The sequence below is a fragment of the Gymnogyps californianus genome, chromosome 1 (genome assembly GCF_018139145.2).
Source record: "Gymnogyps californianus isolate 813 chromosome 1, ASM1813914v2, whole genome shotgun sequence".
In the NCBI taxonomy this organism is placed as follows: Eukaryota; Metazoa; Chordata; class Aves; order Accipitriformes; family Cathartidae; genus Gymnogyps; species Gymnogyps californianus.
In genome coordinates, this window is record NC_059471.1 from 62920763 (window position 1) to 64074195 (window position 1153433).

Genomic DNA, 1153433 nt, shown 5'->3' on the forward strand with positions numbered 1-1153433 from the left:
AATAATGATTTATCTTGCTTAACAAAGGGAAAATAATGCCTAGTACGCAGTTGTTAACACTTCAACCTCTTAACACTTACAAACCTCTAAAACAATCTTTTTTTGCTCAGTGACAGAAGAAATCTTCACAGGTTTTCGCACAAAATCTCTAAGCAGCTATCCAAGATCTGCAGGCTTTTTCCTCCAGCATTCTTTCTCCTTCTGTTTGCTATTCTACTTGGCCCTGCTCTTAAGTGTTAATATGAGGTGCCATTCTAAAACAAAAAGTTTAATCAAAAGCATATAAATTTGCTGATGTGACGGTATATCAAACGCAATGGCTGCTAGAGCAGGCTTTAAAGAAAACCCACAACATTCTGTAATACCTCAAGGATATATGGCACTGGAGGATGTGCATGCTTCGTTATTGCATCTCAGAAACAAATTCTCCACGTCCTGACATAACGAGAGAATAAAAATGGAAAAAAAAAAAAACCGTGAGTAATAACTGCTTGTTTCCTGATCTGACCTGGTTCCTGCGTGGTACTGGCTCTCCATCTGCTCCTGGGCACCTGCTGCTCTGGGAGGGGTTATTTGCTCAGGTGCAGCGGTGTGTGAGCACAGCCAGCCAGCTCAGGCCACAAGGTACTGAGGCTTTTTTTTCACCTGGATCTGTGCCCTGCCTAGTGAGTCCTCTTATAACCAGAAGTATTAGAATACTAGAATATTAACCTTGGGTAAAGGCTGTTCAAATGCGGCTTTATTGTTTCTAGACAATGTCTCCAAGTATTCATGCCACACGATACCTGATCTAATAAGTATGGCCAGATCCATGTTGCTTCTGTGGAGTCATACCTGGCTTTACATCATGGCTGTACTCATGGTTTGGCTGTACCTACTGAGGTCTCAAACCGAGGTTTCCTTTCACCTCACCAGACCTGACCTTGTGTGTGCATGGTACACAGGAAGAAAGAGAGACTGGTGATTGCCAGCAGCCAGTCTTGGTAATAGAAACCTTATCTCCTGATTCACAGAGCAGCATAGTAGTCTTTTGACACTGCTCGCTCTCATCTTCAAATGAAAGTGTTGGAAAGGCAACTTCTACCCATTCATTTTAATACATTTTAATCTTCTGCCTTACTTTGCCACACTTATTTAAACTTACTCCACAAGTCCTCCCATTGATGTTACTAAAATGTCAGCATACAGTGATCAGGCTACTTTGAAGATCCTTCCTGAAAAAAGATGGAGCAATTTTATCTCTGTAAATTCTATCATCTCATACAGATAAAAAGCCTGTTCAAACAAATGCCCAGTAGAGCAGGTATCGTAAGAAATTATGTGGGCAGATAATTATGCTAGTTTATTATTATTATTGCCTTTTCCTATTCCTAAACTATTGCCTATTAAGACAGACAAATAATTTCCCCCTTAACACACGTCAAATAATATTCATATTGATAGATTTCTAAAATAGAGCTGCTCACAATACAAGAAGCATTGCAAACAATGCATGACTGTATGTTTTGGCTCACAACAGGAGTATCTGGATGTCACAAGGAGTGCCTGGAAAACAGCAGGCCTTGGTAGGGTGCAGAGTGATGTGTGGGAGCACATTGGACAACAGGGGAAAGGTTTTTTACATAAGATATGTGTGTAGCAGTATATAACTGCATGATTTTCTGGTAACTCTCCTTCATCTTCTATTGCTTACAATTCTCCATTGCTATATCACGTTTCTCATCAGACTGCAACACTTCTGAGACAGGGCTTGTGTCTAGCTGATCTGTCTCTAAGGTATCTAAGATACTACAGGGGTGTCATAAGTACATATTTTTAATCCTTTCTTCTCCCTAGTCATATTCTCATCTCTGTTTATTAGCTGCCACTCTTCAGAAATCCTAGTCTTGAAGATTTGCCACTTCCCTGTTTCTCTGTGGTGTTATATGCTGCCTTCAATTCAAGCAACTAAATTAAGTCAATGGCACCCAGCTTCTCTCTCTAGGCTTTCACCTGCTGCTTCAAGGCAGAAAAAAGAGCAGTTCTCCCCAGTCTGCAGCTGTAGGATAATTATCTCTGGTCTGTCAGCAGAAAATTTAAAGAAATACACACTTTTACTCTTTTTTCCTTTTCTTTCAAGTAAACTGCAGGCCAAGTATTCTCCATTTAATTTTCAGTTTAACAACCCCACTGACTTCAGAGCCTGTACATAATAGCTGAATTTAGCTGGGTAGATTATGATCCACCTAGTTCTTCTCCCCAGGCACTAGATGGGGAATTCAGGCACCACATTTGGGTCTCTGGATTCCACTACAGAAGTCAGACACCTAAAATTTAGGTTTGAGCATTGCCATGCCTACAACTCTTTCTGCATCTGGCGCACGGAGACCTATATCAGCTGTGCCTAAGGCTGCTTTTCCCTCCCACACCCCTTCAGACTGAGGTTTCCTGCCCCACCTTAGCAAATAAATGGATGAAGGGCATTAAAGACACAGAGTCTTTCTTTCCCTCTTTCAGATTATAAGTGTTTAAGATGGTGCCTCTGATTTTAGAGCAAATTCAGCCTCATTTCTAGGGACACAGAGTTTTTCTAAAAGCAGGAGTTTGATAAGAACTCTAGATGTATTAGCAAGATAAGAAGTTTATTACTCCTCTTCACAGCAGCAGGAAGGAATTAAAAAAAAATTAGTTCAATAGGTGACAGCTTCCTTTAATGACCCACTTAAATATGAAACAATAAGGTATTCCAAAGTTTACACCTGTACTATTTGAACACCACTAAAAGAAGCATATGGAGTAATGCCGAACTATCTGTTGACCTAGCAGTAATTTTATTCGTGTTGCTGTGTGGAATACACTGCTTATTAATTAGTTTACTCATCCTTAATATTTTTTTGCATTAGCTTGTAAATAGACATTTCTAGGTTAAATCAATCATTTGTCAAGGATCTGATGGGTCGGCCATGTCCTTGTCAGAGAAAATGGTTAACACCGCACTAAGCAGCTAAAAATTGTCGTCTCTGCTAATGGAAGAGAGATGGGAATCTGTCCAAATCTCGTGGAACTAATTCTAAAATAACAAGACAAACCAGGGAGGCTTTCATACACTTCTTTTCCACCTTGTTGTGGACAACTGAAAGCAGCTGTAGACACCTAAGCAACTGAAGCCCATGGAAAAGACATATGGCATAGGATACATCATGTGATTGCCTGGATGCAAAATACTGAAGACATCTGAAAATGTCATCTGTGAATCTTGACTGTTGGTGGGAACATCTCTCACTCAGAGCTAAGCTTTTTGAAGTGCAAGGCCTCAGCTGTTTCCTCGGCACTTCCTGCTGACATCCTTGTCTTTGATGCCAGCACCAGCTCTGTCTCTTTTAGGATAAAGTACATGTCTTTAACATGAGGATAGATTTTATTTATTGAACCTCAAACAATGTTTTGCTCTTGTTCTGTTTTTCCAACTGTTTGTAATGTCACTTGGTTTAATAAATTTGGGGTTGCAACTGTTAAAAAATAAAGTCCCCAAATGCTCCAGTGGGATGGTATTTTCTTCAGTTATTGTACACTTTGCAAAATATCCCTGCTGCCTGACCATTCGGTATAAGGCAGCTCGTTCTGGCTCTTAGTGGTAGAAAATGCACAAGCCAGTTGAATTCATAAGATACGTTTACAGCAGTCTTCCTTTCTGCCTTTAGTCTTGTTGAGAAAAAGGCGGCTATTGATTTCCTATTATTTATTTTCCACTGTTCTAATTTTAAGCCCTTTGTAGTTATATGAACCTCAGGGGATCTAAAACCACAGTGCTGAAGGGGTTAAGCAGGTTTTTAAGCAAAGAAAACATATGTCCAGACTTGCTGAAGCTTTTAAAATGCCATCTAAAAATCAGTGTATAGGAGTCAGCACCGGCTCAGCCACTGAACATAGAAAGCAGTACTTTGAAAAGAGCACTTTATTGTTCAAGTACTCTAAAAGTGTATTTTTAAACATCTGGAGCTGCGAAAGCTGTACAGCTGAGACTGTTGGTTACAGGAGGAGGCAGGGGATGGCAAGCAGCCGTGGGATCAACAACGTAACACCTGGTTTCTGACCTAAAGTGACTAAGAAACTGAAGATCTCATCATTGGCAGCCACAGCTCCCCTGCAACATGATCTCTTCTCTGATATATTTGTCTAATGCTCTTTTTAGGCCTCCTGTAGGCTCTCGCTCCAGAAAACAATCCCTCTGAGTTCTTTCTTTCCATGTAGAAACTGGCAGAGAGATGAGAAACAAAGTATGAAAGATGGCAAATGGATCTCAGTGGGGGGAGCCCCTTTGCCCTTATAATGACCAGCCAGCGTGCCTGTTGCCTCCAATGCAGAAATTCAAGTTTTGTCTTTAAAATCACCAGGCATCTCTTAGACCTCGTGGATTCCCTAATTTTTCTTCCATTTCTACATTATAGCATTCACGCTTCCTGCTGCAGGGGTCTGACCGCATAAAATGTTTCTCAGTCTGCCAGAAGGATTGCTTACAAGCACCGTATATTTGTTTCAGTCCTACGCACTTCCGTACATTTTTTGGTGTAGACGTGTACAAAGTCAGTAGGAATTATTCCTGCGTACGCCAGAGCTGAATATGGCCCTAGATTTACTGTGTCATTCAGTATTTGTAACACAATAGCGTTTGTCAAAGTGCCAGTATGAAGTGCAAGTGGATTTCAAACAGCTGTAGTGCTGCCGTATGCTGCCCTTTGGTTAAGCCATGACTTAAAGTTCAGCTTCCCATTTAGAGCAAAAATTGACAGATTCATCTTTTTCGGATCTTCAGAAGCAGTCAAGCTCTTCGCTGTGCCTTTCCTCATCTAAATCCTTCAGATGGGCGCTGCTGATACCTCCCCCTGACATTAGACCCAGTGGGTGCCTTGATTTCCGAAAAAAAACCCTCCTGATGGAGTTCACTGTCCACCATTGATGAAGTGTGTGGAATCTCAGCCCAAGCCAAAAGCTCAGAGGAGAGCTCACAAACCAGCACATTGCCAGTAAGACCCGATCTCCCACTTAGGACACGTGCCGAACTGGGACAACGTAAGGGTCAGAGCCCTCAGACAAGACTCAGGCTGTGTAGATGGGCTTGCAGTCTCTTCTGCGACACGAGCCATGCCCTCCATATTAAAGGACAATTCCCTAAATGTCAGGTTTTGGGATATCCTTGATCCGCCTCTCTTATTGAACAGCGACAGGATAATGCCACTGCACATAACTGGCGAGGCTGGATGAGCAGGGTTAGAGCCTGACTCCCTAGACCACTGATTCGTGAACTTTAGTACATTAGAGGCCCTTCTGAGCAGTAGCTGTTCAGCTACCAAAAGTGATAAATCTCCAACAGAAAAGAACGACACTCAAAATACCTGGCAGGGCACTAACCTGAAATCATATATCCATATCTCTGTTCTGAGTCACGCTGGCTGTGTATTTAAATCCAGGACTCCTACACCCCTGGTGAATGACCTAAACTGGAAGGCAAATGCATGTTTTTAGAGGTGATGGAGATGGTGACAGTCTGGCTGCTAGCAGGGACACTTAGCACATAGGAAAGGACCCAGCCTTTGCCGTGGGTGATCTACAAAAGATGGATTGAGAAATAAGGCATATTGTTAGTACAGGGGTGATTCACATGGTTTGTGAGGGAAAAAATGGATTAAGAGGCCTATTTGAAAAAGGAGTTTTATGTACCAGGTTGGAAGATACAACGACAGAGTATTCAGCGAAATATTTCCTGTTAACGTATTACGAAGGAAACATCCTGATTTTGCTGTAGAGAAACATAGGTAGAAACCTCTTAAGCTTGTGTCTGCAGCCAAAAATATAATCCTCCCTTTCTGGATAGGATGCCTAAGAGGTGCTGAGTGGTTTCAAATCCTACCACTATTAATGCAAGCTTAGAGTGCTTATCATCATCCAAGATGTTTTACAGGAGCAGTTTCCCACAATGCTGTGGACGCAATAATTGGCCATGATGGCATCCAAACTGTTTCATATGCAGTTCCTCCTCAGCTCTTCTAAGAGTACACTATAGGAAAAAGCCATGTAATCTTGACGAGCAAACTATATATATTCCCTCTCTCTTTGTTTTTAATGGATAAAGCAGAACTAAGGGAGCGTTCAAAGTACAGTGAAAAAAATTGTTTGGGGCGTGGAAAATTCACTAAATGGAAATAGACTGAGGAGCATGGGTACCATAAGAATGAGAATGAGATGAATTATTTTTTTTTTATTAAAGGTAGAAATATGCTAAAAAGTGATAGAACTTAGGAGTTGATTTCTCTGTCTCAGAAGAAACGAACAGAGAGAGTTTCAAAGGTGGAAAGCTAAAAATTGATCAAAGAAAACACTCTTTTATATGATGTGTGACTGAACTATAAAACCCACTTCCACAGAAAGCCACTCAGGCCTAGAATTTAGGAAGATTAAAAAAATCAGAATTTGAACACTGATTAAGAGTGCTCGGAGTTCTGATTTTCACTGTTTTTAAGGAAAAAGAACTTGGTACACTCAACGATTATGTTTATCTTAAAATAGCTGGCAACGGGTAGGATTTTTGCAAGAGCCATTATTTCTAAGAGACTTGGAAATGTTACTAAATGGGTCTTATATTTTACAGTGATTTAATTGCCACCTGATTCATGGCTGTCAACTGGTTAGTAATCAGGGGCCAAATTCTTCAAAGCACTGAAATCAGTCAACTGCATCAACAAAAAACTCCACTTCAGGTTTAAGAAATCACGTTTGGGTCAAACACTGTTCTAGGAGCCAGCAGTAATGTTAAGTGGAGCCATCGAATAATAAATAGGGAGTGTAAGCCTTCCCAGACCTCCTTCTGCGACCCAGAAACAGCCTCTCCTGAGAAGCCGGTGCCCACCTCCGGGTCTGCAGAAGATGCTGCCGTGATAGTTGCAGCTGTTTCTCCCTGCCTCCGTGATTCTCACCGCCCGTGCAGCTTCCAAGGGTTTAATTAAGCTGGATCCTCCTCATTGTTCGTTTCTTGCGAAGCACGGCTGGCAGAGCGCTCAGCAGCAGTACAGCAGATGAGCTAAGGCACGCCAAAAGCCCTGGATCAGCCCCCATGTGCTTTCCTTACACGATCAGCCTACTTCCAAGAAATCTTTTGATTTCCAAATGGTTGCTGTCACAGCCATGTGCAGAAAGCTGAATGACTGAGCACCATCGCTCGGAGCTTCGGCCCTGCATCTATCACACGCTCGGTGCCGCGGCGAGGGCCGCGCGAAACTCCCATCTTGTGCAACACGGAGCAGCTCTTCCTTTTGAGAAGGAATGATCAAAGCGCTGGGGATTGAGGCCTCGCCACCTCCACCTCCTCTCTGCCTCCCTGCAAAAGCCTGAACAGCCCAGGGTAATCCCTCACTGCTGGTGACTGAAAGAGAGAAAATACAGTCGGTTCTTATAACTTTTGTGACAGCAGGGATGAGGCCTTTCTGGACTGCATTGTATTGGTGTTTTGATCTGTCAGTAATGTGACACAAGTAAAATGCAACGGTAAGATATCTCTCAAAAAACTGATGCAAAAATAAGTCTCCTGAGTCTCATCTGCATGTTTGTAGGCACTGGTCTATTAATGGTGTCTTGAGCGAAGGGACGCTGTGGAAACATTGCAAGCAGCCAGCTACACAGAAAAACAAAAGTGTTGTATAACTTGATAAATATAGTTCTGATGCTATCTTTGAAATATTTAGGCTGGGTGAAAAATCCAAAGGAAAAACGTCTGCTGTTTTTAAACGCAGCACTAGAAGGGGGTGGAGGGGAGCTGGCAGAAGGGATTTATGTTTCTCCTGCAGGAACAATGTCTTAGTATAAATCCCTTGTATTGTGTGTAATCACGTAGGTTACACCTACCGGTGGCCAAAGCATCCAGACTTTAGTTTTATCACTGCTCGTCATAAGAGACTGAAAGGACAAAGCTACGTAAATAAGCCCCAAGCTGGCTGCCACCAGGCTGGTGCACCGACAGTAAAACCAACAGCACTTTCTGCTTCTCTGTAGTGAGCTGACTTAAGGAAACAAAAAAACCCCAAATATTGGTTATTGCCAAAAGTCATTCTGCCTTTCAAATATGATCACTCAATTTTGAGTGGCACACCAATCACTGTTTCTTAATTCTGCTCAAATCATGTCTTCCAAAGTAAACTGCTTACACTTTTCTGAAAAGAGATTTTAAAAGATTTAACTTTTTTTTTTAAATTACAAGAAATGAGAAAAAGTAACCTGAGATATTTTTAGCTTAATGTGTTGATGAATGGAGATGTAAAACCAACCGGATTGAAATGAGCTATATTTAAATTGTGTTTAGGAATTTTACTGCGTACTATTTTCCTTCAGATGCAATTGAATAAATACAAAAGGAAGAGATAAAGCCACATAAAAATTCAAACTAAAGCTGATGATTGGAAAATAAGGGGCTTAGAAGAAAGCACAGTCTTGGTACAAGGACTGTTCCTGTGTTCCACCAGAACATTTTTTTTCATGAAATAGTTGTCACCAGCTGAAATCCAGAGCCAGACATATAAAAGGAGGAAAGCCTAGGGCAACATCTGAAAAGAAACTTTCACGGTGAGCAACAACAGCTTTGTCCGGAAGTGAGACCTTATCTGGGAAGATATGAAGCCCCAGAAAGGGCTTTGGGACTGACAGGGCTGGCATACTGAGCAGGTGATCAGGGCATGGCACCAGGGTATGTGATAAATGGGCTGAAGGAAAGCAGCCACCATTTTCTCAATATTGGAAATTCGAGAGAAGACCTCCAGAATCAACAGCATGAATCTCTACAGCGTGAACACTGTTTTGGGGCCTGGAAAATTCACATGGGATTTGTTGGGTACACACAAAAAGAAAACACAGCAGTTAATGAACGAAAGAGTGTGAAGGAAAGGCAGCACATGCAATTATTTTTAACTCTAGCATCATCATTTGGGTTTCCCCAAATCTTGAGATTTTTCAGAGTGACACATAGACTCTTTTGCATCATCTTCTGCCTTCTGGCCTCACATCCTCCAGCATTCCTCATGGTGATGAAGGCTAAAATGCTATTGCTTCTGAATAATTACTAAATTGTTCATGTGATCATATACTTCCAACAGCTGAATTTGAAGAAAGCCAACATTCAGTATTTTGACATAATTATGAGATTTGGAAACACTGGGAACATGGTGTGTGGGGATGACCAGATAATGTAGTAACAGCGGACAGCTGACCTGCCGGTTATGCATATGGAATAGAATTGAATGCAGGAATAGGAAGGAATGAGTTTAAATGTTAGAAGAGAAGACAAAAAGACACATTAAAATGTGAACAATTTTTATTATACATTTGCTAGTAATCCAACCTACTTTTAATGAACAGATACAGCAAATTGCTGAAGATGTTCAATAAAATACAAATTACAATTTTTATGGCATTAATAGCAGTCTTATAAAAGCATGTCACTGTTGGTATGTTTTTGAGTACAGTCTTTATAATATTCAGGACAACACTCTTATAAAGCACTTTCTCATAGCTAAGAGGTATAATAAAATCTGTATGAGTATTGCTTATGCATGTGCAGTTCTGAACTGTGATAAGTAGGCTCAGATATCAAAATGCACTATGCTAATTTATATCCACTGAAGGTCTGATCTAGAAGCAACCATTCCCCCACCCTCAATGGATTCCCCATATTATTAAATTAATTGCACTTCTTCAGCAGCCTAAGCACATGAGGCTCTGTCAATGCACTTATGAAAACAGAAGTCCTATTCCAGAGGTTATGACAGCTATGCACAGGATTCTCTGCTGTTTAGACTTTTAATAGTCCTACAGTTATTCAGTTCTTGCAGATCTTTGATCTCTTTTTCACAGGATCCCAGCTTGCAGAAAACACTGAGTTCTGGTCTCAGTTATCCATCCTGCGTAGGCTCTTTCTCCTCTTAGTGTCTAGCAGAACAACCTGGCCTGATCTCCTCACCTGCTCGAAACAACAGCCAACACTTATCAAATATTATACTTATTTGCCTTTCATCAGTTTTCTTCTGCTTGCTGTTACCTGTTTTCCACCGAAGCCTTTACCAGAGCTGCAGAGACCCTGTCTCTCTAACTTACGTCCACAGCTGGGCCTGTCATCTTGGTCTGATTTGTTCCCGGGATTTTGTCATTACAGATGTCCCCAAGCCTCCTCCTCAGGAAGTCAGTGCCCTCTCACACACCTTCCCTCTCCTCGCCTCCTCCCGCTGCTCCACAGGCCTTTCTCCAGGAACAGCCGCCTGCAGCTCCCCCTCCTCATCCTCACCGCGCGTGGGCAGGCTCTTGCCCCTGTTTCACAAGAGTCGCCAGCCCCTGTTTGCCAGCACCTCACCCATCATCGGCAGATCCAGGCACAGGCAAGGATATCATCTGCACACTACTTCCAATAAGAACTCCAGTTCCACCATCAGCCCCATGATTTTATCTGTCGGGTGACTCCTATGGGTTGCATTATGCCTTAATTAAGCATCAAAGTATTTCTGTGAGTCATGTGAAAGACAGATATTATTTTATTTCATAGATGATAGCTCAGTCAGCTGAATCCAGCACCATTTGGATTATGAATGGCACAATCATGAATACACTGTGGTATACCCTCCAACACTCATCTTTTTCCAAAACAAATATTACTTGATTTCTGATCTGATGCTTCATGTAATGACATGCCAACTGTATAATGAGTATGATGTTTGGTGTTTTTAAACCCTGGGCTTCTTCCCCACCAAAATTTCTATTGTGGCTATGAAGATGGAGAATGTCTCTTAGAAAGACTGAGTTTTCATTTTCCTTTATTTTGCTAACCACTACACAGTTTTAAGCTTTTCTGCAAAAAGAAAATTTACAGTGCCCATAGAGTCAAAACAAGCATACTGCTGACTGAACGAGCATTTGGTAAATGCATCACAGCAAAGCTAAAGAGGAAGGCTAAAGAAAGAGGTATAACATTTTAAACCTAGGCAGTAACATTGTTATGCTTACTTTGTGAGGCGCTATTTTATGTAACAGATCCTTATTCCACTCTAGATGGATAACAACTGTGAATTATAATTTTATTTTCCACTTAGCAGAGCCTATTGACTTGGACTAGTTCTTGCCAGGGAACCAGTTTCATAATAAAGGCAGTAAATTCTGATTTTGTGCTTGTTTGATAATTAATAGTGCAGTGTCAGCAGCAGTGCAAAATGGAAGTATGACTTTTTTTTTTTTCCTCTGCAAGTTATAAAAGACGGGTTATAAGCCAATGACTTTATGCTGAGTGTCTAAGGCACATACTATTTACTAAAATGAGTTTAGCAGACTCAGTGGAGGTTCTGTTATGTTTGTGAAGATATGTGTGCAAGGCCCTCCCGTTAAGCCAGCATCCTCGTCCCCAGGCATAACTATACAGACAGTTACACCGGCAACCATCTTTTCCCCCCAGTGGAGACACCGTTTATAGCAACACTGCTTTTCCCTTATTGCTAAAACAGTGACAAAAATAGGGGTGTGTGGGTGTCAGTATACACAGTTATAATGTTAGTTATACTTTGTTAGCTAGTTATAAATATAATATATATAAAATTATATAATAATATATGTCTATCATAGGTGGAAAAAAGAGGCACAGAAATGAAAATGCTATGTAAACTTGACACTATCAAATTATTTTTCTTATCACCATCTTCCAGTATTTACCAATGCCTAAAATAAAAACTAAGGCCTTAGCCTTAACTAAGCTAGAGTCACAGCTCTAACAGATGGCTGTATCAGACAAGCTTTTAGCGTAGACCAGACCTGAGCACCTCACAGCCATTAATGATGTGGGGACCATCATGACAACCCACTGAGATGAGCACGTGAAATCCCACATGTGCAAGCATGAAGCAGGGAGTGAAGTCTCAATCCAGCCAAGTATGCATGTGCCTCTGAGTACCCAAGACTACCTCCTTTTAAGTGACTTATGGCCATAAATGCAGGATTAGGCCCAAGTGATTTACTGAGAAGTCGGAGGATGCTCACATGCTCCACCATGGGCACTTACGCCTTCTGCTGGACCAAGTAACTCTCCCAAGGACATCTGTAGCAGAGTCAGGAGGTGAACCTAAGTGCCACTGTGTGACTTTCCCTCTAAGGTCAACTTCCAGCACAGATTCTGTAAACTGGACCTATAAAATGAGCTCCGTCAGCAAGAAGCCATGCTAGCCCAACCGCTCCACAGTCTCTAGGGCTTTCTGTATGTCTGGTTTCAGAATACTTGTGCCATTGCAACACATATACTGCCTTTGCCATACAGTCATTTTTTTCCCTGATTATTCAGAAAAGAAAAAATAATTTGACAAATGGGAACTGCGTGACCAGTACTATGAATAACTAGCTGCCTTTCTTCAGTGAAAATTCTATGACAAATTGGCATCTGTTGTTAAAGTGACAAATGCATCTTTCCCCTCTGTAGACCTTCCCACCTGTTACTCCATGGATGATCACGCCTGCATTTATGTGCTGCTAAAAAACTGAAAGGTGCTTCACTTTCAGCGTGTCCTGGTTTTGGCTGGGATAGAGTTCATTTTCTTCCTAGTAGCTGCTACAGTGCTGTGTTTTGGATTTAGAGTGAGAATAATGTTGATAACACGCTGATGTTTTAGTTGTTGCTAAGTAGTGCTTATCCTAAGTTAAGGATTTTTCAGTTTCCCATGCTCTGCCAGCAAGCAGGTGTGCAAGAAGCTGGGAGGGAGCAGAGCCGGGGCAGCTGACCTGAACTAGCCAAAGGGGTATTCCATACCATGGAACGTCATGCCCAGTATATAAACAGGGGGGAGTTGGCTGGGAGGTGGGGATTGCTGCTCAGGCATCGGTTAGCAGGTGGTGAGCAATTGCATTGTGCATCACTTGTCTTTTCTTGGGTCTAATTTCTCTCTTTTTGTTATATTCCTTTTCATTACTATTATTATTATAGTTATTATATTTTTATTATTGTTGTTATTATTATATTTTTAGTTACTAAACTGTTCTTATCTCAACCCACAAGTTTTACTTTTTTTTCCCCGATTCTCCTCCCCATCCCACTGGGAGGGGGGAGGGGGGAGCGAGCACCTGCATGGTGCTTAGTTGCTGGCTGGGGTTAAACCACAACACAGGGTGACCAGGCTTTGTCAAAAAATGAAGATATTATTTATTAAATGAGAGAACTGGTTATCCTAGTGAAAATTAGAGCAACACAACCACAGATCTTGTATTAAGGCTTGTGTCACCTGCACATGGGCCCCCATCTCCCTTAACTTAAGGCACAGTAAAGCAGGGACAGGACAAAGCAGGGACAGGACAATGCGTGGCCCCACTGAAGGAACCATGCAGAGATGTTTTGACTTTGCAGCATTTCTAATTCTTCACCATTCTCCCAACGTCTTCCATCTCCTGTCCCTTCTTGCTCAGCCCTGCCACCCCAGGCTTGGCACTCCCCCTCCTCAGGAGCAGCAGTGACAGCAACAGTGCCCAGAAAGCTTCAGGTGTATTTTTTTCTCTGACTCTGCCCATAGTATAAATCCACTCCATAATGTCTGGGAATTATTTGTGTGGTTACAATCATCTCACCTCCCAGATCATCCAGGCAACCTGGCTACTGCACCTGACTGAAGCTCACTGACTTCCAAGGGCAGAAGACCCCCATGTGTTTTTTAAAATCTGCTGATACATGTAAGAGAAAGTCTGGGAAAGAAGTAGGTTAACAGAAGTCAGTGTATTATAAGGAGCTTTTTTTCCTATAAACCACTAGCAATCAGGGTGGAGAGATGGGGGAGACGAGAGAGAGAGAGAATAAGGGAGAAAGGGAGGGGCAGAGGGAGGCAGGCTTGGTGGCTTTCTTATTTATTTTCATCTTTTAAAAAAGAAAATATTGCAAAACAAAAGAAGAAAATACTTAGAAGGCAAAGTTTCCATAGGAAAAAAGTATTTTATTTTTTTAAGAACAAATTCAGTTTGAAACAGACGTGGAATGTGATTTTCATAATTTTCATTTTCTGGGAACTAATTGCAATGTGGAACTAAAGCAGATTTCAAACTTATGACCGGCTAGTTTTAAAACAGAACAAAACAAACAAACAAACAAAAAACAAAACAAAACAAAACCAAAAAAAAAAGAAAGAAGAAATTATTTATAACTCAAGCATAATACTGTGTTACTTACAAACTGGACAAAGAAATTCTTAAATAAATATTCATGGTACACAATTTCAGCACAAATATGCGGCAATTTGGCAACCTTTTATACCATTTTTTTCCTCAATACAGTGCAAAGGGGAATGACACTGCCTTTAAACAAGCTGTAGCTAAATACATTGCAAAATTCAAATTTTATACAAAACATCTTGCTCGGACTTTATAAAAAACCAACATTGCTCTATATACACAATCTGGTTAAGAAAAGCCATTTTTGTCTTGTTTTCATGTGGGTTTTTTTTTATTATTTAAAAAGGTGAATAAGGCTACTGTAACACCCCAAATCCATATACAGTAAATCTGAACCTATTTACAGCATCTTCACTTAGACATGATGGTGCAAATTCCAAGTCGGGTGACTAGGGATGATCATACAAGCAAGGCATTTACAGTAACTTCTCAAAGCTGGACCAACGTCAAATAAAGGAACAGTTGGTAGATTGTCATAATTCTGCACCAGACACAAAACAGACGCACAGAACATTTTTTTTTTTTCAATTGGTTGCAGGTTGCTCTTGAGCAATTCGTCTGATTTTTTTTCACAGTTTAGTACATAACTAGAATGTAGCCAACTGATGAAGCATAGATTTGATTTAATAAAAATCAGTATCAGTAAACCCATCTTCTCCCTTCCTCCCCCTCCCCCAAAATAAAATCTTAATGACTTACAAGAGAACCTTGTATGGATGGATTCACAGAAAGGAAGGGTTGTTGAAAAGAATTACATATGTACTGTAGTTAGTCACCATGGTAACCTTCCACAGAACCATGGGTTGGGATTTTTTTTGTTTTGTTTCTCTCTTTTGGACCAACATCCCAACATCATTTTCAGGTTCAGGAAACAGAGTGATCATTTCTATGACAGATTTTTTTTCTTTTTTTTTTTTTCTTGCAGGTGCTCACCAGAGGTCTGAGAACCCCGAAATGCTGTTGCTACATTTTCTTTCCAAATCAGAAAGCAAAGTGTTACCATAGTAACATGACTATGTTAGAAATGTCTATTTGCATAGCACATATAAAAGTAGAGGTTTTTTATTTCCTCCCTAGGGTGGGAGCTTTAGGGGAATAGCCATGCTAAAGAGAAAACTTTAACCTGAACCCCCCCCTCTATGAACCTCAATGAAATCTACAGAACACATCAGCCCATAAGGCAAGGGAAAATACAACACAGAAAATAAATGCCGGCACACCTTGTCATTGTTAAATACGTGATGCAGTAACATTTGACTTCCTGGTATTTTGGGCCTTATATTTCCTAGTTTTCTCTTATGAGATGCTTTGGATTTTTTTTTTTTTTTAAATATGCTCCCATTGTTGTTTTTGGATGGCTGATGTTTTTCCCAGAAGGAGTTTCTTTTTTGTAAAATGTGTACATATGTATGCATATATATGCATATATAAACATATATATGTGTGTATATACATATACACACACACACACATATATATGTAAAATGATGACAAGTTAAGACTATTTAATTGCCGCAAATGAATTTCACATCTTCTGGTGTAGATTCTGTGCAATCTTAAAATATATATTAGTAAAAAAAGCAAACCAAAACAAAAAAGTAAGAAAGAACGAATGAAAGAAAAACTCTCACTTTATATCCCTTGTGTTCTATACACCTATTATAAATAAGACATATCTTCCTTCTCCATCTCAGTGTCATAATTTATTTTATTCTTACGGACTGCAAGAGGTTTGCCATATGTGCTTTAACTTTGCAACAGAGCACCAATGAACGGCTGTGTCAGTCACAGTACCTACACTCACTGTGCACAGACAGCACTACAATAAACCAAAGTGTCAAAAGGCTCAGTCAGAAAGAAATCCTGTCTTACTTTTAGAGATGAGAAAGGGTTTTTTTTTTTTTCCACAACTTTACCAGTGATAGAATTACAGCTCATTTGACCCGTTGGCTTATAATCATCTTGGTCAGATTTGGCTCTCTGCTATTTTCTTAAATGCTTTCCCTGTGTTTAGTATAACGTGATAGTATAGCAGCTGAGTCTGCTTAAAAGTCATCCAAAGCAGACTACATTTTCGCTACAGCTTCAAAGCTGTATATTTTATTGCCAGTACCACAACAGCCCTGCCCTAATATATCCTCAGCGGCCTGCTGTTGTCTTGTCCTCTCCAAGCTTGTTCACTAACAATACCCCTTTGTTCTACTGTATTGAAGGTACTATTTTTTTCTGCACACTGGTATTTGATAACCATGAATTCCTTCAAATGCAGCCCTAATCCACTGCGCATGTTATTGTGTCTCCTACTTGCCTCTTAAAACTTAGCATACCAAAGTGCTGTGCTACCTAAATGTTTTTTTTTTTTCTTTTTTCTTCCCAGCTTCTATTTTTGAGGCAGCAGTATTCAACTGCAACTGCAGTCAGCCCTTCCCTCCACCACCCAGTCCTGCTCTTGACTTTGTTGACAGCCTAACTTTTTGGCTGGAAGGCTCCTTACTATCAAACATGATTTCTATAAATGCATTACCCATTCGAGTGAGGCTGCTGTAGCAGATGGATGGAGTGCGGATCTCCAAACATTAATGTTCCATTAGTGATTCAGGAGGTGGAGTGAAAGGAAATCTTATGTGAAGGATGGCAGAGGCCCGGGTAACAGAAACAAATGGAACAGTGACGGACTAAAAGCAAGAGAACTTTAACAAGTCTTACTTAGACACTAAGGTCTGTGTGACAAATCCAGTACGCACTGAGAGAGACACACAAAAGTCAGAAGATTGCATTTCAAGCTTGATATATCCTAGAGCACCTTCCCAGGATGCCTAGAGCTATTAACATCCACGGATCACTCCATCTTCCCTTGGCTTTTGTACATGCCTGAACGCCCGCAGCACATGGCTTTGAGGATGATGAATGTAACAAGAGTACAGCAATCAGAATGGGCATCTTCTACATAAAAGTCTTCCAGCTTTTAGTGAATACTTATTCACCGAGATAGGAATTCTACAGACTAGGTAAGCTGTCCAGCTCGCGTCGGCTCCCGGAGAAAGAGCTGTTGCCTTCTCCCCCCTGTGCTTGAGTCAATGCTAGCGCACAAGGCGTCATCACAAACCCCAACAGAAAGCATTTGACCAGTGAGTTTCCTCTACGACTCAACTGTACCACACAGTTGGCTGTGTGTTTCTCAGACCTTGTAATAAATGTTTGCTGGACTCTGAGGAGGCATCTCTTGAACTATGTACACCGGATGTCCATAGTCGCCGCTGACCTTTTCATAGTGGGGGCAAAAGACACTGTCTGCAGTCCTTAGAGGAATGATAATGTCACTGGGCTCAGAACCATTGTTGTTGCCACTGCGTTTTGGGGTGGCTAACGTACTAAGTGAGAGAGTTGTCGTGTGTTGCGGGGAATGCTTCCTGTGTCTTCTCCGGTACTTCAACAAAAGAACCACCAAAGTGATGATGATGACGATGAAAATGATGCACCCTGATGCAATCCCTGCAAATAAGGCCACCTCTGAACCCAGTATACTGGAATGCCCAGCCTTACTGCCATCTGTGCTAGATCCTGGAAAGAATGGAAATATAACAGACAAAAGTTATTGCCATCCTGCGACCTGTTTACGCCGCTTAAAAATGTGTAGAGTAAGCAAGACTGGAAGAATTAACTGACAGCTAAACTTTGACAAACCAATTACCCTGTTAGATAGCTAAATGCAAACAGCCGAAGTCAGCAATCAATATTAAACAAGACTTTGTGTCTGTTGGTCTCACTTTTGTGCTGCTCCCAAACAACCCTGTTTCATACATCATCATCCATCAGCGGCGAGGACTGGCACTGACAAGGCAGCCTTTGATGCACACCGCATCTTTTAACAGATGCTGGCCAGCCCTGGGCAGCAGAGAGGGGTGGGACAGGACTGCAAGGGGAAAAGAACACAGGGAACTGACAATTCTCAGGACAACTGGTACTGTTCAGTGTCACACCGTTCTGCTATTTTATCTTTTACATATTGATGTAAGTTAAACTGTCCTAGTGCCTCTTTACGTGGACTCCTCTTGCTTGCGCATGAAACAAAGGAGCTTGAGGCAGCGCAGGAGATAGATAGGCAAAATGGCTCTGGCATGTATCTGTTTGTATTAACTTACATTTACTTAAAAGAAAACAACACCACACGTTTAGTAGTCAGGAAAAGCTCATGTGCCGAACAGCCTGTTGAATATTTGGTGCCATCACACTGTCATACTATTTGTCACAAAAAATTAAATGAACGCTCACTTGACACTTTCTCACTTGAAAATCTGAACCAACTTCCCTCTCTTGATGCTCACTCACAGGTGGAAGAATGCTGCAGATGCTACGTCCACGTAACTGTGGATTTTCCTACTGGAACCTCCGCAGGAAATGGCTGAAGCCTGCCCAGTGACCACCATATCAAAGATTCATTAGCCTGGTAACTAATGACAGAGCTAGCAAGGAAAACTTGCAGCCATTTTCGGGAATCCCAGAATCAACTGTCAGCAAGTTTTGCTTTGTAGCATTCCCAATTCACCAAATTTTCTTCCAGAGACCTTGGGTCTTAAGAGTTAGGTTTTTTTCTTGTTCACCTAATGTCTGAAATGCATCCTGAAGATACTTGTTTGGAACCATCTGTTTATCTTGTTTAGATAATTATTAAAAAAAAATAAATCTTTAAATTTAGTGAAAGACTAGCCATTCATGTGTAGACTTTATAGGGTCAGTTAAAAGATCAGGACATTAATTATAGATGCTTTGAAATAAACTTTATAAATGACTGTCGAGAACCACTTGATAATGTATTATACGGGAAGAGAAAGACAGAAAGACTCGTTCATCTGCCAGAGTACTAAATGTAAGGCAGCATTTACCATCGTAAAGCTGCTTAGCGAATGTCCTATCCAAAAACTTTCCTGTAAATGAGTGATATTCTCACAAGATGTAATTAACTTCTACTGCGGAGTGGAAGAGGGGAGAGAGCAGCTGGTGCCAAAACTTGCAGCTCCCAGACACTATCCACCAGAGCATCAGAACTGGCTTTTGCTTCATCTCAGTATGAAAACATTTGTTTTTATGGCACTCTAATGGTAAAATAAAATGCGTTTGGGGACAAAGGAGGAGACTGCGCCAGAGCCCCGTCCCAGGCACGAGCCCCGCCACGCCTACCTGAGTGGTCCTTCACAAAGGGGCTGGTGGTGGAACTCTTCCCGTTGGTGCCAGCTTCCTGCTCGGGGCGCTTGGTGGGATCCGTGTGCCGGGGCAGCCCCGCCGAGTTGGGATCTGGGGGAGAGAAAGACGACTTATGCAGCTTCGGTGCTTGATGGTACGGAGCCTTATAAGCTGGCTCTAGGTACCTCATGAGACACGAATGGTTTTGAACAGAAGAATCTTTATGCAATGGACTGGGAGATATAAGAACGTAATTTTCCTTTTAAAGCAAAGTGGTTATATTAGTTATTTCAGAGGTTTAAATTGTGAGGCCATCTGCAGAAACTATAGGGACTCCTGTAATTGGCAAGAAAAGCTTTGCAGATGACATTTCAGTTTAACTGAGGAAGTTGATTGACTACTGAACCAACTTCTACTTAGAAGAATAATTCTTTTTTCCTGCACAATAGGTTATCTATATGTGAAAAGAGACAATGAACAAAAACCTCTCTGTAATCAGAATTCATAACAAGCAAACTATAGAAATATTAGCTTCCCTCCTTTCATGTATTTTAAATAATTTTGAGCAGCAGAGTTGTGGCTTTTGTTTTTAAAATAAAAATAAAAATGACTGAAACACACTACTCCCAGGTGACCTTTTCCTCTAGGGATCTCTCCAATGAAGAGATCTTATTACGCTAACCCTCCTTCTGTAGAAATCTGTCAGTAGCTGAGGAAGAGAAAATAGGCTTTGCTTTCAGACTATAAGGGAGGAATGACCACACTAGACTCGGTTGGCTCTCTGCTCTACACTGCTAAAAGAAGCCTGAAAACTAAAAGGACATTGAGACTGATCAAAGTGATTTCATGAAACAGCAGATGGTCTTTACCTTGTCCAACTTTCATGAGGATCTTCATGGTTTTTGTCTGGCACACCCCTCCCTCCTGGTTATCCAGGCCCTCCAAAGACCCATTTGATGTTGCTGATTAAAAATAAAAGAAAAATAAAAAAAAAAATAAAAATAAATAAAAATCAGGAAATCAACAGGCAAAGTGATGTGAACATGAGTGTCTGAAAGCAGAAATCTTTCAATCTACCAGGACCTGTTCTTGTTGCTCAGGCTGACCTATGGAAAGTTGTGAAATGTTGAAAGCCAAAGGAATGAATACATTGGTAAGCCATACAATATATACAAATGGAGGAATGTGTTATCAAGGTTTCAAATTTACCCAGCAACCTTTTCTTCTATGCACAATTGACTGACTGACTGACTTGGACGAAAACACAGCACCTTGCTAAAAGGTGATGGAGTCAGCTGAAAAGGAAGCCCTGGCAGGCTCAGAGGAGCAAAGCACTGAAAATTCACCCTTTTTTTTTTTCCCCAACAATATCTTTATAATCACCACGTTACACCTGCTTCCTCTATTACAAATCTCCTGCTGGAAGAAGTGAACGCATACAAAAGACCCAAGTGAAAGCTGAGATTCTGCACTGATTGGAAAACCATTTAATATTTTAAAGTACAATCTCACTTTTCTCAGTATTGAGGAGCCTCCGCGGGGGCGGGTGGCGGGGGGGAGTACGCTCTATTCTCACGGAAACCTTTTAGCTCGTACAAACAAATGGGTGCTTTCCCCTGCGTTTATATTGTTCTCGCTTATCTAGGCGCTGGCTGGAACTGCGCAACCCCTCCGCAAGCTGACACTGCAATGCGATTTGTGCGCGAAGCACAACTCCCTTGCAGAATCCAAAACACTGAGTCACCACGGTCCAGGGGTGCGCCTCCGCTGCCGCCCGAGCCAGCTGTTGCTTGCAAACCCCCAACAGCTGCTGGGAAACTATTCGGCAGCTCCTCAGCCCTGGGCATCGCCGCCACTCTGCACCGCGCCAGGCACCGGCCACCGTTGGCATGTGCGCTGGTGCCCCGGTCACGGTGGCAAAGCAGGCACGTCCGCCGATGGTGGACTCCAGCTTCCCTGTTTAGGGAACGCGCCAGGGTTTTTCCCACCCCGGTTGTCCTGGGAGTGGAAGTTTCACCATCATTTCTTGGAGCTGTTTATCCAAGGCCCACAACGCACGTACGAGCGGGTGCGTGCACACGCACCGGCACCGGGCCACCAACTGGAGAAAACAAACAGAAAATGGGATATAATGGAGCTTGCTGCTTGTCGTGGCTGTGGTGAACTGCTTAAGCAGCACTTTCCTGCCTCTGCCCCTCTCCTTTCAGCACGGGATCTAATTCAACCAGGGCTTCACACTGTTCAGATCTTTGTTTTTAATTCTCGCTCCTTCTCTTTTGCCTTCCTTGGGGATTTTCTTTCAAATGCAGCCTATGTACACTTCCTTTTTCCTTCACAATGTCTTCCTAGCCCCATGGCAGTATTTTTCTTGCTCTAATCTTCTCTCTAGCTGTAAAGATATAAACCCCATACCGCTGAACCCTGCTTCCTAGCCTTTGATCTACTTCTTGTTTTTGTTCCACTTCTGCCTCTTTTGTGACTAACTCGAATTACAGCCACCATACAAACTTCCCAAATTGTGCTTTCTTTTCCTAAAATTCCCTTCTCCTTATACGTGGTCCCTCCCAGTTCCTCCTCTTGTTCCCTCCCCCTGTAAAAACATGACAATGGCTGTATGTGCAACTACTTCTTTTTTTTCCAACTTGCAAAAAAGACTTTTTAAAATATAAAAGAGCACAATGAGTAATTTAAGATAAAAGCCGATCTGAAATGTGCCACTGCATTGCCAGGCTCAGAAAATAATGGAGACATATAGTTTTGTTTTCTTTTGTTTTTTTCCAGAGGGAAAAAAAATCAATACTAAGAACCAATTCTGGACATAAATCAAATGTGTCTTTGCTGAAAGTGGTTTTTATGACCTATTTGCCAATGTACCAGCACAAGGACAAGGGAAAAAAAGCAGTAAATAGAAATACCAAAGCTGAGCATCAACTGAAAGTACAACTAATAAATACTCACTTTGTTTTGCATTTTTTGTTATTCTTCGTTTGTTTTTTAATTGAGGCGATGGGGGCTCACATCTCCTTAAACACCTTCTACCTGATTTTAATTGAATAGAGTGCTCCTTCTTCTGAACATCAATGCCTTTTTATTCTTTAAAGGCCTATCCATTTAACTCACAGAGCAGGAGACCTCAATAAGATGCAGAGGATGCAGTCTGACCTCCGTACAGAGTAAGAAAGTAAGAAAGACGGCAAAAAGAATGCAAAATTACTTCAAATACAGTCTCCAAACGGGAAGGCCCAGATGTACAATGAGTCTGGTTGTGTGCCTACGCGAGCGCAATCTGCCTTGCTTGCTTGCTAAAAGAATGCTTTCATAGCTTTGATGTCAGATGAATGAATTTGCAGAAGTATTCACTTTTTCCACAGTTCTTCAAGGGGTTTTCGAAAAGCCTACGTTATAGCTCAGAGTAGAGACTGCTACGTCCCGAGAACCGGGGAATTTTCAAAGAGGAGCATTTCAGTGACAAAGCAAAGTTTCCATCTCAGCTTCTCCCTGTAATTAAACTGACAATTACCCAAGGCCACTGGAGGAAATTATTTTTCAAAATTCATTAAGACTATCGAAATATAACCTCACATATCCCTAGTGTACCAGGAAGAAAGTGGGTAGTTTTAAACACATCGTTTCAAGCTTTGAAAAGCTGCATGGAGAAAAAGAAGTAATCTGGGACATCAGAGAAAACACAGTTTCATACTGCTAATGCCCCTTGACAGTGTAGTGTGCAGAAGTCAAACAAGGGAGCGAGTACAAAATACTCCTCAAACACTTGCCGCTGCCTTTCTATATTGATCTCCAAATGAAAATTATACCCGCTATCATGTAAGCTGCTCCACTGCACTCACACTTCTGCAGGAAAGTGACCCTGTACCTGGAGCTCTGCTCACACTGAAAGGGTATTTAAAAAAACCACTGTCTGTGATGATAGGAGTTTTGGGTATAAACACAGAAACATAACACAAGTTTCTTGTGTCTAAAACAGAAATGCTACTCTCCGGTGTGTTTCTATGATCAAATTTTAGACCTTCCATCCAGTTTATTTTTATATACATATATATATATATAAAAGAACAGGTTTGGGGGGTTTTATATTTAGGTCTAAATATGGATATATTTTAGAGGCAATTACTCACACATGAACTACCATACATGGCGCTGTGCTAAGAAGATGAGATACTACTTAAATATTAACATTAATAAACATAATTAATGATTAATATAAAGTTTCTCATGAGTACTAAATGTTCTCAGGATCCCACACTTCACTTTGTATTAATACAGCAACACATACGAAACTAAAAGTAAGTACAATGTTGTTAAACAGGTAGCAAAACATTTTTAAATCTTTTGATGGATAGGTACCTCTGATTTTCTGAGACCTGTCCTGTTCCACTGGTGTCAATTGCAAAACTAATAATTACAGTCAAAAGCGCACTAAATTATTCAGTCAACAGTTTATCCACACCTACAAATAAACACATATAATTGCCCTAAAATCTCTATTAATTTTAAGACGTTCTGACAGAATTGTAATAATTTATAGGCTATGTTTACAGCCATCAGTCAAAAATTATGTTCGAGCTCCGTATACAGAGACACTGTGTGTCTGCATTCCTTGAATACAACAGCAGCTGCCATTTTATAAGGAATATAAGTTAGGGTTTTCAACTTCCAGAAAAAACTGACTTCTTTCTTACAAAATTATGGTTAAGAGTCTGCTGATACATACTTACTTTGGAGAAGCTAGTATATGTTTTCAGTTTCATAAACCACTGCCTAATGCATCATCTCACTTACACAAGAGGAAATGAAATTGTTCAGACCAAAGAATTTCATTCCAGCTCTGCCTACCCTTCTTCAAAATATATAAATTATTAAAAAAAAAAAAATATTGAACTCATGTAAATCAATGTATGATGCTTTATATTTATTTGCTTTTAAAACTTCACAAGTGTTGTTTATTGTACAAAATGCATTAGTCATGAAAGCAGAGGCAGGGAATCAGTGAGCGAAACAGAGTCAGCTGACAAGAATAGTTCCTGGCTATGATTCTTATACAGTCCCCATGGAGAGGAAGTAATATTACATTTTAATATGTCTTCATTTGATTGTTATTACTCTGCCTCCCAGGAGGCTAAGCCACTGCATGGATCTTGGCTGTTTCCAACCTATCAGGGTGGTAACATTGCTCTAATCAGATGGAGAATTAAGCTGCTGGATTTGTGCCTGTATATAGCTTCTCATTCACAAAGAGATTAGAAATGAAGGCATAGTCACAAAAATTCAACCTCCTTCACTCCTAAAAACACACATTACAAAATGAAAAAAATGCCATCACAATTACTTAAAAGAAAACACCAGCAGACAAAAATCTCAGCCTCTTAATTCTGCCACAATTATTACTCATACTTTTATGTTTTAAGATTATGAAAAACATTACCTACTTGCAAATTAAATGTCATATCCTTTGAACCAACACAACTTTATAACACATTTATTTCTAGAGCTTGAATATGAAATGGACTACATAGCTGAAGAGAGAAATTATGATCGTCGTACCTAATTTTCCTGTGAAAACTAAATGGACCTTAAACCATAGACTATAGGAATGAATGAGTGATGCCAACTGATGGGCAAGGGCAAAATTAGTTTTGTCCCCCCTTGGTGTGCTGGATGATACAAGCCATTTGGCAATGTATTAAAGACACATCATTGACAAGGTCATCAAGAATTAATTGCTGCTGGTGTGGATCTGTCAATGGAAAAATGAGAATTACAGGTTTCTTTGGGATAGATCAGTACTGTCCAATAGTAGTGATTTTCACCATTTTTTTCTTAAATACTGCTTGAATTCACCATCAGAAAATAGGCTTCTCAAAATCAGAGCTAAACAAAATCAAATAACCCTACCCATCTCCACTTTTCCCCAGCTGTGCTTAGAAACAGAATGGAAAAGCCTGAACAGCAGCAAAAATCCACGAAAGCTTTAGATCCAACAGTAGTAAGAAGTTATTCTTAAAGTAAAGCTGCACTTGATCTCATATGCACTCACAGGATTACTAAGCGCATGTAAAGCTTTTGAGGGTTTTTTATTTTATTAAGTAATAGAACACTATTTTGGCCAGACATCGTGTGTTTGTGCTCTGACTGCTTTCATCTGCTTTTGGTCCTTTTAATGACTCTCTTAGTAAAGCACCAAATAAAAAATTCTTCTTTCCCATAAATTATCTAAATTTATGGGACAGGTTTAAGAACACCAGAAATCACACACTGTGAAACCACAAATCACAGATCACAACACGGAGGTTGTTTCTAGACCAGCCAGGGATGAAGAACAAGGCAACTGAGGTAATAGAAAGAGTGTTTTAATTAAATGAAATTACATTCTTTTTTTTTCCCCACTTAGTAGCAATGCCCAGATCTGCATGGAGATCTGAAACAACCAAAAAGAATTGTTCAGGCCACTCACCAAAGAACAGGTAGCTTGGCAAACACTACGTTGGGTGAGCTGCAGAAAGTTTAGAGAGAAGATAAATATACTAATTTCAACTACTAGCAACTAACGGTTTATCCTTGTTTGTAGTGACAAAAGATGAGACTGACACTGAAACCTTCACTTTTTAAAAAAATGAAATTGTTTTCCGAAATTTAACTATCAGCGGTCCCAAATCTGGACCGCAAGTGCTAAAACTTAAATACATTATGAATAGTTGCACAGAGTACTGTCAACGCGTTGTCTGTGTTTCTATCCACAGACAATAAAATCACACCCTAACTTTTCTCCTGATATTATAGAGACTAAGAAAGGATCTTTAATAAAAAAGACAAAAACCTGCTGAACTTGCTCAGTTAATACAATTTAGGACACAAAGACAGTAATGACAAATGTATAAAAAAGGTTTACCAACAATTTTGCGTTTTTCTAACATGTCTGCTTTTTATTCGTCCTACTTGCAAAGTCAAGGTGGCAGCAGAATTTTGAGGAGTTTCTCAACCTAAAGGCCATTCAGAAACTCTGATTCTCTCAATCTTACTCCACACATTTCTTCAAATTAAGATAGATTCTTTTTCTTAAACTAAAGCTTATGGAGTGTTTACAAATACTCTTGAAGCCAGCCTTTTTTCCCTCTATCCAAACACGAGGCAAAACTGCTATGTGAAGGAAAAGACAAGAATTCTCCCTTCTTCTTTTCCACCTCTCATCTTCTTGTTTTTTAAATTAAGTCCTATGTTGTATGTCTCAGGATTTATATCTAAACAGGATCCACAAATTATATTCTGCACAGCAAGTAAGCAGCAATGCCCTCCCCAGTCAAGCTAAAACCAGAACAAAATGAAGTAAAATAAAAAACAGGCCTCTTCTTGCCTGGAAGGAGACAAAGGCTCTGCAGTGAAACTTTGTGATTCACTTTTCTAACCACTGTTCCAAAATGTATCTTGTCCAAATGCGAACGGCCTGACTTGTGGTACTTAGATGGGACTCATGATATAAAGGGATCTTTATATAATTCCCCATAAAAGTCTCTACTTGTATCCATATGTTAAGAGAAGGACAGATTTTATTACTGTTTCAGGTTTTTTTGGGGGGTGCAATGTGGAGGACATAAGCAAGACAGAGGCAATCAGTTCTGTACTGTAATATACCTTGGTATACACCAACTGTTTAATTCCAGGCACACCTCTGGAAATCCGTAGACTCTCCGTCCCACATCTCATGTCATCTGACTGAGAAGAACTGCCCAAGTATTAAGCACAAAATAGGGAGAGAGTTCTTGCAAAGTTTCCTACATTCAGAATGATTCTATTAATTCCAGGGAGACGTGGCATCTGTCTTGGTTTCGGCTGGGATGGAGTTAATTTTCTTCTTAGTAGCTGGTGCAGTGCTGTGTTTTGGATTTAGTGTGAGAATGATGTTGATAACACTCTGATGTTTTAGTTGTTGCTAAGTAGCGCTTATCCTAAGCCAAGGACTTTTCAGTCTCCCATGCTCTGCCAGTAAGCAGGTGTGCAAGAAGCTGGGAGGGAGCATGGCCAGGACAGCTGACCCGAACTAGCCAAAGTGATATTCCATACCACAGAATGTCACGCTCACTATATAAACGGCGGGGGGGGGGGGGGAGTTGGCCGGGAGGGGCAGATCGGGCATTGGTCAGCAGGTGGTGAGCAATTGTATTGTGCATCACTTGTCTTTTCTTGGGTTTTATTTCTCTCTTTTTTTGTTACATTCCTTTACAATTATTATTATTATAATATTATTATTATTCTTAGTTAGTATTTTATTTTATTTTACTTTAGTTATTAAACTGTTCTTATCTCAACCCACAAGTTCTACCTTTTTTTCCGATCCTCCTCCCCACCCCACTGGGAGGGGGGAGGGGGAAGCGGCTGCATGGTGCTTAGTTGCTGGCTGGGGTTAAACCACGACAGCATCATACAACAAGAATACAGGTGGTAAAAAAAGTGCCCTTTATGTCAACAAAGTCTTTCCATAAAGGGAAAAAGAGACAGCGAGCAAGACGGAGTTGGAAAGTATCAAAAAAGCTGTGAGCTCTGACGGGTTTCTGCTGCCTATCATTTTAAAAACAGCACCACTTTATCTCTGGGTTAAGGAATACCACAGCTGAAGTGTACTAAACAGTAAACTATTTGCTGAATTATTGTCCATTACAGAAGGTCACAGCATCCACCCACCCACAACAAAATCCTACTTCCTTCACTGCTGTCAAATGTCCCTTTTCAAAATACTCTTGGAAAGATTTAGAGATTATTAAAAAAATAAAAAATAAAAGCATCTCAATACTGTATCACTACGAATGACAATTTAAGTCTTTCATTACAGTTAAGCATTTCTAAAAGTATTTCAGTTCTAAATTTCACATACTCTGAGAAATGTTGTCAGATAATGATCTACTGCACACATGGTTGCTTCTAGTTTACATAAACAAATTATATATTTGTGAGTGCTGAAGTAACTGTGGCAGATGTAAGCCCACTAATTATGATGTATTCAGCGTATATCAGAAAGTATGCATCTAGAACAGATTACTAGCCAGTTCACCAACCACAAACAAGTATTTTACGTAAATTTATCCTTTCTCCCAGCACACTACTGGCAAAAGCCTCTCATGGATGGGGAGAAATATCTGCCCACTACCACAGCAAGCTTTGCTTAACAGTTCAGCTGAACAGAACTAATAGAATTACTTAGCATTCAAGTTACACTCATTGTTGCTAATGACAAGCGGGCTTGCTGGAAACAAAAGCAGAAGCTTTAAATGAGGACCTATTGTCTGTATTGTACAAACTCAACACCACTCTTCAAGGATGTTCATCTGCCTTGAAAATCTCTCTGGTTTCTGTCTGTAGCACTTGGATAGGAAAGGGTTATAGTGAAAGTTCATATTAAATAAATAACAAACCTCTTGCTCATTCTACTGTCACTAATTGCATGCAATGATATTAATGACCCAGTAATTGCTATACGAGTAGCACTGAAGTGGAAAACATCATTTTGAGGCAGAGTTCATCTCTAGGTGGTAGGACTTCACCAGTGACTGAGTTAATGCCTAGTGACAGTTTAGAATATAACACTATAGATGAGAAAATGTGCCAGTCTCATGGTTATAACAGTTTAGATGGACATGATGTTATTTGCTTTGACCACACAGAGTCCAGGAGTAACCCCAATAAAGTGCCACAGTCAGAGTTTGCCCTATAGATGAACCTCATTCCTTTCAGGGGAGATGCTCTGTACTATAACAATCTAGAGCAATTTTCCACATGTTTGCTTCAATAAAAGAATACCTTCATCTCCTGCTTTTACATCAAGCACAACAAAAGTGTGCTTTATTGCAAAACACAAAAAGCTATTTACATCATCTAACTATCCTTCAGCAACACAGAGTTTGGCACCTTAGTACTGAGATCAATTATGATACTATTGGATGACTGTGCACTTGGCAAAGATGATCAGAAGTTAAGCACTGTTTTGATTGCAGTATGCTTATGCTTGTGTTTAGAACTTCAAAATACCCACGGAGTAAAACTTAATGAGGGAACATTGCTGAAATAAAGTAATCTGAATTTCCAAGGTGCTACAGGACCTCTAGTTCAAATACTCACCATAAGAAACTAAGGAGTTTAGCTTCTTTAGAAATTATCACGTAGGCCCACCTTGGTTCATTTTAAGAAACTCCGATGGGACAGGTATGTTAATTCTCCAGTGTTTGGAATTTGGAAAAGTCATAACTAGACAGGAGAACGGATACTTTTAATAATTACGTTCATACAGTTTTTAATATTTCACTAGTTATTTAATATTATAACATTATTAAGTTCTTTTTTTTTTTTTTTTTGCAATGTAAATTATTCAATTAATGTCTTGATTCTGCTACCAAATCTGCTGTGGCAGCCTCTGGACGGCAGGCGGAACAGAGTTTCAGCACAGGCTGGGGCTAAACACCTGGAAAGCAGCTTTGCAGAAAAGGCACTGGGGGTCCTGGTGGACACCAAGCTGACCATGAGCCAGCAACGTGCCCTTGCGGCAAAGGCGGCCAACAGCCTCCTGGGCTGCATTTGGCAGCGCACCGCCAGCATGCAGAGGGAGGTGGTCCTTCCCCTCTACGCAGCACTGGTGAGGCCACAGCTGGAGTGCTGGGCGCAGTCACGGGCTCCCCAATACAAGACAGACATGGACGTACAGGAGCAAGTCCAGTAAATGCTCATGGAGGTGACGAAGGACCTGGAGCACCTGTACAGGAGGAGAGGCTGAGGACTTGGGACTGTTCAGTTCGGAGAAAAGGAGGCTCAGGGGGATCTCATCCATGTGTATAAATACCTGGTGGGGGGAGAAAAGAAGGAAGAGCCAGACTCTTCTCAGCGGTGCCCAGTGACAGGACAAGAAGCAACGGGCACAAACTGAAATACAGGGAATGCTGTTTAAACCCGAGAAAACCTTTTTAAACAGGAGGGTGACAGAGCACTGGACCAGGTTGTCCAGGCAGACGGTGGAGTCTCTATCCTTGGAGATACTCAAAACTCAGCTGGGCACGGTCCTGGGCAACTGGCTGCAGCTGAGCCTCCTTGAGCATGGGCTTGAGCAGGGGACTAGATGATCTCCAGAGGTGTCGTCCAAACTCAACCATTCTGTGATTCTGCGATCAACTGCACTGTTGTGGTCTAATGCATTTCCGTGCTAACGCGAAACACTGGAAAAACAAATCCTTCTCGGTTTCCCTGGCAGGATTTGGATTCAGACTTCTGTTTCTCTCACAGCAGCTCAGTGAGAACATAAGGACTAGTCTGCTGCTGCAGTTTAGTTATTTTTGCTGTCTTCATCTACTGAACAGAAACCAGATAAATCATGCTAACAAAGATCTGAACATGCTTTTTAAAACCAGCCTTATCAGCCTAATATGGACTATTCTCCAAGAACTGCTAAGACTACCTTAAGCCTAATCCTGCTTTTACTCACAGAAATATTCGCATGATTTCCTTGGGACTGAAAAAAAACAACTGGAAGACTGCCCATTAGGGCTTAGTTTTATAGTCTGATTTATCAGAAATAAATCCTGAAATATTCTTCCTCCAAAGTTTCCAGGATTGACTAAAGTCAGGAAAGTAAGTCCAAACTGACATTTAACCCTGTTTTTCAACCATTTCAACCCAGTGTTTTAGCTAATGCAGCTCTCAGACAAAAGTACATTTCCCTCCAATCCAGCTATGTAAAGACTTTAATGAGGCAAACAATTTCAAGTATTTAAGATCAATTTCATTAAAGCCTTTATAAACACTTATGCAGTTCCTGGTCTTTTATTTTAGGACTTAAAATACTGTAGTATGTACCAGATATAATACAAGCAACTGTATAAAATAAAGACTGATCATCCCACTTGATGAGATAAATGCTCATCACCAAACTTACGTACAAAATGAGTCAAATGTGTTTCAGTATGCCAGTGCACTTCTAAGTTTCAGTTTAGACAGATACTTTCCTCATAGCATGGCATGTCTCCCCAATACATACTGCCTTGACTTAAACAGTTACTCATACCCTGCATATAAAGCACAAAATACACACTCAACCCAAACTTCTTCTGCATGTAGTCCTATTCAGGATGTATATGTACATCTAAGAACATATACAACTTGTAGAAGATCACGGTTTAAGCTGTTTTTTTGCAAAGCACTTCAAGTGTTCCTTATTGCTGATATGTATACTATATATATAAAGACTTCTAAGTGAGAATATTGTATCTTTCTTTGTGAATGTACTGTATTTCCAGTATTTACAAACTGTTTATGAGGAACTAAAAAATATTAAACAGCTTCCTGTGAAATTTTAAAACCCATTTAATTCCTGAGTATTTCCTGAATAATTCTTTCTTCCAGTCTGAATAATTATTCTTCATTTTCATCTGATTCCATATCTATCCGGAATACTTGGGGGGGGTGGGGGAGGATAAATGTATTTTTTCACAAGATGCCATCAATTAACAAGCTGAGCATTCCTATCTTTCATTTCCTTCCCTTAGGAACAGAGGAATAATAACAGATTTCCTGCTGAACTATCTCTGTCTACTTTAAAGGAGATAAACGGTCGGTATTGCCTAGGTAATGGCACCGAATATGAACAAAGTCCATCAATCTAAAATAGCCTTATTCTCTTACAAGACCTGTGTGGTCTGGGACAAAACCCCACAGGACTGTGACTCCATTAATCCTGTAGGTCTTAGACTCTGTTAGAAATCTGAAGCTGCACAGACAGTGATTTTTTTCTCCAATAATATTATTTGTACGAGCTGTATTTATATTTAATTCAACAAGAGCTAAGTGGTATTGCTGATATATCCCTTAAAAGACTCTCAGCAAAGTCAAAGCCTGACCTCTGGGTATCATTTTACACTAAGAAGAAATAATTTATCTAACTTTCTGAGGAAGGAGGACAAGAAAGGAAAGCAAAAAATGTGATCTTTGTACAACTGGAATCGGGGTGGCTATTATCACATAGGCTTTCATTAACACCACCACCACTAAAAAATAAATAACAATAGATTCCTGGCCCACAGTGTCTTTAACAAAAAGCATGAAAAATGTCTGTGTTGCAAAAGAAATGGAACTGAAATTCTGATACAGTTTTTGTCCCTGTTTTGGCTAGCTCAGAATTAACCTCCAAACAAAGGAAAACCTACTGTTTCCTTTCATGTAGCCCTCGCTAGGTGTTTGGGAGGTTGCAGGAGGCTGCGGACCAAAACCTGCCTCAGAGAGGTGTCAGAATGCCCAGCCAGCCAGCTTAGCCAGTGCTTAAAGTGTTTGGTCAGAATACTAAAATAACATTTTAATGTAAATCTATTTGGCCACGCAAAGAGATTTATTCTTCCCAGCTGGGCCATATTTCAGGGCACAATCTATATTGTCCTTTAATGTGTTCTTCCTCAGACAGTTATTGCCCTTTAATTGTAACAGAATGACAAAGTGAAAACATAAAAAGCCTTGTGATTTTTTCAAACCCAGCTAATGTTAAAGTTTCAGAATGACTGTTTCGATTTTAAAAGCCACAGTACTATTAAAGCAGTTATCCAAAATGTAGTGCTACTAGCCAATATAAACCTTTAAATCAGCCAGGGTTCAAACGTATATGTATGTTTTTTAATTTAACCCAGAGGCCAATTATGTAAGTGGGTCACTTGAAAAAAGTTGACAAAAAACATTTAAGGAAAGCTGCATATTCCATTTTGCCAATGTCAAAGCCAATGAGCATCATTGAGCAAGCTTGGCTAATGAGGTCGCAGGCAGAGCAAGCATTTTAGAGGAACCTTTTCTAGGACCATTCTGTAGCCCCTTCTCAAGCCTCAAGCCATTCTTGCACAAATTTTGAACAGGTGAAGACTTCATTGCAGGTGACTTATTTTTTAATGCTGATGATGCCAGCCCATAATCTTCATTTTACTTATGCAAAGGAAGAGACGAAGTGAGCAGAGCATGTGCTTGCTCGGCCAAACTGTCTCAGGAGCGTGATGGTGGCTCGAAGGCAAGCGGCACTGTTCCCTTCCCTCTGGCGTAGCTTCCCGCAGGCTTCCTCAGGGCGCTCCCTCAGTGCAAACCCAGGGTACCGCAGCACTCTCTATGCCCTCTGACTAAAGGCCAAGTTTGTTGGGACGGCTTCAGGACAACTCCTGTTCACCGAAAGTAAACATCTTTGGCATATTATATATGCTTGTACTATGCTAACACATCTCCCCCCCATAAAAGAAACGCTGCATCTGAGAGAGGTATTGAAGCAGTTACACCATGACCCAAGTACTTGCAGATCAATCCCCTAGTATTGAAAAGATACTCATTGCTCATTCTGAGCAATCCACAACAGCAGAAAATTGTACTTCATTCCCTAACCATGCAAAGACATAAAAAGACTTTTTAATGCAAATATCAGAGTTGCAAATCTGCACACCCTTCTGCTTAACTTTGCCCTTCGCACAGATATTTATGTTGTTGGGCATGATGTATCTTCCTTCATGTATCTGATTAAGGATTTCCTTAGAGACTTATGATATGTTAGCTAAATGGTCGCATATTTTAGGATAATCTAACATTAATACTTCTGAGATCTCAAGTACATTTGACCTTCTCCAGTTCTGCTGAAAAGAAATCGGGTAACTGTAGGAAAATGAATCTATTAATTTCCCAGGAACCAAAAATTGATGATAGCAAAGAAGAGAAAAGCAAGGACACTCTGTTATATCATTTATTCACTTTCACAATACCATTCAGTATCATCTTTCCAAATACTGCTGTTCACAGAATTAACTCTTTGGATCCTGATACTCATATTGAGGAATATCTTGCCAAGAAATGGATTAGATTATTTTTGGATTAAAGTACCATTAAATGTGAAAACACATATCAGAAACTCATCTAAATTTTTACTTTTTTAGAGAATTGTGAATTGTGAAATGAGAAAATTTGCATCTTTTATATGCTTAGACCTAGGGAAGTACTGAGCAGAAAAGATCTACTTCTGCTATACCTATCATGAATACATCTGGATGATATAAGAATTATGGCTTGAAGAATTCCTGTACAATCACATTTCCCTAAAGGTATACAGGGTTCAGGAAGCTGCTTCATCCTGTGTTATTATTCCTCATCCCAAAATGACTAACCCCCTAATCTGAATAGAGATTTTACTGTTTAATACAGCTCCACAAACCACATACTATTACACTGGAAAAACAAACCATGTTTTCAAATAATGGCAAGATGATAAAGGTACATGACGATGCACAAAACATTTAAAGGGCTGACAACAGCCTGCCAGCATAAACAGCGTGAGGTTAGGCTGTAGACGCAGCCATAGCAAGCACTGCAAAGATGCTGGGCTCAGTAAACTCTTGTGTCAGGTTTGTTTGATGCCCCTTAGTCGAGGGAATACAAGAGCCTAAAATACTTCAAAATCAAAAGCTGGCACATAAAATGCATCATTGCCTTCACTTCATAGCACTCCTACCCCCCCAAAAAAACCCAACAAATCAAGACAAAACTCAAAACTCCCAAACAAACAGAAAAAAAGAAAAGAAAAGAAAAGAAAAGAAAAGAAAAGAAAAGAAAAGAAAAGAAAAGAAAAGAAAAGAAAAGAAAAGAAAAGAAAAGAAAAGAAAAGAAAAGAAAAGAAAAGAAAAGAAAAGAAAAAAGAAAAGAGAAAAGAAAAGGAGAAAAGAAAGGAAAGAAAAGGAAACGAAAGAAAGAAAAGAAAGGAAGAGTAGTATCGGAGTCGGTGGGAGATCCAGTGCATTCCCCTTTTGGGCCCGAGCACACCTGTTAAATTACAGGTCTGGGAATAGGGATGTATGCAAACGATTTATGGCCCGATTTGCATACATGATTAAGATTATTATATTACTTATAAAAATGACAGTAAACGTCCTGACTACCAAAACTTGCATCTGACAAGGCTATGCCAGGTCATGAGCTTTTGAACACAAACTGTTAAAATCCTATCTAGCTCCAGTATCTCTGTAAAATGGTGTCCTAGCTGAGCCCTGGCCTAGTTTTCTATCCCTCTTAGTGTTTCTGAGACCGACATCACTGAGTTCATTGTTTTCTCCCTGAATGATAGAAAAGCGAGAGTTTTAGCTTCAGGATGGCTGGGTTTTCAGGGTTGGGGTTTTTTTTGTCCAACCTATTAAAATGTATGGGTACCCCTGCTGCAGCTTGGTTAGTATGCTAGCAATATAGCGATAAATTAGCCATTTGTTTATGCCAGAATGAGCAGGGAAAATAATATCCTAAGGCACTTCAGTATTACTGCAAGGCCTGTGTGATTTTTGAGGCATTAGGCTGAAGGCTGAGCAAGTTCTTTCAACCAAACTATACTGTAATCTTCCAGGAAATGCAACGTCTATTATGTCTTATTGCTATAATGAAATAATTATACAAAACTAATGAAAATGAGACATATTTAATAATTCTCTGGGTAAATCCATGACATAGATATGACAGAACTGACAGGGTATCACAGAGCTCCATTTGTGCCCATAATTTTCAGGTAATAATTGTAGCAGTGCCATTTGTTCCACTACAGCTAGTCTGCTGTGGATGTTTTTAAAAGCAGCACTAAATACTGAACATATTTCATCATTAAAGCCAACTATTTGAGCGTGGTCATTTTTATGCTACACATTTTCACTGGAGTTACAGACAACTATCTCTCAACGTCTAATCTTGCAGCTTTTATCCTGGTAAATCTCACTGGATTTCAGTGGGAAGTTTGTCAAAGTTAAATGCTGTGTAAGTGGGATCAGGTTTTTATATGCCCCCTGACTAAACAGAGGAAGCGCCTATATTAAGTGATCTTTTTGTCAAACTTTAAAAACCAAAAAATAGTGTTTTGTATCTCCCACAACAGTTATTTACTGATTTCTACTTTTAATATTCAATACAGTGAATTCTTACTTGGTTTCTGTGACATACAACCTGTTTTATACACAGTGTGTGCCATTACGGATATAACTGGGAAGTGAGCATTAATTTATATTAAATGAATTTCCATTTCCATTTTAAAAGTACTTGCTCAGAGCACTTGTAAAATTACCAATATTTTTAACTAAGAAATGAAGAAATATTTAGAGTGGCAGACGTTCCATGAAATAGTTATCAGCCCTCCAATTGTCAAGGAGGTGGCAGAAAGAAGACACACCAGTATCTAACTTTCTTGTAACTGCACAAAAGCCAACGCACAGAATTTGTCTATCTCCCAGTAACTGGTGATCCTTGCTCAAGACTTCAGAAGTCTTCATTGGGCTAAATGAGATCCGCAGGCCATAGTATTACAATGACAAAACCTAAACTAATGTAAATTGTTGTTGTACTGCTGAGGTCTCAGCTTATGCTAACTCCTGATTCACATCATTAACTTTACACATCATAAGTAATTTGAATCACTAAACACGGCAGTTACCTCCAGACTCGCTTTCAGCCATAAATCCCTGATCAGACTAAAACTCACACAAAGTTCATATTGTTGGACACAGGCCTGTGTCACGCACATTCTTTTTACAAGTCCAGGACCATGAAAAAGGAAGAAATGCAAGATCACGCTAGTCTAGGTTTTGCCCAAGAACCCTCCTAGATACTGTATGGACACCGTAGGTATGTATTGTGGCTAGGCATGCTCAACTAGAGCCCACCAGTAACCCCTGTGGGGAAATTACACTGTCTAAGCTGGCACCGAAGTGGCCAAAAGGTGTTTCCTCTGAGAATCCCTGTACCACCTGGAGCAATGGCCAGCCATCTCACTTAGGATGCCTCAGCTCAGAATGGCCGGGCCACCCTACTCCTATTCCTGGCGTAAGAGCACCCGAGGGCAAGGCCAAGAGCATGGCACATCACCACAGCTGCGAGCAGCAAACACGTCACGGTTTAGCTGCACACAACTTTCAATGTGAATACAGGACACAACATTGTGCGCAAAAGGAGAAGCCCTTTGCAGGCATAGAAGTACAATCTAATATGGTTTACACAAACCAAGGAAAAAAGAGACAGAGGCCCCATGGAAGTCAGGAATAATGTCAAAAATACGCTGGCAAGAAGATATTTTCAGAGAAAAAAATACAAACCCATTCACATTCTTCTTAGTTTGCTTATAATATACAAGACAACATACAAAAGAACGAACAATTATATTTAAAAGAATGAATAACTGAAATTTTGAACTTACATATGACGTAATAATCTTTGTTCTTCTGAAATTCCAGGCCCCAGAGATTGGGACTGAACTCTTGAAACTTGATGGTAAACTTAACGTCTTGATCTGGCTTGGCACAGTTGAGTAGAGGTGTATTGTCCTTTTTAATAGCACAGCTATCTGCTTGGTCTTTATCAACCATGTAGACCTTATAATATTCATACTGGCCAACAGTTTTAGAGTCCACTTTTGGGCATATAATATCCAGTTTGTCTCCTATCTGTGGATATAGTACCAATCCTTGTCCAGGAAGGAATCTAAAACAGAAAAAAAAAAAGGGGGGGGGGGGGGGGGGGGGGGGGGGGGGGGGGGGGGGGGGGGGGGGGGGGGGGGGGGGGGGGGGGGGGGGGGGGGGGGGGAGGAAAAAAGGGAAAATTTGAGACACTTGATAAAATCTCATCCAGAAAAGTAGCAATTGCAGTGGACAGAAAGGAACAAACACACAGTTTCCAAAACCAAAATGACAGACGGAGCAAACCAGATCTTAATAGTTTGGGCCTGACTCAATTTAATATCAACAATATGTTTATTTAGATCTTGGAAATTACAGATGGATTGAGTCTTACAGTTCTTATCCCAGTTCTGGGAACTCTAGTAGGTTTTACAGCTCTGGCAGGCACTGCTGTTTCTTCCACATTTGGCCATTTACAGCAGCTAGTACAATGTCTGGTGGGCTACAATCCTGTTTTTCTGCTTTGGTAACATTTCTACTATTCTTGCACATATTTTGCTAATTTTGGACATGGGAGAATGACAAGAATAATCTTTCAAACCCCCCCGAGCAGCCATGTGGGAAAGGAAACAACTTAGACTTTAAGAGTTAACAACATATTAAGATGCTGATTGATATTACTAGTATAACACCAAGGAACGTCAGTCACTCACCAGGATCATGCTTACAGACCTGGGGTGGACAGAGATCTACCTGACCCAAGGACCACACATGCTTCTGATAAAACACTTTTCCAAGGCAGTGTGACCGCTACACTACAATGATTTCTTCTCTTCATAAACTCCACTATTACGGTCATTATTTTAGCTCTTTTTTTATTTCTTGTGCTACAAGTGAAACACGGCTGTGCTTTTGCCTTAGCATAGATGAAGACTTCTTACACAAACTGGCAGTGAGCTTTAATGTTTGGGGTTAGACTCGATATTGTATCTTTCCTACTTGTATTAATTAATAGGAAAACTTCACCACTACTTCATGAAAGAAAAATATAAATAATTACTTATAGTATTGATTCATCCACAAAATGGGGAGCCTTGTTCTCACAGGACAAAAGCCACAGAAGGTTTGTTTGTTTCTTTCTCCGTAAGATATATTTGTTCCAATTAAGGCCAAGAAGTGCATGTTTTAGAACTACAGCCAACGACACAACATCCTCGAGTGCACAGACCTAAAAGACTGACTTTCTTTCCTCTTTCTCCTGCCTGCCAGCCTTTTCCAAAGATCTTCCTTAATGGAGAATCGGCTTGAAAAACCAACTGAAACAATTGCCGCCTAATGAACACCCTTCTCCAAGTGCTAGCATTTAAACAGCACATGTAGTAAATCTAGCTTATTCACAGGCAGCCTTCCTGGAAACTTTAAATTAGAGTATTAAGGCCCAAGCAGAACAAAGCTGGAGGCGTCAGTGACCTCCAGCCTCTGGCTTGGCTAAAGGAGCCCACCAGCATGTAGTAGTGCTGAGGGAGAACTTACTAAATTAAAGGATGATGCGATGCCCCAAATTTCGAACCCATCGTTTACAACTGCTCGCTCCCACATAATGCAAGTTTATGATCTGTGCTAATTGAGCGGGATTATTTTCAGTCACAAAGCCTGTGTAAGAATTATATTTGTTGTGAAGCAGCACGTAGCAGGACAAAGACATGTAATTACAGATTTAGGGAAAAAGAACAATGAAATGTTATGGCAAGAAAAGCGACTGTTGATGTATAAATCACTGCGCTCTTTTGTGTTGTGCAGTGTAATTTCCAGACTACAGAAACTAGGCTTGGCCACGGCTGTTCAAACTGAGATGCACTGGAGACAGGGCGAAGCTGCGCCTCCTCCTCCAGTTTCTGGACACGCCAAAGGAATGCAGTGACTACCACCTCCCGAAAGCTGAAAGGGTGAAACAAATGGAAAGGTGGAAATGCATCCTCCTCGGAGTCACCAGCCTGCTGAGGGACAACTGAGGGAGAGGCCAGCTCTGCAAGGGCGCCAAGGAAATGAGGGGAGGAAGACCCCAGCCAGCTAAAGTTCCCAAGGGAGCAGCACGGATCCTGACTCAGGCTCTCCTCGGGGATCACTCTGACCAGGCAAAGGCAAAGGGACAGCTTCTGAGCTAACCTGCGTCCCCTGTGACTGACTTTACCACCTTGTCTGACCACAGCCCCATTCTACTTTGCTCCTGTGCAGCAGTGTTGTTCCAGAAAGATGAAAATTACTCGTATTCCCCCATCTGCATGCCAGGACAAAGGCTGGTCACTGTATGATCCCACCGCTGCAAATATTTCTTCTTGCCAGTAATTCTTTTTCATGTAACGGGAATGTGTAATATGAAACACATGAGATTTCAGAGGACCGGATCTTTGTTTTTAAATTAAGCAATTTAGATTCCCATGCATAATAGATATGAAATTCATAAGCTTAGAAACATGCACCTGTCTGTCATTATCAATAATATGACCTAAAAGCTGCCGTGAAAAACAAAAAAACACTGATTCTGATTTTAGATTTTGTGTATATATATGTGTGTGTAATGAAGCAGCAGCGGTATACGTTCTCCATGAAAACGCTGAGCGCAAGCAGGATGGGTTCAGAGATGGCGTGCCAGGCAATCCTCAGAAACAGCTTACCGGAGAGAAAGCACACTTGTGTGCCTTGGTTAAGTAGCCAGGAATTGCTCCATAAAAGGTAGAGGACAGAACCACCCCCAACAGACAGCTAAAACACATTTTACAAGAGCTTTAAACCGACGCACTCGTTAGACTTTATGGCAGGGAAATATTCTCGCTATGGCTCTGAAGTCTGTACCGTTTGAGAACTAAACTCAGTAAATCTCCTTCCACTTCAGTTTCTGAACTTGTAGGATCTAATGCTGATGGGATTAGGAAAGAAAAAAGGCTGAAAAATGAAAGGATTAATCTGAAAAATTGATTGTATTGAAATTTTTTCCACAGTTTGCAGTTTTGATCGTGACCTTTGCAAGAAAGATGTTTTTCCAATTTACTTTCCTTATTTTCTTACAACAATAAAGCACAAATATGGATGGAGAGAATAAAAAAGTTTCACCTCATGCATTTCAGTTCAACCACAAAATTTACAGTGGCCGATTAGTAGCAGGCATGATTATTATCCCTGCATTTATGTAATACTTTTGCTACTGTATTTTCATAAAGACTTTAAATAAACCATTTGCTGGGTACTAAGCATTTTCTGAAGCTATTTATTAAATGTCAGGAGGATTAAGACTACTGTTTTATGATCTTATTTTTGAAAACCTTATATCTGAGAAAAAAAAAAAAAGGACAATGTACATTCAGCCTTGGTAGATGTTAACAAAAACTTCAGGATTAATCCTGAATCTTTACTTCTGCAAGTGCTGATGTAGCCTTAAGCATTCTGGGGTAGCATCCACACTTATGAAATGTTTGCCGGATGGCATCTGTAAAAATAAAGTTAATGAATTGGCTTTAAAAGTCTGATCAGAATGTGCTTTTAATTAAGTAATCCCCGCCCCCCCCCCCCCCCAACCAGAAATATAATAAAGACAGAGCAAGAGGTTTTCAGAATCCTGTGACTGATGCCGAGGAGGCTACATTACTCCAATGGTTGCTTGGGACAGTGACATGCTTTTTGAGCAGTCAGTATAGCAACAGCACTGGAACCACTGCTTTCCATAAAAAGCTAACTTTCTAACTTTCTGCTTTTCAGCTCTAAATGTTCTTTACTGGGAAACCTACATACCAATATAGGCCCCTGTACCCCAACAGAAACTTAGGAGAAAAGCTTAGTGAGTTTCCTGACTCATTTCTGTCAGCAGTCAGATACAGTGAGACTAGAGCACTCGAAGAATCTTGCTCACAATTAATAATCCTAGTGCTTACTGTGAGAAAGCACAGAAAAGTATATTAAGTACAGTAAAAGCTGTACAATGAAATTCGTGCACTTTCTGTCTGGCACTTTTGGATACAGAGGGCATTTTTACTGTCAGCCCAAAATTGGTGTATTGTGGGTGACATTTGACATCTCTGCAAAGCCCATGGATGTGAATCCCTCCCACGTGTCCAACTAGTCATGCAGCTTATCAAATAACAGCAACAGGCAGAGCTCCCAAACCTTTTTAAAAGTAAGTATTATATTAGATCAAAAAGTCACAATGAAACATGACCAGAAAATAGGAACAGAGTAGTCTGTTCCTCACTCCCACCAATGTTACAATAATTTTCTGTACCACACTGTTTTTAAGGCCCAGCAGTTCCTGGCACTAATGTACCCTTACTGGTCAAAGTCCTAGAGAAGTTAAATTTGATTTTGAAATTTTACAAAAAATAAAATTTATATTATGCACATTTTCCAAATAATTTCTTAAGAATCTACTCCTTGTTTAGAGAAAGTTAGCACATTCAACCACATTAAATTATAAAGGAGTTTTCCTCAATGATAATCACTCAAACCTGCCTAATTTCATAATAGTAAATTCCCCCAAAAAATTAGAACTTTACCTGTCAGCACTCTCCTTCACTAAGAATATTCTACTATTCCTTACTACACAGACATTTATGAAACTGTAAAATTATCAACAGATAAAATTCTTAGAGAAATAAATTCTTAAAGAGATTTTGTTAAACAATATTGAGTGATGTAACAAATGTGTTGTCACGCTTTTCCCAACTTGCAAAACTATATATATACATACAAACTATAAATACATATATGCACACTTAGCTTTAACTATATCCTAGTAATTATAAAATAAATGCAATTTTAGAAAGCATGTTAGTACTTGTTGCAAGTCTTGTATATGCAACTGGGGAAATAGTGCCAAATTTCTGTGCTTTAATACCTTACCTGAACTAATTGGTGCAGGCAGTTAGCTTTAAATTAATGTAACAAAAATAACCCTAAAAATGCGAACAATCAAGATGCTCCTTAAAATGCAGCCTGAAACCTTCTGTTGGGGAATCCTACCCACTTAACTTTATGAAGTTTAACTACCAGCCTGACTATAAAGTTATTCATTGAAAAGTTTTATTAAGGAAATGTCATGAATACTAATAACACAGTATGTTAGTCCGTTACTTGTACAAGTGCAAACTGAAACAGAATACAGAATAGCATTCCACGTACAAGTCCTTACTGTTTAAAAAGAATGGTTATTAAATAGTACATGTATTCATCATCTGGCTTTTGAGAAAATAACAACATACATATTTTGAATATCATTTTGTCCACAGGAGAAATGTTTAAGCAAGGCAAAAGTCCCACCAGCTTGATGCAAAGCAAATAAAAGTTCCAGGAAAAGGTCCTAGTGATTTCAGTGAAGTAGCAGTGGGCTAATCACAGTTTACTGATTCCCAAAGACTCTGAACTGAATAAAATCCAAAAACATAGACCAGAGCTCTCTGTAAGAGTCCTTTGCTCCGTACAGAGCTTTCACATTAGTTTCTGTCATATTCAACATCATATACAAAGATATGCCATGTGGATATAAGGTATATACCCAGCTGTAAACCTGAAATGCTTTTTTGCAGAAGCAGTGATTTTATAGGACAGATCTCACTCCAGTTTAAATGGATTAAGTGAACGTGAATTCAATGAGAAGAGACTGTAACTGCTGTGGAACAAACAGAAAAAAAACCTTCATCAAAAAAGATTAATGTAGAGTCTCTGTCTCAAAATGGGTACGGAATTTGGTTAAAAAGAAAGGCACTACTCGTATGTGAAGTCTTTGCAAGAAAAATTACCATAGTGTGACACAGCAAGATGACAGACTGCCTTTATACACAGACTAGCGAATGAAACTTGGAAAATAAAAGAAGTACAGCATTTCATATTATTAAAATTCTTTTAAGTGAGTTTTGGAAGATACTTTTCTTTGCCAGTGCAGTATTATTAAATTATTTTAATACTACAACAAAGTTTTACAGAACATGCTAAATAGGGATGTTTTTGAATTTAAAAAAAAATTTAAGAAGTTTAATCTGCTGACCTTTATTTGTATGTAACATTTTTCCACACAGTTAATGAAACTATTCATGTAAGCAGTGGTTACTCGCATTAATAGGGCTTGCAGGCTAGAAACTAAATGGAATTCAAACAAATAAATAAACAAATATATTCATGCTCATCCCTTAAGATCTTTAATGGTAAGTACCACATTATACAAAGCCATATTATAAAATACCATAACACAAGTTTCTGAAGCTGCAGCTTTTGTATTTCTCACTTCCATTGGAAGGGAAGAACCCTTTTTCGGGGTTCAGGCTCTTCTGCAATAAAACCTGCAGCAAGCCCACAAATGCTTTGAAACAGTCCCCTGAAACTGTAACTAATCTCCTTCCCAGGGTTTGTGGTACCTCCTTGTCCTCCCCCTTCCTCACCTCCAAAGGAGCTCATCTTCTTTCGTACTACCTGGGGGAAATGCTTGCAGTGCACTGAAAAAGGGAATGGTGAAGGGTTTATTTTGTTTTAATCACCACTCTGGACACAAAATGGTAGTGGTGCCACCATTTTGTGTGTCTCAAGTAGCCATGCAAATGGACGCCGTTCTCAGTGCCTTTTCCTGGACCTATTCTTATTGAAATTGGTTGCAAAACTTCCATTGACTTCAGTAGGGCAAGACAACGCAATGTGTTTACAACTGAAATCTTAATAACCTACACAAGAATGATTCTGCAGCATTATTATGTTTTTTCAAGATTTTAAGCGGACAGGGAACGAGGAGCATGTATGAAATTTTAGCTGTTTCATTTATCAATTCATTGCACTACCTTTTGCAAAATACTAGAGGAAAGCATTTAAAATACAACAAAGGATTTCTAATAGGCGTAAAATAAGGATGGGCTAAGAGTGCATACACTTCTCCCCAAAGAAAACATTTTTTTGCATGGACCTGCAGGATTTGACAGTCAAATTGTACCATCACATCACAGTCCTAAAGGCACAGAGCTCCCACTATATAGCGAGACACCCACAGACACCATCCCTCTTCCAACACGTCAGAAAATGCCCTGACCAGTCTCGTAGGAAGATGTGTCATGAGTTTCCTTCACCAAATAACTCGTGTGACTATTGATGTTGCAGAGATACAGACACTCACTTCTTCGCTCCATTCAGCTTAGGATGGTCACAAGTCTAAAGGTGCCTTGCACTTGAGAGAGCACAAAACCTGCAGCTAGGACATGATATTTGGCAAGAACCGTACCCCCTTCACCCTTCACGTATACGGAAGGTCATCTGCAACCCGGCACCGAACACATCTTATTGGAGACACTCTCTCTAAGGCAAAATCTGGTTCCTTAAAAGCTGTGATGTACGAGGTTACAGATGTGATCTCATTCCGTGGAAAAAGGAAATGAGCCAAAGGAGGTGCCACAGACTCTCCTTCGGGGCTACCTCAATCCTGGGCTCTGGCAGAGGTAGCTGACTCTGCAATTCCTGTCCAGGGGATCGTGGCATCTCGGGGTGACCATGGACTCGGAGGTGCCAGGAGCCCCCTCTCCCCAGCCCACCCCGCCGAGCAGAGGCAGTGCCCTGCTTTCAGTCCCCCAGCGTGCAGCTGCCAGAAGGGTTTTGCTGTAAGACAGTGTATCTGTTTCAACTGGACGCCATCTCTGCCTGCAAGAGATGGTTTAGTTTTGCTAGAAAGCTGCCCTTTCCCTCGCTGCCTGGCTCTCACTCGCAGAGCAAAGCAAAAAAACCCACTTACATAACTAAAACCTTCAGATCAACTTGTGCTTCACCCCTCCATCCCCAACGTAAATCCAGGGTGCAAAAATGCATGTATGGTTTTCCCCCCGTAAAAGGGAAGCATGTTTTCCTCTGCCTTAAAAAAAACCCTCTGAGAGCAAACACCTATCTATCTGTTTGGTTTTTCCTCTACAATGGGAAACAAGATCTGGGCTTTTTGCACAAGAACGTGCAGCCTGGCTTAGAACATTTACCACACCAGTAAGGCTTGAAATGCTGAAAAGATGTATGATTCGATTTTTTACTAAAGTTGACATAGGATTTTTTTTCAAAAAAATATAGATTTTATATTCAGTTTTCATACATGACCTCCACATAAAGCACTATTAATAGCAATTAACTTTTTGTATTATTGTGCAGAAAGCAATTACTGCTCTGCTAAAAGTACTTAAAGCACTAGAGAATTCTGATCCATTTACTAAATCAATTCCGGTTACCACAAAAGAACCGCTAATGTGCTTCAGGACAGTCTTCTAACTAAGAAAAAAAAAAAGGGATGGATATGACCAATGTTCTATTTTAAAGTGTATTATATTAACATTTCATCAGCATTTACAGAAATATGAACCCTCACAACAGTGCTGGACTTACTCAGCTTCAGCAAACAGGGAATCACTCCTCACATCATTGCTCTCTCTCTCTCATGCACAAGCATGGAAACACACACAGGCACATTCTCCTTTTATTGCATTTCAGCAGAAACATGCTTTCTACATAGAGTTTAAAAACTGCAAGTGGCTGCAGTGGAGAGTAGCAGCCAATCTGTATAAATGGCTTATTCTGAGGAATTTCTGAAAGAGAAAACACTCAGTAGGTGCATTGTAATTAGTTGCTCTTTCTAGTTACCTCTTGACAAATGATGCATGCGGGTCTGGATGAGAGCCCAACTCTTGACCCATGCCACCACTACACACTTTAGTACTTCAAGCAGAAACCCCTAGCCTCAGCATTCTTTTCATTTTGTTTTTCCAGAAACGCAGTGCTAGTAATGCACAACATGAGAACCAGACACGATTAGCAAAGTTGGAATTCTTTCAGAAGTGCTTTGTATAGCTATGTCCTAAATATATCTGAGGAAAGCTTCCTGCCTTCGATTCCTTCCAAATACATAGCATGTTTCAGGACTGGGTTAAAGGACAGAACATGGAAATACACAGAGCAAACACTGTTCCCACAATGCTTAACAATACGCTTTGGCGACATTTGTAAGCCTTTCAAACAGAAGATATTCATGTGATCATTATTTTACATACGGGAGATTATAAGCCTATTGAGAAATGCAACTTTTGCCACAAAAAATACCCTTAAAAAATAAACATTTTTTGGATAGCACTTTACTGCCCCCTTTTGCACTTTAACATTAGAACAGGTTTCAACATGAACATACATCTGAGAAACACTGTGAAGATACGGGGTAAAACGACAGGGCATCATGTTTACGCACTAGTAAGCTATCAGGCACTGCTTTGGGGACATCTTCCACTCACCTACCCTATAAACAAATGAAACATCTAGCTTTCATTGTCTCTAATCTTCCATGGAAGAGATCAGTAATGGATGGTTTAAATTACCATCTTCCATTTTAATCTGCATGTATATGGGCAACTGGGAAAGAAGGGGATATTGCTCATTAACACTAGTTGTCTCTCTAGCACAATTTTCTAAAGCAAAGATCATCTGCAACTTGAATTTGGTTTTATTCATCAGGAAGAAAAGAATGACAAAGGGCTTCCCAGTCTGAGGCCATTCATGCGTTAGCAATCCCTTAACTGAAAGGATGGGTGTATCCCTCAGAAGAAAACTTCACAAACTGGCAGGCAAGAATATTTTCATGAAAGGTGAAGACAAGAAGCCTAGACATTCAAATACCCCGCAAGCCTACAGGCATAAACCCGTTCTGCAACTCCGCACTGCAATTACAGTCAGTACAGAATCCATGTATGTCTGTGTGTGTCCACATATATCTACAAAAGGTAATAAATCTATAGTCTAGTGGCCAGTTATTTACAAAACACTAATTCATTATGACAGAGCCAGAGGGGGACCCATCCCGCCCCAACCCTCAGCTTCCATTTGACAAAGTCCATGTGCTGCTGTGTACACTTATATTTAAACTTAATCCATTTTCCTCTGTCATCCTACAATTACAATACAAGTCACAATAATATTAAATTTCACTGCCTACAGCATTGCACAATTGAACCATTACTGTAATGAAAACTGACTCCCTTTGATATTAACACTGGTGTTTTCTCTCATTTGCTAGCCATGAAATACAGGAAGAGACCAATGTTGTTTTAATTAAAGAATTGTTGTTCAAAATATGCTACTGGGAATATTAAAGTAGTTCTTTGCTCTCACAGCAAAGATAATCAGGTATTTATATGGTTTGGATTTTTGAAAAAAAGAAAAATGAAAAAAATCTGTGCCATGAATTCAGTGTAACACAAAACCACTGCTCTACTTGACTTGTGTTCACAGAAGCAGGGTGTGCCAAATCCAAGAAAGATGGCGCTTTATTGAAAAGATGCAGAGCAGTAGTTAGCATGGAATGGAAAGTCAAACCAAACCATGTGTGCTTCACACACAAGTCACTAAAGTCTTTGCTTTTAGAAAGCTAACATAGAGCAGCTGGCATTTGCCAAAGAACTACTTTTCAAAAAGGGCACTGTAAATCACAAGAAAGAAACAATAAAACCAGATTGTTCTATTGCTGTGCTATTCTGTGCTCTACAAAAACAAATGTCTTATGTCAGCCACAACACAAGGATACCAACCAAAATTTGCAGTCTTCCTTCTCTTAACAATAATTTGTTCACACCTGTACAGTCTTGTTCCAAGACATGCTCCAAGCAAAGTCTATAAAAGAGGGCGGGGACTGTCTTGTTACTTGATGAGACATTAATAATCGGTGATTATATCTCAAATTCAAAGAAAAAATCTCAGCTGCTTTGCAGTTGTTAGAAAATATATTATTGCATACCATTTGCCTGCATAACTAAACACTGGAAGTAGAACAAGTTGTTAACTCACAACTTTCAGGAAAAGTTATGCCAAATCAATAACAGCATTGTATGACAAACCAAGCCTATTTTGGCAAATCACTGTTATGCAAAGATTTTTAGAATCCAGTTACAACTGTCTATCACTCCTGTACCACATCCTTTTTCTATTAAAAAGACAGTTTTCAGGTGAGAGAAAATGACCTTGAGCAAACATCCAAATGGGAGATCTACAATCAGTCCACACTTGCATCTCACATTAAACCCAAGATTCAGCCACTCACAAGTGTGGAGATCCTATGTTCTTATATTAAATACCAACTTTTCCAAAGTTTGACTGACTTGCAGAAGCAGAATAAAACTGGGTGGCCGCTGCCACCTCCAAGGCAGTAGTAATATCTGACCCACCAAGAACCAGCTTTTGGCCCACTGCAGGTCTGAGCCTCTCAAATTAAGCTAAACTGACACTGGAGTAGTTTAAAAACTCCTGTAAAGGTCCAGAAGTGCATTCAACACTAGATTGGACAACCCTGCCCCGGGTAGAAGAGTCTATCAGAGGGGTTCAGCAGACAGCTGGGGACAGCGGGAGCTCCGGCCACTCAATTTTAACCCGCTGCCCTGGGCCTGCGAGACACTGGCATTTTCTTCAGCCTCTACCGCAGGGAGGCTCAGCCTGCGCACCCGTTGCAAACTGGGTTATCTCTCAGGGGGGTAAACCTGGGCTCTTGGGAACAGCTGGGTCGCTCTCAGCGATCAGTCGCCAGTGGAAATGTGCTGCTGGCATTACATCGAACCGCAAGCAAAAGCACAGAAAACTTGGTTCCAGGAGAGCTACCGGTGCAGCCAGACCTCCAGGAGCAAAGCTGATGGACCCGCTCAAGGTGTCCCAGGCAGCACAAGGGATCACCACCAGTATGGCTATGCCGACTACTGGCAAGCTACATGAAAACTAAGACTCCTTCCAAATGCAGACAGGGCTGTAGCTTCTGACATAATTTTCTGATATTTAAAAAAAAAAGTAATGAAGCTTCAGAGAGATCTGTATTTGTCCAACCCCAAAAAACCTTTTCACTCTGGCCTTGGTTCAAGACAGCTCATGCTTAAATTCGTCCTGCTTCAGCAAAAATATTCAGCATTCAGCACATGCTTAACATGGGCTTTTCTGAATAAGGTTGGTTTCCTGAGTCAGGCCCTAGGAGCACAGTGCCGTCTTGCTCGCCTTGCTGTCACAGACTGATCCACAGAATGGAAAAGACTATAATAAGCAATAAATTTATGAAGATTCGGCTTTTGTTTTTCTTGAAAAAGTGCCTGAAAACTGTCTGATAGAAGGAACAACGATTACCACTAAAAATCATCTCTTTTAAAATATTTATCACGCAGACCAGTAATCTTGCCTGCCAACGTGCCCTTCCCTGTTCAGCTAATCTATATAGCTTGGAAATACCTTGGAAAAAGAAAACCCAAAAAAACCCTAAAGGTCAAGTGTTGAGCAGTGATTAAGCTAGACTGCTTCTGAACTAAACTGAAATTAATTAAACATGAAGAAAGCAACTGAAGTGTGGACAGTGAACGCTATGGGATTGCAAATCCTCAAAAGGAGTCAAGATGTTCCCAACTCCAAATTTACACTTCTATCCAGTCAGGTATAGAAACCAACGGCTGCTCAGGCAGTAGGTAAGCAGATGGCAAGCACCAGCAAAAATGAAAATGTGAAACGATGCACCACTCGGAAGAGTCAGAAGCGCAGTTATGTGTGCTTTCATCAGTGCTCGCTGCATAGGTTCCTTAAACAAACTGCTTCAAACTTGCAGAACATCAAAAGCCAGATGGGTCTTCCTGAATGAATCCACAGGCAAGGAGCCAGGATTCCCGTTTGCTGCAGAAATAGGCCTGGACTTGATTTGAGTCTTCTTAGCTCTGACAGGCTGGAGTCTGGCAGAACTCCCAATCCGAAATAAAATAGCATTCAATTGCAACTGGGCTTTAACTAATAATAGTAATAATAAATTTTAAATCCCTCTTATTAGCTTTAACATGCACTTCCCTCTACAGTGCATTGTTCACCTTTCCCACTGCTGTTCTTTGGTTTGGGTACCTAAGTAAATGCACCATTCAAACAAAAGCTAACAAAACAGTGAGAAGTAATTTGCAGCATCACAGATTTTTCAGCCTAACGTATCATTCCACCATCTAACCTATCCTCCTGTGTAAGACAAGCCATATAATTTCTCATTTTCTGTTGACACGTGTAAAACTTGATTATGCTTTAAAGTGTACATAGCTCTGAATTCTACTAAATAAAGTCTTGTAAATCCTATTTTAGCCACTAACCACGAGACATTTAAAAAGAACACTATAGGTAGAAAACCCATCTTATAGTTATGTATATGCCATACATCAGGAATGATTCACCTAGCAACAAAATCCTCTACTAGCCTTTATCTTTTTTGGCTTGGAACCTACGTTTAAAACCAGAAGAAAGCATAGACTATTACATCAAAGTTTAAATCAGCTGCATTATAATTACCATGCTGATACCTCAATAAACACTGGGTGTTGGCTGGCCAGGATTGCCAAAAAAGATAGAGGTCCTGCCCTTATTCGCTGTCTTTGACAATGTATATAATCACATCAAAGGAAAGTTCTCTGCATCACAGTTAATAGGAAAAAAAAAAAATGTGGATGTTCTCTTTCCTCGAGTAAAATGATAGATTTTGCTCATTATAAGATAACTAAAATTTTGCCTATAATGAAAAAACAATTATAATGTAAAGCCCTTGAAGGCTAATGTAATACTGAAATCACTGGAGGTATTTTCATGGAGTTGAACAGGAGCTAGACAGAAGCCTTGAACATGTTTATCTACTTGCAACTAGAAATATAAAATACTAAATGACATTTTCAAATATGGAACTTAAAATTACCTATTGTAATTCTGCATTTAAGTCTGCTTGAAGATTTTTGAAAATCAGGCTAAGATTAAACAGGAATTTACAAGCACAAAAACATGATAAAAAATAACAAATAATTCAAAATGACACTGAAGACATTTCAAGTTTAGGGAATTTCTGTGTGTATGTTTTATAGTTTCAGCTTTGAAGATCTATCTGTCCTTGGGGGCGGAGGAGCAACGGCAAAACTGTTTTTTATTCTGCCATTTTGTTTTCATACTTGGCTTTCAGAAACATACTGAGTGCAATGTGCTTGTTTTCTCAAAGCCTCTCCACTGTTTTGTGTTTGGGTCTTTTTTCCCAATTAGGGAACAGAAGTGCAAATTGCAAAACCTCTGCGTTTTAAGTACATCTTCGAGTTCATGTATGTCAGTGAAAACTATTTCAAGAGAGGGGAACCTGCAGAGGATTCTGTATGGGAACAGGGAGACCTGGCGTGCACTGCCCAGGATGCGCTCCATGAAGAATTACCCACTCCTTTCTGTGCCCTGCCAAACCTGCCCAGCCTTATCTGGTACATTTCTGAAATGTGACATGACAGGCAGGTTCGAAAGCTAAATGTTGGATAATGGTGGGCAAACAAAGGACATCGGTTTTTGCATTATTTCTTTAATTACTTTAACCCTTGTTCGAACAGAAAGCATAAGGCCAGAGTAATTCAGCTTCCCTCTTTGTCATTTGCCTGCCATAAATATGCACCAGTCTGCATCTGAAAAGCTGAAGGAGGCCGCAAGCTTGCTGGACATTTATCATGCTCTGTTCCCTGTTAACAAGCAAATACTTTAGTTGAATGGCCCATTAGCAATCATTGTCAAATGCAGAATGCAAGGTGCTTGGATGTGACCGGCCTGTAAATTAGATGAGGGTGCCCCTGCGCTTTGGAGAATTTCAGCAAATGAATCGGATCTTTTGATATAGATTTGTGAAGGTTAAGCTGCAAGAGAGGAAACGTATCTGAGCACTTCAGGCCCTGTATATTCTGCCAATCCGTTCAGCTCCCTATATGCACTTGTTTTATTTTTCATTTGTTAAATCACATCAGCATCAGCAGCTTGACAGTTTTGGTTCTGGAGTTCCCTTTTCAGTCAGAATTGTGAAGCCTTCCAGCTTACTATGGGGTAGGATAAGAATGATAAATTCAAGCATGTAATTAACATCTTTATAAAAAAAAACCAGAAAATGGAAAAAAAAAAAACTTAAAAAGTGTCCAAGCCACTGCCAAACAAACAGCATGAATTCCATTTTGCCGAGCTCATCTCAGGCTCATTCCCACTAGAAAGACACAACTGTTATTGTAGGCTTCAGTGTTTTTTCCCCTTATGTCTAGACTCTGCCTAACAAATGCAGAGTGCTTTCTCTCCCCCCTTAGCAGACAAATGAGCAGGCAATAAAGTAAATATTTCTCGTTTGAATCGTACCCCTGATTTCCAATGTAATGCTGACTTTAAGTTGTGGGTGTTTACGGTTGTCAGTTGGGTAGAAAAGCAAGTCTTAACTATTTAGAAGGCTCTTTAAGAGAAAAGGCAAGAAAAAAAAAATCCAAGTAGCTGCACTAGGAGAGGTATTTTACTACCTTTACAGCTGCAGATCGCTTAAAATAAATGACAAAACAATGGCTAAATTGTCCGCCGGCTGAACTCAAGCCGCTGACAGCAAACTCATCCCAATGATGTTAAGTTGGGGCAGAGGGGGGTGGGCTAGGCAGATGCTTGTCTCATTCATTTCTAGATTTCAGCCTGCCTTTCGGAAATAAACACCACCTAGAGACTAAGCCAGATCAATTTGGTTATCTGCAGCTTTATTGGTAAATAGGAATGGATGCTGGTTTGTTTGTGGGTTTTTTTTTTTCCTTTCATATTTTTGCAGGATGGGAAACACCAGAGATGCTGAAGTATCACCTGGCCAAGGCACAGACAATGCAGCGTGTTTATCTTTGCTGCTCCCATGGAGTGCGAGATGGAGACCACAGCCTGAAACACAGCTGAAATCAAAAGGTCTCTGTTTTCCTTCCAGATAACCCCAGTCCTACCTATCCCCTCTGCTCTCTGTTCCTTGCCAGCATGCTCCTGCCCGAAGCCCAAATAGATTAAGGCCACAAACCCCAAGCGCAGCTAATTCTTCAGAAAGGCTGCTGCTAGGGCAGGAGTTAAAAAGGAAAATCTTCCACACCTAACAATTGCAGCCATCTCAAGTTTTAAGCGGGCCCCGTCTCGGCAGAAAGCAGTAAATGAAATCTATCTTTACCATATTATACACCACCAATGAGCAAGAACTGAGCAGCTTTTCTTTACTGCTTTAACCATCCCAAGCCACAAGTAGGCCTTTCATACTTTCTAATCCCAGCCCCCAAGTTTTGTGCAGTTCTCAAATAATACCTTACAGCCCGGAGCAAGGCCCTTAGTTTCTAACACCCCTTTCAGAGACGTGTCATTTCTAACATCAAGCTAATCTATATGTTGCCATGGCATCACCCTTTATCTGCCTTTACATCTTATGAACTGCATGGATTTACCACATTATTTTTATCTGAAAGACAGAAAATGGTGGTTTTATTGCCATACAATCAGATTACTGCTGCTAGTTTCTCTATGCCTTTTTACCATACTTCAATCAAAAGGGATCAGTTTCTTTATACTCTGCCCTTGATTTACATTACATCTGTAAAGACCTAGTCTGGGTTGTAATCCCCTTATTAACTATGACCAGGGTTGATTTGCCTAAAAATAAAAGCAAATTGTGTCAGACCTTTTCACTTTGTTTTTGATTCGGAACTACAAAATGGATTACTAAAGAAATCTTCAGAGTTCACACGGCTGGTATAGTACTGAATTTAAAATGAGAATTAAACAAGTTAAATATGGGAGCTGTGTCAACGGTTTACATTTTCCATCATGGGAGAAAGGCTGAACTGCGTTTGTCTTTGTGTTCTCTGGCTTTAAAGAGACAATGAAGCCACAGGAGTTTTTCCAAGCTCTTCTAACACTGTCCATTTGCCATCCTCCCTTCCTCTGCTTTTCATGCAACTCCCCCCCAAAACTCTTCTCCCTTGCTGCTCCCTCCCCACCCCCCAAAAAAACTCCCCTCGCTCAAGACAACAGTGTTCTGGTTAAAAGTCTACATTCTGTGCCACTGCATATTTTAATCAAAAAATTTCAAGCAGTTTAACATTCCTATTTAAGTTTCTACAACGCCTCACAAAGAATGAGCTCATAAGCAAATCCATGTAGATGTATGATAAATGACCAGAAAAACAGGTTTCTTTATGTCAGCAGCCAAGGCAGGCAGGCATTAGGCGCACATGAATAACATTTTAATCACTATTTTTTTCTCAGAAGAACACTTTCTTCTCATTTGCAACAAGCAATTGCAAGTACTGCAGGTTGCATGACACATGAAGACCAGATCCTCAAAAAAAAAAAAAAAAAAGCCCCAAAAGCAACCCTGGCTCCGGCTGCTGCACAGGGCTGAAAGGCCTGTCTTTGCCAGCATGTCACGGCAGTCACCTCAGGTCCTTCGCTGGCTTCTCATTACAGGAACCTTGGCCGAATTTGAGACGATCCTGAGTGTCACACCTCAAGCAACGTGATCTCCTTACAATAAAACAGGGAAGCAGAAAAAAAAAGGAAAAAAAAAAAAGGGGGAGGGAGGCATTCTTGTGTGTGGGAAGAGGGAGAACTTAAGTGATTTTAGCTTGACTTTTAGTCACTGCCTTTCTAAAGGCAATTACTTCATTAAACAAAGTGAAATAACGTAGCACAGCTTACAGATAACATGCTTTAAGATAATTACTATAAATAATATACCAATTATACTCCACGTATAAAAGGCTGGGGAAAATAACCAGCTCAAGAATTTGGCCTTCAGTTTGTTCTGAATTCATTTTGCTAATTCACTTGTGCTTCGGAGACATGGCTACGAATGCCAGAGATACCAAATGGACTGGAAGCCACCACTCACTCCCTGCATTAGCATGCCAAGTGTCAACAGCTATGTTTTGGGTACAATTTAGGAGCATGTGTTTAAATCATCTTAACCTTCCACTCCTGTTTCTTCAGCTTGAAGCTGTAATTGCTGAGGTTAGAAAGTGCGGTCCCATGACACAGGGCTCCCAAATAAATTCTTGTCTAGCTGAGAGGCTCCCAAACATGTTGTGAGATATCGTTTTAGCAAGCTCTTTGTGCTCCGGCTGGCTCGCCTGTCCTGTGAAACAACGGCTGTCCATTACCTACAGTTTATCATCCTGACAAAATGTGAGGAATGTGGATGTGAAAGCACTAACAATTCCACCCCTGGTGCTTTCTCCTTTTTTCCTCTCTATATTAAAACCGACAAGATTAACCCAAATGCAAACTGCAGAGCATAGTTCAAGGGGCTAGTCAATCGGTAGTGAATGCGCATTTGTTTACCTACAAAAATAAGAATTTCAGATACAATGAGAAGCAGACTAGTCTATATGCTACTGAATAGAACATTTAACAGTGCCATCAATTGTAGTTTATTTTATCAGTTTCTGACATGTTAGCATTCATTCAGAGGCGTGCTGTGAAATATCCCATATATAACTGGATATCAGAGGGAGAGAAAAACAGCGATATAATCTAACTTAATCAGTGTCAAAGGCACCACTTGTGAGGATAACCTTCCACATGTCACTAAGGAGAACCGCTTTGCTCACCGGCCTATAGCAACGCAGGGAATAGCGACACTTAGACATAAGCAATGTTTTTCTGAACGAGGTTTCTCTACCGCTTGACTAGAAGGCGCCCTATAACGCTACGTGCTGTCCTGCGTGTCAAAGGCGGTGCTGAGCCCTTGTGAGGTGAAACTGAGGTAATCGGTGCTATCTATATACACTGTTTGTCTTGGCAGAAACAACACAGGCAGAAAGTCCCCCATTAAAAAGTGTCAACAGGAGTTAAGCCTACAGAGTAATTTTTCTCTGTGTTTTCCAGATCATGAGATCTAAGGTTCTTCAGATGAGAAGTCTGTAAAGTCTACCAAAACCATCTGCAACAATGATGTTTAACCTCCCAAGCAATAAAATCACAGGTATAATTGTTTTATGTATGTCACTTATATCTCGTGATTTGGTCGAGGCAATAAAAGCAGATCTCTGAAAAGGGAGAGAGGGGGGAACAGGGGAGGGAGCTCTGTATTCGAATAGCTACCGCATGCTCTCCATCCCAGCCACCTGCTAGAAATTATAACCTCTAAACTTCAGTGCAAAACCAATTTAGTTTATATGTTCACCTTAACCTAAAATTTATTATTTCATACTTTATATTAACCTAACAACTTCTCCCAGCATTTAATTGCCTACTTGTTCAGCAGATTTATGTGTTGAGGCTTTCAATAGAGTTAAATGCACAGCTTCCCTGAATAAATTAACCAGCACCAAAGATAGTTATTACTTCAAACCTAGAAAGGAGCTTTATTATTATACTATGCCAAGATCCATTCAGCAGCTTACTTCTCGAGCTAACACTCAGCTTGAATCCAGAGTGAGGACAACCTCGTCTAAGGAGAAATTATTCAGTATCCTTCAGGCAAACAATTGTGACAAGAATTAGTAAGAAATCCTGCTCTGAGAAGTGGAGCCGTCTCTCCGGCAGCAATATCGGTAATGCATTTGTAAGCTTCCTCAAACTACGGGCCTCCAAGTGGCCTATAAATCACTAGCCCCAGCAATTGAAAAGACTAATTTTAATAGTGTACTTCTTCACTGTGGTGATTAAGCCTCAATGAATCACTCAAGAAAACTCAATTACATCAACAGCACAACCTATTTTTAAGCGTGCATTTAAGTTGAAAAAGTAATTAGATATTATCATTAGATCTACCATTAACAACATTCAAACCTTTTTTGTAATCAAATAGTTTAGAATTAGCCAAATGGAAACACAACTTGTATTTGATAAAGGAAGCGTATCCCCAGGCACTGTAAGACGGGTTGAATTCAGCTGCTCGGATACTTTCATTTCACTGACGGCTAATAAAAGCTATCAAGGTAAGTTAAAAAAGAGAAAGCAGGTTGGAGCTGGCAGAGGCGAGGCCAGAGCAGCGGGCTCTTCTGCATTGGAAGAGTGACCTCTGTAGGCACAAACCCATCAAGGGCTGGGGATGCAAAAGCCTTCCCCTTCCTACAAGGCTGAGCCCAGCCTGTTTTCCACCAGCACAGCAGGCCCACTAATGCAATGCAACCCCGGCTCGTAGCCTTTGACTTTCCAGAATTCAAACAGCATTATCAAGCCCGCTTTATAACCGGCCAGGTTGCTTTATTCTCAGATGCTATGTCGTACCTTTCTTAAGCCGAAGAAAGGCTTCAGCTATGTAGCATCGTAAAAGTGCAGAGCCACAGACTGGCGCTAAACTTTGTTTTATTTTAACTGGCTTCCCACCTGGTGCATATATAAAACGATCATTTGTCACGCAATATTAGGAATAAAAACACTGAACTGAGCAGTCCACAGTATTCCTGTCAGTTTCCATTTTTTTTTTTTAAAGAAAGATCAGAAAAACTTTTCTGTAAAGAAATCTTAGAGAGATACAGCAAATACATCCATTATTGAAAAACACTGGCAGAAATCTGCAGCGAGTTTTTCCTTCAGTGGGAACAATGGCAGGTAATGATGACTGTAAAGCAAGACTACTTGATAAACTTGAGATGCTACTCCTAATTCAAACTTTGAAATCTTCACTGAACTCCTGGAGATCCTGCCACCTACACAGAATTAATCCCTGATCCAGGAAACACTCCATTCTTCTTGTCTGATCACCACCTAACATTTCCTCTAAAAAGTCCCCCGGGAAAACAAGACATGTACTTACTGGATTTAAGAGGAAATTCTAAATTCAATTAACACAACGCATATGGTTTGCTTTTAAATATATATAATTGAAGATATAGCATGAGTTAAAAGAAATTATTTTAACCCATTTCTGGCATAAAACTCCCTAAACTCATTACAACCATTTCTTCCTATCGTGATTTTTGTTTCTAAACTAGTGGTTTTAATCACAAAAGTTCAGAGGATTTCACAACTGAACAAAGCCAACTTTTGTTTTGCATGTCAAAAATGAAAGGGGACAAAAAGAGAAGTCGAAATAGTTTTTCATCACTGACTCGGATTTCTCGTTAGAAAGACGGCCCTCTTTCCAAAAAGTTCCTCTTCCCAACAGCAAGAATATTCTATGTTTAAGTAAAGAAGTTTTTTTAGAGGATATGCTTCTATTTTAAGAGTGTGCTTTGATAGTGAAGTCCTGGGAACGCATGTACTTTTTTGCCTGGGTTTGTTAATGAAGAATGACACTAAATGGTTGTGTGATGGGTAATGCTTAGTTCATTACTCACTGACATGTGCCTTGATACCATCAACTCCACAACCAAATTTAGCCCTGCTATAAGCAGATGTAACTTCGCTGGAGTCAATGGGATGAGTTTGCATCTGCAGACGGAGAAGTTGAAGAGTATCACCCTTTCCTCGCAGCCCAGCGCGGCCCGGCTCCGCCGGCCTCCGCCGCTGCTCCGACCCCGGGGAGGCGGCGGCTCCGCGGGAGCGGAGCCCGGACCCCGCCCGCAGGTTGCAGCCTGCTGCCGCTGCCGCCGCCGCCCCGATCCCGATCCCGCTCCGCAGCCCCGTCCCGTCCCGCCGCGGCTCCCCCTCCCTCCCGGGACCCTCCCGCCGGGGGCGAGCGGCGGCGGGGCAGCTCCGCCGTGACACGGCCCACCCGCCCCGGGGAGGGCCTGATCCTGCTGCCAGCCCAGGCCGAAGTCCCCGGCAGCCGCCGCTCGCAGCGTCCCCCGCCCCGTCCCCGTGGCTCCCGCCGTCCGCGGCCCCGTCCCCCACCCCGCGCACCGCCGCGGAGGGCAGCGCCGGCCGCCGGGGGAGGCGGCGGGCAGGAGCGGGATGGAAACTTACTTGGGGTTGGAGGAATTCCAATATATGGGGTCTAAAACGATGGACCTCGCCAGTGCAGTTCTGCATAAAACCATCACGACTCCCCAACAGTACTTCCAGGCGGAGGCGTCTCGCCTCCGCGCTGCCATGGTCGCAGGCGGCACCGAGTCCCTCCCCGCAGCCTCGCCAACTCCGCCGTGCGGCTTCCCGGCACCTGAGCAGCAACAGCAGGGTGGGTGCCCGGTATCCCAACAGCCGGGACGATTGACAGGGAAGAAAGCAGTAAAAAAAAAAATTAAAAATCACACGCGAAGGGTCGACGATGCACTTGGTGAGAGCTGCAAGCAGATCTACTGAGTCATGTATGCCACTCGCATGTAGGAAATTCTCCTGCGAGGTAAGATCCAAGCTACCTCCGAAGTAACAACAGCAGTAGCAAAAAAAAAAATGCAAACGCCTCAGTCTTTCCTCTTACTGGGGGTCTCCCGGCTGCCTTGGAAGATGCCACTCAAACTGCCAACTCCCATTTGGATCCAGTGCGCCATACACGTTCACAGTGTCTAAGGCTCGCGTGAAAAGGAGTGAAAAAAGGTAAAATAAAAGAAGCGGTGGTGGGAGAAATAAAGGGGTTGGGAGAAAGGGACACAGCCTCGGCAGGAAGCTCCTCCTGTGTGTCTCTCACTGCTCCCTGCAGTTTGCAATCCGCACAGGCACCAGCCCGGGCTGTTTCGGGGAGCTCGGAAGCAACCGCGAGTCAATAAATCCACTCCAAGAGTCAGCTCCGCCGGTCCCGGGGAGGCGCATCCGCAGGGCTCCGGCTTCCCCGGGGGGCACTGCTGTCCTTGTCGCCGGCAAAGACCCCGGAGCGGAGCAGGGCAAGAAAGAGGGAGCGAAAAATAATAATTATAATAAAAAAACACAAAACAACAAAACGGGGGGGGGGGTCGCAACGTCAAAACGTCCCTCTCTCCCCCCCTGCGAGATCCGCAGTGCGCGCCGTGGCGGCAGGAGGAGAAGGAAAGCCGGGAGTGGGACTTGCGCCGCCGCGCAGCCCAGCGCGGAGGAGACAAGGAAGGAGGAGCGGCGCCAGCCGCCGCCGTTCCCACCGCGGCGCCTTCAACCCGCGATGCCGCCGCTACCGCCGCGGCGAGTCCCCGGCGCAGGAGCGCGGCCGGCAGCAGCGCGCCGCCCTAGCCATATAAGCGCGGCCCCGCCGCCCCGCCGCCGCCGCTCATAGGGCCGCCGCCGGGCCGCCGCGCTGGTTGGGCGCCGCGCGTGTCACTTACCGCCGCCGCCGCCGCCGCGGCGGGCGGGGCTGCGCCGAGCCCGGCCGAGCAGGGCCGGCAGGTAACACCTCCCGGCCGCGCCGCGCCGCGCCGCGGGCGGCCGCCGGGGTGAGGGGAGAAGCCCACTCGCTCTTAGTCACGCCGGGGCTGGGCGGGAGGCGCGGCTGGCCCACGCGCGGCGAAATCGGGGAAAAAAATAAAACGAATACCCCCTCCCCCCCAAGCCGTCTTTGCTAAAAATTGAGCGTTTTGCAAGTACGCTGCTGTTTAAAGAGCGGGGAGCAGCGGCGGGGCCGGCGTGCGAGGGGCTCCCCCGCACCCTCCCCGCTGCTGCGGGGCGCAGCCCTCCCCGAGAGAGCACGGCTGCTGGCGCTCCGCGGCAGCGGCCACCTCCGCCCCGCTGCGCGGTGAAGGGCCGGGGCCGGGTCTCCGCTGGCGCGGAGCTCCCCGCGCAACGTTGTGCGGGTGCCCCGCCGGGGCAGGGGGGGGGGGGGCAGGGGGCTCTCCCACGCTCGGCCCCGACGGGCCCTTCCCGCGGGGTCTCTGAGCTTTCAAAGTTTCTGTGGTTGCGCGACAACGAGCCACGGGCCGTCCCGAAATAAAGAGGAGTTGGACACGCGGAGCCCCTTCAAAGGGACGCGGAGCGGCGGGCGATTAGGGGCGCTGAGGCCGGGTGCGGGTTCCCTCGCCTTACCCGGCGATCGCTCAGCGCCTCTTCCTTCCCTCCCACTCTTTTTATTTTTTTTTTTGGGGGGGGGGGAATTTTCGTATCCGGTTCTTTTTCAGACCCTGCGTATCTCGCCGGCACCTGGCCCTTTTATTTCATTTTGTTATTAATTTCTGGCCAGACGGAGCTACCTGCGGGCAGCGCTGGAGATGCTTCCCCGGCAGCTCCGGAGGGCCACCGGGGGGGTGGGGGGAGGGAAGGGGGTGTTCGGGGGGGCGCCGGGGGGTCGCCGCGGCCCCCGCGGGTGCGCCCGCCGCCTGCTCGGGGCCCGGCGCGCCGCGACTCCCGCGGCACTTCCACGGGGCCACAGCTCCCACTAGCGGCCAGCGCCAGCCCTCTGCGGGGGTGGTGGTGGTGGGGAGAAGCGGTCGTCGTCCCCCCCCCCCCCCTCGGCTGTCCCCCCCCCCTCCGCGGCTCCCTCGCGTCCTGCCCTGCCCGGCGCCTACGCGGTTCCCCCGCAAAAGCCGCCGGCCGGTACCGCTGCCCCGGGTGGTGGCACTGGGCCGGAGAGGCGGCACAGGCGAAGGGTCCGCGCCAAGAGCTTGTGCCGTGGCTAAACACTGATTGTATAATGTCACAGTCGCTCCTGCAAAATGAAGGGGGTTACCGAATTTCTTCCAGTAGGGATTTCTTGCCAAAATAGTATCTGCAGAAAGGATTAAAAATTAAATCCCAGGAAATTGCGGCGCTCTTTCTGTCATTTCCCTACCTTTTAGTTAAGGCATGCGAAGAACACGCTACAAAAGACCGCAATAAAGAGCCAATTTCGCGTAATTTTATTCCCGAAGAAATATGGGCATTTACTTAAAGATCGGGTTAGTGGCGGTGCTCGTTCGGCTTTTAGACGAACGCGAAGAAGCCCTTATAAGGAAAACGACTGGCACTGTAATTTATTTCCCTGATCAATTTGGAAGAAAATGATGGCTTTCCCTCTCTTTTTAACTAAACTGGTGTTTCAGCCTTCGCCGCCCTGCCTGGCAGAGACCGCTCCTCTCGCTCGCAACAGAAGGGAAAGGAGATTTGAGGCGCACTCGATGCCCCATAGATTTTGTGTTAATTGTGTTTGGTAGTTCTCTAATGAAATCTACCACTCAAGGAAACAAGGAAATCAGTTTGCTTTTCACACAAAACATCGAATACGTTTTAAGTAAACTGCTTAATTAAATTTAATTTGCAGTGAGGAAGGAATTGCAGATCCGGCGACGCAATTTGGTGGAAAAGGATCTGATTCCCAGGACGGAAACTTAGCACTCAAGTGGGAGACAGAGATTGGGTATCTATGCACATCGAGGGGCATCAAAGGAGAGCGTCGCCAGCGAGGGGAGGAAAGTACTTAATTATTAAACTTTTAAACAAATGTGTGGTGTGTATCCAGTCGTGAGCCAATGTAAACACTGAGCCTGATAAATGCTTCTAGCAACAGAGACGTGTAAAATAGGTTTACCTCAATTTTGTGATGCTGGTTCTTCTGTTTGTTTTGAAGCAAAAGGTTACGAGCGGTGTTTTGTAAAAGCTGTGAGTAAACTGTGACCTCTAACTCTCCGTATCCTTGCTTTAAGTAAACCAGAGGAAATGAAGAGCCCTGGTATTGTCTGAAAATATCCTCCTGTAGCTAAATATATCGCTCGACTTCTATTGTCCAGCGGCTAATCATTTTACGTAAATACAGCTGTTTTACTCTACTCTCCAGCATCCTATTGATGCACACTGTAGGTGTATAAAACTCCGCGTTAATAAAATCACTTTTAAATAAGAGCCTAGAGAAAACCGGGAACTTCTCTCCGAGATTACCCAAGCAACAAAGGTTAAGACATCCAAAGAAAGGCGGGCTCGGTGGCCGCTCCGCTCAGGTCACCCTTCTTGCCCGCGGGGCCGATCCCCCGCGGCGGGGGTCGGGGCGGGGGGCGCTTTCTGCGCCGCGGAGTTATTTGCGGGTCCGAGCGGGGCCGGGCGGGAGCGGGAGCGGGAGCGGGCGGTGCTCGGAGGGGCCGGGGCGGCGCGGAGCCCCTGGGCAGCCGCGGTGCGGCCGCGCTCCCTCCACGTCCCCGTCCCCCCGCCGCCCGCTGCATCGGCCTCCAACTTTCCCGTCTCGCTTCCGAGGAGGAGCAGCAGGAATCGCCTCGGACACGGAGGAAACGTGAGAGGACTGGTTGGGGACGGGGGTTTAAAAGCAAAAAAAAGCTCCCGAATATTAGGAAGTTAGCAATCGGCTTCGGCCGCAGTAGCGGCTTCTCTGGGGGCTATTTCAGGACGCGGTCCCGGCAGATATTTCGGGTTTCGCGGGGAACGCGGTTTCCTGGCAGACAAACTCGCAGGGGACAGGCTGCTGGGGGGAGGAAATCCTGCCGCGGCCGTGGGAGCGGCGCCGCGGTCCCCCCGCGCCCGGGCGGCCCGGCTCGGCGGGCGAAGATGGATGGATGGATGGATGGATGGATGGATGAGCGGGGCCAGCGAGCAGGTGAGACCTGCCTTTCCCTCTGCCTTCAGGTAAAAACCGGGACTCTGCCATTTGCACTGCTTAAACCTTTATTTCCTGTACTTCAGCCGGCAAAAATCGGGTTTATCGCTGAATAACCCCTTTCGGCTTCTTTCCGACAGTGATGTGGGCAATAATTACATAGATATTGGCTCTGATCCTACGAAACCTATAACAAAAAGGCAGCTAATCTGAATGGGATCAGAATCGGGCCCACAATCCCTGATTCTCTTTTAAACACCAGTCTAAACATCGGCAATGAGAATACATGGCACGTGAATTTTTTTATTAAGTCCAAAAGCTCACCATCATTCATCATTACTTGAAAATTTACCAATTTTGAAAGTCAAAAAGAGATAACTCAATAGATACAATTACTGATAAATTTAATAAAGACAAATGATCGCATGATTGATGCTTACTGATTTAAATGGATTGTTTATGGTTTGTACAAAAGGCCAAGTGTGCCGGATACTTGAAACAGCTCCTAAAATATCATTCACACCGTAACAATAAATTTTCTGCACTTATGGTAGAGTGAGTATATATCTAGATGTTAATTTGTCTTCTCCATGTCTGTTTTATAACCACAATTTTGGTTAACCATAGCTTCTTGGGAAATGAGCTTGGCTCCTCCTAAATACAGCCATAGAATTCAAGCAGGCTTGTAGTAAGAATCAGGAAAGAAGTTGGTACATCCTAACCATACATTTTGATTCTCCATTTGGCTTATTTTTATACTGATTCTCAGTATCACTCTGTGAAAACAAAAATTCTTACACTATTTTGTGGTCTGCGATGAGATATCTGGGGTGGGAAACATCACCAGGGATCAAACTTCTGCTACGCAACCGGCCTTTTACAAGGGTGTATGTCCCCTTACTCTGGGGACAGCCAGCGTAACCCTTGGTTCTACGTGTCAGTCCAGGAAAGATAATCGGAAGCATTAGGTTGTTCAGCATGGAAATGGCAACAGCACTCTTCAGCTGGCTAACAAAACAGTGGGATGGGAAGAGGGGGATAACCCTGAAATGCATGCATTTGGTGGTGCTAGCATGAAAATGGAACAGAGGTATGTGAAAGTCATGGTTCAGCTCCAGCTGGACTGGCCTGTTGGTCCGAAACTGTACCAGCCTGGGCACTTCGACCATATCCTCCTGCCTTGGAATGAGCCTTAGGCACACAGGCAGCTTCACAGTTCTCTTCTGAAAGAAATCACGTCTGTAACGCAAACTGGAAGTGTTTATCAACTTGAATTTCACCTGAACTTGCACTGAGCTGAGACCCTGCAATAACAGAGCTAAACGTTTTCCTCCTGCTTGCCAAAGGGACAACACATCCCCAAACACGCCAAAAACGTTTAACGAGACACTTCACGCAGTTAAGAGTGAATCACAACCAACACCTTCATAGTTGGTGTACATGCAAAAAATGGCACAGAACTCAAAACAATCGTAAGAGGGCACGTTAATAGCATCAGAGAGAGGTTTACGATCTTCAAGTCAGCAAGGGCAATAGACAGGGCAAGGTGTATGAGGTGGTACAAAGCTTAAGAGAAAAGGAGAGACAATGAAGACAGATCCTTCTTTTTCAAGACAAGATAGGAGCGGATGAAGTAGTGATACTTTAGTAAGTTAATACCGACACATCTGTCTATACGTAGGTATGCAGTTGCTTGGCAGCTTAAACATCTCGCCAACCTAATTGTCTCTGCTGTGCTAAGCTTCAAGGACACCAGCTCTCCGATACATTTCCCAGCAGCCAGCTTTCCACTTGCACTTGGAAAAATGACGATAATGAACATGGGAAGTTCAAAGGGCAGTTTAACAAATCTCCAGAGTAACAGCACACTGCTAGGATACTGCTGTAAGGCCTTCCACTCTCTCCTGCCGCTGCCAGATAGATGCATTGTTCGTTATTAAAATAATTATGAATAGGGGTTGGGAAAACTTAACATCTCTTCTGTCATGATATAAGGGAAATGAATACTGCTCAAGGTAGGTGGCAACAAAAAATGCCTACCTGCCTCCCTGGGGGGGAAGGGGGAAGGAAAAAAAAAACCCCACATAAAAAAACAGAACAAACCAAAAATTGTCTAACAAAAATTTGAAGCTGAAACTTCAACCTGTAATGAAATAAAAATGAAGCACCCAACACAATTTCTACCAGCAGTTTCTCTAGGTAGGTTAATATCCTCATGTAGACCCCCCTGCAGCTCATACTCAGTTTAATCACTACCTAAATGTCAGTCTACATTCTAACCTACTTTGCACTAGATGGGTATAAAGTTTTAAGGGAATACAAGAACATCTCAATTTATCATCAAATATCAATTTACTTCCCCCCTCCCCCAAACTGTGTGCACCTCTATTTTCCTAGAAATCAACAGTATCCCTGAAGTCCTACAGTAATTTTAAAAAGAAAACCCCAGAATAATGCAAATGTGACATCCATCCATGCCAGGTCTACAAAAAGCTATCGAAGAAACACAGACTGCTTTAGGACAGTAAAGAGACAGTGGTTTCTACCAACCGAACTTCTGCCCCAACAAAAAAAATAAGTACGTAGCTGCTTTTCCTTTTTTGAGGGCGGGGGAAGGAAACACAGGTAGGGAGGTGTGGAACGGTGGAAGGGGTGACCTAATTGTGACGGGACATTTTGTCCACACAGTAGTCCTAAAGGTGTGATTGAAAATGAGCTCTCAAAGTCTAAGCCTACACAATGTTAAGTGTAAAGAACAAATGCTACTATTTAGCAGCGAATTAGTGACGTAGAACAAAATGCTTGATACCACAGCTGCATGTATGAGAACTTAGCTTCTTGCTTTTAGAAGAGGAGAGGAAACAAAAATGCATAGGTCTGTTTTGAGTATTGACTTTTAATAGCTTGTTTCTCATAAGGGAACAGGGGATGTTTTCTCTTTTAGAAATACAGGTATCAGTTGAGCTTTAAACACAGCCTGCTCCTGCCAACAGGTCATGTACATGATTTATTTGGCTTTAGCTTTTGCTTTTATGCATTAAGCAACCTTCAACCTTCTTTTGTAATACAATATATAGACAAATTTAAGTACAGTAATAGTGTAGGTATTTTACTGTCTTCACATTTTTCTTGACATACTGGACAAAGCGATACACATCAGTCTGCCCCCAAGCCCAGGTTTCATACAAAGCACGCTGAATACTTCTTTCAGTGGCACACTCAACTTGCTCCCACATTTAATTTGCCAAATCTACAGAAACAGATCCTTTGGGAATATCAGGAATTCTTTCCAACTTTGTCCAGTGACATTCAAATGCTCAGGCAACTACTGGTAACTTTCATTTTTCGGTTACCACAGATGTTGCACACCGACAGGAAAAAGAAAGTTTTAGAACTGGACAAGCTATAGTAATCCAGGTTTTGGCAGAAGAATTATATACAAAAAGGGGACTTTTATATAGTTTTCAATCTGTAGTTTCATTTTTCAAAATAAAACCTGTATATATAAATGGATAACATTCAAGATCTGTATATGAATAACAGTTGCTTTCTGGCTAAAACAATATATTTAGACAGAATCTCACTTTCTGTTTTTCACTTCAAGTATGCTAGCCGGTCCAGTCCTTTGGGAAAAAAACTTCCATTTTTAAATCCTTTAGGATCAATCAGATTCATTATATGGTAATGACCTTAACTTATACAATATACTATATTATGAGGTGAACTGAAGAGGATTAGATATCGAAGTATTGGTCTGGGTGCAGCAAGCCAAACAGCTGTTAAACATGATACTACAGCTGAAATAAGTCTCTGTCAGAATAAAAACCAACATTCATGAAAACAGCAGCAGCCATCAAAAACATTCACAACTGCAGGGATTTTTTACTGTGTGTAATTTTGCGTTATAAGTAGGAGAAGCCACAATAGTTTAAAGCAAAATTTAAAAATACCACTATAGTCTTGAATTTAATAATGTGAATTGTCACTCTTATAGCTGTTTATAGAAGTGTACTAAAAAAATTTACTTAAACATATGAATTTAAGACTTTCACTTTATTCAGCAAATTGGTTTATTTACACAATGGGGAACGCTGGTTGAATGCTGTCAATGTAATAAAAACAAATCTAACAGAGACAATACTGAACTCTCTATGTATTCATAGCAGAAATGACAAACTATTTCCTTACCTGTATCAGGAACATCAAGCGCAACAATGGGACAGTATCATAGGACACTGATTTAACAATAATCCACAGAGGTCCAGTAATACTATGGCAATTTACTCATGTATTTACTGACTTTTAAAAAAAAAAAAAAAAATTAAAAGTCAGCAATACCCAGTATAAAGTTCTGTCAATTATCAGAGTCAAACTCTGATGAGTAGGTCAGTAAAACCTTATCAGATCATCCACAATTCATAAAGTGATCTGATGTGCTTCAGACCACCAATACAGAAACAAAATTGATGAGAACAGATTACCCTCTAAAAGGCAACAATGATCTGATAAGGGTTTAACTTAATGGAAGTTTAAAAAAAATTAAGAATTGCAGAGCACAGCCCCTATTAGAACAAGCTAACTTTCCAGACTTTCAAAAAAGACAAAAAAAAAAAAATTGAGAGGAAAAAAAAAACACTTCAACATGAAGCTACCATACAAAGTTTCTTTTTGTTTTCCTTTTTTGTTGTTTTGTTTTGTTTTGTTTCTTTTAAGAGTTCAAAGTTGCAATTTAATCCTGGCTTTTTAGTGAGAAGGACAGTTTTGGCCTAGACTTTCCTTTGCCCAGGATAATTTTTTGCTCTTCCTTTTGCTGACGTTGTCTCTCTTGTTCTAGTTTCATCCTCTCCTCATGAATCTTTCTTTGTTCTTCAACAATTTTCAATTGTTCTTCAGCCTATATATGAAAATGGTAGAATTTAGGCCAGCATATTTTGTAGTCATAAAAGCAATTTACAAGTCCGTATTAACTTCCAAACAGGTCCAATCCTGCACAGGTATGTAAGCAGTTCTACCTGAGCTAGATGCCATAGTTGGTTTCAGTGAAGTTATTTATAAAATGGTTATTTGAATCGAGTTTAGAAGAAACACTGAAAACTTTCTACAGCTAATGTATCAAAATCTTGAGCGCTTACATGCAATGTTTTTCAGCATTGCTTTGCAAACAACACTTTACGTTTTAATTAAGGAAGTCAATGTATATATCGAGAAATTCCCCTGACACTTGTCATGTGTCAGATGAAGGCACAATACAATGCAGTAACAGACCTTCAAACAGAGGTCTCCCCACTCCAAAACCCATCTAAAACCCCCTCCTGACTGAAAACCATCTTTACTTGATTTGTAACAAGTCAACCCTTACACTGACTTATGGTTCTTACAGCTCTTCCAGTGGTCTTCTAAGGGTGCTTATTTTGTTCATTACATCAGTTAGTACTTTAAATTTTCTATTTTTCCCGTTTCCACCATATGAGGTTGAGAAAAGCATAAAACAGAAAGAGATCCAAAGCAGATGTAGTTCAAGCAAAGAGTTCTAAGCATCATCATCATCTTTACCTGAAAAAGGTGTAATTACTTGGGTAACTGAAACTGATAGAGTTCACTCAGGATTTAGAAGAAGCTTAGTTTGGCTTATCATTAATTGATTAGAATCAGCTAAATCATATTGAAAGTTCTCATGAGACAGGCACCTGCTCAAATAGGATTGGAGACCAACATAAGCTAGACTTTCATAACTTAGACATCTTAAGCTTATGCTGAAAGTCCCTTTCAGCACTTGTACATCACCTTTATACTAGGCTCAAATCCAGTTTGTACTTGCCCTGCTCAACAAAACAGAATTAGTCACTTCTGTTCTAGAAGCTGAATGTGTTTGCAAACTTACTTCAACTTTCCCTGTGAGATATAGTTAAAAATGTACTTTTTAAATTCTGAAGGCAGCTATCTTCCTCTAAATTAACTGCACTTCAACTATTTTTTCAGACTAGTGTTACTGCTAAGGATCTGGTCTCTTATGCTCAAGGGAAGGAGAGCAACACTACTGACATAACCGGCAACAGACAAGTTAAACTCTAGAAAGGGTCCATTTGGTTATTTTAATTGTGTTGCAAATCAGGCAGAGGGACCTGTATTCCCCTACAGAACGGTTAACTACATCTTCACATACCAGTTTAGCTTGTGCTTCTGCAATTTTTCGATTATTCTCTTCTAGTATTCGCTCTAGTTCCTCACGCTTTGCACGCTCTTCTTCCTAAAGGGGAGGACAGGGCAAGATGTTAGTAAAGTAAAATATTCATTTCTGCATGTTCACTAATCTTTCTCAGAATTCTTCTGTGAACTGACTTAAAGTGGCATCTTTACAGCCACCTATTTTGTCTCACAACGGTAAATTGTGCAGCCACTAAAACTGGTTTCTAGCACTCAATTTAAATCATCCCGCCCAGTCCAAACAGCAACCAACTAAACCCTCCCTAATCATAGAATCCTGACAATTTATTACTAGAATTTTAATATCACACAAATCAACAAGGACAACTACAAAAACTGGATAGTATTTACCAAATTAAAAAGTAATATAGAAAATATAAATAAAGTGAATAGTTTGTCTCACCAATTAAGTATACCTACGTATTCTTTACCTATACTCCTTTAATCAGCATTAAAAGTTGAATATTTACTGTCTTGTCCAGTGTCCTGCAGAGTGTGCTCCTCGGCTGCCATACGCGCCAGCTTCCTCTTTAAAATGATTTGTACTGTTAGCTTGGCAATACCTGCATCAGCAGCTCAACCATTTATAAAGAAACAACATACAAGGAAGGCTGAGCTGAGGAATGCAGATGTTTATGATAAGAAGGAACAAAAATATGTAAATCATTCCTAAGGCAAACAATTAATAAGAAAAATACATTTACTGTTAGTGAAAAATACAAATGGTAATCCATACTTCATGGAGCTATGGGCTTCTTTCATGGGGAGAATGGACTTAACATTCAATATTTTGACAATTTTAAGACAGCTGAAACTGTCATTTGCAGTCTGAACTTGGAATTCAGGAGTCCAGGGAAGGCAAGATCAGGAAATAAAGCCTTGTAATTGTTGTTTTCTTGGTGAATTTTATGGAACTCTGTTATGCAACTCATAAATATGAAGACTGCGTGAAAGTTTCTGAGGTGTTTCAGTTCACGTAATATATATCAGAATTATTTTAATATTTGGAAGATTTAAAGTTAGCCAGAGGTTTGTGTCTGTGTAAGAAAAAAAAGTTAATACGAACAAAGCAAGCATATGAAGAGAAAACTTCTTACTATGACTAGTAACCAGCTACTAGCTAGCACAGTTCACTCCAGGCATGGAAGTTTATTCTGCGTTATAAAGAACTGATGGGACTTCTCCACATCACATTGACAATAGCAAAAATACTTTTAATAAAAAAAGTCATCCATCTGATCAAATGAAAACCTCTATACATGAAGCATTTGCTGACTATAGACATCTAAATTTGACTTAAATTTTTTCATAGTAAGGTTTGAATTTGCAAAACAAGTGTAATTTAGTATTCTTAATATTTGTGTAACTCAGTGTTCTGGGGTTTTTTTGTTTTTAATTTAAAGATATTATGTGACATACAAGTCACATTTAGTATGAATGGGAAAGCTTCAAGGCTACTGTCTTTCCTTTTGTAAGCCAATCAAAATTTTAATTTAAAATAAACTGTATAGGACGTACAGAGTGAAAAAGGCATTTAAGACTTATGACTATTTAGCACAAATTTCCTTTACAGTTTAAAGTTTGTCTTGAAATTTCTGGATCCTGGAATGATTGGTGCAGGCAGGCATCAAAGCCTTTAGTAGCAAATTACTGTCTCACAGAAAGACATTTTCAGCTTCTGCTCCAGCTGCTGATCAAAAAAAAAAAAAAAAAAACCAAACAAAAACCCAAGTCACTTGTTCAGCTTGACTTCAGACAAGGGCAACCTGCTCTTTTATAACTTCTAGGGAAAAAAAGGAGTTGTTAGTAGTTATTAAAAATGGATATAATGATTTGGACATAGATCCTTCGTGAAGACGTGGATGGGCTTATGCTCGAAGTCCCAGAATTAGTCCAATGTATGCTCAAGGAAAATGTTCCATTTTAAATGAAGAGTAAGAAACCTATTTGTTAAACACAGGTACTGCAGCTCACTGCTGGACCCTGCTTTTTGCCTGACTGAAGGCAAAAGCCTCTTACAGTCTAGGTAAATAAAATGAAACAAATGAAGGATACATAATTACAGATTTTCAATACCCTTCCCCAAAAATGAAAGGACCGCTGATAAATCCTGCAGCCATGGCAAAAGTTTCAAACAATTCTGAAATGTGTAGGTCAGTTCCATTAAAAATCAAGTATCCTTGTTCAGGTTTTAGGAGAATAACTGTTTAAGTATCAGTGAGCTCCTCTGAATAGGCTAGGAATTAAGTTTCGCAGCAATGCAAGTTTATACGAGAAGGGAATTAGATTTTCTGTATTCCATCTCTTTCTGAACCGAACAGGAGGCACAAACCGACACTGAAAGTTTTGCCATGGACTGTCTCTACTTTCCAAACGACCGAGCGTTACCTCTCTGGCTTTTTGTGCTGCAAGTTCAGCTTGTCGCTGTCGCTCGAGTTCTTCGAGCAACTGTTTTTCCATGATGCGCTTAGCCTCCTCCACCCTGCGGAGAACCTCTCGCTCAATCTCATCCTTCCTTTTCTCCAGCTCTTCTTCTACACGTTTAGCCACAAGCTCTTCCACTCTTCGAGCAGTTTCTTCCTCTATAAGTTTCTCTTCAATTTCTTGTTGACGACTACAAAATGCAAACACGAGGATTACCTTTTTAATCAATAAAGAATGGTTGCACTGAACAAACTCTTTCAAATACACAGCATCAGTCACGCTACTGAATCACTTTTAAACAGTTTCATACCTTATACACACAGATCACATATTTAATGCATGTTTTGCCCTACATTTAAGCAAAGTGAATATTCAGGCAATCAGTGTTCCTACCACAGGGAACCCATTCAGAACATGTCATATTTAGCATCTCTCCATATCTCAAGAGACTAAGCTTAAGAAGACAGCTTATCATACTACTACTTCATCATTTTTAGGGGAATAAAAAGGGGGGGGGGCGGGGGGCGGGGAAGACCCCACCCAACTTTGGCCATCCTTCACCCTTCAGGAATTCAAATGGTCTCAATTTTAAGCCACATGTAGCAATAATATCTTGTAAAATCTTGTCTTAAAGCTGCCACCTCAGAGGCACCAAACTAATCTCTAATAACTAAAATAGAAGACAAAAGCAATAAAATTTGTAATTTGAATATTTTAACAAGAATTCCAGGTGTTGTATCTGTAATCTAGTTATCCAATCATTTACCTTATCAAATTTCAAATACCTCAGCTCTCCTTAACTTATTTATTGTAGCACTCTGCTTCTACCGTAATTATGCAAAATAAAATATACCAATACCAAGCGCTAAATAAATCTTGCAAACTTCACAGTTTTTCATGTTCTGAATTTTGGAAGTATTTTCAAATGTCTTCTTGTCTTTATTTTTGTTTAGCAGCAGCATTATCACTTAGCCTGATCACTGCTTTAAGTTTTCATTAAAAAGGATACAAAAAGATTAGGTCAATTTGCAGGTTTATTACCAAATGAAGAGAAAAAAATCTTCCAGGTAGTAATCACTAGTACAATATGGCAATTAGATATCCGAAGACCAACAAAAGTGAATACTGTATAGCTGTGCTTCATATAGTACTATTTATTTAGAATTATTATGGGCTTTGGGGAGAAGGTTGTTCTTTTTAACCTTGAAACTGAACTTTCATTTTAAGTATTCCGTGAAGTACGGAACAATCTTATAAACTTATCTTCTGGCCTGTCAGTACCCAAAATCCATGATTTAGAATGACAACTACTGTTGTAATATCCTAATATCCTGTCATTTTCATAATGTTTGCATTTTCCTATCTTATTTATACTGAGACACATAAACACAACTAATTAAAAAAAAAAAGTTACAGGATTTACTAACTTCTAGATTTCCCAGTGTACAACTTGCAAACATGTAATAGGAGATAATGAAGTATGGATTACTGATCTAGATAAACATGTGAAATACCGAAGTGAATGGCTCCCGATTTCCCCTGTTCATGTATCTTCTTTTCAAAAGTGTACTGAATCAAATGGATAGTCTGTCTCCTTCAGTAAAAAGTTTTGGAACCCTTAACTTAAACATTCAGCCCCAGAAGACAAATTTTAGTGTTACGTTCCTCAAGAGATAGGAAACTTATCCGGTGGCACATTAGGCCACCATTCACTTTTCCTAAAGCGACACAAAATATCTTGAGGTGATTTTTTCAGAAAAACAAAAAAACACTACACCACCACTATCCAGAAAAACACATCAACCCCATTCTGTTAGTGTATCTCTGCCAAGCCACTACCTACGATCCTTTTTGGACAAATTTTTAAACATCCTTTATATATTAAATACCCTTTTATTTTTAAAGGCTTTTCTTCCCTCCTATGAGTATTTATTCAGCAGCGAGTACTCTCACTGTCCTGTAGTGATACAGCTTAGCATACATAAGAGGCTGTTCTACAGAAATCATTTTTCAGACAGCTCATATTCACATGTTTTATTCAACTATTTTAGCTTTACGATTAATGTCAGGGAAATCTAGAATAAAAGTTAGCTAATGGACTAAAGATAGCACATAGTTACAAAAAAACCCCTGACACTCATGTCTGAAATGTTTTCAAATATCCTTAGCAATTGATGATGTACTCAATTTAAGCACTGTGCCTGTACACACTTCATTCTTCTCACCCCAACAAATTCCATTCAAATTTAATTAAATCAAGCAAATGTATCTTTTCACATTCATAGGCAATGACAATATTACAAATATATAATAATATCTATAATGGCTTTGAGTTTATCAAGAAAATCAGATTACAAACACAGATATAAATCCCAATGATTTATTCTGTAGTTTATACCAACTATTTTTTTTAAATTGCATGAACTTACAGTATGTTATATACAGGTGTAAGTTTATCATCCTGACCTACTGAGCCATGACTCCAGAGCAACAGATAAGTCATTAATGTAAAAGTATTTTTAGTATGCTCCATTTACTTTTAAAGACCAATTTTGTAAAATCTGCAGAAAAGAAACTGCTTAGATTTCAGCAGATTTCTGAGGAAAAAAAATGTCATATTTGCAAGGCCTTTATAGAAAACTAGCATTATAGGAAAAAGCAGAAGTTAGGCTACGTATTAAGATTTGAACAGACACGAGAAGAATGTCACTTTCAAGATATGAGCTGTCCACTAGTTAATTCAGTCAGCAAGAAAGTGCTTCTTTCCTTCACTAACATGAGTGCATACTAACATATATATAACACAATTTACAGATGACTTACTCAAATACTATAGTTTTCTACTCTATTAAGCTTTATTGCTTTTTCTTTTTGAAATGTAATGTGTAGTCTAGAAGCATCAAAATTCTATACCCAGTCTTTTCCAATATTGTTTCTCCCTCAAAAGTTTACTATTCTGTTGCCAATATCAGTCAAATGTCATATTCCTCCTATACAGACTTCATGAGTATTTTAAAATTTCAAAGCTAACTTATATAGAAAACTTACTGACATATGAACACAACCAGCTCCAGAATACTAAGATAAACTATTCACTGTATTCTCAAATTGTTAAGCACATTCCAATTCTTCATCGCAGATACGCATGGAATATTTTTATTAATGTATGTACTGAATAAAATTATAAACCACAAAATTAGGATCAATAACTCAAAAAGCCTTCAACATTTTCACGCGTGCTTGTGTTACTATGCAAGTTTTTGATGACATCGCTGTCAAATTCTGAAGTTAGCAAAGGAGATTATCGACAAACAAAAATGACAGTGACAACTCGGGGCGATCAAGCCTCCTGAACTACAATTAATATTTCATTAGAACAATATCGCTGAAATAAAACTCAAAGCTCCACCTGAGAATTAACAGAACTACTTGGCTTCAGACATACAAACAAGTGCTATTTCTGGATTCAGTGCTCCAATAAGCAAGGGTAACATTCAAAGAACAAGAATCACTTTATCACAACCGTTAAAACTGTTGTTATCTCTGCTGCATACAGGTCTCTCTCATAACAATATTGCTAAACTTCTTAATGCACATCCAACGTTCATGAAAATAGAATTTATCTATCTCTGTAGATCTTATAAATAACCACATTCCCCACAACGAAAACTGAAAAAGGTTTCAAATGAAACAAGTCACTGGATCTCCCTGTCCCATTTGGCAACGGGACCCATTTGGCAGTGTTAATATAATCGTTGCATAGACCCTAAATCGAGCAACTCCAGATGCCTCCGCTCGACGCATAACAAGCTCCACTCAACAAAGGGGAGGGGCAGGCAGTGTGGCAGTGCAGCACAAAGCCTCCGGGGCGCGGAGGCCTCCGCCGCAGAGAGAAGTTTTAAGAGCAGCGCAGGAGAGGAGCGGCAGATCGGAAGCGAGCAGAGCCGGCGGACAGGGAGGCAGCGTGCGGGAAGCTCGCACCCCGAGTGGGCGGCTTCTAACCCACCTGAGGGAGCCAGGCTTTAGGAAAGGAAAGGATGGCGGGAAAACAGGCAGAAGTTAGGCCTCAGCGAGGGCCTAAACGCCTCTGCCCCAGTCGCAGGCGGCCCTAGTCTGGAGGAGGAAGGCGCGGAGAGAAAGGCACCAGGGCACAGAGCACCTCCTTTCCTCCCCCTTCCCCTCAACCCCCCCCCCCCCCCCCCGTCACCCCCAGCCCAAGCCCGGGGCTCACATTTTCCGCTGCCGCTCGAACTCCGCTTTTTTCTCCTCCTCCTCCCGCTTCTGCTTCTCGTCCAGGCTGCTGCGCTTGCTCACCGTGCGCCCGAAGATGTCGATGCGGTCGGGCGGGGAGGAGGCGCGATCGCGCTCCCGCTCCCGGTCGCGGCGGGAGGAGGGGGCCGTGTTGGAGCGGGAGCGAGAGCGGGACTCCCGGCGCCGGTTCCGCTTGCTCTCCCGGGACTTGGAGCGCTTCCGCGCCCGCTCCTTCTCCCGGGAGCGGGACCGCGATCGGCTCCGGTTCTTCTTGTTGTGCTTGGAGCTCTTGGTGTGCTTGGAGCGGGACGAGCTCCGGCTGCGGGACCGGCCCATCCCGGCAGAGGAGAGGAGAGGCCGCGCCGGCGACCGCCCGACCACCCCCGCCCCCTTCGCTAGTGGCGCCCGAGAGAGGTGCGAGGAGGCTCTGCGCGCATCAGCACCGCCCGAGCGGGCCCCTCGTCCTCTCCCTTCCCACCGCTTTGCGCTGCGAGGAGAAGGAGCAGGCCCCAAAAGCAGGAGCAAGTCCGGACGCAGGCAAGATGGCGGCCCCAGCAGAGCGGTGACTCTCCTCTTCCGCCCCACAATGCACTGCGCCGCAGTCGAGCCGTTTGCTCCCCCACCCCCGCCTTCGGCGGCGCGCCGGAGGAGCACGAAAGCACTCGGTAATGTTCGACAACCAATGGCAAGCATCGCTCGAGGAGGAAACCCCGTCAGCCAGCGCTTCTACTCCGCGCATGCGCGCAGCATACGCCCGGCGCGCAGCAGCCGGCGGCGGCAGCAGTAGTGTTTCGGGGAGGTTATTTGGGGCCGGGGCTGTTAAAGCCTTTCGGGGGTCAGCGTGTGCTCCGGGTGCTGCCCTGCTCGCCGGTGCCTCCAGCAGTGGCGCTGTGCTTGCCGCGCCGTAGGCCCATTTGCCGTTAGTGCCGTGGAGCCGGTCGTGCTTCGGCTAGGCCGCGGTGAGGGCGCTCTTAAAGAGCCCCAGGGTGTGCGGGTGTGTGCGTGGGGGGGTGCTTATGGGGGAAAGGTAAGGGGGAGTTCAGGCATTTGGAGGTCCATCCCGCCCGGGAGGCTGCCTCGGGAAGCGGCCAAGAATGGGAAGCGTGTAAGGGCCAGGCCAGTGGGTGCAGTGCCGCCCGTGGGTGTTTCGCCCGGTCTCCCCGCGTTTGCGGCGCAAGGGCTGCCCGCGAGAGCGCCCTGTCCGGGGCGTCCCCCTCGGCCGGTTTCCCTGCGGTGTGCTGTCCGGGGGGCTGCCGCCAGCGTGAGCAACCCCGCCTGCCGTGCCATGGTGCTCCACAGAGAAGGAATTACCATATTTTTCTGTAATTGAAGTTTTTTCAAGCTTTGATGTTCTTTTTTTGTTGGCTTTTTTGTTTGTTTTTTCTTTTGACATAGGGGACAGAGGGAATCTATTACTGTAGATTAAGGAAGTTATGAAAAACAAAGCCCCCAATAAATTGTGAAAATTAGTTTTTCTGAGTCCTCTGTTGAACCACATAGTCACTAGGATCTATTTCGTTGTAGCTAATCTAACATGGCACAGTGAATGGCTGTTTTGACTGTATTTAGGGTGAGTTTATCTGTAGATGTTATTGTCCTTTGTTAACAACAGGTATGTAGGCAAAGGAAGCAGCTTCAGGTCAGGCAGAGAGTATGAACTAGTGGTTCAGTAGGCATCTCTGCACGAGGTTTTTATACCAGTTCTGCTATGTAATTGTTAAGTCTTTTCTGCCATAACAAAATTTGCAACTGATGTTATTCTTGATTTCAGGTGAATTGGTGCAAGCTATAGATAGTTAAGCCTGCTCTTTACTTTCAGTGGAAATTAGCTCCTTGATACCTTTCACAGTTTGTGCTTTTTTTTTTTTTAAATAGGTCTACATTTTTAGTAAGTTTAGGTACATTTTGCAAAACATTCCTTTAGTCACTGGACAAAATCCAATCCCATCTGAAGGTCTTTTCCTCTAATTCTTTTGTCTGACTGACTTGTCTTATTTTTCTTGAAGGAGGACTTTCTTATTTTGAAATTCAGACTTACTCTAATTAGTACCAAAAATAAATAAAATTGAAGCATCTTTCTGACAGACCACTTTGCAAGTAACAGCAGAGTAATGGGCATTGTGAAACCTGCATGGCAGGAATTCCAGAGTCACAGACCCTGGGTGCACTTGTTTGTCTCTAGCCCTGGGGAAGTTCATGCAACAGGTAACTAAGGAAGTTGACAATCATCAGACCTTTTAGCTCTGGACCGGGTAGGTGAGTTTCCAGCTGGCATAATTTCTACAGCAGCTTGGCTACAATTGAGTAGTGGAGCTTTTAAATTCATATGATGCAACAAGTTCTGGTTAAAAGTTCTATCATAATTTTATTAGCACTACATTTCATATTGGATGTACCAAACCTGATCTGGAATGTAGGGGGGAAAAAAAGGGGGGGGACACATCACTATTTGTTTTGCAGTCAGTTATAAGTATAAATGATTTTTTAAAATATTCACTATAAGCTGAGTTTTCTCCTTGGTGAATCACTATTAGCAGAACCTATATTTAGCACCTATATTTAGGTTGTCTGAAGAAATATCAATTTGAACTGCAGAATTCTATTCCTATTTAGTAATACTGATTCATCAGAGCTGTAAAATGCAATATACAATATTTTATGAGAACAATTCATGATGATAGATTGTGTGGAATTAAGAAATTATATAATATGGTATAATGAAATAATTTCCCACAATTCATTATTGTATTACTCTATCTCAGTTTTTTTAAAACTTATGAATTAATAAGAGCACGAGATTTTTAATACCTATACTAGGTTAAGGTCATTAGTCCATTTACTTTGTAATTTATGAGGACTAAATTCTGGTACTCCTGGAAAAAGCTCCTCTTCCTCTTAAATACATTCCTGAGAGTTGACAAATGGGTAGAAGAACATTCCTATATGTGATCTCTTTTTTACTTTGAAGTTTGGTAGGGTTTTTTTAATCCTATCACCTTATTTTTCCCAGCTTAATAGTAATAAAATATTAATATTTAGGGTTCCCCCCAGGTGTAACTACAATTGATAAGAAATTACAGTACTAAAGGGAAATTTTAATAAATTTAAGAACCTTATTTCATTAAATAATTTCATTTCTTGTTTTCAGTTAATTGAAAAAGATGGTCATTTCCCATGTCAGTTTCCTTTCAAAATTTTCAATATTTGATTAAACTCATGTAGTTTTTTCTGGATTAAATAATACTAGAATTTTTGAGGTTTTAATCATATGTAAATCCATGTATTATTCATGGTTTGGTAGCCATACTTCATTTCTATGCACTCCTGTGTTTTTGCATTATTTTTCTCCATTTTAATATATCTCCGTATATTAAAATGCATAATTTGCTTCTTAAAACAGTTGCCTTAGAGTTGGAAAACACCTTATTTGACAGCCAAATGGTGGCATAATTAAAGCACCTCACCCGTCTTTACCTAGACTACTATCATCACATGAAATCTCTCAACCCATAGGCATTTGGGGGTAGCCCTGTGGAGATACTGTGTTCTGATAATCTCCAGATCATACCTGCTCTCACACTATCACTTTTGTCCTTAGCTGGGTCAAGAGGAATCTTGGGAGATTAAAGGTGGATTACTCTGGTTTGTGTTAGTGTGGCACAGCTGGATGTAAGATCTTTGTAATAGGTCTAAAATGGAAGACTCAGGAGGATAAGCAGAGAAAGAAAGCAAGAGCATAATAGGATAAGGTGTTTGGTGTATAATTTACTGTCATCTGGCGTAGTCTGGCTCACAATAGTAAGAGGGCAGGTGTAGCACAGAGGAGCTAAGTTCTTGGAAGGAAAAAAAAAAAGTGGTTTAAATGTGTGTTGGTTCTTTCAAAGTAGCTATTTCAGCCTGAGTTTATTACAAGGTCAGAAACTATGTATACAGGGTTGGGGTTTTTTGTTTTTTAAAGAATGAGTCAGTGTTGTGATTCATGTCACATACATCACATAAGCTATGCAGGTGTAGAAGTTGTATTACTTAATCACTTTTTTTTTTACACCTAATGCCAAAGTTGCTTGTTTTGCTTCTACGTTTTCTGTCAGCTGCTTTGTTTCTCTTTTAGCAGCGCTATAGTGTTCTGAGCTGCTAAGCTGTAGAGGTAGGGAGATGAAGCATCTGGGAGACAGGCAGAACAGCTGTGAGGAAGGCATGGCAGGAGCATGGAACAGTTGGCAGAAAGGGAAGTATCTTTTTTAAAACTTGAGAGAATAAGTCATTAAAACTGCTGCTGCAAAGGACTCCTTTGAAAAGGGGAAAAAAAACCCATTTAATTGAAAGAATGGAGAGGAAACCCTGTACAATGAGAAATTAAATAAATGGAAAGGGTTTTCACATTGTACCTATACAGAAAGGCTGGGTAGATTGTATACATAAGTATAGTTACTAGCTAAAATGCTCCTCTTTTCCATATGTTCAGATGATAATCATATCATTGGAAAATGAACAATACTATATAGAATGCTGTTGAAAGTGTTTTGTAATTTGGATATGAAAAAAGGCACAGCTTGAGTAATCAGGACTAGTGTGTGGATATATGATAATCAAATTAATTTAAGACAATATCTATTTTCATTCCCATGTGGATTTAGTTTAGTGGGAATTTTAAAATGACATTATCGATGTCAGAGGACATTTTACCATTTTTATTTTATGTAAATCCACTTACCAGTTTTTTTAATGTTTGGACTACTTTCTTCTTTCTACATGGAAGAGGGGAAAAAGAACGTTCATTTGCTTGCTTTGTTCACATTGTCTAGTCCATTTAGGTCCCAAACAAAAGCTGTTGAATACTATTAGAAATGGTGAATATAAGTTTTGATCACAACTTGAGACACTTATCTGCAAGCTATATATCCATAGTGATATGCCTTTTTCTCATAGTATTTTTAAAAAATCATTCATATTATATGGAGTATGCAGATTTAATATCACATAAGTATTTATATCTGGACCTAAGACTTGGTTCATTGAAGACTGACAGTAATAAAAATCCAGCCAACCTTCTTCAGCAGCTCCATAATCATGGGGCTACTTTAACTCTGTAGGCATATTCAGATTTATCTGAAAGACTTCATAGCAATTGTAGTGTTTGGTATGTGTAACTAGGGCCTTCAGCCAATCAGAAATGAGTTGAGGTGTCATCTAAGCTTCATGAGGGACTGATCCAATGTGAACACTTGGATAATTCCTTAAAAAAAAAACCAACAAAACAAACCAGAGTAGCAACAGGACACTGTTATTCAAAACCAGGTTGCTCATGATCCAGTGGTTAGCATAGTGGTTAGACTAGTTGGACAAGCAAGAAAATTGGATTCAGGTGTGTCCTCATTCATATCAATGTGTCTTCCTTCCCATGGCAGTATGTTAATCACCAGGCCAGTGTCTAGGCTGGAGGAAGGTGAGAAGGGAGTTCGGGGCAAAGTCCCCTTCTGCTTCCTCAGTTGAAACCAAGTGAATTTCACAATAGACGTGTCAAAATAGACATGTTCAGACGCAGGAGGCAACACGGTTGTAGCATAGTGACTGATACTCTGGAAGGGGAGGAGCAAGTTGCCCTGGATTTAAGTCTATTCAAAAGACTGGTTTTGGATTTTGTTAAATACTCATGAGAAAAGAAACAGGGCTAATCTTGAGAGCTAGAGCACAAAACTTGGCAGGTGCTGTACCTGCCTGGGTGTTGCATAACATGCCCCCTCCCACGGCAGCTGTGTTTCAAAAGGTGTGAGCCATGCTCAGTTCTTCAAAGGCTACTGTAGGCACTGCCCTCAGGAGAGGACTCCAATTTTTGGCTCCGAAATAGATGAAGATGCCACCCTTGCGGTGCTGACTCAGGCACCTTGGCTTTAACGGGGCGACAGCCACGCCTCCCTGGACAGCATTTCCGCTTGGCTTGGTGACTCCTAGTTAGCATGTGTATTCTGTGAGTTCCTAATTCTTGTTTAATTTTGAAAAACTATTTGGATGAAGTACTGGCTGTGGAAATTTTATATCTAGAATATTTTGCATATTTTATTTGTAACCAGAATTTTTCCTGTTTTTTTTCCCCCAATTTCTTTAAACACACTAATATGTCTAGCAGTACCACTTTTTCTGTACGAATATGAAAATGACTGGGAGTGATCACTTTTTTTGAAAAGTAGTCAAGAAGCAACTTGTTAATGATAAAAATAGGGTTGCAGGTATGGGAAAAACATCCTACCTACACTTAAAAATTAAATCAATGGTACCACAATTAATGCAAATTGACCCTGAAGCATTTTTTAATGTTAACAGCTATTCTGTTAAAATTTTATCAAAAAAAGGTCGGATGAAACCTTTTTCTTTTTTTCTTACTACCATGCAAATTGATGAACTTTAAAGTTAAAATTTGCACGCATTAATGGGCAGAAAATAGCAGGTATTACTTTGCAAAAATGTTTTGTTAAAAAGTATAAGACAAATATGCTGTCTATATGGGCAAGCCAGTTTAGCAGGAAGTCTTTCGAGTGCCAGATTCTGCCTCCTGTATTCACAAAAGTAGCGCTTCATTTTGCAAGTTGATTCATTAATTCATTTCCCTGACTAGCTAGGTTAAAGGTTGAAGGAATAAAGCATTTGGGCATGATGCAATTTTATTATACAGTTTAATTTTAACAGAAGTTTTTAAACTTTTTTTTAAGTTTTTCTGAAAATCTCACTAAAATGGCAAAAGCTGAGAGACTATACTGGTAGAGGTCTTTCCTAATGATCTGAAGAGAAACAAAATACTAGAGAGAAAATAGACATTTTGAAGTCCATCCTTCTGGGAGTTTTCATTAGAATGTCTCTTCTCTCCACTCTTTTTGGAAGACACTGAAAGTGTTGTGGCATGTGTCGTTTGACTGTATTATTGTTCCTCATGTCTTTTATTCCTAAATTATATCAGTAGTACTTGTCTGCAGATGGTTTGATAACTTTTAAACTGCAATGATAGTAATTGTGCAGGTCAAACTGAATTGTATTTTCATGAGTGATCTGGTTGGCTTTGTTGTCCCAGCTGATGATCTGCCACAAAGCTATAGCCATAACCATGACTTCAGCAATACTAGAACAGGGCTGTCTTGATTGATCACAAAGCTCTGAACGCTAGGCACCCTCAGCATGCATAGCATCTAACCCACTGCTTACGTAGTGTGGTGTCACGCTGTACACAGCTATACACTGTGCACAGACTACAGAGTGCATTTAATTTGCCATCAGCCCTGCTGTGCATTGATTTCAAAATGGGCTTGGGGCCTGGTTCATTTGGGTCTCTGTCTAAGACGGCAATGTGTTAGAGTAGAATATGCTTCTAAATGCATGGGATATCTAATGCCTGTATGTACTTCTCTAGAGATACAGCTGACATCAGTGTATATGTGGTTACTGGTTATTGATAGTGTTTTGTGTTGGCATACAAGTTTGATAAAGTTGTTCTCAGGTGTCTATCACAGATGTTAATTGCAGCTTTATGAATTCTTGGGATATAATCTCGGTAATGTGGGAAACAAAGTAAATGTGGAAGGGAATGCACCAGTCTTTCTCCTTTATCTCTTATTTGCATTATTACCCAGTTTTGAATGGATGAAGCCTATCCTATGGTTTAAACCATTGCAATGCATAGTGTGGTGGTATATTTGTGTTTAGACAGTTCTCTGTATTTTACTTTGTGTCCTGTTTTTGGAGACGGGGAAGCAGCTAATGAAGAAGAAAACTGCCCATACCATGTTAAAACATTTAAAGAAATACTATATTAAACACCACTTTTTAAAGTTAGGTACTGCTGATTGTAAACAAGGGTGGCAGAACGTGGCTGTAGTAGAAGAACCAGTGAATGAATCCACAGTAGCATTTCAGCTAGGATAAAGGGTTGTGTTTTTGCAGTTGAAGCAAATCTCTTGAACATCAATTTGATTGCATTGGAGTGATCTCAGACTGGGTAAACTGGATTCTTTTTGGATAAGACTAAGTCTAAAATAAAAACTAAAATATGGTAGGTTCTGTTTGAACATAAAGAAACACTTTTTTTACTGTGAGGGTGACGCAGCACTGGTACAGGTTGTCTGGAGAGGTTGTGGAGACTATCCTTGGAGATATTCTGCACATGGTCCTGGGCAAGCGGCTCTAGGTGGCCCTGCTTGAGCAGGGCAGGTTGGACAAGATGACCTCCAGAGGTCCCTTCCAGCCTCAACCGTTCTGTGTTTCTGTGAAGTTGAATGATGTATTCTAGGACTCCATCTGCTATTGGGGTTTCAGTCTGCAGGACTGGTCTAGAGCTAGTGGAAAGTAAAGCACTTCCCAAAAGCATGTAGCATGGGCATCCGGTTCTCAGCAGCCACTGTCTTAGTTCACAGACTTTGTATTGCAAAGTGTTATTTGCCAATGTGGACATAGCCACTAACATCACGCAGAGCTGAGTTAGCAAGTCCTTTGGCGTTGGCTTCTTTGCAGGAGCACATAGATATTGCAGAAAGCGCAGGCCAAAAGTTGACACAATTACTTTGTATATTGGACCTATACAGACATAGCCCCTTAAGCCATTTTTTTGCAGGCTAGAAGACTGTGGTATTTGGCTGCCAGCATCTGATAGATAGGCACCAGGCCAATCTGAATGTATATAGCATTGGAATATCTAGACAATCTGAATTTGTAGACTTTCCTGCTAGTTGGTTGATGAGTTAGCACACCCTAGACTCTCTTCATTCGGCTCCTCATTGGACAATTATGTATTCTTTCTTGCTTGCCAAAGGTAAGTAGAAGAAACGAGTGGGGGAAGGTAATACTGAGGTTGAATGGCACAGGAGGCATGGGAAGAGATGAAAGTATTGCACTACATGGTGGGGGAGGATGTATGTAGTTTAGGGTTGGTATGGTGAAGGTTCGTCTGCATACTCAAGTCCAGAGCTCCTGCCGTGTATATTAGGCAATGAAATAATGCACTGACATGCTCTGACTGCTCAAAACAGGACTCCCAGGGCAAAATGCCATCCATGCTTACTCACCCCGCTGGATAGCATTGTCTGCAATTTTTCTCAGGCTGTTTCTACAGGTATTCAGTCTTGGTGGTGCAGAGGGACCTGGAATTCTCTAAGAAGCTGTACTTCAGGGAAAGGTGACTTTGCTGCATCTGTATAAAAGCGCTGCTACAAAGAGCAAATGTGAAAAAAGTCTGGAGCTTCCCTCAGGCTTGGAGCCAAGAGCAGGCTTGCAGCTGATTGTGAGACATCTGTCATCAGCAGGAGTTGCCAGTAGTGGAGCTGGGGGCTACAAATGAGAGTGACAGAAGTACATGATGACCTAGTGAAAGAAAAGGATTTTCTGGGACAAAGGGTAGTAGTTCATGATAAGGCAGCAAAATAAACTACGTACCTGAAAGAGGACGATCAGGTAGGGGGAGTGGAGAGGTAACTAAAGAGGACAAAACCACACAAAGAAATAAGCTGTGAGTGAGTAAGATTGGGGACAGATAGTAAAATGTGTGCATTGGTGAGAAAGGAATGAGCATGGTGAGAAAACAAGTAGGAAGTGAAGAGCAAAAAAGCACAGAAATGAAGGATGCAAAGCGCCAGAAAACACTCACTGCATTAAGGAAAGAAAAAAAACCACAAAAATGTATTTTCGATACTACTTTTCTATATGGTCTGTTGCTAATGTTGCCAGAATGAATGTTAAACAGTTTAAATGGAATGGTGTCTGAGATGAATTCTCTTCAGCTGTACGTCTCCTAGGCAAATGTGTGAGAACTGCTGATCTGTTCATCTTGTTCAGATCACATGAATGTGAACACAGCAGAGATTTGACTTGGTGTCCCTGTCTACAAATACAGAGGGGAAAAAAATGGAAAGAGAAAGCCTCCCCTGGGAAGAAAGGGAGTGATCCCATTATAAATGAGAGTCATACAACATCCCTTCTGGAGGCGTGTTGAAATTTCCCATGGGAGGAAGAAGAATAAACAAAGGTCGGTATTACTAATAAAAGAAAAATAGTTGGCAACCAAGGAAACAATAATTATTTGATTGCAGTGTCCTGAAAAGCTAGCAACAGAAACAATACCAGTTAAAAGCAACAGGCCAAACGCATCTCACTTGCAGCCCTACCTGTCAGTACACCAAGGATGTGTTTGCCTTACTGCTCTGAGAGCAGTGCTTTGCCAGCAGAATAAATATGCCCTGACTTTTTGCCTTTGCTGCTTTACTCTTCTTATGACCACAGTTTTCCTGAGGGTTTATTGTGTTTAACTTCACAACACTATTGTGAAGCAAGGAGTTGGTATTATCTCTGCTTCACAAATGAGGAACAGAGCCTGCAGAAGAGCTGTACTTGGAGCCGCACAGCTTATGGTAGGCAAGGGAGTTTCCAAATCACAGGCCAGCAACTTTCTTTGTTTCTGCCACCGCAGAAAGTGACCAGTAATGGAATATTAGTACTGGGAGGGCATGTATAATGTTTGCTCTTGAACAGTGAAGTTTACCTACCAGGAAATAAATGAGCAATTTTGCTATTGCAAAAAAGATATCCCCAGATCATGACTTCAGCAATTTCAAGAGGAGATCCATATAGTCTTGAAAAATACATTAATAGTGACATGTTTGTACAGCAGCAAGACCCTATATAAAACCAGTACAGTTTCATTTTGGGTTCAAACTGGCAAAGTCTGTTAAGGACAAATTGTAACAGGCATTGTTATTTCTTAATGGAGAGATGTGTGGTGAGCTAGACAGAAGGAAGCTGTGCGGTACTCTGGTCATGTTTGCAGTCTGCTTGGCGGTGCAGTCACAGCTCTAACTGCATTTCCTCAGAGGTAACCTCACTGAATGGCACCATCTAGTTTAGCTTTGTCACAGTGCAAACAGTTGTTCCGCATTCCCAGTGATCTTATCTTTACTAGCAGCGTATAGCTGAGTTGTGGGATGATTTGTTCCTAGTTCACTGGGGGTTACATAGAAAACACTGTGCTATGGCAAGCATCACTTTCTCAAGCCTGAGTGCATGCTGAAAGTGATTGAGAGGCAGTAGTCAGATAAGAGTCCAAGCTAATGCTGTTGGGAAGGGTTGGATTGTGTAACATAAACTCAGTCCTCTTGGCTAGAGGATGGAAGGGTGTCGGATGTTCCCAACACACCAATTACTGCCCTTCTATAAGGGCTGTAGCACACTGCTTTTCATCTGCAGGAAGACAAAGCCATTTGGCTAGATCTTCTTTCCTGATTATTTTTTTTTCTTTGTTTCAGCGATGTCCATTTCTTACATTAGCTATTAACATTAGGGCAGGTCTTCAAGAGCTTCAGGGTCTTCTCCTTTTGCTTTTTTTACTGCATCTTTGAGTTTTTCTTCTATCTCCTTTGCATCTGTGTTGGGCATCGCTACCCCCTAAATGAGATCAATCTTTTAGGATTGTTACTTCCTGTTAGAATAGTTACCTTGGAGAAGAGAAGAGAAAGAAAAACATCACTTTGAATTCTCAAGCTTTTTTGTAATAAAAACAGATTATAAAACTGAATAGTGGTTACAAGCAGAATCACCTTTTAGAACTTAGTTGCAGCACAGGAGCGAAAAACACAGACCATGCAAATTGGTGTTTCTAATAATACTGGTTTTTTATTATGCCTGTAGCTTTTTAGGTATTTTAATATTAAATATATTTTCCTTATTGAAAGAAAGCCAAACCTGAAAGTAAGTTGATAGCTGAAGACTGATAGTGGTCATTGTGCAGGGACCCTTTCATATGGCTGTGTATGAAACCGACTGTGCTTCATTTTGTAGTGTTAATTTATGACAGGAATTTATACTACGACGTAGCTCTGCAAAGTTAGATATCAGCAGTATTTTCCAAAGAGGTTGTAAATTTATCTTTCACTAGACATTTGTATGCAGCTATTTAAAAATGTCAACCTCCTGAACTAGTATGAAAGCAATCAGTTCAAATACGCTGTTTTAAATAGTGATCTGAAAAACAGCATGTAGAAGTGAGAATTCCTGAAATATTTTCTTTCCCTTTTCAGTGACTGCCTTGCTTATAAGAAAAAAACAACTACATTTTAGTTTCCTCTTTTGGTTTCCCTCTGTGGAAAATGGTGATAACAATGCTTCTCAGTCTCTTTACAATTCTTTGAGATAAGTGGAAGGAAGATGCAAGCAAATAATTCAAATATTTTATAATAGTGCTATACGCGGTTTATTTTCCTTTGTCCATAAAGTGTGCTTGAAAATCTATTTTCTTCTTGCCTGTTTCAAGACAGAATAAAGAGTTTTCCCTATAACTAGGTACTTTGGTTAATACTTTTGAATTGAAAAGACCATTTTAAGAGCTCGAGATAGAATCACGGAGGTTTGCAAAAGGATTTGCACTCATGCTTGTGGATGTTGGATGGTGGTCTAACTGTGTGCATTAAAGATGAATGCCAACATGATTGTATAAATATTACATTAGCATGCCCTTCTAAAAACAGTCTGCAAGACACCCTTGGATTGCCCTACTCTAGAATTCATAAGCGAGTACGACTAAAATAGGAATAGCCTAAATAAGTATGTATTTACATGTGTGCTCAGAGCTCTGACGCGAGTACTTTGTACATGAGATGCTTGAACAGTCGGTTAATGGTTTAGGTGCCAGTAGATGGCACTCGAGAGCACATTCCCCAGTTCTACAGGTCCAGTTTTGTAGGATCAATAACCACGGTGTGGTTGTTGCGACTGATTTCTGTCTGAAGTTCTTTGCGTGGTGTTCTTAATGAAAGTTAAGCCTATTTTAAGCCCACTGCTAAAACGGGGCCTAGGGAACTTACATTTGAAAACTGTTACCTGTGAATGTGAATTGTACTTTTTTTTTTCTACTGAAGGTCACCAGCTTCATTCCAGTTCTCAACACTTGTTTTGCTCGTGCAATTTTTTCAAAGCATAGACGATTTAAAATGAATGCATCCATTTAAATATATAAAAGCCTGCAATGAGAAGAATTGGAATGGTACAATTAGAGGAACCCTGCTTCCCATTCTGAACAAAACCAGTGTCGACAAAAATCTACAGGAGCAGGTCAACCTTTGTTAAACAACATTCCATTTCCTGTTTTATGGGCACTACACTAAACGCAGTCTCTTGCCTTTGATGGAAATAAACGCACTGTTTGTCAGTCCCAGTGGAAGCAGAATTCCTGAATGAGCCTAAAGTTCCCTTTTATAAGAAAGCAAGTAAGAACAATCCTCGGTGACTAGTCTGACGCCTATTATTACTGGTTTATCAAAGCCTCCACCCATTCCATGTGGATAATGGACTCGCTCTGTCCTTAACATAATTATTAGTCTAGACTGGAGACATGTCAGGTTAATATTTCCACAGAGAAGGGTTTTCCCCTTTAAAACCAGATGGTGGCTTGAATCATGGGACTAAATCTGGAACGTGGTCCTAGAAAGACCATGATTTGGTCCCTTTGGCAAAGATTACTATACTGGGAACGACTCCCAGAAAAGGAAAAAACATGAATCAGAAATAAGCTGTTTGATTCCCTGTGGAAAGGATCTAGTGAAAAAGTCTTAAGAACAGCATAGGCTAAAGGTATTTTACATTAACCATGAGCTTCATTTCGTATTTGGCCTTGGCCTACTGCTGTACCAAAATTACTGTACCCAAATACCTGATTCATTTCTGGGAGTGTCAGATAGTACTTTTTGCTAAACTGTAATGAAAACCATGTGTGATTTGAGTAGATTGCTATTTCTCCAGCTTGAATCAGATAGATAATCTGAAACAAATGTCTTCAATTTGCTCTGAAAAGAGAAAATTAACTTTGCAATATTTTGGCCATGGCGACCTCTTCGAAGAATGGTCTCCTAACAAAAAAAGTAAAGAGTGTAATTCATGCCTCATTAGCACTTCTTATAATACATCTTCACTCATGACTTACAATAATTCCTGCTTCAAAGCTATTCTGGGAAGTCAGGAAATTTGCAAGATAGGGATTTCTGTGCTTATATCTGTGCTGAGCTGAAAAGCTGGGAAAGGTGGTCATTCATTGTTGGTTACGGAAGCAGAGTTTATCAAAGAAAGCTTCAGATTCTTACAGTGTCTGTGAGCGTTTATGTGTCTAGCTAGCACTGGTGAAGTAAAGAGTCGGTCAGCATTTCCATTATGAACCTTCATTTTCAGTGTTTTGCAATAGTAACAGTCCCTAAAATTTCTTTCCAAGTGGAAACTTGGCATGTAAATTCTCAGTCCAATTATTTTTGTATAAATTTTGAGACAAATAAGTTTGTCCATTTTTAAGTTTTATGGGAGATCATAAATTTTTTTTATGGCTTCAGATGCTTTATTACATTCTTGTAACAGTGCAGGAATTCATTAAAAAGAATTCTTCATTAAAAAGAATTCTTCATTAAAAGGAAAGTTTTCAATACATACTGTTACCCTGTGATTTTTTTTTTTTTTTTTTTTTTTTTTTTAGATTAGAAAGTAGCTACAGTGCATTTTGTCTTATTTAGCATATAATATTATTTCACAGAAACAGATTGGCTTATTATGGACTGCTTGGCACTTTCCTGTCAGTGATCTGTAAATAAAGAACTAGATTAACTGTTAAGTGTGTGAGAATAAGTCTTCAATTAGGCCATTGCTAGGAAATGCCTTTGAAGGTAGGCTAACCTCAGATAACGCATTGCAGTGTTATCTAACTTAGACCCTGTTCCAAGCTAAAATCCAGGATTTTTTTTTTTCCCCCCCCTTGATTTACCTAGCTGGCATCCATTCTCAGTGCCCATCAAAATTAAACTTGCCTAGTTAAGCTAAGTTAAAGAGTATTAACCCACACCTTCATGACAGGAAAAAAGTGAGGTTAGCTTATGTGTGGACCAACTCACAACTAGTCTTGAATCATTTTCTTAATCTAGATAAACTCTTTCTTGTAATAGAATGTAATAGAAGTTGCTTTAATATCTCTATATTTCTTTAAAACTCTATTTCAAGAGAAATAGAGTATGTTTTTAAGGGCGCTTTCTGTCACTGAACACAGGTGCAAGATTAGATCCTCAGAAATAAAAAATACCATAATTCTATGTACTTGAGTATGCTAGCTTTATACTTGCTGGTAGCTGGATACGAAATATTTTCAGATATTAATGAGGTAAAAAGATCTAGAAACTTGTATTCCATTTAAAGCCTAGAAATTGACAAGTAAAATGGAGTATCGTCCTACTTGCTGGCCATGGTTCTTTGTATGATAAAACCCCTCTTAAGCAATACCGCTACAGCATTAATGTTAGAGCGGAACCACCAGGAAGTTAACAATTCACAGAAATAAGGACTTTTCCCCTTATTGTCCACACATTTGAATCCATGATTCTCTGAAAAGCATATTAACTTCCTTGATGAAGAAATAACTTCATCGTTGGGTTAAAGTAATTTTTATTTATAGAAACAAAGTGTATTTGTAATGGCAGGTAGGTCAGTAGATACAACAGCATATTTAAAGTCTGTAGACTTTTTCCTGATCAGAGTGTTTTCTTTGCTCATCTGATTTCTGTGCTTCATTTTAATAATGAGTGATAATGGTAGCAGCAATGACAATGAAAATAATAATGGATCTTAATAGAAATACAATGTCTTGCTTCACAAAAACATTTGAAAGCAAGTGTATTCAGCGAACGAATGCAGTCTGATACGCTGTTTTATAGTACATGTCTTTTAAATACACCCGAATCCTTGGGAAATTGGGGAACTTCAACATAGGATGGGTCTCGGAAAGACAAGTATGATGATTGGCTGGGCCCCTGTCTTTGTAGCTGATGTTAATAGGCTCTGTAGGTACAAACACCTATGAGAACAGCATTTTGAATGCCCCTACTGAGCAGATTCTTGCAGAGACCAAAGTTTACCATCAATCCAAGGTGATTCTGCTCTGGTCTAATGTCAGGGAAACACTTGTGGTAAGTTTAATGATGACTCTAGCATTACTACTTAAGGTGCTGGATTTAACTGTTCCAAATGCATTATTGTTATCATCATCATCATCATTACGAAGAGTTCAAAATCAGGCCTCAGACTGAGTGATCCTGTACAGTTCCAGGGAAGATGTTGCAGGTGAATGTCTGTCTTAACATTCTGTGGCTGTGGGCATCAATGTTTCCTCTTCCACTCCTCCAACCACCCTCTTTTTCCTTGTACATGCAATTAGGTTAGGCTGCCATAGTAGAAAATGAAGTCAACTATCTTGGGTTTAGGAAAGGCAGAAGTCATTTTCACTAATTCAGACCCTGGGAATATATTTTGGGTAGCAGCAGAGGGGTACACCACTCATCCTAGAACCCTAGAACTTTCTCCTTGATCTTTTGTAAAGTTTAGTAAAATTTTCCTTTAAGTGAAATGTTTGGGTTTGTAGTACATTGTCTCAGTAGCATCATTATAACATCATTTAAGCCCTAAATGAGCATAATTTAAGCATGACCTGTGATAACTGCATTCCTGAACCCTCCCTTGACCATTGCAGCCTTACTGCAAATGAAAGAGTGAGAGAATCTGCACTCTTCAATCTTTGTGATTGACATCAAGAAGGGATCATCTCCGTGGGGCAGTGACTGTGGGTGACTCACTGTTATCCTTCCCTGCTGGACTGCAAATACGTATAATAATAGAGCTCTGTGAGGGGAGAGACTTTCTGGCAGTGTGTTACTTGTGTCAAGCCACAGGGGTTTCAGATTTTCTTGGGTAACCTTACAGTAGTAGCTCTGAACTGGCAAACCCTCGTGGAAACAGAATTATTCCAGTGAAGTGGTTTCCCTCATTTGTAAAAAAATGTTAGAAGAATACAATGTAACTGGAGAGATTAAATATTTTATATAATGATTTCCTTAGTAACAATTGTAATGTAAAGCATGTAACTTCCTAAAAAATCTGTATTAGAGTCATACTGATTTCTTGTGAAGTTGTGTAAGAACAGGAGCATATGAAACATCGCAAAGTAGGCAAGTTCATTACACGGAACTTGGTTCTTGGCAGTTGTCTCAATTAAGGTATTTTGTTGTTTCTGAGGATGCCATTTTAGAGATGTTTATTGCAATATGATAACCTGCACAAGAAATAACCTTTCTGTGGCTTGGCTGTTGTAGCTACTATTGGACTGCTGGTGGTAAAAGGATGATGAAGCATTTTTCCTGAAACCATTTTGGTTTTGTAATAATACAAAATTATAGTGATTTCATAGCCCTGCTTTAGAGCCGAAGAGTAATTAATTGTTTTTGTTTTATTGGGATGTATCCTAATGCATGTATCCGATATGAGTAATGCGTTATAATAGAACTAAAAATGTCCCTTAAAATTCACATTTCTAAACAATTTTTTTGTTGTTTTTTTGTTGGTTTTTTGTTTGTTTGTTTTTGTTGTTCTTTTTAATATTAGTTAATTGATGCGTAGCTTAGGAGATTTAACTGTTACTTTATTCTTAGTTTAGAACTTGGAGTGGAGGAATTCCTATCTAACTTTAGGGGTCAATTAAGTCCTCTAAATAGCTAAGGAGAAGAGATGGAGACCTGCTGAGGTCCTGTTGTAGGAAATGTATGGCAGTGTAAGTGGGAACCATTATCCTTGGCAGCTGCCTGTCTTTCTTTTGCCTGGGAGGGGGTTCGGGTGGGGGTTGGTGTCTACACAACTGCCTTGAGCAACATCTTAAGTTGAGCTTTGAATCCCTCTTCAAACGTACAGAAATCAGGGGACCAATTTAAAAAGTGCAGATTTAAAAAATAAGAAATATTTGGCTCTGTTTTTTTGTTGTTTGGCATTGTTTTGTTCTGTTTTTTCCTGAATGCATAGAGTTTATTTTTTACATGTTTCTTAGAAGTTTCATGGGATAGAAACTTTTCAAAATTAAACCTGAGGGGTGTTGTATCATCACAAACACTGGGGGCTAAGTTTGTAAGAAAAAGATATTAAATATCCCATGAATCATGATGAAATTGTGAAGACTGTCCATACTGATAGGCAGAGACAGCTTTTTGATTGCCCATATAACTGTGACATGTTATTTTTGTCCTCATTGCTATCATTCTTACTGATACTAGTGGTGTTATTACTGGTAGTAACGCATCATTGCAGACCTTATTAAGTTCAAGGGCATTTGGACTTCTCTTTTTTGTGACTGATTCTGCAAGAAAAGATCTCTTATGGAAAAAAAAATGCCCTTTATGTGATAAGGTTTTTGTTTGTTTCTTAGCTGATTGGGGAAATTTTTTTTTCTTGGTCAAGCCTTGCGTCAAGCCTGGAAAGTAGCTGTTTTGCAACCTTTAAAAGCTCAGTAGAGCTGTAATGTTACAAGTTAAGTGTATTTAAGGTTTTTTGTCAGGCTTGCTGTATAAAAAACGTTGCCTCTTGTCCATTCATAACAGAATCTGAAGGGAATTAGGCAATAAATAAGTACATTAAATACATTTGCAGTATGGTATGCAAAACAGTTAAACCAACTGATATGCAGCTTGAAAGCCTGTCTGAAAAGATTACTAAAACATCTCTGAAGGTATTTTTGGACTTCAAAAGTATTGTAAGGAGGTATTCAGTACTACTGCTGAGAAATTATGTCACTGTTGCTGAACTATATATTACACAATTTATGACATCATTATTTTTAAGTGCACGTCTTGGAAAAGCTAACTCTTTAAAAACAAAACCAAAGAAATGCAGTAAAAGTTCGCATCCACTGTTGTCACCAGAGCTGAAGGTCTAGTCTAGGTTAACTTCTACTCATAGGAAACTGTCTGCAAGGAATAGAGCTTTATCTCTATGTCCTTACCAATATGGCTTTTTACTGTTTCCTCTATTCTTGTGGAAAGCTATGACACAAACTACCTGGCTGGGTCAGTTTTGACTCTCATTTATGATCAGAACTGGTAGAGGAAATGTCTAGTGTCCTTGTTCTGGATCTATGCAACTTCAGATGATATTGAACTTGTCATTGATTTCTTCCTAGGGTGGATGGTGCATAGTGGAGCCACGACTGTCCAGAGCGGGAATCCGTGCTGCGCGATTTCAGTTGAGTTGTACCTTGAGGAAGCCACCAAAGTTAGAACAGATGTGGGACTGCTCTGAGGGATTTTCCTCAAAATCACGTATCTCCAGAGGCAAGGCTTTGTAAGAAAATTTTCACACAGGACTTATAATAAGTCTTGTGCTGTGGATTTTATGAGGGGAAAGGGCAATCCAAGTCCAAAAGTGGTATATCTCTGCCATTTTTTTTTTCACAAATAACCCTAGTGATTGATGACTTGAACTATGAAAAGAGAGTTGGCAAGCAAAATAAAGTCAAACAACGTCATGATTCTGTAAAAAAACCCCTAAAAATGGGCCAAATGACTTTTCTTTGTATAGTTTTCCTGTCCTTACTCTGAAGGAAAAGTGTCTTTCACCAAGAAATAGTAATTGGGAGGGGATAGAAGACCGGAAGGCTTTTTTGTTATCCTTTTTTACAGTTCTTTATGGAAGGTGTGAAGGGCTCATTTGGTAGTGGTTGTGCTACGCTAATTTTTGTTTAGTTCTGGAGATGGAGACAAGATTGCTCATTTCTTTAATACTGCTATGGTTGTCTTTCTTGCTGTTCTAACCTTTAAATCTTTATTCCCTTATGGCACTGTATGTGGGACATGAAATTCATGACTTAGTATGCTTCCATATCCTCTTTTTGTGATGGTACTCAGAAACAAACAAAATTAATTTTTTTTACCCTTTCATATTTAATTTTCTTGTAGATTTACATTGGCAGAATTTTGCAGAGGGTTTCTGTATTTCCAGGGTTGAAATTTGCTGTTCCCTTGAATAAAAATGAAATTGTTTTCCTTCATCTGTTTGCAGAAAACAAATAAAGAGGGGGATGTTAAATATGAACACACACAATTTCCACTCTTATTTATTAGCTTTAAGACATGAGTGCATGACCTGCTTTACATGGTAATGGAGTTAATTAAGAATTTGGCCATTAAATGTAAATCATTTCTTCCCATTAGGTGTTTGTAATTTCTTTTCATTTGTACAGAGTCTCTACAGCATTGTAAACAAGTGAAAAGGAAGAGAAAAAAAAAAGAGCTTTTAAAATAATGATATCCTACTTCTGTAGAGTGTAATTCTTCTCGAATTTTAAAAATAAATTTTCAGTTGCGAGGGGTGCGCATCACAGCTGAGGAGCTATGTAAATATTGTTTCAACTCACCTTTCCACTCTTATTGAATGGAAATAATGAAATTGTTCTGGGCAAGCCAGTTCCTTAGGAGAAAGCTGCAGAATAAGGAGCTGCACGACCGCAGTCCCTGCACTGTTGCGCTGCAATAGACTGGCAGTGTCAGAAGCATTTTGCACCACCGTAGATCTTGTGCGGTGAGGACCTGCTCGGGAGCCAGTAGGTCATATTTAGAGCACCTTTACAGCTGCCTTTTTCTAGGAAGATGTTTGGTCTCAACCATTCGGAGGACTGCGATTGCTTCATTGGTGACAGCTGTCTAGCTGCTCGGTCGGCTGTGTGCAGCAATGTTAAGATGGAAGTGAAGAATGCCTTTTCCAGCTGAAGCTGGGAAATGTCAGTCCTCTGGCTGGTGTGGAAGCTGCTCTGCCACTGAACTCTGGGGATGGTAGTACAGTGGAGGCCAGCACTCCTGGGTTTTTTTTGTAAGGGTGCTATGGGAGAGTCACCAGTGCTCAGGAAATCAGTCTGAAAACATGGTCTAGTCTTACCATGGGACAGTCTGGTGGGCTGTGCTGCACCATTCTGAATTGGAAAGATGAGTGCTACTAATGCCTTGCCTTTCCTGCGGCACAGAAATTAAATAAAATGTATGTATTTATTTGCTTTTATGCTCTGTTTATGTCCAATATGTGCTATTGTCCAAGTTGTAGCGTAGCCTGGTGCTACCTGATGTATAATATTTAAGAAAAGCGTACTTTGGGTTGCTATCTGTATATTTCTCTTAGGTAGGTCTTTATGATTTTTTTCCCCCTAGTAGTATATTTTCACTGTGCATTTCAAACAGTGATGAACAATAGCTCTGATTACTCCACACAGGCTGTGTCCCTTCAGAATGTATTATCTCAACAGGGACTCAGAGTGAAAAGAAAGCTATTTCCTTGTTTTCTAGCAATGTCAATGGACTCTTAAGAGGACAAGCTTTGCCACAGATGCAATTCTTAGGCTATGAGCAAGCAGAAGATAAAAGAGATCAAAAGCTTCAAATTCTGGTGAGGGGGAAAAAGCTGCTGTTAGCAAGAGGCCAAAAGCTATAGCAACACAACTATTCTCTAAGAAGTCAAAACTTAAAAGGAACTTTTAAAATGTGTATCAAACAAAATCTAGTGTATGTTCTCCATGGACAAAGGAGCATATGCAGGCTCACCACTTTCTATCTTTCAGTGAAAGGTAAACAAAAATCTTGTTTGATTGGTCTCTTTTGTATTCGCCTAGTTACATAGAAGACAGTGGGGGAAGGAGCAGCTTAGAAGCTGGAAGGACTGTGCTCAGCAAAACTGTTTTTATTGTTCAGGGAGCTGAGTTTTAACTGCTGGGTTGAATTAGTATATAAAATATAGCTTTGCAACAACTTACGTTTTATTAGAGAATTATATTTCATTTGATCACCGTTCTCTTTTTAAGGATTCACAACTTTAGCTGACCTAAACAGCAACTGAAGCTGAGGGAGACCACTAAATTATCCCTGGTACTAAAGCAGCATTCAGGCTGTCATTTGAAGTATCTCATATTTCTTTCTTGCTGTACATAAAAGCATTTACTGCAGAGGACTTTGAGGTTTGTTACATTAACAAACACATTAAGTTCTGAAGATGAAATCTATCTTCCTAAAAACGGAAAAGTAATTATGTAATTCATTTACATTTAGATATGCAATCATATATAATTTGTGAGTCCTTATAGTCTTCTGTGCCTTTTGTACAAAAGCAGGTGGTTGTTACATATGCCCAGGAGATGCAGTTCTCATCAGTGGAATATATGCTGGAATTTAGAGATACCACTTCTCACACTGTTCTTGTGGGCAGCATTAGGAATAAAATCTTTTAGTGCAACAATGACCCAGAAGAATTACATGGTTGTGACATTTTGTTCTCCCAAATTCTAGTTACAGTCTTGTTTTCTCGGGGAGCAGTGTTGTCAGGTCATTTTCCATTCTGTGCAAGAAAACGGTGGAAACTACTGTGCCTCTGAGGTCCTAAATTTGGAGGGAAAATTCTTCTCAATTAATTGCCTTTTCCCATTGAGGGAAAATGCTTCCCAGTTAATTGCAGAGTTTAGGCAATTGTAGTTGATCATGGAAAGAGATTTAGTCTCCAAGATAGATATATGAGAATGTTACCAGAGGTTTCACAAGAACTTCTGTGTGTTGTACACAGAGCGGGAGAGAGAGCAAGCTGTACAATATTGATTAGGACTCTAAACCCATTATGCTTTTTCTTTCTTTTCTCCATTTGAACTGGATTAGGTGATGCTGCAATTTTTGCACCCTTTTCCTCTTCCTAACATAAAATATTTTATAGCTATGTATCTTCTGAAACACTTGTAAAGCCTATGCATGTACAGATATGCATACCAAAAGTCTGAGTAGAATTTGGTGAATACAAGTAAGAATTTTTTTTTCCACCCTCGCATATACATGTGTTCACCTAAACGAGATTGCATTATTATATGAGACTGAGTATCTCTTTCTCAGATCACAGTATATTTTGTTGGTCAGAGGTTCAGCATTAATAGAATGATAGAATGAGAATGACAAATCCCTAAATAGTTTTTTGGTTTGATCCCTCCCCCCCCCCGCTTTCTTTCATTCCGCTCAAATGGCACTGGACAAATTGGGCTGCTGCTTGAGGTCCTTTTTTGTTACTTTAGATTTGGCATACTTCACGTTGTACTACCACAATCCCAGACTGTTCCTTAAGCCTTCATAAACATAGCCAGACCTTTTATAAATCCATGACAAAGACTCTCACATCATCAGCAGGGAAAGTGATCTTTTTTCCTGTTCTAATATCTATATGCCTTCTACAGCGGTAATCCCTTAATTTAATAAAGATAAAAATTCAATAGCTTGAGTAAGTAATACAGGACACATAACAACATTCCTAGTTTATCCGTCTGATTAGCCTTATCGATCTAATTACAGATTAATTATCCACATGGATGCACTGGTCTTTTATACAGTATGTAGATCCATTTAAATCTGCATTCCTCTAAAACCTTTGCAGAAAAAAAATACTCATGAGTCAAATGTCTCGCTGGCATTCATGGTCCAGAAATTCTTAAGTTCATTAATTACCTTGGCTGAGCATCCTGTGTGGAGCAATTTCATTATGGTGATCAGCAAACAGTGCCCTTTATTAATCCTGTGTTAGCCAAATGAACTAACCTGGGAATTGGAGTCTTAGACTTTCCAACCCATATCTTAGGCTTCAGAGTGTACAATATGCAAGATTGAGATGTTGGACTTGAAGCGTCCTTCACTAGGTTTCATATTACTTTAACATCATCTGGATAAATATAGACCGTGGAGCCTTCCTTACCTAGCAGTACAGGAGAAGATCTGCTTTATTTTAATTGGCCTAATATTTGTTTCAGTCTGTCTTGTATTTTGGGCTCTCGCCATCCATTAATAATTAACAATTTGGTCACAACCCCATATTTCTCTATATCATGTCCTTGTTAAGTGTCTCACAAAAAGATCTTAATAGTATCATTATGAGGCTTGGTTATTCTTTTAATTTTAGTCCATTTTCTTTTGCTTTAAGAGGAAGAATATATCCTGTGGCTTTAATCAGGATTTAAGATGGTTTTATGTAGTACACAACATTCAGCAGCACTTTCTTTTGAGACTCTTCAGTACCGACTAACTTCCTACCTACCTTCAGTACCAAATTGCCCATTGTCGAATTGCCTTCAAATCAGAAGTTTTTCCTCCTCATGTCATTTGAGTCAAGTTCTTCAAGTATGACTAGGACAAAAAGCTACTGTATTAAAATTGCTGTTTTGAAATAATGTTTGCCGTATTAGTTTTTCTTTCTTTTTGATGGCAAAAATAATTTACTTAAATTCTGACACACTTTTCTCAACTTTTTTGCCTCTATTTTGCTTTTGTGAGTGGTCACTGGAGTAAACTAGCCTCTGAGTAGCACTATATATGGTTTTGGCATATGGTACTGGAGGTGATTAGTTGGAGCAGCCCAAAACAGAGCCAGGGACTGAAATAACAGTTAAGCAACATAGATGATCAGGTCTAATGCCTGGGCTCCCTCCCTAGCTCTCCTTTATTTAGCACTATACCTCCATCACTTGAAGTGTTTACGGTATGATGGGTGTCTTTCTAGAAGATCTCTTACACCTGAGGTAGAAGTTACAATTTGCTGAAAAGATAGCTGTTAAGAAACTTTATAATAATTTATGCATGAAATCAGTCTAAATAAATGCTGTGGTCCTTCCTAGCTTTAATATGTGTGAGCGTATGTGTAATGACTGAGTTGTCAGCAAAGCATTCTCAATAATAAGGATACTTTATATTTCTCTCTGAAAGATTATGATTCCTGTATTTCACAGATATTTTTCATGACTTGGAATAAAAAAACCCCAACTGTTCTTCTCTCTTCCATATAGCTATAGCATTAGTGTTTTGTCTATGGGGTTATAAAATCGCATGTGTTTATCCTTGGCTTCTGTACACTTTCCTGCTGGGCTGTACTACCTCCTAGATGCATTCAATTTTAACTTAACTGTTGTGGGGATATAGACTGCAGCTAAAGAAACAGGGATATTTGTCCTCTGTTTCCTCCAGTAGTTCAATATTGCAGATGTTCTTCCTTTTCATGCTTTTTGTTCAAGTCTTCAATTCACTACTGTTTTCATCAGCTGTGCGGTTTGTTAGCCTATTCTATGTCTTATCTTTAATGTCCAAAGGCATTGTTTAACTTTTAGTACAGTTCCTGGGTTGTTACAATGCTACTGTTTGTATTTTCCAGGCTGGAGAGTTTCGTATCTGTGGCTTAAATCATGTAATGACTTATACATGCCTTTTATACAGTGGAAATTCTTGCAATTTCAGTGGGAACAGTCACAGGGTACTAATTTTATGGAGTGACAAAAAGTTGGTAAAAGTTTACCAATGAGCAGCATTTTTGGTAATGAGACAATGTATTTCTGGAGAGCTGTAGCTTCCAATACTAGAGGCACTTCTATCCTACTGTGTTTTTTTTCTTTATCTGCAGTTGTATGTTTTTAATCCAATATATGACAACTCCTCTGAGTGGCTATTGTTTTTGAAACACTGCAATGGGTTTCTGATGAGATAGACAGGTAGTAAGCCTAACCAGATGGAGACGACCGTAGTTGTACCACTGACTTCAGGAGGGCCAGGACCGAGCCCCTGAACTTCAGTGGCTCAATGAAATGCTGCTGCATACCCCTGCCCTTTGCCATTTATCAACTGCACATTCTCCAAAGTACTTACCATCTTGTGCTGTGAACCAGGTGAGTACCCAGGGTGTGGGTAAGTGGCCAATGTAATTGTTGCTAAGAAAACTGCAAGTCCCAATCCTTTCTCTTTACTCTTTTGTACCCCTGCGCCAATTTCTAGCCATATGGTTCCACCCCTTCCCTTGTGTCAGCTTTTGCAGTAAGACAATTCGTCTTACTAGTCTGGCAGGAAGCTAGTCAGGTTTTCTTCTGCTGTATTTTTCTGCCAGATTAGTAAAATGCATTGGCTTGCCAAGGGATCTGATGACAGCTTACTTTCCATATTGACAACTGTCTGAGAAAAGAGCTCTACAGACAAACTGTACACCATCTCTGAAGCAAGCTTCCCCACAGCCCAACTTCTCCCCAAGAGCCCATGAGCTCAATTTTGGGGAATACGTGCTGGATGTAAGTAGAAGCCAAACACTGGTCTGCAAGATCCTTGGTTTGAGACTGCTATTTTTGCACTGGAATTTCCCTTGTGGAGTGAAATCACTTACTTTGGGCAGCTGGATAATCACAAAAAGAGGTCTCATTCATCTTGATTTGAAGGGCAGCCCCAAGGGACACCTGTTGTGTCTTTCTTTAGTGCAGTTCTTTGCTGCTTAGAGCCAAGGACTGTAGGTGCTACAACACCATTAATTTAGGGAATATCTTTGGAAGATCTTTACAGAAGAGGCTTTTTGCAATGTTGCCTGTCTTTCCTGGAATCTGGTGTAGTGCAAAGCAACTTAGGCCTGACTCTAGGTGGGCCTAATTTTAGGGTAGAGGCTGCTGGGAGGAAGAGACTGTCCTGTCTACGGCTACTGAATGATTTCAAGATGACTAAGGACATTGAAGATACAGTTTGGGGGCTGGCAGTGTATGCCTGTTCTTCAGCGGTGACAAGAATAAGGAGAGCAATGTATTTGCTCCAGAAAAAAACCAAAACCAGCAGGATTTTATTATTATTATTATTTTGAAGGGAATAACATATTTAATTTTATATTTGTCTGCTAATAGACACTCCCAGAGAACTGGGATTCTCCATCATGAACTCAATTTTCTGTCCCAAACATACATACATACGGTCCTATCCCTTATTGCCTCCAGAGTAAAGAGCTATGTTTCTGCATGCTGCTGTGATCTATTTGTACTGATCCAGTGGAGGGTCCTGCTAGGTATGGGGCATCTGTATCCTTAGACATGTGCATGAGAAATTATTAGAGAAGGCACACTGTGTAGGACCATCCTCTTCTAGTGGTCTTTAGGCAAGCTGAATTTGCAAGTGGGAGAAGGCTGAGCCTGTAGGGTGTCTTCTTGCTGCCCGCTCCTGTGTTGGCATGTGAACAAATATGCCTTATGAATAAGGAGCCCAGACCATGGCTGAAGTTTCCTCCTTTTGTTGAGAAGTGCTGGCAGTTACTGATATGAGTCAGACAGGGGATTTTGTGTAGGCCATGGGCATGCCAGGTTGCTGGCACACAGATGATGGTGTGGGGATGGCACCAGCCTAGGAAAATCTTGCTGGGTGAGAGCTAGTGGATAAGTACTGTCCCTCAGGGGGTAACCGACCTAGGTACACTCTGCACATGGTGGTCTGAAGGCACTCCGAGAGCCTGAAGTGGAAATAGTCTACTCCATTGCAGTGCCATAACTGACACCCTTTTCAGGAATGAATCTACCATGGAAATGGCCAAAGAGAACAAAAAGTACATTCCCAAAACAGAAATTTTCTGGCTTTGAAGGAAAGTGTTTCTTAGAAACTTTCATACGAGACATCTTGTAACACTCTGCAGACAATGTGGACTGAGTGAAGGCTGCCCAGTGGAGAAGTTTCAGGCAACTACATTCCAGAGTTTCAGAGTATTTCACCTGGTGGTCACTAAACTGACAGCCCAAGTTTGATTCCTGGGAAATGAGTATTTTAACAGAAACACTTGTTTTGCCTTTTGTGAGGGGAAGAGACTGTCCTAAATGCTGAAAGTAGTATTCTGGTTTCCTAATCTTGGTGGAATCAAACCCCTTTAGAATAAAACTAATAGAGTTTTCATTTGAAGATAATGTCATGAGTACCTTGAAACTTCAGATAAACATCTTGCCTCACATTTTACTTGTAATCCAGAAAGATCACCATTTCTCATCAGAGTGAGGTTGCCGTTTTTCTAATTTTAGGTGACATCAGCTTTTGGAACAGAACTAATTTATCCAGAAAAAAATTGATTTATTGTTCTGCAGCAATACAGCCTTTATATTTTCTTTTGTTAATTTATCAGCAAAGCTCCCATTGTTTTTTTACTGATGATAAATTACACTTTTTTATGGAGTGCCGAGTCATAGTAATTTCCTTGTTCCAATTTCATTAACTTCCTGGTAGTATTGTCTGGAGCAACCAGATGCTGATGTGTAATCCAACTGTTTCCCTAGTATGTGGGAAGCAGTAAACTTTTTGTTTATCTCATAAACAGTTCTGGCTATATATCTTTGGCTGTTTCTTTCCCATGGCCAGATTAAGATTGGCATAAACTGTATGCTCATTGGCACCATGGAGTGCCTAGAAACAGGGACAAAAACATCCTAGACCTATGTCATTAGTCTGGTTCACAGAAGTTGAGTGGCTTTGTTTTGTTTTTGAATCTGGCTGGGTCATGTTATTTTTACATATAATCTACACATGAACAGTCTCTGAGAAGCTGGAAGTTTACAGTTGATCATAAAATTAAATATAATTTTCTAGAACCTTACCTAAAATCCTCTGCAAAAGGGAAATATTAACATTTAAAACTGATGGAAAAATATTAAACGATATAGAAGAGAGACATTTTATTAATTCTCACAAAATATAGCAATTGCCAAGCCAAAAATAACATGTTAATAATTCCAAGTGAGTGCTGAAAGAAATACTCAGGCATTTTGCATCTATTACAAATATTTACTGTTAAAAAAGTGATTTTGCTAAGCATCAACCTGTATTTGGGTACGTGTATGGATTTTGTATCAAATCTATAAAATACTGTTGCAGATTAACACTTTTGGTGTTGAACATCTCTTTCAAAAAAGTTTCATAAGGGTTATTGGGCCAGTCTCAAAAGGGTTTGAAGTCTTGAATTACTGTTTTTATTGGTGTAGCCAGTAATATCAGGGCCATAATCAATCACCTATGCATCATATTCGTAAACTGCTTGAATATTTTGGGATGAAATATCTTTATTTTCCTTGAGATTAGTTCAAAATACAGCAACATCTGACATTCTGTCCAAGTTATTCTGTCAAAGCTGGATATTTTTAACAACAGCAAATATGAGTAACTATGAGCAGCTATTGCAATAAGATGTGTTTTCTTTTTCTAAGTGTTGAAAGGGTTACTTGAAAAGAGGGGGGGGAAAAGCAATGCATCGTTCCTGGTTTGGAATTTCTTTACTTTATATACTTTGAGACAGGTTTTATGAAAGACTATGCTGATAAAAGTTTGCCACTTTCATCGAGGTATACTTACTTGAGCATTCTTGACCTGAGTTACAATTTGAAATATTTATTTTTTAATTTTTAGACTTGCTAATAATGATTTTTGGAACTTGGATCAGAACAATTTGAATTTAAACTCCTGAATTACATTTGCAGGACTAGCGTTACTTTATTCCATAATTGTGGAGCGCCCCTTTGCTTTATTTTAACTGGCTCAGAAATAGGAACTCTAATCTTTGCTTACATGACCAGATTGAGATTGGCATTCAGGCTGATTTTTACAGTGTGTGGCACATACATAGTGTTTCTTTTAGATGCAGCAAGATTGTGAAGTTGGCTGCAACTATATATAACTATGTATGCAATATAACCACTTGCAGGTCTAGATTCAGTACTGAGGCATATATAAATTAGGCACTGGAACTCTTTCATTTTGGGTGCCCAGATATGTAGTGGGCCAAAATTGGACACCTAATATTCCTATACAACCTGCAGGGAGATCCAAGTGCCTTAGGAAGATAACTTTGCTTATGCAGTAAGGTTTCCTTCATTGACAACTGGGAAATGGGAGCAGGAGGAAAGAAGGAGAATCGTCATCTACATGAAAGGCCACCCTGGAGAATGTAAGCGGACTTTGGAGCTTGGGATTTCTTCTCAATTTAGTTGTTTAGACACAGCCTCTGAGAGTCTGCATGGCTTTGCAGAGAGCTTCCGGAGCTATGAATTAGAAAATAGTGAGTACAGTGATATATTTAAAAACCTTTCTCCTCTATTGCCTGTTTCTGGGCTATAGGTAGGCACCTCCATCAACTTGGGATCCAGAGTTCAGAAGCCACTGCTAAGAGATGTTGTCCATGTATGACTACTGGAAACAGCAGAAAAGAATTTACATAGTATTTTCTTAAGTTTGTAGGTTTTTAATGACTTTTTGTATTGTAGCCAGTACTATAGGATTCCTTGAAGGCTCCCCGAAGCAGTGACTGAGCAGCAGAACTCCCATGTCCTGCCCACCTGCTTTCACTTCCAGGATGTAGATCCGTCCTTCTTGGCTCTCTTTCTGATACTTTGAAATTCAGGATTTTTGCTGCAAAATAGTCTGAGAAGCTTGAGAGTGCTCTTTCTTGCCCAGATAAGTTTAACTATCCTGATGGTTAGGTGGCAGCTCAGTACGAAATTGCTATTTTGTACCCCGGCCTTTGCATTGGCCTATATTTTGCTTTAGATGCCTGCATCCCCACTTGGACCTCACTCTTAGTTTTGTCTACAAAGTGCAGTAAATTGGCCTACAGAAATACTGGAGTTGGTTTCTCTGAAAGATAAGTTAGTCTGGCTGGAGTATCTCCATAACACAATTATACTAACTCTGCTAATTTGGATAGTTTATTTAGAGTTAGCTGTCTTTAGATGGAACTAAGCCATAAAGTATTCTGCTCTATCCAGAAATTTTGAGATCGGAAGCAACAGCAGTTCTACCAGGGCGACTAGAGCAATGCCAAAATGGCTATTATTATGTAAGTTCAAAATTTATTGCTTGCAAAGAAGTTATTAGTTTGGTTCGTGAACTGTCTGCCAGAATGGGCATAGCCAATGGAAGTTTTTACTATTGTTTCTTTTTGTTCCAACAATGAATAATAACCAAAGACATTGAATTTAAAGTTTTAATAATGCTTTGGGTTGAATTTTTCGTTTAAAACATTTATTTATAGGTAAAAAATGCTTCTGTGTCTCATAAAAGTAGTAGTCATGAACACTGGAGTTACATGAACCGGTGTTTTTATTCAGCTCCAACTATTTTTATCAATGTTATTTATACACTTATTTCTACACTTATTTGCAGTGCATTTGGTGAAAACTGTAAGATATTACTTAAAAGTAACAGGAATAGGGATGAAAATATTTTAATTCTGATAGTAAACATTTTACTGGAAGAAAAGTGCACGTTACTTGTATTAAAAATAATTACTACATTAGATGCAGATCTTTCAGTTTTACTACTAGAATTAGGAGACTCACATACTGTAATTTCTAATCTGTTGATATTTTTCCACAAATTTGATTAACATTGACTGAGTCAGACCTTGTTCTTCTAATCAGATTAGCATTGCAGGTATTTTTAAAGTTTCTAATGGTGGGAGAGCTGGTAGCCACTTCTCATTTATTTTAAAATTCTTTTAAATAATAAAATTGTATTATGAAAATAATAACTGAAAATAATAAATAATTACTTTATTAAAATCTTCATACAGCCACTGCTTAACAGTCCAGTCCTGTAGGAATTTATTTAAAAATGCATAGTCTTCATTTAAAGATGCTCCACAAAATGGATCTGATTAAAGCCAATTGAACTGCAAATCTGAGTGTTTTCGAAATGTTTGTATGTACAAAACCTCCCACATATAGGAAAATTGTCACACTGACTGTAAGAAATTATGGTTTTGACAAAAGAAACAAGTTCAATGTATGGAGTAAAGGAGATATGTCCTAGTTATCTTTTTTGCTGAATGCCTAAGTAGGGCTTAATTCAGGCATGTTAGTTTGAAAATATTTATGTAATCTTTCTTTTTCTCTCAATATCATCATACTCTTGTACACATTGAATTGTATGCCTCTGTCTCATCTGATGTGGTGGTGAAGTTTAGCATCTCTTCCAACGCTTGTGGTGAGCACGGAGAGATATAGATGGTTGGAGCCTGGTCTTTGTGAGGGAACAAAGAGTATCGGGGAGCTGGAAGGGAAGGTGGAGACAGTACCGGATTGAATGCATAAATCTGCTGAAAGTTCTGAATGCACAAAATATAAAGGCAAGTTGGGTTTATTTGCTTCTGTTGGCTGGTCATACCAGAATAGAATAAAAAAATGAAGTCCACTGGAGCCACCTTGCATATCCCTGTCAGTTGCCTTTTTTGGAAAAAAAAAAAAAAAAAATAGTTTGCTACGTAGAAAGCTGTTTTGCAAACAAAAGGGGATCAGATTTGAAGGTCATAATAGAACTGAGGAAAGGAACTCAGAAAATGCCCCTTGCTGAAGAGCAGTATTGTTAATTGCCTCTCCCACTATAAAATTCTGGTGTCTGAGGAAAGCTGGAAGAGCTACAAGTAGTGTTTTAATCTGTCTTCAAGCAGTGGGTGCCAGCAAGGATAGAAGACAGCCAGCAGTATGTTTTTTGTTTTTAGACTTTCTTTTCTGACACCAGCTGGCACTGAAGCACTTGATGTGTTTAACAGGCAGGAAGGATAGCTATGAAATGGTTTAAAATAAGTTTGAGGAGTACTGAAATCTGTGTAAAAACTAAACATATGAAAGATGTTTCTATATTTGATAGGAACTGTAGATGAAAAGCTGAGCATTTGTGACTGTTTAGAGGTTGAACATCCTCAATTTTGAGAGGCTGAATCCCTGGTGACAGGCCAGATTTAACTGCAATCTGGAACAAAAATCTCTAGAAAATGTGCTGTTGAGATATCCAGAATTAACCCTTGGCAAAGCAAGCGCAGTTATATTCCTCGTTGGTTTGGGGACATGGTTATGACTTATAGGTGTGCTTTGCTTGGTTTTTGTTAATCCTTGTTCACTGCCCTTATACAAATATGAAGTATATTAATTACACTTGTGGGTAAGATTTATCCTTGCTTTGTTTTGATGTCTTCAAATGCTGTGGAGGGTCTGTGCAAATTCACAGATAGAGAAGGACTGTTTTGTTTAACAGTTTTTTGGGACTTGAATGCTTTGCTGTTGCTCTGCACTGTCTAGCCTTTCCATTTTGGAAAATGAGTATGAGAAGGTAGTTCTATAAATCTAAATAAAAATTGTCTCAAGTGGGTAGTCCATCTTGGATGTATTCTAGTCTGGCTTTTAGATTTCATCTAGTGTTGAGGTTATTTGTGTCTCTAACAGTTACCTGCAAATTTTGACCCTTGTACATATGCTAGATCTCTCAGCTGCTGATATGAGGGAAAATTCAATTTTTCCTTTGAGTGATTTTCATATGTACATTTGACTACAAGTGTGCAGGAGACTTGTAAGACTGAGCTTGGAGATATTTTGTTTGGCAGTAGCATATAGCATGCATACATATAAACTGAGGTTTACATTTGTGCCAAAATAAGACGTGCCCATAGTTCATATCAGACATAGTTCCGGATTTCCAGCCAAACCAACAGATTCACATCATATTTTTCTGAAAATCTCATCATCAAGTGTAGAACTGTCTCTCTACTTTTTGGACAAAAACCTGGGGTTTTTTTGCAAAATACAAACACAATAATTTTTTATGCAGTCTGTCGCCATAATAAAGAGAATCACATGTAAAACTTGTCAGATAGACATTGTCCTGGTTTCAGCTGGGATAGAGTTAATTTTCTTCCTAGTAGCTGGTATAGTGTTATGTTTTGGATTTAGTAGGAGAATAATGTTGATAACACACTGATGTTTTCAGTTGTTGCTAAGCAGTGTTTATACTAAGTCAAGGATTTTTCAGCTTCTCATGCCCAGCCAGCAAGAAGGCTGGAGTATATCATGCCCAGTATATGAACTGGGGGGACTTGGCCGGGAGGGGCAGATCACTGCTCGGGAACTAACTGGGCATTGGTCAGCGAGTGGTGAGCAATTACATTGTGCATCACTTGTTTTGTGTATTCTAATTCTTTTAGTATGATTATCATTATTATTATTATCATTATTATTATTTTCTTCCTTTCTGTCCTATTAAACTGTCTTTATCTCAACCCACGAGGTGGTTTTTTTTTTTGGTTCTCTCCCCTGTCCCACTGGGTGAGGGGAGTGAGCGAGCGGCTGTGTGGTGCTTAGTTGCCAGCTGGGGTTAAACCATGACAGACATGAAATGTGTAGAGATTTGATGGTGGGCTGGACTGAGAAAGCACTCCAGCAGATTTTGAGCAACATTGGCAGCTTAAATGAAAAGATTCTGATTTTTTGTTTTGCAGTAGCTGGAAGCAGTATATGCAACATGTTATTTTGTATAGGCAGTGTGTATGAAAACATCAGCAGGTGCACAGGTAAGTAACTTAGTACTGTATACGGAGGGAAGGTTATTTGGTAGTGATGGGTAATTCTGTACTGTCAGCTTATCAACAGGAGATTTGAAATGTCATCCCACCTCTTACATTTCTCACAAAATTAAAAATAAGCATTCACAAACTAAGGAACAGCTGAACAATTTTATGATTATGTAGAATAAACTATTAAAAAAGTTAATAAGGGCAATTAAGATAATCAGTCATCAGAATTTACGAGCATTAGTTTTCAAAAGGAAAAAATAATGGGATATAGGAGTAACAAATGCATTTTTAAAGTGCTTATGTTGATACTTGATTGTTTTTTCTGATTATTCTTCTAAGTGTGACCTGATTTAAGTTGCAGAAAAGACATTCAGACAAAAGGCATATTTAAGGAATAAGTTATTCCCCCCATTACTTTCAGCTGTTGAGTAATAGTAATATTTGGAACAAATAAGGGGCTACCATAAGCTATGCTCACAGAGCTGTAGATATCACTGATTTTATGGGCTAGTAAGCATATATGGTAAAAACCTGGCTAAGAATATTCCTCACCCTTTGGACTATTGACTGGTGAATATGAGTGATCTGAAAATTAACTGATAAATAATGGAGGTTGTTTTTTTTTTTTTAGGCATCCTTAACTAGTGTGTTTTGAAGGCTTCTGGTTTTTTCATAGTAAGCATTGAGTGTTAGTTTCTGATGGTACTGCAGAATGGCTTGTGATGTGTGAGAAAGGGGAAGACCTGATGTTTCAACCTTTCTGCTTTAATTTCTATTGCGTGTTTATTTGCAGTGTTTTATGAGACTGCAGTCATCTTAGTCCCCTTTGGTGGTACCACTGTGGTGTCCTGTAAAAGTCTAGAATGGGTTTAGGAAGAAGAATGTTGAAGAGAGAGTATGTTTCAAGGGAGTTGAAACAATACGTTCATTAATGGAGGGAAAGCAAGAGAATATGCTGGGCATAAAACCATGAAAATAGGAAACTTGGCAAATGGTATAAGGCCTCCATATGAAGTTTTAAGTAATGGCATTTGGCACTATAGTTTTCAGAACTTCAGATGAAACACTTACAAAAAGAGAAAATTACCACTTTTTGACAAGGAGGGGAATTTGGACTTTGAATTAACAGTGAACTAAAGGAGGATAATAGGTGTGAATTGAAACTAATTGGTGTTTCAGATCGCTGAGCTGCTTGAAAATAACATGTGTGGTGAGAACTGTAGAAGTTAAGTCTCTCTCAAATGCCTAATTAAGCACAGTTCTGTCCTGCAGGGGAGAGAAAAAATGTTATGTCACTTGCTGCTTTGTACTCAACTGACTGATTTAAATGGACAGTCAGTCAAAAGATTTAGCTTCTGTGTGGTAAAGTTCTCCTTCTGATTAGGCTGATCTACTGGTCCAAGAAGGGGTGATGCCCTGAGGCATACAGCTATAGGCATAAAGATGGGCACAGGTAGAATCACAGTGGTCCAGAAAACATTGTGTAAATCAGAACGAGCAGGTGGTTGGCACAACTGATGAGCATTTTCAAGTGCGTGATTAATGTGGGTGCAGAAGTCCTGTAGCTGGGTGTCTAAATCGGATCACACCCTGTGGCTTGATTTAAGCACACACATATGTGAGTTAGGATATGACAAAGATAGTAAAAATGAATTTTTCACTGGAGAAATACCCATTAAAAAGCATGGAAGAACCTCCCTTCTACTGCCTTGAAAAAGGGCTGACAGTTGATTAAACTTATGTAAAATAAATGGGACAATTTGACATGTAAGATCCTTTGCTTTCCAACAAACTATTGAGTTCACTGGCCGCAATCCAACAGCAAAAACAAAAAGTGCAGAATAAACACTGTCTATAGCAGGTGGAGGTAATGCCTTATTATACACAAATGCTGTTTTGTGTTGTGTAACCTGGGGACAATTTAGCAGACAATTTTGTACTTAGAAAAATCATGGTTTATGCAGAAAAGGAGAACCACGGATAATGAATTGTCTACATCTGAAAATACCACACTAGATCTGAAACACATGTCCTACCACATTGTCTTATGATTTCAAAAGCAGAGGAAGGAAGAGAGATTATTAAATTTAATTTCACTCCCTCATATCACTTTAAAACAGATGTTTAAAACCAAAAACTTATCCCTTCTTTCCAGTGTTTATTTTTAAATATTTTAGTACCAATGTTTTGTCGCTCGGGACCAAACATACAAACAGTGGCCCTTATTCATCATGCAACTAAGAAAGAACTATTGTAATTTTCTGCATGCAAACCTCAGTTTAACTGTAAAACCAAAATAACATAAAATGCAAACAAAACACAACTCCACTGTGAGAAGCATGGGTTGTATGTGTGTACGTGTGTGTGTGCAAGTGTGGCTGGGTGGCTCCAGGGGAAGCTGATCCCTGAGGCTTCCCTTCCCCAATAGTTTTTTACCCTCAATTCCACACAATCAAGTGCCGGTATTTTCAAGAGAATATGGGTTAGCTGGGGTATGAATTATACATTTAAGAAGCCAGGAGTCATCTGATGTATTTTTTCAAGACCAAAGCATACAGCGTTATTTCTTGCACAGTTTAGGTAGTTGTGAGCAAAAGGGAAACTTATTAAGGTTTTCAGACTGCTGACATTTTGTGCAAATGAGTCAGTTGTCTTCACATTCCTACAAAACTGGAAAGGCAAAATTATGTGAATACTCAGGAGTATGGAGTCCAACAGACTTGACTGGAGTACTAGAGACTACATCACCGCATCACCAATAGATTACTGCAGTTCTGTGTTTCCAACTTAGAGACGTGAAGGAAGAGGAAACAACTGCTTTCCCATGCAACATGTTTTGCTGATTTCATCCAATTTCATAATTATCAGCAATAGCACTTTTTCTTCCAAGTGATTTATAAATACTGACTAATTTGTTCTCACAATTGTCACAACAATCTGGATTTTTACTCTCTCAGACTGAAAAATATCACTGAAGACAAGGAAACAGAGTCAGTCAAATATTAATCAAAGGGTTCATTTCCTCTGTGAAGTCAGCCTCAAAATGGCATTAGATCTCATCTGGGCAGTCCTTATTTCCAGTGTAGGTGTAGTCACTAGGCACTTGTTCACTTGCTTATTTTCTGTGAAGCTGGTTTCTCTGGAAACTTATTGCCAGAGGAGAGGAAAATAAAAAAAGAAAAAAGAAAAAGAAAAAAGAAGCTTTCCATTGTTAATGCAGCTGGTTTTGTAAGTTGACTTCAGCTTTGTTCTCATCCTTTTCAGTTAATGTTTTGCTCTGCATATATTCAGGTGGAAATGTTTATAGAAATGATCTTTTCTTAAAATTTATGGTTATCTTCTCAAGTGTGGCATGTGTAAGCGTTATCCAGAACTTTCTATTCAGGCAAGTGCAAAATAGCTCCTGTTTTGTTCTCTGCGGCATCACAGAAAAGAAAGATGAAGGGAATGAATGAGATGACGGAGCCATGGTCAGCCCAAGCCCTTAATGCTCATCAGAAGATCTGGCAAAGGTGTCTTGGAGGCAGAGGTTTCCCCACTGCTCTCTCCTGCAATGGCACGACTGTACCGTCACCCACTCCTGTTACGGCTGGCTGTCACAATTGAGCCTGCTGATTGGAGTGGGACTGCTCATGGAGAAGACACTCTTTGTAAGCATGGCTGGTAGCAGTAGACATGAAATGTGGTAGTGTTCCTCAAAGATCTTACCCCTTAGTACCAGATCAGGCTAATCCCTTTTTGGCTGGTGAAGTCTGGAAATGTAACACAATGTACGATGATGATATTGAAAGTCTCAGAGCGGTTTTTGCTTGGAGTGCTGTTCTGAAACCCCATGGAGAAGTATTTATTTTCCTGCTCTGTGTGTGGTGTGAATTAACTCCATGAGTAGAGTTTCAAACAAAAAAAAGCATTTAAAAGTTTTTTCTTGGCAAATGCTTTCCAAAATGTGACATCTCCTGTGTGCATATCCATGGGAATGCAATGGGATGTTTAGCAATCCATTTTCCATTTTGCTTTAATGCTCATTTAATAATCAAAAGAGCTTTACTTTTTAAACATTTGCTTAAATTCAAATATTAAATATTAGTGAGGTTTTAGTCTGAAAAAAGTGTAAGAGCGGTTCTACTTTAATTTTACTCCAACCTTGTGTTCACCTTGCAACTATCGCATAGGAAAGCCTGAAATATTATTAGTAGCTATAATTTGTGACAAGCTTATCTCTGAAGAACATTACTTGAAGTCCAAAAATGTGACTTCCTATTGTCCATAGGACAAAGAGTTATACCCGTTCACTGGGGCAAGGGATGGAGATGGTGGTTAAATAGCAATGTTTCAAGGTTTTATAAAGCTACTGTAAAAGAGTCAAAGCAGCTAAAATTTTTAATGTTTATAGAATTTGTTCAGGGCTTTAAAATGGAAGGTGCAATTTAATCGATGGCCTGCTAATACAAATCAGGAGTTTTCAACCCTTCTTCCTGAAAAATGAGATATTCTTTAAAAATTGACTGAATTCTCCAGCACCTGGCACCTCTGCAATGTTGTAGGTTATTGTCAAAAGATGACTGGAATACAGAGCCACTAAATATTTCATCTTAATGATAATGTATGCTGCAAAAGCTTTGAACTTTATATCGAGCTTTGAATTGACTTTTGATAAAAGACATACTGGATTCTCTCTTTTTTTTTTTTTTTTTTGCACATTAACTTTGTGCCAGGAGCAGGGGTCAAAGCTAGCATTTAAATTCAGACTTTTCTCTATTTATTGCTAATAAAATGGGGATATCAGGGGATTTATTTATTTTTATAGTAATTTTTAAACGTTGTCTGGATCAAGTTCAACTTATTAGATGTGTTTTTAAAGAGATGGATGGCACAAATGTCAAAAGTGTTGCGAGTCAGTTATTTAAGTGAAGTATGTCCTATTCCACTGAAGTCAAAGGTAATTTTACCATCCCTAACACTTTGAAAGTTTTGTGCTGTAATCAGCCGTGCACCCAGCTGTGTCCTACCCAGCTACCTGCATTTATTAGTCAGAGATTCAGCATTAAACACTGGTGACATAAGAGCCAAATGTCTATCATAGTCAAATGGGCTGTAGTTCAAGACAGTTCAAAATGTATTTCCTAATTTTCATGATTGACTACAACACAAAACCAGGTATTTCTTGCTTGTCTAGAGTTGTTTCTTCTTTTCTTTATTTTTTAAAGGAATTTCAGAAAAAAAGTTGTTCAAGCTTAACATGGGCAAGTTTCACCAAGTTCGCTTTCACAAGAGCATTTTACAGTCACAATCCCATTGTCCAAAGCTGCTTCTGTATATGAAGCAGCAATTAATTTATGTGCATTAAAAAAAAAAAGAGTGAAGGTAATCTTTAGGGCTGTAGGTATTTTTCCTGATATATTGCTTTTTTCACCTTTATGTTTATTGTATGCTTTCTACTGTTGAATTTAAGTCGTACAAATGTACAAAGTCGTATGCATCCTTTAATTCTTTTTTCAATTTATAAACTTTTTTAAGAAAGTCCTGATTAATCTTCCAACATAGCAATAATAACTTACCACTCCCATAGTTCTCTCTTTTGGAAGCATTTCCAGGAAAATGACCATGACCTCTACTCTTTCCAAATATGGGTATTTGCTCTTAAACATTGTTTTAGGGAATAAGGCCCTGCATTTGGCCCAAATAAGATGGTTAATTATGAGTGTTCTAAAAAATAACTATTTTCAGGCATTTACCTTGTGACTAACTTAGCAGAATGGAAAAATTATACTATTTTTTTATAGTATTGCAAGGTCTAAGTGTCAGTAATGATTTTTTCCTCCTTGAACTGGCTCTTTGAGATCTTCTCTTAAGACTGGTCATGTTGGAAACAGAGAAATTAGTTCAGAGTTTGAAAAAAATGGCAATCCAACCACTTGTATGCTCCATGTCATAACTGCATCTTTTCAGAAACTAAAATATGCTTTACTGCTACTTCTTTCGGTTACCCACACTGGTTTTGCACCAGCAAAATAGGATGAGATGGTTCTAGGGCTTTTTGTGCCTTTAACTACAGAAATGTGGACCATGATGCAGTCACTTACACTCAAGCATCAATGAGAAGAAAATGCATTCAACAACTGATAGGCTTGAGCCTTGTGAAACAAATAAAACTTGGGCTTTAATCCCACCTTCATTAAAGCTGATGTCAAAGTTTTTGCTGTCTGGAGTGGTACAGGATGGCGCAGAAAGAGGAAGTTCGGGACTGAAGGGTGATGCCAAGGTCTATGAGAGGTAAACAGGAAGTCTCAATCATGAAAAGAGAGGAGAAATGGGGAAAAAAAAACCCAAACCCTCAGAAAGCACAAAATGCTGTTTGCTTTGCAATACTTAACTGAATGAAGCTGGGAAGCTACAAATTTATTTGATCAAGGCAGAAAAAAAAAGAATGGAGAGGATGTCAAAACACATAAGCTTCAGCAGATCAGTGGATGTGCAGCTGCTGCAATTAAGCTCTTTAAAGGGCATGTGTTAAGTTGTAAAAGTTTGAAGTCAGAAATGTTTATTTTGCACAGTTATTCATTATGCTGGGCGATGAACACGTATAGCGCTATGCAAACAAGTGCATTTTCTGTTTGTCCCAAACATTGACATGAGTGCTGCGGGTGGTGAATTCCTTCATTGCCTGGGGTCTGTGGGAACAGGGAGTGAGGGTCCTGCCTGTTGTCTGAGCAGTGGAAACGGAGTGTTTCTTGCTGTCACCAGCACAGTGACAGAGACTGAGTTCTTCTCCACATGCCTTAAGAGAAGACATTTCTTACCTCTCCTTTCCGTCTGTGCTATATACTATACCCAATTGCAGAGCAAAGTATGGTGCTGTAATAACATTCATCATAGTATATTAGTTGGGTATACACATATTACATTCAAATTACCTTAATAACTTTAATCAAGTCTATAATTAATGTAAAGCATTAAAGAATGCATTTAAAGCATTACTGTATGGGTTTTGTTCAAGTGTAAGCAGTAGAAAGGAGATGGAGGAGGAAGGCAGCATCAAGGTTAAATTCAAAGCTTCACTAAATGAACAACTCCTCATGTTCCAAATATTCCTCAGATGTTGCATTATAACCATTGACAGTAGTCCCATTGCTTTTCTCTGGGTCATCTGTGAATTTGAAAGTACAGCAATGAAGCATAAAGTATCAGGATGAAAAAACGGGAGAGGAAAAAATAGTGACCCCTTCTTTCAGCCCTCTGGCAAATACATATTTGCTGTTGGATATACTGAGCACAGCACGCAAGTCTCTCATGAGAACTTTGTGTGAGGAAATGCACCGTGTCTGTCACTAAAAGAAAAAAAGAAACATGTCATCACTCCAAGTGGTATTGATTAAAACAATAAGGATTTCCTGGTGCCAACAGTTGAAACAACTGTGTGAAAAGAAGTGAAGAGGTATTACCGTATTGTTGGAGCTTTCTCAGGAAAATTCCAAATAAACCAAAGGATTCCTGTCAATATTTGTATAAGGAAACATGCTGCTGCCTGATTCGGAGGCACTTCACACACATGCGTACGCACACACGCCCCCCTGCATGCAAAATTCTTGAGAAAGTTTATTACAGCCACACATAAAAAGGACACGCTCAGAGTTTGGTGCACTCTTTCTCATGCTAATATTTACAACATCGATCTCTTATTGTCGGTATTTGATCTACAGTTCTCCCAGCTCCGGTCAATGGAAGGCACAGCTGCTGAAACCCCACATTGTGCAGGCAGCGTGCCTTTGTGTTCTGCAGCTGGGGAGTTCTCATGTCCACAATAGCAAGTCTGAGCACACTAAATTAGGAAAGATTATTGTTTCATTTATTGACTACATAAGTTTAAAACAGCAAGTATATCGTTTGTTTCATGTTTTATTTGTTAAGGTCATTTTCAGCAAAAGCTGGGCACATGGACACAAATATAGGGCAGCTGTACTTCCAGCCACCCCAGTAGGAAGAAAATTACAAACATTATTGAAATGAAATTGGATGGTTGGTTGCTTTCATGTGGCACAGCCTCCCACCTGCCTTCTCCCAGCCATCCATTTGTGAAGACTTGCTGCAGGTTTTTTTTCGTCTTTTTGCATCCAAGTTCTTTCCCAAAAAAGTGTTTATCCTACTGTACAATTCGTTTTCAGCGAAGCCGGTTTTACGGTGGAAGGGAAGACAAGCAAGTTCAATTTTTGAGCTCAGTTCTCCAAATGTTTCTTTCATGGCATGGTCTATAGAAAAAGGAAGGCAGCAATTTTAGCTGGAAGCAAATATCACTTTGGAGTAACAAAAAAAGGGAGGGGAGAAAAGGGAGAAAAATCTATTTAACACTTTACGATATAATGGTATTCAAATAATATATTTTTCTGCCATTTATTCAGTTGTGAAGGAACTCAGTGAACAATAATAGCTGCTGTCAAAGCTATTTATATTTAAGAGGGTCTTTATGTAAAATCATTTTTTTTATCAGGAGTGATTTTTCTCCAGGAGAAGTCTGCCATCTCCTAGCAACCGATATGGCTATCTTTTTTAACAGACGCTGCAATAACAATGGGTGCCTAACCTTTATATGGAAGCATTTGCACATGTACAATCAGACCACTTACGAATTCAAACCGAGTTGTTAAAGTGCTCCAAGGGAGACACTGGTTACCACTTTATCTACTATGCATCTCATCTACCCAAGATTTTATAATGGCAGCCATTTTAGCTGTAGCTGAGTACCTCCCAACGAGCTCCAAAACTAAATCTGCAAATGACCCACACCTTAACTTCCCTTTCTCTTCTCTCACAGGAAATGACAGGACTCATTTTGCTGTTTAGGTTTTTCTTCCTTCTCTCTCTTTCCAGTTGTGTTGCTCCACTTGCAGAGCCGTAGCATCACTTAAACTTGCTAGGTAAAGAATTCTTTTAATTTATAAGTGTAAACAATAGAGCACAAAGACCCGTATCTGCAAATGAATAATTAATTTTAAAGGTACATGACTGTAAATTAAGTACCTCTGACTAAGGGTAGGCTCTTCCACTTTCTCCACTTGGCTGTTTTTGGACTGTGCAGATTCAGAAGATTTGGACAAGGGGAAAATCTGGCTAACTATAGCATGCCCAGGCTCATGTCAGTGATTCACACCTGCATGCCTGAAGACTGGTCTGGATCATGAACACCATGTAATGCCAGGAATGAGCTCTGTGAAAAAATGAGTAGCCATGCAAAAATATGTGTGTGTGGTACCCCAGGAAATGTGAGATCTAGCCTCCGGGAGCTCAGAGCTCTCCAGCTACTGCCCAAAGGCTGTTCTGTAACATGTTTCAGTAAGGGGCCTTCCAAATTTCTGCTGCTTTGCAGAAACAGAAACAACTGTTGGCTTGGAAAGAGGGAGCAGCAGACTGAATGAAGCTTCAGGACATGGATCTGATACATGGCCTCTGTTCCTGCTCCTAGGGCTGTTAATATCTTCTTAATATCTTGAACCATCCTTGAACAAAATACAGGAACAGTGTTGGCAGCAAGTATGTTGCTGGTGATAGGAGCAAATGAAACAAGAAGCCATGTCATTCCCATCAACAGCATGACTAAACCGGTAATTTCTTATCTGTATGCCACAATGAGTAAACCAGATCCAAATCAGAAGGAAAATGAGGAACAACTACAAGTAAATAAAATAAAACTTTCCCTTGAAAGCTCTTCTATCGATTAAGTACAGCTAAACCTTGAACTCCAACACTCCCACTCCCAAACCTGTAGCTCAATCCCCTATTTAGTAAATTCATAGGAGGCTATGACAAATCCCCAGGTGTGATGACAAACAGACCCTTCATTAAGCTTCAGCATCCTTCTCTGATCCCAGTTTATCCTCCTTCATTCTGCTATCAATTCCATTCAAAGTGATGCTTAAGATTCATAGCCTGAAAAGAAGTACTTTTTTTTTCATTTGTGGTTGACCCAAAATTTGGTTAAAAAAAAAAATCATATATGCATTTTTTGGTCAAAAGGTTTGAAAGCTGGGGATGAAAATGGAAGTCATCCACTGTGGAAGAGATTTTGCTTTCTTATATTACTAACAAAATTCTGTTTTTTCCAGCTCAAAACTGAAATTTTTTACAATTAATTTGCTTTGTATTCCCTTTGCCTTTGCTCTAATTTTTAGCCAGCTGCAAATTCTTGTCTATACATTTGGATATTCTTTGTTTAGTGGTTGAGCATTTTTCAAAGCAACCTTCTAGATCCTTCCTTTAAGTCAGAATATAGAGCTTCTGTTTCTCATTTTTGGTATCTGTCTGCAGGCGTTTCCAAGTTGATTTAGTGTGGTCTCTGCTTTTGCCACAACATTTAATTTTCCATTATTGATGCTCTCTCCTTCATTTGCACTGATAAGTAAGACTATTGTGTTTGTTTATTTACAACTTTGGGATCCCAATTTAGATGTTTCCCTGTAACTTTATATTTTTTTATATATATATATATATTTCATCATATATAGATAGCTTTCATCAGAGAGGCTGGGTGCTAGGTCAGTGGAGTGCCTTCAGGATGTATCAATACACACAGGTTTTGGACACAGCAGTTCTTACTTTCAAAGCACATTTTAACTTTAGAAGTCTTTACATAAATCCTTGATGGAAAATATGTGTCCCAGAAAAAAAAAAAGAAAGAAGACTGCAAAATCTTGATGTCAGGGAAGTAAATAGTAGCCCGTGTTCTTTAAGACTCCGATGCATGTCATTTGAGTGCTTAACCACAAATCTTTAATTTAGTCCTACTAAGAGAATTCATCAATATTTAATGAACTTCATTCACTACATGAGTTATAGAATAATAAAACTAGTGGATAATTTGCAGTGGATAATTTACTTCTAAAGTGCATTTGTCAAATTTAGCCTCTTTTTCTGTTTGTGGAATACCAACCAGTGCTGACAGGCCTCTGTTTGGTAAGGACATGAGATAAGAAAGGACGTGCTGGGTAATGGGGAGCAGCTACGACCTCCTGGGTAACAGCATTCTGCTGTTGCTGGCAGCGACGTTGTATAATTCCTTTTAGAAACTTATCCAGTTTGATCTTAAAAGTAGTTAAGCTGCTATCTTAATTCTCTGGCAATTAGAAACCTTCTTCTAATTTTCCAGTCTAATCTTACCAAAGACTACTTTTTTTTGATAATTCTTGGATGAACTTTGGTTTTTCAGCTTTACTAGCTCTTTGTCGTCTCTAGTGTATACTCATTTCTCAGCATCCGGTTTGCTAAATTAAACAAGCCTCATCTAAATCTTCTTTCTATTCTCTGGACCATCCTAAGAACTCTTTTTTCCATCTATTCAGATTTCTTACTTTTATTATCGTTTGACATAATTCAGCTGTCTTTTCTAACTTCAAGAACCAATCATGAACAGTTGGTAATTATTTAATAATCAACATTCACTGTTGATTTGTGTCAAGTATTGTTTTTATTCATAATCTTTCTCTAAGCCTTTCTTTTTATTGTAGCTCACCTAAAATCTATTGGTTTTACAGTATTCAGTGGGCTGAATCCAACTCATAATAAAAGGATAGAAAATATCCCATTGTTTTCTCTTTTGAAGGTATAATACTTGCAGAATTACCAGACGAGTAAAATTAGGTAATTTTAGAACCGTTTAAAGATATTTTTTCTTGGTCATACATGTCTTGCCTAGGGTTATTACTCTAGAAATCATCCTGGTTTATTACGAATTTGTGATGGGTGATGATTCAAAATATATACAGTCTATCTTCTATGTCTGGCCTGTCCTATGTCTATTAAACCTTCGTTTCAATCCTTCTGCATGTTCTTCTTGTTACTTGCTATAAAATTGCTAGGCAGCAATGGCTGGATGAATTACTCCTGACTGGTTCCAATAGTATTTTGGTTTTGCTTATAAAGTTATCATCTTCTTTGCCCTGTTACTTGCAGATGTAGCTACTCTATAATTAGCTGTTTCCTTTTCAGACATCCCAAGTGTCTCTACTTGATTTCAAGTTCAGTGAGTGCAGCACCTTGCAATAAATGAGGAAAGAGCTGCAAAGAGGAAATGTGATTTCTAGTGGTGATCTTGTCATTGGTACATCACAGACTAAGGCATGGTTTGCATTTGGCGTATAGGGCCACAGGGCAGGAGAAGGTTATGGTGCTGATCTGCAAACATATAAAGTAAAGACCCAATTAAGAGAGAAAATGAGGCAGAAAGCAGTTGTGCGTGGTTCCCTTGCTGTGCAACACTTCTTGGATCTCTGAGTTGTTACTGGTGTTGTCCTTGCTCTTTCTCTAGCTGTTTGCTATAGTTGCATGCTGAACCAAGTTAGATTTTATATATTTTATCAAAAAGGCAAAGGTGAGAAGATCATTAGCTCAGTTTTTCCGGTGTAATCCAACAAACAAGGTACCACATGTTACCAGTGATCAAGAAAGGTTTTGATGAAGGGAAGGTGCAATTTTAAGAAAACTATTGTGCCAGTAAATGCCGAAGATTCAGACTCTGCAGGTGAGAAAATTGTACCTTTTCCCTGCTGAAAGCAGAGGGAGAGCTGATCGTCCTTTCCTGGCTTGGGAAACGTTGCTGCACTAGAGCGTGCCTTCATCGTTGGCTGGTGTACTGAGAGCTCCCCCTCCTGTTTCATTCTACATCTGAGTGCTTGCAGATCTCACACCTCTAAATCACAAATTTTTAATGTCTTCCATTTTTTCTACAGTATGATATGCCAGCACAGAGAACACTTTTCAGTGCCAGTTAAGTACATTTCCACAAGCTTAAGTTGTAAGCCTAACCTAAGAGGGTGGGGAGGAGGGAAAGCTGCCCAAAACTCTCAGGTACTATTCCACATGCAACCACAGTTTCCCCATGTTTGACTTTGGGCTTATGGCATTAACTTCCCTTTTTCTGTTTTCTAACTGTAAGATGAGGACCATAAAATTTCCTCCTGTAGGGAATTTCACAAAAAAGATGGCAATTTTTTTTTTTTAATTTCCCATGAATTTTCAGATGCAAAAAAAGAAAGAATAAAATTATTTCGTGGACAACCAAATTTAAGAAATTTCCCCAGCCCAGATTGAAGAAGGAGCACCATGGAACCCTATGGAAAAGTAATCAGAGAGTATTGAGGAGGAACCAGCTGTGACTATGAGGGAAAAGGACATCAAAAGGGATTGGATCCATGCTGTTGGAAATTTTCACTTGTTACCATATCCACAATATAGAAACTGAATGACATCTTCTAAACTGCAGGTAATGATATAGAATGACACATACTTTGTGGAAAACTCAATTTTGAAAACAAAAGAAACAAATTAAATGCATCCACAGCCACCTAAGACAGAAACATGGTCTTTGCTGAAGAGTTTATTTAAAGAATGAGCAATAATATTTTTCATAAGGCTTGATATTGATATCATATAGGCTCTTAATTCAGAACGTGGAGAACCACAGATGGTGGGGTACACCCTCTGTAATGACTTGATTTCACTGGATACCTCACAGCAAACGAACAACTTCAAGGAGCCTCAAAGGTTGCTAAAGGAGAAGGATTCCTAGTATAGCATATCAGTAATTTTTCATTTCTTTCAAGCAAAAGAGGATAGAGGACAGAAGATTCTGGAAATAACCTGCTGGTAAAGCAAAGTGATGAAAGAAACAGATGCTCGCTTTTGTGGAACATTGTTCACTTTTGTGTGAGAAATGAGGGTTACGCAGTTTGAATGTCAATAGAAGGAAAATCAAGATTAAATATCTGCAGACATATGTAACACTCACATTACTTGCGGTAAGACAACATAAGAATTTACAAAAATTCAAAGTGCTTCATCCAGTGGAGAAGAATATTACATCTCTTTGTGACAGACAAAAAGAAACATCAGAAAATGAAAAAAAATAGTGGCTACAGAGGTACCAGTGCTTATGACAGTTTTATTTGTACAGACAGAATAAAGCTCCGACCACTAGTTAATGCAAAATTTAGATATTGTCCTTTAAAGCTAAAAGTTAGGTTGTTATCAAAAAATATTGTCTACCATTTGATATGACATTTCACTATTTCTCCTTTCTTCCCTTTTGTATTTTACTTTCTTGTGTCCCTTTACCTTTTCCTTTTATTCACAAAGATCCCTATTCTGCCTGCTTTTCACTGCTTTCCTGCTCCTCTACATCCTCCCTCCAGGTTTGTCTTCTGAATCAAACGCTTCTATTCTGTTTTCTCACAGTAAACAAACACATTCATCGAAAGAAAATGGAATTGAGGCAGGAGGAAGGAGGCTACAGTCACATAATCTTCCCTCTATGTGTAAGGTACTGAAGAAAGTGCATAAGAACGAATTTCCAAGAAATACTACTAGGGTTAATGATGTTCTGAATTGTCTGATGTTTTATTTTTCAAGCGTCCTTGCAATCCTTTTTTTCCCTGATGAAGTTCTGGAAAACTACTTAATTAGTTCCTCGTTGTGAGTGAAAAGACAAGCTTTTTTTTAATTATTTTTTTCTCAGTGAACTTATATGGAAGACAAGGAAATCTTGAAAAAGAAAATTGTTACTTATGTCTTAGGATTTTAGACATACGTATACATTTTAAAGAAACTTGTATGAACAAGAGTACATCCCATTTGAGGGATGGCCTTCCCTAATCTTGTTTGCTTATATGAATTCATGTAGAGCAAGGAAGGAGTCAAGAGTTTTGTTTCATTTCTTTCTTTTTTTTTCTTTTTTTCTTTTCTTTTTTTTTTTTTTTTTAATTTCCAAACAGGCTCTACTTTTCCTGTTCACCCCTGCTGTACTGTCTTTCATATCCTTGCAAGAGATCGAGGCAACCTTTGGAAAGTTGTGGGAATGGGTGGATCGCAAAACAAAGTTTTGGTGACACGAGAACTCAGCAAATCGTAGTCTGAGAGCTGCGATCGGGCGCCTGCGGACCAGCACCAATGTCTGGAAGGAAGCAGGGCCTCAGGAAGGATACGGTGAGGCTGGGGCTTGCAAAGCACATTGTGTCTAGAACAGCAATTGAGACGTTTCATTGCTTTAAGATTGTGTTTTGGTTTTGTCTGCAGAAAGAAAGATTATACTTTTTTGCTTTAGGACTGATACTTCAAGCTTGATAGTCCATGTGAGTTTCTGGCTCCTTCATTGCTGTGAAGCAAATAAGATCTGAAGACACCCGTGCATCCCAGATGCTGGGGACCTTAAAGTCTCAGCCTCTTAAGAATGAAGGGTCTGCTTTAAAACAACCCTATTTAAGGATAGTTTCACTAGTGAATCGCACAGAAAAAAGGTGTTCACATCCTCTGCATTGTCTGGCTTTTAGGTATGTTTCCCAGAAGAAGTGCTAGTACATTAACTGCTACTCTCCTTCTCTTACATAGTTCACTTTTTTCCTACAACTCCAGCCTACACACAGGCACCGCCGGCTCACACACAAAAAGGAGTGCTTCTGGAGCCCACTGCTGCAAGATTGCATAATCACTCATGCAATTTAGTCAGCGAGGACAGGAGAATGAGGCTCCTTCACTGCCGTTGTGTGTAGCATATGCAGAGGAGTTATGGCTAAGTAACAGCAGCAGCAGCAGCCAATGAAGCATCTGTATTTGGCTGGCCACTCAAATGGACGAAAAGGAGGATTTTTTCCTACTTCTTCATTAATGTAAGCAATTATGTATTGTCTCTGCTGATTGCTATGTACAGGTTAGAGATAACTCAGGGCAGAAAACTGTGAGAAGAAGGTAAGAGACTGTGTGAAACAGAAGGAGAAATATACTGGAAGGTAGCTTTGGGAGGATGAGAAAGAGGAAAGGGAAAGAGTGAGATCATTACCCTGGAGATTAAAGAGCAATTCAAGACCTCTTCCTATCAGCCAGGATTAGGATAGTAGGGGGAATGCTCTTACATGTTGCTGTTAATTTGTTTTTTTGGATACATAATAATTGTCCATACTATTGGATACAGACTAAGCTATAAAATTCTCCTATGGTTTTAAAAGCCATAAGACAGGTGATGTAACAATGACACTTCTTTTCAACTTTGTGGTTTTTCATTTAAGGCAAATGACTAGAAACGTTGACCCTGGGTGTGCTGATCCTGACTCCTGGTTTCTGACTGCATGCTTATTCATATGAGTTCCAATATGATGGACCAGCCCCAGCCATGTTTCACAGGGTATGGTAGCAGTATATACTGACTTAATAATTTCCTTTAACAATAGTGTCATTTACTTCTTAAAAACTTTAAAACTGTAACGTAGATTTGCATACAGCTTACAAGAAATATTTTCTATTTTCATTTTTATTCTTGCAATTAGTTACTCTAAAAGTGCATTTAGTTACTTTAAAAGTATCTCAAGTCACTTTCAGCAATCTCAAACCTATACAGATTAGCAGAACAATCTCTGTGTGTTAGTCGAACTGAAATTCTTCATATTGAGAGTAAGGAATGACAGTATTAAGGCAGTTCAGTTAATGTTTGACTACTGTCTGTGGTTTTTTACCATAACTATTTTTCTTGTCACATGCTGCTGTAAATCTGGGTAGACATATATACTCTTGTAAAAATAAAAACAACACTTTAAAATCTCTAAATTAAGCATCTCAAATAGAAAATGTTAAGCATTCGTTATGTATTCCATTTTACTTTCCTAATACAATTCCCAGTGAAAGAAAAAAATTGAACAGCTTTATTAATAAATTCCATGGTATTCCTGTATTATGGGAACAATATATTCTTAAGCGTTCCATGCATCTGAAATTTGTCTTGATGTGGCCCATTTATTTTAATTTGGGTCTGTCAGCGGAAAAAAAGAAGTAATTAAACTTGTGACTAGCATGGAAAAACATTTTATGGCCTAACACTGTAGCTTGATACCCAGTAGTTTCTTTATATTTCTTCCAGTTGTCAGATCAAAGTCTCTCAAGTACTATAACTCAGCCATGCTTTGATTAATTACTTCACACAATGAATTTGCAAATTATATTTCTGAAGTGATTTATGTACTTTTTAACTTCAGTCACACACCCCCTCCCCCCCATTTTGTTGTTTGTTGGGTTTTTTTTCCCCCTCTATTCCAATCTTTATTCACTAGTGTAGTCAGTTCACACCTTGGAAAAATACTTTTGAAAAATAACTGATGTTATTTTATGCTTAACAAATTGGTTTAAACAGAGGTTTCCAGTAAAGAACAAAATCTTACCTGAACAGTGCAATTAAACAGAACTATAAGAATCACTTAAATTGCCATCACCCACCAGCACTCCTAGTCAGGTCTTCAGCCTCAATGCTTTGTACAAATACATGAAGTCCCTCCCTAAAAATTCCCAGCTGCGGGTTTTGTCTAGGCTGGGGTTTTGTTCGAGATAGGGCTACTGGAATAGCTGAGCTAAGGCAACCTTTAAAGTACATGTTCAAACCAAACATTTGGTTACTGTAGTTAGACATTGGCAAATAGTGTTTAGGGAAGTAATAACTTGCCTGCACCAGTGATGTGCTTGTCTGGGCAAAGTTTAATATTTACATTTGTGGTTTCATTGTACAATCTCACATGGCATACTGCTGTTCATGTTCAATCCATTTGCATTACATAGTGGTATCTAATCTCTGTTTAGTGGTATTCTGTTTATATATCTAAATATCCATGCCTTCCCTACGACTTGATCTGACAAGCTTCTGGAGTGCTATGAGGTTATTTCTCTCATTACCCCTATCTGATATCCTTAGCTCTGAATGTTTGAACAGGGCATCCATTCGCATCCTTTAGAAGCAATTTTCATCTAGATGCAGCTTTTTTTTTTATTCAGGTATGAACCAAACAAGGACATGTAGGTGGAGGTAAAGGACCAGTAGTAGGGTCCTGATTGCAGATACGTGGCTGGGATACTGTCCCAAATACTCCTGTTCCTTCTCACAGCTGCAATGTAATTGTTTTGTCCATCCATATAAGAAACTGCACAGAGTGACATGGGCTGAAGTCTTGCAGATTGGAAGTATTCATTCACTGCCTGGCTTCCTTTTGAAGTATGCTAATAGCTCTCCGTCAGACAAAACCCAGCTATGGTTTGGGGGATAGTTCACTTTGAAGGCCCCTTATTATAGGAAAAATAGACAAGATTTCAATAAATTTGGTTATTTGACACTCCTGGCAAGATTTGCGCTCTCAAACACCCCAAATGCCTTCACATCATGCCCCTGCAATAACTTCCTTAGTATGTGACATACAACTGCTGTGCTGGTGGACAGAAGTGTTGATCTCACAATATTTTGAACTCTTTGAACTGGAAAAAGACATGCACACAAAAACTGTTGTGTTCTAGGGCCACCAAAATGGGGCAGACGGGAGACCCATAGGAAGTGCCATGCAGTGTGGATGAAGCCAGTCTAGTCTAGATGGGGACAGCCAAGTAATGTATGTGAAGGCACACTGCAGCACCTGCCCAGAGGTGAGCAGTCGTTCCCTGGGACAGATGCATTTAGCCGTATAGATATAACACAGTCAGAACAAGCTGTCGAGCCCAGAGTCGTGTCTCCAATGACAGCTAGTAGTGGAGGCATGAGGTAATGGGTATGCATTTTAATCAAATTTAGAGTGATACTTCTCCTTGTATGCCTTCCCTGTCCTAGCTTGCTTGTGCTTTCTACCTTCAATTTTAAATAGACCCATTACTTCTGGGTCTGATCTTGGACATTGGTAGAGACAGGTCTATTTCTATTTGTCAGAAAACATTTTTCAGATAAATTTTCCTGGTCTTTCTGAAACTCTGTGACATTCCAAAATTTTGTAGGAGTTTTAGAAGACTGAAACCTTTTATGACTCCCGTGCAATATCGTTTCATATTGACATTTTTGCTGCTGAAATGCTAATTTCACCTGAAAAATGAGCTTGGACAACTGATAAGGAGGGTACGTGTATAAGAATACCCTTTACAGACTGCTTAATTTGGTCACTAAAACATAAACAGAGGAATTGTAGTTTCTTTAGTTTAAGTATTGCCATTGCCTCATTTAATACTGTGTTCATGGCACTTGTCAAACTTCATTTTAACAGTAATATGGGCTCAGCCTATGTGCAGCTGTACAATGTCACTATAAGATAGGGCATAGCATTGCCTGCATTTTTTAAAAAGCAAACCCAGCTGACTCAGACTGAATGCCCATGGTCATAAAAAGGAGCCTACATGTGCGATATGTTTTCCCATGACTCTCCTAAAGGATACAAAAAATACAGATCACAAGATTGTTTCTATGGCTAGGTCCCAAATCAAGAAATAAGAATGTCAGCAAGCTAAGTGCCAGCTTTACATGAAATAATAGAGTCATAGGAGGCATCCTTAAAAAATTAATAGGTTGATTTTTACATAGGGGCCATTATGAAAATTCTCTCTTTATGAAAAATAAATTAGTGTCTTCATTTCTGGGTTGAGACTTGAGAAACCAGTGGACCTACCACAGTAATAAGGCATTTTAGAATGCTTATTACTAGGATATCAATGTGTCTTGTGTATTGAAGTAGGAAATCCAAGTGTGGCGTTCTTCAGCCATGTAAAAAGTATGTCAAAAGACTGCTATCATTGTAGAATAAATCAAAGTAAATAATACATTCCTGGAAGGACCTCATGTTTCTTAAAGTAGGATTCATTCATCTTGTGTTTGTTTTTCACTGTGTTTATATGTATCTGTGATGATCTTTGTAAAGGATCTGCTGGGATACATGAAATGTACTTCCTTATAAATAAAAATGAAAAAGTTCAAAAGTAATTATTTCTTTGTATCTGTTATTACCTCTGTGTGTGTAAATTCCTCTCTTGCTTGTTAAATATTGTCATATCTACCTAAATGTATTTTGTTTCTCACCCTAGTACCTCCGATAGCCTGGTAGACATTTTGCAGTAGTTAATAGTTTAACACTTCATATAATTTATGTTGTTATCCCATCTCAGTTTGCATATTGATTCTTAATAAAGGAAATATTTTTAATAAATGAAGAAAAAAACTCACCCCGAAACAAAGACAATACCCCCCAAATCTTCACATGTAATTCATAGTAATGTTTGATCTAGAAAAATAAAAGAATAGTGGCATAAAAAACATTGATAGGGTCTATCACATTAGAGTAAGGAATTATCGTTGCTTGTATCAACATTGGGACTGGCATTAAGACTTGGATTCAAAGAATACATGTGTCCTCACTTTTACCAGTTACAGTACTTTTCCTGCAAAAGAGGTGTTAGCTCAACTTTTACACATCCTGGTTTGTCTCATGACTGTAACATGTCAGGTTAAATGCATGTGTAAACCTCTGAAGATTCATTCCTTGATGGTGAGAAAGTCTTTTGATAATTTTCAGCATGTAAAATTAAGCTCTTGCATCAATCTTCTCCAAACTGGAGTGTGTTAAACCCAAATTAGAGCTAGCCATCTCCAACATATAATAACAATCTCTTAAATTAATAGATGTTTATCCTCCTCAATAAAATTTTATTTCTTATCTTCCCATCAGAAGAAAGTCTGATGGGAAGCCTATTAGTCTACATTTTTTTTTAAATTTCTTTTTTTTTTTTTAATAAAACTAAATAGCATTTCTTTTGAGACATCACCTAGTTGGCTTTTTTTTTTTAGTTTGGCCTTTCATATGCTTTCCTTCCCCAGTACCTTCCCAACACTCCCATCCTTGAGGATTGCCACCTGATTGTCTGTAGGAGCAGATCAGTAGGCCGGAGAATTAAGACCAGCTTATTTATTTCAATAGCAACATCCAAACAAGAATTGGCTTCCACACTTTTGCCTGCACAACTATCAAACCTGACGTGTGTGGGGAATCATCTGTTTTTACATACAAGGACTCTCAATTGGTTTAAATTGGCACGGTGCTGCTGAATGATTCTGTGCTGATTTAGACAAGCTGAGGATTTGGCTGTTCTTATCTGAAAGAAGAAAACGGATTTAAAACTCAAAAATACGAGCACACACTTATTTGTGCTGAACATGTTTTTTTATAATGAGTTTCCAAAATTCTGGAGAATGGTTTGCTGGCTGCCCCCCAGCCTTAAGTGCACTTGAATATCAGCGGAAAACGTCTCAGGCCGTGACGGAGGAAGCAACTTACTGACAAAACAACTCTTCTCTGAAGGACCAGAGAAAATAACCCTGGAACATCTGGTTTCCTTTTAGACCGGAAGCCCAGAAAAGTTGCCTTCCACTTACTTTCGGCATTTAGGATATTCAAGCATCTATTTTTGTCTGGTTTCCAAAAGAAGTGAAGCTGCTGTCACCATGTTGCCTGTCACTCTGCTCACTCTCATTTTTCTCTTCTTAATAACTTTGGAACCCACTGGCCAACTTCCAAATCAGAAAAGTAGGTGTATGAAAGATACAGACTTCTCACGTGGTTCTTGAAAATAGCAGGGAAGTAGAGAACCTACTTAATGCCCTCAGTGAGGGTAAGGAATGGGGCATGAACTCAGGTAAAGATCAGAGAACTTGGGACAAGTATGTTATGAATGGCTTAACTGGAGAGGGGAAAAAAAAAGCAAAGCAAACCAAAATCTTCCTAGTCATTGTTTGTAATTTTTTTTAGAGATCAAGAAACCTACACATGATGTTAGTCACAGCTGACAGGCTGATCCTCTGACGTCTAATAAGGCACAAACACTGACTCAAGTTTTCCCCACAGTTAGGACGTATAATTGTCTGTCTGCTGCATGGACTACCCAGTATGTAAAAAGTATATATAAAAATTAAGTTGCTGCTTTATTCTAATTCAGTTAAAACAGAAAAGAACCACATGATACAAATCTGTTGGAAACAAGGCTTTTGGGGTTTGAAGTCTCACATTAGATCAAGAGGTAAGTGTGGGTCAAAATTAGAGGGGTTCTGTCCGTTTGGATGTTTACAATCATGCCTGTTTCAGGATCTCTTAATTTCTTTATGTTTAGCAGTTTAACTGCTTGTCCTTATTCAAATCACTTCCTGAAGCATTTTCTCTGTGTTGTCTTTTAACATTTAACCCACAACATAAAATGAATGAGATATGCATATTTATAATCTATTTCAAAGCGTATCAGCACTGATTGAACTGTTGCGGCCTTCCATGTAAGCGAATCCTTGCATACGATGAGGGACATTAGGGCAAATCCCATTTTCCTCCCATTTTTGCCAGATACTACAAGGGACTTTGGACATGAACTGCATGATTAGACTGAAACTTCATGGACTCTGGGGAGAAAGGCAGAGTAACATTAGACTGGAACAAAAATTTGTTTCTTGCTACATTATTAGTCCTTTCCCAAGTTGTGGATGGTTTTTTTTTTAAATTAATACAGCTCACTTGAGCAAGGCTGTTCATGTTTTCTAGCCCTGCAGTTTTTACTTCTTTAATCCTTTGGGCCGGCACTTTTTTGGCATGCTTAGGCAAAGCTGAGGCATTAATGTAAGTCCCCTCCTCTGCTGCCGGACCGGAGCCTGCATGTTCCCAGTGTAGTGCAGGGGGTTCTGCCTTCTGTACTGAGTGGAGAAAAAGCAGAAGGAGGAGACCTCTATGCATCTGCAGTCTCTTACCATGGGCTTGCTCTCTTCCCTGATGTAGCCTGAGGTATGTAATCTTGCTGTACGATCTGATGCAGAATGCAGTTTGGCTTCCATTTCCTCATTCATATTAGGATATTATCCCTCTTTTTAATGAAAACTTCAAATTCTGGGCAAATCTGGGGACAAGACACTTTTCTCTTTTCTCTCTTTTTGGGTCCTGTTTCCCTGCACATTCTTCTGCAGTTTTGTGGACATAAGAAGCCCTTACCTTGCCGTCCCTGCCTTTTTGTTCCTCCCATGCATTGCTCCCTGTGTTGCTCTGCTACAATTGTTTAGGAGGCAGAGTAAGCAGTAGGCTAGGATAAAGGAAAATAACTTTTCTTTTGTGAGGGTTTTGGTTTTTGTTTGGTTTTTTTTTTTCCACCTGGATGGTTCTCTGACCTGACTCACTGTGCCCAGCTGAAGGGACACAGTGGAGGCAGCTTTATGGTGGGGAAGTAAAGAAACATTTAAGTCAGCCCTACCTCTGAGAGGGATGTAACCACAGTGTTAGAGGAGGACGCTGAGCACTGTGTGCCTGCACTTGTTGAATTTACTGAGAACTTTACTGTGAAATTTATCTTCTCCTGTGGTGGACAGTCTTAACCTGGCCTTTATTATACAAATGCCTCAGATTGGGAAAATGTTTATACAACACTGAGCAAACTGTGATTGCTCAGAAGAGAATTGCAATTATTTTCTCCGTTATCTATTAATCTTTAAGCTTCTCTATGATATCTATTTTGGTGTTCATTAATAAAATAAAATGGGAGGAATGAGTGAAATTTCCTGGGTATGGATAATAAATACCTGCTTTGAAGGAAGGCCTTTATATTCCGATCCTGTCCCTTCCGTAAAACACTCCCCATGGTATGCCATTATGTTAAACCAATAAAGAGGAAAATGGTATTCCACGCACATGTGAGCTAATAACAACTGGCATGCAGAACATAAACACCACAGTGGGTCACACTAAGGCAGACTGGCAAGCTGCTGTGCTAGCTTAGTTTCCAAATGCCTGAAGATAATTGCCCCAGTATATCCATGCAAAACTTACAAAGAAAAAAATAAGATTATCCCAAGCATGAAACTAGCTGGAAAATTACTCAGCAGTGTTATTGAAAACTCATTTTACCTGCTGTGATATTTAGCTAATATGATTAGCGACATTAAGACGGAGACTTCTGCTATAGTTTGGAAATAGACTCCAACCTACCTATCACAGTGGGAAATTTATTTTGTTCTGTAACATATCAGCATTTCCTGCCTGCATGAAATCTCTTAAACATCCACCTCTACTTTCTTATATCACTAGTGCCAAATTCAGTACTGATTCATGAGCAATATATAGTTCAGAACCTCCACACTCAGTGAGAACAGTAAAAACAGTAACAGAAACATTATTTCAATAATTAATTACATGAAGCAAAGGTGAAAATCTTTTAAAAATGATTTACAATAGATTTGCATGCACAAAATATTGTTTTCATACTAAGCTCATTTTCAGGCTTTTGCATAGGAGAAGTCTATTCTATTTATACAGGTATATAAGAAGTTGAAATGTGATGCCTATTTTTAATAAAATATAAAACCAGTTTTCCCTTTTCTTGAAACTATTTCCTTACACTTTAGTCCTCGCTGACCATACCATCTTCCTGCTTAATTTGGTAATTACACCTCCCTCTTTCTTACAAAGTCTATAATAATATCAATGATTATAATAAAATAATATCAATGATTATAATAAAATAATATCATGTAACTAATAGCACCTGGGGCCTGCAGCTGTAACAAAGACCTCATGTGGTGAGGTCTTTAAAAAAAAAGCACAGAACTGGAAATGAGTTTTCCCTTTCACAGTTTCTTAAGAGAATACGTTGTAAGACAAGAGATAACAGATAATACACACTTATGGGGAGACTGCAAGGGAACAATGACATCAAATAAGGCATGTATGTAAAAAGATCAGGCTATCTCTGAATGAGGTAGTGTCCACTTTGATAATTTAAGTACTATAGCATCTACTAACTTGAAGATCAGGGGGTTAAAATGCCTTTTTGTGAAGTGTATTAGAAATAGACCATATAACAGGTGAAAGTTTGTGAATTTAGTTCACAGAAGGCAGAAACTTTTCAAGACTATTGGTATGTTTGTAGGAAATCTAATAGTGCTAGAGAATGGTTCAATTAAGGCACTCAAAGACCTAAGTGGGAATGAAGTACACAGGCTTCTTGGACAAAAGCATGGAGGAAATTAGTCATCTAGGAATAGAGGGAGGGAGATACTTGGGGTCAGCAAATGGGTGCAATTCTGCCTAAGTCTAACCAGTTGGAAGGCTGGGGATATGTCTCAAATCCCACTCACTAGTTTTCTCACTTAGAGTTTCTAGAGATGCTCCTTTTCATGTGTAATCTGCAGCCCAGAATGCAAGCTCTGTCCAGGAGGCAGGAACATACGGCATTTTAAAAAGGAGCGGCTCATTTTTGTGTATTGTCTTTAACAGAGCTTTAACACCTCCCCCTGTGCCTGTGTGTGTTTATACACATATATAAGTAGACATTTGGTTCTAGGGACCAGAATTCAGATTTTGTCTTGCAAACCAAGTGCTCCAACTATGAGAGTAAAGCAGGCCTTCATCTGTTGTTCTTTCCTTTCATAGAATTACAGAATCATAGAAAAACTGAGGTTGGAAGGGACTTCCTGAGGTCATCATCTCCAGTTCCCTGCACAAAGCAAGCTCAGTTAGATCATGTTGCTGGGAGACTTGCACAGTAAATTTTTTAGTATCTCCAAAGGTAGTGATTCCACGACCTTTCTGGGCAACCTGCTCAGGTGTCTGATCATCTCCATGGTACATTTTTTCCCCCTTACATCTAAAGAGAATTTGCTGTTTTCCAACTTGTGCCCATCATTTCTCATGCCATCCATGCATGAGATCTTCAGTGTTCTTCCTCCAGGAAAAGCCTGGCTCTGCCATCTCTGCATCCTTCCATTTGGCAGCTGCAGAGAGCAGTAAGTTTTCCCCTTCACCTTCTCCTCTCAAGGCTGAACAAACCCAGTTCTCTTGGCCTCTCCTTATATGCCATGCACTCACCTTGCTGCCTCTCCTCTGGACTTGCTCCAATCTCTCAACACCTTTCTTGCAGAGGGGTGCCTAAAACTGGAGAGTGCAGATGCAGCCTCACAAGTACCAAATAAAGGGGAATAAACACTTCTTTTGACCTGCTGGCTACAATTAACTATTGTGCACAGTGGCACTGCTTCAACAGCATTGGTTTGAGACCATCCTTATTTTGAATAATCTGTATCCTGGTGGTTATAGCATTCTCTAGGGGACATGATAGTTCTGGATTTGCATTGGTTCGATAAGGGAGGCAGCTGAATCTATTTTCTACATCCTGACTGAATGTAACAATCATTAGGTTTTATCTTAAAGGGAAGCAGCACACTTTGTGTGGGTCTTAATGCTGTGTGTGGATGCTAGGTATGCTCTGAAAATGCTTATTGGATCATGATGTCAAGATAGATAGAGAAGCATCTGATATTTTTATTCTGATCTGGTTTAGGTAAGAGGAATGTATTTGTTGACTTAGTCCTGTGAAAGCGGACATACTTCTGTGCAGTCTGGGCTACCACAAAACTCCATGGACTTAATAAAGGAGTTCAGGTAGCACCAGGATTAGGCAGCAGCTGAAAAAGGCTTTTTGGAATACTACATCTTTGTCATATATGCCTAAATTCTGCTTAAATCCAATGCTTGAACTACCTCTGATTGCTTTCAACTTGCACTGCCCTTAGGGATATCTCAAAACACAGCTCATACACAGGCAACACAAGCTTTCCCCCCAAAAGGGCAAAAGACTAAAGACTGACTACACCAAATTGTCAATGCATGCATAGGGACAGGTAAGAAAAATATAGTATTTGGTGTGCCTTGAGGCTTCCCAACATCTTAGGTCACTAGGCAGCACCTTTCCGAGCACTTCTGGATAGTAAGCTCCCCATTAATTTTTGTACATGTCCAACCCCACCCTCAGCCTGTTTCTGGCTGGTTCTCCCCTTTCCACATGGAGCAGATGTACCTGTGCCCACTGAAGCAAATTGCTGTTGCTGACGAATTGCAGGAGAAAAGAGTGTGAGCAGGAGCTAGTCTCCAGCTTAACACTCCCTACTTTGCAATCCCCTTCCTTCAGAGCTGGGATGGTCCACTGCTGGGATGTGCAGAGCCAAAGGCAGGGTTAAAAGTGAGGGCAATGGTGCTGTGGGCACACGTTGCTGGGGCTGAGAGGCCTGCTAAGCCTTGGCCAGCTGAACCATTCGCAGAGCAGGTGCTTAGAGGGGTGGTTGTGCCAAGGGCTCTGAGCTAGCTTAGGCTGGCCACATGGCTCAGATGGCTAACGTGAGGTCAAGTGACCTCTTTCAGAACAGACCAGGATTTGAACGGTCCCACAGTCTTCCTCTCAGTCAAGCTCTCTCACGGTTATGGTTGATTTTCCTTTTGAATAAACCAGCATTGACTTCAGTAACACACTTTTAATTTACCTAAGACTTTATCAATGTTATCAGCTGGATCTTAAAACAAATGCATGTTTTTGTATGAAATTGCATACGATTTAGTCCTTTATCTCTGCTCTAAGGAACAGTACTGACTAAACAGAAACACCAGACAACAGTACATGAGACTCCAGTTGCTTATTTGCTGAATTTTTATGTTACTGTCTGAGAAGATTTGAAGGGTGGACCTCCTCTTGTCCCTGTGCTTCAACTACAGGCAGGAAAGCGCTTCAGCAGTAAGTCACGTTTCTCTTGTTTACTCTCATCAAGACCTTTCTGTTGCGTAATTCTTTTGTTTTCCACTGTTGTAATCTCTGATGCACATGGATCCCGGACAAAGTAGATGACCCGTGTGGGATGCATGAGCTTCTCTGTCAAGATATTGTTGTCCCTCGCTGGCTGGGATCCAGGTTTAGTACTAAGCAGAAAAAAAAGAAAAAAAAGAACAATGGAGATAAATTTAGATGCTGTTGGGAAAAAGAATCCAGCACACTGTCCATCCCAGCCCTTTGAAGCGACATCCACAAAGCAGTTTCCTTTGACTTTCTCAGGGATTCCCAGATTTTCACAGTAACTTATGCAACCAAAGCAGACACCACCTGACTAACATTTGGCTAACCCTTTGCAATCTCATTCCAAATGCAAGCTATGAAACAAAGCTTGGTGTCGTAACTTAGAGCCTCATTGTGTGCACGCTGAACACAACTGGAAACAGCTGGAGCATTGATGTTGGTACCAGAGGTACCAAGGCAAATCGGACCCCTGGCTGCACTGACTTCCCTGCAGGGCATTACCAGCAGCGCTCTCCAAGCAACAGTGCTCCCTAGGCCTGAATTTAATTTTGCTAGTACAAGAGCCTCCACTAAGACTGAAATTCCTGCTAATAGCTCCTTTAAAATACTGTTAATCAGTGACTTTGTATACCTATTTATTATTTTGATTAATAGCTTAGTTACATAACTGTCTTTCAAAGGTCCCACCGAGGTATTGTTAGCTAAACTGATCACTACGTCCAATTCTATAATACTAGCATTTCTATATAGACGTGATGTTTAGTTGTTTAAAAGGAGGAGGACATGGTGCTTGCACTAAGCAAGCTTCTTCAGTCAAATTCTGGGGGCTGAGGGAGGCCTTGGCCCCCTCCATACCTTGTGCTTTGTATTTTTCTTGAATGGCTCCTTTTTTGAGGGTTCTTTCCCTATGTTTTGAAGATTCACATTCAGTTCCTGATGAAATGTTTTTCTTCAGAAAGAGAAGTCTGTGTAACATACTTTTTTGAGTGATATGTGCCCATTCTGTATTTGGGCATATAATATGGGCACCTTAAGTAATGGAAATGTATGTTCCTTTTTCATTGTGTGCTTATAAAAGTCAAACCCTGAGTAATGTAATTTTATGTAAGTAAAGCTGTACATAAAAATAGTATTAAGTGCCTTGACTTATTGGTAAAAAAAAAAAGAAGGGAAAATTTCAGTTTGTCATTCAGACACTCAAATCACTGCACTAAAGAGTAGTAGGGAATATTAGACTAATTTGAGACCATGTCTGCTGCCATAACTATGAATATAATGAATTTAGATACTGGCAGACTACAGGTACTTTCCTTTTTTTGTTAATTACATTGTTTTACAAAATGGAAGTGTAATTTGCATTTACATGGCAGTTCTTGTCCAAGAGGATGTGATGATAATTTTGATCTGCTGACAGAGGTAGCCCAAAGTAGTGTTTGCCAATGCAGTGCAAGACTTCTATTTGTTTTCACTTTTTAAAGATGCAAAATGTAGTTTTGGGTCACATCTTGTGAATTTTTGTCTCATTAGTTAAGTTGCTTTGTCCTAAAATAATAGATTTTTTTGACAAGATAACCTAACTTTCATTTTAACATAATGTAATTGAAATATTTACTTTTTTCATTTCAAAATTATGTTTTGGTATACAATTTATTTTTAAGATGTTTAAAATTAAACCACGTTGTTTCATGTAAAAAAAAAATCATCCAGTTGCAAACGATTTTCTTTTTCTTTTCATTTTGTCAGAAATGTATAAAAAATGAATTGTAAGTAGGTCACAAATTTTCTTTCTGACTTAACCAGAAACTGAAAAAAAAAAAAGTACTCTCACCAGTCCAGTCATAATTTGTTCTTTAATACATGGTTTCTTTCTGGTCAAAATCCTCTTTGGGGTCAAATTTGCATGATAGGATTTAGCTTTTGGGGGTTGAAGGCAGGTAGTATTTTTCTATTTCTCTCATTCTGATGTCAAACCATGTCACAAAAAACATTTCCATCATTTAAAGGAAAAATATTGGGGTGGAGAGTTAAAGTGAAGAGCTTGAATAGCATCCCACATGGAAAGTGAATGAATAACTATCATCAGAAGGGTTCTAGCTGGAGTTCCGAGCTGGCAAGCTATTTCAGCACACACCAGTCTTCAAGGATTTCAACAGTACCATGAGTTCCATAAAAAGATTTGATACATGATTTGGTGAAATCTGAAAGCTTTTCCTGTGCAGATGTTTTGGTTATCTGACTATAAAAACTCTTTGACCTTAACCTTGGTAAATAGGTATTGTACGTGTTTCTAATCAGTGTGTGTGTGTTGTTTTCATTTTATTTTTAACTTGAATGCCTGTCATTTAATAAAAACCTATGCCTTTAAAAGTACCAAACTTTATTAATCCACTTAAAGGCTTAACCATCTATAAAAATGTACTATGCAAATTGGACTTTTTCCCTTCTTCAGTCATCACAGCCAAGAACATAAAGCTTGGGGAAATTTATGCATTTTGACCATCTCTAAATCATTAGAGGCCAAACCAATTTAAATAGCAATCAGTGACCAAGAACACCCTTTGCTCTCTGAAGGTTTTTTTTCCTTGGTATTCTAATTATTTAATTCAAGCTTATTACGTTCAGCTCTGCTGGATGCTCTGCAGTCTGAATTCATTCTGCCTTGTTTAATTTGCCTTTTTCCTCTGCCATTAGATTGTTAGTTCTCAAGATGAGAACAGAGCACTAACTCACCACTGCATAGTATGAGCAGAAGCTGTTTCTTAAACTGTTAAAAAAGATGGAATGATCCTTTGTATTTGACATTTGGGACAGAGTTTTTGTGCCTAGTTTAATTGCTTTCCATGCTGCAATCGTTGTCCCTAGGTTTTCCCATTTGTAAGACTGGACTCCTCCCATTTTATAAAGTGTTTAGAGGTCTTAAAAAAAACCCAAACCAGCATGTAAAGTTTTACTATATTAATTTTTCACTGACTTCAGTGGAGTCAAAGTTTGTCTCTGAGGTCTATGAAGTCCATGAGATCTCTGGATGTGATCACAGTGGAAGTGGGAAGGAACTCCAAACATATCTGAAGGTTATTTTCAGAAGTGGCATCTCAGAGTGGGCTGGAGAGACAAACATGTTATTCTCAAAATCTGTAACAAACCCAGCTCACTGAAAGGCAGCATTTGCCTTAAGTTTTTAGTAGTCTGCCAGTTTAGAAATTGCATAGGTTTAAACCCTCACCATAATGTTTATTCTATGTTTATTGGATTTTATTGCATAGAAATTGCATAGGTTTAAACCCTCACCATAATATTTATTCCAATGTTTATTGGAAAAGTCAACAGAGGCATTTAACTCTGGTGTCACTTTTACTATCAATTATTTCATCCCTTGTGCAAGATCTGGTCTCTGAAGTCATCACTGGGAAGAGGTAGAAAAATCTACTACTGGGCAGTTTTTTTATGTCTGTGTCAGTCATGAGGTATATGGTATTATAGCTTCGATATGCAAAAGATGCACCTTTTATGGCAAGATAGCTCTTCTGATGTCTTGAAGTGTCCTGAACTCATTACAGCTTTTGACTTGTTCCAGCTTTCAGATTAAAATGGTTCAGGTTACATCATTTTAAACTGCACAAAGGGTCAAGAGACCGTATCATTTCAATGAGGCCACAGTTCATTTGCTTTGGCTCAGGAAAGCCAGAGGATGAAATACATATTAATAGTCACAGTTTGAAAGAAGGATTGCAGCTTTGGTATTACAATGAAGCGAAACATTTCATACATGATGCAGCAAAACAGTCACTGGATTTTTGCCAGTTTGAAGGAGATAGAGAGGGAGAGAGAATGAAGGAAAAAAATATAATTAAAAAATGCACCTGGTACCTAATGCTTTTTTTTAAACTTTTCATTATGGGGAGAAGCAATATTTGCTTTTTGCTTCATGGAGTTGAAATCAGTCCATTAAGAGGGTGGGAGAAAAGATTAATAGGTAAATTCAGCATGCTGACTCCTTCATGTAGTTAATGTGCTTAATCTTACCTAGGTGATGAGCTGCATTTACACTGACAATGAGTGGAGAGAGAGGAAGAGAGGTTAAATATGTGGTTAGGGCAACAAAGTTAATGAAAGCATATTACAGGATTTTACAAAAAAACCATATATTACTGTTCATTTAATTTAGTCCTTGGGACAATTACATCCCTGGTGTAATCTCATTAAGCTAATGAGATCACATCAGGGATGAATTTGGCTCTTGTATTTGAAGTTTTAAAATGGTGGTGGTACCATAATTTTCTTCTTTGCTTAGAATGTGAATGAGCTTTGGAACCCTGTGAAAAGAGTATTTTTAAGGATGACGGACACCAGTGAGATAGGGAGGATGCAGAGTAGAATATTGAGCTAGTTCATTTTTAGCTCTCATTGTCCTTGTCCAAATCATTATTTAAAGTTTATTAGCTTTGTACTTCTGTATGTGGAGGAACAGTTGCCATCTGAAATCCAGAATCTTAAAGATGTAAGGTACCTACCTCTCCCTAAAAAGTGCTGAGGTTCACCTTTAGGCATGAATGACACCCTCAGAGTCATCCTCAGCTGCATTGACCCACTTCAATGCCTTGTCAATGTTTAAGTGTCTAAGCGTACACAGGTTGCATGGTGTCTTAGGTAGCTACTGTGCCTGCTGACCGTCTCACAGTAGGTTTCCTAACTGAAACAAAAGCTTCCCAGCTTCCAAAATATGGCTACTCAAATGCACCATTCATCTACTTCTGTCTGCTGTGAGCTTGATGCATAAAACATACACAACATACTCTTTGTCTGCTGATTTCTGGTTTTTGTTCTTGACAGTAGCATGTTCAAGTTGACTGTAACAAGCTGTATCCAAGTCCTTTCTTTTGTTGACAGGACTTCAAACTGAACTTTGTGAGAGCTCCAGCCATCAAGCTGTTGGAGTTTTATTTCACGTAAGTGATGAGGTAGTCATTGGAGCTGAGACTTGCACCAGCATCTTGAGTATGTGCCTTAAGCACTGGGGGACAGCAGCTCTTTCTGTCTGTGGTCCAGTGAGCAAAATGGGATACCTCTAACTGGGAGAATGACATGGACCAGTAACATAATATTCAGTAACTAACTGCTAAGAGTAATCTCTTATAAAGTGAGCTCAGATTACTGCCCCCGTGAAGTTACAAGAGAGATTATTTAGATTCAAGTCTCTTAAAGCACAGGTGAATGATCCAAGAAAGCATCAACTTGATGGTTTCTCTGACTTTCTGTGGTTTTTCACTGATAGGGAAAACTAGACATAAATGCCCTTAGAGTAAATTCATGCCTGACAATCTGTCTCACTGCAGAGAAACATCGGCCTGGTGCTTCACATGGATCATGTCAGTGTGACAGGGGCATAAGCATTGACTCTGAATATTACTCTTTGTTAAATTGTGCACAATCCTGCTTAACTAGTTTTTGAGGTATCTGACTACCCCATGTTTAAGGGAAAAGAGAATATGGCTGCAGTGTAACAATTCTCCAATTATCCCTTTTTGCCAGAACCAACAAGCAATCCAGAGATCTCTGAGAATTATGCCAGCAAGTCAAATCTGCCATATTTCACTGGGGTTAGCTCAGTAAGATTCCATATAAAATAAATTACACTTCTACGAAATTTATCCTAAAACCTACACAGTAATAATCCTTCAGCATTTTTGAATTACCCTATATTGCTCTTAGTTCTCAATAAATCTGGGAATGGTTAAAAAATCCCTGTAGATTTTTTTTCTGATATTTTCCCTGAAATATTGCAGGAATTTTCCAGCTGAGATATAACATTATTTCCTTCCAGCCTACCTTCTTGTTCTACTCCAGCAGACTCACAATGAACATGTTCTCAGAATGTACACCCAGCTGCACTTTCCTTTTATTACTTATGACAATCTTCAGAGTGCACAGGAGACATCTATTTTTTTTCCCAGACCTTATTCTTTATTCGTCATGACAATGACACAATGCTCAAGACCTTAATGATCTTACGCAATTTCATTTTTGCTATCAATAATAGTTCAGACACATATATAATCCCCTCTCTCCCCCTTCCTCCCTTTCCTCACTAATGTACTTTTGATTTTTTCAACAAGATATGTAAACATGTCATTTTTCTAATTATTTTGATTTACCTGGTATTATAATTATGTGATGTTCATTTCTGTTTCAGTCTAGTGCCTCTGCTATAGTAGTGAAGGAGGTTAGGTTATATAATCTCAGTCTTCTGTTCAGCTGGATTTTGATCTTGAGCGAAGCTGGTTAAACTTTGGAATGTCTGTTCTTTGGAAAATTCTGAGATTTAATTTTTTTTTTAATTCCAAAATTGGCTGAAATTTTGACCGAATAATGGGAGACCAATAGATATGTCCTGCTTAGAGACCGTTGAATATTGTGCTCTGATTCAGACCTGTAATTTTTTTATTCCACAAAGTCATTAAAAATGAAATACAGTTCTGACATTATCAATATTTTCTATCAGAATTTTTTAAACAAAACAGTCCCTGAACCAGGATATTTCCTCATGTTTTTTTTTCCTGTAAATGAAACAGCATTTTCTCATGTAAGAACATAATTGTTGGAAGCTTCTTACTCTACAGTAGAGCTGATAAGGTCTTGTAAGGTGTAGAATTCAGCTGAAATCAGAGGAGCTTAATCCGTTCAGGAGGCACCTTGGCCCCGGGGAAGATTCGGAGGAAAGAGCAAGGAAACCCTGGTGCTGTTCTGCAGGCAGGAAGGCTCCTGCCTGGACGGGGCAGGCAGGACTGCCTGGGACCTGAGTGCTGTCTCACCCGCTCTTCCCTCCTGATCACTATATCGGGTTTAAGGTACTTAAGTAAAACAAACAAACAGAAAAAGAGGTAAAAGGGCATTCTTGGTGCTCAGATGGTGATGAGAAGGGGAAAAGCATGCTGTTGCAAGCCTGAGGGAGATATACGGTTACCCAAAGGTGGAGGTAAACAAAGAGACTGAGTGAATTTTGTGTCTCTTTGAAATGTTTCTCCCTTTTTTTATTTTTCTTGTGACATGGGGGGGGGCGGGGAGTTAAGAGTATGGGAACATTTTATTTTGTGTTACTGAGTTCAGGAGCCTTTGTGGCTTTCATTTCTTACTATAATAGATGCTTCATTTTGAATGCTTTAACATCTACAAGGCTCTCAGTGTAGATGAATGAACTCTGCTGTCACTCCAAGTACATCACTTTTATATCTTCTTGTCAGAAGGTTACAGTTATTAACAGCAGCATTTAAAATTCACTTTCTTCTTCGAAGAAAGCCCCGACTATAAGATAGAACAAATTACAAGTAGTATGTATAGTGCAGCAGTGGTAAAACTGCTGTCAGCATCCCAATGTGGCCATATGTCTGACATAAAGTACACAAAAGAAAGTGTTGAGGATTGGAGCACAGTCTAATGATAAGTAGGCCGTTTAAACAATAAGCCTCTCAAGTGAGCAATATACATTCTATTCTGTTTTTCTTACTTTGTGCTGCTTTAAATCAAAGTCCACGGCTCTGGCTCTGCTATTGCTGGGAGGTTGGTCATGTTGTCTGCAAGTAAATAGGCCCTCTGCCAAGTAACTAGAGCTCACTCTTGGTAAAGGAAGAACATTGTTCACTAAAATAGTTTGTCTTTTGATGCCAAAGGAAATCAAATTGTAATCAAGGGCTGAGAACGGACTGAAGTCATAAAGGCTGGCTTGCCTCAGACTTTGGCAGCCTCACTTGTTCCCAGGCATATTAAATATAATTTACGTTTGCAGAGGGGAGAGGCTTTATTGCACTGGAAATTTGTTTTAAATAACACTTAAGTGAAACACTGTCAGGGGCAGCCAGGGATACACTTCTACTGTCATTTAGGCTGCTGAAAATCCAGAATATGTTCATGGTCTTTACCAGATTTGTTCTGAACTTACATCTGTGTAAATGGATATTTATGGTCAATGTTAATGAAACAATCACATTTCCTAGGTTCTGGTCACCCATGCTGAGTGGAAAGTTCATGATGAAAGGCTTACCTCAGTTACAGAAAATGTTTATATGTTTTTCTCCCATTTTATCATGCACGTGAAAATTCACATTAACTATAAATAACCACCTTGGATGAAAGATAATGAACACTGTATAGGATGGTTGAATCAGTTCTGTCCTTGATCTGCGATGTATGAAGTGGAATCAATTTTACTGATAATTCCTGTGTAAAAAGTTAACGTTTAAAATATATACTTTATGGTTTCAGAAAGTAACTTTAGGAACACTTCAAAATAAAAAAAAAATCTGGTTTTTATTTTTCTAAATGAAATTTATCTTTCGGAACAGTAAAACTTGCTCTTATTTCACCATGGAATTAAAAACTAATTTAGATATAGCTTCTCCCAAGAAGCGATAATTCTACTTTTCAGCATCTTACTCGTAAGTAGCCAGCTGAGGGAAAATACTGTTTTAATTCTTTGCACACTTTTGGACAAGATATTTTTCTTCTAACCTGACACCATAATGTAGGTTACATCTGAAACTTGTTTTACAGATTTGCACTGAGTCAAAGCAATGGAATCTGCCAACTGAAATGTAAAAGGTCTTCCATGAACATCTCATTTAAGATCACATTAACTCCTTTGCTTTGACAATGTATAATTGTCCTTTGCAATGATGTCCTTTGCAATGACAATGATTGTCCTTTGCAATGTGACAACTAGCTTTGTCACATTGCATATAGCATTTGTCAGCAAATTCAATGTAGTTCTGTATGTACTATGTAAAGGGAAATTTGACCCTAGGGAAAATCATAAGGGATAATTAAACTACCAAGGAAATATTTCGGTAGCTGCTGTCTTTAAAAAGTGGGGTTTTTTGTTTCAATCTTTCTGTTGGAAATAATATTGAAACAGCACGCTTCCACCTTAAAACGGCAATATTTGGATCATTTTTCACAGCTCACCTCTGTTCAAGTAACAACTGACATTTGAAGCAATTTAAGGTTAATTCTGTTAAAGGACTAGGACAGATTTTAGACCTTGCCGACTAATTTGGAAGTCTAACGCAAGCTTTTAAGAACCTTAAGAATATGTTTTCTGCGTTTCAGTGCTTGAGGGACCAAAATAGGTAGGCATCTGTCTGTGATGTTTCTTAAAGCCCTGCCCCTGTCTGCGCATGTATTTACCTAAGTCTTGATGATGCCAAATACCTAAACAACTAGTTTAATGCCCAAACTCTGTCACCTCACAGTAATCTGTAGCCTCATGACTAAGCTTTTTCTGGAGGCTCCTTTGAAACTATGTGTTGTTCATGTGTTCTATACAAGACATCTAATGTAATTTGATTCAGGGCGGTGGGTCCTAATAAAAGGCAAGGTGTCTAGAAGATATGACCTGCATTTCTCACCATTGCCTGAGTCCTTGTGTGAGTCTAACCTAAGGCACTTAAAAATAGCTTGATGAAAATATAAACAAGACCTATCTTTTCCTGGAGCTGGAACCCTCCCTTTTCCAGAAGGGAGATAGAATTTAAACGCATTATTTTCTGAACAAAATTAATTAGATTGCACTATTACTATTCAATAATTTTAAGGCAAAGTATCAGGTTTTGTTATGAAGAAATGAGAGTCAATAACTGCAGTAGTTCTGAAAGTACCCTTACTTATGATATCAATGGCTATTCTGAGGGGAAAATGACAGGGTAAAATTTTTTTACATTGCAGCATAAAAGTACCAGGACTATCAATTGTAACCCATTGCTGCCCTTTTTCCCAGCTGTAATACACATTTGGAAGATATATGGTGAGGGCTAAGAAACTACAAAAGACAGAAGGGTGACTGAAGAGGGAAATGCTATGACACTCAGACATGAACTAAGCTTCCTGACACTTTTGACAGCCACAGGCACTCATAGGGTTTTGACAAATTGGTAGTCACTTTAAAATAGTCCATGTCAGTGAATAATACCACATGATTGTGGAGCGTGGGCTTTTGAGACTAATAAAAGCAGGACACCGCTAAAAAATACAATCGGACTAGGAAGACATTCCAAAAAGTAACTGGAGAGACCTCAGGACATGTGTTGCCTTAAGTGCATGCAGGGATTAAGCTGCTATGTGAGCTTGCATCTGTGGTTCATGTGAAGATCCACAGCCCAGATATGCTCTGAAGTCAGGGAGATGCTCTGAGACAGCCCCATGCTCTCTGAAGAAGTCCACACAAAGAGCCTTTCACAAAATGACCTCAGGATCCAAGCCTGTCTTCAATATTCCCTTCTCTAGCACTGCAGAATCCTGTATTGCACTTTTCAAATGCTCTCAAACTTTGTTGCTTTTCTTTTCCTTCCCTTTCAGTCAAAGAATGCAATACAGTGTATTCAGATGTTAATAGGACCATTTGTGTATTTCTTGAAATAGGAACAAACAGACTGCTTTAAAGTTTTTATTTTTATATATAGATAGGTGTATAGAGATATTTATACTTTTGTTATGTTTTCTGCCTTCCCTTTGTATTGTCTTGTAAACATGTCATGAACTTGATCCTTCATTTCTGAAAACAATAGGAGCTGGATGCTGACTTCAGGGGAACCAAATGAAAGACCCATCTCTCTATTGTTGCAGCTTTCTTAAAAAAACAATTATTTGAGGCTTTCAGAAATATTCTTTGAAATAAATATGCATATTGCAAACAAAAAAGGAGCAGACGGGTATATTTCAATGCCCAAACTGTATTTGCTCTCCCATCTGCTCATAACCAGGGTAATGCTATGAAGCAGGGAGACAGATATAAAAGACAGTCCAGCTGAGTGTGCGAACAAAAATGTGCAAGAGGTTCAAAGGTTATAGCCTCACTCTACTCCCACCTCACCATTATCTTGTCTGTAGATGCTCATCGGCAAATCAACTGGCAATATCCCACTGTGTGTGTGGGAATGGGACAGCTCACAGTTTTTCTGCAGTAGGAAATTGGTCCTACTGCTGCAGAGACTGGGCAATCTATTTCTATCAGCTTATGCTCCTGTTGAACTTGGTTTTTTTCTTCTCAGAAGACCCAAAGCCAGTCAGTTCAAAGTTAACAGCTGTTCAAATTGCCATGCGCTTTTAGAGGAGATGTGAAAATGAATGTGTGCCAGAATTTTGGTAGAGATTATGATGAAGTTAACTCATTTTGACAAAGAGATCCTCCCCCTAAACTTCTTTTACATGCTAAGACTTGGTAATATGGGAAAAACACAGCTGATGGGGGTAGAATTACTAGCCTGTCATCTTAACAAAGGACTTTTGGAAACGCTTTCCCTCCTCAAGAAAGAGATTCTCCTGCACGAGGTTTTGTCTTAGAAAATGTACAAAAGACTGTTATAACAGAAAAGTACATAAGCAATAAGGTTTTAAGATCTGTAATATTCATATTAATTATTCTATATTATTTAATCAATCATCATTCCTACGTGAAGAAACTGTTTTTCAGCAGTCAGGCAATCAGGTGACATAGGCCCTGTTGTGATGTCTCTAATTAAAACCATCTGAAACTCATGTACAGGTATACATCTGTGAGGATGTGCATACATCTGTATTATGCCTAAAACCATACACCTTTCTATATAAACACCAAGTATAATTTAAAATAATTTTGCTTAATTAAAATACCATTCAGACTAAACAAATGTCTGTTACTTCTGCTACAGGAGCAAACACTTTTTCTTTCTTTGTGTTTGTCTGAGTTGGAATTAAGTGAAATACAACATCCCAAATCAGCTGCACTGCAAATACCCAGTTTATACGACCTATAGAAACCATAAGCAGGCAAATTTTGGTTTTCATCTGCTGAAAATCCAATGCCCTGAAACAGTGAAAAAAAGAACAGCCTTGCCATGCTATGGTAGAGGAAGCAGTGATCTTGATAATACAGTCCCATGATGCAAATAACTGAATTATTTCAGCCATAGTAAATTTAAACAAACAAACAAACAAACAAACAAACAACCCAAGCTCAAAACTCTCACTCCAGATCAGGTGTTTGTTACAAGGAATGTCAGAAGGCATGTCAGACAAAGCATAAAAAATTCAAGAGACTTATTTTGGAATGCTGTCAAAAGCAGACATGAAAGTCTATTTAAAGGCAAACGTATCTGTTCACTGTAACGCCTTATAATATTGACTACTCAATTTTTTGTTCAAACTCAATGGTCCTGAAATAAAACTCCAAACTCTCAACACAGATTTCTTTGCCCACATATATACAAATAACTTTAAAGATATATATTGTACTCATCCAAGCATTTTCCCATGTATATTTTCATTCTTTAAACACTACCGTTTAATTGCCAAATTCCTTAAGTGCAATGAATCTGGGTGATAAATAGAAGTTTGCAAAACAAAGGAAACTTCTGTACCAAAACTGTCCACTTTTCCAGTGAAAAAGATAAATAATAAGAAAAAGACTTTTAACAACCTCTAACAATAAGTCCCTGTGACACAAATATTAATGAACAATGAATGGTATGATTTTTAGGACACTTGAGTGAAACCATTGAATAGTACCCACAGATACTTTTTGCCTTTCTCTATGATAACGTAGACTTTTCAATATCTTCCTGTTGTGTAAAAGAGATTTATAGTTTTTCTTGTGCTTTCTTGCAGTTCCAAAAGAAGGCACAAGGCAAAACAAGCTCAAAATTAAAAAAAAAAAGGATAACATGCTTTCTCTACTGTATCAAGAAAGGATGAATAACTGTTGTGTACCTAATATGCAGAGACATCTTAGTACAACAAGATACAGCTTAACTCCTAGAGTCCTTGTTATTTAATCCATTTAGTTCTGCCCAGGGATCACATGAATTTATGGAAACCCCCTGCTACCCTCTTTGTTGACTTCCATCCCTGCTGGGAGATCCCCATCTGCTGGGAAGTGAAACTCTGTCCTGAACTTTACCTCATTTAACAGAGTGCCACATGTAAATCCAACTTCTTCATTTATTACTTTGACAGAGCAGATGGCGATGGGCTTTTAAAAGACTGTAATGTTGCTTAAAACCAGCTATATTTGTAGAAATAATAGTTTTAGCTGCTTGGATTCTAGTGCCTGATTTTTAGGAAAAGTGTCTGACACAGACAATTAAATTTTTGAGCCATCAGTACTTAGTGATGCATCATAATTTAGCTGTTTTCAGAAAATCATATTGTGGCCAAATAATCATTCATTAAGACAGAAAATACTTTTTTAATGGAAATTTGAGACTCATGTTTGGTGGCTGATATGAGTGACTAGTTTTCTAATAGCCTTAATCACTGGAGTATTTCTTTACTTGTTCATTTAAGCCCATTAATGAAAACGTATGATGTTAAGTCTAATATCTACTAACCCTTGATGACTGTTTTGACTTCCAGCATTGTCCTATAAATAACTGTGAATGACATGCACTGAAAATCAAAGAGTGTTATTTCACTGTGATTAAAGAGAACAGGTTCACCCAAGACTTCCTTTTCATCCAGTAAGAGCACAGAGAAATTCATTGTTAGCTTGAGTCAGATGTAATGTACTTCAAAATGTCTTGTCCTTAAAAATCTTACCCTAAATGCATAATGCAGGTTTTAAAAATAACCTGAAAACTCAACCTCAGCCACTGAGTTTGCTTTTAGAAGGCACGTAATGGGATAGGGAACATCAAGAACAATCACAGCATCCTGGGCTTGAAGACTACAAATACTATAAATTACTTGTCCTCAAGATCCAGTCTAATCGTTTGTTCGTTTGTCTGTTTGTTTATATTCAGTGACATCTGAAAGGATTTTTAGCCCTGAAGAAGGAAAGTAAACCTCACATAGCCAGTGCTGACTGTGCTTTTCTAAAAATATCAGCTAACTTGATGCTCCGTAAAATTCAAAGAGCGTGTGTTTATCTGATACCACTGGGATCTTTGGTTATGCTCATCTTGGCCATGAACCTTCTGATCATATTATGAGTGTTATGGCCAAAGGGCACTGGCTGTTGGCGTGACATTTGTGCTCTGTCATGCAATCATGTCGTCTTGTATGGCAGCTTCAGGGTGAGACCTCATATGAAGTGAACAGTCTGTGTTCTTTGCTGTAAATTAAACAAATACCTCTGATATGCACTTCCTTAGTTTTAAGTCAGGTGTTCTAAGGTATTTCAATCTTGTGCATATGCATATGCCCTAATGTCAGATCCCGTGTTTCATAATAGGTTTTTGCCTTTCTGATGATAAATAACACTGTTTAGAAAAAAGGATGTCTGTCCCCAAAGGGCTTTTATTATGAACTGTGCAGGCCTCCTCTGCAACTACACTGGTCAAACTTCTGTGATACAACACCCTGCTTTTATTGATCATCTGGAGAACATTATGCCAGGAGGGGTTTGTCTCTCAGTGTAATTTCCTTTAATATACATTGTATTATATTTAAAATTTTAGTTCATATATTGGAACTTTCTTAAGCTTTAATATCATGCTGATTTTCCTTGATTTTAGTTTCAGATACTTTTTAAGATTTCTTGAGTTAAAAATTAAAACCTAAGGGCCATCTCCTGCATGAAAAGACCCAGGAAGATAATCCTGGTGCAAATTCCCTTGCAACATTTTCTTACAATATGATATGCAGAAAAGCGATACACCAGAGTAAAAGCCAGAGAGCCTCTGTTCTTATCTAATAAATCCCCTAAGGAAAATTGGAGTCAGGCTTGGCTATTTCTGCTTTGACTATAACCTCAGGAACACAGCTCACCCTTTTCAAGGCAGCTCCAATGGAAAGGGCGGCAGTGATCTTCTGCCCCATTGCTGCTGCCTATAAAAGTGATAGGAAATCAGTGGATAATTAGTGGGTATTTATAACATAATCCAGTTGAGAAACTGGACTGCAGTGGGAGGCAGTTTAGGTAGTATGAGGAGCTGAGATGCCTGGGGAAAGGAAGACAGCCGAGTCCTGCTAGTGCAAGATGCTCTGGCATCCACGTATGCACAGCTCTTGCTGGTATGATCTAACCGTGGCTGGTTTATGATGAAATAAAAATGCTTGCCCTTTCTTGCGTTTGAGAGCTTATAGACTGAACTTTAGTAGGGAAAGCGTTATTACTCACTATGAAGAAAAATGGTGGAATCAGGACCTTAATTTTTTTTCCTAAGTTGTCTAGGATTAAAATTGTCTCCTTCTTTGTAATTTATACTTAAAACAAATGTAAAAAATGCAACACGTATTATTTACATAAAGAGAGAAATGTAATCACTAATGAAAGTTAACACCATGTGGAATTTAAAGAAAAAAGAAAAGAAAATCCCCAGCGCGATTGCACAAGGATTTAAAAAACCCCCCATGTCGGTAAGCCAGCCGCTTCCTTTTCTCAATGGTTGTGTGTAGGCAGTTTATGGTATTTCGGTAATTCTGACCTTTGTTTAACTACATGGCTGTGTGTCAATAAAATGAGAAGTCTAAACAAGTAAAGCAATCAGTCTGTGTACAGCTAGTTAAAATTCATGGCTAGCAGGGAACAGATTGCCACAGGAAAGCCCTCAGCCTGTCCATCTACTGGTACCGTACCACCAGCAGAGCTCCTTTTATTCAAGCTTCTCCCCGTGGTTGCCTCCAATTCTTTTGCAAATCTTCCTCTCCCCTCACAAATTTATAACCCATTGACGACTTTCTGTGGGTGGCTTGAAACATCTGGGTAGCAATCCTTCAGTTTATGTCCTGCACCCTTCTGTTAAACAATGGCGTGCAGGCCGTGGGCAGCGCCGCCGCGAAACCCAGAAGGAAGAATGGAGCTGGTTAACATATATATTCATTACCCGCGCTCAATTAGGGGGCAAGCGAAGGTGGAGGAGCTCAGGGCCTTACTCTGTCAGCCTCAGAAAAAAAGTTCCTGCGATTGTTACATCATGTTTCATTAGACTAATTCAGTTTAGGCGATGCTAATTTCCTCCTGGATGTCAGGCCTATCACTACCAGCTGCCACTTTTACGGGAGGTTTTGCAGTAGATTTAGGCTGAGCTGGTTGAACTCACATATCCTGGGCCGTCAGCACGACAGAGGGGGGAAGGTCCCAAAAGAGCACACACAATTCATTTACAGAAGTTTTACATTTAAATTAATTTAGTGGATTTTGATAGAGAGGACAACTTTTCCCCGGAGTTTTAAAAGCATTAGATAGATGGGATAAAGCTCCCTATAGAACGCTAAATTTAAATATTTTATAAGAAACATCTGTATTTCTAGGGATTTATCTGAAAAGCTATGTCTTTTAGTAGACACTTTTTTGCTTTAGGATAACCAGGCAATGTGAGAGAAGGAAGAGTGGAAGGAACCTTTTCCTACTTTTTTCTCAATAGCATAATCATGCTAGGAGATTAAATTAGGAGATTTACAGTTGCAATAAGTATTCTTTGGTTTTTTTGTGGTTTTTTTTCCCCCCTTATATATGGATATCTAAGGGTGTTTAATGATGAGCAAAGGCAGATACAGCATATTCTTCCCTTGTATTTATGTTATTCAGTGTGTAACAGTGTTCCTAAATGACACATGCTAAGTCAGAGTTACTTAGTTATTTTACTGAGATCTGTTGGACCAGACTGATGGTTGTTTAACTTTCTCATTGTTGGACCAGCCAAGTGCGGCATGTCACGTTCCTCACTGCAAACTGTGAATGCAGGAGGTATCACAACTTACAGGTCTTGGTAAATTCTGGGCAAAATTTTGCTCCAGATCTAGACTAATACTCCCATTTTAGTATGTCAAGATTAGGTACTTAAATTCTACAAATGATGTTGGTTTTATTGTCATTATGTTCTATTATATAGCTGCTGTATTAATTTTTGGAAATTTTGGGCAGAGATAGAGAGTCGAACCTTTTTTTGAGACTGAAAGATGTCGAGCAGTTTATCAAAACATGCTCATGTAGATGGGTCCTCTGACACCTCTCCCCCATCCCCTACCCCCTAAAAAAAAAAGAGAAACAGCAAAAAGCAGCATCTCTCACTGTAACTTGGACTGTATCATCCCTTGCTGAAATTTCTTCCTGGCTTAATAACGCATCTACATCAGGGTAATCTGCTTTGTGCTGTTGTTCTGGGACAATAGATCTGTGACCTCAAAAGATGCACTTCAGATCCACCCGTGGCAAAGCAGCGGTAGGATGACATACCAATCTATTATTACCTGCAGAACAGTAAATATGTCAGGTGATGAGGCTGATTCACAGTTGGTATTGATGTGACATGAACTTAAGAGATAACATACAAACATGTCTGACCTGTTAAGCTATAACTGTTTTTCTTCAGTGTGTGCTCAAGAACAACGATGGCTATTAGGCTATTTTTATAGAGAGAGGACTACTGGCAGGTGCTATAAGTCTCTCCAGAGAGCCTTGGTACAAAAATGATTAACTGACTGAGACAGGAGTTTGAGCACACACACAATTACTGTGTGTCATTGCAGAGAAGATAGCATATGTAATATTAGTTGGGATGGGGAACTGCCTCGGTATCAAGTATCAAATACTTAGAGCAAATCATTAAGACTCAGTCTACAGTGCAGGGAAATGCCTTTCTTTACCAAAGAATAATCAGTTTGCAGTCATTCTCAGAATAGAAAAACTTGCTAAATTTACTGAGAAAATTGTTTGTCTGTCTCTAAAGAAAATGTGCATACACAAATGTTAAGCCATGCATTACTTATTGGAGAGTAGGATGAGGTTATTATTGAACAAAATATAAGTGACATTTAAGAACATGATAGAAATCCTGACTTTTTAAAATACTTTTTGTAGAAATGTATTTTCACACTTCAATATTGTCATTATTTTGTCAAAAAATACCATGACAGGCATTTAAATTAGAGTAATAAGTACCAATTTTCAGCCAAAACAACTCTTGTAAAAACTTGCTAGCAGTATATTTTTAGTGCTAATTTATTAATAAAAATAATTTTCCAGGTGATTCATTTATTTAGTAGCAGCTATAAATTACACGTGAATGGATCCATCTCTGAAGAGAAAGCAAAAGTGTATGTTTTAGTCCCTTATGGAAATCCTTCAGTAAATTCCTGCAGGATACATATTTCATTGATTGACATCTGTCTACACTTAAAACAAAGGGAAAAACAAAGGGAAAAACAAAGGGAAAAGAATTCTCTGTGGCACATCCCCTGAGGACTGGGGAATTTCTTTCTTTTATCTATTGTGGGTGTAAACACTTCATCTCACCCTTCCAAACTAAAGCTTTTGCTCCTGAAATTAGAGATACTTTGCGCTTCTTGTCACATCCCAGCTTTCTGTGAAGAGAGGTCCTCTAAGGAGCTTCTGCTTATCTTGTTTTACTTTGAAACCTGTTCAAAGGAAAGAAGAAAGATCCCACTTAGCCTAGTTAGCCTGAGACTAGATCATTTGGTTTGCTTAGGGAAAAGCTTCCCTTTAAAGATAAGAGCCCTTAGAATGTATCAGATAATTTAAGTTAAACTTTTGGGTTGTATGTCTTACTGTCGGTCTAAGTACTTCCGTGGCTCTCTGCTCTAGCATGTAAGCACATCACAGTTACTCAGTTTTGTCATTATAGCATCCCAGTGAGATAAGAAAATGTCTTTATTTTGTGCTTGGGGAACTGAATCACAGGGTAGGTGAAGAATCTCGCCTGAAGTCAAATGGAAACTCTGTGGGAACCTCTGTGGTTGATCCAGGGTACTAAAACTAGGTTTGGTGTCCCAGACCAGTGGTGTCTCCACAAAAAACAACCTTTCTCTTACTTTTGTCAGCCATGCTAACACCTAGTAAATGCTTTTTGTTGAGAATCGTGTCCAAATCATGCACAGACCTGAATCAGCAGCAGTGCTGATTAGGTAGAGGTACAGCATTTTAAGATACTGCTCACACCATGTACGGGCACATTTTTGTAAGATGTTAGGTGCTGTGCATTCTTTAATGATGTGACTACATATTAAGGACTTAGCTTTATGAATAAATTTTTGTGGCTTCCAAGGCAAAATAAGATAATACATTCTTTTAAAGTTCAGATAAAAAAATTAAGTGAACACATTTTATCAGATTTTTGAGATAAGAACATGTAATGATTTACCATGATTTAGCTGATTCACCTACCTTAAAATTGCAATAATATGATGATTTTATCACTGAATTTGCACTGTTGTAATACAGCCATTCTGGGATCAAAGTGAAAGCATCTCCTCCAGTGAACAGGAGCAGGATCTAGAGTGATGACCCTCTCTACCCACAAAGGACTGCAATAACGTGATTCTGGACTAACTTTTCCTGTACGCTTAGCAAGAACTAAAGAGAGCTAGGACTGATTCTTCAATGGTGCAGATTTTTTTTTTTCAGTTTAAATGGGACTTGAATATCATGGCAATCCATGAATTCAGTCAAGAGAAGGTATCTGAAGCAAGTTCTTTGTTTCCCCATGTCTCCTGCAGTTACCAGTAACAATGAGAAAGGGAATGGCAGGATTTGAACTGAGCTAGGTTACAGCAGAGCAACAGCTGGTGCAGAAGTCCATACCTGCTCAGTCATCCGTGTGAGTGACATGGGGAGGGAGAAGGGGCAGTCTATGTTCTTCTCTCCTGGGCTGAAGCTGGGGAGGTTCCCAATGTCTCCGTATGTAGTGACTGTGGCTACTGATGATGCCTGTGCTTGTCACACTACTTACATTAAAGGTCTGTATGGTGGAATACAGAAAGTGCTACTCAAATGTGCAGGCACCCCCATGAAAGTGTCATGACATTGGAGGAAAGGCTTAGAAGCAAAATGAAGTACTTGCATTTCTGTTCCAGTTTGGGGAAGGATTTGAAATTGCCATCATCAGAAACGGTTGTGGAATTTCATAGGTGTAGTCTAAGTGTAGTGATACTGCTTGAAGTGTACCTATATTTATGTATGTATACACTCGTATGCATATATATATATAAATATACGTGTTCAACTGTACTTTAATTTTTTTTTATTGGACTGTTCTTCCACATTTAGAAAAACAAATGTCAAATTGATAGAAGATCATATTCTCCTACACTGCCTTTGGAGTCTCACTTATTCAGGTAGTTAGGTAAAAGTTACTTCAAATGCAAGTAGAGTATCATAAACCATCTTCTCCCGTTGTTTTTTCTGTCGCAAGCACTTTGTTTCTTTGTGCTAGTAGATGTTGCCCTTTTTTTAATATCCAGCTTGTGGCAATCATTAGCTCTGAGGCTGACAATGACAAGAGCTTTGTAAATTTTTTGTACAATGCAAGATTGCTTTCCTAGGCTATTTGTCTAATATTAGACACTGGACTGAGTAGTCAAGTCATCTTGTTTCTATCCTTGCCTGAATGCCCGGCAAATTTATTGATTTTAGGATTTCAATTTCTAGTGTCTTATGCCTCACGTCTAATAGCTCCTGTGCATTTCCATAATCTTTCTGGGACAGTTTAGATGACACAAGCTGAGTGTCCTAACATGGTTCTTAACATGGCCTTGTGAGCAATCCAGATACCCCATGTGCAAAGCAGAGATGTTATGATGTTGCCTCAGTGAGCTTTAACTTTTGATACTGTTATACTTTTCTCCACAGTGTCACTCAGATCCTTTAAAAGCACTGCCGGCTTCAGATAGTTTGTGGTTGCATCATCATCTCACTTAACACAATACTTCCCAGGTAAATGAACTTACCCAATATAGCGAAGACTTGTAACTGGTAGTACAAAAGATTTAGCAAAATCAAATACTTTGAGTACAACAGCAAGACACTGGAACAGTTCTGTGTACCCTCAGGCCTCAGTTCTGAATTACAGCATTTTTTCAGGTTACATATAATAGAGTGATTATTTACTGAATTAACTCTGCTCTGACTGCCTGATTTTTGGCAGCGTGGAGAAATTTACAGTGATGTTAGTGAATGCAGGAGATTCTCATCATCTCTAAATATGGAACATTTGTGTTAGGCTTCAAGTTTTTAAAACTACAGTTACTTGATTTTTCCCCCTCCGTTCCTACTATCAAAATAGATACCGGACTATGTTTTCTATATTGACATGGTAAGTTAGACCTGAAAATACAATTCAAATATGCCAATTGTACGCTAGTTAAGGATCTGATTCAGCAAATAAAGTAGAAAACATTATCTGGAGCTAATACTCAGAACGATATCACTCTGCAGAGATATTTCCGAGTGGATTTTGTTTAGCCTATTTTGTGCCTGCAAACTTTGCATATAGATTCAAAATTCTGGGCGTTTGGAAGGGAAGAGTTAGAAGGGAGGCTTACCTAGTACAAAAGCAAAATGGCATGAGAATTCCTCCTGTGCAGCCATTAGATACCAGAACCTGTTGTGCAATAGTGATTTATTGTGGGAAAGAATAAGAAAGATTGTGTGTATAAATCAGAGTGTTAGCTGAGTTGTGGCTCAACTTCAAAGCCTTCACACTTCCTTCCCTCTACTTTTTACTCTATTCTACAGCTTCTTTTCCCAGTGAGAACTGCCTTTCTCCTTCATCTATGCGTTACTCAAGGTCTGCCTTCTTGGCTACTTTAAACACCCCTGATTATAGCAGGGATTTTGACCTTTTGCTTTAGATTCTGTGTTACTATCAATGTCCTGCTTGGGAACATCATAGATACTCTGCTGCACTGGGCTGAGAAGTGCTGAACTGATTTCAGAGGGCAGACTTCATTGCTCTGAAACAACCAAAGGTCATATGGTAAGATAGCCATTAAAAAACCCACAAAACAAACAAACAAAAACCTTAAAAATGTGGCAAAACAAATAGCGTATCTTCATGTAGCGCCTGATGCCCAGCTGTCTTTGCCTCTGCAGATGGACTTGGCAGAATGCCTGAGCAATAATTACCAAAAAGATTCTTCTAACTTTTCTTAAGTTAAATGAACCAACTACTGAAAGAAAATTGTTCACTTGTTATAGAACAACATCAGAATATTAAAGTGGGTAATATCACAATAAACAAATACAGACTTTTTTTTTTTTTCTTTACCTCTTACTAGACTTCAGTGACTTCAAGGTTAGCCTCGGGGTGTTTTTTTTGATGGGAGGAGGAAGTGAGTCTGAGAAAGACTGAAGGCCCTCTAGAGATGGGAGAGTATTTTCTGTCTTTTATCAGTGATTTTTAGCAAAGGACAAACTAATGAATATGTAAGCATGCAACCATGACAACAGTGCAGGAAGAAAAAGCCTCATTACCCACAAAATTGCTGAAATTACTGTTCTCATAGGTTTCCACTGAAGAGATGCTGTTTTCCTTAGACTGAGTTTCTGTTATTTGTCCCTGTGGACTTTTTATAACTTTTGTTCACTTTTCATCTCTTTAATAAGGTCAGCCTGGGAACCATGCTGATGTTGGTCCACCTTTATTACTTGTCAACCTAGCTTGTTTAGAACTGTTTCAGGTAGCCCTGCGTGAATTGTGACGTCATCTTTGAGTTGCAGTATAGGTATGTACTTTGCCACAAGTTCTGCCTGTTCACTTACCACTTCCCGTTGGTATGTATATGGAGCCCAATACAGAAAGTAGACTCCAAATTTTTGGAAACAGTCCATGACTTAGGGGGCTATCTGCATGGCTGAAATCCCTACATACAGAAGGAACCAAAGTAACTTCATTTGCTCTTGCGAGGTAGAGGGCAGTTATGGGTAGATGATCTTTCATCTGTGCACTTTTACATTTAGTCAAACCTTTTGCAGAGCAGCTGCTGTTTTAGCCTTCTAGAGAGGAGTGTATGGCACGGTCTTTCTAAAGACCTTAATTTTGCAGATCCTATTTTGTTCCTCTGCCATCACAGAATAGATTGAGTTCAGTGATATGGTTCCTAACCAGGGACAGAATCATAGCAGTATTGAAGGGACTCTGGACCACAGAAGTGAAATGACTTGTTCAAAACTACACAACCAGGAAAGAGCTACGGATGGGACGGAACAGAGAAGGTTGTTTTGGTGCTTTGTCTGTCCTTTATCATTTGTAGGAAATTCTATGAGAAGACATTTCAGAGAAAATCTGTTTTCTGCCTTTTTTTTTCTTATCTATTTGTCTTTCCTCTCTGTCTCCACTCTCCCTCCATATTCTCATTCAGCTGCACTGATGCTATCAGACTTTGGTATACCTTGATCCCATTCTTGTCTAGTACTTCTCAGGTTGCCTGTATGCTACATCTGTGAGCAGAATTAAGCATGTCATCTTTCAGGCCATAATTTAAAACTTTAAATAAAACTCAGTGTAACAGTGATCCCTGCAGTAAACCACTGGCCAGGTCTCTACAGGCTAACACATTGCCATTTACCATTAGGCTTTATTTACTGTACTTACTTGCCCCTCATTTCTACCCTAAAAATCCTATAGTTCAGGCACTAGCTGTCAGTAATGAGAGTTAAGACATTTAGCTCATTGCTGGTCAGCTCAGTACCTTCATGTCCTTCCTGGAAATGGTTGCCAAAAGAAAAGGTTAAGAGTTGCACAGTAATAAGGTCACAAGATACAGAAGGACAGCAATACAAGGGGGAGGAGAACAATAGCAAGGACAGCTGCTGGGAGAGCTGAAATAGTAAAAGTTTGCTTGAGAGAACAACAACAGTGGCAATGACATCAACAGGAATTGGGAACAGTTATGAGAAGAGAAAAGCAGATCATTAGAAGAAAAAGGAAGTGTTGGGCATAGAAAGAATCCAGTATTGTGTTCAATTAAACCTGTATTACACATCTAGTCAAGACACCTCTTCAGAGGTTAAAAAGAAAAGAAAATTGGTTGAATAACTGTATTTAACAGCTGACATTTTATTTCAGTTAAAATAAAAAACAAAAAGAAGGATGCAGAAAATCTCTTGTATTACTTGTTTGCCTTACAGGTCGTGAATTACAGAGGTCCAATAGATCTCAAATGGAAGAGTACCACTGTATGTTACCACAGGCCTGAGCTGGGGATGTGATTGCTTAATATAGATAATCTAATATTGTGAACTGCATTAAAGATATCTTGGGATAGTCATTTAAGGAGAAGTTTGTGTAATAACTTTTGTCACTGTATTCTGCAATATTAAAGAAGAGGCATATTTTGAATTATTAAGCTATAGTTCTCTCTTGAGATGTAAATCAACTGAAGTTTCAGTTCAAATAAATGTTCTCCAAAACCTCTAAGGGCTGCTCTCTTCCTCCCGTACTCCTCCCAATTCAATTGCATTCTTGATTACCCTCCAAAATCTATTCATTTATGCTGATTGTTAAATATCCTCTCCCCGTTTCCACTAACTACATCATTATCAGCCTTACCGCAGCAGGACTATTCATCCTGTCCTTTACTGTGCTCTCATATTACCATCCCTCCTCTCCTCAGACCACTGACCTTCACCTTCTCCACTGACTCTGCTGTCTTTTCTACTGTCAAAAGCTCCTTCCCTGTTTATTTCTACCTAGTCTAATTTTGACTGGATTTTAGTAAACCACTGCTAGATGTCAGGTGATGAATAGTGAACCTGAAGATTTCATGTTAGTGAATCTTCAAAAATTCTGGAGTCCTAAAGTGTATTTTGCGGTGATGATATGGCTTGGAAACAGTGAGGAAGGTTGTTGTTTTGGTTTTTTTTTTTTTATTTTGTACACTATTTTCATAGAATTTGGAGTAAAAAATGTTAACAGGGGAAAAGTCATAGGAAAATGCAATGAATTTTCTAAGGTAAAGAAGTGAAAGCAGAAGGACTTTCATTTAATTGAACATATTTTTATTATTTTATCTTCTTTTATTTTTCCATCTTTTCTCTTCTTTTTCCATGTGCCCTCAGTTTTCCAACACATTTTTCTTCTCTGCCATAGAAAATATGGATGAAGTGATGTATCACCATTTGCTAGGTTACAAGGCTGGGAATCCAGATCTTATCAGGTTGCAAGTGCATTGAGCTACTCCCACAATTGAACAACAGAGTTTTTCCTACCATGCAGTTACAGCAAAGGGGTTTGGGGAGATCTCTGTGGGATGTGGTGATCAACTTTCTCTTCCAAATAACTGTCTGAAGCTTTAAGCATTCTTGCAAATTTAAGGATGGTTTTGTTTAGGAGCAAAAATATAGAACAGATGTTTGTTTTTTTTCTGCTTCCTTTTCTCTGCCTCTGGACAGAAAACAGGGGAGCAACTGAAATTTCTCTATTCACGTGGCAGCACAGAATCACTACGAACCCCTGAACCAGCAGGATGTGCAACAGGCTGGCATGACCAAGCAGGGTGCTGCTTCTCCCCAGCTCTCAGGGCTGGAGTGCCGAGCTGGATGGTGCAGGAAAGCATGGGAAGCAGTTGTGCCCACCCTCATAATAAGAATGGAAAAGAAAGAGCTTTTCTCAATCCTTTCACCTGAATAGGAACTGGCAACAGTTTTGCTTTATATTTTTAGGCTCTTACCAGTGCATGAGAGTCCCTTTGCTCTGCCGTTCTGCTTAAATCAAGAAGTCAGGCAAAGGTCACCAGTTTTATGAACTGTATCATGCTAAGAGGGCAGGCCTTTTAGGTGAAAAAAAAAAGATTGAAAGTGAACAGGTGAAAATAATCAAGATTTAAATCCTCTCTTAATGTGGTAAATTCTGTGGGTCAAGCTAGCGCAGCGCTGAAATGGGCAGGCGTAGAAGCTCACGTTTCCCTGAGGTGTGACTAATGCAACTCTAAAACAACACACATAATCCCCAAATATTAAAGCACTCATAAAAGAACACTCCTCTAAGTATAGGAATATTGTGTGAAGTGTGTGTCTGCTTTATGGGATGTTGTTTCTTAGTCAGACTGCCTCAGCGTGGAATATCCTGGTGCTAATGCACTTCTCTCTTTCTTCTGCTCTGTTTTGCAGTGGAAGCTTACTGATGTTAGTGGATTATCCCCTAGCATTTCTAGATGTACGGGACAATATTTTATTCAGTTGGTTTTTCCCCTGGCAATAATGGAAAAGACTGAGTGCTCCTTATTTAAGGCTATCTAAGTGCTTACACTTCAGCAATGTACTGCACAATAAAAAAGTTTGTGACAGGAACTTGTGGTACTTTTCTGTCTCTAGATAGGTAGACACTATTTAATTGCCATGATATTTCACAACATCTTATAATTACTAGCTAGATTTGCTTCTGACCCATGCACTGATGTTCCAGGTTTTCCTTTCAGGTACACTGAAGTGGTGTCTTTGAATTAAACAGAATTGGCAGTGTGTGCATTAAATACAAACAGCAGTCCTTCATGTTTGAACTAAAAGAGAGAGCACAGGTTGGGGGGAATTTTTGTGTATCAAGAAAAAAAAAACAAACCCAAAGCCTGGCCTTGCTGTATAAAATTCCACTTCAAAAAAGAAAACCCAGAAAGTGAGTAGTTTGTTACAATCAAAGGGAAAGTCAACAGAGACTCTTGAACTTTTCCTGTTTTTGTTGTGTCTAATGTCCAGCAATTGGTTGAGACTAATAGCCAGTTTCTCAGGGTTACAGTAATACTTCAAAGAATTTGACCAACCACAACTGAAAAATGGTTTTTCCTTTTGAAAACGTTGATGGCAAGTTTGATTAAAACCTTTTATTCCTCATAAACAACTTCTGCAGTTAAATAACCCTTTTATTTTGGACTTGTTTAATTTATTAAAGTTTCATCTCATCCATTTGCTTAGTGAAACTGTTTCTTTGCAAAGGTTTGATAGAGGAGGGAGTCTGAGGTGCTTAAGTGCAAATAAATGTCTATAGCATAAAAACCTATACATCTATTTAAGAACAAGGTTTTGAGATGAACATTTATAAGATGTTTAAAGAAAAGATAGGATTCTTCTGTCTCGGTCTATAACATTTCTGTGGAACTACTGGAGCTGGAGATTATTATTACATAATGTATGAAAAATTATTTGCTACTCCTAGCATGATGTCTTCTCTGGGGAAGACTGGGATTTTTAGCTCTGCCTCCGGACTTCCCTATTCATACTCTAACTCCTAACTGCCTTAATATGTGAATATGAGACTCCACTACTCATCAAGGCATTAAGTTCTGTCTTCAGAGAGATTTTAGCAGCTGAAACGTGGACTATGATAGAAATGATTTTGAAAAACGCTTGTAAAATTGAGTACTGCAGTACTAAATAATTCTATTTCTTATCATTTGCACTATTTCAAAAGCACAGGGAGAAAGAAAACCACCTGATCATCTTAGCAGAGAATTTCTCTGCCATGTAGAGTTTTCCAACAAACACAGTTTGTCTCTCATCAATAGTTTATCTCCATACCAGCAGGTTTCATGTTAAATGAATTGTCTGCCTGCACCACTCAAATGGGGTTGCTCCACCATCATGCAGTTGGCCCTGCACTCCCCAGCTGCTCATCTCCTCCTCTACACCCTCCCTTCTTTAACAAAGAGCATTAGGAACATGCCTAGGTGAAAACCTGTGCAGCTGAAAGACAGAAAGAAAAAAAGGTTAATTTAACCTGGGACTTACTGGGTGTCTGAATAAACATGGTGTTACCACAAGGAAGAAAACTGTGGGAGTGAGAAGTGGTGACTGTAGTGATGGGAAGTGGGGACTACCGAATTTGGTGGAAATGCTGGCTGAAAATGATAGTTGTGTTACAATGTAGCTTTATTCTGAGTTGAATATTGGCTGTCCTCCCACAGTCGCTGCAAATCTGGTGTAATAAAACTCTGTATCAACATATGCTAGCTAATTTAACGGAAGTGTGTTCATATATCCACTCCTGATCTAGGCAAACTTAAACAGTATGTGACCTGGCAATGCACAGGGCTGGTACAGGTGGTTTTGCAGCCTCAGACTTTTTTAATAACCAGTGTGCTCAGAGATCAGGAGCTACAACCATCTGTCTGGCAGTGACCTCTGTCCCACCGCATGCACTGGACATTGGATGGGCTAAGCATCCAGCCTGCAGTTTTGTCTAGGCATCTCATGCTGTTGCTCTAGAGCCCCATTGATTCAGATAATGTGTTAATGACACCTGATACACAGATTCAGTACAGAACATAGGTATTCAAGTTCAGTTTGCTTACGCAAATATTGGTTACAAAATCATTCCTCAGAAAGATCATTTGGATTTCGTTCCTAAAGCGTAATGGCAAAACGTGTTCATACTGAAATAGGATATAGCTGTTTTAATTTCAAATGCTAATTCCATTTTTTTAAGATCTTGTCAAGTTAATTCTTTGAGTAAGTTATAGAGAGCAAAGGAGAAATATAAAATCGAAATATGAACATCCATATAATAATAGAGCTGACAGAATGATTAGTTTATGAAAGCAAGCAGTCTTTCTGACCTTTCTAGACATACCATTCACTCTGCTTAGAGTTTTCTTTCTCATTCTTGTGCCATTACACAGTTTCTGCAATGCTGGGGAAAAAGCCTGGCTTTTCTGAACAACAAGCACTTTAGGTCCCTCAGACGTTATAAAATGGACATAAATATATGTCCAGTGGCAAATAGCTTTGGGGTATTTAAATCACATTTGCTGCTTGAATTTAAATACTTTCTAGTGATCTAGCACTCTGCTGACCTCTGGATAGAAAATACCTCTGTCTGAATACACCTTATTCCCAATATTGTGAACAATCACTTTGCTGTTTCTTACGATTTTGCTTTCACCATATTGCTCTACTTTGATTTCCTCCTATTTTTCATCCTGACATACACACACACTAATGGTTGTTAATATCCTTTCTAGAAACTGCGTCCTGGTTACATTGCTCTTCAGGTAATAGCTAGGGGTAGGCAGGCATGGGACCATAAAAATACAATCTTTAATCTTAAGGACTTCCTGTTCAGGAATGACTAAGTGCAGACCAAATGGCACCAAGTGAACAATGTGACCCGCACTGACTTTTAATGTGAATAAACAAGCCTGATTAAGAGTTATTCACTGCTAGATATTCTCAGCAATTCTGAAAGAAAAATAGTAGCTCTGCTGATACTGAAATTTCAGTTGTTTTCCACTAGAGTCAAATAAGCCATTTTCACTGGAGAATTGGAGTGTTGGATTTCCTTTCCTCAGTTAAAGAAACAGAATAATACCTTCTCACTACCTAACACTTGCACCTCATGGTCTCTCTCTCTCTCACAGTTACAGACATGCAACTAGCAGCATGTTCCTTTCTAGCTTTATTACTAGATTTACTCACAGAACCTGAGTACTGCAGTAGCCACCTTTGGAAGACCCTCCTTTGGAAGCTCCTCCTCTCTGGGTTGCATTTGAAGAATTGGATCTTTAGGCTTAAAGCCAAATGTTTGTGAATCGCTGAACTTTACCACATATAATGCTAGGCGTTTTGTTTGGAAATTGGCTGAAGTCAAGTTAGCTCTGGTTCCCGGTGCTCTGTTGAGATGATGAGCACCAGGCTTTATGCCAAGGGAAAGCTGGTCTGAGTAGCATGAGGAGAAATCTCTATTTTCTTCCTGAATAATATACAGGCTGCCTTCATTTTTACTATTAAAAAAGTGAATTCCGTCTCTATGATTATTGTATTTTAAGCAGTTTTTTGTATCTAGGTTTGCAAAGAGGGAAGTAAAAAGTGGGCAAGTCTTTACCACAACACAGAATTCATGCCTCACTAACAGTTAAGGATAGGTAGAATGGTCAAAAAAGAATTTTACCCCATAATTTAATTTTGTAGAGATGAGATTTTTTCCAGTCAATTGCTGGTTAACCCATTGGTGAAGACATTAATTTGCTTGGTATTAGGCTAAAACATTCAAATATGGTTTTGTTATTCACATTGTCTGTGATGCAGGATTTCATATTTGACATAGAATACAATTTCTCTTCCCTTTTTAGCTAGAGTCTCTCCTGACAATGTGACATATCACGGAAAGATGGTGTAACTATATTTTTTGATACAGATTATTCAGATTCCCCCCCCCCAATTTTTATTGTAAGTTACAGGGTTCGTCAGTTCAAAGCTTGGACTACAGAATTTCTGACATTCCTCTGTGCAAGGATTATGCCAGCCATCTCTCAGGCTGTAAAGTAACTAACCAGGATGAACCATTTTGGCACTTACTTTCCTGCCTGTGATGGATTTTGTTAAAAAATAAAATCAACTAGTTTTCAACAGAAAAAAAACCCCCATAACAAATCCACCTGAGAAAGTAAAAAGTAAACCCCTTGGAACTAAAGAAGACATTAAGGCTGCTACAGTATATGTGAATTTGCAGGCACACCACAGGTATGGTTTTGGTCATTCAGGGCTGCACACACACTTTTGAAGGTAGGACTGGATTCACAGTTGCTTTGAACTCCTTTGGCTTTTATGGAATTAAATTGAACCTAGGTCTCCATATAAATATTTTCCCAAATCTCACTGCTGTCAGCCACTCAATTGTCCAGAATTGAGCTCTGTATTTTGAAGAAACTTTGTTTTCTATTTTTTTTTAAAGTAATTTGAAAGTCCTAAACCTGAATACTCTCAGGTAAATACACAGTCCATATGTACTCTAGTATTAGTGGAAATAGATATAGTTTCATGGACTTAAGTAGAATCTGTGCTTTTACATTTCACAGGTTTTAAATATTCTCAGGCTTACTAGATGCTTTCATATCTGATTAATATCTCAGTGAGGTGGAAGGATGTTAGTAGAGAAAAGGATGAGAAGTGCTTAACTTAGCTTTCAAAATTAGGCTCCCACCACTGCTATTTAAGCTATTTTTTTCTGTGTGTTTAATGTTAGACGAAGCCAGCTTCTTACTAAAATAGACTGTCCTTGTTTGAGTGTCCCCTGATACACTGAAAGCAGCTTCCTCTCAATTTGGAAAAGCCAAGACTACACTTATCAGAAAAGAGTAAGGCTGTGTGTTTTCCTGTGGTTGTTTGTTTGTTTGTTTGTTTGTTTGTTTGTTTGTTTTAAATTTTATTTCTTTATATAGATAGCTTGCTGTAAACAAGAGGTAACTGTAATGCGTCTGATTTGGGAGCAGGTATTCACAGGGCAGAAAAAATTTGTTCAAACTTAACAAGATGCACGGTAGTTTTAAGACTTTGAAATGAACTCAGTGGATGTAACCAGAAGAAATCTCTCCCATGGAAACCACTGTCCTGATACTTAAGAGAAACAGGAAGCAATTTTCACAGCTCATTCACGCAACCAATGAAATGTGAAATAGGTTCCATGGTTAGGTGAGAATCCTGGATGTTCCCTCTATCTCTGGGTAAGACAATCTTATTCCCAGGGCATTAGGGTAAGGAGATAAACACGGAGCAAAAACTATTTATTAAGATCAATGTTACTGTCTGAATAATAGAGGGAAAATGAAGGACGACCCAATGCTCTATATTCTTATTTACATCCAAGAAGTGCTACTGAACATCTGTATTGCTGAGCAAAAAAAAGAATTGTTTTGTTTCATCCAGACTCCGAACAAGTAGTTTGATGTAAAATCAGTGGATATGGATATAGCACAGCAGATTATAACAGTTATCACCTTCTGTACAGGAGTTGTCAGAAGACTATAAATCTTCTTGTAAAAGCAGAGATTGTTGTTAGTGCTACTACAATATATAAATAAGGTGCTAAGGTAGAAAAATACATCTCCCCTCCTCATCAGAAATTCACTGACTTAAATGAGGCAATCTGAACCATGCAAATGCATAGAACGATCACAGGATGAAAGCTAATTAAATTTTTAAAATTGTTCCCCCCCTTGTAGTCAATTTGATTGACACTTAATAGTTAAGCCAGTCCATTTCTTTCTTAAGAGTGAAGTTCCCACAGCAAAAAAACCACAACACAATAGTCTGTGCTGAAGTCTTGTGGGCAAGTGCAGCGAGCATGGAGAAGCTCTGATGAGTCTATTGAAAAAGCAGCTGTTTCTGCCTTCACTTCTGACCTGGTAGTGCACTCCAGTATAGCTGTGTTCAAAACCCTTTCACTATTTACTCAGTGCTCCTTGCCATTCAGTGGGACAGAAGCAAGATCTTTACATTGGTTTTAAACTACTTCAAGAAGCAGATGCAGCAATTACCTTTAAAAGCAATAGCTAGATGGACCCTGAATGGTGGCCTGTTTTTATTATTGCTGTCTGTCCAGGGAGCACTTTTATTGCTAGCAATCAGTGTTAGATCTTCAATAGCAGTTGATCATTTTTGCTTCAGGCTTTTGTGTGTCCATATGGCCATGTGTGGGGAATGCAAAGAAGAACAAATTTTACTACTGGATTAGCAGTTCTTGTCTTGCCTTTTAATTTTACATTATGGTCCATTGTGTGCATACTGCAAAACGAGGAAGCAATGTGATTAAACCATAAATGGTAGCCAAACTGAAGGAATGCCTCAATCAAATACTACATCTCTGGACTCGAAATTATTAACATGGTAATTATAGAAGGTCTATAGAATTGCTGACACAGATGGCTTGGGAAATAATGTATACTTACCAAAGTATAAAACATTCCCAAAGAGTTACACTAAGGGTGGTGCAGATTTCTTCACTTGTTAAATTTGTAATATACAATTGGTAGAGCTCAAAATGATAGGGTTAGAAAAGTAGGACAGGTATTAGTAAGTGTACAATCTCTTTCCTTTAGCAATATAACTATTACAGGCTTTTGGGTTGTCAAGTATTTGCTGAAGATATGGCATACTCATCTTAAGTGATGATTTCTTTCCAAAGACTTCATGGATGAAAAATTACCATACTCATGACCAATAGCTTCTCAGATTAAAATATTTTGACTGTTTGTTAATTTTGCAAGTGGCAGTGAACAACTAAGGACTGAAAGATTCAAGACTACTGATATTAAATACAGAATAAATTCTGTGGTAATTGAGATCCATGTAATTTCATTAATTTAAGTGAGGTTTGTCAGATATACCGAAGGCTGGATGTGCTGTACTATAACTAGCTCTGTCAATGCTTATTGATAAGAACTATGATATATCTTTTTTATTTTAATAGAAAAGTTTAGGAGGATTTTATAGGATTTTTATGTAAATGACAGTTGCTTTGTCTTGGGGTATTATGCAAGGTTTATCTGCTAAAATAATTTGAGTGGTGTATTTTTAATCAAAGCCCAAATGTCTTTTTTATTCCTCTGAAATTCCAGAAACAAAATTAAAAAAAACCCGAGCTAAACTGTCTCTGACTTCTGTTCTGTGATTGACCTCACAAACTGTGACTCATAAAATACCTACTCCAAAGAACTGAAGATCATCCCAATTTTATTTGCTTTCCTTATTTACCCTCAGCTGCAATCTAAAAAAAAGTGACGTATGCTGTAGTGGTGATGAGTAAACAGCAACTAGATGTTAATAATGTCCTATTTATCAGTGTTGAAACAATAATGACAAATGGTTATTGTGGAAACACATTACATTGCAGATGTTCAAGCTAACCATAGGCATAGCATTATCTTGAGTTACCTGTGAGTGTGGAAGCAGTCTATCTATAAACAGAAAAACATCTTTTGCTTTCAGGAAATAGCGGTTTTGGGAATGAACTTCTCAGAGAATAATTTACTGAGGAACAGATGGGATCGCCAAGATATATACCACAGCTTTATATATACTACCCAAATTGCAGATAACTTTACTCCTTCAGAAGTGCTACTCCTTGAATTGAATCTTCAGCTCACCCCAGTCTGGTGAAACAGCAGCGTAAGAAGTTACTGAGAGCAAGCTGTGAAGATTCAGAGGTTGCAAAGCTGTTGGAGGAAAAGAAACTTGTGGGGTATACTTCTCCATGTAGAGGTGTAACATGCACTTGTGGGTGAATGATGGTATCTTTACAAATAACGCACAGTTTCCAGTTGTTAAAATACAGTAGTTGATTTTGCAGTGTGGGGAAAGACAAATAATTTGACAGTGGTCCACATATTGCATGTATTTAAAGAAACTGAACCAGAGACACCAGTCTGTGCTCTTGCCCAGTGTTGTCCAGATCCCAAATAGGCCATCAGATTGTGGACCAATGACTGCTTTTTTGGACATCTTTGAATTATATGTGTCACAGGGATATTGAGTCCAGGGGACTAGGCTAATCTGAAATAAATCCCCTGAGTAGATGGAGGGGCTGCGGCAACAATGGATTCAATCTACTGATCTGTTTTTATTGCACCAAATTGCTTACTAAGAGACATACCTTTAATCAGCATTAAAATAACATTAAATTTGCAGCACTAATATTTGATGTAGTAGAGTCACTGAAAGAATATGTGAAGAGTGAGGGAACATTATCTGGGGTTTTAATAGCTTGGTGCTAAAGTATTGCCTTTGAGCATCTGGGAGTTAGATTTCCAAATATTTTTCACCTGTAAGTTACAGCCAGTTTCCAAGATTTTGCGTTTTTCAGGAGCTGATGCCAGGCAGTAAGCCTTCCCCAGTTTATTTGGTTTGATGTGTAACGTATTCTATTTTGTAGTGAAAGACTGAACTTAGGCTCTCAGTCTAAATGACTACTTGTAAAGGAGAGGAGGTTGGAAGTAGATACAAACTTGTATTATGATTTACCTATAATAAAATAAAGAAGAAGAAATTATTGATAAAACCATAATTTTTAGTGTTTTGGAAATCAGAGTCCCATTGCTTAGCTGGCAGACATAGGTGAGGACCCATTGGTTTTAACGAAGCTGTGTTTGTTTAACCAGCTAGAGGTCTGGCCTGTGTTTTTTTCTATTGTGGTAATGTCTGTCGGCTCAAGCAAGTGCCAGTTGTGTGAGAACAGCTCAAAACAATTGGTTATATAATGTCCCTGCCTTAAAAATCTGTACATCTAGATAAGCAAGAAATATTTAAAAAATACAAAACCCAAGCGTCTGGATTTTACACCCACTAGAGTACAGGCTGTGGCTTTGCTAAGAAAATGAAATTCCCATCATAAAAAAGTAATTTTGGAAACTAATAAATCAGGTTGGGTTTTTTTTTCTTGGAGGTTGCTTTCAATGGCATATTAATTTCTCTATAACATGCAGCTCCACTTCTTTCCTCTCAGAAAACACCTTGGCAAGATGACCCTTTCCTCTCCTGTGGAGTTTGACTGACAGGGCGCTGCCAAGGAGGGAAAATGATTTTCAAAGTCTGACATAAGAAAAACCATTTCTTGTGCTCTCACTGGACTTTTGTTGCTTCAGGTGTTACAGGAAAAACAAATCAACTCAACTGCTCTGGTTCTTAATAAGAGTATTATTAAGATCCCCAAGCATAGCTGATACTGCTCTTCCAAACAGACCGAGGAACTCCATTCATTTATTGATGCACTCTCCGTGAAGGGATTATGTTTCACTTTGTTTGAAGGACCTGAGAGCCCTTATTATTTTTGTTTGCAGAAACACTGTGGTGCACATGAAAGAGACACAGGGAAAAAAACCCTTTTTTTTGGTAGAGGGAGAATGGCTGGCAGTTGATTGCCTCTTTTTTTTTTCCTTTTCCATCTGAAAAAGCTTCTTGGATGATTGATTTCTGATTTAGATTACCACATCCTCCCTGTTGTTCCCTGTTCTGTTTACTGAAATTTTCTAGCTGCCTTGTTCAGCTGACATTCAGGATATTGATAAGGTTAAAGATAATGACTGAGTTGCTTTAGCGGCCAGGTAGAACTCTGAGTCTAGCTTATTTTGATAAAGTCTTTCCTCCCTGCCATCCAGTAAAGACAAAGATTTACTTAGGATTATAAAAAAGAAAAACAAACACAAAAACAAGAAGAAGCAGCCCTCTCTCTTTTAGATTCCCTTTCCCTGTAGCTGTCATAAGTCCTTGTACAACAATACTTATCACGGAAAGAAAATGTAGCACTTGGTGGGAAGACCATGTGTTTTTATGAGACATCCCATGCATGGGGCAGAAAACCCACAAGCCAGCCATCATATTTGTCTCTGCAAGCAAACATGCGGCTCCTGGGGGGGCAGCAAGCATGGACAGCAACTGTGCCCAGGCCACGCAGCTCTGCGGAGGCCGCTCAGGTACGTGACCTTCTAGGCATCCAAATACCACGTGAAATCCGTGGGGAAGGGGTGAGGAAAGGCTCACAGGAGGTTTATGAGATCTGAGAGACCACAGTAATTGTCCAGAGTGGGCCCACTGTGCTTTTAGCAAGCCTAAGGTTCAGTTACTAAGCCTGAAAAATTGTCTTTTCCGTATCTCTGTATGCCTGTACCATGATTTTGCACCCCATTTTGAAAGTAACCGAATGGAGTATTTATGGCCTAATCCCTTTCTCTGCGCCTAAAACTTGAAAAATCCAAATTAGGGGCTCCATTTATTTAGGATTGTCAGAAAACCATTATAATAAGGAGAATGTTTTTCACACTAGTACTGCTGAAATACAGTAGTTCGACTCATCTTTCTTATACCTAGTTTAAATTGTAATTGCTCTTGTGCTTTCACTTATCCTGCCTTCTTTCTCAGCGTGAGTCAGCCCTGGACAAACAGTTAATGACAGCTGAGCAGGATTTAATGTAACTGGAGAACGGCATGTGTAGCACAAGAAATTATAACCTTTGCACTGTTCCACCTCTGTGTCTGACATAAAGGGGGATTTACATTTTTGCTGCATGCCAGCAAAAGCTACAGGCCGCTGACAACTGGGGAAGGCCAGGATGCTCCTGCATCCCAGTCATATGTCCCCTTCAAATGCACCCACTAGCTACATCCAGCTGTGGATACCTCTGTGGATACTTCCATGCCTACTTTGTTTACGGTGTAATTTACCTCTGCATGCAAGGCAATCTGCAAGCATGTTAGAGATTTGCACAGTAGAGCAGATCCTTATACTTTGACAAGTAAAGGAGATATTAATTTTATTACTTACACTAGATCCCCCGAAAAAGTGAGATATTGTGTAAAAATTGCAGGCTCTTCCACATACCTCTAGTGACAAATAAAACCAGAAAGGAATAAATTTTCTTTCCCAAGGAAATGGCAATACTTCGACACAACTTCTAAGAGTTCACTGAATAATAAAAACACCTTTGTTTTTTGTGTATACCACTTTATTAGTAGTGCAAAATGTAAGCCATTTAAATATTACTCAGCTTACTAATACACTGGGCCTGATTTTTCATTTATTTACTGTACCTTTTTACGGACATAGTTTCATAGGTTTTGATAGCTTTCTTCTGGATTTACAGTGTGTAATATAGTATAGGGTCATGACTTTTACTGTAAAGAGTATATTTGCATTTAAAGGAAGTCTTTACAGACAGCTATTAAGCTAAAGGTTATAGAGAAAAAAATACAGTGACTGTTGCTTAAGCTATAATAGGACCACAGCAAAGTGGAAGAGGAAAGATATTTTTAGGCTCTGAACTGCTGGCTTTCTTCCTGTGTCATGATTCCTGCTACTCAGACCTGATGTTTTAGACTGTCTGACAAAGAGGTTTGATTTTTTTTCACTCCCATTTTTAAAGTGTTCTGCAAGATAAGGTCAACTTATTCCTGCAATTATCTATTTTGATAGCAATGTAGAGAAAAACAGTAAAGATATGGAAGCATTATAACCTAGCTGAGATTTTGGAGGATTCTTATAAACATAAACAGGGGTAATTTTTTCTGCTTTATACTTGGTGCAACTATAAATCCAAATGTGTGACGCCGCCCCCAGTTTGGAAAGAGTGGAGGTAGTTTTGGTGTCTCCAAAATAAAATAATAATAATAATACAAAATAAATAACAGAGACAAAGTTTCTGCATTTGAGTTCAAGTTCTGCAGTGCTGAGTTTCCCTAGTAATACATTGAAAGTTTCCAAATTCTTATTGACTTCTAATGGAATTTAAGGTGCTTAAGAAATCTCTGCCCTTTGTATCTTTAAAGATCATTGTAGATCTTTGATCAGTGATACTGATTCAGAAGTGCTAACATTCTGCTCCAGTTCTTTATTCTTGATGGCAGCAAAAGTGTCAGGGAGACCTGGGGAAAATTATGGGGAAAATTACAGAGAAAATAAAGATTTTAAAATAAAATATGAAGTAGAGCATGTCTTCTATGTGAACATTATAATGAAAAATATCAACTTTCTCAGCTAGATGTATGGATTGATCTCCACTTCAAAGCTGTGAAAACCATCCTGGATCCTCTCATATCAACAGTATGAGGCTAATATACACCAGCTGAGAATCTCCCCTGAAATACAAAAAAAACCCTTTTGCAAAATTAAGTTTTCCATGGAACAATGTTTAATAGCCTATTGTTTAAAAACAACCCCCTTTGTTTGAATCATATGCTGACTTTTGATAGATAATATGCTGTGCAAATTAACTTCCATATTGATAAGCACTTAAAAGAAAGTTCTCATTACTTGAACAAGAATGAATCCTTTTTTGATCTATCTCTCTCTTTTTTCAAGACCAGTTGTGTTCAGACTTTATTTTTCAGACATAATTAATTTGATTGGTTGGTATACCATACAGCAGAATTTAATATAACTATAATTAAAGGAAAACAATTTAATTTCTCTTTCATTATGAACATTTTGCCATCTAAAAGTTCCAGCCGATGCAGTTATCCATGGTTTTGTGTTCACCTGGTATTGATCATTTGTTGCATTAAGCTTAACTTCCATGGATTTGGGTTTGATTTTTTTTCATTAAGCCTTAGCACAAAGAAAGAATTCACTATGAACACACAAAATAAAAAGGGGAAAAGCCCTATAAATTATGACCATGTTAATAAATATCTAAATTTGCCTATTGAAAAAAGGGGCCATAATTTCTCATGTAGTCTGAGAGGATATTTTGAATAAATAAATAGTTGATAGCTAGATTGCAAGGAGTGTTGGAGATGACACTGCAAGGAATTATTCTGCCTTAGCAGCAAACGGATCTAGATCTTGAATATGCTGGTGACTTCAGTTCATGAAAGGATATATGGTACCTTATCTTCAATGGTTACAAACTGCTTTCATGGCTGTCAGCTATTTTCTTTAGAAATAGTGTTAGACCAGTTGATTAAAGTCCTAGTGCAATCATTTCTTCATATAGAGAATTCTATTTATTAGTAAGGTGTTGCTTGATAAGCATGTGTAATCAGTTTTATGTGTTTCACCCCAGATCCACTCAAACATTTAGATGTGTTGTGCCCACTGACTTTGAGAGCCACTGAATACCTTAAAGACAAGAATAGTCCAAAAGGCAACTTTTGTAATGAAAGCACTATTATTATCCACAAAATATTCTGTAACTAATTGTTATTTGTAGCATTTTCATTAAAAAAAAAGCTCTTTTCTGTAAAAACCCTGTAGTAAGGCACAGTTTTAGTTAAGAATATTATTTGTTTTAGATGGACACTCAGAATATTTCAGTCTCTTGCGGAGGTTTGGTCCTTTCGGGAAGAAGGTCTCATAACTTCTCACATTGGACCCCCCCCAGCATCCCACCTCTCATAATTCTTGTTAAAAACTAGGCTGTATTTTAGCAGCAAAGTCGGTGGCTACTATTGGTGCAGTGGTGGAGCAGAAAGGTGGGACCACAGAGGAGGTTCCTCTCTTTATATGTCAAAGCAGGTCTGCAAAAGGAAAACAGTCCTTTTCCTTTCATGTAGCAAGCAGCTTATAAATCAGTGAAAGAGGGCTGTGGCCGTTGTATTTTCACCCTCTCTGCTGCAATGCTTTTTCTTAGCTGCACTTAGGAAAACCAGTCTGTAGGCTTCCTAAATTAGATGAAAGAAGGTAGTCCGACCCCGTGCACAGAGGGTGTGATAGCGCAGCGTAAACCAACAGCCAAGTAATGGATAAGACTTAGAAAAAGTCCCCTTGCATTTTGCGTTGACGACCAGTAAAGTGCAATGTCAGAGACAAAGAGCTTGGTTAGATGGACCACTTGTTTGATCCAGAAACTTCCAAAGAACTTGCAATACGACTCTGAAATAGTAACTTTGTAACATCTGCTCTGGTAAATTCACTTATTGATAGCATGATGTAAAACCTGCATGTCCTTGTAAATTACTTCCATTGTAAAGGCTTTAAATAAGATTGATAACGAGCATGAGTCATAACAAAGTAACAAACTGTGTGTTTAAAAAATATTTTCCAAATATATATGTTATGGCAACTGTTGTACAGATGTCTGATGAGTATTTCTGTGGGGATCAGAGAACCTGCAAGCACAGGGAAAAATCCTAAAAGGCAGAACTTGGAAGAATTTGGATGTCTTTGGTCAGGAACCCAGACAGAACCAGGTCATCTGGGACCTACTGCTGGGGGGATTTTACTGCTAAAAAAGAATTTAAAAGAATTGGACTAAAGTTGTGCATTGCAAAATAGGAAAATTCTGTAGAGCTTTGCAAAATCTGAGGAATACCCCACAAAATTATGAAAAAATTATCTTACCTCAAAAAATTGTTTATTCCTAACCACTTTATGCCTGTGCTCTCACTCCAGCCTTTCAGGGAGGCTAGAAGGTGAAACCAGAGATATAAAAATTACAATCCCTGTGTTTAAGGGACATTTTTGACTCACAGTGCTCATTACATTTTACATTTTTTTCCTGGTATGTCTGCCTGGAGGAGAAGCAGTAATCTGCCTCCTTTGTGACAACTGCGCTCCAAACATTGCAATGGACCATTTGATTACCAATTGTGTGCTCAGGGAAAGAAGAGTTCCTATGTGATGGATCTGACCGAACAGCCTACCCCTCCCCAGCTGTATCTTTGATGGGAGGTCGCAAGTGCTGTAGAGTGTGCCTTTGCTGGCCAACACAGGCACGAATAACACAAGCAGCCCCTTAGCCACCCACCCAGCCAACTTAAATGTCCTCTGGCAGAAACTATATGATGAAAGAATTTCTGCAGGAAAAAGACTGTCAATAGATGAATTCGATTCCTTTTAAAGGAATATATAAAAAAATCCACTCTTGGCCAAATGCAAGAAAAAAATTGACTTCTTTCTTGAAGGGTTTATCTATTCATTTGATTGTCTCTTCTAAGTGAGCTGTAATTAGAGCTAGTCCTCTTCTAACCCTTGTGCTAATGAGGCTTTGCTCACTTCTATTAGTGACAGTACATTGTATTTTAATAAGGATCCCCTGGCCTGGCAGGACCTGCAGATAAGGGGAAGGAGAGCAAAAGGAAATGTAAAGAAGTGGGATCAGCAGGGGGTCCCCTTCTTGGCACTGGGCTCCACAGGAAGGCGCTGGCTAACTTTGTCTTAGAACTGTCATTTGTATTAACTTCTAACCCATCACCTTCTCTGGTAGGCTAGCTTTACTCAATGAAGCGGGATAGATCCTTGGCTTGGCCTCTCTATCCCCTATTTCAGCAAACTGAATACAACACAAAAAGTTCACAGGGGAAGCATTTGGGGAGATGGTGTTAAGGATAGGGTCAAAAAGAGCTTTTAACTCATCTTAACATTACTGTCGTTTTCCATTTCAACTCTTATCTGCCCATCAAGGCTTTCGGTTTGCTCACTCATCCATTGCTAACCCTCCCCCCCCAACGCAAAAAGCCTCCAAATGGAAATTATATGTGTTTTGAGATATGCAACACTTTGGTCTCTACCTGCACACTTGCTTGTGTGTTTTCTCTCTGTATGTTTTTTTTTCCTGCTGATCAATTCCTGGTTGGATCAGAATTCTTTGGCTGATTCCACCTTCAGGTACGCTGATGCAAATTGGGGTAATTTCTTTGCCATTCAGTAAAGTTAGCAGGGAAAAGAGAATCAAGCCTTTTGTATCTTTTGTGTAACAGTCTTACATCTCAACGAGAAAAACCCTTTCTAACGAAGCCTTTTTAGAGATACTGGAGGCTGTTAGAATGTGACAGATAAACAGCTCCCTGTACGGCAGAAGGTAGAAAACCATTATTCTTTTTTGTTTAGTTCCTATCAATGACTTCCCAGAAGCCCTAAGCAAAATATATTTCTTACTGTTAGTACTTTCAGAGCCTACCTTGGGATCTTTCAGACCTTTGGGGACATGATTCTGCTCTGCCTGAAATTCCAGAAGATTGTTTACATGTCAGTGAAGTGAATGCAATACTTTACCATTTTCACTCAGTTTGCCATCCACCTCTCCTTTTGTGCATATCTGTAAAGGCCTTTACCAAAATGCAAAGCATGGAGGAATCAAGCCAAAGGGCCTCCATGAAATACTGAGACAAGTATCAGACGTTATTTACCCCTTTAAATAACATGGTATGCTCAGTCAGCGTCCTTTCTGATGTGTCATACATTGGTGACCACCTTCCTGGAGGAGATACTGTTTGGTGACAAAGGATTTGAACAGACAGCATGGTACATGTTCAGTCCATTACTGATATTGTAGACAATTAGGATTTATAGAGATATGAGATATGAGTTTGTTTATGTTAGCTCAGACTCAAGTTCACACCCAGATCATTATTTGAAAGAAAGCTGGTATTTAAGTTCTGTCCCTACCTTGTGTGGACATGACAGGGCCCAGGCTGGCTCCAGGTAGCCTGATCACAGGCCTCCAAGGTATCCTAGCAAGCTTTGTGAATTCGTCTATGAAATGAACCTGGTTTATCTGTCCTGGCATTGGTTGTGTCACCACAGAAACCTATGCTCTCTTTAGAAACTGGCTTTTTCATGTCTGGATGATTTCCCTGGGCATGATTTCAGATGGCGGAGTCACCAGGTAACTGGGTGGTCTTTCTAAATATCACCTGGCTGCCAGGATCAAAGGCTGTTGAAAGACATGTTCCTTAAGATCAGCAAGTGTGTTCTCAATCCTAGATGCTTTTCTTTCCCCAGCTGACTAGCAGGCAGTTCATGGCCTCCACCATCACCTAGCCCAACCCTCCACTGCTGTCGCAGCATACCGTCCTTCCCTGGGTACCAGCATGAGTCTTCCAAGAGGAGCAGAAGTTTCAGGATTGGTATCTGTGTGGGGCATAAGAAAAGGTAGACAATCTTAGGCTAGAAGATCTCCAGAGCCACAAAATGTGTCTTTTACTGGCAAATCAGAACATATTCAATGCATGTACATGTTCTGAGTCTTTTGAACTTTTCCTGTTATCTATAGCCAGCTCACACAGTCTTTTTTCCTTTTCCTTGGCTGTGCTAGTGAGCTGCTGTGCCAGCTACCTCAAACTGTCAGTGTGTGTTCTCTGACTGGAAGGCAGGCATGGTGCAGGATCTTAATTCCCTTAATGGAAGTGTTAGCATGTAACATAGACTTGATGCTGGTGCATACAGCTCTCCTGTCCCTTCTGCCACCTCCCCTAATTCTCTTTCACATCATTCTCCGTCTCCGTTCCACTAAACACCACTAACTCTATCCTGGAAGACAACCCACCACACCTCTGGCCATACCATGGCCGTTCTTCCCATACAGAGTCCAGGTTCCCTTAGCAATAGTGGTTGCAAGGGATACTGAATAGATGGCAATGTCATGAAGGAGGTTTGGAGAGGAAGAGGGTAAAAAAGAGAGAAAAAGAAACAACAGATTGTACAACAAACTGTTTTTTACCAACGGTTGTTATAGAAAATCTCTTATGTCTCTTGCATGTAAACAAAGCAGCAGAATTTCATGTGGTTTGGGGTTTTTTTGTTGTTTATTTGTCTTTCAGTTCATTACATTACTGTATCTAGGCCAATAACACAGGAGTCAGAAGTAATCAGAAGTGGTAAAATATTATGGTTATGTAGTAGCAGTGAATCTATAATAATGCTGCAGCCTTCAATACTGTGGACTCTGAATGCCTCAGTGTTTTTTACATCCTTAGCCCCACAGATTTTCCTTAATGTGCTCTTTGTCTCACAGCTGAGGAATAGATAAGGATTTCCAAAATTATTTAGATGTTAGTCTAATGGCAGAACAAAGTTTAACCTCATTTAACTTCTTATTGGAATTATCAGACCTCACTTATCTGGCTGAGTGGTCACATAGGTGTCTATCAAGTAAATGGGGATAAGCAAGCACCTAAGAAGGGGTCAGAATTAGCTATCTGAGCACAGAGCTAAATGGAGGACATAGTTGACACGCTGAAGCAATTGTTCTGACCACTTATTGATTCACAAACTAATTTTGTACATACTTTTGCTTCAGTCACATGCAAGACTAAAAATCTGCTGCAATTGCAGATGCAATGACACCTTGCCTTTTGGTGGAAGGTTGGGTAGATAAATGAGTTAAAAGGCAAGGAAAGAATTAATTTTTTTTATGGCCTTAGCAACTGATCTTCCCAACAGGCTAGAAATAGGTTCCTACCCCTGCCCTCCCCCGCCTACCCCCGCTCTTGAACTATTCCACTAGGCTCTTGAACTATGAACTTACTGCTAGAGCTGGATACCCAAGACATACCAGCCATTTGTTTCTTTGCTGTCTGCCTTAGACCATATCTTTTTGCTCTGGTGAGTTATTTAAAGTCCTTGATATAGTTCAGTTTACTACCTTTGTGTTTAGAGATTATATCAATGTTAATGTCCATGCCTGGTGTCTCATTTACTGATGGGTTGAAAGCACAGTTCAGACAATTTATTCAGCTATTGTAGAGAAAGGGAATTTCATTAACTATAAGAAACAGCACAGTCATAATCAGGCTATAGTCCTCACCCTTTATTGTCTGTCTTTGTCCCAAAGAAGAGGAATCATGAGCTGAGGAGATGAAGACTGCTTGTAGCATTGGTATAGGGGTGTCACAAGGAGGGTTCTTTTCCTTCCTCTGGCTGTATTAGGGACGATCCTGCCAGTGAGTGTGACATGCTTAATCCCACGAAGAGTGACGTAAACTATGTCTCTGTTTGTTAGGAAAAAATGGTTCCTGATTTCCGACAAGAGAAAATACCCCAACCACTTATGTGGAAGCAAGACCAAGCTTGATGTTTCTTTCTTTACTTTTCAATACATACCTGAATGCTGGTCTTGTCCTAAATATTATACATTTTCCTTGGGTTTTCACTTCCTTAAAAAAGTTGTTCTTGTGTTGTCGAAGGCAAGATCATGCCTTGTAATTACCAAACATACTTTGACACTTGTGTATTCAAAAGAGATGCCAAAAGATAGAAGTGTTTATATATGTGGCAGCTACTGCCCAAATTTGGAAGAATGTGTTACTCAAATATGTATATTTAGTTCAAGAATAATCAACCATTTGCTCTTTTGAAGTCCTTTACACTTTTCATCTTTCTTACAAAATCAGAGATTTCAGTCTCCAGAACTCATGTTTTATGAGTCAGTGAAATATCAGTTCTTTATTTTTGTTAGTTATGTACAGGATAAAAAGTATTTTTGGAAAATAATATTCTAATTAATGTTGGATTGCAAAAGCACAAAAATACTCTACATACAAGAGTATTAACTTTTAGACTAATATCTCTTTAAGACTTTTTCTCAATTAAAGTGTCACAGCTGTAGTTTTGTATTTCCATCTGTGTAACATTATATTAAAATTTACAACATATTAAAATTTTAATTATTAACTTGATAAAAAATACCATGTGACTATATTTCTTAGTTTGTTCTTAATCAGTGAGGACATATGTTAATTCTGATGATTCTTCATATACAACTGAGTTTAAAGTACTATAGAAGAGTCTCTGATGACAAAATTGTGGGGAAACCTTAATTATATATTTTTTTAGCCTTTAACTTTTATTTTAGAATTTGTCTCCTCAGTAGCTAATATATGCTGTAATCTAATGTATTTGCTTACCATATTTTCATTTTGGAGAATCAATAAAACCTGAATCTGCTAAATGTATAATTATCAAGTTATGAAAATTTATCATTTTACTTTGTCTTTAGTTGTAGAAATAAACAAGACGATTACTGTTGTTTAGGTTAAAATTTGACAAACAAACTGCAAAGTCTTTATCATCAGAGACTTCTTGCCCTTAGGTCAAAGTTGTGTGCTTTCTTAAGTATGTTTTTTGTAACACTTGTTCTTTTTCAGAAAGAAGAAAGAAGGTAACAATGAAGATCTTTGAAAAATCATTTATCAGACTACAAGTCCCCTGGTGTGCTGAACAAGGAAGAAATCATGGCGGTAACTTCTGCCCCAATGGATCCCAGATCCAAAATCTTCTTTGTAAACAGAGCCTTTCATTTAGTACAACTGGATCATAAAGTGACAAGTTTTCCCCTAGAATTTAGCCTAAAGCCTCTTCTGGTCAGATTAACTCTGCTGTATTCAGCTGCAGACCTGGATTAACCCCTAAGAAACTTTGTATTGTTTCTCTTCATTGCATATATCCCCATGTCTCCTATTATCTCCTTTTTACATCAGACAAAGTGATACAACGTTTAATCCATGATAAGCTTTTTTTAGTTTTGCGTGTGTTAAGACTTCTTTGACAGTTGTTTCCCCTTTTAATGCAAACAGCCCATCCGAATAGAAAACCTTGTCAATAGAATTTGCTAACCTGAAACACAGAGGAGATAGTTAGCAGAAGTGTCCTTTTTGCAAGGACAAAGATGCCAGTGCTAAATCCATTGTCCCTTATTGTTGTCACTGTTGTGTGCAAATTGAAAGCACATGCATGTATAAGACGCATAGTTCTTGTGATAGACCTACTACTAGATTGTGTTTTTCTGTGAAAGCATGACTATTGTGAAGTTTTCTCAATGTAAAAGTATCTCTCATTATTTTTTAAAGGCTTTTTTAAAGCTGCTTTTAAAAACTGCTATGTCTCTGATACAACTGACAGGAGGAACTATACAGGAGCCCTGATGAAAGCAGTATAAAAGTGGATGCTAGAGTAAGTAAGGGAATGGCATTACTTATGTACCTACCTAACTACCTGCTTACTAGGAAAAACAGATGAAGAAATAATATAACATGGATCACATTTTTGATTTGGATAATACAGCTCTGTTCGGTCAGTGATGATTTATATAACAAAGAACTTGCTCCAATATTGCTGTTATTATATGATGATATAATATGACATATTAGCAAAACCAGCACTTTTTCAACAACTAGCTAAGATCCAAGGAAGCTTCATTGGCCTCATCACATGAGTTTTGCTGAGGTCTCTACAAAGCAGTGTTCTCCATGGGGTAGGGTTAGGGCTAAACAGAGATAATCCTGTCAAGACTTTAAGATGTTTTCAGAAACTCAAACCAGGGCACAGTACAGCAGATTATCCCCTGGCCTTTCACCTCCAAGGCAAGTAGACATGGTATTGAGAGATGAGACATAGCTTTTAAAAGCCATATATTAGAAGTTTCTAAACTGACTGGTATTAGCTTTATTCCTGCAAATGTTTCCTGCAGCCTTTGGATGGCACTGTTATACACCTGGCACAGATGGGCTGTATTTCCAGTCTTTCTGACCCCCTCCATAACTTTGTAGCATGACTTGTAAGAGAGGTTTATTTCTTCTGATAATTTCAAAATGGTTTTTGTTTAGCATTGTTTTTCTTTTACATTAAAAAGTTTTCACATTTTCATTTAAAAAAAAGGAAAAATTGGCAACTATCTTATTGTTGCTTTCAGGTTTTGGTTTTTAGAAATGAAAATAAAATGTTTGGGAGCATGGGGAGGCTGTAGTTTCCATTTTTTCAAAACTCTGTTTTCGACCAAAAACATTTTGTCAGAAATTTTTTAACTATCAGTAGTTCTTAGTTTGAGTATATTAATAGACTTCAGAAAGAATATCTCTGGAGATCTAGCACAGGAAGATTCTTCTGAAGCCCAAAATGCAAGACTGTAATGTCTCCTGTTCTTGTCATTTCAAGTTCTATATATTGTCATTAGGTCCTTTCTGCTATTTCTAAACCACTTACAAAAACTCTGGAACTCAATGCATAGATGATGTAGATGTGTGAACACACAACTTACACACAGAGGGCATGGTAAAAGGGGAACAAAATACATATTTTCTACCAGACCTGTGATTTATGTCTTGATTAGTCCTCCAGCACAGTGCACTCTCTCAACCAGTTCTGTTCAGGGACATCAGAAGACCTTGGGTTCTTCAATAGGAGTTTAAATATGGAGAAGTCTAGCTGTGAAGCATATTTCTGCCTGAGCTCTGGAAGGATCATCTTTCCTGAATAGCAAGGAAGGTAGAGTGGACACATCCAGAAAACAGGATAGTAATAAGATGAGGTTGTTATCACTGACAGAGCAGTGGAGAAGAATAAGACGAAGGTAGATCAGTAGGGAGAGGTAAAATTGTACAAGCTTTTGATAGTGCGTTGTAACAGTGTTAGTCTGGCATAGTGGGAAGAAGAAAAGCATGTCACACTTCCAAGGAGATGGGTGTGCTGCTCAGCTGATAAGCTGATCTCAGTTTGCATGGACTGAGTTGAGAAATACCTACCTTAGGGAGAACATGGTGCTGCAGATATGAAGGTGTGACATGATGGCTTCAACTGCAAATGGCAGGGTGGAAGAAAGCATTGTAGAGTTGCTGAGAAAGAGGACGGATAGCTGGATTTGGATGCCACATGTAATCATTTCAGGTGTGACATTCTCATAACAAAATGTGTGAAAATCCTCTCTTTCCTTGAGAGAAATTTTTTGTTTAGCAACCAGCTCTCCTGTCTCTTTCATGTTAGCTACAAAGGAATTAAATAACCATGCAAATTTATGAAGCTGCCTCAAAGGAATGTCTCTGCACTACAGCTTGTACCTCCATACTGAAACTAAGTACTGCTATACTTCACTTTTTTCCAGGGGTTGTGCTAATCAGCTTGATAACAGGGTTTTCTTGAACTGCGTTGATGACAATATCAATGCAGCTGTCAAAAGTTAATGTTAAAAATTAATAAAAATAAATTTATGAAAAAAAAACCCAAACATAAAAGGCTGCCACACCCAGCTCTGTAGAAACTCTGCCTCAAGAAACTCCTAACCCTTGGATTACTAGAAATTGGGATGAAATGCCAGGGTAAGGATTGTATTATCCTAAACACAGTATTATCTACTAGTGGTCATTAGTGGAGACAGAGTACTTATGTTAACTTAGCCATTGATATGATCCAGTTTGGCTGCTCTTATTTTCTTACTCAAAAACGTGGCATTAAATACATGTTATAATTCATCCAACAGCTGGTTTGGTCACCTAAAGAAGTATATGTATCTATTTAATTTATTTTGTGATAGGCCTATGTTCTACAGTCTCTTGCTCCTGTTACTGATCACTTTATTTGTAACATGATCATGTGCAACTGTAAAATTAACACTGATAATTTTACTAGTCGTATATTAAATTAATTTTCCAATGTGTCCAGCACTGGTGACCTGATCCACTTTGATTTGTGCTTAACCTGGAGCATGTAAAAGTTACATTGCTTTTCCACAATAGGGCTTTTCAGGATCTCAAGGTTCTGCAGAGACTTGTTTTGCTGGACCAGCAGCCAAAGTGATCTTCGTTTGCAAGTCAAATAAAGTTGTTACGATTAAGCATTTTGTTGGATTAGGGGCCAGAATGCACCCATTTTACTGGATCAGTCTTCCAGTTAGCATGGTATGTGTGGTAAACAAGCTTTCAAAAACAGATATCTGAAAGATATAATTATTCCTAAGCTTGTAACTGAAATCACCAAATATCTATATCCTTCTGAATTTCAGTGTTCTGAAACATACATCTGGAACAACACTCAGAAATGTCCCACAGGGCTAAAAAGACCATTTTTGGAAATGAAGTTTCCTATCATTAAGTCAGTTACCTAAAAATTGAAGTCACACACATGTGACTCGGAGAAAAGGTATGAAAAACTGTAGGAAATGTATGTTCATCCTCCCAAGTAAATCAATGCTTCTGGAAGTTTCCTCTGAGACATTGAGAGTACTCTGTTCCCACTGAAATATCTGCTGAAGCTGGAACAACTTTAACAAAATATTGAATGAAATCCTATTCTAAACACATACCTTGTGGATGCCTTTGAAGATCCCTTGGAAAAGTGAGATCAACTGTAGTAGTTGCTATAGTAAAAACTCATATAGAAGTACTGATCATTTTTCTCGTTAGTCTCATTAAGATAAGGAACATATTGCTTGTATGAATGGAGCAGTTCCCAGTGAAGATTCTTTTATGACAAGAAGATGTTTCTTTTGATGGCATTTAAAACTATAGAGTTTCCAGCTGATACTCCTCTAAGCACTTCAGAATTTGTCTATAAAGTGGAAGTTTGTCCCCAAGCTGATTGCTTTTTTTCTTAACTGTATTCCTATCTGTGTGTAGCTTTCTTTAGCCCTTTGTAAATTTCCTAATAATTTACATGTGAGAAGTAACAGAAACAATATACTTGATCTTATCTACCATTCATCTTGCCTTCTACCCTATTCCTTCTCCTTCACCCAGAAAAGCGACTCCAGAAAAAAAGCTACTGTTGTCTTTATACCATCATTAACTACACTCATAATCAGATGAAAAATAGTGTCTTTCAGGAGGAAGTGTAGATGTTTCCACCCAAGAAACAAATCACTTTCATGACCTATAAAAGACTGAAGAGCAGATTTCTGTTAGAACTCATCATTTAGTAGTTTGACAGATATTAGCAGGGAGTTGTTCTTTGCACATGTCTGTCTTGCTGGATGCATTATATCCAGGCAGTGGACATTAATCCATAGCATGCACTTCTGATCTTTGCAGTAGTTACTGCTTTGTAGATTTACAGTAAACATAAATAGCAGACCCTAAATAAACATGAAAGGCGTCTTATTCAATCCAGTGACGGACATTAAAGGCACAAGAATTTGACATCTCTCATCCAATCGGTAACAAAAGAGAAATGCCAGGGTCACTGAGAGAACAACAAATTTGAATTATTTTAGTTTTACAAAAAGACTTGCTACCTGTGCCAATCTCTGGATTGCTATTTTGAAATACTTAAAGCTCATCTACATTGAGAAAGTCTCACAATAGATGAGAAAAAGACCCATTATTTTGGGTAGCAGAAATGATTCACACAGAGGAGATTACTCTTGATTGATTGTGAAAATTATACAGCAACATGTTCCTTGTCTGTAAATCAGTACAGAAGTGTGAAATCATATGAACATCAGAACATCATACCATTATCCCATATTGCAGTGAAACAGGTCACATATATACAGGATCTTCAGAGGTGTTCACTGATATAAAGTCTATGTATCTGTAGCTAGGTGGGTCCAGGGAAGGAATGAGGAAATATCCATTTTTATGTAAATCATACATCAATAAATTCTATGCATTAGTAAAGGTGTACAATTGTAATTAGTACTATGAAGTGATAAAAGTTGTCTGATAACATAAGCAAAACACTGAGCTTTGATTTTACAGCCATTTTTGAGAAGAAAATGCTTTAATGGCAGGATGGCATGCACAAGTTTTATAGCACTATCATTACCGAGGATACAGCTTTATACTGCTACAGCTAAAATTTTAAAACCCATAGCGTGATTATAATGTATATGCATATACTCATCTATTATGTTGTCCCTTCACCATTTTAGTGAGGATTTTTTTTGGAGTACAGACCTGTTGGGTCTTGTGGTTCCCTGTGAATGGTTCAGAGCTAAGCCAGGATGTAAGGGGAATTTAGCCTTGAGGAAGTCAAACTTGTGGGACAGTGTAGCACAGGCTGTTTTTATCAGGCTAAAGATTTCTATACCAGTGTAGATTGTTGAAAGTGAAAGGCGGAAAACACTTGTAAAGGGAAATATTTCTCAAGATGTATTTCATATTGTCAAATCTTCTACCTGGGATACCAATCCTCCACATTTAGGACTTCTCTCATACTGAGTTTGGCCTTTCTTCCTTTTTCTTTGTCCAAGGAACAAAACCTATCCACATGCCTGCTCAAAGGGAGCGCTATTATGCATCTTACATGCAGTAAACCCAGCCTTATTTTCATAGCACATCTCAACAGATTAGGTTATTATGTTATTTTCTACTGGTCCATTCCTCTTGCTTTTGAAGCGATTTGGCCTAGATGGAAGCTTAGCAATGAATTGTTCGTTACCTCCTTTATTATATGACTGTTTCCTTGAGTGTAACTTATCACCATATGTATCTGTCTCTAACCATATGCTACAGAGACAGTAGAGAGTGTTGATGATTGCATAGAAGGACAGGGGTGATTGGGAAAGTGAAGAAATCAAGTTCCATAAGCAGGGACTGAAAGAATGGAAAGGGAAAGGAAGCCATTCAGAAAAAGCAAAAGAAGAAAATGTGGAGAACATAAAATGTGAGAATGAAAAAAGTCAGTCTATCTCTGCCCGATCTCTTTCCAGCTCTATGCAAATCTCCCTCGAGCCTCTGGATAAAATCTGACAGGTCTGTATATCTGCCAAGACAGATGGAAATTATCTGATGCAGAATTATAAAAAAAAAAACAACAAAAAAAAGAAAGGAAAAAAAGTTTTAAAAAATGTAAGTAAAATGCAAAAATAAGCACAGAGGTAACCATGAATGCTACCAGTTTAGTCCCTAAGCCTGAAAAGGACTGTGCATTTGCATATCTATGCACACCATGAATAAACCCTTTGACATTTATGGCACTAATAGTAAGCCTGCAGACCCCTTCTTTGCAGGGTCATGGTTTTACATTGTAGACAGAGCAGAGATCAATCTTGCAAAACCATAAGCTGGTTTGGATTCTATTCTCATTTCAGTAGAACATCCAAAATATGAGAGATGTTACAGAAAATTCAACTTCAGTGCTTTTTTGGTTTTATTAATTCTAACACTAATTATTTTTGTTCAGCAGGATACTCATCTAGAAATCATGTACACAGAATCAGTGTATTTCAAGAGAACTGATACATTTTTCCATATGTAACAGTAATTCTACAGGTTGCTTACACAAGGATTGTGAAGATGAATTGGTTAGCTCTCACACAGCATAATTCACTGCTGATGGTTTGGTTAGTATGCTGGGTTGTATGCTCAGCCTCTTTTCAAGTTGTTCTCCCCTTCTCTGGATAAATGCTGTAATCACAAAGACAATATACAAAAGGCACCACAACCATATGAACTTAATGTTATATAAATGAGTATAACCCCATACCTACATCGTAAGGTCACTTTGTAGATGCCTTTCTGTACACCTCTGATTTCCAGCAGAGCTTAGGCATCTCTTTCACCAGGCCACTTAGTTTCTCATCATATTTAGGAGCATTAGGAACTTTATGATCCAAAATTAAGAAGTAAATTTTAGTTGCAACTGAGCATTTCAGGAGTGCATTTGGATGAAGGTGTTTGATTTACTTTATGAGATGGGACTTGGGAAGGTTTTAGCTGGGCTCACTACTACCCTACATGTCATTGTGAGTTTCTCATGACAGGTAGATGAGCAGCGACTCCTGTCTCCTGAAAGCAGTTACATAGTTCTTGGTGTGATACATTTTTCAATGGATGTGTATGTTCCAATTAAGGCTGGATTGTTAAAACATGTTTGCATCAGGAAGAAGTAGGTTGCTGTAGCTGTGAACACTGGCTGGGCAAGCCTTCTGGAGAGAGGTAATATCTTCTATTAAATAAAATGGTGTAATTGGAAAAATTAGGCAAGATTTCAGGCAAAAGCCCTCCTTCAGGTCTAAACAACTTCAAAAAAAAATACATAACTAAATACAGAATTTTATTCACCATATTCCCCATGTATGTTTAGTGCACTTATTGTATTTACAATACTTGTATTTAACTCCACTCGTATACACTGTCCTGCCTGGAGGGAGAAAAATAAGGCAAATTTTGGTCAGTTTTATTCACTGAAATATTAGCTAAATGAGAGGAAATGCAGCAACATGGTTAGTAGTGTCAAGCAAAAGAGCTGCTGCTCTTTATATCCATTATTAGAGGAGATAATTTGAGGGTAAAGTGCCAGCAATCCTAAGGTGAGTACTTATTAAGCTGTGGCTCAGCAAAGCACTAATAACATATGCAAGCTTGCTAAATACTACCTTGGCCGTAACATCCATTTCCTCTGTGATTTAAACAGAAGATTGTACAGGCATGAGTCTAGCAATATTCTGCAATGTTCAAATTTCTTAGATGTGTTTAGGTGGGGTAAGGGTTTTGGGTGGCTTCATTTAGCCATACCATTCATTAGAGTTGGTGATTTTAGATTGTTAGTTGTCTTGCATAACCATACCATAAAACCTGAACAATAGAATCAGGTAGAAATGGATGCAGTTATTCATTCTTTCAGAGATCCCAAGAGCTTCCCAAATTTATGTCCATTTGTCATAGGTGAGTCTATTCTATTTTGAAATACATTTTATACACTGATTTTGAAAAGTCCTTGAGTTCCTTTGGCCAGCAAAAGTGAAAATTAGATTAAGAAGAGTTATGAATGTATTTTTCATTTAAAGTAACCCTATATAATAAGAGAGCCACCATTTTTTTCATAAATCCCAATGTTTCTGTGGAGATTTCTTTCTTTACCCAGTACTGTGTTGAAAAGGATGAAAAATGGACCTCTTTGTCTATAAAAACTTACTTAGATTATATATTCTTAGACTATATTTAATGTATTCTTATAAAAGAATCATAGCCACTCTCAAATTCTTTAGCTAAACTTAACTGATCCTTGAGGGGCATCAAATCTGGCATGTGAGCTTCCACAGAAAGTGGCAAGTCCATACCTACAGACAGCTGGAAATCCTGGTTGGATATAGCCCCTCCGCCATATGGACAGGGGACCTATTTTTCACATTAGGGCACTATAATAAATCATGTGACTTTTACAGCTGTTGAATATATGAACCCCCCCCTCCCAAGTTCAATGTCTCCATCCCTTCAAGAGCCCAACCTAAGCCTAGAGAAGTCAAAACATTCCATTAATTTCAGAAAGGTTTGTCTTATCCTTAATTAGCACAAAGGTATCCATTCACAACTGAGTATTGCAGCCTGGAAATATGTTCTTTTTACATTAACAAATTTAAGTAACAGTTAAAATGAGGATCAAGATGCCTTTTTTTTTTTTCTTTCCTTTTTCAATGCAGGAGAAACCTTGACTCCCTGCTAGCCTACTGAGTAAACTATCTCATTCTTTATATTTTGACCATCACTTTTTCATTTTCACTTTTTTCTTCCTGGCACTTTTGTTATCTATTTTGCAGATTAATATTATTTCTTCCTCTCATGCCCATCTGTCCACCCATCTGCTTATTTTAGCTACATTTCCTTTCACCCTGCTGGCTCCTCACCACACCCCAGGCATGTATCCTTCAACAAGATTTACAATGTGAATCATTTTGAATGCCTTCAAAATAGTGGTATAAGAAAATTAGATTCCTAGCTTTTGGTGAGTAATATAAACTTATCTATAAGGTTAAAAATGAGCACAGGTGCCCTAAGAGGGGCTTTAGGCTTCAGGTAGGATTTCAAAGAATAAAAACAAAGGTATACTTTATATCTAGAAGCTTAAGTACCAACCAAAGCTGTTCTAACTGGTATGCACAAAGTGTGTCCTCCTCCTTGGCCAGTGGAAAGAAAGGGAGGCTGCACATCTGGGTCATATGGGGCCTGAGGGCTCCACACCACACACCTCTTCTGCCTGAAAGCGTGACCAGAAGCTGAGGGCATGCCAGGCCATCAGCCACAGGGTAAGCAGGAGCACATGTACAAGTGCGGCAACTTTCTATACGGCCTGTGTTAATAGACTCTATAAGTAGATTCTCAGGCGACAAAAAAAAAAAAAATCGAACATTTTCCCACTGTAAGATCTTACTGCATATGCAGAGTGGTGGAGGTCAGCATTAATACTAGGGAAGTGAGAGAGTGGAAGAGAGTGCAATCTGATCTTTGTCTCCTCCCTTAAGTAATTTTGTCTTTGCTTGTGTTAACTTAGTAGAGCCATGAAGGAGAGCCATAACAATACTTCCGCTGCTTACCTATTGCTCAGCTTGTGCTCCTTGAGGAGTGGCTTTTGGCATGGTACCTGCCTTAGGAAAAGCCATGTGGGTGGAAGACTGCAACAGCAGCGGGGAGAGGGCTGCACTCCTCAGCTCCCCATGCTCCTGTTTAGCTTGGCTTGGTTTCTTTAAGCTTTTTTGACACCCTCACTGGGACAATAACATCCAATTTGCTGGTGCTGAGGAGCCCTGCGGGGTCCCTTCTTCCAGAGCTCAGCAGAAGAGCGGCCAAGGCCCTGTCACCGTGCCACCTGGTGAGAGAGGGCTGGGCGTCACGGGAGCCTGGCACAAAGCCAGGCGAAGAGCTGTCTGCGGATGCTGAGTGAAAAGGAAAAGCCATGCTGGAGCTCTAGATGATGAGATTTTTACTACATACACCTGGTGCTGCCTTGCCTCTTCCCCGTGCACATCTGCGTGGTGGGTAGCGCTGCCTGCTGGGGCGACAGTGAAGGAGGCTGGGGGCCTGTCTCCAGGCTTCTGTTTGAGAAGCGTGCTCCATCCCATATCTCTAGCTCAGGGAATTGACTGGGTGCCGCAGTTTTTACTTTCATGCTTCTATGGCAGTCTATCCTTTTGTACCAGTGGCTGTTTCCAGAAGGGGCTGATGTTGATGGAAAGTTAATTATACTGGTGGTACAGAGATGCTCTGTGTTGTAGATATACATGATTTTTTCACTCTACCCAAGAAAAAGTATATATTTTCTTTTATGTAAAGGTAGCTGTTTCTTTCTTTCTCCACAATTGCTGATAGAGCCTTGTTTATTTATATTTATAATTTATATTTAAAATATATTACTCAATAAAGCAGTTTAACTTACAGTATTGATCTCTATCAGTGAGCAAAAAGAAGTCGTATCTCCTTACAGTATAAAGAAATCTCAGCTTTGTCTTATTAGCAGACAGTCTGCCTATGTCTAAATACTTCGAACAGACTTTAAATTCATAAGCATGACTCAAAAAAATTGAATGACAGCACATCCATTTTATGTGCTGAAGAAAATGGAAATTAACTTAAAACAACTGAAATCTCTTCTAAGAAGGAATCGTCGATGGCTATTTAAGCAGTAGGGGTTGTGTGTGTAACGGTGTATGATGTAATTGCCTTGTATTTTAAAAGCTGCAGTTACTTTCACAAAGATGATTTTGTTTCCTCCCTTTAGTAAAAATGTTCTTTTATTAAAGTTTATTGACCTCACTTGTGTTAAATCACCACAATCCCCTTGCCTAAGTCATAGTCTCATTTAGTAACCATTACATGTTCTTTTTTCACACAATTGAAAGTGCCTATAATCTATTTTGGAACAGGCTTCAGTCCAGAAATATGTTTTACTTTATTATTTTCTGCTCTCTCTGGGGATGCCTTCACAAAATGGTAAAGCCCAAAGACTTCCTGAAGGCTAATCCTTTTCTGGGTCATATGATTCTTTTCAGATTCCATCTTGAGAGAGTTTGCTTATAACAATAGGTTCTGCTGTCTGCAAACTGGAGAAAATCCTGTTGCTTTAGCGCTAACAATGAGTGGAATTTTAGTGCAGGAGGAGTGTTTGCTTAATACAATAGAAGTTGGTACAGGCTGGACTCGCAAGTGTCAAGTAAACAGTGTGGGAAAATCTATGCTACGGCAACTGAGTCAACAAGGTGCCGAACGCCTAAATGTGACTGAACTGTAACTGCAATAACTATCTGGTTGACTTCATCCTTTCCTCCAGGACAGGACTTGACACATATCTTATTGAGAAAGGGTTAACAAGAAAACAGGCTGCTTACAGGGAAAAGATGAACAAAGCAGGCATTCAGTCATGCATTAGAAACACACAATGTGTAATCAGAACAACTGTGTTTCAGGATCAGATACAAGTCTGATTTACTAAGGGAATATGATGGAAGATGACTGTTTAGCCGCTGCCATAATTGCATAAATTCACCCAGAAATGTAAACCAAACAGTGCCTAGGTCACAAAAGGGCAGTTAATTTCTTTTCTTTTCTTTCTTTTTTTTTTTTAAATGCTAACACTCCTCAAATTGATATCAATTCAGATAAGCCAGAGAAATTTGAGTTCACTTGGCAGTAACAGGAACCCCAGTATCCTATTCATGTTTGGACTGAGAACACAGGTTGACTGAACCCTTACCAGAGGCAAGACAAATGGGACAACATACATTTATATTCAATACAGCAAATAGATAAAGTGATATAAACTTATCTGAGTCAGAAACTACCATTCAACCTAGCCTGCTCCCTCATTTGCAATGCAGAAGTAGTTTTTGTATAGTTTTAAGTTAGGAAGATTTCTAAAAAAAAGTCTTATATCATATATTTGGATTTTCAAAAGCAGGGAGTTTTCCAGGTATTTCATCCATACTTTTTTTTCCTGATTTGTATTCCTTTACTCTCATTTGCAGCCTTATTCTTATTTAAGGATTTATTTGTATTCAGGTTGTGCCTATAATTTCCACATACATTTAAGACTCCATTCAGCTAGCACTGTCACAAAACTCCTGTCTTAAGAATAAAGATAAAAAGGCAGATTAGTGTCTTTCAAACTTCTTTAGATCAGACACTGAGCTAGAGAGATGTGGCATAGGTCCTACCTCGCCTGCAAATTTGTCCCATACAAGAAGCACTCCTTGCAACACTACAACTTCCCTCCACTGCAATCACCAGCGAGATGCTTCAGCATCACCGGTGTTGATTTAACCACTAAACCCAGAACTTTTATGAGAGCTAGGCTGCTGAATTTGCTTTTGACCCATATAAAAATGTCTGTGAACTCCAGTACGTCCGTAGGTAATGGTGTACGTCCATGCAAAACCAGTTCAGGGTTAGAAAACTCTAGCTGGCTCATGAGAGCTACTGCTGGGATAGGAGTTCCTGTGACTCATAGTCAACTCAGCCTAGGAAAATCGCTGCAATAAAGTCACTGCCCTGTTTCTCAAACCCAGGCTAGCATCCCTGCACAGTTTCACTACTGGCACTACGCCATGTACCAGCCTTGCTGAGGTATATGTACATAGTGCTGCTTTGTCCCATGCATATCTGCTCTAAATGCAGAACTGATTCAATTTTCTGTAACTGATTCATATACAGTTACAGTTCTTTTTTTAAAAAAAAATTCATTTTCTCCAGACATGTGTATATTTATCTATTATATCTACATCTATACCTGTATCTATATCATCTATATAGATCTACACATCTACACGTCTACACATCTATATATCTATATATCTATATAACGTATATCTGTATTTATATTTATATCTATAAAACACGTCTTATGGGTGTATATATTGACACACACCTACACCAATCCAATATTTCCGCTAATTAAGCCATTTCTTTTATTGCCTGCTACAAGAAGAAGATGGGAGAGAGTGAAAGATCGGCTCTTATTTTTATTTTGGAATATTTAGGAAATAGTCAGATGGCAGGGGGCACAGTAGATAGAGATAAGTGCCTTGCAGTACCAGAGGTGTTAATTATTTGTGTGCAGACTTGTGAGTCAGAGGGAACAGGCTTGGGATTCTCTTACCTTTTGGCATGATTCTGGATGTGTCTGTAATTCACAGAGTTAATTGTTCAGTGTTTCTTGAGAAAATGTCATTAATATAAAAAAAAGGGTAGGATGTGCCTTTCAACAGAAACTCCATACGGCACGTAGTGTTGTACACTGGATAGGTGTTGTGTTTCTCAATGCACCACCCATCCATGAGCTCTTCAGTGTCCAGGGCAGAATGCCTGCCATTCTCCTCTGCAGCTGGCCAGCTGAGAAGGTAATGCTGTGGTCCATTCTCCTTCCCCCTGCTCCTTGTCTAGCTCAAGATGCCTTTAACACTTTAAGTTCTACAGCTGTTGGAGAAGAAACAATGCATGGACCCAAGCATGGGGGAATTGTTTTCCTATCTTCTTGTTTGTTCCTCAGATGTGATCATGTACCCAAGAAGGAGCCAGAGATAAACTTGCTCTTAACAAATTAAAGGGCCATTAATGGCAAACAGACACTTTAAGAACAGCATGCTTTTTCTGTAGATCTCATTATGTACTTTCCTTTGCCCTTTCTTCTTAGCACGTTTTGTAAGCAGCTGAGCAGTCCTACCCTTGGTAAAGCTTAAGAGTAATGTAGGTATATGGAGGGTGCTTTCTATGAATCCTGCAGAGCTTCAGTGACCTTGACAGGAATTGCAAATATCGCCTTATTCTGATATTACAAATTACAGGAGTTTGGTTAATGGCCAAATCAAGCAGCTGCCAACCTGCCGGAAGTATTTTTAAGTACCAACACAGAAGCAGAATTAAGTCCCACAAATCTTGATTGCTGCAAGAGACTTATCAACACCTCTGTTATGGAATACTAAGAGTCTTCTCTTACTCCTGGGTGCAAAAATGAGGCACTGTTTCTGAGATATGCTGAGACAAACTGGTTCCTTCTTCTACTTCATAATAAGACAAATGGCAGACGGGAAAAAAACCAGAGTGACTTTTTTGTACACAAAAGGAAATGACTGTAACTATATTTAAAGTAACCTTTCCATACCTTGGAAAAAGTAAGATAGTAGTCAGCAACTTATGGAAGATCAAATAGATTAAAATAAACAACAGATAACCCTTAAGGGAACCTGGATAAATTTGTTTCTCATACTCATCTGCCTTCCTCCAACATCCAGAATTGGCGAGGAGAACATATTTTATTAAAAACATTTTTTATTTGTTTGTGTTCTCCTAAGTCTGCTAGCCAACCAACTGAGAATTAAAAAACTAATTATATTTTCTATGTGTGCCAAGGACCAGGGAGACATGAGATAAAAAAAAGTTATCAAACTTCAGAGGGGCCAACTCTTCATTTTGCAGAAAATAATGACCTACAGTTGCTGCAAATGAATGGAGAATTTGGCCCTATAGCCTTTCCTTGTTTACCAGTAGCTTAAGACATTTCATAGACCTTTCAAGGTCTATGAAAGACATTATTTATTATTAAGACATTTCAATGACCTTTCCATGGAATATGTTTTGAAACCCATTTCTAATCACAAAAATAGTTGCTACTGTTGAGCTGTTGAGTGCTTTGCTATATTAATTTAATAATACTAGTATTACTCATACTTTACACTGCCTGGTTTCATAAAGCATTGAACAAAAAACCATCCCATTTGCATTAACCTCTATAAGGATGCACCATAACATGTAATGTAGTTCAATCTCTCTTAAGCCACTGCATTGTGGTATCTACACTACAGTTTGCTTCACGAATGGGGGATTTGCCAAGTTCTATCAAGCACTATCCTCTTTATGCTCTGTATTCACTGCGGAGACAGGACTGCATAGTTTTGTCATAAGAGTATAGTTTCAGCACACCTATGTCGCACTCCTATTCCCTTTATTACAGCCTTTTGGTGAAAATTGGGTCTAAGATTTCTTTGCAGTTAGAAAAAAATAACAATTTTGAATCCTTTTCTCTTTGAAAGGCTACTCTCTGTTCCCAGACCTCTAATTCTGTTATTTGAAAGGAGCATCAAAAGGACTGTCACTGTCTTGTGGTAAACATTTCAAATCCCTGGAAGTGGTTTCTAATGTAAGTAGTTTGTAGAATGGCCATAATTTGTATCTAGTTTGAATACAATCATACTCAAATATATTTTTCTAAGTGTTTTGAATTACTTGTATTTCACCTCAATTCTAAGGACACTATGTGTTGAACTTTACCCACTTAAATGCTTTAAATCTCTTCTCTGGCAGGGTAGTATATATTTGTCTCCTACAGGTTTATTCTGTTATTCTTTCCATTTATCTTTGTGCAGTTCCTGGTAGCAAGACAAATAGATCAATGAGATTACATTCTTTTTAGCTTCCAGGACAAGGATAGATAGCAACAATTATGGAATAAAATTAAGATCTGGGGAGGGAGAAAAAAGACTGGGAAGGGTAGAGGAGTCACTGTGTAGTTGTATTTTAATAATTAGTTAAATTGTGAAAGTGAAAGGTTAAACAAAGGTCTTTGCTCTCCTTAGCAGGGAAGGTGAAAAGAGTGGCTAATTAGATTATGCAAACCAGCAGATAGTCCAATTACAGTTGATAGGCCAGATGTAACTACGGGGACGCTTCCACCTGGAGGAAATGGGAAATGTGTGCTTGATCAGCAAACACAGTGCAACTAGCTGTTGCCTGCCAAGGGGTGGGAAGAGAGCTGATGCTGTCCCAGTGCCCTCCACCCTGGCCATGGAGAGATGAGCGGACCAAGAATGGGAGGCAGATGTTCTCCAGACTCTGTCCAACCCCAGAAGAGCCCATTTGATGGACCTCGTTCACCTGGTCCACAGAGAGAAGGACTTGGCCAAGGTCCAGGTATCATTCAGAAACCAGGGGGCAACCTCCTGCCCCTTCTGGGCAACTGGTGCCTTTTGTCATAATGTAGAAAGTGTTATCTTCTGCTCTGTGCTCTGGGGAGCTTCCTGATGACTTAAGTGTAAGCATACATCTACACTGTCAGGCCTAGGAAATTATCCGGATGTCAAGTTTTGGTTTTAGGGCCTGACCGTGGCCTGACATTATGTTAGGATGACAGTTATTGGCTAAAATCCAGCAGTTAATATCCAACATCTTGTTGACTTTATATAGGCAGCTACGGACCAGAGATTTCAGACTCAGCTGAGAGCTTGAATTTTTCTGTAGGAGGGAAAGACTTTGTAAACTTTACTGTTTCACCAAAGAATTTCATGATGTTTTGACTTTTGGACAGATTAAAGAACGCTGCATAGATCTTTGATATTCTTCAAACTCAGTTATGCCGATTTTATCAATATAAAACTTTTTCCACTTTGTGAACTTGTGTATGAACTCATACATCAGGTCATTTTAAAATTTCACATTTATTTAAAAAAGTAACTCAGGGTTTCTGCAGACTAGAGATGAGTTCATGTATCACAGTGTGGTTATGGCTACTGCTTCTTTTCCTTACAAAAGAAGGAAGAAAGAAGGAAAAAGAGCTAGCATATTTGTATATAACACATACTTAAGACAAATACAAAGAACTTTAAGCTTTTGATTATTTTTTTTCAGTATAAACATCTTACATTTAAACTGGTCTTACAGGCTGTTTTTTGTTATTTTAGATTGTACTAAGTATTATACTTCATGTGTTTATGAGTCATCCTCAATGAGTATATTGCTTGTGGAATAAGCAGGCTCAACCATATGTTTCGTTTGCATATGCTAGTTTGGATAACTGTTCATTCCTTCTCCTTCTTTTCTTCTCTCTTCTTTCTCCCTCCCAGTTTGGTTTTTTTTTTTAGCACTCATCTACATTTCTGAATCCTTGTGATTTTGCTCAGAGTTGGTTCATGGATAAGAGCATTATGTCCTATATATTTAGCAGCAATATCAGATTAAAATAGTAAAACTTTAGCAAACTATGCCAGAGCTGATAAGATAGAAGGCAAGAAATGTGTCTGTGTAGATGTAAATCATATAATGCAATTTTGCTTTTTTGTCAACACATTATATTCTTCCATGGCTGAATCCAGTTGTAGTCTGAAAATCTACTTCTGTTATTTTGTTAACATGATGAATCATTGTGTAACCAGAAACTCCTACTTTTATAAACAAATTAATTGTTTTGGGTTTTTTGGTTCCCCCCCCCCCCCCCCCCCCCCCCCCCCCCCCCCCCCCCCCCCCCCGGGGAACAAAACAGAGCATCCTTTTGTTTATCTTTGTTTCTGTCTGCCACATGTGTCAACGTACAACATGAAGCTATTAAATTGTGGAGAGGGAGGAGGATACAATATACAAATTCTGAAAGGGAGTGGGGGACTGGGGAAAAACATGCATTGTTGATACATAGCATACAGATAGCCTAAATTGAAGATGGTTAATTTGCCGAAAGCTGTGTGCCATAGAGACACTGCTTTACAGTGTCTTAGATATCACATGTTCCCTTTCAGCTGGCAGTCTTACAGGGGTAACAGCTTCAGAAGAATGCCTGCTCTTGACTTTCTTTCTTAGTTTTGGCACAAATGTGGCTTCTGTCAGCAGTCAATATGCCTGGTATTTTCCTCCCACCATCATTATTTCTTGGAAATTCACATTCCTTGCACCAACAAGCAGAAACCCACATTCTCCAGCTGTGTTTGAATTCCCTTGTCTTAAGCTCTTATCAGGCCCTGACAGTTATAGGTCCTTGACCCACACCTGGGCTGGGAAAGATAATCCTCAGAAGACTCAAAGCATACTGAGCATTCATATGACCAGTTACATGAAACTAGACTGCATCCTCCTTCTTTGGCAGGACGTCAAAGTGCCTGGATGTACACAGGGCTATCAGTGGCAGTGAGTTATGGCACCAGCATTTGAGGGTCCAAGCATTTCAGGGAAAAGTAGGGGACGCAGTTCTAAATCGAACTGTAACACACTCGTGAGTAGAGTGATGGTAGATATTTGTGTAGTTTTCCTGAACAAGCAAATGCATATAGAACCAGAAACATCGTAACTCTACTATATTCAGTAATTTCTCATTTTATGACTAGTCCCCTTTACTCCAATAGTGGTCCACAGGCAATGGAGCAATGACACTTGTGCTATGGGTAGTCAGATAAGTAGCCCTGATGGCAGAGCAGAAAACCTCTAATTTTTGATGCAATTTACCTCATGGATTTTAACAGCTGTTTCATAAATACTAGTTCATGAATATAATACTTCTACAATGTACCTCTGTACGGAAGTGTTGCACTATAAACATATGATCTGAAAACTAACTAAAGTTGAAATTCTTCCCAGGCAATGGGTTTCCATTAGCATCAGCAGTAAAATGGTACTTTGATTTGTGTGAGATTTATCCTGTAAGTGCACTTTATTTAAAAATACACTAAAAGGAAGCAACTTGAGAAGCTGTATGTATGTTTGTATTTTAGGGGTTCTGAAACAATTTTTGTCATCTGACTGATAGTTGTCTGCATCCAGATCAAATTCAGTCAAGGTATAAAATCTAATCCAAAATTTTGTTCCAAATTTGAGCTGCATCTAAATTTAACCTTTTAATTTATAATTTATCTTGACTTAAACTTCTTATTGATACTGTAGAGAGATTTTTTCACTTTAAGCTATGAGCAATGCTGAAAAAAGATTTGTCTAAATTCCTGTGGAAAGGTAGTTTTCACAAGTATTTTAGTTCAATCAGAAGCAAGAGATAAATGAAGTCAGGTCTTACTGTTATTTTGATTAGAGTTTAATGAGTTCAAGAGGTTCAGATAAAGACGGATATGTATCTTACTGAATGAATCTTTTCATTATTATTCTTATTCAGTGCTGGTATTTGGATGGAACCCAGCGACTTTGAACTCCATTGTGCTAATCAATGCACAAATCCGACCTTATCCATTAATTCTCCAATATTCACCCATTATTGCAGTGCAGTATTTCACAATGTTTTCACTGCATTTCACTTTTAAAATGCTGCTAACTAATTTGGCTTTCTTTGTTTAAAATTCTAGTAGCAATAAGAGTTTGTGCTCATTGTTAGCTAAGGTTAATGTTATGCTTCTCACATAGGACTTAATATCCTTCACAAGACTAGCTCAAACTAATGATTGTGATATAAAACCACAGCTTTTGCCAGCACAGACATAGTTGCCGAAGATCTCTTTGCCCCTTGTTGCCTCCACTGTTAAAAGAAAGAACCAAGACAAAGACTCCCTCCTGACCGTGGAAAAGTCCCCCTTTAGCAATACAGACAAACTGGGGTGGAAATATTCATGAAATGTTTTTATTTCTTGTCATGGAAAGCTAATAACTAGAGCTGGAAGGAGATAACCTATAATTATTCTTAAAGAATATTTCTCAGATGTTGTTTTTCAGATTTTTTTTTTATGTGCTACTGAAAGTAGAGTTTTACTTTCAGATGTCTTCATATGTACTTTCAGAGTTAAAAAAATGAATTACTTTCTGGGAGAGAATGTTTATAATACATAGAAGTTTTCTATCTTAATTAAGCATGTAAATAATAAGTAAAGCAAATAGCTGAAAATGGAGTCAAGTTTGACATACTGCACAATATCCATCCTGTCAGTAGAGCACAGTGACTAGTTACTTGTTTCTTCAGCTGATGGGAATGTGTGCTTAGCAGCGTTAGAAGCATATTTAGCACTTTGTAATAAAAGTTGAGAGATGACAAAGTGGAAGAGACATTTAAAAATATACTTGAGCTATGAAAGTACAAACAGTGTCCAATGAAAATGCATGAGATTCCACAGTACAGTGTTTGAAATAGCTTTGTGACTGGAGGCTAACTTCTAATATGCATTGCATAATATAACGGGAATTGGTCCTGCTTGATATCATTACAAGCACCACAAGAAATGGTTATTGGTAAATGATAAATAAACTTGAAGAAAATAAGTAAAATTATTTTTATAGGCTTGTGAGTGCCTTACGATTGGGGGGAAAAATTACCCTCTTCAAGCATTTGATGTCTTTGTTCGGGCTTTAATCAGTAAATATTTGCAGAGTTCTGAGGAGCTTTGCTTTAAAAAAAAAGAATCTAAAAATAATCCCCAGCAGACTATGATGTGTTATGAGGAAGGATCTCCCAGGGGGGTTCAGAATATCTGCAAGGATTTACACCTTTACTGAGAACGGAAGACAGTATAATTTCAACCTTCAAGCTGCGCATAGATTAACTCTTCATTACAGAATTCAACATAGCTAGAGGCTAAGGAAAGTTCAGCTTGATCTTTTGTGACATCAAACAAAATAGGATCATGTTCCTGACGCCTGGTAACAGCAGCAGCTTTCAGATAGTGTGAGAACAGAAATAAAGAAGCAAATTAAGGTTTAACACTACATTTGCATGCAGTTAACCATTTGCTTTTACCACACCGTAGTTACCTCACAGTCCTTCACTGTCTCTGTACATTCTTGTAAAATGTAGAAGGGAATTAAAGATATTATTTTCTTTCCTGTGTTTAATCCAGGAGAGATGATGAAAGCTCCCCACCAATATAACTTCTTTGGTTTATTCCCTCCATCACCACCTCCCCAGGTTGAAGGTCTGCTTCCTGTTAAAGAAAAAGAAATCAGAGCTTAAAATACCGTTACCCTGTCCCTTTCACTTAATGGCTTTGAGGGTTATACCCTGTTAGCATGTTAATTGAATGATAGAAAATGTGCAAATTGTTCCTCTTTTAATTTTATTAGACACTTCCTACCTCCTTGCTTTGAATATCTATAAAGAAATTCATGGTGGCTTGCTTCCTTATTAAAAAAAAAAAAAAAAGAAAAAGCCATTGGATATCCTAGGCTGCCTTCATTATGTTGTACATAACATAGTTGTCTTTGCGTCCTTTGATTAGAACGTAGTAGTATTTCTCTGAAGGGAGGAACTTTGCAGTTGCAATTACACATAATAGGGTTGTTTTCTAAACCCCAGTGTGGTGTGAACATCAAAGTAGTGTGGGTTATAATAATCCAAACAAATAACCTTCTGTAAACTCATAAGAAAGAAGAAGCTGGATGTTTTCATTAAGAGAGAAGCAATTCATTTAACAGTCAGTTGTTGCCTGTTTCTATGTGGTGAAAAGTCTGTTAATTTGCATAGGAAAATAACCACCAAAGAAATGTAAATGATTGAACTAGGATCTCATTAGCAAAGCCTCTCTAGCTACCTGAAGGACCTACCTCTGCTGGCAATAGATCGAGTTTCAAGTACCTTCTTACCTTTTAGAAACCAATTATCTTCAGGCATTTCTATCAGTTAAGGCAGGGGGAAGGGAACATGGCAATGTTCTTGGCAACAGATCTTATAATTTAATGAAAAGATTCTCCAAAATAAGCCTTTGAATGATTTGTCTTTTTTTTTTTTTTCCACATTTCTTGAAAATCTATCCTTTAAATAACTACCTGTAAAACATACATGTTTTTCACTGTGGTAAGGGAGGAGTATATACTTTTCTGGGAAAAAAAATGCAATAAATTCCAATCAAAATGTTCCGATTTGGAACGAGAGGTAGATGACATCATTGGAAGTTTTTTAGTCACTAGCAGAGCAACAATGTCTAGGTAGAGGGAAAAAAATGGTTGCTAAGTTATTTAAGTGGGTGAAGAGGAAATGATTGTTCCACAGTGATGCCGGTGACAGACACAGGACCTTAACTCCCATAATGTATAAAATACAATAAAAGTATCTTGGAGTAAATTGATTTAGTTCTACTGGAGTCAATAGAAGTTTGCCTGCCCATGTCAAATGAGAATATGGTTCACAATATTCTCTCTCAACCCAGTACGTATGGTCTATAGATGTTTTACACATGTACAATTTCTAGGAGACAGATCATTCAATGCATAAACACTGTAACTTTTCACCTCTGGAGTCCTGAGCTTAGCCTGGGCTGGTCAGGTTACAGGCAGCAGGAGTCTGATAAACTCTTGCCTGCTAATGGAAGTTTTGAGTTTACAAGGGAGTCATTCATTTCTGAATTCTGTCTCAAGCAAGTGTTTTATAGGGGCTTGGAAGAGAGGCTGGAAATATGGCACACTCAATTAGGGAGAGATTTTCAGGCATTCAGGCAAAGGTGTGCTGCTGGATTAGTAAGGACTTCCAGGGTCATGGCGTAGAGCATGGTTTCGAGGCCATAGGCGAGGATTTGCCTGTCTGCGCATGAGTGGGTAGGGAAAAGAATAGGAGGGGCCTTACCTTGGGTGCAGTGTATTAATGAAAAGACTGTGTAACTTTCAAAAAAAGACTGTACTAAGCAAAGTGAATGTAATTTTCTCCTGCATCAAGATAAATTTCTCCTGAAACCTTTACGTGAGTTTATGGTTGAGGTCCCTCATCCATTTTTGCCTGCAGCTGGCCTGGCTGAAGACATCGTCCTCCCCTCCGCTGCCTATCGCCATTTCCTCACCATGTGCAGCTTCCCAGTCAGCTCTGATGATTGTAATGTTCATGTTACTGGCTCCTGCCTCAGTGCAATCAAGATGAGCTGAGTTAGAAAAATTCCTCTGTATTTCAAATGATGAGAGAACCCAGATTACTTTTACAGAATGAGTAAGAGAAGTGAGTTGTATTGCTGTAATTATGCAAGTGGACATGTCGCCAGAGGGTGACCTGGCACTGCACTTACACTGCATCTTTTGTTCTGCCATAACTCTCCGTATTTAGGTTTTTCTCCATCATACCCTTTCACTGGGGGCAAGGTGCAGAAAGACAGCCAGACAGATAGGTACCAAATCAAAATAACCAATATAATTTGTCTTCACACCCTTGCTTACCCTGTGGTAAATTGTTCGTTTGATACTGATAATTTTTCTAGACCAGTATTGTTAAATTGTTATGAAGCGTGTATAAATTAACCTCTCATTAAGCAAGACATCTTGTGGCAGACAAATGCCTGTAAGTAGATGCGAAGAAGCAGAATCAGTGAAGATGTCTGTGGGGCAAGGAAGTCTCTGTACTCAAAATAATAGTGTTTGTTCCAAATAAACAGTAGTGTAAAAGTAATTACAAACTAGAGCCTTTACTACAAAGTTACTGTGAAATTCCTAGGGGGAAAGTATCATCTCTCTGTTATGCTTTCATCATTCAGTGATTTAAAGATCATTCAGTGTCCAGTTCAATTCTGCCTGAATTGACAGGCTATTTGCCCACAAGCCAGGATTTTGGGATGTGTTTTGTTTTGGGGTTTTTTTCCTTTTTTTTTTTCTTTTTTTTCTTCTTTTTTTTTCTCTTCTTTCCTTTTTTCACACCACATTCAGCCTTCTGTTCCCAAAAGACATATCAGTCATCCCTTTGACTTCAGTTACATGCAACTGTTGGATTTCATTGTCTTTAAGTGCAGAATCATGACGTGGAGGTCATTGAGCAGAAATAATATCAGACCATTGTGCTGAAGAAGAAAATACTTGGAAGATACCAAAGTGAGATTGGGTATTTTAGTGTTGGCTCAGCTCCATCTGCAGTTCCCCATTCATCAGTGAAATTTTAATCTGCTGTAAAATTATAAATGAGTCTTGGGAAGATAAAGAGCTATTTTTAGAAGTTTATCTCTTCTGAAAGAAAGATCAGTACATAACAGGTCAAAAACATTGTAACAGAGACTGGACATAAAATGGAACATTGGTCAAAGGCCAAAATAATATTTGAAAGCAAAATATTACTATTATTTACAGGCACTTGTGTTAAATACGGTGAACTTCAACTGCTTATAGAAGATGCTGGATTCCCTCCAAACAGACTCCGGCTGCACCAGTTCAGTGTTATGTTTTTCAGAGATGAGGAATTTTTTTTTTATAGCAGCCATAAATGAGAAAAGGAGAGCATAAAGGAAAGTGTACTTCTAGCCGCTACCCAGATTACAGTGTGGTTAAATGGCTGGGGGTGATGTTTGGAAGGGCGGGCGGCCGACCAGCAGAAGGGCATGCGAAAGTAAACAACGCAACCATCCACACGCACCGCTCAGGAGCTTTCCGCACACTGTCTGCTCTTTCCAGTTTCGCGCTACAGCAGCGCAGAGGGTTTGGGCCGAAAACTTGGGATGGCAAGCTGTCTTGTAAGCAAGTCCGGGCATTTGTATGCTCCAAGTGGTGGGTAGAGGCATATTTCAAAAATGCCATTTCTACCCACATGCAGCTTTCAAAATTCCTCCAATACGGTGCTCCAGCTCTTTGGTACAATTCACGCCGCAGGGGAAGGGGACGTTAATATTCTGCCAGTTTAGCTCTTTGATCCAACTCCCTGCTAGCTCAGACAAATGCCAGAGCCTGTGCAAGACCCAAGAAAGGGCAGTGGGAGGGAGCCATCCCTCCCTTCAGCAACAGCTGGCAAGGGCTAACACAGCTGTATTGCTCATCCACACCCTCAGATTCTCCACCAAGCACCGAATCCCTCTTCTGATCACATGAGTGAATCTAAATTTAGAGATTTCATGACTTGACTCCAGGTATCGCCCATGGCTAAATCAGAAAGCAACACCTGTTCCTCTTAACAGGTTTTACTTCTGACTTCAAAATCCATGCAAACTTCTCATGTTCTGAGTTGATCTTTCATTTTCAGTACATTGTCTGTCATTTCCCTCTTTCTGCCCCTCTGATTTCAAGCCTCATATGATCTAAAAGACTTCAATAAGTTAGTTTAGCAAGTCAATACATCGCTATTACTCTTAATTTACTTTAAATTTCTTCCTGTTCCTCCTTTTAAGTCTAGTAGGGAGGGGAAAAAAATAGCTTTAACATGTGGCCTTAAATACTTCCCAGCTGAAAAAATACAGTTAACCAGCATGAGGCTAATGGGCTGATGTACAAACTGATGATCCACACCAGTTCCCCTGCAGCCAAATAACATCCTCTGGCCTGTATACACAGCAGCTGATTTTACCCTGGATATTCTAGTTTCTCTTTTTCCTGCATTTCCAATCTCTCAGTACAGAGCTCTGATGTTAATTCAGACTCTCTTAGCCCATTACCTGAATGATGCAGCACCAGCCTGCCTGGCTTGTAGAATCCTGCTTTTTTATTTCTCTGCAGCTGATAGTCAGCTACTCATTATTTACCTTGCCCTTTCCTTAATGATGTGCTTCTCCGTGAACATCATTCAAAACAGACAATATAACGATTTAAACTACTTCTGTAGGTTGAGTAGCTTGTTCATTTTTTTTGTTGTTGCTCTTATCTAAATAGCCCTTTCTAACAAAATGTGTTTGAAATTCTATCTTTTGAAAGATCTTTAACTCAGAAAAGCTGGTTAAAAATGAAAGTTAATAGCTAGTATTATTTGTGCACTACTGGTAATATGACACTGACTAAGTTTTCCTTTGGTATTGTTTTCCTTTTATATTTTTGACTTTTTTTTTCTGTTTTCAGCTTGGTTTTGGTATTTGGGGAATTTGGATTAAAAAAATTAAATTTAAAAGGGACTGGAATGTTGGAGGTTTTTAGCTTGCTTTCCTGACTGATAAAGAGTTATTACATCTTTAGATACTGGAAGAAGTGTCAAGATGCAAAAGAACTCTTGGGAATTAACACAGAATTAAAATCTATGGGAAATTAATGTAGAGATGGAGAAAACCCCAACTCTCTAGACCTCTTACAATGTTGAACAACTCGTAAGATCTGTCTGTAAATGAAGTCCATAAGAGTAAAGTTAGATGTTCATAATTTGCAACTAAACTAAAGCAAGAGAAGAAAAGAAAGTGTATGTTCTTTAAAGAACAAATGGCCCAACTCTGCTCTCAAATGTCTTCAATAGACATTAGAAATAACTTAACTGGAATCAATGTCATTTAACTGATGTAAAAGCAAGAGGAAAAAATAATTCCCTAGAGATTCTTTGGACCAATACAGGATAAAAATGACATAGCTATTTTAAAAGATGTAGTTTAATTATGATGAACAAAAATCTTTCCATATATTTTTTAAACTGGTGTTTAGACAGCAGTAATTTGCAACTGATGGCCTACAAAACCCTCTTGGATCTGTGGGGCAGTTCTAAAAAGTCTCTGAAATGTAGCTCAGAAAAGCAAACATATTTCAGCAGCCTAAATTCATAAGGATGTTGGCACATCTGAAAGGGTTGAAAATCATCACAAAGTGTTAGCAATACTATTTCCCACTTCTACCTATCAACAAGAGAAATTTCCAGCCTCCCCCTTAGCTGAAGTGCTCGATTTCAAATCAGCTATGTACTGAATTTTAATCAACTTGAGAAGTGGAAGACTTAAGAGGAAGTCATCTGAACTCAGAGCTGAGTCTCCTAGGGTTTTTCAAGGCTTTTTTTTATGGTGATGCCCTGGCTGTCAGAGTTTAAATGCTCTAGAGGCTCAATAGCTGTGATATTTATTAACCGAGTGGTTATGATCAGAACTTTGTCACTCAAACTTGCTTGGTATCAGCTGACATATGGTATCATGTTTGAAATACCACTCAGTAAATCACTGATAATGTCAACGTAATTGCTGAAAGCTAACACAGGGTATAATTCTTTTCCCATTGAAGTTGATGGCAAGAGTCCTATTGATGGCAGTGGTGCAGCACTGAATCTGCTAACCAGAAAAGTCTTTTCTTTTTCCTAACTGCACAGAAAGAATCAATAATTTTCTAAAAAACCAGCCTTTAAATGAGCTTACATTTATAAACGGTAGCATGTTAAAAATTTCATGATTGACTTCTTTGGTAGATAATGCTGCTGTGACTATTTCAATATGTTTTATTTGTGAGTCAGATGCTAATATATTCATAAGTAGATGAATATATGAATGTAAGAGCTCTGCATATATCTCTGTTCCATCTGTTATTTCTTTTTGCCCTAAATTTAAATATTCTGCGTTCAGTGCTAGCATTGTTATTAGCATTTAATAAAATTTTGCCATATATTTATTAGATGGTATCCATGGAATAGTTTTTGGGGTTTAATTTTTAACTGGTCATTTTCTCATAAAAATGCTAAATTGCCAAAAATAAACATTTTCCAGTAAAAACACTTCTTTTTTTTTTTCCCCCAGAAAATTTCAATGACAGGGATTTCTCATGTTCTGGGCAGATTGTCTGGTGGAGAGACACTGCCACCGCTGAGATGTGAGAGATTCAGAGCAGCTCTCCGTTCTATGCAATTTGGAACAGAGTCTTAAATCTGGGCCTCCCACGTCCGGGAGGTGCTGGGATGCAGACTCAGGCTCTCTCTGGCCAAACGTGCGTGACAAGTCTGTTTGTTGGGCAATCAGCTCTCCTGCAGATTTATTTCTCTGTCTGATCTCTGCCTAGAATACTTAGAAAGGTCTTAGTTTGTGCTAATGCTGGGCAAAATTCAAAATCCCAAGAGATTTTAATGACATAAGAACAGTCTCTCTAACTATAATGCATTTGCAACCCCTGACCAAAACTGGTCACTGTAAGCAAGGGTTAACTGAATGCTGAAGGTTTCTGCAGTTATGCCTCAGAACTACCATTTTCACTACTGCTCACCATATTTGGATCTCTTAATAAAATGTTAATATTATAATGCGTTTAAACTTGAATTTTACAAACTCTGATTTATTGGAAATTTCTTTGTATTTGCCAGCTAGTTGTTTGAAAATTTCAAATGTTTTGGTCCATCTCAAGACCTTCATAAAATTGATACTTGTCTATTACACTCAGTCCAGAATATGTAATGATGTTTTTGACAAGTATGAAAACAAATTTCCTTTGGTAAAGATTTTTTAAGCTAAGAAGACAGTGCACAGATGAAGGATAGGGAAAGTGGAGGAGTAACCGGCAAAATAACAGTGTGGTTTGATTACATCAAACATCTTGTCTTGTTTTGTCTGTTCCCTGATTTTTTTTTTTTCAGTTTTTTTCCTCCTAATTGTCTATCTGATCATCACATCTACTTCTTACTCAAATGAATGTGGGAAATATTTTTTATCTTTTAAGAAAAGTGGCTGGTGTAGGAGGGAATTATGGCAGCAAAAGTAATGTCCATTAAAAATCAAGAACTTTTCCTTTACACTGTTATTGCAGTCAAAGGTTAGTGCAAACAGCTCTGCAGATAAGCTGTAGATATCATTTTGAGTTTTATTTTTCTCTTTCTCTGAAGGCTATCCAGATAATGTGTATGTGGACTTGTACACAGCAGGGTTATTACTACATTTGCCTGCTGCTTTTGAACTTATACGTGGCATTTGACTCTTTTGACCATCGGCCATAATTGTACTCTTTTTCTTATTTTGTAAAATTTATTGCTTTGATCTCTGGTGTCTTCAGTGTCATATGGTATTCCTCAGGGACATATTCTGGGATCTATAGTATTTCTTTGTTATATGTATGTTGGTTGTAATTACTTGTGTTCACAGTCCAAACTGTCAGACAAATAGCTCTTGGCTGTATTTATCACTCCTTGAAGACCTTGTAATAGCATCTACAGTGCTGCTTGATTGTCCTTCCATTATCAAGGTTTAGATGGTGCTAATTTTCTTAAGTGTAATGCTGAAAGGATGGTATGTAAGTGGAATAATTTCAGCTGGAAGTGGAGCCTCTTAGGGGTCTTTTATCTTCCTCGGGTTTTAGCTTTTCCTCTTTCCAGGCTTTGCAGTCTCATATTCATGAAAGTGTCTCAACTTTGGCTGAGATTCTAGGCCATTTTGAACGGCCAATGTAATCTAGGAGAAATGGACACCTGGCTTAAATTTCCAGCTGGATATTCTTCTCATGCAGTGACAGAAAATGGAAATTTCTTACTTGGGGTCATTCACCTCTGCACCCCCAGACTCTTTCCCCAGTGAAAGAGTCCAGGATCCCAAGATCTGCCACTTCTGGATAGTGTCCTTAGGCTTCTGACCCTTAAGGGTAACTGACCCTCAACGAAACATCAGTACCCACTAAAACTTAGACCAAAGCATAGTTCTGGAAAGGAAGTATGTGTAATGCTTCTTCAGAACACTTCCCCTAGCTAAATGCTAGCTCAGCCAGAAAACTTTGAAGGTATTAGGAAGGCTTCCACGTCATCTGCTCAAATATCCTCGGGATAACAGGAGGCCTCTTTTCTTCAGGTGGTGACTGGTAGGTAAGCTACATTTAGCTTTACTCACAGGCAGTGGCTGAGATGGTCAGCTGGGCCGTGCTTGAGGCAGTTCCTTGGGATCTGAGGGGGAAGCTGAAGCCTCCGTATCACAGCAGGTTCACCATCTGTGTTTGAGGAACATCTTCATACCCACGGTGACTATTTACACTCTTCCTTCAATCTCTCTACCTGAACTCTAAACTTCTTCAGCATGGCCTTTTTGTCCTGAGACCAGTGGCTCCCAAATAATTCAGATCAACAGAGTTCTGCCAGTCTTCAACGCTTTACAGAAACCAGTGTGTACAGCAAACTTTGAATTGCCAGTGCTGTGCATTTATTATTTAACAAGGTTCTGCAGATTAACTACATGTCCTGCAAGAGAGCTTGGATCACAGCAGAGCAGTGCTGTAAGAGAAAAGAGGGTGGCAGACTTCTTTTGCACTTTTTCCTTACATGTATACATACAGACACTCATGCATATACATATGCAATTGATCACTCTTACTTCTGCTGAAAGAAGGAGGCATGAATTTTCTTCAGCTTTGCAGCAAAAATGGGTTAACACTCCATTTTCAGACAAGCTTTCCTCCTTTCATCATGAAACTAAGAATAAGCGGTGAATCCTCACTTTAAATGTGGCTGTGGGCACTTTTGTTGCCTTGATACTGAATTCCTTCCTCCTAAGGAATCAGAATAGAAAGACTGGTTTTTTTCGGTTGTTGGGGTTTTTTTTGGTTGTTTTTGTTTGTTTTTTTCTTAAAGAATATTCAATTATTTTTTTAAAGGAAAAAATAAAGACTTAGTATGTCTGAGACCTCTGTTTTCAGAAAGTTTTGAGTTTGTATTTTTGGCTGTGTGGGCTTCCTTTCTTAAAAATACAATTTATTTATTTGTGTTAGGGTTATTAAATGAATTAATACTGATAAATAAGTCCAAATTTTGCAGAATAATTAGACTCAGTTATGACTGGTTAACAGTTCAAGTGTCTGGAACAATGTTGCTAAACAACTCACACTGATAAAATTAAAATTTGCTTTTAATTCACACCTGAATGTGCACAGTGGTAATGGGTACAGGACAAAACAAAAAGCAAAAGGGAAGAATTTTTCCTATCCTATGTGCTACAGCCTATGTGACTACTAAGATCACTATTTTTAATTATCTCTAAAAAGATGAAATTGTGGAATGTGCAAAGAAATAGCCAGCCTTAGGGAACATTGGTCTTGGAGTAGAGAGCGCTTCTTTCTATACCTGTGTTGCTAACTTCTTTTATGTTATTTCTTTATGCCTCTGGGTTTCCTTGTTTTCTCTGTTTATTTAGAGTGTATGAGGTTCAGAGCAGAGACCTGTTCACTTTTACTGTGTGCAGTTATCCACGCCTTACAAAAATGCAAATAAATAATTCACCTACTGCTTCACATTACACTTGCATGGTAAGTGTTTTCTTTTTTGGAACAGGGAGATAGTCATCTTTGCCTGTGCTTTTAAAGGTCCTAGTGCAATATGGTTCTGGTTCATGACAAAGGCTTCCAGTTGATGTATTAGTGCAAATAATAGTAATAATTCTTTTTTGTATCTGTTTCTATGGTTTCCGAACATAACTAAATTCACAGAAAATAAGTGGTCAGCCTGAGATCATTTGCATCCTGTAATGCTAGGAAAATGTTTGTTAAGCACTTTCATTGTATGTGTGCGTGCTCATGCATGTATGTGTATAGAGCATAACATAACAATAGAAGAATGAAGTTTAGGTTACAGGGCTGCAGAAATCTTTTTTAGAAATAATGCTGTCTTAAAACCTGTGTTTACTTTGATTTTAGAAGGGAAAGAAAAATATTATAAGGGGAAAGCTGCAAATGACTGAAAACCAGCCAGATGGAGTGGGAAGAAAAGAGTTGAAGGCTGTAGGACACAGACTGTGTTCTGAGCCAAAAGCATTACAGAGGGTAAAACAAAAGGTAGGCAAAAATCAGGCCCAGACAGTCAAAGAAGAGATATCGGAGAGGAGATGGCAGGAGGATACAGCCACTGAGGTGAGATTTTAAGGCAGTTCCAGAGGGGACATTTTCCAGATCCTGTGTCTTTAGTCTGTGGAAAGACTTGAAAGAACAGAAGGAAGGATCACATAAAGAAATGCAACTGCGTTATACTGTCACCAAATAAATATGCTTTTTTCATTCAATTCCACTTTTTTCCTGACCTTTTACACAAGAAAATAAATTTTCAGATTTTACCCCAGTAAATCCTGCCTAGGATATTTTTGCCTAAAGATTAAGATCAGGCGGATCAGGGGGGAAGGCTGGGGGTGGAAAGGAAGGTGACCTGAGAAGCTATGAAATACGTGCAGCAATCCTTGCACTGCAAACATTAGCTGCAATGCCAGGTGAGGTCACCTTGGAAAAGGAATATAGCACAGACTGGCCATGACAGAGGCTGGGGAGACTCTTTGATGAAGGGCTGGTAACAACTTCCTGTGGTTTCACATATACTGTGTATCACACGTAAGAGAGATCAGCATGCATTTAGTCTTAAAGATCCCCCTCTCCACCGCCTACAAATCCACGGTATTTTCTGGACCTTGTAAATCTGCAGTTAGTGCTAGTCTATGCTGCCCTCTACTGCTCAGTCTCACAGCCGCAATGGTTACCTTTGTATTTGCAGTTGGAGGTTGTTTGTACGGTACTATGTTTGTTTCGTATAGTTTAATATAGGAAGCATTTAGAGATGTTGTATGAACTATTTAGGATAATGGTTAATATGAAGCTGGCATGCAGCTCAACAGCTTTTCAGGGTAGTTGTTGGACTATTAACACACCTCTTCCATTTTAGCAACTTACAGGTAGTGAACAAGTGAAGATTGTTTATGCTAAAAGGAAGAATTCTCAGAAATTTTTATTAAACTAATAACTTTACTATTCATAAGATAAAAGGTAGGTGATATATGTTGTTTATTCTGATGTTTAGCTGCTTTGAAGGAGATGGAAAACATTAAGGCATCAAGCGGATCAAGCTGTTAGCCCAGAACAACTCTTTATTATACTTTTACTAGCATTTTGTCCAATCTAACTTTGAATGTGCTTGCTGACAGGCTTTCTAGCATTTGTAGCCCAGACATTAATGGTTCTTTCTGTAAGAACACTTTTCTGTATCTTGCAGTTAATCTAGTTATTATTTCCCTTGTTGCTAAGTTTTCTCTTTCTTTGTTGTTCAAATATTTAGGGGTTGCTATTGTGTTCTACTGCCTTAGCCAAGCTTAGACATACTTAACTCTGTTATTTTTTTTAAATCTTTCCTTGCATATTCTTGACTATTTTTCATGCTTCTTTTAGAGTGTGCTGCATCTATCAGTGATGAGGTACCAGATCTGAACACAGCACTCTGCAGTGACAAGAACAGTGCGATTAATTTCCCTTCCCATCGAAGGCTGCCTCTCTCTCTGTGAAACCAAACTTTATGCACCCTCTTACACTTATTTTTTGCCTACAGTTTCTTATAATTTTTTAATTTAATTGAGACAATGAGTATTCCCCCTTCCAATCATTACTTAAAATGACCACGGTGCTGAATGCCTTCATAGTGTTGAGTGCCTTCTCACAAGAAGCTATTCAGCAACCAAGTCATTGCCATCTAGCATTGCTTTCTATGTGTCTCTTAGCCAGTTTCCATTAAACTGGGCAGTTTTCCTGCCTAGGATAAAAGAAACTAATTCTTCATTATATAATGCAAGAGGTAAAGCCTCATGTACTGTACTAAGATCCTAGAGTATCACTTTTCTTGCATTCTTTTCAACAATTCATTCTGGAATATTAGAAAACAAGCAATCCAGTTCATTTTGCAAAATGCATATTCTTTCTAAACCTGTGCACCTTATTGCTCCTGTGTCATGGTCTTCTATTGATATATGATTCAGCTAAAAGTAATTGAAATAAATTAACTCAGGAACAATTGGAGTGTGCTTATATGCTCCTGCTGCTGCTTTTTTTTTATTATTATTATTTTTTTCCCAAAGATATTGAAAGAGTAACTTTTCACTCTACACAGTTTACTCATGCCCCCTCAAAAATCTTTGGTGGGATTCTCTCAGGTCTTTCGCTGTTGAAGAGCAGAGACCTCTAATGGAGGCTAAACCTTGCTGCTTTATCCCAGCTAGGTATTGTCTCTCAGAGATTGGCCCCACAAGGTCCTGAGCCTTCTGGAGACTGTCTGGAGATGGACTTAATTTTGCCTGAGGTGGGACTGCTCTCCTGAGCTGAAGTTAAGTATTTTCTTAAGCTCTTTTACAGAGCTTGGATATCACGAGGGCAGTAAATGAAAAGTGCTTAATCCTGCAGTTCCCTTGGGCTTGCAAGGTGTTTCAGTGTCTCCTCTGAAGTACTGCACACTCTTTACTCCCACTCGTTTCAGCTCTCACTGCTCACTTCTTTGAATTCAGTAAGATAGCATATGTGTACAAGATAAACAGTATTTAATCCTCAGAGTATTTGAGGGCTTCTTCATTGGACAGCAGGTTGCTTCCAGTAGTTTTTAGCTCAGTTTTTGTGGCTGTTTTTTATAATTTTTCAGAAGGAGGAGGCCGGCTCGTGTTTCAAATGTGATCATTTTGTGTGGGCTGAGTAGCAGACGTGGATAGATGATGCAATGGTGTTGCTAGAAGGTGGCTGTTTGTTCAGATTGTGCTGCCTTTTTCAGGGCCAAGCAAAGGAATCAGACTCTGGAGTTTTGTGCAGCTTTCTAAATCACCTCCCCAGCGCTGAAAATCTCAGCCAAAGTCCTTTAGTGGTGTTTATTTTTTACATGTATTTGGTTAACAGAAAAGGAGCCTTTCAGTGCAGATAAAACTGCCCATTCTTTCAAAACCCAATGCTTTTTGTTATATTTATTCATTTATCAATGCTGTGAAAGTTTCATGTGCTCCAGCCATTGATTTCAGGAGCCAATGCTATTTTTCCTGTTTATTATAATTTATTGTCTCATTGTTGCCGGTGGTTTGCACTTAGTTGAGTTTCCCACACAATATACAGGAAACGTCTCTATAGCATCAGGCTTCCTCAGATTGATTCCCACAGGGGCTGGGAGGGACAAGCCACTCCCGGGCGCTTTGTGATGTGGCTGCGGAGAGTCATGTTAAATCCACCATTTAGAGACTTCCTTCCTTGCACCTATGGTAGCACACGCGGTAGCCAAATCATGTCTGCTCCCACTACGCGCTCTCCCACACAGCATTTGGGAAAATTTTACCTGCATGTGTGCTTTCACAATTGTATCACTTTCTTTTCATGTGCTTAACACGTTTGTTACCAGTCTCCAGTGAGAATATGCGTCTCCCAGGGCGTCTATTTGTATTAGAGCAAAGTTAATGAAATTAGTCAGTTAGGGTATTTCATTTCAATTTACCTTTCCTCACTGTTGATTAACTGATGACTTGCAAATGTTGACTGATGTATTAAGTTGTCTAGGTGGAGGTGCTGTGGGTAGTAAAGAGGGCCAGTATACATATGTTCCTTTGAAAACACTCCTTAAATAATACCCGCAACAGTCTCCTGGGAAAGCTGGGAAATTAAGTGAACATTGTCTGTGTCTCCCTCATGAGCAATACTTCCCTACTAACAAACAATGAGTTCAAGGGTTTAGAACAGAGACAACTTTATTTGGAGTGGGGGAGCAGTGGAGGGAAAAGTGAATATGGAATTAACTTCATAAAGTCAGTGATTCATAAATCAATTCTATTAAACTATGTCATCACCCTTTCCTGCTGCCTTCCCTCTTCACTCCCTTCTCCTGAAGCTCCCCCTCCGCCCCACCTCCTCGCCCTCCCGGACGTGCTGCACAATAGTCGTGAGCCTACCCTCCTCCTTTGGTCCTGGTGGTTAGTCACTGCTCTACCTCAGAACACATTGCTCATGTTTTTGTTTTTGGTTTGTTTTTTTTAAGTCGGGGTTGACTGAATCAGATTTTGGCTGGTTCTGGTTCTTGACCTTACAAGGTCACACTGCGTGTGAGGGCTTTGCCATTTCCAAAGCGCCCTGATTCCAGCTCAGATGCTGGGAAAGCTGCTGTTGGTAGCCCTGGCTTGAGTACCCTTGGCTCTGGCTAACACGCTGCAGTTGTCCTGGTGCTTTCTTTGGTTTTCTCAGGTTTTGTCAAGGAGTGCTGCAATCATTGCACAAACTGGCATGTAAGAAATTGTATTTAAACACAGGAAAACACTTTTTTACCATGAGGGTGGTCAAACACTGGAACAGGTTGCCCAGAGAGATTGTGGAGTCTCCATCCATGGAGATGTTAAAAGTCTGACTGGAAATGGACCTGAGCAACTCTGAGCAGGTAGATTGGACTACACTATCTCCAGAGGTTGCTTCCCACCTCTGCCATGCTGTGATTCTGTAAAAAGTATGGTGCTTTCAGTCGTCAGCCAAGATACCTGCAATAGCAGTTCCAGAACAACAAAAGCTATTTCATATGAACCAAATAAGCATTAAAAATTCAGTAGCAGGTTCCTTTTAAAAGTGATTGCCAGAAGACTATATCTGGAAATATTTTGAGACCTTAAATGCTTATGTGAGTAGCACAAACTTTGGCAAAGCTCACGGTCAAATGCTATAAATTAACTGGTTAAACTGTAGTGTTCATGCCAGACTCATGACGGCTCAATACAAATTCTTTCTAAATGAAAGTTAACTGAATTTTTTGATTTGCTAATAATTCCCTGCTGCCAAAAACCAACAGAGCATAGCTTTCCATTTTCCCATTTCTGCTCCTATAGAAGTCAGACTATTGTTTTGTCTAATATATGACTCCCATGACAAGAACACCATAATACCTAGGTCTCCCTCAATAAAAAGCCAGGTGTTTAGTTAGCTCCTAGTCAGCCTGAAGAAGATATTGTTTTCTAAGTTCTCACTTCAAAGCACAGCGAGGACGTACCATCTAGCTTCAGGCTGCCTCATGTGCCAGAATTAATTTTAACTGCCCATACTAGAGAAAGAAATTTAATTGGCCAATGTTTTTTTAATATTTGCTTCTTTGTTGGCATACATTTGTATGTGTGTTTTAAAACAAAACAAACCAGCTAATTTTCGGTTTGTCTAGCAACCTTTAGGAGTGGTTGCATTTTTTTTTCTGTCAGGAAATTCAGTGAAAATGTATATCATGGGAAGATTACCATCTCAAGAAATAGAAAGCTGGATGAGTTTTTTTTCCTCCCGGGACCTTCTGCAGATTTACAAATATATTGACCAAGGTGCTTGGTGCTCCATCATTGCTTTCTGTCTTGGCATCCAGTTTGCTCTTTTTATCCACTGGCAATTACCTCCTGCTCAGAGGTGCTGCTAAGCATCTCTAAGAAACATGCTTCTTTTTCTGACTGTCCTCCTGTTTGTTATTCTGCTGATCTTTGTCACTTTGTTTCTTTTCTTTCCTCCTACCCTCTCTTTTAACTTATAATATCTCTTGTCCTAGTGAGCTTAGAAAGGTGATAACATGCAAAATGACTGTTTTCCTCTGACTCTGCTTCCTTCATTGTCTTTTGTCTTGGTTCAAAATTTGCATATTTGGATCATTCCCCTTTTCAGGCAGAACCTTCTATAATTACCTGGCTGTGTTTAACATTATGGGATCTCCAGAAAGGTTATTAGCTATTACTAAGCATAAGGGTAATGACTAGAAAAACATCCCTAGAAAACTTCTATATGTCTTGAAAATGTATAGAAAACTTAGAATATCTGGAATCCAAAACACTCCTTTGCACACTTCTTTTTTCTGTAAGTTCTGTTAAGTTCACAAAATGCTTTTCTGTACTTTGCAGGGCTGAGGTGACTGGATGAAATTGCTCAGACGCCTGAGGCAACAGACTGAGTTGTCTGGAATGATAATGATTATTCAAATGATAATTATCCAAATGACCCAGATTTCTTCCTTGCTGTATCTTGACAAATTGCTAGGCAGTGACAGCTCTGCTGTCTGTGGTTCTGTGGGCAGACACATTTGGATACCCATGTAGGTAACCTGTATAGACCAACAATGCCAATAAGGCATATCAGGAGTTAGGTGTCTAAACTACAGTGTCTTTAGTGCAGTTTTCAAGATTATTAGTTACTGTAACTGCATTATTTTTTTCTTTCTGTTGTACTTTGTTGCCTTTATGTTAAAAGTTCATCTTTGTATTGTGCAAATTCAGAATATGCAGTCTATTTGCAATCAGCTGTTGCCAATTTACCTGAATTAATTTTATTTTGTCTAAGTGTTTGTCCTGAACCATGTACAGACCAGGATCACACTGATAGTTTGTTTAGCTTACAGAGTTTATAGTTACAGGCTTACAGTTTAGGTGGGATAAAATATGATTGATACTGGAAAGCTCCCCAGTGGCATCCCCCTGCCTCCCTGATCATGCTATGGGAAGCTTTCTATCTAGGTTGGAGTTGTACATTTTATGGTGACTTCTGCTAAACAGATTAGACTTCAAAAATAACACTACTATAGCAAAGGAAATTATGAAGGGTAGAACTTTTCTTTTATATGTTTCTGGACCTCAATATGTTTAGCCTTTCTTTACGTTCTGTGTTTTGCATGCTGTTCTCAAGTAATCCTTTGGTCTTACTTGGATTTTTATTTTTTTATTTATTAGTATGTTTGTTTCTTTGTAGATAACTTTTCTCCTTCTCCCCTTCCTCTTTGCCAGCTTATTGTGGATTTGTCTTCCACTCTTGCTTCTACAGCTGTAAGATTCGGAAGTGCAAGTGCTCAGAACAGGGTGTCTAACTGTAACCAGCACAGCGGTGTACCTTGTGAAAGAGACTAGCCTCTGGGTCTCTGTTTTGTGTATTTTCCCCCCTTACACTCATCTTTAATCCTTTAATGGAGAAGGAATAGGCTAAAAGGATGGAAGAGAAGAACTGAAAAGCAGCAGTTGCTGCAAAAACAGCAGTACAAGAAGGTATGACTAAAAAGTAAATAGACAGGAAAATCTTGAGCAAAAGGATGAGCGGATTTGTGGAATATGAGGGAGGTGCCATGACTCTTCTGGCTTTATAGTAGTTACCCTAGGAGTCTCTCCTCCATATGATCATGGGTCAGACAGAGAAAATCCGTGCCAGTCCTCTCACCTGTCATTCAGTTCTCTGCAGTATCTTTTTCTCTCCAGACCAAAATAATAAAAGAGAAAGGCCTTCCTCTGTCTCTCTGCAACAAACCTGATGCCATTAGAAGGTACTGTTAAACACTGAAAGAAATAAGCTCGAATGTAAACAGCCAAGACCTAGCATTTCTTTTAGTATCTGGCAGAAGAACAGTTTAGGCTGATGCTTTCAAAAATCTAAAGCTTTCAGGAGGAGCGCATCAATGACCTCCCAGCTTTCTACGCTGGTAGAGTACCGCTTGCAGAATACATTCCAGCACTTGTGGAATTTTGATGAAGCACCAGTTTGCACAAGATATTGTCAGCACATTTTTATTCCAACTGTTGCACTTGGAATGAAGTACTATGGACGTAAGGAGCACGTGCATCATGAGTTACTCAGGTTTGCAGCTCACACTGATTTTGATTCCCCACCTTTCTGGCTCTAAACCCACTGCTTATCCTAACCAGTTAAATAACATAAGAAAATGAGAAAATCTGAATGGGCCATACACTTTGAAAAGCTTTGATAGTTTGACCGTAATACCACGTTTGACATAGCTGCACAGCTTTTTCTTTGAAACTGGCCTGCATCCAACTGGTTAGGAGAAGCAGCAGCAAGAACTGCTATCTATCTGTGAAAAACCCATTGACTGCTTGGAGAGACTTCCCTGATTTGGACTCTTATGTTGCTTATCATTCTGTATGCCGGCTGTCTCCAAAAGTAATACATTACAGGATTTAACCGCTACAAAGATTAGATGATAAATGAATACATGAAAAACTACACATAAGGCAGCACATTTTGAATAGCATATGAATGAGAAAGAAATTTAGGACAAGACGAAATGGCCTCAAGATGCGCCACGGGAGGTTTAGATTGGATATTAGGAAAAATTTCTTCATTAAAAGGGTTGTCAAGCATTGGAACAGGCTGTCCAGGGAAGTGGTGGAGTCACCATCCCTGGAGGTATTTAAAAGATGTGTGGATGTGGCACTTAGGGACATGGTTTAATGGTGGACTTGGCAGTGTTACGTTAACAGTTGGACTTGATGATCTTAAAGGTCCTTTCCAACCTAAATGATTCTGTGATTCTATGATTCTATGATTTTTAAGTTGAAGAAGCAGAAGGATGCAGAGATTCTGTACCAAGTGGCTGTGATACCCTGCTTTTGCAGAGCACTGAGCACCTCCAAGTGGCCTGACAGCAGCAGAAGTTGACATTGGTGGTCATGTTGGATTGAACTCTAAAATTTTATGTCATTGTATAGAGTGTATCACACTAAACTGGAAGGTAGAAAACCTGAAACACAAATTAAAATGAGATGAGGTATTTTGAACTAAATGTTCAAAATATTTCCATGAGCGGCACTGAATTTATTTGGAAAATATATCGTGCCTATAAGACAGCATAATTCCTCTCCCTCTCTGTCAATAAAGCTTGGTTTAACCTTGGCATCTTTGGAAAGATTAAAATTAAAGACGTATTTATCCCTAACTGATAACTTCCTAAAATAAAATATCTCTCAGAAGTACCAAAAAAGAAATTGCTGTAGTCACTGAATCTTACTGCAAAGTACCCTGTGCACCACATAAATGATAATATTTGCTTCAGAGTCATTGTCATGTAACCTGTAATTCTGGGCACCCATATAGGATCTCCGTTTATTTTCTGTACATAAATGTATGCTTCATAATGAGTTAATACATCTGTTACTGCAGACAGAACTCTTCATTTTCGATATTCAAATGAGAGGGGTTTTTTTTTTTCACCTTTTCTTTTAACTTGAAGGTTGCAAAAACTTCGTCCTATATACAAAATGTTGCTTTCCTCTTTTAGTACAGTTAAGTGGTAGATAAACTGTGCTGGAATTTGTGAAGAGCAGGAAGTCTCCAAAGAGTATATAAAATCAGTAATGACCTCAAGGAAACTAACTTGCATATAGCAAGCAAAAATGTCATTTTTATACTGACATATCTGTCTTAAAACAGATGCCGCACAGATGCCGGCATTTGATTCAGTGGAACAGGAGTCCTCTAAGGTTTATGTTAAGAAGTAGTTGTTAGGCTTAGTAGTTAAATGGGAAAACTGAAAACCTTCTTCCAGCCCTGGCTGTATGATGTAGGTCAAATTAAGGAAAAGAAATATACCTATTTCTGTGAATGACATTTGTAGTTCCTTAAATCAGGGCATCAAAGAGACTCAATCAGGGCTATCATTAGGCACACCATGTTACACCTAGATTATACAACACTCTTTGCCATCAACTTGCTTTGTACTAGTCATTCTCCAGACACAGCCAGGGTAGGTATGCATGGGGGATGAAGAGAAACAGAAGGAAGAATTGGTTTGTGAAAGTGGAGTTATGTGATAGGAGAATGGGAATAATAAGGACCTTGGGGTTGAAGACCAGCCTTTGGATCTTCAGCCTTGAGGCTGATTTGAAGTGTCATGAGGAGGTGCTCAGGAAATTCCCCTTACATTTAAGACTGATAAAGGATTCCATCTCTAAATATCACTAGTGGCCCTACTTTCTTCAAGGCAGTGAAGGCATTATTTTCCCACCATAAATACGGGAGATGCGCTGAAAACTGAATGCTGTAGATGAAACATCCCAGATCCTTGTGGAGAGGAATTTTCAACAGGTAACAGATGGTTGTATGAGAGAATTTGTATTTGTGCCAACAGAATCATTCCAAACACCCACATCGTGAAGGTCACCAAGTGCAGCATTAGCACAGACACCAGCTTAAGGATGATGGTTGCCAAGTCCTAGCTGCACCTGGCTGAAACCGAAACATAATCATCCTGGGGCGAGTCATGTTTGGTAACTGTATCCCGAGTAAACCAACCAAGTGCATATCAAGCTGAAATAAAACATTATTGGTTCATTAAATTACTTTTAAAAAGCAATTTAAAATCTCCAGATCAGTAGCACAAAAAAAGGATAAAGAGCCAAAGACTGGATTCCTGGAATGAACTTGCATGCAGAACTACAATGTCTAAGTCTTAGGTTTCCTGCCAACTAACAGAATCTCTTACACGAGGAGCTACAAGAAGCAGCTCACTTCTAGCCAGAAACACTAAACACTAGAAAACACTTGCTAGAAAGCGCTAGCAAGAAAATACTACTCTGAAAATAGCAGTATAATTGAAAGTGAATTTACTGGGAATTTAGGATTTAGTGAAAGGAGGAATTAAGGCTTATTAATAATTATTATCTTTTAATTCAAATGCTTAAAAATAAGTTAATTGTGTCCTCCTAATGGTCATAAGCTTCTCCAGATGTCACCTGCTTTACCCTGCCCAAGAGAAATGGCCAACGTTTTATGTTTTGAGACAAAATGTAGCAGTGCCTTGGAGCGGACACTTTGAGCAGAAGTTGTCATTTTCCCCCATTGTTTTTGGAAAGGAGAGGGTTTTATTCTGACTTAAACAAGCCCCTCTTAATTTTGGGATAGGGCTTTGTATATAGCCCTTTGTAATTTTATTGCTTTTAACTTGTGGATTGATTATCCACATTATTCTTCAAAGAAGCCCATGTTAACAGTTTTCCAAAGGTGGGGTTTCTTCTTTTTTTTTTTTTTTCTTTTTTTTTTAATTTCTTGGTCCGTATGGCTGGTTCCAGTTGAAAATATTGTCAGAAGTCAATGATAGCTATATTCCATTAATACTTTTAGCAGGGTAAGACTAAAGCTTCATTCTCTTGAGAATTCAAGTTCCTGAGCTTTTGTTAAGCTTCTTGGCACACCCAGCCTGAGTAGGAGGGCCCTGTCTTTACCAAAGAACCATGCAGGTAATTACCAGATCTTTTCGTACACTTTCCCTTTCATCTTTTGTTCTGACCATGCTATTTGTTTATCTGTCTTCATTTTCATGTCATTTTCATCCCCATTCTGCAGATTTGCCTGCATTAGTATTGAATTTTTGTCTTTCTCTTCATGAACAATGCTTACTTGGCCTTACTTAATCAAATTAGTTTCTTATTTTCTGACACTAGACCTTCTAACAGGTTCCGTGTAGTCTGTTTCCTACCCTTTTTGTTCTAACTAATTCCTAGATAATTCGTTTGTCCCTTCCAGATGAAGCTTCTATCCTACTCAGCTGCTTTCTTCTGTTCATGTTCCTCATGCCTAGCTCTGAGACCAACCTCTTCCAGCCCTAGGCTCTTTTTTCATGTGGGGCACTTCGTCTCAGATTTGGATTCAGTATTATTGTTACAAGTTTCTCTGGCAAGTTTCACTGATGCTGTCACTGCAAAGAAGGAAAACAAGTGTGAAGGACATTTATGTCCAAAAAAGGTTTTGCTCTGGGCCTAATCTGCATGTGCATTCCAGCCAAAGAAGTATTTTTATATATGTTAAAAATAAGGTTGACAGAGAATATACAAATCACAGCTAAATAGTCTAGAATTCTCTCTCCCCTCACCTTCCCAATAATCATTGTTATAAACCCTCTTTATTTTTTAAATTCCCCAACAAAGAGTCAGTAACTTCCTAACATCCCCAAAATGAGCTTTGTTCTGCTAGGGTATACATGTTGCTCGAATCATCCTGAGAGAGTCTGAAGTCCTTACAGCAGATGATATAATAAACATTACTCTCATATTCCAGGAATCTTATTCTCCACTTAAATCATTACATTTAGTTAATGATGTAATTTAATCATTAAATAATTATATAAAGAAAACCATATTCAGAGATTCCTGAAAGTCCTGGTCTCCACAGAGGTACTATCTAGAATGCTATTTCCTAGCGTTCTATTGCCTGGACCATTTTGCTTAACTGTATCTCCAGCCTGCTGCTCTTATAGCCTTAGTTTCATTTTGTCCTCTCTTAAATGAAGTCCTGGTCCTGAAAGGTGCTCAGCATTTGAGGTGCAGTCACCTCTATTTCCATTTGAAGTCAATGGGAAAGGATGATGCTCAGCCTCCTGTGAGAGATAAGTCAAAGGTCTGCAATATTGGTCTTTCAGATGATTGAATGTCAACCTCATCAAATTGAAATTCAGGCTTTCTTGACCTCTGGCTAATGTTGTTGACTTCATTTAACATTCTATCTTAAAAAAAAAAAAAAGTAATAATTCAATGCTGTCTCCTTAGAGCTTCCTGTGAGCCTACCCACAGTGAACTGGGAAATGTGAATATGTTTTGCTTTGTTTAAGCTATCTCAAACACCTTTCTTTTGGTGATCTTTTTCTAGAAGAATCTAATCTTTGTTCAGTCAGCTATATTGTGAGCATTAGAGTTCATTCCTATTTCTGACACAGACTCGAAGTGAGGAAATCCAGGAGGATATATTTTGTGATTGCTCCTGAAACCACATCTCTTTTCTTTGAGATTTGCCATGCTAGTAAGAGGTAGCCATGAGCTAGACAGAAGGTTAAAGTTTTCATTTTAAATTTGAAATGAAAGGGATATAACAATATTTAGGGGCAGTTTCAGGCATACCGGAAACATAGAGAAGAAAGTAATAACCACTGTTCCCATAATTAGAAGGATGTGTCACTGAGGACAGGATGCTCTGCACTAACTTGACCTCTCTGGGAGTGAGATGGGTAGGTTCCTCTCTAGTCAATGAACAGAAATATGCACCTCTGGAGGGCAATCCACCCCACTTATTTTAAACATTTATTCTGGACTACAGAGGAAGCCTAGACAACAAACTTAGACTGGACACACAGGGAATGATTCAGGTGCCTAAATGTAGATGTGTGGTGCCAATTTAGACACTCAAAGGAATTTCCTCTGGCATAGGTCTTAAAGAGACGCTGTATCATTTCTGTCAGTCCTGTGCAAGATATTTTGGACCCTTATAAGGAGCTAAAATGTTATAGTGTAAGAAATGCTGCCTAAATAAGATGTCTAAAATTTCTGAGATTAGCCCTACAGCAAGGATATAAAACTTGTGGAGTAGATGAGGATGGATGAACAAAGTGAGCTGTAATAAGGTAGAAAAGGAGTAGCTTCCTAGAGATCTTAACATCTAAGAAGACTATTTGTAGTACTGCACAGATACTGGTCAGAAAGGGAATGTGGCAGTTTATTTTCACTTGTTGGTATCAACTAGACTGGGTTAAAAATTCAGTATCCAAGCGAGATAACAAATTGGGAAAATTATAAATAAAGGAACAGGAAAACTGGAAGGAAACTAAGACAAAAAGAAAACTTTCAAGAGTAATAAAGTAAAAGTAAAGATAAATCCTTGTGATGATTTATAGCTACACAGCAGATCAACAGACAGGAAAGATTTGGGATGGAGGAAGGAGGTGGTCATTAAAGATTATTATGTGCTTTAGGAGTATGACAAGTTCTCAAATGAGGGAATAACAGTATGCATTTGAGAGTAAAAAGGCGTGTTCTGCAAGAAGGAAGATTTTATGACCTTGTACTCAAATATTTAGCAGAAATTCAGTCAAAACTGATCTGACAATATCAAGAAAACACAAGCAAAATGATGGGATGTTGAGGGATCTTTCAAAAGACCTTGAGACTGCAGATAGGACAGAATTTAACAAATAAAGGAGTTTGGTTTTATTTTATTGTTCTATCCTGAGAGCAAAGATAAAAAATGGACAATGAAACGCATCCACGTCAGTGGAAGGACAATAGAAACTGCAGATGGCAAAGGCAAGTTTGAAGGAAGATTCATAGAGAAGAGGTTTCTGTCAGGGAAGTAACGACTATTCAAGGCACTGTGTTAAACAGATAAGATAAAGAACTGAAAATTAGAGAAGAATCACTTTAAAAATTAAAATAACTGCTCTGAAACTGTGACAAACTAATTGCAAAACCCTGATGCCAAACTATGAACGGGGTTTTTTTTTGGCAGGAGGGTATGGTTGTTTGGCTGACTTCAAAGACAGCTGTACTGGCAACAGCTGAATTGTTTCTGGATCAGTCACATGGGTTTATGTAGCTCGTTTCAGCATGAGTGTTCTCTCAGTTCCCTGTTTCCCTCTCACAGGTTTTCCCCAGTGTCTATTCTTTGATTCTGATGGATATGAATAATAGCATATTTAATGAAAACACTATGTAAATACTTCATGAAACCTCTGCAAATAATTTTTGTGGCTGAAATGAAGTTGTAAACGTAATGGATATATTGTGTAAAAATTCATTCTGATTTTTAGAAGAAAGCATTCATTCTGTCAGTTCCATTCAGCTATAGATAAGGTTTAGTGAAGGAAATGCACTGAAAGCATTTTTTAATGTTATGGGATTTTTTACTGTGCTGTATCAGTGCACAAATGCACGTCTGAAATTGTTCTGCCCAAGAACACCATGTAATCTTGAAATATGGATAGCATTTCAGAGACATAGAGGATGGTAAGGGAGGATTTAATGGTCAACGTGCTGCCTTCTGAAATGAATTGTGTCTGTTGTGACACTATCCTAGATTTATATAGAAGTCTATGTAGTTTAATTGTCTGAACTGTATGCTGCCAGGAAACAGAAAGAACCCTAGGGAAATCACTTGGAAAAGACCTGATAATCCCTGGATGTAATCTGTACCTGAGCAGGTAAGGAGCCAGGCAGAGTCACATCCCGCAAATTCTAGGGACCTCAAGGGACACCCAGTCCTTAGTTCATCCTTTGCGGATTAGGAGCCGTGGCCCTGCCTCCCTACGCTGGGTGAGAGACCTCATTTTGTGGTTGGAGGGCATGTGGAGAAGATCAGCTGTGATTCTAGAAGGATTAGTAGGTGTGCAGCTATTTTTTTTCAATGCTGTTTCTAATTGAATATGTACTCGTTTCCAAAAGGAACGAGGTTTGTGCAATTAGAGTATGTGCCTTTCTTCCCAACATACTCTCCTTAGGAACTTTTGCACCTGTTAGGTGGTTTTCACTGCATTTAACATAAATATAGACCAAAATTTGTAATTTTTTTTTTGTGAAATTAATTTTTGTGAAAATTTTGGAGCAATTAGGAAAGGTAGTTTCACATTTTGACAAGAAAGAAACAAAGACTTTTATCATTGATGTAATGCCAAGAAACATAAGAAGTAACACTGTGTCAGGAACTGATATTTCTACTGTTTCTGGTATGATGTCTTCTAAATTTGAGATTATGGAGATTCAGCCTTATGGATGTTTTTTCCCACTGAATGGGAAGTTTCTGTCTTCTCGAATGGGAGCATAGTATAAGGCAAAGCTCTTTTTTAAAAAAAAAAAAAACAACCCTACCACAAAGATCCATGTTTTCCTCATTTTGTAATACAACATTGTACTGGGTTATGCTTTCTAAATTGACATTCCATGTGTTAATCATCACTATTTATATTCATTTGTATAATGGCTGTAAAAACCCTATTCTAGTCATTATTTCAAACCCTGTCTTCTGCACCCAGACTTTTTCTCTCTATCAGGCATGATTATAGGGTAGGGAATAATTTGTTTAAAAAGCTGAAAACTGAAATGAGTTTGGATAAAGATATTTAGCTACAAATGTTAGTGGCAAACACTAATGTACATATCCATGGAAATCAAGTCACCATGGAATTAAATTTCTACTTGTTGGCCTTTCAAGTAAAAAGGTTGAACTTCGTTTTCAACTTGAGAGGAAAAAAAGAGGAGTTTTGTTATTGGTTTTTTTTTTTTTTTTCTTTCTTTTTAAGCAGGAAAGTTGAAATGTGCTCCAGCTGACGTTTAAAGCCGTTAGAAGCTGTTTAGGGCTCTATTAGATTTGGTACCCAAATTAATGTTAAAAGATTTGTAGTTTATCAGCATTGAAAAACATATTTTATTAACTCCAACTCATGGATTTACACGTGACTTGCAGTATTGAATCATGCTGTGTGAATAATTGATAAAACAACTTTGTATTTGCTTTTGCTGGTCATGTTTCCTCACAGGAATTGCTGTGTCTAACAGGCAGTCAATGCTTTATAAGGATGGTTTAAGTTTTAAAATCATTATTTTTACATTAGTAGTAGAGTTGTCATAGTCTATGGGCCTAAGCAGTATTAGTAGGAAGAAGCAATATCTTCTATGAGATTAATAAATACATTAAAAATGCTCAGTGGCCTCCCCCCTCAAAAACAACCTCAGAACAAAACCTCCCACCTCCCCAGCTCTTGGTCCCTAAAATCTTATTGTGCTGATGCTGGTTTTTTATGCATGGCAAAGTGGGTCATTTTAAACTCAAATCCAAAGTTTAAAATAATCATAACTACTTCAGTATTCATTCAGTGAACAAGTGTGTTTGGAACAACAGCTATTTGACGTAGCTTGAACTGAAGGTGACCTGGCAGTGCCAATCTGCAGATAGTATTTTGTTATATAATTTAATGGCCTTCACATTTTTCTATCTAGGTGTCTGAGGCAGGTTTCCTCTTTCATACAAATCTTGTGGTAACCTTTGCTCCCCAATGGTTTAAATCATTCTTAAGGGATTAAACTGTTATGACAAAAGAGGAATGTTTAGATATTCTGCTTTGCAGCTAAAAATTTGTCAGATTAGAAATTGTGTATTTTATAATCTCAAGATCAAAGAAGCTTTCCATCAAAGCTTTATGTCCGCTATAATATTTTCCCAACCTTTGTTGAACCTGAATTGTTTTGGATTATCTCACATTGGGTTCACTGAGTACGCCTAGCCAAATGTGGGAAAAAGCTTCCTGCCAAACATTTTAAACATTTCACATGTGTAGGGCAGAGGCGGTAAGCCACAGGTATTAGTTTACTGCAGTGGTGAAGCTTGCTTTAACAGTCTTTTTAACTCTACTTTTATACGAGATGCTTTTTGAGATTAGTATGACAGATAAAACCCCACAGAGCAACCGTTTATCTTCCATTAGGAATACCATTCACTTTCTTTAACCTGGTGACCTAAGTGCTCCTGTAAAGGGTCTCTTTTATAGAGTTTTTACATCTCGATGGATTAAATATCATTTCTCTCCTGAGGAAAAAAAAACCCACAATTCAATTTCGTTAGAAGAATGGTTTGTCAGAGGAGAATAGTTTTTGTCTTTATCCATCTTTAAATCCAGCAGTCGTGTTCTCCAAACAGTCACAAAACAGTGATCATTCAAAGTTCAAACTGTCAGCTAATTTAAAATCCACGCACCGAGTCCCTTTATTACAGTTTCACTGTGTATTTGGCAAGGCAAATAGCATACCAAGAGGACAGAGGATAGAAGGTTTAGCTGTTCTCTGTGCTGTGTAGTACCTTGATAGTCTTTAATGTTATTTGGCATAATTTTTGTGAAAAATGCATATGTACAGTAATATCTTTTTTCTGTTAAAAACATAACATTATTGAGAGTTATATATGCCTACATATAAAGACATACATAATCAAAGTAAATCTGAACAGCCTCCATAAAGAAATAATCAAAGACGTTGTTTAGACATTTCCAAATAAAAGCTTGGAATTTAGCGTACAGAGAGATATGCATTCCCTAGGTTCCAATCAGTACCTTTTGGGAAAGCCAGATAGGCTGACTTTTTAATGAATATAATGAAAAATAATATGCCCAAACATACAAAAATGTTAAGTGTCTCTTTTCCTTTTGCTCTCTTTGGTTTATAAAAAAGTAGCAATGCTTTTGACAAGCTGTTTGGTGCTCTCACCTCTGTTCACTTTTAGAAAGGCCCATCTATGATAAGAGATCTGGCCCTGTGCTCAGATGCTGTACTGCACCACATTTTAGACTGAGGCTCAGGAACAATTTATTTTTGATGGCACTTGCTTGAAATAAACCTTTTCCTCTACCTTTAAAATCTTGACTATAAATTGTCTCCTGATTTTTCTGCATTATTCTTAACTACTGCACTGTAATAACTGGCTATTCTCTGTTCTCCAGCATGTCTTTATTTCATTTCCTTTTCTGCAGTCAGTGACCTGTTTTCTTCATTGATTTAGGTACCATGCATGTTTTTGCAGGAGTTAGAAGTCATTTTGGATTCCCTTTTCCACCTGCACTATTTTAGGCCCTGATCTTTTCAATTGCAACATGAAATGGCCCAGTTGCTTCGCTGGAGCTCTGCAAAGGAGGAGTAGCTCACACTTCGCAACTTGAAGTGCATTCCTGTTTCTGTCCATGCTCAACTTCTTTTGATTTAGTCAGAGAGTCTATAAAAAGCATTGGGTGTAGCCTATATTCCGAAGTTTTTATTTTTTAACTCTTTATTATTTAACAGCATTTTTATTGATGTACTTGAAATACCTTATAGGTGTTATCACGTGTGGAGAAAGTCCATTGAAAGTATAGTACTTACATATGTGTCATTTGTTTTTCAAGGGGTGTGCAGATATGATAAAAAGAAGCACAATATCAATGTCTTCAGCTATTCAAGTTTACACAGCTAAACTTGTAGTGTCTGTATTCTTTTTAGAAAAAAATTATGAAAAATACTATGAGTAAGACAAAGGGCTAGACTTTTTTGTATTTACATTAGATGATAATTGAAAGATAGGTTCACTATATGTACATTGCTATCATATCAAACATTGAAGAATTCTTAATTTTCTTTTCCCGTTTTGTACCAAATACCACCTTCTTCTTCCTAGTCTACTGCTGTCTGTACCCTGACATGTTTGTGCCCAGATTGCCACTTTAAAGGAAAAGATTTTTTTTTTTTATTTTATTCTAAGAGTGAAACTGTACTCTTTATCTCTGAATTTGAATCTAAGTCTACTATTTATGGGCCACCTGTACTAAATATCAGTCCCCTATATCTAGTGTTTATATTCTATTTTCCTGTGCTTATGGAGTCAGAATGAGACATCTGGTTCTATAACAGCATCATCTTAGTGTGTGTCTTCACTTACTGGGCCTATTAATTATGAGAAACAATGTTAACATTAACCAGCTAATTTATTTCTAAGTGCCAGAATCTTGTGATTTTGTGATATATGACAAATCTTTTGATCGTGGTGTGGAAAAGTATACTAAAAGGCTCTGCAAATACTTAGTAATTAGTAGAAAACCTGGCATTTGCCTGAGAAAGGCAAATTGTGCCAAAACAATGCCATTGCAGTAACACAGTCTTCCCATGCTTGTTAACTACAGTAGCTCTGGATACATTGTTCCCCATGTTCTGTTTTCTTCATGTGTGATTTCCCCAAAATTAAAAGAGGAATTTTTAGATTGAAGAAATTATATGAATGAATACCTTATGGAGATGCTAACATGTTAATGGAATTGTGATTTGGTAGATGGATGTAAAAAGTGAAACCTTGCAGAGGAAAAAAAAAAAAAGAATTTAGAGAAGAAAACACAACTTATGCCTTCTGGGATACTTCATCAAACTGTTTTAAAGGACTGAGAAATGAGATTGTACTTGCCGATGGTCAGGGGATTTCTGAACTAGAATATTAAAGGTTTGTTAGAATTAGGTTTCAAACAATGTTGGGCATTTCATGCTTGAGTGACGAAAAGACAATTATTTCCCAGTGTCTTTGCTGCCTCTGGGCATGATTAAATAATAGAATTGTATTCTCAGAAAGATGTGGTTTATTACTTTTAACAGCTTTTCAAGCTGAAGTCTTTATAAATAAAAAGAGCTATAATTTAAAAAAGATGAAAGCCGTGTGCCATTTCATCCCCTCAAAACATGGAAGAGAAAGAAATGTGTGCAGTACTATCTATAACCTTTAGCATGTAGTTTTCCTGAGGTACGTATTCTTGAGGGAAAGAAAATGTGATGCTCCCAGGGCCGAGGGGCTCTGCTCATGCTTGCTTTGTTGTTTTATGTTTCTTGCAGCAATGGCTTATGCAAAAAACCTGAGTGAACTGATTGGGGTTTGCTGAATTTTGATGGTGGTTCCACAGGTGGAGAAGAAATTAAAAAAATCCCCACATATTCAGATACTTTACCTAGTCTTGCCATTCATGAATGTCTCCAAACCAGACTGCAGCATGTGCAAACACAACCGCTGTTCAGCAGGGTCAGTCCCAAAGCACTAGAAGTATCCTGTGCCTGTAGACTGCTTGTAATCAGGTCATCGTCAGGTATTGTTTCTGGCCACGTGAGCAAGTTGGGGTACTGGGCTCTTCGGCAGCATTACGCTCTGGGGTTCAGCCCACAGAAGAAGTGTTTGTGACCTTTTCTGTCCCCACACAGGTGCTGGCAGGCTGGCTGGTCTCACACACAAGATCTGCTGTGTTGTAGGTGCACTCAGAACCACAGCTGAGACCATCCACCAGAAATCAGTGGCTTTCAATCTATTAAAATTAGAATTTCCATTTAACATTTCCGGTGAAGGTGAAGACTCACATATGAAAAACTAGTAAAAATAGGATTGCAATTTTTTTTAGTTTTAAATTAATTTACTTTCTGTCTCTTAGAAAGAGACACTGGTGGCTATTGCTTAAAACCATTTTGGCTATGGTTACCTGGTCTTTTTAATGTGGAAAAAAGCAGAGTGCTATCAAAAGGAGTTGTTCTGCCCTTCTCTGTGGTTGGTCATCAGTGCTTGTCCCTATCTCCTCTCTAGTGGCAGATCTAACCTCTGAGCCACCGTATAATGAAACCTGTTGGGAACAGTCTTCTCTGAGAATAAGTTTCCTGCTCTCCCCGCCTCCCCAAGAGTAGTTTAGCTGGATCAGTTCCTTCTCTGAGCTACTGTGCATCTCCACAAACTCTGGGGCTGGCAAAGGTGGAGGGGAAAAAGCAGCTGAGAAGAGGGAAGAGAGAATCATGTCCCTGGTGCTGGGATAGATTTGTGTACGATACAAGCAGGAGTGACATATGCAAAATTAAAATGACTGATCTGTTCTGTTACTTTACTGCACTAAGTCAGGATAACCGTGAGGTATTATGGCTCCATTTGCATGATATCTTAAAGATTCTGTACGTTTGTTATGCTCTTAGGATTTTGAATCTCTTTCAACAGGCCACAAAACCACCTTCATAGACTACCAGCTTTCCTTTATAGTCAGCAAGGTTAAGCTTTGTGACAGCAGCTCAAAAAGCAATACTTGTGTGTCCACTCTCTGACACATCATTATTCTGTGATATATATCAAAGCTCCCCTTTTTTTATCAGATTGCAGAATTGTCCCATTTGTATAACTGCTCAAAGTAAATAAATAATCTAGACAATACTAAGTGCAAATGCAATTGAAGCTATTCATTGTTTGGTCTCACATCAAGGAGAAAACATGTCAAAGAACTTGTCCAACCAGAGCAAGGTGCCAAAATCCCTAGATCTAGCCTTGGCATATGGTATTGAACAGATGTACTGGATATGAAAAATCACAGCTGCCAGCTAGCTGATAGCTACCTAAGAATCAGTCAGTGCTAATTTGGTATTCCTATGCTAGATAAGATCTATGTGGTGTGTCTGTGGGTAACTAAAGCTCTGTTTACATTAGGTTGATAAGAATGGATACCATACAGAGTGTCTTAGGAAAGATGTATCCATTTGTGACTGCAATCCACATGACAGCTAATTATTTAAAATGAACTCTGCTATTACTGCATCAGAAAACTGCATCTATAAAAGCAGGACAGAAGTGGCATCTTCTTCATGAGATCCTCTGGGAGTTATCAACAAGCAATTGTACTTGGAGTCTGAATCTTATTTTAATAAGGCCCTTAACTCTGCTGTGGAGTGCAAATGATCTTTAAAGTGAGTTAAGCTGGTCAGGGTAGCAGAACATTTTATTAAAATTGAAAATAGGGTCCATGATGACTAGGTACAATAGGAACATCGCTGGTGAAATTTCCTTTAGCTATATTTTTCCTTCATCTCTTCATATTCCTCTTTCAATGAAATTGCTCAGGTGTAAGCAAGGGTAGAATTTTGTCCCATTTATTGTATTACAGAAAACATTGATTCTACACTTGAAATGATGCCAGTAAACATTTCTTCCATTGTGGCCAAAACCCCTCTTGTTTCTAGCACCTTCAAATGAAATTAGCACTGTCTTATCAGCTGTTTAAAAAAAAAAAAAAAAAAAAAAGCAAGCTATCAACTTCCAAACATAACTATTTTGAGTCCAATAGGCCTGACATCTTCCTCAGTGCCTCATATCTATTAATTTGCAAGATTTCAGTTCCTCCCTTTCCTATATCTTACACTTGCAAAAAAGCAACATTTCCCAGACGTCTTAGAAAAAGGGGACAGAGTTAGTCTATCAAATTCAGTCTTCCTTTTTAAAGCAGTGTTCTCTCTAATGTCTGCATTAATTAAATAAATGCATTTTTAATTGAAACACATGAAGCTTTCAAGTCAAACTGAGTTCATGTCCTCAGGCATCCTATTAATGGAATTTTGGAGTGACAGTGCATGCCAACCAGCTGGGTCAGGGTCATGTTAATGCATCATCAAAGTTTTTTCTCTGATGGCACAAACCATTGAAGATTCATTCTAGAAGGGAAAAGTCTCTCCCTTCACAATTCTTGGAGAAATAACATCTCATGAGGTCTCAACAGATTCCAAATGCAGTTTAGAAGATATTTGAACCAAATTAGTCCTTTTCAAATGTTTTATTTTACAGCCAGTCAAGTTTTACCATCAGTTACTGGTGTTCATCAAGAAGTTTTGTCTTCTCTTCCACGGACAGAGGAATCATTTATTGTTCTTTTATTCCAAAAGAACTATGCACAAATGCATTACATACATAAAACAATAAATACTTTCTGGGATTCATTGATGCTATTCTCAGAGGACCAAAGCATTTTCTTTCTTTATAAAACGGAATGAGAAGAAAACAGCACAAGTAAACCTGAATAGATAGACATCACAAGGGGTTATCCTTATGCAAACACAAAGCACAGTCACCATCAGCAATGTGCATGCCAAAAAAAAAAAAGCAAAGGGGTGGTTAATTCCTTTGCATTGTTGACTAACGAAGCTTTCCAAGTTATGCACATGCTGCAGCTGCACGTCCTTTTTGTTCTGTATTGGCCGGGGATGCTGGAGCCTGCTCTGCACCTTGTCTGTGTGAGACCTCCCAGAACTCCCAGGAAGACTCAGCTACAAGTGCAGGCTGGTTTCCCAAGACTCATCTACATTAGTAAACAAAAAAGGCCCGAGAGTCTTATCTGGTCCAAAGGCAAACTGATGCAGGCTTATACATTTATGCCCATGTTATTTCTTCCCTCAAACTTGAATGGCTGCACCCTTACACTGTCTGTAGGAAACTCTCTGGGATAGGCTGTATCCTGAATTTTCGCCTGCGTTGTTTGAGAGAGTATTAAATGATGTGGATCAAAACTATATCAGGGAACATATTTAGAGCTAAACATTACAAGTGATTCTTGACCAGTGGGCAAAGCCATGACTTTATAAGTATCAACAGAGGCTAAGAGTATAGCTCTCCCTGTAGGCATCACTGTATCAGAAAGATACTTGAGGGACAAATTACCTACTTATTACAAGACATGCAGTCCTAAGTGAAAGCTCAAAAGCCTAAGTTCGCTTAAAATATAGCCAGGAAAGGAAGTAAGATGTTGCTCTTATGCAAAGCCTACACCATTTTATTAAGGAAAAAAAAGGATTTATCCCAAGTATAAAGGTTAGCAGATTCTAAATCATTCTTTATCTTTCTTTGGAAAGAAAAATTTAAATCTGGTCACTTCCTTCTTAGTAGGGTCTATTTTGAAGGAGACACTTTCAGCCTTGCCTACTGAGTCTGGTTACACATTTATTCACTGAATGAATAAAGAAATATCTAGCGGTATAACAACTTGGTGTAAATCTCTGACTTTCCAGATTTCAGAGTCCATCTCATCCTCTACCTCTGTGGCTTTCTGAATAAGAGGGACAAAAAGCCTTTTGTACATGCTGTGAAAGACATATTTTCTTGAGAACTTGTAGGTCTGTATTCCAGACCATGTAAGAATGTGTGTTTCTTAAATGTTGGCCATGTAGAGTGCTGCTGCACTCTAGAGGAAAAAACACGTTTGGCTTGTGAAGAAGAGTTGTGCCCATGAACCCCAAATTGAAGATGGTTAACTTCTAAGGTAATGGATCTTTGTGGAGCGGTATGCAGGACAACCCCATTGCCTACTGCTATTATCATTGGTCCCTCCCTACTTCGCTTGCTCATCTCTCTGAATTCTTGTTTTAGGCTTCTGTGTTGCATCACAGAGGAACAAGCATTAGATTGTGAGTTCCAATAAATGGCTTTTTCTCTCCTCAAAACATTCCTCACACCTTTTGTAATAATCTGTTAACATACAAATACCTTTATTAATACTTGTAAATATAAATTTTTGTTTCCTTGCTGGAGAATTGTTCAGGCAGTCATGATACTATTCATAACATAAGAGGTTCATAATAGGAATGAAAGAGCAGCCACACAGTTCAGATTCATCTAGTTCAGCAACACCGGCCTTTAAGTGCACACTTAGGGAGAAGGAGAAAAAGAGTAAGAGCATGTGATGCTTCTTCCTAATGCTTTCCCAGTCTTCAGTTACTTTCAGCTCAAGCATTTCCCTCAATGTCTGTGGTTTGTCTATTTAGTAACCTTCTATGAACCTTTCTTTCAAGTAGTTGGTCAGTTTCCCCTTAAGTCCACATATACTTCTTGCATTGACTAGGTCCTTTAGCAGGTTGTTACAAAGGTTAACTGCATGTTCCATGAAAAACTGCCTTTTTCTTTCTTCTTTGCATCTACCTCCTACTAGCTTCTTTTGCCAGCAACCGCCTCTTGCACTAGAAGAGCAGTGAGTAATGAGTCTCTGGCCATCACTGGTTCTGTAGACCACTGTGCCATTCATGGTTCTATAGACCTTTGTCTAACGATCCAAAACCATCTCTTTTCTCAGCTGAAGATTTGAGCCTATTAAGTCATGCCTTGTAAGGTACCACTTCCATACAACCATCCTAGTAGTCTTTGAACTTTGTTGATACACACTTTCTGAGAGGAGATGACTAGAGTACAGAATTAGAAGTCGGAGTGAATAATAGATCTATATTCTAGAATAATATTTTCTGGTTTATTCTCTATTTCTTTCCTAATAATTCCTAGTATTTGAATTTCTTTTTTGACTGCCTCTGAATACTAAGTTGATGCTTATGTGGAACTACTTATCATGCCCTCAAGATTTTGTTTATGCAGAGTGATGGACAGCTCGGAGCTCATCTTGTATATCTGAAGGTAGAGGGCTTTTTTCCTCATGTTCTCCATTTCATAGAATCATAGAATTGTAGAATGGTTTGGGTTGGAAAGGACCTTTAAAGATCATCTAGTGCAATCCCCGCTGCCATGGGCAGGGACATCTTTCAGTAGGTCGGGTTGCTCAAAGCCCCATCCAACCTGACCTTGAACACTTCCAGGGATGGGGCATCCACAACTTCTCTGGGCAACCTGTTCCAGTGTCTCGCCACTGTCATTGTAACAAATTTTGTCCTTATATCCAATCTAAATCTACCCTCTTTCAGTTTAAAACCGCTGCCCCTTGTCCTGTCACTACAGGCCTTGGTAAAAAGTCTCTCTCCATCTTGCTTAGAAGCCCCCTTTATATATTGAAAGGCTACAATAAGGTCTCTCTGGAGCCTTCTCTTCTCCAGGCTGAACAACCCCAACTCTCTCAGCCTGTCTTCATAGGAGAAATTTTTCAACATTGATATTCTTCTGACATTTCGTTATCCAGTTACTCAGCCCTATTAATCTGAAATTCCTCACGCTCCAACCTTGTTCTTACTATCTTGAAAAAGTAATGTTATCAGGTTATTTCACATGAAACTTCTCGTTCAAATGGCTTGACATAATTAATATAATAATAAAACCATCTGGTTTCAAAAATTTGCAAATAATTAATAAACAGTTAAGTTTCATTAAAATTGATAGCCATGAAATTATGTATTTCTAGTAAGTCATCCTATTAAAATGAGTATAGTGATTTTTGGCCTATATACCACAAGTGACCTACAAGTTTACCTAAAGGTTTCTGGGAAAATAACAGTGAATTATTATTCAAACCACACTGACAAAAATGTGAGCCTTTTGGAAGAGTGAAGAGGACCTTGCATTTGGCTTTGGTTCCATCAACAAGGGGTTTTTATTTATCTTTCTTTTAAAAAACTATTTGTTGTCAACACACACAGTTGTGTTAGAGTGAGTTTTCCCTAATATAACTACCAAAAAAAGATGTGCTTAGTTCACAAAAGAGTACTCCAACCTACTTGGTATATTTGCTGGGCATTAGACAAGCATCAGCCATCTTGCATGGTATTCACTTATTTTGTACAGTACTCAGTGTGTGTCAGTAAGCAATTCCAGAGTTGCCCAGTTCTATCAAGACCTAAACCTTACATTAGCACATCATTTAAATCAAGGGCTTGCACATGGAGAAAGTTGCTGCCTGGGATATTGTAGTTGTCAGGGTTGAACTCAGCCTCTGTGCTGTAAGCAAGGATCAGTCAGCTGCGACCCCCTCCCTCTCTCCAACATCTCCTCCTTCTCCTCACCTCCCTTGACCTCATGCTTTGTACGACAGCTGTGGAAAATCAAATCATCCTGCAAACCTGTTTTCTGCTGGCCAACTGGCAGCGCAGGCCAGGACCAGGAGTGCCAGAACCTTACAGCTGTATGTGTATTGCTGCCCATCCATCTGTAGCATATGCCATATGCCAGTCCCTGAAGTAAGCTGAGAGGAGGATCCATCTGAAATGAAACTCTTTCATCAGAACCTGAAAGTGTTCCTTCCCACTTTCTTGCTTTGCTCCTCTGATCTTTTCTTTAAGTCGTTTATTCTCTTCTCTCTTCCTCCATGCTCTACAAATCATACGCAGGGAATTAATTCAAGTTTGTGACCCACTGCTATTTTTTTTTAACGAGTATAAAAAATTCTGTGTGACCTTTTGAGTAGAAGGTGTGGCAAGTCCAACTTGTCTTGAGTAAGTAATGTAAATGTAGGATTTACTGCTCCGTGAGTTCAGACAAATCTGTTCAGGCAATTTACAGTTGATTCGATTTTCTTTCCCATGAGGTCAGTACAGTGCATACAAGTGGGGTATAAGGGACAAGAGGTTAATTCAAAGATATGGTCAGTTCTGTCTTACTAAAATAAGCGTGTCCACCTAAGAACACATACATTTTCTAGTCTAAGTTATTGAAAACATTTGCTTACTTAAATAATGTTTTTCCCCTTAAAAAGCAAAGACAGATATTTCTTCAGTTCCCAGATTTTTTAACAGCTTAAAATAGAGGTGGCAAAAAGCCAGCATGCTTAGTAATGTGCAGTGGCACTCTGAAGGCAAACATGAACAATAAAAATATCCTTCTGCACTGGCAGGGCTGATCACATTTGACTGGAATGTGGATTTCATTATTTGTTAAAAGATGAAGCCTTCTGCCATTCCAAAAGCACACCCCTCACCACAGGCGGAAGGAAATCGTATGCAGAGAGAATTCAGGGCAGATGTGCCTTTTTTTTTTTTTATGCTAGACGTAGTTGAGAAAAGGATTGTGACAGTGGAGTAAAGTTCTTAGAGCTCTCTTACTCTGAACTGTATACATACCTCTTCTTGTTTAGCCTTTTCACTCAATGGAAAAAATATCAAGGCTTCTGAGTACAGCAATATTAAATTTTTATTGCTCATAGGTCATTCTTCTAAGTAGGTCCAAAGTTAATTTTCAAGAAAAAAGAGAATCCTCCTGTTGTTTGTACTATATTCACTTTCTGTCTTTTCTGAGTGCTACTTGATTTAAAACAAATGAAACAAAACAAAATACACCAAAAAGCCCAACAGCAGTGCTTTTCTGGAATTCTTGACCTGCCTCTTCTCTTGGCTGTTACCTGCTGAGTGGATCAGGATGGTTAGCCATATGTTGAAGATTTCGCTTGCAAATTATGGGGCTACTCATAATGCCTAACTTCAGGTATCTAACTTAAAAGCTCAAAACACGGTCTCAGGGTGTATCCTTCTCTCCTTGGGTTGTACAGAGAACGTGTGCGCCTCAACTGGAAGTCTACCAATTCCTCCTAAACTGCCTTCCCCAAGTAACAATCTGAATCCCTTCCTTCCCCAATACTCTTGTTTTTCTTCACTCATCCAAAACTATATCTATAGTAGTATAAACTGTCACAGAAAGCCAGGCTCAGGTGCTTTCTAGAGCAATAAGGTAACAGTGTTGGTAGAGATTCTTTTTCTCTTGGAAGCAAGTTAAAATTTAAAAGACTCAAATCTGACCCTTTGGTAACTGAGAATTATCCTCTTCTTTCTATTTCCTTCAAATATTTATACTGAATAAACCAAATTTGTTTGCATAACTCTGAAAGGCTGCCATCTGGCAACCTGCTGTCTCGATTCATGGCAGAGTATTTTGTTCCTGCCAATTTCAAGCCTTTGTTTTAAAATCTGTACTGAAAACAACCCAATCCTCCTTCCCCTGAAGTCAGTGGCTGAACTCCCACTAGTTTCTGAGGGAGAAGGATCAAGCCTAGGCAATATTGGAAGGTAATTTAAAAAAAATTTCAAAGTATCATCAAAGGAATTGCACTCCTAATTCTATTTGTTGCTGCTTTGAAAACATAATGGCAAGGTTTTGCATGTATCAGTCAATAGCTCTAGGCAACTTGAAACTGTCTGAATTAACTACTGTACTTCTCAATGAGGTCTTCTTTTTTTTTTAAGAATAAATCCCCATGGGAAAATAAAGGAAAACATTTGAAACAGTGTATACAGTACTGTGTTTTCTTTTCTGAAAGCTAAAAGAAGCTGCTAAGCAATTCTATTATTCATCACTTAATAAATAGAGGTTTTCTGGAGCAGGTTGAATTATAGGACATAAGATCATAGCCATACTACTTAGGCTGAAATCCCGTCAGATCTCATAACTAAGAAGAAGATGACTTGAGCTCCAAGGATAAAGCAGGGTGTTTAAGAAACTGGTGATTCACCTTGCTCTAACTCCTACAGAAATCTATTTATTTTAGGGGGAGCTGGATCACTTTTTCCTCATGTTTTCTTCAGTATCAAATTTGAACTATGCCACATTTGTAGGTCCCTATGGCTAGGCACAAAGCTGAAGCCTTGATGACCTGTGCTCACAGAAATGTGCACATCACCCCTTTCCCAGGGCTGGAAGTTGGCCTCCGTGTTCTGGCCCAATTCCAGGTGAATTCCACTCTGCATCCCTGGAATTGCCCTGTAGTTTTAGCAATGCATAAATATATGTTTCATTTCCTTTTTTTAAAACTGTTGCGCAGTGTTACTGGTACAAAGCGGCTGTGGTATTCTGATCTGAGATAGCTGCATGTCACTGGGAAGGAAAGTGATACCTGCTGAGGTCCCTGGGCTTGTAAATAGCTGTTATTATTAGAAATGGTACTGATCTTTCCTTCCCTCCTGCAGACTGCCAGTTTCAGCCTAACCCCAACATTACAAAAAACCCCCACACATATAGATATTATTTGAACAGTAAATTCAGAGCAGATGTCCAGAAGTACTTGCTACCAGCAATCAAGATTCGTAGAACATCGAGTTAAGCAGGACACAATCTACAAAGAAAAAGCAGAACAAAAACACAGATTGTGATGAGAGGTGGGAAAGTCACCGGCCTCAAGCTGAGTGCAAGCCTTAAGGTATGGTTGGTACATAGGCCTTTTTTAAACTCTCACCCTTGCTGTGCCTGCAGGAGATGAGGAGTTTTGGCATCACTATTATTTTAACTAATGGACTGGTTCTATGTTTAAGTGATGGAATGTGAGCCATATTGGCTCCCCACAGGTAGAAGGAAAACACTACTGGTCCTACTTATATGCCAGTTAAACATCTGGAGTCATTGTGTATGGAGCAAAGAAAGTTTAAATGTGAGGCTAGGAGCTGGGTTTTTGAAAAGAAAAGACCTAAATGTTTGAAATTTTGCTTTTAATTGCATTTTTAGTTTCATTCTCTCCCTTCTTATTGCACATATAAAATTGTTTCATTTTATGTATACATAAACTAACGCCATACAGAAATGTGACATACAGTTCCTACCATTTTAGTCAGGTAGGTAGTTTCTTCTACTTTTTTTGCTGTCTTTGGTTCTAGGAGGCCATACAGAGCCTAGCTGCTGGGCTGTAACTACATGTTATTTACCCCAAACTTTCTGTGTAAAAGGCATGTAGCAGATGCAGGACATTGCACCTGACTCCGGGCTGGCTTTTACTTGTGAAATCTTCGTAGAATTCCTCTGAAATTTGTGGAGTTACACACTTGACACTGGCCTTGCTCTCTCTGGCCCGGAGAGTTAGCTGTGGGCTGTTCAATAAGACTCACTGTGATTCTTACAAACACAGTGATATCTTCTCTTTGAAAGAAAATTAAAGTGTCTCAAACTGTCGTGGTTGTGGAAAAACCTAAAACAAAACTGTCAAATTTAAATTTCAAAGAAAAGGCAAACATCTGGGAACCACAAAGCTGGGATCTTGACTTGTGGTGTGAAGCTGGATGTATTTGGACATGGGTTTGTATTCTTTCCCATCTTTTCTCAGGATTTAAGGATATCCTGAAGTATAGGAATGGAAGTAATGTTATTGATATAACACCAAAAAAAGTGGTTTGTTCCGACTGTATGCTAGCTCTTACAGCAGCTTGAATGTAAAGTTTCATTTCCTGTGGCACTAGGAAATGTGTATGTTCAGTGGGGATCAACAGGAAGAACTATTCAAGGGAGACAGTGTGCTTCAGTAGTTGCAGTCGGGAACTTGAAAAGGTCCTGGCCTGGTTTCAGCATCTTTCTGGGTCATTCATTCACTGTGTGACCTTAATGACTCAGTTGACCTCAGTCAAACGAACTGCAAAGGCAGGTAAAGGAGGCTCGCTTTGCAGAGGAGATACAGGATCTAAATTGAGTCTCCCTGGGGAAACAACTACAGTATTTTGAACCGGCAGCATTCGAGTTTTATGGATGTAAAAAGTGTTGGAAGGTAAATCACTTCTACTATCTGATTATGAAGCAGTGGCCGTATATTCTCCTTCATGGATCATTTCAAAGTCCACTTGACAGCATTAGCAGTTGTGCCCTTCATGTGTATGGACTTAAGCTGCCTAAATGATGATGAGTTAGCTAACAAAGATAAAAAGTATTTAAGGAAGATAAATTCTCTCCTAGCTGAACTCTGATGGTCAACAAATATAGAGCCTGCAACATTTAGTACAGCTTTGCTTAAGCCAGGCGACGTGACAGACCATGCACAGTCAGACTCAGCAGGCCTCCGGTGCATTGCCAGACAGAAGGTGCAGCGAGCCAAGTGCATTCTCCTACCTGAGAAGAGGCCACATCCATCAGAGAAAATGCTCAGGAGTGTCCTATGGCAAATTACATAGCAAAAGTCACTGCTAGCTGAATGAGCATGACTATTTGGAGGTTAATGCTGCTGTGCGTTCACTTTCCTCACCATGATTTTTTCCCCATCATTTAGTTTTATTCATTAAAATATTCAGATCTAGAATATTCAATAAATATTAATTCTTCATTAAAAGAGATCCATATTTTTGAGTCCTTAGTGCTGCCTCATGTCCTACGAACCACAACCGGAAATTGCCAGTTTTAGGAATGAGATGTGAAATATTCAGAAAAATTTTAAATTGACCTGAAGTGAGCCTTAAATTGGATGCTGTGGCAATCTTTATCTCAGCTGACACAGGGTGTTGCTAGGAAAAGAGATTGCGTAACACTTGTCTGGTATCTCGTGTATAAACTCCCACTGATACTGCTGGAATGATCACCCCTGGTGAGATTTAATATTCAAATTATATTTCTAAAATGTAGCGTCATTACTCTATACTTAGTTCAGGCATACTGAGAGCTTCATAAGGTTTGCTGTGAACCTTTTTTTCCCCTTCCCCTTCCCTCTCTTCCTTTTCCCTCCCCTTCCCCTTAATCTCTTCCTCCCCCTCCTCTTCCCCCTTTGCCTCTCCCTCTCCCTCTCCAGCTCCCTTTTCTTCCCCCCCCCCTTTCTTTTTGTTTTTCCTTTCAAGGAAGGAGGGAGGGTGGTGGTGGAGAAATGTATGCAAAATTTCTTCTCTTGTTTTTCTTTGTTTTCTCAGGCAGGTTTCTTTTTTCCTGATCCGATTTGAGTCTTGCTGGTGTGAATCAAAATGAAACAACATATAGTCAGAGATCACACCACTATTCATTGGTTCTCATTTTGGGTTTCTAGTCTAAAAGAATCCCACAAAATCAAGCTTCAAACACAAATCTAGATTGGATTTATGGAAGTCCAAATCTTGGGAAATCTACAGAGGTTTAATTTGTTCTGTGTTATTTTTGAACGTTACCAGTTAAAAGCATCCCTTAAAAATTCTGAGAAACTTTAGATGTGATTGCTGCACGAATACATATTTTTGACAGGTTTTAATCCCATGTATTTTTAGGCTTTTGTTGTTTATCTCTTCTTTAAAATTATATCCACCCACAACATTAACTTCTCAGTGTTTTATGTGCGGCAAATCTTAAGTTGGTGTATTTTTTCTTGTTTCTTAATTTAATGAATTAAGTTTCTTGTTTGTTCATTTTATGATTACTTCTTATAGAATTAAACCTTAAGTTGTTTTTTTGACAACAAAGGACAAGCTGATTGATGGAATTTACCTTCTGTGAAATCAAACAATGGTTTAATCCTGGAGGGGAAGCCTGTGATGTATTATTACAAGTCTTAGTCCAAACACTTTTTTATCATATGTTGAAACATTTTCATGGTTGATGTACTGAATTTTACAAAATATGTAGGTATAAATTACTCTAGAGGAGCTGCATAAAAATAATGTAGAATTTGCACAGCAACTTAGGGATGTGGTTTGTTACATATGAAGTCACTGGAGGAGGTGAGCATGCACTGGAGAAATTGGATTTGGTGGGCCAAACACAAATATACATACATACGTGCATACATATGTATGTAATTTGCTCAGATAACCTGAATTTGCCCTATTTAGCATAAAATAAACACCTATATTCCAGACACATCCTGGACTGAAGGAGTCAGGATCAGCAGTCATTTTCAAATCTAGGAGTGGACAAACAGTATTGCACAGAACGAGGCTAAGCTCCCTGCTACTTTGTTCGGTCTTTGTCTGATTATAGTCTTTGGACATGGCTGCAGTACAAACAAGTAGTTATAATAAAGTAACAGATCCATTGATAGTGACCTAGTTAAGCAAGACAAAACTTTTCATGAGAGCCAGGAGTAGTGTGTCTCTTCTGAAGCGTACTACTTCAACCAGGCATCCCGAAATGCAGCTTCCACGGGTCAGTAAAATGAAGAGATACAGAAAGTGTCCCCTCCTTATCGAGAGTCACAGAGTTCAAGCCTTTTGTATAAACAGTGCACCCAGAGAAAAACATTACAGATGCTCATCCACATTCAATTTGATAAGACCTAGATTTGATTTTTTTTTCCTTTTCTTTTTTTTCCCCCCATTTTGTTTCTCCTGGAAGGAAGAAGGCTTCTGAAACATACTTTGCTCCTCCAGTCATAATGGTTGGCAATAGTATATGAAATTACTTTGATTCTTGAAATGAGATAGTATTGCTTCACGTGATACATTCTCTCACGGGATGTTTATAAAAATATGTTTTAATATGACTAAGCATACTAATTTCTGTCATGCTTAGGGTTGAACTCTTGCATTCTCATGTGGGAACAGAAACTCTTAGTAATGCGTATTGCCACTAAATGCCATTTGCTTTTGTGAAAATATGCCAAATAAAGATAATTTACTGTAAAATTTGCAGTAAGGGTTATGATTTTGCTGTTTGAGGAAAATATCATTTTGATGACATTTTTTCTAGACAAGAAAGGTCTTTTTAGTGAGGAAGCATATAAAACTGGCATAATGCATCTGTTAAAGTATGTAAGGATAATGTATTAGATTAACTGATACAGTTATTTAAAAATGACCCATTTTCAGGTACCACTAATCTTAAGTTGTGAGGAAGGAGACCTAAGAAAAGTTTTGGGTCTATGAAAAATATTATTTTTCTCTAAGACTGTTGCAACTCGTGTATCCCTAAAAGTGTGTTGGGACAAGATCCCCACTGAAACTGAAGGAATTACTTATGTTCCTATGGTGACATTAACAAACAAAAGTAATTAAAATATAAACCTGGCAAAATAGTTACCTGAGGATTTACCTTTAAGCATTTGGATTATCTTAATGGCTTAATAGTATTTCTCATATGACTAAAATTGAGCAGTAGAGGTAGGTTAAATCATCCTTATTAAAATGTTTCCTGCTTTCTTTTGTTAAAAATATTTTCTTTCTTTTTTTAGTTATTATTGCTTCAGAAAGTAGCATTGAGTAACTTTTGGCATGTATATAAAGAGAAATAGGAAATTCCAAACCTAAATCAAGTAAATATTCCCTTATAAGTTGGAATGTTTCTGTGATTTTTCATTAAGAATTTTGAGGCGCATAAGGTTTTCAAAAACTTTTAAAAGTATTTTTCTGGGGAAGGACCCAGATAATAATCACAAAGTTTGTTAGGTAATAATCATCCAGACAGACTGGCAATATCTGATGAATAATGAACCATGAGAGTTCAGATTTTCTCTGTGTCCTGGTTTTATTAGAAAAAGGTTTATTGATTGGGTAATAAGCTGTATACTAACACTAAGCAGAACTGGGCAAGACGTTTTTGCTTGCTTTTGTCTCTAATTTTAAGCAGAAATACTGGCATTTCTGAGTTGCGAGAAGCCTTAAGCAGGCTGTAAAGCTTGTGCCTGCAGTTCAATGCAATTTGCTGTACAACGGTTGTAGCAGTTAGGGAGGGCAGTAGTCCATAGCAGCCCCAGGTTGAGCCTAGCTGAAAGCATGAGTGTTTGCCAAATGAAAAAATGGCTCAGAATTTACTGGCAGCCTCTGCACACGAGAGACGTCTGACTGAAAGGCACAGAACTCTGTTACTTTCTAGTTGTCCTATGGAGCTTGGTCCCATACAAGATTTACCTACAGAAGTGATTTTCAAATGCTTCCTCAATGCCTACACCCCTCATGATATCTCATCTCATCTCATCTCATCTTATGCTTTTGAATGAGAAACTTGCTTTCCAATCCTTGTAGCTGATTAAAAAAAGAGTATTGAAAATAAACCTGCTGTAATGCTACTCACTGGCAAATATATATGTCTGAGGAAGAACCACATGCTTCAAATTTTATAAATTAGTATGTGGAGGGTTAAAGGCACATCTTGTAGATATGTTGTAAGATATGTCCGGAATACATCTGTTTCCAGAATATCACTCCCCTGCAAAAAGTGCCTTCAGCCTCATGGCAGTGCCATATCTGTGTCTCTAAGGGGAACTACAGACATAATCCCCCTCAGCTGCATCAAAAATAGTACCCAAGTATTTTTCTTGTCATAAGGTTTTCATTTACATATATGTAGGAATACAATATTTTCATAATTTAATTCCCAAATTAATACTTCATTTTTGCTTTGTGTTTATTGATATAACTTTTAACAAAAACAGAACCCCAAATTATTCCCCATAATTCTTAAGAAGAATATTTATGTAATATATTCCATAATGAATAACATTAAAGAATATGTTATCGAATACCTACAAGGACTTTGTGATGGAAGGAGGCAGAGTCAGAGGATCAGAGGCTTGCTGTAGGGTTCCGTCACTCATGTAGCCTAAAATTTAGAAGCTGCATTAAACCATCAACCAACATTTGAAACGAAACATGCAGAAATGATTTTTCTTTCTGAAAGCTGGGAGAGCTTCAGAAACCTTTTCTTTTGCATTTCTCTTCATTGTTTTATTGCTTTTGGTTTCAGCTATAAGGATAAATGGCTTGAGAAATATATGTAGAAATATATATGCATATGTATGTATATGCATACACAGACATGTATGTGTATGTATGTATTTATCAATTAGCTATTGTGCATAAAAGGCCTCTGTATGTAAAATGTCCCTGCTAGTGACTCAGAAATTGGAAATGAAGTTGTGACACCAGGCAGCACTTCTTCAATAATTTTTGCCCCGAAACATGTTCTTACGAAGGTCATTGAAGGCCCAGCAGACCACTTCTCTTATTGTCCAAGCCAACAAACTGAAGAAGTCCGAGTTCCAACAGGTTCCCACCTATTGGCCATTAAAAATTGGAGACTGCTGATTTGAAGTGTAACTACTGTGATGGCAATGAACAGAAAAGTATTATTTTTCCTTCTGTACAAGGTGGAAATTCCATATAATAGCTGTCTTGTCTGAAGCTGTAGACCAGGGATTTTGCTTATTTCAGCTTACATATATATGTATATAGATTGGCTTTTCCCTAGAAAGTTGATCAGATATGCAACCTGTCTATTTTTCTTAATTTGCTGTGAAGCAGAGGTGCATATTTTTTAAGTTTTGAATAATATTGTTGTAGCTGTCACTAATAATCTGTGCTTTTCTAGTACCCTTACTCTCCATCTGCTCTGGAACAAGAAATGTAAATTGCAGCTAATATAAACCACAGCAAATCAATTCTCACTGTGTCCTGCAAAGTCAATTATGTTCTATCCTTTTTCTATATGTAGGGTATATCTTGCTATTTTGTATTTTGTTAGTAAAATTATTTCAATAATATAATTTTGCTACTTAATAGTTAAAAAAAAAACAACGCTAATACTCCAGTGAATTCTCTAGATCTGTGAATTCTTCATTATAATAAAATAACACTATGAAGCACAAAAGTTTTTATAATTATATGAAAAGTTGTTAGGGAGGTACTTTGTAATTGTTAGTTGTTTTTAATAATAAAATGATTTTGTTGACTTGCTATAAAGACATTTTGACATGAAAAGTAATTTAGTGACAAAAATGTAATTTTGATTAAAATCAAGTTTTATCAGAAATTGCAAGGGGCAATTTCCTGATGGCGCCAGGAACATTCTGTTTTTCAAAAGGTGCACGCACACTGTTTAACTTACTTTTTGTTTAACCTTTTCTACTCCTTTCAAATCTATTGTTCTCAGTGGAGAACAAGGAGATAATGGCAGAACGTAAGAGATGGTGCTTACCAGCCAGACCTCCAGCAAATACTTTGCAGGCTTTTTGAGGGCCCCATATTACAGACTAAAACTCCTTACACTAAATATTTTTTAATTCTAAGTGGCATAAAATTGTCTGGTACTGCATATTTTTGATAAACCAAAACCAAATAACAACTTATTTGCTGTGTGTTAGGTCCTGGGAAAGCACAGGAAGAAAAGGAATATCAAGCCACTAACAAATGATATTTAAAGAAAAATAGATTCCTACTGACATCATTAAGTCTGTAGAATTGTTTTTATAAGGGTATATACCTATGTCCTATCAGTTTTTCCCAAGAAATATATAAACAAAGAAAAACATCAAGTGTTAGAGCCTGTCTTGAGAAAATGACCAGCTATTTAAATATGCTGTTGCATTTTCAGCATAGCTGCTTGCTCTAAACTAGCAAATCCAAGCGTGTACATGATAATTTACTGTGGTTATTTTCATTAGCTACTAATTATCAGCTTCTAAGGGAAAGTTTATTCTAAAATCAGTAAGAAAATTTGTATATAGTGGGGGAAAGCAGAGAAAATAATTTGTGATCTGAAAAAGTGTATTTATCTAGTTAATGAAAGTTTGATTTAACTCTTAATGGAAAACTATTTCACAGTCACAGGGTTTGGTAAGGAGCTATTTTCAATAATTAATTAAGTAGTTATTAGGTTGGTCAAATGCCTGACTCATCATCAGCCAAAAAATACATTTCATCAGCTATTGTTTTATTTATAATTCTAAAAAGAATTTCTGTTTTCAAACAAATTCAAGAATGTGAATATATATAAATAGTGCAGGTATTCATGAACATATATTTTAAAATGGAAGAAATATGAGGTGGATATAACTATTCATGGAAGCACAGTATCAGGAAATGAAGGACTGTTATTCTGGGTTTAGAATTAAGTTTCATTGATTGTCCAGGCCAAATTTCTGTATCCATGCCTCAGTTACCCCTTCTGTAATATAGCTTTTATTTCTCAGGTGCATTATTGTGAAATTAAGTCAGATCTGCTTTCATATTGAATGATACTGTGTACGTTGTGAGCCTAGTGTTGTATAACAATATTGAAGGAGCTTTTAAAGCAAGCCACCATAATTTCCAATTGTGTGTAACTGTAAGGCCATATGTTTTCTTCAATTTTTTAAATGCTAGATTTATTTTGATTTTTTACAATGAATGCAAATAATGAACATAAAGTACTCCTCCACCTATGCCTAGATACCTAGCAGTTAAATTTCATGGCTGATAATGAAAATGGTTGTTAAGAGACAGAAGAAAAGTGGCATGAGTGTACAGTCTTTAATATTCTTGTAATAAGGCAGTCACAGATCTAATCTTACTGCTGATTACATTTTGAAAGGTTTTGTCCGAGAACACCAGCAACAGGAACTGGCTGGGAACTTCTTAATGAGACATTTCCTTAATCAGAATATCTATGAGTTGTGAAGACTAAAAGTCTTCCATTTGGATGCCTTCTCAGGTGAAGGAGAGAATTTATGTTGACAAGAAACACTAATTACAGTGCAGCCAAATGGCCGAGGCACTGTCTTGGGATGTTCACTCCTTACTTTGCCTCTGTTGCAACATATTCCATTGGAAAACATTAACCATATCTCTGTGGGCTACTCTACTCTCTCTCAAAAACATCCATTGGTGATTTTTTGTAAATGATAGTAACCCAGACAAAATCCACCTGTTTAAGCAGGTGGTTTACATTGGAAGTGAGGACATGAGATAATTCCAGATTTCAGATGAAGATTCCATTCACTGGGCCACTGATTTTATCTGAGAGTCTTCCTCTTTCTTGCATGTCTCTGGGATTGCACGTAGAAAACTAATGAAAATTTAAAAATGCAAAATCAAATACTAAATTCCTCACCAGCCCTAATAGGAACTTGCTTTTCCATAGAAGTTTTGAAACCATTAAAGCACAAGGGAAAATAACATGATCAGCAGGAAACACTCAACTCCTTGAAATGTGCTCGTTTTGCAACTACACAGATTTCCAGCTGGAATGTCCCTGATAATAATTAATTTACCCCTACAGCACTGTTTTCATTCCCTTGCTGGGAAGAGCACTACAAAGCCTGGCTCTGCTGTAGCGTCTGGGAACAAAGACAAGACACTCCCACTTCTCGCTGCCTCTTTCTCAAAACTAAACTTAGGTGGAAATTTCACTCCCTGTGTATTGCTTTGATTAATGAGATGATATCAGGTCCAGGGCTAAATACGCTGCAGTGTTCATAAAATGTTCGATTTACTGGAACTCTTTTCTCCGACGATTAATACGAGTGTAATGGGCTGCCATTCCCAATTGTTTTGTCACATCTTTGCTACACAACCGGAGACTACATTGGAACTGAGACTCACTTTAATTATTGAATTAACACAATTTCATGGTTGATATGCTTCTTTCTCACCTCTGGGCTTTATATTTACCGGTCTGCTGTGATCTTTTTCCCTATTGGGAAGGAGAAATTAATGTATTTGCTTGTTGCTCATGCATTACTATCCGTAACAATCCCAAATTAAATTTTACCTGAAGAAACAGAGTCTTGCATCAAAACTTTTCCCTATAGCTCCTTATACATTTAAAAATAAGCAAGACATCTTTCTTTTCACAGTTACAGGCATACATTTCCATTGCAGGATACTTGTATCCAAACTAATCTTGTATCTGTTCTTGTAAAACTAATCTTGTATCTGTTCTTTATTTCAGTTTTATGTTCATTTCTTGAAACGTGTGGCCCAGATTACTGAGGCATAGTAACTGTGAACCTGGGCCCTGGCCTGTCCCTGAACATCACTGTGCTATAGCTTGTTCAAACAAAATAGCAGCCAAAGTTTAGATTCCAGAGTATTAAACTGTTCAGAATGTTTACATATGCAGAATATTTAAGCCTTCATCTAATACAGATTCTTTATCATTAGGCCCACATTCAGATGTATCTGTGCAGCATTAAAAAAAGGACATTGTCATCTGTGGTGGCAGAGTCCCCCATTATCTACAGTAGAAGAATTTAGGGGGGCTTGTTATTTTCTTTTAAAATGATGCCCTCTGTTTTCTAAGCACTCACAGTGGGGCAGACTGAAACTTAGCAGAGAGAAACTTGTGCTGGATATGTGACAGCTCATCACAATCATCTCTTCCTTGCACCCTGTCACCTTTAAGCCATCTGAAGTAATCTATCATGGTGGTGAGCTTGGCTAAGAAGGTAATACATTGCAGAAAAGATAAAGAAGTCATACTTATGGAAAACTGAAAATATGTGATTATAAAAGCATACAAATTAGCCATAAAAAATAAAGCATTGAATCAAAAACTTCTTCCTCACTAGTGTTTCTTCCTTTGTTCTCACCTACTTTCTTTTTCCCTATTGCATTGTAATTGTTGTTCTCTCATTTCATTCTCATCATTTTTTTCTCCCCAAGGAGAGGAGGAGTGATGACTACTGCTTCATCAGCTCACCTGGAAGAATATGTAAACAACATAGCAATTAACCTATGGAGAAATGAAGAATTATTCAATAACATAACGATGTGGGGGAAGTGGGATATGCTCCTTTCAGTAACTGGTTCACTTAATATGTAAGCATTTTTTAGAAAGACCATTGTCATCAACAAGCCCTTTAGCTGTCCGTGGCTTGCATGAATCTGTCACTAGTAGGCCATTTAGGGTAGTAGGGGTAGTGAAGGGGTGGCCTCCCTCCACTACATTCTCTTCCATTTTGCAAATCAATATTTTTTTTTTCCCACTCAAAACCGTTCAGTATGATAAGATCCCATTTTGTTAGTGATTTCGGTGAAACCACAAATACATTTTTAGCAAGAAAACTATTTAGTCTGTAAATAATTTCATGTTCATCTGGCACCTGAAGGAAATAAAAGGAAAGAGAGATTTATTATGGTAGTCTCTTACTTAAAAAGTTAGTTCCCCCACAATCTTTTATTCTCCAAAATACCAAATCCAGACAGATTGTGTTGTGACTTTGAGAGCTTTATGCTCATTTACTTACTACTGGAATTATTTTGCAGATGGAAATCTTCAGGGCTACATGGCCTCCTCTACAGCATTTACTCAGGGGAATATTTAATTTTTCAGAGAAGTTATCCTTTGGAGTTATATGTCATTGAACTTCCTCCAGGAAGAGGGATTGCACACTTGAGTAACAGTTGCCAAGTTTGATTCTGTGTTTGTCTTGTACTTGTTGAACTTAATACAAAGGAGACACACTACGCTGTGTCAGTACAACTGAACTTTAGGTAGCCTTGTTGAAGCAGGAAATCCACATTTTGTATATTCTTTCTTTCAGAGTACATATTGAAAGTACATTTTTACGAACGGATATTATACAATAGGAGGTGCTTTCAGAGCTGACTAAGACCTTGGGAAAGTTAATGTTTTGCTATTATTAACTAATCAAGAAACTGTACTCCCTGTTCATTTTTCTATGCAACGAGCCATAATTCTTTTGTTGTTGGGTAACCTTTAATTTTTATGGAACATTAACTGATCATGAAAAGGAATTTCAATAGAAGATCAGACAGAATCTGCATGAATAGTATTTTAAGATTTTTAATTGCAATTATTTATTAAACTTTCCAGACTTTTTTTTATGTCATAGCAAACCAATCATATTCTAGACACTCAGAATAAGGACAAGAATATGCTATACTAGAAATGATAAAAGGCTACAATGTTATGCAGTGCTTGTATAACCACCTGATAACTCTTGTGTTTCCAACACATGGATTTTTCTGGTAAATATCAAAAGAAAACCCATGCAACTAAGAAATTAAACCAAGAAAATTCAAGTCCAGCTGCAAAAGGGTTGCAGTAAGGATGAGAAAAAAGAAAACAGTTTTGGGACAAAACTATCACATCTATTGCCTCTATTTCAACTAAGAAAGCAAGAGTTTCTCTCCTGTCCCAATTCAAACTTTTTAGTTGAGCAATTTTATGAAACTGTCCCAAATAGACCAAGCTTTACCTCAACTGTCATCTATTGCATTTTGTCCTTTTTTAGCCAAGCCTGGTAAAACATCCTATCAAATCATCGTTTTAAAGTCCTATGTGTTTAATAGGAAATTGTAAAGTCTATCTGCATACTGGGCTGTATTAGGAAGAGCCAGCAGGCTAAGGGAAGAGCTAATTAACCTCTCCTTGGCATGCCTGCAAAATTCTGTCGAGTTCTTGGACAGAATAAATATCAACGAATGGGACAGAGTCTGGTGAAGGGACACTTATGGATGATTAGGGTGCCAGAGCACACAACATACAAGAGAAGCTGAAGGAATGGGGTTTGCTTAGCCTGGAGTACAGAAGCAAAAGGAGAGGTCAAATTGCAGTCTTCCACTGCCTAAAGGAGGATTATAGAGAAGAGGAAGCCAGACTCTTTTCAGAGGTCCACAGAGAAAAGACAAGAGGCAAGAGTCAGAAACTGTAGCAAGTGAAACTCTGATTACATATAGCTGTTGCCCAGAGGCCACTTTCTGGAGATGAAATTCCAAAGAAAGGAATGCATCTTCTTTCTCAGCTGTGCCTTTGCAACTCTTTTTTTTTTATCCAACAGGAAAATGGCTATCAGCCTCATGTTCCTCTATAGCAAACCTGGGCACAGATGACTGCTATTGCCTCCTCACTTTTTGTGGAGAGTTAGGTAGCGTCGCTTTTCCCTTTTAATATAAACAAAATCTTAAATTTCTCATCTTAAGGTGACTCAATACTCTATTTATTATATATTGCTCATCTACAAACAACTCATCTCAAACTTACAGTTCCTGTTACTTTTAGCTTTCCATAGTAATAAAGACGACACAGTAAAACTTCAGAGGTAAGGAACAGGATAGAGTGCTTTGACCAAGCACACCTTCTACTCTCACCCCCACCATGTACAGACTCACATACACATCCTTTGTCAGATTCTGGTGGCACATTTTGACATCTCAGAACTGCATGACAGGGAATTACAGGACAGGGGAAGTGAGAGAAAGCTGACGTGAATGACCTCTTCCATGTTTTGACCACCATGAACATACCACAGTGACTTCCTGTTCACAGGTTCAGGTAACCCCATTCTTTCAAAATAATTTCCACAGGTATTTTGCCTTATTTCTACAAAAAATCTATAACTGGAATAAGTTGTTAGTACAGTATATGTTCATAAGCTATTCAGATGTTAATGTGGAATCACAGTTATGTAAAATTAAACCCTTTAAAGTAGATTGAATAATAAAAACCCTCAATAGGTAGGTAGGCTGGCAGATCTGTATCACTATACAAGACATATTTCTATTTTCATCAACATTTTCTCATTCATTAAAAATAATAATGAACAACCTCTTGCTGTATTTTTTGGATATTCCTTTCTTTTATATTATTTTTAAGATATCTTTTGCCTTTTTTCCCTTTTTTTTTTCTTCTTTTTTTTTTATTTTTAGTGTTTCTGGACCAGAATCTTGAGTTTCTGGCTGGTGAGTAGTTGAGCTTACTTTTTCTCTGAGTAATTTTCAAGATTTTCTACTTAAAAAAAAAAAGAACGTGTTTGTATCATTATTGTCTAAAAAAACAAGAATTGGAAAGATGGAATGTTAAAGAGGATCCAGGAACAGATTCAGTTTGGTCACTTGTGAAATACCAACACATCTGAATCTAAATGAATGATCCCCATACCTCAGCTTTCTTGCTTTCTAGTCTCACTAGATAAGTGTCTTTGGACCTTAAATCGTCCAGACACATGCAATCTTGTATTCAAGGGTACAGACAAATCTTTAGTTCAAATATCCTGTTGACTAAGCTTAGTCAAGATCCGGAAACTGTTTCTCTGCCTACAACCCCTGATTCATTTGTCATGCTCTGAGCATGACCACAGGAGCAGGTTATTCACAGGATAAATTTCATGCCCCTTTTAACTTCTCCACGGCAGCACAGCACACTGACCCAACCGGCAGGTGACCTAGCTTCATCTCCTTTTCAGTGTCAAAGAATTTTGACCTGGCATTCCCTCTCTTCAGCAAAATCCCGCTAACTCCTGGAAAAAAAAGTGATTCTCTACCTTTGAATTGATGTTGTGTCTGACTACAGAAAATGTATGAAGTCTAATTCCAGCCTTGTTGTAAGGACCCTTCAACAGAAAAATTGAGGATCTAATGGCATTTTCTCCTCTGTGGACTGTTTCTATCTTTCATCCAGTCGTACTTTCATTTCAGGTGCTCACGTGAACCAGTCACTTTGGATTCTCTTCTGAAGTTATAAGGAAGCCTGCACACCTGACACAGACTTCAAGCTCCCCATCTAGTGACCCTGGAACCTAAAACATATTCCAGCCCATCCTTTTCAAAGAGCCCAGCTCCGTCACTGGTTCTAGCTTCTACCCTTGAACCAGGAGGCCAGCTGACAGATGGTAATGCAGGCTGAGGTTTCTCTGAACTCCCTCTCCTTTTGCCTTTACCACATTTGAAATTGCACTTCAATGCCCTTCATGCACATGTTCCCTGTATTTTGGGGTGTAACCTCATGCTGATGGCAGTAGCCAAAGATCAGTATCTTCTTCAAGGTTTTCTGTAATTCATATGTTCTGCTATTAGAGATATCAATTAGGTTTCTTTGAAAAGAGAATACCTGCACAAAAAGCAATTTTCTCTGCTTGTAATATTCTACATTGCACTAGATATTGCTGAAGATATTGATGTGTGAATAGAATTGTTCTCCCTCATTACCCCACATCTCAGCTTGGTAGTGCGATGAATTCACAATCCTGTATTTATGACTTCACAGTCCTAACCATGGAAACAATCTATAGTAGCGCAAATTCAATGCTGTGGCTTTACTTAAGATCAAACTGGTAAAGCAGACAAGGACTGAAGAGAAATGTTGCTATTTCAGCAGAAATAATTTGAAAAAGAGAAATGAATATGTGAAACGATAACAAAAAGTCATTCAAAATACTGGGAAATTATTTAAGTCTTTCTTTAACCCATAAACAATCATATACTTCATTTGAATTACTTTGGGTAGCACTAAACTAGGGCTTATTTTAATAGCATTTCAAGGCATTGGCTGTGATGTCTTTCCATTTAAATAGGAAGAAGAAGGGAAAAAAAGGTGTGTTGTGGGGTGGAGGGAAAGCAAATCCTTGTATGAGGCTCTGTCACCTTGCCAAATTCTCGGCTCTGCATGCAGTTCATTAGCTTTAGAGCATATAGTGATATCACTACATCTGGTCCATCTGCCCTGGAGGGAATGAGAAATCAAGCTACAAAGATGAGGGAGAAAAGTGAGGCAGTTGGCTAGCCAGAGGTATAATTTTGGTTTTTGCAGCTATTGGCAGAGAGTACACGGGATGTCCACCAGAAAGACTGGCTGAAGTTATCTCCTGTTTCCCACTCCTGACTGTAAAAGAGAGGCTGAGCTCCTCTGGAGCTGTAACTATAACTTTCCATCTGGAAAAAAAACCCCTCTGATGGGAACGGGAGGATTTCCACTGCTCTGAATGGAGCTTGAACTAAGACTCAATGACTGTAGGAGTCACTACATGCTGTGCTGGTGATTTTGCCAACACTCGCATTATATCTTGTTTGATCTCTACTCAAATTTCCTTATATACTGTCTGAAGAAGTTACCCTCAAATCTGGTCCAAACTTAGCAGCTGCAGTGGCTGGCTCCCAGTGTTGTGATCCAGTGGGCTGCAGTTGTCTGTACATGACTGCAGCCAGACTGCAGTAACCTGTAAAGGCATTAGCCACAGCAGGAACTGTTTCCTCTGCTTCTCTTCCTGCCAGAAGAGTTGGATGTGGCAACAAGCAGGGATGGGAATGCTGCTTACAGCTCCTTCCTCCTGTCCCCTTTCCTCCTGTATCCTGCAGAAAAGATGTCCCTTCTTTCCCAAGAGCATCCATAGGCATGGGACAGGCAGTCGCTGACAGCAGGATGATGTTGTCAAGCCATGCATGGGCAGGGTATGTCTTCCTCCTCCCCCTTTACATGTTCTCAGGGCCAAGAGTTCATTTTGTCTTTGAGGAGGTCCTGAGCAGGAGGAGGTAATTGCTAAGGAATAGGTAACTTGGGATGGATGGAAGAATCTTAAGATGAGCATCTTCATAAACTATGTGCCGAACCAGATTAGTATAGACATTTTCAGAAAATATTCTCAATGTATAAAGTATTTTTTTCTCACATTCATTCAGCCATGCTCAAAATTATGAACTTAGGAGTTTTCCAAGATTTGGAGACCTATGGGAAGAGCTTGTATTTGATCAAGATTTATTTTAAAGCTAAATATGACTTTTAAATCTTTGTGTAGCCATGATGTTTTTGGAAAGACTTGGTCAGAAAGCTTGTACACCTACAGTTATGTATACCCCTATGATCATCAAGTGCTATCAGAATATTTCAAACTAAAATAGAACAGGGTTCACATAACACTGAACAGTTCCTGTTTAAGTCATTATTAGGAGGTTACCTAACCCCTCACAACTCTATTGATTCCACCTTGGTGACATCCTTGATTACTGTCATGCTGCAAAGGCTGCCTGTAGCCTACGAGCTTTTGATTATAGTGATGTTATGGACACCATATGAATTAGCACCAAGTGGGGAGTAAGAGATTATTGCTGCCATAAATTGATCTCAGGCACTGAAGGAAAATAAAACATTATTTTCCCCCTTAAGCAGCACTTCTTCCTTTTGCCTTCATATGCTTTCTATACTGTGATTATTCATTGTGTAAATACAAGTGTAAAGAACTGCTACATAAAGTATATTACACTTGCTAAACCTTAAGCCACGTTGATACATCCTTGAAGCACTGCAGCATGGACTGAAAGATACTTCTTCAACAACTCTCATTATTCATGGATCATTGACATAATAGACCCTAATGGCTCCCTCAAAGCCATTACAGTGTGCTATATAAATGTGAGCCCTTAATCCATGGATCATTGGCATGATAGAATGCAACATTCTTTCAAAACCCTTGCAGTTTATCAAGTGAATGCATACTATTAGAGATCTTTAATTTGTGGATTATTGCCACAATTGATCATTACACTTCCTTTGGGGCTGCTATGATCTATCCTGTTAACGTATATTTGGTGAACGTTAATCGGTAGATTATTGATACAAGTATTTTTGTCTGTTTTGTCAAAAGAACTTGCACAGTTGAGGGATCTCTCTCTTATAGGCTCTTCTAGACTCTTTAATTCTTTAGTTCAATGACTTGCATTTTCATTTCTTTCTTTTGCTGCATTATCAATTGCTTATGCAAACAAACAAATTCACGTGTTCCAAGAGCGTTTTATATTCATCCTAGTAAAATGGGATTTCAGCTTTCACTCTATTATTTGTGAGATCAGGCACAAAATGACACAGGCAAAAATATGTGTTCTGGCTTGAAAGTGTGGCTCTGAGACTCCTGTACTCTATGAACACAGATACTATTATATTTTGAGTGGCAGAGATGGTAAAAATGTTCATGAAAAAACCATTGCATTTCTTTCATGCATACCAGTAATGAGTGCTTTTAAATGGACTTTCTCACACAATTCCTCTATTAAAATTCCTAAAGTTATCAACCCAGACCCTATGGGTTTGTAGTCTTGAGATTAACCTTTTAATGTTTAACTATTAGAAAAATTCTTATTGTAGCCCAGTGGCATTCAGCTATTTCTGGCCTGTAAGTAATAAAATGGCTAAATCTCACCTCATAAACCCCCATAGCTTACATTCTTGCCTATTCCTGGTAGTATTGTAGTGATAGGTGGTTGGGGTGGAAAACTGATGGACTGAAGAGTGGCTTAGAGCACCACATCCCCCAGGCTGCTAGGTAGCAAGAGGACTGAATCCAAGGCTCTTATGTTGTTCAGATTCCCAGCTGGGACACAGCTGTAGTGAGCTGGCTGCTTACCACCCCGTGAAAACTTGGCTTTCAGTTTCAGCACATCAACATTTCTGAACAAAAGAAAAAGTCTGCTTTGCTAGAAAATTCCTAATCATCTCTTCTTCCTCTCAGTCAGTTCCCTCCTACCATGGTTTGGATAGACCCTTGGATGGATCCCATTCATGTCAATAAGGCATATGTCTAGTACTGATGCAGTGACTGCAGAATCTCAGTTTTCATTTTAGATTTTTTTCATTATTAGATTTTCTTTTTTAACCTTAGTGGTTGCTAAGAAAAACTTGGAATGTGAACTGAATGCAACGGCTTTACTTACAGCTGCTTGGAGACATGAAAGAGGAGCAGCAGATGGTGAAGCAGCAGCGGTTGCTAGAGCACAAAGCCAGCAAGAAAGCCACTTGCTCCCACACCTGCAGAAACAGGCATGGTTCTCATTTTTTGGGGGGTGGTGGGGGTGTGAAAGGCTGGTTAAGAGGAGAAATCTGCCTGGGGAATGGACATGGGAAGTGAGCAGAGATGGCTGTGGCAGCAATAGCAGGGAATGGTGTCAGGAGGAAAGTTTACTCACCCTTCCCTGCCTCATCACCTGTCTCAGAGACTCAGACATTTGCTGCTATCAGCCAGGGTATGTGGTTTCCTATCTGAGAAGTTCTTATCTAGTCTAAAACTGCTGATCTTGTTTTTTTAAGAGATAACTTCCATTGTAGCTAAGACTTCTGATTTTGTAAAGCCTGCATCCTTTCACAATGAAGGATTGCCATATAAACTCTGTTGCAGCATAGTGTAAGATATGTGAATTCCCTTAGCCCTTTTTTTAGTCTTCTATGAACAAAAAGATAGCAAAATCAATTTAAACCAGATAGGTCCAATAAATAAAGGGGGGGGAAGCATCTCAGCTGAGAGCATATGTGGTTTTTCAGCTAAGAGCGTGTGTTTTCGGAAATGGTGACAGCCTCTCAGTGGGACAGCAGTAGGTAGTTTAGGCTCCAGATCTGACTTATGTTAAAATGATCACAATCTGATGGAGATAACCTCAGCAAGTTATTTTATTTGCCTTCCCTCTGTGCTTTTAGAAGAGAAAATCTTAAATTTCCATTGATTTTAGGGAATGTAAGCAAATTATTTTAACTAATGCATTACTATTTGCCTCGCAGCAGTGCTCAGCATAACTCCACAAAATTACTTTCCAGGATGCAGTTCCTCATTAGAATTGCTCTGAAGGCAAATCTGTAGTGAGAGGTTCCCATCACAGCCTTTTGCCTCACTGCAGGTTGCTGCCCTCTCAGACATACTCGTTCAACTGTTTGTGTATCTGTGCTCTAAAGCAGACTGGTGAAATGACCTTTGGTGTGTACAGTAGTTGTTTTTCGAACCCTGCTGTTTTCACTGGTCCCATTTATAGAACAGACCATGTGCTGCTTTTTGGGAAGGTAATGCGCAGTGGGAGGTGAGCTTGCCTGTGCAAGGGTGGGACAAGGACCTCCAAAATGTTTTTCACAGAATCATAGAATGGTTTGGGTTGGAAGGGACCGTAAAGATCATCTAGTTCCAACCCCCCTGCTATGGGCAGGGACACCTTCTGACTAGACCAGGTTGCTCAAAGCCCCATCCAACCTGGCCTTGAACACTTCCAGGCAGGGGGCATCCACAACTTCCCTGCGCGAGCTGTGCCAGTGCCTCACCACCCTCACAGTGAAGAACTTCTTCCTTACATCTAATCTAAATCTACCCTCTTTCAGTTTAAAGTCATTACCCCTTGTCCTATCACTACATGCCCTTGTAAAAAGTCCCTCTCCAGCTTTCTTGTAGGTCCCCTTTAAGTACTGGAAGGCTGCTATAAGGTCTCCCCAGAACCTTCTCGTCTCCAGGCTGAACAACGCCAACTCTCTCAGCCTGTCTTCATGGGAGAGGTGCTCCAGCCCTCTGATCATCTTTGTGGCCCTCCTCTGGACTCACTTCAACAGGTCCATGTCCTTCTTATGTTGGGGGCCCCAGAGCTGAACACAGTACTCCAGGTGGGGTCTCACAAGAGCAGAGTAACAGGTAGAATCACCTCTCTTGACCTGCTGGTCACACTTCTTTTGATGCAGCCCAGGATATGGTTGGCTTTCTGGGCTGCGAGTGGACATTGCCGGCTCATGTCCAGCTTTTCATCCACCAGTACGCCCAAGTCCTTCTCTGCAGGGCTGCTCTCAATCCATTCTCCACCCAGCCTGTATTTGTGCTTGGGATTGCCCTGACCCGTGTGCAGGACCTTGCACTTGGCCTTGTTGAACTTCATGAGGTTCACACGGGCCCACCTCTCAAGCCTGTCAAGGTCCCTCTGGATGGCATCCCTTCCCTCCAGCATGTTGACTGCACCACACAGCTTGGTGTCGTCAACAAACTGGCTGAGGGTCCACTCAATCCCACTGTCTATGTCACCGACAAAGATGTTAAACAGCACCAGTCCCAATACCGATCCCTGAGGAATGCCACTTGTCACTGGTCTCCACTGGTTTTGTTGAGAGACAGCTCATAATGTTGGATATTACATGGAGGTTATACTCGGATTAGTGGTATAAGAATGAAGCATTTCAGCTGTATTGTTGTGTATATTCTTGCAGATGTATTTTGTGGTGTGTGTCTGAACAACAAGGATGATGAAAAATGCTCTACTGGCTTTTTCAGAAATAGAAACAAATATGGAAATAATGTAAAAAGACTGTATTTGTTTTCCTTCTTCCAATGGCCTTTAGGAGATTTCTGTGAATGAAAAATGTAATAAAAATCAATATTTAAAAACAGCCTGGAATTTCCCTTTAAATTATAGCGGTGCTGCTGGCTGTTGCGACATTAACTGCTCTCATGAAGTTGCTTAATGATATCTTGTTAGTGATGGAAGATAATGAGATGATAAGGGCAAAATTCATTGACCTTTCAAAGCTTTTGATTCACTAAATGACACTGTTAGATAAGCTAATTAAATTTTGCTTTTTCTGCTGGAATGATGGCTTGGTTCTGATCTTATTTGATTAAGAGGAAAAATCAGTGGCTGTTTTAGGCTATCATTCTGATTTATTACTATTTCTATTGAAAGGTGCCTTAGGGCTCAAGAACTGATTTACTTCTTTTTATTTAGTCCTAAATTATCTCTGAGATATTTGTGATAAGACCTAAATTCACTTACATGGTATTTGACAATACTATTTTGTACAACAGTTCTGTAATATCTCTACCTTAATATGCTTGCTTCCAAAATCACTATAATAAAAGCATTTGGAAAGATAAACTTGAGATAATGAAAGAAGACTAACTTCATCTCAGTTTCCCAGGAGACTTGTCAAGGGGAAAGAGATATTCAGCTAACAGTAAGGCTGTAATAAATTATCAGAGAATAACATGATTAGTCAGAATATTTTACTCATGGCATTTATATACAAATGTTCAAAGATAGAAGTGTGCAGGCCCCCAGTTCTGCAAAACTCTTAATCATGCATTTACTTCTAGGCATTTGAGCAGTTTAAATTTTATGTCTTTTAGCCTATCATTGGGAATCCAATTGGGTTTGATGAGACTTCTCATGCTCTTTAACTCAGCATATGTTTCTGAATCAGACTCAGTTCACAAGAAGAAAAGTAAATGATATATACTGCTAAAGCTACTGAAGAAAATGGTGAAAAGCATGAAGTCTGCTACCAGGTGCATGTGCAATATAAAACCTTCCTGATTTGATGATGGCTTACTATTGCTAGCTACTTTACGTTAAATATTAGTTAGTCGACTTATATATCACTATTTTTAGTCAGGTTATTTTACGAAGTACAATATCTCAGACTGCATAAAATATTTTACAAAACTAAGTATATTACATCCATTCATCTAACTTTTTGTCTTAAACTTTTAATCTCACTAAAAACTGATACCAGGACTCACAGTTTATTTTTCTTAAAATTATGTTGACAGTTATTATTAATACATCTTGCCTTAATTTGTATCCGTTAAGTTTAAATAGATTTTTTTCCCCACTACTTGAACTGGGATGCTGCCAGAATGACTGAGCTCTAGTTGGTCAGGCAATTCCAAAGACATTGGTGCTACATTAGTGTTCTTCTACTCCTCTGGAATTTCCTGGGCTTATTATTAAAAATAACGCCCCATAAACCAGCAGGGTTTCTGGAAGCCCCCATGAAACCCAGTTAAGGTGAGAAGTTCCAGCACTTCCAGACTTTATGCTGCAAAATTAGGACTCAGAGCCTGGAATTTTTAAAATGGGTTTTGGTCTCCATAGCTCCAGCCAGGCCACAGGGACTGCAATTCTGTTTGTCTGACTCTGAGGCAGACTCTGCAGGAGTCTACCATGTTAACCCCATCCAGAGCTGGGGATGATGTGACATCAGCTAAGGTGCTGGGCAGTCTGTAATGACCAATACAGGACCCTGCATGTACTTTTCAGATGAGATCTCTGCAAATAAAGTTTGCCTGCAAAGTTGCAAAAGAACAGAAAGGTACCAAAATCCACAGAAGCCACAAAAATCTATGAGAGGGATATAAACAGTGAGAGGGGTACACATAAGACACAGCAGTATTTTGCAGTAGATCAGCAGGCTTCTGTACCAAAGGTAGGAAAGACTGATTTATATGCAAGATCAGAGAAGAAAAGCTGATGCAGAAAGACTGTGTGTTGTGGAGGAAAGCAAAGTGGAGGCTCGTGATTCTTTCCAGAAGCCAGGACTCCCCAGCCCCACAGTGCTTCAGATTGACTGGAGAAAAGAGACAGAAGAGCGCAAGCAGATTTTACTATTTTGATCTTGCTTATGTACTTCACGTTCTTGCAAACAAAAAGAGTATTGTACTGAAAAGCTTCAAGTAAAATGTACCCTAATATGTGCAGGTCTATTTGATTATATTGTTCATGTACTTCCTGAAAAATTAAACTGTAAACTCAAAGTTGTCTACCATTGATGGTAACCTGGTAAAGGTGCATTTAAGCTACCAGAGAAATCTGGCTTATCCTATTTGCCAAATTCTAAATAACTAGAAGGCAGGTTTCCATACTTAAAAAGAGAAAATAATCAAAGAGTAAGAAAGACTATGCCTTTCTTACTAGTAAGGTTGCACAAGAGCAGACTCAGAGCTAAAATAATTGGTGCTGAGGACCTGATGTTCTTGTGATATACACATTTAAGAAGTTTTGTTTCTTTGGACTAGCTCTAGTGTGCCCACAAACTGACCAGACAGAGGCTATTAAGTGAGCTTCTGGAGTACCACTTCTAGTTTAGTTTCGTCTGGTACAAATACGGTTCATGTGCCCTAATATTGTTGCACAGTGCAAACTGAAGCAAAATAAGTGAGGATGACTAGGAAATTTTGTTCAAAAGCATGATTCATATCAAAGGAACAACATACCCAAAACATCTAGAATCCCTAAAGTGGGGAATGCTGAAGTGCTTTTCAGGTTCAGGGGCTTGAAATAGGTGGTGAATTTAGCAGTGGATCCCCCTGACCAGTGATGGTTACCAAGAGGAGAAACTCAGCCAGATTCCTTAAATCTTGTCTAAAATAAAACCTTCTATTTTATCATTTGACTTTTGAAACAACGTCAGTGATTTCAGATGATTTGGATTCTGCCTCTATGAGCTGCACTTAAGTGTGGGGATTGCTACAGATGGCACCTTTCAGATCAAGCAAGGGATATTTTAAGAACTTAGTGGTCTAGAGGATTTTCTGTTTTGCTTTTGAAAACATGAACATGTAAGTACGGTCCTTCTAAAAGTTCTTTTGGAACCTATAGGGGAATAAATCATGTTTTACAATCAGAGTTTAAATAAATAAAGAGACTGTGATTTCTTGGCATCTGTGATAGATTATAGAGTGCAGAACATTGTTACGAAGCTCCTTTGATGGGTAAAGAAGATTTTTTTGGAAGTCAGGCAGGGCAAAATTTTACCACTATTCCTGTGAATTTAGTTGATCTATGCTTACTATTTTCTGGTTCCTTATTGTAGGAAAACACAGTTATGCCTATATTATTGAGTTAGGGCCAGTTAACATTTGTAGGCTCTGGAATTTTAGTGTCTATATAGTTAAGTTTTTTTGAACGACCCTTGGCATTGTTGTGGCTCATGCCAATCAGTATTCTCCAAAACAAACCTCCAGCAAAGGTTTGGATTTATCATAGGACAGAGGCCATTAGGCACATTCCCAGCGTGGACACCCTGTTCTGAAGAGCAAGTAGTTTAATAGCATGGATGCAGCTGTTCTGCTCCACTTGGCCTCATTGTGAGACTGGAGTCCTGGGTATACTCAATTTACTAGTTTAGGCATAGCCATATGGACAGAGGTTTGGAGAACATTGCAGCTTAAATCTAGTGTATTTTCTACATAACATAGAGGACCTTGAAGCAGATTCTGGGTATCACTCTTCTAAGATACCGTTGTGCTTATTATAGTGTAGCATAGCACAGCATTATGAAGTATGGTGTCCAAAACAGATCTGGGGGCAGCTAGAGCTGTGTGTTCCTCTTTCACATGTCCAAGAATGCGAATGCTGCACCATGCAGTGCTAAATGGCATGGCTACTGAAATACAATACTGAGCTGCTCAAACAAAAAAATGTTACAAGCCTACAGGGTAAGAGGAAATATTACTTTACAGTTCAATCAGTTACAACCTGGATCGCTTAAATATAGAACACTAGTTTTGAAGAATTTGAACAAATTAATGTGTAATGCTGCAAACTCACTATGCCCAGAATTCCTATTGGCTTTCCAGAGAGACCAGTATGTGGCAGATTTATAGAAATAGTTCGTAGGCAGTTTGATCGTTCAATAAGCAAAACTGTGTAAGGCACATTTTTTATATAAAGTCATGTCTGCTTTATTCTCCAAACTTCTCTTTTCCTGTTTCCAATTTCATTTCCCAGTCATGCAGAACAATGTGGTGTAACCCAAAAAGGAGACTGAGTAAGATGAAAAAGGGCAGCATACACTATAACATGCAAAATGCAGCCTGACAGTGGTGCTGAATGCTAATGAGTAATTATTTGGTCTCACCCCAATCAGTCTTGATCAGATAATTAATTCAGGGGCTGACCATATGACCTGAATTTCTGAAGGTAATTGCTGCATAATATCTTTTTTCAATGCGTGAACAGGTTGTTCACAAAATGCATTCATTTTTAACAAAATAAATTCCCTTCATCTGAGTTTTTCAAAAGCTTAACAGCATAATGTGCACTTACAAAAATCTATAAAAGTAGGTTAATAATATTTTGGACCCAAACAGCCTTTCTTCAAGATCACTGCCCACATAGAGGTCTGTTGTGTTAGTTTTTAAGCACAGTAGAATTACCAAATAGTTGCTTAGAACCTCCAGGTTATCTTAAATTCCCACCACTAAGCATCTATTTGTTAACTAAAATGCTATTCAAACAAAAATTTAGATCTGCAACTTCACCTTGGCTAACTCTCAAAATGTAGATTCTTCCTGCACGCAGAAAAGTGAATGAGTAATGGACTGTGTATTACTTTAAATATTACATTTTGCGCTCTTTTATTTTTTTCTTGCTTTGAAACTTTGTTTAATTCCTGTGAGACCATGACGGATAAGGGATACTGGGGAGACAAGATAGATTTTGTTTCCTTTGAATATGTACCTAAATATTTTCACTTCATGAATATAGGCAAATGTGGAATAAAGGCAAACGTAGTCTCTGAGGAAATCACATTCCTTCTCTGAGGAAATCACACAGATATGCCACGTGAAGATCTGAATTACTGAGTGCTGCCTTGAAGAAACAAAGATGGTATGTGGTGGTACTTGCAAAACTTGATATTTGAAGTCTAACATCCTGGATTCTAGCTCAAGCTATCAAGAAGGTCAAGATATCGTTTCTTCCTGCTTCTCACATAGCTACACATTCAGGTGGTAAGTCAGAAAAAAAGATTTCGTTGAGCACCCTTGATGTGAATAAATAAATATTTATATGGAGTATTTGGACCAATTGGACCTGGAATCGAGGTTATGAATCTTGTTCCTGTGGTGCCTCGAATTTCGGTGAGGGGGTCTACTCTGAGTCAGGAAATAAACTTGGGAAATGGGGGAAGAAGAAAGATTTGACACAGGATCTTTAGTACAATCATAGAAAACTTAGCATCAGAAGATTCATAGCAATTTTAGTTAGACCAATGATGGCCCCATTTTGAGTGAAACAGACCTTATCTTTAGAGGGAGGACTGACTATAAATCAGTAAGGCAGGTTCGGGAGTGTGTTAGTTAGAAGAAGAGGGAAATGGGAAATGACGATGTTCCAGGTTGGAGCATGACCAGTTCTGGTGAATTCCTGAGCATGAGTACTGAGGAATCTACTGCATTAAAATCAAAGGAAAATTGGAAAGGAAATGAAAAGAAAGAATTTTCAGCATGACAGACTCTCCAGTTGAAGAGCAGTATCCCATGTGCAGGAAAACTTGAAAAAATAGAAGACATCTCTGGACTCTGGGGTAGTAACAATGGAAGGTATCTGGCAAGTCTTTGAGTCACATGGGACACATTTGAACTAACTTCTTATCCTGATGTAGACTTCTATAGATAGTGTTTCATTTTCTGGCAGGAAAGAATTAAGATTCAGAGGAATCATGAGACAATATAGTACTCCTTTTGGGGGTTCAAGGGATCTTTTCTTTTGGTTTATGCCATCTGGTATTTATTATGGGGCTTTGAAAACTAGTTTATATGTAACATATATAAATTTCTCTAATGCATCAATTCAAAAGTCCATTAGAGCCAACATCCTGTCTCAAATACTTTCTACTTTCTTGTGCTGAAGGAAAAAATGTAAGAACAGGTGTAGAGTGATTCTTTTCCCTTTAAAACCTCCCAGTTTCCTGGAACTTGCTGAGGCAGATAGCATTTCATTCACTGTGTTTAACAGCTACTGATGGGTCTAATGGCCATAACTTTTCCTAATCCTATCTTTAAATCTGCTTACAATTTTTGGCTGCCATTAACATAGATTACATTTCTTTCTGAGGCAGCAGGTTATTGATGTATGAAGCAAAACTGCATACCTCTATAAACTGTGGGACCTGGAAAAGAAGGTATCTGTGCTTGAGTTTCACCTGTCAGTTGTGTAGACAAGGAGATAGCCAGAATACTCTCTAGTAGGTCTGGGTAATGGTAAGCATAGGATATGAGATGTGCTGTGGATTGCACCAAATGTGCATGTTAAAGACAGCCTTTGTATTACCATTTACTTCACACACCTGAAGAAGGAAGTTGTTCTCTTTTTACTGACAGTTTGTCAACAGTGTTTTGGGGTGTTTACTTTTTTAATAAGGATTTTAATTGTTTAGCTGTTGTGACAAACAGACCAACATCTACCCCATATTTATATGTTGACATTTATTTAAAAAAGAAAAGGTGATGTTTTGAGACATTCCAATCTCAGAAAGAAGTTCTTCTACATTTTTTTGGGTGAATCAGACATTTGATCATTTTAGATAAGAGGTTTTTATGTGCAGTTAACCTATGGAGTTTGTTAACACTTGCTTGAGCCAAGGAAACTGGTGTTACAGAAGATGGGATTTTGGGCTGGCATAGTTTGAAAATTAAAATTTTTTTCTCTCTAAGATTGTTAGAGAAGTCAAAGACATTTTTAGAATGTGAAAGAGTTCAGGAGTGTTGCAAAACCACACAGACGAAATGAGAGTTGACAAAGTAAAACCTGTTGTTTTTTTCTGTGTTCTTTTGCAGAACACAAATATGTATCTGCTTGTTATCACTTCCTAAGATTGTGGTTGTTAGAGAGACCTACATCCGGTAAACTGTGGAACTCATGGACACAATCATCCTGAGGAAAGTGATTATAGGAGAAAGCTGGAGTCAGCTGGATTTGTAAAGGACTATAGATGGCAGAACAACCTCCTTTAATGTATTAAGGAACTGAAAATAGAAGAGGGTACACACAGGTAGGATTATGAGAGGATAAGCATACAGGGAGAGTATAGAAAGAAACTGCTAACATGCTGAATATAGTTCAAGAGTATTGCAGTAAACTCTTTCAAGGACAAACTATTCTTTCTTTACTGCAGAGACATTTTTCAGTAAGTATTTCAAGTTTTCTCATCTTAATGGAATGGATGGACGCTGCAGTTGGTGGAACGGATGGTGTTAATTAAAACATTTGTTACCACTTGCTTTTCTGTATCACAAAGAAAATTGTTGCTTACCTTGACAACTATTTTTCAGATGTTCAGAGACAATGAATGTAATTTATAAAGCATCTGCTGACCACATAAAGAAAGGATTTAGCAATGTCCAACAGCCTTCTTCAGTTTGCTTGACTGAGAGTATAGAGAAGCAGTTCATTTTGCAGAGTCACTAGGAAACATCAAGGGCTTCCCAATTGCTTCTGATGGAGGTGGATTGAGATAGCTTTTCAGGACATGTTTGTGTTTGCCTGTACTCTGACTCTTGTAATTATTATTTTAAAGCTTTTATTTGACAAATAAAAACACTCAAGTTGAAGTATAAACTGCTTGGCTCAGAAAACTGTAGTTAATTTAGTCTAGAATTGAGGCATACATGTGTCTATATGTGTCTTGTCTTGGAGGATCCCTTCAAAGATATTCATAAATTAAAACGATCACACATGGCTATGCAATGTGCATTTGATTTTCCTTTGCTGCAGATGGCACTGCTCATCAGCTGGGTTGGGATATGAAATTTGTTGATACACAGACATGAGTGTCTCTGGGCCGAAAAAGGTCACTTTGCCAATGAAGAAGTCCTTAACTTGTCTTGCAAAAACCACATACCAATGCTTATTCTTGCCAAAGCTAATTAGCAGTGTTGTAAAATGAGGAAGTAAGGGAGGAGAATGGGAAGAAGTTAGGATTCTTTCCTGGCAGTACGATGGAGTCAGAAGCATTTCCATAGGTCACAGATAGATGATTGACATCAAACTGTTCTAAACTCTTCTCAGCAAACTGTCTCAGAGGTTAGTAGTTTACACTGAGCAGCCTTACTTGCTGGTTGAAACCATATATCAGTTTCTGGTTGACCACTGTCCTGTAATTCAGCTTCTTCATCTTTTCCTTGCACCTCTTTGGTTCTGTTGATGCCCAAGGAGCATCATGTTTCAGAAATTTTTGTAGATGATGGCAATGCAGAACCCTTTCAGTGGACTCTTTCCAGAATCTAATGAGAGCCATGTGTTACTGCTAGAGTGAGGTTTAAATATGATATATAGTGTCCAAACAACTCTGACTGACAAAGCACAACTATAAGCAGAATCACATACAACTGAGGAATTAAACACTGAGAAGTGCTGTATGTAGAGTGACTTCGCCCAGACATTATAGGGCACGTAATATGATTGACGGTGGTAGCTCTCAATGGTGGGACATAACATGAAGGTGGGCTTCCCTGTATCAGCTTTGTGTAGCTTATCTTCAGGGCCTTTGTACCTTCTCTCCAAGCAGCACCAAAAGAGAGAGTTTAGAGTACTGCAGAGGGCTTGGCATGGTTCTGGGCTTGCTGCTGGAGGCTTTATGGCCAGTTCACACATGGCCAGTTCACGCTGTCACTTGGACATAATGACAAATGTGTGATGAATAGCAGGTCTGGTCCGTAGCTGGTGGTTTCAGGCCCAGGCCAAATTGTTTAGTTTGGAGTTAGAGAGCTTCTACAGAAATTTCTTCTTTTTGAAACATCTCAACAAGATATTTGTTTATGATACCTAGAGAAATGCTGTCTGAAACCTCGAAACCCGGAAGGGCCTTCAGGAGGAGGGCAAAAGTGTCTGAATGCAGCGGAGAGTCAGAATGAATCACTCAGGTTTTGTGTTCTTAGAAGATTTCTGTAAATGTTACTTAGGTTACTTCATAGAAGTAGCAATTGGGTAAGTATTAGAAATGATAAATTAGAGCTCAGCCTTTATAGCCTAAAGTGTGCAATCCAGTTCCTAGGCTTTTTGAAAGAATTCTGGTCATGGTTTCCTCCCTATTTTGCCTCTGAATACCACATCTGGTGTAACTCTGTCTCCACTACTGTTCTACGTGTGGAGGCTTTATATGACTACTCTCTCAAACTTGTGACTTGAAGTGTTTCCTTTGTTTGCTGTACTAGAATTACTGTAACATAGGCTTGAACTTTGCAACCAGCAAATCAGTATAATCAATAAAGTCAATTTTATAATCAGTATCTATTTCTACTGCGAAAGTCACTGTTGTGACTTTAAGATATTAAAGATAAGGTATTAAACACAAGTAAGCAAATATTTTCATTGTTACGTACATCTTCTTTTGATACAGACCACAGAATCACAACCAATGTTTTTTCTATACCTTTCACTCAGTGAAATTCCTTATCCCAGTTTAGAGGCTGGACTACAAATAAAAGGCTTATCAGTTCACTAATAACCTGAACATCCATAACTTTGATGATTCAAAATATTTGATATCTAATGGTAAAGAGCTTGTAGTCTTCAATCCAGAGTCCTAGTAGTGAGTCTTACTGTCCACAGCCATTTTCAAGATGCTACCATGGGAATGAAAAAGATTGTTACTACTAAATCTTCATGAATAAACATTAGTTTGTTGAAACTGAAAATTCTTGTACATCAAGTTCTGACTTAAGAAATCAACCAATTCACATTTTGAATATTTGTATAATGTTTACTATGGAAAAGCCTGGTGGTTATAACAGAATAAAGCATGAGACCCTTGCTCCGCTCATACTCAGTGCTAGTAGACACCTACATCTAGCTTTTCCCCATCTTGGATGAACTGTTGGTCTCCAAATAACTAGTCCTGGAGGTCTTTCTCTTCCTCTCCATTCCCTTGGGATATCCCTCACTGATTCCTTGGACAAGAAGAACAATTATTGATCCACCTCTACTCATGCCACTTCTGTACTGCACTCAGTAACATGCACTGAAAGTGAAAAATCTTTTAGTAACTGTAGACTTCAGGTGATGGAATAACTGTCAAGCTCCTTGAGAAGCTGCTTAAGGTTTTTATCTTGTTAACATTATTTGCTTTATTTTCATTTGGAATTTTTCTCTTTTGAGATTCTTGGCAGTATATCTTGGAAGAACTCCCATCTACTAAAGAGTGTATTAGATCAGGCCATAAATGAGCAAAATGAAGAATATTTTCTGGAATGTAACTTCTTTTTTATGTAAGTGGTTATAAATATTGTCACTTGTGAAATACCAATGTAAAGGAATAATTCCTGTGATATTACAAGCTTCTAAATAAAGAAAAGTTACAGTCTAATGTTACTATAAGCTTTAAAAATATATTCTTAGGTAAATATTATGATCACAAGCTATGAGATTAAAATTTTATTACGTTTTAATCATTAAACAGCAGATACCTAAAGAAACCAAAAAAAGACTAAACACACTGAACATTTTTCCTTGAAGTGTTTATAATTTCACAGTCTGAACTGTTTTTAGGATGGCATGAATATGTTCTAATTGTCCATTCAAATTCTTTGTTTTATCTTTAATTATATATCTCACCTTTGCTAGCAGTTCTTACAAATTGTATAGTAATGATGTAGTTAGATACATAAAGAATGATCAATAAATTAAAATAGTTTCGAACCTTAAAAATATACCAATAAAAACCAAAAAGCTGATAATACACCAGGACTTCATTATGCCTTATTTATGAGTGTCATAAAATGGAAAACCTAAATAAACATTGCCTAAATTCTCAGATCTCTTTGAATCAATGGAATAAGCAGTGCAATGCCTCTAAATGAAGACTGGAAGAAGCACTGATGAAAAGCCAGTACCCCTCTGATATTAGAGCCCAGGTATCTAGGAAGTCTATCTGTTTCCAACCATCTATTTGTTAGCAAGCTACATCTACATTATGAAATAGTCTTTCTATGAAAGCTTCTGCCTCTCCAGACCAGAGGACCTGTTAAATAAGTTGTTCCCTTCTCTCTGGGGTGGGAAGGTAAAGAGGGAATGGTCCTACGTCCCACAGGTGAGGCATAGCTGCAAAGCCACTTACAATGAATCAATGCAGAAATGATGTCTGCTTCATCCAGACGTTTCCCACCTTCGTATCTGCTTTACATGTCATTATTTGCCCAAAGCAGTCTGCAAACTGACATGGGATTGCAGCTGTCCACAGCAGCATCCCTCTGTGCCTCTCCCCAAGTGCCTTCCTGTGTGGTCAGCTAAAAGGAGGTGTTGCCAGTGATCCTTTTGCTTCCATGAATTCAAAACTGTAGATGAACATTTCAGAGAGCTGACAAGTGCACTTACTTTACAATAATTATTCAGTCTGTTCTAGTTTACATGAAAGTATAGAGTTGATATGAACCATTCTGAGAATGAAGGGGTAAAAAGCCATGACATCAATTTATGGTGTGAATATGTCTGCAGGCATATAGTTCAAGGAAAACCTTGACTAAAAAACCCAAATAAATAAATAAATAAATAAATTCATCTTTTCTCAGAGGGCATGAGATTTATTTGCTTTTATTTTGTTCTGTAAAAGCTAGCAGAGAAAGAAAATGCATAGCTATTGCACACTGGAAATGCACACTTACAAAAGTAATACTGAACAGTACAAGTTGCTTGTTTAATTTTAGTTCTGCTCCCTGGATATTTAAAAAGTGTACTTAAAGTCTAGCATTTTTGGAAGGTTTGATCAGAATGCATATGAGAAGGTATCTAAGAAATTTTATTTAAAATGTTAAAATGTATTATAAAAACTTCAGACAAGACCATAGACTTATAGTGCATCAGAGGCCTTAAGGAATGTATCTAGAAATAGCTTAGATATCCTTAGAAATATAGTGAGAAACTACTATAAAAGAAGGCTTTTACATTAATGTAAACAATATCTTGCTGTCTAATTGCTAAATTGGCTAGCAGTTCTCAAGAAATTACTGAACTAGGTGAGCACATGTGAATTCTAAACCACGGGCCCCTAGGGAAAAGAGGGCAGTTAGTTGTCCTTGCTTTGAGTATTGCCATAGAATACAGGTATGAAAAGATGACCTGAAGAGAAAGAGAGGTTTTTCTGCAAGTTGGCAGATCCTTAGACGTTGATCAAAGCCAATATGTATATAATGTGTTCAGAACTGGCTCTCAATTTATTGAGGTAACAGAAAGGCTGGGAGATCCTCAGTGCTGGAAACACCTTGACAATAGGATTTTTAGGAAAAATGAAGGTATTATGAGCAGGTACTTCTGTTCAGAAACTAGAGTCTGCTGAGCTCTGTCCAGCCCTTCTATGAATCCTGGAACTTGTGCTGGTGGTGGAGGTGAGGAATAAGACTGTTGACTCAAGCCAGCTCAGCTCAGCTGTGTTGTCACCTCTCAGATTATTTACCAGTGTACATGTGCTCTGCTGAATTGTCACCTTTTGGATTATTTACACAGAATCACAGAAACACAGAATCTCTTAGGTTAGAAGGAACCTCTTGAGATCATCTAGTTCACCCCTCCCTGTTCAAGCAGGGTCAGCTACAATAAGCTTCCCAGGACCATGTCCAGTCAAGCTTTGAATATCTCCAAGGATGCAGATTCCACAACCACTCTGGGCAACCTGTTCCTGTTTTTGACCACCCACACAATAAAATTGTGTTTTCTTGTGTTCAGGTTGAATTTCCTGTGCTTTAATTTGTGTTGTTTTCCTCTTGTCCTGTCATAAGATACTACTGAGAAGAGTTTGGCTCCATCACCTTCATTCTCTGCCATCAGGTAAGTGTGCTGTTCCCAATTCTCCCAGTCCCAGACTCCCAGAAACACTCAAGCTTGCTTTGCAAAGAATGGCTATAGTGCATTAAGATGCAAACGCACCTGTATGAAACCTAACTAGGTTTGAATGGTGCTGTACTAATAAGTCTTGTCAGACCTGAGCCAATTTGCACTGCCTACATCCATTGTTCTGTTGATACAATACACAGATAATCCATCCCTAGATAACTGAGATGTGTGTTCATATTTATAATCATTAGCAAGAAGTGTAGCTATTGGCTGAGAGTTTTCTTTTAATTGCCATTTATCTTTAGTGTGTTGTACATCACAATAAATGTAAGCCCAGAAGCTAGTGTTGAATCATTTTGATCCATTGCATTAGGTAGCTTAACAATGTGACATGCTGAAATGACAAAATACCAGATCTCTGTTGAAGATGTGAAGTGCTTAGAATTACTTTTCATTCAGAAAGAACATATCATTTTAGAAGAGGACTTGTGGAACAGAAATAGCATGATGGAGGATAAGACAAACATCTTTCAAGGTCATAGGCTGTCAAAGTCAGCAAATTCAAACACAATCTCTAGAAGCAGGAGTTTTTGAAATATAAATACTGCAGATTTTTTTCAGAATCTGTGTTATGTAACTCTAATCTTGGGAAAACTATCTTTTCAGTCTAAATGCCTCATTTCAGACTTTTCAATCATATTATGATATATTCTGTTTCAAAATGTTTAAATAAAGCAAACTCCAATTTAATGCATGGGCTACCCGAGAAGGAAAACTGTTTTTCACCCCATTAATCTATGACTTTACAAAGATAGAACAAAACTTTTTTCCAAGACATATTATATTTCTTTTTTTCCATGTTTGCCCAAAATTTCATCTTTAATGACATTTCAAGTAGGATTGTGAAAATATATGGGTTTCATTATGCTTTGCCTTTTGTTATATATATATTAATAAAGGGATCTATTTTACCTGAAATGGCATGTACCGACATTGCAATTAGTCTAAAAAGTTCACAACACCTTCAGTAAAAAACAGGAGACATAAATTTCAATGCAATGATTTTCTTACTAACAATGAGTTAAATGTACTTTCTCATACAGACTATCTCTACAAGCATTTCCATTTAAACTAATGGTTCACACCACATCCTCCAATACACAGATTTCCACCCATTTTAACAAAAACGACCATGTCAGCATAACTTCCCCTCCAAGACATTGCAAGCAGAGGAAATTATATACATATAAGTGTGGAGAGACTACTGGGAAGAAGGGGGAGGGAAGACCAAACTGAAGAATGAATCCACTTAATGAAACATCCTCTAGTTCCTTCAAGTTGAGCTGCTGCAATGTATACCGTCTGTGTAAACTGTAGCATGCTGAAAAGTAGGGAAAAAATGTTAACACATTTGTTAACAGGCATTTTGCACTTTTCATGGGCTTTCCATCTATAAAAGAACAGTAACAGGTCCTCCTGATGTTTCTGAACTTCAAAATCCTTTCTGAATTAGGCTTCACCAAGGACCCATAAGGGCTATGTGGTGAAGAGGAACCTAAAGCTGGCAGAGATTAGTTTGAGAGTTCAGGTGAAGAAAAGCACCAGATAGTTTTCTACAGCAAGGTCTCAACTATTGAATTAGTTCCCACAGGAATGAATTAGCCCACATCCTTAACATGCCTGAACAAAAATACAAAATGTACTTATTTTTAGAAGACATTCCTGTAACAAAGCAAAAATAAACAGAACACAAGAAAAAAAGGCTAAGACATTGGAACAGAAAGGAAAAGGAGACCTCTGCATATTTATGATGCCAAGTAATCATTAAATGCTTGGCACCTGAATGATATTTTGATGGACAAATCAGAAAAGGACATAAAAATAGGCAATTAACATGCAATATGACCTGAAGAAAGTTAGATGTAGTACTTGGATTTTATGTTAGTCCAGAATATTTTTTTACTTGAGAAGGCATCTGGGTGTGGTTTGCTAAAGAAATCTAACATCTATTTTTCCTAGTTTGTTTCCTTTCTATCCTTCAGGGATGTTACCTTTCATTAAAGAATCAAATCTCTGCCAGGTTCTTCTAATAACCTCTAAAAGAGTAATGTCTCCATGTTAGTTTACCTGCCAAAAAAGTAGCAGAGAAAAAAAACCCACAGCCTGCTAATCAAAGTTTTAGAATTCACCTTCAAGGTGACTACGCCAGAGTAACTTTAAGGTCACTGTGAATGAAACAATTGATGGATGAGAAGTAATAACGCAGACAATCTTTAGTTTCAAATATCAGATAACTCAAAATGTCCACACTTTAATTACTTTTGTCAAAACACATATTTTAGAAGCAATCACTTAACACCAGTATTGTGAAATGTCATGAAAAATTGAAAACTCAAATACTTTTTCTTAAATGATATAACACTATTACATTTTTGAGTGCTGTACTTGTAAGGTGGTTGCTGAAAATTTATGTTAACAGTTCCTTAGTACAATTTAACTTCGCTCTGGTTTATTCAACATTTATGTTCAATTGAGGAAAAAGATGATGAAAACTAGGTTGAAAAAATAAGTAAAATAGAATGAAAAGGTGGTTAAAATCTCATTAGTACTGGAATGCATAGTTTAGTCTAAAAATATTATTTTTCACATACATATTTTGTAATTTTTGTAATGTTACTATTGATCAATATGGCTTAATTAGAGTTGCATTGCATAGTTATCAGGGAGATGGGGTTAGATCTAGGGGTAAAGAATTTAATAGTGTGTCAGTTTGGAACAATGAAGGAGAACTGGGGGGAAAAGATATAAGAAAGTAACAAACAAGATATCATTTGTTTAAAGTACAGTTTAAATAATTGCATGGAGTGGGAATCATCAATGCTAGTTTTTTAAGTCTGAGCTAGTCATCTAGACTCGGTCATCAACAGAGGGAGAGACGCACTTCTGGGTGAAAGATTTACCCCATCCAATAATAAGTGTGTAAGATAGTTGGGATGAATCTAGGTTGGGAAGTAATTTCTCTCTCCCCTGACAAAAGAAGGAGCTTTGATCACCAACTTGGACCAGGTGCCTCACTTTTGGCAGACAGACGTGATGTAACTGCCAGCCCAAATCATATCTCAACATACCTATCTGGGTAGAAACATTTTGTAGCTCTACAAAAGCTCAGAAAATAAAGGAAAATGAAACAATTAACAAAAAGACACATTGCAATGATTTTACTTATTGACGTTACTGAGAGCGATAGAAGAAGGAACACTCAAGCTATGACTCGGTGGCATGATTGCAGACTTTTAGTGAGGTTTGTGCTGTAAATCAGTCAAAGAAGTATCACCAGGGCAGAAGAACATTTCTGATACTCTGACATTTTGTACAGCTTACTGTCTAGTTGATAGTGTTGAAAGGTGCACTAGAACTTGGCAGTCATAAAATATCATATAAGAAAAAATACTAAGACAAAATTAAAGCATAAAGATAGCAATTATCAAAAAAAAAGAAATATAAAAAGCTCCAATGTGAGTTACGATAGGTGACTATATGAAATGAATTGAATTAGTGGATGTAAATATGCTTTAGCTCTTTGGCCCTTCTGTGCAGACAGTGTATGTCATCAGTTCTGTGTGCACAGTGTTTTTTCTCTGAAACAATCTCCATAAAATACATGCTACTGAATGACTATCTCAGACTGAGGATCAAATATGTGCATTTACTGTATGCTGAATAAAGCTTACTTTCACTGAGAGTAGCATTTGTTAGTATGAAAGTTGAAAAGATTTAGGGCAGAGAGCAATAATAACTTACAGAATGCAGATCATGTAACAACAGACTATCTGAAATTTTCTTTTTTTCTTACTTTGCTTTATATTATACATAGAAAATTGAGTACATGCATATCTCATATTCCATCATTAAATACTTTTTTGATGGTTGTTTCAGAATCCAAATCCACTTCAACTAAAATAAGCTTTATTTTCTTATATACAGGTCTCTGTTTTCTCAGAATTGCCCCATGGAGAGAAGAAATGATTTGCCCATTCTCCAGTGTTATGAGACTTCTAGTGTGGATTTCATTTGTTATATTTCTAGGGTTCTACTGTTTAAATGTCTACGTTTAAGCTAGTTGTCTGAGCCTCTACTATAGCCAAAGAAAATGAAGAGGCATTTTTAGGGCATGAGTTATGTGACATATTTTATATATTTACTTTTAAATGAGATGAATAATTCTCTCAAAGTAGCCTTTTTTTTTTTCTCCATCAGTTGTAAAGACAGTCTAGATGACTATTTCAGAAGTATCTGTCTACGTTTTAGATATATAAGGTTTAGTGAGATGAATCACACCTTCGATGACTTAGTCATCTAAAAATCTAACCATTGGGATGCTTGAAAATAGAAAATAAACGTGCAGATTCGTGGGCTAACATTTCTGCCATGACACTAAGTTGAGCTTTATGCAGTCATTGTCTACAGTTCACCAAGACTCTACAGTAACTTCCATGCATATCATCCGGAAACAAATAATATTACTCAGGGAGGGTTCATTCTTCATTTACAGTTTGCAGAATATTTGCAAAAAGTGACCTAAAGCCAGTCATAAATCTAAATAGAGACAAAAACACATAGACAATGACAAGAGATTTTCATAAGAGACCCAGGGAAGAGCAAAAATGAGAATACAGCTCCTTATCTACTCCATGCTCTCTCAACTTCCAAGAGTATATTTATACTTTAGAAAGAGCAGAAAGTAAAACTCTTGTTGACATTATACTGGTGCTGAGGTAATGCCTGATGGATTTTGTTTTTGTTTTAGTTTTGTTTTGTTTGTCATTGTTAATGGAAGTATATTACCAGCTTTTTAGCTTCTTAAAAAGTTTCTGCACACAAATTAGTCAGATACACTGAAGTAAAATACAGCACTTACTTATAATTGATTTAGACTTTCTAAAGATGATGACAAAGTTTCCCCTGAGATTTTTTTGAGGAATCGAGTACTCATTTGATGAGAAGTAAAAAACAGTCACGGATCAGAAGCTAGCTAAGAAGTGGAAAACAAAGAGTAGGAATTAATTATTATTATTCAACAGGGTGAAGGTTAACGTATCAGGAGCTCTTAAACAGTACTGGTAAGGAATTTTAATGGTCCTCTAAAAAGGTATGGCAGGCAGGTAACAAAATTGCATGGGAGTGTTGAACACTTAATATCTGTCTGGCCTAAGTGTACTGATAGAAAACATTTATATATGTGGAGATGTAACAATCAAGCACTGGGGACAACACAGTTACTCCAGGAAAAACAGACAGAATTCTACTGACATAAAGTTGCCCTTTACAAATATAAGATATTTTGGTTTTTGAACTGAGATGATTCCCTCCTCTCAAAACAAAACAACTCTTCACTAGTCTGGGCAGTTTTAAAGCAGAATATCTGCATCCAAGCACAGAGTATTAATGTCTGCTTTACTCGAATCTTAAAGTGACAAACTGTTTAAGCATGGACAAATCTTAACATGGCTTATAAGGCAGACTGAGAAACTTAAAAGGTGGCTACTATAGCCTCACTGTCTTCATACAACATTCATAAAGAAAGCTTCAGAAGCAACCTTGGGAAAAATAACAGCATTTGAGCCCTTCAGAGATTTTCTGGGTAGTTAGTATATTGTCTGCTCTTTGGAGCAAGCTTGCATAGGTAGTCCACAAAGGAGCTGTACAAACAGAAGATACCCAAGAAGTGGGGTGTGCTGTACTTTTGTCTTCTTCAGAGACTGTTCTTTCAAAGCATAGTCAGCATTCTTCTTTTTTTTAATAGTTGAAATATAATTTTTATATTTAATTAGATATATGTTTGCATATTTTTATATTATAATGCAGAATGTTTAAAAAAGGTCTTGTTACTTTTACTGTTTGTTTTAATAAGCAACATGCAGAACTCACTCACTGCTATATGATACCATTTAATCGAAACACTTGTTAATACTCAAAAATGAAAATGTGATCCTTCTTTTGCAAATGCATTACAGCAGACAATTCTACATAAGTCTTGACAGATAATCTAGATACTGACCATATTAAAAAGTAATGCCCCCTCAAATAAATTGTATTGTAAACTTTCTGTAGATTTCTGATGATCAGAGAGAAGATACTATTCTAGATACGCTATCACAATCTGCAAGTTTCCTTCCTGGTAACTAAGTTATGGCATTTCCATTTGGGGAAAAAAAAAAGGCACACAAGATATATTTAAACATTTCACAGTTATTGATTAACACCTCAAAGCCATCTTCATGCATATCAGTGGTAGATAAGAAGTGAAAGAACAAGAGCAGAAGAGGATAATAGCCAAATTGACCAACAGCCAGAGACAGTGAAGAAGCTGCTAAAGTCTGCTGAGAAAATCTGATGTGTATGCATAGTTACACACACGTGCATGGGTACACAAATGCCCACAAGTATCCTCAGATAGAAGCATTGCCAAGTATTGAAATAAAACTCTGGTTTATAAATACAAATACTATACTATTAATCTCTATGGAAAAGAGATTTTTTATGATATTCCAGGCTTTTTTTTTTTTTTTTTTTTTTTTAAAGTGTGGGAAAGAAAAGAAGTAGTATGTTTGACATGGAAATGATACACTTGAAGCAACTACATCCATTTTGCTAAGAACACATGGTCAGAATGAACTCCTGAAGCGAAGTAATCAACAACTACTAATACTATCTACTTAATATGCTGTGTGTAAGATAGAATCTAACCGCTATATTTTCACTTGACTAGTGTTTTTCTTCACAACCTTTTCTAAACACTGAAAAAAGAAATGTTTGCCTGGAGAACCTTATGCTTTTTGCTCATGCTAGAATTTTCAAATGCATTCAGAATGTCTTTTTTCTGTTTTATACATGCCAAAGCTGCTTTCCTTCAAAAGTGTTTCAACTATATCACTTTAAGACTAACAATCTCCAAGTCTTTAACCTTTCAGTTAAATGTGTTATTATTTCTAGTTAGTTTCACTTTAAAGTGAAGTTTTAAATAAGAAGTGCAAAAATTAAATGGAGGGAGTCTGAAATTATTATGAATCAGTAATTTCCTCATATATACATATGCGAATGTATGTATGTATGCATACAACAAGTGTAAAGTGAAAAGAAATACTTTCTAAATATCACCCTTGGAATAATTCAGTCTGGGATCTGAAAAGCAATCTGCATTAATTTGTATTGCATTGTTTGCACTTCAGCACAGCAAAAGAAATCTGTTCACCTAATAGCTGCCATTTTAACACAGACACTTTTCCAGTGTAGAATTTCCCTTTAAAGTTTATCTCAACACACTTATCAACATCCAATAGACAGTTGCACAAGTGCAATTTTGTAATTGGAAATAATTTCTCACACTCCTGAGTTGCTGCAACATTCTGTTAATTGATACTATTTGTTAAAGCATCTGTAATGAAGAGTACTGTATTTCCATCCAATAAACCGGATTCATTAGTGTGTTGTTAAACACTACGGTTTTGAAGAATGGATAAGAAGCTGCAAGAACAAAGTACTTTCCCAGTTCTTTGCTTCATTAAACAGTCTGAAGGACTTCTCCAAAGGGCACAGCCCTGAATGCGTGGGTTATCTCAACTAAACCTCTGCATTGAAGAACCTACTTCATCGGGAGAGACTCCTCTGTGCCTGTAAGTGAATGATAAAAAAGAACAAAAGATTCAGCTCATTCAAACAATAGGCATTCATTGAATCCAGGTTCTGTGTGGAGGCAGAGTTTAGGATGCTTGAAGCACAACAGAACAGCAAGGAAATAATTTACTCCAGTGTTACAAAGTTGGAGAGTGAAAGCTCTCCCAAGTGAGGGAGGGTTGCTTTGAAAGCAGATGAATCAAGTTAATTAGTAGTGTATATATCACAGATCATGAAATAGGCCTTCAGGATTTAAAAGTATCAGCCTAATACTATAAACATGCAGAATGCATTTTACATTTGCTTCTATTATAATACTTTTTAATGAACGAAATGAAATGAAATGAAATGAAATGAAGTGAAATGAAATGAAATGAAATGGGGATGTGATTGAATGACAGCGTAATAACCTCTAAGAGCAAATCCCTACACAGAAGTCTTTTACTTTAATAAAGTATTATTACTAGGGTTTTTCAAAATGATGCCAACCTTTCTGCAAGTAGCAAAAGCAAGATAAGCAAAAATACACAGTCAGTCTTTGCAAATAATAAGCTTGACAAGTTCATCAGCAAGGTAATGCAGCTAATAAAGGCCTTTGATGTCATCAGCACTGGAGGAGAGTGAATGACAAACATAAGTAAGTTTCAACAACAGATACAGACATTACAGATGTGAACTTCCTCGAGTCTGCCTCTCCTCATCCTCCGAAGTATGTGATTCCAGGAAAAGAAAAACAGTACAGTAGGGATTCATTTGTAACTAATGGAAATGAGCGTTGATAAGTTTTCAGTAAATACAAGCAATTCTTAAGGATTCCTCTTCCACTCTTAATATAAGTTTTGGTCACAGGATTTTGCAATGGATCTGACTTATAAAACCACATTTTATTAATAATATTCCTTGTCTGATTTTCTATGGAAATGAGGTTTATCATAGAATCATAGAATGGTTTGGGTTGGAAGGGACCGTAAAGATCATCTAGTTCCAACCCCCCTGCCATGGGCAGGGACACCTTCCACTAGACCAGGTTGCTCAAAGCCCCATCCAACCTGGCCTTGAACGCTTCCAGGCAGGGGGCATCCACAACTTCCCTGCGCAAGCTGTGCCAGTACCTCACCACCCTCACAGTAAAGAACTTCTTCCTTACATCTAATCTAAATCTACCCTCTTTCAGTTTAAAGTCATTACCCCTTGTCCTATCACTACATGCCCTTGTAAAAAGTCCCTCTCCAGCTTTCTTGTAGGTCCCCTTTAAGTACTGGAAGGCTGCTATAAGGTGTCCCCAGAGCCTTCTTGTCTCCAGGCTGAACAACCCCAACTCTCTCAGAGGGGCTCCAGCCCTCTGATCATCTTTGTGGCCCTCCTCTGGACTCACTTCAACAGGTCCATGTCGTTCTTATGTTAGGGGCCCCAGAGCTGAATGCAGTACTCCAGGTGGGGTCTCACGAGAGCAGAGTAGAGGGGGAGAATCACCTCCCTTGACCTACTGGTCACGCTTCTTTTGATGCAGCCCAGGATATGGTTGGCTTTCTGGGCTGCGAGCGGACATTGCCGGCTCATGTCCAGCTTCTCGTCAACCTGCACCCCCAAGTCCTTCTGTGCAGGGCTGCCCTCAATCCACTCATTGCCCAGCCTGTATTTGTGCTTGGGATTGCCCTGACCCGTGTGCAGGACCTTGCACTTGGCCTTGTTGAACTTCATGAGGTTCACACGGGCCCACCTCTCAAGCCTGTCAAGGTCCCTCTGGATGGCATCCCTTCCCTCCAGCATGTTGACCGCACTGCACAGCTTGGTGTCATCAGCAAACTTGCTGAGGGTGCACTCAATCCCACTTATCCCATTTATGTCCATGTTTAAGTGTGTGCGTGAGACCTTCTTGCTACCTGGCCCAAGAGCTTTTAAAATCAGCTCCTTTCAGTCAAATTTAACAAAGGAATAGAGGTCTCAGGCAAGTTCATTATGTCAAGTTTTCTGCAAATAGGCAAACTGGTAGCAATGAAAGTACCTCCGCTGAGGGAAAATCAGCAGCATGAGCACACATATTAGACACCTGAGAGTCTAGATCACATCAGGAGATGGAAGAGATAAAGGTTTTCATCAGAGCTAACACCTTTTTAGGCATCTGTCGTAGTTTAACCCCAGCCAGCAACTAAGCACCACGCAGTCGCTCACCCTTCCCCCCTCCCAGTGGGATGGGGAGGAGGAGTGGGGAAAAAAAAAGTAAAACTCGTGGGTTGAGATAAGAACAGTTTAATAACTAAAGTAAAATAAAATATAATACTAACTAATAATAATAATAATATAATAATAATTGTAATGAAAAGGAATATAACAAAAAAAGAGAAATAAAACCCAAGAAAAGGCAAGTGATGCACAATGCAATTGCTCACCACCCGCTGACTGATGCCTGAGCAGTGATCCGCCCCTGCCGGCCCACTCCCCCCTGTTTATATACTGAGCATGACATTCTATGGTATGGAATACCACTTTGGCTAGTTCTGGTCAGCTGTCCTGGCTGTGCTCCCTCCCAGCTTCTTGCACACCTGCTTGCTGGCAGAGCATAGGAAACTGAAAAATCCTTAACTTTGGATAAGCGCTACTTAGCAACAACTAAAACATCAGCATGTCATCAACATTATTCTCACACTAAATCCGAAACACAGCACTGTACCAGCTACTAGGAAGAAAACTAACTCTATCCCAGCTGAAACCAGGACAGCATCAAATTTAATCAATCATGAGACAGGGAACTGTAGAAAAACAGGGTTCATTCATTAGTTCTAGTGCTTATACTCTTCTAGCACAGATTTGTGAGGAACCATAAAATTTTCTTGAGAATGGTTCCTCTTGGTTTCCTTCCCACTCCCTTTTATATTCTACTTTTCATCAATAGATCTCACCAAATTAAGAAAGAAAGTGTCTTCATCACCACATAAAAATTGTGACATTTTGAGAAATAATTGTAGTTTAGGTAAAATTGCATTATTGATAAAGAATATATTTTATGGAGAAAATATTGACTTGTTCCCAGAAGACATGAAAAAACCACATCTTTAAAATTGTATTTTTTGACATCACTTGAAAACTAATTGAGAATCACAATTATACCTGACAGAACTCTAGTTCATGCCTAGCAACCAATTCCTTCAACACACAGCTTAAACAGAGAAGACCCTATTTCATCATAGGGAAGGTAGTCTTTTCCCAGGAAGAAAAGCATGCAGCTCCAAGCTACCAGCCCCGTAAACCTAGAAGAAGACATTTAAAAGCAAGAGTTTGGTTTGTAGATAAAGGTTTTCAGTTTTTAAATTCCTGTCAAAGAATTAGAAGTCTCCACAGAGAAATAAAATTATTTTACAGTGCACATCACAATCAAGACTTTTCAGATATCACAGCCTTTAGATACAACTAAAGAGAAGTTAAATATCTGTAGTTGTTTCTACACAGAACATGATGAAACAGAAATATCTGAGCTAGCCCTGGCACCAAAAGAAATATATTAATTCAAGAAAACACTTTATTCTGGCAATTTTTCACTTCCGACTTCAGCCTAAAATATATGGATAATTATGAAAAATTTACATTTACTTTTTTTACTTTTTTAACTTGCTAGAGTGAAATTGGGAATTCTCCAGATGATGACTGAAATGGCATGGAGTTAAATCATGTCAGAAACATCCACAAACTAATATCCAGGATAGGGACAATAGGACCTGGACCTACTCAGCTTCTATAGACAAATCTCCCTGTGACGTTTCATGTGTATTTTGACTAGACTATTGAGTTGCTGTTAATAAATATTTCTCTAAATGCATATCTGAACTGGTTGTTGATTTCAGTGGAGTTACATTTCCACCAGAGTGCACATTCACATTTAAAATCTCATATAATATACATATTACATTATGAATACAGGATGTTCATATTATATGTATAATATATGAATATAGAATACTCATACTATATGCGTAAGTTTTGTTATAAAATAATACTCTTTTCTGAAAGTGACCAGAAGCCATGAAGCCACTGACAATCAAACCCTCCATTTGTCATACTAATACAACATTTTCTTTTCTTATTTTTATGGCAATAATCACTAAACAGTAAAAACCAGAAGTATTAGGGGTTGGCACATAAAACTGTAAGTACATACAAAGAAAGAGGCAAATAATTTAATGTGCAAATTTGGTTAACACCAAGACATTGCTTTGGCCAAGAATAGATCGGACAGTTACAAGACTGGACACAAGAGGTTGTCTGAAAAGACTTTGCCTATGGAGTGAAGTTTGGTGTTTCACAAAATTTACCTTCTGATATATGATGTTTAGACTCACCACTGAACATTTCATCCAGCCCACAAACATGATTTATACTGTGCTTTTCATCACCATTTGTTAGAATAATGCTTGCCGTATCTCTAAGGTCTTTCACCTTCTGAATGATCTTTCACAGGTGAATAAGATGACTAATATAACTTACTGTGTCTAGAAAATAATACTGTAATAAATTACAGACCTTACAGCATGTTCTGTAAAGAAAAGATAAGGTTATAGATGGGTGAGTATTGGAATACTTACGAGCGGACAGAGAAATATAGTGAAATAGAAACACCCTGCTTCTCACCCCATTTTGAAACTGACTCAGTCTGAGAATAACTCCATGTTTGACCTGAAGGCTGATGGAAATTGTCTTTTAGCTAAGTTGATTGAACTGAAAACTCATATACATGTGTGTGTATGTACATGTATATGTGTATATATACACATGTATATGTAGGAAATCAGCCGTAATCAGCATGTACATTTGTGTTTCTGGTAGGATTTGTTCCTAAGTATAAAAGCTCATTCCTAAGAAAAACAATGAGTTTAGTTAATCATGCTAAACTCATGCTTAAGTTAGCAAATGTGACACCCATCTACAAGAAGGGCCGGAAGGAGGATCCGGGGAACTACAGGCCTGTCAGTCTGACCTCGGTGCCGGGGAAGGTTACGGAGCAGATCATCTTGAGTGCCATCACACAGCATGTACAGGACAACCAGGTGATCAGGCCCAGTCAGCATGGGTTTATGACAGACAGGTCCTGCTTGACTAACCTGATTTCCTTCTATGACAAGGTGACCCACTTAGTGAATGAGGGAAAGGCTGTGGATGTTGTCTACCTGGACTTTAGTAAAGCCTTTGACACCGTTTCCCACAGCATTCTCCTGGAGAAACTGGATGCTCATGGCTTGGACGGGCGTACTCTTTGCTGGGTAAAAAACTGGCTGGATGGGTGGGCCTAAAGAGTGATGGTGAATGGAGTTAAATCCAGTTGGCGGCCAGTCACAAGTGGTGTTCCTCAGGGCTCAGTATTGGGGCCAGTTCTGTTTAATATCTTTATCAATGATCTGGACGAGGGGATTGAGTGCACCCTCAGTAAGTTAGCAGATGACACCAAGTTGGGCGGGAGTGTTGATCTGCTTGAGGGTAGGAAGGCTCTACAGAGGCTGGATCGATGGGCCAAGGCCAATTGTGTGAGGTTCAACAAGGCTAAATGCTGGGTCCTGCACTTCGGTCACAACAACCCCATGCAATGCTACAGGGGAAGAGTGGCTGGAAAGCTGCCTGGAGGAAAGGAACCTGGGGGTGGTGGTCAACAGCTGGCTGAATATGAGCCAGCAGTGTGCCCAGGTGGCCAAGAAGGCCAATAGCATCCTGGTTTGTATCAGAACTAGTGTGGCCAGCAGGACTAGGGAAGTGATAGTCCCCCTGTACTTGCCACTGGTGAGGCTGCATCTCGAATACTGTGTTCAGTTTTGGGCCCCTCACTACAAGAAAGACACTGAGGTGCTGGAGTGTGTCCAAAGAAGGGCAACAAAGCTGGTGAAGGGTCTAGAGAACAAGTCCTTTGAGGAGTGGCTGAGGGAACTGGGGTTGTTTAGCCTGCAGAAAAGGAGGCTCAGGGGAGACCTTATTGCTCTCTACACCTACCTGAAAGGAGGTTGTAGTGAGGTGGGTGTCGGTCTCTTCTCCCAAGTAACAAGCAATAGGACAAGAGGAAATGGCCTCAAGTTGCACCAGGGAAGGTTTAGATTGGATATTAGGAAACATTTCTTCACTGAAAGGGTTGTCAAGCACTGGAACAGGCTGCCCAGGGAAGTGGTTGAGTCACCATCCCTGGAGGTGTTTAAAAGACATGTAGATGTGGTGCTTAGGGACATGGTTTAGTGGTAGACTTGGCAATGCTAGGTTAACGGTTGTACTCGATGATCTCAAAGGCCTTTTCCAACCTAAACAATTCTATGATTCTATGCTAAAAAAAAAAGGACTTCTATTACTGATGATGTACTGAATTATCTTTTGGTGTTAATGTGGCATACCACTCATTCACAGAAATAAATAATTGGATTCATTAAGATGGTTCTTATGCAAAGATCTTCTTCTCTTTCTCTTATTTTCTTAAATACACACTAAAGGAATAGTAGTCCTTTCACTGAACTGGGAGATATTTAGGGCAAAGTCTACCTTGCTGTCACTTTTTTGTGCATTCTTTGATTGCAAAGCTTCCACTGTTCCTCAAAATTATGGTGACAGCAACAAAGAGCTTTACTGAATCTGGCAAGTAAGAAGAAAGAGCACAGTATCACCTTTTTGCTCTAAGTCATAGTTTGCCAGTTTAACTATCTAAATGATACATACTACACAGGATTCAGTACTAGAAGATCATACAGGAGTTATTATCAAAGTAGCTAGCAGTGATAGTTATTATTGTTGTACATTTATGGAATAACTGAGTGTGCAATGTTCACTTCTGTCCTGTGACAATCAGGGGAGGTTTCCTTCTGCTTCATCATTCTTCATCTTTTTCTTAAGCGAGCCCTAGTATTTATGTGGGTAGCCTGATAAGGCAACTGATCCAGCTGAAGATTATCCCTACCAAACATATCTGTCTACCTCCATATGTGTGTGTGTGTGAAATTTGCCACTGGATCAGATCCCCGTTCAGCTAACAGTGTAATCTCATGGGTACTAGCAGTGGTATAAGAAATGAGGTGGGAAGACATAACAAAGGGCAGGAAGGTGAGACTACTTGCTCTTAAACTGACTTAAATCAACTGTGAAATTGCATCCCCCTCATAGACCTTCACTGGCTGAATGAAGTTCAGTGTGAGAGATGAGGTTAGATTCCATAAACGCACCCAAAAGTCAGGTACTGCAAGATGTGGAATATTCGTATGTTCATCCTCATTCATACAGATTTTGAGGAAAGTTCTTAGCTCTTTTCTCCTTTTTTTTCCCCCAGTTTGCCTTAGTGTTCGAGTTAAGTGCTACACTGTTAGACAGTTTCACTATCAAGAATATAAATATGGAACAGCTACTTGCAATGACTGCTTACCTCAGAGTGACATCAGATAGGAAGTAGCTTCTGATGTCTTGCAATCCATACTGGGAAATTCAGAATGGTAACGAAAATTAACTGATCTGTGCTAAAATTATGTCCTCATAATACCCACGAGTATTATGCAGACAGGGAATTATTTGCTTTTTTAAAGGTGTGTGATAGCTTAGTTGAAAAAGCATGTTATAGAGTCCCAAAAATCCTCCTTCCATAACAAAACAGCAAGGGTAATCACTGCATTTTTTTTAGTTGAAGCTGTAGTCAAGATCACCAGAAAATAGTGGGCAGTATAAACTAATGGATCCTGTGCATTTCACATCATTCCTCAATTTTCTGCCACCTGGCAATAATACTGTCTTTTTAGCAGCCTCTACAGAGGGCACCAGTTTGTAAAAATGCTTGAGTCGCAAGAAAAGTGAAAGCACAAGAGAAAGAAGTATAAAGGATGATCTTTACAAAGAGCAAAGAAAGGAAGGTGGTGAAACTGGAAGGAGATTGCTTTAAGAAATTCAAAGGCAGAAGAAAGAGAGGTGAAAAGTAGAAGTGAAACAGGTACTTACTTAAAAATTGGAAGATAAGATAGGAATATTCGTTGTGATATTTAATAGCTGTATCTAAACTCCCATATGCACACAGGCATGCTTGTAAAGCCCTTTGTGTAATGTATTTGCTATTTGGGGTGAAATATTTTGTGAACATTTTTCTCTCCAACAACCTCCATGTGGCCTGACTATAACAGACAAGAAATCCAGAGTGATTTGGTGGGAAGGGAGCTTTAGCACACACTGAATCAGGACCTCCAGGTGTACCACAATGCACATCACTCAGGCACACAACCCTCCTTCTCCCATTACCTGAGTGGAAAAGACCACTTTTAAGAGAGCCTTCACACTGGTGAACCTCTCCACATTCAGAAATTACATTCAATAACCACGTAACCTGCTCATGTGAAAAGCTGAGGGCTTGACACACTTACAAAACAGAAATAAAAATATCAAGAGAACTGAATTCTAAATAGATTGTGAAAATGTCTTTTTTTTATAGTTAGGCTGAAAATTCACTTGGAATTTTCTTTGTGACGATAGTTCCGGATTTAAACTTTTGATCTGCACTAGAAGTTCACAGACTAGAATGAGCTCAACCTGCAAGAAGTCCTCAAAACCACAAAACGTTGAGATGGTGACAATTTTCATGTTCTTATCAAGTTTATGTAGTTGATAAAACATACTAATAAAATATACATTTTACTGGCTTAAGTCCAATCCAAAGAACTTCATTTTCTGGGGTGGGTCTCCTCTCTCCGAATTTTAGCCATTCAAGAGCAAGGCTTCTAAGCTGAGATGTATTGGCTTCCTCTTTAGCTAGTGGAGGGAAATAAGTGCTTCCAGAAAATAATTAATCCTGCTTAATTTAGAATCAAATTAATTGCTTTTCTGGAGGGGCTTACCTACCTTTCACCACTGATTGTGGAAACTAAATGCCAACAATTTAGCCAGTCGATGTTAGTTGCAGTGAATCTAAACTTTAAACTCTGACTCAGTCAAAGAACTACACATCAAAACCCAGACTGCAGATCCTGCAAAATCTGGCTCAGCCCCTTACTAATTATGGAGGTACCTTACTTTTTACATTAAAATACTCAAGGTAGGGAACTACTATATGTGTGTCTGCATTTTTAACTCCTGCCTAAGAGAGGAATTTGGAAACAAGATACCGTTCTGCCTGAGCACCCTGTGGGGCTTTTCTGGGAATGACTGCTGTACGGTGTGTGAGATTGAGTTCTGCACAGAATCTGTTTGCAGTTACCACAATTTTTTAAAACATCACCAGAAAAGGTTGATTTATCCTCAGTTTAAGTACCAAGGGGTTACAGTAGTCCTGTAGGAAGGGGGATAGAGATGGTCTCAAGCCTGACACTTTCATGCTTCAGGAAACTGCCTTAACAGTCAGGCTGCAGGCTAATGCAGGCAGAGGGAGGAGGAAACATCGACACCTCAAGCAAAATGTGTGTCTATGTAGCAAGGAAAGCAAGGTGTTGTTTGGTTTTTTTTCTTACCTCCTCCCTAATCTTTTTCCCATTTTTCCTTATCATTTGCCATTAGCCATACAAAGAATTCATTCGTTAACAGCAGCTTGAATAATTTGTACAGAGTGACAAGGTGATGATGACAAATATCTCTAGAATATATTTAACCTTATTTGTAGGAATAATTCCAAAATAGGATGTGAGACAATTGGTGTACGATTTCTTGTTCAATAGACAACTGCAAACTGCAGAGTAAATATCTGTATCCAGGTTCTCTTGATGCCAAACAAACGAGTCTCTCTGGTCTCCTATTATATAGGAATGATGACGTGTTCTTTATTCTTTTTTTTTTTTCCACTTACCAAAATGCTGACAGATTGAATCAATTAATCCTTATTCAAACAATGTTTCCTGTAGAAAAAGCTGTTACAAGCTTCCTCTTTCTGTACAGCAATCAACACACTCTTATCACTGTTTTACCTTGTGATAAAAACAGGGAAACCAAAGAACCCCAAAAGGTACTCTGCACAAAGATACACGGAAACAAAAGCAAAACAAACTGCCTGCTTTTAGTCTGCTAAAAAAATAAAACTAAAATCAAACCCATCAAATGTAGATGCAAGAGTTGCTGGCAAAGGAACAAAACTGGGTCCAGTCCAATTGAACAAACTAAAGACCGCCAATCCTCCTCCCTTCAAGTCCTAGCAACCCAAACTTGTAAAAACATTCCTCTTCCAAATTGTTAGCAGTGGAGATAATTGTAGGGACATGAGTCTGAATTCCTCATGGCGTTGAATGGCAGTCTTAGAACTGCTGGTCTGTTTACTTTCTTGGCTGCGGGGTTAATGATATAGACAGCTGAACAACTGGAAGGGAATTGAACTGTATATTGCAAGGTTTTTCTCAAGTGCCAGGAGGATAGATGACTCTGCTGTGCTTTCCTTTTCTACCCACCCAAAATTATTTTTCCTGAAAACCTCCTACCGATCTTACGCTTGCAATAGCTTAAAATTGTACAGTTTACTTTCCTTGTGGGAGTGTCTTTTGAGGTGCTGTTTCCCATCCAATTTATGATACAGTACTAACTTACTGTTGTGAAGGTTTGTATTCCAACCTCTCTCAAAATATTGAAACAATTTGTAACATGGAAAGGACATCTGAAATTTAGGAGAAGACAAAAAATACTTTAAGCTTATTGGCATTGTCATAGGTCATTTTTTCTTCTCTCAACACCAGAACAGACTCACACATATAGGAAATCTGGGCTGAAAAGCAGAAAAACCTGAAAACACTCTTAAGAGTTCACAGAAACCTTCCTCCTGAACAGTCTGCCTAATTCCTTGTTACATTTCATGGATCAAAGGACATGATATGCCAGAAAAGAGAGCAAAAATGCACTTTACACAGCTATTCCAAGGCAGAAATTTTGTGCATATGGGTCCCTTCAGGGAAAAAATATGTACAGTACGATTTTTCCTTTATTTCATATTTACCTACTACTAGATCAGAAGCTTCACTCTCTCAGACTGTTTCAAAAATCCTTCATCTTCCAAAAGGATATGGAAGACCTCAGAAATAAATTTAATAGCTTTTATCCACTTCTTGTAACAGTCAGGGATTAAATACCTCTCTGTGACCCTGAATCTATAAAAAGTCTATCAGGTAGACTATACAAGTTGCTTGGCAACCTAACCCAAACAAGGATCAAGGCTAAATAGGAGCAGATAATAAATGTCTGGGAGACCAGGCATGTGTATTCTGATATTGTAAAAAAAAAAAAAAAAAAAAAAGAATGACCACTAGCTCTTTTCCTGGAAGCTGGTATGAGATCCCACATGATTACAACTTGAACTCATTTAAATTTAAAAATTCATATTATTTAATTCAAATTTATGTTGGAGGGAGTGCAACACAGAAGAGACACTGATTTGCACCCTTTGGTTGTGCTGTACAATTACACCTTCAGAAAAGTAAGCTGTCACTATATAGATAAAACATCCAACTTTCAGATTTTGTCACCAAAACTAGAAACCTGCTGTACAAAATATGAACAATTTTAAATTTTCTACATTCCACTTTTGGCTACAAACCAAGCTGCAGTCAGAGAAACATATTGGTCCTAATAATTTAAAGATTGGAGTAAAGAAATCTTGTTGAAAATGTAGTTCTAATGTTTTAGAGTAAATATGTATTTTTCAAGAAAGCACTTCTTCCAATGCAAAACTAAATTTTTGATTCATAGGCTATGACAATTTTTTTCTGGGAGTGAATTTTCCCTAGCCAGCCACCTAGAATGAGGCAGAAACCTCACTTGGATGAGGAGACTGAGAGGATAATTGTTAAATAATACACCTGTTCTTAACTGTTGGTTTTAACTGTTGTTAGATATCACTTAAGTTCTAAATATTTTAAATTTCTTTTTAAGGACATGAGAATGACTGTACTAACTGGGACCTGAGTCTGGGAAGCCCAGTATCTTGTCTCCAGTGATGGTCAGTAGTAGATGTTTGGGAAAAATGTGTAAGAAAACAGCAAATATTCTTCCTTTGTGTATTTTTGTACTTTCCAGGTAAAACCAGAGACTAAGTCAGAAATTCAGTTTTGACCGCTGTTTTGGCTCCTTCCCCTATGTACTCATTCTTGTTTGGTAAGCTCTTGCACTACAACTTTGACCACCCTCTCCTGTAATGAGCTCTACAGCTTAATTGTCCACTCTGTGAAAGGTTGTTTCTCTTTTGTGTTAAACTCTGTATGATGCTATCAGTAGGTGCTCTTCTAGTTTTGTACGGCAAGGAACAGTGAATAGTCATTCCTTAGTAATTTTTCCTTGCCATGCATGATTTAACTGATACCTACCCCATCACTTCTGCATTGTTTTTTTCTAAGCAGAAGACACCTACTCTTCCTAATGTCTGCCCATATGTTGTCTCCATTATCTGTATCTTTTCCAGTTTCTCTGTAAGTTTCTGAGAGAGAGCAACAAGAATTTCACGCAGTACTCATTGATGGGGACATCATAGATTTATACAATAACATAATGACAGTACAACTACTTTGTTTCCAATTCCTTCCTTCATAATTCTTTATGTTCTGTCATTTTCCCTCACTTCTCCTGACTACTGGGTTGACATTTTTTGCAGTGATATAGTGTGACACCGTTATGCTTTTCTGAGTAGTAATATCAAACTTAGAGCTTGCAATTACACAGATGTTTTTATGGTTATACTTTTCCACGTGAAGCACTTTCTGCTCACTGATGCTGAGTTTCAGGTGTTATTTTGTTACCTACTTCCCCATATATTATGAAATCTTCTTGGACTTTTCACTTTAAATTTTATAGCCAAGTTTTGAAATGATTTTTTGTCATCTACAACTTTTACACCCAATTATTTTTTTTCCAGAATATTTATGATTATTTCAGGTTGTAGAGATGCTAGGCCAGGTTTGGAGTAAAGCTGGTTATATATACCATTGTTCTTGAAACAGAATGTGTATTCCTGTCCTTTGTTTCCTATTTAAAGAGCACTTGCCAGTCTGTAAGAGCACTTCTTGTCCTAAAAAAAAATTAAGATTTTTCTTTTTTAAGAGCCTTTGATGAAGATTCTTCTAGAAAGTTAACAGCAGTATACTAGACCATTTGTGATGCTTTCCTGTTGAGGGTTTTTTCTTTTTTAACTTTGTTAATTGTATATAATCCTTTATTATTGTGATCATTCTCACTTCCTCTGGTGTTAGAAAAGTTATTTGAGCAACTGATATTTAACTCAATAGAATGCCAAACCTGTGTTTGCTGTCAGTTTTCAATTAGAAGGCCAAGATTTTCAAAAACAACTTGTGATTTTTGAGTCTTAACTGCATGGTTGCAAACATGGGACAATTTAAGAGGGTATCTCTTCAACAAATAGTTGTAACTCATCTCATCCTAATGTACAAGTCTTGGAACAGGTCGGATGAGTCAATCATTAAAAATCTCTGTGTTTTCCCCCACTAACTAAAAAGAGAGCTTAGATGATGACCTTGGATGTAGAAGCCTACAGATGTAGGGGAATACAGATATGTCCCACCTTGCTTATCTAGACACAGTTTGCATGAGGAGATAACATATTTGGGGCATATCTAATGTCAAAGCTATCAGCTTTCTTTTTGTTGCTTAGAGTGAATAAACAGATAGGAAAAATTGCAAGCATATGAAATTTGTATGGGGTCAACTAAAGTCTTCTGGAAGTTTACAGCCTTTTTGGTAACGTGGGAGGGAGAAAACAATGGGAGAACAAAAATTTAGGCTCATTTGACAATGGTCTGCTTGTAAACCTGTCAGGAATCCGTGTATGACATTACTACTTCTTGATAAACATCTTTTTATACTAAAAGGGGGTGGTGGTGTTTTTATTGTTGTTTGTTTGTTTGGGGGGGGTCTGCTCTTTGACTAAAAAAAAATATTTTTTAAAGTTTCTTAAGGCTAGCATGGGCATGGAAGAGCAGATGCGTCACCTCACATGGACTGCTTAATGCCGGCAATATTGTAAACAGCACTCTAGGGAAAGGTTTCAGAAGTGCATTTAATTGCATTTTCCACTTCTCGTAACAGCGAGGGATTAAATTGAGACAAAATGTAATGGAACCAGCTCTTTCCTATCTGCTTAAAGAAATACAGGAAGCTAGCTGAAAACTGTGTTTATTAACTTGCTAGGAAAAAAAAGCCTATCCAAAATTAATGAATTTATAAGCCTATTACTTCTCATGACTAATGGAGAATTCTTCAGCTGAACTCTAAGTGAGTGTTATGAGAGGTTAAGAAATGAGGATTGGAACCTACTGCATTCATTTACAAGTGTTTAATTCTCATAACCTGATGAAGCTAACTAAGGAGATTGCAGCACCCATGTGAAATCAGAAACAATGCTGAATTAGATATTCTACATTACTCAAGGATGTAACATGTGGTATGTGTTACTCAGTATTCGTATCTGTTCATGAGAAATTCCTATCTTCTGCACTGCTCTAATACTTGTGCATTCTCTTTATACTTGCCAGAATGCAAATTCTGGAGATTCTTTCTGGAAGTTTTCTTCTACAAATCATAGTGCTGTAAAATTTGTATTTATGCTGCTACTTTCTTTTTCTGGAAGAATTCTTTGCTGAGATAAACAGCAGAGGAATAAAATATGCCTCTTCAGACAAACAGTGACAGTGATTGAATCCCCATCTCCAATGTGGATCAGTGGATACCTGCATGTTTCAAGACAGCAGAACTTAATTGGTAAGCAGTGACACTCTCCACTGTGAAGGGATTGATATAAAAAACCCCCAAAGAATAACTATTTAAGGTTCCAAGAAGTAGTTATTGTAAATACTTGTACTTGAAATTATCTTTCTGCTTTTCAAGGGATAGTGTTTTTAAATTCTGTATTCCCATACACAATATCTCTAGAAGTGGAACACGTGACTGCCTGAGTCAGTAGAGCAATTAAGAAGCATAACATTAAGGCAATAGTACAGACACCTCTGAAGTTATTGGAAATATTCCTAGGCTTAAAGTGTCATGTTATCTTGAGACCTGAGCTATCATATGAATATATAAGGATGGACATCTTGAATCAGACCAAAATTTCAGCGAGGCCAGAATTCAGTCTCTGGCTGTTGCCAATAGCAGAAAGAATAAGGTAATTATGTGGTGATGTTCCCTTTGTATTCCTTGTCCATTTCTGGCAATTTGTTGCCAGAATTTTCAAAGACAGGTATTTTCAAGACAGGTATTGTCAAAGACAAAGGAATTTTCAAGACAGATAGAGAATTGGGCCTGACAGGTCTTGATACACATTTCTTCCAGAAATTAATGTGACCTCCTTGCTTTTTGAGCTCAGTGTGCAACATGGGGCAAAGTCACTTCCTGCTGCTTGCTCCCAGAAGAGTAGACACAGCACTAGAGGAAGTTAGGAAGTAAATGACAACTTTCCTTGCGTAAGAGCAGTAAAAACGTTAGGCGTATGGTAAACAAGCAAAGGAAAAACATCCTTTCCTACACATCTGTGGTGCCAGTCATTTGACACATCAGTTCCTCCTTGCCACTCTATTCCATCCAAGAAAACTCTATGCTCTAGCGTTTGGTTTAAGCAGCCTTTGCAGCAACACTGATTAACATGCACCCTTGCTTGCTTCATACCTCTGTTGCGTGACCAAGTACATTTCTGTTAGACATTACACTTTTGTAAGGAGTTAACTTGCCCCACTTTTAAACTGTCAGGCTTCTCGTAGGTGCAGAGGCCTCAACCCTTCTTCCTGAAAGACTCTAGGCTCAGAGCTTGGCAAGATGTATTGGTTAATTTTACAGTTTAAGTGGGAAGCTAAGTTTGAAGGTTAGGCAGCTGGTCTTCACTACTCCTCACCCTCTGACATTAGCTGCTTCCATTTAGCTGGTGATGAAGACCTGTCCCTGACTCAGACACCAAACCAAACCTGACATACAGTGAATATTGGCTGTTGTCTGTATGCTAATCTGCTGGCTCTGCCTTATTTGGGTGTTTGGATGGGCATGGCCTTATCCTTATTATAATAGACTGTCCTTTTGCTTTGTCTGCTAGTTTAAAAAATGAAATTTTGAGAGTTGTATTTGACCTTAGACCTTACCACTTTTTTCATTATTGTAGAGTCCATAAGGCCCTGAGGTTCAAATCCTGAAATCAGTTGCTAGTAGCAATACAAAAGATTTTGAAGAAACTTTCACTCTGATTTTTAGTCTTGAGAGAGTTTTATTAAACACTAACTTGCAAAGTTCAATACATTTGTAAGGTGGGGTTTTTTTCTTTTTATTTTATATTATAAGGGAATAAGTCCCTTTTTATTCCATGATCACTTTTTTGTCCGTTCTGAATTGTCTCTCTGATGACTCTTTTTTCTTCACATATGTACAGCCTTATTTCTCTCACCCTGCCATCTTGTCAGTTTTATTTTATCTTGACAAACACAACTGGGAGCTACTTAGTGTCTGAAGTGGAAGAATGAAAAAATAAAGGCAGCTTTTAAACTTCTGCATTCTGCCTGCCCTACACTCTCTCCCACAGCTCTTCAGTGGGTTAGTTTCATTTTGCATTGAAAAATACAATCAGGGTAACAAAGCAGCACCCAATTGGATTTTTTTTTTTCACCGCTAAATTAAATTACCCAGCTGATCAGATGAAGGGAGGAAGGCTCTGGAAATACAGGGGAGTGATTAGAGAAAAAAAAAGATAAAAACCCTCTCTGTTTAAAATGTAAGAGCACTAAAGCAAGCTTTTCTGCTAACTCCATTCCCAATTACTCTGTTATTCTGGTTATATTGTTTACTACAATATACCTCATTATATTGTTTAATACAAATGCACTGGGCAGTAGAAAAGAGGGTTTCTTGAGAGGTCTTGCAGCAGTAGAGGTAATCTGGACTAGAGAGGCTGATCAACTGTAGCAGCCATGGGCAAATTAGAAACTAAGAGGAATGGGAGACTCCTGAGTAAAAAGAGAAGCTTTGAAACAAGGAGAGACAGCAGCTTTATTAAATGTATTCAGCATATTCATCCTTGCTCTTGTTCACAGTTGTGATAGGATCTACTTGAAGAGGAGTTTTAAACTGTGGTGTAGCCTGCTAATTGAACACACATACACATATGCACTCTTGGATTGCCTAATCACAACCAATCTCCAAAGAGATTTGAAACCTCTTTAGTGAGCCAAATTCTGTTTGGCTTTCTTGGTGATCTGTAAGACTTTTTTGCTTTATTCATCTTAAATATGGAAGACTGAATCCACCGGGAAAACTTAGTAGTTGCATTGTCCTAAGTTGGAGCACCTGACTTTTACAGTATCTAGCAGAATTTTGGCATTCAGGTTCAATATCCAAATCACTTGTTTAATACTAGAGCCAGGTCACACTGAGCTGACTAAAGGATCTGATGAGCTCAAAATGTACCATTTGTAGGGGAAGGGAGGGCATTTTCAGTGTGTTTTCAATTGGATCACCCCTGTAATTGTGGGATCTTTAGGCTGGAGGAGAGCTAAAGCAGGACCAAGGTGTGCTAGACCACCTCTAGTAGATCTATGTCCTTATATGCATCACAATGGGACTCACAAATATGGCTTCTTTAGTAGGACCCTGTATTAGCTTTCCAGACGTGAACTCTGGAGTACCTTAAATCCCTGCCTTCCCTGAGTTTAGGCTCTTATTTTGACAGAGTGAAATATATCACTTTGCAACAGATGTTCAGTAGCCTTACAGGGGAGTAACTAGGGCATAAAGTAAAATGAGGAAATACTGAGAAAGTTTTGAATAAAGAAAATAAAAAGTGTATTTTTCTGCTTTATTATTCTGCCTTTCAAATGTGCATTGCTGGATGAAAAAAAAAATCATTAAAAGCTATATTTTTCCTTTTAAAAATGATGGATGAATTGCATGAAACAAAATAATGTGGTAAGGAAAAACATAAATGAACAATATTTAATAATCACTCCAAATTCAGCTCTTCAGTTTCAAGATCTTTGATGGCATTACATCTACTTACTCTATAATATACTTTCTCTATATAATATATATAATATCTATATATTATGCTCTAAAATATATTATATGGAATCCTTCTTTTTCTGTTGGATTATGTTAGAGAAATCATATGACCTAAATACAGATCTGATCTAAGCAGGTGCCTATCAAATTATTTGCAGTGTGCTTGTATGTGGCTTTCTGTGCTTTGAGTCCTTGGAGTGATGATTGTCCATTAATTTATGTTTTTCCTGCTGTTTCTTTCTTAAAAACGAAGTTATAATATTGTATGCTTGCTCTCTCTCTTTCTTTGTTTCTCTTTCTCTGTCCACCCAACATCACGCACAATATAGTCTGAAAAGCTCACAAGATTTTAGCACACATATCATTAATTATAGTCTCTCTGGATCCTATACAACTGAAGAGAGACATGGATTATTTTAAGATTCTTTGTGTGTGGAAATAAATTAAAATTTTGAATGCTTATTTTTCAGTGTATGAGCTTACTGGGAATAATAAAAACATGAGATTCATGTGTACTGAAATGAATTACACCTAGCTATATCTACTTGCCTTGACTTTCAAATACAGATTTGTGGTATACGCATACATACGACAGACAGTCAGACAAAATGTTGCAGCAAAGCTATATGGACCTGTGGGATTGACTGGGAGCTCCAACAACCTCCTGACCTGGCCATCAAGATACTGTATGGATGTGGTATCTTTCCTACGAAGAGTTCAGTGTGAACTTATTTCTTACTTTCTATTGTCTCCCTACTGACTGAGGCTTTCATAGTCAAGTAAAAAATGTTAACCCTAATTAAATGCAAATGCCTTAGGTCACTCTTTCCTGGACAGCTTTGAATAAGAGAACAAAAACCTTTGAACTGAAACTTGACTTTAAATGAGAACAAGTGCAGCGTGTATTTGTGAAATAATATGTTCATGGGACATTATGTTACCAGCCTTTGATAATGTTGTGGTTTAACCCCAGCCAGCAACTAAGCACCACGCAGCAGCTCCCTCACTCCTCGCCCCCTCCCAGCGAGATGGAGAGGACAATCAGGAAAAAAGGTAAAACTCATGGGTTGAGGTAAGAACGGTTTAATAACTGAAGTAAAACATAACGTTAACAATAATAATAATAATAATAACAGTAATGCAAAGGAATATAACAAAAAAAAGGGAAAAAAAAAGAAAAAAAGAAATAAAACTCAAGGAAAAAAAAACAGTGATGCACAATACAATTGCTCACCACCAGCTAACTGATGCCCGAGCAGCGATCCCCACCTCGCAGCCAACTCCCCCCTGTTTATATACTGGGCATGATGTTCCATGGTATGGAATACCCCTTTGGCTAGTTCAGGTCAGCTGCCCCGGCTGTGCTCCCTCCCAGCTTCTTGCACACCTGCTTGCTGGCAGAGCATGGGAAACTGAAAAATCCTTAACTTTGGATAAGCGCTACTTAGCAACAACTAAAACATCAGAGTGTTATCAACATTATTCTCACACTAAATCCAAAACACAGCACTGTACCAGCTACTAAGAAGAAAACTAACTCTATCCCAGCCAAAACCAGGACAGATAAAGAGGTTTGGTTGACGTCAAAGAGGTCAGTACCAACATTACGCTTGACAGGTTCAGATATAGCCAGCAGGTCCTCCTAATAGCTTGAATGAAATGCTTTTGGATGAGAGAGGGACCTTTATTGTCTGTATGAGGAATACAGACTGGAGCACACTTCAACTAACTTTAAATCTTCCAAAGTTAGATGTCCAGATTTGACCTACTCGCTCAAGATTTTTTTATAGTCAGCAAAGAGTAATAGGCATTCTTAGACTGCAGCTTGTCTGACCTCTCTTAGGTGTTCCTACCTTGGGAATATTAGGGTGATGTGAGTCACTCAAGAAGTTTCTAATTCTCTCCATAGGGAACCTCGGATGACTATGTCAGGCTGTGATACCTACCTTTAAGATGCCAGAGTAAGATCCTCCATAATGATCTGTCATAAATATACCATTGTAATTTCTGTTCCATAATTTGCTTTCTCAAGGGTTTCATGCATGAAGGTCTACATGTATATGCCTCTGAGACATAGAAAGGACGTGGGAGCTGACTCTGAATATGCAGCAATGTGAACATTGATCTAATAATTGCTTATGAGTAATTGCTAAGGTGGAGAATAGATATTATCTGCCTGGGTGTTGCAGATGAACTAAGTGAAATTCATCATATATTCATACAGAATCTCTATCAGTTCTTCTGGAAGATATTTTCTATCTGAAGAGTGGCAAAATGTCAACATAATTGTCTCTGAGTTCAGATAAAGTGAATGCACTCAAAGGATTTTATTGCAAATGAGCTTCTGAGGCATTAATGCAAAGAAGAGAAGAGAATGGTTATAGTGTCTTCAGTTTGTTTGTTTATCTCTCTTGGCCTGAATTTATGACAGCTGTCTGGAAACCTTCCACTGGGAAATGCACATTCAACAACATTTCAAATGTTCCACCAAAACATGTCAAATTCTTCTAATTTCCCAATTGGATCCGGGAAGGTTTCTCAGGAAAAATCTGTTTGATTAACAGCCGGCTTTCTGCTTCCTTGGCACTCCCCATGGCAAGCTCCCTGCTGGTCCCAAGGAATGCTGCCTCTAGTGAAGGCTTCCAGGTTCCCTGCTGTGCACCCAGGCCACCGGGAGCCCTGAGGACCTTGGCTTGCCTTGCAGCTCCTAGAGCTTCCAGACTACTGGCCACATGGCAGAAATTCTGGCAGTAGGCCAGCTCAGATTTGAGGAAGGTTGGAAAGTTGTACTAGAAAAAAAATGGATCAAACTGTATTTTTCCTAAAAGAATGATACTCAGGAATTGCCTTTCAAGGAGCAATATCCGTGTGCTGCTCAGATGGCCTTCTGAAATGGGTAAGAGTGGGCAACTACTTAGCAGTATGATTCACGATGGTAAAAGGGATTTTGAACAGAGACCTTGTGTTCGTTACAATGAGGCAAAAGCTGAGTCCTGGCACCTGTATTTTGCACTTTCGTGAGATAGCTCTTTACCAGTTTATGATCGTGGTCTGATTAGGGAAAAGTTGCATGCTTAGTGGTTTAATCAGTTTGAACCGATGAGCAATTCATTGCAGATTCGGCTCATTTTGAATGAAACATTTTAGTAATTGGACAAGCTTCTCAGCTGACTCTTCAGATGGAGATAAAGCCGGTAGAGATGGTTGCTAGGACCTGAGTAAGGATCTGCTGCAGGCAGTAATGGCCTACTCAGCCCTGATATAGCCGGAAGAAGATGTACATTTACAACCAGCAGAAGGTCTTTTATATCAGTACAATTGCATCACCACTGTAGAGGGTGGCATTGCAGTCATTCACTCAAACTGGCATAGTTAAAGTGGTACAGATGAATGTGTTCGTGGGCACTTAAAGCAATACTTTCCTGATACTAAGTTCAGGCAAGTTCTGGGAAGAATCAGCAAAAGTTTGAATAAAGTAACACACCTGCAGAGTCAATGCAGCAACCAGTACCGAGCAGAACTGAAAAATTTCAAGGAGGTGCACCAGACAGATTGTGGAAGATTGGCTAAATAAAATGCTAAGCGAAAGATGACAGGTCTTTTCTGGAAAGGTCAGGAAGCTAAGAATAAACTAGGGTTTTTGTGAAGAGGAAAACAGAGCTAGGAAAATTGGTGTGAAGAAGAGAGGATGAAGAGCTAAGAAAGTACATGCTATTCCCCAGTTTCTTCAGAGACAGGATTTTGTGCTGTACACATATTATAGCTCTACTTGAAATAGTTCCCTGGAGGCTGGGTAGAAAATGAAGATATATGTTTCAAGGCAAAATAAATATGAAATATTATTGCTTTGTAAATGAAAGCGAACATATTAATTAGATTGCAAACAATCTAAAAAAAGAATTAATTAAACATTCTCTTTCTTGTGATATGTATGTAAAATATGGGTACAGAATAATCCAATTACAAGCATTTTCAAATTATTGGGCCGAGCTGTTAGTGAAATAGGATGCATAATTTTCATACTATAAAGGAGTGTTGCCACTGTGGTCTTCATCCTTTTGCTTTAATATCTCCTGTGTAATGATAAACAAAGATCCAAAGATGACACACCAGCACTGCTGAAATGTACAATATGGGTGTCTAATATAATTATAATTAACAGTTTCCATTCATTTGCAGGATATACCCTGATGGCATTGCTCAAGAGAGGGGGAGCATTAGTGGTAATTATGCTTTGACTTTGTAATGTTGGATTGAAGTCATGGTTTCTGACAAAACCAGAAAGAAAAGAATGGTTGCTTCGAATAGTGTAACAACACTGCCATCTAACTGCTCCTACGGAGAATCGCAGGTTATTAGCAGAGAAAAATACCTCAGATTCACGAATGTAAAGTCCTTGTATTTTTTATGGTGACTGCATAAAGATAGTCTCTCTATGTTTTTAAAATCAGAAATTACCTGATTTTGCTTTTTCAAGGAGTAATAGTAAACCTTTGTACTTGTTCTGAATTTGATTGTAAGCAGTGAAATTTAGTTTATCTTTGAATGACAGAGGGGAAGTTAAAACTGTAATGGAAATATACTTGACTTTGGAAATATGGCTTTGCCCAGGGACAAGATACAAGACAGTGTGTTTGCTGGAGGGCAGTGAAAAGCCAAAGGAAACAACAGACTGCATGATCACAGGAACTTCTACATCAAATCACACAATTGGACTACCAGTTTGCTACCTTGTACCTAACAAATGCTCCAGAAGGATGTTGAAGAACACTTAAAATAGAAAATGGTAAACAACTAACTCGCAGACAGTGTCATTCTATAAGGTTCTGTCTTTATGGTACCTCATGTGGATTGAGATGGTCTCATTATTACTATTTTTTCACATCCTGTTAACACTGCTGCTTCTGAAAGTGACTTTCACCAGCAAACAGGACATCGAATACAAAAGTTTCTTATTTCCATGCTCTAAACCTGATGTCCTTCAAGCCTATTGGAGGGTGGATTTTTTGCTATGCCTGGTATCAGGGACTTCCAACAATTCTTCTGCTCTTTTTTTCCTGTGAGTTCTCTTATTATTTCTAATTATTTAACTTTTCTTTTCAAGACATTCTTATTGTGTCTCTGGTTATTTTCATAATCTGTTTTTAAATCTTTTTGCTTTCTGCCATTTCTTTTTTTTAAAGAAAAAATATGTGGCATGATCAAAATACATAATTCTATCGGATTACGTAAAATCAATATATCCTTTACAACTCTGTTTTGTTGTCTTGTTTTCCAGTTAGCTGAAATGGAACTAAGCATAAGACAGTTTCAAGTGAATCCAATGGGATGGGAGCTAAGACTGAAAGATCTATAGGAAAAGATCTAGATGCACTAGACCTGGAAGAAAAACAAAATGAAATAAAAGTGAGGTAAGTTTTTCTTTTGGTCCAAAGAGCTTCTCCTCCTAAAAGTCAGTGGGGTTTAGGATCTTAAAACACTTGGGAAAAAAAAAAATCTGCTGATCTTTAGCTTTATCTGAACAGGAACATTCAAAATGAAACCCATATATGGACCAGAGCTTTCCATCTTTACTTTTCAGAGTGTTATGATGATGTTGAAAGCCAATCTGCTGTTACAGGGCTCTCAGCTCTTTAAAAGCCAAATGACACAAGAGGGAAAGTGCAGAACCTCTTTCTCTGCCTGCCATAGCTCTGCAATGCCTCACTCAAAGCCCCAACAGAAGACAGAGAAAAAGAAGTACTTTAGGCTGAATTATTATTAAATTAGATATTTCACTTGGGTAGAAAAGGCAATTTAAAAATCCATATAGATTTTTTGCAGGAATGTTCACTATGGTCACTGTCCAGAAGGCTGAAAATACCACATGGATAATAAGCTATCTACAGGCTCTTTGTGAGACAAAGTACATCTTTCAGCAGAACACATTTTTTCAAGGTTAGCTGCTCAGTTCTTAATGAGATGAAATACGTAATTTAGAAGCATGAACATGGTTTCATCTAGTTTCACCCATGACAAACAACATAGTATAATAGTCACCATGGAGATACCTTTTTCTGCTTTATACTTACAGCATATTCTCAGCCTGCAGTAGCTGTTTCAGAAGAGTTGATGGAGCAGGCTAAGTTTATGATTGCCACCTGGTGGCTACTAAAGAAAATCAGTTAGTTTTTGGAAGCTCCAGGATTATTAAGAAATAGCAGTACTGAAGGTGCTTTAGTAAAAAAAAGTATTTCTGGAGACTGAGGTGGTATCCTGTGGAAAAGCCAGCCGAAATTATGCAGAGAAATGTATGCAAAATTTTCATTCATTCTTTGCCTCACGTTTCATTTTTTGAAAGAATATTTAGATGTTAAAAGAGAAACCAATACACTGAACAGAGGAGCTGAGATTCAGTCAATACATCATTCATGAGGGGCTCCCTGAACTACCTTTCATCAACATACACAGACAATTTTTTTCTTAACAGCTGGAATTTGTTTGCAGTGAAACTTATTTATAAACAGTAGCACTATTTATAAACAATCAAACCCAACAACAAAACCCCTGCAAAGTTCATTTCCTGCATTTGTTGTTTGTCCTACATTTACAGTTAGATTTTAGGGGAACTTCTGTTATGGAAATAACAATCAGAGCAAGCAAAGAGCATATGTTGTCAAGATTTAAAATGCTGGATTACAAATCTCCGTTCTGGTTTATGATGAACTCAGCATCATTGACTGTTCAGGTCTACTGTAATGAAAAAGTAAAGGAAATTGCATTATTAAGTCACCAGCAAATGCCCAATTGTTTAAAATAACAGGCTAATGGTACTTTAACTAACAGAAAATTAAATTCATGACTCTGGGATCCCTGTGACATTTGAAAATAGGTAGAACTGGTCAGAATTTTTTTTCTCCCTGTGATTTAAAAAAAAGCATTTAAATAAAGAAAAGTTGTGAATGCAAAGTAAAATGTTGGGATTTGGAAATCCTGTGCTTTATGGTGGATGGAACGTCTGACTCTGCCTTCCTCTTCTCTGGGCCAGGTGTCCTGAGCAGGCACACCCCTGGAGGATTGCCTTTTGGAAAGAGAAGGTAATGAGTCATGAAGTCCCTGGATGTGATGGATGATGTGAAATGTATTACAGCAAGACATTGAGACTTGCAGAAGAAAAAGGATATGAAGCAAGCGAATTTGTCTGCCCTCTTGCTTATTTCATTCTTCTTTCCAGGCTCTCCTTTTCTGTCCCCCTTAATTTGGAACTGGAAACGTGTCACACATGGTGGCAAAAGAACAAAAAGAGCAGGGGAACAGCGCCCACTAGCCTGAAAGAGAGGGCACTTGCATGAAGGATGCAGATCTCAGCCACAGGAAGAAATTGAACCACCATCACCGGCATGCTGCGTACATTTAAACCACTTTATCGAAAAAAAGTATGAGAGTGTGCAGTAATACAAGGAGGGCAAGAGGAAAGAAGATGAGAAAGAGAAAGGAATTAACTTTTCCCCCCCTAATATCATAAAGATTGCTAAATCTCCTCTCCCTCATTTCAATTCAATCCTTGGGTATTTGCAGAAAAAGCAGAGATACCTCACATAAGGAGAGGAATTAAATTTGATATTCTTGCATATATTCTTCCTGCAGTGTTGAATATGGTGTCCAAATCCTGGGGAGAAAATTATTTTAAGAATATGGAATTCTTATGGATATGGAGAATAGAGGAGTTTTATATTTCCTCTGACTAGCTTAAACAGTTTTCTGAGTATGTTTATATTCAATGAAGAACTTTATTTTCCCACCTATTTTATAGAGCCTGTTTACCAGACTCAGAGCTGTAGATTTGCTGTAGAGCTGGTAGGAGATGTCAGCTAGGCACTGCAAGCCTCAAACTGAATTAAATTTGTTTATTTAATCCATTATACTTATAATGGATGTAATCATGCATTTTATTTAGGGTAGAAATTTATTTATTCAGTTTTAAAATTTGACACTTCAGGGACATCTCTTAAGGAGTGAAATGAGATCTGAATTATAAATGAGACAGAGCATCAACACCTAAATGGGAATTTTGATTACCAGAAGATCAGAGAATAGGAGGTTGTTCAGCTCTAGGTCTTTGATTCAACTGCACACAATATGGGACCTGGCAGAGAAATTCAGTTCCGAGTTTCTAAATGCTAAGATTTATTAAGAAAGAGACTGTTCAGACCCTACGGAACATTTGTTTCATGTCCATCTTTGCTTTAAGCAAAATATTGTGTCAGTTCAAAGGCAGGATAGACAGGTGTTACTGCCGAACTTCGTGCTCTGGCTGAAGATGAAGAACAATTCATAACTGCTTTCCTATGGGTAAATTTTGCCCCAGATTCTGTGCTTCTGGAAGATATAGTATCAACATCCATGACACTTCATGTAATAATGATAAACAGAAGAAAACCACCCCAAACCACATGAAACTAATGCAATCTGGAAAGCCTCCATAAAGCAGCTGTGGAACTACTTCTTGACTGTAGCAAGATTCCTCCTGCTCAGTATAACAGCCCCTTGAGTAACCAAAAATTGCCTACACTTATGAGTAGAAATTCAAAATATTAATGAAGCCAGGAACCACATACTGGGATCATGAGGGCAAAAAGTTCCAGAATGGTTTATTGCAGACAAGTCAGAGTAACTTTGATCCTATTGTGTTCTGTCAAGAGGGGTGGGAGTAAGTGTGCAACTGGATTTAGGACCTAGAGGATTTGAGCTGTATGGATGCGTCAGTACCAAACCAGCCATGGTGCTGGTTTCTTTCCATTTCCCTAAAACATGAGATGAACTTCCAGGTCTTTTAAGTCACATGAGTCTAAACTGACTGCGACATGGCTTCCATGTATCATTTAATATTTCAAAACACTCAGAGTTTGGATGCAGTTCTTAATACACATTCTGTTGTTTTGCAAGACTGATTTTTACAGCTCTGTGTGGAAGACTTGAGTTTTTATAATGCTGTCACAATCATAAGACACCTTGAAGAAAATATATAATTATATTTTATTTTGATAAAATAGGAATACACAGTGCTCCACTAACTGATATAAAAAGAAGACATATTTGATCTGAAGCTGACACTGATTTTTCCCTGTGTGAATATAATGGTATGTATAATAAAGTTAATATTGACAAGAAAGGTGTATTTCTTATATCATATAATTTGGATCATTCAAAAGTAAGTTTATTATGATTCCTTGCTATTGGCTACACCCAGTTCTTACTGTAGCACTACAATAGCTTTGCTGTATTCTTCAATCTATTTAATATAACAGATTGTTCGTTTTCTTTTTTTTTTTCCCCCCAAATATGAAATTCTTGCTGGCTCAGAAAAAAAGGCTAGTACACTCATTTGCTGCAGAGATGTAATATGAATTGTATTTTTTTAAGCTAATAAGCAGCTTTTTGATTTTTTTTTTTTTTAATCAGGAACATAATCTCAAAGCAGTGTGTTATCAAGGACAATAAGATTGGTCACCTTATGAAGAGAAGTGATTTTCCAGAGTAGTCTGGAAAATTAGTTTTAATAGTAGCAGAGGATGCCTTTAAAATGGTGAAGAAAAAAAAACAACCCTGAATCAAAATTACAAATAATTTTCATAATGACAAGATAATACTGAATTCTTGAACCAGCTTCTGGTTTGTTTGGGAAATTTTGTTTGTCACTTTTAATTTTGTTCTTACATTCTAGACTCCCACTTGCTAATGTGCCAGGCACAGGCTTCAACTTGCCTTTTCATTGCTGCACAAATTGTATTATTAAATTTAATACAGAACTGTGTGCCTATGCCTCCTAGTGTCTGACAACATATCCCTGTACTACATTCAGCTGTACCTCCAGTTTTAGCTATTTCTGAAATCTGTATGTTCTTCTGAATTTAAGCTTTCTTAGAGTCCCTGATTGATTTACTGGGAGGGGGGAAAGCCTCTACTCAAAAGCCCACAGACAATCCAGAGAAGACTTCTATAATAGGAGAAAATGTAAGGCATAAAATATTTACCTAAGGATTTTTTCCAACCCTTCCTACTACATAGGAAATCAGGATACACATTATACAAAGCCTGTAAAAAACTTATATTTCCCATGAATCTTCATAAGCAGGAAGAATTGAGTCTCCTTTTAGCAGGACATGAAAGGCGGTACATAGGAGTGCAGATTTGCTTCTGGTAGCTTTCTATCATCAGTGGATGAGGGAAGAGTTATGGATGTCATCTACCTGGGCTTCTGTAAGGCCTTTGGTACAGTCCCACACAAAATTCTTGCTGCTAAATTGGAGAGATATGGGTTTGATGGATGGACTGTTAAATGGATAAGGAATTGGCTGGATGGCCATGTCCAAAGGCTTACAGTCAATGACTCAATGTCCAAGTGGAAAGCAGTAATGATTGGTGTCCCTCAGGGGTCCGTACTGGGACCGAATCTATTTAATATCTTCATCAATGACGCAGTGGGATTGAGTGCACCCTCAGCAAGTTTGTGGCTGACACCAAGCTGAGTGGTGCAGTATGCTTGAGGGAAGGGATGCCATCCAGAGGGACCCTGACAGCCTTGAGGGGTGGGCTAATGTGAGCCTCATCAGGTTGAACAGGGCCAAGTGCAATATCCTGCACCAGGATAGGGACAATCCCCAGTATCAATACAGACTGAAGGATGAACGAATTGAGAGCAGCCCTGCAGAGAAACACTTAGGGATATTGGTGGATGAAAAATTGGACATGAGCCGGCAATGTGCGCTTGCAGCCCAGAAAGCCAATCTTTTCCTGGGCTGCATAAAAAGAAGTGTGGCTAGCAGGTCGAGGGAGGTGATTCTCCCCACCCCTACTCCACTCTCATGAAACGCTACCTGGAGTCCTGCATCCAGCTCTGGGGTCCCTAGTACAAGACAGACAAGGATCTGTTAGAGCGGCTCCAGAGGAGGGCCGCAAAACAGATCAGAGGGCTGGAACACCTCTCCTGTGAAGACAGGCTGAGAGAGTTGGGGTTGTTCAGCCTGGAGAAGAGAAGGGTCTGGGGAGATCTTATTGTAGCCTTTCAATATATAAAGGGGGCTTCTAAGCAAGATGGAAAGAAACTTTTTACCAAGGCCTGTAGCGACAGGACAAGGGGCAACATTTTTAAACTGGAAGAAGGCAGATTTAGATTGGACATAAGGAAGAAATTTGTTACGATGATGGTGGTGAGACACTGGAACAGATTGCCCAGAGAAGTTGTGGATGTCCCATCATTGGAAGTGTTCAGGGTCATGTCGGACATGACTTTGAGCAACCTGACCTAGTGAAAGATGTCCCTGTCATGACAGGGGAGTTGCACTAAATGATCTCTAAAGGTCCTTTCCAACCCAAACCATTCTATGATTTTATGATTCTATGAAATGCTCAGGGGATATTAAGCAGGAGGCCATAGTAACCAAGAGGGCATGGAAGAGGACTAGATAAGCTAAGTGGGTAGAAGTGATGAACATATGCTTGAAAAAATCTTTGCTTGCTTGGTGTGGTAAATGCATTTACTTTTGAAGAACATTGTCACTTTCACTCTAGACGATAGACTAGTGTAGTCTCGTGAAGCTTTATTAAGAAAAGTGGAACAACTCAACCTTAAACTAAAAAAGATGGAAAATATGTTATGAAGAAAAAAAGAAAGACAGGGTTCTTGAAATAGCATTACATATATATCAAAAGCTTAATGAGTTTTACTTTGGTTTACACATACTCTGTTTCCTTCTTCTCATCCCCACATGAATAATGGCCAGCCAGAGAAAATATTTCATTCTGTGTTCCAAATGGTTTTCTTAAAAAGGATAAGTTATCCTTTTTAGATAGGAATCACACTTAACTGGCATTTACTTTATGCCTGATGATGTTGCATACATAAAGTGAAACCTTGATCTTGTTGCAATCGGGGAGAATTTGACCACAGGTTTGAAACAAAGTTGAGGCTTCACATCCCCTCCTAGGAAGCCAGTGGCCTAATGATGAACTGGCATCGCTGGTCCACTGGTTTTAATCTACTGAGTCAGTGAAATTGCTCTCATTCACAATGTCTGAAGCTATTCATAGCAGGGAAAATCTGGCTTCAAACCATTCTGACATGCAAAAGGAGTTTGTAATAAATCTGTCTGTTGAAATAGAACAGTCATGGTGGACTTCATTCACCCATTGCATGCACCTACCTGTGTGAGCAGGTGGTTAGGTCAAAAAGCTGGGTGGCTGTGAAGGTGTGAGTAGAGATCTCAGACAGGTTACAGGGCTGTGAGGAAACTGTGAGACTTTTGGCTTATTTCCTCACCATGTTTACGGCTCACATTGTTACAAATGAGGTTTTATTTTCACCTGTCATTGGCTGCAGTACCTTATGCTGGCTTCACCGTATTTTGGCTCATCTTATCAGGAGGGTCAGCATTGATTTCCACAGATGTGTTGCTATCATTTACTGTCACCCAAAATAGTTCCTAAACCAGTTGAAATCTGACTTGTAAACGTCTCTGTACTTACCTCTTTGAACTGTTGTTTTGTTATCAATCGCGTTTGAGAATAACCAGTTCTTGTGTGACCAGACAGACAAATATCTAATACCACTTATTAATTCTGATCCTCATTGTAAACTATTGAATATCCAATAGGTAATAAATGAACATGTATTTTTTTAGATGTCACACCATTGAAATTTGACATACACATGATCTAAAAATTAAATGCTTTTCCTTTGTGGGTATTATTTTTCATTTCTTCTAGTTTTATTCCCTTCATAAGAAATCTGAGATGAACAGCTGTAAAGGACTGATGCTATGTTATACAGTACAGTCTGGAAAACCAGTTGAATATGAGGAAATTACTTTAATCTTTATATTTTTGTCAGAGGCATTTTATGAAATAGGTAGCTGCAGTCCAGGTCAGAATACAAGTTCTTTTCTTTTGTTTGTTTATTTGTTTGTTTGTTTTTCTTTTCAGGAAAAAGGGAAAGTTGTTTAAATTTAATCATTATTTAAAATCATTATCCCCCCCAACACCTTGGGTTTAATTTCATCCGCAAATCCCTAGTACCCAAAAAGTCAGACTCACTGTTTGCATCTTTAAATTTATTCTTAGTAGAGCATTATTTTTAGTATTTTTTCACAATCTTCAACAGTTTCTCCTGTCATTTTGAAAACAAGTTTTTCTGTGAGTCATTGTAATAAATTATTTCATCAAAGTTTTCTGTAAAAAATTAAAGATAGTATTAGTTGCTTAACTAAAGTTGCTATAATAATACAATATTTAATATATTATTACAATTTACAGCTTTTTTTTCTCCTTTTTTTTTTTTTTTTTTTCTGACAGGACCACATAGCCCTCTTTTCAATGCTAAGAATCATAGGACATTCCATATAGTTAAAAAACACTGATGCCAGTTTAGCCCATTTCAAATAAAATCCAGTCCTTAACTCTGAAGAAAGAAATAAAAAAAGAAGGAAAAAAAAAAGGAAACAAGATTAAACACACTTAATTAAATTTGCTTTTAACATGAGCTTTCTGTTCATACAATTTGGGAACAACAGAAGAGTAGAATAATTTTAATTGCAAATCTGTTAACATAAGCATGTAATTTGTAGCTGCATAGTTCAATATGAATCTTTAAAAGGCCAAAAATCTGGTTTTGAACAAAACAAAGGAAAACAAACAAATGAAACCAAGCAGCTTCTGAAGAACTACATAAATAAATTGTCATTAAGGGTTAATAACAAAAAATGCAATTATCAGAATTCTTTAATTTAATTTTCACTGGTAGGAGTGAAAATATTGTCTGTTTTTTTCAATACTTCTTCTTGTATTTATAATCCTGTGTAAGTTTTTGCATATTCAAACCCTGAATGAAGCTTGTTAGATTTCAGAAAAAGAAAGGTCTATCAAATCAAAGCTCAAAGCTTTGGCTCAACGTGACTTTTGCATAGAGCTGCAGCTAATTATTTGACCAACCGCTTGGACAAACTTTTGGAACATTTCAATCTTTCAGCTGTTCACATGCTCATTTGTCTTATCCGTGTGAGTTTATACGTGCTCAAAGGGATCTTGGGCTTTTCAAATCCTCCCTGAAGTCAGTGGAAGGACTTGCACTGAAACTGGCAGGTTTTGATCCATGGCATTAATCCTAGTTCCATCTAAATGAAAAGCATGAGTCCCATTGAATTCAACGGACCTGTGGACTAGTGATGGATAGGAAACTGATGGGAGAACATCTTTGTGTGAATGAAAAAATAAATCTTTTTGTTTGGTTGTTTTTTTTTCTTTTTTTTCTTTTTTTTTTTTTCCTGCACGTGTAGCAAATATAAACTAGGAGAGCTTTACATCTTATCATATGCATTTAATTTTTCAGAGGGCTACTAAGGCAAAAATATGTCCTAGGTCAGACCGGTGACTCTGTCAGAGAAAGGGAAAGGTGGAAGGAGGGAAGGAATGGGAGAAAGAAAAGACTTTTTTTTCTTCTGTCTTTGTTTTTACTGATCTTCTCCAAAACCCACAAAAACTAGTGACTATTTTTCCCATTGTTGACAGGCCTGATTGATATATTCCAACGGATGTAGCTGCTCTGCTTTCTTTTCAGAGTTTTCCTAGAAAGCTGATTAGTAGCTGATGATAGTTAACTACCACTACCACATAGGAACTTGGTCTTGTAAAGTGCTAGGTGCTCTTCACCATCAAATGAAATAACTAGAACTGAGCACACTTGGTTGAAATCCTGTATTCCCTGTGCAAGTTATAATAAATGCTGTCAAAATTAGGTAATGTTACCAGGTTGTTGACTGCTTAATATATAATCTGTCAACGTTCCCTCAGAGCAGGAAAAAGAGCATCTCTCTCCCACATGTGTGCAGTAACCAGACCTTGCATATTTTTACTAGGCCAATTAATAGTTCATTAATCTGTGTCCACTGGAGCAACACCAGAAAAGAAACAGATAAAAATACTTCTTTTTCGTTCTTGTTCAGTAAAGAGTAGCCAGCTGATTAGAGAGAGGACTGATGTGCATTCACAGGAAACTCAGTCACTGCATTCTAGCTGGTATAGGGTTATCACTTCATCCTCCATCCGTATTTCATGCGAAAAAGCTGGTGTAGAGGCCTAATTCTAGTAAAAAACTTCAGAAATGTGAATCCCTGGTGGAGATAGGTACTTCCTGGATGCTCAGAGCATAACTCCGAGAGGGCAGGGGTAAAATAAGACTATCCTGTTCAGTGTAGGCCACTGGCTTAGGTGGCACCTTCCTCAGTAGATTCTCTTTTTATATCACCAACTTCTATTGTGTATTACACTTCATCCAGCTTAACTCAAAGACGTATATTCGCCGCTTATAAGATACATAAAAGTTTGGTGCTGCAATGCTCAGTGTTGTCCTGACTAAAGATACATTCAAATAAATCTTGCAGTGGTGTAAGAAGACGTTATTTCCCTCTGCTGCCTGCTTTATTCCTCTGACAGAAAGTACCCCTCTTCTTTCTTTAATTCCCCCCACTGCTAAAGACTCGATGGAAAAGTACGTATGCCTGTGCTACAGATGTCCCAGCTGGCAATCTAGTCTTCACCCAGATGCTCCTCATTTTGCATTGCAGTGGGACAGCACGTCTTCTCTTCTGCTTATCCTACTCTGGGACAATAAATCCTGGCAAAATCATACAGCTGGGCAGCTGGGAGGGGTAATGTCTGAACTGCCACAGAGAGATTTGACAGCGATTCGTTGACAAACCTCTTGTCCCTTCTGCTGAGATAGTCCTTGGTGTGCGAATAGCAAAATGATTTTAAGACATACACAGCTGGTAAAATCTTCACCCTTACTCAGACGGCTGGTTACAGAGCATGCCTATCATTTTAATCCTATTTCATTTGTTTGGGGAGTTCAGCACACATATTGCATTTAAAGCACACCAGTGGTTCCTCTGACCTTTGTAATGGGGCCTGACTGAGACTGAAGGTGTGAGCAGGGCAAGCACAGTCCCCTCTGAAGAGGAAACTGAATCACTTTGTGTATGTCCAAGAGATGAATGTAGCATTAGGATAATGAGAGAGTCTAGAGATTGGACTGAAGTGCTGAAGCGTAGTCAGCACTTTGAACGGAGTGTCTCCCTTAGGACCCACTACTGAGACCTCCTGTGCTACTGATACCCGCTGGAACTGCTGGGATGGGGTCTGTGCTGGGAACTTTCTGCAAAAGTCAAGGATTTGAATGAAAAGTTCAGAAGAACAATAACTACGCTTATAGGAGAGAGGATGGTGGAATGAATAACCAAATATACCCCTTCACCCCAATTTTTTTACTTTTCTTATTACAAAATATATTTCTACTGCTGAAATTCTATCTGGAAATTCACACTCCATAGTAAGGAATATAAATACAGTAATTTTGCCCTATTTATTTTATAAGTCTTATCCTTTGGCATTTTTACTCTACAGTATGCTGTATTTGTGGAGAACATATATTTGTGTCTCTCTCTTAAAATAGAATTATTTCTATATAGATCTACACCTATATATGCATCTTTTTTTTGCATCTCTGTTATATTTTGAAGAAGTATATCTTGTTTCTCAGATGGATTTTCCAAGTTGGCCCAGCTCTATTTTTTTTTTATTTTTTTTTTTTTTTTAGTTTCTTCATTCACAGTAGTTCTCTCTCCCTTCTTCCCCCTCCAGGTACAGATCAAGCTTGTTAACATTTGAAAAAATGCCGGAAAATACTGCAAAACTTAGAGGTGTTCAGTAAACGTGATGATTGCTCAGAGTTGTTGCAGAACATGTTGGCAAATTACATCCCTCAATTGAGGGATGGTATGCGCTCCATTCCTATTTGCCATCCAAAAATCTGGTTTTAATGAGAACTATCATATTCAAAACTGAACATATTATTTTCCCAAGCTTTTCTAAAATACTGCTGTTTCCTCACAGCTGCTGACAGATGACAGAGCCTCTTCTTACCTCAGAAAGGTTATTTAATTTCATCTCTGCAATGACGAAGTTTCTGTTAGTTTGTCCTCTGTGTTCCTAGCTAAATTTTGAAACCACTCCTTCACCAAACTAATGTAATAGTAGACAATAGTAATAAAACAGAACCATTCATGAGTAATATGCCATTGCCAGTCTCTTGTTAAGACTCAGTTGGCTAGGGCTGAACCCAGTGATCCTCTGTTGATGCACTATGCCCACGAGCAATTCCTGAGTAAAGACTATGGGACAACAAATTGAGACCTATGTGCTACGGTGAATTTTTTGTGGGTGCGTGCCTGTACCTGTATTGAGGCCCACTGAAGTCAGCATGACTCTGAGCCCAGCTTGAAGCCTGCCTGTGCAGGGCTCATCACAGGGCTGTGGCACTGATGAGATATACAGTGAAAGCTGCAGTAAGGACCAGGCACCTTTGCAGACCCCTTGCTTAGGTGACTGTTCACATGTATCTTGAAATTTCCTAAGACAAATCTGTTTCACTTTCCTTAAAGCTACCTCTACTCTGCAAATGAGTTTTGCTTGTGCTTTGGATAGTCGCTTAAGACAGGTTTCACTGTGTAAATTTGTGTGCATGTACATAAGCTGTCTTCAGCTCTCACGATAAGCAGGTATCTTCTGTGCAGAGAGGCAACGCTTACAAAAAGGACATCCATTATCATAACAAATACAGAGAGAGCAGAAGACAATGTCCTTGTCCCTCACTTTTTAATAGAAGAGTATAACTATATGAGCTGAGAGCCACATTGCGTACCAGATGAAACCTGCCATCCCTGCTGTTTGAAATACAGCTGTCATTTTTTCTTCTTTAATCACTTAGAATAACTTTATTTTTAATCCTCAAGAAGGAACTTCTTGAAAGTCTATGTTTGGTTTGTATCTATTGTTCCACAGATTCTTTGGCAGCTGATGGCTTGGTTTCATCATTTATAGAACTAAAACTTCATTCTAACGTTTTGTTGGTTTTTGTCTTTAAATTATGGCGTGCAGAAGGACAGCCTTCACCTGCTATATTTTCAAAAAAAAAGATACTGTCTCTTTAATGAAAGAAAAGCGTCAATATAATGTATTACCGAATGCAATGCAATAAGGAATAACATATAGCTCTGGTTATGTTATATGACATTTGGCTTAGCAGTATTAACATATTGCACAAAATCTGGATTTTCCCTATTGCAGAAAATAAGACGATAAAAGACATGGGAAATTTCTCTCTTCCAGTTGATCATAAAATAAATATTATTCTGGGTTTTTTTTGTTTTTCTTCTCATCAGTCATTTGCAGAAATATTTTAGTATTACTTCTTTGTTAAGCCAGCTCTTTATCATGTATGTATTAGGCATACAGTACAAGGAGAAATGGAACAAGATGGCAGTTATAGCAGTGGCAAGATGCAAATTTATTCTGGCAAAAAAGTAATATGTGCACAATATCAAGCATGCTTTAGTTTGTGCCAGGAAAACTATTACGAATGAGGAATGGATGGAATGGAATTTTGCATCATACATGATTACGTGTTGCTTAACTTCATAGAAGAGTCTTTGTCTACTCCTGATGTCCCAGGTGCCACCAAGAGAAGCTGCGTACCACACTGCTGGAGTGAAAATGGCAACAGATACCCCAGCAGTAATCACCTCTGCAACATGACTCTTTGTTTCAAAAATTAAAGAAATAGACATCAAAAAGATGACAGAAAATTCACAGACCATTGAACTGCAGGCACTAACTCCAGGTGGGGAGAGGGGGAGGAATTTATTACATCTTGTACTTGTGTAATAATTGAAAGTCTATAATTGTTTTCTGCTTCATTTTGTCCAAGTTTAATTTGGCTACTTTATGCATGTGATGATATTGTCACCGTTTTTCCTCATGTCTCTCTCATATTGTATGACACGTGACTGAGTGTAGCCAAGCAGTTGAGGAGTCATATTTTTCACTGACACCACTTGAAAACATTTTTATAGAAAAATAAGGGATGAAGGATGAAGAGCAGGAGAGAAGAAAGAAAATGCCTTAAAGATAGCTCTCTACATTAATTCACCATGAGGCAAAACAGAAATAATAACTCTTCTTCATGTGCCAATTCAATCGGGATGAACCAGACTTGCTACTGTATTGGTACAGTGTAAAAATAGATGACAGTGAGTAATGGTGTGAACAAAAAACCATGAGGAACATCACAGAAATGGATGTTGGATGGCCTTTGCACAGCAGAGGTAGATAAAGGTTATAACAAACTGTTTACTGACCATGTACACTTACTAGAATTAAGAGGTCAGTTGAACAAGAGCTCACCTAGTAAGAGCTTTCCCAGTAGTGTGACTCATCAGCTGTTGTACAGTACCAGACCACTGCCCAGTTATTGCTCCATCACTTTTCAGTAACATCTTTGTCCTTTCAAAAGTCTACATTCTACCATTAATTAAGGCTTTTTCATTTGCATTTCTACATTTTTCCCCACTTTTTGCATCATTTCAATATAAATAATACATGTGTCTCTAACAGAAAATAAAATAACTAAAAAGCACCATGTTTTATTGAACAAAAGATAGCATGTGCAAGGAAGGAAGGGAGGAATTATAGAAACAAACCAGTGCTGAAGAATTTTGCATTAGCTGGTGCTTTTTGTTGTTGTCCTATTTGCACAGATCGTTTTAGGCTCCTCAGTCCGGGTTGTAGTAAAACACTATCAAAACAAATACTCTTGCAGAATATTTGAGCTTTCGCAGCTTAACATGTGCATCTCAAACCGCTTAAGCAGCATGGTTATCTTCTTTTTGTTTTTCTCCAGAATTTAACAGACCATAAAGTGTATACAAAAATGCATTATGCACCAGTGATTAAATGTTCTTACAACATTAATATTTATCAAGGGGTATTTCATAGCTAGAAAGTAGGTAACTATATTTTATTTCCTAAGAGAACATTTCCTATGGTTTTCCTTCGTCTCCCAGCTACACAGCAAACATCTCTAAAGTGCACTTCCCAAGTGTAGTTAGAGAATAGGAAGGAATGTAAAGTTTTTAAAAACAGCCCTTATTAACTTTTCCTTCCATTGATTCTACTGTAAACTCTAAAAAGCCTTTTTAAAAAGCAAATTCTCATACACTCAGCAGGTGAAATGTTCCCACAAAAATAAAAGTAAACAAATTAAAAACCACCCCAAACAATGAAAAATCAGCAATCATATCACAATCTTTTCTCTTGACTACTCATATCCTAGTATATCTTTACTGTTTTTATTGCACATTTATGAAAATGGTTGTCCTATATATTTAAAAAAAAATAGTTTCTTTATCTGTGCTAACACATTCTTGTGCACCCTTAATAACTAGAGTAACTTTCAACAACACGTAGATATTAGAAAAACAATGGAATCAAAACCAAAGAGATACTTTGTATTATAGATGCTCAAAGGCTTCTAGTGTAATTTTGTTGAGACAAAAAGACTTGGATTTTGGAAGCTCTTTGCTCCCATTCCTTATGGAAAGCTGCTGGTTATGTGACAGCAGGAGAACTCAAAACGTAATTCACAATGAATGCCAATCCTTCACCTCCAATATGAAGGCTTCCCAACTACTCAACTTGCTGAGCATAACTGGTTTTACATAGCGTATCTAAAAAAGGCTGCTCCTGTTCAACTGACCAGTGAGAAAGGACTGGACTTCTTCAAAATGGGTATTGGAGCAACAGTTTGTTATATATTTCTTTACATTTTTTAACTGTCCGATCCCACCTTGTAAGGAGAGCACTTGTTTGTCCAGCTAAAAGGAACCCCCTTCATGCTCCTTTTGGGTTTGCTCAGTCAACTGGTTTGTGCAACAGTGGCAGAGGCACACTGGAATTGTGTACCCATTCATTGTGATTACACAGACAGAAGCAAATGTATGTTGTCTGCGACGGGAGATGGGAAGGGGAAAGGAGATGAATGGTTCCCATGGGTAAGAGGACAGTTAGGTTTGTTTGAGTTTTTTTATGGTTGCTTTTTTTTTCTTTTTTTTTTCTTTTTTTTTTTTGTTAAATTTTGTTTTGTTGTTCTTTTTGTGGTTTTTTTTGTTTTTTTTTTGTTTGTGGTTTTTTTTTTTTTTTTTTTTTTTGCTATGTCATGGAATCATAGCAGTCATTCCTCTAATAGAAACTGACAGGACATAAAAGACAGAACTATCAGATGAACACACACAATGACTAGAAATATATCGACAGAGAAAAGACTTAATTTAGCTTTGAGAAACCGTCCCAAAAATAAAATCCTGTATTAACAAGTGCAAAAAACAAACAAAAAAGAAACTCCAAACATTAAAACACAGTGTATAAAATGGTGTGAGAAATTTAAGTCACCATACAGCCTTTTAGTCAATAAAAAGCTGTGTTCATGTGTCCTTCTTGTTTGGGTAGTGGCCCATTCTTTTCATTTTACCCAAAAGGTCATTCAAGAGGAGATCTGAGGGTAAAGCACTCAGTCCTTGCTATTTTTGACTGTAGTCATTTGGGCCTGTTGTGTTTCTATCATATAAGATGAATCCTTTCTTTTATTCCTCATTGGTTGAATTATCTTCCAAAGTTGTTATGCCTCCAAAGCCCAGTCCTGTTGAGTTCTGTGCTGCTGAGACTGTAAGTACTGTATGTAAGAGAATTAATACAAGAACACACAGTTTAAGTCTGCTGTTACACAGTCTTGATGCTGATGAAACTGTGAGCGATGTCCTGTGACACATTGTTGAGCCACTTGTTTTTATAGTCCCTTTGGATTGATGATCTGATAATAGTCCCCATCTGACATCACAGCATTCTGGTTCTGCATTGGTTGGATAGTTTTCGTAGAGCCCTGTAGGGTAAACACAAGAAAAAATAATCATCGGGCACAAAAAGATGGGCAGAAGTTGGTAGCTCAAAGGAACAGTTCATAGTTTAGTCTAAGCTATCAAATCCACATCTTTGGGTGAATCTAAGGCCCTCAAAACACTTGCCATTTTGTATAATTAGAGTTGTCGAAGGGATATGAGTCATCTAACAGGAAGCAGCATCAAAAGATCATTCAACAGAATTATGACACTGAGCATATTTGTGTAAAGAAACGGTATTAAAAAGTAATTATTGATGTTTGAACGATAAGGATATTGGAATTCTTCCTTTTTGGGAAGTAACAACTAATGATGAAGTAACAACTAATCAAACTGGACATTTCCACAAAATTTGAAAGGATCTTGAAATTCTTCCTCAGTCTGCGAGCACATACCAGTAATATCACTGCCCATGAAAAGATAGGCATTAAATAATAAATAATTGATATACTGACAATATTGACAATGTTGATTGTCAAACCAATACAGATCCAACAGCTTCACAGGAACAGCTTCCAAACAGAGCTGTTCAGAGTCTACTTGTTTACCCAACCTCAGCTGAGTTCTTCCAGCTGGGATGTTCTCTTTGGCATATCCCAGAGGTGAGAACAATCTTTCCTTGCCATGCAATACTTGGTATTCTTGATATTTCGGACTACACATCTAGGCCATTTCTGCCTTTGGAACTTTACTGAGTTAGCCTGATCTGATTATGAATTTTTGAACAGTTAGACACAACTGTCTTTTTGGAAATTGTCAATGCTGTCTGCATTACTATATAGAAGAGTAACATAACCAGAGTGTTCTGTTTGCTTCTCACATGTCTTCTTTTCTGATAAATTAAAATAACCTAATTAGGCTGTTTAACTAATGGTCAAATGCAAGAATGTCTAACATAATGGACAAACACCTTTTCTCCATTTAAACTGATCTTGGAATAAATTTTGCAGTAAATAATTACTCTATGGTAGTGCTAGGTTTTACTAGAAAAAAACCTATCATCTGTGTTGAAATATTAGGACAAAGATTTTGAAAGCAGTAAATAATTGCTATAATTTATAAATTAACTTTACTTCTTGGAATGAGAATTACATTTGTCTAAAGTATCACAGCAATGATATTACTTTCAAAAAGCAATGCCTACAAGTTTAGGTGTAACATTCTTAGGTCCAGGCACCAGACTGCTTGTATTTTGTGAATAACCTGTAAGGAAAAGCAGCACATCTTAAAATAAGAATGAATGAACTCTTTCATTCCTAATTCCATAATATTGATCTGCAACTAAACAAAGTGTGTTAGTTATGCTGAGTATGTTAAAATGCAGATTAAACCTAGACTGGCACTTTTTTACATAGCTGACACAACAGTCTACTATGTTATACATGAGTCCAAGTAAAGTTGCATCTATTTTTGGATTCAACCAAGTTTTTAAAGATACAGGAATGAGAACAGCTTGTTTGATTTTCTTTAAAGTCAGGAGGACTTTAAAGTAAAGGACTTTCCTTTACTCTGTAGGAAATCAGGCCATTTTTGCGCCTATGCAGTCAGATACTTATGGCAGTGTACCAATGCTTGAAAATTATTTATTCTCTCTCAGATCGTCACTGAATGTACTTCATATTTTTTAAGAGATTCTGTTGCATTTTGGAACTTGTGAACAGTTGTTTATTGCAAGTACAATAAAGCAGTCTTATTGCTAACATCACATTTTCTGAGACCCATCTTTTGGTGTTTGTGTGCATAAGCATGTTTTTAAACATGGTAACATACAGGAAGTGCCTCCCAAAGAAGGTAATTATACTATCTGTTCTGTGACTGCAGTAGCTCAAACTATGAGTGGTAATTGAAGAGACACAGAGAATGGTTAATGCTTTGATCCCACTGAGGCTTGTTTACTATTCAAACTGTATTTCCTGCCTTTCTTGTTATAGGAAAACCCAGATTTCCTTTGAAATCAAAGCGTATATATACAAGTTGGCAATTAAAAGGTATTTAAACAGTTCATATGCACTTACTGAACTAGAAATAAATTGAAGGCAACTCCACATTCAAAGCTGCATTGAACTTGTTCCTTAATGCAAAATTACATTTTCTCTTTATTTCAATTCAGCAATTGAATTTAGGTTTTGAATTTGCAGTTACATATTTAATAATCAATTAACTACAGAACCACTATTCATATGACATTTGCAGAACATTTAGATAAATTCAGTCAGAGCTTTTGCACTGAAATAATAAAACTTCACAATTGTGCTTCACCACATACTTGTTTGTAGCCATAAGTATCAGTTTTGGCCCCTTGGATCTAATCAGTCAATCTACTCAGTCAGAGGGTTACAAACCTGTGACTTACCAGAAACCCTGGAAAGCTGGCTACATCAGACTTGGAAAACCAAGGAGAAAAAACCTAGTTTGTTCTTTTGTCAAAACATTTTATTTGGACACAGAGTTTGGGATAAGAGATAAATAGGATAACTTTACCCACCAAACCACCAAGGCTCCCCTCTTCCTCTTCTGTCTTTATAGTTCAATTTGTAGATATCATTACTCTGTATTACTTGGATGTTTGGTAATTACATTTCTGAGACTGACTTACCAACTGTTACTGGCTCGAAACCTACTTTGCTTTTCACTTTTCACTTAAAATTCTCAGCTCTGGATCTCCATTTCCCAACTTTTCCCAGCACTCACCTATATTTCACCAGCAGAAATCTTAGTCCATATGGAGGTTTTTGACCTTGATCTTAATTAAGGATCTAGAATTTGCCAGGATACTTTCTGGTATCAAACCATTCTCCAGACAGATATGTTATCGCTCACGAAGGTCATGTAAAAGCTATCTCTTTGCTTCGTAACTGGATAGTTTTTTCACATGCAGATAACTTTTTGATGATCAGCACAACAGTTATATCTGTAGGGAGTGTGTGCTACTAATGCTGATGCAAGAATTAAGGCTACTCATTTAACTGAGATTATGTTAATGGAGACATGACTGTAGATAAATCCAGTGTATCCTGCTCAGCTGAATCATACTGAAAGAAAAACGGAGTGACAGCATGAGCATCGTATTCACTTTGTGTGGAAACAGCTTTGGGGAAAAGCAGCAAACCGCAAATAAGTTCTTATACAAGAATTAAAATCACAAAGGCTGTCTATGCATGCATGGTCTGCTGATCAGCTAGATCGCCAGCTAACTCAGAGAATGGTGTGGTTTCTGCCTGAGCACTTGCATTTCTTTTGCACAGGAACCAGCATGCAAAAGAGGTGGTTGCATTTCCACATCTCACCCCAACACTGTCAGGATGTGTCACGCTTGTAGCTGGATCTGTATCTGCAGCTGTTGGTCTGGCTTGGCCCGCTTCTTGGGTTTTTTTGCTACAGAAAGAGCTGTGGAGCCATAGTATTCCGCATCAAAGGAAACTGGTCTGATTGATGTATTTGTTGCCGTTGCTGGATAAGTATTTTGGAAAGCCACAGAAATAAAACAGATCTTATGGTATGTTATGTTTTTTCCTCATTTTGTTTCTGTAGAACTCTAAACTGTGGTCCTTTTTAGCATAGATTTCTGATTATTTAGAGAGTCATACCAAGCTTCTTGTGCTTGAAGAAAAGACCATGAACTAGAAGAAGAAACCAGATAAGCGGATGTAGTATACCAGAAGTTTTGAATGCTCCATTTTATTGTGAAGCTCAAAGTAAATAATGTCTGCCAAGAATGATCCATCTAGCAGTGACATCATTGTATCAGTGAACGCCAACACTCTGCATGACATTTCTCTTTCTGAGGAATTATTTCTGAGATTTCAATATTAACATTTTCCAACTACAGAAGGCAAGAGAATACATTAGATATTATATGACTAGATTTCACTGCTTCCTTACATCTGATCTGGAAGCCAGCACTCTTCGATCTTATCCAGATGGTCCTCTCAATTTCTAAATTGCTGTGTCTGTGACACATTATGATGCTTCTGTTTAGACATGTATTTTATACCCTTCATATTATAAAAAGTAATAAAATGAAATGTAGAAGAAGGCTTAAAGAGAAATAAATTATTCTTTAGTCAAACAGATTATTCTTAAACTGGTGAATAAGGCTGTTCAGCTCTTTTGAAAAGGCTAATTTCCATTTCAGACTCCATTCCAACTGTTGGAGGAGATCTCGGTTGCTGTGTTTTAATTTTGTTTTATTGCTATATGTTGGTGACTATTTCAAATAGCTGTCTCTGGGACATTTTCCTGTGTGTATGTGTCCACATTCAAGAAAAATTCATTGTGTGTCTTCACCATGCATGGATTTTTTTTCCCTGAAATATGTACAGGACCAATTTCCTCTTGCTGGTGTAAATCAGTGTTTTCCCTGTAAAACTGACTGAGCTGCTGCAAGTCAGAAAAATAAATAAATAGCTGACTCTCAAGGCTGTACAATGAACCTTTTTAGCTCTGCTATGTTGAGATACAGGATAAGGGTGAGATAACTTACTTCTAGTAAGCATTTGGCTTCCCCCCCCCCCCCCCCCCCGTTTTGCTTATATTATGTACAATTTTTGATCGAAAGGATTTACTATTGTGATATCATAGGAAAGGAAAGGATCATGCATATCTAAGTACCGTCTTACCATAGAAAGTTCAGGGATATCTGTAGGTTAATTGCCTGGGTTGTTTTTATAGGAGAAGAAAGTTTGCAGCTAATAAACGTATTATGATATGAGACCTCATTCATGGGAAAGCCCCAATATTCAAGACTAGAAGAACACTAGACTCAAAAAGATGAGCTATTTAGCTGACAGATTCTGCTGCAAAACCATGTCAAATTTTCCTTGTAAGCAGATCCATAGCTAGTAACGATTTAAACCATGCTTGTCAAACATAAATGGGATTTGTCCTGCTGTCTGTGTTAGCTTAACATTTTGATATTTTAGGACCTACTAAGAGGTGTAGGCAGGAGGCAAATGACACATTATTATCAGTTATTTTTAGAGGAAGAATTTGGATCAAGTATATATATTTTTCTGAGTTTGCCAAGAACAACATAAAGCGGATTGCATTCAGAGATTTTCTCTTCTTGAATTGTTCTACAAAGAAAAGATAGATTGTGATGCATTCTATATATCACATTTTCCCAAGGAAATTGCTTTTCAAATTGCACTGAAATCAGGGCATCTGTTTTGAAACAGACACTCTATAGCTAAACCTGCTGGTGAAACCCTGACACACATCTTCTCCTTGAGAGGAAGCTGCAGTATAAAGAATTGTTCCCAATACCTTTGTTGAGTTTTGTTAGTCAACAAACTCCTTCTACGGATTGGTGAAAATTCTCTGTAATATTTCTCACTACATCCTTAGAAACATTAGTGTGTGCTACGAAGCATGACTGACAGTATCATTTCTCGTGAATACTCTTCTTTACTCTACAGGAGGAGGAATTTCTTAGGAAGTGTTACTTTGCATGGATCACATAAGCATGTTACTGATATTTGCCAAAAATTGATGTATGGGAGAATATTCACACTATGTGTTCCAAACAACTGAGATGTTAATTGGAACACATGAAATTAAGAGCCTGAATTAATATGAACTGAATTGAAAGATAGGAGTGATTCAAAGCACCTGAATCACCTGTCCACTTACCTCTTCTCTCGCCTTCCTTACTTTCTCCTTCTACACTGAAAAGTATCAGAAGTCTGTTCAGCACAGGAGAGTAGAAAAATTTGATTCTCCTCCTGGTGGCAGAAAGCTCATTCTGATGACACTGCTCTTAGGAAGTACCAGAGGGTACCATGCAGGTTTTGGAAGAAGGTAATGCAACACATCTCTGCCTTATTGCTGTTCACTACATTCCCTTCCTTTCCTTCACAGAGGAACTTAAGTGCTCCATTAAATTCCATGACATCTATTGTACAGGTAAAGAGTGTGAGCATGTGGCTGGGATTTCCTGCCTGATACTTGCTGCTGGGTGATGGCCCTGTTACGCCACAAGGCACAAAGAGACCATAAGTCTTAGTCAATACAAAGAAAGCCCTTTTAGCAACACAGCTAGCCCTAATTCTGCACTCTAAAGTGGTCCTGACTTGGCATATGGATAGCAGTTTTGGGACTGTTTTCCCAGCAGCCAGAATAGGCTATGTCTGTATTAACAAGTAGTTTCGGGCAAGAGGAGATCCGTATAATGAAACAGCTGGTGCTGAGTATCTCGTGTCAACCCTAAGTGCATTTGAAGGGTTTTCACCTCACTCTAGCTCTAGTCTAATTCTGTACACCAAATGTGCATTAGTGGTTGGGACGTGCTAGGTATGGTCCTGTAGCCCATCTCCTAGTTTAGTTTAATCCAAAGGAACCCAGTTCATATCCTCCAAGACCTCTCCCCAGTGCAAGTCAAACAGCAAGGAGTATGAACAGGAGATTTGCTTCAAAAGTACAGTCCTGAACTAGGTTGCTAATGCAGGTGCAACTGCAGCGTTGGTGTTGATGGCATATCCTGGCTGTTCAGGGAAGGGCCATGTGTGTGGAGGAGAGGTAATCTCTTCTGCCCTCTCTTTGGGCATCTTTGCTGCTCATTTGGTGGAAACTGAGCTCTCATGTTTTCTGGGTTGAACACACTGCAGGCCTGAATGGATAGTTTGGGCTGTGAAGAAAATATTTATGACCTCTGCATCTCTCTGTTGGGAGATGGCAGCAAGCCAAACAGAAACAGTTCATGGGCTGGACCAGTCCCCGGGTCAGCTGCTGGACCACATTACTTTGGAAGGCACGGGAAAAGCAGGAGTTGTGAATTATTACCAGTCTCTTCCCAGTGCTCTGTACATAGAGTCATACATCTTTCAGCTCTCTTTTCACACTCAAAGAGCACGTGTGAAAGAAATCTTCCACATCTTCCATTCACACTGGGAAAAAAAAAGGAAAAGATGACTACATCTATGAAAGAAAACAATCCCACTGGTATGCACACTGTTTTCATAGGAGTCACGATTAAAAACCTTCACCTGGAACTTTGCATGGGACTCATTCATCGTAATCTACCATGTGTGCGTGTATGTATGCCTAAACGCTATTATTATCTCCCTTAAATAAGATTCTGTTTTGCATGGGCAATTTCTAGACATCTGAGCTGCAGAAAGAAGCAGATGAAACCACTGGAAACTTTAATCATATGAATACAAACTCCAAAGGTCTAAACTGAAAGCAACCACTCAATTTTAGTGAATATGAAAACCAGTATGTTCCAGAGCAGCGCCTGATGGAAAGACCGACTTCTTTCCTTCTGTTTCCTAGAAGAAAGCGGGGAGAGTGGAACACAAGCTTCTTTCTAGCTAACTGCATGTTTCCATAATCAGAACCACACTATGATTCTGATTGTTTTGATTAATCTCCCAAGTACTTTCTTTTGCACTGCAGTTGTCCCACCTCCTCACATGCATTTCTACAAAAGACAAGTTCCAGTGATACACAACTAGTGTAGCATCCCCTCTCCTTTTCCCACTATTTACGTTCATTAGAGATAATCAAGTGAGACATTCTCAGGCTAGAATACTTCTTACTCATTATACCAGTACTTCAGGAATTTTCAAAAAGTCATTATTAATCCATACTATAAACTACAACTTTTTTTATTTATTTATTTAATCGTGTCAAAGATATCAATGATTGCAAAATTTCTTGGGGAAAAATAGCCAGTCCTATGCTGTTTTCTCATCACGTGGACCTTCCAAGGAAGGATGAAACTTTTGTCATTATGTCTTTTTACAGCCTCCAGTACTTTTTTTTTTACAGCCTCCAACCTCGAGAAAATCCTGCCCTGAAAGGAAAAAAAAAAAGTGTGTGGGTTCCCTGTCCGCCGGTGCCGCTGTGCCCCCGCTTCCAGCAGGTGCCTCCGCACCTCTGCTCACCACTGTGGTGGGACGGGGATGGTGAGGGGAGGCAGCAACTCCCAGCGCTGCCGATGACATGAAGCCACACTGGTGTCTTACCTAGCTGCAATGGAGCTGCGATTGGAGAATGGCATGTAATGTTTATATGTACATCCTGCGCTCTGTGCTGTAGTCAACATCAAACAAAAACAGCTATCACTGGTACATCTTTTCCTGTTACTTGCCTTCCACGGTGTATTGAAATGTTTTATAGAAATCAATCCTCTGTCTTTCCGTTAACCTAAATCTCTACTGGACCTCAGAGGGAACAGTCTGTTACCATGGAGAGGAGGAAGGAAAACCCTTATTATAAAACTATTGCTTCTAAAACATCATTAAAGAAAATCAGAATCCACAAATTCTTGACAGTTATCAGAGATAAATCATCCTATAAGCAGAGGGGGTCCTTTTTTTCTCCAGACAATATTTTATAATTAACTATGTTCCTTAGCTAGCCAGCTAGTCTTTCATGAATTTCATGGGGGAAAAAATATCATGCTGACATAACCCAATTCATTTCTTGCTGGATCTCTCTGAAAATGCAAGTCAAAATTTCAGAAAAGGACCTGTGGCATTTCTCTCCATGGGATACCATAGGAGTCAGGAGCAGCAGAGATATTAACTTAAATGAGTTTGCCACGGGCTGTGGCAAAATGCCATTCATGAGGAATCCCTGAACATAAAGTTTGCTCCTGCTGTGTTTCCTGTAGCAGAGCTCAATGGTGACCAGCTTCACAGTAAACGTAGGTCAAAAGGAGACCAGACAACCAGCTATAACACATAAATATCAAATAGAAATACCTTTGACCTGACTCTTTTGGTCTTTGCCAATGAATTTCACCCACCCCAGGAGGAGCAGGATCAGTAACAAGAAATCCCAGAACATGTCTGCCAGACAGCAGCTCACAGAAAGTGCAGCAGGAGGTCTCTCAAGACGTGGGTGACCTGCTTTCAGTTGCTTTTCTGCAAAAGGACTTCAAGTTAACTGTCAAGACACAAGCTATGCTGAGGTAGAGTATTTTGTCTGCTGTTAAACTCACTGTACTTTGCATGAAATAATTCTGTTTTCACTAAGCTGCAGAGAAGTGTAATTCTTTAGTCCCACAGCAGATATTAGTCTAATTTCTCGTTGTTTAGTGGCAGGAAGTGTTCTTACAGTGAGTTGCTGATTAATAAAAGGGTGATAATGGGCCTGTATTCCAGACAAAGTTTGAATTGCAGCCTTGTACCTCTCCTCAGCATCTTCTCTTGCACACAACTGCCTAGTGTCAGCATGCTGACTCCTATGGGTCCGTGAATACAAGCTCTGCTCTGCTGATGCTGAACGTCTTGACTCGAGAGGACAAAAAGTTCAACCAAATATTAGTTAGTGGACTGCTGAGATGAGATTCAGGTCACCCTGATTTTAAGAGTCTGCAATAAAACCTTGGTGACTAACAGCAGCTACAGCAAATAGAGTGCAGCCAGCACTGTTAGCGAGGCATAGAGAGTTAGTCAGCTCATCAGGTGCAGATGCCTACTTAGGTTGAATTAAATAGCTCTCAGCTCTACTGACTACACCAGATCTTCAGTGATTCTAGTGAGAGCTTAGTCACAGAGTTTATGTGTAGATACCCACACTACTAATACCTGCAATAAAAGGAGTTTGATCCTCCCCTAAATCTGCTTTTCATCCTAAACTCAGAGATATCGACTGTCATTAATCTTTGCAAAAAGTCATCTATTTTGTGTGTTTTAAGAATGAATTTGGACTTGGAGATACACTAGGAAAATGAAGAGGGGGATATATATTTCCTAAGAGATTTTCTGAAATAGTTACTAAGATGGTTTTGTTTATTGTTCGTTTGTTCTTTGCCATTGTGTATGTGTGTAAGTGTGCACACATGTGTACATACATGCGCACATACACACATATATATAGTACACATGATGTAAATAAAAATGTCCTAAGTCTCTCACTTCAGCTTTTACTGTCCTATCTTAAACTGGAAAATAATGCTCATTTGTTTACTGTGTATGCATATTGGAAGGCTATTAATATTTACAAAATGCATTGAAGTGCTAAGCACCATTACCTTATTGATGACTACCAAAATGTAACTCAGCTTACATTTAATTATATTGTCTTTTGCATACAGATGGATATTGCTCAATTTTGTGCAACAGGCTTAATCTTCAAGAAGAAATACAGTAAATATCTTGCTACCAGAACCCTCCTAAATCCAAACACAGGATATAAGGTGAAATGAGTTGCCACAAACATTATGCCTGCCTCTGAGATGGTATAGAGCATTTATGGGGTTTTATAGTTTACTCCGTTTTTAAGTAGCTTACCTTGGGCGACTCACTTAGTATCAAGATTTCCAGTGCAGCTCTAATTTAAGGTGGAGGCTGTCTAATTTCAGATATTCGGGCCAGGCTGTCAAATGATCTAAGTGCTGAAAAGCCTTTTCACTGATTTAGTGGGAATAAGTTGCTAAATATCTTCAAGATTCTTGGATGATACTCTAGGCACCAGAAATCTGCAGATAACGTTGATATAAGCTGAAATTTTGTGTGAATGACTCCCAGCCAGTCCTGAAAAAAGTATCATCTGCAGTACCTGAGATGTACTAAAGGTATTTCTTGCCTACCATGTCCTCTCTGGTTGGATCATTCTGGGATAGTGTTTGAAGCAGAATGGAATGTAAAAGGAACCAAACCATTTTATCAATCAATGTGTAGACCTATGTTAGCAATACCTTTTAAAATTAAAATACTCACAGAATGTAACAAGACTCAAGAAGAGACCAAAAGATCAGTTCTTCACAGGTGAACAACTGATTCTTAAAATTCTTCACTAGTGAAAGACCTTTCCTTAGACGTTTACCTTCCAAGAGCTGCTGCAGTTTTGACCGCTATGCCTCAGATTCTTCATTTATCTGACATAAGAATGCAGGTGAACAAAGGTGAATATACTAAAAACTGGACTTGCCTTTCTCTTTTTTTCTGAATATTGCATGACACAGAACCTCTTTTCTCTGAGTATTGCATGACACAGAGCAACAAAAATCCTCCACCAAATTATTAAACATAAAAAATAACCAGAACAAATTTCTTCTAGTAATTTGGTTTTGTAAAGTTAATGACTGTGGCAAGCTGTAGTGTAAATGTGCATTCCTAAACCTGGGCTTAAATCCCAGCATCTCCGACAAATCTTTGTGATAAGGAATACCTTCAGGCTCTCATAGTTAAAGGTAATGGAAGAAACATTATCCACACTCTCCTTCACATTTAGATTTATGACAGCAAGTGAAATTAACTTTTCTATACTATACCATACCTGTACAGATGAAACTTGATAGTCCTCCATAGATGACATCATCATTGTCTGGTAATATAAAGGGACACCTCGTCTGAACCTCCAAACAGTATTGCTTGCAAGGAATTCTGTTGCTGCAGTGAAACTGTGTGACTTCAAAATACTGGGAACAGAGCCAGGCTTTGTAGACAGTCTGGAAAAAGAGAAGAACCAGAAGTATAGATGGATGACAATAGCACTGTCATTATTAGAAGAACATACTGTACTGCACACCTACATTAACGCTGCTTCTGAAAGCAAATTTTGAGCGAATATCACCTGGGTAGAACATACTCTTAACTTTTGACTATCCTCCCACTTCAGAAATGAAAACTCCAGCTAAGTCATTTAAAAGCAACAGTTAGTCAGGACTAGGCTTATGCTATTATTTTATCTGAGTTTGTAAACAGGTATGTCTCTTAGATGCGCCTTTTTGTTAGACACATGCACACACGACACACACCCCTGTCCCTGTACCTTATCATATACAAACTGAGATCCTAACCTCATTTGAAGCTGGTCTGGGAAAAACTTACGAAAGTAAGTGTAAGAAAGAGTTTAAAACTGGGCTCAGGCCAGCTCTGTTCTTTATATCATCTAGAGCTAAGCTATCAGGTTGCAATAGATGGTGCTGCTTCCCTTCAAATAAAACCTTATCCAGTCCACAGCATTAAAACACACAGTAGGGTTCCTGAACACCAACAGCTGTAGACTAGGGGATAAATCTGCAACAGTGAGGACCAATTTCTACATTTGGAAGCTAAAAGGAACACATTAAAGATGCTGTCATCTGATGCTGTGTAGCCATGGCTGCAGGACCTGTGATTATTACAATTATTATCATCATTTAAACAGAAAAGTAAAATAAACATGTTGATTTTAGTCTTTTTTGCCTATTCTCTTCTGAGCAATGGTCTTTGTCATAAGAATTAAACCAGCCTTTTGGACACAGAGAAGTTTCACATGTGATCATACAAAAATAGATTGGACACCAGGCTGCGAAGGTGATGAAAAATCTGTATGACTGAGTACAGAGAGGTTTGCTTGTTTCCCATTTTATTTTCCACTTATCTGTTTTGAAGTACATTATTTACTGGCTAGATACTTGCTATCTAGGTTGTTATATAATGAAAATTTCCTTTTTGTATTCATTCAGAATATCTGAAAATCTTAGTAACTACCTTTCCTTTATCACAGGCTGAAAAGCAATATAGTCAGCTGATTAGTTTTCCTTCTTCCTAGACCTGTTTTTTATAAAAAAGGAAACAGATTAAATTTTTAAACATTGAAAATTCAAAAACTGACACCTGGAAAGAGCAATCTAGCTGAGAGTTTGGTTTGATTTCAGTATGTTTCATCTCATCAGTTATAATTTTATTAGTGTCAATAGCAGCTTAAATTGTATAATTAATTTCTATGTATTAGTCCCAGAATGACAAAACTTTTATCTTCGCTTGTTTGCAACAGTGGTAGGTATGGGTAGGGTTGCTAGGTGATAAAGTGAAGCCTTTATCACTAATCTATGGTTTGTGATTATCTCTTTATAGCAGTTTTTGCCTACTGCATTCTGTAGAACATGATTTTTTTCGTTACAAATTCAATTTTAATTGCTTACAAAGGTTTTTTATCCACAGTAAATGATTAATGAGAAGGAAGACTAGGCAATGTGTGTACTTTTTGTTCTTAAATAAACTTCTAAACAGCAAGTGGTTTTCCCAATGTTGACTAAATCCCCCACCACATTTTTAATGCTTCAGTTGCTATATTGACACTTGCAACAATAAAACAAATAAAGTAATTGTTTTTCTATTTTTAATAAGTCAGTGAGCATAGTCTATTGGTCAAAGACAGGAATACTGGGTCTGATAACAGATAAATACTCACAGATGTTCCTTCCTGATGACTAACACAGTAGACCTGTTTAGTATGAACCCACAAGTTCTCTTCATAGAATAGATCTAAGAGTAGTAAGTTGGTTTATGAATCATATTTGAAAATGTACATCAGTTTATAGGGAGTGTATTGAACAGCACACCATACATGGTAACAAGAAGATGAGCAAACCCACGTGTCTACTTAAGCAAGACAGGAAATGTATGTTTATTCAAGAGCAGAAGTAAATAATGCAATCATAGGCTTCTGTGAACGTTTCTATGTATCGAATCTCCATTCGTACACATCATCTACCTGCTCTGATTCACAAGTCCTTAGCTTTGGCCCAAAATTGCATTTGAACTCTTGTCCGTAGTTTTAAAGAATGCATGAGTATACCTGTTCCTGAGATCTATTTCTCAGATAAATGCCCCCCGCTCTGTACCCTTTTTATTGCAGCCCGTTTCAACCTTGTCTGCAGTCTGTATCGAGATTTTTAATATGCTGGTCTCCTTTTGCTCTGCTTTGGTCAGTGAGGCTACATGGAAACCAAGATTTTCAGAGTTCTGTCTGGATATGAACTTAGGTCATATCCCACTTCATGGTGAGATGCTGATACTTATCAGCCTTCCTACACCCATGCTCTGGTTTCTTCAGAAGAAACTTCAGGTTTATGGGACAAGATACCTCCACAGAACACTGTAAGATGTCCAAGAAATAGTAGATGAAACCCTCAGGGTGTCCTGAAAACTAGCCTAGAATATAGGAGATACTAGTCTTCAGCCCTTCCCACAAAGATCCTCCATTTTTCCTGGTCTTTTTCGGGCCTGACAACTGTCATGAAAGAGTCTGAGTAGTTGGAGGGGTGAACATTATGGAAAAGCACCAGTTTAACACTTGAGTACTTATAGTGCAGCTGAGGAGGAATTAAAAGACATCTGGATAAGGAAAAAAAATAGGGTCAGAGCCAGATATGAGCACTAGAGGAGGCTCACCCATAGTGCCTAGCTGTCAGCCCACTGCCTCCACAGCTTTGGCCTGTGCTAACTCATACATTTCCAGACAGTGCCCAGCCATCGTCTGGCAAAAGGCGTATTCCAAGCACCACATCCAGTAAGCAGTTTTGATATGGCCATGTTGTTTTTTGGAGAAAAAGAAAAAAATGTAGATGTTTGCAGATGAACTGTGCTGGGCTAGCTGGTAGACCAGAGAGTAGCCTCTCTCCACTCTTATTTACTAGTACAGACATAATTTAAGTGCCTACTTTCCCAACAAAGACCCCAAATAACCTCTCCTATCCTTCCTGGACATCTTGGACTTTCCAGGCACTGAAGGTTTTACACAGAAATCTTCCTTTCATGCCTAAAGATGTGCTACCCAAGAGGGACTACAGAAGTATAAGAATGGATCTCAGATTTGTGCATACCACTCACTGCTCGGCTGCCTTTGCATGAGTCCCACAGCTCACCCAACTGAGTTAAGTAGATTCAGAGCAGTCCAAAGTCTTTGCTTTGTTTCAGTGATAGTGAAAGGTGACTTCTTTAGCTTAAATATCAGAAGCCCATGATTTGGAACTGAAATGTATTGAGATTTCTTGAAAATTTCCTAATAGAAAAGCAGATATTATGGCCTTTGATCAGCCAGTATTTCTTCTTATACTCTGGAAAATACAGGTTTTTGTTGGTTGGGAATTCTGCTCTGTCTCTTAGCAAATCCCAAATACTGATTTCCAGAGTCTTAAAACATTCACTGTATAACAAGGCCTGAAACTATCAACGAAAATACATATTGGCTTGTATTTTGAGTATGGTGTGCACTTTAGAAACTGTGCTTTGATAAGGGGGTATTTTTCCTTTTTTAAAGGACATCAATGACTAAACCCAAAGATTTATAATCACAATAAATGCTCCTCTTAAAAAATATTGCATATAGAACACTTTAAAGTATTAGTTACATTCTATTAGTATTTTCCTATGTCATTTTCAGTGTGTCAATGGAAAAGATGGAAGGTGGATGTGAGAAGACCATGTGTTAAATAGCCAGAGGCAGGGAAAATCCTCTAGATTTTCCATTAAGTTTTCCAGAGCAAAACTCTTGCTCCTTCAAAATAAGCACTTTCTCAAGATTCAAGTCAATAAAACAAATGTCTTGGATTACATTTCAAGGAAAGCAAAGAGGGGCTGTGACAGCAGTAGATGGGGCTTTCATTTTATTGTATCTTCAATTAAAGAAAAAAAACCTAAAACTAACTCCCAACATGAACCGAGATAAACTGAGTTATAAGATTGGGAAAGATATATAAATTATAGAGAAAATATAAGAATACACAACTACCAACAGTTTTTGAAGAAACAAGAGGAAATCTAGTGATTTTTACAAAAAACCAGAACTTTAGAAGACAAAAGCATCATCTTTATTAATAGATGTTTTGTGAATTTTGTGTATTGGGTCTAGCTGAGATGGAGTTAATTTTCCCCACAGCAGCCCTCGTAGTGCTGTGCTCTGTATTGGTAGCTAGAACAGTGTTGATAACACACCAGTGTTTTGGCTACTGCTGAGCAGTGCTCCCACAGCATGAAGGCTGTCTCTCCAACATTGCCCCCCCACCAGTAGGCTGGGGGTGGGCAAGATCTTGGGAGGGGACACAGCCAGGACAGCTGACCCAAACTGACCAAAGGGATATTCCATACCATATGACGTCTGCTCAGTATAAAAGCTAGGGGGAGGAGGAGGAAGTGGGGGGCATTCGTTTTACATTTGTCTTCCGGAGCAACCACTACGCGTACTGAAACCCTGCTTCCCGGGAAGTGGCCGAACATCGCCTGCTGATGGGAAGTAGAGAATAAAATCTTTTGTTTTCCTTTGCTTTCGCGCACGACCTTTGCTTCTGCTTTATTAAACTGCCCTTATCTCGACCTACGAGCCTTTCGTTTTATTTTCTCCCCCCGTCCAGTTGTGGAGGGGGAGTGATAGAGCGGCTTTGGTGGGCACCTGGCATCTGGCCAGGGTCAACCCTCTACAAGTTCTGATTTAGGCACTCTATATTTGAAAGAGATACAGTCCTGGCTATTAGACAAGACACTATGCTGGAAAGGTAGTATCACATAAGAATAAGGTCATCTTTCATGTACAGAAGCATAACTACAAAATCTCAGAAGGGTTTAGTGGTAATTTTGCTCACCTAAATAAATTAAACCTACACTACCTTGTTCCTGTAGGAAAAAAATTAAAAATTACACTTTTGAAAAAGTGTACCAATCAATGCTGGCTTTATATACCTGTATTCATATGCATGAGTGCCTACCCAGAATGACCATCATCAAAATCTTCTTGGTATTTGTAAATGATTAATAATATCATGATAAAAATATACTATTGATTAGGCAGATCAATTCATTATTTGGGATTCATTTTATTTCTACTGTACAAGTTTCAAGCCAATGTCTGGAAGTAGAAAAAATATTTTATTACTTCAGTGACCAAGCATCCAACACAAATAACTAGTTTCAGCAGTTCAAGGAACGAACACTTCACAAACAAACCAGACACTAAACTGCATTTGCTTGTCAAATCATTACAGATAATAAATGGATTCAGAGTTAAGAGGAAGAAAGCGAGGTTGGGTGTGGAGAATTTTGAGAAACTAAAAGCACAGCATGTGCTTTTTCTCTCAGGACATCAGGAAGAACACTTACTTTTGTCTCTTTGTGGGGAATAGCAGTCCAGATATTGTCTCTTTTTAGGATACTCTGTGTCTCATATCACACGTGAGGCTAGACAGTGTCTCAGAGTTATTCTTTCTGGTCTTGAAAGGCAATCAGACAGAACTATTAGGTAATAAGGCTGCATTATTTGCCTAGAGAGGGGCCAATAGCTGCTGCCCACAATGTGTACAGTAACGCCAGGTAGAACAGTGCATTGGCTGACCGCAGCCCTGGTCATTACACTAGCTGACTTGCAACTGGCTGTGCAACTACCCAAAACTAATTTTAATTGTATGACCAGTATTTACTAAGACTGCAAAAATGATGGGAAGATAAATTTGTATTTACTATGCATATATGCCCACAGTCTCTCTCCCTCCCCCTCTCATTCTCGCTCACTCATACATGCACAATACATGTGATTCTAAATAAGCTAATTCCTGTCAAAACAGATTGAATACGTAGCCCGAATCATCTGAGTCACACTGCATGAGATGTATCAGTAGAGCAGAATGGAAAAGCTCAATCAGTTTCATTCTCTACGGCTGTCAATTCTTCACAGTTTTCAAGAGATGAATTCAGCTTTCTTCTGCCCCTTCCCCCGTCGTTCTTGACTGCCGTTGCCATCACAGTTTTTAATGAACAGTGTGAAATTTCCAGGAAGTACTTACTCTAGCTATTCTCCATGAAAATTACCTTTTTTTTCCTCACTGAACAAAAATTTGATGTTACTGTCTGGGTTGTCAAAATAATAATACAAAAGTGAACCTAGAAATCATCAAATAGCTCTTACTGTGTGGATATGGAGGATGGTGGGAGGGAAAGAAAGTAGGAAGAAAGAAGTCACAACAGAAACTCTCTCTCAAAATGGTAAATTTTCTGAATCAAAATAAATTTTAACTGCTTTGCACTAATGCTTTGCAATCGTATTCATTCGTCAGTATGAAAATGAAGTCTTCAAACAGAGAACAAATTAATAATTTCACCTACCAGTTGAAAAGGAAGAGGCCCCTCATGAACTTCAGAGGTGCTCTGCTCATTGACATTTTCAACCACATCAGGAAATTGTACCTTACTGGGATAAAGGAATTAACAATATTGCCTTGAGACAGTGTGATATGATTCCAGCTCAACTTCTCCCAAAGCTTGTGAGTATTTTGAGCTAAATTCTGCAGTCTTTATGTATACTGAGGAGTACCTCAGGCTGTGACTGACTAATCAATTGATTTTTCCAAGAATATTCACGGAATAACTTATTACATAAGCTGAGCTTTTTCAGCAGAACTGGACACAGAAACAAAATTCATTAACACAAAATAAAAATCTGGGTTGCAGAATAGTGATGTGGCCTTCAAGTTTTGCTGTGTTCTGCCCCAGTGGTCCCCAGCCTGTGCTGACCCATTGACAACAACAGTGAATAAGCTGTGTACGGAGAGCACAATCCTTCTTTTCCTATCACCCTCAATTTTAGCTTATGATTTTCTGTAGCAAAAAGTAACCTTAAAGATTCTAGTATGCATATACTACCTATATGCAACAGGTGATGTCTAATTCACGTGTCTAATCTCTGCCTGATTCATAGAGTTATGAATGTATGAACTATTTAAAGGCATTATATGTGCATTTAAAGTTAGAGCACATGTTTAAATCCCATGCTTTGCTTTTCTTTGAGTCTGGGTGAATTGTCTCTGTGTGGTATTCTGTGACATTGCCACAATCAATAATGTTGTCTCTTCTAGGGTTTCCATCTCAACCTTTCTATGAAACATCTTTAAAGTATCTACTTCAGCCTAACTGCCTTTACTTCATTTTAGTTTGTTTTAGTATCCCACAACCTTAAAGGGTAGGGTCACCAGGTATATTAGGGAGTTAAAAATAGTAGTAGTTCTCTTCATGAGCTGAGATGTTGTCAATAACAGAGCTGGAGAAAAGCTGCTGGTAAAGGCTGCAAAACCTTCCAAGCCTTCACTTACTCAAATAAAGATATCCACTCATCCACTCAGAACTGTGCCTGGACATTGGCCAGGCAAAGATGAATATATCAAACAAAATATATAAGAAATAAGGGGATGAGATCTTAATGTAATTATGGATTTCATGCCAGCAGTGAGGGACCTCAGAAGAGCATGCCTGTTTCTTCCTGCAATAAAGCTTTTGCTGTAAAATTCAGTTTAAATCTTATGCATGCTGTACAGCAGAGAAGTAATAGCTACTGTCACCTACCAACTAATGCACTGTCTGTGCAGTGCAGTCTCTAAAAGGCTTGTTATATTTGGATGACCAGGGTATTATGTGTTGGTTTGAGTGACAGTACATCTTCTTTAAGAAACACTTGGGTCAATCTCAGTGTCTGCTTTGTGCATCAAGACCTGAGATATCATGTTGTACAAGCAGAGGTGTCTTTTAGATAGCTTACAAGTGTATTTTATATAGACTACACAACCAAAATATAGATGGCTAACTGGTACAAGACCTGATTAAGTCTGACAAGGGTAGTGTTACAAATGTGAACTCCCCCAGGAACTTTGTCAGTTTTGAGCAGTAAAGGCTGTCTGGCTTCAGGAAAACTGCATTTTGCATGTGTACTATGGAATAAAAACCAGCTTTTACAGAGAACCTTCTGCCCATGAGAGCTGCGGCACTGCTGGTGGCATTTCTCTTCTGCCAGCCTTCATTCCCAGTCCTGTTCTGAGACTGTGGGCAGCCTCAGGATAGGGCTGGCTAAGCACACAAATAGTGCAGCAATAGTGACCAGATAGGAGGGATCAATCCTCCATAAGGTATCTTTGCTAATGAGAGTCAGTGGTACCATCAGGTGATTAAATGTTCATCATTACATGCAGTAGAAAACATAAAACAAGTGGCTTTCAAATGTGTTGATTGCTGAAAATAAGATATTTCACAGGAACAGGATTTCAATGGACAAAAGTTTAAAAAAAAAAAGTTATCTTTTTCCTTTTATTTCAATACTATCAAAATCAAACAATTTTGACTGGAGAAATATTTTTCAATAAGGTTCAAACATTTATTTCCAAATAAACTATTGTCATTCTGTTTATACAGCCAAACATTGCTCATAAAACATTCATTTAAATATCATCACACTTTGGTATTTTATTACATTAATATTGACTCAAAGCTGTTCTGCTTTTTGGAGAAGTTGCTTTGTGCATGCACCTACACCCACCCCCACCCCCACCATTTTTTTTCTGGGGAATTCTAGTTTGGGTTTTGATTTTTTTTTTTTAAATCTGATCCAGAATGAACACAAATTAACAATCTGAGCTTCCTGTAGAACAGACATTATATTTTCCAGTTATTCCATTCTGCATGCATTTTTTAAATTCCTTGTGTTAAAAGACTGCACCAGGAAATGAGAATGTCTGTTTCATATTATGGAAACTTATGCCTGAAATTTACAGTAATTTGGGAACAAACACATCTGTCTGGTGGTTATTTTAACCTTTGATTTTATTTATATTTTATTATAATGAATACTTTCTGTATCTGCATGGATGGAATATAATAAGATAAATCCAGAAGATGTTGATGCCAGTGAAAGCAAACTATTGTATTAAGAGACAAAAACTTTTAGTGTTTCCTAAATGACAGTAATTAAATAGGTAAACTTGTTTCTTTCCCTATTTTACCTATTATATGAATAATTTCATTTGAAAGACACACGTTATTTTATTTGAAGATAGAGGAAAGGTAAACAAAGGTTGAAATTTATTTGCCAGAACATTGTTGATCTTAGCTTCAGTTCATATACTACATAACAAGATTTCTTTTAACCAAATACAAATGAGAGGAATGACAAGCTGCTCTGCTCACATTGTTGTTGTTTATATTGGAAAAGACAACCAGAAAGATACAAATATGCCAGCTCCTAATACAAATATGTTTCTTTGATTATGGAGAAATTACTGCAGAGGAGATGGCATCAATGTCGCACTGTCACTTTGGTAACCTTAAAGAGAAATTAGACACAGATATAGAAGAGATCTATAATGTTCCCATCTGCCAAAAGAAATTAAGCTTCTGCAAGGAATAGATGTTGTGCAAAAAACAGATCCACCAATCCTGTCTTTCTGGTGATTAGCCATCCAATCAACTGGGGTTATCACAATGATTAACTTCATTGTTGCTTTATAATATCCTAAAACCTGAACTCATTATCTGTATCAGAATACAGTCTTAGTTCTTACTTAATATCGCAAAGAAACTTTCTTTTGAAGATCATAAACATCCCTTTGGGTGAGCTTAAAGGAAATTAAAAATTAAATAACTCATTACAGAAATAAGTATTCTGGTAAAAAATAAAAAAGGGGCACTAACCTTTGATTTTGTGAGCTTAATAGTACTCCATCTAATCAGATACTATATTAAAATGTTCAAATGACTAAAATAAAACAAATGAATAATCTTTAAAGTGTATGATCAGCTTCCCTGGAAGATCTTAGGACCACTGACTTCGAGTCAGTTTGCAATGGGCAGAGGCCTATTTTAAAGTTTTACAGTCTGTTCTAAAAATACATCTGAATTCATGAACCAAGTGACCTGTCAAGGCTGGAAAGTCTTTGTGTTCAACTCCGCTCTCCATCACTTTTAAAGTGATGGTAGTCTATATAAATCAGCTAAACATGACATTATTCAGAAGACTGATACTGCTGACTACCAGTGTATGCAGGAGGCCAGGACAGTCTCTCTCTTTATATCCCTTGCTTCCTCAAATTAAGGACCTGACTTTTTTCTGCCTACAAAGCTCCAGTGTTGTTCAGAAGAGACAATCCCTTATGGGCCCAGAGGGCCTCCAATCAACTTGCAACAGCTGCTGCAGATTCCTGGCAGATGAGGGGACTTATCATAGGCTGATATAAACACACACAGAAAAAAAATTTTCTGTGTCTTGAATTTCTCTTTCCATTTGGAATTATAACCTCTTTAAGCATAAGACTTATTGAATTTTCATGTTGAATTTTCATCTTGATCATGCAGGCTGAAAAGTTCTCTGTCTAAATCCAAACAAGCATCTGAAAATTCAATAAGTAAGATGACAAAACCTAAAGACAAGGAGCCAATTAATCCAGAAGAAATAAGAAAATTAAGGCACCAGAGATGGGAGAAATTCTTTAGAACCTGAAATCTATTCAAAAAGCAAAAAAACCCCAGAACTCGTAACAATGGAAGGAGCTTGTCATAGTGTAGACTCTATTAATGATATCATTTGTATCACCAACGCAAGTTTATTTTAATCATGGTCATTTGAAATCAATTAGAAGAACTTTATTGTGTTGTAAAATATCTAGAGACAAAGCACATTGGCCTTACTCTTTTCTCTAGACATTTTTAAATGTAGAAACAGGGATGGAGTTGCCACTGCACTATTCTACATTGCTACACTCAATGTCCTCAAGTTGTGCTACCTCTCCCCCTTACATTTAACGTATGGATTGACTTAAAGACCTCAGAGTTGTGTGCTGTTGTTATGACATTGAAGTGACACATCCAGACATCCAAAGAGGGTGAGTGCCTGAGCTTAAAAGCAGCTCCCAAAGAAAGGAGACAGGTCCCCCCTGCTCACAGTTTTTTTCTCACACAGCTCTGGTTTGAGGCCACACAGCTGCACAAAAAGCTGGCTTGAGCCCAGGTTACCAAACCTTGCCTGGATGGGGATATATATGGGGGGATATATACGGGGATATATATGACATTGCAGTCAGAGCCGTGACGGCTTGTGATCATAGATTTGATAAATCATATTTTCTGGGAGAGCACAATAAGCTCTCCAAAGAGTTCACCAATAAGCTCAACAATAAGCTCACCCAAGAGCAGGTGTTCCAAGTGAGAAGTTTCCCCAGTCTGGTGTGGCTCTGCAAGGGACTAGACATTTGCCACAGCAGAATGAAGCTTGTTATCACAGGAGCTTATGGAGCAACAGGACAACTTGCACATACCTTTTGCCATTTCACCTGCCAATCTGGTGATCACCAGCATAGAGACTTCAACACAATCTTCTCACCTCTGATTTCCCAGAAGAGTTGGAAGCATCAAGTGTCTATCTAAGGATCTATGCAAACTGTCTGCAGTTTGGCCCACAGTGACAGCTCATGTCTATAAGTTCAGCATTCAGAGCTCTTACACCATATAATACAGTATTCATGAGACTTCAAGCTTTTAACCACCTTAGGAAGCCAGTGTTACTTTTTTTTTTTTTTAATTTTTCTGTTTTCTCTGTATAATCTCACCGTATTATAGTTTGAGAAATTCCTTGAAAGTTAGTGTATATGTTGTTTATGAGCATACAGAACCCATGATGCCTCTGAAGTTTACACTTCATCATCAGGCTTATAGTTCATTGGCTGTCTTTGAACATTTCTTTTTATATATTAACCGTCCCACTACTAGGTTTACCTTAGAGAAAATTTGAGGTGTATTTTTGATCCTTTCTACTACATTTACTCATGTATAAAGATAAGTAAAACAAATTTAAGATATTTAAGACCCTATCCAATTATTCAAGCACTACAGTCATATACTGTGCCATACATGTAGACAGAGATGGCTGATTCAGTTGAACACAAAGAGCAATGTTGGAAGCAGAGATTATTGTCAGATATTGTTGCTGACATTCAGAGATTAAAGTGGAATTGCTCGAGCACTATTAACACTAGAAATGCATATTCAAATACCTAGATTTATCAGGTTTTGCCACTTAAATTGTAATACATCTTTTATATCCCCCGAACTTGTAATGGCTCTTTACCACTTTAAACCACTTAATCTTGATTATTGGTCAATTAGAAGGAACAAATACAAAGATGAGATATTGAATTGTGATTCCATTGAAGACAAGACAGATCTGTGACTTCTATCTAATTTTGTATGCCAGACCAGTGGTCATGTCTCATATAGAGTGGAAGAGGGGCTCCATCAGGCTCTCCCCAGGAGATTATGAGATAGGTGTCACTTTGAGAAAGCTTCAGTCTCAGGGCATGAGACTTGATAGCAGAAAATAAGCCTCAAGAGCTTTTGGATGGTGGGATTAGTGCACAGTCATCAGCTACTGCTAGTGGTGGTCTTCAGTCTTGAAGAGCTCATTGTCAGCACTGTTGTTCACTGCTTGTTCAACAGTGAGACCACAAGCAAATCGTGGGTGCAGGATTCAAAGCTGTTAAGCAAGCAGGCAAATAAAAACATTAACTTTCAGTATCTCTGAAACAAAGAATCTCACCAGATTTTCTGATAGAATTTATAAAAGCTTCTATCATCTTGCTTATGTGGAGCATGTTTGCTTCACTCAGTTGTCAAGAAGATGTGAATAATACAGTTCTTTTCACTTCCTATCTATTTCCATTCTTTTTTTCCTCCTTTCTTATCCTGCATTTCTGAAATGCAAATGTTTGTTTACTTTTCCCAGTCCTTTTCTATGTTAGCAGTGGTCTAACATGTTCTCATGTCTGGATGCCTGGCAGTTCTTGGAAGGAAAAAACAGGTCTAATTCCTTCAAAGCTTGTTGTGCTTCCAGAGTTTCCAGAGAAGACCCAGGAATGTCTCAGTGATTCCAGCCCAAAAGTGCCAGCTTTCAACATTACTGTACACTTCTGCAGAAGAAATAGCTGTTTGAATAATATATACAATGTATATCACATTTCTCATCTTCAAAGTGCCTAATACTGGGATCAGTTCTGCATGCCTAGTCCAGGGAAAAGGCTTTTGTTTTATGCTAGCTTGGGGCTAGCTGAGGTGGAAATTACAAGACAGGTCACATCAGGTAACATTTTCAGCTAACAAAAAAAAAGCCTTATCTAGTTGTATGATGAGTGTAATACTACTCTGTGAGCGGCTGTACTAGCAATTATCTCCATAAAGAGAAATATCCTTTGTTTTTCCTCTGCCAGATTCCCATCATCTTTAATAGTATCAGATTTAAAATACATGTTTTTATCTGAAATATCAAAAAACTTTCACTGCTTGATGCAGTATCTTTGTGGGAATCTGAATAAAACACTATATCATAATGTGCAGTGCTTCTATAAAATTCTTTCTTTTTGATCCTGTTGGATTATATGATGCTATCTCAATTTCAGACATTTTGCTCAAACATCTATATTCTTGTTATACATTAGACATTAATATCAATTTACTTACAGCTAAAACGTGCCTTTAGAGACATCCTGTTAAGTGTGGTGCCATCTTAGGGAGAATCAGGGGATTTTGGGCTCAGTGTTTTTCATATTTCATTTGTATTCCTTCGCTGATGGGTATGCAATAACAATATCCAAAAAGATACTGTGTCTTCCACAGTGATATTGTAGAAGAGTTATGCAGAAATGAAACAAGATGAGCTTGTAATGAATGCACTAAATCACTACCACATTATTTTTGTGGCATTATATGTATTTAACTTTGCCATCAAAATAGTGTGTTTGTCCCCTCTTTCTTTTTGTAAAGGATTGCCTGAGTTATGCAAAACTGGTATTTCTGCAAGCTGTTGTAAAGGGAACTTTTTCTCTCTGAACACAAGTATTGTTTGCTCTCAGATTTTCAAATATTTACTTCATTGCAGTTTTTCTTAGATGATTTCATGTGCTACATGGGGTCAAGTCTGAATGCAACTATCTGCTGACACATCTAACAATTTGCATAGGTCAATAACATCAGGGAATATATTGTGATGCAGAGTTTTGCCCTTCAAATTTACTTTCCTTTGTTGTTGTTACAGCTTGTTCAGCAAATAGAAGACAATGTTGGAAGACTACCAAAGAGCTTGAGAATAAAACACCAGACCTGCTACCAAAAATTTTACAGTCTGTCATTAAGAAAAGTTAACAGATTATATGAGTTGAGAGTAGAAAATATTCTATTTTGTATTTCAGAATGATTCCCTGAGTCATCCAGAGACTCTCTGACAAGTAAGCCACAAACATACTTGGAAGCTAATAAGTTGGTTAAAGTAATATTTCAAAGTAGAATAATAAAACAAAGTGTAAATGGTGGTATGAGAAACCAGCCTGATTTCTGCAAAGGTGAATTCTCTCTCTAATACATTAGAATTCTTCCAAAGCATAAAAATGAAAATGTGATCCTGGTGACAATTTATTTAGCCTTTCAAAAATCCATTAACAAGGTCTCTAAAAAAGGTAGTAAACAAATTATTATTGCTTGAGAGTAGTATACAGTCAGGTATATGAACTGGGTAAGGGGAAACAAAGGAAGGAAAAAACCCAGTCAGTTTTCATTAGCAAAAAAGGTTAAAAGCAGGGTGTCTCAGGTTTTCAGATATGCTATGTTTTGCTTAGTATTGTATTAATGCGTTAGAAAGAGGGCTAAACAACAAGAAAACAAGTGTAAAGAAAGAAAAAATGTTAATCAAATCGAAAAAAAGAAATTAAAGTTCAGCTGAACTGAAAACTTGCTGAACAGAGAGTGAAGTTCAGTGCTGAAGAATTGAAAGAAATGGAACTTTGTGAAGGAAATTTGAACTACTTGTATACCATAAGGTATACAATATTTTATATTTAGTATGTGAGTCCAGGAAAATAATCTGCGTCTTGCTGTTCAGTGAGCTCTGTGCAGTTACAGCCAGAAAAGACAACAAGTGGATGCACAAATGCTGGCAAACGAGGTAGAAACAGTCTCCTGCATAGCCAGTGCCACACACTCACCTGGAATATTCTACCCAGAAACAAATAATCCCACCTCGAAAGGCAGGCACAAAATTAAAGAAAAGCAGACAGCATTTCCATCACTGGGAGCTCTGAAGAAAGACTGAAAGATCGAGTTATGAAACTTCAGAAAGGAGATGGTGGCAGGGAAAGGTCTATAAAATTATGAATGTTACAGAGAAGAGAGAAAATTTTCTGATCTCCTTGTTTTATGTCCCAGAACCAGGGGGCAAAGAAGTAATAAAACTGAAAAGTTTCACTTTTGAAATAATAGAGGGAAATATTTTTCCATATAATGCTTATACTTGGCAGTCATACAATAACATTTTCTTGAGAACAAGAAACTAAGATTCAGAAAATGGTCTTTCTAAGGTAAGGCCATATGTTCCTTTGTATAGTTAACAGAGGAAAACAGATTTTTGAAGACCTTCAGGGAGCAAAACTGTACCCGCCTTAGACACTTAGGTGCACTGGCTTCTCTCTTTGAAGAACCTGTAGACATTTCTCACTTTTGCATATATAAAGGCATTTATACTTACTTTCGGAGAGCTACTGCACTAGATACTTAAAATGCAGGTGTACACAAGGTAGCTTGGATACCTTATAGTGCTAACAGAAAGAGCACTAGTATAAATATAAACAAAGTCTTTAAGGAAATCTCTCACTTTCAGATTTAATGATTAGGGAATATCTGTGCTGTTGCTTATTCTGAAATTTCTGGCTTCTTCCTATGCAAGGTCTATTGCTGACTACTGTGGAAATGAGACTGTGGATGGGATGGCTTATTGATAAAGTCCTTCAAGTGACAGTTGTCCTGTGGACAGTTGCCTTCCATGGAATTACTCCTAATTTCAATGGAAGACAACAGTGAATAAATCATGTGCCAGTTTCATTGATGTGTGGCCAAAGCACACAACGGGTTCAGAAGGCTTCATGAGCTTCTACTCTTTGTTGACCAAGAACTGGACACTCATATTTGTCTCCAAAGCCAATGGGAACCCTACAAAAGCAGCCAATGGAAATGCATGGTCTGATTTGCCCACATTGTTTACTAAAATGATACAGGGTAAAAAGATATGAGTTTACTATACTAAAAGGAGAACTTAAATGTTTAGAAAAAAAAAAATCCTGAAGGATAAATTACAAAAGAAAACAGATTAGCTTTTTTAAAATGCAAGTCCTTAGTTTAAACCCAGGTTCTCTAATTACCCTGGTTCTTACACGTAGTTTCCATGATGACTGCAAGTCAACATAAATACAAGCTGTTGTTAAAATAGCTTAACCTCCCCACATCTTTATACTAGGTGCACATTCCTGCTACCACTCTTGTACTGGCAATAATATTAGTGCAGCCATATGTTAAGGCAGACCAGGTCTTCTTTACTGACTTAATTCTCAGCTGAATCAGACCTGTGATCCAGCCCTGTGAATTGCAAGCATGGGAGAAGAGACTAATTGGGAATGAGGAGTAAGGAAGCCCTGTGTCTCTTTGTGCAGTTCTGTTCATTTATAGACTTAAGGCGACTGTGGAGTCTAAACCTGAACATTTAGATGACTTGTGACCAGCTGGAGCACCGAAGTACAGACAATGTTTCCTGTGTGACATTCCTCCAGCAATGACTGAATAAGAAAAAATTGCAGAAAAACATTAAAAATGTGATCAAAAGGGTTTAAGAGCAGCGAACAATATATTTTTTTTTTTAACCAGAAGCATTAACATCTCTTTACTTAAAGTTAGGCCACAGGTTATTTTTGATCTTTAAATTTCTATTTGGAACTTTAGATGTTTTAAAACTTTTGAACATATAGCTATTTTTAAGTTTTCACTGTCATTTTGTGATGATTTTTGTACCTTAATCAAACCCTGTTATGTCTGGAAGATCTGCTGCGACTCTTTGTCAAAACGCCTCTTTCCTAAATGCACTCAACATAATAATTGCAGATCTTTCTTTGCAAGCCTGTGACCTAGTTAATTATCCTTTTATGAAGCTGTATTTCTTCTCATATTGACAGGTTTTATTCTTTTTTTTAATGATGATACTGTCTCTATGAATATCAAAGACATCTTGGAAAGTCAGCACTGGCAGCAGTCTGTTAACCTGTGCTGTATACAATGGTATTTTGTGGAATATAGAACAGGAAAAGAGCACAGAACCAAATCCATTTTTTCTGTGATCATCTGCTCTTCTTCATGCTGGGAATCTCACCCTTACTAATAACAATCTTTACAATGGCAAGCCTGTGTATCTTCTTAAAAAGTTCTCTTTAGCAGAATGAAAAAATAATACATTAAGCTCCTGTGCTCCTTTGCCTTTAAAGTTCTAAGTTCCTTCAAACTTGGTTAATCTCAGGAACCAGCCTCAGACATCTCTTTTTTTTTGGTGATTACAGTTCCACTGATTGACATACAGAATGCTTCATCTAGGCTATGAACTAGCTGTGTGACATGATAATTCCTGAAGATCCACTCTCATGAATGCTAACAAGCTCCTTGAAAACTCAGCAAATCTCCCCTGTCTATTTTTTTCCTTCTTAATGACTTATTTATACTAAATTATTTCCCAACCATGCTGTGTTAGCTGAATTTTATTTTATTTTTTTTACTTCGTATTTTGTTTTCATTTCTTTTGCTTGTTCACTGGCACTAAAAGCACTCACTTAATTGCTGTTTGTTCACAACCTTGTCTAGGGGCCAAAATACCTGGTCAGAATCAGGGCCCAGTCACGCTACTTAGGAATTAACTGTGATGGGCAAAATCAAACACTGAAGCAGACTACTGACAAGTCTAGAGCTGAAGTTTTAAAGATAAAATCTGTTTTCAGTCATCTAGTCTTCACGGGTGTTAAAACACCACAGATCTCATTGACTGCAATTGAATTGATGATTCCTGCTTTCTTAGATAGAAAGCAGCCTTTACATAGTTAAAATGATGTTGGGAAACTGGTCACAAAAGCAGAAGCCCAAGAGATACTGAATTCCCACAAGTTTATAAAATTATATGACTGAATAAAGAAATACAACTGAGAGAGAGGTCAAAATTCGAACTTAATCCTTACTAAACATCAAAGATGCCATCCAGGAGTTTAACCCAAGACATGAAACTAAGCTTCAATAGTTCTGTTGTTCATTAATATACCTGTTTTGTTGCTATTGCTGTGGTCTTGACATTGTAATAAAAAACTGCCTTTGTGATGCTAAATAAAAATTCTTTCCACTATATTCGTTTCCAGAACTGTTACTCTTCAAATAAATAAGCAGTTCCATCATATGTAGCCACATTATGAAATAATTTGGGGTATTACACTATGTTGTAATCAAAGTTGATTATGAATAGAGTTGTGCAGCTCAGCCTCATTTTGGAGAATCGTGATAATTTATTTTGAGAAAATTTCTCAGTAAACCATTCTCTTGGAGGTTACCAGAACAGGAACTACACTCTTCCCTGGCACTCCTGTGTTATCTGGATTAAAGGCATTTATGCACTATTTTCTCATGCCTTTCATAGAGCAATTCTGTCCCATGTTGTATCTCCATACTCTTTGAACCAGCAATAACAGGAACAATATTTAAGGAAATAGCTTCTGCATTAATCAACCTTCATGAAAATCTTGTTTGTGGGAAACTTTGGTTTGGAATATCAAAGGCTGGTACGGGGCCAGAAGATCCATGTGTTTTTGAGGGAAAGGAAAAGCTCAGAACATGAGCAGAGTGGAGGGAAAGAGTCATGGTTCAAAACAGCTTGAAGAGATGGGCATGTGTCTCCATGGGAGACTCCAAGTCTGCAAGAGAGAGGTGGGCCTGGTCAGAGGGTCAGTCAAAGTTAAAGACTCCATATGTCCTTCCATATGGCTTTCTGTCTGGTGTGAGTACTGAAACACAGTGCCTTTGCAACTCAGTGCAGTATGAAATACAAGATGGAAAGTTCTGAAGCCTGCCGCCAGTACAACAGCTCAGCTGTCTAGGTGCATGTTAAGGATCCCAGGATACACTTCAGAAAGAAAACTTGTTAACCCCACTGTTCTGACCACTGTTTTCTATGTCAGTAAAACAGTCTCTGGTGCCAGGAGTTTGTATGAGCTATTGCAAACTGAATAATAAGTAGGATTTGCAAATCCTGTAGGGGTTGGTTTGTGAAGGGTCTTTCATGAACTGAATCCAAACATGTAGTTGTCAAGACCAGGAGCTAATTTTTCATTTTTTCTTTTTTTTAAAGGTATGTTCTGTTAACAGAATTAGACAGAAGGATACAAGAGAGAAGGAGAAAGAAAGGGCTGAGGAGACCTAAGAAATATAGCAGCATATGTGATGACATCTCTCTTTCCCTGTAACTATATTCAATTCCTTGCAGGCATAAATTCAAAATATAGAGATATACTTTCCTACCTCCATTCTACCCAGTTTGATGTCACCTCACTTCTGTTGTCTAAAATACTCCAACCAGAAATAAAGAACAACAAAACAGACTTTGTTCTTTTTGGTATGATAATTTAAAGCTTTAGTTATTTAAGTCTCTACACAATTTTTTACTCTCTCATTTTGGATCTGTTTTGTCAAATATAATTAAATTATTTTTTCATAAATCTCTCTTGATACACTTTGTGAAAGGTCGCTGTCTCAAACACCTATCAGCACCAAATATGCTAGGCTGTGGTTTAGCTGTGGGAAAGGGAAGCGTAGGTGGAATTCATGCCTTCAGTTTCTAAAAGGAAGTCTTACTCTTAGCCTAAGCAAGGCTGTACTTGTATTGCATGGATGAAGATTATATCTATTTAAATGTTAATGAAGCGTTACTAACTGGGCACTTCAGGTGCCAGGGTCGCCTTTTTCTGTGGTTTCTGTATAATCAATGGAGACACATTGACTCCTACTATGACTCACTTGCTGAAAGAACCTGCCTATCTACCCTAGGGATGTAGAGATTTAGAGACATTATCCTCCCCTACTCTAAACTTCAGCATTAGGGGATACAAGTAATTCATATTCTATTGATAAACTGCTATTAATTCTAAATATAGGAAATAGACCCAAATAAGTAAAGGAAGTTTATTAACATTGATTTTACTGGGGAGTCTTGCCTTACATCCACAGATCATGGAGAGAATGAATCACAAAATGCAATGAAATATCTGTATTTGGGAAATGTGGCATTATCCTTACAAAAAGAAGGTTATGATAGGGAAAATTAGCCATTGTGTATTTTTTTTTTTTTTAAATATGATTGTTCTGTTAAAGAGCACACAAGTAGACTTTGTGTTCTGTGGATTTAGGTCTGGACAGAGGGGAGAGAAGTGGATACATACCTTTTGTCTGTAAATTTAACCTTCTGCTAAATAGCTAAAAAACATTTTAGAATTTGGCCAGTACCAATATTACTGGTAAACTCTAATTCCAAAAAGTGCTGTAGCCACAAAATCAGGAACAACTTTTTGGCAGCCAATTCTGTTTTTGAATTGAGCATGACCTGTTAAAAGACAGGCCAAGGACTTTGGGACAAACTGTACAAAGTAATTTCTTGTCAAAATTTGCTATATAATTTCCCCCATCAGGAAGTCCTCTTTGTGAGATGTAGAAATAATTCTACTGTCCATCTTACTCCTGTACAATGAAATGTTGGAGCTAGACCAAAGTGGCAGTTGTTTAAAATTAAAGATTAAATAATTACACTGATTTATGCACAAAAAGAATGCTGGGGATAATGTGTTCAGTCTGCATCAGCCAATGACACACATCACAGCATACAGTATCCTGTCACATTCTAGTGTTGTATATAAATGTCAACCCTGCTATTTATTTTCAATTTAAAATGCATTAATATTAGTTCTGTCATGCTGACAAATCTTATAATGAAGACAGTTGATTATTTTTTTTTTTTTTCCTGAAGGACAGGCAAAGACAAGTACAAATTTCAATGCAATGAAGAACATGTCTCATTATTTTATTGGGAAATTCATTCATTCATCCTGTTCTTATTCATGACGAAATAGTCTATAAGTAAAGACATGAGGAAGGAGAGATGGGAACTAATTGCATAAGAAAAATCACTGGGAAATTTTAAAGAAAAACCAAGAACAATGTTTTTATTTTTATATACATTGATACCTATGATTAATTGCTTTACCTGTATTCATCAACTTTTTGCTAATTTTAAATTGTTTTAAGCTTCTCAAAGGTTCTGCAGACATTATTATTTAATCTCTTAGTTTACTGGACCACAGAACAAATCACTGACTTGATTGATTGATTGATTGATTGATAGATTTGTATTTCCTTTGGCTAACAAAAGACAGTGCTATCATGGAGTGGTGTGTTTTTAAGTATATGCAAGGTCGTGTTTTAACATTACCCATTCCAAACACTTGAAAATTCAGGATTGAGACTGACAAAATCACAAGGCTAGATTAATTATCATGCACTCTTATAAAAGAGTGTATTCAGGATTCATCTTCACAAAACGAAGAATCAAATTGAGTATCTCGTTTCAACAACAATTTTTGTGATCAAAAAGTATAAGGCAGTTACTGAATGAAAAGATGCTTTCATTGAAGAAATTGTCACTAAAGGCTATATGATATGGTGATGTTGAAGCATGTCCAGAGAATCATGGAATAGGATCACTGGATAATCCAGGTGGGAAAGGGCCTCAGGAGATCTCTAGAGCACCCCTCTGCTCAAAGCAGAGCCACCTGTGAGATGAGAGCAGGTTGCTCAGGGCTTTGTCTTGAAACCCCCCCCAAGGGTGGAGCCTGCACAACCTCCCTGTCCCGCTGCTGATGGTCCTCATGAGGGAAAAAGTATTTTCTGATAAACTTTTGGAACCTCTTTTGTTTTAAGTTATGTCTGTTATCTTCTCGCTGTGAAGAGCCTGGATCTGTCTTAGTGACCTCCCTGTAGATACCATTAGATTGCTATTAGACCTTCTAAATTTCAGAGACGCTATTACTTGTTGTTTACTCTTTCCTACATATCAGTTAGCAGTCACACACAGAGAACGTGTTTGAGGCTTGATAAACATTTAGTCTGATCCATCAGGTTTTTTCTTAGATTTTTCAGAAATGTAAAAAAAATAATAGTTTTTCTTCCTGACATACTGATAATAAAAGGGCTGAATTCATATAAGGTAATTGCTGAAAAAGAGTTTGAGGTGATAGAAAGCAAATTTAAACAAATTCACTAAACTCTTCTGTAACCTACAAATAGACTGCTTTTGAAAAAAAGAGGAGATTCTTATCTAATCGAAGGATTTGATTAATCTTATACCAGTATAATTTCAGATTTCAAATAAAACATTATATTTTGTGAATTTTGTTAGAAATTGTAAGATATTGCAACTGTCACAAGATGTGCTAGACTTATATGGTCTTTTCCACAAGTTGTTCCTCCTCTGTTTCTGTAGAAAAGATGAAGGAAAATTTTCAAGTTGGGAAAGTTTCTAAAGAGCAGAGAAATAAGCAGCGGCAAAAGACAAGCAAGGATAAAGTGTTTGTTACTAACAATCATGAGTCATATCATGCTGTTATTTTAAAGCATAATTCCATCACAGAAATTAATGATAACTGTTTAATGTTAGTAATTTGCAGCACAGTACAGCTCAGTATAGATACTTTATACTTCTAAATTCACAGTTCTCAAAGGCACTGTCAACACTGGGTAACTCTCACCACCCACAGGGAGACAGGAAAAATATTTGACAAATATGTAAACAGTACTAGAGAGTAAAAGGTCAACAAATGTAAATACGGGAGCCTAATATTAATCCATTAAAGTAATATATATACACACAAAGAAGGGGCCTATTTCTACTTCATTCACAGCGACTGAACTGCTCCACATTGGCTCACAAAAGCTTTTCCATGAATAAGCATATATGAGATAAGACAAGATTTTAAAGGTGAATCTTTCTTTGCTGTATTCTAATTAAAGACAAAAGTGCTGAGGACACACAATGTAATTAATTAAAATGAGCACAAGGTGATTGAAAGCAAATTTAGAGAAATTCACTAAATCCTTTTGGAGCTTAGATCAATAATGTATGTTAATTTAATGCTTAATTGTAAATTATTCTTGTGGTAAAATATGGGTTTGCTTTAAATAAAGAATGAGACATGCCAGGAAATAAATAAGGTATTATTGTTTGGCTTTGAGGACCACATTGTGTTCTGGCCATTATCCAATCATGGGATCACAACACACGTCCAGGTGCTGATTGATATCTTCTCATTGAACAGGCCTGAACTAAAGGGGCTGATTCTCATGTTTGTAGAGGAGCTTTTACATTCCTACAAGGAATATGCAGTATCATTATGCAATATATTCAAATAATTTTTCAGAGTGTGCAAAGGGACATTTGCGTAAAGGCATTCAGGAGATTTATGCAGTTACTAAATGTTTTGCTTTGTCCCTTGTGCTGCCTCCATTCTGAAGAAGGTCATCTTCACTTTTTCTCCTGAAGTGGCCTGTACTTTAGCTTATCTCAGCCCTAAAGGATCAGTGAGAAAGCTAAGTGTTAAATCTTCTTTTGTAGTACAGCTTCAAAGTATAGAACAGGAGCTGCAGAAAGAAACTGAAGTTAATCTGTGTCATATATGCCATCTATACCAAAAGTGTTTTCACCTTGGTTTCTTAATTTAACCACAATGGATTACTTTCAACTTCCAGTACTGTTAGGATGATTCGAAACTTTTACTTTTTTTAATATATTATTATTTCTCTGCAGAGTTCTTCTGTTTGCACTGCAGCCTTTTTTTTCTTTCAACTACATTTTCTGTGCAAGTGCACTTTATACCTGGACGTGACCTCTGGTCAGTCAGAGTCTTACATATTCTGTGTTTATTATCTGTGCTTTCAAGTGAAACTGAACAACTCACGTAGTTTCAGGGTTAAAAAAAAATAAAAACACTATAAAAATATCAGGAAGTGGAGGGAAGAGCTGTTCAAGGATATCACTAGGTTCAGCAGCTATTTATTTTCTACATGGGCCAAATGTGATAAAAGTTAGGACTGGTCATGTCAGCCCAACCAGCAGGAGCCTGGAGGTGTTCCTGGGTGACTGGCTTCTGGCAAGGGGAAGAAATTAGGGGAAGAAAAGGTTCATACGTCCCTACCCATCTGAGGATGACAGCCTTGAAGGTTTGCCTGGTCCCACGCCAGCCATGGGTGCTACCAGAGGGCTGCAAACCCCACTTCTCTGTTATTTGGTGGCACTGCTCCCCTTAACCCCCCTCTGCTCCGCACCAGGGATAAATTGCATGCCCCCATGCAGCTCAGAGCACTAACTCCCTGCTTTCGGTAATCCAGCAGTTTTCCCTGAGTTGTATATCCCCTGAACCCTGTTTGGTCTAGTTTCTGGTTAAACCGAAGGGTGATGAAGCAACAACTGCAACAGGCCACCTGAGCATCCCCTCGCAGGCGGCATCTGGCCCATACTCTGGCAGCTGCAGATGTCTGGCTTTTCCTCTGCAAGTTTTAGCATTTCACAGGTGGAGCGGGCCATCCATTTGTGTCAGAAATAGCTCCATCTGTTTTAAAGCATGCGTCTGTATTCCTGTCAGCTGCACTGGGATTTATGCTCTCTGATCTGCATGACCAGCAGTGCTGCTTTCATCACTGTTTCACAAGAAGCCTATTCGTACACCATGTTTTCCACTGATTAAAGAGGAAACTTGTTGAAATTGCAGGATATTGCAGTGTAACCCAGAACAATTCCTCAATCACTCGGTGTTCATGTGTAAAGTAACTCTACTGTCACATTGGGAAAGTAAGTTTCTTGCCAACGCTTAGCCTCACTCAGTTTCCTAAGTGTCAGTCATTTGGGCACAGATAGATTGCTTAAAGAAATCTCATAAAGTCTGAAGAGAAACTACTTGCTATTTATGCCATGAAGTGCTTTTGCAGCTCTGAGGAGCTGAAATGTGACCTGTTTGTTTCACTGCGGTGCACAGCAGCACGCATGAGAAATCAGCCAAGACAAACTTAAAAGGAAATATTGAGCGGCTCTCTGTCTTTTTAAGCACTTTAATCTCTTAATAAGAGTTGGCAGGTGCTAACGGTTTTGCGCTGATTTCTTTCTCCTTTTTCAGTTATCTCAGTTCTGTGGAGCTAGATTCATTTTCTGGGTTCATTAAGTATTCCTTCACCTGCCTTGAAATGGAACTGCAGGCCCTTTGATAAATAGATTAAAAGGTTATCTAATTTCACTGTTGTTTTTACAAGTATCTTTGTTTTCTCTCATGAAATGCTTTTTTGTAGCTTTCTAGAGTGGTAACCTCCATGGATCACAATAAATGTCCCTACTCCTCCCACAGCAAAACCAAATCAGGGTGGGAAGGAAAGACCTTGCCTTAATTCTTCAGCAAAGACATTTTTGTCTTTGCGGTGCTAAACAACAGGACTCTCTTCTGTGCTGATTTCAACAGGTCCCCAGTGAAAATTACACCACCAGATTAACCCCTCACTAATGCCATTAACAGAGATTCACCAGATGTAATTTCCTCCTGTTATTAATAAGAGCAGTTTATATATCAAAGCATGAAGAAATACAAAGTCACAGGAAGCTCCAGTGCCTTTACCATATACTCACACAGCCATGTCTGAGACAAGCACCAGACAAGTGGAAAGACGTGGTAAAATTCAGGTCTCTAACTTGAACTTTAACAGGTTTAAGGTGGTTTAAACATTGGATACAAAAAGTAAGCGATCCAATTAGAGCACCCCGAAAGTAAAACACTTTAGGAAAAATCTAGCTTTTGAGATAGGGATTTACTGAGGGGGACACAGAGGCTGCAGCATGTCATGCCTGACAAAGCATGAGCTCCATGAAACTCAGTGAGAAAGGAACGGTGCTGTTGCATCCACCTCCTTACATGGCACTAAGCTCTGGAGCACATGACTGGGGACATGATTTTGCCATGGCATGAATTGCTCCTGGGAGATACCACTCAGGCACACACTGCAGCCTCTGGGAGAGAACAGGGACACTAGCTCTCTAAGCAACAACCCCTAGGAGATAACATCTGCCATCCGCCAATGCATTCTGTGCTGTGTTGCTGTTGTCGGTCTGAGACAGCCACGACTGGTAATGTTTCTGTAGATACTGCTCTCCTGGCATACCTCCTTCAGATGCACTGAAAAAACACTTTGCCAAATAACAGCCACAGACATTATGCACATGTAAATATATTGACTTCAGAGGGATTCAAGTTAAGCATGTACCTGAGGGCCTTTCTAAATCAAGGCTGAAGCACGTGCTGTGAATGGGAATAGTATCTCACACAACTTTCCTCCTGCTTTGTATAAAATAGTCCTATTCCCTGTAGTTTTGTGGATTCATCTTTTTTCTTCATTCATTGTCTAAAGAGACTGTTAAGCAAGAGAGCAAGCCTGATGACAATATAAACAATGCCAATATTACAAAAGATAGCCTCTGTTCTGCTAAGTAAAAGATCAAGACCAAACGACACCAACTGGCTCACATCCATGCTGCTCAGAGCTTATTTAACCCTTGTGGTAGATTTATGTGTTTGCAGCAGTTCAAAGGCAGAGCTGAGGAGACAACTAATCGTTAAACAATGTGGATAATTAGGATCCAGAGCTTTCTCTCTTGCTCTTTTTCTTCTCTAGCTTTCTTTCATAAGTATCAGATATTCTGCACATTTCTTACGACCTTAGGAAACATCTCTGACCTTTGTGATTTTCAGGTGTTACATTCTAGGTCTGTGCATAACTTGGTAGCATGCATATAGTCAGTAGGTGAGACATTTCATATAACTTGTTGAAATGCAATTGCACTCTAGATTCAGCTCCAGAGTAAAACACAGTAGTCCTTGGCTTCTGCAGTACTCAGTGAGTTAAAATATGAGACACTCAGGGAAACAACAAAAAATCAGGGATATGTTCATATAATGTTGCAGAAGCTCAGGACAACACAAACAGCAGAGCACTTGAAAACAGTGAAAGCAAGCACTCTAAATATATGTGTGTTCAGAAAAGTACTTTAATAAACAGCCATTGAGAAACAATGACTGTAGGACATAGGACAGTAGGAAAAGAAAAAAAAGTTATTACAAATTCAGGGATATTTATGGGACTTTCACTTCTTGAGGTCATGAGTATAATCAAAGCCTATTATCATGTCAGCAAAGAATTTGCACAAGTACTTTTTACCACATCATTGTTTTGTACAATGTGAAGGAAAAGCCATTCAAGATCATGAACTAAAAAAATAAACAAATATCCAAGTTCTACAAGGACAAGGACAATGACAATAGGACACACAGTTCTTGTAGTGAATCTTATGCTAATATGTTTTTCTGAAAATAAAAGTGATTTCTTGCTATTCTGTAACTTCTGCTATTTTTCTTTTTTTACAAAAGCATTTATTTTTCATATTAATTTTAATTAAATGTTATACAATGACCAGAGTCTACAATAGACTTGTGGGGATTTAAGAAGGAGGTAAGGTAGGAGATCTTCCCATCTCCGTACTTGCATATTTGGTGACATCATACCTCACATAGACTTGAGGCACACTGAAGGGGAAACTGGGACAATTGCCTATTCTCTTCAAGCCCAAAAGCAGCTCTAAAAATGTCTAGTCATGGAATTTGTTGATATTTTTCCTTCTGAAATAATCTACAGCTTTGAGAAAGAAAAAATACAGGAAAAATGTGAATAGTTTTGGAACTAATAATGTCTATTCTGTAAGTAAGCATTTGAGTGTATTTGTCTATTACGGTTTTGTGGAAATTATATGTGTAGGGGAAAATAAGGATGGGAAAAGACAACAACTCTCTCACTATGACTGATACGTTATCCAAATCAATTTTAAATGGAAAATATTATCATTTCTAGAGTTTTGTGAAAGCTAGCAATTTTTGTAATCCTAGCGGAGCAATGTTCTTTTTTCCAAACGTTTGCTTTAAGGAAATTCTGTTGAATGCTCCATGGAGAGGAGGAGAACCATGTGGAAATTGCTTTCTAAATATTTCAACTGTTTCTATGCACCCTGGGACACCCACTGACTTTCATTACTGTAAAACATCAGAAAGTATGGATTTGCTTGTCAGTTGAAGTAGTAGAACTGTAAATCAGCTAAGGCTCTGGTGTTATAATTTATCTAGGCCTCTTAAGAAGAAAAGCCTGTTGATGCCCTATGACTTTGGGACATAAGTGAAACTAGAATTCAGACTAGGAAAGACATTATAGAATTGGAACACTAATATTTCCAAAAGCACTGATGTTTCCAAAAGATGCTACATCAATGGTGTGGTCTAGCACAAGATGACCCAGATCCACACTCTTGCTGAATAATGAAGTATCCAAGTCACAGACCATTTAGCCTATGCTGGAGCTTCTAAGAAGCAGCAAGAAAATGACCTGTTCACATATTTCCTCATTTAAGCTTTTTGTTTGTTTGTTTGTTTGTTTGTTTCCAATGTTTTAGCACTGACATAATCAGCAGGTTACTTCATGTAACCCTGAACAACCAGAAGATTTGGATACTGGTTTTAAAATATGTAAAATATATATTTTCATAAGAACTTCATCTGATGTAATAACTTTCATCATGCTGGCACACCTTGATATTATTTTTATGTCTTTTCTTAAGTCATTATTGTCTGTTTAAATTTAAGGGTTGAGATATCTTTGCTCATCTTGGTGTGTGAGACCTAGTTAACTGAAATTAATAGTAAAAAGGAATAGGAAACTTCACAGTACAGGGTGTATTAAATTAATTTGGTGAAACTATAAATCGGCTATGATGTCAATCTGTCAATGGGCAAATGCTCAGAATCAGGTGAGAATCAGTTTATTTCATTTCGTATGCCATGTGTAAGAGAAGAAAAAGAGAAAGAAGCTACGAAAGAATATTGTGCTTGGATGGATCATGGAATCCAAGAGACATTGAAGTACCCAGTAAAAAAGACCAAGGAAACCCAAGAATTTCACATTTGAGTCTACAAACTGACTCGTACAGAAGTACCACTGAAGGAAAAAGCATCTCTACAATTTCCAACTCATATTATTATCTTGAAACATTATCCCAATGAAATGTTATCCTAAATAAGTCAAATATAAGGAAAGTCCTCCAATGAAAACGAAAGCAGAAGAAGATTTGATATGCTTTGAAAATTGAAAAACATAGCGCAGAAGCTCTGATCTGTATATAGCATCATATAACCGAAGAAAAACAAAATAAATAATTTATTCTTTAAAAAAAACCAGGAGACACTGATATGATACTGTAACAAAACTAAGAAGACAGAAATTAAATTTAACCAGGAAATCTCAGCAAATTGATATTGATCAAAATTCTAGGACTGGGCAAACCAATTATTTTCTTATTTAATAGGGAGAAAAGTAGCTTGAGTGAACACCAGCAAAAGTTTAATGACTAATACGGCCAGACTAAACTAAAATTCCTCTGTCAGTGTAAACACCAATATATAAGCAGATCATTCTAGGCTTCCTGTTACAGCCAATGAAAAGAAACATGTGTTTGTGAAATATGATTCATCTCCTATTATGTAAGAAGCATAAAAGAGGTAACATGTAGATGTCCTTGGCCCAGAATCTTTTCTGGATGAGTTCCTCTAATTCACAATTATTGTATCAGCCAATGTGCAGATCCAACTGGATGAGTACAAACTTGAAGTTTTGACGTATAACAGTGGACCTTCAGGTTGGTCGAACACACCACTGTTCTGGTCTTTTGCATTTGATGGATAAGATACAATATGACCTACAGCAGCCAGAGATACATGCAATGAAAAGATGTTCCATTATGTTGTAGGTAAAGAATGTGTGATTCTGTCCTTATTAATATTATATATATTAATTTACATCTATGTACATAGCTCTTTAGCTGTCTGCAGGGTCTGTTGGCAAAGGGGTTTCCAGTATAGCAATCTCCCTTCTAGTCCATGTGAGAACTACTGTTTCAAATACCATTCCTTCAATTGAAGACTATATCTAAAAAAACAGACTCAGAAACTTTTCTGGATTCAATATTCCCCACACGTTGAAATTATGTCCTGACTCTATATTGCAGTAGGATGTGGACATGCTCAAGGAGAGATCTCCACTTTCTCTTCTAAGACATTCTGGCTTCCCCCCAAAGAAACCTGTGCACATAGGGTGTGTTACAGTGTGCTCCTCCTGGTCCCTGACCTCAGTGCAAATGTTGTATTCCTCAGGAGATAAACCTAGAAAGCAATTTCTCTTTGCTCTCCTGAAATTTTTCAGAACCCTTGAACCTGTAATGGAGGAGGTTGAAGGAAAGCTGAAAGTTTTTGCTCACAAGGAGGTTTCAAGCAAACTATTCTGCCAATGAAAACTTTTTTCTCTATAACTCTTTTCTTAGCAGTACCCTTAGGACTATGGAGATCTACAGAGCATTTGTTATTCTGGTTTATTAAACAGCAAGAATGAAAGTCAAAGTATGTCATTTATTCAAAACCTCCTTCAAAAGTCAAGAAGTAGTTGCAAATACTAGTTCTACATTTTTTTTCCTGGGATGCACTGTCTAAAAGGAAGAGAAGTTTCCTGGAAGAGAAACAGTTTCCACTGTTTCCTGGAAGATAAATTTTCAGTATAACCACAACTTCTTATATCTGTAACAAGTTGGACAATTTGGAATATATTATGCCAGAATACCTCTGCTGCTAAAATGAATGTTTATGTAAAGAGTAATAAAAAGAGATTACTGAGCATCCACAATGCTGCTTTGATTTTGAATTACATTATTTTACAGTCTTCTTCATTACATTCTACATTTCTCAAAGTCAAACATATAATGTCATCATTTCCACAAGCAAAAGTTAAGATAGGTTGCTGGATTACATAAATTAATGAAAATGACACAATAAAGCACTTAGCTGTGTTCGGCCTATGAGACTACTTGCATGCGTGAATTTAAAAACCTCTGCAGTTTTGCCTGTAGATGTCTTACATGGTTTTGCTTCATGATTATGTTCAGCTAGCATGTGTTACCATTCAACTGTGGGAAAACAGATGTTCTCTATTAATTCTAAATTCAGCAAAACTGATTCATTTTATGCTTTAGAATGAATTTATATGCTGCTTTGGGGGTAACCTTTATGTAATACAGGGCATCTTGTTAACAGTTTGGGCAAACTAGAATAATTCTGCTTTGTTTTATAGCTTTATCCTAGAGCTAGCACAAAACCCTCTAGAACATAAAAGATTTTCCTTATCAGCACGATATACAGTATTATTGCTATAATTCTCTGAAAACAGATAAGGTCAGTGCCATAGAGGGAGTACATTAATACAATCATTATCAAACTTCTCGTCTTAAGCAAACCTTAAATCTCCCCAAAATTTTGCACTCATAGTTCATGATTGCATATGTCAAAACCTCAGTTATCACAGCAAACTCCAGAATTTAGATTCCCAGTACAGACATCTGGCTTAGGATCCTCTTATGATTGTCAGAGACAGGTATACTGCTCAGAAGGACAGTTCAGATATTTCATGGGCTAAAATTCCTGCTGGAGATATTTTAAACACTTCAGTTTGGTAGAGCAAATTTTGAAACTACAATCCTTTATAAGATTTTCTTCTGTAAGCCCAAGCCCAAATTTAAATATGTTGCAAATATGGGGACATGATATCATTTAATAAAGGAAACTGAAGCATAAAATGAAATCTTGTATCTCTCAAAACAAAATACTTTGTAAAAGAGATAATTTCAAAAGTTCTATTAGAAAGTCTTATCTGTAGGAATTGGTTTCTGCTTCAGAATTCTTCAATCTAGGCCCAGAACTGGAATTTTCACTCTCACTTATGAAAATATGTGACCTTAAAAAGAATCATCTAGTTGACACCTGTAGGAAGAAATTCTTTTTGAAGTACAATCTGCCAACAGAGTGCAGTATGTTCTCACACGTGTGGTCTCTTGTATTTCTCTCAACCAATACCACCTGAGAATAACTGCTTCTACTGAGAACAAGTACTTTCTGCTGCTCCCAACAGAAGTTCTACGGAGACATAAGTACAACAGACTATCCCAAATGAAAACTGTGACCAACTTTACTAATTGTTTATCTTATCGTTAAATACAGCTGATTTTTTTTAAAGCAGATTTAACTATATGGACATTTTGAAGGGCTAGTAATGAACTATTTCTGTGTTCTATAGGAATACAAAGAAGTTGTTTTAACAAAAGGCAATATTTCAAAAGAGTATGTTTTAAACATATAATCAGAAAAGGAAAAAAAAAACCCCAAACATCCATGTTCTTCAAGGTCTGGAAGAAAGTTCACTATAGTGTTAACTTTTACAAAAGATAAAACAATTTTAAGGTTAAACTAAACCCAAAAGGCCGAAAGAGGGATTTGCAGAGAAGGATGTTGGCAATTATAGATCCAGGGAGGTTCATTCATTCTGCAATATTACAAGGCAGTCTACTCCCAGTAGAACTTTGCTGAAGCCAATACAATCTGTCTGTGACATGGAGTAGTTTAATTCATTGTTTTTATATGTTAAAAGTAAAAACATTTCAGCAAATTTGCTTTCCACAAGCCACACTTTACACAGGTAAAGCAGGCAAATAAGTTGAATAGATTGTTTGCTAGTTAAAAAGATTACACCTTGCATACTTTTATTGTTTATGTTTCCAATTTCTTTCCCAAACCCTCCTCAAAATACACTTTGTTTCCATTCTTTGATTTAATATTCTGTCATTTGCTTACCTAACTTTTTTGTTGTTATTTTGTAATAACAGATGTCAGGGTTTTTTATGAGTAAAATTTTTCAGTCACTGCAAAGGACTTTGCAAGACATTCATGTAAAACTTGGTGTTTCTGCAAGTGAAGATTGCTTTCTATCAGGTTTTCTGTCAGCTCAACATATTTACACAAACCCACTCCTTTTTTCAGCAGTATCTACAAAAATAAATGATCTCTTATGTAAATTATGCATGTTATGCCATTTTGATCTTCAGTGTGATCTCTGGAGCTGGTGTGTCGAGATGCATAACTTTTTTCAATGTATCTTTACTCATTCTTCGTCAGCTTGTGCTTCAATCCTCATTCAAACACAATTAATTCATGACAGTACCATAAAAAAATGTCTGGGCTGCAAATCAGGTTATGAATTTTCCTGGGTTGGGAGGGCTAATAATGACAGGATGCTGAATAAACCATTACCTGCTTAATACTTCCTTCCTGAAGCAGATAAAGGGTGCCCAAATGAAACTTTGTTTCCCATATCCACAATTCACTGCTAAACAGCGAGATGTGTTATCTCCTGGCGGTGTGGACCAGCAGGAAAGTACCACCATAGTGTAAACCAGGGAGCTATTATGGAGGGACTGAAATGTTTCCTGTGGTTACTTCAGGTATATTTCATGTTTTATAGCCTTGGTCACTTGAACTCTCAGTGTGAATTATTAAATATAATGCATGACTGTTAGGCCTGACTAAATGTATTGCATGACTGTTAGGCCAAAACTAAAGATAATAATCAAAAATAAAATCAAAAGTGGGAAAGAGCCAGAGAGAAGCAAGAGACAGAGATAAATAAGTATATGGATGTTGTAATGTGCCAGATTTTATGATTTATATAATTAGAAAGTTATTCCTTACAGTAGGTCTTATACCTTTTAAGACTACTAATATTTAGCCTTCTCTAAGTCCCAGTTACTCCAATAGACCAGAATTTGCTTTTCCTGGATATTACCCCCAACTTCCCATCTGTTTTTGTATGAGGCTAAAGAGGTCACTTCTTTCAATGAAAGAACTACTAAAAGCAACAGCCATTCAGAAAGATGAGAAAATTCAAGACTGATCCTTCTATAGAACTCTCATCTTCTTACATGATTGAATCGTGTTGCGCTGTCACATCCTATTACTGTTTTAAATGTGTACATGTGGTTTCATTTGTGCTTACTTCACAAAGGCAAACTTGGACTTCAAAACCCAAAGCTTACAGCAGGTCATTTAATGGAGCTGAAGCTAAAATTTTAAGGCAGAAGAACCAGAAAAGCAGCAATTCTTAAAGGAATTTGCTTAGTCTTTTGATACGGATGTAAAACTAACATATGAATTTCAGTTGTTTTTTAAGTCGGATTATTTAGTATAATAAAGATGCTGCAGGAAGTCCAAATAATTATTAATGAAAAGTAACCCTTAAAAATCAAAAGGAACCTTTCATAGGAGTCTTGTTATGTACAAGGAGCTATGCTATTAGTCTAAAATTTAATTGACTCTCTTCCCACTGTCCCCTGCTCCTCCCCCAAATCTCTCTTTGACTCTGTTTTCTGAAAGAAAGGTGTTTGTCTGCTTGTCCATCTCATTGGACTAAAACAACCTAATTCACTCCCCAGGGCTGTGCTCGTCACCAGAGTATCCTTCTGGCCGATTTTTAACCTAATTTACCAAAGACTACCCAGCCTGCTTTGAAAACAACTGTGGAACTGTACTGATACCTACAAGCAGTACTGAAGACAGTGACTCAAAAATAAAATGGGCAATATCTTTGGAAAGGGATTAAGTTTTCATAAGGATATTTTGCATTAACTGAAAACATTCACAGTTGGATACTTTCAATTAGTAAATAGTATCAACTGGGAAAAAAAATTATTTGAATTATTAAATTCAAAAGCTTTGTATATTTTATTGAAAAGGATATTTTATTGAAAAGAAGGATATTAAAGGATATTTGAAGGGTATTGAAGGATATTTTATTGAAAAAGTGTTTTGATTTTCCCTTTCAAAATGGTATTTTTATTTAGAATATTGAGTAAATTGACTATTGGATACAACTGTAAAGGAGAAAAGAAATCAAAATTTGACAGCCATATTCTGCTTACATTTGACTAAAATATTTTCATTGATTCAGTATGAATTTTTCTCCAATTTACAGTTTGTGTAGTTCTAAGTCGGGACAGGTACATCAAAAGTTAAAATGATTCATTACTGTCCTGGTTTTGGCTGGGACAGAGTTAATTTTCTTCTTAGTAGCTGGTACAGTGCTGTGTTTTGGATTTAGTGTGAAAATAATGTTGATAACACTCCGATGTTTTAGTTGTTGCTAAGTAGCACTTATCTTAAGTCAACAATTTTTCAGTCTCCCGTGCTCTGCCAGCAAGCAGGTGTGCAAGAAGCTGGGAGGGAGCATAGCTGGGGCAGCTGACCCGAACTAGTCAAAGGGGAATTCCATGATATGGAGGGGGAAATGGCTGTGTGGTGCTTAGTTGCTGGCTGGGGTTAAACCATGACAATTACCTAACTTGTTCTACTCATAAACAATAAGTTAAACAAAATAAGTACTAAAAGAAAGCATTATACACATTTCCTATTACTTGAATTTAAAACTTTCCAAAAGGCTTGCATATATGTTTTTTCTCACACCTTCTTTCTCGGGTGTCTCTATAGATCAGCTCCTTCTGCCACACCCTTCTTTCATGCTTAACTCTTCCTACTACAAAAGATAATTTAAAATATTATAGACCTTTGCTGTTTGCTTTCAAACCTGGAAAGTTATTAAGTGCCATCCAGCTGATAAGGACCCACAGATGTCTAAAGAACCGTTGAAGTATTTTCTTAAATGAATCTTAATTTCTATTAATTATTTTTCTATCTACTTTTTAAAGAAATCCTTCTTAAATGTTATCTTACGGGTCTTCTGAACTGCATATATGGTATCTACATAGTAATACAGAACATCCTAATGCTCCAATGTCTATAAAGAAGTTTCCTATACTGATTGTTTTGTTTAATTTACTTGTAAAAAACTTGAATCTCTTTTCATTTAGAATTAGTGTGCTTGTTTAAAAAAGCTACACTTCTAAGATGTTTAAATGAAATTTTTAAAGAAAAAAATAATCTGATGCTTATGTTTTTTCATCCCCAAATTTTGAATTTTTTTCCCCCTATTTTTTGATGTAGTCAATCAGAACAGCTGCTTTTTGCAGAGGTCTAGGCAAAATAGAAAATAAAACATTGACTTGTATATACCATATCTACTTTGCACTAATTTATATCATTGTTTTGAATTTTAAAACTTTATTGTCAAATGCCTGATTTCATTCCTCATATCTAAATAATGTTACAATTTTGATGACCTATTCATTCTCTACTGACATTATCTTTTTAAGTTGACAGGAATATATAGGAGATGGTACATATGAGTGGCAATGAGTATAAGTGTGCGTGTATATGTACATATATGCGTGTGTGTGTGAGTACTTTCATGCGATGCTTGTGTCTTTTATTCCTCCCTTACATATATGCAAAGCTTTGCTTTCTGCAAAGACATTGAATAAACAAAACATGAAGAACTAAAAGAAAGTGTAGTGTAATATGCACCTCTTTCTCAAAAACTTATTTCTTTTGCAGAAGATAATTCTACAGCATGAAGCGTTCCATGTGTTTGGAAGGAAGTCCAGGGTTTCTCTGTGGGGGTTTTGTGGTTTTGGTTTTTTTGCTTCTGTGTCTAGGAATTAAAACTTTACTGCAATCCATTGGCTAATGTTAGATAACTTACTTAGAATACGAAAATATCACCATAAACATCTTCCAAAGTTATTCCAGGTGAAATCCCTTATTTTATGAGCTCTAACTCTAATACTTTGCCAGCCTGACAGTTTTGAAATATGTGCATAGAAAAAAAAAGAGAAAAATTATTTCATAAGAATATTTATTGCTTCAAAAAGTCATCTAAAATTAGAGGGAAAAAACCTAGAACACTAGGGAAAGGTCTTAATAATTTAATAATAGAACTTAATCAGGACTTACAGGGATCACTGGAGTTAATTAGCAAGAAAGAGTGCTTGTAATATGCAGTCAGGCTGAGAGGAACATAAATAAAATGAAGCAATGATCTATGCCCTAAAGATATATTATGTATAATCACAGAGGCCATATACTGTACCAGCACGGTAGCACAAAGATTAATTATCGCTAGAAACTATTTCCATATATTCCATCTGTTACAAAATATTTTAATACAATTTATTTCAATATATATATTTATGTTCCTTAAGGGAGGAAGATAGAATAATCAGTAGTGCACAGGTTGCTTGTAATAATGTAGAAGAAAAGGAGAATCAGATACAGTGATTAACACAAAAGTTATCTCAGATATAAATTACAAGGAAGACTCATGCATGAGCTAAGCTTTCACAGCTTGTTCTGAGTCATGAAAAAAGGAAACTTTCTCTGAAAATAATCCTAGATATATGATAACCACTTTCAGCAGGACAGTATAAAGGCTATTTTTTTTTCTTTATAACATAGCTGTCACACAAATGCCCTGAAGCAAGAAGATAAGCTAACCAGAGGCATACCCTGCCCACTCCTGCAAACGCCGCCTTGAGATGCAGAAAAGAATTAGGGCTGAACAGTGAGAATGGATGGGATGTAACTCCTTTTTAGGACTTCTTTTTAGGTTGGCTAGCTCTTTCTTCAAAATATTCTCTGTCTCCCTCTCAGTATCCTGGCTTATTCTCTGTCTGTATAGCCACATTTGCATTAACTGACTAGATGCATTAATGCATAGAAGAGTATGATGTATAGCTGTATCCGTACAGTTGCAGCAAGGCTATGTCTGATACAGAACTGCTGCATAAGCAGGACTTGCATCCTTGTGATTTAATGATGGACAATCTGCCACTCAGGCACGTTTCTCAAATACTGTTACAACCATTTCGTGCTGTTTTAACAAAAAGTGTTCACTGATGTTACAGCTAAGCCAATCTACTGACTAACTACTCCCAATCCATTGCTGTGAGTGGGAGGCTGGGCTAGATGATGGCCAGTGATCTCTTCCAACCATTTTTTTCTATGTTTCTACTATCAAAAAAGACAGTTTCTGCCCTCCCCTCTCCTACTCCCTAACTCTTCTCTGGTCTGACCCTTCAGTGAGTCCATTTAGGGAGGTAAGCTTGTACAAAATTACTGTGACCCCAAAAAAGATAAAAAACCCCTTTATGCTGTTTAATTCCCTGAAACAGTTCACTAACTGTTCAGGTAAGTTTTTGTTCTGGTACAAAATACAAAGGAGAGGGGGAAACATGTGGCCAGCATGAAGAGCGGACAGAGGACTGCCCTTTTCTGCAGCAGCTAGCCTTTAGGTTGCCCAGCTGTAGCATCAAATTGAATGCTAAGGTTTTTTTTTTTGATATCACAAAAACTCAGGAAAAAGCCCAACAGGTGAAAATTTCCACTGATATGCTATACCAGCTTAATCAAGTTGCAGTAGTATATTCAATATTCTGTTAAACACAATTAACAGCACTGATTAAAAAAAAATATAAAAAAAATATCTCCTACTGACTGTTAAATTTCATAAAACTCTCATGCCATTGCTTTTCCTGAACTGCTCTATTTAGGTTAAAATAAAAAAAAAAAAAATAATAGAGACAGTGTGTTTGTAAAGACGGTTTATATATTTTAGTGAGAATGAAACATTTCATTAATGATACTTGATGTCTTTGGTGAAAATTAAAAGCGAAATTAACGTAAAATCATGTAGGAGAAGGACACAAATCTTTTTTTCCTTTTCTTTACTTTTTTCCCTCCAGATGTTAATCCTTCTGCTTTTAATTGTTTCAGTAACTATCAATATCTGGTTTAGCGCCAGGAGCACTTCTAGTTGAAGGTCTGTTCAATTTGTTCAACATGGGAGAAGAATACAGGAAGATATTATCTCTGAAATGTGGACTAAGTTTAGCTATAATATAGATTTATTTAAATCTCCTTAGTAGTTAATAAGTGTAGTACCTGACATGAGGTTAAGTTTTAAAAGGATTCTGTTTCTAGTTGGTATAAGAAAATGGAAAATTAAAAATTGCAAGTTGGCTAATATTCTGTGATTTGAAAAAGAAACATAATTTTAGTTAGTTTCTAACAGAGTAGCAAAAAATTGTTTTTAAAACTCCCATCACCTGGCTCTTGATTTCAATAATTTCTATGACAGTTTACAGCTTACCCATTGTATGTCAGAGTTCATGGTTGATCCGTATGTTCACCCAGGTAAGGTTTGGACATGGGGCTGACATTCTTACAATATTTCTCTAAAACGCCTGGTAAAATTTACCTGCAAGAAATCTGAATTCCTTTGGAAAAAAATGTAAGACAACAAAGCCCTCAACTTTCTGATTAACAATGTGCACAAAGATATTCATTTAGGAGCAAAGTAGCAGCATGTTTAAATAAATGCATAATTAAAATTCTGTGAGTGGCATACCCACTTGAGTGGCACTCAGCGCTTTCTTAAGGTAGGCTCATATTCAGCAGAAAACTGATGTACTGTGAATAAGGACGCAAACACAAAGAAGTCCTGAATTTCATGGACAGTTTATATTGATCTTCAGTGTGATTTCAGCAGGCACATGTAGGTATGGCGTATGCATGTGTATGTGTGCAAATAAAACTACTAAACACTGTCATTATTTACTCATAGTGATGTCTGTTACCTTTGAATAAAAGATATATATAGATATATATGTATGTATAGCAAAGGATTTTCCACTGATGATAAAATGTAGAACTAAGCAATTTTGTATTTTAAATAAATCTGATGTATCAGAAATATGCATGATATATTAATATATTATATATCTACAAATAGGAATTACACGTACTTTAAAAATGCTTGTTTTACTTTTACAAAATCTAGCTTTGTGTAGGTCTATGTCCACATAAAGTCCAATGCCTGTTTTAATCTGTAAGGCCCTGAGGGTAGATATAAAATTCAACTCCAAACAACAGAAATTAAACTTTGGTCTTTACTCTAAGAAATAAAATTATATTCCTCTAGTGTAACAATTTTCCAAGGTTATATTCTACAGCTTTAAAACATTAAAGATTCATTGTACAAAGTATATGATGTTGTCTCATAGTATAAAAATCAGAGTACTTATTTTGTTTATAAATTTTATTAAAATTTAAGGTCCACAATTGAAAATGTTAAGGATGTGTTGAACATAATAATCAGTAATTTAGTCCAATATTACTACCTAAGATATAGATAAATTATGTATAAATGAAATAAATCCATAAGTTACCTATAGAAGTGTTAATTCAAATGTTAGCTGCTTTCTTTTTTCCACAATACCAATATGAATTCAAATCAAGATTTTATTTCATATGTAACTCATTACTTCTTGACCTGTGGATGAAAATATCAACTTTGATGATCTCTAAAAAAAGAAAAGAACATAGATGAGTTGGATGCATTTGTTGAAAACAATTGTTCTTTCATTATGATTGCTTATATCTAGTCTATATATTGTTCAGCAAAATTCATGCATCCAAGATGAAGTTAAGAAAAGATTTCTATCATTAAGCGTAATTTTCTTCTAACTCAAATTTTTTGTCTTTATACTCCATCAACCTGTTTACGCATTTTCTATGAAAAAAATTAAGGAAAGGTTTCCCAGTAGCTCTATCTGAAAATTAATATGCTGAAACAGAGCATAGGGTATAGGTCAAGTTAATTTCTCATATGAAACAGATTAGGCTACCATAGAAAAAAAAAATTATGTGCCTAATAGATAGCAGTAATCATCATAATAATAAAAATGTATTATCTCGAAATGTAGTGAGGATATACTGCCCTTGCTGTACAGCGGACATTATTTCATTAATTGTTAATTATTTTTAAAATCTCCTGTTAAATGAAAAAGCCTATTTCAGACTTTAGAAGTACTGAGTACTTTACAAATAAAACAGTCATCATAACAGAAGGTAACAAAACAGTAAGGAAACCGGGAAAAGTAATCTGAGGAAGCAAATCCTTTCTGCAAGCTCCCTGGTGCCTGACTCTCTTTCTTAATGCAATTTGCTAAAGGAGACTTAGTACATTGGCTCAACACCGTTTGCTAGTTTTTCTCCTTTTCACAGTTATTTTAAAAATCACAAACAGAGCTCTCCCTGTAATTTCCAAGCTCTTGAGGAGTGAGATATAAAACACAGAAAAGACTTTCTACCCTTTCCTTCTAAGATCATACAAGAGTTTGGAACAATCTAAAAGTAACAAAGTTATGAAATTTCTATATTGTGTTCCAATGAATGGGGAGAAAATATCAAACATCTTTGTGTACTAATATTTTTTTCACAAGAAAATTTAAAAAAATGCATCTTGCAAGTCTGCTGCCCCTGAAATTTCAGGATAATGTGATATGACAAATAATTTTATTTACTATTTACAGAGCTATTAAGTAATTCACCGGCTTACTTAGAGCATTCATGTCCCATTGTCTACTTGGACAAAACAGAGATGCGAAAAGACAGTTTTATGACTGAGCTGTCAGCGACAAAACTGCTGCACAGGGAGGGCAACCACTGCTTAGCAGAAGGACCTACCCAGGAAGCTATAAACACAACCTTCAACTTTTCTCTTCCCTGAAGGAGAGCAGGAGTGCTAAATCGAACCAGTCCTCCGGTTTCTTTATTCCGTACCAGCTTTTAGTCTCCTCTCCTCACTCCAGGAAAACGGGAGGTGAGGGGGTGGGGGGGTGGGGGGGTGATGGTGGTGTTTGTAAATCAGTGGTGTGTATTCTGCTGAGAAGCTTGAGTTGACTGATTATTTATAATAGCAATCGTGGTTTGGAGGCTCTGAGCGCTTGGAGACTCATTCTGCTAAGCACTGCAGAAAGATACACACAGAGAGCACAAAGCCCTGCCCCAAGGAGCTTGCCCATTAGAGGGCAAAAAACCCAATTAGACAAGTAAGCAAGATAAAACCAATAGCTAATACAACGTTTTAGTAAATCCTAAAGCATTGGTGGCAAATTAGCTAACACAGCAACAAGCGCAGCTCCTATCCTGCCCTCCCCATCTTACCAAATACAAGCTTTCTTTATGCATTTTATAAAATTTAGTGTTTACCTTCATTCCATTTCTGTTTATGCCATTAATCCCCAGATGAGCTGCAGACTTCTCTGAAGGAAAACTTTATTTGGTAAATAAATAGGTCATTCTGTTGCTGTGCTAATGATATATTCTGATCAGCTTCTTTGATCATTAATACAAACTGTGGAAAGGTAAATAAAGCTGGGATGACATTTCCTGAGAACAAATGAATAGTTCAAATTAAAAGGAGGAAAACTGGAGTGATTTCTTCCATAAGACATAAAATGCAGTGGAAAAACACCTGGTTGTTTCTTACTCTGTTGGTTTCATTTTGTTTATGAAAGTTTTCAGTGTGCTGAGGGAACTTCATGCAGTGAGTTCTAGATATGAAATATTCTCATATTTCCTAGAATCAAACGCAAAGTCTGGAAAAGTAAGACCTATTGTCACAATGATTGAGACTAATGGAAATGTTTAATAGTTTTTAATTTAATTCTCCATTCTTTGACATCTAGCGAACTATTCTTCTGCCAACCAAATGCATAAAATGCTTTAAAATTACCTCAAAATGAAGAATTTTATGCCTGTACAAAAATAAATGACTGTATATGTGCAGAACAAGATGGAGAATCACAATGATTATATCAAAATCAGAATGTCTTGTGGAGGTCATTTGTATTGAAAGGCACTTATCTCTGGAATATGCTGCCCTCAGAGCCTGATAAGCACTAATCTTACTACTTTTTAGGGTATGACATGAAGCACATCTGTTTATAAATGCATGTTCATAAAGTCAATTCCTGTTTAATGTTATATTGGTCAACTGGTGTTTTTATAAACTAAAAAGACAAGAAATAGAACCAGATACAAAAAAAGATACAAAATTTTGCATATTTGTATTTCAACAAGGATGGACAAGGATATTATTTTAACATATATGTGGAGAACTGCAGAATAGTTTTGAGATACTGGAGTTCATTGCTTTATTCTGTGCAATGTAGAATAATACACCCAAGGAGAATCTCCTCTTTCAACTTTCTATTCATCCTCAAGCCAAAATTTCTCCATTGATATCAAAACTGAAGCTCATTCATGAAATTTGTGTTGATTCTTGTCAAACTGAGCTTAAGGAGCTCAGTATCAGCTACACAAGACCAAATCTATTCAGGAAAGAAAATAGCTCAAGGGTTTTAAAATGCCTGTGAGACCTCAGTGCAGAAACACAAACATTTTGGCCCAAACCAGAGAAGGCGGTTCCCAGATTCAATAGTAGGTAAACTTTTGTCTATGCCCAGCTAGTTAAACAATTCTCTCAAATCTGAAGGACAGCAGAAGAAACTGGAGGGGGTGGGGAGGGGAGGGAAGGGGATAAAAATTCTTTTTTCAGTCAGAGTGCATATAAAGATAGCTGGGTTTTGTTGCTGTTGTTGCTGTTGGTTTTTTCCTTAGCAATAATTCACTCAGGGTACTGTACAGAAAGACAAGTAGTTGAAATAGTAATCCTTTTTTCCTTGCAAATGATAATGAGTGGGACAGAGACCAGGTCGAGAGTTTTATGTGCTGAGAACTGAGAAGCTTCAGCTGACCTCAGAGGAAGCTACTAGATACTCAGTGTTTTAGAAAAGTTATCACTTACTTAAGAGTTTAGTATAAGATCTAATTTCATGTTTTAATTTGTTTAAAAAGTTAAGGAAGTGGTGATCGACTCCTTGAACTTCAGTAATACTAAACAGTCATACATTAAATGTAAAAGTTTACAAGTCCATGTCTGAATTATTTTTTCTGTTTGAAGTACCAACCCCTCCAGAGTTAAGAGGAAATTAGATTTAAAAACACTTCACTCCCATATACTATTTCTTACCTATACTGATGAGTGCAGAAAAAACCATTGACATTTTACCGGTGAGAAAGAACCAGAAAATAATAGTAAAGTCTTGAGTAGAAATGTAATATAAGATCTCTTTGCACATGTTCTATTCTCCCTTGTTTCCTTAGCTCCATGGCACTACCTATGCAATTGCATATCCACTAGTATCATATACAATGCTGAGATCCCTTACTTCATATCTGGAGAGCAAAGGACTTTAATGTAACGATATGTCTTCATTGAAGACATTTAGAAATTGTTTCTGACGCTTAAATACAGTTTAGTATCTATTTCCTCTCACTCCAAACCTTGAGTAGCTTATAATATTTACAAAAAATTTGTTTTTTCTTTATATTTATATATCTCTGATCCTTCTTTGTTGGGTCTCAGCGATGACATATGTCTTTGAGACTTCAGTATTAATTCACTTAACTCACTGTTCAACCTCTGCTGTAGTCTCATGTGTCATTCATAAGAATATTTTAATTTTTCTGTTCTGTGAATATGCAGGCCACATTTTTCCTTGAATAGTCTGTTTCCATATGTCATTACAACCATGAACATCTACACTGGTATTATAAAATTTTTACTTGTTTTATTCTGCATTTCTCTCTTTGAATGGAGCCAAGTGGAAAAGACATTATTGTTTGTATTAATGAGAATAAATCTTACGAGAAACAATCTTCTGTTCCTCAGAAGAATGAGAACAAGAGCCTTTCAATGCTGTTTTGGAGACAACTTTGAATCTCAAGGATTTATTCTCTTCCATATAATTTTAATTACTGAAGTGATGAAATTAGAAGCGTAATCTTTATGTTCCCATTATATTCAATAGAAAGAGAGTGAGAGACTGTGACAGATGGCAATACAGAACTAAGTTAGGATTTTCCTCTGCAGTACTATGTCTCTTTACCTTGCTATATGCAGCATGTGTGACTAGCTTCTTAATCTAGAATTTAGTTAGTCACCTAAAATTAGGTGTTCTGAATACCACTGTAAATGTTTATTTTCAGCTCTTTTCAGCCTAGGTATGGCACAGTGCCTAGATACGACACAGTGTTTCATAACATGTTTTTTATTAAAATTAATGTTTTTTCCTAAAATTTTTAGTGTTAAAACACAAAAGATACGCTATTATGTTTCTAGCTAGCACCAGAACTTCTTCTTTCATCCAAACCCATTAGTCTGTTTCCTGTCGCATTCCGTTATGTATGTAAAACCTCTCTTTTATAATATCCTCTTGTATTGGGTCATATTCTCAGAGTGATTTGCAACACATCATTATTTATTTTCTATACTTGTAATTAAATATACTAGTTATTCTCCCTTTCAAATAATAAATAAAGAAACTACATACTATTGTTATTATATTTTATTATTTATTGATATAGTCATATGATATCGTATAGTATTATATTAGAGATAATTCTATGGGATAACACAGGCAAGCCTCTGATGTGATGCGTCTTTATTCAGCTTACTTCTATACAGTGTGCATAGAAAATTGTTTGCAAACATTTTGACAAATTAAAGAGGGAGTTAAATGTTGCAGCATCTTCGCCTTTCTGTGTTCACTTTTCAGGAATATCAACTGCTCCTGTGAGAGTCTGATGAATTTCAAGTTCATCCAAGCTTGTTTTGTGACAAAATACAATTATTTTCAAATGGAAATGAAACTGCTTTTTCTTTTCCATTTGTTGTTCTGTTTTTGCAAAAGCTCAACATTATCTTATACCAGGAGCAATGACAGATTGTGGTGATAAAGCTACACTGACAGAGCTTTTATTGTGAGAGTCCTTCTTCATGTTTTTATGGAACTTAAATGCATCTTTGGCAGTCCCTGTCCTCTCTTCACTGCTAACATTTTTATTCTCCTTAGGCTTATGATAACGTTAAGCAGTAGAAGCAACCCGTCATAGAACAAAGGTTAATTAACACACCAGATGGAGAGAGAGACCTGTTGAAATGTTCTACAGATTTCTGGCCAAAGCCCAGGCACAGAGGTTATTATAAGGTCCAGCCAGAGTCCCAGCTGACACTGGACTCACGGCATGTACAGCACGAGTGGATATACATACAGTAAGTAACTGCACTGGGATACATGACACATAATACCAGGACATGTTATTGTGCAGGAGTTGGAGCAGGCAGGTGGACTAGAAGATGTCTTGCTGCCCCTTCGAAGGATCTTTCATCTGATTTGCATGATTAAATGAAAATGCCCTCTGCTGTCATTTTCTTTTGATATGCATAGATACAATTAATATTAAGCTCATACCTTCCAAAACTATTAAAATAGTGACTCGCTGAGGCTTCTAGGCTAACCTAGTCTTCTAGGCTCCCTCTGAAGCCAACAGAGACAGAAAGATACCTTCCAAGAAAAATTCATCCCTCTTGTTGCAGACACCTATTAATTATATGGGATGATTTCCTAGTTGATCTTCTTCCAGGCCCTCTCACTGAGCTAATAAGAACCACAGGCATAAATATTTGTCTGGAAGAAAGGTTCATTAACCGTCAATAAATTTAGATAGTATATTTATTTTTTTAGCTGATATTGAAAGTATCGATACAGGCTTCTAACATGAAAAAAATTAATAGGAACTAAATGGTTTTGTTTGGCCAGTTTAGTGCTTCCAGCATTAAAAAGATTAGAAGGAATTAAATGGTTTTGTTTAGATTAGAAGGAATTAAATGGTTTTGTTTAGCTGCTACAAACACATATGTAGCACAGAGCAATAAGGGCATCCTGAAGCAAAATATATCTGAGACAGAAAAATACTTAGACTCTTGTTAAAATGTGCAAAGTTATTTAAAATTATTAATGATTCAATCTGATTTTAAATGGAATTGTCTTGTAACTTCTTTATTCTGCTTTGTCTCTGACTACTCCAGGGGATTTTTCCTTATGTTTTCTGTGCTAATTAGAAAACAAACCCACACCTGAAGGTCCATTTTGTTGCCCCACTGGAAATAAAGGAACTGAGAAAATAATAGAAAAAGAGAAAAGGAGACAATATTTTTGAAGAAAAACTCAAAATTCAGAAAATTGGTCATTTGAAATGCTTGTTCCAGATAACTTCAAATAAAATAATATTATGCATAATAAGTGCAACTATTGTAGCAATCATCTCCAATGTTTTCAGCAGTGATGTAATGCATACCTTCCCCCCCCCCTTTTTTTTTTCAAATGGTGCACAGTATTTTTCCTTAAACCTCTTTCTATTCACCTAAAAGTAAACTGAAGTAAACCTTTTAAAACATAAAAATACATTCAGTGCATTGAATCTTGCACTGACTGTGAGTAGAAAAACCATGAGACTTTACAGCTGTAAGTCTGATCTGTGCCCTTCCTTCTTTCCTTCCTTCCTTGAACCTTTTCCTGAGGGGTATTTGAGGGACTATCCACTAAACCTCTGCTTTCCATTTATAATCACTTCAATAAAAGGACAATTAGTAATATATATTTCCAGAACTTAGTGAATTAGGGTCATACAGGATGTCCAAAACAAATACCAAACAGTTAAAAAATGCCTTGGACTGATATATCATACAATTATTTTAAAATCTATTGCAGATAAAAATACAACAAACTCCATCAATTGCTTCTTTAATCTGTGCATTATTTTGAAGGAGGATACCCCCTCCCCCCCAGTTTTTACTGGTTACACAATAAAAAGTGACAATTAACTGTTCAGTATGGGGCTCCCTGTTTTTTTAATTCTATTATGTAATTATGGAGAGATGTCACCATTTCCCCCTGTGAGGTTTCCATCAGATTAGACATACTAAAATGATTTTGCCAGAAATATCAATAAATGAAGTTCAAATGAAATTAAATTTGGTTAACTGCTGGTTATTCCCCACCTTGTGTGACAAGTTTGAGCACTGTTGTAATAAACTTCTGACCTGACCCTTTTCTATTTATTTATATATATACTTGTTTAAAGTTTGGAAAGACACCTTCAATACCCTTTTGGCTACTTTCTATGGCACCTACTGGTGGCAGGGGAAGGCGTGGGAGAAATCTCTTTTTATTAGGTACAGAACTTTTGGATCCCTGTCCCTTTGAATTGCTATAACCCTTTTACACTTCTCACTAATAGACTTTTATCTTATTGTTTTCACAATTTTACTAAGTTAAAAATAACAAGAATAGTTTATTTTAAAGAGTTACTAATCACTTCAAATAATTTCCAACACAAGGCAAAACACAGTTTATTTTATAACAGCTTGGTTTGTCCTTTCCTGTTAGAAACCATATTCAAATTTCAAGTTATTCATGGTCATTTACTACCCCTTGCAAAGACTGCTATAAAGGCATTTGGATTTATACATAGTTTTGGTAATAATGATTTGAATTACTGAAAGTAACGTTTGCCAGAAAAAAAATAAGTTGAACTTATTTCACATTTGAGAGAAATAATTGCATTTGAATTTTATTTTTCTTTTTTAATGTTACTTAAACATCACTATCTGACAAATTCAAAATACTTTTTATTGCTTAATGGTACAATCCCTTTGTTCATGTTATTTATACTGCACCTTTGATAATATGAAAGTTAGGAGACTGTTGAAAGTTTAATGTTTCAGTTGTAATGGTTTTTCACTGTCTTTTAACATAGTTTTGAGGTGAACTCCAAATAAAAACATTTCTGATCTGAGTAAGTTCAGAATTTTTTGTTCATCTCTTAATTTCATAGCAAAGTCATATTTTATTATTTCTCATTTCAGTTATTTCACACAATGGGAAGGCCTGGATTTATGCATAGAACATAGCATGAGAAAAAACATATTTTTCAAGTGTTAAATGACACTTATGTTCTTATCTCCCACTGCTGTCATCAGGTGCCTTCCCTGTGTAGAATGAAAACAACCGAAAGCCACAAGAATTGTGATCAATGACCCTCTCCCAGGCTTACCATTCCTGTTCCAGGAAGTTCCTCAGCTAAAAATAGTAGGAAAGTTTATTTCTAGTATTACTAAGAATTGTTCTTTATTCTCCCCCTTTTCTGACTTTTTCCCAGGCACGTGCTAATGGCCACTTCCGAATACTAAACTAAATGGATATTTGATCCTACCTGGCCGTTCTTTACTTTCCTAAACACTACTAAGACATTTCTATTGCCTTTCACTGTCAACAGTAAATGATATATTTAGGTCAGCAAAGAGAATCAGGATGGCACTATACAACATGGAATGGGTCACTAATGAATTCATCAGATTTGAAATTCCCAAAGCACATCCTGTTGGCCACCAGAGGCTCAAGAAAACTTTGAACTGGCTTCTCTAAGTGTGGTATCCTGCATCACACGTGTAAATTTTTTAAGTAGCTCCCAGCTTGCTGTCCTGCATGCTAAATGGTCCTCTGAAGACAAAAGCTTGACAATACTTCCTCCACATAGCTGGAGGGTAACCTAACTGATCAGTTTGTTTACTTTATACTTACATACTTCTTTTTCTCTGTTGATGGTTAGACTTGGGTCTTGTTTTCCTGAACCACTCAGCTCAAGAATGAAGTGGAGAAGGTTGATTAGTATAAATGAGACAGTCTGGGTGCATTTCAACTGCGAATTAAAATATAACAAGACTGAGGCGACGACAGTTCATTTTTTATTATTTCGTAACATTATGTAACTTACTAAAATTATCATCTTTTTTTCCCCCTCTTCCATTTTACAGGCAGAAAATCCTTAAACAGCTTCATCTATACTACCTGTCTGACAGCTTTGCTTTGGAAAGTGTATGAATTTCCAATTAAGTCAGACTAGATTAATTTGCTTCTGCCATCATCAAAATGTGAAAATCAAATCAAATACTCAACATATTGCAGCCTAGTGGCACAATGTAAGAGCAAGCTGGTATGTAGCAGGGTATTTGTTGTCTAATAGGCAGCTAAAGAAGATTATAGCTAATAATACAGGTTACTAGGCAGAAACTCTTCTTTCCATTCCTCCCTGCTTCTTTGGTCTGGAACAGCAGAACAATATACCTTTGAAGTTGCTCTGTAAAACAGCTTTTGAAAATGATATAACTAACTGAGCTGCCTGCTTTATGCTAGGGCACAGGACCTGTTATTTTTACAGCTCAGTGTCTTGAGGAGCTATTGTTATCATCTAAACCTGAATCTCTACTGCTCAGTTCCCATCAGAATTCCATTGATAATGCCTTCAAAAAGTCAGACACCTACCAGCAAAATAGATACCCCAGTTAGCATCAGTAGAATTGAAGCACTTTAGGGCTAACAGAGGCCCTTTCCCTGCTTCTGTAGTTTTCATGCACAGGAAATGAGAAACTATCTGGATTTTAGAAGTGGAATTAGAAGGCGTTATTAACCTCCATTAAGTATCATGCAGAGACAGAATCTTTACTTGATATCTTTGCTTGAGAGGTTGACATAAAGCAACTGGCTTCCTTTGAACTACTGGCTAGGCTACTTGTATATTCTGTTTCTGCTCTGTTTTAGTCAAAGTCAGATTTGCCAATAAATATGGATTAAATTATTTCTGTCACTGAATCTATTTTGACTTGAAGTGATCACACAAGCAGCGTGCTTGTGTGCACAGCTGAGAGGGTGGAAAAAGCTGACACTTCAGCTAGTGTTTGGGGATAACAGATAAGAGATACAAGAGAGGATGTGTGCTGTGATCTTGCCATAAAAAAGACATGGATAACGACAACTACATGTTCAGGACTGCTTACAATATCTGTCATAAGAGGTCAAGGGAGTCTCTCCATAACCTCAAATTATTTCTCCAAAGTTCCTCTGGAGTTCAGCAGCAAGCAAGTATGAATGTTCCAATTTATATGCTGGCTTCAGAGCAGGACCTCCACATCAGAGGTTCTCATACAACAGTTTTGGTTATGGTAGAAACCAAGTGTATATACAAGAGTGTGGAGTTAGAGCACTAGAGGTAACCCATACTCACTTCCAAAAATAAAAATATCTGGATTCTAGCTCACTCCTTCCCAATTGCATAAAAGGAGAATCTATTTTTTTGTGCTTTCACTAGCTGTGCCCTTACTCAAAAGTTCTCATTACAAATAGTACTTACTAGATCTATGTCACTGAAAGTTTTCCAAAGAAAATTAACTGATGGTATGGCTGGATGAACAAATTAATCGTTGAAAACTCATCAATGGATCAAACGACAGAAGAAATTATGGATATTTTGTAACAGGAAACAGGAAAAAAGGGAGAAAAAGATCTGGAAATTCAAAAAAGCTTTGGGTGACATGACAACAACTGCAGTACAACATGACCATGTTGGCACCTGTCATTTATGGGTACATGCAGGCTAAGCAAATGATGAACTTAAACTCCCACAGAGAAAGTGTTTCCTTTGGCTGCAAGTCAGAGATGAAAGTGATCTTAAGGTAAGAGCATTTGAGATAATCTCTTAGACCACAAGGTATTCCAGACAACAGTTTGGAATTTTCAAAGACAGTAGTAAAAGGCATTTATTAAAAACTGTCAAGAAAAGGAAAGAATCAGAGTAAAGCTAAGCCAGGCAAAAGGCTCTAAGATGTGTCACTGGAGAAGGGTTTTCTTTGGGTAAAGATGTTATTCTAAGCAAATGCATAGCGGGCCACCATGGAAGACATTGCAGTAGGAGATCATGATTTCAAGTAGAAGCTAGGTAGAGTTTAACTGTAGGCCTTGGTTGCAGGCACCCATATGTTAGCATGAGTGACTGCTAGACAACCTGAGCACATGCTGTGACATGAGCATGTGCTGCCTTTAACTGTACCACCTGTACATACTTCTTGTAAGAGCTGCTCCTATGGAGCTGTGTAAGAGCATAACGCTCTCCGTGAACCTTGGCGTGCCATCTAGAAAGTTCAGCACTGTACAGGTAAAAGACTGATAGCTCTATTCACTTGTCAGAATGCTATAAAGAGGTGAAGAACATTGAGGCTGGAGAACCTCACCACAGATGGGATCTGAGCAGCATGCTGCAATCTACGAGGAGGGACTCTGATGTTACAGGGATGTAAGATTGCTGACACCTTTTCTGTGATTTCCATCCTTTACTCAATAAACCAGTTAATCAACCTTGAGTGTCAGTGCCTTTCTTACTGAGATCCTAAAAGAATTATCATCTCCCCTGTGCAAAAGAAAACATCAGCACTCCAAGACTAGGATCGCAACGAAACTGAGAATAGATAGTTCTGGTCTGGAAAAGAAAGGTCTTTAAATGAAAAGTAACTGAAGTCGGTAACAAACTCACTAAGCAAGCTGCTTATTATTACTTTTAATATTCAAGCTCAGACTTGCTGTAAGATAACTGAATTAAATTGGTGTCTTATTCTGTTATATTGGTCAAATTATTATGTATAGACAAAGCCCCAAGGCTAGACCTTAGGTCCTAATTTTTGTTAACTTTATCACTCCTTCATACTAACGGGCTATGTATTGGAGTACTGGAATAAATGAAAAGTGTCAGGTCCATCTATTTTACGGTGAAAACTATAATAAATATTGGGGGAAAAAAATCTTATGTGAATGTGGAAAGATATTACCTTTCCTCAGTAGAGAACAGAATAGAACTAAAATATTTTTTCTAGAAGATTATACATTATTATTGGGCCCCAGCTAGTTGGTTTTCTGCGTTCTGCTCCCTTGCTCAAAAACTTTTTTATCTTCCACTCTGAATTAAATTTGTTTGGTTTCTATTGCTTTCTTTCATACTTTTCTTCTAAGAAAAAGGAGTTTTTAAACTATGTCATTGTGTACAGGATAATCCAGAGCATGATTTCCTTAAGAAATAAAAGTGACCAAAAATTTACTCAGAAAATACTTCCCATTCTGTAAGTCAGATTATTCCTGTGAATAATTAAAAGTTCACAGTTTTAGTAACTGGGTTGACGTTATGAATATAACCATTATAAGCTAATCATTATTAGACATTCATTTTTGTAGATATGTAGATCTTCAGAAATGAAGAAAGAGGTGGAAAACCAAACTGTTTCCCTATCTACAAACAAACAAACAAACAAACAAATCATCTTTCCCTCTCCTGTAGCTATGGAATAAGTAACAAAAATATTATTTGATTCTTCTCTCTGTGTGCCTTCAGTCAATTCTTCAGGGCCAGGCCAACGTACTCCACAGCCACTGCCAACTTAACCTGCCCTAATTCCTGGAAAAGAAGGTTTTTGTTTTCAACATTCTGATGGTAGGTAAGTGAAGGACCTATACCACGGCTTCTTTTGACAAACAATGTATTGGGGAAAAAAAAGAAAACTCTGAAACAAAAGGTTCTGCCAAAATTACCTGACGTTAATTATTCCATTTCAGGACTTCATTAAAATACATTTAAAACTTTAATAATCTTCTTTCATCTACTGAAAAGTGAGTGTTTTTGAAATTAAAAAAGAAAACCTCTAATGATTTGTAAAATATTTTTGATATAGCAATTTAAGTCCTCTGGTTTTAGTCTGGTGAATTAATAAATAAACAAACAAACAAATAAATAAATATATCAAATTTTCGACAAAAGTACTGTTTGTGTTAATCATATAAATTGTATAATGGTATTATAGCTGCAAGAACTGGTCAGCTTTGGTCCAGAGATCTTACAATGTCCTTCTAAACATTCTTCATCCATTAGTATGAATTTGTCAAAGAATTAACAATATTAGGTTTTTTGAATTATTTGCAAAGTTGCATGCAAAATTCCAATACCTGTTAGGTTTCCAAACTAAATGTACTTTTTTAATTTCGTAAATTTTATGTACCTCCTAAAACTTCAAATCATAGTATCAAAACCTCATGTAACCAACAGTCCTTTTTTATTTTAAAAATTACTATATGAAGTAGGGAAATATCACAAGTTCTATTTTCCAGTGGAGAATGAAAACCCTTTTCAAAGTAAAAGAAAGCCTTTGATAATCCACAGAAATGCATTCAACTCCTCTGAAACTTTAATCCTTATAATTAATGACACACTCTTTCCTTACATTTTTTAATATGTTTTGTGTAGTCATCCAAGCAATTAATCCAATACATAAGAAGGGCCAGCCCGTCTCTCAAAAGTCTCTGGCAATCAAGGGAAAAAGTACACCATCTGAACGTGACATACAGAAAACGTAATGACCAAATGATTTCTATATGCATAAATACTGTGTAAATCAGATTTCCTGACTCTGGATGTTCAACTGAAAAGCTTCTCTACATAAGCTTCTCCAGAGGACTTTTCATTATAAAATCATTTACACAAGGCTAGCATGTATTTTGGATATAGAAGTACTGTCCAACAGATTTTAGAATCTTAAAAGGCAGAGGTTTCTTAATGCCCAGAGTGAAGTCTGTTCATAATTACAGACATCTACAAATTAAAAAATAAAAGTAAAAACACAAAAAAACAAAGCCCTGAAGCTGGGCTATTGTATGTACACAGAACAACTGTGTCTGTTCACACATACGTAGTTCATCTACATGTGCTCTCCAATGCTCACAGCTCAGGTGTACTAGATCCATTGTGCCTATTTGTTAGAAGATACATACACATTATATGAACAAACAAGTATACAGGCCCTAAATCTTCACATGAATCCAATTTATTAATGCAAACAACAGATTTTTCATAGAACCATGAATTTTTGTGCACATGCTTCAGGCTGACCTTTTGTTGCAACAAATCTTTTGTTAGGTCGTATTTTGTCTAAAATCAAGTTCACAATCAATATTTAAAATAAACTGCATTTCTGAAGAGTATTTCTAGATCCCATACTTAACCAAAAAAACGAGGCTGAATGATGACTACCTTTGGTAGTGCCATATGAAATACAGCTTTAGCTCTTTTCATGTTGCTACATGGAATAGTTTAATCATTTTTTAGTTGATGAAGAATTTACCAATTCAAACCTTAGTTTTTTTGACATTTTTGAACCAAGTCATTTTAAGACTTGGGCCAACCTACCACAAACTGTGCAACCTATCGAGACAGTTGATACACTTAAATTATTTTGTTTTCTTTATTAAGCATTCCTCTATCTGGTTTGTGATAGTATGTGGAAATATATTAAAAAAAGAAAGAGAAAAAAGAAAAAAAAATGGTGAAGAATGTCAAGAGATACAGTGAAAAGTTAGGAAAAGGATTCTAATTTTTCAGTGAACCAACAAAACCCTGATAGTGTTGGTTGGGCCCCATTGCCATGATGTCTCCTGCTTCCTTTCAGCTGGGGACCAGGTTTTCACTATCACAGAGGGTCAGGTCACCCTTCCTGGGGAGAACGGTGGAGACAAAAGCCATCTGCCCTACAGCTCTTACAGGCGGCTATGGCTCTGTTGCCAAATCAAAACATTGGGCTTGACACCAATTCTTTTTTGATTTCAGGCTGCTGTGGGTTTTTTGGTGAAAAGCCAGGCCAACTGGGCTCCAGAACCTCATATAATACTCATAAAAATACAACAAAATGTAAATTAGAAAATTTTAACCAAGTGTATTTGACACCAACCTTTAATCCTTTCAACTTTCCACACTGGAAATGCTTTGCAAAGCACAGAAAAGTGTGAAGAAATTAAGCTGCAATTTTTCTAACTGATACCAAACAACACTTGAGAATGAAACGTTTTTATGAATTATAGAGACAAAATGCACAACAGTTGAACATATTTTAATTTAATGAATGTCATCATCTATGACTGGAAATAATCAGTATTAATCTTGATGAAATGTAAAAAAGTATTAAATGAGATCGTATTTGTGAGAGCATGTTCAGTGATAAAAAAGTGAAAGGAAGCAAAATATTTTCACCTTTTTTCCTCTGGCTTTCTGCTTAATTGCTTGTCCTAGAATTGTTTTGTTACCACAATACAAAACAGACTTAAATCCAGCTGTACACCTCTGAGAATGTATCTGTATTTTCTTTTCTCTAGGACCATTTCTTTAAAATATCAGTTCAAGATGGCAGAATGTACAATTACTCTTTCAACAGAATTGAGACAATTCTGCTAATAATTTTCTTACATAATTCAATTAATAATTTTATTACTTAAAATATTTTAAATCACTTCTTCCCCATATCCTTCAAAAAAGACTGTGTTTTACCATGAGAGTTAAAGTTCTCTGGGAGCGAAAGTACAATGCATGTAACTGGATCCCTCACCTATTACTTTGAAGTACACCAAAAGAACGCCTTTTCAAATCTGTAGACAATAATGAAAACACTTCAATAGAAAACATAGACAATTTTATCTCTACAAATTTAATGAAAAAAATTACTTTAACAGCGTGTATCATCAGTAGGGACATGCAGAAGTAATGTCACTGTGAATAACACTGTTGGAAAACAATTAACCTATGAAGCAATATCTTGCAAAGTCTTTTGCTTCAACACTTGAAGTTCTGATACAAATCTCAGAAGACAAAAAATTCTGAGTTGTTGACTAATACATTATCACTGTTTACCATAACATACCTTTGCTTTTCTTGCAGACTAACACAAATTATCTAGCTTTCCAAAGCCTGTATTTTGATTTTATATTGAGCTTGTTATTAACCACAATCAAATATGCAAAGTCATATTCTAAATTTGTACCTTTTTTCCTCAATGACTGTTATTTTCCCATTAGTCATATTGGTATAATCAAGAATTTGTCAAATTATGTTTTGATTAATGAATTTTTTTCTGCTATACTTAATAAGCACACAATGGCAATCATCACTGAGAGGAACTTTCTCCCATCTGGGTTTTCACATTATAAAGAATGAATGTGTTATTAACTGGATACAATTTTCCTCAGAAACCGAAAGATATTATGAACCACAGTCAGAAAGTATGTATAATGACTCTTTGCATGTTTAAACACAAGCGGGTACTTTGCAGCATCATTTTATGATTGTTAGCATAACTCTGAAGACAGTCTTCCGGTAGTCTCTGAGCATATGTTTGAGGAACTGGCAGCGGTAGTGCCATTTCTTGAAATAGTTACCTTAAAAAAGAGCAAGTTCAATTTTAAAGATACGGACCCCTTTCATGTTGCTATCTAGCATGTTTACAGGAAATAAAGTGGGAGTGGAAAATGCAATTAGAAAGTTCTTTCACACCCTTCTTAACTTCTTTTGCTTAACAAAGAAGAAAATATGATTAATGAACTACCACAGTTAATAACAGATATGAATCAAGCAGGAAGTGTAGGAGTATTTACAACAGAATAGTTGAATTTCTAGGAAGGATATTGCAAGTGGAAGGAAAGAGGTAGCAGGAGAATTTTTACATAAATTTGGAAGTAAAAATTAACTCTAAATTCAGAGCTGAACATAAAATTACAGAAAATGAAAGTGTGTCTAATTTTCTTGATGACATCCAAAACACTGTAGGAGCTAATAATAAGGTTTTAATGAGAACTGTGATCAAGATAAAATGAAAATATACAGACGTTTTGCTTTTGCTACCCAAAAGTTCAATTCAGTTCATTCACAACAGAAAGTGAACATTTTGCTGTTGTAGCCACAGTCTATTGAGATATTTGAGCTTTCACCTAGTAACTCTTGCCTAATTAAGGTGTTTTTACCAGCCAGCCTTGCTCTTCCCAACAGAATTCCCTATATCCTGAGTCTTTGCTTCTGTCTGACGAACATTTTTGTAGCCTAATGGCAATGTGTATTGTTTCTTCTTTCCCAGCTCCTTTACCAGGCCTGAGGTCACCCTCTCATCTGGATCCAATCTATCCTAGAGATGTGAGCCTTACCAAAGATGCATGTGGGTGTCAGCTATGTCTATACAGCTACTTTATTCCTTTATAGATCTGTACTGTCACTGAGACAAATGGTCCAATTGTTCCCGCTCTTTCTGTTTTGCTGCCACCTCTGCCCGTGCACATGCACAAGAGACTCAGACCAGGGAACTGATGTGTCACCTAGCAAAAATGAACGTGTTTTTTGTTTGTTGGTTTGTTTTTTCCCATCTGTATTTTGATGCCTTAATGAGGAAATGAACATACCAGCGCAAGGGAAGAGGAGGATCAAACAGCTAAAGGTAGAGGAGAGGAAGAAAAAGCCATTTCCTTCTAGAATATACCGGATTTAGAAGGACACTGAGTTAAAATGCTGTATAAACATAATTTTTCTATTTGAAATCGGTTTTCCTGTTCTCTTTTAAAAAATCTAGTCAGCAGAAGGAAGTAATAGGTAACATAGCAAGAGGATTGAATCAAAACAATAATAATAGTATTAAAATACTCAAAACCTACAAATTACAAGATCTGAAGTTGATTAGACAACCTTCTGATGAGGTTAAATGTGATATCATGTCCTGCTTTCCCAAGGAATGTGAGTCTCATTCAGTCCATGGGATGAGCAATGCAAGATTTGCTCAGCTGATGAAATACCCCAAGGACACAGTCCACTATGGCAAAGTAATACGAGAATATTTAAAATTAGGACAAGGAAGAAGAGGAATTAAATTCAGATCCTATCTGCAATACTTTCACGCATTGTATTGCTAGATAAAATGTCAAGTTTCTAGAAAAACAGAAAGTATCTAATAAAATACATTAAAAACAGAATTTGACATCACAAAGGAACAAGTGACCTGTAATACCAGATATACTTAGACATTAAGCATATTCAGGATTGAAAGGCCATCTGTTGTCAAGCAACCAGTCTCCATCTCATCATTTTCAATTACTGCAACTCCCATGTTTAATCAATTTGAGGGTGCTTTTGTAAAACTATAATACTAATTGACCTGATAACATAACATTAACAAGTAACAAATCATTCTAGAGGAGATGAGTAAAACAAATAAGTTCTGTGTTACAGGAAATAGGTCTTGTTGGCAAGGGCAACTCTGGAATAAGAGTGTGGATACAGAGAGTAAATTCATAGTGCTGCTGTGCTCAGTAAAAGAATTTTCCATCCCTCAGAAAAACAAAATTGTACACATAAAAAAAGATTTGATTGTTCAGTGCACTGTATCATGCTGATTCTTTTTCATATCAGGAAGACAGTATTTAAAAGGGAAGACTTGAGACCTATGCTCCAAAACACTGTGACTTAGTAAACTTTTGCAACTGCATTGACAGTAACTGACCATTTTCCTTCTAATAGTTCAGTGAAAAAATTCTCACATCTCTAAGGAGCTCTGCTATAATGAATTATAATCTGCTTGGTCACAAGGCTTTCAGACCATATCTTGGTTTTCATTCACTTATTGTGGCAGACTAACTTCATATTTCCTTTATTATCAATTGCACAAATATATCAACAACCTTGTCATTCAAAGCCAAAATGTAGGAAGTTCTTCAGGCAGAATGCAACAGAATTTCTAATACAATCACTTATTGCAATTACTATACGCAAAATAAAATGCTTCAGAAAAGTTAAATTCAAACCAATAAAAGTTGTATTTTTTCTTGTCATTACTAGACATCCCCACTATATCTGTTTTGAAAAGTTTTGTTTCTGAACTCAACCTAAGTAGAAAAAAGAAAATAACATGTGGAAGAATAAATTTCACCCAACTAAATGAAGATATTCCTCAATGAAACTGGGGAGCAGGGGTGAATTATGGAAGGATATGACCTTGAATTCCTGTTTTCAGAGAAGTGCTCTATTTAGATAAGGAATTCAAACATCTCTTTAAGTGTATTCTACTGTCAGTCTGTCTACCTGAATGCACACTTCATGAGCAGCTTTACGAGAACTTAAAATATTGGCACAGTCTGTTCTGCACAGTCAGTCCTTCTGGATGAGAAAAAGGAAAGAAGAAATCAGATAAAGTTAGGCTGAAAGAGATTTTAAGAGTTTAATCAACTTTTTTCCCCAAGACAGGATCAGCTCTTCCTAACACATTCTTGACAGATGTTTGTTTTATCCGTTCTTAAATCCCTAAGGATTCCAGCATTCTGGCTAGGCAAGCCATTCGAATTCTTAATCATCCTTAAAATTAGCAAGTTTTCCCCTGTGTCTAATTTAAACATTCTTTACTGCAGTTTAAACTCATTATTTCTCTTATACCAGGAGGTATAGAAAAGGTTTTCCCTTTATCTTTTCAGCAAGTTTCTCTCTGAAAACCCTTTTTATGCCACCAACAGTTTTATTTTTTCTAAATCTTTGAGTCTTTCTGAACATCTAAACTTATGACCCTTTCTTCCCTTGTCCTTTTCAGCCTCAGAAGGACAGACCCAGCTGCCTCTGAGCTGCAGCTTTACTTCTCTGTTTTTCACCTATCTCTTGCAAGAGGCACCACAATCCTACTTATGGTGTAAAAAAAAAATTATCTCAACCTTTGGTCATTGATGAAAAACAATACTATGAAAAAAAGTTGAGCAGTTTGTTTCAACTGCTTGATATTAATTTGTATCTGATTAGAAAAATTTTAGGTCACTGAGGGAGGAAAAAGGGGCTAGAGACCTGGTTTTAATTTAAGAAGTTATATTCTGAATATCTGAATGGCTTTTGAGATCATCATTGATTGTTAGTCAGTAGGAGTCTTTCCATTAACTCCAGTAAGGATTTGAATCAGATTCTTAGAATTATAAACCCCCAAAGTACATAATTCTCATTATGTCAACGGGTGTTAGATGCCTAGCATCTGTGTGTGTTCCTGCAAAACCTATCTTTATTGCTTATTAATTCAAAGAGAACTGATGAAAAAAATCAGCTTGTCCTATCAAAAATGGGATTAACGCTCCCTTTGCACAACTTTTTAAAAGCACGGCATATAATATATATACAATCAACATGATTTTTACACAGAAGCAGCAAAAGTAACAATCTGTACACACCAGCTGCTGGCAGCTTAGCAGAGCACATGCTGATTTCAAATGTTTGATGTCATGTCTTTTAGAAAGCATGAAATTTGGATGAACAGCCCTCTCCAGGCTTTTGACATACTCTAGTAACCAATCTGTTCTCTTGGAATTAGCTGGTGTGCACAGGACAGATGTACCAACCACCTTAATGAAGTACTGTAAATTCTAATTTAGTGTCTGCAGAATAAATGAGGTTGTTCAGAAGTGATCTAACTTACTTACAGGTCACCATATTAATAATTGAAGGTTGCTGTCCAATACTACACAGCCTATGTTTATCAGGTAATCCCTCTACAGTTCCACCTTTCCTCCTAGGTTTTTCACAAAACTTACACCATTCTAAGTACTACCACATGTCTGACCTTCTACGTTTATTCCCAGGGACTAGCCCAAGCAAGATGGTGGCGCTAAACTGATGACACACACCCAGCCTCAACCTACAGCAGAGCATGTATCTATCACTTCCATTGCTCTCTGGATCTCTAAGACCCTAGACAACCTCAGTTGCTCTTGTAAGATTTCCTCCAATTCTCTTCTGTGAAAGATGTATTTTTATGCCACATGGAGTTTGCATTCAGAGGTTTGTCTTCTGCAATATTATATCTTCTTTATCTTCAAATACAGTTGTATTTTGTTGCCCTCCTTTTTTGTGACATCTGCACTTATCTCACATTCCTATGAAACAAGGGTTTTCTGTAGTGTAAAGTAACAAGAAAAGTCCATTTCTACCTATTTCATATTTTGTTTTCCTGATAAAATTAGCCCCCTCCCCCCCGAAAAGTATATGCCTGGCTTATTGACACTGACTTATTCTAGAGGTCCAAGGAAATGTCAACATGATATTGAAGAATTTTGTAAGACTCTGTGAAATATGTCTATGAATGATTTGGTTGCTGAAAGGCACCCTGATTTGGAGAGGACACAGACTAAGAAACAATACTATTGCCCTCCCTAAGATTAAGTAGCAGTTTTCAAGTCATTAAGTGATTGTCAATTTCCAATATTCTGGTTTGTCAGTGTGCTCAGAGATGATGAAAAAAAAAAAGTTTTAAAAGTGCTACATCTTTTAGCTAATGATTTTAACGTCATTCAAAATTATAACTTTTAGTAGTTTAGCATCCTTTTTACAGGTGTGCCTAATCCCATTTTACTGGTTATGAGTTTGAGGTACATGAAGGATAAATTATTTTTTTTATTTTCTTCTCTCCCTCTCTTTTATGTATACATACCTGATATACAATATGGTTGAAAAATGAATATAATACTTTAATTATCAAGTCGGGGTGGGGGGACACACTTTCTGGTCCATGGCATGCTTCAGATGTTACTGCAATTAATTATAAAGGATAAGAAAAGCAACAACTTTGATGTCTTGCCAGAAATTATCTTTTCTCTGAAATCAGTTTTGCATACCAGCTAAGGATATATAATTTTAAGTGAGTTTTTTTTAGTAGTAAAAATCACAAAGTAGTTATATACTTAGGAAAAAAACAAACAAACCTGTTGAAGTGTATTTGTTTTCAAAAGAACAAAAAATTTTATAAATGTTCTTACCATGTCAATGATTCAGGAGTTCCAAATTGAGCATTTCTATCTGAAATTTTTGTCTGACTTGTCATTTACCAACAAAATATGGCAAGATGTCTTTCATCTGAGTATTTGACATCAAAGGAAAATGCTGTATTTAGCGTAGGTAGCTGATTTCTTGCTGGTTTTGGAAATCAGGTGCTTCTTTGTATATGTGAAAAAAAATAGGTTAAGATTTTAAGAACATGTAAATAATATCAAAACTATAACAAAATGTTTTTATTCGGTACTGGAGAAGTATTTTTCTGCTTGTTTCAATGTTAAAATTAACCGACATTCAGAGTCTTTGGAGCAAAAGAAACTGAAAAGATTTTCTTAGTGACTTTTCCTTATTTACTGACAAGTCAGACACATAGTCAAAAAACTGCCAGACTGGTCAGGAGTTTGGTGTGTTATTGACTATTTAGCACAAAGATATTTCAAATTACTTCTACTTATTTAACTGCCTTGTCCACTTGAGCTTATGGCAATTATTTTGAAATCTCCTAGACAGCAGACTCAGGTCAATCAAGTAACTCAATGACTTCAATGGGATTATGTGCAAGCCATAAAGAAAAAGAAGTAAATATATTTCAGGTTTATGAACATCAAAGCATATATGCATACATTTATGAACATGAAAACACATATAAAGACATGAGTTGTGTAGTACTTGCATGAATTTGCTGTCTATCAAAAATACCAGCAAACTTCCACAACTTTCTTTCTGTCTGCCCAATGATAGAGCTTCTGTAGGACTTCTGTCTTCTTTCTGTCTATTTTTACAGAGAAATATTGGCAGATGTATTTAGTTGTTCACTGACAATAAGCAAAAGCGACTAACAACTTACCTAAGAATTCTGCAGAACCGTCTATCTTAATAAATAAAGAAAACTTTCAATATGAATGTGTATAACTCAGTTTTACTTTATTCTTTTTTACATTTATCATTCCTCAGTTTATAGTAATCTTTTATAATTTTTGTAATCAACTTGCTGAAATTACTGATACAGAATTATCTGAAACCACAAATTTGTACAAAGATTTTCTTCCTTGTATTCTTGCAGTTTAAAGAAGCTGCCTTGAAAAATTTCTGCCAACTTACTAAGAGAAAATACTAAATTATTGAGAAAGTCCTCCCTTAATTAATTTTATTGCTTTTTTAAAGTGGTATCATGTTTCTGATATTTACAACTAAGATAATTTCAATGCCATGTTATCACATCAAAAAATTGGTAAAATGACTCAGCCATTATCTTGATGCAATAATTACATGCACTGTGATTATAAGAGTCTATTCAGCTGTCACCTAGAAAGTGCGTTAATCAAAATTGTTTATTCTTATTAATAAGAAATGTGATTATTTTTTCCTTCAGTTTTCATACTGACGAGTCAAGAAGCTTAAAACCAATCCTTTCAGAACTAGAGAAAGCCGAACTATTCAAATCAATAAATATAAAATATTCCATGCATAAATTTATATTATTATATGAACGTATATTATCATATGGGAAAACTTGCAAATGATCAAGTAATGGCTGGCATAGCTTATTCTGAAGGTTTATTAGTTTCAATTTAGCTTCCAGAATACTGGATATGTTCATTCAAAACCATACCGTGGGCCTTGTGTCCCTGTTGTCTGGTGTTCCAATTTTCTTCTCTCAAAAGATACCGATAAATGGTTTAGACTGGGTGCTTTGTGATCCTGGTGGGTTTTTTTTTTTTTTTTCTGAGCTGAAACTGAAGAAATTGTATTGACAAGTGCAAATATCTGTGGATCAAAAGCAAACCCAATTTTTATCCAAACCCTTAAAGACTAAAGTTGCTGAATTTTATAGTGCTCTGTTAATTTTCTCCTAACAGAATTATTCCTGTAATTTATGTCTCTGCTTTAATTGGAATTTACTTGACCTATTAAAAGTTTTACCAGAACTGACATGCTTCCATGACAAGTTCAGGTTCTGATGGACTAAATCCAGCAAAAAGATATTTCGTCAGAAAGTCCTCTACCAGATGTAGAAGTAAGACCCTTGAATTTCACTGTAACGTCAGCATGGAAGCTCTGGGTAATTGACATGAAATATTTAGATGTGCCTGATACTGTGTGCCTATGAAGAGCTGGCACGCTGTGTACCATTCACTCTTCTGAAACAGATACCTTAATCTTATATATATTACTGCAAGCTCTTAGGAGGCAATCGTCTGTCTACAGAAGTTAAGAGTACCTTCATAGTTTTGTACTTCTATGCAGTGTTATAGCTGAGCTACAAGCAAATTAGACCTTAAACGAGCATTTCACAGCTCCCTAAATCAAGATATTTAAACAGCTGAGGATGCAGATAGACGTTAAGTACTATTTCCACAATAGCACGTGCAAATGACAGTTCTGTTGTTCTCCTACCAGACCTAGTTAATAATTACATCTGAAATGAATGGAACTCTGTAAATATCACCCAAGACTTATAGAAATGAATGTATAGAAATGAATTAATGAGAACAACATGGCAAGAACATGCTCTGTATAAGCACAGAATTTTTATTTTGTGTATAAATGTGTCTGTAAGTGTGAGTGTGCGAGTCACTGAACAGGCTCTTTCCAAACTGCTGCTGTTTGTGTGCTGTTACTAGACTTTACTGACACTTATGTTGTTTCCACAACTACTGATCAGAGTACTACTAAACAACTACTGTAACTGAATATGTGCAGTCACTGGGGATGGGATACATTTCCAGTTCATGACAGTATATTCATGACTATATTGTGGACTTTATCACTACTTGGAAAAGGGATTTCTATCACTGTCTTTCAAGCTGCTCTGTCAATTAATGTGGTTGTTCAAATGTAAAAGACTGCTTGGATGGTAATATAATTCTCTTCACATTGTAATCAAAATCAAAATGAGCTTTCATGAAAATAGTATTTGGCTTTATCACACCATATTGAGAATGACTAAATAGAAAAATCTAACCTGATTCCTTATTTCTTTTTCTTTGGTTGATAAAGTAAGATATAACCCATCTTATTTTCAAATTCAAGAGTATCTGATGAAATGAACAGACAGACTTTATGGCTGATGGCTTTTATCCTGATCAACAGATGAACAACATCAAGGATATAAATAGAAAGCACATATCCATACTGTGGTTTATCATTCTGTGTTAAAAAGAGGCAGTTCACATTTGAGTAAGTAAAGAACTCAATGTTCCATCAGAGAAGGGCAAAAAATTATTCTTAGATGAATCTTAATACACTCACATCTGAAGCAGATTATGAATTTAGCAAGCAGCTTTCATTCCCTCTTCTCAACATGTTACAATTGTAATTAATATGGCTCTGGCTGAGAGATGGTCTAAACTTTTTTTTTTCTCTTTCTCCCTCTCTGTGAAAGACAGGTGGGGATAGAAAGCTTTGTTAGACTGAAATCAGTAATGATTGCTCTCAAAGGAAGGAGTGGCAATTTGGGCAGGGCGAAACCTGTCAGTTTCAGAGAAGCAAAATGAGCAGATAATTGCAATCTTCAACTTTCAAGGTTCACTTGAACTGTTAAATGAAACGAGCAAATTCATGTCATTTCCTCCTCTTCTTTTACAAGAGTCCTAAGTTGCCCCCTTTATTTTTCTGATGTAAAGGCAGTGATAGGAAGATGGATGGCAGAGCAGGAATGTTCCTCCTGGTTGTTTTGCTGGTGGTGGTTGGGTTTTTTTTAACCTTAATGGATCATCTAAACATGATATAATGATCATATAATGGTGGATTCTATTTTACATGCTTTTTGTTTCTCTGACCTTGGGACTATGGGCCTCTATCAGAGGCTACCCAAAACAATTACCTTAATCTAGAACAAAGATTATTGGCTCATGAGCTATTGAAGCAAAACAGCATGCTGATCTCCCCATCAACCTAGACTGTGGTCATAGTGCCCTTTTAAAGTCACACTGTCAGATCTTATAAGCTACTGCTTACTTAGAAGTTACAGTCCGAACATTTTGAATATAGCAGGTACAATGAAGAGTCTCTTTGCTTATTGGTGCACATTAATTAGTCACCAAATAACCGAACAAAGACACCTCCCATAATAGGCAACACTAAAAATACTGGGTGAGGCTTTCATGGTTCTGTTGGTACAGGAAGCAGGTATTTACAGAATAAAACAGAACCCATGAACACTGCCTACAGAAGCTATGCTATGGCTACATCTGTACTGGTGGGCTAAATAAAACAATGCCAGAGGCAAGATCATCTGTGCCTGCTAGTTGCCAGTACAGTTCCTAGTATATATCTGATTTATGCCAACATGAACTCTTTCAGACAATGCCTAGGAATGATTCAGGGTGTTGAGTGATGAATGACTATTCCCAGTATGCAATATGCATGAGGCCACTCTGGGTAGTGGGTGGGAAGTCAGCTGTATGAACACTATCAGAGCTGAGCCATTTGTCCTCAGAACAAGAAAATTATGTTTGGACTATTTTAATTACTGGTTTAGATGTAACTACTAGGACCATGGTGAATGTCTGTAAAAGTTTAGGTAAGATAAACAAATATATAAATGCTTAATTTGTAAGTCTTTTTCCCCTCTGAAGGTTCTCTGTTAATGATAACATAAATTTCTGATTTAGAGGGATTTCAAATCACCATTTCTTACATTTTCCAGATAGAAGAAGTATGTGCATCCAAAATGAAGGATATGCACTGTCAGTGATAGACACCTGGATTCATTCCACATATTTACAAAATTACTTGGCTCCAAAGGCTAACTCAAGCCTTAGGTGAGCTTAACCACCCTTTGTGTGTCCCACTATACTTCCATGCTTTTAGTTAGCTGTTGAGGCAAGTAAGCCCTAAACATTTCTTCTGTGCATTGCATTTGATTTGGGAACCAGCTTAGAGGAGTGAAATATCTCTTTTAAGTCACAATAAAATTCAGGCATCACAGTTTAAAAATCTCCTTCTCCACATGGGGTGTTACATTATGTAGGAACAAACAGATAGACAAATGTCTGTATTCTTAAATCAAAACTACTTAGGGAAGCAACAGTAGCACTGACAGGGTGTGATGTTTCCTGGCACGCTATTCAGAACATAGAGTTCATTATTTATTTCATAAATGCTATGGACTTCAACTGATTATCTAATAGGTCTTCAACCAATGGTCACTTGGTAGAAGATACTCTACTGAACTACCATTCTGGTTTTTTTAATGTAAGAGGAGGTTCTGAACAAACTCTTAAGATTCCAATTAGAAGCAGGAGCTACCAGAAGGCTGTGCTGAAATTCAATTATCTGAGACAATTAAAAATTCTGACTCCAAAGGTGGGTGTAATCAAATATGGGGACACAACAGAAAAGTTAAAAAATCTCTACTGCAGCCTCTCTACTTTGACTTTTTGCACTCTTGCCCAATACAGTTTCTTCTTTTTTTTTTTCACTACATATACCCACTTTGTTACTTACACATAATAGCATTTTCTCTTTTAAAACAGCTTTTAAAAAATTATCTATTTAAGTATTACTACCACTGGGGAAAATACAGGGAATATCCTTTCGCCCTGAAATAGTGAAGAATGGTATTTTTTCATTTGGTTGTGTAAGCAAGCTCCCTATTCATAACGTAGCTGGGGGATTGATGTGGGAGGAATGTTTATACATGTCCACCAAACTCATCAACTTTTCTATTTTTATTCAAGATGATTGTACACTCCTAGATATAGCCAATGACAGCCCAACATAGATTCACACAATCTGTAATACCTGCGAGCATTCTTCCAACCTCTGTTACTCAGGTCAGACCACCTTTTGGTCAATCAGCATTAGAAAATAAATAAATTTTTAAAAGACATTCATTATATGGAAAAGTTATAGAGAAAAGTGGAGTTAACCTTTTTTAGTGCAGTTTACTCAGCAGATTCTTAAATGGAAAAATTTGTCTTAAACATTTTTCTGTACTTAAGAAAAAAGATAAGAGAAATGTTACAGTAAGAAAGACCATTCTAATTTTCCTCTAACACCTTTCCTTTAGAGAGAGCATATTTGCAAGCCAAACTTCTATTGTAATTGAAACCATTACTTTTTTTTTAATTAAAAGGGAATGAAAACTTTAACCTAGGAATTGGTAGATTTTTTTTAATGGCCAGTGTGTTAGAAATTTTCAGACTTCTACCTAACAAAACTATTATAGAGCAGAAATTAATTTAATCATTTGTACAGAGGAAGAAAGCAGATCATGTCAAGCAAGAAGGAATGTAAAATAGAAATGAATTAGCTGAAATGTTGGAACTGTAGAGATCAGTGACAATAAGATTAGTCATGGACAGAAATGAGTAAGAAACGTGCTGCAGTACTAGCCTACAGAACACTAACAGAAGAATTAAAATTATTAAAGAGCTATTTAAGATATTTTCATATATTAGTATGGAAGTCTGTTTTGTTTTGTTTTAATTTACTTTTTAAGGTTAACATCTAGGAAAAATGGCCAAGAGAAAACACAAAAGGACGTTAAAAGGTACATGAAAACTGCAATAAATTGGCGATAGGTAACTGTGTCTGTGTGTGTGTATACACACTTCTTTTTATGCAAAAATGAACATACAGTTTCCAGCACATAATTAAAAAAAATCCAACTGCTTATGCAATCAAGAATTGAAGAATTGTATTGGTCAAAGAAGTTAAATTGCATTCCTATGATTTTTAAGGTATGATTAATGTTAATTGACTTCAGAACTGAAACAAAATTCTTAGTCTTACTATATGATCAGTCCAGAAAGATTAAAGAATCAACTGTTTAGCCTAATGTAGTTTCCATTGCTTGTGTAATTGCATATATTTGGATTTCTTTTATGAAGATTGGTTCTAATATCAAGTTTTATACCTCAGTCCTTTTTTACAGTAAGAACATAGGGAAATTTCTGATGATGTTGTTCTTCCCCAATTGACATTAAAGTACCTATTTCACTGAGGTGTATGTAAACTGGGATCACCTCAGTTTGTTACTGTTATTATTGAGTGGGCAAAGCTTCTTGGGAGTGAAGATTTTCTTCTTACATTACTCAATTAGCAGGACTGCAGTTTATCTGCTCATGTTTTCATGATGGTATTGTCAAATATATGTGCAAGTTTTGTGTAAATATCTAAGTGTATTTTGTCTATAAATCTCAAAAGATAGAACCTGTTAAAAATGCACAAATCTTAAAATAACAGAATTTGCAACAGTCTCTTGTCTTTAACCATACCAGGTATTGATGTCAAATGTGAAGTCAGAGCAGGAATTTCTCTCACTTGTGTGCTCAAATTTACCAATCAAGATCTTTTGCTGCCAGTTAATCCATCCCAACAGCTAACATTTACACCTCAGAGCTATCACTAATACTGAATCTGAAACTGTTTAAGAGCAAGCAAAAACCTGAAGCTTCATGAAATCCATGAAGAATCTCACAAAAAATACCTTGCTTTCCTAGAGAAAACCCATTGTAATGGTTCTGTTCTAAAACCCTAAAATAGATAAACATCTTTAAAATCACTCTGAAAGCAAAGAAAAAGTCAGGATGATATCATAAAATTTGTGAGCTATCTTGCCTTTTTCTTGGGCTACTGGTATACTTGAATTAATGATAAAAGGACATATATACTTGTTTATTGTTTAGATAGAAGTAACATAAAATGTTCAGAGAGAGTCATCCTGTTTCCTACATTAATATTCTACATTTCAGATCTTGGCCACATGTAAGCAGCTTCCAAAAGCAAAAAACTCTGTGTCTTTTATTACTGCTTAAGTTTACTTTTTAGATCTGTACACAAAAGCAAGAAAGACTGTGTTTGCAGATAGATACTTTTGCAGTTTTAGTCAAACTCTTTACAACCTCTCCTATGCTGGAGATTTTGGATATCACGGCTGAGATGTCGTAACCGATAGTGTGAGCACAATATATAACCTTATATCATAAAAATGTTCAATCTAATCACTACAGAAGGGTGATTTAAGTTAATTTGTTTTATGAACAAGGAGAGCTTCCTTAATAATGTAGTGTTCAGAATGCAGAAATAGTAATTGAACAGATGGGGACAGTAATGTTTTACATCACTCTGGCCAGCTTGGCAAAAATATGTTTGTGCATAGCCTGTGTAAGCTGTATATTTTAACCCCTGCCTTACATGATAAAGGAAGAATAATTAAGAATATGCTGCTCTGTAGAATTTATTCCTAGCTGACCAATAGGTAATTTAAAAGTTATTATTGTGAAAAAGTCACGTTTGCATAATCTGTATTCTTATATAGAAAGGCAATAAGTGAAGTTTTTTAAGGGCAAATTTATGCAGAAAAATACACCAAAGGTTGCAAAATATAGAGATATGCTTTCTAACTCCAGAAACCCATAGCCACAAATTGCTGGAAGCTATGAGTATGTTCTGGAGAAGTACTGCTATATACTCAACTGTTCTTAGACTCCTCTGTGGACATTCACTGTTGACTGTTGGAAAAAGGATCTTGGGCTACACGTTCTTAATTAGTCTGAAGCTAGAGCAACTTCTTGAAGGTCAGCCTTTCCCTAAGAGCTGACAAAAGCTGCTCATAACTTCTCACTGTTAGTGGTTCATGTAACCATTATCACTTTACAAACAGAATAATGACAATCACAGCCCTTTAAATAACTGGATGAAGATAAATTATATACGTTAATTTTCTGTGTAAATATAACCGCAAAGCACTACTACTTTTATTCATATTAACAGCATTCTCTTCCAGATAGTACTAATATTATTCTGCCACTCTAAACTGCAGTATGCAAGTCTGAGCATGTGACCAGATTAAAAATAAATCCCAATTTTTATTGTAGTATGTGAGTCCATAATTCCATTTGTGGAGTTCAACTAGTTGATTAATTTGTCTGGTTTGCACCTTCTTCTATTCTGTAATGAGCATAATGATAAGTAGCTTTTAGGGGAGGTTATGTAAAACAGAAGAAATTTCTTGCTATATAGATCTTATTTACAGTATGAGTGTGTACAAAAAAGACTTATTCAGGTATAAAAGCTGTTGGAAAATGCAATGCATTCAAGGACCATTGGAGCAGGTCCATAGAATTAAGAATACTACCTGGACTTTATTACAGTTCTACTAGAGATTAGTTGTACTTCACATCAATTATTAAATCAGCTCACACCCAGAAAAATCTTGCAAGTCCTCACAAGTTGCTCAGGCGTGCAGCTGCCCAATGTCACACTCCTGATTCTCTTAGAAGGAGTTCACATAAAGTGCAACGCTGCTTTCATAGAGATTCAATATGCTAAAAGAAATGATCATCTGTAAAGTGTCAGACTTATTCAGATAAATATTAGATAAATTTGTTAAATGGGAAGTTGAGAGAAACGTTGCTCATAAGAAAATGCTACAAAGTTTTTAGTGTGCACCCAAAAATATTAGCTAGGGTCTCAGATGTATTTTCTTTAAACATTTAATTGGCTGTCTGAAATCTCTTAGTCCTTCTTCCAGGCAATTGTGTACTTTGGAACATTTATGCCTCCTTTGGAAGTAAACTTATTCAAGAAGAGCCAAAAGGCAAAATCACTTGTCACTGTATACTGGCTAGAAAAAACTCCATTTCAACACAGCTTTTTTGACTGGTAGTGTCTTCATACTGTGTGCTTAAATTTAGAAATACATGCATGGCTTACACTTTTTAAGCTTTAAAGCCTGGATTTGCTCTTCTCTTGTGTCCTATTGCTCACAACAGTTATTGTGCATTCATTCTGTTTCTTCTAACAGAGAAACAGCTCTAATATGAGAAAATTTGGCTTGAACCACTTTGTTTCTAACCGTAAGATTTTTCAAAGTTTGAGTCCAATGTTTGGCCCCTGGGAGTCCAAAATGACAGACCAGTGTTCATGGACAGTTTATTCCCTGGTCAGATGAAGTCAACCAATAGCATTGCTGCTGTCAGCTGGAAAGACTAAGTTACACAGACGAAAATGCAAGTCTTGCAAAATACAGCATTGTTTGTAAGGACTCTTGCATTCAGTTTCTGGATTCATTCTAATAAATGCTTATTCGTAACAGTTTTGTCTGAATTCCAAAGCTTTTCTGTTTAAATAAAAGCAATGGTATGAAGTTTTTAAGAGAACATTATGAAAGACCTATCTGCAATACTTAAGTAACATTTGCAATATTTCTGCTCTCCATCAGAGAAATTTGCCATTGCAAGGAGTCATATTGCACCAATTTGGTATCTCATCAGCTGGTAACATAACAAAACTTTTTCATTTTTTATATATTTTAAAAGTATATTTTATTTTCCTTTGTGTTACAAATAACTAAAATTCTTCACCAGCTTTGAGTAACAGCAATCTCATTTTTCATGAATATTCTTCCAAAAGTAAGCTTATTATTCTTCTAAAGTTTTTTGGGGGGAGGAATTCATTTAGAACAAGTAATTATTAATTTTATGAACCCAAACAACTTCTTCCCAAGTGTCTTTTACAGTGCCCTGTAGATATTGGAGAGTTTGCAGGAATGTCTGCACCCACCAACCGGTGTTGAGAATCAGACAGGCATGTCCCTCTCATCTCTAAGTCTTCTGAGGGTTATCAAGTGCCTACATTTGTGTTAATGGAATCTCAAAACTACTTTTTCCTCTCACATTCCTCACATGTGCAAGACAGCTCAGCATTAAATTATGTGAGCTTTTTTTTCACTCAGAATACCAACAAGGGCTTCTAATCTCTGAAAAAAAGGTCAGCCAAAAATAGAGCTTCATGACTGGGACCCACATTTAAGTTGTTATGAGAATCTTTGTTGAGGATATTCATTTGTGTACAGAAATATTTCCATATAATGATCTTGAAACACATCTACTCAAGCTACATGCAAAGTAGCTTGTTTTTGAACTTTTCCTCAGATCAATTTGCCATGGAAAAAATAAGTTCCTTGAAGTTTTTCCTAGATAAAATTTTCTACAATAATAACCATAAGGTTAAGTGTCTCCTAAGACAAAGGGTAGCTCTTCACTGAATCCATGTAAGTGTCCTCTGTTTTCCAGTTCAGATTCTGTTATATCATGAACTGATCAATACAGCAGCATTAATATTTATGTACTTTGAAGAACTCAGCAATCATTTTTCTTTATTGGCTGAGTTATTTTCCTCACAGAAATGTTCTTATTAATAAATCCTCTTCAATTATGAAGGCAGTTATCTGAAAGCTCTGTAACTTACTTAATTGTTTCACTACATAGAACAGTGAAAATCCTTCCAAACTGATTAAAGAAAAACAGTTTGAAAGAGGAACCAATGCATACTATAAATACTGTCTATGAAAAAAGCATGTTTTTATAATAATTTGCTTAAAGAAGTGTAAGGAAACAGCTCCATTTTGCTGTTTATGATATGTCCTGATTCTGCTTCTCCCCATATGCAGAAAAGACCTACTTCTGGTATTCCCAAAGATGAAGAAAACACAAAACATCAGCTACTGCACTGCATAGCTTCCTAGTATCTCATCAGTCCAATCTCTTCTTTGGTTAAAAGGTAATGTTTCTGGTAAGACTAGAGGAATTCTCATTTTTTTTCATGTTGTGAATTCTGCTAAAAAAAAAATGATTGAAAAATGCTTTAGAGCATCTGTTGTTCAACTTCATGAGAATCCACTATTTCTGCATGTGTGTAGATCCACATCCATCACATACGTTTCAAAAGTCACTTGTTAACATTAGAATAATATAATTATTAGGAGAATAAAGAAGTATTTACACCACTTATTAATCTATGATGTACTTTACTCATAATTTTGAAACAAGAACAAGAAAGAATAAAAAACAAGAAGTGAATGTATAAAGCTCTTTGCTTACTTGTATTTTTGAAATATAGAAACAAGTCTTAAGCATTCTGAAAGTCAAAAAACCTAATACTCAAATAAATCTAACTGGTGTAAATCGGAAAAAAAACCCACAAGTAAAAATAGGAAAACATAGCACTGACATGCGTGCAACTGCATCATTCATTTTGTCTCTAAACTGAAGGAAATAATTAGAAAACATAACGAAGGATGACAAAAGTCATGGAAGCACTTGAAAGAAGCATATAATGTAGAAAGTAAAGAAAAAAAAAGTATGTAATCTGGGAAAGGGTGGGCACCAAGTGTCACTGATTCAAATGATATCAATAAGTAGCAGAAAGAGTAACTGTGAGATACAGAAAACGGGTGAACCTGATAAATTTAATTTTTGTTGTCCATATACTAGCCTTCTCTAAAGATATTATTTACAGTAGAAAACAAACAAAACACCAAAAAATTACCATAAAGGAAGCATTTTGACAAAGCTACCTCTACAGTTGTTGTTCATGTATAGGTTACAAATGTTTCATGTGAAGTGTTAGTCAGCTTTGAAAAACAAACATCATAGAAGTGTTACATGGAGGTGGCCCTGATAATTACATATCTACTTTAAACTGCTACTACTGCAATATCCCAAGCAACAGTAAAGAACAGTTATGGAACCAAATAACCATTTATGCAAAATAACCCTATGATACAGGACAAGCAGAAAGTAGATTATAAAATTATTCTCCTATTAACTTTCATTTGACTCTTTCTTCAGGGGAAAAATAAAAAAGCAGAAACCTAAAACCCTAAAGTGATATTTATGGATGGCAAGTAGTGTCATGACACAATTGTGCTAGATCAAATCAATATCAAACAATTTATGTTAGTAAACAAGGCCCTTCAATTTCCCCTTCACAACTCCTCATATTCTCCACTGAAAGTTCATTAGGTCTCTATCCTGTGGTATGCATCAACAAGCAACAGATCTCTAGGGCACTGGAGCCTCCAACTTTCCTTCAAAATTATTGATAAAATCCTGTTGATTTCAGAAGAAACAGCATTCAACTTTAAAACATTTTATGATATATAGTTCTAGTTGGACTACCTGTTATCAAAATAATCAATTATTTAAGATATTGTATTAAAGTATTTTTAATATTTGCTATGGACAGAATACAAAAAAATCATGCTTGCCAACTTTGGATTTCTGATCAGACAAGTTATATGGTACTATTTCTGTTCCCTGAAGGAATAAATACTGTTGTGGTTTAACCCCAGTCAGCAACTCAGCACCACGCAGCCGTTTCCCCCTCCCCCTCCCAGTGGGGTGAGGAGGAGGAAAGGGGGAAAAAAAAAAAAAAGTAAAACTCGTGGGCTGAGATAAGAACAGTTTAATAACTAAAGTAAAATATAATACTAACAATAGTAATAATGAAATATAATAATAGTAATGAAAAGGAATGCAACAAAAAAAGGGGGGGGGGGAGAAAAAAACCAGTGATGCACAATGCAATTGCTCACCACGCGCTGACCGATGCCCAGTTAGTTCCCGAGCCACGATCCGCGCCGCCCGGCTGACTCCCCCCTGTTTATATACTGGGCATAACGTTCCATGGTATGGAATAGCCCTTTGGCTGGTTCGGGTCAGCTGCCCCAGCTGTGCTCCCTCCCAGCTCCTTGCACACCTGCTTGCTGGCAGAGCATGGGAAACTGAAAAGTCCTTGGCTTAAGGTAAGCGCTACTTAGCAACAACTAAAACATCAGCGTGTTATCAAGATCATTCTCACACTAAATCCAAAACCCAGCACTGTACCAACTACTAAGAAGAGAGTTAACTCTGTCCCAGCCGAAAACAGGACAAATACGTAATTACATCCCACATTTTTCTGTTTTAAGCTTTGGATATCATGGCTTATGAAAAGTTGTGCCAATAAAACTGTCATATCAATGCTGATGGATAAATAATCCAAAAGGGCAGCAGGCACAGACACAGCATAGACTAGTGACTGGTCACAGTCAATATGTAGTGTTTGACTTGCTTTTGAGGATATTTTAAGTGTGCTCTATCCAAACAGTAGCACAGTTCAAGCATTTTCTGAATATTGTAACGGAATGTTGCTCAACAGAGTATTATAACATATAGAACAGCTGTTTGGCTGTATTTTGTCCTGTGAATCTCAGAATCAGTACTCCCTTTTTCCTACCTCCAGGGAAAACACTATATCCATGGAGTGGATAAAAACACAGGAAGATCTACAAGATGAATCTTACAGATAATTTAACTCCTATATTATTATTTTTTTCTCTGACAAAGTGCTCCTTGCCTTAAGCATGACATGACTTGGGTGGCCACTACTGTCATTGTGAGAACAGGAATAGTACGCAAAAGGACTTCGTGGTTGGATTCCCAAAATCCTAAGATCTAGATTCATTTGAACTAGGACTTTAAATGAGACATCTAAGTGACATTCCTTAGGTGAAGAGAAAGAAATTGAGAGAGAAATTGGTTCAGGCCACTTAAGATATGGATGGATCTGAAGATGGATTGGATAGATTTGTGCCTAAGTGCCTTGGGATAAAAAAATCCATAAATGTCAATACACTTGTTATTACATGGAGTCCATTAACACTTAAGTCACATAGTCCTGCTGGACCAAATCCTGAAATTTTACCCTATTTGTAGTCAATTTTTCCTCAATTACACATCCTTTGAATTTAATGTGAGGTTGCCCAAGTAAAAATGAGAGTCAGAAGAGTAATATCTGCAGGATTTGCATCACTGATAACAGCAACAAAAAATTTCTGAGAAACAGAACTGTTGAACTGATTTGCTCTTAATTAACATAAAATTGATTATGTAAAAAATATTATTTATTTGCTTTCACTGTTTCACAGATACAAAAAGCAGCATTGATTAGGTGTCTCTAGAAAAGGGAAGAGCATGCTTTTTCTTTTTCTCAGTTGTGCTCACTGTGCTACTGTCTTCAAGAGCAGCATATAAAACATGACACAGTACAATTTTAATATTTTCATGAACTGAAGATCGTTATGGTACCCATTTAAGCAGGTTCCTTCACCGCCAGGAAAATAGTTTGCAGAGCCAGAAACTGAAGGTTGAATACCAAAAGATGATGGGTTTAGGCTTCTTGAAAGACATTCACTGTTCCTCATGGGAGTCCTTTAGTAGACAAAGATTTCAAGTTGTGCCAAAGTTGTTTGTCACTGAAAGTAGGAAATTTTCATTCTTTTTCATCACTTACATGAAAAGATGGTAAGGAAAAGTATTTTCATCTGTAGCATGAACTCAGGAACAATGTGAAAATGAAACAATTTCTTTCCTTGCAATAAACCTGGAGACTGAAAGCTGAATAAATATGAAACACTATAAAATTTTGAGAGATTGTAAATTTTGAAAGAATAACTTCCCAAGAAGCTCTACTTTGAGAATCTTTTCCCATTTCTCAATTAATTGGATAATTTTGCCATTTGTTTATAGCTGAAATATATTGATTTATGAATTGGGAACATAGCAAAAAACAGTTGAATATAGATGGACTTCCACATTAGAATCTGTGCAGGATTAGATCTGTCAGCAGCTCTAAGCGCATTAAACCCACCACAGAAATTGATGAACTTCTCTGAACTGATACAAAGATACTTTCATCCAGCCCTACAGTATTATTGAAGTGGTAAAAAGACATGAAACTTAGAATCCACATTGCAAGACCTCCCTTTGCCTACTAGAAGCCTCAGCTCTGACTTATATGCCCCCGTTACAACACAGGTAATAAATGTTCAATGTATCAAAATGAAATAAATCTGGAGAAATTAAGAATTTGGTAAAAGCAATAGTCAAGTGTTCATGTTCTGTAGATCTCTTAGAAGAAGAAGTTGTGCGTCTCAGAAATATAGTGTGTTCTTAAAAAATATACTAGAAAATATTTGCATGGATTATAGTATAGTCAAATACATTTCTGTTAGCTTACTGAACAAACGTACATCAATATGATATTCAAAGCTGATTTAATTACCTAAGTGTAAACCTAGAATATTTCTCTGTTCATGTCTTCAGTACTGGAAGCCAGAAAAAGAAAGACATTTGGGAATGTACAAAATTAAAATTCTTTATCCTGCAATTCTACTTTGATCATTTACCTAAGTTGTGGTTCCAGTTTTTCTACCACTTTACATCTTACTTTCACTACACATGTCTGGATAGTACTTTTATATTAAAGCAGAAAGATTTCTGCTAGATAACAGGACTTAGTGTTGCAACGATATTATAGTTAAAAAATAATGATACTGTGTTTCTTATGGCTGAGACAAGATAGAGGTTATATTCATATTTTAGAGCATGGAATCTTCAGATTTTTAGAAAAGTAGAACTGAGAACCTTTAATTTTCTGTTCACCTGAACTGTACTGAAAAGGAACTCCATATTTGAGAAGTGTTGCAAATGAAATCTTGTGAAGGCAAAAAAATATCTGGATAATCTGGAGACCATCAGAAATCTGAACATAGAACTTCAGTTGAATTAGCAAACATAAAATAAGTTTTGATGCTTTTGAAATCTATTAGAACTTTATCATCCACTCAAAATTATCTAACAATCCATGGGATAATCATAAATACCTGAGGGGAATTCTTCTTACTGTCTGGATGATTCTTCATATTTTCGCTTAAGTATAGGCATTATCTGTAACTATAGTAACACTACCATTTGAGAATGCATTTTCTTTCTGAATAATTTCTGGATATTTGTATACAAACTGCTGAACTACATCTTTCAAACTGAATATGAGACTGTTCAAATCCTATGACAAGGAACAAAATATAATGTTTAAAACAAGAGGAAGAAAAAAAAGATTTATGTTAACATAATTCTCCCAAATACACAAAGAGGCTTCTACCAAGAGCTTGTTCTTTTGTGCCATCTGTTCATCATTCTGCCTCTCCACTGAATGAGGTTGCAACTGTGATTTTCATTTCAGTGAGTATTCTGATTCCATAGGAAACAATTAAAAGGTTATATTGTTTATGAAGAAAGAAAAGCCTAAGTAAAATAAGCACTTTGATAATTTAGGAAGAAAGATGAAGCTTAATATAATCACTATATCACAATTATTTACTCTATTGAGTAAGGGTATTGTGAAATGCAGTTTATCAAATATCCAACTTTTGCTAGAAACTCTAAAAGAAATCAGAGTGACAGAACTGAGCAACTAGGTGATAAGATCAAAGTGTTTGCATTGATCTTTCCAGCAAATTTGGCTTATACTGGGAAAAACTAATGGAGTTTTAAGTTGAATTCTTTGCTAATATTTGCTAGAAGATGATAGAAAACTTCCAGTTGTTTGTTTAATTCTGTTTGTATTTTAAAGTACAATCTTTCAAACTACTACAGAGAGATTTACTAAAGCACTGTAATCTTTCCTAGATTACACATATAGATAATTTAATGTGCCTATATCTAAGATATCTGAAGTTAAGCAAGCTTTCCTAAGCCCCTGTGCTGCAACAGAATCCACATAAAATGATCATTTCACACTCACTGCTTCTGTCCTATTGCTGGGCTCAGAGTACTGTAATTCATGGACTAATAATTCTGTAGAGCTACAACACTACTTTGTTGTAAAGACTAAATAGTGCAGTTCTGTGTCTCGAGGTTCTACTCATCCAATTTTTTCCAAAGTTACTAACTACAAAATAAATTATAAAACAGAACTGTAACTATTTCATATATCAAGTCAGTGGCAGTTCTAAAACCGGTAAACAAAACTCTTAACCATGATGAGTCTGAAGTGGGGAGCCTCTTTTCCAGGTACTTTTGAGGTGTCTGTGAGGGGAGTTCTAAGATAAGGTTATCTGTGGAATGGAAAATGGTACATTGATTGTCTCCAAAATAAAAATGACTTTTATTATCAAAGAGTTTATTTTCTGAAAGCACAGATGGTGTCAACATGCTTCAGTAGCCGTCTTTGAGTAGCTGAGAACAGAATGATATTGCAAAGTAGTGGAATAGACCAGGTATAGAGAGCAGAGCTGTGTAGTTTTGATGAACAAAATGGAGTTTTATTTCATTAAGATCAAGGAGAAAAAAGCTCAGGTCCCTTCTTTTCTTTGTTATAATTTAAGAAAGTTTTAAAACAAAACTACTCTTACATGTCAAAAGGTCATAATAGTTTTACATTTTTCCAGCTATTCTTGGGCAATAATAATTGCTCAAAGCCTGAGTTTAAAAATAATTTTGCTACCCCTAAAACTGTTCTCAGCTTTCAGGTTATTTTCTTCAATCATGCATCCTATTGAATCCTTCCCTCTCAGAACTGGGATGGTTAAGTCCTTTCTAATGAAGCCTATAAGTCAGAGAGGCTCAGATATTGCAGCTGCATATAATCAGGCATGACTCTTACCTGAAGATAGTGGGGTTCAGTCTCAACAGAGTTTTATAGACCTCGATAAAATCTTTCTTTGAGGTTATGTCCTAACAGTGACATCCAGTAGCATCACAGTGCCATGGAGGTCTAAGAGAACAAATCATACAGAACAAGAACTGCATAGGTTATTCATTTCCAAGGTAATATTAATAGGGCCAAAATGTTTAATTGTTATAAGGTGGAAAAAGAAAAAATGGACATTATCTTGTAAAGGACATTGTTCTTTTGTCCTATATGCCCCTTTTCATGAAATTGCTATTGAAGGATAATGACCATGCTTATTTTCATTTATCACCTATGTGTTATCATGCCCAAACTGGTGCAAAAGTGAACTGAAAAGCATGTTTCTTGGGAGTAGGTCTTGGTCAGCCCCTCGACCTGCAAGCTTGTGTTTTCAAAGTACACAAAAATGTCCCACTGCAGTAGCCCTCAGTGGTGATTTCTCTGACTACTCAGGCTTGCAGAGACGAGCATGTAGCAGCTGGGGCTGAATAGCAACAGAGGCACAGGACAAAGTTACAAGGTCCTTTACAAAATCATTAGTATTTTTTCTCTTTTCCGGTGTATAACATCTAAATATTTTTATCTTGTTAGTATTATCTTATTATCTTAAAAATAATAAATCTATACCATTCTCATTTTCTATGATACTGTACTCTTAATTTTTCCCCGTTATATATGCATGCATACAAGTGCACAGGCACACACACAAAATGCAAACAAATCTACTAAAAAATCATTCTTAATATCCCCACCAGCTAAAAACCACTAGAGCTGCCACTGAACAAACTATTCCACAAACCTCTCTCCACCACATCTACTATGATGTATAAAACCACACCTAATCTTGCACACCCACCCCTGCACCCCAAATCCAAATATTAAGCCATGAACTCCTGTACCTGCACCAAAAGACTTTTTTTCTTTTTCAAAACCTACAAGTGCATTGACTTTACTTGCATGACTCCCTTCACAGAACTGTATCTATAACCATCACCTCCCCTTAATCCTTGAATGAGAGTATACCAAAAAGCTCTCACAAATAATAAAATCACAAAACTTCTGCTCAAGGTAAGGATAATATATAAATAGTAGTTTTATGCCTAAGATGCTTGTTTGTGTAGGACTTTCAAAGACCTGAGAAGACTAACTAACTGACTTTTGACTAATAGGAACCTAATTAAGTTAAGCCAGGACGTAAAAGGACCTGTAAGCAGAAATGTTCATGGTCCTCAACTCATTCGACCTGGAAGGCCATTGAAAGTCACCAGCAGCCACAGAGAAAATTATTCTTAGCAGTGCTTAAAAAACATACAAACATTCAAGAGAAATAAGTTGAAATTGTTCAGATAGAAAATCAACAGAAAAAGAACAAGATGGGGAAAAAAACCATAGCTGACACTCCCCTCCTTCCCTCTGCCATTACCACCTACCACTTTCCTTTCACCTGCTCTGGCAGATTGCATCCCTCACAGCACCAGAGTTATGAAAAAAAAGACCTTTTCCACCGCTGGAGGGTATTTGGCCTGTCCCTCTGGGATACAAATGTTGATGCTGTCATTCGTGGTAATCACACCAGTGACAAGACCAAAGGGTGAATGATACTGTTTCCAGAAAGTTTGCAAGTGAAATAGAAGTTAAAAATACTCATGGAGGATTTTTTTCTCTTTTGCTATTGTGAGGTGGTTTTAAAAAGCTGAGCACTGCGGTGAACAGTATCTCAAGAAATACACTGATGTACAGCTGGACAACAACATCAGAAGAATTAGGGATATTCAGCACAAACTTATTTCCTTTCATAGAACTGATGGCCACAGTGCCTCTACCACATGCAGTTATCATAACTTTCCTCCAAAAAACTTTCTGAATTAAATTCTTTCACTTTTATGTTGCACCCCCGAGTGCCTTTTCAGAGACACAGAGCCTTTTAAAAAGTATAAAAAATTATATTTCTCCTTAATTTTTCTGCTAGTAAAAGGAAGGTGATTCTTCTTTTAACCCAGAAGAAATAAAGTGTGCATGCATATAAGGCAACTGAAATAGCTGTAGAGGAAAAAGCTGATGTTATTTTGGAATAGAACAGGAAATAATAGGCTTAAGTTGCAATATAAGAGATTTTGGTTAGACAGTAAGGGGAAAACATAATAACTCTGTAACTTTAGTTTGCTTACTTAGGTTCATGCTTAGTTCAATTCTGATATTCCCAACGTTGTTTTACACAAATACTAAGGAAAAAAAAGGTGAGATTGTGTTCTTAGTATAGGTTGACAGAAAGAAAAGCTTAAAAACAGCAATATGTGGGCTTCATACAGACCTAATTTTCTTCACTGGGTCTATTTTTATGGTTAACATTAGGTCAACATTAGGTGGTACATGATACTTCAATTAGTACTGAAATATTAAAACTTTAATGCTATTGCATTAGTAATCACTAAACTAAGGAAAGCACTTGTATGGTTAAAAATTTATTGTATAAGTAAGATTTTTTAAAATTTGAGACAATTAAATAGTCTTTCTTTTTATTTTTCTTTTTTTCATCAATAGTTGCATTGCTGCCTTTTTGACAAGAGAAACCAAGAACAAAAGACAAGGCAGTTGCTGTGAGAACCACTGCCTGTCTCCTTTGTGCCATCTCTTATGAACCTAAAGTCAAATTTTTCCAACAGCAGAAGCAGATCCATAGATGTAATTGGGATCTGGCTGTTTCCATAGCACTACATGGAGTCTCAGTTTAATATGTTGCTAGGCTCTAGTTTGCTAGGACAGTGCAGATGCCTCCCTGGTTAAAAGCAGGATGTAAAGACATTTCAGTGCTAAATGTGTGCAGAGGCCCCCCTTTTGAGGATTGTTGCCTAACCTTTCAAAGTCTTAAACATATCCTTAGCAAAAAAAAAAACCAAAAAACAACCCCAAAAAACCAAAATCCCACTATAGGAGTGTTTTAGGCTAAAGTACATGAACAAAATACATATTATCAAACATGCACATCAGTACAGGGTTTCCCATCACCATTGCTTATTGCTTAATAAGATAAGAAACACTTAGTGGGATAAGAAATAAGAATAGAATAATTTCTGTATTCATCTTTCTGTCTCCATTTCCTACCCTCCTGAGCAGTCGCCAGCCTGCAGCAGGAGCCATCTCAAGTTGTTTAAATGCCTTTTGAAATTTGTGGTTTCTTTCCTGATTTGTGGAACCTTTCTATCACATCTAATTGTTTTCTGACTTCGGCTGTCTAGTTAGGTCAGGCTATTTCTGACCCTGGCCTAAGCTCCCTGTGTTCTGAACAGTGTTTGTCTCTTAAAGATTCTTATTTGTTTTTCCTCCCTACCTGCCTGTTTTTGATGAGGTTTCCACCAGTGTGCAACACTCAGCGGATCACAGACTTCTCTGTTCTGCTTTGGGTAACTTTCCATTGTTTCAAAATAAACTCTTCCCCACAGACAGAGAAGAGAACACTGGCTCTCCTGGGCTTCTGCTAACCCATCATCCCAACTTGCTTTTAACTACTGTCTCTGGTCTGGAGGGACACAGTGTAGTCCTTGCCAGCAATACTGCATGCACTTTAATATGGAAGAATTTAAAAAAAAAAAAGCAGAGTAATTTTGTAATAACTCTACCTCATGAAACAGAATCTGTAAATTGTGTATAGACAATTATTCAAATCATCACAGCCAATAAACTTATTTGGACTTGATACATTTTTTGTTCTCCCGGTGGAACTATTGAGTTCACTGGCAGGGGGAGGAGTCTTGGGACAGAAAATTATATGAGATCCAGATAATCTCTTTGCAAAAATCTCTAGACACTTTCATCTCTCTAAGCCACTCTTATACGATGAGCTAAAATGACTGTGGCACACCATGCTAACAAAACGCTCATGGATTTTCATCCTCCGCTCATCTTCTGTCCCAGATAGTGGAAGGGAGAATGAAAATAATGCTGTGCATTTTCTGTCTTTATGGAAAGGGCTGTGCATAGTCAGTATTTGTAATCTACAATACTAGTGAGATTTAGCAGTTTGTAGATCTGTATTTTGTTAGCATTTCTCATCATTACTACAAAAGTTTTACTGGTAAGAATTTGGATGGACCATTTTACTTTTCTATTGCCATGTAATGAGAGAAACTATGTCTATATATATTTATATAAATGCATATATATGTTAATGCAAACCAGAGCATATAAAACCAGAAAATGGATGAAGCATGACTCGGTTTTCAATCTAATTTTAATAAACCAAGTTATAGCTGACTGAAGGTTAGTTTTCACAGCAACCATTAATAGGAGTTAATATAGTCAAGTTACTCTGAGATCAAACCTTGCTTGAATCATTAAGACTCCAGTTTCCATATGCTATCATACTATTTTGCCCTTGAAAATCACCAGTGTTGTATAGACTGCAGAACAAATTTTAGTTGGAAAAATACACATCGGTGAACTAGAACTAGATCTCTAGTTCCATTTTCCCTCCTTCTCTGTGACTCTTTTTTCCTGGGAACAGAAAACATATAATACCTGCTTTCCAAAACGTAAACAAGGTGATAATAGCAACAGCCATTCTGTTAAACTTTTCCTCATACAGAAGGAACTTTGGGATCCTGTAGATTTCTTCCAAATAGCTTTGCTTCAGTGCAACAATAAGACCAAATGAATGCACCATGGTTAGTCCCTAACTCAGCAGGAGGGAACACAGAGCGAGGACACTGACTGGCAAGCGATGACAAATCTTGCGACAGCCCCCAGCTGGCGACTCTGCCCTTCTGACAGAGGTCAACAGCAGAGTCAGCAGAGATAATGCAGGCCTGCTTGTCAGCTACTTCAGCACAAAGTCCTTCGCTGGCAGCCTAAACCGAGACTTCCATCTTTACATTTACATCTCTGAGGGTGAGAGTTTGTGATAAAGCTGAACCAATCTAATGGCTCGCTTCCAGTAAAATTGGCTGTCCCTTTCTCCCATGTTCTCGCATCCTAGATGCCTACTCCTACCTCCTCCCTGCTGCTGACTTTGGCACTCATCTGACCTCAAAATGAGACAGTTCAACTTAGCCAACAGAAGGCTAACAAAATCAAAGCTACCTAGTAGTGTAGGTAGCTCAAAGGAGGAAAGAAAACTGTGCCTGTAAGTGAGCAAAGGAGGACTGCTCCCTTTGGTGCAGAGAGTTATTAGATCGGCTCATTCACATTGTAGAGCCTCATCCTGTGAAGTGGAGTAGAAATGGAGAACTCACCTCATACGCCAGCTGCAGTGGGTAGTTACTGTCACCAAACAGAAAGAACAAATAGTCGTGGATGGTAAGGCAGCCACAGCACGATCTGCTAGAATTAGCGTGCTGCCTGGGGTTGTGCAGTATTCAGATTACATTGGAGTTAGCCATTAAATCAGCAAACTGGCAGGGTTTTCCATCGCTACGATCTAACTTGCTGCATCATTATTGTGCTACTATCTAAAGCTATCAACACTTGAATTCCAACTGCTCCCACAAACAAGCCAGGTAGGATGAAACTAAAGCATCACTTAGGTTTGTGTATGCTGTAATTATGAAATGCAATCACAACATGTGCAGGATACTTGAATTAGCTTTAATCTGGCTATTACATCTGTTGAAAACAGTGAAACTGAAGTAGTATGGCTTGTGCAGGAGCCATGTAAGACTGCCTAGGACCCTGCCTACCTATTTGGTTGTGTTATGAATGTTTGATGAACTTGGAACACCTGAAGACCCCTTTGTGCTTACCAAAGCTTAATATTAGCCTAGGAACACTGAAATCAGCGTCAAAATGCAATGCAGATATTGCCTTCATTTGAACTTTTCCAAAACCAATTGCTGTTGTTCTCCATGAACTACCAACAAATCCAGCAGCCCCATTTTCAAGTTCTCAGAGTTGAATCTGGCAAGGAAAACTTTGGAAGACTTGCCTGCTTTCTACTGATTTTCTTCAGCAAACTAAAAGCTTTCTAAAGAAATGTGCCAATTTAAACAAGTCGACATCATTGGACAAAGAATTTCTGACTAATTTCACATCTCAGATTATTTCTGTTGGTTAACTGTCATTTGGCCCTTGATCACAAGAATAACAGAATTATCCTCTTAAGTACAACTTCCTAAGCAGAGGAATTGCTTTGCAATGTGTTTGTTCTGGATGATGCAGATGTGGTTCTGGAGCTCAGAACACGACAGAGCCTGAGTCCTAGGATGCAAAAATATTGTCATGGAAAAACATAACAAAAAACAGGAAACATCACTAAAGCCAAGTAGCTCTTACTTTCATTTAACTGGCAACAAACCCAATTATTTAACAAATTTATGATTCTCTGTTTTGGATCGTAACTAGGCAATTGAAGCAATATTTGCAGGAAGGGGGAGAAAAAGAGAAGGCAGGCAAGTTTGCTCTAAACCTTCTGTTCAGCTTCTTGAGCTTAAAACATTTCTGTTCTGTGAATTTCATGTTATTCAGATGCTCACTGTGAATGTCAAATACTGCCACAAGCTAGAGCAGATCATTTTCCATTCATACATCTCAGCCTAACCAAATGAAGGACCAAATCCATGTCAAAGCCTCACGTCAGTTTTGCTCAGACCCTGTAAAGAAGTTGCGTGCATTTCTAGTTAGGTATCATCTCCTAATCCTAGGATTAATTAGATATAAAGTTGGCACACAGGGCCTGGGTGGAGCCTGGTTGGAGCTGGAAGCTACTTCTGGAGGAAGGACCTCATTTAAAGTGACGAGAGTGCCCTGGTAATAAATAGAAAACGTTAGAGGAAACAGCCTGGCCCAGGCTAACATGCTTCAGTTAGCTGTCTGCGCTTACATCTCAGTGAATTATGAAGAAATAAAAGACCTGCACAATATCAGCCTCTTCATTTTTCTACTAAATTACTCTAGCTAAAGAAAAAAGACTGCAGGCTTCCTGAACACTTTTGTCTCAGGCATTTTCATACCTACTTTATAGAATGGCATGATTCCTGTGTCCTTCCTACAATGTCTATGTTATATATGACAACAAGAAACTGGCAGAAACACGTTTTATTTAAAAGCAAAACAAAGTCAGATGATTTTAAAAAATCCTTCTATAAAAATGGTTCTTTTCTTCAAGAAATCAGAGTATTTAGGATTGTCTACACAGGAATATATTTTCTTCCTTCCATTTTAATATAATGAAAAATGCAATTATTCCTTTCTGTTACCTGTGCAAGCTGAGTAGCTGAGTATCTTGCTTTATTACTCCAAAGAACAAGAGACAAACAACATGTGGATACAGTACAAACATTGCTTGGTAATTACAATTTTAATTAACAGTCAAAAATAACCAATAAATAGCCAAGCTAGATATACATAAACATCTCTTTTCTCTCGAGATGTACAATTTAAAGTCCAATCAGTACTGTTGATGAAGATCCTATGAAACAAAACCTGCTGCAGTAAGAATCCAGCTCTTCTTTCTGTTCCTGGGTAGCCTTGGGAAATTTTATTCTCTGTGTTTTAGTCCCTTTGTTCCTCCTGTATCATGGGAATAACAGTATTGGTAAATGAGCAGATGTTTTTAAAGATGTTTGCATAAGTATTTGCACCCATCAGTTCTTGCATTCTGTACGTAAATATGCTTTGCCTCTTATGATATGCTACCTCTGTGAACATTTCTGTCAGTACACTATTTCAGGAGAATGTATCAGGAACTAGATATGACAGGAAAGAGTAGCAAGTTTAAACTAATCTATATTAAAAGTATGAAGCAAAAAGTCACTGACTAATTTATATGACCTCTATATGCCAGTAATAATTATCTTCTCAGCAAGAAGTTTCCAAAACTCCAACCTTTTTTCCTTAAACTTGTACAACGTAAATAGAAAGATGTATGAAATAGAATACAAATCCAGGCACGTTTGTTTTAGCAACAATAGATCTTCATTTAGGCCTTCATTAATGAAGCTTTTTTTCTTGCTTTGTTGCTGCTTCTCATCTTCTTTATTTGAGACCTTTTTTGGTCATTATTTGCCTCCTGTATTCTTCCTTTAATCAGTCATCAAATGTTCCCATAGAAACCTCTGGGGTTTTTATCTGCCATTATACTTTCTTTTATACTTTATTGTTTTCACATTTGTTTTATGTTTCTCATCTGCCACATTTTCACCTCCAGATGTCCATCAAAAATACATTTTCTGTAATAGCTGACTCATCTAGAGATGTAAAGACATAGTTTAATTATTTCATTTCAGCTTTTGTCAAGATGACAATAAGAGCTAAACGTGTTAATTCCAGGCTTTCAGAGCCCTTGCAAAATTAAATATTAACCATGGACAATAAAACAGATCAAAGAATAATGTGCATAAAAGCTCACAATCCACTTAATACTAACCTGCAAGAGTCAAAATAATAATAGAAAAATGCAGTTGTAATGAGTGTAATATTTTAACTGAGGGAATGATTTATCACTGGAACAATTTACCAAAGCATGTAGTAGATTCTGTACTGTTTGAAGTCTTTATTATTGAGCTACTAGTGTGTTTTAAAGGATATTTTAGCCAGAAACCTTTTAATGAGTGGTTTAGGTTCATGAATCACAGGAAAACCTCAAATGTTCTCTAAAACCTATGCAAGAAAGAAGTTAGAAGAGGAAGTCTTGCAGGTAAAGCATTCACTTTTCTTAAATTATTGTCTTTAAAACAGTTTGACTGCTTACAAAATCTAGGAAAAAGAGCTAGAAAATGTAGAGAAGAGTGAATGAGACTTAGCAGGATTCAGGGATTTTCCAGACCCCAAATACAGGTGGAAGAGGTGTTGTAATTGCAAAGGCCATACAGAGAATTCTTCACAGCATAGAAGAGCCTTCCTTCTTCTCATGGTCCCTTGCAGCCCCAAGGGAGAAAATGCAATTTGGTTCAGGGAAGGTATAGCGAACAGGATTTGGAGAAGGGGTTCGTAGAAACAGGCAGATGCTACAGTGGCAGCATGGGTGTTTCTTGGAATACCATTCTGTGCCTGCCAATCTCCAGATAGTTTTTCTAATTGTCTGTATTAAAGAAGCAGACTGACAGCAGCATAGATTACAGCTGTCAGAGATGGCCCCTGTCTTTCTTGTTGCTGCAGGGCCTGTTGGAGGGTGATGCTACATTGAAACTCTGCTGGGAGCTTATGTCATTAAACAATATGCATACTACTAAGGAGAAAAAAAATCAAACATATTGGTAAAAGGGCTATGCAGTTGTTTTTGTATAATATAATATTCAGCATTTGTACACATAGATTTGTTCACACATAAAATTATGCAGCATATTTTTGAGGCTATTGTCTTTCCGTTGGTTTTATTAAAAAGATGGGATTATCTTTAAATCTTGGCACAGTCATCTCTCCAAGGGTATAACAAGCACTTTCTTGCTCAGCGACTCACCCACCACTACAGCATAATTGCTCATAAAGTTCAAGGAGAGTTTCTGTTAGATACTAATAAGTAATATGAATTTATCCCCCACCAAAAGTTGTAACAGCAGAGGCTTCACCTTCTGAAATTCACTAATATAACAGATGTCACCTAAATACTCTTACTTAAAGAATGAGCTATTTTACTGAAACCCTCATGAAAAACGCTAGCTAAGCACCAGATTTTTAAGAGCATTTAAGGACATGGAGATACAAACAAGCTTTTAGGGAGGTTTTTTTTCAAATCATCTCATTCTCCATCAGATCAGTGGATGTCAGATTCTTTATGGCAGGAGTCACCAGCTGATGAGTTTTTAAGCAGCTCACAAGTAGCATGCTTACAGTTCCCTTGGGTTGCTCCTCTGCTGAGGTGGTGACACACAGTCAACAACAGAGCTGAGCTGGCACAGAGACTTTTGGGTAGTATGAATATTTGGCTCTTTATCTCACACTAATCAAACATTGCCACACTTTACAGCCGCCTCAGATGAGGTAGGTGTCTTCGTGCAGGGTCTTGATATATGATACCTGGGTCAGGAAGATTGGTCACCTTTGCATATAAATGGTTTTGAAAATGCAACTAGGGCCCCAGTATATCCATGTTGCATGTTTTCCTTGTTGGAAGCATCCTGTATTTTATATACAACATCCTGCAAGCTTGGTATATTCCCCTGAACCTACTTCAATTTAGCAGTGAGCAGGGCAGGCTGCAGCACATGCCTTGCCCCTGCCCGTGCCCCCCACCCCCAGCATGCTTAGAATACATCTGGCTTTACACAGAAAACTGTGAAAAAAAAAAAAAGGTTGGCTCTATGTCTGGACTTCAGCTGGTTTCGTAACGGAAGCTGTATTGGAAATGAACTGGAGTACTTTTGTGGACACATTGGTCTTTTACAGGAACAACTTTTTCTGAGAGGTGCTTGCAAAGTGGTTCAGGGAGCCTGCTACACCTCCAGAAATAAGTTCTGCTGAATTTATGACAACAGTGGTCCTGGCTGCCCCACCCAATATTTCAGTCTGGTGACTGCAGTATGACTACATTAGACAGTACCTATATCACTGTTACATATAATGTTGATTATAGACACTCTCATGTCAGACTGAAGTACTAGTACACTCTAACTTTAAAAGGATATTTTGCTCCTGCAAAGGTTAACAGGAAAACAATGCTCTCTGGAAGAGGATGCCTCATCACTGTGTTGAGGGTGTGTTTGCCATTTCTCAAGTACATCTCAAGTGCAGTCTCCCAAAGGTCTTGATTTTCTGTGGAATCATCAGCTCTTGGCTCAGATGCCACTGCCCTTGGACAGCCTCAGAAATTTGGGTTGAAATCTTTTGAAAAGCCCATTTATTAAAGAGAATTTATCAGGAAATATGATACTGCTGTAGGCAACATGCTCATTCTTTGTGAACTTGACTGCATGCCTCTGAAATGGGGGAGCCACACTTTCTCTCCAGAAAGTTACTAAAGATAACAAATACCCTCTGCAGAAGCATAGGAACATCCAATTGCCATACAAACAGACATAGTAATCCTTTTCTTTATTAGAAAGTTTCTTGACCGCAAAATAGTCAAATGTCTGAAGTCCATAGATCTATATTTAGCTGCTGTTTCACTTCTTTTAAAAAAAAAGTTTCTAAAAAAGTCCGTCATCAGGTTTAAGACTATGTTTTGCAGACTTCAATGGCTTCTGTAATTCAGAGGGCTGTGCATTACTGTGGCTAAAGCAAAACCTCCTCTTAGAAAAATCATCTGCTTTTAGTAAGAACAGATGCTTCAAATTGACTTTCAGATTGAAACATAAACTCCTCTAAATCAGGGTCATGTTTGACTGTAGGGCAGCTGAACTGTTTTTCTGTTGTGTATGGAGGCAGTATCTGGAGCTAAGCTTATCTTGAAGCAATGATGTCTTGTTTTCCAGCACTATATTCAGTCTGCGGGGAAATTTTTCAAATAATTCTAATCATTTGGATGAAGTGTTGTCCATTTATCTGAGTGAATATGCATTAAGTGCAGCAGTTGAATGCTGTTGGAAATTTATATTCATTTCATTCTTTTTTTTCTTATGAAGCAATGCTTCTGTAAATGATCCAGGTCCTATAATTTAGTTTAAATGATGTTAGATGCTGTGTTAATTTAAAACTAATGCTTTGGTTAGACTGATCAAAATACTATGGCTCCAATGTCAAATGTTAATGGCCAAAATGGAGGGCACATGTAAGCGAAATACTGTAAGAAGCTTAAAATAATTTGGAGTTTGTGTAACAGACCCTATAATTTTTGTTTCATGAATCACTAAGTCAAACCTATAAAATGCATAGTAATGAAAGCAGTATTTTTTTGTGAGACAGCAATAAAGAGATACTTTCTTAAGGATATTGTGTATCTCTCTATCCTTAAATAGTGTTGTCTTATCCAAATATCTCAGCTAAAATATCTCAGTACCCAAAATAGAGTTAGAGACAGCTGCAACACCCTGTTGTAATCACATTAGTTAAGAAGGTCATACTAGCTTTATCTCGGGGGCAAAAGGATGTGCATGCGGTTTATATTGGAGACAGCCCTGCACTTTGATCAAAAACTGTATTTTGATCTGCTTTTGTAAAAGAAAAATTATATAAGTGAAACTTGTTCAAAGTAAGCTGTTGACTCCTTCCTATTAACATACTTTTGATATACTTTTGCAAAATGCTAATGAGCTGTAACTGACACGTTCATTTGGAGTAAGAATACCCCAACTCCTGCTTGAAATGATGCTATGCAGCCCATAGAGAAGAGTATACACCTGAAACAGTGGTACCATTTCAACAATCAAACTGAGGAAATTCCCTGAGACTGGTCTTCCATTTAGCCAAGGGCTTTCCACAGCACTGTGGGACATAAATTTCAGCAGAAAATAACGAGTTATTACTCATCCCAATCTCAGTCCCAATCAATGTGCCTCCAAATACCTCAAGTTCGTTTTTAATTGCTTGCTTTCCAAGAATCCACAAACCTTGCATGATCCTCACAGTGGCACTTTACCACAAAGCAGCAAATTGTTTGAAGTTGGTTTTGTAATAGCATGCTTGCATGAGCTTGCCCTTGAAGCAGAAAAGACCCTGGCGATAACCAAATAATCTTAATAGAAACATATCATGGTGGCCAGGTTTTCTTTTTTCTTTCTCTTTCTTTGTTTTCTTTCTCTTCTTTCTTTCTCTCTTTCTTTCGTTCTTTCTTTTGTTCTTTCGTTCTTTCTTTTGTTCTGTTTCTTTCTTTCTTTCTTTTTTTCTTTCTTTCTTTTCTTTCTCCTTCTTTTCTTTCTTTCTTTTCTTTCTCTTTCTTTTCTTTCTCTTTCTTTTCTTTCTTTCTCTTTCTTTCTCTTTATTTCTTTCTTTCATTCTCTATCTATCTATCTATCTACCATAATTTTCCACAGAAAGAGAGAGCACATTAAAAAGATCCTGAGCTGCACATTCCTTCTATCTGGCTCATACCTCACAGACCAAGTCAGTGTAGGACAAAAGATGATGGTGTTAAATCACTTTCTTCATAGAGCAAAGAAAAGGACAACATAAAACAGATGGACTCTTGTCTTTTACCTGACCCAGAGCAGCAGAAGTGTCTTTGCTACTGATCTGGATTAGGGGAGCATTTTACTGCTTCAGACTAAGGCAAAATGTTGAGGTATCCTGCAAGACCTATTCCAGGAGTGAGGCATTAGCAATTCTGTAGCCCCTACAGAAGCTGTAGGAGGGGACAAGAATGACACCTGTAGCAGCAGCAAAGTTACATAGATGTGTTTAGGGATTCTTTCATTAAATTCAACACTATTTTATTTCTTTTAAAAACAAGTCACAGTTGAAGAATTATTTTAATTATGCTGCAATTGATCCAGAAAGTGAAAATAAAACATACAGAAGAAATTCTGCAATCTTAATCCAGAAATATTTCCAGATGCACAATTATTTTAATTTTATGACATAGAGCTTTTTTGGATGATTGTTTCAATAATTGTTAAGAGTAATTTCTCATATCAAAGAGAAACAATACATACCCTTAGAACCCCCAATCTCAGTTTACTGCTTTCATTTAAGGTTCAAGTCATCTTTATACAGATCCGGAGACTTAGGATGTTACCAAGAGGTAATGAAATTTCTTTCCATCCACCTCTCAGCTCCAAGCAAGGATCAGGTTTAACATAGTGATATATCATGATACATTTAGGGCTAGTGACATTCATAACCACTCTCCAGATGTTTTTAGACCAAAGTAAATAGGCCGTAAATAGGTTTGATCTAGAGCCTTATTGTTACGAGCCAGTATGTTTCACAATTCTATTCATGAATGTAGCAAAATGTGTTAGCCCTTATTTGAGTCAGAAGGTTGTTGTCCCCTCCTCCTCTCTGCCCCCCAACTTTGTTATTCTGGTGGTCAGAAACCTGTTTCCAACCTAGATTTATTCATGACCTGTGTGTACTTATTTCTTTTGGTACCAATATTACCTGTTGTGTACGTGTTTCTTCTCCCTCACAAGTGTTTATGACCCTGAAGGATTTAGAAAGAACAGTTGTATCCATTCTCAGCTATTCTCTTGCTAAAGTACAAAATTTAGGATTGGATCTGCTAAGGTATTTGTGTGCCTAACTCTTATTTAGGCCTCACATTCCCACTGAAACCAATTACTTCAGTGGGCTTTAGGCTCCTCAGCAGGAATTCACTGTCTAAAGAACTTGGAGAGGCTGAACTGAAGCACCTCTGCTTTTCTTTCATTATCTTTCTTGGACATTGACAACACTGCACCAAAGATAACATCTTCTCAGTGCCTTATAAAAAGCTATTAATATTCTCTGAAGTCTTCAGGTTAACTTTGCCTTTATCTTAGGTTAACTTTGCCTTTTTACAGGCTGAATCATACTTGAGATACTGTCTGTGTCCAACTAGTGTAGTTAAGCTTTTCTACCCATAGTCATTACCAATAATTGATCTAATAGTAAAATTATTGTTATTAGTCTTTAATTGCATACCTGTAACTATAAAATTTCATCCTAGTTCAGCTATGCCGTTTGAGGACACTCAGTTCCTCCTACACAGTATTTGATCCATTTCTGACTACCCACACCCTCTAGCTTAACATTTCCATGGCTGAATGTCATCAGCAAAATTACTATACCTCTCAACTCTGGTCTTTGAGTAATTGCACTAGTAGCATCTCTCCAGTCTTCTGATTCGTGTCTCCACACAATTCATCAGCGTTTGCTCCCAGGTGGGCAGTTGTGGTTTTGAGCAAGATTTGGAAAACAGGAAAATACAGAGCTGCATAGCTGAAACTTTGTTTGATCGTGCTCTGATCATTACTTTCCAATTCTTGTGCTGCTGCTCTGCTTTCCCAGCCCAATTAGTGGTTCCCCACGTGGTACTATATCAATGCTTTACTGAAGTCTCTGTAGATTAGACTAACCACTAAGATTATTTGGAAGATCAGTTATCAAAGATAAATATAAGCTTAGTCTGACATGATCTACCTTTGGTTTAATTTGATTTTCTGTTTACTTCAATGAGTTTAAGTGTTCTTTTCATTTGATCTGCTTGATCTAAGATGTAAGTGATCTCCTGAATGGTTGATTTATCTGCCTCTTCTCCCCCAGTACATTGACTCCAAATTTAGAGTGATTTCTGTATCTGAAAATGTCACCTTGGAGTAGTGCCTCTTCTGGTTGTTCCACACCTGCAGACCACCTCAAACATGCAGAACTCTGCTGTTAATCTGAAGCCAGCCAGAGTCAAGCTTGTAGCTGCTCTGTTTTAATATGGTAATGGGATGTTAAAGATTTATCTGCATCAGTCAAGCAAAAGCATTTAAGTGTCACTATTGTCTTTATAAAAGGTTACAAAAATTGTCGCTCCATTAAAAATACAAATGTAAAGTGCACTTAAAAACTGACCAAGTTGTTACTCTGATGAAACTTAATTACCTGTTGTCCATGAAAAGTAACATGCTGCAGAAAAACCTCAATCACTGAGGCACAGTCAACACTGTTCATGCATTAACCAAATGCATAAACTGGAATGTTAAAGGACTTTCATTCCGTCCTTGTTTATATACTCATCACGTCAAAAAGGAAAATAGTTGTGTACTGTTCCAAAGAACGTTTCAAAGAGCAACTTGAATTCCTACTTGAATACACAATGCAGAAGATTTTGCCTTTATGTTTAATATTATAAACCCATGGTGCTTCACTCCTAATATTTGCCAGTGAAAAATCTCTGGTACTTACAGTCTCTCCCCATCACTCCCCCAATTAAGTCCAAGCATCAAATGCAAGAAGCTGGATGTTTTTCCTGTACTAACAATATCCTTTCTTAGATGAATGTGAACAATACTTTTAGTTATATTTTACAAACACCAAAAGAAATCAGGTTTTCTTTGCTCCCATTATCACAGAATCAAGAATCAGAGAATGACTGAGGTTGGAAGGGACCTCTGGAGGTCATCTGGTCCAACTCCCCTGCTCAAGCAGGGCCACCGAGAGCTGGTTGCCCAGGACCATGTCCAGATGGCTTTTGACTAACTTAAAGGATGGAGACTCCACAACCTCTCTGGGCAACCTGTGCCAGTGCTTGATCACCAGCACAGTGAAAAAGTGTTTCCTGATGTTTACATGGAACCTCTTTTGTTTAAGGTTGTTCCCTTTGCCTCTTGAAGGATTAATTGATCTAGGGTTTTGGGTGTTATTTTTGTTTGGGGTTTGGGGTTTTTTGTTGTTGTTTGTTTGGGGTTTTTTTGCCCTGCTATTGAGACCTAAAAAGCATTATGAAATTGCTTTGCCCTTCAGGAAAATAAATGGGGTTGCTCTTCACGTGCAGTGATAAAATGCTGGATTTCTTGGTGTGTGATCATACCGATAACTCCATACAGGTTTGCAGGGCTTCTCCTGGGGGTAACTTCTTATATCAGCACTGAGTAACCTAGAATTTCAGGGGATGGTATAAGAACCAGGGAACAAATACGTCCTGTTGTTCAGTCTGTTACTCTCACCCGCCAAACATGGGTAGGGACATTGATGAAATGTCAACAGAGAATCTCTGTAACATCTTTTGCAAACAGAAACAGTGCCTGTCTTTGTCAACTGCTTTTCTTTGTTATTACTGTTGTATCTCATGAGTGATTAATTTTAAATTTTGTTAACTCAAATTTAACTCAACCCCTAGAACTTGGACTAATAATCTTAAAGCTAGTATCCATTGAATAGATTTTAGACGTTTATGTAATAGGGACAAAACACAATAGAAACTTATTTGCAAGTCGGTTTATGACTGTTGTAGCTCCATAAGGAAAAATATATTAAATATCTTAAAGCTCAAACCAAATGAAAATGCTGATGTATATATTACTTTTTATTTTTACATTGTTTCCACAACTAATTAAAAAAAATTTGATTTTTTAATAGTGTTTTAAGTTGGCTACTAAGAAATATTGTGGATAATTAAAGTATATTGCAATCACTAAGTCCCATATGAATTTTAGCACAAGTAATCCAGCAGATCTGTGGTTTTATTCTCCCCCCTCCTTTCCCCCTACCCCCAGCTCCTTTGCCACTCAGATAGCTTTTAATGAGCTCTCACCATCTGATGACTGCAGGAGACTGATATCTCTTCAATAAAATATTGTAACCATTGTTGTAAGGAAGGCAGAACAGATTAAACTGAAAAGATTTGCAAAGCTTTTTCTTGGGCAACCATCAGTTTTGAATACACATGTTTAGATTTACAACAAGAGTCGCAGGAGCAAACTATGCAACTACCTCTTATTATAATTTGCTCATTTACACTTTAATGAATAAATTATTATGCTGTATCAGTTCTGTTCTGCTGTCATGATAAAACTTGCATTTATATAACCTGTAATCAGTTTCAGTATGGGCACAAAGGAAAAATTAATTTTGATATGACAACCACAAATATTTTTTTTTACATACTGCTTGGTTTTGAGAATTTACAAATGGTTTGTAGCAACATGCAAAAAGGAAAGTGCTATTAGAGGTGTGTCTACAGCAATTATTACTGTGCTGAGAGCTAGAATGGATGGAACGAATAGGCTGTGCCATCCACATTTCATTTGCCTGAGACATAGCACATATTTTGCTTCTTGCGATTTACTTTGCTGCTACTCTAACTGTTTTGTCAGAAGGAAGGAAAAAAAAAGACTTTTTTTATATCTACACAACATGAAAAAGTGGATTTCAACATGAGATCAGTTAATCCCAGCAAGTCTGAGATATTTTGCTAAATGGTCCACATGCATTTTTATTATATAGATATCACTCTCTCCATTGAGATTTTTTCAATATCTATAAATAAAGGCATTAAATATCATTTGTTCCCATCCCTGGGAATCTTTTAAGTCCTAATTTTTCAGGTCTTCAGTGAAAGTAGGAAAATAATATTAAATCTCACTTTGTTTTCCCCTTCATAGAACACTTGCTGGTTTCCTTTTTCTGTTGTTAATTGACTGTTATTCAAAGCAATTGACAAATCTGAAGGTTAACTTCAGAATATGAGGGGGAAGGCGTATAAATTCCTACACATCACAGGTAAGTCTTTCACAAAGTTCTCATGCTTTTTTTTCGTCACCAGGAAGGACTAAATCTTATCTGTAGAACCTAGTTCTTTAGCTTTACTTTCATAAATTCATCATTGTGCTGAGTGAGTGATACGGCTCTCCTAGTGGCATAGCCAACATCCTCAACATCTTGCTGTAGTTGCACCTGTGGTGGAAAGAAGTTGAACTGAAAAATGCAGATGTATGGTTTTGCCAGCTTCTTTTATGGCAGGGTAACATGGTATCCTTTTGTATCAAACTTTTTTTCAGTACCTACCTAACCTCTATGTCATTATATTTACAACTTACCATGACCAGTTGGTTCAAAAAAGAGCTTCAGTGCCACAGCCAAGCAAGAGGTAGGGCAAGAATGGGAAGCCTAAGTCATTTCACAAATGCAGCCCTCAGTGCTTTCCAAATATCATGAATTTATCTTTACAACTTTCCCATGAAACAGCAAAACTTCCAGTCCTTACACAGATCCCAGAAACCTGGCACTTCACTCACCTACAGCTAGGGATGATTAGGAAGAAGTAAAATGGTGGAAGTTGACTACATGCATATACTTCTCATTCACAGTCAGGAAAACTTAGCTGATGCCTAAATAGAACTTTTGAAGGATGCTTTACCAAACTGGGACAGTAAGTAGCCTGAAACATAAACATTTCCTACATTCCATTTTTTATAAGGACTCAAACAACTCTAGCTCCTTATTTGCCCTTATCCTATGAACAGATTTTCCTAACATCCTGTTGATTATGAGGACTGGTAAATTTCCATAAAAGGTAGTTCTGACACCCCGCCCCACCCCTCCCACCCCCCCCAGCTCAATAGTATCCCAGTAAAATATTTATGTTAAATTCTGGTCATACCAATATAATCTCATTCTATTTTTTCTTTTCTAGCTTGACTTTTATTAAAGTTGTCAAAAATGTTAGACCTAAAACTATAGAAAGGCAGACAAATAGCAAGATATTTGCTATTTTTTAAACTTTGCTTTGCTTTGTTTACTTATGCATAGTACAGTGTCAGAATCTGAGTGTATGTATAATACTTGTATATAACTGGCAATTTTTTATTGTTAGATTTGCTTAAAGTTTCAGTCCTTTTATTTAATTTCAGAGTGCTTGCTGGAAATCTAAAATATAGTAACTAACAACAATCACCACAGAATAACTCTGCTGTTGATCAGCTTTTTTGGAATGTGAATGCCCCATTCTGAAATATTTTTTTAATTCTTTTTTTTAGAAAATGTTGACTCACTCAGTTTTAAATACAAATTATCAAACACAGTGTCAATTCATGGTAACAGAGAGAACCAACAAAGATTTAGAATTCAGGTAGCGGTAGTTGCACATCATGCAGCAGACATTCTTTACTTAAATTCTGTTTTCACAGCTAGTAACATTTCAGTGATTCAAACCATGTCAACTGCTGCCACAGTGGCCCTCTTGAGAGTAGAGGGGTGTAATAAAGGTTTTCAATTTGTCTGCACTGGTTTAGCTGAGTGGAAACATCAAGTGGAGCTTTCACATTTATAATGAATATGATTAAAGAATGTATTTGTAAAAATGCATACTTGAAATATGAAAATGAGATTAGAAACAATGTTATGAGCATTGAGCCGTGTTTGGGAAGAGGGCTGTACATTTTACTAAGATCTGAAGGGTGCTACTTACGTTCAAGTCTCTCAAATATTTTAATAATTTATTTTTCTGTGTTACATTGATTAACAGCTGGCAGGCACATTCACATTTGTTTCCAGACAAGACATGTGTTGTCCAGTGGTGAGTAATCTTTGCTTTTGTGGTTCAATTCTTTCAAATAATAACCTTTGAGGGATGGCAAAAGAAGAACTGGTGCCAGGCAGAATTAAATTGGTTTGCATATCTGCCAGCTTGGCTGATCTTGGAAATTCAAAACAGCAAACATGCAAAGAAGTTGTCTTCTCTTGAAATTTAAAATTGAAAGGTGATATGAGACATATCTAAGGACACAACATCAGTGTCTGAGGCACAAGATAGTTTTTTTCTTTTATTAACAGTACTGCATTAACCATCCGCAGTGTATGTTAAAGAGTAGTGGCAAAGCACAGAAAATGATTGATCATTTGAATTAATCATTTACACTAGTGAGGTATTTGGGCCACATGGACAAAATTCTGGTTTTAGCCACAGTCTTTCATTGGGGGTGCAGGGACTTCTCCTCACCTGCTTGGAACATTTCTGTGAGGCTTTCTTCCCACCTCAGCTTTTCAGCACCAACACAGCCCTGTGCCTTGGAAGCTGAATATGAAAGCAAAGCAGCATCAGAGGTCTAAAAGCATTAATTCAAGGAGTAATAAGGAGACTGAACAATGACGATCAGAAAGGAACAGAAAAAGCATGTAGACAACCAGTGGATTTAGCTTACTTTATTATCTCTTCAGTAACAATAACAAAATATATTTGGGAATGCAAAGCATAGCTTGCATTCTACTAGCATGCTACTTGTTCTAGAAATGACTCCAAGTGCTTACTTCAGAATATCACCTTTGCAAGAATCCATAAAGGGAGCAATGAGAAACTGGTCAGCTGCAACAACCTTCCTTCCTTCTGCTCCCAAGCCTGGCAGAGGATATGTTTAAATTTGATGAGGTGATGCACTTTGTGAGGTGTCCTTAGCACATGAGAAGCGGACTGAAATACTGTAGAATTTCCTTAGTTATATTTATTTTCATCTTTCTGGACAGGTTAATGCTTTCAAATCATTTAAACCATCAACTATTATACTTTTTGCTTTTTTTCCCCATTACTTTAAGATCTTCAATGTGAAATTCCACTTAAAACAGAAAGTAACCTTAATTAAGCTACAGAGTCATTACTTGATAACTTACAGCAACCTTACACTATTTACCCCCAAATTCAGGCAAATAAGTAACCCTCTGTTCTTTGGAGATTGGTACCACAACCCACAGCCCTGGACACACTCTATATCAACCAAATTCTTACCTTTCTTGTTCTTTGTCTAATTCTCCCTATTTTCTTGTCAAAAAATTGCTGTTTATTTTTAACCTTAATATTTCATTACATCACAAACCTTTCAAGCATATACATATTTATATCTTGTACCCAATCTGTCTACAAATATAGAAGTTAATTCATGAATAAATTTCAAGTCTGCAAAATTAGACAGTATTCAAACATAGAATATCCATATACAATGTGTATGCATTTATAAAAACACACATATACACATGTGTATTTCAGAGTGCATGAAATATGTATATATAAATAAAGAGTATGTACTTATCTGTGTATACATGGATATATATGTGTGAATGGTTCTACACATATATTCACGTACACTCCTCCAAAATTCTATAACAGATTATCATTACAAACATCAGTAGTCAGGGATACTCAAGTTATTATTATAATTTCCAATTATTTTCCATTTTCTACGTTAGTGAATGCCAAAAGCAGATGAGATTTCCTCTTTTTCAAAATAAAGTACTGAAATCACAGTAATAACTGTTAATACCACTGCCTTACTTGTATTCCAGTTTATCTTTCTCTCAGTTAAAATAAAGACATATAAATGATGTTTTTCACCCAAATGAAAGACTTGCCCATTCATTTCAAAATGTTTTTTTCAAATTAAATAGTGCTTTGGTTTACCTTGCTCTCTTTCCCTCCCTCTCAATTTTCTTTCCTGTCTTTGTGCTCCTTGTAGGGTCTTTTAGACACAAGAAAGTTTTAATAAGATAGATAGATTATCTTCACAAACCACTACAGTATACAATAGAAGCCAAGCCAAGACATGGCCTGAATTTTTCTTTCAAGCTTAACATCTATGCAAAGGATAGAAAGACAAATAAACAGAGACTGTATTCACTAAACATCCTCCTCCCTACAGCATAAGCATAGGTTGACTGCAGGGCCATATTTTTTTCCATAGCTGGGACCACACAAAATTTTGATCCCCAACATCTATATGTTACCCCACAATTTTCATCTTCCCTTCCTGAGGCCATTCACTACCGTTACCTCCCGAGGTCCTTCCAGCCTCCAGACAAGTGTCCCAGGAAGTCTGGCAAAACCTCCCCACGCCCCTCTTCCTCAGAAGGATCTTTACTGTGGGTCCTCTCCTACTCACTCTCTCCCTGCTAGGCTCATTCCTATGGCAAAGCTAAATTCTACCCATGAAGCATATGTATTCATGGACAGAACTAGACTCTGCAAGACAGATACATTTTTTAGGAAGCTTCTGCTTTTAGGGATGTTACTTCTTCCTACCACACTTTCAGCCCCATATTGCTGCTTTCAGTTTACTGCCATCTATTAAGGAGGGAATAATCACTTTGGACTTTTATCAATCATTAAATAAAACTTTGTGTTTTTATTCTCTCCAAAGATACCCTTTACCAGGGAAGATAATATTTCATTTAGCATTTATTTTCAAAAATTTTTTTTCAATTTCTCCTGCAAGAGATTGGAATCTTTTTACTACAGGGTTAGGTTTTACCTAAATTACATTAAGATAGAAATAAATTAAAAATGAGTCTACAAACAAAAAGATTTCGGTGTTACCTAACAACATACAAGTGTAATTGTTTCATAATGTAGATAAGCCGGAAGACAAAAAAGTACATTTTATCATAATGGAACTCCCCTCTCTAGGTGGTAGGAAATCTGAAGATTTCTAAAACATACTACCGGTGGGTGATAGCACTTAAAATATTTGTTTCCTTTGTCACCTCTTGTCCTGGTTTTGGCTGGGATAGAGTTAATTTTCTTCTTAGTAGCTGGTACAGTGCTGGGTTTTGGATTTACTGTGTGAATAATGTTGATAACACTCTGATGTTTTAGTTGTTGCTAAGTAGCGCTTGTCTTAAGTGAAGGATGTTTCAGTTTCCCATGCTCTGCCAGCAAGCAGGTGTGCAAGAAGCTGGGAGGGAGCACAGCCGGGGCAGCTGACCTGAACTAGCCAAAGAGGTATTCCATACCATAGAACAACATGTTCAGTATATAAACTGGGGGGAGTTGGCTGGCGGGGGGCGTGGATCGTGGCTCTGTCATCAGTCAGCGGGTGGTGAGCAATTTCATTGTGCATCACTTGTCTTTTCTTGGGTCTAATTTCTCTCTTTTTGTTATATTCCTTTTCATTACAATTATTATTATTATAGTAGTAGTAGTTAGTACTATATTTTATTCTACTTTAGTTATTAAACTGTTCTTATCTGAACCCATGAGTTTTACCTTTTTTTTTCCCCCAGTCCTCCTCCCCATCCCACTGGGAGGGGAGAGGGGGGAGCGGCTGTGTGGTGCTTAGTTGCCGGCTGGGTTAAACCATGACACCTTTGGAGTATGAGGATCTCATTGCAGTCGATGTAGAAGACAGCAAATCTAAAAGGCTCACCTGCTTTGAAAGTATTTGAATTTCTTTTCTTATTATCTTTCTTTTTTTCCTACATTGTTTTAACCTTTAAATAACGTCAGAAGGCAAACTGATAACTTTATGTTTGTTTTGTGGATTTTCAAAATTTTCATTCTTATAGTAGATTTTATGCAATGTAAATACATCAGTATTAGAAAAGCTTCTAGGTGATTTTTTCTATAAGAACTGATGAATTGTGATGCATGTCAAAGGCAAGTGATTTCTAGATGCTAAAAATCATTAGAACACAAGCACATTTGCAGTCTGATCCAGGGTTGTTAAAACAGATTCTTCTGTTGGCAGGTAAAAAAAGAAAAATCTAATATATAATAACCATTTCAGGTTGAACACTAAAATGTTATCTTTTTTTTTCCCTGAGACACAAAAATTTGAAAATGCTTCATCTGTATCAAACATAGCATTCTATTCAAGCTGGAAAGAAACATTTGGATATGTGTAACAGAAGAAATACTCATCTAAAAATTTAAAATTCTTTCATTTTACTGAAACCCAGAGGTTATGGGATATGGAAACCCCAGGTTCAGTTCCTTCTTCTGCCTGAAACTTATATCTCCCATCTTCCACAAGAATATTCTAGGCATCAAGCTTCAAATTATTTTTGAGAGGGGAATGCTTTCAGTCTTGGCTCTCTTACAAAACCAATCTGTGATAACTGAGCTACCCTCTTCTGCTTTCTCACTGCATAAACACTTAGGAGTTTTATAGAAGTGAAAGAGCTCCAGCAGGAACAGAACAAGAAGACCCATACCAGACTACTTCATAACCGCAAGCTAGGACTTTCAGATGAGAACTGTAGTGATTTGTTCAAACGTCCGGGCCAAATTAGACAGTCAATAGTTTTAAATACATTTCTCTGACATCTCAAAAATATTTCCTAACTTGCGGATTAAGGCCTACTCTTAAATTTTAGACTTGGAACGAGGAGTGTCAGGCTTCCTCAGTCATATTGAAAGTATTTCACATTATTGGTTAGTAAAAGAGAGTAGAAGTGAAAAACAACTTACTCCTGTGACTGTATTCTTTTTCCCAGATGAGACGTTCTGGTAAATTTAATACTAATTTGGACACATTTTTGGCATAGTTAAAACTACCTGTCAGCAAATATGTTAATTGCTGAAATAAAAATCATGCTTATTTCAAATTTTTTGTAAAGTAGGTCTTCACATACAGTGCTACTTTATGTCAAGTTCATGGCAAATGTTCTATTAAGAAAAATTGTGTAGCTGGAATATGTGTGATCATTATCATTTAATGCCTATAGGATTGCGGCAATATAGAAATTCTCTGTTTCAGAACAAAACCGCTGCTTTTAGAAGTGTGATAGATCATATGGAAAAAATGTAACAAAGTAGAATGAATAATCACTAGAATGATAAATAAATGAATAATATGTCTTTTTGTATATTATTGATCTAATTTGTCAAATGTTAACAAACAAAAATTAAAAAGCTGTGGGATAAAGAAGAAACATCTGAATATGTACTGGCTAACCTAAATGTGTATGAAATCTAGTACGTGACCACGGGTTTTATGATTTCCATATAAACAATGGCATCTCAATTTCTCATCATCCTCAGCAAGATGCACCCTTTACATTTTCAAGTGCCCTCAAAGTGTCTAAGCTAGATAGCTCATTGTGCATTAAACGTCAGAGATATTTTTATCTTACTGACAGGAACAGTGCTACACTAATCCTAACTAAATACTTTCTTTGCAGAGAGGCAGAGGGAAAAAAAAAAGAAAAAAAGAAAAAAAAAAGGCGCAACAACACAGCTAACCCCAAAACTTTCCATTTCATTAATTTCGATCAATTAGATTTTCTGATTAAGTTAACTGTATTAAGTCCTTCCTGTTCCTTATCATCTTCGATAATTTTACTTTGAGTGTGCAAAGGTTTCTAATAACATAGCACAGTGGGAAAATGTCATGTCTCCATCTGATGCTCAAAAAACATACATGAGCAGAAAGCTCTCTGTGTCCCCAGTCACCCTGGAGCTTACATGAACTCATAAGGAAAATAAATGACAACCTACTTATTCATTGACAGGGAACTTATGGATCTGTCCACAGTGAGTAAAGATAACCTTTGCGTTACTCTGCTTTGAAGATCAGGTGAGGAAGCATTTGTTCATGTGTATAAAGCTACATGAAATCAACAGATCAGAAGAAACAGAAGATCTGGAAGTAAGCTCAGGAACCAAGGCGAAGCAGGTGTAAAAGGACAGACAGCTGCTAGAGTATTTTTACACCACCTGATCTTCCAAAGTTTTGGTTTGATTCAGTTTGGTTTGGATTTTTTTATGAATACTGTATGAGTAAAAGACTGTTGTGGTCAGAGGTTGAATCCTGATACTTTTATGTTTACAAGGCACAAAACTAGTTTCCAATGCTGGCACAGTAATCACAGGGGGCCAAGACTGAAAATCTGGTTCAGATTTTCAGCAAACTGGAGTTTGAATGCATATAGTAAATATTCCTAACAGATGGTTGTGACACTTAGGCAGCTGGCTACAAAAGCTTCAACGTACTCTAGAAAACCTTTTACCATTTTAGATCTCAGCCCTAGAAATTCATTCCTCCATAACTTTATGAAAATGGATAAAACTATAAAAGTCAACAAGGCCACTTCTGATTGAAAGTACTGCCTCAGTGGGATCAGGCCAGCATATGGTAGTCCAATGAACTCTGTGTTATATGCTTTAGCTGGTTTTTTTTTTTTATGCGTGCATGAGTGAAGAAGTGTATACACAATTTGTTTGAAAGCCATGACAAAAGGTCAGCTTACTGAATGCCGTAAAGTAAATCTGCTGAGTGATAACCAGAAAATAACCATAATGATAACCTCCTTGGAAATGGCAGTATCTGTTATACTGAAAGAAATGGAATTAAAACAAATAACACCTTCAAACATCCTAAGATAAAATCTGCAATGCAGTAGTAAATCCCAGTGATTGTTTCCTCAAAATTACCTGAAGTTTCTAAGTAGAATGCAGTGAAAAAGCAGAAAAGGAAGAGAATGCATTTTTGTGCCTCATATTACAGTTCTTTTCCATTGCACTAGACAGTGTAATGTTACAGGGTGTTCACTTTTGCCGTTTTCCTCATTCTGGTTTTGGCCGTTGTTTTATTACACCCTCTCTGCAGAGTCAGGGAAAACATTGCATTTGGGATGACTAACAGAAATTTCAGGAAAAAAAATAGAGACTTTTGGAGATACAGGAGAATGAGTCTTCAAACTTGAAAAAAAAATACCACAGGGAACCTTAGTTTTCTTGGGATTAAGTATTTGTTCATTCATAAAAAGCAAGTCTATGTACACTTATACAAGAGTCTGAACAGCCTTATAGATGCTAGAAAGTGAAATCTCTATTATGCCACAGCATTTACATACTGTTTACATACTATGCTCTCAACTTTTAGAAAAATAGAAAAAAATGGGAAAGTATTGGAATTAGTTTTGTGAGAAGTTGCTCAGCATCTTTCAAATTTTGGTCATGTGAACCTAGTTGAAAAAGCAGAACTGACATTTTTTGAACTGGGTAAGTAGGGTATGTAAGAGATGACTTTACAGTCTCTGTTCTGAATAATATTCTGTATTGCTCGGGCAATTTTCTAAGCCTACCTGAGTCTCAGCTCCCTTTCCGTAAAAGTATAGCTAGTAATGCTTCCTTTAAACCTTCCTTCTCTCTCTTGCCTGCTTAGAACCTAAGCTTTTCAGACCAGGGAACATCTCTTACTGCAGTCTCTCTGGGATCTCTTCGAAGGTTTCTAGTGCACTGATACCCAATACATAGCAAATGATCTGCTATATGGGAACTAAAAGAATGAATGTAAGCACAAAGAACACAGAGCCTTTGATAACATCATTTGAGAAAACATTTCTGAAGAAGAGACATCAGTAAGAAAGTATAAAGGATGGAATAAAGAAGGAAAAATGTTCTGAGGAAGCCCAGAAAGGATTAATGTTCAGTTAACATGAATGATTTAGAGCACCTTTTTAATCCTCATTTCAGGGTCTATATAAAACTGATGAGCACAAAATTAAGAGGAAAAAGAAGCTGAGATGTGATTAACATTTCTCAATATCAGCCTTTGTATTCTGACTGCCACACTGTCAGAGGATAAAATTGCTATGTGACCTATTCGTTGTGCTGCAGGCAGATGATATGAGCAGCATGCTGAAGAGGCATCGTTCTTTCTAAATGTGCCTATCCATGTACTTATTCAACTTGTTTTCAAGAGACACACAGAAGCTGAGGTAAAACATTCCATAACAGTCTCAGTTAAAAAAAAAAAAAACAATTCACACAAAAACGCAATTGATTCGATTCCTGTTGTCCAAACACTGCAATACAAGGAATGAATTCAAGCACAGTGAAGTACAAGGAAACATAGAGCAGTTTGCAAATGCTCTTTGGATAGAGAATTTGTTTTGTACCTGTCGTGGTTTAACCCCAGTCAGAAGCCAAGCACCACACAGCCTCTCCCTCGCTCCCTGTCCCCCTCCCCCTGCTGCCGGTGGGATGGGGAGGAGAATCGGGAAAGAAGGCAGAACTCATGGGTTGAGATAAGAACAGTTTAATAACTAAAGTAAAATATAAAATTAACAATAATAATAATGTCATATAATAATACTCATACTACTACTAATAACAGTAATGAAAAGGAATATAACAAAAAAGGGGGGGGGGGGGGGGAAGGAAAAAAAACCCAGTGATGCACAATGCAATTGCTCACCACCCACTGACCGATGCCCAGTTAGTTCCTGAGCCACAATCCACACCGCCCGGCCAACTCCCCCCTGTTTATATACTGGACATGACGTTCCATGGTATGGAATATCCCTTTGGCTAGTTCAGGTCAGCTGCCCCAGCTATGCTCCCTCCCAGCTTCTTGTGCACCTGCTTGCTGGCAGAGCACAGGAGACTGAAAAGTCCTTGGCTTAAGATAAGCGCTACTTAGCAACAACTAAAACATCAGAGTGTTATCAACATTATTCTCACACTAAATCCAAAACCCAGAACTGTACCAGCTACTAAGAAGAGAGTTAACTCTGTCCCAGCCAAAACCAGGACAGTACCTATGCAGTTTCAAACCTGTCCTCTGAGGTTTGTTTATGGCCCACAAACCACGCAAGCAAGCCTTGCAGCGAAGGTGATGACCTAGACCCTTCTTCTTTTTCCTATTGTTCACTAACTACCAAATTACAGAAGCATTGCCCTTTTGTCTGCATCTGGGTTATTACTGTTACCATTGATAGCATTTATTACTCAAAGTGGTACAAAGAGTAGTGAGCATTCAGCACACATGTATATACCCCAGCCCAGCTAAAGGCAAAGGGTTAGGGCGCTGCTTTAAGAAAAGAGTATGTGAATCACCTCGCAGGCAGGAAGACAGAGAACTCAGTTCTCCCAAATACTGGATTAGTGCAGTAATTGCAGACTTATTGGACAAACTCCAACAGTAGTACTCCATCTAAAAGCACAAGTGAAATGAATATGGCCATTCCTAATGCACCTTGTACAGCACTCAGTCATGTCAATGTTTATTAAGGAAAATCTGAGCACACCAATTATGTTATATCCCTCTGGATATATAAGAAATGAGAATGCACATCTAGTTGGAGGATCTTAAAACAAAAGAGGTAGCGAGCTGCTCAGTGATTTCAGGATAGTTATTTCTATACAAGAACCGATGATCCTTAAGCATACAGTGAATTTAGCAGTAGAATCTTAGGCAGCTAGAAGGCAGATATGTGTTTTTAAGATTATAGTCTTGGACTTAGACCAATAAATTTGACATAATATGAGTTTAAGTGCCTTTCTAAATCTACATTTGTGGCAATGTAGCTGCATTTCCATTAACAGGTGTTTTCTCCGTGATTCCCTCTGGTGACAAACCCATTTACTTTACATGTCAGCCCTCCAGTGTGGCATTGGTTCACTGCACCATTTGATCTAGGTGTCCTCTCCGAAAACAAGATCTGCATGTGCTACTGCACAATTTCACAGGTATCTATCTTGTTCTTCTGTGAAGAAAACCTTAACTTTTTTTTTGAAGATTTTTTCCTAAAGAAAATTCTGAGGAAGCACTACTTTTTATGACAAATCAAAAAATTTGTCATTAACAGGACTGTATTATCAGACCAAAAAGTATAAGTAATAAGACTATTAATCACAAACAGGTCTTATTTTCTATAACCAGCCCTAGTAAAGATTACATCTTTCCTCCTAAATGATTGCAACATGAAAGAAGTCTCCATTTAAGCTGACTTTCAGCAACTTGTGGAAACAACCCTTCACACTACTGTAGACAGGTAACAAATTTATAAGCATCTGCTATCTGGGCCTCTAAATTATCCTCAAGTGCCACTTATAAGGTTTTCAGAATGGATTATTTATATTTTCCCTGAAAGTAGAACCATATAAGCTCTACTTCTTCTACAACCTTTCCATCAATGTCCACAATATTGGCAAAGGATAACCAGATACAGAAGTTGAAGAACTGGGACTAGTCCAAACATTTAATTACTTTTTAAAAATACATAAATAACATCCTTTTTTTTCTAAAATATAAGAATAGCTAGGAAAATGTGCCTGGATCTGTTCAAAAGCCTTGAAATAAAAATGTTCTCTAACATTGTTAAATGGCAGAAGGATATTCTGGCACCCTGGAACAGATTTGCTTCCCCTTCCCCAATGAGTGATAAGACTTCCAAGGAGAAAGATCTCCTCTCTTCCTACTTGATCAGGAGTCACCGCTCTTAGTAATGTGGCTTAAGTGTATTGACTTCCACAGGACACACTCTTATACTCCCTTGTAGGCAGGACTGAACTCTGCTGATATAAATGAGCTCTACTTAGTTGGTCCTCAGAAAAGTTTTACTCAATTACATAGCAGAGAGTTTTGTCTGCAGATTATTAAGAAAAGAGTGAGTTCAAGAAAAAAGAGCAGTCTGCATAATTTATTTTTATTCCTTCTCTTCTTAAGTAGCATGAGAAATGTAAGTAGTGGTGCAAGTAATGGAGGGACATCACCAAGAAATGGGATTTAAACAATCTGAGAATGAAGAAACTGGGTTGAACAGGCAAACTGCAATACAATATTTGTTACAGTCTTGTGGGGAGAGCATTTAAAAAAAAAAAAAGGAGAAGGAAGTTAGTGTGAAAAAGCATTAGCTTACTTCTTTTTTGTTGGTGTATTTGCATACAAAATATCATATTTGGATATAGGTTTGACATTACAGGTGGTTTCTCTCTTGTTTTATATTTTGCAAATCAAATAAGAAGTCTATCAGTAATGATATTAAAAGAATTTTATCTAGTATACCCAGCTACCCTGGGATTATGAGTAGCTGAAGTGTATTGTGCTTACTTCCCACTTTGATCACTGCAAAAAATTTTAAACCTGTGTTTTTTAAAAGAAAGAAAAAGGGTCAACTGTATCATTATTGTATTTCATGCTTGCTTGTAGGCAATTTTGTAATTGTCCTTTTCATAATACTTTGAAGTACTTCAAAGTTTCTTAAAACTCGGAACACTTTGACTGTAACATACCATCAAAGCACAGAGGCATGGAGTGTAATAAGATAAGAGAGATAGCGTGTTATATCTACCAGGTCATATAAAAGCTAATACTTGGATATTGATGTAATGTATCCTAATGGTGTCTTTTGTGCTAAAATGGTAACTAACTGTTACTACAAAATACACATATTTTTTGATAAGGGCAGGAAGAAAAACAAATCAATCTTTTAAGGAGGCAATAATTTTAGAAATGTTAAATTGTGTAAATATATATGTATATATTATATATGTATATGTCTGTATACCTAGCTATATATAAAGAACTGTTGTCATATGTAAAAAAGTTGTCACTTTGGAAAATAGAAGAAAATAACGCTCATCTGTGCTTCCAACTTTTCAATAAGATATTTGTGATATCTTTATGGATTGCAGCTGTACCTTGCATGCCTCCAAGTAGGCTCAATTTCAAAATGACTTCAAAATGCAAACTAGCTATTTAATTCTCTAACTTATTAAAGGCAGCTACTAATTTATATTGAGAACAGAACAATCAATCAGAGCAACATCCTATGCGGTAAAGGCATAATACTTATGCAGGAATTACTGCACCTAGCTAATGGTTTTTGACTGTACAGGGAAATATCTTCGATCTGGTTTTGAAGAGATCAAACAGTAGAAAATTTGTCACAAGGTAATTTAGTCCAATATATATATCACTGTTATTCTGTTGATTTCATTTTTGTCTACACTATTGAACAATCTTCTAGTACTCAATAACTTCTCCTTACATAAATAAATATATTTTCAACTCCCATTCTCTGAACTCTTTCCCGTTTTTTTCATAATAAAATGTATGCTGAAAGGAACATGAACTTTAATCTCCAGCCTGGCATTGTGGTCTTCCTTCCCAATAACAGAACAATAATAGTTAGTGGCCATAAAGATTCAGCTACATATTTATTGCTGACACACCATTCACCTCGTGTACAAAGTTGTGGTTAACTGCAATAGAGAACGTTTTTAAATTTAATATACTTAGCTCCACCTGAAGAAACATTGTAGGATACTTCTCAGAGTGAGGTGACAATACCAATGCCTTGTAGGATGGATTAACTTTTTATTCATGGCCTTAACTGTAGAAATAGACTGGATGCAAACCCCGCTGAAATCTTTAAGAAATGGAATTTTTTCTATTAAATTAAAAGAAAGTGTCCCAGGCCTTAGATCTCTCCTGTCAAGAGCTAGTGTCTGGATACTGAAAAAAAGATCTGAGAAATGATTTTTTGAGAACCTATCCTGCAATAAGCTGCCAGCTTCCACTTGCATCTACTTCACAAACACAGTACAAAACACAAGAGTACCTATTGCCTGCTGGAGATGTCTAAAACTCTCTTTTATTGTGAGAAAACTGCCACAAAGACATTATGCTATAAGGAGTATACAAAAATGTGCTGATACTCTTACGACAGTAAAAGAGGTTAGTAGTAAATACAGATTTCATTTCGCTTTTCACAAATACACGCACATGGCAGTTACCAGGGTACTTCATGGCTGGCAGGTTGAGGGAATGAAGGGGAGGTTTTGAGCATGTGTACAACTCCTTTAAGCAAAGCTGGGTACTGATGTTTTTTGTTACTCAGCAGTGCCAAAATCTTCAGAGTTGCACATAATTTATCTTTAATACTTCAATAGGCCATTGTCAACTTCATCTGACTGTGTTTCACTGCCTGCCTGTCTGCTGCTGTTTTCTTCAATTGACATACATGCTTCAAGATAAAAAAGCAGCACATGGGTCTGTGGAGTTTCATTAAAAATGCAATCCTAAAATAGAGTGGTATAGTAAAACTTACCACAATTCAAGCTGAAGAACACAACTGTGCAAACACCAAGGTGCTAATCACTGAGATTTAACACCTAGAAATCAGCCCTTAAGCAGGGAAAATATGTATGCATCTGACAAACTATTTGCTCATACAATCATTGTTTCAAGGACTGTTATGCATTTGTGTATGCAATTATGCAAATTATGTGTGCAAACTCATAAAATTTACTCACATACTTGCCTGTACGCTATCCTGATTTGTAATTCCAAAATTTTGCTATTAAAAAAAGGTCTTTGCTTTCTTTTTGGCCTTAATTTAAGATTGTGGTTCAATGTTTTCAATGCTTTGTGAAGTGATGTAATATTGAATTCAGAGGAGTCTCATGTGAACATATCCAGAATAGATTAAAAACAAAGTTATGTTATAAAATTTGCAGGAAAACAGGAAGTTTTATATACCTATACAAGTATGAATAAGCATAGTTAAATTAATATTAGTATTTATAAAATTCAGTAATGTTTACTTACATCATGATGAAATGAAATCAAATGAAAGTCTGATTTCACCTGAGCTATTTGCAAATGGTTTACATTTTTCTCAAATGTTTATTAAAATCTTTTACAAAATAGTTTCTTAAGGTAATTGAGGTAGGAGATGAAAATTCAAATAGACACTGCAGTGGATAGTTCTTACTGGACATAAACAGCAGAATGAAATTCTTACGCACAACAGAGAAAATATCTATGTTTTGAAAAAGAAACTTTGCTTTCTTATAAAGATCTCTGGTATGTGACTGAGTTTCTGGAGCTAACCTAATTTGCTAGAATATTTACAGGAGCTGAACACATAATAAATTCAATCACAATGAAAGGTAATACGTTTTTTTAAAACAGCCAGAATATAATCATTAAGTTCTATCTTGGTTTAATGGTATATCCTATTTCAGTTGCCACATCTGCCTCCTAACTGCCAGGAATCCATTGTGTCATAGGAGCACAGGGGGACACCAAAGCCTGATCAAACATATGCATGCTAAAAGGAGAGTTTCACATTATCTAACTTTAAGAAGTTAGGTTAGGTATGCAAGTCAGAAAGCTTGTTTGTTGATACTCCCAACAGAGCTCTTCACAAAAGACTTTTCCATCTAGAACTTAATGCAGTGAACTAAGATATAGGATCCTTCTCAGAATCACCTTTTAAAGAACCATCTCTTTCCACCATGTATGAATGAAGCATAGTAAGGCAAGTGTCTTAACTGGGACACATAAGTAATTTCTTTCAAATTAGGCAGCATGGGCAACTGCTAACCTATACAATCATTCCTAGTACAGATGAAGGAAGAGCACTGGGAGGACATCAGCAATTTTGTAAGTCTGAGACGACTGTTAAATTCTTTATTATATCATGGGTATGAAATCATGCCACAGTCCAGGAAGCAGAACAGAATCTCTAATTTGCTCTTTCCAGAAGCCCCAAGATTCTCCAGACCCAGGGAAAAGTCATGCAGAAATGTGAACCGAGGATGTGATGTACGGAAAAGGGAAGGACATCTGTTTGGATTTTGGCAAGATCAAAAAGCAGAGAATGTGAATGCTTGATATCAAAGATACACTTTGGATAGCAAATAAACAGGGAATTGAGATGGACCTAATAAGAAAATATTTTGGATTTAAATAGGCAAATCAGTGGTATCATTAGCAAAGGGGGTAGGTATTCAGCAGTTCTCCTTTAATCGGAAAACACTAGATCCTTAGTTGAAAAACACTAAATTGCTCTCAAACACTGAATGAAACCTGTGGTCTCAAAGTATTGCTAAATTACGATGAATCAGAGTGCAGTGAATTTAAATGAGAAGTTATATATTCTCTTTATAGACTACTCGTGGACAGAGTAAGTAATGTTATTTTTTATCAGAGGTATATTTTGACTAAACTGGTTTCTGTGAAGAAAATAAGATTTACAACCCAAGATTTTGATAGTATATAGCTAACTCTATCAGTCTTGTCAAGTTCCTGATCGCTCGTAATGACAATTCACTGGTAAAATACTGGTAACTTTCATTGAAATCCTACAGAAATAAATGAGGTTTGAGGCAAAATTTGTGAGGAAAAAATAAAAAACAGGTTTCTTGTAACTTCAAATCCAATTCCAGAGACATATTAATCTCCTATCCCCAGAAATTATTTTTACAATATAAAATGACGAAGTAAGTGGTTAGCTTTTCTAGTCAAAGTGAGTTTGAAGAGAGTAATGGTAGACAATAAGGATTTTATCAGAAATATGGGTTAGGTGATCAACCAGAGCTTTTACCTTTCTACCTCTTACAATTTTACATCTTCCTATAAGGTAGGTTGCCACTTTCTTACACTGCAAAGCTCCAAATAATAGGTTTATGTTTCAAGTGGTGACCATTGTGATAATACTGGCAGTTTGCATCGCAGGTTATTGCCCTTTGCTCATCTGTTCTGTAACTGAAAGAAGAATCAGACAAATATTAGAAGTACTTCAGTAAATTTGAACAGTGTAGTAAATGTCTTGTTTCAGTAATAACATATGTAAACCTAGATATATCAGTATTTAAAGTGAATAACGCAAGAAAATACCAAAACTTAAGTAAATAATTATGTTCTCAGTGAAGGAATCTAACTTCTTGCAGAAAAGATATAGGATGCCATGTTTTAATGGTAAAACAGTATTTTATACTAAACTCAGAAGCAGCTATGTCTCTCAAAACTTGAATTTTTTATTTGTGCTTTTCTGTTCAAGGTGCCCTTTGTGTTAAGTACAAAAGTGAACATATGTGAGACACAGACTTCTCCTAGCTATCAAACAGCCTCAGAAAAGAAAAAGTGTCTGGATCTGGAGAGCAAGGAGGAATTCCTTTGCACTTTCAAAGAGCTCTGAGGGAGAGTTCAGAGGAAGCTGGCATCATCAATAATGCCTAAAGGAATTCATGGAATAAATAAAAGGAAATAGCTAGGTCATTTCTAAAGATATATTTAAAGAGCATTTCTGAAATGAAATAAAAATAAAAGTAGAAATCCTAGACTTCTCCCACCACATTTTCTCTGTAAAGAAAAAATAATAATTTTATCAGCCTTTGGCAAGAAAGAGGCTATTTTTTCTCAGTGACAATATCTCCTTATGGTATTAAGAATACAAGAGAGATTTATTATCGTTAAGAGGACACTGTTGGTAAATGTGGGAAAAACACACTGGTTTGTTCCTACCTTAACTGAAACCAGTGAGCTTTTCTCCACTGATTTTGATGTAATGGGATTAAGACTTCAGTTTTGTCAAGTAAATTATTAAAATTTAGGAGAAGATTGATTCTGAATCCTGCTCTTATGCAAGTAGTGGCTACATCTCTATGGGATTATTCAGAAGATGACCACCTAATGCAGATTTAAGGCCAATAAACCTTTGTTGTTGTTGTTTTCACTCATTGTTTATCCAGTGAGAAACCATCCAGACTGGGGGGAAATAAAGAACAAAACCCAAACACAAAACAAAGCAATTTTTTTCCCTTGGGTGCTTGCAGTCAAAATTTTGCAGTACTGTGTATTTCACTTACAGACTTGAAAAGCACTGGATAGCGATTCTAAGTAAAAATCAAGCTAATCTTTTTAATTTTAATTTCCCAGACTGAGAGCAGTGTAAATGCAATGAAGAACACATCTGAAATACACTGACAAGTAAGAAGTTACTGTCTAATTAAAACATTTTTTATGCTGTGATATTCTTTAAACCAAGGATAAGAAACTAGTAATATAATTTTTTTCCTAACCATTCTGATCAAGGCTTACTACTTAAGTGGCAAAAGATGCATTTTATGGCTCATGCTATATGTGGAAAAGGCATGTTATTGATTTTTTTTCGACAACATATCCATTTGATAGCTGACTGCAGTTTCTGGGGATTAGGCTCAGTCACCCAGGTTCTTCCTGCCCTTTCTGTGCTTCCAGATGCTATTTAAAGTTCCCTTAAAAAGTGTAATCTTTTTTTCCCCTGCTTTTAACTATATTAAATTTCCATTGCTCAGGCTAGAATATTCTTTTTAAGCTATAACTGTAGAGAAATCTTTACTTTGATTCTAGTGAAATTCTTCATTCATTTCTCAGAATGACATTGGGGATCTTCGAGTTCACTGAGGACATCTAGGATCTCACTGCTTCAGAGCAGGGACCTGCTCCATCGCAATGACAAAATGGTGTCTTTTGTATTACCATTATGTCTCTCGTCTTGCCTTGAAATATATCCAAATTTGTTGAAGTCATTAATTTCTAAACCAAAAATCTTAGACTACATAGAGTTAGATTAATTAAAGTCTCCCAGGAATCAGCCTGCAATAAACATTCCTTCAGCAAGCCAAGAGGCAGCACCTCCACTACCTCCCACAGACACTTTAAGACTGTTTCATCCCCAGGATGTGCGAACTTAAGGGACTTCCCTTAGAATTGCTTATTCCAGCTTCTCCATAACCATCTGGGAATTCATCTCCCTGATATGAGATCTGAGGTCCTCCTCTCACGCTCTCACTGCCAGTCTTGTGGATGCTTTGGCAGTGAAGAGGAAGAGAATGTAAAAAGATAAAGGAAAAGTCATATATGCAAAAGAGAAAGCATAATGGCCTCACTCTAGAAACATATTAGTATTGTGCAGCCCTATTTATTGCAGGTCTGATTATTTAGGGTTATTTATTGTAGCTGATTTCATGTATGAGATAGATGAATACCATGGCTGGATCTTTTTCACGACAATATTGCCCTGGTGATGAGCAAATCACCTAAACCAAAGATTTTTAGAAATGCTTACTAATAGCTTTTCTTATTTTCTGGATTAGCAATTTTGGTTTTAGTAATGAACATTAGCAACTGAAATGTGAAATGATTATTCCTATCATATTATTGTTACTTACTCAAAAAAGAAAAAAAAAGTGCCATAAATGGTGGATGTGTTCCATCTGATATTTGATGTTTAAAGAATAGATTTTTAACCTGTGATAGTTACCTATTTCATTCATCGCTAATGGAAACAATTAGCACCCCTAGATGGCAATTTGTCACAATCTAAGAAAGGTGTGCTGCCCCTCTCCATTGACAACAGAGGGTGGTGAGATGACAAGCTTAGGCGAAACACATAAGTGTTAGGTAGATATTATAAGAGAGATTAATTCAACAGTGGTTCATAATTTTGGAAAATCATTAGAATAAAATCATTACTCTAAAAACATTGTTTCTAATAGGGATGTCTGATTTACTGTGTAAAAAGTATCATTTACTCTAAAACAGACCCTGAAAGGATAAATACTTTAGAGGTTTTAAATAAGTAAGATACTGGACTAAAATTACCACCACCTCCTGAAAAAAAAAAAAAAGAAAATTTATATTTTATTATTATAAATAATAATATATTTATATTTATAATTTATATTTATAATAATTATATTTATATTATTATATTTTATATTTGCCCATGAATTCTGGGAATAAATGAGAACACCGATCACAGAAAATGTGAATCCTAGTGGCCTGTAGGCAAAAATGAGTATCTAACTGTAATTAGGGAGTTTCTTGTAATGTTCAAGTACAGATAAATCTAGTTTTCTGAATATTTAAAAAAACAAGGTTAAAAACATTACCAGAATTCTTGTGTACTTTTTCTTTTAGAATAAAAAACTCAACTGGAGGAATATACCAAAGAAAACAACTGCTGAAACGAAATATTTGAAAATATGTCTCTGGCCCTGTGACTTCCCATGCAGCATAGCTGACCTTTGTCTTTGAAGGTCCAGTGACTCCACACACAAAATACAGTGTGACTGTGATAAAATAAAAAAGCTGCCACCCAGCCAGTGGCAGAACAAAGCAAACAATATTTTTCCAATACATGCTACTGAGCAGGGGCACTATGCACCTTCTACACTATGCACCTTCTGCAAATAAACATTTAAAATCATCTTTTAAAAGACACGAATACCATCCCTAATTAAGAACTACAACAAATTTTATGGTAAATTAAGGTTTGGAATCAGCTTAGATATTCAATGATATGAAAACATGACAGGATTCCTGTATATACCAATCTGGGTGAGCTAATCAGTGGTTTTGCCTTTTCTTACCCTGCTGAGATTGATGTCAGCTGTTTCATTTGAACTCTTCTCTGACATATGCCTTTTGCTGGTTACCAGGCAACCAGCATCATCAAGAAAGCTAAACATGTGCACCAACTATTATTCACATCAATGCTTTATTTCAGAGTACCTCAAAACATCTTTGCCAATTCACAAGTTTGGTTTCCCAGCCTGCAGTCCCTGAGGAATAGCTTCACATCACCAAGTTCAGTAGGAAATGTGGATGCAGTTTCTTTGAGCAAATAAAATCCTCTGAAAATGTCATTGAAGGAAAATACAATAGGTCTAGAATTCTGAGGTCTTGATTTTATTTTTTTTTCTTAAAAAAACCCAATAAACAAAACCTTAAATATTCATTATTCATTTAGACCTCTTTTCAGGACATCTTTAATGAAGGAGCACAACTGAAGTATATGTAAAGATTTACAGTCTTTCTTACAAGTATAAGTCATTTTCTAATAGTCCTGTACAGGTTCTGAGAAGAAAAGTCTAAAGAGTAGCATCAATACTGGGCTATTAAGAAATAGAAAAATAGAGACAGTCTGAAGTAATGAGCTGAATCTATCATGGTATTCATAGGCAGTTTTTCAGGTGAAAGAATGAAAGCATAAATTAAATCACCATATAGTTTAATAACTCTCTAATATTCTTTTCTGTAAATCCAGTGGCATATACTGAACACATGATTGTGGAGTCTAGTGGTTGGTTTGGAAAGGTCTGTATATAAGTCAAATGGCTCCCACTATGAAGCCCAGTAATTTTATTTACTGTTTATTTCTGATGGGAAGTGGCTATCATTATGATAATTAACACAAAAACTGTCAGAATTTCAGCTTCAAAAAGATTACGTAGTAAAAACCCCAAAGCATATGCAGATAGGCAGAGAAACATATAAAAAGAGGTGCATAAAAAAATGAGAGTAATAGGCATGGCACCTTGCCAATACACATTTTTTATGATCCAATGGTTTTATAAAAATGAGAAACAGAGCTTTAGACAAACCATAGTCCTTTGAAATGGAACTGCTGAGAAATATGTTAACACTTAATTTTGATATGTGTGCAGTCCTTTCTGATCTGAAGCTACAAGGGTAAAATTACAACTTAATTCTAGCTGTGTAAGTGGGATCTGTTAATCATCTTATATTAGGAGAAAAGTAATTTCATGGAATATTTACAACAAGAACTAAAATCTTTCCTAACTGGAAATGTTATTTCTATTATAACATTTATGGCTTGGTTGCATTTTCTTTCTGATTTTTTTTTTAATTTATTATTTTTATGTATAAAGTCCATAATAAAGATTTCTCTTTCCTTTGTATGTCATAAGGCAGCACACAGTCAGGAAAATGACATAATTGTTTCAATTTTTCCTAAGTAATAATAAAGTGAAATGGAAATTGGAGATATTTCTCCCAGTTTTTTACTGTCAGAGAGAGTTCATCAGTAAAAACTATACAGTCTAATACTAGCTCAGTTCATATCATATTAGAATAAAAGATGAAAAGATTTGGAGGTTTATTTACCAGTTGTACTCTACACAAGTGAGGATTTTGTCTTCATACAACTCTGGTCATATCAAATGGTGATTTCAGTTTGTTTAACCTGAATCCTTTTATGAAGATGAGATTACTTACATTGGACTAACCTTTCACTAGTAATAACCAGCTTTCTAAGATTTTGAAAAGAAAAATGTCTTTCAGACTACGAATAAGAATATTCCCTGGCAGAATCTGGGTCCAGGTATCACGTTTTTATAGAGACACACACATATACATATGTATGCATACACATAAACACATGCATACACATGCAGTCCTAGATATGCATGTTAACATACATTCTCCTCTGAATATAATAATTCTGGATGGGAATGCCGTTAACTAAATAATGGGCAGCGTCTTTTGTGCTTTAATTGTGGCATTGGCTGTTCATTTCCTGTGAACACAAACTCACCATTTCTTTCAGAGAAGTTTAGATGTTTAGAGATCACAGGAATGCAAGATAAGCCCCAAAGATAAGAATATAGATAAATACTTCAGTTCAACTCTGTATGACCATCAAAATCTTATTTTAAATGTCCACATTTCATTAAAATACTGTACCAATTAGGAGTGGTGCTGTTCTGCAGAGGTTGCTGGAGCTAATTTGTATAAAGACAAATCCTGGCACAGAGTTGAAATTGGAGAACCTGGATGGGTCTTCTGAACCTCAGTTTTAATTTTGTGTATTTTTGTTTGATGCTAAAATGAAAATTTAATTCATGGGATAAAAAATATGCAGTGGCCACACAGTTTGTGATAGCTTACGATGAGGAAACCTCTACAAGCTCATAACCAGGCTAGCAGGAGTTCTCAGTTTACCTAATCATTAAGAATAATTCATTAGCAATCAATTTATGCCTGTAGTAATTGTGGAGACCATTCAAACTGTTGTTTTATGCTCCCCTGAGTCACACAGTTTTCAGCAGATGTATCATCCAAAAGTAGTTTTATATTTGTGAACACATATGTTGATTTTTTAAAATAATATTACCTGAAAAAAATAAAATCTTTAATATCTCTGAAATATATAAAGATGACCTCACGGTTTGTGCTTGGAAATATCCCTGATAGAAATGTTAAGGAACACTAGGAAACAAACAGAGACAACAAACCAATTCTAGCAAGTAGGAAATTATAAAAAATATATTGTCTTACTCACAGTGGAAAAAAAATCTAAAAGTAAATGAACTGATTGAAAGTCTTTTTAAATTAAAAATTAGGTATGTACTTTCCTCTCTAACTTCCAAAACCTTTTTATTCCATTTTGTTTAACTCTTCCCTAACCAAACAAAATCAGCTTGCAGAAATACTTTTTTTTTTTTAATCCTCTCTCTCTGTTTGCAAGAGTAAAAATAACCTTCATGTTTGCTCCACGGTTATTCACAAGGGAAGATTGCATGTTGCTATCTCCCATTACAAAACTAGTTGAAACAGCTCCTTTTCCAGCTTGAAGAATTCCTTAAGGTTGTTACAAATTAAACAGAGGAGGAAGAAAAAGAGATAATTTGTTCTATGCAAAATCCAGCATTGTTGTTAATGTTGTTGTCTGTATGATGTGCAGCTCTGGTGTAGCCTTGTCGTTAGCATTGCCTCTGTTTTCGCATCATAAGCAGATAATCCAATAAGATTTGGAAGTAAAAAGTATACTTTACTTCCCCTTCTTTCCAAAGTTATCTCTAGAAGTAAAATTAGCTATATTGTGTCTTACAGAGCTCAGTAAAGTTTTCTAAGTTTTCAGAGGTTAATACAAATTACAATAATCTTATTAAAAAGGAGACTGTCTTTCATGACTGAGGACCAGTTAGTCAAAGAATTATCTTTGACTCAATAATCTCAAAAAAACCAGTAAAAAGAGCTAGAATGCACGGATGTTTTCTCTGGGTCCGCAAAATCATTAAAGTTTCAAATAGAAACTACTTCAAAAAGAAAGAAGCTTGAAATATAGACCTGTTTCTTACTGTCCTGCTTAATCCTCTGAGTTTGGCAATCACCTAATTCAAAAACCATAATAGGACTCCTGCCTTCAAAAATCAATTAGTAGCTAAATATCTAAAAAAAGATTAACAAAATAGTAAAATGCATCTGCTATAACAACTATTCTAAAGTTTTGGCAAATCCATAGTAACTAGCACCTAGTCCTCAGTTACAATACCAACAATAATGAAATAGTTTCCTATGCCATGCTTTGTAATGCATCAGACGAGCTGGTAAGTCTTCTGCCAATTCTACCTTCACATCATGCTTGCAATCTGCCAGCAGAGCTGGCTGGGAATTGAAAGCTGAACAGTTAATGAAGCACCCTCCAACTTAATCCATGGTTACAGGGGGACTCCTGAACTCCAGGGCAGCCCCATTAGTCTCTTTCCTCTAGGATGGATCCTTCGGCTTCCAGGAGTCAATGACAGTAGAGCAATGGCAGAGGATTTTTTCCTGAAACTCAATACCGTGGTGCCAAGCCCAACACTGTACCGATTTCCCTTTCCTCAGTAGGCTGTCCTAGAGAACAGCAATTCTCCACCATGTGAAGGAGTGCAAGGAGATTGAACTACTCACTAGGTCCCACAATCTCGTGTGACACTGAGGAGCTGGACTTCTGCGAATTGCTTCATAGACAGGGCAGTATATATTGCAACAGTGATTAAACAGCCTGAAGATAAGGCACAATATCCAAATATTCATTTTGTTCCATAATAGTTCCCACAGCTCAGACTCAGGGTCAAAAGTCCCTATAAACATAAACATAAACCAAAATTGAAAAGTTCATGAAACTAATAACCTACTACATCTGAAGCCCTTCAAAAATCCATGTATACAACAGATTTTCCTCAATTAGCTACCCCAGTATAACTAGAGGTGACCCAACTAAGTCTTTTACTTTGCCTGAATGTGTTTCCTGCGAAATTTTTGAAGATGAGCCTGATAATGGGACATCTTATTTTTGTTATTATAGCCGTTTCAAGTGCTATCAACACTTTTATCAGCCAAGATGAAGAAGTGAAAAGCAGTATGCAAGTATGGACAAGCATAGGTATGAGTGATGCAGAGATGTTCAGATATCATAGAATCATAGAATCATTTAGGTTGGAAAAAACCATTAAGATCATCGAGTCCAACCGTTAACCTAGCACTGCGAAGTCCACCACTAAACCATGTCCCTAAGTACCACATCTACATGTCTTTTAAATACCTCCAGGGATGGTGACTCAACCACTTCCCTGGGCAGCCTGTTCCAAAGCTTGATAACCCTTTCGATGAAGAAATTTTTCCTAATATCCAATCAAAACCTCCCCTGGTGCAACTTGAGGGGGGACTTTTCCTCTTGTCCTATTGCTTTTTACTTGGGAGAAGAGACCGACACCCACCTCCTTTCAGGTAGTTGTAGAGAGCAATAAGGTCTTCCCTGAGCCTCCTTTTCTCCAGGCTAAACAACCCCAGTTCCCTCAGCCACTCCTCATAGGACTTGTGCTCTAGACCCTTCACCACCTTCATTGCTCTTCTTTGGACATGCTCCAGCACCTCAATGTCTTTCTTGTAGTGAAGGGCCCGAAACGGAACACGATATTTGAGGTGCGGCCTCACCAGTGCCAAGTACAGGGGGACTATCACTCCCCTAGTCCTGCTGGCCACACTAGTTCTGATACAAACCAGGATGCTGTTGGCCTTCTTGGCCACCTGGGCACACTGCTGGCTCATATTTGGCCGGCTGTTGACCAACACCCCCAGGTCTTTTTCCACCAGACAGCTTTCCAGCCACTCTTCCCCAAGCCTGTAGCATTGCATGGGGTTGTTGTGACCCAAGTGCAGGACCCAGCATTTAGCCTTGTTGAACCTCACACAATTGGCCTTGGCCCATCGATCCAGCCTGTCCAGATCTGCCTGTAGAGCCTTCCTACCCTCAAGCAGATCAACACTCCTGCCCAATTTGGTGTCACCTGCAAACTTACTGAGGGTGCGCTCGATCCACTCATCCAGATCATTGGTAAAGATATTAAATAGAACTGGCCCCAATACTGAGCCCTGGGGAACACCACTTGTGACCGGCCGCCAACTGGATTTAACTCCATTCACCACTACTCTTTGGGCCCACCCATCCAGCCAGTTTTTTACCCAGCAAAGAACACACTCGTCCAAGCCATGAGCATCGAGTTTCTCCAGGAAAATACTGTGGGAAATGGTGTCAAAGGCTTTACTAAAGTCCAGGTAGACAACATCCACAGCCTTTCCCTCCTTCACTAAGTGGGTCACCTTGTCATAGAAGGAAATCAGGTTAGTCAAGCAGGACCTGTCTGTCATAAACCTATGCTGACTGGGCCTGATCACTTAGTTGTCCTGTACGTGCCGTGTGATGGCACTCAAGATGATCTGCTCCATAACCTTCCCCAGCACCAATGTCAGACTGACAGGCCCGTAGTTCCCCAGATCCTCCTTCCGACCCTTCTTGTAGATGGGCATCACATTTGCTAACATCCAGTCAACTGGCACCTCCTGGTTAGCCAGGACTGCTGATAAATGATGGAAAGTGTCTTGGTGAGCACTTCTGCCAGCTCCCTCAGTACCCTTGGGTGGATCCCATCCAGCCCCATAGACTTGTGTCATCTAAGTGATGTAGCAGGTCGCTAACCATTTCCCCTTGGATTCTAGGGGCTTCATTCTACTCCCTGTTTACACAGGCAATTGCTTGTCAACACTGGCCCTGAGACTACCCAAGACTCTGCCTTTTGCAGCTTTTCACCCCTCTTAATCTTATTCCCCCAAATTAGCAACAATAGCCATTTAACTTAATTTTTGTCAGTCTTGCAATCCCTCTCACAACTACTATGGCTCCACTTGAAGTTGTGACTCCTAATTTAATCATTATTTCCTTAAAGAACAGGAAATGCCTCCAGTAAAGACATGTTTGATTCCAGAAGGTGCGGAGTGCCCTATTTCCTCTTTTTTAACATGCAATCTGAAATAAGGGGTGTAAAGGAGTATCAGGTCGCTGGTGTAGGCAGTATTTTGCAATGTAAACCACGTTGCTGCATTTTTAATGAAAGACTGGAAATGATGGCCCAGCTGTTAACATAGTTAGTGTAGCAACAGTTGTCAAGCCATGCCTGCAAACCATGGGTATAGATTGTATAAGATGTATAAATTGTTCCGGCATCATAATGATGTTCTGTAAATGACAGACATGAATATATTAGTGCAGTCAAGATTTTAAAAACTACTGGATGCGTAAGGATACCAGTACATTTATACCTGCCTTCCTGAAAATGCTTAGGAACAGATACTAGGCAGACACACGATATCTGTCATGAATTCAGAAGCCAGCATGTTTTGCTTTGTTTTTTTAATCCCCACTGAGTGCTCTTCTGTATTCTTACACACAGAGCCTCTGCTGAATATTTGTTCCACAGCAAAATTCAGACTGGCTTTGTGACGAGATTCTGGTGGATTTGGAGGCTGGGTGACACCCTGTGAGTGACAAACCTGTGCTGGCCACCGTCCTCCAGTACCCAGCACTCCCCAGCAGCAGGCTAAACCAGCCCTGGTAAGGAGCCCGTTTCACAGAGCAGAGAGGATTTGGAGCCTTTTGCAGACCACCACTACCTATATTATCACTCCTTATCAGGAAGGCTTGAGAAACGAAGAGGTCCAGCTCATCTGTACTTTCTTATTTGTTTCTTTCAGGATATCTGGCACACGCCAGTTCTGGTACAAGGAGCACAGGGGGAAATAAACGGATTTGGGGCTTGTTCAACAGAGAAATGGCATTTTTTCTCAGCTAATTATTTTCAGACTACATAGGAAAGGGGGAATCTTCCTCTTCTTTCACTAAAAAATACGCAATTTATAATATATTCCAGGGAAAAACAAGTATTTAAAAAGTAACTTTAGTTGACCTTTCTGAGCCTGAAGGTGGTCTAACATGTGTTATTGATGAATTTTTAATGTTAATGGTATTGGGAATTTTATATAAGAAATAAAACCTGCACAGATCTTTTATATATTATTTTCTTTTATTAGTAGTGAACAGAAGGGGCTGGTTTAGAATGAAATGGAATAGATGCATACTGGGGCTTCTCTTTCCTTCTTTTATTATAGTATAAATAGCATTTCTGCACTCTGAATTAGAGGTTTCTAATATATATCTCCTGTTCCTTAGTCTTGGTAAGTGACAGCACTAAGCACTGCACGACCATTTTGCTAAAAGTGAAGAATTATATGAAGATATGTATATGCCCCACACAACCTACAGCTTCAGGCACACATGGGCTGCATGGTTTGCTTTGTTTAATGCTTTGTAAGCATGAATAATGACAGCTGAGGACTGTAGAAAGTTCACAATTAAAACTGCTTTTCAAATTATTTGTAACAGAATGTTTTGTGGGTTTTTTAAGGATAAATGTTTTCCATACAGAATGCCTGCTGTTAAATAAAAGAATTTATTGTCATAATTTTTAAGTTAATTTTTATTAAAAGGTTTAATTTTTATTCAGAAAAAAAATTCATCATCCAAATAGAGCTAATAGGCTGATTAATAGGCTAATTGCTTCAGTAATATTTAGCATTGCGATTAGCAATCTAATATGAAAAAGACTTAAGGAAAACATATAAAACATGCCATACCAGGCCTATAACTGCAAAACTCACTTTTGCATCTGTAAACTAGTTTCAGTACTGAGTAGCTGCAAATCAAGACATTTCCTTTAATAATCATCCCTTGCATAACATAATCAATTGGCAATATACTGTTGCTGTATTAGTAATATAACAATTTATGCCAAAAAAAAAAACAATTACTATCAGGAACTTCTAAGGTTCCCACGACTTTCAAATGAGGGATGAAAAAGTTCTACTAGGTGAAACATATAAAACCATAAAAAGATACTCTTTACTCTGACTTTGGAAATATTACCTCTGATCAGTATTGTGGGCTAGCAACTGTTTATTAGCTTGCAGAAATACCTTAGAAATATAAAGTGTAAAGAACTTAAGGGAAAAAATAAAAGGTAGGTAGAGTGTGTGAAATATTTTTTATTTTTGCAGCTTACTTGTAAAGTTGCTGTGTGCCTTACAGGAAGCTGATATCAGCCTTCATTAAATTAAGAATCCTTCCATATCCCAATACTTATTACCTTGCACAATTCTTTGTCAAAAATGCAAGCATCCAGGCTGTGAAGTTTATTATTTCAAACAATATCTAGAACATTTCTATTTTTATTACATGGTTTACAAGCCTTGAATGTATTTTTAAATATATTTTCTAGCTATTTTCTCCCAGAATCAAGCATTTATTAAATTAATTCCAGGCTAGCTAACTTTATTGAAGTACTGTATATGCAGAAATGATACTGAGTTTTGTTTAAAAGTGAGGTAAATTATTCTCTGCTGAATGTTGTAAAACTAAGCCTTTAACTACTTCAGGTTAGTTTTAATGTGAGACTTCACAATCTTTTAGAACTTCATAATAGATTTGAGAAAACAAATGTGCCCATGTCTATTTCCTGTCTCTAGAGGGAGATTAAGTTCGCAATAAACAGAAATTAGCTAACTCTAAATTTATATTATATTATAAAGCTGGAAATAATATCCCTTCTTTCAACAACTGAACGTACTGTACAATTGAGTGTGAAAATCATTTAGGAACAGTCATGACCCAACTTGCCCAATTTTGTTTCAAACTAATTACTGTAAAAGAATAAAAAAAGCTCCAATTCTGTCAGTTCCGAAAGAGATGTCCATAATACTTAGTAGCAAATATGAAAAACAAACACATTAACTAACTTTCCAGGCCCAAGCCCATGATTTTAATTTAAAGAAAATAACTGATAGATATCTCAAAAAATATCTTAGTGAGTAATTTCACTGTTTAGTCATTGGCATGGCAATTCAATAGTAGTGGCAGAAACTGCATTTAACTAAGTCAGTCCAGCTCAGCCCACAGCAAACAACCGGTAGCTCAGTGAAAGAGCTGCTTTAAGAACACACACATTTTTACAGTGCCAAAGAAAATGAAGAGCTGATATCAAAGTACTAATTTTCAAAGAACGGGAGAGTTAAAGTCTGTCTTCTCTAGAGTTTTTTATTCAAGCTGACTTCCAATTCCCTGCTGTTAGTCTATACAGTAATATTATGTTTGTTTTAACCCTCTGTAGTTGTGTCAGGAGGCGAACATGCTGTTCAGAACTTCTCACGTGCAGACTAGAGCATTCAAATTCATGTTGACAGACCATTACTTATTCTGAATTAAACTCAGCTATTTTCTTTGAGTTTGGTGGTAATCAAAGACCAGACCACATCAGAGAGAAACTGCTGATGCATCTTGCATCCCTGTGCATTGGCAAACCACTATTCTAAGTAAGTGGGCAAATGCCTTTCAGATGCGATGAACTACCACACAAATCACATGTGGTCAGAAACTTAAATCTATTTGGGTAACTAAAAAAGGGAGTTACCTGTTAAAATACACTTGGAAATCTAAACCTTCTTCCAGACCTCCTCCTTGATGGATTTCACAGAGATTCATAACATACATGTATTTCTTTAATTCTCCTGAACTAGCAAGTGACTCGGCTGACACAAATGCCCAAAAATCTGTGAACTGACAATGTCATGTATTGTAGACTAAGAGTACAAAACGTGTGTATATAGAGACGGTCTCTTTAATTTATGACATGCTTTTCAAAATATACTTCCATGCACCTGACTTATTAAAATTTTTATTTTCCTGTTTCAAAGAAGTAGTGCTTAATTGTTTACAATTTTCTGACCTTTAATGCTCTTCCAGGGAAAATCCCCAATGGAGCAATTTAAAAAAGGCACTGACTACAGATTTCCCTTTCTTAAAAGGCTTTCATAGATCCTAAAGGATGCTAACAGTAGCAGTTGAAAACTGACTTAAAGATATTTTTAAAGGAGTGTAACGAATGTCCTATTTCTTCCTGAATCCTCAGACTATTATATTCAGTCAAGATGAATGAATAGTCCTTTTTCCTGCAAGCCACAGTCATCTTCATAAGGTTCCTTTTTGTGGCCAGCAACATTTATCTTCATCACATTAATGATGAATGGCACCTCTTACTGCACTGTATGAATTACAAGTTCTCTCATTCTTGATATAAATCAGGCAGTTCAGGTCTTTTCTGTTGGCTTTGGGGAATAAAATAGGAGCGGAAAAAGAAAACAGAGGGCAGAGATAATTCACAACATTTTCGAACATGCAATGTGTGAATTTGTAATTTGCACTAGCATCCAAGTGGGAATGATTTGATAGAGTATTACTATCAGCATTAATTGTTCCCACAGAAAAAAAATAAATCATCATTCTGTTTAGAAAACCATTGCCTTTGAAGCAGTCAGATGCTTTCTTTATGAAACTACTTGTATTCCTGGAAATAAAAAATATGTATCCTCACTCTGGCCTGCCTTTCTGATAAAAAATACAGAGAACACTTTTAAAATGATTACTTAATAATGTTTATCACTGAAGTCTAAAATTAAAGGTGTTTCAGTAACCTCCATAAATGAGTCCAAAATTTTTCTAGTGCAATAAGGAATCAAGATTTGTGGGAAGAAAGCACTGCAAAGAATGAAAAGATATGTCCATTTTCTATTATTTAATTGTTTGCCTTTAATGGGAAAACTTACATTGAAAATGCTACTAGAACACAAAAGATTTGATTCCAACTTCTGCAGCCAGCAGAGCATTGTAGGTGAATGACATGTTGTGCTGGAAGCCTCAAGTGGAACATCCACAGCCCTAGGTACATCCTGTAAGTGAAATAATAAGCTTTTACATGGCTCAGTTTTCTGAGCTTACAGAACTCCCTCTTTAGTGTCAACGAGAGATTTCTGCAAAACTGATCACCTGTTCTATAACTACATGTCTGTTCTATAATGCCACTGAATTTAAGAGGCATTGGGTAAATGCTGGAATTTATAATTTTTCTGTTTAATTTCTTGCATTCTGTCATCATCTTGAGAATCTCTGAATCTGGTGTCTTCCATTCAGCATCCAAACAAGTCTCAGTCACCAGGAGACATTGGACTCAGCCTTACCAGACTAACCTAACGAAATCTGCAGTTTCAAGGTCAGGAATCCATGCAATCTTAATGATGCTTTAAGAAAGGTCAAACACTAAAAATGAGATTTACAAGAAGCCAGCAAGCTGTGAGTGAACTCAACAATGAGTACTGGAAATGAGTATGACTAACACTCTCCCTGTCAGGGAGAATTTAATAATGGTCTGGAAGAAAACGTCTACCTCCATTCAAGATTCTCGACTACGGTCTATATTCTTTGTCTTCAGGCATGCAAATTGACAAACTCACCCCGAAATGAGGAAAAAAAGGATGTCTTGACTGCTTTCTATGCAGTAATTCAGCACTCAGAGAACTCATCCCTTATGTGGGAAAAGCCTGGTTCAAAGCCGCCCTCCTCTGATATTTGCAGTAGGTAGTTACATCTAGGTATTTCAACTCAGATATCTAACTTGGCATATTCAAGGTTTAGGGAGTTGGGTCTCTTTCACAGTCTTACTTATACTACAGTTTATTTGAACATCATTCAGAACAGGGACTGAGACCAATGCCTTCTTTATGCAAGGTATTTAATAATTTCCTAGTTCAATATTTATTCATTTTTTTCCAAAAAAGAAACCAGATTAAAGCTCTGGAAACATCCAGCAGGTAGCCAAGAGGATCCCTGATTAAGGAAATGTGATGGAAGAGGGGTGTTAAATTTGTCAACTTCATCAAGTTGTGGCTGTTCACATACTTACCAATAAAACTTTAAGTACCTTAAAGAAGTTGACCATTTCTGGAGCACTGAGAACTACTCTTGGACTTTAATTTTTAAAGCAGAATGTAGGTACCCAAATCTGTTTGTGGATCTTGCCCTTTGCCATTTGTTCTGGCTTCCAGTGGTGGAGCTCACAACAAAGTAAGTATAGATTAATTTATGAAATCGTTGCAAAACCTCTATTTCTACAAGTTTAGAAAGAAAATAAACAGTAATAGATTGGTTTCTCTTTGTTCTTTTTATGTGTGATCACAAATGACATAACATATATTCTTTTAGAAGAAAAAACTTGCAGAAAGGAAAGAAATTACAGGGAAAATACTTTTTCAAAACAAGTGTGAATGCAGTAGCCATCCTCAGCTAGATAAACCTTTATACACTTAGATTTTGTACCATACACTGCAATTTGCATTTGAAGTATATATAAAACATGGCTACATTAGAATGGCTATACCTTATAGATGACATTCCTCAGTTACTTCCATCCAGAAAACCCTGTTTTTCCTTAGGTTTCAAGCCAGAGAATCAGTAAGACTTCTTGGTTCTGGAGCAAGATGTCAATCTGTTGTTCTCTAAGTCAATAACTGCCTCTCAGAAAGACCTTAATCTAGATCTGGCATCTGGACACTGAGATTAACTGCCCTTCACATATTATAGCTGCATCCCCTCTTGCTATCGATGCAACTGTCACCCTTCAAGATGGAAGACCCCTATGCCTTCTATCAAAACCAAAGTATGGTTTTACTGTGCAGTTAAAGCTATGGTCCTCTTGCAATTCCTATGCAATCTTCTTACCTAAATACCAGTTATAGCTTTGTCTCAGGTACAGTGACAGAAAGGCCCAGTCATGAATTACCTCATGAGACTCATGGCACTTTTTTATTTTTGAAAAAAATTATTGAGTAGAAAAAATTCCTACTCACACTGCATTTTGAACAACATGGCTGTTTTCCATGTTGAAAATTGAAGATACAATGTCATGTTTTTATGGAGAGATATTTTGTTTTCATAAACTTCAGTAAACACTAACTGCATAAATCCCTCGTAAGCAAATATAAAATAAGCTTATCTTCCAGCTTATAGGAAAGGAGCTTAATATCCACTTCTTTCAGATAAGTAGTTTTGGAACTGCACTGGGTAAACATTTCAAAAGCAATTAAAAAAGTAATCCTTGATTTTTGATAAAGAAGAACTTGAACATCCAGTGACCTGTGAGCATATTAAAATATTGTTACATGTTCAAAATGTTTTTTTAATTGAAGAGTATTTTATTGTGTATAACTACATGCAACCTATCTGAAAAACAAGTAAAAGATTATTAAACATTGAGAGTGGGCTTTTGCTTTACACTTGCTTTAAAGACTTCTTTATTTGCATGGAGGTGAAACTGGCCATTTTTGTCAGCTGCAGTGTAAGGAGCATAGCTTTCTTTTGCAAGCAAAAAACAACCCTGAAAAAGGTCAACACATAGATGGGAATTGAGAACTCAACATGAAACCAACATCTGGATTCACATAACAATCCAATGGTAACAGGTTCTAATTTCTAAGTAAAACATGATTATAGCCAAGAAAACAAGGACTGGTTTTATTACATTGGGACTCAAGATTCAGGGAACAACACAATGTCTGAAAAGTAGGTTAACCAATGTCATAGCTTTAGACAAGGATGAATATAAAATTTGTGACATAGTCCTTAATTGTATCACAAACAGCAAAAAGAAGTGGGGAAAGAAAAAAAAGGAAAAAGGGGGTGGGGGGAAGGAAAAAAGAAACAGACAAATGCTTTTTTTCACTTGTATGCACCCTATTTGAGATCACCAAGAGAAAGGAAAATTATTTTATAAGGTGTCATATGAACTGACACAGAGGTACTGTTAATCAGCAAAGAAAGAGAAGATGATGTAGAAACTTATACTGTACTTGGTGGAGCTAGAATAATTTGATTTTTCGTGAGTAAATGGAATAAAGGTATCCCCAGCATTTTAGAGCAGTATCTGATTAAAAAATATCTAAAGCTGATTGATTAAATTTTGTTTAACTGCAAACAAGAACATTTTTCGTTATTGTTCCATTATTTAGTTTCTGATTCCAATCCTTTAGCTGCTGTTTTCTTTTTTTCTTTGCTCCCTAAATGAGGCTGGCTCTTCATATGCATGGTAGAGTTTAACCATTTAAAAAAGCAAAACAAAACAAAACAAAACAAAACAAAACAAAACAAAACCCCAAAGCCAACAACAACAACAACAACAAAAACCCAACAAAACCCGCAAACCCTCTTGTTCTTTAGTAACTCTCTCCTGCTGAAGAGTTAGATGGAATAGAATGCATGTTTTTATCAGGTTTGTGTGTTCCTGAATGGGATCCTGTAATAAGATGTATTAGCTGTAGGTTTTGACAGTGGTGGGAATGCAAGGGTGGTCTCTGTGAGAAGAGGCCAGGGGCTGCCCCATGCCAGATACAGCCAGCTCCAGCCAGCTCCAGTGGACCCGCCACGGGGCACAGCTGAGCCCTTCAGCCAAGTGTGTGGTGCCTCTGGGAAACATATTTAAGAAAGGGCAAAACACCAGGAGGGAGGGAATGAAGGAATGAGAGAAAACCAAGGCCAGAGGAGTAGGAGGCACTTCATGGCAGGGCTGGTAACACCCCTGAAGGGACTGCAGCCTGTGGAGGACACATGCTAGAACAGGTACTTCCCTGAAGGGAGTGTGGCCTGTGGAGGACCTACATCGGAGCAGTGGAAATGAGTAAGAAGAAAGGAGCAGTGGAAGAAAAGAGTGAGAAACAGGAGAAGCAGAAAGAAACTGCTACACACTGACAACAACCTCCTGTGCTTCACTGAAGGGACTGAGTGTAACCTGCAGTAATAACAAGGGAGTAGAGATTAGGAAGTGGGGAGGAGAGGTGATTTCCAAAATTGTTTAAATGTTTGTCTTTGTTTCTGAATACCTCAATCAATATTTAGACGTTTATGTTAATTGGCAATAAATTAAATTAAATTCCTCAAGTTGATTCTGTTTTGCCTGTGACAGTAACTGGTGAGTGATTTCCCTGTTGTTATTTTGACCCATGAGGTCTTTTTCACTACTGGTCTTCATATTTTCTTCCTGTGGTGGGTAGGACTGAGCGACTGGGTGGGTGTTTGGCTATTAGCCAGGGCCAACCCAACACACAAGTTAACCAGAGAGGGTTTAATTTCAGGCTTTCAAGGACTGACTGCCTTATTGTGCAATAGTTTCTGTCAATGCAAAGTGAACACACACACAAAAAAAAGAGTTCTGACAGATATGAGACTTTGAAAGGATGAGAACTTCAAAGACTACATTATGATAGATGTTATGAACATAGACAATATTCAAAAAAATCAGTTTTGTTGCTACGAGTGTTATATAGTGTCCTTAAGCTGGTTCAGTTGTGAGATAAACACAAAAATCACAAGGCAGGCATCTGAACCCTCAAAAAGTATTGCTTCTGGAGAAATGCAGATATACGCAAAATGAAATTGTACACAGAGGTTTGTTCCAGTGGACTAAATAAAAAAGCTAAAAAGGAGTGAACAGTCCTCACACAGGTCTAAATTTGGCATGTGGAAGTATCTTGCAGTCTGTTCCTGGATCCCAAGAAGATGGTTAGTGCTAGTAACTGTTCCAGTTCCTACCATGTATTTTTATTTTATATATATATGCACAAAAGCTATCCTGTGTTTAAGAATTGTCTGGGATGTGTTAATATTCTGTATTTTCAAATATATACCTTCTCTTTGGAAAGACTTTTCCCTGCCTCCCTCCTTCTCCTCCCTGTGACTATACTTGGGAATTTACGATTTGCTCTCTCTTACTTGAGCTTTTTACATAATTTTAGCATAAGCAGTCCTTATGATGCCTCTGTCTTTGTCAATTTCTTCTGTAGACATTTTCTAATCAGATCTGGAATTGTCTTAGAATGGAATTCCACAAATTCACAATACCTTTGAATAGATCAGTGGGACTCTACATCCGCTTGCCCCAGCAGTATAATTTTGGGCATATCCCAATAACAGGAGAACTCAAAAGTCATAAGACAGAAAAAACAAATTCTTTCAGCCACCCAAGAAAAATAATTGTCTTGAAAAGAGCTGCTTTAACACTGTGAAATTTAAGTGAAACAGCTATGAAGTCTTTATATTGCAATTGTTGAGTATCATTGGCATGAATATAAGTCACTGTGAAAACTTCATTTATCTCCTAAATTCTGCAGTCATTTCCTAAGGGTCATTAGCAAGTGATTTTTCATTGTATACCATATTGTGTGATTTTACTACATACGTTGCCTTTAGGGTAATTTTGAACATATAACAACATTTTCTTCTCTTATGACACTTTCTCTTGCTTCTCTGCCTCCACAAGATTTTAAGGGTTAACAATGAAGTACCTGTATAGAGTCTTTGTAATGAGGAAAAGCAAGAAAGCTGAAGTTGTTAATAGGGCATTTTTTTGTCTCAGTCATTTTTGCAATTTCTGAACTTTCATTATATCTTTTATCACATATACTATACTCAAAGGATTCACCATGAAAATCTATTTATAAGACTACCTGACTTTTGATACCTTCATATATTCAAACCAACAGTTATGGCCACCCAAAGTGCGTGGTGTACTTCAGCAAAAGGCAGAAAAAGAAAAAGAAAAAAGGAAACCCATTAAGCTCCTAAATCAAATAAAGACACTGAAAAACTTTATATTCAAGTATGAAAAAAAAAATAGGTAAAACAGTTATTTAATTATGATTCAGTTGTGATTTAACAATAAGAGCAAGCAGAGGTGAAACATAGCATACAACCATGCTGCTTAGCCCATCTAAGATTCTCAATTTTTCAAGTTTCAGTCCCTTCCATATTGCTGGATCAAATTATTAAAGCCACTGTAGAATATGGAATGAAGGGGAAATCTGGCTCATTTTTCTGTTCATTGGCAAAAGTAGTTACAGTATGCTGAACAGGAGGGAATACTAAGATTACAAGTAGGATGAATCACCAGTAGATTATCAATATTAGAAGTAGGAATGGAGAAGAAGAGAAATTAATATTCACAGCTGCATCTAAGTTATTGTATTTCACACATTTGCACTTAGTATTCATGCATTTTCACTTGCCTAAAGGAAAAATTCTGGCTTCAATATTTTTTCAATGATGTATGATATAATATAAATTTAGATATCATATGATTATAGCAGTAAGTTCTTGTAGTACTAGGTAATACTTGAAAAGAAGAAATTACAGAGCTTAAACAAGGGACAAAAGTTCTGTCACAACTGCCCTTTTGCTCTCCCCAGATGAGTCAGTCACCTAAAAAATCCCAAAATGTGTTATGGGTTTTTTTATTATTTGAGTGGAAAAATCCTGTAACACTAATGTTTCATGTAGAGACCTTGATACAGATATTAAGTATCTAACTCATGTTTATACATACAGGGAAAAAAAGAACCACAAAACCACTTGTTTGGTACAAGTATTTTGCCTCCTTTCCAGTCTCCACAAAAGAGAAGATAACATGAAGGCAATACTTTTTTTTCTAATTAAGTTAAAAAATCAAGAGTTAATTTATACATATTGGGGAAGATGATGCTCCTCTATAGAGGCGAAAAAGACCTCTTCTTCAGCAGCTTAAAAAGAAACTTTGGATTTAGTACAACAGGAGGAGTAACAGGATATTAGGACACAGAATGACAGATGAAACCAACATCAATGAAAGTACATGGTTATTCAGCAGGATTAGTGCAAGGCATGATGCAGGAAGAACATTACATTCTGCCTTCTATTAGAAATAAAAGCATTAGCTAGCTATTTTCTCTAAGGTTTTAAGGAAAAAAAAGAATTCTAAGGGAGAACTAAGCAAAGAAAGAGTAGTCTTTTATGTGTTTTATGTTAAAAAAAGAAAATAAAGAAAAATATGTTTTCTTATACCAACCAAAGCTGGTGTAAAATTATTTTTTTCTGATTAACAAAGGATTTTGCAATATATCAATGAAAACTGAAAATTTCTAACCTGTTTTTCTAGATAAATGGCAAAGAAATAATTATAGTTTCCACTCAAATAGTTAGTTTCCACCTAACACTTCTTTTGTTTTGAGAAATTTCTCATAAGCCATAAGAAATTTAGATTTCAATATTGTCTTGGAGCAGAAGCTAAGGCTGCAAGATGATCAACAATTTTCATCACAAGAGCAAAAATAAAATACTGCGGGCTACATGGTGTCATGGTTTAACCCCAGCCGGCAACTAAGCACCACACAGCCGCTCACTCACTCGTCCCCAATGGGATGGGGGAGAGAATCGGAACAGTAAAGGTGAGAAAACTCATGGGCTGAGATAAAGACAGTTTAATAGGTAAAGCAAAAGCTGCGCATGCAACCAAAGCAAAACAAGGAATTCATTCACCACTTCCCATCGGCAGGCAGGTGTTCAGCCATTGCCAGGAAAGCAGGGCTCCATCACGTGTAACCGTTACTTGGGAAGAAAAACGCCATCACTCCAAACATCCCCCCCTTCCTTCTTCTTCCCCCAGCTTTATATGCTGAGCATGACATCATATGGTATGGAATATCCCTTTGGTCAGTTGGGGTCAGCTGTCCCAGCTGTGTTTCCTCCCAACTTCTTGTGCACCCCCAGCCTACTTGCTGGTGGGGTGGTGTGAGAAGCAGAAAAGGCCTTGACTCTGTGTAAGCACTGCTCAGCAATAATGAAAACATCCCTCTGTTATTAACACTGTTTTCAGCACAAATCCAAAACATAGCCCCACACCAGCTACTATGAAGAAAATTAACTCTATCCCAGCCAAAACCAGCACAACGGTCAGTACAGTCCATTCTCTCTCACACCTGCCCAGCCCAGCTTCCTCCCTTCCTTTCAAAAGAAATCAGAGATTATGAATGATTAAACAAAACATATAAGCAAGCATGAATTAAGATAAGGAAATTGATGATTTATTGGGTATAATTGAAAACCTTCTTAATTCCTTCTCCCTCAACACTATGGTACATCCATGACAAAAGGGAAGAAAACACCTAAGGAGCAAACGGTGAAAGGAGAAGTAACACAATACTGATCAATGTCTTAGGCTCTCAGATGTGTCAAGTTATTCGAGAAAATGGTTCACGCTCTTATGCTGAAAACCCTTAAAGATATAGTCCAGCATTACTATGTCTGAAAACAGCAGAAGAGCCTGTAATAATAATTTTCCAAGATGACCAGACTTTATACATCCCATCCAAAGAGGAAAAGGAAATTATGAGAGGGAAAGAACAATCTCAAAAGTCTCTTTTTCCAGGATTGTGTGATAGGAGTGACGCCTAGATGAATATAAACAGTGAGATTCCTTAATTAGGCTGTGAGAAGTGAAATTTGCTCTGATTGCCAAGGTCTTTGGAACTCAATGGCATACTCACCATCACTATCATGGAGGACGCCGAGAAGCATCTATAAGAAAAAGAAGCAGAAAACAATGCAGGATAAGCCACCATCAAGACATGAAATGCTTTTATTTTGTTTCATCTGCTGCCAGCAGAGGCCTTGTCCTAAGAGCTGGCTTAGCATCCAGTGTAAACTTTTCTCAGTACAGTTTATTCTGGCTAAAGATTCTTGTGTTCACAGTCATGCTTTTTTCCAAGAGAATCTTTTCGATTTTGTCGAAATTTTCTTCCTCACCGAAACTACTCTTGCATTTGAATGGACTTCAAGTATTCATTTCTGTCTGCTTACTGATTATGTTGCCAGATATGACTGTATATTTTTGGCAAAATAACATTTCCAGAGACCAACACAGCTTTATGTTTTGCATGATGGCTACTCAAAATTGAGAGATCACCACTTGTTTCCATATATTGAATATGCATCTAATGTCAGAAATTAGAGCTGACTGCTGGATGGTGAAGGAATTATCGGCAACATGGAAATATAGCATTGAGGAAAACTGAAACAGCGATGATGTATATTTTCTTAAAGGGTAAAATTGTACTTCAAGTGATAAAGCACTGATGTACTTATACTTGATAAATTTGGTGTGACACATAAAGATACAATAAAACACAGATGTTTTGTAATCCAGTATACAATCACAAACATTAAAAACACTAAATCCAAACATTACCATTCCTGGTATGAGTTTTAGTCAGAAATGTCTGTAGCTGACAAATATGTAAACTTTCTTAGTACTGTGTACACTAAACAAGACAAAAGTTGTGGCTCCACCATAAATGCTGAATATAAGATATTTCAAAATAATGAATGTGATTAAAGTCACCTAAATTATTTGTTATTAAAAATTTGCTTGCTTTTAAACTTATTAAAGTCTTATTAGAAGGTGGAAGTTCTGTCATATTTTATAATGCAAGTTGCTAAATACCTTGCTCATGCTAAACTGTGACACATTACCTGAGTACTCATCACAAAATCCCTTTTAAGTTGGCATAAGAATAATGAAGCTTTTTTGTGCAAGAGAATGAAACCAATAGAACAGACAAATAGATCCATAAATGTTTGCAAATTGCCTTCTGATTACCTCAAGAATTTTGATGATCTTCAGAGAACATTTCTGACAATATATGAATGGGTATCTGCAATTAAAACCTTGCAATATGCAGAGGTTGGGAATATAAACCTTATATACAAGACACAGCTGTCATACAGAATTTAATTCCTCGTAACCCATCAGCATCCCTAGTCAGCACCACTGTTTACACTGAGATATTTGGTAAACTGATGGTGAATTGGAGGAACGAGACTGATTAAAAAAAAAAAAATTACAAAACTGAAATAGCAACAAGAACATCACTGAGCTCTGAGTAAACAGACTAAGAACATGGCATACCACATACTTTGTGGAAAGATGTGTTACAATAGTTCCTTGGTGTTATTTCAGATCTCCCTTTAATGCACAGAATCAAAATGAGGAAGAACTAGCTTTGTTTTAGCTGTGTTAAACACTCAAGAACTACTTTTGGCAGTAGTTTGCAAAGAGAGAATTTTTTCCAGCACTTAACAAGGGATAATGTATGAATTAAAAATTAACAAAGTATTGCTGTGTTCTTAAAACTAACTCCCATTTGCAGCACCATAGCCTTCTTAGAATCTAGTCTTTCCTCATTACTTAGCTGTTTCAAACAATGTTTGGAAAAAATAGTCATAATAATATTATCATTCTAGTTTCTTAACACTTTTGAAATGTTGACCTGTCAAAATAGTATTTCTCAAGATAGAAAGAGAGAAGAGGCCCTCCCATCAGCAAGAAAGATATATTGCAAATATGCATCTATGGACCAGAAGGGGAGAGAAGAGAGTGGGAAAAAAAATTAGGCTTATTTTTCCCACTTTTTTTTTTTTTAAATAAAGGAGAGTTTATTATTTTACCCCAAACTGGAGAACAGACAAAAAAGTTTGAGAAACCCTGATTTAAACCATCTTCCAATAATTCATGAAATATAAGTCTTTCAGGTCCTTCCTTTGGTCTCAGGAGTGAACTTAGGCAAACAAATAGAACTTTGACTTCTGTTGCCTGCCACTTTGATTTCTTGAGTTGCAAAATAACTTTTTCTCAGGTAAGCTATTAACTATCACTATCTCACTGAAATTCTGATTCCTACATGTCTTCTTTTTTTTTTCATCAGTTATCACAAATGTTGTCAAGCACTGATGTTTGAGTTCATCAACTTTTAAATGGAGAGATCTTCTTTAAGTGCCTGTGCTGAGAGTGGAAAATCTCATCATAGCTACTGAAAAGAGGTAGACTGTTTGAGAGACTAATTTTAGGCAGGCTATCTCTTTTCCATTAGACAATGCTAGATTCCTAGTTCACACACTCAGTTAAGTGTCTAAGGTTGGGTGGAATAGGCCTGGGCCTTAACACATGCATCTTTTCTTTGTGTAAAGAAAGAGTATGCGTAGAAAAACAAGAAGTAGAAAGTTCCACTGACTACACTAAATAACCCTAGCTTTCAGCAGTCAGGGATTCGGAAATCAGACCTTGGCACTCCTATTACCAGTAAACGAGGAATTCAATAACTTCAAATAAAGTGCCAGGTAATGCTACTTTTATTACTGCTCTATAGAGCCATGTTCTATGCAGTCACAGTTCACACAGCTCGACAGATACATTTCATTTTGAATTTATCCTTGAGCTGAGAAACCACATTCAGTAAAAAGTAACACTAGACAGGACTTGAAGAGAAAAATGTTTGAGTACTGTTATGTACTGTGTTTGTAGCCCTCATAAATGAAAGGAGACAAGGAAGAACATTGTTTACTCATTCACTGTACAAATTTATTATGGTCTCCAAGCATCAACATTAACAAGAGGAAAAGTAAGAAAGAGTACACTCCACACTTGCTGGACAGAGAACAATTTGCACATTGCTGATTACATGATCTCCCAAAAGCACTGGGTTAAACTATGGCAGTTCTCCTAGTAAGGCCATTTAACTTCTTTGAAATCATCAGTCACAGAGTGCAACCCATACAGTTCAGTCCTATCATGACCAGCCATTGTTTTGAAATTAGCATCCATGATCAACAACTTTGCTAGTGACAGGTAAATGGGAATAAAAGAGAAAATATCTATTTTCTTTCTTTCTAGAAATAATAGTTTAGAATGGGGTTGGCAGAGAATTCTGCCTGAATCATAAAATCTGTGCTGTGTGAGCTTCCAGGGCAGATGAAAAATCTTAGCTTTGTCAGTCCAGTACCTTTTAATGATATTATATAGCTGCTCTCTTTTCAGTATAGATTATGTTACTGTGGAACAATCGACTTGAGATATATAATAACTTAGTTAATAGGTTATGTTATTGTGGAATGATCAGCTCAGGATATATAATAACTCAAAGGTGATTGCACACGAACATACCTGTTGCACCCTTAAATCTCACTACACACAGACCAACTGAGGAGGTTCAGTAATAGGAGTGGAGAAAATTCTGCATATGCCTAATGTGGCTTATGTGCAGTGTGTTTGTTCAAGGTGAAATACAAGCAGAGAAGCAGAACAACGTTCTCTTGAAATATAGATTAATGTTTCTCTGTGATGAAGACAACTATGGTTTAAGGTATTCAGCAAAAATGAGTAGTTTAGAAGTAGTTTGAGATATGCACTAGGGATGGATTGCAAGGCTGGATTGCTCAGGCTGCTCAGGGAGGTTGTGCAGGCTCTGTCCTTGCAGGTTTTCAAGATCCAACTGAAGAAAGACCTGATCAGCCTGGTCTGATCTCACAACTGGTCCTGCTTTGAGTAGCGGTGCACTAGAGACCTGCTGAGGTCCCTTCGAGCCTGAATGATCATATGACACCATCTCTGCTGCCAGCTTGTCTAGTCACTTTTTTGCTAACCTTGTGCATAAAATGAAGCTTATTACTATTCCTTGTCATGTATTATACTATTGTATACTATGTAGGATATAATAATGAAAATGTTATTGAAATCGAAAGGAATGTTAAGGGAAGAGTAAATACAAATAAAGTATGTGCAAACATTAATTTGATTTTTTTTCTAGAAAAGTGTGTACTTTTTTGTTTCAACTTCTTATGGATATTTGTGCAATGGATACTTGTGGAACATGAGTTTCAAAATTTTGCATTCACATGTGTGAATGGAAAACTAATTCTGCTCCTGTAAGCAAAGACTATTTAATCCTGTTCTTATTGTTGTGGCTTAACCACTAATATCCTTCCAATAGGTGAAAAAACAGTATCATATGGTTTGTCTCCTGAGGACTACTTGTTCCCATTACCCGACTCAAAACTCTCTGGGTGCTGAAAGATAAATTGATGAAAATGCCATATCCAGGGAAATCTTATTCTGCTTGCAGATATTCCAGGAGCAGAAAGAGTGGCTAAATTTATCAGATGAATTATTCATTGTGAATTATTATGAACACATTATTATTATTATTATTATTATTGTTATTATTATTATTACTATTTCCATTGTTCCTATACCACAATTTTCACTGCTGGATGTCAGGTCAATATATTTTGTGGTGCACTGATTAAAGAGACAATTAGGTTCCTTTTCCTGAAAAAATCTTCCCATTCCCTAAAAATAGTTACTTTCATCAAGTCATGTCAGAAGCACTGCGAGTGCTGATAATATACTGTCAAAGAAGACAGAAAAGAAAAAAAATATTTGCTTGAAGATTCTTCCTCACTAAGTAGTATAAGATATTAAGTAAGTTTCCATATGTTGGATTCAGGAAGGAAAAAGTAATTTTAGGGAATACAAAAAAGCAGGCAGTTTCCAAGGTGACAGCCAGAGAATACTAACAGTTTACCAGTTTATAAGAGTCAGGAGAAAAACAAAAAACCCTCCAACAACAAAACCCCCCCAAACCCTTAGGATTCTTTGAAGTTTGACTGTAATGTTTGGCCCTCTCTTTATGTGAATTACTTGAGCTTGCAAACATAGAGTCACATTAGCAGCTCTGTGCTGGTAAAAAAATAATATTAGATTAGTTGGAGGTATTTCAATAACCTTACAGTATTGATTAGACAGGATACAAAGCTGAATAGAGACTTATTCAGATCAAAACGTCATAATCTTGTTTTTACTGGGAAAGGAGGAGAATGCAGATGAACAGCATTGTAATTTCTTAGTGAGAGATATATGTACCTCCTGCTAGCCAAAACAGAGGGTTTTTTCTTCATTTAAGAGTTTTAATTTTTTTAATGACTTAATTAATGACTTAATCTTTTATATGAAACATATATGTCCTCTTGTTCCTGTCCTCTTTGCCAAAGTTAACTCAAGACTGCTCTCTATTACTCTAATTTAGCTATGTCCAGTATGCTAATTTAGTTGACTTGTGTGATTGAACATTTTGTTAATGTGTATTTCTACTGTGTTGCAGCCTTAGTTACCCAAGGTTTATTTAGTGTATCTATATTACTTCAAAACATGTTCTGATAAATCCCACAGCATTGCTGTGGAAGGCGTCAGGCTCCTCCATGCACATGAAGGAGTACCAAGGCATGACAGCAGATGGGGAACCCAATAACTGAGCCACAGACACGAGCCCCCCCAGCCAGCTGTCCCAGGGGAGCCTCCAGCCCCATGGGATGGTGGGACACCCACAATGAGTCCATGGGAGATGCTCTCCTCGATCACCTTTTGGACTGAAAGGGCTCACTGTCTAGGGGTGAGACCCATTAGGGGATGCAGGGAAAGAGCATTTCAGGATTGCACAAGAAATTATGGGATGTTTGGGAGGAACCAAACATGGGGAAAGAGCGGGATCAAGGTGGAATAAACATGTGAAAGGGAGGGATAAGAAATAAAAAGCATTGGTCCCATACAAACCATGCAAACAAGTGGCTGCTCAGGCCATGCCCTGTACCAGATCAGTGCAGTTTGTCCTGTCTTCTCGTTGAACTACATTTCCAATTCCTTTCCTGCATGATGGGAATCTGTTCAATGTTCATGTGTGTATAGAGGTCTGCATGCCAGCAACTGGAGTCAGACCAGAAGGTTGGTCTGTCTGTCTGTTTGTCTATCTGTTTGTGGTATGAGCAACTAGAGAGGCCAATGAGCCTGCATGTTGAGTTGGTGTGTGCGCGCCAGCGTGTGATTGCTGGTGAAAATCAAGCTGGACTAGCTGGCAAGTAGGATAAGAGGTTTGGGAGCCAAGTATTGGAGCAACCATAAGTCTGGGCCAGACACTGGAGAGACAAAAGGATCAGTAAGTTGGCTGCTGGAGAGGCCAGGAGGTCCTAGTCAGCTAATGAGGAGACATGGAGACAGAGGATCATCTACTGGTAAGGCCATAGGTCTGGTCCAGCTACTGGCAAAACTTTTTTGTACATGTGTGTCCCTGTGTGTGAGGAAACTGGGAGACAAGAGGATCCAAGTACAGACTGGGTGACTGTAGCGATCTATAGTGCATGGGAGCGTGCGTATGTGTGTGTGTGCGCGCATGCGTGTGTGCAGGTCTGAGTTGTAGCAACAGGAGAGGGGCTGTGGGCTTCAGTGGCTGGCATGCCCAGATGCCAGCAACTGGGGAGACAATGGGGACCCAGGGGGCAGCTACTGGGTACAGCTACTGGGGACTGAGTAAGTTTTCTGACTGGAGAAAGACCTTGGAGTGTTTTGGAGTCAGTAGCGGAAGCAGGAAGGGAATGGACTCTTCCATCCTCCACTAATAAAATATTTCTTCCTCATCTCATGGCTGTGTCACAACTGCTGAAGCTTACCTGCTTCACTCCTCCACCACAAAGAGGACGATGAGATCACATCAAAGCATGGTGTGTGTGATAAAGGCAGAATTCCTCTTAATTCCCATGGTGGCTATTTTGTGACATGAGAACTACCAATTTATTTTCTTAGTTGAAAAGCTATTACTACTTAATAGTTCTATTATAAAAGCACCCACAGGCCCTGCTTTAGGATTGGAGACTGTCTGTGATAGGCATTGCCTTTGGAGAGAGACAGATTTAGTTCCTGCCTTAAGAGACTGTGATCAATGGACAGGTTGGCAGCTGAAGAAAGCTATTACTGGTCCCAAAATTACTTAATCCCTTTTCAAACAATCCAGTTTTGCCTTTAAGCACACAGAAGCAAAAAGTTTGTCGCTAGGTATGATGAAACTCAAATCCTGGCTAGATCTTTAAGTAATGTAAATACTTATGTGTGTATATTTATATTTAATGTTTTTGTTTCTCTATTTGTTATGCTATAAAAGAATGTGAAAAAGGAGGACCTGATTATGTTTCCTTATATACTAGTCCATTTTCATTTAAGGATTCTAACATTTATTTTCGATAATATAGCTCACGATTTGCAAATATAATAAATATATATTGCTTTCTAAAGTCAGTCAACATATTTGATGATGAAATATCTGCCATTATGTTTTTCAAATTTGCACACTAATGTGCTACCATTTACTGTAAAAATGACACTTACAATGAAATACTATAGTCATTTTATCATTGCTAGTTAAAGACGTTAGAAAAAAGGACAAAATCAGGGGAGAAGAAAGGCTTTATGGTGAACAGTGTGAGCCAGCAGCATGATGCACAGCTAAGTGGGAAGCCTGTGCAGATTCTGAGAAGTACTCTGAATCGAAGGCCACAGGTTGGGGGAAGTGACATATGCTTATGCAGGTGAACAGGCAGAGCTTGCAGCATGTGAAAACATCTTGAGACAGCTAAGAAATCCCGTTAACAGTCTCTCAGCTGCAGTACTGTGAAAAGATGAGGTAAAATAAACACTGATGGGAAACCTCAGGAAAAAGAAATCAGAGGAAAAAAATTAGTCTAGAGTGAGAAGTCAGATGACCCGTTTAGTTGACAGTGTTTTAGCCTGCTCTCTTAAATAAAAGGAACAGAAGCAATAATTCATCATTGTTCTACCTCCTTGTCTCTCTTGTGAACCCTGAATATATTAGAGCTCTCTAACTCTCTCCTGCATGATTACATTAGGACATGAAGTCTGTTTACTCATGCATGAAATGATTAATTTTTATTTTAACTCATGGAATATCCTTAGCTTTATCAATGCTGTGATTAAAAAAGCTCTTCACTGCATAAAGTAAACCGCTTAAACTTGATCATGCTATAATTAACACCTAAATGCATACAGGTATAAGTGTATCAAACAGAGCTATGTGGCAATGATGCCATTCACACTAGCTGTCTAAACTATATGGGAATTTTCTACTTTCGTTCCTTTTTGGAAAATGCCTGTTCATGCAAATCAAATAATTCTATGAAAACTCATCAGTTTTAAGAAAAACAAAATCATTGGAATACGTTTCTTAGCTCCATAGTAAACATCTCTTATATACTAAGACATTCTTTTTCACACTAAGCTAATAACAAGATAAACAGAAGACCCAGGCATAAGTCTTTCCTCTCAGCCTCTCTGAAGAGGCACCTGAAAAGGATATTCTGTACCCCAGTTAAGTCCTATGCATTTTTCTTTCATACTTTGAAAGTTTTCTTTATCACCATGATGCAGAACAAGAATATTTTTTGAAATACGGAAGTTTCAGGGATGGGAAAATGGTTCTCCATTCACTTCCAAATCAACTATTTAGATTTGCTACAAGTGAAAGGTAGCCTGCTACAGCATGATTTCAGTCTTGAAACCATGTCCATCAACACCACAACAACCATTTATCCTTGCCATGGAAATACCTTGCAGAAAAGACAGGGAGAAGAAACAGATGAAAGAACAGATACATTCATACATGGTCCACATTCAGGTTTTAAACTGAGGAAAATGATCATAATCTGCTGTGATACAGAAGAGCAAGAACATTTAGCATAACTGATCAGGAAATGAGATTTTCTAAAGATTTTCTTTGATCTTAATGAGATGTTGCATGTAGAGCAGTTCTTTAAAAATAATATAGCTACATCAGGAATAAAAAGATGTACACATTCTCTAACTGTTCAGTATTTTCATGGTACAAACCAGATACCACTAGACCACGCATACACACAAACCTAATTTCCCTCCCTCCCTCCCTCCCTCCCTTCCTTCCTTCCTTCCTTCTTCTCTTTTTGATTCCTAATGCTGTTGCTTAAGGTGTATGTTGGCTGAATGATGTACTTTGGTCCGTATTGGATTCCTGGTTGACTTTCAACAGAAACAGCTTGTTTTCATCTTTATTTTGCTGTGGGATGTGGAATGTTTTCGTAGCTTCTTTTTACTGAAGTAATAAGAACAGACTGGGGAAAATGAGGTGAAAAATGTAATGCTAATACATTCCTGATTATAAATGGACTGCCCAGTTACCAAACATAATAAAACAAGAGACTAAGCTAGGGGAAAGCTATTTGCTATTCATCTTCAAGTTTTAGGCGTGTGTCTCTTCCTAAGAAGCACAAACATGAATTTACATCACACAGATGTCATCCTGAATAAGTAGAATTTGCCCTGAAAGAATTTAGTAATGTAGCTGTAAGACCCCTAGATTGTTTGGGGTTTTTTTGGTGGGGGGGCAGGTTGGATTGTCCACATATCTGCTTCATATCTATTTAGTGGTTTTTTCAGAAATAAACATAACTACTTGAATTAAATCCAAATCGTGTTGTTCAATTACATTTAGTAAAGAGAATTAACTTGCTTTTGATTCCAATGACAGAAAAATTAGTGAAAAACTAGTACTAGGGAAAAACAATGTGTTAACCGGTCATTTTTGTTTGTAAGGAGAGGATGAAAATCAAGTCAGAACCTAAAAGATTTGATGAATATTTATTCTTCACTCAAAAAAAGAAAGAAATTAATTTGTTTCCCAATTTCCTGCCCTTTTCCCTTCCCTCCATTATACAAACGGAGCTTTTTTATTTTACCACTATATGAATCTGAGCAGCAAAATATTTTATGTTTATTTTAATTTTGATTTTTAGCTGAATTATTTCAGATATTTGGTTTATTGCAGAGTTGCAGAGTTGCACTAACAGTTGGCACAGCAGAGAAGACAATAGCTTCTTACATAGATGCAGGAATGAGTGTCCAGCTGTTCTTAACATGGCTTTTCCACCAGAGAAAACACACTGTTGAATGGCATCCTTTGGTATCATGTTTGAACAAGGATAAAAAGAAAATGGGATATATTCCAATCTTGATTGCCCAGTGTACATTTCAAAACATGTTGGTATACTGACATAGATGGAATTATTTCACACATAACATGATGTAGCTGAAACTTGATTTTTGTTCAAACCAACAAATGACGTGTAAAACAGAATTTGCATGTTAACATTCAATTAAAAATTGATTGCATCTGTGAGCAGAAAAGAATGTTTTTATTTTAAACCTTTTCTTGGCACTAAATCTAAGACAATTCATTTGTTCTACACAGTGACATGGAAAGACTAAAGACGTTATATACAATTCCATGACTCAAATGAAGAATGTGACAATAAATACTTGTTTTGAATAACACCTACAGAATATAGCAGCCATTGGCAAATTCTCATAGTTCATTGCTGCAATGATCTAAGTGCCAGTATTTTAAAGATATTATCCTGATTATTTTTCACTTGAAACATAACAGCCAACTCTATAGAAATGTTTCAGCATATCCTTGACGCTTTTTCAAATAAGACAGACTTTGCATAGGGAAAGTTTTGAAATTTCAGTGCTGAAAAAGGAAAAATATTTTTCATGATTTAAGTCCTTTTCTTGACTGAAAAGAAATCCCTAGAACAAGTTTAACTGTTCAGTGTTTAACAGAGCTCTACATGGGGCAGCTAAGAGAATTTGGGGGGAGCTAAGAGAACTTTTTTATGAATTCTGATAGAGGTTATGAAACAGTCCCATTGTGGAACATCTTAACATTATGTAGATATCAGTCCATAAATTGTCAGGGGTGTGTGATGTTTCTCTAAGATCCACAGCAAGAGACTGATGGCTGTCCTTCAAGAAGGGATAGCCAAAATGCAAGGAAAGGAGATGCTTTGACGAAACAGTACTTTGTCAAAATCAGAATAACAGGCAGGAGAAAGGAACAACAAAATAGACTTTGATCTTGTTGGACTATGGAACTAGCCAAGGAAAAGGGAGGAGTTTGGATAATAAAATATTTTTTAAGTGTAAAGAATGCTAAGAAGAAAGAGGCAACACATTCTTCAGCATGTCTTATATTTGTTTCTTAGCTGGCAGATTCCTGAGCTATCTACTGTAAAAAGTGTTTTCTTTCTTGAACCTGTGCATACTTGTTTGCTTCCATTATCAGACATCCCTGAAGACATGACTTGTAAACACAGAAGCCTACAAGATTGGATTGCTAGAAAAGTTTGTAATTAAGCTACGAAGAAGCCAAAGGATGAATTTATGAGAAAGTAGGAGGATTAAAACTAACCCCTAGGTTTAAGGTAGTTATGAAAAGTTCCTGAAAAACCGTAAAAGACAGCCTGCTGAGATCAGAGGGCCTAGTGTAGTAAGAAGCAAATAGTGCAGAAGAATTTATCTTTTTACGTATTTGGCTTGTTAAGACATTTTACTAATTCCATTTGGGACGGTGCTCATGTGTTCCCAAAGTCCTGAATCAGTTAAGAAATGTTTGGTTATGCTACGTTCAATGAAGCTCCTCAAATTTGTTGACTGTTTACTTAATGAGGGAAGCCAGGTACCTAAAGGGCCTATACGAGGACTGGCCATAGATGGCTTATTGTTTGAATGAAAAGAGTATTAATCCTTTGCATAAAGTTAATATAAATAAAGTTATGAATGACATTTGAATGGATAAGCAATGTGATGGTGAGTAAATACTTCAAAGGATTCTTAGGTACAAAAGCTACTCAGTTATGAATCGTTTAAATACAGATTATAAGCCTATGAGGGGAGAGTATATACCCAAAACAACAGTTATTTGCACTTCTGATTTCAGGGAAAGTTGGATTCAGAAAAAACTAAGTGCTAGAGAATAAAGCTGTTCTCATGATCTGCATTAGTTGATTTCCTTTCAGTTTATCTTTATTTTTAAAATCTGTAACCCATAGCTCTGAATAAAACATTGCAGCCCACTTGTGAACATAACTGTAAAATGATACTGGTTTGCTTCAATCCCATTTTAAAATGGCAAAACTTGTTAAGCTTTTGGTGGCATATTCTAAACCAGGAATTATAGTACCACCCAAGAACAAGTGAGTCTTTAATTTCAAAACTGTAAGGACATCATCCTTCTTTAATATAACCTCCTCCTGGAAGTAATACTTTGAGAAACAGATTATGCTAGACCTGCAGAGATAAACAATCTGTGAGCTTTATCCAGGCAGGCTGTAAACATCTTCAGTTTCTACTCATGTCAGTGGGAGCTGCCAGAGCTCAGTGATTTTTGGCATCAAGTTTTGAATGGAACCATCATCAAAGTAGCCATCTTTCCATTTGGACTGCAGAAAACAGAAACAATGTGTTTCTGTCCAGTTCAAGCTATGCTGGAGATACCAAATCATCTCCTATAAGAATTATTAATTTCAAATTACAATCATTTCTGAATATATAAATCAAGTTCAGGTAGCCCATAATCTGTTTGGATACTAGACAAGGAAACAAAAAAATCTTTATCTGTCTTTGTTCCTTACAGATATGTAGCTACAAGATCTCAAAGAGAATCTGTCACTGGCACTAGCTGTAGCAGACTCAATGAAATCACAGGAGAAAAAGAAAATTTAAGTCTTGGCAGATGAGAGTAGGATGACTATACTAAACTATTTTATAGTAGTGGTAAAGTGAGGAATACAAAGGACGTGGAAAACACCAAGAAGCTAGTTTAAGTAGGGAAAATGCTTAAAGCGATGCACTGTCTACAAAATGAGGCTGCAGTCATAACTGCTTTTGTAACACAAAAGGAAACATTCCTGTAAGATATGCTACCAATATGTTTGTAATACCTTAAACAGCCATTTCATTATTTGTTGTGCATACTATATATGCAATAATTACATATATGCATCCTTAAGCTAATGCTGGTTTTGTTTACATCATGTGCTCATGGTAGTTTTCATATGAGGATGGAATGAATATTGATGGACATTTTAGTTAATTGGCTATAAATCTATGTAACAATTGATTAAAAGGACATGACTTCTATGGAAACAATCCTGAAAGACTGCATGGGGAAAAAAGTTATAAGGTAGATTCCCTCTCTTCTACCACAGACAACTGCTCTTTAAAATGCATATTTTGTTCCTCCCAATTTGCATAGCTAATACTGAGTTAATTGAAATCTGAGATCAGGAGATTCTGATATTTCTTGGACTTTTCTAAACTTGCATACAATTATATTTCTTCATGTGAGTAGGCACACTGAGATGAATATCCCTAATCATGGAGGAATACAGTACAGTCCTTAAAACTATTGTCAAGGCAAATAATTTGTTCTTTATTTCTGAATATCAGAACACAAAATGGTTATAAATTCCAAGGTAGTAACTCTGAATCTCTGTTTGCCAGGCAGTAGAAAAATAAAGTTGAATGGGGAGTCAAGCAAGTTCACAGATCTTTTTTTTTTAGTATGCAAGACATTTTTTCCTAATGATTGGATCAACAGAAATGTCCAAATATTTATTGTTTAATTACTTGCAGTTTAGGGGTAAATACACTGAGCTGTTTCAAAGTGATTTCTCCCTCTCTTAAACTGCATACAATCCTCTGTTAAGTATATTGATTTCCATTTTTATTTGCATGAAAGAAAAACAATTATTTGACATAATTACTGGCATGCTGTTGACAATTTGTCATTTGATTCATTCATGGTTAATATTTTCAAGGGCAACTGTTGTGAAATTTTTAACGTCCTTGTATAACAGTAAATGGTGATTTTTTTATTTTTTCCCTTTTTTCCCTTTTTTCCTTTTCCTTCTTTTTTCCCTTTCCTTCTTTTTTCCTTTTCCTTTTCTTCTTTTTTTATGATGAATGTTTCAGAGTTCCGTGCAAGAAGTTTGTTTGTGCATTCATTTACTGTCTTCTTCATTAACCCTAGCAGTACTGCAGAAATGTTACACAGTCCAAACCAAAAAAAAAAAAAAAAAAGGAAGCAACTGACTGTACAACAAACTATAGTCAAATTTAATTTAACAGTGGCAATTGTAATTGGTTTGAACAATTGAAACACTTCCAAGCTTTTACACATAAAAGCTCAGATGAAAATGGAAGATCTGCAATTCAAGCTACCGAATCGTTTGCTATGGGGTAGTTTAGACTGCAAAAGAGAAGCATCTGCTCTTATTCCCTGAATTCACTTTAAATATGGGAATTAAAATGTTTCCACAACCTAAATGGTAAATAGTATGCTTTCAATGTTTTCTCAAAACTCTAACCTTAGGAAACACTACCACTGATTTAACAATTCACAGATTTTGTCTGAATTGGTAACTAAGCCCTTCAGGAGTTAGTACACTCATTACTAAGAAAAGAAACACTTCAAAACAGAATTTAGATATCTGTGGATTTCTGCCACAATGCTGTTTCCAGTATAGGCAATGAAATGTTCTCAAGGATAGCTATACTGTAGGTGATATTTTATCATTAACAACTGTTTAAGCATTACAAATTTCTATGAAAATACAAATTCTGATCCTGAAAGGTGCTGGACACCCTCAAGTGCTATAACATTAAATAGGAGTCAAGAGCTTGAAGTACCTCACAGAAGATGCTTGGAATATCTGTTCAGGCCCGCTATAAGTCAAAACTGAAAATTCATTCAAAACTTAATGTGGGAGTATACCAACAGATGTAATTTTCTCTAAGTACAAGCCTTTCGAGCAAAACAGTCAGGGCTGTAATAAATGGTACCATGATGATTTTCAAGCACTAGGCATTTCCATTAAGCACAACAAAAAGCTACACATTTAAAATTCTGAGAGAATCTATGAAAGCAGGTTAGCAATGTCCTGATTTTTCCTTCTTAGTGAATAAGTTGTTATTCTGCATTTTTAAGTCCTCCAGCATAAAGTATTAGATATGGTTATTGCCATATTAAAGATCACATGCACATATCATTAAAAGACACTATTTTTATACTACTGTGTGATGCAAGAAAAGTGGAAAAAATTGAAGCCCATCATTCCTTCTGAAGAAAACTCCTTCTCTAACTTTCTAATTAACATAAACTAAAAGAACTATTTGCCAAATGATGTTAAAAGATCCTCATCCTTTTCAAGTGTAAATTTGAACAGCATTCATATGAAGGTTAGCCAAGTTAAATTATTGCGAGTCTCTGTGTATGTAAGCAATAAGCTTCATTTAAACCAGCCTTGAATTTCTAGATGGAATTTGAGTCATTTGTTCTTATTAGTATTTCCTGCACAAAGTAGAAAACATCACTTAAGGAGAAATGAATTGTTTTAGGAATTGTTTTAACTGCCATTCTTCTGCTGTTCTGTAGAGAAAGATGTTCCAGCTTTTTCTCATTAACTGCATCTCCTATAGCCGTCCTTTTCCTCAGACACAGACTATTCATTACATGTTATTTCTAAGTGTACTTGGGCATGACAGAGCAGACTAGGGAAGCACAGTTTGCACTCCTTGTATCTATTACTTCAAAGACAGTCATTCTCTATGTACAACATCCTACATATGAGTCTGAGAAGTTGGAAGGGATTCTGAAAAGCCTGGCTTTTAAGTTTTCAGCTAAATTGGGGTGATTTGTCTTCTTCTGAAGTACCGCACCTTTTCACTCAGGAAATTGCTAAATTATCATCTCTGTCATGCAAAGTAGTACTTCTGAGGAGGAAATACTTACACTTCTAATAAAGCAGATGGCATCAAATGATACAGTTCTCAGAAAAGGATGTCTAAAGAGCCTCATAAAATTTTCTTAACCAGCTTATTCTCTTGCCTTGACTTGAAAATACAAAATATAGCTGGCTGGATATGTATTTTTTATCATTTTATGGAAAGAATACATTTTTAAAAAATTATTTCCATTCCATATTGTGATGAAACTGAGACCATTTCAGACTGAAAACATGCCCAGTAGCGGTTGTTAGAGTATTCGGATGGGGTATAAGAAATGTTTCTGTCTTTTTCTACATATAAGGATGAACAAGAAGAAGAATCTGAGCCTGCCATTTCCTGAATGTTTGTCGTGTTTAATGTCCTGGCTGTTTTAGAGATGGGAGTGAGCAGGGAAGAATTTTTCTTTGTTATGACCAGAAATTTCATTCAGGACTATGGAAAGAGTTACATTTCTTTAAAAAGTTCTGCTCTCAGTGAAAGGCTATTTTCTAAACTGAAAGTGGCAGGTTGAAAAATTGCTCACCAACACTATGCTAACTCAATATACTCAGTATAGTTCATACCAAAAAAAGGAAACATCACCCAGAAAAATACGTTTATTGGTTTTGCTTTTCCCCTCTAATTCTGGATTCAAAATTATGTATTTATCTTTTTTGGGGAAAAAAAAAAGACCCTATGAAGTGTTTTTCATTCTACTCTTGTCTTACCTGCAAATTTAAAACATAGAACTTCCATACTTAGAAGAATGCTTGGAGGTGAGACAACTGATGAAAGCTTATACTGCATGTCTTTCACTGAAGAGTAAGCTCTGTGGGCATGTCTTCAAACACCAACAATCAGTGCAGGTCCTTTTCCTCTACAAAACCCCATTCTTTCTCAGCATACTGTCTTCTGTGAATAGTCTTCTGATGTTCACTAACTCCTATATACCGTAGTAATGGGCATTTTATCCAGTTTCAAAATCTTGTGGCTTTGAATCTTTTTCCATCCTTATCTTCTACACCCTTTTCATCTACTCCTGCTGTGAACTCATTGATATGTGGGACAGTAGATGCTGCATGAAGGTCACAGACAGAAGGCACACTTGAATAGACAATGAACTGTTGAATTCTGGATGCAACTTTGTTCTAATACACTTATTATAATGAATGTCATATCTTAACTGAAAGAAATCACAGTTTACAAAGGACAAGGTTTTTAGGACAGAGAAAAGTAGGGAGATGGTAAGACCCTTAAAGGAAGAAGTCACCATTCCTGACATTCTTCTGGCAGAAAGAATCAGAGATTCAGGGACAAGCTCAGGAGAGTTTAATCTCAGAGTATCACATGGAGTGCTTGAATTCTGTAACTGAGTGATAGAGATGTATTTCTCTAGTCATACCACTTCATACAGTGTGTAAGCCTGGAAATACCTCACTGTTGTTGTTGTAACCATTTATTGCTGTATTCGATGAGTGTTTTTTTTCTTGTTACATCTCTTCTATTTTTAGACTTGTTTGTGAATCTGAAGATTGTTATGATGCTACTAACAAACTTTAGATTATATCATGAAAGAAAAGATTCTTCAATCTGCTGAGCTTGAAACTAACAATCTAAAAAGAACGAACTAAAAACCCCTTTATACAGAGTGTTTTTTCAAGCCTCCAAGTGCACAGGAAATATATAATGACAATAGATGAGTACTAGGTACGGCAGTCTAAAATGACAGTGGCATCCAATCACCCAGGTGGAAGGAGTGAACAAAAGTCTGACACCCATCTACTGTGAGTCATGACCATTTTAATGTTAGCTAGATTTTGTAATGCCATCATCCTAACCCAGTTCAGGCAACTTCATTGTGGAATAACCTCTATTTCCATCAATTGATTACTTCAACAAAAACTTATGTGTTAATGATACAGACAATCAGACCCATCTATCTTTATCTGAAGTCTTTCAAAGGCCTTTGTGTGAAACCTCTCAAGAGGCTCTCTTACAAGAATAAGACTTATTAATTTACATGAACTGTAATTCCTCCTTACAAGTCCTTTTCTTCTGTTTCTCTAGATTTAGTTTTCCAACCAACATTTGAAGTACCCAGTATGAGCTTCATCTCTTTCAGATCTGTCCCTATGAGGAGGCTAAAGTAGGAATCTGTGAAACTTGCTTGAGGCAAGCTAAATGTTTGAGTAATCTTTTAGCTAAACAGGTGACAGCAAAATCAGCAGAGAGGAGCAGGAGGGTGATAAACCTGGACTGATCAAGTCATCTAAGACATTGTTAGTAGATACTGTGACTATTTGGAGCTGAGGAATAGAAAGAAGCTCTGTAGCACCAAAGAAAATTAGTTGGAGTACTTGTTTACATCTTCCATATAGAACATGCATCAGACTCTTTCCACTAAGATGAGTTACTTGGTGATAATCAACAAGGAGTCAAACTTCTTCTATTCCTCACAACATGTCTCCCTTTGCTAACAGGCAAAAAATCAGTATTTGTGATATACATCTATCATACAACAAAACCAGCAGACCATTGTTCATACTGAATATGTTACTTTTTATGGATACAAATTCTCCATCTGCTGAATAATCAAGTTACGTGATTAGTGTGTAAATCTCATCTCCAACGGCTGACACTATTTCAAGCCACAAGAAGCTTGTAGCATTATAAAGTAACATTTATTTTGTGGTATTTATTGCATTACATACTAGAAGGAGAACTTTAAATATAATGTTTATAAGCAGTTTTATGGAAGTAGCTTTCTTCCTCTTCCTTTTCTGCCTTTGCTTTTCTTCTTTCCCGTCTTTCTTACCAGATGATGCTGATGTGTTCTCAGTAGACTATTATTTTCTTTGTAGTACTTCTATAGACATGTTTACAGAAGATATACAGTTTGACAGCCATATTATTCCTGATTTTTTTAAAAATTGTGTTTTTCAAATTCTACTTTACTAAACATCTGTAGCTATATTTCTCATGATAAATTGTTTCCTAGTAGATGTTTTTTAAGACTATGCGTTGGCTTTGTGATGGATAGTACACCTGCAATCTTTTCTGGTATTACCAAGAAGTGTTATAAATTAGCAAAATTTTGGTTTGTGTGCATAAATTAAAAACTTGCACCAGAGAAACTGGCCTAATGTAGAAACAGATACCAGGCAGGCAACAAGAAAGTTAAAAAAAAAAACTAGTTCAATCTGCAATGTTGACAGAGTATATTGGTAAATTCATGTCACCAGGTGAGACACCTGGCAATGAACTGTGAATGATAGTGTGAAGTAATTTAAAAATATCTGAAAGTGTGGTAAAACGCCATCTGCACATGTTATCATTGCTATATTATCTGCAGTCAACCCAGCAACAAAAATTAGCATACCTGCTTATCTTGCAGCAAAGCTCTCTTGAAATTCTATCACCACAAAAAGCAAGTCAGCCACATTAACAACATTGTTCAAGGCTTTAGCTACATTAATATAAAGCAATATTAGTAAAAACAACTTGAGTTTTCCAGAATGTGAGTACTCATTAATTTGAACGGGGATCAATGACTCTGCAGAATTTCTTGAAACTAGATTATGTGTACATACACAAAGTTTAGGGGCCTGTTTCAATAACTCAGGTTTGAATAACTCAGGTTTGAACATATTGCACTGAAGAACTTGGTTCCGCTCTACCAGTCGTTGAGTTCAGTTTCTAAGAGTATCTCAGGTTAAATTGGATTGAGCAACACATTCTGTGACAGTAAGGAAAAATACATCTCAGAGACTGTTGCACATAATGGTAATAAAATCTGCACAAGGACATCGCTCTAATATATATGGCTTTGAAGAAATTATGTTTATAAATTTGCTATGCATTATATATTAATAAATGTTATACATTAATGTTAGAACTACAAATCTGGATGTGTATTTGTCATTCATGTCTATCCTGGGTTACTGCATTTGAATCAGTCCTTGTCAAGAAAAAAAAAGCTAAGAAAAACACTCCTGTAAATATACTGAAAATTTATAGTCTTCAGTGTTAATTCTCCTTCTACATACACCTTAAAATAAGCTGCTGCTTCATCTTGTGCCAGGTTTGATTTATGGCATTCAAAGTAAATACAAGAATAAAAGACATGAATACTTGTTATCTCCTAGTAAATTATAGGCTTTCACAAGCTTGTATTTTATAGCCTGATGTTAAAGAATATAAATATAAAGCACACTATAAAAGCTTTGTCAGTGATCACCCAAAGGACTTACAAAGACTGTTCCTAACAACTGTCGGATCTTTAACTAAAGGTCAAGTAAAATAATACTGGAAGCCATGGGGAGACCTTCAAGTTGTCATGTAACAGGAGATTACTTTTGGGAGATTTCTCTGTTTACAATAACAAAATGGCATGAATGTCAATATATATATATTGCTATATAAGATGACATCAAGAGGGATCTGGGAAATAGCAGTAAGTAGGATAAGGAGAAGAATCTCAGGGAAATTCTTTAATATCCTAAATGTAAATTTATTTGTCTGTTTGTTTGTTGGTCTTTCTCAGTGTCAGGAAGCTGTGAAAAATATTTTCACGGAGATATGAACTGAAGGTTTTGATAGCTTTTGCCAGGCTCATAGTTCCATTCTTAATGAAAAGCTGGACAAGGACCCAGCAGATTAAAAGGCAAAAACAAGTGGTCAGATGGGAAAAGAAGAGACAGCAGTTCATGATGATAAGGACCTCTCTATATAGCACTTCAGAGGAAAGCTGGTTGCAATTCTTTTAATATTTTTTTCCCAGAAAATCTAGGCTGGCTAAAAGTACACATGAGGCTTTTGACAAGCATAGGATTTCCAGCAAGAAACACACAGAAGAAAAATCACCCCTGGACAACCAATAAATCAGACACTTGGAAACTCTGTCTTTTGGAAGATTAAATTTCAAATTCATAACAATACACACTAACAAATTGAACCTCATTCTCTTTTGTTTCAAGTAAATGCCCTGTTGGTTAATTGGTAGAAAATGTTTGACTTTTTGTTAAAACTGTTTAATTGAGTATGAAACCACTCAGAGGAGAGGTCAGCTACAGCAGGTTGCTCAGGGTTGTAACCAGCTGGGTTTTGAATATGTCCAAGTATAGAGACTCCACAACATCTCTGGACAACTCATTTTCAACCACCTTCACAAGTAAATAAGTGTTTTCTTATGTTTAAGCAGAATTTCTTGTATGTCAGTTTGTGCCTGTTGCCTCTTGTTCCTTCCTTTGGCATCACTGAGAAGAAAGGTTCATCTTCTTTGCTACCCCATCAGAGACTTATACACATTGATGATATTTCCCTGTGCCTTCTCTTCTCGAGGCTGAACAGTCCCAGCTGTCTCAGCCTCTTCTTGTATGACAGATGCTCCAGTCCCTGCATCATCTTTGTGGCCTGGTGCTGGACTTGCTATAATGAGTCCATGTCTCTCCTGCACTAGAGAGTCCATAACTATACCCAGCACTCCTGATGTGCCTTACCAGTGCTGAGCAGAGGGGAAGGATCACCTCACTTGACCTGCTGGCAATGTTCTGCCTAAAGCAGGAATTCTTTCTCGATGCAGAATACAGAAAAGATCTAAATCAAAATATTTTGCTGGATGGGTAGATTTTTCCCATAAACACATTCAAAATGAGGAGGTAGAATGACGGGGAAAAAGGAAGAAGTGGAAAGCAGCCAAATGAATTCTCTTTTGAGCATTTAGATTCAGTCAGGGGATCTGCGGCTTTAAATACTATATAGTTTGCAGATATTATGGATCACACATGAATTAATACTAGGCAGGATACCAGTAACATATGTATCTGATTTGCCGAGTTTTTGATTTACTGTTCCTGCTATAGAGAAGGAGGTGGTAAGATTTGCTATTGTTACTGTAGGCCAAAAAAAAGGTTTTGGAAAATGCACCTTTTACGGGCTTCAGGAATTTCCTTTTTTTACCTGTTATTCATGAGTTATCTTTGAGAATACTTGTACGTGAAAGGAAACACATTGGTTTGGAGGTATGCACACTATAAGCTTTTGAATGTCTGGCAATGTTGCTATGCCCCAATTCCCTGTCCCTACTCTTTCAAGATCTGTGGTTGAACAGAAACTCTCACTTGTCTCAGTTTTGAGGTGACCATGTGATGTACATAAATCATGACTTTCAGGAAGCTTCCTAAATGTCACCTGCCTGAATTTATGTCTTTGGAGGTAACTAACTTAGCTGGAGCACACTCTTAGATCTTTCCTGAAATGACTAACCAATTGTACTCATAAGCGCTATTGTTCCCCCTACATAGCTGGCCCATTGTGGGATTAATGCAAAACATACTTCATGATTACCCACTTGGTAATGCTGGAGTCCAATCTTCATCACTGAAGTGATGATCGGAGTTTTTTCTCTAATTTTCTAAAGTAATAGGGGAGCATTATTGTAGATTACCATGAGCTGTTATGTCTAAGGAGAAAAATGGGTTTTGATTAACATGACCTGGGCTGAGTAAGCAGGAAGTAAGTCATATGTTGACTATAACTATGAACATAACCCATACTGTTACTGTATAGTCTAAATATGGATAGCTTCTTACACGGTATAGTCAGTTACATCTTTACTAAGTGAGAAGATCTTGCTTATTTTAAGTGTAAAGAGCATTCCCCTTGCACTCTTACACCCACTATTTTCACCCATTTGCAGTGTGAGCAGGAATAGGCAGACTCCACAAAAGAGCTGCTCCTGTTGGCTTCATAACCTGTGGGCTGTTGGCTCATACGGGACTTGTGGGAGGTACAACAGGTAGCTAAGCAAGAAGGGAATCAGCCTCCTCCAGGGTGGCTCCTGGAACTGTTCAACCAACACTGGACAAACCCAAACATAGTTATGAGGTTATTTCTCTCTTTTGTAACAGAGCCAAGAGATATTAAAGGAGATTGGAAATCCTTTGTGCTAGGCATCATGCAGCACATAATATAAACAATTTCTTCCCTTATTTCAAAAGACTGGAAGAAGCATTATGTTCCACTTTGATGATGAAAAATTGAGGTTCAGACTTGCTGAAAGCAATGACGATCTTCACAGGAGATCTGAAAACTGAACTTGGATATTTTGAATCCAACGCAGTTTAAGAATCAAGTCCCATTATGTTTAGCCTGAAATAGAGGACAGTTCAGGGTATGGACTATAAAACTGAGTGAACTTTAAAACTTTTTCACTCAGCTAATGAGCACCCTTGCAATATTCAAATTAACTGTTATACAAGCTCTTTCTTTTTTTTTTTTTTTAGTTACTTGGACAATATCTTTAAAACACTTTCTTTTTTACAGCAGTCTTCAGTCCAGTTTTCTAATTTTAGGTGTTTCATCAGCTCTTAGCACAGTACAGAATTTTTGTATGAAATTAAGTTGCCTAGTTTATTTGATTCTGTACCCAAAAAAGAAAAAAAAATCTTTTGCTAATTCTATTTCTCTTTTAAATGTAGCTCTAAAGTTATACTAAAGTTATAACTGAACAGTTTAACATAAAAATATGAGAAACTGAGATAATTGCATTCATAAACGTACTTTGAACCCCTAAGCACCAGTTGGCACTTTTAATTTGATTTGCATGTTTGAAAGGGAATCTGTGCACACACGTTGATTTTTAACTTAATGTTCTGTGAACAATCTTTCTGAAGTCAGCTTCTACTTGAAGTGTAGGAAGCTGAACATGCACATAAACCTTCATAAGATCAGACACTAAGAAGATAAGCAATGTCTTATTTTCCAGGCTTTAAAATACATCAGTGCATAAGCTGAGCTTTCCCCATACAGGTAAATTATGGCAACTGGATATGTGGCACTACTGCTGCTGCTTTTCCTGACACTACTGCTTTTGTCACCACCTCTGTCTCCCTCACTATTGCTCTGATTGCTAGCATTTATGTTGGTTACAGGAGCAGTGACAGCAGGCACAGCAGCAGGCAGCTTCAGTCTGTGAGATACATCTTCATTTTGGATATCCTTTGGAAAAAGATTGTCTTCCATATAACAGAATATGAGGAGTAATACAAGAGGTGCAATGTGGATAAAGGACAATCCACATACATTCTACATAAATTCCTTAAAAGCAAAGGACCAAAGTGTAGCAGGAAATGTAGGTTATGTCTGGTATTCATATTCTATACATTTTTAATAAGTTAGTTTGTACTGTATAAAAACACAGTCAAAATAGCCTTTGCCATCCTCAGGGTTTTTTTGTTCGTGTGTTGGAACAACTCATTCTCAAGGAAGAAAATGCCAAAGGGAAGGATTTAGTTATTTTGACTAAAACTATTTATGAACTCTCCAAGGGAAAGATAAAGGAAGAACGGAGTTGCGAATGTGCAAAAATAGTTTCTTCTATTTTCCTGTTCATAGACTGCAAGGAAAAAAAAGAGAAAAAAAAAAAAAAAGAGAAAAAACCCCAAAGCCACAGTCAATCTTCTTTACCTTCAGGGAATACTTTCATTTTTCTGATATTTTCCTTTCCCCCAGAACGTAAGACAAGGCAATGATATTTGCTGAAAAGTCCTATTTTGAATAAGGTAAAAGCTCCTAAGTTGGAGCCTCATACAGCAGCGGTACTGCGGTCCCATCTGAGTCAAACAGGTGACTTTTTCTGACTTACTTCATTGGTTTTCTTTGTCATCTTTATGTGTTCATGGGTGGCTGGCATTTATAGTCCCTTATTTCCTCATGCCCACTGTAACAAACTAGTTGTCAGCTATAATTTGCTCAAAAGCAACCAACCAAAACTGTATACAGCAGCGCAAAGAAAAAAGAGCAAGAAGTTGAGGAGGTTTACAGAAAACTATAAACTTTTAAGGTTAAAGGGGTCTTTTAAAACCACCAGTAAAACCAGTGAATTTCACAAACTAATTCTAGTGTTGCATTGTTTCCTTTTGCAAATTCCTATGGAAAGGAGTACTTCTCAGCACTCTAGCCAAGTGTTAAAGAGGGCCACAAACTGCTTGCACAGACCAGGGAATGCTTAGCTCCCTTTATCCTTGGCATCAGCTCAATTCATTTAGTCTGGAGAATGAGAGCTTATACTTCCAGCTAGTAGTTATATACAGTTTTTCCTCCTCCACTTTAAAGGAGCCACACTGCTGTTAGTAATCAAAGGTAGTTGGTTGCTACCTGGCTTGCCTAAGTACTTGTGCTGGTAATTATAGCAGTTTCTTTCTCCTTTTCTTCCAGGAATTTACAGCTCCCCTGTAGCCTGAGAAGGAGAAGAAAGGAGAGGATGATCTAAGGAAAGGGGAGCAGGGAGGGAGCCACAGAGCGACAGGTGAACACAAAAGACACTTGTGATTTCTAAGAGTTTGAGAGAACACAAGTGAGACAAAGCTAGATACTTTTCTAAGTGCTGAAGACAGAAAAGGTACCATTTTAACAGAATCTGCTACCTGCTGCAGCTTCAGTCTTACACAATTCGGAAGCACAATTTTCTAAAGTTTAACAGATGTAAATAAAATGTAAGAGCATTCACTACAGGGTGATCCTTATGTGAAAAAAAAAAATTGAAACATCCTTGGTAAAAAGTAATAATAACCTGGACTGCCCTTGACTTTATACTGCAATATGAATAGCTTCACTATTACATGTGCCAGGCCACATACACAGTGCAAGCTAGCAAGGCTTGTAACAAAAGACAAATCTTTTATTAGGCCAAAGTAGTATAGCTGGGGAAAAAAATTAGACAAGCTTTTGGGCACATACACCTTTCTTCAGGTCTGAAATAGAGGGAGCAGCTACAATTCTGGAGCAGAATTTGTCAGAGTTTAGCAAATAGTGTACTAACAAAATGTCCTCTGAAAGAAAAGGTAATCGGTACCAGTAGAATAAAAGAAATGTTGCAGGAGGAAGAAGCAAAGAAGTGAGGGAAAGAGATATGGTAAAGTTATGTTATAGGAAACAGAGTGAGAGCCGTATACTGAGTTGATGGTGTTGGAGGAAGGCTGTTTTTTAGAGATGTTAAAAACTCTATTAATTCAGTGATTTTGCTTTTCTTTACTGTTTCTTCTTATCTGCTTCAGCCATGATAGCTACAGCAGCACCATTACTGAGATACAATATCCAATACAGCTGTTTAGGTAAATAATATGCTATTACATTTCAATTGTGACTGCTGGCTCTGAAGGCCAAGGCGTTCCTGAACCTCATGCATTGTGTCCGCCTCTTGAGACCTTCATTAATCAAAAATTTTTAGGATAGTTTTTGAATTGCCCTTGTACTATACTGATGAATGGTCCCAAAGACCCAGTAAGTCTATTCTCATGTGCAATTCTTGGTTGTCATTAAAACCTTTTTCTTCTCTGAAACCCAAGGGAAGCCATTGATTTTCACCACAGATGACCTTCATAATACCCACAGTTTCTTGGCTGACTGAAAGGAAACACATCAAACCATAAAACATTTCTTTTTTAAGCATTTTTTGTGTATGTTGTGTGGTCAGGAAAGCTGGGGATTAGGATAAAGTTTACACTATTTCACTTCACATTTTTGCAGATAATATGAATTGTGTTTTGTGCACAGATTAACATGATCCTTTGCATTATCTGATTAACTTTTATAACTCTGATATAATGAGCTCATACTGTTACTTATCACAGTAATTGGTATACTGTATATCTGTCTCTCACTGTGTTCATTTTGTATTTTTAATAAAATTAAAACAATAACAAGAAATTACCTTCTAAAACTCTGCTTCCTGTTATTGTATGGCCTGTTGCCCAAAGCATTGTGAGAAAAAGGATGCTTAGGTGAAGAGGAGGATATCTTTGTCACTGCCTATATATTTGAGGTCATACTAAAGACAGAGATGGGATTGATCTTATTTCAGTGCCATCTGAAACACCATAATTTTCCTCAACTTCATGACTATTTAAGATAAATTAGTCTTTTCAGTCCATAATTTACTATGTCAAGTGCAGATGGCTAGAGTGGTAGGAAATAAACTACATCTCGGACCTGTCTATTAGTTCTTATGGACTAAAAGGGAAACAAGAGTGGTCAGTGAAAATGTACATCTCTATGTTGGAGAAGTTTTTATACGGTCACCCAGGACAATTCTGATGCCAGAATTGTGGGGGAACCTTAGAAAAAACAAAATAACACATTTGAAGTACTAACTGCAAACTCTACCCTGGGCTTCAAATTTTACCTGCTGTTATGATCTTAAAAGTCCACACCACCATATATGATCCACAGTTTTATGTGGATATACATAGCGACTTTTTCAAAACTTTGCAAACAACATTTTTACTATAAATTTCTGAGATATGTTGATTTTCACTTGAAACAAGAAATTTTTACTTCTTATTCCTAGGAATATTCTATTTGTTATGAAACAAAACATAAAATTTTCATTTTTAAAGTCTCTAATTTACAATCACACTTGCACAGTATTTCAGAGATTTTTTCCTGAAGTTTCCATTTCCATGAATTAAAAATTATAAAGTAAAAAATCTTAGATTTCAGGGATTCATTAGTTAGCTTAGAAAATTTTCAGCTTTGCTAAAATAAAATCCTGGCCTACCAAGAATAGAAACAAAAGTAATATAGCTATTACTCAGATAAAAAGATGGTGGGTTTTGGTTTTTTGCTTAATTTTTCTACGTATCATTAATGTTTAGAATAATTACAACAATAAAATGTATTTATTAACTGAAAAGGAAGTTAAGTGGTATTCACATAAACTAGTTGCAATTGGGAAAAAAAGGGGTTTCTATGGAATTGAGCAGTCAGAAGCAATACCTGGGAATACTGTGCAAAGCAAATGTGTTCAAGTGATTAATTATTCAACTAAAGTAAAAGAAAAAAATATTTTCAGATATAAACTATGAAGTGAAAGGAAGGGGAGCAACCCTAGCAATGGTTTAGATAATTATGGCAGACTAATAACTCCCAATATTCCTCTTAACAATGTGAACATGTGGTACCCAGAATGATTCAATAATTGTTCTTAGAAGCAATATTTTCAGGGAGAAAATCCTAAGAAGTGGTTGTTATTAGGAAACTCAAGCAGACAGAGGGGTTGTGGGCTGGTCGCCAAGGGGATGGCTGCCCCATCCCCCCCCGTTGGCCACCCTGCCTGCTGCCAGGCTAGGTGTTCCATTGGCCACCCTGCCTTCTGACAGACCAGGTCTGTTCTCCATCTCCCCAGTTAAAGAAGGAGACATGTCAGACAACTTTGCCTACTGTCTGCCTGGAGGGCATGGAGGTCTCCTCCTTGTCAGGCCACAGGTGAGCGAATATCTAGGAGCAGGCTTCAGCTCCTGGATGGGTGGTTTTTCAAGAGGTACTGCAATCCAGCAGGTCCTTTCCTTACCTGGCAGATGAACAAATGAGAAAAAGCCTGCCAGAAGCCCAGCATCCCTTTTTTTTTTTTTTTGCTTTCTGTTAATACTATATCTAGTTTGTATGCCTATTATTTTTAATTTTCCAGTACTGCTTCCATTTCTATATATTGCCAATTACCTAAGATTATCTGTAGGAGTATAAATTACAACTTAACAATGACTAATTAAAATTTACACACGATTACTTTATATTTTAAAAATAAATTATACGTCATTATATTCAGTCATGCTGCATTCGTTGATTCAATAAATTCAAAACAAAAGCTTTTATCTCTCCCTCTCTACTAAATGACTTCCCTCTTATCATGCCATTTTGTCTACCATGAAGTTAGGAATTCATTCATGTTTTTCTTTCTAATTCAAAATTCTAGAACTGAGATATGTCAGAATTCTCACTGGATTCAAATTATCTCTTAAATGTTTTCTTCTTTCAGCCTTAATGAAATCTTTTATGGAGATCTTCTCAAGCAACTGCTTATGCAAAGCGAGTAACTATGACATTCCTAAAAGCATTTCACACAGCTCTTTTTAGCTTCATTAGATATTGATTTTTCAGCCTTCTGTGAGTCAAAAACAGAAGTCAAATTTATGAAATCATTCTTGAACAGTATTAGAAGCAGCTGAGACCAAAAATCTAGGGTTTACCAAGAGCTAGGTTCAAGGGGTAGTGAAAATAGCCTAGAAAGCTGGACAGGCTTTTTAGGAATATCATCAGTGTCAAACTCTCTCTGTAAAATGTTTCAGAAAAATTAACAATTCCTTCTTCTAAAAAAAACCCTATTTCATTTCCTCCCTATCCTCATGATAGGCATTTGTTTTAAATCTGAAAAACTGGAAGTTTTTAAACTTATACTGTAATCTTCTCCAAAAACTTTCTAATTCTTAATTCTTTGCAATATACCTCCTTCAACTAAGATAGGCTTTCATTTTTAAGATGCACTTTCTTTTTTAAGATGCACACATACTATGCGCTCAGAAATTCAGCAAATGTGGCATTCCAATATGGACTTCTGTCCTGGTTTCGGCTGGGACAGAGTTAACTCTCTTCTTAGTAGCTGGTACAGTGCTGGGTTTTGGATTTAGTGTGAGAATACTGTTGATAACACTCTGATGTTTTAGTTGTTGCTAAGTAGCGCTTATCTTAAGCCAAGGACTTTTCAGTCTCCCGTGCTCTGCCAGCAAGCAGGTGTGCAAGAAGCTGGGAGGGAGCAGAGCCGGGGAAGCTGACCCGAACTAGCCAAAGGGGTATTCCATACCATGGAACGTCATGCCCAGTATATAAACAGGGGGGAGTTGGCCGGGAGGCGCGGATCGTGGCTCTGGCATCGGTCAGCGGGTGGTGAGCAATTGCATTGTGCATCACTGGGTTTTTTTTCCTTTCCCCCCTCCTTTTTTTGTTATATTCCTTTTCATTACTATTATTAGTATTAGTATATTACATTATTATTATTGTTAATTTTATATTTTACTTTAGTTATTAAACTGTTCTTATCTCAACCCATGAGTTCTGCCTTCTTTCCCGATTCTCCTCCCCATCCCACCTGGAGCAGGGGGAGGGGGACAGGGAACAAGGGAGCGGCTGTGTGGTGCTTGGCTTCTGACTGGGGTTAAACCACGACAAAGTCATATTTACTTATTTACTTCATACTTACTTTTCAAAGCATGAAAGAAAAATTTTACAGCCCACTTGCTGTGCTGTACAATAGCTTGCTATCAAGCATTAAGAAATTCCAGATTATGCAACATCCAAGGCTGACAGCAAACTTTATTCAGTTCCGCTCTCCAGCAGCTCATGATCATTGTAAACAAACAATTTTAAGAACTGGGAAAATATACTGCACAGGAGTCTACTCTGAATAAAATCCATTCTTCCCGAGCAGAGGATGGAACAAGGAAATCACAACATTCTACAAAAAGAACAAACATGAGGCATTCTCTCAAGGAGAGTAAGGATGACTAAAGAGCAAAATTAACCATAGTACTTGAAAAGCAAGCTGTTAATAAAACCAACTTTTCAAACTTATATCCTTCTTAACATAGTACTGGACTTTTTAAAGGAAGTTAGCTTTCCATTGAAAGAAGGCTCATAAAGATTTGAAATGATCCTGTAGGTGATGTAGATACCTACAAGTTAGTTTCCACAAATATAGAGCTTACAGGTGGTAAGACTCCAAAGTGGATACTGAAGCCCAAATTCTGCGTACAGGGCAGGGCCCAGGAGAGGCAGAAATCAGTCTCTCCACCCTCTTATTGACTCTGTAAGGAGAAGGAATGTAGCAATGGGAATGCAAGACAATAAGGACAGTAGGATGCTAAAGAAGTATACATATCTGAAACATAGTGGTTAAAGGAACCAGTAAAACATGGGAGGGCTTGATTTTCAGCCCTGTACATAACTTATTATTGCTTACTCCTACTTCAGATCCTGGCATTCATGGATCTCAGTCTGAAGCAACTTGCTTTTCCCTTGTATCATACAGAAAAGCTATTTTCTTAACTTAATACTGAATTTCATTCACAAGAGCTAGGTTTAACAACACGCACTGTTGTTGTGGTTTCCCAGCTGGGTCCTGTCTGGAGTATTGCATGAGAGCCTTGCAGTGTGTTAAATCAGTTTTTCTCTGTAGGAACCAAAACTTTGGTTCCTCAGCTGTAGAGCTGGGAGATGGATATACTCCCAGGTCTAATCTGAACATAGGATTGTGAGACAGAGACAAGAGTATATCCATCCCTGGAAGACGGAAAAGCCTTTCACAATCTTGCAGCTATGTTGACTGGCGGCAAATAACTGAGAAATCACTTAAAACTCTGTATCACTTCTTCCTGTTGGTAAAATGAAGGTAGTGATATTCCTTTGACCCTCTTTTGTCTGCTTATAATTCAAGCCAAAAAATTATATATAATGGTAAGACTAGCCTAAAGATATATAATTGACCTACAAATATCAGAAGTTTGTTTCTAAACAACACAGCTTCTCATTGATATGCTTAGTTTTCCAACAGCTGATTTAGAAAGCAGATGCACCACCATATAACTGAGACTTATTCAAGTTTATCCTTCATTTCAAGTGTGTTCTATTGCAAGAAACTGAAACCATCAGGGATTTTTGGTTGGGGATTTTGGGGGGTGGTTTTTTTTTTTCATTTTCTCACATTGTCAGAGAAGTATTTTTCTTATTTTCTCCTTGTGTCTCTTCTTCTGTTGATACTGTACACACTAGTTTAGCAGGTGTGTTTCCTCACAATTTACTAGTGATTTCTATTCCCTAGCTGCATGTTGTGGTGTTCCGAATAATGACTTTCTTGAAGGAATGTGTCTAAAACCTTGAAAGAAAAGTTGAGATCTGCCATAATAAAAAGCAATTTAGAAAAATATTTTTATTCTAAATCCTTAAGTTCATACTGGTTCAAAATCCGATCTCAGATTAGATTCTCTCCAACACATTTTACTCCTCTGTAAAATATTAGTGAAGATGCAACATCAGTGATATGTACAGATTGTTTGAGTTCAGTGGATTAATATGGCTCACTGAGAAACGCACAACGTTAACTATTTATTTTATATAGAAATATAGAAAGAATAGAAATACATACATCACTGAAGGTAAGAGATTAACCAGAAGGTTAGAGAAAAACAAAGTAAATTATCACAAAAAGTTATATATAGCAGAAAATACATTGTCAAAATTCTTACTACAAAATAAAACTTGCAACTGTTTGAATAGTATGTAGGAAAATAAAATTCAGGAATAATGCTAAAATTCTGCCCTTTCCATGTCCAGTTTTGTAGAATTTTTTAAAAATGGAATCTCTTTGAAATTCAGTGCCATTGAGCCAGTCTAAACTAAACAATTTTTTCACAAATATAGCAAACATGGAGATTGCAATAAAAAAATTCATCATAATGAACCTCTTGTTAAGGATATCAACATTCAGATAAAGAGGTATAGGGAATCAAGAGCTTCTCTGCTGAGAATGAAAAAAAAAATCAGTATGACAATGCAAATATTACTATCCCATGACTTTCAGAGTTCAGGGATTGAGAATGAATACCCAATAAATGGGACCTTATGTAAGTTTACTTCCAAACAAAGTGACCAGTCTATTGGCTTCAGGGGTTTCAAAATCTATTGTCTTGCTGTACTGGATCATCACATTTGCTTCATACTGTTCTTACAAGGCATCATTCCAAGTGTGAAGATATAACTATTTGGCATTTAAATCACTTACTATATATTTGAGAAACCGTCAAAGACTAGTAATCTAAAAGCTTCTTTGAACAAGATAGCAAAAGATACCACTTTATGAAGATAACAGGTGTCTATGTCTAACTCATTTATAGTTGCATATATTTAGCATGAAGTAACCATATAATTTAATTTTACATAGCAGATTTTACTTGCTTGGAGATGTTTTTAAAAACAATAAATTATAGATAGAAACAATACACTAAACATTACAGTATAATATGTTTTACAGCAACAATTTCTTTGTTCTTAAGGACATTAGTGAAAAAGCACTAAATGTGGAAATAATGTGTTATTATATAGACCATTTGGCAGAGCAGTAAGGTTTAAGATCAGATTTTTCATATTGTACCAAGAGAAAAACGCCAGGCTTTAGGATTGGCAATGGCATAGGATGGAATGCTTTTCCTTCTCATCAGTGATTTGAGGTGAGCCATGATATTAGTGACCAAAAAATGTATATGACCTGTTGTCATACGTATTTGATGTCACATGTAAAAGAAGTGCATGATTACAAATTTCTAAGCCATATATATTTTAATGTAGAAAGTCTTCACGAAAAATACCAGATACTGAACCAAGGCAGTCACAAAAAAGAAAGATGTGTTTGGCTGGCTGAGGAGAAAAAAAAAAAGCCCTATCAAACTTTCCTTTATAAAAAAGAAAGAAATATGAACATAGTAGTATGCAAAACTGGGTATGCTGCCTCCCATGATGTATCATGTCTGTAAATCATGAGCCATTCCTATATGATTGGAATCTCTAGATATTGCCACAATTAAAAAAAAAAAAACCAACACAAAACTGATTATGGTTTATTACAACTCAAAAGTTACTAATCAATATTTCTCACTGTCTGGTTATTTCATGCAAACAAATAGAAACACACAACATTGCAAGTGCAGTCTCTATTATTCACCTAAGTCCATGTCTGAAGCAGATACCCACAGCAGAGGAAGACATGCAGAATTCTCTTGAAATACAAGACAGTTTTAAAAACTTGCTTTCTCTAACACAGAGTACTGTGTAGGAACAAAAAATATCCATAGAAATAAAAAAAATATTTTATTGAAGAATATACTACACCACATATCACATCCAATTCTGCATTTTCTGGGAATGTATTAGTCATGTCACTTACATAATACACTACTGAAGGACTTCAAAATACTGTGGTCATTATCAAAGCCTATGTAATTTTCAATAAAATCTTTGAGTTCTTTTGTCTTGCTTTTTTTCCCAAGACATTATACTCGGTTTTGTAGGCTGTGGCAATTCAGCTACAGGCTGTTTGGAGGAATGAAGTTATCACATTATAGCCAATTTCCAGATGGACCGAACAACGCCAGCTGCTACATCTGGTTTTGGCCAGAAGCCTAGGGTGTGAATGCAACCCATTCAGTGTTTTATGCACAGTCAATGAATATTTCTTATCTCCTGATTACAATGGTGACTGGCTCTTTTAAGAGATTTAAGCTGAAATATAAACTCCCCAAAATATTCTGACTCAGAGTGGTTATTAGAGTGAGTTACTGATAACAAGTGACAGAATCAGACCACCCTCACAAACTCTTTCCTCTAATATTTGACTGCCTATTTGAAAAAAAAAAAAATATCAGTGTAGTTACAAACTTAATACTAATAATTAAAGAAGAATATGATGTTGGCCTCAGAGATTCTACCGTGACTGCAGCAACAATTGGAACTGGGGATCAACTCTGAGCTTTGCAACAGCTGCTCCTTTGAAATAAGTCCTTCAGAACTCTATCCGTGCACATCTGTAATTACATGCATTTACCAGCAATGGCAGGAGCAAAATAATGCTAAAATCAAAAAGAGACCTTCCTTTCATTCAGGGTACCATGGGATAAGGCCCTGCTATGGTACATGGGTTTCTCTGCCTTCTATAGAGAACATAGTCTACTGTGATCCATTTAGAGCTCCCCTGTAGCAACCAGAAATGGAAAATAAAGCAAACATAGGATCAAAATGCAATATAATGAAATAATAATGATAACTATACTAAATTATTAAATATTGCTAAATTCAATAACGCTTCAATAGTATTAAAATATCGAAAGACTACATCTTCTAAATTTTTAGAGCAAATTAAGGTCCAAGAATTAAAGTGAATAGACTAGGTTCTACTAATACTCACTACTGGGAATAGTGAATGAAGGCCAAAGTTAAAGCTACTCAAACCACTAGATCTTTGTCATGGTGTAGGAAAGTCAAAATGCCAATATGTTTTTTCCTCCTTTCCCATGTCATATGGGACTGTTCCATGTGCAAGGATATGGGGGGGGGGGGGGGAGGAGAAGAAGAAAAGTGATGAAAACCTCCACAAAAACAACAGAGCAGGAGCTGGAGATGTGTGTGGGAAATGAAGATTACTGCTAGTAAATACTAGACACTGAACTAGGGTCTTAACAGTCTTAAGGAACTACTTGTACTGGAAGGTTCAACAGAATTTATCTTTGAACAATAAGAGTATTACAGCTTCTATCCTCTTCCAAAACAAACACTGGGTACACACACACACAGAAACTTTAACACATTTGCTAATTGTTTCTTCTTTCTCTAGGGGAATTTTTAAATAAATGAAAGAGAAGATGGTAAAAAGCAGAGTTTCACTCTGCAAAGGGAATTCTATTGGACAAAATCAGGGGGCATGCTGCTAAGTCAGGCCTGAGGTAATGATGGTAGTTTAGAAAAATATATTTGAATAGCTTAATTTGGGGATACCTAAAATTAGTGTTAATTATAGATCTACACCGAAGAAAGTATTGGAAAATTGTTTCTGAATATGCTTTCAATTATGTGTTACATTTTTCTTAAATTATGAAGCTTCCTTCAGTTTTGGTTCAGACTATTATTTTGTCCAAGACTCTATCAAGATGCCTAGCTCAATGTATACAACCAATTGCTGGAGTTTATACAGACAGCACAGACATTCTGTTGGAACTAATAAAAGGTTTTGCCAAAGAGATATTTTAGTGAAATTACTGTGCTATTTTGGGTGCCTGTGTTTACAAAGAGTTGGATAAATTACTTTTTAGTATTCAAAAGAATAGATTATTGAGATCGAAGATTCATTATTGTTTTTACAAACTAATTTGACAGCTGTTGGTTTGACCACTCAAAGCAATCTCTGAGCATTTATAGCCTAATATCATCTCAAATGGAACTTCTTCTGGGGAAGTACATTGCCAACCACAGAAATCATTTGATGATTTGTGAGAAAATGCCTGAAATCTGCTTGAAGTGTGTAGTGACACAGAGGTTATTGTTAAGAAATTCTCAGCATTCATTAAAAGGAATGGTTCTATGCAAACTAGTATTGTTTTACACTGTAGTCTGCATTTAAATGTTCTTAAACTGCATTATTTAAATCAGAAACTGATTAACATCTGGGTGCAAACCACCCTGTTACGTACAAGCCTTTTTGTTAATATCAATGATAATAAATAATAATAAATAATGATCAAAAGAACAGCTTTCAGTATTCATGATTTCAGTTTGGAAATCAGCTAAAATTGTACTTAAGTCCTGAATTTCAGAGACTCTTAGACTAAAATGAAGACGCATTAGAAAGATACTGATGCTTGTTATAAATTCAAAAGTTCCTTTCTAAAAGATGCCAATGTACATGTAATTTGATACGGAAAATGAGACATTTAAAAAAAAAATTTAAGGAGTATAAATTCACATTATTTAGTGTACTCACTAAGTGTTGAGAATATGAAGAATCTTCTTAGATGCAGTCGTTACTTCACAATTATCCACTATAACTTTTCCTCCTATTTAATATGAACATCTAGTACTGACTACTGTTGTTGGTAGATTATATGGTTCATTGATTCCACCTAATGTAGTTATTACTAATAAATTATATATCCAAAAATGTTGGAATAAGGATGTGATATTTTGAAATGAAATAATAAACATCTATAAACATAACATGTAAACTATGATTACACTTAGTGATTCATTAGCTCTGAGATAACATAGTGCCAGTGTTTAACTCCATGGTTTTACATAAAATCTATCTTTTATCACAGAATTCTTATATCACAAAATTCTTATCTCTTAACTCATGAAAATAGATCTAGCTTTTTTACTAAGATTGCTCAAAATATTAGGCAATCACAAATGAAAACATAAACATTTCAGTAACATAAAGTACCCAAATATTTTAAGCGGTGTGCTTTATTTTATGTGTGCCACATGCCGGAAGCCACAACCGCCAGACATCAATATGTCATTGAAAGACTACATAATGCAATATTAAAATGTCTTCATGTATCTTATGTCAAAAATCTCATGACTATCAGATAGAAGTCAGTTCGAGACTGCTTCAGCTCAAGTTATTATAACATAGCTAAAATTATAGCATAGCTAACATTATAGCACCTATCTACCTGGTGGTTCATGTTTATGATTTACATGTGTTATATTTAAAAATAATGTGTTGCAAGACTACTGAAGGTTGTTTTTACAGATAAACCAGTCTATTATATAGGAATTGCAGCTATTTGTTTCAATCTATTTAAGATTGAAACAAGGCGTCATGAACTTACAGAAATCTCTGCTCTGCCTTGGATGTAGTACTAGTTATTTATTTAACAATGACTTCTTTGTTTTGTCGGTTTTGGCGAGTTGTTCCTTTTTGCTTGTGTATCTGTAAACCAGTTTAATTGACAGACCCACACTTCTCCACCTCTCTAAGGTAGACAGTATAATATTTTTGCCTTCCTACTGCAGAGAAAAATTTGGAAAAAGTATTCTACTCAAGTATACTTTGCCCTAGAGGAAAATTTGCAAATACATTTAATGACTCTGTTTATCACATTTCCTAACGCGCATGGAAAACAATGTGACTTCTCTTGCAAGGTGCTTTTCCATTTTTTTTCCCCTGCAAGTGGGGAAAATGTTCTTAACTGAGAAACAGAAACACTACTGAAGCTGAGAACTGAATGAAAGAATGAGATCTGGCACACAGTAGTGAAGATTAATGCTCAAAGGTGGTAAAATTTTGCTCCTTTTGAGCCAGCCACTAATAAAGGAGCCAATCACTGTTTAGTAAACACAGTTGCATTAGTACATGAAGTTACTAATTACAAGACAATATATATTAGAAAGCAGTTAATTCACCCAAATTCTAATTTTCTCATGATCTGGTGATTGACTGCCTTTGAAACACACTTTCTTATTAAATGTGATACTGAAAATTACAAACTCAGTTAAAGGTATAATATTAAACAAAAGCAGTATTGAAAACTGCATGTAAAAATCATATTTTATCTGATTTCCTCTTTAACTGAAAATAACAGTGTTCTTTTCATGCAAAGTATATTCAGCATTTGCTCAACTACATTGTGGTATTGGAGAAAAAAACCTGCTTTGAGCATCTGAACAGAAACTAAATAAACACCAAGGATCACCTTATAAAGGCAGGCTTCTTATAAATTCCATCAGCACAGAATAATCATCTTAACCACTCTAAGCTAGGTCCTCAGTTCACACATACTGCCATAAATAGTTGCTAGCAACAGAGAATGTCCCTGGTATAAGAAAAAAGTGGAGGAATAAAGGAATCATACACTGATCATAGGGCATGAAAACACAAGGCAGCTTTGTCTACAGATGACAGGGAAATAGCTGTTGTTTAAAGCAACAGCTGAAGCAGGCAAAAAAGAACATACATCTGCAGCAGAGAAAAATAAAATCTAAAACCAGCGCTAGCTGAAATCAGATTGGACAACAAGAAGGATGAGTGGTCAGCTGCCAAAAACATACAATAAAATTGTTCAAAACCAGATTAATGATAAAGTCATTGGGAATCCAAAACATTAGATGATTCTACAGTAAACATAACTGATGATTACTAGAGATAGAATATCTGGATGGGAATATTTAATTTGTTTGCAAATATGTTTACTGTATTTGCCTAGGATAATCCTTGAAGTTCTGCTTACATAAAATTAAATCTAAATATTCAGTTGCCATAACAACATAATACATTAGTTCTCTAGTTTTATTTTTGATCATTCGACTACAGGATTGTTTGCTAGGATCTTTGTGACTTAACTCTTCAATGTTTCTCAGTATTACTTAAATGAAGACTCTGCATATTTATTTAATCTCGAGAATACTTTTCCTTAAAGAAGCAAGACAGGCTCAAAGAATCTGATACTTAAATAACAACACTAGAAAAAATACTGCACTTTCATTGGTAGAATCATAGAAAGCCTCAGAAAATAAAACTAGATAAATATATTTCATCCTTTTATGTTTTACTGGCAGTGTTAGATTACAGCATCATATTTCTGCTAAACGTATACTGAATTAGACTATCTACTTAAGAGCCACACTCTTACATACAGCTCTTCAGTATTGCCCATATCATTTTGCAAATAACCACACTTTCAGGGAGTGCTGTGTTCTGAAGACTGCGTTTCAGTTCCTGCCTTTGCAAGGTGAAATGAAAACTGTGTTTAAAGAATACAAAACAAAATAAAAACCCCTGACAATCTAGATAATTTTTGCCAAGTGGAGGAGATATCCCTTTTAATGTGTCTAACCCCAGGTGAAAACCCAAAGGGAGGCAAATGTAACAGGTGTGAATTTCTGTCCATGCCTCCTGTCTAATGAAAACTGTATCAGGACTCCACAAGAGTCATGAGGAAGAGTGGAACCTTCTACATCAGTAGGGCTAAATTTGCAGTAGTATGTTTGTAGCAATGGGAAATGGGACTGCATACAAAGGCTAGTGTTAAAGCTGATCAATTGCTAATGCTAGTAACAGGTAGGCTAGCAGCCCACAGACTACTTATAAATATATTAGTATATGCTTAATTGTAAAACTGTTCAGTTCAATCAGAAGAGGTCTTAACTTTCCACTAATGCATCAAGTATCTATCTACTGAAGGATCAGGAAATAACGTAAATTGTTTACATAATCTTATGTTTACATTCAAAGAATAAAGTATACTCTGTCTTTTGGCGTACTCTAATTCATGTTCTCTCTCAGGCTTTTTGTTTCTCCCAAACTCACTTGCCTACATACAAATTATATTAAAATATGTTTTCTTATTGTCATCCATAATGATTACATGGCAAAGTAACACACATTCAAGTTGACAAAGCCAAGAGAAGAAGTAGGGAGGGCATGGAAAACATTTATAAGTGCCAAAGCTGCCAGTGGGACTAGACTAAGACAGGTAGGTAAGGTCCTGCTTTTAATAAAAAGAACTAGACTGTGTGACAACACATTCAATGAACAGATAGAGAGGAATAACAAGAAAAAAGGAATAACTAGCTCAGTGTTTGGGGAAGGGGCTCTACACTAGTTATTGTAGTTTGCCATCTTTTTTATCTTTTTCAGTTTTACATTTTGACCTGTCAAATTTCCTTGTTAACTCTTTCATACAATGAAGATGCATTCTTATCTCTTGTTCTTAAGTTATATACAAAACCAGTAAAAATACATGATCCCTTATCAGCAGAAATAACTGGCCATCCCAATTTAACCTAAAAAAGGTTCACCTGGTTCTGACTTTCACTGAACAACTAAACATAAAGAAAATTAGTAAGTGCTGAATCAGATATAAACTAATGTACTCTTTCAATGGCATTACCTAAGCCTACAGTGGGAAATTGTGTGTGATTGATATGTCTGAGCTAACACCAATCTTGGTTAGTTTGTTCATGTGGTTCAGCTCTGTGCCCCCTAGACAGGGCTCTTTCAAATCTTGCAAGCAGTAAAACCACATTAGTACAACTAACAGGCTTACTCATAATATATTGTTAACACTTCTGCAGATTGTTTTATTGTGTTCATTGTGTGAAACAGATGTGCCCTAAAAGCTGTAAAGAAGATGAACATTAAACGATAAGAAAAAAGGAGAATGTTTCATATTTAATATGAGGATAGAAATTTATCTCAAGCTAGTTTAAAAAAAAAGCTAAAAAGTTGCCAAATTTATGCATGATTTCCCCAGGAAAAGTTTCCCAATAAAACATATGAGGGAAACTTAACAACGTGTTTTGCCATTTTTTGGATCATCCGTAAGTACTTTCAATTCAACTTCATACATTATATAAAACGACTGTAAGAAGTTGCAAGGCTTAAGATAAGATTGTGATATTATTAAGGAAAAAAGAAAAAAGTACATAGGAAGTGTTTCTGTCAACAGTGTTTTGTGTCCCACATTTATTAGCTGTGGTAGTGCAAAATGAAATCATCATGAACCTACAAAATACAGTAAAAACTTCACATCAGTTTTGTGTGTGAGGAGCTCAGATAATTCTTTTATTATGCTGTGTAAAACTCTACAAACATAAATCAGAAATTAATAAGTTTTGAGAATGCCTTTAAATAACAAAAAAAATGGACTCATCTATTATCTAAGGAAAGGGTTTTGTGGGTGAGATAGGGTAGAAGGGGAGCCGTGAGTGAATTGCTAGGGAGGACAAGTGGAAGATGGAAAGGTGTAATGTACAGTGACGTCAGTGACTAGGGAGGGGAGGGAAGTGGCAACTGAGCTCAGCTCAGAAGCTGAGGAGAGAGAAAAAAGGTATTTTGCTCCTATCTTCAAAATTGTCATGAATCCCACAAAATTTTGGGATGGTGACTAAAAATTAGTTTTTAATTACTCTTATTTAAATTTAATGCATCTTTATTTAGCTGTCAGGGTCATTACAGCTCTGAAATGACACTGCCTCTAAAAGACAGGAAGCTGAACAAACCCATTTGTGGGAGGATAAGTTGGCAATACATGTTCCCGTGCTAATGCCTCTGAGGAGTGAATATAAACGTATGTGAAATATCATCATGTCACTGTCTGACCTGCATAAAGCTCTCTATTACTTTCATCTGGTAGAACCAGAAGGCAACCTTGCACCAGAAAATTTCTGCATGCCAGGTGATACAGTAGAAAAGAATTCTCCACTCTTGAATGTTCTCTGGCAGTAGAGAATAATTGTTTGCTGCCTTATGAGAAACGGGAATTCAGCATAGTGCACAACAACAAAAGCTACAATTGGGCATATTTTAACAAATCACTACCTTCAAGATCACCATTAAGTAAGAAAAGGCAAAAAAAGACTAAATTACTTTTGCTTGGATCTTTGGCTTCAAAGTTGCCTATTTTGTGCAATTAAAACACCTAGAGAGGTTTTTTTCATAGTCACTGGATTAAAGACAAGAGCTGGGACTGGAAACCAAATGCTATTCCATCATTGCTATGTGCCCTGCCCTCTAATATGTAAATTGTGGACTTGCTTTTTTGATTTCACAATAGCGTGCTGAGAGTGATAGTCACCAGACTCATATATTAGCCTTCTCTGATGAAATGTGGGCCTGAACTGTCCATGTTGAGAAAAAGATAGAACCCATATCCCCTATTTCTTAGACAAATGTGTCACTAGTTCTGTCAGAAGTTGATGTTTTCACCTCTCATCTCTATTTTATAATCAAAGAGTAAATCCTATGCCTGTCTTTTAAACATAATTATGGACACCAACCCTTGGGAAAGGATCCCAGGAACACTTCCCTCCTAACAGCATTAGCTCAGATAGCTACAAGCATGAAGAAGACAGGAGTTGAGTGGCATCCCTCTTGTTAATGTTTTCAGTTGACTAACTGCATGAATCTCCCTGCTTAGTACAAAAGTTCTTGTAGATTAACTTTCTCAGACTGCACTGGAGAGCGGTGAGCCTATGTATTAGACATTGCATCACAGATGTCCAAAAAATTCCATTGATACTGACATTTCAGATTTTCAATTTTTTTTTTAACTTGAAAGTTCTACTTCAAAATACATTTGGCAACTGTAATGAAGGAAGGTGGTGCTCAGGTTGGAATAGTTCCTCCATCCCTAAGGCACTACATGTTTTAATTTAACCATTACTACTGATCTGCCATATATCTGCTTATTTGCACCCATTTTACCTTATATCTCTGCTACTCTGCCATAGTTGTTACTGGTCATTATGCATCAGTATTTTTTTAAGAGGTACTTTTTAACTAGAACTGTAAAGATAACTCTAGACTGCTTTTTCATACACTTAAAGTCTTAATTTTGCAAAATTTAAACACACCAAGCTCAAAACTTGGGGTATTTTTCTGGCAGTTTTATATCAGCAGAAGAGCTGTTTTAACATTATGAAACATGATTTCCACATGCAATAATTGGGTGGATCCGTCCCTTAGCATAACTTATTTAACAAGTCATTATTCCATCCTGATTCTAAATGACAATCCATTCATTGTAAGTATTTGCCTAATGATTTTGGTTAAAGATTGTTAGCTATCTTTTCCCCAAAGCATTTACTTGGAGTACTCAAGGGCCACTGTATTGATATTCTGTAGTTGTGAAAGGCAGAGGCAAGCAATTATCTAATTCCAAAAATTTAATGAGGCTCAGGTGGATTTAAAACCACGATCTGATTTGCCCATTATATTCAACATCTACATGCTGTAGGTTGCATGCTTTAGAAAATTATGCCTTAGGTTTGTTGTTGAAATTACTTGGGTTTTTTTTAATTGCTTCTACCAAGAATCTTAGGCACTTTCTCAGTATAGTTCCCTAATCTATAGAGTGCTGTGTTACTTTAAATTTGTAATATTTATTCCTGTGCTACTTACTTATCTAGTTCCAGTGTCCTCTGAGAGTCATCATGTGTTTTATTATTTAAACCATTATCAATTTTTCAGCACTGCTTAGGGATGGTTTTATCTTAAAACTGACAAATTGCTTATCAGTTGGCATCAGTGTTAAAAACAAAACCAAACCACTTTCATTTCTCTCTCAGAAGATAAATAAATAAATAAATGTAGCATTCAGAAGTTAACAGCAATTAAGTTGAACTCTGTTTAGATGAATGCTTCCTGATTGCAGCAAAGAGGTGATACCAACATTCAGATTTTTATGAAGGGTAGAAAGCCACTTAATTTTCTATTATGGAAAATACACAGATGTGGACAATTCAGAAGGCATTCATTTTGAGGGGAATCCGTGGTGTTTCAAGGCAGCCTGAAATTCAAGGAGAGTTCTTTTTTGAATAAAAAGGTCTTATTCTTATAAAAGGAGTGGACTTTAAGTATGTTTATTTAACCACATTGTTGAAAAAAAAATGCAGCCATGAGAGGAAAGATAACAAGTGAAAAAGCACAAGGATGGATGGCATCTGGGATTATCAGCCTTGATATCTATTCACAAACCATGCAGCTATAGGTCCCTCAAGCATACCTTCGAACATTTGGTCACTTGGAGTTGAAGGCAAAGCACTGAGGGTTATTTTGGCTGTCAGCTTTAAATAACAACTATCTCCCTACTCCATTTCTGTTTAGCATATGCTTCACAAACAAGGAAGAGCACACTCTGCTACAAAATGTTAGGCTGTGGTGATGGGCGTAAAGACCTTTATAGTGTGTCACATCCTGCAGAAAGTTATGTGCAGTGATGTATTAGATTATGTCCTCTCTGACCGTACCACTCTCTACTGGAGTATTTTTTTTACAATTGCTTAGATTGCCTGGGAAATTGGATTCTAGTTTACAAGCAGTCTTTTCATTATTTTTTTTGAACTAGCACCAATACATTGGAATTTATACTTCATGTGCTGCACTGTACTTTTCTGGAAGTGTCAAATATTTTGCTGCTTGTATAACTATTGACATCTGTTATGCAAGATACGCTATTGCACTCAGGACTATTATATGCGCCGTTATTATATAAAAGCACATGCTTTTGCCCATGCATTTTGCCACTAGTTTTATGTGGTATAGTATATTCTTTAGGAACTCTACTTTTCCAGGAAGGCTTTAGACAGAGCAGTGAGTAAAACACAGCAACACCAATTTGCTAGAAAATGTTATTTCAAAATATTCAAATCCCTTTTGGAGTGCTTGATGCAGAAAGACATAGACACTAACCACGTATTAGAGAGTATGCATAGGTTGGGTTTGGGTTTTTTTTGTTGTTGTGTTTTTTTCTTCTCTTCACTATAAAAAAGAAATCTATTCACACTGAACCACTAGCAAGCTTATCATCTCAATTTTACTAAGAATTTGTTTCAGGTAGACCAGAGGTTATGTTTAATATGGTCACATTTATTTCAGTGAGCTTCTGAATGTAGAAAGATTTTATGTTACAGAAGACAGACTATGCTTAAATTATATGTTAATATATATCTTTTGACATTTCCAGAGTTGCTCAAACTGAGTAAAGCCTTTACCCAGCTTAAAATACCCATTGGAATAGACAAATCTTGGACAGGAGTAAACCATCTGTTTAAATATTTCAGAGATTCAGTAAGAACACAAATTAAAGGGAGCATTGGTTTTATGTCCTTTGATAGTATGAGAGAATAGTGGGGTTTGATTGATAGCTCATAAAGTATCTTCACAGATCTTTTGCTATCAGCTCCTTTTCCCAGTTAGTACCAGGGCATAGCCCTGAGCAACGTGACCTGTCATTAGCCCTGCTTGGAGCAGGGGGTGGACCAGGAGACCTCAGAAAGCTCCCTCTGTCCGTAAATCTATACTGCCACAGCAGAAAAGAAGATTCCTGGCAGTTTTTCTAGGACATTTGCTAGGTGCTTTAAAAATTACAAGCTGCTAATCTATAACATCCTTGGTATAAACAGCAAGCTCTTAGAGGTATAATATTTTAGTTGTATTGAATGCATTTCCTTTTAATATACTGGTAAAGTCACTGCAGTTCTTGGAAAAGGCTAAGGGAAAGGGTTAGAAATTACTGGCCAGTGCCACTCCCACTAATAGTACTATACCCTAAATAAAAGCTCTGTGTACTTAGCTGCCTTCTGCTCCTCTCTTGGCAAGACCCTGCTTCTAGACTGGAATTTCTCCTTCTGCTCTTATGTCTCTCCTTACCTACCATGCTCCATCTTCCTACTTGCACTTCTAATTCTTTTTCCTCTTTCCAGGAAATAAACCTGAGTTTTAAATAGCAACACTTTATTTTAGAATTGGTTTGTGAAGTACCAGGAGGAAAAAAAAAAATCTTGGGAACACCTGAAGCATTCCAGGAAAAGTCATTCCCCATTCCTCCCCCTCTGTTATACATTAGTGTACAGTAACATAATAAACAGGTACTGTTGAGTTAAATACGGGAGATTCAGCTTTGCCGTAACTCAACATATTCGATTGAACTTGCTCTCCTGCTTCCCACATTTTCACCAGGTCACACATGTTATCTGCATAGCCTATCGTTAACTATCTTATTTCAGCAAGAAATTCTACCTCAGCTATGAGAAATCTCTCCTATGATGTCCCCCTATGAAAAGTTTCTTTTTCAAGTAGCTGATATTTTTCTTTCTACCCAGTTTCTAACTTTCTTCTAAATTTTTCTCTATGATCAGGCATTTGATTTTCTTATAATAAACTGATACTATCTTAAAGGAAAGAAAAAAACCACATTTCATAGGACTTACTCTGTTACTGTCTGTGAGATATCAAAACTAACTGAAGCAATTGTGACAATATCTCTTTTAGTTTCTTCAGAGCTTGCTGGGATACATTTCATCTAAATCTATGCTCATATTGCCAATTTATTCAAATTTTCTTTCTCATTTCTGCTTCAAATGCCACTTTTTTTTTTCTTTAACTATTAGATTACATATCACTAAATTGAGAAATAGCCTTAATCAGGACATTTCCCAAGGAATGGAATTAAACCTAATGATACTTATCAGCAAGAACTGCTGCTTGATTGGTATAGTAATTCGCTTAACTGGGATGCCTGTAGGTTATTTACTGTAATCAGATAAGGACATCTGATCCTTATTTTCCGGAGAAGGTTATCAGAAGTGCTAGTTCTAGAAAGATGTTGTAATTATATCAATGCAGTATTTCAAGTGTGATACCCTCGTTTGAGTTGTTGTTCACCTGTTCACAGCTGCACTGTATCTATATTCACCATATAGATTATACCACAAGTATCCTCCTTTGAGGCACAGGGGCTGAGGAGGTGACGTCCTGAGAATTCCCTAACCCTTAGGGCAGGATAAAGAACATAGCAGCTCATGCTATGAACGAACTGGGAACTCATTCATGAAAGCCAGGTGATCACTTGATCTGCCTCACAGCAAGATCACATAACCAGCACTGGACTAATAGAATAGTCTAATAATGGCTAATAATGACTACAGAGTAACTAATGTCAGCTAATGGATTGTTCTTGTAAGGTCCTTGAGGATGCATATATGCAAGGAGAACTTGAGCAGCAAGTCAGTGAGCTGCAGCCATCTTACAACTGCAAATGTAAACTGCTCTTTCTGAGCTATTTAGGAGACTATGCTCTCTGGGATGGCTATATTAAAAGAGTGTTTAGGAAAGTGTTTCAATACGCTACTTTCGTTCACTGTATTTTAGCTCACTTGGTCAAATATAACAAAAGTTGAACTGCTGACAGAAGACATGATATCATTTTCAGATCCTTAATGAGACAACAGTTTTGAGATGGGTAGGGCAACAGAAAGCTACTTCAGACTCAAAATAGCATTTTGCTAATTATACTCCATCACAGCATTATGCAGATGAAAGTATTCAGCCTCTCAGTACTAGACATAATGGAACCAATCATGCAAAGCATCACTGTCAAGATAGAGGTTGTTACAATTAGGACTAAAACCAACAAAAAACAACCTTTGTTTTTTCATTATTAACAATTTTACTGCAAGTTGGGTGCACCAGAGCTTTAAAAGCTATAGCTAATGGACAATCCATTCTTGATTGTTCTCATCCTGAAATTCACTGTTACTCTTTTCACTCACTTGCATGTCTTGCTTTGCTTGGAGATCAGGAGTTTACTCCACCTAAGCCTGCTACTCAGGGTCCTTGAGAATGGAAAGGATGAAGAAAGACTGATTCCATTAGTACAAATCACTTATCCAGGCATTCACAAACCAGTAAGAATGACAGTGAACATGAAAACCATGCTTTCTAACATGCAGAGTTATGCCTGTCACCCTAATTTCAAAGATTTTAGAAAGCAATTACTCTTTCTTTTGCTTTTCGTTCTCCAATGGACATTTCTGCTTCATTACACAGGACTGTGCTGAGCCCAAGAACCATTCGCAGACCTTGTCTGAAATTTTAATGAAAAAAGAAAGTAATAAAATCTGGATATTTCCATAAAGCAGAGCTACGTCTCTTTCTCTTCATTTTTTGCAGCTACTGATGTAGGAAGGAAGCTTTGTAAATTCATTGATAGTTAACCTGGATTCACAACAATCTGCATGAACCCTGCAGTTTCTCAGACATGGGAAACATAATATTAGCTTATAAGAGTGGTCTGATAGCCGTTTTTCAGCTGCTCAGGCTATGTTTTCCACTTAGCAATGTCATCCCAACAATAACTCACAGAGTCCATATGTCTTCATTTCAGGACCTCACAAATAGATGTGAAACAGGCAAGAGAATGCATAGAAGTGCAGATAACTTTGAAGCGTTTATACACTGAATCATATAGATACTCTTTTTGGTCCTACTGTTACTGACATCATCTGACAGTACATTCTCCACCTGACTCATTTACCCAAATAAAACAAAGTATTTCTGTTTAATAGTTCCATTTCACCAATACATTTTGGCATAGATTTCTAAGACAATTGAATGAAGAAAAACCTCAAGCTATTTTTGTATGCTTTTAGAGATTGATCAAGCTTTTGAAATGACTGTGTATAGCAGGGGAGATATTGAACTCCTTCTAGGAGCCTCCAGAGATGCTGTGCTATGGGCAGCAATACTGTACAGCTTCTACAGAACATTCCTAAACATCAAGCTTTTGATGGACATTTGTAAAAAACCAAAACTTTTAGGCAGCATGCAGTCTGTTCCCTGACCCAGATCCATTAATGTGTATGGACTGGTGATGATGACAAAGGCTGTAAAGCTCTGGCAGCTCTTTTCCAGGAGTCTAGGGCTGCTGTCACTACTGGAGCTCATTTGAATTCCATGTTCCTGTAGCAGAGCTCTGCTCACGCTCTTTAAAAGCAGCCAATAATCATGGAGCAAAGACTCCTTGATCTTACTGTTAGATGTATGTTTCCAGTCAAAAACATGGGCAGTCTCTAAAATCTACAGTAAATGATATGGATATACCAGTCAGTGGTATAGCCATACCATATGGATACATCAGTGAGTTCTTTTTGAGTATGAACCTAACAATATGCTTGTCTCATCTTTGACCTCTCTGAGGAAGCCATCTGAACCACATACACATGGTGGGACAGAGGTTGGATACTTCTTGCTCTATATTATAATCAGTCATCCTTCTTACGTAGTAGCAACATGCTATTCACAGTAATCCTATTTAGGATTTGTTTCAGATTGGCCCTCTTCTCTCAGAAGGGCATGTGAACCTTAAATATACTGTTCATTAAACTGCAAGTCCTAATGCCCAAGAACACTTTGCTGTTGTATTGGATATGTATTCCAAGTGCTTACAAAACAATACTGAAGATTTTTTTTTTGTTAGTTTCAGAGTAAATACATAGAGTAAAATCCTCCCCTGCTGAAGATGATAGAATATTTTTTATTTGGTTTCATTTTGATCAAAGGTTCATTGCAAGACAATAATGCCAGGCAAAAAATAGATGTAATTTGGGGAAAGGATGTTCTGTCTCATTATGGGAGAAGAAAACTGTTTTGGTCAAGGGGCATATTTAAATGCATAATTAGGAAAAAACAGATCTAGCATGAATAACAGATATGGTGCTATCACAGTATGCAATGGACAGCACTTGGATCATATGACCACAGTGATATCCCTGTAGCAAAATATCCCTTCTCTTAGGCAGAACAAGAGATTCAGTTCATTAACAGTCAAAAGCAACAAAGAAGTAGTTTGCTGATGGAAGAGGTCTTCACCTTCCAGCCATCTCCTTTGTGCTGGCATTAGCTGTGGTACAACTTTGTGGTGAGACAGATCATAGAATTGATCTCATCAAGAACACCCAGATTGAAGGGAATGGAAGAAAACTGCCCTGTTTGATGACAGCTTACAGACACATAGAAATTAAGTTATTCCAGATAACATCTAAAGTACTGCAGACAAACAGACTTTTGACCAAGTTCAATAATTTTGGTTACCACACTGTGCTGTGTGGACTAGCTTTTGTCAATCTGTCTGGAGCTGGTTCAATATTAGTATTACATCTTGTTGCACAATGCAGAAGTGTACAGGGACAATATTTCAGGCAATATGACAAAAAAGTTATTTTTACTTTTTAAAGCTAGTGGTTTATGGTATAATTACAATATCTACTCTATGTAATTAGTATACTAGGAATAATTATTAGTATTAAAATTTATATCAGTGTGGATCTCTGTCAAGTTCAGGATTCCATTGTGCTGGTTTTCTTTTCTATGCAAAATAATTTGCTAATTTCTAAATGAAAAGAGTCTCTGTGGAGTTGAAACAAACAAACAAACATAGCATATGGTTACTTCATTATTAAAATCACAAGTAAAAATAATTCTACATTTTCTACTGTGGTTGTCCGTATGACAAAACAGACACTCAATATTACAGAAGTACTGTAGCACATTAGTTACAACTTTATGTTTTTAGGCAGTTATTACAATTAAGTCAACACAGTTAATCATGTGTTAATAATTCCATTTCATAGCTATTTCCAAGGTTTCAGAACTTTTTTTCTTTATAGTGGAATATTGCCTGCTGAAAAGCAATAATTAAATATGCATTTGGGGATTGAAAATCAAGCTCTTTAACACAGGAAGTAGGGTACATATAGTTTTTGGTTTGGACCTAATCTCAGTCCTCCTGAATGTTCATATAAAAACGTCCACATGCCATAATGCTTAATTCCAAATGGAGACACGTGTTTAAAGGAAGCAGCTCGGATCTGTGCTCTTGTGGTTAGGACACTTGCTGGCTGAGGATGTGAAAAACCTAAGGTCATGTATTATTGAAGTGTACAAAAGCACTGAAGGATTTTTAGTGGGTTCCACCTTAAGACAAAGAGGAGAAGAAAAAAGTCAGAATATATATGGTCAACTGTGTAATGCTGGATGAAAAGACAAATATTACTTCTTGATCCAAGCGCTGATCTGTTTATTCCCTGAAGCACGAGATTGTGAAGATGAATGAAATTCTCTCCGTTGTCATTTTTCAACACAATATGCCACCTACGTTATCTGACATTCACAATTCAACAGCATTTTACATTTTAGAAAGTATAGACCTCACCGCTCTTTTCTTCAAAAATATGAGTTCAAATAGCTTTGTGGCTTTTCTTTATGTGAAAGAAAAGACAAAATCTTTTCCTATTATGAGCTTAAACAGCTCATAGCCATTTAAATAAGAGGTATTTCTACAGCATACTTTAAAATATTTTTCCAGCTATAAAGTTTTTATTTACAGCTGGCTTCACACTTAAGTGATCTTGAATTTACACATAAATAAAATCAGTAACCAAGACTAAATTCTTCAGGTCATTAAATCTTTGCACATTTAAAGCACTAGGAGGCATAATCTTACTGTGACCTTGATGCAGAACTGCATTACTAGCTATATTAACTAGTGAAAAAATAAAGACATCAAATTTAATTCCAAACTAAGAATATATTTCATTTTCAGTACAGAACTGCAGGATGTATCATTACAGCTGAAGAAATATCTTGCCCTGAAAAATAGTGTAAAAATGTGATACTTTGGGACATTCAAAATGAATCATAAGTTTGTGTCAAATTTGCAAATAACTTCAGCTGAAAAAAATCAATTCTTTCATCCAAGCAAATATTTCATTTGGAAATAAAATTAATTAAAAAGAAAAACATTTAGAAAATGCCAAAAGCCCAAACCAAATGTTTTAGATTGAATGTCATTTTAATTCAGCAACCTAACCCTATGCTGCTTGAATGAGAAGTTCTTTTGTATTTTTAAAAACTGTTCTTACAGCTGGTGTAACAAGAAGCTATATATTCATCTTGATGGGGTTTTTTTGTATATAGTGTATTTACAACTAGAAGAGCATTTTATTAAAGGAATGTAGTCCAAAAACCCCCAAATTGTTCTTATTATCTAGCTTTATCAGAGATGTTTTATTGTTTGCTTTTTAGCTTTGAACAAGCCAAAATAAAAAGGAAGACAATAACTGTGATTGTCTCACAGAGGTTTTGTCCATCATAAAGTATGGGTAACTGTTTGGTTTTTTTAACCTCTTTTAACAATTGAGTTCAAAAATTCCGAGAATGCTGAGTGCATATAATTATATTCATGCAGTCCTACAGGGAAGATCTTAAAGATCCATCTCACATATAAGTAAAGTTTAGCTGTGGTAATTCCGGTGGCTCCCACTTTCAGCTAACTTTGTTCCCAGGTGCTTATTGAAAGTCATCTTTCACATAGGGATGGCTCAGTGGCTCATGAACCAATTTACAGCCCTACTTGCTCAAGTAAACAAGCCCTCAATTTCAGTTTTCCTTCATTCACCAGAATATAATTTGCAACAGTTTAGCAGCTGTCACACAAGCATCTGAGCTGTGCTAGCAGTACATGCAGAGAGATAACTGAGAGGGGTTTTGGAAGTTGGAAAGCAATGCTGTGAGGGGCAACCCTTCCCAGCAAAGCCATTCCCAGAGCAAATCAAAGCCTTCAGATATAGTAATTCAGTGCACGCCGAGAAGGCGAACCTCACTTAAATCATTAGCAATTGTCCAAACACAAATACAGATGCAATTACTAATCTATTAATCATTAATTATTAAATAATACCATCTGAATTATCATTGAGGCAAACTCTTTTCAATTGGCTCTCACACAAGCTTGTAAAGTTCATGCACTTTTTTCTCTTTGAGCTATTATAGTAGTACCTTTTGGGCAATGTATACTCCTTCACTTAAACCTAAAATTGTTCTGAAGAATATATCTTCATCCAGCTCAAAAGTATCTATTATAAAATGCATTATTAATTCATGAAAATGCTTTTATTTTCTGTAAGAACCACACTGTAAACTGGTGTTCATGGATTTGCTTGTGAATCTGTGTGTATTATTAAGGTGCAGTGATGTTATGCCCAACTGGGCACCCCAGAATGGCACAAACTTTCCCTAGGGAAACTGAGTTAACATTAAAGAAGAAAATCTATATTCATAAATTTTCCTTAGATAGAATTCCTAACTACATGAAATAAGATACTATTATTATTAAAATGGCAATGTAATAACACCTGAACTTTTCACCTAAAAAATCACTTTCCACACCTAAAGCCACTATCTCTGTAATGCTCTCATTTATGTATCTGTTTTTGCATCTGTTTGTAATTTCTAACTGGAGTGCCTTCAGTGACCGTACTCCAAAGTAGCACCTTGACACTACTAAAAAAGATCAAGATCAAAAAACACTTTTCCTTTACTCCTCTAAAGCAGCGTTTGGAAAGCTGTCACATATCTTGTATTAGTTACTTCAAAGCTAGTCTGGCACACCCATTACCATCTGATTACCTCCTAAAATTCTGATAAGCATAATCAGTATTTTAATATCTTTGCACTGCACAATTACATTTTAATATCTTTGCGATCAAGAGGACAACGTAAGCTAAACATGTCCTTTCAATATATAAATGAATGAATTTCGTGACTTAGCTCCTTTTATAAGACTAAAATATTCCAAGCCTAGAATTCCTACTGAATAAAATCTTGAAGTGGTTTCCCAGTCGTAATTCTCTTTTCAACTTCTGCTTTTGAAATTATGTAGTGGTGCGAACTCTTTTTGCTGTACTACTAAAAACAAACAAGCACAGATCAAGAAAAACAAAATATGTGATACCTATCTTTTCTACCCATTAAACAAATTTGTCTGGGTAATGACACAAAATGAGAAATAAAATGCATAGTTATTACCCTCCCTACTCCCTCAAAGCTTGAAAAACACCATATCACTTCTTTTGTTTTCTGTTTTCTTTTGCAGAACACTTTTATGCTGATCATATAAGTAAATGAACTTTAGGACACAAAAATTTTAGGACATAAAATGAAAATAATCCATTATTGAAAATATGTGCACTAGAATCATAACAACATAAAACACAACAAGTACAAGAAAGCTTGCTTTGGATTCATTTGTGAAAATTTTCCATAAGCAGAGCCATGGAAAGGAACAGGACTGCTACTGTAGCTCTGGCTTTTTTGTGGTTTTAGGGGTTTTTTTTGCTTCTGATAGGTCAGGAGTCTCCTGAGGAAACAGAAACATTTTGTTAAATGTTCAAATTGTTAGTGACCTAAAATTCAGTTAAACATTAATTAATTCAAGTAAAATGGTCCTCTTCCAAATTAAAGCTTATATAATCAACATACTTTACTCTCCTAATAGAGAAAACTTTAAAATGTGCTCTTGTTACATCTCAGTAGTTGATAGGCACAGCAGGTATTTTAAGAAAACACTTTGTGTACTAAAATTGGCTTTGAGATATCCAGTATACTTCTGGAAACCTAAACCAAAGTGATACATGCCTGAGAGAGTATAGTCCCAGAAATGCTCAGGCTATATCTGTACATGTCAACTTAACAATGTCAATGCATAGACTCAGGTCTGGACACTGCTCCACAGGCTGCAGAAGCAGTAACATGGTCTCTGGTGTGGGGCTTTGGCCCATGCGCCTACTGCTTTCCTAAATAATTCCTCAACACGGGCCAGTAACCGGTCCAAAAAGACCACCAGTGAACGTGGCCACCCCCTTTAGAGAGTGAGTGATTTTAGCCAGGTGGACGGGAGTGTTGTGATGCCCCGTCATCACCTCTTTCTGGTCATGCTTTGTCTACTGCTGTGTAGCTTTGAAGTCTCTCATAGTTCAAAGTCAGAACATTTATGTGTAATGGCAAGGAAATTAAATGCCAGGATCCTAGGGAGAAGACGGGTAGAAGTGATAAGATCTTACTGTAGTAAGTTACTCTTTTTCCCTCTCAATAGTTTAACAATAGTTACCTAAGCTTAGACTTACAAGAGTATAATTACAGGATGGCTACTGTCATGTAGATACAGCTGGATTGGTCTCAAACTAACCAGTTAAGGTAGCACAGGCTGTGGTGCTGAATGTTTTTGTCTATATTCTTACTGTTTTTTAGTGGTATAAAACATGCATGGAAGTCAAGAGAAGAGGTACGAAAGCATCATGTACAGGAAGATTAGTTAGACTGCTACAGTAGAGTGGACCTAGTCAATTACCTCTATAATCAAGTAATTAAGAGGAATGTAAAACATATTTACCAATAAATGTATTTTTGTTCTAAAAAGTGAGATGAGCAACAAGTTTAACATTTACCATACTTCATTTAATTTTGTAGCTAACTGGTATTATGTATGTATGTATATGTATACATACATATAAAAATACCAATTTTGCTGAAAAAAAAGACTTATAGTTAAGTGAAACTATACACTTAAATCTGAGGGAATATTTTCGCCATATTCTTTTTCTGTTACTTAGGTTTCTTCCCAGTATCTAGAACCTGATTTGTGAAAATGCATTTTCTCAATATTAATGTTTGGTTTACTCTACAACAGTTTATCCTGGCTTTTAATTTCTCTGAAAGACAAAAATGTAGACGGATGAAAACAATTTTAAATGACTTTTCACTCATGACATTAGATTAAAATCCCTTCCCACACACATACAAAATTCTGTATCTCTCATTGGCAAATAGAGGATCATTAGCCTTCAGAACAAATGTTTTCCAATAAAACGAAGAATAAATAAAAAAAGTCAAAAGCATACTCAATTTTCTGACTGAAACTAGACAACAGCTTTGAGTTCAGGACACTGATCTTTTTCAAAACCTAGAAAGGAAAGAAAGATCTCTGGCAAGAAAAGCTCTAAATAACAAAATCAATGGAGGATAGATCCTTCAAAATGTGAGCAAATAAATTCCAAAGTAATCCATTCCTAGGATATATCATTACTGTGTTATTACTTCAGATTTATAAAAGAACAGTCACTGCTTTTTTTTCTGACTAACAACGACAGAACCACCAGGCAATAGCTTTTTTCCTGAGAGACATAAATTCAGTCTCAAGCTGTACCAGCCTGGGACTCCTGACAATGTGGAAAACACACTGCTAGCCAGGGATTCAAGTCAGTGGGCTGGGAATTAAACTCTGGGATCGTTCCCAGTTAAACCATCTTAGAAAGGGAAATTGCATGAGACCTTGGAGTTTCCATAGGCAGACAATGAAAGTACATAAGAGAAGTGAAATCTGCATGCAGCTTGTAAGTTATTTCTGCCTGGAATATTCCACAGAGATATGATGCATTTTCACAGAGCTGGCAAGAATGTGAGAAGGAAGAATGTAAATACAAAGTGTTTTCAGCTTTGATGAATTTCTCACAAGAATAATGAGTAAAAAAATGCAGAATATGCTTTAGTTCATATATTATCTGGGATCAGAATAGTGTCTCTTTAAGTAACTGTTAACCTAAGTATGGTACTGTAAACATCATGTTTTCTGCAAGAGTTACCCAAATGTTCAACTATAATATTAGTAGCTTTATTAAATATGGTCTCATGGATAATTGCCATCCATATGAAATTAAAACTTCATCAATTGTGTTGTGCCTGGTTGCCTTCCTAGAAGCATTGAAAACAGTGCATTTCAGCACTCCTAGTGACTGTAAATTAGTAAAAAGTAATTAGACACTTTAATAGCACTTTGGCTAGAGCATCAGCAAGCCCAGTAATTGGATCTTATTAGTTTGCATTTTGCAGTATGGTACACACCCACACAAACATACACCCACACAAGGCAAAACCTAGCCAAAACCTGAGAAGATAGAATCATAGATTATTTTTTTTACTGCAGAGCTTTTATTCAATTTTGTATAATAATTAAGCAATCATTAAGAAAGAGCTGTTGACAGGTTTAACCACTACCAGATCTTAGTTTACTTACAACTTTAAGAAACTTTTCTACTGTAAAGTTTCTTATGAATATTTTCATACTTCAGATATCATTTGAAAATACGTGTGAGCTATGGTGAGCTACGTCTCAGTGAGCTTAGTACTGCAATTTTTTAACAAGGATTGTGCTTTTTACAGGGGATTTTCTCCTCTAGAGAAGTGTGCACACCATATATGCCTCATCTTGTGATTGAAATCATCGTTGTTTTAGCTGCCTGCACAGAGATTAATGCCGTCATCAAATGAGTAGTTCCTTTGATTAGTAAGTGTCTGGAGAATTGTGTCCCAATCACTAACAGACAAAGGACACACCTAAAACACTCATTTAGAAAAGTTGTGGGCTGTAGAAGTCAAATAAAGCACCAACTGAAAAAAGAAAAAGAAAAAAAAAATCTACGAGTATGCTTGACAGGTCACCTCTAAAAAAAGCCCTGCTAGAAAAATAAGTTATAATTTCTTTTCTTATATAAATCTAATCTCTGTTAAGCACTCAGATCAAAAAACATTACTGAGCTACAAATGCTATGGCCTTTTTTGTACAGTGTTTATCAAAAACAAACTCTTTAATGATGCCCTTCTTTATAAGTAAACGTTACAGTAAAATCCAGAAACAAGGATGAATGTAGATTTGCCCTTAGGCAGTCCTGACTGCAGACAGGTCCAAAAGTGTAAGATGTATCTAGGTTTCTCTCTGTCAGAATGTGCTTATGATATTAATGTTATTAAATATTACGATTCTATTAAATATTAAATGCTTTTAATTATTAAGATATAAATATTAAGATTAAAAGATTAAATAAAAATTCTCCAAATATAGTTAATGTATCAGCTAGTCATATGCATAGTCAATGTGTCAATGTGTCATAGTCATGTGTTAAACTCCATGATTGATACCATCAATCACAAAACGATATATAACATAAGATAATTTTCTAACATGTTAATTCTATCTAATAAAGTTGTCATTTAAAATTATTTGAGAGATAGATGTGAAATTTCCCAAAAGAATCCTCCTACTGATTTTAGATGAGGCACCCTGCAGGTTCAGGTGGTACTGTTAATATGCCCATCAAAATAAGAATGAGAAATAAGAACTTTAGTAAGATTTAGTAAGAAATAAGAACTTTAGTATGATTTTCAGAACCAAGCTTCCTGTCAAAGAAAATATCTTCCTTCATCAATTCACAGGAAAGCTTCTGAATGAACTGATTTCCACTCCTTCCCCTTTTAAGTTTCAACCCACTTTCCTCTCACTTCTGATTTCACTTGCCTACCACATATACAAGTATAGCACCATGACTAAGAGATTTCTGGGTTCAACAGGTATGCAAATTATTATATACAGAATATGACATTGCAACAATACTAAAATTGCAAAGTCATGTCCTCAGAAGTTTTTTAATTCCAGAATTTTTCAGGAGTGTCCCATTACTTGAAAATGCTGGTAAAGATACAGTCTAGATAAAGTCTAAAAAAGGGCCTCAAGGATTTAAATGACAACTGAAAACTCATATTTTGTTACTGTCTATCCCTATAAACACCTCAAGTTTCCAATATTCCGGTTGCCAAAAATTCAGTCCATTAGTTCTAAAAATACCTGACACATAGCATCATCGCAGTAAGTAATGCATCAGCTGACCAGTCGAGCACAGCTATTGGCCACCACAAAAGTATTTTCCTCTTCCTTTGATTCCTGCAAATCAACTAATGAAAATAATGCTTTTCAGGGTGGGTAGGAAGTGAATGGGGTCAAACTCACCTCTCCTCTTCTAGATTATTAAATTATTCCTGGAGAGGAATCCTTTTGATGCCACTGATCCACTCTCCAGATGGCAATTATAATTCATTGGGGTAGAAAGCAAGGGTGGCACCCGGAACAAAATTCCAAGTTTATCTAGTGGTAACAACAAAAACAAGGGGTCCAATATGCTAAGCTCTGCTCCAAAGATGAACTAATGTCATAAACTTTTGGCCTAGGTTTGGATCTCAGATCTGCCCAGCTCAGCTCCTCACGCCAGGCAATGGTCTGCTGATTGCTGACCTTGAGTTCTTCCTGGAGTTCACAGCAGAGAGCAGCACAGCTTCAAAGGGAGATGTGGAGAGCTTCCCCCACCGTGGCACATCCCCCATGACTAGATGGTCTCCAGAGAAGTGAGAAGTCCTTTGGGATTACTTCAGGTTAGAGGTGGATACCTAACTTGTTTTCCAATGTCCCAAGTAGTGTGATCCCATCAGTTATTGTATAAAAAGAGCACCATTTTTTCCTCTGTTTTTTGTGCATGGACATTCAGATGGAGATTAAAGGGCTTTAAACCCCAGGTATTCTCTTCTGGGGCGCCATCTCAAGCAGGCTGTATCATATCATAGCTTTCCAGATGGAACCAGTTGGGCTGGGGCAATCAAGCACGTTGCCTAATACAGGCCTAATGCAGAAAACAGGATTAGCTGCCACTGCTTAAGCTGCTAGCCTTTTTCCACGGGCCATTCTGATTTGCCTGATGCATCAGGTATTATTAATTGAGCAAGGGAAGTAGATAAGTTATTGTAGTATCACAGTCAGTCTTTGTAGTTGATGAGAATTGGGGTTGCTTAATTCCAAACATGATAAAGACTTCAAAAGTTAATGTGCAGCTTGTACTGAATAATAACAGGAAAATATTATAATGAATAGTTAATCATCACTTAATTAAATTTTCAGGATACAAGGGCTACTAAGCAATTAAGCAAATATTCTGTACTTAAGGGCATAATTAAAGGGCCTTCCTGCTTCCTGCATATAACATCATTTAAAAAACTTTACATTTCTCATGATCACTTCTACTGGGAAATACCTGTGAGGCAGAAGGCAGATTATGCAGCAACATTTCATTGTTTCCTCAAAGCTGTCACAATTAAAAATAATGTCTTAAACAATCTACATAATAATCAGTCACAAAAGCAATTGTTCATTAAGTCTAGCATATTAAGGGTCAATGCCATATAACTAGATTGCTGAAATAACAGAATGTGCTCTTTTTAACAGTTTGATACCTGTGACTGATTCATCACACCCTTCCATCTGTAGTTAATAAAGTCTGGCTGGCACTCTGCTTTTGAGCCTTAGTTAGCTGTAAAGTTTATATGATGGGGCATTATGAGACTGGATGCTAAGGACAACAAATATGTACACAAACATTGTAATATTTTAGCAAAAAAGTCCAGGTTTATAAATCAAAGTTTATGAAATCTAGCAGTCTTTATCAGAACGAGTTCTGGTTTGGAAATACACACAAGCACTCTTGGGATTCAGGCCACTAGAGTCAATTCTCAGTCTCATTGATTTTCACTAGTATGAGTAAAATTAACAGAAAAAGACATTTCAAATTATTTCTGTACAAATATTTTAGTTGATTCAGACTCACCCTTTCCTTCTTTATCAATTCATCCTGCTATTTGAAACATTCCTGTCACCATGGCATCATAAACTGCTCAAAATGACTGGAGACTCTAGCAAGAATTCCAATAAAATAAGCAGACATCTCCGGTTCTGTAGAATCTGCTACGTAGCTCTGTTTGTAGTAGCCTTATTAAACCAGTTCAATAGGATGCTATCACAGTGGTATTGACTACTCTGGTTTACCTTATAGACTCCTTTTTATTCCATTTGTCTCCTTATCAATACTGTTTATTCCATTTCTCATGACACAAATTATTAATAGAAAAAAGACCAGCCTAGTTATCTTGCCACCCGATCAACCTTCTGTACATATCCTGAACTATGTACATACAATTTTCCTAAGTTCTACGAGGCTGTGAACAATAGTTAATGTAATGTGGTTACGGTCCTTTTCAATGCGCTATCTTTAAAAGAATGGTTAAACTGTATCAAGTTATGAAACAATGGCTAACTGAGAAAATGCAGAAATAAAGGCACCTTTGCAGATTTTGACAGTTGCTTTGTTCTATTTGTGGTTGACATTTTGACTCATATTTCCTTGGGTTTCCTCCTGGAATGCAGGTAGGTCATGATTATTCTAATTTTAGCGTGTGAAGTGCAAAACGAAAAGACACACAAAAAAAGAAGTTATTCACTATTCCTCCTCAGAAAACTTATGAACTGAGTGAGTCATCAGATTTCTTTGCTATTTATCCTACCAGAACAGTATATTCGGATGTCAGGAAAGTCATAACCCAATCCCAGTCTACACTTTCCTAAGTGGTTGCACAGTTCCCCCCTCCTACTCATAGTCTACTGCAAGACAAAAAAAAAAACCAAAACCCACTAAAAACCAACCATCACCACTCCCCCAAACCCTCCATAATAGCAACATTTTAAATCTGCCAGTGCTTTCCTCTGTCTCTCACTTTCTCTCTGGTTAAATAGTCATGTCATCACTAGCGTACACCATCTCATCTCTTCATGAAGACAGCTGCCAAGATCTAAATTGCTGAGACAGCAAGGACTTTGTAAAATAAACCAGTCAAAAGAAACTAAAAAGAAGTTACATTTTTTCAGTGATGATCTCCAAGTTCCAATCAGTGTAAAGTTCACACGCACTAGTATTCAGTTTCAAGAAGATAATTTAGTAGCAGACAGAAGCTATAAATTATCGACATAAATTGATTTCATGTTGAATCTTTCTTAGGACCTTCTACAGTCCACATTAGCATTTAGCAGTCTACTACTGTTTTTATGAACAGAATGCAAATTTGACAGCACACCTACTTTCACTCCTTCACATCTCTCTACATAGGAATCCTTAAAATGCAGAATAAATTTTATAGTAACACAGCATTTGAAAATCACTGAGTTCTACTTTGAAATTGCAATTTATTAAACGAATACCTTGCTTACTGAAAACAAGCACAAGTATATTGATTTCATGGAGATACTTTTCATTAGTCAGCTGTAGGTCCGTCTATTAGGACTATTAGGACACAAAAATACTTTCAACAGGACATTTTCTGAGGAATTTTTATTTTTTCAGAAAATGTCCTGTTGGTGCTCTCCAAGTGATCTATGGAAAGGAACTTACTGTATTCTAAAAAACCTACCTAAAAATTTGAGAGATCATTAGACTGAAGACCTTATAATCTGGCATGTCTTTTCATAAAATATTCCTTGAATCTCACCTTGTTAACATCTCTGTCAGGTCATTCATTTCCCAGCAGCTCACTTAGCCTCCTAGATATGTTTTTCTTGAGCCTGTAAATTCTGAAACTGTCCAGCTTACAGGGAACTGTGTGCTTTGGGAATCCTATTTTCTGTAAAAACTAGTTAAACTAAGAATTAAGAAATAAATATGCTGCAACCCTTGTTGCATCCCCTTAAAGTCCACAGTGCAGGGTGCCATAAGGTCAAGGCTTGCAGAAAGCCATATACATGTTCTATTAGACTCCAGCATCAACTAGGACCTTCAGAAAATTGTTTTCTGCCTAGGAGAACTCCATCCCATAATTACTGAAATAAAAGCAGAAAGAAGGAGGAATATTTATATCACATATCTGTGGGGATATAATGTAGCATGTAAGACTTCCTTAGTCCCTTTTGCAATCCATGGGGGGAAGAAAAGATGATAAGAGTGGAGTACTACAAACTGTCCTTTGGATACTCCTCTATCTCTGTCATTCATTTTTTCCTGACAGCAGAGACTCTGTGGAAAATAGTAGGGCAACTAAAATGGGTGATGTGAATATTCCTCCAAAAAGATTCAGTTTAGAGGATTTCTATTTTGGCAGAGCATTTTGAAATCCAAGCATCTAATTTTTATATTTGAATGAAAACAAATTCTTAAACCTTGACATTCTTCATAAACCCTTCAGTTGTTTACTCAGGCTTAGCTATACGCTTAGGCATCAAAATCATCCTGATTTTGTGTGATATCTGACATCACTGATGTACAGTATTAAAGGATTTTTAAATCAATTGCACACATGAATCTTAAAATCAGTGAAGAGAAGGTAAATCAACACTGGAACAGGATTGCACAGGATGCTTTAAATTCTCTATCATGTGAAGTCTATATACTAAAGAAGGAGTAATTTCTAAAGCCCTTTCCAACCACAACTACTACCAGAATTCATCATATTTGAAGCAAGCACATGAACAGAAATGGAATGAAGTGCAAGTTATTAACAGCAAGTGTGAAGGAGAAGACAACTGTGTAGGAATGCCAAAACATTCCTTCCTTCCTCCAGAGAGTATCCTTGAAGGCTAACTGAAGTCGTTGTCACTGTGCCAACTAACAGAAGAAATGTCTCAGTGTTAACTATCTAAATAATAATAATGAGGAGGAAGAAAGAATGAACTTTGTTGTTTTTTCTTTCTTTTCCCTTGCTTTTGTGTATCAGCTTGATGTTACGTAAATGTACTTTTTATTCAATGATCTTCTCATCAGGAAAGTCTGCACTTTTAAGAGTTGCAACAGTGCCATGGGATTCCTGTTCACAGAATTCCATTTGTCTTTGTAGTCTGCAGCCTCCAGTCTCAGAAATACAACACTGAGAGTCTGAAATATGAACATGAGGAGCAGCAGCAACAGGATGCTCAAAACGTAAATTTCTTGGGGACCATTGCAAAAAAATGTCAATTAAACAAGATGCTATTACTAGTTGTCATATGACAAAGAGTTCCCTTCTGATTATCTGTTATGCTATAAGCAAAACTGACATATGTTCAGAGTATGTTTGGATTATTCCTCCAAATAATTTTTCCCAGTTCTATGATTCTGTTACTGAATTTCTCTCTTCTTCGTCCATTGTTCACTCCTGAATTTCCTTCCAAGTTGCTTGCTAAATACTACTAAAGTTCTTTTAGGTTAAATTGAGAATGATATTTATAAAATTCTTGCCCAGTTTGTCTTCTAGCTTCCTGGAGTAAATGTTGAAGGAATTTAATGTTTATTTAATGACAGTTTTAATTCTGACATACAGAATTTTAGAAATATATTGTTAACCTAACTGTAAGCTATCAAACGGAATTTAAAATGAAAGAGGTCTCTAGATCAAATTCACTGTTAGGTTTTGATAGCTTCTGACAGCACAAAACTGTGGAAACATTACTTTTAGTGGAAAGCCATGAATAGCTTGAAAGAAACAGTAAAACAGAGGTAACCCCTTCTAATCCAGGTTAATTAGGTCATTAGTTTGTGATTCTGAAAAAGGTTAATACAATTTATGCCAGACAACATAGGGTAATGGAAAATACAGCTTGCTCAGCTTCTTTGATATTTCTTTATTTTTTTAATGAGATAACAAAAATGACTGATTATGTTAACAGAGTCAACACCATATTCAAAGGTCTTTTCAAATTAGGGATATAGCTGCTATGTAAACCAGAATATAAATTTGTATGGCTTTTGTTTCTAGCTCATATTTGTCTAAATTAGCTTTTCAGATACTTGATTTAATTACACGTAATGTATAGTCATGGGGGTAATGAATGGAATATAGATTCTAGTATGGCACTATTACCAAAAAGACTGTCACAGTTCTTGGATACCCAAACAAGGAAAATATTAATTAGGCATGGATCAGTTATTTTATCCATTTATTTTTAGTGGTACTCAGAACATGTTGCAAGCAGCTTAAAAAAAGGAATGAAAAACAATTGGATATAGTTCAGAAACAAGGATCCAGAATGATGAATGGACTGTAAAACATGCCATTAATGTCCACTCAGCAACATTCACCCCAAAATCTATGTAATTTATCACATCATAGAAATTAAATAGTTAATTAATTACACTTGATTTATAAGTTAATACAACCATACCCAATGCTTAAAAGTGAAAGTTGGGTAGATTCTCACAGAGGATTGAAAAAGCATTTTTTTTTAATCATTATAAACTTCTAGTAAAATTTTTAGCGCTTCTTTAACATTTCAGTTAAGAATGGTCAATGAGATTTTTGAATTCTTGGGAACTTTTTTCCTTCAATTTGGTTTCCAAATGCACATTCACTAGCTCTGATAGCAATGGATTGAGTGAAGTCCTATGAGCTCTGTTTGCATACGTGACCATACTAGTCCTCTGGACTTCTAGTTTGTGACTCTATAGGAAGACTGTGAAATTAGTTAGTTCCCTGAGAGATGCAACTTTACTACTCTGCTAATGAGGGATGTCCATAGAAAACTAAAGTTTTAGCTTTGTGCTCCCTTTTGTATGCAAGCACCCTCTGCTTGAAAATATGCCTAGTTTGGATTGCTCATTGTAGTTTTACTTGTGCCTACCACTTTTTTCCCTTGTCAGGAAGAGTGAATCTGGCCTCATATAATTGAATATGCTTGTTACACTACTTGTACTGTTAATCTAAACATCCTCAGGCAGAATCTTGGTATTCTCTTGCACTCTTTTGCTTGTAACCAGTAAAAAGATGTATAAAAATAATTTTAAAATTGATTGAATGCCATTGCACTGAATGATAGCTGCTTTTTTATATTTACTGACTTGGGAGAATTTTTGATAATATTTTAATAAAGGCAATTATAGTCCCTTTTTATATGAATCTTGAAGTTAACATCCATGATTGACTGTTATTGGAAGGAGAGAAGAACATAAAATATGCTTGCAGAGAGAGTTAAGTGTCTTATGTGCAGGGCAAAGAGAAACGTCCATATATTAAGAACTTTTAATAATGCAAGAACATCAACTCACAGATTTAGAGGCCCAGCTCTGAAGTACCAAAGTGTAAAGAGGTATTTTTTAGTAAAATAAAGCATTCCAGAACAAAGATGATTTTTATCAAGCATAGAGCTGCAGGCACAAGGAAGACTGGGAACCTTGCATCCGATTTAGTACTGAATGAAAGCAATTTCTGGGCAGAGTTTTTGCAGGGATAAAAAGAACTGTCAAATGAAATCAGAAATCGGTGTGCAAACCGAGAACTGTAGAATGCTATAATTAACTGAAAGAACTGGCAAGCTTGGGCTTGATGACATTAGTGATCAAAAGTAACCTTTTGGGACTTTGTTCTTATTCTGAAACCTTAGAGGTAAATCATTTGTAACTGCTATTTTTCCATAGCTGTCTCAATTCTTTTTAGACTATTGTGTTAAATGATTTCTACATTATTTGCAAATTCTTTTATTGCCACAAAAGGTAAAATTATGCTTTATGTAAAAAAAACCACCCTCAAATGTATGTCTAAAAGATCTTTTTATTTACTGTCATTTTTCTCTCTTGGTTTTTGGTCTCATAAATCAATACACATATAACCTCTAATGTGATGAAAATTAGCAATCATATTACATGCTGTATTATTTGGGGAAGTCAGTTTCTCTTTTTTGACCTCATTTGCTATCTATAAACAAGAAATTACATGAACATGCTAATTTTTGTTTTGGAAGGAAGGGATTCTGCTGCTGTGTAAGTGTTCGTGTGCGTGTGTCGGGTTTGGAGAAAAGAGAGATAAAAGGTACAACATTTGAATGGAAGGATTCCTCTCTCCAAGACACCAAAGCTCTGTGGAAATCAAGCACCGTCATCTACTTCAGAGTTTGCTGAGTAGCAGGGGGCTGGACTCAGTCCAATGCACACTTGGAGGCCACCGCCTAGAGCCCCCCTGCTGTCAAACTTCAGAGCTCTGGAGCTCTGGAAAGCAGATCAGAGCTGGATTTCCCACTGCACAACTTGCAGTGGGCTCCTTCAGTCTTTTTTTCTGTTTCCAAAAACTGCAGAAGTCTGTTCTCAGCCTCTTCACACCTTATACTGTGGGTAAGTGAGCCATGTTCACAAGCACAGAAAATTTTTCGTCTGCATGCCAAGTAGAAAAGGACATCATATAAACAAGCACCCAGGCTCTACTAGCACTTCCTCAGTTTGCAATATTTCAATATTCATAAGATAACCACTTGATCTAATCAAAGCCTACTTCTTCCAGAGGCAAGCCTTCATTAAAAAATGTTTGGGTTTTTTTCCTGTCACAATTCTCTTTATGAGAGAAAGAACTTTATTGCCAGACAACAGCTTCAAATTTCACTGTCTGCTTTTCCCCTTCCTCAACTAGCAGTATAGTAGATGCTGAACCCAGGGTAAATATTTTTGAACGCTGAGAGACAGAAGCCAGCATGTAGGGTTACAGCTTGCATTTAACAGAAAGCTTTCTGGCTATGTTTATATCGGTTAAGTAAATAAAGTAAATAGAGAAACATTTCAAATAGCTGATAAGTAATATGATGTTACTAATACACCAGTCTTGTCCACTGCAGAAATGAGGTGTTTCAGTACTAACTGGGAAGTTAAAACTAGCTGGTAGCCTCTACACAAGAACATTAGAGAGAGCAAGAAGCAGCACACCCATGGCTGATACAGAGGCATCTGGCAGGCTGCCGGGTAGGAGGTGTAAAGCAATACCACCTACAGGGTCCAATGACAAAAACAATTCCTCCCACTTTCTAGACTGTGCCCTAGGCTCTGCCAGCACAAGGGGAGCCTTAGTTACAAGCAAAATTTCAGCAAAATTAATATAACTTCATGCAGACAAACCTGAGGTGACACATCTATGCTTCATCTTATGTATGCAAATTAACAGCCTATTTAACATCATTCCACAGTGCAGCTTGTTTCCTGCATCAGGAACCAGAGTCATGAGAGCAGTTGGCTGATTTCAGTTTCCAAACCTGGAAATCCTAGTAAAGCAGGTAATTTGATCTGATTTTCCTTGGACCCTGTGTATTTCTAAAACTATTGTTTATCACTTAAACTACTCAAGCAGCACTCTGTACAATCTGTTAGACACATGCATAATTTGTTATCCTGGTGAAAAAAAAGGCAATTGAACTCAGCAAAATTATCAGAAGTTAACATTCCTTTTAACAGCAATATTCTGCCTAAGGTTTTATTCTTCCAAGTCTTTTGCTCTGGATATTCTTTTCTCCTAATCCAAGTTCTAAAAATCAGACTGAAATTCTGAAATTGTCCTTTTTTCTTTTTTTTTTGGTCATCACTGCTGGTATTCATGAAACTTTGAAACTTTGGCTTCCTAAAAAAGACAGATGGAATAAATATCATATCTACAAAATAGATGCGTACATCTGTGTTAGTTATTGAAACTTTTTTTGTAGACATTAAAAAGAAAAAATCATGTTATATCTGATCCTACAAGGCAGGTGAGTTGAACTCAAGTAGTGTCTACTTCTCTATGTTGACTATGAAGGGATTTTATGGAATTAGCTCAGATGCAGTCACGTATATCATAGGCATCTAATTCTACCCAAGAATTCTCACAATATTCCACTGGATGTGTCAGGCAAGTGCATAAGGTAGGTACCAAGTAGGAATCACAGAAAGACAAATGTTTCTTAAATATCTAAAATAACTCCTCTGTGGAATGTCCCTGTGATTTGGGTGTAGGAGGCATTCAGCACAGAAATTTAGTTCTAAGTTAATTTTCATGTTTCCTTTTCATTTTACCTCTAATTGATTGGCAGGTTCCGCAGCCAAGAGATGGGTGTAGTAGGCTGAAACTTCTCACATAGAAGCTATCATATTTGGATTTTTGGAACACAGCTTTGAAGTAAATGATGGTGTGCGGGCAGAGATTATAGATAGCTTGCTGGATTAGATGGAGAAGTAACGGGCAGAAGAAGAGGGTATGATTCTGAAAGAAGTCCAACAGTTCTGCTTGATTTATCTTCCTAGTCAGGCTGAGCTTACACTATTAGTTTTAAACAGCCTTTTGCTTCATTCTTCCTGTTCCCTCCTGCCCATATTCCCCAGTTTCCTTTGACATCAATGACGTTCAAATCTGGAAAGGACAATCACTGGATGCAAATTCGGCACAATGTATAATAGCCACTTGTACCACAGCAGAATAAGTATTCTTTTGTCCCTTAGAAATATCTCCCCCCAACTTACATGTGTATGTGTTTCTAAAAAAATACCCCAAAATAAAACCCAAACCAAAACAAAAAAAACAACCAAACAAAAAAGTTTGGTTTTTTTACTGGCACTATTTGAAATTTCAAATATTTCTTAATGTTTATATTACTTCTCTTCATAACAGAAAAACCTAACAGCCTTACAAACATTCTGTATATAATCATCCTCAGAAAAGAAACACTATAAGTTTCTTGATGTATTCTATTCACAGGGTTATTTCCTTCTCTGCTGTATTTCTACGTTCAGACAAGCTCCAGTGAACCTCAACTTCTTAATTTAATAGTTATATGGTTAGAATTTTTTTTATGCTAAACTATAATTGTAATAAAAAGTTTGTTTAAGAAATCCACACACGATGTTGCAAAAAAGTGACTATGCAAAAATGACAATTTTAATCAAGTAAATCTAATATTTATTTATCCTCAGGGTTGTATCTTTCCCTTACAGCAAAAGCAAGAAGTGCTATTTTTATTGTTGCTGGCTTTTTCATACTCTCAGTAACAATGTAGTGTTTATAAAGAAATGAGACAAGAATATTCCTTATCACACCCATTAGTAGAATTGTTAATTGATTTGATCCTTGTCTATATTATCTTTCTCCACTGAAATTTCTCAGTATTACACAGCTCATTCTAGCAATATTAGTCAGGAAACATCTGCAAATTAAGATTGATGGCTTTCTTTGAACTTAGTTTACAACATCATGATTAAATGTCAGCCTCATTAGTATAGGACTATTTTCACCATTCCAGTTATTGCAGCAGCAGTGAAGAACGATAGGGGAAGCAGATTACTGTAGATAACAACTTCATTTTATCTGTACGATCCACATAAAAATCAGCTGTTCTGGTATAAATGAATGAAGCTAGAATAATAATTGTTGATGGATTTATATAGAAAAATAAAAGAACCAAACTGACTTTGATTCACAGGCCGAGTTTCTATGTATGCCAACTGAAAAAAAAAAAAAAAATGTGTGTTGTTCCTCTTGCAAACACATTTTGATTGGGAAGTCATTGAGATGTGAAGAATCACTGAGACATCATGAAGATGAAATCACTTCTTCACAGGAACAGCAGAGTCACTCCCATACTGCCGTGAAGGAGACATGCTTGTAAAATATTTGCTAGTGGATGAGCAATTCCTGTGCAATGTCTGAAGCTTATAAACCAAATCACAGTCACCTGTTATTTGTTTTTCATTGCATCCATAGACTGCAAGTACTTTGGGACAGGAACTGTCTCTTCTATACATAAAGCAGACTCTCATCGTTGAACTGAGGCACAACTGCAACACCAGTAAATTTGTAACTAGGTAATTTAATTAATGCACTTGTAACCAGATTTAACATATTATTTCAAAAGTGGTTTGACTGAATGTGACCCCTGAATTTGAAAGACGTGATTGTTTCTGTTCCGTTGTTATTGAAAAATATGCGTCAGTGTTTTGACCTAGCGAAACACTTCAGAAAAATGAAGAGATTATTTCTGTGATAGTGTTAAAAGTTATTATGTATAGAGCTTTGAAAGTTTTCTTTTTAAATGCATCTAAATAAATGCATAATGATTCTTCATCCATTTAATTTGTAGATTCAATATTTTCATGGAATGCCCATCGAATGAATTTTAAATTGGCCTCCGAGGTTATACACAGTTATGTTCCCCTAATTTGAAGCTATTGTTTGTTAGTCTAGCAGTTCCCTCAAGATACTATTGAAGATTTTCAAATTTAGTAAGTTTATCAAATATGTATGTCAGGAAATCTGAAATGAAAATCATACTGAAAATCATCCATTTTCTCTCAGTAATTTAAGAGCTAAATCTATTTCATAGTTATTACAGGTCTTATTTTGAAAGATTGATCCTTTTTCCTTGTCTCATTGGTATAGTGGCATTTCATTATTCCCTTCTAACTCACCAGCTGAATCATATTCAGAATCAAATTGGAAGTGTTTGAATCATGTATCTGAAACCTGAAAAAAAAATCTAATGAAGTATCTTTTTTGTAGGACATTTTTAAGATGATTAATTTACTTTGAACAGGATAGGTACATTTAGAATTTGGGCATACAGCAAGACTGCAAGACAAAATGACCCTAAAGATCTTTTGGAGTATATTTGGTAGAACATCTGCAAGTAACTCTAATTTATGGTCTTAGTGAGCAAATGAAACATTTATTCAAATACTGAATAGCTCTTAAGGCTATAATGAAGGTAAGAAGCTGGCTTCATATTTGCTTATTTTCCATGTCAATGAAGTAAGAGCTTTTCTTTTTTCCCCCAATGAAATGAGCAAAAAGATATCATGGGAAGGAGTAAAAGTTAGGACAGAGAAGGAGAACATATTTCTTAAGTGCTTTTTTTTGGCATTTATAAAAGGGGTAACACAACTCATTCAATGTTCTTTGTGGCACAGAGCATAAAAAATCATACAAAACATCTCGTGGCATTTCATAAAGCTGAAGGCATCTTAACTGGCTGCTTTTGAATGAAAGGCTCTTTTATTCTTTGATATCATATGCCTACATTTTAATAGGCATGCATTTTGGTAAGAGTTTTTGTCCAGACATTTCTCCTCTGATTTTTAGCATATAAAATCCTGTAAATGGAATTTTAAAATCCTATTTACTGTGCTTTTTCTCTAAGTTAACTGCTTCCTTCTTCCACAGAGGAAACAAAGCATTTCCAAATGAAACAAGAATGTCCTTATTCAAGGCTTCATCATAAGTGTTAGGTTATGAACCATTCCTGTAACAGAGGGTAAAAATGCGATGGCTCTGTTTCAAAGAAGCAATGGATCCCAATTGCAGGGAGTCAGATATGTGTTAGTGTTTCCTGACCACATTCCACCTCTGTATGAGGGTTAAAAAGAACATCTGACTGCATTTTGGCTGAAAAAAATCCAGCCAAATATCAGCTTCCTAACCTGAAAAAAACTCCAAAAGCCTATTGTTTCCCCAGTGCTTTTAATTAATATTATCCTCTGAATTCGAAAGAAAAACCCCTCCACAGTGGAATGGAGAGACAGGTCAAGGCTGTTTTCTTTAATTTCTCTGGAGCTGTGCTGGAAAATAAGCCTAGGGGTAAAAAAATTATGAAACATCACCCTGTTTACCACCTAAAAGAAGAAAGTTGGTATGTACAGATTGTTTGTGATAGTGAAATTAAACAGCAGACAATTCTGACAGTGAAATTAAACAGCAAACAATTACACACCCATAAAAGAGAATACCTATCTGAGCAGATGATGGCATACATTTATGTGTTGAAAGCCTACATATACCCAAGCACTAAAAAATAGAGATCTATAAAAATAGATTATAAAACTCTAGATTTCTACGTTCCTCTTGCATAAGACTTGAAAGTTAATTCCAGTAGAGCTAAACTGCTGCAGAAACATTCAGTACACCCCCAAAATACTGAAACGGGCAAAGAAAATACATACACTGCTGTTCACAAATTGGATGTATCCAAGCTCATGGTTAATGGTTAGGGTGGCCCACTGCATCACAGTACATCAGACTCCAGTGTCTTGATCTGAGTGATGTGGTTTAGATTAAACTTGAATTAAGTATGGCTTTTCATTTGTATTGTTCAATTGTACATTAACTCCTGGGAGGCCATCACTACAGTTAGATGGCTTAACTGACCCTGAATCAGTACTACACGTGCCTGTATTGATACTTGAAGAAGAATTTGTTTCTTCTGCTCTCATGCTGGACTTTCCTCTCCTGCAATCCACAACTAAAGCTATGATCCTGGGCTAACAAGGAGACCCGGAAGTGCCACGTTTTCCACATTTCATGTAGCTGAATATAATCTGCTGTATAACTTTGCCGGCTCATATGCAGCGTTTGGAACAGCATGCATTCCTTTTTTGGCTTGGCTCATGCATAATAGATAGAGGGACAGGAAATCACTGTGTAGTTCAGCTGAAGTTTGTGTCATGGAGGACACTGAAAATAGTTGCAGGATGTAAAGCACTAACTGCTGACAGGCTTTTGGTCAACAAAGCCCAATATAGCAAACGAGGACAAAGTATTTTCCCTGAACAGTAGGTTTTTGAATTCTGTTTCAGATGGTTACAATACAGAAACTTTACAAAACATTCCTTCTCATATTTTAAGGCTACTACAGATCAACAGTCTTAACTTGGCATGCAGTGCCCTCCACCTGTAATGGCTACTATCTGAGGCCTCAAGTAGAACTGAATGAGATAAATCTGTTTAATCCTGTTTTTTGATATCATCAGATATATAAGCAGAATAATACAATACCTACCACTAGCTGAACTTTCGCTAATAATATCTCTTAATAAATGCAATTATATTCCTCAGGCATTTCATCTTCTAACATTAACTTTTATCAGCCTGTCCATTCTGTAGACAACAAAAGCATTCATCAAACATAATTTAAGCAAACTGGGTCTGTTTCTAAGTATGATATATCAGTGGAACTCATAGCAATTTATTACACTGGATATATAAAAACCAATTTGTTTTCCATGCACAGGAACCAATGAAGCTTATTTTCTTTCGGATTTATATCCAATATCCTTTAAGTCACATCAACATAATAGCTCCATGTTCTTTTCCATCCCACTAGCTTTTGCACCATAAAGTTGGTAGTTCTTTCATATATCCCTGCTCCAGTTTTCTCCGTGTCCCCTAAAACATATCCCTCTTTTAGCCTCTAACTAGAGCTAGACCAGCGGCAGCGTATGCGATGGCCCCAGGAGCACCCACCGACTGGTTTGAGGTCAGGGAACTGCTGAGCTCACTTTCCATCTTTCCATCCATGGAGGTATTCAGCGGGAATGCTCCCCTCTCTCCACCAACTTGCACGATACTTGTGTAACACACTACCTTTGAGGCACTTAATCTTTTATCGGATTTGACTAAAATTGGCAGTGGATTCTAAAATGAAGGGGGGAGGAAAGTCAGAGATAATGAAAGCAAATTTGCTCAGGCCTCATTTCCTCAAGAACCACAGTAAGATTTGATTCACCTCAACTTGTGAATCTTCACAAAGTACTTCAAGAAATATAGGTATGTTAGAAATTTAGTAAAGGATTATGAAAATGTCTAAGCTTATCATATTAAAGTTCTTTAAATGCCTCTGTGGATGAAAATACATGCAAAATACCTTCTAAGACCATTGCAGGCTTGTAGTGCATACTGAATAACTTACTCTATTTTTCCACTGACTATGATTTAAGAGGTGCATTTATAAGTATGTCCTGAAGTCCTACGTTTGCATGTAATCAAAGATCTGTTTGCAAGGCGGTTCTCTGCCCAATTCTCTCTGTCCAGCATGAAGCTGCATTTGATATGACCTCTTCTAGACAGAATGCAATCAAAATTGCTGTTACTAGTCAGAAACCAGGGTTCCTTATGGTCAGAAATATTAACTTTGCTGTGTGAGATTGTTTCACATTAATCTTACAATTATATTCCCAGTTATTTTATGTGGGAATATGTTCAGCAGTTTATTGATGATCAAAGTCCAAAATGAAATTTCTGGTTAAAACCAGACAGGAAACCGTTCCAAACCATATCTGAATATCCAGCAACCCAGTAATTAGGGCACGTGTTCAAGAGAGAAGAAACAAACTAAACCCCCTGCCTTCCTAATTCAGGTTCTTCAGTTTCACAGGTAGAAACCCTAACTTGACATCTATGACATCTGTAAGAAGTGAGTAGCAGATGCTGCTGTGTCAGAAGGGTAGGATTTTATGTCCTTTTTGACTCACTTCATCTTGGCACAAATGCTTGTGCAAGGTTCAGAGTGGTACGGTGTCCCCAGACTTTCAGCTTTGGTGGTCAGACCAGCTTTCTATTCGTGGAAAGGCAGACTATGAAGATATCTAACAAGATTGCTTGAAAATGTATTTCCTGGGTTGCCGTGTAATGCCACTCGGTTTGTTAAGTAGCTGTCACATCCCTGTGTGGGCTGAGAAGATTTGTACACTGAGCATGTTTACAATGTGCTTCAGAAGGAGAGGAGCAGCAGCAGCGAGTAGCACAAACACAGAGAGCATCCTCGGAGCCGAAACCTGACCCGGTGTCAGGCAGGTGGCACACTATCCGCTGAGCTGTCCTATCTGTTACGGCATGGAAACACATTCAATAGGAGTTGATAACTTGGACTTGTTCTGCTAGTTCATTAGTTCACATTCAGTAATAGAAAATCTATTGCCCATGGCAAAGAAAAATAAATGTTACATTATAGAGGGTCTATAGCTGTGTAACTGGCTTGATTTTATGAACTCTTACTACCCTGAAGCAAGTGACACGGACTCAGCATGCTGCATCGCATTGCTTGAAGTAAGAGCTTCCTCTCTTTGCTGCCCAGGAACCTACACAGACTCCTTGTAATTTCTTTGAGTCTCTGCTTTCCAGTCAATTTGCACCTTCTGTACTCTACTGCTAATATGCATTTTACATAATAAACTGAGGATGTGTTGGCGAAAGACATAGCAGGTAAAAACATTATAGTGTTGTTTTCAAGCAGTGGAAAGGTAAAGTTAGTCACTATTTACTATTGAATCTTTATGTCTAGCACTTCTCCTTACCATGAGTAAGCTTTCACCTGTGTCTGTACCCACCTGCCTCATTATTTGTTGAACTAATACTGACCTTTTTATCTCCTCTGTCCTCTGCAAAATTTAACTTCATGTATTTAATATGCCTTTTCTGCTAGAGAATACACCAACAATACTTACTGAAGGATATGAACTTTTTAGCTAAGCATTTTTGCAAAGTCTTTATTTTCCACTGATACAACAAAGGCATACTTTCACACATACACAAAATTTGACTTTAATTTTGAAAGGGTAATGGCTGAAAGAAGAAGGAGCTGTACCTAAAATAGAGTCGTTAGTCGTGTTCAAATCAGCTGGAGAAGTGTAAACAGCATGGTGGAGAGGGGAGGACTATGAATCTTATGATCACCTTTTTTTTTCAGTCTCCATTGTGTTCTTTTACTACTTATTTTTAATTTTTATTCTTTTGTTTGAAAACCAAGATCATTCTTCTGTATTCCTGAGACCAAATGGTTTCTCCTGTCTTTTCTAACCAGTGATATACAGGGAAGACATCCACTGACAAATAGAAAAAGTTTTAAGAGTAAGGTGACTTGTATAATTTTAAACCAGAAGAAGGAAAATGCAACTGACTCTAATAGGAAGCCCCAGAAAACACCACGTGATCTGTATTATGGACTGCTTAGCTCACTTTGTTTTTTTCAATGACACCCTCTATATTTTGTTGTGATGTAGAAACATAAATAAGCCACATCCTTTTAGAAAATGAGAAAAATCTAACCTAACATTTCCCTAGTGAAGTGATGATCAAACATCTAGTACTTTTCTTGGAACACATATGTATTGACAACTTGTGAAATTTTTTTGTTGCTGTACCTTTGTTTCTGTGTGTGTGTGCATTTTAACTATTAAGGATGAGTAAATATAATGTATCACAGGCTACATTACACAGGCGGTGGACAGAACTGATCAGCTGTAGTCTAGTCAATTCCCGTGAAAAATATACTGCTACTGTCTGAGACAATGTTTAACACTCTATTGAGCCAAGTGAGAAAAAAAAAAATGTATATTGAGATAGCTGTGGCTTTGCTGCAGGTATGGTATTCAAAAAGCAATATTCACTTCCAAGAGAAATGTATGTAACAGGGATGCCCACAGGACACAGGTACACATGTTGTTCTTAAAGACTTTGGTTGCTTAAAACTGGAAGTGACCACCATAGTTTTTTACATTCTCCACAAAGTCTCCCACCTTACATATCTTCATTTTTAATTAACTATACAAATATTTTTCCACAAATTCTGAGACATCTCTCTTTTATGTGAGTTTTTCAGGATGGTATACCAAATAACATGTCAAAGCAAAGCTCTTCAGGAGCTTTAATAAAAAGTGCAAAACAATATAAACAATAAAAATGCTACTGTGGAGAGTACTAGGTATAGTTATCTGTACTTCATCTTCATGATATATTATTACACTATTTGAGCTATAACATTTTATTAAGCCAACCCCAGAGCACTCCAGATCTCTTATAAATGGGGAATATTTTTTCTGAAGTGAAGGCAGTCTTTTTCCTGATGATAATCACTAAAATGGTCCATAGAGAATGAAATATCAGATCCATACCAAACTTGCATTTTTAAAAACAGAGATTAAGAAACCCTACATAAAGAGGCTGGGAAAGCACTTTTGTCTTGGAATTTATACATAAAATTTGTATGAGTCCAGAGTTTTATCTGTAATTTGCTTATAAGAAATGCATAATTTTTTTTGAAAGAAAGAACTACCACTGTATGGACTACCTTTTGTGGAATATTAATTATGAAAATATTTAAATTTTGCCATCAAATTGGAATTATAACCTATTTGGAACTGTAACCTGTTTCATCCTCAGGACAACAAGAAGTTCTACACCACCCCACCCCCATGAGGGTCCTCCCAGCTGTGGAGGTCAGAAGCTCACCCCCCACCCCAGGAGTGGGTCCTCTTTGTGCACACCCCTCCTGTGGGACAAGTGGGTACCCTGAAGTGGTGTTGTCCCTGTGCCATACCCTGCACCTGCTGACCCACGTGCTGGTGAGAAAGCTCTGTGCCCTGGTGGGATGGCTGACCTGTTACCCCTCTAGCAAGGTGACTGCTGCTGTGTCAGAAATCTCTTTGTAATTCTCTGCTTGCTGTTTAATTTTGCTGATGGTTGTCTTCCACTTTAGTGTGATCAGTGTGGGGTAAAGGCCCTTTTGGACAGTTTTGGGTGCTCCCCACCTCTCCCAGACACACACTGTGCTTACTCCCACTTTCCCATTGTGTCAGCTGTGGTTATAGAGGCCTTGTTGTCAAGGGCCAGCAACATGACCACCCTCACAATGTTTGAGTCAAAGTCTAAGAGACAGAGCATTTCCAGCTACAGTTGGGAAAACAGAGGCAGATTGAATACAAAAGTCCCAACAGTTATTCAGTGAAAATATTAGTGGTTTAACTGCATGCTGTTTGTATCTTTATACTGACACCTCACAGGACATCTAAAAACAGGTTTTATGACAGAAGAAGAGAAGGCTACCTGTAAGGATCTTAACACAAAAGCACACAACTTATTTGCAAGTCCTTGCTATGCTACAATGAGGCCAAGGAAAAATTTAGAGCACATAAAGGAAAGAAATGGTAGAATAAATTGCTATAATGATTATCTTTTGGCTGCCTACCTCCTAAAGTGAATCTCAAGCTCTTGGAGAGGTGCCCAGGAGGTCGCTCCAAAGGCCCAGGGACAGAATTGGGCTACTCCAACATGAGACTTTTACTAATGCAGACCGTAGCGCAACTCTGACATTACCACATTTCAGAATAGGAGCTGAAGTAATGCCTGTACTGAGCCAGAGGATCCAGCTAACAAGAAAATACTTGGCTAAAAGGTGAATGGTAAGGCAGCAGAAGGAATAATCATGGCCAACATGTGATAGAAGCAGCAAATCTCTAGAAGGATTGAAATTACTGAAGGTCACAAAAATAAGGGAGGAGATTATTCTATGTTGAAGGGTGTGACTTGAGCAAGAGTAGGTCAAAATAAGGATAGAGGAGCTCTTGCATTATACTTACTCATTAAGTAAGTAAAGCTTTCCAAGATAAATGTAGAATTAATGCAAGGTTTGTTAGATCCTTCAAGGGCTCCCGTCCTGCCTTTCTCATTTCCTCCCTCTCTCTCTTCCTTCTTTCCTACCTTTTCACCAGTATACTTACAGTATTTCCTTAAAATCTAAAGAATTTTAGCTTTGGACAATTAGACAATTGTCCATCCATCATTGGACAATTACAGTATCATAATGCACACAGAGCCTACCTCAAGGCAAACCTAGGCTAAAACATCCTATAATTGAAAAATGAGGCCAAAACTAATAAGCTAAATGTATTTTTTCATTCCTCGTACGTGAACCAAAGATGCCTGTTGGCTGGTTAAGCAAGAAACAGATAAAAGCAAGACTGTTTGTGAACATCTTTTAAATATGGTGTGACTGATGTGAACTGTACTTACATACAGCTTTGCACTAACTTATGCAGTATCTACAAGTTCATCTAAATTGAATTAAAGTATCCAGTTGCTTTACTGTTGTTAATAGTTTGAGGAAATTATCTTAGAAAACCAGATCCTCACAGTTCATACCAACCTTGCCATATAAATCTTCACTAGAATTTTAGTTTCCCAGTTTGGAAAATATGTTTATTTTTGAGATATAAAAATGCTGGGAGTTCATTAAGAAAATTCTAGAAAATATTGGATAAATAAAGGCTTCTATGTGTCAGAAAATACTTCTTAAGGAATTACTTCCAATAGAAATGTAGACCAGCTTGGTAGATAGTTACTTCCTGGATAAAATGGGAAAGAGTGTTGCCTAACCTACTTTAAGACCAGAAATGATCCCAAGTTTCAGGTCCTCAGAGACTGACAGGAGCCCAGAAATAGGACAGAAACTTGCCTGATTTTTCTCTGAAATTATCCTGTTAATTCATATTACATAGCAACTTTAACTTTCAGTAATAAGAACAATAATAAAAATAATACCAACATTAAGATTAAATTTTATTTTATTGTAATTATTATAATATTTTTCCTTAAATAAGTGTTGTTGGAGAAGACTGAGACTTTTGAACTAGTGAAATGGGAAAAATCTGGAAAGAGAGATTTGGCATTTTAATGAAACTGCTCACAGCTATAAATCTAATGCTCTTACGCCTTATACAATAATTATAGGTACCCACTAGCACTGTGATACTTAAGGGTCTGTCATCATTTCCATTGTAAATCCAGTTTTTGAAGGATTAAAACTCAGCTGTGAAAATTTCCTTCTGCCTTAGATTTGGCATTGAAGACCCAGCTCGGGAATGCATTTCTTTGTCAGATATCTTGTGTACCCTGATAGCCCCATACCAGCTTTGAACATCAGGTTTGAATTTTAATGAATAGGGGAAAAAAAATCTTGAAAATTTAAATTCCACTCTCTAAATGATTTTGTGAGTATATTTGTGAGGAATGCAAACAGAAAGATTGAGAACCAATCATACAGTGTTACTGTAGCAGCATCTAGTAGTTTGGCAAATAGATCAGTAGACGAAAACATCATTCGGACTACTTGGCTTTTAACCTAGATCTCAGTATTTTTCCTTTGAGTTATTGTTTTTATCTTGTATTTCTCTTGTGCTGTCTAGCCCAGACCATCTGAATCATGAAGGATGCCGGACTAGAAACACCAGTAGGTCTCACTCTAAATTAGGCATTCAAGTGTCAGGCATCCAAGTTTGAGCCAAGTCTCCATTTTAGTCAATGGACAGACACATCCGTAAGAAAAATTTCTTTCGAAGATGGGTGTTTAAGACAGGTTACTGAAATTAACTTATTCAAACTTGCTGTTCTAAACAGGGTCAAAAGAAAGCAATGACTGTATTCTGAGCACTTTAGTGCTCCTTTTTAATGCTTTGAAATGAATAAATGATTAAACATCTCAGTTTGTAAGTTATCCCCAAATTCATACGTCAGAATGTTAAAGTTTGCTACCTTTAAATACTTGCCATCACTTGGAAGCATTCAACAATCATATTTTACTGAAAAAAAAATCAAAGAAATTATATAAAATTTTGACAATAAATTGAGTATGTATTGAACCAGCAGTTTTGTGATGCTGACTTCTCTTCTGTATGACATGCTCTGAGTTATATGGAAAACTCATGATGGAATTGGTATTGTCAGCAAATGTTTAACGATATGTTTAACCTTCAATTTTCATAGAAATCTACTATCTTTTGGCAATATTTTGCCAAGAAAGACTTGGCTGAGAGGCAGCTGATCTAGAACAGCCAGCATCCATTGGTAGTCACCTAGCAGATGCAGGAGAATTATAGTTTTCACGCAGTGCATGTCAGGCTGAAATTTGAGCCTTAGCTTCCTGAATCTCAGAGACATCCCTGACCAAGGACTGCTGAACATATTGGATTTATGTTTTTTCTTTGAAACAAACAAACAAAAATCTTTGACAGGTCTCATTTCTTTATGAGGATGAAGTAGGAACAATCTTAGATCTTGTAACTTTCCATTTAAACTGCATGTAATTTTGTTGTTTATGTTTTGTACTCATCACCCAATTCACTTTTTGAAACTATATCCAAGATAACATGTTGTAAAAGAGCAAAAATAATAATAATAATTTAAAAAGCTATGGCAGTGTTTGGGAGGGATTATTTCATATGAACATCAGAGAAAAGCAAATGAAAAATATGTAGCTAAAAGATGTCCATGAAATGCTAAGCAGAAAATATTAAATGAAATAAGATAGTAAAATTTTCATACCACTCCATGTCACAATGCAATCACATATGATATGTAGATATGTGTGTACATACATATGCACATACATTTAGATATAAACCCCTATATATATATATATATGTTTATACACACATATTTAACAAATTGTTTGACTTCTGTAGAGTCTAGTACAAATTCAATTAGAAAGCTTATTTTTCTGGTCTTTTAAATGATCTTTTCAGAGCTTTTCTGCTATATCTATGTGTGAGTGAGGGAGAGGAAGAGGAAGAGGTGGGGGAGGATGAGATGGACTGCTTTGGAAGCATTCTCATTGGACTACACCGTAAACCAGAAGGGAAATGTATCAAATACCTTCATTCTTAATTGAGCTAAATAGTCCTTTCTTATGTGGGCAGTCTATGGGACTTTCATGGAGCGTTATTCATCATTTTAATCGGGAGTACTCCTGAAGTAAAACACTAAATGTGAGGAAACTGGAGAAAACGTGAAGAATAAGATTGTATAATCAGGTCTGGGGACTTGTCTACACTGATGCTTTACCACACTTGGCTTAAGCTTAATAAAATTAATGCAAGTGTCAATAATAGAGAAGAAGCAGCTCTGAGAACTGGAGTCACAAGACCATATCTGACCATCGTCTGAATGGCCAATACTGAAACTTGTATTGGAAGTAGCTGAGGTATGTCTACTTGCCTCATGTTGGTAACTATGGTTATGTTTTCCCTCCTAATTTTTTGAAAAAGAAAGGGGAATAATGATATTTAGAAAGCTATAAGTGCATATGGTAGGTTTTGTTGCAAAGCCAAGGCTCTTTCTGGGCATTGAAACTTTCACTCCTAATATATAGTGATAAGAGTAAAGTTTAGATAAGCTACCAGCTATAGACAACAAAAATGGACATGCTGCAGCCACTATTGGCTGTGGTTTTCTTGTGTGCCAGTGCTAACCTGTGTGTGCCACATCTGTGATGTTCATAAGAACATTCTTCCCTCCTATGTCTTCATTGCAATTCACGTAGGGCTTTTCCACATTTAGAGGCACATTTTCATCATGCAGTCTTTAAAGTAACATAAAGTTTCACCACAAGAACATTTCAAGTTATTTTCCACAAATAACTTGGTTTTGCCTAGTATCAAACCACCTTGACTATGAGGTTCCTCAAATATAACTAAAATAGATATGTTTATGTTCTTAGGAGAAACTATAATAAGTGAATTTGTAGGTGTGTGAGAGACATCTGTGTGACTGGGGAAAAAAATACAAGAAGGCATTGTATTTTGATGTGGGAATATAGTAAAGGGAAGACTGAAGAATCTATCCCTGTAATTGTATGCAAGTAAATCCACAAACACTTACACAAAATAGGCATATTCATTGTTCTTCACATAAGAAATAAATTAAGACAGTTTAGTATTAAATTGGAATAAAATTTAATTGTACATGTTCTGACGGTTCAGAAAAAAAACCTGATCACTAAAAAAAATTCTGGAAAGGTGGCAGTCATCAATAAGTATTGACGTCAGTAGGGAGTTGGAACACTTCTGCTTCTGGATCCACTTTTTGACCATTTTGAATGAAAGCTGAAATCCCAGCTTCAGACAAGTAAGTGTAGTATTTTTGCCTTTAACACTGCAGGTGTTGAGGAAGCTAGACAAACATTTTTTTCTCAATATCATGAGAAAACACAAAATGGAAGTGGAAAATTCAATAACAGAGAAGACTAACAATTGCAATGAAAGTCAAGCTGTTGCTAGAAAAGACACTAGATAGCAGTCTCTGCAGAAGACAACTAATGTAAACCAACATAAGAGGTGCTAGAGAAATAGCAAGATATGCATTTTTTCTTCTTTTTCTGGAATAAAGAGCTACACCAGAAGTCCTAAATCCTAGCTAATCTTGTTCATCACAGGAAGTAAGTACAGAAATCTTGGTGTTATCTGTCTTCATATTCTTAGCATAGTCACATTCCCTCAAGTTTCAGACATTCATGAACTGAAATACTAGAATATCATACATGTACTTTCAGTGTTGATTGTTAACTTCTCACACTGTTTAAAAACAGAAAAAGAAAAAAAAAAGACATGTTTTGAGGAGAGAACAGGTCCTTAAAATTTTCATGTTAAGTCATGTACAGAAAGTCTTTAAAATCATGTGTGAACAAAATTGGCTCAACACTTTTCAGATTATATAAATAGGAAGAAAACATACTTCTACTACAAAAACAGGTTGTGACCTATTTTTGGATACTCAGAATTGGTTCAACCTATAAACTTGGTATAAACACAGTCTTCCATGAAGAAATCAGCTCATCACATGAGTTTTCTTGCTTCATATATGAAACAAAAAGTGATTTAGTATGTGCGCAAACTGTGCAAAAAAATCCAGTAAAAACCGTCCACTGTGCAGAACTACAGTATATAATGTAGCTTTAGTGAGAGAGGTAGAAAGAATTGATTGTGTAGGGACATGTGAGCAAAAATCCTGTTGTTCCTTTCTTAACCCTTTCTCTCAAATCCCAAATAGAGGTGGAGAAATTAATCTTATTCTTTTCTGAATCAGGTTAGAATTACTGCCTCTGAGAACTAGTAGGAAAAAAGTGAAGTGATGGAAAGCCTCCTCCATTTACACAGAGTCAAAGGTATGACCACCTTGAAGAAGAAAGAGGACATCTCCAGTGAGGAGGTGACAGGTTGTGCACCTTCTGTATTAAGACAGATTTTTGCATCCCCATGGTGCAAAATGCCTTACTGGGCTCCTGCCAGAGTGGTGTCCATGCCATGGTCCTTATGTCAGATTTAGATAACAAACCACCGTCTGTCCTGGAGCTTATGTGTAATACCAGTCAGCCAGGGTATTAGATTACCTAACACTAATTAATTGTGCACGTGTCTACAACAAAGCCTTCATCCCAATGTGCTAGAATAGCTGTTTCTTTAATACTTGTTTTATTTCAGAAGTATCACTAATTTCTTGTTGTTCCAAGAATTTTTTGAGAAAACAACTATATACGAGTTCTCTACTTTCAGAGTTATTGTCCTGATTGAATAAATGGAGGATCTTGTGATGTTCTAAAAGTGGCTATCACAAACCATCATCTCGCTTTTAATGATAATAGGAAGATTAACAAAATGTATTGCTTTCCAGATTTAGCAGAATGTAGATCAGCCAAGGAATTCATACTTGAGACGTAGAACTACTGTGAAAACATTAACTATTGTAGACAGTGGAAATGTCAGATAAGGAAACCCATAAAAATCTGTAGTATTCATTTTTATAAAACAATTCTAAGATTTACCCAGTTAAATTAGCATTATAGACTTCTAAGGGATTTCTTAATTGGACATTGTTATTAACAAGAAAATTAAATTGATTACACACAGACTGGGCATTCCCTTTCAATAAGCGAAATAAAAAGTATGATTTATGCCCCCTCCCTCAAAAGCTTTCTCAAATGCACTGCAATTAATAATTCACCTGTGAAAGATAAAATAGAGAAAGATCTGCATGCCCATGTAGGGAGTCTCCCATTTGTGACTTCAAAGGGAAAATTCTGTCTTCTTGTGTTGCTTCTATTATTCTCTGTTCTGCAGAGGCTACTGCAGTTCTGGTGCTGCATAATCATATTTCTCTCCTCTCCTAGCAGTGCTCTTTAACTTCTTCTTCTCAGCATCCTGGCAAGACTGTCTCCTCACTTTTTCCTCCCTCCCTGTGCTGTCTCTTTTCTTGAGGAGTTCCTTCATAGCTCCCAAAATATTCTTTTCATTCAGGATGCTTTCAGGGAGGAAAGGCACAGCTCTGATCAAACCAAAGGCTCTGGAGCAATCAGGCAGCTCGGGAATCCCTGGTGATTGTAGAAATGAAGTAAAGCACTTCCCCTGTGCTTGCAGAGGTAGACATTTCTTTAGCACTCTTTACATAGCAAGGGTAAACCCCTTGCTATGGACTATATGGATAGGTATTAAAGCAACTGTTCTTAAGTTACATGACCCTTAGCTTCTTGAAAAAAACATTTACATACGCAGGAGAAGCAAACTATGCAGTACAATATGCAGAAAAACAACTACACACACGTGACAACCTCTGGCTAACAAGGCAGTGTTTGACATGCCAAAAACACAGCAGATATTCCTGAAGTGGCCAGGCACTGGCAGAGGGCAGAAGAGATGCAGTGTTAAGCCACCACTCCTTGTCCTATCCCCACTGGATACAAAGAACAGTTCCCTCCCTCTGACAATAATCTTCTTTTAACTTGGCATGCTTATGTTGAAGTAGATAGGCTAGATAGATTAAAGCAACATATCTAACAGGAGTGCGGGAAGGACTATAATTGTATCCTTTCCATATGCCAGCTATGCTAAAGAAAGAATTTTGCACATTATAGATCATAAAGTCATTGTACACACAACTGTTATCAACAATCAGCATTTCTCTGTACCTCTCCTAGCCATCACTGTTCGTTGCTGTAGCAAAAGGAAAAGTAAAGCTGAGATTTGAGTTGCTGCTGTGGGAAAATGCTATACGTTCTGACAGCGACTGCTGTTGTTCCACTAATTCTTTGTAAACAGGTAGTCATGATCGTTATGACACCAAGAATTATACTAGAGAATATGTTTTGAAAAATGATACATAATCAGAAAAGAGGCCATCCAACTAATTTTAGAGCATTATGCAATACATAATTAAGGAGCTTTTCCATATGATAAAAGCTCATCATTCTGGCATTCAGTGGTTGGAATAATTGCTAGAATGTTACTTAAGCAGTATTTTAGAACAGAATTTCATAGTAATAAGTACTTCCTTCTTCCTGAGTCTCCTTTTTTGATTCGAAAGAGGAATATTCAAAGCACGAATAATAGAATATAATAAAAGTGATTCCCTAGTTTTTAGAGGTCTATTTGCTTTGCAATCTATTGGAAATGATTAATGGAGAGAAAAACACAATAGCAATGTGGCATTAAATTAGGCCATTTGTCCAAACAAGGCCATTCCACTGATTGTTAGATGCCTAACTACTTTGTACAAATTTCTCTAGCAGATGTTAAAAGCCAATATTAAAAAATGGAAGAGAAAGAATGAAATGGAAACAATACTACAAAATTTTCTTCTGGCTTTTGATTCTGTCATTAACTGTGTTTTCATTCAACAAAAGGAAGACACTTAGAACCACTATGTGATTAATGATATTTTGGTCGCTCAGTACCTAACTCTTTGCAGGCTATTACAGGGACGTTTATATGCTCCCTCGTGCTTCCATGGTCCTCCTCTGTGAAGCAATTACATTTTGTAAAGAGCTCAGCTTTGCAACCTGGTCCTGTACAGCATTTGGACACCTACTTGGAGCTAATCCCCAAGACATGGGGTATTGATTAAGGCTGCTTCTAGATCAGAAACTGTCTTGAAGACAGGCTCCAGGGAAAACTTACAGGCTGTTCATAGCGATTATTCCCAGGGCTGCACACAAGGTTTACTTCTTGGTGAACAAGATGCATACCCTCAGGGAAATAGGTTCAGTAGAACAGCAGTGTACGCTTACTGCTTAGACGGGTCATGGTGTTACATCACCTGGTTCTAGGTGACGACCTAGAAGTATCCCATCTATCTATTGGTGATGCCACACGAACAGAGCTTAGTAGGAGGATGAGATAATTACAACCTTTCATGGCAGAGCTAGGATATTGCCTGCCACAAGGCATATTTTTACGCCACAAGGCGTAAGAAACCCTGTTTCAGTCTTCTGCAAGAGCTAAATGGATCTGTCCTGACGAGTCTCAGAAATGCATTAGGCTTTCTACCACGTTTATGTCAAACTGAAGAAGGCACAGTGCTGATGTAGTTGAGATGAATCCATAAGTTCCTTTCCAGCACCTCTTTTCTCTGATTGTCCACATGAGCTGACACAAAACCATGAGAAACTGAGTATTTATCCTCTCAGAAATCCACTGTTCATCCTGCCTTTAAAAATCCAACCCAGCCTCAATCCCAAACCAAACCTAAAATTGGAGAGATCACTAGATTACTCTCTATAGCTGAAGGTATTCAGGAGAGGAATTTGATTTCCTGGCCAGCTACCCACTCACAATTAGGATGACTGACAGTAGCTTTTTAAGTCTGAAGCACAGTTCTGATTTATGTCTCTGAATCTGTAACAGCTTGCTTTAAATGTGTTATTTATTTATGTTTAATCAAAATGAAATCATTAAGCCCTCATGAAACTTTACACTAAGCAATACTTCATTTGCTGAACCACAACTCCACAGCTTTGAATACCTTAACGAAATGGATCTTGAATATGTCACCCTGTTTTCATCCTCCTGAAGTGTATGAAACCCATTTCCAAAAGCCTTAAGTTTTTCTCATACATTTCTCTTTGAACCTAATCTTTGGATGACAGGTGAAATGACTCAAAACAGGATTCTGTATCAACTTTACATTACCTTTGTCCTGTCTGTGGTACAAATATTTTGAAACAAGCAATCTGAATCTTATTGTCTAATAATAATTCCGTTTTCTGTGAGAAACTATTCATCATTCTGCACATCATGCTTAAAGAAACATGGGATATATTGTCTGAATTTGCGGGGGAGGGAGGGGAGGGAGGAATCTTGCAAGAAAAATAATTGGTTTAAGTCCAGCTACTCCAGCAGAACAACTGTATTCCTGTGCTGAGAAAGCTGGTTCTAATATCCCCTGTCTCAGTCTTTTTACAATCATAGTTATTATCTCTCAATTTGAGTGCCAAGCAGACAGAAGAGGGATAATGAATTAGCTAAAGCATGGAGATCAGCAGCCAGTGAGAATATTTACACTGGCACAATGGTCTTCCCCTGTGCTTGGTGCAGAAGTCGAAATATGTATGACCCACATTAATAACTTTACATTAATTCGACTGAACATGATCACAGGAAGCAGTGACACAGTCATTCACACACCGTGCAAGTCATTGGCTTTAAAAGGAAATACATTTCATTGTGCTACTCAATCGTCTGCCCTCTGTCCTTGTAATGACCATGGCACAGTGTTGCCAACTGTTTTATCTCGTAGCAGTCCAATACCGGTGCCTTTAAAATAGTTTTTAGAAATTACAGTAGAACTGGTACAATAATAGCATCGCAGCACAATGTCTACTTGGACAATGTGGGTGCAATTCCTTACAGTCGTATTTGCATGTGGATTTATAACTGTAGTAAATTACTTGATTTACCAAGTTTGCTCTCTAATCTAGGCAAGTACACACACACATTATTTCTGTGAAATAACCTCTCTTTGCCTATGTACCCCGCACTCATCAAGGTTTCTAATTTTAAGAACAACATGAAACCTTTAAGAGAATTCATGTTAACTGGTAAGACAGTCTTCACTAATGACTTAGGATACACATTTATAACTTCAGCGTGTTCTGAGGACCAAATTTCACTACGTCTCAATATTTCTGTCAAGAGGAACATATGGATATTACAAGAATATTTTGTGTTGCTTTCAAGGGGTATGCATTTGGCAGAGATTTAAAGCACATGCTTAAATGGTTTGCTGAAAAGGAATCATCTGGAGAATCAGAGCTGAAGACAGGAGGAAACATTAAGGTAGCTTTAATAGCTATATAAAATTGCTTTTAATCGAAATCAAAATCTGTAAACATCCACATATTATAGTTCAAAGGCTCATACATTCTTTTAATAGACAAGTCCATAAGGTCAAGAGTATTTTAGATTCAAGATCAAGCTGTGTAAGATTTGCATGTAACTAATACTGCATCTCACTATTAGTAAAGCCCACAATTACTGTTGTTATTTTGTCCATTTTGGGGCAATTATTTCTTAGTCTAGCTGCCAGCTGGCTTTGCTGTGGCTCTCTCTGAACAATGGAACTTCTCCCAAGGAGAGAAGAGTTGAAAGGTAATTCATCATCTTACAGTTGCAGTACAATTGATGTATTGAAATAAACCCATACAAACTATACTCAATTTAAATAATTTAAGTACCCAAGTATTCCTGTATTAGCTAATTCACTGTGTTAAACTGTGTACTTTTTACTTATCAAACCATTAAGTAAGATACTAGTCAGTTTGACTTCACAGTTGCCATTTTCTAGGTCTAATTATGAATTCCTTGAACCTTTGTGATGACGATTCATTGATATTGGATCTTTAGGCAATGGTAAATACTTGGAAAAATTGAAATTAATTCACATTATGTGAGTCAGGATTTTGAAAAATGAGAGTATTTTTATATTTTGAAAAGTCTCCTGCTTCTTGTTTTGAAGCATCATCTTTACAAATTTTATTACTCTAGGAATTCCATATTTATTTTATTTGCTCATTTATTTCTTACAAATTATTCTTTCCAGATTAAATTTTCTATTCCTCATTCTCATCTCAAAAATGAGGATTGTTTGTTAAATTTGAGAAAACTCTTCAAATGTAACTCATCGGGAACTAAGTTGAAAAAGGATTTTTTTTCTGTAAAAATAAACTGTGAAACTAGATTATTTTTTAAGGTTACTTCTTCAGTTACTTAAATAAAATTAACTACTCTGACAATCTGCTAGGCAACATGAAATTTTGGAAATTAAGTGGAATAGTAATAGGCAGTGAAATAAGTAATTTTGCAGCAATTAAAGTACATCATGCTCACTAAGTTTCAGAGTAATGGCAATCTTTAATTAAGCCTCTGTTCCCTTCTCCAGATTTCCTAAGGAATAAAGAACGCTGTCAGAAGAGGATGGACGAATATGAGGCAGAAGCCCAGAGAAGATAAGTCATTCCTGTGCTAAAGGAAGCTTTCTTTCCCTAGGCATGGCTCAGATCCATACAGTTAACAGGCTGAGTCCTTTTGCTTTCCAAGAGCTACTTTCTTCATTGGCAAATTTGTTCTTTTCTTTTTTTAGTGCTAGAGTTAATTAGCTTCAGTTATTTTATTCCTGATTGCAGGAGCTTCATGATCAGGACATTACCCAACTGTTTGCATTTTCATCAGTGTCTCCCTCCTTTTATAATCTAAATGAGAGTGGTCCAACTGCAGAGGAAAATATATAACCTCAGCTTCTCAACTGGTACATAATTCCAAAGTTTCATTCATTTCAATGAATATAAGCTGATCTGGCACTGAACGCATCAGCACAAGAAGCTCCTTAGCTTTAGAACGCTAATACTGTCATTTGGCATATGACATATGTTTTAACTTCAATAAAGTGAACATAAAATTCCATGGACATATAATTTATTTTAACATAAAATTCAATATTGCAGTAAATATGTATATATCAGATATAAGCAAAATTTGGTTTCCCAAACAAAAACTTGGTGACTTAAAAGACCTTTTAGGGTGAACAATGCATTTTCTTTATAGAGGTTAAAACATGTTTTGAAAATGATCTTATACAAAACAAGTATTCAATATTTGTTGCTAGAGATCCTCTGCATAAGTCCTGTTTGCTCTCTTCTCCTTCCAGCTGCTGCTGTTGAGGGCACTCCCAGATTCCCAGGGAGGCAAAAGATATTTGACCTTAGGACCTCTTGCTTCACAAGGCCGTTGTCAAATTAATGACACTTGGCAAAGGAATTTACAGGGGTATTAACTGAAACGTTCGCCAGCCTTTCACAAGATAAAATACAGTGGAGGACACATTTTAATTAAACTTCTTCTGCAGGAAGATGTCCTCAGGCAGCAAAAGCTGGGCTCCCCCTTGCGTCTCTGTTCTGATGAGAAACTGCTGAATCCTGTGTGTACGAAAGGCTACCGACTCCCATGTGTGCAACCTGTGAAGAAATAACACTTATGCTATTTTTCCAGTCACTGTCACTCTGTCACAGCTTATATTTTCGCCAAGTTTGTTCTCAGTTTTAAAGCCATGCTCCTAAAGTTTGCCCACCAGACATAAAACCAATAAAGATTAGAGCTTCTACTTGAATTTGCTGCTGGAGTGGGATGGGCAGGGGTGAAGGAAAAAACATATGCTTTTGCCACAGTCTAAAGAGCAAATTTTTCTCCTCAGTGACAGTATTGGCCTGAGAGAAAAGACATATCTCCCCGTAACCCTCCCCTCACCAAACCCTTCTGATACATTTCTTGGTGATGCACATTGACTTGTACCCTTTAACACAGCCAATGTATAATATCAGACCTCATTTTGTAAAAACGCACAGATTTCAACTTTGAGCAAGTAAATGATATCAATTGTATTGCAACCCATAATATAATAGAAAGGAAGAGTAGAAATATACTTAACCATTAATAGTGCAGCAATTGCTGTCATATGGCAATTACAGGACAATCTGCTAACACAATGTTATACATTTTTATTTTCATGTATCCTATTTCTCATAAATGGTTAAACCCAGGAAATTTTAGTCCAGTATACAGTCAGCTATATGATGGCAGTTGAAAATATGAACTACCTTTTAAATTATCTACTAAATAAGAACTGTTGGCCAGATACTGTATCAGGCTTTCCTTCTGAGGCATATAGTAAGCTAAATCCTGTAAATCCTCATACACATATTGGTCGTATGGATAAAACATCAAAAGTAATTTCAGTGAGAATTCCCCTGCTTAAAACCAAATGGGGTTAGATGTTTCAGGATCAAAAACCTATTCTTTAAGTAGTCTTTCTGTTTTCATTGAGATGATTTGAAAAGTAAGATACTACTCAGGCTAGGAATGCAGAATCTATCCCACCATTCATGCTATGTAGACAGCTTAAAACTCAGGAGATACTTGGAACGTATAAGCTGAACTTTAACAGCCACAAAAAGAATAAACATCCTTTATTTGACATTAAACTTGAAAAATGTTTTAAATAATATATTGGAATTCTAGGTACAGTAACCACCTTACCACATCAAAATTAAATCTGGGTTTGGGACACTACAGAGAACGAGCAAGAAGTATTTGCAAAAACTGACTGCACTGAAGTGTGAAAAGTCAATTAAAACTTCCAGCTACCCCTGGATATAAATGTTTTCCATAAAATAAAATGTTGCTAAAAAACTCATGTTATGATTACACACCTAAAAAAGAATCCATTTTATTTAAAAAAAAAATGCTAGGAGATAAATTTAAATTGAATAGACACAAAAGATTTTAATTACAGTTTTAAATGGGATTAGTTGGGTCTTTTAATATTAGACCCACAAATATTATTTTTAGCACACATTTTCTGCTTTATATTTATACATATCCTTCCTTACATAGCCAATGTACTTGGACCTGCCCAGGCAACCTTAGATAAATGAATACTCCATTTGATCTGGGGAGCCAAAAGCCTGCAATTGCTGCTGTGCTGCCGAAGCCTCTGTAAAAGCTGAACACCATCAGATCTGCTGTATTGCTCTGCAGCTTTGTACATAAAGCCTCTATATGCCTTCACCAGTCTTACCCTTCAGCCTTCCCTGTGTTTTGTGCTCTTACGACATCCTCCTTATAGGGGTAGCTCAACTCTGTCACTTCACTGCTTAATCTCATTCTGCTGCATTTGGAGCCTCCTATACCGAGAGGTAAGGAGTCCAAGTGAATCCCTCAGTAATTCTGCAGTTTGGTGAAGCGTCTTCTGGCAAAGAGCAGCGGTCTCAGGCACATAGTAACAGGGGACAAGGGGCTATCCAACTGTTCCAGTAACTGAACTGGGAGGACTTCACTAAGGATATCCGTCAAGATGAAGGGACGTTGGTTGCAACTCCTACTTTTAACAGCTAGGTAATTGCCAATTTGTAGTTCCCAAAACTCTGGGAGACTTTTAACTTTATTTTAACAGGGGAAAACTTACTAAAACAAACAAACAAGCCAACAAACAAACCAAATTAACTTTCCTTTGCTACAGTAATGTCTACGTTTCTGAGAGTAGCATTTTTATACTGACAGACCTGCTGAGAGACCTAGCACTCATTCCTCAAAGCAGATTAGAACAGAAAAATTAACACCTCACTGGATCAGAGCAGCAGGTTCAGAGAGTTTGGTGTCTTGGCACTGACCATAAGTATAGACTGCAGTTGGGGGAACATGTACTGCACTTATGGAAGTACTAAAAATAAATATAATCTGTCTAGTTTAAGAAACAAATGCTGTGAGAATGTGTCAAGATGGGTTTATACAAACTTGTCAGAGACTGGGAATGCTAGTCTACAGTGAATACCATACAGGTGAGGAGTTTTTGTATCTGGCTTTTTGAGTTTGGTTGGTTGGTTGGTTTGTTTTGTTTTTAAGCTAGATGGATTTAAAAGAGTGCTAGTATACATATTGATGCTGTCATTACACTCCCAGTTATGGCAGAAATCATAGGCAATAATGGTACACAGAAAATGTTGGAAAGAGAAGTACAGAAACTCAGCAGCACAGCAGTGCTTGAATCACACTCAAGGTAAAAATTTCTTTAAAACCTAAATGGTTAAAAAATATCTTAAGAACATTTAATACACTTTCAAATATTGTTTTTCCCATCCTTAGTATAACCATTATGGACAATACAATATAGTTAATTGACTGAGTTAAGGACAAAAAATTGGACATAATGTCCATTGGGAAAATTACTTATTTTGTATGGATTTTTTTTTTTAATCATTAATAAAGTGAAGAAAATAAACAGCACATTTGGGAACATGCAGGCATGTGGATTAGTAGGGATGTCTGATGTTCAGTTCTGTAAATTATTGATCTGCTCTAATCAGTTTGTTATTTAGTAACCCAAATTCAGAATAGTTTAACCTGACATCCCTGTACAAGTAAAATATTTATTTTCTATAAGCAGAGAAGACTACGTGATTTTCAAGTTTATTTCAAGAAAGCAACAGAAAGGAGAAAGTTAGCTGATGAATAATAGCCTGCAGCTGAGGCTATCCTGTCACTGCTAGAAAGCTCGTACCAGTTTAGCTCCAGCATTTCTATATAGGTGATTCTCATATTTTAAATTGATCGACCTTTTCTTGAAATCCATGTCCCAACAAATCAGCTGCTACTATATACACGGAGTACATGCCAGCCTGTGCTGTAACCAACTAGCCGTGCTCATCTCTTGTCAGCCTGTGCCTGTTAACTTCGCTGCCACAGAGAGAAACATTTTCACCAAGGAAGAGAGACATGAAGGAATGGGAGAGTGTCCTGGTTTCGGCTGGGACAGAGTTAACTTTCTTTTTAGTAGCTGGTACAGTGCTGTGTTTTGGATTTAGTGTGAGAATGATGTTGATAACACGCTGATGTTTTAGTTGTTGCTAAGTAGCGCTTATCCTAAGTTAAGGACTTTTCAGTTTCCCGTGCTCTGCCAGCAAGCAGGTGTGCAAGAAGCTGGGAGGGAGCAGAGCCGGGGCAGCTGACCTGAACTAGCCAAAGGGGTATTCCATACCATGGAACGTCATGCCCAGTATATAAACTGGGGGGAGTTGGCCGGGAGGGGTGGATCGTGGCTCGGGAACTAACTGGGCATCGGTCAGCGGGTGGTGAGCAATTGCATTGTGCATCACTGTTCCCCCCCCCCCCCCCCCCGCGGCCCCCTTCCTTTTTTTGTTGTATTCCTTTTCATTACTATTATTATTATATTTCATTATTACTATTGTTAGTATTATATTTTACTTTAGTTATTAAACTGTTCTTATCTCAACCCACGAGTTTTACTTTTTTTTCCCCCCCTTTCCTCCTCCTCACCCCACTGGGAGGGGGAGGGGGAAACAGCTGCGTGGTGCTGAGTTGCTGACTGGGGTTAAACCACGACAAAGAGAAAGTCAAAAGCTGCAGAACTTCTGCTGGGGCTTCTTTCTCCAGCCCCACTCAGGATACCTTCCTGCTTCTTCCTTCCCTAACTGCAACATAGCCCAGCTTGAAAACAGGTCATCTAATTTATACAACAGACCCCAAATACAAAAGCTGAGAGCCAGGATAAAAAACAGGCCATGAAGGTAAGTATGCAGGAAACAGTTGTGGGGTGTTGATGTTCTCCTTTCCCAGAAGCAGCACAGGCAGGTGCAATCATGAGGAGGGATTTTCATGGGTCATTTTCTTTTGCAGCACTCGGCTTTCAGGAGCAGCAGCAGTCAAAGCAGGTGGGTATGTGTGGCAGGTTTATATGAGACAAAGCCTGGCACTAACAGCATCTGACAGGCTCTAACAGAGTCCTACAGGAAAACAGTTTAGGAACTTCTTGCCTTTAAAGCTGAGGGAAACAGAAAAAAATCACAACAGCACTCTTAGCACATGTACTTAGACATAGAAATGCTTACTGACTTTATACAACTCATGCTTTCATGTGCTGTAGGATTTCATTTTCTTGTAATGGCAACAATTGACCCAATGAGTCTATTTAGTGAGGCTGCTATGCAAGTCTAGGAAATGTAATTCTTTCTGGTGCTAACATTGTGTCTTCCCTATCTTAAACAAGCACATGCCAATGCTTCTTATTTTGAATTAGTAACCACATCCTACACATTACAAACCATCAGATCTCATCTGCTAGCAAGCTGTTCCAAGTTGCCAGCTATCCTTGATATTAGATCATCTGATAGTTGCTTGGTGGTTGCTAAGGCAGAGTCTTGCTAAGTCTCATTCATGCAGAATAGGATTTATTCACTGCTTCAGTTTCCAAGCTACCTATCTTCCAAAATGAGATTCACAATGAATTTGATGGCATATAAAAACCCTACATCCTTGCTCAGAGTTTTTCAAGAAATTCCCCTTATTTCAGTGTTCACAAATGACAGGACTTGATTGTGACAAGCTTCAGACATAAATCTGCCACATAAACCTGAATTTGAACTTTGCATACCGTCTGCTTTCCTGCTCTTCGACCTTATCAGACAAACTACCCTCCTATTTCTAAAAGCATTTCTAATTAGATTATATCAAACCATATATTAATTAGCAGAATCCATATTTCCCCAGTACAGAGTGTAGTTTCTAATTCAGATGGAGATTTGGCTAAGGAAAATCTAAACTGTTATTTAGCTCACTGCAAAAAGAAACACAGCATTGCAGTCCTTATTTCATTCACGCTCTGCTGAGCATAGGAATCAAAGTGATATCAGGAACACAGGAAAGCCACTTTGTGTGCCAAAGCTCATCTGTTTTTAATACACCATTTAATCTCATGATCACTTTCACACTGTCTGTTCTGTTTTAGCAAAACAGTAACAAGCCTGTGCTTTCATACCAACAAATTCTACTATTAAAAACAACTAAATAGAGTTAGATTTAACATTTTTCTTCCAAATTACTCAATTGCTAAGGGAAAACAAATGCACATGTATAACCTTTAACACATTGATAGGCTTTTAAAATATTCTTTTACAGATGACATATACATGTGCCTGGTACCGAGAGCTGGGCAGATTTTTGGCTGTTAGTTTGTTTATCTGGTGTGCAGATGTGTTAAAGTTGGAAGAAGGTTATATTTACAAACACTAAATTAACCAAAGTGTGCCTTTTCCAAAACATGCCATCAACATCACAAAATTATGTATGCATTTGACTGAAATTATCATAGAATTTCATTTGGGGAAAAATAAATGCTCGGACACAGCAAGGTTCAGAGAGGAGGAGAAGTGACCCCTCCACTTGGCACATCAGGGATTAGAGCCATTCACCATCGCTGTGAAAGGCGATTCTTATTTTTGCTCTCTTGCCTAACAGCATTTCAATCCAGACCTTTTAAGAAATATTCCTAAGAGCAGATTTTTGAGTCTCTTTTCATACCAATAAATTCTACTATTAAAATTAGAACTAATAGAATTATATTTAACTTGTTTTTTTTCTTTCAAATGAAGTCATTGGTAGAGTAAAAAGCCTGATTTTTTTTTATATTTTTCACTCATACAATAAAGTAGGCAAAAATCCACTTGTCTGGTTGCTAATATTTTATTTAACAAAATTAAAAGCTTGTGTGGTGGGAACTGGTTACAAGGTAGGAAATCATATATTTTGTCTCCATAATTACTGTTTTATTAAAAACCTGTTTTATATGAAATATAACAATTCCAACAAGAAGGATCATTAACTCTATGGAGTGCTGGATTCATGTCTCCAAAGAACAGAGGAGAGAAATGAAATGTCACTTCCTGTGTTGTTGATGAACTTTGCGATTATCGGTTACCCAACTTAATGGGAACAACACTTTTATCCGGAAGTTCAATAAAAATGGTTGAAATTAGTGTGCCTTTATTTTAAACTAAAATATGGGATTTTCCCACAGTTTTTCAAGAATCAGAAATTTTTTCATATAGTAAAACTACAACAAATAAATTAACCTTAAGGCATGGGTATCAAATTAAGATATTTATTCGTGGTTTTCTCTAAAATTAGACAGCACATTACTATGATATTTCAGTGTTCATTTTATGGTCCTTGAATTTTATATTAAGCTGCTTGTTTCCTCCACATGAAATTTTAATAGCAGGTCTGTGAACTTGTGATCTGATCAAAAAATAAATGGTCAGACTGCTAAGGACAGCATCTGATCTCTGTTACAAAATGTGGTCAAGATATAAGGAAATCTGCCAGAGAAGTAAATCTAGTGTAATTTATATGCTTGGGGGTCAGTAAAGAAAAGCTGTTACTCTTTACAAGCAGAAGTTACACAACAAGGGATGCTCCAGGGTACGATTCTGTTGTATAAAATCTGCCTTGCAGTACAATTTTCTATAATTTTCTTCATGTTTACACATTACAGTGCAAGAAGGTTTTATGCACACTAGCCAACACAAAAGTATTGTGGGCTGCAGCTGTTCTCTGCTTGACCTATCCAAGCCTTTTTGTTCTTGCTGGAGATTTTTTTAATACATGAAAAGGAACTCTGTTGCACTCAGGTGGGGTTACACAGATAAAAAATCTGCCCCAAAGTCACCAAAAAAAAAAAAAAAAGGAAAGGAAAAAAAAAGAAAAAGAAATGTGAGGTCAGTTAGGATTAAATGCCCATTTACAGTATTACCATGCTCACAACTGCTGTGCCATCCCACCCATCCATTAATGCACTGACTTGCTCTTGATCCCCCTTTACTAAGCCACCTTCTCTCGATACTACAGAACCAAAAGCCAATTGTGCTGTAACGAGTACAATTAGAATGATGTTACCTGCTTATTAATACAGCAAGTTGAAAGCACTGAATTTAGGTTTTGATGTGTGTCTGTCTTTTGCAACAATCTGTGTCAGAATATGAAAGTGCATATCTGTATCAAAAGGCACAGGAGGCACTCCTACAAAATTTGTAGTACAGAGAGCAGACAGGAAAAGCTAGCACTGCAACTGGAAGAAGGCAGTTTTTTCCTTTGGGGTTTTTTGTTTGTTTGTTTGTTTATGAGTGAGTTGAAGTTCGAGTGCAGCATGGTACAGCATAACAGAACAGAAAGGCTACAGACACAGATAAGAAAAGGAACAGGAGTTCTCGTGAAATGGAAGTGCTGATGAATAAAACAAATATTGAGTTATACTAGAAGAATGAATGTAAGCAGTGGAAGTTGTGGTACATTATAAAATCTTAAAAGACCAATAGGAGGTTTTACTTGAGCAAGAAAAAGGAAGATGCCAGGGTAAGAATTATTGCACAAAAAGGCATGAGAAATATAATTTTTTAAAACATTAGCGCCTTTTTTTTTTTTTTGGTGTCCCACAAGAACTTCTCTAGTCTTCTGAATGATTTCCTCCTTCTCTTTACTTCTCCATTTTTGATACACCAAAAGAATGCTTTTTCAGGTCTGCTGGAAATAGTATCTCAAAACCACCTGGATTTTGACTCAAACAAATAGGCTTTTTGCATCTTAGCTCTGATCCAAAAGCCTTGCTTCCAGCAGAAGATGTACAAGCCTATGACATCACCCCAACCATAAGTGTGTATGTGTCTTGACCTTTCAATTTCCTTGAGAGCGAGCTAACAACATAGCCATACCCACTGGATATGATTATTAAAACAACGGGAAGAAAAGCTTCACTGCACTCTGGCATTTTCGGAAAAAAATGCAGCTAATGGAAAGTGCTTGACAATGCTTGCTTTCGTCTTTCCCCTTGCATATTCATCTGTACCTAATCTTTTGTTTGCAGTTAGACAAGTCAGGACAAATTACATGTTTGTCTATGCCTATTCAAAGAAAAGGAACAAAGGTTTCAGAATCAGCTATAGAAAATGGAGTTATTTTTCTCACTCTTTACAAATATTTAAATTGCAAGTATTTGAACTGCAGAAATAGCAAGCCTAGCTGAAACTGCCATTTCCCAAGAAACCTGAAAAGACTTTTAAAAAAAATAAGAAATTTCTTTTCATTTGTCATGCAAATACTTTCGAGAGTAGTTAAGAGGAAGAATTTTTAGATTTGATTTTACAAGACAAGATTCATTTTAAGTATTACATTTTTGGTTTTAGGTTTTTCTGGTGAAAGAATGCAGAAAGTGGACAAATCCACAAAAATATTTCTTTTATTTGGAAAGCATTTGTTTAATAACAATTCTGAGGTACTCCTGGTCCCAAGAAATGTCATACTCCACAAATTTATATAATTCTAAATTAAATACATGCTGTAATTTTACAAGAAAATTTTTACCATTAGTTCAGCTGCATATTGTATTTATCTCTGACTTTTTACTGTACAACCATGTTGCTTCTTGCAGCATGTCTTATGTGGTCTGTAATGTACTAAGTCCAAAAGACACTTTACTGTACAACATGGAGCAGTGGGAGTGAATAAATGTCTTCCAGGAAAGGTTAGTCATTCAAAAAATGGTTAACTATTTTCTACTGCATAATTTTCAACTGTTTTGAAAAACTCAGGAGATTCTGGCAGTGGGGTGGGTGGTAGCCTACTGTACCATGATATGAACCCTGCTACCTGTACACACTTAAGTTTTGAAATGGAGTTGTGATATAGCATCATCTTTAGTAGTTACACCACATTCATAGTTGTTCACAACTGTGGTTCTCTTCTTCTGGCTGTATGCCATGTTAAGGGATAATGAAAAATATTGCCATTTGTGGAGTGAAGTAAAGGTCTTCATTCCTTTGCAATGCAAAATCAGGCAACTGCAGGCCAGAATTTCAATTTGCCCATACAGCTTTGTGTGGAATACCTGAGCAGGAAAGCAGCTACAGTATAAGACAGAAGGAATGGCAACTATCTGCCTTTCAGCACTGGAGACACCAAATTACGATATATAGATATGGATATTCAGAAGAAAACCCTGACTGCTACTATCATAGGATACACGTAATTAACAAAGCTTTGTTTTAATAATACAGGTACACAGAGCTTGGGAATGGGCTGAAAAAATCACTTCATTTTAAAAGACGGTTGCTACACTATAATTATCTCATTTGGCAGCAACTAGACAAATCAATCGATCATTTTGCTGATTGTATAATTATTTAATGATTCACCCTTCTAAGTACCCCCATACAGTGCTACAGCAGCAGAACAATACCAGTTCTTTAAAGAGTGAGTGTTCAGTTTTTTGTAGCCAGAGAGATAATGTCAATCCATTTAACACAACCTAGTACAGGAAAATGGGAGTTGGGTTTTCTTCTGGAAAAACATTTCAAGATAAGCAAATGAGATCTTGGTCTAGAGAATGTCATGAATATCTGGAAGTACATATGTAATTGCATATGCATATGTGTCTGAGATGAGTCAAGTCATCCTTGTGTTTCGGTAGATATTTCCACAGCATATGGGTATGTGTGTATATAGACAAGACTGTTTAGCATTAGAATTTCTTAGATTTTTCTACCTCTATTCTACTTGTTGATCTCAAAAGTTATGCCATGCAGTTTATGATATGTAATATGAAAGTACACAATACAATTCCTTGATATAAAAAAATGTATTTCTGATCTGGAACCAGGGCTTCTCTGCAAGAGTGCAATAGAAAAATGTTCTTTGGTGACTGACCAGAATAGCAGAAGAGCGAATGGGTCTTTAACTTGCATGTTCAGTGTTGAATAAAAATCATCTTTGCACATAGTCTGAAATTATTGTCACTTTTTCAAACCAATTGAGGACTGAAATGGATTCTTTAAATCTTAGTTTTGTAGCAAAAGCTGAATTTGTCACAGCAATGGTGGGCAAATTTTATGCTCTTGTGTATGTCTTATTAGCTGCTCATCCACTGTGTTTTTAGCTGAAAGATTTAAATTATTAGAAGAGGCTTATTCAGCCTAAAGAATAGTTGGTTTCTCTGATGCATAAGCTCCAAAAGTTCATGATTACTTGCTGTGCACTCTTCACAAAGGTTGACACAAGGTTAAGCTGTCATAAAAATCCCTGCTCAGTACTGTTAGGCAGAAAAGATGCTCAAGCTCAGAGGGACTGAGTTACCTTGTCCTAGCAGCTGCCTGTAGCCCTGACCTGTTCTTCTGCCCTCTGCTAGAATAAAGGACCAATACTTTCTATGATTCTCTTGGTCAATAATAGCTAAATCTGTCCAAAATTTTGAAGTCAAAAAAGTTTCATCTGGGAAGATGCCATTTCATTTACACCCACTTCTTGTATTTTGGCAAAATCTATTTAAGACCTTTGCAAATTTTTTTTTTAATAACATGACATGCCCTATTCCCAGAATGTTTGTTTACCATGAGCATTTCAGTTAAAGTGAATCCTGGTTGGTATCAAAGCCATTTTCCAAACTTCCCTATATGCAACAAGCTATTTTTTGTCATTTTCTTTTCTTTTTTTTTATAACTTCAGCCAAAAAGAAATTACAGGGTCGCTAAATATTTTACCTCTATGTAAAGGAGACAAACAATAAGGAGTTAAAGTAATAGACCACGGGAGCAACAATCAGGGATTATTTGGTCAATCTTGTGGCTATATTCTAAAATGTACTGAATTCTTCCTCAAACTGGAAGGCAAGTGCTTTTACCTGATGGAGAAAAAAATGTTTGGCTGATAATCTGCAGCTTGCTGGAGAAAAGAACAATACTGTGCTGAATGTCATCAGTAAGCAATGAGCTGGGCCCTCCCTCTGTACCTGCCTTTCCTCATTATGTGTGGCTGTGCTAAACCATGCTGTTCTTGGCACAAAAACAACATACTAACCCACTCTGCCTATAAAAGGTGTTTATGTATGTGTTGAAAAACAATTCATTTAGAATGAAGGAGAAGAAAAATATAAACTTTCTCCATACCTATAATACTATTTTACTAGAGGAGTTTCTGCAATGCTAATTATTTTCAACTATCTTTAGCTTTAACTGGAGTTCTAGGGACACTTTGAAGGTTTGGACCGCTGTTTTTCGTAACATAAACCTAAAAACTTCCTCTAAACACCCTCTAGCTATTATATACTGGCTTGCTTTTCACAGACAGCATAACAAAAGAGATTCCTGAAGATATGGAGGAGGCAAGAATCAATTTTGGGAATGCTAATAGCATCACACATACATTTACCTTCAAACAATTGTTCCACTAATTATTGCTCACGTTTATTATATTATAATGAGTGTATTTTAAAAGAAATTCTGACAAAAATCAATAAAATAATTTCTAATAAATTTCATTTAGAATATGTGTATTGGAATCTCCTTTTATAAACTCATACACCCTAAGCTCATCAAATGTAACCTCTGATGGCTAAAAAAAAAGATATGGCAGTGGATTTCTTTTAATTGTAAAGTGCAGCATATTTCATTTTCCTCAGTATAGACGTCTGTAGGCACTGGATTACATTTTCTCAAGTATCTTCCAGAAACTGTAGCACAAACCTATCACTTTATTCTGGATTAGACCTAGGAAAGTCAACAGCTTCAGCAACTGTCAGGATACATTCCCACCTCATGTTTGCTAGCTATTATTTAATGAACCTCTCTAAGGGCAAGAGTGGGCCTGTGCTTCTAAAATTTGTATTCTCTGTTTTTTTAATGAAGTCCTGATGCACAACTGGCTGGAGGTCCCACATCAGTGTTCCCCATGGATCTCCCTGTGTCTCAGAGAGTGAAGTGCACAAATGAGAAGGGCAAAACACAGCATGAATATTAATATCCTGGCCGTGCGTCTTTGAGCTGGCTGGGCTTTTTTTACCTGGGCAGCTGCCAGATGTGATCATTTGGAATATGAAACTACTTTAGAAGAAAGGTATGAAATAAGTCAAGAATCCACTGGAAAGCACAAAGCTATTGTTTGTTTTTTACAAAACTATGCATTTATTTTTGGCTACAGTCTACTAGGATATCTGCCAGAAACTTAAAAGAAAAGTAGGTATTGCTCAAAGTTGAATAAAATGCTGCAAGCCAAAATTACAGAACTAATAATACATGAAGATGTGCAGAACCAGAGCTAGTGCTTTTGTTTCCTCTCTCTGAGACGTTGAATAGATATTAGCAATATATTTAATGGACACTTGAGTATTAATATGTTGCTGCTTTTTTTCCTTCTTTCCCTCCCTTTCTAGGATGTTTTTTGTGGGTAAAGAGAAAACAAGGCTCTCTGCAGACTGGCAGTAGCTAACCCCAGCTGTTTTCTGTATTTTTCCTAAGCCAAGCACCTCACATTACCAGTTGCTGTGACACGTGTAATGTCATTAGACAGGGAATAAACAACTTCAAAACTATCTACAGAGGCCAACATCTAATTAGTCAGACAAGCGGGCTGGGAAATCAGAAACATCAGAGCCAACTTTATCTTGCAATGTGCTGTGAGAAAAACTTATGCCAATTGCATTTATGCTCCAGGGCCGTACTGAAAGACTTCAGGTACAAATAATCTTGATCAGATCAGAGTCAAAAAATATCAGTTTTGTAATTCTTGAGAAAAAAAGATGGATTTTTATATGCTATGGCTGTGTGGTAGAAAGGAGGGGGAGAAAAAATGATAACTTCTTCAGTGGTGAGTGAAATGATATCACCTGGAAAGGGTAGGAGGAGGATGCCACGGCATTTTGGGAGGGGAGTCTAAGATTTTCTTCTTAGCAAATTAATATAAGATGATTGTAAAATATCCAGCAGAAATCCTATTCTTACTGTGGTGAGGCTGGGAAAGAAGTGTAACTTTCACACTGGCAGGGAGACCTTCAGCTAGATTGATACTGTTCTTACCCTGAAGGGCTATAAAACTTGCCTGCATGCATGCACAACCTGTGACTTTATAAAGCACTGTCATCCACTACAGAAAGTGGGGTAACAGAAAAGACAGAACCAGGCTCTTCTCTGAGGTGCACAAGAAAATAAAAAGAGGCAACAGGCTATAGCAAGGCAAATTCTGACTAGAGAAAAGGGGGGGGGGCGAAATCCAGGTGCAAGTGTTTAAACACCAGGCTGTTTTATCCAAGAGGCTCCTGGAGATTTTCAAAACTGAATTAGAAGTCTTGAGTGACCTGATCTACTTTGAAGTTAGCTCTGCTTTGAGCAGGTGACTGGGCTCAATGAACACCAGAGGTCTCTGACAACCTGAATTATCTTGCGATTCTGTGATATCCTACCATGTTTCAGGGATGGGGTCCTTGAACTTTCAGCCAGGACTCTGTGTCAGGACTGGAATTTATATTTTGGGGGATGTTGTTCTGACACAAGGAATTAGATTGTTATTCTTTAAAGGTGAAGCAGTTCTTAATGTATTTGTAGATTTGATTTCATTCCAAATCTATTATTTTCTGTCCTCTCTCGTTGTAACTACAACTCTCTGCAACATTTCAGGCTGCTTTCTCTACCTGGACACCTTTTCTTAGGCTATTTTTTAATTGCGTGAGTCAGAAGCAATGTTTTCTATTGCCTCTGTTCCTTAGGGGACTGTAGGACTGTTTGGGCTTATAATTTACATAGTCTCTTTGCTATATGCTTTCTCCTGACAGCCATGAATGCCATCTCTAACTCTTCCTTGTATTTCAATAGCCGCCAAAAAAAAAAAAAAAAAAAAGGGAATGGGGGAGAGAGGAGGGTGAGAGAAAAGTCCCTAAATAGTAAAATATATGCGATAGCAATTACTGACATATGGCTGAATTGCAAAGAATTAAAAATTATTTTTTGTAATGAACATGGAATTTTTTGTCTTACCAGATGTGCTGCAATGTTATTAGGGTGGGGTTTTTTTATGCAAGACTCCAGGGCAAAAAGGATCTGGCAGAGGAGAATTTATCCTTTGCCTTGATCTCTAACTTAAGTCAGCCCTTGAACTCTTGAGCAAAGTTACTCCTAACAGTCTAGGTCTTGCTACTGTAGATAAAACAAGACATAAATTCCTTCCTTTCTGTTCAATTCTGTTCATTCTAGACTGAAAATACATATAAAGGGAAACAAGTTACTCACTCTTAGAATATATACAGACTCTATCTCTGTTTCCTCCTCCACTGAGAAATCAGACTGTAAGTGTGCACAAATATTACTGCTCAGAAGTAAGGTAACATGCTACTCAGGAATTCTGTGAGAAATGCTAAGTTAGTGCCAAACAAAACATTGAAAATGATGATAGATTTATGACTTTTCACTAGAAGTTGACATGTAGACTTGACTGACTTTTAATTTATTTTTGAAAGAAAACCATGTGAACAAAACTGTTTTTGCAAATATGCTACTGCACATTTCTCCCAGCTCTAACGGGAGGGTGTCTAGAAACAGAAAATTCCTCTGGTAGCTATGGCTAGAATGGATTCAAGGTAACTGAGCTCAGCTGTTAAAAGGTTGCCTGAGGTATGTCTTGCCTGAAAATCAACAAGATCCGTGTACAGCTTATTAACAGCAACATGTTTAAAGCATGAATACAGGAATTATAACATAAAGACTCTCCAAAAAGTGAGACCTGTCCATGGACTGAGAAACCACTACTTGGGCAAAGAGTAATAAATACCCTGTTGTACCTGATAAATATCAAGTCTTAGGATCAAATTAACTCTTTTTCTGAAATGAATTCCACTGATCCTGAGCTTACAAATGTTTTGTACAGTACTTCCTTTAGCAATTTCATTTATAGAATTAATTGTATATAGTAGTTTGTGGGCAAAATCTTTTTTTTTCCCCCTCTGCATTCCTTCAATGTTTGCTAGCACATAGTTCTCTAAATATTTGCATTTTGCTCCTCACTGTATCATATTATAGTTGTAGTGTTGCTCAGTACTTATGATGTTCTTTGTTTCTTTGGAAAACCTCATACTTTTTTTTTCTTCGCTAAGACTTATTTCCAGTTTTGTTCGTAACTTAACTAACCCAAAGAAACCAAATTGCCTTCACTTTACAGCGATTATAACTACATAACTATGCCGGTTGTAACTACATAGGTACCTTACAATCCATACACAAAATGTAACTCTAACAAAATCATCTTATTTCCACTTTGCAGACAGAATTTTCAGTCTTTCACGAGCATTGATGCTATGTAAACCAAGTGTTTATTTCATTAAGGCCTGAACGATCACTTGTCATTCTAGACATCAAAAATAAAACAAAAAAACTAGGCAACAACACTGACTTACTGTACAAAGAAGGCATTTCCAGGTCAAAATGAAAGAACATGGACTGTCTTACCACTTCCATATTTACATGTGTCCCCTGTATCTGCTTTTTTTTCCCCTCACTACACAACCCGTTGAAGACAATACTGTTAAATAACTCTTATTGCTACATGAGAAAGGGAGAGAAAACATTATCACACTGATCACTAGTGATAGCAGCTGTTACATAATTTTGTTATGAAGCTATTTCCTGCTGCTAGAGGGCTTGAAATAACATTTACTCGTATAATTGCAATTCCATTTATTTTATTCATCCTAGCCTAAATAAAAAGCATAAATTATTCCATATTGAATATTTCATGGAGATAACCTCTTTAGAAAAAAAAAGAATTAAATGTTTTTACTAATATGTGACATGTTATTACAAAATAACTGGTGGTACAAGTCATATCTCAAACAACCCAAGCTATACTAACTTCAAATATCAGTTTGTCCTCCTCATAGGACTAGACTTACATCCAATTACCTTTCATCAATCAGTAAATTATTTACTTATTATTTATTTACTAATATTTATACATATATGTATTAACACATATATGGGTCATAGTAGCTTTTTCAGCCATCTGAAAGTTTGACATCTGCATAAAACCAGTCATCCAAGTTATCTCTATGGTAAATTAAGAGATATAGTCTCTAGAAGCCAAAAAGCAAATCCTATAAGAGATGTCTCAAGACAGGCGTACACTTATAATTATTTTTCTCCTCAGATATGACTAGGTTAAACTATCTGTGCAGCTTATCTATGTCTATTATTAAGTATGATGAATCCTACCTGAAATGTGGGAGTCATTATTGTTAAATTATCCAATTAAAGGCTAATCCTAACAAAAACAAAGACCTGGGCAGAATCAGAGGAACAATGAAAGACAGAGGGGCCCTCATAACCTAGTAATCACTGCAAGGAGAGCACACAGAAATGGTTAATCTCTAAGACCACCCAATGAAACCTGTTAGACCATTGCCCCTGGTCAAAAGGAGTCACAGAAAGGAGCTTTCTCCCTGTAATGGCATGCAACTGAAGGGGCTTGCTGTCTCAATGAGCACGAGACTTACTGTCCTGGTTTCGGCTGGGACAGAGTTAACTCTCTTCTTAGTAGCTGGTACAGTGCTGTGTTTTGGATTTTGTGTGAGAATAATGTTGATAACACGCTGATGTTTTAGTTGTTGCTAAGTAGCGCTTATCCTAAGCCAAGGACTTTTCAGTTTCCCATGCTCTGCCAGCAAGCAGGTGTGCAAGAAGCTGGGAGGGAGCAGAGCCGGGGCAGCTGACCCAAACTAGCCAAAGGGGTATTCCATACCATGGAACGTCATGTTCAGTATATAAACAGGGGGGAGTTGGCTGGAAGGCGCGGATTGTGGCTCTGGCATCAGTCAGAGCAATTGCATTGTGCATCACTGGTGTCGTTTCGTTTCGTTTCGTTTCGTTTCGTTTCGTTTCGTTTCGTTTCGTTTCGTTTCGTTTCGTTTCGTTTCTCTTTTCTTTTCTTTTCTTTTCTTTTCTTTTCTTTTCTTTTTTGTTGTTGTTGTATTCTTTTTAATTACAATTATTATTAGTAGTAGTAGTGTATTTTATTTTTACTTTAGTTATTAAACTGTTCTTATCTCAGCCCATGAGTTTTACTTTTTTTCCTTTTCTCCTCCCCACCCCACTGGGAGAGGGGAGGGGGGAAGCGGCTGCGTGGTGCTTAGTTGCTGGCTGGGGTTAAACCACGACACTGACTGGCAGCAGAGGTTTGGGGGAGTGCATAAAACTTACCAAAAGGTATTTTCAGGGGATTGCGGGATGTGAGAAACTTATTAGGTGATGTTAAGGAGAAGAGTCAGAGGTGGGGAAAGGAAGGGATCAAGGTGGATCAGGGAGAACAAGTGTGAGGGAAAAGGTGACAACATGGGCTGGCCAAGTGCAACAAGAATGAGAGACCACAAGCTGGAGGGTCCTGAGCGCCCAGGTACTAGCAACTCAAGGAAGCTGCGATCTAGGGGCTGCTACGAAGTGGATTGAGCATGTAAAGCTAGCTACACAAGAGACTTGTGTATTGCGTGTGTGTGTGTATACTCCACTAACGGACTTCAATCCTGATAATTTGGAGCAGAGGAACAGTCTGTGCTGCTCATGTTAGGATGAGAGCTGCGCTGAGAAAGACACGCTTTTCTACCCTTGTCAGCCTGTGCACCCAGCCATGTTGGTACTGTGCATGTGTCTCTGCTGGGAGTATGCACTCAGCCTTGCAGCGGGCTGGACCTGGGATAGGAGGAGCTCCCCAGGTCCTGTACACCCCCAGATTCAGCTGCCTCTGATGAGGTGCAACCTCACTCTGCCATGTGAACTACAGAACCACAGAATGGCACCAGGGCAGACCTGCTCTCCAGCTGCTTATGAGGGCAGGACTGTATTACTTAACAGGTCATTTATTCCTGCTCTCTGTTTATCTGGGCAACAACTGGAAGGAAGGACCTGCCAGATCTTCGACTGTACTTATATCTCTCTTCATTATTACCTGTCTGTAATTCCCCTGTAGGAGAACCTTTTAGATTTTAAAGTGATGGATCTATATGTCCTTCTAAAGAGCTCCCTAAACCCCTTGTGACCTGTGGAATGGAGTTCATTATATGTATTCAATTAATTTTTGAATTAATTAACCACCAAAAAATAGCAACCAATCTTTAGGAAAACAAACAAAAAAAAAATCAGTATTAAGTAATCTGAATCTTAACGTACATGAGCAAATAGATAATGTGCTTATTTTAGGTGGAGACTGCTTATCTACTTTCTCTACTGGTTTTCAAATAGTTGACTCTGCAAAGAAAATTAGTGAATGAGAGCTCTCTTTAATTCTCTACTGGTTTCCAGGTCCTTCTTCTGCTTTCCACACAGCACTAGATTCACATTCTTCATTTGGTTATCTGTACTATTAGTAAATCAGAGGAATAAAAAAGAAAAAAAACCCACCTGTTATTCAGACACAATTATACACAAATTAAGATTCAAAAAGCTCTTATCCCTGCTGTTGACTACAGAGCTTCATCTTGATCTCAATGCATTGCTCACATTAAGTACCATCTTGAGTGACAACAATGGAAACTTGAAACTTGAATCACACTTTAATCTGTGATTGCATCTGAATATATTTCATCCGTCTCCCTGAATATTTATTTTTAATCACTCTGTAGCACTATCTACCAGAGCACAGTGAAACAAGAGATGAGAGGACAAAAAATAAAAGGTTTTTGAAGAAAAATCATGCTATTGCCTCTTCTTTCTTATTTTTTCTCATTCTGTACTTGTACCATACCTAGTAGTCCAAGTACTTGTCCTAGGCTTCTTATCCAAGAATGAGGTGTTTGTGCTCCATTACAATATAAATATAAGATAATAAAAGTATTCTGGAGTGTTGGGTTATAGCCCACAACCAATATGAATATAACATAAAACCAACGGGGTTATAACTTTCAACCAATATTTTGCTAGTGATCTAGATTTAGAACACTCTTCTAAAATCCATCTTTTAGAAGCTGAATTGTTGGTAGCAGACAAATAATCAATTAATGATGGGAAACAGAAGAAAAGTACACTGAAAGATAATAGATTAAGGGAGGATGAGAAGTAGGAAAAGACAAGACAAAAATAGAAAAAAGAAAAAGGAAGAAGGAAAGGGGAAATCTGAGAGAAAGGTAGTGGCGGAGAATATTATTTATGTGAGATAGATGAGAAAAATGCAAGAAGAAAGAGAAAACTGTAAATAATAATGAAAAAGGCTTAGAAAAGTTAAGGAGAAGAAAAAAAGAAAACAATCAAGAAATCAAGGGAAAAGAATTAATGGGGAAAAAAAGCGTTTTTTAATACTTTTTTCTGTGCATCTGTAACTAAAGGAAAGGAGGGTAGATGGAATAGGACAAGAAGAAAACTAAAAAAATGAAGGGAAATCTGTAGAGATACCACCAAAGAAAAAAAAGCAAGGTGAAGAGCAAAGGAGTAGAACGTGATATAGCTTATGCTACAAATATCAACATCTTAAATATATCGTTTTACAATATATTTTACTTTCTCTTCATTCCCATTCATTATATTCTATACTCTTTTTTAGAAATCTAGTCTTGAACTATATCTTGCAAATTGTTACATATGAAATTCCATCTGCAATCTTAAATAAACTTCTAAAAGTAGAACATTGGTGCTAAATATTTCCCATAATACAGCAGATGTTTTAATCTAGTTTCAAGTCAATAGGTGGCATTAGTTTATTATAATAATGATATTTTATATTTTGTATTTCACACTGGTATTTGTGATAGATTTGAAATATGATGCAGAATACCTCAATACAGCATGAAAATCTTAAGTATATATTTTCAATGTGCATCATTAAGATTACATTTCACTGCTGTTTAAAATAGCTGGAAATGGTAAACCTTTGAAATACACATAATTTACCATTCAGGTTTGATTTTCATGAAGATTTTCACTGGTACAAACTACAAAGACAATTTGTTTGTTGATGATTTCTTTATACACTTTAAAATTTGAGAGTCCCTTTGCATCAAAAAAAGTATCTTCACACCATGTGTAATGCTATATAAAGAAATAAAGACATCTCAGCAGGTTATGCAAGAAACACCGATCATTCATAGATTAAATCAGACAGAATTTGCTCATTTCCACAGAAGAAACAAAAAGAGTAAACTTCATTGCTTGCCAAACTTTCCTCCCATTGTATGTATTTGGCCAGCATGACTGGAATGATGAAGGTCTCTAGCACAGAGGCACAGACTCAGGCAAGCATCTTGTAGACCAGTTTTGCCCCAGCTGGGGTAAGATCAATCAAGTCCTGCATCCTGTTTACAGTACTAGCAGATTTTCATCAGTATAGACGAAAAGGAGGCAGATAATAACAGCAGAACATTTTAAATCATGTCTGCCACTTTAGTAAGATCCAGGTTTTTATAGGGAGATTCTCTGCAGAAGAGTATTAGGTGTCTCATGTATATGTCTAAATCATAATCTATGAACCTAAAAAAATTTGCTTTGTCTCCTTGAGTAGAATTCTGCTGGAATTAAGCCATTTTAGACTTGGTCTAGAAAAGCTTTTAATTTCAAATGAAAAGAATTATTCCTTTACTATATTTCTTTTAAGAAAGTTTGAAAAATTGTACTCAAGTCTTGAATGAAACAGGTCAGGTTTCAGTTGCCAAAACAGACAGCTGATTACATTTTTTCTCTCTCCTTTTCTCATGACATATCACAATTACTTTTAGGCCTGCAGGCATTTTCTGCAAAACCACCGAAGTCCAAATTCTTTTGTTTTAATTTTTGTGAACAAACCTTATTGTTAAAAGGAAAAAGAGAAAGCTCATTCAGATACAATATTGACTTTGTTGAAAAACATTTCAGGTGTTTCACTCCAAGTGTTAAATACTTACATTCATAATTATATATCTTCGGTGTGTTTATACACTCTTAAACACTATCAAACAATCCCTGTAAGCGTTGCTGCACAATGTCTTTCCTGGGATGTCATACAGGTACAGGTACAGAATTCTGACATCTTCTGCTTTCTAATATCTCCTACTCTCTAAATATTATTATTTGGTGCCCTAAAGCTCTCTTTTTACCTTAGCTCTTACTGATTTTGTTGTATATAAAAAATGTACAGAACAATCATAGACATACCTCATATCTTGCCATCTATGTTTAAAATGCTTAGATTTCTGGAGGTTAAAAATGCTCATTGTTATGGTGTTCCACCAGCTAAAATGTTAGCAGGAAAACAAATACCTAGAAAATTAAGTTGTTTTCCTTTGAAAAATATTTTGAAATCTCAACATGAAAAGGTAGCAACACTGCATTCAAGCAATGCAGGATCAAAACTTTGCAGTTTTAAATGTTATTAAAATTCACATTCAGTGAGATATAAAGGTCCATTAAAATCACATATTTGTAATCTTGCATGTTGCATAGGCAGAAGCTGTACCCGGGTATTCTTATTTTCTATGGTCAAATTCCTTAACGTCTCAAGACATTAAAGTCAGGGCTTGGAGGGACTGCGTCAGCCACCAGATCCAGTCTCCTGCAACTGTGGGAAATAATGCAATAGGACTGAACTCAAAAACATTCTCTAGAACATCTACCCTATTATCTTCTGTACAATAAAGGCATGAGACACCTCTAAAATATGACACATTTAAGACTACTATACAAAGGACCATGTGCCTCAAGGTATCAGAAAAAGAGCTGGAGATAAGAAGGTTGCCAGTAATGCATTGAACTGCTGAAGTGTAGAGAATTTGTTATCCAGAAGTGAATGCAGTCACTTCCCTAATGATCTCCACCCATCAGCCTGGAGGAAAATTGTTTCCTATTTCCTGACATGAAATATCTGGTAATTACATTAAATTGGCTTGTAAATATGGGAGCAAATAACACTAACCAACAACTTAGAAATTTGGAAAACAGCTCCTTGTATAGAGAAGCTGAACAATCATATTCATCCTTAATTCTGAGCACTAAGATCGTGGGATTTGATGTAATCACTGCTAGAGTAAGCTAAATTCTTTTGGGAGTGGGATTTATTGTTTATGTCTGTTGTACATATTAAATAGACATTTAGATTCAAACAATTGACTGTGATGTAAAGACCAATAAACTCAGGTCAAGGGTTGGGGGAGGAGAGGGAATCACAAATGGTATTGAAATCCTTTACTGTTGAATTATTAACACAACAGGCAGTGACAACTATTAGAACAGACCCTTCAAAAATTCAAGCACGGATATTTGTAGTCAGCTTCTCAGCTATGGAAAAAAAACTTCATTGATCATTGGTTTCTGCGGTATTGTTTAAATGTTGGCTTGTAAAATCACCCTTTTAAATTCAAAGACATATATCTCGATTATTACACTCTAGCAACCATAATGTGATCAAAGGAAACATTGGAATAAAACAGTGGCAGAACTTGATGACCAAATCAGAAAGAAGACTTCTTTCCCCAGGATGTGTTTTTCTGTGATCAAAGAAAATTTCCACTCTAAGAATCCCTGTCTCAATTATGCAGTCAGGGAATACATCATCAACTAAATGGACAGAGGTACCCAATCTATTGCTGAATAAATGGTGATTTAGAAGGAGAGGAGTGAAAGTGAAAGAGAAAGAGAGAGAGAGAAAACCTTTTGGGATGAATATGCATATATAGCAACAAAAGTTGGCAGCATTAATTAGAATTTGCAATACTTGAGATTTTCTAGAAATAAGGAGGGGACTAAACCAAGCCTCCTACAAAATAATGTGCCATTGAATTCAGTCAAAAAAAATTCTGACCTTTTACTTCATCTCATAAGTATTTTCCTTCCTTTCTTTCTAAGCCCTATTAACTTAGGAAATGTTCCTTCAGGAGACACAACAGATCATAACCTTCCCAATAAAGCAACAGTTGAGTATAGGGAGGTTTCCAATATGGTTGAGAACTAGTCTCAACTAAGTAACCAGTAAAAATAACATAGGAATGAAGAAATTGAAAATACATTGATTTAAAATTATACTTTTTTTCCCAGGCCTGTTCTTTGAAAGAATCAGACTGACAGGATCATAGCTTTTTACCCAAAATGCTGGACTTCTGGCCATGTTTAATAAAAGTTCTTGGAGAAGGGATGTAGCAAGAACCCTTCTTTCCCTAGACCATCCATGTTCTTCAGAAGGTCCATTTCTCTTGTACCTACGGGATGATACCAGTGACAACAGATAAACAAAAGACATCTGCAAGAAGTACATTAGAACTTATGTTGAGATCAGTGTTAAATCTGAGTATGCAAAAGTAATCTACAGCATACTTCCACCACTTTCCTTTAAAAAATCACATAAACAGGTATAACTCACTGTAATGGTTATAATTGGTACTTCACTGAGTACATAAGAAACAAACAAGTCATCTTCAAAGTCCTCATGGATGTGGCACAAATCACCTAAGGGACCATTCCACTCTAATGATCATGACCTTCTTTGACATCTACAGAGGAACAACATCCAGAGCCATGTACACATCTGCACAATTTCCTTTTTTACACATTGACAAATCTTTTCTAAATTCACATAGCTTTCAGGGTGAACTGTGCCATCAGGATTTTTAATGTAAAACCACAGGATTATGCTTCCTTTAACCAGCATTTATGTCTTAAATATATAATTTGAGTTAAATAATAACTCTGCTGATTGGAAGAGAGATACTTTTTTTCCTGTCTCATAATCATAATATTGTTTAACAGTACACATGAATAGTTAGATCTATTCATAGTAATGTTGCATCCACAATCAGGTTTATGGTGCAATCATCTTTCTGTGAGCAGAAATGGCTACAGTCAGGTGTCAAGCTGAAATGTTTTCCAGGAGCAAAAGCCTGCCAAACACTATATATTTGCCGCTATGTATTAGGTCTAGTCAGAAATTCTGTGAAATGTTGTTGGGAAAATTCAGTTTGACAAAATCCAAAGAGTATTTCCACTAAAATTCTGCCATGCATTTTGGAGAACTGTCTAAGCCTGGACAATCGATGCTTTTGGCTTTCCTTATTCCATGGTGTTCATCCGGTACATCTGCCTGCAGTACTCAAGTCCTGGAATTCCTCATCTGGGAGTCTCCTTTGGATCCAGCTTGAGCCATAGGTACTGGAGTCCTTGGCTGTAGGGTGACCTTGTCCTCAAGCCACGAATGAGTCTCCTAGATCTGCAGCCCTCTACTCAATAGACCTTCAGACCAAAATAAAATTTAAAATTTCCTGACATTTCCTAACTCCATTCTGGACAGTTCTACTCCTGATTTACTGTCAGAGCAAATTAAAGTTATTTCTTTTGAAATGCAAATTTAATAAAATAATTAACAGTTGTAGGCAGGACAAACTATAATAATAAGTTTCATCACAACCTGCTTGCAAAAGGGGAGATGAAGAGTTTTGTCTTGAGTGATAAGAAAGAAGGGAAAATGTCTGGTTCACCTTTAAAACTTCAAAGACAGGTGAGCACATCTGCAACATACTCCCAGAGACTTCTGGAGAGATTTGGTACTTTGCATACATGGGCAACAGTAAATCTGCATCTGCAACTGAGTGCATCACAATTTCATTTTATTTGCTAGGAAACATCCAGTGCTTGCACTTGCCAAGCTTGCAGGTTGTACCAGGTAAACCAGTGAACTGTGTGGCATGACACTTCTTAATAAATGATCATGGTGGTTCTCATTATTAATGATTGTGAAGTGCTCACCTAATAAAGGTATTTGTGAATGCTGGTTTCTAACATAGACTTGTATTACCTACTACAGGAATAGTCACCATTAGTTAAAAACATAAAAGCAGCATAATTAATGTAGCTAGCAAGAAGAACTAAAGCCTTATTTATTTCAGGATAAACTTGGTGCATAACTGTATATAAACAAGGGAGCAGAACTGACTGGAATGTCATTATTCGAATTCATGCTTCCTTGATAAAACTAATGCAAACAAAAATCAGTTACTCTGTTCATTTTATTCGTCATTTCTTCACATGTTTTGTGTAGGGATGAGAGCCCCAGCCTGCCCTTCACTTGTTCTAGGAACAGATAATTACTGCACTGATTGCCTCAGTTCTAAGTTATTCTGTGCGTGGTGACTGTTATCTTGTTGTAAAAATACAGAAAAATCAAAACAGAAAAGTGTCAATAATTTTCTCTTTAAAATGTTAGCTTGAAATAGTAAGAAGAGCTTTATGGCAGGTTTGGGTTTTTTTTTAATGTCAGATAAGAATCAAACTGCCTAAAGTACCAGGGGACCTTAACTACCCTGTCTGTCCTTATCTAAATGATAAAAGGCTTACGCTGGTCTTATTGCTTAAATATGATATATATACAGTAGCATTTTTCTTTCCCTGTACTGCAGGAAGAAGAGAAATGGCGAAGCAAACACCTACTCATAACTGAAAGCTACCTAGGCAGCAGGGTCCTTTTGTGAAGCTATACAATAAGTGCTGACCAGCCTAGAACAGCTTAAGGTAACCCTTTAAAATTAAGTGGCAAAAACCATACCCCACAGGGTAAAAAATATTGCCTTGTAAATATGCAAACTTGCTCTGACAACCTGTTATAGACACTGCTATCACTGATACTAAGAAATCAGCTTTATAAACTAGGTACCAATTAGAACAATTAGAACAACTGTATTTCTTCAGAGGTGAAACAACAAAAAAGATCCTACCAGGTGTCACAGAGTAATGGTGTCACTGTAGTAGTGACATAAATCTCAATAACCAATCTTGCCTGAATTTTCTTGTTACAACAGCATCATTCATCTTTTGAGAACCAAGTTTTAAGTTTAATCTTTTGTGCAACATAACATTTGCTGGCTAACAAGGACAACCCTTAAATTTAAGCTTTTGAAAGTTTTCAGTTCACCATATATGTAGGCAGAGGCATATTATTCTGAACTTTTTGGAGACAACTAGTGGAATCAACAGGTGGAAAAGAAAAGACAGAGCTCTATACTGAAAAAATACTATTAGTCAAAGTCTAAAAAACCCCCACAAATAATAAATCTCAATTACATTTCATTTTAGTAGTGATACTTCTATATTATTTTTAATGACATAAAAGATTCTGTTTTTATTTTTTACCTTGATACACAATTATGTGCAATTAGAACAATTGAAAACTTTATTTAATTTCCTATGTAGCTATAGTCATCTGGAACTGGGAAAAAATTCAAAAGACTTATGTCATTTTTTTTTTACTTAAACTTCTCCAGTTTGCTTAGGGTTTTCCTGACTTTGCTTAATAAGCTTATACATGTTAAAGTTTGTTTTTCTAGGTATGCCTGCCCTGGGAGTCCTCAGGTATGACCTGTATTTCTGCACTTTGGCATTAAACAAACTTCATTTAATAAACTAGACTATACAGTTCATACCTATATTCCAGCTCTGCAATTTAAAATGGTAAAAAGCTCTCATTTAATAAACTAAACTAAACTAAGTCAACACTGTGCACACAAATTTTCAGTATCAACATTTCAGCGTCAACAGTATGGAGATGTGGAACACACTAAAAAACTAGTAACTGTTTACAGTAACAGTAACACATTTTCCATTAATTCTTATCAGAAAAGTTATTGAAATAAAATGAAATAGATAAATATCTAAGTACTTCCTAGTTCTTGAACTAGTATACATTTACATCTAGTTTTCATGAGTTTTTGTTTGATTTTTAATTCAAACTGAAGTTTCTCCTTCCTTCTCTTTAAACCAAAAAATGAAATTATTTGAAACATACAGATATTTTATTTTTCTAACTAAACCTTTAACTACTCTTGTGTAGGTATGTCAACTAAGAGGAGCAAAGATTATTTGTCTAATCAAGATATGGTTGGAAGAAAAAAATCTTAATAACATTCCATGCTTTGGAGAAAAATTACACAAAACATAACAAACCTTCCCCAAAAGTCAGAAGATTGTTCAAATTATATTTTATCCCAGTCTCTATTCACTTTCCCAAAGCCTTCTGGACTGCCCTTCCACTATGGGAAAGGAGCCATCATTTATCATATGATAAGGGCCTGCTCCTTGCTTGCAGGGCCCTATTAACCTCGCTGTCAGGCCCTGCCATCTCTTCTTGGGTAACCGTGAAGGACAGCTTTCCTGTCATCAAAAGATGACAAAAGAACATCACCTTTATTAGTTTCCTTTTTCCTAGTTTTTCCTTACTAAAAATAAGCACAGCTGCACAACTGTTTTATGCCCATAGTTAATCCAATCACGTTCTGTGCAAAGTTGTCAGGTGTTTGGAAACTGCCAACATGAATTTGTTTCTTATCTCTTCAATATGTTGTATGTGTTATTAAAAATCTGAGGAGAGTATTTGAAGGGAAAAAAGGAAAATCCAAAGCTTAAATTTACACTGTAGGGACCTATTCTGTTCAGAAAAACATAAAGATGTCTGGTGGATGACGTTCTGCCCTGTTCAATGTATATCCAAATATGTCCTATTTACTTAAACCTTCTCACGCAGGGCACAGCAACAAGCACCTTTTTGGATTACAAAATAACTGAAGTTTCAGAAGTTCCTGCGGACTCTTTGCTCCCAGAATTGTTCCTCAGTATTTTCCAACACCATCCTACTGCTTGTATCCATCTGCTCATCTGGTCTGTGCTTCCTGATAATCTCAAATTGTCAGAGTGGCAGTGCACATGGCTGGCTCCTCATAACTCCTCACACTGTGAATTCTCCCCATTTCCCATGTGCTGCAGCTGGCTGTAGGCCCCCAGGAGGAAGGGCAACCTGCCTCCAAAGATGCCAAAGGGCCTATTTTCTAAGCATGATCCCAGCACAACCTCGATGCCCATGACCAGGTACCTTAAAAAGAAGAGAACCGGAGAGTATAAACACTCATCACATGGTCCTTTATTATGTGGTTCATTTAAGTATATGCTTACTTTCCTATTCAGTTTACGATACATTCAGCCATGCAAGCATAATACAACCAAACACACCACAAGTCAAATGCATGGAGGGATTTTTGATGAAGTAAGTGAAACAAAATTTGATTATTAGCAGAACAGATAAAAATCCTTCCCCCTGAAGACTATTTCCTGGCCCAATTTCTACTTTCTACACCCAGCTGCTCTGTTTTTTCACTTACTAACAGAATACGTCAGAAATAGGTATGTAGCACAAAATAGTCTTCAGATTTTTAATAGCAGACTTCTACTTTTGCTCATAGTTTCCAGGGCAGACAAATGAATCAGAAAGTGCCCGTGGAAACTTTTAGCTCAAATATTACTGTTTTAAGTAAAACTGAGTTAATGAGAATAGAACTAGAATAGAAATAGTGCTGAAATTCAACAGTAATAGTTATTTTCATGCAAACATAATATGAGTAAAGGCTTCTAACAGTTTCACACTGGGATGAGCTGCAATGGTGAGGGAATCACAGGGAAAGATAGGAAGAGGGTGTTCAAGAGAATCTCTTGTTTCTTAAGCAGAAATTGTGTATAATACATGTGAGAAGGTTCTATCAATATCCTTGGACAAGACTGAAAGGACTGGAGCAGAGTAGTCCATGTCTTACTGTTGTTTCATACCTAACAAGCTGTTTGTTGCTTTCTCTAATATGTATTCCTTGTCAAGCTGTGGAGGTGTGGATAAAAGTATTCTCCATGTCCTTTTCCCATCCTCTCTCATAAAACATTGATGAAAACAGAAAAGGAACTGCACTGGGGAAAAAAGTACATACAAAGCATCAACTTAAGCTGAAGTATTTTCAAAGCAAAATCCTTACTTTTCTGTTAAAAAGTGTTGAAAGGTTTGGGTTTTTTTTTAAAGTATCCCTACCCAAAAGGAGTTCTAGCTGACAGAATATTTGGAGCAACAGTCTTTAAGCTATCATTGGCCACCTGAAATTTTAAAGAATATATGTATTTTTAAGACACAACACAAAAAAAGGGAAATTTTAAAAATCCATCTGGGACCACAAATGGCTCTCTCCTCACTGGATACATATTCTGGTAACTGGAATTTGATAACATCTTTGTACAACAAGGTGGCAATGATTTTAGTTAGAGATGATCTGGGCATATATGTAAAAAAATGCAGGCTATGCAGTTGAAGACTTATCTAAAAAGGACCCAAATCCACCTTCCCAATGGTAAAATTGAAAGCATGATGCTATAATGAATTGGATGTGTTTGCCTTTGATTTATTGTCTCTTCAACAAATGGTCATTGCAAAGTCTGCAACAAAAACCACATGGTATTTGATTAAATCTTCATGTTTCTGTTGGGTAGAGACACAACACAGCAAAAGTACAATCTACACAGCAGAATTAGAGGCTTCTATACTGCTTTCTTTTTTCTTCATGGTTAAATGTCTTAGAAGGGTCTTGTCTTATAAAGTCCCTCAACAGAACCTTACAAAAGGGTGTCTAGTTTATACTCAAAGCATATCCACAGTTTAATGAAGTAATTTTCCCCAGTAAATCTGCAGGAAATGCTGAAGTTCCTTGATGCCCCTAGTAAATACACATCAAATCCAGCATCAAGTATGAAAGCAGCAGCGCAAGGACACCTGAACTGGAGAAGTGAGAAGAGGAAGAGACACTGGAATCTGCTTCCAATCTGTCTGCTGAGAAGCAAGCTACAAGGAAGCTGAAATAGCAGCAAAGGCAAGAGCTGGAGGTATAGTGACAGGAATATACAGATGATACTTTTGACATTTTCTGGTTTGTAACTCTGATGATTTTTCCAATTTCTTCACTCTTTGCTTTGGCTGACTAAAGGTGATTTAACCCTTCTTTCAAAGCCTGCCTAGTATGAAGTATTATCCCTCTCTCAGCCTTTTCACTCCTGCCTCAAGATTATCTCTTATATTATGCACATTTTGGAATTCTTGAGAGTTGAGAAATGTACTTTCCAGTTTTTTTGGCTTTCCTCTCCAAGAGGTGATTTGAGGTCAGGTAATACTGAATATGATGCAACAGCCAAAAGAAATCTCTTCTCTAGCCAGTTCTTCTCTGCTAAGAAAGAGCTTACAGCTCTGAGAGTACTTTTTTTTTTTAAAGAAAACTAGCACATGTTCTTCTATGACTGCACTTCACAAATAGAAATATTGGAACAAACAGAAGATGCAACTTATTTACCATTTTGCTGTGTATTCATAGGATGCAATATTCTCTTCCAAAGAAATTTCGTTTCTTGTGTTACCTCTTTTGTGATTTTCTGAGCTGTCTGACACTAATAAAAATAACTCACTGGATTCCTTACTTTATAGAACTGGGATCACTCTGAGCTCTTATTTTATTTTGTAACAAATCCAGAATAATGAAAATTTCTTTTTTAATACATACTACAATTTCTAAAGACACAGATGAAATTATAGCATGTCACAGAAAGTAGGAGAGATTGCTGTGGAAAAGTCTTATGAGAATTCTTTTTTTTCCTGGCCTTTGGCCATTATTCTGTGAATCAGTGTAGCCATCAGGTATTGACAAATGTGTCACCAGTGATAATGCTGAGCAAAAGGAATTAACACAAGCAGACATTTCTTGAACTATTTGGAAGGGAGGTTTTGGAATTGAATTAAATGTGATTTCACAGACCATAGACTCATAGAGCATGACTGTAGTGGTGAAGATCTTCTTCCCTGTGAATGTCTGTTTCTCTTGAATGATGCACATTTGGCACTATTGAAATGGCATTCTGTTTGGATAATAATCTAATAAATCACATTTCTCAGGAGAAGAAAAAATGTTTTGCATCTCTACACTAGGCAACTGACAGCACCAAGTGGCTCATAAAGAGACCATGGAATTAATAGTCTGTAACTGTGCAAGAAAATGATGCTGGGTAGGGTCCTATTCACCAGGCACACAAATGTGCCAAGGAGTGATAGTGTGATGCAGTTTTGATATAGATTAAACATTTTAACAAGCTGAAAATTATCAGCTTAACCAAAGGTTAGAGCAGAGTACTAACAGAACTGATTTGATTCTAGTCCAGTTTAATTTAAATGCTGGCAAGGAAACCTGAGGAAGTAAATGACAAACTCGTCACTGCCAAGATATTTTGGACCTCCTTTTTACAATATGAAATTGTTTGTTTCTGTGTTTTTTTCCTGCCCCCATGCAATGTTTATACTATTACCAATGTAAGCAAGTGAGATCTCTGTCCAAAACGCAGACATTTGGCGGAAAGTCTATGTTTTCACAGCATTTTATGGGAGAAGTCCTACTGTGAATTATGAATGAATGATAGCTACAGAGGTACCCACCCAAAAGAATATCCCTAGTTTCCATCCCCTCGGTGGTCAGTCAGACCTCTCTGTCTTTTACCATTCCTCTTGGACTGACCATTACGAACAGCTGAGTTCATCCCTCTGTCCTGTATTACTCAAAGGACTTCTTGATAAGAAACTTAACTTCTGCTATTTCACTATGCATGTTATGATCTTGTAATAGGCTGACACAGGGACTCATACCCAAGGTCAGTTATTCTGGCAAGCCACAAAGCTGCCACTGTACAGGCAATCCAGCTTTTAGTAGTAGAGAATGCAATGTTGCTATGGTCAGAATCCATTTATAATGTGTAAAGCAGCCTTTCAAATCAATCAGAGGCAGTGAGCTGTAAAGGAATTGCATCCCAAGGAATCTCCTTGCACTTCCATTTTAATGCGCAGCATCATTACAGATCTCACATCACATAAAATCTGACTTCTGTGAGAACAAATGAGGGCATTAAATTCTTTCAACTTCCACTGACATGGCTGCAACTATAAATCATGTTCAGAATTGCCTGGAAGTCACAACCCTAAAGCAGAAAACAAAATAAAACCATCAAAATTACTTCATTTTTGTCCTGGCTCTTTATTATGCACAAATGAAAACCTGTATGCAGGACTGATGCTCAAACCCTGCAAGTAGTTACCTGTGTGAGAACTTTTATGCTCACAAGTAGCTGGAATTCAACCAGCAAGGAAATCCAATGGGACAACACCCATTCACATGTGTTTGCAGGTTCAAAGCATTAGATTACCTTCAGGTGCCGGGTGCAAGTACTGTCTTTTCCTTCCAAATTCTATTTAGACATTATAAACTATAAAGACCATGTAGAATTTTAAACTTTCATCCATGAGATAGTGTGGTATTCCATCCTCTAGAACATTTCCATGCATCAATGAAGGTGAAACCTCCAATGAGAAGTTTATCAGCTCTGCAAGGATCTGACAGGCTTCTCAGCAGTCTGTGAAAGCTTCTACCACTGCTCTAGGAAACGGAGTGGCTGGAAGGAATTTAAAATTTCAGCAACAAACACAAAAACAGCCGCTGGCAAAAGAAGTGCTAGTTACGAACTCTATACAGTAAAAATACTGATGCTCTAGTTCAAGTATCAACAGCACATTCCCTGATGGCACAGCTAGATGACTTCTACTAATTCCCGTGTCTCCTACTGAGTACAGGAAAACTGTTGTTCCATCTGTCGGCAGCAGAGGGGAGGGGGTTAGGGGGGAAGTTACTTATGCCAGTTCGCTGAGAAGAAATAATATCCCTTTTACAGCAGCAACAGCAGCATAGCAACAATATGCCAATAAGAGCTAGAGCCCTGCATTTCAGAGGTTTCTTGGTTGTGCTAAAGATATATGATGAACCTTGTCTCTGCAAAATTCAGTCCCGCTGTTACACTTATTGTTGGCATTGCTGAAATTACAAATGATAAATGTGCAAATGCTGGCAAGGCCTAAGGCACACTCCCTTGGACTGTGGGGAGTAAAGAGGTATGCAATCTCCAGGGAGGACTTCATGTCTAAGGTCAACGTTTCATGGGGGTAGTAAGAATGAAGTGGTTATTAGAAATGTGGTAAAACAATTGCTCCAGGGTACAGGCAACAAACCTACCAGTATGGCAGAAAGTTATGGCAAGCAGTATAGTTGACTAAATATCTTCTTGTTTTATTCACTATTTGAGGTCTGCGCCAGAAATCGTCCAGCAGTGTGCAGGAGCTCCTATGGCAAGCACAGCTGCTCCTGCTATACTGTCTCCTACGCAGTGCAAGAACCCATCTAGTGTCCTGGTCCTTGTGTGTATTTCAGTGGGAGATGGCAAACAAGCTTTACCTGTTATTGTTTTGTTCCTTTTATGCGCTGTGAAGGGAAACGTCCCCTGCTGTCTTTCAGGAAAGACAGTACAGATACACAAGAATTTTGTGTGAATGAGAAAATCTTCTTGTGTTTTTTGTTTCACATCTTCCCTTTGGTCAGAGCCTGCTCGAGAGAGCACAAAGCATGATTCAGGTGTTCTTGTTTTATGGAAACACCTCCATACGTTATTTTTTTTTCCTCCACAGGACATTTTAACTAATAATTTACATTTTAAATTTCTTAAATTAGAAATATTCTTCAAAAACAGTAGAAAGAAAAGGAATTAAACACTCTGAGCAGTCTTTCACTTAAAGGAGAATACAGTGAGTTAAGGCAGCTCCTGGAGAGAATAAAGATGAAATTATTAAAAAGACAGTGTTTTCCTGATTTTAAACAATATTATTTTTTTGAATTCTTTAAACAGTTCAAAAATTCAGAGGTAAGGTGCTAGGCATTTATGGTGATGTTATGGTTGCAATCAATAGTAAAACTCAGAAAACTGCAGCAATGTGAGAAGACAGCAGACAGAACTAAAGGCCTCTGCCCAAGGATAATAAAACAAAATCTGCATACATTAAGGTATCATCAGATACATCAAATAGAAGCCAAAATGAATTCTAACAATACCAGAAGAAAAAAACCTAGTGAAACTATGAAAAATATTAGTAATTTGTAAAGTAGGATACTCTATTCATGTAGAAATATACCACTGAAATTTCTTCAGATCCTTTTTGTTGGGGAGAAACAGAATGAAAACTACTCTCCCTGTGAAGCTTTTAAATAGCTGTGAAGGCTGCTGAGGCACAGATAAGAAGGTGTGCCAAGCCCTCAGCTACAGAGGAACCCCGCATGAGCCAAAGAAACTAAACACAGCCTGATGCTTTCTTCTTCTACTCCTGTGTCACTGGGATGAAGTCTGAGGTATTGTGAGTTATCACAGAACTTTGTGGATATAACTTAAGCACCATTAGGGAATAGCAAAGTTCCTCCATATATTAGATATTACTGAGAAAAAATAAGTAAAACTGTCTTTCAACTTAATAGAAAATCACTTCACACTAACCAATTCTCCTGTGTCCACCAGCTCCAGGTATTATCTATTCCATTCTTTTCTATACTCTTTCCATTAATGTACTTCTCACTTGGAGTAGTTGAACCACACAGATGTTAGGACTTAAGAATGTAAATATATGAGATTGTAAGGAGTGAAAGCACATATCATGTCCTTAAAACCAGCTGCTGTCACACTGCATGCCACATTAACTTAATTAAAGCTCCTATATGGTGTTCCATATTGTTTCACTAGTTTTTGCTCAGGCTAATTCAGACAGTTCAGAGGAGGTAAACCAGCGAATCGACAGTGGAACAAGGTGCAGATCATGATCCTGTATGCAATAAAAGTGATTAAGCTAGTTTAGAGAATGTGACTTCGGTGAGGAAGGCACACAGGATACATGTCAAAGTCACTATATTAATTTGCAGAAGTGTGACATGAGGAAAAAAATTAAACAAAGGAACTTCCTTAAGGAGAAACATCTACTCAGCCACAGGAACAGGAATTCCTTCCCCAAACTTCAAAAATTATGGGAGATTTTTTAAAGGTGCAATAAATTGGGAGTAGCTTGACAGATTCTTGATCAAATAAAATAGTACCAGGAAATAAGATGATTTGAACAATTTTCCTTGGGGGAAAAAAAAAATTAAAACACAAATTGTTTTTATTTGGATCAAAAATGTGACTGGATTTCAAATGACCATCACAAATCCCATCAAATCTAAATGCTATAGAATTTTGCTGTCTGAATTTCTTAATGAAGTTAGTACTTGAACAAAATGAAAAATATTTAGCTTTTTAGGAAAAAAGGGCAGAAGATTAAAGACGAATTTATTTGACCGAATTTTTTACATGTGTGCAATATGGTCTGTAACAGTTAAGTTAAAATCCAATATGTCATTAACATAGATTTATGAACCATATTCCAGCCAAAATATGTCCCTTAACTGAAAGAATAATTCAGCTTGGAGGGTGTGTGAATGGCTAGAGACATGCTCTGCTGTCAAATTAAAATGTCATTCTTTTTTAAGTGCAAACCTAAATATTCCTCAAAAGCCCTCAGTTTAGCATGGAAGAAAAGGAGCATGAGGGGTCAACTTTTTGCTGATTTTGAAGGGAGACGAAATGAAAACTGTGACTTGTTTTCACCGCAGCACATGCCAGTGTCTATCCCGGCACAGTGTGTTTGAATAATATCTTGCAGGCTGCTGCGGAATTTGAATATTCAAACACTTACCAAGTTTAAGAAAGCACAGCGACCCAATTAACAGTTATCCACATATAAGCGTCCAGCACATGCACTGTAGCTCTTTTGAGTTTTGAGAGGCACTTAAAGCCAGTCTCAGCCATGCTGGTGCCAAAATAGCCCCCAACGACATGCTCCCATATCCCTTCTGATCAATCACGTCTCTCACAGGGAGTGTCTGATGCAACTAAACAATAGTAACTTTATTTTGTAAATGTCTATGCTCAGTCCAGCTCACCACGTGTCTGAACATTCAACTGTACTTAAACAAAAAAGGTGGCAGAAATGTGTGGTGATGTGGAGCAGTATCATCCTTCTGGGCACAGCACGTCTTAGAGCAGCCGCACCTGTAATATACCACAGCGTAAATAGTGATGCTGGAGCATTCATGTCTACTGAAGTTAACAGAAATTTTGTTACCAGTGTCCATGAGGCCAAGATTCCATCTGTAATTGCTGAAATGAACATATTTGCCTTTGACTCGGGTTCTCTAAGCTCGTGTATAGTTTGGCATGTGTGAACACCTTCAGCTGTCTCGACTGCATCGTGATATCTTTGCATGACGTATTGGATACTCATATTTGATTTATTATGTGGGAAAGTCCTTCCTGAAGCAAACAACAGCTAGAAGGAAGAAGCTGGCTCTAGCTTACAAGCATTTAAATGTTATTTTTAAGTTGTCTTTAACTCTGATGAAATTCCAGATTTATGTTTCCTGGAAAACAATAATGGCAGCAGACTTTCTGAAACAACGTGAATAAAATCTACATGTCTTATAAGAGGAATACATAACAACCCACTGATGGATAATCTGAAGAACTGGCTCTCAAAACATGAAAAACTGTCACTGTGAAATAATTGCAGTATTTCTCCAAATTACCTAACTCTTTTTCAGAACTAGAGAACAGTTGGAATAAGCTTCCCAAATATTTCATAATTTCTACTAAAAATGGAGAAATGTAATTTTGCCACAAAATGTAAAACAGAAGAAAGCTTCACAGGTTGAAATGTGCTCTTTTCTGTTTTTCAACAACATATTCACTTTGAAATTGTACAATGAGGAAGAAACAATACATATCTCCTTTCCATTCTAGCCCACTTTGTTCAAAGAAAGGTTTTAAAGGCAATGATCAAGAAAATACACTTGATCACTCACAAAAGAAGTGTGATGCATAATACCTCAAAATTACCATTACTGCATTTCCCAGACTGAGATTAGAATATCCACAGGTTCTAATTGCCTGCATTCACTTGTTAAAAATCAGCCTTTTATATGCATTCATTTTACAGTAAATCCAAATTTCTTTACCCACCTTTTAATTTAGGCAGAACTCCTACAAAATACAAAAGTCAGGATAAATGCTACACTAATCAAGGTTACTTAGTCATTTTTATTGTATATTTACTAAAATTCCTGTTCTGTTCTGACTTTCTTTTCTTATTATTTTGTAAAATAACTTACATTTTATTCTGCCTTATGGAAAGGGTCAAAGTTGAAGGTAGATTTTTTGAAAGATTGTGATGAGAAGGCAGATAATACACTCCAGTTCTAAAAGACTTTCCCCCATGTATCTGCATTGTTTTTGTATCATTTGTTGTATAAGTGCATATATAGCAATGTCAATGAAGAACAGTGTTGTGTATGGTTATGGTTTCCATGAAAGGCCTGGCTTTAGCATTTTGCAGCAGGCATGAAAATGTTTTCTTTAGGTTTGCCTTTTCTCCTTTGTTTTTTATTTCTCCCTCTCTTTTTTTCTTTTTTCTTTTTTCTTTTTTCTTTTTTTCTTTTTTTCTTTTTTGGCCATTGTTTAGCTGTTGCTTACAAATGCAATTCATTACTGTCCAGTTTCCCTGGGAAGGCGACATTAAGCAAGATTGTTCTTTGAGAAACAATCCAAATCTATCTATTTTCATAAAGGTTTTGTGTATTTATGCTTGGCAGAAAAGGAAGTCTGCCACCCTCAATTTTAAAGCTATCTTCTTTCTTCTTTCAAGAAGAAAGTCAAGATTCTCGGGTCCTTGAACAAAGTGAAAAATTTACACAATAATATTTTTATTCACTGGAACTATTACTGTAAGTCCAGTAACATCACAGTATTTATCTTTTTACTGATGTAGTCACAAAAAGATTAAGCACTGACAAACTACCATTTTCTATTAGTACTTCTGTGCTTTCTCTTATTCTGCGAATCCATAACGTTAGGCCTTCTTTGGTTTTAAGTTAAATCCCTGCTCTGGCAGCGTTTCCTGTTATCTATGGCTTAATATAATAGAAGTCAATACAGATGAGAGTTCAAAAGTAACTAATCATCTTAGCCATTAATGCAAAATCTGTTAGAACATGTGAAGTGTATATATGTGGACAAAATTGTAGCTGAGAACTTTTCTCTACAGTAGGTTTAGAAAACATTCGCATATTTAATAGCTAGTGAGCAAAGGTCAACTCCATCAGCAGCACTGCTGTAATGCTACAGAGAAATCTGCAGAATAAGATTTCAGTCTTTCTGGTGTTGAAATGATAGTGGTCTGCCCACTGTTGAGGCCAAAGGCATAACTGATTCCTGTAACACTCCTAAAAAATCAAATCGGCTGCTACTGTCTAAATCACGACACATTAATATGTGCTTCTCAAAAGCAAAAAGATGATCAAGAATGTAAAATATGTGAAATTACCATAAAACCATAGGAAATTAACTACCAATCAAGAAAGGAGACAGAAAAATGTAGCAAAATTTTAAAATGTAAGCACTAAAAAGGAATTTAAATTAGTGGCCTTTTAGTAGGAACCCAGTAAGCTTTTGCAGCAAAAAAAAGTTGCCTTTGAAATGCATGACTCTTGTGCAGCTATACATTTACTCAGGTAGTCCTTTGCTTGCTAAAAGGAGAATTTCTTTCCACTTTTCTTGGAGGTGCTTACTACTGGCATTGTAGAGAGCAGAATCTTCAGGGAGATAACTGTTGTTAATCAACTTTTATACCACAATGTTTTATTTTTAATAAAGTATTCACATTTTTCCCTGAAGGCACTATTTGATTATAAGGATATTTCAGATTTACTTCACAAGATGGGAAACGTAATGGTTATTTTTCTAATTAGACATAGAACCGTACACAATAAGACATGCAACTGAACACAAAGGGTGGGTATTTAACATTCATAGGTGCTTAAATGTGACTTAAATTACTGACATATGCAGTGAAGGTGGTACTGTGCATGAGAAAGCACAATGAATTCATACAAACCAAACTCTGTCTTTTTAGTATAAATATCCTGGATTTGGGCTGAAAAATAAATATTCCAAAGGTTGTGACTCACCAGTTGAAAAACTAAAAACAAAGATCAGATCCAGAAATCTCAGTAACTAGGGGTATGACATCGTAAAAATTGTTCCTGAAAATGATTCTCACATGAACAAAGATTTCATCAGAAATCTTCCAGGGGAATCAGCCACTGGAAAAATAATTTGTTTCCTTTTCACTGACTTGCAGCTAGTCTGAGGTCACTTTTCTTTGTATTTTCAAAGAGGCTACTTCATCATATTCTGCTCCCATTTTGCCAAAAGTCAAAAGGATTTATTGCAAAGTCCTCATCTAAGCAGAAAGGTGTGAGAGAATAATGACTGGATATTTCTAATAGTAACCACAATAAAACGTTACTCCATTGGACTGTGTGAATAGTACCTGAATATTAAATTAGATTCCCATCTTGCATTCTGACAGCCAAATTTAAACATGCATATATAGATACACGCATGCACACCTTCATGATCAGATGGACAAGCATGCACTCCATATTACTTTTATTTCTCTTCTTTCCAGCTCTGTGGAAACACAGGAATGCAAAAAGGCAGAGAAGGAGGAAAGGAGGTTTGATCAGCATGTCAGAAAACATTCAACACACTTGTCAGAAACAACTGAAAAGTCAGAATACAGCCACAGACCTCTTACAGAGCCAGGAGAGTCAACCTAGCCAGTTCCCAGCTTCCACAGCTATTTGCTCCGTACAGTACAGATGCCAGCAGCCACCTCTAGGTGATGGATTTCCACCATGATCGCTGCACAGTATCACATTCCAGATGATGAAGCATCTTAACATTGAATGACTGGTAATAAATCAACTTTATTAACAGTGCCCACAGAAGTCACCAGTTCCTTTTCAATCCTTCCTCCTCCATTTCAAAAGGGCAATTCATGAACTGGGGTTGAGTAATTGTGTGGCTGCTAGCACAATTTATGAGATGAAGATGGTATCTTGGAGGGTGAGCAGTTTGTATAATAACAGGTTCAGCTGAACTATTTGGGAAGAAATCTTCACAACCAAAAAGGCTTTCTTACTACTCAGTTACCTTTTATTGTACATAAGTCATCCAAACATACTAGGGATTTAAAATGTTGGACTGAGGTGGGCTTACCAGGGACGTGCTGTTTCAGCAGAACACCATAGCATGTACATCACTCTTAAGCATGTGGTTACACTGATTGAAGTAGGAGGCAGCTTAGGCACACAGCTGGGAGAGGAATTATATTCCCAGCTCCAGAGGGTTTATGACTATAAAAATGTTCTCCTCCCACAACTCTAAGTGCTTTCAACACATAAAAACATAACCCACAATGATAATAGTATTCCATGAAATACAGTATTATTACAGAAGGAGAGTTGTCTTATTTACTATGTGTGGGAAAGGAAAGGGAAAAGGAAAGGGAAAAGGGGGAAGGGGAGGAAGGGAGAAAAGGGGGGGAAGAAAAAAAAAAGAAGAAAAAAGATTCAGATTCATGCCAGGGAAAAGAATATAAAAAATTGAGAAGAAAGCCACAAAGCAGTCTCAGGAAAGCATGAATAGCAGGAAATTGTAGACACAAAAAGGCATTATAGAGAAGAAAAGAAAATGCATAGTGCCACCAAGAAACAGGATGAATCAAGACAGGACGAGGATAAAATAGAATAAAGGGAAGGGTTACATAGAGGTGATGAGACTATGCAAGGGGAATGAATAAGGTGCTGGGAAGCCCAGGGAGAGTGGAGAGAGGAATGAGTTGCAGTTACTACTGATTATGAAAATTTCATGAAAGAGGGTAGTATAGGGACCATCACCTATTATAAGAACTTCATTTGGCAGACTTGCTTTTTGGAGTGATTTATATAAGGTATTTCTCTTTTTTTCCCACTTAGTATATCCATAATATTGCTTTGGTCTTTGCTTGTTAAAACGATACTGTGACTGACTTCGAGATAAAACCACACATCTCTAGGAAATAAGTTTTCTTGTGTTATAGTTCTCATGAAAGCTCATTCTTTTCCTTTTAATATATTCTTTTTCCTACAACACAGAAGTGCTACCCTGGGACATATGTTCAGAGAACTCTTGCTCTTCTTAGGTATGTAAGGTCCTTATAAAGCATCTTTAGCCTCATGCCTTATGAACAGTACTGCTGGAAACATGTACTAACAGAGAGATTCACTGCCAATTGCTTAATTATATCCAAATCCAAGAGCCTGATTATAGACGCATTCATATCTGGTGGGACGCTACCTCCTGTCCAAAGGCCATCTTTCTATGTACTTTTAAATTTTCCCTGTAATTGAAGATCCAGAGTCCAGAACACCTATGTGGCAAAACGGTTTTCCTGGTTGCTTTGAGAATTAAAACCCACTACAGCAGCATTTTGTTAATGTTTACGAGATGACAATGGCACTTTTGAGTGGCAAACCTCTTTTGCTACACGACGCACACCTTTATTTCTTCTACTGTTTCTTTTATGAGAGGCATTTCTAGTCCATTGGCTAGGATGCAGTATATAAAACTGAACTGTTGGGCTGGATTATTCAGGTATGGGTTTCCTGACAGTGCAAATGACATACAGCTAATAATAATCAAACTAATTAGCACATGTATAGCACTTTGTATCTTGGAAGCGCCATACAAACGTTAACTAATTAATTCTCACAACACCCCTGTGACGAAAAGAAGTAATTATCCTGAGTCCCATTGAACACACAGGAAGAGGTGAAAGCATTATTCTGGTTGGAAAATGTAAACCACGGGTTGGTATTACGGTGCTTTACGTTTGCAATTTCTCCGTGATGCTGCTCTTCAAAAGCCAGGCCTGCCAGCTGGGCTTTTACTCCAGCAAAGGAGAGGGGACAGCCTGACTGGGGCGAGCTGCGCCATTGCGCCCTTGCTCCGCTGCCGCCTCAGCCGGGGCGCAGCCCACACAGGCTGCACAGCTGGGGACGCCGGCGGACAGGAGGCACCCTGCCTCTTGTTACCTCCTCCCTACGATTTTTCCTTCATAAAGTCCTTTCCTTCAGTTCCACTATGTCCTACGTATTTTGTGGTTCCAGTGAGGCCTTTGGGCCTGTGGTGGCCTCCCTGCGTTCCAGCTGCGCTCTGAGTGACGCTTGCAAACCACTTTGGGTGGGTCTCCAGCGTACGGTGGGCTCTAACACTCAGCCTGTGCATCAGGGAGGAACAACAGGCAAATCTTCCTTACTTGGCTGTGAGGACTGAGGGAGGGAAAGAAGCAAAATTATTTCTGACGTTAACATAAATATATTTGCCTTTTCTACTCTACACATAAGGAATAGGCCTGTTACATGAGAAGAGGCCATGATCCTGCAGTTCGTTATGGGAACAAAAACAGTTTTAGGATACTTCCTTTCAGTGAAAGCAGGTTACTGCGTGACTGCAAAACTAAAATCTACCTTCTTGCATGTGAGTAAAATAAGCACAAGTATTCACGTAGCACACTATTTATCTCCCAGATTAATTTTGTGAACACATCATACAGAGGCAAAATGTGCAATGCAAATCGAGCAGCCCAGGTGTTGAGACAACAGGTTGACGGTTACAAGAAATACTCCCAAATTAAAATATATCTAGGTCAAGAGTAGGTCAGGACTACATATCATTTCACTAGACCTTTAATTTCACTAGCATTACTTTGGAATCCAACCTGTTATAGTTATGGAGTACTGCTTATGTAAAGGTTATGTGTTTCCACTACCCATTTTGGAGGACAGACCATTGTGCTGGACACTGCCTTCAAGAACTTACAAGTTCAAAAATGCAGAGTAAGCAGTAAAAGACTACAATGAGAACAGAATAATGTGTCTAAAGCCACACAAAAAGTTAGAGGCAGGGTCCCTGTATTTTTAAACCTGTGCTAACATGGCTCTGAAACTACAAACACACCTGCAGTGGCTGTATTTTTCCTATCTGTAAAGCACAGAAGGTCCAACAGTTAGATACTTTTTTTTTTCATTCTAATAAATTGGAAAATTGAGTGTGCTTCAATTTTCTACTCTTAGAAAACAATGAGAATAGATAAAGTAATCGCAAGGGATAAAAGAGTAAGGCTTTTCTGAACTTTGCTTTGTTTATGGATTTTCCTGAAGAAGCAACAACTTGCACAGTGCTTTATCTCAGACTTCCAATAATAATTCTTGTTCAGCTTAACTTTTAAATGCTATCTCTTAGAGGCAAGCACGCCGTCTGACATGTAATATCTACATGTAGACCTTTCTAAGAGGTCAAACAAGTTCAGGAATCAAGTCAGATTTTACTCTAGATGAGAATGAAACAATTAGGTAATTCACCTAGTTAAGTATTATATAGTTGTGAAACAAAATTGATTTTGTAGGGTAGGTATATCAGGAGAGGTACTTAATGGTAATTAATCATCTGTCATCATTGCCAGGACTTCAATTGTCAACCACAATTATGCATAAATTCCTCTCATTAACACAGACTTAATCACACAAATCCAACTTAACTTATAACTACTGCAGGGCCACCAGATGGTATAATCCAATAGAAGGGTCTCACAAGTAAACAAATGAACCAAAATAATCTCCCATAATATAAAACCAACTGGGGTAGGGGGGAGAACTCAACCAACTCCTCAACTGTTCATTCCCATGACGTTTTCAGTATCTATGTTTATGAAAGATTTAGTGCTTTATATTCAGCTTCATTAAGTGAGCCTTGAATCACTCTAATAACTGATGAAAACTTTGGGCAGGGAATCATCTAATAGCCTGGAAACAACATTGTGCCGTTCCTAAATCCCTCTTGCCATGGGGTGCTGCTTGGGGTAATAACGCTTCTTTGGGGTACATGAATTTTCCAGGCATCTTTTTGTTTTCAGAACCACCTACAAGATCTGCTCCATAGCCACTTCAGACTGACTCATTGTCTCTTTGTATTGGACTGGGATCTAGTGTCAGAGTGAATGGGCCAACTCCATTTCTGACTCCGTATTTGCAGCTCTGTAAATTCACTATTTCTGCACTGTCTGTAAAGTAAAACCGTCTGTGCTCAGAAATGCACTACACTGGACTCCCTTGTTGTTATCTACTTTGACCTGGTTGGTAAAATACATGAAGTTGCATTCCCCACATAAATCAGTAATTTAATAGCTTTCTGCACAAAATTTTCTCTGTCCAGTAAGACTACATATTAAAGAGAAAAAAGTCTGTATGTATGTTTATATCCACATAAAAAAGTCTATTTCAAATCACTGATTAAGATGGAGTTTATATTTCATAATGAAATGAGTCTACACAACTGCTGTTACAGGAAATGTGTTTAAAATTCATACACGCTCCTTATTAAAAATGCCAAATTAACAGAGGAGAAATTGACAGAAAGGATCAGGAGCTGCCATATCCAGCTTTCACAATGTTTAATTGGTGAAGTTTGCAGTTGAGAAGGGGTGTTGATATTTATCTGAATCTTTTAAACACAGAAAATACTTTAAAACTTTATAAAGTTACTAGAACTTAGTAACATGCATTTTCTTTAGTAATCTACATATTATCGATACGTATTTCAAGTTAGCATATGTCTCTAAATAACGAGTCTGACATAGGCTCGTATACACATAAGAATTTTAGGAATTAACTAATTAATACACAGCTTCAAAAATTATTTCCACAGCCGGCTTTGCTTTTATGCTAATTAAAAGAGTTGCAGCTGCATTTCAACATTTTAACCAATAGGTGGCACCAGGAATTTCTAGAAAATGTCTATAAATTTAACACATTTTTTGATTGCAAATTAAATTCCAGGTGATCAATAGCCAAACTAACAGCTAGATATAATTAATAATTACATAGCAGTAATTGGAGTATGAGGGAGGCATACAGGGGAAAAAAAAGGAAAAAAAAAACTAACAAGAGCTATGAAACTCAAAACCAGATGGAACAAGAAATGATAACCTGATCAGAGACTGTCAGAATAGATTTACAAGAACCGAATCCTGGCAGCAACAATACAATGACATACAAGTTGATACAAATTGGAAAGGCACAAATTAGCGAGGCACACATTTCTGTGATATAATTGCTCTTCAGTTCAGAAAAAAAGATCCCTTATAACGTGGCTCAAGCTAGGCATAAAAACTTAAAGCACCTTAAGTAAAGTTTTTGGAAAAATAGGTGAATATATGGACATTTGATATGTATGCAAAATTTTAGATTGTGCCAAATCTAAAGGAAAATGAGTATCTGAAAGGACAGCTCAGAAAATGTGAAATACACCCAAAAGCTGGCAAATTGTACCTGTGGCCCAGGGAAGGACACACAAACACCGGTCATACGACTTCCTCATCCACAAAAGCTTGCAACGGTTTGTGCAAAATGTGTAAAACAAGAGACAAGGTGCTGCCATGCCAGAACACATTAAAAAGAAAAAAGGATAATGGGTATTTCTAACAGAAACTGAAACAGTAGCTGAAGGAATTTACTGCTGGATCCTAACTGGGATGCTACCACCAAGTCAAGTACTACACTACATGATAATAAACATACATCCATACACACACACACATGCACAAACACAGGTTTTTAACACATTCTCCCTTCCTCTCCTCACTATCGAGACAAATTTTCATATGGAGAATATCACTCACTGGAGACACTTTCCCCAGAAAGGTAGCCAAAATTATTGTTTCCAATATTTTGCTTAAAAGATTAAAACTAAATAAGAAATGTTGCAAGAAATTGAATGCAGTATGGTATGTGAATCTAAAGAAAGAATTCATTAAAAATGCCTTACAAAACAGCAGATGACACATCAAAGAAAGTTTACTAGAAAGCAAAGCCTTTCAAACAAATGTAGGAATATTTTCCTAAAGACACAAGATTTTGTTTTGAAATAAGAGGGTGATGGAAGCTACAGATAATTATTTAGACATTTTTTGAAACTCAAATACTTGCACTTAATCCACAAATTTGTATTTATTCAAAGCTGAATTTAAAATGGTTTACACCTAAATTTTGTTTAAATATTAAGATACATGACTATGCACTTTTTTGAGGGAACATAGTGCCATCCGTTAACAGAATGAAAAGTTTTTTTGTAAGTGTTAAGGAGCAAAGTAAGGAATAGCATAATGTGAAAAACATATTTTTTAATTTGCCTCCTAAGACTCAAAAAGTCTAGAACTATAAGCTTGGCATTGTCTCAAAATGTTTTAAAAAATAAAAATTAAAAATCCTTCCAAAGTGAAATAACAAAAACAGATACAAAAAGCCAAGAATTTGCTAGTATCCAAACCTTCATGATTTTGATAAATGTAAATATCTAACTGAAAGACTCTATCACTACTTATGGGAGTTCAGTAGACAAAACTGTAAATGGTGGGCAGAAAAAATAAATTACTTCAGCTTTTTAAAGCCATCTTATTAAGAAGAAAGTTAGAGACAGATGTTACTAACATCTGTCACAGATGTCATATACAGGTTTCCAGGAAATAAAATCATAAGAAATATTTATGCCAACACATGAATACATTTTTTGCGTTAAAGAAATCTGAAAGGAATTTCAGGAAAAAGAACTTTATCAACTTTTCTACTGTAAATGTGGAAAATGCAAAGGACCTTTTTTACTCAAAAGGTTGAAAAATCAATGGCAACAATGTAAATTCTGGAACTGAGGAAATATACATCATATTTAAATGGAATTAAACAAGTTGCAGTAGGAAAACAATGTTGAGATACATTACATTAAGAAACTAACATTTTCTTTTTTAAAACCAATGTAAAAAAGGGAGGGAACATCTAATTGTAACTTAAGAAAATTATTTAATAAAGTTTTAAACAACCCACCTTTGGCATTCAAAGAAGGTAAACCACTAAACCCACTAAAGAGCTTGCAAACTTTTTGGCATGTCATGCCTGACTAGATTTGTTAAGGGAGTACATTAAATGAATTAAATTAAAAAAAAAAAAAAGCTTCTTACTCTTCTTTTACAGACTCCAGAGGAAGAAGAACCCAGAGCTCTCCTGTTCACTCACCCCTACGGCTGTGCAAATAATTAATTTTTCAGTTCATAGCCACTCACTGGAGTAGGGGTAACAGGAAAAAAAAAAAAAGAAACAGGAAACTAAAAAAAAATATTTCAAGTCAGATGGAAAAAATTCCCTTACAGGGCATTTCTTTACAAAAGAGAAAAGAAATCTTTTGAGACGTCTTTAATCTGAATTTTGACATCTTTATAGACAGAAGTCTTGCGTGAAAGCAAAAAATATTTATTATGTATCAAAATGCCAGAACAAGATACTTCAAGGTTTCTCCTTTTCTTCCTATGGAGGAAAAGGAAGGTCCTAAATTAGCTAATGAACAAAACTCTTTTTAGTCTATCATAGAATAAAGTCGTGTTACTGAAGAATTTTATTTTAAAATCACACCAGGAACATATATGCTTGGCACACACATCCATACAGCAGCCTATAGGCAGCCTAAAAAATGTGCCTATCTTAAATGTCTTTTTTTTTTTTTTTTCTGCCTAACAAGCTGCTACAAACCAGTTTCTGCTGGTGAGAAACTGCCACTTTTATCTAACAGGGAAAACCATTCTACCCTATGCAAGGGAAAACATTGCAGAAATCACCTTTTTCTCTAACTGAAACACCATGTCTACACCACACAGGAGAAATTTGGGGTTTAAAAAATATTAGAGCCACATCTTTATGATACAACACCTGAGCATTTAAGCCCTGTTCCTCTGCAGAGTAATGAGCATTCGGTGCTGATTATTCACATGCTCTGAGATACTGTTTAAACCTTACTGTTTATGATAAACTGTCATTTAAGATGGACTACTTGTTTGTCTAAAATTCTTTCCCAGTTAATTACATCCATGCCCACTGGTACCTGGCTATTTGTGCTGTATTTGAACTTTTTTGTAATATATTAAAACCTGTAAGAACTGGCAAAGTTTATCACACTGAGACCATTCGCGATTTTGTTATAAGCAACAGGCCATGACTTGCTTTTGCAGATTATTTGGTTGTCATAAAACAGAGCGGAATCAAGACCTATAAATGGAATCAGAAAAAAGAGATATCCAAACAAAATACAAGTGATGTTTGGTGCACTGTATTCCTTCTGCACATCCCTTCCAGCTCAAGACTCTTGTTTTGTTTAGCTTTAGAGAACATTGATTTACATAGCTATACAGCCTAAGATAGACTGGTGGGTTCTAATAGTCCTAGCAGATAGACATTGAGGAGGAAATCCACATCAGTATCGTTATCGCCATTTGAGCTCAAGTGTCGTGTCAGCTCTCTTCAGTTATACTTACTACAGTAAAGGTCAGCACAGTTCCACTGCTCTGTTTTCTGGACATCAGAAACACTTTTCCCCATCCCAAAGAAACTGCGCAGATAGAATTGATCATTTGAGACAGAACGGATCTGAACTAGAAAATCTTCCAATTTCCTACCTTACTTTTCTTTTGAGAGGGGATTGGCTTATTGTTTTTGCTGTTGTTTAATTTTGTTTACAGGGTTCAATACCCAAAAATGAAGGAAGTTGTCTGGGTTGAACCTGATAACCAAAGTCTTTGGTTGCCATCTGTAAGCAACGTTATAGCAGGCCTGATGTGGATATGGAAGTAGCCCAAGCATGTCTAGAAAATCAGGCATAATGACATGCCAGACCACTTATACCCTATCTAAAGAAACCCCTGCACAGCACTTTTTCTCACTTGTAGGAAGAAGACTAATCTGAACAACACAAGCATGAGTTCAATTTGCCTTGTGTTTGCCTTGTAGCAAATACTGCCACTAACAAGTCACCTATTCAGAACTGCAGTGTCCCAACAATACTACCACATTAGTTTAGGAAAAGAAATACAAACGAGAACTCAATTGCTTGAGAAATACCATGATAATGAAATACTAGATCTTTGAAAGTTCACCCAGAATAGCCTGAGCAGATCTCAGCAGATGGTAAGGAAAGAAAGAAGGTATGGCCATACAAAGGCAAAATGGAAAATCCAACATACTACAAGTTGGAAAAGATATCCATGATGGCAAAAGCCTAGCAACATTTGAATATATATGATATACGTATAAGATAAGCACTTCAGGGATCAGAGCAACACAGAAATAGAATTGGCCTCATCCCAGGTACCTCCCTTGGCACGTTACATCAATACACAGAAGAATTTATCAGCTTGGGACCCAAGAGTGCACATCCATGCTGCTACACTCTCTGCCCTTTAGCAGGACTAATTTGTTTGGCCTCCCTGCTATGTGACATGGCTATACAGTTTCCATTGCAAAACAAGGAAAAACATTCCCTATTCCAAAAGACTTCTGTAATGGAAGTATAGATTTTTTCTCTCTAAAAGCAGTGCTTTTCTAGCATAAATAACCCGAGCTTAAAACATGGCAATGACTCGTTGTTGACATCCACATAAGGGTTTTTTTGTCAGTTAGGGGCAGAGTGCTTTTTGCTTGTGCCATTATAATAGCTTGAAGATTAGAAAGTTTTCATCAAGTCCTTGGCCTAGAGTTCAGATTCTGCTACAGCCTCAGATAAATAAAAGTTTCACCCTTATCCTCAAGTCATTCCAGCCCCTCTTGCTGAAACCTTTCTTCCGGATGTTGACTTTGCAGACTGTATCTTCGTTAGCAATTGATGTGGTGCGACAGCAACGGACCCACAGTGCAGAATAGTTGGTACAGAGGAACTGATCACCACACTGCACATGATTCAGGGGAAGTTTACTCTCGAACAGCTCTGGTGTGGTCCTGTAAATGGAGCATCCATTAGCAGTCGGAGTACACTAGGAGAGCTTCTGGAGTGTATCTTGCTGTTTAGTTTTACTTAAAAGGAGTCCACTGTGAGACCACAAAACCAGCCAGCAAGTACTGGGAGATTCCTTCAAAAGTGCATGTCTGACCTGAACCAAAATGCTAATGTCGGCAGACCACAGAGTGGTGGTGTATCACCACAAGAACAGGCTGTGACCTATGAAGGATTGCACAGGCTGAGAGGACAAGCTTGAATGCTAAGGGCGCCTCAGGAGAACATGGAATGAACAAGAACATTGTCTTGTTCAGTTGAGGGATTACACTAGAAGGAGCAGAGACAGTACCAGTGATGTTGAAACATAAATGAATAACATGTTGGTCTATAGATTGTAAAAGAGAGCTCTAATTGCTGCACTCTATAAAAAAAAAATAAGTCAGGCTACTGATATATCCAAATACTGTGTAACTAGCCACCAGCAGCTCTAGCAGAAGGATAGATAGTTTTGTCCTGCTACAGTCTGCTGTTCCTTTTGAGTCCAGCCATCAGTTATTGGAAGATATGGAGATAGCATTGAAGGGCAATAGGAGAAAAAAGAAAATATCCCTCAGCTCATTTTTTCTGTAATTGCCACTGCTTTTGTGGTTAAGGTCTGACAAAAAAATGATTGCTTTGCTCTTCTACCTAGGGCTTTTTGCTTGCCTGGTTATGTCAGGCAGGAGTATGTTATTTTTTTTCATGCTTCTAGATTAGGACTCCTTCATTTATGATCATAAATAAAAGCTAGAAATCTTCTAGAAAGATGCTTTTTTATGGTTTAATTTTATACTTTCTAGTTATACTTGGCACATATTGATTATAATTACAGTTTACAGTTCAGCAAAATAGCAATGTTCCTATACATAATAGAAGACAACATCTTTTCAATCGTGGATAGCTGCTAAATTCACAAACGCTTACTTTACATAGTTTATATTGAACTTTATTTTTAAAGTTTTCTGTGTGCTTTAAAAGTTTTATCCACCTTAGCTCTAACAGGGAATTAGCAATTCTGGGTTTATCACAGTAGCATGCAATATTTAGGTTTACTTGCTTATATTTACATTAAGACAAGTGATTCCTCCAATTTGCTTGCATTTTCTGGAGAAATTCGTAGCATTTAGTTATGTTCAAAAATGACGTAACTCAAAGATTCAAAGCTCCTGAGCTTTCCACAGTTTTAGAAACAAGACAGTTCTTAAAAGAGTGGGAAAACAAAAACAGGGTGAGACAACAGCACTGCTTTAAATCATAATTATCCAGAATCTCAGCTGCTTAGACCACGTACACCTCCACTGGGTTCAGCAGAGCTACATGCTCTTGCACTGCTTTAGGATGCTGTCCCGGTTTCAGCTAGGATAGAGTTAATTTTCTTCTTAGTAGCTGGTATAGTGCAGTGTTTTGGATTTAGTAGGAAAATAATGTTGATAACACACTGATGTTTTTAGTTGTTGCTAAGTAATGTTTATACTAAGTCAAGGATTTTTCAGCTTCTCATACCCAGCCAGCAAGAAGGCTGGAGGGGCACAAGAAGTTGGGAGGGGACACAGACAGGACAGCAGACCCAAACTGGCCAAAGGGATATTCCATACCATATGACATATGCCCAGTATATAAACTGGGGGGAGTTGGCCGGGAGGGGCAGATCGCTGCTCGGGAACTAACTGGGCATCGGTCGGCGAGTGGTGAGCAATTACATTGTGCATCACTTGTTTTGCATAGTCTAATTCCTTCAGTATTATTATTGTCATATTATTATTGTTATCATTATCATTATTTTTCCTTCCTTTCTGTCCTATTAAACTGTCTTTATCTCAGCCCACGAGGGTTTTTTTTTTCCGATTCTCTCCCCCATTCCACTGGGGGGCGGGGAGCGAGCGAGCGGCTGCGTGGAACTTAGTTGCCGGCTGGGGTTAAACCAAGACAGATGCAGTCAGGATTATGCAACACGTCTCGTCTCCCCCTCCTTGATTCTTCGTTTTGCCCTTGCTACTTGAAAACAGATTGTTCAAAATGCTTTGCATTCCAATGTCTATTTAATGACAGTTGATCTATTTTAACAAACTTTTCAAACACTGTTTCCGGATCTCTCTATTTTTATTTTTAATAAGGTTATGTGAAAAGCAAGTATAAATAAAGACCTAATACAATAGTGCTACATAAACACGTGTTTTGCTCAGAACAAGAACTCTGGAGAGATAATTAACTCAAATTGCAGGGGTTTTGTCCAAACGCTCTGCAGTTACTGACAATTTCCCCACTTTTAACTACCTTATAATTATAAATGGTCTGTATGCCAGACCACTTTGTCATTTTTCTATTGGCTAGTAAGAAATAAAAGCTCAAGCTGTAGTCTGCCTTCTTTCTTTATTCCATATTGTACCATCTCCATGGTTGCTATTAGAAATGAGAGAAAAGGATAACTCCAACCTTAAAGTCCCTTCAGTCAAAACGTTGCTAATTTGTAAATCCCATTGACAGTCACTAATAGCAATGAAGGTTTACCTGCACTTACATGCCTTAATATAATATACAAATTCCTTTTACACAACAGCCATTATATTAATATCTGAATATCTATTCACAATGACAATAAGCCTTTTTTATGTTATTTATTTATTTATTTAAAAATAATTTCATTATAATTATATAACAGTTTAACTCATGTTTGGAACATGATCATATTTTCTTTCCCATGTACCTAACCACCATTGTTACGGCAGTGTTATCCCTAGAACATGGTCTGAAGTGTCTCCTTATAGAGGTTGACAATCTGGTGAAATAAGCAGTGTTTTGGGGTTTTTTTTTTAGTAAGAAAATGTATTTGGTCAAGTTAAGGTTGTACAGTAGTTATCAGACTCAAAGACAAGAGTATTATTCATCTTGTTGGCAAGCTGGACCTCTTGTTTTAAGGTTTTGGATTTCTTGCAGGAGATATTTCTGTTGGGTTGAATGTTGCTTCCTGGTAGTAGTCTAATTCATCTGAGCAGATATTAAGATTCATATTACTTTTATGTGTGTACTAGATCAGCAACTCAGTATCAGATGCATGTGAATCGCTAGAAAAATATTCCTGTTTTTGAGGAAGTCATCAGGTTTCCATGACGGCAACATAAGCATTAAATAGCTGTCACTGAACATCAAAAGAAAGAAAAGGCAAAAACGTCTGATATGAACCTCAGCGTCCCTTCTTCTTTCCTATTTTTTTTTTATGACGGTTACTATGTAAAACCTCTAGTGATGACAACTTTCTACCTTTCCTTCTCTCTGTTTCTAAAGGAGCAAGGACATTCTAGAGAAAAGATTGGTCTATGGATATAGGTTGATTTTAATAATGATGAACTGCCAGTGTTCTCTGAGACTACATAAGCCACATATTCCAGTATGTAACAGTCCTTTGCGGACTGATTTTCCCTTGCCCTGTCTGGGTTCTCTCTTTTTAACGAGCCCAGAGGGCCAGGGGAATCACTTTTTCAACACTGTTCACACTCCAAGTGTCATGATCAGATCCCAACTAGCCAGACTAATACCAGAATTGTTTCATAAAAAGTCTTAAAATGAAACTTTTAAAAAGTAATAGTACATCAATAGCAAATTGTTTTCTTCTGTCAAAGAATTACCCAAATAAATACAATGTCTTACATTAAGAGAAAGAAACAGGACACATGAACACACATTTGAAGGACTGTTTTTTATTTGTTTTTCTATTGACACAATGAATATCCATAAAATTATTTTTTCTTATAGCTAATGGAACTGATTACATTGCAGCCAACCTCCAAATTTATGCATCAGTACATATTCCTAAACAAGCGTTATGTATTTGTGCAATGTAATTAGAGTGCATACCAATGCTACACAGTTGTATTGGTAAACAAAAAAACCCACTCCACTTCTGTTTTGCATCCATGCAGACCTAAAGCCTGAACAACTAGCCTGGCATCTGGAAAGGTTCCTTTGATAGGAATGACAAAACTCCTGCTGACGTTAGTGGATCTATTGGCCCACTCTAAGCAACCTTATTTCCTTTAATAGATTTTGGCTTTGTTTTCCTGGATTTTAAAAGTATTTTGGCCATTTTAAGTTATACTATATGCATTTAATCACCTCTCAGTTGAGTAGTCACCACTCAGGCAAAGATCCCATCAATATGAATAAAGGTTATTAGATCAGACTGTAATTAATGGCCATAGAAATGTATCCAAGCCATAAATTTATAAACTACGGGCCCATAAACTTTGGGAAATATTTCAAACTCAGTCCAAACCTATTTCAATACCAGAAATAAAAAAGGTTTAATCTTATCATAAGCTGTGTGACATTAGTGAGGTATTCTTTATTCATCCAAATGATGTACTCATCCCACACTTACACAAGTTAATATTTGTCTTTTATGTTATGCCACTTTCTGGGCTTGTTACTAAGAAAATCAACAAAAAACCCACCACCCCAAAGTAATCTTGGATAAGAAAAATGTATACATATTAGACATATACGAGAAATGCAGAAAACTTCCTTATTAGCGATGATGAGAATTCAATGAAAAAAGCCCACATGATGGTATTTACTTTCTTATAATAGCCAGAAATTCCAGTTTGCCCAAGACTGAGACTGCGATGAGCTGACATTGCTACTTGCAGGTAAAGAACATTAGAGACTTAACACTGATTATAGAATCTTCTGGTGTTAGTCGGATGTAAGGAAAGTACTTAACTCTTAGTCTTGCTCCCAGTTTCCTTCCCAGTGAAACCTGTGGCATTATCATCCTCTAGAAAAACAGTGGAAAGCTAGAGATCCTCCTCACACACTTCTGAACATGAGAGAAGAAAGACAAAGTTTAATGAGATAAAATACTGACCTCAGTCAGTAAAGTCGCTTTAATAGAATTAGTATAGGGGTACGATTAACTGCAGTGAGGTCATTCCCTCCCTAGATTTTAAAGATAGTCAGTATAAAAACCTGTTATGAAAAGCAAAAACACTGCCAAAAAGCAAAAATGTGGTGGAAGAATAAAAGGTAGGGAAGGAGAAACAAGGCAACCTTCAAAAAGGTCAGCAGGAGGGATAACGGGGAGAGAACAAGGGAGCTCAGTCTCTGGAATCCTTTTAGTCACTAGTGACTTATACCTGATTAAGATGAAATGATTGTTATGTTTGACTGAGTCAGAAGAGATGGGAGAAGTGTTGTATGATCTTTTCTATTAGGACTGGAGGGAGAAAATCCAGTAATGAACATAAATGGACAGGAGGAAGAGAAGAGAAAGCTCCAGGATGCAAGCTCACAAAAAGTGCCAGGGGAGGGTAATTTCCTTCCTAAAATATGGGCATGAAGGGGTCTGAATCTTTATATATATAAAAATATATATATTAAAACATATAAATATATATATTAAAAAAATGAGGAAGTATACCCTGCCTCCTTGGGGAAGTAGCTTAGGATACTAAACATGGGTAAATGAGAGCTTGCTGTAATAGATAGGATGGTGTAAGCCTCAAAGATATTGTCGGTGGGTTTGAATTTGTTTTGGAGTATGACAAGAAGATTTGAAATAGCCATCTATTTCTTCAGAATATGCATACATCAGTACTGTCATCTCAAAGCTCCACTTCTGTGGAGAATATTTCCACAATGCAGTACAAACATTGGCCAACATGCCGTTTTGCAGAACTGCTCACTTGGTCCCCATCCCCTGGTTTAACCTTAATTGTGCTTTTAGGTTTCTTTACTTCCTCTTCTTGGGAAAGGAAACAAAAAAACCCTGTGGTAGCTGAATCTGGCTGTAGTGAAACCTACTGAGAAAAGAACTGACCTGCTGCTGAACTCAGATAACAAGCAGCTTATGCCTACAGCAGACAGCTCATGCCCTTTAGAGAAAGGAGACAGACAAACAGGGGAAGTTGCACTGGCAGTTGCGCTGGCAATTGCACTGGCTATTCTTCTGTCTTCCCCTCATGAAATGAACACATAACCCAGTTCAAAATCCAGTCAGAGGCATCAGGAATATGCAGTATGGTAGTTACGTCTCAAAAAGCAATGAGGAAGACAAGAAAATAAGTTTTTGATTCACCCAGTTGTAGTTATATGGACTATGCTGTCCTTTTTCCTTCCACATTTTTTCCATTTCTTACGTTGTCAAAATAATCTCAGGTAAATGCAGTCAACTACTTGGATACATCTTAGCCTGCTTTCATTTCTCACAGTGGAAAGAATAAAGATGTGCCTGTTAGCGGATGAGAAGGCAGTACAGTCAATGTGTCTTAAGTATGATAAGCAAATAGTCCTACCTTCCCGATATATTCTCAGAAACATCTAAGTCTGAAATAACACTTTCACATACGTATCCAGGAGCTATCGGATTTTTATAAAAAATACATGGCACTATTAAGCATCAGGTTAAATCTGATTTCCTGGTACAAGAAGTATCTATGAGGTAGTTCATCTAACAGCAGAGCTGAACCCAAATAACTTTCTTGTCTATATAACATTTTTTCTAAGATTTTAGAAAAACAAGTCAATGAAAATGGGGTGTTTGTTGTACAACAGAAACACAAGGAATAACTGGGGCATAAGAAGACTTCTCTGGACCTGAAGGGGCTGTGCAGAAAGAGTGACTTTCGGATAGGTTAAATACAAAAGAACAGAACAGGTGTCTTCAGTACAAGCTCTGTGCTTTAGACACAAGTTATCTGACGCAGGATGATTTAAAACATTTTTAACTCTAATTCACAATAACAACAGCAAAAGATTCAGCCATAAAAAGGAGGAATTAGAAGAATTTCTGAAAATGTTAAAACCATTTCATATTAGCTTTGTTCAAAATGAAATGTTTAATTTCATTGCCATAAAATATTCCCTTTCAAAATTAGCAAAATAAAACTCTTTTTAAATTTTGAAACAGATATTTTGATCTTGCAAAAATATTTTAAGAAACCATAAAATGAAATGAAGCGTCCTCTCTGCATTTACCCAGAGTAGTTTTGTTGACAATGTAGTAGCTTTTTAATAACAAAATCTTGGAAAAAAATGTTCCTGTTCAAGAGATTGCCTATTTTTCTTAATTTTGTTTTAGCTACTGAATTAAAAATTTATTATCTGCTTAGCATTAAGCCTGAATTTATTTAAAAATTCAGGTAAAAACACATATACATTTTTTAACAAGAGCAACAATTTTTATTTATGATAGGTTAAATCCCAGGTGTATTATATTTGGCGAGTGGGGAGATTATTTGGATGCTGAAGACCAGGTAAAAATTAGTATGTTAATGTCAATAATGCATTACACTACACAATAATGTCAATAACACTGTTGGGAGTTATGATTGTATTGAATTAATGATTTAAGACTGGTTGTGATGAATGTTGATGTTTCTATTAATAAATATAACTCCAATAGTTCAGTTTATTTATTTTGGGGAACAGCTGCCCACAAAACTCTAATTTTAAATCAAAGGGGTTTAGTTAGTCATTTTACATTTAGTCATGCCACTTCCTTGTTTTCCAGAACCCTGTAATTTAGAATGTGAATAAATTTGTGTTTAACTCTATAAAACTAAGGGTAAGAACCTTCTCTACTGTAATACCATGCTGAAGCCCCAGGGCACAAGGTCCAGTTGTTTCTGGCTTTAGGACCCGTATTAGAAGACAGCTCTTTAGCAGGAGATGTTGGAGTATGTTGGTGGAACTAGCAAATGATCATGACCCAGTATTGCAAAAATAAGAATCAGGAGAGAAACTGGAAAACTCTCAGCTTTTAAAAAATCAAACTAACAAGGAGACACATTCAGATCCACATGAACCTCCTCTTTCCAACATATTCCAGAACTAAAACAAGGAAGTTTGGGATCCTCTAAGCACAATACTATGGTGGACAAAAATCATACAATGGTACTTATGAGCTGATATATTAAGCTGTAATCTGCTGTTCAAGCTTTCTCTGTGTCACAGTGACCTGTGGTGGAGTCAGTGGCACAGATCCCATACATCACTCTTTATTCGATATGAAACTTCCCCCAAAACCCATTGAGATAGGAAGGCTCTGCATTCGCTCCAAATACGGAGTTGCAGACTGGCAGCACAGCTGAAGCCATGTAGTATTTTAGCATGTTGAGACACTACTGAGGCAGAGGTTTCTTCTTTGGTTGTAAAAGGAGAGAAACAGGTAAAAAATGGAGAGAAACAGGTTAATGGGGGACCACGAACATTTGTCTGTTCTGCTGAACAGTGCTATACTAGTCTAAATTTTGTTACTCTTTTTATCCACTCTGACCAAGGAAGGAAGAGGAATCATGCCATAAGGAAAAACACACATTTCTTGTTAATGAATGAATCTTCTCATCATTAAAATGTGTTAATCACCCAATAACCAGGGACATTATTTAGAAAATTATTATAGACTTATGAAACAGAGGTTATTGAAAATGAACACTTAGCCGCTAAAATTAATTCCACAGCATTTATGCTTCCTGCATTAACAAAATGTATGTCTTGTATTTGGGTTTCAGTATGCATTTACAGATATGAAGTGAGGCCATTCATAATTTATTTATATTCAATTAAGTACGTGCTAAGAAAGAAGAGATGTCACTCTGCCTATAAAAATGTTAGCAAACTAAGAGGAGTTTATAGGAATAAAAAAAATGTTTTAGTCACAATTTTCTGCACATCTGGTATGTAGCATAGAACTAGAAACATTTTGCCTACAAAACTAGAGGCATGAATCAAGATGATCTGCCCAGAGTTACCATTCCAGAGGCTTTCTCATGGGATGGAAGCTGATTTGTATTCAGTACATATGTATCAACCTAGATATTTATTCCAACCTTACCACCAAGACGTCTAAGGATGTTTTAGGCTGGATGAGGAACTAAGTTCTCAAACCAAAGATAGCAATGCATCCACCTCATTGTGAATCAAAGAAGCCCAGACACCTTAAATATCACCAAAACAAGGAAAATGGAAAGCTTATGATGGAGTGCCACTAAACTGTAAATCAATAATAATACAGCTGGTAGCAGAAGCAGCAATACAGATGTATTAAATATGAGACTGTACTTTTCAGACTAAAGGAGAAAGACTTCTGACCATAAAGAATTTACAATCCATAGAAGAGTGGTTGGGCAGAGATTTATCAAGAGATACAAAACCTTTTAAAAATATTGCTGCTCACATTTTAAATAGACGTCAAAATAGTCTATGTGAGGAATTGAGAGTGGTGGGAAGAATGAAAAAAAAATAATTAAAAATTTATATTTGGGGTATTTTTCCAACTTACTGACCACCCTCTGCCTCAGCACAGCTTCAAAATACTTTCCAAAGAGAAACACATTACCAGTTTCACAAAAATCTAGGTCTGCCAAGCCACAGCAACAACAGTGAGCTACATCTTATGCTTTAACAGAGTTCACCTTTGCCTGGGTCACTGGTAAGAATTATTCAATATAAATATACCTTTCTTCATTACATAAATTAGATCTTTTTTTTTCCTTTTTTTTTTTTAAACCACTGATTGCAAGCTTGAGAGCATATGTTATCTATATGTGTAAAGTTAGCTAGCTTCAACTGAGAGAAAGAATGGAAATTATAGAGTTAAATTTGAGCTAACTTTAAGCTACAGTTGTCACTATATATGTCCTACATAAACACCATCTATGTCATTCCCCTCCCATAGCTCTTAACAAGTAGTATTATAAGTATATTTGTCATTTATAGAAACACCTGCTGGTTTTTTTCTCCCTTGTGGACATGATTCTCAGTTGGCCAGAGAAAATTCAGTCTCAATATTTGAATGCTAAATACTCTGTTTTACTATCTGACACTAATAGAATCATTTATTGAGATATGAAGGAGCTGGTTAAGACAGATACTGAAAACATTGGATTATGAGTCACACACCAGACATATATTAGGAGTTACTTATTCCTGTTTCTTTTCAGGCCAATGATTTCTAGATTTCTAGTGATTCTTCTTGTAGCTTACCAACAACATAACTCAAAAACAGGTGTCTTCACTCAATCAAAAAATGCCCATTTTTATCTACACCATAAATGCAAATACAGCTAAGAAGTGCAAAAGAAAAACTCTTAGATTCTTCATCACTGTGCACGTGTGCTAAAATACATGACTCCGAAAGGTGATATGTCAGTGTCATGGTTTGACCCCAGCCAGCAGCTAAGCACCATGCAGCCTCTCCTCCCTCCCCACTCCCAGTGGGATGGGGAGGAGGATTAGGAAAAAAAGTAAAACTCGTGGGTTGAGATAAGAACAGTTTAATAACTGAAGTAGAATAAAATATAATACTAACTAAGAATAATAAAAATATAATAATAATAATAATTATAATGAAAAGGAATATAACAAAAAAAAAAAGAGAAATAACACCCAAGAAAAGACAAGTGATGCACAATGCAATTGCTCACCACCCGCTGACCGATGCCCCAGCAGCGATACCCACCTCCCAACCAATTCCCCCCGTTTATATACTGAACATGACATTCTATGGTATGGAATATCCCTTTGGCTAGTTCAGGTCAGCTCTCCTGGCCATGCTCCCTCCCAGCTTCTTGCACACCTGCTTGCTGGCAGAGCATGGGAAACTGAAAAGTCCTTGGCTTAAGGTAAGCACTACTTAGCAACAACTAAAACATCAGCGTGTTATCAACATTATTCTCACACTAAATCCAAAACCCAGCACTGTACCAGATACTAAGCAGAAAATTAACTCTATCCCAGCCGAAACCAGGACAGTCAGATCCAAAGGAAAACAAACAACCCTGATCTTTGCAACACACAGCATTCCCTGGATATTGTTTAGTGCCACCAACTCTCACTAAGGTCATCTGTTTTTTTTGTGGAGTCACTTTTCAATGGTACTGTACTCACTCGTCTGCAACATGACGAAGGCTGGCTACAGAAAGTTCTCTCAACTTGTTTGTATGACTCCCTATCAAAGGGCTTCTAAAGAGATGATCATGAAATAATTTGCAAAAGGATTTTTAGTTTTAGTAGGTTGATAAACATACAGAGGTGAACACTCCACATATTCTCACCTTTAGGCATTTTTTTAATTACATTGCTATCAAAAAGATAGGTGATCTATAAAGAAAATAACAAGAATAGAACAATACAGAATAAGTTCAAAAATATTAATAAAATCTTCTAGGAATATTTCAAAGCTTCACAGTGGTTCTTCCCTTTGCACACACGTGTGCACATGTCTTTTCTCCCATTTCTAAGTGGGTATTTTCTGAAATCAAAAGGTCTGTAATTTTTCGAAGCATATTAGGTTGTTTCAGTAAAACTCAGGCAGCACATAAAGAAAACAACCAAAACAGCAGAAAAGAAATATCCTTTACTAAGCTAATTACTGTGCTTTATACAACCAAATTAGGTCTGAAATTTTCTAATTACATTGAGAATATATGAATATTTCTCTGGCATATGGGATTTAAGGAGTAAGTTTGAGGAGATATGAAAGGAAATGAGCACCCTGAGAGATTAAATATGATACCAGCTTGATTCCATTACAATAATTTGTTAGCTGCTGTCTGATTAAAATGAAACAGAATACTCAGGCTCCTTTTTTTTATTATGATACTTATTATGACACTTATTAGAAAAACTTATAATGAAGGTCAAGACTTTGTGTGATGACTTACTAATTCTCAGGTTATTTACTATTATTTCTTTTTTGCTCAGAGTTTAGCATAAGTCCAGTCAAAATTCGTTAGCCAGTAGGAACTGCATTTTCATTACAAGAAGCCGGAAGCAATTTTGTGTAAAAAGCAAAGCTATTTCTTGAAGCTTTATGTCAGAGCTTAAAACCATGGAACTCTGGAGAAAAAGAGAAAACTTGTTCAGAAAGAGCAAGGGAAGAAAGGAATATGAGGTATGTATGCTTATTTCTATAGAGTGTGTAGAGTTGCATGGTAACTTTTAGTCATTTAGTGCTGCTCACCTACCAAGTCTCAAGCATCCCATGGGATAGGAGGATCTTGGTGCCAATTTACATAGGCAAGGAAAAGCAGGGCCAAGACAGTTCCTAATGTTTCCATTGACTCCACAGGGCAAACCGAAACACCTTTCACATTTCCCTTTTTCTCTTGTCCTTCTCTCTCCCACCAATAAACATAATTTCCTGCCAGCAAGTTAGATCAAATATTTTAAAGTGTTTATTTATACTGTAGTAAACTGTATACATACACACAGACATGTAAAAAGAAAATTGGGGCAGTAATATCTTCTGAGGACTGATGAAAATAATCAAGATGTTTTTGCTCTTCCTGCATGAAAAGATTAATTATACCTCCAATATGTTCAGATATAACAAGCAGGACAATAGCAAGATATTATCTTCATGGTCTCCTGCACAGTAGTACCTCATGAGTCTACATTGACTAAATTTTCCAAAGCTGCCAGAGGTGTGAAAGAATAGGGAAAAAAAAAGATAAAATTGGCTGTGCGCATATATAAACTGAAGCATGGCTCACCTATTCTTACATTATAGCAATGTTTAAGTTCTCAGCTCTAGTCCATGCCATGAAGCATTATTGTGTCTGCCATCTTGCAAGGCATCTGAGCACAAGGCATATTTCTCTGTAGATAAGACTGTACAGAACACCTGTATACCTTGAGGTATTCACACTGTTAGCATATTCCTTGGTGGGAAAAGCTGGACTTAAAAGCCATGAGACTACATCTTGCCAGACAGTCCATATAGATTTCTTACACACTTAAAACAGTTCTAAAGGCAAAACCTATATTTCAAAAATATGCAGAAGAGGGTTTTTTGTTTTGATTTTTTTTTTTTTTTTTTAAAGGAAATAGGGGAAATGACCTGTGCCAACTGCTTTGCTAGCACAGACTGGCTATTTTTCATATCAGATTGATGGAACCCTATTCAGAGTCTAATAGAACCCTGGTGCTTTTATCTAACACAAGTTCTCATTTCAAAGAAGAGTAGAAAACATAAAAGACCAGGCTTCATGTACAGGTCAATTTCTTAATAAATCATTTGATGTTTTAAATCACTTAATTTGCACTTCTATCACTTGATTTGAAGGCAACCTGAACTCTAAACTGTATTTCACAGAGCACCTTTTACTATTCTCATTAAGGCGTGCATGTGTGTAGAGTTGGGCAGGTGCGTGTGTCTGAATGATTTTCCCCTTTTCCACCAGCACCGTGTCAAGTGGACACAGTAACTGCTCTGTGGCAGCTCAGTTAGTTAGAAACTTAGGCCACTAATTATTTGTTAAGCGTTTTTATTCGAGGCAGAATGGCCCTTTATCTGACTTATTTTGCGTTTGAAAAGACTGTGAAATGTTAAAACCTTGTAACGTTCCATAAAATATGTTTCACAATATTAAGTATGTACTAATAAAAATGTGCTTGCATGAATATGACAAATTGAAGAGATAATGAGCTAAAATAAATTTGCAGAAGTATTTTACATATCAAAAGAGTAACAGGACTGTGCAGTTGCTTCAGGTAATTTTGTTTGTTCTTTTCAAATGTGAGATTTTTATGCAGCATTTTAAATCCTTCATGCAAGAGCATCCCAAAAATTATTTTTAAACTACTTTTTTTAATATCCTCATTATCTCGTCAAAGTAACTTATTTAGGGAATGACCATTATCCAAAATTTTATTGTCAGTTTGCAAGATTTTCTAAAGCATGCAGTCCAAGCAGTGACTAAAGCACCCAAAGCTTTTGTGTGCATCTACACAGGTGTGCATATTATTTTTCATATAAAAACCTTAAAATTATTTCCTTAGTATTTTTCATTTTAAAAAACCACAAATGAAAAGCATAGACCCTTTTCCATGAAATATGCAGCAGGTCTTCAAAGAGCTTCACTGATCCACACAATTTAAATGTCAATAAACCTTGTATTCCTTTCATGACGGTAATTTGTGTTGACAAGTGTTGCTTTTTTCTTGAGTCAACTACCACCACACAATTATTCTTTTCTAAATCTCCCTGTTTAACCCAGGCAGCGAAAGCCACTTTATAATTTCCTCAGATATATTATGCAGGGGTCTAGTTTGGGTTTTTTGGGGGGGGGGGTTTGTTTTTTAAATTGAAATCACTCTTTAATGACTACTTTCTTGAAAATATATATTTGATAAGACTTTATCCTTTCACATTTCTTTCCCTTCCTTCCCATTACTGCAGCCTCAGTATAGGTTTGTCAAATACCTTTCTGCTCCTCAGCTTTTTGGAGAAATTTGCAGGTTTAACAGCCAGAAAAACTATATAAATCCCACATGAAGTGTGCTGTCCCTCAAACTCAAGCAGACATTAAAGATTCTGTAACCTCTTCAGTAGGAACCTGTTTGAAGCATGTGTACAGAAAAATATCTACTTCCAATAATGAATGCTGTTGCAGGCTCCTTTTAAGTCAATGTTACTTTGTGTGACTGTTGCCTTGTGTCATAGTTTTCTCTATTAGATGCCATAATATCAAATCCATTTAGCATTCACAAGAGCTGAACCAAGGACAGAAATTGTTTTCCTGGGCAACTTCTGAGGTTTTCAGAATTATCTTTGTTTCTTAGTGAAACAGATGCATTTTGAGCATTTTAGTTAAAACAACATTTTGCAGGTTACAGTTTTCCACAAAACAGAGCACTGTGGGAAAAAAAAGTCCTCCTCAGCATGTGGGATGGCTTTGTAAAAGTCACCAGTTCCAGTCCATGGGCTGCCTGGTTCACAGAATTTTTCATTTCAGATCACTAGAACAAAGCTTTCAACTACTTCTCACTTCTCGAAGTCAGAATTCAACCATCTAATTAAAGCTACAATTTCCTTTCTTTGTTCTCATACCTTCTTCAGTTTGACAGAGCTACTAATTGGACACATGAAGAAGATGATTGGGAACGGTCTGGATGGATTTGCCAAGGATAAATCATGCATATCCTACCTGATTGCCTTATGCGCTAAAACAACTACATCTGTGGACAAAGAGCGAGCAGTGGATGCCATTTACCTGTACTTCAGTCAGGCTTTTGACACTGGGGGCCCTGGGAGCTGGGCAGGAGCCGGCAGCGAGCCCTGGCAGCAGAGATGGCCAGCAGCATCCAGGGCTGCAACAGCAGGAGCACTGCCGGGAGCTCAGGGCAGGGGTTGTCCCCTCTGCCCAGCACTCGTTAGACCCCACCTGGATACCGTGGCCAGTTTGGTGCCCCCCAATGCAGAAAGACACCGATAACCTGGAGTGAGTTCACCCCTGCGACGCTCAGGACTGGAGCATTGCCCCATAAGCAGCGGCTGGGGCAGTGGGGCTTGTCCAGCCTGGGGCAGAGGCAGCTTTGGGGGCACCTTACAGCCACCCCAGGGCCTGCGGGGAGGCAATGGAGAAGGGGCAGCCGGGCCCTTCACAGCCATGCGTGGCAGGGCAACAAGGTACAGCAGGCATGAACTGAAACGAGAGGGGTTCAGGCGGGGTACTGAAACCTTTCTGGGGGCAGGCAGAGGGACAGGCTGCCCAGGGAGGTTGGGCAGGCTCCATCCTTGGGGGGTTTCAAGACCCGGCTGGGCAAAGCCCTGAGTAACCTGGTCTGATCCCACAGCTGGCCCTGCTTGGAGCACGGGTGCACGAGGGACCTCCTGAGGTCCCTTCCAGCCTGAATGATGCTACAAACCCATGATTTTTCAGTAAAATTTAATTTTCCAGAGAAAGTATTCTGATCAGCTTACCCTTCCAGGCTTTCTTAAAAGAAAGCTCATTTGATATCCATGCTCCCACAAACTGACAGGGACTTTTTAAGGTTCTAGAGGACTGCTAGCAACCTCTTGGCTATTCTGCTAATGAATTATGATAATTTCTTGATTAAAATGTCACCGGGACAGACTCAGAGGATACTCTGACATATGAAATATTCAGTATGTTATAATTTGATCACTTAATATTATTTATGAGTCAAAATCATAAGCATAAGAAACTAAAATTAACAAGGTTGATTCCATGCTGAAGCTAATTCTATGTCATGTGAGTAATTGATTTGATATTTATATGGATAAGAGAGTGGAAAGATTTACGGGAAATATGAGGTTAGAAACGAAACAATTGTTAGGAACTGCAGTAGAGCTGGGAGGCAGCTATTCACCTCCCAATTCAGTTTAACCACATGACATTGTTGCATTGTTCAGAAATAGCACTGTCCCTCCTGAAGACCATTTGCTCTTTTTCTCTCAAGCACACACTGTGCAAAGCCTGCTTTCCCCTTTGCCATCCATCCACCCAGCACTGTGTCAGCCCTCGCTGAAGAAAACAGGTATTCACGGCTTTCTCAGATTGTTACTTTCCCCCGAGTTGTTATTCTTGCTTCATTCCCCTTCATTTTGACAGTACAGAAATTAACAGAGCCTTTTGTCAGTTCCAGTTTGCGGGACTTCAATGACCACTGAGAAAAAGCAGCCTTCTTTATTTGCTGAAACGTTTCCCCACAAGTTGCTAAACAGTAGCACAGAGGCATGGCACTCTTTCCCTGAAAATGTTTGATCACACAATTGTATCTAGAGGCTTTTGCATGTCCTGTGCAACATGTCTTGCCTTCATCAGTGCAGGTGAGTAAGTACACTTCCCTTAAACAAGCCTGAGGGACAGTCAGCTTTTTCAACGAAAAGAGATAAAGCATTCTAGGCCAGACTAAGTCAAAGGAGATTCTCCAGTGTGAATAGAGTCTATTTTCAATAATTAGGGAATCATTTTGCTGCCACTTTAAGTATGCTTTTTCTGAGATGTCAAAAGGAAATAAGAGCAGAGGCTGTTGTGTGGGAAAGTCATGGAAACAATCCAACAGCTCCCATCAAACCTGTAGTTTTGCAGTGAGATTTTCTACACTTGATCTCATAGCGTGGAGATGCCCTAACTCAGTTTCTTTATTAACTTTGAAAATATTGGAGGACCCAGAAACCTTCCCAGTGTCTCAAGGTGAAACTGTATGATCATAAACTTCACCTAACTAGAGTCTATCTATCTTACCTGGATCCAAACAGAAATATCAGACACCCTGTCTTGTTATCACATTAAAAGTCAGACTGCGTAGAAGCAAAGGAAGATCAAACCTCTTTTTATCAGGTGTCAGGAGACAGAAGAGAAGTTTGTTTTCTAATAGGCAGAATTTATCTCTAAGGAAAATCAGTAAGAGCTTGAGAAATGATCACTGGATGCAGGCTCCTTCTTTTCTGTTTTAAAAGGCCAAACCCCGGATGAAGGAGTCAGAAAAAAAGGTAAGTGACAGGTTTCTGAAGACCAAAGTTCTGAGCAGGGCGGAGCCGAGCACTGGTGCTGTGATCAGAGATGCTGCAGCAGCCCCAGGGAAATAGTTATGCTTGAAACTCATCATTTCAGACCTTGGAGACAGGCATAGGATAAAAACCTTTCAGAGGTTTAAAGTCCGGAATGAAGCAAATAAAAAGTAAATAAATATATATATTGCAGCTGCTTGGAAAAACTTGGCTATTTTCAACTAGTTTACATGTTGCATAATCTTGCCAAGATATTAAGCAGCAAGATAGCCTCTAGATCATATGTTATTTCCCTCCACTGCTTCAGTGACAAATAAAGGAAGGTAAACCACCTTGCTTACCACATGCCTGAGGCAAAGCTTAATCTAAAATATTTCAAAGCTAATAAAACCTGAGTTAGCAGAGAAAAATGTAAAATTCAATCTCAGTGGGAAAACAAGGTCTAATTCCTTCACACATACATGACCGTGATTAGCTTTCTACACTTAAACAGGATTTGCAGTGTAACAGAGCTCCCCATATGCAGAGAATTAAATGCAAACATACACACTTGCTGGCTCAAGGCCTGCAACACTGTCTTTTTCTCAATCCCTGAATTATGGTTTTGCCTAACTCTGCTCCTCAGAAATCACCAAGAAAATATTGAAAAGCTGTAAAAAAAAAAAAAAATCCCATCTTCAACTACTATTTAGACATCTGATGTATATATGAAAAGATGTTTACAGGAAAATTAATTGGAGTTTTACAATTAGTAAGTTGATTTTCTATTCATTCATTACATGCAAAAAGAGATTTTCTGCAGTGACATTGCAACCAAATTAGTTCTTTCTAGTAGATTTAATCTGAGCATTTCATTTTATACTTTTAAGTGATGTCACATTTTCTTCTTGTCTGGGCTATATTTAAATTGTGTGATTGTTAAAATTGGACTTGTCCAATTTTTCTATTGGAAAAGCTAAAAGATTTTTGAACTAAAAATCTCACCTTTTATTTGTTGTTTTTTATTGAAAATTTCCAGAAAAAGACTAAAAATCAAAATGAAGCTGTGTGATAGTTAATGTAGTTTTTTATTATTTTAAAAAGCAAACACTAAATCTGTGTATAATCACATTGGTGGGGGGTGGTATTACAAAGGAAATAGCCAAATAATAGAGAGAAGCATAATCAAGTTTGTTTGAGATTAAGCCATAAAGATTGTGAAAGTATTTAGACAAAGATCAAAGTTGGGAGTCTTTGAAGTCACAGTAAAATTCTTTGGAATTCAGTCATTAGTCTGGGTGCTTAAAAGCTGTTATTTTTCTCATCATTAAAGAAAAATATTTGGATTGTTAACAACATACACCTATTTTACTTGAGAATTTGGTCATAACCATTTATTATACAAACCCCATGCGTGCACATATTTGGAGGACTCAACATTCACCAAGGATGTACAACCATGAACAGAAAGAGAAGAAAAATCTCACAAGGCAATCGAGAAGAGCTCTGTCCAAGTACATGTTAAGAATGTATTTCATTGTCATTTCTGACACTAGAAATATATTTTAGGTTCAGATTCAACGAAGTTGTAGAACTAGGATGTGACTATTTTATTTTTCAAGATCACCCTAAGTTTCTCCATGAACTTTATACTATTTTGTTTTCTCTTCATGATTTTAATCAGGTCCCCATTCATAAACACAGCGATATGATTGCTGAAAGACAGCCAGACAGTAAACTTTATACAGGCATGAGTGTTAATTGTCAGTTTAACTCATCCAAATTTCTACTGAAACTTCTTCAGATTAGGAAGGAATTTCCATTTCTACAACATGTTAATTAAGGTAGAAAAACCACCCCATTAAAAAAGCCAATATTCTTCTATAATTCAGCAAAAATATTTTTAAATGTACTAGGTGATTAAGATAAATTCCATTTCACAAGTATGTGTATCATATCAGGTTAAGGTTGTTTCATTTTTCCCACCTCCAAGTTATCATCACAAATAAGCAAATGTATCTAATTTGACAGCTTGATCTTTAATGCTCAAGAGCCAAAAGCCTCATTTAGCCCAGTAGAATATTTTTAATAGAAAATAAGGGAAGAGCAAACGGAAGATTAGTGACAAGAAAAAGCAGTTTTGAAGCAAACATTGGTTTTATCTTTAGCATTTGTTTCAAGGCTGATGATCCTATAAGAGTCATTGGTATGTAACAAGTATTGATGTCTTCATATGATCTTTCCCAAAAAACACACATTTTTGTGACAATTCCTCTTTACCTTTTAAAGAACAGTTCCATTAACTTAAAATGGATTACTTGTTTTAAGAAAGACATGTGCTTAGCCATAATTTCACTATTTATTTCTGCTCTGAAATGTGAATAATTGTAAGTCTGTAGAACATGGGGAGAAAGAGACGTACAGTGAACAAATGTGTACTTTCCTGCTGTTCAAACATTCCCTCTCTAGCATCCTATTTCCCCTAAGAATTTGTCAATATTTATATTTACTATTCTTATTATCACCTGACAACTCTATTTATAGAACATTTTCCATTAATTCAACATTCTTGACACATGCACAAGCCATATAAAAACAGATGGGATGTTGAAAAGATGGGGATTTCATGCATATATTAGGTCAAGTGAATCTATTTTCCCAAATAAACAAACAAAACCCCCACAACTCCCCTCAATGTTTCCTTGCAATACTCTTTTTCTTTCTAGTTTAGTGTGCTACTCCCTGAGATAACATTCACAGCAGTAGGACTATTGTTGTGCAAACAAAAATGAACCCACATTGGAATATGAAAAATGCACAAGGAAATTCAGTAAGATTTATTGAACTGACCTGCTACTTTGGAATAGGCTGAGGAACTCTAACTCTACCTCTCCATCACCCCATTGTGCAGTGCTCTGTGTCCAGTTTTGGTTCATTTTTTTCCTTTCCATGGAATACATGAAACAGATCTGGAGCATCAACTCCCAGCTTTTCTGTGGATCCACTGACTTCAAAGTAATTCAGTGTCACTGTTTATGAAAATGCTGCAAGAATTTTTAGGCAGCTAGGAGATTGTTCTCATACTTGGGGTCTTCGTGCATTTACATTATCATTTTTATCAGTTTCTGCATACCAAGATAAATGAATGCTGTAGGTGGTAAGAGTCCACAGAAAAACAATAAGGCAGTGTACAAATAAAAATAAACATTTTTCTTGTTCTTTTTCTTGTTGTTTTGGCTAAGAGATAAAGCAACCAATTTGTTTACCAGATATTTTCTGGCAATTTTTGCAAGCAAAAATTGTCCATGACAGGAGAATAGGGCTTTTTTTGTGTTCCCTAAACTAGCTGCTTTTAATCAGACCTCAGGTGCACCAAATATCTGTCTTCCTCTCCATTCAGGACAAATTTCTGGTATGGGTTGTGAATGACTCCTTGCCTACAGAATGCAGTTAATTTACGAAAGGGAATAGGAAGTCCTTAGCCTTTGTCAACAGGACATATTACTAAATTTACTCATAGTTGAAATATGAAGTCTTTCCAGATGGCTTAAGACTCACAAGCACAATAATCTAAAAAAGATGCAAAATGTGGAAGTAGAAGCTGAGGACTAAATCCTACACATTTTGCTAGGTGAAGAAACGCAAAACTAGAAGAAAATAACCTGCCTTAAAACCTGTCTGTATAATGTGTATATATGGTGGTCATTTTTTAAATATATAAAATCATAGAATCATAGAATGGTTTGGGTTGGAAGGGTCCTTTAAAGATCATCTAGAGCAATCTGCCTGCTGTGGGCACGGACATCTTTCACTAAATCAGGTTGCTCAAAGCCCCATCCAGCCTGATCTTGAACACTTCCAGGGATGGGGCATCCACAACTTCTCTGGGCAACCTGTTCCAGTGCCTCACCACCCTCATCATAAAAAATTTCCTCCTTATGTCCAATCTAAATCTTCCCTCTTTCAGTTTAAGACTGTTCCCTCTTGTCCTATCACTACAGGCCTTGGTAAAAAGCCTCTTTCCATCTTGCTTAGAAGCCCCCTTTATATATTGAATGGCCGCAATAGGGTGTCTGCAGAGCCTTTTCTTCTCCAGGCTGAACAATCCCAACTCTCTCAGCCTTTCTTTATAGGAGAGGTGTTCCAGCCCTCTGATCATTTTTGTGGCCCTCCTCTGGGCCTGCTCTAACAGGTCCATGTCTATCTTGTACTGGGGACCCCAGAGCTGGATGCAGTACTCCAGGTGGGGTCTCATGAGAGCCAAGTAGAAGGGGAGAATCACCTCCCTTGACCTGCTGGCCACACTTCTTTTGATGCAGTCCAGGATATGATTGACTTTCTGGGCTCTTAGCACACATTGACGGCTCATACCCAGTTTTTCATCCACCAAAATCCGCAAGTCCTTCTCTGCAGGGCTGCTCTCAATCTGTTTATTCCTGCAGTCTGTATTGATACTGAGGATTGCCCCATCCCAGTTGCAGGACCTTGCACTTGGCCTTGTTGAACTTCATGAGGTTCGCATGGGCCCACACATCAAGCCTGTCAAGGTGCCTCTGGTTACATCCCTTCCCTCAAGCATATCAACTGCACCACTCATCTTGGTGTCATTCACAAAGTTGCTGAGGGTGCACTCAACCCCACTGTTGGTGTCATTAATAAAGTTACTGAACAGTTCTGGTCCCAATATGGACCCTTGAGGGACACTGCTTGTTACTGGTCTCCATTTGGACACTGAGTCATTGACTGCAATTTGTTGGATGCAGCCATCCAGACAATACCTTGTCCATCGAATAGTCCACCCATCAAACCCGTATCTCACCAGTTTAGTGACAAGGATGTTGTCTGGGACCATGTCAAAGGCCTTACACAAGTCAAGGTACATTTGACTTGAACTTGCAGTTGAGAATAAGTTTACCACCTCTAAAACAAAGAACCAGCACTTTCCTCAAAACTCAGGAAACAAGATCACTTTCCGCATATGGTATGTCAATGCTTTCATTCCATTAAATAATGCAATAATAAGTTATGGTTCACAAATAAAACATGAAGCAAACGTTTACTCTGAATGAAGGCTCCCTCTCTTTAGCTGAGAGTGCGCTCAGTCAGCTGTAATTCCCAAATGCACCAGGAACAGACAAAGCATGTTTACTAGACCACACAGTTGAAGTAAAGGAAGTGCTGGCTCTAAGCTGGGCTGACAAGACCTGCATAAAGAAATGTGGAGACACTTTTCTAGGACACTGCAGCTGGCTTAGTCAGTTTTAAAATTAAAGCACATCACATTTTCTACCCTTTGGAGACTGCAATCAGGTCCTACATATGGGAGGGACAGAAAAAAAGCAGCTAGGTTAAAAATTTCACCCAAACTTTTAGCTATCAATCAAACATCAGCTCAATTCAAAAGTTTGGTGTTTTTTTTCTTTAATTCTAAACGTTGTTTTATTAAATAGAGATACAATTTAATGGTTTAGCAACATATACGAAAGAACATTGACCCTAGGCTTTCCTGATGTTTCAGTTTTCTGACACATCTGAGACCATTTGTTGCTATTAATTTTTTTCTAAGTCTTTCAAAAGCTCATATCTTTCCTCTGATTGTTTTGTTACAAAATCCTCCCCTTTTTTCATCTCTGCTTTATTTCTTCCACAGTACCGGTGTGATATACTTTGCTATCCTGTCTATTGCCTTTTTGTATTTCTCATCAATGGAAAAACAAACTACTGTTGTACACTGCTGGCTCCTTCATGGCAGCACAGAAGCGATGCTCTGCCTCCTCGCAAAACTGCATCCCTCTAGGCACAACCTGTCAGCTTGGGAATCCCTTTATTGATTCATGAATTTTGAAGTACAATTGCTATCTTCCCAGTTGCAATAATTGTAAGTGTGACTCTCAGTAAATAAGTATTATCTCTAAAGTAAGCTCCTTTAAGAGGACATTCCTCCCCTTGTAACCACTTTAAATATTCTCCTAGCATTTTTGCATCTAAAAGGTTAGTTTGGTTTTTATCGTGAACTTTCAACATAGAGTGCTTTCTCCTCCCAAAATAAAATAATAAATTTAAATTTATGAGGTTTTACATCTCTCTTATTTTTCTTTTTTTTTTTCTTTTTTGGTAGCATAAAAAAACAATATTTCCCCAGATTTATGTTCCCTCAGAATAAGTCAGTAGCTCACTGACTGTTAACTTTCGGAAAGCTCAGCCAAAACCAACAGATAATGAAGGGGTTTTGTAGAAAAAGCAGAAGTTCACAGCAAATTTTTTTATTAGAGGGACAGCATCCCATTAAGCATCTTGAATTTTATGGATACTAGTGTAATTGACATTGCCAATGTATGAAGTTTTTCTCATCACTGGTATTTTACGTTACGATATGAAATGGACTGCAAAATAGGGGTATTTGTTACTTTTAAAAGCAGTAAGGCTATGTTGTTTACCTTTTCTTTTTATTGTCCTGAAAAGTAGATTTCCTAGGTTCTCTAACACTAGTACAAACAGAACAAACAAAAATGAAAATCTCACCTCAGCACACAAAAATGTGATCTGCTTTCTCTATGTAACCATCCTGTGTTACAATGCAAATGAGATGATTGACTAAATCACATAGCACAATTATGGTTGTTCAGATTCTAGTAAGCAGCGTGGAAGTAAACTTCTGCCATGTAACATTTTTGCATATGAGGCCTTATCACTAGGCTAGAAGTTTGAACGTGAGACTTTAACTATGATACTGAAAGATCCTCCTGAATCTTCCTTCCTGCTTACCTCTTCCTTCCAACAGGTCAACATGCAAAATTTCTCTCTCTCTCTCTGCATAGATGTATATTTACACATATATTGCCTAAACAATTAATTACTTCCATGATATACATGCCTTCCCAATGGATTCATTATGGTTTAGCCTGTGATTGTTATTTTTTATGTACTATTTGATATTTATTATGGTTTAAACACAGATAATTTCCTGTCGGGATAGCTTAGGAGAGGTGGAAAGAGGAACATGAAAAAAGAGCAGCTAAGTGAAAACTTTGAGTTACTGAAAGAATGGGAAATGGCATTTTATCTAATTATGGGTTTTTTTCAACAGAAAAAAAAACTCATAGAAGTCATAATTAAAAGAAAACTTTTATTTTGCTTATTGAAATCACATTACAAAAGGAGTATCAGAATAAAACATGCAAAATTACATGCATCATGATCATGAGTTCCTTGCTACTTCCTTTTTTTTAAAGGAGTCGGCTATGAACCATACTTGCAGCAGTCCTCATAGGATTGGCCAACAGAGAAGATAACTATCGTTGGAACATGCAAGATGCTCTGATATAAAAATTGCCTTTGTTTTCAACTTTTTGCAAACTAGCTAAAGCCACTGACCCCCAAAATTCATAGGTAAAAACATGAAGTTAACTTGAAAGATAATTCATTGGGTTTGACTGTTTCTTCACTGACCTGAGATTTTCATCCGAGAGCTTCATTCTCACTGATATTCTTTCAGCATTTCCTTGCAGAGATAAATTTTGATAAGAAGATGTGAGTATAACATGGAAGAAAGTCACATACTTGCTCCAGGGTCCAGAACCGGCTTTTCTTCTGCTCTGCAAGTTGAACTTCTATGTCCTTTTCTCATCAGTTCAAGTCCATTATGGCAAGACAGGGCACGTTCTCCTTTGTGTACATCCTCTAAGCATCTACGTATAATACCTGCTTGTCTCAAACAATTGGAAGTAACATACACCTCTGCTTGAGATAAACTGGGTGGATGCTGAAGAGGGAAAATAACTTGAGATCAAACAGAGGTTTCTGCTTCAAGGCTGTCTCTGCTTTACTGAACTTTACAAAGAACAGCTGTCGCCTCATGCTTTTTCTTTCAAACTGCTCAAGCAGCCTTAATGTCCAGCGACTCTCTAGTGACAGGATGCAACTCTGTGGCTTACAGGAGAATATCTGCTGACAGATACAGAATCGGCAGATGAAGAGTCCTGTAAATTAAAACAAATAACAAATTTTTTAGACAATAAAATCCAATAGCTTCACTTTTTCTTTTATTTATTTAGTATTTACAAAGTTATATAAAAGATGCCGCTTGCTGGATACAGACTGAACTTACTTCTGAAGCCAGGAGAAGTCTTCACCAGTAAGGAGCAGGATCATGCGCTCTGCCTGGCTACTTCAGAGAACACGGAAGGGGAAAGAGCATCTCCAAGGCAGATGCTAAAGATGGCTTTAAAGATAAAGCTGATGACTAATAACTACCCTTTTAAGAACTTTCAAGGAGCACCAGAGATTTGTGGTAAATGCTCATTGTGTGTTTGCTAACAATACCCTGTTCTTCCAGAAGATAGAAAAACAGAATAGATTGACTTACAGCTTACCACTTGGGATAGGCTTTTACTATATACTCTGAATTTATATGTTTTTATTAATATTTACCATTTGTAATGCATTAGCAGATGGTCACTGAAACTATTTCTTCTTAATGCTTTCTTGCATATAATACAATGTTCTTCTCTCCCTCTGTATCTTGTAGGGAGAGAGAACAAGAGGCTTTGGCCTGACACCTGAATAACTCCAGTAGTATTTTTAAGATAACATTCCTGCAAAGTAACATCACTCATTAAAAACAGGTGATACCACAACTACCAACAGCAAAATCATACTGCTGGATGGATTGTCACAAAAATAGTACTTGCTTCCTTTGCTCCAGGCATGCCTAGGCTCAGTTTTCAAGAGATAACAATTATTTTCTTGTTCAAAAGGCCCTCAGGTCTTCTAGGAAAAAAAATATACACTAATTGTTTTGAAGAAACAATCTATTATAAGTTCGCCTCAATATTTCTTTAGATATCAAAGTTTCCTAAACAAGTTTATATTCCCCAAGTCCTCTTGTACTAGTCAAGTTAATTGATGCCAATCAATCAAACTTACTATCACTGAAGGCCCCCACTCAAATGCTTCAAATCAACAGAGGTTAGCTGGACCAAATTCAGACTGCCTGCTATACCCTTTAAGGCAAACTCAGGACCTACAAGAGTAGCAGAGACCTACAAGAACAAGTTAAGTTCAAGGCAGCAATGACTCACTGCTCAGGACTCAGCACACAGATTCTGGTTTGGTAACGTGGATGAAAATGAGCATGATGCTTAATATACAACCATATCATCGATGCACGGTATCTCTTGGATCAGTAAAATGTAGCTGGGGCAAATAAGATTGTGAACATATTTTTTTGTGCAAACTCCTTACACCACTCCTTCGTGTTCTGAATTAACTGGTTCAGTTCAGTAAAAACACCACTCTCTGACCCTCTGTAGCATGTGTTGGATTCTTACTTTCTACTCAGTAGAGAAATGTCAAAGTAAGAATATTGCTAGAGCAGCAGGGATTTCATGCATGGATCTTGGGAAAAAATTACAACAGTGTGTTCTGGTCTCTTTCTCTCTCCGTCTCACTTTTTAATATAATTTTGTACATTCATGATAAGGCAATACTATCTCAGCAGGCTACGAGTGAACTTAGAAACAGAGCAATGGATTTTAGCAACGTGGCTTGAAATCAGTCTCATCAGAAATCAAAGCAAGCACTCTCTCTCATGGTCACACAAGCAACACACTAGCTAAAACTAAGGATGAAAAGAAGGCTAATGTTTACCTAGAATATAAAAGTAGGTGGTTGAGATGAGATATACTGTGAAATAGTTCTAAAAAGACTAAAAATAACACCTTTCTTTTAAGATTCTGACATGCAATGTATAATTATCCTGTATGAAAATTCAAATGTACTTTAGCTAAAATGTGTATGAAAATCCACTTATAAATTGAGTAACCTATCAGTACTTAGGGACAGCACATCACAGACCCCATAATTTTTGCATTTGTCTACCTGAATCATTCACATTTAAAAGTATCTGGCTTCTTTTAAATATTACTGTACAAAGGCAATTATAAAATGTTCATTTCACCAAGGACTTTTACATCTGTTATACACTTTGTTAAAACTGCATTACATGTCTGTAAATAAAATATTCTCCTTCAGGTCAGCCTAAATATTAAAAGTCAAGATTACAGCTTAGTTGAGCAACACATACTATGCTGAGTTCTGAGCCATCCAAGTTCAAGAACGCTGTCCGGAAACCAGAGTTCAGGGAAGGGTTAGCAAGATAGTAAGAAAACCTAAGAGGAGAAACTGAGAGTTCATTTATTCTGACAAAGAGCTCAGGAGGTAGCCACAGCAGCCTACTTGGACAACAGTTACATAAATGAGAGACTCATCCCAAGTAATAGCAAGTGGTATAAGAAAGCACAACAGTCACTTGCACTTTCAAACCACACTTTAGGAAGAACTTTTTCACTAGGAGGGTAATGTACGACTGGAACAAGCCAGCAAGAGCCATTGTGAAATCCCCATCTTTCCAAGACTCGGAGAAAAACACAAGGAGCTGGTGCAGCGTTTGAAAGGGCTGCTTTGACAGAGCAGTGAAACTAGAGCGCTCCTAGAGGTCTCCCGCAGCCAGCATTTGTATGGTTTTATGAGGTAAGCTCATTCAATTTGTTTATTATTAGAGCTCCATTACATATCCATAAAGGAATAAAAAGCAGGAAATAAATGTCTCTCTGGGTTTTTTTAATGTCCAAATTCAGACAACAGCAAAAAATATAAAGGCCAAGGAAAGATGTGAAAACCCTTATAAATCCACAAGCTTGAGACAATAGGAATATGGACATTTCTTCCTAACTCCATACCATTTATTAAAGTGTCAGCCATTAAAATCTGTATTAACTATTCTTTTTTATACTAGCCAGTCAAAGAAACTGCAGATGTTTACTGTAGAGGGTTGATGGCAAACTGCATTCAAAAGGAAAAAAAAGTCCTGTGTATTTGAAGAATAAATTGATATAAATAATCTGATTTTATTATGATAAATATAATTCCATCAACTTTTAGCAGAGTTTTTATTATCTATTTCCTAAGAAAGTAATCATATTATTGACATTTTCTCCTGGTATATGGTTAAATAACTTTGAACTATTAAGACAAGCATATGTCCTTTGCTGGTTAAACTTCCTCTTAAAACGGACAGTTATTTGAAGAAGATATTCATATATGTTTCCTCTGTTTCCATACTGCAACAATTTTACTTCTGTTCTCTCTTTGTCTCCTCAAATTAAATAGGCCCTTATCTATATGTTATGAATTATTAATATGAATAAGTATATTTTTCTTTCAGTGATAAACTGATTAATTTCATAATCTGAAAAGTTTATCCTTTGCTTTTCAAGAGGAAAACTAGGGACTTTAGCTTGAATTTTTCAGCAGATAAAAAGGCAACTTCTGTATTTCTGCAAAACTGGTAAGAAAATTAATTAAGGAAAAATGTTCTTGTAATTTTGGCACAACATGCATACTATTTCAGTCATGTATATTTAATCTACTTGTGTTTCTGTTGCTTTGAATTTCCATAATATTTCACTGCATTCACTTTTCAGTTAAAGGGTTATGAGGGAGCTAACTTGTCATTGATTCTTTCTGCTACAGGGCATAAACTTGATTTGAGCTACAAATTTTTTATTTGAAACATGTTGATGAATATGAAACATTTTGTCTTCTTTAGTAATGAAGAAGTTTTGTAATTTTGCCCATTGTAGCAATTAAACATTTTTTTAATTTAGAAATTGATTTTGAATTCATAAGTGTAGCAGTTCATTGTCGTAATCCTGTCAGTGCAATATAATGAGTACCAGGGAGCATACAAATGAAGTTGTGACAATTAAAAGGAAGAAGGTATTATTCTGAGACTCAAGGAAAGAAGGAAAGAGTTCTTTGAAAAAGATGAGAAAGAAAGTTATTTTATCAAGCACCTTGAAAAGAAACTTGCTGCTGAACCAAAACATTAAAGACAACCATATCTTATCAACCAACTGAAGAATCACAGAATCACAAAATGGTTGAGGTTGGAAGGGACCTCTGGAGGTCGTCTGGTCCAACCCCCCTGCTCAAGCAGGGCCGCCTAGAGCCAGTTGCCCAGGACCATGTCCAGGAAGCTTTTGAATATCTCCAAGGATGGAGACTCCACAACCTCTCTGGGCAACCTGTGCCAGCGCTTGGTCAACCTCACAGTAAGAAGAAATTTTTCCTGATGTTCAGAAGGAACCTCCTGTGTTTCAGTATGTGCCCATTGCCTCTGGTCCTGTCACTGGGCAACACTGAAAAGAGCCTGGCTTTGTCTTCTTTGCACCCTCCCTTCAGGTATTTATATACATTAATAAGATCCCCTTGAGCTTTCTCTTCTCCAGGCTGAACAGTCCCAGCTCTCTCAGCCATTCCTCATAGGAGAGATGCTCCAGTCCCTTAATCATCTTTGTGGCCCTTCACTGGACTTTCTCCATTATGTCCATGTCTTTCTTGTACTGGGAGCCCAGAACTGGACACAACATTGCAGGGGAAAGATCACCTGCCTCAACGTGCTGGCAATATTTTGCCTAATGCAGCCCAGGATACGATTAGCCTTCTTTGCAGCAAAGGCATTTTGCTGGTTCATGTTCAACTTGGTGTCCACCAGGATGCTCATGTCCTTTTCCGCAAAGCTGAAGACTTTAAGTCAAAGGACAATAAAAAGTTTAGTTACTGTTTCACAGTCATTTTTTCAGCAGATTGTGAAGGACTTGATCAGAGAATTTAAAATCAGAAATTCCTGAATCTTTATTCTCTGTTTTACCATTGTGATGCACAGGATTGCTACACAGCTTGTCATGTTTCTTCGTGAAGATAGGCCAGGATTTAGGGGACTATGTGTGACACTGTGAAGTTGTCCACTCAGTAGCTTTTATGGCATTATTATTCTTTAAAGCTTTAACGTAATTTTTCAGTTAAGGTTGCTCTCTCCCCTAAAATGAGAGCCAATATTCATCTCATTTTTTCCTATCAGTTAAAGGGGAGATGATAATTAATTTTCCATCTCATCAGTTGCTTTCAAAATTTCTCTTTCAGCAACTTCAGTATAACAAAGGAGTCTATTGACACTTCATGTTTCCTGTGTGGTACCAAATGTAGAGACCCTAAAAATGGAGCATACACTTTATTTCCTACAATTTCTACCAAAAGAGAAGAAGAAACACCCTTAGTAATGTGAAGAATCAAAATGTGAGAAAAGACGTGGATTTGAATAATCATCCCAATCTGTCACAGTTTCTTGTTCTTTTCTTCCGAAAGAAGCTGAACTGTTTTTGCATCATCTTCGTTCTCCCATTGTGCATCTTGCTCTTTTCTTCACATTTCTTTTTTTAGGTTTGCTCATTTTTAATTTTCTTTAGCAGGTCAGAAACTCATGTCCCAACTACACCTTCCTGCAGATCTCCCCCAATGTACTTCCTTTCAACTCCCTGGAGCCCACAATACACTTTATCCCACAACAAAACAAGAACAAAATGTTACTGGTCTCTGTTTTTACAGCCAATTTGCTATAATCACTTTCCTTTGTATTATATGACAGAAAGTACAGTACATCATCTTCAAGAACAGGGAGGCTTTGTCTCAACTATTTTTAACAGATTTCTGTTTGTGCTCTTTCCAACTCCTTTTCTGCAACTCCCCTGCTATCTTTCTCACACTCCACAGTGCCTGATTTGACTATAAACACTGAATTTTTGACCCTTGCAGTCAAGATCAATTGAGGCAATGGATTGTTGAGTCTGGATAGGTAGGGTTTTTTAAATTTGTTAAAGATTAAAAAAATAATCTGGCACACTGTGTAATACATAAAATACTGAAGTTACTCTAAGTTTACATATTTTATTTTTCACTGAATGACATGCTGAATTTTTTTTCTTTTTAGCTGTCTTGATAATGTCACACTTTTACATAAATAAAAAATTGACTGAATATTGAGTAAATGGAAGAAAAAATATATATACTACCCTGCCATTTGAGTAATATTGATAAATGTAAACAACCATACATAGTCCTCAAGTGGAAAAAAGTTTCATAACTTAGAAAAGTGTATGTGAAAGCTTTTTGAGAGAAGAAGGCTTCCAACATGGCCTACTTTCTTGGAGAAATCATTCTCTTCTTCCTTTGCGGAATCTTTATCTCTTTCCCTTACACTTTCATTTTAATGAGACTATTGAGTACATTTTTCCCTCCTCTCACCTCTGTTTCTTGTATAGTTTTAGTGATTTATTGTCACCCATCACAGAGCTTTATTATTTTCTGATTTTAGGCCTCTATCATTTTATTCTTTGCAATGTCTTCATCTATGTCAACTCATGTTTTTAACTGGTAAGGCCACAGGGAATCTAATGGGCTCACAGAAAACCCACCCTGGAAGTTTATCTTAGGAGGTAAACTTATGGGAATTTCTAAGGGTGGGTTTTTTTCTAGAAAGGCGACTCATGCAGCTTCTCTCCTTCACAGCTTTCTGATGAACTAAAGAAATGCTGACTCCTCTAATACAGGATTTAGGAAAGGGCAGGGAGTTTCTCTTTACAAGGATCACATTTTATTACTGGATGTAAAAGCTGAATAATGCTTGAATTACAGTGAACACAAGCGGTTAGGAAATTAGCAACAGTCTCTATAGGGCTGGAAAACCTAAATGACAGGCACCAATTAGGCTGTGCCTGGTTTTAATTTTTATCTCAAACCTGATGATATTTGAAAAACTGAAGCATCTCCTTTCTACTCTGTTATTTTTACTGCTTCTACTTCTGATTCTTCCAGCCCGCCTCACATCTACAATGCCAACCAACAATGGGCAAAACTAGAGGTGGGGGAGCCTAAAAGTGGATTTTCTTTGTCAGGCAGAGTTATTAGATGACTTACTGAGCTCTTTCTCAAGAAGCCTGAACAACATGCAAGTACCCACTGAAGATGGACTACTGCTTTGATTAGCAACAGTACGTTTATCAGACATATATTACTGAAAGCATGCTTCAATGCCTGAGAGACCACAAATGAAAAGTATGCAGAATTTTATATGCCGTGGCAGCTAGTGTTTACTATTTTAAAAGCAAAAGAAAATAAACAAGTACAATAATTTAAAACTATTGGTGTGACACAGGGTTAAGAAAATTTAAAAATAAATAATTTAACAAATACATTCCATTCTTCTACCTGACAGCCACATGTTACTTCAGCCACAGGTACCATGAAGCATGATTATTTCCTTTAATTCTACTCATTTAGGAGTGCCAGATGTCCTGTATCCCATTTTGCAAGCTCCTTCCTGCTAGCACATTCAGATCACTATATTAAACTTCCACTGGTAGTGTGTATTTGGGGCATGGGAGGAAAGATGGTTGAAATAGATTGGTTTTATAAGTTTGGTATACAAAGTGCCGAAAAGCTGAATTTATATAAGGAGAAAATTATAGTTGGGTTACCAGAAGATGTTAGCAATGGGTGGAAAACAGATATGGTGGTCATTTGGAGTGATATACATTTCACTGAACTTGAGGTACCTGTAAAGTAGGCATGTACATTGGGAAGTGATTAATTACCCCTTCTAAGTGTCTGCTCCTCTGAAATGACCATTTCAGGACAGTCTAGCCCACTACACTGTAATTTTCTAAAGTTAGGCAACACAGGTCCTATCTTAGCTTACTATTCACTGGCTTTCTTAGCTTTCTAGAAAACACATCATGTATGCATCAACAGTAGCTTTTCTGTGTCAAGCACTGTTGGGTATTAGTCTATTCTAGAATTTTTTATTTGGAAAAATCATGTCAACTTGCACTTGAGACTGTTTACACGCAGCTCCAGTAAAGCCATATTTTCCCCTTCTGGAGGCAAATAATATACTTTCAAAATGTGCTAATTACTGTAAGAGTGTCATTGAAAATATGACAGTCTATATTTATACTCAAATACCATGTTTATAGTTTGACTTTTTTTATTTTATATTCTTAGAACTAAGTGCATCCTCCCCTTTCCCTCCTCCCCCCCCACACTGGCCCAGAACTAATAAGAAATGAATCAGCTTACTGAAATGTAATATAAACTTCTGCACACTTTATACCCCATACTTTCAGCTGTTGCCAAGACAAAGGTAAATCTCTTTAGAGCAAGTAGCTTTAAAATATAATCAACTAGAAGAGGTTTACTGCAAATGCTACACGAAGAGACTGTTAAATTTACTAGATACTAAACTTCTCAGTTTTCACCTATACACCTCACCTGTGCATTGCTGTGGTCTAGAAATTTATGAGCAAGAGCTGTTGTGGTTCCAGAATGGGACTGGTGTAATGCTGGTATATATACACAGTCCATTGAGCTGAGTCCTGCTTTTAGAGATTAAATGGAGCATGTAGGAAAAACAAAGGTTTTATGTTATTGCTCTTGGCACATGATACAATAAGATGCAATATGGTAAGACTGCAGCATTGGAATGGGTTCATGAGTCAGAACAGATATAGAAACAGCAAAAATTGAGCAGTTTTTACATTAAATATCTTAAATGCCGTTCTTAAAATTATCTCAAAACAATGGTATGTAACTAGGGTGTTTCTAGGGTTAACCAGTACCTGTGCTTACACAAGTTAGTTGCTGGTCTGCATTGACGTTACCATAACTTAAATCTGCACCCCCATAAACTGACTGAATTCTGACACAGTGTCCTCTCAGATGGAACGTTCTCTAGTAATGTACTTATCACGTATAATGGATATTCAGCCTATTACAGGTATATAGACTCTAGCTATAAAGAACAGATTGTTCATTTATTTATTTATTTAGGTATTTATTTATTTATTTATCCCAGAAACTGTTGAAAGAATGATGAAATGGGAAATGACATTGACTTTCTACTAGGTGGCCTTCTTGCCCCAGAGTATCATGAACAAACCTGGCCTAAGTGGCCTTCCATAAAAATGCTATGGCCCAAGGTGAGAGTTTGGAGAAACACCTGATACCCTTTTTGAGTTGTGGTCACAACAACTAAGCTTGGAGAATCAGCCTTCCATGCTAAAAACACAGGCTGTGTAATGGACAGTTTTGGACTGTGCCTCACTTCATTAGGAGGGTAGCAGTTCAACAAGAAGTCATCCATACATTGAAAGTTAATTTCAGTTGGGATACAAGTCAAATTTCAGCAAAAGTTGCCAGTCAGAAAAGCGCTCACATGGTGTGAAAGACCAGTCCAGCTTGGATACCAACACTGTGTAATGGCATACGGTGTGCTAATGAATGCTGACTCAGGTCTAGCTCATGCATAACAACATGGGTAACAGAGTGAGAGGAGCTGAGTATGGGCATAGACATCCATAACTCTACTGCTGGCCTTGCCAGACCCCTGGAAAGCTGAGACAATTGCTTCTACTGATGCCAAAATGCTGAAGAGTGTGTGTTAGAGGTTATTCTTAACCAGCAAGACCATGGTTCTCACCTCCACACTACCCACAGTAATTTACAAGACTGTTTCTCCCACTCAGCTGCACCTTTCAGCCGATTGTCTTTCCCTCTCACAGGAATATCTGTGATATTCTCACAGGAATATCACAGACAGAAATACTTTTGTATATTATAATAGCATATTTAAAAGCTGTTTATGCAGCACATGCATAAATGGAGCAAAGATTACCATACCCATATCAAAGTGTTATTTTTGCTCCATTTATATACACACTGTTTTAAAGTTTATGGCCAATGTGTAAAGAAAATTAAAGCAATTCAGCACACTGCTCCCATCTTGTTCACGCAAAACTCCAAATTAGTTCAAATGGACTTTGTGCAGTAGCAAGATGACCCAATTCTTCACTTCTGTATTCACTGCATCCATGCACAGTTGCATAGTAAAAAGTTTCCCTAACATCAGAATTCACTGTGAACAAAGCAAAATACTACAAAATTTACAAAGCTACCGCTGGTGTGATGGTCTTAAATTATTCTACAATCATCTCATGTATAGTGTTGTAAGGAAATAAAGGATACCATCCATGCTTTGCTAACATACTTGGATTTTTTTTTTCCCATTGGCTTGTAAGTTTTATTTATTAACTTTTTTTCTCACCACAACTGGTGTGAAGATTAGGGTGCACAGGGAATGGATATCTGAATGCTATAATTTTCTGGAGGAGGGAATGGAAAGGGGAATAAAACATACTAATGGATCTTAACCAGTCACAAGAAATTTTGAAAAGCATAATTTTCTGTTCAAGGAGAGAGATGTAAGAGAAAAAGAGTGGAAATAAATGACTGAAATGATGACAGTAATCAGGAAAGAAAAAAGTATGTTCAAAAAGAGATTCCTACCAAAAAAACCCCAAAAAACCCACCAAACAAAAAACCACTGAAAGACAAGGGTTTTAAGCCACTATGTGAAGAAAGGTTAAGTCTTGGGAGAATTTCGAGCACTAACTCCTATACAAAATATTTCCTCTGACCTTCATACAAACCAACAGCCTACAACGATGGTGGTGAGTTTACGTTCACATTATGGATGGAAGTCAGTGAAGTGAGAAAAAACATTACAGTCCTCCTACCGTAAATTGACTCGACCAAGACTACTATTATTCTACTCTCTCACTATTAAAAGTCAGATTCTGCATACAATGAACACATGAACTATTCATACAGTTATATTTTTTGACTTTTGAGTTGCTTTTTTTTTTCCTGGGCTGCTGCCCTAGATTCACTGTTTCCAGTCAACAGTGTTCAGACTATAACAAAGGAGCAGCTCTAACGAAGACAGCATGATCTAAAGCCTTGTCTTGGGGAGTGGAATTGAGGTGAAAACATGACAGTCGGTAATTTTAACCTTCCCATAACCTTTCTTTTTTAGCACTGAATGACTATGAAAACAATAAATCACTTAATGTGACTGAGATTTCACTTTTACATTAGTTTATGTAAGCTAAGACCATTAGTTTTTTTCTGACAAAGATGTGCGTTTTGGGTTGCTGACGATGAACAGGAAGGAAAAATGTGTGAGGAATATGCAAAGACAATCATTCAATTAATGTCAGCATTTTTTAAAAATACCCAAAGAAACAGCTGAAAAAACCCCACTACTCATCCAGGCTTGGCTCACCTGAAAACAGGAGATACTTAGTCTCTAGAAAGTCTACAGATGTGTTTTCAAGAAGAGCGTGCAAAAGCTAGGCTGATGCGCAACCATACAAAACCAATATAAAACACAATATAAAAAGCTTCTCAGCAAGTGTAGCAAAAGAAAGTTCTGTGCAGTGCACACTGTCTCTCAAAAGGGGATTGAGCTGATTTCAGACTCCGCCTCTAATATTTTTACATTTGTGCATTTTTTTTCTGTCAATGTCCTCCAAACTGACTTCATTAAGAAATCTACTTTGGAAACATTTGTAGAACATCTCGTGAAAGAAGAAGTGGTGAAGTCCACTTCTTATACAGGGGAGGGAAGAAAGTGAAATTTGTCTGAAAGTTAACACCGTGCAGAAAAAGCTTTTTCGTACAGCAACAGAGCATTTTTAAACTTCAGATCTGTTTAAACAAAAGCTCTCTATGATGTTACTTGCTTTTCCCAGCTGTTAAATGTGATGTTAGTTAAAAGCTTGATCCCAGCATGACAAGGTGCGGTTCATGACCTGGTAAACGGGATGTTAGACACATTCTCAGCTAATTGCTGTAAAATTACTGACGTTGCAGCAGCATGCAATGTGAGAAAGGAAAGAATAAAAGAAAATCACAGTCTGGTCATATGAATGGGCAAGTTCTTTTCCTCCTGCATTGTTGCTACTACAAAATCACTATCACCTATAGAGTACAGAAAAATTTTAAACCGATGTTCTGATTGATACAGAAGAAACAAACAAACTTAACACCGGACTTAACACAACACCAGACTATCTCTTCTAAAGCATTTAAAAAATGAAAAAGATTAAATGAAAAAGAAATAATTTCCAGTTTCTTATTAGAAATATTTTTTCTCATTCTACTGTACTGATCAATTTGGAAAATTAGGTATCTCTTCTTCCCAGATGTTGTCTTGTATTATTATACATAGTAGCTTTCTCCCCTTGTGTATTCTAATGTAGGATGTTATTGAGTATGAGATTAATCAAATACCAATCTGACACCAAAATCAGAGAACAATTCAATATTTTATATCTAGTATAACTCAGGTCTTCTGAATTCATCCTATTCCCCAAAGAATCAGTTGCCTTCTTGGTGTCTTGTTTTTTGGTTGTTTTTTTTTTCTTTCCAGTTGTTTAATATTAGACTCCTTGGAGCCTTTCATTGAGACTCTTGAAACAGAGCCTTGATCTCACAGATCCAGTTTCTGGGTAGGGGTTATTCCTGTCCATATTAATAATGTATGAAACGATATCAATATTGACTACTTCTATTTATAATAGCTTTAAAGTTGTGTAACAATTACACTGTGGTATTATCTTTAATCTTTATTGCCCACCCCCAAACAAGTCCTGGCAGTGTGTATTACAGTGAACATGCTCACTAAGCATGCACTGCTAAACAATTATGTTATGGCAGAGTTTGGAACGGCTTGAGATAAAGCTGTTCAGACTTCCCGGCACGGCTTAGCCAATTAAATACGCAAAAATTACAGGTTTTTTTACTGCCTTATTTGCTGTATATATAGTGTCAGAGACTGTACTCAATGTACTTTTTCTTCTATTTTTTATTCCCACAAACAAAGAAAGGAGACAGAGGAAGAAAGCTGAAGTGGGTAGAGAGGAAAGCAACATTCATGGGTTTTGAGGGCGACAGGAAATAAAGCAATACTTTTAAAACACATAAAACAGTATGAAAGCAACCTGGAAGGAGGCTTTAAGTTCTGAACTACCGATGTCCCTTGACACTTAGCTGGTTTCACTGCAGTGCCGGGGATCTGTGACACCTATCGGCTCTGGGTCTGCCAACTCTTCCAGCCTTCCTGTCATGTTTGGCGAGACCACTCATGTGTGCAAGGTCTTGCAGAACCAGATCCAGGCAGTAAAAGGTGATGCAGAAGAAATGTGTCATGAAGGAGCACATCCTAGCAGGGCCAGTCTTGACTTCAGTCATATTTTCACTTCCTTCAGTATATGAGTTAAAACAATATTTATATCTCTCTTAGCTGCACTTGATGTATTTTCCCCAGCCTTCCACTGAACATTTGGATTCAGAAAAAGATGCATCTCTAAGCCTGTATTATGATGCTACTTGTAATAGCTGTCTGTAAAGGAATAAACTACTTTTCTGGTTTTCAGACTCATTTTTATTCACTTTCTAAAATTCAGAAATGAAAATAATTATTTATCTGAAAACAGATGGATGTAAAGGTGTGTTGGATAGGAGCTGTCAGGCCAGCTCAGCATCTGCTTGGTGAGTCATGTGTTACTGTAATACTTGTAAGGAATAACAGTAGAACCGTAAGATATTCAGTCATAGTTTTCAAATGTTTTATTTTGAAAAATAAGTGTTACATATGTCAGTTTTCATTCAGCAAAACCACGCTTCTTTAAACATTGTAACATTCCAAAAATATTGATATTTAATTATTTTACAGAATCATAGAAAAGAAAGAGGTATTTTTAGGTAAAGCCTTTGTTATGAGAGATATAACAGAGCTAACAGCATGTTTATAGCTTTGGTGCTTTTCCTTTCAAGAGAAACAAAACATAACCCTAAATTTAAATCAGCATTATAGGTTTGTGACTCTGCAATCTGGGAAATCCACAGAAGTTCTACTTCCCTAAGCAGGGACTGAAAAAAAGGGGAAAAAAAAAATCAGATGAAATCCCAGTATCATGGTCTTTCATTTCAACTTACAGAACATTTCACTCAGTTTATCCTTTTTTTGGTTGCAAGAATATTTCACAGAACCTCCATGGCATTTATGAGACAGAAGATGTTCGTAAAAACTATCATCTAGTTTGTACTAAAACAAGTATCTTTGGTTTTAGCAACTGAAGCTGTTCATTTTTTAAACAAAATCTACTGATGTAGGCATATTAAGAAGAAACATTTATAGTTCAGCATTTATCATTTACAAGACTCATGTTTGTGCATTTCACATAATAATAAATTGCTTGCTTGCAATTTAAATTTGACCTCTTTAAGAAACCTCTGTGGTTTTTTTCTGTAAAAGAGCTCAAACAATATCACCATGTACAATCTTTTCTCTGGTTAGCAGTCTCCGAACAAAGCTGAATCCCCAGCTAATTTTGTGAAGTTTATGTGCCTAATAGTTTCACAACGTTGTGTTCTCTTTGAAGAAAATAAAGTTGACTAGGCAGCATTTTGGTGCATCACAAGACTAAAATCATTGTAATCAGGAAGAAACATGACTGCAGCACAGCAGGCACAGAGAAATTATATTTCATTTCATTTACTGTGTCAGACATGACTAGAAAATGGAAAATGTATTCTTCCTTAAAAAAAAAAAAAAAAGAGAAGATTATATCAGAAGGTTTCAGTTTTGCATAGAAAACACTTTTTGTTATAGAAAAAGTAGTCTAACCGAGCATTCCTGACCAGTTGTAGTCAGTACATCAAAATTTTTAAGGCTTGCATCAAGAAGCTGCTTATGTTTCCCCGTTAACTTCTAATGCAGTCTGGGGGAAAAAAGCTCTGAAAGACCATGTCCCAAACCTATATTCAATGCACAGGAGTACATAAAATGTTATTTTAAAGCTAACAAAATAGAATGATTCTCAAAGTTGATGCAATACGTACCTTGAAAGCAGCTGTAAAATGAGCTTAAAAATCCATTGTTATGATTGACTAGAGAGATTACTTTGCATGTACAAATCAAACCTTTTCCCATTTAATGTCAACAACACACAGCTCCTTATTCTATTCTGAAACTCAATTTCCACTAAATAATAAGAATTTTGACAAACAGAATGGGGACAGAATTTTTAATTTGTGTGGTGTATGTGTGAAAAATCATATACTGCTATTTGATTAATCTTAGTACTTCAATGTACACTTTTTTCAGAGAAATAAATTATACTCATAATATATATACCACTGTTAACATTTTAGCTTTCTAAAAGAAATAATATGCTTCTGAGTTTCTGTGGTTTGATACTCATCACTTCAAAAAAACTTTTTATCTGAACTTTTTTTTTTTCATTTATGTTTACTCCACTTTCCTAAATACCTTTAGCCAAACAAATTTCTACTGCCCATTTAACAGTGGTATCATAAGCATTGGGAATGGGAGCCGGAAAGGGCTTTTAATTCTAGTCACATAGATAACTTTCTCACAAAAACACACACGTGGAAACATACACACAGATCGCTAGTGAACAGGACACCATAACCACTTATAAATAAAGATGTACTTATACGGATATAACTGCATATTTCCAGTGGGGAGATATTAACACTATCCTTATCAGGGGATCTCAGCTGGTTTGGGGTATAGAAAGAGAGCATTAAATACACACTCAGGGTAGGAAACACACATTACGCAGATGTATGTTACTTCATACATTTATATGTAATCTTATCTGAATAAAAGCAGATGCATGTACACACAAATGTAAGTACATATACACATATTCATACAGAAACATCTGTGGGTACGTGATTAGCCACATTGCCACAGTTAAGTATCTGTCCTATCTTCAGTGACCAAGTACAAATATTTTTGTCACTATAAAATATCCAAGTGGTAATGGTTTTAAACTAAAAGAAGGTAGATTCAGACTAGATATAAGGAAGAAATTTTTTACGATGAGTGTGGTGAAACACTGGAACAGGTTGCCCAGAGACGTGGTAGATGCCCCATCCCTGGAAACATTCAGGGTCAGGTTGGATGGGGCTCTGAGCAACCAGATCTAGTTGAAGATGTCCCTGCTCATTGCAGGGGGGGTTGGACTAGATGACCTTTAAAGGTCCCTTCCAACCCAAACTTTTCTATGATTCTATGATCACCTGGTGAGTATAGGCTAAATAGTCCACTGCTGGGATTTAAGATCAACCAGGTCCACTCATTGCAATCCAGGAGGGTAGGAAAGAGATGATGCAGTCTACAGCTGAAGGAAGGCCCCTCAGAAGTTCCCCCCTGCCATGTCTACCCAAGTTGCATGTTGCAATTAAACACAATTGTATTGAACAACAAATGTTCTCACCAGTAGGTTAATCAAACATGCAAAGATTAATCAAATGCCAAATAAATAGTAAGCATTCTAGAAAAAGCAGTCATTCCAGAATTAAAAAAAAAGTAAGATAATGAAAGCAAGCAGTATTTTATATATCTCCATTAGAGATGTCAAATGAAACCCAAAATCAAATCTAATTTAAACATATCTTTAGTGTGTAATAATCCACTCACGAAAGTTAGTCTTGATGCCTTATTGTACACTTACTATAAAATTAGAACCAAAACACTGTCCAAAACTGAATCATAATAAGGTTTCACAGCTATGCTTTCTACTTTAATATCATGGATTAAAAATTCCTTGAAACCTTGTTTCTAAACAAAAGTACATGGGAAAAAAACAGACTGAAGAGACGTGATTTAGTGACACCATTCATTATTAAAGACATAAATGAAATGTGAAGACAATGTGAGAAAGCAGTGGTCATTTCAGTAAGTCAAGTACTTCTTTTCTTTTTCCTTTTTTTTTTTTTCTTTTTTCATAGGGATTAATGATTCAGACTTCTTTCTTTCTTGCATAGTATTTTGTTTTATGGTTTAAAACCAGCACCTCATTGGCTGGATTAATCCCAATGCTTATATAAAAGAGATCAAGGAACTATTTTCTTCTGAATATGAGAGAAGCATCGTTGTCAAAAAATCCCTGTTTTCTTTTCCTGACTGTTCTCCAGATGACTTTGCAATCCTGAATTATTTACAACTTGACAAAGGCTGTGATATAATTCCAGAAATTTTACAAGAGGATCTCTCCAAAATTTTCCACCTCAGCCAACAAGACATATGATATTCCCTGAGCATAACAGCTTTCCTGCCAAAAAATAAAATATGTTTCTACTTACTGCCAACCCACCTGACTCTACCTAAGTAAATTCCTTGCCAAGTCCATCAGCCTTTCCACCCTAAACCCTAAATCCATTCATTCTTGCTCAACTTAATAAGCGTTCCCTTACCCACCAAATCGTGAAACAACATTTGATGGACCTAAAATACACTGAAGTGGTGTCTCTCAGAAGTGGGGCAGGGGCCGTTAATTATACGAATGTTGATCTTGTCATATGAAGTATGGACTGTAAATTCAGAGAACAAGATCTCATTTGGTCTGAAAGGATTTCCCCTGACTGCCAGTGATTTGTGCAGAGGAAAGGCATTGGCGTAAAAGTGCCAATACATTGGAAGCAGGAATGGTTCCCCACAGAAGGCAGGGAAACACAGCCAGCAACTGTCAAACAGCCACTTCGAACTACAGCCTCTACTAAATTCAAAGACCAGGTCTCCTCAAAAGGCACATTGGGAAAATTTCAAGCTAAAGATCACCTTTATATTTGTTTAGTATATTCTAAGAACCTAGAATGAAAGGAGCTGTGGTTTGATTATGATTAGTGAAGCTAAAGCAAGCAGTAAGTTTTTCCCTCCAGCTCCTTCCCATCTACTAAGATTATAATCTCTAAACAGGCAGGAAAGTTTCAAAATCCCTTTTGCTTTTCCTTTTCACGGTTGTTTAGCTCAGAATCATGGGAACACTCAGGAGACTGATACTACTGCGTAGGAAGCCAGAGCAGCTAAACACAAACGGTGGAAAAATAAACTTAGGAGAGTAAGATCCTAGTACAGCCAGCTCTTGCTATTTAAAAACGTGTTTACAGACAGAGAAAAAGTTGCAGAATCAACTGGGTTACTTAGTCTGGCTTGCAACCTTACCTCCTGGTTGTAATTGTGGACAGAGGAGGAAATGCCGGTGCTAGGAGGACAGGAAGGGAGCAAAAGCAAAAAGATAGCACAAGTAAAAAAAGGACAAAAAGAACTTTGAAAGGCAAAAGGCATGGAAAAGAGAGAGAATTTTATAAGGGCAGAAAGGAAAAGGGCCTAACCTAGATACAGCCCACCCCACCTAAATGTAAGCATGTAGTTAAGGAGCCTTAGTTGAATAGTAAGCTCCCTCTACAGCCAATCAAGGGTGGCAGATACCTTCAAAGCAGTGGTATAATTATAGCCTAAGTCTGATGCTGTGAATCCCCCTCCTGAAGAGAGTCACCTCTCTTCAGTGACTGCACCTAGAACTTCAGGACACCTGCGCTGCCTGAAGTAGATGACATAAATAACTTCTTTTCATAAATAACGTTGTGATGGGACAGTTCCTCCTGTTCAAACAATTTGACAAGAAACAAAGAACAAACCCAAAAAACAAAGCTGAGATTTTACTGCAGGAAGTTTCAACACAGTCTGAATTTATCAGTGACTTCACATCATAGCTCTCCATTTGGCTGGCATGCAAAATACATAATAACAGTTTAAAATTTACTCTCAGTAGAGTGAAGCTATTCTGCCCTATCTTCAAGTCATTGAAGCAATCGCTAGGTTTTTTTGCCAAATTCAGGCATCATTTTGTTTCTAGACGGTAACATTGCAGTACAATTTAGTCCTTATGATGCTAATTTGTCAGAGAGAACATTTTAGATAATTTTCCAACTATGGTAATCCATCCAGCCAGATACTTACTGCACAATAGTTTATGAGTTGAAATTTATCTGAAGATATATATACATACACAGTCCATACACATTTTGTATGATATATTATTCGCAATACTCCTACTTACACTACAGGTAATTATAACTTTATATTCCTTTCATGTCCTCTGTGGATATGAACACTTCGGCTGATGTTCTGAACACTGAATTAATCTCTTTCTCATAGTAATAACAGATGAAAAGAAATGACCTATTTTTACAATATGATTATTATTTTTTTGCCAGAATTCATTTTTATTGCTTTCTAAGCTCCCCTGGTATCATGTGTTTTCCTCATTTCTTAAATCTTAATGTTCTAGTCTTCCATTTCCTGTATAAAATAGCTATAAGTGGATTAAAAGGCAAGCATTAAAGATACAATACATACTGCATAATCAGATGATGAAATGTTAGCAAAATACAGGGCCAATGCTCCTAGGTGCATTTTAACTCTTTGTAATCATATTTGATCCTTTCCAGAGGTACCTGAACAAAACATTTAAAGGAAAACTGTGAAAGTCCTTGAGAAACTTTGTTGCTTGGAAAAAGCTGATTTTTTCACAAGATTTTTCTTTATTAAGTCTGAAGGAAAATAATACACAAACAGATCACTTTCAAGGAAAGATGATTTTCAGCTCTCCTCAATATACGTTCTGTTGTAATTCAGAAATTAGCAGAATGAATCAGTATCTTTGATCCTGTCTTTCAGTATTGGCCAAAATCAAATATGAGTCATTCAAATAATGTGTGAATATTCAGATATTCACATTTTAAAAACACAGCATAGGTAAATATTGAATAATCTATTCTTCTACATTAACATCCCTTGGACAACAAATCAAAGGAGAACTGAAGCAGAAACTTGGTAATGTTTTTAAAATATATAACAAAGTAACTTAGAATATCTAGATATTTCCAAATACATTTTAAAACTCTTATTGTGTGTGTTCACACGCTTCTATCTATACTAGTACACATTTGCAATCCATTTTTAATGTAATGCCATGCATTGTATTAAATTTGAGGAAATACAATACGATCTTAAAGGCTATACTTTACACTGTATTACAGACCTGAAAAATATGTTAAGTTTTATTAAAGTTAAAAGTCATGCCCCATATAGCCACGAAAGGGTAATATTAAATATGCTCTCCTATACATGCATATTATGACTGTGTATAAATTTTTCTACCGCATAGACCCTGCTATATTCAACGCATACTTTGCTCATTAAATGACTATCCAGTACTTCCTTTTTCTTAAATTGCTTAGTATAGGGCCTTATTTATTGCATATTTTTTAGACCTGCTTTGAAGGCACAATTAGTCACTCCTTGCAGGATTTTAGAATGATTATCTGTACAGCACAGGAGTGTTTGAAAAGACTTTTTTTTTTTCCTCTGCACCTGTTCAATGAGGTTAGGATTTAGTGAACTTCCATCTACGCAAAAAAGAGATATCAAAGTAAAAGACTTCTTCCAATATTGGGTAACTGACTCAAGGTGCCTAACATCTAATTTTTAGATTACATCTAATTTTTAGATGTACTTTAGCCTTCAGAGATGTGTTCAATGCTGCTTTGTCTGAGCAGAGCATTCCTGAGATCACAGGACAGACTAAGCACTCTTATTTTAGATTATTAGGCCAGTCTCCTGGGAGATATCAGCTAGTTGGAGTCCAGAAATTGCCGCTGAGCATATGCAAACTAGGATTTTTGCCACTTGGCCAAATCTGGATGGAATTTTACAAAGGCAGCAAAAGATTCCTTTCTAGCACAGACAGCTCTCAACATCCCATAATGTCTATTATCCTGTTCCAAATCTGTGAGGTTTTAAAAAGATTTATGATCCTAGCCTTTTTCTTGAAATTAAATGAACTGAACCAATATAAATTCAGTCAATCTGAATAAATTATCCGTCTCTAATGTTTCAGATCGCATAGTCCACAACTGACATGTGGCTCAGAAAGTCACCTGCTGCCAGCCCCGCCGGTAACTTTCTATTTTTCTAAGGTAATTCTATACTAACACAAGAATAGTAACACTATTTATAGGCAAACCATATTTGCCCACCTCATTCCCACTCATCTCCTTGCCTGCTTTCTTAGAAGTGAAATTGCCTGTTTTACGTACTCAGAGTACTTGCAGATTTGGTCGCTTCCGTAGGTAGAGCACAATAAGTCGCACTAAGTCATTTGCTGTTAGCCTATATGTTGCATTCACTGTAGCTGACAATGAAACCATTGAATACCGAATTGTAGCAGAATCTGTCTGCAGTAATTAATTATTAATTAAGCAGACTGGGACAAGGGAAAAAAGAAAAGGCAAAAAGTGATGTCAAAAGCACTGGTACTCTGAACCATTGAATGCCAAATTGTAGCAGAATCTGTCTGCAGTAATTAATTATTAATTAAGCAGACTGGGACAAGAGAAAAAGAAAAGGCAAAAAGTGATGTCAAAAGCACTGATACTCTGATACTTATTAAAAGCTGCAATGAACGTGCAGCAGTTCACTTTATGCATACAAAACCATGTAAGTTACCTATTTATAGATCTTAATTTCCAACTAAAATGAAGGATCTGAAATTAAATCTAAACACATAAATACATAGGTTCTCAGCTTTATAAACTAACCTGGGAAACTACAGGATTTCCCTCAAAACTATTCAGGACAATGAACTCCGAACTTCTGAAACTACTTAATCACTTCAAGCATAATTAAAAATATGGTAACAAATTAGGGCATACATTTCTTTTACTTGTATAATGAGTGAAATGAAGCAATAGAATTGCTTCATGGGAAGTTTTTGGTAGGTAGTGGCAGTATTTAGGTTCTTTTTGGCTACATCTAGTATGTGTCTGTTGAATAAACTACCTTCCGTATACAGAATGGTAGATGGGGTAGGGAAAGACTGCTTTTCATGGTATCTTTTATGTTGCCTTTCCAAGAAACACATCGTTCTGGAAGAATATCACACAGATAAAATAAATGTACACCTATTCCTGGTAAATGATCTTCTTCTGCAGTGCACCAATGACATACATGTGGATTATGAATGAAGCAGTTTGAAAGCCAAATTATCTGCCAACAAATAGAACCTTAAACTCCGTGAGATTAAATGCAGCCCCATACTGATCAAGCTGAACTACGACTCACTTCAAAACAACAAAGCCAAGAAAAAAGTATGTAATTTGTTGAAACTAATTAGTCATCAACATGCAGATTAGTCAGTAACATGAAGACTTCTGTGGTCAAAATCAACAGCAGTTGCAATGTGAGGGAAACATTAAATCATTTCAAGTGAAGTTCTACCAACGAATACAGCCAAGTGGTGGGAAACTGTAACAGGGTAAGACCCCGATTCTTCCACTTTACTTAGGCTCCTAAATCACAAGTCTGAATCAACAGTGTTGCAGTAGCCTTCAATCCAATGACGAACTGAATATCATTTCTACAAGCCAGCTAAGAAATTGTTCTTTGGGCTTTTCCTGTTTTATTATTAAGCATTTACAGAGATCACCATGCTTATTCTTTTAGTTAGTGGTAGGTGACCAAAATTTGATGGGCTCAGCTAATTACATCTAGTCAGACCCCTCACATAAGAAAACCTGTAGAGGGGCTACACAGAGCAAATGTCACCCTATAAAAGACGAGAAATACTTTTGATTTAATTCTGCATAGCTACTTCACTGGCACGTGACTTCATTTGACAACTGAGTATGCAGAACAACTACACCAGTTTTACTTCAATCAAGTATTGCATTCATATAGAGGCAAAGACATGTCACCTTCTCATGATGTCTCATGGCAAACTGCACACACTTCAAACAATGTATATCAACAAATAGATGGTTTAGTTTCACAGTGTACATTACAGGAAAAATCTTCCCTGACAGCCTATTTGTCAGTGCGTCGGATGCAGCACTGTAACACCAGACCATCTGGAGATTCCAGTGAAAAAAACACTTAGGGTGAAATTCCTCCTTCGGCTACTGCTCACTGAAAGGAGACAGAATAATGGGCCTTCTCTGCTGTTTGTCATAACATCAGAAACCAGGGATTGACTGTGCTGCTTTTATTTGTATTGGTTTGAAAAAAGATAGGATACGCTGTAGCAATAAAAGCAGAGGATCATAAATTATGATTGAGTCATGACAAAACTCTGCTAAGATTTACTCCTCCATTTTCGCAAGGGGAGGAATGTGTATTCCATATACATGCATTTTCAGTCTTCAAATGTCATAGCACAAAACTCAGCAGACTACTCAGATTGAAACAGCAATTTTCATCAGATTTCTTGATGAAGCCATACACACTACTGAATTATTTTGACTCATTTGCATCTAATGACCCACGGTCACTAATGAGTTATGAACTCCCAATGCTCAGAAGATAAAACTCACTAAACTGTTTATTGCTCTAATTGGCCAGGTGGAGATTTAACAGCAATGTTGTCTTACAACAAAACATAATTTTTATAATTAGACAGCATGAAATCTGTTACATTCTACTTTAGACCAGTCTGTCCAATAGACACAAAGAGAATGAAAAGAATCTTCACGTTTTTGCAGTTATTTCTACTTGCTGTAAAATAACATTTAATACTACTGTTGGGGAAAAAAGTTATTGGGTCTATAGATAGTTATATAAATTATATCTAGGTAAATAATCCAAATGAAATACCAGGTAGAATGAAAAATATTCAGATATAGTTGGATTACAGTTAACAGTGTCCTCAGGGAAAAAAATCTGGATTGAACAATATATTTGTGAAGTAATTAAACAACAATCCCACAGTAGTCATGCTATACTTAGTTTAGTAACAAAATACTGATCCGTTTAGGTTTGCTCACGTTTGCTGTTAGATACATTATAATTGAGGAATACCAAGTGCTGTGCTTTAGTCTGATTTGCTGCTGATTAACAGCAGAAGAAGCCAAACTTAGAGCTTTTTAAGAACAGATGGTGCTTCTTTCCTCTTCTTACTGGTCAAAAATTCAGAGAAAATAAGGATGAAGACGGATGTAGATAGAGAAGCAACCAAAAGAGAAAAAAAAGTTTGGCAGATCCCATAAGCAGCTATAGAAACAAATTATACCCATTTTCCACTGTGGGTGTGCAAGTTTGAGGATTCACAGATGGCTTGGAATTCAGCTCCTCATCAGAGCTGAATCTGTTTCCAAGACAGTCTGAAAAAGGGGTGCCGAGTGATTGCAGAATGTTTCTTTTCCCACTTTTACTACTTGATAGTTTCCCATCTTTCCCTCCTTTTTCTCCAAATTAACAAAACATGAAGTAAGAATGGAAGTTTATTGAGGTACCGGGAAAAAATGGACGGTGCCAGTATTTGCCCAGATTAGACAACTAAAAGTTGTTTTCACTGTGGGTTTCCTAAAGCCTAAGGGGACTTGAGGAGTTCTCATATCCTCCCACCAGCTCCTTATAAATAAAACCATGACTCACTTTTAAAAATTTGGTATCAAGTGAGTCATTCTTTTGCACGACCAGCTTGAGACACCCTAAAATGGTGGTCTCCTTTCCTCTATCAAGAGGACAGGAACATTTCAAAATTCTAGGAAATACAACCAAATGTAAAGGGAGGTGCTCTGCTTTCTAAGAATCAGTCATAAAGATAAAGAAAACCATCTCAACTGTGCTGAATGAGTGTTCAGTCAGTAGTTAGGTGCTAGAGTCAGTAATTAGGTGCTTGAATACAGTGCCAGAAACAGACTTGCCGCTGTTGAGAAGGTATTGTCCATCTTTGTTCCAAAGCACAAAAAAGCCAGTTTGGATCCTGGTATTTCCAGCTATGTACTGACTGTAGCCCTTTCTTCAAAGTCCACCAACCTATCAACGCATCTTTTATATCTGAAGATGCTCTATTTGCCATCCAGTTGCACCAGGCTCTGTCTGCCAGGACTTGCATTAGTCTGTTCTCTAAGTTGAAAAAAATCAAGCAGTTCACCCTCCTAGCACATCTTCCTATTGATTAATGTTACGAAAGAAGTAAGAAACTTGTTCTGATCTCTTCCAGACTCACCAGTGGACCGAAATCCCCTCGTGCACTGACTTACTGCATGATTTTCATTCTTTGTGGTGACCTACTTGAAATTTCATCAATACAGCTCAGCTAGTCGATCTATCACTGAAAACCGACTGCAACAGCCTTTGCGAGCCCTTATTTGCTTTTGTCACAGAGTTCATGGGGGCTCTCAAGAATGGGAAAGGCAAAGGTGCACACGTGCCCCACTTAAGACAGACAAATCCCCCATGTCCTACCAGATGGTGGCATTTAGTCTTTCTGTAAAGAATTCAAAAAATGTGGTTTAACTCTGTTTCTCACCACAGAATATAGGCAAATACATTTTGACTTACTCTAGAAAACTGATGGGGATTTCATAACAAGAGAAAGGCAAGACTGCTGTGAAGAATGTCTTGAAAGACTTAAAATGCTTCCAAAGCTAAGACAGCCGCAAGGAAGATTTCTCTGTGGTCCGCTAAGTTTCCAGTGGAACTCTCCTGGAGTACATACTAAAATACCTCCTGTTTTATAGGTCTGATGCAGTCATGTTAGCAGCATGTAAATGTTTTGACGTGCCAGACACTGAAAAAAGCACTGTTAATGGAATCTTAACAATGTCTGTACGTTAAACTACCAATAAATAAATAATGCCTAATAGTTTCATAAATAAACATCTGAAAACATGAAAAATATAAAACAGCATGAAATTGAAGTTTAGAATCCAAAATAGTAGTAGACAGATTCTGTCTACATACGTTGGTGTTTGAATTACAGAGAATTGCTATTTCCACAAACCTTTACTTCACTAAAATCACTCTGGAAATGAAACAAGACAGAAACCTTTATTCTCTTTCATTGTTCTTAATGAACTGCTGAGAAATAAATTTAGCAGAGGGGAGAGTTAAACTGAGGTTTTCATTTTCTGAAATGAAACTATTATGTTAATAATTATTCCCTCCCTATACACGCTATCACGTATTTCAGAACTCCTAATAATTTCATGCAGCAATGAAGCAGTTAGTTACTTACCTACTGCGTCTGTCAGCAAAATGCTGTTTGAATCTTCATTCCCTTCCATTTATAAATTCTGTCTCATAAAGTCCATCTTTCCTCACATATTTCCAAATTGACCTACACAGAACCGCAGGTTTTTTATGATGGCAAAACATTTTTATCATTTATGTTTATGTTTTAAAGACAGTATTCTCCACAAAACACTAAAGAAAATGCAGAAGATAATACTAAAATCTCAAAACTGCAGAGTGTACTTTCCACTATTCATTGCAATTATCTCTCTGGACCTATCATGCCTGTGAATACCCAGAAGACAGTAAAACACCTCAGTCATAAATAAAAGCAGTGAGCATATAATGCCCTACACAAGACATGACACATATCTTAAATACTAATTCAATCAGCATCACATAAAAGTTCTGTGAAAACTGAATTACCTTCCATCTCACAGTTGGAGATAACATCCTGTCATGTCTAATCACTGGGAAAAAACCCATAGATGCCACAGGCCAGTTCACATTTAGTTAATTATGCTTAACTATATAATAAGAACTGTCAAGTAGTAAATTTTTTTTACAACACCAATTTATTCTTGTATTTTAAGAGCAATCCTTGAACTTCATGAATCTTCAGAAGGGTTGAACATGTTATCTAGTAGGTCAGGAGATAGATAACCCATGTTTTTTAATCCATTTACTATTATTTTTTTTCCCATTCTTTGAAACTGCATCTCAAATGACAGAATACATCTGTAGAGAGGCTGTTTAAAAACCTGAATGTTTGAAAATCCCCAGAAGGTGCATGAAAGAAAAGAGCCATAAAAGTAACGGCTCAAATTATTGCTGCTACTGCTTCTTATTTGCTTACATTCATTGCAATACGAAATGCTAGAACAGCAAACTGCAATTTTCCTACTCGCAGTAAAGTTATTGTCGCAAGTAGAAAGGCTGTGGGTGGGACTTACTTCAGGGTTTAAACACCTACAACAGATACCTATAAGAGAGCTTGGAGGCTAACCTATTGCAGTTAATGAAACATAGAAAACAATTCAATAGCTAACCACTGGGTGTCTTCTTCAGATAGAGAGGCTGAATTACATTCTAGACTCCATTGACCACATGGGGAACTTAAACTCCCTACAGATAGCATATTCTGGCACTGAATCTCACACTTGGTCTGCTTGACCAAAAAACAAAACAAACCAAAAAAAAAAAAAAATTGAACTGCAGTCAGTGCTAGAAATATAACCATTATTGTCCATATTTAGCCACATATAACTCCAATGGTTACGACAGAAATCATGCTCCATTATAGAAGGAGTACAATACATTGCAATTATACAATCAGTATGTCCAAGAGTACAAAGTAATTTAAAGCATTAAACATGTATTAGAAATAGGATGACAAATACCTTGAGGTTTCATCTGACTTGGAAAGAATGTCCCTCGTACTGAAAGATCTGATTCTCAGGAAATGCTTTTTATCCATGGCTGAAGTTTTCCCTTTTACAGGGCAATTTGGGTGTTAATCTAGCAGATTTCCAGCTGTCCAGCTGCTCAGTGCACATATTGTCTAGAAATCCTTCACAAACAACCCCTCTGCATATACCAATCAACTTCATAAAATTCATAGCAAGTCCTAGCTGGTCAGCAAGAGTCAAATAGAAGATCTCAGGGCAACTGCTGGACACCCCCACATTGGCACGTCTGCTTCTGACCTGCTGTAGCCAGACCCACAGATCCTTCCTGTGCATTGTGCAGGGGTACCAAAAAGCAGCTTGAGAACAGAGAGGATTAATGCAACCGATGCAGAGAGACAAACACAAGCACACTTTGTTGGAGAGGCGATGTTGAGAGAGTGTACACAAAGGCACGCCAGAATGTTAAACCGGGGGCAACTAATGCACGATGGTTTTCCAGTCAATAATTCTTTCAAGCATAAATTGGATATCAGTTTTGATGATATCCAGATGAAAAAGGAGATTCTCCTAAAAGCATTACTTTTACTGGTCTAAATAATTAACAGGTCAAGTTAGTATAACAGTGTCATGTTCACCAGTATTAGATAGGAGTTACTTCTTCACCACATAGCATTGGATTCTGTATTAATTCCTAAACTGTGAGTTCCAAAGTGTTACGCTAAGTCTACTCCTGTCAACAAAGAAAAGTTGCTAATAAGCAAATTCAGGCCATTTTATGAATTTAGTAGAACCTTAAGAAAACTGCAACTGCATTTTTTATACACAGACCCATGAGATGCTAGAACAGGTTCAAGATATTTTTATTATTTATGGGCACACAAAGAGTTTCCTATTTTACAAGGAATTCAGACATACTAAAATGCTAATACTACAAGTGGCAATATATTTCTTTTTCTCCTAAGGCACAGGTACTTGTTTTTCAGCCACCAAAATCCTTTCTTCAAGACCTTTAAAGTTAATCTCAGTAATTAATTCAGATGTTTCTGTCATACGTGTTAAAGAAAATTCTCTTGACCACACCACATTTTGCTCAATTTAGAGCTGTTCTGTGAGGAAAATGGGGGGAAAAAATGTAATCTCAATTTAGGTTGGCTTTAAAATCAGTAGGAAAAATTTCAGCTGCTCCCCAAACTATTTCCATTCTCTTTTTATTTCTCATGGTTTTTGTGCTGCAGGTATACACAGTTCTTTTGTAATCTTTTGCTTCCCAGCATCTTCAGGTTATGAGGGCTGTTTTTTGTTTTATTCTGTCCAACATTTCAGTTTCTTGCACTTAAGCCAAGTATAAGAGATGAATTGCATCTTGCAGTTGCCTATTTAATTTTTCACTGATTAGAGAGGGAACTATGCATCTAGCTCAGACTAGCTGCCTAATTTTTAAAGAGCTGAAACTAAATTAATTCACAAGATTATTCCACCCTTGGATACAGCTCTAGCAGGAGGGCAGAGGAGAGGAGCAAGGGAGTGATGCTCTTAGCTTCCCACACTACACAAACACAACCTGCGGTTGCGTGTGCATCCTGAATGCTTTTCACTGTATTGCTGAGCCCACCTCCTTCTTTCACGGTTCGGTACGACTGGACTGCATTTTGCCTGCATGCTGTGGCACTCTGACAAGTTTAAAAAGAAAGCGACTGGCTGGGCCAGCATTGCACTGTCGGCCTGATATCAGTGTGACTTTGTCCCCTCTTGTAATAACTCCTTCAGGAGACAACTGTCAATTGCATATGCATACATCCAAGGCTCGAGGTTTGTTTGTCTCTGACCTTCTCCAGCTGAAAACAGGGGTGTATCTATATGTGGCTGTGGCAGCCTTCCAGTCTTTCAGCAAAACCGCTTGTGTGGTTCACGCTATTTAAGTCACCTGTATATTTTCAGGCTTGCTCAGCTGCACTGTTCTTTATAAGAGCTACTTTTTATATGTTGCCTCAGGTTTCATACTAGTAAATTATTATCCTTTTACTTGCCTTAACACAATTTTAAAAGGTATCTTATCATGACAAAACAGCCTAAACACATTTCAAAGAATTACTACTCAGAAAAAAACCCCACAAAACCCCCACAGAACTGCATTTATATTAAAAATGCAGTGAGAGGAAAATTATGATAAGATATAACTTCTGAAGGAGTGGAAATAAAATAGAATAATGCACACTAATCAATGACACCAATGAGGCATGCAAAATCACAATTGCACAATTGTGCCTGTGGGTACAGTCTCTGTTTATGACTTATAACATTGAGCAGGTAGTAACACAGATGTGTTTTGTAAATCTCTAAGAGTCAAATTCAGAGTTATTTAGCTGAATCCTGGGAGAAATATTATGTCAAAATACCATGATGACCATTATTTATTCCCAGTGTACGTTGCATTTAAAAAGCTTATAAAAAAATTTTACTGTTGAACAATATTTTACAGAGGTGAGATGCACAACAATTGTTTGCAACATAATAATTATGGCTAAATTAGATATTTAACTGTGACTACAGACTTCTTTTGTTATTTTTGACAATGCAGTAGGACCCAGAAGGCTTCAGACAATATCAGGTCCTTATTGTGCCAGATGACACAAGCATGCAATGAAGACAAACACTGAGCATGAATGGACTTGACAGAAAAACACCATCAATCTTAAATCTGCAAATCAAATATCATCAGAACTATCAGTGATAGTTCTGGAGACTGTAATACTATGTTGTATACCTTGAAAGAATTAAACCTTAGTAAATGTAATAAGCACTCACAAGTGCACTCTCCTTCTAGGATGTTCTATCTTTTTTTTCTCTACAGCCCATTAATAATATAATAGATTAATAAATAAATAGATTAACAACTAATAGATTAACAACTAAAAAAAAACCCTCTAAAAATCCTCTATTTTAAATAGAAAGGAAACATTTCCAGAACAAATTTCTAAATCAGATTAGCTTTTAAAAAAGCTTTTTTAAATGTAATTTATTTGCCTAGGAACAATAACCTTGGCAATCACATCTGTTTTTCTATCGAACTGGTTAACATAAATGTGAAAGGATTAAATATGTCTTTGATTTTCAGAAACGCCCATCGAAATTTCAATTAAAAAAGGTCAATTCTATATGTGGCTGAAAAAACAAGAAAATAAAACAGCAGTAAAAATAAAGCTTTTGAAATATTTCTATCAATTCTACTTTGTAGTAGCATCCACACTATTTAACTTACTGCTGGGCCGACTGAACCAAAAAAAAGAAAAATAATTTCCTTAATTTCACACAGTGAAAGATAATTTTGCAAATTATCTCAAGTATTTGGATATCTATAAAAATTTTACACAGTGTGATTGCAGCCAAGGGTCAATTGACTTCGCAGGGTGCAAAATTAGGCTATTTCACTGTAAAGGAGCCATTTGCACAGACTTCTCTGGACCAAAACTCAGTTTGCAAGTTTCCTGAGGATAACTCACAAGGCCTTCATGACTCCTTTTGGTTCTCTGAGCTCTCCCAACTGCCGCCTCAAGCTAGGGAGAGTCATTTGTTTGCTTTAATTTGTCACAGCTGCATAGACTTCCCTTAAATGAAATAACATATTTTTATAATCCGATGAAAACAACTGAGAAAATAAAGCTCAGATTTAAAATCCAGAAGCTGCAACAGTTGATAATGATATCACCTGATTCTCAGAGATATTAACCATCTTCAGCTCTTCCACTGACACCAGTCTATATGCTAGGTTGAAAATAACTGGCTGAAGGCCTATTAGCAGAAAGGAGATGACTGTATTAGGCTACCAAGAGCAGCATAATAAACCTTTGGTCCAAATTCTGCTACCCTCTGTTGATGTTCTGATTCCCCCAAGTACTTAAGATGCTTATTCATCTTTGAAATCAATGACCTGTTGGTAGCTGAAATACTCTTAAATTTGAGCAAGTGGCACAAGTTTCTGCCACCTGAGTTTATTGGTAGCTGAAGTGAAGGAGGCTGAATCTAACTCTTTGGGAGCATCTTCTTAATCTGCTTTAGGGTAAAGAAAATGACAGCACATCACCTGGCTTTGCTGCATGCATAAAGTGGTCTTCTCTCTGCAAAAGAACCAATGGTTGCTAGCTTTTAAATTAGTACATTATAAATACAAGGGTTTGAATGACATTCAGAACTTGGGAGTAATAAAGGCATGAAAAGATCATGTATGTTAATCCAAGTTGTAAAGCAAGCCTTGGGAGAGATCTGAGGTGCAATTTGTGTGCTTTGCCTCTAAAGGTACTGTCTCTGTTCCACTAAAAAATGTCATTTCAGTAACTTTCAGTATCTGTACAAATGACAGCAAGGGGACTAGGACTAAATTCTAAAAATGACGTGACCGCATGTTCTCAGTTAAAGTCACTAAAAAGCTATTGATCAGGTTTTCCATGTGCAGAACCACATCTTCAGGCCCACATTCTCAGGACAAAACATCTGATGACGTGAAACATTTTGAAGAATGAGTTAAGCCCTTCTATTGTAAAGAACAACACTAATAAGAACAGAATGGGATGAGGAAAGTACTTATTTTAAAGGTTCATGTTATGATAGTTAATACAAATATATAGAAAATAATTGGAAATCATCACCTGGTGTGATTGGCACTAATGGACATCTATGGCACTAAACAATTCCACCAAAATAATATCAGAGGAGTGACATGTAAAAAGCCAAGCAATTTCAATTTTTAGCACAACAATAAATACTCTCCAGAAGTAAACTATTATATTAACAAAAAGAAATAGTAAGAGAAAAACAAATCACTGCATCTGCACCCTTACCACCACCTGCCAACATTTACTAATTTCTTTAACTGTGAAAAATAGAATGCAGTACTTCCAGGAACTTGACCTATGGGTATAGAGTGAACACACAAATAAAATTACTGACAAGATCAGGACTTCAGCAAGTACAGATAGATAGTTACAATAATATTTTACTAAAAAAAAAATATTCATAGCTTGCATGTATAAAATTTATATTTGTTTTGTTTTAGGATCAGAAGATTGCCAGACCCCTTAATCTTTAATGATAAAATTGTAATACAGAAAAAAAAGGAAACATTGCTCTGATGAAGTTTAACCTTTATCCAAGTCTGGCTTCTGGAATACAGAACAAAAAAAGAGGTTCCTAGCCTAAAACCAGCCTAAAAACTCAAACTAGACTACGAAGGAATGAAATCAGTGTTTCCTCTGTAAGTGAATTATGTCTAGCAATAAAAAAATAATAAAGGCAGACTACATGATTTATAAATTTTGTTTTATTTTAATATTTAGAAAAAAACTATCTATATTCTCTATGGATCCTTTATAGTTTATCTTGTTTATGAACTTAACAACCTGGGTACAAGTTTGTCTGGGTAAAAGTTCACAGTTCTGAGAGTTGGCACTTGTTCCATAATCCTACTTAAGGAAAAGGGTGGAGGTAGGGGGCAGAAGAGGAAAAAGAGAATCGAAACAAAGGTCACAGACATCAGAATATTTAATAATTTATAAGTACTGTATGCATTTGTCTTCTGCCCTGAATCATCTTGGGGATTTGAGCCCACAATGCTATTTACCCTGCCAAAATAAGACCATCTCCTTCAGTGGGCATGTAGAACAGCTTTACAGTCAGTGTTTCAGCAAAAAAAAGTCACGTCTTTTTGCCAACATAATTCTCCAGCAAAAATCTTCCCTGGGTAACAAGATTTATATGCAGTAAGGCTGGATGGCAAAAGAAGACAGACTACATTGAGAACAGCTCAGAAGCATAAGAAACTCAGCAGAAAGCTGAGGTACGAAGAGTGCATTTACATCAGGCTTCCAGAAGCTCAGCCATCTATATACCCCTCTGGATTATTACTAGCTAAAAGTGCCAACTAGATTTTAATCTTTCCCCCCCCCATCATTCTTTTTCCATGTTCAGCAAGTACTCACCTTCCACTGTTTGACATTGCAATCTGCTATTCTGTACTTTCACAAACTCTTTACAACCTTTGCTGATATTCATACTTGAAGTGAAATGCAAAGGGTAGGAAAAGTCAGGCAATTATATTTTGAAAGTGCAATGTTCTGAATAGTAACCCCATATAAGCCTGGGCACTTCCAAACCATATTCTGTCTTAATGATGAAGAATCATAAAGAAAAGTATTCAGCATTTGTACGGGCCTTTCCATTTTGAGCTTTACGAATATTAACATTCCTTCAGGGAATCATTTGGACCTAACAACTGAAAATAACAGAACAGAAATTGACAGTGCCTTGAAAATAGGTCAATATTATCACCCATATTCTGCAAATGAAGAAACTGAGATACTCAGAAGACTAAGAAAAACGTTTGAACTAAAATACCTAGAGCTTTTCTCTCTTAAAATCCATCCTTAGATGCTAGACACATGGCTTGATTACCAGGGATGTCAAATACCAACTAATCTCATTGATTTCATACTAACCAACAGGGTCAAACAGCTGTGCGTGGGTCTGCCATCACTGTCAACAGAAAGGTAGAAGCTTATTAGGGTGCAAGCATGGCCCTCAGGAGACATCACTTGTTCATTTTATGTGTCATGAACCTGACAATTAGATGAGCTGGTACAATAGCAAAAGTCATCTCTCCAATTGGCTTGGTCCCATGTTCAGAGTTAGGAAAGTGAACACTTTGGAACCACGACTCATTTTTTGGAATAATGAAATATATTAATTTTCAGAATCACCACCTCTGTCCTTTCTCCATAAGTCTCTAAATCTTGCCTTATTTGCTTCTAGGACCTTGCCAGCTCCTTTCTTGTTTACCGAAACCCTCTTTTTTCTTGCTTCAGCAATTCATACATAGCACTCATCAAAGACCCAAAATACTTTTATCTCCATTATTTTTATTACAATTGTGTTTCTCGCCTGTCTACATCCTTGTTCCGGCTTCTGATGTCTTTCCATATCAAGTACCAGATGTTCATCATGGCCTCAAGACCAGCAGGAAACCTGGCAAAGACACAGTGGGGCTGACAGATAAGCAAGGTGTAAAAAGTACACCCACTGGTAATAAGGTCAGAGGAAAAAACTAAATTACTTCTTCGCATCAGTGTTGACAGGAAAACAGCTTAGGAAGCTTCCAAAACTCAAATTTTAATTTAAAGGGGAAGGCATCAGAAGAACTTGCTCAATTGAAATATCTATAGAAGAGGTTTTGGAAGGACTCAGAAAAAGAACAGTAAAAAATCCACCACAATCTGAATACATCACTCAGTTTCTCTAGGAATTAAAGTAGGAAGGCACTGAGCCATCATTCAAACCAACCTCAGTATCAGAGGACAACAGGTAATAATAATAGTAATAATAATAATAACAATAGCAATAATAATAATAATAATAATGCCAATTTCTGATGCACTCCAGTATACCTGGTTTCTAGCCAACACATTGATAGTATAACACAGAATAAAATTAGTAGACCCATAGTAACTATGGTGAAGATTCAACACTATTTTTTTAATCAGACCTCACAAAATTATTACAGGGCATTTTGATAAACTCAGTAAATATGGGAGATGAGTGAAATGGATGAAACAGGGAACTGGAACTCCAAAGAGCTCTTGGAAATGTCTTTCAGCTAAAGCCAGAAGAAGCTTCAGAGGCCAAGAATAAATGATTGGTATTCACAATTTCAAAATCATTCACAGTAACCAAAAATAAAGCTGACTGTAAAGAGTCAATGAAGGAAGTCTTGTTATTAAGGGATCGAATTTCATCTTTCATTTTAGTGACCAATAAAAAAGCATGCGAAGTAACATACACGGAGAAAAACAATTCTAACCATACATACATGATGCATTAAATTATCTGTTGCCATGCAAGAAAGAGATATTGTAAATATTGTTGATGGCCTTCTGAAGATACAGTGGTTCTCATTAGTGATCAGAAAGACAAAGAGAATGTTAGGAACTGTTAAGAGAGAAATGCAGAAAGAAAAGAAATGCCTCTATATCATTTAGTAGTTTGCAATTCTGGCTGCCCCATCTCAAAAAGAATGAAGTAAATTTAGAAAAGCTTGACTAGAATGATCAGAGGTAAGAAATGGCATCCATCAAAACTGAGGAGAAACACACCACCAGGATGGCTTTGTTTTGAAATCAGAAGATGTAGGAATCTATAAAGTAAAAAATTATATGGAGAAGAGGAATAGGGAAGGGGTTTTTGTCTTTTTCATAATGCAAGGACTAGTGGACACCCAAAAATTTGCAAAACATAAGACTTAAAAGAAAAGATTAGGGAGTACTTTTTCTTTTGACAAGTAATCAAATTATGAAACTCATTGCCACAGGATGTGAGAGAAGTCAAGGTGTAAACAGTATCAAGAACTGTTCATTCATGAAAAAAGAATTGTTTCCAGAATTTCAGAACTTCAGGAAGACTTACTGCATGGAAAAGTCGTGAGAGATTTAGCCCTGGGTAGCTGATCCAATTCAGTCTGAACTCTGGAGGTCCCTAAACCACTGATTTCTAGACTTTCAATAGGAAAGATTTTTCTGTACTTTCCTCTTTCTTATCCTCTTTCTTTAAAATCTTCTATTGGCCAGTAAAAGTTAGGCTATTAGGTAACATGGACCATTATTGTTTCTGCTACATTTTCATCTTCTGTTATGTTCTAACAATTTTGTAAGCTCTTTCAGTGCTTACATATGCAACATCTACTCTTCTGCAGTATTATGCCCTAAACTCCTAGCTATACAGTGAGATTTGTCTCTTTCTCCCACACATGATTTGATGTTGTAAAGCTTCTGTTTGGTTACTGATCCTCTGTGTATCACCCAGCCCACTACGATTCTCATCCTTCAGCTCCTATCCTCACAAACCCCTTCCTTCTGTCAGCCTGCTAACATTAATTTATGCTCATAGTTTCTGCTCCAATTTGATTTCCTCAAATTATGTTCCCTTGTCTTTTAGTCCTTTAATATTCTAACCGTCCTTCCAGTGACCCTTGCGACTCTTGGCTACCTGATATATTATATCTATTTAAATTACTGGCTTTTTGGGTTTCCTTTTCACTTACTTGCCTGGAAAACTAACTGCACGCTGATTGTGCTGCCCATATGATGCATATTGTTGAAAGTGCTAATAACTACTGTGCATGTTATTAGGCAGGCCACATTTCCAGTCCCCAGACACACTGCAGAACTAACACAGGAGCTACGTCTTTGATCTCTGTTTTACAACCTATGCTGTAGCCTATATTTTAGATAAAGTGTCATATACAGCCTCATAAAAGATTTCACAAATAAATATGAAATTCATATTCTTATATTCTGTTACATTTCAGGGCATAAGAAGTGGTACTACAGTTCCTGTTTGCAGGATTCAGGGCATTATATTCAATTATTCAGTGACCGTATTGCAGCAGTGCCTGTAGGTTTGTGACACGCATGAAATCCTAGGAAGCAGAGTAGTAGCAGGTTTATCAAGCAGTGTTCACTCACTAATACAAACTGCTTAAATCTACCTGTAAGAGGTGCACCACCCAGCTAAGAGGCCAGAAGAATCAACCAGAAGCCAAACAGAGCAGAGAGAGCGAAGACCGGAGTGAGAAAAGAGGCAGCAGACAGAGGAATAAGATCTGCCAACTGACTGTTGAAAGCTACCAAAAGAGAAATCATAACTTGATTTTCCAATTTCCAGAGGCATAAATGTGCAGGTTACAGTAAATGGAAAAATAAAACAGAAAGTGCTTAAGCAGCTGAGTGTCGTACTATACCAGAACCCCTACAAAGAGGAAAAAGATGAGCTTTGCCTGAATATATATGTTTTTAGAGCTCACAATGTAATGTTTCTTGTTTTAATGGTAAACTTAATAAAATCTGTCTGAATCTTGTGCTTATGTCCCACATTTTGAAATCTTTAATAAATAGTTTGGAACATTTTTGAAAAGATTGAGTTCACTTTCAGAAGTAATGTTCCTTGAAATTAGATGAATGATTCTACAAACAATAACACAGTTATCAGAGAGTGCCATCAAAATATTATTATCACTAGTTCAGTGATGGAGGCAGAGTAGTGTTATAAATGGGATTCTTTTGATATGCACTGCTATATGCACCAAAACATCTCACTGTGATATTAAACAATAGCAAAAATCTATGGAACTGGAGATAACAAAATAAGATAATAAGCTGTATATGCCACGAAAAACCTACAGTGTTATTTATTCCTGCCACTGCTAAACTGTAGGAATGTGAAATCCCTGCAAGCAGGTTCATCTATTCCTGGGCCAAGAAACTACAACTGTTCTGCTAAATAAAATCGGCAAGGCCTCTAGCCCTGGGAGTAAGTGGCGAGCAAAGCTTGTGTCCCTATAGCCAAACCCTTTCACACCCCGAAACGGGTGGCCTCATCTATGCTACTTATTGGGAACAGGTCCTGATCATGATACCTTTGAAGCAAGCATGGGCACTATCTGGAAATGTGTTAGTACAGCCAAAAGCTCTATCAGGGAATGTGTTATCAAACTCTGAGGAGGATTGTTGAGGATGTCTGTGTGACGGTGCTCAAGCCAGAGTCCTGGCTCTGCTGAGTTTACTGATGCTGCCGTAACTAGAGGAACCACCTCATCTTCATTTCTATGCTTGACCCTTCTCAAATTTTCATTCTGGACACATTAAGAAGAGCAAGCTACTTGATTAATAGTTCTTGTTGTATGCCAATGCAGATACCCTTTTCCAAAATAAGAGGAGTCTAGACTTTACTCATCGCATTCCTTTCCCCAGTTCTTCAGCCGGAGTACTCGGATAGCACTGCTACACCCAAGTGACACATCACTACCAGGATACACACTACCAGCTGATGCAGTGGGAGCTACAGCTTCCTCAGGTACCTCTTGTTTCCTCTCTCCCCTCCTCTCCCCGCTAAACCTGTTTCTGTGCTATCTGTGATAGGAAAGTTAACAGTTTGTTTGTTGCAGCTGGCTTTGCCTAGGTAAGAGTCTAGCCCTGAGTCAACACTCAGATAACAGCTCTGAAAAGTACTGCTTCTTCAAAGCTTTTAAAATGAGTTGGCTGTACTTAGTGTTCATTTGAATTCTGGCAATTACTCAATGATTTAATTATGTCTGTTAATGGGATTTCTAGGAAAAGTATTATTATACGGAGACCAAAAGCCATTGTGAGCTGAAATGATACTGAAATGATATTGGGCTCAGCACTAAAAGTTCAAATTCTTTCTCAGCAAAATAGGTATTATTTTTACTAGCAGCTGGTTTTACCTTGAATATAAATTAAGGCTGTTTGGAATCAACAATCTACACAACTTGCTCCTTCATATAACTCCAAGGAAGTTGTTGAATTACAGCAGGCATGTAGCTTCCTACTATATTTACATGCAGGCTTTAATGGACACTGGGAGAGTTCTTCCTCTTTTATTAATTCCTGTTTAATTGCAAATACTTCTTGTTCAGTCTTAATCCTAGCTGAAAGAACTATCTCTGAATTGTCTATTAAGCTTAAACTATTTTAGCCAAATTTAGGCTAGTTTTCATTAGTAATTCCATAGCCTGAATTAAGAAGTATTCTTTTAACAAACTTCTAAGTATCTTTTAATGAGATAAAAGTCAAATGATAGCATTTGTCTAAATAAGTAGTCCTTGAATGTATTTCACACTGCTTTTGCATTTTAATAGCACTTAGTATAGTGTTTCCTTTTTATTTGTTCTTCACTCACTCTGTAAACAGTCATTGACCAAAAAAAAAAAAAAAAAGTGGAAACCAGCAGCCCAGTCTCTGTAATCCCAGCAGAGTGCTCTAACCAGTCACACACAGAAACGTTCTTCCTTTTCCTTCCTTTTTCTTGGAGAATCCTGAATTATTTTCTGGAAAAAAAAAAAGAAACAACTTGACATGCCAAATCCTGCCTCTTCTCTCCAGGACTGCTGGGCGATTAAGAGACTCTTGAAGATGTGTCTGAGTATCCTAATCAGAGAAGCTGGGTCTCCAAAACCATCAGTGAGTATCTTAATCACAAACACCTTGAAAAGAAAGGGAAGACACCAGCAGTATTTCTACTTCTTGAAAGACTGATCTCTGCCTTGATTCAGGAAGAAAGGAGAAGAAACCTAGGATCCAGCTGTCAAGCCAAAGTGGGTGATGCCGTTTGAACACCCCCGTGCATTCAGTATGTCTCCTGCTGCTGCTACGGGGAAGGGCAGCTCTCCTGCAAATCCTGGACCATACCTGCAATCTCTGTGCAGGTGCCTCAAGCACTCTGGAGGAATTAAAACAGCACTAGACATGAAACACTGATGTTTAGGCCATGGAATTGTTTTCCTAGAGGTGAGTAATGGAAATTGTTTCCCTGTTGGTTAAGCCTAGGTAGCCAAGTCTTTAAAAAACTCTCACAAGGAACTTCAGTATCTATCTAAGTATCCTGGATCTCATTTTTGTAGCCTCAAAACTGAGCACTGCCTGGCTGAGAAAACCCAAGTCCCTTCTGGAGCAACATCTCGGTGTTTTAATGAGATACTTTTAGCCAAAAACTTCAGTAGATTTTCATATTATTTTTATTCTTATTTGAAAGTTGCAGTTGAGATGTTAAAATGTTTCCTGTTGAACAAAAATAATTACTCAACTGCACTAACTTCAATAACTAAAATTTTGACCTTATTAGCGTGCATCCCTAAAAGTGTTTCCTCGTAGTCCTGTCCTCACATAAATTTTTTTGGACTAAACAAACTTTTGCCTAGAGGCAACAAGGACTTTTAATCAACCAAATCTTAAATGTGCCCAGATGATAATCTGTAAATACTATATGCTGTCTGTGTATGTTAATAACAATTAAAAAAAATAATACTTCAACTTTCAAAACTTGATTATTTAAAAACCAACTACTTGTTGCTGATCTATGGTCACTGCACATAGCGCATAATATGTAGCAACATTCCATCACTGACTTCAGAACAAAAATAACTTTTAGCAAAAAAATTTGGGAAATTCTGGGGGAAGAAAGTTTGTCTAGAAGCAGAGGCAGAGGGACAGTATCCAAAAATCTTAGGCCTCTTTGTGACTCCACTGGCATATCTTGTTTCACTGGACTAGTCGTGTAGTTGTTCTCTTTAAAAATGAGAACTGCGACTGCTTGTGGACATTGGCAGGTAGGGGCAGGAACCAAAAAAGTGCATCCAGGTAGAAGCTGGAGGGCACAGAATCTGATAATTTGTCATAACTGTTTCTGATAGCATGTATATTGAACTAAAATCAGTTCAAAAGTGAGACTAGAAGGTCAAAATATTGCTACCCATGCAATTTCTCACTTTTATACACAGGCAAATATGAGTTTACATATACATATTTCACAGATACAGCTTAAGGGAGCCTTCTGTCTAAAATTCCCCAAAGCTTGGCACAACAAACCTGTTCAAAGCCAAATGCAGAGCTCATACAAATAAGAAAAGGATTTACATCTGCTACATCTTAAACCTATCTATCTTCCATGTTTAACCTGTCCTGACTTGCCCAGCAGTTGCAGTTCAAAGGAAATCAACAAGCTTTGTCTTGAGATTCTGCAAATCTCACTTTACAGCTAGTTCTCCCAGCTTTTCTTCCAGAGCATCCAGCTGTATCCATAGATCTCCCACAGAGACTGAGCATAACTACACCTGTCACAGTCCACTGGGTTATCAATATCCCTGACACCATTGCTTCTTTTACAGATTGCTATTTGCCTCCTATCATTCTCGACCTCTCCTTCCTCCTCTGCTTGATTCACTCGGGTTCATTGGAAACTTCATTACAAAAATAATCTCGTATACAACTGTATCTTTAATAGTGTGATTCTGAACTAGCACAGTACAGAACAGAATTCCCAAAGTCATTTATCATAAGCACCACCAAGGTAAATGAAACTAAATCAAAAATGGAAAAAAAAAATCGAGTTTTACCTTTTTAAACATAGAATAAGATCTGACAGTCAAGCACAAGTAACTCTAAGGAAAAAAAGGTGACTTTGGCTATGTTCTCAAATTCTATGTTATTTAATAAGCCCAGTGACATGATGGTAATAGAAATACTGATGCTTTGAGGAAAACTTGGATTTACCAGAACATACAAGCACAAACACATAGAAGGAGAGGTCTAATTAGTCATAAAAAATCGTTCCCCAAAATTACTAGCACTATCTATATAAACATTCAGATTAATGTTGACTTGATAGCATTAGCACTCCTTTGAATACCCGTAACGCCTTGTAGTTCATGTTTTGTATGTGACATAGTTATGACAATACTTGTGGCTGTTAGATGGGTACTAGATGGGTACCAGGTCCTGGTTTACACTCTGTACTGGGTTTGTATCTTAACGGTCATTTTTACTGCAGCAGTGTATTCCCTGTTTTCAGAATACGCTGAAATTAAGGTTTGTTAATTAGTCTGAGAAACCTAGAAAAATTGTACATCTGTGTGCTGGCATTTTTGTCTGGTTATGTGCAAAGGCTGTATGACATCCTCCTGACACAAGACAGAAGGTTCTCTCAAGAGTAGGAGGGTTATGGCACCTGTAAGACATGGGTTCACTAGTGTAAACTTGGCTGATCCTATGCCAGTTTAGATAGTCCTCTAAAAGACTAACTGGTTTTAATTTGTTGCTGCAGTTCTATATGGAACATGTGTGGGAAGTGCACTTTGCAGTGAAATCGCATCAATACACTGAGGGTGAAACAGGAAACACAGGAGGGAGATAAGAGAGATTTGGGCATTTAGCATGGCGGGGGGAGGTAGGGGAGAGGCACTGAACTGGGCTCTCCCCCTTCTTGGCAAGTGCTCAAGCTGCTCTGGGCAGCCAGTGAGTGCACAAGTTCAGCTTGGTGATATCAGAGACTGTATCAGCACAGATAGCTAAAAAACCCTGCCTTGTCCTCTTCCTGGGATAAGTTCATTCACAAATAACTCTGTTGATTTAGTTGAACTGCAGAGAGGATATAAAAAGCCTAAAATTCCTGCCTAATCCTGTATGATTTATCACCTCTGGTAGTTCTGATGAAGGAACACAAGTCCCTCTTGTTTTCTTCTGTTATTCATTAGAAAGAATGCATATGAATAACAGTGTGTTATTTTCTTGAATGTTTTTTTAATTCCCTTAAATGTGCATGGCTTTTTGTTATGTTTCAGTTGGGAGTAGGTCTTTTGCTGTCTCATTTTTCCCATTTGTGCTGTTTTTGGCTGGGATAGAGTTAGTTTTCTTCAGAGTAGCTAGTATGGGGCTATGTTTTGGATTTGTGTTGGAAGCAGTGTTGATAATAGAGGGATGTTTTAGCTGTTGCTGAGCAGTGCTTACACAGAGTCAAGGCCTTTTCTGCTTCTCACCCCACCCCACCAGCGAGTAGGCTGGGGGTGCATAAGAAGCTGGGAGGGGACACAGCTGGGACAGCTGACCCCAACTGACCAAAGGGATATTCCATACCATATAACGTCATACTCGGCATATAAAGCTGGGGGAAGAAGGAGGAAGGGGGGGGACGTTCGGAGTGATGGCGTTTGTCTTCCCAAGTAACCGTTATGCGTGATGGAGCCCTGCTTTCCTGGCAATGGCTGAACACCTGCCTGCCCATGGGAAGTGGTGAATGAATTCCTTGTTTTGCTTTGCTTGTGCCCACGGCTTTTGCTTTACCTATTAAACTGTCTTTATCTCAACCCACGAGTTTTCTCACTTTTACCCTTCCAATTCTCTCCCCCATCCCCCCAGGGGGGGAGTGAGCAAGCGGCTGTGTGGTGCTTAGTTACCAGCTGGGGTTAAACCATGATGCCAATAATAATAATAATAATTGAAATTATTTGGATATTTTCACCTTTAGATTCTCAAGAGTTGGACTCTGTCACTTTAAGCCATAGGTGGTTTGCTATCAACAGTGTAAGGCATTAAACTAATTATCCACAAGTTGGGCATAAAGTAGCTGTTTAGGTGGACTGCCCTGAGATATGATAGAAGTCCCTGAGTAACTGGCATTGGCAAAATTCTGAGTAACGCACCACTGAAAATGCTGACTTCTCTGGACCCATAAGGGAGGGAGGGAAAAGGAGACAGAAATTCATATTTATTTGTTCTTAAAAAGAAAAAGGAGTGTAGCTTGCTTTCATTACTTACATAAAAAACAACTGCCTTCCTTCCCTCTGAAGCCAGTGCAATTCCTCATATTTCAAAATCAGTGTAAACCAGACTGTTCTACTGTGCTGCCCTCATAGACAGCAATAAGCTTCCAGTAGCTGTTATCCTTTTGCGCTACACTGACATAAGCATGGGGGCACCAGAACAAAGCAAAGACCCCACAGAGTCCCAGCTGACAGAATCTTCTAATATCTTAATTCATTTTTTTAGTGTTTTTCATTAAGTAATGAATGTCAGTTTTGGAAGTAAACGATCAGATAACAAGTGACCTGGAAGAAGAAAGTATTCAAAGCAGCATTAAATTTGCACAGCAGGGTAGAAATTTGTTACTAAAGACATGATTCTGAAACTTTCTTCCCTTCTTTCTTACACACAAATAAATTACATCTTCAGAGAACACCCCACCATATTGTTCATGGTTTTTGGGGGTCTGCATGCATACTTCCATATGCAATGGAAGAAAAGTCATTCTGTAGAGGAAAAGAGAATCTCTTTTCTCAGTGTCTGATTAGTCAAGTGCCATAAATTGGCGGAATAGAAGTATTACCATTTTTTTAATACTGGCATTGTAAACTTAATCCAAAGTAAGCACACTTGTTTTTAATATCCATGCATCTAGTTAATAATGATAATTAATAATCAAATTTGGAACACTTACTGCTAATTTTCATTTTATTTTACCAAGAATTACACGATGGATAATGCAATGGGAAGGAACTCTTAACTTGAAGGCAAAAAGTGTTTAAAAAAAAAATTAAAAGAAAGATTTCTTTTTTTCTATTTTAAGTGCTGGTAACCTCAGACTGACTTTTTGTTCTTGCTGTCCTTTGACGTTTTCCTTCTTGCTCTGTCTTTCTTTCCTCCCCCCCTTGACAAGATGTCTAAAATGTTCCATTTGATGCTCTCCATTAATAAATCTAAAATAAAAGTTTACATAAATGCATTTTGAAGGAAAATCTGTCTGTCACTGCAAAGAGTTTCTAGTAAAGTTCAGTGAATAAACAATGGGCACTATCTAAATATCATGTTTCCCAGAAATGATGCAAGGACTTTAAAGATGGAAAGTGCACCTACACCATGTTTTTATATTTCGCTTTCTCTCTCAATGTTATCAAGTTTCTCACATGAAAAACAACTGCTGTCAAGGCAGTAAAAGCCCTATAACTTATTATTCAGTTGGAAAATTTGCATCCTTATGAATTCACATAGAAATAGCAACAAAGAGTAGTCTTTTCGGCTGATTCCAGGAAAATACTCTGTGTGCTGGACCAACAGGGCTAAAAGATGTTCTGTTTCACTGCTCTCTTCTAGTATATCCTGCAGCTACCCCTGATTTTGTGGTGGGGTTTAGAGACTGGATCGCATAATAGAAGTATTCCACAATTGTTTTCATACTACTCAAAATTTAAAATAGTGAACAAGCACTAATGCAGATTCTCCAGAAAGCCTTCAAAACTATTGTTAATTTGTAAGTGGATGTAAAAGGCTTTTTTAAACATTATTAAAGGAAAGGGAAAAGGTCATAACTTGCATATACCTATCAGTAACAAAAGCACAAGAAGCATCAGTAAAAAGTACAACTACAAAATAATGGAGCAGAGACAAATAATAACTAGCTCAACATGTAAAAAACCTAGGCATTTCGATGTTGTATTTTAAGTCACAGGCAAAGATGTTGCCATTTGGACTTTGCATGCCTAATAATAGTGAAATTAGATAATTATCTAGCTGAGAAATAGGCAAGTTTTCAAATGTCCAGATGGTTCCACCACCCACCTCATTTAGTAAAACTTCCTTTATTCACACTGCTCTAACATGCTGCCCGTTTCCTCAATTTGTACCCATTAGCTGACAAGAAAAGGGCTGAGCTCAGAAATCAACAGGCTCTGACAGGAAACCAATTCCCAGGAGCCCTCTTAGAAGAAGTAGGATTTTAACTGATGTTGCCCAGGAGACAGCTGTAGCAACTAAGTCCCTATCTGAAGTAATATTAGCAAAGCAGGTGAAAGGATTTACAGTACAAAGACCTCTTAATATTCTTGGTAAGCTGCAAGGAATGATCTTTAGCCCACGGGAAGGTGAATGCATGGGCTCAGGATAAGAACACTAATGTAACTTATTTCCCATTTGCTAGTGAATAAAACTTCCACGTGTCGCTAAGTGATCCAACTACAAAATGCAGTTTGTATAGTTTGGCAGATATAAGGGTGTCGTGGTTTAACCCCAGCCAGCAACTAAGCACCACGCAGCTGCTTCTCCCTTCCCCTTCCCAGTGGGATGGGAAGGAGGGGGAAAAAAAAGGTAAAACTCATGGGTTGAGATAAGAACAGTTTAATAACTAAAGTAAAATAAAATACACTACTAACTAAGAATAATAATAATAATATAATAATAATAATAATTGTAATGAAAAGGAATATAACAAAAAAAAAGAGAAATAACACCCAAGAAAAGACAAGTGATGCACAATGCAATTGCTCACCACCCACTGACCGATGCCCGAGCAACAATCCCCACCTCCCAGCTAACTCCCCCCCATTTATGTACTGAGCATGACACTCCATGGTATGGAATATCCCTTCGGCTAGTTCAGGTCAGCTGTCCCGGCTCTGCTCCCTCCCAGCTTCTTGCACACCTGCTTGCTGGCAGAGCATGGGAAACTGAAAAGTCCTTGGCTTAAGATAAGCGCTACTTAGCAACAACTAAAACATCAGAGTGTTATCAACATTATTCTCACACTAAACTCAAAACACAGCACTATACCGGCGACTAAAAAGAAAATTAACTCTATCCCAGCCAAAACCAGGACAAAGGGGCAAGGTCAGATTTACAGTGGAAGGCATCTTTGTGTCTGTGCAAACATCTGAGAGTTCCCCAGGTTCTGGGGAGGGGTGGCCACCTCGCTGCATCCGCAGCCGTGTCGCAGGCAAGGGCTTGATTTGCTATGGGTTACGTTTGTAAAATATGCAGCCTTCTGATAGCAGAGGCATGCATAGCCTTAAAGGGAGGACAGGTAGGAATGCACAAACAAGGTCATTTGACAGATGTCATCTTCCAAAATATCAAGAGATGCTAACTCCTAATTAATTTTATGTTTATGAATATTACATCAGGGCACACCAAATTAGGTCTGTATTTTCACTAACACTTCTCTGATTAACCTGGTGATCCTAAAAGATATTCTAAAGCATCGTTGCTTTAACTGCCTTTAAAACATGAACGTTCATTATGCCAGAATGGTAAAGAGATCACTTTATTTAATTTGCAGTATGTGGACAACAAAGAATAAATAAAATGTTTGGAGTTTTGTTTTGTTACAGTGAAAGCAATCAGCAAATAATGAAAGCTTCATTTCAAGGTCTTTAATGGTAACTGCCTCAGAGAGAAATGTAATTCACCTGACACTGAACAACAAAGCTGAGATGCTGTGATGACTGTATCTGTTACACAGCCTGGGAAACATATTAGATAATTATCTGTAGGCATAATGATTCCCTGACAAAACCTAAATTAAAATGGAGTTGCTACTGAGAGTACATATTAGTAGTTTAAGGTAAATTATAAAGCAGGCATTTTATAATTATCCTTAAATCTTGCATTTTAATCCAAGACATTGAGTGAAGGTTAAAAGAAGGCCATGCGTGTTGCGAGGCAGAAATCCAGTAAGGGGACCAAAACCACCTTACTTCAGCACTGTCAAAGATGCCACAGATTGACAATGAAATAGATTTTGCATTGAAATCTAGTGCCTACACAGCATCAGATAGCAAAAAAATAATTTTGTTTATAAGTGGATGTGTCAAACTATCAAACTTTTCTAATACAACATAAATAGGGGACGCTTTGGAAATGACAGTGTATCAGTCAGTACTAGGTGGCAAATGATCAAGTCTTTAATAACTACAAAACTAAAATCTTAATCTAAAATCTTTAATAACAAATAATCTAAAATCTCCTAAGAACAAAATTTGCATTGGGCACCCTTTAGAGAAGAAAGATACATCCCTGAAGAAGAAAAAGGGGAAAGACACACAGAAAGATTAATATTTACAAGCCTTAAGAGTATCAAAGGAGGTTGATCTGACTTGCAAAATATAGTCAATGTAGAGTACTGAGCTGATGGATTCTTTCAGCTACTTCTACCTTCTGCTACAAAATTAGTCAGTAAGAAATTACCAATATGTACGCAATACCCTTAAGGAGAAAAGGAAAACAAATGAGGCAAATCAATAGACTAAACTTCAAAAGGGAAAGAGAAAAGTGTCTGAGGCACTCTAATTTATCTGTTTGTATTATCAGTTACCTGTTTAGAAACAGCAGTATATAAATACTATCATCCTTTTTGTCCTTCAGCTACGTCTACTATCTCAGGTAAGGGAAATATGAGAACTCATAAATTCAGTTCAAAGACAACAACATTTTTCTTTGGTTGGCTTAATAAATGACTGCTTTTAAAATATTAGTCTTTAAAAAGACTCCTTTGAAATAGATATTCACACATCCTTCTTAAAGAATTACATTCTTATTCCTTCATTACGATATATACGTTAAGCTGAACTGTCGTCACTTCTAAATATGAAGAAACTTGAAAAAAGTTCTATAGTGATCTCTCACACAATGCAGAGTAAATATCTTCCAGAAAGTCACAAGAATCAAAAGACAAGAAAACCAGCCCACTATTTGTACTTGGTTGGTTAGATTGAACAGAATGGGAGAGAGGTCAATAATCAAGGTTTTGGATTATTACAATTTACAATTCTGTAATTTCCAAAGAGATTACAACAGCTTCAGATTTCATTATATTCCTTTAATTCTTTCCTTCATTTGTTGGAAATTTAATCAGGGAAGTGAAGCTTAATTTACTTTCCTGACAAATAATGTACAAGGCAACAATACAATTGCACTCCCTGACTCCTCAGAGTTACCAAATCCACTCCGCTTGTCCTCCCCAGCTATGATGGCAACTGCATTTTTCCTCTGTAACTAGTGAAACATCAGGATGGAAGAAGCACAGATCAAATTATGATATGTTTGCCTTGGTAACTATTGTCTAACACTGAAGTGTACCTATCAGAAGCCTTTGCGCATTTCTGGTGAAAGACTATAATCAGCTTTAATCTATATGGTTTCCTTCGTCTCCCTGACTCAGTAACATTAATACTAGAGTGGCCAGGGCTCAGCAACAAGCTTCTTTGCCACAGCTAACAGAAATTGCTCACTGCTGTTTAGCCGCACTGTTTCACTCAACCATGCTGAGGAAATATCCTCCTTTCTCCTTTTCTTTAGATTTCAAAATTTACCATCTAAAGCAACGGAAAATGTCCAGCTGTTAAAATAGCTATTAATTCCATTTTAGCTGTTAGGTTCTTTGGAAAAGAAACTTGTAGTAGGCTGCGTAATGACATTTCTCCCTCTTCACATAATTCCTGACTTTCAGCTACTGGGCATTTGGTTTGGTTAATACTCAGTTAATATCAGAAAATCATGCCTGTACAAAGATGTAATTCATTTTTTTCCCCTTGAGGCTGGTCTACACATGACTTTTGTACCGGTTTAATTTTGCTATCAGGAGGCTGCTTTTACCAAGTTAATTAAACAAATAAATCTTCAATTTTGATTTTAACAAGCTGGAGTTAGATTGTCTCTTAGCAGACAAAATGTATTTCCATTTAGTATCAAAATAAGCTGTCCTGATATAAGCCTGTTTTCCTTTGTGTTGCATTAACAGTATAACGGTATGGTTTTTTACACTCTACAACACATTAACTATATAGCTAGTAGGATAACTAGAAGTACTGTGTAGAGAAGCCTTTGGAAAGCACAGATTTTGGTGAAATGAAGATGTGCTAGGACAAGTAAAGGCAATCAGGCATAGCTACATATGACTTTGTTATGTAAAGGCCTAACTATAAATCACATATTTCACCTAAAAACTGAAACAGAACACTTCAAAAAAATGTGTTGTTTACGATCTTGGTACAGAAGGGGCCTCTGAGTCCGTATCTACCTCATGCAGGCCGCAGCTTTCCCGGGATATGCTCTGCAGGTGCATTCTGATTTTCTCAGGGTGAAACGTCCTCACAAGTGTGTCTCTTCCCAAGTGTGTCTGGTTTCCACTCCTGTGTGTTCCTTCAGAAAGGACCGCAGTGTGTTCTGAGAGGTATCTGGCTCTAAAATGCGCTGTAGCATACTCTAGCACATAAATACAGATAGTCTCAAAAGGTTATAAAGACTCAAAAGTAATGAATGTTTGTGTCTGACTCTTGGCATTCTTGTGTATATTTCCCTAAAATGAAGAAGGTTGTCTACAATATACAATACTAATAACATCCATCCATTTATCTGTTCATACATTCAAGCACACATTCATTTATTCGTGACTAAATCAATAACCACATTTTCCGCTTCCACCCAAGCTGCAGAGCATTTTGTTCACAACTTGAAGGAGAAATTCAAGGACAACGGGTTAATGCAGTTAGAAGGGAGTACAGTGAAGGGCTGATCTAGCTAATGCTGTGCTACACTGAAAAGTATTGGAGTAATTTCTGAGTAAATCACTGACAATAAAAAGCTATATGGCTATATACCCACAACAAGTCAAGGAAAGGCTGCTCCATTATTCTCCTCCTTGCCCCACTTTCTCTTGAAGGACAAATGTGACTAAACCACAACTTTTTACCTTTATATATAAAGGTTTTGTTGCCTTTGATATTCATGAAAACATTGTTATTCTCAAGCTTTCCAGACTTGAGAAGTTTCACTGCAGAGGAACTGAACAAGCACAGAGATGCAATATATTAAAATGCTGGTAATTATGATGGGGAGTTACAGAGAAGTGTGGATTGGGATACAAGAACAAGGAAGTATGGGCTTCACTTTTCAAACACCTTATTTTTACAATTCTAAACATTTCCCCAAAACAACAGAAATATCTAATACACTATTAACACATACACAATCTAAAGAATACCTCTCTATATAATGTGCAAGGTTCTTATGGCCCAGTTCACGTCACCTTTAATGGATGTCAAGCTAATGCACCCTATCAAACAACTGCACAATCTCTTTAAATCGAAACCCACGTGAATACATTCCATATAAAGGACACCACACTATTCAGCCTTCATGGACTTTGCTACGCTTGCTTTCTCAGGTGCCTTCTCAGCCTGAAACGAAATTGAAAAATATTTAAAGATCTATACTTTCATAAAAGGAGATTCTTTACTTTCTTGTAAAATTCGAAGCTATCACAAATAAGCAGAAAAACATAGTTGTGAGCAAACACCACAATACTGCACCATAAGGAAGATTAGGAGGATGAAAGGACGTATAAGCAGCTTCAGTGCTCAGGACCATGTATTTAGGAATGCATCCTGTACTGAGGCAAAGTGAAGGACCCAGCTGTTGACTTAGTTTAGCAGCAGGAAACCAACAGCACAATCCTGAATAGGAATTAAACAGATGCCTCAAATTCAGAAACTGCTGCTAAAAACTTGACAAGAATTTTCTTTTCTACTGGCAAATGGTCATATTTGAGTAGAGGATTTGCAGCAGTGGGAGAAGAATTGGCTAGTTACTGTTCCAGTCAATACATACTGTGGCTGTTTGCAACAGCAACAATAAAAGAAGCTCTAAATAGTAGTACAGTGGCTTAATATGCTGAAGCTCTCAGAGCTTAACAGTGCAATTTAGCCTATGAGAAACCATACCCACAGCAAACGCCTGGCAAACCTAGTAATGTCCTGATTACAAGGACTGCACTCCTGCTCAGGAAACTGTGAATTGAAATTCCTTAGCACTTTCTTCCACAGCAATGAAAATTCATGCTTCTATTCCCTGCCTGGTAAAGGAACTCCTCAAACAGGCAGAAGAAACCCAGAGAACTCAGAAAACTTTTAACAATTTTGCATTTATTTCTTTTCTAAAGTAGACGGACTACAAAACACATGACCCCGGAGTTTAGCAAGACTGTCAGGCTTGGCTGGGCTCATTTTCCATCGGTTCACTAAGCCTGATCTGATCTGAGCACACAGAGGTCCTGGGCTCTTCAGCTTTGTCTAGCCTGTTTTTGTTAGCCATCTCTTGACAAGCGCTCAGTTAGAGGTTTGTGGCATCTAGCCGGTTAGGAACAATACACTTTAAATCAGACCATCACATTAAATGCTAGCCTCCCACACAAAAGATCTGACAATGAAAGCTGGCCTCAAGGAAGCCACAGCAGGTTGTTGCACATATGCAATTTATGTGTTAACATTTCATTAGAATGTAGGCTGATACAATGGCATGAATGAGAGAAACCGAGGAGCAAAACCCAGCCTTCAAATCAGAGTGTTCCCATTTTTATTGTTATTTCAGCATCCTTAGCTCAGCTCTGATAACTGGAAACACTGCTTGGCCTTGGTTCTTTTCCTGCTTTTAAACATTTGCCGCACTCCTAAGAAAATTATTTGAAAAGTTGAACGTTATCTCTAAATGTTCAAAATAAATATTCAAGAAGTTCTGATTTAATTAAGATGCACTTGGAATCTCTGCCTCTTAATAAAAGGGAGAAGAAATCTGTTTTAATTTCAGATTCTGTTAGTAAACATATGTCTCATTTGGGACATACCACATTTTCATTATTTATGTATTTAAGGAGTGGATCCTTAAGTAGTGGACATGCAGGGTTTTCACAGAAGCCATCCGTTGAGTGAAGCCACATTACATTACACCAGTTAAGAATCCAGCCCTTTAGCGTTACTGCAGGTGGTAGGTGCTTTTTAAAAACACTATGCAGGTTTTTGCAGTTTAGCATCTCAGGGTATGACCATAACTGAAAAAGTCTCCAACAGGAGATAAAATGAGGTCTGATGAAGGCGCTGCCTCCTGACCTGAGATTCAGTGGACAGCTCTGGCGGTAAAATTCAAGGTGTGTAAAAATCGGCTCGGACAGACATGATCTGGCCAAGACCACTCGCTCAGTATTTTTAAATGCTCAGCCCACGCTTCTACAGGATTTTCTCATGTTGTAGCAAAGGTGGCAGAAAATGATGAGCCGGCACTGAGGCACTCCTATTCAGAGGGGGGACAGCAGTAAAGAGTCTGTCATCACCCTCTGAACTAGGACGTCTGTCGGTGCTTCTTGCTACCTTTTGTGGTTGGATGTAACCATGCGTACGCAGAGCTGGCAGTAAGGTGACTTTTTCCTACTTAGGTTGTCAAAAATGTATGTGACAACCCTGCCTTTGGTCTGGGAAATTCAGGGATTGGTATCATGTACCTTAAAATCCCTCTCCTGAACATTATAATTCTCAAATGACCTTCATTCAAAATAGTGTCCTAAAAATTATTTACATTCTGTTCTATAGTTTCCATAGCAGGTTCAGACTCAGTGCAAGCTCTACACTGCTTGAATGATTGCTTTCAATAGAAATAGCATTTTAAAGCAAATGGCATCAAAACATGCTGTGTTAAGGCCTTGTACACTTTGACACACTAGCTAAGCCAGATGTTTTTGTTGTGAGTTTCTTTAGTTTTGAGTCAACATGAAAATAATGAAAATTTGAATTTCTCCCTGGAAACAACATCAATTTGGGATTTACAAAATATTTTAGTATTGTGGATTCATTTGTTTCAATATTTGTTTGTTTCAGCATATGTGTCAGTATTTGTTTCAATAATGTACAGTTTTATTCTGGTAATGTTATAACTATGGCAACGGTGTTTGTGTCAATGTCACAGTCTTACCTTATTTCTGTTCAACTTGCATATGATATTACATTTAACACATATTATATACAGTATAGTTCCTGAACTGTAATGCAAAATATATTAATTTTTTTTTTTAAATTAGTTAATACTGGCAAAGAAACGTCTTCTATTATGCAAAGTTACATATTGCATGTTATTAAAATGAAAGTTTGAGATATTAAAAAGGAATTAAAATTTTCTTTTATTTTTTCACAGTGTTTGTGATCTATATATATATGAACACTATATTAAATATTTCATTTCAAGCTATTCTTTAAAATCTGAAAACTTTTGTCAAAACTTCCTTCACTGCTCTATTTATGACAGAAAGATGGAAGTTTGGAAAGAAAACCGCTGAGCCTTTTGGATCTCCCACCTGTCTTTACAAGACAGGACAAGCCTTCTCCACAAAAACACCATTGCTGACTGTGTTTCATTATTGGAGCCATGGTGGCATCCTGTGCAAAAAATATTTAAACTCTGTCTACATGGAGACAACTAGAGCATCTGGGAAAGAAAGAAACAGAAGAGGAATGACTACACTAGACAAAAAAACATAGTATGATTTCTCAAGAAAAAGGACACAACAGATTCCTTCCAGAGGCCATTATTAGGGAGGCTGTTGAAGAATCAGATCTGCAATTTGTAAACTGTTTATTCTGAGGACTTAGAAATTTATGGGTGTGTGCAAATCTAAGCACAATGAGTCCATCTTATCTATGGTCTTTAGTCAGTACAGTAATGCAGGCATTAACTCCTCAAATTTTATAAAAAGCCTGTGGAATTATTTTTCCTAACTGTGTCTCTCAGTTTGACCTCATTCTTCAGAGTCTTCTAGCAATGTTTGTATTATTTGATCTTGCATGAGGATTTACAATGAAGTTTTAATTATGCTAGTGTCCTGTGCTCACTCTTGTAGCATCTGAATGACTTGCACTTCTTATTAATAACACAAGAAAGTGCTTGAATTCCATGGATTTTCACTTACAACACTGAGCCAACTGCCTATGTTATGGTAGATTGATCTATGCTACCTTGAAGTGAGAGAAGTCTAGGGCACACCTAATACACTCTTGGAAACCAGATCTTCAAAACTCAAATCCTTGGCAACCTTATCCTCAAAACTCAAAATCTTAGTGTTTTTTTCTTGCTAGAAAAGAACAGTGGGTGATCATTTTATATGCCCACTAAATCAATCCTTAGATTTCCAATTGAACAAACATTTTACAAGGACAAAGGTACTGAAAATTACTTCAGTGCCTGATTACTCCTCTGCACCAGTGCAAGTGTCTGTGGGATCAGGGACTATGGGTCTGATTCAAGAAAATATTTATGTTAGTAAGTTTTAAAAAATATTCTTTTTCTTTTCATGAAGGAAGTCATCTAATGCAAGATTAGTGAGATTTCTACAAGCAGTTTCTCCCACTTATTAGCCCTGATTATTTATAACCAGCGGAAATTAGACACACGTTGCTGCTTTTTCATTGGAGTCTTATCTAAGGTCAGTAAAATTTCTCCCAGCGTCCAAAAAATATTACTTTTTTTCTGGTTTGTCAGTCGGTTCATCCCACTAGTCAGCTTTAGGCTGGAAGGATGGTGCACTGGTGAAAGACCTAATCTAAAACCTGGTGAAAAACGGATGCAATTCTTGTCCGCAAGACTAACTTGTCGACAAAACTAATTTCAGTAAGGGAATCAGATGTCATGACACAAAAAATATGATTATGCTACTATGGTTTAATAGGCTTTTAACCCTTTACTAGTGGGGGTTTTTTCTTACTTTTATACTATATTAAATCCTGTCTGGGAACTTCTTATTCTTTCTTTGTTTCTTATGCCACTCCAAATGTCTTTCCACATCTTTAGATAAATAAGTTTCAAGGTTTCTTGAACTTTGGTGTCTCCACTGCTTCTCCAGAATTTCATTACAAACAGTGCACAGGAACACTCAGTACAAAACCTGCTTCAAACAATGAAAGATACAGGAAACATTTAGGTGTACGAAGGTGCTTTCCTCATGGTGCTGACAACGGCCTGAATTATCTGCACTGTTAAATGACCACTGTTGTCTTGTAACCTAAACTGAAAATTGTATCTGAATTGGTTTACAAGGGGCATTCTATAAAGATCATTTTTAAGTGTATTAATTTATTTTAAACATGACCAGTTTTTTATTTAAAGAGCAAGTTGCTAATTTATTCTAGGCTCATTTGGCTGTTCCACTCACCCACACCACTAATAATACGGCAGTAAGCAGTACCTCCATGTATTATGCAGAATCCCTAAGGTGAAAAGGTAACAACTATGCAGTGCAATAAGAAAACAAATGCAGCTTTTCTCACCAAAATTAAAGGATGCAGATGAATCAACAGAATGACTGTGTAATTGTGGCAAAGCTGTCCAACCTGGCCACCCAGAAATCCATTGAGGTTAAGTCTCACGTCCCTCTGCTAATATAATATGTATTCTGAAATATCCTTTGATGCTGGCAGATTGGAAGACTTCTTTTTTTTTCCCCTCCTTCTGGCATGCGTCCTGAACGCAGGTTCTCTGTCCATTTCTTCTTTACAAAATAAATTAACAAGCTCTCTGAAGCAGTGCTGGTACTTGGCACCCTGCAACGAATAACGTAAGCACATTCTCTTGTCCATGGCTTCAACCTTGAGAGGTATCCTGGATTTACAGCTCACCTCTTCAGCAGCATGTGGGAACCGAAGCAAATAGACAGGAAAGTGTCACAAGGGCGCTGTGACCCACTCCTACCTCACTTAGTTACTATGAGGAAATAGGACTAATAAATGTCTATTTGCCCTCAGAAATCTTTAACATTTCATGGTCCTAGAACACAGTCCTCTATAGCATTGAAGATATATCTCCAAAAGTGTGTAACTTCTGAAAATCTTTGTGCTTCTCCTTCTCTTTTACTCAGATTTAGACTTTTGATTTTTTTTTTTTTTTCTGGTTCTATCTAACTTGAAGAGGAAGACACCCTGTGCATCTAAGACACACATTCTTTTAAAAGGAGACTCCTGTCAGGTTTATATAATTCCTCATTAATAACAACGGTGTCATTTAAATGTAAAAATCCAGTTTGCTCTGTATGATAGCTGTCCATTTATTCATCAGATCTCTGTTTGACTGAATGGAAAACTGTATTTAATGACGTTCCATTATGATCCCTGTGACAGGTGCAATATTTTTTCATGTCACTTCCTTTTGACTTTGCAGTAGAATATAGATACACAGTACAGAATTGAAGGCAACCAAACCTTAAATTCAGAATAGAATTTTCTGTCTGACAGATACATGTAGCAATTCCCCAATACCAAACAGAATGAATAACCCATATGCAGACTCCTCACATCATTGCAACTGACTAAATGTATTGTCAGTCTGATTCTGCCAAGTCCTTCCTGCGTAGATTTCCCGAGTCAAATGCTCCTTGCGTGTCCTATATCAGCCTTTAGATTCTGAGCACAGAGAAAATACTTTAGAGTACACATTTGGTTAAGGAATCTGCATAATAACCACAGATACTGTAATGAGCTGTGAAGCCTGTTTTTAGTCAACAAGGTGTTGGTTTTTGCATAGGGCTTTTACATGCTTTTCATCTCTGCAGAGAACTTCAGGTACTAACTCTCTTTGACAGGATTTCCATTTTCCTGGGTTTCTACTTTTCCTTTCTGCTTTTATTTCTAGACACGTCAAAGGCGTGAATTATGCTTCATATTTCTGAAATGTGTTCTGTGGTAGTATTTAAATTCTGATTAAAGTAAAGTTACCGATTAGCTACACTTAACAGAAATGCAAAACACCTCAATGCCAGTATTTGGAGGAGAGGGGAAGCTCCCATGGTAGGATGCTGCAGTATAGTGATTTTATATTTTCTAGGAATATTCTCACACAAGTCACATAAAATATGATTCTTATTCACATGTACTCTTTTAGAGAGTTACAAATATCAAACACACAGCAAAGAGAAATTCGGAAAACAGCAGCGGATGGATACGTGAAACACTAATGTTGAAATAATATCAGAGTTCTTATTTAAAGAGAGCTCAGTACATCACATAAAAAATCCACAAGCTTGAAGGCAAAGGCAGTCCATCCTTACTGAGGGAATCTATTCATCATAATTCACATTAGCTGTGGTGGCAACTGATAAAAGAAAGGACAAAAAAAAAGTTTTATGGTTCTAAGCAAAATATGTAATTTAAGTTACATACATAGGTCATCATATGCAGAATTCTAGCCAGATTTTTATTTATATGAAAAAAAATCTATAAAACTCTGAGATCAATTAATTCATACAGACTCTAATTAACTATTATTACTTTTCTAGTCACAGCACAAGAGAAAACTTGATAGTTTATCCCAAATCCCAACTAAGCTGAAGGTGAAACAAAGAACTGCTGCATGAAGTCTTGCTTAATAGTCTGTACACTAATTTCAGAGAAGTTATTACTATTTGAAAATGCCCTTATTTTTTAACACTAGGAATTAGCTAAACTCTGAGCTTATTCTTTCACTCCAGGCATGGGAAGTATAGCTGTAAAGTAGTTAGTAGAGTGTCTTGGCATTATCTTGAAGCTCAAGTGTTTTATCTTCAGTTTTTCTCTCCTCTTCTTGTCTCATTCGTTTTACACCTTATGGGCCAGTATCAAAGGCAAATAAGTCTTTCATTTTCCACAAGTTCAAAGCCAGCAGTTTAATCTAGAGCTACCTTTCGGTCAGTATTCAAAGCATAGCTTCACAAGGAATAGCAAAGTTGTCATATGAATGGCTCCCCAATTTGGTAGTAAGCAATCAGTGAGTACCACAACAATGCTCAAACATTGCAATATGGTTATTGTGCTATAAACACTTACTTGTGAGTTCTCTAAATGATCCATTTTGTACTTCTAAATATTCATTAACAATATCTAGAAAGTACATACTTTCTGCTCCTCTCTGTGCTTTTGTAGTTTGTCGTCTTTACCTAAATACACAGTACTATGAAGTTGTATTACTTACCGCAGTTCTTTTTTCATTATACAAACACATCTCTCCTAGATTGTTGAAACTATCATATGAATAAGAAAGAACCTCAGTCTTAACAGTCACAAAACATTATTGGGAAACCTTAGACCTCAGAGGCAATTTTGCCAAAGTGTAAGTTCAGCTACTCTGGTTTCATTTGGCAAAGAATGAAAATATGTGTGAGAAAATTTATAGTATATTGTATATTGCCTATTATCTGCATATGCATGATGATTGAGCTAACCATATTTAACTCAGTTTCTTAGGCACAGAATATTTAAAAATAGTAATAAAGCAAAATTCTGTCTCCTGGTGTGTGCGTTATGCTGTTCAAACTAGTTGAGTGACAGCTGATATTATTATCAACAGTAAATTATCAAGTCTTTTTCACATAGCAAAAGACTTTGTAAGATACATGGTAACCAAATAAGGTTAATTTTCACTCCTTCAGCAGCTGTTAAAAAAATATTTAAAACCCAGTAATTGTCTATTATGTCTTTCTTACATGGTAATGGAAGGAGAGCTTGAATTTAAGTTTTCCATGCTTTTATTCCTAATGCAGAGAAAAGTAAAAAATAGTAGCAGCACAGAAAATTTCTCCCTCCCATCTGCCAAAGTAGGTAAAAGCCACTATTCAGATCATTTCATTTAGGCCTTAATCTTTTCCCATTTTCGACATTTTCTATTCCTGTGAAACAGCTAATGTTTTTCAACTCCATCATTTTATACCAACAAAACACTATAATTTCCCATGCTTCCCTCTCTTTCCCCCCACACCCATCCATATTAATTTTGAATAGACTGTGTGAAATTCACTCATCTGATACTTCTGTTTAACTTGTATGCTGCTGATCTTACATAGTGGTTGCTGATATTCATTTGAAAAACAAAGACAAGGGCTGGAAGCCTGAATTTGTCTATCTACTAACAAGCTGTCTGTAAAGTCATTAGTTTATACAGATTTTAACAGAGAGAGAGAGAGAGAAATAAAGCATTCCTGACAGGATCCTCTAGCTCTGTTAAAAGGGGTGGGGTTTTTAGTATTTCTCACACAGAAGGAATTAGGAATAAGAAAAGATTATTTAGTCTTAAATGGTTTACTTCATGAAATCATTATGAATTGGTAACAAAAATCTGATGCTATTAAAGTCTGTTTTAGCGCTTTGTGCATATTGATGAAAATAAACAACAGTGGTCAAAATTGTTAACATTATTTTGGTTTAGAATATCAGATGGTTTTTGTAACATGGCAACCAGATGTTGTTTACATGTATAAAATAAATTATTAGATAGATTGATTTTTTTATAATCTAGGGGATGCAATGACTCTGAAAACTATATAGGAAAAAACCTATACAAATTCCAATTACAAATGTCATTTGGGACTTAAAAATCAGTATAAGCATATATATACACACACACATATATAGTATGTATGTATGTAGTACACAGCTATTCATTTTCTCTTTTTTTCAGATGTATTTTGACCTGCTTACCAGTTTTATATTGTGGTGAAATTGTACTTGCTCTGTAACTAGTTCTCCAACTCATCCAACTCACATGCCCCTAATTGCATATTATTGCTCCCTATAGCCAGATAAAGCACTACATCAAAATTCTGTTACATTAAAACCAGATTAGATTAGACCAAACAACAACAAAAAAAAAGCCATTATAGTTAATTAGGAGATTCCAGCTCATTCATTTCTGCTATCAGTAACAGTGATTCATATCCAAATAAAAAGTTATTTGTCAATAAAATAAAAATGAATAGAGAATGTAATAGAGTTGTGCAGCTTCCCTGGTTCTGAAAGACTTTATGGTGCCTGATTTTAAAACCGTGAAATTTTTTACCTAACTAAATGTTCTTCTGTTTTGTGAGGCTGAATCTTGCCCCAGCTGGGGCAAGAATGCAGCACTGCATTAGAAAGTAATGCAGTGATTAAAAAAAAAATATACATGTGAAGACTATGAATACTTTGGTGAAGTCAAAGCTTAAGTTTTACCATTTGGAACCAAAGTAACTTCAGTTAAAGCAGTCTGTATGACAGATGTGGTAGCTAACAAGTATTTCTGACTAAGGAACAAGTTTGCACTGTGCAGACCTACTCACCAGTATAAAAGGACTTGGAAAGATCATCTAATATTTTTCTTCTCCTAGTTTAGCTGTCTAACAACTACATCATGTTTTGTGAAACTTCTTAGTGGGTTTAATTTTGCTTCTCCTTTATATTCACGTGGATTGCAATCACATTATTCCTCCTCACTCTGAGTATACCTCATTTTGAAGGGAATTTTTTTTTATCCAATCCATATTTGAGAATAATTTGGTTTCTCTGTAGTTTCTGTGTTGAAGATTATTAGCTTGAAATATAGAATTGAATTAAAGAATCTGATTTCTAAAAGGTAAGATTAATTCCACAGCAAACCAGTTTTATGGTGCAAATATATTCACCTGCTCCTTTGCTTCAAAATCTCTCACAGACTGTATTCACTGTCTGCAATTTTGCAGGTTTGGAAGTACTTTTCTGTCAAGAGATTGACTTGAAAAATGAGATAACGGTGTTTCAGAATAACTGTATTAAACAACTTTGTTCACTCTTTTTTGATGACAATATAGATGAGAACAAAAAGGACAACCTGAAGTTCCTTCTCTTTTTGTTTTATTGGATGCTCTAATTCATGTGTGAGTTAATGCAGTCCTCAAAAATACTGTTATTTTGCAATTTTTATGTTCTTCACAATTATTCGTTCATCACTCACTTAGAAAATATACTTCCCTTGCATGTATTTGTGAATTGTTTTTTCAGCTATGTGCCATTACACACAATAAGTGATTGTGTGTATTGTGTGTATCTGTGTATTTTAGCTGCTGTTTGGAACTCATTTTGAAGCTAGGAAAGAGGTTTACACCTGATCAACCATCCAGGACATTAATAAAGTATTACATTTAAATCAATTGGGGACTTAGGAATGGTGACAGATTTATTGCACCAAAATGTCAGCCAGGCAGAAGCGAGGAGTAAGAAAGAAGAAACAATCTGGATTGCCAAGGCTTCCCCCCAAAATAACGGGGCTTTCCTCCAGCAGGCTCCCCGCTGCCTGCCCATAGCAGAGGGCCTCTTGAGGGGGTTTTAGTCACTAATGGCACAACGCTGATCCTGATCTGCTCGACTAATGTGACACCCAGCTGGCAGCCATCCTAACAGCCACCTCGCAGGAGCAGCAATGCGGAGCTGACGTAACCCTGCGACCCTGGGCAGCACCTCCCAAATAGAGATGACATTAACCATGAGCGGTCGGTGTCCTTCCCTGGTGGCACTGTGCCTGTGGGTACCACAGGAGTGGGATGGGGGAAACATCAAGCTATGTGCTGTATCATTTTAAGACAACTGAGTTTTCTCCAAAACGTTTTTGAGACTTCTTCTCTCAGTTTTGCAAAACTGAGTTCATTAAAACCTGAAGTCTCCCTGACGAAAACGCGACTCCTTCATTTCTCCATATTTCAATTTGTACGCGAAAATAGCAGTGATATAAAAATGTTCCCAGATTGCTTCATTGGTGTCAGAGTAGGGAACTATCTGAAGTAAAAATAACATATCTTTTAAAATATTTTCTTCTCTTTCAACTAGCTTTGCAACTGTTCTTCAGTTGAACTGAAATGAATTTATGAAATACATGTCACTGATATGAATTAATTTGCACAAGAGGAATTTTTTGCCCAGGATCCCTCAGAAAGGAGAAACTTATCAAGCTACTCCATCACTCTGGGAGAACACAATAATTAAGCATTAGTCTGAAAAAAAAAAAGTGAAATCTCTGCATCTACACAACCTGTCACAATTATTTCTCTAATTTATTTCTGATGCCTAACGATGAAAACAGATCCAAGAATTAAGACTGTCAGCAAAAATGTTTTGCACAATTTAAGTTTTTCTTCCACTTGAAGAAATACTTTTGAAATTAAGAAATATTAAAGATTTCCATGCATAATGCATGAAGTACAATTAGACTTTCCCACCTAATTTAGCATCTTACTAGAGGAATAATTTTCTTAAATTATTATAAAATCAATCAAATTTTCATCTTTTATTTTCAGAAATACACCATCAGTTGTAAATGTGTGTTATGAATTTACTTACTGAGAAAAGTTAGCCAAAAATGGAAACTACATTATGAATTAAAAAGTTATCTATACTTTCTGAATTGAAAGTTATTATTTTTATTTAGACTATGAAGTCCTACTCGGAATTCATCTCATCTGTCCCATTTTTTTTTTATGTCATCTAGCTACTCTTTTGAACTTGAGAGGAATTTGTTTGATTTGTTGCAATTAAACACCTAGCTTTCAAACAACGGATGCTAATTTTGCCATTTGCAACCCATCCTCAGATTACTTTTTGCTGCATTAATGATATATAAATACTGGTTGCAAGACTAATCTCGATTGCATCCTGAAGCATGACTGTAGCTTACTCTCAGCTTTAAATCAGTTTGGGAATTGCTTGCAGCACAGCTGCTATACCATCACCTATGCCACAGACTGCCACGTACCCTGAAGCAGCCCAGCATTTCAGCAACTGCAGCCTGCACTGAGCTGTTTCTCCAGTCACACCTCCAACTGCAAGTGAAGAAGAACTGAACTACAAGCGAAATGAAAAGTTTAGCTGAAGGGATGATCTTGATTTAGCCATGTGTTGAAATACCATGATTTCAGACCCTGGTTTGGGGGAGCTGGAGGATTTTCTGAAGAATATCCACCACGTCATAAACAGACACGGCCCTGGTGAAAGATGATGGCCTTGAATCTGTCAGTGCTAGATCTACTACACAGCATTTCATTTCTTTGGATAGCCAAGCAGTTAAGCTTGTGCATAGCAGTCCTAGCCAAGACAATGAAATCACTGGCAGCTCGGCAGACATTGCCCGATGGCCCTTACTGCTCTATGGAGCAGAGCAATGCAAAATTAAACAGATGTGACTGAGATTTCACTAAAGGAAAGTTCTCTCTTACGTAGTGTATACAGTGTTGATGGGCATGATAGGAAGACAGATAGAGAAGAAATGTCTTTCATACCAAATATTTGTTATTTGCTAATAACAAATATGGTTTACAGAGTACCAGGAATGCTGTTGCTGCGTGGAGGATTTCTAGCCAACATCTCTGGGCTCAAACATCAGTGAATACGACAACACCACTGAGTGTTTTGGAGCATCTGGAATAAACTCTGTAACTGTTCCTACCAAACTCTTCCTGGTAGCAGAAGTGAAAATGAAGAAGCCAAGCAGCTCATCTCAATTCAAAGCGGATAAATCCAACTGACAAATCGCCATAAAAGCCAAGTAATCCTTGAGTGGGTTACTGCAAGTCCCATGTGCAAAATCCTGCTAGACGTTAGAATTAAGGAAAAGAGAGGAAAAGAAGGCACTACCTTCTTCTTAAATAACTACAGCAGATGTCCACATGATGCATGGAGATTGTTCAGGAATAAAAAAGCAAATCCAGCCTCCCTAATAGTTTAACTAGCTTATTCTACAGTTAACGCAGACTTCAAAGAAATGGCAATCATCAATATTGCTGCACTACTTTCTTCAGCCTGGGAAGCACACTGACGGCTCTGAGGGACGTCACAACCCACACAGAGATGGGGTTTTGGGATGTGGGGAAAGCTCCTTCCAACCCCATGTAGTGTATTTGTCCTCTCTATCACCTCTCCCCATGCGTTGGAGAAGTTCATGAAGGACTGTCTCCTGTGGGAGGGACCCCAGGCTGGAGCAGGGGAAGAGTGTGAGGAGTCCTCCCCCTGAGGAGGAAGGAGCAGCAGAAACAAGGTGTGATGAACTGACTGCAACCCCCATTCCCGCCCCCCTGTGCCACTCAGGGGGAGGAGGTAGAGAAAATAAGGAGTAAAGTTAAACCTGGGAAGAAGGGAGGGGTGGGAGGAAGGTGTTTTAAGATTTGATTTTATTTCTCATTATCCTGCTCTAATTTGACTAGTAATAAATTAAACTAATTTTTCCCCAAGTCTAGTCTGTTTTGCCCGTGAAGGTAATTGGTGAAGTGATCTCCCTGTCCTTATCTTGACCCATGAGCCTTTCATTTTATTTTTTCTCCCCTGTCCAGTTGAGGAGGGGGAGTGATAGAGCGGCTTTGGTGGGCACCTGGCATCCGGCCAGGGTCAACCCACCACAGGAATGAAGTTCAGAGCTGTCAGATGTCCGGTTATGCCCAGGACATGAGTCACCTTAGAAGATTTAAGGTTAAAGTTTGAGGGACCGATGGGAACAGGGGGATTTCAAAGGTAGGGCAGCTCTGGGGAGGGGGCTCCCCTGAGGGAGGAAGGCACTTCTGAAAATCTCACTCCTTCCTTAGCTAAAAATTTGCTAGCAAGTATTTAATATCATGGAGGATACTCTGAATAGCTTCGTTTGTTTATTCAGGTGTTTATCTTACTAGTTGCTTTTACTGAAAATAATAAAGTTATCAGAAAAGTTTGTTTGTCATAATTTTATTGTAAGAAGAAAACTCAGGCAGGTACTTATGATTTTTTGCTCAGACCAGCTGTCAAACTGAGAAAATAAATGTAATACCTTTGCAGCAGGAGTCTGGAGTAGTTTGAAAATGTCATGAATCAGCCCAGGATTACATAGGACATGGGGATGCACAAATAAATTTGGACAAATAGAGGAATAAGTTTACAAAGGAAAATATAACTGTATTTTAATATATTGTGTTTAATAAATTATATTAAAATTTAATAATATTTTAAGTCACATGTGTAAAAAATCTTAACAATTGTTACTTGTGAAGATAACAAGCCTCGCCTAAGAGGCCTGATCTAGTACTCCTTAACCGTGGCTAAAAATCTGCACCAGTGCAAAAACAGCTGTAAAGTGCTGCTTTTCCCATTTTGTAGTTTTTAACACCCAGACTGTATATGATACACACAAGATGAAAGGTGAAGTAGAATCAAGTACAGAAACTATGTAGGCTGATAGTGAAATACTGGATAAGTACAAGTTTGAATGTTAACAGCAGAAAAAAAGGTTAATGTTGATCTGTCAGACAGCTGCCTATAAAGCCTATTGAACTTCAAACACCAAAAAATAACTTTATCATCCATACCGGACAGGAAACTTTGTTTTGTGGTTCCAGAAACTTAAAGCAGGCATGTGAGTGTCACAACTATTGGAACAAATACATAGGTAATATATTTTATTTTTTAAAGGTGTAAGCTACTAATAAAAATTTAGTTGTTTAGCCCTGTGATATATTAAAGTCACATCTAAGGCCCCAGATGAAACAGGGTCTGTCCAGGAACAATTTAACCCTGCATCATTAATACTGACTTGAATGGAGTCAGATCAAACTCCAAACCCTAGAAAAATACTTTTCCTACTTTTGTCCAGAGACCTCTTTCTTCATCAGTTCTTTCAAGTTTGGCTACCTCTTCTTCCCAGAAAACACGTATTTTAAATATATTGCGAGTTTCGCAGTTTTGGACTTTTTGAAAATATATGATGGTAAGAAACATAGGGGTTTTAAACTGTATTATGGAACAATGAGTAAGCTAAACTAGTTTCTGTAAACAATTCATTTTTGTGATTTTGGAAATGCTATTTCTGGCTATGTAGTCAGTTATGCAGCCATTTTTTTCCTTAATGCAGTTTAATGACAGGAAATAACCCTGTGGGAATTGCCAGTAGAGTGGGGAAAGAAGAAAAGGAGAGAATATAAGTATGAAGGTATTTTCATTTCATGACAATTAATTATGGTGCCCATGTATAAATATTTGAATAACATTGTTAGTACAATGCAATAAGAGCTCTCTGGTGGCAAAAAATTATCATTACATTGCATCTCATTGTTTTACAGGCAGTAAAGGGGTTTTGACCTGCACATTTCTTTTCCCACTTAACTTGAAAATATAAGCAAATTGTGTTTACAAGAATATGTTTTTTAACTGTAGGGTTTTTTCCTGTTAAGAATTTTAACTTAATAGATTCTACACTTCTAATCTTCTATATCCGCACTGGGTTCCTACCAGAGCAATGATTTCTTCCCAAGGCTTGCCTCACAACTTCAGTTCTGAAATTTCTTATTCATCTTATCAGGTGTTCCTAATGGCCATATTTTATATTTCACTATTTGATACCAATTGCATTTTTTTATTATTTTTAGTGGAAACATAGAAGACACGTACTACACAGTGTAAAACAAGACGTTTCTTAACAGCATGCACGAAAATGTAAGAAAATCTCCACTGATTCCTTTCTGACAGAAGCTGACAACACTCCAGTTTTTGTGCTGACAATGTTTACAATGCAGGCAGGATGTCAATACAAAATTTTATGTGTAATGCGAAACAAATAACAATATACTCAATAATGCAATCCAATACAATGCAATCCAATAAGTACTGGCCCAATGTGCTAGTCGTGAACATATGTATTTCTACATCAGCAACTTAGTTAAGAGATAGTCTGCCTGACAGAAGCATCTCACTTATACCTAAATTTTACATCCCTGATGCAGTAGTCCTCCCAAAGAGATTCCCTACATACCCTAGATAGTAAGTGGTTAGACAGAGCTACTTTTGAAAATATCGGAGGAATATCTTGCCCATGTAGTTAATATGGGCTTAAAATTGCAAATAGTGTCTTCTTTCAGAGCCTCGGAGATATGTGCATTGTTAACAAAGTAATTAAGACAAGAATGGTGAAAACCGAGAGCCACTTTTAAGGATATTAGTACATGTTAAGACATAATGCACAATCAATGCTTTTCATCTAGATTTTGTAAAATTCTCTGATTTACGTTCCGTGCAAAGAACATGATTCATAATGTCACTAGCAGAATTCAGGAGAGCAGAGACCACAGTCCAAGTTTGTCAGTCTGTCCCAACCTCTTGCACCTTCAGGTCATTTGGAGCTGGCCAACGCCTAGGAACTGAGCCAGACCAAGAAAAGAAGGAGGATTTTCTGCAGTAAATCAGCACAGTTATCAGGCAGCCTCTAGCACGGCAGCTCTTCAAGTGCTGTACAACTCAGATAAACTACAAAGACTTCTCCTTGCCCTCTTCCCTCTCACCCCTTTTGCACTTTTTTGTGCTAATAGAGCACAAGCCTGCTTAAAAAGGTACTAGAAATGACGTTGAAATGGCTGAATTGTACTTTTCTACTGAAGCTCTATCAGTGTTAGTAAAACAGTTGCAACTTTTTTGAAACAGGGTCTGTAAAAATGCAAATAGTATGAACAGTTCTCCAGGCCAACGACAGCTAATTTTTGTAAAGAATAGAAAGCTTACATGTGCTCAAATATGCCAAATTACTTGCTTGCAAAGTGCTCAAGGTTGGATGCCTCTAATGCATGCTCCTGAGGAGGTGCAAAACCTCAGCGGGTGTAGACTCTGGATGCCTACTTGTAATGCAGGGTTTCCTTCAAAAAATACAGGTTTTGTGTCCTACAAACCACAGTAATGTTAGCATGTACAGTTAAAAGCTTCATTCACATTTATACAACACTGTCAGAGAACTTGCTATATCCAGATTTACTTATTTTCCTTACCCAAAAAAATCTGCAAATAAGCAAAAGAGACCAACAGTTTTCCCCTTGAAAGAAACTGGAGAAGAGTCCAGATTTTGCTGAATTAAAACCAACTCCTATGCTATCTGGTTGCACAGCTTTAGCTCATCCATTCGCACATTTCCCAAGATTTCTCTACCTTGTGGTATTTAAAAGTGAACAAAATAGAAGTGTGACAGGTAGCAACAAACAACTCATACTGCACAGTGAAACATCTGCCTTGGCTGTGAATTCAAAACAAAGAATATAGTATTGAAACTAGCCACTTTTACATAGATTGGAAAGACATATGCCCCACCCAGAAATTCCTAAAAAAAAAAATCTTAAAAATTCAAGTTCTTCTCATAGTCCAAAATTCTTTCCATCCACTTCCTTTCAGCACTTGCTTACACTGTTAGTAGATTCCTTCTATAAACCACAGTGCTCTCCCTAATGATGCCCTCCATTGCCATTATCATTATTACCATAAGCTGTGTGGATAGAAACATGAATAATGGAGAGAGTCAAATGTGTTAGAAATCCAGACAAAAAATGAAAGAAACAAACAAAAAACCAGAAATAGTTCTTGTCTTACTGAGCTTTATAGCCTTTGCACGAGATTAAAAATTCAAACTAAAACAAATCTTACCTTTTTCACTGCTTATTAGGCATGAAAACCACTTTGACAATCTAATTACTCTCTTCAATTTTAGAATAATGGAAATTGTAATTCATACGTTGAAAACCATTATTTTCCATATATAAATAGTTAAAATACATTTGTGTTACTGTTTGTGAAGTGAAAGCTCATAAGCTGTGAAAAAGACCCTGATAAAATATCCAGTTTAGGACACAGAGTGTCCTTGGTCAGCCTCTTTGCCTCCTTAAGAAGGGAGGAGACATAAGTCAGTTCAAGTGGATGTTTTTCCACTTGATCTTCCCCAAGTAGCATAACAGAACTTGGTTTTAGGAAATGCTGTAAGATTTCTCTTTGTCTGCAATTTGAGGAAAGGAACGGGAAGAGTGTCCATGGCAGTTAATACATTACTGAGGGGAAGTGAGCTCAAAATTTGCGTCTGATGCAAACTTCCCATTTCATAATAATCAGTCAGCCTTCCCTGCAGTGGCTGATGAGGAACCTCAGTCCTCCCCAAGAACCTCTACCACGGCTCTCCGAGCATATGCTGCTCCCTTGCCTCCCCAGTGTATATATAGTTAGTCCTGAGAATGTGTATTTTTAACGCAGAACAGAGTGTGAAAAACAGCATTATTACAGAAGGTCACAACAAAGAATGAGATTGAAAGCAAACTTCCAGGAATGAATGGGAGTTGCTACACCTTGGATTGAAGTATGCAGACTGTTTTTCAATTAGCAGCATCATTCACAGAAAACTCTATGCATTACTTAGAAAGCATACTAAAATGAAAATAAAGATCTGCCTATTGATAATATAATTTAAACCTGAGAATATATGGCAGTTTTTGTTTTCAAAGGATTTTAAAGTATGTTTGTGACTCCCCACTGACATTTCAAGGAAACTTAACATGACATTTAATTATTGTTGATTTGTTTTTCTGTATACAATCAACGGCATATTTCTTAGAACGTGTTTGTCTCATAAAATGCAATTCATGCTTGGAATATTAATATGCAAGAAGGGAAATCGTCACCAAAGATGAGGACCCAGAACGTTACTCATTAATCTAGTATTTGTTCTAATAGAGAAGTCATGCAAAGCAACCAAAAGCGTATTGAGATGCATTACAATTTCTATAAACTAGTTGACCTGACAGATTAAAAAGAAAAATATTTTTTAAAAATTGTGCAGAAGGAAACTTTGAGTTCTGTTAGCTGAAACATTTAAATATCAATTTAGAATAAGCTAAAGTTAGATGTGGGAAAGAGTAGGCTCTTGTTAGCAATGTGGCAAAGATTTGACGTCACTCATGCAAAAAAGGATTAATTCACAATCGTACCACTTTTTAAAAGAAAAAAAAAGACATCTTTCACTTATCAGTGAATGGAATGGAAAAGTAAAGTGCTGTAAGCAAAAAAAGACTGGTTTAAAAACAAAGTTTCCTTTTTATTGCAACTTAATATTGATACTTGAAGGGGTCATGGTATTCACCAAGTTGTTGGGTTTTTTTAATCAAACCTGAAATACTGACAAATTCACATGAATCTAGGATCTGGAGCTTTCAGTTAAATTATCTGTCATGAGATAGAAATCACAAGAACTGGCAACAAAACTACTAAAATAGACTGAATTTTATTAGGTACTGGATGTTACATGGAAAAGAATCACATTTCTGTGTATATTTGCTACAGTCTCAGAGAGAAAATAAATTTGAGAATGTTGTTTTTACATGGAAAACTATAAAACTCTAATACAGGATCATTACACTTTAAATATTAACACTGGAAAAAAACACACATTCACAGCTGCTTTCTTGAACTTATGTATGTAAATATGTAGTTCTTTGAAGATGCAGTTCTCTAGTCTGAAATGATAATACCTGTTTCTCCAAGTGGTACTGCAAATGATATTGGGAGCCAAGATTCATGTGTCTCTATTTTTCTATCTGTGAAATAAGCATTAATAGGTATTGCATATATGACAAGTTGCAAAGTTCATATAATATTTTTTAAAGATTTAAGTTCTTAAATTTAAGTATGAGTGTATTTTTTAGTACATTTATTACAACTGAAAATTATTATTTAGCTGTAATTTTGTAATGCACATGTAATTTAAACATGATTAACTCTCTGGTGAACATGTGGAAATTTATCTTACACAAGTAATTTATTATATTCAATTTAACTCCAAGATAAAGTTCTCCATTTCTTAAAGGTGTTGAATTCAAGCACCATGTAGGCTGATTTTAGACTTTTAATCTTTGTTGTTTGAGAAGTCTCTTGTATACTTTCTCTCTTACTGCATTTACTACACCAAATTGTTCTCTCAAAAGCAACAACAACAACAAAACCCCAATCAATAGCATTGCAGTCTCTGGGATACCTGCACTTCGATCTGGCTAATTTTGTTACAGCGTAGGAATCTGTCAGTTCAAAATGGCTTCATATTATGAACTAAAGATCCATTTTTACATAGAAAGTTGTCATAAATTTGTGTATGCTCCCAGTCTGAACCCCTGTGTCGTGGTTTAACCCCAGCTGGCAGCTAAGCACCACGCAGCCGCTCGCTCACTCCCCCGCCACCCCTGGGATGGGGGAGAGAATCAGGAAAAAAAAAACTCGTGAGTTGAGATAAAGACAGTTTAATAGGACAGAAAGGAATGAAAAACAATGATAATGATAATAATAATAATATGACAATAGTAATACTAAAAGAATTAAACTATACAAAGCAAGCGGTGCACAATGCAATTGCTCACCACTCGTTGACCGATGCCCAGTTAGTTCCTGAGCCGCGATCCGCCCCTCCCAGCCAGTTCCCCCAGTTTATATACTGGGCATGATGTCATGTGGTATGGAATAGCTCTTTGGCCAGTTTGGGTCAGCTGTCCTGATGGTGTCCCCTCCCAGCTTCTTGTGCCCCTCCAGCCTTCTTGCTGGCTGGGCACGAGAAGCTGAAAAATCCTTGACTTAGTATAAACACTACTTAGCTACAACTAAAAACATCAGTGTGTTATCAACATTATTTTCCTACTAAATCCAAAACACAGCACTATACCAGCTACTAGGAAGAAAATTAACTCTGTCCTAGCTGAAACCAGGACACCCTGAAAGCCTGCGTAGTCTCTCTTTGAGATGTGGCTGGAGTACAAAGAATTCATAGGTTTTAGCGGCCACTAAGAGGTGAGAAAGAGAATCACCCATTATGACAGCCTTATATCTAAGTAGTGATGATGGATTTTTTTTTTTCCCCTGTCAGCTTGGAAGTCCTTTTTTTCTAAAAGCAATACTACCTTTCCTTACCCTCCAGGTGTGTAGCTGGATATGTGTATCACCACCTTAGGTTGCTCTGTTTTCCCTTTAGGATCGTCTTCCTGACCCAAGATTACGATAAATCTCTCTCTTGATAATGGTAGCAATGCCTAAAGGAGTGTTTGATACCCACATATAGAATGAAGGATGTTGATACGGTCCTGGATGCCCTATGTACTTATGATTCACAAGGATAGTCTTATTACGGTCCACTATTGTTTACATCACCAACAAAGTCTGTTGGCATCAGAGAAAAGAGAGCAATGACGTACGTCACAAAATACGATGAAAGCAGAAAAGGCAGAGGGACAGTAAGAGAAAGCGAAATGCAGTCAACGATGGGTGGATAGCCAGGATGCCATGAGTATTGCATACATTAGCTACCAAGCTCTTATTCTTTAACATTCTTCCTCACTTGATATGTTTGTATCACAGCTTCCGCTTTAACAAGACATAACAAATCTCCTCAGCATGCTTACGGACTGCCCTACAGTTTTACAAACCACAAGGAATATTCTTTCTCAGTTCTCTTCCCCATACCATGCTCTTCAAGGGATGTTACCTAAGTGCAGAAGTACACACATTCTCTCCTACAGCAGCAGCCCACAGGACTGTAATATATATTACAGCACCCTTAGTCCTCTGAACTTCATTAATCTCTGTTTATACACTACTTCCCAGAAAATATATAACATCATTATTCCACAGTAGTGTAAAACCACTGTTGTCTTGGCTACATAAGCTACAAGCCAGCATTACCCCTCTATAAGTTTATGATCATGCTTCAGAGAAACTAGTCTTTATTGTATCTGCAATATACGATACTGTTGCCATGTCTTTGTCATTGATATATGTCCTAGTGATACTCTTCCTCGGTTGTGTCCTCCTTTAACTCCTACATAAAGAAACTGTTGGCTCACACTGATGCTCTCAGAAAAGGAAGTCATCTAAAACTGCCTCAGCCAATTCGAGTTCATCAATTAGAATAGCAGCAATCAATTATATCAATTACAGTAGCAGTATCTGGGTCTACATGTTTAGACCCAGCCAGGGCTGGAGATAAATACTTATCCAATGAGTGAGCTGATTCTTCAAGACTTTTTTGAGGTCTAAAATGACATTTAAGTAGAATCTAGACACTAAATTCCAAAAAAACCAATGCACTGACTCCACGTTCTGGTGGCCACTGCATACTAGAGGTACCTATAGTCACTTGGCATCTCTCTTCTTGGCCTGAGGACTTCCTCAGCGCAGATGTTCCACCTCCTGTAAAATTTCTGTGTGTGCAGTACCATGACCAGAGGAAGATTAAAAGGAGTTCAGTTCCACCAGCTCCCTGGACCATTGAGCTCCACACGAAGTGCAGCAGCCACAGCCACTTCTGTCCAAAAAACATAGCTAGAAGAGCCTACCCTGCCCACCTTTTACATTAGTCCATTTTCTAATGACAGTGCTATTAAATGATATAGCTATTCAACGCTATCCCTCTCTCTCAGTTTTACTGAAAGTGTCCTAATCACAAGCTGACAGAGACACCCAGAAATTGGAACTGCACCTTCAAACATTTGCAGCTAAGTGCTCTGTCTAGCCCAGTTATTCCTGGATGAGATACCCAGCGGATTTCATGAAGTTACACCATTTGAAAGCAAAGGTTCTGGCAGACTTTTAAGCTATATTAGAAACTGATGGTTGATTCTGTCTCCACACACACAGGGACTTCTGATGCATAGTGAAAATCATGTTGAATCAGGAGGTAGCTCAAAAATGGAATAAAGGACTCTGTCCAGGGAGGTAGGCAAAATGCCTCAGAGGCAGGGCTTATAATGAAAGGTGGTGATAGCTTCACCCATTCATTTCAGCACACCATCTGTGACAGTCCTTAGTTTTCCTAAGTAACAAGGGCTTTTTTAAAGATTTGGTGACAGAAAATAAATCTGGTTCAAGTGATCATGATTTAATTCCCATGTCAAATTATTTAAATTAAATAATAAATTAAAACAAATTAGTAATCATTATGTTTGATTTCAAAAGGGAAATGAGAGAAAGAAGGTTGCTCAGCAAAACTAAAAGAACTAAAGAACACAGGAACCTACCTGCAGAAATTGCCTTAAATTTCTAAAATCAAAGCTTAAAATCCTTGTGGAAATTGCATTCCATCCAAGAGAAGTAGGTTAACAAAGCAGTGAGGATGCATCTGAAAGCAAAGTTAGTACAGATATTGTTGGAAAGAAAAAAAAATATTACTCTAGATTTCAACAAGAATGACGTTTTCTATGATAGCTCCTAGGAAAAGCTGTTTTCATATGTATTCCCCATGTATGTATTTAGCCTCATCACCATTTTCTCATCAAATGGCAATCATTTTATAAACACTGATACTCAGTATGCTACTATGAAAATGAACATATTCTCAATGATCCTTCTGTATTTCATCCATTTGAGGAATGACATATTTACTGTGACTTCTCGTATAAAATACGAAATTTCTGAATGTCATTGTTGGAGGACATAGATAATTGTTACCTAGTGAATAAAGTGGTTGTCACTTCAGGATTCCATTTCCCAGACAATAATTTCCAGCACAACGCAATTATGATCAAAAGTACTTTAGATCTTGAAAGTCTATCATTTTCCTTAGGTCTTATTTAAGTTATGAGTTTGTGGTTTAATATTTTAGAGGTTAGAATTTTTTACTATATCATAAAAATATTTTTATTATAGAAATATATTTTGCATGTAAACATGCCATAATTCAGAACTTATATTCTCATGGGTTATTATACACTAAAAATTCCATCTTCAAAAGTTAAGATTTGAAAGAGTATTATCATTAAAGAAACAAGGAGCAAGAGTACACATAGTATACTTTTTACAATACTGTAAAATTAATACTATATTCAAAGGTAGTTTCAAAATGTCTAATGTTAAGCTAAATTTAAACTTTTCACATAGTCTTGCATTATTTTTTATTTCAAACTGTATTCATCACCACAACTTTTTAGCTTTCTTTTCTATATTTTTTAGAGGATTTGTTCATTATTAAACAAAAGGATGAGATCCATACTCGTCTTTTATCCTCTCTTCTATCATATAGAAGTTTATTTTAGAAAGATAAACTTGCCTATGTAAGTTTCTGCATTTTTCAAGACAAATGGTACATAATTTGTAGCTTCTGGAGAGAAGAAATAATGGTAACTGCACTTTGTGTGGGATTTATCAGAATCTATAGTGCGAGTGTCTCCAGGCAGCACAGGGCACAGGTGCTAGCTCATATGCAGCTGACCACAGATTTTCTCAGATCCTAAAATTAGGTAAGATGATTCCACTCTTTGTGCCTTCCCAGCCTGAGCTGCTTTAGGGTAACAGAGGTTCCCATAGTTATAACTAACGTACTCTTGAAATTCTGACTAGATAAAGCCATCTCATAAGATTACCAAATATATGGCAGCATCGTTAAGAATTTCTGCAATGCTGCAGCCCACCTTCTCTGTAACTCTCTGCTCTCCATACATTTTCTGTATACAACTAAGATTAAAGAATTTATTGGAAAGCAGCTCTTCTACCTTCTTACCTGATTGCCAAAGGGATTTTTCTTTGAGTACATTTTGAGCTTTTAGAGTTCTTTCATGCATCTTTGACCTTTATATGCATTGTAACTGCATTGAAAAAAAGGCTAAGCTTTTCTTCATGTACATATATAGGTACCTAGCTATGTATACCTAGAAGCTTATGAGCTCTTAAAAGTTAGTCAGAACCTATGAGCTACTTTTAACATAAGAGCTGCTGAGGCCTTGGAGTTCTTATCAACAAAACACAGAATTGTGAGCACTCAACGTCACTGAAGATCAGGCCCACAACGTTTTCAAATCATATGATTTTTGAAAAATAGTTAAGCATCTAATAAAGCATTAGGAAAAAATGAGCAGAAAAACACAGAAATCCAGGAAATTCAAAGCAAAGATGAAATGGCAAAGAAATTAAAACTTTGGACTGGAAAATGCAAAATTGGAAGTAAGGTAACCATGATCTGTTAATGACGTCTCTGCAAGAAAACTCTTCCAATATCAGCCCACTTTAATGACTTGCATTTTGTGTGTGTGTGTGTCTGTGCTTGTGTGTGCATGTGTGTGTTGGGAACTCCAGAACCGAAATTTCTTACTCTTTAATGTGCATAACACGGATACTTCACAGCCTAAAACGCAATTAGATAAACCTTTGCCCAAACTTAGCCTGAATGCGAATGCTAAAATTACAATTTAAGGCACTATAGTAAGAGAAGAGTTTTCTTTTTATTTTTATTTTACTGTTTGGGGTTTTTTTAAATTCTTATTTATCTCTTTTTAAAATGTTACCAGAATGAGATTTCCAAGTATTAAATCACACTACACGTGTTTTAAGTGTTCGCTTTTTCTTCCCCCAAATCATGTCTGTATGCCTGCTGTATACTTAGATATTTATGAGTAATGCCCACACAGGATACTGAGCTAATTCATAGGAATAGCCATCCAGATCAGACAACAGATGTAAGTGTACATGCAGCTTATTTACACTTACATAAATGTGGTCTGTGGTGTTAGCACCTGTTAATATTAATGATTTATTTTGTAAAGCACACAGAAATCCTAGTTGGGAGCAAGACCCCATCTCCATAATCACTAAGGTTGCCTATTAGGCCAACAGTTAAGCAAACAGAACAGAAAGCACGGACCTGCTTTAGGGACCTCAGCTTCTAAGCTTGCTCCACTGAGAGCCTTTCATCACATATTCTGGTAAAAGTAAGACATTTTTAAGACCAAATGATGAAAATGATGAATTCATGAAGACCACAGACCAACATAGAGACCTATAAGAGGTTATCAAATTGTCTGTTTGATACCTTTTTTTCTGTCTCTCCAAGCTGAAATTGATTTTTAACTCCAAACCAAACTTATAAGCTCTAAAGACAAAATTATACACATGGGTCTATGTAGCTACAAACATTAATGCAGAGATTTAGCAAAGTAAAGCAATTTACCATTCAGAAAGACATCTACCCCCCCTCATGGAAAATATTTCTAACCATTTACTGGTGGTGTTTTGGTAAAATTGTAGTCAGAATAGGCCAACCTCCAATTGCCTACCTCAGAGTTGAACAGTAAACAGGATAAATCGCTCTAGCATGAGCCTTTTCGTCTTCTCTGGTAACACAACTACCTACAGTGCCTCATAAAATTATGGAGAACACTGAAAATGAACTCCCTGAAAAATAAACACCCAAGTAAAAACAATACTCTCTTCCCAAGGAAGAACAAAGACACAGTAGTAGCAGATTTCAAGCATATCAACACCTATGTTTACTTTTCAGTTCTTTAAAAACAAACAAAAAAAAGCCTAAATCTTCATTCAACAAATATAGTCATCAAGGCAGCACTAAAATCATGACCATAAAATAACCTGACATGAGTTTCTGAGTAAAAGCCTGATAAGTAGCAAGCCTAATTTAGGCCATAGCTTGACTGAGTGATAAAACATACCTGAAACAGATTAATCGTTGTGAGCCACACTGCTCAGCTGATTGTGTTTTTAAACAGTCCGAAGTACTAACTCCATCTTCTGTCATCGGAAAATCCACCCTTCACTCCAGCAGTACAATTAGGAATCTTTCTTCTCTTTTCTCTTTTCTTCCTTTTTTTTTTGTTAAATTACACAATAATCTGTTGGACCTAAGAGTTTCATTGACTTTGTAAGCAGAAAAATAATAATTTAAGGCAGGCTTTTCCCCCTTGTTTATCTTGAAGTTGTTCATATAAATGTGGATATCTACATGCAATGTGCAAAATTACACTAAATATTACATTAATATTTCTATTAGGTAAGACCATTTTTATGCCTTGGGTAAATCAATTTCCCTTCCTGTCTTGTTTTCTAGTATATTCTTTCAATGAAGCTGTTTCCTCTCTTGTATATATTTCCATACAGAACCTCTACACAATTTAAAGAAAAATGCACTACTTGAAAACTTTGGCTTCTGTCAAGTTGTATTAATATCTACCTTACTGGCATCGTAGATCTTCATTATGAGAAAACTCATGCAGCAACACAGAAGTCCTCTCCTTTCTTTTGTCGGTGTGCTGAACTAGTGTTTCTTAGGCAGGAAAAAGCAGAAGGACCAAGAAGCAAATCTGAGGAAGAACCACCTAAATACAGTAGCTCAGTTCAGGTAGCAGGTCACCTAACTTCCCTATATTGTCTACAGGAAGAGAGAAAATCCTTGAGAGGGGACAGAGAGACTAAACTTCCTAGTTTAAGATTTTAATCAGATGATATGAATACACTTTTTGACTCTACGATGGTTGCTTTTGTGGCAAGAAGTTCTCTGTATCTTGACTGAAGAGCTTTAATTCTATATTTAATTTAAATAAATTGTTCTTCGACCAGCCAAAATAAAGACGCTAAATTTCATACCAATGTGTTTCCTGCATGTCTACACTTCCTTATTGCACTAATCAAGATACCTCCCCTGGTGTTTTGCACTACTTTCAGCAGGTCACGTTCCTCCCAGTTCTTTGCAGTCCTGGGCTCCCTGTCCAGCATCATGATGAGGAGCAGCAGAGGGCGGCAAGCAGCGCCCATGGGCCAGCTGCCAAGGCAGCATGTGTGAGCACACACCAGGCAACCGCGGAGCGTGAATGTCAGCCATTCCCGTAGTCTTCCTCCTCTGTGTAGGAACCATTGCTCAGAAGCCTCACAGGAGTTTCAGATCTTTGAGAGGTCTGCTTGTCCCAGATGGCGGAAACTGGCCAACGGGTTCAAAAGTTACTTAAGGGTGGAAGGAAGAGCAGGCAGACAAATAGCATGATTACATGGGCTTTAGGAAACGGAGCAAAAAAGGGAAATCAAGACAATTATCTCCGCTTCACTGAGCTGGTTCCCAAAGTCAGTATGCATTCTCCCAGTGTGAACCCTACTTACCTTCTAAGTACCCTTTCTTCTTTCCTTTTTTATGGTAGGAAGTGGCTAATCCCATATAGTGTGAAAACCTGGTGATGCTAAAAATGAAATATAGGTATAAGATTGGACTGAAATACATTTTTTTAAGTAATCACTCATTTAATTCCCTTTGTAAAGACCTGTCATTAATTTATTTACGGTGACTATGTTGTAAATACATAGTTGTGTGCATGTATATTTTTTCCAAGCAGATAATAACACATAACAAGCCTTAACATGAATCCGTTTAATTTTCCTCCATTGATTGTCAAGACACAACGCCTGGATCGTTGGAGTACCTGTCAGAATTAACTGACACTACACCAAGAAACTAGGATGCCACTGTTTCCGTTTCATCTGGTCAGCCACCAGCTGAACACATCACTTCGAGCAAGTAGATTCAACTTATTGTCTCATTTCCAGATTTCTCACTGCCGGCGCTTACAAAATTGAGACAAGACATAGAAATGTTTCAAGATCTATAGATTAAATATGCTAAGAAAAATGCAAGGCATTGTTGTCGTGTAATGGACTGTCTTCCAAGTGCTGTCAATTCCAAATAAAATCATGGGAGCTGAAGTTCTCTGCAAAGTCATTTCCTGGACCATTAATTCTGAATTGCCATTTACAGAATAATTGCACTTTTGTTTCCCTGGGGATCTTGCTGGTGTGCTTGAACCTGTGCTATCCTTCTTAACCCTCACATCAAAATATACACAGCAGAAATGGAAGTCATGAGCTTATAGGTCATTAATGTAGAGCTGGGCCTAAGGGTATCTTTAATAGTTCTGTCGAGGACATCCTTATAATGACTGCATTTTTAAGGGAGTGGAAAGATTTTGTGCAGAAGGACACAGCTGGATCTATTCTGAGAAAGGTTAGCTGGGACAGCTGAATGTCCCTGAGGAGATAATAAATTGCATTGGCCAATTTGATAGAGCTGATTCTGAACTGGAGGAAATCCAAACAGCAAAAGCCTTTTGAACAGTAAATACTTCCCCCATTAATTGCTGAAAATACAGGTAGGCTTGAGGGAGTTTCAGTTCGACTATGCTTTTTTTTAGGTAACTTACAGATAAAAAATGTATTGTACTTGAAAATGACTCTCACGACTTTGATGAGGCTCAGGTTGAGAAGAATTCCTCTTTCTTTCCTTTTAGGAACCACCAAGGGAGGAGCAAGGCTAACAAAGTTAATGACTTGATGTCAGAAGTCAGGAGTGGCGGATCTGAAGCAGGAAGGAAGCGCAGCTGCCTCCTGCTATTGTGCAGGGTAACTAGGAAGGCACTGCATTAGTAAGAACATCATCCCGGCCACACTTTTGTCAGGCTCTGAATAGAAGGTCACCGTCTCCCTCATTTTTCCCTTCCAATCAATATTTAGCCTGCTCAGCAGCCGCCAGAGCTGGCTGCCTCTGAACTTCATCGCTGTAAGTTACTGAGAAACCGGCTTATTATGACAACTCAGATCTCCCATCAGATCTGACCTGCAGCGGCTGCCCTGTCTCTTTCAATCTACTCCAAAGTACAAAGATGACTCCAGCACACAGCATTTACTGTACAAACCACTGCAGAGAAGCTCCTGATCAATAGGAAAAGTAAGAGGCTATGAAGGGATTGGGGGCCAAGTACGTTACATAGCACAAAAAAACTGCATCTAATAAGGTTAAGGTAACTAGTTGTTAAAAAATATAGCTATGAGGACTTATTGGTTAAAAACATAAAGTTTTACTTCCTCATCTTCTACCAATCAAAGTTCCTGCACAAATGGATTTTTCAAAGGTTGTTTCACTTTTCACAAGACCTTGGACAAGACACATGGTATCTGTAATGTCACAAGCCAGCCAGTAATTTTTTTGGAAAGATGTTAGATAAACACACAGTAACAGAGTGATTTTAGTAAAACTTATCATATAGACTCAGGGATTTACAGGTTCAAATGACTGGTAACAGTATACACAACTTTTAGTCCCTTGGTTAGTAGTTGGACAGTAGCAAGGGTCTAAAACCACCATGGCAGTAGTTTCAGGAGATGTTAAGAACTGAATGAGCAAGGCAAAAAAATCACTTGCCATGTTGTTATGTAGGTAGCCCACAAGAAGTTATCCTGACCAGGCTACTAGCTTTACAGTGCATCTGTTAGTACATTTTACAACATTAAAATATTTCCATTGATTTAATCTTACCTGATTTTTACATGAAAGCAGGAGCTGGGAAACAATGCTCTTTGTCAAAAGTAACTTTTCAATTTCAAATCTCAGATTATCTGTTTAGGAACCAGATTATTGCTTTAATATAACACAGCAGACCTTCATCCACTACAAATGGACCTTCAGCTTCAGTCTGAATGCATGCATTCAGACCAGTTATTCCCTGATAATGAAATTGCTTCATGAATTACACACTATTGAAAAGCATTATAATACCATTACAAGACTGTTCTCTTTTACTTCAGTTTAAAACTGTTGAAATCTAGTTACTGTACAAAACACAACTAGTTTTACAGAAAAGACCATGAAAAAGTTTTATTTTTGTACAGTAATCTACTCTGAACTCTTTTGGCTTTCAAGAGACCAACCACAAATCTGCCTGTAAATTTTCAGTGGGATCAAAATGCTTTTGTATGGCATCTGTTTAAACTCTATTTGAAGCAAGATGGTAGAATTGGTTTAGAAAAAGCAGGATTGAGGCTAAATCTTTGACCAAAGCAAACTAACAATGAAAAAAATGATAGTAACAATATAGCTGTGTATGTAAAATCCTAAAAAAAAAGCATTCCAACTGGCCTTCTTCATTTACTTCAGGTAGAAATTTCAAAATACTCTTAAAGAACATTTCTAAAGTATCTCATTTACTTAGGAAGTACCGATACTCCTACTGAAACTAAACTGTTCAAGGTTTGCTCACTATTTGTGGAGGAGTTTTGATTCACCAAGAACTGTGTTGTGACTACCTTTGCATAGATACCTCAGGGGGAGGGAAGTGATATATTAGTTAAGGCACAATTTTTGAGCTAGGCTCTATTCCAAGTTCTGTCCCAACTTCATCTGTGACCTTGAACAAAGCACCTAATTCCTCTGTATTTCAGTTCCATTTCTAGAAAATGAGGACAAGGAAATTGTGCTATCTCAAGAGTCCTGTGAAAATAAATTAATTAGCAGTTGTGAAGCACTCATATGCTGTGGCCATGGCAATCTTCACTCTGACAAAAATGGGGCAACGTAGTAAGGGTTCTTCTGTGTTCTGTACACCTACAAAAGAGTCAGTGCTACAAGCTTGCTTCTTGAGCACTTGGCACTGATGAAATCAATCACAGTCTGTTTCCATCCCCTGTTTGCCTCTGAAGGAGCACAGCTATATAAAAATTGGATTATAAAGCAGCATGCTTGCTATACAAACATATATTTTTTATTTGTCTGCCAATCCAAAAGCAAGAAGAAAAAAATTCAGTTAGAATTCTTATTCCTCCACTAAAACAAGCTTCTCCAAAATTGTTTCTTAGAAAATGTATTTTGGGGCACACTAAAAACAAACAAACAAACAAAGGGGAAAAAAAAAAAAAGAAAATGGAGCATCAGATTCAGAAAATACCTAGCAGAGGAGATTCCCTTTTACCTACTATTTTAGTAGCTAGCAGACTCTGCAAAATATGCACAGTGATCTCTCCTATGGGAGACACGGCTTTAAATCTCATGGCTATCTCACACCTCCCACATCCCACATTTCTCACCTATTCCCATTATTTCCATTTGATGCCTTCCTACAAATTCATCACAGATTCATAAATAGTTTGGGGAGGACTTAAACTGGGGGTGGGATTGGCATGTTTAGTATTCATGCAACATTTTTAGAGATTTTGATGCAAAACCATTTAAAAAAAGTATTGATAACTGTTGAGTGATACTGCATATAAACGTAGAGCTATTATTAATATGTTTATATATTGCCTATTTGTGTTGCCTGTAAGTTAAACACTCAGCTGAATGTTTTGGTCTGTTTTGAAATTTTAAATAGGTAATTCTCTGTATTATGATTATTCTCAACTCAAGAATATTCAGTATGTCTGGAGACGTTACACTATTCTAATTTATTCCTGTGAGGTGTGTACTATGAATATCAATTTCACAAATATAACATGGGTCAGTTAATGTCTGAAAAGGAAACAGGAAAAAAACACATCAACAGAAGAAACTTTTAACCCTTAGGCTAAATTGGCAATTTTAGTACTGTTCTCTGGAAATGTCCTCTAGATCTCTGTAAAAATAACTGTTCACTCAAATTTAATTTTAAGGATACACTTTGAATAATATTTTGAGTAATTTGAATAAAATTTGTTGTAATATAGTTTCAAATTAATTCACTGGTTATTTTTTTCCCTGCCAATACTGGATGTCAAATGCTATTGCTGAAACCTTTAGTTTCACAGAGATGATTCTATTGTTAATGATCTCCTTGATGCTTCAAAACCATAAGAATTCTTAAAGACTACTTTATGTACACATATATGTAAATGCTCAGAAAACATATGAATGCTTCACTACTATTGTGTGTACATGTATCTATAAATGTTCATCATATGCTCCTGATTCAGGAGGTTATTTACGTGCTTCCATAACTTTTGGCATTCCCATAGCATAAGAGTGTGTTCCCATGATGTGTATGTTCAGCACCAGGCACAATGCCTGATTAATCCCACAGAAAAAGCTGCAACAATGATCGATAAGACAGAATGTAATGATGGAAATACAGAAGTTATAGACATTGTAGACTGAAGAATGCTCAAGTGTGGCTGATGTTATTCTTCCCTTTCTGACACTTAATTAACACTCACCTGCCTTTTTTTCCTTGAAAAAGAAAGATTATTACTCTCTAAACTTTACTGCAGTAATTTCAGATACTGACAGCCTGGTAGTATATAGCCTCGCTGTGAAGGCAAGAGTTTATAAATGAGTTTTTGAAAGGCAGCACAGAAAGGCTGGCACTCTAGATTCAACATAATTTAACATACATGCACAACCGGATTTGAGAGGCAAAAAACGCAACCTGCTTTTTCTGTAGAAATTGCCTTAAGCTTTTGGCTGAGATGCTGAAACAACCAGAGACCCTAATCCAGGTGTTACTCCTGTTTAGCACATATTGGCAGGGCTTTCAGTAGCCGGTGGGTAACGGACAGGGTTACCAGCTTTCCAGGCTCCTGATGTACCATTATAAAAAAATGCTTCTTTTCTTCATTTTTTTTCTTTTTCTTCAAGCCATCTATCACTACTAATCCAAAAAAAAGCCTTGAAAGATTAATTTCAAGCATATAACTAATGTTGTTATTTAATTGGAAGTTACTTCTTTTCTGAACTTGTTAGGCATATATACATGACAACTGGAGTTTCTAGATATGTAGTTTCTTTTATTAGAGAGAAAAAAAACATTTTTGGGTGTGGAAGCCTATAACTTTTGTTCATTTTCTAATCAATAATAAGTTTGTGTGGAAAAAATACTTTTAATTCAGACCAACAACAAAAAAAATCCAAAAAAAGTCCAAAAAGCTATCTTGTCCTTAAACAACTAAGAGGATTTTTTATTTTATCTTCGATAGCTTAACTTTCAAATAGTAACATGAAAGGGAGAGGGAGAAACTTATTGTTTTATTGCTATTGCACCCGACATTCCTCAAATTAATTTTAAATACTGACTGTGGATCCTTGGAAAAAGCAGGTTTAGGCTTTTCTCTCACTTCTCCCTAATTCTGTAGTTATGCAATGAGAAAACTGATTTGGCACATGGTAAGGACATACCTGTAAACAACACTTTTCATCAGAACAAATTAGAATGTTTTGCTTTCAGTGGGATCCTAAAAGATGTCAAATCTCCAGACACTTTGTTGCTGGAGGATGCACTCCGAGCTTTGAAAGGTCAGATTCTTTCTATATATATTAGAACTAGGCACAAATGCCATCATTATGCTGCACTGATGTGTGAGATTTAGATATCTGTTAACACTGTAAGAAGCAGGAGTTGTCATCCTTCCCAAATAATGAAGCCAGCTGTGTAGTGTGAGGTCTAGTGTATTGCAGATTACTCACCACACAAACATTGTAGAAGTCTCCAGAACCAGAACTTTTCGCCAGCCAAAGGAACTAACCGGAATTAATAAGAGATCTACCTAAAACACCATACAACTGTGTGCATTGTCCTTGCACGTCATGAGCCCGTCTACAGGCTCAGCAGGCTCCACAGATGGCAGGTTACCTGGCTGTGTTGCAGGGGCAGCCTTACAGCTCCATTTGCGTCAGAGGAAGGAGCAAGCCCTGGCATTTCTGTGGGCAACGTGTGAATTTGTTGCCTTGTCCTGTTGCGGGTGTAAGGCCTGATCCTACACCGAACTCCACATGAATGTGGGGCCTTTTGGAAAACAGTGTATTGCAAGACCAGAACTGAATTCCCAAGTAGGGTTTGTTTGTTGGTTGGCTTGTTTGTTTTTCAGTAGAACTTGTTTATCGATTAGAAACCATGTGAATGTCCCGGGAGCCAGAATGGTTATGTCTACTTGGTGTCCCATTACATTTTATGGTGGTTGCAATAATTCAGAGCTGGGTTTAATAAATGAGGGTATAAAACAGCAACAACAATAGCATTTAAAATCATGCATCTTACCCTACCCTACCAAGGTCAATAAAAAATATTTGTCTGGTTTTTATACTTACTTTGTTGTATAAGATTATACGAATGAAGGGGTTGAATTCTTGCCAAAACCACAGTGCCATGAAGTTAGAATGGAAATTCTTGGAAGTATGGTTAAATTTGCCTGATCTCTAGTTGTGATTTCAGTGAAAACTACTGGTAGGCACTATTAAGGTGAACAGGTGATGGAGGATTGTAAGAGATCTGTTAGGAAATCCGTGTAAGGCAAAAGAGGTATTGTGTCTTCTGCAATAGGAAAGTAGGTAGCAACAGATGGTGCAGAATGAAAAGTTCATAGCAAACACTCCTTCTTTAGATTATAGATACTTTTGTGGAACAGAATATACATACCTCAGTACAAAAATCTAGCCTTAAATTTGAAATTGAAATGAATATTCAAGTACCCATCTCCCCCGGCTGCTATGTATGATTATACTGTTAAAGAGAGGCAAGCTGGCTCAAATGACATAAGAAAAGACCAACCTGAATCTCCAACCAAATTTAATCTTGATTTTGAGGTAAAAAATGTTTTCAAGTGCTGTTTGAAATATCCATATAGTTCCAATTCCTCTTTGCTTGTATGCTTGTTTAAAACAAGTCCAGAAAAATACTCCATTATAACTCAAATGAGCTCAGGAAACTTCTGTAGTTTCAATAGAAAATATATAATGGGAAAAACTTTGTGTAATTCTATGTTTTTAGACATTTATTTCTATGTCAACTTGTGTAATATCATTATCTTACTAAAAATTATGGTACCATTAGAATTAGGATAGTCTACAAAACTATGATATAATCATATCCTATATCTATCCTCAATTTAATTACACTGCCCAAAGAGTGAGAAATATATTTAAATAAGATAAATAGCTTTAAATAGGCTGTGAGGTGGACTTGAAGGCCTAATTATTTAGAAATTTTTGGAAACTGTATTTAAACACACAAATCTGGAGTGATACCTCACACCAACCTGACGTGAGTTCAATGTAATGCTAATCAATGTTCCCACTATTCCTGAGGTTAATCTTGAAAGAATATTCTGTAATCAAGACAAGAATATTGTGTAATCAAGAATGAAGCTGAACACTTTCCCCTAAAACCATGAAGGAGGAGGCTTCAGTTTCACAATTACCTTTTTGTAAGCTGTTTCATTAATAAGGCATTGCTTTTTACACCGTAGGCACCTAAGGTCAGGTAGCAATTGACAGGTATTCTATGCTAGTTCAACTAGACTACCAGGTGCAAAGCTACCAGTCATTTACAACAGCACTCATGACTGGGATATTGATGGGATACTGCCCATAGGTTGTGACTACTCCTCCTGCAATGTCATTATGGAGCACTTACAAAGGATTCATCACCAGCAGGGCATTCTCAAACAAACAAATTTGTTAGGCAACACACATCTTCAGCTGAGAAGTACAACCGCCACACACCAGACAGACATGCATGTTTCTTTGTTTTCTTTGTCCTTCTGAGAATAACAGCCTCTGAATGCATTGGGGTTTTTCCCCATTATCTGCAACTATACATCTGATTCTATTGTGCTATAGCATGTATTTTTTTATCTACCTTTTTACTATCTAGCCTTCCATTGTTTCTCTGGAAATATTCCTCTTCCCTTGCTCCCATGAGTTTCTCCACTGAAGTCTTATATTAGAAGAAACTACTAACATAGACTAACAGATGCTTTGTAGGACTCAAGCTTCTACTTTCTTTGCTTTCCATACTAGCCACTCACCATATCCCCTGAATGTCATTCAATCGTTCTTTAAATGACATGCATGATTTTTTGTCACATTCTCATTGTCTTCCATAATCTGAGAAAATGATGCCTATGGCATCATCCTTTGAGCTAAAAGAGTTCAAAGAGAGAAGTCTCTCCACTGGTTATGCAGGTAGTGGAAGGAGACTAGAATTACTACTAGTTGCACTTGATATTTTTGACTCAGCTGAATATTAGCTTCACCTCGCTTCTGAAATTTAGCTACTCCTATTCCAAATGCTTTGCACCACTCTACTGTCAGTCTTCCAGCTGCTGATATCAATTTCACAGGTGTCTGTGCATCTATTCTCCTAAACAACATACTCATTCTTTCATACAACAGGCTACACTGGCTTTTAAGTGCTTTCCAGCCTTGATGCATAACCCCCAGCAAGCATCACAATTGCAAGGAACAAGCTCAAGACATCAATAAAGTCCCTTGGGCAATAAAACTTTCATGCTCTTAGCTAGGTCTACCCACAGTGTTGGGTGCTTTGTCAACATATTGCCTACATTTTTTTTTGCTGCTGACAAGATACCCAATAACACTTCATACGCACATCACTGGTTCTGCAGTCACAGCATGTGCATCAGGCAGAACACAATAGATGATACAGAATGGAAAACAATCAAAGAGAAATCTTGCCAAGATTTTGCCAGAAACTGTCAACAAGAAGATTACACAGTAGTTTCTGCAGTCTGATTTTATCTTTTCCTCTTTCAGATGGTGAAGATGGCATTTTGACATCCTCCAATATTTCTTGTTTTTCTATATGGGGAAAGTAATCACCAAAAGGTCCATATCTCCCCTGGATACCATCAAGCCCTGGACCTTAAGCGATCGTTATGATCATTTTACCAACTTTTGAGATGGATTTGTGTCTGTCAATGCACTATCACTACCTTTATAACATAATTTACAACTTTTGATTAAGTGCTGGGAAGGTCACGGAATTAAATCACTGTTCCTTAACTAATATAGTTTAAAAATTTTCCTCTTCCAGTTCTCCCGTTGCCTATGCACCCTCTGTTCTACCACAATGGGCTTATGTTTCTTTTCTTCTTAGCAAATAATTTCCTGCCTCTCATCTCCTTTGTAAATGTTCACACTCTGCTCTGGGACTGGATGACAGTTTCATCACTTCTGCATGACTAAATACAAATAGAGCTCTGAGACATTTTGGGAAAGCCCTTCTATCAAGGAATGACATTCCCATTCTTCAAAAGTGAATTTAAAACTAAATGCTTCAAGTACAGGTATTTAAGGTTATTTAAGCATTACAAAAGATTTTTATGTTTTTCTCTACAAATAGTATAATACAGTTGTGTTCAAGTTTTCTACCTTAAACCAAATGGAGAATGCCAGTTAGAATCGCAGTGTCTTTCACTAGCTACTGCATCACAGACAATAACAATCTGTTGTAAACAACAGTATTTTACAACAAAATATCAATAATAACATCACTGAAATAGTCTCTCAAATGTATTTTATGTGTTTTTCAGTTTAAAGCATTGTGTGTCTGTTAAGGTAAAAAACCCCAATATTCTCAACACAACCTTTTTAATTGAATTTACAGTATTTAATTGTTTTCAGTCAAATGTTCCACAGGGGCAGTCATGCTAGAAAGTCTAGTATTTTCCAGTTAAAATCAATAGGAAAATGTTCACTGAGTTCAATGGGGAAAAGTCAAGTCTGAAGAGAATATCGTCAATCCACTACAAACCCAGAAAGCAGAGGCAACCATTTAAACCGCAAATACATTTTCACAGAGTGCTTTCATTCAGATTTAGGTGATAGGATTTACATCTATTGGAAAGCCATCTTTGCACACTTCTTTTTAGAAAGTGATCTAAAAAAGTAACTCTTAGATATTTTTTGCCTTATCTCTTACTACATGATACAATCAAGGTAATAAGCAATGCGAATGCAATCTAGATGCGCAGCCAGCTGTCTCACACAGCTCACACTATGCTATTAAAGACTCCTTCTGGCTCATTTTTAATGATATTGCAACAGACATGTTCCTGAAGTGTTTTTATTTTCTTCCTTTTTAGGAATGTGTTCTGCTTACTTCAAGGAAGCACCAAATAAGGTGTTAATGATCATCTTTTCCCTAGATAATTAAAGAACTTTCCTGAGAATATCATGCTGTTGTTGTTCAGGCTTTTATACAATGATTACCAGCAGATATCAAGTGTTTACACTGAATATGACACAAATTAACCTAGCGGGAACCTCATTACTGCTGTGTACTCAAATGGTTATGAATTAACATATGTACCCCTCTAAATTTGAAGGTGGGAATTGTTTAGCATGCTGAAACTGGAATGGTGTTGCTACTTCTCATAAAAGACACAGATTCCATTCTGGGCTACCATAAGCAACCTGTTAAATTCCATATAGCTGTCACAAAATACAGATAAATCATTCAGCTTTTCTATACCATGTTCCTCCCACAGCTTCCTTTCTCCTATCTTTCCTTTCACCACACCTATGGGCCTACTTCTTCTGCTTAACAAAATGTACTTGTTTTCCATATTCTTTGTCTTCTATTACTGACAACCTACTTTACAGAAGTTCTGTAGCCTAATTTATCACCTTTTACTTTGAGACTCTGATGTAGAGAACTACGAACCTCAGGATTTATCATATGTATAAAATAATTTATCATATTCAAAATGCATTTGAAAATATTCCAATAATGTACTATAAATATTTATGCTATCTATTTGTAATTTTAAAAGTTTGATAGATATTATACACAATTACAAAATAGGAGGTTGATATTCTGCAAAAACTGATAGTAATTTAATACTTGATAGCTGATAGTAATTTAATAATTTACTTTCTAAAGGGTTGTAATGGTTGTACTGCTCCAGGTAAAACAGGTAGTTTGCTTACTACTCTGATTTTGATTTAGAGTGACAATACTGAAAGGAGAAGCAATAATATACAAGAGCACCTAGCCCTGTGGTTTCCAAATCTGTGAAGAGGGCCATCAAGGAACACAACATAAATAATGCAGTAATAAGCTATTTCTTGATGATAATTCAAAAATTCTGATATGGAGAAAGCTTAAGTGATAATGTATTATTTGTTATCATTACAACCTAATCTTTGTATCAAAATTTAGCTTTCTTTGATGGCTACCTATGGCTAGTCAGAGACGTAGCAAGTGAGGATGTCAGAGCTTGCTGAAATTGGAAAGGTATCAAGAATTCAGTGATATGTGGGAGAGCTGAGCCCTAACATGCTTTTGAAAAATGAGTGAGATTTTTTTCCCTCAAGCAGCAGGTAATGTGACTTGTCCAATATTATAACGAGAAAAATGCTTTAGGGTTATTTAAGAGAGGAAGATCTGTATAACAGGGACAGTCTGACCTTAGAGTGTTAAACCAAGAATCTTAAACAAGAGTTTCAAGGTCAGATGTGCCTTTGCTTCTCTTAATGATGCACATAGGGTGCAAGTAGTGCAATGCCTTTAACTGCTTCTTTTCATGGACAGTGCCTCTATTGATTTAACAAATTGGGGTTGCTTGAGCACTTCAATACGCTCAGAGGGAAATCCTAGGTACCCATGCACACTGATGCAAAATGGTCTCTTAATAGCTATCCACTTCTTGGAAATACGTAAAAATGGTTCTTTAATGTGCTGATGCATAGGAATGCCAAACAAATGGATGCAAAGTGATCCAGTATACATAGATTAGTGATCCTGAGGTGAGATACCTACATCTGCCCTGAATTCTGACAATATTCCTTATACAATGGTAGCATTTTCAATGATAAAGAGCCTATGTTTGAAAAATTCAGGCTCAGTTGAGTAGATCCCTCAACTATCGCTCAGTGATCTAGCCTGTAATCAACAAAAGTTTAGTTCTCAGAATTGCTACAGAGTTCTGCAAAACTCAAGCAAATTGCTACAGCCCGGATGCATTCACCCTAACTTACAACTAAGTCTGTGCACCCAGTGCTCTCTGTTGGATAGATGTCTGTGAAGATCCAAACTCTGTCCATAAGAAACTTAACTGGATATGCATGATAAGCTGGGTTTAATAGGTGGTCCACTCTGTTCTGGCAGGGGAAAGACCATTTCCCTACCTCAAATGAGTTTTATGATAATAACTATTCTAAGTTTTATGGGGTGTTTATAGAGTCATGAATGCCATACGTATCTTAGGTGCTTGTAACAATACAAACTGAGATACTCTAACTGAAATAGTCTGTATCACTGACACTGAAATATCCCTGTGAATAAGTAGACACATTCAGCTAAGGAGAGGATAAATCAATGTTTTTATACCACTGGAAGTCTGCATAGCATTCCCTGGGAATAAAAAGGTGTGATCCCTATCTTGAAGTGTCATGGTCAGGAGTGGATAAACACAGAAACTGAAGGTAATAGACAAAGAAGAAAGAAAAGGAATGCAAGAAAAAGGATAATGTAAAAGGTAATTCCAGGCAAGTCTTAGAAAATGAGACTGTGAACTCTGATTCATAAACTTGGTTGGATCTAGCTATAGCAGCTAAAGAGGTTGCTGTTCCCAGCTGTGCTCCCACAATCTCTTCTAGAGGCTAGGGACATTCCTCAATAACTGCATTTCACGTGGTGTTTTGTTAGCTCAAACCTCCATCATGTTAGGCGAAAGGATGTTTTTTCTGTCAGCAAGATGATGATAAAGGCTGTGGCAGCTCAGAAACAACAATCCCCTCCATTTCAGTGTCCCTGCTGTGGATGCAGAGGAATGGCGCAAACACCCCAGAGTAGCTGCAGCTACACTTCTGAGTGCTCAGGAACTGAAGTTCTGGGTTTTAACAGCATGGCAGAGCTCAAACCCACCCAGAAAAAAAAAAAAAAAGGCTTCCCTGTCAAATTAAAGGAAAGAGAGGAGATTCATGAAGAGAAGGACAAGACTGAACAGCAGTTTGTTCAGTGTGAGAAGAATCAGTGTGAATATCACAGACTGGGTATGCCCTACCCAAAGAGTAAGAACTGATGGGTGTTTCCACTAAAGGAAAGGTATGGCTGGAGGTCTCCTCCCAAGAAGGTCTGCTGACTACAAGCTCTCTCTGGATGTGATCTGTTCTCCACAGCTCTGATCTGAAACACCAGTCTGGACTTTAGTTTGTGTAGAAGGTTCTCAGCTGAGAAATTGCCCTTTCAGGCAGTGAATTAACCCATTAAGCTTGAGCTTGCCTGGGGGATGTAAATATGCAGACACATTCAAAAGTATTCACTTATACATTTCACTTTTGTCTAAAAACATTCTGATGTCACCTCTAAAAGGAATACTGTAGTAATAGACATCCCATCTTACATTTCCTCTGTGTGGCACGTATTATTCTTATTTGTATTTAAGTCAGGCAGGTTTTTTATCAATGAGGATGGCTTTTAGGCTCCTAAAGGCAGCCATGAGAATGAAAAGTAGAAATAAGTAAGCCTTGAAACACTTTATGTCAGCTTTCCCAGCTAGGAGACTGTAGTCTAGAATCATTCTGAGGTCATTTCTGTGTGATTTAAAATCTTAAATTAGCTATGTCTAAACTGCCTTATCCAGTAAGATCAATATAATTTTAATCACTAAGAAAATCTGGGCTTCAGATTTTTTTAGAAGGTGAGAAAGCCAACTCCAATCTCCTCTAAAAATATATTAATAAATTTTCTAGTTTTGCATGTAATTAGGAGACATATTTCCAAATGTTAAAGGCATCAAGTGATTCAGTGGAAACTATGAAATGACTAGGACTGCCTACAGTCAAGGCACTTATTTAAATACTTTCTTGATGAAATAAAGCTAACTTAAGGCAATACTTTATACATTGCCAAGAGTCTACTGAAAAACACCTCAACAGAAGTGCTCTTCTTCTGTTCCAGCATGCTGCTGTAAACAAAGTTTTCACCGTCACTTACATGTATTAGTTTCCAGGCAAACCTAGTACTGATCAATAACCTCTAAGTTTATGTGGTGTAGCTGTTCATCAAATATCACTAACAGCATATCCAAAAAGTGATATAAAAGAAAGAGCCTGACCAATGAAATTAATGTGAAATAGAAGGTTGAGCATTCTACTTGTTGATTTGGTTTGATTTTGTTGTCTTAGCTTCATGGAGGCATCAGGTAATTGGGCTTTCATCCAGTTCTAACTCACTTCTCAGTTAATCCTGCTTGGCATTCATAACATTTACATATGGACAAGAAGAACAGAGCAATCACAAAAATCTGCAAACATGGAAAAGCTGTCATTTTTACCACAGTAGCATTTGCTGCATGGATAGAAACCTAAAACCCAAACTTCAGATCACAGTTATGCAAGTATTTGCTCACACTTTAACACTGAATAATATTGCAGCAGGCTTACTAGACCTTTACTGATAATACTGCCAGCATGACATAAAAATAGTCTACAGTCCATTTTAAGATCAACTCAATATGCCAATCACTAATTTACAGGAAACTCACTAGCTGAGAAGACAGAATTAAACAGAGTTCTCTTCTCAAATCTTTCATCTTTTTTTCCTTTTGTGTTAATTGGAATTTGCAGATTTTCACTGCACCACAAAGCTTAGACACTCCAAAAATATCACTGAAAAAACACACTTTTTTAAAAATAGCCACAATGAAGGTATTTTCAAGCTTGTAGTATTCTCTTGCACATCATTTTTCCAGTTCCAGTAGGTCAAGGTACTTGTGGTACTGTAGTTATGCAGATATATACATTTGATCAGGCAGAAAGGCAAAACAACTTGTATGAACAAATGCTGCAAAGCACTTAAATAACCAAGTCATTCCAAAAAGATAGTGGAATTTAAAGTATCAAAGCAATGACAGTTCTGCTAATTTAGTTTTTGCATGTATATTTTTAAAATACCTGCATTTTACAGAGGGAAAAGTAAATGTGAGCAAGAACTCTACATTATTTCGTTTATCTGTTAATAAGTAATAATAAGAAAGGATATCTTTTCACCTCTTAGAAGCAGTGGTGAATGTCTTGACTGCATTGTTTACAAGTCAAAGTAATATTGAACTTGTTCTGGAATATTACTTTAGTTTATTTAGTTCTACCAGCCTAGTAAATACCACAAAGTATTTACAAAGTTGTCACGGTTTAACCCCATGTCGTGGTAGGCCTCTAGGCCCCGCAGAGCTGCTCGCTCACTCCCCCTCATTGGGTGGGGGAGAGAATCGGAAGGGTAAAAGTGAGAGATCTCCTGGGTTGAGATAAAGACAGTTTAATAGGTAAAGTAAAGCTTTACAAACGTCAGTGTGTTATAAACACCGTTTTGATCGCAAATCCAAAACAGCACCCTACAAGCTACTATAAAGAAAATCAATTCTACCCCAGTAAAAAACAGTACAAAAGTAAATACAGCATAGAAGTATTTGTAAAAGACTGAAATATCTGGAAAGTGCTTAAAATTAAGCCTATGTAAATATAGTGGCAAAGCACTGTGCATGACAAATTATTTTCCTTAGCTTCCAGCCAATCAGCTGGCTTAGATTCCTATTTGCATGTCAGTGTATATCCATTTCAAGTACATACTAGTACACTAATAATTTCTGTCATTTGAAATGTATTGGCCCAGTGCATGTTACCACGTAGCAGTACACTAATCTGTATGGCTGCTTTGTTACCAGCTCTTTTGACAATGCAATTTTTACTCTGTCTCTATGGATATATGTGAGTCTGTGATAATGTACATGTGGATGTACCTTTGAATGCACCTTTGCACTTTCTTTAGGGTTTGGTTTAACCCTGAAAGTAAAGGACACAACAACAACAACAAAAATGTTCGGACCACTGTGCTAGTTTGAGAAGGCTTCTTGTGAACGCTGTAATTCAGAGGTAAACGCTGGCAGAGTAAAATCAAATTGAAAATCAAATCAAATCAAATTGGAGGTTACAACTCTATGCCACAAGGATTTCCTAAAAGACCTTGTGAAAATCTCTGCCAAAAATTAGTGCTTGCTTAAGAGGGAAGAAATAGCTTTGGGAGGCTAGTCAAAAAAATAATCTTTTCTTCCCCTACTCTATAATTCAGGGTAATCGACTATCGATTACAGTGGTATATGCTCATTTTCTTCCCTATCACCTAAGAGTCTAGTCTGAATAACACAGTTTTCCCAGAGCTACACCATTAAGATACACAAGAGTGTGTGTGTGTGCCTGTGTCTGTGTCTGTGTTCATATCTGTGCAAGGAAGCAAACTAATCTCAAAATCTCATTCTTCAGAACATCTCACAGAGTTCACTATATATTGCAATTTTAATTCTACCAGAATTTTTCCATTTTTCTCCTGTTGCCTCAGAAAAGAGAAAGAAAAAAGAACCAGCTCCTAAAAATAATATTACTAACAATGGCATGTCTTTGTGGCATGTTTACTGTCTTTAACCCCAAAGAAAGTTTTTTTATGTTCTTCATCAGAATACTTGCTTTACATTCATTTTAATATCGTTTCATACCTGCCTAGCTACTGAAGTATTTCATGTTATCTTCAACTTCAGTTCTGTTCTCCTTTTCTTAACAGTTCCTGACATGTCTCCTGCACGCAGCTCTCACAGGCTGTATCAGAAAAAAGACGATAGTGGACCTGGGAGGTGCGCTCCAGCCAGGGACATCAGCCAAGAATAAACCAATGTAGACCCTGAACAGTAACAAATCATACCTAATACAACAGAATAAGGCAGGAATTCTACAAAACCATTTCTTTTTCCCCTTTAGAGAATTACAGTTTTCCAAAAATCACATTCCCCTTCCAAATGACTCCCAAGCATCTTGGCTAATAACAACTCTTTAAAGTGAACAATGTAGAAAAGGGGATTTTTGGCAAAACCCTTTTCTCCCAAAATTCCTTTGCTTTGAAAATGAAGCTCAGACCCTAGGCGTAAGTGTTTATCAATAACACTACAAGACAAGTGTGAGCTTTATCCATGGGGTTACACACTGCTGCACCGGCACAGGAGGAAGAGTACCCTGCCTGCCCGCCTCTCCATGCACTCTAAATTTGCTGCAGCCATCTCCCCTCACTTCCCCTCCCTCCTGCACGGACATGGACTGAATCCATGCACTGGCCTTCTCCACTCCCTGACTTGAAATGTGTGCAGAGATTGCACAGATTGCATGAGCCACACCTGCAGTTTGAAGGAAGCTGTTGCAGAAGGGGAATATGTGTCCCTGCTTGTGCTCTCTTATTTGTTGCATCGCAGCTAAAGATTAATTTGGTTAATAACCAAATTGTAAAGTTTTTTTTTAATAAATCTGTTTTTCCTTTCATTAGGACTATCATTCAGTTAAGTATTTCAGAACATAAAGTTTTATTTTTTTCTGTTAATATTTTCCCCTTTTCATTTGTATTAACATTCTACAATCTTGTCATTGTTTTTGACATTTATTCTTCTATTTCTTTCCCATGGTCTTCTTGATTTCTCTGTCAATTATTGTTTTATGCACATTATGAATCACTTCAGAGTCTGCCCATTCCAAAACATTAATCATTAACTTTTTTAATAAACAAGTATTTTTAAAGAGCTACATATAATGGTTTTTTTCCAGTCTTACTTTCCTATAGCAATGTATAGGACTGCAACAGTCCTGAATTGTGGGGGATTTCAAGGTTCTTGTGTAGGTAAGGCAGAACCAGCAATCTCTGGAGCAATGCAGGAATTGCTGCAATAACAGCTATCACATAGGAAAGTTATCACATAATTATCACATATCACATCATCTCTGAGCCTGTTCATTGTACAGGAAAACAAGGAAAGTCTTGTCCTACCTCTTTTTGCTTGTCCTACTTTCACTGAGCTGGGGTGATGGAATCTGTAGTTTGCTTATGTCATTAGTTTATGAAATCACAACAGAATGACCTCAAGCATCTACTTAAACACTTATTTGACTCAGATCTATAAAGTCATTTAAGTCCTTAACTGGGTAAAGGTTAGGCACCTGAACTTCTTTGTAATCTGAGTCCGCATCCTTTTAGCAGTTACAAAGCCAAATCCATCCTGAGACTAAAACATGTTGCTTTTTTGGTTTGTTTCTTTGCGGGAGAGAAGAAGGTTCTTTTGCTTTTTGGTGGATATTTCCAATGAACTATTGTCTTGCGTTTGTTCAGCTTGCTAGTTCTGCTTATATAAACAGCCTGACTGCCGAATGCATATCCATGGTAACTGATTTAATACAGAATCAGACTGCAGTGGTGTTAACTTGGTATTGTTAATGTCAATGGCAGATCTCCTACTGATTTCAGTGCTGCCAGTAACGCTACTGTTCTTACAAATTGCACGCAGAACCCTAACTATCGTCAGTGTTGTTATCAGATACTGAGCATATCTAAAAGTAAAAGCTTAACAAGGTTTCCATATCAGAGGTTTACCTGCTATCATTTATATATTAATGTCTCTGGGACTCTATATCTGACATACATATACCATGTATCTGATACACATGGAAGCATCCTGTTCAACTTGAGCTGGACCCTGGTATCACTTATGCTCCTCCTGGACTTGCAGACAGTGCTGGATCTGTCTTTGCCATTCCTTTTGCCTTTGAGACTGTTCCTCCATACCTTCCAACTATCAAATTGGTATCTCAAGTTCCGGTGCCTCAAGTGGTCTTCATCTGACAGTCATTTATTGATTGCGTTATTTATGATGTTATTGATGCTCAGCTATAGCATTAACTCTCATTATTCTTCCCAGCTGCTTTCCCCCTAATCCAGTCAATGAAGAGAAGCCTTGCCTTAATTTCAGTAATATATGAACTCTGGGCAGGTTGCTCCAGATGACCAATCAATTGCACAACTCAATACCAATCACAAGGCCCTCTTTGGAGGCATCACAGCAGAAATCCTTATTGTTCTGTTACAGCCTTGGATGCTATCTGTTCGATGATGTCAGCTACCTTTCACTATTCATTACTCCATACTGTCTGTGTGAAGACTCTCAAAATGATTTTTTATAGTGACTTAGTGCACATAACTTTTCCTCCAAATTTCCCACAATGTCATATCTTAGTTCACTGATTTTCCAGTATATCTGCCCACATTCCCGCTTTCTCCTGGTAGACAAATTAATATGCTTATGAAATTTATGTTCGATGACCTCACTGGTAAGTCTAAGTACAACTCAAACTTTTTACTGTAGTTAGTTTTCGAATTATGGCCACTCAAACAGCACCAGTATTAACTGTTAATTATTTAAATGTAAAGACATTGTTTTGGGCAGAAAAAAAAATAGAATAGTTTCAAGAAATAATATGAGAACCTTGCTGTATTTTCAAGGAACTTCTACATAGCATAAAACATTGTGCAATATTTAACCTTCACATTTGCCCAAAATAGTCCAGGAGCAGGTAGGAATACCATCAATAAATTAATCCTAATTAAAGAAAGAGAAACAATTGTGTCCTCTTTGCTACAAAACTACAAGCATTATAAAACAGGCATACTAAAAGCACATGAGTTCATTTGATTCATAGTATCATGAATTCTTTGTGTCTGTAGATCTGAGAAGTTTTTAAATTATTCTGAAAGGTCTTGGGTGTAATCAGCAAGGATTTTGTACATCTGATTGTGTATCATAAAATATATCTGTTACCCACTGGAATAGTTGCATGGATCGTAATAAATATGTTGTTTATGAAAAGTAAAGAATGTACCCATATAAAAATGTGTATTTTCCTCAAAAACTTTTTATACAGGTAAAAGCCTAAAGTCAAGTTTGGTTTGAGATAACTCTCAAGGAATTACAGATTAGAAAATTTGATTTTACACTGCCACATACCACAGAACCAAGCACACATACTTTTTTGGACAGACTTGATTTGTACTGTGCCAGACCCAGTCCTGTGGGTTCTGTCTGTTTCTGGAATGAAATTACATACATAATCTTAAAGTCCTTCTATGAAAGACTATGACATTACCTGCCAGAAAGTAATGATAAATAGGATTTATAGGCCACCTCAGCTTAGCCTGCTAAAGAACAGCACAGATACCAGCAGCTGAGCTGCCATTTTCACAGAGGATAAGCAAAGACGGGTCAGGGAGCATTCTGTTCTCAGTGAAGAGACCGTACCAATGATTAGACTAATTAAACTCATTTTCTGTGCCTAGTTACAGAAGATGTGGAAAATAGTTTCCTTCTCTGCTCTTTCTTTTCTCAAACAAGTATTTATCTTTTCTGGAACCAAGAGTACTTTATGTCATGAAGCTTTCATTTTAGAGTGTGTATATGTATGTATGTATGTATGTATATGTGTATGTAGGTATGTATATATGCATACAAACCTTTCTGTTTCAGAGGAATATTAAAAGTGAAGGTATAAGTATTTGCAGGAAGCATCCTGATATACAAGAAGGACTGCATGGAAAATTCAATATATACATCTGCTTCAAGACTGTGGTAAAGAATTTGGGCTTCATATTCAGAGTTCCTGTGTAGCCCCAGAACTAATAGGAATTATAAACGTGCAGCACTTTAGGAAGCACCTCCTCTGTTTCCACGATGGAGGGAGGTAGACGCCATATTCGGAGGTGAACTCCAAAGTTAGGTGAATCAAATAATTAAAATATTTGTTTTGGCAAAGCCCAGTTAAGGTGTATCATCTAAGTAAGCCCCTACATTTAGCTGCACTAGTCACTATACAGGGTATTTTTCTGTAGGAACACATTAAGATTTTACTGAAGTTGTATTAAGGAAAAATTCTTGGTAGAATGCTGCAAAGGATACTGTAAGGATCTCCTCAGCCTATGCTTTTTTCCTCAAGATCTCATATTAATATTCCAGTAATAAGTAAGAAAACAAATTTAATATTCTGTAATTAAGGCGGGTGGGAAAATACACGAACACAATGAAGACCAAATTCTTCAAAATATAAAGCATGTGGAAATTTCTAGCAAATGAACAACTAACGCTAACTTTAAAGCAATGCTACTGATAAATGTACATTAGACATACTTAGGAAATATAAAGCCATGTTCAGTAACAGTGAAATATAGCAAGCAATTTTTAACAGGTCCATTCTAAATGCAGAGCAAAACACTGTCATCCTAAAGACCAGTGTGGTGGGCTTTAAGTGTAATAATTTCAAGTCATACTGCCTTCACTAAGCTAACATCCAAAAAAGAACAGTTTGCCGGAAACTACAAAAAATGAAATAAGTGGAATTCTAAGTAATTTCTATCAATACTAATTATGTGACTGCAACAAGGTAAAATTAGTTGACTCTATAGTCAATATTCTGAGAGCAGTCTGGGTTTTGTGTCTTAATTATTCTGTCTTCTTTAACAGAACAAATTAAAGTTTCAGTGCTCTGCTGTAGGCTTACCCTTTTTCCTTCTACTCCTTCAAAGTTTTTTCTAGTTAAATAGTTTTTTCCTAGTAGCAAGATATCTGAGGCACATATAGTTAATCTGAATCAATTTCTACTGGAGCTACCGTTCAAGTCACTCATGCCTAAAGAAATGTATTATAAATTCAGATATCCAGATATAAGAAAGAATACTTGAAAAGCAAACTCTGAGTGTACTTTTTAGTTATAGCATATATTTGTTTCACCGCAGAAAGTTTTGTACTTATTATGAATTTTCAAAATGAAAAAAAGTTAAAGAAACATCGAAATACAGTCCTTCTTTTAAAAGTCAGATAGCCAAACCAATCTCTGTAAAAAAAGTAATTATACAAATTATAGATACAATTTTCAGAAATGGATGTTTTCCTGATCTGAGTTCTGTTTCCAGTAGAGCAATTATGAAAAGGTTGCAAATTCATTGTACCTTTACAAACAATTGAATGAAACCCAGTAATTTTTACTATTGTGAAAGACAGTCACTTCCAGAGATGTATAAACATCGCTAGGAAGAGGCTTTGTAGAAGAATGGCCCAGAATCCTATCTGTCAACTTTAAGAAAATAAATGCAAATGCAGATATATTGAATAAAATGTCAAATCTTTTAGAAGATACTGTGCATTATAGTGATAACAAATTGGCTGAAATTAAATTGTGTTGTTCCACTGATTCTAATGAAAATTGGCCTCATTTTTTTTAGGACAGAAATCATTATGTAGTTCTCCACGTAAATTATTTAGTGTTCTATCCACTTGGTCCTGCAGAAGATCAGCCTCAAACCTAGGTAAAGTTTTTCATCAAAGACCAAATAGTCTGAAGACAATTTTTTTAACACCTTTTTTCAAGCAAATATTTTGCTATCTGGTACCTTTACTACAAAAGGTAAAGCTAAATAGTTATGAGCAACTATTAAAATCTAAAACCTCTGTATCTTTTAAATAACTCAGTTCCAGAAAAACAGAGTGCTACTTTCTGTAAAACAGACACAGTCAAAGAAAACAGACTTAAGAAGACATACCTTTAAGAAGAAAAAACAAAATCAAAATCCAATCTAAATATCTAAAAGTTTGCCTTTTCTTCATACATCTCACAACATTGTTTAGAAGTATCACCACTCAACTATCCAAGGATACCTTCCTTATTTTAATGATCCATAAAAAACTCCTGATGAAAGTAGGTGATATTTGCAGTAATTAAAGAAGTTATATAAAGCTATTGAAAATGATAACAGTAAACAACAATCAGTGGCTGCCAAAACCACACTGGCAAAGGAAGAGTTAGGAAGAAAAATAAAACACAAGGTACAAAACTCCAATTTCAGCTTTGAACATAATAGATGAAATATTCACCTTGGTCCCACAGTCAGTGTACTCATTTTTGTGTGGATCTGAGCTAGGACAAACAATGGTAATCAATATAGCTGTTTCTAAGGCTAAATACAGTAGACTGATAACTCTCATTTCCAAAAATTAAACACTAGTTTATACACTTTCTATTGACTTTTCTTACAGAATGGCAAAGACATATTCTGAGAGGTGTATGTTTTGATGTGTGAGGAAAGAAACAAGTTGATGATGGGATTGTATTACTGTGTGATACGCCATTTTGGTTTTGAAAATCCTTCAAATTTGCTTGAGTTTCTTGATATTTTGCCTTCAGGAGACGGAACTGAGAGGACACAAGGGCCATAATCCTGACGTATAGCACATCTCCTTCACTATTTTCTTGGGCCTTGTAAGAAGAAAGTTTTTGACAAAGTGGAAAGCAGTGGTTATAAATGCAATGTGAATCTTCATGAGGGGAGAAAAAACCCCACCTCTCTGTGAAGAATAATTTTAACTTTTACAGCCTTGACAATACCCCATTAGCTTAGAAGACAAAACTACAAGCAAGTCATACTGCACTTTTATTGTCAGGGTATGAAGCAGAGCAGGGAAATATTAAATTTTCAAACTACATTCACTTTCAAATCAAGATTTGGCAGAAAATGCTTTTTTAAATAGTGGTTATCCTTAACTGTCAAAACGCTGCTTACGTGCTGTCTGGAAAAATTATCATTCATATTCATTTGTCAGTACTTGTCCCACTCTTCACAGTCAGGCAAAGACAGAATGTTATAATTCAAGTCAAAGTTGTTTTTTGTCAATGATATTTATTGCTCCTAAATACTAATATGTAGACAAACCTTTCCTGATTCTTAATGCTGCTTGCACGTTTTACAATGCTGTTTTTCAGGCTAACCCTTTATAATTTCCATGTGAAGAGTTATACTTGGGAAGAGAATGAGATCTTCTATTATGAAGGAGACAGTATCTGTCTTTTGATCTTTCAATTTAGTGTTTTATATTATTTTTCTGACATGCTACAACATCAAAGAAAGATATTCTACAAAAACCTGACCATCACATTTCAGAGAACTTGCTTTGCATAATGTATCTCCATTAGTGTTTCCATACAAGTTGTCAGTATGACAGTTAAATGTCTTCATGCATTTCTATCACTTCATGTAATAAAATGTCAAACTTCCTATGCACACTGAAGACAAAAATGTACAATATGGAATGTAAAATCAAGACATGCACAACCAGAGCATGACAATATTCTGTAAACAGGGGTAGTTGGTATCAGACTGAAATCTAGAAATTACAGTCTCTTAGGTATAATGGTTTCATTAAAATGTTCAAACAGTGTCTCCAAAGCTAATTTTCTTTCCAAAGTACCCATGCATAGAAAGTACAGCAATAAGACATCCCCCTGCTATGCCTTTCTGAATAGCAGATTAACTGCAGAACTAGAATGATGTCAATTTGTTTCAAAATATTGCAGCAAAGCTTTTGAATGGATGAGCAATTACTAACAGAGGGTGCAATTATAACGGAGTCACAGGGAATGCTTTAATATGGTTCTTCTCCTATGTACAAGGAATAACAAGAAAATGTAATGAAAGAGGAATAATGAGACAGCTGGGTTTGACAGCACCTTGGCAGCTGTCACTAAGAAAGTAAGTGTATTAGTTCAGTGGAGTCCATTCTTCAAGAGATCTCCTAAAGAAGGATGAGGGAAATTAGCATCTTGTCAGAGGGTAGATGAAAACATAACCAAGAGTGGCTGCAGAATATTTACTTGACTCAAAACAAAATTTAATTTTTGTACTAATTAACACTTAAAAGACAGTCATTTGGGCAGTTTTAACTAGAAAATCTTTGCATTTTTTCTCTTCTTGTCCCAGATCCCCAACTTGGTTTTTGTTAGCTCTTTGGAGGTGATATAAAAATCTATTCACTTGTGACCTCTCTTCCCCATAAGCTCACTCAACAATTCACTCTTTTGTTTCTGAATGAAATTTTTACAAAGTGCTTTTTGCCATTTGTCACATTAAGGTGGCTTAATACTATTTCTACACTTAAATAGGTCCTGCCTGGAGCCAGCTGGTCTGCCTAGACAGATTTGGGAGGAAGAAAATTAAGTTTCAGAAGCAATGGGCCAAATTCGCCTTTCAATTATCCATTGTAACCTCATTACATGCAAAATCAATGATACAATGTGCTCCCATGTTTTGCTAGTAGAATCAATATAATTGTCTTTTATGGTACTCAAATGCTACAAATATGGCAAATGTTTTTATTAAAGATAAACAACTGCAACAAACCCCCCAAATAGAAAAAAGCTTTATCTAGACTACTGCCAAAGTTCATATTTTGAACAATGTCATTCTTAAGTTACCAAAAGCTACACGAAGCAAAACTGTGAGATCAAACTGCACTGTGTCCAGTTCTGGGCTCCTCAGTACAAGAAAGACATGGACATAATGGAGAAAGTCCAACGAAGGGCCACTAAGATGTTTAAAGGACTGGAGCATCTCTCCTATGAGGAATGGCTGAGAGAGCTGGGATTGTTTAGCCAGGAGAAGAGAAGGCTCAGAGGCAATCATGTTAATGTGTATAAATACCTGAAGGGAGGGTGCAAAGAAGACAGAGCCAGGCTCTTTTCACTGGTACAGGACCAGAGGCAATGGGCACATACTGAAACACAGGAGGTTCCTTCTGAACATCAGGAAAAATTTCTTCTTACTGTGAGGTTGACCAAGCACTGGCACAGGTTGCCCAGAGAGGTTGTGGAGTCTCCATCCTTGGAGACATTCAAAAGCTTCCTGGACATGGTCCTGGGCAACTGGCTCTAGGCGGCCCTGCTTGAGCAGGGGGGTTCGACCAGATGACCTTCAGAGGTCCCTTCCAACCTCAACCATTCTGTGATTTTGCAATTCTCTGAAATATTCATATACTTGGTACAAAACTCTGGGAAAAAGGTATGAACAAAAGATATCCAATAGCAAAAGCTGTTTCTTCAGCACGCTACTTCTATATCTACTAAGTAATAAATTCTCTTTGGAGAGTCCCTGTCTAAATAACTCACCCAAGAGAAGGAAGGTATCAGCACACTTAATCTGATAGTGTACTTTAGATTTGAAAGGGTGGTTGTAGGTTTGCGGGGTTTTTTAACAGGCTTAGAATGATTTACAATTTCAAATTTATAAATGTGAAAAAAATTCATTTAAAATGTATTCCATCGTTATTTATGAAAGAGAATTTTTTTGGGGGGGTGAAGGTGCAGATAATTGAATTGGAATTCTTGAACAGTCTCACTGTTCATACAAGTGCTAATCCTAGTCCACTCAGCTACCTGTGTAAACTATAATCATCAGGTTTCAGAGCTCCAAGACAGCATTCAGCTGTTCATTGTCTTGGAAGCAAAGTCAGGTAGACCTTTACCATCCAAACACTGGGTATCACAGTTAAGATTTGTTTGGGTAAAAGTTACAGCATCACATGAAAAGTACTATTGGCATATATATACACCACAGAAATTGCCCTTTTTATTACCATTTGGAAGTATGTCTTTTGATTTTCTCACATATATATGCTTCTTTGCTCCTTATTACTAGTTGGTATTGTTACTGATACTATCTGCATGAGCAAGAAATATTATTTTACTGTTAAATCTATAGTTATTAATACAAGGAATAATAATAATAGAGTATCTAGAAGCACAAGAGAGACAGACCATGACTCCATTGTGCTATGCACTCTAGAATTGCAGGACTAAAATATGGTGACACTCCTAAAAAGCTTTAAAAAGTCTTCCTTTCTGCACTTTCATGTTGTAATTCACACCTAATTTTTACTTTGTAGAATAAGAAAAATATTCTTAAAACATGCATAACCATGGCGGAAATCTAGAAGCAGAATTAAAGCACAAGAATATTTTCTTCCATAATTCATCGGTAACCACTTACATTTCCCCATTGTTATACTACCTACATCCCAGAGCAATCCAAACAGGAAATTAGGTCTTCTGGCTTTCTCCACCATTTTTCAAAAGAATCTGTGCATGAGAAGATAGCCTACTTCCTAGACTATATTAACACACGATAATTACATTTTCAAAGCAAAAAGGAGCACATGTCCTTTGTAGTCTTTGATGGTAACTTTAAATTGCACTCATTGCTTTACAGCAAGTATCTCACTCTAACGAAAAATAAAGTTATAATACTGAATAATTGTTCACTGCTTTCCAACTTCAAAGTGCTTTGTAAATATGACCTAATTCATCACAATTTTCAGTACTCAAGGGAATTGGGTACACAACCGTAGAGACAGGAAAAGCAAGGCAGACAAGGCTAATGGTCAAATTCCATAATTTTTGCCCACGCATGTCCTTGCTCAGGATTTTCCTTAAATAAAAACTGAATCTAAGAAAGGAGGTAAAATTTTTCAAAATCAAAAATTGTAGCTAAAAGTGCAGCTGTCATGGATTTGGAGTTTGGCGTTTGGCGTTTGGCAATAGTGCTTTCAGAAATCTCTGTAACTCCACACAAAACCTGAAGATAAGGACATTGTGCCAGGCCCTCAGAATCTGCATGTAGCAGATATAAATTCCTTCCTCCACACCATAAAGCAAGTAAGCTCCTACAGACTTCTACTACCAGTTTTGGCTTGCTTTTATCTTCCTATAAGAAGATTTGGCTAGTCAGCTCACATTATATATGGGCCCCTTAACAACCCATTCAATTTTTGCCCCAAAAGCTTCCCATCCTGTAAGCGCAGAACACTTCTTCCTTGCAATCGCTGCAGCATGCAAATACAGGACTACAGTGGATCCGTGGCTTTGAAGCCATGCACATCTATCTAAAGGGAACAGTATTATTCCTGAGGATTTAACCACGCAACAAAGGAAGCGTCATTACCATGATTTGCCCATCTCCATCTAGAACTTCATGTGATCAGTGAAAACATGAATGAAAATAAGAAACCTTTCAATAGATCAATTCTGGAGTCAGCAATGATATTTGGTGTCAGCAGTATTTCTTAGTCTCTTTTTCCAAACCTTAGTCAATGTGCAATAACTAATGCATGGTTTTAAGCCATTTTTAATAGTGGAAGGATACATTCAATTAATATGAATATATATGTATTATTTATTTATATTTACACATACAAATTTTAATATATCTCTATATATACACTATAGAAATATTTACATATATATAATATGAAAAATATTGGATCACCATGAAACAAAAACAGGAGGGAAAGCAGACTTGCTGATCTTGAAGATCATTTATACATATCGTACATGACTGCTCAGATAAAATGTCTGCTTGTCATTAGACAGCTATGTAACTGATTGCTTGGAGAACACTGGCTAGGCTTCCATAACTTTTTTTTTAAAACATTACATTAAAAAATAAAATAAACTCTGCATGGTTTACATTTAAAACAGCCAAAAGACATCTGATCTGAAGACAGGGTCTTGTTTATCCGCTTTTGATAGTTTTTGCCAGTATTCCTGTTAGGTATGGCTACCACTGAAATAAAGAAGGAGGCAGGGGGAGAAAGAAAGTGAGAAAGCAAGAAACCAAGAGAAAGAAAACAAGAAAGCAAACAAGAAAGCAAGAAAACAAGAGAAAGAAAGCAAGAAAGCAAGCAAGAAAGCAAGAAAGAAAATTACCCCATTCATCTCTTTCCTATGCTAAATGCTTGGTTTCCTTGTAACAGCTGTAGATAATATGGGATCACCTAACTCAGAGGAATTATCCCTCAGTTTGCCAGGAGTGGCTAAGCCAATAAGTAGCTGGAAATATGGAGAAAAATGAATGGGAAAAAATGCATCCAGCTTTGTACAGGAACTGTCTAAACTAAACCACCCTTAGTGTGGGATGTTCTCACCTCTTAAAATTGGATTAATGACTATGGCCATAAACAAAACCATTGTGTTTTATTCTAATCCAGCAGGAAAGCCTGTATTAGTACTGTAAAACACTTTTTTCATGAATGTTTTGCCACTAGACTACTGGCATTTTATGCATATAAGACCACACATGCTGGGAATTTTCACAAATGCTTTTGCCATTTTAATGCTTGTACATTACTTGAGCATTTCTGTGAATATGTTCATTGACCTAGACGACAAAACTGTGTTTTCATTTACCAAAAATATCTGTGGGGTGGGAGATAATCCAGTGCAGTGGTGCTGGAAGATGTCTGCTACCAAAGTGCTTCTCCTTCAAGGGAACTAGATAAAACAGTGCTATTGGGCATATAACAATTTGATCTCTTTGTTAGTTTCAGTAATGCCATGTTTTACTCTGCTTGTAGCTCATTTTACATGTTTAATGAGCTCAGATGTAAGTAGATCAATAGAACATACTGTGTAAGTAAATCAGTAGTAGTTAAAAGGTCAAAGTTTGGATCTGATCACGAAACAAAAAAGACTCTTAAAAATAACCATATGGCACTATATATCTACTGTATGTGTCTGACTATCCTGCCAGCTTCCCTGAAGCAGGGAAGCCCCACAAGTCACCTGGATCATCCCATTAAACAGGCCATATTGTGCAGGGAAAGAAGCAGGTCTATAAAAGCCGCAGGGTAACGTCACTGCTATGCAGTTTCAACTTACCATCCAGAAATTACAAGAAACAAATGACTGGTCTGTTAATTTAGATTAATCGCAAGCATACAACATTTGGTAACATGGATTGAACAGAGGAAATCCTCAGACGGTGGTACTTGGCGAACATGCTGTGGAAGTGTGACCACCAGCCGGAGCAAGATCAAGTCCCCCCTCCTCCCTGCCCCACAAGCATCCCCAAAATATGACCTTCTTCCCGCTGGGTCTGCCCCAGCTAGTTGGAGGGAGGAGTGCCGTGAGGGCTTGGCAGTGTCTCGCTCTGCCTGGCTGCATGGACTGCTCACCACCTGGCTCTGGCAGGGGTGGGAGAGAGCTGCTGCCACTGCAGTACACAGGCATACGAGATGGAGCCTTAGTGCCAGGGACGCGTGAGAGAGGAGTCACCGCTGAGTTCCCGTCATGCATGAGACTGAAGAGCATACTGTCCCAAAATACCCTTTCCACGGGCAGTAACTTTCTTGAACGAAATCACTCGTTAATTAGCAGCCACTTGTTTATTAGTAATAGAGTTAGGAAACAAGACAGGAAACCTCAAAAGTTTATTCTATCAAGCTGTAACCTAAAAACCAAAAAAAACCATTTCACGTAATTGAGTCCTGCCATTAGTTGGTGGTGGTTTGGGTTTGGCTGGAGGGAACATGTGCTTGTTTTTTATTTAATGTATAGATCTATCTCAGTTGTAATGTTGTCATGATGTTTTTTTACAGAGGAAATCAATTGAAACAGTTTACTTATTTGGTTTTCTTGTTCCTGCAGAAATGGAAACCTGAGCATGCCAGTGCTGTGCTAATAAGTGTAAACCATAAAATTACACTGGCTGAGGACAACAGCTCGAAGTAACTGAAACAGACAGCAGGCTACTTTTATTATCCACCCTAAGTGAAACTAGAATACTGGGAAGCAAGAATAAAAAGTGAAAAGTAAATTAGGAACTGATTTTATAAATCCCTGTGAGCAGCCTGCTAGTCTTCATATATAAACAACAATCAAATACAAAATACTTTCACGAGTAATGGTTTGCAGGATTGGAGCAACAGATTTCAAACAATGTTAATAGAAAAGAGTAATCTGAGGTGCTATTAGCAACAAAAAGAAAGATTTTTATAGCATATCTAATTATTGCAGTCTTGATAAGGTCTATTAAAATATTACTACTGTTTCACTTATTGTGGGTTTTTTCCCTTTTTCAGTGTTTTTCCTGATAACATACATTTTTTACTTTGAATACAAATTTTAGTGAAAACATGAACAATCTATGATTCTAATATGCATTATGCCAAGAGCATACTAAATTTCATTTAATTGCTCTTAATAAAATCAAAGAAGGTCATCAGAAAGTTTAGGAAGGAGAACAGAAAAATCCATCTAAAATGATCCAATCAATTACTTTTCATCAGTCACACAGCTAGGAGCAAATTTGTACTGTTTGGCTCAGGATAACATTTGCTTAAGCCCTATCCACATGCTCGGTGTTGAGCACATGCTTACAAGCCTTGGTGAACAAATGTTTAGAGACAGAAAACTGAATCACGATATTAGTCTTCCTTATTCCTACTCCTACAGAATTCCTCCAAAAGATGAACTAGCTGCCAAAAGCTATGCCTAAGTATGGAATTTGATACTAAAACAAATCTAGCTTTGAAATACCTTGTCAGATCAAAAGCATCACAAATTCATGATGCAAACCATTGATCATGTGCAAATGCTAGCTGCTGGTTCAAATGTGTTCAAAGGGGTTTTTTGACAAATTAGCTTTACATTGGCAAGCTTGAGGACTGCTCAAATATTGTCTGTCCACTGCTGCCCATATAAAAACAGCACAAAAGTGAGAGGCCAACATAAGCTCTGTATACGTGCTCCGGTTAATTTGCCAGAAATGCAATTGTGTGTCCATTCCTTATCCAGATGAAATTAGCACTCCTGGGTCACCCAGTAGCACACAGATCAGGTATTAACAATTGTGGAATGAAAGCCTAATTACATTTACTGTAAAATGGGTATATTAATAGTTCTCACCACAGCCAGAGTATAGAGAGGATTAATTCAAATCCCTGTAAATCCCAGAGGCCCTTTATCTCATTCTATTGTAGAAAATTCAGCAAAGTAGTAATATTTCAGAACTTCATTTTTTCTACTTTGAAATTGTCTTGACAGGAATATATATCAATATTATTGTTCACACCACATAAGCAAAAGATAACAGTAGAAACTAGACTACAAAATCCTAAATAATGTACCTCATTCTGATATCTTCATTATCCAAACTACAATTCAAAACATCTTCTTATCCAAATTACTTACTTATTAGAGAAGGATTCTTGGTCAAATTCTCATTGGAATGGTTGCCTCATTGGGAGGGATATTCCTCGAAACATCTGAAACTTTACTTAACTCAGTACATGAACTGATTGGAAAATCGTAAATAAATTATTACTGTAAGTGAAAATGGTACACATTTATACATGCTGGAAATTGCTGGCAAGGAAAAATGCAGAGTTTCTTTCTATATTTGGAAGATAAATAAACTGACAGCAACAATTATCCTGTTTTGACTAGTCATCTTTGCAGGAGGATGAACTACTCGACCCAACTTCAAAAGCTGAAGGCTACTGACTCGGTGCAACTGCCATTTTCCCATTTCCCTTTCATCCCGTTACATGAAACTACCTGGTTTCTGTCCTATTAGCTAGACTCCATATTCTTGTAAATGCAATAAGGCAGAATCTCTACAAGAATTGCCTTCCCTTTCTGCATCATAATAAGAACTGCAACATCAAAGCTCCACCCCTCATTTCAAGTGTAGAGCTACTTGAAGTCAAGCCTCCATTTGTTTCCAAGGTAACAAAGAGAAACTCAACTCCAGCCTGTTTCTGGATTTACAAGTAAAAATTAACCAAGTGATGGATATATATGCCTTGCTTTCACTGAATATTTGTCAAAAGTTAATGACTGCACCAAGTAGAATGAACAAATTGAATTATATTTCAAATAAAGAGAACATTTTGGAATATACAATATCAACAAAAGATTGCAAATGCTAAGATACATTTACATCCACAGCCCTACCTCTGTAAAGAGAGTACATAATTTAATGAACCAATTTAGGAATTACATTGTCTTATTTTACAGCAGCCATTTAGGATAAATGTGAGTTCTGCTTTAACAGCTTGTGTGTAACAAAAAATATACTGGACACACCGGCTAACAGTATCTCAAAATACTTTACTATGCATTGTTCAGGGTTAAAATTGGGAAACGTATGTCACTGCTAGTGACTGTTTCATATTTAAAAGCCTTTTCAAGAATATTGCAACTTATAGACAAAGGTATGATTTCAACTTGGAGCGAAGCAATAAGCTAATCAGAGCCAGAACAGAAGCAGGAACCTTTTTAAACCCTTGGGACAGAAGTCTTTTCCATGGAGCTGACAACTGCAAGTTTCAGCCTAGGCAAATTGCAGTGTACACCCAGACAGAACTCAGGGGAATAAATACAACTGCAAATTTTTCTTTGCCATCTTGCCATAATTCTGATCTCCATCTTTAACCTTTCCCATCCAGAGCTACCTACCATTTTCTTTAACAGATTTCATTTCAGCTTACCTCAGGTACTGGCAACTCATACTCAACATGATAAATTTCCAAGTTAGCATACTTCTGATGTTACCTTTACTTTGAAAACAACTCTCTCTGGTAAACCATTGGGTCACACACACAAAATCCAGTTCAGTGGCTTCTTTCACCCAGATTCAAGCGATCTAATTTTTTTTTTCTGAGAGAAAACACAAAGAAATGCAAACCTCCAAGTTGCTTTCGATACTCCCCAAACTCACAGTGCCAGAGTGATTGCTTCTGTTCTTGAACTTTTGCTTCCTATTTTCACTGTATTTTTTGTCTGAACTACTTCAGCCACAGAAGTAGAAAACAAGTAACTAAAACCAATTTTAATCAAAGCAATCTGAATTATACTCTCAACCTCATTCGTGATTTGGATAACTCCAGGCAAGCAACTTATCCACGTGTATAATCCATGTGCCTGCTTGTGTGAAGACTGAGCTATACAAATCCACTCACATTTAGACACCTCAAGAGAAAAATGGTCTAAACAGGTACAGACCAGATAAATAAGAGATACAGATGCCAAGCTGCAGCAAGTAGAATGGGCTTCTGAAGAGATATATCAACAAAATTTCCAATTATTCAACTACAACTCTCCCTCATTTAACTGTTCTCTCAAATCTTCCTGATCTTCAACAATTATTTCCTTTCCCTTCCTCGGAATGAAGAGGGCTATTAAAGATCTAAGACTCAAGAACATATCTAAAACTGATTGTCCTGACTTTTGACAGAAATCTTTGGTCAAACACCCTGAAAATTAACACCGAAGGACTCTGCTTGAAAACTTCAGCTGCAGCCAGAAGAAAATTACTTCCTTCAGATTCCTGCTGCATCCTAAGTAAAGGCTGGATAAGAAAAGAATACAACAACTAAACTTAACCAAAAAGCTCCAACCCAGAAAAAACTTGTCTTCTAGAATTGCTTAGCCAAACAAGCATTTCTAGTAAATCCTTTGGTGCTGTTTCATCTCTCCTTCCAGCCCAAAAGATAATGAGCTGTCTCAATACCTACAAAATATTTTGTTAAAAAACTGTTGTACATAAGTAGAGAAATAGAACTTTCTGGTGGTCCCTAGACTGGAAAGTGAAAAAAAGGAAGTCTTTGGATGGAGTAGAGGAGGCTTTTAGAGGTAGATGCAAGAGGTTGAAAGATGTTATAAGCATGTAGAATGGGGGGTGGCTTGACAGATAAAATGAAGGTTCAAGTGGCCCCGTTAGTCACTTTGGGCAGTCAGACAAGTTGGAAAGAACAGGTTATATAGTGGTCAATGAAGAATTCCTGGATGCTGACTTGAGGAAAGTGAGAAATGACAAATTAGTGTCATAATAAGCTATTTCTCTATGCTAAATCATAGAAACATAGAATGGTTTGAGTTGGAAGGGACCTTTAAAGATCATCTAGTTCCAAACCCCCTGCCATGGGCAGGGACATCATCGACTAGATCAGGTTGCTTAAAGCCCTGTCCAACCTGGCGTTGAACACTTCCAGGGACGGGGCATCCACAGCTTCTCTGGGCAACCTGTTCTAGTGCCTCACCACTCTCATAGTGAAGAATTTCTTCCTTATATCTAATCTAAATCTACCCTCTTTCAGTTTAAAGCCATTATCCCTTGTCCTATCACTACATGCCCTTGTAAAAGGTCCCTCTCCAGCTTTCTTGGAGGCCCCCTTTAGGTACTGGAAGGCTGCTATAAGGTCTCCCCGGAGCCTTCTCTTCTGCAGGCTGAACAACCCCAACTCTCTCAGCCTGTCCTCATAGGAGAGGTGCTCGAGCCCTCTGATCATCTTCGTGGCCCTCCCCTGGACTTGCTCCAGCAAGTGAAGATGGAAGAGAATCTGGGACTGATCCTTGACCTTCAAGCCAAGTGGCTCACATGGAATCTGCCTAAAGCTAGACCCTTCTCAAGAGAAACTGTGCTGGAAAAAGACAGATGTAGTTGTCCTAAACGGGACCAGGAACTGAGCTAACCATAAACTGTGCAATTGTGGACCATTACGGCTGCAGTGCCCTTGCCCTTTTTAATTTTTGCATATATTCAGCAGCATAAACATTTCTACAAAGCGCAAAGCAGGATCACAATAAGAAGGGATTAAGCTATGTTGAAGCAGTGTATGTTAAACACTTAAGTGTGTAGGAAAAGGTGTACTCTTAGCAGTAAGACATGCAATTTGGTTGTGTGAGGTGAAAAATCTGGTCTTTATTAGCCCATTTGGAAGCCCCACCCCAGCTTGACCTCAAATGAACTAATCTAAAAGGATACTGTGTATGACTGTATGTCTCTATTCTTTCCTAATTTATCAAGGGCTAAACTGTTTCTGTAGACTTTTTGGTTCTTGCAAACTAAGGCCAAAGTAAAATGAAAATGAGAAGTTCCAAGTATCATCATGCTTGGGGAGCTTGCTGACTCCCTGGGGGCCCAGTGGGCACTGGACTGTGATATCACAAAATTTACTTTCAGTCAAAATCCAGGGTGAGAAACAGAGAAGCTCAACTCAGTCCACCCAGGATCCTGAAATGACAAAGATGGACCAACACCCCCAGAAGTACAGTCCTTTCCTGATTGCCTACAGGTCCCAGGGTAATAAACTAAATCTTTTGCTATCCTTAGGAGGATACTGCACTATCATTTGCCTGCTTTCATTCACAGAAATCAAGAAGGCTTTTTTAGAAGGTGATATATATATAAGATGCAGACAGAGGGGAAAAATAAATCCAACATATGTGTTTTTAAATATTTTACAAATAATGTTCCCCTTCTGTCTCATTTACTGCAACATTTTCTCCCTGTCCCATCTTTAGCTGAACAGCAGGTGGAACGAAAAAGGAGGGAAATGTTGGTCTACTGATCAAGAAAATCACTCTCTGTTGGCACAGGTGTCTCACGTTTATTGCTTTTTTTCCTGTGCTAGGCAGTAAAAAACACTGATTTTACAGCTGGGGATTTCAAATATAATTTTGTTTACTTATACTTCCTGAGATGATTTATCTTTCTCCTTTCTATTTTGAATGGATTGTATCTCTGTATCTTACACAGCTGACATACAGCTTCACAGGTATTTCCCACTTCCAGGCAAAGGCTGTTTAAATGTATTTTGCAAGCCTATTTAATATACAGCTTCAGCTGTGGAGAAAAAATATATATCAGAACATGATTGGATTAATTTTTCAAACAGTTCGAGGTGAAACCACTAACTTCCTAACTTATAAAACAGTATCTCTAACAGAAAATAAGAATTCCTGTGGCATTATGGAAGGGATGAGCACAGCTTTAGAGGAAAGTTTGACTTAAACTTTGCAACTTGGAAGGGGAATTGAAGCATTTTAGTCACAGCATCCTTCCAGAAATTAGACAATTTAATCTTTCAGTATAGAATAAATTTTCCGTCAAGTTAAAAGCAAATCTTCTATTTAACTGACTGATTACACTGATTTTAAAAGTGCCATTCCAAATATTAGCAGGGTATATTAAAAATGTTCAATTCAGACAGTTTCTCTCTGAGACATTCAGCAGAAAGTTGTTTCATCATAAGCACTGACTGATTTTCTTTGAAATAAGTATAGGGTTAATTATGTAAATATATTTGTGTAAAAATGATAAGTGATCAGAGCTGAGCTTGAGGCCTTTATAATATACATATTGCTGCTTTTATGCTGCAAACATTAAAACATTTTGGGCTGGCATCAATATACCATATTCTATATGAATATACCATTCATTCTATATGAACATTCAATCTACAGTTTTTCTTAAAAATAGCATTTGGCGTGTGCAAGCATGAAGAGTCACTCATGTTTATACTGCACTGCCCAAGTATCAATCACACCTCCTCTACACAACAGGCAGGGCAGATGAACACTGCTTCCAGTACCCAGACTAACTCTGCCCAGCACTGCAGTATCCACAACATGCTTATACATCTCAAACAGGAAATAAAGGAGATCTGAGCAAATAAATACCTATGTTTCAGCATATGGACTTGCCTGCAGGAGAACTTTCATTAGACCAGGTCAGTTCACAGCTCAGTTAATATCAATATAGGATATTAATATCAGCTTAATGTCATACAGAATCATAATATATTTATATTAATTGTACAACCAGTTTAGTATTCAGTATGTCCCTAGTATTGTGGCCTGCTGTCCTAATTTAAGAAAGCACCTAGAGTGACCAGCTTCAAACTCCCCTGTAAGGCCATATTTTTCCATAAAGAGTGCAAGAGTTTTACATTGGTTTTCCAGGGGAGATAAGCTCAGTTCAGTCACATACTATCTGAATTGCTCACAAATACTCACCTGAAGCTATGACTTGGCAGGGGTGAGGAGACAGGTAGAGGGAGGTGCAGTAGAAAGGAGAGAACAGGGGGCTGCTGTTTGGTAATGGGGAGGAAAGTCCAGGCAGCACAAGGGAGTTGTCCACACTTCCATAAGTTCAAGATATTCAGCAAAAGGCACCCTCTGCTACCCAAGCAGCCTTTCTGCTATGGAGACAAAAGACAAAGCTCCTCCATAACCCCTGCACCATCTCCCATGTCTCCTACTCCTTGCTAAGAGTCTTGCCCAAAATCTCTCTCCTAACAATCTGACCTCCAAAGTTAAAAAAAGGTTTATACAGGGCAACTTGTTTATTTGCCCTGGACTACGACAAGCTTCAAATGACCTGAGCTTGAAGCAGAACATGGAGTGTCTATAGTGCAGCTCATTGCTCCACCTGAAACCTGAAACACATTTTCAGTGCTCTTAACCCAAGCGGAGAAGTGGGCTTTAAAGGGATCAGGAACAGGCAGAGTAGGCAGTTTTGCTTTTAAATGTGAGAAAACCTGAGCAAATACATGGACGCGAAAGGAATTCCATGCAGGAACAATTTTAGAGTGTGTAATAGGCTTACATTTCATGACTTCTGATTTTCATTAGCTATGTACGCCCTTTGTAGTCAAAAGTAAAGTTTTATAGGAGAAAGATTTCTAAACAAAAAGGTCATTATTTCACAATCGGATGAGATGGTTTAAATTTATGAAACATTTAGTGCACCTGATTTTTCTTTGTCTTCAATACTACAAAGGCATAAAGCTTAGCTTTTTTTTAAAACAGTGAATGCTCATTTCCAACTGTTGTAAACCGAATTAGTCTACTCAAATTTGACACAGAAGTAATTTTTTAAGTTGTCAAATAAATACATTTTTAATAAAAAAAATTGTTACTTGTGTTTTTGATATTCTGTTACAACAACTGAAGCTTCTGTTAGTTTATATTTAATTGCAATTTAAAGTCTAAAGCTCAGCAGTACTCAAAAGAGAATTACTGGCTTGGTAAAAAAACATCAGCTCATAAGCCTTCCTTAATCAAAACTGAAAATCTGGCAACAAAATGTCATTGTGAACTGTTTGCTTTATATACTGCTGGGAAAAGGTTTGCAATGTTAATATTTCAAAATGAATAATTTTGTAGAGTTTCTCAATGATTAATAAGCTTGCCATTTTTAATTTAAAACATGAAGCACACATTTGTATTCCTAATAATAAGTAGATGGAAGATTGTAAGCGGTTCAAGAAAATAAATTATATTATTTTTTAATGTCATGTTCTCTGACATCATGAACATCACAGTCAATAATGACAATGCAGAATCTGCCATGTTATGTGGGAAAAACAAACTAAATGCTTCTGGTTTGACCATGAAATACCCTAGCATATTCACAGAGCACATTTCAATTTTTAGTTTTATCTTGCTGCCTTATCTCTTTCCCTTTAGCAATTCTGGTGCCTGATAACTGTTTACATCCCTTAGCAGGCACTATTGTGACAATTTCTATTACCAGAAATTATTATTCCTCTGGCCAAAAGCTGTCTGCTTATCTACCTAGGTTTTCATCCTAAACCCATCTCCTTACTATTTCTGTGCCCACTACAACCCCACGGCTAGCAGAGTGAGTGTCACACAGCGTGGGGAAGGCGGAAGCGCCGAGTCTATTTCCAGATGCTTCCCTCTCTGCCGCTCTGGCAGAAGGAGCGAGTAGGGCTCGCCTGCCAAACGTGGCAAAACTCCGCTCCTAGCTCAAACGAAATCTTGGCTTTGCTGAAACCCATGGCACGATGCCCATCCTCTTCAGCAGAGCCAGGCTTCTGGCTCTGCGGTGGTGATGGGGAAGGACACGACAGCCTGATAAAGCGAGGAGGGCACCGGGTGAAGGAAGCAGAGATGCCATGCACGTGGGTGAGGAGAGGCTGTGAAGGAAGTCAGGTAGCAACAAATCTTACGTCTTTGGTCTCACTTGATATGGTATATAACAATGAATGATATTCACAACATTACTGAAATTATTTATTGACCAGAGTAGGCAAAACAACACGCTCACCATTCTATTTTTCCTTATTATCTTACGCAATTTATTCTTATGCCTAAGCTGAGCCCTGTAACATTTCATCACTGTGCTCTTTGTCCCTCTTTATCCCAGCATCTTTCTTACTACATGTCATCCTCATTCATCATGTCATATTTAAAATTTAGATGGTAAGATCTCTTGGAACAAAGCTATATCTCACTGAAGCTCCTGAACAGAGCCTGCAGCACATCCTTCTTTGCATGCAAAATAATGAAATCAATACAAGTTTATTTTTATTGTTCTCTTCCTATAGCAAGAGATGACAGAATTAGGTTCCCCAGAATCTAATACTCTCAAGATATTATTTGATTTTGTTATCCCTGGACCCTCTACATTATGCAGTATTCCCTTCATTTTTAGATTGCAGATCTTTAAGAGAGCAGCTGAGGCAAACAGTTTCAAGGGTCTTTTCCCCAAAATGCACTTTCCACCCTTCATCATCACTTCGGAAACCAGAATACCACCATCAGCTCTTCCTTGGTGAGAGACTACGGAGCTGCTTGCCACCTGCCATCTAGCTCACATCCCCTGCTAGTGACCTGCCTTAATACCAGCCCTCAACAGTTTGATTTTTGTTCTTTTTAGTTTTAATGTGACATGTCTCTCAACACAGCAAAAGCTTTAAGACACCAAACTCCTCACTTTGTCAATTCTCCTTCCTTTTGATGATGTGATCTGGATTCACAGCCTCACAAAATGTATGGTGGAAAGGGATATGAGAGTTACCTGGCCAACAGACCCGTCCAAAAGCAAGAGTAACTGTACCTACACCAATTCTTGCCTAATTTCCAGTGGCCATGGAGAGCTGGATATTCCTTTTTTTCTTTAGCAACCTTTCACTTACTTGAAGACTGAATACCATGCTTGTTAGCTTACCAGCTCTAACTCAGCTTATCTCCTCTGATTATTTTGCTACGAGGCTTGACATTTCTGGGCATTTTGATGTCCTTTCCTTCATTTGTTTTAAATGCAATTTCTTCTGCACCATTGCATCATATGTTTGATACTTCAGTGCAGACTCCCTAGGGCAGATGTCAGCGACCTGACTAGAACAGTTTGCTGAACTGCAGGTTTATTTCTCAAACCCAGGATTATGTTTATTGTCAGTCACCTTATTGATATAATCTTAAATGCATATGCCAGTGGAGCCTGGTTCCTGCCTATTTGGACCTCCCGGAGGGCCAAGAGCTGCACTCTTCCCAAGTTGCCTTCCTCAGGAAGCAGAGCTCTCAGCTCCTGGCCCCAAAACTGCAGCGTGGCATCCAAAATCTACCCCTCTTCCGTATTATGGGTGGTGACTTCTTACCAAGCAGAGTTTTACTTATTCCCACCACTGCAACTGCCCTGGGACTTTAAAAATAAAGAGAAGCAGAAGCTTGTAAGCTGCGGAGGGGACTGGCAAACTTGGCATGTATAGTAACAACATTTTAACACGTATTAATTCACACACAGATATTCTGCAACCCTCAAAAAATATCAGCACTTGAAAATAAATTAATAGAAAACTAGCAGCCTTTGATGTTTTCCACACCCTTAGATGACTAACTTAGCATTAAAGGCCAGCGGAAAGTCTGACAACTATCAGGATGGAGAGTAAAGGCTGCAGAAGAACATTTACAGGGAAAATGAAATGTTATGGAGTAGCTCAGGCAACGATGCTATAGGCAGAAGGGATTTTGGTAAAGTTTCCCTTTTATTCCTTCAGTATTACTCCTTAAACTACTGCTGAATAGCAAGGATGCCAGGAGGTTTACAGATAACCTTGGTTATGCGAGTTTGTGCCGCGTCTAATAAATTCTCCCTCTCCTACTAATTTGTTATATTAACAAATATAAATTTGATTCTAGTTCTCAGTAATTTCACAAGTGAACACAAACAAAAATAACATACTATTTAAACTAATAAAAAGAATCTGTAAAAGTATTCTGAGAATTCTGTAATAATCTATATCAACTATTGTTGCTTAAAATAGCTGATTTCATGTGAAACTATTTAGAAATGGAAGATAGTTTGAATGCAAAAGGGAGAAACTTTACTTTCAAAATCTCAAAATTATAAAGTTCATATATCTTATTTTTCTGTAAAGTTCAGCCATGAGGCTACGGCTTATCTTCCTTGTCTTGTTTCCTCCTTTGTGTTCCTTTGCCAGGCTTTCCAGGTGGAAGCAGTAAACATCTTCCCTATTACAGTATCAGCTGCAACGTTACTTTTTCAGGAGAGACCTTCTTTAAAGCTTTGGTGGTTGATATGCATCAATGCTATAATTTACTCCAAGAAATTATTGGATAGATTGTGAAATAAATTATAGAAGAAACTGGGTTTTTTACTCATAAAAACTTCAAGACTTTAATTAAACTTTCCACTCTGAATGGTATGATAAATCAAAATCAGAGATTTTCATGAATCCAAATAAAAGAAAAAAATGAATTAAGCAAAATACTTTAATAATTTATCCTAACTTAGACATTCTAGACTTTTCTCCTTTAGACTTCTGACATGAAATTTTTTTTTAACTTTGAAACTCTTAGCATGCAAAGTATTAATCTTTTATTTTAAAATCTTTTGATCATTAGAGGCATGTTAAATATCAGTTGCCCTTCATACCAAAAGTATTGAAACTAGCATATCCTCTGAACTTTCCACTTCCTTACAAATGCTTTAAATATAGGAACAAAACTAAAACCAAAACCAGATATATTTCATTGAAAAATTTCTGTCTATCTATAGTTAAAAAAAAAAAAAAAAAGTTCCATAATTAAATTATTTCCCCTGAGAACATAACAGGTAAAATGAAAGGGGGGGAGTACAGAAGACAGTGAGAAAAGAAAAAGAAATCAGAATCTGGGGGCTGTTGGGAAAAGGTAGCACCTGACATGCTTTAAAAAACTGTATTCTGCTCCCATTGTGTCAGGTTAGCACTAAATACCAAAGGTCAATTTTTTTACTTTCTGGGAATCTTTCCCATGTCATGCTGATGCATTTACGTTTTACACAAATTAACATGTGACTGCTAGACTAGATGGCTAATGGAATACATGTTTAATAATGTGAAAGCTCAAAATCACTTGAGTGTTAAATGAGGTACCATCACCTCCCCTGCCAAAAAGGCTGCCAGTGGCATGTCAGAGACAACATACTTTCCAAATTAGTCGAATAGGAAACAGTGGTGTCTCACTCTAGGAGGACGAGAAGATTCCTAGAAAAGAGACTGCCTCGTTCAGTCATATGCTCCGTGTCTCACAGAAGTGCTGCCAGACAGTTACCTTGTGCAGAGGACTACACAGGAACGGTGTAATACATCACTCACAGCTCCAATGTCCTTATAAACCCAGCCAGCTTATCCAAGAAGAAACACTTGTAGCAGTTGCCAGTAGAATCAATAGACTGAAATTAATCATCTGCTGGCTGAACTCAGTAGGAGCCAACATGTGCTAGAGTCAGAGGAAACTCAAGAGAGCTGCACTTTTTATCTGCCTCAAGATTGTCTTTGACAGTCTCATAGTCAACATAATTTGAGAACTCCATAATATTATTCAGCTATGCCAAGCCTGAAGCATCACTTTTCAATGTTTACATAAGACAAGGGCCACCAGAGGACCTCCTCTTTTCCTTTTTCCCCAAGGGAAAGAAGGAGAATCTGATGTCCGCTGTCCCTTGGGGGGAGACTCTCATGGTTCCCAGTAGAGCATGAGGGGTCTAGCCGAAAGATGAAGGAAACCCAGGACTGGTTTCATCACAATCTTCTTGTCTGAACTTGAGGAGTCAAGCTCTGTACCTAGTGACTCACTTTACCATCTGCTCAACATCATAGGAGTACTGTAAGGATAAATACATTATGAGTAGGAGGCACCAAGTTACTACAGTGATGAAGGCAATATAGTATGTCGGCTACCAAAATGAAGGTGTAATTGTAGCTGATGCTACATTCTTCTGCGATAGTAGTAGAGAAAAGCCAACATAGGCTTTAGTAGGTGGTAGCTGCCACAAAAAACTCTTTTCCAGAGAAGCTGAGAAGCTGCATAAGAGATATTGATTCTATTTAGTGATAAATTTATTCACCTCAGAAGAAGAGACTCAAGTTCAATTTCCGACATCATCAGCTCTTTATTTACATAAACTGGAAGAGCTTCAACAACATAAATATAGAATAAACCACAGTCATTCCAGAAAGTACCCAGCAGGTACTCAGTTGGGCTGGGCTGTACTTGCCTTCAAGATCTTCTTCTGAATAAACTGAAATCAGAAATTTAATCTATATCTTCTGTGTTCCATGACAACTCCTTTGTTTTTTAGTTTCAGTAATTTTAAGAAGTACCATTTTGATTTTTCCCTCCGCAAAATATTTCTTTTTGAAATTACCTCCTTGTTGCTTGTATCCTGATGAGCTTTTATTTCTTCTGTTGTGAAGAGGAAAGCAAGGGCAGCTTTGAATCTGAGACACAAGCACCCCTTTGTACCCTCAACAACTTTTTAGTTTCTTCTATACACTACCACAGCAGTTTATTTCACTCTGTTACCGAGAGCATCTTAGTTGCTACGGTATTTTGCTATGGTGAACACCACACTCTTCTCTTAATATTTGATTATTATTTTTTAATTCCATGGCTGTCCTTATATGTAAAAAGTATGAAAGAACAAACTGTTAAAATCTGCTGATGACTTTCAAGGTGGACTCTCTGTGATCAGAAACTTGCATCAATCCACGTCTCAATATTTTTATCTACAAAACCAATTAGAATAGCTGCCTCTATTCGCAGCGTTTGCTCAGTCTTAATCATTATTTGAAAAGCATTCTGAGTTCCTAAAATTAAATGTGCTATACAAATGAAAAATATTTTCTTTAATCTTTCTGTTTTATTTTAAGTGTTTCTTTCCTTATTTGTTTATTAACAATGACTGTGAGATTATTGTTGGAAACTAATGAACAATTTAAATGTGAATTTATTTTATTTCTTGTACATGGACTTCTTTAGAGACTTTCCAAACAGTTATTCAACCTTTGAACAAGACTGAATTTTACTTTTTTACAACCCACAGACAAGTCACTGGAAAGAATGGCAAGCAAGCCTTGCTGCTTATGAAGGCTGAGCACTAACTGCCTAAATAAAAAGCTCTGAGTCCAACTTGGCCATGATCAAAGGAATTATTCCAACGCCTCAACACTTACTCCTTGAACTTAATGTGTCAGGCTGCCACCATGGGAACACTACCCTGGCCCAGTGTAATTGAATTACAAAGAGATTTACTTTGTGCATTTTGCCTTTTTTCCACCAACTGGTATCTGTATAGGTCTCACAAAAGAACAGTTTTGAGACTAGGCAATTTACACAGAATAACAATTTCTGGTAATTTTCACAACGTATGATCACAATAAATGCATATATTCTCCTTGTGGGTTTAAGCTCCTAAATTATATTCCTTTCCTCAGGGTATGGACTAGTATAATACTCCTTTAATGTTCTGTATTTGGAGAAACTTTATAATTTTCAGGAAGGATTAGGTAAAAAATTAATTTATTCTACGAACAGCAAAGATGAAAAGAACCTTTTTTTCTCAAAATTTGAAACCCACATTTTATTTGAAAAATAAATCACCCAATAGCGTCAGGAACCACTCAGTCCCGCTGTGCAAACCTAGCAGTGTGAAACCTGTCACTCCAACGTTTATTCGTACTTCCAGGCACTCAGCAGGTGGTAAAGGCCTTAAAGCATCTGAGTAAACAAAAAGGGTATTTGAATTATCATTTCATGTCATCTCTTATTTGGGCAAATTTCCATTTAATCTTGAAAAGCTGATAGCACTTTAAAAATATCTTTTTCTGTCCTTCTTTTTTTTTCTGTTTACTTATCAGTAATTGTAACTAACATGCTCTTCTCCCAGTTTGCATTCCAAATTGCAGGTATCTGCCTATAGCCCTTGATAGGAGCAGTCATCTTCATGAGGAGTAATGATTTTACATGTACCTGAAATATCCCTTCTACTCTACATAGAGCTGTTGCAAAAAGTACTCAAACAAAATACACATAAGAATGTCTAGCTGTGATAGATCACACAGAAAGTGATCTGACAGACTGTCAATCTGGAACAGGTTGCCCAGAGAAGTTGTGGATGCCCCATCCCTGGAAGCGTTCAAGGTCAGGTTGGATGGGGCTTTGAGCAACCTGACCTAGTGAAAGATGCCCCTGCCCATGGCAGGGGGGTTGCTCTAGGTGATCTTTAAAGGTCCCTTCCAACCCAAACCATTTCGTGATTCTGTGATTCTATGAAAATGATGTACACTTCAGCTAACAGCTGATCCTTGTTTGCTCACAAAGCTTAATCTTTTTTCTTTTTCTTTTAATCTTTATAAGCATTATTCCTATATGCTAGGAAAAACAAACCAAATATAACTAGGACTGAATAGGTTGAAACAAGTCAGGAGCTTGTGCACTACAACACAAGCATCTTTGAAACAGCAATTGTTAATGACATGATATAAGTAGCAGCAGGCCGATGGATAGCGATGCAACAGCAGCCTAACGTGGCCTACTGTGACAGTTTTCTGGGAAGACATCAGCTCTCAGGCCAGATAAACACTTAGGAGATGAGCACTGAGGGGTGACTAGTTAACTAACCTGACATCTAGGTCTCCCTTCCCAGCACTATACCAGGCAAAACAGGACTTTGGCTACACTGTTCAAATACAGCAAATGAAAACAGTTTTAAAACAGATAGCATATGGCAATTTTTCCACATTTGTTTACATAGACTATTTTAGTTCAGAACCTGGGGTATGTTAATGTGAACTAAATGAAAGCGCAAATGTAGAAGTGGTTATTGTTGGCTATCAACGGCTATCAGCAGTAAAGCTAACGGACCCACTGTTGCAATTAATTTTTTAGCTTTCCACTCTTGTGTAACAGGACCTGGGGCAAACCAATGCAGTAAAACACTGAAAACTATTCCTGCAGAGATACAAAAATATGCAGAGATTCTTCACTAGAGTTCTGCATTTGCCTGTTCGGCTCTTATGCATGCACTACACTTCTTAAGACACGTAGGTTTTGCAAGTATCAGGCTTTTTTTCTTAAAGAGAAAGTTAAGCTCTCGATTTACCAAAACATTTAAGAAACTTTTCTCAAATTCATGCAGTGAATTCAACTGAAAAACATCCTGAAAAAAACTGTCCAGTTGTATGTTTATGGATTTTAAATCAAATACATTTTCATTTTACTACAGCTTGTTACAGATACTTCAGTTTAACTCAAAAAATGTTAAAAACCACTTTGAAAATTAAATTAAACATTTTTAATCATCTGATTTATGATATTTTCATTTCTTTTAAAACTGCAAACATCACTGGGGATGAATCAAAAATTTTTATATCTTTTATAATTTAACTGAAGAATATGAAAATCAAATATTTATGTAGATACACGTCAGATTAATCCTTCTAGAATTTTTAGAATAAAAGCTTGAGAGAGACTAAAAGGCATGATGCATTGTGATTCATATTACTTTGCATAAGGGAGTTACGGATTCACATATAACCAAAGGATAGATAGTCATGCCAATATTGAGCTTGTTTAACCATTTCTTTGGATAAACAGGGTATTTTAGTCTCCAATGCTATCTTCGCAGCACTTTTCCCAATTCCTTTCAGTAATAAACAAACCTCTTCTCTGCCTTCACCACAAACTCTTACATCTAAGGTACATTCCATCCCACTTTTAGTTTAAAGAATAACGCTTAAGAGAGAGTGTATTTCTAGCGAGTCATTAGTTCTTGCATGTTTTGCAGTAAAAGAACTAATGGTCAAGGTTCATTAACTGCATGAAACATCCTCAGAAAGAGGGTAGCTGGAGCTACAGTTATTACAATTGTGATGTGAAAATTATGAAGACAGTGAAATCTTCTTTATGGATGAGTGTCATACGTAAGATGGTCCTAACAATTAGTCAGAAAGGTTTGGGCTTTTACAGTTCAGAGCAGCACACAGTTCACAACAGCACAGCAAAATACAACAGAACATGACTAATTAATGGCACCACATTTACCTATTTTATTATAAAAGCACTTTACTATTACTTATAGTAAACTATACAGCAGATATGTTATATAAAGGACTCAGCAATCTACGCATTACTCATAGTGAAAGGCTAAGCTATAGATTAATACTTTAGACAGTGTCTAGAAAATGTTAATAAAAGCTTTATATCCACAAATTGAAATCATACATTTCCTATTTTATGATGCAAATAGCATAAAAATATTCAGTAGAGATCTAATATTTTATTGGAGCTATACCTCTGCCCTTAAAACAGGACTTCTTAAAAGAATGTGTCTGAGAAACTTTCCAGTTGATGAAAGGAAAAAAAGCAGTAGCAGAAATTTTCAGAGTTTTAAAAATATGCTTTATAAAATATTCTATAAACCTTGCAAGATTTCTCTTTATGTTCACAGATTTTATAGAATATTATGTATTAGATACCACTGAGATAGGTCCAAATGCATTTGTGAATGTGTATACTAGCAGAGGGATGCATCAAAATGGTGTTATGTATGATATCTCCTCAACTTGGATCATCCATCAAGAGGGTACCTCCCAGTGGAATACCAAGAACTCTCTGAATTTCACAGTTTTGGTTCAATAATCCCATCTGACATCACATCAGTTATCTTTATGGAGATAGAGCTGCTAGTGGCACAGATTTTAATCTCACCTGAAAGGCAGATATGGTTTGCATAGGAACTCTCTAATTTTATGCGAGCAAAATCAAAAACATTTCTTTTACAATGGCTTTAAAAATAATGTTGAAATTCTTTCCCTATTTGAAATATCAGAATTCTAAGGGATACTGCTCAGCTATTTTTGACCATATGATTTACCTTATGCTCACAAGATCAAATCAATAGCGATATGGCAGAATATTAATTTGTTTTATAATAGGCTTATGTCAGCCAGCAAATTATAAATGCAATAATAAGATTTTTTTCCAGCATTCATATACACTTTTCTAAAGCACTAATTAGTTTTTAAAAGTTAACAGCAGCAAAGCGATCAGTGACTAAGAAAAAGCTGCAATCATGTCATGGTTTAACCCCAGCCAGCAACTAAGCACCACACAGCCGCTTCCCCCTCCCCCCTCCTAGTGGGGTGGGGAGGAGGAAAGGAAAAAAAAGTAAAACTCATGGGCTGAGATAAGAACAGTTTAATAACTAAAGTAAAAATAAAAATACACTACTAACTAAGAATAATAATAATTGAAGACAAGTGATACACAATGCAATTGCTCACCACCCGCTGACTGATGACAGAGCCACTATCTGCCCCTCCTGGCCAACTCCCCCCTGTTCATATACTGGGCATGATGTTCCATGGTATGGAATACCCCTTTGGCTAGTTCAGGTCAGCTGCCCCGGCTCTGCTCCCTCCCAGCTTCTTGCACACCTGCTTGCTGGCAGAGCATGGGAAACTGAAAAGTCCTTAACTTAGGATAAGCGCTACTTAGCAACAACTAAAACATCAGTGTTATCAACATTATTCTCACACTAAATCCAAAACCCAGCACTGTACCAGCTACTAAGAAGAGAGTTAACTCTGTCCCAGCCGAAACCAGGACAATTGTCCAGCAGCTCTAGCTTTTAACTTGCGGATTTTATACTGCATCATATAAAAGCCCAGAACTAATTAACCATACCACCTCACTACATCAGCCTACTATTAACTGTGAAGTTAAGTATTTAACTTGTAAGGTTTTACCTGTATACATTTTTAATATATCACAGTATGTATACATACATGTAACTTATCTTCAATGCAAGCTTTACATTTTAATCAATACAAAATCCATTTTTCTTACTTCAGAAATGCCATCCAACTTGCTCTAAACTCTTAAAGAATTCATGATGCACCATTAAACTCGAGGGGGGCAGGATTGTTCTGATACATTACTTTCTACAAAAAGACCTTTGTATGTTTTGCATTCATGGGTATAATATCCAGCAATTAATCCTAAATTAAAAAGAGCTGGGAATCTTGGGTTTCAGTAGGATACTGTGTTGGGTTTGTGTAGCGAGGGAGGGGCTACAGGGGTGGCTCCTGTGAGAAGCTGCTAGAAGCTTCCCTGGCTCCAACCCGGACCTGCCTCTGGCCAAGGCCGAGCCCATCAGCAACGGTGGTTGGGCCTCTGTGATAGCATATTTAAGAAGGGGAAAGACTGCTAAAAAAATGGAAGAGCTGCAGCAAAGAGACGAGTGGGATGTGAGAGAAACAGCCATGCAGACCCCAAGGTCAGTGAAGAAGGAGAGGGAGGAGGTGTGCCAGAGTAGAGTTTCCCCTGCAGCCCATGGTGAGAGGGCAGGCTGTCCCCCTGCAGCCCATGGAGGTTAACAGTGGAGCAGAGATTCCCCTGCAGCCCGTGGAGGACCCCATGCTGGAGCAGGTGGCTGGGCCCAGAAAAGGCTGTGACTCTGTGAGAGAGCCCACGCTGGAGCAGTTCATGGAGGACTGCAGTGCGTGGAAAGGACTCGCGTTGGAGAAGCTCATGGAGGGCTGACCCCCGCGGGAGGGACCCCAGGCTGGAGCAGGGGAAGAGTGTGAGGAGTCCTCCCCCTGAGGAGGAAGGAGCAGCAGAAACAATGTGGGATGAACTGACCGCAACCCCCATTCCCGCCCCCCTGTGCTGCTGGGGGTTCAGGAGGCAGAGGAATCGGGAGCAAAGCTGAGCCCAGGAAGAAGGGAGGGGTGGGGGGAAGGTGTGTTTCTAAGGTATGGTTCTATTTCTCATCATCCTACTCTGATTTGATTGGTAACAAATTAAATTGGTTTCTTTTTCCCCAAAATCGAGTCTGTTTTGCCTGTGACCATAAGTGGTGAGTGACCCCTCCCTGTCCTTGTCTCGACCCACGAGCTTTTTTGCTGTATTTTCTTCTCCCCCTCTCGCCGCGGGGGGAGGAGTGAGCGAGCGGCTGCCTGGTGCTTTTGTGGCCAGCTGGGCGTAAACCACGACAGATACTCACAAAATTTCAGAGCAACAATTTTACAAGTAAAGGAAAACATCAATTGGCATCACAGGCAAGGAATAACAGTGTATATTAGGAGGGAGAGAGCAATGAATCACTGTATTTTAATCTCGTATACTTTGATTACGAGGGGCAAACACTACCAAAGCAAGCATCGGCCTCCCCAGTGCTTAAGTATATATGAAACTGCATCATTAGTGTGTCTTCCTTACAAATATGGAAGAGAAAAAAATAAAAGGGGATCATTATACATTAATATGACCAATAGTTTCAGATTTTTTCTGAAACCAGAAATGCTCAGCTCATTTAATTTGCAGCAGAAAATCCAAGAACTTTACTTTTCTTTATATACATTTAATAATACCTGGATAAAAAATATGTACACTACAGTCTTGTGGAAAGCAGTGCCTTAGAGATCATTGTTAATTTTGAAAGATTCACAATGTATCAGATTATTTTGAGTGAAGAGTTCATGGCTGTGGGCAGTTGCAACAAATGGCATTCAATTTATCATGTATGATATCATTATGTAATATAGATGATATGATATTATTTATCTTAATGTATATCATGTAGCATATTCTTTAATAATAACTGTGTATCTAAGGCTTTTTTAGATTTTGTTTACATTTTAGCAAGCAAACTAAGAACAACCAGCTATAGCCAGTCCTGTAACACCATGGTGTCAGTAAAACAGTGGCACAAGACACACATGTTTCTGTACACAGGGTTGCAAAAGCAGTAATAAAGCAACAGGTATAAATCTGTTACAGATGCTCCCGAGCAAGCTGGATAGAACAAATGGTTCCGCTTCATGTCCGAATTCCTTGCAAGACCAATGGTATCTGAAGTCTCAAACTACCGTCAGTCAGTGCAAGTGAACCTGTCGATTATGAATCAGAATCAAAGCTTTAACAACCCCAAGTAATTCTTGACACTGCGCTGGAGACCAAATTCTGGGACAGCATAACTTTTGGCGCATTGCGTGCTACTGGAGTAAAGGCTGGTAGCAAAATTTACAGATGATGTAATAACATTTCCAAAGTCTAATGCAAATGTCTGGTTTGTCACTTAAAAAGACTCTAAACCAATCAGATTTACAAAATGAAATTACTGCATATAATGCTTCAGTGCCCAGATCAGCCATGACCTTTCTTCATCTGATGACATTCTAAACATGATGGACATTGATCTGTGGCTCAAAATTGAAGGAAGGCATTTAGGATTTGAAAATATAAATTAGGCTAATTCAGATGTGGTGTTAAAGTAAGGTGTGCAATTTAATTTTGATAATTCTGTCAAAACATTATTCAGTTGTAACTGTACCTTCCTAAATGTGGGATGATAATTTCCTTTACAGGAAATCAGTCAGAAAGGTTTCTAAGGAAACCAAGCAAGCACACCACACTAATATCGGGTTTTATATGACAGTGAATGCCACACAAGGAGAGCTGGAAGAGAATTTTCAAGGAAAAATGCTGTAAATGTGAATAAAGATAAATCTAGGTTTAAACACTGACTCTGTTACAGAATTCTCTGCTTCTTACTTGCGATATCTTACTAGGTTAAGCAAAAAGAGGCATCCAGCACATGAACAGGAACATGCACATGAACAGCGGCATGTGGGAGACAACTTATTTGGCAAAATCCAAATGTAACTGAAGGAAGGTGAGAAAAGGAAAATGCAGATTATTTCAATGGCAAACACTTTTAGAATGGGCAAAGAAAGTGAAACGGAAGGAATCTCAACACTGCAGTAATGACTGATGCTTTCGTGGTTTGACTACGGTCAGCTAAAAATATGGGCAAAGGACACAGAAACTGCATGTAAGGAAACTAGATGGGAATCTTTTTTCATGTACAAAGCATGTCCAGTCTGAATGCTGTTAAAAATCAGACTCCCAAAAAGAGAAAAGGGGAGAGGGCATATCTGGATTTTTGTTTTTTCAAACTTCAGGGGTACTTGAGTGCTTCTAACACAACCTTGAATGTCTTTGATTAAATATTCCTCTGTGGAGGCTGTTCCTTGCTTTCTTCCCCAGCAGAGCTAAACTGCTCCCTTAATGTGTAAGGGACCAGAGGGAGGGGGTGATTCAAGCAGTGTGGGGCACTGACCAGGATTTAAGGTGTCCTGCTCTTTAGGGTGCAGGTGCAACATCTTTAAAAAAAAAAATAATAATCAGGCTGGAGGCATGAGTTTTTTCCCCTAGATGAAGGCAGGGAGAAGGGACAAGCAGAGTCATGCTTGCTGGGAACTGAGAGCAAAACAGGTGATTGTACACAGCTCTGCTACAGCAGGTGCTAACCATGAATAATAAAGAGGCTCTGTGCCCCAAACTGAGCATCTCTTACAAACGAAAAAGAGAACAACTGATGTAAATGTTTGTGATTACATGAGAGGCGAGCTTTACAGGTAGAATTAATACCTTCCATTAGATCACCTGATATTCTTGGGAAAAGTCACACTTGTGAGGGATCCAAACATTCCCTCGGGCATCTATGGTTAAATCCAGATTAGGGGCCAGATGGGAGATCACCTGCAGTGCAAGGCAACTCACTTTCCACCCACCTCCCAGGCTTTCTTCCAGTTGAAACCAAGGTGCAGGAATGGGGAAGACTGTGGTGGTGTATACTGTACTTCCAAATAAAATAACCCTGGGGTATGCCTTACCGATCTTAATAACTGGGAAGATCTCTCTGGTCCTATAGGTATAACCTAGCCTGTGATTATGTAGGTGTCATAGCATATCATACATATCGTATCATATTATGTGTTCTAGACTTACATTTTTCCAAAGATATTTCAGAGTCTAGGCCCCTATTGACGGGATCTAGATAACAACATATCAAGTTCCAAGTTCTCTGTTTATCCAGGATACAGTCTTTGGGTTTCTTTTCAATAGATTGTCTCATGATTAATAAAAATACATTGTTTTTTATATGACATTGGCCTTTCGTTTGCTGGGATACTAAGTAGCTGGTTGCATTTCAAGTCCCAGTCATAGGACTTTCTCTAATTTTTATTTAATATCTGATTTGCTTAGCTGGACAGCTTTCAACCAGTATGGTGCATCAAAATCACTCTTAATATCATTATTAATATCTTAAGAGCACACAAATCTTTGATTTACAATATTAGATAGCTCTTCTCTCATGATAAATTTTATACATTATTTTATTTACCACTGCTTGGATATCTTTATCACATTGTAAGCCACCGGGATGTAATACGTCATTTGCAGCTTCAGGTACTTGTCCTTTGGATTACACTATTATAAAGAGATAAATGCAAAAATATTGAACAAATTATTTCATTTGTAAACTATTTTATCACATACCATGAATGCAAATGGAACAAAATAATAAGAATGCTTCAGTACACTTCCTGAAAATATTCACTTATTAACCACATAGACAGCTTTTTTACCTTCCTTATCCAGTGGTGTGTTTGATTAGCAACCTACTATTTTTGAGATTTTTGAGATCCATGCTGGAACTGATTTAGAAGTAAAATTATTTTACAATCAAAAATATCAGGATATGTTTAATTATGCTGAGTAGATCTTTGTCCAGCAATTCCTCTATGTAGGTGGAAAAACCCTAAATGCTTTGGGTGCAACCACTTGCGGGGCCTTAAATTTGCCCTTATAAACAGGGAGAACATGTACCCTTCACCTGAACTTTGCAGAGAATGAATCCTTTACCAATCTCTGTGCCTTAAAAGCAGGAAACAGAACACATTCTGCTGTCACAGATGAAAACTTTTGCTGAGAAGAAAGCTTTTGTATTTTTGCTCCAGAAAACAAAACAAAACAAAAAGCAAGCATTTCCCTCTCTGAACTTACCAAAAGGGAATCCCTGTTTATCAACCATCTGCAAAAGAAGAGATGTTTATTTGGATCCTGCTGAAGAAGGAAATTAATTACCTATTTTCTTGTCAACAAATCAAGCCCTCAAGATTTATGTCTGATCTTAAAGTAAAAGGTACATCCTTATTTAAAGACATTGTAATATATATTTGTCCTTTTGAAAGTCATATTTTTTCTCCCTTTCACAAACATATACACACACACTCATTTAATGAACATCTAGGCACTTGGTGATTTAACATCATATAGACACAGGAGAGGAGAAATTAATGTAAATCATAAACAAAGTACCACACCTCCTCTCTAAAAAAAGCCTTTAGGCAAAAACAATCAACAGTTTAACTAGTAAAGGCAGATGCTAAAGGGTCACCTATTTTCCATCTTGGCATCATTGCCAGGATAGTTCTGTAGATATAAGGAGCAAGCCACTGAGCCAGATCCTGCTGTTCAAGAAATATGTTTCACAGCCAGGTAATTGCTTTCCTCAGACTGTTGTACTAAAAGGAGGGGAAAGACAGACAAAAACCTAACTGTAATGAGATAGGCTGCTTCAAGAGGATCCGGTCAGAAAATGTTTTGGGTAGCTTTGTTTTACTGCAACGATCTGTAACTACACATTATCTGCAATAAAAAAGTAAACTTTCAAAATAAAATTCCAGCAGTGTTAGACCATAAGCAATACTGTAGATTATAATGTACCATAAAGATCAATAATGCCACTTGGAAATGAAAGAATGCTATTAAAAGATGATCAAATTACTGTACATACACACATTTGAGAAAGATGTCTGCATACTATACATAGACATATTTATATAAACTTCAATCTTAGCTTATATTATTTCTTTTTCTCTTTTTTTTACATTTTACATCCTTTGACAAAGAGGATTCCTGTAATATCATTTCACTACAGGACACTTCTAAACATTTTCATAAGACACTTCCAAAGCCTAGATGCTGATGTTAAAAAGGAACAGGTAAGCACCCAAAAAAAGTTAAAAAAATTAAAAATCTTATTGTTTTGAGAGGTAGAAATTATTTATATGTGACAGATATTCATTGTATTAATGGCTGTTTCTAAATTATGGATTTATATATGCAACAATATGCCAAAAGAAGCTCAGGCTTATTCTAGTGTCCTTGTTTGAAGATTTGAGATTGTCTTGCGACAGCATGGTCAGATGCTGCTGTTTCCCTGTCGTGAAGAACAGATGAACATTGACTTTGTGTAGGTGTCATATTGTCACACTTCCATTTTTTTATTGTTTATGCAAAAAAGTGATTATATTATGGGTGGCTTTTTATCAAATGATGTGCTGTAATTTTGCCACACCACCACTTGCCGTTGTAGTCAATAAGTTGGAGCCTGACATTGCAACAAGGTAACCAGGACAGAGCTCTATGTCTGCTCTGTCTTCAGTGACACATGCATCGGGGATTCAGTACAGCATCTGGTCTTTTTATTGTATTTTTTGTCTGTGCAGGAAGGAAAAGAGCCAATTTGTTGGATGATAGTTTCTTAGATTTGAAAAAGTAGGAAAGAAGCTTTAGTAGCATTTAGGTGCTGCAGATGTAAATTGAAGAGCAAAGAGTAATGCAAATATCACGCTAAGTCAGTAAGTCAGGAACCAGTCATGGGCTTTGCCATGCAGAGCATCTATACATCTCCTTCACACATTACAGACTTCTCCCACTGTTGGGTATCTGTTGAAAAATTGCAGAAGTGCGTATCTGCAGACTCAGATCTGCAGTGCATTGAAAGCAGTAAAATAGTTCCTTGTTTGATTATCGAGATGGATATTCTAGACAGAAGCCAAACTTCTGGCTCTTTTTTCCAGTTTCAGAGGAACGATGCCAGTTTACAATAGAAAAGAAATTGGCCTATTAAAGAAAAAGGCGGATAAAACCTGAAAAATGAAAAAAAAAATCTCTTTGCCTCTAATTTAGAGATGGCTAAACCAATTTAAACTAAAATTCGTTTTCCAGACTCTCACAGGATGAAATCCCTTTCTAACAATTTTGTTGCTACAATAGAGCCTTGAAAAATGAGAACTTATAATGGAAGCTGTGATAGACCATTAACTACAGTGGATGCCACCATAAAATAGCAGGGAAGCTGTCAGTGGGAAGACAACTTTCAAGGGATTTACTTTTGTAGTTATATAAGAATACTAAGTAAAGGTAATATAATACAGGAAACTCTACTGCATTAATTTTACTTGACAGGTTTTACTGTACCTGTTTTCCTTCAAAGCCCCTTTCCTCATTTCTTCATCAATATTCTTCTCAATAGGTAAAAACTCTTCAAACAAATGCAGCGAACTGGACCATTATACAAAGATGAACTCAAAGAAGCATGCTTAAACGTGAGAATTCAAAAGCATTCTGGTCAACCCCATGTGTTTTCAAAAGCTAGCACTGTCTTGCTGTTGGGACATACCTGACAGGACATTTCCAACAGATGACTGGTGTTGGAAAGAAGGCATTAGGGGTGAAAATGGAAGTTGCCTCCAAAACTCCATCAGCTCCTCTGAAGGGGAAAGGTATCTGACAGTTTCTCACGTCAGTAACCATTTGATGTGCAGTAAATGTTTTGCCCACTATTGCTTTTATGCTATAAACTGTGCTGCTAAGCAGCTGTGGCTTTTCAGTCTTTCTCTGGTTCAAAACTAATACGCTCTCCAGAGTGAGTGGGTTTTTTGTTTATTTTGTGTTTTCTTTCTTTTTTGTTTGTTTTTGTGCAGGCATAGACCTGAACTAAAATACAAGGCAGACATAATCACACACATGGACTGCATGAAGCAGACTGTCTCTTCCAAATCAAAGCAGAAAGCAAATCATAAAGAAATTAAGTTAAATTAAGGAAATTTATAACTTGATCTCTTGTTAAATTTTATCCTGTCTGCTCCACATTTTTGCAGCCTGTGGGTGGAAGAAAAAATAAATAATGGTTTGTCATTGAAAGCATACCTGAGTCATCACAGATCTCCAGAGGAAATGAGTTTACAGGTAACAAAAGCCGTTGGGTCTGTCTGGTTAAGGAGGATATCTGCAGGAGGCTGAGCCCAGACACCAGGCAGAGACTGGGGTTCTAATCAAAACAGACTCAAGTCTGTTGGTGGGGGGGTGCTCTAAGCTGAGTTCAGCCCACCAAAAGCACAGTTATCACAGTCTCCTATCCACAGTCCTAACCTTGACAGCCAATTTTTTAGTATAGGACCACTTAACAACTTCGAAACCTAAATAGGCTTTGAGCAAGTTAAGTTGTACCCTGCTAATTAATACAGTTTTTCCTTTTCTGCATTTAATTTCCTTTATGTCCTAATCAATAATCAACTTTCTTCTATATAAAAGGGCTGGAAAAACTGTAGTTCAAAATGTGGTGCCACCAGCTTTAAATTACACGTATGTTATATATTACTCATAAATATAATTGATGGAAATCAATCTCTGAAATTCTATTATATTTGTATTGTTCTCTCTCTACTTCTGTTTTAACAGGAGGATCAGTCTCTTCATGAATTTCCAATGAAGCAGATTCAACTGATACTTTTCACACTCTGTTGGGAAAAAAAAATTAATTACTAACATAATGAATAATACTTTAGTGAGCACTTTTGGGGTTGGGTTTTTTTAGGTATCAGCTTAATTTTTAAAAAGTTTAATTTGGTTTACAATTTCCAGAAAAAAATACCAAAAATGCATGTTAGATATGTGGTTGGGTTTTTTAAAAAGAAAATATGAGAAGTGTTTTATTTTTGTTTTATTTGTTTTGCCAGCTCAGGGTCTCTTCTTGCCCTGACTCCCTTTTTGGTACTCAGTTTTGTGGTGCCATAGTAAAATTTGCTAAATTTGTTTTTTCACTGGCATATTACCATCACCTCTCTTTGCCTTCATAGGTTATCATCTGCACTATCTGTACTGTCTGTACTATCAACAAGAAGTGATCCTTGCGGTTTTCTCTAGTAATAAGTAGTGCAGCTCAATATGGGAGAACTTATGGATTGAAGCATTTGATGCTGATGTTCTGATGCACACTGTATATATGTTTTGAGGGACAAGCATTTCAGAGTAGGTCTAGCCTGGTTGCACAGACTGAATGCCTACTAGCAGTTGAAGCACATCTTCCAGTTGAATTTCATCCCAAACAAATCCGGTTCACATGCTCTGAGGCCACTTAGTAATGTGAACCAAAGCTCAAAACCAAGATCAGTCAGGAGATTCACTTCAAAAGAGTAATCTGGGTCAGAACTAAAATACTAAAATATTTGTGAAAGCCAAGTCCCATGTCCATTGTAGTAAATTAACCGCCCCCTCAAAAAAAACAAAAAAAAAACCCAAACAAAAAACCCAAACCAACTTTTTGAGAAGGATTGGTCTAATTTATTTTTGAGTGTCAACAACTGATGTCTACATTTAAGTGAGACATTTAGACTATCTTTATAATATACTTAAGAAATAAAGACCTACAGAAAGTTCCAACTTAAACTTCTACCATAGATCAGATAAATCCCACCTTCCTGTTCCTGTTTCGCCTCATTGACTTTAACGTTCAGATTAAGCATTAACATAAGAGATGTTTACACTGGCCAGAGGACCTCAGTGAGTTTTATCATTGTCCATATTAACAACTAAAAAAATATTGGTACTCATGCTAATTTTTGCTCTCCCAATAAAATATGTTTTCTATTTTAAATCGTTATTAAGCTTAGAGGGAGCATGTATAGGTTTTCACTCTCACATTAAGACATGTCCTAAAGTCTGATAAATACGAGTGGTAAATTAAGATCACCTTCGCTCCTAACTTTTCCTCCAGTTAAAATATAAATTTGTTTTAGATATCTGACAACTCATCTCTCTCTAATCCATGTAATTTACATGAAAACAAAGAATCATAAGAGACATTTCTCTTTAAGTCAGCTAGGTTTTACATCCATTGATATCCTGAAAGATTCTTTAATGTTATTACTTGCTGAAAAGGATTTGACATATTTACTTTCACAAAATGCTAAGTTAAATAAAAATCTAGAAATGTACTACTAAAGTTAAGTTTTTATTAACAGTAAATTAAAGAAGCAAAGTTTTAAACAATTATAAATTCAGAATTGAATAAGACAGTTAAATTAATTTATTAAATTACTGTATGAATGACAAAAATAATCTTTATATAGATGATAAGAAAATGGCTATTTGATTATAAATGTCAACTAAATAACATAGTCAAAAATCAATTAGCTCTGCCTTTTATAGAATTGCATGGTTTAAACTGGATTCAAGTTATTATCTGACAGAACTTTATAGTTATTTATATAACCATTGTCTTTAACCACTCCCAACACACCTCTCAGTGGAAAGGCTAATCCAGGCTACAAGTTTCATGCAACTCAGAAGTCTGTGTTCAGAAAACTAATTCAAGAATGCCTACTTAGGTTTGCGAGAGATTCAAAACCTGCAGTTTTCTGGAACACTTCTCCACTTGGCTAAAGTTGTGCTATTACTCAATAAAGTTCCCATCTCCCTGAAAGCAGACATCCACCCAAGTATTCTAAACAACTTGTTTTGCTAGTTTAGCTCATACCAAAATGAATCAGTAAGATTGTACAGATCTTGATTGAAAGATACAGTGGTCCTACTACCCCTTTATTACAGGATAGCCTTCTGGTTATAGGATTTGCTGAGAAAATGGAGACCAGTGCCTAACCTCATAGAATTTTGAGGAGGTTGAACTTATGGCCATTATTTTCCAGGACAGTGCCAAGTAGTATGCTACAGAACACAGTATAGTAAAAAATGGAAACCCCATGAGACTAAAAGGAGAGGGCCCAGAAGGAAATCCGAATCAAAACTGAAAAATGCAGACTTCAGGGTAAAGCATCTCTTGGCTCATTGTCATGTGCGTCCAGGAATTTTGCATTTCTGCTTGCATTGTAGTCTAGAACTAACAGAGGGGCTAAGAAATACTCATCTATAGAAATCCTTACCTTGGTGATTAAGTCGTAGGAGAAGATCACTCAGGGTGAAGTAAGCCTAGAACCTCTGCTTCCTGAATGAAGAGCAGTCTCACTGCTGAAGAAAGGAGGTCATATGCCATAAAACTCAGGGCAAGACTTTTGGGTTCAGAATTCCTTTTCCACAGACATGGACAGCCCAGACATGCCAAAGAGTTTCAGCCGGTCAAACTTTCCTCTTGTCTGACTTCAACACACCAGAATTCAGCACTGTGGCTGGTGTAAAACACAACCTGGTTAGCTAATGCTCTTCTACACCAACATGGTTAACTCCATCCTTAGTTTCAGCTGTCTGATTTGCTATACAAAGTCTTTGTAACTATTTTTATGTTTAGGGATGAGAGCTGCTAGTGTTGCCTCTGCTTTCTGGGTCTTCACCAAGTAAACCTCTGTCACTAGAGGTTATAATGCAGAATCTGACCCTTCGACATTTCATTTTCTTCCAATATAAAATGTGGAACAGGGTGGACACATTCTTTAACTGAATGGTACATGGCGGAGTAAAGCAGTTTGTACAGACTCAGTAAGTGCAACTGCATCCCATGATAAGGGAAAGCACGTGACGGAGTCGGCGGTACTTACGTGGAGCGGGAGGCTTTAGCCTTCTTAAGTACCCTGAATAAAGCCACTCTTGAGCCAAACAGAGAGAAAAATACAGTTACGTCCTGAATGCTCCCAGTAATAAATACAACTCTGGTTTACAGACCAGTTCAGAAATGTAAAATACTGACGTTACTCAGGAGACACGGCTGGGTTTAAAACTAGTTATAAATGTGATGTTGCCAATTAATCTTCCTAAACAACAACATTTCTCCATTTCTTAATTCTCTGCCAAAGTAGTTGTAACATGGACTACCTGTGCAGAAGTAGTCTTATTAAGTCCATTAAGTCACACTTAATGACACAAGCTGTACTCTTCTACTGATCTAAAAAATGATAGCTCTTCTTTCTTTCTCTGCTTCATTTCTTTTGTTGACTTGAGCATCATTCATATACATATTTAAGAAACATTTATTACATATGGTTTTAAATGTTAAATTACTTTGCCCAGATAACAAGATAAATGTAGCAAGTGGATTTTTTAAAGCCGACAAAACCAAATATTTTAGATGTTTCCATGAAAGAAATTGAAGTAAGTAAAACCAATCAACTAAACAAATAAAATCACTGCAAGAATATTCTAATTATGTCAATAATTAGAATAGGTTGGATTTTGGATTTTTATAGCAAATTCTTCCTGTCTATGAGTCTTTGCATCTTGGGTCTTGATGGATTCTGTATTACAGATTATGTTTACAAAAAGTTTCAATGAAATTGAAAAAGTCAGAATGCATAATCTTCCATTCAGACATAATCTTGAGAGAGAGAATGCCAAACAATGACTGAATTCATTTAAATATTGAATGTAGCAGCTCCCTTCAAAATTATCTTTTCATGTTTAGTTTCCCTTTTATTTGTCAGAAACCTTTACAAAATGTTGAGTCCTTTAATAAAGATAATCATAATACAATAATTATATGAATCATACTTTGATTTAAAGAAATCTAACAACTGCTCATAATTTGACAGTGGAATGAATATACTTTCAAAGAATATAAGTGGTTTAATATTTCTCTCCACTCTTCATTTACTTCAGTCTAGCTTCTGCATACAAATCATCCTTGCTGTCTTGACATTGCCCTCTCCCCCAATGCCTCACGGTGGGAAAGTTCCTTCCCATTTTCACACACAATAAGGCTGCTTATGCCTGTAAATATCTCAGCCAGGTGTTATTCAGCTGAGAAGATATCTCCATGGTATTTTTTCTGATGCCACATAGATACTCATCCATGCCTCTTTCATCTGTGACTAACTGCTTGCAACTTCAGCTAGGCACTGGAAGCAGCCTCGCTGGGAACATTTGGTGCCCTGACTCATGGGTGCTGGAATGAGTGAATAGGAAAAAGCTGATACATCCGGAAGAGCCTGAGGCTGAATTCTCAAATTCAATTTCCATTCCTTTGGACTACTAGAGAGATAAATTGAGCGATACAAAATCTCTAAAGACTCAAAAAAGACATCTAGATTATATTTTTTCCAGAGCAATCTAAGTAGTCAAGAGAAGCTGTTGGTAAGAATATTCATAGAAAAGGACTGATAATGACATTTAGGTTTTTTTTTTTTTTTCTATACAGAGTATAGAAAAGACCAAGTTCAACCTACATTCTGCCTTGGGATCTTTTTGGTCAATCCCTCTGAGAGCAGAAATTTATACAAGTACCATAAAATTGATGGGTAAGTATAGAGTAGCTACAATGAAGCTAAAGTATTTTTCAACAAAGCATGAAATTTTCTCTATTTGAACAAAATCCCATGCTTAGAGAGTACTTCATATTGGTTACAGAAGAGATCAACCTTTAAAAGGCAGACTTTGTCTTAAGAGTACAACGGGGGGGGAAAAACCCACAGAGGTTCCCAGAGCCACATATACTGCTTTGGAAATGTAGACTTATGTAGGATATTGTAGTGGAGAACCTTTTTTGAAGAAAAGATATTTTTAGGGTTTTTAAAGAGAAATTATTTAGATGTTCATTTTCTGTCCCCTCTGTTCTGATTCTTGCATGTCCCTGATTAAAACATGGGATGTGGATTTTTCCTTTTTTACAGCTTCCTCTAAATTTATAGTCGAACTCTTCTTATTTTATTTCTGGCTTTATTCTCAAGTTTCCCACTTTTTCCTTAACATTTAGCCTAGCATAACATCAGTGATTTCAACTGTGTTAGACCTGAACTACACATATGTACAGGACAGAAGAATCCAACACCTTTTAGCAGAAGTCGCACCAGGTTTCCCACTTCGAGGTCTCAAGTTATGCTTTTGCCTCACCCAGTACAATTAGCCAAACAATTCCTAATTCCAGTTTATTTGAATCATTCTTGATCAAAATCTGTGTGGCCCTCTCCTCTTGCCCAGGTAAATATTTGGTAGCAAGGTTTTGGGAAAAAAATATTTGTTCTTCTCTGTGAACTATACTCAAAAGACAAAGTTCAAAGTGAAGCCAGAATGATCTCATTTCAAATGGTCTTTCAGGTTTCGGCCACTAACTTTGGCTCCTAGATACAGATTTGTTCACGTTTTTCACTAACCTACAAATTGTCTGATTCACACTTTAAGTTTATTCCATTTCTTGATTGAAGGCAAGCAAAAATAAGAGCTTTTGAAGGTTCCACTTGGCCATTTTCCTGGGAAGCAGATTTGTAGCACTAGCTAACCCATTTTTCAACAGCGTGAATTCTCACTGCCCTGATTATTATGTGCTCATTTGCACTAATTCAAAGTCAGTTCACAAAACTAACACAATCTAATTTGGTAACAATATCTATCCACCTATAAACTGAAACAAATTATTAGACAAGGTTCAGCTGTGTATGAGTCATATTTGGAAATCTATTTCTCTTTCTAAAAAAATGTTTTAAGTTATCTTAGAAAAATCTTTCTAAGATGAATGGCTAAGCTACAGTTGCCAAAAAGTGGTGTCTCACATTTTCCTGGAAAAAAATGGTCTCTCTGTGGCCCAGTTTTGCTCCCAAAGATGTAAAACCTAATATTCCTATTGATTTCAATTGAGAAAAATCCCATTCTAAGTTAAATTCTATCTTTTTAATGTATTTCTATCTAAATGCTGTTAAAGTTCATCCAATGAAATATAAAAACAATATTCTAGAACAACGTAAGTAGTTGATAAAAGACATGAACTATTACATTCCCCAAGCTATATGACACAAGCAGCTTTTTAAACCAAGCGAACTTCAATATCTCAGCTTCACTCAAGCAACTTGGTGTGATTCCTCTCACCTAGCCTCAACAAGACAATGTCCTAAGAAGAAAGACAGATTCTTAGACTCAACAGTCTGTGTTATATTACCTCAGCAGCGCCACAGACCCTTGCTAAGAAATGTTCCTAGTGATATTCTGCTGACACAGGCACTCCAGCTAATCTCAGCTGCAATTGTCATACACGGTAGGAAAAGTGATATTCCAAATGATACATGCTTATGCTATGTATAGCTTTCCTTTTTAAAGCCTATCCTCAGCCACAAAAGCTGCTCCCGTGCAATTGCCAGACGATCAGTGTATTGTGCTTCCTTTAACTAACTCCACCAAGCAAGCTGAAAGTTGAATGAGCTGAAGTATTTGAGTGCCAAACTTTCAATTATCGTTATGGCTTAAAAAACACCAATGCTATTTTGAGTGCAGTTACAATAGCAGGCCACCTGTGAATAGCTAGTTGGAACGTCACATTGACAAAAGCCTCATTGGCTTATATGAATCAAATTTCCACCCTCTAGCAATAACCTAATCTACTCAGATATGAAACTCACTTGTCCTTCACTGTTCTCTAAAGCTACATCTGTACAGCAGCTATTTTTTCAACCACTTTTTTCAAACATTTTCTCAAGAATTTAAAATTATTAAGGACATGCATATATGTACAGACAGACGTGTTAACTGACAGCACTCTCAGGTGGAAGTGACTATCATGAGCTGCACCATTTTGATGGGGCATTTTGATGATCAGCTTTATCTATCAGATTTATTTATTTCTACCAACAGAGCATCTCATTGCCGCCATTAGCCTCTGTCTAGACCAGTGAATATATTTGAAGCTGTAAATCAAGAAGATGCTGACAGACATGAGTATTTTACTGACATCTGATGGGCAGAGATGCTTTCAAGGTTCTAGCTCAGTGATACTTTAAATTCAGGATTCTGTCTCACAAAGACATATGCGCTGTCTTGGTTTGTCTTTCCAGGAAGTACTCACTGTGCATAAAATTAAACACATATCACAGCTCTAGTAGATCTCTCCAGCTGAACATTTATCAGGTTGATATATTTTACTCTAGTATAGGTCCATCTCTTCTTAAGCTTCCCTTAGTTAACATGGTTTCCCTGGAAGATTTCCTGAAAACAAGGAAAACCTTTCCCAGCAATGAGATCATGCAATTTCCCTGACCAGCATCATGCACTGCCACTTCTACGATAGCTTTAGTTTGTCTTTTCCCAGAGTTCAAACTTGTGGGCTGACCATTTCCTTCTTCAAGAACAGGCAATAAAGAAAGCAAACAGACACAAAATCACGAGTTCTCCATTTAAACTAATACAGTCTACACAATTAGATAAATTCTAAATATCTAAACCTCACTGTTTTCCTACCTTAGCTTTACTATAATTCATAGACATCTGAGCAGTTTAGGATGTCCTTTTTTCTAGATATGGCTTTCATTCTGAATCGTGGAGTCTCTCTCCCTTTCTCCACATCTAGCAAAAAGTCCTTAATTTAACCTTGTCTTTCTGCTATACAGTCATGACTCTCTTGCATATGCTTTCCTTGCCATTTTGAAGAGAACTTTGAATTTCCCTTCTCTAAGTTACTCTTCTTCACACCTTTTCTCTCTTATTTTTTTCTTGGGGCGTGGAGAGAAGGAGGAGGAAATTTGTTTTTAAGACTGTACACTATTATCTACCTCTGTTTTCCATGCTCCAGACTATATTGCCTATAGATGGGAAGGAAAAAATTGCTTCATGTAGGATGCTGCCATCCTGGTAGCCTGATATGCTTTTATGTCAATGGGATCAATCCAGATTTTAAAGACTCTCCAGTGTCCTTCTGAGAGATAAGATACCATCCCAATGGGAGACAGTGACTCCCACATACATATACTCAGGATATTCAGTGATTCGGCAGAATGCATCCAGTTGTTCACACACATATTTCCTAGACTGTCACAACGTGGTTAAGTCTTTTTGAAGGTAGTGACTAACCCATAAAAAGGTTCTTTCCATAGATAAGGTGTATTGATATACTCAAGTTTGTTACCGTGTTGTACCTCATGGAAACTAGAAGCTAAATTCCTTGACAAATCCCATGGGCTTATGTAGCATTCTTAGGGTGATTCTGTGCCATAACTACTGTTTCTGCTATAGCTTCAAATATGTTCTGAAGCAGGCTTTGTTTGCCTGAAATTGAATTATAAAATCTGACATTCCTTTTGGCTTTTTATACTGCAGTCATATATTATCTGGATTTACAGACAGTCAAAATAAAGTATAGACTTTCTAGAGTGTATTGATTTTTTTATTGTGTCTGATACAGTGGGCTGGCATGTTCTTTTCTAATCTGTTCCATTCACAAAATACGTGCATCTTCTGTTCTGGGCACAAAAGAAATCAAAGCTAAAATCAGGAAATAACATCTCAGAAGTACAATTGAAACCTGCAGGCCTTAAATCTGCCCTATGTCAGTCCACCTGTCTAGTGATGCAGCATCGTTGATAGCAAAGGGACCACAGGAGTTCAAAAATGGAGTAATATCATAGCAATTTCTGCCCTATTTCCCCATTATGTTTAGTGAACAGTAGCTGACTGTCTGCTTTTGAGAAGACAGCAAACTGGAGACAAGGCAACTCGAGTTCAGGTGCTTGCTTGCATCTGAGAGGTCAGCTTAAGCAGGTTTTAATATTATTTTTGACCAAGTTATTAAACTGTTTCTGTTACAAATTATCAGTGTTAAACTATTGGAACATGTGTTGTTAGATTTCAAAGTTACTGAACAAGAAGCCTTAAACTTTCTTGTAACGCAAGTTAATAATTTCATACGCTGTGTTCACAGACTTCAAATAGCAACATCTGTTTATGGCTGGTTCAGATTCAAGCTTATCTTCAAAACCAGACTATGGAGTTCTCTTTAATTTATTTATTTAATTCTTACAAAGAAAACTTACTTGGAACATAATATTTCTGAACAGTCTGCATTCTGCAATATTTTCCCAGAATCAGAAAAAAAATCCCGTGGCTAATGCTCTTTCTCCCCTGAACTCAAGAGCAGAGGTCCTGTTTCTGCTCAGAGCTCAGTGTATAAATAAAAGGATAATATGTAAACTTTGAGATTTAAGCATATAACATTTAAGCTTTTCTTCAGTTCTGGTATCACCCTATTTTTCTATGCAAGACTCATTTGAGCTTCTCTTTAAAATGTGAAGTCCATTCTTTGTGCTCTGTACAACACTACAATGCTCAATGCTGCTGTTAGTATTTCAATGAACTGTACAGTGTTGTTCCGAAAGTTTCATAATGCAATCTACTATTTTTCAGCTACTGTTATATTTATGTTGCTTCATCCCTTTCTAAAAGTCATATAACCACAATATCGTGTTGTTTCAAGTGTTTCATTAGCTCTATGTAGACAGAGGTTCACCTAGTTTATTGTGCAATTTGCTTGATCTGGATAAAATTACTATAGATAATTTAAAACTCACACCTGATTTTCAAATTGCCTCTGGGAGATGTGAAGGCTGCCTTCAATTTCTTTCAGCCTGTCCTCCCAGATTTCCTTCTTCCTTTTCCCTTCTCTCTATCCTCCTTCTCCATCACACCTGCCTATGACAAAGATGTACCCAGAAGTGCAATAGCAAAGCCACTGGAATAAATGTATACGAATGTGTCAACATGGATATAAACCTCTCCCTAGGTTCATTAGCTGTTTTCTAAGCACTGCAATACCATCCCTGTAAACCTACACTACATGCTACATCTCAGTATATTTTTTTTAAATCATTACTCCTTTTTTTTCTCTTCTAGTATGTCAATTCTTTTCATTCCTTATTCTTTTTCACCTAGAGTACGTAGCAACAGTGGCCACTTTTCCAGTGGTCTCTATTGTAATTCCCCACTATGCCACAACTATGCCTAATTATGCCTTATACTTTTCCCCACCATATGCTGAAGTTTCACATCCATTTGATGGGACAAGAGATGATCTAAGTCTCAGTCAGGGACAGATTGTCATTCAGGCAAAAGTCAGATAGCCCAAATGGGAAGCCACAAAGCTGGAGATAGGTAGAACATTGGATCATTAGGAAAAGGACAAAAAATAGACAAATATTGTCAAAGAAACACAGAAACCACCTGGAGAAATCTTATTTATAAGTATCTCATCTGTGATGTTTAGAACTTGAAATCTCTCGTCACTTCAGTATAATAAAGAAGGAATTCTCCTGCCTCTCAGAGAGCTCTGCACAGTTCTCAGCCTGATCTCTCTGCTGCCTACATTTGTGGTGCTAATCAGGCATGTATCTTATGTTTATCATTCCCTCTCCTTAGCAACCAGCGTACAAGCAAAGGAAGGAAATCTAATATGAACATGCTTCATTGAAGATTCCCTAAAAAAGATTAATGCTTAGTAGTATCAACCACATTGGATTAAGACTAACTCTTAGCATTGCATTTTTCTTTCTGAAAGTGTCACGTCCTGAAGTTGTGTTCTTTAGAGGTAATTTGGAGGTAATTTTCACACTAGAAAGAAAGAGGCAAGTACTCATCCTCATTCTTTCTGAGGAACACAAGAAAATATAAACCTTTCTAAAGCAAAAACAACCAGGTAAATAAAAATCATGCAATTTTAGCAGATTTTCACAATCTTTAAATATTTTGGCTCACCTTGTGCTTTTGAGAGGCACACTAATTTTTAATTCAAAGGGTTAGCGAAACTGCTAGTCTCTGTTCCTTCCTTGTTTTGGGTTTCAACTGGAATAGTCCCAAGAGGGATGATGATACGGTCATGGAAGGAAACGCATGGAGACTGAAAATAAAAAGATCAAATCCAGGACTGAATAAAGCTATAGAATAAAGCTGAATAAATATGCTTTTATGATCACCAGGATTACTTTTAAGGATAACCTACTTATTACAGTTGCCTTGGTGAGAAAGGGTAGGTAGATGGAAGACCTTAAGTTCACCTTTACAGCTCTAACTTTTATTTGGATTTCCCCATTCCATTGTTACTATTCCACTTTTAACTGCCCCTCTTCCATGAACAATTGACTGGAGACAATTAGAGAAGTGTTTGTTTTGTCTTTTTGTGCTCCACACTTTTCTGCAGGTGATCCTGGATGAAGGGGGGGGGAGGGGGGGGGAGGTTGAAGAGGGAGAGAAGGGAGGAAAAAAAATCACCTCTTAATATATCTTCCAGTATCGCCATATGTTTGCTTAATAATACTGACCATGTGGTTAGAATAAGTAGTGTTGAACTACTCTCAAAACTGTCGGAGTACAAGCATATGCACACAGGCAATTACAGGATAGTAGCTGGCACCCTGCACATCTGCATTCTGCTTGACACTGCAGTAATTCACTCATGAAACCAAAGCCTAGAGAAATAGGTTTGCAGTCAAACTAGGCAGCAATGACTCACTGATAATAAATAGTTGAGAATTTGCCCCCCCCAAAATTCCTACTGAAATCCAGAGTGTTGCTAAAGATAAGCTTGTTTTTAAGTCTGGGTTACAAGGAAATCACTGGATGGTAGAGAAGTACAGAGAATATTATGCAGAACATCATCATTTGCTAATAAGGGGAACCATGTATATCTTGAGCGATCCAGTTCATTAGATCCCCTAATCCTTGCTTTTGCATGGAAAATAATTGGAAGCTACATCCCTTGGCACTTAGGAAATGTAGTATTTTCTTTTACAAAGTCTTGTTGCAAACAACAGCCCTACCTCCTTTAGACATCTCATCCTGCAGAATGTCTGTGGAAAGCCTCCAAAGGCACAGCACTCAAGAGCCTCCACTGTGCAGAAGGCTCTGATGCAGAGACGTCCTGCAGAGGCACTTCACTTCTCAAACATATTTTGAAGTACCATATAGCTTTTCTCCTAATACAAAAAATCAGGAGAAAAGGCAACGGGAGATCAGCAGCACATCTATAACATGATGGATTTGTACCTCTACTTTCCTCGGAGAGCAGAAGCACCTGATCTGCAGTTATTTTGGCTAACTTGCTGTCCAAGTAACCAGAGAGAAATTCATCTCATTTAATTTTAGCTATCTAGTCTAACCTGTCATCTTTTTTAGATATCTGTCACCTTAGGCTCCCTTCATAGATTCATTTGCCCTGTCACAAATGCCTATGTTGGAGGAAGATGGATGACTCTTCGGAAATGCTATTTTTCCCCATTTGATACACTGAGTTTAAATAAGACTTTGAAATCTAACTTTTAGACATTAAAGTTAGAGCTGATGAATCTCTCTGTAATTAATGGAGAGAGTGCAGAAACTCCAGAGGGTAATTCAACCCATCTATTTTAAACGCCTATTTAGAGAAGAGAGGAAACTATTTTCTCCCCATTAACTACGTAGGGAGCCAAGTTAACTTGCTTAACTAGACACTTAGCTTTCGGACAGTAAAAGTTGCTAAGATGAATTCTATCCCAAGCATTCTGCAGCCCATAAGGGGATATTTTTCAATTCCTTCAAATCCTGGAAAAACCCCTCTTAAAGCTTGTTTATTCAGACTTTACACAGAGGTCATGATTTAGCTCTCCGACAGTGAGACAAATATAATTCAGGGATGCCTGGTGAAGCTTTTCTTCTTTTCTTTTTTTTCCTCCCTTTTGTTTCCTTTTTTTCTTTTTTCTTTTTTTTCTCCTTTTTTCTTTTTTTTTCTTCTTTTTTCTTTTTTTTTCTTTTTTTTTTCTTTTTTTTTTTTGAGACAAGGGAAAACACCTCCAAGCTAAATATCACTTCTAACATACTAGGTCATCTTAAGCTCCTGTATCAATACATAGCTGGAATACAATTGTGAAGGTCAGCTTGGAAAAATCCCTCTTCACAAAAACATTCAGCATGGAAAAAAAGGTAACTTACAAACCTCTTATCAAAGGCCAGTACTTCAACCCACTTTCATGTTAGCAAATCTAATTGCTCTATGAGTGATCAGCATCTCTTAGGTTGAAGTGCTAAGTACTGAAGGAACGCATTATTTGCTTGTAAATCCCGTTCATAAGTGGAATTCAAAAGTGATTTAATTGACACTTGTATTCTTATGTTTTACAGCACTCAGACCTTTCAAAAGGACACTGCCCTATTGCTCTTTTACATTAAGAAAACATAGGTCATTTTATGTTTTTATTAACAGAATAATGGCCAATTACCAGCCTAAAGCATGTAGTAACCTTAAATACAAATTAGAGACAGAGAACATCATTCATCTCCAGGTAAAACACTTCACTATAATATAGAAAATTTAACCTTTGAGAAGGTGGTCTTAATTTTCCTGTCAGCATGCAGTTGGTCACTCAAAAATAAAGATAATGTTTCTCTGTAGGCAAACTATTTTGCCTTTTTGGAGAAAACTGTCCTGAGAAATAATTCCCTGGGGTTAATGGAAACCTACAAAATTAATAGACGCTCACTAACCCTCATAAAGACTGAAATAAACACACCTGATCCTGTAGATCTGAGAAATTCTGGGATCCCATATTTGATCCCTGAATTAACAAGACAGAAGACAGGCTTCACAATATACTGTGCATAACGGGTTTTTTAGTAAAGCTATCCAGGTTTTTATTTAAGATTTTCTTGGAAGCTCCATTCACAAATAGAATATTACAGATATTACAGACAGAAAGCATTGAATTGTAGTTGGCCTAAATTTACTGTAATGACCTGACAAGTTTCCAGTTTAGAAACATTTGAGAGGTTCATAATATTGCTATTTTAATGTGCATTGAATTCTGACTTTTTATGCAGATGCTCAATCCAGATGCAGTTTTAATGTCCTCAAGTGCAGTGCAGCTTATGCATCTTAGAAGTTAAAAGATGCATGAAAACATATCATCTTCTGTTCATTAAAAAAACCCCAACAAACCCTGTAGTAAAAACAAACAGGCATTCTTCCAAAACAGCCATTCCCTAGGGAGACCTAACCGATTTCCCTTCTGGACACAGGGAGCTCATCTTATGCTTTTAATGTTAATTGTGTTGATTTAATGGAAAAGAACTTAGAAAAGTAGGTGCTATGTACAGAAAACAGTTATACGGCTCAAAAAGTGAGTTAACCCTTTTCTCCAACACTCATTCAAAATGCTGTCTATTTGAGTTTGATGTTAGTGCCAGGCACTAGCAAAACTACGAGCTGCTGCTATTTAGTCTTGTTGCCAATGATCTCAAGGAACTGCTTCAACTGCTAGTGACTTCCAGCACACAGGCACATCTTGTACATGGAAACGTCTTACAGCTGGGCCAGACAGAGCAAAATATATCACTTTTTGCAGTGGGAAACCACAAGGGATTATTTTAAGCCAGTCGATTGCTTTCCTGAAGAATGATGCAGGGAGCGCTAAACCTACACACCTTGTAGTATGCTCCAGAGGATCTCAGCTGGAATGCTACGGCCACAGGGTGTCACCTACAAGGAAGCAGTTAGTGCTGCACCTGTTTCAAAAGCCAGCAGTATGGAAAGTGCCCTCGCTCTGTATATATGGTGTACATGCTCTCTCAGTCTTTGAACGGTGAGCTTCTGCAAGAGGAGAGTAGTCCTGGCAAGCAATCATTCTTCTCATGGAGGTGACTATTAGAAGAAGAAGAAGAAGAAAAAAACAGCCTTTATGGATGCATTTTAGAAGAGAGGCTTCTTTTGACTGAAATATTACCTCAAAAAATTTGGGCTTACCTTGTCTGTGACAGTCTTTTGGAAGACATTTGGGTAAGAGAGTTTTCATTAACACAGCATAACTAGGTAGACGGTAAGTGGATATTTTTCTCATTATGGAAAGGAAGAAAACAATATAGAACTTGTTCATGAGAAGGAAAACTATGTGATAAAGCTTTTGACCTTCAGTAGATCTTTGAAAAGTAATGTGTAACGAAGGATTTCTCCAAACAGTTTCTACCGTCACTATTTTACACAGTGAGTGCAAGAACTTCATGTCGCTTAACCAGGAAAGCAAATCAAATGAAATAAACTTTTTATTATAATACCTTTGCAGCTGCCCATCAGTTGGCTTTTGCTAGCTAAACATAAAGCAGAAATACTTTATCACAAAATCCCTAGCCCCTGCATGTACGACTGATCACATCCAAACAGAATGCAAAACCTGATATGATGTCAACCTGAAATGAGTTGTACACAAGCATAAAATTCCTACTACTAAGTCAGCTAAGCAGCTCAGGTTCATGTTAAATAGTTCTGCAATCTGTCCGGATTTCTCTTCCATCTAGAAACCTCCTCTCCTGCCAGTCTATACACAGCATGTTCTTTCTCACATAAAGAGAGGTAAGCATTGCATATGGCTATGAATGTTGAGTTTAGTGTATTAGCAACATCTTTAGATTAGCCACTTGTAGTACAGACAATGATTTTCCTGTAGGCTGCCTTCATCATCTATTTGTGTTGTACATAAAAAAAAAAAACCAAACCCCACAAAAACACCTTAATGCTACTATGGACTACTTTATTCTTTATCATGGCAGTAAGATCTTACAGAAGTATCCAGAATGATCAGTGACAAATACTAAAAATTCTGAATAAATGTTTCATATTCTGCTTCATTTTAGTTGTCTGTATTCAAAAAGGACTACATTATTTCCTACCAAGCACATTGATCTGTCTTGTGTGCATTAAAAAGCACTTCTTCCTGTGTTAACTTTTTTCACTTGATAGAAATTAGATCCTAATTTGTATCCTAACTCAGGATATGAGTGCTTAGCGCCTCTGAAAGCCAGGTCATTTCTCTTAATTTCCCTTCAACACTGTTTCCTGAGAGTATCCTCCTAAGTACTTCCTACTTGGATGCTTCTGAGAGTAGAATAGAGAAGGGATACTATTTCCATCACTGTGAAACATCTCTAGAGGGAAATAAGATGCTCCCTGTACCCACTGAGCATATTTTGATGTTTGTAATAGGCCCTTGTGTATGCTGGAAGACCCAGAAGAAGCTATTACTGAGGCAAAAGTTCCTCTGGGTCTTTTGCTGCATATATATAACTTTGGTAAAGTTTCAAACCTTGTAACCTTTAATGGTTTAAAACATTCCCTGGAGTGCACATCTTGAGGTAGGTATGCTCAGATGAGAATTACTTCAAACAGGCTAGCCGTTCCACTATTACTCTGTCCAAAGCTTAAAATCTTTAATGGGATAGCTAGGAGAGTTTGAGTAGTTACTTCACACTTCTTGTAACATAAGAGCACCTTTCTTTGCTCAGAGGATGAGAGGCCTTGTATAGCAACAGCAGAAGAGTTTTGTATGAGGCTGTCATGGTTTAACCCCAGCCAGCAACTAAGCACCGCGCAGCCACTTGCTCACTCCCCCCATCCAGTGGGATAGGGGAGAGAATCGGAAAAAAAGTAAACTCATGGGTTGAGATAAAGACAGTTTAATAGGACAGAACGGAAGAAAAAAAAAATTACAATAATAATACTAAAATAATTAGAATATACAAAACAAGTGATGCACTATGCAATTGCTCACCACTCGCCGACCGATGCCCAGTTAGTTCCCGAGCAGCGATCTGCCCCTCCCAGCCAACTCCCCCCAGTTTATATACTGGGCATGATGTCATATGGTATGGAATAGCTCTTTGGCCAGTTTGGGTCAGCTGTCCTGGCGGTGTCCCCTCCCAACTTCTTGTGTCCCTCCAGCCTTCTTGCTGGCTGGGTCCAAGAAGCTGAAAAATCCTTGACTTAGTATAAACACTATATAGTGTTTAGTATAAACTAAAAACATCAGTGTGTTATCAACATTATTCTCATACTAAATCCAAAACATAACACCATGCCAGCTACTAGGAAGAAAATTAACTCTATCCCAGCCAAAACCAGGACAGAGGCGAAAGAGCTGAGACATATGTGATCAAAAATAATTCAATAGATGTGATTGGAGATTTTCTATTAAAATACTCTGAGAATTATTACTAGTACTAGTTGTATTAAAAACAGTTCCCAGCAAAATCTAACTGGAAATTTGGAAATACGGAGGAAAAAAACAAATAATTTTGAAGACAGAGCAACTTACCACTAAATAATTCTCATCCAAAACCCATCAACTACCACTTGATGCTATTCCTACTGCTTCACTACATTCAAGTGACTTTTTGAGTATCTTCAAGCTGTGGAGGGCACTGAACATACACCAGCAAATTCCCTACATCTCAACTGAGTTCTCGAGCTACTAGGCAATTACACAAATGGTGGAGAATGGCATCCCCCAGCCTGGTTTTTTTGGAGGGAGAGAGTTTTAAAAAAACAAAATGCTGTTTGTTTCTCTGAAGGAATAGGTGCAGAAACCATGCATATTACAGTGGTTTTAAAAAGCAGCACCTCAGAAAATGAGGTATGTGTGTGCATAGATGCTGCAACACATCCAGGCAGGAAGAGACTTGGGAAAAAAGGCCACTTGGAAACAGTATCTCAGTAAAAATTTCCAGGATTCTCTTTTGTCCTAGATTTCTCATCAGAATGTAAATTTATCCTGTTATTCCCTTTCAAGGTATGACCCTGTTGTATGACCCAGCACACATGGCTGCACTTCTGCACCTTTTCTTCGAGAAAAATATGTTACTCTCCCTTCCAAGTGGTACAGAGTTAAAAATAAAATAAAATAAATAAACTAGATTTCAACTCAATCAGATCTTTGAACAAGGAATATCCAGGTTACTTTTGGGACTGCAACATGTAAGCTATTCATGGATTTGCCAGTGCACCTGGCACAGAACACTTATGGTCTTCAAGATGCATAAACAGTGACAGGCACATCTTAATAGTGGCTAAATGAGGCTATATGGAGTAGCTAGGTATAAAAAAAAATGTCAAAGAGAGATCATGATTACCCTCCCAAGAAGTTAAAGGAGAAACTGGACAAGATAAGAATATAGAAGAGAAAGCAAATTATTTTTTACATCACTTTTTGTCTCAGAGAGCACTGAGGAGATACCAGCCTTTTCAAGTAAAGATAAGAAGCTTTCAACAATTCAGATATCATAAGAGGAATGGCTGGAACAAATCAATAAATAAAAGATCAATATATCCCAAGAACAGGATGCTGTTTATTCAAGGGTCCCAAAGCAATTTAAGATTAACCAAAAAAAATCCACAATTATGCAGTCTCACATTGCAATCAGTTTGTATACTGAACCATGCAGGAGAGCAGTCATCTTCATGTAACTACTGAGAGAAACCGAGGAAGAATTCAAACAGCTCCACACATGTATTACTGCAGTAATAAATACACTAACTGAGGTACCAATTAAAAATAAAAATGTTAAATATCTAGATTAAATTTAGAAGCCTTAATGCCTCGTATGTCTTCTTAACCTATTAGAATACTTTTTGAATCTTGATAAATAACAGATAAGAGAGAACTGGCTGGTACAAGTTTTCTGGACTTCCAAAGAGCCTTTGAGAATGCTTCCCACAAAAGGCTATTAGAGAAACTAAGTAATCACAGGGTGAGAAGTAAAGCATTGTCGTTGATTAGAAACCAACTACAAAAAGCAGAATACATTTATTAGTGGTCACTGCTCTATGTGGCTAAAGGTTAACAGCAGGGTGCCCCCAGCTTCTTTACTAGGGATGAGAGTGTTTAATCTATTTATTAACTATCTGGAAATGGGACTAACAATAAGATGGAAATGTTTACAAGTGACACAACAAGTCTTAGATTAATCAAGGCCAAAGCAGGCCAAGGAACTTTTGGGTTGCTTAAAAGTGTTCAGTGAAAGGGGAAACAATAGCAGATGGAATCCAGCACTGCCAAGCCTAATAGATGCACAATGGAAAGAACCATATGAAATACTTTGTCTAGAATTAAAAACAGTATGACCACTGAACGGGGGGGAAAACCCTCTTGATATGCACAGATCAACGAAAACACTCCTCTGGGACCAACCACAATCTAAAATAAAGACATTGTTGAGAAAGAGATGAAAAGGAAAGAGTACTGGTATAGAGATTACGAAGGCTAAGATTTATTTATTTAGGGGGGAAGCCTGACACTTCTAAAGGAAGAGGCTAAGAAGACATAATGACTGAGTAAAGGTAAATCACAAATAAAGTAAATTATATAATTACCTATCTCTCTTCATAAGACAAATGAAGAATTCAGCAAAACTGAAAACTGCATATTTAAAACAGACAAATATTTTTTATTTTTCATTTAAATGCAACAGATGGAACTCCGTATTTGATGTTACCAAGCCCAAAGGTAACATCATTTTAATGAAGGACTTTGATTTTTCTGTGGATTTATACATAAAAGTTCTTCACAGTAAAGCACTCTGTTCTGTACAGCAAGCCAGTATGAAACCAACAGAAACAATAAAGGAAAAGTCAAGCTACCTCTGCAGTTACTCTCTTCTATTTCGTGGGCACACAGCTTATTCTTACCCCAACTTCTGTACACTATAAACTACACTTTCCAGTTGCAGGTCTGCTGTCATGGATATTCATCTTTCATTTCCCCTTTCAGAAAATTGTCCTTCTTAGTACAGAATATTACTATATCAAAGTTTCACAGTCAAACATATCAGGAGAGGTTAGTTTGGTAGAGAGCTTGAGGAGGGGGAAAGAGAAAAGGCTAGGTAGTGGTGAACAATAAAGGGAAAAGAATCGCTACGTCCTAAAAGAGATTTTAAATTGTCATCTTTATCACTGGTGGGCATGAATTGGAAATGTTGTATTTAGCACTACCCTGGCTGCATCATAGCAAAACGTGCTGTGTACCAATGTCCTTTAGAGTGTTAAAGTAGGTAAACAGTAACATGTGAAACTGTATCTATAAGAAATTAATAGCGAAAGCTTAATGCATGAGGACTTGTTAAACATGTCCTTTTTGCCAAGAATCATAGGTAAAAGCCTACATTGTAATGTGTCGCAGCTGCAGAGAAACTCTTGTATTACACCAGATGTACAGACTTTCTTCTCATTTATGTGTACAATACACAAACAAAATCCTTCTCTGTCATGCAAGAAACTGCACTTAAATGCCTTCATCAGTCAGTAGGCATTAATACGGCCCAAAAACTGTATGTGGAAGGGGTATATAAGCAGCAAACCCCTCCACTAGTGTTGCAATATATTCAAAATTGTATTTTTTTCTGGTTTTGATTACTAGTTTGGCTATACTACTTTAATATAATTTACATAAATATAATCCTCTCCCTCTATCCTAGTCTCCACTTTCATCCAACAATTTGCCACTGGATACCAGAAAAAAAATCCTATTGAAGCTATACAAAAAATTCAGTAAGAACTATAGGAACAGAAATCCTATTTTAATTATTACAAAGAATGAACAGAACTAACACATGAAACACAACAAGAACTGAATTTTGATGAAATTTTTGTGGTTTTGCCACACATTGAGAGAAAATCAGGATTTTGAATGCCATTCTAAGTGCCTTTGAAAATGAAATTTATCCCTAACATTAAGATACCCCTTCATGTATGAAATTATACTAATAGAAAAGTATATCGAAAAGTATTTTATTGAATCATAAGCATGATAAATTGACTACTGCCTAATATGAATTAAGAAGAATCTCTGCAAACTAGCAAACGATTTCCTAACTGTCTAGAGTAGCATTCATTTTACCTCCCAAGCTTATTCCCAGAGACAGGACATGACACCAAGCAGATCACTGAGCAGCGTAGTATGTCAGTTCCTATACCCTGCTTACCAAAAATACACTCTCTTCAGTTTTCTGATTCTTCAGTATCGGCTCCTTCAGGCTTCAGGATAAAGCAACGTAAGTATAATGTGAGATACATCCAATTGAAGCCTTATATGAATATATTGTCTATCTACTCTTATGGTGACCTAAGTTAAACGTGCAGTTTTGGCTGCCTGCCACTCTGACTGCTTTTCCCCCTGGCAGGACGATGTCCTGCCTCTGCTAGTTGGTCTCCCTTGCAGTTCCTGGTCAGCTCAGTAGCATCTGGTGGTGAAGTAAGTGCTGATCACCTGCAGGTCTCCTCCTGATGTTTCAATCCATCACACACACTGATACTATTTCAGCAAATGATTTCTTTATCCATTTTTGCTAGGCCAATGAATCACTTTTCTTGCCTCTTTTTAGCCCCACTGCAGTTCTGAGTTGGGGAAAAGGTAAGAAAGCTTCTTAGTGGTTACCAAAGGTTAAAAACATTAAGCCTCACAGATCTTCAGGAACATTGTTACTATTGGAACAGGGTTGATCATAAACTCTAGAAGAACTAATTTTCTTCCCAGAAGTGCAGTAAACTTATTTGAAAACAGCTCACTACATGGCATGAATTCTCAGGGTTCAAAAGCAATGACCACCTGTAATTACTGGGAGTATTGCAATAAAAATGCCTAAATAATAAAAATTGGAAAGGTAGTAGTTCCCCATACTAACAACAAATATTCTATCAGCAAAGCAATATTCTTCTAGTGTTATATTTTCTAAAGAACTACGCAGTACCTTTTTAATCTTTCAAAGAAAAAAGCTTTATTCTGTGAAGAAAAATAATATCAATCCATACCATAGATATAGTTTTGTCCTCAATGCTGAAAAATCCAACGAAAATGAAGTCATCACAGGTGTATAGAAAATGAAAGAATTAAAAAATAAAATCAGTTACTTAGGCTTTCCTGTGTATCTGGTTGTCAGTTCAGTGGTTACCTAAAATCCAGACTGAACACTGCCCCATAATCTTTTTTTCTTCTAGTAGGAAACAAGAAAATAAGTTAGAAAATAGGGAGGGCAGTATTTTATAAAGGAAGGTCAGATTTGTTCCATTGCTGCCGATTTCCCTCCCTCCCCACACAAATTTTTCATTTTCATGATTGCTTCGATATTTTTGCACCGTTCTGAAACTAAAAAGATTTGCCATAAAGAGGCACTGAAAGGTCTGTTCGGCCTTATGTCCGTGCACTGGGAAGGTGCTGTGAATTCCATAGTGAGGACAGACGCAGCCCAGAGAGCCCGAAACGCAGCAGAGCTGCAGTGGTTCTGCTGCACAGAGGCTTGGCAGCTGCAGGGAAGGCATAGAGCAAAAATCTGCACCATGCTGTGCATCACCTCCATGGGCATGCCAGCAGAAGATGGAGGGAAAAAAAACTAAAAAAAAAAGAAAAAAAAAAGGGTAATAGATGATCTCTAAGGCCATGATTATATAGAGCCAGGTGCAGTGAATCATTTCAGAGCTCCGGCTCAGAGTCTTGAGCTGCAGTCCTGAAGAAATTGCTGAGATACTTTGGGAATTATCTCCAGGTGAGGGTTGAATTTTGGTCTCTTTAATGATGGCTATGTGAATATTAACAAGAAGGGTGACTCTGTAGAAACACTCTGTAGACTGAAACAGTGCTGAGAGCCTGGCATCCACATTATATGTGTTTCATCGGTTTTACTTTGGGCTAACCCTAGTCCTATAGACTACATGTCCCTTAGTGCCTGCAACTCATCGGATGCGCTTCTGGGGGCACTTCTTCACCTTCACTTTCAGCAGAAAGCAATCCAGTTTGTGTGCTCCCAGATTGCTCCGTGACATGAATCAAGATGCAGTAAGAGTGGGAGTGGGAGTGAGTGGGAGATCTGTTTCAAAAGCACACCCCTGACCTGAACTAAAATGCTAATGGAGACACAGCCTCAGGGCAGCCGCCTGTACACAGTTCAAGCATTTGAGATTTGTGAGCTGCGTGCCCAAGTGTGTACAGACTCTGTAAGAAATAAATAGTTGCCTTTTAACTCTATTAAGACACAAAGTGAAGAAAAGAATTTGAAGCAGGACTAGCCCTTTGAGGAATATAACAGGTGCACCTCATCGCACACTGCATGTAATGGGGCCTCTGCATTGCTGAATTACTATAATATTTGAGTTCCCCAATAGTACCATTACTTGCAGAAAAAAAAAAACCAAACCAGACACTTTCAGGTCTTTTGCTTCTCTTTCAAATATATAACCAAATTATTTTAAACATCTTTTTATTTATATATACTTTAAGCTCCATTTTCTATCCTGTACACAGGACCACAAATTTAGAGTAACCCAAAAAAAGCGTATTGATATTCACAGATCTCTTATTCCTCCCTGTGAGTCTACTGATCTTCCCTGCCAGTCATGATTTTGTTAAAATTCTGAGATGTAAATATTTCCTGCAAGCTGCAAAACATATCATCTCCTCCTCTTGCAGATCTAAACAACTATAAAAGGAGAAAAAGATCTCTTCCATCCCAAATATCAGCTCTCTTCAAATCAGGCCTATATTAAAAACTATGAGAAAAAAATTCATGCTATAAATATTTACATTCATACCAAAATTTAAGGAGGAACGTTTCTCCAGTAATTGAAAAGAAATAACCACAAGTAGACAGGAAACTCCAAAAAAGGTTGAAATAAATATTTAAGAAGTCACTGAAATTCATGCTTATATTGCACAAGCTAACATAATTCTGCCCTTTAAAATATTTAGGAAAAAATATAAAACTCAGGTGATACAACAGTAACAAAAACCTGATCTCCCAGATAAACACAGCAATCAAAAGATCCTAGTCTTAAAAAAAACCCACATAAACAAACGAAAAACCTTGTTATGTAATGTGCAAAGAAAGAAGCAGAAGCAAAAATAATCTAAAATATTCCAATTAAGAAAACAGAACATTTAAGGTAACTTCTTCCATAATCTATTAATACTAGGTAGCAGAGATACATGGAGTTTTAGGTGGTTTTGTTCCAACCAGTGATCCAAATTTTAGTCCAAACAAAGGAGTTGCGAAGACCAATGTAAAACAGGGTTAGTGCGCATCCTGGCTATGACATCGGCAATAGATACTTGTGTATTCCACATTTACCGTGGAGCCTTTCTGACGTTTTGATGAAAGAAAGAAAATACCCTAAGTAATTTACATTTCCAGAGCAGTCAGAAAACAAACAAATCAGTGACTGAAAAAAGGAAAAGACCATTTAGAAACAATCGCTACATTTTCCTGTACTTCCTAAACTACTTCTTAATTTTAAAGAATCCAGGACATTTCAAAGATTTCCATAGGACTCTGCTTCAGCACTGCCCTAGCCTCTCCAAGATGCTTGATCCTACTTCAGTAATTTCCTTGTCGCACTTCCTGTAAGACATATACATATATAGATCTCTCTCACACATATATATGTACATATGTGTGTATAATACCTGTAATTTTTATTTAAGATGAGTCATTGTTAAAATTACTACCTTTTTTGTGAGTGTTGAAATGTACCACAGAGCAAAACTTCCATTACCTGATCAATTCTTCAACTTATGCTTAAATTCTAACTGTATTTATACCAGCGTAAATACAGAGTGTCTTTACAGCAATCAAAGCAGATTCTCTGGATTTAAACCAACAATACTACTGATCAGCATCTCTCCTTTTAACCCTGGCAGATGACCTACACTCTTAGCTGGAAAAGGCAAATTAATTCTGCTTTGTTTTCTTCCAGGTTTTTCCCCCTCTGGATAGCTGAACAAGTTAAGCTCATAATATTTTTCTACAGTGTGCCTGAAAAATCAATAGAATAAGAGAAAGGGATCAAGACCAACTACAACAACAAAGAAAAGGGAAAAAAACATTAACCTGGCAACAATAACAAATTAGTAATGTCAGTCAAAGACAAGAAAATGAGCATTTAAAGCACTCTGCATATTGCTTTTTGTAGCAAGGTTTGTAAAGCAAATCAGTCTGAGTCAAATCTGTCCCTTTGATTTCATATATTTGAGTTTTAAAGCATATCATGTATCTCCTGCTCTCAAAACAGTATTACATTTAAGTAAAGCCATTGATTTCAATGGAATTAGTCCTGGTTTATGTCATTGTAGATTCCTGACTAAAGAAAATTGGTCTATATTTACAAATGAAAATAAAACAAAATTTTAAATTCACATCTGTCATACAGAGATTGGCTTGCAGTACATTTACTCAGGTCATGTCCCAGGAATCAATCTCAGCTGCTAAATTTTGAAAAGCTATCGTTACAGTAATGATTTAATTTCATTAATATAGTGAGGTTGCAAAAAAATGTATATTTATAAGACACAGCTTTAACATTTATAAGATTTAAATAGAGACAAAAGAAACCATAATGCACTTCTAACTGAATTGGGATATAAAACAGCAAGCCTCATTTCCTGAACTCCAGTGACACACTATATCTTGTTAGCTAAACTTAGCTTATAATAGGGGTCATTTCCCCAAGGATTGTTATATCAGAAAGCGTAAAAGAAAAAAATAAAAACGCAAAAATTAATTCTGCTTTTAAGATAATTTGGCCAATATTTCAAATGCGCCTTTTTCAGAAACTCCTACATCTTCATAATACCGGCCCAAGTTCTGTCAGGTTCTGTGTAGAAATATTTACAGGAAGACTTTTAACTCCACAGCAGCATGGGACTGGAAAGGAACATCTCTCATCTTTGAATGCATGAAGAATTTTAAAAGCCATCCCACGGGACCTTGGCTATGTTTTTGGTTTGCTTCCTTTTTTTAAGTGCAGAACCTCAAGCCAGTGGAATCCAATCCCCATATATCCTCAGCCCTGGCCCTGCTCCAGCTGTATAGCCGAAGGGGCAGAGCCTCCGTGTTCCTGGCAGCACGTGCAGGGGCATCCCTCTGCGCAGGATGCTGGGCGCTTCCCATACTTGTTCCCTTCTGTAAAAAAACTTTTTTCTTATCTAAACTGCCCAGTCTCACTTTAAAGCACTGTACCACGTTATTAACAGCTTGAACATAGTGTGAAAGGAAGAACATGAAAGGATGTTTTTTAACTTACAGGGGTATAAAATTTGCAGTATTCCAAAATAGATGCATTTGGAATACTTAATAATAAAAAGGTCAATGAATTAGGCTCTGACGACATGGATCTTTCTCCACTGATTACACTATTTGCCTGACTTTAACATGGCTGGAATCAGTACAGACACATCCCACTGGGAAACCACCAGAAACTGGCCTAAGGGATTTACTAACGATCAGTATTCTAAATAGATATTATGGTAATACTTCTCTTGAAAAATTCCACAGGTTTTAGTCTTTACCAAAGCATAGATTTCGGATTATTTGTAGCTCTTTTTAATAAAAAATATTATGACTGACCTATGTAATTTTATTTTTATCATTTTGATATTATACATTGAAACTTAAAGATATAGTTTTCTCATATTTTAAAAAGAATTTACTTTTAAAGTGAGATGTGCTATACCAGATTTCACCACGAAGTGATCTTCTTTTAAAAGTCAGTTATAAGTCTTTGAATACACAAGCATTTTTACTTGCAACTGTGAATAAATAAAATGTCCTTATTATCCTAAAGCTCTTCTATACAGAAATCCAGTTTCAACAAATATCATATGTGAAGGCAATATTAAGAGTACTCATGGGAAATTTGCATGTAATTTTTCTAAGTGCATTTTTTAAAAATATATACTTGTATTATTTATTCCACAACAAAAATAGCCTAAAAAATAATTTTATTGTTTATTTATTATTTTTTGTTGTTCTACAAGCTCGACTTTATTTTAGAGAATGTCTGTTTTTTAATCCAGTGTGCGTGTATACAAATACAAAAATTTGTCTCAGCAGAGATCATTTCAGTGCCTTCGAAAACGTAACTTTACCTCTAACAGCAATAAAGATACCCCTCTAAATGATGAAGTTACACTAATAAAAAAATATTTTTTTTTCTTGAGTCATGAGCATAATAAATCAACTAATATGAGTTAAGAATAAACTTTCCACACCAGCAAAAGATTTTCTGTCTGGTATACTGTTCCTCATGAAGAATATGTATACATGAATAAATTTTTATATTTATGGTCTTATATTTAGTTGTCTATTACTACACACAGAAATCTGCAAGACACGTAATTAACTTTTAATATAGATTTTAAAGCATTTAAGGATTGCTCAAATTCTTCCTTAACAGATCTTTAAATCCAAGTATTTATCTAAATTAATACATCTCATACAAAATTAGTTTTTCTGAGAAGAACCTGTGAGTGTTTCTGAGAAGAACCCCTCAAATATGGAGAGCAAGCTAACCAATGTAGAGCAATGATCAGCAAATCATCAATCAACAAATTCTGGAAACTCTCTTACTCTCCTAAAATAATGAATAAAATGAGAAAAACTATTTTTCTAAATATCACAGACAACCCATCTTTTCCCCTTCCCTGTAATAAAGAATGTCCTCTGGTTCTGGATTGCTAATATCTTAAAAATGTAATAAAGATACTTCATTATGATGTTTTACAGAGACGAAGTGTGTTCACAGGCCCAATATACCATTTACATAAGCGTTCAGGCAAATTGAAGGCAACATCTAATCTAACATGCAGAGGACCAACAAGAATTAAAAATGCATTTTAAAAGCATTCTAGATATCATATTTTCTGCCTGGAAAGTATCTCCTGAAAACTACAATATATTGCACATTCTAAAATAGAAAAATAATATAATTTTTGTTTTCTTTTACAAATTTTATAATGGATAAATTTGAAAATATAATGGCTTGACTAAGGAACTTGCCTAAATTGTAACATTAAAAAAAAAAAAACCAACATAAAAATGCCACTGTCATATCCCAAAAGTGAACATTTGGACTTTTTTTTATTTGTAATCTCTCAGGTACAGTTTCCCCCTAATTTCATTGAAATAATTTAAAACATCCACAATGACTTCCAAACTGCTGCAGAATTTCTAAAAACCTAGACCCAAACATATTGTTTGTTGGTAACTTCAGTTCAGATAATCTTTGCTGTTGTTTTTAATCAGCAAGTTGTCTTCCAATGATGAAATCTCTGAATGATCTGTCAACATCAATCTATATGAAAGGTGAACATTCCCATCAGGATCTCCAGGACAGTTCAACATTTATGATCACTATTTGTCCCAACACTTTGGTTGCATTCGACCTGTGTTTCAAAGGGTCCTACCAGGTTCTTCCATAAAGGCTTGAGGACAATGTTATTTCAAACACAGCTTTCGAGACATGTCCATCAGTTTGGATGAAAGAGATGAGATGAAGGGTGGGAGAATATCAAGTGTTGATCAACTTCACTTCAAAGCTGCTTACATCGTGCCCTGTTCGCTTTGTCATTATGGACTGGGAGCTCGTTGGATATAGCTCTTCAATGTGCGTGGTCTAAAGGAGCAATCTACATCTTTTGTATATCTGCCCTGCTTGCAAACAAGGTCAGATCACAAATCCAAAAATAAATCTGGTCTTTATTTTTTTAATGTATCTTCAAATTAATAAAATCTCTCTACAAGCCAGAATATGTCTCTAGTGCCTCACTAAATTTGTATTCATCTAACTGATTGATGCTGTAAAGTAAATCAAACTATCACACGCTCTCACTTAGCGAATGTTTGCTCTACAGTTCTGACAAAAGTACAGTGAAAAGTACATAGAAAAGTACAGTATGGTTATTTTAGTAAAGTGGCATACATGTCTAAGAATATGTGCCTCTTGAGTGAGAGAGATTGGGTAGGCTTGGGAGTTCCCTCTGATTTGGTCTAAGGGAAGAAAATGAAACCCAGTGTAATGTATAGGAATTCTCACACACATAGACACCTCCACCCAAAAAACCCCACCTTCTTTGTAAAGAGAGAAGGCATAATAAGAGAAATAATCTGTAGCAGATTTATCTGCAAAAATTGCTATTAAGAACATGACCTACAATTGTTATGGTATGGTTTCTCAGTAGAAATAACAACTGGAAAGGTAATGGTAGTAAGGCCAAGTAGAAGCTCTCAGCCTCCTCTCTCTCAAAAAAGTGATAAAAATATAGTTGTCATACAAGGCTCTTTCCTATTCTCACCCCTAAGAAGCAGACTGCATAGCTCACACATTCTTCAGTGACAGAATACAGTTATCAGAGAAGCGAAAGAGGCTTGTGATTTCACTAGGTTGGTGTAGGACAGCACAAGTAGCAGGATTTTACAAACTTTCTCGCAGTTAAATTTTGCATATGAACACAATTTCATCTAAACTTATTTTTTATATCAAACTCACTTTGTTAGGATTCATCTAATATGACTTTAGAGGTCAACAGTGGAGGTGTTTGTATCTGAGATAAAATGACCGTATGTGCTCTTTAGAGAAAACAAACAGAAAATAGGTACTTTTAGGGCATAATCCATCTGACCTATTTTAGATGTCCACTTTATCGTGAACAGACTTGGACTCTAGAATTACTTATGTATCTCCATTCACTACAAAGAGAGTCTGAACTTCTATATTTGACGTGGATGTCCATACGGGATATGTACTTTTTTTTTTTTTTTGGTCAGACAAATTATCTAATTTTTCTATCTTCTGGGGTGTTACGAGTGATACTTATCAAAAAGTAGTATTTAAGAATTCAGCTTCTAAGTTACTTTTTCACTTTTAGGCAATTCACAGATCTAAATACATTAGGGATCTTAGTGCAAGACTGAAGTGATAAATCACTAAGTATAGACTAAATGATTTTTAGGCAGGATAAGTGATAGAACTATAATTTGCATTTTGATTACTTTTCCTAGAAGAACATGAAATGAAGAAGCAAGACTCCTGCATTGTCTGCAAGGTGCATTTGAAGTGTACTGCTTGATGCAAAGAGAACCAGTGAACAAAGTAAAATTGAGGGCAGAGCCATGAGGTCCCTAGCCATGTGACGCTAATACCATGAAGTGTTAAATGGTGGCTGCTGAACTAGGGTGGAATCCACTTCAACTACTCCATGCTAGTCATCTGTAGTTCTTTTTTTCCTAAATCAGGAATGAAGTACCCATCAACACTATGAATGGGATGAATATCTAGATGATCAACTAGATGCAGACTTTTAAAAAGTTAGGTGGGGTGAACTCACTTCTGGAAAGAACACCCTGGGAAATTTGCTCTATCAGGAGTGAAGAGCTCTGATCCTGATCCAACAAAGCATTTAAGTAATTGAATGACTACAAGCATGTGCATAGTCTTCACTGAGTGCCGTGCCATTCATCTAGCTCAAAACAGGAGACTGAAGCAGATTGCTCAATCAGGATTTTAGGCCAAAATACAAAGTCCGTTAGTATATAGTCAGTGTTGTTCCTTATATTAATATACCAGTGCACTATTACAAGAATAGTTATATTAAATTCATCCACATATTTATCTGAAATTAGTTTTGAAAAATAATTCAACTTCTACTTTTTTTTTTAAATCAACTGAACAAATAGCATGTGCAAACATCAATTTATTCAGTCACATTAGTTTCACAGCATTTTAAACAAAACTTTTAAAAATGTATATATTTAAGTATCATGGCTGTTTTAATACAGCATATTATTCATTTTGAAAAGAGCTTTAAAATAAATATTTAAATTTCAACACATTCTGAAAAGACATCAGTTCAGTAATTAATGTTTATTGTTTCCCATTTGTATTAGACACTGACCATCAGTGCAGATTTCTGAAGGTTTAATTTGTAAGATTTTCTTCTGATTAGCTTAGGTATCACTCTTGCATATAATATAAATACTGTGTGATTAAGATGTGCAATTGAAATGTCTAACTTTGCGGCAGATGCTGGTCTATGTGACCTTTTGTAACAGAAGGGTTCTTTTATCACTTGAGCTTTTGGTTTCGTATTTCTCATCTGCTCTTTTCTGCCAGCTTAACTGAGAGTTTAAATCAAAATCTAATTAGACTACATATGCTGTTTAGGAAAAAGTTCTTGGAAAAGTCATGATTCGTATAAGCTTTGATATTTCCAGATAAATGAGAACAAATGTGATTTTAATTGTTTTAAATAACTTTCAATCATCCTCTTACTCAAATAAAAGTACTTGAACACAGTTCTTTGATCCAAAAAAAAAATTATCTAGTAACAGAAGCACCAGCTCTATATTCCTATCAACTATACCATCTATGTTTAATGATGAAACCCTTTATTGGTATGCATGTTTTTCAACTAAGTAGTATTATAATTCAGCTATTTTCTTACGTATTTCTGATACCAATATCATAAACCTCAAATCAGAAGTTATTAAATGATATTTAATTCCTGAGGGGGAAAAAAAAAGTCTGCATGTACATGTTGGGCACCTAAGATGTCAGCTAAAGTTTGCTTTTTAGCAACGTTGATATAAAAAGAGTTGGTATATTTTTATTTTTCTCCTTTGACATTCTAGGAGGAAAACTGAATTATTTTAATGTTATTTTAATTATAATGCACTTACCTGTATTACACATTTCAATATTTTAACTAGCATTAAGGAAGGCCACATTTTAAACACTCTCAACTTTCACTGGGTTAAAGAAACCTGTGTCAAAAAATTATAACTGACATTTTGTTCAAACATTAATAAATACATTTGCCAAGAAAGCCCTGCCCTCTGATACTTTTCACAAAGACATAAGTTCTATCTCTCAAAAAAAAAATTAAAACCCTTTACATTTATATGTCCTACTTAGTTATTTGACCCAGTTCTTAATCAGAAGTAGCCAGAATTTTCTTTTATTCCACAGAGCGATTGCCTGCTGTCTTAAGAATAAGAACTTGAGTATTTCCCCTGATAGAAAGCTGACAAGTCATTATGACGAACTGTGTCTTCCAACGTCAAGCCAATACAGTCCTCCGTTAATTGTCTGAATACAGTACTGTGTCACACTGCATATAAAAATGGTATTCTGAAAACCAAGAAATTATAGATATTGCCAAGAACAATCTCTGCAAATATAACCATGACTTTATAATGTGCAAAAGCAAAATTTCATAAACGTTAAAAAAAATTAAATTAAATTTAAAACAGAAAAACAGAAATGTAGATCCAGATTTTCAGTCACTCTGCTACTTTAGTGATTCAATAAAGCTACAGCAATTTATTATGTCACCTTGTTGAATATGTAATACATTCAAATATTTCTCTTATATTTATTGTTTAGTCATTACCGATATGTGACTACCAAGACATGAAAACAATATATAAAGACATCAGACTTCAAGGATATTTTTTAAGAAATAAGTTGAAGGTGGATTTATAGTGAGACAACACTGATATCCCGAACTTCTAAACAACATACAAAGCCTACGGATATCCTAACAATATAAAATGCATGCGCATGTTCATTGATACTATCAAAAGTAAACAGTGATTTTCTAAATGTTCTAAAACTCAAAATTCTCAGCATCTTCTACAAAATTTTCAAAAATCCCAATGCAACTCAATAAGAAGTATTTTGATAAGTACTATTTGTTATAAAAAATAGTACTTTCTGGAAAGGCACAACTTGCTGGACTGAGAAACCCCCATGATTTTCACTCTTTACTGTGAGAACTGACCATGTCAAGGGTGGGGAATGGTGGTGGGGAGAGTTGGGGAAGGGGGAAGTAATACCCGATAGCAAATTTTAGGTTGACTGTGATTCAGTGTAAATTTTGTTGATTTTATCATCAGCTATAATTGGTCAACTGGATGCAAAGCTCTTTTTCTGTGAATGAAGCACCCCTCCCAGAATATTAAAGATGTCTTAAATAGAAATAGATTATTTAATGAGACTTTCGTTGTATTAAGCCAGTGTTTACATACCTGATTATTGAGTAAAGTCAGTATTTCTAGCATTTTGTTTAAAAGGAAAGAAAAAGCAGCTCACCACATAAACCAACCAAATGGTGTGTACCTAAAACACATAGTTAGATGTCAAGTTATTTTCTATTCTGATTCTTAAGCTAAGAATTATCTAGATGTCCAGTGTTCAAAAAATTAAAATTTACTTACACAAAAAAAAGCTATTTCCTGATTGAGTTTTATAAATGAAATATGTATAAAACACCAGAAAGTCCAGCAAAATATGGCAATAGTCACAAGAGTATTCATGACGAGTTTCTAGTTTCACCTGTACACACTTCAGGGTAGAGCACGTACAAGCACACCAATACACACGGCTATCAGACCGCTGGACCTGCGAAACGCTTGGCTTTCTCAGCCACCAGAATGACTCAAAAGGCTCCAGGGGGACCCAGAGGCACCCAGCCAGGGCGCAGGTGGAAGGGAGCGGCTTCCCCCCAGCGTGGCCGCGGGCTGCCGTGCGCTGCCTTGCAGCACCCTGGACAGCAACCTCTCCGGCAGCGGCCGCCGGCCCGCCGCCCAGTCCGGCCCAGCCAAGCCCAGCCCAGCCCAGCCCAGCCCAGCCAAGCCCAGCCCAGCTCAGCCCAGCCCAGCCCCGCGCCGGGCGGCTCGCCCCGCCGCCCCCCGCAACCGACCTGCGCCGCCCGCCAGCTCCCCCGGGAAGAGGAAGAAAACACTAAGTTGCACCCTTGGGTTTGGTGTTTTGGTTTTTTTGTTTCCTCTCCCCTGCTGGAATAGCCTTCATTTTTAACACAGACTGGTTGGCCAAATTCTCAAAACATAGAGCAATACCGTCTGGCACTCGGAACCGGAGAACTGTAGGTCATTGGCACTGCATTTGTCTAGTTCATTTGTATGTTTCACGCAACCATTTTAATGTCAACAACTTTTTCCCCATCATTAGACAAGTATTTGTCCTTATTCAGTCTCTGAAGGGGAAATCGTTATACAGTGTACATTTGCTGTTCTGTTCATTTTCAACACTTTTTACACCATGACATACTGTAGAGCAACTGCACACTTGGTGGTAAAGTTCAGTCAAACTAAACTGTGATAAAAAAATTCACTTTAAGCATGTAGATGTTGATAGTTTGGCAGCACAGAGTAGTAGGTCAATTTCTAGTTAAAGAGTTACTGAAATGGCAAAGATGTCCTTACAGCAGCAGACATCTATTTACATTTGATAAGCTTTTTACTTATCCAATTCGCTCTGGAAATAAAATACATTTACGTTATCAGTAACTGAGTACATGACACGTATACAATGAGTGTGTACACACACAGTTTGTAACCTAGAAACAGTGGAGTCAAAATTACTGATGAGACTACTTTACTTTCGTCAGGTTTAACATGAAAAAATAAATACAGTAACTTTCCTACTGTATCCAATTAGATAACAGGATATTTCAGCTTCTGGAGGGACCGTGGATTGATTTTTGTGGCAAAGATATGTGCAAATTACACTAACTTATTGGTGAATGGGATTCTTTAGGCATGGACTGTTACTATGAAATGATTTCAGAAGGCCCTGCTGAACTTAGAAAGCACAGAGGTACCACTAGGCCTTCTGTTCAGAGCAGTGATTTGTATGCACTGTTGTGTTCCACTGCCAAAGCAGGATTTGGTTCAGACTGGTTAATGTAGTGCTACAGTAGTCAAGATAATCCAGTTCAGGGCAGAAACCATTCACCTGGCCCGGCTCTCAACAAAAACAGGGAAAAAAGCATGCAGTTAGCTATTTCAGGCGCCAAGGACACCACTTTTTTCTGCCCTTTCCTGTCTTGAGAGCTAGGCCAACTAATCTGGTGCAAAAGTAGAGAGAAGACAACAACTACAAAGAGCCAAAGTGGGACCCTGCCTTCTAACAAAAGAAAAGAAAAAACCTCTGGATCTCTCTGAACGGTCACCAGTGGCACCAAAGACAACGGCCGCGGCTTATCGAAATGCTGTCACCATCAGTTCCCAACCAAGGGCCACCGCGGTGCCCGTCGACATCTACCCTCGTCCTCCAGCTTCTCCCAGCTCCACAGATTTTGGCAGAGCGCCTGGAGACACGATCCCGCTCCCCGCTCCCGCGGCGGCTGAGAGCCTCCCCGCTCCGCCGCCCCGCGCACCGCCGCCGCCGCCGCCGCTGCCCGCCGCTCCCCGGGGCCAAGCGCCCGACGGAACCCACCCGGAGCCGCCGGTGCGCGCCCCCGGCCGCCGCGGGGGGACGAGACGCCCGTCCTCCGGGCACCGCGGCCGCCCGCCGCCCCGGCCCCGGCCGAGCCCCGGCCCCGCCGCGCCTCTCGTGGGCTTGGCCGCGGGCCTGCAGGCTCCGGCCCCGGCCCGCCCCGGAGGGCCCGCGGGCAGGGGCAGCGCCGTCGGGCGGCCCCGGCCCCGGCTGCCGTTCCGGGCCCCGCTCATTGGCATGCAGCCCCTGTTGCTGCCTGCCGCCAAGCCGCATCCCAGCCCGCTGGAAGCCGGCAGCCGAGCCGGAGCCAATCGCATATTCATGAGGAGGGGGAAATCCAACGCTGCACTCCCAGAACACCGAGGATCACTTCTTTTTTCTTTTTTTTTTTCTTTTCCCCCCAAGCTTTCCCCTCTCTCTGCCTCCCTTTTAGCAGTGCGCTAACGGGGGCTCCCCGCCGACATCCCCCGCAGCTCCGACTGCACCCTAAAAACCACGGCCGCCGGCGCCAGGAGCAGAGACCGAAGCAGCCAAAACAAGGACCACGGCAGCCACAACAGACGAGGGAGGCACGCCAGCCCGCCAGCCAGGGACAGGAAACACAGCAGGGGCTCCTACCTTACAATCCTCAGGACACGATTTCACCGAGTACTCATCCGACTGTAAATATTTCTGGAGCATAACCTCAAACTCTTCGTATTTCTCCTGAGCGTGCTGGTCGTAGCGCTGGTAAGCCTGGACGCACTGGCTGCAGGAGCCTCCCCCCCTCAGCACCACATCCAGACTGCAGTTCAAAGTGTCCGGATTGGACAACCCGGCGAACAACTCCCAAAGTGTGTAGGAATTACAAAAGGAAAGGTAAAAATCCGTCAGGTCCCAGCCGGGCGCCGGGCTCTGCCCCGCGCCCCGCGGCCGCCCCGGCCCCCCCGCCGCCGGCACACCGCCTCCGCGTCCCCCACGCTGAAGCACTGCCCGGACGAGGAGCTCGGGGGGGGGCACGTCTCCAGGGGCCTGGCGGTGGAGTTCCCCAGGAAAGCAGCCTTGCCGTGCCGGGGCTCGGTGCCGTTGGTGCGGCTGCCGCGGCTGCCGCCGCCGCTGCTGCCGGGGGAGGGCGGGAGGGAGGGCGAGGGGGGGGCGAGGAGCCGGGGCGCGGGGGGCGCCGGCTCCCCCATGCCCGCCAGCAGCTCCGGCTCCGCGGGCTCCGGCTTCTCGGGCGGCGGCTGCTCCTTCTCTCCGGTCCCCGTGAATTTGGCCTCGGCGCAGAACCACAAGTGATCAGAGAGCAGGACTGTGAAAAACAAGAGCGATGCCAGGGACAGTCGCCATTTCTGAGCCCTCTCTGAATCCGTGAAGGGTTTCTCGTTCTCCCGGGGTGCGAACCAGATTTTTAAGCCGTCATCATACTGCCGACTGCACATCCAAGCACCCCTGGTCATATTTTGGGAACGCACAGCCCTGGCCGACTCCACCGTGAGGGCTCCTTTGCCAGTGTCACCACAATATGCATTGACTTAAAAGATTGGGGGGATTTTCTTGCTTGCCTTCCCTTCTCTCGCTCGCTCGCTCGCTCCCTCTTCCACTCTCCCCCTCTCTCTCTTTCTCCCTCTTCTTTCTTTCTTCTTTTTCTTCCTTTGAGATATTGTTGGGTTTCGCCGGTGGCTCTGCCTTCGTCTCACCACACGAAGCAGCCCCAGTCCATCCAACGCGGAGTGCCGTGGAGAAGATAAGAGCAATAACGCAGAGAGAGGAGGAGGGAGAGGAGATGGTGGTGGTAGTGGTGATAGTTGGTGGTGGCGGGGCTGCGCGGCTGGTCCTTTCCCCCTCTCACCCAGGCATGGTCAGATCGCAGCTCCCCATCTCCCTCCTGAGAAAAGCCCGCTGCCCCCGGACAGCTGCATGCCGCGTCCCCCGCTGCCGACGGACGGCTCCGGGAGGGCTCCTCGCCTCCTCTTCCTCCCTGCCGCCGCCGCTGCTCCTCTTCCTCAGCCCCGAGCCGCGGCACAGATGCCTGCACCGCTGTCTCCGTCTCCTCTTTCTCCTCTCCCCCCTCCGCTCTAACTGGAGAGACGCTGCTGCAGGGCTCCCGGAGCGCTGCCGAGGATGCTGAAGAGGAGGAGGAGGAAGAGGAAGAGGAGGAGGAGGCTGCCGGGGCCGCCGCCGCTGCTGGTGACAATGGGCTGCGGCTGCCGCCGCCGCTGCTGCCGCCGGGCGCGGTGTCCCCGGGCGCACGGGGTGGAACTGCCTGGCTGGGGGCCCCCGATGGGCACAGGCATCTTGGGCCCCTGGGCTAAGTTGCCGCCATCTTCGTCCTGGAGAAACACTTTTTTGGGGGGAGCTCTGCCTTTTGCGTCATCTCCTCCCGCGCCGAGATCTCTCTATCCTGGCGCATTGGCAGCAGCAGCAACTCTGCCTCCTCCTGCCTGAGGAGGAGGAGGAGGTGGGAGAGGCACTGGGGACCACATGGCCCCTCCAAAGGGCTTCCTCGGTGCAACTCTTTCTACTCGTCTCACCGAAGGGACTGCTTGGTACCACCCTCCAGCCCTCTCTCCTTCAGGGTCTCCTTCTCTTTGTGGCCCTGAAACACCATGTCCACACAGGATGGTGGCTGGAGAGGTCTGTCGCCGTGTCTGTCCTTGTCATAGCAAATCACAAATGGCATATGAAACTCCAGGCGCTGGATCCTGGCAGGTATTGGCCCCACAGTAAAATGCCTGAACACAGCTGCCTGTCTTTCAGTCAGCGAGCTGGAAAGCATAATGCACATAAACCCCAACCTGTTCCCCCAAGAGAAGTTTTGCAAAACCCTGGTCCAGCACATGAGCTGGATAAATATTGCCAGTCTTTGTGTTTCACCTTTTAGATGTCACTGCCTGGAGAGAGAGACAGAGCGAGCAGGCTTAACTCTCCCACAAGGGTGATGAATCACTGATGATCTCCGCTCTGACCCACAGCAGAGATCCCACCACCTTCTGGCCCCAACCAGCAGGGTCTCTTGCTTAAATAAACATGCTGTTTGGTCACTCCTACGTTACCTTCATCTTGCTTGCTGATGCACCTTAATGTAACAGCAACAGAAAAACTTGGATCCCGCACAAGACAAGAGAAGGTGCGAGCTAGAGGTTGAACATTATCAGGTGAAGATCTGGAGTTACAAGGTCTTCCTCTCGAGACATCAGGTATGCTATCTGGCCATAGCGTAACCAAAACTTATATTTTAATTTCTCCATTGGACTGGGGGAAGGTTTAGAGGCCATACTTTTCCTTGTTCCAGAGGCTTTCTCTATCCTGGGGTAAGGGACCATTTAGAAATGCTAATGCCCTTGAACAAGGTGCACAATGTACCCCAAAAGGTGGCTTTCCCCCATTATTTGGTTAAAGAAAGCTTTACTCCTTAACAAACGTGGCCATGATCTATAAGCTGATATAGATTGCTGACAGCTCTCTAATTCAGCTTCGAAAGGTGTAGTGGGAAGAAATCTGAAACTAAACTGTATCAGAGGAGGACAAAACTTGTACCTTTTCTGACTGCAGCTGTTGTTAACTGAGGGGTGAGCTTACCAAGGAATGTGCTGGAATTTCCATCACTTTGAGTAATAAATCAAGGCTGGATGTCTTTCAAAAGGAGATGGTATACCTCAAACAGAAGACGCAGACCCGAGGGAGGAATTGCTGAGCGAGGTTCTATGCCCTGTGTTATGCTGGGGGTCAAAGCGCATTATCATAATGGTCTCATCTGGCCTTAAAAGATCCATGAGTCAAATTCTACACCGAACAGAAGTTATCTGTGGATTTTATTTTGATAGACTATTTAAAGACACAGAAATAAGTGCTAATATTATAAGAAAAAGTCTACAGTACTCACATCAGAATGCATCTTTGCAATTCTCAGTCAATCAGCTCACACCATCTGCTAATGGTACATTATTAATTTTGGTCTTGGAGCTTTGATTGCAATGATTTGACATACCGGGCCCTGTACTGTATCTGCATTTTTGTAATGCTTTCTGTTCTGGGACAAGACCATGACCGAGCTTTTAAAAGGGAATCAGAACAACTTTACTTCTCTAACATGTAGTGTCATTTATTTAATTATCTTTTGCTTGTTTGGTTATGTATTTTGTGATGGAATAGGGGGACTGAAACAGAAATACAGGACAAAAAAAAAAAAAAAAAAACAAAAACAACTGGGATAAGCAACAGGTTCCTGACACCAGGTCTGAGATTTTCAGAATGTCTTTTATTAAGATACATGGCACTGGCTGCGTAATTATTCTCTATTTGACAGCCAAACGCAGGGTGAAGGAAGTCCGTTTTGGAGTCCGTTTTGGAGTCCACACCTGGCAAACAGGCTTGATTTATATATTTTTTTTAAATATTGTTTTCCTTTTGTCCTGTTGGGAAAATGAGAGGGTAATAGGCAATTTTGCAATCTGTGGGGAAATTAGAAACGTTCTTTCTCTCCATAGTGGAATTTTAAGAATTGGTAATGAAAAATGCTGGTATCCAGACCTCATCCAACACTTAATATAAGAATGTATTCCTAAGTCTGTGCTCCTCTGTTTACACTTGTCTAGGATCAAAGCAAATAGACTCAAAGTCAATCTGCTAGGATTTTTTAGACATACTTGGCTTCTCCAAAAAATCCATTTTCACGTCATACAATATTTTCACACATTTCCCAACTTTCGTCTGGAAAAATAGAGTGAGAGTTCTTTTTCAACACCTAGCAATAAACTATAATAAGACTTTCAGCATTCCCGAAATGAGCGCGTCCTTGCTTTTCCGGTGACAGTTTTCAGTAACAGAGAATGTGTCATGCAGAACTGTTGTTTCGCCTGTTATGTTTCCCCCAAAGCCCCATTCCCTCTCCACCTAGCACGGTGAATAACTTACAACATTAGTTGCAGCAGCTGGTTCCTGATGGATCTGAACAGATGCTGTTCAGTTCTCTGGTGCCCCTTAGTGTTAGGTCTTGGAGCTCAAGGGAAAAAAATAAGGCTATAAAATAATATCTGAAAATCAAGAAGCCGATTGCATGAGGGGGGGGAAAGAATCTGAAGTATATACTATAACTGCTTTCTCTCAAAGCTCCTTCAAAATTTTGTTATCATAAATCCGATCTAAATAACAGAATTTTATTTAAACTAGGTTAATGAATTATAAGACCATGAAGAAAAGGGACAACCTTTCCTCAAAAATATCATTACAGAATATCATCCCCATATTCATCATTCATCCTAAATAACTCTTGTGGTGCAAAATACTGGCTTCGCTTTGAAATGACACTTTTTATTGGGAATATTTATTACTCGTGTTCCAAAGCTTGGCAAATGTGAGGAACTCACAGAAGTCTGTCTCCCTAGCTGGTGGAGTCACCAGATGTTTCACAGACAGATCTCCTTAAAGTAATGTAGTTCAGTGTCGGCTCTGCCGTACAGTGCTTTGATCAATACAATCAAAGCTGATGTTCTTTAATTCTTTGACTCATAATATGTAAGATAGCTAATTTATTGAGCATTGAGGACAAAGTCTAACAGAATGAGCATGCACAACATTCAAGAGACTTGAAGCTATTGCTTAACCTACATACCATGTCTTTTCTTTGTGAAAGTACTTTAGCTTACCAAGCAGAAATAATTCTTGACATAACATGTTAATGGTAATAAACACTCATCAGAATAGAAGGCTTTACTGTTTCAAAGCAAATGATCTTAAATTTTTGCCTAATATCATACATACAGTAATTTCCTGCATTAGTCTCTCACTTTTCTTTGATTTTTTTGATACAAAATTTTAAGGTCTGAAGAGCTGTATATAGGTCTTTCAGATGATTTTAACAGGTTTGAGAACCGTGTCTTGTCTTTGTAATGTATATTCTTTATATAAGAAAACATTTATTTTCTAATTGCTAAGCAGCACTTCTTTTTGTAAAATCTTGCAGCAGGCTATTTTTAAAATAGTAGATTTCATTTTCTTTTTGGGTTGACTAGTTCTACTGATAGGAGCAAATGTTGCAACAATTATTAACAGAAATACTCAGTTAAACCCTTGCATTGAAGTCTCATCCAGCACTTTTAATGCCAAGCAAACATTATCAGACCCTTTACTAGTTCCTTTTATATTAATTATTTTTTACAGGTTAAAAAATTTGTACTCAATAGGAATATCTATACATTCTTTGTAGGCAAAATGATATGTCAAGTACGAGCTTTAGCATCCTCAGAGTTGTATAGTTTTTATTTTGTTATTAGTTTTATTTTGACTTCTTACAACAAATTATGGGTATTATTTTACCCATTACCTGGGAAGGGAGTCAGAGATTTAATTATCTGAGTCTATTTGCTAAGAATAATATCCATCATGGTTGTAAGACACAAGCAAGTTAAGAACACTGAAGAATTCATTTTATTTCCCATCACATTCCTAATGTTTTAGTTTCCCATTCAGTATTTTTCAGAAAGCTGAATTATTGTGAGAAAGCTTCAGGCATCTGGGCCTGATTGCCCCAAAGCAATGGGAAATTTATGTTAATGTCAGCAGGCACTGAAGCTACTAATTCCTGTTCAAACAGCTCTAATTCAGATTTTAAGATTCTTGCACTCTCCTTTGTTCCCACTTTCCACATTACCTTCAATTTTGTCCCTCTGGCTTGATTTTTTTTTTTAAGCTTTTCTTACAAAATTAGAGGATTAACTATCACCCAGTAAGTTATAAAAGTTTCTCAGACTGGATTTTAAAAGGCTGTGCAGTACAAACTTGGAAGATACTAATGTCGTTAAGTTGATTGAATTATCTTGCAGATGTTTGCTCTGTATCCTATGAGACTTCTTGTTAGAGAATGAGAACATGTTTTTGTTTATTGACATTTTCAGCCATGGAACAATGAACAGATAACATGGGATCTGGAAGTCCGATAATTTCTCTCCAAAAATTGTAGGTCATTTTTTTCATGACATCTTTATAATGAGAGCTCAGTCATAATATTACATCCAGCTGGTATATTTGGGCATGAGCTGAAATGAACTGAGGCTATTCTTCATTAACTGAAGCCATCAAACAAGTGAAATATAACTTTTGCACATGACTGCAGCAGGAAGAAGATAATATAAATGTCTCACACAAATTAGCCTATGCCTGTTAGAGCAAGGTCTGATCCAAAGCATGCTGTGATCGGGGAAAGATTGCAATGGGTTTTTAAACCAGGCTTGTAGAAAGGAAATAGACAGAAGAATAAAGATTCCCCCCATATAGGGATGGAAGAACAAGGATTGAAAGAACCACCAAAAGGTAGATTGCAGCTTTTAAAATATTTTGTCCTCCTTTCCCTCTCTTACTAATTGTATACATTTGCTGTCTTCTAATAAATGTTATAGCCTGATTATGCTTTTACAGACATCAAAGACATCTTTTTGTCTTTTCTGCTTGGTTGCCTTATAGATATCCCAGCCCTTCCTTGTGTCAAAGATCACCTCATAGGAAAGAGATAATACTTAATTTTTCTCAGAAATACTCTTTTATAATCTTTTACTTAAATAAAATTTTAAAAGTGTGCATTATGTAAAAAGTGTTCAGTTTTGGTTGATCAGCCAAATAGTTTTCATCTGCTCTCTCTCACCCTCACTCAAAGAAAAAAAAGTACTTTTAGATATAATCTCACTGTTTAATTCATAGTCCAATTTTCTGTTTAAGCATGTTACTATAGAATATTTTTTCTCAGCTTAAGTTTCAATGCCTGCATTAGGTAGGTTTTCTTTGTGATGTGCTGGTATGATGCTGCTATTCCAGAATTCACACTAACTTATATTTGTAGCCCTGTTTCCACCCGTGTCTGTGGTATGAAGAATATGCAAAAGAGAGAAAGAATTAATTTAGAAATAATGTATGATACCAAGTAAACTTCTCCCTGCTTATTACCCCACATTGTATTACACTTTCCTGGAAAACATGCCATCCTAGAAAACTCTTTTCAGACTGATCATATGAAAGTTTGGTAATATCTTTATGTTTCGAGTACTCACATCTGCAGTGTGAGTTTTAGATGCATTTGAGAGTGTGGGCATGCAGGAGAGAGATCTAGCAGATTCTGCCCTGAGGTTGCCACATGTGGGGTTTTCTTCTTTTGACCAGAAGAAATACCCCTACTAATAAAACATACGTAGTTATGTATAGTTTTCATACAGAGCTTGACCACAGATTGAATAATTATCGTTGTTTTATATATATAGCTCCTCAAAAATGTAAACAATTTTCTGAAACTTTTCATCTCATCTAGCCTTAGCTATCTAGACTTAAGCATCCAGTCAAAGTTTATCCTTTCATCATCTTGTTAATAAAAAGATAAAGCTACCTCCAGAGCACAGCTTATTCCGTCCTTAAATAGGTGTCTAAGACAGGCACTCTTGTATGGCAAGTTGTCTTCTGCCATCTCTTTCCACTGACTATGGAAGAAATCTTCCTGATTAAATTGTGGGCCTATCGAACCTAGCTTTAATTCTCTACGAGATAGACGGTAATTTTAAGTTTTTTAGTGAGATTCCTGGCTTTGGCTTTGTGTCCTAAGAAAGATTCTTCCTGAAGAAAAAGCTGTAAACGAGTGTGGAAGTACATATCTGAGACTTTTTTCCTCTTTCCTTTCATACCAGCTTTATTCTGTTGTTTACTAGAAAAGCAGACATGAACGAACCGTACATTGACACTCCTTACTTTTTGACGCAGGACGTATCCTTTGCCGCCGAACTGTAATATCCTGCCTTCTGCCAAGCGGCTGCAGTGCCATCTGCCAGCGAGGGAGAGAGAAGGTGGGGTTTTTCTCTCTACCTCCCCTGCCTGCCAGGGTATTCCTGTGAAGAAGGCATGTGACTCAAGTTGTGGGATGACTCAAGCTCTTGTGGTCTTCTTGGAGTCGTCCAACAATCAATTTAATGTGTCTGACCTGAAGGCAAATGTCTCCTTTTGTCCGCGACGTCACCAGCCATTCTCTAAAACGCTTTGGCTTCTGCTCCATATGCCTTGCGAGAGATTCGGAGAACTGATTGCAGGCTGCAAGTAAAGAGCTCCTGAGATTTTATTCTATTTCCCCTCTTTAGATGGGGCATGATTCTGGCAAAGCATCCATTCCCTCTTCCTCAGCATCTCTATTTATAAACAGGGGAGGCTGGGAGAATTATCTAGTGCCTGCAAAATGCTGTTTTAAATAATAAAAATAATGAATTCACCTTTTGATGGGCTACTATATAGGTCAGCATATCATGTTATTTCTTATCGCATTTAGCTCCTAAGGACTGAACATTTGTTATTGTTTCAAATCAGGTTGCTCTCCCTTTCTAAGTGGCATACATACATTTGTGAATAGACAAATAAAGATTTTCTACAAAAAGGGATCTCCTTCAGATCATTCTCAATCTTAGAGTAAATGAACAGTATTGCCTTTCTAATTTTCCAGTAAAATACATTATTTGGTATTTGGTGATATATTACATTTTCATTACATCACATTGCTGGGAAAGCAGAGCTTTATTTTCATGTTTTTTTCTTGGTGGGGGGAAGACAGAGAAAGGAAATGTAATTATACTGGGTACTTTAGTCTCCTCATTAGTTTCACTGGGTCTTAAATTTAACTCTTACATTCTGTTGAAGTTCATTTTTCTTCTCTTTCCTTTCATCTTGTTCTCTTTTTTGCTTCTGGAGACAGCTCCTGATGGCCGGCTGCGGCTGTGTAACACTCACTTCCTCCCATAGCACCAAAGCAAATACAGCTTCCAGCCCCTTACCTGGCATATTCAGAGTCTTGCTAGGGGTAGGCAGACAGACTCTGCCTCTAAGTGCCACCATTAAGGCTATAATTTGCTTGAAGCCACAAACGACTCCCTTTTAGTACACAAAAATGCGAAAACGGATGGGGAGTCACCGCTGTATTTTTGATACCTAACCTAACACGGAGAGAGAGGGAATTCGCTAAAGTAAGACAGTTAATCTCTCTGAAGTCCTTCCTTAGTCAGTGTAGAGAGAGAGGCTCCTTTGCAGGGAACAACTTTAACTAGACCCCTTCTCTGCATCACCCCACAGAAGAACCTCTTTCTCTCTTTGTCCACCAAGCCTCAGGAGGGAGCTGGTTTAGTTTGGCACCTAAAGCAAGGTTTAAGACTACTCTCCAGAGTCTCTGATGTGCAGGACACATAAATTAAAATCATGAGAAGATGTAATAGGTGGTTAATAGACATACAGGATCAGGAAGGGTGAGAGTGTTATGGCAGTAAAGACATACTTAAGGAGTAACCAGTGGGCAGACCATATGTCATGCTGACATTACTTAAACTTGGAGACACCCTTTTGAAATTGAAAACTATTGTTTTTCTTTTTTCCTGTTTTTTAATTAAAATAAATGTTTCTGGTTTCCTTATTTATCAACTGCTGCGAAAACTGTGCTCTCTTTTCTCAATCTGAACTTTCTGCAGTGACTAGCTTGAATAAACAGGACAGATTTGGGGATTTAAAACAGTGAAACTTGTGTTGCTCATAAAAGGTGTCAGGGCAGACAAAATTAAATGATGCTTTGGCCTTCAGGTTTTAAGTTTACCAGTAGAGTGAATATACTCCTATCTTAAGGTATTTTAAAAGCAAAACCAACATAGCTAGGTTAAGAAGTGGCATAAAGAAAGGACAAGAATAGTGGAGAATTTATTTTGCTTTATATATATAATGATACGGAGAACTTAAAGTTCTTGATGGAGAAACTCCGTCCAGAAATGTGGAGTTAGCACTTGAAAATTTCATAATTTTTCGTAGCCTTCTGTCAGAAACTTGATTTCTTAGTTGCAATTTATCTACCCTTCGGATGATGAAGCTACAGCTGAATAAATGAGTACTCCAAAAATGATGGCATATTATTAATATTAGGCATTTCCAAAAAGTTAATCAGATGTTGAAAGTTAACCAGATGTTTAGACAGGATGTAGGTGACTGAAATGTTTATGGTATTCTACGGAGGCATACAACCAGTCTACGTACTTTACATAACTTCAGTTTAGAGGCTTTGTCATTTCCTAGGCAACTTGCTCAGACTTTAGGTGCTGTAACAGTAGAAGCATATACACTGGCGATTCTTGGGGGAAGCAGGAGTTATTTTATAGTAGCTAATTTTAGCCCAATGAAGACTTTTCTCCTACTTGCCAAGAAAAAAAGGAAAAGGCTCTTTCAGGGTGATTCAGAGCATGTAAGTTTAGCTCTCCAGTGCCAAAATAATTTTGGATATGAAAATTAAAGCTTTTAGTTTCACACACACATTTGAGAACGCTGCTCCTAGTTACATGTACAAAATTGTACATGCACAACCTTTTTTTCCTGAAGCACGAATGCAAATAAGAACATAATGAAAAGTTATTTTTTAGGCATTAACTGTGTCTGTTAGTAATTTTGCACTATGAAGAATGAAAAATATATGTTCATCATAAGCACATACAGACACCTCTTCTTGGGAAGAGATGGGAAAGGTAATCTGCTCTTGACTATGAGCAAATGTCACAGCTTATGCCACTCACCTACCTGTAGTTATTGATGCCATGAATTACAAAACTTTTGAGCCATTGAAAAGCAAAAAGCACAAATCTAAGGTGAATTTAGGAATTTCCTTCCCTTCCACACATGTAACCATCCCAGGCTACCTTCACAGCAGAGGATCCAGATTTGCCCATCTGCTTTGAGGGTTTGATGAAGTAGCTTCGTCTTGTGAAAATATTTCCATAGATGCTATGCATATATTGTCCAAACATACTTAATTTTAGGCAGCAGGAAAAGCAAGGGAATGTAAAACCATCCTAAGGTTCACAGTAGGTTTTCTCATATGGAGAAAACTGAGCTTCCTCAGTTGTTCCTAACTTAGTAGTTCTTCAGTTCCTAAATTTATCAACGCTTGTGCACCAAGGAGGGGCACAAGCATTCTGTATGCAGCAAAAAGTGGTTCTGCCATTATTCTAACATTACAACAAGCAAACATACAATACACTTTTAATACATAGACATAAAAAAAATTAAAGGAGAAATAAGGTGTTGTAGACATGAACTTGGATACTCTATTACTATGTCATTTCCCTCAGTGGAGCTATAGGAATTTCCCGAGTAGTCTCTCTGTTCTCATTCTAAACATGGAAGAGTTATTCAGAGTGAATAACACACAGACAGTTTGGGCCTTATTAATAATTCAAACAATTGTGTTTTCAATTATGTTCTTAATTACAAAACAAATGAAACAACATCAATTTTGAAAGGACTGCATAATTCTTGGATGTATTTCTGTACAAATATCTTGGTGAGACATCTGCCCGGATAAATATTTCTCAAAGCTTTCCCTTAAATCTAAGCTGGCAAGGTGGGCAGAGTATGAGCTTTGATAGTAATTAAAACTATCTGCATTAATTTATAAAAAGCTTATTCTTCTGCCTGTATAAAGCCTGAATTTCTTGTTATGTTTTGCATTCCTTTAAATAAGCTAACTGTATTTCTGCCTCCTTCTTTTTAATCTGTTGTTCTCCTAGAAAATATATTTATTTAGAAAGATTAATCAGAAATACAGTGTTGAAGTCCCTATCATATTACAAAGACCTACACCTCCATGCAATCATTGTTGGCATACGTCCATTGTAATTTTATCTGCAGATTTATATCATTTGAGTATCAGACTCAAGGCTTAACCTACTGATGGACATTTTTCAGAAAGCTACAAAATACAAATAAAAAAGGTATGAAGAACAATCATTCCATAAATAAGTTTGCCATGATGCTTGGGGTTTTTTCTTTATAAATCCATTTGTCTTTTGTTCTCCAAGCATGGACAAAGTGTGTGGCTATGAAAGTTACAAGTTAGATCTGGGGAAATTAATAGTGAAGACTACTAAAATATATTCAAAAAATAGAGACGGTTCACTGAAATGCCAACACATTTTTATTACTATGTTTTTATCACATATTGTATATGTGATTGAATTGTATTTGCAAACTTACCCTGAGAGAGAGAGAGAGAGTTTCCTTGTGGAAAACAGAAATGCAAATTTGTTTCAAATATCATTTAACAAATATGCATGAAGGGGCCTCAAATTTCAAACCTAGCAACATGTAATGAAAAAGCTATGTTTATTTTAAATGAAGATCTGAGAACACACAATTAGTGCAGAAGAAGTGAAAGGCTAGTTCAAGTGGGAGAACTTATAAGGACATAAGATGAGGTGGAAAACTAAATTTTGGGGTTTTTTACTTCCTGAGAAATTTGGAACAAGATTTTGGATTTTTTAGCTTCCAAAAAAATTTTTTAAGCAATTTGTTTATTTTATAGAAATAATACTTTAGTTTACAGTTCCAGTAAGTAGCCTGATTCATTCACTGCACTGGACCCTATTGGCTTATTTTGTCTCCTATTATCACCCCATCTTTACGTTTTTTGCCAATATTCCACTATACCTGAGTAAACATATATTGCAAAACAAAGCCAATTATTAATCAGAATTCTTAAATAACTGCTTTCTATGAGTTCATGCACCCTTCCTAGAGACTTTTAACTAACTTAGTTTCCAGCACAAACATTCTCAGGAAATGAATGATGAAATAGGAAATACAGAGAAGCATTAGTTGGAACGGCTTTCTAACCCAGGAAGGAAAACCACATCCTGTGTCTTGTCTGAACAAACATGTTTCAACAATGTAAAATTTCTGAATAAGCTATCAAATGTGGAAAGTAGTTATTAAATAAATATGAACAACAAACATTTTGGGAGCCCGTGATCAGTTCAAAAAATCTCTCTCGGACATGAAAAACAAATCAAGTAAATAGTGTGTTATTATTCATGCAGACCTAATCATACATTAGCACTTTGTTAGGGGTTTTCCAGCTGTCCTGTCTGTTTTCACTACTTTTATGTAATTTCACCTTTTTCCTCCTTGCTGATGCAAATATATGTCTTACGTCATCCCCCCCGGTCCCTTTTCTCTTTCTAAAGACAGACTATAACAGCGTTGCTGCTTAATTAACAGGGCACTTTCATTATGTGCTCATAGAGATGGCTTGCCCGACTTTTTTGTGAGCAGAACCATTGAAATGCTCTGTAAGGATTCTCAGTAGAACACCTTGCAGTACTCTAATTTAAGGAGTATAAATTACTGAGCAAAGTCCACATCAGCAAGGAGTAGTTGCAATCACTGTGTTAACAGCTCCTTTTTTGACTTCTCTTAACCAAGAACCACCGTAAGAGATTACCTGTTTTGGAAAACATCTTTGAAATGATTTGTGCACTCCACTTATTCCACTTATTCACTAGCCCTATTACTATGATTGTCTCTACTTGGACTATGAGTACTAACTACACAATATACATGTTTCACTGAGTGATTCTGTGCTAAGAATATAAAAGCTTGTTCTTTACCCATCCTTCCTATTACATTCATAGTCTCCCAAAACAGAGTATCCTGTCCCAACTGCTAGTCAGCTGGCACAGGCCCTGTGATCTCACAAAATGTATTCCACAAGACCTACATGCTGTCCTTTGGCCCATGCATGGCAGACCAGTTTTACCCGCATGTACCACATGCCCAAATCAGCAGTCTGTGCTGCGTCTATGTGCAGGGTGCACGTGTCACCTTGCACATGATACCTGTCCCCCAGAATGGAGATTTGGCACACCGGAGACAGTGCCCCACTGGTGGGATATGTGGGGCAGCGAACAGGATGATCAGTAGTGGGTGCAGAACATCCATGTTCCACATTCTCTGCAGGAAGCTCTGGCCATCCTCTAAGTCCATCCTAGTGGAGAAATGAGTTGCCATCACCTTCTAAACCTTTTCTGCCTCTGACTATCCAAAGTCTTCTCTGGAAGTCATTACGGCCAGCACTATTAGCTATGCCAGTGAATCCCATCACACCAGATACCTCAACATACTCTGCTCTCCACAGGTGAGGCAAAAGGGCAAACCTTGGTTAAAGGTATTGGCCTGTATGTGGTCCTTATTCCTTTCTTCATCATGGCAGATGTTACCTACTCATTACAACTGTGAGTTCTGAAGTTACTTTGGAACAATCACAGACTCTGCTCACTTTGGGCCTGATAGGTCTTGGAGAAGTGTGCATTCAGCCACCTGACTGAAGAAAGGTTAATCTTGAGAGACAGCTTGGACAACATGGTCCTTAATGCTAACTAGATCGTCAACTCTTGCTCTACTTTATGCCCAAGGACGTTTTCAAGTCATTCTGACAGGACGCATCACAGCTGGACAAAATCCTTCAGCTCTTGTTTGTTCACCCCAGAAATGAGTGACAGGGGGATGGAAATGTGCAGGTAGCCATCTGAGCAGGGTATAGCTCTACCGAAGGTCTCAAGAGCAACTGGAGAAGCAATGCAATGAGGCCTTTCAGTCTTCCCCCAACAGCTGTCAAAAAGTGAATCTGACTCCTCTTCCTCTCCCACAATTCTCGAACTGGCAATCGTTACCAGTTCCTGGCTTCTCTGCTGGTCTTTCCATGGTCTTTTCTTCAGAGAGCCTTCCTGCCAGCATCCTTCCCAACACCTCCCCCTTCCCTGAGAGCTACAGAGTCATGGCCTGCTTGCCTCAGTTCCCTTGATCATTGTTCTTTATCCACACCATGTCTTTGTGTCTTTGCTTTCCCCCACATTTTACACAGACAGAAATCATAACTTCTATTCTTCCCCTGCTAGAGGTGCTTAACATGTAGGGCACTGTCATGACCAAGACTCCTCATTATTCTCTCTGTTCTCCTCCCATCAATAATTCTATGTCTTTGATCACTGTACCTAGACCACCTCTACCAAGTCATCTGCACATCCCAGTAGACAGCAACTTCTATTTTAACAAAGGCTTTAACACAAAACTGAACTAGGTATAAACTTTGCTTTTAAAAAAATCAATATTTGGGAAGAGTAAAAAGCATGCAAGAAAACCATCCAGACTTTGGAAAATCAATAAAAACGAATGTGAGGGGCAACATATGGTGTCTTTCATCTCAGTCAAGGCAAATGGTCTGGGGGTGGCACCAGCACTGTGGTAGGCACCTGCTCGGGGGGAGTCACTGAGGATGTACCTCTGGCACCCTTCCCGATGAGGTGAGGCCTTCTTTGAGGTGTAAGAATGCTCAGTCAGGAGCAGAATCTAATATACCATGAAGGTGTTCCCTTTCTTCCTCTGCCCTTCAGTTGATGCCTTGAGCCAGTCCACTCCCTGCCATGATCAACTTCTTAAAGAGGAAGACAGATCAGAGCGTCCAGTGGGTCACTTCATATGGGCTGCAGCTCTCTATTTTGAGCTGTTTGCCTGGAGCCATTTCTGGCCCTTTCAGGCCAGCCTCTAGAGTAACCCTCTGGTTGTGCTAAGACCATAAGATGGGATCACACAACATGTATGAGGGGAGAGGGTGGACACAGAGAATAGGTTGTGGCAGCAGCAATGTTGTCCAGGTGAAGAGGAATTAAGGAAAGACTGTTTTTTCTAGGTGCACTTCTTCTAGGAGTGCGTGGAAGAAATGTGCTGCTGTCTAGCTGTGATGCACGGTGCAGTTTTTAAAGATGGTGCCATGTCCTCAACCAGGTGGAGCGCTCAGCTGGGTTGTTGCTGCCACGTTTGGGTGCTGCCAAGGCCAGTGTTATTCAGGAGACCTGTGCACAGGAAAACAACATTATCTGTGAACTCAGCACGTGTGGGTTGTAGCTGCTGAGATGCAGACTAACTACCTGGCAGCTGCTGTTTTCTTGACTTCAGTTTGGCTGGCAGGCCATCCGTTGAGACTCCTTTCCCTCCTTCAGGTACAGTGTCTGCCATTGTGTTTGCTGCCTGCTGTCATCAGACATCGTACTAGTCTCCTGAGCTGAACCCAGAACACTGTCCGCTTGCCTCCACTCCTTTCCAACAAGTATAGAAAACAAATGGTCACTCCCCACTGCTTCTCCTGGGCTCCTCAGCTTGAGCCCAGCAGGAGGGTACTTATGTTAGCTACACCAGCCTGTATCAGGTCAGTGGATATGACTGTGGGCCCTGACATATGCAATTTTCAAGTATTTTTCAAACAATATTGGCCAATCAAGCCCAATGCTTTGCAGCTTATCTCCATATAAGAGTAGATGGGAGGTCTTTGCTATTCTTCTCACCCTTCTCAAACAGCTTTCTTGCTGCTTTTCTTTGGGAACTGATGAGACTAGTACAAGACAATGTATTCTAGATGCAATTGCAGCACTGACTTCTGTCAGGGAATTATATTCTCTGCCTTTTTCATTGTTTCTTTGCTTATACAACCTACCATCTTGATTATTTTTGACCACACATGCGCACTGAGTTGTCTGCAGTGACAACCTGGTACATTTCTCATTTTGATGCACTTAAGTTTTCAATCCTGTGAAGAATTTGAGTAATTTTCTTTTTTTTTTCACAACCAAGGTGCATTATTTTGCATTTGATTTACATTAAATAGCAATTTAATATTGCTAATTAAAAAATATACATTTTCTACCTTGTTCAAGTAGGTAATTTATATCCTCAGTATTTATTTTTATTTTCTTTGGTCCTGACTCTCCTATACAATTTTATCATTTTTGATAAACATAAGGAAAGCTTGAAGGTCAGCACCAACAATGAAAAGAAGATGTGACTCCTACTGTAAAACATGCGTTGGTGAAAATAAAGACAAGAATATTCTAACACTTGCTACAGCTGTGCTTGCACACAAAGAGAATTGTTCGCTTCATGCAACTTAGAGCAGATGAACAAGTACTTATGACCACCTGGAATCTAAGATTGAAGACACAATAACCCCATAGCAGGTATGTTTATTGGCACCTCAGCAGGACATAGGAAACTGATACTCAATTGTTTTCAATTAGTTTACAGTCTCCTAACCAGACTGGAGACTTTTCTTGTACCCATCACCAGAACCTACGCATTCTGGGAGGAGAAAATTAGCTAACACTCAGAATGTTAAAAATATATATGTGAAGATATATAAAACCCCTGTTAAATAGCATCCATCTGACTCAGCTGAGTTTATTTAACAAAGCCTATTTAATTTCATTCCAGTGACTGTTCACACAAAACACACAAAAAGACATATTCTTCTTTTATATTTTTCTGAACATTCAGAACAGTTACTTCCTCTATGAACTCTTAATTACTGAGCACTGCTTGAAGGGTGGGATGGACACAAAATTTACAAACAGAGAAGGAAGGAAGAAAGGTCACTTCCATGAAGGGCTTTACCTCTGCACAATCCTAGTAGAGGATAAGTTTCTGCCCTTTCTATGGAATCAGTCCCCCCCCTTGTTTTGTTTTGTTTTGTTTTTAATTCTTGTCTTTCCTCATTATTTAAGCTCTGCAAATATAACCTCTTCAGGATTTATAATGTATCTTTTTTTTTTACATTGATTTTTTCCAGTCATGCTCAACTCTGTCACAGAAAATATTTTTTTTAAAGCAAGCCACTGAAATTCATAACCCTTCCATAACATGATTGCCCTAAACATCTTATAACTTCCTTACTTTTTATCTAACCAGGTCATTAGCCTGATTTATCTCTTTTTCTGCACACCTAATTATTTTGAGAATGTACAGCATCTGTACTTTTCAAGCATTAGCTCTCTTTTTGGTTTCATTTAACTTCTAGAACTCCTCTAATAATACCTTCAAATATGTCTTCAATCATGTTCAAAAACTTTCTATTTTTGCTGGTTCTTTCTCTGAAATTAAAATCTTGCATAGGTGAAAAATCTCCGCAGTTTTTACAGGTGAATGATTTTTTAAGGGGAAAAAGTAGTAAAGGAAATTAACTGTTCAGAATTATGGCATTTGTGAGAGCTAGCTTTCAATATGACTAAAATCCTAAGCGGAGAATATTGCATTGATTTTATGAAGCAAAAATGAAAATACATTTTGAAAAAAAAGAAAACAAAACAGGAAAGAAACAGACTAAGAAACTAGCAAAATGCTTTTCATAATAAATTAAGATCTTACAAGCAGTTTAACCAAAAAAGAGTTTTAGCCATTTATAGTATGACGGGGGAAAAATTAGTTGGAATCAGAATCATGTCATGAATGACATGGCTATATTCCTTTCTGTTAGTTAAGCTTAACTGTTTAAGACATCTGCTCATGAATTTGATGGATGCATTTAGCTATTGCTAAGAATCATGTTTGACATAATTTCTATTGAATTTCCTAAGGATGTTTTAAATTTTTGAGTTGATATAAAACATGCTTAAGTAACCTTATTCTTGCAAAAGCTCATGTTTTGGAGTGGTAATTAAACACAGTAATTATTAAGGATAAAGATATATCTAAGATCTTCATTCACTCTTGTATTCCATAAAAGGAGATACACGCATATCTTCCTTATTTTTTTTCAGTCATATGCATAGAAATCAAAGGAAAAGTAATATCATGAAAACCAAATGATGCCACATGCAAAAGTCAAGCTGGTATTTTAACCCGTTTAAATGATTAAAAAGTTATTATGATTTCTGATTTTCTGTCAAAACACACAGGCAACTAGATGGTTTTTGCCTAGACATGTAACACTTAAATTTGATCAGGCTGACTCCTGAGTTATGATTCATCTGATCAAATGCAGACAACTACTTTGCACATACTTATATCTGAGCTGGTCAGCTTTGGGTCTCTCCATAGTCACTACAGAGAAATAGGCACTTAGACAGTAAAATTTATCTTCTCCTGAAGTAGGCATCTACATCAACTTGGATGAATCGCACTTCGGCAGTGTTTATTTCTCCCCATTGACTATAAGTTAGTCTTCAGTGACTTGTATGGACGCAGATGTTCTACACTGACATAAAAAAAAATCAAATGAAATTTATTTTAATCTTGGTCTGCTTACTTTTGTAGGTTCATTTACACTATCAGTATAGCCTATTTTAGCCAATATTAGCAATAAAAGCAGAGCACACTTTTTGAAGGTTTATTTCTGTGGTCTTTAATACAGAAAAAGTTCAGGTAGAGTCCAAATAAATAGATTTTAACTAAGGAATGTGTAACCTCGCTCCTTATAATTATTGTATTATAGCAGGATAGAGGTAAGACTATAATGGTGTCAGTCACAATGAATCAAGGGGGAAGAATGCCATCTTTAAAGAACAAAACACCAACTGAAAAATATATGTTCTGTCCACCTTGCGCTATCTGTAGGATTTGGGGATTTCTGTGTGTCTGTTTTGTGCTGTGTGCAATTTTAAAGGAAACTTGTGGCCAAAGATAGTAATAAAAAAGTAATAAGCAAGGCCTTAAATCCACTGCACAATATAATGCCATTTTTTAAATTATGTGCATTGCTTTATTAGTGTTTTTTTCCATTAAGTATGAAAAATTTTCAGATATGAAAATCTATATGAAAATCAACATGGTCAATATGAATATCTTAACTAAAAGATATGAAGGGGAATACACTACAGAATTAAATTTGTAAAATGAAATTAAAGTTTTGTGCATTTTCATTTGTTTAAAATGGTCTTACTTTACAAAACACAAATTCTTAATTTCTACGAGTTTATTTTCTCAATATGGAAGATGCCTGGCTTGCGGTCATTCTGATTAAATGGTCTAGATTTAACGTTCAGGTTTTAATATCTTAAAAATATCAAGATTATAGATGACCTGACATATTTTTACCCTAATCTTGGGAGGTGGTGAAGCAAAGATTTCTGTGAGTGAACTGAGTACTCCTTCAGATCCTACATAAGTTGTCATGATGAGTCAGACCAATTATTTTGTTTGGAGTAAAAATTCCAGAATGTCTCAGCAAATTATGAGTCCTACTTTCATTTTCCAATTTAATTTCAGGATTAGTATTTAAATATTTGTGAAACTTTTATGCTGTTAACAACAAAAATCCTGTCTTTAAGTGATGTGGCAATAACTACAGGTTTTCAGGTCCAAGTTCCTTTTGCTTCTGCAGAGTTACCTGTCTCCAGTAAGTTCTAGAAGATTTTCTACTACTGTCTCTTTAGACATTATACATTATTCTGTTTAGCATATGTAGAAATTAGGTTTGCAAAACAGAGGAAGAATAAGACAGGCTGACAGGATGTGACAGACATAAAGTAAAAGGATATTTAGTCAAAATATTTCATGGCTTTTTTTTCCCTCAAAATTCAGCTGAAAATTTTCAATCTTATTCCTATTCAATCAATGTCAAATAAAATACCAGCAAAATAATAAATTCCTTTTTTTTTCAAAAAAAGTAGTGATAAAATGCAGGCATTAAAAATTCTTGAAAAACCCCCACAATATTTCTCTTTCATATGTTAAAATCCAGTCTGTTTTAAGTGATCTGGTTCTATCAAAACTTGATTTAAATTAAAATCAACTAGAAGCATAGGATGATACGAGAGAAACAACAATGCAGCTGCCTAACATTGAACTATGTCTCTTGTAACAATCAGTACTAAGTCTGGGATCTGAGTAATACAGATGGATCTTTTTTCTTCAATTATTTAACCATTCATAAAGATGGATTTGCAGGCAAATTAAAGTTTGGAGACCTGAAAAGACTCTTGCAGATGCTTATCTTACTGATAGACCTTTACTTTTTTTCTTAGTGTATGAATAAGCATGTCTTGAGGTGTCTGGAAGGCTGGAACCCCACTTGTCAGCAATGTGTTATCCATCACTCAACCCAGGGGCAGGGAAATAATGACTGCATACTGAACAGTCATCAGTATCCAGATTTCTGCTGGTAAAGTCTTCTTAGTGTCAATGTTTCTTTTTGTAGGAAGGTACAGAACTTCCTCAGTCCTGTCATCACATAACAGCTCAGGCTCTACTGCAAGCCCATATTCCAACATGGTTCAAAACACAGATATTACCCTGCTTGTATTTCCAGAGTGGCTAATATGAAAGCTATTTTTGGAAAGTGCCCATCCAATTGAAATTCATACAAAATAAAGAGGAGTAGCTGATGCAAAAGAAAAAGTTCAATGTCATATCCCAAAACTTAAAATATTCCCCTGGGAAATGAGAATTCAGAAGGGACTTGCAGTGATTTAACACTGACTCTCTGGTAAGATAGTCCAACTCTCATAGAAGAATGCTCTTCAGTATAAATTGCTTTTGAAAGGGACTAGTGGCTTTGTTTCTTGGGGTGATAGGTCACAGAGGGGATTTTCAAAGCCTTGTAACTGCCATTTGTATGTGATATCATACCATATGCCGAACTGGTGTTAGTGGTTTTGAAAATCCCACATGTCTTCATTTGCACTTTTTATGGAAAAGCATATTTTAAAAATATGTTGTAGAAACACAGTAAAAGAAGAATAATACTAATCAAAAAAATACAATGAATAATTTCAATAAGAATTGAAGAATAATTGTTCTTTCTAATATTACGATTTGTGAAGATGACTTGGTGGGAAGAGTTATTTCCTATCTCTAGTAGGAATCCAAAATGTAGTTTCAAAACCCAGGAGAAATAACTAATTCCCTGAATCCTGACAGTCTTCTAGGTTTGACATTTTCAACAAGACACCTCTTCTCCGCAGGCTTGAGACTTCCATTTTAATCTTCACCAAGAAAATCTCTCTTAATTCAAAAGTCACTAGCTGCTAATCAGCAGTTGTGATAAGCTTAATGCCCCCCTCAGAGGAAAGCCCATCCTTGATGGACAGAGTCTTAGACATTTTAGTCCTGGTTATTATCCAAGCAGCCTTTACATAATGACCTATAAGTAGCGGCTAGGCCTTTTTTTTCTAAACAGCAAGACCTCACACAAACTCAGACAATTTATTCTTCTGTGTGGAGCAGCTTGGCCACATTATTTCTCTAGCTTCAGCACAATGAAAACAACTTACATGAGCTGTCAAGCCTTATCATTCGAATAACTCCTAAATACTTCACCACAGAAAGTAAAACATGGTGATTAATACTCTAACATCTGTTGCACATTGTCATGTATCCTGCAATGGCCAACCAGCTAAAACAGCAGCACATTTTACAGCCAGATGTGTCAAGCTTTCATCTGCTTCTTCACTGGAATTCTAGGAAATCTAAGCCCCTACATCACTTATATTCTAAAAGATATAAGGCTAAGAATCAAAAATCTTATCTCCAGAGAAGATATGGTGTGCGCTTTGTCAAGTGTAAAGAGTTGATGTCCTGCTTTAAGCTTCTCTTATTTAATTGAAGATTCAGTTTTAGAAATATTTACTCACAACAAATGGTTGAGGGGAATGCCTCTAGACATTCCTACTTTGATGGATTATAGAGGGAAAAAGATCAAAAATCAGCCATCATATTTGTTTGGTCTGATGAAATCAGTTTCTTGGAAGGATTTCTACTGTTAATAAGATATGTGGTTTTGAACACACCACACCACCCCCCATCACTAAATATTTCATGAACTGAAATGATTTTTTAAGAATAAGATCACAGCTGGCTGTCATGTCTCAGCCTGATTCTTTACGCTTGAGGTTTGCACGTATTATCTCTTGCCAGGGGAGACTTTGTATGGTAATTTCAAAATAAACCAGCTAAGTCCTACTGTCTTACGTGAAACTTAAATAAGAAAATATTCTATTCTATTCTATTCTAAAATAGAGTAGATGTTTCCTACTTTATGAAACTTCTTCCACCACTTGTTTTCCCTGTCAGAACTAATGAGACAATTTCTGAGAGTCAGACTAGCTGCAGTTCAAATAATTTGGTAGAGTTAATTAACAAAAATGTTCTATAATACATGTTCACAACACCAGAGAGTATATGGAAATCTTCAGGTACCTAAGCTTTGGAGAGCTGCCTAGTGGCATTTACAAAATACCTAAATTAATAAGGTACCTAATTCTCCTTGTCTAGCAGTATGTATTAAATGATTAAATGACTTTTCTGCTTACTGCACTTCCATAAATCCTAGGATGTATAAATCTAAATATTGTAGTTTAAATTTATTGGCATTTCCTATTACATAAATGTTCCTAATAAAGTTGAATTTTCATACAGATTCAGAGAAGCCACACAAAAAGCCTCTTCCAGTCATGAGTTATTGTGGAGACCATTTTATAAGGAAGCCTTCAGTTTCCTTTTACTATCCCCATCCTTTCTGGTTGCCCTCTTTGGAAGTCTAGATAATTCACTAAATTTCAGATGACTGTAGGTTTCTTATCTTTGTTTAATCTAAAAAAAAAAAATCTCATTTATTTTGATATTTGGCCATTCGATCTTCATTTTTATACTATATTTTCTTTATTCTATAATTTTCTTTACATGGCAGAACCACACTGACAAATTTTTTTATTTTAATATTTTAAAGAAAAACTGCCTTTAGACATACCATCTTATACTAGGATCCCATCAGATCTCATAAGCTAGGTCAGGTCAGGATGGATTAATACTTGGAACAGACACCTCCTAGGAATATCTAGGCCTTTTAGAAAATCTAAATCAATATACAGCACGGTGCTAGAGGGCAATGTACTGCTAAAAGTGTCATCTTTTATATACATTAAAAACTGAAGTCTTGGCATTTGTAAAATCTTGTGACAGAAATAGTATTGATTTTTCATTCTTCACTTTGGGGTATTGCACTTGGAATCTTAACATTTTCAAAAGATGGGCCGCCAAAATACAATATTTCCAGTTTTGGAAAACTAGGCCACCTTAGTTGTCCCAAACCACATTTGAAAAAATGGAGGCTCCCAAAATACCAGTTCTTTCTAAAACTTTTGGCCACCGCCTATTGAAAACCTGTGGTGGGTTGACCCTGGTTGGACGCCAGGTGCCCACCAAAGCCACTCTATCATCCCCTCTCCTCAACTGGACAGGGGAGAGAAAATATAATGAAAGGCTCGTGGGTCGAGATAAGGACAGGGAGAGATCACTCAACAATTACCATCACAGGCAAAACAGACTTGACTTGGGGAAATTAGTTTAATTTATTACCAATCAAATCAGAGAAGGGTAATGAGAAATAAAACCAAATATTAAAAACACCTTCCCCCCACCCCTCCCTTCTTCCCGGGCTTAACTTTACTCCTGATTTTCTCTACCTCCTCCCCCCAGCAGGACAGGGGGATGGAAATGGGGGTTGCGGTCAGTTCATCACACGTTGTCTCTGATGCTCTTTCCTCCTCAGGGGAAGGACTCCTCACACTCTTCCCCTGCTCCAGCATGGGGTCCCTCCCACGGGAGACAGTCCTCCACGAACTTCTCCAACGTGAGTCCCTCCCATGGGCTGCAGTTCTTCACAAACTGCTCCAGTGTGAGTCCCTTCCATGGGGTGCAGTCCTTCAGGAACAGACTGCTCCAGCGTGGGTCCCCCATGGGGTCACAAGCCCTGCCAGCAAACCTGCTCCAGCGTGGGCTCCTCTGTCTCTACAGGTTCACAGGTCCTGCCAGGAACCTGCTCCAGTGCAGGCTTCCCACGGGGTCACAGCTTCCTTTGGGCATCCACTTGCTCTGGCATGGGGTCCTCCACGGGCTGCAGGTGGATATCTGCTCCACCGTGGACCTCCATGGGCTGCAGGGGGACAGCCTGCCTCACCATGGTCTTCACCACGGGCTGCAGGGGAATTTCTGCTCCGGCGCCTGGAGCACCTCCTCCCCCTCCTTCTTCACTGACCTTGGTGTCTGCAGAGTTTTTTCTCTCACATATTCTCACTGCTGCAATTGTGCATTATTTTTTTTTCCCCCATCTTAAATATGTTATCCCAGAGGCGCTACCACCGTCACTGATGGGCTCGGCCTTGGCCAGCGGCGGGCCCGTCTTGGAGTATAGGGGAAGCTTTTCTCACAGAAGCCACCCCTGTAGCCCCCCCGCTACCCAAACCTTGCCATGCAAACCCAATACAAAACCTCTCCTCCAATGTCAAATAAGTAGTAACTAACATTTAAGTACCTCTAGGATTTTCTTTAGTGATAAAATCAAAATTACAGAATCCATCTTAAGCTAGGACAGAGGCTAACTCTTCTGGTTTTTACTGATTACTGTTGATCTTGCTTGCAGAGAACATAAACTGATTTGACACACGGATTATCCCTACTTAAGCTGTGAACACAAAGACTGGCCCAAGTTATGACACTTTGGTACAGTTTCAGTGTAAGCTCATCTCTAACTGAGAAGAAATAAAAATGGTTGACCTATTCTAAGAATCTTTGTCATGCAAGACATTTCTTGCCTTAGATGCTTAATGAGGACGCATGCCAAAAGCCTCTAAAAGCAGATTCTTTTTCAGAGTACCGTCTAGACCTCCTGTACACCGCTATGCAGGTCTTACAGTTTTTTCTAGCAAAGCAGTGCATAGTGTGTTGAAAGATGAATTCAATGAGCAAACTAGTGCGTGTTAAATGGGAATAGGGCATAACAACAACCAACATTTTTGAACTGAATCCACATGAGACACTTAAGCTCAATACATCAGAACCTGTCTGGTGTAACTCAAAATCCAATTTAGGTACCTAGCCTCCCCCAGTACACCATAAGAATTAGGTACTGAAGGGTGAGGTTCATAGAAGCCAGCTACCAGAGCTGCGAGCTGCCTAAGTTTGCTTGTTAGAGGCTCCCTCTCCCTCTAAACTCCCACAGTTTGATCATTCTTGTAGGCAAAATATGTATTACAACTTAAAATTCCTAACCCTGTGAATCCTCTCCTAGAGTTAAATGAACTCGCTCTTATACAAAGCACAGCCAAGAAAAGAGATTTGAACTTTACTCCTTAATATACCAGATTGGTATCTCAGTTACCACAGAATGGTCACTCACTGTCTTTTTGTGGATCACTGTATATTTAATTATTTATGTTGGAACAGCATAAAAAATAAAAGAAAAAGAAATGCCTTACTTCAGAATATTCTGTCTCTCATCGTGTAAGGATACTCTCTTGAAAAAGCCACTCCATGAGAACAGGCACATAAATTATCTAACCGGAGTCTTTTACAGAGCTACTCTACCCTAGGCAAGGGGGAAACTGGAGAAGAGTATGCTGGAATCTTTCCTCCTGCATTTTATGCAAGACATAACCTACAGTCATCTTCTGACAGTGCCAATGGATTCAGTATTTCTAGGTGAGATCAGGTGAATTTCGATGGAGCTTTCAAATCAGATGAGTGTAAAGTAGTTCAGGGTTGCCAAGGGTGCAAATACATGGAAGAAAGCAGGCAAAGATATTCAAACCATCTCAGATACCACAAGCAGCATATGCTAGTGAAGTTAACGCTTCACTTGGCTTTATATATATACAAATATATATCTATAAATATATATATATATATAGTTTATAGCTTCTCAGCAGTGGTAACTAGACCATTCAGAGCACTGTGCCAATACCGTTCTAATGTTACCGGAAATCAAATGAGTACTTGTAGCGCAAACTCAGATATATCGCCATAGCATTCAGTTATGCTCTACTGATATCCCTGTCTATGCAGAGACATATATAGTCTATGTACTTCTAAAAAGTATATTCAACCCATAGTATGGACTTGGCTTATGAGTACACTGCAACTGATCTTAAGAGTGCATCTTGGGAAGGACTACTGCTTTTTCCTGAACTTAACTAGTAAGATTTAAGCAATAACTAAGTTTGATCACATGGCAGTATGTTTTGATGAGTAAGAATGGCAACGCTTTCATTCTTAACCCCTTTGTTCACTGAACCATAGTTTCACAGAATCACAGAATAAGTTAGATAGGGAGGGAATCATCTGGTCTCAGGGCCTTGCTGGGGGCCTTGTTGCTTCAAGTTCTGAATACCTCCAAGGCTGGAGATTCCACAAACTCTTTGAACAACTTAGAGGTGATTTTTTTTTTCTTGTATTTAAGAGCAATTTATTGTATTGCAGCTTGTGTCCATCCTATCACTGTGCACTTCCAAAAGAGTCTCTTTCTGTCTTTCTATACTCTCCAGCTAAGTAGTTGAAGACATTGATATGATCTCACCTTAGATTTCTCTTCTCTAGGCTGAACAAAAGCAGTTCTCTCAGCTTCTCCTCAGATATCAGGTGGTCCAGCCTCCTAATCACCTTAGCAGCTCTTTGTTGGACACACTTCTGTATGTCACAGAATCACAGAATGGTTGAGGTTGGAAGGGACCTCTGGAGGTCATCTGGTCCACCCTCCCTGCTCAACCAGGGCCACCTAGAAACAGTTGTCCAGGACCATGTCCAAACAGCTTTTGAATATCTCCAAGGATGGAGATGGACATGTCAATGTCTGTCTTGTGCTAGGGAGCCCAAAACAGCATAACAGGTGCAGTCTCATAAGTGCCAAAAGAGAAAGCAATCACTACCTACTGCCTGCTGACTGTACTCTTGCTAATACAGTTCAGTATGCAGTTAGTTTTCTTTGCTGCAAGAGCACACTGCTGGATCACCTACTCCTTGTCCACCTGGAAGCTCAGGTCCTTCTCTGCAAAGCTGCTTCCTAGCCAGTCAGCTGCCAGTCTCTACTTTTGCATGTGGTTATTCAATCCCAGAGTCAGGATCTTGCATATGCTGGACTTCATAAACCTCTTTTCTGCCCATTTATATTTTCTGCTAAGATCTCTCTGAATAGCAGCTCTATTTTCTAGTATATCAAGCATTCCCTCACAGTTTGGTATCATCTGCAAACTTGCTGGGAGTACCTTCTGCCCCATTGTCCACCCCATTAATAGAAATGTCAAACAGTATTGGCCCTTATGTGGTCCCTAAGGGACACCACTAGTAATCACCTGCCAGTTGGATTTCATACTCCTGATCACCTCCCTTCAAGCCCAGCTGTCCAGCCTGTTTTTCACTCATTTATTGTCCGCTTAACCAGCCCATATTCGCTAATTTGCTTACAGAGGATACTATCAGAAATGATGTTGAAATTCTTGGCAATGTCAACAATTCAATACTCTCATCTGCTTAGTCATCTCATCATAGAAAGCTAGCAGGTTGGTCAAGCATGATTTGTCCTTTGACTAATTTTTGCTGGTTGTTCCCAATTACCTTCTTGGTAATTGGGCCTGGAAATGGCTTTGTGGAGGATTTACTCCATAACCTGCAGCAGGACTCATGTAAGGCTGACTTTCCTGTAATTCTCTGGATCTTCCTTCTTGGAGATGGATGTGATGTTCGTCCTCTTCCAGCCATCAAGAAGCTCCCCCAGCTGGCGTAAGCTTTCAAAGATGCTGGAGAGCTGGCTCTACCAGCACCCTGCCTGGCCCCATGGACTTGCATATGTTCAAACACGTTAAGAGCTCCCTAAATCTACCTTCTTTTAATATGGTTAAGGCTTCACTTTTTCTTCCTCTTTACCTAAAATCTGGCTCTCAATCCATAAAGCCTGCTTGTCACCAAAGTGTCCGCAACAATGTTTTCTCCCCTTTGATCATGGTTTCTTTTTCATGACAAAGAGAGGGATTTATAGGGGTGCTGGCTGTGCTATCTACCCCCATGTTAGCACAGCCCAGAACATCAGGTACTCTGGGACGAAGAGAGAGAGGAAGGCAGACTGCTACAGGGGCTTCATATCCATACCTGAACTGCATCCAGCCCTATTCATGACAGTAGGAATATTTGATATATTCATTCCTTACCACATTTTTATTTTACTTTTTAATGGGAACTTATATTTGGGTACTTATTTTTGCTTTTTTAGGCACCCATAGATCATGGGTAGCTGTATAAGTGAAAGAAAGGGGGGTCATGAGGATTGTGACACAGTGAATCACTGTTTATTCTATCTCTAAAAATGCCTGGAGCCACATAATGTGACTTAAACATTTACTGTGCTCTACAGTGAATATACTATTATTAGTCATCTTTTCTGCATAATGCTAGTACCAATTGCTCTGATGAAAAGAATACAAGAGTTATCTGAAACACCTGGATTCACTTTAACCTGTTGCTTGCTGAAGCGAACTTGCATGCCTTCTATAGCATCCCAAAGAGCTCCTGTTTAAATGAATAGAGCAAGAAGAATAATTTCTTCAGGCAACACTCCGTAAGCTTTAGCAGAAGAATATGATTCCTTAGACTTCTTTTTCAAGCAGAAAAGAGATTAATACTATTGAGATTGTAATGACAAAGTACCTATGAAGCAAACTTATTTTGCTTGTGTAGCTTATTTTTTATGGGTGAAAGAAATAAGGATTTGGTTTTAGATGTAGGTATTATTCCAATTAGTGAGAGTTTGTTTGGCTTGATTTTTGAAAAGTTTTTCCTTTAAAGCCTCCAGGATATAATCATTATTAACAGATAACTTGGAATATTCTTAGTGTTTAGCAGCTGAAAATTTCAGTTTAGCTGTGATAGGATATATCTGTCAAGTGAAATTGTTTCCTTTCTCTAAGCATATAAAAGAAGCTGCTAGGAAATGTATTTTAAAACTTAGGAAAGAGTAAAATCTTTATTTTCAGACCATCTAGACCTTGCCTAGAGCATTGTTCCTACAATATTCAGTTATAACGAGATTTATAGGGATAAGGGCAGTGAGCAATTGTTATGTCTCATCCTCAGATTTAAAGAGTTTTGCATGCAGAAGGTGCCTTCATGGCCTTCTGTGGCTCATTTCCCTGCCCCTGGCAAGAAGGTTTGAAACTTCCTTTGTCTGTTTAAGACTGTGTAAATCCTAGGTTAGATTTGGCTAGGAACTGTTGTGCTTTGCTGTCCCTTAATCTCACATGTAAATACACAAAAGGTAAACTAATTTATTTTATTTCCGTGAAGAATTATCTTCATACTTTTAGCTTACAAGAAGCCTAAAGCAAAGAAGATAAAAGTAGTCATTTCTAGCAAAAGTTTTCCATTTTCAGAAAATCTATATGTTAATGACACCAAATTTTATCTTAAATATAAAGCAATTTCCATTGTAAACATAATGTAATATAAATATCTTTTTTGACTCTGTTACAGATCTAAGTTACTAAATATTTTCAAAGCCTGTCACCAATGAAAAAATCCTTTCTTACTTATTCATTTATCATCAGGTCTTAAGCGAAGACTTGGAGTTTCCAATTGCAAAAAAAAAAAAGGTATTATTACAGATATTTTTCAGAAGCAGAACTTAAAATTCTCTTTCCACAAGCTTCCATAACAGTAAAATTTCATCCAGCTCTAGTGTAAGAGAGTACATTTCCACTATTAAGCACATAAGTAATATGTTGGGAGAGAACATACTGCTGTTCCTCCAATGAGATATTGATTGAATATCAGTAATCTACAGGATCACCATCTCTATATTAAACCTGAGTGACTAGTTTCTTACAGCTCTTAAGGGACTCCAAGTCAATAACAGTAATGCTTGACATTTGTATAGCACAAGATTTTGAGATACCTTATAGATGTTAATTATACCTCACAATAACCCTTGTAGCTAGTAATAAATTACATACCACATTCACTATCTAAAAGTCAACATCTACTTTTTTTCTGGTACTCAATGTATCATAAAACATTTTTGACTTTCTAGTCACATTGACATGAATATTGCATATGGAAGGTGACCACGATATAAAAGTAATTGTGCACCTGATAGTACCTCTGTCTTTGTACCACAAATATAGTAGACCTGGTAGGACCTGTTTTAGTAACACTTGACTTACTTAAACTACAAGGACCAGCTGGGGCGAGGTGCTTCTCCTGCCAGCTCTGCTCTGGCTCCACGCTGCCCAGAGCCCACAGCTGAGTGCACCCAGACAGCTAAATTATCAAAGCTCACAATGCAATGTCTTAAGAGAAACAAAAATGGAGAATAGCTTAACTTAACATGTGTGCAAACTGCAGTAATTTAGCAAGGAGTCGGTCCTCGCTCCACTGTCCAAGCAGGATGGGCAGCTGCGAGGAGTCGGCTCATTGACTGCCCCCAGCTCAGCTGCCACCTCTTCCAGTCGGAAACCCAAGCACTGCAGAGCGTCTCGAAGATGAAAGACAGAGGATGCTAACCAGCATAAAATTACAGCAAACATTTGCCAATATTTTTGCTTGTCTATAAAAAGAAGTGCTGACCACTTTAATTGGATAGATTAATAAAATGTATTCCTAGAGAAATTATTTCTAGAGGGGGAAAAAAGAGGTGTTTTGTGAAAAGTTCTTAAGCTCCCAAAATCATGCTTTCTTCAAAGAAATTAGTGTTTTTCTTTAATGTTTTTCTCCTTCCACATCTTTCTTTTAAAAAGTAGGAAAAGAAAAACAAAATTAAGAAAAAGCAGAGGAGAGAAAGGCAGAATGGAAAGAAAAGCAAGGAATGGAAAACGGTATTTTACATGTAGATGGAGAACTTTATGATGTCATTCATGGAAAACTCATATTTTGAAGGCTGATAAACAAAAATTTTGAAATTAAAAAATATAAGTGTGTGTAAAACTTTGCATGTTCTCTAGTTAACACTATTTATGAGGTTTTATTACACACTGATGCATCAAATTAGTGTTACCCTAAGAAAAAAACTGTTGACTGAGCTTCTCAACTTTGTGCAAGCACAAAAGAGACCAGGCACGTGATTGCCAAAGAGGTCACTGCCTCCTAAAGATCATTGCCCCTCATTGCACCTTTCACCTATCCCATTCAGCAACAACTGGCAGTACTAGAGCTGGAGTAAGATCCAGGACTTTTAGTTTCCTAGTGTCTTACTTGAATCACTGGACTATTCTCTTCTGTGTGGTCTTTTTTGATTACAAAAAAAGTGAGGAATTTATTTCAAGATGGACATTTAATTTTATGACCTTTTCCTGTGTTGCCCCATGAAAGCCTGAGGTGGAAAGCTCTTTATTTATGAACCAGACTGGGTTATAAAACAGAGTATTGCCAGTTTCCCCTCACATTAGCATTCATTTCATGATTTTTATTTTTTTCCCTGACTGGAAGAACTGCCTACACCCCTGCTCACCATGGCAACTGAAGAATCTAGCAGCAGACTTAGGGTAGGAAAAACATAAGAAAAAAAAAAGCTCGAAAACATCCCCTGATACTAAAATTGGTTTTGTTTTCACAGCAACACACTATGCAATTGCAAGAGAAGGAGAGCTATCTACCTATATTTCAGTTGGAATCATCCAGCATGGGAGGAGTACAAAAAAGAGTGTGTATGTTTGCCTGTTACACTGGAGTATGTTATGGGTAGGTGGCACTTATTTTCGAAGCATATTTTGACTGCTGAGGGAGGATGAGATGTTGACAATTATATGTTAGTGGATGTTTCTGTGGAAAAGAAGACATTCATATGTACTGGATGGAAGTCACAGCAATTTTGTTTGAAAAGTTTTCCTTCTGTTCCTGAGTTGGTGCAATAAATATAACTGTTGAAAAATATTTTTAAGCGTGTCTATACATATGGACAGAATCAACAAAAGTCTTTCAACCACTGTCAGAATGAAAATGGGCAGTGATGTGTTTGCTAACAGCATAGTCAAATGCTATACAAGGATATCAGCCTCATAGGTTATAGTTACTTAGAACAACAAAGAATGTGAGTTTATAGGAATAATTCCACACAGATTGCTAAAAAAGGCATTTTAAACATTACCTGGACACAAATTTGAAATTAATAATAATTAAAACAATACTAAATTATGTAGTTGCTTTTCTAAGCAGGAAACCACATATATTAGAAGTAAGAAAGGAAAAAACCCCACGATACTGGCTCACTTTTTAATAAAGAGGAAGGAGTCAATATCAAAACTAGTGTGTAAAAAAAGTCAGTGAAAAGTTTTCTTCATTTCTGTGGGAAAACCATTTGATTCATATGAGTAAGGAAAACAGTGTGACATGCATTGATCTAATCACAGCACACAAGCTTATTGGAAGTTTTCTTTTCCTCCATAAAACTAGTTAAACAGTATTATTCTTAATGAGAGGACAACAGGTAAAACAACTTTCCTTGTTTGCCATCAGTTGCAAATGACTTGCAATTGAGTACAAAAAAAATAAGGAACAAATTGACCTCCAATATCATTTTCCTCCACCTTTTAAAGGCAAATTATTCCATATAATAAAAAGAGAGCTGTTAAGATAAACACTGCTATCTGGAGGCCAGAGTTCACAAACTCCTTATGTGCTCAGTAGACCCACTGGAACACTGTGTTTCCCTCTAAACACACCCTTCACACATCCTTCATGTGGAAGGAAAGCAGTGGTCGCCCAGCTCTAGCCCAGCACGGGAGAATGACAGATGCAGTTGGATTCAGGAGCTGAAATGCACATCTGTGTCTACAGTGCAGATGAGAGACACTGTCAAAAACCTGACGATCATGGTTTTCTCCCGCACAGAAGTTGGAATAGGTGGTTATCAGGTTTGACAAACCAGATAGTAATGGGCACGTGTTCAGAAACAACTGGATGAATTTTTGTTTATTTTTGTCAACATTCAGCTCACTGCATTTTAATTTCATAAATTAGCTGTCTGTTGCTATTTATTCTCTAATTCTCTGAGTTATTCTCTCTCAGTGAATGTAAGTTGCAGGAGAATGAAGGACAGGATCAACAAAACGCAGAAAGCAGAACTAGTGCTACAAGAAATGGAGCCAGAGTTAAAGGCAATCAAAGGCAAGTATGACTAAAACAGAAGAGTGGAAAAGTATACATTGATAAGGAAAGATAATAGTAAAAATGCTGAGGCAGTGTTGTAAATTAATGATATGAAATATTGCTTAAAAAAAAAAATTACATTATTTTTTAAAAAATGGAGTATTTAGGTTAAAACCACTTGGGGAATGACTGCAAAAGAATTCATCTTCAGGCAGTTTTAGAACAATGTTCTATACCTCCATGCAAATTCTGCTGTAGTTAGAAGTCCGGAGGGACAAAGGTACTTGCTAGCCCTCAGACGTAAAACCAGCTTTGAATACCAAGTTAAAAACATTAAACTAGCTAGAGTTTGCATTTCAAGCAATGGGAAAAAAATGTAGAAATGCTCCAGACAGTGCATGAAAATCACCCAAAGAAAGACATTATGAGTTAGCCAAGAGACAAGGGGGAACTGGAAAAAGGACTCATCAAGAAAGTGTAAGAATGAAGGCAGATATGCCAAAAGTTGAATGATAAAAGTTGTTTTATTTATGCAAATAAAAGGAGAATAAGGTGTAAGTGGACTCCCCTCTGTGATTATCTTCATCTTCTTGACATTAAAGATAATCAATGTATAGGACTAAAACGAAAGTAACCATCTGTATCCCTGTTCAAGAAACAAGGATGTAGGACTTGGGGGTGAAGGCAGCATCGGTGATACTGAAATTTGTGAAATGTTCATGAAACATCCTTGCCTGAAGTAGCAGGGGTTTGAACCAGATTATTTACTCCTATGTATGTCTGACCTATCTTTTCTATTTCCTTCATCTTTTCCTTTTCCTTAATATTTTCAGTTTCTTTTAATGATAACTTAGTCACGGGAGGATGACTAATCTGAACATTTTCTCAAATTAGTTTTGTAAACACTAAAGAAGCACTTAAATGGAAGCACTTCTCTACAGTTTCAAAAGACACTGCCGAATAATCAGCTGGTATCTGTAAGGTTTGCAACATGCATAATTGCCTAGGAAGAATTGGACTTTTATTTTCTGATTTTCCCTATTAGTTACCAAAGAAATGCATTTCCTAATATTCAGTTGCACCCTGTTAGTACCATGGCAAAAAAAACCAATTCAGTTTCTTACTACTAGACCCTTGTCAGCAGTGTAGCAGTAAGTACTTTGGGTAAACTCTCCAGTTTGGCATTCTAGGATGAGTAATGAGAAATGGGAAAATTCTATATTCTTTATTTCCATTCATCTGGAAGTACTTTAAACCACTTCAACTAATTATTTTGATTTTAAATTAAAATTAAATTCTCTGGATCAAGAGCTTGAATTTGCCATTGAAAATGAGAAAAAAAAAATCTCCAGAAGTATGTAGCAAAACTGCCAAAAGAGTAGAATTTTCTTTGGGAAAATTTCATGAGAATTTGCCTCTAAAAGAAAGAATTATATTTGCTGGAAATTTGCATTCATGTTAGTCCCCTTTCATTATGCAAAATGACATCTCCAAATGCCTCAGGTGGGCCTTTCTAATAGAAACCAAAGGAAGAAAAAGTGATAAAGAAATTAAAATCTAATAACATATTATGGTAGAATATTTATAAGTGATCAGCAGTGTATCAACCTGTAAAGAATACTCATCACAGTCACTCTGGCTGGTTGTAATCTCTCCTACAGAACTACCTAACCCAAGGCTGGATTGCTTTGAAATTTGAAAACAGGTTTCTGAGCATTAGACAGTGCATCTATTATCATAAACAGCTTTAGCATGTGAGTGTGCATATATACTAAATTAAGCAAGGTGCTATCTGCAAGGTTTCTTATTTATAGATACACTTTTCTTCCAGGTTTTGTTTAAATTCTTTTTTAAATGAATGATACTGAGGAAGACAGCTTTAGTACAAATGAACAAAGAGCGCAAGTCAGTCCTTACATGGCATGAATCAGAGTAACTGCGCTGAGTAACTTAACACCAGCTGAAAATCTACTCAAAAACATCAAAGTTTTCATTCATAACAAGGTAATATCCCAAAACTTTCATCCCAAACCCAATATCTAAACCCTTTAAATTCAACCTTTTGATAATACTGTTGCTTGTGCCATAGTGAAATAGCATTTCATGAAGACAGATTATTTCATCATAATACCTTTCACCACCAAAACAGCTGATATTTTACTAAACAAAACCTGAGTTTGGTCAAAATCGACATGTAGAATTCCTGTATTTTAAAAGAAATGTTCTGAGCATTTGGAAGGGACAAGGCACATCTGGGCTGCTGATTGTTTCATTTTTACATTTTGGAGTTTTTGGGGGGGGATTTTCTGGCCATAACTTATTCATAGCCACTGCCCATAAATTAAGGATTTTTAAAAAGTGCCAAATTTCTTTTGAAGTTTTTTGGATTTCTTCTTATAGTCTGAATTACTTAACATTCAATGGCAGATTTGCAGAAAGTATTTTACTTAGGCGTGGAGTTGCTATTATAAGATATTCAATTTCAATTTTATTGCTATAAATCTGTCCTGTGCTACAAGACGTTATTGTTTGCCAAGAAACCAAGGGCACAATAAACCTAGTTTAGCTGGAAAAGTCCAGCAATAGTACGCATTAGGTCTCTGACAGTATACCAGAAACAACAGAAAAGATACCCTCAGCAATCATTAGCCATTGCTGAGAATAGGATTTTGCCTGACCTTTGGAATTGTTCAACAAATTTAGTGGGTATCCTGTAAAAAATTTGGCCTGGAGTTCTTCAAGAAGCTTGAGGTGCTACTGACATATGGGCAGCATCTGACAAGGTTACTTGCAGAAAATCTGAAGGATATTTTGAAGTACTGACTGCTAGAAAATACGCTTGATACCTAAGGGATCTCTCAGAAAAACAAAAAAGACTCAGTGGAAATATGAATTAAACAACCATTTCTCTATTACTCTCCAAACATGACTAATTTCCAATTTTCTCTTTTTCTTTCTCCTAAATTGTTTTCTTATCATCCCAAAACTGGCAGTTCTAGCAGGATGACTTGCTTAGTTATCCTCAGTTAACAGACAAAGAGGAAGCGGAGCTCTGTATTGAGGGGAAAACACTAATGAATGAAATATTTGAGAAGAATTTGGGGGCGGGGGGAGCCCTGCATGATTACTTATGCTGGGTGAAATACGAAATTAGAGACAATTAGAATGATATCTAGTGAAAGAAGAAACTCATGAGGTATGGTTATAACCTGTCATGGCCCTGAGAGCACCACGGTGCCTACCTGTCCCTGCCCAGCCTCCCCTGCTGCCTCCCTCCACTCTGTCCATGTCCCGGGACTCCGTTTCAGCCCATCCTGGGGCCATCAGTCCCTGCCCCAGTGATGCTGTAGGAGTGCCAGTCTCCAGCTCTGTCCCTGCCAATCCTGACTTGCTCACTGGACTTCCCAGGCTGACCTTGGACTTGACTCATTGTTTCACCTTTTCTGTCCAAGGAACCTCTTATTACCCCAGTCCTGGCCTTGCGCAAGGTAGCAGAGCAAGTCCCGTGCTGGCTCATCCCTGACAGTAACCAGGAAAAGTACGTGGAGGGACACCACGAGAGTTAGAAACTAGCCATACAGCTGGGGAACTGGGAGCTAGGCAAAAGACTGAAGTGTGAAAGGAGAGAGAAAGCAAGCAAGCAAGCAAGAAATCCATTTTCATCTTTATTTCCATAGTTTTACTGTACTGTCGCTGATACTGGTTCAAGGTTGAATGGCTTCAGAGGCATTTCATCCACAATGACTTGTCTGTGGTTTGTAATTGCTCTTCATAGAGGAGAGTTGAATCAAACAACTATTTTGCAAGCTAAAAATGCTCCTTAAGTAAGATCACAGGCATATAAAACAAAGATGGGAACTAAACTAATGGGAAAGCAGAGAAGTCTGAGGAAGCAGACTGAGATTTGGAGTTTCTGGACTAGTTTCTCTGACCAATAAAGAACCAAGGAGGTTGTGAACAGACATGCTGAACAATATGTATACGATATTACTTCAGAGCACAGAAAAATCTGAAAACCCTGAGGAGAATGAGACATAACTCTGCCTCCGCATATAACAGAGCTGCATCAATGCAATATTTTGTTTAAAATAATTAATAGTCTTTTTTTTTTCCTAAAACCAAAAAAACTCATTACTTTTTCTCCCCAGACAAAGCTGTGTTGTCAGACAATGTGAAATATGAACATGGCCTGGACCAGGCGCAACTGGCTTTCTTCTGCGAGATTGTGGTATCACAGAGCATTCAGCGTAGTCAAGCACTTCATGTTGACATCATCCAGCCCACCACCTTCTCCAGCTCTTTTTGAGCTGAAGTCACAGTCATTTCAGTGTGAGGGGAGGCAGCCATATGGTTAGAATCATTTTGGTTGTCTGTGAAACACAAGGATTGCTAATTTGTCCTGCTTGACTAAAGGAGATTTGTTACAGGGTTTTCTCATTCTTTGATGGACAGGACTGTATGCAGAGCCAAATCTTCAATAGGAACTAACATTCAGCTGTTCACCACGTAGAAAATGTCGGGCAGCCAATATCACACTGAAAACAATGGTGTCCCCCACTCATGTTTGGAAGTACTGCGATCCAGGTATTTAGGTATGTCACTCACCATCTACTTCTGAACTGTCAAACTAGACTAAACTAATCCACACCTCAATTATTCCCTTTCTCTGTTGAGAAGAGAAGAAAGACGTAGTAAGTAGAAGAAATTATCAATACAAACCTTTTTTTTGATGGAGTTTTTTTCTCCAACTTCTGACCCAGCTGATGATATCACCATTTGAAGCTCAAACTTGGCAAGCAGTTTTTCATAATTTCAGCAGAAGTGTAGTGAAAGAGATACTGAATCTTAACAGTCTTAGGCAAAACTTTTAGTGTGATTTAAATCTGTGCATAAAATATTGTGGTCTGGAGTTTGTTTGGCTTTTTTTTAACTCCTCTGCAAATAATTTCATAAATCCTTTATATCGTGGAAGACGGAAGTGAAAAATATGTATACCTAAAATTTAAAAAGAATCCAAACAAATAGAGACTTTTCAGTAAAGGTGAGTGTGTTTTTAGACTTCAAAAAGGAGAATCAAAGGGCAAATCTTCCACTCTTATAGATATTTCTGTGATTCACCTTCCATGAAGACAGACATCTTCAGGGGATAATTAACTAACAAAAAGAAATGTCAGTATATATTGGGTTTTACAAGAAAAAGTTATTTCTGTTCAGCTGAAAAACAACATGTCCAGAGTCAACAGTAACAGTTCTTTGCCATGTAGTTTTGGGCTTTAAAACATATTGCCATCCCTTTTTATTTTTCATTATTTGGGAAAATTATTTCTTACAAAACTACATTTCTATTTTCTTACATGCAGGTAGATATTCTCTCTATAAACAGTGGTAGTTATTCATAGACATGATAATGACAAATACACACATATACCCACATAAACTCTCTATTGCTTTTTAAATTTTTCTGTATCTTACGTAATAGAGCAGGTTAAGTACCACCATGAAGTTGCCACACATACAGCACAGCCTGAGACACCTTTTTTCTTTGGGTTTTGTTCGTTCTCTCTATAGACCTTACATTTTCAGCAAGTGCCATATGGACAAAACAGTTCCTGGTAAAATTATGGACAACAATTAACATAAGCACAGCAGGACATCCCAACTGTTGACCTCTAAAAGGTGGTTAATCAAGAGCATATGGGTTTATTTATCCCAGCATGCCCTTTTAATTAACAGTTCTGGAAAGTGTACTTTTTAATGAACACTTTGTTATAATAGATTGAGAAAATTCTGAATAGTGTAAATGAAACTCCAGCTTGAAACAAAGTAACATTGTTTATAACGAAAAAAAATCTGTCAAGAAGTCAACCCATGAGAAACACTAATACTAACCTCAAACAATGCTAGAGTAACAACATTTGTGCCTAGAATCACATCTGAATTTATAAGAAAATCTCTAAACTGCAGAAAGTTTGGATTTAGTGTTTAAACTCATCTTTAATAAATAAACGTACACTGTAAAGTTCATGTTTAGAGTAAAAAATGTCAGTAGGACAGGGAGGAAGGTCTCCAATCCTGTGTTTTGGTTTGAGCCCACCCTCTGAACAATACCGTGACATTTACTTTCAAGCTGACAGTAGAAGATACTTGATAATAGGGTAGGTTGAAAGGAAGAGAGGGTACAAAAATAAACAGTGATACCAAACTAGAAAAGAGAAGCAAACACAAACAAGTGCACACACAGCACAGGATAAGTAAACACAAGAAAAGCAACAAACATTCAAAGTCGTTTTTAATAATACATCTTTATTAATGCAATGCAAATTATTTAAGATAAGCCTTAGGTACACCAAAGCCTTAAGGTAAACCAAAATATTTAAGGTAAATTATTTAAGGAAAACAGTAAATCAGATTTTCAGTTGGTGTAATTCAAGGTAACTACTTACAGAAAACTGATTTACGTGGGTCTTGAAAACATAATCAAGTCCTTCACACTAAAGAAATTCAGACAACAAACCAAAGAGCCTTTTCTTTATCTTCAATCAACTAAAAAAGAAAAATGTCTTTGATGGTATCGCATCAGTTTATAAAACCTCCTGGTAAGCTTCCTGTATATTATGTCCCAAAGATGAATGCATTGGGAGCTCTTAAGGCCTTCAAAAACCTCTAATTAAGAAGCCATGCAAACTGAAATAACTACTGAACACCTTGGAGTATATTCACGCTTCACCGCTCGGTGAAGAATTCTACCTTTGGTTAACAGCAACTGCTACACCAGAAGGACTATTTTGTACATACTTACTCAGCAGCAGAGTCTGATCTGTCCTAGGAGGTAGAAACATGAAAGTATTTTACTCTTTTACAGCATACTGTGCTAAATTAAAGGCATTTTTCCTCTTAGAAAATAATTTTCCAATACCAAGAGTATTGGAGTCTCCTTAGTTGAGATCTTTGATTGCCTACAGCAAAATGGAAGATTGTCTTACAGAAGAATGCAGATTTGTAGTATAGTGAACATCAAGGCAATTCCAAAACGTAGCTATAGCTGCAACCTTCTAAAAATGTTTACCAAAGAATCTGTTAGTCAGCTGAGATTACACTAAGTAAGGTGTTACATTTGTCTTGAAAACAAAACAAAAAGGGTTTCTGCTTTATCATTGGCTTACTTTGCCACATTAGAAATAACAGAAAACACAACCAAAATTGTCAATCATTATCTATCCTGTATTATGTGCTAATGAAGAATGAGAAAGTAACCACAATATGAGGAGTCCACTAGAAGGAGTAAAGATGACATTCTCAGAAGGAACCTGTGTAGGGGACTGTTGTCTCCTTCTCTGTTGAATACCATACAAGACCAGCTCAGAGCAGCAATTTTTTAGACTGCTAACCCTTGCAGCTCTGTAAAACTGTCAGGAGAAGTAACCACACATCACAAAGCTTAGGGTAAATATTAAAGACAGGGACAGAAGGATATCCTGATAGACATATATCCATACTGTCCTCTATAATACACTTTACCATTTCATGTATTTGAAATTAGTGGGAGATTTACTTTCAGTAAACACTTTCTACATTAAGAAGGATTTTCAGGATTGGCCACTACTAAATAACATAAAGACTGTAACTTTCATTACAAAATATTGTTTTTCTAAGATGGATGTGGGACTCCAAGTGTCTGATTGTTCTAATTTCAAAAAAAGACCTTTGTGGAATGCCCACAAAGAATATGATTAAGCACTGAATATGGTTTACAACTTCTGAGTAAACATGGATGTCTTCAGCTATGCAGTTAGCACGGTGAAAGTATTCTTGAATCTACATGAAGGAGGAAAAGAAAGAAAGAAATGTGCTGTATAAATTACACCAGCTATCAACCTCCTGCACATTGAAGACTAATTCTTGTAAAAAAGATAAAAAAGCTGTAGATTAGTCCAGAATGTTACCCTAAGTGCACAACTAATTTCATAAAACTGACAACAGTATCCTGTATAAAAATATAGAAAAAATGAAATCCTTGGTGACGATTAAGCTAAGTGATTCATGCAGAGCTGTTGATTTGGTTTTCAAAAATCAATGATTAAGCAAATCTTCTGTCTTGGATTCTCTCTGTCATTGCTCGTGAAACATTTTATTTTGAAAAGATCTTTTACTTGACTAGAAGATTTTTCTGGTTTTATTTTTTAAAGTACCAGTGAGTAATAAAAGCATACTTGTTAAGGTAAAAATATGCTCCATTAGGTATATTTTAAAGATGTCAGCATTGGTTTTTAAACAAAAAAATTAACCAATACATGCTTGAAATTACATCTAGCTTATACATAGGGACTGCCGTCTCAATAAAAAGCAACTTGAGTCAGCTTTTCATCAGAATGAACTACCTGTTTGGTATCTGCTTAGTCCTGCTGTGTGAACTGGACTACAGTTTAGTTTAGATCCCACATCTTCTTTTTGATCATTTCTAGGAAAAGAAGAAATAGCTAAGAGTTATTTTAGGTCTGGGCACTGCTTCTGATTTGTACAAAGTGTTTCTTGTTTATATGTGCACCCAGTCAGACACATTAAGCAACCTGATATAAATGATTTAAAAGATGAATCCAGTTCTAGTGCACCAAAAATAAAAATCAACTATGAGCTACTTTCAGTCCAGTTATCGCAAGAAGGAGTTTGCTCCCAAGACTAAAAATGAAGACCTAGGAAACATATATTAAACATCTCAATCCTGCAAGCACAATAGAGCACTAAAGGGCTAGATTCAATTTTCGGCACTGTCAAAGGAGCCTCGTCCCTAGTCCTTCCTAACAACGTGAGCAGTCAGAACAAAGGGATTTGCAGATTTCTGCTTTAAGAAATGAGTCCCACTTTAAATGTATTAGAAATAAAGCTTCTGAATCCAATGAGTTATAACAAAGAATATGACCAAGGTATTACCAGTTACCTTTTGTGATGATGCAGCAAGATACATGTACATACTCTGCAGTATAACACAATGTATTTTAGAAAGGTAATAATTTGTTACTGATACACTATTCCTATGGCTCTCTGTTTCTTAAATCTTTGTTGAGAAGAAGGGAGAAATAGCATTTCCTTTAAAATTACGGAATTTGGGAGTTAGCCAAGTGAAAATTAGTGAGCTTCCACTGTAACTAATTGAAGTTAGATATTGTTTTCATTAAACTCTCATCAACTTCACATTTTGTTTATTTTCAAGTGTAGGTTTCAAGTGTTGCAGATGTGTTGGTTAGGTCTCAGGGAGGGAATATCAACTGTCACACCTGGTTCATTTGCTATGTTATGCCTTTCTGGTACTGAGCTGCAGAACACCCTTTCCTTCTCTAATGCTTGGGAGGGGTTTTTTTGGGTGCCTTATAATTCATCTCACTTTTTCTAGTGGTTAAAAATCAATCTATGGCTAAGTGCTCACATAACTTGAATCAAAGTAGGCACGCCTGCATGATTGTTAGTACCTCTTGTTCACAATGAAAATCTTTGTACTAATGTAGACTCACACTGTTGATGGTTCCTCTCATTTGATTTTCTGCATCTTTATGATTTTAGAATCTGACCAAACTACATAATGTTTAACAATGAGCATCCTAATATTTTAAGGGAAGAATTGCAGTATACAAAAAAGAGAGATGGCTTTTGTCTTTCCAAAGATAAAGTGATTTATCTTTGAGAAAATATTGAGCTGCCAAGTAAAAATTTCTCTTTCATTCCAATATAACAATGATGAATATGCGATGATATAGTGCTAGGAAGATTTGTCTTATTTTCCATATTTGAACGTTCATTGTCCTTGTGAGGAAAAATACTTGGGAAGAATCTATTTTATTATTATTTACTTTGGGTTATTCATCTTGTTCTAAACACAAGAAAAAGAGAACAATGCTTCAATATGGAATGGACATAGCAGAAAGAAGGTAAAGAGAGCAGTTCTCCAAACTGTTGTGGACTGAGAAGTGTGGTAAAGGAAGAGGACATAAAAAACCTCAGCTGTCTATGTGAAGGAATGAAAATTTGTACAGAAGAAGGAAGAAACAAGCAGACATTGATGGCTAAATAATTTCTCTCAGTTAAAAGCAAATTAATAATCATATTTAATAATTTGAATTTTAATGAAACTAATTATTCTTAAGTCTGTTCAGTAATGTGGAGGATTAATTTACTTCTGTGTTTAAAATGCACATAATCAATTTATGTCACTTTAAGGTAATAATTTTCCCATATCCGTCTTATATTTTGATATAGAAACCTTGGAGAAGTTTTAATGCATGGAAGCAACTCCTGAAAAAATAAGTGTGTAAGTACACAGCCTTCAGCTACTGAAAACTGATGTGGGTTCACTGAAATCAGTAGGAAATACCAGTCAAAAACTGGTCTGAATGTATAATCATCATGTTTTAATCATGTTAAAACGTTGTTTCTTGCTACTAACACACAATTGTGTGAACCGTACATGACTTCTAACCTAGCTGCACTACTTACAACTCTTCACAGCAAAACCAGAAAACTGTTTCACATCTCCAATTCCCTTGGCCAGCCATAAAAATACCACCACACTTGTCTTGGCAGAGCAAAATATGTGATGCATAATCATATGACCCATTTCATGAACCATTCAAAACCAAGTTTAATTCTTTGGCTTGCCATTCTTATTGGAAGTTTTCTCCAGAAACTTCTTCCAAACATTCTTGGAAATTTGAAAATTCAGGCCTGAGTCTATTCCTTACCAATTCATAGTCACTTTTTCTCTTATTAATGTTATTCTTTAGAGAATACTTTCCCCTCTTGGTGCTTGCTTCTTGGATTTAACCACAGACATTCTCAACCTTTGAGTTGTATGTAAAAAAAAGTTGTATGTAAAAAAGCCATGTATTTTAGATTCACAGAATGTAGGCTCTCCTTTTTCCTGGTCATCTGAATAATATTTTCCAAGCCTATTCCATTTGGAATCTGGTGGGTTTTTTAGAGCTGGGTGACCAGAATTCCTCTGTTTTCACATGAATATTGCAATGGCACTAGTCCTTCCGCCTTTTAAAGAAATATTGCAGCTGGTAAATCTTAAGATTATCTCTGCCATTTTCACAGCCACATTACACTGATGCCTGACTGTCCTTCATGGCTGAATAATACCCTTTGTTTTTCCTCTCCCTCCATTATTCAGCCCAAATTCCTGTCTTACAGCAGAAATCATTAACATGATCCTTAACTGAATGGTATTGTGCTTGATAACAAGGTAACTTCATCTCCTTTTGTCTTTTTAAGACACATTATTCACATATTGACAATATATCCTACATTTTTGATGGCAAAAAAAAATACCAGAACACTGCTAGTCTCTGTGCTACAGTCAGAGATGAAAATATTAAACTGCATTTACCTCTGTGACAATTCTTAAGTAGTACCATTACTAAATTCCTTTCAATTCAATGTTAATCATAATCCTTATACTAGCTTTTTATGTACCTGACATTTCTTAGACTATTGCATTATCGTCTTTAGTTTAACCGGTAATGTCATATGTCCTTTATCTAGAAAATTACATACATTATCAAAGAAAATATCAGCTAAGTAAGTACAGCATGATGGACTTGGTGAATATGTATCATATACTTTTTTCAGTTTCCTACTTAATCCCATGACTGATTACTTTTTCTCTTTCTTTTTAAAGGAAAAACTTTTCTGAAACATTCACATCGTTGGAGTAAGACTAATGGTGTTTGTTATGTATGTGTTCTGTGCCTTCTTAAACATACCTACCACATTTACTACTTTTCCACTGTATAGTACTATTTAATAAAAAAGAGAGTTATTAAAAATCTTTGCCATTGGACCACCTGCTAACAATAGCAATAAAGTGACAGTTTCTGTTGAGCAACACTCACAGCTACCAGGACTCTGAAGCACTGACTCCTTTTTCTACCATGTGTTTTCAAGAAAAAAATGTGTAAAATTTTATTTTCTTGTTCAATAAAAAATTAACTGTCCCAGGGGCTTTGACTAATCATTGCAGTTCTCTTTTAACTGCAGAATTTTCACGGAAGCTCCCAGCACCAAGAGCACGCAGCAGCATCCTCCTCACTGTGAGTGTCAGGAAAGATCTCGTGTTGATCAAGGTAAAGAATGCAGCTGCAGTCTGGTTGGAGTCTTATGCAGCTGCACAACTAACACACGACCATAACAGCGAGCAATGCACCACACTGGGAGATGTGAGTATGGTGCGTGGCAGGTAGTAGGTGTCACAGTTACTAGCAAGCCATTAACTGGCAATAAGACGATATCAAGTAAATAAGTAGTATGCTTCATTTATATATGTAAACATATTCATACCTTGTCTTCCTTTAAGGGGGGTCCAGCTTTTCCTTGTGTCAATGGACTGGTCTGCTACTGATTTCAGTAGGGATAGGCTCCACCATGTTACCAGCACTTTCAGAGGAGCTTGGGATGCAGACTATCTGATTAACTCTCAGAGTTATGCTCAAACTAGAATAAATGTTCCATAACAAAACAGCAAATTATACAAATCAGCTTTGAATATCGCCTGCTATACAATAGCATTTCAAGTTAAGCAGTTGTTCAAATTCAGCACATACTTAAGTATTTTGCTGAATATGGGTATGTTAAGCAGAAACCCAGAACTTTTGTTGAGATGAACAAAATCATCACTAAGGATTTTGATAGTATGATCCAACATTTTACATTTTACATACAAAATCATACTTAAGGATTACAATATAATTTGCCCCAAACCAACATATGTCATTTTACCTATTTACAGGAAGATCACATCATACTAAATGTAACCATCAACATTGGTGCTGGAGCAATATTTTTAATGAGCTAAATCTATATTTTACATTTAGGTTGTAGATTTAAATTTATTACTTAGGCTGAAATCCATCTGGGCTTATTAAAGCATAATCCAAAGCCCAAAATATAGCTGGGAAGGCAATAAATAAGTTAGCCAACTACAATGCAACCAACACAATAACAATACAGCCAGCTGCAAGCTGAATGTAGCAGAAACTTCTCAGCAATTAAAAATCACTATGCATGCACAGATTCTCATCAACTATTTATAACTGCTTCCTTTATTTATATTAAAGACAGAGAAAATGTAATCATGTCCAGCAGCACTTTGTTTTAAAGAACAAGAACTAGTTTAGTAGGCAAAATTACAAGAATCCAAGCAAGTGAATACAGACTTTAGTTTTTTAAACAATATCCCACTTGTAACAGGAAAATTGTCAGGGCCTAATTCGAGTAAGTAATGACATGATAGGAAAGTAAGTCCAGAAAGTATTTTACGACACCCAAGGCAAAGTCAAGCATGCCTAAGTTGTCTTTAGATATCCAGTAAAGAAAACTATGCAAGGGTTTGCTAGCAAACTAACACAAACAAATCCTAGGAGACGACTTGACAAGTGTGGAGGTTGCAACAAAGATCTGTGGGTCAAATCTAGGTGGGCAGGGAGAAACATGAATCACCCACCGAGACAAAGATCAGATGCATAACTTCCAAGAAAGTAAGCAGTATAGAAAGAACAGGTGAGATTTTTATTTAAATAGCTGATTTTATCAAACTGCATCAGCACCTCTCTCTCATTAAACAATGTATTCCAAAATTTCATGCATGTTTAAGCTAGATATTAAGAAAAACTTTATTTTTTGAGGATAAAGTCCATATTCTCTTGTACTTTTTTCATTGAACAATCCTTCCTATTGAACTCCCTTCAAGCAGAAATGTTTCATATATCATAATCCTTCTGGCCTCCCTCAGATTTCTTTCTCAAGATGAATGGAAGGAATTACTTCAATCCTCCCCATCTAACTTTGTAACAAATATTTGTTCACAAAACAAAAGCTACCTTTGATGTCAAGAGGCTTTGTTGGAAATGTTTCAGTTAATAATTTTTAGTTATTCATTAAAACAGCTTGTCTGTGCTTAGAGTTTCAACCAAATTTCATTGAAAATAACATGGAAAACGTCATTGATGTTTTTAAACTGTAAGATTCTTTTTTTTTTTTCAAAGCTACTGTTAATTTTAAAAGTGTTAATTTATATTTTAAAAATGGGAAAGAGTATAAAAAGTTCAAATTAAAAAAAGTTTACAAGCTCATTCCTTTTTTCTTTCTTTGTTAATTTTCAAGTTGATTGAGTTTGGGTCTTAAAGAAATTCACTTCGAGTTATATTTTCAATTAAATTCTTAGCATACAATAGCAGCATTTAAATGTTGGACTTCTGTCTCTAAACCACAAGCCTTTAGAGCTTGTTTTTATAGGTTGGAGTGGAAGGATTAGTACCATAGTCAGCCATTTCACATGGTGATATAACTTCATCCAGCTGTCCTATTTCATCTTGTGGAGTACAGACATATATGTGTGTGTGTTTATGTGTACATATGTATACGTATATAATATCTCAATAAAGATTATACAAAACTGAAATTCACTGAAGCATTCTAGACATCCATTGTATTAACTTGGGGCATATTACAGCATCTTGAAATAACACAGCAGTGACTGTCAGCTAGCCAGACTGCCTAACGTGGAGAATTTCCCTTGTTAGGTATCTTATTAAAGTTCTCAGCAGGGTTTCTGATTCGTCTCAACATCAAATGAATAGCACCAGCCTTTATTCAAGAAAGAGATAACTATAGTCTGACTAGATTATGCCAAATTCCAGAAATGTGCTTTCATAGTTGCCAAAGATTTTTCTTCTTTTTCTACTGTGCGTAGTTCCAGGGGGCCTATCACTATGGACCCTATTCATAAGAAATATTATCCTGGGTTAGCTGCACTACCACACCAATGACACCAGCTTACTTTCACAAAATAATTTAATATAAGATAAATTGTTTCTTGGTTTTGGAGTATCTGTGCAATTTTTAGTCATTTGGAAGTAACTACGACAGCAAGTAGAATGATGAAAGATCACAACAGCCTCCCCTGTTCCCCTGCTTTTTTTGAAGATCCTCTTGAAGGAGTAGAAAATGCTGCTACTATATCAGTATTAATGTAATTCTAGGCATCAGTTACCAACTTTTATTAAAAACTCTCTCAGCAAGAGAGAGTCTTTGCGTAGTGCAGAATCAGACAATACACAGATAGGAAATAAATAGCTGATCTCCAAAGTAAATCTGCAAGTACAGTTCCCTATGCCCTACATTCAGCAAGGAAGTCATCTCTTGATAGATACCCCAAATGAAGTAGAGTTCAAGAGCTTCAACCATTAGAACAAGTGAAACCTGTGTTTAACTCCCTGCACTGCCAGACTGGGCTGATGAGAGAGCAAGTTACTGAGAATCAGAGCTATTAAAGGACAGAGTTGGTGTGAAAACTGCCTTCAGGACCCTGCTCTCAAAGCCCAAAGTTAGATACCTGTAATCTCTACACAATATACAGAGATAGTTAAGTACCTCAGAAAGGCTACTTAAAGTTGCTTCAGGGAGAGTGGGGAGGTGCCAATCCAACAGCAAATGTTACAGAGAGCATCTATAATCCCACTCACATTTGAGGTTTCAGCAGCTCATTAAAGGCTGCAAACAGATGCCTCTATGTCTGATCAACATCTGGAGACAGGAATACTGATGGTAGATGACTAAAAATTGTTCTTGCAAAGAGCTGAGTAAGGCTTGTTTTCCTTCACTGATGGTGGCTGTTAACTCTTCATGTAAGACCTTCATGGATAAACCATTCAGGGAGATCTGAGCATCTCTCCCGTGTTGATATCTGTTTTCTACCAAACATCTGATTCATACAAAATAACCCTGGGTGCAGACAGTATTTTTCTCCCTCCTGTAAAGTTACAGTTAAGCTACCTTTTGACCTCTCTCTTCCTAGTGCCAGAAATCTTGCATTAAGGGACGCACCATGGCCCAGCTTCAGCAAGAAAGATGCAAAGACTCCCCACCCTACTGAGGCTACATACAGACTGGCACTTGACAGACACTTAGAGACATCGATTTGATACTCGCAGAATAAAGATTGAATTCTCTGTTTCTGTAGGCTCTGCAAGTGCTCTAGCCCCCTAGAGTAAAAGAATGAGCAAAAGGTTGGTGGAGGCACCACAATCTTTTTAAAAAGAAAATAATCACAACCACATTTTCTGGGAGGTCCATTATAGCCTGACTGCATACAGAAATTGAAGTGTTATGGGAAGTAAGATGCTGTTTGCCTAGATCCTAATGCAGGAGCTGTTTATCTAGCTGCTCAGGACACATATAAGCAGACTTGGAAGCATATCAACGTCCTCGCTCAAATGCTCCAGGCTCCCAGTACCTCCAAGCAAAGGAGAGCTGGTGAAATCACTAAAAAGAGATCTAGTAAACTGCCTCAGAAATGTTTCCCATTTCTTCCTGACAAACATTACTTTCAGTCCTCACCATCGTGTACTTCTCAGAAGTTACTTGCCTGTACTTCCCAACGAACTGCTAGTCTCTGGAGTTTCTTGAACATCTTTGAAGGTATGATTTTATGATTTTGTCAGCACATGCAAGATTACAGTCAATGCTGGAACCTAAACACACACACAAACACCAAGAGGGATCCGTTCCTCCTTTATAATTAGTGGTTTTCCTGATTAGCTAAAAATACATCTAATAAAGAAACAAAAACTTTAATACAAAAATATATTGCATGTCTTACACTCATTTGATTCCGTTCAGGGCTGAACAGTGTTTTTCAAGAAGGTTAATTGGGAAATTATGACTCAATTAAATTTTAATATATCACATCATGATAACAGTGGAGAAATTGTCCCTTCTAAAGGATTTGAAAAGATTACTGAAGTTGGGGTGATGAAGTACTTAAAAAGTGCACTAGGAAATTCCAGTTTTGCTCCCCCACAGAATGCTTTGCTCATATAAACTTTTGTTATCTTGACACAACCTCACACTCAACTTGGACAATTTTAAATCAGCATATAAATCATAGTATATAGTCACTGAATGTTGACAGTAGTGAGTAAAATAAATTACTTTCAGTTACAAAAGTCAGTTAGCACAGGCTATCCTCTCATCTTTAACACACCTTAAAAGCTTGTGTGGCCTGCAGTTGAATTTACTTGATGTTTTAACAAGGGGCTGTTTCAGCAGGGTAATATAAACATTAGGCAGTGAGGTCATTAGGAGCTTCAGACTCCTCCTGAAGGCTTTACTTGAGAGGTTAGTGGGAGGCAGGTTGCTCAGACAATCAATTTCTCTTCTTTAAATTAGATTTCTTTCATAACAGAACAGTTTAGGTTACAGTAAGAGGGAACCAGAGAATAGTTGCAACGTCTTAGGAAGAACTATTTTTAAAGTAATGGTGGGAACCAGTGTCTGGACTGTAGTGTCCCCACCCCCAAATCATCTGTTCTGTCCTGAACTTCTAATATAACCTACTTGGTGAAGAATTTGCCTGTTAGGATTTAGCTTTCAAAAGGACTTTAAAAGTGCGTTTAATAAATGTTTATATAGTTTTCCATGTTGAGCTTGATCTGATGCTCAGATCTTATGAAGAATTTAAGAAATTTGGACTAGGCTGTCCCCTACATAAATAAGCACATCTCCCCACCTGCCATCCCCAGCCTGGGATGTTGTGTTCATCTGATGATAGATTGGATAAAAACAAACTAGCTGAATGAAGAGATTTGGGGTGTGGGGGTGGGGAATACCAGAGTAACATCCTACAAAACTGTATGGAAAACTGTAGTATAGTGGTAGTGCAGGCAGAAGGCTTTTAAGAAGATGGATCATAGTTTCAAAGATGAACATAAGCTGTTACATAAAAACAAAACCAGTTCAGATAATCAGGCTCTCACTTGGCTTAGCATCTTGAGAAAGAAAGGTCGAAACACACTGGAATTAAAAACAACACGTTAGAGGAAAAAACTCTTTAACTTTAACACAACCAACCCATGGAACTCGCTGCCATGAGTTATTGTTAGAGCCAGTATCTTGGATTTAGTGAATTCACAGCAATTTTTAACATTTATATAGATAAAAAGATAATTTGCAATTAAACATAGACAGATTTTTCAGAATAAATTGACCTCTGTACTTCTGCTGTTTCTATTATTTACTGAAGGCATATTGTACCAGTCACAACAGACAGTGAGAAATCAGACTATTGATCTGATCTTGGACACAAGTGATGCTTTCAGTGATACTGATGTTTGCACAACTGGTTGTCTCCCGGCTCATTCAAAACCAAATATGAAAGTCATGCAAAGAAGCAACAATTTTCCATTGTTGTTTAAAAAAGGCAATATTGAATAGTCTGAGCGCAAAGAGCTGTTCAGATATAGTCTGTCCTACGGAGAAGACATCCAACATCTCATCTTCATTGTTTTTTTCTGCTCAATATTCACTCAGCTGTGGAAGGATGTTTTCAGACATCAAATAGTCAGAAGAAGCACTGCAAAATGAGTAACACTGATTCAATTAGAGAGAGCAATAAAACTCTAATTGGACTTCCACAGAAGAAGAATTTGGACGATGCAGATGACTTTTGAATATCTGATATATTCATATTTGTTTCTCCTATCTTGCTTCATTCTGAGAACCTAGTTATTATATTCCTTAAACCAGATCCTGCAAAAGCAAAACTCCCACTGCTACCAATTTTAAAAATACAAAGAAAAGCTTTTGCATAAAGAGCACAGATACAGTCTTTTTGTAAGCCAAAGGCTATACAGCACCACAGAACATAACACTCAAACACAAAATAAAGGTTACATATTTCTGTCAGGAGGTCTCTGGCATCTTGCTTCGACAATAGGTGCACTGCTCATTATCTGTTGCTAGAAGAAGGGTGCTTCTTGTTCAGAACCGGTTACTTATGGCAATTTTGGTTAAATAAGAAAAATAAAGTATACATGAGAATGTATGTATAGAAGAGAAAGAAAAAATTATTTCCTTTTGGAGGAAAAGGCAGATACATTCCCATAGTTACACATAGCAATAATTGTTGGAAGGCATGAGGGACAAAATTATTAATAAATTCAACTATGCAACTTCTCAAAGTGTTATTATCTGTTGAGAAATTCAGAAAATTTCAAGCTAAGGAAAATAAACACCATTTTTCTGAATCTGCAATTTCTGTCAATGTAGGCAGCATACAAATGAATATTAACCTCTCTGACTGTCTTTAATGTATAACATATGGTTGCTGCTGCTGGGCTTGTTGAAGGAGTTGGGCTGAGGGTATGGGGGAAGGAGGGAAAAAGTAGAGATGAGCGATTCTGGTGAGCATTTGCTGTTTGTACTCTAGCTGCAAAAACTGAACGTGTTTGCAAGAGGGAAGAAAATTCAGCACTGCTGAAAACAAATGGCCTCACTTAAAGAAAACTGGAGGTGGTTAGGGAAGGGAATTTCTTTACTGAAAACAAATGTATTCTCACCGTAGAAAAAAACCACAACAACAAACAAACAAAATGAACTCAGTATCTCAAGACTGCTTAATACCTAGCTGGGAATCTGTTTCTCGCTGATTGGAAGAGAAAGGGCAGTAGGAGGGGTTGCCTCGAATTTCTCCCAAATGAAGGATTGTGGGGGTGGACTAGAGGGGGCTGAAGACTGTGTAACATCAGGAGACACATTTGTTCAGTCTGCACTGGCATTTCCAAGCTGAAGAATTTGTTTCTGCAAAAAAGGTTAAAAACTGTTCTGTGACTTGGATTAAATTAATTTCTTTGGCATGAAAAGATAGACTTTTACTTGTCTCTGCTTGGTGCCCAAATCAGAGCAATCTTATTTTGTTTCTGTTCGCTGTTTTAGTTTGCCAGCATTGTTAGGCTTCCTCTTGCTTGCACAGAAATATTCTGTCATTAAATCTGATTTCTTTCCCCTGTTACACGTCCTAATTTACATCTTTGTCCCCCACTGGTCCTTGTCGTCTTTCCCACTCTAAATGTGGGAAATTAAATTTTGATTAAAACTTGTTCAGATCTTGCTCAGGGCTTGTTTAGTTCTCATTGCTGTCTACTGGAGAAAAAAAAGTGTAAATACAAGAAGCTAGAACTTTCCTAACTTTCAACAGCTCTTGTGGGTTTTTTTTCTTGTTTGAGGTATTGTTTTTAAATGTCCTATTACAGAAACTGTATTCTGTTACCTGAAACATATAATTCAACTAACAATGCATGTTTTAATATATTTTTCCCACCTGAGATCACAACTCGTTAAAAGTCTCTCCAAAATTAATCTAAGGTCCAAAGAGTCTGCATCATTCTCTGTGAATTCCACTTTTGCTGCAGTTATGCTCAATGCCTGCATAATGTTTTGATGATGCTTATCTAACCAGTTTTTGAAGACCTCCTATGGTGGAAACTCTACAGTCCTCCTAAGGACAGCAGTTCAACTATTTATTGTGATAAAATTTCTGGTTCTTTTTTTCCTCATCTCCTCCTAATCTACAACAGTTTCTTGCCACAATTTAAGCTCATTATTTCCTGCACTGTCTCACACAGACATGAGAATCAGATTATTTCCTTGCTAACAAGCTTTTGTGTTCCTGAAAGCTGTCCCCTTTCTCTATGAGCAACCCTAATTCTCATACTGGTGAGATTCACAAGATTTATGAGTTTTCTCCTTTGCAACTTGGGTAATACTACTGACATATATTTTGCATATCCTCATGAACCTAGATCTGTTTATGAAAAACAACCAGATCTTGATGAAATGCACAATGATAACATAGACTGCATCTTCTAATACTTATTTTCAGGTGAAAACAAAGCAGTTTTATTTTGTCTGGCTCTCTTTAACATACACTTTTCTAGTGTTTTGGGCAATATTCTTGTAACATACGCTTTTCTAGTGTTTTGGGCAATATTCTTGGTAAAGCAGCAGTAAAAAAGAAAAAAGTTACTTCATTCTTTGCTAGCCTGGTATACATACCTTCATTAAACAAAGAAGGGAAAAAAAAAAAAAAAGCAGGTCAAGTGTATGTCTTTTCCAGATATATTTCTTTTTTCATATTTAGCTACTTCTTTTCTGCCTCAAGCTTTTTTTCTTTTTCCTGTGGGTGACACCAGGATTTATCACTGTCCCTGTGCCACCTCTGCCTCATGCAGGATAGTAACATGATAGAGAAACCCAAACTGATTCACTGGGGAGTTCTGTAATGTGGCAACTGCCCCTAACTTTCTGTTTAAGTAGACCTAGACTAATTTAATGGTGCATTGTTTAAGGTCTTCCTTCTTGCAGCTTATGTTTATTTCATCAATTTCATGCAGTTGGTAAGTTCTATTTATTGCTATCATTTTACTTCTATGGCTCTGCAGTCATCATGACAAAGAATTACTCTTGAGAGTTATTCAAAAGCTTTCCAACTTTTCTGAATGTGACAGGATAGGATGCTGGAAATCGTTGAAGTCATGGAATGAAAAACATCATGGGAATATGACTCAGGACTAGTCATCACCACCTGGAAAGCTGTCCGTAAAAAAAAATCATGTTAGAATTCAACATACAGTTCTGAGTCTTGCAAAGTTGCTGGAAGGCATGTTAACAAACAAGAACCAGGTTCTGGAGGTTTACATCAGTGGTCTTAATTCAGGGCAAAGTTTTGTCTTAAAGAAAGAGACCTTCTGAAGTCAGACTTGACCTCTAGAACAGGTTTTCAGAATGAGGTCAAAGTAGGCTTCAAACTTCCTCTGCACTACCTCGCTTTCCTCTAAGTGGTGCAGGCTATTGCAGGAAGTGAAGCATCATCTGATATTCCAAATTATGCTGGGTAACAATATTCCTGATAACAAAGCAACTCTAATTAATGTGAGATCACTCTCAAGTCACTACAATCTTTTCTGCAGTCTTTGTGGCATAAAACAAAAACCACCAGTTGTTCTCCCAAGCTAGTTTCAAGGTTGGTGCTCTATCAGTGTCCAAAGGATTCATGAGGATCTGCTCTAAAGTGTTTAACCATAGAAACTGGCCATGTACACATCTTAGAACCATCCTATTCTTTTCATTTTTGTCTATGTTGAATCATACTTTACTATTTTGATCTGTTTCAGTATTTAATTTTATCTTTCAAGCAAATGGTTTGAACTCTACTTAACTTTTTTTTTTTCTGCTTCTTGTGCTGTTCTGCCAGTTCAACTCTTCAGGATTCTCTTAGCCCTATTATTTTCTTTTCCCCGTTAACCATCATAGTGGCATCTAGCATGTCAAAGTACTCTGAAGTCCAAAAGTGTCCCACAGGAAGGTCTTTCAGGGTAAGACCCTCCTTAAGTTCCGTGTTAAAACGTAAGTGAGAATACTGAATGGCCCCTGAATCTAGATGCAAGTACTAAAGCATTTTTTCCTTTAATCTACAATATTTACTTTCCTTTCTTCCTAATCCAGTCATAATTCTTTGGAAGAACATAATTAAAATAAAACTAGAAGCATTAAAACTGCTTTGGATTTTAGTTATCGTTTTTCCTTTTACCTCCTTTCATTTCTAGCTGTCTCATTAGCATAATGGCTGTATTGGCAGTCGTCACAAGAATGAGATTATATAGTGATGAATGCTTCCATAGTGAAGTATTTAAACTAGGGTGTAAGCTCATTAGGAGCTCAATGGCTGTAGTGGGAGTCAAGAACGCTCAGCACCAGCTAAAAAATACACAGCCTCTTGCAGAATCTGGCCTCACTGTTTAATTCTCAGTTCCATTTCATTTTCAATTGCATTTGTTGTTCTATTTTATCATTTACTTGATTTTTTTTTTTTAAACTTTTTCCAGAGGACCTCATAGTTTACAATCTAAATCAGCAAACCTGCATCAGTTTGGTAGGAGAAGGTGCTCAGCACATCATGAACTGAAGTAATGACAGTCTCCCATCTCTATAGTATTAGGATGCTTCATAAATTTTAAAATATTTACTTTCACAGGCTGTGCTCAGCACCTCAAATAATCTTCCCTGAAGATTCTCAAGTTGAGTTACTTGCATCATGTAACTTCTTGGCTTTACAGTATTTTCTGGCTGAAAACATAAAGTACACATCAATTATAAAGCATTTAATCTGGGGTTTTTTATGCAACTAAAACTAAAAAAGCCTTTTTTTATCTTTAGTCTTCTTTTGATTTATTTGCCCTGTCCATTGATTACTATTTTCTAGTTATGACCTTATTAAACATAACTATAATTCTGAGGTTTTATTGCATATGTTTGTGTTGTTGTATTATACAACAATCAAGAAAAGAGAAGAGCCATACACATGATTACATTCAATTCCTACATGATATCGCACTATGCGAAATATACCACCTCAGTGAATGATCGTCCCATTTTCACACTATTTCACACTATTGCACTGGAATTTGAAGAGTGGCAGGAAAGATATACATATACCATCTAATGCAATTAGGAATAGGTCAGCAGGAATCCCTAAACTACTGATTGCCAGAAGCCAGTAAGGCATTTCAAGGAAGGCTATTTAATAGATTCCTTTTACTTACGCACTTTATTCAAGCATCTGCTACTTGCCACTGTTAGAGCAAGGATATTGGTCTGGATGGACTCTTGGGCTGATGAAATTTAGCTGTTTCTATGAAGAAAAAAGACTCTTTATTTTACCACCAATAACATTAAAGCAAGAAAGTAGTTGGCATGAACACCACAAACATCAAACTTTACTGGAGGTGACAACGTCATACTACAGTGAGAGTAAGTATGTGCTATTTGACCCAAAGTGTGGTAAGAGGATTGGAAATGAGCATAAGATTTCTCACCAAAAAAGACTCTCAGCTTTGGAAGGCAGTCTTCATAGTGCACTCTCTTCAACCCTGATAGAATATATGGTTTTATGAAGGACCAGCGTGGCAGCCCAAGAACTTAAAAGTCCTTCACATATTCATAAAGAAGAGCTGGTTTGCAAATTACACTATTGCCTTCCCTGAGGTGTTCTGCTAATGCAGAAGGATAGTCTGGAGCTGGGGCTTCTGCATTGTTGCTTGCCCTCTCCAGAGACCATTTTACATGAGCTGCAACAGACAACAGTTGTTAAAAACAGACAACATTTAAATGCTTGGATTGTGTGAACTGGTGATCTGCTCTATGGCCTTTTCAATAAGAAAGCCAACGTTTCTTACTTTGGAGTGTTACACACATCCTTCATTGACAAGTGCAACTAAAAGAGGTGGCTAACAGACACAGCAGTTTGTGCAGCAGGCTCTGAGTTCTGCTTTGGGAGCTTCTGGATCTTCTGGGGGCCAGGTCCAGGATCGTTGGGGAATGCCAGGATTTCAAGTCTGAGGAACCTGAGGGTACCTGCTGCTGCCAGGTAAAGATGAGGTAAGCTCTATCAGCTTCTAAGAGCTCAGTCAGCTGCCCTTGACCTAAAGGTGCCTGAAGCCTTTGTTGAAGCTGTCCCCTAATTACAGATGGTCAAGCACTGGTTTAGGTGGTGCTAGGGAGAGGCTTATAAAAGAGCTAGGCCTAAAGTACAGGTCACAGATGCAGCAGCGTGTACAGAAGTTGACACAGCAGGGTACAAAGAGGGGGTCCTCATCTCAGTTTAGACAGCATAAACATACTCATGTATGGTTGTAATGTGCCACAGTGCACATTTTCCAGCAGATTCTGGAGCAGCTGTCCCAGCCAGAGTGGCAGCTTTGATCCAAACAGGGCTTTGGGTGGTGGATGCAGCCCTCCAAGTCCCAGACTGCAGATAGTGCCTGGGGCCTCTCGCTGAGGCTGGGAGAGATGGTCTTTTCCTGCACAAGGTGTGCTGTTGTTGAGAAGCTGTGTTACCAATTGGAGGGGTCACAGGAGGAAGTCAGCAGGCTGCACAGCATCAGAGGGGATGAGAGAGAAAGAGACATACAGGATCTTCTCAGAGACTCAACAGCCTGAAGAGCCCTAAACCCCAAAATGGATTGAAAACTGGCTCAATAACCAGGCCCAGAGGGTGGTTTTCAGTGGCACAAAGTCTAGTTGGAGGCCAGTAAGTAGCAGTGTACCACAGGGGTCAGTACTGGATCCAATCATATTCAACATCTTCATTAATGATCTGGATGATGGGGCAGAGTGTACCCTCAGCAAATTTGCAGATTAAACCAAACTGGAAGGAGTGGTTGATACACCAGAGGGTCGTGCTGCCATCCAGAAGGGCCTTGACAGGCTGGAGAAATGGGCAAGATAGGAATCTCATGAAGTTCAACAAAGGGAAGGGCAAAGTCCTGCATCTGGGGAGAAATAACTCCAGTAACCAGTACTGGGGGCCGACCAGCTGGAAAGCAGCTTTGTGGAAAAGGATCTGGGGGTCCTAATGGACAACAAGTTGAACATAAGCCAGCAGCGTGTCCTTGTGGCAAAGAAGGCCAACAGCCTCCTGGGCTGCATTAGGCATTAACCTGTTGCTAGCAGGTTGATGTTCTCTCTCCTCAGCACTGGTGAGGCTACACCTGGAGTTCTGGGTCCAGCTCTGGGCTTCTCAGTACAGGAACAGGACAAGAGGCAACGAGCACAAACTAAAACACAGGAGGTTCTGTCTGAACATAAAGAAAAATTTTTTTTTTACAGTGAAGGTGACTGAGTACTGGCACAGGTTGCCCAGGGAAATCTGCAGAGTCTCCCGTCTTGGTGATAATGAAAACCTGTCTGGACATGGTTCTGGGCAACCAGCTCTAGGTGATCCTGCTTGAGTAGGGTGGTTGGACAAGACGACCTCCAGAGAACCTGTCCAACCTCTACCCTTCTCTGGTAAGCCTAAGCAGCGTAATGGTGAAGGCTAACTTTGGAATGCTAAAGAATCAAGTGTAATTTAGATGGAAATAGTTGCTTGTCCCAGACTTCAGCCTTCACCTCTTTAACCAATACACATGATGAACACAAACACAGATCTTTGACTTATTCCATTTATGCAAAGTAGCCAGAAAGCCAGCCTAAATACAAGGTCCTGCACCTGGGTCGGGGCAACCCCCGGTATCAATACAGGCTGGGGGATAAAGGGATTGAGAGCAGCCCTGCCGAGAAGGACTTGGGGGTACTGGTGGATGAAAAGTTGGACATGAGACAACAATGTGCGCTCGCAGCCCAGAAAGTCAACCATATCCTGGACTGTATCAAAAGAAGCGTGGCTAGCAGGTCAAGGGAGGTGATTCTGCCCCTCTAGTCTGCTCTGGTGAGACCCCACCTGGAGTACTGCGTCCAGCTCTGGAGTCCTCAGCACAGGAAAGACATAGACCTGTTGGAGTGGGTCCAGAGGAGGGCCACAAAAATGATCAGAGGGCTGGAACACCTCTCCTATTAAGACAGGCTGAGAGATTTGGGGCTGTTCAGCCTGCAGAAGAGAAGGCTCCGGGGAGACCTAATTACAGCCTTTCAGTACTTAAAGGAGGCTTATAAGAAAGATGGGGACAAACTTTTTATCAGGGTCTGTTGCAATAGGACAAGGGGTAATGGTTTTAAACTAATAGAGGGTAGATTTAGACTAGATATGAGAGAAGTTTTTTACGATGAGGGTCATAAAACACTGGAACAGGTCTCCCAGAGGGGTGGTAGATGCCCCATCCCTGGAAACATTCAAGGTCAGGTGGATGGGGCTCTGAGCAATCTGAGCTAGTTGAAGATGTCCCTGGCCATGACAGAGCGGGGGTTGGACTAGATGACCTTTGAAGGTCCCTTCCAACCCAAACCACCCTATGATTCTATGATACCTGGAAGAAATTAAGTGAAAGCAGCATTCCTTGGTGTCGTGGTTTGACCCCAGCCAGCAATTAAGCATCATGCAGCTGCTCACCCCTCCCCACTCCCAGTGGGATGGGGAGGAGGATTGGGAAAAAAGTAAAACTTGTGGGTTGAGATAAGAACAGTTTAACAACTAAAGCAAAATAAAATATAATACTAAGAATAATAAAAATATTATAATAATAATAATTGTAATGAAAAAGAATATAACAAAAAAAGAGATAAATTAGACCCAGGAAAAGACAAGTGATGCACAATGCAATGGCTCACCACCCGCTGACCAATGCCCCAGCAGCGATCCGCCCCTCCTGGCCAACTCCTCCCAATTTATATAATGAGCATGACATTCCATGGTATGGTATATCCCTTTGGCTAGTTCGGGTCAGCTGCCCTGGCTATGCTCCCTCCCAGCTTCTTGCACACCTGCTCGCTGGCAGAGCATGGGAAACTGAAAAATCTACAACTTAAGATAAGCGCTACTTAGCAACCACTAAAACATCAGAGTGTTATCAACATTATTCTCACACTAAATCCAAAACCCAGCACTGCACCAGCTACTAAGAAGAAAATTAACTCTATCCCAGCCGAAACCAGGACACTTGGTGACACAGATCTGGTATTAAATGGAGAATTGCAAACTTAGTAAAAAGTCCACAAAGTAGGTTACCAAAAAAAAAAAAGAGAGAGACCTTTTTTATAGAAGTGGGGTAGAATAGCAGGATATTAAAATGGAGTCTTGAGTAAGATAACATTAGGTGTCTGTACCCTGAGTACAGGGATCAAACAGGAAAAATGAGTATACTTATAGAAACCGTACGATGGCTTGATCAGAACCAGAGAAAAAAATTAAGGGATGAACTGACGGAAATTGGTGTAGAAATAGAGTTTTACTTTAAAAAAAAATTAAGAAAGTTACACACCTGAGTGTACCATCTGCTTTTTTTCTTCTGTTTCAGCATTTGTTGAACAACCTCTATCCTCTCAGGCTTTTTGAAGTTTACAAAGAATTGAGAAAAATATCTGTTGAAAGTATCTGGTTGAAAATAAAACAGAATAAAACAAGCTTGATTTAATTGCAGGTATTTAATAAACAATTAAATTAAAAGGAGGTGTGGGCTGAAGCAAACTTTTTTTGTGAATTATCAGGTGAAACAAAAAACAGTAATGGAAGTCTTTGCCACTATATTTTTGGAGGAAAAATATAGCAGTATATGTTTGAAAAAATAGGTTTGAAAAAGTTGGAAGCAACAATTAAGAGCAGCTCTTTTGCAGTACATTTTGAATAAGGCATCAGCTCACAATGTAGAAAAGCACAATGGATAAAACTGATCACAAAGCAATAGAGTTTGTTATTTTAAGGTGAGGAACAAGTGAGAGCAGTGAAACAATAAAAATCTTCAAACAAATGCAGATTTCAGCATAGAGAATTGCTAGAATAGACCCCAGGCAGGGAAAAAAAGTTCAGAAAAAGCTTTAGTTTTGACAAATGTCACTATTAAGTCAAAAGAACAAACTGTTTCAATACAGAGAAAAGATGGGAAATTATATGCCATTACTCCTACAAAATCTTGAAACTAAAAAGATTTGTGTGTAACCTGTCCCTGTCTCTAAGACCCAATCCTGCAGAAAATGTGTACCCATATAGAGATATAAAACAGAAAAACAGAAGACCAAAAGAAATAATACTTGGTAAGGGACACAAAGCTTGGAAAGCTTTTATAAACGAGACAGACAAACAAGGAGAGCAGGGATTCTCTTACTGGGCGGCAAGGAAACCATAGATGACTCAAAAACAATTCAATACCCACTTTGCTAAGTAAAAAAGAATATCATAATTAAGTGTCACTGTTATCTTATGGCAGGTAATTATTTTGCATTGCTCCATGCAAGGTAAGCCTAAGGTGGAACACGGTGTCTAGTTTTAGTTACCACACTAAGAAAGATGCCAACAAATTGGAACAAATTGAAAGAACAGCAGAAATACAAGGTTTTGAAAACATAACCCAGAAAAGAAGATTTAAAAGTAAATTGGATTTGCTTAGAGAAGAATGAAAGGGTATGTAATAGGTGTCTCCAGGTACATATTAAATTATTGTACAAAGAGATGGATGATTAATATTTCTCAGTTATGTAATCTGCCTAATTTGCAGCAAGGGAGATTTAGTTTAGAAAATTGTACCCAATATCTATTTATAAGGATAGTAAGCCAAAGGAACAGCTATTGAGGCTATGAAATCTGATCAATGATTAGGTCTGTTCATGAAATGATCAAACAGTTTTAAAAATAAATTGGATCAACATTCCTCAGCAGTGTTGTAACCATACCTGGTTCTTCAACATGGATGAAATATTGCTTATTTTTCCTGCCCTCATGTATATTATCACACCATTATGTTTATTACTTAAAAGTCAATCCCTTTTCTGATTTATTTTATGTTTTATGGTATTGTTATAGGATTTAAGAGCCTCTTTTCCTTCCTCATCCAACTGCGATTTATCTTGGATGGACTGTGTGAAGACCAATTTCAGTGTGCTAACTGTGTAATTTTTTACTGAAATGATTTACAGTCAAGTATTTTGTAGCTGAATCAGTAACCGGATTCAGGAGGTGAGCTTCTGGCATCAACTAGTAAAACTTGTTTTTTACTGAAAAAATAATGTGCCTGTTTTTCACTCCTGCATTTCACATGACACTGGGCGCTCCCGTGTCTCTCTGTGTGAAAATCCTTACAAAGACAAAGAGTCATTTTTACTTTAAAAAATAAGCAAAGAAAGTAAAAAAAACTTCCAGGTCATGTATTTTAACTTTACCTTTTAATGAGTCCTCAAAATTAACCTCTAATCACTCAAGCTTCTGAGTTCTGAAGTGTAAAACAACAAGTTTAGTTCAGTTTCAAATTATATTATAGAATATTGTATTACTGTAAAAAGAGATGGATAATTAATATTTCTCAATTATGTAGTCTGCCTAATTTGCAGCAAGGGAGATGATTTAGTTTAGAAAATTGTACCCAATATCTATTTATAAGGATAGTAAGCCAGAGGAACAGTTAGTGTGGCTATGAAACCTGATCAATGATCAGGTCTGTTAAAATATGTTAGACTATTTAATATAATCATTGTCATAATTTAACCATAATTACATTCAATATAATCTGTATGATCATAAAAATCAAAGGTTAACTGGTGAATTAAAATAAATTCTGTGCAGTAGCAAATGTATGTAAAATCCCCATGACTTTTTTGAATTAAACCATTAATTTCACAAAGTAATTTGTAAAATTAAGAGATGTACCTCACAAAGCAAATGTTTCAGTTTCCAGTAGCAAAAAGACACTTTGTATTTAAGAGCATCTTGTCATTTAGTGCAACAAATGAAGCTGTCATTTGCCTTTCTGGCAACAGTAACTCCTTGAAAAACCCTTTCTGGACTGCTGCTGAAAGCCCTAATCCAGGATCTCTGCTTTCACCTTAGTGGTGCCTGATAAAAAGACCATATACTGTTTGTCAGTCAGTTTTTGTTCTCCTGTGTCCTTCTTTATTGTAATAAATTATCTACATCATTATCAGCAAGTAAACTCTCTTGCTGCTGCTCTGCTCAGCCTATTCTTTTCTACAGCAGCAGTTTTCTTTGCTCTCTTCCCATCAGCTATTACATCCAACCACGCTGCTGTGAGTTTTGTTGATGAACTTGTTCCAACTCTCCCTTCTTCAGGCAAGTATGAAACACCATCCTTGTACCTTCCAAAGAATGCTTTTTTTTGTCCTAACCTGTGGGATTTTCTTTCAGCATGCTTTAATGTAGTGTAATACAGAATGGAAATAATTTAAGATCTGGAAAGAAAGCTAACAAGTATAGTAGTATAAACCCTTTGGAGGTGATGCTAGAGGAATTCCAGAGACCAGTGAAACCAGCTTCCACCAGCTTCCGCTTCCAAACCACATACAGTTACAAAACCTTCATAAACAGCATCAACCAAAGTTTTCTTTCTATTGGACTCAAAGAATTTATTGATGAAAAAATAACTCTTGTTATACTGAAAAGAAAATTTGCCAGCCATGCCACAGTGTTTTTGCCAGGTCGGTGACTAAACTTGAAAGATGTACTGCTGTCATTTCACTTGAAGATAGGAGGGGGGTTAGTGCGAACATCGTAGGTGTTAATTTTTTTTACTCCTTAAGCAAACTTAATATGAGGCTCATGCTGGGACCAGAATGACAGTGCTTATTGAAAATATGCAAAACACAAGGCCTAATCACCTGTAAACCAGTTGGAGCTTGGAGTCTCCTTAAACATGAGATCTGGTAATCATCAGTAGCAGATTTACAAAGTATTTAAAGAGATACTACTCTATCCTACAAATTTTACTCTATTTTGTGTCTACCAGAGTCAGCTGGGTAATTTTTATAAAGGTGTATTCAGCCAAAAACAGCATAGTGCCTCCAGCTCTGCTGGCCAGCTGCGTTCAACATCCTCCCACCGCAGCAGCAATGGACTGTGGCTATTCCTGAAGTGGCCCAGAACACAGAGAAGACTGTGACGGCTTCGAGAAACCCCAGAAACATCACAGGAGGATTTATTAAACTGAATTGCATATGTCTATAATGTAAATGTCTACACCTGACCATTAATTCTGTAAGGAGCTGGGGAGGAAGAAGCCATTTTTTGTAACTGTTCACCTAATCATTTCATGTTTTTATCTCAGGGTGAGACGAATTGTACTTATCTCTCTGCGCTGCCTATAAAGGGAGGTAAGCGTGTCTAATTCAGATGTAACTATCTACGCTGTAGAAGTTGAAATTAATGCAAGGTGAAGCCTACTCTACTTGTGTTGAGAAAAGCTTGCCGACACAGTTCAGACTTTAATCCTCCATATTTGAGAAGACCTGTGTTGTGGTTTAATCCCAGCCAGCAGCTAAGCATCATGCAGCTGCTCACCCCTCCCCACTCCCAGTGGGATGGAGAAGAGGGAAAAAAAAAGGGTAAAACTTGTGGGTTGAGATAAGAGCAGTTTAACAACTAAAGCAAAATAAAATATAATACTAACTAAGAATAATAAAAATAATATAATACTAATAATGGTAATGAAAAGGAATATAACAAAAAAAAGAGAAATAACACCCAAGAAAAGACAAGTGATGCACAATGCAATTGCTTATGCCCCGCTGACCGATTCCCCAGCAGCAATCTGCCCCTCCTGGCCAACTCCCCCCTGTTTATATACTCAGCCTGACATTCTATGGTATGGAATACCCCTTTGGCTGGTTCAGGTCAGCTGCCCCAGCTATGCTCCCTCCCAGCTCCTTGCACACCTGCTTGCTGGCAGAGCATGGGAAACTGAAAAGTCCTTGGCTTAAGATAAGCACTACTTAGCAACAACTAAAACATCAGAGTGTTATCAACATTATTCTCACACTAAATCCAAAACCCAGCACTGCACCAGCTACTAAGAAGAAATTAACTCTGTCCCAGTCAAAACCAGGACAACCTGCCATTGACTGTGAACCACTTCCTATTCTTTTTTCAAAACAAAGTTATAACTATATACACCATTAGCAATGGCAGAGTAATTTGGTTTATAATCCAGTCTTTCCAGACAGATGGAATTTTCCATTAGCGAGATGATGTGCTACCTCTTAGAAGAATGTTACAAATAAAGGTTAATTTTTACTGTGACACTTCTGGATTTAATCAAAGATATTCCACTTCCATGATTTTTTTACTTCAGTTTCTCTCTCCCCTAGTCTTCTCCTCAAAAAAAGGAGAGCTAATTTCTGGCTTTAGCCAAAGGAATTACTGTATTTTTTCAGAACAAAAGTAGTTGTTTCATGATGACTTTCATTTCAAAACTGATCTTAAAAAAATTAAAAACATATCACATAATTCCAAAATGAGATCAAACACTTTAGGTTAACTGCTTGGGGATACTTCTCCCAATTTCCATCACCACCATAAAGCATGGAGCTTGTTTTATCAAAGAACTTTGAAAAGCATGCTTTGGCTAGTTTGCTTTTCCCTAACACAGATCTCCCTTCCTGCTTTCCACCTCTCTATCACACACGAACAACCCCCCCCCCAATAACAGACCTGTTCTCATAGGCAGTCTCCTAAGAGCAAACTGATTCCCCTTCTTCCACAGCCTCTGTGAGAGCTCTTTGATCTGATTTTGGCTCTTAATTAATTCAGAGTAAGGATTGCCACACCATACAATCTAGTCCAGAGATTTACTGACAACAAACCAGAGAGCTGTTTATTACCTGTGCATGAAAACAAATAAACCAAATAAATAAGGAGACAAAGGAATAAATGTGTTTGATAGTCTGCACCCACTTAGCAATATCCGACTGTAAACCAAAAAGCAAAACAAAACAAGCTGGCATCTGCCACTTCGGATGTTGCAGAGTTTGCTGCCAGCCACAGGGGCTTCACAAAATCAAACTTTAAAAAAAGAAAAATCTGTGGGTTAGTGTCTGTATTTTGTAATGTTTACAAGCACTTGGCTAATGACACAGGATGCTGGCAGTATCATGCATATAGCATTGGTAATATTATCTACTTCCTATTTTATATTGTTTCCAGTGGAGATGCATGAATGTATTTGCTCTCATGCTGTTAGGTTAAAATACCATGCTGTTTTTCACGGTAACTTACTAAAAGCACTACCAGCGTAGAGTGAGTCAAATTTTGCTCAGTGTGTGGCACTGAGTGAAGAATGACTGAAAAGCAAGATGAAGCTGCTAGACTTATGTTTAATGTACTTGGTGGAAAAGCAGTATAAAACTACTTACCCCTGCAGGGAAGTATAAAACTACCTCCCCAAAACCTCATCTAATTTCTGACAGAGGCAGACTTGCCCTTTCTTAGAGGAACTGGAGAATTTTCTTTTTTGTGGCCTCACTCTCTGTTTTCCTACTGGTGAAAAAAATTATTATTTAATTATCCAACATGTTACAGTCTCTGTAGCGTTTCCAGGAAGACATAAAAAATCTCATTTTTTTTCCTTCTAGAAAAGCTTGATTTGGGGAAAGGAAAACTTGCATTTAAAGGCTGAAGCAGGTGATGTGTTTGAGAAGTTTCCTGCAGGGAGCATCTAGTATGGAGCACTTCTATGGGCGAGGGCATGCTGGTGCTGCCATGCCACAGAGCAAAGCTGTGGGCTAAAATCTTCACAGTCGCAAACGTCATCTCAAGTAATTCATCAAATTACCTGTAAATGTGACTTTTCTGTTACATCTGATTTCAATCAGCCTCCCAGTATTTCTTTTCACTTGTGTCACATGCTTTCTTTAATTTTTATCTTGAAACATCTATTTTTACTTTGACTGTTCCTTTTCAATTCCCTCCCTCACTGAGGCTTCTTTAGATAGCTTTCAGATTTTGAGTTTTTTTAAAATGGGGCAGTTTTTCCTCTGAGAAAGGAAAGAACATCTGTGCATATTTATATCTAGATTAGTTGGGTTTTTTTTTTTTTTTTGATCAAAATGTATACACAGTATTTGCTGAACTTGAACAAAGGTGGCAGGAGAGGCTGGGGAAAAAAAAAAAAAAAAAATCGTTAGTCTTAAGAAAGCCCCAGATATCAGAAAAACAAATGACCCAGTTCCTAAAAAAAAACCTGTGAAAGCACAGGCAAAGGTTTCTCTCTGGTTACCCCTTCAAATTCCATTCCAGCTCTCTGTTTGGTTGTAAACTTTGCCCTCCTTTTATTTTCATGGTTTTTAACTGTCCAGCTTCACCCCCAAAATTTTGATTGGGTCAAAAGCCAAGAGAAAACATTATACCTGCCTTCCAGACTTCTTAAAAGACATATTGTAAACCACAATTTCTAATGCTTCTTTTGTGCATTATGTCAAATGGCTGGAATTCCACATTTTCCCTGTGTTTTTAATAAACGGACATGTCACCTGGAATGCACCAGCCTGGTTAAGCAGTTGACTGGTGTCACAAATGTTAGTGCTCCACTTGTTTATTTCCACGACTTCCACATGCTGTACCTTGAGTCCCGCAGCTACCCTGTTTAACTTGACACGTTTCTGTTTATGCTAAGCAGGTTGGATCTTATTGCATCCATTTAGGAACAGATGTTACTTAGTATACCCTGCACTCCTCCATGCCGTCTTTTTTCACAGCTCTCTGAGAACTGGCTGCAGGTAGTGCACTCTCACTTCTGCGTCACCCTTGCCACAACAGCTCCTGGAAAGAGAGAGGAAGAAAGATGAGCTTTTAATGTTGTTATGAAACCATATGCACCCTGCTGCCACCATATCAGAGAGTGTGTTTTCTCCCAGAGTGTTTAATACACCTCTTTTGACACTAGAGAAAATGAATTGTGAAGGATAGTGCAGTTAGAAAAGTGTTGATTTTTGCCTGGGGAAAAGAAAATCAGAAAAGGTTATAGAATTCACTGTTCAATATTAACTTAATCACAATACATATTTTAGCAATGTACAGTGTGTTACTTTTAATGCACAGCTACGGTTCCGTGCCTGTCTCTTTCTCTAGTCTAGCCTGCAGCTCTCGCTGGCTGTGAAAGCTAAGATTTATAGCGATAATATTTGCTATCTGACAATGAGTTTCAAAGCTAACAGCTTTGTGGTGTTTTCCCTATCTTGTTGCATATGTTTTTTTACTTGCAACACCCATTAAAGTTTAATAGGAGAATTGTGCACATCATGAACATGAAAATGAGAATATAATTACCCCTCTGTTTTCAGATCACTAAAATCAATCTTCTTGTTTTGTTACAAAGTTTCAGGCTGGCTGTACTTGAAACTATTTTCACAGAAATCCTCAGAAAACCTACTAAGTGTAACGACTACCTGTGCTACAAATCAGAACATTTCTTCTCATGTCTGAATTTTGAAAGCCATTTATCCTCTTCTCATAATACATTATCCAAAACCAAAATTCACAAGGTATCTAAATATGATGCTATTTGTCTGAAGTGATTTCAAAGGAAATGCAAAAATAGTACCAGGAAAATTGCTAAGCAGCCTTAGACCACCTGCTAGACTGCCATGCTTTTTATAAGGGAGGATGGTTTGTTTTTACTTTAAATAACTTTTTTAATTATGCATATAACTGATATGGAATTCTGTCTTAGGGAAATAATGTGTGTTGGTAACAGACATATTTAACTTGGAAATATGACTGCATAACCGTTCCTACAGTACAATGGCAGTCGCTGAAGCTCAGACAACTCCAGAACAAAGCTGTCAGCTGATAATATGGTCAACAAAGCTTCGTCACCCAAAGCAGCACCTACAATTGATTTTGCTAGTAAGTCTTCTCTCCTTGAGTGGCATTTGTCCCAGGATAAAGCCTACCCGAAAGCATCGCTCAGGTAGGTGGGACCTTGACCACAGCTGCCCAGCCCTAACTGATTAGGTGCTTCTGGTGTGTGCTCAGAGAACAAAGATGCACAGATAAACGTCATGGGGATGCCCAACCGAGAGCACTGCTAAATGAGACACGGGCTAATCTGTCCTGCTCTAGTCATTTATGTACATGCAGGAAAGAAATAAGGAATCACAGGCAAGCCATTAGCAGCTTGATATCTCTGTAACTTGTTTGGGGCAGGAGGCTGGAAGGTGATGAATTGTAATTGGCTCTGGATATGGGGAAAATTGCAAACATCAGCCTGGGGCTACGTAAGTAGCAAGGCCTTTGGCAGCTTATTGTGACAATCTTTTTTTAAACAGCAATAAAGAGTGAAAACAGCTGCCCCTCAGGGGACACTCGGTACCTGGGTGTCTGGCACCCTGTATCAGTCTGGGCTTGAGGTGCAGCTACACACAGGGGCTGGGGCTGCTGGCCAGGACTTGGTTGGCAGGAGTGTCCTCTTTCCCCCGGTCCATGGTGCAGGTCTGAGCTGCACCAAAGTCAGGGGGAAACCTGGCACCTGTGTTGGCATGAGTGTGTAGTGTGCTTGTGTCGAGGAACAGACATCTTAGAATCGGGATCTGAACACACAAATCATTATCCCATCTTCTGCGTAAATAAATTGTATTTCGTGCCACTGAGTGGTACAGTTCTGTTCTTGTGGTTATGGCACCCTAAACTCCCCCATGACAAGCACTGCAATAAATATTTAGTTCATTCACAGGCAGCAGCTGTTTATCTTGGTTGTTGATTTCAAACTGTCTCACATCAAATTTCCTGAAACCTAGGATTTCTCATGTACCGAGTAATGTTTACTTATGTTGTATTTCAAAACAAAATCCATCATGAAAATCTCACCATTATGGCACAATTTTATTTCTAAATGAGATAAATATCTGATTTCTTCCCTCCCTCCTTCTTCAAAACCATCTGCAAATTCTTTACTTTTGGCTAGCTGAAAGCATAGAGAAAAGTGCATAAAATGTTTCATTTGTTTCTCCACAAGTGTTCAACTTAAAAGAGAATTCTTAATCACCATTTGCTCTTCATGCAAAATATGGTTTCAGAGAAAATTTTGAACTTGAAAAAAAGCTTTTTAAAGAAGTTGTTAAAAACGTATTTCATAAATAGTAAATGTTCATATGGTCTTTGCAAACACATATATTTAAAAAAAAATAAAAATATCTCATGAAAGAAATCTGTAAAAACAGGATTAATTTGACAATCTTCAGCACAGATACTCTGCAATGATAAGTTACTAGATGTAAATAGCAATTATATCTATCACAGTATTGTCTATATATCCTTAGCTGGATCAGTCTCTTGAGTGCATACAATGGAAAAAAAGACAATGGATCAGGTTCTCATCTGGTCTTTCCAAGCATATCTCTACTGACTTTAAATGACCCTTTTCAAATGAACCAGTGAAAGATCTTGTCTACTAAATGAAGACTTACGATAAAGAGTTTACATTTAACCTATTGGGAATATCCTATTCAGACTTGTTTGAAACATTCCATTTTGATAATATTCATTATCAGTGTCCCCCTTTTATAGCAAATTACAGTAACTAATTGACTTTTGCTTTGTCATGGAGATGTTTATCAACTAGTTTCAAAGATTTCATCCAGTTGGTCCAAATTTTTAATCCAGTTGATCATCTGCTGTTTTTTATTCATGGTGTGCTGGTCTTTAATTAAGCCATTAAGTCTTCTGTTGGATCTTTTAATATAGAAGGATTTTGAAGTATGGGGGAAGTACGTTTAACTATTTGTTCCACCGTAAGCTTCCCAAAGCTATATGACAAGCGTCAGTAATTCTTTGACAGGGTGAATGCCCTCACACCTCAGTTTGACCGACACTCTCAGTTCTGGTCTTCCCTTGCCTATGGCCCCTGGAGCGTGCTATTTGGTAGATGGATCCTGCACACACCTAGCACTCCAGCAGGATCCTAGTTCCCGTTCAATACCACCACAGCCACGTTAGCTTGAATTCAGCTCCTCACTGAGCTGGCTGTAATGTGGCTGATGTTGAAACTAAAAGTGAGGTAGGCTGTATCGTGTAGGTACAACCACTTTCTACATCTCACCTGCCCTGCCTGCCTCCCCAGCGCTGCCTCTGCCTCTCAGCTCCCCGGCCCGCGCAGGGCAGCACCCTGGCTGCTGCCTGGCAGTAACTCCTGGCAGTCGGTATGAAATGGAAATCTGTCAAAGTGTGTAGTGCCTGTATGACTGACTTACTTAATATTGATTTTGTCAGGATGAACACTGACTCAAGGTACTGTCAAAAAGTAGATTGATGATTGATACCCTTAACTGCTGGAAGATTTAAAAACACTTTCCAGCAAAGACCGTTTTCAGAACTCACTTTTGGACTCAGGGCTGCAATTATTCTAAGGACCAGCATACAGAGATGACAACAATTTGTGATCTCTGCTGTAATCTTAAGAAGACTATACCTGTTCTTTGAGAAAACTTTTAAAAGTTTTCAAAATATTGATTAAAGAAAGGTTGCTTCATTTTGACTAAAATTTTGTTTGGCATACTGACTTTTTAAACTAGACAATTTTTCTTTGATTTTTTTTTTTTAAACTAAAATTTTACAATCTCTTCTAGTATAAACATGAACTTGTAACAGGGAAGTTTGGAAACAGGATATACAGCATTGTCTTTAAACTTCTGTTTAAAATTCAAAGTCTCTAAGTAGAAGAGCTTTTTAATTCATACACTATTGTAAACAATGCTATAACTATAAAGGATTTCTAATACCAAATGAATTAATAATGTGTTTCATTTTTTCAGTGTTTTAATAACTTCTTATTTTAAGTAAAAAATTGTATGACATATATGAAATACATGGTGGTTTTGTCTAGTACGTGTGTTGCCGTAAGTGCAAAAAGAGGTCTTTATTTAATGGATGACCACTGTGCATAGTCATTGTATAACTCAAAAGGGTTAATAATGTCAGTTTTATTTCTTATTTTGTAACTAAAAAACAGAGTGAAAAGAGAGGCCTGCAAGTAAATCTAGCTAGCTTAAAACTGAGATTACACATCTTTGCTTTTTTAATCACAAGTCTAATAACAATTTGAACTTTGGGGGTTGAGGAGTGGGTTTGGGGTTTTGGGGTTTTTTTTTATAAGGAAAATTGGCCATCATGAAAATGGTGGCAGTAGAAAGCAACCAGTATTAGTAATGTTAACTTTTAACTTGTATTATGAAGCATGTGGTATTTAACTTGTAAATATTAGTTCAGAAGAAAAAGAGTGCTCTGGGCCCTATGCCAATATTTCCCCCACTGCACACTGAATCATTCCAGAAAATTACACTATTGTGAAGATAACCTGCAAGCTTGAACATTGCTTTGTATGGAGCACCTGCTGACAGAACTGTGCCCTGAAGTCTGGGGTACCTCATTAGAATTATCACCAGAAATGTACATGTAGGAGTCTTCCTCTAAGAGCAAATATTTAAAGACACAAAAGCATACAAAGCCTATTTGCAGACTGTAGCTGAATAAATATTAGGGAAAGGAAGAAGAAATAATAAAATATATTACACATACAAAATCTATATTAGGAGAACATTATTAAGGCAAAAAAGCCAGAAAGAAAAAAGTTAGAAAATACCAGCATGACTATCACTTGTGCAATGCCACTAATTCACTCTCTTGCACATATTCCCTAGGATTAGAGATGAATGAGTTTTTGAATTAATTATTTCTGAAAAAAAATAATTCTGAGTGACTAAAAATATTCATGCATTGATATCAAACTCAATGACGGGTTTTGAAAGAAACAAGTGGAAAAAAATCAATTATTGAACTACTTCATTTGGACTTTTCCCAGCTGAAACGTTTTGGAAACTAAGTTCAAAAGGATCCATTCCCAGAATTAGGGAGTAGAGATGATATGCTGCAGCTTTTTATGTCCCCCTTTGTACCTGGTGCTCAAGATATACAACTATAAGATGGGACAGGAATTTACATATGACAGTGAAAAAACAGAGTTTCATTCCAAAATTTTTTATTGTTAAAAAAAATGAGGCCATTAGCTGGTAACTTTAGAGGACCTAATCTTATAAAGAGCTAATCTTACCTAGCATCCAACAAAAGCAAGATGACAGCATTACATTTATAAAGGGAGAGGTGGCGATGTGGGTGTGATCAATCACCCTTATCAGAGTCACACTAAGACAATACAGGTTACGTTCTTTGTAGAGATTTACCCGTGGATGCTACCCAAGACAGGAGTGTAAATGTCTAAAGAGATCAGGGTTCCCCACTGTGAAGGAGTCCTCAGTTTCAAACTTCGATGGCCAGGGCAAAAGAGATCCTAGTAACTGCAGTTGCAATAAATGTGAAGTTTCTGTATCTAAATTAACTCATAGGCGCATTAGTCACCATTCAAGCACACCGAATTGTAGTGTTGGTTTTGTGCTTACTGTTTTCTAATGGCTGGCTGGAGGGCTTCAGAGGCTGGAAAACCAGTGCATACAAGGCAGGGTAATTAATGTATGAGGTGAGAAGTAGTATTCTCAGGCAAAGCAGCCACACTTAGCTCAGAATAGAAAGTATAAACAACTGTGAGAAATTTTCAAGAAATAGTTAATCTGAGGGAATATACATATTAATTTCCTTTAATATATATATATATATAAAAATGGCCTGGATTATAAAATTTCAGTATCTAACCACAACCTAAAGTGCATTGAATCTTCTAAGAATGGATGACCTACTAAAGTTTCATATACCAAGTTTAATTTTAGCTGATCATGCAGAAAAATTGTCCAGGCCTCTTTGCTTCCAAAATTGAACTTGTAGATTTGCACGATGCATACTAATCATCACATTACCTTTAACAGAGACACCTCCTGTCATTCATCAATGGCCTACTTGTAATGCAAATTCCTAACTAACAATACCCCAGATTCTTCTGCTAGGTCTATCTGTGACTTATTTGAACCACATGTTTTTTCTAAGAGAAATGCTACAGAACACTAACCTAAATCAGCTAACTAGCCACTTCTTACAACATGCTAAGATTTTATTTCCAAGTCAACCATAGATTTATTAAGGGAAAGTCATACAAGAAAAAAACCACAGCATGATGACTCCTGAATTCCAAAATCAGGCCAGTATCTTGGAATCTGAACAGTAGCCTTGCCTCCTGAAAACATCTTTCTTTACCAATTATGTCCTAGCCTGAAGAGAGATACAAAAGATATGAACGTATGTCTTTATAACAGACTTATGTTGAATGGTATTGTATTACTTTTCTGTGTCCCTTCTTTTCTTATCCTTCCCCATCTTTTGTTTTATCTATTTGTCAGCTGTGCTTGTACACTTACATTGTAAGATCTGAACTTCAGAACAGAAGTGGCTTCACTGAAGGACAGAACTCTATCACAGCGAGATGTGGCCTTCAAATGTCACCATGATGCAAAATGTAATTTATTACTAAGGTTGGTGGCAAAAGAAAAATTTTACTGAAAACATTATGTAAGATATTCTTCATTAAATGTTTCTGATTTTCTGAAATTAGATCAAACATTTCAAGATGGCTTTAATCAACATAGCTTGTGCTCACCATTCTCCATCTAGGGTTTACTTGAGCACACTGCCTCTCTCACAGAGCAAGAAATTTTTTTGGTTTACTGTTGAGCTGCTGTGGCAGAAGGAAAACTTTTCTGTTCATCTCAATCTTCTTTAAGATCATGAAAGATTAGATTGAAATTGGGTGATATGATGCGTATCTGAACTGCTTAGCATATTATTCTCTGATCTTAAGTATCTGTCACTTCATTTCTGGATGCTGTGTGACTTACTAGCAGCTGTGGCCTGATTTGACCACACGTGAAAAATTTATAAAATAACATTTAAGTATTCATTACTTTTCCTATTTAGTGAAATGGTTAGCTAGTAGCAAATCCTCTCCTAAGATTTAATTTACTTTCCTCAAAGAGCTAAGACTGTATTTGTTGTTCTTTACTAGAAGTAATTGGTCCAGAATTTGGCAATTTGCACTTTCCGGTAGCTGAATAGCAAATGTCAGCATTAATTACAAGATATCTTACATTTTCTAATTGTGGAAGCCTCCTTGTAAATGTAGATATGCACATTTTCATGACAAATTTTAGCTTATGATTCTTCCACACATATTGTGACTGAAATTCTTCAACCTATGCAATCATCTTGCAATCTGCTGTACACAACACACTCAGCTCCTTAACATAGCCAAAAGGAATGCATGTGCCTTTCCGTGCACACTGCACTAACCTTCAAACGCGTAGCATGTTACCACAGGCAGATTTAATGATGCCGGAGCAACTGCTCCATTAGCCTCGCATACAAGATATCTGCCCACTCTAACGGGTGGAGATAAAAGGTCAAGGTACATAGATGTTAGAAAACATAATTTTATACCCCTTGTGCTTAGACAGAGATGCCAGCCTGCTGCCCTGAGACAAGCGCTTACATTCTGCCCTGTGGCAAAATTTCAGGGTGTTCCCAGTGTTTTCTATCAGCCAGGTTTAGGTGGTGCCCTGCTCAGTAGTTGGATTTCTGATCCCCTCTTTGAATGTCGCTTCTTCCCATGCCTCTAACTTTAGATTTTGGATGTCCCTGTAGGAGCAAGGCATCTCCAAGTCAAGCACTGCTTTCAAATACGGAGCTGCAGTTCTCCTTATTGGATTAAACTCCTTGTTTGTGACTGAAAATATTGTAAACCCAAGCCTCTACAAGCCTCTGTCAAGGCTCTAGTCATCCTGGAAATATTACCACCCTGTATTGCTGAACACACCCTCATTTTCCAAAGCCTTTATCAACTAAATGTTTCAACTAGTCAGATATTTGAATTGTATGAATGCTAAAAATCCAGATTTCCAAGAAGTCATGAATTTCTGAGCATCTCATTTCTGCTTTATATATTTCTTATCAACTGCTGAAACCATGCCAGAAGTAGGAGATAAAACAGATTAAAAAGATGCAATTTTAGATTACACGATCTGATTTAGAGTATTCTAAAATACAGTACAATACTTTTAATGCTAGTGTTTTTATCAGCAGATGGACTTTAATTGTAATGTAACTGAAAAACAGTTCCATTTAACAATTGATAGAGTTTAGTCCAGGATCTACTTTTCTGCGTTATTTGAAATTGCCAGATATTTTTTTCTTAAAAGAGTATCTATAAAGGTAAAACAGTAATTGTAAAAGTAAAATAGCGATTTTACTGAAGTATATCTCATTAAATAATTCATTTGGATTTGAATAGAGAACTACATTTAACAACAGAAACAATTTACAAGTGGCCATTCAGGCATTTTAAAAATACATTACTGTAGTTTCCCCAAATGACACTGTACATATCAAAAGGAATGATCAGAAGGCATTCAGAAATTCTATTAGCAATACTTTCAATAGCTGGAACATAAGAGCGTACATGTAGCCTATATATCTTCAATGAAAGAGCTATGAGTTATTTTGTATTCAGAGCTGTTAGTTCAATAACCAACTAAACTAAAGAAAATTACATTAAAATGAGCTAATGATACTTAAAACTTTTCTTGTTTCCCCTTGCCTCTCAGTTCAATAACTTCCATCCAACAAATGTTTTCTGCAATAATGCTTTAAAATGAGTCTAATATTAGAGGTGTCTAGGCAGCATCCATTTTGCTGGCTGAATTCTTTCTTCGTATCTATTTAAAAAAACTAGCTTTTTAAAATTCATGGTCCAATATCATCTGAATTTATTTCTCTGCTGATCCAAACTTTAGCACAACAGGAGCAAAAGTAGATCAAAGCAATTGCTGAGAACTCTACATCTATAATAAATGTAGTTTGGGGTTTTAATTCAAGCTAGTCGGTTCCCTGGACCTGGTACCCCACAACATGTGATTTGAATCTGCTAGAAGAAGCAGTCATTGCCTTGGACCATTATTTTCCCATTAGAGGCTGAGCACCTGAAGCAAAGTTTCTAATGTCATTACCCCTGAAAGTAGGCTCATTTGTGTGTACCAAAACCTCTCTGTGAACCAAACCACTGTTAGGGGCAATCAAGGGATTTGTCTCAGTATTGCATTGCTGCCCCAAACCAAAATGTTAATGTAGACAGAGCCTTAATGTTCCAATTTTTATTACTTTGATTTGGCAGTTCTGCTGTGCTTACCTCTCCCTGGGTTCACTGGGTACTGCTCTGTGATCCAGGCATTCCTCCTTTATCTGCGTCTCTGAGGCAATGAATCTTTTATTGTTTTTTGCAAAATGAAAGAAGTTCAAAAAGAGGTCAACCCAGAACAGCTGGTGGTTAAAGAAACTTCAGTTAAGTGTGAAATATATCTCCTTAAGCAAAAGAAGGCATTGAACCCAGGCCTCCCACCTCCACAAACTGATAAACTTATCCCACTCAAATACCATTTTCTCTGGCAGCTTTTTTGAAACAAAGACATGCCCTAGCCCTCCTTATTTTTCAGAGGAACTCTAGTGACCAGGCTAAGGACCGCAGGATAATGTAAATCTCTCCATTCAATCCCTGCTGAGTACTGAGGTCAACAGATGGGCAAAATGCAAGTTGCCTCTTCCACAGTCCCCACCAGCCAGCTTGGGCAGCTCTGTGCTCAGTGCTCTGGACTGGTGCATCCCAGTTGGCAGTGCCTGCCTCTCCCCATGCACTGCATGGTTAGCCACCCAACACATTGCCAAGCTATTTTTTTGTTAAAGACAAATAAATGTATACAGGACTTTCTAAGTCATAAAACATCACAGTTTATAGCTAGGAGAGCTTACATCTTAAGAAAAACATATTTCATGCAGACTTGAAACACTCGAAGTCTACAGGAGGTGAATACCAGAAGTTTATTTAATATTATTGACTTCCTTATTTTCAGGAGTGCAAACACAGCAAGTCACTGGAGTAACATAGTACCTCTGCAGGTCACATGAACTGATCAAAAAGACTGAATAAAAGCACAGTAAGGTTGGTACAAGAAATACAATTTCAGACCTCACAGTCCCGCTAGGAAGTAATACTGGTAAGCCGACTCCTGAAGTCTTCATTCACTTTTTTCTCAGCTAAGAAAACCAAATGGAGGTGAATGGGCTATTTTCTAGAGTAAAAAAAAAAAAAAAAAAAAGGAAAAGAAAAGAACAGATATAAGAAAAAGAATAGCTGAAAAAAGAATAGCATGCTTTAGTCCATTTGAAGTCACTATTGCTAAGATGCAGTATAACTCCCAGTACAGTAGCTATTTGAGTATACCCTTTACAAATACATTAGAGAGGCAGACAGGGTGATAAAAAGTCAGTATATATTCTGTGACAATATACAGAATCCCAATACAGTTAGCATTGCCATACTTTGGGAGATACAAAGACAAAAGAATGTTTACACATTTGTAGATGTTTACAAAGATATTGGGAGACAGCAGGAAAGACAGTGTTTGCTCTTATGTGGTTCTAGAACTCCACAATACTTGTGCTTTAACAATAGTTGTCATAGATTAGCTTTAGTTGTCATCTGCTGCATAAATCAAAGGAAAACTAGGTCAAGCTGTACTAACAAGCATATAATTGCCATTGTTATCTATAGGATAAACCCACCTCCGTTTGTGACTTAACTTCACAAAAGCTGCCAGGTTGGATCAGACCATTAGTCTGTTTTACTCAGCATCCTGTCTCACTGTGGTTAGCACCAGGTGATTTAGAAAGGATCAAGAAATTCCAGCATTGACAAATACAGAATAAATTGCTGATAGGACATATTTCTTCTTACCTCCTGTGACTTAATGGCTGGTTTGTGTCTCAGAGCATAAGCTTTAAATATCATGTATATTAGGCAGGATAAAAAAATATTTTTGTAACTGTAAATTACAATATGAAATTATTTACACAAGGAAACATCAATATTCTAAAATGTGAATTTGATCCGAAACCGAGATGAAGCACTACATACTGTTTTGCTTTGCAACTTTCCCTTTAGTAACTTTACATTCTGGGCTATAATTGAAGTTAATGTGTGTTTCCTAAATAACTGTAACATTTTATGGAACATCTAGAAAATGATACTTCTTCATCTTGGTTTCTTAGATTCTCAAACTGATTCCTGCAGCCTTGAAAGCACAACTTTTGGGGTATCATGGAGAAATACATTGGAGTTCCAAGCTGCGTATGAATGTTTTAGATCTCCAGCTAAAGGAACTACCACAAAAATGGGAGCAGATTGCCTTCTGTATTAGAGATATACCTTTGAGTGACCACCAGCTTAATTTAAAGGCAAATAGAAATAGGTAACACATTTAGAAAGGTTTGTAAACATAAGAAAAAGAAGAAAGGTACACTTAACCTACTTAGTTATTCAACAGTTTATGTCTTTTCTGCAGGTAATGCCAGCTTAAATACTCAGTCTGTCTCATTACATTCTAGCCTGTTTTCCAACATTCTGCAATTTCTGTCTTCCTTCTCACCCCAGTGTTTCAGCTCGTAAATTTGGCCCCAAATTAAATTAATCTGGGAAACTGATGTGAACTGAAGAAAAAAATCTTTTTTTAAAAAAAGCTACCTAGGTTACTATTTTTAGCTGGATCAACTCCATAGCATGAAGTTTTTCTAAACACTGAATATTAGATTTCATAGCTCTTCTCAAATTTGCAAGAAGACTTTATTCCAGAAATTTACATGGGGTTAATACTCCTAGTTCATTGCCAACTATGGCTTTATGCCAGAAAACAATAAAAAATAATTCTGCTGTGGTTAAACCTCAGGCCAATTTTTTAGGTTTATCAAAATATAAAATCTTAAAGAAGCTATAGTTTAAGTACTTTATGCCCTCAATTTTGCCTTATGACCAGACTTCCAAGCCAAATTAATTCACTTAATGTCAAACCATATCAATCCAGAGTAAGCTATGGGCTAAAAAGTGTTTGTAAGACTGTTACTTGTGAGAAAAATTTAAATTTTATTAGGAACTAGAGGCTTCTTCTTGTGACCCTGGCAAGGCGCTTTCCTTCTCCAAATCCATTTCTTCCTTGCCTACAGTGAAAGTTGTGATAAATATGGACCTTACTAACCATCCAAGACTTGCTGCCAGCTCTGAGATCTCAGTATACCCACCATAACAAAAGGGGCTATGACCCAGCCAGAAAACCAGGCCGGTTAAAAGCATGTCTCATCAAAGCATCAACCAGGCAAGTTAGCATCAATTTAACCTGAAAGAAGTGGAGGTCTTTTGTCTTGTGGCCCCATGGCCGGGCAGGGCAGGGCTGTGGGGAGCTGGAGACCAGCCCTGCTGCAGCATCGCTGGGGAAGGGACTGACGGCCCCAGGCAGCTGAAATGGGGTCCTGGGCCATGGGCAGGGTGGGGCGAAGCCCCAGGGAAGCTGGGCAGGGACAGAAAGGGCCTTAGTGCCCTCAAGACCCTAACAGGACATATCAGAAGTGTGGTTCAGAGCAAGTCCCAACACAGTAAATGCTTCGCACCCTATGTCCCACACAGAGATTATCTGCCTCCTCCCATAGCAAGAATAATTAATATTAAATCTGGTCAGAAAATTCAGAGAAAATCTTTTCTTTTTGGAATTTTTTACTTCCTTGGAATGCAAATTTTTCACTAAAATAGTCCAATTGTGATGAAATCCCATTGGAAAACTGCCACCAGACAAGCTTTGAAACTTTTCTTGGTGTCCTGCCAGCTCGTCTCTATGGTTCCTTAATAAAGCATCTGCTGGGTACCACGACCATGAGCTCCGGGTCTTCCAGGGACCGCAGGACAGACAGACAGGTGGATGTTCCTAGCGCCAAAACTCCATACTATTTCTTAGCAAATGCAAATATTCCTGGATTTTGATCCAAGTCAGAGTGAGAACAGTTTTCCAAACATCAAAATAAGCCACAAAAGGGAATGATTTTTTTTTTTCTTTCAGATCTACTCCAATGTATTCATCAAATTAAAGAATGAAGGATTCTGGGAGAACCATTTTTTTTTTCATCAAAGACTTAAAAAGAAATGAACATTTGTGTATTCTGGTTTGGGGGGGTGCATTAATATGCAATTCTTTGTTATTATTTGGACATTTGTTTAAACAAATTTTACTTTTATTTATTGTTCACATGAAAAGTTATATAAATTTTCAGACAAATGAGAAACAATTGATCTAATCTCTCTGGATTGCTATAAATCATCTGATGGGATGTCACGTAAGAAATTTTATTAGTGCAGCTGAAGAGGGTAGGGATTAATAAAATCCTGTCAGATGGAGAAGAGACTGACTTAGGGGGGAGCAAAAATGGGTAGCTTTAAATATACAATCTGAGTAGGTAGAGTTTATCAGCAGAGCTCCTGAGTAGAGCTTGAGGCCACTTACAAATTCTACTAAATGGTCCTGGCACAAGGAGTGGAAGTCTCCAGATGACATCTGGTGATGAGGGAAAGCTGAGTGATGGTCTTCATATCACAGAGGATCAGAAGATTCAAAATAAGGAAAACACTGTCTGTCTTTGAGGCCCAGTGTTCTAAAAATGCTATTTAAGAGAATAAGATGCAAGGTCATGCACTTAATAGTGAGAATTTCTGCTCTGAAATGGAATTTTTCAGTTGGAAATGAGAAAAGAGAATGGTGTTCTGTGGCATTAGGTAATCATGGGATAACTATGATTCAACAGCATAGTGTAATGATAAAAACCAAGTCCAGAATGTATCACTTGATATGGTCCTGTGGAGACGAAGAACTATTAATGTCATCATACAAAGCTCATGTGCAATGATGAATACAATCCCTATCACCTGTACTTAAAAAATATGAGATCATACTAGAACAAGCACAGAGAAAGCAGAGCAAAGGAATGGAGATACTATCACACAAAGAGCAAATAACATCTCCTTATCCTAGTCAAAGAAAGTGTAGGACAGTACTGCTGTCTATGTGTACAGCAGGAGGTAATCACTGCAGCGAGAAAAGAACTGTTTAACTAAGAAAGAATATGAAATAAAAAGTGAAGGAGTGTAACTTGGCCATATACCCAGAGAATATTTAAAACTACTGAAAGAAAAAGTTAGTAAGCATCAATGGCAAGCAGAATAGCAAAAGTAACGGTAGACTGGGTTTTTTGGGGGTTTGTTTTTTCAATTTTTAATCTTTTAATGTCAAGAAGTTTATTGCAGCCACTTCATCTTTTGCATAAGAATGACAAAGGATGACATACAATTTTGTGGACACTGATTGCAACAAAACACATCTTTTTTCTTTTTCTTTCCTTTTTTTTTTTTTATTTTGAGTTTGAAAGGTTTGACAGTTAGGACAGTGAAGAGAATATAGACATCACTTCTGGTCATGCCCTAAAAGAAAGAATTGCACTAGTGTAATAAAGAGTGTATTGTATTCATGTAATAAAGGCTGTGTAAACACTGCAATAAAGAGTAAGACTACAGCCAATATCACTGTCGACCTCATCATTCCAAATCAGCATAACTGTCTAATAACAGAGGTAGAAAGAATTGAAAATAAGGGCCAAATAATTTTAATGATAGCAAAGGCCTTAATCAACAATTTGCTTCATTAAACACAGAATGCATCTCAGCCTGACAGAAATTCAAAGCTGATTAAAAACAGGCCAAGTGGTAATTTAAAAATGCTTGTCAAGGAAGAAATCAACTGAAAGTATAATTCTCAATCCTTTTATACGCATCAGTGGGGTACTAATACATTTGTGCAAAAGCCACTTGACTATGTTCAAGTTAAACGAACTCAAACTGGGTAGAGAGAGACCACTATTAAGTGCTGTCGTGGTTTAACCCCAGCCAGCAACTAAGCACCACACAGCCGCTTCCCCCTCCCAGTGCGGTGGGGAGGAGGAAAGGAAAAGAAAAATAAAACTTGTGGGTTGAGATAAGAACAGTTTAATAACTAAAGTAAAAATAAAAATACACTACTAAGAATAATAATAATTGTAATGAAAAAGAATACAACAACAAAAAAAAAGAAATAAGAAAAGACAAGTGATGCACAATGCAATTGCTCACCACCCACTGACCGATGCCAGAACCATGATCCACCCCTCCCGGCCAGCTCCCCCCTGTTTATATACTGGGCATGACGTTCCATGGTATGGAATACCCCTTTGGCTAGTTCAGGTCAGCTGCCCCGGCTGTGCTCCCTCCCAGCTTCTTGCACACCTGCTTGCTGGCAGAGCATGGGAAACTGAAAAGTCCTTGGCTTAAGATAAGCACTACTTAGCAACAACTAAAACATCAGAGTGTTGTCAACAGTATTCTCACACTAAATCCAAAACCCAGCACTGTACCAGCTACTAAAAAGAGAGTTAACTCTATCCCAGCTGAAACCAGGACAAGTGGATTTTTTAATTATTGGATAAAAGATGGAATAGTGGGGCCTCCAAGCCTGCCATTCAATGATGATACAATACAGAAAGTCTGTTGTAAGGTAACGTGAAAAACTCACCCAGGTCTGCAAACCCTTGGGACAAACGTGGGTTAGAGTTTCCTACAGTCACGTCCTAAAGATCCTCAGAAGTTAAAATCTGTCAGCAGATAAGACCTTTCAAATATAAATGTGTTGTCATGGAGGTTGTACAGGTATTTTCCTACAGCTCTGTGGCAAATTGCAGGTGTCATAGTGGAACAGTTAAATTTCCTGGCTCCATCAGATACACTCAAACCTGTTTTGAAAAAAAGAAGGATTTAACTATTTCATGGAAAGCCCTAGAACTATAAATAGGTATATTTGTTTAATCATGTCACCCATGGAAAGTTTTTCTCAGTCACATAACAAAGTAATAGGCCATCTTGCTTTCCATCCATGAAGTGGTTCTTCTTCTAGATTTCAGCTCCCTCCAAGATATTGCTAGACTTGCTAGCTCTCAGTCTTTCTCTTGGAAGAAAATCTTATGCCTAGAAGTTTGAGAGCTGCTCCTGAGGATTCTTTGTAAAAGCAAAGATCTGACAGAAACTCCACATTCCATAGCCAAATTATTTCTTTAATTATGTGGCCAATCCATTGATACTGAGTGCTGAAGTGCTTCTGTAATATTCCTCCTCTCATCTCAGGGCAAGACAAATATAATTCCTTGTGATTAATTAAAAGAGAGGCATGTAGAGCTTAACATTAAAATATGGAAAATATTTTAATATTCTCCACATTCTCATATTCTCCACATCTTTTTGATAATGAAAAGAACAAGAAAAAATTCTTGTCAACAACCTTATTCACAGAACATATACCTTCTGAGTAGAAAAAATATCCCTCCTTCTTTTCTGGGAATTTCAACAGTATTTCAACAGTGGATGCAGTAGAACAAATAGAAATAAAGGATCATAAGTTAAAAACTTAATTGTTTTGGAAAAAATACAGCAAAGCTCCTTTAATGCTTCTCTATTAAGCACCACCTGGAGGGTGATGTTTTGGAGACAGGAGGAGAGAGGAGATCATGCACTGTGTCAGTGGAGAGAGACCCATTTTGCTAGCTTCTCTCTTCCTGCTTGGTAAACCTATGCCTGCAGTCCGTTTTAAAAATTCTGCCATAAAGACCACAAGTAAAAAGAATAAATGCAAGAGAAGAGATGAAAGGACAGATTTTATTTTTCTGAATGGCTAAGAAAGAAAAGTTCTGAAAAATTAAGCACATATTTTTTTTCCTAGCAGAAATATTTAAAAACCAATGATTAATTATATTATTACTGTCAAAAACCTGAAAACTTATCCCACAGCCATATATAAATTAAATTATCCTTTCTATTAGGTAATACATAAAATTCGCAGTAATTGCATGGGAGACAAGGCTGTACCCACCAAAGGTCTATATTTACTTCAATATTTCCATCTATATACAAGCAATACCCACTGCCTGAATTTTTTTTTGCCTTCGAACAGCAGTGGTGGTAGAAAGAGCTCCACAGGCTTCTCGTGCCATCTTCAGGAGACTACTGCTTCAATGAGCACTCCCAGTCCATGACTCAGGAAGGAGCTTAGATTAGCAAAGGTACTGGAGCCATTTCTTGAGATGGTGATTATAGTTTTTAACAGGCTGGAACACTTACTGTAGGAGGAATTGTAGCCTCAGATATTCTGGGACACAAAGTACAATGTCTCACATATCTTCAGCAGTTCTATACCCAAAAAGCTTTAATACAAAGTATGTCCGAGTTCATTTTTTCCACTGAAATCACAAAAAACCACATTCCCAGTAGAATTTCCTCTAATCCATTTTTCTACCTAATCACTTCCAGTAGAGGCAAGAAACTACTCTCTTTTCTTTTGTGCTTTCCAGACAGGTTACCTGAATGACTAATGAGAGCCATTGTATTGGGCATGCAGACAGAGATAAGACATGGGGAGCATGACTTAATTAGACCATATTTTCATTAACTTGCTTCATTTGGTAGCTGCCCACTAATAATTCATGCTGCATTGGTCATCACTCCTTCCTTAATTGTTTGTACATGTAGCTATCATCAGCTTCAGATCCGGTTCCCACACTATTCTGGACGCCATTATCAGCCGTTTGCATGAAATCTGAAGAGATCAATAAACTGTTTCTGGTGTAGTCCATACTAGACAGTGGCAGCTCCAGTAGAGGCCTTCCTCTTTCTATTCTTTGATGAACTAAGCCTATAGTAAGGCCCTGTTAAACTGCAGCAGGCTGAACCTAGTTCCTGAACCATGTAAGTGATTCCTGGTGATGACAGAGGGAAGATCCCACACATAGTTTTGCCTTGATCAACCTAGCTGTGAGAGAAAAATTCCCTCCCAATTAAAAAAAGTCTTTACCATTAAAACTGGCCTTTAGGGATCCCAGGCCCCTGAGGCCAGAGGGAAGTTCTGGAACAAGACTTACCCTTGGTTGAGGAGGACCAGGATAGGAAGCATTTAAACAGACGTGAGAGGTGGGACTTTTCAGTCTGGAGAAGAGAAGGCTCTGGAGAGATCACCTCGAGGTGTGTAAATACTTGATGTCAGGGAATGAAGAGGAAGCCAGACTCTTCTCAGTGGTGCCCACTGACAGGGCAAGAGACAATGAACACAAGAAATTCCATCTGAACACAAGAAAATTATTTTTTACTGTGAGGATGGTCAAACACTGGAATAAGCTGTCCAGATTGTGGAGTCACCTGCCTTGGAGATACTAAAAACCTGGCTGGACAAGCTCCTGGACTGTTGGCTCTATCTGATCCTGCTTGAGCAGGGGAGTTGGACTAGACGATCTCAAGATGTCCCTTACAACCTAAATGTTTCTGTAAATATGTGAAAATATCACTGTTTTCTATTTGTGTTACAAATTGACTGAGCAAGCATTTGTAATGCACACAAACCATTCAATGAATTTATACAAGATTTGATCCAGAACTGGTTTCAAATAGACATGATAAAGTGGGTTTGCATAGAGGCCACCAAGAAGGAGAACAAATTAGCCTGCTTCGTGCTGCCAGAATGACTCTGCTTCTTAAACTAGCTCCTATACAGCCATCTTTCATTTTAATCGACAAAGTAGCTCTGCCTTTAATTTTTGTGACCACTTTTATCGTGCTTTAGGACCCCTGCCTACCAATTTTAGCAGAACTCCCTATGGGGTAAGCAAAGCCAGACTTCGACTTGTGAATCTGATCACAGATGGTGAAAAGGCTGGATCTCCACTTTAAGTGGGCATTAACATCCACACAAAGTGAACATTCACTTGTAAATTACTGGCAGCAGTCGAATGCCAGTGCTTCAAGTACCAAGCTAAATTATCCACACTAGATGTAGGGCATGTGAAAATCTAGCTTGAGTGTTTGTTTATGGAAAAAACAGTAGTGATCAACTTGATGTATGATTTCGAACAATTTCACTAAATCAGTGAAGCTTGAAAACTCATAATTTCAAATTGGACTTCTTTTAGTTTAGCTGAAGTTGCCTAGGAATCAAATTTAAATAAGGCCATTCTAAACAAAAATAAATCCTTCTATACGTGGAATCTGTACTATTTTAGCTAATACTGTTTTAAATTGGTGTAAACTCATGTTCTGCACATAAACCAGCCAAGCATTGGGGAAGAAAACTAGCAAAGACCATGAATTGTTTTATACGTAAAGGAGAAGCAGTGTGGAACGTGCTCAGTAGTATTTAGTTGTGCAGTCAATGACATTGCTTAATTAGTTCCTTCATGCAAACTAAATGTTTTGTTAATGGCATACAAAGTTGGCAGTTTGTTTCTTGCTGTCACAATGAATCAAAAGCTGAAAAATACTAGATTATTTTTTTTAGTAAAGTGTCAGTTAAAGAGTATTTGACTTAGGTCAATTTTATTTGTGCATTAGGAGCTTTAGATGTAAGAACACATATACCTATGCATTCAAAAAGAGAGCAAAGTATGCAAACTAATATGGAAAATAGGGGCCCAAACCCTGGAGTCACTTACAATAGAGTTATTTGTGCAAACAGAGAGAGTTCTTGTACAAACATGACTGTCCTTATTGAGACAGTGAAATGATTCCCAGGTGTAGGTATTTATTAGAACTAGGTCATAAATTGCTCTTGCAGTGGTAAAGCCATTTTCTGACCAAAAAACATCAGATTCTGCTTCAGATGCCCCAAATATGATGGACCAGTGGAGGATTCTTCCATTCCATCTAGGTTAAGCTCTGTCTTTACCTGGGGCCCATTGCTTTGATGCTACACTCAAGACCCTGGGCATCACACTCACTGAGGCTGAGTCAGAGAAGGAAAAAAAAAGTAGATGATAGTAGTTTAGGCTCCCCAATCTAAATAGTTGTGATTTCCCAACAAGAGAATTCCAGTGTACAAAAGCATGAGTCAAATCTAAAAGTAGAAAGAAATTCTAAGAAAATATTTTTATATTTATGTGATATTACTCAACAATCCTGTTCCAAAACATAGTCCAAACATAACTTTATCCTTTGCTATGGCTGCACAGCCATTGACCCCAGAACAGGAAGCTCTGGAGTATATGGTGCAGCAATGTCTATGCTAGTTCCCCTTTTGGGCTCAGAAAGCAGGAAAGATGATTTTTGTGAGATTGTTTGAGCTTAAAGTCCCATTCTCAACACTCACAACAAGCTTTGCTTTTTCTTAATTTGGTCCAAAATGTCTCTGGACCCCAGTGGGCAAATTTGAGCTTACCAGCAGGTTTTATTTAACCCAGAGATGTGTACAAAGTCCTATCATGCAATATAGATATGACCATAGGAGTCTCAGGGTGTACATGCATAAAAGGGAAATAAAGTAGTGCATAAGGATGTGATTGGTGACAGCTTCACTAAGGGCAAATCGTGCCTGACAAATGTGGTGGCCTTTTACGATGGGGTTACAGTGTTGGTGGACAAGGGAACAGCAACTGACGTCATCTACCTGGACTTGTGCAAAGCATTTGACACTGTCCTGCATGACATCCTTGTCTCTAAATTGGAGACACGTGGATTTGATGGATCACTTGGTGGATAAGGAATTGGCAGGATGGTCACACTCAAAGAGTTGCAGTCAACAGCTCGATGTCCAAGTGGAGACTAGTGACAAGTGGCGTTCCTCAGGAGTCAGTATTGGGACTGACGCTGTTTAACATCTTTTTCAGTGACACGGACAGTGGGACTGAGTGAACACTCAGCAAGTTTGCTGATGACACCAAGCTGTGTGGTGCAGTCAACACGCTGGAGGGAAGGGATGCCATCCAGACGGACCTTGACAGACTTGAGAGGTGGGCCCGTGCGAACCTCATGAAGTTCAACAAGGCTGAGTGCAAGGTCCTGCACATGGGTCAGGGCAATCCCAAGCACAAATACAGGCTGGGTGGAGAATGGATTGAGAGCAGCCCTGCGGAGAAAGACTTGGGGGTGTTGGTTGATGAGAAGCTGGACATGACCCAGCAATGTGCGCTTGCAGCCCAGAAAACCAGCCGTATCCTGGGCTGCATCAAAAGAAGCGTGACCAGCAGGTCGAGGGAGGTGATTCTCCCCCTCTACTCCACTCTCGTGAGACCCCACCTGGAGTACCACATTCAGCTCTGGGGCCCCCAACATAAGAAGGACATGGACCTGCTCGAGTGGGTCCAGAGGAGGGCCACAAAGATGATCAGAGGGCTGGAGCACCTCTCCTATGAGGACAGGCTGAGAGAGTTGGGGTTGTTCAGCCTGCAGAAGAGAAGGCTCCGCAGAGACCTTATAGCAGCCTTCCAGTACCTAAAGGGAACCTACAAGAAAGCTGGAGAGGGACTCTTTACAAGGGCATGTAGTGATAGGACAAGGGGTAACGGCTTTAAACTGAAAGAGGGTAGATTTAGATTAGATGTAAGGAAGAAGTTCTTCACTGTGAGGGTGGTGAGGCACTGGAACAGGTTGCGCAGGGAAGTTGTGGATGCTCCATCCCTGGAAGTGTTCAAGGCCAGGTTGGATGGGGCTTTGAGCAACCTGGTCTAGTGGAAGGTGTCCCTGCCCATGGCAGGGGGGTTGCAACTAGATGGTCTTTAAGGTCCCTTCCAACCGAAACCATTCTATGATTCTATGATTCTATGATCCTGTTTCTATGATTCTATGATTCTACGATTCTATGATTCCATGATTATTGTCACTGAAAACTTTCAGTAGTCAAATCGGCTTCCCTCTTGAAAGATTTGCTTTGAAATAGCAAATTCTTTTGAAAGTGTTTTCCTTGCTTTCTGTATTTCTACAGTGTACACTTTGGTGATGATTCATTTTCTTCAACTAGCCGATAGAATTGCTTGCAAATGAATCAAATTACTTGCTATTATTTAATGTAAATGGGAAAGAAGTTACTGTTCTGCTCACAGGTCTTTTACTACTAGTTATTTAAGAAAAGCAATAAACATTCTGATACCCACAATAAAATCTGGAGATTGGCAAACCTGACTGTTTGTCAGGTAATTTGTCAATGCAGTTTTCACATGTTTGAGCAGTGCTTAGGTAAAGACATGCCAGTTAAATACTTATTGATCAGTACGTCTGTGTACAGTGTTATATCTGATGTTATCACAGTTTTAAAAATGGTATGAGAATGCTTACCAAGGGTTGTATGATAACACTGCATGCTATGGGCAGCAGTGAGATTACGAAAGCTTTAGTGTTGTCATTTATTGACTTCTCTAAGGTGAGAAAATGTAGGTGAAGAGCATACTTTCATGTCTGTAGGAAGCAGGGCCTTTTCTTCCAAGCCAAGCCCCAGTCTTTCCAACAGTAGCAATATGCGTCTAACTGCAACTCCTCGTCCACTCTCACAAACTTTCATAAGCAGAGGGGACTGTAGGTTTCCAGACAGGATTTGCTGCCTGATACAAATTCAGCTAAGTCACTCCTGGAGAAGCTTTTTGGCTGAGAACTGTAGTGACATGTCCCTCTCCTCTGGAAGAATTAGAAGTAAAATGGAATGAGTCATATTTTTCTCTATAAAGGTGATGTATGCAACGAAGGATGCATTTACAAATCTTATATCTAACTTTTGTATTTTCCATAGCTGTCAGTTTACTAAAGTCATTTAGAAATCAAGCACAAATAACAGTTATATTAATAGGGGAGCTCTGTAATGTGGTGATCAGGTTTAAATAGCATTTTCAAGGGTGAGTCAGACTAGAGAGCCAAAACTGGATAGCTTTTGAATTATTCTGCTATTATTGTGCTAGCATCACGTTCTTGACACTATCACTGAACGAACTTGCTTTGCTGTTTCTGTGTGAGTTACTGCTAAGGGCCAGTGATGGTCCAGCTTCTTCTTGCTACTAAAGAAATCGCCATGAAATTTCTTCCTGATGCCAAACACAGCAGAAGTTTACACACTGATTTAAACTGATAAAGGACTTGAGCCACTAAGCATTGAGTCAGTGATCCAACTGAATCGCCTCCTTCCTTTCCAGTGGACTGTCACATTGATTTGCCAGTTTTCTGTTGCTCCTAATTATTGCTCATCTCCAGTGATGATGTAATATAACCCTGCTGAAAGGGGTTTCAACTTTCTTTACTCTTTTTGTGTTTGTTTTTAATTTAATGAGACTTCTCCAATGGCTTTTCTTGCTTCTTTGGGTACACATACCTGTGACTGAAGACCTTAAATGTGTCAAGATGGTGCCTAAAACCACTATTTCAAATGTCACTGAAATTTTGGTAATTGCGTTATGCCAGTGGTTGCATTGTGCTCACTCCCTCTGCTCACCCTGTGTCTTGTGTGATGCCTCTCTGCTCTGTAAGTCTTAAATTACAAGCCAATTTCCAAATGACAGACCTGTTCCAGCTACGTAAAGACTCAGTGCACAGTGCTATCAGCTGAAATTCAGACACAAGATGCAGCAGAGATCTGTCAAGCTTTTGGCAGATCAAAATGGTTTCAATGATTTTGAGCCATTTCTTAGCAGCACACTAAACTGCCTTTCTCTGTTCATTGTCTGCACAGAAGGCCATCGGAATGTCTCAGGAGTAGGTGCAAGACTACTGTGTCCTTTCCCATTCCAGCTGGACCCCCAAAGCAGACAGCCTTTCACCTTATTGACTGCAGGCTTCTGCCTCTGGAGCTCAGAGGGGACAAAAGTCACTATTCCAGTAGAGTTATATATGCTCCCCAGGTTCAATGTAATAGTGAAATGCCCTCAGATATGTATGGATCTAAGGGCAGCTTTTGAAGCTGGAACTTCCTGCAGGCTTCATGTCCCTGATTGTCTTCCAAATCTTTGTCCTCTTAGTCCTGCTGGCATCCAGCCTCCACCTGTTATCACCTGATGTAGGCGTTTCAAAAACGCAGTGTGGAAAAACAGTGCAATGCACTAATAAATTTGGCCATATTTAACTTCGAACTTACCTCTTTTGACAACAGGCTGCAACTAGCATTACAGCGTAATTTGGCTGCAGAAACACGGAGCCACAGAGCTTAGAACAGGTTTAACCTCCCAGTTACTCGCCACCTTCTGGATTTACAGAGAAAGCCTATCATTAGTGACATTTTAGCTAACCAGCTCACAGCAGAAAGCAGTTTGTGTACAATGCTTGTTAGTCCCAGCACTGAGCTGAGCATAATACCTGGACTCAGAGGATCCCTGTTGACTTGATGGAATGACTAAGTTCATTAACGATTCTGAAAGGCAGAATTAGATTTTCTTTCCATTCATATTCTGGAAAATTGTGGTATTATTAAGAAAGTTAAAACATTGGTTTGGATATTGGTTGAATACTTGCAGCAGACCTGACTGGAAGTAACAGCATATGCAGCAAGACAAAATAATGTGCAAATAACGTTTACTGTATTTTGTTTTCATTTCTTCAAGACGGTATTTTTTTTCCCATTTAATTTTAAGTGTTTAGAAACAGTGTTTGATTGGCACCTGAGAAGAAGCCCTCTAATTTACAGTACAGGTTTCTGCTGGGCTGTCAGTCTGATGAAGGCAGCTGTAGGGATTTGTCCCTTCAGCAAACTTTTTGGATTTCAGTGTTGCCCTGATAAATGTTCATTGAAGGGGAAAAGTAAGTTGTAAAGGAAGATATGCAAAGCTGTGAGGATGGGGGAGGAGAGCTATATGTGCCAAATAAATAGGAAAAACAGACAAAAAAGCAATTCGTCCATGTGGAAAAAAAAAAAAAAGACCCTTGAAATGCTGCTTCTGAGCTTCTTATTGAGCTGGTTGAGCTGCTGACTGTGCCTTTACTGTGATGTCCCTAAATGTTCTCTGTTCACCTGAAATCTCCACCAATCTTTTCTTTTAACAAACAGAATTGAAAATTATAAGCTTGATGTTTAGTTATCAGCTGACATTTCTATTGCCTCTGTGTCTGACAGCTATGAATCTGCTGGACTTCTGCAGAGTAATGCTGTGCAAACATCTAGCCCACTATCCTGATGAGGAAGGAAAATCAGGCAGAACAGCTCACATCATGGGTTTTTAATGCAGAAGGTTATTGGTTTATATGCATTCCTAGGCTCACCAAGTATGGCCCTGTTGATGTTCTTATACCCCTCCCAGAAAATCACAGCATTACAAAGTACAGGAATCCTCAAGCACAGTAAAGAGAGAAAATCCTGCAACATGTATTTTTAGTAGCTTTAAATCTTCTTCACCAGAGCAAATTAAAGCAGTTAGATAGTCTTGTTACTTCTTCAGTGATAAATGGTAAAATATAAAGCTGTACTCTAGAGAATGTCAGGACACAGGAATGTTGTGCCCTGGGATTATTTTCACGCAACAGAAGAATCCTTGTTTGTCTATGAGAAAAACAACTTATACCACCGCAGTTCATAATAAAGTTACCACAGTCTATAAAGAAGATTTCATCTGGTGAAATCAGGAGTAAATTTTAAACATATTTTGCCTCATTTGAAATTATTTTCTTTTAAATGTTTTATTTTGATTTCCTTTTTCATTAGGTTTTTTTTTTGCCTCCCAATTCCTATCATATTTCAAAAACACAGTACTAAATTGTTCTGAGATTAAAGCTCCTAAATTTCACATAGAGGTTAATGGCAGTGCCATACTTTTCTTGATTTCAGCCCAGGTTTTGTAATGTGTCTCTGTGTATGCAGATGCTTTCTTCTCGCAATCCAAGAGCACTGTTAAGCCGCTAATGCAACTAATTCAAAATTTGGAAATATCAGAGTTCTGTTTTCTTGTACATTATTAATATATTCCCTTTTTTCTCCTGTTTCTCATTCAAACACAGTTCCAGCTGGTGCCCAAAGCAGGCCTGCAGCTCTAAGAGGCTTTCCATGGATAGCAACAGGCTAATCTAATCTCAATGAGAACCTGCTTGTTGTGTCTCTAAATCTTCACAGCAAAATACATGGTCTTATATTTTATATATTAAACACTGAACCCAATATAGGATTATTACCTGCCATCCTGCATTTTCTTAAGGTGTTCAACACCGAAGTATCTCAGCATTTTGCCAAGATGCATTTTTTCACGGCTTCCTCAGGAGGCAAGGAGTCTTGTACAGAGTGGAGTGTTGAAATGTATTAGCTGTGAGTAGGGCAGGGAACATCAGGGAAAATAGAATAATTCTCACATTCATTTCTGTAGACAGAAAAAAAGTGAGTAGAAATAATTATAAATAACTACAGTATTTTTCCAATTATGCTTTTTGTATCATGGCTGATGCCATAAATTAGAAGTTAGGATATATATATTAATAGTATTTAAAGAAATTGCCTGAAACAGGGGTTTTTTTGAAGATTGGTACAGTGTTTGATCTTTCTATAAGCTTTGTATATCTTCCCATATCTCCAAGGCTTTTCCAAAACTCTTAGTATTCAATACATTCACTTATCATTTCCTATACATATACTATATACTATTTACTATACACTAGAATGAGTAGTCTCCAGATATACTCATCTATATCCAGTTAAACTTCCCAAATATCCCATTGCTTCTTTAATTTCAATAGCTTTTTCCACATTTTCTTTTTAATTTAAGCAACATTTCCTTTTTAGCTTTTTGAAAAAAACTCAGGTTAGAAAGAATAACAAAGATGTAAAAGGAGTCACGAAAAACACATTTATTCTTGAAATTCAAAAAATATCTGTATCTTTTTGCATGAAGAACAAGTGGTATAATGTTCCTTGAACTCTGATATCCTGTGAAATCAAGGGCTAGCACGAGCCAGGCTAGGGGGGTTGCTAGTAGTCGATACCACCTTCCCATGCTTTCTTCTGCAGTGGGATAACTGCTGAGGCAACCCCTGTATTAAGGATGTTAATTTCAGCTTTGTGCAATCACTTTGACCTGCAGGAGGTGAATCATTCAGCCATTTATCTGCTAATCAATTCTGACATCTTCCAAGAACAGGCATAATTAATCACACCTCCCTTGGTTTTGTGTTTTCATAAACAACATTGTTCTGCTGTCAAGATCTCTTGGTTCGATATAGTTGGGAGCATGCCACCTGTGATTCAAGACTGCTTTCTTTCATGACAAAACATCATGTTGATAAAATAACCCTTTTATTCTAATTTAATTATACTATACTTTTGTTTAAGATGATACTTATTTTGGCTTCCATTGAACAGTCATAAAATATACTAATGTTGTGGAAAGAAAAAGCATCGCAAATACTGACTCATTCAGCTGTATGACCTATCACTGGACACAGGAATAAGTTTTGCCACAGTGCTTAACCTTCCATTCATGTTTATTATTCTGTGGTTAGTTTGGGTAATGGAGTCTACTAACTGTTCCTGTGTTTAAATGTTGTACATCGTTGCTCTGGGAATGTTGATCTGCCTCATCTTTTTATTCTAACTTCTGGTTCCAGAAAGCATTACCTGAGATCTTCCATGTATTTCCAGAGGCACATATATTTCAGGTGGTTTTGGTGATTCTCCTAGCACTCTTTCTCCATATTTGCTGTCACATCACATTAGATATATCCAGCTGCACTTTCAGAACATCACGCATTGTTTGATGCTGCATGAGGTACAGAGATTTCATAATTTCCTCTCAGCATGTTACATTTCAATACCCCAGGTCTGTCTGATCTTAAAAGACTTATGTAAGTCCTCTCTCACAATGCACTACATGGTAGCAAATCCTGAACAGAAGTGAGGATGGTGAGAGACAATCAAACTGGCACTCTCAAATGTCACTAATGGACTGTTTGAACTATCAAGCTGAATAGGTCTTGGACCTCTTAGCAACCGGTTTCCTGTATTCCACTGAAAGAGACCATTTATGCAATCTCTGGGGTGGCAAAGTCCACCATCAAAACTAATCTGGGTTAAAGACTTCCTTACAACCTTCAGAAAAAAAGGTCTTAAGACACTTCGCATGTCACAGGGTAAAAATACACACATGCAGACAGGACCTGTGCAACAGATGATGCTACCCATACCCAGACTTACTTCACAGTTGTGTCTTCACATGTCCATATAATGGGAAAAGCTGCAGGCTGTTTATGCACCTGTGAATAAAAACAAGTGTACAATAATCATCTAACCAACTTAATTCTCTAAGTCACATTGAGATCTTAGTAGCCAATATGGTGCCCCTCTACATCTCTTGATACCTAAGCAAATTTGAAAATAAAGTCTCGTAAGTTTCAAAATCTTCCTGCTCTAATTAATATGAGTCCAAGCTATTTCAGGATTTTCCCTTGCTTTTCAAAAGAGGCCATACAGAGTCATTTAAGTTGTTCACTTACCAAATTATTCCTGAAAAGCACAGGCAGTTAAAAAAATACAAATTTGCCAAATCCATTTTATCCAAATCCATTTTTACTGAATATGTACTGAAAATATGTACGGAGATAAAGAGAAAAATCGAACAGAGTAATTGTCAAACTAATTGGAGGGTTTCAATGTGGTGTTTAGTTGTTCTATGCTGAAGGAAAAAAAAAAAGAAAATGCAACTTCAGAATACCAAAAAGAATGGCATAAACTTCAACTGAAAAGTTAAGCTATCTCCTAGCACCATGGAGCAATTGTAGCACAATGACACATTCTTCAAATTGTAGAACATCTTGGTTCATAAGCTAAAACACTGACATGTAGATATGGCTAAGAAAAAGGATGTGAAATACAGAGCAGAAATCAATCATCACATCTGTTTCAACAGTTTCATTCAAGGATCCAACAATTTTACTCAATATTGGTTTTTAATGTTGAAAATTAGGACTAATAGCAGGATCCCAAAATAAGGTTATATTTTGCTCGTACTTTAAAATACCTGACAACCAGATACTTGAACAGAATGAAGGCCAGATACAAAAAAAGCACCAAGACAACCAGAAGAGAACAAGTACAGAAGTCTAACATTCAAGAGTTATCTAAATTAATAAGTATCACCTACAATTTTCTTTAAGCATCTGCCTCTCTATATGGCTAGATTTGCCACAATATTCTCTTTGAATTAGGCATTCAAATCAAAACTTCTACTCACAGGAGGGTTCCGTAGTTGTTGAGCTAAGTGGAGTGGCACTTTCCACCCTGTCAGGTGAGTCTGATGCCCCTCTAATCCTGAGCTGGATCTGGGGAATCCTGGGCTCTGATCCCCAAGACTCCCTATTCCACTGGCACATAGGCAAGATCTCTCATTACAGAGCTTGATATTTAGATTCCCTTCACTTCTCCTCTTCTAGTCTTCTTTCTTAGCCTACTAAACTTCTTATTCTGTGCTGCCTGGTTAAAATACTTTGTTAGGAACACTGGCAGCAGCCCAAGCCTTGCAAAGCATTTAGTGCCAGAAGATACAACATGGAATACTTATAAGGTTGAGGATATATTAAATCTAGGTCTCAGGATATATTAAATCTAAGTCTCCCATTTGCTGTTCAAAAGCTGTAAACATCAATAACTGCATTTTAAAAGAAAGAAGCAACTCTAGTTCTTTCTCTAAATGAATAGCTCTAGCTACATACCTTCAGGTTTCAAGCCCCAGGGAAGAAAGAAATCTATATCTGCAGCCTTGCCTCCATTATCTCATTTCCAGAGAAGATGGAATTTCAGAAATACCCCAGGCTTAATGTTTCCCCTTTGCCTTGTTTCTAGGAGTGTCCTCACTCAGCAGCTCATAAATGTCTTCTCAGGCATGCAACTGTCTTCAGGCATTGCAGAAGGAGCTTAGGCATTAGGCATCCAATCCTAGATTTTGGATTCCTTTGTGATACTCAAAGGTGTATAATTTAGAGGCTCCTTTCACTTTATCACATATTGTACATCTGATAGGTATATGCACCTAAAGATAGACTACATTGCCAGATATAATGTAGAGCCAAGTAAATCCTGTTCTGTGTAAATAGCAACAGTATATCAACTATGTCCACAAAAAAGTGTAGTTTGGCAATTTAAATATTGAACAATTTATTTACCAATACAACATGAAGAGAACAGCTGCAGAAATAGATTATTCCTGTGCCCTTAGCCTGTAAACAATCTTAAAATAAAAATCAACTGTTTCAGGAAGTGTGATACAGAAGAGACAGAAATCCTGCGGAAATGCTTGAGAATGCTATCCTTTTTTATTACATTCAGCCCATGAGTTGCCAGGTAATGGAGACCAACCAGCTGCATCCATCACTTTGTGGTAGAGGTCTGAATGATGGTGACTCATGAAACCTGACAAAAGGTCATTACAAAAGAAAGCATTGATTGTAACTTTAGAAAAAAAAATTTTGAGAATATGTATGCAAAGACTCAAATGTGTGGTTACTGCTAGTAAACTGTCCTGGATTTAGCATAGTGAATGCGTGACTGGATAGATGTATAAATGGGAAGAAAACCACAGGGATTCAGGTCCTAATTCAAGCTGTATGTACAATCTTCAGAAATTCCCATCAATTTCATAGGGATTTAAAACCCTATGTAATTTTGAGGATCTGTGTTGCAGCAAATACCTGTTTCTAACTTCTGCATTGTTCTATCCAATATTGATTTAACATCTAATTCAGTGTATCCTTAGATCTGCTTCTGCATTGCTGTCAATAGTAGTTATGTCCTAACAGGAGTGTGTAGTAAAGAAAAAAATCAACACTTCTCCCAAATACATGTCTCTACAACAAATACGAGGAGGCTAATTCTAGTTTGTCTTTCAAATTTAAGAAACTTTCAGACCAGCTAGCTATGGAAATAAGATATTTGTGGTCATTCTGCTTGCAGGCATGCCCATCTGTAAACCCTTCCTTCTCCCCAGTAACTTTTGAGTCTGTTGACTGATTTCCATGTTAATTGATACAAAAATAATGATCTCAAAGGTAAGACGTTATGTGTTTCAGGAAGCAGGGAGGAAGGCAGAAGAGTTTATTAATGCTTTTCCTAAAAGAAAGGCTAAAACATGACCCTTCAAACATGACTACACACCTGGCATCAACATGTGATTTATAAATGTCTCATGAAAGGAACATGACATGATACGAAGTCACGAAGCACGATACAGAAATCCATGGTAAATCCACCAATTGCAGGGTTTTCTGATTGAAAATTTAAGATCGACTCCAATGCAAACTTCATATCTGAATTTAATTTTGAAAGTAAAAATGTAATTGAGCATGGTGGTTGTACTTCAGAAATAGGTCTCCCATCAAGCGCATTCTATGTTACTTCTCTGAAAAGTCAAATTGGTGTTTGCTTTCTACTTATTTTGATAGTGGAGTAGGAACTCTATGTCTCTTGTGTACCTAATGTTAAAATAGTGCCATACACATACTGCAAATGCAGGCTTCAGACACATCCGACACACTGCTTACTTGCTGTCTTTTAACATTTATGTGGGATGAGTACACTGACAATTTTGGGGCAGAGCTTTCATAAAAACTGCACTCAAGTAAAGAAAGGTGGCTGTACGAGCACTCGTATTTCAGCCAGAATATTTTGTTTCTCCTGCAATGCTTGCTGTTTATTGGCATGCTAGAAGTCAAATATCCACTTAAGTAAGTTATTATTGGCAGTAATACAGAAATAACTACCACAATAGCTAATGCCTTCTAAATACATACAGTGAATAGGAGTGAAAATGAGTACACTGATAACTACAGACAGCTTTACCTGTAGGATCGAGCTTTCTACAGTAAAGAAATGGACAACCCACTTACCATGCACACAGAGTCATCCTGTCAGCTCGGTTTGCCCTCAGACATTTTCAAAAGTTGCGGTGTTACAGCATGATGACAGCAGCAACAAAATCCCCATTGAAACTCATGGAGTTTGTTTGGGTAATGCAGAAGGCCCATTAATACATGAAGCTTTTAATTTTCTGGAGACGAACATCCAGAAGCAGTAAGCCCTCCATCCCTGGAAATATTGAGTAAAAATTCTACCCTGGGATTTCTCCATTTATGAATATTGGCATCCGAGATTATGTCTCCAAGAAACAGCATTTCCTCTGTATGTGGTTTACTCAAACTGGGAAGACTTTTTTATTAGTTTGCATTTTAATTTTTTTTTCCTCAGGATAAATATGTTAGAGCACAGCAACACAGCAAATAAGAGTTTTCATCATGTAAATTCACCTTTTTACTCTGTATATTTGAATTGGTCCTTTAGGTCTAGTAACACATTTGAGAAGAAATGGTAGGGTAAAGCAAAAATATCAGGAAGGTGAGGCTGTAACTGTGTAAAACTGTGCATCTTCTGTAATTATTTACCCCTATGTAATAGCGACATAAACAACCTGTTCCTTGGAAATTTCTATCCATTCATATGATGACAACGTTTTTCATTTAGTATGCCAAAACTTTTACCAGAAAATATTGCTTAAGGCTAAAGACTGAAAAAAACAGATTCCCTTTGCAATTCTGCCACCAACTTCATGGATAAGCCTAAGAAGTAGTTTAATTTTTCCCATTTACCCATCTGTGAAATATTAATATAATTGTTTTCATAAATGCTAGCATGGCCGAACATTTGTTTGCTCATATATGGGCAGTGCATGTAATCTTTGGATGGAAAGAACAGAGTAAGAGTTGTAATATTATTACTGCATAATAGCAGGAAAATTGCTAACTGATGTGTGAAACCTGATACTTCAAGTTCTACAACTAGGTAGAAAATTCATGCCTGAATTGCTACATCCAAGTCAGAAACCTCATTTGCTATATTGTCTCCTCTGCTCTTCCAATCTCTTAGACTTCTGACTCATCTTGTTTTACCTCTAGTGCATTTCTTTTTTTTTCTTTTTTCTTTTTTTTTTTTTTTAATTAAGAGGCCTAATTTAAGACCCCAGAACTCAGGCCAGGTAGTTCACTGATGTGCAAAGGTACAGATGGAAGGGAGATTCAGGCACCCAAGTGCACTGAGGTTATTACCTGCATCCTCATAGAGGCAGAGTGCCTACTCACAGTAAGTGGATGGGAGAAACAGGATAACGGCAAATCTTTTAACCACAGCCACCTTCTGATCTTCTTCTGAGAGTTAGTTTAGCCAAAACAGTTCTGTAGCATCCAGGTCTCTGTCACTTTTAGTTAAAGACAAATATGGATTTTCTGTGGTTAAAATTTGGGTAGACTATTAACAGAAGCCGATGTGCAATTTCTGCAGCAGTACCTTGAATTTACATCAGAAGTACATGGACTGTGCATGCCTAATGAACAACTGCAACAATAATGTTATATCTGACCATACAGTTGATTTGTGTGCGTGACTCTGGTCATTGTGCTTTCAAACTAAGCATGCTAATGAAAGGATGGGCTATGAAATCACATGCAAACAATATGTTACAATTTGATTCAGAAGGTAAGTGTACATGTAAGTACACTATTAAAAAAGCATTATTAAAAAATACAGGTGATAATTCTTGTGTAAGCATACACATATAAATTCCCTGCCTTAAAATGTGTAGGATGAGTAATCAGACAGTATTTTTCTGGATGATTGTTGCACTATGGATTGATATTACATCATCACTGCTCCCACTCAATAACAAGAGTTGATGGTGTTTACCACTGGAATGAATATGAACTTTTTTTTTTTAAATACTTACCATAGGTGGTTTGCTATACATGGCACTACCTATCCCAATTTAAAAATTTGAACACTATGAAAGTAACCAAACCACAAAAAGTATGTCTAAGTAGTTCATGAAAAGCTTTCTTTAACATACAATGATACGTGTAATGAAGAATACTTTGGAAGATGGTGGATAAATTCTCCCCACTTACTTTGCAGCAATAGAATGATTCCCAGGGTATATACAATAGAATACCTACTCTAATCAAAATAAGCCATTAAATCTATCTCCCTGTCCCAAAGCAAAACCAATTACTAATTCTACATTATTCAAAACAGAGTTTTCTCTGAATTATTCTTAAAAAAAAAGTTCTTGGAAGGAAATTCCATGATCCCTACTAAACAGTACATTCTATTGCTTAGAAAACATTTGTTGCTGTCTAGCTGGACATCTGCTGGTCTACACATAAATAATACTATTTGTTTATGTTGAGTCAGAACACACCTCTTTGGTAATTTTAACCCATTTTTGTACCTTATCCCTAGTGGATTTGGAGAACAACTTATTTCCTTTCAACATTTAAAAAGTTTCTACAAAGTTTGCAGGACGTTAGAATAAGAGAGATTTTGCCTTTGGTTCACTGGTTGCCCCAGTGAAGCTCTTGCTCCCACCTCTGCAGTCCTCAGTAGTATCCATCCTGTCTCTAACCCCCGAGTCCTCCATACTCCTCCGATTTCCAAGTATGCAGGGTACCACATGTTGATGCTGAGACCTTGGCTCCTTTATGAGTCATTTACAAGTGCCATAGCTCTTCTGTGGTTTAGCTCTGAGCCCAGTGTTTAAAAAACAACTACTCTTTTGCTCCCCCTCGCTGTGGCTCTGTGTCTTGCCACAGTTTTCTCATCTCAAGACTGAAAAGCCCCAGTGCATATTTTTCCCTTGTGTTAAAAACCGGATTAATGCTGCTTCTCTCTACTGAGCTTTTTTATTAGTCCACAACTTTCCTGCAATGGGGTGCCTAAAACCAGAGCAGGCACTTCAGCTGAGATCCAATACAGGAGAGGAAAATAAATATTATTTCATGTGTCTTAAAGAGATGAGAGATGGTGCTACATCCCAGGTTAAAGTATGCATTTTTGTGACAGCTTGACTGTTTTTGACTGTCATTCAGTACGGAATCCACTAAAACCCTCCTTCTGCTGGGCTGCAATCTCTTCTGTCATTCCCCACAGCATAAGGGCAGCATGATTAACCACAACACTGAAGACAACCAGCAACCCTATGGAAGATAAGCTTTCAGTATGAAGTCATGTCCAGCAGTCACTTTTTCCATGATGCCCACAAGTAATGTATTAAGTATAAATTGGAAAATATTTATACAGAATTATTCTTTTTTCTGAATCTCTTCGTAGTTTTTTATTTTAACTTTTGAAAGCAACCCCTCTGAGATTTTTTGCCATCCAAAACACTGAGCACTGACTCAAGTTAACATGTAAACAAAATTTTGCAGAGTCTCCTAAATCTAGAAACATAATCACTTTGAAGACACAAAGGACTATCTTTGGAAGGCTAAATCGATGATCACTGATACTTATACATGTACTGTTTTCCATTTATAAGATACCATGCAAATGCCAAGCTATAGACAAAGCTTCCAGAATTCTTAATTACACTGAAGACAACTGCAAGGTCCACTATTTCTGAAGGTATCTAAATAGGATCAAGAAAATAACCAAAAAATATTGCGCCATGTTGCTCAGCCTGTGTCTGCTTTTTTAAAAATGTTTTTATAATTTAAAATAAAGTTTAGAAAGATTGGGTTTTTAGCATACCTTAGCTTTTGTCAGTTGTATCAGTATTGCATTTCAGTTTCTGTGCTATTATAACAGGTTTTCAGTAATCCTGTACAATAGACAACAGAAAAGTTCAGAAGACAACACAAAGCCCGAGAGTTACTTCACAGTAAAGATAAAATTTACCTAGAAGTCAAATTAAATACTTCTGAGATCTAACAGGCAACCTAGATGGTATACCAAACACTGATGACATAATAAGTAAGTAAGAAAAGGAAGGATAGTTGATAGAAGTGAGGTCAGAACTGAATAGAAAAAAGAGAAAAGAAATGTGTACATATGCACTGAAAAATTAAGTATGCCAATAGCTTTGAAATAGTTGAATAACTTATGTATCCTCCATTCTTTTCACTAGAGCTATTTTTTATTATTTATTGAAAACTAAATTCCTAATGTTAACTTGTATAATAATTTATAGCTTTTCAGTTTAAAGAATTATTTGACTTATCAGGATCATTGAACTAAAAGAAAATTGAAATAAATATTTTTAAAAATGCAGATTATATATACTGTACTGATTCTGATCACTATTTTCTAGTTTTTTAAATTTAGCTCAAATATTATAGTAAAAGTTCCCTTATTAAAAATGCAGGGGGAAAAAACATGATCTCATGTTTGCAAGTGACTTGTTGTCATACTGAATGCCCTGTATTTAAAATAATCTGTTTTCTGTCTGATTTTTAGTCTTGAAATGGGCCTACCACGCTTATTTATATCAGAATATTGAGATTCTGCTCAGTTTTATTGACCTGGTAATTAATTTGTTTGATGGTATAAACCATTAGTTTATCATCTTTTTTTGACAATAGAGTGCAATATGCCCTTAGTGTAATCATTAGTACAATTAGTACAATAATTCCTTAGTGTTTCTCACTAAGGAATCCTTAGTGAGAAAGAGATACCATTTAATGCAACTGTATTGCACCTATTTCAGTGGCATTCCTATGGCTGGAGCAAGGTTGCTATGAGAGTTTTGCAAACATTCAAAATTCTGATCTTCTCCTCATAGTAGAAGAAACAGAGAAATGTAGACATTTTCTTTACATCTTTCTAAATTGAAATCCATCATAAACAACTCCTTACACGTGTATTGAAATATATTTGATATCATCACCATTGGCTTCAGGGGTTATTCTTCAATCTTCCCTCTAAATAACTGCATAGACCTCATCTAGTCTGTAATCTTTGCCAGTTGTTAACATTTTTTTTGTGTGGCATCTTTCTTCAAACAGTGTCTTTTAATGTGGTCTGCCAAATTCATTGAAAGCAGACCATGGCTACTATGAAGACAGATTGTAATTTGTGGAAATAGTCACTATTCTGTACTACAGAAGTAAGACACAGGCAGATGGTGAAAGCAACTGCCACTACAAATCAAAGCGATTTGAGCCTCTGTGGCAAATTCGTAGTGTGTGCTAGAGCTGAGTTGTGCCAATGGAGAGGTAAGAAAAACATTGGGAGAGTATCACATGGCAGGAGATACAAAGAAGACCCTTACACAAATGCTGGAGAGATAGTGGCCAGGTAGGTGGCAGCTGTAATTTGGTGACCTGTTCTGAAGGGATCCTGATTTCCATCCACATTTCTTCTTTCCCAGCAGGAAATAGGTGGAAGCACATCTATTATCTCTGCCAGCTTCTGCTCCCTGGCCTTCTCAGTGAACACTGCAACGAGGATTCATCTATTTCTTCCCAGCATTGTCTACCCTTATGTCAATAAATTATCCTTATCTGTTAGAGTTCCTGTCGTCTCCTTTGCTGACCTTTTGTTCTCTATTTACTTGAAACATTTCTTATCATTTATCTTAACCTCTGGTGCAATCTTCCTGTCATTCTCTGCCTCTGCTTCCCTCTCCTTTATTTCACAGTGGCTTAACTTCATTTTGTAATATTTCCAGTCCTTTATAGGTTTTGGGTTAGGTCTTTTGAATTACTCTCTTGTATTGAGAACTTATTGTAGCTCTTTCTATATTGACCTTTGTGGCCTTTTCATTTTCTTCTTTTTTAAAGCCAGGAGAAAAAAAAAAAAAAGAAGAATTTATTACTACACAGCTAACATTCTATTTACAGGTAGCAGTCAATTTGTGAAAGCATAACTGTTGCGTGAACCACCTTTGTTTTCTTTTTTTTTTTCTCTTACAGCTTTTCTTCATTCCAGAACTCAAGGAAAGTTGATGGTTGTTACATCTGAAATTTGTTGGTGATCATATATAAATATATGATCCTCCCTAAGTTATGAACCATCAGTGCAGTGTCAGACCACAACAGGAGACATTTCCCAAAATTTCAGGAACGGTCCTGGAGTTCATCATCTCTTCACTCTTTTTGCTTCTTTCTCTGGATCATCTCCACTATACTCTGTCCACTGATTACACTCTTACTAAGGTAGTCCAATATTAACATGCTTTCTCCAATTGGCTACACTCAAAGTATCTTTGATCTTGAACAGTGGGAAATAAATTTATTTATTTGATGTGAAGTTTGAAGAAGGGAGTTTTCCCCCTTATCTCCACTTTGCTGTTGGAAACAAGACTTCCCAGATATAGGTGATTCTCACTAGTATAAGTCTGCAAACATTTTCACTCAGTTTACTCTACATGAAGTTCAAACTTTCAGCTATGTTCTGGTTTAACCTCAGCCAGCAACGAAGCACCACACAGCCGCTTGCTCACTGCCCTGCAGTGGGATTGCAGAGAGAATTGGAAGAGTAAAAGTGAGAAAACTCATGGGTTGGATAAAGACAGTTTAATAGGTAAAGCAAAAGCTGCACGCACAAGCAAAGCAAAACAAGGAATTCATTCACCACTTCCCATGGGCAGGCAGGTGTTCAGCCATCTCCAGGAAAGCAGGGCTCCATCACGCACAATGGTTACTTGGGAACACAAATGCCATCACTCTGAACGTCCCCCCCACCTCCATCTTCTTCCCCCAGCTTTATATGCTGAGCATGATGTCATATGGTATGGAATATCCCTTTGGTCAGTTGGGGTCAGCTGTCCCAGCTGTGTCCCTTCCCAACTTCTTGTGCACCCCCAGCCTACTCGCTGGTGGGGTGGGGTGAGAAGCAGAAAAGGCCTTGACTCTGTGTAAGCACTGCTCAGCAATAACGAAAACATCTCTGTATCATCAACACTGTTTCCAGCACAAATCCAAAACACAGACCCATACAAGCTACTATGAAGAAAATTAACTCTATCCCAGCCAAAACCAGCACAAACTATCACAGCACTGGCTTTCTTCAGCTGTTACAGGAGCATTACACAAGTGTATACTCAGTATTCACAGGACTCATTAAATAACATGTCACCTTAATATATTTAAAATAAAATTCCTACACCCTTTGTCTTTAAAAATGTGTATGAATACATATAATTAGTGTAATTAGTTAGACTTAGAGCTTCAGATCTTTGACAGCCCCTTGTTAATTTTACCTTAGTGTATCTAAACAATGATTAGAGTTATTTTTTTACCCAAGACTTATATAAAATGTCAGCAAAAATGCCAAACTGATATATTCAGAGATTTATCAGTAATGCCTTGTAGCAGTTACAGTCTTAGGAGCCTTATTTTCCTGGTTTCTTCTGTTTCCTAATCCTCTTGAATATCTGTGTTTGCTTCTTTTTACTTGAAGTGTATAATCATTTTCAGTGGCAAATAGGCAAATCAGTTTCCCCCAAAAAAATGTTTTTCTTTTCAGAAACCATTTCAGTGGGTGTTTTTTTTGTTACAAAGCAGCTACATAAACATGTGGTATATAGACATGAATACGACATTAATGAAAACACTGTATTGTGATGCCCAAGCTACCATGCAGTCAGAGACTCTTTAAAGGCCTGTTGTTGCTCATTATGTAGGGCCAGCACCTCAGCACTGGTAATAGCCCATCATAATTCAGAGAAGCACGTAAACACTGCACACGACACAAACCGAGCTGGCATTTTACATTTCCTATAACACAATCTGAAGCACCCTTTTTCCTGCTTCCCTACAATGCCTATAGACATTATTATGAAATATCTGAAACAGAAGAGAAACTACCCCCTCAAAATCTGCATTATTATTTCTGTTCTTCAGAACACAACTTCCCTCTTCTTAATCTTTTTTTCTCTCAGGATTCTGTCAAAAGCTTTAAAACAATCCTGCCATTTTAACAGTTTTTCACTCGTGCTTGTTCAGAAGAGTGCATATATATCTGAGGTCTGTAATTGCCCTTATTCGATGCTTTGTACTGTTTCAAACTCTTTCTGCATTTAAGGTTTTGCACTTCTGCATTGTTTTGTGTTGCAAATTGCAAATTTTCTGGATTTCATAATACATGTTTTTGCATCTTGCCTTTACTATATTCTCAATGCATACACTTAACATTTTGGCTTCCTCCTATATTACATCATCAAGTTTTTTCCCCATGTGATGGTTTTTGCTCTTTGCTCCTTCATGGTTGTTGCACAGATTGCTATAAGGAACTGCACCTGCTGAATTCCCAAAACGTTTCGAGTTTTTGTTCACTGACCAGATCCATATTCTGACTTTGCTTTGGAGTATGCAAATGCATCTGAAATGTGAAGCCTCTCCTTCATATGCCCTATCTTAAAAGCTGGAGTAATTATTTCAGCTATCAGTCCCCAGACTGAACTCCTCATTTTCTACCTTTGTGCCTGAACACCATGCCCCCTCAAACACACCCCCAAAGCCCACCAAGTTTTTAAGCATTGCTTCATTAAATCTTGCCAAAGGCATAAGGCTAGGTGCTTCCCAGCAATTCTAAGCATACTGAGACAGAGAGGCTCTACGCAGAGCACAAAAGATAATTCCTAAGAAAGAAGAAGAGTTTAAAATAAACTTTCTGATGAGATTTCCTTTCCTTTGGAGTGATTTTGTCTTTCTTTTGATCAGGCTTCAAGGTCCATTCCTAATTTTAATTGTTAAAAAACCCCTACCTTTTCCTCTCATGTTAAAATATCTTACTTTTTTAGTTCTTTCCTTGTTCTTCATTTATCACACACCCTTTTGTTTCTTTGCTAGTAAGTGTCCACTCTTTTCATTTCTTCCTACTAACTTCAAATGAGAAGGTTTTATGTTTGTTCTGTCATTTTAATCCATAATTCTACCTTGTGAATAGGCAGTCAGTAGAATCCATTTATTAACTATTGACTCTAGACTGATAGATACTTGGTTCAGTCCTACTCAGCCACCATGAATCTCTAAACAGGAATTCAGTAATCTGAAAATTTTCATTATTACAGCTTTGTAATAGTGACCAGAAGCTGAGCAGAGAGATTTCCCAGATAGTAACAAAAAATTGGGGAGAGTTCAAAACTAATGGGTGTACGGTAATTTCCTTTCCAAACTATTGCATACAGAGACAGTAACAGAAGGAAAGTCCTTCATATCCTGAAGCATGTGTTAATATTTTGAAACAAGAGAAGTAGCAGCATCCAATTATACTGTGTTTATACTGTGTTTCAGGGATCACTTGTCCTGTGTTTTGAAACCTGCAGTTTAGTTATACCAAAGGATGGCATTTCATTTCCTTGCTATCAGAGTGTTAGGTATTGGTTCTCTAATTAAACAGTCCCCTTCTAATAAAAAATTAAATTAGTAAGTGTGAATTGCTAAAGTTAGCTGCACAAATTGTCTCTGTAAAATCATAGAGAAATTAACAATTGCATACTACACGCTTTGCCTCATGTCAGTAGTTTACAGAAAATTATCTGAAAATGTAATTAATTACAGTAATTGATCATATTTTGAAAGGGTCAGCTGAATATTAAAGAGAAAGTTGTGTGCACAGCACAGTACTTATTTTTACTAATGCCTTCCTCAAGACTTACTCTTGTAATGCATTTTTAAAAATCAGTTTTCATTAAAGTTCTAGTTCTTTATACTCAGTTTTATGACATGCATATATTTTAAACTACCCTTAAGTCCATTGTTTCCTGTCAAATTGTCTCATTACAGTCAATGCCAGTTTTGTCTTTTGGATTTTAATAAAATAATTATAGCAATTTTGCTGCAAGGAAAATGAAAGGAAGTGATGGAATAAAGAAAGAACATTTGATTGCTTTGCTTAGAAGAATCACTAAATTGTCGTTTTAGGCATACACTACTTCGGGAGAAATAAATAGAAGCACTGATCGATAATTCTAGGTACTTACATACAAATTCTAAGCATCTATTTTTAGGAGAGTATGCTAGAAGGTTCAATGTAGCTGGCAAGGCAAGAGAAAATATCCTAAGAAACTAGAAAGAAATAGACCGTTCTGTATGCTTCCCAAGTATTTTCTTTTAGTTCAAATACAGTGTTGCAAAACACTAATGACAATTGCAATTAATATTGCACAATTTAAGTTTATTTGCCCGAACCTCTCATTGAGCTGGGACATCATCCTAAATCTATCGTGCCATATGGCCAGGCAAATGACCACATCGTTTACGTGTTTGCCAAGCTGCCACAAACCTCTATTTGTGGAGTAGAAAGCACAAACTGAAAAAGACTGAGAACTCATTACTTTTCAAAAAGGCACCGGACAAGAATGCTAACATGTCCATCATGCTACGGCATGATAGAGTTGTATACATTAGTGGAAGTCAATCTAATAAGAAGCAACAAATACACTTTTTCTCACTGGAGTTGCTCACTGGTCTACCTTTATTTAGTTTGAAATCCAGCTCTCCTCCCAGGTCCCTGCTTCCAGTTCCCTTTTAAGTTCCCTTAATTCCCACCAGGAATAAAGAGTTGGCATTTATTTACTCTGAAACCCTATTGAACAGTGATGAACTATATCAGATTGAAAAGAGACAACTATTTATTGTCTTGAATACTGACTATTGAATATTCAAGGTCTTGAATAAATTCCTTGAACAGGGAATAAAGCAGTAAGCTGCACCAGTCCGTCATTTTGTCAAGGGGAAAGCTAATATGAGTCAAGCAAACAGAAACATTGTACATTTTATTCTCCAACTTCACATCTAAGAGGTCTTTCAGGATTCCACCAAAACATGCATTAAGGTTTGCCACCGGAAGAGGTACTCAGTTTTAAGAAGGAATCTTTTATTGGCTATTTATCTTACCTTGCTATGTCTCCAAATAAGCATGTGTTTTATGCAATCTAACCTGAATCAGGATTTTTACTTAAAGGAAAATCACTATGATCTTTGAAAACAATTTTCTGGTGTTCTTCAGGTATTTGATTTTAAAAGTAGTAAAGCCAGGAGAGGGAAATAGCTAGCACCCCAAAATTACACTGAAGGGTTAGAGAAATTAGACATCTTCTTTTGCACCAATTACCGTGTTAAAGAAATTGTTGCTTCACACAGTCTAGGAGACAGCAAGGCGCCAAAGAGAGGATAAGCTATACAGACTGGAACCGCTGATCCTTTCTGGAACAACATTCAGAACTGAACTTTGGGAGAAAAGGCAGTGAATAGAACTATAGGGATAAATATATAAAGTTCTAGCATTTTTGCATCTGAGAAAAGCAAATGTGTACTGTATCGTGTGCTGTAGTCTGAAGATCAGGGAAATGGAGGCTTCAGAGTAGGTAGAAGCAACTGTAAAAGTGGGAGCCATTGACAGGATGGTGGATGGTGAAGAAAGACAATGGAGAGTAGTCTCAGGAAAAAGGAAGATGCTCAGCAAAAGCAGCTTCAACAAATTGAGGTGAAAAGTTAGATTCTTTGAAGGACAAAGTGGCTTTTTAAAACAGGCACTTAACAAATGACCAACATTCCCATTATGAGGAATTCTGAAATTGTTCATAAATTCCCAGAAAAATCTGTTTGTTCCTCATATCCGTGAGAGGGATAATTTCTTGACCTAGTGTCAGCAAAAGCAGTGGAAAGGGAATCTTTGTGTCCTATAAAACATACTAGTGATAGGAAAATGAAAAGATATCTTTAGCTCAACAATACCCTCTGCTATCTAAGCATTGAACAAATCTTTATGAAATCATATAAGGAGGGTAAACTTTTGTTATTAAAAATATTTATTATTCTTTATTCAAAACAGGCTTCACTGCACAAGTTTAGGGACACTACTGGAGCTCTAATGAGCTTCCAGATAGACCCCAATACTTCTGTGAAAAAGCTTGGAAGAGCTTTCGAGCTGGAAGTTCATTCTGGTTGTTACCATGCAAACCAGCGCACCACATCTTGGAAGTCATCCGATAAAAATAAAACTTTGGTTGTAATGTAAACAATTTTCTACATCTGTTTATTTAGCCCAAATGGCTTTATTGCTGTGCCCAGAATACTGAAAATCTTTTGTGCTATCAACGTTCTTTGCTCATAGCGCATGGGATTGAAGGTACCTTCTGCACAGTTCTCTTCAGAGTTAAAACAGATCCCACATCAGGACTTCTTGGATGATAGTTTGCACATGGAATGTACTTAAAGACAGCAAAGCTAAAACAGCTTTCTGCTAATTTTGATTCTATCAACATAAAGGAAAGAGTAGATATTTTTCAAATTAAAAAGAAACTAGGTAAACTAAATATTTTCTTACTTTCAAGAAATGGCAAGAAAGGATCCTAAAACCAGGAAATGAAAAATATTCTAACAAGCTTTTTTAAAAACATCACAAACACAGAAATTAATGCTGTATTGGCAGCATGGAATATTTTTAAACAACTTTCATGGCTACTGCTGTGTTATTTCTTGTATGTTCTTGACTTAAGTGTAGGATTGAGAATTTTTGTGAGGTTAAAAATTAAAGTACCTCATTATGATGTTAAACTTTAATAAAGTTCATCCTCCAGTCTAAGCAATTCTATCACATATTTACTTAATTGCTATAACTGCTTAATATTACCATGCATAATTTTGATTTTGTAGTCATGGAATAATTAGAAATACTGATGCTATGAAACCAAATTGTGATGAAACACTTCTTACGGGATTTGTCTGCATGCTTTTTAAACATAGTATAAATCGTAGCTGTAAACCCCTATCTTGGATGTATGGAATGTCACAGAATATTCCTTATTAAGAATACAGAGCTGCCTCAAGCAACTATGCACTTGCAAATCAGGTTAAGGCAAGAAGTTTTGCAAAGAACTCCGTAGACAGTGTATTTGTCTAATAATCTCCAATAATACTATGCTTGTGGGCAGGATTACGAATTGTGAGGAAAAAACCACCAACAAAAAACAGATCAAGGGATGGAAAAGAAGATAAAACATGACAACAATGGTACTGGTCCTTTCAATTCATTTCACTGAGATTTCTGCATTTACACAAAGTTCTTTCCCTTAATGTATTCTCTTATACGTATGTATACTTAATTTCATTATGTTTCTCTTGACTGTGAGGCATAAGAAAACCTTTCAGAAAAAGGGGGTTTACTTTCTCAGTATGGAATATTGTAATTTAGGCAATACTTTGCCCATGTTTTTGCTTACATTTTGCCTATTTTCCCTCAATAGCTGAATCTTTGCTTTTAGCAGTAATTGCCAAATGATAGCACATAAACTATGAAACAATTACATTGTATGTATTAATATGTTGAGTTGATAATGATTATAAAGATTTTATGATGATTATAAAATATAGTGCAGTACTAAGAGATAATAATTACAGAATGAGCCAACATTAGGGATCAGCATTTGTTTTTTAATATAAACATCTGCACTCTAAAGCAAAAATGACAGTCCTTACAATATTCCATTGTAGTTATAGAGAAACAGCAGTTTTTCCTTGGTCAGATTCTTTGGTAACACAGAAGTCAGACCGTTCATCAGCTCATGTAATTCACTACTGTGTCTCAGTGTAATATGACTACTTAAATCCAAATTAAACCCCAAACCCAAACCAGGAAACCGAAAAGAAATTATATCTGGTCTGCCTCCAAATGAATATTTTCAAAAGCAGAAAAATATTGCAGTAAATATTACTCAAAGTGGTTTTGTTTTAAAATATATTGTGTGAATAGATGTTTTGAATACCATTTGCAATCATTCAAGATACCTCCTTTTATAAGATGTATCTCTTATTCCATATGTTTTGGTTCAGTCCATATCCATCCCAGTGAATTAAAAAATGCCTTTGTGTAAGTCAGCTGCATATTGCTGTCAAGATTTTGTCAAGCGTATTAGAAACAATATATATGCAGAATCGTGCAAAGTATGAGAGCACGCTTCATCCAGCAATGTCCATTCTTATTATTTACCATTGGTGAACACCTGCATGAGTGGCTTTTGGTGTTGGGGGAAGTTTGGAAAACGTCTGTGTGCTTGACAATTAGGCATGGCCAGTCACTTCACTATAACAAGGTCCAGCGGGGCTGGTAGAGGCTGGAACTGAATTTGTAGAAGAGGCAATGGGAGCTTTGTTTCCCCTCTTTAAGGGCATTGCTACGTTTTATAAGTATGTTTTAGAAGCTGCTACACAAGCTCACATTTTAATGGAACAATCCCAGAGACACGGCAAGAGGCCGGGCAGCTGCCTTACTCCTAATGGCTCCATCAAGTGGCCCACGCACTCTACTACAGCCGAGCGCGTTTGCCTTTGAACTAGCACCCAGCTTCTGTTCCAGCCGAGTAAATTAAATATCAATAAAGTTGAACAGAAAAATATTGCTCCGTGGCACCAGTTGGGTGTATTTGGAACAGATCAGAACGACTTGACAAAAACATTTTGTCTTTTTCTATGATGTTCTAAAATAAGCAGCTTTTGCAGAGCAAATTAGATGTCATGAAAGCCTTTTTATTCCCATTAATATATTCTGAGTACAAAAGGAAAGCTTACTGCTGGGTAGCTCTTACATTTCTCTACTCATGGGTAGCTTTGGGGGGAATATGATTAAACAAGATTTTTAAAAACGAGAGTTGTCATCTTCAGTATTATTTGTGTCTCCTAACTTTTGATGGTAACAACACAGACATCTCTCCCATTTTAAACGTTGGCTCTAAGATAAGAAGAACAGTGACCTAAAAGTGCCTGTTTCTCTGCACTGATTGTAAAGAGGACCTAAGGGCTACTAGCTAAGATAGACACATCTATACTGTATATGGTTACAGTTAGTCAGACGAATTGCACATCTTTTCTCTACCAAGGGGCTTGGAAATATTCCAGGGACATGACAATAATTGCATATTCATAGCCTTTAGATTCAGAGAGCTATCTCTTTGAAATAGCCCCAGACTGAGATTTTGTTGAGGTATCAGATTCTTATCTTCTAGATCTCTGCACTACATCTAGGAAAAGCAAGTAAATTTATTTACGAAAGAGGGACCATTTTTAAACCTTCTGAACCCTTCTTTAAAACACTCTCTACGGAGCTTAATTTCATTTAGCAGACAGGTTTTATGAGGAGTGACTTGTGAGGAAATGCCACCAAAATTAAAACCGTACTGCAGCAATTTAATCTCCATATCACAACCAGGATTCTCCATGTGCTGGAACAGCAAACAAGTATCCTAGTCTAGGAACTGTGATCTAAACCCTCTTGGGAGAACCAGATTTTTAATATTTAGATATCCCATGCTTTCTTAACCTTCTCAGTAACTCTATTAGAGGTCAAATAAAACTGATGATGTCCAGAAATAAGACAAAAAATTGTTAACTGCAGCAACCTGAACTAACATTAAGAATCCCTTTTTTTTTTTTTTTAATGTATTATAATTCTGACCAGTAATCTGGCATATATTTAAGACAATACAGGGACTGAAACTGGAGATCCTTTACTGTAGTATACAGAGCAGCATCACTCCTTTTATTTTTCTTTACTTATGTATGAACACAACAGCATCAGCCAAGTAACTTTTCAGTATCCACTCTCTTTTTCTGGATCATATGTAACACTGGATCCTGCCCAGTCAAATCAGAAATATTAGGTTTTCTGTGTTTAAGAATTTAATAAATTTCTTGAAGATGAATATCCAAAAACATCCAGATATGAATTTCCAATTGTCCATCTGGGTATTTAACTGTGAAAAAAACAATGGTTTGTTCCCTGTAACACTCACAGATACGACCCCCTTAGTTTTGGTTACTCTGCATTTACACAGAGAGGATTAGGGTTCCTACTGGAAACTGTTTCAAGAAAGGAAGGATAACAGCCATATGGCACATTAGTTTGGTAGGAAAAAAGCTTGGAAATATGCCTTAAAGCTACTTAGAAGCCTAAACATGCAAATAGTCACAGGAATTTTTAAAAAGAGCCAAGGCATCTAACTTCTTACGTCATGAGTCATATAAATGAGGTATATTTTAGCATGTGAACTATTCAGACCTAAATCTACAAATTGAGAGATTACAGAGTCATAGAGACATAGAGTAATTCAGGTTGGAAGAGACATCTGGAGATCATCTGTCTGGTCCAACCCACTGTTCAGCTTAGATCAGGCTGCTCAGGGCCTTGTCAAGTTTTTAATATCCCCAAAGATCAAAAGTCCATAGCCTCTCTCGACAACCTCTTTCAGTGTTTCACTATGCTGTTGTGAATTTTTTTTCCCCAATAGATATTAGGGAAAAATTCAAAATTTCCCATGTTGCAACTTTTGTCCTTGAGCATTCCCTCCTATGAAGTACCTGAAGGCAGCAACATCTCCCCTTTGCCTTCTCTTCCTAAGACTGAATAAATCCATCTCTCTCAGCCTCTCCTTGTACATCACGTATTTTCAAACATCCTAATCACCTCAGTGGTCCTCCACTGGGGAACCCAAAACTGGACACAGCACTCCAGATGAAGCTGACAAGAGCTGAATAGAGGGGAATAATCACTTCCACCAACCTGCTACCTACACTCCTGCTCACACAGCACAGTATGCAGTCAGTTTTCTTTGGTGCAAGGGCACACTGTCTACTCATGCTCATCATGGTTTCCACCAGGACCCCCAAGGCCTTTTCTGCTAAGCTGCTTTTCAGCCAGTCAGTCCCCAGCCTGTACTGGTGTATGGGTTTATTCCTTCCCAGGTGCAGGACTTTGCATTTGCTTTTTCTGAACCTCATGAGTCCTGTCAGCCCATTTCTCCAGCATGTTGAAATCGCTCTGAATAGCATTCCTGCACTGCAGTATATTAACCACTTTCTTACCTACATGTCCCCAAATTTGGGGGATGAACACTTAAAATGTATATATCTGATTCCATCATGATGACTCCAAGCACCAGAGCCAGACATTTCTACTGCCAAAAGAGAGAACAAAGCACCTCTGACAACTAACCAAAATTTAGAGTAAGGACACAACAGGAAACACCAAAAAACACATATTTTGCTTGAACCTCTTCCTTCCAGAGTTTAGGTTCAATAGCTGCATTGTGATCCAGGATGAGGGGTCTTTTAAGGACAGTTCCAATAAAGCAGTAATAATCTTTACAAAAAAAACCCCACAGATGGTGGTTTGTCTTTTGCCTAGCAGCCTAACACTTACAGCACTCAGACAAGAAAAAAAATGGGGAACAAAACTTTGAAACTCTTCCTCACCTGAGGAGGGTTCGATCCCACATTTCTAAACTACCAGGAGAGCCTCATAATCCTCTGGCTTAAATCCAGAATGGGGAGAAAATATTCCTGACTTCTCCTAGTAAAAGACCTGCTGGATTGCTACGAATGAAAGCATTTCGTAAGACAGAAAAAAAGTAACGTAGGTACAAGAAGGAGCTAAATAAAGCAGTTAGGCACTCACCTCAGTTTATGTTTTACTCAGTGTTCTCTGGACAGAGAATAAGCATATATCTTACAGTAAACAGTCACTGGATAAAGGCATGAGAACTTAATTTCAAAAGGAAATGGTAATTATGTTGACACCCAAAGACACTGCTCGTTAGTAGGTCACAACATTTGTGCTGATTTGTGCTGATTATCAGGCATATATCAATCTATTTAAATTTGTGATCAGTATACAGTATTGATAAATCATTCTAAATGTTACTTTAATATTCACCCCGAAGCTTGTTTAATGATTTAGATTTGGCATATTTCACCTTTGAAAATAACTGCTTTGAAATCTTGGGCTGCTGTGAAACATGAATGAAGTTCTACTGAATAACGGCATCAGAGTTTGATCTCCATACATTTAAAAGATCATGTATATTTTTAAACACTTCTGATTTCTGTTGAGAGTGCTATATTTTTTTGTGGTATGATATTAAAAAATTAGTAAATATTATTGTAAGAATTACGCGGTGTGGATTTTTTTCTTTTAGTAGCATGACTTTACTTACAAAGCGATTGTTATCAAACCTATTAATTGCTACAGGACTACCATAAGCTAAGCAATTTTTCACTTCTAAAGCCAGTCTGTTTGGGATAATATTAAGATTAATGACTTTTAGTGCTAGTTTCTGTTTATTTAATTTGAAATTTAAATATTAGAAGCCAACTTGATTCCTAATGTAAATCAGTTACAGAAGACACGAGTCTGTTTCATGTTTGAATCAAAGTTAACTACAAAAATGATTGCTAAAATATAACCAGTCCTAGTCTAATACTTTTTAATTGTTAGAAATGTCTTCCGCTACTTAGTGCATCTCTGCTATCCATTCTAATCTGAGTTTGGTAATCCATTAAAAAGAAAAAAATAGAAAACAAAATTATAAATCTTGTGACCATAGAAGTCACAATATGTCATCTTACCTCAAACTGTAGAGATGATTTTGTGGGACTGTTTGTGATACCTCTTATGATAAAGCCATACACCTTTTTCATTATCAATCATTCTTAGTATCAGTTTCGTCTCTTGAAAGGCGAGTTCCCCAGTCAATTTTCTCCTTAGCAAACAGAAATATCCCCTTTTAGGCTTTGTATACTTATTTCCCTAGAATCTGAGAGAAAAAAATTTTAAAATGTGGTTACAATTAAAAGGCTAGATTCCTCAAAATATTTTAGTTTCTTAAGCAGGTCATGCTCCCATTTGTTTGTTCTCACTGGTTTCAAGCATCTTTTACCCTCTGTTGCACAGTAGCAAAGATTTGGCAGGCAGGGTTTAAACTGTACAAAATCTACCTTGAAGGTTTTGCAATTTTATGTGAGAAAAATGTGAGCTATATGGGTAATGTGAAATTTATTGATAGCAAATGCCAACTGACTTAATAGGACAGAATTTCTGCCACAGTTTCTATTTATTGCAAGCCAAAAGCTTTCCAGGACTTTGTTACAGCAAACTAGAGCAATTACAAGGAACACAGTTTGTAGAATTTATACGGTACTTCTTTTTTTCTGAATATATTGTTCAATGCTAATAAAGATAAATTGTTACAGACACTAATGACAATTTCCTACTGATTTATGACTTTCGTCCTGCTGCCTTTCTTGCCACAATAAGCACAGCTCCCTAACACCCGCAGAGCAAGAGAGAGCACTGAATGTGGCAGTTTGAATCTAAATGCATGTTGACTGCCTCACCAACACATGTGTTTTGACTAGCCAAACAGAGTATATTCCACTAAATAGAATATAGAAAAGATGTATTAGGAAATTATCCTAAGACTCATGATATTATAATATGTATTACACTACATTCAAGTATTTAGAGATTAAAATCTCTCAGGGCTAGAATGAATCTTTCAGTTACATTCGTGCACTATTTCAACACAGGAATTTTTTAATCCTGCATTAGAAATTAAATACGTCCTTGTGACACAAATATTTTACAACATTAAATTTGGTGAATATGTCTACTTTACATACGAAGTACAAATCAAGCCACAGAAATGTCAAAGGCTTGGGTAATTTTCCTTTCAGCTTACATGTATAATTATAGCTGAGTAACTTGGTAATTAACTACTATACCTGCAAACATTGAACTGCCTGAAACTTAAGATTTTCATATATATATAGGTATATAAAATCAAGCATTTCACTATATACCTGTGATTGAACAAAAATAACCTTTCTCTATCAAATGACTGCATACTTTTGACAATTGCATAAAAATTGATATACTTCAAGGTAAGTACTTCTGCAGCAAGTTAACTAATGAGGAGGAAAAGTCTCACGTGCAGTAGTACTCTCCTGGGTAGTGGCTCCCTGTAGCTTATGGGTCACATACAGAAGAAAGGCTTTTGACTGTTCTATTGAAGTACGAGGACCTTCAGTGAGAGACAGGTCACATTCATAGTGTACTTTTTGGTAGGAACTAGCCAGCAATCCCTCAGTATCCAACAAAGTAGCGTGATCTAGCTCTACATAGCTTGCTTGCAACTCATCACCCTCCCCATGCACTGCAGCATATGACAACAAAATTTCCATTTCTCTTTTTGTCTGCACAGCCGAGTTACTTTTCTTTTTTTTTTTATATAGTTGCTGCCAGTGAGACTGCCAACACTTGAACCATAGAGAGTGGACTATCCTTTGACTCCTTGGACTAACACACCAGGAAGGTGATCCAAACTCAGAAAGGCTGAGCTTGGGATTTCAGCTCTCTAGATTTTGAAGTCAGAGAAGGGCTGTTCTTTTGCTTCTTTTAACCTCTCCCCAGATAACAGTCTAGTATGGCCAACCTGCTGACAAAGGGATAGATTTTTAAAAAAATCATCAGCACAGTACATAGGGTTGCACTGTCAACTCCATTTTGGACAGTCGGTAGTAAGTAAATCTGCTCTATGAGTTTGCCCACATCACGTACCCGGAGTGGATCCATACCTGCTGGGCAGACAACTGAGTGATGCTTTAAAGAGGTTGATCAAAGAGTTCACTTTCTCCTTCAAACCCTGGATCAGAGGAGCAGAGCCTCTTCCATGCAAAAAACCAAGCATATCCCAAAGCGTGTCTTTTTCTGAAGGCAGGACCAGCTGCTGGTCACAGGGTGCATTGGCAGCCCCTGACATGGCAAGCAATGAACCAGGTCCAGGGTCCATCCAGGCAGTCTCATCAGGAGCAGAAGGAGACCGGTCCAGAAACAGGACTCAAGAGAAGGCAGCAATGTGAGTCCAAAATCTGTCAGGGAGACAGAGCCATATGAACCAAGGGTCCCATCCCATCCAGGAGGCAGGCTATCTACAGGATAGGTCTGAGGTCCATCTGGGAGGTAGGACCAGAGACGGGAACACCTACAACACAGCTCAGGAAGGGAATTAAGGCTGAGCTGAAATGGAGCTCTGGGACCCATGGGCAGGAGGAGAGGGGAGGCCCCAGGGAAGACTGGGCAGGGACTGAAATGCCCGTTAGTGCCCTCAGGGCCCCGACAGCCTGCTACCCAAAAGTCTTGTGCAGTTCTGCAAAAGAGAAGTCAACTACGCTGAGCTACACACAGAAGCTCAGCTTATTTGAATGCATGCTGGTTTAAGATTAAGTGCTGTTTGCTGGTTTAATTGACTGAGTCAGCATCAGTCTTTTTCATCATACTGCTGCTGGGCAATTCTCCAGCTGCAAAGCTATCTGTGAAAGAATGGTCCCGGCATGTATTGACAAGGGTACCATTCTCTTCTGGACAAACATGTAGCTTCCCTCTACAAATGTGTCATTTTGTACTGTTATGCACAAAAATGAGACAGCTGCTTTGGAGCTCAGCAGAGGCGTTTGTTGGTAGTGATCACCCGTAAGGCAAGCAGGTATTGTGGATATCCCTGAAAGATAAGAGCTAGAGAGCTAGGTGGTTTGCTGCTATCCTGTAGATACAGTCAGGAGACCCTATATCTAGGAGCGAGAGTTTGCTCTACCTCATATCTGCTCTTAAGTTGGCCTTCTTCATAATAAAGATAAAGCGAGAATTAGCATATATGTAATGTGGACAGAAGACAAGGTCAAAACCATGGTGTCCCAGTGAGACAGAAGGGGGCACCCACTGATAACAGATGCTAACTGGTGCGGCTCTCGTAACTCTGGAGAGTTATACTGCTTCATCTCTCCTGTTTTTCATCAGTCAGCTTGTCATCAGCCAAATTACAAACTGAGAAACCACTTATTTTCAAAACTTGATGATCTTTTCATATTATGGATCATTAATTTACTTTTCTACTTTTTAAAAATGCTGTTCTGTTTCTATTTTAAGAAAAACCTTAAGAAACAGCCTGCATTGGCTTCCATACACTATAAATTACCTAAGACAAGTAAGACCCACGTATATAGTTAGCTAAAATGCTTCACTGAACGGTAGCAGAAGACCAAAATCCTTGACCCTCCCTACCAGGTCATCAGACCTCTGAGGCATGCACTCTAAATACTGGCAATACATCCAGCTTTTCTCTTTCTGCCAGCAGTCCTTTGCTCAAGTAGGGAGCACCCATGAAAGAAGGGACCATAGACAAATGCAAGTGACGCCTCCCTGCTCTCCTTCTTGGATGCTCCTGTTACATCAACAATAAGCACCCTGGGCTGGTTCAGAGGATTTCACTTAAATGCTCATCAAACACGATGAGAAGTTTTTACTTTTCCAAGTGCCAGAAAGAAGGGATAGTTTGAAAAGTAAAATTACTTTTGACGAAGAATGTTGAAATAGAGCCATTTGTTCCCTGAGTCATGAAATAGTAATACGCTTCCTGGCTCCTAGACAGGAACAAGAAAATACAGTGGAAGTAAAGCTCTGCAAAGAGTAGAAATGTGTTGATTTTGGAGTGAAACCCAACAGAGAAAATAGGCATGCCAGGAAAATGGTTGCTGCTAGCTGTCCAGGAAACGATAAGAGCATGAAAAAGCTTAATATAGGTAGAGAGGGATAGGTGACAAAATGAGAACAGGAAAGAGATGATGTCCTCATGAGGAGCTAAGCAGACTAATTGTTGCATTCCTTACTGTCTTTCCTTAGTCTTTTAAAGATTGTTACACCAATACTATCAGCTTTGGATGTAAGCACCTATTATTCTCTACACTTAGATTTAGGCACTAAAGAAAGATGGTGAATGCAAAAGAGAAGAGAAAAGGAATTGATGAAGTATGAAGATAAAGATAGAATGAAAACAAGACAAAGTTTATCAACTTAATAAGGCAAACTAATTTCAACAATCTGAATCAGCTTGTTGATGTTTCTGAACATCTTTATGCAGTTATCTAATAAAACTAATTTCATGTGAACAGGGGCATATTATAACAGTTAAGGAGTAATCACCAACTTCATTTGATTATTACTGTTCATGCCTTGGAAAGTCTTTGTAGTTTCAGAATATAATTGACAAAACGTTACATTACTATACATTCAAAATTGAAAGCAATCATCCTCATGATTTTATAGCAAACACAATTAATTATTCAGGCACTTCTATGTTCTTTCAGATACCCGGAAGTCCTGTAGGGAAACATTTCTAGAAAAAGCCAATAGGTCAAGGAAAATTTTATTATGGTATTTACATAAGTATCTCAGAGAATATCCTTTTCTGTTACACAGGAAAATTTGACAACATTTCTTATAAGGTTCCCTGAAAAACATACAGCAAGTAAGCTGAGATCATCTACTTAAGACAGACTTGGGTCTAAAGGAAGCAAATATTAACAAATACAGCAAATGAAACCTCATTGTCCCAAATCTAATTATGTAGTCACCTAATTAACATTGCTTGGCTAATTAATTAATATTAGTATATATCCATTTTCCCTCTCTTCTTTCATTCTGTAGAAGCTAGTATGTGCATTTGAATATGCTGTTAATTACATGAATCATTTATCCAAGTCTTTAACAGGGAAACTTAATTTACCAGCATTATTAACTAACCTAAAACCAGTTTTTAAAAAGATCGCGCAGTTTCAGAGCAATTTCATTTTGTATATTTTTCAGATGTGATCTGCATAATGGATTAATTCAGGGAAGGGTCAGGGGGTCAGAATAAATTTGAACCAGATCTTTGTCATAAACCGGGGCTCCAAATTAAAATTACAGAATACCGCCTGGCATGACCCAGCCTGATGCAGCAGCTATTGATAGTGAGTCCCCACCCTAACTGCCCTTGGGGGTGGGCAGAACTGTTTTCACCCCTGCTAATAAAATGCAGGATTAAAGCTAGTGACTCTGGATTGAACACATTTCAAGCTGCTTTTCTAGGTGTAATACAGAAGAGCTTTCTATACCTGTATTATGGGTCAACGTCTGAGGCTGTAATGGATAGAGTTTGTTTTCTTTCTGTAAGGTTTGCAGCCAGTTTCGGTGCTTTCTGACACAAGCAGTGTGCAGATCTCCATCTCACTCAGTTTTTGGGGACTTCATAGGCTCTAGCATATCATATGCGTGCATTTTTTTCTTCGCTGTCACATTTATAGTATAATACTTAATCTTAGTGTTCTAATTGGGAAGGGGCTGAGTGAACAGCCAGTTGTGAAGAGAATTGTAAGAAGTAATTTCACTGAGAGTCAAACTTGATTAATTTGAGCCTTTCTACTTATGTCCTACTCATCTACTTTTGTTCTTAGCTAAACAGGTTTGCTTCATGAGGGCTAGGTTATTTGTAGTGCTGAGTGATAATGAACTTTCTCTCCTGCCATCTCACTCGGAGCTTTCCTGCTCGTCATCTCCTTTCCAAAAGGACTCCTTCAGGTCAGCACACATGAGGATTTGGGTCTTCTGCATTTCAGTGGTGGAGCTGCTAGCACACCACTACTAGAGCCATCCTCATACTGGAAAACAGTTCTTAGCTGAACTCTAGCTCTGGTGCTCTGCTCCACACCTTGCTGATGTGGATGATACATGCAATAATGGATTCTCCTTGCATCTCCCAACTGAATGTCTAGCCACTTTTTTTTTTACTTTTTTTTTTTTTTCCCAGCCAGAACATGCAATTGATTCAATAACCAAAACCACTTCCTGACATCACTTACATAAGAAAGGAGCTGGATAGAGGACTTAGGGACACACTAGTTTTCTTCTCCATCCTCCACCAAACCCACATACAATGTAATGCACAGGGTGGACAATACATGCAATAACTGAAACAGTTTAGAAAGGATCAGGCATTGTCACTTGCTAAGAGATCAGCTTGACATTTTTTAGTATTCAGTGGGTTTTAGTGCTGTTCAGATGTTGCAGTGTACACTACACTCACCCCTGCCTTGTTCTGTTAGATTTCAACTTTTCTGCCTTTTAATATGAAAAATCAGACAGGAAATATTGCTGCGTCTGTCACCTTTTTGCTGGTAAGCTCCTCTTTAGCATCCTACAGTAGGCTTTACTTCACCTCGTTTTACAGCATGAGCCTGAGAGACAAGTTATCAGTTTTTCCAAGCAATACAGCTCCCTTAATGTGTTTGTTCAGCCACTCCCAGAGGTAGGATCAATATCTCTATATTGAAAAGAATGGTTGTGGTGCTCATGTAAGAAAGAAGTAATGGTTGTGGCTTTTGTGCGCAGCGGAACCAGATGTACTGCAGAGAGGCATTACACTGGCTACCCTTGACAACTTTGCCAATATCTTTCAAATCATGTAACAAGCCCTATTCTGGCCCCAGCATCTTCAGCATGAGCAAAGAACTATTTATGCATTGTATTTAATACGTGTTTCAATGTAAAGTACAGTATAAGTCTTGATGACAAGAGCTTCCACAGTTTCTCTCCTCTCCCTTCAGGTGGGAGGTGACTGCATTGGCTGTTAGTCCATAGGTTCATACTGATGGCTTTTCTGTGGTCCAGTGTTACTGTTGAGTGAAATAGTTTCAACCAAATGTGTAGAAAGTACCCCCTGTCTCTTCCCTTCTAGCCTGGGAGTGTGGTAAAGCTATAGCAAAAGACAATTTGAAAGGTAACAAAGGAGCAACCTGCTGGATGAGTGATTTACCTGTTAGGCTGCTATAAAAAAGTGGCAACCATAGGCTTTCTGGCACTAATGCCTTAAAAAGCAAGAGGTGATTTCTGCTCTGTTATCAGAGTATGATTTAAAGGGTGGAGCCAAAGAGAAAAGAGTCATCTCCCTGCAACCTTCAGTAGGCATCAAAGCTCTAGATGGCATCAAGAAGCGAGCATTTCCCACTGCCAAACTCTCCTTTCTCTGTAGGTGCCCTGCACAGGACTCTAGATCACCCTCCTGGATCTGAGCTTCTGTAAATTACATAGCGTAAGTCACAGCATAGCAGCACCTACTAGTCTCTTTGGGTACAGCTTTATGAGTTGTATTCTCTACTGTCTCAATACCCTCTCCAGCACAGTTGTGGCCCATGTAGCCCCTGCATGATTTGTTTGTGTTTATATTTTTTCCTCTATTAGAGTAGCAGTTGCTGGGACTGATAAAGATAACAATTGCTTCTAGTTCTAGTCATACCTAACCCAATATAAAGGGGATGTTTTCACCTTTAATTTAGACACAGAAACTTCCATTAACACAATACAAGCATATTGCTGAAAGATTTATAGACTTACAGTGAATGTACATTAGAGATATTATGGCTTGTACACAATGCACTCCCTTTCTTTTAGATAATAATAGCAGCACAAAGTACCAATAATTTCCTTTGGTTTCATAATCCAGAGACACTAAAGGGTCAAAGAAAGATAACTGAAGAATAAGCAAGTAATTGTGAGAAGGCCTCTGTTTTCTTTAGTGGAGCTCATGTCTCTCTCTATAGGAAAGTGTTTGAGAGCTCAAAAATATATATATAAAAAAAAGGCCAAGTAACCCACCAAAATATACATATATGCTTTTTCCATGAAGCAGAGCACAAATCTACCACTATCTTTGAGGGCATTAATGCATTGCTACTTTTAGCAAGATCAATAGATAGAAAACCTTATCTGTAGCAGTAAGGAGCATTCTTAGGCTATATCCGTGCAGATGCCTTGCATGATATCTGACATAGACTTGTATTTATTTGTATTTTTAAGTCAAAGACTGTGTATCTTAAAATCATAGAAATGTTGATGGGAAGGGAGCTCTGGAAGTCCTGTAGTTCAGCCTCCCATTTGAAGCAGGATTATCATGAGCAGTACACCAGGTCAGCTGTGATGACTAAGAATTTCCACTACAAATACTGGGAAAAAAGCTTTATGAATCTATCAGTTTCATATCAGTAAAATACATTTGCTTTTATAAAGGGGAAATGTATTGCATAGAATTACTGCTTAATTCATTTGTGTAAATATGTTTTGAAAAATTTTAATAAGACATTTTCCAGATTTTTCACTAGCTTATTGTGTTGTCAAACTTCTTAAAAAATTAAAATTCAACCAAAAATGCAAACATTTGTCACATTTTTTATTTAAATGTTTGTTCTTAAGATTTGTCAGTTGTCTTTAATGGCACATTCACTGTTTTATTCCAAGTGTCATTTAATCCCCAAATACGTGTTTCCCTAAACTGACTAATTAAAAAAAGCTGCAGAAATCAGTGTTATAACGGAGATAATAATCACCCCAAAGCCTAGCTGACTTTTTCATAATGTCACAACATTGTGCCAAAGTTTCCTTAGTGAAATATGCATTACAAAAGAGAAAGTACGAGAAGGTGTTTTTCTTTTGATAAGATGGAGTAGAAATGATGCAATCTTAAAAAAAGCTGATGCTTTGTTTTTCAGTCTAAGGTAACAACAGCAAAATGAGGAGATTCCCACCCAAAAGGCGATAGAGGACTCTCCAGTGATGAAGGAGTACCTAGTATTTCATTGCCCATGAAGCCGTTGTATCATTACATAAAAATATTTCTTTCTCCATTGCTCAGCCTGTATTCCTTACCTTGATTTGACTTCCCATAATTTAAATAGCATTTCATATCTTCAAAGCACTGTACATGCATTAACTAATTTCACTTATTAAAATTTGACACTGCTGTCTAATGATAAATTCCCCAATGCAGTAGATTTGAAAATTTCCTGCTAAGTATGCCTTGATAAGCCTCCTCAAGCATACAGTTGTAAACTGTCTTTTGATGTCATTAGATCTGTAATCCTTCCATGGTTATATTCTGTCTGGTAATAAGGAGTTGCAATGATTACTGAACTTCTAGACAAGGAAGGGAGGAAGGGAGGCAGGATTTTCCTTCTCTTGGGGAAATTTTGCTACCCTGAGCAGGTATTGCTTCATATCAATGTTGCAAAGTCTCCATGATAACTTGGCCACCGAAATGTACACACTGCCTGATAGACCACTTCGGTACTGTATTTCACGTGTTGCATGATAAGCTTATTCTTCTGACCTGAATGCACAAATGAAAGAGACACCTGGCACGCATTTACTCATTAGGTCAAGATATTAATGTCCTTGGCAGCAGCAACCAGCCATGCTCTACATCGAGTGCAGATGTTGTCTCAGGTTGGCTCCACACGACCTTTGCATTCATATCATGGCTGGGGCCACTCGTACGTTTTTCCACTTTTCAGAAGCAGATCTGGATGTTGTCAGTCCACGGGCAAAAAAACCTCGTGAGTGACTGCAAGGAGGGGGTATCAGGACCCTGTGTCCTGAACGGCACAAGGCCATGGGTCAGTCTGGATGTCGCCTAAATTAATCCTGGAACACAAGGTAGCATCCAAATATTGCAAAAGACAGAGATGATAACTTGTTTGCCAAAGGTGGTTGATGGGGAGAGCAGGCCACAGATCTTAATTCTTTTGATGTTCCCCACTTTTAAGAAGACAACTTAGATAAAGCATCTGTTGAAGAGCTCAATGGGCTGAAGAGGGGTGTGCAGCAATGACCACAGAGAAAGACTTCAAGGGTTCAGACAGAGCATTTTAAATCTTGACATTTCCTGTTCCAAAGTGCATTAGGTGGCTCATTAGATGTACAGGTCTCTTCAGTAACATCAAGGCAGCTTCACCTTGCTTTCTAACATACCAGGCTGCAAATATTTAAAGGGTAAATCCCCCTTCTGAGCAGTAACGCCCATTAAGCATTGATAATATGACCTGCACAGTAGAGACCTGACAGAGTGATGGGCTAAGTAATCATTAGCAGTAAACAATAATGTACATAAGAACAGTGAATCATCAGAAAGAAAGCAGAGCACTATTTAGTTCTAGAGATGAATTAGGACAATTTACTTCGTGCTTTAAACGAATTTCCCTGCAGTACTTCAGACTGCCTGGTTTTCATACCTTCACATGCGTCTGCTCCTCCCGAGGGTTGCTGTAGTCACTCTGCTGAGCTCCTGTTATATAAACAGAGAAGTCATCTCTCTTACCCTGCCCTTCCCAGCCTGTCTCAGCATATGCTGCTAGCTTTCACAGTTGACAGACACTCTGACAACTGGCAGTCTGTCTGTCAAGAAGATCCTTAAAAGATGAAAGCGTTGAGTAGAAAGTTCAGTTCAGGATCATCTCCGTGGCTTTAGGAATATGTTTGCAACATAGATATTGTAGCAGAGTTCTGATAAAATCATATACCTTGTTTTCCTGTGCATGTAGAATCTACTTTAAAGCGGTAATATTTACTTTATGCAATGTTTAATCGCCAGAAAATTACATATTTTAAAAACCAACCTCTCCCTTCCTTTCTCTGGGCCAAGTACAGTCCTCATAAAAGACAAATAACCACCTCTCACTGTGCTGTGAGAAGTGGGTGCTTTGCCTCAAGGTGACCCTCCTAGATTTACCTCTCTCTCTCTCCCCCTGCCCCTCCTTCCTGGACACTTTGCCAGGCTGCTGTCACCTTCTTCTTGCTTCTTCTCACCTTTCAGAACATTGCCTACTTTCCTTCTGCCTGGCTTATGTCAGGTGAGGAGCTGATCCAACGCCGTCACACCAGGCAACTGGCGCCGGGCCGAGCAATATTGTCCCTTTGCTGCTGGCAGCCGAGAGCACGAGGAGGGGAGGCGGTGACCTGCCTTGCAGCACTGACAGCAGGGGAGGGATGCCAGCGGCAGGGCTGGGATGGTGCCAGGAGCCTTGCTGGGACGGCTCTGGCTCTGCATTGCGAGACCTCTGCAGGAATGGGGCAACTTCACTGATATCCCTGACAAGCACTTACATTTTATTCTCTCAAGTGTAGTCCTTGACGGAGTTTAGGAGCCGACGGAGTAGAGCAGCTTTGTGCTGCTGTCACCGCTTCTAATTACCAGCTTTAATAAGGCTTCATCCTGATTCCTTCTCCCTGACTTTTAAAATGGTGTTACAGCCTCCTGGGTGAGTGGGCTATTCTTTCCGATAAGCCAGCAGCAAGGGCAAATCTACGGCGCCTGTTTGAACATGAACCAAACTGACTTATAGTAAAATAGAAGTGCAGAATGTTATGCAAAATACTCATCCCAGAAAAATTAAGACTTAATACAAATAGATGGTGGGAATGCTACCCAATCCTCTCCCTCATAAGTGGTTTGTTTAAGCCAACTCTTTTCAGGCATACAACAAATTTTGATCACAAAGAAACAGCTTTGTATACTGTATACTGCTCTCTTCTTTCTGAATAAGAATAGCTGTGCTTAAATAGACCATTTGTCTTTGATAGCAATCTGAAGGACTTTTGATGCAGTCACCTTGTAAGGCTGCAAACTGACAACGCTACGCAACTCATCCACAAGCTGTAGTGCGCTTGTCTTCAGATGAGTGTCATTTTTCCCCCCCTTGTTTAGACTCTGTGCTGTCAGATTTGGGGATTTTTTCAAAGTGGGTTTTCTTCTTTCTTTCTTTCTCAGTGAGTTGATTCACCAAGAAGTCACACAGTTTACCTCAATGCTTTATACAATAAATCTGAAAGATAATTTAAATTGGCACAGACCCTCTAAGATACGCCAATCAATTCTAAATGCCATCTGTCATAGTACACTCAAAGTGGAGAGAAGAAAGCACCCACTGGTTCAGTTCCCCCACGCTACCTGGCAGGTGCCTGACTGCCCGTCAGCAACGCTGCGTCTTCTTGCTTTCTGAAGCTTAATAGGACAGCCAGTCATCCTGTTTAATCCTGGGGTCTACAGCAGACTGTAAAAATTACATCCAAAGCTAAGGTTATACCCTCTCTTCTCAAAGGAGGAGTCAGAGCAGCAAAAATCCTCTTAGTTTTCCTTACCAAATTTAGAGGGTAATTCTTCCCTTATCCCTCCTTTCTTTACAACTGAGCACAGAGATGTATCTGTCTTACAGTTTGTACGTACATGGCTCCTTTTCAACCCAAGAGCGTCTAAACTTCTCACTTCCCTGTAAGAGTGAGGTCTGCTGCCCCAGAGCATCATTTACCTTTCCAACCCACAGGTGCTCAAAAAAAGTGGCTTGTGGTTTTCTCTCTCCATGTTTATTTTGGGTTTGCTGGGGCAGGTAAGAGGGGTGTCTTTTGGGGTTTTTTTTGGTAGGGGAAAGTGGTGCATATATATAACAATAATGGGCTAAATACTGACGTGCTTTGCTTTACCTCCGTTCCCTCATCTGTACAGGCGTTAGCTGTAACGTGGATACTTGTGCCGTCGGCAGTACCAAACACACCAAGAGCAGACTGGCTGGCAGAGATGGGCCATGTTGCACCCCACCCCTCCCTGTCCATAAACCAGACTGCATTTAGTGGACTACCCAGCAAAAGCTTTTCTTCTTGGTTTTCTCCATCTGCTGTTATCCGCAGCCACAGGAACGTGAATGCTGCAGCCAGAGTTCTTCAGGCAAGAGAGGCTTTTCTTAGATTTTCCAAATCCTTCCCCCAGGGTGCCTCTGGTCTCTAAGTGGACCTTACCAGCAAGGCTCTTTTTCTGTTATTTCCTGACTATTATTAAAGGACAAACACCGTATGAAACTCTTTGCATTTTTATGCTCAACTTTCCTCAGCCGGCTGTCTTTATTCAGACTTTTCAAATGATCTATAAGTTTATTCCCTTCATTTCCTCATGAAATTAGCAACTTGAAAATCCTTCCCGTCTTCTCTGAAGCTTTGATGAGTGCTAACGATAAGATCATCAGCCAGGTTGCTGAGATTTTGGCAATGGCTGAGAGCTCTGAAACGGCCTTTCTCTGCCTGAGAGGGTTGCTCAGGGTGGGAGAATTGCTCAATATCTATTTCTTTGCAGGACCTTTAATCTATGTGCTGGGAGATTATGCCCTCTGCCTCTGAAAGCAGTCATGGTGAATAGAAACTATCTTCTTCCAAAAGCATTATTTATTTACTAGAAACAACAAAATTATCACCGCAGTGTCTTCAGTTAAAGTCAGAGCTTCACTGTGCAAGGGAAGAGGAAGGACTAGTTCTTGTCCTAAATAATTACACAAACAAATAAGACAGAGGAATGGTTGAGGAAAGGGATATTAGATCTGTGAGAGTCTGACCATCCCTTCTTTTGAGTTTTCATGGATATTTTGTGCTACTTCTCAACTAAATACTCTTTTCAAATACAAATATAAAAAATGGTTACGCTGGAAATGGGGACAACTACGGGTCATTAAACAACATATGCTGAGATTCACTGATGCCATGAAGCACCCACTTAGTGGATGATGTACAAGACACAAACTAATTTTATACTTGCTAAGCAGAATGCATGCTAAGAGTGGGCAGGTGGACAACAGCCGATTTTTTAATAACAGTTGTTTTTCCCTAATCATATAATATCTGCCTTCACTAGAGAAGCAAAATATACAAACTTTTAAAAATTATTTGTAGAATGTAATTAGACAATCGTAAAATATTTTAACTACATTAAATTACATGGATAAGCTTTTCTGCCTTGTAAACCTGTGGCTTCATTTAAAATCTTATAGGCATTATCCCACTTTTTATTAAATTCCGTAGGTTTCAAAACAATTTCACAGACCCTTATTGCTATCATCTCTTCTGAAGGACTGTTTGAGAAAAATGCTTAATGACTATACAAATAGTCAGGAGTACAGTTTGCAATTCCGCATGGAGATGAGTTTCATTATGGTTTGTCCTCACTCCATATGCTAAATAAATTAACCTCAATTTCTCTTCTCAGGATGAATCTCAGATGAAAAGATGGAATCCAAGTTGCTTGTTCTTACCCTTTTGATTTCATTTTGCTTACACAATCACAAAATTACAGCACATCTCATTTTGTGGGGTGTTCATACATTTGGATTTATTTAAAAGGCACTTTCCCATTTCCATTGATAAGGTGTCCACCTCCACCCTCCCCATCCCCATTTGAACCAGTCACCAAAGCACTTCAGCAAAGTGCTTCCTGAGGGAAGGAGCACCTGTAAATGCTCCAGCGGTCTCCCTTCCCCTGAGTCAGCAAGTTCCTGCACTCCATTTACACAGCGTTCATTCTCAACAAGGGAAGCGCTGAAACAACCAGATATAAACATTTGGCAAAGGGGTTATGATCTCTTTTTAGTATAGCCCTTCTTACAGAGATGCTGTCTTTTCTTCAGTTAATTATTTAAAATTAATTTTCTTCGTGCTCTTTTATTACACCATAACATCCCCTGACTTCTTCTGCAGAGTTCCTTTGTAATGTCTGAAAGGTCTAAAAAGGCTAACATCTATCAGCCACACATCAGGTTGACTGATGCCTTCCATGGTCTGCTATGAAGAGCCTGCTTCCCTGCTCCAGGGCTGCACAGCAAGCTTCTCAACTCCAATCAACTCCAAAAGCTGCCTGTGCTCTACCGGTGCTCAGAAACTCCGCAAGCATGATGTAAAATATATTATCTGTAATCATGTAAATTTGTACAGTCAGAGAGTCAATTTTTATTTGCTTGGCAGGAGAATCCACAGGCCTGCAACACCTCAAAGCTTTTAAATTGCTAGGTAAAACTGCTGTGACATTTCAATTCAGTTGTGTTCATCCCAAATGATAGAACAACCATCTCTGACCTTTCACATGCACGTATATGCATAAGGCTCGACAGTAAGTAAATGTTTGAAATCTCTCTCGGAGTACCAAAAGCAGCTGCTGCCTTGTATGTGTGTGTGCGAAGATTTAGAAAATTTTCATTAATATTCTGCTACAGTAAGCCTGTGCAATTTTATTGTTAGCAGTAGCACTCAGCCTCAGAGAAATAATAGGTGAAAGACAATATGTGGCATGCATTCACATCAAACCTTAACAGAAAAGCAAAGCAGTATCTATGGCTATGCTCCTCACAAAGGTTCATCTCTCTTACCCCTGAGCAGAGCTGCCAGGCTGGTGTGGAGCTGTGTCACCTGTGGCCCGCTCCTCAGCTGTATTATGCCAGCAAATGTCAGGCAGAGACCTGCATCCATGCTGTGCCACTCCGTTATTGCTTTCTTCATTCAGCCAGAGAGCCCGAAGTACATTCCCTAGAAGAGGAAAGTACTAGTTGTCAGAAAAATTTATGAAAGCATATGGGCATATGGCATATGGGAAATGAACTGATTTAGTGTGGCTCCTAAGTAATCTCTTGCAAACACAGATCCTCAGAGGTTCTGCCTGTTGATCAAAGCTTGTTCCTCTACCAAACAGTGGCACGTAAATAACCGCTCATATCCTCTTTCTGGCAGAAGGTTGAAGGGCACCTTCGAGAGCTGTATCTACTAATGTACATAAATTTTCTGCTTATAAGCCATCATAGGATTTGATACAGCAAAAAGTGACCAAAAATGCTGCCTTTCATGCTGCCCTCTATAATAAGAACATGTTTTTCTCAAATGTGAGGAACTGACTTCCTACAAGAATAAAATAAATGACTTTATAACCCTTCTATGAAAAGTGTGTGGTTCAAATCTCTTGGCGATACGTCACACAGCTAAGCTGAGTAACAAATCTGCACCCTCCTCTGTGTGCGTGAATGGAGACATGATCTTTGGATCATGAAGAGAAGGACCATCACAGACCCCATTGCACCTCTTTAAAAGCCAATGAATTTCAATAAAGACTTTGTCAGCAAATATATTTTTTACTTATACCATCATTACATGTCCTAGAACCCAGGCTTACACATAAAGTGCCATGCATGCCAAGCAGAATCCCAATTACTTGCTGTTTAAATCATCAGAGAAAAGAATAAAGCAGAAAATGGCTTTCCTAGCCTGGGATATATTTTGACAAATCTTTCAAAAAATCTTTCCCATTCTACAATGAAAAAAATCCTAGATTTCAAGATGTTCCTATGGTATAAAGGAGACAAGAAAAAAAGTGACTCTGACCTCAAAACAGCCATTGGCCCAATAGTTTGGAAAAAAACAGAGACTTGGGACTGTTTATCCAACCCCTAGAGGTGTTCCACGGCCATGAAATCATTAACTTCCTGGTTAGTAACTGCATTTCTGCCTCTGAATTTGATTTTTTCTTGTGAAAAATAAAACATTCCAGCAAAATATGTTTTGGTTTTGAGGAATATTGATTTTCTGACATAAAAACCCTTTTGAAACAGAACTTCTGACAAGATCCAGATGAACAGAGCTCTTCAGACCAAAATCAATATAGAAAGTGAATTACAGTTCACCAGAAATTTCAGCCACAATAAACTTTGTGCACTGTCATGATATTTTGGAAAATCAGAATGTAACCATCCAGGCAAATGTTATTTGTCATCTGTATTTCCTATTCAACATGTGAAAAACATGCATTTTCCTCTAATTACCGTTTAGAATTTAGGATTGTTATCTTGATCTTAGCTGTTGTATTGAAAAATTACTTAGCATTCAGCTGTTTGGCTGCCAGAAGGAGGTACAAAAGGAACTAAAAAATCTCACTTTAAAACGTGAAGAGACTCTAGGTTGACGCTTCAGAATGTACTGCTGAGGTGAGGTCTCTCCCACTCTTCCTTGCCAAGGTTTTTGTTTGTGGTAGTGGACTCCTAACGAAGGAGGAATCTCTTCAATAGTAAGATTTCAGAACAACTCCAAGGAACTGTAAAAACTCTAGAAAGCATCACAAATGTTGAAGTGGTAAATCAGTGGGAATAAGCAGTAGGATTTCAAATGTTTCCTGAAAAACTCTAAATCCAGGGAGAAGAGTCCACCTTCTGCCATGCTTTGTACTAAAGCAAAAGGCTAAAGGGAAAAAGGTGCCTGGCTACCCTCCTGCAGCAGTAAAACTCAGCAACTGTAGACAAGTATGCAAGAGAAAAAATATTGTGAGGGCATTAAGGCCATTTTGGAACCCAAAAGGAAGAGGAAACTGAATCCACCTTCTCAAATCTTAGAAACAATATAGTTCAGCATAAACTTAGACTTGTTGTTTTAATTCATGCATGTACAGTCACTAAACTAATTAAACCATCTAGAAATGAACATATAAGAAAACTATTAAATGTAGCATGTTTAAGACATTCATATTTCTTTTAGGTAGAATAACCCAATGCAGAGGAAGGTGGGCTCAAATCAATTCCATTGAATTAACGGAATAAACAAAAAAGTGCTAACATCCTTCTGAAATATCATCTTCTACATGTAGAAGATGTAGAAAAAAAAACCCACAAAGCAAAACTAGACCCTCTCAAGATAGAAATTAAAAAATAAATGATAGAAATTAACTTTAAGGGTGGATTGAAAGGGAAAAGAGAAAGTAACAAGTGAATAACTGAAACTGTTACTTAGAAACAAAATAATTTTATTCTTATTATTGCAGGGATTTTGTTTGAAAAGTGTCTTACAGTTAATAAAAATTTTTGAAAAGGTGCATGCTTTTCATATTTTTTAGGCAATTTTTATCAACATACTATTTTTTGTGAACTTTTTCTAGCTGCTGTGAGACTACTACAGCCAGGTTTGGCCACTGTAGACCGAACTCTTTTTCTACCTGGACATGAGAGCACAAGGTCTGTTTACTTGAAGTTTTATGAAAGACCAGCATTGTGTTCTGCCCATTTGTTCCCACATTGGATAGTCAAACCTTTACAAATGTAACCAAGTGGCTAAAGAGGTTACTGGGACAGCAAGTCTCTCAGGAAAGTTTGTGGGGACTTGAAGGAGGAAAGCACTAGTGACTAGCACAGAGGTCAGCAGCTTGCCATGTGCTGGGTAAAAACCTGCATTTCTTCAAACTAGAGCCTAAACAGGCTCAGAGGCATCAGACACGTGCTACCCATCATCTTATTGGCACTGTCTTTCCCTCTCTGGAAAAGGTGGTTTCTGTTGGACTCAGAGCACGTGAGACCTTGGAACTGAGGGTTACTGACTTTCTTAAGTGCCAGAACTTCAACTGCCAGAACTTCAACTGCCAGACTCCAGCTGTTACAATTTGTCCACTTTGCACTGTGGGCACCAGGGCTATAAATTACTGAATCTGAATTAGCACCTCTAGAATATTTGAAATTCTCTCTCGTTACCTTTGTCCTGAAAGAGTTGTCTAATTGTATCTATGAACACCACTTTAAAACATGCCCTGAACATGCTATGCTATAAAGAATACAGGAACATAAACATTCCCATAAGGAAAAAATAGATATAAGCCATATGTATTCCTCTGTAGCAGATTTCGCACCTCTAAACATTTCTCCATGAGACTGTTTAAAAATTGCTGGTATAAGGGAATAAAGGGTTGGAAAAGGATTTTACAGGACTGAACCTACATGGTAAAATTGTACCATTATTTTAAAAGTTATAATATCACAAAATTAAGAATCTGTCTACTTTTAAATTTAATTTCTAATTTAGTATTTTTAAAGGATACGTTTATTTGCTTTAATACAGCTTATTACTTTTTCACACAACTAGGGCAAATTCTAATGATGATTAATATTCACATAATACTAACCTAGGCTAAAGGTGGATTTGATTTAATAATAAGTGTTCTTATTATTTTTACTTTTTATATTTATTTTATTATTAATTTTTATTTACATAGATACAGATATTACTAATACTAAACCATTATCTATTATAATAGCTGGCTGTGTAAGCAATTGCATCATACAAATTATGTCCAGTTTTCAACTGAAACAGACATTTCTTTTATCTTTAGTGTTCACCTGAAGGGCATGTTAATCTTGAAAGCAGTTTATTACATTAAGCTGACAAACAACTTTTGCTTTAAAGGAAAGGAAACAAGGTCAGAAACTTGTAAAAAATGTGTGTGTTCCTCGTTCCTATTCTTCAGATTTGTTGAAAATTATTAACTATTATTCTCGCAAATAAGACCCCCACTAAGATAAGGTAGTCCTTTAAATGATGCTAAACCAATATGCTTAGTTAGCTACCTCTGAAACTAAACTAGTAAAACAGCATATATCTGTACAAGTTAAACTAAATTTGAGATCTTTACTTGCCTTGAATACTACTGACTAATCTTACATAAATATTAAGACGTAGTACAAGGACAACAGGTCAGCCTCCTTCACTGTCATACAAGCTTAGAACTAGATCAGTCTTTCAAGCATCCTTGATAACCTATAAACAATTCTTCTTCACAATTGTCATTGCATCCAAAGGTGAAAGATGAATTATTATTTCTGCCAGGGCAGGAATGGTAGCAAGATTTTTGAAATGATGTTACGAGCATTCTTCACTTGGTTGGAAATGATTGAGAGATTGGCTGATTCAAACTGACTTCTTGTGTTGAATTTTATGTGATGGATAGTTCTGTGACTGCAGTAGGACAATGCTGACAGAATAATAACTGCAGACATTTCAATATATGTATAACTATGCACAGTTAAATTGTGATCAATATATCTTGTTTATTTCTTGGCAAGAACATAGTCTTACTAGATATGATTAGTGTCTAATCTACCTCCCACACTATAGTACACATACAGGAAACTTTGGTAGCAAGCTGGTGAGAAGGAAAAGGAAAATTAGACTGACAGCTGAACAAGAAATGAAAACTTTTGAGAATTTCAATATGAACCTGAAATAAAAGTATTAAATGCAAGCATGAATGAAATACCCTTGTAAAAACTATGTTTCTTTACACTATTTCCTTATGTGTTTGTATCAAAGTGCAGGCATTGCTGGTTTGGCTGGCTCAGGAAGGCATTCACACCTTCTGATTAACTCAGGGAAGATGATTTACACAACCAGTTGATCCACTCAACTGACACAGACTTTTAACCAAAACCAAGGCCATTCTCCATCCCCTTTGCGTTGAGATAAATTCAGCTTTCTTTACAACAGCTGTGGTCACTCCCTATATTATTCTTTTCAGTTCCATGTCTTGCCTTTTGACTTTTGTAAACTGCCTGCAACCTTTCAAAGGCAGATAAACAGCATCATTGCTCTTCTCTGTATGTGAATTGCATGAATGGACAACACTGTTCCAGTATTGAATCTTAAGGGTTTCGGGCAGGGTTTGGAGGTAAGCACACACAAACACTATTTCCTCAGGTGTCATATATGTATGCCACTCTGGTACAGGAGAGAAGCCTGCAAGACACCTGTGTTATCACTGTTACCATCACTCAAGTTTGCCCTCATTCTCCATCAGCTTCTGACTCTGAAAGGCTCCATTCAAGTCCATAGCTGAAATTCCTCCCTAAGTTGTGGTATTTCTGTGGCTCATTGTCTGTAAAGCTACTTGCTACAGTTCAAGTGTGTTCTGTGCTCTGTGCCAGGTTGCACCTAGCCACAGTTCATCAGCTACTTTGTCCTAATTAATAATGTTTCAAATAGTGCTGACCTTAACATGTCTGAAATCACCAGTGTGGGTTGGTTTTTGGGTTTTTTTTTTTTACAAGACGGGTCTTAACACGGAAAACAAACATTTTATCAGGAAATCCAAATGTGTGGGTGTGGTCTGGAAATCCCAGATATGTCACCTTGTCCTTACCAGTTGTATGGGTTTAAATCCTCGCCAGCAAAGGAAGCCTTCTTTATATGCCAAACAGGTTCAGCTGAGATGGAAAGCTGGCTTCTTAAATCAACCCTGTTAATGCTGATGTGGAATACTGAGTACTGAATCCCATGGGAGCAAGTGAAACCAATTCCACAAGACTTGTTGCTTATCACTTCCCAGATAGCGTTTAAGATTTAGGTTTGATTTAGTAAGAAACAACTGTATTGGGAGTACCTGTCCCAATGCAAAGCTTTTCTACATACCTTATCACTGCGGCTGTGGTCAGCAAAGACATATAAGTTAGAGCCCTCTGTTTAAAAAATAAAATACTCAGACTTCACCAAGTTATTTTCTTTCAGTTTTACAACTTTCCAGGATATTTTTATTTAGAAACATGTTTAAATCAGTGGCCTCTAGGACAGGCTGTACTTTGCACTTATTAACTGTATCTTCTGGGGTAGAAAGTACTGTTAAGAACAGGCATTTGGGAGTTTGGTGGGGAATTTAGTGTACCCTTCCATCATTTTTTTTTTCAAGATGAGGAGAAGCTGCTACTGCATTTCTTATAAGATGTATTTGTTATTCATGGTTAGAGGACTAAAGATCAAAAAATGTGCTAAAACTTTTGGAGATCAGTCCCACCCCCAGCATGTTTTTCTTGGGCTATAGTGCTATATCCTCACCCACTTGATATCTACTGGGGGGAATGCCCTTTTGAAAGTGGGTATCTATTTTGAGGTAATAGCCATGGTTACAAAAGCAGGCCCTAAATTTTGCATTCAGCACAGCAAAATGGTCTTCCTTCAAGAGGAGAGATGCGCAGTGACCCTCTTCCTCGAATACCATGTAGTCTTGTGGTTCAAACACTGTAAAAAAAAAGAGAGCAGGTACTTCAAAAAGTGTCAAGCTATGGAGAGCCTGTATCTCAAATTATTCACTTGCATATTCACGCACTGCAACTACAGAATTGTGCCAAAAAGGAGATTTCCTCTCCCTTTTGTCTACATTTAGACAAAGACTCAGCTTTATGAAATGGGGAAACCTACTGTGAAGTTCTGAATCAGGGATTAGGTTTTTGTATAAGAAGTACTGAACCCTTTTACAGAAATCCTTGGCTCTTTACACAGTGAATAACAAGTGCCTTGCTCAGACATCTGAAAGCACTTCTCTCTCTCCCCCTGCTTTGAAAGCCTAGGCACCTCACCTTGACTTAGCTTGTTATGGCAAAGAGCCTTGCCTTCAGTACATCGCCACACTTGTTTTAGGGGCCCAAAATATGTCCGCAGATTCTGGTCTTGAACATTTTCCCTCAGACAGCTTCCACACTGAAGTTTCCATCTCTGTCAGTGTTACAATCTTCATTACCCATCTGAACTCCTACAGTTTCTTGGACTCTCTACAGGCTATTTTTTTTCCCTTCTGTTTAATTCAGTATCTCTAGCATTTATCTTATACTCCCTGCTTTTAATTTTGAGGCACTTGGTGCTAAGAGATAAGCCTGTGGCAGATGTAATTATCCAGCAGGGTATTAGTCACTTGTTACTGCCACCTACCTGTCTTTGTCATACCAGAGTGTTTTGGCTGGGAAGGGAGAGCTTGGAAAGCCTTTCACCTTCCTTATAATTATTTCTTCATAATAAATAGCTGTGTGGAAGCTAGACACAAAAATCAGAAGTTTAAACCTTAAACCTGAGACTCATCAGTCCTTTAAATCAATAGATCTGACTCGCAGAACCTACCCCATGCTTTATTGCCATTGCTGGCATCACCATGTCAACTTTTTAAACTGAAAAGAACAAATATAATCATCTAGTTTGTCCTTCAGCTTCTACTATTTCCTTCAGGCCTGTACCTTCAGCTGGACCCAGGCACATCTTTCAGAAAATGATCCATCTTGATGTTAAAGCTTCGAAAACTGGAGTATAACTGAAGTATAAGCTTTACTGTTTACCTTTTGTAATATTTTTGCATCAGTTTTCCTAGTTTCAGTTTGCAGTCTTCGCTGCTCTTTAGGAGACTTGTTATCATACTGCTGTAGGCGAAACTCACATTGCATTTGGACAAACAGATGATGCATCTGAGAACCACTAGCTCTCTTCCATCCAGGGTAATGGAGTGGATTGGGACAGATGGGTAAGCAAGCACGTGAACCACCCCAAGATCATAAGGATGCTAGGCAACACTGTACAGAGGCTTCCAAATAACTATGTGTAGACTCAGTTCACAATAATCACTGAATCACTGGCTGGACCTGAAATTACTCTCACAGTGGCTTCCTTGCATCAGGCTTCTGGTTTCACACAGGTTTGCTAGTTCAGACACAGCACTGCATTTGTGTTGGCTCCATCTGTTTACCTTATTCTGCACCAGAAATTGAAAATCCTTTTACCAAGACTGCTGGAAAGTGCTTCTGCAGAATTTCCCTCAGATACCTGTGACCTTAGTCACCCCCCCCCTGCCCCGGCCATGCTGGATCTGCACTGGCTTTATGCAGCATCACTCTGGTGGCTCTGTTTCACTCTTCCCAGAGCTGCTAGTAATGGCAATGAGTGTGAGGAGGTCTGGGCTGGGTTTGCATGTAGCATTTCAGGAGCTCCTGAATGGCACATTTAGTAACTCAAGATCCAAACTGTGCAAAAGTGACTACTTCTGGACACATATAGCCAGATTCATATGGCACTGCACTTGAGTTTAGAAGCCCAGCTCACAGAAATTGGTTCTGCACTGAGTTAGCTCACTGTCTTTGCAACGATTAATGGAGTGATTAATCAGCAACCGGATAAACCACCCACAGATAATTCACAGTTGATTATAGTTTCTTTTATCTGACTCTGCTCCAGGATTGAAATTTTATGTAATGCACAAGCCAAGAGTGTTTCAGCTAAATTCCTAGTGGGTATTTGCAATCAAGATACCACAACACAGCTTGATACAAATGTTAACTTTTGCTCAAGGGAGTATGGGAATGATGGGGTTATTGTAGGTCAGTATCAAATGAAAGGATGTCAGAGTAACAGCCCAGCTTCAGCCAAAGCTGACACTGAAATTCTTAAGATGCTGTTCAGTGAAGGAAAATCTTGCTTTTTTGGGGATTGCAATTTGCAGAGGTTTGGTTTTAAAAATGAGCCTCCAAGCTCGAAGAAGACAAAAATGCTTCGCTGCTTTACAATGGAAGGCACATTGTCTGAGGAAAAACATTTCAGTTGTACAAAACCAATGGCACATAAGGATGGAGATGGCTTATAAAGAACCTTTGCTCTCAGGTGCCCCTGCAACTCTTATTATTTGGTACCCTGACATTAACTCAACCAAAGGTCCTATGGGTCCTACCTTTGCCATGTTTGAGCAGAACTGGTAGCCAAAAAATGATTTTGAGAATTATCAAAATCTTAATTAGATGTTTCTGTGAGAAGAAAAATTACTTTCTTAAATTAACTGCTGGTTTTGTGTATTTGCAAATGACTACATGGACTCCAAGAAGATGGCTCAGTTAAAGACCATGCTGTGCTAAACTAATATCACAAGGGGAACAACCTTTAGACATATTGTATTAATGTAGTAAATGAGGTCAAAAGGCCTTGAGATTGAAAACTAACGTACAAAAATTCACAAAAGAACTCAGGTTCGCGGCTGTGTTTTTGAGCTGCTCAACAACTATCTTTACTGCTTTATGACTCTTGTAGGCATCTGAAATGCCATGGTAACTATAATTTTATGGATAAACTTACCCTAAATATCTGCTGCTAGCTTCATCCTGAATCAACTGCAATCTGGAAACTGGTAGACATGTCACTGATTCTAATTACTCATTAATCATACTGCCCCTCATCTTACCTCTAGAATCCAGTCTGGAAGATGCTGTCAGAATTCACCTATCCCGTGGAAAATATAGAGTAGCTGTGCAGGGGATGCTGCTACTGATCACAGTACCTCATACCGCATGTGGGAAACCCATATTCATACCCATACGAAACTAGGTCTGACAATGGAAGTGGGTATCTCAGTCCCTGGTTTTCACATGTGGTCCCCATGACAGGAATTCACGGTCCTGTGGAGGTTCCCTCCCGAGGGCATAGGGACGGAAAGATCCAAATCTCTCTGAAGTTTGTATATTCTGGATGCAGAATACATGTAAAGTGAAAATGGAGATGTGTTTATCCCCAAACACCACAAGAAGATATCTTTTCTACTCAGGATTGTCGTGGTTTAACCCCAGCCAGCAACTAAGCACCACGCAGCCGCTTCCCCCTTCCCCCTCCCAGTGGGGTGAGGAGGAGGAAAGAGGGAAAAAAAAGTAAAACTCGTGGGTTGAGATAAGAACAGTTTAATAACTAAAGTAAAATATAATACTAACAATAGTAATAATGAAATACAATAATAATAATAGTAATGAAAAGGAATATAACAAAAAGGAGGGGGAGGAAGGGAAAAAAAAAAAAACCAAACAAACAACAACAAAAGAAAAAAAACCCACCAGTGATGCACAATGCAATTGCTCACCACCCGCTGACCGATGCCCAGTTAGTTCCCCAGCCACGATCCGCGCCGCCCGGCCAACTCCCCCCTGTTTATATACTGGGCATGACGTTCCATGGTATGGAATATCCCTTTGGCTAGTTCAAGTCAGCTGCCCCGGCTATGCTCCCTCCCAGCTTCTTGCACACCTGCTTACTGGCAGAGCACGGGAAACTGGAAAGTCCTTGGCTGAAGATAAGTGCTACTTAGCAACAACTAAAACATCAGAGTGTTATCAACATCATTCTCACACTAAATCCAAAACACAGCACTGTAGCAGCGACTAAGAAGAAAATTAACTCTGTCCCAGCCGAAACCAGGACAAGGATCCATGCAGTTTCCTCTGTAAGTAGCCTCATCTTGTCAGCTGTATGCATCAGGTGTACACACATATTGGTTCAGGGATATTGCTGTAGGAACATCTAGTCTCTAGACCCAGTAATTTTTGGATTAGACCCAACTGAGCTTTGGGCACGGTTGAGGCATAGCTCCACATGTGCAGAAACAGCACTCTCAGGCCTCTAGTGGTCTCTGCAGCAGAGACTCCAGAGATTCAGTTCGGCCCAGTCTCAGGCAGCAACTGAAAGAGGATTATCAGAATTACCATTGTGCTTTTACCTACCTAAATTCCATTTACATCTTGTTCTGAAGTGCTTCATGTCTGTCTTTTATAAAAGGCTGTGGGATTAAAAGACTGTGGGATTTATGGATGAAAACCACTCTGTAAGAGTTAGGCTATTTGAGTTATTTTTGGTAACATATCTGTGGCTTGTCCATAATTGTCCCCCAAGATGTTAGTGCTGTAGTCATATGGCAGAGAAACAGGAAGCTTTAAAAATAAAGAAGTAATAAATACTCAATTTTCTAATCTACAAGCTTTCAACACATTTATGGCAGTCATTTTCTTGCCCATTCTACTCATGTTCTTATTAACTAAGCAGCAGTCTTTCTTGGAAGTAAATATTTTATTTTAATAGCACATACTACCACCTGCTGTAAGCAACTGAAATTGCCTTTGCAATTTTAGAGCCTTTAAAGCTGCATAAGGCAGCCAGCCTTAGATTTAAAATACAGCTAGATTGTTGCATCTCTCTGATGCTAACTTAATTATCTATTCATCCAAATATTTTCTGACCGTAGAAGTTTCTTAATTATATATGATTTGTAATAGCTGGAGCATGACTGTCTCTAAGATGCATGGAAATTTAGGAAACAGTTCTGTTGTAGATATGAAATTGATAGCACATTATTTCAATAATAATTATGAAGATTAACCATTTCCAAATAGAGAAAATTCAGTTAAGAAATTAACAATTGCTCCAAGGTGAGCAGAAGTTTTTTAATAAATCAAGCCATCAGGGATCAACAATTCAGAATATAAATTATTAAAATATTTATTGTTTTACTCAGTTGCCCATTTGACTCAAAGGAAAGCTAAGAAACGTTCAGGAAATCAAGACATCTCTTCATGACTTGTTAGAATAAGAATACTGTAGGGGCAAGGGACACGTTCTATATGGCTGTTTTAATGTGTGCCTCTCTGCCTTCTTCCTGGTATGTTTTTCTGCCTCCAATTAGGAAGCTGAATTATGTGTAAACAACTCTTTTGCCAAATCCTCAGCAGGCATAAATCCACATAAGTGCTATCAAGTCAGTGGCTTAGGCTGTTTGTCACAATCTGGAAAACAGTTTCTTATGTCTACTGAAGATTTTGGAGGGAAAAAAAAATTGATTAAGTCTAGGGGAGAAGAGAAAGAAGGCAGAAAGAGGTTTCTGTTTTATCAATAAGTATGCATATGTATATGTAGTACTTACCACTACATTAGAAAGTACAAGTACAAAAGAAGCTAATAAGAAAAGCCAAGCACATTGTCCTGTAGCAAACCCAGTTTCTGTTCTAGCTTCTACAGGTTGCTTTTCATCGAGAAACAATCCCAGTCATCTTGTCCCTGCTGCCAATCTTTCCAGCACGTGGCTGTCTTGCAGCGTGTAGAATTTTCTCTCTTCTCCGTTCACGCAGGGAGCCTAACTCCACACGAGCCACAGGCTGCCAAGCGGTGATGCAGAGCAGAGTCATCCCCTTGCTGAGCTGAACCTGGCTGCAGGCTTATTCTACTCTGCTGTCTGGAACTGAAGAAACCCCCTTCTGGTGTTTCCGCAGTGTAGCCTGTGGTGTGGCAGGAGCTACCAGAGCCATAAGGACAGCAGGAGGCAATGGCAGCTCTCTCTAGACTCCCTTCTCCTCCTGCTCATGGCAGCAGCAGCCCTCCAAGAATGAAGCCCAGCAAGGAAAACTCTTTCCTAACAGCTGGTATGTTTGGTGACATAATCGCATCTGAAGACTGGTGGGAACAGAGGAGTCTGTGCAATGTAGACCCAGCTGCTTTCTCCCGTGCTGCTGGCCTTGCAGCACACATTTCACTGTGGTTCATGCAGGCCAGGCAGCAGGGAAACGGTTCTCCCGCTCCAAGGATGGTGTGAGCACACCCACAAGCAAAATTTGGTTTTAACAATAGGGCTAGAGCCGGGTACTTTCCTGCCCTCTCATCTCATCACCTAGGCAGCCTCACACTGCAGGACTAGGACACCAGTTCCCTCACAAGCCCATGCAGGTATCCTGTTAGGGTGTTGCTCCTATTAAAGTGTAACTAAGGCACAGCTAGCATTTGGCCAAAAACATGGAAAGGCTTGCCCACCCTAGTGCAACCTACCGCTCAGGTCATTGTGTGCTTTTTCACTACCTACCCATCCTAGTGACAGGAACCATTCGTTTAGTTCTAAGTGCTATTACTAATAGCAACAACAATAAAAGTAACAAATTACTCCTTTTCCTTGTTATTTAGTTTTTATGATCACCTGTCTTGTCGCTTGACCTTTTCTTTTCCTTACCAACTCCATTTGCTCCCACTGTTTTACCAGCTAACGCCACCAAAATTACTCCTCTCACTCTTTTCTCCCTTTGCCCAGGTCAACATTTAGGGCAGCCTCTGGACACTTTTTTCTTGGAGATTTCAGGTGCCATTTCAGGCATAGCCTCTCCAAAACTGAATGCCTTCTCTTTTTTTTTTTCCTAATACCTCTGTTCTGTTTTTCTTCTTTTTTTCCCCCACTATATTTATAGACTTAAAATCTTTCACTCATAACCATTATCTTGCTAGACTTGATTGATTTCCTCACAGTTTAGTAAGTCTCAAAGCTCCCCTTTTCTGCCTGCTACAATGTCAAAACATTTTGCCATATGTTTGTGCATCGCTTTCAAAAGCCCCATTGCCTTCCTCCTTAGAGCAGAGCTTCCCAAGCCTTTTTGTTTGAGCACCACCGCCAGCAGCAGTAGTGCCAGCAGGTGTCATCCCTGAAAAGACGTTGGAACACACCCCACTTGGGACTTGTCTGTCCTGAACATTGCAGAAAACTGTACGTGCTGCCTGGGATCCACCGCACCAGGAAATCCGGAGCTCTCTCCTTCCGTCTGTTGGTGAATGGGGAAAGAAAAGGCTATCTCGGTTGGCTTTACTTGCATACCCTCATTAGTCAGGATTCCTTCAGTGTCACACTGAGAATCACCCTTGAGTCAGAATTAACTTAATAAACTGAAGTAAGGAAACATTCAAAAAAGACTACGAGCAAAGAGGCTGCTGGGGGAGTCCAGGTGATTTGTGCTCCTTGTCACCCTCTGAGATACTTCCGTTAATAAGACTTTTCTGTGAGAGAAGAAATTATGGCTGAAAACTTTAGGCTACCAAATTGAGCTAAGGAAACTTCTTTGTAGGATAAGATGTAATGGAGCTGCTGGCCATGCCTCCCTTCCCTAGCCATTAATGACAACAATTCTTACCTCAGCTTTCTGATCTCCTTTTTGTGCAATCGTTCCCCATTTCACTATTGATCTGTCTCTTCCCAATCTATTGTTTATACTGTTTTTGTACCTAAACTAATTTCCTTCCTTTTGTCCACTCTGTCCTCCACATCCATCTTTAAAACACACGTTTTACAATGATCCTTCTTATCTTACACATGAACTCTAATACTGTCTGTTCCCTTAACACTTGTCCCACATTTTGACTACCTTAAACTGGGAATAAACCACGTGTTGTTCCAGGATGCACAATGCTAGAAACTGCACCTCCCTAGGAACAAATACGACAATTAATTATTCACTTTTTTTGAGCATGAAAAAGAAAGATCCACCTATTTTCGTGTAAGATCCTTCCTTTTCAGTTAAAAAAAGAAAGAAAAAGAAAAAAAGAATGACTGTAAAACAACGGTCCAGAAATCCCAATGTGTTCTTTGGGTGATGGAAGTTCACTTCTGCTTTAGTAATCACCTTTGTCTCACTCAAAAAAATCCCTGCCTCTCTGGAAAGATGCCATAGCTCTTCAAATATCTAGGCCATTTCCTGTCATCTTGTTGTCACTTAACAGCTATAACGTTTGTTGAGACATGTCTCATCTTGAAGCATTTTCCTTCCCTTTCTACTCTTTTTATAGGTGTCTTATAATTTATGAGGCACGTTTATGTAGGTGCCTCATAAATTAAATATTTTAATATTTATGGGTACATGTGTTTGATAACACTTCAGTGGCACTACATCTTCTTTTAAAGTAAGTACACATTCTTTTATTGTCAGACAAATACACATGCAAGATTAGTCAAGAGAATCTCTCTGAGTAACATTCTTTCTGTCCAAATCTTTTTATTTTTCCTTTTATTTTGCTTTGGTTTAGTCAAAACAGAGTGGAGAATAGATTACCTGCATTCTAGTTTTATTGCTGCTGTTTCTGTTCTGCTGAACTCTGCAGGTTGTCTCCAAAAACACTGTCTGACAAGGAAATTGTTTCCACACTGTTTTGTGCTTTCACCCACAAGAATCTGTCAGCCAAATCCACCAAAAATTGATTGTGCTTTAAACTAAACAAAATAGTTTGATCGCAGCTAGTATAAAACAGTACCATTCAATCAAAGTCAATGGCTGTACCAGGTTGACTTTCGTAAGTTAAAGGCTTGGCTCAAAATGTTGCTTGTGTGTAACGATGTCCAGAAGAATCTGTGCATATCAGATGTGAAAACTAAAGTCTAAATTTTAATCCAATCCTACACACACTTAAATACTGGCCTTTTAAAAATGAATTTAAAAATACATGAATCAGTAGAACTGCTTCCACACTTAAAATTAACCACACACTTAAGCAGTTGGCAGGATGAGAGCAACAAAAATGCTACAAGCCAAAGCACTGAATTTCTTTGCCCTTTTTGGTAGCCTCTGATCTTTCATCTACTACAAGGATGACACATGAATGAAATTGTTTGCTCTCAATGCACTAACCGACATGGGGTTTTTTGCTTGTGGTGATTTGACTTAGCATAAACAGCAAATGTGTTTTCAGCAATGAAAGAGCAATATATCTTCAGGCTCTTTGAAATACGGAAAACAGAAAAGGTCAATTATTACTGCAGATGCACTGCTTCTTCACTGATGATACCATCAGAATAAAAGTGATGCTCTTCTCAAAACTCAGCATTTTGATACAAACCAATGTCCTTCTAATTTAAAAGAAATACTTATACAGATGTACAAAACCATGAAGAAGATGAGTACCTAGATATGTTTCTCTTACTTTTTTGATTTTCCTTTTATAGAATGTCATTTCTATAAACACAATCATTTGGTTTTCTGTATGACAGTAAGGTCAATTTAAATTCTAACTCTTGATTTATATCACAAATATTCTGCAATTTTTTCTACACATTAGTAATACTCAGATGTTGCTTGTCTCTGAAGATCTCTTGGAAGCTCTGAGTATCTCTAATCCTTCTCTTAGTATTTATACAGGCATAAGGAAACAAAATTATACACAGGTGCATATAGACAAAGGATTGTTTTTTCTGTTTTGACTACTAAGGAGGCATGACCCAGTAAGCAAGGATGTGGGTGTGCCTGAGAGGTCACCTACCTCCAGGGCTTTGACACAGGACTCTAGGCTATCCAGAGGCATTTCCATCTAGTTAAAATCTACAGCTGAGGTCTCTTCTGTAGGAGAACACCTGTTTTATATATGTGTGTGTATATACATATATACAAAGCTAATATATATACACAAAGCTATATATATATACAAAGCTATATATATATGTACAGTGACAATTTAATCCATTAGCTTTGTGATGGTTTAGGATGCAGAAGCTCTAAACTTGAATCCATTTGTGAAGGATTGTTTACACATTCTGCATTAAGCTGTTACTGGATAAAATGTATAAACAGCTCTTGAAGCAGAGTCGGCAACGCAGCACTTCTGTAGAGCTTCCACAGGCAAGGTGAGGAATGCCCACAGTAGCCCGTGGCTTCCAGCCTTCTTGCCTGGGTTTCCTCTGGAAAGCCGGCACAAGTGAGCCTGTAGCCTCTCAACCACACGATATTCAACACAGGTCACCCACATCCTGCATGATAACATTTGTTATGACAACGACCAGCGTCACTTCAAAGAAACAGTGAATTTCATTGCATGTCAGGCTGGACCCACACCAGTAGGCTTGCTGTGAAGTGCTAACTGGGTTGAGTCCTTGTGGAGAGATGGATGAAGTAGTTGTGGATTGTTATCAGCCTTCATCACCAACAATGCTCAGTGCTGTGAAAACTGAGATGCTGCTCTCCATATTCAGTAGCAGGAGACAAAACGCTTTTTAAGATAAGGTACCAAGGAACTTACAAAGCTTTAGTAGCTTTTGGTAGCAATTAAACAGGTCTTCCAGGATTGCGGTGCTAATTAGAAGTGCCTAAACGCTGCCTAAGGTGAGCTTATAATACCTAAACCCCATTTTGCAACTTTAACAAAATGAGGATAACAATGTGCTTGTATGTTGAAGGACTTAGAAAACATGAATGATATAAGGTGCAAATTCCCACATCATTAGAACTACTACAAATTAGGAGTTAAAAGCCAGCCTGTACAAGCTGATGGGTGTTTTTCAAACATGGATTTTCTGATTAAATGTTTCACTCCTGTAGTGCTGTAGTTCATGCCCTGGTCTTGTTCACTGCTGCACTTGGGAATGCTGACTGGTAACTCAAGAACTGTGGATTCAGTACTTCACTCATTTAATCTTTACAGATCCTAGGTAATCATTATAATTTCAAAAACATAAAGAGTAGTAGCTTTGCTTTGTTTTCGTGCTCAGAAAGTTAAAGTTATGTTGCTCTGGCAGATTTTGTGCCATTATATGTCAGCTGAATTTTCATGTACAAATGTATTCCCTAAGTTGATTTATCAGAAGACTTTAAATGTCAACTCAGTATTCATAAGGAATCTTTTGTCTGCATTAAGAGCCGGCTGCTGTCAGTGATATTGGGTTACAGAGCACAAGAACAGCCAGCCAAAAAAAACCCCCAAAGTCATTGCTTGATTTGATTGTTATTCATTTTTAAGTACTTTCATTCAGCTCTGATTGCTGTAGAATTTGTCTGCTTTATGAGTGTCTTTAAAAGGAGACATTGATGTTTTATGCTGTCTTAAGTGCTAACAATCATCACTGTTGATGAACATGGACTCATTAATGTCTAAATCATTCACAGCACAAGGGTGTTTCTTTCCCTCTTGAGTTTGCTTTTCCTGGGACAATTAATTTTTGTATTAGCTACTACATCTGTTTCCAATACCATCCATGAATTTTAGTTCATCCTTTGGATCACAACACTAAGTTTTGCACAGTAACGGTGGCATTTTTTAATCAGGAGAAGAGCTTTTAGAACCCCCCTCTATCCATAGAAATACACATTTTTATTTTTACTTTTTAAATTCTTAAATCTATGACCTATAGCTCTTTTAACTATTCCTTAAATGAAACTTGCTATTATTAATGTAAATAACATTATACTGTGAACCACAGAGAAAACAGATACACCTCTTGAGCACAGGACTATTAAAACTGACAGTATGACACTGTGACATTATCAAATCATGTAGGAACAAGGTAAAGAAGGAACGATATCATCATACCTGCTCTTATCCTAATTTTGGATCCTGAAGAACAATTGTTTTTAAAAAAATGCTTTTCAGTGACATATTATTGTGACCATTTCAGGAAAAGCATAGCAATGCCAAAGACTTGGGTAGAACTCAAGCCCTAAAGTTTCTAAGGAAGAAACTGCATTGTCCTGAGAAAAATGAATACTCTGAAACTGCATCACCAACAAGAATATAAAATGAATAGTTGTCCTATAGGGTTGGACAGTGCAGCATCCCTTCATCCTGCACAACACCCAGTAACTCCTGTGAAGTACTGAAATACCACCTAAACCAAACCATAATTGAATTATATGATTTTGATGGGGATGTCTGTTGATGATCAAATCACCCTTCCTATGCTGTGAGCTTGGCAATTATTTGGTTTATGGAAATAAAAGGAACAATTTGTGGAACAGTTTTCAGTCTATCAGTCTGTTTTCTTCATCTTTGGCTCTTTCTGTCCAGGTAGAAATTGTCTTCTGATATGAGTACTCTCCTTTTATTTCCACAGGATTTGGATTCACTGAATATTCATAAAAAGGATATGATAGCATTGCATTTTTAGTATCTTTCTTACTAAATAAAAATGACAAACAGCACTAGGTTACAGCAGACTGTAACATAGCAGGAGTCTGCTAGGTTCTGAGAGTGCATAAACAAAGCAAATAAAAATGATGATAGCATTTGCAAGAGTGGTGCACATCAGGATACATCACGCACTGCAGCAATGCTGAACACACATAGTTCTCTAAGCAACAGAACCAGATGAGAGTGGTTTCAAAGAGTTTTGTGGATTGCTGATTAGATACTTTGATGCCTAATGAAGTATGAGATTTTCCGGTGGCTGGGAATTCGTAGTTCCCTCTTCACATGAGCACTAAGCAGCAGACTGGAGCAGGGGAGGCAGTGTCACAACCAAAGAAACTTGTTTCTATATTGCTGTGCCTTGGGTGGACTGACTTCAGAGAAGATGAGAAAACTGGGGGGAGTTCTTCCAGCATCTGAAATATTTTTATAATTTCTTCTTTCCAGGATGGGTTCACGGACCCTTTCTCTCACAGAGGCCATTAATGCCTTCTCTTCTACTCAGGCACCTACCGTTCTAGAGCTTGGGCAGAGAGAGGGATATCACTATTCCTTTGTGGAATTTGGTTAGAACTGGCTGGTTGGTTCAGAAGTTATTAGATATGAACAGACACAGACACAGGCATTCACACTTTGATTACTCAATGCTCATTCTTTTCAGGCAACTCGATTAAAAATGTCAAGGGAGGCAGAGGGAACAAGTAAATCATCTGCTTTCTGTATGAAGAGGTCTAACTCTTAACAAGTTGCAGCTCCCTTCAATTTGCCTCTGATTTCTCACTTTATGGTTAACATAAAATTCTCCTAGTGAGGGAAGAAAAGAAAGAAACAAGTCCCTGGAAAGCTGATTTTACTACATACAGCACTTAATGCATGCAGCTTTTCTCTGAATTTATTCCAAAAAAGTGGTTGCCTTTCAAGTTCCATTAAATATATATATATATGTTTTATGAACGTAGCCCCTTTTTATCTCCTTCTTCAACTTTTCCTCCCTCCTTGTAGGATTTCTGCTGTCTGTGTTTCAAGAATCCAAGGCTTAGCTCTGGTAGGGAAACCTGGCTCAGACTTCTGAGGAAATTGCTAAGTTGTGAGAGAGCGCTGTGACAACATCTGTAGAGTGGAGCTGTGTGAGATAAGAAAGGTAAAATTGCCAGTGGAGGTAGGATTATTGAAACTGGGACTGTTAGTAGCTCAAGGATTCAGGAGGAGAAAACACTAACGTGGAAAAGAAAAAACCCTAAAGGAAGAAGAAGGTGGAAGTGAACAACTCAGGAAGAGCTGAGATCCAGAGAGCAGCAGAGGCCAACCTCTGTGACTTTACCTGACTCAGGATCCTCCTGACCTGACCTTATTACCAACTCCCGCCTGGCTAGCAAGGAGTCTCCGAGTGTCATATGGGAAGGGGTAAAGATTGAGCACACTAATGTTTAGCCTAGTTCTTTATTAGGTAGCGAACTTCTGCATGTGTCAAGCAATGAATAATTGCTATATACTTTAAAGCTGTATACATTATGCTGTCATAGTCTCTTTGCAAATAGCTAAATGTGTCCAAAGTTATCCAAACAGTTACATCAATTGGTTACATCAAACAGGTAATCATCTCAGCCATGCCGAGTTTCTGTGGATGCCACCAAAACCAAAACAGGCCAAAAGCAATTGGTTGCAGAGCTTGAATGGGGAGAGACTTTTGAGGTATAGTTTCTAAGAGGAAAGGTATTAAATGATCTGTACAATCTATCGCATGGTCCAGCCTTTGAAATTCAAATTGTAACTGCTCAACGGTGGTAATTTGTGACCGATGAATGCTCTGGAATGGAGGGCAAGAAGGCCCACCTGCAAGAAGGGGTTAAACTGGCTGGAAGCAGGAATGCCAGAGACAGAACAACTTGCAAGGGAATGAAGTTTCCCTGGGTGATGAGATAAGAAACAGCCTCAGCATTGTCTTGTAGACCATCCTGGAATGGGAGCACTCAAGGGCCCAAGCTCAGGGGCCACCTTTGGGCGGCAGAGCTGGGCTGGGGGATGGATCTACTGCCTGGCTGAGGTGCTGCATGCAGCCGCTCTTGGGATTCGTGCTGGTGCAAGAGTATATAAGGAATCTGCTTGTGACACATCTTTGCAGACTCCATGTAGAACCGCGTATTGCGGTAGCACTCTGCCCAATGCACTGTTCAATAAATTTTTCTTTTATATTTAAGCACATATGTGTGTTTAATTTGCCTCAAGAGGTACCATAAAAATTCCCCAACGCTGTGTATGTCCCCTTTTCAGACTGGACCACTGTACCTTTTAACATTTCCTGATCAGTCAGAAGCAATATGGTAGCTGACGGGTAAGCTATTGTCCCAAACTGAAACTCTGAGCTGGCACTTGGGAAACTTATACATGTCTTCAACCAGCAGAAGAGCTGTGATGTGTGAAGTCTCTCTCCTCTACCTGAGAACTTTGCTGGAAATACAGTCTTCCTTGCATCAGCCCCAGACCTCTCACTAGATCCTGCGGGCCAGTGGCTAGGGCATTTATCTGGATTACTGTCTCAGTTCCTGTCATGATTTCTCCTTCTATATGAAAACTCTATGATGTAAAACAAATAAGCAGCTTTGAAAGCAGGGACTGAAACTTCCCATGGCAAGTACTTTGTCCATGAATCCAGGTTATAAAGCCATTCTAAAATCTGGATGTTAACCAGTCCTTTTCAAAGAATAGTTTATGTTCACCCAACTTTAGGAAGAATCCAAGCTCTGTGCCAGTCTTGCCTTAGATATATAAATTGGGGGGGGGGGGGGGGGGGAATAGTAAATTTCTTCTGGTTAATGAAATTTTTCTTTGCCCTTAATAGTGTTCCACTCAGTTTGTGGGGTTTCTAGAGGTCCCTTTTGGTATAACAGTCCATTTGTCAGAGTACCTACCCAGGCAGTAGGATGTTTTGGGTTCAGTACGACACAACACTAGCATGGCCCTCCCATTCCTGGGGAACACTCTAATAACAGACTGTAAATAAAGTAGACTTACAGAAAGACTGTTCTCCCAAAGCGTGGATCCATGCAGGATTATAAAAGTCATGGGGCAACAGATGCGAAGAGCCAAAGGGAATCAGATTTCACCTTGATGAACTTCTTTGGGACAGATCAAAACAGGGTTTCTACTTCTGGCTTCCTGCGGTATGAGTATATGTTGACCATTTTCCTAGGAAGCAGTCCTGGGAAGAGGACTTATCTTAGAAAGTGTTCACAGAGCGCTAACTTTACAGCTGCAGTGAACAGGCTAGACACCCAAATCAGCGAACTGCATGATACCATGGAAGTGCTTAAATTTTTTTGTACAAGTAATGGGAAACAGGTGGACCTGTTTTCTCTCCGCAGCTCTCCAGAGGCTGTTTAGAGAACTTAAGCAGTTCTGCTAAGCAGCCTGATCACCGTTTGAAGCTAGATACATATAATCTAGATGGGTCAACATTTAAGTTAGAAGGATATATTGGCAGAAATTATTTCTTCCTTGAGATGGTCTTGAAACTGCCCACAGTACATTCATGGATGTAACACAGACAATCTAGCTTGGTATCCTTGTACATAGAAATTATTTCACACCATTTTCAGCACACACTGCTTAATGCCAGTGAGTGAACTCCTTTTTTGCATTTAACTGACTTCCAAGTCATCCTGCCAAATATGCTAATTGAAAGAGCCTGTCTCCCTCTTTCAACAGCATTTAAAACCAGACCTAGCACAGGATTCTGTAGGGTGCAACCCCACCTAAAAGGAGTAAGCAGAGGATAAAAGGGGGGGGGGGCGGGGGGGCGCGGGAAGGTTAGGCTGACTAACAATGCAAAGACCATTTCTGCTTGAATACCGATAAGCCAAGTTATCTATGCTGGCCACCTGCCTAACTATTTGGTTCCTGCCAGTGTTTCATTGCTTGTGCTGATCTTTGGGGAACCGTTATTGTATGAATGCAGCGAAATGATTTTAATCTTTATTTTAATTCTTGTTAGCTTTTAATATAATTGTAAAATATAATCTGTGATTTGTGCCTTGTCTGATTGCTAAAACCTTTGTGAGATAATAAATGAATATTAAAATTCCCTACAGGAATTCTGGAATTTAGTGAAAAGGCAGACAACTGTGGGTGAAGGCTTATTGAAGAGCAGCAAAGTCCTGCCACTGTCCTTGCTGGATAGTCACACCAATCGCTTTGGTTGCATCAACATAGCACTCTTCATTTCTCCTCAGCCTGCATAAGCGGCAGCTATGGTCTTTTGTCTTGGCCTCTGGGCACTCATTCTGTTTTGACATTACCTACAATTGCACGGCCAACAGTGAACACTTGCAAGTCTTCCCATGAGCTCAAATTCCCACAGCAGAGTTCTGCCCATGCTCAGGGCCCACGAAACCTAGCCACCTCTCCGTATTTCCTCTCTGCTCCTGAACATAACCTGGGGCTTAGCATAGATTTTCCATGCTCCCAAGGCTCCTTTCCTCGTTAGACACTCAGCCCAGGCTCAATTCTTCATCCTGGCTAGATAGATCCATGGCACAGGCCTGCTCCTACCATGCTGTTGTCCATAATGCTCTGTTTGGCCTGGACCAAATAGCATTTTCCAAAACAGTGACGAAGCACCAGCTAGAAGGGCCTGGCCGGGGCTAAGGGTGCAGCTTTTACATGACCAGCCTGTTTTAAGAAATGAGAACGTTTACTGTATGAATGAGAAATAGCTGGTGGCTGACATTACAGATCAAAGAGCTGTAACTGGGAACTACTCCTTCTGTTTAGCATAGGCAGCAGGTCACAAGAAATGGTCATACAGTCTGCGCCTAGTCCTGGGAACTTTTTATTTCTGCTGAAGTAAAACTTGCACGGTCCTTTTTCTGGACGGGGGGAAGAGATCCGTGTGTAAGGCACATCCACACTGTAGCGGCAAGTTTGGTTAGCCTGGGGCAGTCTGTAGGTACCCATCCTACGACACCGTCACAGATTCTTGTCATCTTGCCTTCCCATCCACTTCTGTGATCTCTAAAAATATTCCTCAGCATTGGTAAAGGCGAAGGAAGAAAAACAGGTGAGGGCAGAAGACAGGCATCATAAGCACCACATAAATATGTTTCTTTCTATACACACACACACACAGACACACACACATATACATACTATATATGTGTGTTCACATTTACACATACTCTACCACGTTTTGGATACTTTGATTTAGAAATCCCCCTCCCCTCCGTGCAATCCCTGGAGCTCACTCACTTGCTGGACAGACAAGCATGCAGCAGCAGAAATCCAGAGCAGGGCCATGACCGAGCCACAGTCCATCCCTGGGCAGCAGCCAAAACATGAGTCAAGGGTTCAGCACCCCGACATAACCACAAAATTGTGTAAAAGTCAGACCAGAATTCATAAACAAAGAAGACCCACCACAAAGCATGTGCATTCATGCATGTAGAGACAAATACCATGTAATTCTAAATGCATTTTACACTAAAAGATAATGCACTATGAGAGAAAATGTAAGCATGATTTTGGAAAGGTTGAATTGGCTGTGTCTGCCAAAAATACAGGTCAGGAAGGCAGGTTATCCAGAACATGTACAGCAGAATATTTTTCCTGTCCCATTATTTATTAAGACCTAGGTCTCTTCCTAGTGATAAGATGTCCCTTTATATCCCCCAGTCACTAAAAAAAAGTTAAATATTTCAGTCTTAAATTTTTAAATATTACCTGTACCTCACCTCAGATGCCATTCACTGAGTGTCTGCTGGGAATCTGTATGAGATCTATATACAGCAGTTGGTGTGTTTATAAAGCTCTTCATCAAGCATAAGAATTTAGATATTTCAATATAGAAAAAAATGCTTCTAGAGTTACCACATAAGTCAGAGAAGAAAAAAAAAAGGGAGTAAAATTATGTTTTTCTTTCTCTTAACTGTCTTTTATTTATTAACTTTGTTAATGTGGTTAATGCATGTGATCCCACTGCTCTGCCCTGGTTGCTGTTACAGCACCATGTCAGGCAGTCTACTCACAGCACCTGCTGTGTTTCAGTTACAGCTAGATGGAATCAACAAAACTGGCTATCCTGTTTATTTCTATTTTGTTCATACAACCACGTTCAGAGACCTGAACAATGTGACACCTGTCATCTTCATATTTATTTTTGCCTTGAATAATCTTTAATTTCTTATTACTCCAATAGCATTCAGAGGTTTTAATTAAAATTAAAAAAAATAAATCCAAGACATATTTAACTATGTCTGGTATAATCATATATGAGCTTGTTTACAGGATAGACTGAAGCATAACACAGAGGTACGCAAACTAGCTTTAAACTGGATGAATTAAATCATTCTGCTTTGGCAGCAGACAGGTCTGGTATTTAAAATCTATAATACACTAGTCAAAAGAGGCTAAGGCTGGGGAGCAGCTGTGGGAGAACAGGGAGGAAAAAAGCAACCACAAAAGCTAAACTGAGGCTAGCTATGTTACACATCTATTGCTGTCTTTTAGTTGAATACACATATCTATGCACAGACACGCACACATGACCCGTTTATCCACCTGCCTTTGACCAGACCGTTAGTTCATTAACTGCAGGTGTAAGATGCGGAGGCTGAAAACATGGATTTGAAAGAACACGTTGCCTCTGGTTGCTGCTGTAGCAAAGCCTGCTGAGGAAAGGTGGGCTGTAGCGTATTGGCTGCAGGAGGAAGCCGCCATGTGCAAGAACATGGAGAAATCCTACCTCTTCCTTCAATCCCAGGTGACCCACAGGGACTTGAACTGTGGTTTGGAGTAGTATTTATGTTTGTAAAGTCTACCATCAGAAGAAAGAAGCTGTTACTTAAGCACCTCGGATCAAGGCTGGGCAATCAGACAAAAGTGGTTAAGTTACTGGAACCTGTTTTCACTTTCAAAACTGATACAGCTATATATCACCTCAAATTGAAAGCAAGCTCTTCTGTTCTCTCAGATATGGCTATTATTTAAATATTTATACACAGTGCTTAGAGAGTTCTTTCCACTGATCATGAGACTTTGAACAACCTCGGTGTTCATGTTCAGTATAACTCAATTTGGTTTATACTTTGGTTTTTTTGGTTTTGTTTTTTGAGGGGGTTGTTTGTTTGTTTGGGGGTTTTTTTGCCTATGGACTCATTAGTTTATTATCGATTTTACAGTACAGGATTACATAAATTCTACAGTTTTCTTTCAGCTTAATGTGTAGCTGTCAAAATCACACTGATAAGACTGCTAGCTATACTAATACCTGTTGTACTGCAAATGAAAAAAAAAATCCATTAAGTTTGCAATGTATAATATGCCACTATTTGACAGTTTGCCCATTCACAAGACACCAGAAATTAGACTGGGAACTTCAGTTCAGACCTGACTCAGAGTCACGGAACAATGAGGCTGGATGGCACCTCTGGAGATCATCTAGTCCAACTCCTCTGCTCTTGAAGGGTCAGATAGAGCACGTTGCTCAGGACTGTATCTGGCTGGGTTTTGAATGTTGCCAAGGAAGGAGACTCCACAACCTGTCTGGGCAGCCTGTTCCTGTGTTTGACCACCCTCACAGTAAGAAAGTGGTTTTCTAGTTTTAAACAAAATTTCCCCTATTTAATTTTGTGCCCATTGCCTCTTGTCCTGTACCTGGACCGCTGATGACAACTCTTCGAGCCTGGCAGTTCAACCAGTTTTCAGTCCACCTTCCTGTTTATCTCGTGCATACTTCATCAGCTGTCTATGAGAATATTACAGAAGACAGTGTCAAAAGCCTTCCTAAATTTGAGAAAAACATCTAGTGCTCTCCCCTTGTCCACCAAGCTAGTCTTATACTACAACAAACCACATAATGCTAGACAAATTAAAAAACATTAAATCAGAACCACAAGTGCTTCTATCAAAAAAACCTTCTACCTGAATCTATCTCAACAGGCTAATTTGAACTTTATAAAAAGTGATAATAATATCATAGTTAACCTTTTCTAACTGACTAGTACAACTCTACACGCAACCAGACTATGGAAATTTGTTCTATTCTGGGAAAGATTGAGGACAAGAGTGTGGAATACACAACCTCTCACACCATACACACTCATTTTGTGTGTAACAATCCTTCTTTTTTCCCTGGTATCTTATTTCTGGCAACTTCACTCCTGAAAACTGTATTTTCCTTTGTGTATGATACATGACACAGGAGAAAACTGAACTCTGGTTTCATAGTTTTACATAGTTCCTCTACCTGCAGCATTAACAGAAGAATGACTTTAAATATATTTTGTCACTAACATAGTGACAAATATACGTGTTGAAACATTCTTGTTATGTCAGTTTTCAAATACAATCACATGCTTAGGCATTCTACATCTTTCTACATTCTTTGTAAGAAAAAATGAAGAACATTAATTCTTGCACTTTGAACTTGAAATTATCCCTTACATGCTCTTTCAAAATGATCTTCCCCAAAATTACACAGAATGGAAAAGCTACATCTGTTGAAAACATCCCAATAAAATGCTAAATATATTTTACCTAAAAGAAAATAATTTCAAGACGGATGCCTTCTAATTTCCTTACTTCTAGAAAACAACATGGAGAAACATTTTAATTATACCTATAAGCTCCACCTTCACTGTTAGATTTGTGTAATAATTCAAACTTATAGACTGTTCTCTCATTCCTATCCCCTCATAGCAAAAAGTAGTACAGTAAAATTTTATAGGCCCATCCACTATTTTGTGGTACAACAGCTGTTACCAGCTGGAGATGCTTTATGCTCGGTTGAATTGTCTGTGTTAAAAGGCATTTCCCTAGTCACCTTCAAAGGAACATTTTTTTCTCCTTTTCAAGAAATTTTATAACTTACAACTTCAAGTCCTTCTTTTGAAAGAATTCAAACTGAAATTACGTATGGATTGGAAAGATTAAATAACTGGGTTTTTTTAACAGAAAGATTGAAACTGAGTATTATAAAAAACAGTGTGTCAACCCCACTAGCAAACTAAAGAGCTTTTAAAAATCTCTCACTAGATCATTAAATTGAGGTGCCATAAACAGAATAATACACCTTACCTGTCATTTACCATAGCTGACAGAGAATTTAACTGATTTCTTTTCATCTGAATAAATGAACCTTCTGCTTTTCAAAGATATTCATGCAGACTCTTTCAAAACATACAGATGGACTATTTCAGGGAAGAGTAGCTGGAAATTGAGCAACAGGGACCACACAGTTTTTAAGTGTTTCACCAAACAGATGTACTATGGTAAAGATTTATAAGATTTCCACAATTTTTGAATTCAGTCCTGGAAAGCAGTTCACATCCAAACTGAAGATCAGATGAATATCAGGGGGACAAGGAAAGGTGGTTCTGTGAGGGGTGAGGATTTCCATAAAGGAGAGAAGCAAGGAAGCCACGTTTCCTTCGTTCATTCAATTCCCTGTAGTATCAAGAGATGCAAGCGGGCTGCTCCGTGAGGGGAAGCGTGCTGAGAGCCAAGGGGACAGCAGGGCGGGCACAAGGTCCTCACCAACAAACGGCACAGTCCCACCATACAAGTCCCACCCAAAACGATGAGCAAAGCAGGCCCGGTGATGGTAAACTTGGTCAGCCAGTGACGGCTAGGTAAGCCCATAGTGATGAAGTAGGTCCAACGTCAAGCCAGGAAGTTGTCAGCGGGTGAGGACTGGGACCAGCTAGCTGGTCCAAGCACAGCTGCAAGGTAGCTATGGTGAGGACTAAGATCAGGGGCCTGAACTTAAACGCAACTTCTAAGCTGATTGAAGGAGGTCCCTAGCAAGGCTTGTCACAACTCTTTTTGCACACAGCAATTTTCACAACTGTCCGAGCAGGATAACACAGCTACACCACCAAAGAGCTTAGCTTTGAGCACAGGCTGTCATACCCCAGGAGGAGGCAGGTGCACTGAGGGCTCTGAATGCTCCTTCCCATCTATGAAGTTCTCATACACTAGAAATCCTACTCATGTGTATGGTTGAAATATTTTCCCTTGGAAGTTATCATTGTTGGTGTATGCCAAATATCAAAATAAATTGACAATATAATTTAGCTAGACAGGTTAAATATGTGAATCATCCTTGTTCTTCAAAAACAAAGAAAATATAAATTGATTAACTAAGAGTGGCTGGTTTTCATTAACTGTTTAAATAATAATGATTTTTCATCATATTTTATGCAAAACACTATTTATAGCCTCCTGTCTAATTAGAGTACTCATTTAACTAGTTAGTGATCATTTCATGCAGTATGTATAAAGACCAGTGTATATGAAAATAGGTAGTGTCTTGTGTTGACTCACTGCAGCTTCTTGCCTTTTCTTTCTCCAGCAATTTATCTTCCTAAAAGCAGGAGGGAAATGGAGGGATTTGGTCCTGATATTCGCTACACTTACAATAAAGAGACCCAAAGCTACCATAATACTACAGCTAAGTTGCAGCAAAAAGAGAGGGAAGCTTTTTTTCATCCATGCAGTTGAGCTTCCCCAGTGTTACCACTTACAATACTTTAAATGTGAAATTGCTAGGATAATACATCTTCAACACACAGTCAGCAGGTTACAATCTATTGTATATGCAGTTACCTTCAGTGTTGCTAGCTTTCAGGTCTTCAAAGGATAATTAAACAGTTAACAGTATGATATTTTGCACAACTGTATTTTAAATCCTATCTGCAGATGCAAGAATAGGATCTTTTTAAGCCCCTTAAAATAGCAAGAATGTCAATTAGTTATTTACAGTGTACAGGCACAAGCAGAGGAAATGTGAAATAAAGCAAGAGGGCTGATGAAAGTTGTGTTGATGTGCAAACACCTAACAACTAGTCAAGGCTTTCTTGCTCTCCCATTGGTGCACCAACTACTCGCTTTCTAGAAAGCAATCCTACCCCTCCCCACTCCAGTGAATAATTTTTCTTCGTATGTGTAGGTTTCAGCTTATTCATATACTAGTGGTTTGCTTAACAAGGCAGGCACATTCTGAGTGGAATTAGAAGAATTCAGAAAGTTATCCTAGGAATAAATAGCCCTTGCCAATACCATATTCCAATGCCTTCTGAATGTCATCTACTTATGATTTTGGCTTCTTACGTTCTCATATAACAATGGCAGAGGCAACACGCGTGATGTAGGAGCCATCCTCTATTGCCCTGCAACAGTCCGATTTTCATCCATCTGTGTATGAAAAGAGTATAAAAGAGCAATAACTTGGCACTTGCTTTATACTTGGCATAAATGTCTACAATATTAGCAAGCCATAGTCTTTCATTTTACATCATTAGATGTGAAACTGAGGTGTATATTCTAATGTATGAGAACATACAGATTTCACCAGCTCTGTATGGTCAACACACACTGTGTTTCCACTGACAAGTCACAGAAATAGTATGAAGAAATAAAAAAATATTGCTCCCTGGCAAGATTTGTCATACTTTGTGCAAACTGCCCACAGGCTTTTAATTCCAAAATTGCACTACATCAGTTTGAGTATATGCCTTTCAGAGTAGAAAAAAGTTAGATGTGAACCTATTTTATTAAATTGTTTAATAAACAAAGTGAACAGTGGAACCTTCTCCCAGGGACTGTGAAGTTTATTGCCTGTGCAGAACTGCCTTTGTAACTAGCCAAGAAATCAGACCATCATTCACCAACATAGAGTTGCAGGCAGGATGGGTACCTACCAGATGTTCTGCTACAGCAGGTCCTGAAAGTTGTACTCTTCTTTCTCCATCACTGGCAGTGTTTTTGAAAAGTGTCAGTTAAAAGCCAGTGAATAGGAACGATATCAAACTTTGCTCTACTTCCTCCAAACTGCAAGGTGTACAGCCCCTTTCTCTCTTCTTTCTTCGTCCACTTCTTCAGGAACGTCATCTTAAAATAAACTTAAAACTTTATATTACAATGCAAATCAGAAGGCTTGCTCTCAAGCCAAGTGCCTATTTAAAAAAAAATAAAAATCAGCTTTACACAAAATGTAAATAAGCTAAGAAATCTTCACCTACAAAACCCCTATGTTCAAAGATCTAAGTGTAATTAAGAAAATGGGAGTATTTATTGCAGTAAAAAATACAATAGGCTGATGTTTTGTAATCAGAGGAGGTCCTCTGGAAGTTCAAACATCAGGTTAATGTTTCAGCATTTTGACTCCAGTTTTTCCTCTTTCTGGAACACTATGTTTAATGGATGATGATTACCTAATAATAGAGGCTAGTTTTATATGTCAAAACTTTTTTTTTTAATTGGACCAAACAAAATAGATAAAAGACATTTTTTCGTACACACACACACACTCTGTTGATCCACATCAGCTCTTACTGCCTCCTACAAATCTTGTCGTGTATTCATCCTTAGGCATCATGCCTGAAATTCTCTGCATGCCTCCTTAATTAATTTGACTTTTTAAGAAAAACTTTTGTGTCTGGACAACATATTCCTATTTTTTGAGTCATTTCCAGCCTTCATTTGTTCCTTCAGTACAAATCAGAATTTCCTTAAAACGAAGCAGATTCACAAACTTCTTCCCTACTTCTCCTATTTTCCTGTCACTACTGTTCTTCCATGAGAATGCTTTTGCTTAGAGGATCCATGGATTCTCCTGGCCCCGACTTATATTCTAGATACATACTTTAATAACAGCTGGGTCCAGTTTCATCCACAGATCCATGCAGTCCATCCACCTAAGTCGCCATGTAAAAAAAAAAAATCTCAAAAGAAAACCTGACCTGCAATGCCTGTATTTTTACAGTGTAGTAGCCAGATTCTTCTTTTACATTGACAGATGAAGTACAGCATTTCTTATTCAACATTCTAAAGTAAATGTGAATTTGTGAAACAGTAACCAAAAGAAGAAATACACGCCATCTAAATTGCCTGATGTTATCCAGTATGCTAATTATCTTGCCACATACAAATATGCATGATTAACAATTGATTTCTAGTTCTAACTAGAACTGAGGGAAAATACAAAATAAAACAATCTAAAACAGCATACTGCATCTGCAAGGTTTTTTTTTATTTGTAAAAAAGTAAACCTTCAGTTTAAACAAATATAAAAATAAACCTTCAGTACACTGTGTACTGAGAAGTCAGTAAAAAGACTAACAATTTTGGTGATAAGTTACTAGTTCTAGATTCCCCAGCCTTGCACAGCTTTGAGAGAACAAAAAGACAACGTGGAATCAATACTTTTTAAATACGTCTCTGTAAATAACATTTAGATCTCAAAGTGAGATATTTGACAATGTCTCAAGAGTCAGCTGTAACTCCTATTTGCCTTCGTTTCTCTTAACTTTCCTAACCAGGATCACCTAAAATACGTATTTTACTAAAACCCATTTACGAGAAATCTGTGTGGGTGTGAAGACAAACTCTCTTCTCATTTTCCATTTATAAATCAGAATGTATGACATTACACAGAAGAAGCCCAATAAGTTAAAACTGAATTATTATATTTCACATATGCCAATTTTCTACTCAAATTATTAGAGGAAAATAATGCACTTTCAGTATATACTATTTATGTATACAAAAAATATTCTGCTTTTTAACAGTTTATATGGTGGCTTAAGAAAAGTGGTTATTACATTTTACCTATTATTTAGTGTATTTCAAATAAGGGAGCTCCAAATGTTTACACTAACTATAAGAGGTAAGAATAAACTTCCTTCCAGTTAGCCTTTCATATAACATCTCCTAATTCTTTTTACAGTAATTTTTTATATGAACACGACCACAAAAAGCATTGAAGAAACAGGTCAGCCAAAACCTGGTTCTGTGTGATCAGCCCAACAGCAGTTCTGTTTGATACCAGTATTGACATAAGAACTGAGGCCTCAACCTTCCTCCCCTCAAAGTTAATGCATAAGTTATCTAAGAGAGTAAAATCAGAAACTAAGTTTTGTGCTTTTCAAAAGAGTTATCTCTCACTAAAAAAAAAATACCAGGCAGACTTTAAAAATAGATTTTATTTAGTAATTGGAAAAAAAAAAAAAACATTGAACTAGATATTTGGAAATTAATCCTACATTACTGGAATAGCTTATGAGACATTTTTTGAAAGATAAACCGATAGTTAAGTGTAAAAGCCTAGCCCTGTCGCACTTCAGAGTTTAACTGTAATGAGCACAGGAGGTCATTACAGTTTTTAAGTAATTGATTTGTATTTTACAGATATATAGGTCATTATTAATTCATTAGCACCTCAATCAGAAGTTTAGGTTCTCTTTTACAATGGTTATTTACACAAAGAAACATGGGATCAATGCAATATCCTAAAAGCAAAGTGCTACTGAGGCCGTGTGGGGCTCAATGCTAAAACCAATGTAAACAAATTAAAATACTACAGACAAGGTTTATAAATTACTGAATTCTATAGCATATGGAATATACACAAAGCAATTCCACAAAAACATCAATGTGATTGTAAATTGATAAATAAACAATATGTTAAATAGTAGAATCTCCATAAAATAGTAAATTATTGTCTCCATTTTGAACAATGGAGGCAAGCACTATTAATAGCTAGGAATTCTCTTCAGTAAAATAATAGACCTCTCCTGAGACCTGTTTGTGAAGTAAAAGGCTTACATTATTTATCTTGCGGTGGGTTTTTTTCTCCTCCAACATAGCTTAGCATCCTCTTGCTTCTGCAACAGTGTAATTAAAAGCCTTCGTCTGATTTCAACAATACAGTGTAATTCTTTAGCCAGAGCCAGCTTTCAACAGACATGAAAACACACAAAAAATTTAAGGCAACCTCATAATATCCAAGTCCAATCATGCCAACAAGAATGCTTTTGCTCCAAGGTTAAAAACTACTTTAAATTAAGTACTGATTTTCATTCTTTGGGACTCCTTCCTCCACTGACTGTGTTACCCACAGCTCAGATACGATTTTAAATTTTTTCCCAAATGTTCTCCTGAGTGCTTTCATCTCTTTTACCCGGGAACAATCTTCTCCTATAACAACATGGGAGACACCCTCTTCAAGGTGAGAGACTACTTTTGCACCATAAAAACGGAGCTCCAAAGCTCTAATTGATAGTGTTGTTCCATGGATTTTGGTTGTGGGCTCATTAACAGCAGCATAACAGTCCACATAAATAGTGTTTCCTCTGAATATACTGAGCTGATGGCTGTTCCATGAATAGCGTTCTTCTAACACTGCAATCATGTCCAAAGGCATCACCTTACTGTCTTTCATTCTTGAGAACACTTCCTTGAGTTGTGCAACATCTGTGTCTGCTGTGTAGCTGTCTCCATAACAATCATACTCACGAGCAAAATGTTCTTTTGTGTCTGGAGACATGTGAATCATAAAGGCTGGCTGCCAAGGCACCAGCATTTTGGTTTGAAAACACTGAAGGAGCCACTCTGCCCTCACCACATCGTATTTGTTGGAAGCGATGATGTTTTTCACTCTGACATTCTCAGCTCCTACAATGACACAGTAAGTCTCTGGCCCCGGGTTCTGTACCACGCTGCCACCACATTCGGCTATTCTGCTTTCCAGTTCAGACTTTGAATATTTTCCCGTTCCTGTCATAACACAAAACTCAACATCTTCAAATACATTTGAAACCTTGTTTACACTAGAAAGATCAGGAGCTTTAAATTGCTCAGCTATTCCAATTATCTTCTTCACCTTTGATACCGTTTTCCTTTTTTTCTCTTGTGGCTCATCATACTCATCTACATGAAGGTGCTTAGATGCCAACTTCCCTTCTGCTTTGCTTCTGAGATCTTCTAACATGTCTGAAGTCATGCACTCGTACCATTCTTTGTCCTCTCTTATCTTCTCAATTCGGGGGAATCTCAAAGTACAGTCAGTTTTGTACATATCACTGTTAACAATCTCGGCTGCCTTGATCTGAACTATGACAGAGTTCCAAGGTTCAATGTACATTTCAGGTTTTTCAGTTCCACACAAAATGTTACAGGGAGGGTCCTTCCTATGGTAGGGCTTCCAGTGTTTAGCCAGTTTCAAACCTAGATCATACAATTCCTTCATAGTATAGCCAGAGCCAACACGACAAATAGAGTGGAAAACGGTAGGTTTTTCATTTGGAGGGGGCGTCTCTGCAATAGCGCACAGAAAATGAGACATCATTCCGCCACGTGAGCCCTTCCCCCAGTAACCACCAACAATTAAAAGGTCTAGTTCATCCATCAGCCCATTGATGTATTCCGGCTTGATTTTTAACCAGCCTTCCCCACGTTTGTCAGGCTTGTAGGTGGACATGGGATCTTTCACCATAATCCCTTCCTCTCTGTTATCTATTGCTTCATTTAAAGCATCAATTACTTCTTTTCTTGTTCTGGCACTTTTTTTACGTACAACATGTATCCTGCCCGGTACCGGGGTAAATACACTACTTAAGATTTCGTATCTTTTGCTTAGTACTTCGTGCCCCAACTTCTGATCGTTAACCATCAATACATCGAACACACAGAAGCAGGTCTGCAGATCAGAGTCCTCCACCATTCTTTTTATGTCAAATCTGTTTCCTTTTTGCATAAAGGTTTGCGTCTCAGGATTGTAAGCCATCATTTCACCATCGAGAATGCAATTTTGTATGTTGCTCTTAAAAACATTATGAATAAATGGCGTTAAGGAACCATCAAGGGGGGAAGCACCGAACTGCTGAGTATAGTCAAACCCATTTCGGGAAAAATATTTATACACATCTCCATCTTTGTGCATCTGCATACGCTCACCATCCAGCTTAGTTTCTATGTAGAATAGCTGGTTATTCATTTGTTTCTCAATTTGCTGGACATCAGCAATAGCAGCGAGCATTGGTTTAAAGGCAGAAAACAACATGATAGAAACATCACTAAGTGAGACAGAGGGATCATGCAGTTGTATGCAAACTTTCTCCAAATCAGTTGTGACGTTGTGTAATTCAACAGCATCAGGATGAAAAATGGAAAATATAGTTTGTTGACTAACACCAAGCTTTAGATCCTTTATAATCATCCGGATGAGCCATTTTTGTTCCAATGCTGTGCTCTGGGTAATTAACTGAAGAAGACTTTTCTTTAACTGACCCTTGTTTTTAGCAACATTATTATTAGCTATCGCATCTAAGTGTTCATTGACTTGTTCTATTGTCAATCTGCCTTGTTTTGGACTCCTAGGTTTTAACACAAAATATGCAATCATTGCAAAATCTCCAGCATCTCCACGTGAGCCAGCAGGTGTTCTGTAATTTAAAAGCTTCGCAGCATCTTTTCCATCTTTTGGTAAATTAAGCAGTTCAATATACAGCTTCGCAAGCATAGTTTCTTTAATTCCATATGCCATCCTTTCTCTTTCCAACTGTGGAAGAATAAGTCGCATAGCTGGATAAAAAGAATCTGTGACGTCTTTGTCTTTTTGATGAAGAGCATCATGGAATTTTCTCCAGGAATCCAGAAAATCCTTGAAGTACTTAGTTTTCTCTGGACGAGATTTACATGTCTGTATTCGCTCCAGAGTAGAACACAGATCCGCAAAAGGCACGTGAGAGGCCACCGTTTTTTTAGGAGAAGGCTGTGAAGCAGGCGTGGAAGCCATCAGAGTCCGTATGTCACTAAGAACAAAAAAAGTATATATTTGTAGAGAAAGAAAACGCCAGCACGTTATTCTGTCTCGAAAAAAATATCTCTAACTGGGATTTACTGATTTTCTCATTTTTCTAATTAGGATTTAACCGTTATCTTTACTGAAAGGTCACCAGCTGGTACCACTGTCCTTAGCTATGTCCTCAGCAGCCAGGCTGCGACACTCTAACGCAAGGCATCACCTAGCCGAGAGGACTAGAAGACAGGAGACGGCACCGCGCACCCCTCCCGCTGCTGCGCAGGCCGGAGCTGTCACTGTTCGGGGACCGATTTCCTCCGCCACCCTCCCCCGGAGCACAGCCCGTCCCCGACACCACCCCGCCCTCAGCCCGCTCCTCCCCCGGCTCCTGCCGCCCGGCAGCTCCCCGGCGGCTGAGGAGACCCGCCGGGCCCGCCGTGGGCGGCGCTGAGGGAGCGGGGTCCTGCGAGGCCGGATGGCGCTCTCGGTGGGGGCACAGCGGCGGGGCCTGGGGGGAGACAGCGGCTGGGGCGCTCCCGGTGCTCCTCCCGCGGGCAGGCTCCACACCCCTTCCCCCCCCCCGCTACGGCGTTGCCATGGAGACGGGGCGGGGGGGGACGGGACACGGACGGACGGACACCACCCAGGGGGCACCTTCCGCTCCGCACCGGCCGCCCCCTCCCCGGAGCGGACTGGCGGGCAGACGGGTGGGGGGAACGGCCGGCCGGCCGCCCCCAGAGGAGACTTACGCGGAGCCGGGGGTACCCGCGGAGCCGGCGTCACACCGGTCGCCCTCCGCCCCGGAAGGGGAGGAGCGCCCCGTTGACGCCGCGGCCCGTGTTCTTCCACCGGGCGCCGTGGTTCCGGCCGCGCGGGGAGGCACCGGGTATCGCGGCGGCAGCGGTCGTGCCTGCGCAGTTACCGCAGCGGCGGGGAAGCGCTGGCGGAGCCCGGGGCGGGGGAAGAAAAAGGGAGAAAAAGGGGAGCGGGCGGGCCCTGGCCCGGAAGCGGAAGCCGCGGCGGGCGTGACTTCCTGTCTCGGAAGGAGCGGTGGTTGAAGTTGCGCGTCGGGGTCTGTGCTGGCCTGAGGCACCGCCGGCGGCAGGCGCCGCCGCGGCCGTGCGGGAGGATGCGGCGGGTGGGTCTCACCTCGCCCCGGGCCGGGCCCGCCCCGCCGGGAGTGAGCTGGGGTAGGCGTAGGTGGTGGTGGGCCGGTCCCGTCCCGTCCCCGTCAGGCCGCGAAGGGGCAGGGGGAGCCGGGGGGCGAAAGCGGCGCGTTGGGGCCGGGCGGGCGGGAGCGGGGGAGGGGGGCGGCGGCGGCCGGCAGGCTTGTTTTTGATTTGGTGTTTGGGGTCTCGCCGTGACTAAACGCGGCTCTTCCCTGGGCGGGGGTGGCTGGCGGGCGGGGTGCTGTCCCGTGGGCGTGCGCGGCTCCTGTGCCGGCCTTTCGGGACGTCTCTCCCGAGGAGCTGCTGCGTTGACAGCGCCGTTAAAAGTTCCTTCAGGTGCCTTCCTGGGAAGCCCTGGGACAGCTTTTGCATCTTCGCAGCAAGATCGTGCTCTAGTGTTTCGTTTGCCTCCGCTGCCATGTGGAACAATTTCTGCAGATGGGGATGCTTGTAGAAGATGGGGCAGATGATGATAACTTTAACGTTGCTTAATATGCCAAGTGAATATGTTGAAAAGGCTGAGCAGGATGTTTCTTTTAGGTAACAATGGAAATAATTTAACGTGCTTGGAACGTAATATGTTTTAGGAGCCCATGCTCAGTAGAAAGCTAAGGTTCTAATATGATAACTCTTCTTTGTTTGTTGTTGTTTTGTTTTTTTTACACAGTACCTTCATAATTCAAGACAGGCTTGTAAGGTTCAGTAAGATCTCTCAGTCGAGAGGGGAAGTATAGTAAAAGTTAAGGGGAAAACACTTTCATTTATGAGTGTGTACCACTTGATGCAGAGCTGTGGAAGTTTGCTGTTTGAAATAAGTAGGACAAGTGGCTTGCTGATTTTAAAAGCCAGAGCCCTTAAATGTCTGACACTTAGTTGTTCTTACTCTGCTTTTTCCTTGGTTAGGAGTAGCTACTTTGCTGTTTTAACTTTTTTTTTTTTTTTTTTAATGAGAGTCTCTGTAAGATTTTAGTACTAAGAAAGTGTATTTTTCCTGTCCTTACTAAACTTGTAGGTTTTCTTCCAGATTAGTTCCCCCTCTGAAACTAAGTTTTTACAGTTGAGTACTTAATATTTCTACTTACAGAAGTCTTCTGAATAAATATGAGTAAATGTGAAGCTTATGTAAATCTTGTCTGTGTCTGGAGGAGGTGGAGTGTAGGGGAAGGAAGTGCAGTAGAAAGAAACAGACGTTTTCAGATACTTCTCTGTGTTCTTAAGAAATACCTCATTTTATTTGTTTGTTTTGAAACTGTGAAATCTGAAGGATTGCAGTGAGTGTTAAAACTAAGTTTTTAGGGTTTGGGGTTTTTTTTAAAGCTCTTTAATGAGAAGGCAGCTGTTAAACACCTGAATGCTCTTCTTGGCATTAACTTAAAGGCTGCTCATACACTAAAAGTTAGCTTTAAGGAGGTAATGTAAGTCTATCATAACTTTGTTGTTATGCACTATGTATGTTTTATACTGTGTGTTGTATGTATAGTCCAGGACATTTCGACATGATGCTTGAACTTCACTATAAGATGTTGTTTTCAAGTTTATCAGATGTTTCAAACAAGAGCTGAGCTTGATAGGAGGAGCATGAACATGATATGCATGGTTTCATTAGTAAAGCAGATGTAACTTCTAGCGATATTGGTTGTTAGCTCTTCCTAATTGTCTTTCAAGTAACTGAAGACCAACAGTGATTATGTGTGTAATTCAAAAGCAATTTTACTCAAAGTTCATAAATGGAATTGTCTTTCAGGCAGAGATGAAGCCTGGGAAATCATCACATCCAAAGGTAAATGTTTTATAATGTGATCAGTGTATGAAAATAGCACTTTTTAATATTAAAAATAAAGACAAAAAATGCAACAGAATTTGTGGCAAAGACAAGAGTAATTTCAACTGCCGTTCAAAATGAATGAAAAATTGTTCCCAAATACTTTAAGTATGCGCTTGGGTTTTTATGATCTTCAGTTGATAATGACATTAACCATTTAAGAATAGCATTAGGGCACAGCAGAATACTACTAAAATGTCTTGATCATAAAGACTTTATTTTTTTCCTCAGAATTTCTATTGTTATGAGTGATTTATATTTTCAGTAGTTACTTAATTATGGGATTTGTAGCTCATCTAATAGAACATAGAGGTCTGCAATAATTCCCGGACTGTGGATTCAGAAGTGGACATGTATAGATACAGACGTGTGTGTGCATATCTACATATGTGTATATCCCTGTGGCATAAAATTGAAACTCATTGCTTCCAAATTTCATTTCTGTTTTGAGAGGCAATACAGTTCTGTGGCTGTGTAAGCTGAACTAGTCTTTACTGGCCTTTAGGCCAAAGGCACAGCAGCAGTCTGGCTAAGTCTTACTTTCATTAGGTTGAATTGGACCGTATTGCTGTTCTTCTGTATTAATGGTTTCCACGATAGAACTTTGTATTTCAATATTGTCTTCTACTTGTCTCTTAAGTTTACAAGCATCATCAAAAAAAACACTTGTAGGAGCCACCAGCATTCACAAAGGCTAGCCTTTCTAATGCAGCATTATCAGAGGGACAGGAAGACATGTGAAGCAGATAGATGCTAGACGAAAGACCTCTGATCATATTTGTGACTAAGAAAACATCATCTGTGAGGAGAATGCAGAGGAACTGAGTTTATATAGTCTGGAGAAACTGAAGGTAGGTTACATATTTGGAGGTTAATAAACATTGAACTAGAAGTAAAGAATTTAACTTACTAAGTCTCCCTTCCTGTTAAGTATTAGGAAATATTTTCTAGTAATAAGAGTAGCTAAGAACAAGAACAGCTTATGTAGGAATTTCCATTAATATAAGAGTTACCTAGGAAAGCATCTACCAGATAAAACTGTATGGTTCTGCTCTTGATGACTGTATATTTGTCACAGACATTGACTCTCATGACAAGTTTAAAAAACCAGAAAATCTCCCTTATGCTTGTTTTCATAGCCTCTAACTTAGTTTAAATAATCGGCTGTTATAAAATACTGTTACTGTGTATACTGTAAAATGGGATGTGACTTCCTGTTATAGGAAAACCTTGTCATTGGCGAAGTTATGACAATTACTTGATATATAGTGCTGCAGTACAATGTTCCTTCAAAAAAACAAGGTTGTTTTAGTGAAGCAAGAATTATTTCCAAGGGGTTAATGTTTTATCTAGGAGATTTGAAAAGGACATCTGTAGAGAAACCTTATTTCCCTGGCTGAAACAAAACTTCCACTAGCCTGCCACTGGCCAGCTTGCTGGCTTCCCTTGGTTCCAGTGTCTCCATCTGTAATACATGGATGATGTTTCATGCCATCTATCTGTAGAGCTGTGATACATCTAACAGTAGAAGGCAATATAACTGAGATAATCCTGTTAAACTGTCAGCCATTAAAAAAAAAAATTAACTAGTCATATTTGCAGGTGACAGATTAAAAAGTTCTCCTTTAGAAGACTTAGAGGTGCACACTTCTTGCCTTAACAGGGACATCAGGCAGTTATAGAGCTAGTCCGTAAGTGGTTCTTGTAGTCTAGGAACAGTAGTAGTTTTGTCTAGAAAGAGAAACAGGCTTGTCCAGGTGGTGGGTCCGCTCTGTTTCTCAGGTTGACCAGCTCAGACATCAAAGTCTAAATATATTGTTCTCCCTTTCCTTCCCTATCCCCCCCCGCCTTTCCCTGATTGTTCTGGCACCGTATTAGTCACAAAAATTAGAGATACAGGAGAATCACAACATGTGCTCTTCGTAATTCAACATAGAGTTTTGCATCATAAGATGTTATATTGTAAACTGTTTGAAAGGTTTATAACTTCCCATCCACCACAACAATAATGGGAAATGAAGACCAAGAAGAGGTGGTGGGGTTTTTTTCTCTCTCTCTGTGTAGTCTTGCAGTATGTTGAACAGTCTCAAATCTCATACACCTCAAAAAGTATTGAGGAACACCTTATCACTCACTGAAAATTACTATATTAGCTTACCCTTTTTATTTATGTCCTTTAAGTGGAAATTTGGTTCTGCTTGCATCATCTACTGTTCAGGTCAAACAAGATAATGTTTGGAAGGCCTGCTACTTTGGGGTTCATAGAAAGCATGGTTTGCAGCTTTATTGAGAATGAGCTTTTATTGACTTGGTTTAGAGTCTCTTCTAGGCCTGTGTGCTTGTTTGAGAAACCATAATTTTCCTTTCTAGTGATCTTTCAGTCGGTATTGGAAGGAGGCAGGGAAGAACCTAGGAGAAACTTGTATCTTAGTTCTCTAGCTAACAAATCTTGCAGTAAGATGTGAAGTAAGAGACATGGTCTGATTCAAGCCTGGAAATGGACAGAACTGCTGAAGTTTCACATAGCTGGGAAGAAAACTTTAATAGTCATGTAGTTGTTCACTAGTGCAGAGTAGTCAGCTTTACATAAATATGTAGGTGAGTATGAAACATTTGTGGCTGTGTAGTTTACCCTTCCTGCTAACTACCATAAGTTGAGTTCCAGTTGTAGGATGCATTAGTTTTGCAACTCCAGTAGCAAAGTTTTTATATGTACCTATATATATATCAGAAGTAATCACACAGCAGCAGTATATCAGTAGTATAGCATTTTGATAATATTATCCTACTGAAATGAAAATAGAAGCAGTGCACAAATGATACTAACATAGCTTATAAAATCAGCTGTGAGTATCAGTCTTCAAATAGCAATTCTTAGTGTATATGGGATAGCCATCTGCAAAACTTAATTACCTTAAGTAAGATTTTTATGACTTCTTTGGGTTTTAGTAGTTGTTTTTAATGACGGGTCTCTTACTCTTTTGTGAATGTCTTGTTGAGAAAGCATTTTTGGAGTCTCTTTCATTTTGTAAGAAAGTCAGCAAAATTTTGAATAGCGTGGATAAGGAGAGTGTTTTTACTGTGTCATTATCAGTGTTCTTATAGTCTTGAAATGTAATGCAGGAAATGTTTGTCAACTTCATTAGGAAGTTCTCTTACAAATTAAAGTATCTACTTTATGTGTCTCCTAATTACTGTGACTTCTTTACTAGAGAAATGGATCACAAGAATTAAATTTTCATATAGACAGTATTTGTGCGTACTTGGATGTGGATATTGAACATGAGCTCATAAACAATATAAGAGAATAAAGTTGGGATAACTGCTCTGTAGACTACTTTATAGTTCACCAGTTTTACATATTTGAAGTAGATACGCTATATAAAAGCTTAATTTCACATTGGTTAATATGTGAATCTTAAGATGTAACAGATTTATTTTTATTTCTGATTTATATCTAATTGTCACATAAAATAATTAGAGATGGCAGTTTTTCCTGGTCATATTGAGTGCTTATCATATTTGCGGAGTGCAAAGGCTGTGACTGCAGAGGTCACCTTTTATCACTTGATCCTACCAAGATGGCTGGTGTAGTTGCAGCCCTCTCCAGTAGTATTAGGCCATACAGCTTATTTCGGTGTGGGTCCTGCAAGTGAATTGAATGCTTGGATGCATCTCTGCATGTCAGACTCCTTTGGAGTTCATTCGGCTTCTTACTGCACTACATCATTTTAGGAGGTTATAACATGGAGTGTGTCTAAACCGTAATTATTATCTGCTATATAACTTGGAGTGTTCTTAAACAAGTGAGCTTGTGTTGTCAATTCCAGGCGGTATGGTTATTCAACTCAGTGGCGACTGAACAGTTACTGTAGTTCTCATGTAGGTTTGGCAGTTTTTGCCTATTTCCATATTACACTTGAACCCAGCAGTGAATAATGTGAGAGATTCTGTGTATGCTGTGAGACATAAGTATCTCTTATGGTTGGAAAGAAGATTTAATACATTATCATTAACATCACTCTCCTCATTTTATGCTGCGTGTATGTTTTTGTCATGAGTCTGTTTTCATGTTTGGACTTTTCAGCAGTTGTGCTTTTCATTGATCAGAGAATAATGTAGTTAGCTGACTGTTTTCAGTGGTCTTGTGTGATGATGCAATCTTTCAGCTAAAGATTTAATATGGATTACTGATCTGATAGTGGAAAACTATCATTATAAATCAGAACCAATCCAAATATAGCAAAACAGCTGTCATAAATGTAACTACAACGTGGTATCTTACTATAGAGGAGTCTCTTTCTTCTGACCAGTTTACATGTTGCTCTGTAATCACAGTAGATCAAGATTCCGAAAGACAGCCACTAAACGATAGCAGACCCAGTATGCATTGTGAGCCTCCACTGGTTGCAGAGTGAAGTGCATAGGCTGATTGAATGCTTCTCTGGGCCTTAATCAGTAGCAACTTAGAAATAAGGGCTATTTCTGTTTGTGTTCTCTGGATTCTAGAGTTAGTTATATGAGAAGCTTTGACAAACTGGTGATACAGTCTGTATGGTTGTTCTGTTGGTCAGTAGGGAAGACTGAGGGAAAGCATAAGTTGTTATGGTCCCAGTCAACCAATTTTCTAGTGCTACTGATAGACTTTGCCTGCTGAAATAATGTAAATGGGATTTTGAAGAGTTCTAAAGCCTTTTCCTTATGATTGCTTTTCTGCTTGTTTTACAGAGTTGAATGGTTTCCAAAAATTCAAAGGGAGTTTGCCACCAAGTTTGATGTTTATGCTTTAATGTACTGACTTGCCATTAATCTTCTGCAAGTATGAATGCTTAAATCCCTTCCTTTTTCTTTCCCCTATATTTATACATATATGTTTGGGTTTTTTTACAGGATTTACTTGGAGTAAAAGATCACTGACTTCTACAATGGAAAAGTCATGGATGCTTTGGACCTTTGTTAAAAGATGGCTACTAGCTTTGGCTTCCTGGTCTTGGAGTCTCTGCCGTATTTGTCTTTTACCCTTGATAGTAACTTTTCACTTGTACGGAGGCATTATACTACTTATATTAATATTTGTATCAATAGCGGGTATATTATATAAATTCCAGGACGTGCTGCTTTACTTTCCTGAACAGCCCTCTTCGTCACGCCTTTATGTTCCTATGCCTACTGGTATACCACATGAAAATATCTTCATCAAAACCAAAGATGGAGTTCTTCTCAATCTTATTCTGCTGAGATACACCGGGGACAATGCAGCGTATTCTCCAACCATCATTTATTTTCATGGGAATGCAGGCAACATTGGCCACAGGTTGCCAAATGCTTTGTTAATGCTGGTGAACCTGAAAGTAAACTTAATTCTTGTCGATTATAGAGGGTATGGAAAAAGTGAAGGAGAAGCAAGTGAAGAAGGTTTGTACTTAGATTCTGAGGCTGTGTTAGACTATGTGATGACTCGGTCTGATCTTGATAAAACAAAAATTTTTCTTTTTGGCCGTTCCTTGGGGGGAGCAGTAGCTATTCACTTAGCTTCTGAAAATTCCCATAGGATTTCTGCCATCGTGGTGGAGAACACCTTTCTTAGCATCCCATACATGGCCAGCACTTTGTTTTCTTTCTTTCCAATGAGATATCTTCCTTTATGGTGCTACAAAAATAAATTTCTGTCCTACAGAAAAATCGCTCAGTGCAGAATGCCTTCTCTCTTCATCTCTGGGTTGTCTGACCAGTTAATTCCACCAGTTATGATGAAGCAACTTTATGAATTATCCCCAGCTCGGACTAAGAGATTGGCGATATTTCCTGATGGAACTCATAATGACACTTGGCAGTGCCAGGGTTATTTCACTGCACTTGAACAGTTCATCAAAGAAGTAATAAAGAGTCACTCCCCTGAAGAAATGGCGAAAACATCATCTAACGTAACAATAATATAATTGATATTCTTCTTTGGGGTGGGGGGCGTACCTGCACTGTACCTTAATTTGTAAGAAGTGGTAAAAGAATGTCCATTTTTAAATGTATGTCATGTGTGTACTTGCCTAAAGAGTGAAATTAAACTTGGAAAGGTCTGATGCTTTATTAAGATGTTTCAGATAACTTTTACATTTGCAGCATTGTAAATGAACCATTTTGTCTTCTTCGTACTTTTTTGGTATCTCTGTCCATATATTCCATTTGTTTGATATGTACAACGGATGCTATTAAAGGAACTTGCTACAAAAGTAGTACAGATTGTATTAGTTTAGAACAACGGGAGGCTCTTTATTCACTGCTGTATGTGTGAGCTTTTTGGGCAGTCATGGTTAGCACAATGATTTGTTGCTTCTCTTAGAGTTTATTTAAAGTGTGCCATGCATGAGATTAGTGTTTTATTCCTTGAAATTTTATATTATGCAGGGTGGGAAGTCTTTAATGTGCTAAATAATATAACATTAATGGTAGAGTATACTTGCAGGTATACTATCCTGGGTTATTACTGGGTTTTATGGTTATGCATACATACATATTTCAAACTGCAGCTGCAGAGGAAAAGACACTTTCCCTGTTTCCATTTTACTATTTGTATTATAATAGTGCCCGGAAAGTTGTATGTGCCTAAACATCATGGCTTCAGGATTTTGCTCAGGCAATTTCTTCATAGAAAATAGAAGTAACCTTCAAAAAGAGAGCAGTGCGATCTAAGCTCCTTCCGCCCCAAGCCCTCCTCACTAACGTACAGGCAAACTATTTGTTGGTATTAGTCTGCTTGTGCATTTGAGGTGGGATTTCCCAAGGCAGAGTGGGTGGTGTGACAGGAAGGAGTGTCATACAAGGTAAAAGTATGTATTTGTGTCCGACTTTTCTAGGCTGGTGTAGTTAAATGTCTGTGCCCTTTGTTTATACCTCCAAAAAAAACCAAATTCAAATAATTGCCAGTGATCACATGATTAGAGATTAACATATACAGTTGTGACGGTAAGGATAATAAAAATGAGCAGGGCATTAAATTTAGTAGACCTAAGCTTAGTTGATCTGAAAGAGACTACATTTATTTTAAGTTTTACCCATTTGCTTGCAAAAAGTCACCTACAGTTCTGTTGTACCGTGTGGAAGTAGCCTAAGCATCAGCAGAAGTGAGTTTTCTTTAGCTCTGCTGGGATTTTTGAAGCTAGTATCACCACTTCAGAGCCAGCAGCTCTCAATTTGAGAGAGTTTGATTTTGACTGAATGTTGGGGTTCTTTTTTGTTTGTTTGTTTTGTTTTTAGGAGTCCTTATCCTAGGTAGTGATATCAAAGTTGTATTCTGTTAGCTCAGTCTGTATTGGAGTGTGAGGCTGTTTAAATCTCTTCTGCAGGTTTAATTTCTCATTTGCTACAGCTGATAGTTTGCCTCTTCAAAATATTTGTAATGGGAAGAACAAACTGTGGAAAATCTTCCACACAATCTGTACAATTGCCCTTCAGATTGAAATTTTAAAATAAACTTTTCTGCCATGTTGTCCTGATTCAGAAAAGCATCTCAGCACACACTTAAAACCAGTTTCCTGGTGGACACTGGTATTTTAAGCTTGTGCTTAAGTTTTCTGGTTGAATAAAACTGCTTTCCTGAACTGGTGCCTTAATGGTTATGCCTACTAAAATTTATTACATGGAATTACAGGTCTTATTGGTACACATGGGTAATAGTTGTCAGCAATTTATAGATAGGGTGATACATCTTTACTTAAATGTGATTTTTTTTTTATTTTTATTTTTAAATAAACATATACATACTGGAAGTTGCTGCTTTCTCTGGTAAGTATCTTTTGTCATACTATTATTAAGGTTTTCTTAGAGTTGATTGAAAACGCTATAGAACTTTTTGGATCTATAGACCTAAAATCATTATAGACAGAGCATAGTTTTAAATTTGAGTGAAACCAAAACTATCTCCTCAGCCTCCCAGTGGTGGTATTTTTGGGGGGGGAGGCGGGTGGGGAAGGTATATTGGTGAAGTTTGGTTGGGGGGGTAGTATTTATATAGCAGGAGAGAGTTAATAGCATTCCCTTTTCCTGATGTAGTCTAAAATGACATTGTGAGCTGCTTGCATAGATCGTTTCAGCTACTTCACATTGCTTTAGAATTAAGGTGGAGGGAGAGAAGGAAAATAAGTGGGCAAATACTGCCTTTCTAAAAATAAGTTGATAAAGCCAAAAGAATAGATTACTTGTTGGAGACAGAATGAAGAGAAAGTAAATAATTGTTTCAGAAGTTGTCATAACTTGCCATTAAATACCACTGTTTTTTCCAGAAAATGTCGATTTCTAAAGTAACATGGCTTTTTACCCCACTTCCCGCCAATCAAAGACAAACAAAAACCTCAACCCAAAGTACCCCCAGTATTATGTGGCACTGACGTACAAGTGAAGTATTCTCATTTGGGCACACAGTTGCGAAGTCAAATGTGCGGCATTAGATTATGGCAATCTGGAGCTGTCCAAAGTGGACTGTATCTAAACATTGCTTTTGATTATCAAGCCATATCTTTTCACTATATTGTCTGCAGGACAGAAAGATGAAACTTTGTCTGATTTTGCAAGTATTGGGTATGAGAAGACACAATTGTCATATATGCATCCTTTACACTTAATGTGGTTTCTTCCACATAAGGACATTTTTACTTCTCCCTTAATGGGTTGGGCGTGTACACTTGTGAATGAATGTCTGTTATCACGCTGTTTTTCATTGCACTGGCTATGAAATCCACAGAAAGAAGACAGGAAGGAAATTATTGTTTTATGCAAATGTTCCACTGCTGTACATACGATCTTTTAAGGGAGGGAGAATGGAGAAGAAACTTGTACTGGCAAGTCAAGACTTGTTTTTATTTTATGGTCTGTGTGATGGAAACCCACAGTTATCTGCTGCTAAAACTGAACTGCGAGCAACACAGTAGTAATAACTTTAAATTGCCAAAAGGTGTGTTACGATACTGTTGCATTTATTTCACTTAATACTATTATATGTTTTCTCTTAACAGTTTTCTGTTTGTGTATAGGTGTTTCCCAAGTATTTGTCCTGTGTATATAAATTTCTAGTTTGGGAAGAGGAAGTTGAGTTATTTTTACAGGTTTGTAACAAAGCCTCTTGGTTTAAATGTGCTCATTAAAGGAATTGTCTCTTTTATAAGAGGAACTTTTAATTTAAAAAAAAAAGAAAAGAACGAGGGGGTCAGGAGTTGAACTGGAACAGCTGTAGCAGTACAGTCCTTGTAAGGAAGCATCCAGTATAAGACCTTGTGTGCGCACATGTGTGTGTGGTTTTAATTAATGGGAAATACTTGAGGCTTCCTGCTAACCCAAGTTTACATTCCCAATATTTGTTTCTGAACTGTGAATTGCAGAGAGATAAGCTATGCTTTCATCTGAAGAAATGTTAACTGGTGTAGCTGCCCTCATGTCCATTTCTCAGGTAAAATTAGAAATAGAGCACAAATACATTTGGTAGGCTACGGACAATCTCTCAGTTGAAGGGCAGATGGATTAACTATTTATACAAAATATGCATATCAGCATCTCTAAGCTAATCATTTGCATCACGCTGGATGTTCACAGTGAAGAATGCAAGGCTGAATTGAGAGCCAAGGTATGGTCCCTTCTTTTAGCAAAAAGATGCAGACATACCTCCATTTGTATTTCATAATTCAATTCTTGAGAAGTACATTTTTTTTTTTTTTTTAATGACAGGTGATTTTGCTAGGGGCACTTCTGCCAAATATAAAATCAGTGCCTCTTGCATGTAGTGGGATCAGCCTGATGTATCCCATTAAGAGTAATTTACAATGCTATCCTGCTTGCATAATTTAGAGTAGAACCCCACGGAAGTGTAAATAGAGATAGTATATTGAAGTTCTAAATAACACTTGTGTGTTGAATTCAGAAACAGTCATTGAATATGTGATGCAAGCTTTTTATTTGATTTTTCTTTAATATATAGTTAAAAATGTCTTAAAGTATTCTTAAGTTTTGTAGACAAAGCATAAATGTTACTGTATATGTGCTAACTGTGGCAAAGTTTTACATTCTCATTCTAGTATGGTTTTTACAATAAAATTAATTTTACAAAAAACACTTTTCTATTTTTATGTACTGACATATGCAATAAATTGATACATTAAAAGTGCTGTTAATGTCTTGTTCTAGTTTGTGGCCTGTCTTCAGTATGTGTACAGGGGTATTTTTGTATGCATGGTAACTGATCAACCTCAAGGTATTGTTTTCGGTTCCTTACTAAAGTCAGAGCACATGGAATAGACAGCCGCATTGTTAGATGCGGTGTTTGTGGAAAGCTGTTACAGCAGGGAAAAACTATATTACAAATACCTGTTTCTAAGCCTTGTCACGTATCCTCACTTTCAGGAAGTGTTAATAAGTAAACCTGAGATGTGGTAGCTCTCCATCACTTTCTAACACATTCTGCATTTCAAAACTTCTCTGTTGTCTGGGGAACTGAGAGATGGTCTAAGTATGTCAGTTAGGAAGTATTTTTAAGTGTTTCTGACTAGTTTTGCCACCTGTTGCTGGTAATATTTTAAGTGTCAATTTTAAATGCTATAATGCCACTCTAGCAGCTTTATAGTTCATTTAGGTAGCTGCAGTGGGATACTCAGGCTGATGCAATTTCTACTTTCTTACAGAGAAATGCATAACTAAGCTTATATCACCTCTGCTCCCATCCTGCACGGTTAATGTGAAATACCCAGAAACTAAGGATTTACTGCTGTCTTTTCTAAAGTTGCAAAATGTGTGTCCTCTCCTGCATTACTGCAAGACTTGTTCAATTTTAAACCAATGCCTAGGAAACACGGGTAGGGGGGTGGGTGGTACATTTTGACACTTTATTCAAGATACTTATTAATTTTGAATGGAAAAAAAGGGTTATTTCTAATTCTTGAAGCAATGAAAGTAAAGGAGCAACTCAGATTTGGGTACTTCACGTGAATACTGCCCTTCTTGAATGAAAAGCAGTTTGCTGTCTTGGGAACTATGTCACTAAACCTTACTTGCGCAGTGCTACTCTGAAGAATACGAGTCTTGCATTTGCTTTTTCTTATTTGAAAATTGATAAGCAGCTGGGCTACAAAGTGGAACATAAACTGTGTTCTGGAATGTCTCATGATGTTATATTCATTTGCTTAGTAGATATGTATAGGCCTTCATATCAGATAGACAAAGGTAAAATACAGTATTTGAATTTCTCTCAGAATTTGCAAGTACTGCTTAAATCATAGTAAACATTCATAAGGGCATATGAACATATAAACTAAAATGCTAGAAATGAAACCTAAATGAAAGGCAGGGGACTTGCTGCCTGTTAAAAAGATCAAGTATATGTAGGTAAGGTTTTGAGAAAATACTGAACCATTGGGAAAACAAAAATTATTTGCTCTGAAGATATTGAACGTGCCTGAGCTTTAAATCCTTTTTTAGACCCTATTCATGATCTTCATTTTAGACTTCGTAAAATTTACAGAGTTCTGTCTCTGTAAGTAGATAAGGAGGATACACTGAATATTTTCTGGAAATGTTTTGAAAACCTTAATGTGATTAATTTGTTATGCTTCAGCTTGGGTGGGGACAAATAACTCTCCTATGTCTTGAAAAAACAGCAATTTTTCTTTCTCTGAAAGGCAATACAGCTTAAGAGCAGACCTGGTTCTAATGTATTACAGAACATGGTTTCATTCATAATAATTGGAGATGCGTCTTTAATAAGCAATGAGCTGAATAATGCAAAACTGCAAGGTTGCTGACATAAAATGTGTGTTCACCTACCAAGTTCAGAGAGATGTTGCCACTAGTTTTGACAAGCAACTAAGGAACAGATTTTGCTGCTTGAAGACAGAAAGAAAGGAAGTTCTACAGCTGTTTTGCGTTATGCTTACGTCTGGTGTGGGCTAATTATTTACAAAAATTCTAAAGGGAAAGGTCAGGCAGAGAATCCTTCCCTTTCTGTCCGTGAGGACTCAGAGACAGTGTAGCAATTAGATACAGCTATGAAGAAATAATGCTATGATTTGAAAATACTTGGATCCCTGTCCTGTGTCCTCTATTAAAGGTCCACAGACTGCAGCAGCAGAAGAGTGGCCACTCCCACACGAAGGGCCATGGCTCCTTGTTTATTTTGCTACCATACAAATGCATTTTTAGCCCATCTGTGCAAAATCTGTCAAGTTGCATAGTGTCGAAGAGGTGGAGAAATGCAATACTCCGTGTTGCTGGATAGCCAAGCCAGTGAGACTATAAGAGAAGTGAGCTACAGCTGTATGACAGAGCTCCTTTTTCCCTGTGCAGTAAGAAGGAATTGCTGTAACATCATGGGGGCGGGGGGGGGGAAGGGGAGGAGGCTGGCATTAAGCTGCTGTGGTATATAAATCCTGTGATTTCTTTTTATGTTTTATATGGTTTTTTAAATTATTTTATATTTCTTGTTGGTTCTGCTGCATACTTTGAGAGACATCTATAATAATTGCTTTTCCTTCCTGTGCCATTTCCTATTCTCTTTGAAAGCACTGCAATAACCATGTAAAAAGTAATGATGGCTGCAAGTCAGCTGTATGTTTACTTTGTGTAGTATGCATGCCAGATTTGGACCCAAATTGTCTAGATGTCTAGAGAAATAAAGTCTTAGGCAAGGAATAAATCAAGCATGGCATATCTAAACGGTGCAGAGACACTTGTGTTATCCTAGGCAATTTTGAAATTGGGAGGCAGAGAGAAAAGAATACCTTTTTTGCTTCAGAAAAATCTCGTAGGATTTTTTTTTTTCCTTTTAACAGGGTAATATATCAAATAAGGCTTTAACTGTTTGTATAACACATCCTTTACTTGCAAGGTATTCAACAGCTTCCTAAAATTTAAGATAATGGGATGTAAGATACACTGCCACAGGGGCACAGTATCCACAAATAGAGTGATTTTTCGATCCGTATGTGAGGCAGGAACTTACTTGGTTTTGCTACTGTGTAAATTGCAGTTAATGGCTGAAAGAACTGATTAAGTGTCCTTGAAGGGAATGTGTACTGTTTCAGAGGGCTATCTATGAATACTCTTAATACAGGTATCTGTAATAGCAGGAAACTGTCATACAGGATTTATTCTCATCTCCTCCAAAATAGTCCATCCATTTTGTCCATCTTCAGAAAGGATTTGAAATTAAATGTGTTTAAAATGGAACCTTTGCTTATTCTTTGCTCCTCTATCTGTTCTGCACGGTCTTGTGTAGTAAGGCAAGGTATCGTGGCCTCTTTCTTTTTGTAATAACCGCAGGGACCGGTTCCATTTTGTGGCTACTTTAAAAGTATGTGAAGTTGGACCTTTGCCACTGGAGGCGTACTTTTAGTATGGCCATTGACATTTGCCTGGATCTCTGGGTTGCAGCATCTGCACAACCTCCCTTTTAAAAATACAACCTTTGTTTTTAAGTAAACTTTTACACTTCTTCAGTAAATTGGGTTTTTACCCAAGTCTTCATATTCGAATCATCTGCTTCTCTTTTGTACGTTAAACTTCATTATGGGATTTTCCTCCCCCTCAAAGAAGATGCTTTTGTGGTTAAAGTACAGTACTGGATTTCAGGAAATCAAGAGTTTAGTTTCTGGTTCAACCACAAGTTTCCTGTGTGATTGCTTACTATCTCTGCTTTGGTTCCCCACAGATGTAGTGATGATGTTTTATAAATTTGCAGGTTAGCAGGGCCCATCTTGATCATTTAATCTCATACTCTGCATAACGGAAACGAAAAAAAATTAATTGCTTGCAGAAATTACAGGGTTTGTTTCTGCTGTAACATTTTGGGAGGTTTAAACAGCCTTGGTTTTGTTCAGGAATTCATTTCCCCTAATGAAACATTCTCACCATTAAGAGTCTTCAGTGGCAATGCTTTTTTTTTTTTTCCCTTCTTATTTTGAGTTTTACCTAAAAGTTTGCTCTTTTTCCCAAAAGTAAAAGACTTGGTTAAGTAAAATTCTTAGATTAGCCAAGGCATTTCTTAATAGTTTTCCCTGGCTAAATTAAAGAGGTCTGACACCTGAGTGTTCAACATAGCTCATCCTTTGGGTTAAGGAGGCACTAAATGGTTGGATTCACTCTGTGTGCATGGATCTACTGTACTGTGCATGCAAAATAGGACCATATTTTTAGAATACCTTTATTATAAGGGTTTATTCCTATTTGCTTCCAGAGTTAGATGGCCAGGACTAGGTTTCTGCAGTTTAATGCAGTGGCATTTTCTTTTCTAGAAATAGTTTGGAAAACACTGCTTTGAACTGGGCTTGAGGTGGTCACTTGGTGCCCTAAGGTTTTACTGCATGCATGTGTAGCATAGCGTGTGTGTCTTGAGCCAAAAACAGTTAATATGGTACAAACGTTTGCAAGAGGGTTTTCAGGGAAGCTGGCCGGTAGAAGCAGGCTGCTAACCACAAACTGAATACCCTTTCCGTGATGAGTTCTTTAGGCCTCTTATATTCATTCTGGATTTTTGTTCTGAACCATTTTCACTGTTCAGTTTTGGCAGTCGTAACTATATGCATACAGTATTTTTGATATAAAAGCACGATTACTGCTACCTCTTATTTTTGCTTAATATTTTGCTCCAGCATATATATCCAAATATTACACTTCTGTTTCAACAAGAATGTTGCACTGAGAGCTCATGTTCAGCTGGAGTCAACACTCTCCCATGTCTGCCAATGGAAGGCTAATCTGAGCACTCCTTAGTCCTCTTTAGTCATACCTTAGTTTAAAACGCAGAAGAAACTGCATGTGTGTTAATCTTATTGACTTTACTTTAAGCAGGTTAAGGACTACTTTGCAGTTCTGCCAACAAGAGGAATCATAAGGACAGTATGTTATGACAAGACATAGTGGCAAGCATCGAGGCACCGACTCCATGCTCTAGGCTCTGCAACTAGCATAGGTTTTTTTGTTTGGGGTTGTTTTTTTTTTTTTAAGTCATTTTTCTGAGTTTTTACTGTAATGCAATTAGTAGTCTGCAATTTATTGCAGCTTCATTTGATTGTGTTAAAATGGAAGTTGTTCAACTAAGTGTGTTTCTAGGCAATTCAAATTGTTTTTAATGATTGATCTCTCACTGTCATTATTTATTGTTCTGCTACTTTTTTGTCATCACAAAAGTTGTCTAAAATTATATTTTCTTTCAAATCACTTAACTGCTTATGAAGCTATAGAACAACACAGGGTTGCAAACAGAGTGATTCCTTTGATAGTCAACTAGAAATACCTGTTGAATTTAACAATTTGCTGTGTGTGGGCTGTTCTGATTTTCCTCATCTCCCCTTTGAAATTCTCATTTATCAGAATGATAAGCAAGACAAAACCAGATGTCTTACAGAAGTCCTCTGTGTCACCACAATTATTTTGTCAGCCCAAATAATGACCCCATTTAAAGAAAGTGTGGAGGCTGGGAACAGCCTATTTTCTCTAGAAGCGACTAGACTGATGCTAATTATATACCTGTCTGTTATTTTCTTATATGTTAATGACCGCAGAGACCTCATCGGCCAATAGTTTCTCAGTATTCCTGGATGGCTAGTTATAACTTTCATTCTCTCACTTGGTTTCATTTTCTTAAATATCACTTCTTTTCCAACTGTCATATTATTTCATTTTTGGAACACCGTCAGTACTAGGCTGGTAATGTTCTGATGTCTAGTGATACTTCAAGGCATGTCTGCTTAGTTCTAATAATTGCTTATTCTGTTCCAAAAAACCTGTCTTAATTCATCTTAAATTTCCTTCAAAATGCAGCCCCATTTACACCTTAACTTAGCCTTGAAAATAGGTACAGAAACGGTATGGTATTCTGCTCTTATTCCACCCTGCCCTGATTTCTGTATCATTTCTCACAGCATGTACATGCCTTCTAGGGGCATGTTAAGATACATGGTATGATATTTTTTTCCTCTGCATTTAGGAAAAGAATTATTTGTCTGTGCAGGACATTGGGTGGTTGCTAGAGCTGGCAAAGTAAGGAAAAGAGTAGCTTGCATCACAACGGAAGATGATAAAGCTTATAATAACCTTCAATTTCTCATAGTCTTAAGAAATAGAAGGGGGAGAGGCTACGGAAGTTGTTACTCTATTGTTGCTCCTTCTTCCTTCTCCTTCCCAACAGAATCAACTTGATTTGAACTACTCTGATGGGTGTTGCCATCAGGATTCATTGCACAGTATTCAGACAGACCTATAAAAGTTCTCTCTCTTGCAAAGAAAAAGTTTACTTACATGGTAAAAAAATTTAGATTCCAGTGGGGGGGTTGACCTGTTGATTTTAGCCCTCATTGTGATGCTTTTTGATCTTTTTTTCTGTCCCAGACCACTGAAACTTTTAACAAAGGAGTAAAACTTTAATGTTGTGTGAGAAGACAATACAAAAAGCATATGAAGGTGTTTGGGATATTTAGGTAGCCTTGCTGCTGCAGAGATGAAGGGAATTCCTAATGCAGGGTTTTAAGATCAAAGGACTAGTAAAACCTTAAAAAGATGAGCTTAAGCCAGACACTCATGATTCACCTGAAAAACTGAGGCATGCATGTTTAAAGTTTTGAGTTTTTTTATAGCTTCTATACCCCTCTGCCCTTTCCCCCCCTTGTTCTTATTTCCCCCTCTCTTATTCTTTCCCATCCTCTAGTTTTCACCCCTTCTAGTTCCCCCCGCCCCAAGTTTCCTCTCCCCGCTTCTCTGTGTCCCCTTTTGCATTAATCCCGGTCCTTGAATTCTGTATAAATACAGAGAAACTGTATTTATTAGATAAGTTTAATAAAAAGCCATCCCTTTTCAACTTAGTATGATGAACTGAACTGCAGAATCTGCAACTTCATACAGTTGAGAGACCCGTAATTTGTTACTCATACCTGGGACTATTTTTCACTATTGTGTTTAGGAAACCACAAAAATTTTTGTTTGAATAGGTTGTCCCCTCTGTAGGCATATAGACACTTTAGATATGAATATATATATATTCATATACCTGATATAACGTACATACAGAGTACATCTATATACCTACACACACACACAGAGGCACACACATTGTCGTATGTGTATGTCTTTTAAGTAGCACTGGATGATATGCTGCTAGGAAACTTTACATTGTTTCTGCACTTCTAGATAAGGCTCTAAACTACCAGTGGTACTGGCTGTGCCTAAATTTAAAGATAATGGGAAACGGTAATAGCAAGCTGCCACATAAATAAATAGTTGAAAGTGAAAGGAGGAAGGTAGATTGAGCAAGCAGCTCATGAGAAAGTATTCATTTCCAAAATGCAGCACAGAAAGAAGAAAACTAAACGGAGACGGAATCTTAGACGTTCACTCTGTACATTAAGTTTAATGGTTCTATCAACGGCTTCATATGACAGGAAATGATCTGGGCGTTTTGTTCACTTATTCTGGATGCCCTTAGTTTCAGAGAGCAACTGGTAACATGGATTGCACCTCGGAAGGGGACAGCTGAACTCTCCCTCTGGCTTTAGTGAGGAAAGAGCAGCGATGAAATCCGTGGACTGTGTGCACGTCATCCAACAGAAGGATACCGCCTCCTCTCCCTCTGCCCCCCCTGGTGCTGCTTCAGGCACCACGGGACTTTTTTCTGTCACATTCCTGTGGCTTGCAATGCTCCTGTCCTCTTGTCTTGCAGCAGTGTCTCTTTACCATGTTATCACCCTGAAAACAGAACTAGAAGCTCTGCGCAGTGAGCTGATCTACAGGGTCCAGGCAAGGTCTCCGCTAGACCGGCCACCCGTGTCCCTTGATGAAAATAAAGACAGTACCCCTGTTTCTTCCTTCCTGCGAGTGTCTGCAGCTGGCGCCAGGCAGGTAAGCTGGAGGGGTGGTTTTCGGCTTGCAGGGGATGAGCAAATGTGAGGCTGCTTTCACTGACTGTCGCTTCTCCCCGTTAGGAGAACAGGCTTCCCGGTCCTGGCCCAGATAAAAGCTTCCAAGAGGAAATCTGGAACGGGAGCAGAAACAGGGGGAGAAGGGCTGTTGTCCACACAGAAGAAACAGGTAAATAGCATCCGGTGGAGTGGGTTGGGATGCCGCAGTTGGATGCTGTCTTGAGAAAAGCAGCAGTGCTTGACTCGTGTCTTCTCCTGCCAGCCGATCCATGCTCCCAGGGCCCGTTACGGTTTTCACAATTATTGCTGAATGAATGGTGTTAACTGTAGGCATATTCTCTTAATGGTTACCATACTGTTTACGGTACCAGATATTCATGCTATCTGCAGGTTGAACTTTGAACGTTAGATCCCAACTCTGCTTCTTGTAATGGAGGTATTTCTCGATGATGCAGTACAGCTGAGTAAGGCAACTTTAAATCGTTCAGACTGTAAATTGTTCAATTCTAAATCCATCAGTCTCAACTCAGGGTAATGCCTAACTTGCTTCTCTCTGATCAATAGTAGGGAGGGAAAGCTATTATTAAAAATGCCAAGTCATTTTTCTGGGAAAACACGCTCATCCTAAAAGAGAGAAGTAACAAGAAAGCTCCCTAACTTTAGGGAAGTAGGAGCTTTCAAAGAGAAAAACTGACTTGTACCTGTCAAAAGAGGCAGACTACAAGGAATTCAGAAGTTTAGCATCATTTCTACATTAAAACAATCTATTAATATAATTAGCAAAATTAATAAAGGCATGCCTATCCCGTAAGATTTTTTCTATCGTGGCCTTTTTAAAAGGTGCTGCAGAGAACACTGAAGACTGCGCTCCACAAAAGACCTCTGATGTGTATTATAATGTTGGAATATTAATGGGGGATATTCTTTGGGGATAAAATGCCTGCATTTTTTTCTTTTTCATTTTCCAAACACAGTGATGCCTCATAGGATGAAATACAGACTTTTATTATAACAGTTTGCATACATACTCTAATTGCACTGAGCAACTAAAAATGTTCCTGAGTTGCTAAATCAGTTCAATCCTCTCATGGATACTTTTAGGTTGTTTTAACTGATGAAAGCTGATATCTTAAATTACTAATAGATGAAGTTGAAATGGAGTAATTTGTAGGTGAAGACTAAATCAAACTTTGCTTTAAATGTGCTTTTGAGTGACTAATCAATGTGAAATGTATTTCACTTAAGCTTCAGCAAGCTAAATGACATTTGTGTTCTAGAGTATAATCACTCTACTTACCTCCAGTACTCTCAAAAGAGAATATTCGTTTAGGACATCACCCAAAATCCATATGTTTAAATGGGATTTATTCTATTTCATTAGGAATCTTTGGTTCAGGGTCTTGGCTAAGAGTGATTTCACAAACAGGACTGAGGACAAGATTGTTTCAGTTGTATTTCTTGTAGCCTGTTTCCTATCATGGGAACCACAGAGCTTCCCTTCTCTCCCCACCGTAGCGTCTCCCAAATAAAACCTAGTGATATAAAGAACAAGTATCAAAAACAAGGAGGCATGTCTTTTTTTAAATGAATGTTACAGCATCAGTACTCTGCAAGTTATCCAGTTCCCTTCACGGTAGCTTTCATCTTTATTCTTATTGCTATTTGAGGGTGTATAGGGGAGAGGAGGGTTTTGGGCTCCTCAGCTGTGCTTCTGGCAGACTTAAGATTCTTCTTAAGAGGTAACCACCACTGATTATATCTATTTACCTTTATTCACATAAAATTCTAATTAAGCTACTTATTTCTGTAAGCTTTTTTCTTTAAAGATACAGCTGGCTTTAAAATTGTTTAGGATGGATGACAGAAAGCACAGTATATGAACATTCATTTAAGAGGGAAAAGCTGCATAGGTTGACCTACTACAAAACTGTTTTCTAACATGATCGTCATATTTTTGTATATAAAAAAGAAAAAAGTAAATTACAAATCTTGCATTTATATAAAAGGTCATCTGTTAGACAGGGTTACCTTTCTCGCCTGCTCTAATTACAACAAATTAAGCTTGTCAGAATTCAGTAAGGTGTTACATTTTCTCAGATCAGATTTCACTGATGGCCATGAACCTACTAGTCAATGTTAAATTTTGTTTTAGCAGAGTGAGTGCAATAAGAGAACATGGTGTTGTTCATGGTGCTGAATCCTGTCTGTTACTTGGTCGTGTACACAGAATTACTAGCCCTGCATTTTGATCTTCTCGTGTCCATTTCTGGGTACCAGAAGCCCGGCAGCCTCCAAATCGTCCTGCAGATGCGCTGCACTCATTCTGGTACAATGGCAGATAAATTAGGGTATTGAGTGAGGTGCCTTGTTCTTGTCCTATTTCTGTTTGCTTCAACAAGGTCTCAAAGTGGAGTCTGGTCTCATAATTAATTGTTGACCCATAATTTCACTTTAACACAGGCCAACTCCTTAGAAAATGAATACTTGAAAATGTCACTGATATACAATTTCTTCTCTTGTGCTTCATCAGAGAGCAGAAGTAAAATATAAAACCATTATTTTGTTTATGAATAAAGTTGTGGTTCAATTCTGTTTTCTTTTTAAACTTTAATTATTAAATTCCAGAAGTGGATGCCCCGTGATTCTTTTTTAGGCCCAGCACAGCCCTTCTTGAACATACAGAATTTCTATTTTAATTTTTTTTTTCTATTTGCTTGATGTTGTGTGCATAAAAGTGGCTACAAATTAGAATTTTAATTAAAATGACAATTGAATGAAAATGGATCTAACACAATGTTGTTCTTTCATATTTTTATGGGCTACGCATTTGTCTGTGTTCATGCGTAAAACTATTAGTCATCAGTAGTTGCACATTTTGTGTCTTGAGAAAATTTCCAGCTCAAGTAGGTTGAAGAGATGGGTTTCAAGCATCAATTCCAAATAAAGCTGTACAGCTAGCAGTCAGAACCAGAGTTTTTGATACAATGAGTAGGAGTTAATGGGTGATTTTGAAAGGTACATATTATTAATATGCAGACAGATAGATCATCTAACCTCTTCTGGCAAATGTCATGTCAGGACACATAAGAACAGATACAATTTTTCTTATTTGTCTTTCTTTTTATAAATTTTGCCTGTAGAGGAAAAATAGCTACACAACAAAAACCTCTCCTGAATTTTATACCCTGTTCACAGTTATTGATTGCCTTGCCTGCATGTTTCTCTCTAAGCTGTATGTGTGCTTGAGTCCAGGAACAAGATATAGGTTCCGTTACCTAAGCCAGTTCAATGTACGAATGTCAACATGTCATTTACACGCTCTCTCTGTGCATCGTTCTGATCATTATTGTGGGAATCTGTTTCCCGTGGCCAACAGGGGAGGTGAGCATCAGGTCTTCTGTAAACTCAAATTCAGGCGACGTCCTGCTGCGATCAGTTGGGAGCACAGTTTGGAGTTACGGACTATATTTACTTTGGTGTGCTAAGGTTATCCATCTCAACCAGTCTGATTGCATGTATGGAAGGAACTGAGGAGAAATTCTAAGTAATTCCACAAAGCAGTGAGGCAGGCTAACCTGGCATGTGACTTGGCAATTTTTTTTTACTAGCGGTTCCCGGGTTCTACTCCAATATCAGTTGTGTCCACAGGAAATAACTATTGCCGTGCAAGCATGGTGTATAAGTTGTGAGAATTTTGCCATTGTTCTTGGTATAATTGCCTTACTGGCAAATCGATACATTTGCTTTGGCAAATTGGTACATTTGTTGGTTAGAAGTGTTTTGAATCTGTATGTTGTTGTTTTAGATCTCTGTGACAGAGGGATAGCAAGAACTTTTACAAGTGGAACTTGACTTTAGTGATCTTTGAATCAAGAAACCTGACCTTTTGTTACTAGTCTAAACAAATGCCACATATAAAATTTCCTCACCAAATTTTCAAAATACTTCTTATATTATTGTTTGAAGAGGGGAAATATAAGAGTTCTCTTAAAAAAAAAAAAAGGCCTACTTCTTGAAAAGATATGTTATTCTTTTTTGTTTCTGCTGACAACAGTCTAACTCAAAAGGAAGTAGGCCCTTCTATGTGAAAGGATAGAAAATTACTTGATACAATGCCTGTAATTTTACATGAAGAATTCCACTTACTGAACGAATGAATCAGTGCTGTGTATTATGCAGAACACTGTGCAATCAAAAATACACAAAATAGGCTCTAATTTTTAAAAACAGTATTCTGCTTTATACTGTATAATAGAAGTCTATATAAAATATTCTTAATTCTTAGTAAATTATTTCCTTGTTATTCTGATTGTAACATGTTATTGGTAATTCTGTTATGGTCAAAATAGTGCTACCAATACTTTGAAGATGTTTGTTAGATCTGAGTCATATCTGTAACTATGACCAAGCCATTTTAATGTGGGGACTGATTTAATCCATGATTAATGCCATATAAAGACGTCTTAATTAAAAAGCACCAAATTAACCAGTCTATAAAAATGCACAAGCAAAAAGTAAAAGAAGATCTCTTGTGATGAGAAATGAAGAAGTTAAGGGAAGAAGAACTGCAAATTGTTCAAGAGCATGCATATCATTTGTAAATTGAATTATCTAGTGTTTAGGTATGTTTTGGGAAGTCTACAGAGAACAGATCTACACCAAAGAAGGAACCTAAACAAGCAGGTCTCTTTTTTTATAGTTCAGTTTTTTTGTTTGTTTTTATTTCAGCAAAAGTTGAGATAGATGTCTCAGGCCTCAGATATCAAAACTTTAAAATGTATACATGAGTTCACAGATAATACACTTGAAATTTTGTTTGGATAGATTATGAAGTTAGATTGCAAAATATTAAAATGATTATGCAAGTTAAATAATACAAAAACTTGCATGGCAGGGCAAATCTGGTTTTGTCAATATCAGGTCTTAAATCATGCAGATACGCAGAAGGCTGCGTTCCTATCCTGCTGCAAAAGCTAGCTTTTTTTTTGAAATTGTGGTTACATTGCTCAACCAGTGGACAACACATCCCTTCATGTGCTGGCTGTGGTTTATAAAGGCATCTGGAGTCACTAACTTCTTCAGAATTGGCTGTTCTCTTCATGGAAGAAGACAGACTCTGAAATGTTCTTATGCCCACCCACATCCCGCAGAGCGGTTAAAATCAGAAAAAAAAATGCTTGTCAAAGCAAAGCTATTATATGAAGTCACAAGAGGATGGGGCACACTTTTTTGTTCTAGATATACTCTGTTTTATACAGCTAGACCTCATGGTGACACTCAGTCTAGATATTTTTACACATTTTTAAGATGTATTTTATTAATCCTGTATTCTACTTGCATAAATAATTATTCAAAAATCCTTTCGACTACAAAGCTTATGCTCAGGTTTGATTTACACTGGGCTGAAGGGCATTCAGGTAGAGCTTTTGATTTATTCTGCTCAGTACTGACAGTAACTATTCAACCCATATTTTGTAATGCATATATTCTCGATGTTGTACTTCAGGTAAGATTTGCATCCTTCTTGGAATAGAATTGCTAACATTTCTTAACAATGTTAACTTTTTACTGAAAATCCCTGTTAATTTACCCAGAAAATATACTCTGTATATCCATATCTTCTACTTAATAGTAGTGGTGTTTACTCTGAATTTGTTTCAATGAATTACTTAATTTTAAGCATGTATGTACTTCCACTGAGGTCAAAGTGAAGTACTTGTATATACTGGAAATAGTTATGTGTCAGTCTTGGCTTCTGAACATTTTTTTGAAGCATGTTGTTGTTCAATCCCTCAAACACTTTTTTAGATATTATTTGTCCTTTTGCGGCTTTAAGTAAAATAGCCACTGTGCTAGTTTCTGTTCTCTTTATTGTCATGAATGACACTGTTGTATCCATATTTCTCTGTGAAAAACAAGCTTACTATATTCTGTGGAGCCTTATTTCTATCTGCATACACTAAAAAAAGAGACAGTGAGATTTTTTTTAGAGAATATATGTAGATTTGATATCTGTAGAATAAAGTAGAGTTGGTATGTGATGGAAAAGATCTCAGACTGTACTGAACTTGCTGATTTTAATTGCTGTGTAGCAGTTCTCAGCAATGATGACTAGTATTTCAATGCTGCACACAACTGAAGCATAAATCCAGACTTGCAAACTGTGAATCAGAATAGTTTCAAGAATGTCAATCAAGTTTGCAGAGCAGATTTAACAAGAGTTGCCAAAGTAGCCATAACTTCCACTGCTTGTGGACACTACTCATTGGTACCCAGCTGGATAGCAGCTGGTTAGTGTGAATCATAACAAATCCTCTCTTGTTTGTTTAGTGGAAAATCCAGTGGCAACACTAGTGAGTTCTTTTAAAAGCAGGAATGAAAATTTTGATTTAGCTAATACTAGGGAATCAGGAAATTCCATTCACTAGGAAGGCACTTTACTCCAAAGGAGAGTGAATTAATACCTTGTGAAATAAATTGCCTGATGCGCTTTGTTGTGCGACTCCAGAAAATCACATTTTGATTTTATTTGGAAGCTCCTTTTTCAGAAAATTCTGTCATTCGCAAGTGTGATGATAGAAAAATGGCTGAAGTATAATACATTTTTTGATTTTGTGTTGGCTTGTTTTTTCTATTCCTTATCAGAAGGCAGGGAATTCAGATGACTTTAAATTCTTGGTTTGCAAATCTGTAGATTTTGGCACATTATTGATGAGTATTGGTAGAACTCAAGCACACGTTCCAGTGTAGGAGACGGGAGCTTGCAGGATAGCATTCCCGTTAATGTAAGTAGGGCTTACAGGTTGTGTGATCATTGTGACACTGGAGTGTTCCCAGACGTGCGCTTGAATCTTTGTCCGCTGCCAGTTGGCACTGCTGAGTGCTGGTGAGCATCCAGCCCTCTTCTGGTATTTTCAGGCAGGCCTCCATGGAAAGGAGACTTAGATACAGAGAGAGGCTGCTTTCTACTCAAATCCTCTCACTACCTGCCGTGCAGCGAGAGGTTTGTGCTGCTGGGCACTTGGTTGCACACGTGGGTACCACTGGCAGATGTAGAAACAGGATCCCATGGAGTAGGCCACTGCCCATTATAGCAAGAGTGGCCAAATCTGACCCACAGCCTTCTTATCTGAAAAGGGGTAGACAAAAATGGAGATCCAGCAATCCACAGCAGAATTTTCATCTCTTGACCCTTAGTAAATTCATTTGGTTTCTGTCAAGTGCAGTAGATGTTATTACTCTGTCTTCCAGCCTTTGAAGCAGCACTAGAACCAGATGTTTTCCTTAAAATCTGCTCTAAGCAAATGCAACTACCCTTTTTTTCTTTTATCCTGTTCCCTGACATTTATGCTTCGCAGATTTTTTTACAAGATCTTTGTTTCACTTGCGAGCCTATATTTTAACATACTGCAATATTTTCCTCTGATCAAACTCCTAGTTTCTCATTAGTGTCGCCAGTCTCTACAGTTTTGAGTAACAACGCATCAGTTTTGACAGATACTAAGCTATTTGTTATGTGTGCATTAATTTGCTAACAGTCATCTCTGTATCTTCCCTCTTAGTCTCAGTGTAGGTTGATTGAGTGTGGGTATCTGAAAACATGCTGAAAGTACATATATATGGATTTTGAGAATTTATTTTGAAAGTACCATGTAACCAGTATATATGACTAATATTTTACAGCAACTAAGACTGGAAACTAATTTCTTTAGATAATATAATAAACATCATCAGAATATCTGATATCTGTCATAGCTGGCAGGGTTGGGGGTTTTGAGCTTTTGCTTAGAATATTAACAAAGGTAATTGATCTGATGATTCCTAGCTCATTTGACTTACTGCTATATTTTTCAATTATATTAGGACCAGAGATTAAAACAAGCAAGTATTACTGGTGCTACTGTCTGAGGCCTCCTGCTTAGCTGCATGATCTCTGAAAGTTATCTAGTACATGTTGCGGTATGAATTTTGTTCTGGCACGTTTGAGTGAGATCTGCATTAAAATCAATAGATGGTGTTTTCAAATAAGTGGTGAGACCGAGAGAAGATTTTTTTTCATGTCCTTCTTTCTTTTTTTTTTTAAGTAGTTTCAAAAGCTTACTCTATTCTATTACTGATTTATATTTCTTTGATTTTAAAATGCTTTCACTTTGCAGTGCTGCAGGCCTGCTTGCAACTGATTGCTGACAGCAAAAGTGATATCCAGCAGAAAGGTAAGAATATGTTCCATGATTTATAGCTAACTATTCCATGTATTAACTCTTCCATCCAATTTTATCTAACTTCAAAGCAGTAACTGAGTTATGTCACTGAATTTAAAAAAAAAGAAAAGAAAAGAAAAGAAAGAGGTCCCTGCATCTGGACAGCTCTTGCAAATATCCTCTTTTCAGTGGGGAAATCCAGCTAGTGAGACTGGAAGTCTTGACTAGAAGTCAGCTTTGTTAATTTTTGGCAGATGAAAATTAAGAAAGTAACTTTTCTTTCCGATTACCCAAAAATTATTGTTTCTTTTAGATGATTCAAGCATTGTCCCTTGGCTACTGAGCTTTAAACGTGGAACAGCTCTGGAAGAACAAGGGAATAAAATAGTGATCAAAGAAACAGGATATTTTTTCATATATGGCCAGGTGAGAAAGCTCAATTCGTATCAGCATCTGACTTTTTAAAGGATTTTTAATGTCTCCATACAATATGTTTGAAGTCTGCACCTCTTCATTCTGTAGGTTTTATATACGGATACAACATTTGCTATGGGACACCTAATACAGAGGAAGAAGGCCCACGTGTTTGGTGATGATCTCAGCTTGGTGACATTGTTTCGTTGCATCCAAAATATGCCACAGTCTTATCCGAATAATTCTTGCTATACTGCTGGTAAACATCTAAGTTTTCCTTTTCTTTGTCTGCAAATAAACTGCATCAAATAGAATCTGTAGTGTTGGATGATTAAGTATTGTGGCAGTTGTAAAGAAAACAGACTGCATTCATGGATCTGGTTAATTGCAAAATTACAGAATACTTTAAAAAAATACAGGTTTATGTAAAGTATCGGCAGTTGGAGGGTATGCATCTAACTTAGGTGATCTGAACAATTCCCCTCTCTCCATTGACTATATAATGTGGTTAGATACTTTGGTGCTTTCAGTCAGCTGCCTGAAGCAGACAAAAGGAGTACATACTGTCCTTATTGAAGAACTCAGTTTAACTTAGGGGTTGAATTCCATATTTAGTTATCCCAATAAAATATTTAGGAGCTATGTTCTGCTTTAAAACATCATATATGAATTTTAGTCACCCAATTTTTGCATACCTTACTGTGGGATTTCCAAAAATACTTCTTATCGGCTTAATTCTCTACTCCTTATAATGGCTACTGCAGTTTTATTCTTTGGTTAGATGAAAAACAGTTAATTCCTATAAGGAGCTCTTTCTGACTGCACAAATTAGAAACACCACAAGAAAGACCAACTAAAATATTTAATGCAAGTCCAGCAGGCTCAATGCTCGATATATAAGTATATTCCTGCAGTAGCATTTAAGAAATTATTGTCAAGGCCTATTAAACCTCATTTCGTAGCTCTTATCTCTCTGTCTTTCCCCTTAATGGTGGATTTGAGGGTTTTCTCTTTTGTTATTTTCCAGCAAGATCTGTGTGAATAAAAACTATCTTTTTTTCCAATGCCTTATAAAAAAGTGGGTGACATTGAGTGATGGAGTTGACTGTTGGCAAGTAACGGCATTAAATAAATGGGATGGGGAAGGAAGCTAATTTTTTTTCCAAGTAAAAATAAATTAGCTACTTCCTCCTGGTAATTGAGGCTGTCCAAACACTTTCTTTAACTTTCTGTGCCTCTACCCACACATTCTGGCATCATAACCACCCCCAGTTTCATCTATCCTCTTATTTCACCCTTGTATTAGTCCCCCTCTTTCTTAACTAGGATCTCTACTCCATTCTGCCACTTCACGGTTCCCAAATTCCCATCCTTCTGCTTTCACCTGGAAAACCAGATCTCACTGCAATATCTCATGCTGTTGAGCGTGTGTCGCAGCAGATGTTAGATGTGCTCTCAGCTCAGTGACTGCAACTTGAAGGCGAGGTGCTTTTGGTTATCACGTCAGCTGATGTGCGGCTGGCAGGAAGCAGACTCTTGTGCTCTGCAGTTGCAGTGGATCAGCTGATGTCTGGTAACTTCATTTGGTTGGTAAACCTCATGAGACCTGCTCCAGAAGTGTGGGAACGGAGTGGTCTAGGACCAGCAATACCCAATGCTGACCTTGACTGTCACATCACCATAACATGAGGAATCTGGGTACAGCACTGTTAAGAATTGTTGCAGCATTTGCTTAAGTGAACTGTGATATACTGAGTGCAGAGTGGAAAGCAGGTCCAGCTCCACAGAGGACATTAACTGTAAGCGTCGGGTAGGCTGCAATTTGTAAGGTTGTGCCTCAAGATAAAAAAGCGCTTGCCACAAGTAATAAGCCATGCTTATATTTGTAAGATGACGCGTAATGACTTTTTGAATACCGTTTATGAAAATAATGTATTTGAAATATTAACTTTAAAATATTCCAAATCTTTTGCCAGGCATTGCAAAATTAGAAGAAGGGGATGAACTTCAACTTACAATACCACGGAGAAGGGCCAAAATATCCTTGGATGGAGATGGTACTTTTTTTGGTGCAGTTAGACTCCTCTGAAGCCCTTCATTTCTGTTATTACGCTTAATGCAGTTTTCTTCTTTTCCTATGCCTTTGTCAGAAAAAATACTGAATTGTAATAAAGCTGCCAATTCAGTCTCTCCCCATCCACCACCAGCTTCTTAGAACTTTTCTTCAGTTTAATAAGCAAACCCAAAACAGGAAACACACCAGACATACTTGTGAGATACAACCATCACGTGATTAACGGAAAGCCAATTTATTTTAGACAATGGGAGACTCTAAATAACAACAGTAAAGCAATGGTTTTTTGGCTTTGAAATGATTTCTTGTCCATAAGGCAGGTCAAAGAAGGAGTTGACTATAAAGTATAGCATAAACAGGACCATTGACTATCAAATTATTATCCGTAATTGAAAAGGAAAACTAAACCACAAGTACATCTCATCTTAGATTTGCTTTGTTTCATCAATAAAATATTTGAAGTATAAAGTATGGGGAAGAAACATCAAATGGGAAATTCCTCATCACAAAATGGAGGTGTCAGGTGGGTTCTGGGTTTTTTTTGTTTTTTTCTTTGACACCAGGATTTTGGGGAAAGAAAAAGTCTAAATGTATGGGATAATAAAAAGTCTAAATGTATGGGATTATGAAAACAAACTCCTCAGAAATATACAGAACAGTAGCCACTGGCTTGCTTCTCCCCTGTGAACAAAAGGTGTATAAATTACTGAAATCTATTAGTATTTACTAATTAGAATTAATTTTACTGGAAGAAGGTAAGATGCTTCAGCAACTCAATCTTCAAAGCATTGCTACTCATCAAGGAATATGTGTATACTTCTATGTAAGCAAGGCAGGGATAGAAAGAAACACGGTGAGATTAGACACAATACAGTAGGTGGAATTGGATTTCTAGCTTCATAATTTCTGCAGTCGTATATAGATGTTGTGTATATATATACAGTATATATATGTATATGTATATATATGAAAAGTATGTACACACACATATATAAGCCTTTGACATTTGGGCATAGAATTTTATCTTCTTTTGAATAGTTTATCCAATGGAAATATTACTGCATACATATTTTTTGTATTTCTCTTGCTTTTTGCTATGATCCATTCTATGCAATATAGTAAAAAGAAAAATCCAATAAAACTGGAACCAGCCATACAACTAAGAAAATACATTTGTATCCCAGAAATCTGGGCTCAATCCCTAGCTTAACTAGAGGCTTTTTCTGCAGTTTTGAATATATTGCTCAACTCTGTTTTACAAAAAAAATCACACCTGTAGAAAGACTAAACAGATTTCTTTTTTTCTTTTCTTTTGTCTGTCTGCTTTGTTCAGTAGATAAGATTTATGTCTTTTTTACCCCAAGAATCCATGTGTATTGCATGGTCAAGGTAATAGTGTGGTAATAGTGTGGTCAAGACTTTTAGGAGCTATTGTAATACAAACATTGAATACTTATTCCACTGATCTTCAAAGAGGTATTGAAGTGCTACTGGAATAGATAAAATAATAAAACCCACAGTAATGAACTGTACTTCATTTGAAAATATCTTTTAGGAGTTGAGAATTGTGATACAAGCTCATTTAGTAAAGAAAAGATGCTTTGTATATTGCAGTCTCCTCGTCTGTTTTTATAAATCATGCTGATTTGATTGAGTTCTCACGGTGATAGACAATAAATAAAAGAGATTTGGAGCTAGGAATTACGGACTATGGTAAACTAATGAAACAATTACTTCAACTTCTCTGGGCTTCAAGAAGACATTTCAGCAATAAGCATATATGTATTGGATTATCACACTGGGATTTTTATGACGCTTAACTACAATTTCAAAATGCCTGGAAGTCCTCCTTATACAAATTTATTTATTTATGTGTCCTGGAGCAGAAGTTGCTGGTTATTATTATTATTATTATTTTTTAACTTTGATGTGCTAAGTTTGCCAAAAAGGCATTTTAAATCCTCTACAGGAACCCTCAGTTTAGCCAAAGGCTGTGTGAAGCTGCATGTAGATAAAACAATTATTAGCATGCAGTGAGTTGTGTGTTATTACTTGTATACATTAAAGAGATGCCCAGAATCTCTAATCAGAAGCTTGATGATTTTAGTGTTGTCTGATTATAGAAAAAAATGTTGTTACTGTTGCTTTCCCAGAGACTTGATGGCTAAACTTGCAAATCTAATTTTTGATATGTAAGTTTCCCCAGTGGTTTCAGTGGGCTTGTGTGTGCTTAGCTTAAGCCAATTCTGAAAGTGCTTGGCACGGTAGAAGGTGTAGCTTTGATATAAACAGACACAGTGTAATATTTTAAACATACAGCACATACCAAAAATTCTGTGAAGCTAAATCAAATGTCAGCACTGCCCCTTTTCCTCGCCGTATTTCTTCCTTTTGCTGCTGGCGAATGTGGACAGTGCAGAACTTTGGAAAATGTTTGTGGTATGAGGTGTGGCTTGGAGGAAAAGTTTTCTCTTCTGAGCCAAAAGATTTCAAAAGTGTTCCCTTCATCGTAGGGATGAAACTGAACGTGAAGTTTCTTCACAAAAATGTGAACCATGAGAACTCCCACATGTGCGCAGAGAGTGCAAGTCGACAGACTGTTCAGATATTTCTACTGACAAAGCTGGCAATTTTGTTGTTGTTGAGTTAGTTTTCTGCTGGCTTCATGAGAAAACTTGTGTTCTCAAAATCAATCTGCTTCTGCACAAAGCTGAGTTTTAACAGATCAGCATTTTCTGACCAAAGCAGGAAGAAAAAGAGAATACCTCATTCCTGATGGTTCTGCTAACAAACTGGTGATACATGAGGTAGCAAAGTGCATCCAGACCACAATCGTGCTTATGCTTCAGTTAGTGGGAGTTACTGAAACTTTCTGCATTTGATATATGTTATTTAAATAAGTGAGATGATAGGTAATAAGTAGTATCTAGTTGGTTCATACCGTATTTTACATTCTTATCAAGGACATCTGGCATTTAAGATAGGTTTCTGCAAATGCAACAAACTGTGCGATTACTCTGGTTCTTTTTCGTGTGGTGTTAAGCAGCATCATGGCAAACATAAGGGACTTGAACATTTTCTTTCTAGCACATTTTCACAGAAAGTGTGAGCTTGTATCATTCTTTCCTTTTTAATAATGTGCAGTTGGCAGATATATAGCTGCTTTGAAACATGTAATTTGTATCTTAAAAATGAAAATATGTCTGTTATATAACGTGCAGTCACACACCCTACCGACATACAGAGTATACTCTGTATACTCAGTATACAGAGGCTCTCCCGCCTCTGACTGTTTCTCAGATTGCTCAGTATTTGCCATTGTAAGAGCTTAATTTCAGTTGTCCCACAGTTCTGCCAAGCTTACACTGTTGTAGTGGAGATTTTCTGTATCTCTGGTTTATGTCTTAGGTTGAATTGTCTTGGATAACTTCAGCCCCCAAAAGTTCTACTCTTCTAAAAATGAGGGTAGGGAAAATGCATTGTTTGGATTTTATTTGAATAATTTGACTACTTTTTCTTTGGAAAGGTCTAGAGACTCTATGCTTTGAAAGAAGAAACGTGTGTAATGTGGGTTTTGCTTTGTCTTAATCAGGGTTTTCTTTCTTTCTTCCTTTCTTTCCTGTACACTCATACTTTGACAAGGTGTATGCTTTTGAAGAATATTTTATGCTTTCTCATATTAAGCATATTCTATCTCTGTGGAACTTTCAAAAGGGAGAGGAAAATGTTCCCAGCAGTTTTGTCTCTTGGCTGAGTCCATGGATTACCACCGTCAGTAAGATCTAAGGTTGTTTTTCAAGGTCCGTCCAAGCAGCAGTGAGAAGGAAGTTGATGCAAACACAGGGAAGAGGGAAGCTAAATATTTGATGCAGAAAGGATCTCACGGAGTTTGCAGGTTACATAGAGCTTAGGGATGATGGGGGAAACAAACCAGATTTGGAGCGGGAGTGCAGAAATTGGAAAGCCCCTAACTAGGATTTGATTGCTTGTGAGGTGGGGAGAAATGCAAGGGCATGAAATGGACTGGCTGTGAATAGCCTGGGAACTACGTGAGGTTAGGCAAAGACAGCAACTTTGTGGAAAAGGGTCAAGGGTTCCTGGGGGAAAGCAAGCTAAATACAAGTCCGCAGTGAGCCCTGTCAGAGACGAAGGCTAACAGCATCCTGCTCTGTATTAACAGGAGTGTCACCAGTAGATTAAGGCAAGGGATTATTCCCCTTTTCTTGGCACCTTTCAGAGTGTATTTGGGATCCTGCGTCCAGGTTTGGACACACTACACCCCAAATACAAGAAGGACAGTGAGAAACTTGAGGGAGTCCATTTGTAATGCAAGGGGGTGGTCGAGGTGGAGCACATGCCTGCCCTACGAGGAGGGGCTGAGGGAAATGGGTTTGTCCAGCCTGGAGAAGAGGCTCGGGGGGTTTTAATAGCAGCCTTCCAATACCAGTTAGGAGATCGTCAAGAAAACAGAATCATACCGTTTGAGAGGTCCACGGTGGTGTGAGAAGACGCAATTGGCACAAATCAAACTAGGAAGTTCATGCTTGACATAAGGAAAAAAATTATTACCATGGTGTCGCAGTCCATTTGGATCTCTCAAATTTAGACGTCAATGTACCCTGTGAATTAAACTTCATTTTATAAGCTCATTAGAAAGAAAACAAACATGACAAACAAGGGTTCAATCCCCTTTGTATGGACTAGTCTAACAGGTGAATTCACTAATTCATCACTTACTTAAGTCATGAGGTTTCTAACTCACAAGCTCTCTAATTCGTAACTCGCAACTCATAACTTGTAATTTGTGCACCTATGGGCAAAAGAGTTACCTAGCCAACGGGGAGAGTGCTCATCCTTCCTCCTCCGCCACGGTGTGGGCGTCACCTGTATCACACTGAGAAGCACGAAAGCCTCAGCAGTCCAGCTGCTGTTGGATCCACTTGAAAAACTTGTTGGATAAAGTGACGTATTTATACCTTCCAGCTTGGAAGTTTGACCTACACCATTTCCGTGAGTTAGCAGATTATAAAGAAACTGCCAGACAAGCAATACGCAAGGATGATGGCTGCAGGAGACAGCAAGCTGCAGGTGATAATGGCTGCATAATGACCTTTAGCCCTTTCTGGCCACTGTGTCCTGCTGTCCTGGTTTCGGCTGGGATAGAGTGAATTTTCTTCTTAGTAGCCGGTACAGTGCTGTGTTTTGGATTTAGTGTGAGAATAATGTTGATAACACGCTGATGTTTTAGTTGTTGCTAAGTAGCGCTTATCTTAAGCCAAGGATTTTTCAGTTTCCCATGCTCTGCCAGCAAGCAGGTGTGCAAGGAGCTGGGAGGGAGCATAGCTGGGGCAGCTGACCTGAACTAGCCAAAGGGCTATTCCATACCATGGAATGTCATGTTCAGTATAGAAACAGGGGGGAGTTGGCCGGGAGAAGCAAATCGCTGCTTGGGCATCAGTCAGTGGGTGGTGAGCAATTGCATTGTGCATCACTTGTCTTTTCTTGGGTGATATTTCTTTTTTTTCATTATATTCCTTTTCATTACAATTATTATTATTATATTATTATTATTATCCTTAGTAGTGTATTTTATTTTACTTTAGTTACTAAACTGTTCTTATCTCAACCCACAAGTTTTACTTTTTTTTTCCCTGATCCTCCTCCCCACCCCACGGGGATGGGGGACGGGGAAGCAGCTGCATGATGCTTAGTTGCTGGCTGGGGTTAAACCACGACACCTGCGTACATGTTGCCTTCACTTTGACCTAATGGTGCTGGTCCCAGCATACATCAGGCCTTAGCATGAGCTGTGTGTTAGCCAAAATCTGAGCAGGAACTGAGTGGAGTCACACCATGGGGACAGTCAACCACTGAAGCAGGTTGCCCGGAGGGGTTGTGAAAAATCTGTTCCTACCGATTTCTAACACCTTGATGGATAAAGCCCTGAGCAACATGGTCTGAATTCAGTGTTGATCCTGCTTTGAGCAGGCTGGAGTACAGACCTCCCAAATGATCCCTTTCCCCTGGCTGATTCTATGGTAAGAAACCAAGAGATGTGGGGGGCAGAGAAAGGTCTGAGACTGGTGGGAACAGGTCAGAAAGGGTCCTGCTGGGGAAGGAAGGGTGTTCATTTCCTGAGTGCAAAAGAAACATGGGTTCCTCAGTGTGTGCTTCAACAGTATCAGCAAACATTTATGTAATGCACAGGGCAGGTTCCAGTTACGCACAGCAAGCTGCTAGCAGTTATCCAGTACTGCATGACCCGAAACTCAAGACTGTAAATTGAATCAAACCATGTGGTCAAGTAATAATCTTCATTCACTCACTTGCAAGTTTCCTTTGGCTTTCCGCCCCCTTCCTCCCTCCGATAGGAGACACCTACTTCATCCTGTGGAAAATGGGATAACGATGGAAAGTGTTTTAAGCTGGGGCCCAGACTAATTTTCAGAAATATTGAAGGAAGTAGTAAATGAGGCAGAACATGCAAGAAGAGAAATTATGATGTCCTATTTAAATCAGAATTGTATTCCCTTTCTGTCTGTGAGAGCTGGCTGAAAAGCCATGCTTATTTTGATTTTTTTTTTTTCTTTCTTCATATCTGGGGTTGTTTCAATTTTGACTTAAAACCATTTCTCCCAAAACTTTTTTGGTGAACTTAAATTCTTCAGATCCTATCTCTAATCCTGATGAGTGTTAGTTTTTCCAATGGCTGCAGGAAATCCTATATCTAAACGTGCAGGTGAGTTGCCCTTCCAGACTGAGCTCAGGGTACTTACCTTCCAGAGCTTCTTGGCCTAGGGAAGGGTCTTGAGCTCCTTTGAATCTGGAGACTGCCACTTTCAGTTTCCCTGGCTTAGTACCCGACAGCCCTTTCGGAAGTCTAAGCTGAGTTCCCTCCAGACATCACTTTCAGTTTGGTAACAGTTCCTTCAGCCTGAAGTATTTTAAACAGGACATGCTGGGCTCCACAAACTGGTGTTTTTGGCGAAGCTCTGTTTTGTCTGAAAATGTCCAAGTTGCCCTAGTCTTTACCGCAGAGTTCCTTAAACCAGATTTTTCACAGGTGGTCACTGATTGAATGTTCCTCATTTTCTGGCTGACTGACTGATGTCCTTGTGGTGTCATTTGCAGAAGTGTTGAAACTCACAGCTGAGACTGAAATCAGCAGGAGCTGTGCTTTGAATATATGCAGGGTTGTATAATTCTGCTTAGAAATACTACAGCAACAAATATTCAGGAAAAGCCCTGGGGGAAATAAATTCTGATCTGGAGGCAAACTTAGTTAGGAGTGTGCAGTCAGCCAAGAGCTATGCTTTGGAAAAAGCAGGAGGAAAAGTTCTTAAATCATTGCTTGGGTGCTGGATGTTGTGTGCATTCGGTATGATAGGGATCTTAATGGGAAGGGCAATGTGAGGTTATATAAAGTAACTTCTGTTCCAGGTGCCAGGAAGTAGAACTGAGATTATGAAGACAATTTAGGCCCATCTTCACCGTGAGCATTTAACTTTGCATTGGAAGATTTGGTGGGGATTGGAGACAGAGGACCTCCAGGGGCCTGTTCCTATTTCCTGCTCTAAAGGAGAAGTTCCACTGCCCACAAACCTCATAGAAACTACTACATGTAGCTGTGGAAGGGGTGGTGACAGTTCTACCTGTGCTTAGACAGTGTTTGCCTCCCCATTAAGGGAACTAGAAAGCAACCACTTCATAGTTCCTGACACCACTGGAGAGCAAACCTAGCACTTTTAAAGCAGGAAGAGTAAGGGGAAAGTTTGCCAGAGGACAGCAGATAAGCAGTGGCTGGTGGCAGACTGCTGGCTCAGGGTTTCTCACTTAGTTTTGTTTGTCCTCTGAATGAGAAGGTCACAAGGATGACAGAGATTTGAAAAGCTATACAACTCTGTTTCACAATAATCACTTCATTGATTTTTTTTTTTCCTCAAAGAGGAGATTTGCCACCTCCCCCCACCCCAAGAAGGGGGCAGTAAGAGCAAAGTGAGTGGATGGGGTGAAGCGGCACATCAGATGCCGTAGCAGGCGGGAGAGGTAGGTGAGACGTAGCTGTGTGGGAGGGGGGCGTAAAGCTGAGGGAACAGCAAGCAGACTGCCGTGCTGGTGCTGGTGCTGGTGCTGGTGCTGGTGCTGGTGCTGCTGCCTGTCTTCCCCTTGCTCCATGCAACCTTTCAGTCCTGGGCTAGCCTGGCATTTAATCACAACTGGCAATTTTTTTGAGAGCAAGTTCATCATGGGTCATACTTATGTCTCTATTCAATTATCAGTTGCAATTACCAGCCAAAATTACCAGTCCCACCGCTGAACCTGTAGAAGAATACTGATGATGCTCTATTGAGATGCTACACTGGAAGTGTGAGTCAGGGCTGATGCAAACAAGCTGAGCAGGCTGATGAGAAATGAGGTTGAGACTGGCATTCTTCATCTGTAAAATGATGATGGTATGCTTTCCTACCTGTTAGGCTGCCAGAAATGTATCTTCCACCATCAGTGGAAGCAGTGAGCAGTGGAAACAGAAGCACATAGTCTGTTACTGTTTTCCATCACTTATTTCCTTTCTTTCTTTACTTGTTCTATCCAGAATCCCTTTTTCCAGCTTTCTTGGGCCTTGTTCTCTCTCGCATTCATCACCACTATACTCAGAACATGCCTCCCCCCCCAAAAAAAAAGCTAGAACAACCAAGAGTTTTTAAAGCAGAAAAGTAGCTAATGTGGATTGCCTTCCTCGTTAATTTTTGGTGGATAACCTCACACAATCATCATCATCATCACCGTTTTTAGGGAGCTGGAGCCTCGTACAGCCGCCCTTTCCCCGCCGGAGGGCAGCCGTGCACACACCAAACGGCATGTCTTGTACATTTTCATCTCGGCATGAAACAAGCTGGTAGTAAAAAGCCTCTCCCCTTTAAACTGAATGTATCACTTCTGACACCGCAAGTGACAGAGAAAAAGATAGAAAGAAAAAGGAAAAGAGAAAAAGAAAGAAAAAGCTTCTGGAGCACCAATGCCAATGAAGTAATTTTTTATGCCTGTGAATTAACAGTGAGCCAAAGCTGTCTCATGTACTGCATTTGCTTTGGAGAAAAAAAAAACACAAAACACAACAAAACCGTTTCCTTGAACTTCCTTTGGTTTGTCTAAGGGAAGAGAAACATTTCTGATTTATTTCTCAACATGCAATATTTAGTTGAGAGAAAGAGTTTGAAAGTGAGCATAGTTGACATACAAAGCCCGGACAAAACTAGTAATCTTGAACAGCACAGAACTGGGTCTTCCATCCTAGGCCCAATGTCAGAAAAACTGTGGTTTTTAACCTTTTAAGAATTTTGGTCACTATTCTAGTATGGATCAGGCCCACCTTATTGTTACCTCTCACTTCCCTCTGTTTGCATACCTGAGTCTACACACTCTCAATGTATATGTTTGACAGTAAGCTCCCCATAGTATGACAAATTCTGATTTATACATTTATTCATTCATACATTCCTAGCATGAATGAATCCTTCTGCAAACTCTGAGCAGCTGAATGCTTTGTTTTGTTTTGCTTGTTAACCAGGTTGAAAAACTAGGGTAGAAAGAAGAATATTGTTTCTGTCATTTAGAAGCCAATTCTTTGAGATACTGTCCTGGTTTCAGCTAGGACAGAGTTAATTTTCTTCCTACTAGCTGGTATAGTGCTGTGTTTTGGATTTAGTAGGAAAAGAATGTTGATAACACACTGATGTTTTCAGTTGTTGCTAAGTAGTGTTTATACTAAGTCAAGGATTTTTCAGCTTCTCAGGCCCAGCCAGCAAGAAGGCTGGAGGGGCACAAGAAGCTGGGTGGGGACACAGCCAGGACAGCTGACCCAAACTGGCCAAAGAGCTATTCCATACCATATGACATCATGCCCAGTATATAAACTGGGGGAGTTGGCTGGGAGGGGTGGATCGCGGCTCGGGAACTAACTGGGCATCGGTCAACGAGTGGTGAGCAATTGCATTGTGCACCACTTGCTTTGTATAGTTTAATTCTTTTAGTATTACTATTGTCATATTATTATTATTATCATTATAATTGTTTTTCATTCCTTTCTGTCCTATTAAACTGTCTTTATCTCAACTCACGAGTTTTTTTTTTCCTGATTCTCTCCCCCATCCCAGGGGTGGCGGGGGAGTGAGCGAGCGGCTGCGTGGTGCTTAGCTGCCGGCTGGGGTTAAACCACAACAGTCCTTTTTTTTTTGCACCCAACGTGGGGCGGTACAGGTTGAGATAACGACAAATCTGACTGGAATGTGTTAGAACAAATTTGTTATAAACATACATTATATTAGTTCAATAGTTGCTGGTCACAATGTTGATGTATTTGCTCTCAAAGTTGGTGCACTTGTTTTTAAAGGTGCAGTATGTAATACCTTACTTGCAGTATATGCTCCCTGTTGTGCTGTTTATCACCCATGGGAACTGGGCCAGAGTTATGTTGTTCTACTTTGTAACACTGGCTTATGATACGATAGAATTGCTGGTCATGAAACTAATCTGGTATTTGTACTCAGCATTGCCGTCACCTCCGTACTTCAGGAGCTGTCTATCAGAAACTATGAATAATTACACCTTGTACCTTTTCTCATCGGAGAGCCAAGCCATGGGGGAGACACATCTCTTCACCTTCCCCTTCTCCTCCAGGCAAATTACAGTAGCTCTTCAGAATTTTGAATATCCTTGGGATGTTCAAACCAGCATGTTCCTATTGTTATGTCTCCTGAATGTGTTCCAGGTCTTGTTTAAGGTTAAACAAGTATTTAAGAATACCTTTCGGAAATCTGCCCCAAGGCTAGATAGTCATGGGTGGCACGGCATGTGGGAGAATATGGGCAGTTATCTAGAGAACTTCTCACCTCCAATGGTTTGGAACTTCACTCCCGAACAACTACAGGACCCTGATAAAGTGATAGAATATCTGAAAGGAAAATGCTGTGGCTATTCCAAAAAGGCACAACTTATCACACTGTGCTGGGCCCTGGCTAGTATCTACCAAACACTGCTCGATACTGTGCAGCACCCTCAGGGGGAAGGGAGGGAAAACAGACCGACAGATACTGCGGCTACTCCAACCCCTGCAACAGACACAGCGGCTACTGCAACCCCGGCAACAGGCAAGGCGGCTACTCCAACCCCCACAACAGACACGGTGGCTACTCCGACCTCTGCAACAGGCACTGCGACTACTCTAACCTCCGCGACAGGCACTGCGGCTACTCCAACCCCTGCGACAGGCGCTGCAGCTGAACCAGAGAACCAACCTGTGCCAGTATCAGTCGCCCCTATACAGAAGAAGAAATATACAAAAAAATCAGTTCGTTTAGCAAAGGATGAAGATGAACCAGGGTCATCACGAGAACAGGAGGAAGAGGCAGAACCAGAAGTAATCACCCGATCCCTATCCCTGAGTGAGCTGCGGGATATGCAAAAAGATTTCAGCCATCGTCCAGGTGAGCACATTATCACCTGGCTGCTCCAATGCTGGGACAATGGGACTAGTAGCCTGGAATTAGAGGGTAGGGAAGCCAAGCAGCTGGGATCACTTGCTAGGGAAGGTGGCATTGGTAAGGCGATTGGAAAAGGGGCACAAGCCCTCAGCCTCTGGAGGCAACTCCTGTCAAGTGTGAAGGAAAGGTATCCCTTCAAGGAAGATGTTATATGTCAACCAGGCAAGTGGACCACCATGGAAAGAGGTATTCAGTACCTGAGGGAATTAGCCGTGCTAGAGATGATTTATTATGACCTGGACAGTGCACAATTACCCAGAGATCCAGACGAAGTTCAATGCACATGACCCATGTGGCGGAAGTTTGTACGGAGCGCACCATCATCATATGCCAACCCATTGGCAGTACTAACTTCGAAAGATGAAGAGGCACTGACAGTGGATGAAATGGCTCGCCAACTCCAGCGATATGAAGAAAATCTCTCTTCATCCCTACGAGCCTGTGTCTCGGCTGTGGAAAAACTGTCCAAAAAGTCCAAAGAACTGATCGAACTGATCGAAAAGTCCTACTCCCCACCTGTACAGACCAATATCTCAGCTATTAGGAGTGAGCATTCCTCTGATCAAGAGAGAGAATATAGAAGGTATACACCACGGGGTACCCTGTGGTTTTACCTGCGTGACCATGGAGAGGACGTGAGGAAGTGGGATAGAAAACCTACCTCGGTCCTAGATGCACGGGTACGTGAATTGAAAGGAAAAACAACCAGAAAAGGGGATTCTTCCAGGAAAGATGCCGCTCCGGTTTCCAGCGGGCAGTTCCCCAGACAAAGTAGAAGGGCTTCTGACCGTCTTGAAGGGACCTCTAAGTCATTTTTACAAGAAGTGAGTAACAAATACTCTGACCAGGATTAGAGGGGCCCTGCCTCCAGCCAGGTGGAGGAGAGGGACAACCGGGTTTACTGGACTGTGTGGATTCGATGGCCTGGCACATCAGACCCACAGGAGTATAAGGCTCTAGTGGATACTGGTGCACAGTGTACTCTAATGCCATCAAGTTATAAAGGGGCAGAACCCATCTGTATCTCTGGTGTGACAGGGGGATCCCAACAGCTAACTGTATTGGAGGCTGAAATAAGCCTAACTGGGAATGAGTGGCAGAAACACCCCATTGTGACTGGCCCAGAGGCCCCATGCATCCTTGGCATAGACTATCTCAGGAGAGGGTATTTTAAGGACCTAAAGGGGTATCGGTGGGCTTTTGGTATAGCTGCCTTGGAGACAGAGGCAATTGAACAGTTGTCCACCTTGCCTGGTCTCTCTGAGGACTCTTCGGTTGTGGGGTTGCTGAGGGTCGAAGAACAACAGGTGCCAATCGCTACCACAACGGTGCACCAGCGACAATATCGCACCAACCAAGACTCCCTGATTCCCATCCATACACTGATTCGTTGACTGGAGAGCCAAGGAGTGATCAGCAGGACTCGCTCACCCTTTAACAGCCCCATTTGGTCAGTGCGAAAGTCTAATGGAGAATGGAGACTAACAGTAGACTATCGTGGCCTGAATGAAGTCACGCCACCGCTGAGTGCTGCTGTGCCAGACATGCTAGAACTTCAATATGAACTGGAGTCAAAGGCAGCCAAGTGGTACGCCACAATTGATATCGCTAATGCGTTTTTCTCAATCCCTTTGGCAGCAGAGTGCCGGCCACAGTTTGCTTTCACTTGGAGGGGCGTCCAGTACACCTGGAATCGACTGCCCCAGGGGTGGAAACACCAGCCCCACCATTTGCCATGGACTAATCCAAAATGCACTGGAAAAAGGTGGAGCTCCAGAACACCTGCAGTACATTGATGACATCATCATATGGGGCAACACAGCAGAAGAAGTTTTCGAGAAAGGGGAGAAAATAATCCAAATCCTTCTGAAAGCCGGTTTTGCCATAAAACGGAGTAAGGTGAAGGGACCCGCACAGGAGATTCAGTTTTGAGGAATAAAATGGCAAGATGGACGTCATCATATCCCAATGGATGTGATCAACAAAATAGCAGCTATGTCTCCACCGACTAGTAAACAGGAAACACAAGCTTTCTTAGGTGTTGTAGGTTTTTGGAGAATGCATATTCCAAATTATAGTCTGATTGTAAACTCTCTCTATCAAGTGGCCCGGAAGAGGAACGATTTTAAATGGGGCCCTGAGCAACAACAAGCCTTTGAACAGATTAAACGGGAGATAGTTCATGCAGTAGCCCTTGGGCCAGTCCAGGCAGGACCAGATGTTAAAAATGTGCTCTACACTGCAGCCAGGGAGAATGGCCCTACCTGGAGTCTCTGGCAGAAAGCACCTGGGGAGACCCAAGGTCGACCTCTAGGGTTTTGGAGTCAGGGATATTGAGGATCTGAGGCCCGCTATACTCCAACTGAAAAGGAGATATTAGCAGCATATGAAGGAGTTCGAGCTGCTTCAGAAGTGGTTGGTACTGAAACACAGCTCCTATTAGCACCCCGACTGCCAGTGCTAGGCTGGATGTTCAAAGGGAAGGTCCCTTCTACACATCATGCAACTGATGCTACCTGGAGTAAGTGGGTTGCACTGATCACACAACGAAGTCGAATAGGAAACCTTAGTCGCCCAGGAATTCTGGAAGTGATCACAGACTGGCCAGAAGGCAAAGATTTTGGAATATCACCAGAGGAGGTGGTAACGTGTGCTGAAGAGGCCCCACTGTATAATAAACTGCCAGAACATGAGAGGCAATATGCCCTGTTCACTGATGGGTCCTGTTGCATTGTAGGAAAGCATCAGAGGTGGAAGGTGGCTGTATGGAGTCCTATATGACAAGTTGCAGAAACTGCAGAAGGAGAAGGTGAATCGAGCCAGTTTGCAGAGGTGAAAGCCATCCAGCTGGCTTTAGACATTGCTGAACGAGAAAAATGGCCAATACTGTATCTCTATACTGACTCACGGACGGTGGCAAATGCTCTGTTGGGGTGGTTGCAGCAATGGAAGCAGAGTAACTGGCAACACAGAGGTAAACCTATCTGGGCTGCTGCATTGTGGCAAGATATTGCTGCTCGGCTAGAGAACCTGGTTGTGAAAGTACGTCATGTAGATGCCCATGTACCTAAGAGCCGGGCCACTGAAGAACATCAAAACAATCAACAGGTAGACAAGGCTGCTAGGATTGAAGTAGCTCAGGTGGATCTGGACTGGCAACATAAGGGTGAATTATTTTTAGCTCGGTGGGCCCATGAGACCTCAGGTCATCAAGGAAGAGATGCAACATATAGATGGGCTCGTGATCGAGGGGTGGACCTGACCATGGACACTATTGCACAGGTTATCCATGAATGTGAAACATGCACTGCAATTAAGCAAGCCAAGCGGTTAAAGCCTCTGTGGTATGGAGGACGATGGCTGAAATATAAATATGGGGCAGCCTGGCAGATTGACTATATCACACTCCCACAAACCCGCCAAGGCAAGCACTATGTGCTTACAATGGTGGAAGCAACCACCGGATGGCTGGAAACATATCCCATGCCCCATGCCACCGCCCAGAACACTATCCTGGGCCTTGAAAAGCAAATCTTATGGTGACACGGTACCCCAGAAAGAATTGAGTCAGACAACGGGACTCATTTCCAGAACAACCTCATAGACACCTGGGCCAAAGAGCACGGCATTGAGTGGGTGTATCACATCCCCTATCATGCACCAGCCTCTGGGAAAATCAAGCGATACAATGGACTGTTAAAGACTACATTGAGAGCAATGGGTGGTGGGACCTTTAAACATTGGGATACACATTTAGCAAAGGCCACCTGGTTAGTCAACACTAGAGGATCTGCCAATCGGGCTAGCCCTGCCCAATCAGAACTTTTACATACTGTAGAAGGGGATAAAGTCCCTGTAGTGCACATAAAAAATATGCTAGGGAAGACAGTCTGGGTTACTCCTGCCTCAGGCAAAGGAAAACCCATTCGTGGGATTGCTTTTGCTCAAGGACCTGGATGCACTTGGTGGGTGATGCGGAAGGACGGGGAAGTCCGATGTGTGCCTCAAGGGGATTTGCTTTTAGATGAGAATAGCCAGTGAATTAAATTGCATTATGTTAATTGCTATATAACCCTGTCACTGTATGTCATCACTACTATAGTTGTTATATGCTATATCAACAGTATTACAGTAAGAATTATCTAAAATAATGAAGAATGAACTTTGATAAAACCAAGCGAAGTGCAGTAGTGATGGAACCAGGACTGACTGCAGCATGCAACAATCCAACACTACACACCGTCCTCCTGCTGCGCCCAATGTCATCTGCCCGCTGCACCGCACCAAAGCCTGATCCTGCTCTGCCGACTGAGCTGACTTCGCACCATCCCTCCTGCCCAGACAGACTGTTATGACAGATGGAGTCCAAAGTCATGGACTGAATGAACTCAACGAACATTTTAAATGGACATTTTAAAGGCTTATAGATTAAGGGAATGATACCTGTGTGTATATGTATCAAAAGGCAGCAAAAGTGGTGGTGATTAATTGAAAATGCATTGGAAAGTGTGGGACCTGGACATGATGTAGATGGTATAGAATAAGGGGTGGATACTGTCCTGGTTTCAGCTAGGACAGAGTTAATTTTCTTCCTACTACCTGGTATAGTGCTGTGTTTTGGATTTAGTAGGAAAATAATGTTGATAACACACTGATGTTTTCAGTTGTCGCTAAGTAGTGTTTATACTAAGTCAAGGATTTTTCAGCTTCTCAGGCCCAGCCAGCAAGAAGGCTGGAGGGGCACAAGAAGCTGGGAGGGGACACCGCCAGGACAGCTGACCCAAACTGGCCAAAGAGCTATTCCATACCATATGACATCATGCCCAGTATATAAACTGGGGGAGTTGGCTGGGAGGGGTGGATCGCGGCTCGGGAACTAACTGGGCATCGGTCAACGAGTGGTGAGCAATTGCATTGTGCACCACTTTGCTTTGTATAGTTTAATTCTTTTAGCATTACTATTGTCATATTATTATTATCATTGTTTTTCATTCCTTTCTGTCCTATTAAACTGTCTTTATCTCAACTCACGAGTTTTTTTTTCCTGATTCTCTCCCCCGTCCCAGGGGTGGCGGGGGAGTGAGCGAGCGGCTGCGTGGTGCTTAGTTGCCGGCTGGGGTTAAACCATGACAGATGTTTTCAATAAATCCATTTTCCTCACCTTGATTTAACAGCATAGTTGTGAGAAGAAAAATCAGTACTTGTTTTGCCATAAGTATCTTACCTTTTTGAAGGCATTACTTGTGTTCCTGTAGCTATTGTCACATTTTCATTGTTTTCTAATACATGTTTCATATTAGCTGCAAACCTCTTTTCTGATAAAATGGGAACAACGCAAATCCCACCCCTTCAATACTGCTCTCAAATTCACAGCTTCTAGAGCTGATGTGTTGTTTTAGTCTCCTCAAATATTTGCTTCTTTGGAGATGGTGATTGCTTATATATATTCATTAGTTCTCTCCATAAAGGAATTGTACTAAAACTGATCCCTTGGGATGCACAAGCTGCTGGTCCGTGAAGAAGAGCCAAATAGAATGGCAACATTATGCACCATTGTGGCTAACCACTGCTTTATTGCTCCATTTTCTTACCCTGCTGATTATGAATGTAGCACATCACATTGGCTTTCTTTAAACACGCAGGACGAGGTTCTTCTGACTTAATGAAGACATCTGCAATGAGGATGCCTCCATGTTTTGAGGCAACCGTCCAGAACCCCACTGTAGTCCATGGGGAGAAACACGCACTTTTGTGTCAGTTTGTCTCTTCCTAAAGCAAATGATTCATGGGTTGGGTGAATCATACTGCAAATTACCTTTCTTTTTTTTTCCTCCATGACTATAAGACCCTCAAGTTACCACATCACGCAATGTAGCTATCCAAATTTAGTTCCTAATCTCACTCTTGATTACTGCAGCAGCCAGTGATCACAAAAGGGAGCATGCCATTTCATTACACAGCTTCCCATGCAGGAAGGGAACAGGACTATAGCTGAAAGTTTTACTTGTTGCAGAAAGAAAGGTGAAGGCTAAGAAAGGAAAGACTAGTGTTATACACCAATGTCAGACTCGTGTATAGTAAAATTATTGTATGATGCTCAAGTGCGGAGGGAGAAGTGTGATTTAATTGGAATTAATGGGTTAAATAGAACTACTGACTTGGAGATTAAATGGGTTGAGACAAGCTTTGCAGGAAGGAAAAGCAACAACAGTCTGCAAAATGAGCAACAATGGCATATAAAAACAAATGAAAGAGGATAGTCTTTATGGCATCATTTGTAACTTGGCATTAAGTCAAATATTTAAAGGTGATCTCTTTTCCCCATTATGTAAGACTACTTCAGAAGACGTTTATTGGGCAATATTTGCTAATAAACTGGGTAAGCAAAGTAGCCAAAGAAATTCTGAATGGAAGTGGAATATATGGAATTGGACTATATCAATAGTCCTGTTAAGAATATAAGTGTATTCGTAGATTGTTTGTAATCCAGCATGTTGTTCATGAACAGAAAGCTGGAGAAAAGTCCCAAATGTATATGTTTTTTATATACACACACACACACACACACGTATATACACACATATACTGACATTTAAGGATTGAAGTGGGAAAACATGTAGATTCTGTTTTAAAAATGATCAAAGACCTTACATGTTTTTCTTAAGAGGGTGATGAGGCTTGTGGAAACCTAAGGCCTATACAGGAAAAGCAGTACAGTTTTACAGAGTGCCTCCTGTCTTCCAGTGTCCCCCCTGTCTTACCTCTGGTCTCAGAACCCAATTCAAGCAACCAGCTTGTGAAATCCTTCCTCCTGAGGGCCCCTGGGTGTAGCTTTCAGGTCTCTTCTTGTGCCCTCACCTACAGGGACACCTGTTCTGATGTGTCCTGTTCTGCTTCTCCCCAAGGAAAAGATGATGGTCTTTATGACATCACATAATTTATGCTATTTGTGTGCTATCATATGGAACAAACTACTTTAGTTCAAGATCATAGTCAATGCTTTGGACAAATTATTTCAAGTCCTGTTAGTTTTCCTGTTTTCCCCTTTTTGCAATATCTTATCAACTGAAAAATACCTCTGAAGGTGCAGATTGTCATTTTTGTATCTTACTTCCAAAAACGTACACCCGTTGCCCAAGTCACCTACCTTGTCTTCTAGCCTAATAGGAGTGCTCTGTCACAATCCTTTGTGTGACTGGAGCTCTCAGAACAGGGCCCCCTGTTATCACCTTACCCATTATAAAGTTCATGTTAATTAGGAGGCCTCACTGCCATCCAGGGTTTCTGCTTCTCTGTACACACACTTGAAAGGAAACCTTTTGCCTCTCTCGGCTCTACAGTCTAAGAAACGCAGAGAATGGGTGGAGGAAAGGAGACAGTGTCATTCTCATATTGTACTGAGTGAAATGCGTCACAAAAAAAAAGTGCACAGCTTGTCTAGGACAGTACATGGCAAAGCCTTAAACTTGTAACCTCAGTGAAGAACACTTCTCTCGTACTATCTGCCTTGTGTAAGGAAACCGATATCATAATGACTTAAATATGTTTTTTATATAAAATCTGAAGTACTGACACATTGACATAATTTTCCCCAGCCTTTCAAGAGGGTTTATGAAATACTGTTACACTTGTGCCAGATAAGTTAAAGAAGAACAGCTAGAATCGGGTGCAGGTACACAGAATACAAAGAGCTGAAAGGAGATCTGTTTAAGGGGAAGGTGAACAAAATTACACAAGATTAACTCAAGTAAGATTTATATTTCAGTAGCTGGTTTTGCTTGTGTAAAGTTACATAATTGTTTTCAGGTCTGACTCTTAAAATTCGCATGTAAATGCACACACCCAACAATGACTGTTGACGCGCCATTATTTGGATGTTAATTTGGATGGAGAAAGGCTATACAAGCATTGACTTTGAAATGGACTAAGTGCAGCTACTGTGCTCACTAGTCTTTTGCAGGTTGTTTGCACCTTCTGTACTAGGCTATTTTAAGTGGCTACTGAACTGCATGTCAGGAAACCGAAGATACTAAGGCTGGATCTTGGCCGCCTGGAAGAACCTCACAGCTGGGTGCCCACCCTTCTCTGGTGCTGTGGCTGGTGCTGCTGAGACCATCTCTCATCACTAGCACAACACAACGTCATTACCGCTCTCTCTTTTTTGTTGTTGTTGTTTTGTTTTGTCTGTTTGTTTTGTTTTGTTCTGTTGTCGGGGTAGTCTTCTGTCAGCCAGGTGAGCACGAAGTGACTTGGCTTGTAAAATCAGTGGGGAGAGGAAGATTTCTTTAGCGGTTGTTGCCATTGCCTAAGCTTGATGCTTAATATAAATGGTGTGCCTTCATGTCTGTATTTTGTGCCCAGCAGTATTTAAAAATGAGATAACGTCTACTGCACCTTGCTAAACATAATTGTATTTCCTATTCTAGATCATGCCAAATATGACAAGAGGCTAAGAGCCTCCCTCCACCTCTGTGTCTTCATTTCAGGCTGCAGGAAGGTAACTGATTAATAAACATATTTATGTATTTTTGACTCAAGCACAGTTCTAGAAGGCTAATGATTTATTAAAGCCAGACACGGAATCCTTACATTGTATCTTGCTGTGGTTTCTACAGTTCATTCATCCAAAGGTGCTCCAGAATATCTGCTGTCTCTGATTATGGTGTAACAGACCATCCTAGGAGGAATAAATTGCAGGAGACACTATAATGTTCAGTTCTACAGACAGTTCCTGAATTTGAAATGTATACATCAATTACACTGAAAGTAGAATACTCCTTCTCTAAAGCAAGTTTCCAAAAACACCACAGGTCTAAAGGTTGTTTTCCCAACAAAAAAATACTCAGATGTCACAGGGAAAAAACCTGCTCAATTCAGGTACTTTAAATAAAGTCAGGATCAAGGCAATTTACTGATTTATTAAAACCCCATAATTAACTAGCTATCAAGTTTTTTTTTCTTTTTTTTTCTGGATCAATATCAACAATACAGCAGACAACCCACAGTAGCAGACACTTACAAAATGTTAACTCACACCTTCAAATTTCTAACTACCATTTATAACTCATCCCAAGAAGTTCTAACCCCCTTCTCAGTGACAGTCCCCACCAACCATGGGGGCCACAAGCTCACCCCCCCACCCCAGGAGTGGCTCCCCCTTGTGCACACCCCTTTGGTGGGGCAGGTGGGTGCCCCGGTGTTGTGTCGTTCCCCGTGCTGCACCCTGCACCCACTGACCCATGCACCGGTGAGAAAGCTGCTGTGAGGCCCCCCCGGCACCCCGGTGGGACGGCTGACCTGTTACCCCTCTCTATCTCTGCCCCCTCGCCCCCATTTCCCACTCCCCACACAAATTTTCATGCTTCTTGTATACTGCTTTGCAAGCTGACTGCTGCTGCGTCAAAAATCTCTTTGGAAGTTGCTGGTTGCTTTTTGATTTGGCTGATGATTGTTCTCCTCTTTAGCACAATTGGACAGATTTGGGTGTTGTCCTCGTTCCTTCCCCCCACCCCCAGCTGACATGCACTCTCCTGTTGTATCAGCTGTTGTTATCCAGGCTGCTTTGTAAAGAGGGGGAGCATGCAAGCACTCTCAACTACTCGTACGGTAGTTTACATATGAAAATTAGTTTATTTGAGTCTCAATTCCTTTTAAATACCAGACAAGCTCCACAGGTCCAATAGCTTCTCTCTTTTTCTTTCTCCATTTTTGTGTTTATTTCATTTTCTTCATTTATTTTTTTCTCTTTCTGGACACAATCACAAATACCAGTCATGTCAGACATGCATGAAGAGTTACAGTATTGCTTTACCTTGACTTTGCAGACAAACAGGGCCTTTTCTTCTGCTTAGGAAGAAAGGTACAGGTCCCAAATACAGCTTGGGGGTATCCCCAGCAGTGGCAGTGGTGAGTTCTGCCTCTGTGCCTGTCTACTTGCACCTGCCATAGAAGGTAGCACCCTCTCCCTCAATCCTGTTAGAAAATCCTTTCACCTGCCAAATTAAGACTCCAGCTGAATCCTACTCAGTTGAGCTGTCATGCATTTATTCAACCCACAGACTCAGATCTAACTTCAACTACTCACCCAGTTGCAAAAAACTTCCCTGGGAGCAGGCTCAGATCAGTGCCTCTGCACAGGCAGTTAGGAACTGTATCTGCACGCCCTCTGAACTGGCCGCATTACCCCAAAAAACACTTCGTGAACTCCTGGGTAGAGAGGTCCACAAGCATCGTGAAACCTGAACATGAGGCCAAGGTATAGAAAGCCACCAAAAGCATGATTCAGATGAAACGCAAGTGATTTCAGTCCCAGTACATGATTCATCTTAACTCCACATAGCTATTTAGGCAGCCTAAAAAGTAGCAGAGTCTGTAGGCTTTCAAATCTCCATGGGTAAAGCTCCTTTGTATCGAACGTTCTGCCAATGCACATATCCCAAGGCAGCTACGTGGCATGTCTCAGTACTTATCTCAAGCTGAAATCTGTTTGACATTCATAAACTAGTCACCCCTATTGATGAAAGCCCAGAGCATGACACAGTTTCATTCCAAACCCTGGCCACAAGAGGAGGAAGTGGTGGCCTGACCTTATTATATATAATAGCTTCGTGGTTAGTGCACTTGCTGAAGAAGTAGGGCACCTGGAGTTCAGTGCTCTCATGAGCCTGGGAGGGGAACCAGATGTGTACCTCAGGTCTCCTCTCTAATCAAGCCTGCTCTGCAAGGAGAGAGCAAGACAGTCACTCACAGCTGAAGGAAGAGTTTAGCTGTGGATGTGAGGACAGAGGTTGCGATGGTGAAATTCAGTCTTACTTGACTAGCTAAGTCAATGATTTAGAGAAGGTCCTGGTTGATATTTCCCAATTTTATGGTAATGCCTATAGGCAAGCTTAATGTTTACTGCTGACTGCTGTAAACCCCACCCACTGCACTGTGCCTACTTGTGTCTATTGCTTTGTTCTGGTGATGCTGAGCTTCTCTCAGGTGCAGGTGGTGAGGTCTTGATATTTTCAGTATGATTTGCTTTATCTTTCAACATTAGAATCAAAACATTTCCTACAATTTATTCATTCAACCAAAGTAAAATTCAGGGAGATGTTTGTTTCAAGGAAATTCAGAGACCTCTCAATCTCCAAATGCTTGAACTGGTGCAGCTACCACTGGCTAACAGCTAAACTAACGAGAAGAAACAAAGAGAGCGTGTTTACATTCTTTATATCAGAAACAACTCATATCTGGTAGTGGAAACATATTTGTTTATCATTGGGAATCATAATTTATTAACTAAGTTGCACTGGTGATGGGCTTTGTTTCTTTCAAAAAACTGATCTCCTTGTCTTTGGATAGTAAGACATCAGAGGAAGAATATATCCCAGCAAGATCTATTTTGTGTAAATTCCAGAAATCCTTTTCACTGTATTTTCATTGTTTTGTTTAGCCCACCCATTGTTTGTGTACCCACACATTCACACTCAGACATAGAATCATAGAATCATTTAGGTTGGAAAAGACTTTTAAGATCAAGTCCAACTGTAAACCTAACACTAGCAAGTCCACCACTAAACCATGTCCCTAAGCACCACATCTACATGTCTGTTAAATACCTCCAGGGATGGTGACTCCACCACTTCCCTGGGCAGCCTGTTCCAGTGGTTGATAACTCTTTTGGTGAAGAATTTTTTCCTAATATCCAATCTAAACCTCCCCTGGTGCAACTTGAGGCCATTTCCTTTTGTCCTATTTCTTGTTACTTGGGAGAAGAGACCGACACCCACCTTGCTACAACCTCCTTTCAGGTACTTGTAGAGAGTGATAAGGTCTCCCCTGAACCTCCTTTTCTCCAGACTTAACAAACCCAGTTCCCTCAGCTGCTCCTCGTAAGACTTGTGCTCTAGACCCTTCACCACCTTCATTGCTCTTTGGACACACTCCAGCACCTCCATGTCTTTCTTGTAGTGAGGGGCCCAAAACTGAACACAATATTCGAGGTGCAGCCTTACCAGTGCCGAGTACAGGGGGACTATCACTTCCCTAGTCCTGCTGGCCACACTAGTTCTGATACAAACCAGGATGCTGTTGGCCTTCTTGGCCACCTGGGCACACTGCTAGCTCATATTCAGCCGGCTGTCAACCACCACCCCCAGGTCCTTTTCTGCCAGGCAGATCTCCAGCCACTCTTCCCCAAGCCTGTAGCATTGCATGGGGTTGTTGTGACCCAAGTGCAGGATCCGGCACTTAGCCTTACATACACACACTCGCACACACCCACATACCAACACTCTAGCAATCAGTCACATGTATAAACACTCTTGCTCACACACAGATACACTCACACTCTCACACACACCACAGATATACACTAACATGCTGACACTCTCACTCAGAAAAACACACACACACAAGAACATGCTGTCACACAGAAAACCACTCAGTAATACACACACACATCAATAAGACACAATCTCACACACACTCAAGGACACATGCTCGCACACACTCAAAAATATTCTCATCCACAAATACTCACACAGGTACACTGTCACATGATCACACCCACCTGCACACACAATCACATGCACACACTTGCTCAGGCATGAACTCACATGAACTCACACTCAGAAACAATCACACTCTTACACCATCATGCTCTCACAGACACACTCAAACTCACTTCCACACTCACACACTATCACACACACAGTCACACAATCACATTTACACACTCTCACAGCATCACTAAGTCTCACGCTCAGCTCACATGCATTCACACATGTTGATGCTCACTCTTACACTGCCATTCACTATCACATGCTCACATTCCCTCACTCACACACTCACACTTCCACATACACCAGCACACTCACTCATTATACACACGTAATCTTAGGAATAGTCACAGGTTGACCAGATGCAGCTCACTATGCCAGATGTTAGGTGACGCTGGGTGTGGCTGCCGCCTCTGGCAGCTCATGCCCAGGACTCCCTCCTGCCTGGCCTCTGGAGCCCAGCCTGGTGTGCCCGGGGCCCTGAGCTCTCTGCCCCAGGCTGAGGGATGGAGCTGCTGCTTTCCCCTTTTGCAGGTTCAGCCAGAAGCGAAGCCGAGGATGTATCCCACAGGCACACAGGCAGACACACACATGACACTGACATGGCTGGCTACACAGACTGCCACAGACAAGGCGCTGCTTTCAACTGCAACTTCTTATAGAACTCCCATAAAACAGTAAAGTAAAGACAGCCATGTCCCCTTCCTCATCTTTGGCTGGTTAGTTAAGAAAGGATTTAATAAGATACATTTTATATTTTACATTTAATAAGATATTTCATAGCCTTTTATCTATTCCCCCTTTCGTTCTTCCCCCATTCCCTTCCCCTGCACTTTCTCTCACCAGCTTCCATAGTTTCACCACCCCCCCTTCAAATAATAGGGCCAGCTCTGCTGTAAAATTCACTGGAAGCATGGGAGTTACTGGTAAGAGCTTCAGTCTCTTGCACAATTTCATCTGTCTTTCTCTCTTTTACTGTCGTTGCTCTGCCTTCATCTTTAGTGGAGACTTCTCTTTTCAAGACCGGGTATTACCCAGTACTGGTTCTCTGAAACAATAAGAACAGATCTCAGAAAAGAATCCCCACTGAGACAAATTAAGAGGCTAATTGAAACAAAGAAAGAAACAAACCACCCACCTTATTTTCTTCTCTCTTTCTCCAACTTTGCTTTCCTTCCTCTGTAGCTGGGGAAGAATCATGACCGCTTGCTGGAGTTGCTCTGACAGCCAGACTGAGGGAAACATTTTGAAAGCATGGCACAAAATAACTTCAGGCTCCAATCATTTCCTCCCCATATGCATGAGAACACCTCTCCCAATATTTAGTACAGAATGCTAAAGCTGAGCTAAACCTAGCTGCATTCAACTGCATTTAGCAGATGCAATCTGCTCCAGCTGACAGAGATTAAATCAACAAAGGCACCCCAACCTCAGTAGCAGGGAAAACCTCTTCTACATGATGCCCTTCCCTGCCCATGAGAGGCAGAGCTGTCCCTCAGAAAAGGGAGAGAAGACAGGCATTGCAGCAGGCTCCCTTCATCCCAACCATGGGCACCCTCTGCAGCTCTACATTGCACACATCAACCTCCATCCTGAGGAGAAGCAAATTGGTCTGGCTGCTGGTATTCACTTTCCAAAGTCTGGGGGAAAGCACTTTACTAAGTTTCTAAACCAGGCTCACGATTGTAATGGCAACAGGGGAAGAAAGAAAACACTAAAAAAATAATGTTTGTTCTTTCAAGTAAGCAAAAAAGCGGGATCTCCCCGACTGCTCAAGACCATGATCCAGCTCAGGAGCTGGATAACCATCGTCCTGCAGACACGCCAGTGGCCAAACAGAAGTGAGGAAGCTTTCTACTACATGTTGTGATATACTGCTTCCCAAACTGATGCTACTTGTCATTAGCAGCAAACATTTCGCACAGTTGAGATTTTAACCATGCCACATTCTGAACCTCCCTGTGCACAGACAAGAGGGCTGGTCATTCAAGCAGTGAATGCATTAAGCTCACTGTGACACACCAATAATGGTTAAATGTTGGTCTGAGCTAAGGGGTAGAATGGGACTGATCAAGAAACCCCTACAATGGAAGAAGGCTCAGTGGAGATGAAAACAGAGAACAGCTCCCATTACGTATTTCATAGAGCTCTTCAGCTTTGACTGGCAGGTAAATGCAATTCAAACATGTAACTATTTCCCAACACTTGCCAGCCTCTTCTGCTCCTGAGCATCTTGCAAATGCTTCCTGGGGACCCGCAGTGGCACAGTATTGGTACAAAACCAACCACACAGAGAGCTGCCAGCAGGTGCCACTCTGCTCTTTGACCTGGCGGAGCGTCGCCGGGACATAGTAAGCTATACTCAGAGAATCACAGAATGGGTGAGGTTGGAAGGGAGCTCTGGAGGTCATCCGGTCCAACCCTCCTGCTCAAGCAGGGCCACCTAGAGCCGCTTGCCCAGGACTGTGTTCTAGTCAGCTTTTGACTATGTCTAGGGAGGGAGACTCCACAACCTTCCTATTCCACACGAACAAACTAGTCAAAGGAAGTGCTTCTTCTGGGAAGTGAAGGAAGAGTGACTACTTACCCCTGGGATCCTGCCAGGGCTCAGGGAAGGGATCTTGTCGAGAGGCAGAGAAAACAGGCTTGTGCCGAATCGCTTTATATCCACGGCCTACAGGCACACCTGCCATGAAATACAGAGGAGAACAGTTTTCATTCCATGCTGTGACTGGCTGCCCCATAGGGGAATTGCAGTGAATCGAAGGGGAACGTATGATGATGTGTGAGCCGACACAGGCAGGATGCAGGAACAACCGCAAAACCACAGATGAAATGCGAAGAATAAATTTATTCTCGTTACCTCGCGAATGAGGGGATCTCCAAGGCAGCACCCGGGCAGAGGCACACAAGCGGGAATGCAGGCGCTGCGGAGCTCAGTCCTTGCTAGAGAGAGAGAGAGTTCGAACCTGCTGCTTTCGCCTGTATATCAAGGATTTTCCCAGGTGTAGTTTTCCACTGCGCTTTCATCTTTCCCACAGCAGGGCAGGAATCTCAAGCATGTTCGATAGGGTGCCTCTGAGTCTATCACAGGCCTATGTTATCTAAACACAGATGTTCTACTTGTCAAGCACACAAGACTAAACAACGATTAGTATGATACATGTGTTTTTCGACACCCCAGCTGCAAGTCACTTGAGCATGTTAGGCCTTTGACGCTGTCCCCCACAACATCCTTCTCTCTAAATCGGCGAGATATGGATTGGCTGAATGGACTATTGGATGGATAAGGAATTGGCTGGATGGTCGCATCCAGAGAGTAGTGGTTAACAGCTCAATGTCCAGATGGAGATCAGTGACGAGTGGTGTCCCTCGAGGTTCCGTACGGGGACTAGTATTGTTTAATATCTTCCTCAATGCCATAGACGGTGGGATGCAGTGCACCCTCAGTGAATTTGCAGATGACACCAAGCTGAGCGGTGCAGTTAGTTGACACGCCGGAGGGACGGGATGCCATTCTGAGGAACCCGGAGAAGCTCGAGAAGTGGGCCCACATGAACCTCATGAGGTTCAACAAGGCCAAGAGCAAGGTCCTGCACCTGGATTGGGGCAACCCCCGGTATCAATACAGGCTGGGGGATGAAGGGATTGAGAGCAGCCCTGAGGAGAAGGACTTGGGGATACTGGTGGATGAAAAGCTGGACATGAGCCGGCAATGTGCGCTCGCAGCCCTGAAAGCCAACTCTATCCTGGGCTGCATCAAAAGAAGCGTGGCCAGCAGGTCGAGGGCGGTGATTCTGCCTCTCTACTCCGCTCTGGTGAGACCCCACCTGGAGTACTGCGTCCAGCCCTGGAGTCCTCAGCACAGGAAAGACACGGACCTGTTGGAGCGGGTCCAGAGGAGGGCCATGAAAATGATCAGAGCGATGGAACACCTCTCCTGTGAGGACAGGCTGAGAGAGCTGGGCTTGTTTAGCCTGGAGAAGAAAAGGCTCCAGGAAGGCCTTTCAATACTTAAAGGGGGTTTATAAGAAAAACGGGGACTGACTTTTTAGTAGGGCCTGTAGTGATAAGACAAGGGGTAACGGTTTTAAACTAAAAGAGGGTAGATTCAAACTAAATATAAGGAAGAAATTTTTAAGATAAGCAAAAATGGCTCGGGGCAAGGAGGAGGAAGGGGCGACGTTTGTGGTGATGGTGTTTGTCTTCGCAAGCAAGGTTACACATGCTGAGGCCCTGCTTGCCAGGAAGTGGCTGGACATCTGCCTGCCGATGGGAAGCAGAGCATGAATTCCTTATTTTGCTTAGCTTAAGCATGCAGCTGTTCCTTTGCCTATTCCACTGTCACTAAGAAGACCCACGAGTCTTTTTGCCTTCCTTCTCTTTACTCCCCATCCCATGGGAGAGGGGAGAGAGCGAGAGGCTGGGTGGCTGGTTGGCTGCTGGCCGAGGTCAAGCCATGGCACGGTACGAGATCGGAGAACACACCAGATGACCTGGCAGGCAGAAAACAGTGTCCCTGCCAAGCACCTCTGCTGCACCCAGAGGGCGGCCCCAGACCGTGGAGAGAGCCCGGGCACACGTGCATCTGCGCGGCCCTCTGTGCCCTGGCAGAGGCATGCTGTGATGTCACAAAGGATCCCTGTCAGGTCACGCAGATGGCCTGTCTTATGCTGTGTCAGGCTCGGGAGACGCCACTCTGCGCTCGTGGCCTCGAAGGCGCAAAGTGGGTGGCAGCTTCTGCTGACGGGCAGCATGGGGCAAGCGTGGTGGGCCTCCTCCCTCAATCGCTTCCTCCTCCTCCTCCTCCTCCTGCTGGCGGCCCTGCGTGTCCGGGACAGCCGGGCTGCTCTGTTGAGAGGACGTCTAGGTAGGGTGGCCAACAACGGAGGCATCAGCGACGGGGCGGGTGGGAGGCAGAAGTCCCGCGGGGAGGCACGGAGGGGCCGCGGCCTCTGCGGGGGTGTTTGGCGGGCAAGTGGTGGGGCCGGGAGCGGCGCGGCAGGGCAGAGAAACCCGGGGCTGAGACCCCGTCGGACCTTCCCTACGAGCCACATGGGTCCATGATCCCCTTCCAGTCTCTGCGGTTCCTTTACGGAGAAGCGCCTCACAACACAGAACGCAAAGCTTTCTCATCTGCGATTGCTTACAGCTGCGCATGCGGGCCGTGCTTCTCGGCCACACCGTTTTCTTGAGCCTCGAGTCTGTCCTGGGGGGAAATACTCCGTCTTTATTCACTTTGGAGGGTGAGCGCTTCTTTTCCGTCTTGCCTTCAGGTGGAACGCACCTTCTTATGTTCTTGGCCGAGGCTCAGCGGTGCAAAAGAGTAGAGTGGGAATCGGGAGAGCTCAGAGATGAGCCCCGGGGGGCTTCGCCAGGCAAAGCTCCGCTTGCTAGCGGCTCCACCCTTGGGCTGCTTCCAGTGCGGGCTGCAAAGGCAGTGGCTTGTCAGAGCCACTGTCACTTCCTTTGAGAGCTGCCAGGTCCTAGCCAGAAGGTCACCCCGGCCCCTCTGCAGCTGCTGCTTATGAAGAAGCGTCTCACAACATGTCATGAACACTTTTTTCTTCTCTGTTTGATGATAGCTCTTCCCCTGAGGAGTGCTCTTCCAGCTGCTGAGCTGGATCTGGGACTGGACCCTCAGGAGCATCCCAAGGGTACGTTGTCAATCTCTGTTTACAAGAAGGAATAAATATGGACTTTTTGATATTTTACTCATGTGCAATTCAACGGAATACTTTCTCTGAAGGTCTTCAAGGAGATCGCGGTCTGCTGGCGGGTGGCATTGGTAAGTCTCAACCATTTGTTCACTTTGAGAGCAGCCAGGTCACGGGCAAAAGCTCCCTCTAGGCCCTCTGCAGCTGTGAGTATTCTGACCCATGTCATGATCCCATGTCATCATACGTTCCCCTTCCATTCACTGCAGTTCCCCTATGGAGCAGCCAGTCACAGCATGGAATGAAAACTGTTCTCCTCTGTATTTCATGGCAGGTGTGCCTGTAGGCCGTGGATATAAAGCGATTCGGCACAAGCCTGTTTTCCCTGCCTTTCTACAAGATCCCTTCCCTGAGCCTCGGCAGGATCCCAGGAGTAAGTAGTCACTCTTCCTTCACTTCCCAGAAGAAGCACTTCCTTTCACTAGTTTGTTCGTGTGGAATAGGAAGGTTGTGGAGTCTCCCTCCCTAGACATAGTCAAAAGCTGACTAGAACACAGTCCTGGGCAAGCGGCTCTAGGTGGCCCTGCTTGAGCAGGAGGGTTGGACCGGATGACCTCCAGAGCTCCCTTCCAACCTCACCCATTCTGTGATTCTCTGAGTATAGCTTACTATGTCCCGGCGACGCTCCGCCAGGTCAAAGAGCAGAGTGGCACCTGCTGGCAGCTCTGCACAGAGTTGGTTTGTGCCAATATGGTGCTTCTGCCCGTACCCAGTAACCCTTTGCCAGGTGCTCGTGACTGGAAGGAGAAGACAGGAGTCAGGGAGTAATTGCGTGTTCCAAATGCGTTCACTGCCATTTAAAGCTGAAGAGGTAGATTGGAATATAGCATGAGAGCTGTTCTCTTCTGCCTTCCGTTGCAGATGTGGACACAGGTGATGGCGCTGCATCTTCTCAGCGGGATCCTGATGGAGAGCCTTGGAGGGAACGCATGGGTAAGCTGGGAGTCTTCACTTCCTGTGAGAGCTGCCAGGTCCTAGCCAGAAGGTCACCCTGGCCCCTCTGCAGCTGCTGCTTATGAAGAAGTGTCTCACAACATGTCATGAACACTCCTTTCCTCTCTCTTTGATGATAGCTCTTCCCCTGAGGAGTGCTCTTCCAGCTGCTGCGCTGGATGCGGGACTGGATCCTCAGGAGCATCCCAAGGGTACGTTGTCAATCTCTGTTTACCAGAAGGAATAAACATGGACTTTTGAATATTTTACTCACGTGCAATTCAACGGAATACTGGCTCTGAAGGTCTTCAAGGAGATCGTGCTCTGCCGGCGGGTGGCACTCGTAAGTCTCGACCACTTGTTCACTTTGAGAGCAGCCAGGTCACGGGCAAAAGCTCACTCTAGCCCCTCGGCAGCTGCTGCTCTGCAGACCAGCATTTAAGCATTACTGCTACTGCACAGTGAGCTTAATGCATTTGTTGCATGAAAACTTGCCACCCACAACATCACCCGCGTGCCTCTGCAGCTTCCAGCGTCTCCACTTACGCCTGTGTCCCCTGCTCATCTTCCATGCACTACCATTCACTTACGAAGAAGTAGATCGCAACCCGTCAGGGGAACGTTTCTCCTCCGGATGGGATGACGGCTGTGGCTGTGGGCCGTGTGTCTTCGGCTTGAGAGCTGGATGCTGTCCTAGAGCCTCAGGGGGAACGCAGGGCTGAGGCGTTCAGCTTCGCCTGTCTATTTTTTATGATTCTGTAACACTGCATTGCACTCCTGAGGAAGCCAGGGTCCCCAGCAAGCACTCCTTGCCCAAAGCCCGGAGGCACAGCTGGACGTAGGGATCCTCCAGCCTCTCAAACACACTGTGTGACTGTCAGCAGCGCAGAACACACGAACCTGTGGCACTGTCTCATCTCCTACAGGTGCTGGTGCTGGCGGTGAGAAAACTCCACAGGCTGCAGATTGCAAATGTTACCTAACGTTCCGTGCAGCTCTGGCGCTGGCCATCCTGGCATCCATAATCCTTCTGGCAGCTTTGGGTGTCCTAGTTACATCGCTGCTGAAGAACAGGAACTGGTGAGTTGGTCTTCCCAGCATGCTTGCTCGGATGGCTGCTCTGCACAGCGAAGCATTTCCAGGGGCAGCATCCTGGAGTGCAGGTGGCTGCGGGCGGCAGCACTCTGATAGCATGTCATAGGCTCAGAAGCATAGAGTTGTGGAATGGTTTGGGTTGGAAGGGACCTTTAAAGATCACCTAGAGCAACCCCCCTGCCATGGCCGGGGACATCTTTCACTAGGTCAGGTTGCTCAAAGCCCCATCCAACCTGACCTTGAACGCTTCCAGGGATGGGGCATCCACAACTTGCCTGGGCAACCTCTGCCAGTGTCCCACCCCCCTCATCGTAACAAATGTCCTCCTTCTGTCCAATCTCAATCTACCCTCTTTCAGTTTAAAACCGCTGCCCCTTGTCCTGGCGCTACAGGGCCTGGCAAAAAGTCTCTCGCCATCTGGCTTGGAAGCCCCCCTCACCTATTGAAAGGCCGCAAGAAGGTCTCCCCGCAGCCTTCTCTTCTCCACGCTCAACAGCCCCAGCTGCTGGGGTTGTTGCTTCTGTTGTGAGCGTTTTTTACCACCAGCCTCTTAATTCATATTAATGTGGATTCTTTTCCAAAAGCCATTCTTCATGCTGCAGAGAACCACAGCTTTCCCTTGTCGACACTGCCTCAGAGAGAGACACTCCTACAAGTGAAGGCAAAGAAAATTTTGAAAAAGAAAGCAAACTCGCCGAAATTGCCATGGAAATAGAACAACTCGCCACTGAGTGGAACTTAGTAAAATAGTTGCAGCCTGTGCAAACGCTTTGGCCTCCTGTTGTCAGCTTCAAAGGGACGGAAAGGGGGAAGGTCCCTCTTTTGCATCAGGAGGTGTTGGTCCGTTACGAAGCCAGTCAGAAAGGCACTGCGCTCTGCACAGCATCGTTTTCAATGCTCTTTGTTCCGGCTAAGGCTCTAAAGCAAGAGAGGGTGCTCTGGCTAGTCTCACGGCCCTTCGCATGCTGGGAACCCCGAGTCGCGCAGCACCGAGCAGGCCTCTGACCAGCGTGCAGCATGCCGGGCAGCCCCCATCCGTAGATCCAGTTCATCCTGCAGCCAACTCTCCTAACTCCTCTACCTCCTCCCCGCAAGTGGCACGGGGGAATGGGGAAGGGGGGTTGCGCTCAGTTCCTGACACTTTCTCTCTGCCGCTCCTTCCTCCTCACACTATTTCCCTGCTCCGGCGTGGCGTCCCTCCCACGGGATACAGTCCTTTGTGAACTGCTCCAAGGTGGGTCCTTCCCACAAGCTGCAATTCTTCAAGAACTGCCCCGGCATGGGGTACAGTCCTTTCAGGAAGGACTGCTGCAGCGTGGTTCCCCCATGGGGTCACAGATCCTGCCAGAAAACCTGTTCCTACATGGGCTCCTCTCAATGGTGCCATGGTTTAACCCCAGCTGGCAGCTCAGCCCCACACAGCCGCTCGCTCACTCCCACCAGCGGCACGGGGGAGAGAATCAGAAGAGTAAAAGTGAAAAAACTCATGGGTTGAGATAAAGACAGTTTAATAGGTAAAGCAAAAGCTGCACGCGCAAGCAAAGCAAAACAAGGAGTTCATTCACCACTTCCCATTGGCAGGCAGGTGTTCAGCCATCCCCAGGAAAGCAGGGCTCCATCACGTGCAATGGTTACTTGGGAAGACAAATGCCATCACTGTGAATGTCCCCCCATTCCGTCTTCTTCCCCCAGCTTTATATGCTGAGCTTGACATCATATGGTATGGAATATCCCTTTGGTCAGTTGGGGTCAGCTGTCCCAGCTGTGTCCCCTCCCAACTTCTTGTGCACCCCCAGCCTACTCACTGGTGGGGTGGTGTGAGAGGCAGAAAAGGCCTTGACTCTGTGTAAGCACTGCTCAGCAATAGCTAAAACATCCCTGAATTCTCAACACACTTTCCAGCACAAATCCAAAACATAGCCCCATACTAGCTACTATGAATAAAATTAACGCTACCCCAGCCAAAACCAGCATACACGGGCCCCAGCTCCTACCACGAGCCAGCTCCTACGTGGGCTCTCCATGGGCTGCAGGGTGGGTATCTGCTCCACCATGGACGCACGGGGGCTGCAGGGGGACAACCTGCATCACCATGGTCTTCACCATGGGCTGCGGGGGAACCTCTGCTCCGGCACCTGGAGCACCTCCTCCCCCTCCTTCTTCACTGACCTTGGTGTCTGCAGGGCTCTCTCATATCGTCTCACTCTTCTCTCCCAGCTGCTGTGCAGCGGTTTTTACCCTTTCCGAAATATGTTATCACAGAGGCGCTACCAACAGGGCCAAGAGGCCTGGCTTTGGCCAGCGGTGGGTCCGTCTTGGAGCCAGCTGGCACTGGCTCTGTCCAACATGGAGGCAGCTTCTAGTATCTTCTCACAGAAACCACCCTTGCAGCCCCCCCACTACCAAAACCTTGCCACGTAAACCCAATACAATAGAAGAATAGCAAAGACATTCCATCGACTCTTATATGGAGATAAGCTGCTAAACATTGGTCTTGATTGGCAAGACATTTGAAAAAAACCTGTGAAAGTTGTGTATGTCAGGGCCCACAGTCATAACCACTGACCTGATACAGTTTGGTATGGCTACCATAAGTACCCTCCACCTGGGCTCGAGCTGAGGAGCCGAAGGGAAGCAGTCTACTTCTTCATAAGTGAACGGTAGTGCATGGAAGATGAGCAGGGGACACAGGTGTAAGTCAAGATGCTGAAAGCTGCAAAGGCACCCGGGTGACATTCTGGGTGGAAAGTTTCCATGCCATGAATGCATTAAGCTCACTGTGCAATACCAGTAATCATTAAATGTTGGTCTCCAGAGCAGCAGCTGCAGAGGGGCTAGAGTGAGCTTTTGCCCGTGACCTGGTCCTACCTTCTGGGTAGGACCTGGCAGCTCTCACAGGAAGTGAAGACTCCCAGCTTACCCATGCGTTCCCTCCAAGGCTCTCCATCAGGATCCCGCTGAGAAGATGCAGCGCCATCACCTGTGTCCACATCTGCAACGGAAGGCAGAAGAGAACAGCTCTCATGCTATATTCCAATCTACCTCTTCAGCTTTAAATGGCAGTGAACGCATTTGGAACACGCAATTACTCCCTGACTCCTGTCTTCTCCTTCCAGTCACGAGCACCTGGCAAAGGGTTACTGGGTACGGGCAGAAGCACCATATTGGCACAAACCAACTCTGTGCAGAGCTGCCAGCAGGTGCCACTCTGCTCTTTGACCTGGCGGAGCGTCGCCGGGACATAGTAAGCTATACTCAGAGAATCACAGAATGGGTGAGGTTGGAAGGGAGCTCTGGAGGTCATCCGGTCCAACCCTCCTGCTCAAGCAGGGCCACCTAGAGCCGCTTGCCCAGGACTGTGTTCTAGTCAGCTTTTGACTATGTCTAGGGAGGGAGACTCCACAACCTTCCTATTCCACACAAACAAACTAGTGAAAGGAAGTGCTTCTTCTGGGAAGTGAAGGAAGAGTGACTACTTACCCCTGGGATCCTGCCAGGGCTCAGGGAAGGGATCTTGTCGAGAGGCAGAGAAAACAGGCTTGTGCCGAATCGCTTTATATCCACGGCCTACAGGCACACCTGCCATGAAATACAGAGGAGAACAGTTTTCATTCCATGCTGTGACTGGCTGCCCCATAGGGGAATTGCAGTGAATCGAAGGGGAACGTATGATGATGTGTGAGCCGACACAGGCAGGATGCAGGAACAACCGCAAAACCACAGATGAAATGCGAAGAATAAATTTATTCTCGTTACCTCGCGAATGAGGGGATCTCCAAGGCAGCACCCGGGCAGAGGCACACAAGCGGGAATGCAGGCGCTGCGGAGCTCAGTCCTTGCTAGAGAGAGAGAGAGTTCGAACCTGCTGCTTTCGCCTGTATATCAAGGATTTTCCCAGGTGTAGTTTTCCACTGCGCTTTCATCTTTCCCACAGCAGGGCAGGAATCTCAAGCATGTTCGATAGGGTGCCTCTGAGTCTATCACAGGCCTATGTTATCTAAACACAGATGTTCTACTTGTCAAGCACACAAGACTAAACAACGATTAGTATGATACATGTGTTTTTCGACACCCCAGCTGCAAGTCACTTGAGCATGTTAGGCCTTTGACGCTGTCCCCCACAACATCCTTCTCTCTAAATCGGCGAGATATGGATTGGCTGAATGGACTATTGGATGGATAAGGAATTGGCTGGATGGTCGCATCCAGAGAGTAGTGGTTAACAGCTCAATGTCCAGATGGAGATCAGTGACGAGTGGTGTCCCTCGAGGTTCCGTACGGGGACTAGTATTGTTTAATATCTTCCTCAATGCCATAGACGGTGGGATGCAGTGCACCCTCAGTGAATTTGCAGATGACACCAAGCTGAGCGGTGCAGTTAGTTGACACGCCGGAGGGACGGGATGCCATTCTGAGGAACCCGGAGAAGCTCGAGAAGTGGGCCCACATGAACCTCATGAGGTTCAACAAGGCCAAGAGCAAGGTCCTGCACCTGGATTGGGGCAACCCCCGGTATCAATACAGGCTGGGGGATGAAGGGATTGAGAGCAGCCCTGAGGAGAAGGACTTGGGGATACTGGTGGATGAAAAGCTGGACATGAGCCGGCAATGTGCGCTCGCAGCCCTGAAAGCCAACTCTATCCTGGGCTGCATCAAAAGAAGCGTGGCCAGCAGGTCGAGGGCGGTGATTCTGCCTCTCTACTCCGCTCTGGTGAGACCCCACCTGGAGTACTGCGTCCAGCCCTGGAGTCCTCAGCACAGGAAAGACACGGACCTGTTGGAGCGGGTCCAGAGGAGGGCCATGAAAATGATCAGAGCGATGGAACACCTCTCCTGTGAGGACAGGCTGAGAGAGCTGGGCTTGTTTAGCCTGGAGAAGAAAAGGCTCCAGGAAGGCCTTTCAATACTTAAAGGGGGTTTATAAGAAAAACGGGGACTGACTTTTTAGTAGGGCCTGTAGTGATAAGACAAGGGGTAACGGTTTTAAACTAAAAGAGGGTAGATTCAAACTAAATATAAGGAAGAAATTTTTAAGATAAGCAAAAATGGCTCGGGGCAAGGAGGAGGAAGGGGCGACGTTTGTGGTGATGGTGTTTGTCTTCGCAAGCAAGGTTACACATGCTGAGGCCCTGCTTGCCAGGAAGTGGCTGGACATCTGCCTGCCGATGGGAAGCAGAGCATGAATTCCTTATTTTGCTTAGCTTAAGCATGCAGCTGTTCCTTTGCCTATTCCACTGTCACTAAGAAGACCCACGAGTCTTTTTGCCTTCCTTCTCTTTACTCCCCATCCCATGGGAGAGGGGAGAGAGCGAGAGGCTGGGTGGCTGGTTGGCTGCTGGCCGAGGTCAAGCCATGGCACGGTACGAGATCGGAGAACACACCAGATGACCTGGCAGGCAGAAAACAGTGTCCCTGCCAAGCACCTCTGCTGCACCCAGAGGGCGGCCCCAGACCGTGGAGAGAGCCCGGGCACACGTGCATCTGCGCGGCCCTCTGTGCCCTGGCAGAGGCATGCTGTGATGTCACAAAGGATCCCTGTCAGGTCACGCAGATGGCCTGTCTTATGCTGTGTCAGGCTCGGGAGACGCCACTCTGCGCTCGTGGCCTCGAAGGCGCAAAGTGGGTGGCAGCTTCTGCTGACGGGCAGCATGGGGCAAGCGTGGCGGGCCTCCTCCCTCAATCGCTTCCTCCTCCTCCTCCTCCTCCTGCTGGCGGCCCTGCGTGTCCGGGACAGCCGGGCTGCTCTGTTGAGAGGACGTCTAGGTAGGGTGGCCAACAACGGAGGCATCAGCGACGGGGCGGGTGGGAGGCAGAAGTCCCGCGGGGAGGCACGGAGGGGCCGCGGCCTCTGCGGGGGTGTTTGGCGGGCAAGTGGTGGGGCCGGGAGCGGCGCGGCAGGGCAGAGAAACCCGGGGCTGAGACCCCGTCGGACCTTCCCTACGAGCCACATGGGTCCATGATCCCCTTCCAGTCTCTGCGGTTCCTTTACGGAGAAGCGCCTCACAACACAGAACGCAAAGCTTTCTCATCTGCGATTGCTTACAGCTGCGCATGCGGGCCGTGCTTCTCGGCCACACCGTTTTCTTGAGCCTCGAGTCTGTCCTGGGGGGAAATACTCCGTCTTTATTCACTTTGGAGGGTGAGCGCTTCTTTTCCGTCTTGCCTTCAGGTGGAACGCACCTTCTTATGTTCTTGGCCGAGGCTCAGCGGTGCAAAAGAGTAGAGTGGGAATCGGGAGAGCTCAGAGATGAGCCCCGGGGGGCTTCGCCAGGCAAAGCTCCGCTTGCTAGCGGCTCCACCCTTGGGCTGCTTCCAGTGCGGGCTGCAAAGGCAGTGGCTTGTCAGAGCCACTGTCACTTCCTTTGAGAGCTGCCAGGTCCTAGCCAGAAGGTCACCCCGGCCCCTCTGCAGCTGCTGCTTATGAAGAAGCGTCTCACAACATGTCATGAACACTTTTTTCTTCTCTGTTTGATGATAGCTCTTCCCCTGAGGAGTGCTCTTCCAGCTGCTGAGCTGGATCTGGGACTGGACCCTCAGGAGCATCCCAAGGGTACGTTGTCAATCTCTGTTTACAAGAAGGAATAAATATGGACTTTTTGATATTTTACTCATGTGCAATTCAACGGAATACTTTCTCTGAAGGTCTTCAAGGAGATCGCGGTCTGCTGGCGGGTGGCATTGGTAAGTCTCAACCATTTGTTCACTTTGAGAGCAGCCAGGTCACGGGCAAAAGCTCCCTCTAGGCCCTCTGCAGCTGTGAGTATTCTGACCCATGTCATGATCCCATGTCATCATACGTTCCCCTTCCATTCACTGCAGTTCCCCTATGGAGCAGCCAGTCACAGCATGGAATGAAAACTGTTCTCCTCTGTATTTCATGGCAGGTGTGCCTGTAGGCCGTGGATATAAAGCGATTCGGCACAAGCCTGTTTTCCCTGCCTTTCTACAAGATCCCTTCCCTGAGCCTCGGCAGGATCCCAGGAGTAAGTAGTCACTCTTCCTTCACTTCCCAGAAGAAGCACTTCCTTTCACTAGTTTGTTCGTGTGGAATAGGAAGGTTGTGGAGTCTCCCTCCCTAGACATAGTCAAAAGCTGACTAGAACACAGTCCTGGGCAAGCGGCTCTAGGTGGCCCTGCTTGAGCAGGAGGGTTGGACCGGATGACCTCCAGAGCTCCCTTCCAACCTCACCCATTCTGTGATTCTCTGAGTATAGCTTACTATGTCCCGGCGACGCTCCGCCAGGTCAAAGAGCAGAGTGGCACCTGCTGGCAGCTCTGCACAGAGTTGGTTTGTGCCAATATGGTGCTTCTGCCCGTACCCAGTAACCCTTTGCCAGGTGCTCGTGACTGGAAGGAGAAGACAGGAGTCAGGGAGTAATTGCGTGTTCCAAATGCGTTCACTGCCATTTAAAGCTGAAGAGGTAGATTGGAATATAGCATGAGAGCTGTTCTCTTCTGCCTTCCGTTGCAGATGTGGACACAGGTGATGGCGCTGCATCTTCTCAGCGGGATCCTGATGGAGAGCCTTGGAGGGAACGCATGGGTAAGCTGGGAGTCTTCACTTCCTGTGAGAGCTGCCAGGTCCTAGCCAGAAGGTCACCCTGGCCCCTCTGCAGCTGCTGCTTATGAAGAAGTGTCTCACAACATGTCATGAACACTCCTTTCCTCTCTCTTTGATGATAGCTCTTCCCCTGAGGAGTGCTCTTCCAGCTGCTGCGCTGGATGCGGGACTGGATCCTCAGGAGCATCCCAAGGGTACGTTGTCAATCTCTGTTTACCAGAAGGAATAAACATGGACTTTTGAATATTTTACTCACGTGCAATTCAACGGAATACTGGCTCTGAAGGTCTTCAAGGAGATCGTGCTCTGCCGGCGGGTGGCACTCGTAAGTCTCGACCACTTGTTCACTTTGAGAGCAGCCAGGTCACGGGCAAAAGCTCACTCTAGCCCCTCGGCAGCTGCTGCTCTGCAGACCAGCATTTAAGCATTACTGCTACTGCACAGTGAGCTTAATGCATTTGTTGCATGAAAACTTGCCACCCACAACATCACCCGCGTGCCTCTGCAGCTTCCAGCGTCTCCACTTACGCCTGTGTCCCCTGCTCATCTTCCATGCACTACCATTCACTTACGAAGAAGTAGATCGCAACCCGTCAGGGGAACGTTTCTCCTCCGGATGGGATGACGGCTGTGGCTGTGGGCCGTGTGTCTTCGGCTTGAGAGCTGGATGCTGTCCTAGAGCCTCAGGGGGAACGCAGGGCTGAGGCGTTCAGCTTCGCCTGTCTATTTTTTATGATTCTGTAACACTGCATTGCACTCCTGAGGAAGCCAGGGTCCCCAGCAAGCACTCCTTGCCCAAAGCCCGGAGGCACAGCTGGACGTAGGGATCCTCCAGCCTCTCAAACACACTGTGTGACTGTCAGCAGCGCAGAACACACGAACCTGTGGCACTGTCTCATCTCCTACAGGTGCTGGTGCTGGCGGTGAGAAAACTCCACAGGCTGCAGATTGCAAATGTTACCTAACGTTCCGTGCAGCTCTGGCGCTGGCCATCCTGGCATCCATAATCCTTCTGGCAGCTTTGGGTGTCCTAGTTACATCGCTGCTGAAGAACAGGAACTGGTGAGTTGGTCTTCCCAGCATGCTTGCTCGGATGGCTGCTCTGCACAGCGAAGCATTTCCAGGGGCAGCATCCTGGAGTGCAGGTGGCTGCGGGCGGCAGCACTCTGATAGCATGTCATAGGCTCAGAAGCATAGAGTTGTGGAATGGTTTGGGTTGGAAGGGACCTTTAAAGATCACCTAGAGCAACCCCCCTGCCATGGCCGGGGACATCTTTCACTAGGTCAGGTTGCTCAAAGCCCCATCCAACCTGACCTTGAACGCTTCCAGGGATGGGGCATCCACAACTTGCCTGGGCAACCTCTGCCAGTGTCCCACCCCCCTCATCGTAACAAATGTCCTCCTTCTGTCCAATCTCAATCTACCCTCTTTCAGTTTAAAACCGCTGCCCCTTGTCCTGGCGCTACAGGGCCTGGCAAAAAGTCTCTCGCCATCTGGCTTGGAAGCCCCCCTCACCTATTGAAAGGCCGCAAGAAGGTCTCCCCGCAGCCTTCTCTTCTCCACGCTCAACAGCCCCAGCTGCTGGGGTTGTTGCTTCTGTTGTGAGCGTTTTTTACCACCAGCCTCTTAATTCATATTAATGTGGATTCTTTTCCAAAAGCCATTCTTCATGCTGCAGAGAACCACAGCTTTCCCTTGTCGACACTGCCTCAGAGAGAGACACTCCTACAAGTGAAGGCAAAGAAAATTTTGAAAAAGAAAGCAAACTCGCCGAAATTGCCATGGAAATAGAACAACTCGCCACTGAGTGGAACTTAGTAAAATAGTTGCAGCCTGTGCAAACGCTTTGGCCTCCTGTTGTCAGCTTCAAAGGGACGGAAAGGGGGAAGGTCCCTCTTTTGCATCAGGAGGTGTTGGTCCGTTACGAAGCCAGTCAGAAAGGCACTGCGCTCTGCACAGCATCGTTTTCAATGCTCTTTGTTCCGGCTAAGGCTCTAAAGCAAGAGAGGGTGCTCTGGCTAGTCTCACGGCCCTTCGCATGCTGGGAACCCCGAGTCGCGCAGCACCGAGCAGGCCTCTGACCAGCGTGCAGCATGCCGGGCAGCCCCCATCCGTAGATCCAGTTCATCCTGCAGCCAACTCTCCTAACTCCTCTACCTCCTCCCCGCAAGTGGCACGGGGGAATGGGGAAGGGGGGTTGCGCTCAGTTCCTGACACTTTCTCTCTGCCGCTCCTTCCTCCTCACACTATTTCCCTGCTCCGGCGTGGCGTCCCTCCCACGGGATACAGTCCTTTGTGAACTGCTCCAAGGTGGGTCCTTCCCACAAGCTGCAATTCTTCAAGAACTGCCCCCGGCATGGGGTACAGTCCTTTCAGGAAGGACTGCTGCAGCGTGGTTCCCCCATGGGGTCACAGATCCTGCCAGAAAACCTGTTCCTACATGGGCTCCTCTCAATGGTGCCATGGTTTAACCCCAGCTGGCAGCTCAGCCCCACACAGCCGCTCGCTCACTCCCACCAGCGGCACGGGGGAGAGAATCAGAAGAGTAAAAGTGAAAAAACTCATGGGTTGAGATAAAGACAGTTTAATAGGTAAAGCAAAAGCTGCACGCGCAAGCAAAGCAAAACAAGGAGTTCATTCACCACTTCCCATTGGCAGGCAGGTGTTCAGCCATCCCCAGGAAAGCAGGGCTCCATCACGTGCAATGGTTACTTGGGAAGACAAATGCCATCACTGTGAATGTCCCCCCATTCCGTCTTCTTCCCCCAGCTTTATATGCTGAGCTTGACATCATATGGTATGGAATATCCCTTTGGTCAGTTGGGGTCAGCTGTCCCAGCTGTGTCCCCTCCCAACTTCTTGTGCACCCCCAGCCTACTCACTGGTGGGGTGGTGTGAGAGGCAGAAAAGGCCTTGACTCTGTGTAAGCACTGCTCAGCAATAGCTAAAACATCCCTGAATTCTCAACACACTTTCCAGCACAAATCCAAAACATAGCCCCATACTAGCTACTATGAATAAAATTAACGCTACCCCAGCCAAAACCAGCATACACGGGCCCCAGCTCCTACCACGAGCCAGCTCCTACGTGGGCTCTCCATGGGCTGCAGGGTGGGTATCTGCTCCACCATGGACGCACGGGGGCTGCAGGGGGACAACCTGCATCACCATGGTCTTCACCATGGGCTGCGGGGGAACCTCTGCTCCGGCACCTGGAGCACCTCCTCCCCCTCCTTCTTCACTGACCTTGGTGTCTGCAGGGCTCTCTCATATCGTCTCACTCTTCTCTCCCAGCTGCTGTGCAGCGGTTTTTACCCTTTCCGAAATATGTTATCACAGAGGCGCTACCAACAGGGCCAAGAGGCCTGGCTTTGGCCAGCGGTGGGTCCGTCTTGGAGCCAGCTGGCACTGGCTCTGTCCAACATGGAGGCAGCTTCTAGTATCTTCTCACAGAAACCACCCTTGCAGCCCCCCCACTACCAAAACCTTGCCACGTAAACCCAATACAATAGAAGAATAGCAAAGACATTCCATCGACTCTTATATGGAGATAAGCTGCTAAACATTGGTCTTGATTGGCAAGACATTTGAAAAAAACCTGTGAAAGTTGTGTATGTCAGGGCCCACAGTCATAACCACTGACCTGATACAGTTTGGTATGGCTACCATAAGTACCCTCCACCTGGGCTCGAGCTGAGGAGCCGAAGGGAAGCAGTCTACTTCTTCATAAGTGAACGGTAGTGCATGGAAGATGAGCAGGGGACACAGGTGTAAGTCAAGATGCTGAAAGCTGCAAAGGCACCCGGGTGACATTCTGGGTGGAAAGTTTCCATGCCATGAATGCATTAAGCTCACTGTGCAATACCAGTAATCATTAAATGTTGGTCTCCAGAGCAGCAGCTGCAGAGGGGCTAGAGTGAGCTTTTGCCCGTGACCTGGTCCTACCTTCTGGGTAGGACCTGGCAGCTCTCACAGGAAGTGAAGACTCCCAGCTTACCCATGCGTTCCCTCCAAGGCTCTCCATCAGGATCCCGCTGAGAAGATGCAGCGCCATCACCTGTGTCCACATCTGCAACGGAAGGCAGAAGAGAACAGCTCTCATGCTATATTCCAATCTACCTCTTCAGCTTTAAATGGCAGTGAACGCATTTGGAACACGCAATTACTCCCTGACTCCTGTCTTCTCCTTCCAGTCACGAGCACCTGGCAAAGGGTTACTGGGTACGGGCAGAAGCACCATATTGGCACAAACCAACTCTGTGCAGAGCTGCCAGCAGGTGCCACTCTGCTCTTTGACCTGGCGGAGCGTCGCCGGGACATAGTAAGCTATACTCAGAGAATCACAGAATGGGTGAGGTTGGAAGGGAGCTCTGGAGGTCATCCGGTCCAACCCTCCTGCTCAAGCAGGGCCACCTAGAGCCGCTTGCCCAGGACTGTGTTCTAGTCAGCTTTTGACTATGTCTAGGGAGGGAGACTCCACAACCTTCCTATTCCACACAAACAAACTAGTGAAAGGAAGTGCTTCTTCTGGGAAGTGAAGGAAGAGTGACTACTTACCCCTGGGATCCTGCCAGGGCTCAGGGAAGGGATCTTGTCGAGAGGCAGAGAAAACAGGCTTGTGCCGAATCGCTTTATATCCACGGCCTACAGGCACACCTGCCATGAAATACAGAGGAGAACAGTTTTCATTCCATGCTGTGACTGGCTGCCCCATAGGGGAATTGCAGTGAATCGAAGGGGAACGTATGATGATGTGTGAGCCGACACAGGCAGGATGCAGGAACAACCGCAAAACCACAGATGAAATGCGAAGAATAAATTTATTCTCGTTACCTCGCGAATGAGGGGATCTCCAAGGCAGCACCCGGGCAGAGGCACACAAGCGGGAATGCAGGCGCTGCGGAGCTCAGTCCTTGCTAGAGAGAGAGAGAGTTCGAACCTGCTGCTTTCGCCTGTATATCAAGGATTTTCCCAGGTGTAGTTTTCCACTGCGCTTTCATCTTTCCCACAGCAGGGCAGGAATCTCAAGCATGTTCGATAGGGTGCCTCTGAGTCTATCACAGGCCTATGTTATCTAAACACAGATGTTCTACTTGTCAAGCACACAAGACTAAACAACGATTAGTATGATACATGTGTTTTTCGACACCCCAGCTGCAAGTCACTTGAGCATGTTAGGCCTTTGACGCTGTCCCCCACAACATCCTTCTCTCTAAATCGGCGAGATATGGATTGGCTGAATGGACTATTGGATGGATAAGGAATTGGCTGGATGGTCGCATCCAGAGAGTAGTGGTTAACAGCTCAATGTCCAGATGGAGATCAGTGACGAGTGGTGTCCCTCGAGGTTCCGTACGGGGACTAGTATTGTTTAATATCTTCCTCAATGCCATAGACGGTGGGATGCAGTGCACCCTCAGTGAATTTGCAGATGACACCAAGCTGAGCGGTGCAGTTAGTTGACACGCCGGAGGGACGGGATGCCATTCTGAGGAACCCGGAGAAGCTCGAGAAGTGGGCCCACATGAACCTCATGAGGTTCAACAAGGCCAAGAGCAAGGTCCTGCACCTGGATTGGGGCAACCCCCGGTATCAATACAGGCTGGGGGATGAAGGGATTGAGAGCAGCCCTGAGGAGAAGGACTTGGGGATACTGGTGGATGAAAAGCTGGACATGAGCCGGCAATGTGCGCTCGCAGCCCTGAAAGCCAACTCTATCCTGGGCTGCATCAAAAGAAGCGTGGCCAGCAGGTCGAGGGCGGTGATTCTGCCTCTCTACTCCGCTCTGGTGAGACCCCACCTGGAGTACTGCGTCCAGCCCTGGAGTCCTCAGCACAGGAAAGACACGGACCTGTTGGAGCGGGTCCAGAGGAGGGCCATGAAAATGATCAGAGCGATGGAACACCTCTCCTGTGAGGACAGGCTGAGAGAGCTGGGCTTGTTTAGCCTGGAGAAGAAAAGGCTCCAGGAAGGCCTTTCAATACTTAAAGGGGGTTTATAAGAAAAACGGGGACTGACTTTTTAGTAGGGCCTGTAGTGATAAGACAAGGGGTAACGGTTTTAAACTAAAAGAGGGTAGATTCAAACTAAATATAAGGAAGAAATTTTTAAGATAAGCAAAAATGGCTCGGGGCAAGGAGGAGGAAGGGGCGACGTTTGTGGTGATGGTGTTTGTCTTCGCAAGCAAGGTTACACATGCTGAGGCCCTGCTTGCCAGGAAGTGGCTGGACATCTGCCTGCCGATGGGAAGCAGAGCATGAATTCCTTATTTTGCTTAGCTTAAGCATGCAGCTGTTCCTTTGCCTATTCCACTGTCACTAAGAAGACCCACGAGTCTTTTTGCCTTCCTTCTCTTTACTCCCCATCCCATGGGAGAGGGGAGAGAGCGAGAGGCTGGGTGGCTGGTTGGCTGCTGGCCGAGGTCAAGCCATGGCACGGTACGAGATCGGAGAACACACCAGATGACCTGGCAGGCAGAAAACAGTGTCCCTGCCAAGCACCTCTGCTGCACCCAGAGGGCGGCCCCAGACCGTGGAGAGAGCCCGGGCACACGTGCATCTGCGCGGCCCTCTGTGCCCTGGCAGAGGCATGCTGTGATGTCACAAAGGATCCCTGTCAGGTCACGCAGATGGCCTGTCTTATGCTGTGTCAGGCTCGGGAGACGCCACTCTGCGCTCGTGGCCTCGAAGGCGCAAAGTGGGTGGCAGCTTCTGCTGACGGGCAGCATGGGGCAAGCGTGGCGGGCCTCCTCCCTCAATCGCTTCCTCCTCCTCCTCCTCCTCCTGCTGGCGGCCCTGCGTGTCCGGGACAGCCGGGCTGCTCTGTTGAGAGGACGTCTAGGTAGGGTGGCCAACAACGGAGGCATCAGCGACGGGGCGGGTGGGAGGCAGAAGTCCCGCGGGGAGGCACGGAGGGGCCGCGGCCTCTGCGGGGGTGTTTGGCGGGCAAGTGGTGGGGCCGGGAGCGGCGCGGCAGGGCAGAGAAACCCGGGGCTGAGACCCCGTCGGACCTTCCCTACGAGCCACATGGGTCCATGATCCCCTTCCAGTCTCTGCGGTTCCTTTACGGAGAAGCGCCTCACAACACAGAACGCAAAGCTTTCTCATCTGCGATTGCTTACAGCTGCGCATGCGGGCCGTGCTTCTCGGCCACACCGTTTTCTTGAGCCTCGAGTCTGTCCTGGGGGAAATACTCCGTCTTTATTCACTTTGGAGGGTGAGCGCTTCTTTTCCGTCTTGCCTTCAGGTGGAACGCACCTTCTTATGTTCTTGGCCGAGGCTCAGCGGTGCAAAAGAGTAGAGTGGGAATCGGGAGAGCTCAGAGATGAGCCCCGGGGGGCTTCGCCAGGCAAAGCTCCGCTTGCTAGCGGCTCCACCCTTGGGCTGCTTCCAGTGCGGGCTGCAAAGGCAGTGGCTTGTCAGAGCCACTGTCACTTCCTTTGAGAGCTGCCAGGTCCTAGCCAGAAGGTCACCCCGGCCCCTCTGCAGCTGCTGCTTATGAAGAAGCGTCTCACAACATGTCATGAACACTTTTTTCTTCTCTGTTTGATGATAGCTCTTCCCCTGAGGAGTGCTCTTCCAGCTGCTGAGCTGGATCTGGGACTGGACCCTCAGGAGCATCCCAAGGGTACGTTGTCAATCTCTGTTTACAAGAAGGAATAAATATGGACTTTTTGATATTTTACTCATGTGCAATTCAACGGAATACTTTCTCTGAAGGTCTTCAAGGAGATCGCGGTCTGCTGGCGGGTGGCATTGGTAAGTCTCAACCATTTGTTCACTTTGAGAGCAGCCAGGTCACGGGCAAAAGCTCCCTCTAGGCCCTCTGCAGCTGTGAGTATTCTGACCCATGTCATGATCCCATGTCATCATACGTTCCCCTTCCATTCACTGCAGTTCCCCTATGGAGCAGCCAGTCACAGCATGGAATGAAAACTGTTCTCCTCTGTATTTCATGGCAGGTGTGCCTGTAGGCCGTGGATATAAAGCGATTCGGCACAAGCCTGTTTTCCCTGCCTTTCTACAAGATCCCTTCCCTGAGCCTCGGCAGGATCCCAGGAGTAAGTAGTCACTCTTCCTTCACTTCCCAGAAGAAGCACTTCCTTTCACTAGTTTGTTCGTGTGGAATAGGAAGGTTGTGGAGTCTCCCTCCCTAGACATAGTCAAAAGCTGACTAGAACACAGTCCTGGGCAAGCGGCTCTAGGTGGCCCTGCTTGAGCAGGAGGGTTGGACCGGATGACCTCCAGAGCTCCCTTCCAACCTCACCCATTCTGTGATTCTCTGAGTATAGCTTACTATGTCCCGGCGACGCTCCGCCAGGTCAAAGAGCAGAGTGGCACCTGCTGGCAGCTCTGCACAGAGTTGGTTTGTGCCAATATGGTGCTTCTGCCCGTACCCAGTAACCCTTTGCCAGGTGCTCGTGACTGGAAGGAGAAGACAGGAGTCAGGGAGTAATTGCGTGTTCCAAATGCGTTCACTGCCATTTAAAGCTGAAGAGGTAGATTGGAATATAGCATGAGAGCTGTTCTCTTCTGCCTTCCGTTGCAGATGTGGACACAGGTGATGGCGCTGCATCTTCTCAGCGGGATCCTGATGGAGAGCCTTGGAGGGAACGCATGGGTAAGCTGGGAGTCTTCACTTCCTGTGAGAGCTGCCAGGTCCTAGCCAGAAGGTCACCCTGGCCCCTCTGCAGCTGCTGCTTATGAAGAAGTGTCTCACAACATGTCATGAACACTCCTTTCCTCTCTCTTTGATGATAGCTCTTCCCCTGAGGAGTGCTCTTCCAGCTGCTGCGCTGGATGCGGGACTGGATCCTCAGGAGCATCCCAAGGGTACGTTGTCAATCTCTGTTTACCAGAAGGAATAAACATGGACTTTTGAATATTTTACTCACGTGCAATTCAACGGAATACTGGCTCTGAAGGTCTTCAAGGAGATCGTGCTCTGCCGGCGGGTGGCACTCGTAAGTCTCGACCACTTGTTCACTTTGAGAGCAGCCAGGTCACGGGCAAAAGCTCACTCTAGCCCCTCGGCAGCTGCTGCTCTGCAGACCAGCATTTAAGCATTACTGCTACTGCACAGTGAGCTTAATGCATTTGTTGCATGAAAACTTGCCACCCACAACATCACCCGCGTGCCTCTGCAGCTTCCAGCGTCTCCACTTACGCCTGTGTCCCCTGCTCATCTTCCATGCACTACCATTCACTTACGAAGAAGTAGATCGCAACCCGTCAGGGGAACGTTTCTCCTCCGGATGGGATGACGGCTGTGGCTGTGGGCCGTGTGTCTTCGGCTTGAGAGCTGGATGCTGTCCTAGAGCCTCAGGGGGAACGCAGGGCTGAGGCGTTCAGCTTCGCCTGTCTATTTTTTATGATTCTGTAACACTGCATTGCACTCCTGAGGAAGCCAGGGTCCCCAGCAAGCACTCCTTGCCCAAAGCCCGGAGGCACAGCTGGACGTAGGGATCCTCCAGCCTCTCAAACACACTGTGTGACTGTCAGCAGCGCAGAACACACGAACCTGTGGCACTGTCTCATCTCCTACAGGTGCTGGTGCTGGCGGTGAGAAAACTCCACAGGCTGCAGATTGCAAATGTTACCTAACGTTCCGTGCAGCTCTGGCGCTGGCCATCCTGGCATCCATAATCCTTCTGGCAGCTTTGGGTGTCCTAGTTACATCGCTGCTGAAGAACAGGAACTGGTGAGTTGGTCTTCCCAGCATGCTTGCTCGGATGGCTGCTCTGCACAGCGAAGCATTTCCAGGGGCAGCATCCTGGAGTGCAGGTGGCTGCGGGCGGCAGCACTCTGATAGCATGTCATAGGCTCAGAAGCATAGAGTTGTGGAATGGTTTGGGTTGGAAGGGACCTTTAAAGATCACCTAGAGCAACCCCCCTGCCATGGCCGGGGACATCTTTCACTAGGTCAGGTTGCTCAAAGCCCCATCCAACCTGACCTTGAACGCTTCCAGGGATGGGGCATCCACAACTTGCCTGGGCAACCTCTGCCAGTGTCCCACCCCCCTCATCGTAACAAATGTCCTCCTTCTGTCCAATCTCAATCTACCCTCTTTCAGTTTAAAACCGCTGCCCCTTGTCCTGGCGCTACAGGGCCTGGCAAAAAGTCTCTCGCCATCTGGCTTGGAAGCCCCCCTCACCTATTGAAAGGCCGCAAGAAGGTCTCCCCGCAGCCTTCTCTTCTCCACGCTCAACAGCCCCAGCTGCTGGGGTTGTTGCTTCTGTTGTGAGCGTTTTTTTACCACCAGCCTCTTAATTCATATTAATGTGGATTCTTTTCCAAAAGCCATTCTTCATGCTGCAGAGAACCACAGCTTTCCCTTGTCGACACTGCCTCAGAGAGAGACACTCCTACAAGTGAAGGCAAAGAAAATTTTGAAAAAGAAAGCAAACTCGCCGAAATTGCCATGGAAATAGAACAACTCGCCACTGAGTGGAACTTAGTAAAATAGTTGCAGCCTGTGCAAACGCTTTGGCCTCCTGTTGTCAGCTTCAAAGGGACGGAAAGGGGGAAGGTCCCTCTTTTGCATCAGGAGGTGTTGGTCCGTTACGAAGCCAGTCAGAAAGGCACTGCGCTCTGCACAGCATCGTTTTCAATGCTCTTTGTTCCGGCTAAGGCTCTAAAGCAAGAGAGGGTGCTCTGGCTAGTCTCACGGCCCTTCGCATGCTGGGAACCCCGAGTCGCGCAGCACCGAGCAGGCCTCTGACCAGCGTGCAGCATGCCGGGCAGCCCCCATCCGTAGATCCAGTTCATCCTGCAGCCAACTCTCCTAACTCCTCTACCTCCTCCCCGCAAGTGGCACGGGGGAATGGGGAAGGGGGGTTGCGCTCAGTTCCTGACACTTTCTCTCTGCCGCTCCTTCCTCCTCACACTATTTCCCTGCTCCGGCGTGGCGTCCCTCCCACGGGATACAGTCCTTTGTGAACTGCTCCAAGGTGGGTCCTTCCCACAAGCTGCAATTCTTCAAGAACTGCTCCCGGCATGGGGTACAGTCCTTTCAGGAAGGACTGCTGCAGCGTGGTTCCCCCATGGGGTCACAGATCCTGCCAGAAAACCTGTTCCTACATGGGCTCCTCTCAATGGTGCCATGGTTTAACCCCAGCTGGCAGCTCAGCCCCACACAGCCGCTCGCTCACTCCCACCAGCGGCACGGGGGAGAGAATCAGAAGAGTAAAAGTGAAAAAACTCATGGGTTGAGATAAAGACAGTTTAATAGGTAAAGCAAAAGCTGCACGCGCAAGCAAAGCAAAACAAGGAGTTCATTCACCACTTCCCATTGGCAGGCAGGTGTTCAGCCATCCCCAGGAAAGCAGGGCTCCATCACGTGCAATGGTTACTTGGGAAGACAAATGCCATCACTGTGAATGTCCCCCCATTCCGTCTTCTTCCCCCAGCTTTATATGCTGAGCTTGACATCATATGGTATGGAATATCCCTTTGGTCAGTTGGGGTCAGCTGTCCCAGCTGTGTCCCCTCCCAACTTCTTGTGCACCCCCAGCCTACTCACTGGTGGGGTGGTGTGAGAGGCAGAAAAGGCCTTGACTCTGTGTAAGCACTGCTCAGCAATAGCTAAAACATCCCTGAATTCTCAACACACTTTCCAGCACAAATCCAAAACATAGCCCCATACTAGCTACTATGAATAAAATTAACGCTACCCCAGCCAAAACCAGCATACACGGGCCCCAGCTCCTACCACGAGCCAGCTCCTACGTGGGCTCTCCATGGGCTGCAGGGTGGGTATCTGCTCCACCATGGACGCACGGGGCTGCAGGGGGACAACCTGCATCACCATGGTCTTCACCATGGGCTGCGGGGGAACCTCTGCTCCGGCACCTGGAGCACCTCCTCCCCTCCTTCTTCACTGACCTTGGTGTCTGCAGGGCTCTCTCATATCGTCTCACTCTTCTCTCCCAGCTGCTGTGCAGCGGTTTTTACCCTTTCCGAAATATGTTATCACAGAGGCGCTACCAACAGGGCCAAGAGGCCTGGCTTTGGCCAGCGGTGGGTCCGTCTTGGAGCCAGCTGGCACTGGCTCTGTCCAACATGGAGGCAGCTTCTAGTATCTTCTCACAGAAACCACCCTTGCAGCCCCCCCACTACCAAAACCTTGCCACGTAAACCCAATACAATAGAAGAATAGCAAAGACATTCCATCGACTCTTATATGGAGATAAGCTGCTAAACATTGGTCTTGATTGGCAAGACATTTGAAAAAAACCTGTGAAAGTTGTGTATGTCAGGGCCCACAGTCATAACCACTGACCTGATACAGTTTGGTATGGCTACCATAAGTACCCTCCACCTGGGCTCGAGCTGAGGAGCCGAAGGGAAGCAGTCTACTTCTTCATAAGTGAACGGTAGTGCATGGAAGATGAGCAGGGGACACAGGTGTAAGTCAAGATGCTGAAAGCTGCAAAGGCACCCGGGTGACATTCTGGGTGGAAAGTTTCCATGCCATGAATGCATTAAGCTCACTGTGCAATACCAGTAATCATTAAATGTTGGTCTCCAGAGCAGCAGCTGCAGAGGGGCTAGAGTGAGCTTTTGCCCGTGACCTGGTCCTACCTTCTGGGTAGGACCTGGCAGCTCTCACAGGAAGTGAAGACTCCCAGCTTACCCATGCGTTCCCTCCAAGGCTCTCCATCAGGATCCCGCTGAGAAGATGCAGCGCCATCACCTGTGTCCACATCTGCAACGGAAGGCAGAAGAGAACAGCTCTCATGCTATATTCCAATCTACCTCTTCAGCTTTAAATGGCAGTGAACGCATTTGGAACACGCAATTACTCCCTGACTCCTGTCTTCTCCTTCCAGTCACGAGCACCTGGCAAAGGGTTACTGGGTACGGGCAGAAGCACCATATTGGCACAAACCAACTCTGTGCAGAGCTGCCAGCAGGTGCCACTCTGCTCTTTGACCTGGCGGAGCGTCGCCGGGACATAGTAAGCTATACTCAGAGAATCACAGAATGGGTGAGGTTGGAAGGGAGCTCTGGAGGTCATCCGGTCCAACCCTCCTGCTCAAGCAGGGCCACCTAGAGCCGCTTGCCCAGGACTGTGTTCTAGTCAGCTTTTGACTATGTCTAGGGAGGGAGACTCCACAACCTTCCTATTCCACACAAACAAACTAGTGAAAGGAAGTGCTTCTTCTGGGAAGTGAAGGAAGAGTGACTACTTACCCCTGGGATCCTGCCAGGGCTCAGGGAAGGGATCTTGTCGAGAGGCAGAGAAAACAGGCTTGTGCCGAATCGCTTTATATCTACGGCCTACAGGCACACCTGCCATGAAATACAGAGGAGAACAGTTTTCATTCCATGCTGTGACTGGCTGCCCCATAGGGGAAATGCAGTGAATCGAAGGGGAACGTATGATGATGTGTGAGCCGACACAGGCAGGATGCAGGAACAACCGCAAAACCACAGATGAAATGCGAAGAATAAATTTATTCTCGTTACCTCGCGAATGAGGGGATCTCCAAGGCAGCACCCGGGCAGAGGCACACAAGCGGGAATGCAGGCGCTGCGGAGCTCAGTCCTTGCTAGAGAGAGAGAGAGTTCGAACCTGCTGCTTTCGCCTGTATATCAAGGATTTTCCCAGGTGTAGTTTTCCACTGCGCTTTCATCTTTCCCACAGCAGGGCAGGAATCTCAAGCATGTTCGATAGGGTGCCTCTGAGTCTATCACAGGCCTATGTTATCTAAACACAGATGTTCTACTTGTCAAGCACACAAGACTAAACAACGATTAGTATGATACATGTGTTTTTCGACACCCCAGCTGCAAGTCACTTGAGCATGTTAGGCCTTTGACGCTGTCCCCCACAACATCCTTCTCTCTAAATCGGCGAGATATGGATTGGCTGAATGGACTATTGGATGGATAAGGAATTGGCTGGATGGTCGCATCCAGAGAGTAGTGGTTAACAGCTCAATGTCCAGATGGAGATCAGTGACGAGTGGTGTCCCTCGAGGTTCCGTACGGGGACTAGTATTGTTTAATATCTTCCTCAATGCCATAGACGGTGGGATGCAGTGCACCCTCAGTGAATTTGCAGATGACACCAAGCTGAGCGGTGCAGTTAGTTGACACGCCGGAGGGACGGGATGCCATTCTGAGGAACCCGGAGAAGCTCGAGAAGTGGGCCCACATGAACCTCATGAGGTTCAACAAGGCCAAGAGCAAGGTCCTGCACCTGGATTGGGGCAACCCCCGGTATCAATACAGGCTGGGGGATGAAGGGATTGAGAGCAGCCCTGAGGAGAAGGACTTGGGGATACTGGTGGATGAAAAGCTGGACATGAGCCGGCAATGTGCGCTCGCAGCCCTGAAAGCCAACTCTATCCTGGGCTGCATCAAAAGAAGCGTGGCCAGCAGGTCGAGGGCGGTGATTCTGCCTCTCTACTCCGCTCTGGTGAGACCCCACCTGGAGTACTGCGTCCAGCCCTGGAGTCCTCAGCACAGGAAAGACACGGACCTGTTGGAGCGGGTCCAGAGGAGGGCCATGAAAATGATCAGAGCGATGGAACACCTCTCCTGTGAGGACAGGCTGAGAGAGCTGGGCTTGTTTAGCCTGGAGAAGAAAAGGCTCCAGGAAGGCCTTTCAATACTTAAAGGGGGTTTATAAGAAAAACGGGGACTGACTTTTTAGTAGGGCCTGTAGTGATAAGACAAGGGGTAACGGTTTTAAACTAAAAGAGGGTAGATTCAAACTAAATATAAGGAAGAAATTTTTAAGATAAGCAAAAATGGCTCGGGGCAAGGAGGAGGAAGGGGCGACGTTTGTGGTGATGGTGTTTGTCTTCGCAAGCAAGGTTACACATGCTGAGGCCCTGCTTGCCAGGAAGTGGCTGGACATCTGCCTGCCGATGGGAAGCAGAGCATGAATTCCTTATTTTGCTTAGCTTAAGCATGCAGCTGTTCCTTTGCCTATTCCACTGTCACTAAGAAGACCCACGAGTCTTTTTGCCTTCCTTCTCTTTACTCCCCATCCCATGGGAGAGGGGAGAGAGCGAGAGGCTGGGTGGCTGGTTGGCTGCTGGCCGAGGTCAAGCCATGGCACGGTACGAGATCGGAGAACACACCAGATGACCTGGCAGGCAGAAAACAGTGTCCCTGCCAAGCACCTCTGCTGCACCCAGAGGGCGGCCCCAGACCGTGGAGAGAGCCCGGGCACACGTGCATCTGCGCGGCCCTCTGTGCCCTGGCAGAGGCATGCTGTGATGTCACAAAGGATCCCTGTCAGGTCACGCAGATGGCCTGTCTTATGCTGTGTCAGGCTCGGGAGACGCCACTCTGCGCTCGTGGCCTCGAAGGCGCAAAGTGGGTGGCAGCTTCTGCTGACGGGCAGCATGGGGCAAGCGTGGCGGGCCTCCTCCCTCAATCGCTTCCTCCTCCTCCTCCTCCTCCTGCTGGCGGCCCTGCGTGTCCGGGACAGCCGGGCTGCTCTGTTGAGAGGACGTCTAGGTAGGGTGGCCAACAACGGAGGCATCAGCGACGGGGCGGGTGGGAGGCAGAAGTCCCGCGGGGAGGCACGGAGGGGCCGCGGCCTCTGCGGGGGTGTTTGGCGGGCAAGTGGTGGGGCCGGGAGCGGCGCGGCAGGGCAGAGAAACCCGGGCTGAGACCCCGTCGGACCTTCCCTACGAGCCACATGGGTCCATGATCCCCTTCCAGTCTCTGCGGTTCCTTTACGGAGAAGCGCCTCACAACACAGAACGCAAAGCTTTCTCATCTGCGATTGCTTACAGCTGCGCATGCGGGCCGTGCTTCTCGGCCACACCGTTTTCTTGAGCCTCGAGTCTGTCCTGGGGGGAAATACTCCGTCTTTATTCACTTTGGAGGGTGAGCGCTTCTTTTCCGTCTTGCCTTCAGGTGGAACGCACCTTCTTATGTTCTTGGCCGAGGCTCAGCGGTGCAAAAGAGTAGAGTGGGAATCGGGAGAGCTCAGAGATGAGCCCCGGGGGGCTTCGCCAGGCAAAGCTCCGCTTGCTAGCGGCTCCACCCTTGGGCTGCTTCCAGTGCGGGCTGCAAAGGCAGTGGCTTGTCAGAGCCACTGTCACTTCCTTTGAGAGCTGCCAGGTCCTAGCCAGAAGGTCACCCCGGCCCCTCTGCAGCTGCTGCTTATGAAGAAGCGTCTCACAACATGTCATGAACACTTTTTTCTTCTCTCTTTGATGATAGCTCTTCCCCTGAGGAGTGCTCTTCCAGCTGCTGAGCTGGATCTGGGACTGGACCCTCAGGAGCATCCCAAGGGTACGTTGTCAATCTCTGTTTACAAGAAGGAATAAATATGGACTTTTTGATATTTTACTCATGTGCAATTCAACGGAATACTTTCTCTGAAGGTCTTCAAGGAGATCGCGGTCTGCTGGCGGGTGGCATTGGTAAGTCTCAACCATTTGTTCACTTTGAGAGCAGCCAGGTCACGGGCAAAAGCTCCCTCTAGGCCCTCTGCAGCTGTGAGTATTCTGACCCATGTCATGATCCCATGTCATCATACGTTCCCCTTCCATTCACTGCAGTTCCCCTATGGAGCAGCCAGTCACAGCATGGAATGAAAACTGTTCTCCTCTGTATTTCATGGCAGGTGTGCCTGTAGGCCGTGGATATAAAGCGATTCGGCACAAGCCTGTTTTCCCTGCCTTTCTACAAGATCCCTTCCCTGAGCCTCGGCAGGATCCCAGGGGTAAGTAGTCACTCTTCCTTCACTTCCCAGAAGAAGCACTTCCTTTCACTAGTTTGTTTGTGTGGAATAGGAAGGTTGTGGAGTCTCCCTCCCTAGACATAGTCAAAAGCTGACTAGAACACAGTCCTGGGCAAGCGGCTCTAGGTGGCCCTGCTTGAGCAGGAGGGTTGGACCGGATGACCTCCAGAGCTCCCTTCCAACCTCACCCATTCTGTGATTCTCTGAGTATAGCTTACTATGTCCCGGCGACGCTCCGCCAGGTCAAAGAGCAGAGTGGCACCTGCTGGCAGCTCTGCACAGAGTTGGTTTGTGCCAATATGGTGCTTCTGCCCGTACCCAGTAACCCTTTGCCAGGTGCTCGTGACTGGAAGGAGAAGACAGGAGTCAGGGAGTAATTGCGTGTTCCAAATGCGTTCACTGCCATTTAAAGCTGAAGAGGTAGATTGGAATATAGCATGAGAGCTGTTCTCTTCTGCCTTCCGTTGCAGATGTGGACACAGGTGATGGCGCTGCATCTTCTCAGCGGGATCCTGATGGAGAGCCTTGGAGGGAACGCATGGGTAAGCTGGGAGTCTTCACTTCCTGTGAGAGCTGCCAGGTCCTAGCCAGAAGGTCACCCTGGCCCCTCTGCAGCTGCTGCTTATGAAGAAGTGTCTCACAACATGTCATGAACACTCCTTTCCTCTCTCTTTGATGATAGCTCTTCCCCTGAGGAGTGCTCTTCCAGCTGCTGCGCTGGATGCGGGACTGGATCCTCAGGAGCATCCCAAGGGTACGTTGTCAATCTCTGTTTACCAGAAGGAATAAACATGGACTTTTGAATATTTTACTCACGTGCAATTCAACGGAATACTGGCTCTGAAGGTCTTCAAGGAGATCGTGCTCTGCCGGCGGGTGGCACTCGTAAGTCTCGACCACTTGTTCACTTTGAGAGCAGCCAGGTCACGGGCAAAAGCTCACTCTAGCCCCTCGGCAGCTGCTGCTCTGCAGACCAGCATTTAAGCATTACTGCTACTGCACAGTGAGCTTAATGCATTTGTTGCATGAAAACTTGCCACCCACAACATCACCCGCGTGCCTCTGCAGCTTCCAGCGTCTCCACTTACGCCTGTGTCCCCTGCTCATCTTCCATGCACTACCATTCACTTACGAAGAAGTAGATCGCAACCCGTCAGGGGAACGTTTCTCCTCCGGATGGGATGACGGCTGTGGCTGTGGGCCGTGTGTCTTCGGCTTGAGAGCTGGATGCTGTCCTAGAGCCTCAGGGGGAACGCAGGGCTGAGGCGTTCAGCTTCGCCTGTCTATTTTTTATGATTCTGTAACACTGCATTGCACTCCTGAGGAAGCCAGGGTCCCCAGCAAGCACTCCTTGCCCAAAGCCCGGAGGCACAGCTGGACGTAGGGATCCTCCAGCCTCTCAAACACACTGTGTGACTGTCAGCAGCGCAGAACACACGAACCTGTGGCACTGTCTCATCTCTTACAGGTGCTGGTGCTGGCGGTGAGAAAACTCCACAGGCTGCAGATTGCAAATGTTACCTAACGTTCCGTGCAGCTCTGGCGCTGGCCATCCTGGCATCCATAATCCTTCTGGCAGCTTTGGGTGTCCTAGTTACATCGCTGCTGAAGAACAGGAACTGGTGAGTTGGTCTTCCCAGCATGCTTGCTCGGATGGCTGCTCTGCACAGCGAAGCATTTCCAGGGGCAGCATCCTGGAGTGCAGGTGGCTGCGGGCGGCAGCACTCTGATAGCATGTCATAGGCTCAGAAGCATAGAGTTGTGGAATGGTTTGGGTTGGAAGGGACCTTTAAAGATCACCTAGAGCAACCCCCCTGCCATGGCCGGGGACATCTTTCACTAGGTCAGGTTGCTCAAAGCCCCATCCAACCTGACCTTGAACGCTTCCAGGGATGGGGCATCCACAACTTGCCTGGGCAACCTCTGCCAGTGTCCCACCCCCCTCATCGTAACAAATGTCCTCCTTCTGTCCAATCTCAATCTACCCTCTTTCAGTTTAAAACCGCTGCCCCTTGTCCTGGCGCTACAGGGCCTGGCAAAAAGTCTCTCGCCATCTGGCTTGGAAGCCCCCCTCACCTATTGAAAGGCCGCAAGAAGGTCTCCCCGCAGCCTTCTCTTCTCCACGCTCAACAGCCCCAGCTGCTGGGGTTGTTGCTTCTGTTGTGAGCGTTTTTTACCACCAGCCTCTTAATTCATATTAATGTGGATTCTTTTCCAAAAGCCATTCTTCATGCTGCAGAGAACCACAGCTTTCCCTTGTCGACACTGCCTCAGAGAGAGACACTCCTACAAGTGAAGGCAAAGAAAATTTTGAAAAAGAAAGCAAACTCGCCGAAATTGCCATGGAAATAGAACAACTCGCCACTGAGTGGAACTTAGTAAAATAGTTGCAGCCTGTGCAAACGCTTTGGCCTCCTGTTGTCAGCTTCAAAGGGACGGAAAGGGGAAGGTCCCTCTTTTGCATCAGGAGGTGTTGGTCCGTTACGAAGCCAGTCAGAAAGGCACTGCGCTCTGCACAGCATCGTTTTCAATGCTCTTTGTTCCGGCTAAGGCTCTAAAGCAAGAGAGGGTGCTCTGGCTAGTCTCACGGCCCTTCGCATGCTGGGAACCCCGAGTCGCGCAGCACCGAGCAGGCCTCTGACCAGCGTGCAGCATGCCGGGCAGCCCCCATCCGTAGATCCAGTTCATCCTGCAGCCAACTCTCCTAACTCCTCTACCTCCTCCCCGCAAGTGGCACGGGGGAATGGGGAAGGGGGTTGCGCTCAGTTCCTGACACTTTCTCTCTGCCGCTCCTTCCTCCTCACACTATTTCCCTGCTCCGGCGTGGCGTCCCTCCCACGGGATACAGTCCTTTGTGAACTGCTCCAAGGTGGGTCCTTCCCACAAGCTGCAATTCTTCAAGAACTGCCCCCGGCATGGGGTACAGTCCTTTCAGGAAGGACTGCTGCAGCGTGGTTCCCCCATGGGGTCACAGATCCTGCCAGAAAACCTGTTCCTACATGGGCTCCTCTCAATGGTGCCATGGTTTAACCCCAGCTGGCAGCTCAGCCCCACACAGCCGCTCGCTCACTCCCACCAGCGGCACGGGGGAGAGAATCAGAAGAGTAAAAGTGAAAAAACTCATGGGTTGAGATAAAGACAGTTTAATAGGTAAAGCAAAAGCTGCACGCGCAAGCAAAGCAAAACAAGGAGTTCATTCACCACTTCCCATTGGCAGGCAGGTGTTCAGCCATCCCCAGGAAAGCAGGGCTCCATCACGTGCAATGGTTACTTGGGAAGACAAATGCCATCACTGTGAATGTCCCCCCATTCCGTCTTCTTCCCCCAGCTTTATATGCTGAGCTTGACATCATATGGTATGGAATATCCCTTTGGTCAGTTGGGGTCAGCTGTCCCAGCTGTGTCCCCTCCCAACTTCTTGTGCACCCCCAGCCTACTCACTGGTGGGGTGGTGTGAGAGGCAGAAAAGGCCTTGACTCTGTGTAAGCACTGCTCAGCAATAGCTAAAACATCCCTGAATTCTCAACACACTTTCCAGCACAAATCCAAAACATAGCCCATACTAGCTACTATGAATAAAATTAACGCTACCCCAGCCAAAACCAGCATACACGGGCCCCAGCTCCTACCACGAGCCAGCTCCTACGTGGGCTCTCCATGGGCTGCAGGGTGGGTATCTGCTCCACCATGGACGCACGGGGGCTGCAGGGGGACAACCTGCATCACCATGGTCTTCACCATGGGCTGCGGGGGAACCTCTGCTCCGGCACCTGGAGCACCTCCTCCCCCTCCTTCTTCACTGACCTTGGTGTCTGCAGGGCTCTCTCATATCGTCTCACTCTTCTCTCCCAGCTGCTGTGCAGCGGTTTTTACCCTTTCCGAAATATGTTATCACAGAGGCGCTACCAACAGGGCCAAGAGGCCTGGCTTTGGCCAGCGGTGGGTCCGTCTTGGAGCCAGCTGGCACTGGCTCTGTCCAACATGGAGGCAGCTTCTAGTATCTTCTCACAGAAACCACCCTTGCAGCCCCCCCACTACCAAAACCTTGCCACGTAAACCCAATACAATAGAAGAATAGCAAAGACATTCCATCGACTCTTATATGGAGATAAGCTGCTAAACATTGGTCTTGATTGGCAAGACATTTGAAAAAAACCTGTGAAAGTTGTGTATGTCAGGGCCCACAGTCATAACCACTGACCTGATACAGTTTGGTATGGCTACCATAAGTACCCTCCACCTGGGCTCGAGCTGAGGAGCCGAAGGGAAGCAGTCTACTTCTTCATAAGTGAACGGTAGTGCATGGAAGATGAGCAGGGGACACAGGTGTAAGTCAAGATGCTGAAAGCTGCAAAGGCACCCGGGTGACATTCTGGGTGGAAAGTTTCCATGCCATGAATGCATTAAGCTCACTGTGCAATACCAGTAATCATTAAATGTTGGTCTCCAGAGCAGCAGCTGCAGAGGGCTAGAGTGAGCTTTTGCCCGTGACCTGGTCCTACCTTCTGGGTAGGACCTAGCAGCTCTCACAGGAAGTGAAGACTCCCAGCTTACCCATGCGTTCCCTCCAAGGCTCTCCATCAGGATCCCGCTGAGAAGATGCAGCGCCATCACCTGTGTCCACATCTGCAACGGAAGGCAGAAGAGAACAGCTCTCATGCTATATTCCAATCTACCTCTTCAGCTTTAAATGGCAGTGAACGCATTTGGAACACGCAATTACTCCCTGACTCCTGTCTTCTCCTTCCAGTCACGAGCACCTGGCAAAGGGTTACTGGGTACGGGCAGAAGCACCATATTGGCACAAACCAACTCTGTGCAGAGCTGCCAGCAGGTGCCACTCTGCTCTTTGACCTGGCGGAGCGTCGCCGGGACATAGTAAGCTATACTCAGAGAATCACAGAATGGGTGAGGTTGGAAGGGAGCTCTGGAGGTCATCCGGTCCAACCCTCCTGCTCAAGCAGGGCCACCTAGAGCCGCTTGCCCAGGACTGTGTTCTAGTCAGCTTTTGACTATGTCTAGGGAGGGAGACTCCACAACCTTCCTATTCCACATGAACAAACTAGTGAAAGGAAGTGCTTCTTCTGGGAAGTGAAGGAAGAGTGACTACTTACTCCTGGGATCCTGCCGAGGCTCAGGGAAGGGATCTTGTCGAGTGTTGCAGATACACTCGACAGATAGCGATACATCTTAAAAGTCAATTGTCTTTAATGATATCAAAATATAACAGTGAAACTGAACAGGAACATTATGTTGTATTTAGACATAATAGCCAGATTAAACAGGGATATTAGGTCATAAACACTGCGACAAATGCAACTCATTTACGGGTTCAGGATGTCAGCTGGGAGGTATCACTACATGAACTATAATCAATTCTAAGGTTAGAATGATGACTCAAAATGTGCAATCACTCACCGATAAGGCGAGGCACTCACCCTGCAGCAGTTTCCCTGGGTGGCGTCCCAACCCGCATGGAGAGTCCTTGACTGCAGACCCGCTGCCCCGAGAAGGGCTGGCTCAATTTGCCCTCCAGCAGGGCTCCACTTATACCCTAGGTCAGATTGAGGCTTGTGGTCATATACGGTCAGCGATCTGGAAACTTCTTTTAATCGAGGTCTTTCACTGGTTGAGGTGTTTTTGGCGGGCTTGGGCAGCTGGGGTACATGACTTGGAGCACTCTGTGTACGTGACTCCAGTCACGGCACGGCTGGCCGGCTCGATCCCAAACTGCAGCTTCTAGTTTAACTCTTTCCTTCCAGTGGTTGGAAAGTTTTGGCCTTTATCGGGGCGGGTGCACCTGCCACACTCCACCCCGCGACCACAGTTACGATCCGACTGGTTTCTTTGGAGTGGTGGTGCAGTCACCTCTTGCCTCCAAAGTTAAAAGGGAGCGCAGTTTCGGTGAGGATTGATGCTCATTACGAATCATCATTTCATCAGCTATTTTACAATTAGAACAGAACATCTATTGGAACATCTACTATTTGGGTTAGTTCTAAAGGAGCATATTTAACAATGGATACTGACCACATTAACATATGCTTAACACAATTTATTACAGTGCAAATGGCAATAATTATGATTACAATCATTATCAGGGATTACAAAAGACTGGTTAACCATCCCGACAGGGAGAACCTGAACGCGTTGAAAATCTTTCAGAACCACTTGATGTTTAATGTGGCAGCAATTACCTCTGGGTCCTTTGCTACTTTCCTCATGTCGTGGTTTAACCCCAGTCAGCAACTAAGCACCACGCAGCTGCTTCCCCCTTCCCCCTCCCAGTGGGGTGAGGAGGAGGAAAGAGGGGAAAAAAAAGTAAAATTCATGGGTTGAGATAAGAACAGTTTAATAACTAAAGTAAAATATAATACTAACAATACTAATAATGAAATATAATAATAATAATAGTAATGAAAAGGAATATAACAAAAAAGGAGGGGGAGGAAGGGAAAAAAACAAACAAACAAACAAACAAACCACCAGTGATGCACAATGCAATTGCTCACCACCCACCGACCGATGCCCAGTTAGTTCCCGAGCCATGATCCGCGCCGCCCGGCCAACTCCCCCCTGTTTATATACTGGGCATGACGTTCCATGGTATGGAATACCCCTTTGGCTAGTTCAGGTCAGCTGCCCCAGCTATGCTCCCTCCCAGCTTCTTGCACACCTGCTTGCTGGCAGAGCATGGGAAACTGAAAAGTCCTTGGCTTAAGATAAGCGCTACTTAGCAACAACTAAAACATCGGAGTGTTATCAACATTATTCTCACACTAAATCCAAAACACAGCACTGTACCAGCTACTAAAAAGAAAGTTAACTCTGTCCCAGCCGAAACCAGGACACTTCATTTTGTCAGTTTGGGTTCGGAGGGGTATGGATACATTTGGGATACAATTGCAGCAGTTGTCTACTGATAAATTCAGCATTCCACACATGCATTGTTCCTTTAGCAGCATCAGGTCTAATACTGCTTAGTGTTGGGCGGTCAGTTTGCTGGTGTGTTGTAATTGCTCATTAAAGAGTTCTAAGCTGTCAGAAGTAGAATTGGCTAAAATAGACACTTGCATGGTTAGGTCATGAATGTCGTATCGGTTTTTGACAGAGGCGGTCTCCATTCCGAACATGGCCTCCAGCCACCATCCCAGTCGTGTTTTTGCTCTTTGCCATGTTCCCTTCTGTAGTGGTTCTATCTCCCAGGGGCTGCGATCCCATCACTTATGGGGTATAGGCCCTTCTCAGCAAACGGGACAAAGGGAAGGCATGGCTAATGTGCAAGCCATCCCGGGAACAGTTGGGTGTAGCTGGGAATACAGATGGCCATCAGAACACAACCACACTAGACTGGGAGAGGCAGGCACATAAAATGTTTCGCATACGCCCTGTGTGAGTATATGAAAAGGACAGTCCCCATAAGCATTACAAGGCAGTGGGCCGCGCATAGCTGGTGTCACTACACAGCCAGCCCTGTACCAAAGCTTCCCGAACGGGGCGGTATAACCACAATAATGGCATTTTATCTATGTTCTTACATTGGATTTCTGTTTGGCAATCCCAAAGTGGGGATTTTTTTGCTGGTGGTGCCCCATTCCTTTGCCCAATCCAGTCAGATCTCCATGTGCAACTGAGAGGACATTTTTCCCAGGCTCCCTTAAACCCTGGTTCTTGACCAGTGTTTGAGCAATCGCTACCATTATTCTCAGGGTGTTTAATATACCAGGTGGCGTTTAACAGTTCAGTATATTGCAGGGAATGGTCATCTGTTTTCCATTGGTCGTTAGGTTCAGTAATTCCCCAGGGAACATTAAAGCACAGCACTGTACCGTTAAAACTCCACCCCGTGGCTTTAGCTGGCGGTAGGAAGAGGTAATTACATTTTGCCTTCGATACTGAATTGGCATTTATTGCGCCAGATGACCAACTACAGATGGTATGAGTGTGACCTCCATCTTCTCCATCTGTTCCCCAGGCCCAGCTGTGATTATTGCACTGTTGCCATGCAAGTTCAAGGGTCAATGATAGATTAATATTTTGCACAAAGATTGGTAGGCGGTCCTCAACTTACCTGGGGGTGGGTAGACAGGCTGTTATCGAAGTTAAGTTTACCATACGCACGAATCCCACTATCAGTTGAGCCACCACGTTGCTGTCCAGATTCTTGTTGTCCATGCCCACTGTTGTCGCTGGTATCAGCAGGAGTGTCTGAATGGTTTGCTGTTCCGTGGTCCTGCAAGAGAACACAAATTGCACCTCGGGCCTTGGGACCGGGTCTCAGAAATGGGGAATTATCGATCGAGCACTTATGTGATGGGCTCTCCCACTCCCATCTAAGGCCTCCCAGGCATGTAAGCCTCTGGGCTTTGCCAGGGTCATAGGTACAATGACGACAGAGGGCAGTTTTACCATTCACTTACGAAGAAGTAGATCGCAACACATCAGGGGAACGTTTCTCCTCCGGATGGGATGACGGCTGTGGCTGTGGGCCGTGTGTCTTCGGCTTGAGAGCTGGATGCTGTTCTAGAGCTTCAGGGGGAACGCAGGGCTGAGGCGTTCAGCTTCGCCTGTCTATTTTTTATGACTCTGTAACACTGTATTGCACTCCTGAGGAAGCCAGGGTCCCCAGAAAGCACTCCTTGCCCAAAGCCCGGAGGCACAGCTGGACGTAGGGATCCTCCAGCCTCTCAAACACACTGTGTGACTGTCAGCAGTGCAGAACACACGAACCTGTGGCACTGTCTCATCTCCTACAGGTGCTGGTGCTGGCGGTGAGAAAACTCCACAGGCTGCAGATTAAAATAGCCGCTAACGTACTGCGCAGCTGTGGCGCTGGCCATCCTGGCGTCCGTAGTCCCTCTGGCAGCTTTGGGTCTCCTGGTTACACCGCTGCTGAAGAACTGGAACTGGTGTTGGTGTTCGCAGCGTTCTTGGTTGGATTGTCTTCAAGGAGATCGCGCTCTGCCGGTGGGTGGCACTGGTAAGTCTCGAGCATTTGTTCAATTTGAGAGCAGCCAGGTCATGGGCAAAAGCTCACTCTAGCAGCTGTGCGTATCCTGACCCGTGTCATGATCCCATGTCATCATATGTTCCCCTTCCATTCACTGCAGTTCCCCTATGGAGCAGCTAGCCACAGTATGGAATGAAAACTGTTCTCTGTATTTCATGGCAGCTATGCCTGTAGGCCGTAGATATAAAGCAATTCGGCAGAAGCCCGTTTTCTCTGCCTCTTGATGTGGTAGTTGCACCCGCCCCGATAAAGGCTGATACTTCTTGACTGCTAGAAGGAAAAAGTTAAACTAGAAGCTGCGGTTTGGGGGTCCAGCCATCCAGCCGCGTAGTGACCGGAGGGCTGGAGTGATGTACAGAGAGTGCCCCAAGTCACGCACCCCAGCTGCCCAAGCCCGCCAAAAACACCTCGACCAGTGAAACACCTTGGTTAAGAGAAGCTTCCAGACCACTGACCATATATGACTACGAGTCCCGGTCCAACCCAGGGTATAAGTGGAGCCCTGCCAGAGGGCAAATTGAGCCAGCCCTCCTCGGAGTAGCGGGTCTGCAGTCGGGGACTCTCCCCGTGGGTTGGGATGCCGCCCACAGAAACTGCTGCAGGTTGAGAGCCTCGCCTTATCGGTGAGCGACTGCGCATTTTGAGTCGTCATTCTAACCTTAGATTTAGTTATAATCTGTGTAGTGATACCTCCCAGCTGACGTCCTGAACCTGTAAATGAGTTGCATTTGTCGCAGTGTTTATAACTAATATTCCTGTTTAACCTGGCTATTAAATCTCAATACAACATAACATTCCTGTTCAGTTTCACCGTTATATTTTGATATTATTATAGAAAATTAAATTTTAAAATATATTGTTATCTGTGAAGTGTTTCTGTGACATTAATTGGCATAGTCAGTAGGATGTCAATCGAGGAACTATTACGAAGGCACGGCTGTGCCCCTTCTCCCCTGAGAATTGCCTGGGTGAAGGAGCAGTGGTCTCACCCAGCAGTGGTCGTGGAGAGAACAGAACAATGCCGCAGCAAACGTTGGGATGGCATGGGAAAACGAACTGTGTGTGCTGTCATTGGCACCTGCCTAATTCAGGTGGAAGATCATTACTGATATTTCAAAAAATTAGTAGAAAAAAATCTAAAACAACAACTAGAGAGACAGTCTAAAGTGAAAAAAACAGCTAGAGGTAGAGTGTCTAAAACATAGAGAAGAGGAGCGTGCGCGTTTGTCAGAACAAAGGCTGGAACTGGTGCTGGCAGAAGCGGAAGAGCCCCCCAGTGTTGTCCAAATCCAGAAGTTGATTACAGGCACAGACCCGGAGGAATGGGATGGGGACATCGGGGGTGACCCCAATGAAAATAACTCTAGGGAGCCGGAGAAAGAGGCCTCCGGCGAGGTGGAGGAATTGGAAGAAAAGGACGTACGGCCACTTACTAAGACAGACATACGGGCCCCCACGGCGGCAACCCCCGTGCTACCATTCGCACGACCCCCTGGACAGGACCCGAGCTTAGGAACTCCAAGCCAGGTTTTCGCGCAAGTCGGGCCAAACCGAAACGGAGTACTGGTGGGGAGTTTCTTTGACGGGGGAGACCGGGTACTGTTAAGCGGTGAGGCGGCGAGTAGGCATGGGGGGCCGGGAGTGTTCCTGAGTGACGGGCCGGCGGGTCCGTACCTTCTGGAGTAGCTTGTGGGGCCGGGGGTGCGGGCCCCGAGGAGCGAGGAGCGCCTGCTGCCACTCGGGTAACGGGACTGCCGGAGTTAGCGGAAGGAGTGCAGGAAGCCGCGTGCCTTCAGGCGACGCATGGAAGCGGGCCGCAAGGGATCGCGACAGCCGCGCCGGTAGACCCTGGCCACCGTAAGCCCCTCCTTAGAGGCCTACCGGGCGCTTTAAGAACACATGCCCGGTCCCTCAGAGGAAGGGTTCAGCGGCCATCGAGCGCAGTCAGCACAACCCGCGGCACCCGCCCGCGCACGCGTTGACTCGGGCGGCGGCGCTACACAACACAGTTAACTCCCGGGCGCGAGGTGGGAGGGGCGGAGCCGGGCGGTGGCGTAGCTGGAAACAGGAAGGTCCGGCGAGGCGGCAGAAAACCGCGGCGCGGGCGGGCTCCGCTCCGGGGGTCTGAACCCGCCCCGGGGCGGATCGGGTCGGAGCTGCGATCCGGGAGGGGACGGTCTGTGGCGACAGGCGCTGCCGCTGGGAGCACCCCGGGCCGTGCTGCAGCGGCAGCTCACCGACCGTACGCGGAAAGTGGTGGCGTTGCTAGAGGGGAAAACCGGGAGCCGGGGGAAAGGCAGGCAGCCGCCCTCCCCCGCAGTAGCACAGGCACAATTAACCCTTTCGCGCCTCCGCAAGGGGAACTAAAAAAACCTAAAAAAAGCTAGAGAGAGCGGTTTGGGAGTCGGGCTGCCCGCTCCGCACGGTAAATTCCTGCCAATGGTCCGCTGACAAGGAGCCTTACGTACATCTCCCTGTGGGCCCAAGGCGATTAAGTTTAGAATTCTTAACTGATAGAAGGGACTAAATTAGCGTTCTAAACGGACAACAAGCTGATAAGTTAGGAATCAAACCATCAAGAGAGACCATAAACGTAATAGGTGTGACGGGGGCGGCAGAAAAATGTCCCATAGCTCGAACTCAACTCTGACTGCCTGGGGAAAAGATAATGACAGCTGTGGAAGTGGCTTTGAGTCCTTATAGGGGAAATACATCGGGATTCGATGTGCTAGCGGGCAGACGGTGGTGCCTGCCGGGCGGCAGGGTGTGGAGTTTCAGAAGCAGAGAGGCAGAAGCCATGGACTGAGAGTTCTGCAAACGGCTCCCGTGCTACCACACTCCAAATTAGCTTGTATTCCTCAATACCCTCTGCCCAGTGCAGCAAGATGGGGTATTACTGAACTGCTTGATGATCTTGAGAGGACTGTCGTGGTTTAACCCCAGCCGGCAACTGAGCGCCACACAGCCGCTCGCTCACTCCCCCCACCCAGTGGGATGGGGGAGAGAATTGAAAAAAAACCCAAACCTCGTGGGTTGAGATAAAGACAGTTTAATAGGACAGAAAGGAAGAAAATAATAATAATAATAATATGATAATAATACTAAAAGAATTAGAATATACAAAACAATTGATGCACAATGCCATTGCTCACCACTCGCCGACCGATGCCCAGTTAGTTCCCAAGCAGCGATCCACCCCTCCTGGCCAACTCCCCCCAGTTTATAGACTGGGCATGATGTCATAGGGTATGGAATATCCCTTTGGCCCGTTTGGGTCAGCTGTCCTGGCTGTGTCCCCTCCCAGCTTCTTGTGCCCCTCCAGCCTTCTTGCTGGCTGGGCATGACAAGCTGAAAAATCCTTGACTTACAACTGAAAACATCAGTGTGTTATCAACATTATTCTCATACTAAATCCAAAACATAACACTATACTAGCTACTAGGAAGAAAATTAACTCTATCCCAGCTGAAACCAGGACAGGCAAATTATAAGCCATACCCACTCTCCCTGTAACTCCCCAGTTTGGCCAGTCTGCAAACCTGATGGATGGTGGCACTTAACCATTGATTACTGGAAACTGAATAATAATAACCTGGCACTGACTGCTGCCGTCCCAAGCATAACCTCCATAGTGACCACAATACAAACTGCTGCCCACCCCTGGATGGCTACCCTAGATATAAAGGATATGTTTTTCATGGTTCCCCTAAGGGAAGAGGACAAACCCCAGTTTGCCTTCACCTGGGAAGGGACACGATACACCTTCAACTGCCATAGGGATACAAACACTCCCCCACTATTGCCCACAATGCCCTGGCTAAACTCCTTAATACAGTAGAAGTACTGTATTAAGTGCTAAACTCCTTAATACAGTAGATATGGATGCCATCGGGCATCCATATCTATCAATACATAGATGACCTCTTAAATGGGGGAGATGAGAGAGAACATGTGAGACAAACAGCTGAAGCCATGTGGGACTTGTTAACCAAGAATGGGCTGGACATGCCACCTTCCAAATGTCAAGGTCCTGGACAGGAAATTAAATTCCTGGGAGCTTGGTGGATAGCTGGAGCGGTAGCAGTGCCCGATGACGTTTTGTCCACCATAGGGAAGGGGCTAATCCCAAACAACAAGACAGAGTTACAACAGTTACTAGGGACAGTGGGTTGTTGGAGAAAACATACCGGGGTTTTCGGTAATTGCCCGCCCACTGTAACTTGCTGCGGAAAGGCAAGGAATGGACCTGGACCTCACAGCACACTGAAGCCCTTAACGTTCTAAAGGATGAGCTTAAAACTCACCAAACATTAGGCCCCCTACACTCGCGAGACCCATTGAGAGTGGAATGGGGATTTGCTGCCCACACCTCGTATTGCAGCGTGTTCCAAAAGGAACCACGGGGACCAGCTAGACTGTTACTGTTCTCCTCCACGTGATTTAAGGAGACCAAGCTGCGATACTCAGATTGGGAGAAGGGAGTTCTCTCCCTTACCAGGGCAATCAAAGAGATGGAAAAATTGTGTACCTCACAGGATGTTGTAGTGCAAGGCCCTTTCCCCCTTTTAAATTCAATCCTCAGTGGATCACCCCCGCCCGAGGGCGTAGCCCAAAAGGCCCCAGTTCGAAAGCGGTATGCATATGTAGAGGGTGTTAGCCAGCTACTGCCCCTGAAGGAGGGCCCAGCCAAAGTGTCCAAACTGCAGCAACCCATAAACCCAGATCCAGCCCTATTAAACCAATCGTGTAAGCCCTCCCCTATTAAGGAGGCACCTGAATTCACAACTGACTCAGAAACACAGGGGGTGTGATTCACCAATGCATCTGCTAGGCGGATAGGGTTAAAATGACAATACACAGCAGTAGCACTACAAATTGGTACCAGGAGGACTGTTCAGGAAGAGGGAGAAGGCAGTGCACGAGTCAGAAAGCTACGAGCCCTCCTACTAGCCACCAAAACCGGTGCTGCTGCTATTTATACTGATTCTTATGCAACCTATAAGGGTGCTACTGAGTGAATATGCCACTGGGAATCTAACAAGTGGGAGATAGGCCATCCTAAGGTGTGGAGAGCAGATGACTGGCAGCTTCTACTGGAAATAGGGAGATCACGACCCTTAAAGATAGGGTGGGTGAAAGGCCATGCGCAGGACGAGACCCCCGCTGCTAAATGGAATCGGCAAGTAGACTATTATTTGGCACGAATCAGAGTAGCTACTTGCAAAAAGGACAATGGGGATTGCTTAGTTGAGTGGTTATACATTAAGCGAGGCCACTCAGGCAAAGCAGACCTCTACTATGAATGCCGATCCCCAGGCTGGCCAATATCAATGAAAGCATGTGAGGCAACCATTACTGCTTGCCCACAATGTCACATAAGACTTAAAGCCAACCACCCAAACCAGGCTCCTCCCCAACATATTAGACAAGGAAAGGCCCTTTGGAGCACCTGGCAGGTCGACTGTATTGGACCCTTAAAGCTGTCCCACAGGAAAAAGATATACTTGCTAGGAGTAGAGGTGGTATCGGGATTGACTATGGCCACAGCATGTAGTGCCGCTACCGGGGAACAAACAGTCCGAGTCCTAAGAGAATGGTTTAGTGTTTTACCCATCCCTGAATGTATCCAAAGTGACAATGGGTCGCACTTTACAGCCACTATGGTAAAGGACTGGGCACAAGGAGAAGGTATCAAATGTGTGTTTCAGATACCATATTATCCCCAAGCTAATGGTATGGTCGAACGAACCAATGGTTTAATTAAGAAACATGGTGATGTCTTATGTCACAAGTGGGATACACGATTACCACAAGCAGTCTTTATTGTTAGCAACTGCTGAGGAAGTTATGGAAACCCAAAAATTCGGGGTTTTGCCCTACTGAACCATTAACAAGCGACATCCCCTTACCTGACAATCAAAGGGGTCGTCTCTCAACAGAAACACATGCAGGCAAACCCGTCATGAATGGCAGTGCATGGAAGATGAGCAGGGGACACAGGCATAAGTGGAGACGCTGGAAGCTGCAGAGGCACGCGGGTGATGTTGTGGGTGGCAAGTTTTCATGCAACAAATGCATTAAGCTCACTGTGCAGTAGCAGTAATGCTTAAATGCTGGTCTGCAGAGCAGCAGCTGCCGAGGGGCTAGAGTGAGCTTTTGCCCGTGACCTGGCTGCTCTCAAAGTGAACAAGTGGTCGAGACTTACGAGTGCCACCCGCCGGCAGAGCACGATCTCCTTGAAGACCTTCAGAGCCAGTATTCCGTTGAATTGCACGTGAGTAAAATATTCAAAAGTCCATGTTTATTCCTTCTGGTAAACAGAGATTGACAACGTGCCCTTGGGATGCTCCTGAGGGTCCAGTCCCGCATCCAGCCCAGCAGCTGGAAGAGCACTCCTCAGGGGAAGAGCTATCATCAAAGAGAGAGGAAAGGAGTGTTCATGACATGTTGTGAGACACTTCTTCATAAGCAGCAGCTGCAGAGGGGCCGGGGTGACCTTCTGGCTAGGACCTGGCAGCTCTCACAGGAAGTGAAGACTCCCAGCTTACCCACGCGTTCCCTCCAAAGGTCCGTATCAGGATCCCGCCGCTGAGAATCTGCAGAGCCATCACCTGCATCCGCATCTGCAACGGAAGGCAGAAGAGAACAGCTCCTGTGCTCTATTCCAATCTACCTCTTCAGCTCTGAGCGGCAGTGAACGCATTTGGAACAAGCTCCTGCCTTCTCCTTCCAGTCACGAGCCCCTGGCAAAGGGTTAGTGGGTGTGGGCAGGAGCACGGTATTGGCACAAACCTGTGCGGAGCTGCTGGGGGAAAGGCCTGCCAGGAGCTCACACAGGCTCTAAACTCATCCCCAACGAGCCACTGCCTTTGCAGCCCGCACTGGAAGCAGCCCAAGGGTGGAGCCGCTAGCAAGCGGAGCTTTGCCTGGCGAAGCCCCCCGGGGCTCATCTCTGAGCTCTCCCGATTCCCACTCTACTCTTTTGCACCGCTGAGCCTCGGCCAAGAACATAAGAAGGTGCGTTCCACCTGAAGGCAAGACGGAAAAGAAGCGCTCACCCTCCAAAGTGAATAAAGACGGAGTATTTCCCCCCAGGACAGACTCGAGGCTCAAGAAAACGGTGTGGCCGAGAAGCACGGCCCGCATGCGCAGCTGTAAGCAATCGCAGATGAGAAAGCTTTGCGTTCTGTGTTGTGAGGCGCTTCTCCGTAAAGGAACCGCAGAGACTGGAAGGGGATCATGGACCCATGTGGCTCGTAGGGAAGGTCCGACGGGGTCTCAGCCCCGGGTTTCTCTGCCCTGCCGCGCCGCTCCCGGCCCCACCACTTGCCCGCCAAACGCCCCCGCAGAGGCCGCGGCCCCTCCGTGCCTCCCCGCGGGACTTCTGCCTCCCACCCGCCCCGTCGCCGATGCCTCCGTTGTTGGCCACCCTACCTAGACATGCTCTCAACAGAGCAGCCCGGCTGTCCCGGACATGCAGGGCCACCAGCAGGAGGAGGAGGAGGAGGAGGAGGAGGAAGCGATTGAGGGAGGAGGCCCGCCACGCTTGCCCCATGCTGCCCGTCAGCAGAAGCTGCCACCCGCTTTGCACCTTCGAGGCCACGAGCGCAGAGTGGCGTCTCCCGAGCCTGACCCCACGCTGGAGCAGGGGAAGAGCGTGAGGAGGAAGGAGCGGCAGAGAGAAAGCGTCAGGAACGGAGCGCAAGCCCCCTTCCCCATTCCCCCGTGCCGCTTGCGGGGAGGAGGTAGAGGAGCTGGGAGAGCTGGCTGCAGGACAAACTCCGCCAGCTTGTTGGACCAGGGAGCCTGCAGGCAACTCCCGCTCGGTACCGGCAGTCACACCACCTGCCTGGCCTTGCCTTTGTCTAAAAGGGCAGCGGCAAGAAGTTGTCGTGGGACGATCCGTTCTGCTCGACACTAGAAGCGATGAACAGAGCCGTTTCTCGTAAGAAAGCCCAGTCAGAGCTCGAATGACCAAAACGGGGCAACCCGTTCTACGGATGGGGGCTGCCCGGCGTGCTGCACGCTGGTCGGAGGCCCGCTCGGTGCTGCGCGACTCGGGGTTCCCAGCATGCGAAGGGCCGTGAGACTAGCCAGAGCACCCTCTCTTGCTTTAGAGCCTTAGCCGGAACAACGAGCATTGAAAACGATGCTGTGCAGAGCGCAGTGCCTTTCTGACTGGCTGCGTAACGGACCTGGTGCAAAAGAGGGACCTTCCCCCTTTCCATCCCTTTGAAGCTGACAACAGGAGGCCAAAGCGTTTGCGCAGGCTGCAACTAGTTTACTAAGTTGCACTCAGTGGCGAGTTCTTCTATTTCCATGGCAATTTGGCGAGTTTGCTTTCTTTTTTGAAATTTGCTTTGGCTTCACTTGTAGGAGTGTCTCTCTCTGAGGCAGTGTCGACAAGGGAAAGCTGTGGTTCTCTGCAGCACAAAGAATGGCTTTTGGAAAAGAATCCGCATTAATATGAATTGAGAGGCTGGTGGTAAAAAACGCTCACAACAGAAGCAACAACCCCAGCAGCTGGGGCTGTTGAGCGTGGAGAAGAGAAGGCTGCGGGGAGACCTTCTTGCGGCCTTTCAATAGGTGAGGGGGGCTTCCAGGCCAGATGGCGAGAGACTTTTTGCCAGGCCCTGTAGCGCCAGGACAAGGGGCAGCGGTTTTAAACTGAAAGAGGGTAGATTGAGATTGGACAGAAGGAGGACATTTGTTACGATGAGGGGGGTGGGACGCTGGCAGAGGTTGCCCGGGCAAGTTGTGGATGCCCCATCCCTGGAAGCGTTCAAGGTCAGGTTGGATGGGGCTTTGAGCAACCTGACCTAGTGAAAGATGTCCCCGGCCATGGCAGGGGGGTTGCTCTAGGTGATCTTTAAAGGTCCCTTCCAACGCAAACCATTCCACAACTCTATGCTTCTGAGCCTATGACATGCTATCAGAGTGCTGCCGCCCGCAGCCACCTGCGCTCCAGGATGCTGCCCCTGGAAATGCTTCGCTGTGCAGAGCAGCCATCCGAGCAAGCATGCTGGGAAGACCAACTCACCGGTTCCTGTTCTTCAGCAGCGGTGTAACCAGGAGACCCAAAGCTGCCAGAGGGACTACGGACGCCAGGATGGCCAGCGCCACAGCTGCGCAGTACGTTAGCGGCTATTTTAATCTGCAGCCTGTGGAGTTTTCTCACCGCCAGCACCAGCACCTGTAGGAGATGAGACAGTGCCACAGGTTCGTGTGTTCTGCACTGCTGACAGTCACACAGTGTGTTTGAGAGGCTGGAGGATCCCTACGTCCAGCTGTGCCTCCGGGCTTTGGGCAAGGAGTGCTTGCTGGGGACCCTGGCTTCCTCAGGAGTGCAATACAGTGTTACAGAGTCATAAAAAATAGACAGGCGAAGCTGAACGCCTCAGCCCTGCGTTCCCCCTGAAGCTCTAGAACAGCATCCAGCTCTCAAGCCGAAGACACACGGCCCACAGCCACAGCCGTCATCCCATCCGGAGGAGAAACGTTCCCCTGACGGGTTGCGATCTACTTCTTCGTAAGTGAATGGTAGTGCATGGAAGATGAGCAGGGGACACAGGCGTAAGTGGAGACGCTGGAAGCTGCAGAGGCACGCGGGTGATGTTGTGGGTGGCAAGTTTTCATGCAACAAATGCATTAAGCTCACTGTGCAGTAGCAGTAATGCTTAAATGCTGGTCTGCAGAGCAGCAGCTGCCGAGGGGCTAGAGTGAGCTTTTGCCCGTGACCTGGCTGCTCTCAAAGTGAACAAGTGGTCGAGACTTACGAGTGCCACCCGCCGGCAGAGCACGATCTCCTTGAAGACCTTCAGAGCCAGTATTCCGTTGAATTGCACGTGAGTAAAATATTCAAAAGTCCATGTTTATTCCTTCTGGTAAACAGAGATTGACAACGTGCCCTTGGGATGCTCCTGAGGGTCCAGTCCCGCATCCAGCCCAGCAGCTGGAAGAGCACTCCTCAGGGGAAGAGCTATCATCAAAGAGAGAGGAAAGGAGTGTTCATGACATGTTGTGAGACACTTCTTCATAAGCAGCAGCTGCAGAGGGGCCGGGGTGACCTTCTGGCTAGGACCTGGCAGCTCTCACAGGAAGTGAAGACTCCCAGCTTACCCACGCGTTCCCTCCAAAGGTCCGTATCAGGATCCCGCCGCTGAGAATCTGCAGAGCCATCACCTGCATCCGCATCTGCAACGGAAGGCAGAAGAGAACAGCTCCTGTGCTCTATTCCAATCTACCTCTTCAGCTCCGAGCGGCAGTGAACGCATTTGGAACAAGCTCCTGCCTTCTCCTTCCAGTCACGAGCCCCTGGCAAAGGGTTAGTGGGTGTGGGCAGGAGCACGGTATTGGCACAAACCTGTGCGGAGCTGCTGGGGGAAAGGCCTGCCAGGAGCTCACACAGGCTCTAAACTCATCCCCAACGAGCCACTGCCTTTGCAGCCCGCACTGGAAGCAGCCCAAGGGTGGAGCCGCTAGCAAGCGGAGCTTTGCCTGGCGAAGCCCCCCGGGGCTCATCTCTGAGCTCTCCCGATTCCCACTCTACTCTTTTGCACCGCTGAGCCTCGGCCAAGAACATAAGAAGGTGCGTTCCACCTGAAGGCAAGACGGAAAAGAAGCGCTCACCCTCCAAAGTGAATAAAGACGGAGTATTTCCCCCCAGGACAGACTCGAGGCTCAAGAAAACGGTGTGGCCGAGAAGCACGGCCCGCATGCGCAGCTGTAAGCAATCGCAGATGAGAAAGCTTTGCGTTCTGTGTTGTGAGGCGCTTCTCCGTAAAGGAACCGCAGAGACTGGAAGGGGATCATGGACCCATGTGGCTCGTAGGGAAGGTCCGACGGGGTCTCAGCCCCGGGTTTCTCTGCCCTGCCGCGCCGCTCCCGGCCCCACCACTTGCCCGCCAAACGCCCCCGCAGAGGCCGCGGCCCCTCCGTGCCTCCCCGCGGGACTTCTGCCTCCCACCCGCCCCGTCGCCGATGCCTCCGTTGTTGGCCACCCTACCTAGACATGCTCTCAACAGAGCAGCCCGGCTGTCCCGGACATGCAGGGCCACCAGCAGGAGGAGGAGGAGGAGGAGGAGGAGGAAGCGATTGAGGGAGGAGGCCCGCCACGCTTGCCCCATGCTGCCCGTCAGCAGAAGCTGCCACCCGCTTTGCGCCTTCGAGGCCACGAGCGCAGAGTGGCGTCTCCCGAGCCTGACCCCACGCTGGAGCAGGGGAAGAGCGTGAGGAGGAAGGAGCGGCAGAGAGAAAGCGTCAGGAACGGAGCGCAAGCCCCCTTCCCCATTCCCCCGTGCCGCTTGCGGGGAGGAGGTAGAGGAGCTGGGAGAGCTGGCTGCAGGACAAACTCCGCCAGCTTGTTGGACCAGGGGAGCCTGCAGGCAACTCCCGCTCGGTACCGGCAGTCACACCACCTGCCTGGCCTTGCCTTTGTCTAAAAGGGCAGCGGCAAGAAGTTGTCGTGGGACGATCCGTTCTGCTCGACACTAGAAGCGATGAACAGAGCCGTTTCTCGTAAGAAAGCCCAGTCAGAGCTCGAATGACCAAAACGGGGCAACCCGTTCTACGGATGGGGGCTGCCCGGCGTGCTGCACGCTGGTCGGAGGCCCGCTCGGTGCTGCGCGACTCGGGGTTCCCAGCATGCGAAGGGCCGTGAGACTAGCCAGAGCACCCTCTCTTGCTTTAGAGCCTTAGCCGGAACAACGAGCATTGAAAACGATGCTGTGCAGAGCGCAGTGCCTTTCTGACTGGCTGCGTAACGGACCTGGTGCAAAAGAGGGACCTTCCCCCTTTCCATCCCTTTGAAGCTGACAACAGGAGGCCAAAGCGTTTGCGCAGGCTGCAACTAGTTTACTAAGTTGCACTCAGTGGCGAGTTCTTCTATTTCCATGGCAATTTGGGCGAGTTTGCTTTCTTTTTTGAAATTTGCTTTGGCTTCACTTGTAGGAGTGTCTCTCTCTGAGGCAGTGTCGACAAGGGAAAGCTGTGGTTCTCTGCAGCACAAAGAATGGCTTTTGGAAAAGAATCCGCATTAATATGAATTGAGAGGCTGGTGGTAAAAAACGCTCACAACAGAAGCAACAACCCCAGCAGCTGGGGCTGTTGAGCGTGGAGAAGAGAAGGCTGCGGGGAGACCTTCTTGCGGCCTTTCAATAGGTGAGGGGGGCTTCCAGGCCAGATGGCGAGAGACTTTTTGCCAGGCCCTGTAGCGCCAGGACAAGGGGCAGCGGTTTTAAACTGAAAGAGGGTAGATTGAGATTGGACAGAAGGAGGACATTTGTTACGATGAGGGGGGTGGGACGCTGGCAGAGGTTGCCCGGGCAAGTTGTGGATGCCCCATCCCTGGAAGCGTTCAAGGTCAGGTTGGATGGGGCTTTGAGCAACCTGACCTAGTGAAAGATGTCCCCGGCCATGGCAGGGGGGTTGCTCTAGGTGATCTTTAAAGGTCCCTTCCAACGCAAACCATTCCACAACTCTATGCTTCTGAGCCTATGACATGCTATCAGAGTGCTGCCGCCCGCAGCCACCTGCGCTCCAGGATGCTGCCCCTGGAAATGCTTCGCTGTGCAGAGCAGCCATCCGAGCAAGCATGCTGGGAAGACCAACTCACCGGTTCCTGTTCTTCAGCAGCGGTGTAACCAGGAGACCCAAAGCTGCCAGAGGGACTACGGACGCCAGGATGGCCAGCGCCACAGCTGCACAGTACGTTAGCGGCTATTTTAATCTGCAGCCTGTGGAGTTTTCTCCACTCCAGGATGCCGCCCCCCTGGACTGCACACATTTGCCCTATGCTTCCTGTCGGCAAAAGCCACAACTCGTTTGTGCCTTCAAGGTCTCGAGCACAGACTGGCGTCTCTGAAGACTCGCGCGGCATACGGCAGGCCATCTGTGTGACATCACCGGATTCCTCTGTGACTTGACAGGTTTCTCATCTGACAAAACATGGCGCTTTTGCTGGGACAGGGAAGCTGTGAAGGCGTGGGTTGGCCTACATTCCTTTTGCTTGCCAGGGCCACCCAATGCATGCAGCAGGCAATATCTGTGGGGATGGTGTCTTGTGCCGCCACTGGGTCCCCGTGGGGCAGGTTAGTGCCTCTGCTTACCTTCCTGGACACCATGCGCTCTCTTCCTTTCTCTGCATCTCCCCTCGGGTGCTGAAGTTCGAAACTGGGGCCTAGCACAGTGCCTGTTGCACCATGTTTCTCATCCCAAGCGCTAAGGCCCCTTCTGTCCAGCTCCAGGCCACATTTCCTGACCCACCCTTTCATTAGCTTTTGATGGCATGGGAGGAATACAGAGAGACTGTCCAAATATGTAGGCATAGGCATGAGGTTAGGGAAGTCAAAGCCTGCCCGGATTTGTATCTGGTGAGTGATGTCACAGGAAGTAGGAAGTACTTGTTTAAGTACGTACATTACAAAAGGCAGGCTGGGGAACATAATGGGCCTCCAGCTGAATGGAGCCGAGTCACAATAGCTCCTGCTGGTCGTAGTTCTGATTCTGGGGTTTGATGGGGCCACCGAAAGCCTTGCACTGTGGCTGTTGGAGAAAGCAGAAAGCGGCAGCGTTAGGCTGTAATGAGGGAGGAGAACTGAGCTGCGTGTGTCGGCGGCCTCTGCTGGCCGACTTCAGCAGGGGCTACCTCCGTTGCATTAAAATTCTTTGCAAAGGCCATCAGTTTACCATGGTTTAATTATAGTTGTGCAATCCTCTAAATAAGAAGTTTAGCTATAAGTTGTGGCATAATTTCTCTCTCTTTCAGGGTGAATGAGGTCGATAATCATTTTGCAAAACGGTTTGCAAACAACCATGCTCAGTGTTACTGTTCATAATGTGACTGAAAAAACACCCAACAACAAATAAAATATGATGCTAGTTTCTTACTAGAATTTCCAGCACAGAACTGCCACCTGTCTATTCCGACTTCCAGTTATTTGAACAATGCGAGGTTTAATCTTTTTAAGCCTGTCAGCTGAAAGTATACTGCTAATTGGCAATGTGTTTTGTTAGAAAACCTCAAGTTATTTTCTTTGTATACAATTTTCTATGGAAAAGAAAAAGAAATACTTTAGGACGGTTTCATGAAAAAAAAAAACCCAAACATTTCCTGATCTAGCTAAGGGGTGTTCCTGATTTTTTTGAGTGACACAAACTTTCTTTCACATGCTTTTAAAAAGTGATCTTTTACTACCAGAAGATGGCGGGCTTCCACCGCGTCATGCTGCAGCCAGCGTGAGGAAGGGATTGCGTTGGCTGTGTAAAATCGTCTCTCCTCATAACGTAACCAATAGTTATGACGAAATCAAAAGGAGTTTGTGGTAAAAAAATACAGTTCATACTTAGTGAATGCCCACATTACTGTATTTTCAGGCATATTCTGCTTCTACTTTCAATGAATTTGTATATATAGTCATTAAAGCAAAAGAAGCTTATAAAATAATATTAAAATAAATATTAAATTATTATTAGGAGAAGACAATTTCTTTAACCGAAAAAATGAACAATCAAGATTTAAAATACTTGGATGTCTTTTAATGATTGAAATATCATTCAAGAGTTTGAAATGTTTGCACATAAATATCTTTTACTTGGTTTCCTATTCCTTTATGTAGACCTTGCTGAAAATTTTATATTAAAGCTGTCTTTGGGGTTAAACAATTTACTCTATAAAATGTGCAAATGTTTGATTTCTGTGTAAAACAGTAAGATGAAACTGAAACTGAAAAATTTTAATCCAAAATGTTCCAGATATTAGTAAAATGCTGCAGTCTTCAAAAAGAAAAAAGTTTCGAACCTAGCAGAACTACACCATCACCATACATTCACCTGCATGGTATGTAGGAATCTGAAACTGAATTTTGCTGTTTTGTTTTTCCTATCTATCTATCTATGTGTGGGGGGTTTTTCACGGACTAACAAAGGTTAAGGAAATAAACTTTCCTTTTTAGGCCTTTCTAATGACTTTAAGAAAGTGGTTAAGGCATGCTGTTTTTATAACTGGCCTAATTTATAATAATTTATGTCTTATTCTTAGGCCCTTGGTTTGGGAAGTGAAGTCTAGGAGGCAGCATTATGAGGACTATTACTTCTGAGTGTGAGTGGCTGATGGGTTGTAGTAGACCTCCTTATGTCTTCAAAGATTTTATAACATTCAACTCATGTTTATGCCTTGAGAATGAGAAAACAGCAGAATGAGTATTACGATTTCATGGCTTTTACTCATTGGAAACTGCATACACAAATAGCATGTGGATGATGCAGTGGCATTAACAAAGAAAAAGCTTTGTTGGTAAGGTATGCTTTGTCCTGTGTAGAAATTTGACTTTGTTGCCTAGCATGGTTGTTTCTCACTTAGTTTTTCTTGGAGGTAATGTCAGGGTTCCTGGGGCACATATGCTGAGCAGGGAAGCACAGGACACTGACTGATGTACTACAAAGAACTACATAGCTATACAGCTGAATAGGCTGTAAAGAAAGGGGGTTGGGGGGGGGGGGGGTTGCTGGATTTTTTTTTTTTTTACTTATTTGCTTATCTCAAAATGAAAAATAAGATGAAGTTTCCCATTGGCTGCAGAGACTGAGACTAAAGCAAAACAATTGCTAATTTGAAATTGTTAAAATATAGATATTTCTGTTACACGTTTGTCAATTTGGATTTAAAACCACCTCAGCTTCACTAGGAAGGGTTACTAAGATTGCAGTACAGGTAAACCCAGACAGCCTTGCAGTTTATTGGAGAACTGATAGCAGTGGTGTAGGAAGACTGACTTAAACATAATACTAGTTTTTGCCACTGGAATTCTGTGATGTCTGTCATCAGAAGAAACTGAGATTTTACACAGGAGTTGTGTCTGGGGTGGCATAAATGAAGCCAGTGAAGGAAATCAAATACTCATGCTGCACCCTATTTATTTCAGGGGTCCCAACTATGCTAATAAATAGCAGCGTTTATACACAAATATTCAAAGCCAACTGCGGAGTGGGACAATGCAAGTGTATGTCATATTTTGAATGTCAGGGACATAAAACAGAACAATAAACTTTGTCAATGAGAAAGAAATTTAAATAAGTCTTTGAAAACAGAAAAGAATGAGAAGTCTGACAAAACCAGCTTTAAATCTTCATTAGTACTGCAGTGATTGAAATCTTTTACAATTTCTGGGCCTGTAGCAATTTTATATGGGCCTTTCCATAGCAAATGGAAACTTATTGAAGCTTTTCTATGTAAATCTTTAGAGGTAGATCACAGACTGATGACTAAAACCATTACAGTATATTATTGACAGGGTAGCTACTACATGGTTCTTAAGGAAATGTACAGAAAGAGAGCATATATTAAATCTGGAAAATGTTTAATACACGTAGATGTGTTTCCAAAAAGGCCTCATTTTACACCACAGTACCATGGACTAGCTGAATCTGAGTCACTGCTAAACAAAATGCATACCCATGCAACTGTGTTCATGTTTTGTACTTTACCCAAAATAGTAAACCCTCCTTAGAGGCTTCTTTTTTAAAGCCGCCTGCTTTTATGCTTTTCAAGTGCCAGAACAAACTCTGAACTGTCTGCAAAAGGCAAGACAGATACATAGTTAATTAGCTTTTGGAAAAGGTTATTCATTTAACACAGAGCAGAAAGATCATCTGTCTGTACCAGAGAGGCGAGGTTTCTTGCTTTATTCAGACATGCCCACAGGAATAGGATAGTTCAGCTCTCCAACTATGGCAGTCTGGTGGATGAGAGAATAGAGCCATTTAATCTGATACTTAAGCCAAAGTCCAGTTTTAAACTCAAATATTCTTAGCAGCAGAAATGAAGCAATCACTAGCACAAGATACCCTATCCCTCATGAAGGGTGGGTCAGTCTCACATGGAGCTATTGGAACACATTAAAAACTGAACCAACTACTTAATAAGATCCAGTTTTAACTTATCAGGTGCATGTAAAGAGGAAAATGGTGATGTCCCAAACATAATCCACAGCCAGCTTTTATGAATGCCAATGTTATGTGCGGGAGACAGAATTAGCACCCGGTGGTCTATATGTACTCAAAAGGAGGATCTCTGTCCTGCCAGCATCATTTGCTGTGGCACATACTACTCAACAAGAATAGGATTTGCAAAGTTAAAAACCCTGGTGTAGCCTGGAAGACAGCTTTCATTGACAGCCACAGGATACAGATTTTCTCTTTCCCTCAGTTCTTCCTTAGAGGTAAGCATTAAAACCCTTCTTTAAAATCATTTACAACCAGTAAGAATAAAAGCTTATACCTCAGCATCCATGCTGCAGAGAGGAGGAAAAAAAATCCACATTCTAGAAAATGCAGGGGAATAAAGTATTTAGTGTATCTTCACCGAACAGACCTCCTTGCTGTTGAAGCATCAGCTGGCACATTGCAAGCATGGATTTACCAGAGGGCCGGTAGCACCCACCTTAGGTCCTGCCGTTGGCCTTGGTTCCATGCACAGCTCTGCACTAGACCCCACGAAGTGCTAGCACTGCATCAGGGAAGCAGAAAGAGGAGGAGGCAATGGAAGCTAAAAGCTGTGGCAAGCTGTGGCAAGTACGACAACCATGAGGACAGCAGTGTTGTCAGAGTTGGTCCAGCTCTGGAATCAGTCCAGTACTGATAGTAGAGAAAACTCTCTGTGGACTAGAGCCTGGGTAGTGCTGTCCCTACCAAATCTGGGCTCAAGGAATATATGCTATGTCCCCATCATGTAGCTGTGATGACAATCAAAGAGAATTGCATCCCTTAAAAGGTATTGCACCAGATTTTGGCTACTCCACTGTAAGGAAACTGCAGAGGCATTGGGAGAAGTCTAGAGGAGATCACTGGCAATGGTAAATGGCTTTGAAAGAGCCACCCATTAAGTAAACTTGAAGTAATTAGATTCAATCAATCTTGAAAAAGAAGCTAATAGCTTCAGGTATGAAAAGTTGCTATAAAGAGGATTTGTGATCAGTTGTTCACCTTCTATTCACAGAGAATGAGGTTTGGTGTAACTGGCAAGAGAGGAGTTTTGGTTACACACAGGAGGACATTTCCTGGCTTTAAGGACAGTGACACAGTGGAACTAATCTCTTAGAGTAGTTCTGGAGGGTCTTTAATGGGCTTTAATTAGTTTAACAAACACCTAGCCAGGACAAACTACATAACCTAGAAACACCTCAGCACAAGGAGTTGAACTCTGCCAGCCTGTGCTGGCACTGCTTTTCTGTGAGTTTATAGGACTTTTTCAGGCACTGATGAAGAAGAAAACATAATTTTAAGACCCCTGTGTGATCAGGGATGAATGCAGTCATTCCTGTATCCTGTGATCCAGAGTACCAAATGCTGTTTATTTGGGCTGGAAGAGGAAACACGTTGTTCCATTTGTGATATCTTGAATGTTAGTCTATGAAGTCAAGTGAGAACAGCCATCTGTGAGTGTGATTGGTACATAGTTATAAAACAGCCTGTCTTTACTTGGTGTCCTGGTTTAATCCCAGCCAGCAACCAAGCACCACGCAGCTGCTTCCCCTTCCCCCCTCCCAGTGGGATGGGCAAGAGGAAAAAAACGTAAAACTCGTAAGTTGAGATAAGAACAGTTTAATAACTAAAGTAAAATAAAATACACTACTAAGAATAATAATAATAATATAATAATAATAATTTTAATGAAAAGGAATATAACAAAAAAAAAGAAATAACACCCAAGAAAACACAAGTGATGTACAATGCAGTTGCTCACCACCTGCTGACCGATGCCCGAGCAGCGATCCACCCCTCCCAGCCAACTCCCCCCAGTTTATATACTGGGCACGACGTTCCATGGTATGGAATATCCCTTTAACTAGTTCGGGTCAGCTGCCCCGGCTCTGCTCCCTCCCAGCTTCTTGCACACCTGCTTGCTGGCAGAGCATGGGAAACCAAAAAATCCTTAACTTAGGATAAGCGCTACTTAGCAACAACTAAAACATCAGCGTTATCAACATTATTCTCACACTAAATCCAAAACACAGCACTGTACCAGCTACTAAGAAGAGATTTAACTCTATCCCAGCAGAAACCAGGACACTTGGGAAGATTGCTAATTAGTGATGACTTCCTTGTAATCGCAAGTAACCTTTGGCGTACAATTAGTCTGCAAAGCAAGGCTGTATCAGCCAGTGAAGGTGTACAGTTCTTCACATTCCTTACCACTGGAGCTGGAGAGGATCCAGTGATGGAGAAGCATCTCTCCCACTGCACCATGTTGCTGGACATGAAATTATGCCTCCTGTTAAAACAAGTTGCCCTTCCTTTGAAGGCATAAATAAATACAGAAAAGGAATTCTGCCAGGATAATGAGGTAAAACCATTGTATTTTCTTTTCTCTATGCAGCGAGGCCCATCTGCACCCTGGTGTTTCGAAAGCTGGGCACTTCAGCTTTTCTCCATTCACTTGAAGAACACACTGCCTCCTCAGGCTTGCATTAGTGCCACTCCTCCCATGTAGGCCCTCTGTCCCTGTAGCAACTACCAGCAGGGCTCAGCCATTCTTCCTACTCACTGTCACCACCTTTTCTCCCTTCCATCCCCCTCTCCCTGCACCTTGCTGACCCGGCATGAATACGTTGCTTTTATCCTGGTTAATAAGTTCCACTCTGAGCATTGCAACCTGTCTTGTAAGGAACAGGACACATCTGTCAGTGAGTGTGTTATATAAGCCATGAGAACAAAAATAATGCTGACCAAAATGTAGTTGCACAGGGTAGAAGAACATGTGCAGAAGATTAGTACGGTATGGCACAAAGAAAGTTTGCAACAAGGACACAGAATACTTTTAATGAAAAAGAGAAAAAAGACAACCTACAAAATTTTAAAAGGTTGGTGCCTTAATGATACCCGGAAATATGAAGCAGTGGATCAAATTGCACTATCGTAACATCGTTCAGCCTATGTGAGAAACCATAGTTTTGAAATCTATCCAAGATCTGTCTGGAGTTTTAAGCAGTCAGATACTCTCTGGAATCCACGATGTCATCTTGCTTTTACTAAAAACACTGGGAATTTAGCTTTCCATGAAAAGAGAATTGGTTCCTTCTCTATTTTTGTAAAGCATTATTGGTTGCGATGGTATATAATTATTGCACTAAACCAACCTTGTCACATATACAATTAAGGCAGAAATAGTGCTTGTGTCATTACTAGGCTGGAGATGAGAGACTTCTGCTGGCAGCTTTATGGCTAGCACATTCCATCCCTATACCGTCGAAGGTTTTCAGATCCTCCTCTAACCAGTGTTCATCTGTAAACACTACCTTAGACTGAATTCACTCAAAACCTAAACTGTCTGGATGCAACTACTTTCCCTACATCTCAAGGAAACCTTTTGTGGTTTCTTACTTGGGACATAATGGATAATTACAGGTGGGACTGTAGCGTTGCCTATTATTAAGTCCCTGTTCTGAGTTGTTTATCATGTTGCCAAATCTTAACCATTTAGGCTGGAATTTTCCATAGTGACTGTCTGCTCCAGACTGAGTTTTATTTCCAAGAGGGAGAGAAGAGGAAAAGAGTTGTTATGTCCAAGTTAAATACATTGCTCTGTGAGCAGTAAAACCACTGAAATTGTGTGTTTGTACCTCAAAATCGTTCTCCAACCTCTCATAAGCATTGAATGAATGCTGAGCCTCTTTCTCTCATCTGCGTTAAGAAGGTCTCTCTCCTGTACCGGTGTTTTTATGAAACTTGTAGAAGCTTGATACACCTGGGGCTTCTACCCCCTTGTGGAATTTGGTTAAACAAATAAAGACATACAGAAGCTATATCTGAGTGGACTGCCTGATATGCACGTGAGTCCACATGTTCTTTCCTTTACGAAAGAAGGTTAAAAATCTAGGTGGAAAGCATTTTTTAAAAATCCCACCACCCACTCCCACCCCAAGCAAAGTGGGAGGGACGCTTTTCTTCCCAGTCATGCAGAGAATAGGAGCCTGAAACTGGATAAGCAACCCACGGGAAGACTGTGAGTGGGGAAGAGTAGCTTCACTGAGAGTGGAGTGGGGCCTTTTGGAACAAAGAGTGAAGTCAAAGAATCAGCACAGGAAGGCCTAAGGGAGCTAAAGAAAATAGTCAAAGAATAGGGATGGAGGCAGTTGGGACAGATGCAATTAAGGACAGCATCCTAAAGTGCAGTCACAAGAAGACTAATTAAGGTTACATAACCTTCATGTCTAGCACGTCCCATTTTTTTAAGTCCTTGACTTTGTAACTTTAAAGTTCTCTTAATGTGGTATTTTGGGATGTATTTTAATTTATACACCTGAAAATAGGCCATCTTACTCTCTTGGGCCTTGTAATACTGAGCTGACCCCAAAAGCTTTAAAATTCTGGGTGCAAAATCCAGGCTCTGTGATGAAGATGGTGCACATGGCACAACATCAAACCTGTCAAGCTCTAGATTTGCAATGGAAACCAAATTCAAAGTCTGGGAAATTCCCAGTAACACTTGGATGTTGAACTGGAGGTGGCTTATATTTACTGGTTTCTACACAAAAAAGGGCTGTTTATTCACTTTACATTTACCAGTTGTTACCAAAAAGCCTTACAAGTAATCACAAAAGGTGAGAAAATAATAATCCCTCTTTCCCATACCATCAGTGAATGCTTTGATCACTGGTTTACATGATTCTCCTCTTTTTGAGTATCTCTAACCTAATAAATTTTGAATTCCTAATTTTACATTGAAGACACTTAGCCTTCTCCACTTTCCTTTTCCTCCCTTTCTTCCTTTACCCCCAGAAAAGTCTAGTCTCATACTTAAGGCAAATTTCTAAGGAATGTTTATCAGAGCCTTTCAAATGTTATCATATGTGGGAAAAGGTGAATGCTATTATAATTGCTGATTTTATAGGAAATTAGCTACAATCTATATGTATTGTGAATGGCCTGATCTTGTTAGTGTGTTTTAAATGACCCCATTAGGAAGAGATGTTTGAATAACTGATAGTTGAGTGCTGATTCTTCCTAGTTTGGGATCTAATGGCACTTGCGTGGGACTGAGGCATTGTTCTGCCCAGAGAGCTGTTGTGCCAGGCATGTTCACACACGAAGAGCTTCAAAATCAAAAACCAGGTTTAAAGTAGTTTCAGTGTTGAGTGGCTGCTGAGCAAGAGATTTTGGGGTTCTACCACCGTATTTTAATGTAAACAAATTCTGTTTTGGATCTGGCCCCAGCTGGCAAAAATCAAGACTGTCCAGTCATCTTCTGTTAGTGTGGTGAACATGATGCATCTCAATTTTTCTTAGAGCTGGCTCCTGTATGACTGATTCACAGTTAATGGTTACCCTCATTACAGAGAATCCTACAGTCCCCCTGTAGAGGTCCTTATGGCTCTCTCTTGTCACTTCAGGGCCAGCTATGTGATCAGACCAGGTTGCTCAGGGCCTTACCCAGTCAGGTATTGGAAAACTTTCAAAGACAGAGACTGCACAACCTCCCTGGCAGCCTATCCCACTGCCTGCCTGTTGTACTGGCATAAAATTTCTCCTTATATCTAGCAAGAACCTCTCTTATTTCAGCTTATTCTTGTTATCTGTCATCCCCCTGCCATACATGGCTGTGAAGGGCCCAACTACCTCCTCTTAATCCCCTCCCCATAGCCACCTGGGTGGCTGTGTGGTACCTCCAAAAGCATCTCTGTACCGGGTTGGACAAGTCCCACTGCCGCAGCCTCTGCTCACGGGGCAACACTCCAGCCCTCATCATCCTGATGGCCTCTGCTGAACTTGCTCCAGTTTGCTGATGCCTTTGCTGAACTGGGGGCACAAAAGTGTATGCAGTGCTCTAGATGGTCTGTCAAGTGCCAGGCAGGGGGGTCCACCACTTCCCTTGAGCTAGATTACTTGCCAAGCTGGAATCCTATGAAAACCCAAGAATAAGGTTTCTGTTATTAAAAGAGAGGAAGTATTTACATATTCTGTTTTATTCCTTTCTTTGTTTTTTTCTTAACTGTTTCCATCCCCTACTCAGCCCTTTGTTTCAATGAGTCTCCTGTTATCATTGCCCGTAACAATGTGATCATTACTAACAGTAAACTAAAATAATTTGAGCAACAAGGAAAACATAGCAGAGATTCTGTGGCACTGTATTTGGGTACTAATGAGTGGGTGAAGTGATATTTAACTACTTGTTAGATCAGTGTAGATTATAAAGTTTCAGCCTTTCATAATCTTTACATTAAAATTTCCACAAAAAGATGGATGAAAAGTGGTGAATAATACTGCATTAATATATGTTTGCATGCTCTTTGAAATGATCTTAATCAGGGCAAGCACTTAAATAGATGACTGTGTATCCACAAGGGTCTTCCAATTAAAAGTTTTGATTATAACAGGAAATATAACTAGTGGGATAAAAATACACCAAATCATTATGAATGCCAGCTTATGATTAACTTATTGCATTCAATTAGATGTTACCCACTATGAACCTGAAATAGTCCTTTCCATATAAAAATTTGACTGCTGTATCTAATTTTGAAATGGTTCCATGCATGTCTTTTCCAAAATATTCAGGCAGAGGTATAGCTAACCCGACAGAATATCTTTTGAAATAGCAAATGAATGCTGCAACTTAGAAAAAGTACTTTCTAACATAGAAAATCCTTCTCTCTTGAAAATATGTCCCGAGGTGATGTGTAGAATGTTTCCATCTGTGGTATTTAATCAGTTTGTCACCCATTAGCTGATGTATCCCAAAGTGTTTTTGATTAACAGCAGATAAGTGTTCCCCTTTATTCCCAGAGCATTTACTGTATAGAGTATATATTTCTCTGATATGATTAAAAACTCCACTGACTTCACAATGAGGATATATACAAAATTAAGACAGCTTCTGTATGCTGAAGATTGCCTGTTTCACTGTGGTATAATTCCTGTACGTGATCAATGTAGTCGTCTTCCCATGTCAATGCTATTGACATTCTGCTAAACAGTATTCTCGTCCTGCAATTTTGCTTTGAGAAGTCAAATCTTCCATATCATCTTTTCTGTTAATGGTACAGTTTCTATAAAGAAACCATAGGATAATAAGCTGCCTAGTGTAATTCTGGTTATGGTATAGTGGTGAGCCTTACAAAGAAAGATTTGATTGCAGTTATTGGCGTATACATTTTTAAACTTCAAAAGCTATTCAGTGTACATAAATGATACAAGCATGTGGTAATGCTTACCTCTTGCTGTTCTGAATTTAAAAATAAAGCAAACTAGTTTTTGTGCCACTGTCACACTATTAGTGTTGCACTATTCCTTATGTATATTCCTTACCTTACGTATTTTTAAATGCTTTATTAAAAGCATAGTGCACAACTTCATTATTTCTATACAGTATATTTTTGTAAGCTCTGCTAGGGAACAGCAGATGACCTTGAATGTAGCAAAAGGATGTCATTTGTTGACTTACAGGTCAAAATAAAGCTTGTTGTCAAAGTGAAATCAAAATTATAACCAGTGTTTAATCTTCCTGTTAGGTTTTCATTCCCTGCAGTTTTATACCTTTCAGTGGAAATAAGCATGTTTACCAAGTTAAAGTGCAGGCAGATTCAGGTGTTTTACAGATATGAATCTGCATTCAGAAATGGCCACAGCACAGCGGTATAAAGTAACGAACAACTAGCAGCAAGCATCATTTCACACAACACATCTTGATGATGAAGCATAAACTCTTAAAGTCTCCAAATCCACTTGCTCATGCATGCATGTCCGGCAGATGCAAGCATTCATGTGCATATTAAGAAAGCTCTAAGGTACTTGCAGAGTCTATCAGAACAAATCAAGCTTCCAGTCGTAAGTTTTGCTTACTTACCCATCAGGTACTGAAAATTTCAAAGTGAGTTCAGATCTTTGTAATTAGAAATTATACATGTGTATTTATTAGCAATGTCTCATTAATGTTAGTGATGCCACAGCTGAAAATTGATATGCAAGGCAAGGGCTTCATGGTTAAACATCATATGTTTGGTCCTTACAGGGATTCATATCCTTTTCTTTCAATTAACTAGTACTGCTTACAGGAAAGAAAAAAATTAATGTATTCATAGTAAATATTAGGCAAATTGAGAAATCAGACCTTGATGAACTTAGCTGAAATTCAGGAAGTTTCTAAACATCACAGAAATAAAACTCTGGAGCCACTTTCAATAAGGAGTTGGGAAGAGACCCAGTGAAAAGTTCTGGCTAGCATTAGCCTGGAGGAGAGAATCTGAGATGACTTTTTGTAAGTTGACAAAAAAGATTTCATGATACCGTCTTCAGTTACAATAAATTGGGATTTACTGACCCCAAATGTTACTTATTGTCATATAAGTATAGGTACATGTAAAAATGTACAAAATTGCATATATGTAGACATGTAAAAATATGTATAAAGGTACATATTGCAAGAGTCCAACAGTAACTGACTGGTTGCTGCCTTTGAAAGTAAACATGCCAACTATCTGATTGGAAAAAAAGTGAGAGCAATCTAACAGTAAATCACGAAGCCTACGCCTACTTCATTGCATTCCCAGGGTTATACAGGGTAAACCTGTGTATCCTCGTCATGAAATCAGGAGTAGCCATTCTGTAGAGGCAAATAGGAAGTTTTGCTAGAGAAATAGCTTTTCCTTCCTGATGACAATGCTCCTATTGTAGCTGTTCAAAGTACATTCCTGCTGTCCTCTGAAACAAACCTTTCCTAGCTCTTGGAGATAAAAATTACTTTCCCTTCCATTCTTCATATTTAACCATCCTTCCCAGCAAAATGATGTAGCCTTTTTTAAAGTTTACTTTTAGGATATGCACAATCTCTACCCTTCTTGCCTAGCATTCAGTTATTTTCTTGTTGGTTATTTTTTCCTGAATTAATGTTATAAACTGTCTGTAGAGTTTGGAATACATCACTGATTCACCTCTCCTGATACCACTTTTTGTATTTATTTCTAATCTAAATACATCTTCATATTTTATTGTAATTGTACATGAGGTGGGCTTTTTCCTCGTTCCACAGAAAGTATCGAACTTAACTCTTTCCATGACATGTTACAACTAACGAGGCCTTCTTTCTGAGATGCATTATTTTGTTCTTGTTTATAATGCATTTTACTTGCAATCATGTTACCTAATTACCTTATTTTGCTGGCATTCCCCACAATACTTTCTAGTATTGAATAGAGGTAACATTGTCAACATATTTTCCCAATCTATCTCATTTACTTTCATCATAAAAGATATTGAAGACAATCAGATGGAATACTGATGAGGAGTTAGCACATTAACATTTCTCTATAGAAACTGGCCTTTTATTTTATTCATTCATTTATGTCTTTTAAGTAGTTTTTAATTTCTGAGGGCTCATCATCTCATTCCACAGCGGCTTTGAATCAATGCAAAGGAGTTTCAGAAAAAATATCTGCAAAACCGCTTCAGTCATAGCAAATAGATGACTACTTTGTTAATTCCTCCCTCCATGTGAGAAGTTAATCACAATGAACTTTTAAGCTGTGATCTTCTCTTGCTCTGATATAATTCAAAATAAGAAATATTCAAATACATGCACTCTGGCTACCCTCAGCCCATTCTATCAGATCTAAGATTTCATGCAAAGCCATGTTTGAACATATGCATTCCTTGACTTTGAGTGGCCTTGAAACTGTTTACGAACTTATATTAGAAAAACCTGTGAATGAACTAGCCTCAAATTACTCAAAGCTTGGAGTACAGGGATGTTGTAATTCTGTACCCACCTTGCACCTGCATCTCTGAAACCATTTTTGTCTGGGCCAGAGGACTGTTTGGTTTATCATTTTTCACTTATCCTTTCCAGTGAGGCTTCTGGTTGTTTTTCTGTCTCCCCAATTGCAATATCATCCTTAAATAGATCTACTCAGAAGTTATTTCTACATTGTCAATTTTAGACTAAAGAAACAGCATGAATTAAGAAAGCTAGTGAAATGCTGACTCTTTCTCCGAGTATGCACTTTTGAGAAGAGCATCTGGCATAAAATCTTACTTCTGAAATTGTAGAATAGTCCATAATATTGAATGTAGCAAAAATCACAGTGAATTGCTTAGTAGAAAGAAAGCCTGAAGTGACGGTAGTTCGTATTAAATTAAAGGAGAAAATCATAATGTACATAATGCTGAACTACATGTTAAGGCTTCTGAGTGAGATTAACAATCTAGAGCACTGTTTGAAATTAGAAGAAATGACATGATGCAAAGGAAACTTTACGCTGTGGGAAGATGTTTTAATCTTTAAAATATTCTTGCCAAAAGGCTGAGAGGTGAAAAACACAAATAGTCTCTATAAAAGCATTCTTTATGTGCCAGTAGGTGGAAGTAGATGTTTAGCAAGCTTTTTCTCTTCTTCCCTGCAATGCAGCTGGTAATGTCAAAGGAGTAACAATGAAGAAATTTACAGTAGGCCTTCTCCAAAGTCTTCCAGAATCTGAGAGGTTTTGCCATGAACTTTGAATGTGCTGTTTGTGTATGTAAATGAAAGGCTTTCAAACCAGAAATCAGAATAAAGAAAACCCATCTCCTCATAGGTTAGAGGTTCACATTTTGTTTTATCCAGTGAGTTTTGAGTCCTATTTCGTAAAATGGAATATTTTCTAAAAGAAAGATGTATCATGTTTATGTCCAGCTGACAGTATTATTCTGAGAGGCAGAAAATGTGAGTTCAGCTCTCTTTCGGGAAAGAGAGCAAGTGGATTTATGTGTGCAGCTAACTGGATAAGCACTCTAGCTGTTTGACTATGGGAACACGCTTCCTAGAGGGGTGGTCGATGCCCCATGCCGGTCAGTGTTTAAGAGGCATTTGGACATTGCCCTTAATAATATGCTTTAACTTTTAGTCAAGCAGTTGGACTAGACGATCGTTGTAGGTCCCTTCCAACTGGAACTGTTCTGTTCTGTTCTGTTCTATTCAGATGGCAGATATTCGCAACGCATCCTGCCGTATTTAATCTCTCATTTTGGAAGGTGAAAAGACATTTAGCACAGAATTAATTTCACTTAAATTTGTATGTAATAGCACATATCAGAGTTGGCCACCTAAGGCTCCTTTAGGAATCAGTAGAAAAAAACAGATGAATCACATGTAATAGACAAACATCTTGAAGTAGACATACCAATCATGTCAAATGAAATATTCCCTGTAAATATCTATTAACTGTGGAAAGAATTTCAAATTTCTAGGTCAGATGTAGACATTTACCTTGTAGGCATCTATAGTTAGGAAAGACAAACCCCATCCCTCGTTCTGGTGTTCTGCAGAAATTTAGGCCTGATCTAGTCACTCAATTGCTTGAGTCTTCCGGGGTTGCCAGAAGCAGAATTTCAGACAATGTGGTCTGCCTCGAAATCTAAAGATCAGTTTAGATTAGGTTGGATTAGATTGATTACCTTCCTGGAGCACAAATTTTCATTGAAGTAAAAGAGCATCTTTTCACATCTGGCAGGAAACATTTCAGCAAATGCTACTGTTCAGGTGTCACCTCATTTGGACTTTTTATGTACAGAGAAGCGAAGTACAGAAAGCTGAAAGTAAGATGTCAATCAGAAAAGGTGAAAATGCACTGGTAAGAGGAATAAACTAAGAACCTTGATCCATAATGCAGTGAAATCCATTAAAGTCCTCCAGCTTGACCTCATTTAGTTCTGGGACTGTTCCCAGATGAGCTGACAGCTTTACTTCTGTTTCTACCTTTGCTGATTTTCAGAGACTATATTTTGTAGTTTTCATTCTAATATTAATTCAGGCAGAAAAGCAGCTCTTTTACATGCATTTTATTTCCTCCTTTTTGGTAGAATAGTGTTTGATGTAAATTGAATATTCTATTTGATGTATACAACAGAAAAAATCTGTGAACTTATAATTAAAAAAGTTCAGCATAAATAAGGCATTATACAAGACTTCCTAGAGTGTGAACAGGAAATGTGGGGTTTTTTCTATTAGACAAGCCTTTAATAGGTTTTGTTCTGCAGAATCTCAAGAGCTTGTGAGTAATTCAGTATCTTAATCCTTGAGGCCTTTAAAAATATTTAAATTGGTCCACTTATTTTTTCAGCATCAGCAAAAGATTGCTGCTTTTTTGCTTGTACAATTAAAACTTACCAGTCAAACTGTGTGTCAGTCTAGTTCCAACATAATTTCATAGTAAATCAAAGTCATCAAGAAAAGCAATTCTCCAACTCTGACTGTGCTCTCATGCTGCCATGCTTCATTAGTTACAGTACCAATATTCACAGAAAATGTGTATGCAGCACAGATATGGGGAGGAACGGAACTTAAATTTAGGTTGCAAAGCTCAGAATCACTTGAAACTTCACATTTAGAATAATTAATTTCAGAAATGGGGCAAACCACGCCCTTGCAAGTTGTCATAGCTCAGCAGTTCACTCTCAGTCACATCCTGTACTATAAGGAGTTGGCTCCATCCATTTTGGTATTACTTATTTCAAATTGTTGTTAAGGGAAAGAAGATCAAAGTATATAAACATTTCATTGAAGATACAAAAAATTCCTAACAGGACTTTGCAATAACTTAGTACATCTTGGTAAATTTCCCACTGTCACTACTTTACATTTCCTAAAACTCTGTAGCTGCTTTTCTGGTGTGGTGTGCTCCAAACAGTAAATAACCGAAACCTCTGATAATTCAGAGTACTCTGTGTAGTAATTTTTTTTTTCTTTTTATCCTGCCTTTGCCATTTCAGGAACATACTTCATTTCTGTGTTTTATGTCCTCACAAACCATTTGTGCTTTTATGTTCATCTCCATTCTTCAGAAACCTAAATCAGAATCCAAAAGCTTTCAGTGTTGCTGAGCCAAGGAATGTGCCCACCAGCATAGCAATTAAGGCCCTCACACTGCATTGGAAAAGGCAGGTAAGGTAGTCTCTCACTTGTGGACCTCAATAGGCATTACTGTCAATTTTATTTAAGAGTAAATTAACTCTACAAAAGCTTCTTGCTTTTATTGGAAAACACTGACTGGGGAAAGGTTTTATTGAAAAATGCCAGACTAGCTCGAACTTTAGTTTTCTTCGAAGGTTGTTGTCTTCAATACTATTTGAGTCTAGTAAATCTTTCCTATTTCATGTGGTATCCTGACTCAGTTTGTGTTGCATATACAGGGTTACACACACTCTTACAGAAGATTCTTTATGACACTTTCAGGAGACACGGTGAGTTATTATCAATAACCTCAGCTAAATGCTGGACATTTTAAAAACTATTTTGCTCCTTGTCCTAGGTTCAAGCAGCTTCTGGAAGATCTTTCCCCGCATATCTCAGCCATTGGCATTTAACTCTGATTTAATAGGTAAAGCTCTAAAAATAGACTTGGGGGGGGGGGGAGTGTTTAAAGAAGCTTTCATCTTGTCTCCTGTTCCCCTTTGAGGTGCTGGAGATTCACCTGCTACTGAAAAAACTTTCAGCTTTCTTTTCCCTGGTGCTGCATACCCAACGCAGGGTGCTGGAGAGCTGCTACAGTGCCTCAGGGCAGCCAGGAGTATGAGCTACACCCCAGCTAACTCCTATGCTCCAGGCACATTGGAGAAATTCTTTTCCGTTTCCTGGTCAGATGCATTACCAATCAGTAGAAGAGCTGTGGAAAAGCTCTAACTCACTTTAATCTTTCCATTTCTTGTAGGGCAATCATATTACAGAAATAAATTGTACCCTTTGGATTAAAAGTATGGAAACATTTTAGCAATTCTTTCCTGACGGGAGACGCACAAGTATGTGCCAGTCCTGTTCACAAAAAGGAACAAAGAGAAAGTATGTACTATTCTGTATGTTCTTAAGTATAACAGATACTATTATTCTTAGAAACTCATGTTGTAAAAGGAGTTGAATGTTTTGTATATGATACCGGAGGTTCCCATGTATACTTCAATCATCTCGCAGAAAACACTCTCTGCATTTAGAAGAATAATAGTGTGGACGATTTCTTAACTCTTTAAGAAGAGTTAAGACAAAGAAAAAAAACTCAAACAACTGATTTTATTTTCCAGCCTTCCTTCAACAACCTTTCCCCGAAGGGTTCATCAATAAAGCTAGAAACAGCCTTACTCTGCTATTAGAAAAACACCATAAAATACATAAGATTTTTGCAAAACCAGTGCTAAATGGAGGCAGGGAAACTGGCACTTTGCCACCAGCCCCAGCTCTGTAGGTCAGCTGTTAAAAGAAATGATCCTCCTTTCCAAGAAAAGGAGAAGGCCCTCCTTAGGTGCCATGACCTAGGTATTTTACCCATTCTCAAGATTAGGAGAATTTAGCAATGGAAAAGTAGAGACAAGATTTTTCTCATTCCGGTTAAAGTCTTTTCAAAACAAAGTTTCGATCACCATTTCTATGTATGATTTCTATGTAACAAATCTCTGGCCAGAAGAATACTAATGTGGCCAGACCACTGATTTTGTTGAACTCCAGAGGAGAAAGCATGAGAAATATGAATAAAGGAGGAAGAAGAAAAGTGTGAGATGGGCATACTAAGATTGTAAAGCTACGTTCGTATTTTGAAGCCTGAACAACAGGCACTTTTCTAATTCTGTACCATTTGTTTGTAAAGGAAATGAAGCTTTATGTTAACCAATGCTAAACACCTCCTAAATGCACAGATGATCAGTCTGAGAACAGACCGGGATTGGTGATCTCTTGCATTTCTCAGTGCTGTTGTGTGTTATTTGTTAGCCTGTATCTTGTGTATATATGGTTTGTCAGTTCCTTGAAAAGCTCTGGATAATCTAGGAGGTAGAATATCCTTGAGGTCAATTTGAAAAACTTTTTCCCCATCACCTTTTTTCAGAGGTATGACAACAGCAAATAAAGGAGAGGCACAAGAGCATCAACAAAGGAACAGATGGGCAGAGATGGGAATTCCATGTGGTGAAATTCCCTTTTGAAGGAATTTCCACTAAACTGAAAATTTGTCTCCAGATAAATTGAGTCTAGCTGTATATTTCTTAATACACTGTAGAATATGAGTCATTGGCAGTTTCAGTTAAGTTAGATGAATAAAGATAAATTCAAATTGACTGAAATAGACCAAAATTCCTTGAACAAATAAATACGGATTATATGTTCCATCTGTTAGAATAAATAAAATCTTGCCTCTAACTTCAGTGGGCATATCTGAAAAGAGTTCTAATCAAGGAATGCCTGTCTCCAGTATGTGTTACAGAGCAAAATTAACTACATTAAATTTTATTAGTTGTTTACTAGAAAATAGTAGGAAGTATTTCGTTTGTAGTGGGAATCTGATGCAGACTTCTGGCTGGGCCATGGACCAGGAAATATTAATGTAGGTGTGACATTCTTAACTTCTGAAACCTTTGGAGACTCTTAGAATGGATATACAAAGCTCCTATTTTTAAGCAAAACAATACAGAACTTGTTTTGAATGCAGGATTGTAGTGGAGACTGGTTTAATATGGCCACTGTGGCATTCTCATGAATAGCAAAGAATAAGTATGGCTTCCTAAATCCAACACAATACTCTAGCTGATATCCACATTTTTACCCCAATGGGACAAATCAGTGAAGAATTTTTTAAAAACCTGTAGATTCATGTGTCAAAAATCTTAGTAAAGCATGACAATGCATCATGAAAAATACACACTTTTCAGGGTGTAAAAAGTGAATTATCACAGCATATATATTAGAGTGCACTCAGCTCAAACATGAATCTTAATACTGATAACATAAATGTTGAACTGTCAAATAGAGAACCTAATAGCTGGAGGCAAGCTGGGATATTATAGCTAAGTATAATTCTGAATTGCAAGATATGTTAACATAAGTAGAATAAAATTATTTGAAATACTTCTTGTTTAAAGGAATAATCTTTAATCTTCTATCACAGAAAGGGTGGAGTTCTGTGGAATAGTGACCAATTATTCACTGATACATTTCATTTTTATTTTCAGAATATCATGACAGTATCTGAGGCAGTTTTTACTTCAAGATAGCAGACTATAAGATGATAAAAATGATGGTTGCTAGTGTAATAGTATCCCACCTACAAAAAAGTCTTCATTTATTTCTCCAAAGATTGGCATTTAAAAGCATATTCAAATTTGAGCATTGTTTTTTTTATTGTGGCTAATGCTGGCATTTCTTTGTCCAGTAGATTCTGGATTTTTGATAAGTCTCCAATGTTATATGTCTATACAGCACATTGGAAGTTCTCTCTTGGTATAGAAAACATAGATTTAGTTAAGCACTAGGCTTCTTTGGTAGAAGTCAATTTTATTAAGTGAATGCTTGAGAAAAACATCATAGCATCTAGAAACGTTTTGAAAGATTGACATTTAAAAAAAAAATAAGTAGAAGTTTCGCTGAGAAGACTTGGAGTATGTTTGGCAATGGCTTGCCTGCCAAAAGCATTGGAGACAAAATCAGGCTCTGGATTTAATAAAGAAGTGTGTTGGATTTCAGTGGCAAACAACACAACAAGGTAGAGGAATTGGGAGCAAAGCTGAGCCTGGGAAGAAGGGAGGGGTGGGGGGAAGGTGTGTTTTTAAGATATGGTTCCATTTCTCATTATCCTACTCTGATTTGATTGGTAACAAATTAAATTGGTTTCTTTTTCCCCAAGTCAAGTCTGTTTTGCCTGTGACCATAATTGGTGAGTGATCCCTCCCCGTCCTTTTCTCAACTCACGAGCCTTTCGTTGTATTTTCTCCTCCCCATCCCACTGAGGGGGGAGGAATGAGCAAGCGGCTGGTGGTGCTTTGTTGCCAGCTGGGCCTAAACCATGACAAGAAGCAAACAGCAAACAAGTTTAAAAACCTCTGTGATTCTTAAAATCAACACATATCCAGAGAAGAAAGGATCTAATAAAGGCATGAAAAGAAAAAAGGATTACAGGGAAAGCTTGACATGTATGAAAGAGGACATCTAATTTCCTTCCTCACACTGAATTTAGATACCGCTTCTGCGTAACAGATACGACTTCAAATTTAGCTTTAAGCAACATATGGAAGTTTAGAGGATTCTGAGGAAAAGTGTACGGAGTATGACTGCTAGGAAATTGGTAAAAATTCATTTGAATCATCCCTCAAAGTTCAAGAAATCTACACCAGTTTTTACAGTGACTTATGTCATAAAACACTATTTTGTGGCTTACTTTTGCACGTGTCATATAATGCATGTTTCAGTCTTTTTCATGTTGATATATGGAAGTTTGTTTTGCAAAATAATTTCAGGTTAATGGTAGCTAAACACAGAACTTTTGGAAAGACAACCTCATAAGTAAATCTTTCATGTAATTCTGGCATATTGTTAATAGAAATGTTGTTTGTGAGACAGATGCATGTCTCTGTCAAGCTGGATTGTGAAAGGCAACGCAAGTAGGTACATTATCACAGAGCTGTCAGTGAAGCAAAGCTAAATAGCCTTGTACAGATCAAAACGTGCTGATAAACCAACATTAACAACTTGTTGCTGAATTACAGGAAAGAAGCCTATATACAGATGCAAAGTATTTATCATAATAGCTTTCAAAGACCTTAACTGTCAATATATGAGATAAGCTTTATTAAATTATTAGCACAAATATAATAGAGCAACTTTATCTAAATCTCACATTAACAAAGATAAACACAGACACTGTGATTTATGTCTAAGATCAGATTCCTCCAGCTGCTGATATAAATCTTTACACGCACCCTAAAGGCAAGCTACTAGATAAGACAACATAGCAGAAGCAGATTCCCATATTTACTATGGTTTAGGCAGTGCTTTAAAGCAATCTGATGTAGCACTGCAACTCAAGAAAGAATAAAGTTTATCTCTATTTTCTTCTTGAATTACTACAAAAAAATACCTGTTGCATTTGTGGTAGTTCTTTTGTTCCACCTGTTTCCTTCCTGCACCTTCCAGATCTTTCCTTTTAAGACGTTTGGGAGGCCTTACCTATTGGGGAATTATAAAAAAATGTATATGCATGTATATCCTTTTCCATGTTTTAGGAATCTGGAAAAGTATGTAGCGATTATTATTAAAAGAAGAGACATTAAGATGCACCAAGAGGCAATATCTGCAATTCTTCTGTCATACTGCCACAAATTCGAGGCAGCTAATCCTTTTTTACCAAACGAGGTTCTGGTGAGATTATGGGACTAAACATTGGTTGTGGAGTTGGTGAGAAGGAAGTGGTATGCCAGCTCATGTGTCAGTCATTGTTTCAGGGGCCTCCCAAGCACCCTGGGTGACTTGCAGAGACAGGAGAAGGCTTTTACCTTGGACTCTAGGTTGTTGGTACCTGGAAGCTGCCACACCTGGCTGTCACTACAAAATACTTCCAAGCTCTGCAGTGCTTTTGGAAGCTCTGAGGAGACCCGTCGTTCTTCCCTCTCCCACATATTTTCCTCTCATTCTTTGAGTTTAGATTTATGCAGCCATCCTCACTTTTGCTACTCAGAAAAATTTTCCTCTTATATTTACCTGAAACACTAATGCATGGAAAAACAAAGTCAGTGACCAGTATTAGGCTTAGCCAACATTAAGAAGTCATGTGGCACAGTAGGAGCAGACATGTAAAATGAAACAATAATCAAGTCCATATTCCAACATTTACTTCAGACTAGCACTAGTCCGATCTTGGGGACTAAATGATCACTACTGTTTGGTGCATATTAAGAGTACATCTTTTGATTTCATTTTAAAAAATTAATTTCCAAAAGGAATCCAGTTTGTGTGCTATGTCTCGGAGCTCTGTGGGGTGAATTAAAGCACAGTAAGTAGGGCTAACTGGGAGATTTGCTTCAAAATCACTTCTTATCTGAACTAAGACATTAATACAGATGCATCCTTAGATTTCCTATTCTGGGTCCAAAAATCAGACAGAAGCATTTGAACTTGTCAAACTGGAATTTCAGGCTTGTAGAAACTATTTGGCTTTTCATCCAGATCTGGAACTCAAGATTTTGAAATCTGAAACTTTAAATTGAAGACAAACCTGTTTTCTAGCTAGCTCTGTCCTGGTCTGCCAGCAACGTGGAATGGGACAATTCATGAGAGAATCCAAACCAGCTACAGCAAGTTGCACTCAAGGCATTTCACATGCCTTTTGGGTTTTTTTTTTTTTGAGGTTGTCTCATCTGCTCTGCTCTGAAGTCTTTCATCTTTGTTCAGAAGGAAAACCTCCACTGGCACTTAAAATCTTTGGAGAGAGAATGAACAGTAAAGCATTAATTTACACTGTTAATTGGTGTATAAATTAAACCATGTTCTCTTGAGAGTAGCTGCTTCCCAAGTCAGATTTTCATGAGGAAAGTTATACTGGCAGTTCTGCAGCAGTACGCCTTTCCCTGCAATTAAGGTTTCTGTAGCAAAAATGAAGTAAAATTAGTTCGCAAAATGAGATTCAGACAGGAGAAGAAGAGGGGTAGCAGAAGACAGGGATTAGTTTATTACAAGCAACTTAGTTTCTGATAAAAAAGTTTGCTATGTCACAGAAACAGCAAGACTGCATCAGAAAGTGTCTTTCCTGATGAGCTAAGAGTTGCCTAAATTTGTGGTGGAAGGCTATGCCCTCATCTACTCCAGTGCTTGCTGCTCAGTCCCGGCCGCATGGCTTTCTGTGCCAATGCTAGCAAACACTGCAATAAAACTGTTTTTACCCCAGCTTCCTCTTCTTCTTGTGCTGCAGGGTGGGATTGTTTATCATCACTGTGTGCTTTTTCTAAATACGTATTTAGGAAATGTTCTGAAAAAACATACGAGAAATCTTATCGCTACCTCCCACAGATTTTTTCTGGGCTACTCTACAGTACTGGTGAACCAAAATCCACCTTGTTTTTCCTCATTGCATTTCCTCAAAACAAACTGAGAGGGCTGTTTCCTCATGGTTCTTTCCATAGCACTTGAAGGCTACAATGCACAAAGATCACCACCCCAAAATCCTGATTTTCCCTCAGCTCTGCCCTAGTGCCTTCTTGCCATAATGGGGAAGCATCTGGAGAAGCTGGAGTTCCCCTGCCAATGACCATGATCCTTTCTATGGATCTGCCCACCTGCTGAACTACCCTGCTCCTTTAAAGGCAGCATCAGTCTGCCAGTAGCTAATACACACAATGCTGACTCCACCTGGTCGGAGGTCTGATTAGGACACTTCTCCCCACAGAAAATACCAACTCATAGGAAGTGGATCACCCTGTGGAAATATGCTCCTTCTGACAAAGTGTTGGAAAGAGCACAAACAGGTTTTCACTGAAGTCAACGCAATCTTCTGGCCAGCCTGTCAAGGGCTAGGGGAGGTTTTGACAAGCAGATTGCTTGAAGGGCTCAAAATTCAGCACCTTTTTGATTTTTCACTCTTAATTTACTTCCTGGAGTCTCATGTAGACAAAAATACTTTTCAAACTTGAAATCTTAAGCAAAGTAGAGTTGCATCTCACGGCCCAGTTCTAACCAGTCGTTGTTTTGAGCTGGATATGTAGTAAGCAGAGGCTAATATCTAGTCATAATTGGCTTGTACCCCTGAGCATAGCTCTTCTCCTTTTCTGAACTGCTTGACTGAAAATAATTATTCTTTAGAAGCAATCTAACGCTGGAGTTGCCTGACTCCACAGAAACGGTGGACTTATGCTGTGACCCTAAATGTTTGTACAGGAAAGCGCACCAGAATTCATACATAATTTGTAGGGGAATAATTTCTGAAATGCACCACTACTAGTCAGACTGCTCAGGGGTTAGGAAGACTGTACCTGCCTGTGGAGGAGCCCTGTTGAAAACTTTGCTATGTCCGTCAAAGACAGACTCCAAAGCATTTCCAAATTTGTAGTTGTTGCACAGCTAGGAATGGGAATGGAGCTATGGTAGCATAGATTTCTCATAGTTATTGTTTAGCCAAAGTTTGTTGTTAGTATCTTCTTTTGGGCCTGAGAGCCTTAGGGCTTTTTCAGGCCATCTGTAACATATCTGAATAATATGATCAAGGTCAATTTTTTTCCTGGAGTGACAGAATAGTCAGTGATAGGTAATCCCAACTAGGTAGCACAAGGGTCCCCATGCAATAAGTAATAGAAATCTACCCTCTTCTTCCTTGGAGAGATGGGAGACAGCTTTGTGGATAGTCTTTGCTGAACCACGCAGGGCTGCAGGGCTCTGAATAGCCCCCCCAGGAATTACTGCCACAGTCAATTCCATGGGTGAGAAGATGATGCAGATAGACAGATACTTTGTCCTGTGCCTGTGCATGGCTTAATACAAAACCAGGAGCAGCTGCTGCTCTCATTACCTTGGTACAATTCAATAATCTTCCTATTGAAATTCCAGAAGGTGCAGTTTAGGAAGGGAACATGGCAGTAAATTAAATAGTTTATTTTGTGCGCAAGCTAAGTATAGCATTTGGCTTCCTGACCAAAGATCTACATCTACATGTCTACAATGCAGGTCTCTACATATGAGTTGAGTATATAGGTGTCCATTATAGTCAGTTAAGTCTAGTGAGCTATTTAGATCACCCTAAGTTCACGTGGTCATTTGAATAACTCGCTCAGGTTTACTGACTAGATATCCATTGACTACAGTGGGAGCTTACACAGCTCACTTGGATGAAGTTAGCTGTAAGTGTAGCATCTTGAGTTTAGATTTTGAATCTAACACTGAATTCCACAAAAAATGTCATCCCAAAATTCAAACACTGGCATTTTTTGTCTCCTTGAAACCCAGATGCGCTTTATGATTACAGTTCACCTAACTCATGTTGCTAAACAATGAATACAACAATAGATTTTGTAACAGTACATAAAAATGTCCCAAATGCTATTGCACATAAACTAAGTCTGTGTCTATTATTTGTTCTCTTTTTGAAGACAAACAGAAGAAAACAAAATTGAGATCAGACAAAGGCTTTGGTCTCAGTCCCATAGATGACCATGGGAACTGAAAGATGAGCCTTCAATGAATTCATGTTAGGACCAGTTTCCAGAGCCTCATCATCTGCACAACCTGTGTAAGACTTTCACACTGAGATGCACCCACAATACATAACGTATCTAGTTCACATTGACACAAACTTTGCAGAAATATTGAGGAAAATATAGCCTGAGACTAAATTCACAGCTAACTTGAGTACTGCAACACTCCCATGTTCCTGAGGCCTGATTTTCAGTATCATCTGTGATGCCAGGTTATACAGGAAGGCTTTCTGTGTGAGATCTAGGAAAAAAAGTAGCTCCTAAAATGAGCACTTACAGCAATGTGCTGTGAAAGAAGCTATGTAGCAATTAATTACGTGTCTTTAAAACTTCCATTCAGGTAAGGCTACATACAGCACCTGCTTTGGCTTGCCATCTAACAGTGACTTGCGTTTCCATCAGGTACATGTTTCTCCAAATACATGGTTTCATCAAGTAGACAGTGCAGATGGAAAGAGTACACGAGACAAATGGCTCCTTTTCCTCTGTGTTGTCCTTCCCCAGTCTCATTTTGGGAGCTTGTCGTGTACTCCTACACCATATAGTACAAGAAGACCATATGGCACTTGATCAACATGGATAAAATCCAGCACAATGATGGATTTTGACCAGCAAAATCATCAGTCACTCTTTTTCTGAGGCATGGTAGTAAAATGTATGCAGGGCTGTGTTTTTTGGGTACAGAGAAAGCATTAAAGTTCTAAGTTAAGCTCCCAACCGTTTTCTCCTTGACACTTTCCAGGAGCATCAAACTAGAATCTAACACTAATATGACAAGAACAAGCAAGCTTAACAAATTAGCTTGTTGGCCTCCCACAAAGAAGACCCTGTTTATGTTGTAAAGGTTATAATTTATTTATGGTAAATCCTTGCCTAGATACTTCCTCCACATTTTTAAATATGTGTGTGAAGAGAGACTGGGTCAAATGTTGCCGGATGATTCCATGGGATATGATTTGTGTTGATACATATGAAGTGAGCTCCACATAGGAAACAAAAACAACATTTAGATTTTAAATTGGAACAGATCATCATGTTAATTTTTGCCTTTGTGTTCCTCTACATGAAGTTGGTAAGGACTTAGCAAGTCTGCCAGGAAAAATGAGCCCCAGATATTTTCTATTCAATGCACATTCTCTCTGAAGTACTGTATCACACACGATACTGGATTTGCAATGCTGAACGTAATTTGCTAGAAATTGCATAGTTCCTATATTGGTTTGTAATAGTGCCATTTTATCCACAATGATCCACTTTCCTGGACTGGTTTGATGTGTGCATTTATGGAAGACTGAAACTTCAGGTATTTGTTTTGCCTGAAGGGGGAATCATCTGTTTGTTTGTATTGAGCTACTGTGTCAGTGTGCATTTATATGAAATTTTTTTTTAAAATCACAGTGTATGTAGTGTGAAAATCTCATGTATGTCTGAGCGAGAAACTAACAACTGATCTCTGCATCTAAGATTTAATCATAGTTGGAAATCAAGAGCAAATGCAAAATCTCCTCCTGCTAAAGGAGTATTTTATGTGTACTCTTTAAAGGAAGTGAGGTTTATACAACTGTGCTCTTTGACCTTGTGTATTTTGAACCTGCTGGCCAACTTCAGACAGACTTAACAAAAAGTACAGAGATATCAAGCACATTCAGTACTTTAAAGTTTGTTGAAAATGGGCATCAGGCTGCTGGGTTATTACTAGCCACACAGAGTGAAAGGCTGATAATCTTATCCTTTGTTAGATGCTAAAGAATCTGTGTGCAGGAGATATGTGGGAAATCAAATCTAATTAGTTCGGCTGCTGACAGAACTACCTTTTGAAGTAAACTTTCCATTCACCCATTTTTATTATTATTGCTATTAAAGACTTATAGTTGAGGATCCTAAAGAGGCAGTGATTTTTTTGGGAGGAATTATGAAAGGAAGAAGCAAAAGGGAGTGTCTTGGGCATTAAAATTCAGAAGCTATTGAAAATGAAAAAGAAAAATGTGGGAGTATGAGTCACAGAAGGACACAAAAAATATTATGTAGTCAGCTCGTCAAAGACTGAAGTTTAAGTAGTTTGAGATCACTGACAATTAAAACTGTGGCAATCGAAGTTCTAAATTTTCTGTCATTCTTACCAGTGTTTAAAGGCACATGTTTTTTTGTGTAAGTCAACTCTTGCAATGAGTTTCATTCAGATGGATGACAGTGCCCATGAAGACTCCCACTGAGGTGTTGTCCTACCTTTCATCTGATTCTTCAAAGGTGTCTCTACTCAAAGTTACTGCATCTAATTCCAATGTTTCCATTTACCTGTGTGCAGGTACTCTGTAAACCGGCATATGACCAGCCTTAGTGTGTATTCAATGTGCAAGTTCACACTTGTGGGATTAAAAGAGTTTCTTAAGACATAAGGTCCTGTAAATTCACACCCTCACTTACTAAATGGGAATGTTCCAAAATAGACAAGCCCTCACAGGCTGTGTAACAACCAACAGAGGTGGATAAAGGGTTTTTTTCTATGCAATGGAGGGGGGGGTTGTGGTTTTTTTTTTCTCCCTTAAACTGTTACTAGAACTTGTTATCTGAATTGACGCTTACCCAGGCAAATATTGTACTCAGGATTTTATTTAATTTAGATCTGTCATTCTTCCCAATTTTTGTATATTTTGGTGAGGCACTGAGTTAGTTGCACAATCTACCTGAGTATTCTGTCCAGTAATGGATTGCTGTGATGATTTGACCCAAGAGTCCTGCATATATTTCCATACCTTATTTTTGTGAACTTCTGACCATGTCAGAAATACTTACCCTGTTCATGCTACTCACATACTCAGATGACAAATGGGGCAGTGACCCTTGGGGACCAGGTTAAATACTTAAAATACTAAAAGTTGTTGCCTCTTATGGGGGTTCTTTTGTGTTAATTTAATTTTTATCCAAACCAAACACAGTTATTGCTAAGGTTATCAAGATTATAATTATTTATTTACCAAGTATCAGTAAAAAATGCTATTTCACGTTACAGATTTGAATTGTTTTGATGAAAAATAAACATTACATAATTTCAGAATTTTTGAAATAAAAATTCAGCCATATTTATTTACTAATGAAATATGAGCCAAACTTTGTTTTCCACTAAGTTTAAACTTTAGCAAAAAACTTAGGAGCAGAAGTGTATTGTATTGAAACAAATACATATTACCTTTGCTGCCTATGCATCAATATGTTGTGTGTGAATTGTGTGGATACTTTGTGTGGAAAAATCTCTATGTGTCAAAACACATACGAAGTGAATCTAAATATACATATAGATTAATTATAGCAAATGCTTTAATTGTATTTTGTAATATAACTTTCATGCATTTATACTCAAATGATATCTGTTTCTAAAATATTTAACTTTCATTAAGCTTTTCATATTAAGCTTTTCATTTACAGATCTGAAATCACATTACAAAGGCAGGCAAGTATCATTATTCCTGTTTCACTGAAAATTAATAAAACTCAGCAGGAAGGACTCACTTCATATAGTATAGCTAGATAAGACATCTTTAGAAATTTAGATAGCTAGATAATGATTGAAGGTTGGGAAACAAGAAATACTCCTTCACAAAAATATTTTTTGTCAAACTATTTCCAACAAGCAAAGAAATGGGCACAGAGTAAAAATAATTTAATCACAGTCTCGTGCGAGATTAATGGTAGAGCTGTGGAGGAAGAGACTAGATCAACATTTTGGCCCTGTTGTGGTTAAAAGGAATGTTGTCATTTTCGTCTGTGGGTAGAGCATGATGCCTGCTTCCTGGGACTTCTCATACTGCCTCTCAGAGTTAAGTATTATTGTAGCTGTGTGGGTCATTATCAAAAGACAATCTCACTGCACTTTGTGGATTGCGAATCCCCTTTCAGGGATTTTCCTTTTCCTTTTTTTTTTTTTTTCCTTCTTTTTTCTTGTCAGATGCATATATTTGTGTTTGGTCAAGAGATGCAAAGGGACCTCCATACAAAATGAATCAATACTACCTCAAAGCTCATGTTGTCATTCGTTTGTCTGAAACCTACAGAAAAAATAATAGCTTTCACTAAATACAGAAAAATACCTTGCTGGTTAACACACTTCTAAATGAATTGTGGTCCCAAGCAACATTGGCATCCTCCACATTTTGCTATTTATATGTAAGTATCTGTCTGCCTGCTGAAGGGGTGTGGGAGGGTGACAAATCTACAGGAAAGCCTTTCATTTACGATTGCCTTATTTAGACTGGGTGGATTAATTTTCTGTACTGCTGAGAAGCAGGTTAATAGGTCTTCCTACTTAAATCCAAGAACAAAGTGAGTATTGCAGGCAAACACATTGCAAAGATTAACTCATTTACTTAATGAGGAACCTTTATCTATTTTTTTTTTTTAATTTTCACTGATTGCTAGCTATGTTCAGCTACGTACTTTCAGTAGAAAACACACAGCTGAGCTACACTAGTAATGTGAAGGCTTTATCTAGAATGTTATATTACCATGTAAGCACTCTTTCTTCTAGATTGAGCACCACTGGCTGGTATTTTTTCTATTTGAAAATATCAGTGATAGCAGAAATACTTTAGTATTACTTTTATATCTTTATTTTTTTATGTAGTTTGAATGAACAGCTGTTGTATGAAAACCAATCAGTTGTGACAAAACTACAATAACCCTAGGGCTGCAGCTCAGGAAGAATTTCTTCCCCGCAAGAAACTAAGGCATAATCGGTGAAGAAATCCCAGTGAGACTGTTTAGATGACATATAGGGCTAAGTATTATGATGAATTAGTTGGCAACTTTACCAAAGGAAGTCCCCAAATCTTTTTTGAAATGACAGACATTCTGAAGAAAATGCTGGTATTTGAGCAAGTAGGAAATATTAATATATTTTGTAAGTGCTTTCAGTTGAAAGAAGGTCTTAGATCCATAGCTGTCTATCATCCTTCCTCTCACGCTTAGTAACAAGGAAATCATATTTCACTGAATTCCAGCACCAACCGTGCTCTGTCAGACTGAATCCTACCAAACAGAAGTGAAACAATATTTCCAATAACTGTTTCTCCCTAGTTTTGTTACAAGCATTTAATTAAATATATCATTAATATAGATCATTTGTGTACTGTTTTCTTAAATGAACAGGTGACTTTCCTAATGGAGAAATTAGACACTCCACAGGAGATAGATAAAAAACTAAAGGTTGAGACAGGATGAAATGCCAAAATTTCTGCACTGATGTATTGAGTTTGCGTGGCAAGGTTTTGGTAGCAGGTGGGGGTGCTACAGGGGCGGCTTCTGTGAGAAGCTGCTAGAAGCTTCCCCTGTGTCCAATAGAGCCAGTGCTAGCTGGCTCCAAGATGGACCCACCACTGGCCAAGGCCAAGCCCATCAGCCCCGTTGGTAGCACCTCTGGGATAACCTATTCAAGACGGGGGGGGAGGGAGCAGGGGGAAACTGTGCAATTGCAGCTGGAGAGAGGAGTGAGAATATGTGAGAAAACTCTGCAGACACCAAGGTCAGTGAAGAAGGAGGGGGAGGAGGTGCTGCAGGCACCGGAGCAGAGATTCCCCTGCAGCCCGTGGTGAAGACCATGGTGAGGCAGGCTGTTCCCCTGCAGCCCATGGAGGTTAACAGTGGAGCAGATATCCGCCTGCAGCCCGTGGAGGACCCCATGCCAGAGCAGGTGGATGCCCGAAGGAGGCTTTGACCTTGTGGGAAGCCTGCGCTGGAGCAGGCTGCTGGCAGGAGCTGTGGACTGATGGAGAGAGGAGCCCACGCTGGAGCAGGTTTGCTGGCAGGACTTGTGACCCCATGGGGGACCCACGCTGGAGCAGTCTGTTCCTGAAGGACTGCACCCCGTGGAAGGGACTCACGCTGGAGCAGGGGAAGAGTGTGAGGAGTCCTCCCCCTGAGGAGGAAGGAGTGGCAGAGACAAAGTGTGATGAACTGACCGCAACCCCCATTCCCCGTCCCCCTGTGCTGCTGGAGGGGAAGAGGTAGAGAATTCGTGAGTAAAGTTAAGCCCAGGAAGAAGGGAGGGGTGGGGGAAGGTCTTTTTAAGATTTGGTTTTTATTTTCTCATTACCCTTCTCTGACTTGATTGGTAATAAATTAATCTAATTTCCCCAAGTTAAGTCTGGTTTGCCTGTGACAGTAGTTGCTGAGTGATCTCCCTCTCCTTATCTTGCCGCACAAGCCTTTCGTTTTATTTTCTCTCCCCTGTCCAGCTGAGGAGGGGGAGTGATAAGAGTGGCTTTGGTGGGCACCTGGCGTCCAGCCAGGGTCAACCCACCACAACTGAATGAGATTTGATTCTCACTGTGTTTGTGACATTCTTCCATTGCAGAACTTGGAGGGAAGTTTGCATTGTCGCAAATTGGCTCTCCTCCATGAGACCAGCTGACTCCCCCAGACCAGAACTTGGTGGCTGCAGTTTACTCTTTCCTGCTGGTGATTATGGAGCATTACACAGTCTGAATTATTTCAGGGAAATTTAATTATTTAATGGAAAAAATACATACTTTATTGAATTCAGAATTGATTTCTATATGATATTGCAATTACATGTATGTAAAAAGTGTTTCGGTGATAGCTTTTTTACTGCTGAGCTTTCTTTCCTTTTTGAAATGTAAAGTTCAGTGCATATAATTGACAGATCAGTTTGTAATTAAATCAAGTGGTTCACAATATTTTTTCTTTTACACCAGTCCTGCTTTAGTGATTTTAATGGCTTCTACTCAGTGTGAGATACTGGCCAAGGGTAATGGTGAACCAGGCCCAAAATTGTCGCAGCCTATTCCTGAGCGCCAGTGATGCTACATTTTTGCAAAAAGTAGGAGCTTACAACACAAGGAAAATCAGCGTGAGGATGACAGGCTCCTTAACTGACCCATTAAAAGTGTCTCCTATTATGATGACAGACTTCCCAGCTTGACCGCAGACCTGTCTCGTCACTATGAACTTGCCCGATGCCTGGGGCAGGGGCTGCCCCTAGCTGCTCCCTGTCCTGCCCTGCTCCCCAGCTGAGGTGGGAGGACAGGGCCCTGGCTGCCCAACCCTGCCCGGATGGACCCCATGGTGACCCCCTGCTGTTCCAGGCCCCTAGGAAGCCCCCAGCCTCGACGGCACCCTGACGCCGTCCTTCCTAAAAAAGCCTGCTGCATCCACGCATTGCAGCACTGCTGTCGTGTGAGCTGTCCCACCACATCTACACCGCCCAGTGAGATCGTAGCCCTGACAGGTTTTACAGGGAGGCAAGGAAAGGCCAGAAGCCAGCAGCAGCGACGCTCTGTGGGACATGAGTCAAGTCACTAAGCAATCTTGTTTTCTATGCAGTCCACCAATATTTTTACTGTGTTCATGGTGTGTTTGAGCAAATGAATCCAAGCTCTCAGTTTTCATTGCCAGAAAACCTCACTGGGTGTGATCCTTTCCTGTAATGGCTCTGGGGAGGGGCGGTGGGATGGAAGTGATAGCGTGTTAAGGGACAGCAGCACAGAAGTGAAAGGAAAGCAAGATGGATGCTGAAGGCCCGTGAACACCTCTTCAACCTGGCTCCCTTCAGAAAAAGGAAGCACAAGTCTCCACCCCCAGCAAAGAAGGATTAATAAGAGATTTTAGCAAAATAAAAGCAAAACAAAAAAAAGGAGAAGAAAAAAGCAGAAACCAAAGGAAAGTAATTCAGGGGTATTGCAGAAGTGCTTAGAGCATGCTATCGCAAGTTTGATGTGATAAAATCTTCTCATCATGACCTGCATGCCACTCCAGTTGTTCTGACTTGTCCTGTGAATAATAAAATAAGTATCTACTTCTATGAATTTCCAGTTTATATATTAATTGTCTAAAATCAAAGTTAAGGAGATTCAAAAAGATTCAAAAAGCCTCTTAATCTCCTTGCTCCCCATACACACTCACCCAGGAAGAATGTTAGGAACCAGAAAACTAGTTCGTTGAAGTAAACTGAAATATCTTTCCTTTAAGAAACACATTTTAATGAGTTCAATCTGTTGGAAATGTGACTTCTTGCAAAGAAGACACAGAACAGCTTTTGAAATTGATTTCCAAATTAGATGTGGTAGCTGCTATGACTTTCACGAGCTACAAAACAGCAGCAAGATGAGAAGTGCTTACAGGCACAAAGCTGACACACTTATTTTGTGCTGCACAGATTGATTCAAAGGTTAAGGAAGAAGAAGAGACATTTGTCATCCTGATGGCAGAACATAACCTTTCATAATGAAATTTATCAAAGGGACTTTTCACAGACCTGAAAGCTGCCAAGAACACAAACAGATGAGTAACAAAATCCAGTGGCCCAAACAGAGAAATGCATGCTTTAGTGTGCTAGTGTGTTACTGATTTGTCTTTGTTATGCCAGTTACTTTCTTTCACTCCTTCCATGCCATTGCCAAACGCCCCCTTCCTCCTCCTTGCCCTGAGCTTTTCTTGCTGAGCACAACATCACATGGTATGGAATATCCCTTTGGTCAGTTTGGGTCTGCCATCCCCTGCCAGCCTCTTGCCACCCCCAACCTACTTGCTTTTGGGGGCAGAGGGAAGAGACAAAACTTTACCCCCCAGGGTGGGGAGTAAAACCTACTGGGACGTTCCTGAACATGCAAGTAATCTTGTCGAATTGGTACGTGACTTGACAGAAAGGTGCCTTGCATACCCCAATGAGACCCAGCAGCTCCTAGCACTGTTTTGGGGCTTGGCCTCTGCCTATTGAGCCTCTGTTCAGCACCATCATGGGAGCAGGAGAAGGAGAGCTTCTACATCTGAGGACACCGTGGCTGAGGCAGGGACCAACCCAAGCTGATCTTGGCGTCCAACAATCCAACACGCTGCTTCTCCTCTCCTGAGTGACCTTCTTGACAGATGGGGCCCAAGTCATTGACTCTTGTTATGGACATTGTGGGGGGGCATGGAATGAGGGAGTAACTTCATGGCATGCGATGAGGAAGTGTGTATGTCAAGGAACAGGAGACAGTGGTTAACGAGGATGTGTAAACCTGACTGTTGGACGTAAAGATGGTTTATGTAGTACAAGTTGTAAGTGTTGGTAAGAGGGGATTTCAAGAGTGAGAAATAGAATGGAAAGGAAAAAGAAAGGTATGGTTTAGAAGGATCAAATATTGCAATGCAGTCTGGGTTAGTTAAGTGAGTGGAAAAGTTTGAGTAGGGTACAGAAATGAACCAATATAGGAAGGGGATGGTCAGAGGATACTTAGATGTATCAGATACCGTGGGACCTGAGCATGACGTGAATGATATGGAGTGGAGATTGCACTGGGTCTGGCTGGGATGGAGTTACCTTTCTTCCTAGCAGCCCCTCTGCTGCTGTGCTTTGCATGTGGGGCTAGAACGGTGTTGGCTGTTGCTGAGCAGGGTTTTGCCTATTGCTGAACAGTGCTTGCACAGCATCAAGGCTTCCTCTCCACCCCCCCACCCAAGGGACCACAGGCTGGGGGTGGCAAGAGGGTGGCAGGGGACACCGCCTGGATGGCGGACCCAAACTGACCAAAGGGATACTCCATACCACGTGACGTCGTGCCTCAGCAAGAATGGCTCAGGGCAAGGAGGAGGAAGGGGGGACATTCGTGGTGATGGTGTTTGTCTTCGCAAGCAAGCGTTACGCATGCTGAGGCCCTGCTTGCCAGGAAGTGGCTGGACATCTGTCTGCCAATGGGAAACAGAGAATGAAATCCTTATTTTGCTTGGCTTAAGTGTGCAGCTGTTGCTTTGCCTATCCAACTGTCACTAACATGATCCATGAGTCTTCTTTCCTTTCTTCTATCTTCTCCCCATCCTGTGGGAGAGGGAAGGAGTGGGAGGCTGGGTGGGTGTTGGCTGGGGTGAACCCACCACAGATATAGATGACAATTCTTCCCTGGTACACAATATTTATATGGTATACTGTACTTTGAAGACATACAAAACTATGGTAAAAACAATGCTTACATTTATTTAGTCATTTACCCATTTTCAACCAGAGCTTAAAACCATATTGACAGGTTTTGGCATTAGATCATGTAATTAGTGGCTCTTCACTGGGCCTGTCCCTCTCACAAACACTTTGCACAGCTTTCAAGATGACATACTGCACTGTTGGAGAAAGAAAAATGTGCCTAGAGAGGTAGCGCAGGCAGCGCTTGAGAGTGCCGGAGCAGAACGCCTCACGCTGACGCCTGCTGAGGGCAGCTTGCAAAGGCTTAGTGTGAAAACGTGGTCACACTCACTAAAGATGTGAAATTTGTTGTCACACTTGAAAGAAAAAAGTCACTGAAAATGAGATTCCTTCAGCGAACTCATTTACCGGAATGGAATTTGTACTCCTTTTCTGATTAAGGAGAGAAGCTGCAGTATAGGGGAAGTGATATTAACAGTTATCTGACCAGTCAGTAGTAGAGCTATCAATAGTAAATTCATAGTGAAAATCTTTCCTCCTGAAGTTATTGGTAGCTCTATCACTCTTTTTATTAATGGTAGGTCTTAATCTAGAGCTCCAGTGTCCTGATCGTCAGTACGTACCACTTCCTAATATACACACTTTTAAAGAGAACAATACATGAATTTATGTTACCAAAATATGTTGCCTCTCTGAGTTCCAGAAAATGCCTGGCTGTTAGTCCTCTTTTCCTTAGTATCTCATCCTTTATTACAGGGCAAAAGCGTTGAACAATTTTTTTAAACATTTCTTTCTCCCTCTGTTGGCCTGTATTCTGTGTTTTCTGAGTTTGGCAGAAAAAATGTCAATGGCAAGAATGAGTTTCTCCAGTATCCCAGTTGACAAAGTTCAGATTTATTTAATTTCTTTAAAAAAAAATACAAGGGGGGAAGCAATTTCACCTGATTAATAATGTATAGTCTAAAATGAAAGATAGAAGTGGGCAGGGGAGGGAGGAAGGAAGCCACTGCCCTAAGCAATAATTTGGCTTTGTAAGTTGTAAAACAGTAAATGTGTTATGTGACATCTGCAGGATTTGAATAGCACCTTATCTTTATCCATTTTTAATACTTGAACGATCTGTTGCAGATCGGGAGACACGCGTTCTGTTTGCGAGCTGACAAAGTCTGTTCTACAGTCTGCTCCCAACTACGTGATCAGGTAACTTAAGAGTATTCTGAGGCACTTGGCAGCTGTACCATGTTTACAAATAAGGGCCTTGGTGGAGCTTATCTGCCTTACGCAGGATCTTTTTCTTTGACAGCCAAAGGCCTGATGCTAGTGAGATTGTTTGAATGGTATAAATGCTCTTAATGTAGAATCTAATATGCCAAAATGCATATTAATACAGCTTCTGGCGAGTTTTTCTATAAAGATAGTTTCTGCCTTGTGTTTGAACTCTTGTAGGAATTTCAATTTAAGATTAAAGAGGTATAAATAGTACACTTACTGGAAAGACATGAATTTGCATTTTTTTCTGCTATGCAAAAAATAAATAAATTCAGATGATCTTAGCTGTTGTGGTAGCTGTGGGTAGCTCACTGTCAGGATGAACAGATTAGTGTGTAGAATATAGGAAGCAAGGATAGACTTTCCAGCAAAATAAATTAATGTTCAGTACATGAGCTGGCCTTAATCTTTTAATAGGGAACTGATGCCACTAAACTTTATTTTTATGTCCTTTATTTTTCTCTATTAACTTCATAAAAAGAAAATGTATAGGGGATTTTATGTTGGATCTATGTCATTTTGGCTCTCTAGATTGAGGCTTAGCTTACCCTTTATGTCACCTCATTGTTTTTAGTATCATGACTTCATGTATATTGTCTGCTTCTTTTTCTAATAATTAGATCTCACTAAGAATTGTGCTGTATTTATGGTGTAAGAATGCCAAAACTCCCTATCACTTCCCCTCTATATAAAATAACTCCCTGTTTTCATCTTTACAATCTGTAAGCTATCTGTGTGTTTGGAAAAGAAAGCCACAAAAATCTGATTCAAGAGCAGTGTAGGCTCTGTGCTCGTGGAGTTCATATAAAATTTTGGCCGTTAATCTTGCACCTTCTCTATCCCAACAGTTTCATGCTAATAATCTTTCAGAGTGATTCTAGGACTCCTTTTTTAAAAGATAGCAGGCTGAAATGCAGATTATAGCATAACAGTACTGTAAGTATTCTTAGGAAATCATCATTTAGAAAAGCCCTGAGAGATCTCCTGGCGCTATTCTGTGCTGCTCCCTAATATAAAATAAAATACACATGCCATTTAGTTTAGATAGACCTTATTTTGTCCTCTGTTGGAGCTTCTTTTCAGATGACAGCCTATATGCTAATGAAACAAAATGCTGAGATCAGACCTGGTCCACATATCTAGAAATAGAAAAATAGCTTTAAAAAAATTAAAAATGCTTGCAATTTGTATTTTTTTCTGTGCTTAATCAGCTTATCGTTCACAAAATAAAAATTATGTTAATGACTAGATGGTTTCTGGTTTTCTGAAACTGATGTTCAAGCACATGGGAATTGTGGGTCTGTACTTGGGTTTGGTTTAGTTTTTTTAAAAAATGTAAAGTAATCTTACTCTTTGCTTTAGGTAGCATGTTGCTCACGCATTCGGAGATAATTCAATTCCATTGTAAATAAAGTTTCTTGCCCCAGGGGGTCTGAGTTTGTTAGTAGGTGTCAATATGGTCTGAACATCTGCTCTACTGAAACAATATTTTACAATATTTATCCAGCTCCTTATTGAGACATGACAACGTGTGCTCTGCCTCCTTAGAAATACAGGGGATGTATTTGTTCCCATAGACAGGGCTTGGCTTAGCAAACTGTTTGTGCTTGTGTTTGTGCTTGATGAATGATAGGATCCCTTAATGAATGTTAGTTGTTCCAGGAAGCTACTGTTGTTCTTCTATAACAGCAGGACAAGAAGAAAGTCATCATATTAGCATGAAGGGAAGCTCTTTTATGCTAGTACTCAGTCCAAATGGATCTTTCCTGGGCTTACCAAAGCTGTACTGAGAAACACGAGTGACTGAAGACTGAATCCAAACATAAATTTCAAGGAAAAAAACCAATTGTCGAATATCTTCTGAACTAAATACCACTGCTAACAACTATTCACCGCCTTAAACCTTGCCTTGAAGGAACTGACTTTTTATATAATACAGCCTGCCTAAAGCAACAAGCAAAGTAAGTAATTGCATAAAGTGTTACAAGAGCATCAGCAAACTGAATATGACTGTGTTGGTGCAATGTCGAGGGAGTGCTACCATGCATCGTGTGCAGCATTTAATTACAACATTATCAGTCATTATAATACCTTCAAAAAATATTAACCTATATACCAGATGTCCTCCTTCTTTTAAAGGATCACAGTGCCTTTTTCCTGGATTGTCCTCTGGGTTTTACTTCCCTTCCCATTTGGCTGTTCAGGTGTACATTGCCCTGCAGTACTCCTGTGACCAATGTTACAACACCAGAATGCTGTTTGTCATGGCCACTGTGAGAGAGGGATAATATCTTCATTTTCTAGACAGACATTGGTGTAGCAGGACTAAGGCAAATACCCTCTGGCTACGCAGGGACTTTCATGCAGGAAATCTAAAGCACCATGCCTGTTCTAAAGCACATGCACGTGTTCATCAGGAGATTGATGCAAGACGTGTAAACCCACTGTTCCTCTCCAGGAGGCCTAATTGAGTAAGAAGTTGCTGTTCCCCAGCAGTGGGAAAGCAGGGGGGTGGGGATGTCTTACTGCAGTTCTGCTGGACAGATACCTGTTACCATCACCAGTGATTCTCCTTCGTTAAGTCTGTTCTCATCACCTTTCAGCTCCATTTGCCCTGCTGATTGTTCTCCCCCACTGCCTGCTGTGCCTCCCTGGTTGCTATGAAAATGCCTTTCTGCTCTTTCACTACCGTTAAATCTCATTGCAGCCAAAGTGACCATCAGCCATTCTAGTAAGCCCTATTTTATCAGTGTTGCCCGATGACAGGACTCTGCTGTTGCCCCCCTTCGGTGTTGATTGGGAAAATTATAAACAGCAACAGAACAAAATGACCTGATTGTCTTGTGTTCCACTACTGTCCATCTGCACTGTTTTATTTCGGATACAGTTTCTTTGTCATCCCAGTTGGGACAAGGACAGGTTGATTTTGCAAGTATAAGCAGGGCTAGAAAGATTCCTCAGAGCCTCATGCTATTCTCCCCAGGAACCTTTCTGCCTGCTATGGGAGAGTGGGTGACTTCACATCTTCAAGGTCATTACTGTCCTAGGTAGTTCAGGTTTTCAAAGTGACTATAAAGTACAGTTTTCTTTAAGAGAATAAAATGGTGAAAATAGGTGGATTTAAATAGAGGTGATAATGAAGTCTTCTTTTCCGCATAACTTTCTTCAGCTGGAAGTCATAACTCGCCAATGCATTGCTATTATTAATAAGTCTCTTCAATTCTAAACTGTGTGAGATCCTTAATTTGTGAACATAGCATTTTACACCATTTTAAAGCGCAAAATACTTTCTTCCTTGGTTAATTAACACTAGCTAGATACCCACAAGAGCATAACCCTGTAATGCATCCAAATAACATGATTTAATTGATTCTTCTATGGCCTATTAAAAATGCATTGAGGGCCTCAAGGTTTAAATGGGAAAAATAGAAAAACTCCCAGACTGGCCTCCATCTGACACTGAGACTGCATCTGAAAATTCTCATAAATGGAAAACTACTCTATATGTAATTTTCCAACCAATCTCTAACTGCACAGAAGTAATGATATGGAAGTTAAAACAAGAAATTGTTACTTAATGCTAAATATAGTCCTTTATTTTGGGGGGGTTTAGACTGAATGCAAGATGAGGTGAATAAGTTGAATTCAGCCTCATACATTATTCACAGGGACTGAGCTAACATGATCATTCTTTTTCGTTAAAGCCACTGCAAATAGCACAGCTATTCATTTTAGCACTGTTAATACAATGAAGACATGTTAATATGGAACGTCAGTGTCTTAAATCTCTGTTACTATTCTGTCAAATCTATGTATGTTTAAATTATTTTTTCTGTATACCCTTATCTTTTCTAACTGATACTTTCCACTTAATTTTTTAATGATTCAAAATACATGCAAATACAGCATAAACGGAAATAGTTTATCTACATTTATGCAATAAACTCATTAAACCCTGTTAGCTGCTCTTTATTTCTTGCATCAGTCTTGTATTGAGAGGAAATAATTAATGGTGAAATCTTCGTTAATGGGTGGCCTGCTGACAGGTCTCCTGAGTTCATGTTGACCTCTGCTTGCTTGCAGGCCAAAAACCTCCCATTTTTAATGTCTGTAGCCTTCCCGACCAATTTGGATACTATGGATCTGATTAATTGTTTGGAATGCAGTAGCCCCAGAGGGTCTAATCAGACACTAATGTTCTGGTAGGGCAAGTATATCCCTTTTTATGTGCACATAATAGTGGCTATACACATAGTAGCAGTGCTCAGCAGTGTTACAAAAAAATAAGCTCAGTAATGAATATTCCATTATCTAACTTCTACACGTCTCATGGAGACATGAGGCTGAGTGGTAAAATGACTTGATCTCACAAAACCTGTGGCAGAGCTGGAAATCCAAACCAAACTTTGAGATTTAGTCTACCGCCCTGCTTGCAAAGCCAGCCTGTACAACCCAAGCACGCAATGTTTTCTTCCAGCTTTGCTGGATTTTTCGACTACTTTGTTCAACTACGAAGCAGTAGTGAGCACAGTGTTTTATAACATCCTTAACAATACAGCCAAGTTGTTAGTTCTTCACATGCAGACCTTCACGAAGTGATTGTAATCCTTGTCACCTTCCTGTATGAATACATATGCCTCAGGAAGCATGTGAAACCTATGCGGAGTATACAGCGATGTTGGATTTTTATAGCTAGACGTGGATGCCTGTCTGTATAGGTTGGTGTAGGTCTAGAGCTTAGAATGACCCTGTGACAAATCTAAGAAACGTATTATCAGAATAAAAATGTTCCACTATCATTTTAAGGTTCTTGCAAGCAGTAGCCCAGGCTATTCTGAAAGTAGAACCAGCTGCTAAAAATCACCCTCAACAAATGTTTTGTCCCGGTCACTTTTGCCCCCTCTTTGGGAGATGTTTTACTTCCTCCTTTCCTTTCCTTTAACTGTGGTGTATGGCAGACTCCCCCTATAGCCCCTAAGAAACGCTTAATACTGTTTTTTAAATTCACCCTTGATTTTAGCCCAGTGTTATTGCTGAGGTTCATCTGAATTAGGTGTAAATGTGTAAGAAACTGTTCCAGATGGGAACACACAGATACCCTCTTGACATGAATGTATGCAATCCTAACTGGCATGGACTTGGCAGCAGTTAGTTACGTGGTTGATTAACTTCTGGGGTTAGATTGTGTGATCTCGTGAGCCATGCTGTCAAGTTCAATCATCTTATGAAAGGGAAGGCTACATTAACCCTTCCATTTCTAACAAGAACCACCATTCCTGAGGCAATCTTCAGTAGCGGGAGGTGGTCAGCAGAACAAGTGGATTTTGTGAGTCTGAAGCACCAATCACTCTGAGAAAAAAGAAAGAAGAGCAGTTCCAACCTAGAAAGAATGCAAATGAGTCTAATGGCTTGGATCCTCATTTGCAAATACAAATTTAAATTCCCTCAGCCAAAGGAAGTACTGAAGCTGGGTCTCCCAGAACCTGGATGGAGGCCTCAAACCACAGAATTCTTGCTTTTATTTGAATGGGGGAATTCACAGAAAATGAAATTTAAAAATCTCTTTATGCATAGAAAAACAAGGGAGAAAAAAAGGTCATGTCAGAATTGAATTATTCTCACATATTTTGCTTTATCTACTAAACTGAAACATCAGTTTTTCAAAAAGTTCCCATCCAGCAGGTCAGGCTAGCTAACCGGAGGGATTTATCTGAAGATATAAGCTAGCAGGGACATACCTAGAATTATGTCCCTTCTGGACATTTTTGTCAGTTTTGTCAATACTCCTTCTCTTTCTCTCTCTCTCTCATACCTGGGGGGAAAGAATCATAGACTAGGCTTTTCTGTTATTGCTTGAGCTTAAATCCCAAATACTAAAGCATGAGGCGGCTTTCCTACTTGTTTCATTATAACGTGGAAGTTGGCAGATAATTCCTATTTAAAACTCAAACTAGGGCAAAGATGCAGTACAGTGTGGCAGCAAGCTCTTTGCCAGAGTTTCAAAGTCTGGCACTCAGTCAGCCATGTGAAATGTGGCTTGCAAGTCCTCTGTTATTTGCTTACTAAACCTGCTTTTTATTCCTGACTGAACAATCTGCCATTTTGCTACAGCCCTAGTAAAAGGCATGCTTTAAAAGCTTCATCACTGCACTATTCTTGTTTTGTAGGTGCTGTTTGGCAGCCCAAGGTAACTCTACAAATAAAAGAGAAAGCTGGTCAAGAATATCTCAAAATTCAGGTAGAGTGGAAAAAGACAAACAAGATAACAGCTCTCCTGAAAATTTTGACTGGGAATGACCACCTCTAGTGGGGCATCCTGAAGTGGTATAAGGATAACAACTTTAAAACTAATAATCCAGACTAAAAGTCAGAATAGAAAGACCAGGATTTGCCTCCTGATTGTTCCTGAGAAGGGCAAGTCCCCTTCTCCTTCCCAGCCATCTTTCCTCTCCAGCTCTTGTCTCACCACCAGTTCTATACCGCTCATTTCTCTTTTTTCCTCTCTTGCCTGCCTTTTGCCTTTTCTTTAAACTCTGCTCTGTTGAATGCCGGAGTGCCAACCTTTCTGGATTAAGCCCTTCCCACTTTGGAGTCCATTCAAAGCTCTGCTCTCTGCCTAGCACTTGCAGACTGTATCCATCTAGCCTGCTGTGCATTACTTATAAGATAAGCACCGGTCTCAAGACACATTCAGAAACTGATTCCCACATTCATCTTTGCTTTCCTCTCTGATGCTCTAATACATAATGATTTGTCTTCTGCTGGAGGCACAAACTGTATGAAATACTGTGAGATTTCACAGCCAGTGTCTGTTGTCTCTCCTTCTCCCCAGCTATTCACTTACCTGACATCTTGTTCATGTAATGTGCAAGACTTGCACAAAGGACAAGGGACTTGTGCAAAGCATTTGACACTGTCCTGCATGACATCCTTGTCTCTAAATTGGAGAGACATGGATTTGACGGATGGACCACTCGGTGGATAAGGAATTGGCTGGATGGTTGCACTCAAAGAGTTGCAGTCAACGGCTCAACATCTGAGTGGAGGGCAGTGATGAGTGGCATTCCTCAGGGGTCAGTATTGGGACTGACGCTGTTTAACATCTTTGTCGGCGACATGGACAGTGGGATTGAGTGCACCCTCAGCAAGTTTGCCAATGACATCAAGCTGTGTGGTGCAGTCAACACGCTGGAGGGAAGGGATGCCATCCAGACGGACCTTGACAGACTTGAGAGGTGGGCCCGTGCGAACCTCATGAAGTTCAACAAGGCTGAGTGCAAGGTCCTGCACATGGGTCAGGGCAATCCCAAGCACAAATACAGGCTGGGTGGAGAATGGATTGAGAGCAGCCCTGCAAGAAGGACTTGGGGGTGTTGGTTGATGAGAAGCTCAACATGACCCAGCAACGTGTGCTTGCAGCCCAGAAAGCCAACCATATCCTAGGCTGCATCAAAAGAAGCATGACCAGCAGGTCGAGGGAGGTGATTCTCCCCCTCTGCTCTGCTCTCGTGAGACCCCACCTGGAGTACTGCATTCAGCTCTGGGGCCCCCAACATAAGAAGGACATGGACCTGTTGGAGCGAGTCCAGAGGAGGGCCACAAAGATGATCAGAGGGCTGGAGCACCTCTCCTATGAAGACAGGCTGAGAGAGTTGGGGTTGTTCAGCCTGGAGAAGAGAAGGCTCCAGGGAGACCTTATAGCAGCCTTCCAGTACCTAAAGGGGGCCTCCGAGAAAGCTGGAGAGGGACTTTTTACAAGGGCATGTAGTGATAGGACAAGGGGTAATGGCTTTAAACTGAAAGAGGGTAGATTTACATTAGATGTAAGGAAGAATTTCTTTACTGTGAGGGTGGTGAGGCACTGGAACAGGTTGCCCAGAGAGGCTGTGGATGCCCCATCCCTGGAAGTGTTCAAGGCCAGATTGGATGGGGCTTTGAGCAACCTAGTCTAGTGGAAGGTATCCCTGCCCATGGCAGGGGGGTTGGAACCAGATGATCTTTAAGGTCCCTTCCAACCCAAACCATTCTATGATTGTATGATTCTATGATTCTAACGTCAAGTCATCTCATTTGAGAAGTGCTTCAAGCAGAAAAGTGGATTCAGAAGCGAGACAACAATATCTGAGGTCTGTATGCCTTTGTGTGTATAGCTCAAATGTGCAGTTGCATTTCTTGGGTTAGGGTGGAAAGAAGGGACTGTGAGCAGAAGGAGTGAGATACAGAGATAATACAACAGGCATGAGTGAAATAGTATGTGAATGTGTTGTGATTGTGAGGTCTTTAATGCAATGGTAGGGTCATAAGCATCCGAACAGCAGAAGTGAATCAGATGCTTGCAGGTGAAGGATAATGGCTAGAGCAGGGTAAGGGGAGTCAAAGATGACTCAAAATCATCTCTGAAATTCCAGGCCTAGGACAATCACTTCCCTAGTTAGCTTAGAGCAGTGTCCAAGCCACATAACATCAAATTCTGTAGTCATCAAAGAACTGTTTTGGTAGGTGTGAGAAAGAGTTGAGGGATGAGATAATTGTGGTGGCCTCAACTGGCTGAATTCAAAACTGCCCCAGGATTCCCAGCACCCAAAAAATCTATTAAGCCACCTTTCCAGATGTCTTGTGCTATGGAAATGAAGCAGCAGCAGACTCAAAAATGCAGGTTCATAACTGGAAGTAGTAGAAAAATAACTGAGGGCAATAAGAGATTATCATCATTATCACTGTTACATTTTGTCACCTGTGCATAGTTGTGAATGAGACTGATTCTACTTGCTCAGCCAACATAAATAATTCATGTTGGCAAAGCTGATGAGAGAACAAGAAGAAATGATGTGGTATTTGATACTATTCTGCTCATTCATTTAAATTCTGTTAGAGTAGAGGTAGAGTCATGCTGGTTTGAACCTGTCTTGTTAAATGCTAGAAATTGTTATGGTAGCTCTTGGTAGTATAATTACAACTGTCTATACATTAGATGGTATTTCAATACTTTTTAAAAAAATACAGCTATCTGTATAGGTTTTTTTTAAAACTGTAACAGTCTTAAGCAATCAGATGTAGAAAATCTGAAACACCTTCATTTTTGCAGTAGTACCAACTCAGATAAGTCTGAAAAAAAAAAAATTGATGTCTACCTTTGATTTTAAACAAAGTAGGAAAATTGCATTTTAGGCTTTAAGCCAGAAAAACAGCTATTGCAAATAGTGCCAATGATAAATAACCAGCACGGCAGGGAGGAATGATGGAGCGTGAGGAATTCTTCTTTGTATTCTTCATTGGAACACTCCTTAAGCTTGAGTTATAATTTTGATCAGTTTTGTTTCTTTCTGTATAAATACAACAATGAAATCAAATTGCTGCCACGTGAAACTAAAATTATTGTCAACATTCTTTGAAGAATAGGAAAATGATAAAATAACTTATCTTTCATAATACTGTGTGGCAACTGTTGGTGAATAACTATTTTCAGTGCCAGATACTCTATTCATCATTATCCAAATCTTTGTACTTAACCTACTGAAACTTGTGAAGCAGGTTGTAAAGTTTTGTGTCTTGATTCTGTTGCATCTATAAAATGCAGCTTGCAGCTCAACAGAGATCCCACTGAAACTGAAATCTGTGTGAAGAATTTGTAGATCCAAGGTTGTTGTCAGTTCATCTGCTCCAGCTTCCTAACATCACAACCATGAGAGCACGTACGATGCAGAACGAGTGTTTGATGCCTACTGTGCAGGGCTGTCAGGTGCTGCTTCCCTGTACATCCAAGGGAAGGAAATACCCTCAATGATTGAGGTAGGTGGTGAGTAGTTTGAAAGGAGTCTAAGTCTTCCTAGTTAGTTAGGTGCCTGTGGGGCAGCAGCTGAATATCGGTACTAAGGCCAGCATACACTTAAAAGAAGATGGATATCTAAACACCTTTAAGAGTCCAGACCTAACAAGGTCCATTTCATAAAAGGGCAGATCAGGTCCTCTCAACAATATTATGTGGTGGCAGTACTTTAAAGAGCACTGGGTTTTTTCTTCAATGAAAGCTACTGCCGCTTTTGAGATGGTATTAGCACAGGGGCATTAAACAACTTGCTACAAAGCAGAAACCTGGTTTTGCTCCTGCCTGAGACACAAAAGGTCTGACCAAAAAAAAAAGATTTTTCAAAATACAGGTAAGTTGCATGAGCTATATGGAAAAGTACTTCCCAAATGATCATCTGTGATTTTTACTGCAGTGCCTAAAAATACCTAGCCCTAGCCCGCAAGCATGCTACCAACATACGGAGACCACTCCTGCTCTGCAAAATGGGCTGTGTTCTGCCCCCGGCGTCGTGCTAGCCCATTGAGACCAGGCAGGCTGAAGGTCTCAGGCCAACATGTGTAATCTGTGCTGCTGTCTCCTCCATTTCCAAAGACTGGGTATCTGTTCTTGGAACTGCCACAGCTTTGCACTTACAGAACGGCAATTAAGTGTGAAATATCTTAGAAAGGATAAAGCAAAGCTGTAAAAAAAATAGGAACAGGATTTCAAACAAAAAGGAAAAGTTTTTCTTATTTTTTCCACCTCTTGTTTACCCTTTTGCCAATATTTGAAACAACAACAAAAAACCCACAGTCAACGTATCAACTAACATTGTAACAGATGAGACAACAGAGAAGAAACTAAATTGTGAAAACACTACCAAAAAAATTGTCTCAAAATATGTAGTTCAGATATCCACTATAGAATCTGCCTTAGAAATTCTGTAGCAGAAAATACAGAGCTGACAGGATTCAAATTTTAGAATAGGAAATATTCTTCTGATTCTGACATTAGGAAGACATTAATTTATACAAAAAAATCATCAGATCAATGGTGGTTTATATTTAAAACCCATTTTAAAATCATCTCACTTGAAAGTTTGATGAGAAACGCAGATGTGGAATTGGAACAACCTTTCATGCCTACAAAAACAATGGCAGGCTGAATGATGGGATGATCATACACAGAAAGACTTGGGAAGTGAAGTTTAATTTTGGCAGCATTTTAAATGTATATATTTGGCAGCATCTACAGCCAAAATGTACTACATAGGTGGCAGAAGATAGAATCCAAGATCAGTTACTCCTTTTTTCTGGAATGCAGGAATGTTTTATTCCATGAAAGTTCATTCACTCTAAATATATTCCTTTGCTTTTTGTTCACTCCTTCATCTTTGGCAAGGGAAAGGCAATGAAGAAGCATAGAAGAAGTGGTGTGAAGGTCTCTTCAGTTGTTAGGCGAGTCCTTTGGCACAAGGTTGACAATAATCTACATCAGTAGCAAACTCCAGAGTTATCTGCCAGCAGACTCTTAGAATCAGTGGTCTGTAACTGCTCTCAGATTTCCTCTTTCCCCCATCTCTCAGCACCCCCGGCAACAAAGAAAGCAGAGTTGATAGAACCACATCCAAAATAAGAAGTCACTGTTTTTCTTTTGAGAAGTGGAAGGAGCAAGGAAATAATATCTTGCCTCTGTTTTGAATGATTGATTTTTTTAAATTTTTTTTTGCCACAAGAGGATATTGATATGGTTTGGTTTGGTGCTGGCTTTGATCCAATAAAGAAATAACCGTATATATACACATATGCACTGATACAATTTGAAGGTTTCAAGATTTTCTGGCTTTTGCATTGTAGTAAATATGCTGCATTGTTTTGTGGATTAAACTCTTATGGAAGAGGTGGTGAGCAAATAAAAAAGAAAGCACCACCTAACAAAGAAGCCATCTGTTCTTCTGCCACAAATTAAAAAAAAAAAGTCTATTTTGAGTCACTTGCATGGCTTGGACATCCTGCCTTCTCAGTGTGCATATACAGTACATTTAAGCTCACATCAGAGACCTTCCTGGTTGGCATTGGCTAAAGACTCTGTGAATATGCTGAAGATATGGGCTCCGAGAGAAAAAAAAACAAGCTGCTGAAAACAAAATGTTAACACTTTTGTAAATCTGCCAAGTTTTTCCAATATAACTGCCAACAGTTTGATGTTCAGAGAAACTCAGCAGAATTGCTAACATGCATGCTGCATAAATGGCTATTCATTAGAAAGATGCTGTAGTTTATATGTGACTGCTTTCTTTGGCTGGCTAATATATCAAGTATGGTACTTGTTTTGTACTGTGAAAAACTTTCTCCATTACCATAGTAACCTCTTGCATGTTGGCGGAAGCTGATGTCATTCATGGTATTATTCATTCTTAGTGAATTGGTCCTCAAAGTGCTAACAAGTTCCAGGGAGATAAAGAACACTAAGTATACATTCTGGTTAAACATGATTTCACCCTTTCACCTCACCAGGTCCCTGGAGATGTATAGGTACATATATTTGATATATACACATACACGTATTTAGTTTCTTTAGTATTGCTAAGGAAAAGGTTAGAATGTCGTATTTGTCTAGCATAATTCTGGAGTAAAGAGTAAAGGCATGAGTCCTCTGTCACTCTCTTTTTATTCTCTGATATCTCAGCATTACAGGTAAACTTATTTAAGGAAAAATAATTTAGTTATTTTTTTCTATTTACCTATTCACCTAAAGTTACTTCATTCTTCATCATTACCAATAGTTAGTATTGTAAAATATAAACTGTTTGTTCTCTAAGTATCTTTACAGCTGCTATTACATAAATCTAAAGTTTGAATAGGAATTCCATTGTACATATCCTACAGATAATTCTGTTATTAAAGTGGGCGTTTGCTTTTGATTGGGGCGGGAACAGGATCAAACTGTAGAAGAAGGCAAATCTTACCTGGAGTTACATATAACATAGAAACGTTGATAGCTTCTATAATTCCTTTGTCTATGAACTTCATGTCTCATGTACAGTAGCGGGAGGCACATGTGTGGTGGCAAAGGACTCTTAATCAGTTCCAGGTCAAGGACAGGGAGACAGCAGGACTTGATCCTGGAACTTTTTCCTTTCTCCTTTCATGCCTATGTATACACAAACATAGGGAGAGGGAGAATATCTGTGTCAAAGCCTGAAGGGGCAGAGAAGAAAAAGCAAGCTTCCCTTGCCACACTGACTGCAGCTGCATGACTACAAGAAGGGGAGACAAGGGTGGCATGGACATGAACCTGCTGGAGATTGGTTCCACTGGATTTGTTGAAATCCCCTCCAGCATAGCCTTACGGGAAGATGTATAAATTTTGCTGTACTTTTCTCTTTAGGTCTGTATAACATTTGCTGGTTCTTCACCTTTATGACTAAATTTGCTGGTATTAACCCTTAGTCAGACTTAAAAGAAGCAGATATTTTAGCCCATACTCTAATCTATCCAGATAGCATAATATGGTGTCACTAATGGACATAGCCTACAAACCAGGGTGTCCTAATTAGGCCTTTGTGTCAACTTAGAGCTAGACAGCTTACTCCTCATGAAAGCTGAGAGTCTTGTTTTCTCTTTGTGCTTGAGTTTACATCTAAACTGGGGGGTTGTGATACTCCACAACTTGTTCCGATAGATTGCAATGATAAAGGGATTAAGGCTGTGGATCTTATTCCAAGACATACTTCTCCCATACTTTTGACAGAGCCTTTTAAAATTCCTGCCTAAACACATGGGCTTATTTTCTAGTTTATTTACAGACAGAGGTGTCTAAATGTAGACACCTGAAGCTGTCATTTTCCACACTTTTTTTTACTCAGCTAATGTCTTTCTATTTTATCATACCTAGTTTCAATCCTATTGCCATTTGTGCAAGCTGGCATTAAAAAGAGTAGAGTATTATACTGGAGTGCAAAGAGTAACACAGACTACTTCTGACTCAGTTTTTTCAAAGTAGCTAAGTAACTTCTATATTCTATGATGTCCCTTGTTTCACAGTCTGATTTTTTTTTAAGAAACCTGTCAGTCCTGGAACACCAGCCATCAGGTCTAACAAATTTCCTGTGATCAAAGAAAATCTTCCTGAAATAGATGTGGGATTTCTGGAAGGCAGAGATTGCCATTTAAAATAGTAATTTCTCACCTGTTGGCACATTATTCTTTTACCTGTTCTGTTGTCTGATATTATTCCATATAATTCTGCTCTGAGGCTCCACCCTACATCTGAAGCAGCAAACTCACCAGCTTGGATTCTTCAGCTAGGGTCAAGGATGCCAAGAATCTCTTGCTATAGAATTTAAAAAGCTATACTGAAGTTATTTCAAAAGAAAATCTTCAAGAGTACGTTAATGCATGAAGATTGTTTCAGAAGCTAACTTGGAAGGAGGTAGCATTCTCCAAGCTACACACACAAATTGTATTCTGGATATAACAAATCCTCCTTTTAGGGGACAGTGAGGACATTCAATATGTCACCATACAGTTTGGGCTAACTTCTGACTCACAGAGTTTGAACATATCTTCTGAGCTCCTTACAGTCATTTTCATCTCTGATGAGGCTCACACACTTCATTGGTTGCCTAATGCTCAGTTCTTCTTAGGTAGGGGAAAGACCTATCTGGTCTTCCTTAGGCAAAACTCATCAAAAAACAGAGCAAGGCACCACAACAAGTTGCATAACTGTCTACAACCAAATTAATGTCTCAGCACTTTTTCATTGAAATAATAATGATGGCATCACGTATTTGAAATAGCATCTTACTGAAATGAATGGGAAGGTTCATTAGTATTATTGTGCACATGCTGTGTAATCTCAGATGGACACCCTCTACTCTGCTGGTGCAAGGGGAAGTGCAATAGATCTCTGTTCCTGGGTGATTTTGTCAAGGCTATCATGATAAGCAGAGGATTGGAAACTCAGTGCCAAAAGCTTCTGCCTTTTATTTAAAGGAAATTGAGATAATGGTGCACAAGGCAAGCTGGCTCAGTCTAAACTGTGTATTTGTTGCCTGCTAGTAAAGAGGTCTTTAGTTGAAGGGATCATGAATACCTGAGCTGTGGTGTTGGAATCTGCAATGAATATTACTGGTAAAATCAATCTTTGCTTGGTCCCTGTAAATAGTGAAGGTAGTCGTTAGTCTGTTGAGCTAAAATGACAGCAAGTCTTTATATTTTTTCATTAATGTTTTCTTTGCTGATTCCAATAACTCCTCCTAAATTTGTAAATTAAGGTCATTTAATTTGAATCATACAATTCAAGTGAATATTGATTTGCTGATTTAAACTTCAACATTGCCACACTGAAGTATAGTATCCATCTTTATCTATCTGTGTTGCTTTAAAAATAAGTACTGAATTCTGTACGTGTATATAAGTATAACTAAATCAATGTCTGGACTTCTCAGCCTTGCCACTACTGTTTTAATTCCACTACTAAGACATTTGAACAGGGATTATTTTGCTGTCTGCAAAGTCAGAGATCTAGTAAAACTAATGGAAAGGTCATTTTTTATTATGCCTAACTGGTTGGTTAAATCATCTGAGGAATTTGTCAGTTCCCTGCCTTTAAGCTTTTCTGTACTGAAATGTTAATTCAAACAAGAATATGTTCTATTTGTATTTTTAATGTAAAAATTGAAGTAAAAAGCATTCCCTTATCCAAGATGACAGGTAAAATACTAGTTTTGCTAGTGATAACCAGAGAATTTCAGGAACCAAAACCTGCCAGAAAAATGTGCAATTCACCCTTGTTTCATTTTTTTCCTAATGAATGTAAAAGTGGTTGGCAAACAATTTATTTTTGAAAGAAACTTTCAATTAATGTTAAAAAACAATATTTATCAGACATTAAGACAAATTCATCTTTCATATTTGGACAAAAATCAGGCTAACTCTCTATTGAAAAAATAGTTTTCTTTTCCTAAACAAAATGGGCACTTCTGGTGAGATTCATTTGACTAAATGTTTACTGGCACTACTGAGAATCGCTCACTCTATTCAGACTAGATGTACCTAAACATCTTCCTAAGGCTATGGCATGGGTAGATTAGTCTAAGAAGTTTCCACAAGAAACACCTCCATTCCCAGTCCTTTAGCCCAATCCAGAGGACACTGGATCCAGAAGATCAATTTTTTTTTGCTGGATATAGTAATGCCATCCATTCCATTCCAGTAGCGTCATGAAACTCTTATAAAGCCAGTTTCAGCCTACTACCAAACTGTGAATACCCAGGAGATAATGAGCTATTGCTTCAACTATGGGCAAAGTTTAGGCAGTCTCCTTAATGGATATTGATCAGCAACCAGTGGAGACAGTGAGGCTGATTTTCCTGTGGAGTGGAGGAATATCACTGATGACTGAAGGCACTGTGCTCAGGTGTGACTCTGTAGGACATGGGTTGTTTGTGGAAGAAGCAGGATTTGGCAGGGTTGATGCTGTGGCCCTGGATAATGAGGTCCTCATCTGTTCATCCAAGACGATGAGAGTAGGCCTAGGGTTACATAGAGATATGGGACAGTTAATCATCACCATCTTCTCTGGAGACATCTTCAGGGATAAAACTCTTTTTGTTGTCCACCCCCTCCCTTCCTTCTTCCTGCTCCCCTCTGTTCTCCTCTACCTTCACTTGTGAACATGCACAGTGTGTCAAGTTCCTTTGAAATACCTGACAGCTTGTCCTGGTTTCGGCTAGGACAGAGTTAATTTTCTTCCTACTAGCTGGTATAGTGCTGTGTTTTGGATTTAGCAGGAAAATAATGTTGATAACACACTGATGTTTTTAGTTGTTGCTAAGTAGTGTTTATACTAAGGATTTTTCAGCTTCTCATGCCCAGCCAGCAAGAAGGCTGGAGGGGCACAAGAAGCTGGGAGGGGACACAGCCAGGACAGCTGACCCAAACTGGCCAAAGAGCTATTCCATACCATATGACATCATGCCCAGTATATAAACTGGGGGAGCTGGCTGGGAGGGGGAATCGCGGCTCGGGAACTAACTGGGCATCGGTCAATGAGTGGTGAGCAATTGCATTGCGCACCACTTGCTTTGTATAGTTTAATTCTTTTAGTATTACTATTGTCATATTATTATTATCATTATCATTGTTTTTCATTCCTTTCTGTCCTATTAAACTGTCTTTATCTCAACTCACGAGGTTTTTTTCCTGATTCTCTCCCCTATCCCAGGGGTGGGGGGGCAGTGAGCGAGCAGCTGCGTGGTGCTTAGCTGCCGGCTGGGGTTAAACCACGACACAGCTACACCTCATACATCTCTTGCCAGGACTACCAAGATTTTTTTCCCCATTTTAGTTTTGTTTCATGTACCCTGATTCAGTTTTCTCCAGCTGGTCCACTCAGCTATCTCTGCCTCAGAACAGTCACTGAAAATGGCTTTGGGGAGTCTGTGCTAGAGTACTTGTGGAACAGCAGTGATGTGGTTCGCCTGGACTATGTAAGAGCATTGTAAGGGTTATATATTTTTGGCATTTGCCCCATGTTTTTCCAAGAGCATGGCCCAGAAAAAGCCTCAAACTAAGCAATGTAAACATTTCAGGAATGTGACCTGCAGAGTGCTGCCACATGCCATGTAGCAGGAGAGCATAGATACAGCCAATCATTTCAGATGATAGATTCGTTTTGCTGAGTAAGCTGCTTGATTAGGGCTCATATTTGTAATATGGTATGATATTTTCATTACAAAATAATATACTTATTAGTAATAAAATGGAAACTTCTGTGGCAAGTGAGATCAGAGTTAAATTTCTATAAATAAGGATCATGACTTTTTTTGTCTGAAAGCATTTATAACCTGTTAAACTGATGAAAGGATATAAGAAAAGGAATATCATGAACCCATTTTTAAAGATTCAGCATTTCTGAGAGGCCCAGGAAATCAAAATTCAATCCTACAGACTTCTTGAGACACTAGAAACACTCCCTTTTCTCACCAGGATGTAAATAAAACCTTTGGAAATAGTGGGAACAGTGAAGTAAAAGATTAGCTGGCTGACCCATGGAGAACAAGAAGTATACAGGACATTTGCTTGGTGTGTCAGAAACACATATTCAGTTTGTGAGTCTGCCTTATTCAGGCTAGGGGTTAATCCTCATTGGAGTAGTGAGGAATAGATCCTCTCGTTTTAACCAGCTACACTGTCCATTTAGCAGCTCTGGTAGGATAAGGACATGCGCATTATTATTTACTACAGTTGACTGATTGCATTGTTGCATGCCCTTCTCTTGAGAAAGCCTTTCCTGACAAAATGTGGTTTTGAACTGGCAGTATTAAGGATCTGGTTTGGATTCCAATGAATAAAAAGTTCCTCCCAAAATACCAGTTTCTAAAAATGATTCGCTAAGAATTTAAAATAAATGGAGCCATACTGTAACTGAACTGAAGCTAAATGCAGATATCCTCTGCCTTGCATTGCTACAACAGTCATGAAGCTGATGTTTTTCAACCTTAAAAACAACTAATTTTGCGCACCTCCTCACCCCAGTATGTAAATCACTCACATAGTGATGAAAATGGTAAGAATCTATGGAACAGTTTTCTGAAATTAGTATTTCGGGCACATGTCTATAGAATGCCTAAATGTAAGTTTTCTGAATGATTACTCCTGCCAATGTAACATATTTCCCTCTGTAGAAGCCGAGGGCATCTAATTCAATATTTAAAATGCAGCTATAACCAAGCAGCTGAAGCTCTTGGTAACCCAATCCTTGATTAACACATCAACAATTAGTAGTTTTATCGTTGTGATAGGCCCTTATGGGGTGATAAATTCAGATCAGCAGTGGTGCTATTCAGAGGTTAGTAGCTGCTCCAGTATTTCCAATCTTGTACTTCCCCAAACTAATTGTCAAGAAGATATGTGGCATATTAAAATTCTATGGACCTTGATTAATGCAAACACGTGAATAGAAATCAATGGCTTTGTCAATTTGCCCAAGCTTAGCATCTGATCCGCTCTGCAGAGTGGATCTAGATACACAGAAAATCCATAGTACAAAAGTACTATGTGTTTTTGGGTTGTGCTTTGCACTATGGATTCAAAGTAAACCTTTGAATATGGCACGAGATAAATTTTGACACTTTCTTTTTAATTTGCCTTGCTTATGCCAGTATTAAAATGACATACCCCATACTGTAATTAGTTCACTGCCAGAATAGAAAATGATACATGAGTCTCCAGGTTAGGATGTAGAAATTTTAACAGGAAAACAAGTCCTTATTGATGAATTTAGCTAATAGAGCTGGAGAAAGAAAGCAATCTGATCAGGCCATTGTCTTATCTGAAAAACAAATAAACATGGATGAGTATAATTTGAAGTGACAGACACAAAAATACTGTGAAATTCATACACACTTGAATGGATACAAAATTTTTCTCCTTGACTAACTTTCATAGTGTTTCATTAACCTTGGTGGAAAACTTCAGCAAAGACATTTACTCACTAGAAGCAAGTCAGCCTGCTGTGTATTGGTTATGTATAAATAAAGATGTTTTCCATTCTGAAAGGACAACTCCTTCTCCTTTCTCTTTTCCCTTTCTCTGTTCCCTTTTCTCTTTCCCTGATGTTTCTGTGATATTGCATGACCTCTCCTTTAAAAATAATGGTCTTTAATGCAGGTATTCTACAGCAAGCAATAGAGAGCAATCCTTTGATGTGTATATTCTAGGTCACTTTCTCCTCTTCACTTACTTCATATTTTTGCCTCACCTACCATGTCCGTAGACATAGTAGATTATTTACTTATCTGTCAGTTTATTTTCTTTGACATACCTGTCTATTTGCATCTGTGCAACAAAACTGGAATGCCTTCAAAGTTAGAAAATTTGGTATGTTTGGCATGATTAAAAATATGCCCTCTCCCTTTCCTTTACTCCAATCTTCTCTTACCCAGCTTCCCCACTTTTCCTTTCTGAGATTACTACAGTTCTGGCTGCCTAGAAACCTTTTACTGTCCTCACTTCACCCCATGCAATTCGCATGAGCAAAGTGTCTCCCAGCTTTCAGGCAACGATTCACACCTCCTACCTAAGCTTTTAGCTGTCAAACTACAGAAGTTTTTCTTCCACAATTACTATTCCGTTAAAAAACAGCCAACACATCTACATGGCATGTGTCGTAGCTGCATGGGAGAAGCAGAGACAATGCCATGCCCCTCTCTCTCCAAGGTACATAGCTGAAATTATATTTCTGAAGAAAAATGTTAAGTCTAAAAGAAACACACAAGTTGAATATATCCTGAGGGAAGTGTAGGGTTAGCATGATCTTCAGTTTGAATTGATCTGGAGAAAATATTACTCAATTAAAAAAAGGTGAAAAAGTGAAAGTCAATCTACTTGAACATAGGAGGGCAGCCTCAAAACAACCACAGGGGTTCAGTTCCTTTTCCTATCGAACAGAAACTTCTGAGCTGCAAGGAGGAATGCTGTTCATATTCATGCTATTCCAATGGCATGCTTGGCATTTTGGTAAAGCTCATGCCATGGGAATTTCCATGTCTTGTTATGGATGCTCTCTACCCTTTTACTTTTAAAAATACTTGGTGGACCCGCACTAGAATTTCCCACCAACAGTAAGTTACAGAAAGGAGCTGATTGACAACAACTCCAAATTATTTCACATTCCTTCTGATTCAGAATTTCATCCCCTGAACTGATATATAATGACATGCTCTGGGGGAGAAGCAAGGAGCAATGATTTGTTTGCAGGTTACTGTCAAACATGATAGTAATTTAGATTCATAACTATCAATAAAAGAATGAATGAATGAATTCCAATAGCATTCTTGGTAGACTGCACACAGATTGGAAATGATACTTAAGTCACATTCTGCTCATACTGGAGTTTGAATAGATGCAGTTAACACCAGTGGGTGATCTTAGCTCACCATTACAAAGGTTTTACCCCAAATTAATATTTTTTGTTCCAAAGTCATACCAAATTATTTCTACAGTGAACATTACTAACTTCAAATATTTATGGTGGAGAATTTTTTTGTTACCTTCCAATTTGTGGCTTTGCAAAAGTTGAGTTGTACATGTTTCTATGTCAGCAAACTAATGAAAACTAAAAAATTGGGTAGCTTTATATACATTGCATATAATGGTAAACTGACCTTTTAGGTCTTCTAATAGAAGAAAAATCAGCTTTAGAACCAGAAACAATATTGCTATTTTAATGAAATATTGCCAGTTTAGTGGAATAATTCAATATTTTATTAACTGTTAGAATGATATTTTAATATAGAGTGCGTGCTGGAAGATGGTATGCCTACACAGCACTGTGTTGTGTCCTGCAAAGACACCAGGGCTAGCTTGTGTACAGGAACCACCGCAGACCCAGCACTCAGGCTGAGACTACACTGTAATGCAGATACACACTGCACATGCTATATCAGTGCTAATGTCTTGAGTGCTAGGTATGTATTTCTCCCCGGCACTGAAGTTTGGGGCTAGAGAATCGGGTGCAGGAGGAATGATTGGCAACATTGTGGTAATAGGGAGACCTTGGTTTAATGCCTTTCTCCAGTCGCTAGTATGAATTCTTCAAGCAAGCACTAGAAGCAAGGTCTTCCCTCTGCCCGATGGTGTGCCCTAACCATGAAGTAACAGATTCTTTCTTTCTCTTTCTCTAACGGTTCACTTATGCCATGCAAAGTAGAACAGTATATCTAGGGAGAGCAGATTTAAGGTACACTCTCTTCTGACCTCTTTCTATAAATGAATTTCACAAGATGGTTAAGCCAAATTGGTGGCAGCCTGCTGCAGTCCTGGGGCAGTCCCTGTCTCCTCTTGCCGGCACTGCAGCTGCTCTCTGCTTCTTTCTCATCTACCCAGCACTTTCAGAAAACCTGTTCAAGCAACTAAACTAGCTGTGAAAAAATGTTTAATTTTCTTTAAATTTTGCTCCAACAGAGGAAGCATTAGGAGCAGGACTGCCACCTTTAGGACAACAGGTAGCTCCAAAACCAGCTTAGCTGCATTGTAAAAGTACACCCTCAGGGAAAGCAGCAACTCAATTTACTGCTGGAGTCTCCTTCTGTGGCATCTAAAGCTTTCTGTGCTTTGTTTAAGTGACCTAGGCACCAGCAGGCGTGAAGATACAGGGACTTTTTTTCACATTAGTGCTCGTGTTTCTCTTCTTCCAAGAACAAAAAATGAATTAATTGTTCATTTCACGATACGTAGTTCTGATTCTTTTGTAACTTCTTCAGCTTTCTCACTTTTGAGAAAGTCTTTCAGCTTGCAGGGATTTTCCTCTAAGCTTTGTTTCATGAGTCACCTCAATGACTTGCAAAACAATTAGCCTTGTAAATAAACTT

The 1153433-nt window shown here is 38.7% G+C and overlaps 6 protein-coding genes across 14 annotated transcripts; 2 read left to right on the forward strand and 4 right to left on the reverse strand.

Moving 5' to 3' along the window:
* Positions 1-13949: 13949 nt before the first annotated feature.
* EFNB2 (ephrin B2) lies at positions 13950-59611 on the reverse strand. Of its 3 annotated transcripts, XM_050909950.1 has the most exons (5): positions 59460-59611; positions 37595-37878; positions 20247-20339; positions 19375-19488; positions 13950-17757 (listed from the first exon to the last, which is right to left on the reverse strand). In XM_050909950.1, exons 1-5 carry the CDS (start codon positions 59585-59587, stop codon positions 17375-17377), a joined length of 1002 nt encoding a protein of 333 aa, XP_050765907.1. In that variant the 5' UTR covers positions 59588-59611; the 3' UTR covers positions 13950-17374. The 3 variants fall into 3 exon arrangements, with proteins under 3 accessions (XP_050765907.1, XP_050765915.1, XP_050765923.1); XM_050909958.1 differs by lacking the exon at positions 20247-20339; XM_050909966.1 differs by lacking the exon at positions 19375-19488.
* A 7176-nt stretch (positions 59612-66787) lies between these two features.
* ARGLU1 (arginine and glutamate rich 1) lies at positions 66788-77333 on the reverse strand. Of its 2 annotated transcripts, XM_050896075.1 has the most exons (4): positions 76769-77327; positions 72502-72727; positions 70073-70156; positions 66788-68803 (listed from the first exon to the last, which is right to left on the reverse strand). In XM_050896075.1, exons 1-4 carry the CDS (start codon positions 77122-77124, stop codon positions 68639-68641), a joined length of 831 nt encoding a protein of 276 aa, XP_050752032.1. In that variant the 5' UTR covers positions 77125-77327; the 3' UTR covers positions 66788-68638. The 2 variants fall into 2 exon arrangements, with proteins under 2 accessions (XP_050752032.1, XP_050752041.1); XM_050896084.1 differs by lacking the exon at positions 66788-68803 and having other exon boundaries at positions 70089-70641; positions 76769-77333.
* Positions 77334-326096: 248763 nt separating this feature from the next.
* NALF1 (NALCN channel auxiliary factor 1) lies at positions 326097-815109 on the reverse strand. Its single transcript, XM_050913191.1, is given in 4 exon segments — positions 326097-326392; positions 337638-337809; positions 814292-814566; positions 814569-815109. Coding segments are annotated over 4 exon segments (1284 nt in total).
* Positions 815110-980883: 165774 nt separating this feature from the next.
* LIG4 (DNA ligase 4) lies at positions 980884-985241 on the reverse strand. The gene is made up of 2 exons (XM_050900881.1): positions 985211-985241; positions 980884-984471 (listed from the first exon to the last, which is right to left on the reverse strand). The coding sequence occupies exon 2, from the start codon at positions 984453-984455 to the stop codon at positions 981717-981719; it is 2739 nt and encodes a 912-aa protein (XP_050756838.1). The 5' UTR covers positions 984456-984471; positions 985211-985241; the 3' UTR covers positions 980884-981716.
* Positions 985242-985565: 324 nt separating this feature from the next.
* Positions 985566-994165, forward strand: ABHD13 (abhydrolase domain containing 13). 6 transcript variants are annotated; one of them, XM_050899282.1, is made up of 4 exons: positions 985566-985599; positions 987375-987410; positions 988093-988303; positions 992343-994165. In XM_050899282.1, the coding sequence occupies exon 4, from the start codon at positions 992378-992380 to the stop codon at positions 993389-993391; it is 1014 nt and encodes a 337-aa protein (XP_050755239.1). In that variant the 5' UTR covers positions 985566-985599; positions 987375-987410; positions 988093-988303; positions 992343-992377; the 3' UTR covers positions 993392-994165. The 6 variants fall into 6 exon arrangements, with proteins under 6 accessions (XP_050755239.1, XP_050755246.1, XP_050755253.1 ...); XM_050899276.1 differs by lacking the exon at positions 985566-985599 and adding an exon at positions 986644-986686; XM_050899289.1 differs by lacking the exon at positions 988093-988303 and having other exon boundaries at positions 985572-985599.
* Positions 994166-1004978: 10813 nt separating this feature from the next.
* On the forward strand, positions 1004979-1016436 carry TNFSF13B (TNF superfamily member 13b). Its single transcript, XM_050906363.1, has 6 exons — positions 1004979-1005314; positions 1005398-1005503; positions 1013491-1013547; positions 1013849-1013961; positions 1014058-1014208; positions 1015926-1016436. Exons 1-6 carry the CDS (start codon positions 1004988-1004990, stop codon positions 1016036-1016038), a joined length of 867 nt encoding a protein of 288 aa, XP_050762320.1. The 5' UTR covers positions 1004979-1004987; the 3' UTR covers positions 1016039-1016436.
* Positions 1016437-1153433: the final 136997 nt, after the last annotated feature.

Excerpts from the sequence above, each read along its gene's own strand:
- EFNB2 (XM_050909950.1), bottom strand. The coding sequence starts at position 59,587 with ATGGCAGCGCGGAGGCGAGACGCCTCCGCCTGGAAGTACTGTTGGGGA. Across the intron at positions 37,879-59,459 it reads TGGAATTCCTCCAACCCCAA|ATTCCTTCCTGGACAAGGAT; the intron begins GTAAGTTTCCAT and ends TTTCTGTTTTAG. Across the intron at positions 19,489-20,246 it reads CCTCATGAAAGTTGGACAAG|ATCCCAACTCGGCGGGGCTG; the intron begins GTAAAGACCATC and ends TCTCTCCCCCAG.
- ARGLU1 (XM_050896075.1), bottom strand. The coding sequence starts at position 77,124 with ATGGGCCGGTCCCGCAGCCGGAGCTCGTCCCGCTCCAAGCACACCAAG. Across the intron at positions 72,728-76,768 it reads TTCGAGCGGCAGCGGAAAAT|TCGTCAACAAGAAATTGAAG; the intron begins GTGAGCCCCGGG and ends TGCATTTTGTAG. Across the intron at positions 70,157-72,501 it reads CAGCACAAAAAGCCAGAGAG|GAAGAAGAGCGTGCAAAGCG; the intron begins GTAACGCTCGGT and ends CCTCCCCTTTAG.
- LIG4 (XM_050900881.1), bottom strand. The coding sequence starts at position 984,455 with ATGGCTTCCACGCCTGCTTCACAGCCTTCTCCTAAAAAAACGGTGGCC.
- ABHD13 (XM_050899272.1), top strand. The coding sequence starts at position 986,137 with ATGTTGAAAAGGCTGAGCAGGATGTTTCTTTTAG. Across the intron at positions 986,171-987,374 it reads GAGCAGGATGTTTCTTTTAG|GCAGAGATGAAGCCTGGGAA; the intron begins GTAACAATGGAA and ends ATTGTCTTTCAG. Across the intron at positions 987,411-992,342 it reads GGAAATCATCACATCCAAAG|GATTTACTTGGAGTAAAAGA; the intron begins GTAAATGTTTTA and ends GTTTTTTTACAG.
- TNFSF13B (XM_050906363.1), top strand. The coding sequence starts at position 1,004,988 with ATGAAATCCGTGGACTGTGTGCACGTCATCCAACAGAAGGATACCGCC. Across the intron at positions 1,005,315-1,005,397 it reads CTGCAGCTGGCGCCAGGCAG|GAGAACAGGCTTCCCGGTCC; the intron begins GTAAGCTGGAGG and ends TCTCCCCGTTAG. Across the intron at positions 1,013,962-1,014,057 it reads ATTTTTTCATATATGGCCAG|GTTTTATATACGGATACAAC; the intron begins GTGAGAAAGCTC and ends TTCATTCTGTAG.